Source organism: Chelonia mydas, chromosome 16 (genome assembly GCF_015237465.2).
Source record: "Chelonia mydas isolate rCheMyd1 chromosome 16, rCheMyd1.pri.v2, whole genome shotgun sequence".
Taxonomy (NCBI): Eukaryota; Metazoa; Chordata; order Testudines; family Cheloniidae; genus Chelonia; species Chelonia mydas.
In genome coordinates this window covers 1,213,305-2,241,360 of record NC_057857.1, presented here as the reverse complement: position 1 = coordinate 2,241,360, position 1,028,056 = coordinate 1,213,305, and the positions used below count along the sequence as shown (strand labels likewise).

At 48.2% G+C, this 1,028,056-nt stretch overlaps 8 protein-coding genes and 4 long non-coding RNA genes across 33 annotated transcripts; 5 read left to right on the top strand and 7 right to left on the bottom strand.

Annotated features, from left to right (window-relative positions):
• Nucleotides 1-4,504: 4,504 nt before the first annotated feature.
• LOC102945354 (alpha-1-microglobulin/bikunin precursor) lies at nt 4,505-21,968 on the bottom strand. The gene is made up of 10 exons (XM_037879899.2): nt 21,774-21,968; nt 19,648-19,790; nt 18,594-18,670; nt 17,727-17,844; nt 17,104-17,201; nt 12,645-12,682; nt 10,919-10,997; nt 10,131-10,298; nt 8,263-8,436; nt 4,505-4,692 (listed from the first exon to the last, which is right to left on the bottom strand). Exons 1-10 carry the CDS (start codon nt 21,891-21,893, stop codon nt 4,661-4,663), a joined length of 1,047 nt encoding a protein of 348 aa, XP_037735827.1. The 5' UTR covers nt 21,894-21,968; the 3' UTR covers nt 4,505-4,660.
• Nucleotides 21,969-98,246: 76,278 nt separating this feature from the next.
• On the bottom strand, nt 98,247-101,657 carry LOC119563851 (NOTCH regulated ankyrin repeat protein). The gene has a single exon (XM_037879883.2). The coding sequence runs from the start codon at nt 100,897-100,899 to the stop codon at nt 100,555-100,557; it is 345 nt and encodes a 114-aa protein (XP_037735811.1). The 5' UTR covers nt 100,900-101,657; the 3' UTR covers nt 98,247-100,554.
• A 60-nt stretch (nt 101,658-101,717) lies between these two features.
• Nucleotides 101,718-116,790, top strand: LOC114021265. Of its 2 annotated transcripts, XR_003565896.3 has the most exons (4): nt 101,718-102,189; nt 113,963-114,071; nt 114,858-114,989; nt 115,820-116,790. It is a non-coding gene; the product is annotated as an uncharacterized LOC114021265 (long non-coding RNA). The 2 variants fall into 2 exon arrangements; XR_006286223.1 differs by lacking the exon at nt 101,718-102,189 and having other exon boundaries at nt 111,139-114,071.
• A 27,649-nt stretch (nt 116,791-144,439) lies between these two features.
• Nucleotides 144,440-667,574, bottom strand: EXD3 (exonuclease 3'-5' domain containing 3). 9 transcript variants are annotated; one of them, XM_043530801.1, is made up of 23 exons: nt 667,444-667,574; nt 663,015-663,081; nt 586,633-586,711; nt 580,601-580,700; nt 536,336-536,400; nt 530,982-531,188; nt 527,815-527,982; nt 513,459-513,512; nt 512,506-512,645; nt 510,396-510,487; nt 493,015-493,088; nt 491,715-491,753; nt 460,891-461,057; nt 457,511-457,652; nt 456,392-456,593; nt 455,619-455,728; nt 453,929-454,130; nt 452,753-452,919; nt 451,115-451,285; nt 446,759-446,812; nt 443,350-443,481; nt 164,401-164,494; nt 144,440-145,024 (listed from the first exon to the last, which is right to left on the bottom strand). In XM_043530801.1, the coding sequence occupies exons 4-23, from the start codon at nt 580,635-580,637 to the stop codon at nt 144,690-144,692; spliced, it is 2,652 nt and encodes an 883-aa protein (XP_043386736.1). In that variant the 5' UTR covers nt 580,638-580,700; nt 586,633-586,711; nt 663,015-663,081; nt 667,444-667,574; the 3' UTR covers nt 144,440-144,689. The 9 variants fall into 9 exon arrangements, with proteins under 9 accessions (XP_043386736.1, XP_043386739.1, XP_043386735.1 ...); XM_043530804.1 differs by lacking the exon at nt 586,633-586,711 and adding an exon at nt 576,777-576,977; XM_043530800.1 differs by lacking the exon at nt 586,633-586,711.
• Nucleotides 338,993-363,025, top strand: LOC122463159. The gene is made up of 3 exons (XR_006286224.1): nt 338,993-339,004; nt 348,166-348,172; nt 362,879-363,025. It is a non-coding gene; the product is annotated as an uncharacterized LOC122463159 (long non-coding RNA).
• LOC122463160 lies at nt 622,733-647,506 on the bottom strand. The gene is made up of 3 exons (XR_006286225.1): nt 647,496-647,506; nt 647,443-647,446; nt 622,733-622,888 (listed from the first exon to the last, which is right to left on the bottom strand). It is a non-coding gene; the product is annotated as an uncharacterized LOC122463160 (long non-coding RNA).
• On the top strand, nt 667,539-708,868 carry NOXA1 (NADPH oxidase activator 1). Of its 2 annotated transcripts, none has more exons than XM_043530806.1 (15): nt 667,539-670,585; nt 676,886-676,968; nt 685,229-685,337; nt 692,269-692,403; nt 694,281-694,388; nt 695,148-695,207; nt 696,045-696,082; nt 701,268-701,409; nt 703,349-703,408; nt 704,479-704,563; nt 705,159-705,217; nt 706,653-706,816; nt 707,827-707,932; nt 708,026-708,149; nt 708,403-708,868. In XM_043530806.1, the coding sequence occupies exons 1-15, from the start codon at nt 670,412-670,414 to the stop codon at nt 708,498-708,500; spliced, it is 1,545 nt and encodes a 514-aa protein (XP_043386741.1). In that variant the 5' UTR covers nt 667,539-670,411; the 3' UTR covers nt 708,501-708,868. The 2 variants fall into 2 exon arrangements, with proteins under 2 accessions (XP_043386741.1, XP_027685679.1); XM_027829878.3 differs by having other exon boundaries at nt 705,159-705,274.
• Nucleotides 708,868-737,763, bottom strand: ENTPD8 (ectonucleoside triphosphate diphosphohydrolase 8). 5 transcript variants are annotated; one of them, XM_027829884.3, is made up of 10 exons: nt 737,618-737,746; nt 727,322-727,453; nt 726,662-726,779; nt 724,378-724,528; nt 723,576-723,735; nt 722,387-722,617; nt 715,914-716,180; nt 714,122-714,232; nt 713,455-713,595; nt 708,868-712,270 (listed from the first exon to the last, which is right to left on the bottom strand). In XM_027829884.3, the coding sequence occupies exons 2-10, from the start codon at nt 727,445-727,447 to the stop codon at nt 712,079-712,081; spliced, it is 1,497 nt and encodes a 498-aa protein (XP_027685685.2). In that variant the 5' UTR covers nt 727,448-727,453; nt 737,618-737,746; the 3' UTR covers nt 708,868-712,078. The 5 variants fall into 5 exon arrangements, with proteins under 5 accessions (XP_027685685.2, XP_043386742.1, XP_043386743.1 ...); XM_043530807.1 differs by having other exon boundaries at nt 727,322-727,456; nt 737,618-737,727; XM_043530808.1 differs by lacking the exon at nt 737,618-737,746 and adding an exon at nt 728,957-729,023.
• Nucleotides 737,764-759,184: 21,421 nt separating this feature from the next.
• LOC102946260 (ectonucleoside triphosphate diphosphohydrolase 8) lies at nt 759,185-777,103 on the top strand. Of its 4 annotated transcripts, none has more exons than XM_037879431.2 (10): nt 759,185-759,317; nt 762,543-762,680; nt 763,319-763,436; nt 765,692-765,842; nt 766,565-766,724; nt 767,603-767,698; nt 769,504-769,770; nt 771,680-771,790; nt 773,043-773,180; nt 776,666-777,103. In XM_037879431.2, the coding sequence occupies exons 2-10, from the start codon at nt 762,555-762,557 to the stop codon at nt 776,876-776,878; spliced, it is 1,380 nt and encodes a 459-aa protein (XP_037735359.1). In that variant the 5' UTR covers nt 759,185-759,317; nt 762,543-762,554; the 3' UTR covers nt 776,879-777,103. The 4 variants fall into 4 exon arrangements, with proteins under 4 accessions (XP_037735359.1, XP_037735358.1, XP_037735360.1 ...); XM_037879430.2 differs by lacking the exon at nt 767,603-767,698 and adding an exon at nt 767,336-767,566; XM_043530073.1 differs by lacking the exons at nt 759,185-759,317; nt 767,603-767,698 and adding exons at nt 759,494-759,619; nt 767,336-767,566.
• An 8,413-nt stretch (nt 777,104-785,516) lies between these two features.
• Nucleotides 785,517-875,000, bottom strand: LOC102946489 (ectonucleoside triphosphate diphosphohydrolase 8). Of its 4 annotated transcripts, XM_037879715.1 has the most exons (10): nt 874,859-874,987; nt 817,040-817,174; nt 814,189-814,306; nt 810,318-810,468; nt 799,397-799,556; nt 798,436-798,669; nt 797,195-797,467; nt 787,921-788,031; nt 786,764-786,901; nt 785,517-786,064 (listed from the first exon to the last, which is right to left on the bottom strand). In XM_037879715.1, exons 2-10 carry the CDS (start codon nt 817,160-817,162, stop codon nt 785,882-785,884), a joined length of 1,491 nt encoding a protein of 496 aa, XP_037735643.1. In that variant the 5' UTR covers nt 817,163-817,174; nt 874,859-874,987; the 3' UTR covers nt 785,517-785,881. The 4 variants fall into 4 exon arrangements, with proteins under 4 accessions (XP_037735643.1, XP_037735646.1, XP_037735645.1 ...); XM_037879718.1 differs by lacking the exon at nt 797,195-797,467; XM_037879717.1 differs by lacking the exon at nt 817,040-817,174 and having other exon boundaries at nt 874,859-874,981.
• LOC122463102 lies at nt 860,385-862,276 on the top strand. The gene is made up of 2 exons (XR_006286102.1): nt 860,385-860,615; nt 861,387-862,276. It is a non-coding gene; the product is annotated as an uncharacterized LOC122463102 (long non-coding RNA).
• Nucleotides 875,001-943,692: 68,692 nt separating the features above from the next.
• Nucleotides 943,693-1,025,541, bottom strand: NSMF (NMDA receptor synaptonuclear signaling and neuronal migration factor). Of its 2 annotated transcripts, XM_007067661.4 has the most exons (16): nt 1,024,919-1,025,434; nt 1,010,244-1,010,305; nt 993,501-993,971; nt 982,402-982,477; nt 973,963-973,968; nt 973,137-973,205; nt 966,845-966,897; nt 964,049-964,138; nt 961,833-961,954; nt 960,055-960,138; nt 958,521-958,554; nt 958,105-958,175; nt 955,969-956,048; nt 954,701-954,803; nt 952,874-952,949; nt 943,693-948,715 (listed from the first exon to the last, which is right to left on the bottom strand). In XM_007067661.4, the coding sequence occupies exons 1-16, from the start codon at nt 1,025,161-1,025,163 to the stop codon at nt 948,618-948,620; spliced, it is 1,740 nt and encodes a 579-aa protein (XP_007067723.2). In that variant the 5' UTR covers nt 1,025,164-1,025,434; the 3' UTR covers nt 943,693-948,617. The 2 variants fall into 2 exon arrangements, with proteins under 2 accessions (XP_007067723.2, XP_037735933.1); XM_037880005.2 differs by lacking the exons at nt 973,137-973,205; nt 973,963-973,968 and having other exon boundaries at nt 1,024,919-1,025,541.
• Between the last annotated feature and the right edge of the window lie 2,515 nt (nt 1,025,542-1,028,056).

Genomic DNA, 1,028,056 nt, shown 5'->3' with positions numbered 1-1,028,056 from the left:
GCGGGGGAAGAGGCAGAATAGGTGGTTTGGTGGTTGATGCCTAGGACTGGGGATTGGGACCATTTCTATTCCCACTTCTGCCACTGACTCATTCTGTGACCTTGGGAAAATAATTCCTTTGTGCCGTGCCTCAGTTTCCCCATTTGTGAGATGGGAAGAATACTTCCCATGCTCACAAGAGGGTGGCAGGCTAACGCCATCCTTTCTACAGCTCTTTGAGATCCTCCCAAGGAAAGAGCTTCAGAAATATTAGTATTGGGTTAAAACAACCTCAGCCCATATCATTCCAGTTTGCCAATGACAGAGGCAGCCCCAAACCAAACCTTTTATCCGCCCTCCTGTCCCTGCGGCAACAAACCCAGATGGTTCTTATACAAGGGAACCTGTCTCCAAAGCAGCTCTGGGTCGGCTTTGGAAGAACTAAAGCAGCTGTTGGAGCATCTGGCTCATGTTGCTCTGGGGCTGGGGGCACACAGCCCCTCATGGCTGCAGGCTTTTATCAGACACTCTAGCAGGAGTCTGCAGGATGACCCAGGCACCCAGAGCCGGGGGTGGGGCAGGGCTCGGCTGGAATGAAATTGCCCCAACAGGGAGAGGAGCCAGTTGCTAGCTGAAACCTCGGGGTTGCTGCAGATCATTCCCCAAGCTTTAATTTCCCACTGTGCCTTTCTTGGATGAAGCACTAGAACTTCCACTTTGACTGACAGGAAACAGCTGTGCCCAGTGTCCAACATACCACGGTGATACCTCCTCCCGTGGGTGCTCTCCTTGGCCTGGCAATGGCAGTGGTCCCACTGTGCAATGCACATCCATGTGCTGGCGAAAGGCACTGGCTCGACAGGCCTGGAGAGGGACCTGCACAGCCCGAGACAAGAGCCCTGTGAATGGTAACGACCTGCTGCTGGTGAGTCGAAGGACGGAAAGACGGAGGAGAGCGTGGCCAGCGTGAAACCAGCAAGGAGGCCTGCCGTGAAATCTCTGCTCTCTCTGCTGGGAGATGATTAGCACACGGACCAGCGGGCTGCTTGCTGAAAAGAACAGACCCCATTTAATGTGAGGAAGGAGCCCTGCACCCCAGCACACCTCCTGCTTTCTGGGCCTCTGGAGCTAGATTGCTACGCAGCGCTCTTAAACTGATTCAACTGTGTCCACACACTGCTGCCACTCAGTCCCCAACACCCTGCCCTTGGGTATGGACCCCCACTGCATACCTCAGCTACCTCCTTGCCCCAGACCTGCCCTCCCTTCCCCTACCCCCTACCCCCCGGGGGGGATGGGGGGCTTTTGCTCAGTAGATTCTCAGCTTTCCTTCATACAAATGAGATGATTCTTGTGATGATAACCTTGATAAGGTGAGCCATGTGCAAGGCCTGTCTGTGTGTGCACAGCACCTGTGCAATAGCTCTGTGGTGTCATCTGCCCTGTTCAGGGCCCTGGGGACTCTGGGATTCTGCAGCCATTGGGGTGGGGATTATTCCAAGATGCCACAAAAAAGTTAACCTTTTTGCTTCAGAATTTGCCACTCGATGACAGCCAGGTGCCTGGGTTTGATTTCCTGGCTCCCTACCCAGCCAGGACCTGCCTGCAGCTGCCTCTCCAGCTTTCACCACCAAGGAGTATTAAACAGGCTCACAATGTATACTCCCTGCCCAGTTCCAAGGAGCCAGGAAGCAGGGGCTGGAGGGCCAGAGCTAAAATTCACTGCCCAATACTTCGTTAATGCAGAGATCAACTTGAGTGGCAGCACCTTGCACCCCGCCAGAGCATTAGTGCACCTCAACTTGACCCTCTGAAAACCAGGAACTACCCGCCAGGCATCCCCAATCCCTGTCACACTGCCCTCCCCACTCCCCCATCTCCATCCCCAGCCTTACCCACCCCATGGCCATCACCATCCTCAAGCCCTTCTGATCCTATTGCCTCCTCCAACCCCAACCCTTGGCTCCATCCCCATCCCCAATCCACCCCGACTCCATGGGCTGGGAGTCAAGACTCCTAGATTCTATTCCCAGCTCTGGGAGGGGGTATGGCGGGACCTTGGGCTTGAACCCTGCCTGCTACTGGCTCATGTGTGATGCTGGGCCAGTCACTTTCCCTCCCTGTGCCTCGCTTTCCCAGCTGGGACGTGGGTAACAATGCCCACTCCTCCCTGGAAAGCATGGTGTGGATCTGGGTGAAAACCCATCTGTGAGTCCTGAGAACAACTGGTGTGAGCTAGCCCTGCAGGCCGCGCCTCAGTTGCAGTGCACAAGCCCAAGTCTTCACATGCCCCTGGGAAGGTTTGCTCCTAACCCAGGTGCGTGGATTGTCCTGGCTCCCCGGGTAGCAATGCTTTGAGAGCCTGGCCCTCACTGCTGGGTTTCATTGTCCTGGCCCACAAGGTGGAACCACCTCGAACCTCTGCAGGGTCTGAGAGTTGACAAGTCTGTTGCCCCCGACACCTCTGCAGCCCTGGGCCCTGCTGGCAAGAGCTGCATTCCCACACCTAGCGTAAGAATCCTGCTTCGTGGCCCTATCAGCTAGTCCTGGGGCAGCTAGCCTTTTGCCAGTGGGGGGCAGTGCCAGGACTCGGCACATTGGGCACATCACCAGGGGAAACTCAGGGGCCTACAGGATCAGGCGACAGCTGAGAGGTGGTTTGGAGAATCACAGAAATGGGCTGGAAGGGACCTTGAGAGTTCGTCAGGTCCATCCCCCGCAGGCTGCAGCAGGACCAAGTGAGCTTAGCCCAGCAGTTCTCAAACTGTGGGTTGGGACCCCATTGTAATGGGGTCATCAGGGCTGGCGTTCGACTTGCTGGGGCCCAGGGTTGAACCTTGAACCTGGAAACCAAAGCCTGAGACCCACCGCCCGGGGCCAAAGCCCAAGGGCTTCAGCCCTGGATGATGGGGCTCAGGCTTTTGGCTTTGGCCCCTCCCCTGGGGCAGTGGCGCTCAGGTGGGCCATCCTCTTGGGGTCGTGTAGTAATTTTTGTTGTCCAAAGCAGGTCGCAGTGGAATGAACTTTGAGAACCTCTGGCCTAGCCCATCCCTGACGGGTGTTTGTCAAACCAGTTCTTAGAAACTTCTCATGATGGCGATTCCACAAACGCCCTAGGTAATCGAATGCCAACAGCACAAAGCGCTGCACAGACACCGGCTTCTAATTTTCCCCAGGGGTGCTCAACCTTCACTCAGGCTCTGGCCCTGCCCCCACTCCACCCCTTCCTCCAGCCCCCACCCCACCCGGCCCCACCTCTTCCTGCTCCCACTCCACCCTCGGCCCCACTCCTGGCCCCACCCCCGCTCCACCCCTTCCCCCACACCCCACCCTCCCTCTTCCCCATCTCTTTCCATCCCCTCCCCCAAGTGTGCCCCGTCCCACTTCCTCCCAGCACCTCCTGCGTGCCGTGGAACAGCTGATCACAGCGAGCAGGAGGCGCTGGGCGGGGGTGAAGTAGATTGGTCAGGCCGCCAGTGGGTGGGAGTGCGGGGGAAGGGAGGGGAGTTTGGTGGCTGGTGGGTGCTGAGCACCTGCTAATTTTTCTCCATGGGTGCTCCAGGGCTGGAGTCGGAGCCTGTGCTTCGGGGCCTGAAGAGGCAATTAGGGACCTCAGCCCACAGTCTCGCCTTCAACAGCGGCTTTAAGAGATATTGATTCTTGTTCCAGCTTATTGCTCACCATGGGGTGGGAAATGTTCTGCATCCCTTACTTGGAGCCAACCCTGAGCCCCATGGGACTGGGCCTCAGCTGCATCGTGGCACTAACCATTGTGAACTAATGGCTTCGGGTGACTTGCCGTGTGTACCTGCCCCCCGAGCACCTGCACAGCAGCTTTCAATGCCTGGGCCCCCCACCATCCATGCTGCACCCAGGAGGGAGCCGGTGAACTGGAGGACCCAAGACTTTTAGCTTCCAAATTTCAGCTTCTCTTTCACATTTTCTGTGTTTCCCACCCCCCATTTCTCTTAGTTCATCAAGTATCTAATCAGAGTTCTCTTCAAAACAAGCGCTGGGGGTTCTTACGGGCCTATTCCCCATTGTTAAATTAGAACTGCCTGCCTGGAACATCCCAGTTTGGGACCATGGGAAGAAGCCTGAATCCAGAAGGGTGTAGGCCCTATTCAGAAACACAGATCCTGGTTTCATGCTCACGTCCCCAGGTCCATCAGAGAGCAGAGACTCAGGAAACAAAGGAGACACAGAAACAGAATCTTACTCCAAGTTCTCCAGGAGGCATCAAATGCTGCGCAAGGCTGGAAGCGAAACCAGGCCTGGTTAGATAAAGACCAGGAAGCGTGACTTCGCCGGCTGCAGAGGACACGGTGAAGGGAGCATGGCAGGAGAGGGTGGTGGGAAAGAGAGTCGGAAGTGATGGATGGATTGCATCAAAGAAGATGGGGAGCTGGTGGCTCTTACTGCTGCCTCGGACAGCTGATGGTGGCAGATGCTTACACATCTTGGTGATGGGATAAGGGGAAGACCAAGAAGAAAGCCCAAGGGATGTGTGCACGCACACGCTATGCTCATTTATCATTGTTTATTTGAAGAGATTTCCTGTTCATTGAACCTGATCTGCACACAATCAGCACAAACATTATTCCAAATGCTCTCCTAGCAGGGGCTCCCTGCTGCGGCTTTTTAGCGATTCCAGCTGTCACTCCCCGTCCCCGGGTCCCCTTCAGTTGGACAAACCCAGAAACTCCTCCTCTCCTATAAGAAAAGGGAGAAAACATGTCACCACAGGCTATGCACAGAGCTGCGCACGCACCCAGAGGCCGTGGCCGTGCGCATGGTGTGAGTGTTGGACAGGCAGCCGTGGAGATCGCAGCGACTGCAGTCCCGCCAACACCAGAACTGATCGATCAGTACAGACACAGAATTAGGAAACAATTTCTTTCAGCAGGGTCACAGGTCTGCACCCCCTGGGAGGGTGCTTCCCAGCATGGGTACACACAAGAGCTCTGCCTGAGCCAGTGTGCTAAACAGCAGCGTCACCAGAGGTCACGCAGACATTAGCTCAGGCCAGCCACCTGACTACAAACCCGCCGGACCCCCAGGGACAGACGCAGGTGGCTATCCCAAGCTGCCCCCCGGCCACCCTGCTATTTTTAGTGTGCTAGCTCAGGCAGACCTAGCACCTGTCTGCCAGCCCATGCCGGGAAGCCCGGTCCCAGCTGCAGTGCAGGATAATACTGCAGCCTACTGAGCTCAGCCCGACCATCAGCCCCAGTCTCTACCCTGCAGCAGCCACTGTCCCTTCCAAATGCTTCTCGGGGCCTTTTGAATGTCTTCATTGGTTTCCCATCTATGGGATTTCTAAGGGGTCTGTCACCAGAGGCTCGGGTACACGGGGCAGATTCGACATTCCCTACTTAGGCCAAAGACTCCGAGCTCATGGAGAGCGAGGCCTGCCTGACAGGGCCTCCAGCGCAGAAAGGCAATGGCAGCAGCCGGTTGACAGTCGCTATGTATGTGAAACTCCTGAGCAATAGCATAGCCGCTTGCCAGTGGCTGGAGCCCTCATCCAGCCCAAGGTACGCTCAGTGGGGAACAGGTGAGCTGCAAGACCCCCCCCCCCCCCCCATCACAGACATGGCTTCCTTAATCCTTGACCCACACAGCTGGCACATGATATAACCCCAGCATTAGTCCTTCTTCCCATCAGAGCTCAGCAGGGCCTGCCAACGTTCCCTTGAGATACTGGCACTGGGCTGGGTACCTGGCAGATCTGGGATGTACCTGTGACAGGAGGCAGAAGCCAAGTGGTTAATGGAAACCTATTTGCCAGTAGCAGCTCAGAGCTAAGTGCATCGTGTAGCAGAGCTGTTGATGCATTCAAGACCAACCCAGAGGGGAGTAGCACCTACTGGCTAGAGTAGGGAACTGGCCAAAAGGATACCTAAGTTCTGTTCCTGCTTCTGCCACTGACTCAAGTGACCACGAGAAAGTCACTTAGGAAAACACTTTCCAAGGTGGGTGCCTGCAGTGGGCACCTAGATCTGTGGTTCCCAAACTGGGGTTCGTGAAATGTTAAGGGGTTCTCAGGGAAAAAATTCCCTAATGGCAGACAGAGCTGTCCCTAGGGACCCCGGGCAGCATGGGGCGAGCAGCCCGGAGCCCCTGGACTTCCAAGAGCGAAGCAGATTAAAGCAAGCATATCTATCACACTGAGGAGATTTAAACTTCAAGACTCTTTGTAAGAAATAAAAAGGGAGGTGGATATTTTTTGCTGTTTTTAAAATTAAATAGGCAGCTAGTATTGTTTTTAAAATGATTATGAAGAACAAGTTTAAGCTTTGTTGGAACATGCGTCGTTTGCCTGGACTGCTCAAGACCTGAGCGCTTGTGTAGAAGGAACTCTTTGAGTTGGCTTCTTAAATCCCTTCATGCTGTTTCACAGCTGATACTCCTTGATGAAACCCAGGAGCCTTGTCTTATAACAGGCTTATTCAAAGTGATACAAGTTACGAAAGTGAGATCTGGGAAGAGTGTTGCTGTTTTCATAATGTAATAAAAATACTATAATGATAAATTAATAATAAATAGTGTGTAATAAGCATGTCATAAAAACAAATTTTATATTTCCAAGATCACTGCTTTTATAATTTATACTTAGGTAAAGGAGAGAATCCCTGGAAATATTCATTTTTAGAAGGGGGATCATGAGACTTGACATTTTAGTGAAAGGGGTTCACAGGTTGTTAAAGTTTGGGAACCACTGCCCTACAGCCATAAACCAGGCACACTGTGAATAGAACCATCCAAATTTTCCAGCGTGTGGCCTTTACTTGGAGCTGCAGGGACTCAGGGTCTCTGAAATCCAGGCTTTTATATATGGATTTAGATACTTAACTTTAGGCACCAAGTTTGATAATGTTGGCACTAGCCTGTCTCTGTGGTGTGCCTCAGTTTCCCTGCCTATTAAAAGGGAGCAACCTATTCTCCACAGATGTAAAGGACTGGTGAAAAGTGCTGCATGGCAGGAAGCAGGGCCTGCCACAGAGCCAGTCTCCGGGTAACCTAACGAGCGCAGCTGGCCTGTAGCCAAGGAGAAAAGCCAGCAGACCAGTCTTAAGCCCAGCAGCAGCAGTTTAGTGGCTGCTCAGAGCACTCGCTCCCGACTGTGATAGCTCTTGTTCACTGCCAGCCCTGCTCCTGCCTTGTCTCACTCCAAGTGACGTCGGCTCTGACCCTTGGCTCTGGTTCTGACTCTGGGCGCCAGCTCCTGTGCTAACCATGAGCATGGCTCCCGCTTCTATCACAGGGCGTGATCACTCACTTCCCAGTCACGGACGCAACATTAGTGCCAAGCCCTTGTTATGGTTTCAAATGGTTAACTCTGCTCACTCACCAGCGGGGGCAGGCAAAGCAAAAGACAATAGGAGACTGAGGGGAGAAAAGGGGGGCCCAGGTGTGGGGATTTTCACCCCAGCGGGAGACCTGTGTGCAGCCGTGGCACCTCTGAGCCGGGCAGGAAAGAGGACGTGAGAGGCATAGGCACCAACTCTGTGGGTGCTCCAGCCCCGGAGCACGAAAACAAATGAGTGGGTGCTCAGCACCCACTGGCAGTAGGGTTGCCACCTTTCTAGTTGCACAAATCCGAACACCCTTGTCCCGCCCCCTGCCTCGCCCTGCCCCGCCCCTTCTTCAAGGCCCCGCCCACTCCATCCCTCCTCCCTCGGTCTCTCGCTCTCCCTCACCCTCGCTCATTTTTCACTGGGCTGAGGCAGGGGCCTGGGTGCGGGAAGGGGTGAGAGCTTCGGCTGGGCCAAGGATGAGGGGTTTGGGGTGCAGGGGGGGCTCAGGGCTGGGGGTGCAGGCTCTGGGGTGGGGCCAGGGATGAGGGGTTTGGGGTGCAGGAGGGGGCTCCAGGCTGAGGCTGAGGGGTTCAGAGTGCAGGAGGAGGTGGGGAGGGGCTCCAGGCTCAAGTCTGGGTGCAGGAGGGGGCTCAGAGCTGGGGCAGGAGGTTGGGGTGCAGGAGGAGGTACAGGGTTCAGACTCCGGCCTCAGGCAGCTCCTGGAAGCAGCTGGTATGTCCCTGGGAGGCCTGGGATGGAGCTGGGGGTGGGGGGGCGCCCAGAGGAGGCCAGTGCCTGAAGCGAGAGAATCTGGGGGCAGGGCTGAGGGGGTAGAGAGACGGGGTGTCTGCTGCGGTGTCAGGTTACATCCTTAGTGGAAGAACCAACTTCCCCGAGCTGCAAATGCTGGTGGGCCGAGAGGGCCGGAGCCGATGGCTGCTGCAGGAGAGTTAGCTTTGTGATAGTACCGTGCGAGCCATACCGTCTGCTGGGACCCCGCAGTACTCCTTGCACTCCTTCTCCGTGTAGAACTTGTTCCCGTTGCCCTGGCAGCCTCCATAGTTGAAGGTAGTGCACTTGCCCTGGGTTGCATCAAAGGCCCAGAGCATCACTGGTTGCTGACAGGGCCCTGGAACTATGGGTAACCTGCAGGCCGCTGGGAGAAAGAGACAAGAGGGGAGAAAGTGGAGTACCATTCTTCCCAGGCCCAAGGCCTGGACCCCCGCAGTTATGGACTGGGAGCCAGTGGAGGGAAAAGGATGCATGCAGTGGGCAGGCAGCAGCATCTGCCACACTGGCATATCTGGTGGGTGGAGGAGAGGAGTAGGGCTGTCAGGGGCAGGCTTGTCTGTACCCGAGTGGTAGGGCTTTAACTGCACCGGCCTAGGTAAACCAGCACAATGCCCCCTCTCCCCCCCACACTGTGGAAGCAGTTATACATGTGCTTGTACTGGAATAGCTGGTCCTGTACAGGGAATTGGCCAGACCAGCAAAGCCCCCTTGGAGAGCTTATACTGGCAAAAGGATTCTTTTACCCATAGAAGTTGCATCCACACTCCTCTTTGCTAGAGCTCTGCTGGCAAAATGTGTAGTGTAGCCCTGGCCTGGGAATGGGAGTAACGGCAGTGTACAGCATCTGTACCCCACTCTTAACTGCCCCACACTACAGGTGGTCCCATTCTATTGATATCAGGCAAAAAGGCCACCCCTGACCAGCACAGTTATACCAGGACAAAACAGTGGGTGTAGCCCGGACCTGAGGCCTTTCTAGAGAGCCCATCACCGTAGTATCTAGGCATGTTCTCTCCATCCCCTCATTTCACTCCACAGAGATGGACTGGAACGGATTTCCCGGAGTTGCTCTGAGCCAAGTGCAGCAGTTCAGGGCAGAGAGGTTGGGAAGGTGAAAGACACCACAACAGTGCAGCAGTTGGGGCAGTGGCACAAGGGCAAACCCACAATTCCCTGACCGCAATCAGCCAGGCTCGCCACGGGGCTTGTTTGGTTAGGCTCATTGTGCCGCCCGCCCTGCGGCTGAGTATCTTATATTGATTGTTGGGGATAGCTGTGGGGTAATCCAGGGTAATCCAGGGGGGAGACCTGGGAAGTTAACTGGGTCAGGTCTTTTATGGCAAACAGACACAGTTGGGCAACATTTTTTTGGCAAACAGTAAATTTCACTGAAAAATGCTTTTTGGGGGGCACTGAAACTATTTGCAAATTTGGGTCGAATTCAGTGAATAGTTTCAGCCTCCAAAAAAAGAAAAGGAAAAAATTGTTAGAAAACAAGAAAACAACTTGTTTCAGCCATTTCAGTATGAAATGTTTCGAGTTTTATTTTAAAATTGTGTTTCCTTTAGAAATATAGCTAATATTAAACAAAAGGTGAAAACCACCCAAAAATGACCCAAAATGAAACACCAAAAATAATTTCATTTTGGGTCAAAGGAATCATTTTGTTGGATCCAAAACAGATGGGTTTTGCTTTGGCCCCTGAATCACAAAAATCAGATCTAGCCACCTTTCCATTTTCAAGTCACCTCCTGCAGTCGGGCCTTGGACACGGATGCTGTCTTGTCTCATTTTGGCCCCTGGCTGATTTCTCAGAGCTGTCCCCACTGCGCTGAGCTCCCTCCACACTGACAGCACATGAATGTGTCACTTCCCCCCGGCACGGAGCCTGGGTCACTTGAATAAGGGAAGAGCTCTGAAGCAGGAAGCCGTGACCACAAAGGAGGAGCAGAAGGCTGGGGGCCCACAGATCAGAGAGATGGCGAAATCTGCCCCTCCTGCACTGGCCAGGGACTGCACAGATGGTTGCTTGGACACTAAAGGGCTTCCCCCCCTTACCCTCGGTTCTGCAGGTCTGAAGACACTCCTTTTCCGAAGGGAAGTTGTTCCCATTCCCAAGACAGCCACCATAGTGGAAGATCTCACAGGCCATAGAAGAAGAGTTGTAGAAGAACCGAACTTTCATCCCCATGCAGGGGCCCACATCTTTATTCAGCCGGCAGAAATCTGAACACATCAAGAGGGTTGATCCTAGTGAGCTGCATTTTACGGCCACAGAACCACATGGTGTGTGATGGTGACATCCAGGGGCTATATGGCCGTGTCACCTTCCCTCTGCCCGCTGAGCTGTCTCCCCGGGGACATAGCCTAACCCCCAAACCTCTGAGGAGATTCAAACATCTCCCATTTCCATGTGCTGCTTTCCCCCACCTGTGGGATTTCCCATGGAGATCACCCAGCTCTGTGGGGCAGGGGGAGCAATGGTCAGACCTGGACTAGGGGCAGGTTTGTAGCATAGGAAGCTGTGTCCCACAGGAAAAGGCAGAGAGTCCCAGCTCTCTGATGGCCACACTGCAGTTGCCAGTAGCCCTGGAAGGTCCCGAGGCAGGAGACTTTAAAGTGATAGCACCTGGCTGCCTAGAAAAGCTATTGCAGGTAAAAATTGAGGTTTTCAACATGAATTTATTCTGTGTTTCTGCTCCTGCTGAGGTCTGTGCACAGCCATCCCTTTTCCAGGCAGAAGGAGAAGAAGAGTTCCAGTGGGAGTACTCCAGCCATCCCCAGAGCGTGGTGATAACTTCATCCCACCCCACCCCACCGTGCAGAGACCCCATCTTTGTACAGACCTTCCTTTTTGCTGCTGAGTGGTAGCAGGGGACCTGCAGCTGAGCCCTCTTGCTCGGGCAGGACAGCTCTCCGAGACCTCTGCACACAGAAGAAAGAGCAGCCCATTAGGTGAATAAGTTTCCAACGACAATGCAATGGAACAACCGTGAGCCATAAGTCCCAGCATCTCTCCAAGGATGGCAACGAACGCAGACATTCCCCAGGCCTATAAGATTAGGGACACACAACCCTGCTGGGAGCAGGAGCAGGTCCATGGGCGGAACCTATTCTCCCAAGTGAAGGATGGGACCAGGAAATCACTGGGATTTCTAACAGAGCTTCTGCAGCATTCTGTAGCTTCCGCTCCCTCTTCACCCCTGGGAACGGCTAGGCGGGGGGTGGGGGGGGTGTCAGTCCCAGTTTGGGTAGATGTATGGGGGGTCAGTTGGGGGGGTGTCGTCCCAGCTTGAGTAGATGTACCAGCAGGGGGAGGAGGGGACAGCTGGGAGTGTCCATCCCAGCTCTGGTAGAGGTACCAGCGCTCTCTCTGCTCATGGCGGGTGGGCTCCAGCCAGCTGTCCAAGTACGTACCTGGGGGACGCATGGGACTGCACTCACGTGGCTAGTCCATCCCTGTCACAGTGGCCATGCTGCTATTTCAGCTTGAGCAGAGCTAGCACAGCCACTGTGCTGCACAGAGGTACCCACGGAGCCAACCCGAACAGCGCCAGTCAGTAACGAAGCGAGCACCTGTCGTCTATCAGGCAAAGAAGTTTGTGCATCCCTAAGAACGGGCTACCAGGGCCGTAGAACAAAAAGCTGCAGCTTGCACTGGGTGCCCCGTTTGAGAGGACCCGCAAGCCAAGTGGCATGACCTGGAGTCACAGTGCCAGTCAGTGAAGTTTGGCTCTGCTCTTGGCCTCCGTGATATCTTGTAGCAGTGAGTTCCACAGACTAAGTGTGCGTTATGTGAAAAAGTACGTTAGGTCATCCTGCGATTTGGCAGGAGCTGGACTCCTGGGACAGGTAATGGGACATGAAGCCTTTCGCCTCTTTGTCACCTAAAAGTTATTGGCCATTTGATAGCCCCTGTATGCCATGCATTTAGTGGTCTCAGACCACTTCCTACTGAGCAAGTGTCTCACAAATAACCTCCACTACAGCTAAGACTAATTGAAGGGCTGTTGGTACCAACTGGCACCAATTTACCCAGCTGAGGGCTTGGCCCTAAGGTTTAAACAGGCCACAGATTCTGACGTGCCTTCTCTCTCTTCAAAGAGGGTCCCTCTGAGTCCAGGTGGGGCACATAGGTGGACGGCGGGGCCTCCCGGATCCAGAACTAGCTACTTGCACCAAACATGGAACATTAAAGTAAAATCAAATGTAACAAAGCGGAGTCTTCATGGGGTCTTGCCTCGGCTTAGAAGTTAATCCCTTGCGCCCATTTCGTTCCACTGTACCCTAGGCTCCTTACAAGGTCTACTGTCATCAGGGATACAAGCACATCAGGAGACGTCAGTGCTGGTGAAGGGCCATCTCCCAAGGTGGCTGAGAAAGCCAGGCTGGGCCCTTCTGAAGAGCTGCCAGCCTGAGCAGCATGCACCCCCTTAATCCAGTGGCCTGGTTACCACAATGAACGTGGAAATCCAGACTGCACTTTCTGGAGGGATGCCTAACGCTCCAGCGCAATTCTCTGAAGACCCAGGAAATTCAGCTTGTGAGGTTCCTTCCAGCCCTGCAACTCACCTTGGATTCAGGTTGGGTCTCGCTGGGAACACATTCACCTGCACCAAGGGACGGGACAGGAGAGCGTTAGTAGGATGGGAGATAGGAGTTGGAAACGGATGGAGAGGCAGCTGCTAACTGGCCTGCCCAACTCTGTGCAGTTTGCCTCTATCATCGCAGGACACGTGCACTCTGTCTGTGGACTTCTAGGAGGCCCCAAGCTCCCCCCAAGGTCTGCACACAGAGCGAAGCCTAGGAATCCCACCATTGTTCCATGCTATCTCCATGGCCCCTTGGTGGGGGTGGAGTTTGAACTACATGGAGCTGGCGAAGGCAAGAGCGGGCAGAGTGAGGGCAGGAGGAATGGGCAGGTGCAGCTGGTTGGGCCCTTGGATTCTCTCCCACCACCCAAGACCTATGTGGCAGATGTTAAGGCAGCCCTAGGCTTTAGTACCAGGCATTGCTAGGGAATAGGCTGGCAAGGCTCTCATGGACCGTGCTGCGTATCTGTGTCAATACAGCCCTGTCCCCATATAGCACATGAACAGAAAGGCTGAGACCTACCCTCCCTGCCCCCATCAGGAGAGTTTCCTGCAGAGAACGTCTGTGATTTCCTCACCCTCCCCTCTGGCCTTTTACTCACCCATCAATCCCCCAACGCTTACACTTCTGTTTGGATCGCATCACCCTGAAATTGCAAGCCCACCCGCACGGCCACAGCTGTACAGTGCCTGGCATGAGCAGGTGGGGGCAGTTCAGCGTCTAGAACCAGAGAAGTGTGGGGCTGGAAGGGACCTGGAGAGGCCATCTCATCCAGCCAGACAGGACCAAGTCCCCCTCGCCCATCCCTGACGGGGTCTGTCCAGCCGGTTCTTAATCCCCCCAAAGACAAGGATTCCGCAATCTCCCTCACGAACCTATTCTAGTGCTTCACTGTCCTAACATCCAGCCTAAATCTCATTTGCTGCAGATTACCCCCGTTCCTTCTTGTCCTGCCTTCGTGGACGCTGATCTTTATAACAGCCCTTAACATGGCTGAAGCCTGTTGTCAGATCCCGACTCAGGGTTTGTTTCTCAAGACTAGGCGGGCTCAGTTTTCTGAACGTTTCCTCACATCTTTCCTAACGTGCAGCGCCCAGAACTGCAGACAGCACTCCAGCCAAGGCCTCCCCAGTGCAGGGCAGGGCAGGGCAGTTACCTCCTGTGTCCTCAGGGAGCTCCCCATTGAGTGATTCAAATGCAGAGTGACTGTGTGCCTTAGTAGTTCAGCCCTTCCAGTGCCACAGCCCATGCTCCCCTTTGGGGCCTAGGATCACACTACAGATAGTCTGCCTCAGTTTCCCCTCTTGGAGTGTTCACATAAAACATCCCCCAGGCTTTCCCTTGGCCAGAAGGACTCCTCCTTGGGGACTGGGTTTATTCATATGAAATAAACTACAAATAAAACTCAAAATCCACATCAGAGTCCTCCCAATATACAGTTTCTCTTCCTCCTACCAGGCTCCTGGCCTAGGGCAACTGCCTGGTCTCAGGCACCTCTCTGCAGAAGCCTGTCATCACACTCTGCAACAGCTTCCCCCACGGCAGCCTCTTGCGGCTCTCCCCAGGCACTCACCCTCCCCGCATTGCACACTCAGCGGTGGCGCTGCAGCCCTATGGGGCAAGCCACCCTGGTACAGCCATGTGGACCGTTCAATCCCTGGTTCTTGTCCCTTTCCTTCTCCACCGTGGGGGCTCAGCAGAGCTGCGGCTGCAATGAGCTGAGCAGGGGGGGCTGTGGGTGGACTGTCATTCACCAGGGACCTCTCTGGCCAGCTAGCGCATGAGCTCATGGAGGGGATTCTGTCTAACTCATCAGTGGAAACGCATGCAACCTCGCCGGTAGGGAGCGCAAGTGGGTGTGGTGTGAGGAACTCCCCCTCCCTGCCGGGGAACTCCTGGCATTCAGGAGCCGGGCAGCGTGTGTGGGGCAATCACCCAGCGACGAGCGAGGGTGCTGCTGACACATCGGGGCTGGGAATGATGACAAGGATTCCCATTCTCCACACTAGTGGGAAATGATGCTGCTTGGGGGTGCACTATGCCTAAGCCTCCTGGAGGCCTGCAGCCATCTAACTAACCCGTGCCCATCACCACAGCATCTGGGCACCTTTGAGCCCATCATGTGGCTCTGTTCTGGATTGTAGCTGAAGGTGTGTGGGGCCTGGGAGCCTGATCCATTCAGAGACGGCCAAGTCGCCTTGTCTCCACACAGCTCCTCTCTGCTACTTCTTACTCACCACAGATCTCTTCCTTTCTCCCACTTTCCTGCCTCTTGTCCATCCCTTCAGGCCCCTGGCTGCTCTGCTCTTCCCACCTGCCCGTGGCTCTACACCCCATAGTCTTCATAGTAATATGATTATGATATGATTATGGCATAATTATGATGTATTTTGTGCAAGATAAGGCAGGTGAGATATCATTGGAAAGGTTATGATTTACTGAATGTGATTATCCTATTTGTGTGCATGTATCACGTTGGTATCTAAAGTTAGGAATATTGTCTACGCATCTATTACAAATGTGTTTACATCTGGGGAATGCCCACTAGACAGAATGCAATCAGTCTAGATGGCTCGCTGGGAAGGGCCGTTAGGGAAAACAAGAGGTCTGAGAACAGGGGTGGGCACACTTTTTGGCTCAAGGGCCACATCAGGGTTCTGAAACTGTATGGAGGGCCGGGTAGGGAAGGCTGTGCCCCCAAACAGCCTGGCCCCTGCCCCCTATCTGCCCCCTCCCACTTCCCACCCCCTGATTGCCCCCCTCAAAACCCCCTACCCGTCCAACCCCCCCCCGATCCTTGCCCCCTGACTGCCTCCTCCCAGGACCCCCTGCCCCTAACTGCCCCTTGGGATCCCACACATCCAACCCCCCCTGCTCCCTGTCCCCTGACTGCCCCGACCCCTATCCACACCCCCATCCCCTGACAGGCCCCCCGGGACTCCCACACCTATCCAACCACTCCCTGTCCCCTGACAGGCCCCCCGGGACTCCCACACCTATCCAACCACTCCCTGTCCCCTGACTGCCCCCTGGGACTCCCTGCCCCTTATCCAAACCCCCCTGATCCCTGCCTCCTTACCATGCCGCTCAGAGCAGCAGAACTCGAGCTGCACCCGGCCGGAGCCAGCCACGCCACCACGCGCCCATCAGGAGCTTGCAGCCCTGCCACCCAGAGTGCTGGTGGCACAGTGAGCTGAGGCTGCTGGGGAGGAAGGACAGCAGGGGAGGGGCTGGGGGCTAGTCTCCCCAGCCAGGAGCTCAAGGGCTGGGCAGGATGGTACCATGGGCCAGATGTGGCCCACGGGCTGTAGTTTGATCACCTCTGTCTTAGAAGATGCTAATCTCCCACCGGGGAGCCTTCCTGGGGACACTTCCTGAGGATGCTACAAACAGCCTCCGAGTAATGTCTGCTGTGTCCCTACAGGGGCATGTGACCAAGTCACCTGGTACTGGACTCCATCTTGAAATACGAGTGTTTTTCCACTGACTGGGTGTGGAAACTAAGAGACAAAGGGTTCCCGCCATAAACAAAAGCTATTTAAGGCAGGGGAGTGACACAATTGTGGTTCTTCACTGACTCCCTGCCCAAGAAGATTGCTGGAAACACTTGAGAAACAAAGACTGGACTAGAGAAGAAGGGCTGAACCCAGGCTAGAGGGATTTGTAGCCTGTGAAAGAAATACCTGGAGTTTTGAGCTGCAAACAAGTGTAGCTTGCCCTCAAGAATCTCTACCAACTGCCTAAAACAAAACTTAGGGTGAGAATTTGCTACTGACATCCAATCTCTTTGTATATTAGGCTTAGATTGTGTTTTAGTTTATTTGCTAGGTGATCTGTTTGCTATCCCTTATAATCACTTAAAATCTATCTTTTGTAGTTAATAAACTTGTTTTTGTTTTGTCTAAAACCAGTGTATGGGAATCATAACTGGGGGCAGTAAGCTGTTGCATATCTTCCTCCACATTGAGGGAGGGGGTGAATTTCCTAAGCTTGCACTGTACAGTTCCCTGTGCAGTGTAAGATGGTATAATTTTGGGTTTACACTCCAAAAGGGGGGCGCATACCTTAGGAAGTGTGAGGTGTCTTTGTGGAGCCTTCCCATGCAGAGAATCCCTAGATCTCAGCATGTGTGTGTAGTTGCAGCTGGGTGTGTCCCTACCAGTATGTGTGTTGGAGGGCGCTGGAGGGCCTGTCGCAGCAATACAGTGTAAAGTGAACCCAGGTTTGTGGGTCAGGCGGACTCAGTGGTACCCCAATTCCAGGTGGCACCCTGGGGGGAACCCGTCACACAGCCATGCTGCATTCTCCCTCCCTGCTATCGGGCTGAAGTGTGGTCTGGGAAGACCGGGCGAGTAACAGAACATAGAGACCATGGAGGTGCCTGAGGCTGAGGGAAGGAGGGGGGCCCTGCAGTGACATCTGATCATACATGGGTTACCTTTGTTAATCATGATGAAGATGGAGTCCTCAGGAATCCCCATCTCCTGAGCAAACTGCCTGAAATCCACAATAAGACCTTCTCGCAGCTCCGGGGTCCTGCCTGGAGAGAACCCAAACTTCAGCAGGTGTGTGAGTGGTGTATGGGTTGGGAGAGGGTTTGAAATCCCACCTCCTCTTCCCTCCCACAAAGCTCCTGTAGCTAAAGGCAGGCCCACTCTGTGCAAGCTTCCCCTTCCCAACTCAGTGTGTGGAGCACACCATCTAGAGTATCAGGTCAGACCTTTGCTCCATCAGCCTGTCCCCAGCAGTGGCCAAGTACTTGTAAGGACCAATATTTGTATTGCACCTCAATCCTGATGAGACACAACCCTTGACACCCTAGCCTGGGCCTCTCCTGAGCAGACCCTGCCAAAGCCAGAGCAAATGACCCCTAATTGGGGGGATAATTGTGTGGGGACTGTGACCAAAGTTGGGCTGGGCCAGACTCTCCAGTTCGGAACAGGTGGGGAGCCCCACACAGGTCAGATCACACCCGGGCAACAGCCTCACTGTCACCCCGTGATGGATGCTGGGGCCTGAGCGCTTGCCAGTGCCACAGCCAGATGCCATGGTCACAGACACCTGCCATAGAGTTTGGCTGTAATGGTCAGTCCGAAGCTACTTTTCTTCTGCATTAGAATGATGGCGTATTCCTCATAGTTGGTGTGCACCACGTAGGAGTCGATGGTCACGTCCCAGCCTGCAGAAAAGGAAATACACACACAGCTGCAAGAGGGCACTTCTCTAAAGGGACGTGAATAGGGGATAATCTGCCATTTGAAAGTGGGCTAGATGAAATGAGGCAGCTGGGCCAGGGTCCTAGCCTGTGCTATTTGCTGAACCTGGCTGCTTCTGCCTAAGCCGTGGTGGCTTTGAAGTAGCCACAGTTTGAGCTAACCTGGCCTCACTCAGGGAGAATGTACCATCCTTGCAGGGCCCCAAGGCTACCCCACAGTGTATGCGCTGCACCTGACCTGATTTCACTGGCCATGATTCACTGCTGCATTACTCTCATTTTATACCCAGGTAACTTCACTGCATCTAAGAGAGTTAAAAACAATGGGTGATAAACAACTTAAATTGATTCAAAAGAGAAACTGACAGGGCTCTTTTAATTACGATTGCTGTTCGGGGATCTTCAAAGTTAGAGGAGGAAGAGATCTGGAATAGGATTGGCCCCTGCACTACTTTCTTCGGACCTTTATCCCAAAGCCTGGATTTAAATGTCCTAAGCTACGGAGCTTCTACCACTCCATTGGGAGATTGTTTCACAGTCTCTACTAGATTTCCATGTTAGACTTTACTTCCCAGGTTGGTTGCATTTTCCTTCCCTTCATTCCATCCTAGCTGGGCTGTCGTCCCTTCTTTTTCTACATCAGGTTCTGCATCCAATGGTTCTAAGTACATGCAGCTCTAGGAGAAAAGCAGAGTTGTCCTTCCCACACTTACTGGGGTTATAGTAGGTGTATTTTCCAGGTATGTTGGTTTTTTGATACTCTCCGGAAACCTGTGTGCAGACACCTTGCCTGGGAAGGGGAGAGAAAACCTCTAATAACTGCAGCTATTCCCAGTCCCACTCCAATCACGGGCCACCAGAGTTCTTTAGTCACTGCCAAGTGACGCACTGTAGGCCCATAAGGCAGTGGATCCATTGGCCCTGCCCCCACCCCAGCACCCATCACAAGAGACCTTCAACTTCCCCCCCCCCCCACTTTCTGTCCCAATGAGTCTGGTGGACCTGGGCCTCCACAGATGAGAAATAAGGAGCAGGATTTGACCCTGCATGATTAGTATAGTGGGACAGTACCAAGCAGTTTTGCCTCCTTTTATTTTGTACTGTCATTTTAAGGCTTTTTAGGCTTTGGTGCTGGAAGCAGGGAGGAGCCTGTGTAAACGCCTTTTGATGCTACCAAGTCAAAAGGTCCCAGGCACCTCCAGTAACATGAGCATTAGTCAAAGCTGCACTTGCTCCTCAGCTGGAGTGGATAACAGCTCTGCAATCAACTTGTGTGTCTGTTCAGGGGCTCCCTGACAATCACGTGGGTGGTTTGAATGTTTGTACTTCCATTGAAATCCATTCCCTCCTTCCAGGGTGTAATTCCAACCAAGAGATGCCTGCGATTGAGAGTTAATTTCTCCTTTGGCTCCTTCCCGCTGTGCCCAGACTCTCCTCTCATTTCACCCCCAGAGCTCAAGGGGTTTCATGAATAGGCTGTTTAGCGATACCCCCATTTTGTAGCTGGTGAATCTCAGGCACAGGCGGGGGAGCCATGTGTCCATCATTGCAGCAGGCGGCATGTAAGCGGCCCCCTGCAATACTGAATCGCAATGGGCCCGATTTTCAGGACCATCCAGCTGAAGCCAGTAGGACCTGCAGGGGGCAGAAGCTCTGAAGCAGGCCACTGGAGGGAGCTGCAGCTCTGAGTCTCCGGGGTGCACAGGACGTCCGGGTTGTGCTCCTGTGTTTTGGGGAACTGGGGAACAGTAGTTCCTGGGAGCCTACCTGAGTCTGGTGCTGGCGGTGCTGATCCGATTACTGGTCAGCCCTGGCCCCAGCACCAGCGTGCCCATGTTGAATTTATCCTTGTATTGCTTCATCCAGGTGCACGTTGTGCCCGTGGCAATGTCGTACCATTTCCCGTATATCTAGGAGAAAGGAAAGCACAGCCTGTGACTGCCCCACCCTGCGCCCCAGACAGGCCCGCCAGGGACGTTCCGCCTCTGCTGAGGATTTGGGGGATTTTCAGGGTTTTCTGCAGAGTTTAAACTTTCCTTGCAAAATACTGATGAGCCTGATCTTGTGGGGCACCAAGGGTCAGCTTAGGTGCCCGAATAGCTCTGAGGGCCTGGGCCTGAGCCCCTACAAATCCCACGGACTTCAGTGGGGCTACAGGCTTTTCAGGAGCAGGTCCCAGCTCTTCTGGCTGCTTTAGGAGTGTGAACCAGGCCTGACCTGCCTGGTCTTCAGCCAGCCTGCACCAATGACAATGCTAAGAGGGGTGAGCTACCCCATACATCTCCAAGGTATATGAATTCCAAAATCTAATGATTGCAATTTAAATGTTATCATTAACTATTTCACTGTGGGTTGTCCAGAAACATCTGGCTAATGCACTTCTACTTGCCCTCCCAACTTAGTGTCAGACCCACTGCCTCCTGACTCTGCTGGTGGGGCAGCAGGGAAAGCTGCTGCTGAATCCTAGCTGTTCCTTCCCTGCTGGGCTCAAGCTCCAAACCCTTATTCTCACATAGCTGCGCATTACACCACTGGGCCAGCCCTATAGCCATGTCTCTGACCAACAGCTTGTGCCAAGGCTGAAGAAAGCAGAAGAGACAAAGTAGTTAATGCACAGTACAAAGCCTAGATCAGAGGTCCCCAGACTGTGGGGCATGCCCCTGGCGGGTGGGCAGAAAAAAGTTTGCGGGGGGGGAGGGGTGCTGCTGGGGCCCGGTGTGCTGCTGGGGCCCAGGCAAGGCCACATGGGAGGAGGGGAGGGAGCGCCACCCAGCTCTGCTCCTGGCCCCAGCCCTGGCTGCTTGCCCCACACCTGGGGCTCCACTCCCGGCCAGCCCTGGCTGCCAGCCCAGTCCTCAGGGCTCCGCTCCTTGCCCACCCCCGGCTGTGGCCCCAGCCTTGGCCTTCTTATCCCTATCCATGTCCGCCCCCCATCCCGGAGCTTCAGCCCCACTCCCGGCCCTGGCTCTGGCGGGAGGGGCATAGACAGGGGTAAGGTGGGGCGTGAGGTAAAAAGTTTGGGGACCCCGGCCTAGATAGATACCTAGGTTATGTCTACACTACAGCCTGTGTCGGCAAAACTTATGTTGCTCAAGGGTGTGAACATTCCACCCCCAATAACATAAGTTACGTGACACAAGCATTCCTGGGCACCGGGCTCTGTCGGCGGGAGGTTCTCCTGCCAACACAGCTTCTGCCGCTCGCAGTGGTGGTTCTGCTCTGCCAATGGAGAGCTCTCTTCCCCACACGCGCTGCGCTGACCCGGACAGCCTCACCACAGCTCAGCCTGGTAAGCAGTCTGACTCCTTCTCAGGGTGGCCTTTGAAAAAAGTGTTGTCTGTTAAACGCCACTTAAAAGGAATCGGACGGGGACCACTTGGCTCCAGAGTCTGGCACTGGTTCATGTGACAGCTCTGCCCACAAGATAGTTTCCCCTCAGATCCCCTTGACTGGTTGCTCCCACTGCAGTCTATGCGGATTCTTTTCCACAAAGCAAATTGTTCCCTGTCTGATACAAATCCTGCAGCCCCACAGCCATGTACATGGGCACCCTACATGGGAAAGGTGCATTGCCCATATCTGTTACATCACACACACTCACTCATTCACTTCCCCCTCTGCACACACTTAAGCCCTTCCTATCAGGGTGTCTGCAGTGAGATGCAGCACCTATCCCAATATGCATTCATCACAGGTGCACCCACACTAGCACCCTAGCTCTGTACCCCCCTAATTGATGTGGGTCAGAGTGAGACCTTTCCAGCTCTGGCCCAGCTCTTGTTGGAAGAGGACCTGAGACGATGACTGAAAACACTGGCATTTTTAGAGACAAAACACACTTCACTTTTCTAATCTGCTCCTGAGAATTAATGTAAGCGCTAGACAGTTGTTACCCGTTCAGGGTCGAAATTCTCCTGCACTTGGATATCCTGGGCTTGGCTCCCAGTCGGGCTCCCTCTGGCTGTGGGCAGATTGGAAAGAAAGAGAAGGAAGAAGACCCCCTGGAACTTCATGGCCCCGAGGTTGGTTGTGCCCCTCAGCTTCAGAATGGACGGACTCAGCCCTGGAAAGTGGATGCTGCAAAATGTGAACTCCAAACCCCTGGCCGCGGCAAGAGGTGAATGGCCGTGGGTGGGCAGAGCATGTCTGAGTACATCCCAGGCAGCCAATCAAACAGAGAGCGCAGCCCTGAGGGATCCAGATAGTGCAGGCTCAGTGAAATGGAGACTTCTGGATCAAGCTGGGGGCTTGCGGCCTCAGAACCGCTTGCACCTTTCAGGTGGCTGACCAGTTCACATTGTTTGATGGGCTATTTTGCTGCCAAACAGAAATGAGCTGGTTTCTCTGGTGAAGCAGCAACGGGGTTAACGCAACAACCCGCAGCATTTTAGATGTTGTTAGCAGCAGTCACTGTCAAATAGCTTTGTGTGAATGCAAGTGTCTTGAAAATGAGGGACTGATAGTCCTGGCTAGAACAAAGCTTGCTCCTCACAGCTCTGCCTGTGCCCTTTGTCCCAGCCCTGGGGTCGCTCTGTGTCCAGCTCTGCCACTGCCCCTCAGTCCTGACCCACAACCTGCCCCACTACCACCACCAAGGCTGATCCAGCCCCGGGATCTCCACATGCAGCTCTGCCAGTGCACCTCAGTCCAGCCCTGGACTTCTCTCCCAGACTGAGAAGCATGTTGAACTAAGTGGCATTTTGGTGATTTGAACCACTGTCCACTAACGACTCAGAGGAGAAACCTTGGTGCTATTTTTGTTTGTGCCCTGAGACAGAAGATACATGTACAACTGCTGAGCTAAAAGGCTAGTCAGAACAACACTGCGTTCTTCGAGCATCTTCCAGCTGAGTCCTAAAGGCCCCCTCTGGCAGGGATGATGGAAGTCTCCTCCTGCCGCTGAGATGGAGGTGCAGTGAGACATGCTTGCAGCAATGCTGTTGAGCCACTCAATACCTCAGTGCTGTCCTAAGGGTCCAGAAAAGTGAGGGGTCTCCAAGAATGAAGCCAGGAGATCACTTGTTTTGTTTGTGGCGCATGGCTCCCAAATAAAAGCCCATTGTTTAAGAAGGTCTGTGGCTCTGTATGTTATGACAGCAGGGAAGCAGCATTGTGTCCACTTTTTAGATGGGGAAACTGAGGCCCAGAGTAGTGAAGTGATTTGCCTAAGGTCACAGAGTGAGTCTGTGACAGAGGCAGGAACAGATCCCAGGTCTTTTAATCCTCCATCCTGATGTTTAACTATAAGACTTTCCTTCTCCAGGACTAACCCACAGGGACTAACCCACCATCTGGTGAACAAAGCCTTCTCTCCCTTGGTTACTTAGGAGCCATAGAGAATGGAAAGACAATGTTTTCCATGTGTAGCTCCCTGGTGATATCTATACTTAGATTGGATTTGATGGGTTATTGCAATCAACAAATGGCCGAACTTCTTGTTTCCTCCTCCACAGATAGGATCAGATTTTGCGACAAACATTGTGTTTGCATCAGTTCCCACTGCAATCTCTTCTGGAAGCCATCATGTAACCATCAGCCATAATTAACTAGCTGTCGGCATGGCCAAACCACAATAAATCTTAGCAACTGACAATGAACCTTTATCCTCTAGCCCCAGAGAGGCTCTTTCACTCTCTTACAGTAGCAATAGAAAGGGTTTAATACAGATCAGTCATGCAAGGCCAGGTTGTCTTCATGTTCCCCTTGCTGCTCCCCATCACTGTTTGTGTTCAAAGACTGATTAACTAAATCAAACAGTGAGAGGGAAACTGCAAACAGCGCCAAGGACAACCCCCCCCCCCAAAGTTTAAAATCAAGGTTTTTAACTAATATTTGCAAATAAAGGAGCAGAACCAGAGAAGCTGGCTGCAAACCCCATCCTGCCCTTTCCCCCACTCCTGCAGAATTTTCCAATCTCTTCTTCTGGATCCCAAGCCAATGGGCGTTTTGCCTGAGAGAGGCATGAGTAACCAGCTACCTTTAGTCCCTCCCCTTTGTAACTGAGAACGCCTTCAATTATTAAAGCTGAAAGAATGTTTAACTAAACACTGAATTCAGCCTTCAACTAAAAAACAACAAGGAGTCCAGTGGCACCATAAAGACCAACAGATTCATTTGGGCATAAGCTTTTGTGGGTAAAAAACCCACTTCTTCAGATCTATGCATCTGAAGTGGGTTTTTTACTCACAAAAGCTTATGCCCAAATGAATCTGTTGGTCTTTACTGTGCCACTGGACTCCTCGTTGTTTTTGTGGATACAGACTAACATGGCTACCCCTCTGATACGTGGTAGCCTTCACCTAGGATGCGATTTGCTAGTGCAAGATCTTCCACTCTCTTTCTCAAGTGTGGAGCTGTGTGGGAGAGGGAATGAGCTTCCCGCACCTGGGTGCATGTCACTGGCCAATAAAGCTGCACATATACATTTGTGTTGCCAAGAGTGGGCCAGAAGAACAGCATGTGTGAGAGTGACTGTAAGCAGATATGTTGCATTGACCCAATGCTGAGGTCTATGACCTCACCTGGTTGAAATAGGGGAATTTTTGTAAGGGAACAGTAAAAGGATCCCTGTATAAAATTGATTTCTAAAAATCGACTTCTATAAAATCAACCTAATTTCATAGTGTAGACATACCCTGAGACTCCAGCAAATGGTCTCAGGTGATCAGGAAGGATGTCCTCGTTGACAGCATGAAAAGCAGCACAGAGGTTAGGAAGGATGAAGAAAGAGAGACAATGAGAGTCAGATGAGAGGAGAGCACTTAACCCCCAATGGGTGGCAGGCTCTGCCCCATGCTGGGTTGTACTGGCTACTGTGCAATTTTAGATTCTAACTGAAAGCCATTTTGTTTTGTCATTTTTTGTTCTGAGTTGGAGAAAAGGCAGGAATGAGAAAGAGTTGTCTGAGTATCAGATGTGATTATACATCAAATTCTTAGGGTTTCAGATGTATCCAGGCCAATTCCAGAACAAAGAACAGAAATTGCATCCACAGAGTCCATAAAGTCGATGATTATTGTCAAGATTTGTATTATTCACTGGGCACCATCTGTGTGCTCAGCACTGTTCAGAATACGCCATAAATGTAGTCCCTGAGCCAATGCATATAAGCTGTGTAGCCCAGGATAAGATGGCTCAGATATTTAAGTATGAAGTGTAGAGTTGAGCACTTGCTAATAATCAGTGCTGAGGCACTGATGGGAATGGAAGTTTTATTTAAGGACTAGAAGATTTGACTTTCCAACTTTCTTTCAAGAGGAAGAGCTGCCCAGAGCTCCTGTGTCTATTTTCCTTTCCTGTCTTCAGTGGCCCTGATATAGCTCAGAAGTCTCAATTGTTTTCTCAACTTTAAAATGTGTTTGGTTTTAACTATTCTCCTGTGAGAATTGCAACTCAATCACTGCACTGTTGTGTTTAAGAGCCGTCTGGAAAGTCACGAGCCGTTTAAACTGAAGGGAAAGCCGCGTTGCCAACTCTCATGATTTTGTCATGAGTCACATGATAATTGTTTCCTTAAAGCCCCAGCTCCTGGAGTCAAGGGGAGATGTGATGATTTCAGCCCTCAGTCTTAAAGAAAAATGAAGTTTCTAGCCCTTGTGACTGTGGAGAAAGCTTCAAAATGTGACCCCAGTGCACCTAAAGATTCAAAAAGCAGAAGGCAAAGGAAAAGAACCCCACAGCTATGATTTGTACATAATCCCATGATTTTAAAGCCAATCCCATGATTTTTTGGTGAGCCTGACTCAGGATTTTGAACATGTGGGGTTGCACTACTATGAAAGCAACTTGAAACTGTCAGTTTCACTCCTGTTCAAGGTCAGTTTCTAATCTATTATTTGTAGGGATAGAGCTCCAGGCAGGTGCAGTATAAACTCATGGGGCCTTGCCCTTTTAGGATACTTCCAAAAGTTAAATGATCTATTCCAAAGCTTGGGGAATGGCAAAAGGGTGACAGAAAGTAACCTAGATTTTTCTACAAATGTTTCAATTGTTGCATTGAAGAGTTAGTAGCAAAGTAAGAATATACATTAAAATTTTAAATGTAACCAGTGTCCCTTAAGTGACTTGTCACAAGATGTCAGAACATGTTAGTATTAGAGCTGAGAGGGTCTAATATTTATTTATTTTTCTTTCTTTATACAGGAATTCTGCTGCAAAATCCTACCTCAGCGCCTCATCGTGGCACAGCAGTGACCCTGGCTGTTTGACAGCTATGGTAGTGGGGCATATACCCTGGTAGGCATAACCATGCTACAAAAGTGTCGGACTATCCAATCCAGGGAGGGGGATTGCTCTCTCAGAGGAAAGAGCGCTTTTCCTTCTCCTTAGAGGTTGAAGGCTAGCTAAGCTTGAGGAGGTAGGCATGTGTGCTCGCCTAGCCAGTGGGATGGCTTGAAGTTAACAGCTAAAACAACACGAGTAAATGGGTCTTAGGTCCCTGCACGTCACTGAACCGTTCTATGGTGGTGGAGCGGAAATTGAGCAACGAGAGGTTGCTAAAAATGCCAGGTGCCAGGCCAACATGGAAAAGGCCGATGCTCGCTGCGTGTACTTACAACTGTAGGTCGCTGGCGAGGGAGGAAACTTTAAACCATCTGATGGAGGAGAAGAAAAGGATAAGATGCGATATCCTCGGTGTCTGCGAAACCCAACGAAAGAAGGAGCTGGAAGTCAACTGGAAGGATGGAAGCGCTATGAGGCTCGGAAAGGGAGATGGTGCTAGAAATGTTGGAGGAGTCGGATTTATCGTCAGTAAGGATTGGTCTTCGAAAGTCATATCATGCCAGCTAATATCATCACGTACTGATGTGCTGCATCTTCAGATGGAGTCAAAAGCTACCCTCAAGGTCATCCAGGCCTACGCTCCCACAAGTGCAAGTGAGGACGAAGAAGTGGAAGAATTCTACCGAGAGCTCAAAAGAGCCCTTGCGCAAAAGTCCACTTACACTGTCACAATGGGAGATTTCAATGCCAAGGTCAGGAGAGGGAAAGCTGGCAAAAAGTTCATAGGGAGATAAGGCAGCAGCGAAAGGAATGAAAGAGGAGAAAGGCTGGTAGCAATGGCAGAAATGAAAGAACTGTACGTGGCAAACACCTGGTACAAAAAGAAGACCACAAGAAGGTGGACGTGGATCACGCCAAACGCAAAGAGCAAGAATCAAATCGACTATATTTTAGCCAATAAAAGGCGCATCGTTCAAGATGTCTCTGTGGTGCAGCCCTTCGACACCGGCAGTGACCATCACCTGCTGAGAGCGAAGTGATTTTCGACGAAGCAGTGGAAAAGAAGGCGCTACAGATGGCAAACAGGAAACAGCAGCCGAAGACATTCGATGAAGCAAAGCTGAAGAAAGCAATTTCTGGGTTTGACTGGAGCCAGACGGAAAAGTGTGATGAGGACTATAGTGTCTTTGCTGACAAGCTGAGACATTGCATAAAAGCAGCTGAAATTGAAAAGCTGAAGAAGGCGAAGGGAAGAATCTTGAATGAAACAAAAAGCTTGTTGGATAAGAGGAGGAACATGAAAAAGAGCTTGGATAACAACCTCGAGTACTCCATTCTGTGCAAGCTTATATGCGAAAACTGAAGGACTACTTTGAGAACTTCCAGAAAGAAAAGCTCCTCAAAACAGCTGAATCACACAAGAGCCTCAAGACATGCAAGCGGGAATTGATGCAGTATAGATTGAGCATAACAGCATTGAAGAACAAGGATGGAGAGACAGTAATTGACAGAGCAGGGATGGAGGAGGACTGCAAGGACCTCTATACAGAACTGTTCAAATCAAGAATCAACATCGCTCTCCCAACGCTCCAAGAGTCAGAAGAACGCATCCCCCCAGTAATCATCAGTGAAGTCCGAAGCGCACTACACCAGATGAAGAAGGGAAAAGCTCCAGGCAAAGATGGAATAATGTCAGAAATGATTTCTGCAGGAGGCGAAAAACTTTGGAAGGCCCTCGCTTTAAGAGTTAGTCGATATCTTGAAGAAGGAAAAATACCATCAAGCTGGAAGGAGTTGAATACCATCTTGCTGCACAAGAAGGGCGATCGAAAAAAAGTAGCTCCTGGAGTTTAAAGTTTCCTCCCCCACCAAAATCTGAAATGGTGCCCCTGCTGGCTGGAGCTGTGAAAATACCATCAAGCTGGAAGGAGTCGAATACCATCTTGCTGCACAAGAAGGGCGATAGAGAAAATCTTAAGAACTACCGCCCTATATGCCTGCTCTCTCACATCTACAAGCTCTTTACAAAGGTGATAAGGAACCGACTCTCGCAGAGTCTGGATGAACAACAGCCCAGAGAGCAGGCAGGGTTTAGAAGAAATTTCAGCACGATCGGCCATATATTTACCCTTAGCCAGCTCCTAGAAAGAGCACGGGAATACAAACTCCCGCTGTGCATTGCTTTCATCGACTATGAAAAGGCCTTCGACAGCATCGAGTTTAACGCACTATTAAAGGCGCTCGCAGAGCAGGGCATTAACACGCAGTACATCAGTTTGTTGAAGGAAGTGAATACTGGATGTACAACACACATTACTCTCCTCGAAACTCCCCTCCGCATCCCAGTCGAGAAAGGCTTAAAGCAAGGAGATACGATTTCACCGAAACTATTCAACACCTGCCTCAAAATGGTTATGAACAAGATCAATTGGAGGAGTGGTGTCAACATAAACGGAGAACGATTATCCCAGCTCAGATTCACGGATGACATCATATTAATTGCCGAAAGCACCAACCAACTGCAAAGCATGCTATGAAGTCTCGACAAGAAAAGCAGTCAGGTTGGCCTGAAAATGAACAGCTGCAAAACGAAATACATGCGATCAGACGTCTGTTTGCCTTTTTGACTGCCGCTGCACACTGCGTGGACGTCTTCAGAGAAAGAAAAGGAGTACTTGTGGCACCTTAGAGACTAACCAATTTATTTGAGCATAAGCTTTCGTGAGCTACAGCTCACTTCATCGGGTGCATACTCACTGGTATGCATCTGATGAAGTGAGCTGTAGCTCACGAAAGCTTATGCTCAAATAAATTGGTTAGTCTCTAAGGTGCCACAAGTACTCCTTTTCTTTTTGCGAATACAGACTAACACGGCTGTTACTCTGGAACCTGTCTTCAGAGAACTATCCACAATGACTCCAAGATCTTTCTCCTGATTAGTTGTAGCTAAATTAGTCCCCATCATATTGTATGTATAGTTTGGGTTATTTTTTCCAATGTGCATTACTTTACATTTATCCACATTAAATTTCATTTGCCATTTTGTTGCTCAATCACTTAGTTTTATGAGATCTTTTTGAAGTTCTTCACAGTCTGCTTTGGTCTTAACTATCTTGAGCAGTTTAGTATCATCTGCAAACTTTGCCACCTCACTGTTTACTCCTTTCCCCAGATCATATATGTCCTAGGACTGAACCTTGGGGAACACCACTAGTTACCCCTCTCCATTCTGAAAATTTACCATTTATTCCTACCCTTTGTTCCCTGACTTTTAACCAGTTCTCAATTCATGAAAGGATCTTCCCTCTATCCCATGACAACTTCATTTACGTAAGAGCTTTCTGGAAATCTAAGTACACTATGTCCACTGGATCTGCCTTGTCCACATGTTTGTTGACCCCCTCAAAGAACTCTAGTAGATTGGTAAGACATGATCTCCCTTTACAGAACCCATGTTGACTTTTGCGCAACAATTTATGTTCTTCTATGAACATCCGAGAGTGCTAAAGGAGTTGGAGGATGTGATTGCAGAGCCATTGGCCATTATCTTTGAAAACTCATGGCGATCGGGGGAGGTCCAGGACGACTGGAGAAAGGCTAATGTAGTGCCCATCTTTAAAAAGGGGGAAAAGAAGGATCCGGGGAACTACAGGCCAGTCAGCCTCACCTCAGTCCCTGGAAAAATCATGGAGCAGGTCCTCAAGCAATCAATTCTGAAGCACTTAGAGGAGAGGAAAGTGATCAGAAACAGGCAGCATGGATTCACCAAGGGCAAGTCATGCCTGACTAATCTAATTGCCTTCTATGACGAGATAACTGCCTTTGTGGATGAGGGGAAAGCAGTGGACGTGTTGTTCCTTGACTTTAGCAAAGCTTTTGACACGGTCTCCCACAGTATACTTGCCAGCAAGTTAAAGAAGTATGGGCTGGATGAATGGACTATAAGGTGGACAGAAGGCTGGCTAGATCGTTGGGCTCAATGAGTAGTGATCAATGGCTCCATGTCTAGTTGGCAGCCGGTATCAAGTGGAGTGCCCCAAGGGACGGTCCTGGGGCCGATTTTGTTCAATAGCTTCATTAATGATCTGGAGGATGGCATGGATTGCACCCTCAGGAAGTTCGCAGATGACACTAAACTGGGAGGAGAGGTAGATCCGCTGGAGGGTAGGGATGGGATACAGAGGGACCTAGACAAATGAGAGGATTGGGCCAAAAGAAATCTGATGAGGTTCAACAAGGACAAGGGCAGAGTCCTGCATGTAGGACGGAAGAATCCCATGCACCACTAGGGACAGACTAGGGACAGAGTGGCTAGGCAGCAGTTCTGCAGAAAGGACCTAGGGGTTACAGTGGATGAGAAGCTGGATATGAGTCAACAGTGTGCCCTTGTTGCCAAGAAGGCCAATGGCATTTTGGGATGTATAAGTAGGGGCATTGCCAGCAGATCTAGGGACGTGATCGTTCCCGTCTATTCGACATTGGTGAGGCCTCATCTGGAGTACTGTGTCCAGTTTTGGGCCCCACACTACAAGAAGGATGTGGAAAATTGGAAAACATCCAGCGGCAGGCAATAAAAATGATTAGGGGACTGGAACACACGACTTCTGAGGAGAGGCTGAAGGAACTGGGATTGTTTAGTCTGCGGAAGAGAAGAATTAGGGCCGATTTGATAGCTGCTTTCAGCTACCTGAAAGGGGGTTCCAAAGAGGATGGATCTAGACTATTCTCAGTGGTAGCAGATGGCAGAATGAGGAGTAATGGTCTCAAGTTTCAGTGGGGGAGGTTTAGGTTGGATATGAGGAAAAAATTTTTCACTAGGAGGGTGGTGAAGCCCTGGAATGCATTACCTAGGGAGGTGGTGGAATCTCTTTCCTTTGAGGTTTTTAAGGTCAGGCTTGACAAAGCCTTGGCTGGGATGATTTAGTTGGGGATTGGTCTTGCTTTGAGCAGGGGGTTGGACTAGATGACCTCCTGAGGTCCCTTCCAACCCTGATATTCTGTGATTCTATGTGTCTGACAATTTTATTCTTTCCTATTATTTCAACTAATTTGCCCGGTACTGATGTTAGACTTACTGGTCTGTAATTGCCAGGATCACCTCTAGAGCCCTTTTTAAATATTGGCGTTACATTAGCTATCTTCCAGTCATTGGGTACAGTAGCTAATTTAAAGGACAGGTTACAAACCGTAGTTAAGAGTTCCGCAATTTCACATTTGAGTTCTTTCAGAACTCTTGGATGAATGCCATCTGGTCCCCGTGACTTGTTACTGTTAAGTTTCTCAATTAATTCCAAAACCTCCTCTAGTGACACTTCAATCTGTGACAATTCCTCAGATTTGTCACCTACAAAAGATGGCTCAGCTTTGGGAATCTCCCTAAAATCCTCAGCAGTGAAGACTGAAGCAAGGAATTCATTTAGTTTCTCTGCGATGACTTTTTTGTCTTTAAGTGCTCCTTTTGTATCTCAATCATCCAGGGGCCCCACTGGTTGTTTAGCAGGCTTCCTGCTTCTGATGTACTTAAAAAATATTTTGTTATTACGTTTTGAGTTCCCCCAGAGTAAAATGTAGAGCTCAAAGGGACCTTGAGAAGTCACTGTAGGGGGCTGGACTGGATGTGGCAGGATCAAGTAAACCTAGACCATCCCTGATGGGTGTTTGTCCAACCTGCTTGTAGAAACCTCCAGTGATGGGGATTCCACAACCTTCCTGGGAAGCCCGTCCAAGAGCTCAACTGCCCTTATCATTAGAAGGCTTTCCCTACTATCTCACCAAAATCTTCCTCACTACAGATTAAGCCCATTACTTCTTGTCCTACCTTCAATGGACCTGGAGAACAATTGATCCCTGTGCTTTTTCTAACAGCCCTTCACTTATTTGAAGACTGTTATCAGGTCTCCCCTCAGCCTTCTTTTCTAAACATGCCCAGGGTTTTAACCTTTCCTCATAGGGCAGGTTTTCTAAACTTTTTATCAATTTTGTTGCCCTGCTGTGGACTCTCTCCAATTTGTCCACAGCATTCTTAAAGTGTGGTGCCCCAACTGGACACCATACCCCAGCTGAGGCCTCACCAGTGCTGAGTCGAGCGGGACAATGACCTCCCATGTCTTACATACGACACTCCTGTTAATACAAGCCAAAATGATATTAGCTTTTTTTTCGCAACTGCATCACATTGATTCACATTCAATTTGTGATCCACTGTAACCCCCAGATTGTTTATAGCAATACCACCACCTAGCTAGTTATTCCCCCATTTTGTAGTAGTGCACTGATTTTTTTTTCCTTCCTAAGTATTTGGCACTTCTTTTTATTGAGTTTCACCTTGTTGATTTCAGACCAATTCTCCAATTTGTCAAGGTGAATTTTGTATTCTAATTCTGTTCTCCAAAGTGCTTGCAGCCTCTCCCAGCTTGGTGTCATCTGCAAATTTATAAGCATGTTCTCCATTCCATTATCCAAGTTATTAATGTAAATATTGAATAATACCAGACCCAGGACTGGCTCCTGTGGGACCCCACTAGATATGCCCTCCAAATTTGATAGTGAACCATTAATAACTATTCTTTGACTATTGTCTTTCAACCATTTGCACTCCCCCCGACAGGTGATGCGGGGGGGCGGGCATGGAGGGTAAAGTGCTCCCCTCCAGATTGGCTTGCCGGGGGTGGGGAGGGAGAGGGGCTCTGTTCTGCTCTCCCTGCGCCTCCCCCGGGCACGTTCACCGCTCTCCCTGGCAGCTGGATGTGGAGCAGGATGGAGCCACTTCTGCCTGAGAGAGCCTGGCTGGGAGTTAGCAGCAGCCTGCTCCCTGCCTGAGCTGGGCTGCTGGGGACAGGACCGAGCCTGTCGTGGGGGGGAAACTCTCGTATCTGTCCACATATTCAAGTTAGGCTGACTGGTCTGTCATTCCCAGGGTCCTCTTTGTTCCCCTTTTTAAAGATAGACACTGTGTTTGCCTGATCCAGTCCTCCCTCTGGGACATCACCCATCCTCCAGGAATTCCCCAAGATAATTGTGAACGGTTCCAAGATTCAGCTTCAGCTAGTTCCTTAGGTATCTAGGATTAATTTCATCAGGCCCTGCTGAACTGAATACATCTAATGTATCTCAATATTCTTTAATCTGTTATTTCCCTATTTTGACTTGCGTTCCTTCCCCCTTGTCAATATGAGTTGTGTTGAGTGTCTGATCACCATTAACCTTTTTAGTGAAGACTGAAGCAAAATACGCATTAAATACCTCAACATTCTTGATGTCACAGTTCTTAGCTCTGCTTTGTCACTAAGTAGAGGACCTACACTTGCCTTCATCTTTTTCTTGCTCCTAATGTATTCAAAGAATCTCTTATTGCCTTTATATCCCTTGCTAGGTGTAACTCATTTTGTGTCTTTGCCTTTCTGGTTTTGTGCTGTTCTATTATCCTCCTTAGAAATGTATCCATTGTGACAGGGTCAGGCCAGATGGCTATAGGAGAGTAATAGAAGGCAGATATATTAGCCCCAGGTTAAGTAGGTCTCTTTTCCCGGGGTAAGGTAACAGGGAAGGTTCCAGAACAATCAGGAACCTTCTGGAGACAATTAAGACAGGCTGATGAGAACACCTGCAGCCAATCAAGAAGCTGCTAGAATCAATTAAGGCAGGCTAATCAGGGCACCTAGGTTTTAAAAAGGAGCGCCCATCAGTTTGTGGTGTGCGTGTGAGGAGCTGGGAGCAAGAGGCACTAGGAGCTGAGAGTGAGAACGCGGACTGTTGGAGGACTGAGGAGTACAAGCATTATCAGACATCAGGAGGAAGGTCCTATGGTGAGGATAAAGAAGGTGTTGGGAGGAGGCCATGGGGAAGTAGCCCAGGGAGTTGTAGCTGTCGCACAGCTGTTCCAGGAGGCACTCTAGACAGCTGCATGCCACAGGGCCCTGGGCTGGAACCCGGAGTAGAGGGTGGGCCTGGGTTCGCCCCACATCCTCCCAACTCCTGGTCAGACACAGGAGGAGTCGACCTGGACTGTGAATTCAGAAAAACGGCCAAGCTGAGGGCTGCCATGAAGCTCCAAGGCGAGGAAATCCCCCAGTAAGCGCAAGACCCACCAAGGTAGAGCAGGAACTTTGTCACACCATGTTTCCACTTTGTGTATCATTCCTCTTTGATGTTCAGGTCATTAAAGAGCTCCTGATGGAGCCATATTGGCCTCTTACTATATGTCCTGTCTTTCCTTCACATTGGATTAGTTTGCAGTTGTGCCTTTAATATTGTCTCCTTGAGCAACCCTCCTCTCCTGAACTCCTTTTTTCCTTAGATTTTCTTCCTATGAGACCTCACTGTGATATTACACCCCATATGCTTCATAGAAATATTGTTGTGATATGAATAGGCACTGTGTTTGATATGTAAAGATATGTTTTATGCAAGATGGGTCCTGTGGAGTATAATTGAAAAGGTTATGATCTATTGAATGTGTTTATCCAGTTTGTATGCATGTATCATTTCTGTATCTGAAATTAGGAATATTGACTATGTAACAATTACCTCTGTGTGTATATTTGGGGGAACGCCCACCAGACAGTAGGCAATCAGTCACAATGGGCCATTAGGAAGAACAATAAGATTTGGAAGATACTAATCTCCTGCCTTCCTGAGAAGCTCCTGGGGTTGCTTCTTTGACACTGCAGGGTCAGGTGATCATGTCATAGAATCATAGAATCATAGAATATCAGGGTTGGAAGGGACCTCAGGAGGTCATCTAGTCCAACCCCCTGCTCAAAGCAGGACCAATCCCCAACTAAATCATCCCAGCCAGAGCTCTGTCAAGGCTGACCTTAAAAACCTCTAAGGAAGGAGATTCTACCACCTCCCTAGGTAACGCATTCCAGTGTTTCACCACCCTCCTAGTGAAAAAGTTTTTCCTAATATCCAACCTAAACCTCCCCCACTACAACTTGAGACCATTACTCCTTGTCCTGTCATCTGCCACCACTGAGAACTGTCTAGAGCCATCCTCTTTGGAACCACCTCTCAGGTAGTTGAAAGCAGCTATCAAATCCCCCCTCATTCTTCTCTTCTGCAGACTAAACAATCCCAGTTCCCTCAGCCTCTCCTCATAAGTCATGTGTTCCAGTCCCCTAATCATTTTTGTTGCCCTTCGCTGGACTCTCTCCAATTTATCCACATCCTTCTTGTAGTGCGGGGCCCAAAACTGGACACAGTACTCCAGATGAGGCCTCACCAATGTCGAATAGAGGGGAACGATCACATCCCTCGATCTGCTGGCAATGCCCCTACTTATACATCCCAAAATGCCATTGGCCTTCTTGGCAACAAGGGCACACTGCTGACTCATATCCAGCTTCTCGTCCACTGTCACCCCTAGGTCCTTTTCCGCAGAACTGCTGCCTAGCTATTCGGTCCCTAGTCTGTAGCAGTGCATTGGGTTCTTCCGTCCTAAGTGCAGGACCCTGCACTTATCCTTGTTGAACCTCATCAGATTTCTTTTGGCCTAATCCTCCAATTTGTCTAGGTCCCTCTGTATCCTATCCCTGCCCTCCAGCGTATCTACCACTCCTCCTAGTTTAGTATCATCCGCAAATTTGCTGAGATTTGGTACTAATCCCCCATCTTGGGCTTTCAGTGTTTTTCCGTTAAGAGGAGGTGAGGGGGGAGTCAGACTGGGAAACAAAAGATTCCCGCCTTATGTAAATTCTACGTAAGGCTGGGCAGTAAGTCAAGTAACTAAGTAAGTCGGACTCTTCTCCATTGCCTCCCATCCAAGAAGGAAGATTACTAAAAACCCCTGAAGGGAAAGGCAGGGGCTGAGTCCAGGCTGAGACAGGGGTCCAGTCTGTAAAGAGAAATAACTGGAACTCTGAGCTACAGAAACTCTGCAACCTGCCTAAGTCAAAATTTAGTGTGAAAAATTACATTATGTAACCTGTTTCTTGACTGTATTAAGCTTAGTTTGCACATTTTCTTTTATTTGCTCAGTAATCTGCTTTGTTCTGTTTGCTATCCCTTATAACAGGGGTGGGCAAACGTTTTGGCCCGAGGGCCACATCTGGGACTAGGAATTGTATGGCGGGCCATGAATGCTCATGAAATTGGGGTTGGGGTGCGGGAGCGGGTGAGTGCTCTGGTTGGGGGTGCGGGCTCTGGGGTGGGGCCAGAAATAAGGAGTTCAGGGTGCGGGAGTGGGCTCCGGGCTTTGGGGTGGGGCTGAGGATGAGGGTTTTGGGGTGCAGGAGGGTGCTCCAGGCTTGGATCGAGGAGTTCAGAGAGCAGGAGGGGGATCAGGGCTGGGGTAGGGGGTTGGAGCATGGGGAGAGGCTCAGGGTATAGGCTTTGGCAGCACTTACCTCAAGAGGCTCCCAGAAGCAGCAGCATGTCCCTTCTCCTGCTCATACGCGGAGGCGCAGCCAGGAAGCTCTGCACACTGCCCCGTCCTCAGGCACCACCCCTGCAGCTCCCATTGGCTATGGTTCCTGGCCAATGAGAGCTGCAGGGGCAGCACTTGAGGCAGGGGCAGCATCCAGAGCAGAACCCCCTGGCTGACCCTACATGTAGGAGCTGGAGGGGGGACATGCCGCTGCTTCCAGGAGCCATGTGGAGCGGCCCCCGACCCTGCTCCCCAGCTGGAGCGCCGGAGCATGGCAAGCCCCAGACCCTGCTCCCCAGTGGGAGCTCGAGGTCCAGATTAAAACGGCTGGTGGGCAGTTTGCCCACCCCTGCCTTATAATCACTTAAAATTTATTTTTTGTACTTAATAAACTTATTTCTTGTTTATTTCAAAACCCAGTTTGTGCAATTCATATCTGGAGGGACGGGGAGGGCAAAAAGCTGTGCACATCTCTCGCCGCACTGAGGGAGAGGGCAAATTTTTATGAACTTGCACTGTACAGATCTTTCTATGCAGCGCAAGACAATATTATTTTGGGTTTATACCTCAAAGGACGTGTGCAAGTGTGTGCTGGCCATTCTCCTAGCTGACCTCAGTCTGTGTCTGCAGCTGCATGTGGCCTTATCTGTGTGCGTGCTGGAGAAGGCTGGAGAGCCTAGCACGGCAAGAACAGGGTCAGGAAACCCAGGCTGGTGGAAAGAGCGGGGCTCAGTGAGACCCCAGCACATTGGGTGGCACTCCAAGGAGTGGGGTCCAACCTGTCACAGTTACCTACCAGTTTGAGTTTGTTAAAGTCTTTTTTTTAAGTCCATTGTCCTTATTTTGCTGCTCACTCTTTCCTTTCCTTAGACTCATGAAATCTATCACCTATCCATGCCACAGAAGATCACAAAGGAGGCCTATGTTCAGCTGCAGGTCACAAGAGGACCTTAGTCTTCTGATCCTCGCTATCTCTCTCCCTTGCTTGTTGACAACCCTGGATAACGCACTCCTGTTTGCCTGGTAACAAGATGGCACGGTTCCAGTGTGTAAATTTGGTCACTAAAAATTATTCCTGCAAAAATGGAAATGTCTATCCCCACCAAACACTGATGCCTGGCTCAGTGATATGGCTGACCTCGCACCTAACAAACAACTGGCATTCTGCAGAAGGAGAATGCCCGAAAAATTCAAAGCAATGTGGGCTCCCTTTTTAGAGGCTTATGATTAATGTGGACCCTGAAGATAAAAATGTCTCTTCTCTCCCTTTATTGTAACCTTTTTTACTTATGTTGTGTATTGTGATGAATCAGGTATTTTGGTGTATCTGTTAGGTTTGGAAAAAATAATAAATTATAAATACCCAAAAAAAACCACTAGATGGTGCAATAGACTAAGGCATGAGCTACTCACTTCTACAGATCTCCAAGTCCAACAAACAGCTAGTGAAATCCAACAAAACCCGTTGCCAACTCTGTCCACATATTTATTCAAGTGACACCATCATAAGACCTAATCACAATAGCCACGCCATCAGGGGCTCGTTCACCTGCACATCTACCAATGTGATATATGCCATCATGTGCCAGCAATGCCCCTCTGCCATGTACATTGGCCAAACCGGACAGTCTCTACGTAAAAGAATAAATGGACACAAATCTGACATCAGGAATCATAACACAAACCGGGTAGAATTAGTGGGGAAAGCAAAAGTGGATGGGAATCTGGGAATCTGGGAGGCAGTGACCATGAGTTGGTTGAGTTCAGGATCCTGACGCAGGGAAGAAAGGTAAGCAGCAGGATACGGACCCTGGACTTCAGGAAAGCAGACTTCGACTCCCTCAGGGAACAGATGGCCAGGATCCCCTGGGGGACTAACATGAAGGGGAAGGGAGTCCAGGAGAGCTGGCTGTATTTCAAGGAATCCCTGTTGAGGTTACAGGGACAAACCATCCCAATGAGTCGAAAGAATAGTAAATATGGCAGGCGACCAGCTTGGCTTAATGGTGAAATCCTAGCGGATTTTAAACATAAAAAAGAAGCTTACAAGAAGTGGAAGGTTGGACATATGACCAGGGAAGAGTATAAAAATATTGCTCGGGCATGTAGGAAAGATATCAGGAGGGCCAAATCGCACCTGGAGCTGCAGCTAGCAAGAGATGTCAAGAGTAACAAGAAGGGTTTCTTCAGGTATGTTGGCAACAAGAAGAAAGCCAAGGAAAGTGTGGGCCCCTTACTGAATGAGGGAGGCAACCTAGTGACAGAGGATGTGGAAAAAGCTAATGTACTCAATGCTTTTTTTGCCTCTGTTTTCACTAACAAGGTCAGCTCCCAGACTGCTGCGCTGGGCATCACAAAATGGGGAAGAGATGGCCAGCCCTCTGTGGAGATAGAGGTGGTTAGGGACTATTTAGAAAAGCTGGACGTGCACAAGTCCATGGGGCCGGACGAGTTGCATCCGAGAGTGCTGAAGGAATTGGCGGCTGTGATTGCAGAGCCCTTGGCCATTATCTTTGAAAACTCGTGGCGAACGGGGGAAGTCCCGGATGGCTGGAAAAAGGCTAATGTAGTGCCAATCTTTAAAAAAGGGAAGAAGGAGGATCCTGGGAACTACAGGCCAGTCAGCCTCACCTCAGTCCCTGGAAAAATCATGGAGCAGGTCCTCAAAGAATCAATCCTGAAGCACTTACATGAGAGGAAAGTGATCAGGAACAGTCAGCATGGATTCACCAAGGGAAGGTCATGCCTGACTAATCTAATCGCCTTTTATGATGAGATTACTGGTTCTGTGGATGAAGGGAAAGCAGTGGATGTATTGTTTCTTGACTTTAGCAAAGCTTTTGACACGGTCTCCCACAGTATTCTTGCCAGCAAGTTAAGGAAGTATGGGCTGGATGAATGCACTATAAGGTGGGTAGAAAGCTGGCTAGATTGTCGGGCTCAACGGGTAGTGATCAATGGCTCCATGTCTAGTTGGCAGCCGGTGTCAAGTGGAGTGCCCCAGGGGTCGGTCCTGGGGCCAGTTTTGTTCAATATCTTCATAAATGATCTGGAGGATGGTGTGGATTGCACTCTCAGCAAATTTGCGGATGATACTAAACTGGGAGGAGTGGTAGATACGCTGGAGGGGAGGGATAGGATACAGAAGGACCTAGACAAATTGGAGGTTTGGGCCAAAAGAAATCTGATGAGGTTCAATAAGGATAAGTGCAGGGTCCTCCACTTAGGATGGAAGAATCCAATGCACCGCTACAGACTCGGGACCGAATGGCTAGACAGCAGTTCTGCGGAAAAGGACCTAGGGGTGACAGTGGACGAGAAGCTGGATATGAGTCAGCAGTGTGCCCTTGTTGCCAAGAAGGCCAATGGCATTTTGGGATGTATAAGTAGGGGCATAGCGAGCAGATCGAGGGACGTGATCGTTCCCCTCTATTCGACACTGGTGAGGCCTCATCTGGAGTACTGTGTCCAGTTTTGGGCCCCACACTACAAGAAGGATGTGGATAAATTGGAGAGAGTCCAGCGAAGGGCAACAAAAATGATTAGGGGTCTAGAGCACATGACTTATGAGGAGAGGCTGAGGGAGCTGGGTTTGTTTAGTCTGCAGAAGAGAAGAATGAGGGGGGATTTGATAGCTGCTTTCAACTACCTGAAAGGGGGTTCCAAAGAGGATGGCTCTAGACGGTTCTCAATGGTAGCAGATGACAGAACGAGGAGTAATGGTCTCAAGTTGCACTGGGGGAGGTTTGGATTGGATATTAGGAAAAACTTTTTCACTAAGAGGGTGGTGAAACACTGGAATGCGTTACCTAGGGAGGTGGTAGAATCTCCTTCCTTAGAGGTTTTTAAGGTCAGGCTTGACAAAGCCCTGGCTGGGATGATTTAACTGGGAATTGGTCCTGCTTCGAGCAGAGGGTTGGACTAGATGACCTTCTGGGGTCCCTTCCAACCCTGATATTCTATGATTCTATGAACATTCAAAACCCAGTAGGAGAACACTTCAGTCTCTCTGACCACTTAGTAAAAGATTTAAGGGTGGCAATTTTGCAACAGAAAAGCTTCAAAAACAGACTCCAACGAGAAACTGCTGAGCTTGAATTAATATGCAAACTAGATACCATTAACTTGGGTTTGAATGGAGGCTGGGAGTGGCTGGGTCATTACACATATTGAATCTATTCCCTTAAGTTAAGTATCCTCACATCTTCTTGTCAACTGTCTAAATGGGCCATCCTGATGATCACTACAAAAGTTTTTTTCTCCTGCTGATAATAGCTCATCTTAACTAATTAGCCTCTCACAGTTTGTATGGTAACTTCCAACTTATCTGTATGTGTGTATATATATATATAAGATGTGCCCATACAAATATACATACGTGCACAGTCCCATCTGAAGAGGCTGTGCTAAGGTCTTCACCTGGCTCTTTGAATTGCCTACTTAAAACATAAGATCTCATGTGCAGCATACCCTTTTACTGTCCGCCAAAGGCAAGGATGGAACCCATTGGTCTTCACTATATGTCACATTGTCATTCCCAACATCTTCTCCCACTTACATGAATGCACGTCCCGGACAATTCCCCCACACCCACACACCACGTATAGTGAGCCAGGTCCCCACCAAGCAGTTTATGTTCACCCAGTCTCCATCAATCAGGCTTCTGTGTCCAGCACACAGACTTTCATTTATAATGTGAATAGCAGCTAAAACCCACCCTAAATCCAACATTTACAAATTCAGTCCCTGGCTGCAGCAGACCCAGTCATGACCCACCCCTTTGCGAAACATGGTCTTAGAAAGTGTATCATAGAATCATAGGGTTAGAGGGGACCGAATGGTCATCTAGTCTAACCCCCTGCCAAGATGCAGGATTTGTTGGGTCTAAACACATGGCTCTAGCCTGCTTTTGAAAACCTCCAGTGAAGGAGCTTCCACAACCTCCCGAGGCGTCTGTGCCGTTGTCCTACTGTTCTGACAGGTAGGAAGGTTTTCCTGAGATTTCATCTAAATCTGCTGTGCTGTAGTTTGAACCCAGTGCCTCTTGTCCTGCCCTCTGTGGCAAGAGTGAACAACTTTTCTCCATCTTTTTTATGGCAGCCTTTCAAGTATTTGAAGACTGCTCTCATGTCTCCCCTTAATCTCCTCTTCTCCAAACTAAACATACCCAGCTCCTTCAGCCTTTGCTCGTGTGCCTTGCATTCCATCCCTCTGACTCTGGCTCCTTTCCAGTTTCTCTGCATCCTTTCTATCCATTGGTGATCAAAATTGGACACAGTGCTCCAGCTGAGGCCTAACCAGTGCCGAGTAGAGCAGTACTATTGTCTCTCATGCCTTGCATATTATGCCTCTGTTAATGCAACCTACAGTTGTCTTTGCTTTTTTTTGCAACAGCATCGCATTGCTGACACATGTTGAGGTGTGATCCACCACAGCTCCCAGATCCTTCTCAGCAGTGCTGCTGCCAAGCCAGTTCTTCCCCATTCTGTATTTGTGCATTTGGTTTTTCTTCCCTACGTGTAACGCCTTACATTTGTCTTTGTGGAATTTCATTTTGTTGTCTATAGCAGCGTTTCTCAAACTGGGGTCCGCGAGGGAACAAGGGTTCGAGGGCCCCGCTGATCAACTCCTCCCCGTCCCGCCCAGCACCTCCTGCACACCGGGAACAACTGTTCAGCAGTGTGCAGGAGGCACAGGGAGGGAGGGGGAGGAGCAGGGACATGGCGCACTCAGGGGAGGGGGCAGAAAGAGGCAGGGAAGAGGAGGGGCAGGGGTGGAGCAGAGGTGGGAAGAGGTGGGCTGGGATAGGCCTTGGGGGAAGAGGTGGAGTGGGAGTGGGGCCTGAGGCTGAGCAGGGTGCTTGGGGGTCCGTGAAAATTTTTAAATCAAAATGGGGGTCCTCGAGTTGCTAATGTTTGGGAACCGCTGGTCTATAGCCCACTTCTGCAATTTATCCAGATCCCACTGAATTTTAGCTCCAGCCTCCAAAGTGCTGGCACACCCCTCCACACACACCAGGTTTTGTGTTATCTGCCAATTTGATCAGTGTGCTCTCTAGACCTACATCCGGGCCATTAATAAAACTGTTAAACCACATCGAACCCAGAACAGATCCCTCTGGAACCCCACTAGAGACCTCCCTCCAATCCGACATCATTCCATTAATAGTTACTCTTTGTGGATGTTTACGCAATTATGTGTCCACGTAATGGTCGTTCCGCTGAGCCCGCATTTCTCCTGCTTACTTGTCGGAATGTCATGTGGGATGTGTCAAAAGCCATGCTGAAGTCCAGGTATATTATGTCCACTGCATTCCCCCTATCCACCAAATCAGTTACCCCGTCGAAGAAGGAAATCAAGCTGGTTTGGCCTGATTTGTTCTTGGTAAATCCAGGCTGGATGCTGGTGATCACCCTCCGTCCTGCAGGTGTTTGCAAACTGAATGATTTATACATTGCTCTAGTAGCTTCCCAGGTATCAAACTCAGGCTGATGGGTCTTCTAGTTCCCCAGCTCCTCCATTCCCCCCTTTTTAAAGATGGGCACCACGTTAGCCCTTCTCCAGCCTTCTGGGACCTCTCCTTCATCCATGAGTTTGTAAATATTATTGCCAAGCTTTCTTCAGCTAATTCCTTCAGTACCCCTTCAGGTTCTCATGGGGGACTTCAATCACCCTGATATCTGCTGGGAGAGCAATACAGCGGTGCACAGACAATCCAGGAAGTTTTTGGAGCTTGTTGGGGACAACTTCCTGGTACAAGTGCTGTAGGAACAAACTAGGGGTCGTGCTCCTCTTAACATGCTGCTTAAAAACAGAGAAGAATGGTAGGGGAAGTTGAAGTGGGAGGCAACCTGGGCAGCAGTAACCATGAGATGGACGAGTTCAGGATCCTGACAAAAGAAAGAAAGGAGAGCAGCAGAATACAGACCCTGGACTTCAGAAAAGCAGACTTAGATTCCCTCAGGGAACTGGTGAGCAGGATCCCCTGGGAGGCTAATATGAAGGGAAAAGGAGTCCAGAAGAGCTGGCTGTATTTTAAGGGCGCAGGAACAAACCATCCCGATGTGCAGAAAGAATAGCAAATATGGCTGGCAACCAGCTTGGCTTAACAGTGAAATCTTCGGTGAGCTTAAACACAAAAAGGAAGCTTACAAGAAGTGGAAATGGAGGAGTATAAAAATATTGCTCAAGCATGCAGGGGTGTAATCGGGAAGGCCAAAGCACAATTGGAGTTGCCGCTAGCAAGGGATGCGAAGGGTAACAAGAAGGGTTTCTACAGGTATGTTAGCAACAAGAAGGTGGCCAGGGAAAGCGTGGGACCCTTACTGAATGGGGGAGGCAAGCTAGTGACAGATGATGTGGAAAAAGCTGAAGTACTCAATACTTTTTTTTGCCTTGGTCTTCACAGACTCCTAGACTGCTGCACTGGGCAGCACAGCATGGGGAGGAGGTGACCAGCCCTCTGTGGAGAAAGAAGTGGTTCGGGACTATTTAGAAAAGCTGGACGAGCACAAGTCCATGGGGCCGGATGTTCTGCATATGAGAGTGCTAAAGGAGTTGGCGGATGTGATTGAAGAGCCATTGGCCATTATCTTTGAAAACTCATGGCGACCAGGGGAAGTCACGGACGACTGGAAAAAGGCTAATGTAGTGCCCATCTTTAAAGAAGGGAAGAAGGAGAATCTGGGGAACTACAGACAGGTCAGCCTCACCTCAGTCCCTGGAAAAATCAGGGAGCAGGTACTCAAGGAATCCATTTTGAAGCACTTGGAGGAGAGGAAGGTGATGAGGAACAGTCATGCCTCACCAACCTGATCGCCTTCTATGATGAGGTAACTGGCTCTGTGGATATGGGGAAAGTGGTCGATGTGATATACCTTGACTTTAGCAAAGCTTTTGATATGGTCTCCTACAGTATTCTTGCCAGCAAATTTAAAAAGTATGGATTGGATGAATGGACTATAAGGTGGATAGAAAACTGGCTATATTGTCGGGCTCAACAGGGAGTGATCAACGGCTCAGTATCTAGTTGGCAGCTGATATCAAGCAGAGTGCCCCAGGGGTTGGTCCTGGGGCCGGTTTTGTTCAACATCTTCATTAATGATCTGGAGGATTGGGATGATTTGCACCCTCAGCAAGTTTGCGGATAACACTAATCTGGAGGGAGAGGTAGATACGCTGGAGGGTAGGGATAGGGTCCAGAGTGACCTAGGCAAATTGGAGGATTGGGCCAAAACAAATCTGATGAGGTTCAACAAGGACAAGTGCAGAGTCCTGCACTTAGGACGGAAGAATCCAATGCACTGCTACAGACTAGGGACCGAATGGCTCGGCAGCAGTTCTGCAGAAAAGGACATGGGGATTACAATAGACAAGAAGCTGGATATGAGTCAGCAGTGTGCCCTTGTTGCCAAGAAGGCTAATGGCATATTAGGCTGCATTAGGAGGAGCACTGCCAGCAGATCAAGGGAAGTGATTATTCCCCTCTCTTCGGCACTGGTGAGGCCACATCTGGAGTACTGCATCCAGTTTTGGGCCCGTCACTATGGAAAGGATGTGGACAAATTGGAAAAAGTCCAGCGGACGGCAACGGAAATGATTAGGGGGCTGGGACACATGGCTTATGAGGAGAGGTTGACGGAACTGGGCTTATTTAGTCTGGAGAAGAGAAGAGTGAGGGGGGATTTCACAGCAGCCTTCAACTACCTGAAAGGGGGTTCCAAAGAGGATGGATCTAGGCTGTTCTTGGTGGTACCAGCTGACAGGACAAGGAGTAATGGTCTCAAATTGCAGTGGGGGAGGTTTAGGTTGGATATTAGGAAACACTATTTCACTAGGAGGGTGGTGAAGCACTGGAATGGGTTACCGAGGGAGGTGGTGGAATCTCCATCCTCAGAGGTTTTTAAGGTCAGGTTTGACAAAGCCCTGGCTGGGATGATTTAGTTGGGGTTGGTGTGACGTTCCCCTGGTGTTATCTGGACTGGTGATCTGCTAGGTCACTCCAATCCTTGACTCTGGGAGCCAGCCTGACCCTGCTCTGCTGTGAGAACCCCACTCCTGGGCTGTTCACGCACGGCCTCTGGCATGTCAGCTGCTCCTTGGATTGTAAAACCGAATGACACGAGCCAATATCTCCGGTCCCAGACACAACCCTGGGAACCTCCATCTTGCAGTGTCCAGTTATGCCCACTGGACTCCGCAACCTAAAATGAGTTTGTCAATTTAACAAAGAAATTGATACGTACCAGGTTTGTTATCCCAAAGCGAATCTCTGACATGCTTCAAACCAAACACACTGCTTCAGGTAGAATAAACAAACACATTTATTACTACAAAAGATAGATTTTCATAGAATCATAGAATATCAGAGATGGAAGGGACCTCAGGAAGTCATCTAGTCCAACCCCCTGCTCAAAGCAGGACAAATCCCCAACTAAATCATCCCAGCCAGGGCTTTGTCAAGCCTGACCTTAAAAATATCTAAGGAAGGAGATTCCACCACCTCCCTAGGTAACGCATTCCAGGGCTTCACCAACCTCCCAGTGAAAAAGTTTTTCCTAATATCCAACTTAAACCTCCCACACTGTAACTTGAGACCATTACACCTTGTTCTGTCATCTGCTACCACTGAGAACAGTCTAGATCCATCCTCTTTGGAACCCCCTTTCAGGTAGCTGAAAGCAGCTATCAAATCCCTCCTCATTCTTCTCTTCCGCAGACTAAACAATCCCAGTTCCCTCAGCCTCTCCTCAGAAGTCATGTGTTCCAGACCCCTAATCATTTTTATTGCCCTCCGCTGGATGTTTTCCAATTTTTCCACATCCTTCTTGTAGTGTGGGGCCCAAAACTGGACACAGTACTCCAGATGAGGCCTCACCAATGTCGAATAGACGGGAACGATCACGTCCCTCGATCTGCTGGCAATGCCCCTACTTATACCGCCCAAAATGCCATTGGCCTTCTTGGCAACAAGGGCACACTGTTGACTCATATCCAGCTTCTCGTCCACTGTAACCCCTAGGTCCTTTTCTGCAGAACTGTTGCCGAGCCATTCGGTCCCTAGTCTGTAGCGGTGCATTGGATTCTTCCTTCCTAAGTGCAGGACTCTGCACTTGTCCTTGTTGAACCTCATCAGATTTCTTTTGGCCCAATCCTCTAATTTGACTAGGGCCCTCTGTATCCTATCACTACGCTCCAGCGTATCTACCTCTCCTCCCAGTTTAGTGTCATCTGCACACTTGCTGAGGGTGCAATCCACACCATCCTCCAGATCATTAATGAAGATATTGAACAAAACCGGCCCCAGGACCGACCCCTGGGGCACTCCACTTGATACCGGCTGCCAACTAGACATGGAGCCATTGATCACTACCCCTTGAGCCTGACAATCTAGCCAGCTTTCTATCCACCTTATAGTCCATTCATCCAGCCCATACTTCTTTAACTTGCTGGCAAGAATACTGTTTTAAGTGATTATAAATCAAAGCACAGTCCCAAACTGACCAAAGGAAGGGGGGTGACTCACTCGAGAGTCCAACAGATCCTTTATTGCTGTCTAGGCCAGTGTCCTTTGTTCCTATTAGGCTGAGCTGGGTTTGTCTCAAACATGCCCTGATGAGGTGTGAACTGCCCCTCTGCTCTTGGGGAGTTTTTGCCTGGTCTTGCTTTAAGCCATGAGGACTCATTTTCAGCCTCATAACTATATACATGAAATTAAAACATATAACATTACTATAACAACAATTACTATACCATAACAACAATGCTCAGTACATCATGAGCCTTCTGAAGACACCCGACATGACAAACTTTACATTAGATACCACACAATCATATTATAAGGATGAACATGGGGGTGGAGGGTGTTCCCATGAGGTACAGAACATCACAGTTGGTCCTGCTTTGAGCAGGGAGTTGGACTAGATGACCTCCTGAGGTCTCTTCCAACACTGATCTTCTATGATTCTATGAATAGCATCTGGCCCCACTGATTTGAATTCATTCAAATTGGTCTTAAAGTCTTTGATGTGTTCTTTACCTATCCTGATCTGCATTCTTTCCCCTTTATTGTCTGTGGTAACTTCGCTAGTCGTCCGATCATACGTTATTTTTCGTGAGAAGACTGAAGCAAAGTAGGCATTGAACAGCTCTGTCTTCCTCTCGTCTTCTGTTACCAGCTCACCACCTCCATTGATCAGCAGACCCACACCATCCCTGAGTTTCCTTTTTTGTCTGACATATTTGAAGAACCCCTTCCTGTTATCTCTAACATTTCTTGACAGCTGTAACTCATTCTTTGCCTTCACTTTCCTGATTTTGTCCCTACATGTTCGTGCTATTCCCATGTATATTTCCTTGGTGACATGCCCCTCCTTCCTTTTCCTGGATGGATCCCTCTTGGTTTGCAGAGAGCTAAAAAGCTCCTTGTGCAGCCACATTGGCCTCCTGTGGCTCTTCTTATCTTTCCTCTGCTTGGGAATAGCTTGATGCTGAGCCCATAGCATTACATCTTTTAGGAACTGCCAGTCCCATTTGACTTCTTGTCTTCCTAATTGGTCTTTCCAGGGGACCTTGCCTGCTATTTCTCTGAAATCCTGTTGAAATCCTCCTTTCTGAAGTCCAGTGCCCTTGTTTTGCTGTTCTCATGTCCTCCTTTCCATAGGATCTTGAATTCTATCAGATCATAATCACTTCCTCCCATGAACCGCCAGCTGAGGGAGGCTAGCCCCCAGCCCTGCCCCTTCCGCCCAAGGTGATGCCTCTTCCATGCCCCCCTCCTGCTGGAGCCCAGCCCCCCCGCCCCCAACCCTGGAGCACTGGGAAGGTGAGCGGCACGGCCCGAGCTGGGGCCACCCCACAGGGTGGCTGGAGCTGTGCCAAGAGGGAAATGGTGGGGGGGGGGGCGGAGCATGGGCAGGGCCAGCCTGGCTCTTTGGGGAGGCACAGCTTCCCCCAGACTATGGTACCCACTACCCGTGCTTCCTCCCAAGTTTCCAACCACCTTCACATTCGCAACTAATTCATCCCTGTTGGTCAAAATCAAATCCAAAACTGATGTCCCCCACATTGTTTTTACACATGCTAAGAATTTGCAGGACATATTCTGTTTTGCTGTAATTGTCATCCAACAGACGGTGTTGGTCCTGCTTTGAGCAGGGGGTTGGACTAGATGACGTCCTGAGGTCCCTTCCAACCCTGAGATTCTATGATTCTATATTCTGGAGCGTGCACCAAGCAGCAGGATCTGGCTGCCCTGTTATGATGTCTGCCCAAGGGTGCAGTTAACTGTTAAATCCAAGCTCTGTGGGCCTTAGTGTGAGCAGCCCCATCCCAGGGCCCATCACGCTGCACCAGGATCTCCTGCTCACCAGAGGCGCTATTATTTGAATCCTGCCAGGGCTCCGCTGTGCTTGGCGCTGCCCTGCCCCCCCAGAGAGGAATGTGGCCAAAATCCACCTCCGGGGGTTAAGCACCAGAGACCACTCCCACCCTCCTCAGTGGAAAGAGCCTCACTGGAGTCAGTGGGAGTCAAAGCAGGTGCTAAACAGGTTGAGGGAGGAACAGGGAGAGAATGTCTCTGGGGTGCTCCATTCCTGATCACCAGGAGTCTTTGAGGGGTCCAGTTAGCCTCTGGAATGAGCGCCCCACAGCCCACTACAACCGGGAGGAGCCCCTGCCCATAGGCGCTGACTTCGTGAGTGCTCCAGGGCTGGAGCACCCACAGGGGAAAATTAGTGGGTGCTCTGCACCCACCGGCAGCCAAGCTCCCCTTACCCCTTGCCCCACCTCCTCCTCCTCCCCCCTGAGCACACCGCATCCCCGCTCCTCCATCTACCTCCCAGCCACCACCAAACAGCTGTTTGTCGGTGTAGCAAGCTCTGGGAAGGAGGGGCAGGAGTAGGAACATGGCACCACTCAGTGGAGGAGGCAGGGCTGGGCTGGGGATTTGGGGAAGGAGTTGGAATAGGGGCAGGGAGGGGGCAGAGTTGGGGCAGGGACTTTGGGGAAGGGGTTGGAAGGAGCGGGGCAGGGGTGGGAAAGGGCAGGGCAGGGGCAGGGCCTCGTGGAAGGGGTGGAGTGGGAGTGGAGCCGGGGGCTAAGGGGGGGTCAAGCATCCAGAGGAAAGCGGGGAAGTCGGCGCCTATGCCCCTGCCACGCGGCTCCTAGCCTAGGCACTTGGGCTGCCTGGAGCCAAACAGGAGAGCAGAAGAGACTCGGAGCGAGTGAGTGGCAGGGTGGCTGGTTTGGTACGTCTGTACTTGGAGCCGGCAGTGCAGTTTTCAGTATGGGTCGATGTACGTGCATCACCCCGAGTGTGAGCTCCCCTGCACGGTTAGTACGTCCTGCCACCGACGCTACACGCTGCTGTCAGTGCACGAGCTCATCTGCCCCAGCTGGGAATCCAGCTCCAAGTGTAGACGCCTTCTGTCTGGTTCGCAAAAAGAAAAGGAGGACTAGTGGCACCTTAGAGACTAACCAATTTATCTGAGCATAAGCTTTCCACTGAATGCATCCGATGAAGTGAGCTGTAGCTCACGAAAGCTTCTGCTCAAATAAATTGGTTAGTCTCTAAGGTGCCACAAGTCCTCCTGTTCTTCTTGCGGATACAGCCTAACCCGGCTGCTGCTCTGGAACCTGTCTGGTTCTGTTAGTGTGTGTGCAGCAGTCAGCTCTGTGGGTTTGTGTGGGGCAGTAGGTGGCCCAATGTCTCCTTGAGAGGACATTTGTGTGTGTGTGTGACAGGGCGAGAGCATCTCTTTGTCTGGGCGTGTCAGTGTGTGTGTGCCTGCATGTGTTAGTGGGCATGTGTGTCAGGCACCTCTCTGTGTCTGAGAGTGTGAGTGACTCTTGGTCTTTCTGGGTGAGCGCCCCCCTCTGGCTGGCTGGCTGGCTGGGTGCGTGTCCCCTTTGGCTGGCTGGCTGCAGGGCCGGGGCCCTGGCTCAAGGGAGGCCTGCAAAAATAAATCACAGGCAGCGATGTCTGGGGTGCTCAGGCTGCCTGCCCTGGCCCCACGCTGCTCCCAGAAGCAGCTGGTTGCTGGCACGTCTTTGCAACTCCTGTGGGGAGGAGGGCAGCTTCGCCCGCTGCCCCCGCCTCCAGCACCGTCCCCGCAGCTCCATTGGCCAGTTCCCAAACTCCCTCCCAGACCCCGCACCCCTCCTGCACCAAACTCCCTCCCAGACCCCGCACCCCTCCTCGACCCCAATCCCCTCCCCAGCCCCTTCCTGCACCAAACTCCCTCCCAGACCCCGCACCCCTCCTCCACCCCAATCCCCTGCCCCAGCCCCCTCCTGCACCAAACTCCCTCCCAGACCCCGCACCCCTCCTCCACCCCAATCCACTCCCCAGCCCCCTCCTGCACCAAACTCCCTCCCAGACCCCGCACCCTTCCTGCACCCCAATCCCCTCCCCAGCCCCCTCCTGCACCAAACTCCCTCCCAGACCCCGCACCCCTCCTCCACGCCAGTCCCCTCCCCAGCCCCCTCCTGCACCAAACTCCCTCCCAGGAAAAAGACTTGTATACAGGGGCCCCACAAAATCTAATAGCCCCGGGCCCACAGGTGAGTTAATCTGGCCCTGGCTAGCTGGGTGCATGTCCCCCTCTGGCTGGCTGGCTGGGTGTGAAGGAGGCCCAGCTCCCCCATTCACGCATTGGCTGTGAGCGCTGCCCCGGGCTGGGAAGAGCCCGAGGTCGGAACATGACTCTCCCTGCACCTTTGACAGCGTAGCCTGGCCCGGCAGATGGCTCCAAAGCAGCCCATGGGCTACAGTTTTAATCCTGACATGCAACTTCTTTTTGTTGCCTTTCCTTCTGTGTCGCCCTCGCCCCCCCCCCCGTTCTCCCCCTTTCCCCTCTCCCCCCCTTCCCCCCCCCCCCCCCCCACTCAAACCACACACACAAGTGAACTTCGCTGCATTTTCCAGCCATTAAAAGAATAACGCAACAGTTGTCTGCAGGCAGGGCATGGATCCTGGCGGCCTTGATTTTCTGTGTGGCTGGGCTGGGTGAATGGGGCTATTGAGACCCTGACGACTGGCACCTCCGAGAAGGGATTGTCTCCCCTTCCCCCTCCCCCTGCCTTTCCCCTCCTGCCCACCCTCCTTCTCGCTTTCAATTCCGTCCCGGGGAGAGGTGCTCATTGGCCAGGGGCCTGAAAAGGAACAGAGGAGACAAGGGCAGGATTAAAGGCACACTGGTTAGGAACAGGCAGTCTGAATGCAAGATGCACCGTCTGGGAAAGAATGGGGGCTCAGTGGGGCACCAGATCAGTGCACCTCCCCCCATTCAGCCCTGCCCGCATTCCTGCATCGCTAAGCAGGGCCTTTTCTCCCCACAGCCAGGCCTGCCAGCTCCAGGCTGCCTTGCAGTGCACCTGCCATTGCAGGTAGGCAGGGGGCAGGGGTCTTTCTGTGCTGACTGCACATAGTCCGTTGGTGTTTGGTTCAGCTGGAGGTGCCAGGCCCGGTGAAGGCTGGGGGTGTGTCAGAGGGATGGGGGAGAGGAGAAAAGGAGCAAAGACGTTTTGCTAGGGAATAGCCCCCCCGGCACTCACAGGGTGACCTCTCGGCGCAGCGCCGTGCCCCCTGCCTGCGGGCAGCCACTCTGCTTTGGATGGGGTGGGGAAGCCTTGTGTCCAGGCAGTGGGCAGAGCTAGTCAATACTTCCCCCCTGTTCAGTGGTTTCAGCCGTGACATGGGTACGGAGGGCAGAGGACACCAAGCTGGGAGGGGAGGCTACTGCTTGGGGCGACAGAGTTAGACTCTGGCAAATTACAGAAATGGGCTGAAATCAACAAGACGAAATTCAGCAAAGGCAAGTGCAGACTACTTCACTTAGGAAGGAAAAACCAGATGCACAGCTACAGAGTGGGGAGTAACTGACGAGGCAGCAGCATTGCTGAAATGGATCTGGGGGTCAGAGTGGGTCACAAATTGAATGTCACCAATGTGATGCAGTTGCAAGAAAGGCTGATGTTTTGGGCTGGATTAACAGGAGTGTTGTGTGTAAGCCACAGGAGGTAACTGTCCTGCTCTGCTCAGCACTGGTGAGCCCTCAGCTGGCGCATTGCGTTCAGTTCTGGGCGCTGCACTTCAGGAAAGAGGTGGGTAAATTGGAGAGTCCACAGGAGAGCAACAAAAGTGGTCAAAGGGTCAGAAAATCTGACCTGTGGGGAAAGGTTAAAAACCCTGGGCATGTTTAGTCTTGAGAACAGAAGACTGAGGGGGGACCTGATAACTGTCTTCAAATCTGTTAGGGGCTGTTATAAAAAGGAGGGGGATCATTGTTCTCTGTGACCACTGCCACAAGGGAGCAAGGGAGATTTAGGCCAAGTTTTAGGAAAACCTTTCAAACTCAGAGGCGCTAAGCTCTGGAACAGGCTTCCCAGGGCAGTTGTGAAATCCGTCCTTGAAGGTTTTTAAGAACAGGTGGGACAAACAGGTCTCTGTTTACTTGGTCCAGCCTCAGCACAGGGGGCTGGACTCGATGGCCTCTGGAGGTCCCTGTCAGCCCACGGCTATGACCTGAGGCCTGGCATGGCACCGTGTGCCAGGCTGATCAGTGCTGAGATGACCTCAGGGGTCCTGGGCAGATGCTAGAAATGGAATCCCCAGAGTCCCCATTTCACAGGTCACAGCACAGAGGGATGAAATGGCTCAGCTCACAGATGGGGGGCCTGGCTGCCAGCCGGATGCTTCATTTACTAGCCTCCATGTAGGAGTGATACATACTGGGGACCGAAAGGCAACCCATAGCCTTGCCGCTGCCCTTGGTCTCCTCTTGCTAGTCCAGCACCAGGCTTTGCAGTTGTGACTTAAATCAGGCCTTGACCACAGGCCCTGGCCCCCATGAAAACCTTGGGCACTACTGACTCCCATCCCCCACTCGTGAGGCTGAGGCTGCACATGGTGGAGCAGAGGGACTGGCCACGGGAGGTGGCAGGCAGGGAGTGGGGACAGCTCTAGGTCTTGGCCCCTTCCCTGATCCCACTGTGATTAACCTGGGTGGAGAGGAAGGGGTCACTGTGGCTCTCCTGTGGGAGCCCAGGGCAGTGGCGGGCAGTGCCCCTCACTGTCTGTCACTAACCCAAACCAGCACTTCCCAGAGGAGACCCCTGGCCTGTGGGATGGAGCTGCCTTTGCTGGAATCTGCTCTGTGACTCTTGCCAAAGGTGCTGAGGATCCTGTGTGTGGTCCCAGTGGGAGGCCTTGGGAATGGGAGCAGCGGTGTCCGCCCACAGGACACCGTGGCAGCTGTGCTGTGCCCTGAGACAGTGGGAGGCCGCAAGCTCTGGCAGGTGGGAGCCAGGAACGCAGTCTGGGTTCTTACAGGACCCCACCACCATGGGACCAGCTCAGCACCCAGTGTCCCACTGTGACACCGGTGCTGAGCTCTCAGAAACCTCCAGCTCATGTGCTCCCAAACAGCCAGATCTTTACCCTCCCAGCACCATGGTACCTACCTGGGGAAGGAAAGAGCCTTCACCTGACTCCCTCTGCAGGGCTGAGCCCTGTTCCCGCACTGCTGCCAGGGGAGCCAGGCTGGACCTTGGTCACCTCCCTGGAGCTTGAGTGGCTGGTCAGATGACACACACCTGGCCATGCCACCACAATGGCGCAGCCCCCAAAGCCCAGCAGGAAGTACCTGTACGTGTGCCCTGGGCGTGGCATGAAGCCTGCCTGCCCACACCCCCCGCCCCACGGAGAGGGCGAGAAGGGGCTGGGGCTGAGCACGAGCCCTCATCCCCCATGGGGAGCTCAGCTCCCATGCAGCAGTGCCTCTGGTGCAGGGTCGGGCTCTCCTGCGCCCCCCCAGGGCTGAGCACGAGCCCTCATCCCCCGTGGGGAGCTCAGCTCCCATGCAGCAGTGCCTCTGGTGCAGGGTCGGGCTCCCCTGTGCCCCCCCCAGGGCTGTGTGTGCAGGGGCCAGGCGCTGCCCAAGGCCACAGCCGCCGCTTGGAGGCTCTGGCAGGTGCATGGGCATCACCTGCGGGCTCGTTCTGAGGCTAAAGGAGCCATGTATGGGGCAGCGATGACAATGCTTTGCATGTCTGTGGTGCTCTCCGCTCCCAAACCACCTTCAGATCTCCCCAGGGGTGACAGACAGGCAAACAGTGGAGGCCAGGGCTGGGCCTGTCCAGCCGGGCTCGGCATGAGGCACCCAACTCCCACCAACTTGCCCCGACTCCTGTGAAAACCCCTGCCTGAGGGTTCAGCCCAAAGTGACGTGAAAAGCTGGGGAAAGGGCTCAGCTCGCCTCAGAGCGGGGCCAGAGCTGTTTGCCCAGGGCAGCCTCCCCCCCAGCCAGAGCAAGGCTGGCTGCGGCTAGCAGAGCTCGCGTGGCCAAACCAGCTCGCACGCGTCTGCACTGCGCTCGCAGCATATGGAGCAGCTTGAGCAGATGCTCCCAGACGTGGCAAGTGGGGGCATCCTGGCTGGACAGGCCCGCCCAGACCTGGGGAATTGACTTCCATGCCATGGCTTCACTGCTTTGGTAGCCGGGCTCGCTAGGTAGGTTTGCCAACTTTCTAATTGCACAAAACTGAAAACCCCCGCCCTACCTTCTGCCCGAGGCCCTGCCCCCCTACCCTGCCCCTTCTCTGAGGCCCCGTCCCTGCTCACTCCATCCTCCTCCCTCCTTCTCTTGCTCTCCCCAGCCCTCACTCACTTTCACCGGGGTGGGGCAGGGGGTTGGCATGCAGGAGGGGGTGAGGACTCCGGCTGGGGGTGTGGGCTCTGGGAAGTGGCTGGGGATGAGGGGTTTGGGGTGCAGGAGGGGGCTCAGTGCTGGGGCAGAGGGTTGCGGTGTGTGAGGGGGAGCAGGATGCAGGCTCCGGGGGGGAGTTTGGGTGTGGGAGGGGGTTGAGGGCTGGGGCAGGGAGTGCAGGGTGCGAGCTCTGCGAGGGAGTTAGGGTGCAGGAGCGGGCTCCAACCGGGGCAGGGGATTGGAGTGCAAGAGGGGGTTCGGGGTATGGGCTCCGGCCGGGCGGTGCTTACCTCAGGTGGCTCCCAGAAGCGGCAACATGTCCCTCTGACTCCTAGGCGCAGGGGCAGCCCTGGGGGCTCCGCGCGCTGCCTGCACCCACAGGTTCCCAGCCAATGGGAGCTGCGGAGCTGACACTGGGGGCAGGGGCAGCATGCGAAGCTGCCATGGCCGCCCCTGCACCTAAGAGCCGGACATGTCAGCAGATTCCCAGGAGCCGCACAAAGCCAGGGCAGGCAGACAGGGAGCCTCCCTTAGCCCCGCTGTGCCGCCAACCGGACTGTTAGTGGCCTGGTTAGTGGTGTCGACTGGAGCCACCAGGGTCCCTTTTTGCCCAGCGTTCCAGTCAAAATCCCGCCATCGCAATGCAGACACACCCTTCGTTAACTCCCAAAGCAAAACACCCCCAACGTCTGGGGAAAACAAGGTGAAGTCCGGAGCTCTTTGGGTTCTGCACAGCCCCCGTCCCCACAGAGAGGGCAGAGTCCAGGTTGCTGGGGGAAGATCAACTGGGCCCTGATTGACAGCAGCTGGTCAGGAAAAGCCCATTCATTGAAATTAAAACTTTTTGTGGGAAAGGCTTGGGTTCAACTCAACTTATATCAGGAAGGTCTCTCAGGGCCAGGGTCTCTGGTCATGACAGACAGGCAGGCAGAGAGACAGGCAGGCAGAGAGCACCACCTGCCCCAGACTTGCCAATAGGCCAATGGTTAGCGACAGCACCTGTCATGGAGGAGGCTCCATTTTAAGTCCCTAACCTGACTCAACAGGCTGGAAAAGCTGTTGTCTGGCCAGCTCTCGTTCTGAGGTTCCAGGGTGAAGTTCTCGGAATTCACACCCTGATTGCATGCGGTTTTACAAAGAGCCCGGGAGGCCCCAGAGCTGGAGTCTGTGCTTTGCGTCGGAGTCTGCACTATAGTTTCTTAGGGGTGAGATTGCAGCTTGGGCTGGCCTACAGGTGCTAGCTTTGATCTAGCTAGTGTGACTGAAGATGAAGCTACCCAGACTAGCAGTGTGAGTAGGGACGGCATGGTTTGTGCTGCTGTGACTTTCTAGCTTGATTAAAGCTATGGTATGTCTACCCGGGCTGCAATTACCCCTCCCACTACCAGGGAGACGTCTCTTGGGTGGGGCAGTGCTTGCTGGCTGCCCAGAAGAGCTGGCAGCTGAGCTGGTTGACAAATGAAGAATTAGTTTCACACAAAGTTTTTTAGTTGATATAGTTTTCTAAACAAGCCCATTTGCCCATTTTCAGCTTTTTAAAAAACTTTTATTTCAATTTCTCTCCCTCAGTGTTTTTATTGCAAATGTGTTCAGAGCTGGGCTTTTGGTAAATCAAAAATTCGATAACATTTTTGAAAACTGTAGTGAAAAGAAGGCCCGATTCTGTTATCAAACAATGGGGAAGGTGGGTGTCGATAGCGTTCCATGGAAAATTCCATTGGCCACTGTTGGCAGACAGGATACTGGGCAAGATGGACCTTTGGTCTGACCCAGTGTGGCCTTTTTTATGTTCTTTATGCAAAAAAAAAAAAAGGCAATTTTTCATCCCCAAAACTTTTTGACCAGCTTATATGGCAGGGAAAGAGAGGGTTAAAACACATGAGCATTCAAATATACCACAAGGACCAACAAAGGCTGGGAAGGTAACACTGCGAGCGCTGACTCAATAGAGACCTTCTGGGATTGAACACTAGCAATAAACTGGGGAAACCCACCACACACTGAGTAAGCTGCTGGAACCAATGTTGATTTCCCAGTTACTATGATTTACTATCCGTCTTGCAGCAGTGCCCATTCACGCAAGCCAGGATCAGGACCCTATTGCGCCAGGTGCTGCATGTACATGGTTAGAGAGGGCTCAGCCCCTGAGAAAGGGTGGGGGGCAGGGATGCAACTCACATGCAAGTGATCGGGGGAGGCTGGCAGCTGTCATGTGAGTTACATGATTTTTATTTTTCGGTGGGTTTCTCTAGATCTGTAAGTGCCCGGACGCACGTGCGCACAAGCACACGCACACACTCGTACATATACCTGCGATACATAAAAGTTGAAGCTGCCTTAGGAATTTAGATGCTCTTTTCCTATTAATCTCTCATGGGAGCTGGGTGTTGAACTCCTATCAGTAACTGCGAATGTCAGCTAGTTGTCCTCTGGGGCTGGCTCTCCTGGGAATCTCACTACCAGACGTAGCTGCATGCTCCTTTTTGTGCTGTGTGATTGCATGTCTCCCACAGCAGTGGAGATCGGAGCAGGCCCTAGTGGCATTGGGGCCCCACAGTGCAGTGCCACCAAGGAAGAATGGAGAAAGAATAGCAAGTCTTTCCTCAAAGTTTGGGCTCCTGGGCTAGATTAAATAGTATAAACTGAACTATTTCCTTTCCTAACCCTTGCTGGGCTTAACCGGCAGCACTGTTAGCAGTGCCGGTAGCAGGATTTGTTACAATGCTCCTTGGATTCACATTCCTCACAGGGGGAGGGATAGCTCAGTGCTTTGACCATTGGCCTGCTAAACCCAGCGTTGTGAGTTCAATCCTTGAGGGGGCCATTTAAGGATCTGGGGCAAAAATTGGGGATTAGCCCTACTTTGAGCAGGGGGTTGGACTAGATGACCTCCTGAGGTCCCTTCCAGCCCTGATATTCTGTGATTCCAGCACAGAAGTGTTTGTTTGCTTTTAAAGGGAGCCTCCTTGAACATACAAAGTTGAGCTGCCAGCTGGCCGAGGCTTTGTCCACGTGATGCTTTAGTCCACGCTAGAGGGGTATAAATTCTAGCACCCACTGGCATGCTGCACGCTGACTGGCCCTGGTGGCCCCTGCTGGCACGCACTAAAAGTTCCCTAGTCCACATAGTGTCGTCCTGTGCCAAACAGGCCTCCACTACTGAGCACTAGGGAGTTTTTAGTGTGCGCCACCAGGGCCCACCCGGGCCAGTTAGTGTGTAACACACTAGTGCACAGTAGGATTTACACCCTGCAGTGTGGACTAGCACAACATGTAGACAAGCCCCTGGTGTGTTTTTTGGTCACTCCTGGGTCACTAGGTTCAAGGTCTTCAGGGGCCATATCACCACAGCTGGAAGGCTCCATGACGAAGCCCATCATGGGTCAGTCCCAGCCCGCACTTTCCTTGCAGCTCCCCGTGGGTCCTGAGCCCCTCCATCGCCGCCAGCCCTCAGCAACTGCGAGCGCGCCAGCTGAAATTCTCAATGGCTGTGCGGCCCCTCTGGCGAGTCTCCCATGGATCTCCTTATAGCGAGCATGTGCCTCGGTAATGCCAGCTCCTGGAGTCACGGGAACGAGCGGAGTCTCAGCTCTCATCTGGTAAAGTGAGTTTCTTGCCCTTGTAACACAGGAAAGTTCGGGGCCCCCTGAGGCCCCGCGCGCGCTGGGGGCGGAAGCAGAGCGGGACCCTCAGGTTTATCATGATGTGAAATCTGATTTTCAAACCAAGCTCACGCCTTTTGCAGCATCACTCCTGGGTTTGAACGCTGGGTGTTGGCAATTGCGCAAGGACAGGGAGTGATTCTTAGTGCCTCCATCTTTGGGTTTTCCAAGAGAGGCCCTTTAAAGGAACATGATTTTCAGAGGGTGAGTATCTCTGCTTGGGGCCCCCAACACCATGAATCACTTTGGACCCAGTTTGGCTGCCCCAGGTAATAGAATGGACGGGTGGGAATAATGTGCACTACTGCCCTCTGCTGGGTGGAATCAGAACAGCTCAACTGTGGATGGTCATGTTGCCTTCTTGTGATTTAGATCTACAAACTCAATATATGGCCCAGTGGTGGTGCCAGGACTACAGTGTCCAAGCTGGGGGAGCTGAGGTCACATGTTCTTGTCTGTGCTCTTGCTGATGGCTAGGATGATTATGGACATGGCAAGTGCACAAGACACAATGTCCCTGCTGGGGCCCAGCACGCTCTATGCTGCCATGAAATGTGCACTGCATGAGATGGACATCCTGGAACCTAGCGGAAGCAGCTATCAACATTAATAAGGCTGGAGCAAGGAGATTCTGAGTTGGTACCATCGCAGTCCCACTGACAAAGGCTGAATCGGTTCATCCCCCAGCCTTCCTGAGCAGGGACCCAACCAACCAGCACTGCCCACTGTCAGGCCACTGCCAAAGGAGCGGTTATGTTTACTCCTCCCATCTCATGGCAGGTTTTCCACTGCTGGCTGCTTCCACCTGATGGCAGCTGGCACAGATCCAGGGCTGAATTTCACCCAAGATCCCCCCCTTTGGAGATGACTCTAAAACTAGAGACAAAGAACACGTCATGTGCATGCACACATCTCACGCACACCCCCATCTCATACACACCCCCTTATATACCCACACCTCATACAAACACACATCCATGTGTCCAGCTGACACACACACACCTGGTCTTATTCCACTCAGTGAGATCAGAAATTATTTGCATAAGAAAACCTGAATGATCAGGTTACTTGTGACAGGGAACATGCAGACTAAGGTGAGTGATTTAGTGACCGAGGCTCCAGTCCTTTAGCATCTGTGTAATTTTAAGCATGTTGTGAGTCTTTGCAGCTATGCACATGCCAAAAGTTATGCCTGTGCTTACAAACCTTGCTGAATTGGGGCCCAAGCAGAGCACTGGGAATCAGGATATCTGGCTTCTAATTGTTCAACTGCTGCGTGAACACATGCAAGTCACATGGGGCCAGATTTTCCGAAGAGCTCTGAGACAGATTCTCAGGTGCTTGGCACCCACAATCAGGCTGAGTGCTTTTGAACATCTAGCCCTTAAAGAGACACTGTCAGGGAGCTGGGCTTTGCAAATAGGCGCGGTTTTGTGCAGGGATAGGGATTTTAAAAACATACATGAATTTTCAAGTGTCTGTTTGTGCGCCAGTGGACAGAGTATTCCATATGGATTTGAACTTTCTCCTGCAGTCACTAGAGTATGAGAACTTGGAAGCAAAACTACTAGGAAGTGAGAAGAAATGTGGGTGTTGAGAAGAGCTGGATTTTCAGTCTGGTTTTGGCCCATCTGTTATTCAAGAAGTGAAGTCCATGTGCCTTTCTAAGAGTGTGCGTATGGGTATTGGTAAAAAAGCAATCCCTCCCCTAGGCTTTGTCTAAACAGAGAGGGATTTTGCTGATGTAGTTAAACCAGCAGTAACCTCCGCTGTGCCCAGTCATATACAACTCCAGTGTAGACAGTGAAGCATGTTAGTGTAGATGCTTCCTAAATCGACGCCAGGGCGAGACACACGCTAGGTCAGCAATTTGTCAGACAGGGTAGGTGAGGTTCTGTGACCGATGCTATGCAGGAGCTCAGGCTAGATGAACACAATGGTCCCTCCTAGACTTAACATCTCTCATTCCTCTCGGTTAGTTTGGGGCCTGTGTCCCTCAGTGGGGTGTTTGTTCCACATTTGGTAAGCAGAGAGTTCTGAATGACAGACAGACAGACACTTCAGCGGGTGCCTCACTAGCACAGAGCAGAGCCCCTTGCTGCAGTGACTCCTCCAGCGTACACGAGATGGGGAGCTCTTGTTAGCAGCTCCCCCATCGTTCTGCTCCAGCCAGTGCAAAGCCTGAGTGTTTACATCTGATTTCCTAACAAAACCAGCAGCTGCGCACGCCGCTCGGCGAAAACCTGAACACTGCAAAGAACAAAACCTCCACAGAGGAGTAAAGGCCTCGGCCACCAAAGAAAAATGAAATTAGCAGCACAGGTGAAAGAAAATAATCTGCCTGTGGGCTGCGCGGGGCCCTTTGTCCCCCTCCTGCTCGGACGAGGGCTGAGAAGTGTAGTATTTACAAATTCCGCGGCAGACACAACCCCAGAGCCGCGAAGCCCTGCATCTGGGAGCCCTTCCTTCTGCCTTATTTGGGGGAGATGTGCAGTGTGGTTTGGTTTGGTTTTTATGCAGTGCTATGAATACCCCGGGCCTTTCTGCTCACTGTTTAATGGATTTGAATGTGAAAAGGTGGGGAAATTGGGGAGAGGGCAAGGGGAAGAGGAGGGGGGCTGCCCTTTTTGTTCGGGAAGGCCGCTCCCGCGGTGGATTTATTTAGCTCTTGGAGGGCTCGGGGTCTTTCTCTCTCCCCCTCACGGAGGCTCTCTTCCTTTCTGCCTTGTGCTCATTACCATAGCAGCTGCTCCATGAGCAGGGCCAGTCAAGAGAAAAGGACAGAGGCGTCCTGGGAATGAATAGGGGGAAAATAGCTGAAAAGGATGGAGGCTTTGAATGAGGGGGAGGCTGAAAGATGTCGCTATAGCTTTGAATTTGTTCAGAGCGAAATAAGAGGGCGCTCTCAAAGGGACAGCCATGGAAGGGGAGCGGGTGGGAGGGACAGCCCCTCCCCCACCCCTCCCGAGGGTGGCTGCTGCAGGAGGACAGGAGAAAGCAGGAATAGCAGCGAGAGAGCAGTGAGGGACATCGGACCCCAGAGAACAGCGCTGGGGGAGGGGGCAGAATGGAGGGGATCCGACCCTGGAGAGAAGAGTGCAGGGATCACAACGGGCCTCCCTTCAGGCCGCCACCCCGGGCTCCATTCAGCAGGGGAAGGTGTTGAAATCCACCTGGAGAGAAGCGTGCGCATGGCATCCACTTCTGTCAGCAGCCCTTAAAATAGTGTCCTTTGGCCACCTCTGTCCTGCAGACCAGCCCCACCAGCCAGCCCCACAGGCTGAAAGGACTCCTGCCCCGGTTCCCCTCTGGAGTGGGGTGCTGTTACGCTAGCCAGCTTCCCAGCAGAGGGTGCTGCAGTGTGCTTATGTCCAGGGTCACGTCTAGGAACACGGTACCTGTGGAAGCAGGAATAAAGATGGAACGATGCACTTTCTTGGCTCTGCCTTCATGCTCACACACAGAACATGGGGTCAGAAGGGAATTGGCTCTCACAGGCATGTGAAATCAGAAACTAGGACTAGTGCAAAAAAAAAAAAAAACCAAAAACCCAGAGAGTAAACAGTTATCCTGGCAGCAAACCTGATCCCTCTCCCTGAGCAGATGGACAGGAAAGAGGATGAGTTCAGCAACTGGACAGTCTTTAGAGTACAATGGGAAAAATACAAAATTGCAGCAGGCCTGGATAAAAGGGAAGAGAAAATAAGAGCAGCCACACTCTAGCAGGAATGGGCAAAGGCTGTCACATGCTTCAGAAGCACCTGGAGATGTCAGAGGCAGACTGAGATGTCAAATCCTAGAAATGCTCCAAAAACATTTTCAACCCATAAAAGATGGCATATATACAAAAGGGACATTTTTAATAATTGTTATCACAAATCTGGAGAAACAACACAGCCATATACTGCCCAACTGTGTGAAATGGCTGACTGATGTGACTATCAAATCTTAAAAGATGAACTGATTTATGAGAGATTAGTAATAGGGATGAAAGATGCAGGCGCTCGAATCAGAATGCTTAGAAAACTTACTCAAACTTTGCCAAGAGCTATAGATGTGCATAGCTAGTGAACAAAGTCCCACCCCAAATCAGAGCAAAAGTGGAGCATAAGACAGAAATAATTCATCAAGTAGCACAAGGAAAGCATAAAAATACACCAAAAGTTGTGCAAAAGCAAATGCACCAATACAAAGCAAAGGAAATAAGCAAAATGCAAAGGAAGACCTGTGGGTGCCGTGGAGAAAAACATGATACTGGCAAATGCCCTGCCTATGGGGTCATATGTAATTATTGTGACAAGAGAAATCATTATGCTGAAGCTAAAGCTTGCCAGCAAGTAAAGCAAAGAAAAAAATGCACCCAACTGAGGACACAAGCAGTGACTAAAAGAACGAGATTTTGCATGTGCATGATGTAAATATGGTACAAAAAAGCAAACTGAAATGGCTTGTAAAGCTCAGACGAGCACCAAATGCAAAGCCAATGCAGCAGCCCACAACCAAACAGGAAATTGAATGCCATTTAGATAGCGGGGCATCCAGGAATGTGTGAGGCTGCAAAGACGTCTTCAGTAGGAGGAGAAAGCGAAATTGCACCCAAGCAAAGCCAGATTGAAATTAGATGCTGGAATGATTGGAATGCCATTAAATGACAGTGTAAATTACAAGCAGAAATTTCAGGTAACACACGCAACACAGAAGCTACTGTATTCAGCTAAAGCAATTTCTAAACCTTGGACAGACAATTCTTACAATAGAATCATAGAACCATAGGTTAGAAGGGGCCGCAAGGGTCAGCTAGTCCAACCCCCTGCCAAGATATAGGATTTGTTGTGCCTAAGCCATCCAAGGCAGATGGCTCCAGCCTCCTTTTGAAAACCTCCGGTGAAGGAGCTTCCACAAGCTCCCTAGGCGTCTGTGCCGTTGTCCTACTGTTCTGACAGTTAGAATATTTTTCCAGAGATTTCATCTAAATCTGCTGCGCTGTGTAGTTTGATCCCATTGTCTCTTGTCCTGCCCTCTGTGGCAAGAGAGAACAACTTTTCTCCATCATTTTTATGGCAGACTTTCAAGTATTTGAAGATGGCTATCGTGTCCCCCCTTAATCTCCTCTTCTCCAGACTAAACCTACCCAGCTCCTTCAGCCTTTGCTCGTATGGCTTGTGTTCCATCCCTCTGTCATCTTTGTGGCTCGCACCTGGATCCTCTCCAGTTTCCCTACATCCTTTCTATCCATTGGTGACCAAAACTGGGCACAGTGCTCCAGGTGAGGCCTAACCGTCGCCAAGTAGAGAGATACTATCACCTCCTGTGACTTACATGCCATGCCTCTGTTAACACAACATACAATTTCATGGTTTTTTGCAACGGCATCACATTGCTGATGCCTGTTGAGGTGTGATCCAGCACAGCTCCCAGATCCTGCTCAGCAGCGCTGCTGTCAAGCCAGTTCTCCGCCATTCTGCATTAAGAGGAAAAAATAATGGAAACAATAAAGCAAATGGGAAAAGAAGTCAAAGACCCAAGCAATGTAAACAGAGCACTGGGAAGAGATGACTACCAAATAATTACAACTGAAGAACTATTACCTGACTTGGCAAAAGCAAAAATCTTGTCAGTACTGAAGCCAAAGGCGGATATTGGCACGTGCTATTGGATACAAAAAGCAGCTGTTGCTCCATATTCTGGACATTAGCAGGTCGCCACAGAGGCTGAGAATCCCATTTGGGATCAAACCTGTGATGGAAGCCTATCAAAACCGCCCAGAAGATGTGCACACAGGACTTGCAGGGATCAGCCTCATAGCTTATGGCACTTTAGTGTACAGATGCGGAGGCATCATTGTGTAAGCAATGGCAGATAACGATCACGACTTCATCAGTCTGCTACAAACAGACGGAACATGTGAAACTGAATAAAAAGAAGATGAAATTGTGACTGGCCGCCGTCCTATACATGGGACTCATGCTGACCTTCATGTGCCACGACCTGACCCTGAAAAGATAAAAGCAATGCAGCAGATGCCCATACTTCGCAATATTAAATCAGGTCAGAGACTACTCGGATTTGTAAATGAAATTTCTTCCAAGCCTCTCGGCTGTGTGCGAATGCCTGAGGCAACTCCTGGACAAAGATGCAGCATGGACCTGGTTACTTCAAAGTACCGAGGAGCTGGGGGTGACTATCCCACTGAAATATTACGGTTTGAATGACGAGGCAACTGATACAATGTGATGCCAACGTGACGGGGCTTGGTACATCACTCCTACAAAAGGGACAGCTTGCAGCTTTCTCATCAAAGTCACTGTCACCAACAGAACAAGGATACACCCACATTGAAAAGGAATGTCTTGCAATAGTGTTTGCATGTGACAAGTTCGGCCAGGCCAGGATGGGAAACCGTTTGAGTAGATAGTGCTGATAGAGAGCACTTTTTAAAAGCTGCTGCTGCTAACTCCTAAGCATCTTCAGTGCATGATACCGAAACAGAAATGCTACATCTTATCTGTATGCTACAAGGAAGTGACTTCAATGTACACAGCTGACTTCTTATCCAGAGCAGACTTGTTGCATGAAAATACAATAACTGAACAAGAATATCAGATCCTCAACATGTTAGAAACACAGAAAACAGAAAGATACAGAAATCATCACACAAGCCAGATATGTGCTGATTGAATAAATCTGAAAACAAATGATCCGAGACAAAGCTTCACAGGTGCTAATATCTGCCATTCTGTCAGGGCAGCCTGGCATCCAAGGAGAAGCCCTGCCTGCCTCTCAGGGATATTGGAACTAACAAGGTGAACTCAGTTACTATGTAGCATCAGATATAAAGGCAGTCAAATCAAAATATCCAGATCATTGAGAACAGAACCTCACTCAAGAATACATCGGAGCCATTTTGCAATAGAAACATGTGTCCGGGTAGCCTGCGATACCAAACGTATATGGGCCAAACATAACCGTGAGTATCCGAGGACTGGTGAGCAGTTGTGATCCATGTGGGGAAATGCAGGCTGCAGCAAAAAGAAACAATGAAAATACACACCCTCCTCAACAGACCTTGGAAAGTAGGAATGGACCTTTTCACCACAAGCCACAAAGACTACCCCATTCTTGTAGATGACTATTCAGACTTCTGAGAAATAGATGAACTGCCAGACACTACGGCAGCAACCATCACAGACAAAGCAAGGAAGCATATCAGCAGGCATGGTATCCCGAGCTGTATAGGTTCAGAAAATGGACCCCAGTTGATTTGCAGTGAGTTTGTGCAATTTACCTGGGGATGGGAATTCAGTCATATCACATCATCAGCCTACCATAGCCAATCAAATGGCAATGCCAAATCAGCCGTTAGAATTGCTAAGATTCTCTTAAAGAAAGTTGAAAAAGCAAAGACAATGCCTGGCCATCCTTGAATGGAGAAACACTCCTCTAGAAGGCACGAATAGCAGCCCAGTAGAGCGCTGGATGTCAGGATGCACAGGTTGCCTCTGGGTTTGGGAAGGTTGTTCTTTCACACCTGAGTATTGTGCCAATAGCCCCAGCAGAACTGTGAGCAGCAGTGGTGGAAGGAGTACCAGACAAAAACAAGAGAGGAACACAAAGGCCAACACCTACCATGACTGATGAGCTGAAGACCTCCCAGAACTACAATGAGGAGACCCAGTCAGGATAAAATTACTTCCTCAGAACAAATCATGCACTTGGAAACAAGCTCCATGTGTTGGACAGATCAATCCTGGTTTATATAATGGCATATATTACACTGGAAACACAATTATATACACCCACTATGAACACAAGACAAAAATAATGATGTGGAGGATGGTGACATGCGTCCTCCGCTGAGACTAGATCAGCAGGACCCAGAAAGAACCCAGGCTGATGAGTGAGTGATAGGTCTTGGAACAGACTGTCAGAACTACCCCACCAGGAGAAAGAAGTGCAAGGTAATGTTGTCATAAGAAAGACTCGCACATGCTCCAACATAGAATCATAGTACTAGAAGGGACCTCATCTAGTGTAGTCCCCTACACTCAAGTTAGGACTAAGTATTATCTAGACCATCCCTAAGAGGTGTTTGTCTAACCTGCTCTTAAAAGTCTCCAGTGACGGAGATTCCACAACCTCCCAGTGCAATATATTCCAGGGCTTAACTACCTCGATAGGAAGTTTTTCCTAATGTCCAACTTAACTTCAAACTGTCTGCAAAGAACATGCAAGACTATATTATACAAAGATGTGAAATAACAACCCACCCAGTTCCAGAGGAAAATACCTTAGTTTCCAAGAAAGTTAAGATTTATTTAATTTTAAAAAAGAGTTAGTGTTAAGTTGTGTTAAATGTTATATGCATATACACACACACACTCTTAATGGGGATATAATAGAAAGTTAAGTATGGAAGCTGGTTCTGGTATTCATTTTTAATTTTGCTTTCTCCAATCAATGCGATAAAAGGGTTGTTATGACAGCTAATTAGCTTCCTGGCAGGAGGCGCTACAATGTGATGAAGTACAGGGGCAGGTCTCGGAACTCGGAGAACTCACTTTCGGGAAGTGCTTGATGAGGGAGGATAGTAAATATGGAGGAAGGAATGAAGCTGGAATATTGCAGGGTGTTGGCTTTCTCTCTCTTTGTGCTGGCATGCAGAACGGGCTGTATGTGACACAAAGGATAATGCCCAGTGACTACTGTCTCTCTTTATGAGACATTTGGAGGATATTTTCTTGGGAAGGGGAAGTTTGTCACGATTCCATAACCAATGAACTGCTGCTCCCGCCATTCCCTGCCCCGTACACCTGGGGCCTGGATCAAAGGAGAGGCATCATAGGCGTGCGCAGCACATTTAATTAGGGCGTGCACTCAGGGAGCCCCGCCCTAGCCCTGCCCCCACCCCGCCCCACCCCCATCCCCTCCATCCCACTTCCTGCCCCCTGACTGCCCCCCTCACAATCCCCAACCCACCCTGCTCCTTGTCCCCTGACTGCCCGCTCCTGGGACCCTGCCCCTAACTGCCCCCCAGGATCCCACTCCCTATCTAAGCCTCCCTGCTCCTTGTCCCCTGACTGCCCCCTCCTGAGACCCCTCCCACTGTAACTGCCTCCCTAGGACCCTACCCCCTACCTGTCCCCTGACTGCCCTGACCCTTATCCACACCCCCACCCCCAGACAGACCCCCGGGACTCCCACTCCTATCCAACCACTCCCCGCCCCCTGACAGGACACCCAAAACTCCCAACCCATGCAACTCCCCCTGCTCCCTGCCTGCCCCAACCCCTCTCCACACCCCTGCCCCGACAGGCACCCCAAGAACCCCCGACCCATCCAACCTCCCTGCTCCTTGTCCCCTGACTGCCCCCTCCAGAGACCCCCCCGTCCCCTAATCACCTCCCAGGACTCCACCCCCCCGTCCCAACTGCCCTGACCCCTAGCCACACCCCTGCCCCCTGAGACTCCCACGCCCTATCTAGCGCCCCTGTTCCCCGTCCCCTGACTGCCCCCAAGACCCTCTGGCCCGTATCCAACCCCCCCGGCCCAGCCGAGCCCCTTACCACACTGCCGCTCAGAACAGAATCCCCACCAAATCCCACCCTCTCAGGGTTCCCTCCCCACTCTGAACTCTGGGGTACAGACACGGGGACCCGCATGAAAGACCTCCTCAGCTTATTCTACCAGCTTAGGTTAAAAACTCCCCAGGCACAAATTCTCCCTTGTACCTTGGGTTTAAGTAACGCTGCCACCACCAAGTGATTTTAACAAAGAACCAGGGGAAAGGACCAGTTGGAGTTCCTCTTCCCCCAGCAATCCTCCCAAGCCCTTACACCCCCTTTCCTGGGGAGGCTTGAGAATAATATCCTAACCAATTGGTTACAAAATGATCAAAGACCCAAACCCATGGGTCTTGGAACAATGGAAAAATCAGTCAGGTTCTTAAATGAAGGATTTTATTTAAAGAAAAGGTAAAAGAATCCCCTCTGTAAAATCAGGATGGTAAATACTTTACAGGGTGATCAGATTCAAAACAGAGAGGATTCCCCTCTAGGCAAAACTTTAAAGTTACCAAAAAATGAGATAAACCTCCCTCTACCAAAGGGAAAATTCACAAGTTGAAAACAAAAGGTAATCTAAAGTGTCTTGCCTTATTTACTTACTCTTTTTGTAATATCAGAGGCTTGTACAGGATGGTTTATACGAGAAGGAGTTTTTTTCACCTGATGCTTCTCTGCTTTCCCCAGAGAACACACCACAAAGCCTTCCCCCGCCCAAGATTCGAAAGTATCTTCTTTTCCCATTGCTCCCTTTGGTCAGGTTATTTGAGCTTCTTAACTCCTTACAGGTAAGGAGGAATTCTAGGCTACCCTTAGCTGTATGGTTATGGCACACCCCCTGGACATCCCCTCGACCAATGACATGAATCAAGCCGGAGCGCAGCGGTGGAAGAGCGCTATGACTGACCTAAGTCAACAAAGGTCACGTGTAGCGCTGGAGAGGCGGCGATTGGCTGGGCGGGCCCAGGCAGGCGGGGGCCCAAGGGAGGGGTCACGGTAACAGCATGGGGTTCGCTGTGTGACACAATTACAATAACTGTGCAGCTGCTGGGGAAGTTTGTATAGGCAACAAATACACCCTGTGCGGGCAGGCAGGGGAACCCTGTCACCAGGAGTGGCAGATTTGGAGAAATTTTGGTGGTGCCCAGAACCCGCCCGCACCCAAACTCCGCCCCAAACAAACTCCGCCTCCCACCTGCCCAAGGCTCTGGGAGGGAGTTTGGGTGTGGGAGGTCTGGAGTGCAGGCCCTAGGCTGGGGCAAGGGATTGGAGTGCAGGGTGGAGACTCTGGGCGGGAGTTTGGGGATGGGAAGGGGTGTGGAGGGAGGGCGTGCAGGTTCTGGGAGGGACTTTGGGGATGGGAGGGGGTGCACAGGTGAGGGGTGTGGGGTGAGGGCTGTGGCTGCAGATGAGAGGTTTGGGTGTGGGAGGGGTTCAGGGTGACAGTAGGGGTGTAGGGGGTGAGGGCTCTGTCTAGGGCTGAGAATGAGGGGTTTGGGGTGTGGGAAGGGCTCAGGTCGAGAGTAGGAGTGTCGGGGGTGAGGGCTTTGTCTGGGGCGGGGGTTTGTGGTGTTGGAGGGGGCTCAGGGCTCGGGCAGAGGGTTGGGATGCAGGGGGATGAGGGCTCTGTCTGGGACTGGGGATAAGGTGTTGGGGGTGTGGGAGGGGCTCAGGGCTAGGGTAGAGGGTTGAGGGTGCAGTTGGGGGTGAAAGCTTTGGCTGGGGGGTGTGGGCTCTAGGGTGGGGTACAGCTGGGGATGAGCTTGGGGTTCAGGCAGGCTGCTCCGGGACAGGGGCCAGAGAGGAGGACTCCCCCCAGCCCTTTCCCTGCCGGCAGCAGCGAGCTCTGGGGGAGGAGCCCCCCTTTCCCACCCCCCGAGCAGCACACTCCCCCCCACCACTGTCAGTGCATGTGGTCCTAGGGCCCCTCTCAGGCCCAGGAATCTCCCTCGCCTCCCCCGTGGTGGGTGCCGGGGGGAGCTGCGTGCGCCTCCTCCCCTGCTGTTGCCCCTGCCTGTAGCCTCACTGGGGGCGAGGGATGGGGCTGCCCCTTGCCCAGCGTGGGGCAGGAGCGGTGACTGCAGGCGGGGGGGCCCCCTTTGCTGGTAGAGGGTCCCGCCGGAAAAGGGAAGGGTCTGAGGTGGAAGGGCAGGCTCAGCGTCAGTCTGCCCTGGCAGTCGAGAGGGGCGGTACTGTTGTAGTAGCCAGGAAAGGTACTAACAAACTTCAACAGGACTTGATTTTTTAAAGTGGAAACCTCTTTTCCAAGCTGCTGCTGCACCCTCAGTAGCTCTCCCTGAGCCTCTACAACTCCTCCCCCCTCCTTCCTGTTTCCTGTCCTTTCAGACTCCAACAGCCAGTGCTCCCAGTTCTAATAATTACAAGCAACATCTAAACACCACAGTCCCTCCTCTCTTAAGAAACTCTCCCAATTAGAATAAACATTGTTGTTCTAACCACAGGAACAAATAGGAAACAAGGCACTATATTGTTGACAGAAATATTACACTAAAAACACTATAGATACTGCATAACATAGTCTCTAGTCCAGACAGGTGGTCGTCTGGGTCTGACAGGCCGTCTCTCAAGCCCTGGTTCCAGTGCAATGTCTTGTTGCGTTGATACTACAGTGAAGTCATCCAATGCAGACTGGTGTTGGCATAATCTCCTCTTGCTGCATAGGCAGGTGCAAGATAAGAAGCATTCCATACCCGCCCATCAGAAAGTTGATAGATGTCAGGTCCCTTCTTCTCTATGATTTTAAGAGGAGCTGTGAATTTATGGTCCCCTTTGCATAAAATTCCAGGTTTTCATATTCTAACGAAGGAACCACACTCAAACTTTGGTTCTTTAGCACCCCGCCACTTGTCTGTGAAAGCCTTATACTTTGCTTGGTTCTGTTCAACTGTTTTTCTCACATCATCCTCGGCTGGGGCCTCAGGTCGTGCCTTTAACAATCCAGAAATGTTCAGTTTAGTATTCATCTGCTTCCCATGCAGTAACTCTGCAGGTGATCTTTGCGTTGTGGCATGTCGTGTAGCCCAGCATGCTTGCAAGAAATCAGTAGTGAAGATTATCCACAATCACCCTTCCAGTTTAGCCATTTGCAAACTCTCTTTCAAACTTCTGTTAAACCGTTCGATTTCCCCATTGGCTTGAGGATAGTATAGGGATGACCTTCTGTGTAAAATGTTCCTCTCTGCCAGAAAAATTTCAAACTCCAGGGAAGTAAATTGACTACCATTATCTGAAACCAGTTCTTTGGGGTTACCTTCCCTCCTAAAAACTGAAGAGAGGAACTTAATTACTGTAGCAGAGGAGATTTGCGATGTAAATGCTACCTCAGGCCATTTACTGAAATCGTCTATTAAGGTGATTGTGACAGGGTTAGGCTCACCACTGCAGCGCCTCCTGCTGTTCACTCTGGGAAATAGCTCAGTTCATGTGGAGCGCCCTCTGCCAGTGGTGTCCCGTCCGTCTCTTGCCCTAGATTGGCATCTCAACCCACATTGCTCCCAGCTTGCAGTGTCCTCTTCAGGACACTTCCCTCCGGCAGTGCCCACTGCTCCGGTCTCACCCCCTTCCGGGGGTTTGGTGTTATCAGCAGTCCTTCTCTTCGCCCCAGCCACAATGGCCAACCACACCACAAAGTCTAACCCCTTTTGGCAGGGGTCTGGTGCAGTCTGTGATGGCCACTCCTAACGGCCAGGTGGAAGGGGGGACCCAGGCCCGCCCTCTACTCTGGGTCCCGACCCAGGGATCCTTTGGCAGAGCCTTCCTGCCTGCCCTCCTTTTCTCCCTTTGTCCATCTCTCTCCCTGGGCCGTTTCCCCTTTGGCCCCTTTGCACTGGCTAGGCCCTTTTTCTCAGGGCCCGCAGCCTGGCAGGTACCAGGCGGGAGTTCCCTTCTGCTCCTCCAGCCTGTCCAGCACTGCGCTGTCCCTGGTGCTAGTCTCCTCATGCAGGAGACAGACCTTCACCCTCCTGGGCAGCCTTTATATAGGGCCTAGCCTAGCCCTGATTGGCTGGCTGTAATACTCTCCCTGATTGGCTCTCTAACAGGCCCTCCCTGATTGGCTGCTGCCTTGCGCAGTTGCTCTGGCCTGTAGTAGCCCAAACTGGCATGGGGGTGGGGCACCGCACCACCACAGTGATGGCATAACGACAGTCACTTGGAGCAGTATCAAAGGGTCCAACAAAGTCAATCGCCACTTTTTCCCATGCAGATTCAGGAAGAGGAACAGGCTGTAATGGAGGGGTACAGGTCACTGCTGTCTTATCATGCATTTGGCAAGTGACTCAGGATTTTATGAATGCTTCCGTTTGAGAGTCCATCCCTCACCATCAATACAGATCCCATAGTCGTTGTTTGGTTTTGACAATTCCTTGATGAGTATCATGTGCCAGGTGTATGAGTTTTGACTGTAATTCTTCTGGCACAAGTAGCCGGTGTGTACTTCGTAGCACACAGCCATTGAGCAAAGAAAGTTCATCCAGAACTCTAAAATAAGGCAGCAAAACTGGGTCATGGTTTTTAGAGTTACTGGGCCATCTCTTTGTCAGAAATTCCCATCGTTTTTGTTGAATTGGACACCTGAACAAGCAGCTTGAAATTGTTCTCTTGTAACTGCAGTGAGAGCGCTTGTAATAAGCACAACTACTACATTCTCATCCTCCGGTGGACCATCTGGTGAAGGCAAAGGCAGGCGAGAAAGGCAATCAGCGACCACATTTTGGTTTCCAGGCTTATATTCCAGTTCATAATTGAAAGACAGTAGTCTTGCAGACCATCTAGCAATATGATATCCTGCTCTTCCCAGTCCTTTCATGGTGAGCAACGTCATCAAAGGGCTGTGGTCTGTGCACAACTTGAACATGCGGCCCCACAGGTAAATTCTAAATTTTTCAGTCGCCCAGATGCAAGCAAGTGTTTCTTTTTCGACTGTAGAATATTTTCTCTCAGCATTACTTAGTGTCCTTGAAGAAATGCAACAGTCTCTGTGTTGTCCTCATGAAGTTGTGTGAGGACACCCCAAGTCCATAATCAGAAGCATCAGTAGTTACAATTGTGGGCAATGCAGGAGTGAATAGTGCAAGTACTGGACTACGTACAATCAAGTCTTTACCATTTCAAAACTAGCTTGTGCATCCATTGTCCACACTAAGGTTGAACTTCGCTGTAGTAATTCTTGTAATGGTTCAATGACAGAAGCATAATTGGGAATGAATTTTGAATACCAGGAGGTAAGACCCAAGAAGGAACGTAAGGTCTGCAAATCTATTGGAGGAGGAGCATTTGAAATTGCCAGGATATGAGCCGGATCAGGTTTTAGTCCAGCCTGTGAAATTCTATGCCCCAGAAAGGAGAGTTCAGTTTGTCTAAATTTGCATTTGGACTATTGAGCTTGAGGCCTGCTTTGCTGATGCAGTTTAGTACAGACTGCAGGTTATTGTCATGCTCCTCAGAAGTATTTCCGAACACGATAATATCATCCAAATAGCGCTGAACTCCATATTGATTCTTCAAAATAAATGACAACATTTTTTGGAAGGCACTTGGGGCTGATGCAAGATCATATGGAACATGTTTAAAACGGAATAGTCCCTCATGTAATAAATGCTGTGAGGTCTCTGCTATCTTCATGCAATATGACCTGGTGGTATGCGCTCTGCAAATCAAGAGTAGAAAACATCTTTGCTCCATGGAGTTCTGCAAATACTTCTTCTATGTGAGGAAGAGGATGGCTGTCAATCACAATAGCTTTATTTGGCTCCCTTAAGTCCACACAAAGGCAAATGCCTCCACCCTTCTTCTGCGTCACTACTATAGGTGAAATCCATTCCGAGGAGTCAATCTCTTCAATAATGTCCTCTTGGACAAGTTTTCTAAGTTCCTCTGAAACAGCTTCCCTGACTGAAAATGGTAAGCGCCGTAATTTCTGTCATATAGGCATCACATTATTCCGCATTTTAACTTTATGCAGAAACCCATAAGCACAGCCGAGTTTCTCCTCAACCTGGTGTTGGGTCCCAGCTGAAACTGGTGTGTGTACCGCAAGAGTGCTTTGCTGAGGAAGATCAATTTGTCCGTTAACTATCCTGAGATTTAAAGCAGCCACTAAATCTCTGCCAAGGATAGGAATGCCTTTGTGGACAATGTAGGACTCTGCAGTTACACAGCAATCACCAAAAGTGACTATTGCTGGCAGGCAGCCATGTACTGGAATATGGTTTTTCAAATAGCACACCAAGGGAAGTTTGGGTTCAGTAAGAGGCACATCTTTAAAGTAATGCAAATAGATGGAATCAGGTAGTATAGATACTGCTGAGCCAGTGTCCAACATTAACTGAATAGAGTGTGATTTGCCTGAGGGTATGGCGGAAACATTTACAGTGCACTTTATTTGTTCTGGAATATGTGCAGTAGTGATTTTGTCCACGCTCAGCACAGTAACATCTGGTATTGTAACTGCATGCACCTGTTGATTGAACTGGCTGCTGCAACATACTTTAGCAAAATGCCCAATCTTTTTGCAATCATTGCACTGAGCTACTTTTGCTGGACATCCTGTTTAGCTTAAAAGGTGTTGTGGGGATCCGCAGTGAAAGCATGCTTTTACTGTATTTTGAATTTGCTGATTTGGTGGTTTTTCATTAGTCTCTTGTAATTGTTTGTCTGTAGCGATAATGAACTTTTCTGCAAAGGAGTCACAGCCTGGACTGTGCCTCCTGTATCCATGCTCATTATTTTGGCTTCAGCTGTAGCTGACTCAATCTGGGTAGCAATGGTTATTGCTTTTTCTAGTGTAAATTGTGGTTCTCGAAGTAAATGTTCTCTTACATGAAGCATGGTTGTTTTCTCAATGAGCTGGTCTCTAATCATCTCATCTGCCGTATTCCCAAAGTCACAAGTTACAATCAGACTCCTCAGGGAAGCAATATACTGCATTATAGTCTCCCCTGGTTTCTGTTCATGCTGGCGAAATCTGTAGCAATTAGCTACTACATTCACTTTTGGTACAAAAATTTCTTTAATGCAATGAGTTCAGTCTCATATTTCTCGTCTGCAAGGGGGAAAGTGTAAAATATACGCTGCCCTTCTGCTCCAAGGCAGTGGATTAGCAGAGCACGCTTTCTTACTTCAGAAATCTCTATAGCACTGATTGCAAGCAGATAAGTCTCAAACATATGGATCCAGGCAGTAAAAGCAATTGGAGGCTCACCTGGGCTTTGTAGAAAGGGTGCAGGTGGGTTCAGAGGCAGAAGATCCATCCTCGTTGCCAAAATGTTGTATAACCAGGCAAGGTACTAACAAACTTCAACAGGACTTGATTTTTTAAAGTGGAAACCTCTTTTCCAAGCTGCTGCTGCACCCTCAGTAGCTCTCCCTCAGCATCTTCAACTCCTCCCCCATCCTTCCTGTTTCCTGTCCTTTCAGACTCCAAACAGCCAGTGCTCCCAATTCTAATAATTACAAGCAACATCTAAACACCACAGGTACTAGGACCCTGCGACAGCAGTTGCTGCAGGGAGGCAGCATTGAGCTGCAGGGAAGAGGCAGGGACGCTCTGCTCCAGGGCCCGGGGAGGTATGCGGGGGCAGCAAGAGGGGGCTGGGGGAGGCACGGGGGGCAGCAGGTGGGGCCGGGGGGACACCCAGCCCCAAATATTGGTGGATCTGGGCCCCTGGGCCGACTCCACTCACCCCACGCCGCTGGGGCCAGCAGCACAGCAGTGATGTAAACACGGCTCCACCGCCATCGCTGCCTGCAACTGCTGCAGCCTCCTCCTCTTCCTCCTCCCACCCCCCGTGAGCCTCCAGCGGGGGAGGGGGGAGGAGCAGCCAGAGCTCAGGGCATTAGGGTGTGCCTGGGCACACCTGGCACACCCCATGCACACGCCTATGAGCAGCATGCTTCCTGTGGTCTCACATAACACTGGTCTGCTGAGCCTTGTGGCAGCAGAATGCCTCCTGGGAGGGTTTACAGCCACTTAGTGCCAGCTTTTCAAAGAGTGCCCATCAGCACTGAGCTCACCAGAAAACTGAGCTGTGATTATGGGTGCTGAGCCCTTGGAAATCTGGCCCTGAGCTCTTGGAAAAACCTGGTTGTGATGGGTTACCCCCCTACTCCAGGGTGCCACCTGATATACTGGGGTACCACTGAGTCTGCCTGTTCCACCAGCCTGGGTTCCCTCACCCTGTCCTGCTGAGCCAGGCCCTCAAGCCTCCTCTAGCACACACACAGGTAGGGACACACCCAGCTGCAAAAAGACACAGACACTGAAATCAGTACTGCATGGGAAGACTCAGCTCAGGAATTGCCCAGCACTCAAGTGCACACCCCCTCTGCGGAGCAAACCCAAAATTGTATTGTTTTGCGCTGCACAAAAATCTGTACAGCATAAGCTCATGAAAATCACCCCCTCCTTCCAATGTGGAGGAAGATATGCACAGCTTTCCCTGCCCCTCCCCCCAGTTATGAATTGCACAAACTGGGTTTTGGAAAACAAAACATGTTTATTAACTACAAAGGATAGATTTTAAGTGATTATAAGGGTGAGCAAATAGATCAAGGCAGATTACTGATCTCTGAGTAGTTACTACAACTCCTGAGTGAGCTCGTGGAAGGAAGGTAATATGGATGGGGGGTGTTCAGCTGTTGTGACCTGCACTGGATGTGCCATGTTTGTCTTTCTTCCACAGGACAGAAGTGACTTTGTCTGTATAAAGTGCAAGCTGGTCTCCATATTGGAAGAGAAGGTTCAAGGTCTGGAGCAACAGGTATCAACCCTGCGTTGCATAAGAGAAACTGAAGATTTCCTGGACAGACGTCAGGATATGCTTCTACAGGCCCAATGTTCTGAAGATTCAGAGCAGGCTGCGCAGTGGGGACTGGAGGACGGTGAAGAAATTTGGCAGCATGTGACCTCCAGAAGAAGAAACGGGAGCGTCCATGTACCAGCAATGCAGATACAGGTAAGTAACCATTTTCATGTTCTCTCCACAGGTACTAATGTGGAGAGTGGACTAGATGATACATCTGAGGGAAGGGAACAGAAGGAGACTCCGCCGATTGGAAGGCGTGAGATGCACTGTCCTAGGGATGGGGGTTCCACTACCACCACTCCCAAGAGAAGGAGGCAGATGGTGGTGGTCGGGGACTCTCTCTCCGGGGGGACTGAGTCATCTATCTGCCGCCCCGACCGGGAAAACTGAGAAGTCTGCTGCTTGCCAGGAGCTAGGATTCACGATGTGACGGAGAGACTGCCAAGACTCATCAAGCCCTCGGATCGCTACCCCTTCCTGCTTCTCCACGTGGGCACCCATGATACTGCCAAGACTGACCTTGAGCGGATCACTGCAGACTACGTGGCTCTGGGAAGAAGGATAAAGGAGTTTGAGGAGCATGTGGTCTTCTCGTCCATCCTCCCCGTGGAAGGAAAAGGCCTGGGTAGAGACCATCGAATCGTGGAAGTCAACGAATGGCTATTTAGGTGGTGTCGGAGAGAAGGCTTTGGATTCTTTGACCATGGGATGGTGTTCCAAGAAGGAGGAGTGCTCGGCAGAGACGGGCTCCACCTAATGAAGAGAGGGAAAAGCATCTTCGCAAGCAGGCTGGCTAACCTAGTGAGGAGGGCTTTAAACTAGGTTCACCGGGGGAAGGAGACCAAAGCCCTCAGGTAAGTGGGGACGTGGGATACCGGGAGGAAGCACGAGAAGGAGCACGCGAAAGGGGAGGGCTCCTGCCTCATACTGAGAAAGAGGGACGATCAGCGAGTTATCTCAAGTGCCTATACACAAATGCAAGAAGCCTGGGAAACAAGCAGGGAGAACTGGAAGTCCTGGCACAGTCAAGGAATTATGATGTGATTGGAATAACAGAGACTTGGTGGGATAACTCACATGACTGGAATACTGTCATGGATGGATATAAACTGTTCAGGAAGGTCAGGCAGGGCAGAAAAGGTTCGGGAGTTGCACTGTATGTAAGGGAGCAGTATGACTGCTCAGAGCTCCGGTATGAAACTGCAGAAAAACCTGAATGTCTCTGGATTAAGTTTAGAAGCATGAGCCACAAGGGTGATATCGTGGTGGGAGTCTGTTATAGACCACCGGACCAGGGGGATGAGGTGGACGAGGCTTTCTTCCGGCAACTCACGGAAGTTACTAGATCGCAGGCCCTGGTTCTCATGGGAGACTTCGATCACCCTGATATCTGCTGGGAGAGCAATACAGCCATGCACAGACAATCCAGGAAGTTTTTGGAAAGGGTAGGGGACAATTTCCTGGTGCAAGTGCTGGAGGAACCAACTAGGGGCAGAGCTCTTCATGACCTGCTGCTCACAAACCGGGAAGAATTAGCAGGGGAAGCTAAAGTGGATGGGAACCTGGGAGGCAGTGACCATGAGATGGTCGAGTTCAGGATCCTGACACAAGGAAGAAAGGAGAGCAGCAGAATACGGACCCTGGACTTCAGAAAAGCAGACTTTGACTCCCTCAGGGAACTGATGGGCAGGATCCCCTGGGGGAATAACATGAGGGGGAAAGGAGTCCAGGAGAGCTGGCTGTATTTTAAAGAATCCTTATTGAGGTTACAGGGACAAGCCATCCCGATGTGTAGAAAGAATAGTAAATATGGCAGGCGACCAGCTTGGCTTAACAGTGAAATCCTTGCCGATCTTAAACACAAAAAAGAAGCTTACAAGAAGTGGAAGATTGGACAAATGACCAGGGAAGAGTATAAAAATATTGCTCGGGGATGCAGGAGTGAAATCAGGAAGGCCAAATCACACTTGGAGTTGCAGCTAGCAAGAGATGTTAAGAGTAACAAGAAGGGTTTCTTCAGGTATGTTAGCAACAAGAAGAAACTCAAGGAGAGTGTGGGCGCCCTACTGAATGAGGGAGGCAACCTAGTGACAGAGGATGTGGAAAAAACTAATGTACTCAATGCTTTTTTTGCCTCTGTCTTCACGAACAAGGTCAGCTCCCAGACTACTGCACTGGGCAGCACAGCATGGGGAGGAGGTGACCAGCCCTCTGTGGAGAAAGAAGTGGTTTGGGACTATTTAAAAAAGCTGGACGAGCACAAGTCCATGGGGCCAGATGCGCTGCATCTGACAGTGCTAAAGGAGTTGGCGGATGTGATTGCAGAGCCATTGGCCATTATCTTTGAAAACTCATGGCGATCGGGGGAAGTCCCGGACGAGTGGAAAAAGGCTAATGTAGTGCCCATCTTTAAAAAAGGGAAGAAGGAGGATCCTGGGAACTGCAGGCCAGTCAGCCTCACCTCAGTCCCTGGAAAAATCATGGAGCAGGTTCTCAAGCAATCAATTCTGAAGCACTTAGAGGAGAGGAAAGTGATCAGGAACAGTCAGCATGGATTCACCAAGGGCAAGGCATGCCTGACTAATCTAATTGCCTTCTATGACGAGATAACAGGCTCTGTGGATGAGGGGAAAGTGGAGGACGTGTTGTTCCTTGACTTTAGCAAAGCTTTTGACACTGTCTCCCACAGTATTCTTGCCAGCAAGTTAAAGAAGTATGGGCTGGATGAATGGACTATAAGGTGGATAGAAAGTTGGCTAGATTGTCGGGCTCAACGGGTAGTGATCAATGGGTCCATGTCTAGTTGGCAGCCGGTATCAAGTGGAGTGCCCCAAGGGTCGGTCCTGGGGCCGATTTTGTTCAATATCTTCATAAATGATCTGGAGGATGGTGTGGATTGCACCCTCAGCAAGTTTGCAGATGACACTAAACTGGGAGGAGTGGTAGATACGCTGGAGGGTAGGGATAGGATACAGAGGGCCCTAGACAAATTAGAGGATTGGGCCAAAAGAAATCTGATGAGTTTCAACAAGGACAAGTGCAGAGTCTTGCACTTAGGACGGAAGAACCCCATGCACCACTACAGACTAGGGACTGAATGGCTAGGCAGCAGTTCTGCAGAAAAGGACCTAGGGGTTACAGTGGACGAGAAACTGGATATGAGTCAACAGTGTGCCCTTGTTGCCAAGAAGGCCAATGGCATTTTGGGATGTATATGTAGGGGCATTGCCATCAGATCGAGGGACGTGATCGTTCCCCTCTATTCGACATTGGTGAGGCCTCGTTTGGAGTACTGTGTCCAGTTTTGGGCCCCACACTACAAGAAGGATGTGGAAAAATTGGAAAGAGTCCAGCGGAGGGCAACAAAAATGATTAGGGGACTGGAACACATGACTTCTGAGGAGAGGCTGAGGGAACTGGGATTGTTTAGTCTGCGGAAGAGAAGAATTAGGGCTGATTTGATAGCTGCTTTCGACTACCTGAAAGGGGGTTCCAAAGAGGATGGATCTAGACTGTTCTCAGTGGTAGAAGAGGACAGGACAAGGAGTAATGGTCTCAAGTTGCAGTGGGGGAGGTTTAGGTTGGATATTAGGAAAAACTTTTTCCCTAGGAGGGTGGTGAAACACTGGAATGCATTACCTAGGGAGGTGGTGGAATCTCCTTCCTTAGATATTTTTAAGGTCAGGCTTGACAAAGCCCTGGCTGGGATGATTTAGTTGGGGATTGGTCCTGCTTTGAGCAAGGGGTTGGACTAGATGACCTCCTGAGGTCCCTTCCAACCCTGATATTCTATGATTCTATGATCAGAGCAAATAAAACAAACATGCAAACTAAGCTCAATACACTAAAGAAACTGGTTACAAGTAGTAATTTCTTACCCTAAATGTTGTTTTAGGCATTTCTTTCACAGGCCAGACACCTTTTCCAGCCCAGACTCAGCTCTTCTCCCCTACCCCCCGCCCCAGTCCTTGTTTCTTAGATCTTCTCAGCAGTCATCCTGGGCGGGAATTCAGTGAAGCAGGAGCCCTGATTAACTCACTTCCCTGCCTTAAATAGGATTTACATATGGCGGGAATCCTTTGTTTCCCAGTTTGGGCTCCACCCCTTTTTGTGGAAAAATACTAGCAGGTCAAGATGGGGTTCAGTACCAGGTGACATGATCACATGACCCTGAAGTGTCAAAGCAGTATCCCAGGAAGCTTCTCAGGAAGGTGGGAGATTAGCATCTTCAAAGTCCTATTGTCCTTCCTAATGGCCCATCCAAGCTGATTGCCTACTTTGTGGTGGATGTTCCCCAGGTGCAAACACTTGATTGATACAGAGTCAATATTCCTAACTGCAGATACATGCATAGAAATAGTATAATCATAGTCAGTACATCATAACCTTTCCAATGATACATCACATGACCCATCTTGCATAAAACACATCTTAGTTATGCCATATTCACATCACAACAATATCTCTGTGAAGAATATGGGACATAGTGTCACACTGGCATCATCTCCTTTTGCACTGTTATTGTTTTGTCACCTTTTTCCTGGTTGCAGGTGTGAATATGGGGGCACCAGAAGAGGGAAATCATTCCATTTCTTCACAGTCAGCATGCATTTTCAAAAGAGCTTCATGAAATTCTTCCTCTACTCTAAAAAAGAAAAGGAGGACTTGTGGCACCTTAGCGACTAACCAATTTATTTGAGCATGAGCTTTTGTGAGCTACGGCTCACTTCATCGGATGCATTCCTCTAATCTATCTGTTTGTCTGCCTGTCCTTTGGGTATTTATATCATACCAAAGCGATGCTGGTTGAGCACACTTGTTTACTAAGGAGAATGCTGTCAAGTAGTATAGGCTCACAATGTCTTCTTCTTCGTTGCCTTTATTTTTTAATTTATTTTTTGTAACTAAATCAAAATAACAGAAGGCCAGAGCCTTGGGCTGTGTGAACAGAGCTAGGGTGAGTTACACCAGCTGAGAATCTAGCCTAGCGGTTGGAGAAACTAATCTGAATGTTTTCAGTAAATAAATAAAAGTTTTGAGTGAAGACAGGTCTAAACCTTCTTCCCCCGCAGTTCTGTTTAATCCTTTGCCTGCAACCTAAACACAACTGCATCCCAAGACATGGAAAATGCAATGGAGGAGATGCAGAACATGAAACTGACCTGACCAATCTAGTTCACTGTCCAGATTGAGTGAAATCCCCTAAAAGTAAATGGTGGAAAGTAGAGAAGACAAGTAAGATCTGTTTGGTCTTAAATCAACTCACATGTTAGCAACCGAAGGTAGGATTTTGTTTTAATCTTGGTATTGTCCCTTTAACATACCACAGAAAAATATACTGTCCCTTTTTTCTCCCTGTTTTTGGCACTGGCTTTTTAATGAGCTTTCCTGCGTGAGGGAAATGATTATTAACAGACTGGTAATTAACAGAGTTCCTAGAACGAAATGCTAGTCGCTTTAGAGCTCAGGTTAAATCAATGAATAAATAAACAAATCACCAAATTCTGGCTGGGAATAGCTGCACGGAGCCCAGCCAGATTTTGGGGCGGGCCAGACATGGAAGGGGGAGATGTGAGATTTCAGATTTGTATCAACGGTGATTCCCATTTTTAGATCAGCATAAATTAAGGCCTCAATCCTGCAACCAAACCCATGTGAAAAGTGTCTGGCTCCCATGTGGAGCCCCAATGGGACACTAGGCCCTGCTTAGTACTATTCCTTTGTCTCTGACTGTGTCACTTTTTAATAGTACTTGGTGTTGAGCTGTTCCTTGGCGGGGAAACACAGTGATGGTTTAGCAGAGCCCTGGGGCTCAGCAGTAGGAGAGTTTAGTGGGTGACGTTTCAGACTGGAGCAACTCAATGTTTATGGAGTGAAGATGAAATTAATGCCAAATCCTGCACCTGCTGATGTGGATATATTTCAGTGCAAAAATAATCTAATCTAATCTAATTTAACCTAATCTATCATATTTTTAAGGCACCTGTCACTGAGGTTTCTCATATTTGTGTATAAAGTACACTTGTGAATGACGCCTGTGTGTAAACTATGGTGCTGTAGAAATAATAATAAAGATGGTGATGATGTCTCTGCTTCGGCCCTGCATTGACTTGCACCTCTCTCTCTGTATCAGCCGTAGGGGATGTGTAGGCTAGAAACACTACAGCACCGTAGCGTAGACATCACTTTCCATCACTGTAGGAAATCCTCCTTTCTGAGAGGCAGTAGCTAGGTCAACAGAAGAATTCTCCCATTGACTTAGCACTCCCACACTGCGGCTTTCGTCAATCTACTTCCATTGCACAGGGAGTGGGGGTAAGACAATCTAACTTTATAGAAAAAAGAAAAGGAGTACTTGTGGCACCTTAGAGAAGCTGGTGCATGCATCCGATGAAGTGAGCTGTAGCTCACGAAAGCTTATGCTCAAATAAATTGGTTAGTCTCTAAGGTGCCACAAGTCCTCCTGTTCTTTTTGCGGATACAGACTAACACGGCTGCGACTCTGAGACCTGACTTTATAGAGCAGACCAGCCCTTATACGGCACAAGTCGTAGCGTCACACCCAACTCCTGGGCCCGTCTCAGCTCTGCCCCCTCTCTGGGAGGGGACAGCTCTCTGGCAGATTCCCCACTCCAGCACCCTGGGGGGCAGCATGGAGCCTGGCACACCTGAAAGACACGCTGGATGGAGGGGATGTGGTTCAACAGAGTGACCAGGTAGAGCGGCCACTCACCATGTGTCTCCCTCGGAGCCCACCGTGGAGGAGGAAGAGGGCAAGGACAGTGCTGATGGGTGTCTTCTAGCAAGTAGATGCACTGCCCCAGCAGGAGCTCCTGCAGATGTCATACCCCCTAGCGCACCCGAGGGTGCAGGCTCTATAACACCCCCAAAGAGGGTGCAGCATGTGAGCCCACCCATGGCCAACCAGCTCCTCTGGCCAGTGCAGCTGGGGAAGCCAGAAGGGCCCTGGCACTAAGTCCCTCCTGCCCTTTGTGGAGCTGATCACCACTAATCCCAGGCACCCTGAGTGTGAGGATACCCTTTGTGCCTGGCTCCCACCACTGTCTCCTGCCATGCACACCGCCCGCCCCTGAGTCCTGATCAGTCCCAAGCACGGGTGAAAAGCAGCCTCACCACTGATGCAGGACCAGGGCAAGGACCACAGGGTCATTCCAACAGAACTAGGACTGCCTGTGATGACTGTGGTTACGCAGGCCACGCCGATGCAGGACAGGGTTGTCTGAGGTCTCCTCAGGCTAAAGAGAAATGGAGGCTGAAAGGCCCAGCGCCTCTCCTACAGAAAATCACATGTAGTGAGAGCCCCACTGGACACAATGGCTGGGGAAAGGCCAGGTCTAAAGCAGAGCACACTCACTAGGGCAAGGTATGCACGTTCTGGAGCCTGCCCGTGAGAAAGGCATCGCCAGGCAGACAGAGCCCTCCCAGCCAAGCGCAGACTCGGCTGGGATCCATCGTGCAAGTGGGCGTAACACGTGGGCTTCCTCTGCTTGGGAAGGCTGCCAGTAGTACTGAGCAATGGGGGCAGGGAGCAATGGCTCTGCCCAAATCCCACATTCAGGAGGGGATGCGATCATGCATAAGCCGCTGCTCCACTGGGCCCAGACCTGTGTCCTTCAGGCCCTGCGTACTCTGGCAAGCTGGACCGAAATCCCCCCGCAGGTCACTGTGGGGTGGGGTGATCTGCAGTGGCCACGGAAAATTGTGCAGGCAGTTTGTGCCACTGTCTAAGTGGAGGTCTGGAGCAGATTAAACCTGAAGCTGAGCCCCGTGCTCAGGGCAGGCGCTGTGGGGCTGATATTCGTTCCACTGATTGGATGCCAGGCCCATTCGCAGTCATCAACGGGCAGCAGATTTCTGTATTGACAATACACCAACTGCCTCACTGAACTGGGGCACTTGGGAGCTGGGCTGGCGAGGGAGGTAGCTAGAGCCAGTGGGATGAGGACATTCACTGGGTGTTTCTGGTGCCATGCACAGTGCTGAAATAGTGAATGGTGTCACCGTTTGACTTACTCTGGGCCCCACTGACCACAGCTCCCAGGTTTCTTTTGTAAATGATTCTGGATCCCATTCTGCAGCAAGAGGATGAGCAGGGTCTGACTGCCTGCCAGTTCCCAGCTGCACAAGGGTGCCCTTGGGGCTCTGCTAATGTTGTTAGAGCTCAGCTCGGCTGTGGAGCTCAAGGCCACGTTTGGCCAGAACAAAGAGCGTGCAAATCCGGAGAGCAGGTCTCACCCCAGCCCGCTGCTGAGTCTAACTAGCCACAGAGGTGAACAGCCTGTGTTACAATATGTACATACAAACGGAAAGCCATTGCCGAGACACACTCTGGTTAGGCACCATTCAAACGAGATCCACTAATGCAAACCAGGGCCATACAGTGGACACGTGACAGTATATACAATAACAGTACAATAGACACGTGACGCACAGCCTGCGTGTACCCTCAACCCAGGGCTAACCACACGGAAGTGCCCCAGGGATGGCAAGCCGGCACAGTTGGCTCCTATACTTGCCTCCCTGCTGCCCCTGTGCAGAGGTCACCGGGGCCATGTCCGAGCGGAGTGGGGGGAGGGTTGAACATGCTGCGCTCCTCAGCTGGCCGATGCCTTTCCCCCGCCCCCCCCCCCCCAACTGTTCTAAAATGTGCAGAGAATCTGGAAGCTGTAACTGGCTCCCAAACATCCCCCATGCCCACCGTTGCACTATGGAAAACTTGCCTACATGTTGGTGCTTTGCCCGTGCAAGATGGTGCAGATAAGCCAGGACTTGTCTCCCAATAAGCATGAACTCTGCTTCGTACAGCTGAGACTTGCTGGATCAGCCCCTTGCATCAGAGGGAAAGGGCAGATGCCAAAGAACAAGCATGTACAGCGGGGAAAGGAAATGCAAATTCCACAGAGGGCCCACAAGCAAGGGCACTGCGAGGCAGACAGAACCCAGCAGCAGCAGGCACTCCAGCTCCACAAGGCCACAGACCCTGAAGGGATCTGCTAAGGGAGCTGCAGCAGCGTATGGTATGGGCATGGGCATGGGTCCCCTTGGGTCTCCGGAACTGTCCCTGGCTATGGAGCGATGATGTGTGCATGCGTGAGGCATGGGGTCAGACTGCAGGAAGAGGCCTAAGAACCAGCAGCAGCCGAGCAGGGTATTTTGAGCCAGGCACGGCCTCTGCACACGCCTGCCTGGAAAATGTGAGCTGGGCTGAGATGCCTGGTTCGTGACTCTGGGTCTTGCTTGGTTCTGAATAGTCCCTGCTTTGGAGCCTCCTGCACCCATTTCCCAGCATGCCCTTGTGCTCAGAGCCCCAGTGCTCCCTTTGAACCCTGTGATTTTAGACCAGGTCTCTGTGGGAAACATGCAGCTGACCCCCTGCTGGAATGAGACCCTGACAACCTGGCCAGGCAGGGAAACTTTTACCTGGAATGACAACTAATGACCAGAAGGGTTCCAAGCATCGCTTGTGTTCCCACCCTACTGATGGTGATGAGTCACGCTCAGGGGCAAGACTGGACTAGGTATCCCCTTCCGCTGCGTGTGGGCTCCGTGGATCATGGCGCAGAAGTGGGAAGGACTGCAGGGTATGACATGCCGGGGGAAGTGTAAGTGGAGCTGACCGGGCCAAGATCTCTAACATATTCCCTCCCCACTGGAGCAACCAGAGAAATAATTGTGCCTCTTAGGCTCCAAATTCATTCCCAGCTCTTACTCTGGGAGGTCCCCGCCTAATCTCACATCACCATTGCTTCTATTGCTCATACCGATCCTGGCAGCATGCTGGGCCCAGCCCAGTACAAGCCCAGAGCCCCAAGGAGCTTCGAGGCTAATCTGAGCTCTGCAGGGCGGGTGAGAGTACCAGCCTAGGCGAGGCAGCACGGGATGTCAGCGGGACACAGTCACGTATTAGGGCTGTGCCTGTTTTAAGGCACACTGAAGCTGATGGCAAATGAGCTCACTCTTTAGAGTCATAGACTTTAAGCCAGAAGGGACCATCTTGATCATCTAGTTCAGCATTTCTCAAATGCGCACCAGGGGCTTTTCTTGTGGCCACAGCTGCCTGGGCTGTGATGGGGGAGACAGGGGGTCTTCAGTAGTGGTTGGGCCCTGCCCCCCTCTGGAGAGACAAAAGCTGGAGGAGCAGGCAGCCAGTGAGTTCCTCACCTTCCCGGGGTTGTTGGGTCGGGGTTCAGCCCATGGGTGGTGGGTGGCCGGCTCCGGCCATGGGGCTTCAGGCTCCGTTCCCTGGCCTCGCGGTGGTGGGCTCTGGCCCCAGCCTCTCACGCCCCATCACCCTGGCCCTCGCTGCCTCTCCCAGTGCCTCTGGTGTTTAGATGTTGCTTGTAATGATTAGAACTGGGAGTACTGGCTGTTGGAGTCTGAAAGGACAGGAAACAGGAAGGAGGGGGGAGGAGTTGAGAGGCTGGGAGAAAGCTACAGAGGGTGCAGCAGCAGCTTGGTAAAGAGGTTTCCACTTTGAAAATAAAGTCCTGTTGAAGATTTTTAGTACCTTGCCTGGTTGATACAACACCACCTCCCCATCCAGGGCTTAATTTGTCCCCAGGCTTGCCGGGACTGAGTAAGTCTGCTGTGAAAAGTGATATTTGTATGTTTGTTAATATCACTTTTCACAACAGATGTACTCTCTAGCAAGTCTTAAAAAAAAAGCAACTAAAAAAGCAAAAGAAACAACAAGAAAAAAGACAAGAATGTGCAAAACACCTTATTTGTGTTTCTGTTCTGTTTAGGTCCAGTAAAGAATAGAGACAACTGTACATTATTTTTAATATTGAGTCTGCAAAAAAAATCCTACATAAATAAATTACAATGATTTGGGCATGTATTTGTGCATATTTATTTGTTTTTCCCAAAGTTAATTACGTATTTTAGGAAAAATTGTGAGAGCAACCCCCAGCAAGAGTTGGTAGCCGCACTCTTGAGGCGGCCAAAAATTTTGTTGTGAGAACCCCTGATCTAGTCTGACCTCCTGCTCAGTGCAGGCCACAGAACCTCACCCACCCACTCCTGTGATGGACCTAACCTCTGGCTGAGGTACTGAAGTCCTCAATCATGATTTAAAGACTTCAAGTGACAGAGAATTCACCATTTACACTAGTTTAAACCTGCCAGTGACCCATGCCCCATGCTGCAGAGGAAGGTTAACGCGTGCTCCGCCCCCCTCTCCCCCCCGGGTCTCTGCCAATCTGGTCTGGGGGGAAATTCTGAGCATTTGGGCAAGACACACCAGCCAGACACCTGGGAAATAATTCTCTGTAGTAACTCAGAGCCCTCCCCCTCTCGAGTCCCATCTCTGGGTGTTAGAGATATTTGCTAATAGTAGGTTTCAGAGTAGCAGCCGTGTTAGTCTGTATCCGCAGAAAGAACAGGAGTACTTGTGGCACCTTAGAGACTAACCAATTTATTTGGGCATAAGCTTTCGTGGCTACAGCCCACTTCATCGGATGCATAGAATGGAACATACAGTAAGAAGATATATATATACATACAGAGAAAGTGGAAGTTGCCATACAAACTGTAAGAGGCTAATTAATTAAGATGAGCTTTTATCAGCAGGAGAAAAAAACTTTTGTAGTGATAATCAAGATGGCCCACCTGCTGATAATAGCTCATCTTAATTAATTAGCCTCTTACAGTTTGTATGGCAACTTCCACTTTCTCTGTATGTATATATATATATATATATCTTCTTACTGTATGTTCCATTCTATGAATCCGATGAAGTGGGCTGTAGCCACGAAAGCTTATGCCCAAATAAATTTGTTAGTCTGTAAGGCGCCACAAGTCCTCCTGTTCTTTTTCTAATAGTAGTCGCAGATGGGCCATATGCCATTGAGGGCAACTCATCATATAACCTATCAAGCTCAGTCTTGAAGCCAGTTAGGTTTTTTGCCCCCACTGCTCCCCTTGGAAGGCTGTTCCAGAACTTCACTGATCTGATGGTTAGAACCCTTCATCTAATTTCAAGGCTAAGCTTGTTCATGGCCTTGTAGCAACACAGCCATTTTAGGAAGGGTTTGAATGAGGAGAAGGCAGTGGTGTGGTGGAAGCCTTTGGTCTCGCTTTCATAGTAGCTCAATGGCAAAACCTTCACATTTCCCCCCAGTAGCACATGGTGGGCATTTACCCAAGCACTGGGATTAAGTGCTAAAGGCATAGAGAAGCGGAGGCAAAAACGTAAGCCTGGAAACATAGCTGCCTTGAACTTCTATACTTAAACCCTCTTCCTCCCTGCAACCCCAAAGAGTAGTCAACTGTGTTTTTTAAAAAGGTAACTCCTGTTCTGATTTCCAGTCTGGTGCATTATCATAGTCATACAAACTCCCAACAAAGCATCTATTTAAAATGGGCTGAATTTTGATTACAGGCCTTCCCCTCTCTCTCACAGGCTTTCTTTCTCATTCAGTACTTACTGTGTTAAGCTCCCTGAAATTCAAATAAAATCCCCCGCCCCCCAATGTGTTGTTTGATTCAACCCTGATGTCTAAGCTTGACGAATGAAGGGGAATCTAACAGAAAGACAAAGCTGTGGGCTATGTTGACTTCCCATCACCCCCGAGGACTGGGGAGACTGATCCATCTGTTTTGGAGTCAGTAGTACAAACAAAAGCAAGAGACAATGGCAGGAAACACTTGAAAGTTCAGATTCTTTCTTTGGTTTCTCTTGGAACAGCAGAATCTACGTAATATGGCCAGCGGACAATAACATGCAGCCAGGGAGGCACAAAAATGCCAGAAGAATGTGCTTACGACACGAAACAAAGACATTTTGGAACAAAAATAGAAAAGGGGGGGAAAAAACCTTTGGAGTTCCTAGATTTCTTGGATTTGGTTTCTGTAGAGCAGAGGGCTGCAAATCAATGTAGCCGTGTGAAACTGCTGCTAATAATTCTGATAAAGGAAAATCTTTTATGGCACCTGATTGTGTTTTTCCTTAAAGCGGTGCAACATAGTCTAGAAAACAACTTTCCTATCCTGCAGTTGTGATTACATTGTATTCTCTTCCATCGCCGTCTCTACAGCAAGATGCAAAACATTCCCATGATACTGTGAGTTTCTCCTGAATTTCTTACCCATGCAGATGCAGGAGATGTGAGGTAGCTTATCATGTATTGAGCCTGGAGCCAGACTTGGGCCAGTTTCATATCTGTTGCCTGCAAAGGTTCTATGTCCATGGTCATATCCTGCTTGCCTTATTCACACAGGTCATGCCACTGTAGGATGAGTAGGGGCTGCAGGATCGGACACACTGAACAGCTGAGCTTTACCGCCTTGATTTGGCTGTATAGCTACAAAGCACTGGATGGCGAGTTTTACAGTGGTATAAGATATATGGTAATCTGATGAGGTTCAACAAGGACAAGGGCAGAGTCCTGCAGTTCGGATGGAAGAATCCCATGCACCGCTACAGGCTGGGGACCGACTGGCTAAGCTAAGCGGCAGTTCTGCAGAAAAAGACCTGGGGATTACAGTGGATGAGAAGCTGGATATGAGTCAACAGTGTGCCCTTGTTGCCAAGAAGGCTAATGGCATATCGGGGGAGGAAGATAGCTCAGTGGTTTGAGCATTGGCCTGCTAAACCCAGGGTTGTGAATTCAATCCTTGATGGAACCATTTAGGGATCTGGGGCAAAAATTGGGGATTGGTCCTGCTTTGAGCAAGGGGTTGAACTCGACGATCTCCTGAGGTCCTTTCCAACCCTGATATTCCATGATTCTGTGATTAGGAGGAGCATTGGCAGTAGATCAAGGGAAGTGATTATTCTCCTCTGTTTGGCACGGGTGAGGCCACATCTGGAGTATAGTGTCCAGTTTTGGGCCCCCCACTACAGAAAGGATGTAGACAAGCTGGAGAGACTCCAGTGGAGGACAACAAAAATTATTAGGCAGCTGGGCCACATGACTTACGAGGCGAGGCTGAGGGAACTGGGGTTATTTAGTCTACAAAAGAGAAGACTGAGGAGGGATTTGATAGCAGCCTTCAACTCCCTGAAGGGGGGTTCCAAGGAGGCTGGAGCTCGACTGTTCAAAGTAGTGGTAGATGACAGAACAAGGAGCAATGGTCTCAAGTTGCAGTGGGGAGGTCTAGGTTGGGTATTAGGAAAAATTATTTATCTTTCTGTTAGCCTCAGGAGAGTGATATCATTCACGGTCACCTGGTTGAAATAGGGGAATTTTTGTAAGGGAACAGTAAAAGGACCCTGTTCGTGCTGGGCTGTTTGCGCTTGGCTAAAAGGGATCATCCCATAGCCACGCTGCGGATGGAGGAGTGGAGGGATCATCCCAAATAGCCACACGGAGGGGTGTGGGAGAGGTGTGTGCTGCACATCCACCCCAAAACCGCAGCCCCTCCTTTTAAATGGTAAACCCAACCGGCATTGCTTGCTTTGGGAAAGGAGGACGCTGCAGTTTGAAAATATTCCCACATGTTATGAAGGTGTTAGAAGCCAAACCCGTGTACCCTTAGGCCTACCATGGCTGCCCAGAAACCGAATTCTGTTGTCCAGCCATGTGTGATGTGTCACCATACCGGCACACGCTCAACCTAAAAGGCAAAATGCAACCTTGTACCTAAAGCACATGTGCTGTCTGCTGTGAATTGCTTGATTCACTGTGAAAGAGTCTCCCTTTTGTTCTCAGAAATGCATCATCTTAAATTTTACTTTCCCTTTTTATCCCCCTGCAGGTGCAAATGTTTCTATGCTCCTCCTATCATCTCCGTCCCTAAGGTTATTGCAGATTAGAAGGCAAAAAAACCATATTCGCGATGACATGTTTTCAGAGCTCATGCAGTCCTCCCGCACTGATAGGGCACAGCTGAATGCATGCAGGCATTCAGTGGCAGAGTCCAGGAAAGCATTAAGTGAGCGCGATGAGAAGAGGCAGGATGCAATTCTGAGGCTAATGGAGGAGCAAACGGACATGCTCAGGGGTCTGGTGGAGCTGCAGGAAAGCCAACAAGAGCACAGATGGCCGCTGCATCCACTGTACAACCGCCTGCCCCCCTCCCCAAGTTCCATATTCTCCTCACCCAGACGCCCAAGAACGCAGGGGGAGTCTCCAGGCACGCAGCCACTCCACTCCAGAGGATGGCCCAACCAACAGAAGGCTGTCATTCAAACAGTTTTGATCTGTAGTGTGGCTACAATAAGCAATGTGCCCTTGTCCTTCCCTCCTCCCCCACCCCACCCTACCCCACCTGGGTTACATTATCAGTTATCTCCCTTTTTTTTAATTAATAAAGAAAGAATGCATGGTTTCAAAACAATAGTGACTTTATTTCCTTTCCCAGCTGTGATTGAAGTGGGGAGGGTGGTTGGCTTACAGGGAATTAAAATGAACAAAGGGGGCGGGTTTGCATCAAGGAGAAACACACACAATTGTCACACTGTAGCCTGGCCAGTCATGAAACTAGTTTTCAAAGCCTCTCTGATGCACAGCACACTTACCTGTGCTCTTCTAATTGCTCTGGTTTCTGGCTGTTCAAAATTGGCAGCCAGGCGATTTGCCTCAACCTCCCACCCCACCATAAACATCTCCCCCTTACTCTCACAGATATTATGGAGCACACAGCAAGCAGTATTAACAATGGGAATATTGGTTGCGCTGAGGTCTAACCAAGTCAGCAAACAGCACCAGCGAGCTTTTAAATGTCCAAAGGCACATTCTACCACCATTCTGCACTTGCTCAGCCTATAGTTGAACTGCTCCTTACTACTGTCCAGGCTGCCTGTGTATGGGAATAGGGGTAGGCTGGGTCTCCAACGGTAACTATTGGCATTTCAACATCCCCAACAGTAATTTTCTGGTCTGGGAAGTAAGTCCCTTCTTGCAGCTGCTCAAACAGCCCGGAGTTCCTAAAGATGCAAGCGTCATCCCACGTTGATGTCGGTGAAACATTCCTTGTGATCCACCAGTGCTTGCAACACCATTGAGAAGTACCCCTTGCAGTTTATGTACTGGTTGGCAAGGTGGTCCGGTGACAAGATAGGGATATGCGTTCCGCCTATCGCCCCACCACAGTTAGGGAAACCCATTGCAGCAAAGCCATCCACTATGACCTGCACATTTCCCAGAGTCTCTACCCTTGATAGCAGAACGTCAATGATTGCGTTGGCTACTTGAATCACAGCAGTCCCCACAGTAGATTTGCCCACTCCAAACTGATTCCCGACTGACCGGTAGCAGTCAGGTATTCCACAGGGCTATCGCCACTTGCTCCTCAACTGTCAGGGCAGCTCTCATCTTGGTATTCCTGCGCTTCAGGGTGGGGGAAAGCAACTCACAGAGTTCCAGGAAAATGGCCTTATGCAAGCGAAAGTTTCCCAGCCAATGGGAATCATCCCATACCTGCACGACTATGTGGTCCCACCAGTCTGTGCTTGTTTGCCGGGCCCTGAATCGGTGTTCCACTGTATCAACCAGCCCCACTGCCACAATGATGTCCCAATTGCCACATCCCGTGCTTTCAGGAACGTCTGTGTCCATGTCTTCCTCAGAATCGTCCTCGTGCTGCCGTCTCTTAGCCAGGTTCTGCACATACTGCAGTATAATGTGCGAGGGGTTTACAATGCTCACAACAGCAGCGGTGAGCTGAGCGGGCTCCATGCTTGCCGTGCTATGGCGTCTCCATGGGTAACCTAGGGAAAAAGGTGCAAAATGATTGTCTGAAGTTGCTTTCATGGAGGGAGGGAGGAGAGACTGACATGTACCCAAAACCACATGCGACAGTGTTTTTGCCCCATCAGGCACTGGGAGCTTAACTCAGAATTCCAATGGGCAGTGGAGACTGCAGGAACTGTGGGATAGCTTCCCACAGTGCACCGCGCCGTGAGTCGATGCTAGCCACGGTAGTGAGGACGCACTCCGCCGACTTAATACACTTAGTGGGGACATATACAATCGACTGTATAAAATCGATTTCTAAAAATCGACTTCTACAAAATTGACCTAATTTCATAGTGTAGACATACCCTTAGAGCCTTGACTACTATGTGGGCTGAGGGTGCTCAGTTTCTTGGCCTCAGCGTGCCTCCATTTCCCTCACTGTAATGGGGAAAATGCTCCTTGTGCCCCAAAGGGGGATTGCTGAGCAGCTCAGCTTGCGAAGCACGCGGTATTACTCCTGGGTGTCAGGTGTGGCACAGATTCTGCCCAGTGCACAGGCTCTGAGCCGAGCTCTCTGGCTCTCTCCCACAAACAGGAGCATGTAAGACCACAGGCAGAAGCCAGTTCTGCAAGCGCCGTGCACCTGGAGCTCTCTGTGAACTCAATGGGAGCGCTGTGCTGGAGCGGCTGACGGCCTGTTCCCATGGATGCATCTGCTCTAGTGACAGTGGCTCCCATGGGTTTGGATTCGTTAACGTTTCAAAATGAAGCTGGGACGCAGGTCAGAGTCATAGAGTTCAAGGCCAGAAGGGGTCACCAGCTGCCCCCAGATGTCACACGCCACCTCCCTCTCCTGCACACTAACCCAGAGCTTTGGATTCTTTACTATTTTGCCCCTAGAAGGCTGGAGCTGGAGAAGGCTCTGTCCTGGAACTCCTAAGCTAGGCCTCACAAGAGCCTCCCACATGCTCACCCTCCCACATGCTCACCCTCCCATTGCCACCCGTAAGCACTAACCCCACCAAATTGGCCTCCCACCCACGCCTGGCTGCTGCTCAGAGCCCTGGGCAATACAAATGCACTGAGACAAAATGTTATGACTGGTGGCTTGGGAAGGTTTTTTCCTGATAAAAATGGAGGGATTATTAATGTGCTGCTCTTCCACCCCAGCCATACACAAGCTGCAAGCGGCCTGTGTGTAAACAGCAGCCAGAAGCTGCAACTGCTAAGTCACAACTGCATGCCCACCTCACCGGCCGCTCCTGAGGCTGTTGCAGGCTGTTTGTGATGCTACTCTTCAGCATAGCTCAGTTTCCCAATAGCTCAGGAGCCAACACCGATGCAGGAGCCATTGCCAGAACAAGCTCCATTAGGGTAGGAAGCTCTGGAGGAAATGAATTACTTGTGGACACAGCTATTTTTCCTTCTCTAAGTGTTGTGAGGTTTGTAATTAGGCATTTTCAGTGCCAGCAAAATTATCATGAAAAATGCTCCAAAAGCAAAGGCCTGGTCCTGACTCAGCCAAACCTGCAATCAGCTTCCTTGCGAACACTGCCTCAGCCAAGCTCGAGTGGACAGCAAGTGCAGAGTGGGATCTTGCCTCCTCCATGTGCTGGGCCTTTGGGCAACTCTGAAGTCAAAAGAATGCTACTCTCTACACTCCTCCTGCCCAGGGAAGACCCTTCCAAGTGTGGGCCCAACCTCACACCGTCACAGCCTGTGGGAACCCACTGGGAGCGAAGCAGTGGAGTTAAGGGGCTGACCCCTTTTCAAGGGTTCAGAAGTGTTTGCTCCAGGCTGCAGCCTGGGCTGCAATTAGTTTTATGCAGCTTTCAAAATAAAAATCATTGCTTGCTGTAGTCAAGGGATTGGCAGCATTCTAGGGAGAGCTGGGCAGTTTCTGCCCTTTCCTGGCATTTAACTGAAATATGTTGCTAAATAAAATGTACAGGGTCTTACTTCATAAGGCATATCAGCCCATGCTGGTATCACACCAGTGCTGCACCCAGGCTGGTATCACACAGATGTGACCCAGACAATGCTGAATGTTTCCCAGAGCAGCTGGGCAGTCAGCTTGCTAGGGTTATATATGCTTGTGTATTCACATTTTGGCAAACCATGCTCAGGGCTCTGGTAATGCACATCAGGAAGTGCTCTCTCACCAGCCTACGTGCAGAGTCCAAAATTGTTAGCCTGGGGCTCGATCCGGCATCCATTGAAGCCAACAGCAAAACTCCCATGGATATCCATGGGCGCAGGATTGGGCATTTATAGAAAGATGGGGCAACCCCAAACCTGGAGCTAATCTCCACCAGCCCTTGGGAATGTTCAGACTAGGGTCCTATGCTTTGCATGATGTACGGCTCGATCCTGCTCCCATTGAAATCAACAACAAAACATCCACTGACTTCAAGGGGTGTAAGCTCGGGCCCACAGTTCCAGTAACAAGAGCCTTTATCTAGAAGTGTGCATGAGCAGATCTTGCCACACAGCAGCAGAGGCGCCTCCTGCAGAATGCTGAGCACCTACAAGGCCAGAGGGGCTGGGCAGGGCAGCTTACACCTCTCACACATTGCCACAGAGCTTGGGTTTTTCCATTTAACTTTATTTTCAGCACATTAAACTGAAACACTCCACTCAGGAAGTGACTTCAACTCCCAAACCCAGCAACTTAAAGTGTAACCTAAAGCACCCTCATCAGCCTGCGTGGCTCAGGGACAATGGGGTTTACGAAATAATGTGCTGGGTGTGTGATGGGGAATATCTACATGCCCATTAGCCTGATCCAGGAGGTGCTCCCATAGACTTCACAGAGGGAGCGAAGGATGCCCAACACCTCACAGGATCAGAACCTCGATGCTGGGATTGAACGATGACAATGCCTTGCAACCCTCTGAATGACACCTCTGGGGTTAGTTCGATGCAAGAAGGCTGCTATATTTATTTTTCTATACAAATGAATGGAGACAGCAGTTTAATAACTTAGACATGGGATTTCAAATCTAGGGGATATAACTGTATTGAAGCCATGGCTAGAGGAAGACAGTATTTGCTCATCATCCTGATCTAAACCAGCATATTCGAGGAATAATTAGCACAGAGGTAAATGCAATGTGATTACAAGAGAGAGAGAGAGAGAGACTAACTAGTTCACTGTCAGAAAATGAGAGTACAATCCTGTAGCATTTACAAGCCTGAGATTTATTCCACTCCCTGTTGCTTGGAAATGCTTCACAAATCTTTATTTACTCCAGAGTTCAACAGATGCGTTGGCTTTCCATGTTCCGCGTTTTCAAATACATTTAAGGACACTTGGATGAAAGGCAGTGTACAACACAAGCTTCTGATCAACGTTTTCAACACTGGACAGGAGCAATGCCTTTGCAATGTAGCTAACTGCTTTCTTGTCCCAGGCACATGGGGAGTTGTCACTACCGAGACTGTCACTTCACTGATGTACGTGTGGGAAAGAACAAACCAAAAAGCCACATTTTTTTTTATAAAAAGAAAATGAAAAATTTATTTATAAATTTCTCACTCTGGGGCTACAAGTCTATGTCAGACACTCCGGAATCTGCTGTACTGTACAGACTTTATCCAGTTAGAAATGATCATATAGTGACCCACATACAGCTTCAATATAAGCCTAAAAATTCTTAACATTAATTAACATAATTAAAAAAGGTATTCGCATCTAGAGAAAAATCTACAGAAAAACTCCTTTCTGGAGCAATCTGTGCATCAGCGTCAATGTCTGCTTCCTTCACCGACATTATCAATATAGTCTTCTGACAAAAACAACAACAATAAAAAAAGATGACTGCCAAAAGGTGACCAGTCATGCACAAAAGAGCCTCCCCCAACCTGTCTTTTTTCTTCTACTCCCCATTTTGGCATGAAGGGTCAGCAGCACTATGAGCCAAACAAGAGGGGGGAAAAACCTCATTTAAATTTGAATAAATCAGCATCCCTTTTATTTCTCAGGATAACAAAATATATATATATATCTCTGGGGTTTGCGGGGTTGCATAGAAAATTGAAACTATAGGGACTAGGAAGGGCAGCAGCTTTTCAGTAAAATAAATTTTAAAAAAAAGTGATGCAAAAATACATCAACGCACAATTCCAGAGCAAACCCCCTTCCCCAATGTACAATTTTCAAATTCGAATCATGCCTAAAGCTCCAAGAAGCCGAAGAGGAACAATACTTTTCTTAAACTCACTTAGCAATTCACACAAGAGATTCACAGTCTTAACAGGTATTTTATAAAAATATAAATATGGGTTACATTATGTTGTCTTTACAACACTGGACAGAACTCCCTTTAGCATTGGGTTTATAACCAAGATTTCTTTTAAAAAATCAATCTAGAACTTGGCTTTAAAATACACGATGGTTTTAATAGTATGCCATAAATGTTATGACACGTCATGGTGGCAAATCCGTTAGTTTAAAAAATGTGCAACCGTCTCGTAACTGTAATAAAACCTCATTAGAAAAGATATTGTCCCCCCCTAACAGAAGCACCAACCATCTTCAGTGCTCACAGAGAAAGTTTGCAAACTAAGAAGTTCCTTTTAAATTACAGCATTAACAATAGACACTTTCAAAAGGGCTTCTTTTTTTTAAATCTGGAACTTTTTAATCATATAAATTGTTTAAGAGAGAAAAAACTGCAGGTGAAACCATCATAGACAAAGCAGAATATTCAGTGCAATGAAAAAAACACCCATGGCAGACTCAAGTTTAGTTTTAAGACTAGAAAAAATGCATATTTTCCAAACCGTACTTTGAACCACTCACAAATAGCTTCAGACAAAACCAGGCACACAAACGTCACCCACAAATATATACATATATGATAAATAGTTATAACAACAACAACAACAAAACAGTAGATAACTATTTTTTTAATTGTAATGGTTTGGATAAGGGGAATACGAGAGGACAGCAAGGAGATGGCAGTGGTAAGGGGTTTAGTGCAGACAAACATAGAGGGATAAAAGGCCAACCGTGGAAAGGAGACTTCTGAAATTTTCTGCATTTTTTTAAATGGATGTTATTGTGCCATGGCAACAAAAAGCAGCATTGCAATTCCATGTGCAGTCACTTCCAAATGCAGGTTAAGAGGGGTTCCTCTTCCGCCCTTTCACTTATATAAAGTCAGATGGAATCATTCTGCATTGAGAAGTGTTCGCCAAGTTTCACCAAAGTTAGAAAAAGAAAAAAATCCCAAACTATTTCTCAGTAGTTTTCGGGTTGTTCTTGAAACTTTCCTCCTAGACTGCAGGGGGCGCTCACACTCTTTTTCTGTGCAAAAGCAATTCCTCCGCCTGGAGAGCGGAGCTCGTTTCACGTCCATTGTTTCAGCTCCCGGGTTCGCTCGTCCCACCCGCGTTCGCCTGCCCGGGACGGGTCGCGGGTCCCTCCCGCGACTGCCGCGGGCGGGGTCGGCTCCCGAGCAGGCCTGGGCTGGGTCACACGCTCCAGGGGAGATGCAGGAGGAGGCGGGGGACGTGTCTGCCGGGCCCCGGTGCGGAGCCCGCGGAGCGGAGCGGGCTGCCGGGGGACGCTCCCGCTCCTGGCCGCGGGGACGGGAGTTCGGCTCGGCCCCCCGCCCCGCGCATGAGGGGCCCGGCAGCCTGCGCTCGCGCCGAGCTCCAGAGCTTGCGTTAACACAGAATGAAAAGAACAGCGCCGACTGGTTTTCAGCAAATCACACTCTGAGCTGCTAAAAATGCTGAAATGGATTCACTTCGGAGCCAGAGCGCTTTCAGCCCAGGGACAGCTTCCAGGGACGGACACGCCACCAAATGCATCAGCTGGGGGGGTCCGGGGAGGGGGGAGGCGAGCGCACTTTAAAGCATCTGACCAGATCTCTGCCTGAAACCGTGAATACTGTGAGCGCAGCCGAGGTAGATGGCAAAAAAAAAAAAAAAAAAAAAAAAAACACCCCAAACCAACCAAGACAGAAAACAAATTACAGTAGGAGAAAAAACCCTTGAAAGACAAAACCCCTTTGAAAGCAGTTAAATGGTTTTTCAGTAAAATCTTTGTGGGCCCCCAGATTTCTTTGCAAAAAACATGGAGTCCAAGCAGCTTTGTCATTTAAACAAAAATAAACAATCCACCCAAGCCCCCCCTGTGTCCGGCGATGCGGCTGCTTTGCCCGCCCCGAGGCGGGTCAGTCACGGCTCCCGGGCCGCGGCCCCCCAGCCCACAGGCGGCCGGCTCACCTCCCCCGGGGGCCGCCCGCAGCTCGGGTCAGCGGGCGCGATTTAGGAAGGCACCTTTGTCCCGGGCTAGGCAGCCGGGGGGAGGAAGGGCCCAGCCCGCCCCTCGGAGAGGTCCCCCATCTCCTGGAGGGCCGGGTCCTGCCCTGCCTGCCTCACCTGGAGCAGCCCGCGGGGCGCAGCGCGCCGGCCCGGGCGGCCCCTTCGGCGGCCGGGGCTGGAGTCCGCAGGGCGCCCGGCGCGGGGCAGGAGGCAGCCCGGGCGGGAGCCGTGTGCGTGCGGGGCGGGGATGTCCCGGGGCTGCCCGCTCCCAGAGCGGCCCGAGCCGACACGGCCCCTGTCCCCGCCCCGGGGGGCTCCAGCCGGTCCTGCAGAGCGCGCCGCTCCCCGCCACGGGGAGCCACGGCCCGGCCCCGGCTCGCTGCGCCCCGGCCCGAGCCCGGCGGCCGCGGCGTCACCGGCTGCCCGCGGAGTACTTGGCCTTGGTGATCAGGTAAAGCACGATGTCCTGGTGGCCCCCGAAGGCGGCGATGTGCAGCGCGCTCCAGCCGTCGCGGTTGGCCAGGCGGATGTCGGCGCCGAACTTGACCAGCAGCTTGACGAGCTCCAGGTTGCCGTCGATGACGGACTGGTGCAGGGCCGTCTGCCCCTCGGGCCCGAACGAGTTCACGTTGAACTCGCAGTTCGTCATGTTCTGCAGCAGCGACTGCAGCTCCTTGGTGTTGCCCTTGCGCACCGCCTCCTGGAAGATGCGCTGGCTCTGCGGGGCCGAGCAGGTGGACAGCTCCGTCTGGCTCATGGCCGCGGCCGGGCAGCGGGATCCGGGCGCGGCGGGGCCGGGCGGGCGCAGGTCTCCGCGCCGCCTGGCCCAGCTCGGCAGGGGCGCTCGGCGAGCCCGAAGCTAGGGGCGGGGGCTCGCTGCCCCCTGCGGCTGAGCGCGCGGCCTCCGGACAAGCCCCCGGGCGCGGATGCTCATGGAAGCCCGCGAAGCTCCGAGCGCGGCGGCGGCGGCGGGGGGCCGGGGCGCGGGGCAGCCCGGGGGCTGGCGGATCGGATCGGGCCCGGCTAAGGGGCCCCCTGGGCTTCCCCGCCGTGCGGCTGCGCGGCCCCCCGCGCCCGGCCCAGCGACTTCCGTGCGGCTCCCGGGGTGCGCGAGGCGGGCGGCCGGCGAGCGCCCCGCTGCTGCCGCCGCCGCGGCTATCCGGCCCGGCGGCGCATCCAGGGGGAGCCCGGCGGCCGGAGCGGGAGCCTTGCTCGGTCCCTCGCAGCGGCGGAGCGTGGCGGGGGGTGGCGCTTGGAGTCTCTGTTGTGGAGCCCGCGGCCAGGGGGCAGCTGCTGGGCTTATCCCGGAGAGGGGCTCTCGTCGGGCAGCGGATCCCCCCCGTTTCCTGAGCGCTCCCCCAGGCGAGTCCCCCCGCAGCCACTTCCCTGGGCGTCTTTAGAGGGCAGGATACCCCGGGCAGCTCCTTTTAGGCAGCTTTTATTTGCATAACAATAGCAAGTCTGTGACGCTTCGCCGTATCCACGGGGGCGGGGAGGACGGACGGTGATTGGATTTCACCCAACGGGGAAGGCGGGGGGTAGGGGATGGGACATTGATACATTGCAGAGGGCGGAGCTCCCCCCCCCCCAGACCACGCTGGGGGGAGGGGCGGTGATCGATGGAATGTTGATACGTTTAATTTAAGAAAAAAACCCGCCCCCCGTGACTAGGACCCTGTGGGGAGCTGAGGGGGGGAGGGCAGGCGTGGGGGTGTCTGCATTGGGCAGTGCTCTTCTCCACGCATTGCAGTGACCAGTTCGGAGCAGCCGGAGATGCTGTATGGGGCAGAAATACAGCACTTGAAATTCCTAGTTTCTGTAGATTTTATTTTTGTGACAGGGGCATGTAAAGCGTGTTGAGCTCCAAAGGCCACCACGTGCAGAGGGCGACCCTATTTTCCCTTCCGATCTGCAGGTTGTGCTTTCCTTCTCGTGTCCCTCATGCAAAGGATCCGTGGCCTATGGATTTGAAAATACTCAATACAGCTTGATCCGAAATAAATGTGGAAAGAATTCAAACCACGTAGGATTATTGCGCTCTCTAAAGGTAGGGGTCGCTAGTGGACAAAAATGGAAACCAGAGGGCTCTGAATTTCTGTGCTTCGCAAGGAAACAGCCTGCAAAGGGTGAAAGGGATAAGCAGCGTGACCCGGGGTCAGTTATTTACAGTGTGAAGAGGCAAAAACTCGGACTAGGACCCTCCGGCCTTTCTCCCTTTGTAAAACATCCAGGGGACTTGTAATATTTCTCCCCACCCACGCCCCGCACCTTGTGCTGCATAACTATGGAGCAGATTTGTAAGTGACACACAACCCCAATGATAAACAGGTTGGCAGTTTTTAACTTTCCAAAATGGGTAAGGGGCATTTATTTAGAAAATAAGGCAATCTCTTCTTTTCACCCCTCTGTTGATCACTGCAGGAAATGGGTTCCTTTTAACCACAGACTTTTACTTGTATTTCGTCTTTGGGGAGTTGCCATTTGTTGCTCTTGCCTGTCATAATCTCCAGATCAGCTCATGTTATAATTAATCTTCTGAAAAGGGAGGCTGCCTTGACTACCAGTCGGATTCAGATGGCGGACTTTAGTACAACTAAGGAATTGCTGCCAATTTACTACTAATATATTATTTCCTAATCCTCCAAAACCAACAATCTGTGAAGGCTGAAGACTGGTCATTAAGGAGACTACAAGTAATGAAACTCTTAGCCCCAGAAAAGCCAGGATAGGCTGTTGCACAAGATCCAGTAGAATCCTGTGATGACTCTGGTTTCTTTGGAGCAGTCCCAAATCAGTGTGAGATCTCTGATCGTATTAATAAAAGCAAAAATGCTTTAAGAATATGGGTGCTGAAGAGATGCTAGGGGTGGAGAAACAGGAGATTTTGCAACTAGTTTGAGGACCTCACCAGGCTAGTAGAAATGTGAGAAAGCCATAGCCTCCTTCCTTGTGACAGTGCTAGCTAGCTACCAGGATGTTTAGTGCTTTAAAAAGCCTCCCTCCTTCTCTACAAATAAAAGGTATCACTTCTCCTTATATCATGTAATGGCAATTCTGAGATGTATCTATGTCTCAGACATGGCTCATTCAGGTTCTGCACTCGGTTAGGCGGCTGTGTGACTGAAGAAAGTGCCTGATCCTGGGAAGCGCCAAGCGCCCAAACTCCAGGGTCAAAATTTGGAAGCACACTGCGTTGAACTCCCTGTGTAACTGAGAGCAAAATCTAGCCCCATATTTTTAAATTAATGACTGCACCTTTTCTAATACATTTTTTCAGCAGCAAGTTCCAGCCGTCAGGTTTCCTCTTGGTTTTTTATAGTTTATGGCTTGTCCTGTGGTTGCTGGAAATTAAAAAGAAATAATTCTTGATAGTTTACAGAACAAGATACACATCCTTGCATTGTATGGCATGTTACAACTTGTGTCCCCTTTGAAACAGTCCTGCTGGCATTCAGATTTGTGAGGGGATTCTCTCAACTTCCAGTGTGGGGCTGCAGTCAGTGAAAGGGGAAGAAAATTTATGATTGCATAAATATCTGAGCAGACTGCAAGCATGACTCCTCCTACAGACCCCTCCTCCAAATAACAGCATCGGTAAAGCCAAGACCTGGAGAAAAGATATATACATACAGACTATTGGCCATGCATCCATCAGTGCTTTATAGCCAGGTGGATAACATGAACTAGCAGCCTGGGCTAATGCTAGTTAATATAATATTTAGCAAACAAAAACCTGAAGATCAGATAGCGTTTCTCAGCAACATTACACTACAGACATAGCTAACAGCAAATGCAATGAGGGAAGTACAGGCCAGGCCTGCTTTGGAGCTGTATTTGGAGCTCAAGTGAAACCAGTGGAGGGCATTTTAGATGGAGCTTTCAATGGCTGAAATGTTGCGAAAGAGGATTGTCATTAGGGCTGTCAATTAATCACGTGATTAACTCAAAAAAATTAATCAAAATTAAAAAAATTAATCGCAGTTTTAATCGCACTGTTAAACAATAGAATACCAATTGAAATTTATTAAATATTTTGGATGTTTTTCTACATTTTCATATACATTGTATTCCGTGTTGTAACTGAAATCAAAGTGTATATTTTTATTACAAATATTTGCACTGTAAAAATGATAAACAAAAGAAATAATATTTTTCAATTCACCTCATACTAGTACTGTAGTGCTATCTCTTTGTCCTGAAAGTGCAATTTACAAATGTAGATTTTTTTTTTTTGTTACATACCTGCACTCAAAAACAAAACAATGTAAAACTTCAGCGCCTACAAGTAATAGAATCATAGAATATCAGGGTTGGAAGGGACCTCAGGAGGTCATCTAGTCCAACCCCCTGCTCAAAGCAGGACCAGTCCCCAACTAAATCATCCCAACCCAAAAACTTGTGGCGAACGGGTGAAGTCCCAGATGACTGGAAAAAGGCTAATGTAGTGCCAATCTTTAAAAAAGGGAAGAAGGAGGATCCTGGGAACTACAAGCCAGTCAGCCTCACCTCAGTCCCTGGAAAAATCATGGAGCAGGTCCTCAAAGAATCAATCCTGAAGCACTTAGATGAGAGGAAAGTGATCAGGAACAGTCAGCATGGATTCACCAAGGGAAGGTCATGCCTGACTAATCTAATCGCCTTCTATGATGAGATTACTGGTTCTGTGGATGAAGGGAAAGCAGTGGATGTATTGTTTCTTGACTTTAGCAAAGCTTTTGACACGGTCTCCCACAGTATTCTTGTCAGCAAGTTAAAGAAGTATGGGCTGGATGAATGCACTATAAGGTGGGTAGAAAGTTGGCTAGATTGTCGGGCTCAACGGGTAGTGATCAATGGCTCCATGTCTAGTTGGCAGCCGGTGTCAAGTGGAGTGCCCCAGGGGTCGGTCCTGGGGCCGGTTTTGTTCAATATCTTCATAAATGATCTGGAGGATGGTGTGGATTGCACCCTCAGCAAATTTGCGGATGATACTAAACTAGGAGGAGTGGTAGATACGCTGGAGGGCAGGGATAGGATACAGAGGGACCTAGACAAATTGGAGGATTGGGCCAAAAGAAATCTGATGAGGTTCAATAAGGATAAGTGCAGGGTCCTGCACTTAGGACGGAAGAATCCAATGCACCGCTACAGACTAGGGACCAAATGGCTAGGCAGCAGTTCTGCGGAAAAGGACCTAGGGGTGACAGTGGACGAGAAGCTGGATATGAGTCAGCAGTGTGCCCTTGTTGCCAAGAAGGCCAATGGCATTTTGGGATGTATAAGTAGGGGCATAGCGAGCAGATCTAGGGACGTGATCGTCCCCCTCTATTCGACACTGGTGAGGCCTCATCTGGAGTACTGTGTCCAGTTTTGGGCACCACACTACAAGAAGGATGTGGATAAATTGGAGAGAGTCCAGCGAAGGGCAACAAAAATGATTAGGGGTCTGGAACACATGACTTATGAGGAGAGGCTGAGGGAACTGGGATTGTTTAGTCTGCAGAAGAGAAGAATGAGGGGGGATTTGATAGCTACTTTCAACTACCTGAGAGGTGGTTCCAGAGAGGATGGTTCTAGACTATTCTCAGTGGTAGAAGAGGACAGGACAAGGAGTAATGGTCTCAAGTTGCAGTGGGGGAGGTTTAGGTTGGATATTAGGAAAAACTTTTTCACCAAGAGGGTGGTGAAACACTGGAATGTGTTACCTAGGGAGGTGGTAGAATCTCCTTCCTTAGAAGTTTTTAAGGTCAGGCTTGACAAAGCCCTGGCTGGGATGATTTAATTGGGGATTGGTCCTGCTTTGCGCAGGGGGTTGGACTACGTGACCTCCTGAGGTCCCTTCCAACCCTGATATTCTATGATTCTATGATTCTAACCAGGGCTTTGTCAAGCCTGACCTTAAAAACCTCTAAGGAAGGAGATTCCACCACCTCCCTGGGTAATGCATTCCAGTGTTTCACCACCCTCCTAGGGAAAAAGTTTTTCCTAATATCCAACCTAAACCTCCCCCACTGAAACTTGAGACCATTACTCCTTGTTCTGTCCTCTGCTACCACTGAGAACAGTCTAGATCCATCCTCTTTGGAACCCCCTTTCAGGTAGTTGAAAGCAGCTATCAAATCCCGCCTCATTCTTCTCTTCTGCAGACTAAACAATCCAAGTTCCCTCAGCCTCCCCTCATAAGTGGTGTGTTCCAGCCCCCTAATCATTTTTGTTGCCCTCCGCTGGACTCTTTCCAATTTTTCCACATCCTTCTTGTAGTGTGGGGCCTCCTTCGATGGCCATGAATTTTCAGAGATAATGGCCAATGGCTCTGCAATCACATCCACCAACTCCTTTAGCACTCTCGGATGCAGCGCATCTGGCCCCATGGACTTGTGCTCGTCCAGCTTTTTTAAATAGTCCCAAACCACTTCTTTCTCCACAGAGGGCTGGTCACCTCCTCCCCATGCTGTGCTGCCCAGTGCAGTAGTCTGGGAGCTGACCTTATTCGTGAAGACAGAGGCAAAAAAAGCATTGAGTACATTAGCTTTTTCCACATCCTCTGTCACTAGGTTGCCTCCCTCATTCAGTAAGGCGCCCACACTTTCCTTGACTTTCTTCTTGTTGAAGAAACCCTTCTTGTTACTCTTAACATCTCTTGCTAGCTGCAACTCCAAGTGTGATTTGGCCTTCCTGATTTCACTCCTGCATGCCCAAGCAATATTTTTATACTCCTCCCTGGTCATTTGTCCAATCTTCCACTTCTTGTAAGCTTCTTTTTTGTGTTTAAGATTAGCAAGGATTTCACTGTTAAGCCAAGCTGGTCGCTTGCCATATTTACTATTCATTCTACACATCGGGATGGTTTGTCTCTTTAACCTCAATAAGGATTCTTTAAAATACAGCCAGCTCTCCTGGACTCCTTTCCCCCTCATGTTATTCCCCCAGGGGATCCTGCCCATCAGTTCCCTGAGAGAGTCAAAGTCTGCTTTTCTGAAGTCCAGGGTCCGTATTCTGCTGCTCTCCTTTCTTCCCTGTGTCAGGATCCTGAACTCGACCATTTCATGGTCACTGCCTCCCAGGTTCCCATCCACTTTAGCTTCCCCTACTAATTCTTCCCGGTTTGTGAGCAGCAGGTCATGAAGAGCTCTGCCCCTAGTTGGTTCCTCCAGCATTTGCACCAGGAAATTGTCCCCTACCCTTTCCAAAAACTTCCTGGATTGTCTGTGCACCGCTGTATTGCTCTCCCAGCAGATATCAGGGTGATTGAAGTCTCCCATGAGAACCAGGGCCTGCGATCTAGTAACTTCCGTTAGTTGCCGGAAGAAAGCCTGGTCCACTCAGTCCTACTTCTTGTTCAACCAATCACTAAGACTAACACGTTTGTTTACATTTACAGGAGATAATGCTGCCCTCTTCTTATTTCCAGTGTCACCAGAAAGTAAGAATGGGCATTTGCATGGCACTTCTGTAGCCAGCATTGCAAGGTATTTGCATGCCAGATATGCTATAGGCGCTGACTCCATGGGTCCTCCGGGGCTGGAGCACCCACGGGGACAAATTGGTGGGTGCTCTGCACCCACCAGCAGCTCCCCGCCCTGCCCCCCGACCCCAGCTCACCTCCACCTCTGCTTCGCCTCCTCCCCTGAGCGCGCTGCGGCTCCACTTCTCCCCCTAGCTCCCAGCGCTCGGGGAAGAGGCGGGGCCGGGACGGGGATTTGGGGAAGGGGGTCCAATAGGTGAAGGGAGGGGGCGGAGTTGGGGCGGGGACTTTGGGGAAAGGGTTGGAATGGGGGCAGGGCAGGGGTGGGGGCAGGGCCAGGGGCAGGGCCAGGGGCAGGGCGGGGGGGTTGAGCACCCACCAGTGCTGGGAAAAGTTGACGCCTATGAGAGATGCTAGACATGCTTGTGTCCCTTCATGCTTCGGCCGCCATTCCAGAGGACAGGCTTCCCTGCTGATGACGCTCGTTAAAAAAATAATGTGTTAATTAAATGTGTGACAATGAGTTAATTACATTAGTGACTGAACTCCTTGGAGGAGAATATCATGTCCCCTGCTCTGTTTTACTCGCATTCTGCCATATATTTCATGTTATAGCAGTCTTGGGTGATGACCCAGTCCATGTTGTTCATTTTAAGAACACTTTCACTGCAGATTTGACAAAACACAAAGAAGATACCCAATGTGAGATTTGTAAAGATAGCTACAGCACTTGACCCAAGGTTTAAGAATCTGAAATGCCTTCCAAAATCTGAAAGGGACGAGGTGTGGAGCATGCTTTCAGAAGTCTTAAAAGAGCAACACTCCAATGCGGAAACTACAGAACCTGAATCACCAAAAAAGAAAATCAACGTCTGCTGGTGGCATCTGACTCAGATAATGAAAATGAACAGGCGTCAGTCCGCACCGCTTTGGATTGTTATCGAGCAGAACCCGTCATTAGCAAGGACGCATGTCCCCTGGAATGGTGGTTGACGCAGGAAGGCACATATGAATCTTTAGCGCATCTGGCATGTAAATATCTTGCAACGCCGGCTACAACAGTGCCATGAGAACACTTGTTCTCACTTTCAGGTGCCCTTGTGAACAAGAAGTGGGCAGCATTATCTCCTGCAAATGTAAACAAACTTGTTTGTCTGAGCAATTGGCTGAACAAGAAGTACGACTGAGTGGACTTGTAGGCTCTAAAATTTTACACTGTTTTATTTTTGAATGCAGTTTTTTGTACATAATTCTACATTTGTAAGTTCAAATTTCATGATAAACAGATTGCAGAACAGTACTTGTATTAGGTGAATTGAAAAATACTATTTCTTTTGTTTTTTTACAGTGTAAATACTTGTAATAAAAATAAATATAAAGTGAGCACTGTACACTTTGTATTCTGTGTTGTAATTGAAATCAATCTATTTGAAAATGTAGAAAACATCCAAAATATTTAAATAAATGGTATTCTATTATTGTTTAACAATGCGATTAATCCCGATTAATTTTTTTCATCGCTTGACAGCCCTAATTTTCATTGATGTAATGCAATATTTATAGGATTTTGCTTCCCTGGAAAAGGGAAGTATAATTAGGCAGACCAAAAAAGAATAGACAAAATACACAAAAGCTAACAGCAGGGTTTTTTTTTTTAAGGTACATCAGAAGCAGGAAGTCTGGTACACAATCATACTGGATGATTCAGGTGTTAAAGGAGCACCCAAGAAACACTAGGCCATTCGTGGGGAAGCTAAATGAATTATTTGCATCTGTCTTTGCTGCAGAGGACATGAGAGAGATTCCCACACCTGAGCCATTCTTTTTTGGTGACAGATCTGAGGAACTGTCCCAGATAGAGGTGTCAAGAGAGGCGATTTTGGAAACAAATTGATAAATGAAACCGTAATGTCACCAGGACCAGCTGGTATTCACCCACGAGTTCTGAAAGAACTCAAATATGAAATTGCAGAATAGCTAACTGTGCTATGTAATCTATCATTTAAATAACCCTCTGCACCAGATGACTGGAGGGTAGCTAATGAAAGGCCCATTTTTTAAAAAGGCTCCAGAGGTGATCCCAGCAGTTAAAGGGCAGAAAGCCTGACTTCAGTACTGGGCAAATTGGTTGAAACCCTAGGAAAGAACAGAATTATGAGACACATAGATGAACAGAATTTGTTGGGGAAGAGTCAACACATCTTTTATAAAGGGAAATCATGCCTCACCAATATATTAGAATTCTTTGATGGGGGCAGCAAGCATGTGGACACGGGTGATTCAATCGACGTAGTGTACCTGAACTTTCAGAGAGTCTTTGACAAGGTCCCTCACCAAAGGCTCTTAAGCAAAGTAAGCAGTCATGGGATAAGAGGGAAGGTTCTTTCATGTATCATAACTGGTTAACAGACAGGAAACAAAGGGTAGCAATAAATGGTCAGTTTTCAGAATGAAGAGAGGTAAATAGTAGTGTCCCCAGGGGTTTGTACTGGGCCCAGTCCTATTCAACATATTCATAAATGACGTGGAAAAAGGGGTAAACAGTGAGGTGGCAAACTTTGCAGATCATACAAAGCTACTCAAGATAGCTAAATCCCAGGCAGAATGCGAAGAGTAAAGAAGGATCTCACAAAACCGGGTGACTGGGCAAACAAAATGGCAGATGAAATTTAATGTTGATAAATGCAAAGTAATGCACATTGGAAACACAATCCTAACTATACATATACAATGATGGGGTCTAAATTAGCTGTTACCACTTAAGAAAGATCATAGAGTCATTGTGGATAGTTCTCTGAAAACATCCACTCAATGTGCAGCAGCAGTCAAAAAAGCGAACAAAATGTTGGGAATCATTAAGAAAGGGATAGATAATAAGACAGAAAATATCATATTGCCTCTATAGAAATCCGTGGTACCCCCACATCTTGAATACTGCGTGCAGATGTGGTCACCCCATCTCAAAAAAGACATATTGGAGTTGGAAAAGATTCAGAAAAGGGCAACAAAAATGATTAGGGGTATGGAATGGCTGCCATATGAAGAGAGATTAATAAGACTTGGACTTTTGAGTTTGGAAAAGAGACGAATAAGGGAGGATATGAGTGAGGTCTATAAAATCATGACTGGTGTGGAGAAAGTAAATAAGGAAGTGTTATTTACTACGTCTCATAACACAAGAACTAGCGGGTCACCAAATGAAATTAATAGACAGCAGGTTTAAAACAAACAAAAGGAAGAATTTTTTCACACAACGCACAGTCAACCTGTGGAACTCCTTGCCAGAGGATGTTGTGAAGGCCAAGACTATAACAGGTCAAAAAAGAACTAGGTGAGTTCATGGAGGATAGGTCCATCAATGGCTATTAGCCAGGATGGGCAGGAATGGTGTCCCTAGCCTCTGTTTGTCAGAAGCTGGGAATGGGCAACAGGGGATGGATCACTTGGTGATGACCTGTTCTGTTCATTCCCTCTGAGGCATCTGGCATTGGCCACTGTCAGAAGACAGGATACTGGGTTAGCTGGATCTTTAGTCTGACCCAGTAGGGCTGTTCTTATGTTCTTCTTATGTACTAAAAATACCCATGACAAAATCTTAACCTTAATAATAAGACAGAAAATATCATAATGCCACTCTAAAAATCCATGGCACACCCACCCACAACTGTGTGCAGTTCCAGTCACCCCATCCCAAAAACATATATTAGAATTGGGGAAAAGTACAGAGAAGGGCAACAAAAATTACGAGGGATATAGAACAACTTCTGTACAAGGTGAGATTAAAAAGACTGGGAGTGTTCATCTAAGAAATGACTAACGGGATATGAGAGAGGTCTGTAAAAACATGACTAATGTGGAGAAAGTGAATAAGGAATAGGAAGTTACTCACCTTGTGCAGTAACGATGGTTCTTCGAGATTTGTGTCCTGTTGCTGCTGTAGTGTAGGTGTGTCTGTGTCCTTGCACTACTGATTGGACAACTTTGGTAGCAGTGTCCATTTGGCCCACAAATACGCCATCTCTCCTCATGCTGTCCCATGAGGTTAGCAAGCATGCGGGCGCTAACCATCCTTGGGTCCTTCTCTACCCAGAGTCATAGTGAGAACTCTGAAGTAGAGGAGAGGAGGGCAGGTCATGGAGCACCCACATGGTCAGGGACACACATCTTGAAGAACCATCGTTACTGCACAAGGTGAGAAACTTCCTCTTCTTTGAGTACTGTCCCTATGGGAGTCCACTGTAGGTGTCTCCAGAGCAGTGTCCCCCTTGGAAGGCTGGGACTTCAGAGTCGGGTCAGTCACAGATGACAGGACTGTGGAGCCAAAGATGGTATCGGAGGCAGAGTCCCAGCGATCACATAATGTTCTGCAGAGGTGTGGCTGACACCCACCTCGCCACTCTGCAGATCTCTGAGATGGGGACGTCCTTGAGGAAGGTGACAGGTGAGGAGATTGACCTCGTGGTCAGTGACCCCATAAGCATCACATTATGAATTTGGTAGCTGCCTGATGCAATTCAAGACCCACTTGGAGAGTCTTTGAGCTGATATCGCTGAGCCCTTAGATCTTTCCACCATAGAGAGAAATAGTCTACGGGACTTCCTGAAGGCCCTTGTCCTATGGAGGTAGAATACAAGGGCTCTCCTAATATGTAAGGTGTGCAGTATGGCCTCCCTATTGTCTCGGTGAGAATCATAGAATCATAGAATATCAGGGTTGGAAGGGACCTCAGGAGGTCATCTAGTCCAACCCCCTGCTCAAAGCAGGACTGATCCCCAATTAAATCATCCCAGCCAGGGCTTTGACAAGCCTGACCTTAAAAACTTCTAAGGAAGGACATTCCACCACCTCCCTAGGTAACGCATTCCAGTGTTTCACCACCCTCCTAGTGAAAAAGTTTTTCCTAATATCCAACCTAAACCTCCCCCACTGCAACTTGAGACCATTACTCCTTGTTCTGTCATCTGCTACCACTGAGAACAGTCTAGATCTATCCTCTTTGGAACCCCCTTTCAGGTAGTTGAAAGCAGCTATCAAATCCCCCCTCATTCTTCTTTTCTGCAGACTAAACATCCCCAGTTCCCTCAGCCTCTCCTCATAACTCATGTGTTCCAGGTGTGAGGCGTGGGGTAGAAGGCAAGAAGGTAAATAGACTGATTGATGTGAAACAAGGAGATCACTTTAGGGGTGAACCTGTGATGCAGCCTAAGTGTAACCCTGTCCAGGAAGAATACTGTATATGGGGGATGCGCCATCGGAGTTGCTATTCCCCTATTCTTCTCGCCGCAGTAATTGCAAACAGAAAGACCGTTTTCATCAATAGGTGTGCTAGCAAAGAGGTGGCCATAGGTTCGAAGGGGGGCCAAGTCAGCCCTTTCAACACTACGATTAGGTCCCACGAGGGGGAAGGAAGTTGAGGTTGAGGGAAGAGGTTTGTTATTCCCTCTTAGTGGTTGGGTGTGATAGTGCCGAGCACCTAAGTTCCCTCTAAGCTGCATGGTTGCGCAGCAGGCTGTAAAGGGCCACGGAGTCATGCAGTCACAGGGGCCTGGAGAGGTAGGGGTGGGCAGAGACTGGAGAGGGGAGCAAGCTGGGCCATGCAGGGCTGCGATGGGCCTCTCCCCCAGCCCCAGAGCTCCTGCCACTGGGGAGAGGGCTCAGGGGAGTCGTCTGGCCCCAGCCCCGGGGCAGCCTTCACCCCAGACTCCTTATCCCTGGCCCCACCTCAGAGTCCTCATGCCCAGCTAGAGCCCTCACCCCTGCACCCCAATCATCTGCCCCAGCCCTGAAGCCCCTTCCACACTCTGAATCCCTCGGCCCCCACCCCCACCACACATCACCTCCATATTGGTGCATATAACAAAATTCATTCTGCACATGGATGTAAAATATTAGAGGGAACATTGCTGAATACCCTTCTAAGGTTTGGTGAAATGCTGTCATAGCTGCTAGGTGGACCCTGAGCGAGGACAGGAATAACCCCAATTTTCTAAGGGTCAGAACATATTCCAGAATATGTGGAAGAGTTGCTGACACCAGCGAGATCTGTTGGGACCTGCACCAAATCTAGAACCTGGACCATTTCTGCAGGTAAGTGCTGTATGGTGGACTTTCTGCTGTGCAGTAGAACCTCTTGCACTTCCTCTGAGCATGAGCTGTCTAGGTGCTGGAACCACATAGCAGCCACGCTTTGAGGCGAAGGAGCCCCATGCTGTGATTTACGGTGCACCCTTTGTCCTGAGAGAGAAGGTCCAGAGTGGCCAGAAGGGAGATCAGTGGGCACATCACAAGCTGCATCTGGCAAGGGTACCAGGTCTGTCTCGGACACATAGGAGCAATCAGAATTATGTGAGCTCCGTCCCTCTTTATCTTCAACAGGACCTTCAGCAGAAGAGGAAACGGACGGAAGGCATAAAGACAGTCCTTGTCCCAGAGAGTGCTGTCCACTCCCCTCCCTGGAACAGTATGATAGATACTTCTTGTTCTGGTAAGTGGTGAACAGGTTTGTGGATGGTGTTCCCCACCATGTGAATAAGTTGTGAAGTACTGACGAGTGCATCTCCCACTGGTGGTCATGCAGGAATGTGTGACCAAGTTTGTTCACTATCTTGTTGTGCGTGCCCAGGAGGTAAGCCACGTACAAGGAGATGTTGTGAGAGATGCACAGTTCCACAGTTTCATTGCCTCCATGCAAAGAGAGGGCAATCTGGCTCCTCCGTGGTGATTGAAATAGTATATGCAGGCTATGTTGTCAGTTAGGATCTTTATTTACGACCCTGTTATCAGTGGAAGAAAATGGGCACAGGTGTTCCTGCCTGCTCTCAACGCGAGGCGATTGATATACAGGGATATCTCCATTTGCCTTGCGCTGGGAGGCATTCAAATGCGTGCCCCGTCCTAGGAGGGATGCATTGGTGGTAAGGAGCAACAAGGGTGGTGCCTGAAAAAAGGAGATCCCTTTGCCTACATTGGCTGTGTTCTTCCACCAGTCCAAGGAGTTCCTGATCCGGGTGGGCAGTGACAGGGGTTTGGCCAGACGGTCCCTGTTCAGTCTGTGAACGAAGCTGAACCACAGCTGTAGGCATTGCAGGTAAAGTCTGGCGTATGAAATCACCGCCGTGCCGGTTGCCATATGCCCCAGGAGCTAGAGGCATATGGCACTCAAGGGCTGCATTGAGCCATTTCTATAAGTGATACCAGGGATAGAAACCTGTCCTGAGTTAGGAAGGCTTTGGCCTGTCATACGTCTTAGGTCAGCCCCTATGAATTCCAGGTGTTGCACTGGTGTGAGGATTGACTTCTGGGAATTAGTCTGTAAGCCCAGCTCTGTGAACAAGCGTATCATGTCCTCGGTGGCTCGACAAGCCTCCAGAAGTGACTGGGCTCTGAGGAGATAATCGTCCAGGTAAGGGTAGATCATTATCCCATGGGATTTTAGAGGGGTGACTACCACTGAGAGAACTTTGGAAAATACTTTCGGGGATGATGAAAGTCCGAAGGGGAGGACACTGTATTGGGAATGGTCGTTTCCCAGAGTGAACCTGAGGAAACATCTGTGAGCCAGTAGTACTGAAATATGAAAGTAGGTGTCTTGTGGGTCAAGGGCCGAAAACCCGTCTCCCTGTTCCAGTGACAGAATGATTGTCAATAATCTGACCATCGTGAACTTCTGAGCTTTGATGAACTTGTTGAGAACTCTGAGGTCCAGGATGGGTCTCTAACATCCCTTCTTTTTGTGTATTAGGAAATAGCGAGAGTAGAACCCTTTGCCTTGTAGATGTTGAGGTATTGGTTCTATGGCTCCTAACTGCAGGAAGCGATCTGTCTCCTGCATAGTAGACTGTCGTGAGAAGGGTCCCTGAAGAGGGATGGGGAAGGGTGTTATGGAGGGGTAGGAAGGTGAAGTGGATAGAATATCCTGATCTGATGATGTCTAGGACCCATCTGTCCAAGGTTAGGCACTCCCAGGCACTGCAGAACACTGCCAAATAGTGGTTAAATGGGTGCATGGTCACAGATAGTAATAGGGAGTGGTTTCGCGGTGCCTCGACCTGCCTGTCAAAAGTGGTGTTTAGGGGCAGGTGGTTGGGTTGAGGTCTGGGAGCCCAAAGACATTCGCTTTGAGAACTTTCCCTTTTTCCCTGGGGCTCATGGTTCCATTGTGACAGGAATTGGGATGAATAAGGCCACTGTTGGTATTGAGGGCTAAAACATCTCTTTTGTCCTGGTGTGTAGATTCCCAGTGACCCGAAAGTGGCCCTGGGATCCTTCAAGGAGTAGAGAGAGGCATCGGTCTTCTCAGCGAAGAGCTTCACCCCTCCAAAGGGGGGGATCCTCCACCGTGGTCTGCACCTCCTTTGGGAATCCCGAGAGGTGAAGCCATGACGCCCGTCTCATCACCCCTGCAATGGAGTGTCGAGGGCCGATTGCAATGATGTGTTTGCAATCGGTTGCCCCCCCTGGATGGTGGCCTTGAAGGAATACCGGGAGCGCTCCGGCAGCTTATCAATAAAGTTGTGTAATTTATTGTAATTTGTGTCATACTTTGTCATGAGTGCCTGGTAGTTGGCATTGTGAAATTGCAAGGTGGCCAAGGAGTACGCCTTCCTACCAAAGAGAGCAAGTTGTTTCCAATCTCTGTCATAGGGTGTTGTCGTAGAATGGTGCTGTCGGCCATGAAGTTCCCAACATCCACCACAATGGAATTGAGTGGTGGGTGGGTGAATGGGAATTCTGATTCCTTTGTGAGGACGTAATATTTTTTGTCCACCTGCTTTGTCCCCGTTCCGGTGTCAACACAAGAACAAAGTCTTTTCTTTCTTCTTTTTGTTAGTTTTGGGTTTTTTTCCATTTTTTTTTAGGCACAGCCATATAAAAGCCAAAAGAAAGCTAAAGGTTTCTAAAAGCTAAAGATTAACAACTGAAAAGGAGAGTTAATGATCTGCTAATGGACAGCTAAAGGCTCCATTTCTAGTCGGGGCAGCTGAGAAGCCGCTGAGGATAGCGGAGCAGGAAGAGAGACAGCGAATTGACACCATTACGGAAGTTCTCTGATCAGCAGCGCAGGGACACAGATGTATCTACAATGGAGCACCCATAGGGACACTACTCAAAGAAGAAGTTATTTACCCCTTCTCATAACACTCGAACCAGGGGTTAGCTAATGAAATTAACAGGCAGCAGGTTTAAAACAAACTAAAGGAAGTATATCTTCACACAATCCACAGTCAACCTGTGGAACTTGTCAGGGGATGTTGTGAAGGCCAAAATATAATAGGGTTCAAAAAAGAATTAAATAAGTTAATGGAGGATAGGTCCAGCAATGGCTATTAGCCAAGATGGTCAAGGACCCAACCCCATGCTCTGGGTTTCCCTAGCCTCTGACTGCCAGAAGCTTGGACTGGACGAGTGGGGATGAATCACTCAATGATTGCCTGTTCTTTTCACTCCCTCTGAAGCATCTGGTATTGGCCACTATCGGAAGACAGGATACTGGGCTAGATGGACCATTGATCTGACCCAATCTGGCCACTTGTATGTCCTGAAGGTTCCAACAAAGGCATGTTTTCTCCTTGTTGCCTTTGTGGGCCTGTCCCTTCCTAATGTTATTAGCCGACAATCTAGAGGCTCCTACTTCTGCCTCCCTGTGGTTATGAGTATAATGCACTTAAGGCCAATGAGAGCTTTCCATGAAAACATCTGTCAGGGGAGCCAGGGAACTCTGGGAGCTTCACCTTGCCAAGTTTCTTTGGAATCATCCCATGGGGGAAGGGGGAGCTGCCCCCATGGAGCAGGCAGTGGTTGTCGATATGCAAAAGATTCATGGGGAAATCCCGTGGGTCCCAGGGCATCTAGAGGTCTAGTGCCTCCATGTGGCAGCCCAGCCTAGCCCCCACCAGTATCCCAGTTGTGCTTGGGCAAACCATCCCCTTCAGTAAGGCTTGCACAGCACAGAATGGGAGAGAGAGTCTGTGGAAACCCCCTTGGGTTTACAGGTAGATGATGCCACAGAGCTTGGTTTATTCTAGCCTCACACCCACACTGGAAGAAAAGAACAAGTAATATATTTAAATAAATACAAATAGATAGGTGCCTTGACATACCCAGAATGTTTTGCAGAACAGCAGCTGAGTTCTCCCTGAATGTACCTGAAATAATTGACAAGTGACTAAATAACTTGGGATCCAACTTTGATAATGTGTATTTTGGTGCACTGAAAGCTGCGTTAAAATTACAAGCTATCACTTTAAGTTATAAGGGTTTCCTGGTTCTGCTGGTAGGCTAGGGGAGTCTGCAGGGAAGAAGCAAGTGATTACAGCTGCAAAGAGTTGGTCTCTAGAGTGGGGTGAGTTGTGTTTCTCTGCTTTGGGGTGCAACCTGCTTTGTTTCTCTCTGTTTTTGTTTCTTGTGTGTTAGAATTCTGGATTCTAAGAAATAAAGTCGTGTTATGTTGTAACTTCCAGAAAGAGTATTTTATGTTTTCATCTACTTTTTCCATGTGTGTGCAATGAACGTAACACATATAAATTCATATTTCCCTGTCCCTGAGTTCCTTGGCAGCTCCGTCTAGATCTCTAACTGTAAAGGGCCCCTGGGGAGGGTAGTGGACCTTGAATCTGTCTGTGCTTGCAAGGGAACATAGTACATGGTACAGTGGTTGCTGACTTTCTGGCTCATTAGGGCTGACGGGAGGCAGATTCTAGTCCTGTGAGAGCATATAGCGGAGAGGGAAGTGCTCCCACGTGGGCAGGAACCTGGAAAACTGGGGTGTGCTTAGGACTTAGGTGTACTTGTCTACACTGAGCTTTTTGCTGCCCCCAGACCAGCTCTTTGGTTGGGAGCAATGGTTGGGGAGCTGGGTAGTGTAAAGAACAAGATTTTTTTTCACCACAGTGTTGATTTAATTTGCCATGAACATGGCTAGACACATGTGCATGGTCTATTCCAGAGCTCTTACCATTAATGGCAGTGCCATGGTGGTAGGTTCTAGGAACAATGCTTGGGGGCAGACACAGCCTTTTACTTACAGCGCCTGGTGAACTAGGGACCATTTCCTGGCTGCACAGATGAGTGATCATTAATCAAGAGAGAAACCTGTATGAACTGTGGAATATTTCTGGGTGAATGATGTCCTTTATTGTATATGTGCCCTCTGCTTGGGCTCCAGGGACAGCAAGACTACATAAGTGGGTGCTTTGGATTACTGTGCCCACTGTTTTGAACAAATGATAAAGGTTTACAGGCAAACAGCATGATCAGAAACCTAGGGTACTTGAGCCCAGTGGAATCTTGCCTACCCTTCAGGAATGTTAATTGCTGTTTAACTGTTCATGTACCAAAGTGTTCTGTGCCCATCTGAAAGCTGCGAGTGTGATTTATATTGTGTAGAGATGGTCTAAACTCACTTTAGAGGCTGCTTGTCTTCCCCAGTGAACATGGTGGCTGACCCAGACCACCATCCTGCCCAGAGAGGCCTCACTCAATACAATTCAGACACAATGTGCTTTATCTAGGATCAAATCTCTTTCAAAGCAAATGACTGAATTGCTGAAGACAAAAGTGCAGGAATTGCTGACTATAAATGTTTCTGGGAACAACATGCAAGAATGGAAACTGAATGTGGACGGAAAGCCTGGGGAAAATGTACCAAAATGTTACACCATATTGGGTAACAAAACTATGTTTGAATAACGGGTGTTTTGGCATTTCATTCTGGGGCTTTATCTCTGATTTACAAAGGCTATCCCTATTCTTACCAGCACATTCCCAAAACAAATGATCCCAAACTCCTCTAATTCCCAGCATCATTCACCTCTGACACCACCTTGTGTCTCTCCATATGGCCACTGGGAAAGCCAGTCTTGGTGGTGGATCTGGCAGTGTGATGTCTTCCATTTGGCCCAGGTCTGGAGCAAATGGTGAAGCCTGAGTGGGAAATGTAAAGCTGGCCACCACATTAGAAATGTTGGGTGTGACATTTTCATGGCAATTATGTCCACTGAAACAGACAGCATAAAAATACATCAATCCAAATAAAGGATCACATGGTCAAATCTTACTGGTAAAGACAGCTTAGTATCAGCATAGCGCTAAACTCCTCTATTCTGGCATCACCACGGAGATAGCACTGCTCATGCTAACAGCAGTGAGAATAGCCGAGCTGCCTCCAGGTTGCTTTCAGAGAATATTTTTCCTGCCTGGCATTGCTGGGCTGGGATTCTGTGATTAGGAGAGGTACAGTAAAAGCCAAGTCAAACCCCAAATGAAATCTCCTGAACTAAATATACTGGGACCTAAACAGCAGACTGATGCTTGGAGCTACTATATCACCACTCCGAAGACAACAACACACGTCAAACTGCCTTTCCCTTCCCCCAAGCCACCCGGAGTGCGCTCTTCCCTCGGTGGAGTCAGTTGGAGTTAACTTTCTGTGACCCAACTACCCAGAGTGGGCACACTTGCAGTATGGTTCTCTGTGCTCCAGATCCCGTGAGTTGGATTTCCACTAGGAAGGAAAGCCCTTTTCATGCCAGAGGACTACTCAGCCCATGATATGGCTTGCACTCAGCAAAGGAGTTCCATGGCGTGGGAAGATAGCTGTCGGTCGGGTGCAATCCAAGAAATTGGTTTCCAGGACCATTCTACATCAACTGAGACACAGACGGCACCTCTCCAAGCTGTTCAGTATCCTGAGTTTTACTGGCCATCATTGATTTCATATGGCCTATGATTTAGCCTTTCCCACTCCTGTCTCCTCTCGCCTTCCCAAACACAGCTTCTCCCACCCCTGCCCATGCCCTGCCTCATGAGTGCAGCCTCTCCCTCCCTGCTCCTCCCAACCCTCCCTCCCATGGCCATCTCCTCCGCTCCGCCTCCCAGGCACGGCCCCTTTCGTGTGCCTTAGGGTACGGCCTTTCCTCACACGGTCCCAAGCTGGTTTTCCCACCGGCTGTGTGGTGGCACAGGGCCAAGTACTGAGGGAGGCTGTCGGAGGCAGGATCTCTGTGCTTCGTTTGCTGCAGTGCAGAAGTTAGAAAGGGTGTCATGAACAAAGCAGGGGCTGTGGGGAGAGAGAGGATGGATCCATGGTTCAGGCAGTTAATAGCCACCCTGGAGAATTTGGGTCTATCTCTACCTCAGAATTCCTGTGTGATGTTGGGCAAGTCTCTTAAACCAAATTGGTCACAGGTGGTCACCCTGTGACCCAGCGTGAGACCCTGGGGTCTTATTGCAGAAATGCTGAGCACTGGGAGCTGGGCTTTGAACCTAGGATGTGCTGCAGAATGCTAAGGACTCAAAAAAACAGGTCCTAGATGTCTCAAATTGAGCACCCAAAACCAGAGGTTTCAGAGTAACAGCCGCGTTAGTCTGTATTCGCAAGAGCTTTCGTGAGCTACAGCTCACTTCATCGGATGCATATTGTGGAAGCTGCAGAAGAAGCTTCCACAGTATGCATCCGATGAAGTGAGCTGTAGCTCACGAAAGCTCATGCTCAGATAAATTGGTTAGTCTCTAAGGTGCCACAAGTCCTCCTTTTCTTCTTGCAAAACCAGAGGGTACTTTTTTACCTTAATCTCTCTGTTCTCTCAGCTCCCCAGTTGTGAAATGGGGATAATACCCACTCATTTCACAAGGGCATTGTGAAAATAAGTGCATTCATGTTTGTGCATTCATTCAATGCTATCATGGTGAGCACCAGAGAAAAGCCCATGAGGAAATAAATAATTCTGTCTGGAGAGGATGGTTTGAATAGTAAATGAGTGCATGGGGCCAACCATTGAAGACTGAGGATAAAACAAAATACCGAATAGTTGCTCATTAAGTGAGCACCATCCATCCTGTGCACTGAATGAGGCAGGGTCCTACGGGAAAGAATAGCATGTGATCATGTAATTAAAGACTGTCTCCTAATGCATACGCACAAGGGGGAGCAAATGAAGGCAGCAGAGGCAACCTTAATTCTGGCATTACCTCATTTTTGAGTGCTTGACTTTGTTATCTTAATAATGTTCTTTGAACACAGTTTTGTGTGTGTAATACAAATATAAATCTTAGGGGTTGTCTGCACACAGACTGGCACTGAATAACAAAATGGGGTGAATTTCAGATCTGTTATTTCAGTGCCCATCTGAGTGTGGACTCTCTCAGAGTTTTTTATTTCAATTTAACTGAAATTGGTTAAGACCCTCAAAGGTGTGACTGACTCACCATCATGTTGGCAAAGGTGTGAATACAACCGTCAGTGCCAGTGTGTGCCTTAGCGAATGCTCTTTTTCTATAGCACAGAATATGTGGGATGTGCAGCGTTGCTGGCCTGTGTCGTCACATGCTCCCGTGTTCCTTTGCATGCACACACAAGCCCGTTTTGCTTAACAAATGTAAAAAGTATTTTTAATTGTTCCCTTTCCACCATTTCCTCTGCACAGGAGCCTTTACTGCAGAGTTGTACAGTACAGGACTTAATGTCACAGGCAAAGAATTGACTACGTGCAAATCTGGAACTGAATTAACCCCATACCCCCGAGCATGCACAACAGGGGGTTGGAATGAGCTCACTTTGGCCCACTCAGGCTCCCTCCACCATTGGAAAGAGCCTTGATGGTTAGGGCTAGACTGGGACCTGGACTCCATGTCTCTGACCAGGAACAATGGGGACTAAGAACTCCTAACACACCCTGGTGTGGACACCTGGCCCTTTGGACTGGGTGCACCAAAGGAAGCGTGGGTGCGAGTGAACAGCATGGTGGGGAGTGGAGCAGCCTCTCGGCCAGCTGAGCTGGCCTGGGGTGGCTGCTGCCATTTGCTGATGGTCTAAGCCAGGCGCAAATGTTATCTCCCCTCCCTCTCCTCCTCCCCTGTCCCTGGAACAAGGGGGCTGCAGGGAGGGAACTGCGGCTTTGGGGGGAGGATGTCTCTGACTCACAATGTCTCCAGCCTATCCCTGGCTTAGAGCTGTGTTGAAAGGCTTCCTAACCAAGCTATGCAACAAACCAAACTGAAGTGTTTGGGCTAAGTCTTTATACCACAGGAGTCCATGCAATAAGGAAGGCCAAGCAGAAAGCCAGCCTGCAATGACAGCTAAGCGAGACAGGGTGTTTGGGATGAGCGGACTGGAGCACTGGCAGTGGCTCTTTGTGCGTTCCTGCTTCCCACAGATGGACGTCACGAGTTATCGCATTCAGCACAGATCCACGGCTAAAGGGAAACCCCTGGAAACAGAGAATTGCCCACAACGGTTTTACTCAGGAGAAACTTGTCTCCTTCCTTTCAGGAGGTAGCAAGCAAAAGCTGGAAAAAGGGGGAAGTGGGTTTTGTTGTGTGTATCTGACGTTTGACAGACGCAATGTGAGCAGACCAAGGCCGCTCTGTGATATCCGGTGTGGGAAAAGTGGCACTGATAATTCCACGAACCTAGCGTTAGTAAATCCCTGTCATCTTCCTGCTTCAGCTGCAGTGAGCTGGAGTTTAACCAGGCAAGCTGTGAATTCCTTGGCAAAAGGAGACCCTCGGCTCCTAAAGGGGCCAATTCTGCCACCTTTTCTCTGGCTGAGTAGCACCCGACTGCTCAAACAGTTCCCTGGAAGCCAAAGGGGCTGCTCGTGGAGTAAACTGTTACTCAAGTAAGGGTGTCTGAGTCTGGCCCAAAGGTGGCAGAATCGAGCCCAAAGTAAGCTCCTTCCTAGGGCCTGTGTCAATCAGCTCCTCACGTCACCTCATTTTGTTATTGTTCTGCCCTATCTAAATATTCCAGATCAGCCAATTTTGCTACAAGAAAGCTGGACACCTATCATGGGCCCAACCTGTGAGGTGCTGAACATGCTCAAATCTCCATTGCAAACAATGGGAGCTGGGGATGCTTAGCACCCTGCTGGATTGGGCCCTGACTGCAGGAGTATTGGCACTGCAAGCAAGCTGGTGAGCAAAATAACTCATCAGACAGGAAAAGCACAGAACAAATGTTAATTCCTGGCAGAGGGGCAGGAATCCAGGCTGGGGAAAGGCCAGAAAAAACTCCAATTTAACACACAACAGTATTTGAAGTTTCAATTTTTGAATGAAAGACAAACCATGTGATGTGTTTCTGTGTCTCTCCCAAACCCAGGTCGGCTTTCTGACACCAGTTAGAGTTTCCGAGTGTTGAGAGCTGGGATTGTAGCCAACCTGGTGGCAGTAACTTTCGAAAGCCCAACAGATATTCCACCTCCCCCAACTCTTGGGTTTTCCTTGCAAAACCAGTAGTTGCACCCAATGATTTATCTGTTCTGTTCTAGGAATAGGGGAGTGGGGGGATGTCACACAAAGGTCTGGATGCTGCAGACATGGGAGTGGGGGAGGGGGGTGAACAGTGCACTGTAATACGGTTAGCAAATGACCATGCAAAACAACAGAGAAAAACAGAGAGAGAGGAAGAAAATATTTTCCCTGCTTAGGAAAATTTAGCGCCAGAGATCAGGGGCTGATGTTCCCCTGGCTTCTTCTTAATCCCAGCCGCATTGACTGAGAACGTGTTGAATCCTTGGGCTTAAATGTGCTTTACAACACTCAGCGCTGTGGACTGGGCGAGCTGGATTTCTGTTTGCAAAGAGCAGCAGCCAGGCAGTGCCCTTTGGGGAAGGAGGCACAAGAGAGCCCAGCAACCCGCCCAGGCCTCCTTAAAGGGAGCCGAGGAACCCAGGGGGAGGGGCCAGAGGCAATCAGGATGGGGGCGTGGCCCCAGTTAATTCATTGAAATGTGTCAGAGGGAGCGTGGGAAAGAGCAGAGCTTTTCTTCCCAGCGCCAGAGGAGAAAGAGAGGGAGAGTGGATAGCGATCAAACAACAAACAGGCTCAGGGCGAGCGGAGAGGAAGCACTGGGCCTAGTGCAGGAACTGCGGCAGACAGGCACTGGGCAGGACGGGCCTTAGGCGTTCGCCTTCGCCGCCAGTCAGTCCTTACAGCAGCAGCATCAACGTCAATCCGAATTTATGACTGCAGATGTATTTCGGAGGGGGACGGGATATTGACTGATGCCCTGGCTCAGGGCAGGGGGCCACCTTGGATGCCCTGGGCTGAGCTCTTGGGCATTTTTCTTCGCTGCTGGGTTTTTTTCTTGTGATTTAAAAAAAATGCAAAAAATGTTTAATGATCATTGTTAGCTGCAGGAAACAGATCCAGATTCCCAGGTCACTCTCGCAGTTTGCATTCCCATAATATAAATAACGAGGGCTGGAGATGGAGTGCATGGGAAGAGACAAGTGCTGGCTATGGATGTAGAAATTTAGGGGTTTACCTTGCAAACTGCTGAGTACCCCTAATGCCCCCTGGTTTCAATGGAACCTGAAGGAGGTGAATACCGTCCCGGGTAGTGGCCTCCCATCCAATCCGTGCATCACGTTTACACAGCACCCAATGTGCCCTCACCAGTGTACAAACCAGTCATCTCATAGACTGCCAGAGGATGCACCGTGCGGTTCTGGGCATCGGAGCTGCTGCTGCACAAAATCCCATTCTAGCTGGAGCAGCCCTACCAAACACATGCCAAAGGAAGAGTTCAGAGAGTATAGACAATGAAGGGAAACCATTCACCACTCAAAAGTCCGAGCTAATCTTTACCTACAATGGCCCATTGGAACAAATAGGGCTACTCACGGAGTAAAGACTGTTCACACGAGGAAGAGTTTTCAGGATCAGTCTTATCTGAGTCATAGAATTTCAGGGTTGGAAGGGTCCTCAGGAGATCATCTAGTCCAATCCCCTGCTCAAAGCAGGACCAATCCCCAATTTCTGCCCTAGATCCCTAAATGGCCCCCTCAAAGGATTGAGCTCTCAACGCTAGGTTTAGCAGGCCAATGCTCAAGCCACTGAGCTATCCCTCCCTCTCTCCCATTAGAATATCAGGGTTGGAAGGGACCAGGGACCAGGGAGTGCCAGTTCTAAACCCTGCTTAGAACCAGGCCCCAGTTCAGCTCAGAACTTCTGCATGTGTGTAAGTCCCACTGATTTTTGGGCAGCTGAGATATTCAGCGCCTTACTAGCTCCAGCCTGAAGTTGGCAAGTGGTTGGAGAAATCAGGCAGCCAGAAGTGAGTGGAATTACAAAGCCAGGGCCCTTGAAGAAGTGCAGGAAAGGCCTAGCTGATACACAGCAAAGGCTGCCACTCCTGCTGCTAACCCCTTCACACACACAAAAGTGGGAGATGAAGGTGTGGGGCAGCTTTGGTCACATGTGCTCTCTGAATGACACTTCAGCCTTTGAAAGTTGCATGGGAAACTACAAATTGCATATTCCAGGTTACTCTGGAATCCATAGAGAGCCTGGTCAAACACAGGCCCTGATCCTGGAAAGACTCATGCACATTCTTACATTCACTCTTCCGCTGACATCAGTGGGATTAGTCACAGTGCATAAAGTTAGGCAGGGTCATAGGTGCTGATCCTGCAATGGGATCCAAGCCAGGGGGCACTTAGGCCTACCCGGGGATCCATGGACCCCAGGCAGGTGTCTGCACAGGCCCTGAGAGCAGCAGTGCAGATCCAATTGCCCTAGTGCGGCCTTAGATTAGACTAGCCTCCCAGAGTGTTTGCAAACAGCGTTTCACAGCCATGGAGAGGAACACCATGCTTTCAAGTTTAATACATCAGGTATTTCCATTTCCTCCCCATGGCAACAGTCACTAGGCCATATGACAAGCCGGCCCAGTCAAACAGCATCAGAGTGGATTTGGCTTAACCAAGAACAGACATTTGTCAAAAATGGTAAACAGGGACTATTGGCACCAGTATAAATGTAAGAGAAATGGTTTCTGGTTTATGTGGTTTTATTTGCTCTGGAGTTTATGCCATATTTTAACTTGAAAATAATTTTATGGCTCGTTTAATACTCAGTCCCTAATGCTAACAGTTGATAATGGCAACCTGCAATCTGACAGCAGGAAAAGGCTTCTAGGCCAGTGGTTCTCAAACTATTTACCATTGTGGGCTGCATATGCAGCTCTCTGTATTTTAGGCAGGCCACATCCACACAATATCTATACTACCTGCATGGCCCTGATGTCACATGGGCCGCAGCTATGTGCTGTCTGGGCCGCAAGTGGCCCACGGGCTGTGGGTTGAGAACCACTGTTCTAGGCCCTGGGCTTCATGGTTTTAATACATTTACATATGGAGAAATCTCCCCCCTCATTCCTTGGCTAGGATCTGAGTCCAGTGGATCCTCCAGCAGCTCTCTGATCATGGGATGCCATGTTCAGTGGATCCCCGCCCTGGCTGCCGCCTGATACATGGGATGCCATGTTCAGGGAGCTATTATATAGATATCAAATGGTAACAACTTTTTGTCACTACCACCGGGGCTGATTTCAGGGCATTCTGAGTGGTCTCTTGAGCCAGCCAAGCCCCAGACATTGTTCATTTTATACAGGGAATATTCAGCCAGAGTGGAACGTTTGATTCCTAACCAGGACTCTGTCCTGTGAAATCTCCATTCCAGGCTTTGCCATGAGCCCAGGGCATGTTGGGACAGGACTTGGGGAGTTTAGTCTGCACTGGTCTGCATGAAGTCCAGGCAAGGCTTGTGATGTATATATTTCATTGCCTAAGTCAGTGCCTTGATTTGAGGCTCTCTCCTGTCCTCTGGGGTGTAACTATAACCCTCCTTCAGAGACACCCCAAAGGGAAGCTCTGAAGCAGGGGCATGCTCATGGCTGAGTGAAGATGTTGAATAGACCAAAAGCTGTTTGCGCCTGTAGGTGGCCTATGAGAAGTGTTGCCTTGGGTTCAACCTAAGTCCCAGGGGGCAAGTATCCACTTTGCACACGAAAATACCCCCCACAACCAGCCACTAACTGCCCCCCCAGCTGGCAGCCAAACCAAGGAGAACGCCCCACCCAATGAGGTCAGCACGTCAGCACAATGCGGGGCAGCGTGCATTGCCACGATCTCTGCTGTAGCCCCACTGGGTACCTAGACGGAGTCTCTTCCCAGCGCTGCTGTTAGCCTTCATTTAAAAGGCTGCCAAGGCCATCTGAGGACTCGATCACTGCACCTAGTTCTTGAACTCACCCAGCCATGAGCCAAGTAAAGGAAGCAAAAATCTGTAGCTTTACGTGTTGCCTCTGCTCAGCGCTCTGAGCCCAGAGATAGCGCCGGAGGACAGGGCTTAGCCAAAGCCTTTGCTTCACAGAGGTGTCCCCCAGTATGGGTCTGACCTCCCCCAGCCCGGCTCCAATTCAAGCCACAAAGTCACGGCATGGACAGCTAAGCTGCTTGCTCACTGAGCCAGTCAAATATGCAGCATGGTTTCCGCTCCAGATTATACCAGGAAGGAAGTTGGCTCGGAAGGGGATGGGGCTGAGGTGGGGGGAGAGGGGAGGGAAGCACATTCCTGGCTAGTGAGGAATAGTGTTTAAAAATTCATTTGTAAACGGAAGCTAGCTGGAGCGCCAAACACCTTGTCCCTATCAAACTCATAAGGCTATGCAGGGAATACACAAGGGGGAAACCGGTACTCGGACAACATAAGAAGTAGTATGCAATTGGTCAGTGTTTGCAGTTCAGCTGGGCAAATTGTGTTAATCAAAGCGAGAAATCCAGCTCTGGGCTAGTCGCTCAGTGTCAACAGCGCAGTGTCACTGCTACCCAGCAGTGTTTAGCTCTGAAACAAATCCAGCCCACAAGCCCTGCTCAGGCCGCCGGGACGCACAGCTGTGTTCAAGACAACCCCCGTCCGAAGGTGGATTTCCGAGCACTTTGAAAACTCAGCGGCTCCACAGTGAGCTCGACTGAGCCTTAACTGCACTGGGGCTCCTGCCCCACTGGAATAAACCCCAGCCGGGCCAAACGGCACATGTGAGCAATCAAGCGATTTGCTCAGTGTAGGCCAAGGAGAGTGTGTGGTCAAGTGGTTCTAGCACAGGACTGGGATTCGGTGACACTGGTTCTCAGCCGGCTGTGTCTTAATCACTTCCCACTTCTGGGCTTCAGTTTCCCCATCAGTGAGAAATAGCTCCTTCCCTCTCTGCCAGGGTGTTACACGCTGCCGCCGAGCACACCGTTAGCCTGGGGAACTCACTGCCTCACTGAGGCCAAACCTTAGCAAGTTTCAAAAAGAGCTTGGCCATTGATACGGCTGGCAAGCCAGTCCGGCGTCAGAATGGTAGAACAAGAGCTTTTCAGAGGCCCATTCTGCTCCTCAGTCTGACCTCCTGCAGAGCGCAGGCAAGAGAGCCCGGCTCTTTTGAAGGGCTATCAAGCCTTCTGCTTCAGGGATTGAGCCACACTCACATAGAGGGGGTCCCTCAGAGGCAGATTATCTCATTGCTGCCTGCTGCAGGGTCCTTGCATCTTCCATCCAGCACTAAGCACAGGCAGAGCCATGCTGCTGGAGCAGCTAAACTGGGCTGGCCAGTCCTGGGTGCCTGGGCTGTAATCTGCTGGGCGGTATTTGTGCAAAAGGCTCTCCAGGAGGGGGTGTTACTGTTACTGCTGGTAGCCGCGGGGGAGACGAAGGCCAACCATGAGTGTTAACAGGAGCTTTCACAAAGGGGCTTTTCAAAGGAAAAAGGCCTCCATTCCCAGGCCAAGCACAGTGCCAGCTATCTCCCCACCAGAAAGGGAACAACGTCCCTGGGCAGCCAGTGTCTCTCAGGTGAGCTCCTTCCACCTCATAACTTCATTTATGAACCACATGTGCCTAACACACCCAGGCTGCCCTTGCCACATAGGCTCAAACAACAAAGAGAAAGGGCTCATTACCGTGCTAATCAATGTTAAACATTAGTACAGCAGCAACAATGGCTTCAAAAAAAGCCGCCAATTAGGAAAACAGTATTTTTGTCTGATTAAAAAGCTGGGTTGAATTCTCTTTGATGTTTACCCGCCATTCAAAACTGGCCAGTTTATGACTTCCTGAGTGCTGCTCAAGGCCGGTGCGGCAAGGAGCTGGGCTTTGAATCCACCTTTATTACTAGAGATAAGCTTGGCGCGCAGATTACATCTCCAACATCCTCGCCTGTGTGCAAGATGGAGCCGAGCCCCAAGCCACTGGGAGCTAGCACTTGGAGCCTTGCTTCAGATGGCTCAAACTTACCACCTGCAGATCACAGCCCAGGCTGCTTCCACTTCTGCCATCGGTATAACTGGTGAGGTGGAAAAACATATTGCCATGCTCTTTGTGGGCCAGTCCATACAGGGAGCCAATACACAGCTCTCCCGGGGGTTACACAAGGATGTGTTATCCAGCAGGGTTCTGGCTTCTAGCCCACTGGGAACTGTAAGGTCTAGTGGTTACAGACAGTGTAGCTCCATGTAACAATGATCCTGCAACCAGGCCATTTGCTTCTAAACAAACGAGCTGTTACTACTTAAACTGACAGCACTAGCAGAGCCTGAAACCTTTACAGGTGGTTGGGTGGGGGAGGGACACGGAGCCAACGTTTTGTGTGGGTTACACAAGCACATTCTGAATGACTGTAAGGTAAAGTGGCTGGAAGGCGGGGCTCTCATACTAGAGATCTGGGTTCTCATTTCAGTTCTGCCTGATGTGACCTTGTGCAAATGCTCAGTCACTTTAGCTGTGAAAAGGGTGATGGACAGTAACCCCCCCCTCCCCCGCAGGAAAACTTGGCACATGCCAAGCAGCAGGAAGAGTGCAGTGATATTAACACTAATCAGTGAAAGCGCTGGGACCTGACGAGCTGGGAGGCGTGTTGCATTCACTCAGCTCTCCCGTCCCCCAAACTGTGTGCCAGCCAGAATGTTTCACGGCATGACTAGGTCATAGAATATCATGGTTGGAAGGGACCTCAGGAGGTCATCTAGTCCAATCCCCTGCTCAAAGCAGGACCAATCCTCAATTTTTGGCCCACATTTCTAAATGGCTCCCTCGAGGATTGAACTCACAACCCTGGGTTTAGCAGGCCAATGCTCAAACCACTGAGCTATTCCTCCCTACAACCAGGGATGAACACACCTCGCTGGCCGGAGAGGCACCAGCATCAGCAATGCTGAGCTCGGATTTCTATGGCAAGCTTTTGTTTTAGCCTGTGTGGGGCGGGGAAGAGTGCAGCGGGCCTGACCCCCTCACCCAAGAAGATTATGCCCTGGCTTCTGAGGTAAGAATGGGGGAGGGGGCTGCTGCCTGTGCCCTCCCTGCCTCTCTGGGGGTGGTGAGAGGACCCCTGCTGTGGCTCCTGAGGGGAGGGGACTCTGGTGCCATGACTGGGGAGAAAAGGGGAACCCCTGGGCCGCTTCAAGAAGGGGATGGCATCATGGGGTGGGGATGGGCCCCTGTGTCATGGGGTGCCTAGAGTCCCAGATGGCCTTAATGTGGCCCCAGGCCTGACCAGCCCAAAAAGATCCCTGCAACAGCTGCATCTAAAAGTCTGTGAGAAAGATTCTGACCCAGTTATGTTGGTGTAAATCTGGAGCCACTGCAGTTAAGTTAAAAGGTTCCTCTGACTTCCCAGCAAGGTGTCTGAGACCAGGATCTGGCCCGGCCACTCCAGCTCTCTGTCCCGAGGAAGACGAAGAGAATTTTCTTCCAGAATTACCAAGCTGGCTTGCCAAGCAAGGTTTGCAGCACTTCCACCACAGCATTCCCGCGGGGAATTTGACTTCCCTCCCTTCTTGCCCTAACGCAGCCAAAGGTTTGGCTGCAGGAAACAGGGTCCCCATCTCTCACAGCTGTCCATGCCTGCACCGGTCCCTGAGCCAAAGGCTGGGGTCTGGCCTGGCAGCTCCTAACCACGGCTTTGTTTAGTTAAGGGGCTCGGCAGGGCTAAGGGCAGTAGCTAAGGGCTGGTCTGCAAATGGAGAGGCGCTGAAATAACGTCAAGTCCCAGCCAGTCAGTTCAGTGCGAGGATGGGGGTGGACACGCATATTTGGGGGTAAAAGTGGCCCGTTGCAATTTACGTCAGATTAACTCAGGGTAAATTCCAGGGTAAATGCGTCCACTTCTGAGCTGATCGGCGGGGCTGCCGGAGCACGCTGAGCACCACTGTGAGTCTCCCACCCTGGAGCACCCAGGGAGTCAGCGCCTATGGCTGAGAACATCTGTCCTCGCCCTCTGCTACTGAACAGCCGAGCACTGCGCTCCTGTCTGGTGTCGCTCGTCTCACATGAGGCTGGGTGATGTAGAGCTCAACAAAGCTAGGAGCATTGTTACCGGGACTACCGATACTTAGTAACATAGCACCGACCCAAACTCGCTCGGAGGGGGCTCCCAGCTAAGATCTGTGAGAACAGTGACCTGCCTTTGGACGCAGACCTCTTCAGCCACCCACCAGGTCGCCTGCCTTCCAGGGGTCCTTTATGGTCACTTAGGCCGTGGTGAAATCTGCTTGGCGCAATGAGTGACAGCTGCAATAGGCCTTAATCACTCACTCGTCACTGACCCTACCGTCAGCCTTTGACCTGCCAAGGCACCGGCGGTCATCCCTGAACCAGTTTCAAACAGGACAGGGCAATTGTGTGGCCAATCTCTTCAAATGGGGTTTCTCATCCCGTGCTGCCGTGCAGTCAGCTTCAGACTGTGTCGCTTAGCCTTGACGAGTGCTGGCCAGCTTACTTCTACAGCGGCTCTCCGCCTGGCTGATGATGGAGCTATCAAATGGCTGAGCACTTTGTGGGTATGCTGCTGAAGCCCATCTCACAATCGGCCCCATGACCTGACCTCAGAGAAGAAGGATGAGCGAAGAGCTGGGATGCAGCCTCCCCATCGCTCTGGGGGTTTCTGAAAAGGAGAATAACGACACGTCTGGCTCGTCTGCTCTGAAAGCACCATCGGTTTGACGTGGGAGGCACAGAAGTGACGTCAACCACAAGCCTCTTGCCCCGTATGCCGCTCCCCAAAGGGTAACAACAAGCTGAGGGAGTAAAATCACCCGCAGCTTTTTAGACCACAGGCTGCTCAAAGTGGCTCACACCCCCGCCCCCCTGAAGAGCTGTAGGCTGCCCCTGAGTAGCCAAAGCAACAATTCTGCTGCAGAGCACGTGGAGTGGGACAAGAACTGTGCCCTATAAAAACAGCTTCCCTGAGTCTTTGGGCCAGCTTGGCTCACCTCCCTCTGTGTAGCCCCACCCCTGCTGCAGGCCTGGCCATGAACCCATTGTGCCTGATGCCCTGTGCCCCACAGGCCAGGAAGAGGCATCTGCTTATCAAAGCTGGTAGCTACATTCAGGACCAGGCTTACAATGACGCTGGGCCCACACTGGCAAGGGCCCCATCATGGACCCATCTAACCCATCCTCACAGCAGGGTCTGGCCCCTCACCCAGGCAGTCCAGCGCCCAGGCCTTGCTGTGTGAGTGGCTCCCAGCCAGCAGGTCCCGCTGGCCTGCTGGGGGTTTGCCACCCAGCAGCGGGGCTCTGCCATGTGGGCTGGGCAGGGCTGCTGGTTGTGGGGCCCATGGGCATGGCCAGCCCAGGCAGGTTCGTGGGGGTTGAGTTCCAAGGGTCTGCCCTGCTCCCCAGCATGGCTCCAGCTCCAGCTCCAAGCGGTCTCTGCTGCCCGCCACTTGTGGGGCCCCGCCCGCCTCCCCGGGGCTGAGCCACCTGGGACTGATGCAGAGGCCTGGCATGTCTCAGCCAGTAGGAGGGGAGGAGCGCGAGGGGCTCGGGCAGGACCCACAAGGCAAGTGGGTCCTGAGGGAGCCCAGCCCGGCCAGGCCCCAGCCTGCTCTGGCCTGGCTGATCGCACTGTTCCCGAGGGGCTGATGTGATCCCCTCCCTGAAGGGACATCCCCATTGCCTCCAGCTGGCCCCTCGCTCCAGGGAACGACCCTCCCCCCTGCGCTATGCCCCATTGCCCCCATGGGAGCCCACAGATATGTTTGGCACCAGGCCCACAAAAGGTTAATGAGCCCTGGCTGTATTGTCCTGTGAGATGAGGCGCTGCAGGACTGGGACTGACTCTTGCTCAAGGTAACTAGATTTGCTGAGGGCTCGCCTCCATGGTCTTGTCCCTCAGGGCTGGGGACTGATTTGCTGCAATTACCTCACAGCGTACATAGCGAGGAGCCACCCCCACAGCAAGGACACGTGTTCAGCCCTTCCGTGTCCAGATGGGGGCATGAGCACAACTCCCCTCCTTCCTCCTCTTTGCAGGAACAAGGAATGAGCTGAGGGGATCCCATCAGCAACAGACCAAGTGTCTCTGCCTGAGAGTGGAGACAGCATTTTGGGAGCAGCAGTAAAGCCCAGGGAGACCAGTTTACTACCAGCTCTGCTTCAGGGGCACAGCAGAGAGGACCAATGCATCTGTCCAGCAGGCAGAGCAGGGCAGGGTCCTGTCTGATCAGCTGGCAATTGGAGGCATTCCAGTGTTTACTCCATCCGTTCATGCAATGGGACAAATTCAATCCCGCAATTTTCAACTATATTCAACAAACTGTAGAAGGCTCAGGCTGGCGTCCATGGAATCTACCAAGGGGGAAAGCGAAGCCCGTACCTTTCCCCCAGCACATGATTTACCACAACTGGTTGCTGCCATGCGTCGCTTACCACTGGCATGGATTATCCCAGGCATTTGGTGAGTTCGTCCAAGGAAACTCAGGCGAATGTCAGACAGTTCTGTGGCAGTCATTCTAAGCATGGTCACCCTTAGGCCTGGGAGACTCCAGTCCCCTATCCTGCCACAGACTTTGTGTGTGTGTCCTGGGCAAGTCATTTAGGTGCTCTGTGCCCCATGGGTAAGAATGGGATAATATGACTTAGTTAGCTCACAGGGTGTTGGGCAGATAAATACATTAAAGCTTGGGAAGTGCTGTGAGCGTGACTGATGAATACGCTCGGTAAGAGATAGGGATGATTATTATTTCTACAGCACCTTTCAGTCCACAGTGGTCCAAGCCTTTTACACACACAGCAAGCTGAAATGTGTGTTATTGGCAGGGATTATGGCACCCACCACTTGAAATGCAGCCATCTCTGGGGTGGAACACAGGAGCTGTTTATCAGCACAAGGCAACACGACACAATAGGTCAGTGCTGGAAGCTAAGACAAATCTTGTTATCACTTGATACTGCTGGGAGACAGGAATGGAATTACAGAGGTGGGAATTCAGCCATGACTCTGAGGCACACCTCTACCTTTATAAAAAATGCCAAGCGATTGTCATTCTCACACCTGGCCAGGACCTGGCTTTTACATCTTATCTCAAAGATAACCCAGATCACAATTACTTGCAGCCTTGGTGCAGCATGGGGCCAGAGGACAGCATGACCAGCACTCTGTGCAGCATGGTGGGGCTGTTTCTTGGAGATCCCATGCCCGATCTGACCAGTGTGGTCTGGGTTAGCCTGTGAGCCCTAGGACAAGAGTTGCACAGGGTGGTACACCTGGCATAGGGCCGTTCAGAGATCAGGTTGTCTTAGCCAGTGTTTCCCAAAGGGTTGAAAGCTGAGCCCTGCTTCAGAAAATCATGCTCCCCTTCAGTCCCGCCATGTGTGGTTAAAGGCCTGCACATTGCCCCGCCCTGTGGGAAACCCTGGGGTGTGTGTTTTATAGTCATGTAATCCACTCGTCTTAATACTAAGGCATTGCTAGTAACTGAACAACAGGAGTTAACATCTAGCCAGAGCTTCTTAACTGTGGTCACGGTCTGACTAAGGAAAACCCAACAGCCACTGTCAGCTCCCGCACCCTGGAGAGTCTCGTCATTCTCTTAAAGCCGCTGTAACACCATGTTAATTTATTTCCATTTAGCTGTATAGCTATAGATCAGAATTAGCTTAACAGCACTCTGTAAGTCTTCCCACAAGTTTTCTTTGACACAATGACCTTCTATATTTGCTTCTATATTTGCTGTTTTACTGAAGGTCTTATTATTTCGAGGAATGATGGCGTTTGCATTTTCTTGCAGCTTTTGGAGCACTACTGTATCATTTCTTCTTTCAGCTGAGTCTAGCCTTGCAGGTGACACTTGCCAATGGCTCTGATTTCGTCTAGACACTTGTCCATTAGTAGCCCTGACATCAGAAGCTAGCAGTGCTATCTTTCCCCATAATTTGCAAACTGGATACAATTAACTTAGGCTTGAATAGAGACTGGGAGTGGATGGGTCATTACACAAAGTAAAACTATTTCCCCATGTTTATTTCCCCATCCCCACCCCCCACTCTTCCTCAGACGTTCTTGTTAACTGCTGGAAATGGCCCACCTTGATTATCACTACAAAAGGTTCCCCCCCACCCCCCTTGCTGGTAATAGCTCACCTTAAGTGATCACTCTGGTTACACCCATTGTTTCATGTTCTCTGTGTATATAAATCTACCCACTGTATTTTCCACTGAATGCAACCGATGAAGTGAGCTGCAGCTCATGAAAGCTTATGCTCAAATAAATTGGTTAGTCTCTAAGGTGCCACAAGTACTCCTTTTCTTTTCCCCATAGTGGCTCTCTGAGCCCAAATTCTACCATTTCAGAATATATTCTATCATTCACTTTCAAATAAGGTGGTTCTTGTGATTCTCAATCCTAGTAATTCTTTTGAAAAACCTGACTGATATTTAATCCTTTCCCTATAGCCTTCTTAAAAAACCCTAGGTAATCTGTTTCTAAGCTTTCTGTTAAATAACAACTGTGCAGGTGATAAACCTGGTTGTAATGGCAATGGTCTACAATTTAATAATGCCAGAAATAAATCATATTTGTTTCTTCAGCTTTTGTTCGTAATCTTACAAGTTTAACACTATTTTCAACTAGCCCATTATCTTGTGGGTAACCTGGACTTGATGTACTATGTTTGAAATCCTATGACATGGCAAGACTTTTATAGACTCATACACATTAAGGCCAGATCATCTGTCTGACCTGCACATTGCAGGCCACAGCACCTCACCCACCCACTCCTGTAATAGACTCCTAACGTCTGGCTTTTAAATCCTTGAGTGTGAAACTGAAATCTTTCATTTCTTTTTGGTAAACAGTATTCCTCAAATTCTTTAAGACAAACTCATAGTCAACTTGTACTCTAAGCTTAAGCTCAAAATATTTTTTTATTAAAGCTAATGTTAAAAATGATATAATACACAGGTTAAGGAAAGAGTGTCTGTAAGTCTGGGTATAGTGCTTAGTCCTTTGGGCCCTCTACTGGTTTAAGCATTTCCAGTCCAACAGGTCATTTTCAGCTTCTCAAAACTCTCTCAAGGGTTTGAATTGGGCAGTATGTTCATTCTTAGCACTCTCACTCTTGTTCTCAGTACGCTCAACTTCAACACAACTGATCTAAGGGCTAGTCTACACTACCGCGCTCCATCGCCACGGCTGCACGGATGCAGCCCTAGTGCATCTGCTGAAGACACGCTATGCCGACAGGAGAGCGGTCTCCCATCAGCATAATTACTGCACCTCAACGAGAGCCTCTTCCGCCGACCTAGTGCAGTGTGGACACCGCTCTAAGTCAGTGCAACGTATGTCGCTCGGAGGGGAGCGGGGGCTTTTTCACCCCCCCCGAGCAACATAATGTACATTGAGTTAACGAGTAGTATAGACAAGCCCTCCGAGTGCTTGCTACCAGCATGCTGTTCATCAGAACCCTGCTCTCCGCACGCCTGCGCCCAGAGCGCTCATTCTCAGTGCACGCGCTCAGGACGCCCACTCGCCGCAGCCTAGTCCTCACGACGCGTGCGTGCAGCATGCTCGCTCCCTGTACGCTTGTGCTCAGCATGGTCACCCTTCGCGTGCCAGCTCCGCATGCTCATTCACAGCACGCTCATGCTCGCCAGGCTAATCCTCAGCACGCTCGCTCTCAGTACGGTCACTCTCAGCAGGCTCGCATTTAGTCAGGGAGCCACTGGTCTCTGGAAATGTCTCCAGTTGACCAAGCTGTTGTCAAGTACAGAAACTGAAAAAGAAAACAAATGCCGTTTTTCTGATAACATAAAAAATGACGTGAGCATTTTTAACCAGCTCTCATGCCCCAGTGAGGGCTGATGGGCCCTGTGAGCGAGACGAAGGCCCCGCCCAACATGCACTAGGGACTTACAGGTTTCTCTGGTGCATAACGTTAGGTGCGGCTGACATGCTGTGCTGGCTGCGGGGGCCATCGTCCCCAGGTCGCCCGCAGACCGGTTGGTGGGCTGAGTTCGCTGAGCCTTAACAAATGTACTTCATGCTGGCAACAGCCACCTTTGCTTTGTCACTTCCGAATGATTCACTTGACATCCTTGCAGTGCAGTCAGTGTGTCTGGAATACGCTAGACCGTGCTCTGCCCCTGCTCTAACAACACTGGCATTTGCAATAGGAACATAAAAGTTGTGGATTATTTTAGCTGCAGTGACAAGGAGCAGAATAGCCAGGGACAGAGCTATTGCTCTACCCCTCAGCTGGCCTAGGACCTCAGCATGTTACACTTGCCTAGAAGTTGAATTAACAAGAATCTCAGGGCTGGGGTGGTGGGTTTGAGCTAGCTGCCTTGTCCTGGCTCTGGTCTCCCACTGCTGTACTCAGCTACATGCAATCTGGTCCCACTTCAACCTGGGACGAGCCCCCTAAACTATCCTATCTTCCTGTATTTGAGCTAATCTCTGTTCCCAGCATGGCAGCCCCCAGGGTGCGAGCCTAGGTTTGAACTACACAGACACTCTGGAGGCCCAGGACTCAGTCCGAGCTGGGTCATAGAATCATAGAATATCAGGGTTGGAAGGGACCTCAGCAGATCATCTAGTCCAGCCCGCTGCTCAAAGCAGGACCAATCCCCAATTTTTGCCCCAGATCCCTAAATGGCCCCCTCAAGGACTGAACTCACAACCCTGGGTTTAGCAGGCCAATGCTCAAACCACTGAGCTATCCCTCCCCCGACCCCTTCATCCTTGAAAAGTACTGTAGAGCAGGGGTTCTCAACCTCCTTCTTTCTGAGGCCCCCTCAACATGCTATAAAATCTCCATGGCCCACCTGTGCCACAGCAACTGGTTTTCTGCAGATAAAAGCCAGGGGCAGAGTGAGGAGGGGAGCAAACAGGGCAGTTGCCCAGGCCCCATGCCACAGGGGGCCCCCACGAAGCTACATTGCTCAGGCTTCGGCTTCAACCCTGAGTGACGGGGTTCAGGGCCCTGGGCTTCAGCCCCATGCACTGGGGCTTTGGCTTTCCACCCTGGATACCAGTGAGTCTAACACTAGCCCTGCTTGGCGGACCCCCTGATGCCTGCTCGCAGCCTCCCCAGGGGGCCCCAGCCCCCTGCTGGAGAACCACTGCTGTAGAGGACCCAAGTACCATGTAGCTAGTTACATGGTGGTCTTTCAGATGAGCCTTTACAGCCCTGTTCGACATAGACCCTGAAGCCCCAGGGCATTTCTGAGAAAGCAGCGATGTGTCTTGGCCATGCTTTTCCCCATGGCTGTTGTGTGCATTGTCGGCGGGGCTGGCACCCCCTGCAAAGTGGGGGCTGCTAGTTTGGGACACTTCCCACTGGGGCTCACTATGGAACTGGCAGCTCTTATTCGCTCCTGGAGCTCAAAGTGAAACTGGCTGTTTCCTCCATCACCTGATGGGCAATCGAACCCCAAATGCAGTGTCATCACCCTTGCAATTGTCACTGCTGTGCTGGGGAGCTAAGAGACTGGGACAGCCTTGTCAGTATGAGGATGAGTGGGGAGGGAGGGACCGCAAGCTGCTGAGGCCCTGGACAAGCCAAGGAGTTTGCTGTTCCTAGGCAGCATGGCCATCACCAATCTCAGACCAGCGGAGCAAGGGCTCCTTGGAAAGGGCAGTTTTAGTATCACCAGTGGGGACTCGAACAGGGACGAATGACTAAATAAAGCTGCACAGGTCATTAGAGGGATCCAACTGACTGCCTCTGCCCCTGCCGGCTCAGCACTGTGGGTGAACACTGGCTGCCTGAAGGCTGTGGCCTGGAGGGCGGGAGCCGCAGCGTTAGCACGGTGAGAAGCGTTTGGAAGACATGTCTGGGAGTGCAGCGTGAGCTGCCTGTGCAGGAATTCCACTGGCCCGTAAATGACATGCTGAAGCCAAGAGACCCTCAGGCCCTGTTAGCAATAACAGCAGTTCCTGGCAGTTAATGAGGATTAAGTGAGGATTTCTGCAAATGCTCCTTCCATAAACGAGGGTGGAGCTTTTCCAGCCTGCCACGGCTGTGAGCAGCACAAAGCCAGCAGTGCCTTAATGCTGAGAATAACACCAGGCAGTTCACAGCTCCTCTGGCTGAGGGCCTGTGGCTGGTGGCAATGTCACGTTACCTCTGTGCCTTCCAGCAGGACCCCTGCTCCAGCTCCCCTAGCACTGGCCACATTGCCCAGTGGGAGTCCCGGAGGAGACCACTTGACCACAAGGAGACTTTCTGTGGCTGACGGGGGTGTGCCCAGGGCCCTCCTTTGCTCACAGAGCTCTGCCATTGGGCATCCCACAACTCCCTACATTTCTCCTTAGCGCCGGGGTGCTGAGCTCAGTGTCCCCCATCAGCCACCACTTGCTGCACATCCCCCTTCCCCAGCCCTTGACCTTTGTTTTCATTTCAGTTGGCTTTGGGGACCTCCTAGCGCACTGATGAATGGGCCATTGTTGCTCTCCTGGGCAGGGCCTGGCCTGGCATCCACTTAGGGCAGTAAGCCTGCACCCTTGCCTACACCCATGCATGCTTTGTCCATGGGCACCCGAGTAAGGCAATTCAGCCATCGGCTGGCTAGCTCCAAACCGAAGAGAGGCTGCTTTGGAGCGCCCTCAGGCAGTGGCTTGCAGGCATTTGTGGTTGGAGGGCTTTAAACTAGGTTAGACGGGGTCAGGTGACCTAAGCCCACAGGTAAGTCAAAAACATGGAATTATGGGAGAAGGGTCGGAATCTGGGGGGAGCATGGGCTGTTATAGCAGGGATAAAGGAGAGATAAGACAGAACTGGGGGGGAATTTAAATCAGCATCTTAGATGTCTGTATACTAATGTGAGAAGTATGGGGAATAAGCAGAAAGAATTCAAAATGCTAGTAAATAAACAGAACTATGAATATTGGTATAGAAGGGTACAGCTTGCTCAGGAAGGACAGGCAGGGGGAAAAGAGAGAAGGTGTTGCCTTCTATATTAAAAATGTACACACGTGGGCTGAGGTTGAGATGGAAATAAGAGACAGACTTGTTGAGAGTCTCTGGGGAAGGATGAAAGGGGTAAAAAACAAGGGTGAGGTCACGGTCAGGGGCTACTACAGACCCCCTAGCCCGGTAGAAGAGGTGGATGAGGCTTTTTTTAAACAACTAACAAAATCACCCAAAGCCCAGGACTTGGCAGTGAGGGGGGACTTCAGCTCCCCAGGCATCTGCTGGGAAAATAACTCAGCAGGGCACAGATTATCCAACAAGTTCTTGGAATGCATTGGAGAGAATTTTTTATTTCAGAAGGTGGAGAAACCTACTAGGGAGGAGGCTGTTCCAGATCCGATTTTGACAGTAACTGGTTGAGAATTGAAAGTGGAAGGCAACTTGGGTGAAAGTGATCATGAAATGATAAGAGTTCATGATTCTAAGGAATGGTGGGAAGGAGAACAGCACAATGAAGACAGTGGATTTCAAGGAGGCAGACTTTAGCAAACTCTGGGAGTTGGTAGGTAAAATCCCATGGGAAGCAAGTCTAAAGGGAAAAACAATTGAAGAGAGTTGTCAGTTTTTCAAAGAGACATTCTTAAGGGCACAAGAGCAAACTATCCCACTGCGTAGGAAAGATAGGAAGTCTGGCAAGAGACCACCCTGGCTTAACCAGAGGTCTTCAATGATCTAAAACTCAAAAAAGAGTCCTACAAAAAGTGGAAACTTGGTCAAATTACAAAAGATGAATATAAACAAATAACACAAGTATGTAGGGGCAAAATTAGAAAAGCCAAAAGCACAAAATGAGATCAAACTAGCTAGGGACATAAAAGGAAACAAGAAAACATTCTACAAATACATTAGAAGCAAGAGGAAGACCAAGGACAGTGTAGGCCCGTTACTCAATGAGGGGGGAAAGACAATAGCAGAAAATGTGGAAATGGCAGAGGTGCTTAATGACTTCTTTGTTTCAGTTTTCACCAAGAAGGTTGGTGGCAACAGGATGTCTAACATAGTGAATGCCAGTGAAAATGAGGTAGGATCAGAGACTAAAATAGGGAAAGAACAAGTCAAAAATTACTTAGACAAGTTAGATGTCTTCAGATCACCAGTCCTGATGAAATGCATCCTAGAATACTCAAGGAACTGACTGAGGAGATATCTGAGCCATTAGCGATTATCTTGGAAAAGTCATGGAAGACAGGAGCGATTCCAGAAGGCTGGAAGAGGGCAAATATAGTGCCCATCTATAAAAAGGGAAATAAGGACAACCCAGGGAATTACAGACCAGTCAGCTTAACTTCTGTACCTGGAAAAAGAAAAGGAGTACTTGTGGCACTTTAGAGACTAACCAATTTATTTGAGCATAAGCTTTTATGAGCTACAGCTCACTTCATCGGATGTGAAGTGAGCTGTACCTGGAAAGAGAATGGAGCAAATAATTAAGCAATCAATTTGCAAACACCTAGAAGATAATAAGGTGATAAATAACAGTCAGCATGGATTTGTCAAGAACAAATAATGTCAAACCAACCTGATAGCTTTCTTTGACAGGATAACAAGGCTTGTGGATGGGGGGAAGCGGTAGATATGGAAAATCTTGACTTTAGTAAGGCTTTTGATACTGTCTTGCATGACCTTCTCATAAACAAACTAGGGAAATACAACCTAGATGGAACTACTATAAGGTGGGTGCATAACTGGTTGGAAAATCGTTCCCAGAGAGTAGTTATCAATGGTTCACAGTCAAGCTGGAAGGGCATAACAAATGGGGTCCTGCAGGGATCGGTTCTGTGTCCGGTTCTGTTCAATATCGTCATCAATGATTTAGATAATGGCACAGAGTGTACACTTACAAAGTTTGAGAACGATATCAAGCTGGGAGGGGTTGTAAGTGCTTTGGAGGATAGGATTAAAATTCAAAATGATCTGGACAAACTGGAGAAATGGTCTGAAGTAAATAGGATGAAATTCAATAAGGATAAATGCAAAGTACTCCACTTAAGAAGGAACAATCAGTTGCACACATACAAAATGGGAAATGACTGCCTAGGAAGGAGTACTGAGGAAAGGGATCTGGGGGTCATAGTGGATCACAAGCTAAATATGGGTCAACGGTGTAACACTGTTGCAAAAAAAGCAAACATCGTTCTGGGATGTGTTAGCAGGAGTGTTGTAAGCAAGACACAAGAAGTAATTCTTCTGCTCTACTCAGCGCTGATTAGGCCTCAGCTGGAGTCTTGTGTCCAGTTCTGGGCACCACATTTCAGGAAAGATGTGGACAAATTGGAGAAAGTCCGGAGAAGAGCAACAAAAATGATTAAAGGTCTAGAAAACATGACCTATGAGGGAAGATTGAAAAAATTGGGTTTGTTCTGGGGAAGAGAAGACTGAGAGGGGACATGATAACAGTTTTCAACATAAAATGCTGTTACAAGGAGCAGGGAGAAAAATTGCTCTCTGAGGAGAGGACAAGAAGCAATGGGCTTAAATTGCAGCAAGGGCAGTTTACGTTGGACATTAGGAAAAACTTCCTGTCAGAGTGGTTAAGCACTGGAATAAAGAGGGTTTTGCATACAGCTTTAGTGCCCGTGGGCATTGCCAAGGCTTCTGCTGCCCACTGGGTGCCTAGCTGGCATGGGGCACGGTTTGTGCTGCTGGAATGTCAAGAGGGGCGAATGTCAGAGCCTACAATATGGTTTCTATCTAGCTTTGCTAGTGGCACAGCAACCGGGTGCTGAGCGCCAGGCCAGTGCCTCCTGGTGTCGGCTTTGGCACCAGCACTGGCCCTCTAGGAGCATTGGCGTGGTGCATGAGTCCCTCTTCCGCAGTCCCACAGTGTCCAACCCTGTTGGCAATGGAGGGGAGGGAGGGAGCAGGGGAAAGTTCACCAGAGACAGTCAGTGGCTTTTCAGCCTTGCACGACCACTGCGCTATGCCCTCTGAGGCATGAGGCCGATGGTAATGTAAGGGACTGTCTGTGATTCCATGGTGAGCCTGGTAGAGTGATCCAGGAGTTCACATTTGTTACTGGCTTGGGGAAATGTAATTACAGACCACACCGCCAGTTTGGGGCGACTGCCCTTGTTTTCTGACAGTCTGCCCTGAGGTAGGCACTCACAGTCGTGAGCCACTCCAGACAGCGTGACATGTAGCCTAGTTTGGGGATGGGGGTCTGCTGCTGACTGAGCCCCGCAGCCCCACTGTCTCTGCCTGGGGTTGGGAGGGGAAGATGGGGGAATGGAGACCAAGCTCCCCACCAATGAATAACCTCGCTGGGAGCCCGCAAAGTCCTAGCCCTGGCCCTGTCTCCCCAGACTGGGAGGTCCAGCATCCACTGCCTCCCTCTTAGCTGAGCAGCCAGCCCTTCGGACAAAGATGGCCACAACTTGTTGCATTTCAGATGAGCTAGGTGAAGCCCTGGGGTCCTGGCGATTTGCCAAAGGGTCCTTGGCTGGGCAGGGCCTGGGTATCACCCATGCCGCAGGGCAATGTTACGGGGAGACAAGAAATGATACAGTGCTTCATGGAAGCAAAGGGAGGCACTCAGCACCTTCTGGAGGAGCCTCCAGTGCCTCTCAGGATCAGGCCCAAGAGAGAGACAGCTGAAGCCTGGGGACTGAGGAGGTGGCCAGCTCAGTGCCTGCAGGCTGGGAGGTGTTGGGGAGCAGTGGAGTTCCTCACATCACACTCACGCCTCACTCTGGAGCTGGAGGGAGCTGCTCTGTGGCAGGAGGGCTGTGTGGATGGGGGTTCTCTGAGGGCGGCATGGAAATGGCTCCATGGGTGGCTAGTGAGCAACACCCCTTCCCCCAGTGACACCAGTGCAACAGAGGACAGGGATTGGTCCTGGAACATCTCAGATTTAATGATCTCCTTGGAGGCCATTTGATATCAGGCATGTAGGTACCATGGCCCATTACAGTATGGATCATGATAACCCTTTGCCCCAAACCTCAGATAATGGCTCCCCCAAGGAGCCAAACTCCCATCCCTTAACATCAAACCAAAGTCCACTTCCTGTTAAAGCCGCAGTGGCTCATCGGGGAATCAGGATCCAGCAGAGATTCCCAGTCCCTAGTCAGGAACCCTCCACCTCAGCTCAGCTCATAGAAGCTTTGGCTTCCCTCTGCGGTGCCCAAAGCTTCCTTAAACTGAGAGACCACTCGCCCAAAGTGTGAGCCCTCCCAGAATACTTTGCCACACTGGGTGCAACAGTAGAAGTAAGACAGGTCCGCTTTGCCCAGCACCCCAGGCGGGATGGCTGCTAGCTGCAGGGAGGCACCTGTGGCCAGTGTCATGGTCTCCACATTGAGGTCTGAATCCTGTAGCCACTGGCAGTTTGGATTGTAAACTGGCTGCGGGTAGTCAAATTCTGAGGTGTCAGATGTTGGGTTTGTCTTTTGTTTCTCTTCAGACTTTGCCAGCCACTCTGTGGAAACAGGAGAGAACAGACAGACACTGAATACTGAGTAATAGGTGTGATTAGCTGGGTTGGTGCTCAGCAACCTCCCCCCCATATGACCTTTCTTTACTCTATGCTCATCAGCCACCCAAGGAACTGGGATTGCAGGCAGAGGGCTGAGAAGACTGTAAGCCTTTCTGATTCTGGGCTGCTGCATGGGCCGATGCAATTCTGGAGTTTTCTTTAAGGGTCTCTCTCTCCTGCAGTCAGAGGTGTGACTACAACACGGGTGGATGTCCCCAAGCTGGCTTTGATCTAGCTAGCTCGGATAACAACAGAATGGACTAGCCGCTTGAATACATACCCAGAGTCCTGGCTGGCCTTGTCCACATTGCAAGGGAATGTGCAGGCAGGCATAACCATGCTAGCTTCACTCTAACTGGAATACAATACTGAAGACATGGTGACGCAGGCTTCAGAGCAGGGTAGAAACCCAAGTATGTACCCAGGGTTCTGGCAGGCTTGTGATCTGATTGGTAGCCCATGCTAAAGCCCTTGCCACCAATGCTAGCTAGATTAAAACTAACCTGGGTAAAATGACCTGTGCTACATCACACCTTCCCTTGCAGCGTAGACATACCTTATGTTTAGGGCCCTGTGTAAATCACAATTTCATGAAGGGCACAGAAATTGTGATAATGCCCCCAAACCGTGATATTTACAATATATTTTAAAAGGAAAATGTCTATAATAAAGTATTTAACACAAGAGATTACCTCAGCTTACAGTGCTGTGTGCACGCAGAAGAACAGAGTGCTGTGCACATGCAGGGGCAATCCATGAATGAGGAACGGTCAAGGTTCCTTCCCCACTCTGAACTCTAGGGTACAGATGTGGGGACCTGCATGAAAGACCCCCTAAGCTTATTCTTACCAGCTTAGGTTAAAAACTTCCTCAAGGTACAAACTTTGCCTTGTCCCTGAACCCTATGCTGCCACCACCAAGTGTGTTAAACAAAGAACAGGGAAAGAGCCCACTTGGAGACATCTTCCCCCCAAAATATCCCCCCCCAAACCCTACACCCCCTTTCCTGGGAAAGGCTTGATAAAAATCCTCACCAATTTGCATCGGTGAACCCAGACCCAAACCCTTGGATCTTAAGAACAATGAGAAAGCAATCAGGATCTTAAAAGAAGAATTTTAATTAAAGAAAAAGTAAAAGAATCACCTCTGTAAAATCAGGATGGTAAATACCTTACAGGGTAATCAGATTCAAAACATAGAGAATCCCTCTAGGCAAAATCTTACGTTACAAAAAGACACAAAAACAGGAATATACATTCCACCCAGCACAGCTTATTTACCAGCCAGTTAAACAAAAGGAAATCTAACGCATTTCTAACTAGGTTACTTACTAACTTAACAGAAGTTCTGAAGAGCATTCCTGACCTGGTCCCGGCAACAGCATCAGACAGACAGACCCTTTGTTCCCCTCCCCCCCAGCTCTGAAAGTATCTTGTCTCCTCATTGGTCATTTTGGTCAGGTGCCAGCGAGGTTATCATAGCTTCTTAACCCTTTACAGGTGAAAGGGTTTTGCCTCTGGCCAGGAGGGACTTTATAGTTCTGTATATGAAAAGGTGGTTACCCTTCCCTTTATATTTATGACAGGAACAAATGAAGTGACTAACGATGCTTAACTTTAATTCACAAATAAAACAGAAATAAGCAAACATTTAGGGGATTGCAGATGCTTGTGTTTGCTGCAGATTTTAATTGTAAAAAATCATTTACATTCAATTGTAATATTCATTCCATGCATATGCCTTGAAATTGATTAACTTTACTTGTAAACTTCATTCTGGAAACTCTGTGAAATTCAAGATTTTTGCCATTGACACTGCCATGAATTTTCTAAAAACATAAATCGTGACTCAGCCAGGGTGTCAGTTACAGCAGCCTCTCTGGTGGTGGTGCCTCAAAGCAGAACAGCTGTAGTCATGGGCACTGCTTCCCAGGCCCTGGGTCCACCCTCCGCATGCTCCTACCCTGGGGGAGTGTAGGGTGTGTGCCTATCGTGGCCCACAGCAGTGCCTACACCAAAGGAATTCTCCCTTGGCCCCAGTGACATACAGGGGCCAGAGTGAGGAGCTGGGGGGACCCTACCCCCAGAGTATCATCTGTGGCTGCTCTAGACTGTATGGTATTGGGGAACTCTGCTGATTGCTGTGGCCAAATGAGGACACACAGAGCCCCCAAGTTAAGCTTCAGCAATTGCTGCTCATCCAGGCGGCCTGCAGCCATGTCACTTTGGGTTGCCTGGATGTGCTTGGATAGGAAACCACCAAGGAAAATGCAGATCCTGGTGATCAGAGGCAAGGTCTCTACTGAACCAATGGCAAAATGTGTTGCTTGTGGGTCGAGTGCTCATGGTAGTGCTGTCTGTTATGTGTACTTTGAAACTGAGGTCCAAACAATTGAAGCTCATTAAATATCAGATTGCACATTCCACAAGAGGAGGGATATTAACCAATGTCTTGGATAAATGCCAGTTTGGGCAACACATTCTGTAATTCCCTCTAAAGTTTATGTCGATATGGTATTCTTTGCTTCCTGACATGAGACGTTGTGTAGTTGCTGTGTACTTTCAAACTGCTGTTGCACTACATCCCAGAGGTGGCTGCATTTCAGAGGACACCGACAGAGAGAGAAAGCAGAAAGCTTGCAAAGTGTTTTGTGATCTGGGAGGATGAAAGGAGCTGTGCAAATGTTAGATAGCATTATGAATAATTATCTGGATTAGCGATCAGCTTCGGAAAAGTAATTGACTCAATTAACAATCTACACTGGATTGTTCTAGATTCAGGTCCTAAAGGCATCAGGCACTAGATGGTCTAGGTGTTGTGTTTTGCAGAAACACAGAATTGGAGCATAGTTATGCAACCCCCTTGTTCCTCCCCTCTGTCCCCCCAAAACAAGGTGATGTTTGTTCTGAGGTGAAAGAAGCCAAAGAGACATGCTCCTCTGACTCCAGGTGATGTGATCCTGCACTGATAGCTCCCTGGGGAGTTCAGTCTGCGCACCTGCTCCTGGCAGGCAGCTTTGGCTGGGCACTTCCTAGAGCATACGTGCTTCCATCTAAAATCCCATTGTGGGCGCAGGGACCGATGCCATTGCCAACAAAGACACAACACCTATTAGTTTTTGGCACTGCAATGCAGGTTCTCATTGCTTGTGTCCCAGTGGCGAGGGCGCGGCTGGGTCTTGGGATCAAGGAGGCAAAAGTCCAAGATTGACTTGACTGTCATCCATCAGGAAGTCTGGCAGAAAGTGACACAGGGAGCAGACTGAGTATATTAGCAGGGGCTGATTCATCCTTGGCATGGAGAGCTCTCCTGCCTAGACAACAGTTATAAAACAAAAGGCAACTTACACCTATCTGGTATGACATCACTGGGGCTGTTCCTCTCCAGGGCACAAGAGAGCTCCGTCAGGAGTTGCCTCACTGTTCCAGGGAGTGCAATAGAGTAATACAGGAATCGTACTTAGCTCTTCAGCCCTAGATCTCAAAGCACTCTGCACAGACGCTCAGTGCCATTCTCCAGTGCCTGTGGCAAGTGATGAAGTGAGCTGCCTGAGGTCACAAAGCAGAGCTAGGACTGACTCCTGGGCCAGTGACTCCTCCACCGGCCCATAATGCCCCACGTGGGTGGAGACTGGAATTCAAACACAGGGTGGTGTTGCTGGAGAAAAATCCTAGGGTTGAAACCAAGAGGGTTCTAGAGACGTATGTAATATGTTCTGTAGAAATGGTTCTGAAGTCCTATGGGGATAAATTCTGTTCTGTCTCCTGGGAGCCACAGCCCAGGGGGGCAGGGGAGGGGGAGCTTTAAATCACGTTTACACTCTCCAGAGCCCGTGCTGCTGTGGGGACTGCATGAGCAGCCCCAGGGACGGCCAAGAATCCCCCTGGCCCCAGCACTCAGTGCGCTGATACTCTCCGTGCTGAGCCCACCGTGCCCTGAGGCAGACGCTGCAAGAGAGCGCTGTGGAGAAGCCCTTACAAGGGCCCTGCACAGCCGGAGGAATCTTTCTCCTGCCTCTTCCCGCTCCCTCTGTGGCCCAGGAATGCCCCAGAGCGGCACACAGGAGTGGAGCAGAATCAGCCCTGTGGACGGTCCAGACGCGGGTCCTTTCTTCGGGCTGGTTAACCCTCGCGTAGAATTCCACGGCAGGGAGAGTTCAGCTTCCTGCCCCACAGCGCTGTGTGACCATGCATGGAAAGAGTAAGGGCCAGCTCAACAGAGGTGTATTCCCAAGCCAGGAGCGCTGCTAAGCATGCCCTGAGCGCCTGGCTATGCAGGGCCTGTACCATGTGTACGCATTTACACCTCTGCCAAGAGGCTGTGAATTGCTATCAAACCAGAGGAAGGGTGGCCGTGTGGTCAAAGCACATGGTTGGCACTCAAGGGCCCAGGTGCCTGGTTCCAACTCCGATAGAGCTGATCTTGGAGAAGCCACTTCCTCCTTTGTGTCTCAGTTTCCTCATCTATAAAACTGGGGTAATAATCCCTCCCGCCCTATCCCACAGTGGCATTCAGAGACTTCACTAATTAATGTATAAAGTACATTCAGATCCTCTGATGGAAGGTGCTGGAGAAGGATCCAGAATTATTATTCTAAAATAACGGGTTTCTCAGCATGTGTCAATAATCCTGGCCCCAAGGGGTGGGAGAGTCATGACAGACACAGCTACCACGTTACCTGATACATTTAAAAATGTCTAAGCACCCTGTGACCAGATCCAAGCAGTGCTGATCAGTAAAACGGGAATGCCCTGTGAATGTATTATATGCCTTTTCTAACATTCCATGTGGGCTCTCTTTTCTAAACTATCCGACCGCCACAGAAAGGAAACAAAGAACTGGGTAAATGTGATGACAGACCCTGACCAAAATGTAAAGACATGAGGGCTGTCACTCAAACCAACACCACCCAGGAAGATTTCAGGACACAGTCTATGGCTGGCTTAAGACACTCCTTGTCCTAAGCTTGTTGTGTTCAAGTCCATCCATGGAGTCTTTAAATCAAGGCTGGATGTCTTTTGAAGGGAGCCACGTGCTGTTAAATTCAGTGCAGGAGTCACTGGGGCAGTTCTTTGCCCGGTGCTATGCAAGAGCTCAGCATAGATGGTCACAGTGGTCCCTTCTGGCTTCAAAAATCTGCAAATCTAGGTAGGGACTTTTCAGTTTATTTTGCCTGTTTGACAAGGGGCAGGCAAAGCCGAGGGAGGCACCGATTCCAGGCCAGAAGGGACCACTGTGATCATCTAGGTGGAGCTCCTGCACAGCACAGGCCAGAGACCTGCCCAACAGTCATTCCTACCGCAGAACTTTTAGAAAAACATCCAGCCTTTGACTTTAAAACTGCCAGTGAAGGAGAATCCACTAGGACCTTGGTAAGTGGTTCCAGTGGTTTATTATTCTGACTGTTAAACATTTACCCCGTATTTCCAGTCTGGAACACAGACTGACTGTGTGACCGAGGACAAGTGATTACTCTCCTGGGCCTCACTTCTGCAGAATGGAGAGAATAATCCTTCCTTTCTCCTGCCCACCTTTTTTCTGTCCTGCCTATTTAGATTGTAAGCTCCTAGGGACAGAGACTGGCTCTCACTATGTATCTGTGCAGCGCTCAGCATGACGGGGCCTTGTACCTTGGCTGGAATTTCTAAATGCTACTGTAATACCAATAATCAGGGGTCACCCAATGAAATTAATAGGCAGCAGGTTTAAAACAAACAAAAGGAAATATTTCTCACACAACGGACAGTCAGCCTGTGGAACTCATTGCCAGAGGATGTTGTGGAGGCCAAAACTATAACTGGGTTCAAAAAAGAACTAGGTAAATTGATGGAGAATAGGTCCATCAATGGCTATTAGCCAAGATGGTCAGGGATGTAATCCCATGCTCTGGGTTTCCTAAGCCTCTGCCAGATGCTGGGACTGGAAGACAGGGGATGGATCACTTGATAATTGTCCTGTTCTGCTCATTCCCCCTGAAGCATCTGGCTCTGGCCACTGTCAGAAGACAGGATAGGGGCTAGATGGACCATTGATCTGGCCCAGTATGGCTGTTCTTAAATTCTAATAATGATCAATAATAATGATGACCTCAAACACAGCAGTGTGGAGCCCCCAGAAGTATCGCACTGATTTTCAGGTCGGTGGCTGTATTCAAAAATAAAATGAAAAAAAAAAGACAAACTGAATTTTGGTCTTTGTCTCACTGAAATGAAAACCCACAAAAAAGTCATTTGGGTTGAACGAGGCAACATTTCAGAACATACTATTTGCCAAAAAAATCCACCAGCTCTAGTGCTGGGGATGTGGTAAAATCCCTGGTTTGCCCTATCACATCGCCCCCCTTCTGTCTTTGAAAATGCATGTTCAGCCCTGAAATGGTTAAATATAAACACCCCTTTCGGTTATTTTCTTCTCTGAAAGTACCAAGCTGTCATGGTTGGGCTTTACTGATAGTCAGTTGAGCTTTTGTGCTCTTCCAGGAAGGCCTGGCATTTCCCCTTCTCTTTGGAAATCTCCCTGTCTGTCAGCCATGGTGCAGCCCCGCGAGCTCTCAGCCACGGGGACTTCACACCTCTCCCACCGGTAGCATGTGGGATTTAAAAAAAAATTCCTCAAGGCAGCCTGTACAGCGTGAAGTACCAACTCCCCCCGGCCACCACTCCCCTTCCCCTGTGGGATGTGGCTGGTGAGACGGGAGGAGGCGGGAGGGTCATTGTTACAAAGAGAAGGAGAGAAAGGCTTGTGACACCCAGCATTTTGCCTTTCGATCGGCCCCAGCCCCCTCTTAATTGTGGTGCTTCAATGGGTTGAAAATGCAACATCACTTCAAAGTAACAATTTTTCAATGGGAGCTTGTAAAGCTCCCGCCCCACCCCCCTTGATGGAATTCGGTTCAAAGGCTTTTGAAGATGCCTGTGTCCCTGTGGCAGCCTGTCTGAAAAGGCCACTGGGAGCCAGTAAGCAGGGTGCCAACTCAGCAAACAATCTTAGAAAAAAGTCGCTGTGAAAAGGTCATCTCCGTGGTGGCTCTGGAGAGAAAGGGCTTCGTTTGGAAGGGGCTGGGGGAGGAGAGGGGAAGATTTCTTTAAGGAGGGATTTTTCTCCCCCTTCCTTTCCTAAAGCAGGGTAAATATGGCGCCTTATCTTGTGAGAGTGCTAAAATACACAAAAATGAGGAGTCCTTGTGGCACCTTAGAGACTAACAAATTTATTTGGGCATAAGCTTTCGTGGGCTAGAACATGGGCTCTGGGACGACAGAGTCCAACAGCCTTTGTGCAAAGGGATTTCTGACATTTTATTCTGTGTACGACCAGCAAGGGTTTGACGAGCAGAATATATCTCCCAGCTTTTAAACACCTAAGAAGTGTGCTAAAAGCAGGGGTGGAATTGGGAAGTGACAAGTAGAGCTATTCTTCCAAACTCCTCCCACAAACTAAGCTCCGCCCACTGGAGCTGCCAAAAGGAGCTGCCACAGACAGCATAGGTTGCACAGATCTTCACAATATGCACACCCTTTCCCCATGTTCTGTGTGCCAGAACTTCAGTGGCATTAGCAATGCTGACTTTCCCCTCAGGACACAGGTTACCTCATGAGACTCTCTTGGGCAATGGCAGACTCCTTCACGCACACCCATTGACGTGGGTCTCATTACCCCACTGCGCACAGCGCCAAACTTCTGCTCTCCTAGTGCTGGCTCAGCCTAGGAAACTGGATAAGGATCATAGAATCATAGATTATCAGGGTTGGAAGGGACCTCAGGAGATCATCTAGTCCAACCCCCTTGCTCAAAGCAGGACCAATCCCCAATTTTTGCCCCAGATCCCTAAATGGCCCCCTCAAGGATTGAACTCACAACCCTGGGTTTAGCAGGCCAGTGCTCAAACCACTGACCTATCCCTCCCCCCAAGCGATGGCCATGTCCTATGCAATGTCCTATGCTCATGAAAAAAGAGACACTGACAGGACCAGAAATCCTCATTTCCCTCCACTCTTTATCTAAGAGCCTTCTCCCAGTCATCTCTGCCAGGGCTGCGACTTGATGCTTGGGTTCCAGGATCCAAATGCAGCTGCAGCAGCTGCGCTGACACTGAATGCATCCGATGAAGTGAGCTGTAGCTCACGAAAGCTTATGCCCAAATAAATTGGTTAGTCTCTAAGGTGCCACAAGTCCTCCTTTTCTTTTAGCAGCAGTAGTAAATATTTATGAGGGTGGCACTGGAACGACGGGATGGTCTCCATGACGGCAGGTGTTGGTAGTGCCGTAGAATCCAGATTAGCCAAACTGCCGGAGTGGTTCGGATATTGGGAGGCAGGAAGAGAATCACAAAGAGACTGTGGGAGGGCTGGAAGGAGTGGCAGGCCAGCTTCCTGGGTCCCACTGTAACAATTTTCATGGCCTATTCCAGGGCCTCACTTTTACACTGGTAGCAGTGCTTCATCCCGCGCTATTTAGGGTGAAATGGGACTTCTTGCCTGTTGAGACAAACCCAGTGTTGCAGGGAGTCAACTAATCTCCATGAAGAGGAGTTGGGGCTCTGGAGAGGGGGACATGCCTACACCTTGTGAGGACAGCTGAATGCCCAGGCAGCTCTGAGGCCATGAGGGGTAAAAATAAAGGTGGTTACTGTATTCTTATTGATGAAGTTCATTCTTGGAGAAATGAAGCCCCCCCAGACAGGGGAAACAATGCTGGCAGCAATCCAGCTCTCGGAGTGTGAGGGAGTGCTTCTCTGACCTGCTGTCTTCCCGAATGAACGCTCCCCCACTGGTCAAACACATAAATAACGACCCCACTCACTGTCCAGCTACAGATCCCAAAACACTCTGCTTTACAAAGCATTAACTCCACTTTACAGACAGGGCAGACAGGCCCTGTGAGGTTAAGTAACTTGCAAGCGAGTGTTGGAGCTGGGACCAGATCCCAGCCCCCTGATTCCTATCCCATGCTCTTTGCCCTCTGTGTAAAGTGGTGGCTAATGAGAAGCCAGGCTGGAGGCTGGCCCAGCTTGAGGGGGATTTGTCTGAGAGACGAAGGAATAGAAGGGGGAGACCTGGTGATCAGAAGCACTGAATTCTCCCTGCAGAATATGATTGTGGTACATTCTACCCACCCTTGTTAAGGACGCCAGTGGAAGGCATGAGCTGACCAGTCCCCCCGGTGTCCTTTATTCATGACAGGGCAGTCTGCAGAACCAGGTCCTGGCGAGCCTGGGTCCCATTGTTAGCAGGATCCCCCGCACACCAGCACTGAGTTGGGCCCAGGGCTGGGGAATTCCTACCATAGCACCCATGGGAAGAGCAATGGACCAGGAGCAGGGGAAAGGTGGTTTTCAAGGATGGGATTTTTTAATGGAGCTTTGCTTCTCCATCACTTAGGCATTTTGAAACCCCTACTCTTAAATGTTTGCTTAGGCCAAACAATGGTAGACACCATCCTTTAAAAATACTCTCCATATGTCGTGTGAGTTCCAGGCTGGGGTAGGAGGCTCTCCCAAACTTGGACCCTGTCGAAGGGTATTAACCTAGTCTCACTTGGGGTGCTTATGCCACCCCAGCAAAGGGTCCATCTCCTATTCTCTTCTCATACTGGCCCACCTGTGGCAGACAGCCTGCATTCCTACCCGTGAGGCTGGAGAGCTTGGACCTGGGCACCAATGCTCTGGTGTCTGTACTGGCTGGGTAGCAGCAGTAGGTCCCTGTGGAAGTGTGATCCTCGAGGAATAATGGCCACCTGCCATATCCTGAGACACACAAAGTTCTGCCAGGCAGTTCTGACATGCTCACAGCCACACCCGGCTCTCAGGGCTGTCACGGTGAGCACTTCCCTCACACTGGCAACATACTCCCTTGTAATGTGGCCAGTAAGAGCTAGGTGTTCTGAAGAAAGCACTTGTCATACAGACTTTGCACTAGTCTGAGAACACACCCGGCAGCATTCTTGGAGGACAAAGGTCCATGAGAAACCTTCCCTTGGTGAGAGATGGCTCCTGATAAGGGAAGTTCTGAGCCTGAGAAACACACTCTATTGAAGGGAACTGAAGATGCCTGATTATCTTTTCCTTCCAGATAATTGTGATAAGCAAAGGACAAAGGACTCTGGATTGTGCAACCAGTGCAACACAGGAGGGACCAAGTTCTTAGGGCTTTCTCGGAGCCGGGTAGGATGGAGATTGGGTGCTAAGCCCTGTGCCCCTCTTTGCCCTGCTGATGCAAAGCAACAAGGCAAAAAATGACATGAAGCAGTCCAAGACTCTCCTTGCTCTCGATAGGGTTTCATGGAAGGGAAAGGGATCATGCTGGATTCTCTGCCTTCCCCCTAGCCTCCCCAGAAACCCTGCCTGGCACCCCCTGTCCCCGACAAGTGAGCAGAATGGTTTGTTTTGCTAGGTTTTACTATTGCATAAGCAAAGGACACAGTTGGCTCTTGCTTATTCTCTGCTCACCGTCAGTATAATACTGATGTGATGTCTGCACGGCTCTGGGAACCCACAGCTACTACCTGTCAGGGTATCTGCAGCATGGGAGAGGGAAGGGGGCTGACAGACATTTCTAATGAACATCCAGCCTCTGCGACATTCATGCCGGGCTCTAGGTCTATCCCCAGCTCTGCCCCTGACCTGCTTTTCGGGGCAGGGACTCTCTCGCTGTGTATGCAGAGCACCCGGCACAGTTCAATGCCGTTACTATTTGACATTTATATTGTGGTAGCGCCTAGAGGTCTCAAACAGGCTGGGGCATGTTGTGCTAGGTGCTGTACAAACCTGTAGGAAAAACGGGGCCCCAGTCCCACCTGGGGACGCTAGGTGAGCCTGCCATAAATATTGATAATTCAGACCAACATATTACGGTTACGGGGTTGCTCTTTCTAGTGCGCTCCACCTCGCACCGAAGGCTCATCTTCCTGGGGCCGTTCGGTCTAACGGTTGAGGATGGGAGTGAATATCAGGACGTCTGCCTTCTACCCCTGGCTCTGCCACTCGCTGCCAGACCTCATGGAAGCTCCATCACCTAGCCGGGCCTCAGTTTCCCCATGGGCAAAGCGGGGATAATAGTGCTCACACACCTTTGCCATTGATGAGTGAAAAGAGGAACGTGGCTCCTTCAGCTGGAGATCCCTGAGCACTGTCCCTTGGGGTCATTACCCTAAGCCCGCTGCGCGCGCTCATGGAAGTCTGGCCTGGGTTACTGCATGTCCACCCTTATGTGGCAATCGGATCGGCAAAACATTCAACATGGAGTGCCAGAGTGCTGGCTTCTACGCCTTGTAGTGGAGCGAGCCAAAGTAGCATGCAAAGGTCAGGCATGAGATTCTGTAGCATCTGATGAAGTGGGTTTTAGCTCACGAAAGCTTATGCCCAAATAAATTTGTTAGTCTCTAAGGTGCCACAAGGACTCCTCGTTGTTTCTGTAGCCCTCTCGTGAGTCCTCAAGCCTACCTTATTTTAAAGTGACAGCTCCATCTCAGCTTCAAGTTTAATTAACGGAGGGCTCTAAACAGACCGATGCCTCTGTAACTGCAGACTTGAGTCCATGACTAAGGAGGCTGTGGGGTTCACCAAGTTGTGAGGAAGTGCCGGTGGGTTTTGTGCATTACCCTGGCAGCCCCTAGTGTCAGAATCACTGGCCTGGCTCCAGAGAGCTTTGGTGGAGAAGGGGGAGGGGGTGTAGAAAGACCCCAACTCTTCCCTGGGAGACATGGGGCGTAAACCTCAGCACAGAACAATTTATAGCTGCAAAGCTTTCCCTGTTTGGCTGCTTCCTCCCCCCTTCCTGAGATCACAGGCCACACCGCAGAGTGAAGGGCTGAGAAAATTCTCACGCTGTAATCAGCAGTGCAGTGAAGAGTGACCTTAAGAAGCTGGGGGGAGGAAGGGAAAGAAATACTGAGTCACTTCTGCGGGCAAGTGAGTGGGAAACGTGCTGAACAAACAGGTGTCCAGGGTCACAGCCAGGGAAGCGCTCATGGGCTGGATGCACAGCAGCCTATCTGCAGCAACCCCATCTTAACAGTCATTTTTCCCATGCTGTTCGTGTGACACAAACAAGGATCCTCCATCCACCCTCTTGCCATTTGCACTGTCCCACACCAAGGGTGCCTCTGGAGCTCACCACACTGCACAGTGCTGCAGTCACAACCACCAGACCTTTTAATGAACAGCCCTGGGTCTCTCCAGGGATTTATTCCCAGCTCTGCTGCTACATGGAGCAAAAGCTGGGAGGACTGGAAGGATCAGTAGCATCAGCTTGAGCCTGGCTCAGTGCAGGAATCTCAATCTTGACCTGCAGCATCCTGCTAGTCAGTCCTGGGCCTGCACGTGTTGTGCCAGTGCACCTCAATCTCGAGATGAAATATCCCTGTTTGTCTAGCGTCAGGGAGCCACAGCCTCTGCCAACACCCGTCACTACTGCCACACAACACCCCCGGCTAGTCCAGCCTGAGCTGCCCTGCGTTCTGTCAATGCCTGCCAGTCCTGACCTACAACTCCCCACCTCTGCCTGCCCTGCCACCCCCGGCTAGTCCAGCCTGAGCTGCCCTGCGTTCTGTCAATGCCTGCCAGTCCTGACCTACAACTCCCCACCTCTGCCTGCCCTGCCTGCCCTGCCACCCCCGGCTAGTCCAGCCTGAGCTGCCCTGCGTTCTGTCAATGCCTGCCAGTCCTGACCTACAACTCCCCACCTCTGCCTGCCCTGCCACCCCCGGCTAGTCCAGCCTGAGCTGCCCTGCGTTCTGTCAATGCCTGCCAGTCCTGACCTACAACTCCCCACCTCTGCCTGCCCTGCCACCCCCGGCTAGTCCATGCCTGGACAAACTTTCAGCAAAGACTCCCACCCCTGCCAAAGGAACCATGGCACAATATACAGGCAAGGTGGAAAAACACCCACTGGAGATGAGGACGAGGTCACCAAGATTGTTTTGCTACTGACCTAGAGAGGATTGGAACCCGTCAGGAGTGAATGCCAAGATGATGAACCCGTTGTGAATCCTCGGGCCGAGAGCTTTAGCCACGATCTTCCACTTCCCACTGGGGTCACCATCACTGGTAGAGGAGAAGAGCCATGTTCTGCCACGTCCTCTTCCTCCCTCTGCAATCTCAGCCACCAGAATGAGGCCCCAGAATGCACTGACTTCTCTCTCTGGGGCACATCCATCAGAGAGTGACAGCACCTTATGCAGCAGCTGCAGGGTGGATGAGGTAGCTCTGAGGACAGCCATCCGCAGCAGGGCCAACCATGGTAGTAAAGTCAGATCTGTCCCATGGCAGCCCTCTTCACTGGGCAGCAGGTGCGGGTCGCACCCCTCTAGTGTGAGAGGCAGATATCCGACTGCTGCTGCAAAGGCTGTTCTATTACAGCGGGTGGAGCGTGGGGGGCCGCAGATGGGTCTTTCAGAAAGGTCTGATCTATTTCACTTCTATGGGCTTTCAGTGCAAGCTGTGAGGAAGAGGGGGGTGGAGATCCAGTCAAAATGCAACAGAGTAAGATATTGTTGTTACAAATGCTCTGCAGTTTGCTTATACTAGTGCGTCACATTGACTCAGCAATTCACAGATTCCCAGGCCAGAAGGGATCATCTAGTCTGATCCCCTGCATAGGACAGGCCAGAGAACATCCCCAAAACAATTCACTGTGAACTAGAGCAGCTCTTTTAGAAAAACAGCCAGTCTTGATACAAAACTTCCCAGCGATGGAGAATCCGCCATGACTCTGGGTAAGTTGTTCCAATGGTTAATTACAGCTTCAACATGCTTTACAAGTCCTGGCTGAATGCACCTCCAGCCCCCTGTGAGGCAGGCCAGTATTATTCCCATTTTTCAGATAAGGAAACTGAGGCACAGAGAAATCAAGTGATTTACCTAAGGGTAGCCAGCATCAGAGCTGGAATCTGAAGCTGGTTCCAGATTCCCAATCCCCTAGCTAAGCCACTTGATTACACATCTCATAGGAGCCACTGCAAATCCTGAATGTGGCAACCTCTTGTGATGAAGATTGTAATGCAAGTTGGAAACACTGCACACCAGCTATCAGCTGAGACAAAAATTCTGCACACAACAACATGCCCAAGTATTTGCTCTCTGTTCTCAGAGCTAGGATACCCCCTCTGCATGCTATGAAACAGCTGCGAGCTTGACATCCAACACATCAGCAACACATCCAGCCCAGAGTAGCCTGGCTCTGCCACTGTGCACAGCTTTGCAATCAGGAGCAGGGCATCCCAAGGTAACCGTCTGGTCCCTCCTCACATGTCCTAGGTTGATATATCTGATCCTCCATCATTCTCAAGCTTGGAATGGCAAAAGGAGTCATAGACAGCATAGGAAAATCACAGGTGCAGTAACGAAAACCGACTCATACATTTGAAAACCAGAAGGGATCTGTTGATCATCTAGTCCAGGGTTCATCAACCTTTGGCACGCGGCCCGTCAGGGAAATCCGCTGGCGGGCCAGGACGGTTTGTTTACCTGCAGCGTCCGCAGGTTCGGCTGATTGCAGCTCCCACTGGCCGGGGTTCGCCGTGCCAGGCCAATGGGGGCTGCGGGAAGCGGCAGCCAGCACATCCCTTGGCCCATGATGCTTCCCGCAGCCCCCATTAGCCTGGAACGGTGAACAGTGGAAGCTGCGATCAGCCGAACCTGCGGACGCTGCAGGTAAACAAACCAGCGCAGCCCGCCTGCCGATTTCCCTGACGGGCTGCGTGCCAAAGGCTGATGATCCCTGATCTAGTCTGACAAACTATATAACTTAGGGCCTAGAATTTCTCCCATCAAATTCTGTATCAAGGTCATAACCCCTGGTGGAGCTAGAGCATGTTTTTAAAGAAGAAGAATATCAAAGGCAATGAAAAGATGCTACTAGGAGGCAGAACAAGGCTGGCTGTTTATATGTTTGCTCCTGATTTGCTGGGAGGCCGTTACCAGAGCTTGCCAGATTGAAGACAGGCAGACATGAATGCGTCTGAGTGCATGGCATATATGGGACATAGCCAGGCATGTCTACAAAAGTCAGCAAAAATAGTGACAATTTTTCACAAAAAAATTCAAATTTTTAATCTAAAGTACCCAAGCATGACTTGTGTCTGGGTTCTCACATTGCCTGATTTCTCCTGTCACAGCCCTACTAAGATATCAGTCACCAGGGCTGGCCTGCATTACAGTGAGTCTAAGCAACTGATATTTTTGATCTCCCCTGGCCTGGTTCGAATGACCTATGTGACGGTCTCCCATTCCACACTGTGGCTGAAACAAGGCTGGCCAGCGGGTGGCGCTCCACTGTAGTGTCCCTGGAAACGTGGTGACCTAGGTGTGGGCATGTGTCGCCCGGGCCTAGTGGCCCCATTAGGGACCCCACATTACATCCCATGTAATTTTACGTGTCTTATCATTTCAGTCTTGTTTTTGCAAAATCAGTTTTGCAGCAGAATCCTCCCCAGCGATGTTCTTGGGGTTCGCAGCGCTGGGGTGAGGGTGCAGTGCTAAGCTAAGGGAAGGCACAGCTCAGTGAGCCTGAACCACCAACCCACAAACACAAAACTGACTTGCTCATTTTCCCCCCTTTGTCATGGATACGTAAACCACCCCTGGGAAAGCAGTGGGGACCACCATGCTGGGAATTCCAGCTGAGGCAGTTCTGTCTGGGCTTGTGAGCAATTTCTGGCAAATCTGGATAAACCCTAAACAGACTGGATTGGAAAATGTGCCCAAACCTTGGGAAACCTGTATAAAGCCCAAGGTAAAAATTCAAATGAGTTATTATACAAGGATTAAATGTCCATTAATAACATACAAGCCCAGCCATAAAAAGGAAGGGAAACAAGTCAAACAGAACGGCACGGAAAAATACCTTACTAGAGACGTTTCCAACATGGCAAGTGCCAAGGGGTTTTTGTCATTCACCGCCTGGACCCCCCGCAAAACTGATCGGCCTTAGCAAATGGCCCTTTGCAGCTTCAGGCCCATCTGCGTGCAGAGGGCCAAAACCGAGCTAGCTGCATCCTTTAGTTGCATTTCAGTCCCCCAGGCATGGTCTCCATCCATATGTGACTCACACAGACAGTTGCTTTGGCATCACATACTCCATTATCTCACTGTTCAGTCCCCTAGCAATCACAATTGTCCTCCCAAAGACCCTGAAAAGGCCACAGTTGAAAACATTTGAGGAGACAGTCCCCAGCCTTGCTTGGAGAGAGTGGAGGAGATGCATGGGTTATTGTGGAGAAACTGGAGATTATTCTCATTTCAAGTAACGGTGGGATGCAAAGGGCTGGATCCTTCCGGGCAGAGTGGCTGCTTTGTGTTGCACTGCCAGCATAATCTGGCTACAACCACAACCCATGGAGTATTGCCCCAGTGCAAAGGTGACCTTGCAGCGACAGAGCTAATGCCGCATGCCCTCTCTGGCCCTAAAATCTATGAATCAAGGTTCCCCTAAAATCTCTCAGCCAGAATTGCTGGCATGTGATTCAGATTGTTGGCTGAGCAAAGCGAGGGCCTATGCTCAATTCAGTGGTCTTTCTCTGCCTGCCTACCTGCCTGTCTGGATGTAATGCAATAACTTTTGGACACTGCATCTGATTTCAGGGATGTTCTAGGCATAGGTGCTGGAACTAGGGTGCTGCTTCACCCCCTGGCTTGAAGTGGTTTCCATTATATTCAGGGTTTACAGTAGGGGTCGGCAGACTTTCAGAAGTGGGGTGCCAAGTCTTCATTTATTCACTCTAATTTAAGGTTTCACATGCCAGTCGTACATTTTAACGTTTTTAGAAGGTCTCTTTCTATAAGTCTTTAATATATAACTAAACTATGTTGTATGTGGGCAGAACCTATTGATTGCAATAAAAAACAAAAAACCAGATCTCCCAGAAAGAAAAAAGTAAAATACGAATGGAAGGAAGGGGGGGGGGGGGCACAGTATGGGGGAGGGACAGACAGAGCCCCTGGTACCGGGAACACACACAGAGCCTCTGGCATGAGAAGGAATGAAGCACCCAGGCATGAGAGGAGAGCGAATGGGGGGTATAGAAAGTGGCAGGTGTGTGGGACAATGGTATGAGGGAGGGGATACACAAAGTGGTTGCAGGGAGTCCCTGAAAAAGCGGGAGGGGAGGGTAGGACATAGGGAGTTTGTGGTGGGGACACTAGGGGAATGCAGTAAGCCCCAGGTGTGTGCATTAAGCTCAGCTGGCAGAAGCAATGACGTGCGAGACCCTCTAGTCACATCACACTCCCTATGCACTACGCTCTGAGGAGAAAGGGGCACCTATCACAGCTGAATATAAATCAAAGCATTTCTCTTTTCCCACCCAGGACTCTGGAAACTGGCTGAACAGGCTGGGCCAGTCTTGGGCTACTGTGGAATGGGAACAGCTCTCAGCAGGGAAAGCTCTGACAGGACAATTCCCCCCAGCCAGGCAGAGTACTGGGAATGACAATCACACATCTACTGCATCTACCCCTCAGCCCAAAGGTCCTTGCACTTAATCAATAGTAAACCCTTTGCATTTATAGAGCTCCAAGTGTTTCACAAAGTAAAGGAATGATCATTGTCCGTACATTACAGAGACAGGGAAACTGAGGCAAGGCCAGGTTAAGTGACTTGCTTAAGGCTGCGCTGTAGGTCAGTGGCAGATCCAGCAATGAACTCAGATCTCCAGACTCCTCTTCTAGTGCACTGCTCACTGGACCTCATTGCCTCTCATCACAAACTGCTTCTATGTCACTCACTGAAATGCTGCCACAACGGGGGTGAAACACGGCAGCTGCAGCCAACACCACAGCAGAGCAGATTGAGACAGGAAATGAAGAATACCTCCCCACCGTGTCTCTAAGGCAGTTCGAGCTGGACTGTAATCGCTCCAGCTGCAATCCGACCCAGTTTAAGAGTAGCCGTGGAGGCAGCATCTGGGGCGTTAGAGACACTAGCAATGAGAAGCCACTTTGCAACCTGTGGTTGACACAGTTTGCAGAGAGTTAGATGGGAAAGTCCTTCGCCTGTAACTAATGCATCTACGGGAAATCATTGCACCCAGCGTTCAAAACAGCCCTCTCCACCCAACGGCCAGTGGACGAGTTCTTCTAAATCATAGTGCAAAGGAAAAGAATCTGTGTGGCTGGATTACTATAGCTGTGCTTAGAGGTCCTGAAGTTTTTCTGATCAGGGTCTTTGTTTGCAAGCTCAGAAGGGTCTTGTCTATGGTGCAAGTCCTTGGCAAACCTACACCGGGTCTGGAAATGCTCTTTCCAGGCTGAGCCTGATTCCCTGGCACTCCGCACCCTGTGCAGACAGGTACACCAGCACAAAGCGGGGGGTGAAAGACTCTGAGTCTGATCTGGTAACGTTTTACACGCTGCACCACAAGGTGCAGCCTGCAGAATCAGAGGCTTCCTGTCTAGAAAGGGCTAGAATATCATCTGTGTGGGGCTGGGTTTTTCCAAAGGGGGAGCTAGCCCCCCAACTCCCATTGGCTTTGAGTTGGGTCCCTAACTCCTTCCGTAAAAGTGGCAAAGAGTCCTGTGGCACCTTATAGGCTAACAGACATACTGGAGCATAAGTGGAGCATAAGTATTTTGCTCCAATATGTCTGTTAGTCTATAAGGTGCCACAGGACTCTTTGCCGCTTTTACAGATCCAGACTAACATGGCTCCCCCTCTGATACTTAACTCCTTTTGGAAAGCCCAGCTGTAGTTCTTGCTGCAACGTTTATATTTTATGGAACTGCAATCTCAGTAAAAAGACTCTGGAAATGAGTCCTTCAATTAAAAAGGCCACACAAATAACAAGGGGCTTTAGGAGCGGCTATGGCTACTATCTTTACAATACCCAGCTGCATGGAAATTGCTGGGGAGAAGAGATGATCGAGGAATTGCAATACAGTGCTGACTTCACCTATTGCAGCTCTGTACCTGAACATTGTCTACACACCAATACTATTGTGTGGGTCTAAATCCTTGTAACTTATTTTTGTACTGAAGTCAAATGACCAACAAATCACACGCACAAAAAAGCTGTTATAAAATGTCCACTTTAAACACAATCCTCATCCTGCAGTTACTAGGGCTGGGTTCTCAGCTGGTGGGTACCGACATCAGTGCCCTGAAGCTGACGGAGCGACACTGATTTACACCATCTGAGGAACTGGCCTACAGACCCTCAGGATGCTGAGATATTTAACAAATTTGGAGTTGGTCCCTGGGCTATTGCAAATCCTGCCAACAGAGTGCAAAGGTGCTCCAAGCGCAGGAGCACAGTCCCCTCACCGGCTCAGGCAGGAACGCAAACCCCTGGCCAGGCTGCATTAACCTGTTAGGTGCCCACTCTGTTACCTGCATTATCTTCTTCTGTTAAGAGTCCACCGAACTGCATCAATTGCCTCATTTGGTCTTTGGAGATCTTCAAGTACTTGTCGCAATTACACAACTGGCAAAAGGAAGAGAGAGGAAGATTAGAAAGAGGGTGGTAGCGGAGTCCTCTGCCGCTCTGCAGCACCTTCTGTCCAAGGATCTCGCAGCATTTTGCAAACCAATGAATTCAGCCCCACAATGGCCCTCTGCGGTTGGTCAGCATCATCAGCATGTTACAGCTGAGGAAACTGAGGCACGGGGTCAGAGAGTGAGGCTGTGACAGCACTAGGGTAGGACACAGATCTCCAGAGTCCCAGGCTTTGACCCTCCTTCCTGTAGTAGAGGGCAACAGGGAAACCCACAAGAGAGTTACAAGATCAGGGGGAAAAAAGCAACACCCCAACCCAACTCATCGCTGCTCACACTGGCTATGCAGCCGGGGTGGCACTCCCAGCCTGCTGCCGCATCACAGGGCTGCCACATGCTCCTCCAATGACACTGCATCCCCAGCCCAGTGTCAGGCACAGAGATGAGCTGTGCCCTGCGCCAGGCCTGCAGCAACATGCTGCCTTGTGCCCACTTTGGATTCTGTCATGGCCTCTGCAGCCAGCTGGCTAGGTGGAATGTGAACTCTTGACCCATCTGACAGTGCAGCCCCAGCTCAGGGATTTCAAGGGATCTGTTCAGGCTTCCCCAGATGCCAGCCAGCTCAAAGTGAAGAGTGGGGTATATGTGTGGGTCTGGAGGGAGGTAGCTGGGGGAGGCACTCTGCCCCAGCTAGTCACTTACAGCAAACCCAGTTTATAGCTTGAACTCTGGGTCAAAGTCTCAAGAGAAAAAATAGCTGCCCAGCTTTATTGTGTAAGGCTCCCATAAAGAATAGTGTACCGAGATGACCATTAAAAGCCCATGATAGGGCTTATTCATTAAGAGCTCATAATTTAACATGGCAAATCCAGCAGTGCTCTCTAGGAATCCCCATCCTGCCCCCCAGATAAATGAATGCCTTCAACCTTTCATGGCTAGCCAACTCCAACCCAGCTCAGCACTGGGAGGACGGACACCTGCTGCTTCGTACCCTGAAGTATAGCTCGCTCAGCTGGGACCTGGATGCTGCCATAAAGCACCAGAAGCTGAGACTGTCTGTAAATGTCAGCAAGACCCCATGAGCCAGAGTTACAGCTTTGAAACTCACTCTTTGGCTCTCCCTACAATATTTGCATAAATAGGCACAGACCTGAAAAGCTTGCTGAGATAATGAGCTTTCTTAATGGGGCACCGTTGCCTTACAAATCACTTCTCTGGGACAGATTTTACTTATCACAAGTAACACACATGGGCCCACAGTGTCCAATCTGAGGGGTCCCAATCTGAGACATCTTAAGGGGGCCTGGTTTTCAGAAAGCACTGAGCTCTGTGACAGGTTTCAGAGTAGCAGCCGTGTTAGTCTGTATTCGCAAAAAGAACAGGAGGACTTGCGGCACCTTAGAGACTAACAAATTTACTTGAGCAGAAGCTTTCGTGGGCTGCAGCTCACTTCATCAGATGCTATAGCTCACGAAAGCTTATGCTCAAATAAATGTACTAGTCTCTAAGGTGCACAAGTCCTCCTCTTCTTTTTGAGCTCTGTGAAAATCTGACCCCTTCACGGCGTGCTGGGATTGGGCCTCAGGAACTGAACACACCGGGTCACTCTGCACTTTGGAAATCTTAGGCCAAGATTCCTAGCACTGAGATTGGAGGAAAAAATATTTCTCTCTCTTTTCCAGTTGGTTGCGACTGCAGGTAAAAATCCTGGCACAAGTGAAGTCAGTGCTCAATCTCCCACTGACCTCAGTGGGGCCCGGATTTCACCCAGGCCTTTAGCGGTGCTCTGTTGCATCAGTTTCACTGTTCTCCCTTGTACTGGCAGTTAGTGTAGGTCTTCCACACAGCAAAAGGGGAGAGACAAATTATTTAAAACGCGGGACGATGTCATTAATGCCACAAAAATTCACAGGGGGACTCAGGTGTGATTCCCAAAGTCACCTGTAACTCACTAAAAATCCCAAAGGACTAGGCTCCAAGTTGACTAGTCCCTTGAAAGAGCTGCAGCCAAGGCAGGTGATTAGAATCATAGAATCTCAGGATTGGAAGGGACCTCAGGAGGTCATCTAGCCCACCCCCCTGCTCAAAGGTGCATACATTTTAAATGCAGTGAGTTTCCTGGTTGGGGTCTGATCCAAAGTTTACTGTATGAAGTGAGAGTTTCACTGACTTCAGTGGGCTTCGGATCAGGTCTTTAGCACTTCTGATATGTTTGTGGAGCACTAGCTGGACGCGACAGAGAGGTCACATCTGGCGGCTATGGCTCCCCTTCTCCTCAAGTGGGAGAATCAGAGAGGAAAGTGGGACAACTATTCGTTAGAAAAAAATATACAATCACAGCTCTGGCACCCACCTCCCAAACCACACGCAGGGATGGGGCAGAGCTGTCCCCAGTCTGGACAATAACTTGGCAGTCAGGCACTCCAAGAAATGAGGCAATAAACCCCAGCCTGCAAATGACTCAGACTGTAAAAGGCCTCTGCCTTCCGCTCTCTGAAGCTGCATTTCAAGCAAAGCCTGAGACAGTGGGTAAAACGGAAAGTCTCAGAGAGGCCATGCTATCGGGGACGAGAACTCTTCAGAGAACTCACTTTCTATGCACTGTGGCAAATGCTTTGAGTTCTCTGATCAGCCACTTCCTTCCAGCCCTGTACGGCTGTTTTGCAGAGTACAAGGTGCCCTAAATGCAGTAACATCCATTTTCCCCCTCCCCTCCTCAGTGCATGGGCCTTGCCACATGGCTGGATCAGATCAGACTGGTTTGGAATCCGGCAGTGACCAAAACCTTTGCAAAGGAAGGAGACTATCCCCAGGGTTGCTGGCCCATTGAACTGTGCTGTACAGGGAGGGCTGGAAGGAAGCCTCCCCTCAGACCCTGCTTATGCCCTTCAGTAGGAAAGCTGATTTGGTTATAATTTTAGGGCCAGATTCTGGGATTCTCCTTGGGTGGGGGAGAGAGGAAGCAGGGAGCTCCCTTGCACACCTGGCCCGTGGCAAAGCTCCCACTGACTTCAATAGGTCCCGGATTTCACCCCAAGTGAGTGCACTGGGGAAGTCAGATGCCCCAAAGGGGGTGTGGCTGAGTAAGGATGGCCCCAGGGCCTCAAGCCCTTTCTGCACCATCTAGTAGCTCAAAAAGTGTGTGGGAACCTCACCTCTGAGCCCTGGAGCCTGTTGGGGGCTCCCCGAACCTCTCCCTATGGTGGCGGTGACTCTAGAGACCATGATAATGGCCTTGGTTTGCAAAGCTACCCAGGGTATTATCCACTGAACCCAGAGCTGTGGGAAGGGAACAGTGTAGCCCCAGGCTGGGTTCGCTGACTCCTTGTGGATAGATCACAGAACAGCCTGACCAGCAAGCCTGGAGGCCTTGTGTGGAGTCCAATGCACACAACCTGCCAATGCCCTGCAACTTTCTCTCTTGTCAGCAGGCTCAGACAATGCCGTCAGCCAGTGGTCACAGGGCCTGACAGAGCAGCACATGGATGGCGCAGGCATAACCTGGGGAGCTGAGGTGATGCGGCAGGAAGAGGAGCTCACTTTGAGGAGCTTGCAGGGGTATTAACCTCTCCAGCCATCAGAGGTCTCTGCCCTCCAGCCAGCCAGGTAGTGGACAGCCGTGGACTCAGCACTGATCTGCGACTCTCAGATTACAACAGTGTTATGAAATGCTGGCTTCCCATTCTGCCTGGTCCCCTCTTCTCAGGCAGGGCCTGATCACCCTTCAATCCCTCCAAGCCAGCCTACAACAGATCACTCTGCCTGGCATGAAGGCAAAGGCCACAGAGGAATGACAGCTTACAGAGCCCACCGAATCCCGTCTCCTACGCAACAAGGGCACTGCTCTAGCTCCTCATTCAACACCTGGTCACAATCTAGGACCTGGTCCTGATCTTTAAAGCCTTCAACAGACTCAGGCCTAGCTACGACCGGAGATGTGAGGGGCCAGGGAAAAATGGAAACTGGTTGGGGGGGAGGAGGACATTTTTTCCCTGTTTTTTTCTGACACCTGGTATGAAAGAACTGGAAATTTTGGGACAAATGTAAAAGAAGCTGTTATATACAATATTTTCTCTCCGAATGAACAGTGAAAGAACTTTCAGAGTAATGTTTAAAGCAATGTTACTGCTGCCCTTCTAATGCTTTCTAATACTAGTAAGTATTGAAAATGAAGATACTTTAGAAATGTACAGTATTAGAAGTAAAGAAAGTTTAGTTTTGATAAGCAAGTAACTACTGCAGATATTTCAATTTTTACCAGAATTTTGGGGGAGGTTTGAAAACCCCCAGAAACACACATTTTTTCCCCATGCCTTCAAATTTTTCTGAAACTTTACATCCCTAGTGACAGCACCTCAGAGACTGCTCCTCCATCTGTGACCCAACTGCCCTCCAGGGGGCTCTGCAGATGCTAGGGTTTGTGGGGCAGGACGTTCTCAGGGAAAGGCCCTCACCTGTGGAGCTTCACACCAATGGAAATCAGATCGGACTCAAGGCAGACTCCACTTACACTCAGCGTAAGGCCTCCTTTTTCACACTGCCTGATCCCAACAGCCAGGGCTGGCTTGGCAATAAGGATGGAGAAAGAGACAGAAGAAGTGAAAGAAGGAAATCTAAGTAATGGCCCCTGATTCCAAGAGTGTAGGGGAGAAAAGAGACCTCTGTAGGGTAGTGTCACTAAGTATTCAGAGCCTATATACAGTACTTCATTAGCGAGAGAGTGAAAGAGAAACATGGTGATGACAGACAGGCGGACAGAGTCAGTGGCCTACTCCCCTCCTAAGTACGGTTCTAAATCAACAATACCAGGATCACTTTTTGATATCACATGATTTGCAAGTTGTCTGCACACAAGGGAAGAGGGACCCTGCAATCTGATTCCTCATTTCTTGTTATATGCTCTGTATTAAAACATGAGGCTTCCCAATTCTTCCAGTTCTCAGATGCTGCAGAGCAAGCAGCTTTCGATCCTTTCCCAAGCATTCATTTCCCTGAAAACCTGCACAGGCTTGTTGCTTTTGGGGTTGGTTTGTTGTTTTTTTTGACACTTTCATGGAATGAATCTGGTTCAGTGGGTGGTGCCCAAGTGACTCCCCCCAGCGGTAGGAACACAAATGGTCAGACGTGACACAGAGCTCCTGCCAGAGTCTGGGAAATACACAGCCCAGGGAGGGAGTGGTGCCGATGCAGCCAGATGGAAAAGGGCAAAAGAGCTTTGCAAAAAATTTAAGGAAACATTTTCAAATTCACCTACATGATGTAGGAGCCTAAGCCCCATTTTCAAATGTGACCTAAACCCCACAGATTTTCAATGGGACTTAGGCTCCAAATGCCCATGGCACTTTTGAAAATTGTGCTTCAGCTCCTAGGTCACTTAGACCCAAATCCTCAAAGGTATTTATGCTCCTAATGCCTATGGATTTCACGGGGCCAATCTGGGCCACAGGCACTTTGGAAATGTTACCCTTAATCAATATTTCTATGTCTTTTCTTCCTGAACATTTCAAGAAGTGTTGGCCAACTCAGGCATCAGCGAATGCATGGGGAGCGTGAGACCTGATCGTGCTCATGATTACCAACAGGAGCAAAATCTAGGTCCAGCTCTGGGCTACATGAGAAATCCCTGCAAGTCTCCCATTCCAAAGAACCGTGTCTGCTCACTGAAAACAAACATTCCTCCTTCACTCTCTTTTTTAAAAAGACTCAACCAAGGAAAAAGTGACACCAGATGCGCTCTTCTGAAACACCAGGAACTCAGGGGAAAACCTGGTTGGGAGAACCAGAATTCTCAGAGAAGTCAGGTCTGCACTGTGAAGAATCACGAGGGAGTCACTTCTGATTTCCCGAGGAACAAAACATAAGGCAGGGTTAAATTATAACTTCAGGAGGTTATCAGATCAGATCTTCTCAGGGTTTAACTGTCTTGAATAAACACAGACCTTAAATCTCATGATTGTCTCACTTTTCATTTGCGTGCCACTCCTGCATTTTAACTGCATCTCTTCTAGGTGTAACCATGCTAGGGCTTAGACAGAAACTCAGAAATGCTTCTGCACAACTTGCAGGTGAGGTTGAGATGGGACCAATTTACTGAAATGCCCTGAAAAATGTTTGAGAAAAACTGGTGCACTTTTTGACCACAGGGGAAGAGACTGTTTCTCTTTTCATTGAACATGAGCTCTGTCTGCACGGCAGCTGGGAATCGACATGGACTCCCGTCAGTATTTCCCATCTCTGAGGCCAGCTGAAATGCTGATGCCCAAGCTCTTGATAACAGAAGCTCTGGGTCGACTGAAGGGCAGTTAGGGATTACTGTCTGAAGCTCAGCTCCTGAGCTGTGCAGGATCATCTCCAGAGTCTCTAAGAGCAGAGACCTACTGCAGCTTCTTTCCTGAGACGTTCAGGAGCCCCTCAAACCAGTTCACTCTCCTCTGTCCTCCTCATTGCTCTGACACTCCTGGGTATGACCCTGGGTCTGTTTACACATAACAGAGACCTGTTCTCCCACTCACAGGTTGGAGGCGGGTCCTCTCCTAATTCCCGTTAATGTTACTAGGAGTTAGGCCCATCACTGGTTCCTCCCCGCGGTGGGCGAGCAGACCCCTTTGTGGGGAGGTTCTACAGCCTTCTCATGTATGCATCTGCCTTTGCACACTCCACTTGCACGGGAGACTGCTGGGGCAAGGCCTCTTTTGAGTGATGCTGCCCCCTACAAGCTAAGAAAGTTTCTCCTGGGCAAGATTTGCACGCGATGCTGAACAGAGCTACAAAGGCTGCTGCTCTGCAGGGCACCTGTGACCTACCCAATGTGTATGTCTCACAAGCCGCCTTGGGACATCTGGCATGGAAGGTGCCTTATAAATTTTATTGGATTGCAACACAGCAGACAAAGGTGAACTGGCCGCATTTATTGCATTCCCTTCCTTGTCACACATGCAGCTTGGAAAGCTTGTGCCAAAGTCTGCACAAGGCAGCCTCCCTCACTATACAGCTCCCAGTTCCATCCAGAAGGAAAGAGCACCTTGTTTGATTTGTTCAGAAGGGATTACAAGGTGACTGAGCCAGCTCTGTGCCTGGGAGAGCAAACAGTCAGGCTTTTGGGTGTGTTTTCCGTCAAGCAGTATCATTCTTCCAAAACATGGAGTGCCGAGTGTTGCAGGTTCACACAGCACTGTACAAACACAGATAAGGAAACGTTCCCTGCCCCGAAGAGCTGACAGTTTAAATAAGACAGGCAACCCTAAGCTATTCCAGACGGGAAGAACTTAGGGGAGGCTGGTGTAGGTCTAGAAAACAGGAGACAAGGTGCTCAGGAAGGAGGAGAGAAAAAGGCTATTGGCAGATGAATGAGAGAGTCTTGCGGGAGTAGGGGGCAGTGTGATGGTAGCCATGGACCTGAGGGTGGGAAGAAGAGACAAAGGAGATGGAAGGGGACAGGACTGGGAAGAGGCCAGATCTCCTGGCTTCCAGCCCAGTGCACTGTCTATTGGTTCATGCCAGCACTTGCTGGTCCCCATTGTTAAGAGTCAAAACATGAGGCCAAGGGCTGGATGGGCCATGGAGGCGTAACTTCCCTCTGGCCTCAAGAAGTGGTCAGACCTGAGACACATTGGTAGGAGGAGGAGCTGATGTTTCTGTTGTGGGGATATGCACAGACTGGCCATCTCTAGAACACAAAATCACATTAGCAATAATTCCAGCTGTTCAAAAGGAAATCTCTCCTTGCAGTTTGGCAGAGTGCTCCAGTGGACAAGGCACAGGACTAGGACTACTGGGTTCTCTCCCCAGCTTGGCCACAGATCAACTGGGTGACCTGGTGGCCTATGGGGGGAATAAGGTTTATCTCCTAGTCCTAGACCAGAGGTGGGCAAACTACGGCCCGCAGGACCGTCCTTGCCTGACGCTTGAGCTCCTGGCCGGGGAGGCTAGCCCCCAGCCCCTCCCCTGCTGTCCCCCCTCCCCTGCAGCGTCAGCTCGCTGTGTGGATAGTGTGGCTGGCTCCATCCAGGCAGCAGGGCTGTGAGCTCCTGATGCTCTGAGCGGCACGGAAACGGAGCAGGGGTGGCGGGGGGTGGGGGTGGGATAAGGGGTAGGGGGTCCCGCGGGGCAGTCAGGGGACAGGGATCGGTGGCGGTTGGATGGGGCAGAGGTTCTGGGGGGTGCGGTCAGGGGATGGGGAACAGGGGGGGTTGGATAGGGCGTGGGAGTCCCGTGGGGCCTGTCACAGGGCAGAGGTGTGGATGGGGCCAGGGAGCAGGAGGGTTGAATAGGGGGTGGGATCCCGGGGGGGGGGGAGGATTGGGGCAGGGGGGTCCTGGGAGCGGGCAGTCAGGGGACAAGGAGCAGGGGGGACTGGACGGGTCGCGGGTTCTGAGGGGGGCAGTCAGGGGGCGGGAAGTGGGAGAGGGAGAATAGGGGGTGGGGGCCAGGCTGTTTGGGGGCACAGCCTTCCCTAGTCGGCCCTCCATACAGTTTCGCACCCTGATGTGGCCCTCGGGCCAAAAAGTGTGCCCACCCCTGTCCTAGACGCTCTCTTGCTATAAGGCTACCCTCCCTCCTGCAACACCCCCGCCTCCTGGGCCATGAACGCCACAACCAACAAAGCCATCCCCAGGCCCCAGCTCCCAAAGGAGTGGGGCAGGCACAGCAGACAAATAACCACTTTGTGGCAGTGGCAATTAATCATCATAAAAATTTCAATGAAAATGGGTTTAATATCCCCCCTAAACATGGTGGAACCAATCGAACGGCGTGGGCAGCTTCCCGTCAGGAACGCTGCCCTGATCAAAGCGCACCAGCCACCTCCTGTAGAGGGGCGAGACGAGCCTGCCGGGGCGGGCAGGGGCAGACAGCCACACTGGCAATGCTCCCCCAGAGCTGCCTTCTCAGTCTGAGCTCCGCTGATGGGGAGTTTTACAGAAGTACTGGTGGGGAAGGAAGGAGCCTCTCAGTGGGAAAAGGACTGACTTGCATACGTCTGTTTTCCCTGGACCTGTTGTGCTAGGTTAGAAAAAAACAGGGCCCAGAAAAGGTGGTGCAGATATAATTAAAGCCAAAATTCATGGGAACATTCTTCAGCCCTTACTGACGATGACACAGCTAACACGAGCCTTGCAGTTCCGATGGGAAAATATTCAGAGGGGTTGAGACAGCTAAGGCGGAATACAACTGCCTGGCCACATGACTCCCCTCAGCCAACGGGACCAGGAAGGGGTTGCATTTGAACAGGGGCAGGCAAGCCGTTCGTCAGGTAGCAAAGGGAGAGACAATGTCTCCTTTGGAGCAGCAGCAAGAGGACATCAATCAGAGCTGCCTGAGCGTGACAGTGACGGGCTGGAGAGCCGCTTGGCTTCCCTGCGCACGACACCTGCTAGAGCTTGTAGCTGCGTCAGGAGGGTGCAGGGAGCCTCAGCACTGCCCCTGCAGCAGCCGCACGCAGCGATGAGCCGACCTGCTGACTCCAAACCCCTGGCACACGCCCAGTGAATGCGCAGGAGCAGAGCAGCCAGTGCCTCTCCTCTTCCTCCATGCACAACATCTCAGGTAAAGTTAATGCCACATAATCACAAGCCCCTGTGGAGCAAGGAGAGCATCATCTCTCCAGGCGCCCCAGCCCTCTCCTGGGTGGCGTCAGTGCTAGGGCTGGCTCAGTCTCTGGGGACTCTCTGCTCAGATGGCTGCCAGCTGCTGTTAACGGGATGTTATTCCGTGGGCCGAGAGCAGCTGGCAGGGGATACCCTTTGGCGATTGCCAGCCGGGGCTGGCTTCACGCTGCTGACCTGGAGGTGAAAAGCTCTGCCCCAAACCCTGCAGGTCTCCAGGAACACAGGGCACCGGGTCTGGGACACGTGAGCAGGGCAGAGAAGTGCTGAGAGAGAGAGGGCTGGCAGAGAAATGCAGGTTGCCGCAGAGCCTTTATTCCAGGTGAGCACACAGCAGAGGAGGAGCCCTCCCTTTCTCACGCTAGGGCAGCCCTTGCCAGCTCACGCTTAGTCACCGGCAAATCCCAGGCTAGCTTCGTTCTGCCCCCTGTGAAATGGATCTTGGCTGCGCCCCTGCTGAGGCAATCCCAGACCTCGGGAGCTGTGGCAGGTGTGTGTTCCCACGGCAGCCCTGCTTCCAGCTGCCAACTGCTAGGCACAAAGAGTGCACGGCGCTAGCCCCATCGGGCACAGGAATCAGGGAGGTGGTAGAATCTCCTTCCTTAGAGGTTTTTAAGGTCAGGCTTGACAAAGCCCTGGCTGGGATGATTTAACTGGGAATTGGTCCTGCTTCGAGCAGGGGGTTGGACTAGATGACCTTCTGGGGTCCCTTCCAACCCTGATATTCTATGATTCTATGATTCTATGATTCAGGCATCTCACATATGGCCCGTCTGTCTGACAAGGGGTAGGTCAGAAGCCAGGAAAGCCGAGTTTCCTGGCTTGGAGGGTGATTTGGGGGAAGGAATAATTTCCCAGCTCATTGGAAAGAGGAAAAATAGGGGTGACTGACAGCTAGAGCCAAAGGTGTTTAAAGACTCAGTGGTTAGAGGGGAGGGCTTGAGGGTTAGGACTCCTAGCTGCCACTGACTCACTGTCTGGCCATCAGCAAGCCTAATGGCCCTGCCATGCCTCAGTTTAAATGGGGATAAAATGCCCCATCTTTGTATGGTGCTCTGAGCTCGGTGGCTGGCGGGGGACGTGAGCGCTGAGTACAATAATAACCAGGTGAGTGCAAAGGCTTCAGTCAAATGACCCCCCCAGCATGGCCAAGGCTGGACTGAAGCATTCTGCACGGAGACTGCTGGGCAAGGCACGTGCGGAGCCTCTTCCGCAGCAGAGCTACCTGGGGTGGGGGTTGGGCTCTTCGCTACCGGGCGGCCCCTGAACTGCTACTTCCCTTGGAGCAAAGAGTCTCAGAAGCAGCTCAGACAAGGGCCCTGCTGGCACGACTGGCTCTGATTTCCAAGCTGTTTGACTGGGTGACGCAGATAAATGGCATACAGCTGCCCAGCAGCAACTTCTCCATGCACAGAGGTGCAGGACAAGTAACCCAAGGAGAGTCCCCTGTCATCTGTGACAGCCTCCTGCTAAGAGGGGAGAGAGTGAGATTGTAGGGAAATCACTTTAGACAAGAAGATGCATAAAGAAATGCATTATTGAGCCCTAGAGAACACAGGGGACAGTCCTGAAAGCCACGTCCTTCCTGAGCCCCAGGGAGTGGTGTGGCCGACCCATGAGCCAGCGGGCTTTCCTGAATGGCCCGCGGCCTGGGATGGTGATTCTTTGTCAGGGTTATGGCCTAGTGCAGGGGCAGGCAACCTAAGGCATGTGTTCCAAAGGTGGCACGCGAGCTGATTTTCAGCAGCACTCACGCTGCCCGGTCCTGGCCACCGCTCCGGGGGGCTCTGCATTTTACTTTAATTTTAAATGAAGCTTCTTAAACATTTAAAAAACCTTATTTACTTTACATACAACAATAGCTTAGTTATATATTAAATACTTATAGAAAGAGACCTTCTAAAAAAGTTAAAATGTACGACTGGCACGCAAAACCTTAAATTAGAGTGAATAAATGAAGACTCGGCACCCCACTTCTGAAAGGTTGTTGACCCCTGGCCTAGTGGATGGGGACGTGCTATGGCTATAAACCTATGCTTTGCCCCCTAAGTCTCCCTGCTGTTTCTATTAGCTACAGCCCTGTTCCCCATCCTGGTCCTGAACAGCTGTGCTATTTTCTAGGATTAGGGGTGTGGGAGTATTCTTGCAGCAGAACCCTCAGATTGGGGTGCATTTAATGGGAAGGAGAGATGGGAGGGGAGTGGAGTGGAGCAGGCTGGGGACACATGTCCCTAATGGGGCAATGGCTAGTTCTCTCCTGCCCCCTAAAGCCTTCCATACTCCCATCCTGACTTACAGCTTCCCCTCTGCCTCACCACAGCCTTTCAGCCTCCTCCTGTAGAAACTCTCCCTTTTTCAACAAAACCTGCTTCTCCTGACCGGCTTGCTCCATGATGTCACAACTCAGTGTTTAGACACTGAGGTGCTGGTGAATGTGATGTCACCAACGCTGGATTGTGACACCACGGAGTGAGTCATGCAGGAGGAGTGGCTGTTTCTACCCAGCTATCTTACAGACTCAGTGAGGATCTGGCCATGTCACAGGGTTAGTGTCTTTGCCTAGGCTGGCTGGGGCATGTCAGAGGTTCTTTAAGACCTCTGTCCAGTGCCACTGCTGTGAGCTCCCTGAAATCTGTAAGGACAGGGATCAAGTTGCAAACATGCCCACTGCAAACTAGATATCTTCAGAAATCTGAGCAGACTCAGACAGAGCTGAATCCTGGGACTGCCCTGTTTAGTGCATACTGAATATGACACAGTTCAAAGGAATTAATGAGCCAAACGGAGCCAGGGGAAACACCCCTGATGGTCAGATTTTCTCTGTGTATATTGGACAGGGAGGAGAATGCAGGTGAGAATGCCTCTGGAATGGCAGGACCAATTGGGGAGCTGGTTTGGTACTGGCTCTTCTGGATCCTGTTTGTGCAGAATGATACCTACCTTCTCTCTCCCACCTGGGTGGGGAATTGACACGCAGGTTATTTCAGATAGGGAAGGTGATGCAAACCACAGATGACATTCTTCCCTTCCCAGAGCTAAATGCTGAGCCAGTGACAGAAGAAACCTCAAAGGGCGCCAAGCTTTGGATGCTCTGAGCTGGAATCCTGACAGTTTCAGTGACCTCTCCAGCTCCTCTCAGACTCACAGGGGGAACAGCTCCTCTATTTGGGCTTCCATCCCAGCTCCAACCCAGGAAGCTGAGAAGCTTAATGAAAAACTTACAAGACACAACTTTAACAACCAAACTTTCTGGAATTCTACAAAGCTCCCAGGGGCTAGAGTGAGCTTGGCTGAAGTTCTGGGGGTTGGTTGGTTCATATTTAGGTGAAGGTTCTGGTGGTTCATATTTTAACTAAACCATTTTTGCTCAGCCCTTTATCTGCCCACCCTTGGTAGTCCTAGGAGACCCATCAACCTAGTATGAAATCATCAACCTAGTACTAAATCAGGGGATTGGTCCTGCTTTGAGCAAGGAGTCGAACTAAATGATCTCCTGAGGTCCCTTCCAACCCTGATAATCTATGATTCTATGATGATTTAGGCTTTGAACACAATAATTTAGGTAGCTGTAATAATGTCCAAAAGAAAATCCACCTCTCTTTGGCCCCTTTGACAGCAGAGGTTGTTTCATTATTTCTGTAGTTAAATGGAACAATGTGAACCTCGTGCTGCCTGTTTAAACCATTATATGGACTGCAAGTTGAATGTTAGAACTGGCTTGGCTGGATCTACACTGGTGAAGTGTCACCTCCTTGCGCCCCTGGGACTTTCTGGCTTGGGAAAACCCTCGGTAAGTCAAAAGAAATTGTAAATGTCAAATAAGTTTCCAAGTGCAACAAGTTAACTCCTAGCAGCGCCTGATGTCAGCGCAACACAACAGCTGTCTTTTACTCAGCATCTCTCTTTTCCTAATCAGGTCCCAATCTCTTCCATTCCTTTCCTTCCCCACCATCACTGCATGGTTGAGCCAGATGTCACCTGGTGGAGTGATACTGAGAAAGGGCCACTCCCTGATGAATGCAGATTGCGGGTCTCATTTCTGCTGTTACAGTCAATGAGCCTGTCGTTAAACACAGGGTCCTGGGCATCCAAAATCTTAATTCAGTTGTGCATCCAGATTAGAAAATTCACCAGAATGGAAATGAAATGAACCTGAAAAGCTTGGCTAAGTTTCCTCATCCTAATGGCTCATCAGATCAAACTGTCCTCCATCACCAGAGGCAATACAGGGAGAACAAGGGTTTCTCTTGAGAGTTTGGTACTTCTGCTCCTGCCCCAAAGCAGGAAGTCCAAAGACTTGAGGAAAAATTAAAAGTAAAAAAAAAGGGTAACGAGATTTTACAAATTTCAAATAAAGGTTTGTGTTTTGGTTTAGTCTCAGTTTGGGTTGAAGGTTTGTGCCTGGTTTTATTTGATCTGTATTGGTTTGCCCAGGCCCTGTGTGTGTGCAAGAATGTTTACCAGTGTCGGTGTATGAAAGTGTGTGTGTTTACCTTTGTATATATTTATATTTTCCATCACTCTTTTCCCAAGTTTCCAGCTCCTCCTTGTGACATACACAGTTCTGACCCCCAGACAATCCCATCTTGTTCTCATAAGCTCACTGGGCCTAATTCTGTGCTGCCATCATGCACCTTGTGGTGTCATTTACACCGTTGTAAATGACGTCTGCAAGTGCAGAGGAGGGAGAGTCAGCCTATGGACAGCCACTCCTTCCCTTGGAGAGAATGGCCATCACTCAGACATGGCTTCAGAGAACAACAAATTTCTGAGCATCCTGAGGTGTTTCTATTTTCCCTTTGCACTAGGCAACTTTTATCTTGAGCTACTGACATCCTGGTGGCCGGGAATTCTACAGCTGATGTCAACGTGTGGCACCCAGGGAAGATTTAATACCATCCCAGTGTAGGCGGTGGTGGGGCAGTGAAGAGATGCTCGTTTTCTCTTGTTGCTTTTAAAATGAACTTACATCTTGCCATTGTCTATCCCCTGAAGGATCCCAACGTGCTCTACACCTACAGTCTATGTCTGACTGATCAGCGATCACACGCAAGGCTCTGCTAGCCCACCCCAGACAAACAGCAAAGATTTGACAGCACACAACAGCTCAAGTGACCCATTGTGGACAAACACTGATGAGCACTGTATCCTGTTTGATTATATAACAGGGTGGCCTGTGAGAGCAAGGGCCATGATTCAGTGACCAAGGAGGTCCCTTAGTCCTAAATTAAATCTGCAGGGGGAATGTAGGGAGGCAGAATGTGACGTCCTAAGCTGGAATTTGGCCAGGACTAGCATCCCTATTTGTTCAAGGAACGATGGTATTGTTATGACCGTAAGAGGCAGGTCTCTGCCTGTCACTGGGGAAATGGGAGTCGTGTTGGGGCAGTGGTACACTATTTATTGATTCATCAGCATCACTTCCCTCATGGGCACCCAGGCATTCCTTAGAGGTCTCTCATGCAAGTACTGAGCTAGCCCAACCCGCTCAGCTGGTAAACTCTCTGGGATCACAGCCCATGACAATACAGCATTCCCACTGCTTTCTCTGCTCCCTCTTCACTATTAGTCATAGGTTTCTGGAAGGTTTCTCATGCATAAGAAAGTGTTTCAACTTATATCAGCCAAATACTCCTATTGTGAGTGACCCACTCCAGCTACTGTGAAATACAGAGTTGAAACATGATGTTTCTATTCCCCTTGGAGGTAAAAGGTGTGGGAAATCAAACATAAGGAATGTCTTTAATTAGTCTCATTTGCATAGCAGTTGGAGAGGCTCACCTGATTGTTAAGGGCCTCATTTGTTTGAGAGCATGAAACAAGAACCTCAGTGCATTCAAATGGAGCAGATTAGCGGAGGTTCTGTGATGACAAGATTGGGAGATACAGCTGGAGGTAGGTCATCCATGGGTCAGAGTCAAACTGGCCAGAATTGAAGGCCAGACTTGTTGGGTGACTTTAAAAGGTACTATCTCCAGCTGTGTTTTATTTTCAGCACTCTGAGGAATTGCTCCTTTGAAGACATCTCCTCCTGCTTATACAGTCATTTTCTTATGGCTGCCCATATCAAGAGGTTAATACCAACAGGCCTGATCCTGTGAGGTGCCGAGCATATTCTGGGACCTCCAACTCCCCGAGGTGCTCAGACACCCAGGGGATGGACATGTGTAAGAACCCAGGTGGAACAGAACAGAAATGACGTCAATGGGAGTTCAGAGTTTGGACATCCTGCTCCAAAAAGTGCTCAGCACATTGCAAGATCAGGGTCTATAGTGGTTGCTGCCCAAGTCAGCTGTGCTCTGAGAATCCAGTAGCCAAGGCAGCTGTTTCACTCATGGACAAAGCTTGTTGGTACCGACCAATAAGATATCAATTTCAGCATGCGTTGGTTATTGTCGGTCTGTCTGAGTGTGCTACAGGAGACACTCAGAGCAGCTACTTGGATCCCCCAGTCAGCTAGCACAGGCCATGCCATTGTCATTCGTGAGCTTTATTCTGGGAGCTTTAGAAATACATGAAGGAACTTTGCTTTCAATGACCATAGTGATGTTCCAGTGCTCAGAGGGCGTGGGAAATACAGTGGACCTGGAGAGTGGTACTGAGTTCTTTGAGGACTGCTAAGATTTTTGCACGCTCTGGATACATGACACCCACACTACTGTCCCTAGCTTGTCACACTCAGACACTTGCTGAGCGTGCACACAGCCTGGGATACACGCTGTCATGGGGCAGCCCTGCTTGGCACACCCTCCTGCTGTGGGCTGTCACATGACAGGCACACCTGCTTCACTTTTCCCTCTCCAGCTTTCTTGTCTCATTACTACCCCTCCTTAGAGCTGGTTTATTACAACAGCATAGTCCAAATAGTCCATACCGAAAGTCCCAACCCTGCAGTCCATTCCTCACTCCAGTGCAGGCAGTCACTAAAACTCTAGACATCTCGTCTCTTAATGGCACCAGCACCTTGGCCACAGCTGGACTTGCTGTCAGTCTTCCCCAGCCCTGATACCAGTACAGCCATCCCAGCCCTTTCAACTGAAGTGCAGTCTCGCTCTTCCCAGTGTGAGCCCCAAAGCCTCTCTGCTGGGAGCATCCTGGACCTCTCGCTGTCCCCCTGGGTCCAGCTCTCTGACTCCTGGAGATGGCAGTGGGCAAGCTCCTCGCTGCCTGCAGCCCTCTTTAGCTCTTGGCAACAGCTCTCCAGCTTACAGCCAGCAGGCAAGGAACTCTTGCTGCCTACCTTCCTCCAGGAACCACCTTCTGCTTCCTTCCAGGACTCCTCCAGTTCCCTGGTCTCTGGCAGCTTTCACCTGCCCTTCCTGGCTGAACGAGTCTGCTCTGATGCACTGGAACCTCCCCCTGGCCTCTAGTTCACCAAGTCTCTCCTCTACCAGGTCTTGTCTTCACCGATCCTTCATAGCCCCAAGGTGCTGCCACGCCCTCTTACCCGACTAGCTGGGAGAGGGCGTGGCAGCTCTGGTACAGGAGAGCTGGACCTACTGCACTTCATTTACTGGGACCAGCTACGCTGTGACACACACCCAATTCCTCAGTGTGCACCATGTACACACAACAGCATGCCCTCGCCACACATACCCATTCCCAGCATGCCCCTGCTGCATGCATCCCCCGTGTGCAGCACATCCATGGGTTCACAGTGCATGCCACCCACACCCAGACCCACAAGGGTGCACTGCTGACACTCATCCACAGCCTGTGAAGCATGACACACTTGTGGCATGCCCTGGACATCCTGATCCACAGCCTCCCCAGCACGTGCACCCCCCGCCACCAACGAGCTGCACTGCAATCCACGGATGATCCGCTGAGCTCAGAACAGCATGTATCACTGAACCTGGCACACGGGGCTTTGTCTCACATGCCTGGCACATCCCGCAATGAAGCATTTAACCCTCCAGAACCAGATCCATGGCAATGGCATGCAGAATATTTCCATTTCTTTGTATATACAGTATATGCCATCCTGCAAAGCTTGTACACAGCAGTGCAACTCACTGATCACTGGGCCCCCCTCATTCTACTGCCTTAATAGGACATTGCCTTGGGCATATAAAACTGAACTTCCTGGGCTTAGTCTCTCTGACATGAAGGGTTTCATGTCAATGAGACTGTCCCTATCTTGCACTAAAACCATATGCAGAATTTAATTAACACAGATCTCAAACTGCATGTCTTTATTTTTCTATTCTCCTTCTGCACATCAGTAAGCAGCCAAACCAATAAGCATCCACACTTGCGTTTGTCCTGACATCTTGCCAGCTAAAGTTTGGTCCAAATCAGAACATATGAAGAACAGCTGTGGTCTAAACCCTTTTAGAAAGCTGGGTCTGCAGAAGCCCTAACACAACCTTAACTGCAGAGCCCAGCAAACGCTGCAGCAGGAGCACTGTTTGCACAGCGCCTAGCACAGCAGGGTCCTCCCTAGCTGGAGCTTCTATGGGGCTATGGGAACACAAACAATAAAGGAAGAAAGAGTGCTGCCTAGCATCACCCAAGCTTTAGTTTAGAGAGTAGCATGCCCAGTTTTAGCTGTGGATGGTCCATCATTATGAGGAAACCAGGAGGGTGGGCGAGGGGCTGGTCTCAGCCCAACTGTAGGAACATCTTGCTCTGTACTTGGTTAGAGAAAACGAAACCAGCCCATTTCCTTTCTTATTCCTGCTGCACCTGGCTGCACCCTGTCCATGCACATAACATGCCTTGCACCAGCTCAGCACGTCGCATTCATGCCCAGCTGAGAGCATCTTCGTGATGCCATACACCTCCCAGAACAGGATGGACCTTTCCTGTGTGTGTGAATGTGCAATGTGACACCATCAAACGCTGGAAACGTGAAACACACAAGTCTGCTCCTGACCATTCATGTGACTGACAGCAGCAGGACCACCTTAAAAAAGCATGATGGTTTCCTTGCTGGTACAGCACGGCAGAAGAAGGGTTAACATTCCAGGGCTCGGTCTAATTACTCTTGATCATGCTGAGCTGTATCCAGCTAGCTCCACCTCTCCCGCTGAACACAGGAGTCTGTTCTTTTTGGACTGAAGATGGCCAGGCCTGGTGAATTTGGATTTGTTTCTCCTTTTTAATACGTTTGAGCTAAAATTGATCCAGGTGCTTTAGAGTTATTCACGTGTGACAAACATCAGGGTTCTTCCCCTCTGCTCCAACTGGAAACGCTGCGTCCAGAAACCTGAAACACAACCTACGCTCTCGTGAAAGCCATTGAGGTTGGCTTGCTCTGCAGAGCTCACTGAGACCAAAGGCCAAGAAGGGGGCAGCAAGGAGGCATCAAGGGGGCACCAAGGAGGCAGCAAGGGGCACGCTGGGGGCATCAAGGGGGCACGCTGGGGGCAGCAAGGGGGCATGCTTGAGGCAGCAAGGGGCACGCTGGGGGCACCAAGGGGGCGGCAAGGGGGCATGCGGGGGGCACGCTGGGGGCGGCAAGGGGGCACGTGGGGGGCAGCAAGGGGGCACGCTGGGGGCACCAAGGGGGCGGCAAGGGGGCACGCGGGGGGCACCAAGGGGGCATGCTGGGGGCACCAAGGCGGCAGCAAGGGGGCCCGCTGGGGGCCCGCTGAGGGCAGCAAGGGGGCATGCTTGAGGCAGCAAGGGGGCACGCTGGGGGCACCAAGACAGAAACTCTGAGCACAATAATTGTGCCTCCTGGGCAGCTGCAAAGCTGTGGGTGTTTTACGCCTGAGACAGACCCAGGTTTGTCACACCGGCGCAATAATTCATACAAACCCGACGGCGCATTTGTTTATGCAGCGGCACTACTGCAAGTGTCAGGTCGTGAAATCAAGCCCTGAGATGTCAGCTCATTCGAAAAATGAAGACTGAATGGTCACCCTTAACTCTGCCCTCCAAAGCACGCACGGACATCGAAGCACGCTGGCCTCCCCTTTCACACTGTATCTCATTCATCAAGTAACACAAAACACGATACGCACAAAGCTGGAACTTCCATGCAGCAGGCACATGTCTGACTACCACGTAACACAGACTCTGTGTCTGACGTACCAAAAGCCAGCCCCTCTGTCGGCAAAAGCCTTCAGAGCAGGAGCAGTGGAATTTCCCGAAAAGTGGGGTGGCCACGAGAGCCTGAATCATGGCCGCGTCCCAGCATTGCCCCTTCCCCCCAATGCCCTGTCATCACACTGCCCCTTCCCCCAAAGCCCCGCCCCCATGTCACCCCATCTTCCCAAGGCCACACCCCCACACCGCTTCTTCCCCCCAAGCACCTGCTTGCCCCACCTCCAGGGCTGTGGATGTGACTGAGGCAGGCCAGAAGGGCCCGGCTCCCTTTCAACCTGACTCGTTACGGCCGAGTCCCCACTGGTGCAGTGACCTGCCTGGAAGGGGCAGCAGTGTGTTGAGGGGCACAAGCAGGCGCTGGGGGGTGGGAGGGGAGGGATCATGTTTCAGTTGTTGTCTTAAGCTGGGAACACATGCTCCTGTACGGTGCACTATGGAGTCCTGAGGGGACGCTCTGCCCCGCACATTTGAGCTGGGTCCCAGCTGATCGCTGCCTGCTGCTGTGTGTTTGCTCCAAGCTCCCCTTTCCACCTCAGCCAGCAGGAGCTTGGTTCCTAGGCAGCGCTAACTCGGGCGTGTCCCCCTCCCACCATCATTTCTGGTGTGACATTAGTGGGCCATATAAGTAGGGGCATTGCCAGCAGATCGAGGGACGTGATTGTTCCCCTCTATTCGACACTGGTGAGGCCTCATCTGGAGTACTGTGTCCAGTTTTGGGCCCCACCCTACAAGAAGGATGTGGAAAAATTGAAAAGCGTCCAGCGAAGAGCAACAAAAATGACTGGGGGTCTGCAACACATGACTTATGAGGAGAGGCTGAGGGAACTGGGATTGTTTAGTCTGCGGAAGAGAAGAATGAGGGGGGAATTTGATAGCTGCTTTCAACTACCTGAGAGGTGGTTCCAAAGAGGATGGATCTAGACTGTTCTCAATGGTAGCAGATGACAGAACGAGGAGTAATGGTCTCAAGTTGCAGTGGGGGAGGTCTAAGTTGGATATTAGGAAAAAAATTTTCACTAGGAGGGTGGTGAAACACTGGAATGTGTTACCTGGGGAGGTGGTGGAATCTCCTTCCTTTGAGGTCCCTTCCAACCCTGATATTCTATGATTCTATGATCAGACTGGGCGCGTTTCACACCCACTTTACACTGGTGTGAATGACTGTGCAAGATGCAGGGCAATGGGGAATCAGGCAGCAAACAAAGAGCAAACTGAAGATCCTTCCAGACAAGGAAGAGGAGCGTACAACAATACACAAGTCAGGCCTTGGATTAGGCTGGGTACATCGGCGCTGGAGTCTAACAGCCAGAACCTGCTATCTCTGTCCTTCTGCACCCCCAGTCAGAAGTATCTATGACTCGGCTCTGGCATGCCCCCAACAATGCTCAGAGCCCTTCACTACAACACAGGGGTGGCCCAAAGCACGAGCCACTGTATTCCAACAGTGCAGTCTACAGCCACCCTCATCTTTGTTAGGAGGTGTGGCCATAGACAGGATCCAGAGAGAGCAAGACATGCTGGGACTTACAGGCTTCATAGGCTGTAGCCAAGATGAGGACAGCTGCTGGGCAAATTAAGTGCAGCCACTGGATCCTGGCAAGTGGTTAAGATGGCTCCTGGCTAGGCAAAGTTTAGGCAACCCCCTGAGTCCTGAACACAGTAACATAAAGCCTAAAGCAGTGGTTCTCAGACATTTGTATTGGTGACCACTTTCACACAGCAAGCCTCTGAGTGTGACCCCCGTTATGAATTAAAAACTCTTTTTAAAAAATATTTAACACTATTACAAATGCTGGAGTGAAGCGTGGTTTGGGGTGGAGGCTGACAGCTTGTGACCTCCCCATGTGATAACCCTGCGACCCCCAGTTTGAGAACCCCTGGCCTAAAGGCTCAAACTCCAGAAGCTTATTCAGATTGTCAGCTCTTCGAGGCAGGGACTGTCTTTTTGTTCTGCGTTTGTGTCAGACCTGTCCTGGAGCTCCTCTAAATACGGCTCCTACCACTAAAACGGAGAAGGCAAACAAGGAACCCAACATTTATTATTGTTATGACTCTCTCAATTTTAAAGCCAATTTCTTGATCTTTAAGGCTTCCAGTTTGGTGGCCCTGTAACCATTCATCTTCAGGTCTTGTGGGATGAATGGCATCAGGGCAGAGCATGGCACCTCACCCACGCCGAGTGCTATGATCTTTAGGTGTGTTTCAAATGCTGCTTTTTCTAGTGAGACTTAAACAGAAGCTGCAGTAGAAAATGGGAATAACAAAAAAAAAAAAAAAAAAGCGTGAGAAAGGAAACGTGAGCCAGCCCCGAAGCGATGTAACCAATCCAGCAGAAACAATAGCCCGGGAAGAAAAACCAGTTCCTACACACAAGGTGGAATAGGCAGGGAGAGGGAGGGGGAAGGGCATGGAAAGGCAAACCCAGTGCACTTTCAAGCACTGCAAAACAACAAGGCGATTATTAGCCTGAGAGCTGCTAAGGGCAACGCTCCCCCCTTCCCTGGGGGCCCATGTGAAATCAAGATGGATAGCATGGCAAATGTGCCTTCCCAGATGGCAGGGCTGCGGGGTGCCCCCGGCCACTTCCCAAACTGGCTAAGCAGCTGGGGTGCCAGGATTTCTGGTGTCTGAGGGCAGATCTCCACAGTGAAAAACACCCTGCGCAGTGAGGCTTAGAGCCTGGCTCACCTGCGGTAGACGTTTGGGCTCAGGAGCCTGGACTCCAAACCGCGCCCGAATGGCTACACTGCTGTTTTTAGCCCTCCAGCACGAACCCCGCAAGCTTAAGACAATTGACCGAGGCTCTCAGACTTGCTGCTGAGGGTTTTCTTTCGCTGTGTAGACGTACCCTAAGCCACTTGTCATAGGAGCCTGACCGGAAAAAGCTGCTACTCGCGGGCAAGACACTGACACCCCAAAAGGCCCTGCCTGCCCATCACTATGATGGGAGGCCTGGCTGCCCCTGCTGGGTAGGCAGAGTGACACAATAGCTGCCCTCTAGGTCCCACAGCGGGGCCAGATTGTCAAAAGAGCTCCCACTGAGGAACCTAAATAAGGGATCAGAGTTTCAAAGGGCTCCTGGGGAGAGTGTATATGCATGTACGCGTGTGTGCATGCATGTGCCTGGGTTAGCATATGTACATGCACATATGCACATATGTGCGCTTGTATATGCGTGTCTGTGCGTGCATGTGTACATGTGTGAGTATGTGTGAATGTGCATGCATGTTTAAGTGTGCTTGGGGTGCACATGTATAAGTGTGCATGGGTGTGCATGTGTATGTGTTCTGGTGGGTACTTGTGGATGCGCACGTGTGTGTGTGTGCACATGTTGGGCACTGAACCCTGGTGAAAAGGTAGCCCTGATTTAGGAGCCTAAATGGGAGCTGAACTCCCTTGGGGGCGCAGGGGAGGGATAGCTCAGTGGTTTGAGCATTGGCCTGCTAAACCCAGGGTTGTGAGTTCAATCCTTAAGAGGGCCATTTAGGGATCTGGGGCAAAAATTGGGGATTGGTCCTGCTTTGAGCAGGGGGTTGGACTAGATGATCTCCTGTGGTCCCTTCCAACCCTGATAGTCTATGATTCTAAGCATCTGGCCCCATCTTGGGATGGATTTCTAGCAAAGCAGATCGTCTGCTACTAACTCCTAATACACAGGATTTGGGTCCACCAGATACCTTGCTTTGGGAGATACAAGGATGGTCCTTAGGGGAGATGGAAAGGGACACGCTGAACATCACTGAATTCTGGGGGATGCGGTGTTGGACTGGACAGAGGGTAGGAACGTCTTCTCACCTGTATGTTTCAGAAATCATCATCAATAAATTACACAGGTAATCTGTCCATCTGTCTCTCCGTGGCACATAAGCCAATAGGGTCCTTTTGAGACACAAGCCAGCAGAGTATAACCTGTTTGCCAGGTCAGTTAATGGGGTTATCTACTTGGTCTGGTTTTTCTTCAAGGGTCAATAAGGATACAAACTATTGCTGCCTATTGACCTAGACTCAGGACAGACAGCCAATCAGCTCCATGGATTGGCTCCAAGTTGCTCATGTTCCCAGACACCTCCGTGAGGAGCGCCCATGGCATGTGGCGAGTGCAGCGTGAAGGCCTACCAAGCTAGGCTGTAACAAATGCCTCACGCTGGCGAACTAACTACTCCTGTCCAAGGGTCCTCGATATTTATCCAGTAGTGCTGCCCAGCCCGGGAGTGCACTGGCAACTTCCCGAGCCTGATGGCAGCAATGGAGCCAACTGCAGGGGCCTTCGTCTGACACAGTGGACAATGGGTCTCCAAGGAATCTGTCGCAGGACTAAAGCCCAGATTCTCTCTTTGTTGTGAGATCAACCACCAACCTGAGAAGATCGACAAGACTATTGGCCACCAGAACTGCGGGAGGGGAACGTCGATGGGGGGCTAATGGAATGTCTGGCTCTGCTGATGCCATATCTAGTCCTGGAGGACTGACTGTGTGTCCTGAAATGCCTCAACCTCCTCTTCAGGTCCAGGCTACCGGTTATTACACCAGGATTCCTACTGCTCCTTCCCAATAAACGGGAGCAGGGTGAAGTGCCTTCCTCCCCGGCACTGTCTCATCAGCACTCGCCAGGAACTCATATAGCAAGTGGATGCTGTTTGGCCATGTCTGTACTAGGGACATTTCCTCACTGATACCACCCCCAGATCAGCTCTGAGGTCCACAATACAAGGGGAATGCTGGCTGCCAGAGGTAACAGGTGTGCTCTACATGCCTGAGAGTCACATCGACGGATCCCCTAATTTCCAAAGTCCTGGCTGGTTAACTCGGCCTGGGATGCTCTCCACTAGGCAGGATGCACCACAGCTTGCTCCCTCAGGCTTACACAATCTTGAGGAGGAGCCAGAAGCAAGCATGTGCCCCTCCACACACAGTTTCTGCAGCAGATCAGCACTGGCCCTGGACCTCACACTGAGATTCCGAGTCAGTTGTTACCATCACTAGCCCTGCTTTTATACACAGGGAAAGTGCAGCATAGAGACAGGAGGGGAATCGAACAAGGTCACACAAAGAGTCACTGGGCGAGCTCAGAACAAAACCCCTGTGTGTCATTCACAGCCCCCTGGGCTAACCACTAGACACAAGGCCTCTGCCTTTCAGTTCGGAGTGAAGTCAAATGCCATTGGCTCACATACTCAATGGTAACTCAGCAACCAGAAGGGGTAGAGACTTTTGTTTTTAGAAGAGAAGCTTAGACTCTGTAAAAACATCACAATATGCAAAATCTGTAAGGACTTTTCTTACCCTGTTGATTTCAATTGCCCCGGCCATTAGTATACAGCCCGCATTAGAGCTGCCTCTGCTCCTACTATTCATGAATGTTTCTTCCTTGGTTCGAATGCAGAGCCCATGGCCATGGGATCTGAGCATCATTCCAGGATCCTCTCAGTTAGGTATGGACAATTCATGGGTAGTCAAATCAATGTGGGGACAACAAAATCACATCATGTTTCCATAGGCCGTGCTGAGTTTGTCCTCTGGGTCAGTGAGCCTATATAAACAGCATGGGAAGGTACAGTCCTAGCTCTTCCTTCTGGCTATTACAGGCCAAGCAAGAGTTCGTGTATGTCTCCGGTTTTTGCTGTGGCTCAGAAGAGGGTGAGGATGTAGCTCTGTTCCCAGCAGATGTTTCTGCCTTGACACGCGGTGAGCCCTCAGAACACTGCAGCTGGATTGCTGCTTCCCATCATGCTGAGTCAGTTTTCCAGGAGGCAGAGCTCTCTCGCTCCCAGAGACCACCAAAGGGGGCCTTGGATTCTCAAAATACCTGTCTGAACTCAACAGAAGATGGCTGTCCAGGGTGGTGGTGGTGGGGGTGGGTGGGTGTTTTTAAATAATTGGTATCAGCATCTTGATAGCCTGAAGTTCTCATGGTTACTCCTGTAACCTGTCAATCTTAGCACTCATTGATAACTCACAGTTGGCTTGGAATCTTGGCCACACAGTGATCGGCTGCTGTGTGACTGCAGCTTGTCCGAGACACATGCAGATATGTGACCTGAGTACCTGACATCCAAATTCAGCCCTTCAGTTAATAAGGGAATAAAGATCTGAGGGCAGGGATCCCACATTTGCAACACTGTGGGCTCCACAGGCAGCTTTCCAGTAGCCTGAGGGTGGCATGTATGTTGCACACTCAGGTACATGCGGTCTACCCCAGAGATAAACCCAAATGGCCATTCCATACGATGGGGGTAGCTGTGCCTGTACAGGGTGGAGTACATGATCCCTGTCACCCTGATCCGCATGGCACTTTGGACTCCTAGCTCCACAAGTACGACACCTTGGCTGTCTGAAGGCAGAGGCAGAGTGAAGGGGTCACAGATGCATTACGGGCTTGCAGGTTGCACTTTCGTCTGCCCAGCAAAAGGAGACTAAAAGGCCAACAAGAAAACTCTGGGAGGCTGGGAACAATTCACAGAGATCCTCACAGCAGAGTTTTCCTCTGTGTCAATGGAACTGGGGAGTCCATGCTTCTTGGTCAGTGGCTCCAGGTCAGCTCTGCTCAGCTCTTGGTTCTTCTATTTGCTGCTCCTCCAAACTGAGTCTGGGTGGGATCTTTCCGGATCACACATCCTCAACAATAAAGCATCTCCAATTGCAGCGTTGTCCTCAGTGAGCTGGAACTGAACCCACCTCCCTCTCCCAAAACCATGCTTTTGTCTGCGGCACTACTGCAGTGAGGAAAGCCAGCAGATACAGTTCTGATTCAGACAAGGAGCCAACTATGAGAAGATGCCATTATATGCAATCCCATTTCAGAGTAGAACAGCTGCTGTCTACTCTAATACTGAGTGCTTCCCATTTACTGATCCTTGTATCTCATTTTGGAATCTTCATTTTGAAAGCCTCATTTATTTACAGTGATCAAATGCTCCCAGTTTCCGTAAGACGGCTAAAGGTGTGCATTAAGACCCAGAGATTACAGCTCCAAGCATGCAATTCTCCTCCTTAATCAAAGTGACCAGAACGTTTAGATCAGAGGAGTAGACGTCATGATGGGATTTCTCTGTAATGTATGCTTTGAGTGACACACTTGCAAAAGGGCTGCTTTTATTGTATACCTGACCTCAGCCCCTTGTGTGCTATTGTGATCACCTCCACATTTGTTGCAAGCTAATCTTTTCTCTGCCATTTGTTTCCCCTTATGTTCTATCTTTGTGCCTTGGGATGCATTTTCAATTAGATGCACTTCAGTACTTTCACTGCTTGGTGATGCTTTCACTTAAGCAGATTTCCCAAGTTCTCCAAATACCCACTCTTCTTTCCAAAGCCAGGTCCTATTTCTCATAATAACCCTTGTTATCAGTTATGCCACAACAAAATTAGTTCTCCCATCAGACCGTCTGTGAACAGTTCAAACTCACACAGTTTCGCTTTATTCCATAGGTTGTAACATACTGGCCAATCTTCTCATCGAGAACCTGGTTTCTTGTGAAGAAAACGTGCCTTTTCCACGTGACGTCCTTGTATGGGTCACAGGACCTTCTCAGGTTTCTGAAGGCCTCTGCCTAGCAGTTTGCAGTCCTTCCTGCCCTTGTGGACATGCTATCGCTCTCCAGTGCCTCTGGACCTACCATACGCAGCATGGCGGAGAATTTCACCCTCCTAGAGTTGCCAGCTCACACTATTTTATCAGAAGCTGGGAGTGGGCGACGGGGGATGGATCACTTGATGATTACCTGTTCTGTTCCTTCCCTCTGGGGCACCTGGCATTGGCCACTGTTGGTAGACAGGACACTGGGCTAGATGGACCTTTGGTCTGACTCAGTATGGCCGTTCTTATGGTCTGATGAGTCTCCTGACATTTGGCATTTGCTCCTGGAGTTAAATGATTACCCAAGAATCTCAGTTTTCATTAGGAGAAAAAAAATTGTAGCTTCCTTGGTTGTGGAGTAAATCCAGGAGGCAAATGAGCAGAACCCTCAATGTATGATTTTTGAAAAATCTTGTGGTTTTTGTGAGCCTGATGTGATCTGTGAACTCGTGGAGTTGGCAATACTGGATTTCTCTTCGATGCCACTCTGGCTGGGCTGCAGCCACCTGCTCCCATTCTCTGCCAGGATCCCTTCCAGACAGGGATTCGGCTGGTTTCCTTTGCTTCACTTTTGTCCGAGATGTCATTTACATGTGACACCATGTAATACTGGTGCGACACACAGGAATGCCAGTACGGCAGACTGGTCTTGCTTCCTACTCACAAACCTCATGACCTGGGTCAGGCTAATACCCCTGTGCCCCATGGCAGGGTTACTATATGTTACCTGCAGTGGTTGCTGTTCCAGCCCTTGGTTTTACAATGTTTGAAAATCCCTGGCTTCCAACTCTCCCCTCGCTGTCCCCTTTCACAGGGCAGGAGCTCTTACAGATGCAGGGAGGCTCAGCTGATGAGCTCATGGCTGCAATCCATGACAATAACAGGAGACATGCCTGCAAAAACTGAAGGCTCAACACAAACATGTTGTTTCTCTGTCTTGCTGACCCAACCATACAGCTCTGATTGTGCAATCAACTAAGCCACAATCCATCCCGTGGCACTCAGCACAGACATGCTGTCACCATCTGCCTCTAGGCCTGCCGGGTTCCCTGGAATCTCTGACTTCTCTGGGGCCGATGCCACTCAGCTCACATGCCTGCTTTCCGTGCCAGGGCCAGGTTTTGTGAGCTGCGGCACAGAAGGTGCAGCCCGGGAGGAGCAGGGGAAAAGACGGCTTTAAACGTGCTTTGTGCCATCTGGATTCTGGGCTGGTGCAGGAGTGAAAGTGGCATAAATCAGAGCAACCTTTCCTGGTTGTCCATGGCCTGAATCACAGCCCATAATGCCTAGCGCTATGGCTGCTCTCCCTCCTGCCACTGGCAGAGCATGGGTGAGTGCAGCATAAAGAAGCTTGTGACAGCCCTATGCTGCCCCCATGCTGGCCCCCTACAGCTCACTGATCACCCCTATCTGTCACTGGAGCAATTTATAACCGGGGCAGTGCGGGGGGCAGAACCAGCCCTGGACATTTTAAGAGACTGTTTCATTGGATTAATACAACCATAGAACCAAGGTGTGTCATGAGGATACGTGTGAAACTGACCAAATCCCCAGTGTTTTTCTCCTGTTTCTATGGAATTCTTTAGATACTTTCCCCACAACAAATGGTTCAGTGCATTTTTTCCTTAAAGCACCCTAATAGCTAGCAACCCATGGCAACCCCACAATACTAAACAGCACCCTGCAGCCCAGTGCTCATGAGCAACCCCACAATACTAAACAAGTATATTTAACCCACCATCCATATGAAACATTACAAACCAATATGGAGAAAAAGGGTGCAAGCAAACACATTTCAGTTTCCAGCGTCCAGAGGCCGTGATTAACATATGACTGATCTCTGGCAATACCTTGACACATCAAACTTTGATGAGATGTCAGAGAAAGGCTCCCTCTGTCTCCAACAGCTGGGGTGAGGAGAAGGAATCTAAGCGGATCTCCTAGCACCCTACCAAGCTCCCAGAAAACGGATCTGCTCTCCGTCCAGGCGAGCTGTCACCAGCAATGGGGCTGGAGTGGGTGGGTAGGAATGCCGGACGTACGAGCAACTTAAGCGAGACATGGTGAATGTGTGGCAGGGAAAGGTCTTGTTCCACCATGTGGAAGATCTAGAAAGAGACAGGCATGGTGCCCCAGCACGCTATTATCTCAGGACGCTGCTGACTGAGAGGCCCAATCTCCGCTGCAAAAAGAGCTGGAAGAGCCTAAAACACTCACTGGAGGGAAAAGGTAAAAGCGAGAGCTACGTGGAAGCTGCTGGATCCTGCCATTTATTGTGCCCCAAATCCCGCTGCCTATGTAAAGAACATGCACCCAAGGAGCCCAGTCCCTGCCATTCTGTAGCAAAACAACAACACTGATCTCGGGCATGAATCCCTGCTGGGTTCTGCACCCAAGCCCCTTAAATTCCACTGTGAAACTGACCTGGGTCCTGCTAACATGGCATAGCGTGGCCATGCTGCAGGGACCCCCAGCACAGCTGTGATGGTTGGCCTCTCTGCACCTACACCCTGCCCGAACAACTGTGCTTGTGCCAGTGCATTCTGGGAAACAGTCTTAGCTGCTGGGGTGGGGGACAGAGGGTTGTGGGGTGTCTCCCCACTGCACAGGCCTGGGATTGGTAACCTATTTACGCAAGGCACAGGTGGAAGGACCTAGGGGGAGCCTGACACTTGGGATACAGTCATCTGTTGACCATGAATGTGACACTGCTCAGTAAAAACAGCGAGGGAACGCATCTTGAGAAGGATTTGCCCCACCCAGCCTGGCTCTGTGTGTTACTGCAGCAGCATACGTGAACTGAGGAAGCCCCTTATAACTCCTAGTGCAGGCACTACATAGGCTTCAGCGACTCTTGTAAACCATAGTTTAGGGGCATGCCGGAGGTGGGGCGAGGTAGGGGTGTAGCACGTAGATCCTGGGTGGGGCAGCCAAAGACGGGCTAGCTAAATTGTATCAGGAACTGTGCCAGCCCCTGGAACAGTCTAGAATGGAGAGGGCACAACACTGTTAAAAGCCACCCCTAGGCTGCATGCACAATCCTGCCCCCAGCATTCATCCAGAGCCCTCCAGGTGCTGCGGGGCAGGAGTCTGTTGGGCTGCTTGGAGTGTCCTGGTGTGACTGAGAGTTGAGTTTAGCCCATGGGCAGAGGCAGGTTGCAATTTATTGAGGCCCTAGGCACAAAGAACCTTTGGGCCCCCCACATTCTGGGGGCCCAGAGGCACCAGAACCGGGGCAGCCATGGCCCCCCACTTTTGAACATGGGCGTAGTAGCCTCAGGCAGGTGTGGAACAGCGGCAGAATGGGCATAGTTCGGGGGGGCAGGGGGGATGTTGCCTCCTCAGACTGCAAGGCTCAGGCCAGACAGGACAGGAGGAGTGGTGCCTCACGTGGTTACTATCTTGGCACAAAGCCCAGGTGGCAGCAGGGGCAGCCTGTCACCAGGAGCAGGAAGCAACGGGAGTTGGACCAGAAGAGCCCTCCCTGCCTGTGACCTTCCCGGGGCTCCCCACCGCCTCCCAACCAGGGCAGGGCCTCTTCTCCCCACAGAGCATGTCTGCAGGCCTTGAGGAGGGGCAGAGGGCCAGACTGGAGCCCCCGCCCTGCGTCCCACCAGCAGCAGTGTGCTCTGGGGGCTGGGAACCCAGGCTGGGGGCTGCTCTCAGGCACCACCCCACCCCCTGCCCAGGGCAGGCGGTGTGTGTCGGGATCCCCACAGCAGCCTGGCTCTTACCACTGCCTGGCTTTGGCTTCTGGCCTGGCCAGTGGGTAGGGCCCCGGGGGAAAGAGGAGAAGCAGGGAGCGGGGCCTCAGTTCTGGCACCAGTGGCCTCTCCACTTGTACCCAGGTTCCAGTGCTCCTGTGGGGGCCCCTAAACTGGCTGGGGATCCTGGGCATGGGGCCCATGGGCCCAGGCATTAATCCACCACTGCCCATGGGCTGTCTATTTCTGGGTTGGGTGAAAATCTGTCGAGCTCAGGGCCTCCCTGGTATCATGCTGCCCTGTGAAAAGGTCCCTATAAGTCATCACAGCCAGGCCCTTGTTGGACATGCTCAGCAGAGGGGCCAAGGGTCGAATAGGCCGTGGAGAGAAAACTCTCCTCTGACCACAGAGGGGGTAGGTCTGGGGTGGGGCTGAAGCTCACTCTTAGGGTACCTGGGGGAACCGTGCACAGCCACTAGCCACGCTGTCCGTGAGCTTGGGGTGCCAGGCTCCAGGGCTTGCATCTCAACACACAAGAATCCCTTGTAATTCAGCCCAGCCAACACTACTTTGGCATGAACTGTCATGTGCCCCAGCACTGGGCACTCTCCTTCGCCATGGTTACGCTCCTGGGCAGGGCATCCCTCATAGTAAAAGAAACCTGAATGAACCCTCTGCAGAAGCAACTCATATCAATTCCCCCACTTAACCCCACTTCCCGGCTGGCCTCTCCCAGCACAGGGGTGACCTCATGTGGACTGTCTGAATACACAGGGATTGCCCTGTCTGTCTCATGCCAGCACTGAATCTCTGGCTTTACTGCAGGGACCACTAGGCAAATGGCATTCTAAGGAGTTTGCAGCCCTCGTGCAGTCTCTGTTGGTTGCAGGTTCACACCCACAACCGGTCCACTCAGTCTGCGGTTTAGGAAGCTCCTGGATTCCTCACCAACACAAAGCTCACATCTAGCAGCATCCATAAGCAATGCTTTCGATCATCTCTGGGTGGTTAGGAGACTCTGTCCCCTCCTGGCCTCAGTTATACTCACTGTCATCACCTCTCACCTGGGCTATCACCATGCCACATACCTGGGCACTAAGCCATCAGTGTTTAGGACTCTCCAACTAGTTCAGCACATCTCAGCAACACAGCACGGCTTCCCACAGAACAGACAATCCAGCTGAAAGTCTCCATCCTTATCTACAAGGTGCTCCATGGAGTGAGTCCAGGATAGCAAAAAGATTACCTCCAGCTGCAGGATGAAGACTATGGCCAACAAATCCACTCTTCTGGCCCAATGGGATTCTCAACAGTAAGGATAAAGCTCATGGCTGCAGGAGACAGAAGCTTCTTGGGGGCGGGTCCGAGATCATGGAATGAACTCCCCCAGGAGCTAACGACCATCACAAATCAACCTAGCTTTTACTGCAAGTGCCGGGCGCACTTCCCATACTGGCCTTCTCTAACCTACTGTGTGTAGATAATATATATACATACAAATCCAACACAAGACACTCCACCGAGAACAGGACCATGGAATTACATTTCTCCTCTGCACTTAGGGCCTGATCCAAAGCCCTTTGAAGTTAATGGAGTCCTTGTACTGGGCTTGACTAGGCTTTAGATCAGGTTCTAAGAATTGACCAGTCGTGTCTCAGGGCTTTTCCTGCCCCTTTTTCGCTGCACAGCGACACAGCCCAAGGGGTTGCACGGCTTGTCCCCAGCGGGTCAGGAAGCTGCACTCCGCTGGAAGGGCACGCTTTGTGGGGTTATACCTGATCATTCATCACAAAACTCAGGAGGTCTCTGGGGTGGAGAGGGAAATGATGGGAACAGGAAACATAGGAAGGTAAAGAAAAGGGCCAATGAATTTCTAAGCGGCATCCCATTTAACTGCACTGCCTGGATCCGTAGCTTGAGCAGTTCACTTTGCCGCAGAATAAAGAAAGGAGGGACCCATGAATATCTGAAGTCCCGAAATCCTGTTGTAATGGGAGTAATAATTCAGTGTCTCTTAGTGTATCATTCAAACCCAGAATTAGCCCTTCAGTCGGGCTCCGAACAGGTGAATTCTCCCATGCCTGTGTGCTAAGGGCTGCCTTCCCCAATGACTTTTAGTGTAGGTCCAAGGCACTGGGACTCTCATCATCTAGAACTCTCATCATCAACCTATGAAGCCCACACTCACCATCAGATGGCAAAGATGCTTGGAGTGGAATCCCCATTACTCCCTGTAGGGCTGAAACCATTTCCTCTGCAATGGAAACATGATCCCAAGGTGCAATCCCATGGCCTGTTGATTTCATAGGGCATCCAGATCCCAAGGCAATGAACCACAAAGCTCGCTACTGATAACAAATCCATGCAGGGAGCAAGGAAAGGTGACCTTCAGTGCAGCTGTCTGCTGGAGGCTCTGCACTGCATGGGATGGGGAATTAGAGACAGAGGAGCCAAGGTAGACATAGGAAGGCAAATGGAAGCCACAGGGCTTTAAGGTGGAGACCAGATGTGAGCATCCACCTGGGCGAAGAAAAGGGCAGTGTCTGGTCACATCCCTGCATAGGCTGGGAGCTGGACTTGGAGCAGGAATATGGAAGGATTTAGGTTGGGAAAGGGCACGGAGCCCACGGTTCCCAGCAAACCTCTGCCACACAGACCTTCTGGGTTGGTTTTTGCTCAGGGACCAACTCATCACCCTCCTGCACTTCCAACCCCGCATCCCCAGCCCCATCCCAGAGCCCGCACCTCCAGATGGAGCCCTCACCCCTCCTGCCCCCCAACCTCCTGCCCCAGTCCAGAGCCCACTCCCACACCCTGAACTCCTCATTTCTGGCCCCACCCCAGAGCCCTCACCCCCTCCCGCACCCCAGCCCCCAATTTCATGAGCATTCATGGCCCGCCATACAATTTCCATACCCAGATGTGGCCCTCGGGCCAAAAAGTTTGCCCACCCCTGCTCTATCTCCTACCCACTCACCTGGCTGCACATTGCATCTCATGCCCACATTAAACACAAGCACGGTAGCCAGCCTGTGGGCAGGCTGGGGAGCGAGGAGGAAGGGAGGGTGCATTCACAGATTCATACATTCCAGGGCCACAGCGGACTATTGTCATCATGGTCTGACCTCCTGCAGAACACATGCCTGGGGACTCCCCACAATAATTCCTACAGCAGATCTTTCAGAAAAACATCCAGTCTTCATTTAACAAGTGTCAGTGACTTGGTAAATTGTTCCAGTGCTTCATTATTCTCCAGGTTAAAAATGTAAGCCTTATTTCCAATCTGAATTTGTCTAGCTTCAACTTCCAGCCACTGGAGCATGCTACATGCTCTGTGCTAGACTGAAGAGCCCAGTATTAAATATTTGTTCCCCATGTTGGTACTTATAGACTGTGATCAAGTCACCCCTTCCCCGTCAGCACCGTGCTGCTGCAGCTAGAGCGGGTGAGATGCAGCACTCCACTGGGCAATGTGCCAATGAACGGAGGGAGCAGGACTAGCTTGGGCTGAGCAGGCTGCCACATGAAGGCTGGGCTGAGAGACACCCCACTGGCCATCCCTCACTGGCAGCCACCTGCCTCATTCCCACTGGAAGTCAATGGGCATTGCGCACCTCACTCTCATCTGTGCCTTGGAAGGTCTTCCCCAAATGACCACCTGGACAGGAATGGTTTCATGATTTTTTCAGACGAGGCTTTCCCCTTGTGGATTGGGAAGCCAAACCCCACAACACTCTGCTACTTCCTGCCTGAGAACCAGAGCCCGAAACTAACGACAGACACAGTTAAACTCAACTGGTTGCAAACAGATCAGGGCAGCTTCTCTCCTCCGGCTGAATGAAACCCACAGAGCCCACAAGCAGCAGGACGCCACAGAAGCATGCTCAAATGGGAGCACGCTTCCAGTAGGGATAACCAAGGCTGTTGTTACTAACACAGGCAGGAAAATATTGGGACAGAATTTGCAAATGCGGGTGCCTCACCTCCACCCACATCTGGTTCCCACCTTCTGGGAGATGTGTTGCACAGCCCCATTGAAAAGCAATCCTGACAACATTTTCACTCTGGAGTTAGGCACTGCATCCAGATTGAGGCACCTGAATACAAGTGGCTGATTTTCAGAGGTGCTCAGCAGCTACAGCTGGCTACAATGGAAGTCAGGTTTTCCCAAGGAGCAGGGCAGCAACCAGATGGTAACTCTGAGGGTCTCAATCTGCTCAGGGGACTGTGCCAGCTCTTTGGTGCTTCCTCCCTGTTCTGTGCCAGCTCAGCTGTCCTGGCCAGCGGGTGCATAGGGCAGGCAGAGCCAACTCACTGCCCACTGTCACTCTGAAAGAGAGGTAACAGCACAGAGGCAGCTGTTCTCCCTCCACAAAGGCTCTGGTGAAGCACGTGGCTTGTACAGGGATGTAAGGGGCTCCTTTCAGCTTGCCCCCTGCTTGGGCCCAGCCAGACTGACTGCAGAGCCCAGCATGCACTGGGGATGCTCAGAATCAGGCAGGGGACTCAGCACCCCTAACTCACAGCACTTGCCTATTGGCAGAACTGGGCCCTCATTTAAGGGCCTGCAGACGTGTGGCTACCTCACTGTGCCCCCTAGTATCCTAAGGACAGCCCTCCACCTCATTTTCCCTTCTTATTTGGGACCCCCAAATAAATTCCTCTCAGGGTTTTCCAGTCCGGCCACAGCAGCCCTCCTTAAGGGCTGATTTGTTAATGTAACGCTCAAAACTAACTCCAAACATCTTCCTTTCAGCCTTCGCTTGGCACAGCCCAACACCCCTCTCTGAGTCCTTCCCCTCCCTATCTAGCTGGAGCCATTCCCTTGCTTAGGATCTTCCTTGCAGGTGCCTCTTTCATGTCCCCTGTCTCAGTACAGCCTCCTGAGCTTCCCCCTTCCTGCAGCCACCAACCAGCCACCTTTCTAGCAAAGGTGAGGCCCACTCTGTGAGCAGGGCTGGCTTGGCCCCAGGGTCTGAACCCAAGGCAAAGCCACCTTGCTACAGGACCGAAATGTGGATTTTGTTGCCTAACCTAAGGGACAAAAGTTGCACAATGTTGGACTTTCTGCTTTCTGTTGTCATTGCACAAAAAAGCTTTGGCCTCCCTGGGTGATGGGGCCCACACCTGACAGTGCTGCTGTTAGAAACAGGGCTGTTCTGAGTGCACGGCTGGATCCTTGTGCAGCATGGCTGGGGCTCAGCACACGACATGATTTGTCACCTGCCGCACAGGAACAGCACCAGAAGCTGGGTACGGCTTTGGCTTATATGATAAAGAACAAAGTTCTTTCAGTGACTTTCCTCCCAAGTTTGTGTCTGTTCCACTATTTCTCTTTTTGCAACAGGGCAAGCTGCTGTTCTTGTTTCCCATGTTAGAGGACTCGAGGGTTGTGAAGGGGATGGGTCAGGAAAAAACACAGGAAGCTTTCTGAATCCAGTGCACTGGATCCATTTTTTTTTGCCAGGTTCAGATAAGGATCCTCCTTCTGGGGAATGGGGTAACCTATGGGATTGGAATCAAGACTTTGGGGATGGGGAATGGGCAGTGGAAAAAGGCAGGAAAAATGGTAACCTTTGCACTGGGTGCACTGGTGTCCTGATTTTTATGGGGACTGTTCTATACTCTGCTCCACTTGCTGTCATTTCACCCAGCAAAACAGCAGAGGTCAGCTCGATAAAAGGAGTGTTTCTCTGCTATCTGGCAATCCAGCAGGCTCATTCCTGTACGTTTGCCTTGGACCATCCAAACACACTCATTCTCTTACTAACTCAGTGACTGCAAACAACAGAGTTCATGGAAGTGAATGACTCTCCCTCCTTATTTACCCTCTTCTCATGATGCTTCCCCACGGCCCCAACCTCCTCCCCACGCCCAGGAGCTGGGCCCATGGTGAGAATGCTATTTACTCACAAAACAGAAGCACACTTGCCAATTTGTCCTGACAAGAGGGCTGCCCATTTAAACAGCTGTCCGGAAAGCTAGTAAAACAGGCTGACTGTCTGTAAATGGACACAGCATCTGGCAGGGCTGGGACAATGCAGAGACAAACAGCTCAGCAATCAGGGCTTGTGCTCCGTTGGTGTCAGGAGGCAGAGACGATGCTCTCGGCTCATCCAGCTGCAGGAAAAGGGCTCTCTCTTCTATCCACATATGGGATCTTCCACAAGACAGGAGCCAAATCGGCACTGGATCAAAAAGCTGCACGGCTCTACAGGGCAGCCAGGTTGGTTGTGTTTTGCTGATGTCAGGCCCTGATGTGCTCCTGACACATTCCCACCTGCTTGGGAGGCAGTGGGGAAAGTGACGCTCCTTAGGACATTTAACGGGATGCACTGAGCAATGGTCTGCAAGGAACAATCAGGAGATGGATGACATGAGACCTAGGAGGGATTCCACTTCCAAGGCCTATGACAGGAGCAGCCTCAGCCTCAGATTCCAAGTCCCCCGGACCTGTGATGAACACAGGAATTAGAGTGGGTTGGAAGGTGGCTTTAAGTCGTCAGTGTGCTGCGGCTCTCTGGGTTTGCCTGCCAGCCAGCTTCACTCAGAACAGTGTTGGGAAGCACAGAACAGCCACATCACGATGTGCTCCAGTCACGTTACCCTCCCCTCCCATCTCCCACCCCAATCCAAGGCCCGGACCAAGGCAGGTACTGGCGGAGAGCTCCCTCGCCCAGCGGCTATTCCCGAGGGCCGTTTCCACCCCCTGTAGATCCCATACAAGGACAACAGCACAAGGATCAACTGAGCCCTTGGGTCTGTGGGCAGGAGGGGGTGAGAATGAGGCTGTGACCACGGAGGGCGATTATGCCTTGGGGGGGCCCTCGATCCTCCAGCCCTGCTCTGGGAAGGGGATCAGGATGTCAGTCTGTCAGCACTTTCTCCCTTCTAAATCTCTCAGGCGTTTATATAGTGCCCCTCACTGTGGCATCGGGGCTGTTCTCTGGGCAAGTGACCAGCTGAGGAGACTGTGAAGCCAGCTATGAAGTCCAGCCCAGTGGGGCAGCCCCTCCTGGGTCTGCCTGCTCTTGGCTCAGACGCAGCTCAGCTGAGCTCACGCACCTTGCCTTCCACGTCTTGCTGGACGAGTTTGAATGGATTTTTCTCCCTCGAGGTAACTGAGCTCACACAGCCTAGAGAAAACCCCAACCCAGCTACATGGAACTATCCTGACTGGTTGAGAAACTGACAAGAGCCAACCGGCCCTGTCTCTGAATGTAGTTCAGAGCCATCTGCTTCTGAGAGGCAAGCAGTCGGGGCGTGCACGCCATGTGACTTGCTCTGTCACTGCCAGATCCCCAGCCAACACAGACAATCCCCAGGAGGCGCAGGAGCTGTTTTACCAGAGGAAGCCTTGCTTTTCATGTCTCAGACAATGGTGGTGAGGATCGAATGGTTTCCCCTGGTTTGTCTCTGCCCATTCAGCATGGCATCTCCATCTCTCACTGCTCTTGGTGCCACCTCCCAGCTTACGTTGCCTTCTTCAGTGAGTCCTCCTTCACCTCATCTCTCTCCCAGAACTGTCCAATGAGCGTGGGCCCCCCCCAGAGGTGTGGGAAGTACTTGCCCAGCTATCAGGTCTCTTTCCCATCAGCCAGCTGGCAGCAGAGGGCCTAGTGTAGCTTCTCATTTCTACCAGAGTCCTTTCTGGTGCAGAAGTCCCTCCCAGAGCATCAGCACTCGGCATCACAGCTTCCGTTACTGCCCCATGCTCGGCTACCCGAGGCAGGCAGCACATGGTCCTGAACTGCCCTGCACCTGGAGTCAGATTCCCTTGGCCAAATTCACTGCAGTTGTTTGCTCTCAAGTCAGCTGAACCTGGACGTGCCCATTACTCCGAAGAGTCCGGTTTAGCTGTGCGTGTATTTCCCTTTGCATCTTGCATCACCCTGATGAATTTTCGTGCTTGTGACAGTAGCACGGTGTACATGCCCCTGGCAGGCACGCTGTGGGCAGTACCTCGGTTGTTATCAGCATCCTCTGCTGTTCCCACAATGGACATGCCCTGAGCGGAGGCGGTCACATTTCCAAAGGACATGTGGTGGCTTCGCAATGTGGACAAAACCCACCAAGGGTCTAGTCTGAGCCCAGCAAACCCCAGTTCTTCCAATTAGCTTAAACTTTACTTTTGTGTTGCACGCAATGAAAAGGGTTAACGAGCATGCATGGGATGCACTCACCCACACATATACACTGGGACGCACTCACACATGTACATGCATGGGATGCACTCACCCACACATATACACTGGGACGCACTCACACATGTACATGCATGGGATGCACTCACACACACACATATACACTGGGACGCACTCACACATGTGCATACATGGGATGCACTCACACACACACATATACACTGGGATGCACTCACACATGTGCATACATGGGATGCACTCACCCACACATATACACTGGGATGCACTCACACATGTACATGCATGGGATGTACTCACACACACATACACACTGGGATGCACTCACACATGTGCATACATGGGATGCACTCACACATGTACATGCATGGGATGCACTCACCCACACATATACACTGGGACGCACTCACACATGTACATACATGGGATGCACTCACACACACACATATACACTGGTGTGCACTCACACATGTACATGCATGGGATGCACTCACCCACACATATACACTGGGACGTACTCACACATGTACATACATGGGATGCACTCACACACACACATATACACTGGTGTGCACTCACACATGTACATGCATGGGATGCACTCACCCACACATATACACTGGGACGCACTCACACATGTACATACATGGGATGCACTCACACACACACATATACACTGGTGTGCACTCACACATGTACATACATGGGATGCACTCACCCACACACATACACACTGGGATGCACTCACACATGTACATGCATGGGATGCACTCACCCACACATATACACTGGGACGCACTCACACATGTACATACATGGGATGCACTCACACACACACATATACACTGGTGTGCACTCACACATGTGCATACATGGGATGCACTCACACACACACATATACACTGGGATGCACTCACACATGTACATACATGGGATGCACTCACCCACACACATATACACTGGGATGCACTCACACATGTACATACATGGGATGCACTCACCCACACACATATACACTGGTGTGCACTCACACATGTGCATACATGGGATGCACTCACACACACACATATACACTGGGATGCACTCACACATGTGCATACATGGGATGCACTCACACACACACATATACACTGGGATGCACTCACACATGTACATACATGGGATGCACTCACCCACACATATACACTGGGATGCACTCACACATGTACATCCATGGGATGTACTCATACACACATACACACTGGGATGCACTCACACATGTGCATACATGGGATGCACTCACACACACATATACACTGGTGTGCACTCACACATGTACATACATGGGATGCACTCACACACATACACACTGGGACACACTCACACATGTACATGCATGGGATGCACTCACACACACATATACACTGGTGTGCACTCACACATGTACATACATGGGATGCACTCACCCACACACATACACACTGGGATGCACTCACACATGTGCATATGTGGGATGCACTCACCCACACACATATACACTGGGGTGCACTCACCTAAGTACATACATGGGATGCACTCACCCACACACATATACACTGGGATGCACTCACACATGTACACGCATGGGATCCACTCACAGACATACACATGGGTTTGCACGCATATATACACACATGGATATGCACTCTCACACATACATGGGCATGCACTCACATACATAACAGGGTTATGCAACCACATACATATACACACACGGGTAAGCACTCACATTTGTGGGTATACACACAGGCTCACACGCAGATTCATACACATTCACATGTGCACACAAACACACTCACATATATAGGTGCAGAATGGGACTCTTCAGGTTGAAGTTAAAGTTAGGTACCTGCTAAAGCACTTTGCTGGATTGGGGCCATGGCGCTCAGCTCCTTGCAGGATCGAGCCCTTTCTCTGCCCCTGGATATTTTAACCATTCAGCATGACTCCTTTCGCTACACATTGCACTCGCAATAGGAGACTTACCCCACACAGGACAAGGGCTGTTAATCTCATTAGACTGGCTGCCCTTCTGTAAACACCTCCCCACATGCACACACACACCTACACACACTCATTAGTGAGCAGAGGAGTTTGCAATAACTGACCCGGAGTGGGGCAGATCAAAGCTCTTAGTTTGCTAACAACTATTAGCCAAACTGTCTGTGGGTTTTGGTGGCTTTGCTGAGAAGGAACCGTTCTCTGGCTCAGCCCCCACTCTGCTAAGATGTGTCACCATGAGACCGGCAACACTTCCTTCTTCATTCTCGGCCGAAGCACTGCTGTGTGGGGCGTATCTGGGGCCCCCTCCCCGCAAGGTAAAGGGAGAGAGTGAGAGGGCAGAGACTTGAGCTTTCTACAAAGCCGTCACTAGCAGGAATGTTGTGATCACTTTGGGAAGCCCTTGAGCTGCTTCTAAGCTAAAAATACTCTCCAAAGACATTTCAAAATCTGCCCTCCTTCCCCTGGGAGCAGGCTAACCCTTGCCGTGCCTTCAGAGATGTGCAACGGACTGCAGCAAAGACAAGATGTGCCTATCTGGAGCCCAGAATTCGGCATTCACTGTGCGCTGTCCTATTTGCTAACCCCCTTTTCTTGCTCTCTGTTTATCTGCACCTGCCTCCCACATACCTGAAGTGGCTTTCACATAAGACTAGCACACTGCAGCTGCTAACCCTCTCAATGACCCTGCAGAAATGATGGTGCCATTAGATCCTTGCTCATTAATCCCTGACCCAAGGAAAGCCAGTGGAGTAAGTGCAGACACCGTTAGAAAGCACGCAGCCACCTCTGTGGCGATGGGAGCCATGTGATATACTGTGATCACCTGCACTCTGCCCACCACGCCATCGCCACCAGCACTACGCCGCACGTCCCCACCTCCGAGCAGCCTCGCATGGCAGCCACTGGAGAAAAGAACTGACCTGCCGCAGGAGAGTCAGTGATGTGCTGCTGCCCCGTTCAGAGCTGTCTTGATGCTGGAGAGATGTGAATCAATGTCTCTGCCCACTTTACCTCTCCTCTGTCATTTGCGTTGCCCTGGTATGTGGCCAGTCTGCTCCCTCCCCGGCTGGTCCAGAGAGATGCACACACAGTGTTAGATCTCAGCAGCGTGGCTTGGCAGAGCCCTGATCGGAGGAGCATCCTAGATGCTAAGCAGGGCCAGGAGGGGTCCCCTCCCCAGTGCCCAGCTCCCTGCTCTGGCCAGGCAGCATGGGAGGCACTGGTGAGCAAAGTGGCTGAGGGAAAGCAGCAGGAGGCTGTGGTGAAGGTCTCCCTCACTGGCAAGGCCTCTCATTGCTTCCTTGTGCTCTCCCATCCCCGTTTTCTCTTGTCTCAGACTGTCAGTTCTTTGGGGGAAGGGCTCTCTTTGTTCTGTGTCTGTACATCACCTAGGGGTACTGGGTCTGGGCGGAGGCCCCAGGTGCTATGGCAATACAAATTCATACAGAATAACAGTAATAATGTAATCACAGGTTGAGATTGAGCAACTTCTTGAAAATGGACAGCAGCAGGAGTCTACAATCCCCAGCAAATTCCAGTTCCATCCCAGCTTTTCCAGCCTGGCTAGGTTCCTTTGTGTCAGGGAGTGTTCAGAATGGTTCACTGCCTGCTTGACTAATGAGAAGAGAGATTTCCCTGGGCCACTAAGAACAGGTCCCCTCCTGGGGCACTCCTGCCTCTGAGAGCCCCGTCCTATGCTGAGAGCAAGGCGCCTAGCACACAGTGAGTGCCAGCTTGGAGTCTAAAGCTCTAAAGTCAGCAACAGTGACTCTGAACTAGGCTGTAGCAGAAATCAGGGCAAACAGCTCTTCCCCCGGCAACGGGCTTGCCTAATAATTCTGTGAGTTACTGAGGAGCTGTCAAAGGTAACCCGCTGGACCACTATGCTATAAATTGATTTGTAAGCAGTACTGCGTAAATACCATTTCAAGCAAGGCAGACAAATCGCATCTTGAACTTTTAGCAAGAAAAATTTAAAGGGATCCAAGTTACAGTAACAGCTCTGCCACCCCTTGGAAAACTCTGCACGACCCCATTGGACAAGGCAATGCTTGCGGTGCAGAGCCAGTCTGGGATCGGCTAGCTAACCGTGCAGCTGTCAAATGAGGGGACTATTACACAGTCTTGCACTGCTGGCCACTGTGGCTTGACCAGTGTTTTAGCATGTGAACAGCAGGTTCCCAACAACCCAAACTGGGTAACATGATGTCCCACCATCAATTCCTCAAAGATTTCGAATGATCAGTTTCCTGCTAAAATGCATCTCCCCTTGTGCATTGTGCTGGTGGAGGAGCACAAAAACACTGGGGTCCGGGCTCCGGTTTCAGCAGGATTTTTGTTTCATAAATCACAGCAATCTTACACGTACGCAGAACCTTTTACGCTAAAGCAGAGCTCGCAGGTTGTACTCTCAGCTGGTGTAAAATGAGTGTAGCTGCACTGACCTCAATGGAGCCACCCCACTTTACACCAGCTAGCCCAGACCAATGCACTCAGACTCAGCTAAATATTTGTTGTTGCCCACACTGCTCGGTTACAGAGCTATAGAAAGCAGAGAAAGGACCCAGGCACCTCCTCCCCATCCCCTGCAGACACAGGACATTTATCATGTATCTAGACCCTGCTCGCCCTGACAGACTGTCATCCCTGCTCAGCACCGCAGAAGGACCAAAGCCTTCAAGCCCCCGGCCAGCAAGCCATGTCTCCCAGAACCCATAATGTGCTGATCAATTCACACTTGGGCAAGAATCCTCGGGTTACGTGTCTAATCCCATTCAGACCCGTGGAGACCTTTGACCAGGCACAATTGTAAGTGAAAAGGATCCTGCATGGAAGAAATCAAATTCCTTTCCCCGCTGCATTTCCTGGGCTTGCTCACAGCCCAGGAGTCACCAGCATTTCCCCAGGGAGATCAGCCTCCTGGTTCAGCCAACAGTGCCCTGGAGGAGCTGCCTCAGTGGGTCAGGCAGTGCCAGTACAAAGGGGAGAGGGCTTGGTATGAAAGAAGGGCGTTGTACTGGCACCCCTTCTGAGATGCATTAGCTCCTGGGGGCTCCACCTGAAGCTATGCTTGAGCCGCCTTTGAGGGTGTAAACGTGCATTGTATCCCTGGGAAAAACAACAGTCTTAGAAAGGCTTAACCAGGAAACCCTTTGGTACAGGAGACAGTGGAGGCAGATGATTGGTTCCTGGAAGAGGGGAAACCCATGGCAGCCCAGGTTGGCTGCAGGCCTCCTAATGGCCTCGCTTGGCTCTGCTTTGGCGCTTATCTTGCCAGGGCATTTTGAAACCTGCCTTGCCCTACGTCTGGCAATAGGGGAGGGTTTGCGAGTTTACGGGCAGTCCCTTTACTGGCATGGCAGAAGCAAAGCACAAAGCAATGTAGGTCCTCCAGAAACAGTAACTGTCGCCTTGCTCTTTAATTCAGAGACAGAGTGGTGGACTCGCAGTTGTTTTTAACTGCGCGGACAATCACTTTTAGTGGAGATCAAATTCCAGGCAAAGGAGCACTGCGTGCTCCAGGGATCAAGAGTGGAATATGGACTTACTCAAATCAAGCCCAGGTTGGCAGTGACCAAAAACTACGACTATCTGGCCAGCTGCTTGGTGGAAAGAGGGGGTGACTCTCCAGTGTCAGTGAGAGTTGGTGTCGGTAGCACAAAAACACCATCGCAGCTGGCACTAATTGGTGACAATCTCACCAGCGACACCAAGGACAGAACATGCCCTGGAGACCGAACTCTCCTACCTGCCCTAAGTGGGGGCGAAGTCACGCTGGTGGGGCACTGTTAGCACAGAGCAACTGGGTGGCATCTCTTTGAAAAGTCCGAGCGTCTTTAGTGGTGCTCACTGTGTTCTGAGTTTTAGAACCCAGCCAGAGCAGCAGTGCGTACACATGCTGCGTACAGCGAACAAATCGTTATTTGGATCCCCCCTTGCCCCTGGGGTTTCTCCGTGTTATTAGTGTTGGGCAAAATACACAACAACTGGCAAGCTTGTTCTGCTGATGTCTCTGCTGTGCCTCCTCTGGAAGTGACTGGAAGACTTAGGGTTCGACCCAGTGCCTATTAGGAGTGCCAACTTTCTACTTGCACAAAACTGAACACCCTTGCCCTGCCACCTGTCCCTCCCCTCCTCCGAGGCCCAGTCCCTTGCTCACTCCATCCCCCCCCCCCGTTGCTTGCTCTCCCTACCTTCACTCAGTCACTCATTTTCAACAGCCTGGCTGAGGGGGCTGGGGTGCGGGAGGGGGTGAGGGCTCCGGCTGGGGGTGCAGGCTCTGGGGTGGGGCCAGAAATGAGGAGTTCAGGGTGCGGGAGGGGATTCCGGGCTGAGGCAATGGGTTGGGATACGAGAAGGGGTGACAGCTCTGGCTGGGAGTGTGGGCTCTGGGGTGGGGCCAGGGATGAGGGCTTTGAGGTGCAGGAGGGGGCTCAGGGCTGGGGGATGGAGCCAAGGCGTTCGGAGTATGGGATGGGGCTCTGAGCTGAGGCAGGGGGTTGGGGCGTGGGGGGAAGTGATGGCTCCGGCTGGAGGTGTGGGCTCTGGAGTGGGGCTGGGGATGACGGGTTTAGGGTTCAGGAGGGAGCTCAGGGCTGGGGGGTGGAGCCGAGGGGTTCAGCGTATGGGATGGGGCTCCGGGCTGAGGCAGGGGGTTGGGGTGTGGGGGTGGTACAGGTTTTGGGCTGGGGGTGCAGGTTCTGGGGTGGGGCCAGAAATTAGGGGTTCAGAGAGTGGAAGGGGGCTTTGGGCTGCAGCAGGTGGTTGGGGTGTGGGGGGAAGTGACGGCTCTGGCTACGGGTGCAGGCTCTGGGGTGGGGCTGGGGATGAGGAGTAGGAGGTGCTCCGGGCTGGGACCGAGGGGTTCGGACGGCGGGAGGGGGATTGGGGATAGGATCTCTGTGGTTTGCCCGGGTGATTTAAAAGGGCCCGGGGTTCTCGGCCACGGCCATTGCTTCTGCACCAGCAGGAACGGCCGGGGGACCCTGTGCAAATGCCCCCTTTACCCCCCCGTTGGCAGGCCTGACTGGGTTAAATGGGCTGGAGGGGGGCTACTGGGAGCACAGCCTGCCCAGGAAGATCAGGGATGGAAGATCAAGGCTGACAGGGGGAGCAAACCGGCCCCACCTCTCCTGTCCCACAGAGGCAACACACGGCAGTCAAAGGGAACTTTACCTGCTTGCAGACTAAGCAGCGGGACTAAGCTTAGCTTTCCAGCCTGGGAGTGGAGTCTAAGTCACAATCAGGGCTGGTATTCACATCGAGGACACAGGGCCCAGGGCCAATTCAGAGCTATCAAACACCCGTGAAACACCAGGGTGCTCCAAAGACCCTCCGTGCTCATGTGGGCAAAGTCTTCTTCCAGGTAAAGCTGTCACAGCCCAAGTGTCGTGCAGCTGGCAGAAGCCGCACCGGCACTCCCCTGGCTCCCTGCTCCTCACCCCAGCCCACCCGAAGCTGGGCCAGGGCAGTGCATGCATACAGTGCCTGGCTGCGCTGTGCGTGCACACACTCCAGCCAGTGGCCATGCACAGTGTGTGCGGAGTCAGCATGGCCCTGCCGTGGGAAGGCCAGGGCTCTGCAGGAGGAAGCCAGGCACTGGCTGGTGTAGGTTTGTCGAGCTGCACAGAACCAAGCAGCTGTTTGGCTGCAGATCAACCCCCCCGAGCGAGGCAGAGGCTGGCTGCTGGGGCTGAACTCTGGCTGCCACTTCACAGAAGGGAATCTCTGCTCTGCATGAACGGCTAAGCCCCCTGAAAGAGCCAAAGTCCTGCCACTTAGTTTGGAGTAGCCCCTAATGCCAGCCCCAGTGCATGCTGACCGCCTGTGCTCCCATCATCTGGAGAGTCCAGCAATGCCACTGCCTAAGGGGAACGAGCTTGGTAGCCAAGCTATTCTGTGTCACCTGAACCATACCTGCTGGGAGCGGAGTTATGTTCACGTTCAAACAAGGCAGGCTTCTAGTCCAGTTTCCCTGACCAGCGTAGCCAGGGATTAGAATCACAGAATATCAGGGCTGGAAGGGACCTCAGGAGGTCATCTAGTCCAACCCCCTGCTCAAAGCAGGACCAACCCCAACTAAATCATGTTTGGGAACCATGTTACAAAGCTGCTATAGGCTACCCTGTGAAGTGTGCTCTGCACACCTTGATTTGGAGCAAAACCCTCTCCACAGTGACATCACACAGAGGTTTAAGACAGGAAGTGAAGAATAACGCGGTCAATGGGAACCACACAAGGAATTTCAGGCAGGAAGGACATGACTGCTAGGAATGGAGTTTGCCGGGCTCTAGGGTGAACACCCTTCTCTAGCCAAGGAGCTGTACAGTCCACAGGGGCGTAGGGACATTCACTTCCCCTCTCATCCAGCGGCAGCTCAGAGGGAAGAGGGCCCCTCACTGAGTCACCATCCCACAGCGTGGCTGGCAGGGCGGGATCAGCAGCAGCAGCATTCCTGGAGTGCTGTCCCCAGGCACCATGTTGGGGGATTGAGGGGGGTTCTGTCATCCCAGCCCCCTGTGTTGCTCTCATGGAGGGGATTTTGCAGACTGAAGTGCTCCCTGGGCCTGCCGCTCTCGCAGTGGGAGATAGCAGTGCTCCTATTCGACCCATGGGGCCCTCCCAGCAACACCACTCCACAGCAACGCCTGCTGGCAGGGCAAGGGACAGCCGCCCATCCCGGCTCCAGAGCAACGCTCCTTCCCGGGCACAGTGCCAGCAGCTAATGGGAAAGGTCAGGGGGCAAGGAGGGCAATGGGGATAGGCATATAAAGGACTCATTGTGCGGCCGGGCCCTCTCGGCTGTATTCATGCAGGGCTAGTGGTTAAAAAACAAAACGCAGGCCAGAAATATGACAAGACACCTCTTTCCCAGGCTGCTGTTAAATTCTAATTAAACATTTCAGCACGCTTGAGCCGACGTCTGCTTCTCAGGCCCAGATACTCAGCTGGAAAACATCCCGCGCAGCCTCCCCTCCAGTGGGAACGTGCTTGCACGAATACTGACCCCGAGAGATGCCTGGGGCTGATGTGGGGGGTGGGAGGATCGGCACTAGGGCAAGCAGCCTGTTCCCAGCCCTGACAGAGCTTGGCAACCCCAAACCATTTCTCCTGCATGTTTCCAGGGAGCGTGGACATGCCTGGTGCAGAGAAGGGAATGGGGGGATTTCGTTTCCAGGTGTCATCGGAGCAGCCCTCGGAGAGGGCAACACCTGCCACCAGCTGCGAGATGCTTGGCTGGGCAGAGCGAACAGGACCAGCTCCAGAAACGTTCAGGCATTGTCAGGCCAGGGGACTCGCCTGACAACACTTCTCCATGTGTGTCTGGCACAGGGCAGAGCGCCTCTCCCTCCTCCTAGCCCATCCTCACACCAATCACCCCACACTGAAGGAAAGGGGAGCGGGAGGAGTGGTTCTCCCTCCAACACCCTGTTATACACCCTACTCTGAGTCTACCCCAAGCAGGGAGCTGTCAGCCAGCTCCCAACACAGACCCATTCCCCAGCTCTTTCTCCAACACCCCCCAGCCCCCTGCAGCTCCCTGGGACACTGCCAGACAGGCAGAAATAGGAGTGCTGGGTCCATCCATCCACCCACAATGGCAGGGCACAGTCCTCTGAGACAGCAGATACGAGAGAGGGAACGGGCAGCTTCGCCCAACTGGAAGGGCCAGATAGTCAGGGGACTCTAACATAGCCTAATGGTCCCGTGCACACCTTTGGCCACCCCCTCCGCAGGGAAATGACCCGTCTCCTCCAAGCTCACACCTACACACACCTCCCCTCTGTGCTGGGCCCACTGAGCCCTGGTCTATACTGGGAAAAAGCACCAGGCAGAAAACATGGCAGTATGGCCAAGGGCAGGCGTGTGTGAGCTGGCCCTGATTAACCCACACGGGGCACTTTCTCCAGGCCTCGGTTCCCCATCGGGAGAGAGGACTAATGACACTTCCCCTCTACCCAGCCCAGGAGCAGCCTGAGGCGGGGTCTGTCTCTGGTGCCCATGGGACACACATCTTAAACTCCTCTGTCACCATCAGCAAGTCTTTAGCCAGACCCTGTGCACAGAGGAGTGAGCAGGGTGGCCGGGAATCTGTTATGCTTGGGGGTGGGGGGAGTAGGGGGATGCCAAGACAAGCTCTGCTCCTCGTTATCCAATCGACGCCTGTAACAATTTATACAACAGAGCTTTAGCAGCCGCACTAGGGTGGGCAGCTGGCTCCCTTTTATAAGTTATTTATATTACCCAATATATATTATTGTTCTAGGCGCTGTACATTGTTTATTAGGGTGTATTATGGTAGCATGCTGGAGCCCCAGTCCTGGCCCAGGCCCCACAGTGCTAGGCGCTGTACATTTCTTATTAGGTTTTGTAGCAGGCTGCACTCCGATCCTGCCTTCCAGCACAACAGAAACCACTCCGACTACAGTGGTTGTGTATCCACACCTTGTCAATTACTCGTGTTCCCTCCAACAGCACCTTCACAGTCCCAAGCAGCAGTGCTGGTTACAGCTTCCCCTGAGCTTTTGGCTCTTTCCCCAGGGCCTGAGAGGAACAGAGGTCTCCCTTCGCTGAGGTCTCTGTGAGACTGACTCAGCTAGCCCTAGGCCTGTCCCTCACTTCCTTTCTGTGCCCTTCTGAGCAGTCGTGAGCTGATGGGCTAATTGGCTCTGCAGCACACCCAGCCTGCCAGCCTGATTAGTTAATTACATCCCAGTCCCAATCTGCCCTCTCTGGAGAAACCGATTAGTGCCATCTCCAAGCCATGTCACAGGAGTGTTACGGTAGCACCTAGAAGCCCCGGTCATGGCCCAGGACCCCTTCGTGCTCGGTGCTGTACAAACACAGAACTGCTGCTACAAACTAGCGCAAAAACCATTTGTGTCATCACAAGGCCTGTACCTTGTCCTGATCCCTGCATCGCCAACCTCCAATATTCACAAATCATGAGTTGCCCCCAGCTCCAATCATCAGACTGACTTTAAACTCATGAGATGTTTTAAAAAAAATAATCAGTATTGCGTTTTCTTTGCTTTCTGGGGCTGGAGCCTTGAGGAGTCTTGTTGTCAAACTTTTCTCCACAACCAGGAGGGGCAGACACTTATTGTTTGTTTGTAAATGAAAGCTGAGATTCTTATATAATCACATGACTCCAGAAGCTGGGGTTTTAAGGGAAGCAGTAAATAGCATGAGATCTGTGATAAAATCGCAGTGTCTGTAACACAGTGACACTGGGGTATAGCTACAGGGCTCAGTCTTGTGTTTTGAAGGCTCATAGGCACCCTCTTGGTTTTCATTCACAAAGAATGTGGCACATTATTGGGCCCTGACTTCTAGCTGGTTCTGAACTATTAACAACAACAAATAATAAATTAACACAAGAGCCAGCAGGAGAATTTTCATTCAAAATAAAATGTTAATGGTGAGCAGGTTTCCAGGACCATTTTCACATGCGTCCTGAAATCTCTTCCCGCCATTTTCTGACAAGCAGAAGTAAAACAAAATGGGGATCGTGCCCCTTTTCTGCTTTTTCGTGGTCGACAGAGGTGGTTATGAAAGGTGGTGTGTTATTTTTTTCAAACAAAAATGCCCATGGCTCAGTGGAGTGGGGTGATGTGCAGAATTATGCAGCTTGGTCTAACTTCACATTGAACAGGGACAGAGTTAGGCCAACAATGAGTCATTCTGAAAAATCTCACCCTTAGGTCTCATCTAGACTTTAAGATCACGTTGACTGGAGAACTCGTGAAATGATGGCACAGCAAGAGGCGAAAGATGAGGTAATGCTGAGTTGGGGTTTGACTCACACTGTTCAAAATTCTTTGTTGTTAATGTCTGTAAAATTTCAACAACTACTTATCACTCTGGAGAAAGGAAGTCTTTGCTAAAGATTTAATGGGCTGATTGGCTCTTCCAATCAAGGTGTGATTGCTAACAATGAGCAGACTTCAGTAAGTGCTTCAGAAGAACCAGGCAAGAGCAGAGTTGACATTCCTGATATTTTAAAGATAAAAACAAGCAGAAAAACAAAACGAAACCGATGGAGAAAAGTTTGAGTGCTTTTTTATCCACCAGAAAGAACCAAAATAAGGGCAAAGCCCCAATGTTTTTAAATTGATTTGGAGGTCACCTTTAATACATGGAAATAGTACAATAACTGGTCGAGATAAAAAAAGAAGAGTCAAAACATCTGAGGAACCAACATCTATCTATCTGGCAACTCTCAGCTGGTTTTTTTTGGGTTCTTTTGTGCAGCTGTCTAGATTTATTAAATACAAGTGGAGGTTTGAATATTAGTTTCAATAATATATCACTGTACCTGTTCCCAGGCACTTAGAGACAATCAAAACACAACACCTCACATGGACTCCAGCAAAGTTCATGTGTCCATATTGTGTCTATATTAATTAGTTTGTTACTGGATTAAATTATAACACTGTGCAAACCACGTCTCTAAAAGGCTCTTTTAAAGAGTAACAGGCTGAATCCACAGCAAAAGTTGCCTCTCCACTTTGCAGGACAAAGTAGCTGCCCACAAACTGTTGTTTTGCTGAGCTATTTTTTGCCTGAGTTTCCAGTACCTGCTTATGCCATTTTTAAGAGACGTAACATTCCCCTGCCTGACTTAGGTAAGTAACCGAGCTGTAATGTTCTGGCACGATGTCATGTTGTTTGCCTGGGTGTATTCTGTAGGGAGCAGCTTTGCACCTCAGGCGTGATACAATCTGAGAGGCTGGGGCAGAGAGAACCAACTGTACTGAACTTTCCCACCTTCGGAAGAGAGCTGCCGCACTACCCCTCGCCAGCACAAGGTTCTCCAAGAGCTGCATGTGTCTGCGCACGGTGGCACTGTCTGCACCTAGAGCTGGGGGTGTGATTCCCACGCGCCCAGACGTGCTGGTGCTGGGGAGCAGAGCTGTGGTAGCTCAGGCCATGGCGACACAGGCTAGCCACTCCACGTGCGTGCCCACAGAGTCCGGGCGGCTGCCTGGGCTTTAGTGTGCTGGTGATGAGAGAACGAGTATGGCTGCGGAAGCATCATACCCCCAGCTCCAAGTGTAGATGTAGCTGAGTTAAGCAGAACTTTTAAGAGCTTGTCTTCACTGCAGTGCTAGCTCAAGGTAGAGCCTGAGTGTTGTCCCAGCCCAACTCCTGTCCACACCATAATCTCTAGCTCGAGTTACGTGGTGTTTTAAATTCAAGCTAGCTGCCTTGTTGAGGGCAGGGTTGAAGCTTGAGCACCACGGACACTAGAGCTACTAATGCAGTGGGGACTCAGTTAATCCAGCGCCCCGTGCAGCTCCAAGACTGCTTTGCAGGTGACGCTCTCAGTCGAGCTAGGCTAACTCGAGAGGAGTTAACTCGAGTGTGGATAACTTGAGCTAACACAGCCGTGAAGACAAGCCCTAAGACTATCTATGATATCGCCATCCAGTGGCTTCCAAATATATGACACAAGTGACCATTGCAATCTGTTGAAAAAGTATAAAAACTAAACCCACCAAAAAATGAGGAAAATCCTTGAAACCGTCCACCAAGCCTGGCAACGTGATCCAGTGCCCTTTACCTGCAGATCACTGGCTCAGCTCTGGACCAGCTTGCAACCTAAAGTCATTCGCACTAGACGGTTCTTTGCTAGCCAACATGAAATAAGCTGCAGTTTCAGCCCATGCCCTTATGAATGATATCCATGTAATAAAAACCACCACTACAGCTAACAGCCCCAACCCCCTGGAAAGAGTGTAAATCCATCATTCAAAACTTGCAAGGCCCTAGAACCCTGTCCTGCCCTGTCGGTCACAGATCAGACGGAGACAGTTTGTTCTGGGGATGCAGTGGTTCGAATTTAGACTCCTGGGTGGGTGGAATTCTGTGGAACTGGTCTCTCCTGCTCTGAGAACATTCCATCCTCCCTGCTTGCGTAATTGGAATTAAACACCCCTAGTAAATATAGTTCTTTTCTAATTCACCTTAGAACTTATTAACTATTGCTCACACAACAACCCCTCAGGCACAACAGGACTGGCCGGGGGCAACTGAACTTCCCTCTCCCCCAGAGAGGCTCCAGCCTGTTCAGAATTGAGCCATATGGGTTGAGGGCACTGGGGTAGCCTTGCACTGCTGCTATCCACGCTATACCTGTTTCCCGCACTCAAGACTGCAGTCTATGGTGCTAGTAATGCAGCATTTTTCTCCAGCACGGAATTCCCATAAGAAAAAGAGAAAAACCACCCTCAATCGGTGCCAATCTGTGTGAGCAGCAGCAAGGAATCATTGCTCTCAGCCTGTGGACTCCGTGGAGTCCACAGTCCCCCATCACTGCAGTGGCACAAGGGGTCACAGGACTCCCTACATTCTTAGTAAGCTGCTGCAGCAGAATGGCTGGCAATTCAATTGAAGAATGGAGAGCCACAGGCCAGATCTTTACTTGGAAGCTGCAAGTTCTGTATTTGCAGGTGTCATTTGCACTATCCTTCAGCCAGGCTATTAAGGTAGCCAAGCGAAAGTGTACCTCACTGGAAAGCAGTGGATGTTGGTTAATTTCAACCTCACCTGTAGAGATGTTGTTGCACACAAATCTTACTCACAATATCAGGGCTTTGGAACAGTCTCCCCAGGGAATAGAGGTGCCTGCTCCATGCACGGGCCATTGAGAACTAGGTTATGCAAATGACTAGATGATTTACTGTTGGCACAATCCTGGGGAATGGACCACATGGAACCTAACAGATCTTTCCCAATGCTGACTTCGTGTATTCTGTGTTAATTTGCATCCCCATAAGCCTGCAGGGGACAGTGAGACGCAGCTTCCACCCTGAATCCCATTCCCTAGGGGTGGGAAGTTTATAGCTGCACTGTTTTAACATGCACGAGACTGAACTGCAGAAGTATATCTCCCCTTAGCCTGGGCCTGAAAGCACAGGGCTGCTACTGTGGTTGTGTGGCAGGGGTCCAGGGATGGGAATCAAGAGAGCTAGTTCCCAGCTTTACCACACACTTGTTGAGTGGCCTTGGGTGATCTTTGTGCCTCAGTTTTCCCACCTGTACAAAAGGCTAGGGTCCTTTATCTGCTCCTCTGAAGCGCTTTGAGGTCCTCAGATGAAACGGCAATTTGTAAGTGCTAAGTAGCAGCGTCATTGCTGCGAATGGTCCCAGCTGTGCCTGGCTCCCACTCTCCCCTTCTCCCTCTGCCCTGGGTCAAGAATGGTCCTCGGGGCCATGGGGACACCAGTGTATAAAAGATCTGCTCCGATACAAACTGGATTAGTTCAGGGAAGCCCTGTGGACGGTGCTCTGCCGGAGGTCAGACTAGATGATCACAGTGGTCCCTTCTGGCCTTAGAATCTATGAATCTATGACTAGTGCACACAAATGCAAGGGACCCTGTTGGCTGCTTTGTTACCTTCCCAGCACCGGCCAGCTCACACCTTCCTTTGCACCCACTAGTCACGCCCAGCACAGAAGGAGGCTGCAGGAGCCCCCAAGTTGACTGACATGCTGAGGAGCAGAGAGGGAGGATCAGAATTCCCCGGCCAGGCTACAGCGTAACTGGGTCAAGAGAGGGCAATACCGCAGTGCACACACAGGGCCCTGGGCAGCTGCTGAATGCCAACCTCTGACTGGTGCTAGGTGCCCACCAGCGAGGTGGAGTGCAGATGGTGGGCGCATGCATCAGCATTCCCCACCCGGGGCACCTTGCTCCATGGTGGCCATAAGGCCAAACCCAGTGACCTCACTCATGTATTGGTCTCTGCACCCCTATCATCCTGTTGCTGTTTGTTTTTAAACACCCTGCTGCAGAACCTCAGATCAGGAGACACCAGGCTGATCGCTGACTTAGTTGACAAGTTCTCAGGCTTTTCCACAGCCTGCCAATGCCCTCCCTCACTCCCCTTGAGGAAGCGCGCTCCTGATGAGAGAGTATCGGGAGTAAGAAAAGAAAAGGAAACAGACAAAGACTCTGACATGTTCTGCCCTCCTGTCATCTTGACACGGAAGGAGGAATGCCGGCAGGGAGGGAAGGGTTCCCAGGGAGTAGGAACTTCTCCCTGGGCTGCTGTCACCTCGTAGTCCCTGGGTGTGAGAATCAGACTCTTTATCCCTTCATTAGGCACTAACATACTGTACTAACCTTTTCACATGAAAGCTACAGTCTGTTCTCCAACAAAAGCTCAGAGTTAGTTCCCAGGCATGGGGGAAAATCAACAATCCTGAGCAGGGGCTCTGGGGCAGGCAGCCTTTCCCTGTTAGCGCTCTGTCAAGATCAATGGCCAAGTGCTGATGGGCGCCCCAGTGCCAAGGGCTGTGTGTGATGCCTCCTTATAGGGGAGCAACACCCTCTGACACCAGCCTCAGCCAGAGAGGAGCCTGTGCTGATCTGTACTGACGTGGCTCAGGCTAGCTCAACCCACTGAGTGAGAGGATTGTGGTGATATGGCTGAAAGCTGAGGCAGGAATTAGGAGGGACAGGAGCAGGGTCTCTGGCGAAGCTGAGGCACATCTGTCTGGGAGAGTTGAACCCCATTGTGAACTGCTGGCCATGCAGACCACGGGCCTCTGTTGACTTCAGTAGCATCCCCTCTGATGCATGCTGGTTTAAGTGAGAACAGAGCCATATCCCAGAAGCTGGCAGGGCACATAACCAGCAGAGATTCCTCTCTCCTATTCCCTGCTGTCCAGTGGGATTCAAGGGAACGGGTTACAGGGTCCCACTTGTGGGTGGATGCTGTGGTAATTGGCTTCCTAGCTAATTAATCACACAGCCAAGGAATACTGGGAACAGGTAGTGACACACAGAGGCTGCATTGTGGGAGGGACAGAGATGCACTCTCCAGAGATGAGGCAGTGGCTGGGATACCCACTGCAAGTGAAAGAATCAGCAGAGCCGCAACCTGCGCTGAAGTGAACTGAGGCTTCAGGGGCTTGGCTTGTTTCTCTGAATTGTTTTTGCCCATGTCCTCACTTCAGCCCAGATGGAAGCTGGAAGGACCAAAGCACCACACTTCTTCTGGCAACTCTGGCCAGCAAGATTCCCAGGCCACCAGATGGACAAACATGGAAGCTTCTGCAGCTACTGTTCAGTGTGGCTGGGTAACTGTTACCACACCCATTTTACCCATGGAAAACCCAAAGACCCCATTTTCAGAAGAGCTCAGCTCCTGGTTAAGCCCATAAATGGCCAGGTCTTCAAGAGGGCTGAGCACATGGGTGCGCATTGGCTGCTGAGCTCTGTGAGGGAGGAACACGTCACATTGGCTAGGAGATCCCTCTATGGTGTACAGCAGGAAGGAAGGGGAACACTGCTAATTTGCTGTGGGAACATCTTTCCTCCTCAGGCTGTGTATTGAAGGTGATTGGCAAAGGGTGGAAAATTGAGTTTGTGCCTTTTTTTTTTTGCTTCTTGATATAAAAAAGTGGGCTCCAGAGGGTCCTGTGTTAACTGAAAACAGGAGTATTTTTATGCTTTTTAAAAACTTTAACATAATCAGAAATGTCAAGTCTTGTTATCCCTGTTTTTGCTGGAGAACTCTTTGGTTGACTCAGTAAGTGGAGCTGAGAGGTTTCTCAGCCCTGAATTGAAGGAGTTGGGGTGCTGAATGCTTAACAAAGAGAGCTTTTCCCCAGAGTGTTTGGAAACAACAAAGAGTTTTAAAGACTCTGAATAAAAATTGCCTCCCTTCTCACTTAGTCAGGTGTCACGGCCTCACTGCTTCTACTGTCGGAAACATACAAGTTCCCTGGGTGTCCCTAGTCTTCCAGAGTAGACAAAATCTGAATTTCTAATGTGACAAACAAACACCCACACCCCCCTCCCGGCCCTTCTTTCTTCATGACAGAGAAACAAAAAGGGCCAGGATCCCATGTTATTTCTTTTGCAGATCTCCTGTAACTCACTTCTCGAGTTATTCATCTCTGTAGCTGTACCTGTTGTGTTACCAATCATATGTGATGGCAGGCTTACTCTGAGAGCTGGTATCCCATCCTTTAGGATGATCTAGGAAATTAGTGCACACTGTATGGTTCGTTCAGCCCTTGACCGTACTGAGAAGGTAACGTTGGTGGGTTTTGTGCTGTGGACACACGTTCACTAGGTCCTGGCCTGAGACCACTGAGTCATTTCCTTAGGGCCTCTGGAGAGCCAGGGGATGGAAACTATAGGCATAGTTTGACTTCTATATTTGGGGCGGGAGACCGGGGGGTGGGGGTGGGGGGGTATGGGGCTTAATACTATCAATAATAGGTATAGGTCTAATTTCTGAATTTACTGATTGCTAGTGGTACTTAAATTACAGTGTACTTGGAATCACAAACACAGTTTACTTTCATTATTTAATTACCCTTTATTTTTTATTTTAACTTAATTATTTGCCATGTTTACCAGCTACCACTTAAAAATCAACATTAGCAGGAAAACAACAACAGATTTTTGGCTACACAGATCAGAGCACTTTCAGGTAACTATGAATCATGTCTCACTGGTTTTCATAAACACATACATAAATACATAAACATGTGATGCACACACCAGACAAACCCATCACTAAAGCCTGTCCCCTTTGCCATCTGCCTAAGCGCGTTCCACTCCCATGTAACCTTCCCTGCTCGCTCTGTCACTACCCTGGGCTTGACACAGTCAGTGCTGTACGCTGCACAGACCCTTGGGACACACCTCAGATCTTATGTTCACTTGCTCCAGTGTTACCAGGGCCGATTAGAATGTGGCCCCTGTGGACCTGGATGCACAGAGTGCCTGGAGTCACCACTCCCCCCACCAAATGTTCCTCCGCAGGGAGGAAGCAGGCCCAGATAGATGGGAGAAATCCAGGCGCATCCCTAGAGTTGCCAGGAGTCCGGGTTTCGACCAGAACTCCCGGTCGAAAAGGGACCCTGGCGGCTCCAGTCAGCATTGCTGACTGGGCCATTAAAAGTCCAGTTGGCGATGCAGGCAGGTTCCCTACCCGGCTCCATGTGACTACCAGGAAGCTGCCAGCATCGCCCTCTGGCTCCTAGGAGTAGGGGCAGCCACAGGGGCTCTGCACGCTGCCCCCGCCCCCAGCGCAAGCTCAGCAGCTCCCATTGGCCAGGAACTGCGGCCAATGGGAACTGAGGAGGCAATGCCTGCAGGCAGGGGCAGTGCGCAGAGCCACGTGGCTGTGCCTACGCCTGGGAGCCAGAGGGAGGTGTCGCTGCTTCCTGGGAGCTGCCTGAGGTAAGCGCCACCCGGAGCCCAAAACCCCTCCCGCGCCTCAACCCCCTACCCCAGCCCTGAGCCCCCTCCTGCACTCTGAATCTCTTGGTCCCAGCCTGGATCCCCCTCTTACGTCCCAAACCCCTCATCCCCAACCCCAGCCCAGAGCCCGCACCCCCAGCTGGAGCACTCATCCCCTCCTGCACCCCAACCCCCTGCCCCAGCCTTGAGCGCCCTCCTGCACCCTAAACGCCTCATTTCTGGCCCCATCCCAGAGCCCGCAACCCCACACCAGAGCCCGTACCCCCTCCCATACCCCAACCCCCTGCCCGAGCTTGGAGCCCCCACTCAAACGCCGAACCGCTCGGATCCACCCCCCAGCCTAGAGCCCCCTCTTGCACTCCAAACCCCTCATCTCTGGCCCCACCCCAGAGCCTGCACCCCCAGTTGAAGCCCTCACCTCCTCTTGCACCCCAACCCCCTGCCCCAGCCCAGTGAAAATGAGCGAGTGAGAAAGGGTGGGGGAAAGCGAGTGACAGAGGGAGGGGGATGGAGTGAGCAGGAGCCTAGGCCCCAGAGAAGGGGTGGGGCAGGGGCGGGCCTTGGGAAAGGAGCGGGGCAAGAGAGGTAGGTTTTCTGCAAATAGAAAGTTGGCAACCCCATCATGTGTCGCCTCTGTGACGTACCCAGTTTCCGGGGGCCATGCCCCTCACGCTTCCCCCGATCTCCACCCATGATGGTAACAGCTTCCAAGAGTCTCGCTGCTAGTGTCACACACCCACATAATGGTATAATTGGTGCCACGCGTCACTCTGTGAAGTAACGGCGTTAAAACTATAAAACGCAGTGGTGCTGCCTGCCTGGAGACATACCGTAGCCCGTCCGGGGGCACCCCCGGGAGTCTCCTGAGGTAGCTAAGCTGCTCTTACAGGAAGGCCACTTTTCTTCTAAGCTGCTATCGTCTGATTTGGGTCATCGGGTTTGATCCAAACATGTCAGAGGAATGGAATTCAGAGAGAAGCAAAGGTAAGATAAACGCACTCTACACAGGGGCCTTTCCTGGGCTTGGTTCATTGCGGTGAGTTGAGTTAAGCAGTCAGGTTCACTATGACTGTGAAATACTGGTCACACACACCCGCTGAGAAACACTGCACGAGTTTAACTTATTGTTCGGTACGGGTGCCTCAGGATCTGACAATGTGTGCAAACCCTACTGTGTGCGTGGAATAAATATTTTAGCTAATATGCACTTCTTATTCACTATTTGTATTTCAGTAGCATCTGAAGACCCCAAATCAGAGCAGGGCCCCATTGTGCTGGGTGCTGTACAGAGAGTGAGAAACAGTCCCTATCTTAAACAACTCGCCGTATAAATGGATAAGGCACAAGATGGGAGAGGAAACTGAGGCACAGAAACTTGCCCAAGGTCACATGGCAGGCCAGTGGCAGAGCCAGGGACAGAACTCAGGTCATCTCAGGTCAGTCAAGGAGTAGTTGCAGCCAGGTCTACATTAAAAGGTTAAGCCGACCCAGCGATGTCGCTCAAGGGCGTTAAAAATCTCAGCCCAGTGCCCTGCCCATTGTACGCATGTCCCCTCAGGAGCTCACAATGCTTTAACCAAAGGTGATGTGTTAAATCTCACTACAGTCCTGAGAAGTCAGCTTTCTCAGACCCATACTGCAGATGGCAAAACTTAGGCTCTCCAGGCGAAGCCATTTGCCCATGGTCCCACAGCCAACTGAGGAGTACCACTGGGAATAGAACCCAGGAGTCCTGACCCCTAACGTCCAGCTGGCTTGCCCTGTTCTGATGCTCACAGTGTATGCTGGCAGCTTGGCACAGGACAGCCAATCTGAGACCTGAAGTGTCCTTTTAATCTAGAGATTTAGGCCCAGATCCTCGAAGGTATTTAGGCTCCTAACTTCCATTGATATCTAGGTTCCTAAGTACCTCTAGGTTGCGTTTGTCCTGGACGAGGGTGGATTTCGGTTTCTGAAAGGCCTCCCTGATGTTTGTTTAAGGGAGGCTCCAATGCAGACACCATGCTCTCTCTCTGTTTTGAATCTGCCATGGCCTTTGGGTTTCGGTCCCTTTCCCAGGCTGCCACCTGCGATGCAGGTGGTCAAGGCAGGGCAATAAGCCCGCACCTCGCAGCCCATTGGTCCCTTGAACAGGAACGTTAGATGCCCCTGAGTTAGGAACCCTAGTGATGACCCTCTGGCTGAAATTAAGGTCTGGCAGGATGGTTTCTCTTCGGATCAGAAATCTGTGAGAGAGTCCGGGGGACATTCACGGGGCACTCTGCTTAGTTACAGGAATATACCCCATGTCCTGCTTCCCCGAACAGTAGGAGCATAGACACCAACCTCTGCAGAAAATCCTCAGCCAGACGCTCCAGCCCTGTGCCAGGGGTAGCTGCAGCCAGGTCCACACTAAAATGTTAAGCTGACCCAGCGACACTGCTCAGGGGTGTTAAAAATCCACCTGCCTGAGCAATGTTGGTAAGCCAACCGAACCCACAGTGTAGACAGCTACCACGTCTCAGGGAGAGGTATTAACTACAGCGACAGGAGAACCCTGCTCATCACAACAGTGATTGGCTACACTGAAGCATGCGCTGTCGCGGTTTAAGTGTAGACATAGCCTGTGACTCTGCTCCTTTTTTTCAGGGTCCCACTGCAACTGCCTCTGCCCACTCACACACAGCATGGACTCCACCCTGGCTGCATGGGCTGGTCACCTGGCTCCAGGCATGAGCCCCCCTTGCGTCCAACTGTTCTGCACTCCAAAACTCCCTGGCTCCTACTGATGGGCATGACGGAGAACGCTTCTCCCCGCACCCCCCCCCCCCCCCCCCCCCCCCCCCCCCCCCCAGGCCTGTGATTGTCTTGCACAGAAGACCCCTGCTGGGCGCCATTAGCACTTTTCAGCATAACAGTACCCATGTCCTCAGGCTAAACTATCCTCTGCTCAGTTCCACCCATTCCTCTTCTTACCGACCTGATTCCCAGCCCCGTTGGGGAGCCTTCTGTATATGAGTGGATGGAACAAAAAGTCTTTCTAGGAGGCTAGTCCACCAGGGAGCTCGATTTCCTGTTGCTCTTTATCTGGCCAGGCATCCTGGAATGTACATATGCATGATACCGACACAAATATTTGCCTTGTGCCACTGCCCCAATCCCAGGCATTTAAATGTGGTCTCTCACCAGCCACAGGGGGGCCTGGCCTGAAGGCTGGCTTCCGGCCACGGCTCTTGGGCTTGGACCTGGCTGTAGCTGTTGACAGCCTAGCTCCAGCGGGGCAGCTCGATAAGTGGCCTCCTGGGTCGCTGCTGCTAAGGCTGTAGTGCTTGAGAGTGATGCACTCAGGACGCAAGCTGCACATGTGTGCTGGGAGGATCAAGGAGCTAGCCCAGCTCCTGCACACTCAAGGAGAGACTCTGGCTCTTTGGTGCTTGCCTGTGAGCTGAATACGGCACCCATTGATGCTCAAGGTATTCCGGCCTTTGAGAATCTCCAAGCAGTTCAGCAGAATCCACCTGGGCAATGCACATGGACTCCATTGCTAACTCTACAAATCATATTGTGCTCAGTCCAGCTCCAGTGCCTTCTGCTCAGAGCCATGCAGAGCATAAGAACGGCCCTATTGGGTCAGACCAAAGGTCCATCCAGCCCAGCGTCCTGTCTTCCGACAGTGGCCAATGCCAGGTGCCCCAGAGGGAATGAACAGAACAGGGAGTCATCAAGTGACCCATCCCCTGTCGCCCACTCCCAGCTTCTGGCAAACAGAGGCTAGGGACACCATCCCTGCCCATCCAGCTAACAGCCGTTGATGGACCTATCCTCCATTAATTTATCTAGTTCTTTTTTGAGCCCTGTTATAGGATTCATCCTCCCCTGCAGTGTTTATCCAGTCAAGCCTGGCCATTATTATTTCCAGGGGACAGGTGTCTTTGCCCCCTCGAGTCACTGCAGTCTGATCGGAAGCTCCCAGCTAGCTTGGACTGGCTTTGTGGAACCAGGGACAGCAGCACCGTACGTGGCAGCAGCGGGCAGCGGGAGGGACAGTGAACACCTCTGGTTTCAAGCTCGGGGACTGAAACACACGAGGCCGCTTGAGCCCCCTGACTGCGCCTCCTCCAGGAACGAGCAGCAGCACTTGGCAGCGCTTGTCCATCTCGCTCCTTGCCTCAGCAGTGGGTCTGACGGAGGAAATTCAAAGCAAACCTCTCTGAGGGACCTGTCTCCTTAAGACGGGAGTTCACAGCCTCTGTGGGAGCATTGGGAATGGGGGCCTGAGCTGGTCAGAAGGAGGGGCCGGCTGAGGGGGGGAAAGAAGTCTGGGAGGACTGTTCCCAGTGAGCAAATGGCCACAAATCACCAAACCCACTATCCCTGAGGCTGAAGACTGACTGGGCCAGGGGGACCACGCTGCCCTTTTGGCCCTGGCAGACAGGCCTCAGGCGCACTGGCAGAGCAGTGCAGGGGAAGCTTAGCCTGCCAATGCCTGTTCTGTCTCTGTTTTGTGTATCCCTAAAAGGCTGCAGCCCCCCAAGGCTGCCACTCCAGCCCTTTCCCCAGCCCTCATGTTGCACACAAAGGCAACATAAAAAAGACATGAAAAGATCCACATCCAGGCCCCTGACTAGAGCCTAGTCTGGGAGACAGCGGCGTGGTTTGAGCTTCGTGACTGAGCTATTGTCCAGGCCTTTCTGTGCAAGGCATGTATGCAGCTCCCACACCAGCGCAGGGCTTCCAGCCTGCGGTCTGCGCTCACTTTACAAGACACGGAAAATGATTCCCATAAAAGTGAGAGTTACAGGGAGTTTTGAAGCAGAACGCCCTTGGCGGCCCGTCTGCCAGAGACACATCTGCTTGCTCCTGTTTAGTCTGACCCCTCTCAGGATCACTGCTACTCTGGCTTTGTCTTGGCCGAAGGATTGTTCATAATAAAAGGGCACCTCTGGCTCCATGCCGTCTGTGCCCTGCTAAAATTACAGAGTCCGAGTGGAACAACAAACAAGGCATCGAAACATCTAGGCTGGCATGCAGCTGGACTGCTGGAGAGCATCCAGGGCTAATTAGACGCTGATTAAAATACAGAGAGAAAGAGCAAAGGGGCCTGAGTTTGGATTCTGAAAACACTGCAGACACCATCACTATCTGTCACGTTTCCAGCAGCTTGGTTAGTAGTTTGTCAGCACAAGTGGGAAGGGGCTGCCTCCCAGCCACATTGCCAGGGCACTCGGATCACCTCCTGGAGGCTGAGATCCAGGATCAAGCTGGCTGAGTAGCTGAGCTTGCTCCAGTTCTGCTCATTCCCTGAGGACAATCCATCCTGGCCACTGATCACCTGGCACAGTCCCAGCAAAACCCGAGGCAGTAACGCCGGTCCGGTGCTACAGTAAATGGAGCCCATGACGCACCGTGTCCATAGTGTTGTGACCATCCCCTTCATTTGTGGGATCTAACTGTACAGCTGAAAACCCAGGGAAGGAACGACCTGGTCCAAGGGGCACAGAGAGCAACTTGGGGAGACAGGGAGTCAAGAGGAGGCAGCATGAGCCACACAGCTCTCAGGGGAGCAGAGGAGAGAGCTCATGCTGCAACCCTGTTGGCTGACCTCTACCAGCAGCAGGCATCCTTGGCTGGCAATCGGCTGTCATTTCCTTCTCCCTCAGCCATGGGCAAGCAGATGCTTCAAAGGAGACCACTGCCCAGAAGCAAGAGGCAAGGAAGGCCCAGATGCAGAAAGGGAAATGAGCACTCAGGCAGAAGTGCAAGCACATGGCGCCTTCACCAAGGGTCGGCAGTGATGCTTTGGAAAGCAGCACCAGAGCCGAGGTTGGTGCAATCGCATCCTGTCCTTTCGTCCTGCCTCAGCGGACGGTGTAAAGCCACCTTTCTAGGAGGGTCTAGTGCTGTGTGCAGTGGGGTGACAGGGTCGTGATCTCCCATTCATAGAGCTGTCACTGCTATGGCGAGAGCAGATCCAGAGTGGTGGGTTCCATAGATCTGCTGCTACGAGAGACGAGGCAGCGAGTTCAGAATCCGGCCCTTCCCGTAGACTGACACTTTTGTAGGTCAGCTGTGTCTTGGCCAGGCACCCCCCTCTCTGAGGGGGTTGGTATTCTGCAGGGCTGGGGACCTTGCGGCCTGCGAGGTGGATGTGCGTGGTGAGGTCTCCAGGGGTTTGGATAAGAGTCTGAACTTTGGGATGCTTATCTAAGGCAAACCCATGCTCCAGTCGTTTCAGGGTAAGGCCATTGTTCATTTCCATGTGGAACAAGATGCGTGGGTACTGCTTTGGAGCAGTAAGGAAAGGTTGAGCCACCAGGCAGTGGTGGGTGTTGATGGGGTCTTTCATTTCACATGCCCCCGTAATTCTCCTTTTAGACTGGTGCTTGACCCATGTACACAGCTCCTAACCCCATCTGTGCAGGGCTATTCACCCTCACCAGGAACCTCCTAGCTTAGAGACAGCATCTAGAGAATCAAGAAAGCTGCTCAGCTGGAGAGACCTCCTGGGATGAGCTGCACTCTGAATTCCGCAACACCATCCCAAATCCCAATAATAGGATCATAGAAGATCAGGGTTGGAAGAGACCTCAGGAGGTCAACCAATCCAACTCCCTGCTCAAAGCAGGACCAACACCAACTATATCATCCCAGTCAGGGTTTTGTCAAGCTGGGCCTTAAAAACCTCTAAGGATAGAGATTCCACCCCCTCCCTAGGTAACTCATTCCCGTGCTTCACCACCCTCCTAGTGAAATAGTGTTTCCTAATACCCAACCTAGACCTCCCGCACTGCAACTTGAGACCATTGCTCCTTATTCTGTCAGCTGCCACCACTGAGAACAGCCTAGCTCCATCCAATTTGGAACCCCCCTTCAGGTAGTTGAAGGCTGCTACCAATCCCTTCCTTACTCCCCGAACCCGTCCAACCTTTAGATTGGAGGCTCTGTGCTGCAAGCTGCATCACTGGCCCTGCCAGAAGAGGCCTCCCCATCCAGTCCGACCAGTGCCAAACCCTGTTCCAGACACAGGCACAAAACTCCATCTACAACTGCTGCCAACTGTGACTTTTCACTGCTGCTCAGCTGATAGTCCTCTGGGGCTTGACAAACCTCTTACAGAAAGAACAACACTAGGAATCTGGCAGTATAATAAACTTTGGCATTTAACTCCTCAAAGTCAGATTTGCAATTTCTTCTGCTGATGACCTGACATTTGTGTTAACATGTCCCCCAAGAGTGTTAACTGTTGACTTATATTTAGCTTGTGATCCACTATGACCCCCAGATCACCTTTCTGCAGTACTCCTTCCTAGCCAGTCATTTCCCATTTTGTATGTGTGCAACTGATTGTTCCTTCTTAAGTGGAGTACTTTGCATTTATCCTTATTGAATTTCATCCTTTTTACTTCAGACCATTTCTCCAGTTTGTACAGATAATTTTGAATTATAATCCCATCCTCCAAAGCATTTACAACCCCTCCCAGTTTGGTATCGTCCACAAAATGTATAAGTGCACTCTCTATGCCATTATCTAAATCACTGATGAAGATATTGAACAGAACCAGATCCAGAATTGATCCCAGCAGGGCCCCACTCGTTATGCCCTTCCAGCTTGACTGTGAACCACTGATAACTAGGGCTGTCAAGAAATTAAAACAATTTTAAACTGGTAACAATAATAATATACCATTTATTTAAATATTTTGGATGTTTTCTACATTTTCAAATAGATTGATTTCAATTACAACACAGAATACAAAGTGTACAGTGCTCACTTTATTTTTGATTACAAGTATTTGCACTGTATAAAAACAAAAGAAATTGTATTTTTCAATTCACCTAATACAAGTACTGTAGTGGAATCTCTTTATATGAAAGTTGAACTTACAAATGTAGAATTATGTACACAAAAGAACTGCATTAAAAAATAAAACAATGTAAAACTTTAGAATCTACAAGTCCACTCAGTCCTACTTCAGCCAATCGCTCAGACAAGCAAGTTTGGTTACAATTTGCAGGAGATAATGCTGCCCATGTCTTGTTTACAATGTCACCTGAAAGTGAGAGTAGGCGTTTGCATGGCACTGTTGTAGCCGGCATCCCAAGATATTTATGTGCCAGATGTGCAAAAGATTCATATGTTCCTTCATGCGTCAATCACCATTCCAGAGGACATGCGTTCATGCTGATGACGGGTTCTGCTCGGTAACAATCCAAAGCAGAGCGGACCGACGCATGTTCATTTTCATTATCTGAGTCAGATGCCGCCAGCAGAAGGCTGATTTTCATTTTTGGTGGTTTGGGTTCTGTAGTTTCCGCATCGGAGTGTTGCTCTTCTAAGACTTCTGAAAGCATGCTCCACACCTCGTCCCTCTCAGATTTTGGATGGCACTTCAGATTCTTAAACCTTGGGTCGAGAGCTGTAGTTATCTTTAGTAATCTCACATTGGTAGCTTCTTTGCATTTTGTCAAATCTGCAGTGAAATGTTCTTAAAATGAACATGTGCTGGGTCATCATCCGAGACTGCTAGAACATGAAATATATGGAGGAATGCAGGTAAAATAGAGCAAGGGACATGCAATTCTCCTCCAAGGAGTTCAGTCACACATTTAATTAATACATTATTTTTTTAACGAGTGTCATCAGCATGGAAGCATGTCCTCTGGAATGGCGGTTGAAGCATGAAGGGGCATACGAACGTTTAGCCTATCTGGCATGGAAATACCTTGCAATGCCAGCTACAAAAGTCCCATGCAAATACCTGTTCTTTCTGGTGACATTGTAAATAAGAAGTGGGAAGCATTAGCTCCCATAAAAGTAAACTTGTTTGTCTTAACGATTGGCTGAACAAGAAGTAGGACTGAGTGGACTTGCAGGCTCTGAAGTTTTACATTGTTTTGTTTTTGAGTGCAGTTCTGTAACAAAAAAACTACATTTGTAAGTTGCACTTTCACGACAAAGAGATTGCACTACAGTACTCGTATAAGGTGAATTGAAAAAAATACTATTTCTTTTGTTTATCTTTTTACAGTGCAAATATTTGTAATAAAAATAATATGCCCTTTGATTTCAATTACAACACAGAATACAATGTATATGAAAATGTAGAAAAACATCCAAAATATTTAATAAATTTCAATTGGTATTCTATTGTTTAACAATACAATTAAAACTGAGATTAATCACAATTCATTTTTGTAATCGCGATTAATCTTTTTGAGTTAATCGCGTGAATTAACTGTGATTAATCGACAGCCCTACTGATATCTACCCCCTCGGAATGGTTTTCCAACCAGTTATTCAGCCACTTTATAGTAGTTCCACCTACGCTGTATTTCCCTAGTTTGTTTACGAGAAGGTCATGCGAGACAGTATCAAAAGCCTTATTAAAGTCAAGATACTCCACATCTAACGCTTCCCCCCATCCACAAGGCTTGTTACCACAGGCGCCACCGGCTTCCTCCAGGCACCAGGGATGCTCAAACCCCCACTCTGCCCCAGGCCTTGCCCCCACCTGACCCGTTTCCCCAAGCCCCCACCCTCGCCCTGCCTCTTCCTGCCCAGTTCCACTCCCTCCCCTGAGCGCACCGCAACCCCGCTCCTCCCCGTCCCCCTCCCAGCACCTCCTGCACGCCTCAGAACAGCTGATTGCGGCGGGCGAGAGGTGCTGGGAGGGAGGGGGCGGAGCTGATTGGCAGGGCTGCTGGCAGACAGGAGGCGCTGAGGGTGAAGTGGGGAGCTGGCTGCCGGTGGATGCTAAGCCACTAATTTTTCCTGTGAGTGCTCCAGCCCTGGAGCATCCACGGAGTGGGCGCCTATGCTTGTTAGCCTGTCAAAGAAAGGTATCAGGTTGGTTTGACACAATTTGTTCTTGACAAATCCATGCTCACTGTTACTTATCATCCTATTATCTTCTAGATGTCTTGCTTAATTATCTTTCTGGGTACTGAATTTAAGATGACTGGTCTGTAATTCCCCAGATTGTGTTTATTCCCCATTTTGTATACTGGCACCATATATGCCCTTTTCCAGCCCTCTGGAATCTCTCCCATCTTCCACCACTTTTCTGAGATAATCACTAGAGCCCTACCAAATTCAGGGGCCATTTTGGTCAATTTCACGGTCATAGGATTTTAAAAATCGTAAATGTCATGATTTCAGCTCTTTAAATTTGAAATTTGACAGTGCTGTAATTATAGGGGTCCTGACCCAAAAAGGACTTGTGGGGCGGTCCCAAGATTATTGTAGGGGGGGTTGTGGTACTGCTACCCTTACTTCTGCACTGCTGCTGACGGCGGCGCTGCCTTCAGAGCTGGGCGGCTGGAGAGCGGCAGCTGCTGGCTGGGAGCCCAGCTCTGAAGGCAGAGCGGCCGCCAGCAGCAGCGCAGAAGTGAGAGTGGCCTGGTACGGTGTTGCCACCCTTGCTTCTGCGCCGCTGCTGGTGAGGTGCTGCCTTCGGAGCTGGGCTCCCGCCCAGCAGCCGCTGCTCCCTAGCTGGCCAGCTCTGAAGCAGCACAGAAGTAAGGGTGGCAATACCCTGTCCCCCCTAAAATAACCATGTGACCCCCCCACAACTTCCTTTTTGGGTCAGGACCCCCAATTTCAGAAATGCTGCTCTCCCCCATGAAATCTGTATAGTATAGGGTAAAAGCACACAAAAGACCAGATTTCATGGGGGGGAGACCGGATTTCATGGTCTGTGACGCATTTTTCATGGCCATGAATTTGGTAGGGCCCTAATAATCACTAATGGCTCAAATATCTTGAAAAACAGCTCCTTGAGTATTCTTGGATGTATTTCATCAGGCCCTGGTGACTTGAAGACATCTAACTTGTCTACATGATTTTTAATTTGTTCTTTCTCTATTTGAAACTCTGATCCTAAGTCATTTTCACTGGCATTCACTCTGTTAGATGTCCAATCACTACTAACCTTCTTGGTGAAAACTGAAAAAAAAAAGTCATTTAGCACGTCTGCCATTTCCACATTTTCTGTTATTGTTTCTCCCCCCTCACTGAGTAATGGGTCTACCCTATCCTTGGTCTTAGTCTTGCTTCTAATGTATTTGTAGAATAATTTCTTGTTACCCTTTAGGTCTCTAGCTGCTTTAATTTCGTTTTGTTCTTTGGCCTTTCTAATTTTCCCTCTACATGCTTGCATCGTTTATGCACATCCTTTGTAATTTGACCTAGTTTCCACTTTTTGTAGACTCTTGTTTGATCATTGAAGATCACTGAAGATCTCCCGGTTAAGCCAGGGTGGTCTCTTGCCAGACTTCCGGTCTTTCCTACGCAGTGGGATGGTTTGCTCTTGTGTCCTTAATAACGTCTCTCTGAAACCCTTCCAACTCTCTTGAACTATTTTTTTCCCTTAGACTTGCTTCCCATGGGATCTTACCTACCAACTCCTTGAGTCTGCTAAAGTCTGCCTCCTTGATATCCATTGTCTTTATTGTGCTGTTTTCCCTCCTACTCTTCCTTAAAATCATGAACTCTCTCATTTCATGATCACTTTCACCCAAGCTTCCTTCCACTTTCAATTTTTCAACCAGTTCCTCCCTATCTGTCAAACTCAAATCTAGAACAGTGTCTCTCCTAGTAGCTTTCTTCACCTTCTGAAATAAAAAATTGTCTCCAATGCATCCCAAGAACTTGCTGGATAATCTGTGCCCTGCTGAGTTATTTTCCCAACAGATGTCTGGGTAGCTGAAGTCCCCCATCACTGCCAAGTCCTGGGCTTTGAATGATTTTGTTAGTTGTTTATAAAAAGCCACACCCACCTCTTCTTCCTGGCTAGGTGGTCTGTAGTAGCCCCCGACCATGACATTATCCTTGATTTTTACCCCTTTCATCCTTACCCAGAGACTTTCAACAAGTCTGTCTCTTATTTCCATCTCAATGTCAGTCCAAGTATATACATTTTTGATATATAATGCAACACCTCCTCCCTTTTTACCCTGCCTGTCCTTCCTGAGCAAGCTATCGCCTTCTCTACCAGTATTCCAGTTGTGTAGTTACTTGATTTGTATCTGAAAACGTGGGGCTAGCTTGGTGCAGTGGATTCATGCACAATTTGCACAGCTCACCTATTACACAGGCCCACTGAATGCTTGACCTGACAGGTTAGTTTAGAAGATATCATCTCAAATATCCAATTGTCTCAATGAAGTTCAGCAGCCGAATTCGAATATACCCTTTTATCCAATGCACATTCCTCCAGCTGCTGTCTGACCCATGCTCAAGGCCCTTCCATCTAAAGGCTTTTACACGTGCTGCTCCTTAGGCTTCTGCATACATTGGGCCAAAACATGTGGTTTCATTCCTGGGCACTGAGCTCTCCCTGGCTTTGAATGATGACAGAGCCATGTGAAATTTGGTGGTTTCTGGTCACTGTGGTTCCTGGATCATGATCATAAGATCATAGTTTATCAGGGTTGGAAGGGACCTCAGGAGGTCATCTAGTCCAACCCCTTGCTCAAAGCAGGACCGATCCCCAACTAAATCATCCCAGCCAGGGCTTTGTCAAGCCTGACCTTAAAAACTTCTAAGGAAGGAGATTCCACCACCTCCCTAGGTAACGCATTCCAGTGCTTCACCACCCTCCTAGTGAAAAAGTTTTTCTTAATATCCAACCTAAACCTCCCCCACTGCAACTTGAGACCATTACTCATGAGCCACACAGGGTTCCAGTCTCTCCATTCCCCACTGACTGAGGTGTGAAACCAAAGCCCAATTCAGCCCAAACTGCCAAGTTTTGCCTGCTCTCACATCTGTGCAAAGCTGTGAGGTTCTCTTGCTTTCACCATGAAGCCATAACCTGGCCCAGACTGGCTTGAAGATGTCTGGCCTCTTGATGAGCTTGGGCTGGGTTCTGCATCTGGAATGAAACACAAGTTTTCCCTGTGTCTGTCTGTCATGAGGTTGAGATGCTGCCCTGTAGTCACTTATTTCCTCAATAAATAGTGAGAGCGTCAAAGGAAGCGTCTCTTCCCTCCCCCGCCCACTGTAGCAAGTGGCTTTTCACAAAGCTTTAAAAAGTTCCGCTGACTTTAAGGGTTCACACACTCCCCACTTCCTGGTTTTGGCTGTGAAAGGAAGCTGAAGTACGGAATGGCTCTAGGGAGAGTACTGATTCCTAGCCCTGAGGACACCAGGTGGTCCTTGAATATCATGGGAAAACCTCAGTCTCACATCCCCAGCCCAAGCAGATCTGCTAAATTCACATACACATCTGAAATTCTAGGGCTCACCCAAAGTGAACTAAACCCCCTTAATAATATGAGATGCAACCACTACATGTCACACTTGGGTGCATTTTTTTTGTCTGAGCTGTTTTTCCTTTTCTGCTCTGGTGCTTGTGAATCTGCTAAAGAAATCTGGTTTGTACAATATAGTCAAGCTGGAATTCCCACTCCACAACCAGATGATTGATTGGTTCTGCTCCAGCAGTGGTGCCATGGTGGTAATTCTAGTGTAGACAGGGCAGCCTCAGGTGTCTTAACTACAGCTGCTTAGCAAAATACAACAATATTTTTTGTGAGATAAACTTTTTGTAGATAAACCAAAACCTGAAAACTTTTGATTCTGAAATTCTCTCTCGAAACGACATTGAACATTCCTGCACGGAAATGTTTCATTGATGTTTCTGGAACCAAACCAAAGTATTTATTAGTTTTGACTTTGTTCACCGTTGAACTGTGTGTCACATGGTAATGGGCCCCTGTACGTGGAAATGGGGCCAGCCGCCAGCCACAGCTATGCCATAATTAATTAGATGCTTCCCAGTCTGATTGGGACTGATAAGGACAGACAACTGGGCCTTACAGAAGGCCTGAGAGCGCAGACTGGATGTGGGGCCAGGGCAGCAGACAAGCTCCTGTGGATGGCCCTGAGCCAGGCTCTGCAGGTGGCTGATGGGGAGCCACCATGAGGGTCCTGGACTCTACAGCAGAGCAGGGAAGGATGCAAGAAACAGAGCCTAGAAAGGGGCTGACAATGGCTCCAGGGAACCAGCCTGGGAGAGGGGAAAGACTCTCACAGGTACCCCAGAAGGGGCTGAGAACAGGGCCTAGAAAGCAAGCTGAAGTAAAGACCCGAAGGACTTTCTGTTTGTCTGGTATTCTTCATTTGGACTTTTGCTGCTCTGGAAGGGGTTATGTTTGTTTATCATTTGGCCAGAGGGCTAAGCTACATCTCCAGCACAGACTGGTGTGTGGAAAACCAAGGGGGGAGGGAAACTGAGGCAGGGAGTGGTAGCCATGCTACACTTAGCCAGCAGGGGACACTAAGGGGCAGACATGTCCTATGACACTGTGTCCTGCTGAGTCGCTGTGGTGCCTCATGGGAATTGTCATTTGGGTGCCTCATGCCCTCATTTTCTTCTATGGGCTGGGGACGCTAGCTGGACTACATATCCCAAGATGCACTACTCTCTCCCATCTTGCTGAACTGTTGTGGTGCTTCATGGGAGATGTAGTCTGGCTGGCCCATAGAGGAGGATGGGAGCATGAGGCACAGCAGAGGCATTGCCAAATCAAGCTTTTTGGTTTTCAGGTGTTTGTTTTCTCAACAAAAAAAAGAAATCAGTTTTTCCCCACAGAAAGCAGATATTTTTCATGAAAAAAATCCTTTAGCTGCAAAGGTGATTTGTCACTGAAAACAGACTTGACAGAATTAAACACTATTCACAGCAGGGCTACATGGCACAGAGCATAACACACCGCTGGCTGCTGCTCCCCTGCCTATGCTAGCGCTCCCACCCTCTGCTACTCTTGGTGGAGCTGAGTCAGTGAGAGCAACAGTAGGAAAACTCGCAAAAGCAGCCTACATACAACCAAGGTTAGGCTTTGCTAATCAGCTCCCCACTACAGCATCTGGGCACCAGTTCCAGTTGGCAAGCACCTTCCAACCAGCACTCATGACTTGCCCTGTTATGATGCCCCACAAGTATCTCAGCCAAGGCATAACCCCAGGTAGTGCCATTAACTTGACTGCAGCCATTCTCTATACAGGAGATTCTGGGGTGCTTCCAGCCTGGGAAGCATAGTAGAAATGAAGACAGTGGAACCTTCGTAACGAATAAAGTGATTCACTGAGAAAAAAGCATCGGCATTGTTAATTGAGCCTATAAAATGTCGATGTAGTGCTGAGTAAAAGCAAAAATTACAGCTGTAAAGCTCCCTTTGCAGCTTCCAAGATTCTCAAACAGGGACAGAAAATATCATAATGCCACTATATAAATCCATGATACACACCAACACCTTGAATACTGTGTGCAGTTCTGGGTACCCCATCTCAAAAAAGATATGCTAGAACTGGAAGAGTTACAGAGAAGAGCAACAAAAATGATTAAGGGTATGGAACAGCTTCCATATGAGGAGAGATTTTTAATCTGGGACTTTTCATCTTGGAAAAAAGACAACTAAAGGGGATACGAAAGAGGTCTATAAAATCGTGACTGGTGTGGAGAAAGTGAGTAAGGAAGTACACAAGAACTCGAGGTCACCCAATGAAATTAATAGGTAGCAGGTTTAAAACAAACAAAACAAAGTGCTTCTCCACACAGCGCACAGTCAACTTGTGGAACTTGTTGCCAGGGATGTTGTGAAGGCCAAATGTATAAGTGGGTTCAAAAAAGAACTAGGTAAGCTCATGGAGGATAGGTCCATCAATGGCCATTAGGCAAGATGGTCAGGGATGCAACCCCATGCCAGAGTGTCCAGCCTCTGAGTGCCAGAAGCTAGGAGTGGACAACAGGGGATGGATCACTCGACGATCGCTTGTTCTGTTCATTCCCTCTGAAGCACCTGGCATCGGCCACTGTCGGAAGACAGGACACTGGGCTAGATGGACCGTTGGTCTGACCCAGTATGGCCGTTCTTATGTTTGTTGAGCACTGGGCTGACGTCACCAGCTCATTTCACATCAGCCACCAGATGGTAACAGCTTACAGTAATTACTAAGATTGGAGTTGGGGCCTTAAAGGAGGAAGACTGAAAAGGTGTGTATCCCCTGGCTAATTCCACGAGCCATCCAGCCCTCCCATCTCCATTTCAGAGGGCATGAAATCAACCAACACTCACCCCATCTCCTTCCACCTCGGCCCACCTGGATTTTTCTTCCCTCCCAATGTGACCTCTCTTCCTTTACCGCACCTAGATTCCCTGCATAGATCCTCCTGATAAGGACCTCCAATCCTTTTTATGAAACTCTGGGCACTCTTGTTGTTGAGCCAGCTAGACATAGAGAAATCCAACCCCGCAGGCATATCTAGTGGTGTACAGTGCTTCTGGGACAACTTTTACCAGGGCAAACCCTCCCCCACGATGCACTAGTGGTAGAGGTAGAGGCAGAGGCATGGCATGGCAGGCACATACAGGGCAGGAGTTTGATTAAACAACACAGGGGAGTGGAGTTACCAGGGGAAAGCAGCTGGGAGAATGGTTTTTGTTGAAGGAATTTGAGTTTGGAATAGACAGGGAGGACTTGGGATCAGGAGGGCATTTTGAAAATTATGTAAGTTATCCTGCAACCAATGCACTGGGCCACATCACTTCTCTATACAGCCCTGCTGGAAACCAGCAAACCCCTTTGACCATACTGAGTCAAACCTCCTCCTGCCGAACTTTAACCAAGTAAGGCCCACACCACTCAAGAGAACTGCTGTATAAATTCCTTTCACCAATATTTTATCACAATATTTCACTATACTCTATTTGCAACATACAAACCTTTTTATGACTGTACTGAACTGGCCAGTGCATGTGTGTGCATGCACATGTGTGTAGCACTCCCCACTGCTGGATCAAGTCAGAATTCCTCAACTATGTTTCATAGTCCCTACACTGCTGATAGCTAGGGAACAGTCCCCTATTTCAAGTGATAGAGCCCGTGCTGTGGGGGCAGGAGAACCTGAGCTCTCTCCCTCCTGCCACCGTGATGTCCTGCATAGCCATGGCATGCAACAGAGTATGGGCTGCTACAAGAATTTCATGTATGTTTCTTTCCAAGAAAACCCGGTAAAGGTTATTTTGGTTTATAAAATGTGCAGAAAACCCTGCTCACTGGGATCCACATGGAGCACTGACAAAGAAACATGGGGCCAATCTGACCTTTTCATGCAGGAGCTCGGCTCTGCACCAACCTGCCTCCATGCTATATAGGATGAACAATTCCTTCAGCACATGCCCCCCTGGAGACTTAGAGCCTTCCAGCCAACATCCTGACTGCACTGCAGGGGCTGTAGGTCACAGAACCGCTGCTCTGAGCTTTGTGTCTGGCTGCCTGGGGCAGCTGAAGCTGAGCGTCAGCCTGCAGTTTTGCTCCGAGGAGGGCTGCAGTGCCGTCTGCGCCCTGCCGGGCTCCGAGTGAGCAGGGAGTGTGCTGTGCACAGTGAGGAAGCCGCTTCTGCTACCCTGGGAAAGTACAAAGTTCAGACGATACCTTCACGCTGTGCTGAGAGCCACAAGGCGTAGACAGCAGGGAAATGCTTGCTGAGCTTCCCCTGATCTCTCATCACCTCTGTGCTTCTCAGCCCTGCTGCCTGCCGACTCTTTCATCTGAAAGAGCAAGTGGCCCTTTCATCTTGATCAAACTGCAAGGAGGTGAGAATCCACACAGCAACTCCTCTCCGATTGCAGCAACATTTCACTCTTTGCAAACAGCCTTGGTGATTTCCATGGTACCTTGGCGGTTAATTGGATAAAAACCTCTGTGACCAAATGGCTTGTAGTCAAAACAACACCACTTCCCCCATTTGTTCTCATCAGTCTGGGTCACTTGGCAAAACTGCTCATCTGCAAGGAACAGTTCCAGATGGGTGAGGAAGGAACGTATCACTGGCCAAAGCTCGTGCCTGAAACCATGCTTGGGCACCGATATTCAACGTACTCAACATTTGCTTAGGGTGCTCCGCTCCCTGACAATCTGGCCCCTTTTACTTTGGTACCTACAGACAGGCTTAGATGCCTAGCTCTAGGTAAGAATGGTTTGAAATTTTTGGCCTTTCTTTCTTTTCATCACTGCTGTTGTGAAGCGTAAGGAGATGTCAGGTTTTGTTCTGGACTCACTTACACCACTGTAAACCATTAATAATTCCACTCATCTAACTGGAGTTACACTGATGTAAAACCCAACCTAAGTAAGAGCAGGACCAGCTATATCTGGACTGGTAGATTTCCCCAACACATTTGGAAGGCCACTTTCAATGAGAATTGTCAGGTGATCCATAGATTTGCCTGTTAGAAGGTACCATTATAATCATCTAGACTGACCTCCTGTGTAACACAGGCCAGAGAATTTCACCAGGGATTCCTTCAAGTAACCCAACAATTTATGTTGAATTAGAACACATTTTTTAGAGAAAAGAAAAGGAGTACTTGTGGCACCTTAGAGACTAACCAATTTATTTGAGCATAAGCTTTCATGAGCTACAGCTCACTTCATCGGATGCATAAACTGGTTAGTCTCTAAGGTGCCACAAGTACTCCTTTTCTTTTTGCGAATACAGACTAACACGGCTGTTACTCTGAAACCTGCCATTTTTTAGAGAGTCGTCCCTTCTGCATTAAAGTCTTCAAATACTAGCCATACAGAAATCACTAGCCACAGAAACTTGCCAGTTCTTTAACAGGAAGCCAGAATTCTCATTAGTCTCACATCTACCCACATAAATAAGAATAAAATTAATAACGATTCAGCAAAAAGCCTTAAACTATACAGCTTCCACCAGCAGAGCATTCCACATCCAAGTTTTGCCAGTGTTGATACTCCCTAGCTAGCAGCACAAGGGACTCTGAACTGGTGAGCAGCAGAGGATATTAATTCATAGCCAGCTGCTGGGAGCAAGGTGTGTGGTGACTTGAATTCAACCTTACCCTTGCTGCACCTTGAAGAGACACAGAATGATCTTGTGCTTAATGAAAAGTACTGGAAGTAAGAATGCCTGAATTCTGTTCTTTGCGTGACCAGAGACAGCATCAGCTTCCCTGTGCCTGAGTCTCCCTGGCTGTGTTATACTTCCCCACACAACGGCAATGTTGTGAGGCCAAATTAGTCAATACTCATGATATGCTTTGAGATCCTCCAAAAGGAATAGGTTAGAGGAGGAAAGGTACCTATCTGCTATTGGTATAACCCAGGCATGTCATTCATTCCCTAGCCTCCCCGAGATGAGTTGTCTCAGACTCCATGCTGTGCAGATGGTGTGGGGATGAAGGCTGAGAACTGCTTCTTCATCAGTCGTATGCAAAAACCCAAAGGCATCAGGGATGGCACACTTGCTTCCTTTAGGAAGGGGAGAATCCCCCAGCCAGTGTCACCATTTCTCATTACCTTTACAGGACTATACCAAATCCGGCACAGTACAGACAAGGGCCCTGCCCTAACAAGAGAGGCTGCACTGGGAGGCCCGGAGAAGGCACAGTTTGTGGGAGCATAACAGAGAGAAGAAAAGGAGAAAGGCAGATTGGAGAGGAACTCAAAGAGGAGGGTGCACATAGTTAGAAGCACTGCTGGACATTGGAGCAGGTGTGCACAGATGTGCAGAAGCAGTGATGATGGGGAGAGATACTGGTTTAGCACAAGGCAGGACTAAGGCTGAAAGAATCAATAATGCAAATATAGGCTGCACATGCCAGCCGCACAGTCACATTGCAGGAGGGAGGGCTCCCTGGCCACAGTCTCCAAGATCAGTCAGACTGGAGGCATTAAAACCACAAGAGGCCCTAAACTCAAACTCAAACCATGATCAAAATATATGTTGGGGTGACAAAGCAGGACCAGGCCAGGCTGGATCCTAACAGATACAAGAACAGAAGATACCACAGCTACTACCAGAGAGTGTGGGAAGAGAACGCATGGTCAACAAAATGCTAGAAGCTCTTAAAATAGGGATGAAAACCTTTATAATGCAATGTCAACCAAGAAGGAGATGAGGGATTTCCACCGAATACAAAATAAATGTCTGGCCGGATCCTCTAAAAAGCTGTAAAAACAACGAGCAGTCCTTGTAGCACTTCAGAGACTAACAAATGTATTTGGGCATAAGCTTTCATGGGCTAAAACGCACTTCATCAGATGCATGGAGTGAAAAATGCAGTAAGCAGGATATATATTACAGCACATGAAAAGATGGGAGTTGCCTTACCAAGTGGGGGGTCAGTGCTAATGAGACCAATTCAATCAAGGTAGAAGTGGCCTAAATGGACACAAATCAGACATCAAGAATTGTAATATTCAAAAACCAGTAGGCGAGCACTTCAATTTCCCTGAACACTCAATAACAGACTTAAAAGTGGCAATTCTTCAACAAAAAACTTTAAAAACAGACTTCAACAAGAAACTGCAAAACTGGAATTAATTTGCAAACTGGACACCATCAAATTAGGCCTGAATAAAAACTGGGAGTGGCTGGGTCACTACAAAAAAGTAATTTTCCCTCTGTTGTTACTCACACCTTCTTGTCAACTGTCCACCTTGATTGAATAGTCCACTTCCATCTTGATTGAATTGGCCTTGTTAGCACTGACCCCCCCACTTGGTAAGGCAACTCCTATCTTTTCATGTGCTGTAATATATATCCTGCTTACTGTATTTTTCACTCCAGGCATCTGATGAAGTGGGTTTTAGCCCACGAAAGCTTATGCCCAAATACATTTGTTAGTCTCTAAGGTGCCACAAGGACTCCTCGTTGTTTTTGCTGATACAGACTAACACGGCTACCACTCTGAAACCTAAAAAGCTGTGTGAGGCTGTGTGGGACTAGTGGTTCCACAACCCACTAACCTTGGGGAAAACGCAACGGGTGGGATTTTCAACAGCATCTAAGTGATTTAGGAGCCTCAATGAAAATCATTGGGATTTGCACTCCTGAATCACTTAGCCTCCACCCAATGGTTCCCAGCTTGGCTTTATAAAGTGTAAGTCAATCTTCCTCTGCAAGCTCTTCATAAAGCAGACAGACACCCTGTAGGGTCAATGTGAAGTACCAGTGTATACATGTGTGCATACACAGACACATATCATAGCCCAGATTCTCATCTCATTTACACCAGTGTCAAACCGGAGTAACTCAGCTGGCTTCAATAGAGTTAGTGCAGATACCAGTGGTGTCACTGAGTTCAGAATGTGACCTTGAGTAACAAACCATGCCACTCTCACCATGTGCAGCAGTATTTTATTAATAAAGTCTAATAACAAGCTCTTACTCTACCCACCCTGTAGACACTAAAGCTAAGCTAACAGCCAGGAGGCTGGAATGGCTCAGACCTGGCATCAACAGTCTGACCAAACAGGTTTTGTACCAAGCATAAGGCAAGTGTTTAATGTCGTCCATTGGAACAATTTGGTCCCGCCTCCTCCCATGTGAAATTAGCTCCGCATCGGTACTGTGACGGGGTGGATGGGATCGGAATCTAACTGCAACAGCTGAAGCTGCTGACCCAACGGTGAGCATGAGAATGGGCTGTAGGCACATTGGAAGAGGCATAAGGGCATAAGGGAAGGCAAGTATGTTAGACAAAAACAAAACAGTTTGTGACCAAACAGTTGCTGCCTTCGTTTATAGCAAACGGCCCAATCCAAGCTAGAGGTGACACTGCAAATTCAGGGGGCTTGGGAAGAAACTCACCTGTGAAAGAAACATGGAGATCACTTTGTACCTGGGCACGATCTGCTGAGTCAGGCCCTGTCTACACTAAATTGGCAGTGCTGCGATCGATGCAGTGGTGTCGATTTAGAGGGTCTAGTGAAGACATGCTAAGTCGATGGGAAAGCGCTCTCCCGTCGACGTCTGTACCCCGCCTCCCCGAGGGGCAGAAGCTATGTTGGTGGGAGAGCATCTCCCGTCGACATAGCGCACTACAGACACCGCTCGAAGACAACCTAAGTTACATGGACTTCAGTTACATAACTTACCTACCTGAATTAGCGTAACTGAGATTGACTTGCAGCATCAGTGTAGACCAGCCCTTAGTGCTGCTACTCGGGTGCAAATGCAGCCTTTAGCACTTTACACAGCCAGGCTGGGACGTAGCTACATCCCAGCCTGCAGCAGAATGTCTTGGGTCCCAGGACAAAGACACTCATGAAGCAATTGAGATGCGGCTGAGAAAACACGAGCGGGAGCACAAAAGAAGCCAGGATGAGGCTGGTTGGTCATGGTTAGCTGTAAACCTGTTTGTGATGGTGTCAAGAATCCTGGGGTGGAAGGAGGATGGTTGGGAAGGGGGAGTAAGAAAGGGGGAAAGGAGTGGAGGAGGGGGCTTAAAACACTTTCAGAAATACTTCCATGAATTCTATTTGCCTTTCTGATCGCTTTGAATTTAGTCATTTGAAAGTAAAACAACCCCTTGTCCCAGGCAGTAGATCATCTCCTTCTCTGTCTTAGATCATGAGTCCCGACCCTGGAAGGAGATGTATAAATGGAATTGATTTGCTGTCATTCATGAGGTTTGTTTACCTCGTATCTGTCCAGATTTTAGAACAAGAACAAGAGTAACACATAGGGACGGATCCTAAGCTGTGAGGGGATGGATAGAGCTCCACTGACTTTGATTTACATCAACTGTGGAGCTGGTCCACAGGCCAAGGCTTTCCAAAGTGACTAGTGATTTTGGATGCCCAGCTTGAGGCACCTTCAAGGGACCTACTTTTCAGAAAGTTTTGAACATCTCCCCTCTGAAAAATAGGCCCCTGTAGAAATGCCTCAAGTAGGGCATGCAAAATCACCAGTCTTTCTGGAAAACCTTGGCCAAAAGGTACAGAATGGGTCTTGACGGGGTTGGCATTTCCTGCTTCTGCCGCAAATAGCCAAATGCTTAGTGAAGAACAGATTGAAAGCAGCTAATGAACCAAGCTCTCTTCAAACAAATCAGTGATTGGCACCTTCCCCTTCTTCATTCATCCCTTGTGCCTGGTTCTCTATCTCACACAGAGTGCCCCTGCTCTCTGTCCTCCACCTTGCCTTCTACACTTCCAGGCAATCTTCTCTCCATTCTTTCTGGTTGTTTCCCTCATGCTAATTTCCCAGCAGTTTTCATCCTTCTGTAAGGGTCTCTCCTCCTCTTTGCTCCACCCCCACTTTCTTTCCTCATAACATCTCTTTGCTTTCCTAACTGGCCTTCCTCCTTCTAGCTCTTTTTACCTGGAACAATTTCTCTCTCTTCCCCCTTACTATTTTCTCGACCATTCTTTCTTCCCTTTATTTCTCCTTCTCCATTAGTTCTTTCCCTGTCACTGTCTTCTGTTTCATCCTCAACTTGACCTCCCTCTTCCCCTCCCCATGTTCTCTTCCTGCATCCACCGCTCACTCACTGCAGAAGACTCTAGTGTGAGCATTTTGCACTGTTGGTCCCATCGGTTCAGTTCTGTGGGGGAAGCACTGGTGGGAGTGCAGTTATCAATTGTTCTAATTGCCATTTCATCTGGCCCTGTGCTGAGCAGGTTCAATGGCATGTAACTTGAGATTCCAGCAGCTGGAATACACTAGCGTTCTCCCCGTTGGTGACAGCCATGCTGAGGAATTTTAAGAAGAAAGTCTAGTGGATGCAAAGCCTGGAAAATGTGACAAGTCACTGAAGCTCAAGTTCTGACTCAGTTTCCCCACTGCAACCCATCTAAAGGCTAGCTGTGTCCATTGAGTTGGCCCCATCAGCTTATTCAGAGATTCCTCCCCAAACACACTAGATGATGACTTGTGCTGCAGAAATGAATGAACTGCAGTTCAAGAAACTGAAAGCCACAGGGGCAGTTCTAGAGCTGTCCCACTTGATCAGTCAGAGGTTCCCTTGTCATTTCACTCCCTCCAGTTCCACAGGTACCAGAATAATTAGCCAGGAGGCAGAGGGAGAGACAGACACGTATTTGGTGGGAGTGGTTGGGGAAGAGGTTGCTACTGATATGCCCTGGGCTCCATGAACTTTCTGGAGGGATGGAATGAATTAAAGAAAACAAACAAAGCAGGGAGTTCCCCCTCCTGGAGAGGGTCACTTGGGACGCCTGCACTTTTTCAATCCATTTCCAGTTTGGCTCCTGCTTCCGCCTTTATCTGAAACCAGTTTCCGTTGTTTATCCCAAGCGCAGCAGATTATGAATGAGACACTATTAAAAGGTTCATTCTTCTGGCTGTCAGGAACAGCAGAACTGCCCCAGCTTTAGTGTGAAAAGTCTGCACATCTCTTGGATCGAGACAAGGGTGCGTGTTTGTGGATGGAGGGGTGTGCGTGTGCAAGTATAAGGAAGGGAATAAAGGTATGAAATGGACGGCACAGCTATCTGCCTCCACGGATGCTCCCTCAAGGGCCTGGGATTTTCGTCACTCCATGTCCTGACTAACACCGCAGTGAGCTCCGCAGCAGGAAAGGCTTAAAGGCTCAGGATGGGAGGGCTATGAGCAGAGGGGCTTGGAGATAGCCAGTGCTGAAATGGTTGAGGAGGATCAATGCTGTTTTCTCGCTTTGGAAAACCAGCTCTTACCTATTGAAATAAACAGTGCAGGAGGACAGTGGAGTGTTAGACCCGTTATTGAGCGAACAGGAAACAGCTGTATTCGATTAGGCCGGACTAATTTGGTGACTCCGATAGCCTGGGAAAAAAGCTCCCGCTCCAGCACTATTTCTTTTCTACAGAAAATCAAACAGAAAGTAAACACCCTGGTCACATGGGGAGGGAGAGTGCCAACATTTCCCTCACTCCCCTTCTAGGGTCTGCAGGGAGGGGTTTGAGTGACAGCTCCTCACAAAGCCCAATACCTTGTGGTTAATTTGTGGGTCAGATAAGCCAAGGGAGCCACTGGTTGTGGGGAGATGCCATGGCCTGTGGTGGTTCAGTGGCTGAGGTCATACAGGAGAGTGTGATGGGCTGAGTGGGGGTCCTTCCAGCAGGGCTGGTGTCCTCTCTCCCTGCTGATCACCTGGAGATGACACTGAGATGAAGCGATTTGAGGAAATGGCAGAAATCCTGGCCTCATCCGCTAGCGAGGGCACCTGCCCACCAACCCTGAGATGGTGCCCAGACAGCTCCACTAGAATTGTCACCCGAATAGCAGCCATGCCCAGCCAGGGACCTTTGCCTGCGTAGAGGCCTAAGTGCTCTTCCAGCTGCAGCCTTGTCTGAGGCCATTCATGCCCCCATCACGTCAAAGCTGTCCTCTTGCACGGTGCTATACCTAAGGCTGCGTGTGGAAGCCAGACCAAAGCATCAGCTGCTAGAATAAATAGAATCCCAGCTCCTGATCCTGGCCAGCTCCCGGAACAGAGTTAGACTAGTTGGTTTTGTGCCATCCCTCTGCCCCAGGCCCCAGCTCAGTCCTTTCGGCGAGTGGGGCAGGAAAGCTGAACGGTTTGGGCATGGCTACACTGGAAACTTCAAAGCATTGTTGTGGCAGCGCTCTGAAGGGCGAGTGTGGTTGCACGCGAGCGCTGGGAGAGAGCTCTCCCAGCGCTCCTGGTATCCACCTCCACAAGGGGATTAGCTGCGAGCGCTGGGAGTGCGGCTCCCAGTGCTCAGAGCCTGTTTACGCTAGCGCTTTAAAGCGCTGACTTGCTGCGCTCAGGGGGTGATTTTTCACCCCCCTGAGCCACCAAGTCAGAGCGCTATAAAATGTAAGTGTAGCCAAGCCCTCTGTGTGCCCCCTCCACTCCCATGGTCAGGAACCTCCTGCGCTTGCCAAGTGCTGACTCCTCACCGATCACACTCCTGCTCTCTCACCTCTCCTGAGTCGCTGGTGGTGCACACAGCAAGTGAGTCCAGACCCACTGGATTCAGAAGTCTGGCTTCTCCCCTTCCAAATTCTAACCCAGGGGGCACTTGATGGCCCCCAGAAGCCCTTACTCAGCACTTTTGAGCTGCCCTGAACATCAGGACAGGTGGTGACTCTCATTCCACCCACCAGAGAGCCAAAATCTCGCTTCTCGGAAGCCAGGCCCATTTCCTTCACAGCTCTTTGAAAGAACTGGCTGTTGCCCAGCCTTAATAGAGATAGGCTGCCTCTTCAGCTCCTAAACTCCCAAGTGGCCTCTAAGAATATTTATACTGCTGTCCACACAGATTTCTCAGAGATGGTAACTTGTCTCCTTAGCGAGCGATGCTGTGCTGGGCGTCTCAGTGACGACCATATTCCCTGCTGGCCCAGTCACACACCAAGCTGCCTTGTTTTGCCAGCATAATCCTGATTCTTAGAGGAGGCTTTTGTTTTTCATCCGTGAAATTTCTCACCTGGAGAAACACCACCCCAGGGTGGGCAGCAGCAAACATGTTCGTCGCTCTCCTGCTTTGTCTCACTGCTGGAAAGCTAACACCAAGTCCTGGGGTGACACATGCACATGGCTTATTCAGATGCTTACGTATCAGCCCGTCTGAGCTTTCATTATACTGCAGCTTCAGCTGACCAAGGCCCTGGAGTCATACATTACTGGGATCTGTAGTGAGAGCCACCAAGCTGATACGGAGAGTGAGATGCTCAGAAGCAAGCTTGCATCCTCACCTCTAGGCGAGTCTTTGCAAATATAACTCATCCGAATGACTCGGTTCCAACAACAGGAGTAAGAACAAAGGTGAGAAGTAGGAGTTATCTCCTAAAGAGTCACCTGTTGACTGAGACATAAAACCAAGGCCCTGACCACTTGTGGTCATTAAAGGATGCTTGGCATTTTTTGTCAGAGTAGTTAGTCTTGGAGCCATTCAAAGGGATAAAGTGTTCTTCACTGCCTGTCCTCCACTGTAGTGTAGTGTTGCTGCAAGCCGCTAACGTTGGTTGTGTTCGACCCTGAAGATGGATGCATTTTAATGCTGATGAAATAATCTCTTTGAGTGTGTAAGTGTGTGTGTCCAAGCACCCACACACAGACCAGAAAACTGGTTTGAATCCTTTTGGATGAAACACAGTAAACATACAATATCCCTAATAGAAATGTTTAAGCATCCCTCTGTTATTAGCAGCCTCTTGCCCTAGAACCTGTACAGAATTTAAGATTGCCTGTGGGGTTCTTGCTGTCAGCTTGGGGGATTAAACACTCCATGACTGGTGCAGGACTTAGTCAAGGAAATTTGCTCCCCTGGGTGCTTTGCTAGATTCTAGCAAGCATCACAACCTGATGCAAAGACAGCTGAATTTGATTTAGCTTCACTCTGGTTTGGGTTTTTTATTTGGTTAGTTAGTTAGCCAGACAAATGTGCACTGGGTTTTTAATGCTACCTGGTTTGGAGTGACGTGTACTTTCTATGGCAGTGTGGCCTCACTGCGAAGTTAAGAGTTAGGGAAGGTCTGATCTGCATCCGAACTTCCTGCCTGATTCCGATCCCTAGAAACCAGAACCTGGACTTTGATGAAACTCAGATCCAGACCTGAGCTGCGCAGCTTCCAGGGCATTTCTCTAATATTCCCCCACAAAGGCAGCAGGTTGAAAATAGAGCATTTCCCTTCCAAGTTCAGGTCTTGCTGTGAGACTTGATTGGTCAGATAAGAACCCTGCAGATGGAGTCAGTGCTGATCTCTCCTGCCCTGCCTGCTGTGGTTGCAGAGAGAGCAACCGTTTCCGAGATATTCCCTGTACCTGAACTGGAGACACTGCCAGAGCCAGTGACATCCAGAATCAGGATGGTCTGTCTGAGTGAGCCCTCTCTAGCGTTTCTGAGGACCGGCTGGTAAAGGTAAAGGAAACCAACACTTCTCAGGTCCATTTGTGTTACCCAGGGAGTGAACCTGCCCCATCCCCTCTGTCTGGGAAATGTTATTGCTACAGGGATATGCCAAATGGCCAGGATAAAAGACAAAGCCTCTGACCAAACCTTCCCTCAGGCCTTTCCTGGAGGGCTGATAAACTCTGAGTCACTTGTTTTCCATTTCACCTGCTTCAATCTGGGCTTCCTGTTTCCAGTGAGTCCCGCGGAGAGGCCACCAGGAAGGCTGTTCTGGTGAGACCTGTGCCTTGGTCACAAGCAGGAACATGTGGTTCCCATCCCAACGCTGCAGCTCTACAGATGTGGATTAACACCCCAAATTCAGGATCCTCATGCAAATGGAAAGGCACCTTTTAGCCTTTGGAGAGTCCCCCCTCACTGCTCTGGGATTGCTCCTACAACCTTTTCTCATCCTGAATACTATTGTACAGTGCATTCTAGGCTGGTTTCTCCCCAGTGTCTCACCAGGGTTACGGTTGTGTCTCACCAGGAAACTGGCTAAAGCCCAAGAGGCTATTCTGGGTACAGACTGTAAGTCAATACTTGAACCTCATGCGGAACTGATGAAGCACAAGGTCTGTCAGCACATTTGCCTTCAGCGTCAGCCAGACTCTAAACCGAATGGGAATCTCAGCCTGTATCTGTGAGGGTCCCAGTGACAGTGGCCTACGCAGGGCCCTGGCCTAGGCCAGAGCGTGTGCTGAGTTCTGGGATGCTGGTTCCCACGTACTGCTATGACATAGCCAGCAGAACGCAAGAGAGAGGGAGTGAAAGAGGGGCCCTTTCAAGTGTGACAATGGAGCTTTCCCCCATCATCACTAGGCAGCGAGATACATGCTGCGCTGACACGGAACTCTGCACAACAAAAGCCAGTGTCCAAACAAATCTTCTCAGGCACTGGAGTCCCCCGGGTGACCTGGGGTTAGCCTGGACTTTTGCTACTGCCTGGCCCTCTGGAGGAAGAATGTCCCTTTACACTGTGCGCCACGACCGGTTCCCACGGATTTCAACCTGCTCCTCTATTTATCAGCACCGATCCTCTAATCCCTTTTGTGAAGCTCTGATTCAAGCTCAGTACAATGTAGCAAAAAGGGAGGGGGGAAGAGAAACAGCCCCAAAGAAGGAATTAAAACCCTTTACCTTTCCATGGCAATTCCCAGCCGCACTCTTAGGCCTTTACCTTTGTTTGTAGAGCTAACCTGTGGAAATGAAGCCAGGAGGTATCTAATCGGCTGGTGACTGGACTCTAGGCTGTGTTTAACAAAAACTGCTAGCTGTTTTCTCCCAGGTTAATCCAGCTTTGAGTCTCTTTTGTGTTCTTTCAGAGCCCAGAACATTCTAACTCCCAATGACTTCCTTCAGCATCTCTAAGAAATCAGGCCACTTGTACACAGGGCCTTAAATGTGGATCCAGGTACCTACTTTAAGGCAACCACTGTTACAAATTTTTGCACTAAGGGACTTTCCAGTCAGTACCAGAGCTGGGAATAGACTCTCAGTCTCCTGTTCTACCCACTAGACCATAGTCCATCCTGGATAACACAATCTCTGCTGAGCAAATGTCTCACTTCAGGAGCAGTGACAACTACACCCCAGAATATGCTTTCTGCGTGCAGATTGACCAAAGCTGGATGCTTGATTTGATGCTGCCTACAGATACTTTTTAACTAACACCATTCCTTCCCCCACTTAAACCCCTCTACTGACTCCTGTGTGCATTAACAGAGGATCCTTGAGTCCTTCCCGAGATAACTTGGGAACAAAACAGTTTCCATGGGTTGTGCTACTTACAAATGAGTGGTTTTCAACCCATTGTCCTAAATCCAATGCTGTTTTCTTTGCAAACCGCAGGAAAAAAAAAAGTAAAAGAGGAAGAGACAACCCCAAATGCTAATCTTGTTAGGTCAAACTGTTCTCTAAACAGATGGAGATATAAGGCAATGGGATTTTTGTCTTTTCTGGGAAGGGGTTAGATTTGCAGGGCACTAGAGGTCATTCCGGGCAAACTGGCAGCTTTGGTCTTTGTGTCACAAAAGCGAGCAGAAAGTAGAGTTATAATAAATGCTTGGAGCTCAGCCCCTTATTTGGGGGTCTGAGAGACTGGTTAGGGATTTACTTGCTGCCATCATTGTCTCTCCAGGATAAAGCTACTGTGAACCTTGGCTCCAGGTCCCACCTCCAGCAAGGCCCGGTAAAAGTTGGGAGACTAATGTACAGAATAAAAGGCACCTCAGGATGAAGACTCGGTAAGAAAACCCAGAGGTTCATTTCAGCAAAGAGCTCTACAAATGCGCCTTGCTCAAGGAGTGCCGTTCCCCAGCTGGAGAGTCCTTTCCCCATCGCAGCGTAGGGCTGGCAATGGGGAACAGCCAGAGAGACACCAAATAATTCTTCCTCATTAGGGTTTGCCATGGCTCTCGTGTCTACAGGCCTATGCCAGGTCCCTGTGCCACTGTATGTAGGATATGGCCAGGCCCTGAGATGCCAAACATGCTGCTGATTTAATTAATAACCCTTAGTATGACACCACCCAAAGCTCAGCAGCACAGCACCAGTTCAAACACAGGGCCTGCAGCTCCCAGCACAAACACAAATGTCACCCCCACGCACACAACCATACGCATACCCTAATAAAATGGGGAAAATTCCACAGGCCGCATGCAGGCAAAATCTTCATCAAGGGCAAAGTACTTCACAACGAATGGGCCCAGCTCCTGACCTGGGTTCTGCCAACAGGACAGGGCTGGTAGAGAAGAGTCTGGTTGTAGCAGAGGGCTCAACAGAAAAAAGTACCAACAACTCCCATTCTGCCTTGTCCCCAGTCTCCCTGAGATGCATTGACTGAGTGCATCTCCCAGAATGTCTCCAAAGCCAGGGCTTCTGTGGAACTCCAGCCAGTTTTAAAGCCACTCCCCAGGGAGGAGCCTCAGGAGGAGGGTCCTGGGGTACCCCTGGGGTGCAGCTCCCATCAGGGAGGTACAATCTGTATATCCATGTGCTCAGAAACTGAGTTCATACAAGCACCTTAAGGCTGCAATTTTCAAAGGAGATTTGGACATGCAATTCCCATGAATTAATGTTAATAGGACTGGTGCACCTAAATCCTTAGGAGGCTTGGCAAATCTCAGCCTAGGGTTCAGAAACTCCCGAGAATCTGATGGGCAAAGCGAGCCCAGCTGGCTCTGCAGTGAGACAGGCTCTCACATTAGATTTGTAGCACATGCTGCTCCCACTGGGGTGGCAGAGGCATGAGAAAGGCCTCTGTGTCAGTGCGTTCATTTCTGGGCCTGGCCCAAGACAGAGGCGAAAGGGAGCTCAGCAAGGTTTAGTTTGAGGCGGGGGAGGGGGAGGTTTGTACTTTCCCCAGACTGGTTCATTGATCCCTTGCTACTTCCCAGACTCAGCCAGCTCGAGGCAAACAGCTGGCCTAGGACATTCGGAGCTCCAGAACTGCACAGAAACCAGCAATTGTCCTGCAGCCATCCCCTCTTCCAGGCCACTTGGCTGACCCTCATGCCCTGCCATTTGCTCACAAGGTGCTGACTCCAGCAGTCAGCAGCCTTCTCCAGGGGGCAGCTCCCCAAAGGAATCCCTGAGTTTGCTGTCCAGATGGAGACCAGTACTACCTAGCCGTAGGGTTGCCAACTTTCTAATCACACAAAAGTGAACACCCCTGCCCCGCCCCTTCTCCCCCCCCCCCGTGCTGCTCCCCTGCCCCGCACACCCCTAGGGGACTGTGAGGGGGGAGTGAGGAGCAATGTCAGGGCTCCCTGCATCCAGGTCACTTTCCCTGCCTGGGCTGCATATGGAGAGGGCAGGAGAGCAGCAGCTCCTCATGCCTCAGCCCAGCCCAGCTGGGGAAAGTGACCTGGATGCAGGAGCCCTGGTGTGTGTGTTGGGGGGACTGTGTGAGGGAGACTGTGTGTGTGTGTGAGAGAGTGTGTGGCTAAAACCAGCGAACAAAAGCCAGAGCTGGCCAAAACACCAGCCATGTGCTGCTCCCCCTAAAAGGGAACCGTCTCACTAGCTCATCCTTCACATTTCTCATACTTCTCTACCAGGGCTTGAATTAAATGTTTGTATGACATTGGGGTGAATTAAAAAGCCGTTTAAAATGTTTTAAAAATAAAAAATATGAAAAACTTTAATATATTTTATTTACAGTGTCATTATTCATACTAGTCTTGCTAGTCCTTCCCCCCAGGCAGAGAGACAGAGACTAGGATCAGGACAAGCTGTGCCCTCAAAGGACCAGGCCCACCCTCCAAACTGGACCCGACCCACATCCCTCCCCAGTCCAAACCCCCTGAACTGAACCAGACCCACATCCCTCCCTAGACCAGAGGCGCAGGTGAGGGGATGGGGGAGGGGGAACTGGGTCTCCCCCAGGAGTGCTGGTGAGGAGATGGGAAGAAGGCACTGGGTCTCCCCCAGGGGTGCTGGTGGGGAGATGGGGCAAAGGGACTCCAGTTGCTCCGTGGAGCCCATGCTGAGGGCGCTTACCTGGAGCAAGGAGCACCCCCTTGTCAGGGTGTCCGTCCACTGGGTGCCAGTGCCACCTCCTGTCCAGCATGGACCGGGACCCCCATGTTCCCTGGCCTCTGCATATGAATAATGGTGGGGCCAGGGGCGGGAGGCTGCATGCGCAGCACCCTTCCACCGCGGTGCCCCAGGCCTGGCAGGGGCCCTGAGAGCCCAGGGAGGAGGCGGGGGCCATGCCACGGTGGAGCCCAGAAACCCCTGGGCCTGCTGCCTAGCCTCCCCCCCGCCCCCTGCTCGCTCCACCAAGTGGTACGAGCCTCTGGGAGAGGAGGTGGGGCCGGAGTGGAGCTGCAGCGGCTGAGGGCTCCTCTCCGTGCCCGTCACTGGCCGGAGGCCTCAGCTGGCGGCCGGCTGGCTGAGAGGAACAAGTTGGATGGGGGAGGAGCAGGGAGAAGGCACCCCTGGGCCTGCCAGCCGAGAAGAGCGAGGCAGGGAGGGAGGGGCTGGGCTCGGGGGAGGGGAACCAGAGCCATTACCCTTCCACTTTCTCCCCTGGGTGGGTGCTTTGCCCTCAAAAGGCGTCAGCAGGGAGCAGTTTCTGTTCTCAGGAGAGCAGTTGGTCTGCACTGCTTTGGATCGTTATTGAGCAGAACTCATCATCAGCATAGAAGCATGCTCCCTGGAATGGTGATTGAAGCATGAAGGGACATATGAATTTTTAGTGCATCTGGCATGTAAATATCTTGCCACGCAAGCCACAACAGTGCCATGCAAATGCTTGTTCTCACTTTCAGGTGACACTGAACAAGAAGCGGGCAGTAAATGTAACCAACCTTGTTTGTCTGAGTGACTGGCTGAACAAGAAATAGGACTGAGTGGACTTGTAGGCTCTAAAGTTTTACATTGTTTTATTTTTGAATGCAGGTTTTTTTTGTACATAATTCTACATTTGTAAGTTCAACTTCCATGATAAAGAGATTGCCCTACAGTATTTGTTTAACTATTTCTTTTGTTTTTAATGCAGTGAAAATATTTGTAATAAAAAATAAATACAAAGTGAGCACTGTACACTTTGTATTCTATGTTGTAATTGAAATCAACATATTTCAAAATGTAGAAAACATCCAAAAATATTTAATTAAATGGTCATCTATTATTGTTTAACAGTACGATTAATCACATGATTAATCGTGATTCATTTTGTTAATTGCTTGACAGCCCTACTATAAATCCAATCCCAAGGAGAATACTGCTAAAGTCCGGGTGAGTTAGCAAATGCAGACCTTCCACTCTGCTCACTCCAGCCACAAGTATGCCCACAAGAACCCTGTGCTCCCCCAGAGTGACACCAGCATGGGAGTGTCCCTTTGCTGGGAATCCCAGCACAGCAGGGCCAGCCCCTCTAGGACCAGCCTGGGAAGTGTCCCTTGAAGGATGTAGCAACACCGAGTTACTAACGGACTCTCAGAGAAAGATACTGAAACCTGGGTGTCTGCACTTCGGTACCTAAATCTATATATGGATGCCTAAGTAACGAGCCTGATTTGAAATGGCCCTGGCTTCACATGGGAGCTATTAGTGCTCTGCGCTAAAACTCAGGCCACATATTTTGGTGTTTAACTTATAAAATCTTAGCATCCAGCCTCAGCCACAGATGTTTGGTTGTTGCCATCTGGGGATTTCAGTTCCAGCCACCTGTAGAATCAAATGCACTTGGCAAACAAGAGATAACTCTGCTCCTGACCTAGGGGAGAGCAAGGGTGTGCGTCTCCTATGCAGAAGGCACCATACCCTACCTGACTCCTGCACTTGATTATGACTCCAAGAGAAAAACCCACCTGTCTAGGCAAGAGGCCTCTAATTGGGTGTAGATGTCACATTCTGCACATCCCAACGCCCTCCCATGCCCCAAAGACTTTGGTTGTTTTACAAACAGAAGCAGAAGCATATAGTTTCCTCTCTGTACCGTCCCAATCCCCTTGAATGCTGATGTTTGGAGACATTCCTAAAGGGCTCGAGCTGCTGCTACGATTATTTCTCTCTTGCTTTTTCATCGGGAGGGACAGAAAAGAGAAGTGTCAGCTCTGTGCTGAGAGAAAGTGAGGCCCAGTTCCCAGACTCAGGGGAAGTTCTAGGCCAGGCGGACATGCCTGCCTGAGAGCAGACGTGGCCCCATGGGAGCCGAGTGTGAGAACCTGCTGATTGCTAAGCAGTGTGGGAAAGTGGGAGGATGGGCAGGCCAAGCAGACTGGCTTTAGTCACACTAAAGGCAGTGGGAAACAAACAGCCTGAGAGAGCAGGAAGGAGTGGCCAAGGCTGGGAATTTCTCTGTGCGCGCGCACAGAACTACATCAGAGCAAGTGAGTTACAGTATTTGGGAGAGGGGGGCACTCGGATCAAAGCAGAGCAATCAAGCGATTCATAAGGAAACAATTAATCTGCCACTCACTGGAAGGGATGCACTCACAGACACGCAGCCTGGGGAGCTCTCTGTGTTCAAAGCTCCAAGACAGCCTGAAATGCTGCCCGGTGAGTGCAATGCTGGCACTGCCAGGGCATCAGGAGACAGCATATAGAGAGAATTTTAATTTCTTACTCCCTAAAAACAAATGGGTGTTGCTAGAAAATGGCTTTTAGGCTTTAGAATGCCCCTGTTGTGTACAATATACCACAGCCCCCTGAGCAGCCTGGGACACAATGATCTCTGCATATATCTGCACCCTTCCCTCATTTCCCCCCCAAAATCAACTGCCATTAAGGAGTGCAGGTGAAAGTGGTCGGATTCTGACATTTCACATTGAAACAGGCTCCAAGGGGAATACCTCATTCTATGTTACTGTGGATTTAGTTTTGCTTTGCTAACACTGACAGGTGCATGTGACCTTGTCTACTTTCCAGTCTCCTGCTCTCACCTGGCTGCGCCCTGTCCTATTCAGGCCTCACTGCAGCCATTGCTGTGGGATCTAAGTGTCGGGGCTGGGTCTGCCCCAAGAAATAGGGTCTGATATGAAATAACCTGGTTGATCTTACACAAGTGATTCAGTTTTGCAACTGACATTAAAATATTAAAGCCAAACCCTGAGGTACTTACTGGGCCCTGTTCAGACAACCCCCCATTGGAGCTAGTGGGAGCAAGGGCTGAGTAAAACCTGAGGAAAGAGGTCCACATCTGGCCTGCGGTGATTAAACCCTTTGGTGACTAGGAGCAGCCTTTACTCCAACGTGGTACCATTCACTCCCTCGCTCTCCTGCACTAGAGACTATCACCTTCTCTCCCGCTGACATGCAGGGAGCCCATATCTTGCCCAACTGAGAGCCACACTAGAAACGTGCATGGAGCTTGAGGGCAGTATGGTCCCATGGACAAGCTGCATAAAACAGAGTAGACACAGTTGCCCTCATCTTTACTAGGGAAACACAGCCCATGGAAACTAGAGGCCTCAGCATGCAACGCTCCCTGCTGAGCCAATCACCCCTGCATGCTTGGCCCTGCAGCCTCCACAGACCCAACTCGATACTAGAGACAAGAGCAGAGCCCTCTGGGCCACAGCTTTGCCCACCGATCTCCCAGCATCTTTGTACTGGCACTGCCTTTAACCACAGTCCCTGTGTTCATGAATAGTGCTAAGTCAAGCTGACTCCATACTGTGCATCTTCAGCACAGTGTAGATGGAGGACAGGGAGGCCAGGCTTACATGGATGACACGACCCTTTGCAGAAGATTGCTCTGTTACTATCTTTCTCCCCTTTGCAATGAAGGCTCTAGCCAGCTTTGCTCTGATATGAACTAGACAGGGGATCAAATGATCCCATAAAAAATCTTGCTTGGGAAGTATTGCTAAGCCACTCATTCTTTTGTACTTTAGCTGACAAATATTGCAGATCTTTGGCTATAAAATGCTGCTTTTACCCTTCTAAACTTTGCCTGCAAAGGCTGTGTTACAATCCAGGGGATCCCTGGGAGTCCTGCAAACCTAGTGTGCTGGTGCTAAATGTTTTCAAGATTTTCAGATTCTATTTAGACTTTGATGCTGCTGTCAAGAGGCTTGGCAACTTGACTTCAATTGCTAAACCAGATGGCAGGCACTGGGAATGAGCTGGGCTTCTGAAAGTTAAGAAGATAGCAGAAATATAGAGAGTGGAATTGGCACCCGTAGCATGATGCCCCTGACAGCTGTCCATCTGTCATCTTGGCTGAGAAAGGACACTGTGGAGGGCAGACTGTGCTAATGCCAGCTGAAAAAGGTGGGGAGAAAGAGGGCACCCTCTGCAGCTTTCACTTTTCTGCCTGGATCTAGTCATGCAAGGTGCTGGGCTGGGTTTTCCTGCCCTAAACAGCAGCTCTGTGGCACTCCGGAGAACAAGGGCAAGTTACTCAGCAGGTGGGAAAGAGTGAAAACTGATGATGCTAAAAGGCAGGGCTGGCACTGACTCGGATCTGCACAGTGCCAACCCCTTGCTCCCAATGTCTCAATCTGCACACACAGCCATGTGTGACTGCACTTGCCCACACTGGTAATTTGGGATTGGGAGAAATATGGCTTTGTTTTTATCTCCCTCAGCTTGTTAGACACTCAAGCCTGTCCTGGGAATCATAGAATAGAATCACAGAATCATAGAATATCAGGGTTGGAAGGGACCTCAGGAGGTCATCTAGCGCTACCCCCTGCTCAAAGCAGGACCGATCCCCAATTAAATCATCCCAGCCAGGACTTTGTCAAGCCTGACCTTAAAAACTTCTAGGGAAGGAGATTCCACCACTTCCCTAGGTAACACATTCCAGTGTTTCACCACCCTCCGAGTGAAAAAGTTTTTCCTAATATCCAACCTAAATCTCACCCACTGCAACTTGAGACCATTACTCCTTGTTCTGTCATCTGCTACCACTGAGAACAGTCTAGATCCAACCTCTTTGGAACCCCCTTTCAGGTAGTTGAAAGCAGCTATCAAATCCCCCCTCATTCTTCTCTTCCGTAGACTAAACATCCCTAGTTCCCTCTGCCTCTCCTCAGAAGTCATGTGTTCCAGTCCCCTAATCATTTTTGTTGCCCTCCACTGGACTCTTTCCAATTTTTCCACATCCTTCTTGTAGTGTGGGGCCCAAAACTGGACACAGTACTCTGGATGAGGCCTCACCAGTGTCGAATAGAGGGGAATGATCACGTCCCTCGATCTGCTGGCAATGCCCCTACTTATACAGCCCAAAATGCCATTGGCCTTCTTGGCAACAAGGGCACACTGTTGACTCATATCCAGCTTCTCGTCCACTGCAACCCCTAGGTCCTTTTCTACAGAACTGCTGCCTAGCTATTCGGTCCCTAGTCTGTAACGGTGCATTGGATTCTTCCATCCTAAGTGCAGGACTCTGCACTTGTCCTTGTTGAACCTCATCAGATTTCTTTTGGCCCAATCCTCCAATTTGTCTAGGGCCCTCTGTATCCTATCCCTACTCTCCAGCATATCTACCTCTCCTCCTAGTTTAGTGTCATCTGCAAACTTGCTGAGGGTGCAATCCGCACCATCCTCCAGATCATTAATGAAGATATTGAACAAAACCGGCCCCAGGACCAACCCTTGGGGCACTCCGCTTGATACCAGCTGCCAACTAGACATGGAGCCATTGATCACTACCCATTGAGCCCGACAATCTAGCCAGCTTTCTATCCACCTTACAGTCCATTCATCCAGCCCATACTTCTTTAACTTGCTGGCAAGAATACTGTGGGAGACAGTGTCAAAAGCTTTGCTAAAGTCAAGGAACAACACGGCCACTGCTTTCCCTTCATCCACAGAGCCAGTTATCTCGTCATAGAAGGCAATTAGATTAGTCAGGCATGACTTGCCCTTGGTGAATCCATGCTGACTGTTCCTGATCACTTTCCTCTCCTCTAAGTGCTTCAGAATTGATTCCTTGAGGACCTGCTCCATGATTTTTCCAGGGACTGAGGTGAGGCTGACTGGCCTGTAGTTCCCAGGATCCTCCTTCTTCCCTTTTTTAAAGATGGGCATGACATTATACAATCAAAACAGCTATAGGCACAACCTGGGGCTCACATGTGTAGGGACTAAGAAGAGGCTGCAGTGTACGAAAATCACTAGCTAATGAGGAACACTAGGCCCCTTGTGGAATTTGTAAGGGCATAATTTCAGACTCTGGGGACCCCAGAGGAGTAACGATGAATTGCTGGCTTTACTTTAAATCCCTTCAGTTTTTCTCTAGCTCTGCTAACCCCATTATTATTTTTCTATTAGTTTCATCAAATCCAATTAAACCCCCTTTCTAGCCACACAAATCTCCCCTCCTTTCTCACCCCCCTTTCTTGTCTTGCCTCTGGCAGACTCTACGGAACGCCTGCCCTGGGCGCTAACTCTCCGTCCACACTGCAGCTGCACAGGAGTCAACGGAGTCAAGTCTGACCTGACCCAGTTCCAGAATAAAGATGGAGTGTAGATGGGACCCAACCCACGTGCCTATGACTGGGTTAAAGCCCTGGACTAGGCAGGGTTTTAACCTCAGTCTTGTCTCTGTTTATACAACAACTATTAACTGAGTTATAACCAGTTCAGGAGACAAATGTGGGGTAATCAAATCTCCCACTTCAGCGGCAGTCACAGGGCCAGATCCAGCGGCCTGGCTGACAAACCTCAGCTGGGTGTATTGGCTGAGCTCCGTTGACATTAACAGAGTGATAGTGATTTTCCCCAGTTGAGGATCAGGCTTAACACTAATTCAGTGGACAGACAGATGCGTTTGTAGGACACTCAGTACAGACAACACAAAGAGCTACTGGTACTGAGTTAGCAGTGGCAGGCAATTGCAACAGCCAGGAGGTTTACCTTCCTCATGTTGGTAACTGCTCCGGGGATAAAGGAAATCCATGTTATCAGCAAGAAGCTACAACCTCCCAGAGGCTCAATAGCACTTCTGATCTTAGTCAGAGATAACAGACCAGACAAGGCACTGTGCAGCACCCTGGGCTGCAATGCTGAGCTCCTGAAGTACTGTCATTTCCCTGTGGGTATTCCTCAGCTACCCTGACTGACTCATCCACCAGCATCAATTTCATCTCCGTGCTCAGGTACACGCACCAATGTATCTATGGAGAAAATTTGTGAATGCACAATTATGTCTGATCATTTAAATACTCAAACCATGGTTCCCACACAGCTGTAACTTCGTGTCCTGTGTATACTCTATACATCCTGCTAAATGGATACCTGAGAGCAAGGATGTGGTTAATACCCAGGACTGGGCGTCAGGAGACCTTTGGTTCTAAACATTTTCCTGTGTGACTTTGGGAAAGTCACCACTCCGTGCCTCAGTTTCCCTAACATGTGATGGGGATAACATGTACTGTGATAGATTAGTTGTACTACAGTAGTGCTTAGAATCACCACGAGAGCAGAACTGCACTGCGCTAGGTGCTGTACAAACACAGAGCCATAGTCCCTTCCCCAAAGAGCTTGCATTCTAAATAGACAAGACAGACAAAAGGTGGGAGGGGAAACAGAGGCACAGAAAGTGGAAGCCACTTGCCAGAGCTCACACAGGAAGTTAGTGGCAGAGCTGGGAACAAAACCCAGCTCTCCTGAATCTGAGCCCAGTGCCCTATCGACCAGACCATCCTGCCTCTCACTGAAGAAGAGAAACTTAAATAATGAATGGTTTCAGAGTAGCAGCCGTGTTAGTCTGTATCCGCAAAAAGAACAGGAGTCCTTGTGGCCCCTTAGAGACTAACACATTTATTTGAGCAGAAGCTTTCGTGCGCTACAGCTCACTGCATCGGATGTTTGTCAGGCACTTTGAGACTCTTGGATGGATGCTGCTGTAGAAGGGCAATGTGCTGCTACCTAGGCACGTTGCCCATGTTATAGTTATGGAAAGAGTCACAGCCTTGAATTTCCTGCTTTTTGTACCTGTGCATTCTCAGCTACGGTGTTATTTCTATTTATTGTTGGATTGATGTAGAAGGAACCTGTGACAAATCATGTCAGTCTCTGAGCACTACTGAACAAAGAAGGAACTATTAAGAATCAGTCAAAAGAACCAATTATCTTAAATAGACAGCCAGCTAGAAACAAGGAACGTCTCAGAGGATGACAATGAGCAGGGGACGCCTATGAACAGGATATGCTCCCAAATGATACACAAAGAAATGCGACCGGAAAGGGAGGGGCCCTAGAAACGCAGGTGGGACAGACAGGATTTGCTGAGCAGCCAAGGGTTTTAGGAGATCCCCTCTGCGAAGGTGTTCCCTGCCAAGGGACCTTCACTGAACATGCCCAGCCTGCCAGCTGGTGCTAACGGGCCATAGGAACTGAGCCAACCATAGGATCCAGAGACATCAGGTGAGAGGTGAGTGTTCACATACTCAGATGGAGATGTGGAATGGTACTCTATGCAGGTGACAAGATACAGGACAATAATGTGCTGTTGCCCCTGTGCTTGACATTGAATTCCTTGGTATTATTTTAAAGGTGCTGGTGTGTTTCTCTTAGCAAGGGGCTGAGGCTCGCCCATCCCTGTTCTTCCAGGCTGGTTTAAAGTCATCTAGAACCTGCAGGTCAATGAAATGCAGTAGGGCAATCCATGCCTGGAGTAAGCAGGTACAGCTACCACTGAAACCTAGTATAAGCCAGGGTTCAATTTGGCTCAATACCTGAATGAATCAGAAATGATGGCCCCTGAGACCTTCAAAAGAATGGACATCTTCCATTCTCCCATGCTCAGTTCTCAATTCGGCTAATCCATCCTAACAGCTACCCAGGGCTCCAAAATAATGCATCTCATTTTCTTTTCATATCTCCTCCTATTGGGAGACAGTGGCTCATCTCACTGGCATGCCAAAAACTCAGACACTGCACAGCTTTGATGGCAAAGGCTTACAGATGTGCCTGGAGCAGATAGTTGGGTGGTGGCTGAGCTCTATGACATTGGAAGAGCCTGGTGAGCTGCCAGGAATTATTTAAGCTCAGTACCAATGTGGACACAAGAACAAATGGATATAAACTGGTCATTGGGAAGTTTAGACTTGCAATTAGATGAAGGTTTCTAACCATCAGAGGAGTGAAGTTTTGGAATAGCCTTCCAAGGGAAGCAGTGGGGGCAAAAGACCTATCTGGCTTTAAGATTAAACTTGGTAAGTTTATGGAGGAGATGGTATGATGGGATAGCATGATTTTGGTAATTAATTGATCTTTAAATATTCATGGTAAATAGGCCCAATGGCCTGTGATGGAATGTTAGATGTGGTGGGATCTGAGTTATTACAGAAAATTCTTTCCTGGGTTTCTGGCTGGTGAATCTTGCCCATATGCTCAGGGTTCAGCTGATCGCCATATTTGGGGTGGGGAAGGAATTTTCCTCCAGGGCAGATTGGAAGAGGCCCTGGAGTTTTTTCGCCTTCCTCTGTAGCATGGGGCACAGGTCACTTGCTGGAGGATTCTCTGCTCCTTTAAGTCTTTAAACCATGATTTGAGGACTTCAATAGCTCAGACGTAGGTGAGAGGTTTTTCGCAGGAGTGGGTGGGTGAGATTCTGTGGCCTGCGTTGTGCAGGAGGTTGGACTAGATGATCATAATGGTCCCTTCTGACCTTAGTATTTATGAATCTATGAAACTTAACCAACATCAAATTGTTCTGACATCAACTTCATTCACAAATCCTGGACAGTTCTTGGGTTAAGCATTAGCTTCCCCCTGCCTGCTGTGAGCCCTTCTAGATGCTCACACCTGCGGCAAGAATGGTCCTTCCTCTTTCCATCATTCTAGTACTGCAGAATCACATGGACAAATCCCTGACCTTTCTGCCTTGGGGGTTACGTGTGAGATTCCATCAGGATTGGCTTAGCAGAATTGCATGAGTCAGGAGGCCTGCATAGCTAAAAGCATCTCCATGAATTTTGTTCCCATCTATGTGGTCTCCTCTGCCTTTCCGTCTGCACTGGGAGCTGGGTTCTGAAGCACTGCGTGATCACTAGGCCAGTGCAACAGTTCCAGTTGGCTTCATATTTTTCTCTCAGCACCAGCAGCAGTTGCAACCACATGAATGGTTTGGCGGTTGCAGACGTCTGGCTTTCTTACTACAGCATGAGCTTTTTCTCACCAGTCGCTCTCACACTACACTGTCTTGTGTCTCAAAGCGGCAGTCACAGCGTGGTCTAGGCTGGGAATCTGACAGTCTCTCCCGTGTCATTCAAAACAAACAGAGATATAAAAAAGCAGCTTCTCCGCAGTGTCCAGAGAGACATGTGAACAAAGCAAGGGAGAGATTAAGTGGGTGGAGTGCCAAGAAACTGGGATGGGGACCTACAGGACTATAATAATAAATAAGTAATGGTCATAGTGTGTGTATATATTTATCATCCTCTCTACACCCCACCAGAGGGGCCTGCGAGGCCAAACATCACAATGGAAACAAACACGAGAGTAGAGTCACAGCCTCTTAAAATACGACGTATCAACACAAACCAAGGGCCCCAATTCTAAAAAAATGCAATGAAAGGGACTGGAAGGCAAGGCAATAAATGTAGGTCAGTGGTGTGAGCTAAGACACCCTCCAGTGCCAGGCTCAAGGAGCAGACTGAGAATAAAGCTAGAGTCAGCACCATTAAAGATTTTCCTTAAAGTCGATCCAGCCACAGTAGAGGAGCCAGGGCAGGTGTAAGAGAATCAAAACACAGTAGCTCAAATCAGTGAGCCCCCATCCTCCTGCACTCTGAGCATGCTGCACCACTCAGAGGTCTAGTCTGCCCTTACCCTCAGTTCACACTATACACATGCATTTGTTTTCCAGCTGTACTGAAGCCTCACTATAAGCAAACACAATATTAAAATATGCCCTTGTTTTTGCGGACCAGTTTTGCCATAAGAAGTGCATGAACATGCAAGCAGGAGCCACACTGGTTAGAAAATTTCCGTTCCAGGCAACTGATCTGATGAGCTCACAGCCAGTGACTAGACACTGCACTATATATTTGCATTCATGTTGCGGACAGAAATAATTGACTTTTCCACATTTTTCAGAACACCTGAAACTATGTCAGTAGGTCAGGGGACAAAACTTAGCATTTATTCAGAGTGCATATGCCTATGTCCACCCATGATATCACTGACCTTCCACCACACTGTGGATTGCAGAGGCACCAAACCATAAGTCCGTTATGGAGGCAGCTCATGGAAAGCAGAAATCAAGTGAAAAGTATTGGTCAAGAATGCTTATTAGGCGTGTGATAAGCAGAAGAGATCATATAAGGGAAGCTGGAGTTCGATAGCTGCATTCATGTGTGTGTGTGTGCGCGTGTAGATATACACATAGGTATGTGTGTACACCCTCCACGTGGTTACATTTACACACATCCACATGACCATATACACATATATCCACCAGATGTGCATGCAAGAGCGGGCACCATACACACACACCCATTTCCTGGAGACCAGCATCTTTAAACTACCCATTCAGCATTACATAGTCTTTAAATGTGTTTTTCTAGCAGACAATTTCTCCACCACTGCCTTGAATGCATGAGGTACAATCAAACAGGAAGAGACATAAGAAGTCCCAGTCCATAGGGGCCAGTCCTACTACCCTGACATGACTGGGTATTTATCATTGATAATGACTGCAGCAGGATGAGGCCCATAAGGGAGCCGTTTTCTTCTCCTGCATGGGAGAACCCACTTGTACACCACTGCACTGCCTGAGCCACAGAATTCCTAGTCAGATTTCAAACTTCTTCTGCATTAAAAAGAAGATCAGCCGGAGGTTTGGATCAGTGGCCTTGGTCTGGCTCGTTACAGAGTTAGGGGCTGGACAAAGGTCAGGAGTGTTGGGATCCCAGGATTTGGGTTGGGCCCATTTCTGCTATAAACACGGTTCCAATACTTCTGATTTCTCTGCCCCACCGTGTGTAAAATGTTGGAGGTCATGAAAATGATATATTTGTGATCAGATCAGGCGTGGCTTCTTCCACAGGATAAATTTCCGTCACCTATGTTATCTTTAATAAACAGAATGCTGCTTTTTCCGCTGAGCTCTAAAACAGAGAAACTCGTGTCCTCTTTAATTTATTATTTTTCATTCTGTGAACATTTTCCCAGAGGGGAAAGCAGAAGTGACCTTCTGGAGAACCTCACTGGTGTGAAAGCATCATAAAAAGGAGAAATATCACCAGCTACCCTACAAAGCAAAAAAGGAGGATAACAATGACCTAAACCTCCCAGGGATGTTACATGCACTGAGACCAAAATTCCTATGCTTGGATAGCACCAGTTAAACACTTAAATATGGATCTAGGAGGCTAATACCGGGCACTCAAGTGTGAAGATGTTGGACTTCATCTGTGGGTTCTGTTTCAATCAATGAATTCCTGTTAAGATAGGAGCTTGGTGAAAGTCACCTGGCTCTACAGTCCTGTTAAATGTGTTCTGTACTTTGTGTAATAAAATGCTTTTGAAGGTTGACTAGCTGGCTCAGGAGACTGTTAGTGGGATATAGCATCTTTCGTTTCTACCTTGCCTTTGTGAGTCCAGCCCAGATTCGCAGGGGAGGTAAATCAGCTTTGTTGCCACCCACGGGCTGTCCAGTAACGCATATGAGGTGATTTTGGAGGGTCTCAGTCCACGTCACAGCAGGCAGCTTTCGCATCACAAAAAACCATCCTCACAACGTGCAGCATTGTTGGGTGTCTGCACAAAGGCCAGAGACTGATACTGGTTGCATGGATTCTCCTGTGTCTCAAATATGGGACCTTCAAGTCAGGGGTTACTCATATCAGTGGGGCACCATGATGTACCAATCATGCCATACCTGTTAAATGGTGGGCCTCCGTTCCCCAGAGCTGTCAGTCCAACACCCCGCACAGCAATGAGCTCGCTCACAGACAAATTAAAACAGAATCACCAGTGATATGGACTGAGAGTCACTCTCTGCTGACACTGATTATTATTCTTTCTCCTGTCTTGAAGAGGAAACTGTTGGAGCTTTGGTAAAAACAGGAGACAAAATACTCATCAGGCTGCATGCTGCTTGTGCATGTACCTCGGACTCTTGTGCTGAAAGGTTCTTGTGTAACCACCTGTAGAATGCTTTTCCTTGGTGAATAGCAACAGATAACCCCTACCTTCCTGTCTCCCTGGCAGCCATGCACTAGGGAGCTATACATCCTCATTCTCCAGCAGAAGAACACTTACCAAACTGCACTAGTTGACTACTCAAAGCAACACATCCTGCATTTAGGGCAAATCACGTGGAGGTTCCTTAGAAGTGGAGCTGATATGGCTGAATGGGGGTGAAAGCAAGAAGCCTTCATGTAGGGATCATGTAGGGTGTGCGTACCACCGAGATCAGCTGGCAGGTGTGAGCAGGACATGGTGGGCCAGGGGGTGGATGGGTCAACCATCCTCCTCAGACACTTGGTGTGGGACTGCATAGAGGGCTATGACCAGGGCAGAGGACTTGCTTTATAAAGCACACTATCAAACAAGTGAAGTCTCTTTAAAATCCCTCCATGGCCAGGAACAAACCTGGCACCCAATCCCATGCGCACCCCACTTCCTAGCAGCAACAGATGCTCCCGTGCACAGCCTTGTGAGATCGGGCCATGGAGCGTCAGATTTGGCCTGGAGATGGTGATGGAGTGGCTCTTTGAGTGAGGGTGACTGTTTCACTGACAGTGACAGCTTCATACCTGGGAGCACCATTTCAGAAACAGGACTGCTATTTTCTACATAAAGGGAGGCTGAACTTCCCAGCAAATCACCTCATGGGCAGCTGGAATCTGTTTCATAGGGAGCTCATTGGGAGGCTGGAATTGGAGAGCAATAATTGCTAAATATCTGTCTTGGGAGAATGAAATGTTGGCTGACTGGTCAAGCTTGGCTCATGTGATCTTATGGACCTGAGATGTTACCAGGACCCCAACTGTGAGCAATTCTATTCAGACTTTACAGTTATCCAGAGTATCCCAACCACATGGCAGCAGGTTACAGGAGGAGTAAAATTAGATGTTTCATCCATCCAGTTTGGGTACTTTGCCTTTTTATGTATATGATGCTGGAATATTACTGCTTTATTACCAGTCAATACAGAAACAAAGTATCAGTCACTAAACTTTAAATATGCATGGACTCTTGAAGCCTATGACCTTACTTAATCATATAGCCAATGAAATGAATATATAATGATCATGCTACTTTGAAATCAGTTGTCTCTGCCCTCTGATAAGGAAAGACTTGACAAATCCTCTGTAATCATCTATGCTTGACTGTCCTCGATTGTAGACAGATGCTGATCTCCATCATTTTCAACAGCACCAGCAGCATCTTGAGGTTTCTGCATTTGTACTAACACCGCTACTTGCTTCTGCTGTCATACAACTTTTCAGTTGATTATTCAACTGTTCAAAGAGCCCCTGAATCCTAGGTCAAGTTAGGTAACTGCCCTATGTGTTAGGTTAGATCTGGTCCCAAATACGCCGTTCTACTTGCCTGTGTAGCTAATACGGATGCCCAGCAAATAGCTTCATTATCCTGCTATGTTTTACAGGACAATTAAGGTCCTCACATGTCCCTGGAATAATACACAGCAGGTCTAATTAAAACTACATGCCCCAGTACTTCCTTTGACCACCTATGAGGGTCTGAGACCTTCAGGCTTCTCTACTCCTGCTTGCAGCAACAGGAAGTTCAGTGGCTACAATCCTTTGTAATGAAGTTCTTGTATCAGGTGATGCCACTGAAAGCCTCAGCAGTAAAGGCCTCTGTCCCCAACACAAATACAGCACAGACACTGGCCATACCAGCTTCTTCACCATGCTACTGCATCTCAGACCTGATCCAGAGAAACTACTGCAGAGCTGAGAGATCTACCCCCATGGCCCATTCAGCCCTTGGCCTCTCTGCTGGGAATGCCAACGAGGGGGCAGTGGTATAATGGCACTTGCTCTGATGTGGAGAGTTACCCACTGGGGACTGGAATGAGACCATCAAGGCACTTTACACAGGCCACCAAATGGCCATCACGTAGTAATAGCACACAGTCACTGTAAGCCCAGGCTGCAGTCATACCGGCTCTGTAGCCTACGAGCACTCCTATGAGTCAGCCAATCCCTCTTCAAGAGCATTTCAAAGATATCTGTACATTAAGAAAAATCCCTGTAGGGATAGTTGGCTTTTATTCCTTGATTGGACTCTGCTGACTCAAATTGGACCCAAAAAGATCATTGTTTGCCCCATCTCTAGAGCCACATTTCACTGGTGTTTGTAGGCAGGCTGCCGATGCTCCTCTCTTCTGTTCAGAAGCTGTTTGCCAACATTGTTCTCAAAAAGGCCACTTCTGCTTTCCCATCTGGGAAAATTCTCACAGAAAGAAAAATAATAAATGAGCAACAACAAGAGAGTCTCTTTCTCTCTTTTTTTTTTTTTTTGGAGTGGGGGTGGGGGGAGGAAAACAGAGAAAAGCAAAGTTTTGTTTATTGAAGCTATCAAAGGTGATTTAAAATACATCATGTGACAGACCCACAACGCCTTTCTAAAATAAACACTAATCACAGACTTGTGGGTTGATGGCATCAGCTGATGAGCTCTCATGGGAAAAAACAGAGCAAAAGAAGAAACCATGTTCTCCAACACAGAGAAACTGAGTGAGTGAGAGGGAGAGATGGAGAATTGTTACTGAACTACACACATTACACCCAGATAAGGCATCTGGTGCGGCAGCTATAGCCCATGTTGACGCCACCAGGCTGATTTCACCTCCTGCCAATATTATTAAGTGAAAGGGAAACAAAATCCACAGACTGTTTGCCTCCTAGCAGCTCACACAGACTGGCAGCAAAAAATAAAAAGGCAGTTCTGACTAACCAAACCAGATTCTTTTCTTAGATGCATCCTCCGTGGATCACACTAAGACACTCTGTCTCCTTCTATAGTCAAAAATGCAATCAACAATACAGATGACCTATTTTTGCTTCCATTATTCCACTGTCTACCACCCTGATCACTCTCCTTTTGCTCTGTGGTCAATGAGTACTCTGCACAGTTGTTGCCAATGCAGTTCTCAGAGACAGTCTATGGAGGACATCATGGAACCTTTGTGTTTGCACCATTATCCCACAGGTCAACAGAAAATCCATGGAAGATACTTTGTCACTTGGCATGGGAGCTAATGTCCATTCCAGAGCTCCTGCTCTGTAACAATTTCTGGCGGAGCGAAGGAGCCAGCTTGATACAGCATTTGAAATTATGTCTTGTCCAGCTGCTGGTATCCTAATGGTACTAGGCAGAGTCTGCTCCTTACATAAAAGACAGAACTGGCTAAAAATTTCTATGAGACACACCAAATGGAGCACTATATGGTAGCATGGAAGGATTGCTCAGGCTGTACATTAAATGCAATTCAAACACTCTCAGCCACTGATCATCGTTGATACAACACTAATAACAAGCCCACCACAGTCATCCCAGAAACTGAGCGTTAGAGATGTTGCAGGTAACTTCATGCAAATCTGGAATAGTTGCATGAAAACACGATCCTTGATGCTTATAATTCACTGGCGCCAACTGCTTAATCCCAGGGAGTAGTTATTATCCTGTCCATGATAGGGCATCACAGCTAGTTGCTGTGGGGATGATAATGACATCAGTGGATGACGGAAACATGGGGCAAGAGCCATAGAAAAACTAATTTTTAAAGATCCTGTTTTCATGCAAATATTCCGGTATTGTTTTAAAAAACACAAAGGCAAGCATGAGGCTCCATAAAATACTGGGGAAAATGCCGGAAAGACATTGTGCTGTATTCTCCCATTGAACAAATAGTACAAATGTAGACTCAGCCACAATCAGCCATAAAATCTGGATTATTGACCCGCTGTTCTAGCAACCCACTGTGAACTATTTCTGAACTTGTCACGGCTCAAATGTGGGTTACAACATGTGACAAAGACAAAAATGAAGGACACCAAAAATTATTCATGTAGAAAACTTATAATGATATTAATTACTTTTGTGTAAAGAACTTCTATTAGATTTATGATTCCTTATTTCTGACCCAAATCATTTTTGACAATTAAAGTTAGGGGGACATCAAATGTGTGTAGAAAATAGGAACATAGGACATACGCCTAGATAGGTCCTCTTGGGTCACTGAGTCCGGTGTCGCTGTTGCAGACGACCCTGTGATGTCATCCTGTTTGTAAATGTATCACGTGAGGAATATGTAAGAACTTTGGGATTAAAGTGAGTGTCATCACTCAAAAAAAGGTTCCCTTGAAAGTTATGACTGTGAAACGTAATTTGCACTGGTCAGCCTGTTCTGAGGGGAGACGGGTACACGTTTGGTGTTGATTTCCAAAGGGGATGCTTTTTTTTTTAAAAAATTATTAAAGTTTCCTGCAAAGTCTCAGAAGGACCTAAAAGAACTTAGGAATCTTTTTTTTTTCATGGTTTGAAAAAGTTTTGCATCTCCCTGCAAAGAAAAAGAATGAGAGCTGCCGAATTAAAGCCAGAGAAGATTTACAGTCTGTAAAATAAAAAGGTGAGGAGTTCCCATCTGCAGTGAGAAATCATCATCATCTCTCATGTAAGAGGAAGCTGGTTTGGTGGGAAAATGTTCAACTGTCAGAAGAGGAGAGAAATATTGGAACTAACCCTCTGAAACTGGAAGTCACTTTGGTGACAACTATAAACATTTCAACAAGGTCAAGTGAAAAAAGTCTGAGCCATGATTGCTGTATCTGCACAAATGAGACCCCAAACCATCGAGCCTCCTAGTTACATCGAACAGGAAGAGAACATCTCTGTTTTCTTGCTGCACATTTTGGAGCCAAGAGCTCAGTTTCTGGTTCAGGTACCTTTACAGCCTCCTCCTTCAAACACTACAGTGGAAACAGAACGGTCCTGAAGACCAATTCACAGGGCAATGGCAGTCCAAGCCATTCCATTCACAGAATCATAGAAATATAGGGCTGGAAAGGACCTCCAGGAATCATGAGCCCACTCCCTCCTCCCATACTGAGGCAGGATAAAGTATATCTATTCTAGCCCATTCCTGACAGATGTTTCTCTAACCTTTTCAGCCACAGAGGGACAGGTAACAATAAGGGAATACTTTGACTGCTTCGGCATCATTGCCAGGAGAAAGCTAACAGTTTGATACTGAATCTTTCCAATTACAGTATCTGAACAACTCACTGCCCAATATTTCTTCCAGGTCCACTGCCTTCCCAGTCAAAGCTGCTACTCTGGCTTTACCAAGGGCATCAGTTCAGCTGTTAGAACAACAGCAGTTTGAAGCAGTGCTTTATGTTGGTTACAAAGTGGATCTCGAATGGCGTGGGAGGGTTTTTAATAGAGGCTGTTTTACACTAGCAGTAATATCAGCCTACAGAAAGTATCATTTAGACACATGGTCTGATCCTCCTCTCAGGTTATGTCTACACAGGACCTGGGAATCTGTCTGCCAGCTTGGGTAGACAGATGCACGAGCTGTGCTCAAGCGAATGTGCTGAAAATAGCCGGGCAGCCAGAGGTAGCACAGGCAGCAGCTTGGGCTAGCTGTCTGAGTACATAGGGGGACCACAGGAGTCTGTACTCTGATGGCTACCCCAGCTACACTGCATTTAGGGCATGGGCTTGGACAGAGCTAGCCCAGCTGTCACCTTTGCGGAGAAGCATGCTCCCAGCTGCAATGCAGACAGACCCTCAGAAGCAAACAGAGCATTAGAATCATAGAATCATAGAATATCAGGGTTGGAAGGGACCCCAGAAGGTCATCTAGTCCAACCCCCTGCTCGAAGCAGGACCAAGTCCCAGTTAAATCATCCCAGCCAGGGCTTTGTCAAGCCTGACCTTAAAAACCTCTAAGGAAGGAGATTCTACCACCTCCCTAGGTAACGCATTCCAGTGTTTCACCACCCTCTTAGTGAAAAAGTTTTTCCTAATATCCAATCTAAACCTCCCCCATTGCAACTTGAGACCATTACTCCTCGTTCTGTCATCTGCTACCATTGAGAACCGTCTAGAGCCATCCTCTTTGGAACCCCCTTTCAGGTAGTTGAAAGCAGCTATCAAATCCCCCCTCATTCTTCTCTTCTGCAGACTAAACAATCCCAGCTCCCTCAGCCTCTCCTCATAAGTCATGTGCTCTAGACCCCTAATCATTTTTGTTTCCCTTCGCTGGACTCTCTCCAATTTATCCACATCCTTCTTGTAGTGTGGGGCCCAAAACTGGACACAGTACTCCAGATGAGGCCTCACCAGTGTCGAATAGAGGGGAACGATCACGTCCCTCGATCTGCTCGCTATGCCCCTACTTATACAGCCCAAAATGCCATTGGCCTTCTTGGCAACAAGGGCACACTGCTGACTCATATCCAGCTTCTCGTCCACTGTCACCCCTAGGTCCTTTTCCGCAGAACTGCTGCCTAGCCATTCGGTCCCTAGTCTGTAGCGGTGCATTGGATTCTTCCATCCTAAGTGCAGGACCCTGCACTTATCCTTATTGAACCTCATCAGATTCCAAAGCATTCCAAAGCATCTGACACCTCTCCTGCTAATAATCAAAAAGCCCTTTCCAACAATGTACACATAGATGCACACTGGGGAGAATCAGACCCTCCTAAGTGTATACCCAGCTGAGGTATAACGTGCTTTGGGAAGTCTCAGTTTACAGATGTTACAGAAATGCAAAATATTATTACTGAATTTCCTGGCTTTTGCCAGTTTTTGTCAAAATCCCCACACTATTGTTTTAATTTAACCACATACACACATAGAGCTCCAATAAACTCAGTAATGTCGAAGGAGTTTGATTTTTACCAACCGTTCTATCAAATCCATTGCATGTACTCTGAGAAGGCAAAAGATGAAGAAGAATGTGTGATTTGGGGAGGCAGAGAGACTTCACGTAGGTGTGGTTGAGAACAGCCCACACTGCAGCAGCGTTCTGATGGTTCCAGCTAAGATTTGACCAAACCAACAAAATATTCCCTTCCTCTTTGTAAAACACCTACCTTTCTTTGTTCTCTTTAACCATGCAACAGGGTAAACAGGGACTTTCTGGCTGTGGTGGAGTTGCAAAACAGGGAACATTTACATCGGAACAGTTCACTTGGCCTGTAATGAGCTCTGTTCTGTGCTATTTGAGATATCTGTACTGGGTATCTGTGATACCCCAACAGTCCTGCTGCTTTTCTGCTTGCTCCTGTAGTGAAGCCAAGATGCTGTGTTCATAGCATTAGTGTCTACTCTGACTTTGAGGGATATCTGAGGTGTCACAGACTGAGTAGTATGGGTGGGATTTTCAAAAGCATTCAGCACTGGCCGAGCTCAGCTCCCATTGGCTTGAACAGGAGCAATGCTAGACCAATGATGATCACTTCTGAAAATTCAATCCTGCAGCTTCAAATGCAGGACTGAGTTAGAGAGAGAGAAAGAAAAAAAGACTGATATCAGCACGGAGCTTCAAGAGGGAGTGAAACTGACTCAACAAAGAATTCCTCTGAATATGAAAGAAATATTACATATATGTACCATGTGGAATACAAAACATGAATGGACTGTATTGGGGCATCAGTCATGTCAATTAATTTTCCTGGGGATCTGCCATACAATTACCTCCAAATTCTTTCACAGCTAACAGTTCCAAAAAAGTGGTTTCTTGTTACACATCTCTTGTGCATTAAAATTTAAATTCTCAATCAGGTCCAGCAGTTAACCCTCTGAATAAACTACTGCACTCCGGAGTGGATGATTCTGAACTGGATTTGCGTTAAAGATGAGTTATTAATAAAATAACAGCAATACTCTAAACGTATGCAGCAACTTTCATCCAAAGATTCCAATGTGCTTTGCAAACACGGTCTCTTAATAACTTTGTGCAATAAACAATGTCATCCAGTTTTACAGAAATGAGTCATGGAAGGGTGAAAAGACATGTGAGGTCACACAGTGAATCAATGGCAGAGCTTGGGCTAGAATTTATTGATCCTGAATCCCAGTATTCTGCTCTAACCCTGAGACTCAATTCAGTGATAGACTCATGAACACTATAGCTGAAATATTATAATTGCCTTTTTGGAAAATAACAACCATTCCCCTTATATATGATCAATATATTGCAAAGCTGTGAAAAACATATGAGACACCTACAAAACATTGTACTCTAAAGGTATCTAGTGTGAAGTTGGATAATCAACCTAATTAACATCTAGGGGCTAGACTTTCAATCTCCCACATAATGCAAGTATTTTAAACCAGGAATTGTGTGCCCAGGTGTGGGCAGCTTCCAGTTCTGCCAGGCAACATTAGACAAAGAGGTCCACCCCTAAGGACAGCCAGATTTTATAACAAGTATATTAATGCCAGCAGAAAAACCCTGCTCCCTCCTTTAGCTGATGAAATGTATGCTGGGGAGTGGGGATGGGTTATAAGGAAGGGGAACCACAGAAAGATCAGTAGACAATACCTCAGAGACCAAGGGCATACTTGTAGCAGTTGTAAATTGGTAAAATTCTACTGATTTTGATGGACAGATGTCAGTTTCCACCAGCTGAAGATCTGGCCCTGAATGTTTTAGGGCATGGTAACGGGATACAGAGTCTTCCATCTCTCCGTCACTGGATCAAATATAACTGAGGGTGTTGGCAACCAAAAATTACCATTTGACAGCTATTCAGCAGTCAGAGTGAAATGAGTTTGGTTGTTTCCAGTCCGTTCGTAGTGGGCAACCATCTCTATTGCAAAGAACATTATGGCCCCCAGCGCTGGAAGTCCCAGTAGAGAGGTCAAGGGTTGGATGGCATTGGAAGCTCCAAGGGATTCAAAATCAGCTTTGGTTTAAGTTCAGCCTTCTATAAGGGTATCTACAAATATTGTGTGGCTTCTCTCTGCCACTGCATGTCGACTTTTTTCTGTGTTTATTGGGAAAGGCTGCCACATAATGCAAGTCATGTAGGATTTTCCTGTATATCTGCTAGTGCTGGCTGGAGTTAGAGCAATTCAGAGAGCCCTAGGATGGCCGGTGGGCTTACAGAGGGATACAATCATGGGAGAATGAGGTTTTTCAGACTTGTGGGCCTGTGACTACACACAACCTCATCTCCAATATGGAACATGCTGCAAACCCCTTTGGAACTGAAATGAAAAAGTTTGAGCAGCTGCAAAGCAAACACAAACGGAGACTAAACCCAAATTATGGTAGAAAAAAGGAATCTCTTCTCAGTGGGCTGTTGTATGGGATGTGGCTGCTCCATATTTTTAGTTCACATTCTGCCCATGTTTTTCTTATGTCTGCATCTTTGCCATAACATGCAAGAAGAGAAAATTTCAAATCAATGAAGAACAGAGATTTGCTAATATAAATGTAGCACCATATGGAGGAGATAATTCCAACAACCAGGGGCTAAGGATGCAGAGGGCTGGTCTTTGGAAATGGCCTACAATGCAGATAACATTACTAATAGCAAATTAGACAGCAAACAAAAAGGGAACACAGACATAAAGACACTGCAGTGTGAAGAACAGTGCTTTGAAGGCACAGCACTAAATCCCCTGTAATTCTCAGGTGCACTGGAATCCTGAAGTGAGGAGTAATTTGAGAATGGTGGGAAGGGAAGGAATTAAGTCTGAGATTTTCAAAGCTGCAAGAGAGATTCAGATGCCTACATTAAAATTAATTGGAACTGTGTGCCCAAATGCCCTTTGCAGCTTTGAAAATCTCAGCCTAAATGCACACCAGAATTTTGACAGACTATAATCATATGGCAGGCTCAGGATGAGAGGCTGGCACAAAGGTCCAGGCAGGAAATGGTTACAGCAGGAATCAATCTCATCAGCTGGCATGCCATTGCCTATGTATCTATGAAGATTAAACAAATGATCCCCAGAAGGTTTTGCTCATGTCCCCAGACAACTGAGGAAAAAATGTCAGAATCAAAATGTTGTATACACCGTTGTTGTAGCCTTGTTGATGTGACAATATTACAGAGATAAGGTGGGCGCGGTAATATCTGTTATTGGATCAACTCTGTTGGTGAGAGAGACAATCTTTCGAGCTTACACAGAGCTGACCTGAAGACGAGCTCTCTGTGGCTCAAAAGCTTGTCTCTCTCACCAACAGAGTTGATCCAATAACAGATATTACCTCACACCCCTTTTCTCTCTAGAACCAAAATGATCACCCAAGTAAGTGTCTAACCCAAAGGACAGGGAGTAGTTCATCTCAGTAAGAGTATCAAAACAATGACAGAATAAAGATACTTTCTTCCTCTCCCTCCAACTACTTCTCATTTATGCATTTGCCTCAAATTTCTAATATTCACTACCTTCATAGTCACTTTATATCGCCGGAACTTGGAAATGGAGTACTCTTCCCAGAGAGACTGAACGGACACAAAGAGCTCCCTCCATAAGGATTATGGGAAAGTTAACTTGACCCCTTTGTGACAAATACCAACAGTATTTACGGTAGTGCTTTGGACAACCTGTCGCTGTTGGCCATCCAGAGGTTATCTGTATCACTTGAATACAAACCCCATCAGAAAGGTCATAGTGCTCAGTGGAGCTGGGGGGAAAATGGGACACGTTTTACAAAACACTCATCCCCTTGTTTCCCCCTGGGCACATACCCATGACATTTTTCATGGCAATTTTTACTTTTACATTTTTCCATCAACTCCAGAGCTGACTGAAAAGCAGGATGAATTTTTCATGAAAACGTTGTGAAAAATTCATCATATTTTTTTTCATTAAATGACCAAAAATGATGAGAAAGTGAAATTCAGAATATTTTGATCAGCTCTGCTAATGGTGTTTGTCAATGAAACACAAGTGGAGAGTTTGTTATTTCATGAGACAACTGATCTCTTCTTTTTTTGGGTAAATTCCTAGTGAGATATGGCATTGTAGTTTTTAGCTAGTTGAGGCATATCTCAAGTAAGGGATATAGGGCTGATCTCAACTGCCTACATCAAGGTAAAAACTACCTGTGACTTGTCTCCACTATGATTTTACCTCAAGATAGCATGTCTTGATGTAACAACAACCCTTCTTGCAGTGAAGACATAGCTGTAGGTTAGTCCAATGGGTCTGCTATTTCCTGGTGGTCTCTCTTTCGTCTGAACACATCCTTGATCCTGCAATGAGCCTCCAGTAGACCCTGCGCCTAAGCCCACTAAAGTCAAGGGAGCTCCATCCACACAGACCTTATTGCAGACTCAGAGCTTGTCTGGCCCTTGCTAAGAAAAACTTTCCTGGGGCTAGCATTACTCCGTGCTGTGTACTTTGCAGGGCCACAACCTCCAGACACTTTATAGAGTGCGATTAAAAAAAAAACAGAAATAAAAAATTGCTACAATGGGATTGGCATGGAATGTGTGAGCAGCATTCCAGTGATCAATCATCCCAAGGAAACAGTGCACTACAGAAGTGAGAGCAGACTTGTCTGATGACACATAGCACACTGAAGGCTGTTCTGCAAACATCTCTGATTGCTTTTTAATGTACAACTTGATGATTGTTGTTCTATATTTACTGAGTGTATTTCTCCAATGCAAAGAGCACATGCTGTAAAACACCATATAGAATCACCGAATCATAGGAATGGAAGGGACCTTGCGAGGTCTTCTAGTCCAGTCCCCTCCACTCATGGCAGAACTAAGTGTTCTCTAGTCCATCTCTGACAGGTCATTGTCTAACCAGCTCTTAAAAACCTACAATTACATTCCACAACCTCCTGAGGCAATTTGTTCCAGTGCTTAATCACCCTGACAGTTAGGAAGTTTTTCCTAACGTCCAACCTAAACCTCCCTTGCTGCAATTTAATCCCACTGTTTCTTGTCCTAGCCTCAGAGGTTAAGAAGAACATTTTTTCTCCCTCCTCCTTTTATGTACTTGAAAACTGTTACCATGTCCCCTCTCAGTCTTCTCTTCTCCAGACTAAACAAACCTAATTTTTTCAATCTTCCCTCATAGGTCATGTTTTCTAGACCTTTAATCATTTTTGTTACTCTTCTCTGGACTTTCTCCAATTTCTCCACATCTTTCCTGAAATATGGCACCCAGAACTGGACACACTACTCCAGTTGAGGCTGTATCAGTGCAGAGTAGAGCAGAAGAATTACTTCTCATGTCTTGTTTGCAACACTCCTGCTAATGCATCCCAGAATGATGTTCACTTTTTTTGCAATAGTGTTACACTGTTGTCTCATATTTAGCTTGTGATCCACTATGACCCCCAGATCCCTTTCCTCAGTACTCCTTCCTAGCCAGTCATTTCCCATTTTGTATGTGTGCAACTGATTGTTCCTTCCTAAGTGGAGTACTTTGCATTTGTCCTTATTGAATTTCATCCTATTTACTTCAGACCATTTCTCCAGTTTGTCCAGATCATTTTGAATTTTAATCTCATCCTCCAAAGCACTTGCAACCCTTCCCACCTTGGTATCATCCACAAACTTTATAAGTGTATTCTCTATGCCATTATCTAATATTGATGAACATATTGAATAGATCTGGACCCAGAACTGATCTCCGAGGGACCCCACTCGTTATGCCCTTCCAGCTTGACTGTGAACCTGACGTGTGGCTGATAACTACTCTCTGGGAACAGTTTTCCAACCAGTTATGCACCCACCTTACAGTAACTCCATCTAGGCTGTATTTCTGTATACAGGAGGCAAAAGGTGTACGTATGTTAGTGACCTTCACTCGGGGAGTATGCAAATGACAGCACTGCAGAAGCATTGTGTGATGGCAGGAGTACTCCAGAAGGAGCCATATGCTGGTCGTCCCACATGAGAGTCATTAGAACTTTCCACCCCAGCACAGCATCCTGTGTTCTCTGGAGGCCTCATCTTTCACAGTGTCAGTATTGCAGAAGGGTCTAAGTTTTGAAAATGTTTTTGGCATTCATTTTTGTATCTCTCCTCCAGTAAAGTTCGCGTAAACCCATGAGTTCAACTATCCAGGCCTCACAAGCCCTATCTACACAAGGAGAAAAAATGCTTTAAAAATGAAATTAGCTCAATTGAGTTAGTTTAATAGGACTGGAAACTCCACTTAGCACCATGTAGATACAGTTTAACACCTAACAATTGTGAGAGTTGGTTGTGTTCCCTTAAGATTTCATAGCAACTGGAGACATTGGGCTGTCAGCTGTGACTCCCTGAGCATTGCTGTATAAAGGGACCACAAATCCTATTTCAGCATAAGGGCCCAGACAATGAGACTAGGCAATGTTACAATTAATGCACCAGCCATTCCACCAGAAGGCAAGGGAGACAATAACAAACAAAGGGCGAGACAGGCCATTTACAATGAAGAGAAGGCGCTCGGTGTTATTTGGATGCAATTATTTTTTACATTTCACTCATCACAAGAAAATCTTTCCCTGAGACAAACAGCGAGGCGCTCACCTCATTCAAAATCCAGGAGGCCCAAGAACAGATAGTATTTCATTGGTCAGTCTCAGTGCCGTTACCCGGACAGGCGAAAGGCAGCTAAGAGCTCTCTTGGTGAGAGTTCCCATTGCCCAGCCTTCCCGAACACTGGGTGAGATATGGGGACAGCACATCTACAAACAAATAGCTTGAGTTAATGGGACAGCAGTTAGTTCTGGCCCAAAGGGAGTTCACACCCTGTGTTGTTTTAGTAAATGACTGTAAATGGAACTTGTGGTGCAGGGAACAGGATGGAGAGAGACGGATGGGAACCAATTCATTCAAGGTAGTGGGGGAAGAGCATCACGTCGCGCTGGTGCTAACAGGAAACCAAGTGCTTCACATACATTAGCACCTCATCATATTAACACTTTTATTGCCACCACATCCTTTAGCAGCCACATCACACAGAGAGAGAGAGAGAGAGAGAGCGCGAGCGAGCGAGAGCAAAAGCAAAAGCAAGATAGAGAGCTCCTCGGCTTTGCTGCAATAGTTCAGCATGTCACCAGAGAAAGGGCCTTCTCCAACACTGCAACACCATCAGGGAGAGGCAGCCACCACTGGCACTGGGGGTGCTTCTAGATCTGTGCTGGGAAAGCAGGCTTCTGTGGTCCAAGTTTGCAGAGGTTTTTTTTATTTTAAATACCAAAGCTTTGGCATTATTGTCATTGGGACCAGTCTGCTGACAACAATGGGCAGCGCTTCTCTGGCGTGAGGCGTTTACAGAGCTTTATGACTTTAGTTAAGCCCCATCACACTCCTGTGGGGTAGGCCCATATTTTGCCCATGTTACAGATGGGAAAACTGAGGTACAGTGCAGGAATTGACTTGCTCAAGGTTTCACAGAAAACCATTGGCAGATAAAGAAATCCTAACTCCACATCACTTGCTCTCACCACTGGACCACACTCCTTCTCAGAGCTCAGAACAGAACCCAGCAATCCTGACTCCCAGTGTCCTGCATTGGTGCTCTAATAACAGGGAACAGAACTTTACAGTCTGGTCTCCTCCCACTCCTACAATTTCCTATAAGCCTCAATGCAAAATTATGTTTCATGTTCCTATTCGGGAGCTGGCTGGAATGCTTTGGGCACAAAAGTGGGGCTATTACAGTCCTCCAGAACATCAGAGGTGGTCTACATCCTTGCCCAGGGCTCTGGATATGCTGAGACGTAATATAAACAGTTTCTTGACATCTGCGTTTTTTTGGATGGAGGGACGACTCTTGAAAGGAGTCCATCGACAAGGGATTCCCAGTGCTAGGGGCGTGCAAGAGGCACAATGGCTGAAATGCTCTGACTGCGTCTCTGTACCAGGGAATGCTGGGAATCTCATATACAAAAAGCACTTTAGTTGTGTAAATGCTAACTTCTAACCACGGGACACATTCAGCTTGGTAAAAACAAGAACAGTCCATCTCCATCGCCCTTTGCACTGCCTGAAGACTGCCTCAGAACAGTGCTTCACATGTCTGTGACTACAGGTTGAGCAGGAGAGAGACGGGGTAAGTCACGGACAGTCTCAGCTTCAAATCTGAATTTCCTTGCTTTTGTCAGTTTTAGTCAGGTTGCTAATGAGGTTTTATAGTGGCAATACTCACAGTCCCTTAATGGCAGCAGCATGGTACGGTACAGCTATACCTGGAGAAGACAGCTCTAACACGATTGCATCTCCACACTTTCTGCCAGGGGCAAAATGCCCAGCTCACTGGAGCTGGTTTCCAAAAGACAAACCTTTTGCCTGATCTTAGAGCATCTCCAGCTCCAGAGACGGCCAAACAAATGTCTCGATGAAAGGAAATAGAAATGGTGTCCTAAAGATCTCTTGGAACTCAGGCAGTGAAACTGCCCGGAAATGGGAGTGCAGGCAGCTCAGAAAGTAAATAACTCATACAATAAAATAATCATTATTATAATTTACATGGGGGAGAGGAGATGGTGGGGCCGTGATGAGAGACAACACAGGTCTCTCCTTTGCAGAGCACCACAATAATCGAGGAACTAATACCACATTTTAAATACTGCTGACGGGTACCCTGAACACTGCAGATGGGCATCTCCTCAAAAAGCATTTTTCAACAAGGAATGGTACTCAAGAAACTGAGTGCTGCAGACGGAACCCTTTCTTTGGCTGTAGTGCCTCCCAGAACGTCTATTACATAACAAACCCGGGTGCCAAACCCACGATCTTTTCATTTAAGTGTCTGTTGCGTTTTAAATCTGAACCAGTAGATGAAGGGGGAAAGGTCCTAGGTACAAATAGCACCCAACTCCCACTGGAAATCAATGCATCTGACAGCCTTTGAAAATCTCCCCCGAAGCCAAATAATAAATAAACAAATAAATAATACCCCCTAGCTCTTCTCTAGCACTTTTCACCAGTAGATCTCAAGGTGCTTCACAAAGGAGATTATGAACATTATCCCCATTTACAGTTGGGGAAACTGAGGCACAGAGCAGCGAAGTGACTTGCCCGAGGTCACCCAGCAGGTCATGGGCAGATTCAGGAGCAGAACCCTTATCTTCTGACTCCTAGTGCAGTGCGCTATCCACTAGGCAACAAAGCCTAAAATTGTGGGCATTACACTGGATTGGAACAGCAAGTCAATTACCACAATGTCATTACTTGTTAAAGTTGGTCCAATCCTAGCTTATTCACTATGGAGATGCCAGTCACTGCTCCATAGGGAAGGCTGCATGTATCCTGGGGCACTAACTCACACATACGCATGTGCCTCCTTTCTCCACTGTGTCGCCAACTGTCATGATTGTATCAGGAGTCTCAACGGTAGGTTTCTGTTAGAACCCAGCTTCTGCAATCATGTTATTACCCAAGAATATCAGTGTCCACTTAAAAATAGCTTCTGGCTCTCACCGCTCGAGAGAAAAACTTGGAACATGAACCTTAAACATTCCAGCACCAGAAGGCAACGACGAAGAACAAAACATTTCATACTTTTTAAATCTTATGATTTTTGGGGTGCTTGATTCACAGTTTTTTAACACTTGGAGTCTGTCTGTAATATCTGTCTGTCCCACAACAAGCCTCCTGTCTCCCTTCCACTGGGCAAAGCACCCTGGGCATCTCCCTGCCTATCACATGAGAGGGAGAGAGACTTGCCTAATGCCACCCCCTGGGGAAAGAACATAAGAATGGCCATACTGGGTCAGACCAAAGGTCCATAAGCCCAGTATCCTGTCCTTTGATAGTGGCCAAAGGCAGGTGCCCCAAAAGAAATGAACAGACTGGTAATCATCAAGTGATCCATCCCATCACCCAATCCCAGCTTCTGGCAAACAGAGGCTAGGGACACCATTCCTGCCCATCCTGGCCAATAGCCATTGATGGACCTATCTTCCATGAATCTATTTAGCTCCCTTTTGAACCCCGTTATAGTATTGGCCTTCACAACACCCTCTGGCAAGGAGTTCCAGAGGCTGACACTGCATTGTGTAAAAAAATACTTTCTTGTGTTTATTTTAAACCTGCTACCTATTAATTTCATTTGGTGGCCCCTTGTTCTTGTATTATGAGGAGTAAATAACACTTCCTTATTTACTTTCTCTATACCACCCACAATTTTATAGACCTCTATCATATCTCCCCTTAGTTGCCTCTTTTCCAAGCTGAAAAGTCCCACCCTTATTTCTCTCTCCTCATACGGAAGCCATTCCATACCCCTAATCATTTTTGTTGCCCTTTTCTGAACATTTTCCAATTCCAATATATCTTTTTTGAGATGGGAGACCACATCTGCACGCAGTATTCAAGGTGTGGGCGTTCCATGGATTTATATAGAGGCAATATGATATTTTCTTGACATAATAATATGTCTTATTATCTCTCTCTTTCTTGATAATTCCCAACATTTTGTTTGCTTTTTTGACTGCCGCTGCACATTGAGTGGATGATTTCAGAGAACCATCCACAATGACTCCAAGATCTCTTTCTTGAGCGATAACAGCTAATTTAGAGCCCATCCTTGTATATGTATAGTTGGGATTATGTTTTCCAATGTGCATTACTTTGCATTTATTAACATTAAATTTCATCTGCCATTTTGTTGCCAAGTCACCCAGTTTTGTGAGATCCCTTTGTAGCTCTTTGCAGTCTGCCTGGGACTTAACTATCTTGAGTAGTTTTGTATCATTTTGAAGCACAAGCAGGAGAGCGCGAAAGAGGAGGACTCCTGCCTCATACTAAGAAAGCAGGACAAACAGCAAGTTATCTCAAGTGCCTATACACAAATGCAAGAAGCCTGGGAAACAAGCAGGGAGAACTGGAAGTCCTGGCACAGTCAAGGAATTATGATGTGATTGGAATAACAGAGACTTGGTGGGATAACTCACATGACTAGAGTACTGTCATGGATGGATATAAACTGTTCAGGAAGGACAGGCAGGGCACAAAAGGTGGGGGAGTTGCATTGTATGTAAGGGAGCAGTATGACTGCTCAGAGCTCTAGTATGAAATTGCAGAAAAACCTGAGAGTCTCTGGATTAAGTTTAGAAGTGTGAGCAACAAGGGTGATGTCGTGGTGGGAGTCTGCTATAGACCACCGGACCAGGGGGATGAGGTGGACAAGGCTTTCTTCCGGCAACTAACGGAAGTTACTAGATCGCAGGCCCTGGTTCTCATGGGAGACTTCAATCACCCTGATATCTGCTGGGAGAGCAATACAGCCATGCACAGACAATCCAGGAAGTTTTTGGAAAGGGTAGGGGACAATTTCCTGGTGCAAGTGCTGGAGGAATCAACTAGGGGCAGAGCTCTTCTTGACTTGCTGCTCACAAACCGGGAAGAATTAGTAGGGGAAGCAAAAGTGGATGGGAACCTGGGAGGCAGTGACCATGAGATGGTCGAATTCAGGATCCTGGGTCAGGGAAGAAAGGAGAGCAGCAGAATACGGACCCTGGACTTCAGAAAAGCAGACTTTGACAACCTCAGGGAACTGATGGGCAGGATTCCCTGGGAGAATAACATGAGGGGGAAAGGAGTCCAGGAGAGCTGGCTGTATTTTAAAGAATCCTTATTGAGGTTACAGGGACAAACCATCCCGATGTGTAGAAAGAATAGTAAATATGGCAGGCGACCAGCGTGGCTTAACAGTGAAATCCTTGCTGATCTTAAACACAAAAAAGAAGCTTACAAGAAGTGGAAGATTGGACAAATGACCAGGGAAGAGTATAAAAATATTACTTGGGCATGCAGGAGTGAAATCAGGAAGGCCAAATCACACCTGGAGTTGCAGCTAGCAAGAGATGTTAAGAGTAACAAGAAGGGTTTCTTCATGTATGTTAGCAACAAGAAGAAAGTCAAGGAAAGTGTGGGCCCCTTACTGAATGAGGGAGGCATCCTAGTGACAGAGAATGTGGAAAAAGCTAATGTACTCAATGCTTTTTTTGCCTCTGTCTTCACGAACAAGGTCAGCTCCCAGACTACTGCACTGGGCAGCACAGCATGGGGAGGAGGTGACCAGCCCGCTGTGGAGAAAGAAGTGGTTCGGGACTATTTAGAAAAGCTGGATGAGCACAAGTCCATGGGGCTGGATGCGCTGCATCTGAGAGTGCAAAAGGAGTTGGTGGATGTGATTGCAGAGCCATTGGCCATTATCTTTGAAAACTCATGGCGATCGGGGGAGGTCCCAGACGACTGGAAAAAGGCTAATGTAGTGCCCATCTTTAAAAAAGGGAAGAAGGAGAATCCTGGGAACTACAGGCCAGTCAGCCTCACCTCAGTCCCTGGAAAAATCATGGAGCAGGTCCTCAAGGAATCAACTCCGAAGCATTTAGAGGAGAGGAAAGTGATCAGGAACAGTCAGCATGGATTCACCAAGGGCAAGTCATGCCTGACTAATCTAATTGCCTTCTATGACGAGATAACTGGCTCTGTGGATGAAGGGAAAGCAGTGGACGTGTTGTTCCTTGACTTTAGCAAAGCTTTTGACACGGTCTCCCACGGTATTCTTGTCAGCAAGTTAAAGAAGTATGGGCTGGATGAATGCACTATAAGGTGGGTAGAAAGTTGGCTAGATTGTCGGGCTCAATGGCTCCATGTCTAGTTGGCAGCCAGTATCAAGTGGAGTGCCCCAAGGGTCGGTCCTGGGGCCGGTTTTGTTCAATATCTTCATAAATGATCTGGAGGATGGTGTGGACTGCACCCTCAGCAAGTTTGCAGATGACACTAAACTGGGAGGAGAGGTAGATACGCTGGAGGGTAGGGATAGGATACAGAGGGCCCTAGACAAATTAGAGGATTGGGCCAAAAGAAATCTGATGAGGTTCAACAAGGACAAGTGCAGAGTCCTGCACTTAGGACGGAAGAATCCCATGCACCGCTACAGACTAGGGACCAAGTGGCTTGGCAGCAGTTCTGCAGAAAAGGACCTAGGGGTTACAGTGGACGAGAAGCTGGATATGAGTCAACAGTGTGCCCTTGTTGCCAAGAAGGCCAATGGCATTTTGGGATGTATAAGTAGGGGCACTGCCAGCAGATCGAGGGACATGATCGTTCCCCTCTATTCGACATCGGTGAGGCCTCATCTGGAGTACTGTGTCCAGTTCTGGGCCCCACACTACAAGAAGGATGTGGAAAAATTGGAAAGCATCCAGCGGAGGGCAACCAAAATGATTAGGGGACTGGAACACATGACTTCTGAGGAGAGGCTGAGGGAACTGGGATTGTTTACTCCGTGGAAGAGAAGAATGAGGGGGGATTTGAAATCTGCTTTCAACTACCTGAAAGGGGGTTCCAAAGAGGATGGAACTAGACTGTTCTCAGTGGTAGCAGATGACAGAACAAGGAGTAATGGTCTCAAGTTGCAGTAGGGGAGGTTTAGGTTGGATATTAGGAAAAACTTTTTCACTAGGAGGGCAGTGAAGCACTGGAATGGGTTACCTAGGGAGATGGTGGAATCTCCTTCCTTAGAGGTTTTTAAGGTCAGGCTTGACAAAGCCCTGGCTGGGATGATTTAGTTGGGGATTGGTCCTGCTTTGAGCAGGGGGTTGGAGAAGATGACCTCCTGAGGTCCCTTCCAACCCTGATATTCTATGATTCTTTGATCATCTGCAAATTTTGCCACCTCACTGTTTACCCCTTTTTCCAGATCGTTTATGAATATGTTGTATAAGATTGGGCCCAGATCAGATCCCGGGGGGGATCTCTCTCCATTCTGAAAACTGACTATTTATTCCTACCCTTTGTTTTCTATCTTCTAACCAATTACCAATCCATGAGAGAAACTTCGCTCTTATCTCATGACTGCTTACTTTGCATAAGAGCCTTTGGTGAGGGACCTTGTCAAAGGCTTTCTGAAAATCTAAATACACTATATCCACTGGATCTCCTTTGTCCACATGCTTGTTGACCCCCCTCAAAGAATTCTAGTAGATTGGTGAGGCATGATTTCCCTTTACAAAAACCATGTCGACTATTTCCCAACAAATTATGTTCATCTGTGTGTCTGGCACCACAGAGATACGATGAAGCTCCTGCCACCAGCCAGATAGCTTCTCCAGGGCAGGCCAAGGTGCGTGCTCACCCCACGGCGTGAGAAAGGCTGTGTCTCACCTACACATTCACTGGGGCTCCCTCAGCAGGGGTTGCTTTGATCCTCAGGAGCTGGTGGGGTAATGCTTGGGACAGGGAACCTATGAGAGAGAGTTTGGGGAAGAGGGAGAGGCTCAGAACCTCACACTGCTTCCTTTCCCCCATGGAGATGCCCCAGCCTCAGGTGGAGGAACCTCCCTACCATTCTCATTGCCCCCCCACCCCGTTCTGGCCAATGCTCTGCACCTCTCAGCCCGCCCACCAATAACAGGTACCAGCCCAGGCCCCAGGACTCCGTGTCCTGCAGATCCCGCCCTCCCCAGTACCCAGTCCCAGCCCAGGCCCCAGGGCTCCATGTCCCACAGATCCCATCCTCCTGAGTACCTGGTACCAGCCCAGCACTCAGGGCTCCGTATCCCTCAGATCCCACCCTCCCCAGTACCCGGTCCCAGCCCAATGGGATGGAGGCACCAAGCAGCAGGGCAGTGAGGAACCTGTTTCTTTTATTGAATACAATGATCCAGGTGCAAATCAACATGTGTCACTCCACGTTCCTGTTTTACCCGCCTAGGCATGGGAAACAGGAGCCCTCGAATAAGTGGACAGGAGCAGGGCCAGCCTGAGGATAATAGCTGCCCCGGGTGGTGGAGCGGGGTTGAGGATAAATACACTAAACCTTGTGAGGGGCTCAGATACGATGGTGAGGGGGGCCATGATAGATAGGCAGGTAAATAGGTGTGTATGGGGATGAATGGATAACGTGCCCTTCCTCTGACCCAGCAGCGTACACCACCCAATGATGCTATGAGAGCAATCTTGTCTCTGCTCAGCTTCATGCAATGCTGGAGCAGGGCAGAAACCCATAGCAGATGCTCTATAAGAAGCCAATTACAGGGGCTCAGCCTGGGCCTGTTGATGCTAGCAAGGCTCCACACAGGCACAGAGGTCCTCCCACATGGATCAGTTGGCTGGAGTGAGGCCTACCTGGCTATATTTTAATCTGTGAGGCAGGGCAGTGCTATGACCTCCATTTTACTGATGGGGAACTGAGGCACAGAGAGACCAAATGACTTGCCCAAGGTCACACAGGAAGTCAGTGGCAGAGCAGGGATCTGAATCAGGGTCTTGAATCCTAGGCTAGCTCTCTAAGCATGGGGCAAACCTTCTTCTCTGCAGATATGATTGCCAGAAGCATTCTCAATGACTGTTTATGATTTGTACTGCAGTAGTGCCAAGAACCCTGGCTCCACTGTGCGAGGTGCTGTACACACAGAATGAAAAGATGTGCCCTGCCCCAAAGAGCTTACAGTCTCAGTCTGAGACCAGAGACAACATGTGGACACAACACACAGACGGGGAGCATAACAAATCCGTGAGCCTGTTATGGTTAGCGGGATACACAGAGATCGCATTGCACAAGCTGCCTAATCAGCAAGTGTGCCAGAGACATCATGGCACAGGCAGGCTATAAGAAGAGATTGTGATGACATGATACATAATAACAAAGGTGCTTATTGGAAAATTTGACAAATGGGCAACTGAAGCCAGCATTGCTGGCGGAGATGGACATAAAAATCCACCTAGCCCTGCCCAATGGGAGACTGGCTCTTTAAAATCGCCCAGCAATGCTACCAGGGCTGGGTTTCTGGCAGGTGCCAGTTCTGACTTTGCCACTGGCTCTTCTGAACGACAGCGAGATGTTTTGGAGCTGAGAGAGAGAGAAAAAGGCAGGGTTAGCTGCCAGGCAAAGAGAAGGATGCAGGTAAAAACAAAATAAAACATTCCCTCTGTGGGGCGTGACATGAAAAGAAGCCCTTGAATGAAATAGTCACCTTGAGTAACACCTCAGCCACCAAGATCCAAGAGTCTAAAAGCCTTTTTCACAACAGATTTAAACTCTTCGGAAAGTGCCTGGGCAAGTTTGCAAGGGGGCATATTCCCAGGCTCACAGACTCACCTTCTCTGCTCCCTGAATATTACTGACCCAACTGCCTTGAAATAGGGACTCTGGGAATTCTGGTATAACTAGCCTGAAATCCTGTCTGCAGCTTCTGTAGAGTGAACCACGGAAAGGGCCTGTTTTGACACAGATGGCACTTAAAATGCAGATCTAAATATGAGAGGCAGGGCAGGTTTATGTTTAAGGGGCTATGGGCTTGATCCCACTTCCACTCAAGTCAATGGAAAAACTCCCATTGATGTGAATGGTGCAGGATCAAGCCTTGAATGAGGACTCAGGAGAGCAGAGATCAACTTCCTGCTCTGCCACAGATGCCCTGTGTGACCTTGGCCAAGTCATTTAGGGGATATTGACATGGCAAAACCATGCTGGAAACAGTGAGTCTCAGAGCCCAAGTCTGCAGACTTGGCCTTGTGCTACTGCACTAACAATAGCCATGCAGACATTCGAGGGGTGAAACCAACCCACCTCCCACCAGCACTGGGCTTCAGAGCCTGAGCTCCAGCCCAAGCCCATGGCTATCTCTAGTGCTGTAGCGCAAGACCCAGGAGCCCGAGTCTGTAGACCTGCTGCTGTGGGGTTTTTTTGCTGTGTAGATGTATCCAAAGGGTCTGTCTTCATTGCAGAGTTAACTCAGGTTCTTACTCGGATGCTGCTCCTAACCTCCCTCCCATCCACACACAAACCCTTTCACCTGAGTTTGGTGGTGATCTAAACCCAGGGTAGCTGGTCTGGCCTTGGGATACACGTTAGCGCTTGGGTGTGGTTTTCACTCAGACTAGCACACAGTGAGGATGGAGGCTAACCCACTCCAGTGCAGAAGGTCCCCCCATTTGTCTACAAAGACAGCCAAGTTCTCCCACAATTAACTGGGAAAGAATCATAGAGCAACCCAGCTCACTGCACCACGAAGACCCATAGGATATCCCCCAGATGTCCTAAACAGGGAGCACAGCACCAATAAGGACAAAGTCATTCAGAGAGGGATTTGCAGTGTGGCTGCTCACACCTGGGCTAGGCCAATCCAATCACCTGAGTGAAGTTTGCATTGAAGGCATATCCTTAGAATCTCTGTGCCTCAGCTCCCCATCTTCATTTCTCCCACCCTTTGCCTATCTTGTCTACTCAGACTGTGAGCTCTGGGTGTAAGTACAGAGTCGCACAATGGAGCCTTCATCTTGGTCTGGACCTGAAGGTGCCCTGGTAATACAAATAATAGTAATGGGCAACAATATAGTGATGGGAATGTTTAGTTTTCCTTAGCTAGATTTCCTTAGCACAGGCTGCCTTACTTTGCCCTGGCAGAATTAGCCAATAAAATACTAATTTAGATATATGCCTTTTCCCTTAGCTGGACCTCAGCGTAAGTTGACAGAAAGAGTAGAACCAGGGGAAAGCTTGAAGCGCTAGGAGCTTTCTCCTGCGGAACAGATATGCATGTAAATCCCACTTCATGTCCCATGCGCTGAGAACCCTCATGCATGCAAATATCACTGGACCTATGCACAAAGTGCCATTGTGCTGGCGCAGTTCAGGAGGCCAGTTCTGGCTGCATGCAGAGTCAAACTGAACTCAAATATTTGTACAAGCTCAGTGCAATCCTTCTGCAGCATGTTGAGCCATCCTTAGGCGTGGACATGTCCTTCTAGGAAGCCTGGCTGGATAATAGTATCTCAGTGATCGCTGCTGAAGATGTGAGAGCAGAGTCCATTCTTTCCCTGTAATATGGAAGTTTTGAAAGGAATTGGCGTTATCTGTTTCCCCCTCCCCCACTCCCCATGGGTCTGCTGCTCTCTGATTATTGCCATGGGGACAGTGGGTCACCGTTGATGGATGAACTCCTCAAACCTTCGTTTGATTTGAGATACAAATCCTGAAAACATGGTGTTTGTAGACCCATAAAAACCTCCCTGGGGGAAAGATAAGAGCTGAAGGCAAATGACCTAAATGATGCTCAGAGGGATTTATGGGATCATCTTAAAAGGATTTATTGGGGATTCTTTTTTAATGAGGAAATAATTAGTAGTTTTATCTCTGCTTTTAGCAGCTTTCTCAGTTTTACTACCTTAAGCAAAAGGGTTGTGTGGGCTTCTTAATACAACAGTGACTTAGCTCTACCAGACAATCCCTTTCCTGCAAGGAAAAGTGTATTTTAAAAAGCCCTTTGCAGGGTAGAATACACAACAGAGCCCTTGAGCAGATGGCATTGGTTAGGGCTATAACACCGAGCTATTAACTAACTAGTGCAAGTGTGACCCTCATCTGCACTAAACTATTCTTCTACTACCTATGGAGGGTGAGGAGCCCCAATGGGCCAGTCTGTATTCCACCCTTTTCTCCTCCCAGGGTAAAATGTGACATCACCCACCAGACGATTTTGCACACAGCTGGTGCAGTTAAGTAGGGGGATCAGGGTTCAATGGAGACCCAAAAAGAAATCATCCTTGCTGGTTTGCCATAAGGAATGTTGCTCCTAGGAGATGACAGGTCTGTATGCTGTGCATGGCATGTGCCCATTCCTACTCACAGCACTGGTGTGCAATGGGGTATTTTCTGCAGGGCCTGTGTTGGGGTGCAGTCCCATCACTCTCTGTTTTAGCATGCAGCACATCACAGCCTGACACAGGGATCTGACCAGTTGTGGCAGCTCCAACACACCATGACACTCAGTGAACTGAATCATTTCCCAGTGTCAGTGACCTTCACACCGAGTGCTAGGGGACTGCTAATGGGCTGCTTCACCAAACCATCCCTTCCAAGAGCTACTATGGCTCTGTAAAAGGAAGTGGATGTTGTTTCCCTACCAGGCATTTGCTGAACCATTACTGATGCTAGTGAAATTGACAATTTGGGTTCTGGTTGGTCTAGGTCTTAATCCTGCCTCAGTGTAGTGGGTTGGACTAGATGATCTCTTCAGGTCCCTTCTAGATTTACATTTCTCTGATTCTATGATTTAAATGTATGGTTCCACCAGCAGTTATTCCAGGCCCATGTCATTAAAACACGGATGGCATCCTAGAATACTACTGGATACTGGAAAAATTCCCCATCCTTCTATGGGGCCAGATTGTGATCTGTCCTTCTGTAGGTGTGCAGAGAAGGAAGTAGAGGAGAGGAGGGAAATGCAAGAAATTTCTCTCCCCTTGCCACAGCCAATACAAGGCCAGGGCATAGTAGCAGTCTCTGTGAGCAAGGACTGTTTGGTCTTTGCTTGCTCTGAGGGGCAACTCACCCAGCAAAGTGCAGGGAGAGGCCCAGCATACCACAGAAGGTGCCAGGCGGGGCTATGAGAATTCTTTTCTTCTCACACCTGAACAACATCATTAGTTCAAAGGCTCTGCAGGCCAAACTCTGCCATCAGTGACACCTGTACAACCCCATGGATTTCGCTAATTAACTGGAATTTAGCAAACAATCCAGTTGATGCATGAGAAGGAACAGCTCCCTCTCCCAAAGCTGTGTTAGCTCTGCTGGGCTCCCAGGAGGGAAACGCAGTTCAAAACACTGTCACTAGAATCAGCAAAGCTGATTCTGGATATGTATATGCAGCCGCCTCCTGGAGAAGGGGTGATTTTTCAGAGAACGGCACTTTCAGTTCCCTGAGGTCTCTGGCCTCTCCCTTAGCAACGTCAGTTCTTGTGAAGGAAACTTCCCTCCCAACTTGTCTGTTTGGCAAAAGGTCTCTTTTCTTCACCAGTTTCCAGAGTCCCCATGCCAGACCCAGCAGGTCACCAGTCAGGCTGAGCTGGCCTCACTCACATCTGTCACAGTAACCTTTCCATACCCTGGAGCTCCAGAGCTTCCAGCCTTTAACTCTGCATTGATTTTTATGCTGAAAAAATAACTGTCTCTAGTGCATGTTAGTGCTGGAAAACAGTGCCTGACTGTCAGCTCTGGGTAGGGAGTTGACTTCATTCCTGTACAGATCAGATATACCCTGAGTGTTGGCACAGCAAGCTTCTCCCTTGCTGCCCCACTAATGACCTGGAACTCTGGAGCTTTCTGGCTTAGGCCCATAGTGCCAGGTGGGACTGAGCTGGGTTGAGACTTTGTTCTCATGCCCAAAGACGGATCAGACCCTTGGGAGCTCTCTTTTACTGCAATGAAAAAAAGAGAAATCCCCAGGATCCTGCTCCTTGAATAATTATGTAGTATTTGTTTTACAGATGCTCTTAGAGACACCCCCCTGGGATCAGAAGTGGGACCGCTAAACACTGAGGATAGAGTGGAGGTTAAGGATAATCTAGGCATGGCCCAATATCTAAACAAATACTTTGCCTCGGTCTTTAATGAGGCTAATGAGAAGTTTAGGGATAATGGTAGCATGACAAATGGGAAGGAGGAGATGGAGGTAGATATTACCACATCCGAGGTAGAAGCAAAACTCAAACAGCTTAATGGGACTAAATCGGGGGGCCCAGATAATCTTCATTCAAGAATATTAAAGGAACTGGCACATGAAATTGCTAGCCCATTAGCAAGAATTTTTAATGAATCTGTAAACTCGGGGTTGTACCGTATGACTGGAGAATTGCTAACACAGTTCCTATTTTTAAGAAAGGAAAAAAAAGTGATCCGGGTAACTACAGGCCTGTTAGTTGGCCATCTGTAGTATGTAAGGTCTTGGAAAAATTTTTGAAGGAGAAAGTAGTTAAGAACATTGAGGTCAATGGTAAATGGGACAAAATACAACATGGTTTTACAAAAGGTAGATCGTGCCAAACCAACCTGATCTCCTTCTTTGAGAAAGTAACAGATTTTGTACACAAAGGAAACGCAGTGGGTCTAATTTACCTCGATTTCAGTAAGGTGTTTGATACGTTGTCACATGGGGAATTATTAGTTAAATTGGAAAAGATGGGGATTAATATGAAAATTGAAAGGTGGACAAGGAACTCGTTAAAGAGGAGACTACAGCAGGTCATACTGAAAGGTTGGAGGGAGGTTACCAGTGGAGTTCCTCAGGGATTGGTTTTGGGACCAATCTTATTTAATCTGTTTTATTACTGACCTCAGCACAAAAAGTGGGAGTGTGCTAATAAAGTTTGCGGATGATACAAAGCTGGGAGGTATTGCCAATTTAGAGAAGGACCGGGATATCATACAGGAGGATCTGGATGACCTTGTAAACTGGAGTAATAGGATGAAATTTAATAGTGAGAAGTGTAAGGTCATGCATTTAGGGATTAATAACAAAAATTTTAGTTATAAGCTGGGGACGCATCAGTTAGAAGTAACGGAGGAGGAAGTCCCTTCTGACCTTAATGTCTATGAATCAGCACCTCATAGTGCTAGACACTGTGTATCTAGTCACTGCCCCAAGGAGCTTGCAAATTTAGCATATGTTGAGTGACAAACATTAAGAGCTCACCTCATTCTTACGTTGGAAAGTCTCTTGGGAAGGTGCCAACTTTTTGTTAAGTGTATGTACAGCACATAGCAGACTGAGGCCCTAAAACTGAACAATGACCAGGTTTTGGCTGATTGCTGCAAAATTCATAGCAGTTAGAGAGAGAAAAGACTCATGAGCCCATCATACCCATCCCCTGGCAGGAGAACACAGTCGATTCAACTGGACTACACTGGAGCTTTGATAAAAGGCCAAAGAGAAGAGAGAAGTCCCTAGGCCAGGGGTCGGCAGCCTTTCAGAAGTGGTGTGGCCCAGTCTTCATTTATTCACCTAATTTAAGATTTTGAGTGCCAGTCGTACATTTTAATGTTTTTAGAAGGTCTCTCTCTATAAGTCTATATTATATAATTAAACTATTGTTGTATGTAAAGTAAATAAGGTTTTTAAAATGTTTAAGAAGCTTCATTTAAAATTAAATTAAAATACAGATCTTATCAGTTTAGTGTGATCCTTGCCCTTGCTTTTCCTTGCTGCGTTTTCCAATGTCTGGCATGTATTTGGATACTTTAAGCTGCATGCAGGCTTCTGAGTGATCAGAACCGGCTCCGAGAGGGACAGAGGACAGATTTCATATGTGAAAATACCTGTTCACACAGGTATGTGGATCCAAATACTGAAAGCATTGCAAACGCAATTTTCTTCATCTTCAAACAGTTAAATTTCACTGGCAGGGATGTCCAGCAGGTCAGAATAGAGGCCCCAGGATCTCTGTCGGTAGCTTCAAGTGCACTCTGCAGATCTCCAAGCTTTGGTGCCCACAATTCTGAGCTTTTTAACTGAATGAGCTGCATTTCGAAATCTTCAACACCCAAATAGAGACAAATCCAAGCCCTGGTCTACACTACGAGTTTATGTTGAATTTAGCAGCGTTAGATCGATTTAACCCTGCACCTGTCCACATGACGAAGCCATTTCTTTCGACTTAAAGGGCTCTTAAAATTGAGCCCTGACTCATGACATCTGAAGGCATGGGTTTGGCAATGCTGGTTTTGCATTAGGATAATCTAGAGGTGTCATTACTGTTACTGTTGCATGAAAAGTCAGAGAGAGAAGAGAATTGAAAATAGATCAAACCAATTCAGTGAAACGACTTTACAGTGTCTTTTAGCCACCAGGATGCTGGCATTTTCCAGCATGTTAGCCAGCAAAAGGCTTTAAGAGGCTGCAGGCCAGATTCTGATCTCAATGATGTTAGTGTACATTTGAAGTAGCTGAACTGGAGTCCGTGCAGTTACTCTGGATTTTGACTTGTGTAGAAACTGGCTGTATGTGTGTATGTCTCCTCAGCATCCAGAGGATGGCGTAAAAAGCAAAACAAGGAGAGAGATGATTCTTAGAATTACCAGTGAGCAGATGAAATAGCAGCTGCTGAACAGCTTAGGGGACACGTAAGTGTTTTTGAGATGCAGCCTCATCCAAAATGGCTAGTTAGCGCCTTAGGTGAGAGCGCGAATGCACAGTGCTAGATCATTCGCCATCCCCCTTGCATTCTTCTCTTGGGAGTCCTATTGTTTCTGTGCATGGAGGGTAAACTTTCCAAGTCCTGCACGAGGAATTTTGTGAGCAAGCAGGGTGAGTGATTTCAGTGGGAGCTGTGCCCCTAACTCTCTGCAAGACACGTTGACATTTAAGCCTTCAGGTTTCACAGGGCCAGAGCCCTGTGCTGGTTTCTTAGCATCCCCTCTCAGACAAAATGGGGCTGCAGTGAAACCAGATGCAGAAGAGCTGACATTTTCTGGGACTCAGACTCTCCAGCTCCATGTTTTATATTCACTGTAGAGCAGATAAGAATACCAGGGTGTTGTGGGAAACAGGAAGACTTTATCTCTCATCCCATGCTGCTATCATAGCCTCTCTTTTTTTCCACTGGTCTGTTTGATATAAAAAGATACACATTAGGCTGAGGTGGCTTTGTGTTTGTGCATAGTGATTGAGCCTCTGATAGCTCCTTCTGCATGTGCCACAAACAACCATGAAGTGTCTGGATCTCGCTAGAGTAAACTTATAGGCAGCTTTACAAACATCTCTTAAAAGCCCAGAGATATTTGGATTCAGACTGTAAGGGGCTGTCAGTACATTTCAGCTCCCCCATCCTTTAGTGGATGCAGGAGGCAAGCCTAGGTGGGGTATAGCAATCAGTTTTTGACCAGTTAATAAACCATTTTAAATACCTGCTAATATAGCAACTGAATTATAGCCCATCAGGACTGTAAACATTGAAACCCTGCTTATATTCCCAAACAAAAATTGTTTACATACTTAAGATTGCTACAGTAAGTACTATCAGCATTTCATTACAGCTTAAAAAAGCCACCAAAACGTAACCATTAAGAAGAATGCAAATGCTAAATAAAGGTTACGTGTATAATGATTTGAATATCCTTACAAATTCATAAATTTGCCAACAAAAATCTAGACATGTGAACACTAATATTAGATGTCCAATAAGAACCTTAATTCTGACTCTCTTTGTCCTTTATGTACCACAGTTGCTGAGTCTTCCAATAGCTATGGCATAGAACAGAAAGTCAGTTGCATAAGGATGATTAATAATGTAAGTACAGAGCTGTATTATGGCCAAAGTTTTCAAATTTCAGCATCTAAAGTCAGGCAACTAAATCCATATTTAGTCACCCATAGCTTCCATTGAAATAAACTTTAACTGCAGGCACTAAGCACCTTAAAATGAGACCATTCTAATTAAGGTGGCTAGATATTAATTAATTATTATTATTATTACTGTGGTAGTACCTAGAAGCCCTGGTCATTGACAAAGACCCCAGTGTGCTAGGTGCTGTACAAACACAAAACAAAAAGATGGCCCCTGCCTCAGAGCGCTTACAACCTAAGTGTAAGTAACGGGTGCCTAACTCTTCTGAGAATCCCAGCGTTAGATCCCTAACTTTGCACAGCCCAGGTTACAAGTTTTGACTAAAGACTCCCTGAAGGAACATGTCTTAGTTATGTATTAGGATTAGATCGCTAACAGCATTCTTTGTGTTATGAGCACATGTAATTCAACGGTCAGAATGTCAATCTGCAGCTGGATGTATGTGCACTAGACCTGGGTATTGTTTACACCGTATGATGCCGGGCAGTTCTAATTACAGTCACAGTGCATGGGATTGTATTTTAAAGTCTTTTTCTTTTAGCTCGTGAGAGACTCAAGCCATATTTTGGTTCAGATCAGGACCCCATTGTATCCAACCCCCAAATTTGTGATTGTGTGTTCAGATAAACCTTCCATGTTTGTCCAGTCTCAGAGGTACTGGAGTGGGTTGGGTAAAACTAAACCTCATAAGTCAGGTTTACATTTACTAAACCAAAGTCAAGGGTGGTTCAGGGCGTTTCATCCAGGCCAACAAAATACAGGGAGAGAAGTTCAGATGGAAGGTTCTGGCTTGGGCCCAGCTGTGATTTCAGCATTTATCCAATGAGGGGGATTACTCTGTTCTGCTGGCTTGTTGGCTGAGCGCACATCCTTCGGAAATTAACACCACAGAACAAGAATTTCTCATGAAAATAACAAATCATACACAATACCACTGCTACAGAAATGAGTGCTCTGGTGTTAAGCAGTCCCAATCAATTCTGGACAACAATCAGGGATGGTTAATGCACACAGGGCTGGTTAACTGTATGGTTAATTCTAGCAAGGGCTGGTTAACCAGTTTGCATGAATATTTGTCTGTCCAAATATAGATGATGTAACGTATGATATGGTTCTCATGCATTTGCTGGGTTTCTGTTTATGCCTTCCATCTTATGGGGCTTAGAAATCCCTTTGTGAGTGCATGTATAACTCATGTTAACAATATCTACACACACATCCCACAGAAGAGCAGAGCCCTGAATTCCTTACAGCATCTTTAAAGTTCAGACAACACTTTATGGCGCCTGCCTCCCAAAAAGGTGCTACTTTGCGGGAAGGATGGAGACATCTGGACTTTGGGTCTGAACTTCAAAACCACCAAGAGGAACAGAGTCACTAAGGGGGAAAAAATATGATAAACATCCAGACCTGGAAGAGGAGAGGGGAGGGGAATCAAAGGGAGGGATTAGCCAGGGAGAAATTGAAGGTCATTTTCAGTGAGAAAGAAATGAGGTAACGCCAGCAGAGCCAGCTTTAAAAAAAATTTCTTGTGCGTCTCCCCCTCCCCCGAAGTCCGATGAGCACAGCACCTTCTTTTGTGTCTCCTGTGACCCAGTAATTATGAGTGTGGGAACGAGGTCTATCAGGGTACCCTGCATGGTTCTTTGGGCCTTGGTATCTGACAAAAGAGAGAAAAAGTCTGGGGGGAAAAAGCCAATGTGAAAACAGTTCAAGCTTGAGTTTTTCGAAAGGAGGAGCGGGGTTGGGGAGACAGAGGGGTTGCTGGAATATTGCTTTGCTTTTAGCTCCTTCCTCTCACTTGCTTTTCCTTTTGGGGCAGTGTAGCAGGGTGGCTACCCCACTCCTAAAATAGAAGGGGTTAAAAGCAGCCCTGGAGAGGGCAATGGCTGGGGCTGGCTGATTGGCCAGCTGGCCTGTATCAAAAGGCTGGGAGCCAGAGGCCCCAGGAGTCTCTCTCCAGGCTGGGAGAGAGCAGGGCCTGGCTGCCTGCCTGCCTGGGTACTGAGGGTGGTGCTGTGCTGGGGAAGGAGCAGGCTGAGTGGGGCGCTCCAGGCTGGCAACTCCCCAGGCTGTAGGGCCTGGTCCAGGGCCCATAGAGGTACTGGGTGGCAGAGGACGGCAACAGGCCCAAACCCACTTGCCTATGGTGAGTGGCCTTGTGTCTGCTCCAGGGAGCAGGGGCTTGGTGATGACTGGCAGTAGCTCAGACTGAGGCAAAGTGGGGATAGTGGGTTGGGGGTTCCCCAGGAAGGGGAGACCCAGAGGCAGGGTGTGGGGGTACTGCCAGGGGGCAGAACCCCAGAGAAAGGGGCACCGGAGTCTGTGAGGGACACGGGGGCTAGAGCTGTGTGGATCACCGGCCTGCAGAGGGCGCTCCAGGCTGGAAAAGAGCTAATTCCCAAAGACCAGCAGGAGGCGCCGCAGGGGTGAGTCTGCTCCTTTACAGGCAGAGATCAGAATTACAAATAGTAGAAATAGAGATCGGGTTTCCCTCCCCCTGACACATCCCAACAGAAGTCATTCCCAGAAGGTCTGACACTGCTCACCTCTCAGGGCACACCCATTAAACAGGGCCAGCACACCTCATACAAATTTCAAAGGCAGTTTTGCTCTACAACTCATTGTACACTTGAAACACAATTAAATGCATAGGTATGACATAAAATAGTAAACAAAAGGACACATTAAGTCAAAGAATCAAAGACGAATATAATCATATCCCAACACAGCTCAGTAATGCCAGGGAAGTCTGAGGAATACATAGAAATACAAAATGCTCCACATGGTAGCTGCTATGGTCACTGGGGTTGCCAACTTTCTAATCCCACAAAACTGAACACCCTGCCCCTGCCCTGCCCCTTTTCTGAGGCCCCACCCTCCGCTCACTCCATCCCCCCTCTCTCTGCCCTCACCCCTTCACTCATTTTCATCAGGCTGAGGCAGGGGGTTGGGGTGTGAGCTCCAGGGTGGGGCCAGAGATGAGGGGTTCAGGGTGTGGGAAGGGGCTCTGGGCTGGGACAGGGGGTTGGGGGCAGGCTCTGAGGTGGGACCAGGGATGAGGGGTTTGGGGTGCAGGAGGGGACCCCGGGCTGGGGGGGTGGAGATGAGGGGTTTGGAGTATGGGAGGCAGCTGGGGTGTGGGAGGGTGTACAAGCTTTGGACTGGGGGTGCAGGCTCCAGAGTGGGGCCAGAAATGAGGGGGTTCAGGGTATGGGAGGGGGCTCCAGGCTGGGCCAGGGGGTTGGGGCACTGGGGGTGCAGGCTCCAGGAGGAAGTCTGGGTGTGGGTATGGGCAGGGGTTGGGGTGTGGGAAGGGGTGCAGGCTCCAGGAGGGAGTTTGGGTGTGGGAGGGGGCTCAGGGCAGGGCTGGGGTGCAGGAGAGGTGAGGGGAGCAGGATCCGGGCTTACCTCAGGAGGCTCCATGGAAGCTGCGACATGTCCCTTGGCTCCTAGGCACGGCCAGGAGGCTCTGCATGCTGTCTCCGCCTGCAGGCACTGCCCCCGCAGCTCCCATCGGTCATGGTTCCTGGCCAATGGGAGCTGCGGAGCCGGCACTCAGGGCAGGGGCAGTGCATGGAGCCCCCCCTGGCTGTGCCTCCACCTAGGAACATGTTGTCGCTTTCAGGGAACCACATGGAGCCAGGTAGGGAGCCTGCCAGCCCCACCAACTGGACTTTTAACAGCCCAGGGTCCCTTTTTGACTGGGCGTTCCAATCAAAAACCGGACACTTGGCAACTCTAATTCTGAAGGTGCTTACGGGACTGGAACATCCAACTCCTATTCATTTAGTTTTCATAATTTCAGCTTCTCTCTGATAACTTCTAAAATTTATACATATAATACAAGGAACAAACTGGCATGATCCTTCCTGAAGCTGCCCACAATCTTAGGCCTTGATCCCACTCAGACTTGTGTCCTGCACAACTTTGTACATGGGAGCAGGCTCACTGAAGCCAAAGGCCCCACTCACGTGCACAAAGTTAACTGGGTGTCTTTGCAGGAGTGTTGCCCTGACGGTGAAGCAAAATTTTACCACTGAAGACCTCAGTACCACAATGCAAAATCTGAACTAAAACCTTTCCTATCACACTCAGTACAATTTGACTTTGACACTTAGGGTACGTCTACACTACCTGCCGGACTGGTGGGCAGCGATCGATCCAGCAGGGATTGATTTATCTCATCTAGTCTAGATGCAATAAATGGACCCCCGAGTGCTCTCCCATCGACTCCTGTACTCCAGCACTGCAAACGGCGCAGGCGGAATCGATGGGGGAGCAGCAGCTGTCAACTCACCGCGGTGAAGACACCACAGTAAGTCAATCTAAGTAGGTCGACTTCTGCTACGTTATTCATGTAGCTGAAGTTGCATAACTTAGATCAATCCCCCCTCTCCAGTGTAGACCAGGGTTAGTAAAGAAACCAACTGCTGAAATGTAGTGAACATCCCAGTTGAATACACCACATAACAAAACAACATTTTACATTTAGATACTGGTGCTAACACTTCCAAAGCATCTTCATGATATAAAAACAACGAGGAGTCCTTGTGGCACCTTAGAGACTAACGAATTTATTTGGGCATAAGCTTTCGTGGGCTAGAACCCACTTCATCAGATGTATGGAGTGGAAAATACAGGAGCAGGTATAAATACATGAAAAGATGGGAGTTGCCCTACCAAGTGTGAAGTCAGTCTAACGAGACAATTCAATTAACATGATGTAGAAGCCCGAGTCCCATTTCCAAAAATGACTTAAGCACTTAGGAACCTCATTTAAAGCCAATGGGACTTAGACTCCTCAGGCCCAGATTCTCAATGGGAATTAGGGGCCTAAATACCTTCGAGGATCTGGGTCCAAGGGGCCAGATTTTCAAAGGTATTTAGGAGTGTAAAAATGCAGACAGGTGTCTAGTGGGATTTTCAGAAAGCACCTCAGCAAGTTCAGCACCTAACTCCCATCCTATCTTCATCTTTAGGTGCCTAAATACCCTTTAAAATCTGGCTGTAAGTTATTTCTGCAAATGGGATTTAGGCTCTGTCTCTTTTATCCAAAAGGACCTAAGGGAGTCAGAACCAGCTGGAAGGTCAGGGTTAAGGCTGCCACTGAAATATGTTGTATGTGAGTTTTCACACATCTGCATTTTTAAAGAGAATGCAGGAGCTGCAAAGGCATGAGAAACTTTGGGGAGGATTTTCAAAGGGTTCAGCACTGGCCTAACTCTGATTGACTCCAATGGGGGTGGCCAGTGCCTGGCCCCTGAGAAGTTTCCCTTCCTCAACTGCCCTGCACTTCCCTAGCATAGACTGCAAATGCGGGTGAAGTTAATTTCACCTTAACAACAAATCTTGGTAATTTTCCCTATTTTTAAAGAGCTTCCTTGGTTCATACTGGACTCTGTACAGGAGATTGTGATGAAGATCCCCACACCAAATTTCATTGCACTAGAAATACAGAGAGATGCAAAGGCCTTTTGATCACTGACACTCTCTGAAGAAGGAGTGATCTGTCACGGTTTGCAGCTCTGTAGGCCTGTCCTGGATTTCCTGCCACCGACTGGAGGAAAATCTCCATCCTGACACCTAACCTTCAAAATCTGGAAGTAGAGAGATATGCATTTCATGATTTTTTAAAATAATCTGCTGCTAATGTAATCATTCTTCATAAAATTCCATAACACCCAGGCCTCATCAGAATTGGAGGGAAGGTTCCAAAAATCCGATTGCCATGGTTTTAGTAACTGGTTTCTTTATCAAGAAATGGAAGTTACACTTTTCAATGCTACTGAAAGCCCTTGGTCCTCTCTAGTTCATCATTACAGCATCACAAGCTGGCCAAAACCCACCACAGATCTTCCATTCTGAAAAACAGAAGACAAAGCCATTTGGAATGGAGCTGACAAACTTCTCCATAATCAATGGATTTATTCTTTTCCTTTTCACTGGATTTTGCCAATAGATGTTTGGGTATTCACTGAAAAACTGCATTCACTTAACTCTCCTTTGACTTGCCTAAACATTGCTTTATTATGTTTCCAAAGTAGCAGCCGATGCCAAAATTAGAATAAGTGCCCTAAATGGATAGTAAGTTGTTTAATTTAGCATTTCAGCAAATGGGAACCATTCTTTATTACAGCTCCTAGGATAGCAGGAGAGTCATGTAACAAACCTAGGTGGTTAAATTAAAAACATCATCATATTTTAAATTCATCAGACTCTGTTTAGATCCCCAGAAATACAATACCGCTCTTCAGTAAACAGGTGTGATCCAAAAGCAACTCTGAAGGGCCAGCTTTGGGGTGTATACACACCTCTTTAATGCTTTCCATGAACTTCAATTAACTTCAAGTGATCCATAAAATAGATTGCTGACGTTTGTAGAGTGCTCTGACAATGTAACGTGCTGTGTAAGTGATAGATATTATTTATTATTATTATTACTACCATGGGGGTATGGATCAGTGCTCATGTTGTACTCCCTGTCAGTACCCGGCCCGTGCCGGGGAAGCTAATGATCCAACCAGCGGACCAAATTTGGTGATGAATCCTGGCACATTGCGCATATGCTATTTTACAGCCAAGACATCAGCCAGCTAACCTTTCTTCTGTCCAGCAAAAACAGCAAATACAGACCTAGCAACACAATTAGATAATTTCATACATTAATATGGCAGTTAAGTATAATCAAAAGAAACTCAGTGGCTAGAGAGTTTGGAGGAAAGTGACTAAGTAATCTGCATAGAATCATAGAATATCAGGGTTGGAAGGGACCTCAGGAGGTCATCTAGTCCAAACCCCTGCTCAAAGCAGGACCTAATCCCCAACTAAATCATCCCAGCCAGGGTTTTGTTAAGCCTGACCTTAAAAACCTCTAAGGAAGGAGATTCCACCATCTCTCTAGGTAACCCATTCCAGTGCTTCACTGCCCTCCTAGTGAAAAAGTTTTTCCTAATATCCAACCTAATATCCAACTGCAACTTGAGACCATTACTCCTTGTTCTATCATCTGGTACCACTGAGAACAGTCTAGATCCATCCTCTTTGGAACCCCCTTTCAGGTAGTTGAAAGCAGCTATCAAATCCCCCCTTCATTCTTCTCTTCCGCAGACTAAACAATCCCAGTTCCCTCAGCCTAATCATTTTTGTTGCCCTCCGCTGGACGTTTTCCAATTTTTCCACATCCTTCTTGTAGTGTGGGGCCCAAAACTGGACACAGTACTCCAGATGAGGCCTCACCAATGTCGAATAGAGGGGAACGATCACATCCCTCTATCTGCTGGCAATGCCCCTACTTATACAGCCCAAAATGCCGTTAGCCTTCTTGGCAACAAGGGCACACTGTTGACTCATATCCAGCTTCTCGTCCACTGTAACCCCTAGGTCCTTTTCTGCAGAACTGCTGCCTAGCCATTTGGTCCCTAGTCTGTAGCGGTGCATGGGATTCTTCCGTCCTAAGTACAGGACTCTGCATTTGTCTTTGTGGAACCTCATCTGATTTCTTTTGGCCCAATTCTCTAATTTGTCTAGGGCCCTCTGTATCCTATCCCTACCCTCTAGCGTATCTACCTCTCCTCCCAGTTTAGTGTCATCTGCAAACTTGCTGAGGTGCAATCCACGTCATCCTCCAGATCATTAATGAAGATATTGAACAAAACCGGCCCCAGGACCGACCCTTGGGGCACTCCACTTGATACCGGCTGCCAACTAGACATGGAGCCATTGATCACTACCCGTTGAGCCCGACAATCTAGCCAGCTTTCTATCCACCTTATAGTCCATTCATCCAGCCCATACTTCTTTAACTTCCTGGCAAGAATACTGTGGGAGACCATGTCAAAAGCTTTGCTAAAGTCAAGGAATAACACAGCCACTGCAGTTCCATAGTCGTTACTTGTTTTAAAGTGAATGGCATTTGGACATTTGCAATATTTCTAATTTGTGTAGTTAGAACAGTTAGTGCATCACCTGCTTCTGCAATGTGGGCATAGCACAGGGCAGCACACAGCTCCAGTCTGATTTAACAGGAGCACGCATTCTGTGGGCCTTATTGCACATAAGTCATGACTTGGAATTTAATTCCTCTCTAAAGCCTACCCTTTCCTACCAGTGTCCCACCATGTGGGACCTACCTTTCAGGAGTAGTCAGGTTTGGCATTTATCTATTCTGAAACTTGAAATCTGGTCTTTTCCCCCCATTCACATAAACAGCATGGTGGAGAGTGCAGTTCACTGGCCTGCTTCTCCCATGAACATCTTTGGGCTTTCTTCTATGCCGGTCCTTGCACATGAAACACCTTCCCTGAACTAATCCACATGGGCACCCCCCTCTCTTTCCATTCTTGGTCACTTCATGTACCTTGATACAAACTATGTTGCAAGTATTTTGGGGACAGACTGTTTCTTCTTGTGTGTCTGCACAGCACCCAGCACAATCACTGGTAATTTTAAAATCATGATGGGATGTTTTTCTGAAAGATCTGCTCTGAATCAAACAGGAATTATTTCAGGAAAGTTCCCTGGCCTGTGCTATGCAGGAGGTCAAACCAGATGATCACAGTGGTCCCTTTTGAAATCTAGGAATCTATCCTGGAGCTTGGGTATTGTGGCTACACAGACAAAAGTAACAGTAATAAATGTCTTTCAGATTTCTGTCTGTAACAGAGTGGCACAGACATGGCCTTTCTCTATCTCAGTGGCCACGATTAGAAGAGCAGACTCTAAGGAAACACAGCCATGGTCCATCTTGCTTTTTCTGTAGTAAATCTATGTGCCTCTCAATGTTTTCCCATCATGACTTTCAATTCCCCTGAAGAGTTAACTTCAGGCTCATTTTGAAGCCCCAAACTATCTGTTTACTTCATCTCATATATGGTGACTAATTCCATCATTCTAAGAGTTGACCATGATGAGAACAAGTGGAACGATCAAGAAGCAAATTAAAAATAGCCAGCATGTGGCACTGTGTCAAGGGTTCATGTTTAGATTTTTTTTTTATTCCAAGTTTCTTTGATAAAATATTTTCCCATGCTGAAAAACACTTGGAATGTCCCCTTCAGAATGGCATTCCTGATGGATGAGCCAGGCGCTCAACAGATTGCATGCCAGCAGAATTGTATTCCCCATGCTCCAGAATTCTCACTCCCACATGCACACCTTAGAGCTGAGAAAGTTGTATATTAATATGTACTAGATAGGACGGATACGTCTTATGGTAAGAATGCCATTTTGGAAATAAATGGTAAAGGAAGGATGATGGTCTTGTAGTTAATGCATTGGACTGAGAACCACAAGATCTGAGTTCTATTCTTGCCTCCACCACTGACTTCTAGCTGGCTTAGGGGGAGATTTTCAAAGGTACAAATGCCTTTCACTTTCAATGGAAGTTGGGTGCTTAATTGTCCTTTTTCCTTTCAAAATATCCACCTCAGTTTCTCTGTGCCACAGTTTCCAATTTTCTGCTTGTATGTTGTATTCCTTTCTCCCATACTTTGGGTCTGTCTTGTCTGCTTTAGACTGCAAATTCTTTGGGGTAGGGCTATCTCTTCCTGTGTGGGTTTACAGCACCCAGCACAATGGGATCCCATCTTGGGTGGGGCCAAAGCTGGTCAAATTTTTTTTTCTGTGAAAAATGTTGAACAAAAATAGTTTCATTTGAAATTTTGTATTTTTCAAGTGGAAATTTTGAAACAAAACAAAAGTTGGGTTTTGATTCCTTTGAAATAATTTTTTTTAAAAACAGAAAACTGATTTTTTTTTATTCTGAATTTGTTTCCACCCCCTTTTGCCCTAGAATAAATGATCTCTAGGGTTCAGCTTTTTCAACCCACTTTTTCTTTTTTTCATCTTTCCTTTTCCCACTCAGTAACTTTTCAACACTTCTCCAACTTGGGAAAAGTTACAGAGTGGCAAAGTGATAGCATTTCACTTTGAGAAGTTATTGAGTGGGAAAAGGAAAAATTAAAACAAGAAAAAAGTGGGGAAAACGCTCCCAACCCTAAAGATTGGATGTCATTCATTCTACTGTGTTAGGTAACAAATAAGGAAAAAAGAGTGGAAAACACATTCAAAATTTCTAAATTTAGAAAAAAAATTGGTTTAAAAAAATATAAAACAAACATTTCATTTGAAATTAAATAAAACAAAAATTTTGTTTTGCTTTGTTTATCAATTTCCCATAGGGGAAAAAATGTCAGTTTCCTATAGAAAAAGTTTTTCATGAAACCCCATTTTTCAGCAGGAAAAAATTTTGGTCAAAACATTTTAACCACTTCTACCAGGGCCAGTAGTTACTGTAATATAAATAGGAAATAATAAGCCATAAAGCAATGCTCCTCTTCTGTACATGAGCGAATACACTTCCATTACAAGAATGCTTCTTTTTTTTCCCATTGGTGTAGATCCTTTTGACATAATTCAACCCCATTATTCACTAGGCTTTTTGTTTGTTTTCTAATATTTTCATACAAGGATTGCCATTGAAAAATCAGCTCTTGCCAACAGTTGCCACTTAGTAGATTATGAAAACCTGCAGATTCCCCCTACACTGAGACCACAAAATAGCTGTGGCCTCTCAGACATCACTGTGCAGCCATTGTTGGTGAACTGACTTTTAAATGGTGACCACTGTGATTTTAAGTGAATTTAGTGCTGGATTGATAGGTCTTATTGTCACAACATTCTCTCTCTCTCCCCATCTCCCTCTGCTATCACTGTCCTACCTGTGTCCCTGTGATGTGACATTCCATATTCCTTATGAAAATATGCTTATGATATAACTGAGATGTACTTTATGCAAGATGGCTCATGTGAGATATCATTGGAAATGGTATGATTTACTGAATGCAATTATCCAATCTGTATCCCTGTATCATTTCTATATCTGAAGTTAGGAATATGTATCTGTATTTCAACTGTGCTACTTTGGGTGATGCCCACTGCTAACACTTTAGGTACAACAATGGAAAAGCCAGACAGGGCTGATGGCTCATCAGCGAGGACAATAGACTGTGAAAAGCTCAGCCTTCCTGTGGATACTCCATACTGCCACGTGGATGCTGTGATACTACAGGGTCAGGTGGTCTTGTCACCTGACATTGAACATTACTTGGGACTTCTTGTAACCGTCCACTGAAGGGAGGGGGGTCAAGTCTGAGAAACAAAGGATTCCCGTCTTATGTAAACCCTATTTAAGGGTGGGGAGGAAGGCAAATGGGACTCCTCCTCTCCATGACCTGTCTGCCCAAGAAGAAAGACTGCAAAAGCCAACTGAAGGGAAGGTAAGGGCAGGGAGTCCAGACTGAGACAGGGGTCCAGTCTGAAAAGGAATAACTGGAGCTCTGAACCACAGAAACTTTGCAACCCACCTGCAACAATATCTAGGATGAGAAATACTATTTGTAACCAATTTCTTTAGTGAAACTAGCTTAGTTTGCATGTTTGATTTCATTTGCTTAGCATTCTGCTTTGTTCTGTTTGTTGTCCCTTTTACTACTTAAAATCTGCACCTTTTATAGTTAATAACATTTGTTTTGTTTATTATTAAACCCAGTTTCTGTAATTTCTAATGGGGGGGGGGGCAAGAAGTGTGCACACCTCTCTCCACATTGAGGGAGGGGGCAAATTTCATAAAACCTTTGAGTATGTAGCCCTTAAAAGGAGCAAGCACCAGAGTGTTGGAGCAAGTCCCTTAAGATGAGTCTTCCCAGAGCTGATCTACAGCTGGGTGTGGACCTGCCTGTGTGTGTGTGTTAGAGGAGGCTTTAATAGCCTGGCTCAGCAAGACAGGTGAAAGGGGGCCCGTGCTGGCAGAACATGTAGACTCAGTGGTATCTCAGCACATCAGGTGGCTTCCTCAGGGGCATGACCTGTCACATTCCCCTTCTCCTACCTGTCTCAGATCTCTGTCTCACTCATATTCTCCCTGCATAGTCTCCTGTCTTCCATGTGAACCATTGCCAATAAATTTCCCTACTTCTCTCTGCTGCTCTCCTGCCCCCTTATGCTCCCTCCTGCATCACCTTATATTCCTCTACACATATTCCCCCCCGCACCTACCATTTATTCACTTGCTCCTTACAGTGCCCTTCATAGAATCATAGAATATCAGGGTTGGAAGGGACCTCAGGAGGTCATCTAGTCCAACCCCCTGCTCAAAGCAGGACCAATCCTCAACTAAATCCTCCCACCCAGGGCTTTCTCAAGCCTGACCTTAAAAACTTCGAAGGAAGGAGATTCCACCTCCTCCCTAGGTAAAGCATTCCAGTGTTTCACCACCCTCCTAGTGAAAAAGTTTTTCTTAATATCCAACCTAACCCTCCCCCACTGCAACTTGAGACCATTACTCCTTGTTCTGTCATCAGCTCCCACTGAGAACAGTCTAGATCCATCCTCTTTGGAACCCCCTTTCAGGTAGTTGAAAGCAGCTATCAAATCGCCCCTCATTCTTCTCTTCCGCACACTAAACAACTCCAGTTCCCCCAGCCTCTCCTCAGAAGTCATGTGTTCCAGTCCCCTAATCATTTTTGTTGCCCTCCGCTGGACGTTTTCCAATTTTTCCACATCCTTCTTGTAGTGTGGGGCCCAAAACTGGACACAGTACTCCAGATGAGGCCTCACCAATGTCAAATAGAGGGGAATGATCACATCCCTCGATCTGCTGGCAATGCCCCTACGTATACAGCCCAAAATACTGTTAGCCTTCTTGGCAACAAGGGCACACTGTTTACTCATATCCAGCTTCTCGTCCACTGTAACCCCTAGGTCCTTTTCTGCAGAACAGCTGCCGAGCCACTTGGTCCCTAGTCTGTAGCGGTGCATTGGATTCTTCCATCCTAAGTGCAGGACTCTGCACTTGTCCTTGTTGAACCTCAACAGATTTCTTTTGGCCCAATCCTCCAATTTGTCTAGGGCCCTCTGTATCCTATCCCTACCCTCCAGCGTATCTACCTCTCCTCCTAGTTTAGTGTCATCTGCAAACTTGCTGAGGGTGCAATCCACACCATCCTCCAGATCATTAATGAAGATTTTGAACAAAACCGGCCCCAGGACCGACTCTTGGGGCACTCCACTTGATACCGGCTGCCAACTAGACATGGAGCCATTGATCGCTACCCGTTGAGCCCGACAATCTAGCCAACTTTCTATCCACCTTATAGTCCATTCATTCAGCCCATATTTCTCTAACTTCCTGGCAAGAATACTGTGGGAGACCATGTCAAAAGCTTTGCTAAAGTCAAGGAACAACACGGCCACTGCTTTCCCTTCATCCACAGAGACAGTTATCTCGTCATAGAAGGCAATTAGATTAGTCAGGCATGACTTGCCCTTGGTGAATCCATGCTGACTCTTCCTGATCACTTTCCTCTCCTCTAAGTGCTTCGGAATTGATTCCTTGAGGACCTGCTCCATGATTTTTCCAGGGACTGAGGTGAGGCTGACTGGCCTGTAGTTCCCAGGATCCTCCTTCTTCCCTTTTTTAAAGATGGGCACTACATTAGCCTTGCTCCTTACAGTGCCCTTCTCTGCCTCCTGACAGCATTGAGGCTGCCATCTTCCTTTGGCTTCACTCCCACTGGGACATTAAGAGATGGAGGCCATCTTTGCTAAGGGCAGCCTAAACGTCCTTCAGTCCAGGTTGTAGGCAAATGGCAGTCATGCAGACAGCCTCACTCGGCATTAGTTTCTGCAGACAAGATTTTATGCCTCCACTTCTGCTGCAGGCAAAACAGTATGCTGTCAAGAATGGCAAAATCATGCTTAACCATAAACATTTCTTTTAAAAAAAATCATTGTATTAGATCTATCCAAGATTCGCCTCTGCAAATTTTTGTGAGAGCATATTGTCTTAAAGGTACACACAGGAAATAAAACATGAGAAAGCCTGATGAATACCAGTCAGACACCAATACCAAACACTTCCAATTAAACATTTTTAACACCAAACCAAACAAAAATGACAAAGAAAACTCGGGGACTTGAAAACTAAAATTGTGTGAAAGTTCACGCTCAAAAATGTCATTTACATGATTTATATTCCATGTTAAGCTAACTTCGGAACACAACTTCCGTAATATGTAGCCATGACTAGCACCCCCAGATATACACACACAAGCAGGGATGTGTGCATGTATGTGCATAAGATTTTCCTTTTCTGTGGAACATGGTAAGCAACCAATTCCAGATGGCAGCTTCTGCTTCTAATAATAAGCCTCTGGTCCCGCTGCAGACTTCCCTCCTTCCCTCAACCACCCACCCACAGAAACAAATGTCCTCATTCAGTTGGCCTGTTACCATGACAGAGATAACTCTCAAACACAGAGCTGGCATTTATCTTGAACGGGAAAGGGTCAAATTCTACCCTTATTTCCATCTGTTCAAACACCACTGAACTGTGGCAGAATCTGGCCCTAAGTTAGAGCAGCCTGAGGGTCTCCGCCAGCCTTGGAGAAGGACTCTGTCAGGAGAAAAGCCATCCTCCCACTAGAGAGATTTATGCTTCTTTTGTCATGGGACATGTTACCATTAACCCCCACCCGCCAAAAAAAATCAAAAAGGGAGGTTAGCCTTTCTGGTGGGAACACTGGACAAGCTAAGTAAGTTTCCCTTAGGGAATGGCACTAAAATATCGGAAGAAAGGGGGCGGGGGGGGGGGGGGGGGAAGAGGGGAAAGAATAAAAATTAAAAAGGCTGCGTAATCCTCCTGGGAAAAGAGCACTGTCAACTGCATTCGTGAGCTAGTCCATCTGATTGTCACAATTCAGAATAGTTCAGATTAACATGCAGGGGGAAGAGCAAACTGCTTCCACACTATTTCTGTCACTGCCTTATTTCAAAAATTGGAGCCATACTATCCTATTCACATCAATGGAAGTTCAGAGCCTGGACTGAGGGCAGGGGATGGCCTTTGAAAGAAGAAAGGCTATGGTAATGGACAAAGGTTCAGAGTCCTCTCCAGTGTGTGAGCATGCACAGCTGTGCGTCTTAGAAAAACAGCTCCTGCTTTTGCGTACAGATTCTGGGCATTACACACAGGGCCCTACATGGAGTTTGTCTTCCATGTTTTAGAATACAGTGCTCCCAAAGACAAGTGTTTCAAAAAGCACTGAAGACATGGCAGACCTGGGAACAGAATCTTGGAATCTGGACCCCAAGCCTCGAGTTGTAATCACTGGACAACACTCCCTGCATTTATATTGCACTTTTTGTTGCATTACAAGTGCAAGGCCCCTAGGTGACATTCCAAGTCACAAGTATGTAGGGACAAAATGAGAAAGGCCAAGGCACAAAATGACATTAAACTAGCTAGAGATATAAAGGGTAACAAGAAAATATTCTACAAATACATTAGAAGCAAGAAGACAACCAAGGACAGGGTAGGCCCATTACTCAATGAGGGAGAACACATAACAACAGAATATGGAAATGGCAGAAGTGCTAAATGATTTTTTTGTTTCAGTTTTCATCAAAAATGTTAGTAGTGCTTGGATGTTTAACATAGTGAATGCCAGTGAAAATAAGGTAGGCTCTGAGGCTAAAATAGGGAAAGAACAAGTCAAAAATTACTTCGACAATTTCCATCCCACCATCAACCTCAGCCTGGTCCAGTCCACACAAGAGATCCACTTCCTGGACACTACAGTGCTAATAAACAATGGTCACATAAACACCACCCTATACCGGAAACCTACTGACCGCTATTCCTACCTACATGCCTCCAGCTTTCACCCTGACCACACCACACGATCCATCGTCTACAGCCAAGCTCTGCGATACAACCGCATTTGCTCCAATCCCTCAGACAGAGACAAACACCTACAAGATCTCTATCAAGCATTCTTACAACTACAATACCCACCTGCGGAAGTGAAGAAACAGATTGATAGAGCCAGAAGAGTTCCCAGAAGTCACCTACTACAGGACAGGCCTAACAAAGAAAATAACAGAACGCCACTAGCTGTCACCTTCAGCCCCCAACTAAAACCCCTCCAACGCATTATTAAGAATCTACAACCTATCCTGAAGGATGACCCAACACTCTCACAAATCTTGGGAGACAGGCCAGTCCTTGCCTACAGACAACCCCCCAACCTGAAGCGAATACTTACCAACAACCACATACCACACAACAGAACCACTAACCCAGGAACCTATCCTTGCAACAAAGCCCGTTGCCAACTGTGCCCACATATCTATTCAGGGGACACCATCACAGGGCCTAATAACATCAGCCACACTATCAGAGGCTCGTTCACCTGCACATCCACCAATGTGATATATGCCATCATGTGCCAGCAATGCCCCTCTGCCATGTACATTGGTCAAACTGGACAGTCTCTACGTAAAAGAATAAATGGACACAAATCAGATGTCAAGAATTATAACATTCATAAACCAGTCGGAGAACACTTCAATCTCTCTGGTCACGCAATCAGAGACATGAAGGTCGCTATCTTACAACAAAAAAACTTCAAATCCAGAGTCCAGCGAGAAACTGCTGAATTGGAATTCATTTGCAAATTGGATACTATTAATTTAGGCTTAAATAGAGACTGGGAGTGGCTAAGTCATTATGCAAGGTAGCCTATTTCCCCTTGTTTTTTCCTCCCCCGCCCCAGACGTTCTGGTTAAACTTGGATTTATGCTGGAAGTGGCCCACCTTGATTGTCATGCACAGTGTGGGGAGAGTGGTCAGTTTGGATGAGCTATTGCCAGCAGGAGAGTGAGTTTGTGTGTGTGTGGGGGGGGGGGTGAGAAAACCTGGATTTGTGCTGGAAATGGCCCACCTTGATTATCATGCACATTGTAGGGGGAGTGGTCACTTCGGATGAGCTATTACCAGCAGGAGAGTGAGTTTGTGTGAGTATGGGGGTGGGGGAGTGAGAAAACCTGGATTTGTGCTGGAAATGGCCCACTTTGATTTTCATGCAGGTTGTAAGGAGAGTGGTCACTTTGGATAGGCTATTACCAGCAGGAGAGTGAGTTTGTGTGTGTGGTTTTTGGAGGGGAGTGAGGGGGTGAGAGAACCTGGATTTCTGCAGGAAATGGCCCACCTTGATTATCATACGCATTGTGAAGACAGTGGTCACTTTGGATGGGCTATTACCAGCAAGAGAGTGAGTTTGTTTGTGGGAGGGCGGAGGGTGAGAAAACCTGGATTTGTGCTGGAAATGGCCCAACTTGATGATCACTTTAGATAAGCTATTACCAGCAGGAGAGTGGGGTGGGAGGAGGTATTGTTTCATGGTGTCTGTGTATATAATGTCTTCTGCGATTTCCACAGTATGCATCCGATGAAGTGAGCTGTAGCTCACGAAAGCTCATGCTCAAATAAATTGGTTAGTCTCTAAGGTGCCACAAGTCCTCCTTTTCTTTTTGCGAATACAGACTAACATGGCTGTTACTCTGAAATTCGACAAGTTAGATGTCTTCAAGTCACAAAGCCTGATGAAATACATTCTAGAATACTCAAGGAGCTGACTGAGGAGAGATACTGAGCCATTAGCAATTATCTTAGAAAAGTAATGGAAGACAGGAAAGATTCCAGAGGCCTGGAAAAGGGCAAATCTAGTGCCCATTTATAAAAAGGGGAATAAGGATAACGCAGGAATTACAGACCAGTCAGCTTAACTTCAGTACCTAGAAAGATAATAGAGCAAAAAATTAAGCAATCAATTTGCATGCACCTAGAAGATAATAAGGTGATAAGTTACAGTCAGCATGGATTTGTCAAGAACAAATAATGTCAAACCAACCTAAAATCATAGAATATCAGGGTTGGAAGAGACCTCAGGAGGTCATCTAGTCCAATCACCTGCTCAAAGCAGGACCAATCCCCAACTAAATCATCCCAGCCAGGGCTTTGTCAAGCCTGACCTTAAAAATATCTAAGGAAGGAGATTCCACCACCTCCCTAGGTAACCCATTCCAGTGTTTCACCACCCTCCTAGTGAAAAAGTTTTTCCTAATATTCAACTTAAACCTCCCCCACTGCAACTTGAGATAATTACTCCTTGTTCTGTCATCCGCTACCACTGAGAACAGTCTAGATCCATCCTCTTTGGAACCCCCTTTCAGGTAGCTGAAAGCAGCTATCAAATCCCCCCTCATTCTTCTCTTCTGCAGACTAAACAATCCCAGTTCCCTCAGCCTCTCCTCATAAGTCATGTGTTCCAGTCCCCTAATCATTTTTCTTGCCTTCCGCTGGACGTTTTCCAATTTTTCCACATCCTTGTAGTGTGGGGCCCAAAATTGGACACAGTACTCCAGATGAGGCCTCACCAATGTCGAACAGAGGGGAACAATCACGTCCCTCGATCTGCTGGCAATGACCCTACTTATACATCCCAAAATGCCACTGGCCTTCTTGGCAAGAAGGGCACACTGTTGACTCATATCCAGCTTCTCGTCCACTGTAACCCCTAGGTCCTTTTCTGCAGAAGGCCAATGGCATTTTGGGATGTATAAGTAGGGGCATAGCGAGCAGATCGAGGGACGTGATCGTTCCCCTCTATTCGACACTGGTGAGGCCTCATCTGGAGTACTGTGTCCAGTTTTGGGCCCCACACTACAAGAAGGATGTGGATAAATTGGAGAGAGTCCAGCGAAGGGCAACAAAAATGATTAGGGGTCTAGAGCACATGACTTATGAGGAGAGGCTGAGGGAGCTGGGATTGTTTAGTCTGCAGAAGAGAAGAATGAGGGGGGATTTGATAGCTGCTTTCAGCTACCTGAAAGGGGGTTCCAAAGAGGATGGCTCTAGACTGTTCTCAATGGTAGCAGATGACAGAACGAGGAGTAATGGTCTCAAGTTGCAATGGGGGAGGTTTAGATTGGATATTAGGAAAAACTTTTTCACTAAGAGGGTGGTGAAACACTGGAATGCGTTACCTAGGGAGGTGGTAGAATCTTCTTCCTTAGAGGTTTTTAAGGTCAGGCTTGACAAAGCCCTGGCTGGGATGATTTAACTGGGAATTGGTCCTGCTTTGAGCAGGGGGTTGGACTAGATGACCTCCTGAGGTCCCTTCCAACCCTGATATTCTATGATTCTATGTGAACTGCTGCCGAGCCATTTGGTCCCTAGTCTGTAGCGGTGCATTGGATTCTTCCGTCCTAAGTGCAGGACTCTGCACTTGTCCTTGTTGAACCTCATCAGATTTCTCACTGATTAGGCCTCAAACTGGAGTATTGTGTCCAGTTCTGGGCGCCACATTTCAGGAAAGATGTGGACATATAGGAGAAAGTCTCCATCATTGGAGATTTTTAAGAGCAGGTTAGACAAATACCTGTCAGGAATGGTCTAGACCAGTGGTTCCCAAACTTGTTCCGCCGGTTGTGCAGGGAAAGCCCCTGGCAGGCCGGCCCAGTTTGTTTACCTGCCGCGTCCGCAGGTTCAGCCGATCGCAGCTCCTAGTGGCCGTGGTTCGCTGCTCCAGGCCAATGGGAGCTGCTGGAAGTGGCGGACAGTATGTCCCTCGGCCCATGCCCCATCCAGCAGCTCCCATTGGCCTGGGGCAGTGAACCGCAGCCACTGGGAGCCGCAATCGGTCAAACCTGCGGACGCGGCAGGTAAACAAACCGGCCCGGCCCGCCAGGGGCTTTCCCTACAGAAGCGGCGGAACAAGTTTGGGAACCACTGGTCCAGATAATACTTAGTCCTGCCATGAGTGCAGGAGACTGGACGAGATGACCTCGCAAGGTTCCTACCAGTCCTATGATTCTATGATTGTGCTCTGCTGTATGTGATGTGTGTAAGCTTCTTGACTTGTGCTGCAAGCAGTTGATGAACTGAAACATGAGAACTGAATACACTAATTTTAGCCTTCATAGCTACTATTGTAATCACTGACCAGAAAATGATGCATCCGCTTTTAAAATATCTAAATGAGGAGAGGTTCCCCTCTTTGTTTCACAACTTCAAGGAGTGATTCTGGGATGCAGTCTGAGAGACTAGGCGTAGCTTGGATCATGCAGAGAAGAATGTCAGAGTCTTACTGAATTCATCATCTGGACCCATGGAAAAGAAGCCGTTGAGGAATTCCACCATGATTTCAACAGTTTCCATCCCACCATCAACTTCAGCCTGGACCAGTCCACATAAGAGATCCACTTCCTGGACACTACAGTGCTAATAAGCGAAGGCCACATAAACACCACCCTATACCAGAAACCTACTGACCGCTATACTTACCTACATGCCTCCAGCTTTCATCCAGACCACACCACACGACCCATTGTCTACAGCCAAGCTCTACGATACAACCACATTTGCTCCAACCCCTCAGACAGAGACAAACACCTACAAGATCTCTATTAAGAGTTTTTACAACTACAATACCCACCTGCTGAAGTGAAGAAACAGCCTGACAGAGCCAGAAGAGTACCCAGAAGTTACCTACTACAGGACAGGCCAAACAAAGAAAATAACAGAACGCCACTAGCCGTCACCTTCAGCTCCCAACTAAAACCTCTCCAACGCATCATCAAGGATCTACAACCTATCCTGAAGGATGACCCATCACTCTCACAGATCTTGGGAGACAGGCCAGTCCTTGCTTACAGACAGCCCCCCACTCTGAAGCAAATACTCACCAGCAACCACACACCACACAACAAAAACACTGACCCAGGAACCTATCCTTGAAAGAAACCCGTTGCCAACTGTCTCCACGTATCTATTCAGGGGACACCATCATAGGGCCTAATCACACCAGCCACACTATCAGAGGCTCGTTCACCTGCACATCTACCAATGTGATATATGCCATCATGTGCCAGCAATGCCCCTCTGCCAGGTACATTGGCCAAACCGGACAGTCTCTACGTAAAAGAATAAATGGACACAAATCAGACGTTAAGAATTATAACATTCAAAAACCAGTTGGAGAACACTTCAATCTCTCTGGTCACTCGATTACAGACCTAAAAGTGGCAATTCTTCAACAAAAAAACTTCACAAACAGACTCAAATGAGAGACTGCTGAATTGGAATTAATTTGCAAACTGGACACCATTAAATTAGGCTTGAATAAAGACTGGGAGTGGATGTGTCATTATACAAAGTAAAACTATTTCCCCATGTTTATTGCCCCCTCCCCCACACACACACACAATGTTCCTCACACGTTCTTGTCAACTGCTGGAAATGGCTCACCTTGATTATCACTACAAAATGTTTTTTTTTTCTCTCCTGCTGGTAATAGCTCACCTTACCTGATCACTCTCGTTACCGTGTGTATGGTAACACCCATTGTTTCATGTTCTCTGTGTATATAAAATCCCCCTACTGTATTTTCCACTGCATGCATCCGATGAAGTGAGCTGTAGCTCACAAAAGCTTATGCTCAAATAAATTTGTTCGTCTCTAAGGTGCCACAAGTCCTCCTTTTCTTTTTGTGAATTCCTGTAGACTCACAAACAAGGACAAAGCCTCCGTTTTCTCTAGGATGCTTTTCCTCCCTTCCCCGGTAGTGGGACTGTCACACACCTCAGCCTTTCCTCTCATCCTCCTGAATTCAATCTTCCTATAAAGAAATATTTCCATAGGTGTGGAGGGCAAGTCTAATGACACTGACAATCACAGAACCATAGAATCGTAGGACTGGAAGGAACCTTGAGAGGTCTTCTAGTCCAGTCCCCTGCACTCAAGGCAAGACTACGTTTTATCTAGACCAGTGGTTCTCAAAGCTGGTCTCCCGCTTGTTCAGGGAAAGCCGCTGGTGGGCCAGACCGGTTTGTTTACCTGCTGCATGTGCAGGTTCAGCTGATCGCAGCTCCCACTGGCCGCGGTTCACTGCTCCAGGCCAATGGGGGCGGCGGGAAGCAGTGCGGCCCAAGGGGCGTGCTGGCCGCCCTTCCCACAGCCCCCATTGGCCTGGAGCGGCGAACCGTAGCCAGTGGGAGCTGTGATCAACTGAACCTGCGGACGTGGCAGGTAAACAAACCGGTCCGGCCCACCGGGGCTTTCCCTGAACAAGCAGTGGACCGGCTTTGAGAACCACTGATCTAGACCATCCTTAACAGGTGTCTGTCTAACCTGCTCTTAAAAATCTCCAGTGATAGAGATTCCACAACCTCCCTTGACAATTTATTCCAGAACTTCACCACCCTGACAGTGATGAAGTTTTTCTTTATGTCCAACCCACACCGCACTTGCTGCAATTTAAGTTCATTGATTCTTCAACTAGCCTCAGAGGTTAAGGAGAACAATTTTTCTCCCTCCTCCTTGTAACAACCTTTTATGTACTGGAAAACTTATGTCTCCTCTCAGTCTTCTCTTCTCCAAACTAAACTAACCCATTTTTTCAATCTTCTCTCATAGGTCGTATTTTCTAGACCTTTAATCATTTTTGTTGCTTTTCTCTGGACTTTCTACAACTTATCCATATCTTTTCTGAAATGTAGCGCCCAGAACTGGACACAATACTCCAGTTGAGGTCTAATCAGCATGGAGTATGGCAGAAGAATTACTTCACAGATTCAAAGGCCAATGACAGAAATTGCACTGACGACCTTCTGTCTTTCTCCTTCATCCTCCCCCTGTCCACTACACCATGTCAGGGAAGCACAGCACATCCCAATGTCCATGTTCTGTTTTCAGCACTCGGCTCCACATTCATACACAGAGGAATGTTGTGACAAACAGGGCAACGACTGCAATCTCCTGGACAAATTGTATCGAATTAAGTTAAGCCTTACTGAATTAAGTGTAAGTATGTAGGAGTTCTCTGTATTACAAATGCAAATGTTTACGTATTCGTGTGGGGTTGCACGGAACTTCTTTAGGACGAAGCATGATTAATGCAATCTCTGGGAAGCATTATTAACTACAAAGAACTGCTTGGGACAACACGTATGAAGTGAGGAGACACTTGGCAGGCCTTTAGAAGCTAAGCCCTGGAGAGAGAAACCCATCGTCTACTGATTACCTGCTCCTGGAAACTCTGGTTCAAAGACCCCCAAAATGTATAAAGGACAGACTAAACTTTGTAATGAGAGTTCTTGTTCTGAGAAAAGGGTTTTATGAACTTGAAACCAGTAGAAAACCCGTGTGGGATTAGAAGGACTGCTCACCTGCCAGAGCCCATGCTGGAGTTGGGGTGATCGTTGGAAAACCGTGTGTAGAATGTGTAGGTTCTTTTATTGATTTTATGATGTTTTCTCTGCATTGTTTTTACCTTAAGAATAAAACATGCTTGCTTAGAAAGAGCTGTGTGGTAGATTAACCGTGGTAATTACACTGTTAACCATCTCCGAAGAGAAGTCAAAACAAGCCTGAATTAGGCTGCCTGTCTTTTGCTGGGGATATCACAGTGTAGGCAGGGAGCTGTGCAACCTGGAAATATCTTGGTCTGTACGGAGAAAGATGTATGTTTCAGCCCAAGAGAGGTGAGGCTGAGAAGCCAGAGTCTAGAGGGGGTGCCCTTGCAGGACAACAGAGGGGGAATGCAGGGTGCAGTTGCTCTGAACTGTGACAAACATATTGGAGTCAAGATAAGGCATGTGATTCTGAGAGAAGAATGATGCTGTGTTTCTATGTTTGTCAGTTAGGATGATCGCTTAATTCTCTTGTGCAATGAGATGAACCTAGGAGTTGGTTGAGCAGGGTCACTGCTGATGAGTGAATGGAGAACGGTATATTTAGTGTATCTCAGTTTATTTACACCTAATTAAGGAGTGAGCCTGCGGCCTCCTTTTTAAGAGTTGTTTGTTTGTTTGTAATAAAAATAATGTGGGTGTGGATTGAGGAGACGGGAGTCACGTTTTGCACAGAAAACTACAACCAGTGGAATGGATTGTCCTCTCATTCAGCACAGTGTACACCAGAAGGATCTCCACTGGGTCTGATTCTCCTCTCTGTGACACTGGTGTACATCAGGAGTGACTCTGCTGAAGTCACCAGTGGGGGGAAGAAGAGAATCAGGCCCACCAAGCCTAGTCTGGAGGAACAACATGATAGGGTTGGGCTGGTCTGTGAGTGATACTGTACACGCTGTACAAACAGACAGGGCAAGCTGCACTGGGGAGACCTTCTGGAATACCCTTTAATCTCTGCCTGGCACATTGCATCGACTGTAACTGCTATATGAGAGCCCTCTTCTCAAAAGCAAGGCTCTCTACAATGACAAAGAGTTAAGAAGCTCCCAGAGGCAGTTCTGTGAGAACATTTCTCAGAGGGCAGTGCACTTTTATTTGAAACAATTTTCCATTCCATTTATATCTATATAATAGGAGGTGGCTCTGGGGTCCCAGTTTTCCACAAGACCCAGACTTCATTTCTCTGGCTGTGGATGACCCCGGGTCAGCTGCCCTAAGAATAACAGAGGAAAGTTCAATGGGAGAAAAAGATCCGCTCTTTATGATGTAAACTCCCAAACACTGTTTCATGATGCTGATGGCATTAAATTAGCACTTGGAAATTACGCATTTCTTATTTAAATGGATCCTAATATAATGAATAATAAATGAATCACATAATATAAAATATAAATAAATATATGTCCCTAGAAACGTACTTCTGAGAGAATACTAGGGTTGGAAGGGATCTCAAATGGCGTTCTGCGGTTTTATTCCAGAAAGATAATTATTCATCAGTGACAAATTGTGTGATACCCAAAACTGCTTGGGAAATTATTTTTCTGTTTGAAATAGTTTGACAAAAATTATATTTTTTTTCATTTTTGTTTATATTCTTCCTCACAATGTTCTGAGGTATTGTCAAAAAACTAAAATAGTAAATACTTATTTTTTCAGTTTTAGGGGTTTTGTTGTTTCAATGGCAACCCAAATTTTTGGACAAAAACATTCTTTTTCCACAAAAATCTCCATGTCAAAAAGCTGTTTTACACAGAAAGAGGAAGTTCCTTACCTTGTGGTAAGTGGAAGTTCTTTGAGATCTGTGTTCCACTGTGGGTGCATGCAAGCACTCCATGCACATGGAGTCGGAGAATTTTTGCAAGGAGTGTCTGATGGTCCATGTGTGTACCCTTGCCCGCATCATGTTTACAACTGAGGGCAAACAAAGCAAAGTGGACCAACCCCAGCTCCTTTGCTACCCACAAATCCAGTAAAGGTCTGAAACAGGGAGAAGGAGGGTGGGTAATGAAATACAGATAGGGAGCCCACATCTCAAAGGACCTCCAGTGACAACAAGGCAAGTAACTTCCTCTTCTTCTTCTTTGAATGCCAGTCCCTGTGTGTATTCCATTGTGGGTGACTGACAAGCAGTTTTCCTGTAGGAGGATGCAGATGGCAGAGCCATTTGGAGGATTGCTGTACCAAACGACAGGTCAGTGGTGGAGTTCTGCACTGGAGCATAATGTCTTATGAACGTATGGGTGGAACTCCATGTAGCTGCCCTGCAAAGGTCAAGTAAAGGTACTTCCTGAAGCAATGCCACTGAGTTGCTTGGACTTCTGTAGAATAAGCCATCACTCCATGAGGTGGAGGAAGACACAACAACTGGTAACAGAGCAGATATGACAGGGTGCTGGGCAAAGGGTTGCTGATTCAGCCCCCTATCACACAAGCTCCCATTTAGGGAAATAAATAGCTGGCTGGAGATAACCTGGCCCTAATTGGGAAAGTAGAGACAGCTGCCACCTAATTACCCTGGAGCTGTATAAAAGACTCAGGGGAAGGAAGCCAAGGAGGAGCAGAAAGAAAGGGAAAAGGCAGGGAGTGGAAGCAGGGAGGTAGCTCTTCCCTCCTGCCTGCAGATGGTGAACGGCCAACTGCATATAGTGAAACGGTGGTGGGAACAAGTCTGTGAATAAACTGCACCAGTGGTTACTAACCCCAGGATCTCAGAGTGACTTTGTGAACCTAGCAGAGGCAGGAGCCATGGAAGCCCTGCCGTGCTCTGCTACACCAGGATACAGTCCGAGATCCATTTAGAGATCCCCTGGAAGGAAACAGCTTGACCTTGAACTCTTTCTGCTACAGCTTAGAAGTCTTTGTGCTTTTCTGAATTGTCTTGTCCTCTGTAGATAGGTGAGATCATGTTGCATGCTGATGGAATTAAGTCTCTTCTCCTTAGATGCATGTGGTTTTGTGAAAAAAACAACAACAAGTAAGTGGATAGGCTGAGTTATATGAAACTATGAAACTAGTTCGGGGGTGAATTTTGAATGTAGTGACATAGAGACTTCGTCCTTATGGAATATAGTGTATGGCAGATCTGCACCCAGCTCACCTTTTCTGCTGGTTCAGGTAATGGCCACAAGGAATACAACTTTCACTGATAAGTGAGGCATGGAACATGTAGCTAATAGTGTGAAGGGAAGGTTAGTGAATGCCAAAGTACAAGGTTTAAGTCCCAATGAGGGGCAGGTTTCCCTATTGGCAAGAAGGAAATTCTGCTTAGGCCCTTCAAGAATATGTTAGTCAATGGGTGAGTGACAATTGAATGACCGTCTGATGGTGGATGGCATGCACTGATGGTTGCGAGGCAGACATATAGAACTAAGGGAAAGCCCAGCCATTTTGTGAGAAAGAAGCGGTCCAAAACAAGCTGGCAGCCGGTATCAAGTGTAGCGCCCCAGGGGTCGGTCCTGGGGCTGGTTTTGTTCAACATCTTCATTAATGATCTGGATGATGGGAGGGATTGCAGCCTCAGCAAGTTCGCAGATGACACTAAGCTGGGGGAGAGGTAGATACGCTGGAGGGTAGGGATAGATTCCAGAGTGACCTAGACAAATTGGAGGATTCCCCTCTATTTGGCACTGGTGAGGCCACATCTGGAGTATTGTGTCCAGTTTTGGGCCCCCCACTACAGAAAAGATGTGGACAAATGGGAGAGAGTCAAGCGGAGGGCAACGAAAATGATCAGGAGGCTGGGGCACATGACTTGAGAGTAGAGGCTGAGGGAACTGGGCTTGTTTAGTCTGCAGAAGAGAAGAGTGAGGGGGGATTTGATAGCTGCTTTCAACTACCTGAAAGGGGGTTCCAAAGAGGATGGAGCTCGGCTGTTCTCAGTGGTGGCAGATGACAGAACAAGGAGCAATGGTCTCAAATTGCAGTGGGGGAGGTCTAGGTTGAATCTGAGGAAACACTATTTCACTAGGAGGGTGGTGAAGCACTGGAATGGGTTACCTAGGGAGGTGGTGGAATCTCTGTCCTTAGAGGTTTTTAAGGCCCGGCTTCACAAAGCCTTTGCTGGGATGATTTAGTTGGGGTTGGTCCTGGTTTGAGCAGGGGGTTGGACTAGATGACCTCCTGAGGTCCCTTCCAACCCTAATCTTCTATGATTCTATGTAGAGGAATATGAGTGGACTCAGGAGATACATGTTCCTGCTGCGCCCAGATAGAAAAATGCTTCCACTTGGCTGAATAGCATTTCCTACTGGAATCTTTTCTGCTATTATTAAGGATGATTTGTTGCAAGGATAGGTTCCTGGGTTAGTGGTTCTGTTGTGTGGTGTGTGGTTGCTTGTGAGTATTTGCTTCAGGTTGGGGGGCTGTCTGTAAGCAAGGACTGGCCTGTCTCCCAAGATCTGTGAGAGTGATGGGTCGTCCTTCAGGATAGGTTGTAGATCCTTGATGATGCGTTGGAGAGGTTTTAGTTGGGGGCTGAAGGTGATGGCCACCAGCCAACAGAACCACTAACCCAGGAACCTATCCTTGCAACAAAGCCCCTTGCCAACTGTGTCCACGTATCTATTCAGGGGACACCATCATAGGGCCTAATCACATCAGCCACACTATCTGAGGCTCGTTCACCTGCACATCTACCAATGTGATATATGCCATCATGTGCCAGCAATGCCCCTCTGCCATGTACATTGGTCAAACTGGACAGTCTCTACGTAAAAGAATAAATGGATACAAATCAGACGTCAAGAATTATAACATTCAAAAACCAGTCGGAGAACACTTCAATCTCTGGTCACTCGATTACAGACCTAAAAGTGGCAATACTTCAACAAAAAAACGTCAAAAACAGACTCCAGTGAGAGACTGCTGAATTGGAATTAATTTGCAAACTGGATACAATTAACTTAGGCTTGAATAGAGACTGGGAGTGGATGGGTCATTACACAAAGTAAAATTATTTCCCCATATTTATCCTCCCCACCCTCCACTGTTCCTCAGACGTTCTTGTCAACTGCTGGAAATGGCCCACCTTGATTATCATTACAAAAGGTCCCCCCCCCCGCTCTCCTGCTGGTAATAGCTCACCTTAAGTGATCACTCTGGTTACAGTGTGTATGGTAACACCCATTGTTTCATGTTCTCTATGTATATAAATCTCCCCACTGTATTTTCGACTGAATGCATCCGATGAAGTGAGCTGTAGCTCACAAAAGCTTATGCTCAAATAAATTGGTTAGTCTCTAAGGTGCCACAAGTACTCTTTTTCTTTTTCTGAATACAGACTAACACAGCTGCTACTCTGAAACCTGTGAATGAATTAACATCACTGTCTTGATTTCTCTTTAAGTTTGTAGTAAACTATCTGTAATGGCTGAAGATTGGTGATAACCTTATGCTAATCAATGGAACTAATTATTGGTGATGCTTAGGAAATAGGTCTACTTCAAAGCCATAATGCTTCACCTATTGTCACCCAAGGACTGCATACTGTCAAGAGGCTGCAAGAGATCTATCAATCCCAATCCAAATTACAGGAAAATCACTTAGGGTGGAGTTTTCAAATACAGGTTTCAGAGTAGCAGCCGTGTTAGTCTGTATTCGCAAAAAGGAAAGGAGGGCTTGTGGCACCTGTTAGTCTCTAAGGTGCCACAAGTCCTCCTTTTCTTTTTTCAAATACAGTCAGTGTTGGCCTAACTCATCTCCATTGAAGTCAATGGAAGGGTTACCACTCCTAGCTTCCATTTCACTAGTATCTGTCTGACAAGAGATGCTAAACAGCCCTTGCTCTCCACTCACTTCAGGCTTCTTTACAGGCTAAGCCTCCATCTAAAAATCTCACCTACACACCATATTCACTGTCATCCTCTTTGAGGGCTTGAAGGGCATGGGCTACATTTAACCAGAATGGCTTACATTAAAGTCTTGAGAAATAAAGCATCTAATGAACACAACTGCTAGTCTTGGCCACAGCGCTGTAAATATATCACTTTCAGCTGGCAGGTTTTTAGTCATGAATGAATGCATTTTGGAGTCCCACCTTTGAAAACACCAGATAAGATTCCAGTTGCACTGCAACGTGTATTGCTTTGGTACTTGCCATTCATGTCAATTAGCTGACATGTTCTTTTCCTTCCCATAACCCTCTACTGCTGTCTCCAGTTCGTCCCCATGAAGTTCTCAGAGAATGGAAACAGAACTGAGTTAATACATCCTTCCCAGTGAAGAGCCAAGAATGGAAAAAGACCGTCCCTGGAAAACTACTCATCCAGGCATGTTTTATCCTTGTGATAATTTTCCTGAACTAAAACCAATTTTCTCACTAAGAAACATAGGACCTGACATTAGACAACTTAGATTTGTCACATTCAATTTGTTATTTACTCTCTTTACTAACAATTGTGTCTCACTCTTCCCCGTGTCAGAGCCAGGATCCCTTCCATTCTGGACTCACTGGGCTAGGAAAGAGTCCCATCTGACCCTTCTCAGCTGAAAGGCATGGGTATTTATAGTGTGCATATACAGAGCACTTTACACTTTGTTCATTCTATTCCAGGTTTTCACTCATATGGGTAAATTTACTTTCATTCTATACAAACCTGGTGGAATCTCACATTTGTCATTCCATGTCATGGATACCAAAACTGCTGATTCTGACTGAGGTAGGTCCATTTGGCTTTTGTAAGCAGCAGTAAGAACGTTTGAATCTGCTTAGGAGAAATTGTGGAAGGTAGAGTAGGAGAAAGAAAAACAAACAGGGTGAGGGAAAAAAAGGAGCAAAAATGGGGGAAAGAGAGAAAAGTGAATGCAAAACATAGATTATATGCTGTAAGACACCCATGTGTCCCAACCGAAGGTTAGGTTTCCACTATCCTGATTACACAGCACAGGCTGTCCTCTTGCATGAATATTTTGTTTAACTGAATCACTCTTGAAATTAACCATGTAATTAAAACACTAATTTTATGTATTAAAAAAACAGAGACATTGGCAAAACTTGCAACTCCACAAGACTCCTCCATCTTCTGTTTGTGCAGATAATAAATTAAGTGTTGTCAATGCAAAAGCCACTTACTGGAAATACATTTCATAGAATCATAGAATATCAGGGTTGGAAGGGACCGCAGGAGGTCATCTAGTCCAACCTCCTGCTCAAAGCAGGACCAACCCCAACTAAATCATCCTGGTCAGGGCTTTGTCAAGCCTGACCTTAAAAACTTCTAAGGAAGGAGATTCCACCACCTCCCTAGGTAACCCATTCCAGTGCTTCACTACCCTCCTAGTGAAATAGTGTTTCCTCAGATTCAACCTAGACCTCCCCTGCTGCAACTTGAGACCATTACTCCTCGTTCTGTCATCTGCTACCACTGAGAACAGCCTAGCTCCATCCTCTTTGGAACCCCGCTTCCAGTAGTTGACGGCAGCTATCAAATCCCCCCTCACTCTTCTCTTCTGCAGACTAAATAAGCCCAGTTCCCTCAGCCTCTCCTCATAAGCCGCCTAAACATTTTCGTTGCCCTTTGTTGGACTCTCTCCAATTTGTCCACATCCTTTCTGTAGTGTGGGGGACCAAAACTGGACACAATACTCCATATGTGGCCTCACCAGTGCCTAATAGAGGGAATAATCACTTCCCTCGATCGGCTGGCAATGCTCACACTAATGCAGGCCAATATGCCATTAGCCTTCTTGGCAACAAGGGCACACTGTTGACTCATATCCAGCTTCTCGTCCACTGTAATCCCCAGGTCGTTTTCTGCAGAACTGCCGCTTAGTCAGCCAGTCCCCAGCCTGTAGAAGTGCATGGGATGACTCTGCCCTTGTCCTTGTTGAACCTCATCAGATTTCTTTTGGCCCAATCCTCCAATTTGTCTAGGTCACTCTCCCTACCCTCCCTATCCCTACCCTCCAGCATATCTACCTTTCCCCCCATCTTAGTGTCATCCGCAAACTTGCTGAGAGTGCAATCCATCCCATCTTCCAGATCATTAATGAAGATGTTGAACAAAACCGGCCCCAGGACCGACCCCTGGGGGCACTCCACTTGATACTGGCTGCCAACTAGACATCGAGCTGTTGATCACTACCCGCTGAGTCCAACGATCTAGCCAGCTTTCTATCCACCTTATAGTCCATTCATCCAATCCATACTACTTTAACTTGCTGGCAAGAACTCTGTTTGATACCATATCAAAAGCTTTGCTAAAGTCAAGGTATTCACGTCCACTGTTTCCCCCATGTCCACAGAGCCAGTTATCTCATCATAGAAGGCAATCAGGTGGGTTAGGTATGACTTGCCCTTGGTGAATCCATGCTGACTGTTCCTGATCATCTTCCTCTCCTCTAAGTACTTCAAAATGGATTCCTTGAGGACCTGCTCCATGATTTTTCCGGGGACTGAGGTGTGGCTGACCAGTTTGTAGTTCCCTGGATTCTCCTTCTTCCCTTTATACTCCTCCCTAGTGTCTGTTCAAGTTTCCACTTCTTGTAAACTTCCTTTTTGTGTTTAAGCTCACTGAAGATTTCTCTGTTGAGCCAAGCTGGTCGCCTGCCATATTTGCTATTCTTTCTGCACATCGGAATGGTTTGTTTTTGCGCCCCTTCTAAGGCTTCTTTAAAATACAGCCAGTTCTCCTGGACTCCTTACTCCCTCATATTAGCCTCCATGGGGATCCTGCCCATCAGTGAAGTCCAGGGTCCGTATTCTGCTGCTCTCCTTTCTTCCTTTTGTCAGGATCCTGAACTGGACCATCTCATGGTCACTGCTGTCCAGGTTGTCACCGGCTTCTACATCCCCTATCAATTCTTCTGTTTGTGAGCAGCAGGTCAAGAGGCGCACGGCCCCTAGTTGGTTCCTCCAGCGCTTGCACCAGCAAGTTTCCCCTAACACTCTCCAAAAACTTCCTGGATTGTCTGTGCAGTGCTGTATTACTCTCCCAGTAGATGTCAGAGTGACTGAAGTCCCCCATGAAAACCAGGGCCAGTGATCTGGAAACTTCTGTTAGTTGTCCAAAGAAAACCTCGTCTGCCTCATCCTCCTGGTCTGGTGGCCTATAGCAGACGCCCACCACGACATCATTCTTGTTGCTCTCGTGTCTAAACTTAACCCAAAGACTCTCAACAGGCTTTTCTCCAGTTTCATACTGGAGCTCTGAGCAATCATACTGCTCTCTTACATAGAGTACATACCCTCCACCTTTTCTCCCACACTTGTCCTTCCTGAACAGTTTATACCCATCCATGACAGTGCTCCAGTCATGTGAATTACCCCACCAAGTCTCTGTTATTCCCATCACAATAGTCTTATTGCAAAGCAAACATTGTATAGAACAGATTGTAACAATTCGGTTTTGTACTGGTAAGGTTAGTTATCACTTATAAAATTCCACGGGCTGATCCAGCTCCAATGACATCCATGGGAGTCTTTCTATTTCTATTGTTCTTCCATGGGCGCTGGGCCAGTCCTTTCTCAGCACCTGAAAATTCTCCTTGATCAACATGTTTCTTTTTCAGTGAGTAGAGGAAAGAATCCAAGCCCATATATGTCTGCAGATGCCCTTAACTTCTTTTTGGCTTTGTAATGAGTTATTTGTATTATGACAGTGCTCATATGTGCTAGGTACTATATGGACATATATAAAGACAATACATGCTCTGAAGAACCTAAAGTCTCTTCCCCTGCTCCAAAGAAATAATAGTCATTAAATCTTATATCTCATGTAGTTTTGGAGAAGCCTCTGATTTCTAGTGTGTTGTTCATTATTTTTCTTTGAAACTGTAGGAATGTATCTTTTCTGCAAGGTTGTCAATATGTACAACAAATACAGGTTGGAAGAGAGCAGGATTTATTCATTTAATGCTGAATTTCAAAAGTGAGGTTGCAGAAAACGTTATACAGCAATTTTTGCACCATTAGTTTGGAAACTGATGTAGATAAATGTGTGCACTTCCTTAGTATAGCCACAGTTATATGCGTATAAAGGTGCTTATATAGCTATAGCTTATTACTTTAATGTAAGCTATAGCAGGTTAGTACTAATAGCTATGGTGACTGGTGGGTCCAACAGCAGTTACACAATTGGTATTTGTAGCAATTCTGCGGAGCTCACAAAATGGATGATAAAAAGGTCAGGGTTCAGGGATATTGATGAAGTACTGTGGGAAATCTTGCAGAGCAACTGCCCTTGCTGTAGCTGTTCTGTAGAATGTGTTCAGTCTTCATGGTCCAGCAGCAAATTCACTTGGGGAACAGATAATTCTGGGCCTGTGTACATGGGGATATGCAGGAAAATTAATCGAAATTAACTAAAGGTGTGAATTTGAAGTGGATTATTTAAACTGTATTAAATCCCTGTGTGAACACCCTCATTCGGAATTAAAGTTAAATTCCAGCATGAATTAAATTAAACTGAATTAAGGCCCCTTTAATTCTGAATAATAGCATACAGCCAGGGATTTAATGAGGATTAATTTAAACACTTCAAATTCACAACTTAATTTGGATTAATTTTCCTGGATGTTGCCATGCAGACAAGCCCTGTTACACGATGCAAACGATGCGTGAAACTGCTGCCTTAGGTAGGGGGCAGAGCTGCACACAATTTCTGCGTTTCTTATTTTATGGCATCAAGTTGGCAGGAAAAGAAAAACATTCTGTAAAATGCTATGAATTTTGTGAAAATATTTGCAGGACCAAATTCTGCCAAGTCCATACAACATTCCACAGTGCATACACATAGGCTTGCTTGCTGGCACGCTCTTTGTAACGATATTTATTAAACATTTGTGGATTTCCTGATAAAAAACCATGCAAAAGAGCAATGCCAAAGAGTGACTCTTGGGTGAAATTGACAAGATGCCAGAAATTGCAAAAACAGAGAGACTGCACATCCATTCCTTTATTACCACAGTAATCCCTCCAAGTCAGGACTGAAATGCATTTGTGGGGGAAACTTACACTGACACTGCCAGCACCTATTCTAGAGATAAAGAGAGTCCTTTAGTCCTGCATTCAAGAACATTTCACCAGCACCAAATTAATATAAACACTTCCCATGTATGTAATTTTTTTCTTTAAAATGGGATTGCTATGGTCTCTAATTTTCTCTAGACTGTAATCATAACTGTGCAATGCTACACAGCTGTTGAAATAGTGTGTTATGCATGGAAATGGTCTGAACTTGTAGCTATAGTCCTGGTATATTTCCAGCACATACTGGAGTCATGCCATGATGCAACCAGAAAAGTTAAGAGCATAGCCGGCTTTTAGACAAGGACCCCTGGTTTCAGTATGTGCCTCAGAAAGAACTGACCCCACTTCTGCATAATGAGACATTACAAGTTTGTGTTACCCTCTGGTCCATACAACGCTATAACCCCTTCTTTACATCTGCATGGGGCAGTGACCATTGCACCATTCTGTGTGTACGAGGGCAGCAGTTTATAGCAGCATAATCCTAAATTTATTTCCAGACTCAGCTATCACACTTTAATGAAGGTTTTCTAATGAGCTGTTTAAATAGTAATTAGAGGCTAACACTGAAGAGGGAGATAAAGTCTGTGGGTATCTAACTCTTCAGGGAAGGACCTGATAAGAAAGAACTGAATGATTTTTCTTCTGGGATCAAATCCAAACAGCAATTATCCCCTTGATATCATGCTGCTTAAACAGGAACAGATTGAAAAAATACTTTACAGTGGCTGGTGATGAATGGGCTACTTTCCCTTCATTTTATTAGGAAGGGACTGGTTTTTCACCAGTACCTTAGAGACCAAATGTTTTTTCTGCATGCAATCAAACTCTGATTTTTATGTTTAGGCACAAGCAGCTGGACCTGGGTTACTAACTAACACTCTCAGATCAGAGGTTGCCAGGTCACTGACCCTTTGCTGTTTTAAGTAAGAAGCATTAAACTTTACTAAAAATGAGTCTCTCTCCCCTAATTACGTCGACATTGTTCCAAACACTGCGGCTATGAGCTGTGACATCCATGCAGGATGACATGACTCAGACCTAAGACTCTCTCTCTGTCATCTGAGGTTGTCTGTAAGTTAAATAAATTCTGCAGCCTCAGGTGATTCACTGTGCTGCAACACAAAACAACCCTGTATGGGATTTAAAAAAAAAAAGAGGAAATGATCGAACCGTCAATTTTCTACCATACAATGACAGCTCCGGGAGCTGCTGGGGGCTTGGCTCAAACTGTTATGAAATTAAGCAAATCACAAAAATATAACATTCAATATAACATTCAGGGCAGATTTTCTGAGAAGTGATTATTATTTATTACTTGTATCACCATAATGCCTTGGAGTCCCAGCCACGGGTCAGGAACCCACCTTGTGTTCAGCACCGTATAGACACAGAACAAGAAGTCAGTTGCTGCCGCAGAGAGCTTCCAGTCTAAGCACTGCCCAGAGCTGCAGAAAGTGCCCAGAGCCGCAGAAATGTGCTGGCAGGCTCTGTGTCTGCAGAAGCCCACATGGGCAGGCAGCAAACATGGAATCACAAGCATAAGGCTCTAACTCAAATGAGAAGGCAAAAGAAAATCTGGAATTAAGGCACTCTCTCCATCCACCAAGGATTTCACTCCGTGCCCATCACTATCGTATCTGAGCACCTGTGGTGTTCAAACGTTGCAGGGATTTCAGATGCTAGATACCACATGCGCTATGATGCCTTGACTCACAAAAGCAAAGTTAAAGACAGTGGACAGACATAATTCTCCATTATCTAGTATTTGGTGGTGATACGCATGAAACCAATACCCTCCGTATCCCTTCTGTTAACATACTAACCAGTCTATGGCTTGTACACATCCTTGAGGTTCTGCAATACAGCCGTGGAAAATGGGAGAGCCATTTTCATTGGCTGGAGGGGGATGCTCTTGATAGTTAGCACGATCCCCTTGATCCTGGTGATGAGGCCAATAACGTCAGCAGTACTATCTCCTTGTGGCCACGGGAGTGTGAGACTAGGGTTATATCTACACTGCAATTAAAAATTCACAGCTTGCCCATGCCAGCTGACTTGGGTCACAGAGCTCACATTGTGGGGCTGTTTAATTGCAGTTCTGGCTCAGGCTGCAACCTGAGCTCTGGGACCCTCCCACCTCGCAAGGTCTTAGAGCCTGGGCTCCAGCCCAAGCCTGAATGTCTACACAGCTACTAAACAGCTCCTTAACCTGAGCCCTGCGAGCCCGAGTCAGCTGGCATGGGGCAGCCGCAGGTTTTTAATCACATTGTAGACATGGTAGGGACAGGTGTGGCTGCATAACAGTGCACAGGCTACTGCTTTGCTTCTGCACTGGCCCCCAAACTCATTTTCAATCCTGAGTCTGTCTGGATTCAAAGCCAGGCCTCCAGCTGGAGCACTAAATATTTAAATAAGGCATCTTCTCACAGACTGACTCCTTCTCTGACTTAGTCCTATGGGGGATGGTGAAAACTGAATTCATATGCATGTTCAAGGAGATGGGGGAATGCTACAAACTCAGATTCACTGCATAATGGCACTGTCCTACCTACCTCCCACGGGGCTGTGAGGATTCCTCTGTTAATATCAACAAAGTGCAGTCAATGAGAGAGAGCTGGGAGGGGAGAGAGAAAGGTCTTATTCAAAGACAGATCTTGTGGTCCCAGAAAAGGGAATAAGACAGGATCTGCCAATGAGAATGGCTAGGTATATCAATGGACCCCTTTAAAAAATGTGCTCCCTGACCACAGTCCCCCAGCCCTCCAAACCTGCTCACTCACAGGTGTACGGATCACGTCAGTCAGGTTTCTGCTCTCTGGCTGCACTGATGCAACTTGCAGGGAGAGACAAGATTCTTGGAGTTAAATGGGACAGACTCAGGGATAACTGTAGCATTTAGACTCTTTTTTCTTGCAGTAAATATCCTAAGCATATTAGGGTTTCATTTGGCTACAGAATACAGGGAATATAATGCACAGCCACAAATTCTGAGCATGGAAGGACAGAAGGAAAAGCAGATCCTGAGAGTTCCCTAGAGCTGTGCAGCAGGAATCTGTTCTTGAATTAGCATGACTTGTCTGGGGGAAGGGCATGCAGAGTGCCAACCGCTCAAGCTAACACAAGGACCATCGCAGGTCAGAGGGTACCAGAGGGTTACACACTACAATTTCTTCTTTGCCTCGCAGATTCAAAGGCTCATCCTGAGTAGTGTGCAAAGAGTGGGTGCAAGGACTCTGGACCTGTTAACTCTGCAAAAGGTCTCTCCTGGGAACATCTTTTAGAATCCACTGCCTTAGAACATTTGTTCATTGTAGCAGTAACACACCACAGGAACGTATTAGTCAGCTATACCACCACCTGATCGTGCTTGGCCAAAGGATGCTAGATGGGGCCCCAGGACTCAGTACTTTGCTACCTTGGAATATCTGCAGTGAAGGGGAGAGAAGGAAAGAGTGTGCTTCAGAAAAAGACATAAAACACCCCAACCCTTGGAAACTGTCCAGCCTTCGCTGGGAAGTTGAGCCATGCCTTGGAGGGGATGGGAATCCCCTTGGAAGATATTCAAAGATTTCAAGTCTGCTACTTCCTTCCACTTACAATGACAGCTAAATCAGAGAGCCTGTCCCTCACTCCCTGCATGTGACAGAGATTCCGTGCCAGCGGCTGGGAACCAGGGCTATAGGAAGCAGTCAGAGCTGGGGGCTTGGAGGGGAAGAGGGTGGGGAGCAGAACAGCATCCTCAAACAGTTTGTGAAATAGAAACATGTTGGATGCATGGCAGATATTGGGAGTGCTTCCAAACTCCCACTGCAGCCAAGAACAGTCCAGTCCAATGTAACAATAGAGAGTTTTCATTTCCTGAGGGCTGTTCCGTCTTAGGAGGGGCACATTCCAGGTGCTACTGACATACTGGAGCAAAACCAGCCTTCGAAGCAGACTCACCTCCCAAGGTGCGTCTGCCTGTTAGCAAAACGTTTACTTTGTAAGTAACCTAAAGCTGTGCATTTCACCTTACAATTCAGCTAGGAGTACCCAATCTCAGTGGTCTTTGAGGTAGTTTGACCCTAAACAGGTAGGTCAGCTGAGCAAGACTGTTATTCTAAGCACTCAAAGGGAGAATTCACAAGCATTAGTGGGAATAACTAGAAAGTCTGACAATACTATTTTTATTGTGATGATTATGCAAAGCAATAGGGTTCACCCTCTGAGTAAACAGCTATGGTCTAATCGGTAAAGCACAGAATCAACAGTGAAGAGATACTGGTTGTAACCTTGGCACTGCTAAAGATCTGGTGTGTGACTAAGATCATTTAAGTGGTATATGCCTCAGTTTCCCCCATTCTAAAATGAGGATTACACAGAATCGTGTGCTTCACAGGGGTGTTCTGAGTGTTGACTTATTGATGTCAGGAAAGTGCTCTGAGATCCTCGGATGGAAAGTACCAGAGAAGGGCAAGGGATTACTATATGCTAAGGTTTGGCACCAATGATTAGCTAAGAAGAGAATTCAAATTCCTGTAGTTAACACTTGGCCCAGTAAACAATGTGCCAGATAAGGACATTTTGGAGTGGGGCTGACACTGCAGCTGTGTTCTCCAGATTTCCCCGAATCCCACGGCTCTGTAACCAGGGGAACGATACGCAAGGAAGAGGATGAGAGGGACGCAGACCAACAGCATATTTTCCTGGCCCAGCCAGAGGAGGTGTCAAGCTCCGCTCACCGCTCCTGTTGAGGGATGATTTCCAGCTAATTGGCTGGGTCAGCACAGATGAGTAGAGAAGGGTCTGAAATCCAATGCAATTAAAGATCTAAACAGCATAACCTGAAAGCTGCTTTGACACTGACATTCCTCCCTTAATAGCCCCATCACAGGAAGTCGAACACCCATAAACACACACACACACACACCTCTCCCACCACAATGGATCACATAGAAACCTGTTTGTTTAGTACTGGTCACTCCACTGTCTGCCCATTCCAATCAGCAGAGTAAGACCAGCGTGGTGTGTCCCTGAGTTGTTAGTAAGCAGTCAGACATGCAAATCTGTGCGAACGTGTGCGTGTTACAACGAGATGGAAACTGCCTGGCAGAGAACTGTGGAGCCTTTTATGAGTAGATTCAGAAGAAAAGCTCAATGCACCTCCATGAAAAACAAATGTCTCCAGATGTTCATTTAAATTTCATATGCCTGGCAAGATTCCAGCAAAACACACATGGCTTGGACTTGATGGGCCCAGAAGGTGGGATTCAGACACAGATCCAGGTAAGGCTGAACTTTGAGACGTCTCAGAGCTACAGATTCCGGTTGGAGCAGACTGCTGAAAAAAATGCAGGGATCAGCCATTCTCACAGGGAGAGAGCTGTGTCGCTGGAGCTCAGCAGTGTGTGCCTTCCCTGGCAGGAAGCTGTGTGTCTGAGAGGCGAGGAAACAAGAAGGCTTTGGAGACAGCAGTCCCATGCAGCTCCTCGCTGGCTTTCCCTGCGACTGATCCAAGAGTGCCATGTTTACTTACAGCCTTCCTCTCTGCTCAACTGCCAAGCAGCCTTAATGACCGGACAAGAACCACTGGGCCAGGAAATGCACTGTATCACATCAGATAAAAAGGACATTACACAGGGATACCTTGCTGGCATTAACCCTGATTTACCTGGGCTCCAAGTGCTCTGCCCAGGGGCCATGGTTACTCCAGGACAAAAGAACTTTCGCCCCCTCTTGCTGCAATGAAGGCATGCACCTGGGGGAAGCATTCCCAACAGCAGCTCTTAGTTACCAGAGTCAGAATGTTAACGCCACAGGGTGTTGCTAAAACTGACATTGTTATAGCAGATGTGATTGAGTCCAACCAATGATAAAGACTTAGCAGCATACAGGGCTAGGGATCTGGGTTTAAATCCTCCTGATGACATGTGTGCTTGCTAGATTTTGCATTACTGCCTTACTCCCTGCATCACTGGACCTACAAACCCATCACACTGTGTACTGCTATTGATAGCCACCGTTTGAAAGAGCAAGCCAGGCACTGAGAGTCTGGAGTAAAGTACGGAGATGGCCAGCAGAGTAAGATCTTCCAGTTCAAGCTGGATTGATATTAAAACATGATGACAAAGTAGTTTTTAAAAGCTGTGAAAGAGGTGAATGAGATTTAACCCTCTAGCTCACGGCCGGGGAGGAGGGGCATTGGACTGAGACTCTGAAGATTAGGGTTTAATCATTAGCTCTGTCACAGCCTTCCTGTGTGACCTTGGGCATGTCACTTACTCTCTCTGGGCTTTGGTTCCTATCTGTAAAATGGGGATAGTAATTGTCCCTTTCTCCCTTGTTTATTTAGATTGTAAACTCTTTGTAACAGGTCCTGTCTCTTATTGCGTGTCTTGCACATAGCCCAGGAGGTCCTCAACCTCAGCTGGGACTTCTAGGCACTACCACAATACAAATAATAGTAAAATATAGAATAATGTATTGGAGAAAGCATGTTTTGTCTCTCTTGCCTTTGATTTAGAGCTGCACATACAAAACATGTCAAACTGTCAGCAAGGCAGGGCTGCAAATCTTTAGAAACAGTGCACAGTGCGGAATGCACCAATCTTGAAGCATAAAGTCTTTTTCATGGTGACTTTACAGCTAGGATGAGACTCAGAAATGCCCAGGAAAGTATCAGTTTTCCCATAAACAGCCATTCTGACTTGCTGCTCCTCAGTATGGTATATACTGTACTCAATAAACATTATTACAAAGACACAACGTACAGTGCAATTACATCCATGAGCTGACCTGAGCTGGTAATTCCGCAGCCCTTCCGTGGTGACTCCATCAGTTTCTACCGCATTTAACATTTCATTTAAATTTCTCCCTCATATGGCTGTGAAGGAAACCATCTGTTTGTGACCTGATGCAGTGCTGTCTGCCTGAGTCTGCGGATAGACACAGTAAAACACTAAGCCTTATGAGAGGTGTGAACCGATACATCCACCTCAATTGGTTGTTAACTCTTAAGACCAATGATGGCAACTGATAATTATTTCATTGCCGATCATTTTAGCAGATCAGCCAGCTATTCCGGGATTGTGGGCAGACTAGGGGTTATTTCTATAACTCACGGTAGCTAAGGCAACAAAACTTTGCAGGAGCAGAGAGACAAAAACAGCACCAATAATTTTAACAAAAACATTAAAATAATTTCCTAAAATAGTGTTTTCTGCAAAATTTGAGGTGGCAGAAGTCTCTAGAAATCCCTTGCCCTATAAACCCCACTTACCTACTCCACTATCTCCTTCCAGTTACCTAACCTACCAACTCTCTCCTACTCTTTGCTGCTTAAACACCTGCCATCTTGTCTCCTTGCCCTCTTTCTGGTAATGGTGAAATGAGTCATCTAGGGACAACTAATGATTTATCATAAAACATGGTGTAACGAGTGTCGGAATGGATGGGGGAGAAATGGCTGTATTCTTCTGAAGCACCACCCCTAAACCCAAGCTCCACCCATAATGAAATATTATAACATGTTGTCATAGCAATTCAGGCAGCAAGACTTTACAGGAGGGAGAGGAAAACGGGAGCACCAACCAAATTCACATGGTTTCTGAAATCTCTAGAGGACCTTTTCTCTCAGATAAACTCTGTGGTGGGGCAGCTGCTCCCAAGCAATGAGGTAATGCCAAACGGGTGCCAATAAGCAATTCTTATTGCGCTGCCATACATTCTGATACACTCACATCCTCCCTGTGTGTAAAACAAGATAGGGGTATTTACAAAAATAATGGACATGTGGTCAAATGACCAAAAATAATGTGTGTTAGTGTGTTATAGCCCCGTGGCCGACGTGCTAGCCAGCAGCTCAGGTACAGAGGAGGGATAGCTCAGTGAGGGAGGAGGAACTAGCTCAGTGGTTTGAGCATTGGCCTGCTAAACCCAGGGTTGTAAGTTCAATCCTTGAGGAGGCCATTTAGGGATCTGGGGCAAAAATTGGGGATTGGTCCTGCTTTGAGCAGGGGGTTGGACTAGATGACCTCCTGAGGTCCCTTCCAACCCTGATAGTCTATGATTCTATACAGAGGGTAAGAGTTTGTCACATTCATTCTGATTTTGTTAGGGCTTTTCAAAGAGGTTCAAACTTTTCATTAAATTAAAATATCCAAAAGGCTAATACAGCAAATACTGACTGGGACTGAGAGTGAGAGTACAGCTCCTCTGATGGTGCTGAGTTGTCTGGAGCCAAAGGCTGAGGGCAATATTAAACCACCTCAGGGAGCTATTTTAATCCGGCTGCATAAACCTGGCTGCATTTGGATTTTACATCTAGGTCTCCTTTGCATTTACTTCCATTCTACAGTAGTGAACAATAGAAGCCTATTCATAGAACAAAAACTCTTGCCCATTAAAAACAAGACATGTAGAGATGCAAGAGAGCCCCTTTTAAAGTGAACATCTGACGAAAATGGGTAAAAGTATTGTTCATTTTGCTTCTTCATTAGATGTCTTTGAACTGAATTGCAAAACAGAACCCTTTCTGCAGCTCTACGGCCCTGGCGCTATTTTTTAAAATTTATAATGTTTTATTATTTTTTTCAAATACAAGAGATATACCAAAATACAAAATTCATCATAACACACAGAGTAAGTAAAGAGGGCTAGGATAAGGCAGGGGAAGGAAAGCGAAATATCTATCTTCAGTCTGCATTAATCAAAGACCTCTAAAAAGGCAGCCCAAATTACTTTGAATTTTTTGGGCATTTCCTTTCTGTGGAATGCCAATGGTTCGCAAGAAGGCCATATCATTAAGCCAGGCATGAGCATTTGGTGGCGATCTCTGGCACTGTTTAAAGAAGCATCTTCGCAAGGATATCCATCCAGCAGCCCCCTTCCACCTCACAAATCAAAATTAACAAGACCTGGCAGTAAAGCACAGCAGCAAAATATATCTCCATTAAACACAAACTTTTATCTTCACTTGTAAGGCCCATCACAGCCCAATCCCACCCAATTTACCACGCTTTATATTGGGATATTGATTCTCACCTCCGCTCTGCCAATGGTACGAGCTTTCAAAGCCCAGGTGTTACATTTTTGAACAATCACCTTTGGGGTTTCTCCCATGCTGCTCCATACATTTGCGAGGAGCTCCCTGTAACCATCTGCAAAACCAACTCATTGTCCTCCTTGAAATTCTCCTTTGCCGTGATGCCTGCAGAAAGCTCCTCAGTAGTTAGGCAGCTTGTGTGCCATGACGGCTACTTTTCATGCTGACCACGGTCATCTCACTGTTTCCTTGCTCTCCCCTCATCTGTTTGCTGCCCATGGTCTTACACTGCAAGCTCTTTGGGGCAGGAAGTGTCTCTATTATATGCCAGTACAGTGCCAATCACAATGGGGCCCTGCCTACTGTAATAATAATAAAATACTAATATTCTACCCTAGCAAAGAAAAAATCAAATCCACTCCAATTCTGTCAGGGCCCAAACCAACAGACAGTCTTTGCAGTGTGTCCTGAAGGTGGACATATTCATGGAATTCTGGACTTGAAGCAGTGATTTCCAGAGCAAGGGATCCTTGTAGTCCTACTTTCTCTTTTATACAGCTCCAGCTGTGGTGGTTTAGCACAGGGAGAGAGTCGTCTTTCAGGTAGGCAAACTCCAACCCATTAAAGGTTTCTTTATAACTCAAAAACAACACCTTCAACTCCATCCCGATACCAAAAGGCAGCCAATGCAGGTCCTGGTGCACAGGGGTCAGGTGCTCTGGGCACAATACACTGTGTAAGAAGCAGGCAGCTGTCTTCCACACCAGTTGCAGTCCAGTGAAATTAAGGTGTAGACCCACGCTGGTCACGCTGCATTAGTGGGATCCTGAGGGGCAAAGGGTATGGATAGGAGTAATGAGATCCAAAGCTGAGGGAAACAACCACAAGCTCCTAATCAAGATGGAGAAACACAGCCCTAGCTACTGTTTGATACCAATGTCTATAGACACTGCTAAGTGGTGAGTTCTGATGGCCAATGACAAGCACTCTCCACCAAAGGGGCAGATACAGCCTCTATCACCTCTTCCAGCCGCTTTCTTCAATTTACCATTATTGCCTCAGTCCTGTCTGGACTGAGCTTTAGCCAGCTTGCCTTCACCCAAGCCTCAGGCCTGGTCTACACTACCTAAGCTGCGTTAAGTCGATCTAATAATGTATGTGTCTAAACTACCAAGTTGCTTCTGCCAAACTAAGAGGCCTGTAAAGAACTGATTTTAACCTTGGAGGCCATCCCTTCACAGGTCCAATTGCCAGCAGAGCGTGATGCCGGGTAAGGCACCTCTGGTGAGTCCACATTTCCAGTCAAACTGTCGGGGTTACATGCTATTATTTTTTATGTTGAATCTGAAGAAAAAAGATGTCATGGGTATCGGTGACCACTCCAGCTACGCAGAGGGAGCTCTCCAAAAAAGACTGTTTATGTGCACGGGGATGGCCCTGGAATCCTTCATGGAGATCTCTAGGAAGCTTTCATGGAGGTACTCTGCAATCCTTTGCAGAAGGTTTCTGGGAAGGGCTGCCTTATTTCGTCCACCAAGGTAGGACACTTTCCCATGCCACTCCAGTATTAACTCTGCTGGCATCATTGCGGCACACAGCATTGCAGCATAAGGACCAGGTCTGTACCCAGACGCTTGCAGCATTTGCTCCCTTTCCACCTCCGTTACCCTCAGGAGAGTGATATCGTATGTGGTCACCTACAGGAAATGGGGGAAGTTTTAAATGCTAGCCCTTAAACCGCAAGCAATTTGACAAGTAATCCACCCCCTTTGGTGAATTCTGGGTCACACAACAACACTTTCTCAGGCGTGCCCTGGTTGTGGTTGGAAGGGATCACTGTGTATTGCAAGAAGCATTGAAAAAAAAAGGGGGGGGGCAGCTTCCTGTTTGTCTCCCTTCCCCGCAACCTGGTGCTGCTTTTGTAAAAAACTAACTATTTGGAGGCCTTTACACTGGTGCCTGTCCTCAAGCTCCATCCAGGTTGCTAGGGAAAAGGGGCCTTTTCTCAAGTTCCAACCTGTGATCCCAAGGATGTCTTCACAAAAGCAGGTTTCAGAGTAGCAGCGGCGTTAGTCTGTATTCGCAAAAAGAAAAGGAGTATTCATGTAGTGAGCTGTAGCTCACAAAAGCTTATGCTCAAATAAATTTGTTAGTCTCTAAGGTGCCACAAGTCCTCCTGTTCTTTTCACAAAAGCAGCAGCACAAGACCTCTCGCCCACACCTCGTGGTCTTACTCACCACGGCTGGAACAGCAAACCAACTCCTGCAATAGCCAGTGGTTGTGATTACGTTGTGGCTTGCAGGGAAATGCATTGAGGGGTGTTTCTTTTATAAAAAGAATTAACCTTGCACCAGAAACAATGCATGCACTGTCAATGCTACCCTTGTGCTTTGTATTCTTTACAGCTGAAACCTTGTCTGTTGGTGCATCCTCCACACTGGGACAGAGACTTTCCCAGATTAGAAGGCGGAAAAAGACGACTCGGGAGGACATGTTCAATGAATTAATGTACGCGTCCAAGAGTGACAAGATGGAGTTCAGCACATGGAGGATTATGCTATCCAAAAGCCTGGGCATGGACAGCGAGGACAGGGGAGCATGCAGGGAACAAGAGCGTGCCACGGAGGAAGAGATGCTGTGGATTATGAAGGAACAAACAGACATGTTGAGGCGTCTGACAGGTCCAAGAAAGGCAGCTGGATGCTAGAGTCCCTCTGCAGCCAATGCTGAACCTGCTGCCATCATCACCCAGTCCTACATCCTCCTCCTCGAAACGTCCTATGAGGCGGGGGTGGGGGTAGGTATCCCTTGCACTCAATACCAGGGGAGGATACAAGGACCAGAAGGTGCCCGTTCCCGCACCTTCAATTGCTACTATAGTGCATCTGTAAGCAAGCTTTCCTGGTTTCTCCCCCCAGAGTGTTATCAGCCCTTTCGCCCCAGGTTATCTTTCTTTTCTTTGTTGTCTCTGTGTGTTTGTGACCATAACAAAAATTAAAGGATTGAAGAGAAAAGGCTCTTTATTCATTCAGCACATGGTGGTTGGTGGGGGTGGAGTTTACAGGGGAGAAATGCACTGGAGGGGACAGTTTGGTAGGGAACAACACAGGTAAGTGTCACATTACTCTGGCTCATTGCTGAAACTGGCTTTCTGAGCCTCACGGGCAGGGCTGGCTCGACCTTTTCTGCCGTCCCAAACAGCAGGGAAAAAAAAAAAAAGTGCCCGCTGAAGAAGAATAAATAAAAAAATGCCGCCGCCGAAGGGCCGGCGCGGGAGGAGTGCCGCCCCAGGGAAGGCCGAAGGGCCGGCGCGGGAGGCGTGCCGCCCCAGGGAAGGCCGAAGGGCCGGCAAGGGAGGCGTGCCGCCCCAGGGAAGGCCGAAGGGCCGGCAAGGGAGGCGTGCCGCCCCAGGGAAGGCCGAAGGGCCGGCGCGGGAGGCGTGCCGCCCCAGGGAAGGCCGAAGGGCCGGCGCGGGAGGCGTGCCGCCCCAGGGAAGGCCGACGGGCCGGCGCGGGAGGCGTGCCGCCCCAGGGAAGGCCGAAGGGCCGGCGCGGGAGGCGTGCCGCCCCAGGGAAGGCCGAAGGGCCGGCGCGGGAGGCGTGCCGCCCCAGGGAAGGCCGAAGGGCCGGCGCGGGAGGCGTGCCGCCCCAGGGAAGGCCGAAGGGCCGGCGCGGGAGGCGTGCCGCCCCAGGGAAGGCCGAAGGGCCGGCGAGGGAGGCGTGCCGCCCCAGGGAAGGCCGAAGGGCCGGCGAGGGAGGCGTGCCGCCCCAGGGAAGGCCGAAGGGCCGGCGCGGGAGGCGTGCCGCCCCAGGGAAGGCCGAAGGGCCGGCGCGGGAGGCATGCCGCCCCAGGGAAGGCCGAAGGGCCGGCGCGGGAGGAGTGCCGCCCCAGGGAAGGCCGAAGGGCCGGCGCGGGAGGAGTGCAGGCCCAGGGAAGGCCGAAGGGCCGGCGCGGGAGGCGTGCCGCCCCAGGGAAGGCCGAAGGGCCGGCGAGGGAGGCGTGCCGCCCCAGGGAAGGCCGAAGGGCCGGCGCGGGAGGAGTGCCGCCCCAGGGAAGGCCGAAGGGCCGGCAAGGGAGGCGTGCCGCCCCAGGGAAGGCCGAAGGGCCGGCAAGGGAGGCGTGCCGCCCCAGGGAAGGCCGAAGGGCCGGCAAGGGAGGCGTGCCGCCCCAGGGAAGGCCGAAGGGCCGGCGCGGGAGGAGTGCCGCCCCAGGGAAGGCCGAAGGGCCGGCGCGGGAGGAGTGCCGGCCCAGGGAAGGCCGAAGGGCCGGCGCGGGAGGCGTGCCGCCCCAGGGAAGGCCGAAGGGCCGGCGAGGGAGGCGTGCCGCCCCAGGGAAGGCCGAAGGGCCGGCGCGGGAGGAGTGCCGCCCCAGGGAAGGCCGAAGGGCTGGCAAGGGAGGCGTGCCGCCCCAGGGAAGGCCGAAGGGCCGGCGCGGGAGGCGTGCCGCCCCAGGGAAGGCCGAAGGGCCGGCGCGGGAGGCGTGCCGCCCCAGGGAAGGCCGAAGGGCCGGCGCGGGAGGCGTGCCGCCCCAGGGAAGGCCGAAGGGCCGGCGCGGGAGGCGTGCCGCCCCAGGGAAGGCCGAAGGGCCGGCGCGGGAGGAGTGCCACCCAGGGAAGGCCGAAGGGCCGGCAAGGGAGGCGTGCCGCCCCAGGGAAGGCCGAAGGGCCGGCGAGGGAGGCGTGCCGCCCCAGGGAAGGCCGAAGGGCCGGCGCGGGAGGCGTGCCGCCCCAGGGAAGGCCGAAGGGCCGGCGCGGGAGGCGTGCCGCCCCAGGGAAGGCCGAAGGGCCGGCGCGGGAGGCGTGCCGCCCCAGGGAAGGCCGAAGGGCCGGCGCGGGAGGAGTGCCGCCCCAGGGAAGGCCGAAGGGCCGGCGCGGGAGGAGTGCCGCCCCAGGGAAGGCCGAAGGGCCGGCGCGGGAGGAGTGCCGCCCCAGGGAAGGCCGAAGGGCCGGCGCGGGAGGCGTGCCGCCCCAGGGAAGGCCGAAGGGCCGGCGCGGGAGGAGTGCCGCCCCAGGGAAGGCCGAAGGGCCGGCGCGGGAGGAGTGCCGCCCCAGGGAAGGCCGAAGGGCCGGCGCGGGAGGCGTGCCGCCCCAGGGAAGGCCGAAGGGCCGGCGCGGGAGGCGTGCCGCCCCAGGGAAGGCCGAAGGGCCGGCGCGGGAGGCGTGCCGCCCCAGGGAAGGCCGAAGGGCCGGCGCGGGAGGCGTGCCGCCCCAGGGAAGGCCGAAGGGCCGGCGCGGGAGGCGTGCCGCCCCAGGGAAGGCCGAAGGGCCGGCGCGGGAGGCGTGCCGCCCCAGGGAAGGCCGAAGGGCCGGCGCGGGAGGCGTGCCGCCCCAGGGAAGGCCGAAGGGCCGGCGCGGGAGGCGTGCCGCCCCAGGGAAGGCCGAAGGGCCGGCGAGGGAGGCGTGCCGCCCCAGGGAAGGCCGAAGGGCCGGCGAGGGAGGCGTGCCGCCCCAGGGAAGGCCGAAGGGCCGGCGAGGGAGGCGTGCCGCCCCAGGGAAGGCCGAAGGGCCGGCGAGGGAGGCGTGCCGCCCCAGGGAAGGCCGAAGGGCCGGCGAGGGAGGCGTGCCGCCCCAGGGAAGGCCGAAGGGCCGGCGAGGGAGGCGTGCCGCCCCAGGGAAGGCCGAAGGGCCGGCGAGGGAGGAGTGCCGCCCCAGGGAAGGCCGAAGGGCCGGCGAGGGAGGAGTGCCGCCCCAGGGAAGGCCGAAGGGCCGGCGAGGGAGGCGTGCCGCCCCAGGGAAGGCCGAAGGGCCGGCAAGGGAGGAGTGCCGCCCCAGGGAAGGCCGAAGGGCCTCCCCAGGTACCTGCTTCCTTAGCTAGTGCTTATAGCTGGCCCTGCTCGCGGATACGCAGAGCCCCTGGGACACAGCCTGGGTCAAGGTGTTTGAAGGAATTAGTCTCCTATGGCCCCAGAAGGTTAAAGGATGACAGATCAGTCTCATGCCAGAGGAAAAGATGAGCTAAATAAAAACAATTTCCTGTCCATTGCACCAGTGCCTGTTGCAGGAAACAATGGATGGTTCCCAAACGCAAACTGTCCCTGGTAACAAACCAAACATGCCAATGGGCTTTACACATCCACCCAGGGAAGGAGCTATTCCTGGTGGCTGCGGATTTCAGAGCACAGCTGTGGGTAACAGGAAATGCTCTCTACCACACTGGTCAGGAAAGTTTGTTCCCTTTTTTCCCTGTTGTGATTCAAAAATTGAAAAATTCTGACCAGTTTTCTGAGGGGCTTTTCCTGCCTCACAGACTTATAACAAATGTACCTGAAAGCAAAGCTAGAGAAAGGTTCAACTCTTCCTGAAGTGACACAAATCCAGCACTATTCAGAGCAGCTTCTCCGTGGAAAACAACTGATTTCTACTGAGAATTATAACAGGTGGGGAATCTAAGAATGGCCTTTTTTTCTCATCTCCGCAGATGCACAAAGCCCCATAATCTTGCTTCCCTGATGTTTAGGCTCTGTTAGCAAATATTTCTGACACACTCTAACCCTACTGCCAGCACGGTTCCTATTTGATTCCATTAATCTTTTCCCCCCTCCCCTCCTCATACACTTGCACAAAAGCCCCAGAAGCCCAAGAGGAAGCGATTGCACGTTTGACATATTTGTTATTGTGTCTAGCTCTCTCTCACGCTTTTTGAACCCAGGCCATACAGCAGAAGGACGTAACCTTGAGCTGGGCTAAACCCTGCCGTTCCCAGCAATGGAAATGGGAGAGGGTCTGGAGCTGGAAAAACAAGGAAGTGGCTTTCCCCTTTCCCTTTTGCAGCAATTCTCCCCTCCCTCCCATCATTCCTGTCACTGCACCAGGCAGGACATTAGACAATTAAAACCATGGCATATTAAAGCAGAGTGAACGTCCCACCTGGGAGTAGGCAAAGTCACAGCATGCTGCTCAGAAGCCAGAAGGAAACTTGCAGGCTTGCTACTAAGGTCGATACAAGACACTGACTCACTCACCCAGCATTAGCGAAACAGTCACCAATAGTCCTTTTCCTTTAGGAAATCCCATCAGAAATAGGCAGACATTTTGTTTTCTCTGTTATCATTATTTGTGCCAGTGGTTAATGGGAACTAAAACAGGTTGCTCTGTTGCCTTGTCTGTAATGGTGCTGTAAGCAGTGTGTCTATCCCACCGTGCAAGGAGCACACCACAATGAAGCCCTACAAATACACGTTGTGATTCCTCCTTCGCCATCGCAAATCCCATGACCACTGTGGGCCCTGACTAGCTCCCTGGTCTGGGCAGTCTCAGCAGATGGAGCAACGAAAAGGCAGGTCATGAACTCTCCTCTTACCCTCTTAACTGGGCCCTCTGGGTCAAGGCTAAGGCATGTTGCTGGGCTGGGCAGGGGTAGTAGCAATGCAGGCTTCCCACGTGGTTTAGATAAATAGAGGACTGTGACCCTCCGGGCTGTCAATCCCGCACCTCCCACCAGATACTATTTACTCTAACCATTTAAAAAGAATACAAATCTTCCCTTTCTCTTTAGCTTATGCTGGATGCTCTGACAAATACTGTTATAAGGGCACATTGTCTGAAGGAGCTTGTACTAAGGTCGATTGGATCCAGCTGCCCTGTGTGGAAACCCAGTTAGGGTTCTGAACTCGCCTTGGAGAAAGTGTTGTATATTGCTCTCTATCAGCTTCACCAGGACACATCAGGAGTGGTTCAATAAATACATTTAATAATCAAGGACATGTCCAGCTAAAAATTATGGCTTCCCTGATGCATTTCTCTTCCAACCATACAGATCTCTCTCCTTTCCTTCTTCTACTGAGCATGGTTAGTAAAGGCTACTTTTTCTTTATGTGTATGTTTGAGAGGCACAGAGTCCTTAAAAGAGAATATACTCAAGAAAAGCATCTTTCATGTTTCTCTGTTACTACTGATGATATCCTCCCAGACCAGCTACTTTAACTGCTGGATCGAGAGCTGAAATCATGACCTTGCCATATCCCATCACAAGTGAATACAGTATCACACACACACTCTAATGATTTCACTCCAGGATCAAGCAGGTAGAGAGGACTGGCTTAGAAGTAGCAGAAGTTATCAACTTTGATAACTAGTCAATAAGGCAATGGGAGGGGAGAGGGAGATGATAGAAAAAATGGGGAAAGAGTTGTGCTTTATAGTCTGACAGTTCCCCAGTATTTAAGGCCCTTTCTAACAGATCAGCTTCTTGAATCGGGGCTCTTCTAGGAGATGGGGGACATGGTGATTTGCAATGGGAATGAGAGAGAGAAAACAGTCACTTTGGGTGTCAAAGATCCTCCTGAAAGATGCCCTCAACTCCCTGGACATAAACAGAGGTTCAGAAGGAAATGGAACTGATCTTACTCTGCCCTGAATATCCAATGATGTAATTTTGTCAACATGCAAGAAATACCTCCTCATGGTTTTGCCCAGCCTTATAACAGTGGTGTGTGTGTACCAACTGGCAGACAACTACATGACTATGTCATGACTTAAAGATGTTTGTATCCTTGTGATTTCACACCCAGCGTTAAATAGAACAAAGCCACATTAGCCATGCCCAGACCTGTTGTTATGAGGGTTCCCAGGTACATGATACAAATTGAACCACCAGGGATTTTTTCAAAGAAGATGCAAGGGTGGCCAGCGGTGATGGGGTTATCACCACAAAAAATACCCAGGGCTTGAACCCTCTCTGGTGTAGACTGCCATGGCTCCACTGAGCTTAGGAGAGAGAACCTTTGTTGGTGTAAATTGGTATAGCTTCACTGACATTCAGTTGAGCTATGCTGATTCATGCTATTTGAGGATTTGGCTCTCAGATTATGGATTAACAGAAAACCCCACTGGCTTCCCATTTAGGGATGGAAAGTTGAGTATATGTTACTTTACAACACAGTCACTGTCTCAGTGACTTCACAGCAGTTACCAGGAACATCTGTCTCTGCACCACCCTCCCAGCGAGGCAAGGAGAGCACCGCACAGCAGAATTAAGATACCAGAAATGTCAATCAGGAAGTAAATATCAGGCCCAGGATGCTTGGGGATGAGACAGGAGTCGATTAGACTTATCACACAAACCCCTCCTCTCCAACAGTGTGCTCCCCGTCAACAAAGCCATCCACGGCTCTTTTCACAGCTAGGGTTGGGAAAGGAGAGAACACAGCAGATAATGTTTCTTTTCTCACTGCCAGCACCTGCTTAGCGATTGCTTTCTGTGATCTTCATGGTAACCCTGTACCAGGGTTTTACTGCCTTGAAAGAGATGAGAATGATCATGCAGACTAGAGGGGAGGACACCAGAGAAAGGGACCATCCCCCTTGCTCCCTCCCTCTCTTTGTAATGCCTCCATCCCCTGCGGACACATGGCCTTTCTGAATGCTTTGGGTATGCGCAGTGTACTCAATTCCCTGAGGGCAGCGTGCGTGCATGCTCTCCCATCATACTAGAGACCAAGAGCGGAATAATATGAACATATATATTTAGCAGCAGCAAAATTATTTCTCTTACAGAAAGAATATTTCCATGCTGGGCTTTTTCCCTTCCCTTATCACAGATTGTATATTTATAGCGTGAGAATCCTACCTCGCACAAACAAATGCTGCCAGGCCACTGCGCTCAGAAAGGGATCCAGTTCTGCACTCGTCTAAATGCCCCTTTTCGGACAACCCCAATCTCAGCTCCTCTCGTGGGAAACGCTAAAGAACCAGATCTCCCAAGAGATTTAAACCAGGGCCTCAAGCCTGGGAGTGCCTCTAGCATTGCCTTTAGGCAACTGAGCCAGATAAAAAGTCGCTGAGCGAGATCCTGAGCCTCACTCCAACGACACAAAGTAGCCCTAAAGCCAGCAAAGCTGCAGACCGCTGTATACGGCAGGCTCCAGTAGTGATTCCTACATCTCTTCCCCTCCCAGACCCTGATGCAAGGGGGACTTCACAGGGGAAAGGAGGATGGGCTGAGGCATCCCGGCCGTTGGGAACTGCTGGCTGTTAGAACAGCCTCTTGGGGGGCTACACAGAGGAAAAGAACCTCAGCTGGTGTCTATAGGTGTTATGTTATTGACTTCAATGGAGCTACTCTTGTTTACCCCCTCTGGGGATCTGGCCCAGAAAATGGAAAGAAGGTGCTAGCTAAGCTTAGTTTCAGTGTCCAAACTGAGCGCAGCACCATGACTAGCTGGTGCAGGGCCATGAGAGCGTGAAATTCCTTCCCGCTAACCAACAGCTTTTTAGTAGAACAGGAGACATGCTGTCCTACTCTACAATTTTTCTCTGGTTATTTGTCCCTATAACCAACAGGACACTGCTTGCTGTGATAGCTGGGGGTAAGAAAACTGCCATCTTGCTATAGACAACAGCCCCCTGAGGCTACTTCCAGCAGCTGCCAACAGAAGGGGCACATCCCAACTCCGTACATCAGTGAACTGCCCATTGTACCATGGTGAGAAACCGTTCTTAATCCCTAGAAGAGGAGGTTGATTTCATGGCAAAATTTCCCCCGGGTTTACAGTTTGTCATGGATGAACAGGGGGGAAAATGTTGTCAATTATGGTGAATGTGAGATTTCTGCTTTGAAAGGGAGTGAAACAATACAATTCCTCTGGGCTGACAGGGCCTGGGGCACCCCTCCCAAACTCACATTTAACGCATTTCAGACAAAAATGCATCCAATGTTCCATTTCCACACTGAACATGGGGATTTTATGGTCTGTGTGGCTTTCATGACATTAAGGTTGATACAGGCCCTTAATCATAGGTAACAGTTTGCTGGATGAAGCCATAGAGTGGGGGTTCGGGGTGTCAAGAGCCAGCTCTGCCTTTTCTCTTGCAAAGCTTGCTTTATTTTCTTCACACCGGTATGTGGGACACCACCCTTCAGGGTGAGAACAGAATGCCAAGTCTCTGGGCTTCTTGCAAACTGCTGCAGTGAGTCTTCTGATTTACATGAAAATAATCGCAATAGAATAGGAATGGAAAATGCATTTAAATTACTGAATACTAATAATATGCCATGGTCACAGGCAGAAACTTCCAACCAAAGATTTTAATGCTCTGGAGAAAAGTTAATTAAGTATCACAACAGTGAAAGATAAACAGCATGACATCCATTTTAGAGATGAAACTGAGGCACAGCACAGTGACTACCCCCATGGTCAACTAGTGAGTCAATGGTAAGTCTGGGTCCAGAACCCGTTAAGTCCCACCTCTAATCACTAGACCACACTGTCTTCCAGCAGCTATCGCTGGGTAACTTTCTGCATGCAATGGACAAAGCTAAGCCTTCCGAAGAGTGAGAAAACTTGAGTGAGGAAATACCTGGAAAGAGATTCTTGGAAAAATCAGAAAGGCGAGGAAGGTAATCACCAAGCTACCTGATTGACTTAGCTACGTCATACGTGGCTGTGAAAAATGTTGTCCCCTGAGCACCACAGTTAGGTCAACCTAGCCCCCATTGTAGATGTGGCTAGGTTGACAGAATTCTTCCGTCAAACTAGCTGCCATCTCAGCATTGGGAGCAGCAGATCCACTACACACTGAGGCTGGGTATTTCTAAATCTGCCTTTCCTCCACTCATCCTCTAAAGGGGGAGGGAAGGCTCCTATAGACATTGTCCTCCTCTGTCCACTTCCACACTGTACTATCATCATGCCGAATACGTTTCAGGCCCTTTGGAATGCTCAGTATGTGGGACAAGCCCATGGAAATCAGGATGGTCAGAGTGTCTTATCAGTCTCCGGAGAAAGGCCTGAGTGGCAGAGACCTACAAAGCACGACACAAAACGACCTGAAGGTTAAAATTATGGGTTGGGAGGTGGATTTTATAAACTGAGAAACAAAGGACTGTGTTAATCTGCAGACATCAGGCCAGATTCCAATCTCCGCTACGCTAGTGTAAAACTGGAGTAACTCCACAAAAGACTCCAATGTAAAGGAGAGGAGTGATGAAGTGGGTTCTAGCCCACAAAAGCTTATGTCCAAATAAATTTGTTAGTCTCTAAGGTGTCAAAAGGACTCCTTGTTGTTTTTGCTGATACAGATTAACACGGCTACCCCCCTGAAACCTGGCCCATCCTGTTTATTTCAGGCTTTTAGCTTGAAGAGCCCATGTCACCTGTGTAATGGCCAGACTAGGAAAAGGGAAGGAGTCAGCCTGGAAACATGACACAGTGCTGAGTGAACAGGATGCTATGTGTGCTACTGTTCAGAGTTCCTGAGGTTCATTCTGCACAGCTGCAGAGTGACAGCTGCAACAGAAACCATCTGCCTGCATGTTGCACTGGGCAACCGGGAGAGGAGAGCAGGATGGATTTCCACGAGGAACTGGCCCAAAGGGAGCCAAGGTTCCCTTTGCAACAGAGGAAACTAGGTTTGGTGGAGACTTTATGAGGGTAGCCATCACTTCAGAACAGACTAATAGAGACTGAGCCCAGTCGAGCCCCAATGTGTATGGGGAGGGTGTTCCATGTGCTACGAGGAAGGGTAAGAAAGGATCGAGACAGAGGAACCAGGACAGAAGCATCAGGAGAGAAGAAAAAATTCCAGTAAACACAGTCACCAGCAAATATCTGGCTAGAACTTGATGACTCCCTTTGCTGCCCATTCTGCATGGGGACCTGGGGACACTTCGTTAATTAGCACAGTTGTGAGCGGGCAGTTTAATTTATCAGGTGGAAATCCCAAAAGGAACAGCTGAGCTCACAGGAGCCAACAGGTCTGCATGGAATGGATATGGGGGTCACTTTCAACTGAATAAACTGCTCTGGAAAGAGAGGATCTTTCTTTGCTCATTATCTTGTTGTTTCATCTGCCCTGTAATGGCAGGTGCTTTGATTAATGTATTAAAAGGTCACATCCAGTGGTTTCACTCTGGCTTGGTAGTTTTCACACGAGTTAGCAGGTTGAGTTAAGGACTAGGCTCTGCCATCATTTTTAACTCCATCTGTGAGCTCATGTGAAAACTACAAATAGCCTCATCTTCCCTAGCATTGTGCTGTGAGTTAGTTAACCCAAGGGGGCTCAGTAGAGTTAAAAACACACCTTTTTCCTAGTGAAGACATAGCCACAGTGGCAGAAAGGGAAGTGTTGAATAAATATTTCTGTTCTCTATCTGGGGAAAAACAGATGATATGATCTCATCACATGGTGATAACACTGCATTCCACTAGTATCACTGGAGGATGTTAAATAGAAGCTACTAAAATTAGACATTTTTAAATCAGCAGGTCCAGGTAACTTGCCTCCAATGGTTTTAAAAAAGGTGGCTGAGGATGGGCTGGATGTTAATGTTGATTTTCAATAACTCTTGGAGCATCAAGGAAGTTACAGAAGACTAGAAGAAAGCTAATGTTTTACTAATTTTAAGGAGAAATGGGATGACCCAGGTAAGCTTGACATCGATCCTGGACAGGATAATAGAGCAGCTGCTAAGGGACTCAATTAATAAAGAATTAAATAATGGTAATGTAATTAATGCAAATGAACATGGGTTCATAGAAAAAAGATCCTGTCAAACTAAGTTGATATCTTTTTTGATGAGATTACAGGTATGGTTGATAAAGGTAAAAGGGTTGATGTAATATACTTAGACTTTTGTAAGGCATTTGACTTGGTACTGCGTGACATTTTGATTCAAAAACCAGAACGATATAAAATTAATATGGCACACATTAAATGGATTAAAAACTGGCTAACTGATACGACCGAAAATGTAATTGTAAACAGGGAATCATCAGCAAGAGGATGTCTTTCCAGTGGGGTCTTGCATGGATCATTTCTTGGCCATACTCTATTTAACATTTTTATTATTTACTAGGGCTGTCAAGTGATTAAAAAAATTAATCACACTGTTAATAATCGAATACCATTTATTTAAATATTTTTGATGTTTTCCACATTTTCAAATATATTGATTTCAATGATAACACAGAATACAAAGTGTACAGTGCTCAATTTATATTTATTTTTTATTACAAGTATTTCCACTGTAAAAAAACAAAAGAAATTGTATTTTTCAATTCACCTAATGTAAGTACTGTAGGGCAATCTCTTTATCATGAAAGTTGAACTTACAAATGTAGAATTATGCACAAAAAATAACTGCATTCAAAAATAAAACAATGTAACACTTTAGAGCCTACAAGTCCACTCAGTCCTATTTCTTGTTCAGCCAGTCACTCAGATAAATAAGTTTGTTTTCATTTTCAGGAGATAATGCTGCCCACTTCTTGTTCACAATGTCACCTGAAAGTGAGAACAAGTTGTTCTCATGGCACTGTTGTAGCCAGTGTCGCAAGATATTTATGTGCCAGATGAGCTAAAGATTCATGTGTCCCTTCATGCTTCAACCGCCATTCCAGAGGACATGCGTCCATGCTGTTGACGGGTTTTGCTCGATAACAATCCAAAGCAGTGCAGACAGGTTCTGTAGTTTCTGCATCAGAGTGTTGCTCTTCTAAGACTTCTGAAAGCATGCTCCATACCTTGTCCCTCTCAGATTTTGGAAGACACTTCAGATTCTTAAACCTTGGGTCGAGTGCTGTAGTTATCTTTAGAAATCTCACATTGGTACCTTCTTTGCATTTTGTCAAATCTGCAGTGAAAGTGTTCTTAAAATGAACCTGTGCTGGGTCATCATCCGAGACTGCTAGAACATGAAATATATGGCAGAATGCAGGTAAAATAGAGCAGGGGACATACAATTCTCCTCCAAGGAGTTCAGTCACACATTTAATTAACACATTTTTTTAACGAGTGTCATCAGCATGGAAGCATGTCCTCTGGAATGTGGCCGAAGCATGAAGGGGCATATGAATATTTGGCATATCTGGCAAATAAATACCTTGCAACGCCAGCTACAAAAGTCTCATACGAACGTCTGTTCTCACTTTCTGGTGACATTGTAAATAAGAAGTTGACAGCATTAGCTCCTGTAAATGTAAACAAACTTGTTTGTCTTTTGGCTCTAAAGTTTTACATTGTTTTGTTTTTGAGTGCAGTTATGTAACAAAAAAAAATCTACATTTGTAAGTTGCACTTTCATGACAAAGAGATTGCACTACAGTACTTGTATGAGGTGAATTGAAAAATACTGTTTCTTTTGTTTATCATTTTTATAGTGCAAATATTTGTAATAAAACTAATAATATAACTTGAGCAGTGTACACTTTGTATTCTTCATTGTAATTTAAATCAGTATATTTGAAAATGTAGAAAAAAATCTAATATATTTAATACAATTGGTATTCTATTGTTTAACAATGCAATTAAAACTGCGATTAATCGTGATTCAGTTTTTTGAGTTAATTGCGTGAGTTAACTGCGATTAATCGACAGCCCTAATTTTTATCAATTACCTGGAAGAAAACATAAAATTATCACTGATAGAGTTTGTCGATGCCCCAATAATTGAAGGAGTAATAAACAGTGAAGAGGACAGGTCACTGATTCCAAGAGATCTGGAATGCTTGTTAAACTGGGCGCAAGCGAACAATATGCAATTTAATACAGCTAAATGTAAATACAGAGATCTGGGAACAAAGAATGCAGGCCATATTTATAGGATGAAGGACTCTATCCCAGGAAGCAGTGACTCTGAAAAAAGATTTGGGGGTAGTTGTGGATAATCAGCTGAACATGGGTTCCCAGTGAGAATGGAATCCTGGGTTGCATAAACAGGGGAATCTCAAATAGTAGAGGTGTGATTTTAGCTTTGCATTTTGCATTAGTGCAACTGCTGCTAGAAAACTGTGTCCAGTTCTGGTTTCCACAACTGAAGAGGGATATTGATAAATCGGAGAGGATTCAGAGAAGAGCCGTGAGAATGATTAAAGGATTAGAAAGACAAGGTGGATGAGGTAATATCTTTCATTGGACCTACTTTTGTTGGTGAGACTACATAAAAGATTAGAAAACATGCCTAGTGATGAAAGACTCAAAGAGCTCAATCTATTTAGCTTAACTAAGAGAAGGTTAAGGGGTGACTTGACTACAGTCTATAAGTACCTACATGGGGAACGAATATTTAATATTGGGCTCTTTAGTCTACCAGAGAAATGTTTAACACAATCCAATGGCTGAAAGGTGAAGCTAAACAAATTCAAACTGGAAATAAGATGTAAATATTTAACAGTGAGGGTAATTAACAATGGGAACAATTTCCCAAGGGTCCTGGTGGAGTCTGCATCACCAACAATTTTTAAATCAAGATTGGATGTTTTTCTAAAAAAATCTGCTCTACAAATTATTTTGGGGCAGTTCTTTGGCCTGTGTTACACAGGACGTCAGATTAGACTATAAATAATGGTCTCTTTTGACCTTGGAATCTATGAAGTGAAGAGACCCAACACAACCCGCACAACAAACGATTAACCAGTGGAACTCATTGCCAGGGGATGTTGTGAAGGTCAAAACTCTAACTGGGTTCAAAAAAGAATTAGATAAGTTGAGGGAGGATAAGTCCATCAGTGACTATTAGCCAAGATGGTCAAGGATGCCACCCCATGCTCTGGGTGTCCCTCAACCTCTGAGTGCCAGAAGCTGGAACTGGATGCCAGGGGATGGATCACTCGATGATTGAATGTTCTGTTCATTCCCTCTGAAGCATCTGGCATTGGCCACTGTCGGAAGACAGAACATTGGGCTGGATGAACCATTGGTCTGACCCAGAATGGCCGCTCTTATGTTTGTGGAGTGAGGAGGGAACTGCATGGGCCCTATAGAGTGCAGTGAACAGGCTGGGCAAAGGGCAGGGAGAGATGTGCATGGCCGCTGCACAGTGCAGTGACAGGGCTGGATATGGAGAGAGAGTTTGCATGGCCTCCGTCCCACTCAGGAAGAAGAACCAACAAGAGGAAGAGAAGAGAACTAATTCAAACAAACGATAAACAGAGAAGCTATATAGTGAAGCCAGAAGTTGCTAATTAATATCATATTGCCTTGAGAGGATTCAAAGTGGAGAGTTCCCCTCAGAAACACAAGCAGACAAAGCTGGCTTGAAACTTCTGCGGCTGGGGCTCTGCATAGGCAGCCTGAGCTCGTGATCAGAAATGTTTGCAGCTGCTCTGGCTGAGTCCAGTGGTAGCTGCTGCTGGTACTGACTTTTCACTTAACTCCCTGAATGTGCTGGGGAGCTGGAATCGGAGCAAGCAACCCACGAAGGGGCTCCTCTCCCCTTCCCTCCCCTCCCCTTCCCTACAAGCCCTTACACCACTAGCTTCAGTTCACCTCGACTGGGCTGGTGACTTACATCTTCCTCCCCTCACAGGCGGAGATTATCCATGTGTACTTCTGTAGTACCTGGGAGCTCTAGTCATGGGCAGGACCCCACGGGGCTAGGGAGCCTCTCTCCATATCCCTGTCCTGCTTTTATCATTAGACCATGGATGTGGCTACTTATGGAGGGGCTGCTGCTCCCAGCATTTGGAACCACTCTGCCCAGAGCTCAGGGAGGCCTGGCACAAACAAACACCCCCTCCACTATGGGCAGTGGTTGAATATGCAGTTGGGGAGGCTAGCCCCTGGCCCCTCCCCCTCTGGCCGAGGCCCCACCCTTCCCCTTCCAGAGACCGGAGCAGACATCCCCCTGCAGCCGCCAGCGCTGGGTGGGCAGGCGGCGTGGCCGTAGTTCCCTCAGTTCCAGCATCCCCAGTGACAGACGGACGGGCAGCGCAGCCGTGGTCCCAGCCCCCACAACCCTGGGCCTTGTGCACACCGGCCCCAGCCTGCCTGCCGCCCCAGCCTCTCGGCCACCCTGGGAAGGGAAGTGGAAACAGGCAGATGGAGGCCTGGGGGCAGAACGTGGGCGGAGCCACGCCAGGCTGTTTGGGATGGCACAACCTTCCCCTGCCCATGCTATCCGCTGCCCATGCCCCCTGCATTATTGTATCAGCACATCCACCAGAAGGTCAGCAAATAAAACAAGCTGCAGTAGCTGCTGAGTGTCTCTCATATGCTGTGCGATAAGGAGATTTACTGGGGAGCGAGATGAAGAACAGCTCCAGAGTCAAAAGAAATAACTAAAGACAAGAATTAAACTCACTGTTCAAGCCCAAGGGCCAGTCAGGAACAATCTGGGCTCCTTAAGACCGGAAATGACACTCATTAGTGCATGTGTGCGTCTGTCAGAAAGGCTCAGTGACCAGTCAGGACATCAGCGTTACAAGTTGACTGTGTGTGGTGGGCACCAGCACTCTACTCCACACAGCCCATTACGAACAGTGCGGCCCCCTGGGCACCTTCACACTGCTGACATTATCTTTCACTAAAACAGGTTTCCTTCCCCCCAGTATGGAATCCCCCCATCCCCCACCCTGCCGAAGTGCAGAACTGTCAGTATTCGGCTCTAAATCACAGACAGGCTTACGGGTCTAACATCTGGGACAGACACAGCTGTTTTACCCCACTGCTGAGCTGGGATTCCTGGTTTTCTAAAGGGCTAAGGGCCAGAACCTGCTGCTGTCGAAGACAGTGGTGAAATCCTGACCCCACTGAAGTCAATGGGAGTTTTATTGTTCACTAATATGGGGCCAGGATTTCATCCTGGAAAGTTTCCCACTCACTGCAATGGAAGTAAGATGGTGCTCTAAAGTATCTGCAACCAGTAGTGAAATCTATAGACCTGTGACTTCCATAAAATTGCCTGTTTATACCTCATACTGACAACTGGATAATTTGTGGGGATTAGGGCGGTAAATACAATAAACCTAGAGAACGGCTGCAAGTTAAACTGCTGTTAAACATTATTCTTAGAATCAGTGTAATTAGTGTCCAGTTTTATTTTGTTCTAAAGTCAGCATTGAGATGGGATGTATTGGATGAGGTAACTGGAAAACACCTTGTTCATCTGGATGCCTTTGACCAGAATCCTCCATTCATTTATAATTCTAGCCAAGCAGTCTAAAACCACTGTCTGTTTTTCAGGTCTGTGCGTAATCATGGACTATTTCTCTATCAGAGGTGCAGGATTTACTTTTTATTGTCCTGATCCTTTGTATTACGTGGGACGCTGCCCAAGAAGATCTCAATGGAATTCTGCAGATCCCTCTGGTCAGTTTGTTTCATGAGAGCGTCCTCACTAATGAAGTAACTGTCTGGTTCTCTTGCTATTTTTGACTCTAGAAATGTAAGCGTAACGATCTTTACAGCATTCTCCCACACCTTTCATGCCCAATCAAAGGACGCTGTTCTGAGGACTAAATGAATTATCATAGTTTCAATTCCCTGGTATCCTTCTGGTTCCTTTTCAGGGGATGCAAGGCCGGTTCTCTTTGCTACCCTAAAGACTGTCTGGAAAAGCATGTGACTATTTGCTGCTTTCATAAAAATGTTTGGTTTTTTAAAAATCTGTTTGCTTTTCGCTGTCTTTTGTGAGCAAGTTATGCTGTTTGTATTACACCCAGGTGTTTGCATAATATTTACTTTGAATTACTTTGTTTCTCTAAATACAGAATCTAAGCCTTAGGTAAAGAGAGAAACATTTGTAGTTTTTGTACATGGCTTTCCTACTGCTGAAAACCAAGTCAAGATCCAAAGAGGATGGAGCTAGACTGTTCTCAATGGCACCAGATGACAGAACAAGGAGTAATGGTCTCAAGTTGCAATGGAGGAGATCTAGGTTGGATATTAGGAAAAACTATTTCACTAGGAGGGTGGTGAAACACTGGCATGCGTTATCTAGGGAGGTGGTGGAAACTCCTTCCAAATGCATAACTCTTTACAATGATAGGGAGAACCTGAATTCTAGTTAATTTTAAAAAATCAAGTACTTATCTGTCCTGAGTCCCTTTGCCTGCTGTTTTTGGTTTTACTTTTACATATTCCTGTTTAATTTTTAAAATGGTTTTCTCTAACCTGCTGCTGTGTGAAATACCCAAACAAACAACAGGGCAAACTGCCTAGCAAATTAATAAAGGGAAACAGTGAAAGTGATGGCATACAAAGTACTGTTAAAAGTCCAATTAAAAAATAAATAAAAGAGAAGCATTTTTCTCTAACTGTTTCATTTATAGACATCCTGGGGTTTACAAATCACAATAAGGAGTTAAAAAAATGTTCAGACAGAAGCATGAGTTTTAAGTTGGCAGAGTTCCTGTAATTCTAACATATGATTAAAATGCTAATTTAAAAGGCATACCAACATCTACTACTGGTTAAAGACTCAAGGAACCCATCATTTGCAAGCAGTATGGATCTCACTACAGGAAACTGCTGAGTAGAATTTTCCAAAGAAGTTGCAGACAGAAGCTCTGTGTGAAGGAAAATCATGGATTTCAAACAATTTGGAGGATTTTTCTGTGCTTTCACCAAGAAAATCAGAAGGCCAAGAAGCAACACTCCCTACAAGTGCTTACAATTTTCCTTGAAACTATTTTTCAATAGAAAACTGAGCTTTCAGCTAAACAACATTCTTTGCAGAGAGTGTCTGCTTTCTATGGAAAATTTAGATTTTATTTTGAAAAACGGAACACCTGAAAACCAAAATATTTCAGCCCACAACTGAAATATTAAAATTTGGAAAACTTGCTACAGTGCCTTATGGGAGTTGTAGTTCAGCTGCCTCATGTTCCCAATCTCCTCTGTGAGCGGGGCTCTCGAGCCAGACTACATGACGCACCATGGCCAGGAACCCCATGATGCACTACTTCTCCTCTCCAAGAGGAGAGACCATAGGGTATCACTGGAGATGTATTTCAGAGGGGTAGCCGTTTTAGTCTGTATCAGCAAAAACAACGAGGAGTCCTTGTGGCACCTTAGAGACTAACAAATTTATTTGGGCATAAGCTTTCGTGGGCTAAAACCCACTTCATCAGATGCATGGAGTATAAAATACAGTAGGCAGGTATAAACACAGCTGGAAGACAGGCCAGTGCTCGCTTACAGACCGCGCCCCAACCTAAAGCAAATACAAGCAACTACACACCACACAACAAAAACACTAACTCAGGAACCAATCCCTGCAACAAAGCCCAGAGCCAACTCTGTCCGCATATCTATTCAAGGGACCAGGGCCAGCCCACAACATTTTGGCACCTGAGGCGGGGAGCTCAAATAACACCCCCATGCCTCCTCGCTTGGGCCAAAACTTTGAAACGTCTCAATTCTGCCTTCTTCCTGTTCTACTCCTCTCATGGTGCTGCTCTGCTACCTACCCAATAAAGGAGAACTAACAACTTAAAATGCCTTGTTCAAAAATTTTAAGTAACACATAACTTTCAAACGCCTGAACAGCAAATGTAACTTTTCTTGTCTGCATAGTAAACACGGGCATTTTTATCTGTTTGAATAGTCAAAGTGGTGCTTTCTGTGCCTTCTTGGTTGCAAAGATTTGAACTCCTTCCTGCTGAAGGTCCACAGTCTGGGCCAGCTCATGCCTATTGAGATGGTTGCAAGGCCGACAAGCCTCTCCTGTGTCATTGTGGAGTGTAGATGTGTTTTTATTAACTTCAGCTTGGAGAAGCTGCGTTCTCCACTGGAAAATGTTACAGGAAGTGTCAGAAGTATGTGCAGAGCAATGAAAGCATTTGGAAAGAGGTGGTCATCTTATTTGTGCACATATATTCCAGAACAGCCTTTGGAGTTGATCCTGCTGAAATGTATCTTGAAAGGGCTTTCAGTTCATCACCTAAGTCACTCGCATCAATATCGCACATGTCATCATGTGTCAACACTGTCTCTAGTGCCCTGCATTGCTGGTGTAGGTCTTCTTCAGGTATAGTGAGGAGTTTTGGAATATCAGACAACATCCCAAATATACTGCTGTGTTCCTTGAGCTGCATGAAATGTTCTTCAACTGACTGTATTGCACAATCTAGCACCTGGTTAAAGAATTCAACTTTGAATTGTTGTTTGGGGTCTCTTATGGGATTATCCCGTGCCTCGTAATCAAAACGTCGTCTTCTTCGGTGACACCTGTATTCTTGAATGGGTGGGAAAATAGCTTCAGTGTGAAGTTCCTTTGCCAATTTCTGAGCACTCTTCAGAATGTTTCAAAATCCCTCATCTGACCAGTAAGACTATAGGTATGACTTTGCTTTGTCCAGTTGTTCCATTGCTCCAGAAATATCAAGGTCAACACCTTGGAGTCTCTTGCTTACAACATTTATTTCAAACAGTATGTCATGCCACAGCACTAAGCCACACAGAAATTTGAAGTTATATATGTTTCTGGTGGTTTCATTTCCCTCTGCCACTGTTCTCCCATGAACAGTTCCTGTCATAGCATTATCCTCCATAATGGGAACTACGGCATCATCTATCTTCCCAATTTGGGTTTGATAGGCTTTATCACCTCCACTCAACTTTCCCATCATGTGGCACTCAGTGGTTTCAGTGTCAGAGAGGACGTTTCCAGATGTTGCTTCAAAATTTGCCATCGATGAGTTGATACAGAGAAAAACACATAGATGCTTTGAATTACATTAAAAAATTCAGCAGCCTCACTAGAAGCTGATGCTGCATCACTGACCACCAAGTTCAATGAATGAGAACTGCATGGGACAAAAAAAGCTCGAGGGTTTAACTCTCGGATCTGTGTCTGCACTCCTCTGTTCTTTCCTCTCATGTTGGCACCATTATCGTAGCCCTGACCTCTCATGTCAGCTATCGCAATTCCCGTATCTTCCAGCTTTTTAAGAAGCACATTTGTCATACCAGCTCCTGTAGTATCATCAATGTCAATAAATTCTAGAAAATGCTCTCTGACAATCACCATTGCAGGAACATTTTCACTAGGCTCTGTTGTTGTTACAAAACGCACCATTAAAGTCATTTGTTCCGTATGGTTGATGTCAGGTGTGCAGTCCAGAATAACAGAGTAATATCTTGCTGACTTCAGATCTGCTACAATCTTCTGTTTGACTTTTGTTGCCAGTAACTGTATGATCTCATTTTGAATTGTTTTTCCAAGTAGTGTTGTGTGTACATTTCTTGGGTGGTGACTCTTCTTAGATGCTCCTGGAGCACAGCATCAAACTCAGCCATCAGCTCCACAATTTTAAGGAAGTTTCCATTGTTTGGCACATACAGCTGATCTGAAGTGCCACGCTGTCAAATATAAAGGGAAGGCTAACCACCTTTAAATCCCTCCTGGCCAGAGCAAAAAACCCTTTCACCTGCAAAGGGTTAAGAAGCTAAAGATAACCTCGCTGGCACCTGACCAAAATCATAGAATCATAGAATCATAGAATATCAGGGTTGGAAGGGACCTCAGGAGGTCATCTAGTCCAACCCCCTGCTCAAAGCAGGACCAAGTCCCAGTTAAATCATCCCAGCCAGGGCTGTGTCAAGCCTGACCTTAAAAACCTCTAAGGAAGGAGATTCTACCACCTCCCTAGGTAACGCATTCCAGTGTTTCACCACCCTCTTAGCGAAAAAGTTTTTCCTAATATCCAATCTAAACCTCCCCCATTGCAACTTGAGACCATTACTCCTCGTTCTGTCATCTGCTACCATTGAGAACAGTCTAGAGCCATCCTCTTTGGAACCCCCTTTCAGGTAGTTGAAAGCAGCTATCAAATCCCCCCTCATTCTTCTCTTCTGCAGACTAAACAATCCCAGCTCCCTCAGCCTCTCCTCATAAGTCATGTGCTCTAGACCCCTAATCATTTTTGTTGCCCTTCGCTGGACTCTCTCCAATTTATCCACATCCTTCTTGTAGTGTGGGACCCAAAACTGGACACAGTACTCCAGATGAGGCCTCACCAGTGTCGAATAGAGGGGAACGATCACGTCCCTCGATCTGCTCGCTATGCCCCTACTTATACATCCCAAAATGCCATTGGCCTTCTTGGCAACAAGGGCACACTGCTGACTCATATCCAGCTTCTCGTCCACTGTCACCCCTAGGTCCTTTTCCGCAGAACTGCTGCCTAGCCATTCGGTCCCTAGTCTGTAGCGGTGCATTGGATTCTTCCATCCTAAGTGCAGGACCCTGCACTTATCCTTATTGAACCTCATCAGATTTCTTTTGGCCCAATCCTCCAATTTGTCTAGGTCCTTCTGTATCCTATCCCTCCCCTCCAGCGTATCTACCACTCCTCCCAGTTTAGTATCATCCGCAAATTTGCTGAGAGTGCAATCCACACCATCCTCCAGATCATTTATGAAGATATTGAACAAAACCGGCCCCAGGACCGACCCTTGGGGCACTCCACTTGACACCGGCTGCCAACTAGACATGGAGCCATTGATCACTACCCATTGAGCCCGACAATCTAGCCAGCTTTCTACCCACCTTATAGTGCATTCATCCAGCCCATACTTCCTTAACTTGCTGACAAGAATACTGTGGGAGACCGTGTCAAAAGCTTTGCTAAAGTCAAGAAACAATACATCCACTGCTTTCCCTTCATCCACAGAACCAGTAATCTCATCATAAAAGGCGATTAGATTAGTCAGGCATGACCTTCCCTTGGTGAATCCATGCTGACTGTTCCTGATCACTTTCCTCTCATGTAAGTGCTTCAGGATTGATTCTTTGAGGACCTGCTCCATGATTTTTCCAGGGACTGAGGTGAGGCTGACTGGCCTGTAGTTCCCAGGATCCTCCTTCTTCCCTTTTTTAAAGATTGGCACTACATTAGCCTTTTTCCAGTCATCCGGGACTTCCCCCGTTCGCCACGAGTTTTCAAAGATAATGACCAATGAGGAGACAAGAAAGTTTCAAAGCTGGAGGTGGGGGGTGGGGGTAACAAAGGGCTCTCTCTGTCTGTGTGTTGTTTTTGCCCGGACCAGAGCAGGAATGCAGGTTAGAACTCCTGTAAAGGGCTAATAAGCAATCTAGTTAGATATGTGTTAGATTCTGTTTTGTTTAAATGGCTGATAAAATTAATTGTGCAGAATGGAATGTATATTCCTGTTTTTGCGTCTTTTTGTAACTTAAGGTTTTGCCTAGAGGGATTCTCTATGTTTTGAATCTGATTACCCTGTAAAGTATTTACCATCCTGATTTTACAGAGGTGATTCTTTTACTTTTTCTTCAATTAAAATTCTTCTTTTAAGAAGCTGATTGCTTTTTCATTGTTCTTAAGATCCAAGGGTTTGGGTCTGTGTTCACCTATGCAAATTGGTGAGGATTTTTGTTAGGATATAGATATTCAGGTCTGTCTGTAAAGGCCTATACTCTAAGAATTTAGGTGTATTCTTATCACTTGGCTAGTTATAGAGGTATAAAAGAAAGAATCAAAATCACTGTCTGCCAGTGTAAGGTCCTTCTCTTACTGTGACAGTCTGAGGCCCAGTTCTTAGGCTAAGGCCTTTGGCTAAGCAACAGGCAGCCATAAACTGGGAAGCGACCGATCACATCCTCACATTCCAAACTAGTCACATTGAAAGAAGGTGCTATTGGGCTGTTAGGAATACAATCCTGTCCTGATAGTGCCTATCACCTCCAGAGAAAGGGAAGTACCTAGAAAATGTAAAAGTAAACTTAGTTTGATAGCATCCTGTCTGGCAAGAACTCACTTATCAATAGCTGGGATGTGAAATCCTCACTTCTGTATTGTTTTGTCATTATAGTTCCCACTTTGCTATTGTTTGTCTGTATAATCTCTGTCTGGTTCTGTGATTGTTCCTGTCTGCTGTATAATTAATTTTGCTGGGTGTAAACTAATTAAGGTGGTGGGATATAACTGGTTACATAATCATGTTACAATATGTTAGGATTGGTTAGTTAAATTTCAGGAAAATGATTGGTTAAGGTATAGCTAAACAGAACTCTAGTTTTACTATATAGTCTGCAGTCAATCAGGAAGTGAGTGGGTGGGTGTGGGTGGGCATGCAGGTGGGGGAAATGAGAACAGGGAATGGGGGTGGGGAAATTGGAATCATGTTTTGCTAAAGGGGGAAATGGGAACAGGGAATGGGAGTGGGGAAATTGGACTAATGTTTGGCTAAGGGCAGGAATGGGAACAGGGACACAGGTGTAAGGCTCTGTGGTGTCAGAGCTGGGAAGGGGGACACTAAGGAAGAAAACTGGAATCATGCTTGCTGGAAGTTCACCCCAATAAACATCGAATTGTTTGCACCTTTGGACTTTGGATATTGTTGCTCTCTGTTCATGCGAGAAGGACCAGGGAAGGAAGTGGGTGAAGGAATAAGCCCCCTAACAATTTTTATCAAGCCTTCCCCAGGAAAAGGAGTGTAGGGTTTGGGAGGATTTTTTTGGAGGGGGCGGAAGACGTTTCCAAGCGGGCTCTTTCTCTGTTATATATTTGTTAGATGCTTGGTGGTGGCAGCAATAAAGTCCAAGGGCAAAACGTAAAATAGTTTGTACCTTGGGGAAGTTTTAACCTAAGTTTAGGGGGTTTTCATGCAGGTCCCCACATCTGTACCCTAGAGTTGAGAGTGGCGAAGGAACCTTGACACAGTGCTAGGTTTTGCGTAGCAAGCATTCTCACAATGGCAATGAGCCTTTTCAGAACATTTTGCCAGTAAGGAGACTCTGATGCAATCTTCTCTTGATGCTGATCATCTTTGGTGGCCTTTAACCTTAGTCTCATCTCATGCTCTCTGGTGATTTGCTGCCTTCTCATGGCATGCCAGATTTCTAGCCAGATTTTTCCAGTCCTTTGTTCCTGTAGAACCCAATGTGGCTGGAACATTAGATTGGAAGAGTTTGCAACAAAAACAGTATGCAGCATTCTGAGTTTTTGAGTACATAAGCCATGGCCTCTCCATGTCGTCACCATTGAGGATTTCACACCAGTAATGTGTTGGATGGAAACTTCTATTTTCATTGTCTTTGGGGAACATGAAGTTTTTCACTTGCTCTGGCCCATGCAGTAAAAGGAAGTCCCTCAGATTACTGCTCAAGTGGGTCCACAGTCCTGGATCACCTAGACTTAACGAACTAAACTCAACAGCAGCTGTTTCTTGCGCCTCCACCACACTCTTCTCTGATTTACACTTTTCTTCAGGAATGTGCATGGCTACATCCATTTGAGATGGAGATATGGATGCTGCAGTCGCTGCCAGGTCACCTGCACTCTGACTGGAAGATCAGTCATCTCCTCACCACTCACATCTTCATTGGGGCCGGAAGGTTCACTGTGAACATGTGTGTCTATGTATCTCAGGAGAGCTCCTTCCTGCTTAGATAGAAAAGTTTCCCTTGCTTTCTTTCTTTTTCTGAATACTGCCCCAGAGGGGGGTTTTCTTCTTTCACTCATGGCTGCTGTTCTGGGCCAGCTATAGTGGCTCTTAACACTCAGCTGAAGGGGACAAATAAGCAGGCTGGTAGCAGGGCCTGAGTGAGGGAAGATATCAGCATCTTAAGGGCCTAACTGGCTCCTACTACTTCAGGTGACTGCCTGTTCTCCTCAAGTGAGTTCAGGGAAGCACCAGGAAACAGAAAGCTCCCTGAGAAGCCGGTGTTAATCAGTCCAGGCTCCTGGGGGTGCTAGAGGGGTACATAAGAAGCTCCTCCTCCTCTCTCTCCCTACAGCTCCTGCTGCTTTCTGTTATTCCCTCTCACCTTTTCTCCTATCTGCCTGTTATATCTCTTGTGCCCTCCTTCCTCCAGCACAGCACTCCACCATCTCTGTGCATCTAGAGCAGAGAGAATACATATGCACCAGCAGCAGACACCATTTTCTACACTCTGGGTCCTAGTGGCACCCCTTCCCCCCCTCACAGTCTGGCACCTGAGGCAGCTGCCTCAGTTAGCCTCATGGTAAGGCCAGCCCTGCAAGGGACACCATCGTAGGACCTAACCACATCAGCCACACCATCAAGGGCTCATTCACCTGCACATCTACCAATGTGATATATGCCATCATGTGCCAGCAATGCCCCTCTGCCAAGTACATTGGCCAAACCGGACAGTCTCTACGCAAAAGAATAAATGGACACATATCAGACATCAAGAATTATAATGTTCAAAAACCAGTAGAAGAACACTTCAATCTCCCCGGACACTCAATAACAGACTTAACAGTGGCAATTCTTCAACAAAAAAATTTCAAAACCAGACTCCAAAGAGAAACTGCAGAACTGAAATTAATTTGCAAACTAGACAGCATCAAATCAGGCCTGAATAAAGACAGGGAGTGGATGGGTCACTACAAAAACTAATTTCCCCCTAGTGAAACTCATACCTTCTTGTCAACTGTTTGAAATGGGCCACCTTGATTACATTGGCCTCATTAGCACTACAAAAGTGATTTTTCCTCCCTTGGTATTCACCCCTTCTTGTCAACTGTTGAGAATAGCCCACTTACACCTTAACTGAATTGGCTTGTTAGCACTGACCCCCACTTGGTAAGGCAACTCCTATCTTTTAATGTGCCGTGTATTTATACCTGCCTACTGTATTTTCCACTCCACGCATCTGTTGAAGTGGGTTTTAGCCCACAAAACTTATGCCCAAATAAATGTGTTAGCCTCTTGGGTGCCATAAGGACTCCTCGTTGTTTTTACTGGAGATGTAGTACAACCAGAGAGCCCAACCTATAGAGGAGAATGGGAGCTTAAGGAGCCTGAACTGCAACTCCCATGAGGCGATATGGCAGCATTTCTAAATCAAAATATTTCTATTTTTGGATGAAATTTTTTGGTATTCAGATTTATGCCAAAACACCAACATTTTCCATTGGAACCTCCCTCTCCTCATTTTTGACCAGCTGTAAGCCTAGTTACTAATGCCAACATACATTTAAATAAACAAATAGAGGCACCCTTAGCACTGACAAACACTTTTATGCCACTCTCCTCAGGTGAGCATGAAGGGTCATGGAAACCAGGACTGTGGGCAACAGGCTGACAGAAGCTCCATAAATAGCCTAGTATATTGTTGAATTTATTGGTGGCTTCTTTCTCTTTTATAAGTAGGAAGGATGGTCTCATGAGTAGGCCATTGAATTGGGGACCTGGATTCAATTCCTGGCTCAGCCACAGACTTTCTGTGAGAGCAAATCAGATAAACTACTCCATGTCTCAGACTCTCATCTATAAAATGTGGATAATACTTCCCTATTTCACAGGCGTGTTAAGGAGAAAGTCCACTAATGATTGTGAGGTGCTCAGGCACTGTGTGGATGAGGGCCATATAGGTACCTAGATAAATATTGAATGTTTTTTAGTTTTGAGGAGTTTGTTTTTCCAACCCCGACAATGAAGTAGACTATCCACTGGTTAACAAGAAAGAGAACAACCTGTTCAAAGACTCAGCAGGCTGTGTGCTTGATGCATGATTTTACAGGGCCCGCTCAGGCTGGTTACAAGACACGAGGCTTTATAGTGCTTCAGAGTATAAAACAAATTCAAAGGAGTCTGCTTCTGAGGCTGCTCCAAGGCTTGGATTGTTGGGAAGGAGAGATCCGCGGGCATAGGGGAGTTGAGGGGGAAAAAGGGGCCTGACAAATATAGACTGTCCCCTGGCTATAATGGGTACATGTATTGTATGTCTGTGTCCAGAACAAACGTGCGTGGATTGTGACAGGATTTATCAACAGGAGTTGGGCTGGGACAAGTTACTCACAGATGGTGAAGCAGCATGAATTATGAAAGCAAATCATCACGAGCAAAAGCCTTTATACCCTGCCACATTACTGTGTACTTTGTATATATTGCATATTTACGGGGGGGGGGGAGGGAAAGGGGAATGTAGGAGTATTTAAAAGTGTCTATTCTGACTATTTATTGTATCCTTCCACCTGTTAAGCTAAGTGCCTTAGTTAGCTGTGCAGGGCTAAGAGGGAGAACTTGGTTCAAGCTAATAAATGTAATATAATTCCCACCCAGCACGACCTAAAACAGCTTTTCTAGACCTAAAGATGTCATCCATTTAAACTGCAGTATGCCAGGCCCTTTCCTGGCAAGAATTGAGAGCCAGGCTCTCTTTCCACAGGACAAAGCTCCCATTTACAGCCCTGCAGAATCCTGAGACATTGGACTTTAGAATCTTGACATTTTTATGTATATGGAAAGGCGGGTTATCAGGGCAGAGTGTTTTCACTTAGTTCTTATGAGGTGTGACAGGGTCAAGCCAGATGGCTACAGGAGAGTGTTAGAAGGCAGATTAGTCCCAGATTAAGCAGGTCCATTTTCCCTGCATAAGGTAACAGGGGCAGTTCCAGAACAAGAAGGAACTTGCTGGAACAAATTCAGGCAGGCAGGCTAATTAGGACACCTGGAGCCAATTAAGAAGCTGCTAGAATCAGTTAGGGCAGGCTGGCTAATCAGGGCACCTGAGTTTAAAAAGGACCTCACTTCAGTTTGTGGTGTGCGTGTGAGGAGCTGGGAGCAAGAGGCACTAGGAGCTGAGAGTGAGAAGGCGTACTACTGGAAGACTGAGAAGTACAAGCATTATCAGACACCAGGAGCAAGGTCCTATGGTGAGGATAAAGAAGGTGTTGGGAGGAGGCCATGGGGAAGTACCCCAGGGAGTTGTAGCTGTCGCACAGCTGTTCCAGGAGGCACTCTAGACAGCTGCGTTCCACAGGGCCCTGGGCTGGAACCCGGAGTAGAGGGCGGGCCCGGGTTCCCCCCAAACCTCCAAACTCCTGATCAGACACAGGAGGAAGGTCTCTGGGCTGTTCCCCGACCCACATGGTGGATCAGCAGAGACTGCAGGGATTGTTCTCCTTCCTTTTTCCCATGCTGGCCAGTGATGAGGTTACTTGAGTGAATGGCAGGTTTGAGGCACTAGCAAAAGTGGCCAAGCTGAGGGCTGCCATGAGACAAGCAAATCCGCCAATAGGCGCCGGACTCACCAAGGCACAGGAGGAACTTTGTCACGGAGGATAATTAAAATGAAAACAAACCAAAAAAAGTAGTCTTCCAAATTGATGAGAGTCCATTCCAATGTGTCGGAAGATCAATCAAGCCATTTGAACTGGGATACAAAATCAAGATGAGGATTTTAAACGTGTAACGATACTGCATGTCTCTACCTATGGGGAAGACAAGACCGCCTGCTTCTGAGTCTCTCACATCTGGACTCCAGGGTTCTCATTTCTGGAGCACACTGACCAGTTTCTCTTCCTTATGAAGATTCGGATTTCCCATCCATAGAAAACCCTCTTCCTGTCAGACTGGAATGCACGATGCTTCACTACCTCAAAATGACTACTTCCCCACTTTATACTAACCTTGCTTTAAAAACAGCCAGACTGCGCAATTAAGGCATAGCCCAGGGCTAAAGGGCCCCAGGATGTGCTGAGCACTGTACAACTTTTTGAAGGGTGCAGTGTACACTCTCTTCCATGTCTGGCCAGTTGTGCTGACCGGCATGAGGAAAGACATGGCTTTAGCCTTCCATTTTTGCAGAGGCAGCACCCAGGGATGCATTAGTCTGGGGGACTATCTCCACTTAGATATAAAACATTGATTAAAGCTAATGTTAATAAAATATATAATATACAGGTTAAGAAAAGAGTGTCTGTACATCTGGGTATAGTGCTTAGATTATCCACAAATCCAAAGTTTGTTTTCAAAGTCATAAGATACATATAGTGCATAATCAGCAATAACCCAAATTTAGGTGAATAAATTTAACAATACAGTTTAGATATTAGCACCCAAGTATTCAGGTACATCACTCACGAGACTGTCATAAGAAGCTGCCTATAACTTAGCAACATCTAGTTCCATCTCACATGCAGAGTCATGGAGGTGGGACTGAAGATGGGAAGGGGACTAAGCTGATAATCAATTCCCTTGTTCCAGGGGCCACGCTGATCACCACACAGGGTTGGGAAGGACTCCTACCTCCTCCCATAGCATTACACAAATGGCCTGGAGCAACACTGGGATTTTCACCTTTCTCTGAAGCATCAGCTATTGGTCACTGCTAGAAGTTGAATTCCAGACATAAAGAATGGATCAACTGTCTTAGAGGAAGTTCTATGTTCCTGAGCTTGAATGAATAGCTGAGTTGAAAACAATTGTTGGCTCGCCCATGATAGTGATCTGTACATTCAGTTTAAAGGCAGGTGGGATAGTCCAAGAGGAGGGGGAGGGTGAAAGTCTGATGATATTGCTGGGAAGACTTAAAAGCCATTGCCTCAAGGGTTACTGCCTCTTTGCAACCAACCTATGGTCTGAAACACTGATGATATAAGAAACAGGATAGAAGACTACTTGTGAACAGTGTATGGATATTTTCCCTTTGTGGCTGGCCTGCAACGAAGCAGCCCCTTCCCATCACAAGTGCACATATTTTGTGGATTCTCTTGCACTTTCATCTCTTTCTCTGTATCCTCTTTTCCCTGTATGGCTGAGATGTGTGATTTTGAATATGTGGGTGTTCAAAATATGAAAGGGTAATGAGCAATGGATAATTCTTTTTCCAGTGATCTCAGAACTATGGTTAAAAAAAGGAATACGGAAGAGCTTAGTGGTTTCAAATCTAGATATATCTACATTCCTTAGAAACACAGCTTCAAAATGCACACACAAGTGCACACTTAATTTACATGCACGGATAGCCAGTTTATGCAATAAATCATGGTATCTGCATTCAGAAGCCCCTTGATAATGTGCATCTCTGCCCATTTGTATGTGCAAATACCTAATTCATGTGTGCACTCGTCATGGTAACTGAATGCAAAAATCATGCACTCATTGCTTGTACATTTTTGTCCAGGCAAGTGCATCTATGACATGAGTATCACATTCAAAGGACATTCATGAATGAGTAAAGTCACTTGGCAGAGTTGTGTGTTTCTGGAGAGAAGGATAGTCATAAAGGATATGTCGACACAGCTGCTGGTGACAGACTTGCACCAGTGGGGCTCACGCTAGCATGCTACGTATAGCAGTGTGAACGTTTTGGCTTGGGCTGGAGCTTGGGCTCTCATGTTTAGGAAGGGGGGGGTGCTTCAGAGCCCAAATATCAGAGCAACTATTTTTAGCGTGCTAGTGAGAGCCTGTTGCCCCAGGCTATGAAACTCACTCTCAGCAGCTGGGCAGACATACCTGGCCTCAGCCTGTGCATTTTCAAAGCACCTCATTCACATATGTTTTCTGTAAGAAACAAATATTCTATATGGGTGACATTTTCAAAGCACTCTAGAAAAGTAAGATACCCAAATCCCAGCAGTCCTCAATGGGTGTCTAACCCCCTTAGTGTCCCCTGAATACCCTAGCCCTAAGGTTCTTTATCCAGCAAAAATCATCTTTCCCCTGTTCCACCTAAATATTGTTTTAAAAAGTACCCGTTTAAACTATTAAAATTATATCTGTTAACTGTTTAATAGTTAACACAGTGGGGGTCACACTCTGGGGTCGGGCTGCCGCCCAGCCCCACCAGGGGCGTGTGTGTCAGGGTCCGGGGCTGTTGCCCGGCCCCACACAGCAGGGCTTGGGGTCCGGGACTGCTACCTGGCCCTGCAGAACAGGGCTCGGGGGCCAGGACTCAGGGCTGCCACAGCGTGGGACTCGGGGTTTAGGGTCTGGGGCTGCCACATGGCCCCACACAGCGGGGGTCGGGGCTGCTGCCTATCTGTTTTAAATGTTACCTGCAATATATTAACGGTAAGCCTAATACTTATCAATTAACCATTTCATATTTTAGATCCCTAGTTCCACCCTAATCTTAGAGAGAGGGTGTGACCTGTAAAATACAGCATGAAGTAGGAGTTGAAGCAAATGCCCAGGGTAAAGGGTCTGTTACCAGCCTTGCCCCGAACAATGTCACCTGTGGCGAGGCTGTACACATTTTAAAGGAAAAGGAAAGAAGTGTTGTCTACTGGTTATAGCAAGGGACTAGAAGTTAGGTTTCTGGAAAGCTATTCCTGGCTCTGCCACTGACTCATTGTGTGGCCTTCAGCAAGTTACTTATGGTATCTGTTCTGTGCATCTGTTTACTAGTCTGTAAAATGGCTATAACACAGAGGTGGGCAAACTACGGCCCGCGGGCCACATCCGGCCCACAGGATCATCCTGCCTGGTCCCTGAGCTCCCGGCCGGGGAGGCTCACCCCAGGCTCCCCCCCATGCAGCCTCAGCATGCTGCATCGCTGGCAGGGCAGCAGCGTGGCTGCAAGCTCCTGCCGCTCAGAGCGGCGTGGTAAGGGGGCGGAGGGCAGGTTGGATAAGGGGCAGAGGGTCCCAGGAGCAGGGGGGTTAGATAGGGGGGTGGGGTCCCGGGGGGGCATTTAGGGGTGGGGGGTGGATAAGGGTCGGGGCCGTCAGGGGACGGGGGGGTTGGATAGAGGGTGGGGTTCTGGGGGTGGTTAGGGGCAGGGGTCCCAGGAGGGGGTGGTCAGGGGACAACGAGCAGGAAGGGTTGGATGGGTTGGGAGTTCTGAGGGGGGCAGTCAGGGGGCGGGAAGTGGGAGGGGGCGGATAGGGGACAGGGTCCAGGCTGTCTGGGGAGGCACAGCCTTCCTTACCCGGACCTCTATAAAGTTTCGCAAGCCCGATGTGGCCAGAGGGCCAAAAAGTTTGCCCACCCCGGTACAGCAGTATTCAGCGTTGCATGTGACAGAATGAGCACACACCTTTATTACTAGGCTGTAAAATGCTTTGCACTTATTTCATTAAAAGCACCATAGGAGCTCCAAGTTTTATTATTTGTAAATCTTTCTTGTTTCATGTGTGACTTGTCCAAGTTACTGGCAAGTGATTATTTTAGGAAAGGGGTTTATCATAGGACTGTAAGGGACCTCAAGAGGTTATCTTAGTCCACTCATGGCAGTATTACCTAGACCGTCCCTGACAGGCTCTTCTAATCTGGTCTTAAAAATCTCCAATGATGGAGATTCCACAACCTCCCTAGGCAATTTATTCCAGTGCTTAACCACCTTGACAGTTAGGAATTTTTTCCTAATGTCCAACTTAAACCTCCCTTGCTGCAATTTAAGCCCATTGCTTCTTGTCCTAGCCTCAGAGGTTAAGAAGAACAATTCTTCTCCCTCCTCCTTGTAACAACCTTTTATGTACTTGAAAACTGTTATCATGTCCCCTCTCAGTCTTCTCTTCTCCAGACTAAACAAACCTAATTTTTTCAATCTTCCCTCATAGGTCATGTTTTCTAGACCTTTAATCATTTTTGTTGCTCTTCTCTGGACCTTCTCCAATTTGTCCACATCCTTCCTGAAATGTGGCGCCCAGAACTGGACACAATACCCCAGCTGAGGCCATATCAGCACGGAATAGGGCCCAAGAATTACTTCTTGTGTCTTGCTTACAACACTCCTGGCTAATACATCCCAGAATGATGTTCGCTTTTTTTGCAACAGTGTTACACTGTTGACTCATATTTAGCTTGTGGTCCACTATGACCCCCAGATCCCTTTCTGCAGTACTCCTTCCTAGGCAGTCATTTCCTATTTTGTATGTGTGCAGCTGATTGTTCCTTCCTAAGTAGAGTACTTTGCATTTGTCTTTCTTATTGAATTTCATCCTATTTATTTCAGACCATTTCTCCATTTTGAATTATAATCCTATCCTCCAAAGCACTTGCAAACCCTCCCAGCTTGGTATCATCCACAAACTTTCTAATACAGACTAACACGGCTGCTACTCTGAAAACTTTCTAAGTGTACTCTCTGGGCCATTATCTAAATCATTGATGAAGATATTGAACAGAACTGGGACCCTGTGGGACCCCACTCATTACGCCCTTTCAGCATGACTGTGAACCACTGATGATTACTCTCTGGGAATGCTTTTTCAACCAGTTATGCACCCACCTTATAGTAGCTCCTCAGTATAATATGGTTATAGCATGCTCTGGAATTAACAACTGAAAAGTCGTTTCACTGCAGAGTAGGCTAGCTTGAAATTGGACCTTTAAGACCCAGCAGGCTGGATTCTCTTCTGTGCTATTTTTACACTAATGCAGCTGGGAGGGAAAATGGGATAACAAAAATAATCAAATGTGCACAATTCTTAGCCAAATTAGGAGCAGATACCAGGTTCCGTATTCCTGACAGCACTTGAGAGAAGTTTCTATCCCAGTTGGGTGCCAGCTGGACTGTCCACTGCAACCACTTCTGAAATTACCTCCAAATTATAGCCGAATAAAAGGGATTATCAATGAAAGCCATCAGTGCTCAGCACCTCTGCAGATCAGGCCCTAACCATCTCTAGTCTCTGATTCATTTTAAGTCCTGCTCACCTTCCTCCCAGTCCATGTGATTTCTCTAAGCGAATGTGTTTAAATGATGTGCTGAATTGGAACTAAAAGTGTAGTTTAGTAAATTTCAATAAACATACCTTCTAAAACAATGTGCTCAGTACAGACCCCATTCCACAAGCTAACAGAACAGCCCAGCCTCCCTTCACAACAGCTTTATGGCCTCCAGCATTGAAAATAATCCAGCATAAATCTAAAAATATCAGCTTTTCAGGATGGAGAGGTAAGACGCCAAAAGACTCCACGTACACAAACAACTGGAGATTGGACTCCAAGTCAAATTTGCATTTTTCCACCGTTACCTAGCACTAGACCCAGCAATCTAATCTGAGCCACCTCTGGAATTTTTCTAATGCTGTCTTTAAGGATGATCTTGGCATAAATCAGTGAAGTGCACATTTCCTTTCCTACTGAATGAAGTTATTACAATAATGTGGCTTGACAACACAGTGCATTTGAAGTGTATTACAAGAGCTAACCTGTAGACATGCCTGAGTTTAGCTGACACACTTCAACAGTGGAGATGATCCTTAGGCACAGTGAGATGTGTGCAAGCATAATGCATCCACTCAAAAACCAGCACGCAGGAAATTAGCCAATTAGCCAGCAACGACATGTAGCAGAATTTGTACAAAGGGACACTGTTATGGAAGACGAGGTGGTGGAAGGGACAGTCTTCATAATAGCCAAGGGCAAGAATCAGAGGGGAAATTAGGAGTTTGTTGAAGTATAATCAAACATTTATGATGACCCTTTGAAAAGTTATCCTTGAATCTTGTTTATAATTAGAGACTGAATGTCAGAATTAATTAGGAGAACTTATTAAAATATGAACAAACACTTTTTACGCATAAAAACCACACGGTTTATAAATCTCAACAACAAATTGTGTGTCAGAAGCTTAAATTAGTGGTACAATTTGAATCAATTTGCAGATCTCCCGGTCCCCCAAGTTCCCGGGGGGTGATAGAAGCGGGGAATATGGCAGCCCCAGGAAGTGAAGCTTTTATCACTCAGCAGGGACCCTTCAAGGCCATTAAGAGAGTTGTTAGTGTACTGTCAAGGGTGTCCTATCCAGTCCTCAGTGGACTGGTAATTAACCACTGGAACAATTTACCCAGGGTTGTGGCGGATTCTTCATCACTGGCATTTTTTAATAAGGACTGGATTGCTTTCTAAAAACTGGTGGCAATACAACCAGGAATTAATTCAGCGGCATCCTATGGCCTGTGTTAGGCAGCTGGACCGGTTAGGGAATCACAGTGGTCCCTTTTGACTTTATAATCTATGAATCAAAAGTGATGTGGAGGAACTTCAGGGCTCTCCATCATGCAGAGACATCCTGATGCTGGGGCAGACAGACATAGAAGCGTCTATTTCTCCTTTTAATAAACCAAATGTTATCATCAGAAAATATATGTTTTAAATCAAAATTCCATGCAGGAGACTCTTTAGGATAAGAATTGATAACTTCCAGCTCTGTATGTTTCGCAAAGTTACTTTCAAAACAGCCCATTATCAGTGAGAAGGCAGCTAATTTATTTGATCAGAATGATTTCCCTTCTATTTGAAAGTTAGAAGAGAACAGAGCTAGCTCTATTATTTTAATACTAGAAAGCACTACTTTATACTTTCTGAAAGACTGTGACTTTTATCTAGGTATCACTTGCAACATGTGCATCCACACATCACATATGTTACAGTTTCAGAAACATTGTAAAATGGCAAATTCAATCGTGTCCCAATATTCCTCTGTTACTATCAAGACTTCCCAGAATTCATAGAAAAAAGTCTTCTCTCTCCAGCCGTCTGCCCATTTCTCAGACTCTCTCTGCTCTGTGGTCCTCTGCCACAATAACTTTCAGCTCCGCATCCTGACCTAATCCACAGACAGCAGTAGCCATTGCTTGCCTATGGTTCGGCACTGACACCATTATTCTCATGTTCTGGTATTGAGTGACCAATCCCCATATCATCTCTTCCCCACCACCATCAAAGCTGGTTGTGAGTGGTGGGACTCCAGACTGCAGCCTCTCTCCCATCCCCTGGGAATACAGGCTCTCTGGCCTCTTCTGGCCTTCCAGAAAAAAATGCAGAAATAATGGTCTAACACCAAGGTCAGGGCTGACTCCAGCCTTTGTGGAAAAATTATATCATGTTTCCAACAACAACAAGTACATCCAAATGGATTCCTGTGGCAGCTCTGAGGATAGAGCTCTCTGTGGCATCAGGACAGGGCACTGGTCTCCCCACATCAATCAGATCAGAGAGGAGGGGAGTGCAAAGAAAAAGGGATGCCTACATCAATGAATAGGTAGGAGAAAGAGTACATCCTCTCCGGCCACTTTTGCCCCTAGACAAACTCCTCTCCCACCCTGTCTGCTATAGGAAAACTATTCACCAGGGACTCATTCAGAAGTGAGAGAAGGCCACATGACTGAACCCTCCCTGCTGAATGGGAGAGTTAGCACTTAATAAATATTTCCCATGCTGTTTGCACCTCTCCCTTCTGATCAGTGCTGCTCTCACTCATTATGCATCCCTCTCAAGAGTACACGGGAACACACATCTGATGAAGTGAGCTGTAGCTCACGAAAGCTTATGCTCAAATAAATTGGTTAGTCTCTAAGGTGCCACAAGTCCTCCTTTTCTTTTTGCGAATACAGACTAACACGGCTGCTACTCTGAAACCACACAAAACACAGACAACGATGGAAGAAAAGCCACCGTAATCACTCTGGTGAAGGTATATTTCATCTCTTTGGTTTTGTTTCAGTTCAGGTGTAAAGCCCTAGAAGCAAACTGGTGGCTTTTTCCAGCCATGTGCCCTGTGCTTCACCTCTCACAAGAAAGTCACTACATATAAATTACTGTCTAAAGATTACCTGGAGGATTTTTTCCCCCCAGTGTAAAAGGATGTTATTTTATGATTGCCTGTTAGCTGAATCCTCACCAAGTAAACAGTTAGAGAGGCTGCATCTTATGCGTGAATAATAATTGCTCGAATACTTACAGATGTTTTCTTTCAGCTGTACAGTACACACAGGATACAGCACTTCACTGACAAAAACTAGTGTTATGCCAGTGAAGGCATTTTCCATTCAAAGTCCCTAGTCCATTAAATAGTCACAGCCACACAATTCACTCTGTAGGCAAGTTGTTGTACACTGAAGGAACAGTGGCTGAATTTGAAGAGTAAACATTACAGTAATTCCAGTATCTAAACATTGACAAACATGCATCCAGATCAGAGTAGTTGATACAATCCTGTATAACTATTTTTGAGATAGCAGAGCATCAAAATCCTGTGTTTATCACTAGTTAATTAAGACATTTTCCAGGTGCATTCTTTGTGCTTGAGAAACTTAAAAACTGCTTTAAAAACAGCTAAGAGCAACTCCTTGTATCCCCCAAAACCTAAACCTTCAACCCTGGCATGGAGTTAGTCCTCAGCAAGGATTGGAGCCTTTGACATGTCCGATATGATTTACAAATAACAACATGATAAGTGTTTAAATTCTAACCCTTTATGAAGCTGTGAACTGCCTTACATATTGACTCAGCTGTGTTTATTTAATTCAATACTCAAGCATTTATTTAATGTAAAGTTAAAGGTTGTTTTTTATTACAAATATCAAAGGAAATTAAATCCAAGCAACTGAGTTAGTTTGACATCATAAATGAGATTTTAAATTAACAAATGCCAAGAAATTCAAGTTATGATTTTGACAGGAGCTGTAACAAAAGCACACTGCACATATTTATCACTCTATCAAGTAACACAAAGTCTAGCATAAGTGCGGGTGTCTAGTGAGAGCTGTTGTGGAAAATACTATTTTGAATTTCCTGATTTTTTGTGTGCGTTTTAAATCTTAGCCATAATGTTTGCATTAATATAGTTTTAGCATTTCATCTATTGTATTTCTATTTCAAACACATACGAAGGAAAGAGTAAAAAAACTGTGTCTGACAGCTTTTAAAATACAGACCACAGGCCACATCAGATAGATGGCAAATACCTTTCTTAGTCATAGTTTTCTTTGTTTGGCAGGGGTGAAAGTGGGCCGGCAGTGGCCGGTACCGCGTACCGGTAAGAACCCGCCCCGGCCCATACCCAGCCCACAGTAAAGCGTTGCCGCGGCAGCGCTTTCACCTCCCTGCCCCTTTCGCCTCCCCCGTCGGCGGCCCTGCCGGTAGGGTCCGTCCCGGCAGGGTCGCCGATGGGGGAGGGAAGAGGCAGCGACGTTAAAGCGCAGTCGTGGCAAAGGACCGCCCTTAAAGTGCTGCCGCGGCCCCTTCCCCCCCCCGTCGGCCCTGCTGGTAGGGTCCGTCCCGGCAGGGTCGCCGACGCGGGAGGCGAAAGGGGCAGGGACAGGAAAGCGAAGCCGCGGCACCGCTTTAAGGATGGTCCTTTGCCGCCGCCGCGCTTTAATGTTGCTGCGCCCCCCGTCGGCAGGGCTGCGGCAAAGGACCCTGCAGAGCTTTAACGTTCCTGCTCCTTTGGGCCCCCCCCGGCCGCCGACGGGTCGGGGGGGGGGCAAAGGGAGCAGCTGCCCTGGGGCCGGCGATTTAAAAGGGCCCGAGACTCCGGACACCGCTGCCCCTATGGCAGCAGTGGCATCCAGAGCTCCGGGCCCTTTAAATCAACACGGGAGCCCTGGGCGGTGCGGGCCAGCCGGACTGGAAGGGCTGGCTGGGGGATGCTGACCCCCAGCCCCGCCCCTTCCACCCAAGGCCCCGCCCCTTTCACCCGAGGCCCCGCCCCTTCCAGGGGCTGGAGCTGTCCTGCCCCGTACCGGTAAGTGGCCTCAGTTACTTTCACCCCTGTTGTTTGGGTCCCCAGACATTGGTTTGAGTTCACGAGAAGGAGGAATTTGCTCCTATGATAAACAACAACATGAAAGACTGCTAAAAACTTGTCATGGAACAAGAAGATGTGAAGGACCAAGATCTACCAATACTCAAACCCCCTATAACTGAGGGATATCAGTATTAAGGGAGGCAACAGCCTGACACCAGTGGACAAGTCCTGAGTGCTCCCAAGGTAAGTGAAAAGTCCCATGGTCTGTGCCGATATTCTATGGGGAAAATGCCTTCCCAACTCCTCACTGGCTGAGGATTCCAAATGTGTGCACATGAGCAAGAATCACCAGGTTTAAGTATCTGATCCCATTATACTCTGAGAGAGTCACAGAATTTAAGGCCAGAAGGGATCACCAAATCATTCAGTCTGGCCTCCTGAACATCACAGGCCACCAACACCACCCAACACCCACACACTAACCCCCACGGAACAAACCAGCCTGGCTTGTTTAAACCAAATTAAGTAACCAACCAAACTCTTAAATTCTTCACAGATTTAAAGGCAAGAAATGCTCTAATTTGCTACATAACATAGCCCAAAGAACCTCAGCCAATAATTTCTGCATCAAGCCGATGCCTAGAAATGAAACAGAAGTTATCTTTTAAAATGACAGCCAGTGTTGACTTAAAGACTGCAAAGGATAAAATGAATCCACCATGTCCCTAAGTGAGTTGTGCCAATGGGTAATCACCCTTCCTGTTAAAAACGTGTCCCTTGTTTCTAGTCTGAATTTGTCTCGCTTCTTAAAGAGCCACTGTCAATAGGCTGCTCTGCCCAATATGTCTCCAAAGGACATAAACCTGTCTGCCCGTCATGCAGAAGAACCACGCCCTAGCAGATCTCAAAAACGCAGGATGCAAACCTGCTAGTATCCCAGCATCTCTGTTGCTTGAATCACAAAGACAAACACAGGCCCTGCTGTGTGATGCACAGCCATTATGCCTGACTGGCTTGCTCTGGTTAGGAGACCTGACTCTACTTCTGATAAGGATGATTTCTCTATTCATGTTTGCAGGAAGAAAACAGACTGCGGAGCTGAGGGAGAGCAGCGGGCACACAAACCAGCCCACAGCTGGGAGGTGTAATTATAGGCCTGTAAGCCACCCACGTGTCTTCTTGAACACTCTCCTTGTGGTTTTACACCGGGAAAGGTCGGGCTGAGCAGGCACACCTGCTGCCTAGTTTTCACACGAGGCCTTCATCCAGGAGGAAGTACCTGAAGGACCTGTATTAATTAATTAACATCTTTAAGTCGTTGTTATACTCCCACAATGACTACACCACACAAATGGAAATCTATACAATCAGAGGAAAGGGAGAGGAGATTATACTGATGTTGTAGGCACAATCTCCTGTTACCATCCCTGAAACATCACTAGACATAACCTCTGTGGTATGTAACCTAAGCAAAGGGGATAAACCATCCTTCTGAGCTAAGAAATTCTCTGAGCTGGAGTATGGTCTCACTTTATGGAGTAACAGGCAAAACGCTCCACAGACATCAGCAGGTGTAAAGCACTGGCCCCCAAGAGACTCACTCACACTGAGTTATCAGCTTATTTAGTCAACATTACTGTATTTACACTGGCTTTCCATTAAAGTTTACACTGCACTGAAAATTGTTTTGACAACATGAAAGCTCCCTGACCAGAGTATCTCAGCGACCTTCTGTTCCCATTGACAACAACTGTAGTTTTCTCTGAAGTCTAGCAATGCTAGTCTTCTGGGGACTCCTAGAAACAAGCTCAGACCACTTGGATTTTGAGCTTTAGCTGTCGTACCCTTCAATCTGCCGTTCTCTTCCTTTGATCAAACTGAGTTAGTCCTCTCTCCTTTAAGGCTTAACACCATACATCTATCCTCCTCAATAACTTATCAAGATCAAGAAGGTATTTAAATTCATTGGGATGCTTTGGGGGAAAGTTATAGGAGAACAGAAAGTACTGCACCAGGAAAATCTTTATTGTGACAGAACGGTGCCTATAAAAGGTGTGTTCCCTGAGCCAAAGCACTTAAACGTTTGCTTAACTTTATCAGCAGTTCTCAAACTGTGGGTCAGGCCCCCAAAGTGGGTTGCTATCCCATTTTAACCAGGTCACCAGGACTGGCATTAGACGTTCTGGGCTCTAGGGCCAGGGCCAAGGCCCTGAGGGCTTCAGCCCTGGGTGGCGAGGCTCAGGTTACAGGCCTCCCACCTGGGGCTGAAGCCCTTGGGATTCAGCTTTGCGCCCCCTCCCCCACCGTGGCATTGGGGCTCAGGCTTCGGTCCCCCCTCCTGGGGTTGTGTAGTAATTTTCATTGTCAGAAGGGAGTCGTGGTGCAATGAAGTTTGAGAACCTTAAGTCAATGAGACTTAACAAGTGCTTAAATGCTTTGCTGAACTGCAGCCTAAATGACCATATTTGGATGCAATATTACTGTATGTCTAAGTGAAAAGGGACATTTACTAATGTGACAATAAAGATTTAAGATCCTAAATCAGTAACAGAATGTACCATACAAACACGCATAGACCTAAAAATGATTCTTGGCATTAGCTAAGCTATCCGGAAAACGGCAGCACAAGCCACGTCCTGGTAGGTAAAGGAAGGAGAAACTGAAATATCTTGTTTATTCTTTTTTTGGTAATTTTCAAAGCCTATTGTCACTGATGTGGGATCTTAAATAGTCAATTAAAATAATGCATTTATGGTGCACCAATTCAAAATGTGTGGAGAAATGCAATGAAAACAAGCACAGGAAGAAACCAGTGAAATGAGTGCGCAATGCAGTGAAAAGTAAATGTAATTAGAAAGCTGAGCTAGCAAGAAACAACTAACTAACAATAACTAAAACCACTTTATTTTTTAAAGTGCCTGGATGCTCCAAGCAGAGCAAATTCCACACTGTCTGAGCCACGCTGGCAAGAGTTCAGCCACCCATTGACCTCAGTTGCAAAGCTGGAACCACTAACAGTGGATGTTGATTGAACACAAAAAGCAAAAAATAAACCATCTCAGAGAAATTCTTTTGAACTGAATACGTGAATACAAAATAGGCCTCTTCACGTTTTATTCTGTGTGAAAGGGTCGATCTTCTATAAGATGCCTCCTGCATATATAATTAATAGTGCTTTTGTCTATGTCACATGCATCCAACAAAGTGGGTAGTCACCCTCGAAAGCTTTGCTCCAATACGTCTGTTAGTCTATAAGGTGCCACAGGACTCTTTGCCGCTTTTACAGATAAAGACTAACACGGCTACCCCTCTGATACTGTCTATATAAAGTAACTTAATGATAGATTGTAAAAGGAAGGAATGATGGTCAATCCTAGTGGATGATTCCTATAGAAACCATACCCTTGCTCCCCATAATGTAGGAAAGGGAATGTTTTGGAAGCTTTTAGCACAGCCTTGGAAATCAAGCCACAGAGTCTTGGAGAGCTGGGCTCATTCTGTATGTGAATAACTCACGTACTTCTCATAGCTTGTTGGCTCAGGTGACATCACATTAATCCCATTGCAGCAGGAAGCAGAACTGATACGTGGCTCACACAGCAATGAGAGTCCAGCAAAGGTAAAGGAATTGTGACCCAGCATCTATACTCTGCAAGAAGGAACAAATTACTTGAGACAAAACAGCACTCTCACTGACTAGCAGCTCCCAGCAACACAATGAAAATGTGTAACAACTGCGAATAGTTAGGCCACTGTTCTGCATGAATGATAACTTCTACTTGGACTCTTCAGTAGAGATGGTTACACTAGTAAATGGGGACTACTGTCTTTATGCAAAAAGGCACACCATAAATTTGACATAGTTACAGAGGTACAGAATACAAAGCTGTCAGACAGAAGGCAACAATCAAGTTAGCACAGTGATAACAGCAGAATTTAGTTTCCATATTATACTTCACAGCAGGATTTGCTGTGTACCTGGGTTCAGCCCTGTAACCCTGCTCAACCAGAAGCAACATCTCCTTTCTACGTAATGGCTTGGTGCTAATCACAGTCTCTGTTCAGAGGAGTTTACAATTTGAAGGCCCAATCCCAAAAAGTGTTGAGCACCCAACTCCCAGTGAAATCACTGGGAACTGATGGTGTTTAGCACCTTGCAGAGTGAGCTTATTAATCGGTACGTTAATGAAGGATTTGTCCCTTTCCCCTTTTTAAAAAAAATAAGAGAGATATCGCCTGAATCCACATATCAATATTAATCTCTCCCTGATAGTGAAAGTTTTCCCTGTGTGGCTGGATGCCATCTTCCCTGATGCTGCTTCATCACCAATGGCCAACTAGCAGGCCGATGGCTCAACTTACCAGTGGTGGCCATCAGCTAGAGTGCAAATGGCACTGGTTCTACAACTGGAGAGCCTGCTGCCACTGACAAAAACATCAGTGCCTAAGGATGTTTCTGTTGCTTTTGCCCATAAGGAGCTGCCAGCCCCCAACTGCCCCCAAGCTGTGTGTAAACACTGTTAATAATTAGTGAAGACCTTGAAGAAAGCGAGGTGACAAAATCTGCTTGGGGGTTTGAATCCGCTCCCATGGTTTGAATCCCGCTCAGAACTACCACTGAGCTCAGGGCCCTTGCTGAGGCACTGATGTGACAATGCTTGTCAACTCATTTTAGTAAAAACTGAACTTGGAGAAATTATTAACTTCAAAACCTGAAACCTGCCCCTCCCCCTGCACAACTCCCATCTTCAACTTGAAAGAGAGTTTTAGCCTGAAAAAAATAAACGCCAAGATGTTATTTCACGGGATTTTTCTAAACCCACATTTGACCCTCCACATTGTCCCGATCAGGAGTACCCCATCTCTGTTTATGTCCCCTTTGACAGTTTGCTTTAACCAAATAGCCCCCTCCTGCCCCTGCCACCCATTCACTTGGGCTGCTCCAGGGCTTCCTCCACAGTGGAGTTTTCAGAAACAGCTGAGTACAGATGCAGCCCTAGGAGCCAACAAGCAAAGTCTGCTCCAGGGCTGTAAAGCTGTAAGGCTTTTAAGCCCTTATGCAGAAGCCAATCAGCAGATGGTTGGGAGATGTCCAGGTAATCTCCAGGCCAGATTTTAACACTGAGAGGGAAGAAAATGAAGTAAGAAAGGATACAGCTCTGGGTAGGAGAATGGACATAAGGAGATAGGGCAGCGTGGATACCAGTCTAATAGATCACACTGGTGGTAGAATGTCTGTGCCTAATTGGGTGAAGAAAATGAGTGAGGCCAAACAGCAAAAATTAAGATGTTTGTACACCAATGCGAGGAGCCTAGGTGACGAAATGGAGGAACTAGAGCTACTGGTGCAGGAAGTTAAACCAGATATTATAGGGACAACAGAAACATGGTGGAATAGTAGTCATGACTGGACTACAGCTATTGAAGGGTATGTGCTGTTTAGGAAAGACAGAAATAAAGGCAAAGGTGGTGGAGTAGCATTGTATATCAATGATGAGGTAGAATGTAAAGAAATAAGAAGCGATGGAATGGATAAGACAGAGTCTGTCTGGGCAAAAACTGCATTTGGGAAGAAAGCTACTAGAGCCTCTCCTGGGACAGTGCTTGGGGTGTGCTATAGACCTCCAGGATCCAATCTGGATATGGATAGAGACCTCTTTAATGTCTTTAATGAAGTAAATACTAATGGGAATTGTGTGATCATGGGAGACTAACTTCCCAGATATAGACTGGAGGACTAGTGCTAGTATTAATAATAGGGTTCAGATTTTCCTAGATGCGATAGCTGATGGATTCCTTCACCAAGCAGTTGCTGAGCCAACAAGAGGGGATGCCATTTTAGATTTGGTTTTGGTGAGTAGTGAGGACCTCATAGAAGAAATGGTTGTAGGGGACAACCTTGGTTCAAGTGATCATGAACTAATTCAGTTCAAACTGAATGGAAGGATAAACAAAAATAAATCTGCAACTAGGGTTTTTGATTTCAAAAGGGCTGACTTTCAAAAATTAAGGAAATTGGTTAGGGAAGTGGATTGGACTGAAGCACTTGTGGATCTAAAGGCGGAGGAGGCCTGGAATTACTTCAAGTCAATGTTGCAGAAGCTATCGGAAGCCTGCATTCCAAGAAAGGGGAAAAAATTCATAGGCAGGAGTTGTAGACCAAGCTGGATGAGCAACCATCTCAGAGAGGTGATTAAGAAAAAGCAGAAAGCATACAGGGAGTGGAAGATGGGAGGGATCAGCAAGGAAAGCTACCTTATTGAGAACATGTAGGGATAAAGTGAGAAAGGCTAAAAGTCAAGTAGAGTTGAACCTTGCAAAGGGAATTAAAAACAATAGTAAAAGGTTCTATAGCCATATAAATAAGAAGAAAAAAAAGGAAAGAAGAGGAGGGACCGCTAAACACCGAGAATGGAGTGGAGGTTAAGGATAATCTAGTCATGGCCCAATATCTAAACAAATACTTTGCCTCGGTCTTTAATGAGGCTAATGAGAAGTTTAGGGATAATGGTAGCATGACAAATGGCAATGAGGATATGGAGGTAGATACTACCATATCTGAGGTAGAAGCAAAACTCAAACAGCTTAATGGAACTAAATCGGGGGACCCACATAATCTTCATCTGAGAATATTAAAGGAACTGGCACATGAAAATTGCAAGCCCGTTAGCAAGAATTTTTAATGAATCTGTAAACTCAGGGGTTGTACCGTATGACTGGAGAATTGCTAACACAGTTCCTATTTTTAAGAAAGGAAAAAAAAGTGATCCGGGTAACTACAGGCCTGTTAGCTTGACATCTGTAGTATGCAAGGTCTTGGAAAAAATTTTGAAGGGGAAAGTAGTTGAGGACATTGAGGTCAATGGTAATTGGGACAAAATACAACATGGCTTTACAAAAGGTAGATCGTGCCAAACCAACCTGATCTCCTTCTTTGAGAAAGTAACAGATTTTGTAGACAAAGGAAAGGAAGTGGGTCTAATTTACCTCGATTTCAGTAAGGCATCTGATACAGTGTCACATAGGAAATTATTAGTTAAATTGGAAAAGATGGGGATTACTATGAAAATTGAAAGGTGGATAAGGAACTGGTAAAGGAGAGACTACAGCGGGTCATACTGAAAGGTGAACTGTCAGACTGGAGGGAGGTTACCAGTGGAGTTCCTCAGGGATCGGTTTTGGGACCAATCTTATTTAATCTTTTTATTACTGACCTTGGCACAAAAAGTGGGAGTGTGCTAATAAAGTTTGCAGATGACACAAAGCTGGGAGGTATTGCCAATACAGAGAAGGACCGGGATATCATACAGGAAGATCTGGATGACCTTGTAAACTGGAGTAATAGTAATAGGATGAAATTTAATAGTGAGAAGTGTAAGGTCATGCATTTAGGGATTAATAACAAGAATTTCAGTTATAAGCTGGGGGACACATCAATTAGAAGTAACGGAGGAGGAGAAGAACCTTGGAGTATTGGTTGACCACAGGATGACTATGAGCCGCCAATGTGAAATGGCCGTGAAAAAAGCTAATGCGGTCTTGGGATGCATCAGGCGAGGTATTTCCAGTAAAGATAAGGAGGTGTTAGTACCGTTATACAAGGCACTGGTGACACCTCATCTGGAATATTGTGTGCAGTTCTGGTCTCCCATGTTTAAGAAGGATGAATTCAAACTGGAACAGGTACAGAGAAGGACTACTAGATGATCCGAGGAATGGAAAACCTGTCTTATGAAAGGAGACTCAGGGAGCTTGGCTTGTTTAGCCTAACCAAAAGAAGGCTGAGGGGAGATATGATTGCTCTCTATAAATATATCAGAGGGAAAAATACCAGGGAGGGAGAGGAATTATTTAAGCTCAGTACCAATATGGACACAAGAACAAATGGATATAAACTGGCCACCAGGAAGTTTAGACTTGAAATTAGATGAAGGTTTCTAACCATCAGAGGAGTGAAGTTCTGGAATAGCCTTCCAAGGGAAGCAATGGGGGCAAAAGACATATCTGGCTTCAAGATTAAGCTCGGTAAGTTTGTGGAGGAGATGGTATGATGGGATAACATGGTTAATTGATCTTTGACTATTCATGGTAATAGGCCCAATGACCTGTGATGGGAGGTTAGATGGGGTGGGATCTGAGTTACTACAAATAATTCTTTCCTGGGTATCCGACTGGTGAGTGTTGCCCACATGCTTAGGGTTCAGCTGATCACCATATTTGGGATTGGGAAGGAATTTTCCTCCAGGGCAGATTGGCAGAAGCCCTGGGGGTTTTTCACCTTCCCCTGCAGCGTGGGCACGGGTCACTTGCTGGAGGATTCTCTGCACCTTGAAGTCTTTAAATCATGATTTGAGGACTTCAATAGCTCAGACATAGGTGAGAGGTTTATTGCAGGAGTGGGTGGGTGAGATTCTGTGGCCTGCATTGTGCAGGAGGTCAGACTAGATGATCATAATGGTCCCTTCTGACCTTAAAGTCTATGAGAACTGGCAGGAGCAAGGAAGAAATTACCTTCTATTCCACATCATTTTCTCTTAGGGGGCTGTTGTGAACCTTCCTTTGGAGCACTTGCTACTGGTGGTGTTGGAGGCAGGCTGCTGGACGTCATGGCTCATTGGAGTGACGTGGTTTGGCAATTCTATGTTCCCAAACTCCTACTGGTGCAGGGGTGGGCAAACTTCTTGGCCCGAGGGCCACATTAGGGTATGGAAATTGTATGGCGGGCCATGAATGCTCACGAAATTGGGGGTTGGGGTGCAGGAGGGCATGAGGGCTCTGGCTGGGGGGTGCAGGTTCGGGGTGGGGCTGGGGATGAGGGGTTGGGGGTGCAGGAGGGTGCTCCAGGCTGGGACCGAGGGGTTCAGAGGGTGGGAGGGGGATCAGGGCTGGGGCAGGGGGCTGGGGCGCAGGAGGGGGTCAGGGGTGCAGGCTCTGGGCGGCGATTACCTCAAGCAGCTCCCAGAAGCAGCGGCATGTCCCGCCTCCAGCTCCTGTGCAGAGGTGTGGCCAGGCAGCTCTGTGCGCTGACCCATCTGCAAGCACCGCCCCTGCAGCTCCCATTGGACACAGGTCCCAACCAATGGGAGCTGTGGGGGCGGCGCTTGGGGCGGAGGCAGCGCGCGGAACCCCCTGGCTGACCCTACACGTAGGAGCGGGAGGGGGGACATGCTGCTGCTTCCAGGAGCCGCACAGAGCGGGGCAAGCCCCCGACCCTGCTCCCCGGCTGGAGCGCTGGAGTAGGGCAAGCTCCAGACCCCCATCCCCAGCTGGAGCTTGAGGGTCAGATTAAAACTTCTGGAGGGCCAGATGTGGTTCCCGGGCCGTAGTTTGCCCACCCCTGTACTAGTGCATACATGCAGAGCTGGCATTAGTGAATAGCACATAGAGGGATGAAAGTCCCTCACCATGCAGTCAGTACAGAGATAATAATAACAACCTACAAAACACTGGCATTTCTCGGAATGTGCATAATCATAAGCGATGATGAGGATCAAAAGCTGCTTGATGGGAAGTCTAGCAGGGCCAACCTTTGGACTCATACCACTGCTTCTCATCCACCCTGTATCTTTAACAAACAGGATCCAATTCATGATGTTTGTTTTCTCTCCCTTTAATAAATCCTCTCTGCTTCTCCCCTCCTCCCCCATATTATTATTTCTTGGGAGGTTTCGTTTGTTTGCCTCTAACTCTTTAGGAGCAGAAGCCCAAGAGTGGCAGTGGCAACTTCTCGAATCACCCCCGGTCAAATGGCAGAGATGGGTGAATGACATTCCAGAGCCGGCTGCAAGGAGATTGCTCCAATCCCCATGACACTTGTTAGTGAACTCTGACCTTGGTCCTGAGGGCAGAGGGGGACCTGTGTCTTGGAATGGTGACGGGATAAAAGCATTACTCAACCTTGACTGAGCTACAGCTGTTACTCACATTACCACTTAGCCCGGGGAACACCAGCCATGGGAAAGTGCTCCTTATTACTGATGCCAGTAAAATCCCAGCCTAGCCAACAGCCCCACCAAATTTAAAATAATCCTAACAGTAGGGGGGCCATGGCAGGATTTCATTCAGCGACTCTAACTTCTCTTCTTCCAAACCTCAGCTAAACCCAAGTGGTATTTCACAGTCCTCTGTGCTGTAGGGTTTTTCGTTTTAATTAAGGTAACTTGATAATACTGAGTGCAAGGGACTGGACTAGATCAGTGGCTTTCAAACTTTTTTTCTGAAGAAAATTTTTGATGCCTGTGACCCAACGGAGTTGGGGATGAGGGGTTTGGGGTGTGGGAGGGGCTCAGGGCTGGGGCAGAGGGTTGGGGGTGCAGGAGGGGCCAGGGCTCTGGGCTGGGGGTGCAGGCTCTGGGGTGGGGCCGGGGATGAGGGGTTTGGGATGCAGGAGGGGGCTCTGGGTTTGAGCAGGGCTCAGGGCAGGGGCAGCATGCGAAGCCCCATGCCCCCCCCGCCTAATAGCCAGACCTGCTGCTGGTCACTTCCGGGGCACAGCGCGGTGTTTGAAGAGGTAGGAACTAGCCTGCCTTAGCTGGGCAGCACCGCCGACGGGACTTTTAACTGCCCAGTCGGCGGTGCTGACCAGAGCCGCCGCGAACCAGTGCCTTCCATTCCGATATCCAGTACTGGGTTGTGACCCACAGTTTGAAAACCACTGGACTAAATGACCTCTCGAGGTCCCTTCCAGTCCTATGATTCTATGATTTGCTCCCTGAACTGGAAGATAGGATGCTGGTTACTTGGTAAGTTCGACACTGACACAAGGCCAGCAGTGGCAATCCTGTGGTTTGCTTTTCAAAGCAGTGCGGTGTGAGTGTGTCACAGCTGGGTCAGGGGCAGCTGGACCCAGTCATCAGAACTGGGGCCCACCGTCATGGGACGGGAATCAAGAGTTGGCTGGGTCAGGATACTGGGAGATCAGAAGCAGGAGACAAACTTGACAGCAGAACCACAAATCGGTAAGCAGAGTCAGGGGGTCAGAGGCAGGAGACAAACTGGAGATCAGAACCACAAGTCAGATGCCAGGAGTCAAGCTGGGTTGGGATGCCAGGAAGTCAAGCTGGGTTGGGATGCCAGGAAGTCAAGCCACGGGAGCGGGAAGCACACAGTTCAGAACAGAGTGAATCCCAGTTGTATGAGCAACTTGTTCCTGTGATGGGTTTATATATAAGCTGTGGACCAATCAGGACTCTCAGGATTCTGCCAATCAGGTTCCAGGACCAAAGTCCTCTGTTGGGATTCAGCTTCCACCCTAGGAACTGTTAGCACACCACTGCGTGTCAGATTGGGGCTTCCTAGCTCTTAAGAGTCCTAGGGACCTGGGTTCAAGACCCACAGTTCCTGATAGAGTGCACAGTGCTGTAGGCAGGGGGCATTCCCATCCTCTGCAACCTGCCCTCACTTTGCATTGTCAGTGGCATTTTGGGCTCCCACCTTTTATGGATGGTCAATGAGAAGGGCCATTAAGGGTGAACGCCCATGGGTATTTAAAAGTGGAAAGGATACTCTCAAATGGTTTATGCTGCTGCTTTCACAGGCCTCAAAGAAACAATCAACTAGCAGCTAAATTATCAGGCCACCTCCTACTGGAAAGAGAAGGTGAATAACAAGAGACTGTGACCACTGGGCCAGGCCCTGAAATGGGAAGAAACCTGCAGTAATAGACTGTGGACAAGAGCGATCCACTTAAACACCATGGGGTTAGGGACAGCTAATTTATTCACAGTCAGCTGTTCCAGGGCTGGTTGTCACCTTAGCCAATTGCTGAACATTTTTGGGGGCGGGGATGACTAGGAGACACTGGGAAGAACAGAAGGTGCATTCTGTCAGAAGAAGCTGGTATCTCAGACATCATTCAGCATGTTAAATACTGTATTAAACTGCTCTGGCAATGTGCATATTGACACGCAGAGCGGCTCTGTCAGCCCAACACTCATTCCACCAAAAGAAGTTGCCTATAGCTCTCATGCTCAGAAGCTATCTAGAGAAATTACACACACAAAACTACACTGAAAACATTACTACAATTGCAAAGTCAAACATGCAGGAGTTAGGAAATGCCAGAATGAAGGTTACCCGTACAACCATATTTCAACCCCCTTGTGCATATGCATTATGACAGTCTTTAATTACATAATGAATAATTTTCTTTGAATGTGTTTTTTTGTGTATAATTTCCTAAATTTTTTTTTTAAAGGGAAAAACCCCAGAAATTCCATCATGTGGCATCACTCTGACATCCACATGGGTCATCAGCAGGGCTGGACCCTGTAGATCCACTGCACAGACCGCTGCCATTGATTTAATGGAATAATTTAGAGCAGTAATAGGTTGTCATCCTCTATGTGGACCAGCAACACAAGCGGATGAGATACACACTTTGCCAGGAGGTTTCACAAGCATTTGCTGACAGCAGAGGAATTATGACACTCAAGAATCTTGGATTCCTGCTTCAGCTTGTTCCCCAGAAGCTTAACCCCTTCTGCCTTGTTGCCGCCAACCTATCCCTGTCCCACTCCTGTCTCTTCCCTACACATGGCCCCCAGTCCCATTCACCTTGCCTATCTTGTTCCTCTTTTCAGGCTTCTCACCCCATCCCACTCTCTTTGACCAACCAATAGCCTTAATCTCCCCCTCTGGATCCCTGTCAGAGTCCCAAAGTAGGGCAGATTTTCACAGAAACAGCAAAAGGCACAGCACCTATCAAATATCAAGTCCTGCTCCAAAGCCTGGGGGCACTAGAACTTCTCAAACAAAAGGTCACACTTTTTTTTTTTTAAATACTGGAAAACAACATATTATTCCCTAGCCTCTGTTCTTGGAAACAGTTGACCTGATTTGGTTGAAACGTTACTGAAAACTGAACTAAAGCACACCCTTGGAATAGAAAATTTCCGCCCAAATGACTGAAGTCTGGCAAAATTATAAGTAACCGAAAATATGATCTCCAACAGCAGAGGCAGATTAAGGTCTCCTAGGGCCTTGGGCCAGAACAAGTTGGGGGGGCCATCACCAGAACCGTGGCCCCTCCCCACCCTTCAGTCTACGGACCCGCTGCCATTCCTCCCCTTCCATCTTCGGTCCTGCTCCCATTCCGCCCCTTTGGCCTGCAGCCCTGCCCGTTTCACCCCTTCCACCTGCAGCCCCACCCCTGTTCCACCCACAACCCCACCTGTTCTGCCCCTTCCCCTGCGGCCCCACCCCTATTTCTACCCCTTTCCCCTGCAGCCCAGCCCCCGTTTCACTCATGGTCCTGCCCCATTCCGCCCCCCATACTGAGGCCTCACCTTCTGTTTGCTCCTTTCTGCCCCCCACCACTGCAGCGCCAAGACCGGAGAAGCTCTGTCCCCCTACCATGGCCTCGGGGCCACAGAGGGGAGTGAGAGCTCCTCCAGCCTTGAGGCCCCAGTAGGGAGCGAGAGGTCCTCCAGTCCTGGGGCTGCAGTGGGGCGTCCAGGCTCTGGGGCTTCCTCTGCCGCCCTGCGCTTCTGCCAGGGATCGGGGTCGGGGTGCTAGGGTTCCCTCTGCCCACCCCGTGGCTTTTGCCAGGGCTCCAGGCTTTCGCCGCCCTGTGGCAGATTTCTGCTGCAGCTCCCAAATTGGCCAGAGCCCACTGTCCACGAGGTTTGTAGTTGGGGCAGCCCTCTCCCACTGCTCAGGCCACCACTGTAGAGAAGACTATGTGGGTACTTTGCAAAAGTCCTGGACTGAGATAGATCTGAAGCTGGGAGCAAAAGCTGCTCTGCCCTGAACAGAATGAGCCTTCACGTGACCTTCACGCTGCAGGCCTGCCGGACTATGGCAGTGAGAGATGTAATCAGAGAGCCTCAACTCTTGTGACTATAATGCAAGTCTCACAATATTTGGCATTTTTCTTAAAGTTCCAGCTCCTAAAGTAATGTGCTTATATGATACTCTCAGCTTTCATTTAAAAAACAGCCAGTTTCTAGCCTTTGTGGTTCTGGATAATAGCTTGACAATATGATCCCTAAAGGCTCAAAAACATTATTTTTAAAATCTCCTGATTTTTTATGCCAATCTCCTGATTGTCTGGGCCTGACTCATTAATTCTGAATGCTTGGGGCTGACAGAACTAAGTCGTCCAGACAAGATTTCTTGGTGTTGGTGTTGGAGGAAACAAAAAGCCAGGAGGACTTTCTAAAATTTTTATCCACTCCACGTAAAAGCAGAAGGACACTGCAGCCAGAGTGGCTTTCCTTGGCTTATGCACAACCCAAATCAGACATAGACATACACTGATCATGGGAATTAAAGTCGGGATTTAAAGTATAATTCAAAGAATTCTCATCCTTAACTCTGTCCTCTGCACCCCTGGTCATTCTTTCCTCACCCACCCTCCTGTTAGGAGTAGAACATTCTGCTCTGGCTCCACCTCCTGAAATGGGTCACGCCTTCTGTTATCCTGACCCACACTTCTCATGCAGCATTAATCTTCCTCTCCCCGTTGCTGCCCCATTTCAACATTTTGCACTCCCATTTATTCTAATGTTATCGTGCACTAGCTAAATCACTCTGTGTTTGCTAATTATATTGGGAACATATTTAGCAAGGTTCTAACCTCTTGTGCCAATATTTAATGACTCAACCTTCAGAAGGGATATCGTTAGACAGCGTTTCCAGACTCTGAGGAAGCAAATGATAAATTCCCCCAAATCAAAGAGTAAGCAAAGCCGTGGTGAAAGCCTCGAACCAATAACTATGTGGTTCAGAAGCATGATATCTTATAACCGTCCTCCTCATCTCTGGTGTGCACAGAAAAGAAGTGCTTTCCTAGCTGATGATTACAGATGGACTTCAGCACAATAGAGCTGCATTATTCTCTTTTCCAGGGGTAAGATAAACTGCCAAGTGAATTGGAGATTAACTATCCAGATGAAAACAAATTCATTGCTATGCAACTGATAGGACTCAGGCATACCACAGCCTAGTTTAGGGCAGGGTGAAGTCAGGTTTGGATAGCTCTCTCAATGGCAAAATAATTTATAACCTGTATTCATGGCACTCTCTGTAAAAGGCCGCCTAACAATGGAGAAGCTTGGAGTCATTGTTCCTTTAGAAGGGCTCACCACTATAGCCCTCACGCCCCTGCCCCCATTTTCTCCCCCAACCCTCCTGGTGATGCACCAATAGGCCTCCCTGGTGCCCTTCCCACACCCCACTGTCTCTCTGATCACACAGGAAGAATGATGCGGGGGGGGGGGGGGGGGGGGAGAGGGGAGGGGTGACCACCACCGTCAAATTAGCTATTCATGTTCCAGGCCCCCTTGCAAATCCTTAACTTCTTGTCTCTTTTTACTCTTTTTCTCTAGAGAAAGAATAGATCAAAGGGCTCGGGGCTGATGCTTTCTGAACTAGACACTTCTTGCCATGGGAAACAAGCGACAGAGGAGGGCTACACAAAGATGCACTGGGGGTGGAAGGAGGCTTTCTTCTTGGGAAATCCTTTCTACAAGCCCTTCCCCACAACCTCTGAAAGCAAGCAGCAGCCACCGAAACACTTACATCACCAGGCCAGGCACTGAAAACAAAATGCCCAGTAGAATTTTTTTAAGGGGTCACTGATTAATAATAGGTTTCAGAGTAACAGCCGTGTTAGTCTGTATTCGCAAGAAGAAAAGGAGTACTTGTGGCACCTTAGAGACTAACCAATTTATTTGGACTCCAAAGGTGCAGCTGAAATGTTCAGGGAAATTCAGAGGGTGGGCTGTCTGGCCCAAGTGCAGGCTGGGGCTGTGTCAAACAGCAAGCAACACTCCATTGCTAGGTGTTACAGCAAGGACATTAGGCTGGATTCAGAGCCTCCGCGCTACACTTCCTGCTTCTTCTGAGTTTAGAACAGACCCTTGGGAAGAAATTTTCACAGGGAGGAGGAATGGGCACACCCACAAAAATGTAGACACACCCCTTCTTCCCCCAAACTTACAACACCAGCACTGATGCAAAGCAAAGAAAGCAAGGGTGAGCGTGCAGGCACCTCTGCATGCCATGCCCAGACCTGGGCACGCCGATGCAGGGCTTCATCACCACAACAGGCACCTGTACTTTGTCGCTGTACTGTAGTAGTACCATGGTGGGCCTTTATTTATTTTTAAGGCATGCTATAAGAGAGCCGATAGTACTTATGGGCCACACGTTCACCACCAGCACCAACAGCCAGGGTGGAGGGGAGCTGAAAGGGCCAATCTCATGGAGACAGGGGAAGAATGCAAGGAAGGCAAGGCGGCTATGCAGTATGCTTCCACCTTCACCTAGCCACAAGTGCTGTGATGAAGCCCTGTACCCTTGGCTGTGTCAGGGGAAAGCTGCTCTTTGCAGTATGTTTCCCTTGAACTCCATAAGAATTACGAGACATGATAAGGACCATTGACTATTCCCCTCTACAGCTTTTAAACACTCAATAAGGGGGCTGACAGCAACAAAAGGAAATGCCTCAGAGCAGGTGTTGGGGCTGGGAGACCCACAGCTGCAGGGTCCTGCCACAAAGAAGACCAAGGATCTATACGTTTCTCTCCCAGGGTGTCCTGGATTTTGAACCTTTTTGGCACCAGCTGTTTGCCGTCCTGCCCAGCTGCTTACCTCACTTCTGCAAAGGGGAGATGTGGCGAGGTGGCAGAAATCCAGGTATTGTGGATTTGCCCCAAATTAAGGATGTTACTCACCTTTTGTAACCTTTGTTCTTTGAGATGTGTTGCTCATGTCCATTCCATTCTAGGTGTGTGTGTGCCCACATGCACGCTTGTCGGAGATTTCTGCCTTAGGGGTATCCGTAGGGTCGGCCATGGCGCCCCCTTGAATACCACGCTCATGTGTTGGCATATTAGGCGCTGCCGACCCTACGCTCTCTTGGTTCCTTCTTGCCGGTAACTCTGACACAGGGGTAGGAGGGCAGGCAATGGAATGGACATGAGCAACACATTTCAAAGAACAAATGGTATTCTATTATTGTTTAACAGTGCGATCAAAACTGCGATTAATCGTGATTAATTTTTTAATCTCATGATTAATTGCAATTAATTTCTTTAATTGGTTGACAGCCCTAATAGAAAATGATGGGTTCTAAATTAGCCGTAACCGTTCAAGAAAGAGATCTTGGAATCATTGTGGCTAGTTCTCTGAAAACATCCGCTCAATGTGAAGTGGCAGACAAAAAAGCTAACAATGTTAGGAACCATTAGGAAAGAGATACATAATAAGACAGTACATATCATAATGCCACTATATAAATCCATGGTCACCCAATGAAATTAATAGGCAACAGGTTTAAAACAAAGAAAAAAAGTATTTCTTCACACAACGGACAGTCAGCCTGTGGAACTCGTTGCCAGGGGATGTTGTGAAGGCCAAAATTATAACTGGGTTAAAAAAAGAAGTAGATAAGTTCATGGAGGATAGGTCCATCAGTGACTATTAGCCAAGATGGTCATGGATGCATCCCATGTTCTGGGTGTCCCTAAGCCTCTGACGGCGAGAAGCTGGGACTGGATGACATGGGATGGATCACCCAATAATTGCCCTGTTCTGTTCATTCCCTCTGAAGCTCCTGGCACTGGCCATTGTTGGAAGACATTCTTATGTTCTTAGAAACTCCCTAATCGGTGTTCTGGTGGGGGTGCAGGTCCTTTCCCCATTCTGCAGAAGCAGGAATGTATCTCTGGGCCCACTGTTGTGTCTCATTCTGGGCTAGAGATGCTCCACTGAGCTTATTGTTGTAACAACCAGGCAAGGTACTAACAAACTTCAACAGGACTTTATTCTTAAAGTGGAAAAATCTTTACCAAGCTGCTGCTGCACCCTCGGTAGCTCTCACTCAGCCTCTTCAACTCCCCCGCCTCCTTCCTGTTTCCTGTCCTTTCAGTCTCCCAACAGCCATTGCTCCCAGTTCTAATAATTACAAGCAACATCTAAACACCACAATTATGTTAGTGTGCTCCTTGGGTTCAGTCATACACAAGGCATTAGGAGGGCTCAGGCTTGTTTTATGTATTTGATGTTCCAACATGTTGGGTCCAGCCCTGCACCTATTTTTGTCAATGGCAAAACTCCCATTGACCTCAATGGTATAGGACCAAATGCATTGGCTAAACACCTACCAGGAAAAGGCAGATGCCAGGATACTAGGATTCATGCGATACAACGTGCTCAGAACATGCTGAAGCTCACCCCCATTACAGTTAGAGGGGGCATCATTCCCAGTTCAGATGTAGAGATGAAACCTGTTTAGCTCCATGCTCTTACAGCCTCCTGTCCCAACTAACTTATGCAGTATCTTCTAATTCAGCAAACTGGTTTCAGAGTAGCAGCCGTGTTAGTCTGTATTCGCAAAAACAACAGGAGGACTTCTGGCACCTTAGAGACTAACCACTTTATTTGAGTATAAGCTTTCATGAGCTACAGCTCACTTCATCGGATGCATTCAGTGGAAAATACAGTGGGGAGATTTATATACACACAGAACATGAAAAAATGGGTGTGATCATGCACACTGTAAGGAGAGTGATCACTTAAGATGAGCTATTACCAGCAGGAGAGCGGGGGGAGGGAGGGGGAGAAAATCTTTTGTAGTGATAATCAAGGTGGGCCATTTCCAGCAGTTAACAAGAACGTCTGAGGAACAGTGGAGGGTGGGGGGGGGGGGAATAAACATGGGGAAATAGTTTTACTTTGTGTAATGACCCAACCACTCCCAGTCTCTATTCAAGCCTAAGTTAATTATATCCAGTTTGCAAATTAATTCCAATTCAGCAGTCTCTCATTGGAGTCTGTTTTTGAAGTCTTTTTGTTGTAGTACTGCGACTTTTAGGTCTGTAATCGAGTGACCAGAGAGACTGAAATGTTCTCCGACTGGTTTATGAATGTTATAATTCTTGATATCTGATTTGTGTCCATTTATTCTTTTATATAGAGACTGTCCAGTTTGACCAATGTACACGGCAGAGGGGCATTGCTGGCACATGATGGCATATATCACATTGGTAGATGTGCAGGTGAACGAGCCTCTGATAGTGTGGCTGATGTGATTAGGCCCTATGATGGTGTCCCCTGAATAGATATGTGGACACAGTTGGCAAGGGACTTTGTTGCAAGGATAGGTTCCTGGGTTAGTGGTTCTGTTGCATGGTGTGTGGTTGCTGGTGAGTATTTGCTTCAGGTTGTGGGGGCTGTCTGTAGGCAAGGACTGGCCTGTCTCCCAAGATTTGTGAGAGTGATGGGTCGTCCTTCAGGATAGGTTGTAGATCCTTGATGATGCGTTGGAGAGGTTTTAGTTGGGGGCTGAAGGTGATGGCTAGTGGCGTTCTGTTATTTTCTCTGTTGGGCCTGTCCTGTAGTAGGTGACTTCTGGGTACTCTTCTGGCTCTGTCAATTTGTTTCTTCACTTCCCCAGGTGGGTATTGTAGTTGTAAGAATGCTTGATAGAGATCTTCTGGTGTTTGTCTCTGTCTGAGGGGTTGGAGCAAGTGCGGTTGTATTGTAGAGCTTGGCTGTAGATGATGGATCGTGTGGTGTGGTCTGGGTGAAAGCTGGAGGCATGTAGGTAGGAATAGCGGTCAGTAGGTTTCCGGTATAGGGTGGTGTTTATGTGACCATCGCTTATTAGCACAGTAGTGTCCAGGAAGTGGATCTCTTGTGTGGACTGGTCCAGGCTGAGGTTGATGGTGGGATGGAAATTGTTGAAATCATGGTGGAATTCCTCAAGGGCTTCTTTTCCATGGGTCCAGATGATGAAGATGTCATGAGTCTATAGCCAAGCTCTACAATACAACCGCATTTGCTCCAACCCCTCAGACAGAGACAAACACCTACAAGATCTCTATCAAGCATTCTTACAACTACAATACCCACCTGGGGAAGTGAAGAAACAGATTGACAGAGCCAGAAGAATACCCAGAAGTCACCTACTACAGGACAGGCCCAACAGAGAAAATAACAGAACGCCATTAGCCATCACCTTCAGCCCCCAACTAAAACCTCTCCAGCGCATCATCAAGGATCTACAACCTATCCTGAAGGACGACCCATCACTCTCACAAATCTTGGGAGACAGGCCAGTCCTTGCCTACAGACAGCCCCCCAACCTGAAGCAAATACTCACCAGCAACCACACACCACGCAACAGAACCACTAACCCAGGAACCTATCCTTGCAACAAAGCCCGTTCCCAACTGTGTCCACATATCTATTCAGGGGACACCATCATAGGGCCTAATCACATCAGCCACACTATCAGAGGCTCGTTCACCTGCACATCCACCAATGTGATATATGCCATCATGTGCCAGCAATGCCCCTCTGCCATGTACATTGGTCAAACTGGACAGTCTCTACGTAAAAGAATAAATGGACACAAATCAGACGTCAAGAATTATAACATTCAAAAAGCAGTCAGAGAACACTTCAATCTCTCTGGTCACTCGATTTCAGACCTAAAGGTCGCAATATTACAACAAAAAGACTTCAAAAACAGACTCTAACGAGAGACTGCTGAATTGGAATTAATTTGCAAACTGGATACAATTAACTTAGGCTTGAATAGAGATTGGGAGTGGATGAGTCATTACACAAAGTAAAACTATTTCCCCATGTTTATTCCCCCCCACCCACCACTGTTCCTCAGATGTTCTTGTTAACTGCTGGAAATGGCCCACCTTGATTATCACTACAAAAGGTTTTCTCCCCCACCGTCCCCCCGCTCTCCTGCTGGTAATAGCTCATCTTAAGTGATCACTCTCCTTACAGTGTGCATGATCACACCCATTTTTTCATGTTCTGTGTGTATATAAATCTCCCCACTGTATTTTCCACTGAATGCATCCGATGAAGTGAGCTGTAGCTCACGAAAGCTTATACTCAAATAAATTGGTTAGTCTCTAAGGTGCCAGAAGTCCTCCTCTTCTTTTTGTGAGGCCAGACTAGAGACTATACTGTGTTAGACTGTACGTCCCTCGAGCTGGGAAAGTGGGAAAGTGTCACCCACGTCCATGGATCTATAGCCAGAGCAAGCTGTAGTTATTAACAAGAACTGAACTAACTGAAAGTGAACCTGTGGCCTTTTTTGATCTGCTGGTTTAGAAGCCGGGTTTAACTGCTGTAGATTTTAAGCATGTGTTTCCTCAGTAGATTCAACAAATGCTGAAGCTCCCCTGAGCCAAAGACAACAGCTGCCCCTACTCAACCTTCTAATACTTGAGCTACTTTCACCAACACCCCCCTCCCCCAACAAAGGAGCACAAGGGTTTTCCTATTATTGTAGCAGCTAAGTGTTTGTGCTGAAAGAAAAATTAAAACTGCCTTGGAAACAGATGCCAAATTAGCACAAGTCACTTACAAACAAAAATGCAGAAATTCTCCAGTAAAAAGATAAAATCCAGCTCAATGTGTTAGTAAATTAACCATCAGTCTGATATGATGGCAGGCGCAGTATCTGATGTCTGTCTCCCGTGGGTGTATAAATGTATGATTCTTATAAGTCATGCTTTCAGAGTATTTCCACTGGGCACAAAACAAGCAGAAAATGCCTCCATCCTAAACTAGTCAAAGACTGTAAGTTTAATTAAACCATAAAGACCTTCTCAGTTTTTCCTTAGATGGCAAAATCTCTCTCCCACTTCAAGTTTGACCTGTAACATAAACTCTTGTGCCACTCCTGGGTCCCTTTTGAGCAGTGACCAACAAATCTGCTAAACTGAGGAGTGATATTGTAAATAGACAACTGTCCAATGGGAATACGCCTGACACTCAGATGTCTGTCTACCAGCAACCTAGACAAGGATTTTCATGCAGGTCTCCTATAAAAAACTTTACAAGTGCTAAGTATTCTATGTTTAGCGTCTCTCCTCCCTACCGATAACTTAGTGTTTGTCCCCAATATGTCCATACATGTAGGGAAAGAACCTTAGTGGTCCATAAGTACTTTTGATGGATGATTGTGCATCAAAAGTACTTGATTAGCAATTTGCCTTTTGAGATAAAGAGGGTATTAAAACAAGTACATTAAGTACATTATGCCATGTAACATCTATCCAGCACTCAGATACTGTAGCAGTTAGTGCTATAGAAAACCCTAAGAGGAACAGATAGACAGAATCTCCTGGTCGCCTTACTTAACAACTAAGGTTGTTTTCCCAGCTTAGTAAAAACTCCCATACAACGCTGTTATAGGTCAGTGTGAGCTGGATCCTGGCAACTGGGTTGCCATTATGGTGATGATCTGCAGAACGAGAGGAGCTGGATGAATACTGTAAAGAGATGTCCTTTTTTTAAAACAAAAACCCATGAATTCACTTTCACAGAATCATAGAAGATTAGGGTTCAAAGACACACTAGCTGTGTCTGCACTCCTTTTATGTCTTTCCATCTCTAACAAACTAGTTTACTGGAAGGAATGTACCCACACAATGAATTTTAAGAAAATTCTGGAGAATATTCCCAGAAATTGAATTTTGAGATTGTAAATATGAAAATATGCATTGGAAACCAGGTTCTAACAGTTCTTCTCAACTAATCAGGGAACAGAAACATACCGATAAAACAATTCAGCAAGTCAAATTTCAAAATACTCCAATGAACTTTTGGGGCCAATATACAGACCATGCACTATTGATTAGACTGGAATTTTCAAAGGCCCCTAAAGGAGTTTTGTGCTCAAATCCCATTGAAATGCACTGTGAATTGGAATTCTAACTTTCACAGATGCCTTCAAAGATACCAGACTGAAAATCTTCAGCAAATAATTTCAAGTCGTATACAAATTACTGAATGAAGGAAAACTACAAACAGTTTGCAGGCAATTTCTGACAAGATTCAGAAGTGAAATTCATAAAGTATATTATTTGCTCATTATAATTTTCAGTGTAACATCCTGAAGAACATATAGCAAGTCCCCAAGAAGTCTTGGTGTCCCTATGAGTGTCAGGCAATATTCCTTACGGCACAAAAATAGCAACAGTTTACTTAGGACTAACCTTCTCTCCTTTCTGATCTTAAAACACGTACACTGCCTCCGTGCCACCCATCACAAAGAAAATCTGAAGAACATAACCACAACCCCTCAGGTCTGCAGGACTTGCCCAGTCACAATGAATATAGATTTTAACAGTGTACAAAGGAATTCCTCTCACTTTGACCATATGCAGGAACTAAAAGACAAAGTAATGAATACTCAGCAACATAGGAAGAGCCTCCACCAATGCCCAAGAGGACTGGTTCCCCACGGCCTGCTTGTGCGGATTATCCCAAAGTGATCACCTCTGAGGCCTGAGAACTTCTGCCACTGTTACTGTCATTGAGTGCTCTTGCAAGTGTGGATAAGGGATAAGGCTTGAAGTTCATTCACCAAAATTAGGAATTTCATTCAGGTCTCCCAAAAGATAGAGCTTCTAGTGCAGGTTCTCAGTAAACAGCTCTTTAAAACATTTAAACACTCAGGATGCTAGGGAGGGGTGGCAAAATGTGTGTCCAGGGCTTCTTGCCTCTTGCTCTCCACTTCGCTCATTCTCAGCCTGTCCATTTATATTCTTCCAGCAGTGTCTATCAGCTGTCGCATCTGAGACTGCCACAAGAAGATGGAAAGCCCCCAAAGTCCAAATTTCCACCCCGCTTTGCTATTTTGTGTTTGTAATTTCATTTATTTTCATAATTGACTATGAAACCATAAACATCACTGCAGAAGCTGAGCTGGAAGGGAGAAGTTATTATTACAAGCATACATTTTTCACTAATAGGAACTGGGAAAAATACTGGCAGGCACTTCTTGTACTAATGTGCTTTATTGTACAGGCCCGTATACTGAATAAATAGTTTTCCGAGGGTCTGCAGAAGGGTTCGGCTGAGTTCTAGTCCCTCTTTAGCCTCCAAATACCATTTAATGGTTCTCTTTGTGCATTTGCAACAACTGATATGGTTTTATTGGAAATGGAGACTGTTCAGTGGAGGATCAACAGCTAACAAAGGAAGACTCTTTCAAGCAGGGACCGGAACACTGAGCATTTGATTACTGGTCCACAATGACCAGATGGCTTTGCAATATGGGAGTGCAATGGCTCAGCACTGCCCAGAATGGAACCCAGGTCCATTTTGGGATAACAGCCTAAAGGGACGTATAAACAGATGCAAAGAATGGTTATTACAGGCCCCAGACTGGGTACCTCTTTTCTTCCTCTCTCAGCTAGTATGATATTCATCCAGTGGTAGCATGGTAAACTGAGGACTTATCTTCACTATGGGGGTAAGTCGACCTAAGTTACACTACTCCAGCTACGTGAATAACATAGCTAGAGTCGACTTAGCTTAGGTCGACTTACCCGGGTGTCTTCACTGTGCTGCGTTGATGGGAGGCACTCTTCAGTTGACTTCTCTTACTCTTCTCGGAGAGCTGGAGTACCAGGGTCGATGGGAGAGCGCTCTGCTGTCGATTTAGCGGGTCTTCACTAGACCTGCTAAATCGACCCCTGCTGCATCAACTGCAGCAGCATCGATCTCCCCGTAGTGGAGTCCAGCCCTTAGTCTTAGATATGGCCTCACTCCATGATTCCCCCTCCTCAGCTATAATTCTTTCAGCCCAAGGGCAACTTCAGAAATAGATTAATGATCTGGAGGATGGTGTGGATTGCACCCTCAGCAAGTTTGCAGATAGCACTAAACTGGGAGGAGAGGTAGATACGTTGGAGGGTAGGGATAGGATACAGAGGGCCCTAGACAAATTAGAGGATTGGGCCAAAAGAAATCTGAGGAGGTTCAACAAGGACAAGGGCAGAGTCCTGCACTTAGGACGGAAGAATCCCATACACCGCTACAGACTAGGGACCGAATGGCTCGGCAGCAGTTCTGCAGAAAAGGACCTAGGGGTGACAGTGAACGAGAAGCTGGATATGAGTCAACAGTGTGCCCTTGTTGCCAAGAAGGCCAATGGCATTTTGGGATGTATAAGTAGGGGCACTGCCAGCAGATCGAGGGACGTGATCATTCCCCTCTATTCGACATTGGTGAGGCCTCATCTGGAGTACTGTGCCCAGTTTTGGGCCCCACACTACAAGAAGGATGTGGAAAAATTGGAAAGCGTCCAGCGGAGGGCAACAAAAATGATTAGGGGACTGGAACACATGACTTATGAGGAGAGGCTGAGGGAACTGGGATAGTTTAGTCTGCAGAAGAGAAGAATGAGGGGGGTTTAGGTTGGATATTAGGAAAAACTTCTTCACTAGGAGGGTGGTGAAACGCTGGATTGTGTTACCTAGGGAGGTGGTGGAATCTCCTTCCTTTGAAGTTTTTAAGGTCAGGCTTGAGAAAGCCCTGGCTGGGATGATTTAGTTGGGGATTGGTCCTGCTTTGAGTAGGGGGTTGAACTAGATGACCTCCTGAGGTCCCTTCCAACCCTGATATTCTATGATTCTAACATGGAATGAAAACAGACCATCTCATTTTTTCCTATTACTCATTTTATTCTACTGAGCTACTGCACATAGAGTCGAATCTTTATTTTGGCTCATGTCCTCTTCCAATATCATTACCCCTCTCACAAAGGAAAAGCCCTCTGGAGATTTCCAGTGCAAACAGGCCCTTATTTTATCTACAACTATTTGAGTACATGACCTCAGATAACCCCTTGGCCAACTGTGTGCCAATTTCTAACTGCAGCCATGGGAACTTTAAATACAGGGAAGATTTTCCAGCCTCTCTCAAAGGAGAAGACACTGGATTTCTTGCTTGCTTTTGTTGCTGAATGAGTATAGGTAAATTAGGGCCTTTGGCCTAAGGGAGGAAATCCCCCAGAACAAACAGTCTCAAAAGGATGCCATCAGATTGTCCCTCTGCAGCAGGAGGCTGTTCATTTGACACAGCAGCTCAACCACGTGCGACCACTTCCAGGCACTATCTTCATTGCTTCAGAATGCAGTTGTTCAGCTTTAGGCTACTCCAAAGACAAAGTGTTGCACTTGGGCCAACAAACACATTTAAGGCTGTGTTTGGATTTTTCAAGGCTGGGGAGGGTTTTCATTTTCGTTAGTTGGCTATTTCTGTTTTTGGAGCCTGTGGCGGGGTGCCTTAAGCATGGGATAGGGATCTCAATTCCCTCCTGTATACACATCTCAGTAAGGCTATGTAGTAAGGCTGGGTTTCTGAAGAGCCCAAGGGACTTAGGTGCCCAGCTCCCATAAAAATTCAATGGGAATCATAGAATATCAGGGTTGGAAGGGACCTCAGGAGGTCATCTAGTCCAACCCCCTGCTCAAAACAGGACCAATCCCCAATTTTTGCCCCAGATCCCTAAATGGCCCCCTCAAAGATTGAACTCTCAATCCTTGGTTTAGCAGGCCAATGCTCAAACCACTGAGCTATCCCTCCTCCCTCTTGGGAACCTAACTCTCGTAGACTCCTTGGAAAATCCCAGCCCAACAAAATCAAATAACTAACATTGGAAACAACAAAATGACAGCCCTACAATAGTGATAATTATCTGTCACTGGCACAATCACAAATTGGGAACACATTTCCCTGCATTCATACTGTTATTGGAAGTAAATTAATGAGAAGAAGGAGAGTGTCTCTGAGGTGCACACACTGTGGTGGAAATGCAGGGGCAATCCTCACCCTGACAAAACAGCCCAGCAATTCTGCTCGCATAGCCCTTGTTTCAGTGATGGATTCTGCCACAGTACAATACACACAAGAGGCTCCCTTATTTTGACCCTTCCGTGGATAGGAACCAACCTCAACAAAAGATTTAGCTTGTGCTGGAGACCCACAGGGAAAGCTGATTTCCTTTTATTTACTGGTACTCCCAGGATCATGGAAAATGCAATAGGGACATTTCCCCAGTAAGAGCGGGGGTGATATCATACCAGCTTCCTCCCAGCTCTATGCTGGCACAGATGCTCCGCTCATTGTTAATAGTTGAAGGTACATCAGACTTCCTCCAACTTGCTGCAAGAAACACATTAGTTTCTAGTTTAAAAAAATACGTTGGTGGTGAGACCTCAGAGATTCAGTAGATGTGTCCTGGAAGCAGCTACACTCAAAGTATCATGTTGGCAGTTCTGTTCAGCTCCTGTGGCTGGGAGGCAGCAAGCCATCGTATAGTGACAGGTGGTGACCTTGTGGTCCAGACCACCTTTAATTAAAACAATGGCCAAAATGAACATTTTCCCCCTACTCAGAAAATGTGCTGCTGGCAGTGAACCTTACTCTTAATGGGGAAACTTTTACAAAAAATATCAATGTGTCGGATCTTTTTTTAAAGGCTGCTGTGCAATAAAAGGCAGCGTCAGTTCGCAAACACTGAACGGGCTTGGGGTGACTGTGCTAGGCAGTGAAATCGTTCCTCTACCTTACAGACGTACAGAAGCAGCACGTGCTTTCCACCTTAGAGGGAACACCTTCAGAGGTCAGACCTCCTACACCTTCTTCCATTTTTGACCTCTTTGCCAAAGTTGCCTGACAGGGATGCCAGCTCAGGTGGGGTATTTTGAAGAAGGCACTTGACCATTAGGAACTGAACTGAAACCACCAACTCATTGAAACCAGGCCACTGAAGAGCCATCAAATGATAATGGTTGTCCTTCACTAGTGACTAGCCAGATACAAACCAATGACCTGGAGGTGAAAGACTTCAAGACTGCCTGACTAGAAAGGGGTGCAACTGGGGCTGACAGAAAGTTCCTGCTGCTGGAATTATGCTGGAAAGGTATGCGCCTCTTCTATAAACACTACTGAAAGAAATAAGACTCAAGGCCAAGCAAAAAGCAACTGAAAATAAGCTGAAAAATAAAAACAAAAATAATCATGACTAATAATGTCCCTCCTGATCTGGATACAAGCGAAGGGTAACCACAATGAGGAGAGTCCCTTCACTTTGTAATCTGCTGGGCTCCTGCTATAACATTAACACTGTAAAGGCAGCAGATTTAAAACAAACAAAAGGAAGTATTTCTTCACACAACGCACAGTCAACCTATGGAACTCCTTGTCAGAGGATGTTGTGAAGGCCTAGACTATAACAGGGCTCAAAAAAGAACTAGATGAGTTCATGGAGCATAGGTCCATGAATGGCTATTAGCCAGGATGGCCAGGGATGGTGTCCCTAGCCTCTGTTTGCCAAAAGCTGGGAGTGGGCAACAGGGGATGGGTCACTTGATGATTACCTGTTCTGTTCATTCCCTCTGGGGCACCTGGCATAGGCCACTGTTGGAAGACAGGTTTCAGAGTAGCAGCCGTGTTAGTCTGTGTTCGCAAAAAGAAAAGGAGTACTTGTAGCACCTTAGAGACTAACAAATTTATTTGAGCATAATCTTTCATGCATCCGATGAAGTGAGCTGTAGCTCACAAAAGCTTATGCTCAAATACATTTGTTAGTCTCTAAGGTGCCACAAGTACTCCTTTTCTTGTTGGAAGACAGAATACTGGGCTAGATGGACCTGTGGTCTGACCCAGTCTGGCTGGTCTTATGTTCTCAAAGGAGAAAAAAAAATTCCAGAATTTTGAATCCTCAACTTCAAAAGCAAAAACTTGATTCAAGAAGCAGTGTCCGGTTTCTGGGCTGGTCAGGATTATGGAATCCCTACCCACTTTTTTGTTGAATTTAGCCATTTAACAATATGTGCTATCTGGATGTCTTTGCATCTCAAGCCTTTTGTTATTCTGATGTTTACAACCCCTTAAAAAAGGGGTTAAGCTATGTTCCTTCATTTGGAATTTACAAAAGGTCATTTCAAGGCTTCATTCATTTCCTCTGGTTCCAGTCTGTGTGCTCTTGGTGTTCTTCCTCTTCATTGATAACCTGATAGCTGCAGGGCATTTAAAGTACATCATCCACCACCAGTTTCCTCTCTCCTTCAACATACATCAAGTTTTGCATTTAGGTTCTGAGAGCTTTAACTACTTGGTACAACAACAGCACGGTTCAAGATACAATGCCATGGATAAAATTTAACTGACAATTTTTTTCTTTAATGTCTATATTTTTTACATATGAGGAATAAACAGATTTAAATTATTTGGATTCTGGGAGTGAAAGAATGAATCTTTAGCTAAGTGGCCCAGAGGAAAAAATGATTCCTAGGGGCCATGTGGACTTCCATTGTATTGATGAATAAACCCTGCAAGGTTTACTCTCAGAAGGGCTAGTAAAGAACCAACCCCTGCAGATCCCCTGGGGAATTCATATTCTAATCTAAGAGAAGAATCTTTCTCACCATGAATAATCTGGGAAATGTATTTAAAAATCATTGACCATGTTCTGCAGTGACGTAAAAGTTGTTGTAAATTACACAGTATTGTTGTAGCCAGGTTGGTCCCAGGATACAAGAGAGACGAGGTGGGTGAAGTCAATATCTTTCACTGAATCAACATATTACCACACCCACCATGTCTCTGTAAATTGCACATCAGTTACGAGATGACCAGCGAACAGCTGTGAAAGGGAGCTGAACTTCCACCACCGGCGTTCACGTGTGTGCCACCGCTGGAGCCTTTCCCGATGTGAAATTTACACCAATTAATAAATCTCTGGGGACAGATTTCACATCTTGGCTTAAGCTTGTGTAACACTCATTGATTTCAGATTTCAATACAATAGGAGTTGACCAATTTATGCCAGGGTTCAGTGTGTCCCTCTGAGTGTTGGGGAAGGGACAGATGGATGTTACAGTGTATGGACTGTTTGCAGGTAAACTGCTTCATCTTTAAGCCTCATTAGATGCAACTCCTCCCCCCAGCACTGTGTTAGGCCTCGTCTACGCTGCCACTTTACAGCACTGCAACTTTCTTGCTCAGGGGTGTGAAAAAACACACCCCTGAGCACTGCAAGTTTCAGCACTGTGAAGTGGCAGTGTAGTCAGTGCACCAGCGCTGGGAGCTACTCCCCTCGCGGGGGCGGTTTTCTTACAGCGCTGGGAGAGCTCTCTCCCAGCACTGGTGCCACGACTACACAGCCACGTCAAAGCGCTGCCGCTGCAGGGCTTTAACATTGCTAGAGAAGACATACCTTAGTTACGCTCATTTTGCACACCCTTGGACTGTCAAGCCAATGCTAATTGCACTAATTCCACTTACACCTGCCTTTTGACCAACATAGAATCATAGAATCACAGAATATCAGGGTTGGAAGGGACCTCAGGAGGTCATCTAGTCCAACCCCCTGCTCAAAGCAGGACCTAATCCCCAATTAAATCATCCCAGCCAGGGCTTTTGTCAAGCCTGACCTTAAAAACTTCTAAGGAAGGAGATTCCACCACCTCCCTAGGGAACCCATTCCAGTGTTTCACCACCCTCTTAGTGAAAAAGTTTTTCCTAATATCCAACCTAAACCTCCCCCCTGCAACTTGAGACCATTACTCCTCGTTCTGTCGTCTGCTACCACTGAGAACAGTCTAGATCCATCCTCTTTGGAACCCCCTTTCAGGGAGTTGAAAGCACCTATCAAATCCCCCCTCATTCTTCTCTTCCGCACACTAAACAGTCCCAGTTCCCTCAGCCTCTCCTCAGAAGTCATGTGTTCCAGTCCCCTAATCATTTTTCTTGCCCTCCACTGGACGCTTTCCAATTTTTCCACATCCTTCTTGCAGTGTGGGGCTCAAAACTGGACACAGTACTCCAGATGAGGCCTCACCAATGTCGAATAGAGGGGAACGATCACGTCCCTCAATCTGCTGGCAGTGTCCCTACTTATACAGCCCAAAATGCCATTGGCCTTCTTGGCAACAAGGGCACACTGTTGACTCATATCCAGCTTCTCATCCACTGTTACCCTTAGGTCCTTTTCTGCAGAACTGCTGCCGAGCCATTCGGTCCCTAGTCTGTAGCGGTGCATTGGGTTCTTCCGTCCTAAGTGCAGGACTCTGCCCTTGTCCTTGTTGAACCTCCTCAGATTTCTTTTGGCCCAATCCTCTAATTTGTCTAGGTCACTCTGTATCCTATCCCTACCCTCCGGCATATCTACCTCTCCTCCCAGTTTAGTGTCATCTGCAAACTTGCTGAGGGTGCAATCCACACCATCCTCCAGATCATTAAGGAAGATATTGAATAAAAATGGCCCCAGGCCCTTGGGGCACTCCACTTGATACCGGCTGCCAACTAGACATGGAGCCATTGATCACTACCCCTTGAGCCCGACAATCTAGCCAACTTTCTATCCACCTTATAGTCCATTCATCCAGCCCATACTTCTTTAACTTGCTAGCAAGAATACTGTGGGAGACCGTGTCAAAAGCTTTGCTAAAGTCAAGGAACAACAAGTCCACTGCTTTCCCCTCATCCACAGAACCAGTCATCTCATCATAGAAGGCAATTAGATTAGTCAGGCATGACTTGCCCTTGGTGAATCCATGCTGACTGTTCCTGATCACTTTCCTCTCCTCTAAGTGCTTCAGAATTGATTCCTTGAGGACCTGCTCCATGATTTTTCCAGGGACTGAGGTGAGGCTGACTGGCCTGTAGGTCCCAGGATCCTCCTCCTTCCCTTTTTTAAAGATGGGCACTACAGTAGCCTTTTTCCACTCGTCCGGGACTTCCCCCGATCGCCATGAGTTTTCAAAGATAATGGCCAATGGCTCTGCAATCACATCTGCCAACTCCTTCAGCACTCTCGGATGCAGCGCATCCGGCCCCATGGACTTGTGCTCGTCCAGCTTTTCTAAATAGTCCCGAACCACTTCTTTCTCCACAGAGGGCTGGTCACCTCCTCCCCATGCTGTGCTGCCCAATGCAGTAGTCTGGGGGCTGGCCTTGTTCGTGAAGACAGAGGCAAAAAAAGCATTGAGTACATTAGCTTTTCCCACATCCTCTGTCACTAGGTTGCCTCCCTCTTTCAGTAAGGGGCCCACACTTTCCCTGACCACCTTCTTGTTCCTAACATACCTGAAGAAACCCTTCTTGTTACTCTTAACGTCTCTTGCTAGCTGCAACTCCAGGTGTGATTTGGCCTTCCTGATTTCACTCCTGCATCCCCGAGCAATATTTTTATACTCTTCCCTGGTCATTTGTCCAATCTTCCACTTCTTGTAAGCTTCTTTTTTGTGTTTAAGATCAGCAAGAATTTCACTGTTAAGCCAAGCTGGTCGCTTGCCGTATTTACTATTCTTTCTACATATCGGGATGGCTTTTCCCTGTAACCTCAATAAGGATTCTTGAAAATACAGCCAACTCTCCTGGACTCCTTTCCCCCTCATGTTATTCTCCCAGGGGATCCTGCCCATCAGTTTCCTGAGGGAGTCAAAGTCTGCTTTTCTGAAGTCCAGGGTCCGTATTCTGCTGCTCTCCTTTCTTCCCTGTGTCAGGATCCTGAACTCGACCGTCTCATGGTCACTGCCTCCCAGGTTCCCATCCACTTTTGCTTCCTCTACTAATTCTTCCCGGTTTGTGAGCAGCAGGTCAAGAAGAGCTCTGCCCCTAGTTGGTTCCTCCAGCACTTGCACCAGGAAATTGTCCCCTATGCTTTCCAAAAACTTCCTGGATTGTCTGTGCTCCGCTGTATTGCTCTCCCAGCAGATATCAGGGTGATTGAAGTCTCCCATGAGAACCAGGGCCTGCGATCTAGTAACTTCCGTGAGTTGCCAGAAGAAAGCCTTGTCCACTCATCCCCCTGGTCTGGTGGTCTATAGCAGACTCCCACCACGACGTCACCCTTGTTGCTCACACTTCTAAACTTAATCCAGAGACTCTCAGGTTTTTCTGCAGTTTCACAGCGGAGCTCTGAAATATGATGAGTAAGTTACACCACTGTTAACATCATGTTGGCATTTGGCCCAGACTCCCATGGGAGCTACCTCCACATACCCCAGGACACTTGGGGCTGAATTTGGCCCACCTTGGTAAACTGGTGACATTCCTAAGCCCGTAGTTGTGGGGGTCATTCCTCTATTATTATTTGTGTTATGGTAGTGCCAGGGACTAAGGACATGGCCCTAGTGCAAGGCTTTGGACACAAGTAAGAAGCAGTCCCTGTGGCAAAAGGCTTCAATATAAATGGAAAGGAAAGCAGTGTTAAGGGCTGAGACTGCACACAAGCTGCCTGATCAATGTGATGACAGCCACCAGCATGCCAGTGTCATGATTAAAAATAAACCGTTGTGTGGGACTTGTTGGGATGGAAGGAGCTTGTCGCTGCGGAGGACACTTACATGTGGCAGGAGCCTTTCACTGCGCGAGGAGAGGCTCTAGCAGGAGGAAGCAGCGGGGGAAGGCCTGGGTATGTAGAGAGCCATGCAGGGTACATACCCTGGGGATTCAGGTGTGTCGGGCACTCTGCTCACCTGAGCCATGCCTCCCTGTCTGCACTGCTATTTATACCCGTGCTAGCTGGGCGTGCAGTGTCTGTACTCTACATGCCACCATACATGTAGACGTACCCTCAGATTCTCTGCCTCCTCCCTAAAAAATTCTTTCCCCCAAGCCCACATGGCCCAAGGGAGGAGTGTACTATACAGGTCTGGTACACAGGAAGCCATCAGGAAAGGGTAGTGGTAGTTGAGCCCCATCATTCTCTGTAGGGTCCTTGGAAACGACCTGCCACGTTTGCATACAGATTTGTCAGGCACAGAGAGAACTTTAACCATGAAATGTTTCTTTTAGAGTCAACATTAAGGTTTTTAAAAATATTACACATTCACTAACTTAATAAAGCACTTATCTGTGACTGTGATGCTTCTCACACACCATGCTCATCTTTAGGAAGGACATTAAAGCCTGCAGGAATTGGTCTGAGCCAGCCTGCTTTCACACAACTGACTATTTCAAATCTAGAAGATTTTCTGAACAATATCTGAGCAAAGAGAGAGACTAACATTCACTGTCACTAAGGGCCACCAAACTTCAGAAGAAAAGAAGAGACTCAAATGAAAGGAAAAAACCCACCTTCTTGTGAAAGCCACATCAGGAATAAGTTGAGCTGAGAGTAACCTTTTCAAAAGTGCTTAAGTGACTTGGGAGCCTAAGTCCCATTTTCCAAAGTGATTTAGTCACTGACTTTCAATGAGACTTGGGCTCCTAAGTGCTTACATCACTTTGAAAATGGGATCTGTGCTCCTAAGTCACTTAGGCCTGGTCTACACTACGAGTTTACATCGGATTTAGCAGCATTAAATCGAATTAACCCTGCACCCGTCCACACAACGAAGCCATTTTTTTTTGACATAAAGGGCTCTTAAAAGCAATTTTTGTACTCCTCCCCAATGAGGGGATTAGCGCTGAAATTGACACCACCGTTTCGAATCAGGGTTAGTGTGGACGCAATTCGAAGGTATTGGCCTGTGGGAGCTATCCCACAGTGCACCATTGTGACCGCTCTGGACAGCACTTTGAACTCGAATGCACTGGCCAGGTGTACAGGAAAAGCCCCGGGAACTTTTGAATCTCATTTCCTGTTTGGCCAGGCGAGCTTATCAGCACAGGTGACCATGCAGTCCCAGAATCGAAAAAGAGCTCCAGCATGGACCGACCGGGAGGTACTGGATCTGATCGCTGTGTGGGGAGAGGAATCCGTGCTATCAGAACTACGTTCCAAAAATCGAAATGCCAAAACATTTCAAAAAATCTCCGAGGCCATGAGGGACAGAGGCTACAGCAGGGACGCAACACAGTGCCGTGTGAAACTTAAGGAGCTCAGACAAGCGTACCAGAAAACCAAAGAATCAAATGGACGCTCCAGGACAGAGCCCCAGCCATGCCGCTTCTATGTTGAGCTGCATGCAATTCTAGGGGGGGCCGCCACCACTACCCCTCCCCTGTCCGATGATGGGGTACTCTGCCACGCCTGAGGACTTTGCGGACCGGGAAGATGAGGAGGAGGACGACGAGCTTGAGGAGAGCACACAGCACACCTTTCTTCCCGACAGCCAGGATCTTTTTATCACCCTGACTGAAATACCCTCCCAACTCAACCAAGCCGGAGAAGAGACCTCTGGTGAGTGTACCTTTTAAAATATGTTATAAAACATGTTATAAAAGCAAGCGTTTTTTAATGATTAAGTAGCCCTGAGGACTTGGGATGCATTCGTGGCCAGTACAGCTACTGGAAAAGTCTGTTAACGTGTCTGGGGATGGAGGGGAAATCCTCCAGGGACTTCTCCATGAAGCTCTCCTGGAGGTACTCTAAAAGCCTTTGCAGAAGGTTTCCGGGGAGAGCAGCCTTATTCCGTCCTCCACGGTAGGACACTTTACCACGCCATGCTAGTAGCAAGTAATCCGGTATCATTGCATGACAAAGCCTGGCAGCGTATGGTCCCAGTGTTTGCTGGCATTCAAGCAACATCCGTTCTTTATCTCTCTGTGTTATCCTCAGGAGAGTGATATTGTTCATGGTAACCTGGTTGAAATAGGGGAATTTAATTGACGGGACATTCAGAGGTGGCCATTCCTACTGGACTGTTTGCCTGTGGCTGAAAAGAATCCTCCCCGCAGTTAGCCATGCGGTTGGGGGGGGAGGGGGGGAATTGGCGCTGAGCTGTTTGCGTTTGGCTAGCAGGGATCTTCCCTGATACCAGCCACGCAGTGGGGTGAGGGGTAAAGCAATCATCCCAGAGAATTGGATGGGCGGGGGGGGAATTAGTTTGGTTTCTGCTGCTGCACATTAACAGGAAAACCGCAGCACCAAATGGCCAACTCAATGGGCTTTGCTTAGTATGAGAGAGGAGGGCGCTGCTGTTATGAAGGTTGCAGAAGCCAAAAGACTATGGCTTACCATGGCCGCCTGCAAGCCGAATTCTGTTGCCCAGCACTGCATGTGTGATCTCTAACACCAAAGCCACAGGCACTCAATATAAGATGCAAAATGCGACCTTGTACCAAAATCACACGTGCTACGTAATGTGAATAGTGTTGTTCACCGTGAAAGAGTATAGCCATTGTTCTGTCAAATGTATCTTTTTAAATACTTCATCCCTTTTTTCCTCCAGCAGCTGCAAATGTTTCAAGCCTCCCTCCTCTGTCCCAAAGGGTATCTCAGATAAGGTGGTGAAAAAAACGCACGTGTGATGAAACATTCTCGGAGCTCATGCAGTCCTCCGGCACTGACAGAGCTCAGCAGAATGTGTGGAGGGACACAATAGCAGAGTACAGGAAAGCGGCCGATGAACGCGAGGAGAGGTGGCGGCAGGAAGATCAGAGGAGGCATGAGGCAACGCTGGGGCTACTGCGGGGTCAAACGGACATGCTCCGGCGTCTGGTGGAGGTTCATGAACGGCAGCAGGATCACAGACTGCCGCTGCATCCCCTGTTTAATCATCCCAAACCTGCAACACTATGCGGTCCCACCACTCTGTGCTTGTTTCCCAGGCCCAGAATCAGTGTTCCACGGCATGAGCTTGCCCCAGTAACACCATGATCTCCAAATTGCTGGGGACCGCGGTTTTAGAGAAAACTGTGTTCATACCCTCATCACCGCGCTGCCATCGCCTCCTCGCCTGGTTTTTCAGGTGCTGATTCTGCATAAACTGCACGATAATGCGCGAGATGTTTACAATGGTCATAACTTCTGCGGTGAGCTGAACAGGCTCCATGCTTGCTGTGCTATGGCATTTGCTCGGGCAATCCAGGGAAAAGGGCGCGAAATGATTGTCTGCAGATGCTTTCACAGAGGGAGGGAGGGCTGACTGACGACATTTACCCATAACCACCCGCGATAAATTTTTGGCCCCATCAGGCATTGGGAGCTCAGCCCAGAATTTCAGTGGGCAGCGGGGACTGCGGGTTAGCTACCCACAGTGCACCGCTCGGAATGTCGACACTTGCCACGGTACCTTGGATGCACATCGCCGAATTAATGTGCTTAGTGTGGACGCATGCACTCGACTTTATACAATCTGTTCCCAAAAATCAACTTCTGTAAAATCAGAGTATTCGTAGTGTAGACATGGCCTTAGACATTTTTAAAAATGTTACTCTCAGTCTATAGATATCCCCATGCTATTGTTATACCATTCGAAAACATATAGCTCTCCTATAAGTCCAACAAGAATCCAATGTTTGAATTATTCAAGATCTTTTGGTTTTGGTGGTTTGTTTGTCTTAGAGTAATAGTGACAGATTTTCAAAGTAATTAAACTTCAAGTCTTCTAAGGATTTCTGCCCAAATCTGCTTATTTATTTATTATTATATACATTTATTTGATATCCCCTACTGACACAGCTCTCTCTCTTTTGCTAAGCAGCAGAATGAATTATTCTTTGCTTGTAACTGAAAAAATAACCAGCCTGATCCTGCTTCGGTAGGAGAATTTGTCTCTGCATATTCCTCCTGCCCTGGGGCTCTGAAAAAGGACATCCTGCAACTTCTAAAGCTTGGAGGTCTTCAAGAGTTTGGCAGAAATCTTCCAGGAGGCCCATCATTAGCTATTTAAAGCTATCTATGGTATGGGTCTGAATTGCAGAGTTTTACAAAGCTGTGCAGAGGTAGCTGTCAGGAGAAGCTCCTGTCACAGGCAGGGACGAGTCACATCAATAATAACAAAATACCAGGAATTTTCATTGGGGACTTTAAAGGGTCACTGAGGATGTGTTTTTATTAACAAATACGAAGGCAACTGAGAATTGTCTATGACACTAAACTGAATATGAATGACACTGTATAAAGGCACAGAACACAGAAGGCATAAACCTTTGCTACCTTTCAAATATATGTTTATTGTTTCCTGTTGTAATGCCATGATTCCATTTTTCACTTTTGGAAACTTTGACCATCGTAACAGAACGTGACCCTTCCCTTACACCTGTCATCAGGGGATCCTAAGGCACTTACTAAGAACAGCCATACTGGGTCAGACCAAAGGTCCATCTAGCCCAGTGTCCTCTCTTCGACACTGGCCAATGCCAGGTACCCCAGATGGAATGAAAAGAACAGGTAATCATCCAGTGATCCATCCCCTGTTGCCCATTCCCAGCTTTTGGAAAACAGAGGCTAGGGACATCATCCCTGGCCATCCAGGATAATAGCCATTGATGTATCTACCTTTCATGAACTCATCTAGTTCTTTTTTGAACCCTGTTATACACTGAACCCTTCACCTTCACAACATCCTCTGGCAAGGAGTTCCACAGGTTGACTGCGTTGTGTGAAAAAATACTTCCTTTTGTTTGTTTTTAAACCTGCTGACTATTCACTTCATTTGGTGACCTCTAGTTCTTGTGTTATGAGGAGGAGTAATAACCTTCCTTATTTTCTTTCTCTATACCAGTCATGATTTTATAGACCTCTATCATATCGACCCTTAGTTGTCTCTTTTCCAAGCTGAAAAGTCCCAGTCTTATTAATCTCTCCTCATACGGAAGCCGTTCCATACCCCTAATCATTTTGTTGCCCTTTTCTGAACCTTTTCCAATTCCAGTAGATCTTTTTTGAGACGGGGCGATCACATCTGCACACAGTATTCAAGATGTGGGTGTACCATGGATTTATATAGCGGCAATATGATATTTTCTATCTTATTATCAATCCCTTTCTTAACGATTCCCAACATTCTGTTTGCTTTTTTGACTGCTGCTGCACATTGAGTGGATGTTTTCAGAGAACTATCCACAATGACTCCAAGATCTCTTTCTTGAGTGGTAACAGCTAATTAAGACCCCATCATTTTATATGTATAATTGGGATTATGTTTTCCAATGTGCGTTACTTTGCATTTATCAACACTGAGTTTCATCTGCCATTTTGTTGCCCCTAGTTACCCAGTTTTGAGAGATCCTTTTGTAGCTCTTTGCAGTCTGCCTGGGATTTAACTATCTTGAGTAGAATCATAGAATCATAGAATCATAGAATATCAGGGTTGGAAGGGACCCCAGAAGGTCATCTAGTCCAACCCCCTGCTCAAAGCAGGACCAAGTCCCAGTTAAATCATCCCAGCCAGGGCTTTGTCAAGCCTGACCTTAAAAACCTCTAAGGAAGGAGATTCTACCACCTCCCTAGGTAACGCATTCCAGTGTTTCACCACCCTCTTAGTGAAAAAGTTTTTCCTAATATCCAATCTAAACCTCCCCCATTGCAACTTGAGACCATTACTCCTCGTTCTGTCATCTGCTACCATTGAGAACAGTCTAGAGCCATCCTCTTTGGAACCCCCTTTCAGGTAGTTGAAAGCAGCTATCAAATCCCCCCTCATTCTTCTCTTCTGCAGACTAAACAATCCCAGCTCCCTCAGCCTCTCCTCATAAGTCATGTGCTCTAGACCCCTAATCATTTTTGTTGCCCTTCGCTGGACTCTTTCCAATTTATCCACATCCTTCTTGTAGTGTGGGGCCCAAAACTGGACACAGTACTCCAGATGAGGCCTCACCAGTGTCGAATAAAGGGGAACGATCACGTCCCTCGATCTGCTCGCTATGCCCCTACTTATACATCCCAAAATGCCATTGGCCTTCTTGGCAACAAGGGCACACTGCTGACTCATATCCAGCTTCTCGTCCACTGTCACCCCTAGGTCCTTTTCCGCAGAACTGCTGCCTAGCCATTCGGTCCCTAGTCTGTAGCGGTGCATTGGATTCTTCCATCCTAAGTGCAGGACCCTGCACTTATCCTTATTGAACCTCATCAGATTTCTTTTGGCCCAATCCTCCAATTTGTCTAGGTCCTTCTGTATCCTATCCCTCCCCTCCAGCGTATCTACCACTCCTCCCAGTTTAGTATCATCCGCAAATTTGCTCAGAGTGCAATCCACACCATCCTCCAGATCATTTATGAAGATATTGAACAAAACGGGCCCCAGGACCGACCCCTGGGGCACTCCACTTGACACCGGCTGCCAACTAGACATGGAGCCATTGATCACTACCCGTTGTGCCCGACAATCTAGCCAGCTTTCTACCCACCTTATAGTGCATTCATCCAGCCCATACGTCCTTAACTTGCTGACAAGAATGCTGTGGGAGACCGTGTCAAAAGCTTTGCTAAAGTCAAGAAACAATACATCCACTGCTTTCCCTTCATCCACAGAACCAGTAATCTCATCATAGAAGGCGATTAGATTAGTCAGGCATGACCTTCCCTTGGTGAATCCATGCTGACTGTTCCTGATCACTTTCCTCTCCTCTAAGTGCTTCAGGATTGATTCTTTGAGGACCTGCTCCATGATTTTTCCAGGGACTGAGGTGAGGCTGACTGGCCTGTAGTTCCCAGGATCCTCCTTCTTCCCTTTTTTAAAGATGGGCACTACATTAGCCTTTTTCCAGTCATCCGGGACTTCCCCCGTTCGCCACGAGTTTTCAAAGATAATGGCCAAGGGCTCTGCAATCACAGCCGCCAATTCCTTCAGCACTCTCGGATGCAATTCGTCCGGCCCCATGGACTTGTGCACGTCCAGCTTTTCTAAATAGTCCCTAACCACCTCTATCTCTACAGAGGGCTGGCCATCTCTTCCCCATTTTGTGATGCCCAGCACAGCAGTCTGGGAGCTGACCTTGTTAGTGAAAACAGAGGCAAAAAAAGCATTGAGTACATTAGCTTTTTCCACATCCTCTGTCACTAGGTTGCCTCCCTCATTCAGTAAGGGGCCCACACTTTCCTTGGCTTTCTTCTTGTTGCCAACATACCTGAAGAAACCCTTCTTGTTACTCTTGACATCTCTTGCTAGCTGCAGCTCCAGGTGCGATTTGGCCCTCCTGATATCTTTCCTACATGCCCGAGCAATATTTTTATACTCTTCCCTGGTCATATGTCCAACCTTCCACTCCTTGTAAGCTTCTTTTTTATGTTTAAGATCCGCTAGGATTTCACCATTAAGCCAAGCTGGTCGCCTGCCATATTTACTATTCTTTCGACTCATCGGGATGGTTTGTCCCTGTAACCTCAACAGGGATTCCTTGAAATACAGCCAGCTCTCCTGGACTCCCTTCCCCTTCATGTTAGTCCCCCAGGGGATCCTGGCCATCTGTTCCCTGAGGGAGTCAAAGTCTGCTTTCCTGAAGTCCAGGGTCCGTATCCTGCTGCTTACCTTTCTTCCCTGCGTCAGGATCCTGAACTCAACCAACTCATGGTCACTGCCTCCCAGATTCCCATCCACTTTTGCTTCCCCCACTAATTCTACCCGGTTTGTGAGCAGCAGGTCAAGAAAAGCGCCTCCCCTAGTTGGCTCCCCTAGCACTTGCACCAGGAAATTGTCCCCTACGCTTTACGAGTAGTTTTGTATCATCTGCAAATTTTGCCACTTTCCTGTTTACCCCTTTTTCCAGATCATTTATGAATATGTTGAATAGGACTGGTCCCAGTACAGAACCCTGGGGGACACCACTATTTACCCCTCTCCATTCTGAAAACTGACCATTTATTCCTACTCTTTGTTTCCTATCTTTTAACCAGTTACCAATCCATGAGAGGACCTTCCCTCTTATTCCATGACAGCTTAAGGTTTAGCGTAACAGCCCCCTGTGGTGGTGGATCATTCTTGTTCCCCACTTGCCCTCTCCCCACGCCCCCCGAGGAAAGAGACATACAGGGAGAGTAAGCGATTTGCCCAAAGTCACCCAGTGTGTGAAAGACTGAGACACAGGTAGAACCCAGGAATCCAGACACCCAGTCCCCTGCTCTAAGCACTATACCAAACCAGAACAAATATTTTACTAACAACTCCAGAGCTAAAGGTGCAGAAAACTTTCCAGAGGATTGGGAAAGCTCAGTTCAGTTAAGTCCTGCTATTCTAGATTTCATCCAGATGATAACTTACACATATCCTTCCCCTTTGACCGTATCACTTGCACTCTGTCCATAATCCATCAACTATCGTTTCACCACTCTGAACATGGCAAACATCTGCCACTGAAGAAGAAGAAAATCCACACAATTTGTCCGTCCCCTCCCTGCCCCCTGAGGCACAGAATGGACACTAGAGACAGTTTTAAGGTCCAGTATTTTGAGAACAGCTAGTTCTAGAAATGGGTGCTTTATCCTTTTGGAGAATTGGAAACCCTCTTTCCTATGGTAGAAGGTGGGAGATCTTCTGCTAGCCCTGACAGATTGTGCAACCACAGGCATTAAGATGACACTGTGTATATGAAATCTCTTTTGATTAATGTTTTGAGTTTTGTAAATGTATTGGTTATAATTTCTCTCTCTCTGAAGCCTCTTTGAGTCATGCCACTAAAGCAACTTGAGTTTACGGGGGAAAGAAACAATAAATAGATTTAAAAGCATTGCTCAAGCAGGTTTTCTCTGAAGTGTGGGAGCTGACTGTGTTGCTGAGGATGCCTGAGGCAGAACAAAAATAACGAGGAGTCCTAGTGGCACCTTAGAGACCAACACATTTATTTGGGCATAAGCTTTCGTGGGACAAAACCCACTTCATCAGACGCATGGAGTGGGGGTTTTAGCCCACTAAAGCTTATGCCCAAATAAATTTGTTTGTCTTTAAGGTGCCACCTCATTGTTTTTGCGGATACAGACCAACACGGCTACCCCTCTGATAACTTAGTACCACAGAGAGAACATCAGCAGAATGGCATTCTCATTGTGAAGAGAATGAGGACTTGTGGCATCTTAGAGACTAACAAATTTATTTGGGCATAAGCTTTCATGGGCTAAACCCCACTTCATCAGATGCATTCAGTGGAAAATACAGTAGGAAGATATATACGTATTTTGTGGGTTTTAGCCCACGAAAGCTTATGACCAAATAAATTTGTTAGTTTCTAAGGTGCCACAAGGACTCCTCGTTGTTTTTGCTGATACAGACTAACATGGCTGCTACTCTGAAACCTGAGGCAGAACAGACTGCCACTTTCTCCCCTATTATCGTACTGGATCTACAAGGCTAACAGGAGAAAAGTCATGTTAGTGTCAGAGAAGTGAGTGGTGAGATTCAGAAACACTTGGGGGCTGATACAAAGAGTGACTTTTCCTCTCCTGACCCACCCCAGTAAAATCTTGAGGTTGTCAGTGATGTGGTGGCAATAGGGAAGGCAATAACAAAAGAAGAAAGCACATGACAGAAGCCTATGAAATCAAACCCGCTCATTCTGTCTGCATGGAATCTGCATCCCAAAGAGGAGCGTTTAACAATGACTACGGCTCTGTACTGCTCACCTAAGTGGGCAGCCAGGTGAGCCTGTGAGAGAAACCATCAGCCATCAGGTACTACTTGTGTGAAGAAGAACACTGGCCTAATCTATGCAAGGCCCCAGGAATAATGATCCGACAAGCATTAGCTTCTTCTTAACCGAAATGACTAGGAAAGTCCTTGGGCAAAATTCCAGGCCCAAATCTCACCACTTCCTTTGGTTTGGTAGTTTATTCTTTGTTAAGGCTATTCTGGGTCTGTTTGGATTGCAGAGCAGTATTCTGCTGACATGCCAAGCCTCAGAGCATTGATGTAAACTGACCACCTGCGTTTTGTTTTCCTTTGACTTGTATTTCAGGACCTAGCCTGCTCTGTCCCCATGAGCCAAATTTAAAGGTATCAGAAGGAGTTAGTGTACACAGTGGCTGCAGGCTTGCACTGCAGATTAGCTTTCACTTTCACACCTCACTGGCCGCAAATAAGAAATCTAATCTAAATGGTGGAACTTCGCATAACCGATTATTTTCACTAGTGTAACATGAGCTCTCCAGTAAAAGGCACTATATGCTGCTGATACAGGGCAAGCCCTGTTTGGGGAGGTATGACCTAACGCCAGAGCCTGCTGCAAAATGGGATCTGCCAGAGACATGGAAGGGTGATGCAGGGTAAAAGGTGGGTCTGCCATCGGTAGGGATCATTCCATCGCCACAGGGTCTTTTTCTCTGAATGGTGAAAAATTCATTGTGCTTCTTTACTTTTGGCTTATTACCCAACTTGTTTAAACAGTGAAAATCAGGAAGAGTGCGAGAAACCATGGCAATAGCCGCAACCTAAAGGAAATCACCGGTTAGCCTGGTGTGCAAAAAGCACAGCATCAGCATGTTTGGCCTCAGTGGTTCTCTATAGTCCTCTTCCATACAACCCTCATCCTCAGGGACTTCAGTTTCCATGTTAACATCCCGTCTGCCTGTTGTTCTCCCACCTGGATCAACTCTCCCTGTCAAGATGGCAACTCACTTGACTTTGTCTCCACTAAACATTGCCCCTTGATCTCTCCATTGCTGAGGTCCCTCTGTCCACCCACCAACTCATCTCCTTCACCTCGACCAGCCCCCCTGTGATCTCCAGCTCATTACGGTCCATGACTGCTCTGCCATCCTCAGTAGCCTTCCTCTACTCTCTCCCCCTCTGCTCAGATCCAGTTGTCAGGTCGCCACACTCTAATGAATTCCAAACTGAATTAAAATAGGCAACAAAGACTGGATTTAGATTGAAAATTTATTTAAATCCAGTTTTCTTAAAACCTCACTATGATCCCCAAGCACTGGCACCAATTTTCCAAACTGCCGGGGGATGCTCAACCCCCGGCTCTGCCCCAGACCCCGCCCCCACGGCCCCACCCCCGCCCCGCCTCTTTCAGCCCCCGCTCCATCCCTGACGGCACTGCGTACTCACTCCTACTCCCTCCCCCCAGAGCCTCCTGCCTGTACACCACGAGTTTTGGCCAAAACTCTTATGTGTGCGTTCTCATTCTATTTTTTTCCTCTCTTGGCCTCATCACTCATGTCATCATGGGAAATCAAAGGTTATTTATGTTCTTTCTCTTTAACAGAAGTTTATGTTTCTGCTGGGATTTTCTTCTCGACCCATATTCCTTCAGCCAAGTTAGAATCATAGAATCATAGAATATCAGGGTTGGAAGGGACCTCAGGAGGTCATCTAGTCCAATCCCCTGCTCAAAACAGGACTAACCCCAACTAAATCATCCCAGCCAGGGGCTTGGTCAAGCTGGGCCATAAAAACCTCTAAGATGGAGATTCCACCACCTCCCTAGGGAACCCATTCCAGTGCTTCACCACCCTCTTAGTGAAATAGTGTTTCCTAATATCCAATCTAGACAACCCCACCCCCCACCCACGCACACACACTGCAACTTGAGACTACTTCTTCTTGTTCTGTCATCTGCCACCACTGAGAACAGCCTTGGAGCCCCCCTTAAGGTAGTTGAAGGCTGCTATCAAATCTCCCCTCACCCTTTTCTTCTGTAGACTAAATAACCCCAGTTCCTCAGCCTCTCCTCGAAGGCATGTACCCCAGCCCTCTAATCATTTTCGTTGCCCTCCACTGGACTCTCTCCAATTTGTCCACATCCCTTCTGTAGTGGGTGGACCAAAACTGGATGCAATACTCCAGGTGTGGCCTCACCAGTGCGGAATAGAGGGGAATAATCACTTCCCTCAATCTGCTGGCAATGCTCCTACTAATACAGCTCACTATGCCATTGGCCTTCTTGGCAACAAGGGCACACTGCTGACTCACATCCAACTTTTCATCTACTGTAATGCCCAGGTCCTTTTCTGCAGAACTGCTGCTTAGCCAGTCGGTCCCCAGCCTGTAGAGGTGCATGGGATTCTTCCTTCCTAAGTGCAGGACTCTGCACTTGTCCTTATTGAACCTCATCAGATTTCTTTTGGCCCAATCCTCCAATTTGTCTAGGTCACTCTGGACCCTATCCCTACCCTATAGCATATCTACCTATCCCCCCAGCTTAGTGTCATCTGAAAACTTGCTGAAGGTGCAATTCATGCCATCATTCAGATCATTAATGAAGATGTTGAACAAAATCGGCCCCAGGACTGACCCCTGGGGCACTCCACTTCATACCAGCTGCCAACTAGACATTGAACTGTTGATCATTTCCCATTGAGCCTGACGATCTAGCCAGCTTCCTATACACCTTACAGTCCATTTATCCAATCCATACTTTTTTAACTTGCTGGCAAGAATACTGTGGGAGACCATAACAAAAGCTTTGCTAAAGTCAAGATATATCACATCCACCGCTTTCCCGATATCCACAGTGCCAGTTTTCTCAACATAGAAGGCAATCAGGTTGGTCAGGCATGACTTGCCCTTGGTGAATCCATGTTCCTGTTCACCTTCCTCTCCTCCAAGGGCTTCAAAATGGATTCCTTGAGCACCTGCTCCATGATTTTTCCAGGGACTGAAGTGAGGCTGACCGGTCTGTAGTTCACCAGGTTCTCTTTCTTCCTTTTTTAAAATATGGGCACTATATTTGCCTTTTTCCAATCGTCCGGGACCTCCCCCGATTGCCATGAATTTTCAAAGGTAATGGCCAATGGTTCTGCATCAACCAACATCAACCAACTCCCTCAGCACCCTTGGATGCATTAGATCTGGACCCATGGACTTGTGCACGTCCAGCTTTTCTAAATAGTCCTTAACCTGTTCTTTCACCACTGAGGGCTGCTCACCTCCTCCCCATACTGTGCTGCCCAGTGCAGCAGGCTGGGAGCTGACCTTGTCTGTGAAGACCGAGGCAAAAAAAAACATTGAGTATTTCAGCTTTTTCCACATCATCTGTCACTAAGTTGCCTCCCCCATTCAGTAAGGGTCCCACACTTTCCCTGACCACCTTCTTGTTGCTAACATACCTGTAGAAACCCTTCTTGTTACCCTTCACGTCCCTTGCTAGCTGCAACTCCAACTGTGCCTTGGCCTTCCTGATTACACCCCTGCATGCTCTAGCAATATTTTTGTACTCCTCCCTAGTCACCTGTCCAAATTTCCACTTCTTGTAAGCTTCCTTTTTGAGTTTAAGCTCACCGAAGATTTCACTGTTAAGCCAAGCTGGTCGCCTGCCATATTTGCTATTCTTTCTGCACATCAGAATGGTTTGTTCCTGTGTCCTCAATAAGGCTTCTTTAAAATAAAGCCAGCTCTCCTGGCCTCCTTGCCCCCTCATGTTATTCGCCCAGGGGATCCTGCCCAACAGTTCCGTAAGGGAGTCAAAGTCTGCTTTTCTGAAGTCCAGGGTCCGTATTTTGCTACTCTCCTTTCCTCCTTTTGTAAGGATCCTGAACTCGACCATCTCATGGTCACTGCTGCCTAAGTTGCCACCCACTTCTACTTCCCCTACCAATTCTTCCCTGGTTGGTTATAAAAATCCATGGAGGGCTGGGAAGTGTGGGGAGTGAAACAACACTTTTAGCCTGAGCTACTATTGCCAGCAACTGACTCCAAGACAACACTTCAGTTTAGCTAAATATAAACCTACTCTGCATTAAAGCATTGTTATCTAGTGTTGTCTTGTCAGGACTCCTGGAGTCTATCATTGACTCAGCTACTGACTTGCTGTACATCCTTGGGAAAGTCATTTAATGCCCTACAGACTACTCGTCTCATATCTTACCTCTTTCTGTTTCTTAAATAACCTGAGATCCTTGGATGAAAGGGGCTGTACAAGTCCAAGACATTATTTTACTGTCATCTGTCATATCACTTACAGCAGCTGCACCTTTTGGGGAGTAAAGTCTCCCTGAAAGGCCCAAGCCCTGTATATGTTGCTCACTAATTTTACCATCTATTAGCTTCTGACTGAGAGTGCCTTCATATCAACAGATGAAATGCACCTGCAACAAAAGACATATTATTTTGAATTATGGTACATAGCAACAAGGTTTTTTATGATTTTGGGTGTGATATACTTCATACAACCAACACTACGAATGGTAGAAATTGTCCACTTTCTGGACAGGTGTGATTTAGTGTTTAAGATCTTCAGATTAACATTGTTGTGCAAGTCCAAAGTAATAGTCTTACAAAACTGATGCTGTCAAAAAATTATAGATCTGACAAAGTCCATGACTGGAATCAGTAGATATGATATACTGTACTATATACACTGGCAGAACTGAGCACTGAATCATTAATATGACATGATGTGTGAACAATAAACATTATAAGGGCAACAATGGACACACAAAAAAGCTCCAAAGCTTACGGAATGGAGAGAGAAACAGGAATCAGAATTCTGACTTCTTGACATAGTCAACACACTGAACTCTGACCTTTAAGAGACACCAGGGACTAGAAACCAACAGAACTTAAATTGGCTACAAATATGTTTTCTCATGACATTGGAAAGAAAACATAGGGGACAGTTTCTCTCAGACACATGGGAATTATAGCTGTGTCACTGCCTTCTACAGAGAATTCTGCCTTTTCCTTACAGTCACTCTGTCATTGTCACCCTGTAACCTTTCCTTACTTTCTCCCAGTGTACCAGAATCATTGCTGGCCAATATACTTCACTGATCTGCCCAAAACCAAGAAAAGGGGGGAAAGCCTCATGCAGAGAGCTATAAAAGGAAATTTAATTTGTGTTACATTGTATCTCCTCTACTATGCTAGTCTAAATAAAAGTGCCATTTTCACTTTGGATCATTCTTCACTGGCTCTGTTTCCACTGGCTAAATTCAGCATATTTCCAACCGGTACTGCTCTCCAGGAAAAAAATGCACGTCCATACCTTGATTGGATTTAGTGCTGCAGGACTAGTCCAGCTCCAAGAAATAAGGATGAGAGTCCTCAAATGCAAATATTTGCTTTGTAAATTGAGGATAATTCAATTGTAATGGCGAATTCGGCCTTCTCAGTTCTGGCATTGTGAAATACAGCCCACTGCATAACTAATGCTATTTTTTCAAAGTTTAATATTCACCTACAGCTTTGCAAGAGAAACGAGAGAAGATATACAACTACACAAAACAGAACCTGGATAGACTCTTTCATACACACACACAAAAAGGATCTACAGTCAAAACTCTGAATGGGAAATTTCACTGCAAGTGAAGCTTTTGCAGACACTGAAAAAGAAAATCTACATCATATTGACTTCCTTGAAGAAACACAGCTGATCTGCTGCATTCCCATATTTGACTTCCACTGGTCTGTGAAAAATATAAACTTCACGCTAAAACCCTATGAAAACAGTCAACATGCTAGAGAGACAACAGTCTGCTCATAGCTGGTAAAAGGGGGAAAAAATCCCAGGCTGTCATTCTTTCCTTGCTGTGACCTTCATGCTCCACTGGATTTCTGAAGATACTGAAATCTTGGCAGGAAAGTGCACAGTCTGTGGGAACCAGGCACTATTCTCCAGGCTCGCTGCTAAGAATTAGGCCCAGTCAAGTCTTTTTTTTTTTTTGGCCCTGTGCTATACATGTAAGATAATGCAGTGAAATGCTAGTTTCATGCTGGAAATTATTCAGACCTTGTGCTCCAGGGCATAAGCTGATTGGCAGCAGAGGTCAGGAAGAGATTTTTTTCTACTTGTATATCACACTGCAGAACTGGTCAGGGCATTATGCTTTTTTCTTTGCCTTCTTTGGAAGCATCAGATGTTAATGCTACTTACAACTTAGGTGAGGTTTTGTAACGGAAACAAGGAACCCCAAGGCGCTTTCTTACACTAATCACAGGGCTACACACTCACTGGACTCTTTACTCATTACATGTAAAGCTCACTGGAATGTGTTCCCAGTGCCGCAGAAAGAAGCAGAGTTGTCTCTGACTTTTCCCTCAGCTTCAAGTGAGCACCATTTCTGGAAGAGCTGGCAAAAGTGATTCCTATCACAATGAATTAGTGATTCCTATCACATGCTACAGCATGTGAAAAAAGGGATCTATATTCATGACTGGGTAGTCTCTAATAGTTAGAACAGGAGACAGAAAGTCAGGACTTCTGGCTTCTATCCCCACAGCTAACTAAATTTTTGACCCTGGACAAGGCATGTATCTTCTGGATGGCTGAGTTAACCTATCTATAAAATAGGTATAAACAACACTTGCCTATTATGAGATGTTATAAGGCTTAATTAAGGATTGTAAACCACTTGAGAACAACAATACAGTACCTCAAATTAAGGTCCTAAAAGAAGTGCAATTTGCCCTTGATAAATTAGTACAAACCCTGCTGCTGATTAAACATTGTTGTGTAAAATTGCTCACACTGAAAAGGAGGCCCAGCTCTTACAGACGTCCATACGGAGTTCGAAGATGAAAACACTATGTAACTACTCGGTATAATCATTGATGAAGCCTGCTCGCTCAAACTCAAAACAATCCCATGGACAAGTATCTTTTGAGGCCAATTCACTCCTTCTGCTGCCCTAGAAAGAGAGAATAGTACCAGCTCTGCTTCCCAGCCAGAATCTAAGCGGTACAAGTTGCAGATTATATCTAAAGTGCAAGGCCCAGGATAAACAGTAAGAGGTTCTCACCCTTTGTGTTGAACAATTACACTTGAAGGCAAGAAATCAAAGTTCCACATTGGGCAAGCATCAGACTGATTTTTCATCTCAGGGTGAGAGGGTGGGAGGACTAAGCTGCTAACTCATAGAATCACAGAATATCAGGGTTGGAAGGGACCTCAGGAGGTCATCTAGTCCAACCCCCTGCTCAAAGCAGGACCAATCCTCAACTAAATCATCGCAGCCAGGGCTTTGTCAAGCCTGACCTTAAAAACCTCAAAGGAAGGAGATTCCACCACCTCCCTAGGTAACGCATTCCAGTGCTTCACCACCCTCCTAGGGAAAAAGGTTTTACTAATATCCAACCTAAACCTCCCCCACTGCAACTTGAGACCATTACTCCTCGTTCTGTCACCTGCTACCACTGAGAACAGTCTAGATCCATCCTCTTTGGAACCCCCTTTCAGGGAGTTGAAAGCAGCTATCAAATCCCCCCTCATTCTTCTCTTCCGCACACTAAACAGTCCCAGTTCCCTCAGCCTCTCCTCAGAAGTCATGTGTTCCAGTCCCCTAATCATTTTTCTTGCCTTCCGCTGGACGCTTTCCAATTTTTCCACATCCTTCTTGCAGTGTGGGGCTCAAAACTGGACACAGTACTCCAGATGAGGCCTCACCAATGTCGAATAGAGGGGAACGATCACGTCCCTCGATCTGCTGCCAATGCCCCTACTTATACAGCCCAAAATGCCATTGGCCTTCTTGGCAACAAGGGCACATTGTTGACTCATGTCCAGCTTCTCGTCCACTGTAACCCCTAGGTCCTTTTCTGCAGAACTGCTGCCGAGCCATTCGGTCCCTAGTCTGTAGCCGTGCATGGGATTCTTCCGTCCTAAGTGCAGGACTCTGCACTTGTCCTTGTTGAACCTCATCAGATTTCTTTTGGCCCAATCCTCTAACTTGTCTAGGTCACTCTGTATCCTATCCCTACCCTCCAGCGTATCTACCTCTCCTCCCAGTTTAGTGTCACCTGCAAACTTGCTGAGGGTGCAATCCACACCATCCTCCAGATCATTAATGAAGATATTGAATAAAAACGGCCCCAGGCCCTTGGGGCACTCCACTTGATACCGGCTGCCAACTAGACATGGAGCCATTGATCACTATCCATTGAGCCCAACGATTTAGCCAGCTTTCTGTCCACCTTATCGTCCAGCCCATATTTCTTTAACTTGCTGGCAAGAATACTGTGGGAGACCGTGTCAAAAGCTTTGCTAAAGTCAAGGAACAACACGTCCACTGCTTTCCCTTCATCCACAGAGCCAGTTATCTCGTCATAGAAGGCAATTAGATTAGTCAGGCATGACTTGCCCTTGGTGAATCCATGCTGACTCTTCCTGATCACTTTCCTCTCCTCTAAGGGCTTCAGAATTGATTCCTTGAGGACCTGCTCCATGATTTTTCCAGGGACTGAGGTGAGGCTGACTGCCCTGTAGTTCCCAGGATCCTCCTTCTTCCCTTTTTTAAAGATGGGCACTACATTAGCCTTTTTCCACTCGTCCGGGACCTCCCACGATCGCCATGAGAACTCCCATCTAGGCAAACCATGAGTGCTATTAATCACAGGTCTTCTTCACCTGCAGGCACTGACAAATTGCATCCGATGGATGAGCCTTTTATTAAACCACAGAGGGTTTCAAAGCGATATGACATTTCGCAAAGCTCTCAAGCTGGTAAAAAACAGTCCTTGTTATTTCTTTATGTACAGCACTAGTCGCTTTACATACACACAGCAAGACACATCCCTTCCCAGAGAGATTTCAGAGCACACGACACTGTACAGGCTCAATGGAGAAGCTGAAATGTTGTGACTTCTGTGAATTTCAGTTTTTTTACACTCTTTGCTGATCTTGTGGGTCATGCTTTAGATAAAAAGGTAACTGAGTGACAAATGTTATTTCAAAAAGATGGCACAGCCCCAGTGGGAGAATCCCTCTGTCTCTGGAGAAGAAGAAAGGCCTTATACAATTAGGCTCCTTTTAATCTTCTAGGTTTTGTGCACAGCATAACAGAAAGCACAACAGTCACATTAAAAACCCATGATTATTGCCCTTTTGTAAAATTTCTGTCAGGCCTTCCCAAGCTCAGAAAAGGGACCACAAAACAAAATTGCTCTAGTCCCGCTTCCAAAACACGATCAAATGGGGAGATAACTACTCAGCTTACAAGTTTGTGAGAAAGGAGATGGCTGGATGTTCTCATCCTCATCTGGACCAACAGCACAACCCACATAAAAGGATCAAAAAAGCCTGCTGATCAGATTGCCGTGACAGAAGCTAATGAGAGACATGCACATTTTCAAGCTAAACTACAGCTTGAGGGATCTATATTATTACTTATCGACTAATATTGCCAGGGTTCCCAGGCTGGCCTCAAAGCTTCCTGCAAAGTGCCCCAAGCATAGTGTTTTTCATCTTATCATAAGGCCTTTATATTTGTCCCAGACAAACGGATTGCTCCGTGCCATGTTCACTCTGCATAAATCAGAGCTTGCACATGATGAGCTTCACAGCCATGAGGTTTGTTACCTTAACCGCACAAAGATGGAAACATTTGCTGAAACTGCTGTACCATTTCAGCTTCTAACTTGGTGGTTTCCTCTCACCCCCAGTGGTTTCAAAAAGGCTGGAGCAAGTCGCTTTGAAACTGAAAGGAGGGGGCAAGAACATTAGATATCAGATCTCCAGACAATAAAATATAGCAGCTAACTCACATCCTGCAGGACTTAGGCCGAGGTCATAAGTTAAACAGGACACCAGTAAAGATAAAGTGATTTGCTTATTGGGGATCAGCGCATTCAATGAAGAGAAAGAAACAAGCTATTAGAACTTACAGATAGTTACACAATAAACAGGGGGAGGTTCAGATGAAGAAACTGCAGTGGGGGTCAGAGATGTGATTTTCTTTTCTGCACTTTTGATTTTGGAGGGGGGTATTATTTGGTTTGTGATACAGTAGTGCCTACAAGCCCCAACTGAGATCAGGTCCCTATTTGTTAGGTGCTGTACAAACATATTGCGGGAAACAGACCTGGCCCCGAACTCCTTCCAAGCAGAATAGATGCAACAGACAAAGGGTGGGAAAGGAAACAGAGGCCCAAACAGGGGAAGTGACTTGCCCAAAGTGACCCAGTAGCTCAGTGGTAGAACCAGGAACAGAATCCAGGTCTCCTGAGTCCCATGTAGTTATTTATCCACTGGACAATACTGCCCTCCAAGCAGGTAGCAGGAGAATTCTTTCCACGTTCAATGGAAGAGTGACATTTCACACCAGACATTCAAACACCAGCTTATGAGCACTTTGCCATTCCAGTTTGAAGCTTGAACTTTGTATCCAAGGAGAACAAACCCAGCACATCTGGAGATGGACAGGCCCTCCTGGCTGAGAATGTGTCTGTAGGCTTCAGGCCAGAAAGATTTTACAGCCAAGTTATAAACCCTTACAGACTGTGCTCTCATATAGCAAGAGCAACCTTTTATCTATCTGTCTGCTCTTTGAATCACAGTGACAAGCACTTGCAGTACAAAGGTTACCAGGGCTCTGAAGCTGATACCTTCCATTGCATATCTCCTCAGTCCACCATCACTGAAACTGCAAAGCTGCCTGTAAGATATCGCATAGAGCAGTATTACTCCCAGTGGAAAGTTTCCTGCTCCCCTCTCCTGAATTTAGCTCCACTATCACAATGGGTTTTCTATGGCAAAAATCTGTTTAGCCAGTAAAAGGAAATGATAGTCCTGTGTACCTCAGTCCTATTGCAAAAGATCATTAAATAAACAAACTTATCACTGTACAGTTAGAAATGTAAATGAAACTATCTGCAGCTGCTTCACTAGAGTTCATGTGAGATTTTATTGAGAGAGATTTCATAAAACCACAGGAGGCAGAGAAGAAAGATCTAGTAAGTCATCCGTCTCTGCCAGTACAGGTTTGTTCCCTACAGTATCTTTAGTGTTGTAATCAATCTACTTTTAAATGTCCAAACAGTGGAGTTCCTCTGCTTTCCTTCAGAGATCATTCCATGTCTAGCAGATAATAATCTAACCGATCAAGGTGTTCGGGATGCTGTACAACAAGAAGATGTTGGTGAAAGGCAGAAATGGGTATTGATATGGGGTCTCAAACTTTAAAATTAATTTAGAATGTCCTGGATTTCAGCTATATGTACCTGTGTGTACAGACAGACAGACAGACAGACACACACAATGGTCTGCTGAGGCATAATTTTATAACCTAAGCTTCATAAAGTCTTCCAACCAACCTGGTTTGGTAACTGACCTTAAAAAATCCCAGGGCAGTCCCTAAGAACTTCTCTAGGTCCTTCAAGATGAGCAAAGGCACCAGTATATGGATTGTATGATCTAAAATCCATCTTCTAAACTCTGCTCTGTGAGACAGGGAATCAGGCAGGATGACACATTGCTTCCTGACAGGTTTCAGAGTAGCAGCCGTGTTAGTCTGTATCCACAAAAAGAACAGGAGGACTTGTGGCACCTTAGAGACTAACAAATTTATTTGAGCATAAGCTTTCATGGGCTACAGCCCACTTCATCAGATGCACAGAATGGAACATATAGTAAAAAGATATATATACATACAGAGAACATGTCAGATCTGACATCAGGAATCATAACATTCAAAAACCAGTAGGAGAACACTTCAACCTCTCTGGCCACTCAGTAACAGATTTAAAGGTGGCAATTTTCCAACAGAAAAGCTTTGAAAACAGACTCCAACGAGAAATTGCTGAACTGGAATTATTTTGCAAACTAGATACCATTAACTTGGGCTTGAACAGAGACTGGGAGTGGCTGGGTCATTACACAAATTGAACCTATTTCCCTATGTTAAGTATCCTCACATCTTCTTGTCAACTGTCTGAAATGGGCCATCTTGATTATCACTACAAAAGTTTTTTTTCTCCTGCTGATAATAGCTCACCTTATTTACTTAGCCTCTAAGAACTGGTATGGCAACTTCCACCTTTTCATGTTCTCTGTATGTATATATATCTTCTTACTATATATTCCATTCTATGCATCTGATGAAGTGGGCTGTAGCCCACGAAAGCTTATGCTCAAATAAATGTGTTAGTCTCTAAAGTGCCACTGTTCACATTGCTTCCTGCAACACACAGAAAACGCTTATCTGTGATTGACTATCACAGCTGATAATGAACCTCCAGCTCTCTGGCAGTGGAATAGAACTTTCTTCAGCCAAGGGCCTGTAGTTCAGAGACCATTAAGCTCAGCTCCATGAAGACAAGGAAGGATGGTGATGCAGGTCAAACATCCACATTGCCCAGCTGACCCTGCTGAATAAATATTATACAGTGCTTGTGCTTTCCCATTTGTTCCCTTGAAATCTCTGCACTAGCTTTTGTCAGATTGCCAATGGGACTTCTGTGATATGAAGAGAGTTGAAAGCTCCTGATTGCCTTTGCAGAAGTGACAGCTCTCATGCCAAGGGAGCACCAGAGTGAGCTCATATTCAAAGGCCATGGTCCTTAAGCCAGTCAAGACAAAGGGCTTGTCTACACTACCTGCTGGATCGGCGGGCAGCGATCGATCCAGCGGGGGTCGATTTATCGCACTGGTAGTCTGATTTCCAGAGGTCCTGGGCACCCAATACTCCCACTGGAATGAGGCAATAGCTAGCGAGGAAGTGATTCCTGTAGCATAGAGTTGTAAGGGGTTTGGGTTCCCTGTGAGAGGAAAGGTACTGTACACAAAATAAGTTAGTAGTGCAACCTCGGAGACATCTGAATCTTCTTGGTTCTGGATGCAAGTCAGCACTGAAATGCCACATCCTTACAATGTGGTTACATTTAATATAAGATATAGACGAGATCAACAGGGTGGATTAGACAGCCCCAAAAGTGGGTTGAGAAGCAGCACGACTTTAGCCAATAGCTACTTGTAACATCCAACAAACAGAGAAGATTTTGAGCTAAAATTACACAACTACAGCAACTACTTGTAGACATATCAATGTAGAACAAGATACGGCAACAATATTTAGGCAGCCGCTTATATAACAATACTGCACCGCATACTTGAGTCCTTACCTGCATATCACTATGCTACAACCTTTAGTCCTATCTCTCTATTTTATACATATATTTACCTGTGTGCTTCGCTCTAAATATCTTTTCAAAAATACAAACCAATTTGACACAAAAACAGAGCCTGTCCCCTAGCATGTGTGAATAAATACAGCTCTTTTACCATCATAATACACAGGTACAGATTTTTTCTGGAAGGAGGAGGGTACGTAATGGATTTTGCTAGGCATTGCTTTATACAACATAAATAACGATGATTGAAGAGCAGCACAGATTACAGAACTGCGATGTTAAGTAGTTCTAACACCTGTATCATAAACTGGGGTATAGCTGTAGTCACGTGGGCCCAGGACATTAGAGAGACAAGGTGGGTGAGGTAAGATCTTTTATTGGACCAACTTCTGCAGTGAAACACAAGCTTTCGAGCCACACAGCGCTCTTCTTCAGCTCTGGGAAAGGTACTCCCAGCACCACAGCAAAATGTAAGGTGGAACAGATTATTTAGCATAAATAGCACATATTCTAAGGGACCATTCAGGGTAGGTCCTGCAAAGTTTATTAATGGGCCACTCCACCTTGAATGGTCCCTCAGAATATGAGCTAACTACTTACGCTAAACAATCAGTTCCACCTCACATTTGGCTGTGACGCTCAGAGTACCTTTCCCAGACAGACCCGAAGAAGAGCTCTGTGTAAGCTTGAAAGCTTGTCTCTCTCACCAACAGAAGTTGGTCTAATAAAAGATATTACCTCACCCACCTTATCTCTCATAAACTTGGGGGTCAGTTTTATACCACAATTTCCAACCCAGCATTGAACCGCACACTAACCCACAGAAACCTTCCTACCAATGCTACAAAAAGAAGGATTCTGTGTGGACTCCTCCTGAAGGTCGAAACAACAGACTGGACTTCTACATAGAGTGCTTCCGCCGTCATGCACGGGCTGAAATTGTGGAAAAGCAGCATCACTTGCCCCATAACCTCAGCCGTGAGGAACACAATGCCATCCACAGCCTCAGAAACAACTCTGACATTATAATCAAAAAGGCTGACAAAGGAGGTGCTGTAGTCATCATGAATAGGTCAGAATATGAACGAGAGGCTGCTAGGCAACTCTCTGACACCACATTCTACAGGCCATTACCCTCTGGTCCCACTGAGGGTTACCAAAAGAAACTACAGCATTTGCTCAAGAAACTCCCTGAGAAAGCACAAGAACAAATCCTCACAGACACACCCCTGGAACCCTGACCTGGGACATTCTATCTGCTACCCAAGATCCATAAACCTGGAAATCCTGGACGCCCCATCATCTCAGGCATTGGCACCCTGACAGCAGGATTGTCCGGCTATGTAGACTCCCTCCTCAGGCCCTTCACTACCAGCACTACCAGCTATCTTCGAGACACCACTGACTTCCTGAGGAAACTACAATCCATCGGTGATCTTCCTGATAACACCATCCTGGCCACTATGGATGTAGAAGCCCTCTACACCAACATTCCACACAAAGATGGTCTACAAGCCATCAAGAACAGTATCCCCAATAATGTCACGGCAAACCTGGTGGCTGAACTTTGTGACTTTGTCCTCACCCACAACTACTTCAGCTTTGGGGACAATTTATACCTTCAAGTCAGTGGCACTGCTATGGGTACCCACATGGCCCCACAGTATGCCAACATTTTTATGGCTCACTTAGAACAACGCTTCCTCAGCTCTCATCCCCTAGCCCCCCTACATTACTTGAGCTACATTGATGACATCTTCATCATCTGGACCCATGGGAAGGAGGCCCTTGAGGAATTCCACCAGGATTTCAACAATTTCCACCCAAGCATCAACCTCAGCCTGGATTAGTCCATGAAAGAGATTCACCTCCTGGACACTACAGTGCAAATAAGCGATGGTCACATAAACACCACCCTATAACAGAAACCTACTGACCACTATACTTACCTATATGCCTTCAGCTTTCATCCAGACCATATCACGACTCATTGTCTACAGCCAAGCTCTATGATACAACCGCATTTACTCCAACCCCTCAGACAGAGACAAACACCTACAAGATCTCTATCAAGCATTCTTACAACTACAATACCCACCTCCTGAAGTGAAGAAACAGACTGACAGAGCCAGAAAGGTACCCGGAAGTTACCTACTATAGGATAGGCCCAACAAAGAAAGTAACAGAACGCCACTAGTTGTCACCTACAGCCCCCAACTAAAACCTTTCCAACGCATCATCAAGGATCTACAACCTATCCTGAAGGATGATCCCTCACTCTCACAGACCTTGGGAGACAGGCCAGTCCTTGCTTACAGACAGCCCCCACAACCTGAAGCAAATACTCACCAGCAACCACACACCACACAACAGAACCACTAACCCAGGAACCTATCCTTGCAACAAAGCCCATTGCCAACTGTGTCCACATATCTATGCAAGGGACACCATCATAGGGCCTAACCACATCGGCCACACCATCAGGGGCTCGCTCACCTGCACATTTACCAATGTGATATATGCCATCATGTGCCAGCAATGCCCCTCTGCCATGTACACTGGCCAAACCAGACAGTCTCTACGCAAAAGAATAAATGGACACAAATCAGACATCAAGAATTGTAACATCCAAAAACCAGTAGGAGAACACTTCAATCTCCCTGGACACTCAACAACAGACTTAAAAGTGGCAATCCTTCAACAAAAAAACTTCAAAAACAGACTTCAACGAGAAACTGCAAACAGGAATTAATTTGCAAACTGGACACCATCAAGTTAGGCTCGAATAAAGACTGGGAGTGGATGGATCACTACAAAAAGTAATTTTCCCTATGCTGAGACTCACACCCCTTCTTGTTAACTGTTGGAAATGGGCAACATCCACCTTGATTGCTTTGGCCTAGTTAGCACTACAAAAGTAATCAACTGTTGAGAATAGGCCACTTCCACCTTAACTGAATTGGCCTCGTTAGCACTGACCCCCCAGTTGGTAAGGCAACTCCCATCTTTTCATGTGCTGTAGTATATATACTGCTTACTGTAACTTTTACTCCATGCATCCGATGCAGTGAGCTGCAGCTCACGAAAGCTCATGCTCAGATAAATTTGTTAGTCTCTAAGGTGCCACAAGTACTCCTTTTCTTTTTGCAGATACAGACTAACACGGCTGTTACTCTGAAAAAAGAACAAGTACATTATCGGATATCTGAATATATCCATTTGTCCTGATGCAGTATCTGACCCAGACTATGTTCACACCATCTGCTCAGCACTGTGATATTCCCATCTTACGGGTGCTCCTGAACTTCTGGACCACCCGCTTTCTGAGTGACTTACAGACACTGTTTCAACAACTTTTGAAATCAGATATAAGTGGAATTCTAGGAAAGCACACTCTGATATGCTTTCCCAATATTCATTGCCTTTGGTGCAAAATCTGCAAGCTCCACAGTGCTGGGAGACCCTGGTAGCTATTTACCAGAAGGAATGAAACAGAAGATACTGTTTCTTGGCCCACTGTAGACTTGGCTCATTTACCCATAAAGGAATGCTCCCTTTCTAGTTAGTTTTGTATATTTCTTCCCTTCCTCTCTTTAAAACCCTGATAAGATAAGAGATGTTACAAGTCACAAGATGTTACAAGTCACATTACAGTTTTCAAAGGAATCGATTTCAGCATGTTAATGTAATGACTGAAACAGTGAAACTGGAGGAGATCAGAGTATGGAGAAGATTGAGGCCTAACACAATCAATAACTATTTTTTAAAAAACCCAAACAATCCAAGAGTATCCAATGCCAAACACAATCTGGATCTATCAGCTGGCAACAAAGTAACCAACCTAACAGACCCTGAGACAAAAAAACCTAGCCTTCAAAACCTACAGACCCTTCCCCATCAGTGTAATCAATAGTTATCAAAATGACAGAGCCATATTAACTATGCCTTATAATTAAAACAGCACATGCTAGGTAGAGAAAGGAGGAACAAAGAAGACTATATCCATGAACATTAAGGTTAAAAGAAGATCTGAAACCAGATGCTAACACTCTTCATGTGCATCTGTGCTATTCTAACTTGTTCACCAACATTTCTAAAGGATATTAGCACATTCCAAAAGACACACTCCTTTGTGAAACCTTTCCCAAGTCCAGGTGGGAAACCTGGAACCTCAAAGCAAGACCAAAGGATGTGAAACCCGAGTACTACAATGGTGTCAGCTGTGCACAGCTCAAGCAGCGCTGCTGATTCAGAAAGGAAGAGTCCTACCTGACAACGGCTGAAGACATCTGCAAGGGATACTTGAACATTGAAGTGCTTTAGAACCTGGAGGGCTTGCTCCTTTGCTTTTTCCGAACAGTCCACAGAGAAACACCTTCCTTCTCCTACCTGGGACTGCAGCTTCAAAAGACAAAATCACACACCAAAGAGAAGCCAATCAATGCACTCACATTGCTGGGATCTGGGCTCATTCCCATATGGTAGCTTTGGTTTTAATAACAAAGTTTGATGCTATTGTGTTAACTCACTAAATTCAGATCTAGCAAACACAGAAGGTAATTTAACACTTAGCCACCTTTGTAAAGAGCTTTGAGCTTGCTGGAGCAATATAATGTTCAGAATATACCACATGACAGCCAGTTTGAATTCCCCTTTAAATTAGATACACAACCGTAGAGGTGCTCTCTAGGATGGAAATGGGGGATTTTATTTAACCATTGCTCTCATACTGAGGCCAGCTGGAAGATTGTACGCTGGTATGAGAAAAAACAAGCTAAGAAATGAGAAGCTAGCACTTGACAATAGCTTGGCACTGTGACATTGCACTCTCTATGATTTTATAACAATATGCTAATGAGTGTGAATATAATGTAACTGGAATATGCTTCATGCAAAAGGTCTCTTGTAAGGTATCATTACAAAGCTTATAATCTACTGAGTATGGTCATCCTATTTGTATAAATGTATCACTCTTGTATCTGAAACTAGAAATATGAAACATAACTCTGAGGTCCTATTGTAGTTATGCAAAGTGTGGGCCATTAATGGTGATTTAGAATCTTAATGGCTCCCATTAACCAGGACAATTACCTGTAGATGGCTCTGTTTTACTTGTAAGTCTTCCTGTGTACCTGTGGGCTGGCAAGTGGGTAATGAAGTCTTACACTGACATGTGATCATGTCACCTGAACAGGAATCCATCTTTAACCTGGTGCTTTTCCATTGAGAAGAGGGGTGGGAACCCAGAGGGACAAAGGATTCCCGCCTTACGTAAAAGATATGTAAGTGGGTGGAACAGAACAAGGGGGCGGCCATCATGAGAAATCCCCTAGCTACCACCTGAGCTGGAACAAGGGCTGTACCATGGGAAAGGATTGTGCCCAGACTAGGAAGGTGTCCAGTCTGTGAAAGAAACTTATTGAACATCTCTGAGGGTGAGATTTATCTGTAATCAGTTTTATTACTGTACTAGACTTAGACTTGCGTGTTTTATTTTATTTTGCTTGGTAATTCACTTTGTTCTGCCTGTTTACTACTTGGAACCACTTAAATCCTACTTTTCTGTATTTAATAAAATCGCTTTTTTACTTATTAATTAACCAGAGTATGTATTAGGGGCAAATAATGGGGGGCAAACAGCTGTGCATATCTCTCTATCAGTGTTATAGAGGGTGAACAATTTATGAGTTTACCCTATATAAGCTTTATACAGGGTAAAACAGATTTATTTGGGGTTTGGACCCCATTGGGAGTTGAGCATCTGAGTGTTAAGGATGAGAACACTTCTTAAGTTGCTTTCAGTTAAGTCTGCAGCTTTGGGGCACGTGGTTCAGGACCCCTGGGTCTGTGCTGGAGCAGACTGGCGTGTCTGACTCAGCGAGGACAGGGTGCTGGAGTCCCAAGCTGGCAAGGAAAGCAGGGGCAGAATTTGACTTGGCACATCAGGTGGCAGCCCCAAGGGGGGTTTCTGTGATCCAAACCCGTCACAGACACCCACTTCACCTTCCTAAGTTTAATCTGCACTGCACCTTTTTACCTCGAGTTAGCTGGTTGCCATTTAGCTTGGGTAGTAACTGTGGCCACTCCCCACTACGTGTGTTTCCACAGACAGGTTTAGCACAGATGTTTGTATCCTGGCACACATTTAGGGAACGTCCAGACTAGCCTTTGTAAATGTGTTAACTACTTTGAGGTAATTGGCAATCAATTAACTTTAGTAAACAAGCCTAGTGTTTACTAGTGTATAATCCTGCTGTCATTTTGTAACATACACAAGGGACGTACAAGTGCTATGTATCAAATGGCAGCAGTCAATTCCAAATACAATACTCTACATCCTAAAGTAGTTATTTTCCTAGTGCAGTTCCCTCCCTCTGCCTCCTACCAATGGGTCTGATTGTGAAGTATCTGTGGAGACAGGAGAATTGTTAAAAGTAGAGTCAATGGAAGCTCCACTTCTGTTATGACTGCAGCACTGAGCCCTAAATAACCAGACAAAGGCCACGTCTATACGATCACTTATGCCAGCAAAATTTATGTCGCTCAAGGGTGTTAAAAAAAACACTCCCCCTACGACATAAGTTTTGCCGGCATAAGTGGTAGTATGCATAGCGCTATGTCGGTGGGAGAGCTTCTCTCGCCATCACAGCCACCAGCACTCCTGGAGGTGGTTTTATTATGACAATGGGAGACCTCTCTCCCGTCAGCATAGAGCGGCTACATGAGTGATCTTACAACAGTGCAGCTGCATCAGTCCAGCTGTAAGCTCATTAGTGTAGATGTGGCCTCAGTATTTAAAGGGTTCTCTCATGCACCCAGCAACAAACTGTATTAACTAGTAAACCCGCAAGGTAGATTCTATGATTACTCCAGCTCCAGGTACAAACAGAAAGTGAAGACAGGTAGGACTTTTTGTATCTGCAGTCTGGAATCTGTCGTCCTCACAATCCCCAGCGGTTTTACTACTCTAAATGAATTTGTGGGTCACAAGACAGGGCACGTGACCTTCTACAATGGGTACTGTATCATTTCAACTACTGAATGCTATAGTTAAACATATCCCCCCCAACATTGCATTAATGGTATTTGGGAGGGTAATTGCATTCTGTTTCATTGAGGGATATGGGCATTTGCTATGGGGCTGAGTGCAGGGGCTGTTTTATTTTTTTTTCAGACACATAAAGCAACTCAAGCTTTCCAAACTGGGCTGTGTTTGGCATTTCCAGCCTATCTCCTCCAAGCCTAAAGAAAAGCTCCAAAGCATAGAGCAGCAGATAATGGTGTCAGTACTGATACAGCCAAGAACAGGAATCTCTTTTTACTCCTTGGTGAAATGGATGGGAAGGTGATTGCATTGAATCATGATGGATAAGCCGGACAGAGCCACTTTGTTCTGGGATGTGTTTGCTTTATTTTATATTTTGAGATGCAGTGTAATTTCTCTCACCTCTGTTGAATATAAGCGTAAAGAAACTTATTCCCATCCCTCTGAACATCCAGAGCTAGAACAAGCCTTACAAAATCCTTTATATGTCAATGGCGTTCAGTACAGAAACAGATGAAAAGTCAGTCCAGCTGTTGCTTTTCACTATTTGACTTTTCCTCTCCTCCACTTTATGCAACCCAGTCCATGAAATGACACTACACAAGAGAAATGCCAGAAACACTTAGCACTTACTGTCTGATATGGGAGTCCAGAAGTTAAAATGACCCTTCCTTCCTGCCTCGCAATCTGTGAACGATGGAAAAGCCATAATTAACACGGGTAAAAAATACCAATGAAAAATACCTCCCAATCAGATCATATTAAAAAACAAACACATTTGGTGACACAGATTCCATGCCATAAAGCCTCCAACATGAATGAAATGAGCCTCACACCCTTGTGAGATAGGGCAGAGCTATGGGGAACAAAGGCACAAAGACTTGTCCAAGCTCACACAGGAAGTCTGTGGCAGAGCTTATCTCATGACTTCCAGACCAATCCTTAACCACAAGACGATCATTCCAGGACAGAGTTTGTTCCGAATGCTTGAGGGGTTCCCAAGCCGTCATCTTGATGTTCGTGATTTGGTGAGATTCATTTGGAATGCTTTGGTAACGAAACAGGCGAGTGACTCTAGAACCGAGATGCTTCACAAAGATGAAAATGTGCCTGATCTCTGTGTGACAGAGCAGTATCCCCACCTGTAAATGTTCTACAGGCTGCTGGGGTAGATTTCCCCTCCCCTTAGGTACTGTATATGGATTTACGTTTCACTCCTAACAGAGGCTGCACTCTGAACTAGGAATGGGGTTACCTCTCATCTCTATGCCTTGCCCTGTGTTCTGTTAGAGTCCTTACTCTCTCTCTATGTATCCGACCTCAAGACATTGGGGCCTCTCCTCTGGTTAGGAGTCTGGGAAGCTCCCTCTAGCTCCTATCAACACTAGTCCTTATGCTGGCAAAAGGAAATGCCTAGAGATCAACGCAGTACAGTCTCTCTACTTTCACCCCAGAATGAGCTGGGCTGTCACTAAGTGTAAACAGGAAAGGCAAAGCTTTAGAAATTAAATTGTGTGTTTTTTAAAACCACTTCAACTCTCTCTCAACTACAAACCATTGCATGTTCTTCTTGGGCCCATCCAGTCTAGAGAAACACATTAGAAGAGAGAAATCCCTGAAGTCATAATCTCCCTTTGCAGTTGATTCATCCATGATTCAGCTAGGTACTATTTATCATTATTATATCTTGAGGAGCTTGCCCATCCCATGGAACATGATAAGGGTGGACTACACAGAGCTTTGTTCCGAACATGTCTTGCCAGAGGGCCCTTTTTATTCTTACCTTTGTACAGTTACTAGCTACCACCACTAGGCTGAGAGAGCACTCAAGGCCACCCCCTAACATGCTGGATGGTGCTCTGACGCAGACAACAAGCTTACTCTCTTAGTAAGGCACAGGTCTCCAGAGGAACTGGGGCCATGGGAGTGAAATCACCAGGTCAGCTCCAACTCACACTCTTTAGTGAGCATTACAAAACAGCACCAGGAAATCCAGAATGTGACTGGCTGATGGTGAATCACTGCTACAGCTTATGGCACATTAGTGCCTGCCCTGCTGGACCTTTATCACTCAATTAAATTACAGGGATTTGCCAACAAGGGAAAAGAGATCTCTTAAATTCCTTCAGACCTATGTGTACTTCAAAATAAGTCTGAGGATTTCACAGCGGGAACACTCCATTCAGACTTCCTGCTGCTGGGGTTAATTAGTTCAAGCTCGATAAAAGCCCCTTATCTAAATGGCACTGGAAAGGCAAGGCAAGTCACATAAATAAAAATAAGAAAAGCAATATTTTTTCCTGAAATGTTTGTCGGCTTTTGTAGCAATGCCTGGCTGAAGTGCACAAAGGCCAGAGGAGCCTACCTTAGACGGAAACCAATGGGAAACATAATTCAAGGAGAAGAGCATGTTCTCTCCTCTTCATAGAGAGAAATAAACAAATGGAACTCCAGTACTAACTGGCCAGGAGTCAAGTAAAAGGACAGACACCAAACTCCAGGCTCTAGCAGCAAGCTGGAGTGGGCCAGTGCACAGCACTCTGGACCAGGAGTCAGGGGATATGGCCTGTTCCCAGCTCTCCCAGGAAACAGAGGGGTGACTTTGACTAAGTCACTTCACCTCTCTGGGCCTCAGCTTCACACTCAGGAGAGCAGGGATGATGATACAGACCTGTCTTTGTAAGGCACTTTGAGCTCTCTGGAGGAAGAACTCTGTATAAGAGCTAGCTACTAGTATTTATTACTTGAAAAGGCACCACATGCCAAAAGGACTATCCTGTTCTGCTGTGGAGCTGCTTTCAATGGCACTAGCTATGGAATAAGTATAGCGTTCTTCAATATGAAAGCACAACCTAGGTGCGGTAGGTGTTGTGCAAGCTTCGTTGTACAGTGTTATCTGTGCATCTCAATCCACACCTGCACCCAGTTGCTATGCCAGGCCCTGCAAATGTATCTCATGCTAGCCAGCAACACTCATGAGCCTTAAACAACTATAAATATGCTTTAGTCCTGACCTGCTGTGCGTTTGCTATACCTCTGACCTGCTATATCCCTGCTATTTGAATCCTAGATTTCTCCTAAGCACACATTCCTGAAAATGAGCAACGGCTCCAAATCCCGACAGTAGTTTCATAACACTGGCTTATGAACCAGACCAAAACCACCCAACTCATCTGTACCAAGATCACACAGACATTGGGTTTGGTGTGAATTTAGGGAGCAGTATTTCCCAAACCACAGGAGGGATATTGCTGTACCACTACCATAAGCATTATTCCAAGAGGGTACAGTGCAAACCCAGAGATGCAGGCTTGCATCTTGCTTTTAAGCAACATCTCAGATAAAATCCAAAAGCTGAGACCATCCACTTAGTAATATTCACAGTTGCTTTAGCAACTGGTGCTGGAAAAACAATAGGAAGCAAATGCAAGGCTATTCAAGGGGCCTTGCTTGGCAAATGAGTTGCTAGAATGATCTTTGCAATGTGAGAGCAAGAAAGATGTACGTGTGTGTATGTACGTGTAATAATGACATAATTGAAATAACTGTAATGGAAAAACAAACCCTGACTTTGCGTGTGCATGCTGTGGGCCCAGGTGACACTGGTGGGTTATTGTGATAGCATCTTTCAAACACACCAAGCCCTGGTGATCACTCTTCAAATCTCTCTCCTGTTTCTGGGAGAGCTGCTTGCTGACTTTCTGTGTGCGCAATGTTCAGCATTCGATTTTTATTTAAATCATGATTCTCAGATATAAAGGGGGCAGAGATATCCATTTTTATCTCTGATTATCCAAGCACACATCAAAGCTTCTGCAATGCAGTAACTCTCCAAGGGCTTTTGATAGCGAAAGGATGTTTGCCCTGTCACCATAGAGAGTACAATCTGAAACATCCTGTCCAGAGTATGATAAGGCATCAGAAGGAGAAGAGACGGATTGGGGGGCGGGGGGGTAGATGAGGGATAGCTAGTGTGTTTTAATGACTCATGTAAGTCAGGAATGAGATATTAATTATTTCTTCAGAAGTTAAGGACCGCTCAGGATTCCAGCCAAGCAGACATCTGAAGAAGAAACTTCCTGTACACTAGGCCTGGTCATCACAGCATATCTGATAGCAACATATTGTGTGGGCTGGATATCTCCATTTCTGTCATAGCAGAAATATGTGTGAAATGAAAAAGTGTGTGTCTCTTTCCTCCTAGCCACAGGGGGTCAGACAGAGTGGCTATGGGAGTCCAGATTCAGTGCTAGCCACCTCAGCACATTTTACAGGTACTTCCTTCTTGAATGTTCAATTCTGATTCATTTCTAGACATCCTGGAGTTGTTTAGCCAGGCTGGGTGTATGCGTACCCCATATTAGCAAGCTAGGAAGTTTCCTGATATTTTATCCTGGAAATCTTCACTCACATGCAGCACAGTCCTGCTTTGATTATGTTCCCTCTCGGGTGTCTAAGAAACAAGCCAGACAAATTATTTCCCTTCCTGTGGTTCTATCCCATTATCGACCAAATGCCTTCTGGGCCTCAGTCTTTTGCCCTAGCCGTGATGGGCACTGCACCATTATAAATACTCGTAAACTACTGGTCACACCTCATGCACTTTTATTCTTTTAATTGCTTGGCAGCTCCCAGCACTGCTGTCCATGACGGAAGAGTGCAGCTATGAACAAGCCTCGAGATCACAGAGCTCTAAGGTGCCCCAAGTACTCCTTTTCTTCATGCAAACAGGGTTTGGTCCCACCCTCTCTCCCCAGGAAGTGGAAAGCATAGCCAAAATGATAACCATGGCCAGGTCTGCGAGGCCACTTGTGACAGTACTGAGACAGACAATGGGGTGTTAGCACAGGAACAGGATAAGTGTGTAGCAGGCAATGCTCCCAGGCTCGTTGGGCACAGAGGAATATTAATACCAGCTGAAATCACATTCGTTTAAACACTGTGCTTTCCCTACATGGTGACAACTAAAGCAACCCAACCAAGACTGACCTCAGCGGCTTTTCTGTGGTTGTCATCATTCTCTAGCATGCGGACGTCCACTCCGAGGCAGCGAAGGTGGCGCCCAAGTCCCTGCAGCATGTTATCACAGACCACGCTGAACTCCTTCGGGGAGACAGAAGGAGGGGGACGCAAGGCCGCCAGGCCAATCACTTTGGCTTGCTACAGAAAAAACAGACAGTCAGGGTTGACTGAAGTTTGTTTATTTTAGTTCAAATGTCTGCTGCCTGGAGAGTCCCCTGAGACACCATCCCATCTTTGGGAGGCTGTATTAATGTAGCAGGGAACCTAATCAGGGTACTTGGGGCTGCAACCCCAAACCAGCCTCCAACGCTCAGCTTTGCTTCTAGTATCTTCAAATTAATAGGCCAGGTTGCTTGAAAGACCTGTTTACAGTCTGTAGGTGGTGACAGAGCTTAGAACAGGGAGCGGCTGCAGGGGGCATTATTATACGCAGTATCGCGGCTGCAGGGGCCGTTATTATACGCAGTATCGCGGCTGCAGGGGCCGTTATTATACGCAGTATCGCGGCTGCAGAAGAAGTAGGGGTCACCAAATGAAATAGGCAGCAAGTTTAAAATGAACAAAAGGCAGTATTTCTTCAAACAGTGCACAGTCAACCTGTGGGACTCTTTGCCAGAGGATGCTGTGAAGGCCAAGACCATAATAGGGTTGAAAAAAGACCTAGATAAGTTCATGGGGAATAGGTCCATCCATGCCTATTAGCCAGGATGGGCACGGTTGCAAAACCATGCTCTGAAGTCTCCCAGGCCTCTGCTTGCCAGAAGCTAGGAATGGGCAACAGGGGATGGATCACTTGACGATTACCTGTTCTGTTTATTCCCTTTAAAGCGTCTGGCATTGGCCACCATCAGAAGACAGGATACTGGTCTGACCCAGTATGGCCATTCTTATTTTCTTATCTCAGATACCAGTGGGTGGTCGCTGTGAGTATATGCTCACTTTTCAACGGTGACACAGTATGAAGATATTTACACTGTTAAATCTATGTTGCTGCCTTTTCTCAAAGAGACTTGAAGCTCTCTGGGGCAGGGCTTCTCCCACTTCGTACTTGTGCAATGCCCAGCACAATAGAGCCTGGATCTCAGTGGGTCCCTGGACACTACTGTAATAAACATCAACAATAGTCACTTGACTAATTAATTGGATTGTACAGGTGACAATGATGGATCCTGAGTTCACAAGGAAGTCCAAGCCTGTAAAACTTATTGTAGCAACCTTTGCAGCAATAGCCCAGATATGTTTAATTTACAATATTCCCATTAGTTTAGGATAGTAAATTTTGCTGAAAAACCTTGTATACAAATAGAAAGATGCTAACATCAATGGCAACTTGCTATGTTGTTTGTATTTCTAAACGACATTTTCCAGGGGAGGAAATAAATGCACTGACCTATGCAGGGAACCTTGTGTTTAACCCCACTAGTGCCAGTACTCATTTCCCCAGTGAAATAGGAAAGTGAGAAGGATTTTTGCTACCCCAGGACTAGAGAAAGGCCTGCAGACAGGCTTGACAGGCATGGCTAATAGCCTGCTTGAGAGGTGAGGCCACTGTATACTTTGAAGAGATTGGGAGCAATGTATAGTTCTTTGAAGATGTTTACAAACCTGCTTGGAAGGTGATGGCATTTCTTGTTGATTCAGCTGCTTCTTTGCCCTGGGTTTTGTGGTAGGTTTACCCACCAGGCTCTCAGTGAGATCTGAACACAGGCCAAAGCCTAACGGATCTTCACACAGTTTCTTATACACCTCCAGCAAGCAGTACGCATCAGAAGCTACAAAACAGAATATGCCCATCAGTTTGGTTTTGACCAAAATAGAAAGAGAGGCTTTTGTGATGAAAATAAGAGGGACTTCACCTATACAAATGCAACTACATCCAATCGCTCTTGGTAGCTGCAGTTATCTAGCACTGTATCTTACAGTCTTGTATAGATTCAGTAAATATAATAATCAAACAGGCTTTGACCCAGAATCCCATTTCATCAGTCCAGAACTAGCACAAATGTGGTATCTTTCCCCTCGCAGAATTCAAAGAGACGGAGCCACAGTCAGCCTTGACACAAAGAAGCTGCAACTCCCACTGTTTGAGACGTTCAATTCTAACTTGAGGATTTAGCCACGCAGCCCCCATTCATTTCAATGGAAATTGTGTGACAAAATCTCCTAGTCAGCTATGCATATCTCAAACACTGACCTGAGTGGGAGTTGCCTCTGCTTACAGAAGGACTGAATTTAACACTGGGCTGGTACTGTTTTACCACTCCGTGGATTTCCGCTGTCTCACTGTGACTCATCTCTGGATTTATACCTACAGTTCACATTGACCTGCCTGGACCAAGGCCCCTATAGTATAGCTCCAAACGCCATCCATGCCCATTTTGAATTCAGTGCATCCTTGTGATATACAGGACATAATAATGGTTTCCCAGAAAAGCTGTGTGCAGTGAAATGAAGCAGAAGGAAGTGGACTTTTTTTCCTTTTCAACTATTCAGAGGAGTTTCCATTGAGATTATATTTCATCAGAGTAATTTGACTGGTAAAGAAATTCTTTTATCAGAGAAACAATGATTCATTGGACAGCTTACGCTCCAGCCATCAAAACTAGGTCCATAAAAGGACAAACAAAACATGTGCTGGCTTCTTTGAACAGGAACTAATCTGCAAAGCCATTTTCCTCTCTGCTAGTTAACATTTTTTCAGCATCTATACATCTAATGAAATGCGGGCCCATGACAGAGCTGTCCATAGCACCTTGCTCTACAGTTACATGCTAACCAGACCTGCATAGAGGATTTGTTCCTCCCGCAGCGGCCGTTTCTCCCAGTTGGAGAGCTGCTCAGTTTTATTAAGAGGTTTCCCCAGGACATGCTGCACCAGCAGACTGAGCCCTCTTTCTGGCTGCCTGAACCCTCTGTCTCCACAGCTCTTCTCCTGTGACAGTACATCAACTTGAAGGCTGCTCTTCCTCCAGCATTTCTGTAACTGAAGGGGGAGAGAAAGATGCAAAACAAACAGATTTCAAAACAGATCCTGAAAATATCACATGTTGCAGTGGGGTGGAAAGCACAATCAAGGCATGTGGTCAGGGAGTAATCCTAATGTAATCACCTTTCACTTCAGTAAAGGTACACACAGCCCTGCTATCTCAGACAAGGGCTGGCATGGCAAACTGGATACCTGAACAGATATTGGATATTTGCTTGACAAACACACTTGTTGGAAGTGAACTTGGTTTCAAAGCCTGGAAGGGAAACAACAGCCTAGTTTGACTGCATCATAACGGGAGCGCTTTTTTGAATTTTTTTATTTCATGCTTTTTATTAAAGCAAAGTTACAATAAAATGTTAACAAAATACATTGTACATTACCTATTACTTAGTCAGGACCAAGTTCATATTCAAAGAACCTGGCTAAAGATTCTGGCTTGCTGACTGTGGAGCCCTCCTCCTCTGAGTATGCTAAAAAGGGTGACCAAATTTCTCCTGGAGCATTTTCCTAAGATGTTAAGAAGTTGGGTCAGGGAGCGTCTCTTCTCACGCGTTTGCAGAGCACCCAGAGGAGAGAGTCCCTGAGCCAACTGAGACCACTGCGCACTAACACAATACAAATAATAAAGAAATAATAACCACAGAACCCCAGCATCTTCCTCCCCATTTTGTTTTTTTCTGAGCTAATGTGTTAAACAGAAAAGGTGCCTCAGGATTAGAGTAAACAATGACAATTCTGAAATGTCCCTCACTCAGTCTGGATAGAACTAAGGCTATGACTACCTGTGGACACTAGAGTTTCCCCAGCACTTCCTGAGTTATGACGACAACCCCAGGAGTTTGGCTAAATCCCAACCTACCTCCTTAAATTCCCCCTGCAGTTTCAAACAGATGCAATTTTTTATTTTCTTACTGAAATTACTGCATGCTGCTGCACAGCTACTGAGTTCTAACCTAGAGCCAGCTGCATTTCAGTAGCAGATGAGTGCACATCCTGTACTGCACTGACTCTACAGCTCCATGCTCTTAATAAGGAGCTGTCTATGAAATCCATAACAACTCTATGGACACTACCAAATGTTAGAATAATGAAACTTTTATAACTTTTATAATAAACTTTTATAAGTTTTATAAATTCTGCAAGAATTTGCTCATAGCAAGTATGAGTGTGATGGCTGTGTTCAAAAAGACCCCCTTGGTGAATGGACCTCTGGCTCCATTTTAGTTCCTTTCATAAAGGTAAAGTGGAGAGCTATTAAAATACCCAGCCATGTCTTTTTAGCTAATCAAAACTGAATGCTTGTGTCTCTCTCTAAAGAATTACATCACCCCAGGAACTAGAGATGGAAAAGACCTATTAGGTCATCTAGCCATCTCCCTGCCAATATAGGATGCAGAAAGACAACGCTGTGAAATAATGACAGTTATCTTCCAGTATAGTCAAGAGAAGGCATTTTTCAAATCTTCAGATTCCCATTCTTACTTGTTTATCTACTGCAAGCAGGTCCACTATGCCTTGCACCTGCTTATCCATTTCTTTAAAAGCAGAGCATGTAGCAGCTAGGCTGTGCAGGTCTCCGGACATCCCATAACCTGCAGAGACAAAGCCTCAAATCACACAGATAGAAAAATGAGTTCTGAGTACTGGTGCATGGCAGGCTAACCTGAAAGCTCTGGGTTCTGGTTCCAGGTGTGCTAACCCAGAAAGATATCAGTTCTGGTATTGGGTGGGTTAACCCAGAGAGCTATGGGTTCTAGTAGCAGATGAGCTAACCCAGAGAGCTATGGGGTTCTGGTTCCATGTGGGCTAACTTGGAAAGCTCTGGGTTCTGGTACTGGGTGCTCTCTTAATTAGCCTGATTTGATTTCTGGTACCGAGTGGGCTAACCCCAAGCATCGTGGGTCCTGGTACTGGGTGGACTAACCCAGGGAATTGTGGGTTCTGGTATGGAGCAGGCTAACCCAGACAGATATTTGTTCTGATACCAGATGGGTTAACCCACAGACTTGTAGTTTCTGGTGTGGGGCAGGCAGTGGTGGAAGCTGTTCATCTAATATAGAGGGCTCCCAAAGCGATAAGAGAAGAATGTTCTAAGACCCTGTTCTAACTGGACTACATTACACCCTACTGGGGAAGGCCCCATGTATAGAGGGCAGGGAAGATGAAGTTCCTGTTGTTCCTATGTATGTGAAGTAGTGAGAAAGGCTGACAGTTCCTGCAGTGGAAAGCAGAGCATAGGGGAAAGCTTAAGTTACCTAGTTTAATGATGGTTGGATCTGAGAAGAGGGTCTGGACAAAGTGAGAAAGCTCCTCCATCTCATCTGGCTTGAGGAGCTGCAACAAATCCAGGAGGAACACCTGCTCCTCGATAGCAATCTGCATCACCGAGACGCGTGGCTTTCCCACCACTCCAAATGACGGCCTCCACTCCATGTCGATGCCAACAACCTGGCCGGGCTGCAGCACATACAAAAGGCTTTCTTTACTCAGGGCTTGTCTACACGGGACATAGACTGGAACAGTAATTGTGGAACAGCTCCCTGGCTGGACACTCTACTCTGGACTAAGAGTGACTTTATTGCAGAATAATTACTCTGTTTTGGAAGTGCACTAATTATTGTGAATAAAGTGGATTTTATCCAGATTACAGTGTCCCATGAGAAGTTTTTCCTGGTAGCTCGGGGTGAGCAAACTTTTTGGCCCAAGGACCACATCTGGGTATGGAAATTGTATGGTGGGCCATGAATGCTCATGAAATTGGGGGTTGGGGTGCAGGAGGGGGTGAGCACTCTGGCTGGGGGTGCAGGCTGTGGGGTGGGACCAGAAATGAGGAGTTCAGTGTGCAGGAGGAGGCTCTGGACTAGGGGAGGGGGTTGGGGTGTGGGTGATGGGGGGGATGAAGGCTCTGGCGGTGGTGCGGGCTCTGGGGTGGGGCCAGAAATGAGGAGATCAGTGTGCAGGAGGGGGGTCCTGGCTGGGGCAGAGGGTTGGGGCATGGGAGGGGTTCAGGGGTGCAGGCTCTGGGTGGCACGCATGGAGTGGCCTCCAACCCTGCTCCCCGGCTGGAGCATGGGAGCAGGGCAAGCCCCAGACCCCGCTCCCCACTGGGAGCTCGAGGGCCGGATTAAACTGGTTGGAGGGCCGGATGTGGCCCGTGGGCTGTAGTTTGCCCACCCCTGTGATAGCTTATTCCACAATAGCTATTCCAGTCAATCTCCAAGCCCACAGGCCTCAGAGATTTCCCACAGAAAGTGCCAGGCATGCTCTTGCTACTCCTGACATAGGCTGACATGTATTTGATGATGAAGGTCACAAATATTCCACCCCATGTTACATAATTGACACTAAAAAACCAACAGCAGGGAGATGCTTACCTGCAGCACCTTCTCCCTCCACCTCAGTATCCCTTCCCATGTCTGCAGAAAGTGAATGTTCTCCCTGGGAATGGGGATCTGGTAATAACCCTCCTTCCTATCCTCTTCATAGTCATCCACTGTGCTCTCAGCATCTTCTACCCTGCACAAAACAAGAGCCAGCAACTTTTAACAGGGCCATCCTAAGATTTCAGGGCCCAAGAGACATCAGAAAGTCCTAGAACCCCTCTCCTCACATCCCTGTCACCTCCTCTCACTCCATCTCTCTTCTCTCTCCACTTTCTCTGACCCTTTCCTTACTCTACTCTTTCTTTCTGTTCCTTTCAGCCTTGACTCACCTTCTCTCCCTCATCCCCTGCCCCTAAAATCACCAAAAAACATCAGTGTATGTGAGACAGAGATGGAAGCTTGGAGCACAAGTCCATTCCATCAATAACACATACACATTGGAAGTAGCCTCCAGACTAGAAAAGCCTCCCAAACCCAGACTTCTCATCATGCATTACTCACACTCCATTCTCTTTCCCAGAACTGATGTGACCTTGAAGCCAGCAAGTGAGCTCCGACTTCGAAGATAGCACATTGAAAGGACTCGACTTCCAGCCCCTCACCATGAACCCAGGAACCCACTAGCTGGCATGGCCCCATGCACGTGGACAGGCTGGCTCTGACCTGCTTAGGGCCCAAACCAGAGCTTCGGTTTTCTCATTAGACAGGAACAGGCAGAGAATCACAGGCTGCCCCACCTACAGCAGGATTTCCACCACCTAGGGGCCATTGCCTCTGGCTCAAGAGGCCTCCTCTTCCATTGAGCTTAGAGTGGGATGGCTCATAAAGGGTTCACTGACCTCTCCTTCCTATGCCAGTTTCCCCCAGCCCTTTCCCTGTACAGCATCTGCACCTGTTATTCCCTCTGTTCTATGGAGCTGAACAGACAAAAACCCCTAGAAGGTTTTCACACTACTCCACCACCTCCCTGCACTTTGGGGTCTAGGTGCTAAGAACAGTGGTAAGCTGAACTCACACTCAGACTGAGATTCCCCACCTGTTTCACTCTCCTACACTAAGACTTCAGGCAGTGCCCCAGAGAGAGTCGTAATGCGAGTGCATTAACACCCTGGCACTGTTAGGGAGATGTCTGCAGAAATGGGGTTTGTGAGTTATTGTGGATTTCCTAGAACAGAATCTTACACAGCACGAGTTGGTTCCCCATACAGCAGAGGTTCTTGCAATAGCTTTGTAAATGCTATAATAGCTTTGTTCTTGTGAACCTTCCAGATGATGCAATCAAAGGAAAGTAAGAGTAAGAGAAAAACAGCTATTTTGTACGTATCATGAATTTCTGGCTAGTCTCTTTCCCACAGAGACTTTAAATGGTTTATTATTTGAGAAAATATTTACTAACCTTGTGTTTCAGGGACTGTGTGACTAATTTTGTAACATAGCAGCTTGGTGCTGTGCAAACATTCCCTCGCAGAGATGGTATGTGTGCACGGTGAAGTCAATATTTGTGTAAAATATTTAATGAAGGTGTGAAATCTCATCTCTCCCGGAATATTCTGATCTGCACAGCTCAAGAGGAGCATGTGGTGGGACCAGCAGCAGAGGTGATGTCATCATTCATACTCTGATACCATCTCTTTCCCTTGCAGCGTGAACGCCCTCTGTGGGAACCTGCTGCTAGATTGTTTCAAGTGCTAAGAAAAGAGAAGTGGCTACATTTGGATCCAGGGCTCCATGGACTGCAAAGTACTTCACCATGGTGGGTTAGGATTCTTATCCTAGGAAGACTGCGGTACAGAGGGCTTCACTTACCCATCCAAATACACTGTGAATGGCGGAGCTGGCATATGCCATTGAGGTTACTGACATGCTGAGTTCTGATGTTGGTTTCCTGCCACAGTGCATGCCCGGAGTTTGTGGCTCTCTCGCAGGCATGGGCCCCTCCTGCCCGCTGTTTGGGGGCTTACCTTGCATGCAAAGAAAGGTCATGCGCTGCCAGTAAGGTACTGCCCCCCGCCAGGGGCAGTCTCCTGCAGGCCCAGATTTCAGTGTCTCCTGAGCATAGCTGCTGTGCTTCCCTTTCCACTGGGCTCTGTGCCCTTTGCTGGCTGGTGATGAGGTGGGGGCAGGCTATCATCTGTCTCCCGTGGCAGAGGCTAGCGGCTGCAGGACTGATAACGCTATGTAGTCCATGAGTCCCCAAGTGCAAGGCTGCCATTGCACCCAGGCTACTCAGCGAGACAGCCCAGAGCTCTCCTGCTTTGTACTAAACATTCAGGGCCAGATCCTCTTCCTTGTGCAAAGTCCAAGTAAATGCACGGGCTGCTTGGGGGAAAGAATATCTCTTTCCTTGGCCGCAGTGGGCTGGTAGAGCCAGCAGCAGCTTCTTGAGAGACCAGAGGACTGCAACAGCCTTGACTGAGGCTCTGCACACCTGCAGGAATCTGGCTGCTGCGACAATCTGGCTGGTGGACAAGCATAGGAGCGTATGGATCCACGTGCCTCCTCCAGCTTGGCTCGTATCCAAAACACCTCCCCATGCTCTCATGGTTTAAGCCCCATGGAACACATTTTCACCGCAGATGGGAGTCGTGGACACCACTGCATGGATTCTCTGCCTACTGCCTCCCTGCACAGCATAACCACACCAATTCTGCTACCTTTTATATCCTACGTGCTAGAGGGAATGGGCAGGTTGTGCCCCTCAGGTGGCGACATCACCAGTATCATGCAACTTCTGGATTCTTTAAACTTAGTGCTCCCCCCCTAAGATCTGGCTCCTCGACGTTCTGCTCTTAACTGCCTCTGTCTGAAATACCTCATGTTCACCGCCTGAAATAAGGGGGGGGGGGGAATATACTCTGAGACATGAGTCAGGAAGGAAAAGCAAGATTCAAGAAAGAAGCAAAAAGAGGAGGAACACCAGACTAAGCAGCTCCTCAGCAGTTCGCTCTCAGCTATTTGCACATGGATTCTTCAGAGTGTGGTGAATTTAACTTTAAACTGTGGATTTAACTGAACAGCTACTGGAGCTCAGACAATCATTTGCAGTGTGAGCTGTAGCCACGAAAGCTGATGCTCAAATAAATTTGTTAGTCTCTAAGGTGCCACAAGTCCTCCTTTTCTTTTTATCCAAATGCAGCCTCTCTCTCTGCAGGCTGGGATTTCCCTCTATGAACTCAGCAGTCCAGTTTACTCAAAGGGGGGCGGGGGGTAAGATTCTGTGTTGTGTCTCTAAGAAATAAAGTACAGAACTCTCCTCCTGAGGGCACTTTAAGCCACTTTTGTCTCTCCCAAATCCAAGCTGCTCTGGGGGCCAGAGAGGTCACTGGCATAATTCATATATTTCTGAAGTCGGTATAATCCATGATATTTACCTCTCCTGGACCTTGAGTTTCTGAAGTTCATCGGCCACTCCATAAGGCAGGGTCTTCTCAGGTAAGCTATAGCGGAGAGCCCACCTGGCTGCTGTGTTCAGATCACAGTAGCTGACTAGCAGTTGGATCAGCTGCTCTTGTAGCCATCGATTCTCCCCAACTGTGTTCTGCAAGGAAGCAAGAGTAACAAAATCTGTTGGTGCAGGTTCCATCTTCAGCGCATGATTATAAATTTCCAAGGACAGGGTGCCCGAAGTGAGGAACTCTAGGGCCTGGACAAGAACTGGCAGCCTGAACTGACAGAGGAGGGAGCAAGAAATGAGCATGTGCATGTCCTTCCCACTTTAGAAGTAACATGGTTTGAGCCCAGACTGCTTTGGCTTACTGTACAGGCCTACTCTTCTCCCATGCAGATGGACTGCTCCTGGGGACCATGTGACTAGGGCACTCCAGATCATCTGAAGACCATGGGCAGAGCAAAGAGAGGACACGTGCCAGCAGTGTACTGAAGGACAATGCAACTCAGACTGTGTGATGACCAGCATGTCCAGTTCATCTCACATACTGACAAAATAAAACAGAGTCAGCTTAACAGCTGGCTAGACAGAGAGCAAAGGTCTCCAGAGTCTGTTAGCTGTTTGAAACAGGATTGGATTAAGGCAATCTGGGCTGAGGCATACCATGACACAGGGCCCACAGTGGCCTTACCATGACACTTCCCCACTGGCAAAAGCATTGGGCGGGGGGGGGGCTCTCCTCCCCTCCCAGAGAGGAATAGCAGGATGGGGCTCTTCCCCCCACCTTGAAGCAGACTGACAGAGCCAGAAGAGTACACAGAAGTCACCTACTACAGAACAGGCCCAACAAGGAAAGTAACAGAACACCACTGGCCATCACGTACAGCCCCCAGCTAAAACGTCTCCAGCACATCATCAACGATCTACAACATATCCTGGAAAATGATCCCTCACTCTCACAGACCTTGGGAGGCAGGTCAGTCCTCGCTTACAGACAGCCCCCCAACCTGAAGCAAATACTCACTACACACCACACCATGGAAACACTAACCTAGGAACCAATCCCTGTAACAAACCCCGTTGCCTACTCTATCCCCATATCTACTCTAGCAACACCATCAGAGGACCCAGCCACATCAGCCACACCATCAGGGGTTCATTCACCTGCACATCTACTAATGTGATATATGCCATTATGTGCCAGCAATGCCCCTGTGCCATGTACATTGGCCAAACCGGACAGTCTCTACTTAAAAGGATAAATGGACACAAATCAGACATCAGGAATGGTAACATACAAAAGCCAGTAGGAGAAAACTTCAATCTCCCTGGACATGCAATAACAGATTTAAAAGTAGCCATTCTTCAACAAAAAGCCTTCGAAAACAGACTTCAAAGAGAAACTGCAGATCTACAATTCATTTGCAAACTTAACACCATCAATTTGGGCTTGAATAGGGACTGGGAGTGGCTGGCTCACTACAAAAGCGATTTTCCCTCTCTTGGTATTGATACCTCCTCATGAATTACTGGGCGTGGACCACATCCACCCTGAATGAACTGGCCTTGTCAACACTGGTTCTCCATTTGTAAGGTAACTCCCTTCTCTTCATGTGCCAGTATACTTATGCCTGTATCTGTAATTTTCACTCCATGCATCTGAAGAAGTGGGTTTTTTACCCACGAAAGCTTATGCCTAAATAAAGCTGTTAGTCTTTAAGGTGCCACCGGATTCCTCATTGTTTTTGTGGATACAGACCAACACAGCTACCCCTCTGATACTTAGTACCACAAAGAGACCATCAGCAGAATGGCATTCTTATTGTGAAAAGAACAAGGAGTACTTGTGGCACCTTACAGACTAACAAATTTATTTGGGCATAAGCTTTCGTGGGGTAAAACTCACTTCATCAGATGCATGCAGTGGAAAATACAGTAGGAAGATATATATTTATTTTGTGGGTTTTAGCCCACGAAACCTTATGCCCAAACAAATTTGTTAGTCTCTAAGGTGCCACAAGTATTCCTCGTTCTTTTTGCTGATACAGACTAACACAGCTACCACTCTGAAACCTGATCCGTATTGTGGTGACACTACATGCCTCTCTTCGTAACTGCAGACATGGTGGTTCTACCAAAGAACAAAAATACTGTACAAATGGCCATATTCTGCAGACCTGGTCAAAGTTTGGCCAGTATGGCTCTGTCAGTTACGAGTGTGAAAAGTGCCAAAATAGCTAAGCCAGCAAAAGCCCTAGTGTTTTGCCAATATAGCTTATTTTGTTCGGGGAACTGGTATAAGTTATACTGGCAAAAGAATTGTTTTGCCAATATACGCTGTACCTCCACTATAAGGGTTTGTTGGAATAGCTATACTGGCAAACCCTTTCCAGCGTAGACAAGGCCACAGGAGCTAAATGTAATTTTTTAAGAAAGCGCCATGTTCCTTCTGCACATTCACCAAAGATCCCTGCCCAGTAGCACAGCTGCACCTAAACTGTATTTGCAGGGTTGGAATTCATTCCCAGGGATTCTCTGCACCTTGCTTTTTCACCCAGGACGTGTGCAAACAAAGCCTGAACCCGTGGAATGCTGCTGGGGCCATCGGGCCTCATTCTTGAGATTCTTTGAGCAAGGAAAAGGTGAGACCTTGTCTTCAAAACAGACAGTCCTGCTTCAGATCAGGAAATAAATCTGCTGATGGCCCAAAGTCAGAAAAGGAAAAAGAAAAACACAGAGATGCAAAGAAGATAGTGATTGGGAAAAAAGAAGAGGAGAAATCATGTTTGCAGGTGGCAAACATGAGTTAGGACAGATAGCTGCATGAAGCCAACTTCATTGCAAGTATCACTGGCTAAACTCGTGTTGCATTTCCGTGGCTCTGCCAAATGTTGAAGCATTTTTTTTCTCATGACAGCATCATTATTTTCAATCCTGTTGCTAAGGTGAAGGGGAGACATCCAGGAGGAGACAGAAGTGAGACAGGTGTAAGAGGAGATGGGAGGTGGGGAGATTAGCAGGCAAGGAAAGTCAGTGTCTATATCCTGGGGTAAAAGGAGGAGAGGTTATTAGAGGGGAAAGTGATGGAGGAGGAGGAGGTGGGAGATTACAGCAGGTTTTGCAGTCTTCTCTTTGAAATGACTGCATATTTCTGCACAGAAAGGAGGAGGGCAGGATCTTGGGGAGGGGAAAAGTAGGTAATGGGGATCATAGGAGCTGTACTCCTCATGGCTGGAGAAGCAGAGCTGCTTGGCAAGAGATAGGGGTGACCATGATCAAAACGGAGAAAATAATCCTCTAATGATCATGCACATGGGAAACAAATCTGAATAAAACTGGAAAGAGCAGCAATGAGCCTGACAGGACTAGCCTTCACATGGGCCAGTTCCAGAATCCACTGAAGTAATGGGAGTCTTTCCAAGGACCAGCATGGCTATTGGATCTGGCTCCTATTCACTACACGGAAGACCGATCCTGTCATAAAGCGATTATTTCTGTGGCCTCATATCCATGACTTTTTCTGATTTAGCTATTTGTAATAACTCATTTCCCCCTCCACACCTTCCCTACTAAGCATCCCAGTCTGGATGCTTTGTCCATCTCCCATCTCTGTGCCTTCTTCTATGGCACCTTATGCAATGTGGCCTTGCTTCAGGAAAGCACTGAAGTATGTTTTTCAGCTCTTTCCTGAATTAGGCCCTGAATCTCTTCCCTGTCCCAGTGTGCCAAGACCCTTCCTTATTCTCATTCAAAGTCCCTCCTGAACACTCACTTCTTTTGCAATGAATTAATAACAGTAAGACTACAAAGTCAGTCCTTCCTCTGGGTCCTGTCATCTCTCTGTCCGACTTCCACAAAGTAACTCTTTGGACCAGGGACTGCCTTTACTTTGCACACAGTCAGTACTTAATAGATAAATATTACTGTTGCAGTGATTTACATCTGGGAGGGATGATGGGTTTTTTTGAACTGTAACAGAATTAATCTTTTAGCCACAACAGTGGCTTTTGAGAAAAGTTAAATTTCCTCAGAGATATTACATTCTGAATCTGCGTGAAATGGAAAACAGCTTCGGTCAACATTAAAAAATGCATTTGCTGCAAAACTAACTATTCCATAGAGGGCAAAGGCTTGCAAACGAACGACTTAGCAGGAGGCTATAATGGGGGTGTTTTGTCCCCAGAATGGCATGTGAACTGATGGAGATGGGAACATACCTCCTGGATGACATTTGCCATTACACAAATATTTCTGTTTCTGTAAATGAAAACTTTTGAAGAGAAAATAGGTATTTTCCCATGGGTCCATTAGCAAACCAGACTACAGTGGATCTGTTCTGATTAACGTCAACAACGACCTGCTCCACTGTTCCTCCGAGCAAGAGAAAATTATACATCAGCAAGGCGTGTTTACATCCCTTTCAGATTCCTAGACATATCGTCCTACCCTTAATCCACAGCCACACACAAAAATTCCCTAAACCACCATTATGAATCACATACTTGCAAAATCTCACTGTCACAAATGAGGCCAGTAAGTGTTCCATAGTACAGCAGGAATTGATGACATCATTGTATGGCAAAGTCATTTCAGAAACAATTGCAAGAGTAATCTAGTTACAGTGGCACCACTGCCCCTCAGAATGATCCCGGGGGTAAACTGAAGAAGCATGCAGTATCATTCATTCAGGTTAGTCTCCCTAACTTTCACAATTCTGCCTTGGGGAGCGATGGGAAGGGAGCAGGAATACTGGCTGCAGCGTTCTCTCTCTGCAGGACATTTGCTGCTGAGGGCAGCCTTCACACAGGCCTTGGGGATGAGTGTTGGGACATACCTTGCTGCTGGAAATAGGAACAGCAGTCTGAACCTCCCAGCTCATAACCAGAATTCCACATATTCAAAGCACTTTGTAATAAAACTGAGGAATCCTCATAACCCCTCTGTGAGGCAGGTCCATCATCATTAGTATCATTATTTCACAAAGGGGGAAACGAAGGTGGATGGAAAAGTCATTTGCTCAAAGCCTCTCAAGGAGCCATCAGCAAAGCCACAATTAGAACTCAGGAGCATCTACTTCCCTAGTCTGTGCCTGTTAGACCTCACCTGGAGGACTGTGTCCAATTTTGGTCACCAATAGACAAAAAGGATATAGGAAAACTGGAGAGCATCCAGATGCAAGCAACAAAGATGATCAGAGGGATGGAATGCAAGCCACACGAGCAAAGGCTGAAGCACCTGGGTATGTTTAGTTTGGAGAAGAGGAGATTAAGGGGAGACATGAGAGCAGTCTTCAAATAATTGACAGGCTGCCAGAAAAAAGATGGAAAAAAGTTGTTTTCTCTTGCCACAGAGGGCAGGACAAGAGGCACTGGGTTCAAACTACAGCACAGCAGATTTAGATAAAATCTCAGCAAAAACTTCCTGTTAGAACAGTAGGACAATGGCACAGACGCCAAGGGAGGTTGTGGAAGCTCCTTCACTGGAAGCTCTTTCAAAAGGAGACTGGAGAGCCATCTGTCTTGGATGTTTTAGACACAACAAATCCTGCATCTTGGCAGGAGGTTAGACTAGATGACCCTTGTGGCCCCTTCTAAGCCTACGATTCCTCCAGACTACACCGCCTCCCTAGCTGTACTCTCCTCCAGACCAAGCCCCTCAAACAGCAGATCACACCCTTAGGGGACGTGTGATATGGTTCATTAGCCAGCCCTCCAGTGTCACCAGAATAGTCAGCAGAGAACTCGTCCGCCTGCTTGTGTGTTAGGGAATAAGGTTCCAGCATCACCTCCCTCCCCAGAGCCAGCACACTACCCAGGAGAGGGTAGGAGTTACCTCTACAAGAGTAAAAGTGCTTACAAAGACTAACAGACTGCTCCATTATTAAATGAACCAGATTTCAAAGGGATCATACAGCTTCCAGAGCCCACCTTCCACACTTTCTCAGATCAGTTACGAAATGATGAGGCCAAGAATCACTATACTTATCTCAGCCCTGGGTCCTGCATCTTCCACCAGCAGCCGGACTTCAACAATATCCACTGACAAATTCAGGAGCCCTTTCAAATAGGGATCTCAAATACCAAAGATAAAAGAATCTGCCCTGACATCCTTGTAATACATGGCAAAGAACCCTAGAATTCAGGAGACATTTAAGCTACAACATTCAACTGACAATATTTCAAATAAGCAACATGTTCTCACCCTTACCACTATTGCAACAGAAACATCTATAAATTCTCAGGTATAAGTAATTCAAAAACTATTCCATTTGTTAAGCCAAAGAAGTTAATTTTGTGCTTCTTGTATTGTTTCTAAGATCCACCACCTTTTGGCACAAGCCCCCGCCACCCCCTGCAGACCAAACTCCCTTCATTCTTAGCATTAGAAGTCAGCGTTTGGCACTGCAGGCACAGCATGCTGAAGAATCAGAGGGGGCAGTGCAGAGTGGGGAAGAAAATTGGCAGCATGTGATGTCCAGAAGAAGAAAGAGGAGAACTCATGTACCCACAATGCAGATAGAGGTAAGAAACCATTTTCAGGCTCTTTTCACAGGTACCATGGCGGAGAATGGTTTGGAAGAGTCATCTGAGGAAAGGGATCAGAAGGAGACCCCATCGACTGGAAGGCATGGGATGCATTGCCCTAGGGATGGGGTTTCCACGACCATCACTCCCAACGGGAGGAGGTGGGTGGTGGTGGTCGGGGACTTTCTCCTAAGGGGGACAGAGTCATCCATCTGCCATCCAGACCGGGAAACTCGAGACGTGCGCTGCTTGCCTGGAGCTAGAATTCAGGATGTGACAGAGTGTCTGCTGAGACTAATCAAGCCACTGGACCACTACCCCTTCCTACTTCTCCAATTGGGCACCAATGATACTGTCAAGAATGACTGTGAGCAGGTCACTGCAGACTATGTGGCTCTGGGAAGAAGGATAAAGGAGTTTGAGGTGCAAGTCATGTTCTCATCCATCCTCCCTGTTGAAGGAAAAGACGCAGGTAGGGACCATCGAATTGTGGAGGTAAATGCCTAGTTGCGCAGGTGGTGTCGGAGAGAGGGCTTTGCATTCTTCAACCATGGGATGTTGTTCCAGGAAGAAGGATTGCTCGGAGGAGATGGGATCCACCTAACTAAGAGAGGGAAGAGCATCTTAGCAGGCAGGCTTGCTAACCTAGTGAGGAGGGCTTTAAACTAGGTTTGCCGGGGGATGGAGACCTAAGCCCTGAGGTAAGTGGGGAAGTGGGATACCGTGAGGAAACACAAGGAGGAGGGTGCAACAGCGGAGGCCTCCTGATTCATACTGAGAAAGTAGGGCAATTGGCTAGTTATCTTAAGTGCCTGTACACGAACACAAGAAGCCTGGGAAACAACCAGAAAAAAATGGAAGTCCTGACAAAGTCAAGAAACTAAGATGTGATTGGAATAACAGAGACTTGGCGGGGTAACTCACATGACTGGAGCACTGTCATGGATGGGTATAAACGGTTCAGGAAGGAAAGGCGGGGGAGAAAAGGTGGAGGAGTTGCACTGAATGTAAGAGAGCGGTATGATTGCTCAGAGCTCCGGTATGAATCTGTAGACAAGCCTGTTGAGAGTCTTTGGGTTAAGTTTAGAAGCAAGACCAATAAGGGTGGTGTCGTGGTAGGTGTCTGCTATAGACCACGAGACCAGGATGATGAGGTAGACGAGGCTTTCTTTGGACAACTAACCTAAGTTTCCAGATCACAGGCCCCAGTTCTCATAGGGGACTTCAATCACCCTGGCATCTGCTAGGAGAGCAATACAACGGTGCACTGACAATCCAGGAAGTTTTCGGAGAGTGTTGGGGACAATTTCCTGGTGCGAGTGCTGGAGGAACCAACTAGGGGCCATGCTCCCCTTGACCTGCTTCTCACAAACAGGGAAGAATTGGTAGGGGAAGTAGAAGTGAGTGGCAACCTGGGCAGCAGTGACCTTGAGATGGTCGTGTTCAGTATTCTGACAAAAGGAAGAAAGGAGAGCAGCAGAATACTGACCCTGGACTTCAGAAAACTAGACTTTGATTCCCTCAGGCAACTGATGGACAGGATCCCCTGGGAGACTAATATGAGGAGGAAAGGAGTCCAGGAGACTCCAGGAGAAGGCTGTATTTTAAAGAAGCCTTACTGAGGGCGCAGGAACAAACCATCCTGATGTGCAGAAAGAATAGCAAATATGACAGGAGACCAGCTTGGCTTAACAGAGAAATCTTCCGTGAGCTTAAACTCAAAAAGGAAGCTAAAAGAAGTGGACACTTGGACAGATGACTCGGGAGGAGTATAAAAATATTGCTTGAGCATGCAGGGGTGTTATCAGGAAGGGCAAAGCACAATTGGAGTTGCAGCTAGCAAGGGATGCGAAGGGTAACAAGAAGGGTTTCTACAGGTATGTTAGCAACAAGAAGGTGGCCAGGGAAAGCGTGGGACCCTTACTGAATGGGGGAGGCAACCTAGTGACAGATGATGTGGAAAAAGCTGAAGTACTCCATGCTTTTGTTTTTGCCTCAGTCTTCACAGACAAGGTCAGCTCCCAGCCTGCTGCACTGGGCAGCACAGTATGGGGAGGAGGTGAGCAGCCCTCAGTGGTGACAGAACAGGCTAAGGACTCTTTAGAAAAGCTGGACGCGCACAAATTCTTGGGGCCGGATGCAATGCATCCAAGGGTGCTGAGGGAGCTGGCTGATGTGACTGCAGAGCCATTGGCCATTATCTTTCAAAACTCATGGCGATTGGGAGAGGTCCTGGAAGATTGGAAAAAGGCATAGTGTCCACCCTTAAAAAAGAGAAGAAGGAGAATCCAGGGAATTACAGACAGGTCAGCCTCACCTCAGTCCCTGGAAAAATCATGGAGCGGGTCCTCAAGGAAACCATTTTGAAGTACGTGGAGGAGAGGAAGGTGATCAGGAACATTCAACATGGATTCACCAAGGGAAGTCATGCCTGACCAACCTGATTGCCTTCTATGATGAAATAACTGATTCTGTGGATATGGGGAAAGCGGTGGACATGATATATCTTGACTTTAGAAAAGCTTTTGATACCGTCTCCCACAGTATTCTTGCCAGCAAGTTAAAGAAGTATGGATTGGATGAATGGACTATAAGGTGGATAAAAAGCTGGCTAGATTGTCGGGCTCAACGGGTAGTGATCAACAGCTCGATGTCTAGTTGGTAGCCGGTATCAAGCGGAGTGCCCCAGGGGCCAGTCCTGGGACCAGTTTTGTTCAACATCTTCATTAATGATCTGGATGATGGGATGGATTGAACCCTCAGCAAGTTCGCAGATGACATTAAGCTGGGGGCAGAGGTAGATACGCTGAAGGGTAGAGATAGGGTTCAGCGTGACCTAGACAAATTTGGGCCAAAAGAAATCCGATGAGGTTCAACAAGGTCAAGTGCAGAGTCCTGCACTTAAGACGGAAGAATCCCATGCACTGCTACAGGCTGGGGACCGACTGGCTAAGTGGCACTTCTGCAGAATAGGATTACAGTGGACAAGAATCTGGGTATGAGTCAACAGTGTGCCCTTGTTGCCAGGAAGGCTAACAGCATATTGGGCTGCATTAGTAGGAGCACTGCCAGCAGACCAAGGGAAGTGATTATTCCCCTCTATTCGGCACTGGTGAGGCCACATCTAGAGTATTGTGTCCAGTTTGGGGGCCTCCACTATGGAAAGGATGTGAACAAACTGGAAAGAGTCCAGCAGAGGGCAAAGGAAATGATTAGGGGGCTGGGGCACATGACTTATGAGGAGAGGTGGAGGGAACTGGGCTTATTTAGTCTGTAGAAAAGACGAGTGAGGGGGGATTTGATAGCAGCCTTCAACTACCTGAAGCAGGGTTCCAAAGAGGATGAAACTCAGCTGTTCTCAGGGGTGGCAGATGACAGAACAAGGAGCAATGGTCTCAAGTTGCAGTGCGGGAGGTCTAGGATGGATATTAGGAAAAACTATTTCACTAGGAGAGTGGTGAAGCACTGCAATGGGTTTCCAAGGGAGGTGGTGGAATCTCCATCCTTAGAGGTTTTTATGGCCCATCTTGACAAAGCCATGGCTGGGATGATTTAGTTGGGGTTGGTCCTGATTTGAGCAGGGGGTTGGACTAGATGACCTCCTGAGGTCTCTCCCAACCCTAATCTTCTATGATTCTATGATTTATTCAGTCTTCTTCACTGGCTGCCTCTTACTTCAACTGGCCTCTGAGAGTTCAAGCTCAATCCTTGCAAGATTCTGCTTTGGGTCATTTTTGGTAGTGTATAGTATATGCTATTTGCATAATTCTTTAGGGCCCTATTGTGTCTTCAATCCACATTCACCATGCCCATGGACATGAGCTGTGTGTATGGGGTGTGGTCCAGCCCCTACTGATGGAAGATTCACCGAGCAAGACCTATCTTTTTTGCCTGATGAAAGAATGTGGACAACAGAACAGGTGTTCTTAAATTCATACGTGTATTAGGCAGCATGTTTGTTTCCTATTATCACTCTGGTTCCTCTTTCTTGCTTCATGTTATTTGGAGACTTAGCTATAGACGTTTTCCTTTTCAATAATATGCTAATATGAGATCCTCACTGGATGACACCTTCTTTTCTGAAAATTCTTCAAAATGCTTAAATAAAATAATGAAGAGGAAAATACTTGCCCAATAGCACTGACTCCCTCACTGGCAGGCTATGAAAAATAGAACCCTATATTAATGACCAAGACTTGGGTTATTACTTCTAATTTTTATTTCACCAGTCAAGGAGCTCACATGGCAGCAAGCCAGAGCTACAAGAAGTATGTTTGTGGGATCTTTAGCAAATGGAAGGATCGGCAGTGGATTTTTTTTCTTTAATCTCTCTTGGTGCATTTAAACTCCTGGTGCTTTTTGTTCTGTTGAAGGAATGCTTGAGAGGGCAGACTGAATTAACTCTGAAATTCACACCCTGGCAAATTGGACTGATTTCCTAAATCCATAATTACAACATTCCTCAGAGACACACATTCTTTCAGAGCAAACAAGCAAAGATTAGTTTCCTGATTTTTGTTTTGTTTTGTTTTTTGCTTCTAAACAATCATCTGTTTATGTGGTTCTCTTCTGGGCACCAAACTGGTGAAGTAATCTTGCCTAAAAGTATAATAGAGCCAAGCTATCAACTGAAAATAGCCCAAACTCCTCTGTGAAATACATAAGATTTGTACAGTCCCTTCACAATCCAGTGTATTTTCTGCAGAAGCACTCAGATAGATAGTGATCCATTACAGGGCTATGAAATAATCCCGGATAATTATTGGATGACTGGACTGTTTTACTGCAGGGGAAGGGGTGTGTGTGTGTGTGTGTGTGCGTCTTCTGGGCACATATAATACAGTTATAAAGGCCTAGATTGTAGCATCAACACCCTTCCCAAACTGGGGGGTAGGTTAAGATATGCGCAGGATGCCCCCAGAGCTCTGGGGAAATCATAGGCTTCAGCAGCCCCTGCTATACCTTTTTACGGTACAGCGAGCACTTCCTCTTTCCTTGGCTTTAGCCAGTATGGAAGAGTGGGCAGCCCCATGGCCCCTCACCTCCGGTGTGCATCTCCCTGACTCCTTTGGGGAGTCTGGTACCACTGTGGCTCCTAGACTCCCATTGTCTTAGTGCAATGGGAGCACAAAGACTTGGGTTTTTCAGTCATCCTGTGGACTGCTGTGTTTTCATGGGTTAGGTGGAGTCCCGTTTAGATGTGTTGTACAGGTTACTATTTAGAATGCAGAGTCTTATACGCCAAAAATGGGGGATTATTAGGTTTTTTTGCCTAGTAATTTTCATAAGAACATAAGAACGGCCAGACTCGGTCAGACCAAAGGTCCATCCAGCCCAGTGTCCTGTCTAGCGACAGTGGCCAATGCCAAGTGCCCCAGAGGGAGTGAACCTAACAGGAAACGATCTAGTGATCTCTCTCCTGCCATCCATCTCCACCCTCTGGCAAACAGAGGCTAGGGACACCATTCCTTACCCATCCTGGCTAATAGGCATTCACAGACTTAACCTCCATGAATGTATCCAGTTCTCTTTTAAACCTGTTATAGTCCTAGCCTTCACAACCTCCTCAGGCAAGGAGTTCCACAGGTTGACTGTGTGCTGAGTGAAGAAGAACTTCCTTTTATTTGTTTTAAACCTGCTGCCCATTAATTTCATTTGGTGGCCCCTCGTTCTTAGATTATGGGAACAAGTAAATAACTTTTCCTTATTCACTTTCTCCACACCACTCATGATTTTATAGACCTCTATCATATCCCCCCTTAGTCTCCTCTTTTCCAAGATGAAAAGTTCTAGCCTCTTTAATCTCTCCTCATATGGGACCCAGTCCAAACCCCTAATCATTTCAGTTGCCCTTTTCTGAACCTTTTCTAATGTCAGTATATCTTTTTTGAGATGAGGGGACCACATCTGTATGCAGTATTCAAGATGTGGGCGTACCATGGATTTATATAAGAGCAATAAGATATTCTCCGTCTTATTCTCTATCCCTTTTCAAATGATTCCTAACATCCTGTTTGCTTTTTTGACTGCTGCTGCACACTGCGTGGATGTCTTCAGAGAACCATCCACGATGGCTCCCAGATCTTTCTCCTGATTAGTTGTAGCTAAATTAGCCCCCCATCATACTGTATGTATAACTGGGGTTATTTTTTCCAATGTGCATTACTTTACATTTATCCACATTACATTTCATTTGCCATTTTGTTGCCCAATCACTTAGTTTTGTGAGATCTTTTTGAAGTTCTTCACAGTCTGCTTTCGTCTTAACTATCTTGAGCAGTTTTGTACCATCTGCAAACTTTGCCACCTCACTGCTTACCCCTTTCTCCAGATCATTTATGAATAAGTTGAACAGGATTGATCCTAGGTCTGACCCTTGGGGAACACCACTAGTTACCCCTCTCCATTCTGAAAATTTACCATTTATTCCTACCCTTTGTTCCCTGTCTTTTAACCAGTTCTTAATCCATGAAAGGATCTTCCCTCTTATCCCATGACAACTTAATTTACGTAAGAGCCTTTGGTGAGGGACCTTGTCAAAGGCTTTCTGGAAATCTAAGTACACTATCTTTGTATCCTTGCAACAAAGCCCTTTGCCAACTGTGTCCACATATCTATTCAGGGGACACCATCATAGGGCCTAATCACATCAGCCACACTATCAGAGGCTCGTTCACCTGCATATCTACCAATGTGATATATGCCATCATGTGCCAGCAATGCCCCTCTGCCATGTACATTGGCCAAACCGGACAGTCTCTACATAAAAGAATAAATGGACACAAATCAGACGTCAAGAATTATAACATTCAAAAACCAGTTGGAGAACACTTCAATTTCTCTTGTCACTCAATTACAGACCTAAAAGTGGCAATACTTCAACAAAAAAACTTCAAAAACAGACTCCATCGAGAGACTGCTGAATTGGAATTAATTTGCAAACTGGATACAATTAACTTAGGCTTGAATAGAGACTGGGAGAGGATGGGTCATTACACAAAGTAAAACTATTTCTCCATGTTTATCCGCCTCCGTCCCCCCACCCTCCACTGTTCCTCAGACGTTCTTGTCAACTGCTGGAAATGGCCCACCTTGATTGTCACTACAAAAGGTCCCCCCCCCCCCAGCTCTCCTGCTGGTAATAGCTCACCTTAAGTGATCGCTCTCGTTACAGTGTGTATGGTCACACCCATTGTTTCATGTTCTCTATGTATATAAATCTCCCCACTGTATTTTCCACTGAGTGTATCCAATGAAGTGTAGCTGTATGCTCAAATAAATTTGTTAGTCTCTAAGGCGCCACAAGTACTCCTTTTCTTTTTAAGTACACTATGTCCACTGGATCCCCCTTGTCCACGTTTGTTGACCGCCTCAAAGAACTCTAATAGATTAGTAAGACATGATCTCCCTTTACAGAAACCATGTTGACTTTTGTGCAACATGTTCTTCTGTGTCTGACAATTTTAGTCTTTACTATTGTTTCAACTAATTTGCCCGGTACTGATGTTAGACTTACTGGTCTGTAACTGCCAGGATCACCTCTAGAGCCCTTCTTAAATATTGGCGTTACATTAGCTATCTTCCAGTCACTGGGTACAGTAGCTGATTTAAAGGACAGGTTACGAACCATAGTTAATAGTTCCACAATTTCACATTTGAGTTCTTTCAGATGAATGCCATCGGTCCCGGTGACTTGTTACTGTTAAGTTTCTCAATTAATTCCAAAACCACCTCTAGTGACACTTCAATCTGTGAGAATTCCTCAGATTTGTCACCTACAAAAGACAGCTCGGGTTTGGGAATCTCCCTAACATCCCCAGCCGTGAAGACTGAAGCAAAGAATTCATTTAGCTTCTCCGCGATGACTTTAGCATCTTTAAGTGCTCCTTTTGTATCTCGATCGTCCAGGGGCCCCACTGGTTGTTTAGCAGGCTTCCTGCTTCTGATGTACTTAAAAAATATTTTGTTATTACCTTTTGAGTTTTCGGCTAGCTGTTCTTCAAACTCCTTTTTGGCTTTTCTTATTACATTTTTACATTTAATTTGGCAGTGTTTATGCTCCTTTCTATTTACCTCACTAGGATTTGACTTCCACTTTTTAAAAGATGCCTTTTTATCTCTCACTGCTTCTTTTACATGGTTGTTAAGCCACGGTGGCTCTTTTTTAGTTCTTTTACTGTGTTTTTTAATTTGGGGTCATTATTTAATGTAATTTAATACATTTAAGTTGAGCCTTTATTATGGGGTCTTTGAAAAGTGTCCATGCAGCTTGCAGGGTTTTCACTCTAGTCACTGTACCGTTTAATTTCTGTTTAACTAATCTCCTCATTTTTGCATAGTTCCCCTTTCTGAAATTAAATGCCACAGTGTTGGGCAGTTGAGGTGTTCTTCCCGCCACAGGAATGTTAAATGTTATTATATTATGGTCACTATTTCCAAGCGGTCCTGTTATAGTCACCTCTTCGACCAGATCCTGAGCTCCAATCAGGACTAGATCAAGAGTTGCCTCTCCCCTTGTGGGTTCCTGTACCAGCTGCTCCAAGAAGCAGTCATTTAAAGTATCGAGAAATTTTGTCTCTGCATTTCGTCCTGAGGTGACATGTACCCAGTCAATATGGGGATAACTGAAATCCCACACTATTATTGAGTTCTTTATTTTGATAGCCTCTCTAATCTCTCTTAGCATTTCATCGTCACTATGACTGTCCTGGTCAGGTGGTCGATAATAGATCCCTACTGTTATATTCTTATTAGAGCCTGGAATTACTATCCATAGAGATTCTATGGAACATGTGGATTCATTTAAGAATTTTATTTCATTTGATTCTACATTTTCTTTCACATATAGTGCCACTCCCCCCATCCCACCCCCCACACAACCTGTTCTGTCCTTCCGATATATTTTGTAATCCAGAATGATTGTGTCCCATTGATTGTCCTCACTCCACCAGGTTTCTGTGATGCCTATCATATCAATATCCTCCTTTAACACAAGGCACTCTAGTTCACCCATCTGATTATTTAGACTTCTAGCATTTGTGTACAAGCACTTTAAAAACTTGTCACTGTTTATTTGTCTGCCCTTTTCTGATGTGTCAGATTCTTTATGTGAATGTTTCTCATCTGACCTGGCCCATACTTTATCCTCTTCCATCCTCTCCTCCTGACTAAAACCTCTATCTATCAATAGACAGGTTTCAGAATAGCAGCCGTGTTAGTCTGTATTCGCAAAAAGAACAGGAGTACTTGTGGCACCTTAGAGACTAACAAATTTATTTGAGCATAAGCTTTCGTGAGCTACAGCTCACTTCATCGGATGCTTATGCTCAAATATGCTTATGCTCAAATAAATTTGTTAGTCTCTAAGGTGCCACAAGTCCTCCTTTTCTTTCTATCAATAGACTCTCCTCTAAGAGAAGTCTCTGTCCGACCCACGTGCGCCTCTGCAGCAATTGGCTTCCCCCCCATCTCTTAGTTTAAAAACTGCTCTGCAACCTTTGTAATGTGAAGTGCCAGCAGCAGCCTGGATCCACTTTGGGTTAGGTGGAGCCCATCCTTCCTGTATAGGCTCCCCCATCCCAAAAGTTTCCCCAGTTCCTAATAAATCCCCTCCTCTCTACACCATCGTCTCATCCATGCATTGAGACTCTGAAGCTCTGCCTGCCTACCTGGCCCTGTGCGTGGAACTGGAAGCACTTCTAAGAATCATCTTTTTGATTATAACTGTAACTGACGTTCCTCTGGCCACTGCTGTTAGTAGGTGGTGACAAGCACTGCGGAAACAAATACATTCATGAGATCCTCCATTTGGCTTTAATGGCCCTTGGTCCTCAGTGTGCTTCCGCTTCTTTCATATCACCCTGAAAGTCTTGGGGTGCTTTGCACTTTGTATTGTAATATTCACAGCAATTGTGCTTCTTATATTTGGCTAGCTAACAAGTTCCTATGTGTCCCTGCTGTAGAGTTTAACAGTTTGCTGACGGTTGCATTTGTCAATCTAATACTGACCCTACTGAACCTGTAGCCATAAGCCAATTACCTTCTTCTTTATTCAATACAAAATCGTTTTCTGGTGAAGCTGTGCTTTCAAACGCATGCTTATTAGTGACCAAAACTTGTACACACTGTTTAGCAGCAATCTAGCACCACGGGGTTGGGGGTTTTAGGATTAGAAAGCTGGTGTTGCCTCATCAAAAAACATTTTGAAACAGTGTAAAGAGATTTTTCTTTGCAGTACTTTCTCCCCAGCTCTCCTCTCACTCCCACGTGCTCACGGATGCTTGAATTAAGGAGCTTTGGCCAATGTTTTCAAAGCTGAGGCGTAGGGAAGTAGGTGTCACTACCCCCCAGAATGCAGTTGGAGCCTGACTCACACTGAAACCCAGCTAAATAGAAGAGATTGATTTTCAAAGCTACAGTGCAGCTGCAGCTCCCAGCCTGGAGCTGCTCAGACCCTTTGAGAACCACCCTACTCCCAATCTCAACCCGTCTGGCGCTCGGTTTGGAAACTGTCAGTCACTTTCCCTTTAAAACGTTCCATGGTTCCTGCTCCATTACCCCAGCCTCACGTCAAGTCATTAGCTCGTTTGTGCCTCAGGACAACTGACTGCTCTGGAAATGGCTAGTCTGTCATCAAAAATACAAACCATTATAATTAGGACACTATAATCCCCCATCAAGCAGGTATGTTCTGGTATTTACACTTGGTGACACAAATCATGTTTTGCCAGGTCTTTTGGGGGGGGGGAGGGGGCAGAACATGCCATTTGTCCAACTTTCTCCATGTATTTCCCCCCAAACAGCTTCAGGTTTGTTGAATAAGAAGGTCCAATTTCCTTCAGACCAATAACACTAACATTATTAATATGGAAGCACATTTTACTGCTGTCAGTATAGAAAGCAGAATGTAATTAAAGATTAAGTGGTGCTTGATCCCCCAGTAAATGCAGATAGACCTGCTTTCTGGGTCAGACCCAGGTACTGTTCTCAGCAAATTGGGTCAGTTTTCAAAGTCTGTGATGTTATATCAGCTATAAATAAAGAAATTAAACTACTCACCAAATTTAACTGGAAAAATTAAAGAAAAACTATTTCTGAAATCTCTAGAATACCAATGTTTCAGCTACTTCCATTCCCCTAACTTCTGTGAGAGCCTTCATATTTCATAATGAACCTATCTACAAACTACACACTCTCTCCAAAGTTCTGTGATCCTAAGTAATGTGTACATGAGAGGCAACAAACAAAAGCAGAGAGCTCTTCATGATTGTTACTTCTTCCACACTTCCTCCACTACTGGGCTTCCGGTCAGTTCCTGATAGTGTCACAAGGCAGACATGAAAGGCGGGAAGCAGAATGATGAAAGGCGTAGTAGCAGCAGCGAGGGAAAATTTGAAACACAGCCCTGGGAGAGGGAAGACACTGCCAGCTCTCAACTGGTACAGAGCAATGACCTCATTCCTAGGTTCATGAGATTTTGGACTTTAAATCTGTCACGGATCCAGGACTGAATATTGCCCATTCTGCAACTCCCCAAGCCAGGGGAGAGTGAGAAAGAAAACCCGCTTTTTCATGTTTTGTAAACATGGCAGCTGTTTAAAAGCCGCTCCAAGTTTTGGAATGTTAGAAGCAGCTCTGGTGCAGACTGTTTAACAGGCAGAGTGTATGCAAGGAGTCAAAGGTGACTGACAGCTGTCACATACACATAGACACACTATAGTCACAGCTACATAGATTCCTAAGTGCAGATCTACAGCTGGTATAAACTGTCACCGTTCCTCTGGTGGAGCTATGACAATTTACACCAGTGGAGGATCTACTCCATTTATTTTAAGGTCACAAGAGACCATTCTGATGATCTAATCTACCTTTCAGGAAGACACCATCTTCAAGTGATGGAGAATCTACCATATCTCTAGGTAAATAGTTCACTCAAATATATAGTAAAAATAGATTCGCTAGACAGACAGGTACAGAAAGACATTGATATATCAGTTGGTAACTATTCCTTGAATGACACTGTACTTTGCTTAATGCCTTGTAGATCCTCAGTTCCTTGCAGTACATCAGAGGGAATTCAGATCAACTAAAGTGGCTGACAGAAGTCAGAAGCCCAAATGGAGCATGTTTATAACTAAGCCTGTGACCTCTTGTGCTCATTAAAGATCCGACAAGTAGTAGGAGTATTAGCCTGTTATCATGGCCAAACAACTTAAGTAATAACTTTCTGCCTATTTCAATTCCCCTCAGAGTTTCAACAGGATTCTTCTTCACTTCGTATCCTGAAACCACTGTGGGTTGTTGTCCTGGCGCAGACTGGCTGTTGCATTTTAACTCCAGGGATAGCTAAATTTCAATGGAGGATGAAGAGATCCCTGTAGATCCTTTGGGATTAAAACGGCTTAAAGGATCTTTAGCTAAAGGACTTTGGGAGCTTTGGAGCTGTAAATACAGGGTATTATTGATGTTTGAAAGACAAACAGATAAATAATTAGAGTCTAAGAAATGTTAGAGTCTAAGAAAATTTAAGCCTGTGGTCTCAAATTCTGACAATCATTGAAGTGTGTTTTAGATAAAGGAGGGTACGTGGTCCATGCCTATCTCTGCATGTTATCTCAGGACTTCTATTGGAATAGCATTTCATATGGTCTAGATCTTGGTGATCTGGGTAGTTTTTTTGGTTCTGTTCTGTTTTGTTTTACATTTTGTGGTTACCTTATACTGTAAAGTCACATTAGTAACAAGCCCAGAATTTTTGTGGGAATAGAGTTATATAACTGCAGCAAATCCTAGCATCTGACCCCAGGGCCCTCAGAGAACAAGGCTTATGAGCTCAGCATGTTCGATTTTCATGGTCAGACATTTTAAATAAATAAATAAATTCTCTCATTGTCACAGCTGGGAAAGGAGACCTGATTAGCTGCAGCTTCTTCCAGAGCTGAACCTAGCTAACAGCTGGCTCCAGAGTCCAGCGTGCATTACTATAACACTAGGGTAGTCTGCAAATCAGAGGTAGGAAGTACAGCAGTGCCTACCAACTTAAAAGTACACAATGCCGCCAAACATTAGCTAAACTAAAACAGGAAAGGATGATGAACTACAGCTTTACAATGGGTGCCTAATAAATCAGTGAAATAATTTAGAAATGCCAGCTCATGGTCTGAATATTAATTTTGCAGGTGTTTCAGTTTTGAGAAACGAGGGAATGTCCTTTCCCATGAAGACACCTCTTCAGCAATTAGTGCAGGACATCTTTCGGACAATGTAAAAAGGCCCTGATCACTTGAGGTCATAAAACATGCCAGGGCACTATCTGCAACCTTGACAGCCTGGCTATGTTCCACTGGACAATTACATTCTGCCAACATTAAATGTACTAACTAGTTTCAACTGCATCCAACGCTGTTGTTAGTTACAGGTAGTGTTGCTGTGTACTGTTATAAAGTTACACCATTCTACCCCACAGGTGAAGGGATTTCATCAATGGGCAAATGACATACTTTTACACATATCTAGATATACACACACACACACTCCTATAGTCTCTGGAACAATTCAATGCACATCGTAAACAGTCACACTGAACAGCTCTTCTACGGAGCTCACAACCCTGCCAAGCCCAAGCTACTCTTTGCTGGAATGCCCTATGTCCCCAGCCAAGCCTCCCTCTATACCCACTGGCTTACGTACTAGAACAGCAAAAAAAAACAAAAACCAAAACACAGGGTTTTGAGGTTTTGATGGGAGACAGCTTTTATTTTCTTCCCCCTTCATTTTCCACAGACTTAAAACAGCTCAACTTTCTTAGTCAAACTTCCACATAACAAAAATACTGAGTGGTGGGCAGAGCCAAGCCTCAAACATCTCCTGGACAAATTCACAGCTGGTATAAACGGGCACAGTTCTAGTTAATTCAATGGAGGGAAATGGTGTGAAAAGTTATAGGTCCCTGAACACAAGAGAAACACCTAGTCAAGCTTAATTAGTTATTGTTAGCACTCCAACTATAATGAATCTACATGAGACTGGGAGAGTGTGATATCAAGCATATTTCTGTAAGTCACCCATGACTTTTCACAATTCATGAGTGGCACAATGAAGTACTCATCCCTAATAAGTGAAAGTGTCCTTTATCACACAGCCTTCTATTATGCCTTCAGTTTATACAATATTTTAATAGGTTTTTAATGTGTTCACTTTTTAAAGTTAGTAAAATGGCTGAAAAATATAGTCCATGTTTTCAGACCTCAGCAAAGTAATTTTCCATAGCATGCTTCTGAGACACTCCTCTTGGGTGGGAAACATCAGGGTCCATGGCTCTAGCTCACCTATCATCCACCAAAATTAGAGGACAAATTAGAGGATTGGGCCAAAAGAAATCTGATTCCCTCTGTCATACACATTTGATCAAAGTGATTTTTTAAAAAACTGTTAAGCACGCTGTGTGTACCCTTCCTTAAGCCAAAGGGAAGAAAAACCAACCAGCCTTCAATCCGGCTCTATTTCCGAAGGGGACTGGGGACAATAACCCGGGCAACTGGACTTTGTTCTGTTTTTTTCCTGCCTATCCTCCATCAAAGCACACCTTACCATCTATTTGTAAAGATAGAAACAATTTTTCTCTCCTGTCCTTTTCTATGCTACTTGTGAAGCAGTAAGGCAAGCTGACGCACAGCAACGCAGCTGGCATTCCTCTTGACCAAAAGCAGCACTTCTTCCCCCTCCCTGCACTCTCCAGGCATCTACGCACGGGGAAGGTAAGGGAGGATGTATCTGTCCTTCCCAATTAACCACATGTTCCCTGCCTTCAGTAGAGGCTGCAAATGTCACATATTTGATTCAACCAGCGGGCAGATACACGAAGCTCTATCGTGCCTTTTTGGCTGAACATAAACCTAATTCAACTACTCAGCGTAGAAACATTATGTCATCTGGCCACACAAATGTGATATATTGCCGGCACCATGAGGACAGGGAGCTCCAAGGTTCTGACTCTCAGTTTAGATCATGGTTGTTGCTTCGATCTGCTCAAAAAATGGTTTTTAACCCCATGGAAACTTTCAGCTTCTCAGCGAAAAATCAAAATGCAAAAATTTTTTGTTGACAATTGAAAATTTTCACCTGAAAATTTTAATTCAGAAATATCGCTGTGGTGCCTCTTGGGAGTCATAGTCCAGATGCCTCATGCCCTAATGCTCCTGTAGGCTCTTTGTCTGGACTGTATCGCCTGCTATGCAAAGTCTCCCCCTCGCTGCGCTGCTCAGTGCGTCATGAGAGATGCCATCAGGTTGTGGAGCCTGACCCCTGCAGAGGAGGCACCTGAACTGCACCTCCCATGTAGCACCGCAGCAGCGCTCTCACATATACATTTTCAGTCTGTGCCTGTTGTTTTTCAACAAAAAGTCAAAATTTTCCATGAGTGGCAAATGGCCGATGCTACTGTCGTGGGTCCCGTACTTTTTCTTGGTGTGGTGGGTCAGGGCGCCGCCCCTTGCCCCTATTCTTGGGCATTGTGGGCTCCGCTAGTGCCCCGGTGGGAGAGAGGGAAGCAGGGAAGGGGCCCAGGTCCGCTCTCCTACGCCTGGTGCCAGCCCCTTCAGCTTTGCGGGCTGCTTATCCTCTCTCCACTTGGGTAGGGTTTCCCTCAGTCCTCTGTGCTGGAGGAGTCCCTCTGCCTTGCTTGGGCAGGGTTTCCCTTCCCGGACAGGGTTTCCCTTCCCCTGGTACTCTGGTTAACAGCAATACTCCCCCAAACTCTAGTCAGCTCTCCTTCCCACTCTGTCTGACTGAAGCAGGGTTTTTCTTATTAGGTCTTGGGCGGGGCCTTAATTGGCTCCAATTACCCCATAGTAACCTTTCCCTAGTCTACAGGGAATAAGGCCTTGATCATCCTAGGGTTTATGCACCTCCCATCTACCACTCTCCTGCTGCTCTCTGGCCCTGCTGTATCACACATGGAAAGCAGATACTTTGTGTGAAAAAATTCATTTAGTCAAAACCCCAATGTTTAGAAGGGGCCAGTGACAACTATTGAGTTTGTGCTGAAAAATCTCCCAAGAATAACAATACAGAAAACAGGATTTCTGAAACATGCATGGAGCACATTGCCGCTTTGACCTTTCCTTTTTTAGTGCAGGTTTCAGAGTGGTAGCCGTGTTAGTCTGTATTAGCAGAAAGAACAAGGAGGACTTGTGGCACCTTAGAGACTAACAAATTTATTTGAGCATAAACTTTCGTGAGCTAAAGCCCACTTCATCAGATGCATGCAATGGAAAATACAGTAGGAAGATAGATAGATATACAGAGAACTTGAAAAAAATAGGGGTTGCCATACCAACTCTTAACGAGACTAATTGATTAAGGTCGGCAATTATCAGCAGGAGAAAAAAAGCTTTTGTAGTGATAATCAGGATGGCCCATTTCAAACAGTTGACAAGAAGGTGTGAGTTACAGTAGGGGGAAAATTAGCATGGGGAAATAGTTTTTAGTTAGTGTAATGACTCATCCATTCCCAGTCTTTATTAAAGCCTAATTTAATGGTGTCCAGTTTGCAGATTAATTCCAGTTCTTCTGCTTCTTGCTGGAGTCTGTTTTTGAAGTTTTTTTGTTGAATAATTGCGACTTTTAGGTCTGTAATAGAGTGTCCAGGGAGGTTGAAGTGTTCTCCGACTGGTTTTTGAATGTTATAATTCTTGATGTCTGATTTGTGTCCATTTATTCTTTTGCATAGAGACTGTCCAGTTTTGCCAGTGCAGTCACCTTTTTGGCATTGTGAAGCAGAAGCATATCTACATGTGGGATTATTTAGGTTTCCCTTCAGAAGTACGGGTACACACTCTAATTTCTTTAATGTGATGCCAAAGACAGTAATCACTGATAACCATAAGAGTCAGGGCTGATAACAGGCACGGTTAAGCAGAACTGCTGTGATTATTATTTAGTTGTTAGAAAGATATAAATTGGCTGCAGAAACCAATGCACACTTTTCCTTCTAGATTCAGACAGTCCAGCGTTTGCATATCCTCTAGTTTAGAGACATACAAAGAAACTCCTGGCTACATTCATCATTTAGTGAGGCCTTATTTAACTCTTGATGTACAGAGACAGAATCTGCTATGGCATTGGTAGGTGTCTCAGCTCCTGGAGTAGGTACAATCCTTCAATGTGACTGTATATATAATGCACTCATTCTCCATGAACTGGCTGATACATTTTGTTATTTTATACCAATCTTTTTCTATATGTCAATGTTAGATAATGGAAACAAAGACATGAATAATATCGGGTTTATCAAGTATCACTGAAGATACCTCCATTTCAAATACAAATGTGAATTCAGAGGTTTTTGCCAAGATGACGATTACCAACCCATTGCTAATCTTTCATCAGGCTCTGATTTGGCAAGGTATTTGAGCATGTGTCTAACTTTCAGCATCTGAGTAGGTCCATTGAAGTAAAGGGGAACTGTTAGGGTTTCTTTTTTTACTTTGAACTCTGGGGTACAGATGTGGGGACACGCATGAAAGACCCCTATGTTTATTTTTACCAACTTAGGTTAAAAAAATTTTAAGGCACACATCTGTTTTTGTTTTTGGACAGTATTGCTACCACCACCAAGTGATTTAGACAACATTTAGGGAAAAGGGCCACTTGGAGTTCCTGGTTTTTTTAAATATTTTTCCAAGCCCCTTTACCCCCTTTTTTGGGGAGGCTTGAGAATAATATACTAACCAATTGCCTTTAATAAAAGTACAGACCAGACCCTTTATTTTTAGGACACTAAAATCAATTAAGTTTTTAAAAGAAAAACTTTTTTATTAAAAAAAATAAGTAAAAGAAGCACCTTTGTAAATTAGGATGGAAGGTAATTTTACAGGGTAATAAACAGATTTAACACACAGAGGATTTTTTTTAGGCTTAACTTTAAAGTTACAAAACAGGAATAAACCTTTTTTTTAGCATACGGAAAATTTACAAGCTAAAACAAAAGATACTTTAATGCATTTTCTTGCTATTACTTACAATTTTGTAATTTTAGATGTATTATTTTAGGATTTTTTTTAGGAGATGGTTTTTTTGCCATTTTTTTGTTTGTTTGTTTGTTTGAGAGGGCACACAACAACAAAAACACAAACAGATTTTTTCCCCCCAGATTTGAAAGTATTTTTTTTATTGTTTTTTTTTTGGTCAGGTGCCAACTAGGTTGATGGAACTGACTAACCCCTTATAGGTAAGTGATTTTGTACCTTTGGCCAGGAGGGATTTGATGTTATTGCATACATAAAAGTTGTTACCCTTCCCTTTATATTTATGACAGGAATACTCACACGTTTAAAATTAGGCGCATGCTTACATACCTTGCTGACTGAGGGCATTACAAGATAAGGTCACTGAGGCCATGTCTACACTATAGAGTTAAGCCAACCTAAGTTATATCGACTATCATAAACTGCTGTAATTACATCACTTGTGCATGTTCACACAGCGCTCCCTTTGTGTCGGCGGAGCATGTCCACAGTTGGTGCTCTAGCACCAACAGAATGAGCAGCGCACCGTTGGTAGCTATCCCACTATTCAAATCGCCACTTTCTTCCACGAGGAATTCTGAGAATGCATTGCCGTGCATCATGGGGGTGGGATCACCACCTCATGAGGCAGTTTTCTCCATCCCATAATTCAAAGGGCCTCCAACTACATTTCATAACATTTTTCAGCTACCCCTGTAAACTTTGTGCCTGCCATCTCTGCCTGAAAGCACAGATCCTGCACTGTTCACCAGTCTTGTGATAAGCATTATGAACACAACATAGCTGATCCTGCAGTATTTCATGAGCTGTGAATCTGAACAGGAATCTGTGGTTCCTACCCTGCTGTGTGCCATGGAAAGAAACAATTCAAGACTGATGTTGGCATTCACGGAGCAACTACACACATTGGACCGTCGCTATCGGGCTCTCAAAACAAGCACTGAGTGGTGGGATTGTGATGCAGGTCCGGGATGGCAAGCAATGGCTGCAGAACTTTCATATGCACAAAGCCACCTTCCTTGAACTGTGTGCGGAGCTCATGCCTGCACTGCAGCACATGGACACCAAAATGAGAGCTGCCCTAATGGGGGAAAGCGAGTGGCAATCACTGTGGAAGCTGGCAACTCCAGACTGCTACTGGTCAGTTGTGAATCAGATTGGAGTTGGGAAGTCCACTGTGGACAGTTGTGGTGATGCAAGTGTGCATGGCCATTAATCGCCTTCTGCTGCAAAGGACTGTGACTTTGGGCAATGTGCAGGAAATAGCAGATGAGTTTGCGGCAATGGGATTCCCTAACTGCGGCAAGGATATAGATGGAATGCATATCCCAATTTTGGCCCCAGGCCATGTTGTGACAGAGTACATCAACAGAAAGGGATCCTTCTCTCTGATATTGCAGGCGCTAGTGGATCACCGTGGTCATTTCACTGACATCAATGCGGGGTGGTCAGGGAAGGTGCTTGACGCATGCATCTTCAGGAACATCGGCCTATACAGAAAGCTGCATGCAGGGACTTTCTTTCCAGACCAGAAGATTCCACTAGGGGATGTGGAAATGCCCACAGTGATCCTGAGAGACCCAGCCTACCCCTTACTCCCATGGCTCATCAAGCCTCACACCCAGAAACTCTGACAGCAGCAAGGAGCACTTCAGCAACAGGCTCAGCAGGTGCAGAATGACTATAGAATGTGCGTTTGGCAGATTAAAGGGTTGCTGGTGCTGCCTTTTTGGAAGGTTAAACCTCAATGAGGAAAATATTCCCATGGTCATAGCAGCCAGCTGTGCTCTGCATAATATTTGTGAAGTCAAGGGGGAAAAGTTTCCCCAGGGGTGGAACACTGATGTGTTTCACCTGGCAGCTGATTTTAAGCACCCAGACACCAGGGCTAATAGGGAGGCTAAACGGAAAGCTATTCAAATCAGGGAGGTTTTGAAGCAGCATTTTGACAGTAATGTGTCTTGCTGTAATGCATGCAGCCAGGCACTGTTTACTTGCCACCCTGAATGACGTTTGTAATGATTCCTGCCTGAGCATTAATTGTAGTCTGAAAATGTGCTGATTGCCACTGTGTATGAATTTCTGCTGAAACCGCGTGTAGGTCAAAAATAAAGAATCATTGTCTTTGTAAGACTAAATTTTTATTAAACAGCAATACACAGATTAACATTTCTTACAAGGGACATGACAGTGAGCAGCACTCTCTGAAATGAGGATCTCACAGCTGTGTGTAAGTCCAGTTGTCGTTATGGCAAATGTCCCTGGGGTGGAGTGCCAGGGATACTGAGATGGGCCGGGAACATGTGAGGAATGTGTGTGGGGAGTTTGGGGAAGGTATGGAAAGCAATTCTGTAAGGGCTATAGGGGGAGTCGAGCATGCATGTGTTCTAACTGCAGCACAATCAGGGACCTGAGCATCTGTGATTGGTCCTCTATGAGTTGTATTGTCTGCTCCTGGCCCTCAATTATCTGCTCTTGCCCCTGTCTCTTCTCCTGGCTATCTATTTCTAGTTTTTCATTTATTGTCTATCTCCATGCTCTGTGCTTGCTATCAGCCTGATCAGACAATTGCAGCACTTCTCAAAACATGTCCTCCTTACTCCTCCTTGTTCGCCTCCTTATCTGACAGAGGCATTCCGCTGGTGTGTAGGAGCTGGCCCTCAACGGCACATCTGCAGAAGCAAAGGAAACAATACACAGAGTCAGTATTGCATGTGCACTCAGAGTCTTGAATCATAAAAGTTACACACACTTCTGTCTCATTTTCCCTTGGCAAGCATGAAGCACAGCTTGAGAACTAAACATGGTGAGTCCTCCCTGGCTGCGAGGGAGAGAAGGTGGGACAAAGGGTCTGGATGGTTTCAGAAGGGGATCCGTACAAGCGCCTAGGGACATTATTCTGAATAGTGACACCATTTTCCACAGGCAGGGGTGATCGAAGCTGAAATCACACTACTGAGGGTAATCAAAGATGCAAGGGTGCATCTCCTACATGTGTGCAGCTTCAGACCAGGTCCGCATGCTGCTTGCCTGTGTGCTGCTTTGGTTCCTGCAGAAGTAATTGCTGATTGGCGCAGCAAAGTTTCCTACAACGGGGGAAGAAACACAGCAGCTCTGCCAAGGAACCTTCGGCAGAGGATTGCAGAGTACCTGCAGGAAAGTTTCCAAGAGATCTCTGTGCAGAATTTCCAAGAGATCTTGGTGTGCATTAACAAACTTTTCCATAGGGCCTCCACTGGATAGCTGCACAGGGGAATGCAAAGCAGATGCAAACAATATCTAGTGTTGTTAATTTCAATCCCACATGCACCATGTAACAAAATAAAGGACTCCTCTACTTCATGTCATCGTGCAGTACCAAAGAAAAATGAGTACTTACCAGAGCTCCCTCTCCTGCTTCAGGCATGTCAGAGCCAGACTGCTGGAACTAGCTAGACCCGTCTGGAGTTAAAAAGAGGTCCTGGCTTGCCACATCACCAGACGAGCCTGTTGCTTTTTGCACATCCTTCTCTAACTCAACCTCCTCGTCCACGGGATTGACTCTGCTGGCCGCTGCCTCCAGTCCCCAGAAAGTATCCACAGGGCTCTTGGTGGTGGAGGTGGGGTCACTGCCAAGGATTGCATGCAGCTCCTTGTAGAAGCAGCATGTTTTCAGCACCAAGCCAGAGGGACAGTTGGTCTCCCTTGCCTTCTGATACACCTACCTCAACCCCTTGAACTTAGCATGGCACTGCTGCATGTCTCTTGCATGCCATGCCACGAGCAATCTGCTCACAGGTGTCAACTTCCTACAGCTGGATCAGAGATAGTCTCCTCTTCCCACAGACCCAACAGGTCCAGCAACACCAGTGTACTCCAGGCGGGATCACATTTGCTGCGGAAAGCTGGCATGGTCAGCTGGGAAGATGCATGTGAGCTGTCCACCCCGAGCAACCATGAAGAGGAATTTCAAAAATTCCTAGGGTTTTAAAGGAAGGGGGTGCATGCCTGTGTACCTAGCTGCAGGGCAGCAGAGTAGGAACTGCTGACAAGAGTGGTCATGATGGGCATTGTGGAACACCTCCAGGAGGCCACTTAAGATGACACAAGCAAGCACATTGTCTACAATGACACTGCATCACACTAATTTTGTTGCAAAAAGCTCTATGCTGCTCATCCAGGTGGTTTTATTATGTCAGCATAGCAGGAGAGTTAAATCAGCAGGGGGAGCATTGTTGTGTATAGACTTCCACAGTTTTGTCAACAAAACCTGACTTTTGTCGACAAAACTGTGTAGTGTAGACAAGGCCTGAGGTGGCAGAGGCAGGAAAACTCCAGCAGCTCCTTTCCATCTACCACATCTTTAGACCCCTCATAATCTGGTTACAGACCTAGAGATGCATAGGCACTGACTCCCTCTCTACACAGCGGATGTGCTCGACCCCTCCTCTGCCCCAGGCCCGCCCCTACTCCACCACTTCCACCAAGCCCCCACCCCGCCTTTTCCTGCCCCCCCTTCACCCCAAGTCCCACCCCACCCCTTCCCCCAGGCCCCACCCCCGCTCTGCCTCACCTCTTCTCACCCCTTCCCCCAAGTATGCCCCATCCCGGCTCCTCCCAGCACCTTCTGCAGAACAGCTGTGGCATGCAGAAGACACTGGGAGGGAGGGGGAGGAGTGGCCACCGGTTTGCAGGAGGCGCTGGGGGGAGGAGGGAGCTTGGCTGCTAGTGGGTGCTGAGCACCCGCTAATTATTTTCCATGTCAGCGCTCATGTAGAGATGGCACTAGTTATGCTAAAAGACCTTCTCAAGCCTATGGACAACAGTCTACACCGGTATTCTTAGACACACCGGCAATGTTTAACAGTTGACAAGGCGGGATGCTGACCTGTTTGCTTTGTCCTGTCTCTGATCCTGAAGAAGAAAGAAAGCCCTGTGTAAAAGGCAAAAGGCACTATATCCCCCCTCCTCCCTCCCTCTGGATCCTCCCCTCTCCTGCTTCTCTATAAGCGAAAAGAGCCAACCCCTGGAAGGAAGGAGTTAAACATGAGAAGGAAAATGGTGAACAAACATACAGCTATCCTACTGGTGCTAAAAGCCTGTTAAGTGGCTGGCAACCTGTTCCCTTCAACTGTCCAACCAAATCAGAGAAGTCTTTTAGCTGCCTGAGGTCTACACCCATAAGTACCAGGGGGTAGCTGTGTTAGTCTGTATCCACAAAAACAACAAGGAGTCCGGTGGCACCTTAAAGACTAACATTTATTTGGGCATGCACTTTTGTGGGTAAAAAACCCACTTCTTCAAATGCATCTGAAGTTTATGAAAGCTTATGCCCAAATAGACTTTAAGGTGCCACCGGACTCCTTGTTATTTTTACCCATAAGTATCTGCCTCTGGCACAACCCAGGACAATGCTGATAATTTAGGTGGGATTTTTAAGGGAAACCCTAGCTAGCACAGCCACAGCTTCTTAATGACAGCAGGACTCTTACAGCAAGAGAGAGAGAGATTATAGGATTTCTCTTGGAGAATAAGAGAGAGCAGTGAATGCAAAGTTGTACTTCCTTAGGGATGTTTTGTGGACATCAGAAATCACACGAGTAGTGGTTTTTCATCACAGAATTTCCTAGCATTTCATTATTACATATATATTTAATTACAATATTATGTCAAAATGTGTCTCTGAACTCTCCTGTTTACACTCCAAGAGAAGCCATATTCAATACTGTTAATTAGTTTTGTATCAGTGCGAACAAATCCATATAATGGTACATCAACACTAATGAATCATTACTATCTACTGTACTATGAGACCCAGAAACCATAAATACCTTACATTTATATAGTAAACCTGCTGAAAATTCTCAGGACAAAGAAGATGATTTTCTGACTATGTTTACTGGTGGCCCTTGACAGTTGTCTTACATAATTTAATAAATATTTGTAACTAAATAACCTCAGTATTTGCAGTGTTCAACGTGTTTCCTACAGTAAATACAGAGAATCACAAGAGAAGACCACAGTAATCTTACCTATTTACCCTACGTAAAAATGGCAAGTCTTTTAAAGCCAATGCTGTAATCATAGACACATACGTACCCCTCTACACACACAATTATGCCGTGTGTAGGTAAGTTCTGACCAAGCTAAAAAGCTGTAATAGTGTAACATATAGTAAATTCTTTTAACACCAGAGTGGGATATTTTTAAATGGTCTTAAAATGAGGTCCACACAAAGAAACCCTAAAAAAAGTGGTAAGGGAGCATTTCACACGCACCTGAACATGATCGGCCCAATTCTCCTGAGTCATGGTTTTCTGAAAAGACACAAAAAAATCTCTAAAATATGTTTTTAAAACATCTGGTATGCACTGAAAATCTCTGGGTTCTCATATATTATCATGAAGAGCACATTAGAAAAATATTGCTTAGATTAGGTTGGATATTAGGAAAATTAGGTTGGATATTAAGAAAAACTTTTTCACTAGAAGGGTGGTGAAACACTGGGAATGGGTTACCTAGGGAGGTGGTGGAATCTCCTTCCTTAGATATTTTTAAGGTCAGGCTTGACAAAGCCCTGGCTGGGATGATTTAGTTGGGGATTGGTCCTGCTTTGAGCAGGGGGTTGGACTAGATGACCTCCTGAGGTCCCTTCCAACCCTGATATTCTATGATTCGTTAATTCAGAGAATGTTGGAGTACAGCACAAGACTATTATCCAAACCTCAATCTGCGCTTACAATATGAAGGTCACACAGAATCCTATCCAGATCATAGTGCAGCTCCTCATATACATTATAAAATAGAGATAATCCAACCAGACCTACTTTGTAGTGGGTGTGAAACTACAGATAACTTCCAACTGCACAGCTAGGTAGGACTGCTGAAAACTGAGACATTGCTGAACTCAGTAAAGCAACAGTGTCTAATGTAACAGAATACTTAAATTTCATGATGCTCTTAGCACACCCAGTGCGATCTCCCAGAAAAACAGGAGAAGCCTCCAGGCCTATTCAGGCTGCTGTTGAGCAACTGAATACTGGAAAAAAAGTTCACATTGGTCACATGGAGAAGCGGCCCTCTAAAACATGAGTGTGCTTCTATTCAGGGAATTAATGAGCTTGGAATAGGACAAATGGAAGGTACCCTTCCCCTGAACACCAGCTTTGTCTTTGTTAATGTACTTAGGATGATTACACTGCCAAACACAGTGGATCAACTCTGTCCTCCTTGAGACCCAAAATGTTGATTGTGAGAGCACCTCTTGCAGTTTACTGAACACCCTCAACTGCCACTGAAGTCAGCGGGAGTGGACAGCATTCAATGACTTGCAGGAATGGTCCCTATCATAAACATAATAGTATAATAAAATATACTCGTAATTCTGAACTAGATGTATCACTCTATAATATCTCAGTCCAAGCACTCGTAACAGAGATTTCTGAGTCTCAATGCCTTTCTGTATCACTACAGCATGACTACACTTCGCTTCCATACCAACCTCATATTTCCAGCATCTCTATTATATCGTTCAAATCACAACAAAAATAAATCCATACACACATTGTACAAACATACCTCAACAAACCTCTTGTAGAAGAGATATTTCAGAGAGCCTAGGTGTCGCTGATTTATGACATTCGGACAGAGAACTGAAACGAAAGAAAGGCCTTTAAGTCAACACAACTTCTGAACTTCCTTGAAGCGTTCTTTTCTAGATAGTACTTTTTTCCTCCCCTGATATAAATATCACTTTAAATGATGCAAACACAGAAAGACGCTATCCAAACCTGAAACAAAGAGGGCCAGAAGCATCCTGGCCTTGCCTATATTAACACTGCTAACTGTGTTTAAAAACCAGATTAGTATTTGTAGTGTAAACAAGCCCATAAATATATTTTGCAATTTGGCATGTGCTACAATAGGCAGTTTTCTGTTGCTGCTGCTTCTCTCTCTCTTTTTCTTTCTTTTTTTTTTTTTTTGAGGGGGTGGTGAGAAAAATCATTTAAGCCTTAGCGATATATGCACTGGACATAACATATATCCTAAATATCCAGGACACGTTCCAATATAGAGGAAAATGTGCAAGAATTTAAACACTGTGGAGCAGATTCAAAGAACAAATTCAAAGAAAACAGAATTACCAACATCCCAAGCAGAAAGTCACAGATTTTCAAGAGACGGACTACACACATTTTTGATGCACCAAGATGTTCCAGGAGCAAAAACAAGCTAATGCAAGAGTAAAGACAAGGGGTACATTTTCAAAAGCGCCCAAATGACTTAGGAACCTAGATCCCATGGACTTTCAATGAGATTTAAGGTCATAAGTCACCTTGAAAATGTGACTTGGGCATTGCCTACCCTACACAGTTTTTGTCAACAAAAGGCAGTTTTTACTGAAAAAATAAAATCACCTCAACGAGAGGCATTGAACTTTTTGCAGCAAAGTTAAAGCGACAAAACATCAGCGTAAACGCTGCCATTCATTATATCACCAGAACTGGCCTCACCCAGTATCCCACAATGCCCACTGTGACCGCTCTGCTCACTGTTTTGAACTCGGCTGCACTCAGAGGTGAAAGTAAGCCGGCAAGAGCCGGTGCGCCGTACCGGGGTGGATCGGCTTCCCCAGGCGCAACTGAAAGGGCCTGCAGCTCCCAGCAGTGGCTGGAGTCCCCGGCCCTTTAAATTGCTGCCAGAGCCCTGCTGCCGGAGCCCTGGGGTAGCAGTGGCCGGGCTGGGGCGGCGATTTAAAGGGCCCAGGGCAGTAGTGGCAGCCAAGCCCTGGGCCCTTTAAATCGTCCCCAGGTCTCCGGCAGGCTCCGGGGACAATTTAAAGGGCCCAGGGCGGTAGTGGTGGCCGGAGCCCCTTCCCCAGAGGCCTACTGCCGGAGTCCTGGGGAAGTGGCGGCGGGGCTCTGGGGATGATTTAAAGGGCCCAGGGCTCCAGTCACCGCTACCACCCAGGGCCCTTTAAACCGCTGCCAGAGGCCCCGGCTGCTGCTGTTACCCCAGGGAGGGGGAAGGAGGCACTTGCCGGTACAGGTTGGGCCAGGGCTGGCTCTGACCTCCCCCAGCACCACCCCTTCCGGGGGCCAGAGCCGGCCCCAGCCCAGCCCCGTCCTGGTAAGTCCCTAGACTTACTTTCACCCCGTCATAGGATTTTCAAAATCATAAATTTCATGATATTAGTTACTGAAATGTCACGGTGTTGTAATTGTAGGGATCTTGGCCCAAAAAGGAGTTGGGGGGGGTGGGGGGTCGCAAGGTTATTGTGGGGGGGTTGCGGTTCTGCTACCCGTACTTCTGCGCTACTGCAGGCGGCAGCGCTGACTTCAGCGCTGGGCAGCTGGAGAGCGGCAGCTGCTGGCCGGGAGCCCAGCTCTGAAGGCAGAGCCACCGCCAGGAGCAGCGCAGAAGTGAGAGTGGCCTGGTAAGGTGTTGCCACCCTTGCTTCTGCGCCGCTGCTGGTGGTGAGGTGCTGCCTTCGGAGCTGGGTGCCTGGCCAGCAGCCACCGCTCTCCAGCTTCCCAGCTCTGAAGGCAGCACAGACGTAAGGGTGAAAATACTGTGACCCCCTAAAATAACCTTGTGACCAAGCTTGCAACTCCCTTTTGGGTCAAGACCCCCAATTTCAGAAACGCTGGTCTCCCCAATGAAATCTGTATAACATGGGGCAGGGGTCCTCAACCTTTTTCAACATGCTATAAAAACTCTGGGGCCCAGGGTGGTTGAACTCGGGGCTCTGGGCCGAGAGGATGACCCTTGGGCATAGGCAGTTTGACTTCTATTTGGGGGGGCGCAAGGACTGGGGAGGCTCAGGCCAGCTCCGCACAGCGGGATTCAGGGCGGGAGCACCACCTCCACCCCCGACTCACCGCAGCAGACCACCCACCTGTCTGGGTTGTGGGGGGGCCGCAACCAAAAAATATGACTCAGCTCAAAAACTTTGAAAACCGCTCAGGATGCAGGGAGGGGGTAGCTAGGGGCTGTGTGTGGGCAGGGGGAGAGATCAGGTTGTAGGGAGGGGATAGCTCAGGATGCAGGGAGGGGGACAGGGGGGCAGCTCAGGGTGCAGATGGGGGTAGCTAGGGGCTGTGTGCGGGCAGGGGGTAGCTCAGGGTGCGGACAGGGGGTAGCTAGGGACTATGTACAAGCAGGGGTAGCTAGGGGCTGCGTACGGGCAAGGGGGGTAGATTAGGTTGCAGGGAGAAGGATAGCTAGGGGCTGTGTGCCAGGAGGGCTCCCCCTGTGGTGGCTGCTCCCCAAGGGCTCTGCTGGCCCCAGAGCTGGGTCCCCTCATCCAGGCAGCTCTTACCGGCTGCGTGAGCAGTCAAAGAGGGCTGGAAGCTGAGGAGCAGCCGCAACCCCGGGCACCAGCAACAGACGGGGGAATGCCATGGCTGCCCACTCCATGGCACCACCAGCCAGAGGAGCAGCTACCCTGCACTGCCTGGCTCTGACTTCCCACCTACAACCCGGCCAGAAGGCAGGGCCTGAGGAGGCCTGGGGGAGAGGAGAACGTGCAGGGGGATGGAACAGCTCCCAGACTGCCCCACTCTCGGAAAGGCACTGCAGTCGGGGGGTCCAATACCCTTGTTCCCTGCTAGCTCTGCCCATGGGCTCACAGCTTCTGCCTGCGGGGAGCACCAGGGCTTAGAGCTTCAGTCCCACATGGATCCCAGCTTCAGTAGGGAGTGGGGGACGCTGGGGCTCCCGGCTTCAGCACCGCACCGCTCCTGGCTTTGGTGGGTGGGGGAGCAGCTTCAGCCTTGCACCACGCCCAGCTTCAGCCCTGCAAGAGGGTGCCGGGGCTCCTGACTTTAGCCCCATAGGAGGTGCCTAGGGCTCAGGGCACCGGGTTTCAGCCACGGGACCCCGCGGCCCCCCCGAAAAGGCTTGCAGACCCCTGGTTGAGAGCTGCTGGTATAGGGTAAAGCACACAAAGCACCAGATTTCATGAGGGGAGACCAGATTTCACGGTCCGTGATGCGTTCTTCATGGCTGTGAAATTGGTAGGGCCCTAGTCATGTGGGACTCTGTCACAAGTCTTCCTAAAATCAAGATATAGCACATCATCTGCTTCCCCGTTACTCACAGCGAGTAACCCTGACAAAGAAGGCAATTGGGTTGGTTTAGCGTGATTTCTTCTTGACAAAATTATGCTGGCTATTCCTTATAATCCTATTATCCTCCAGGTGCTTACAAATTGATTGATTGATTGATAGATAATTTGTTCTAGCAACTTTAGGCTGACTGGTCTATAATTCACTGGGTCCTGTTTGTTACCCCTTTTAAAGAGAGGTGCTGTGTTTTCCCTTCTCCAGTCCTCTGGGACATACACCTGCTGACCAGAAGTTCTCGAAAATAATTGCTAATGGTTCTGAGATTCAGATTCAGCTTAAGTACCCTAGGATGAATTTGATCAGACCTTGCCGACTTGAATATATCTAACGTATCTAAATATTCTTTAATTTGTTCTTTCCCTATTTTGGCTTGTGTTCCTTCCCCCTTGTTGTTAATATTAAGTGTGCTGAGTATCTGGTGAGCCACAATCTTTTTGGTGAAGACAGAAGCAAAACTGGCATTAAATACCTCAGCCTTCTTGATCTCACCAGTTACTAGCTCTCCTTCCCCACTCACTAGAGGACCTACACTTTATTTAATCTTTTTCTTGCTCCTCATGTATTTAAAGAACCTCTTCTTATTGCTTTTTATGTCTCCTGCTGTGCCTTAGCCTTTCTGATTTTGTCCCTGCCTGCTTGTGCTACTCTTTTGTACTCCTCCTTACCAACGTGTCTACCTTTCCACATTTTGTAGGATTCCTTTTTGATTTTCAGGACATTATAGAGCCCCTGATGGAGTCATATTAGCCTCTTACTATTCTTACTATCTTTCCTTTCCACAAGGATAGTTTGTAGCTGTGCTTTTGATACTATCTTCTTGAAAAACTGCCAGGTCTCCCAAACACCCTTTTCCCTCAGAATTTCTCACCATGGGACCTTACCTACAAGTTCTGGGAGTTTGTTGAAGTCTGCTTTTTTTGAAGGCCATTGTCCTTATTCTGCCGGTCTCACTCCTTCCTTTCTTGAGAACCATGACATCTTATAATTTCACGATCACTTTCACCCAAATTGCCTTTAGATTTGCAATCAATTCCTCCCTGGCACTCAGAATTGAGTCTGAAATGGCTGCCCCCGGCTATACAGCACTTTTCATCAGCAAATTTCCAAGCAGGTCAATATCATTATCCCTATTTTACAAATGAAGACACTGAGACACAGAGAGGTAAAGTGACCTGCCCATAGTTACACAGACCAATGACAGAGCAGGGAATTGAACTCAGATCTCCTGAGTCCCAGCCCACTTCCCTCTCCAAGATAGCATAAGACAATCTGTTGCAAGCACTTTGGAGAAGGGGCCGTTCTTTCATTACGTGTTTGTACGGTCCTGGGCCTGGTGCATGGCTGAGGTTTCTACGCACCAGCACAAAGCAAATCTTGCATCTTGGCAGGGGGCTAGACTAGATGACCCTTGGGGTCCCTTCTAACCCTGTCGCTCTACGATTCTAATAAATACTCCCTCCCTCAACATATATCACTGGATGTGTATTATTACAAAATCTTGCAGTAGCACCATAATGGGATCTAGTCTGGATTGCATTTCGCATTTGGGACAGACATGTGAAACCAGGAATTCCACCCTTCCACCCATCTTAATCATTTGGTAGGGAGGAAGCCTAATACTAACAGCCAGAAAGCAAAAACAAATGTGATGTCCTCTTTACATACAGGGTTTGAAATAGACATACACACACACTGCACTGGCGTTACATGGTCTGAGGGTGTCTTTTGGGATGATAGCTCTTCAGTTTTGTAGATCTGGTGATTGACTGTATAAAACTGATAATGCACCCCATTCCTTCTGATTCACTGTTAGGTCCCACTCAACCCTGTCTTTACATTACAGCAAAAGCCTGATTCTCATTTGCACTAACTCGCTTCACACTGCTCTTGCAATGTTAAAGGGCCTTCGTGTAAACGAGAACCAGCTCCCCAGAATTGAAATCTTTGGACATAAGGAAATAAGAGAACTAAAGCCTTTATCTTCTGTACTGAGGGATATTTCCTATGGTCTATTTGGAAGAGGGAAATGTTTTAGACCCATAGCACTTTCTCATGAGAAGAGTCCCTAAGGCAGATTAGGGTGAAGTGGCATAGAGTGCAGCTGGATAGGATATGCTTTTACTGTAATTTCCAGGACCCATTGATTTTACATAATTTCATGCCATGGCTCCAGGAAATAGGAAAAGCAGTCTCCATGGGGGAAAGGGAGCAAAAATCCACAGACTCTCGGAGGCTCTTGACCATCCCATTAAACTTGTAGTCCAGACACCAGCTGGGCCGCCCAAGAAGGCAGGGGCACAATGCTAGTGTGAGCACTTAGATGAGAGCCGAAAGAATGAGTGCCACACCGTGGGCTTCTGGCTCATCTGACGACGTGGCAAACTCTGCTTCAGAACAAGAAGGGAAGGGTGGGTTTGGCCATAACAGAGTGCAGAAACCAAGAGACCTTTGGATTGCTCCAGAGCCCTCACACAGAGTCTTCTCCCTAGATTAACTAGGGCCCTTTAGGGGTCATCTTCAGCAGTAGCTTGTACTTCAAAGGGAAAAGACACAGTTCTTTAGAAAAACAGGGAAAATGACAAGGGAAGGGCCCAGACCAGCAGCATGTTTGAAGCCCAACTCTCCTTCAGCAACCTGAAGAGAGTGAGTGGTGATTTGGCTTACACTATATTTCGTATCCTTGTGGGAAAAGGTGGGTGTACAAGCCAGTGATCACTTCCAAGTAAAAGTTCCTGACCTTGTGTGAGAGGCTCACATCTCCTAATACTGAATTCACACAGGCATAGACAAAGTTGCACTGGTATTTGACAATAGGGCTGAGACACGCAGGAGGAAAATCTTCCACAAGTGGTGGGAAACAATGGTTTACAACCCCAGATGATCTAATTTAATGGAACAGTGAATCCTTCTACCTGAACTAATGCACAGATTTCTGAGCAGCCCTCTTCTGCCCTCTACTGTTTAAATACTTGAGAAATAATAATTCTCAGTATATATCGTACACTGTTATCCCTAGGGCTTAAAGGTTTGTACAAAATGCAATTCAGGATTACATGTAAGGGAAAAGCTGGTGGCAAAAACCACAAAAAATAAGCCAGCAACAGCATTCGTGCCAGCAAGTTAAAGAAGTATGGATTGGATGAATGGACTGTAAGGTGGACAGAAAGCTGGCTAGATCGTCAGGCTCAATGGGAAGTGACCAACGGCTCAATGTCTAGTTGGCAACCGGTATCAAGTGCAGTGCCCCAAGGGTTGGTCCTGGGGCCGGTTTTGTTCAACATCTTCATTAATGATCTGGATGATAAGATCGATTGCACCCTCAGCAAGTTCACAGATGACACTAAGCTGGGGGGAGAGGTAGATATGCTGGAGGGTAGGGATAGGGTCCAGACTGACCTACACAAATTGGAGGATTGGGCCAAAAGAAATCTGATGAGGTTCAACAAGGACAAGTGCAGAGTCCTGCACTTAGGACAGAAGATGCACCATTACAGGCTGGGGACCGACTGCCTAAGCAGCAGTTCTGCAGAAAAGGACCTGGGGATTACAGTGGACAAGAAGCTGGATATGAGTCAGCAGTGTGCCCTTGTTGCCAAGAAGGCTAATGGCATTTTGGGCTGCATTAGTAGGAGCATTGCCAGCAGATGGAGGGAAGTGATTATTCCCCTCTATTCGGCACTGGTGAGGCCACATCTGGAGTATTGCATCCAGTTTTGGGCCCCCCATTATATAAAGGATGTGGACAAACTGGAGAGAGTCCAGCGGAGGGCAATGAAAATGATCAGTGGGCTGGGGCACATGACTTACAAGGAGAGGCTGAGGGAACTGGGATTGTTTAGTTTGCAGAAGAGAAGAGTGAGGGGGGATTTGATAGCACCCTTCAGCTATCTGAAGGGGGGTTCCAAGGAGGATGGAGCTCGGCTGTTCTAAGTGGTGGCAGATGACAGAACAAGGAGTAATGGTCTCAAGTTGCAGTGCGGGAGGTCTAGGTTGGATATTAGGAAACACTATTTCACTAGGAGGACGGTGAAGCACTGGAATGGGTTATCTGTGGAGGTAGTGGAATCTTCATCCTTAGAGGTTTTTACAGTCCGGCTTGACAAAACCCTGGCTGGAATGATTTAGTTGAGGGTGGTCCTGCTTTGAGCAGAGGGTTGGACTAGATGACCTCCTGAGGTCTCTTCCAATCCTAATCTTCTATGATTCCATTATTCTAAGCCCTTGTTATTTATGCTAAGAAACCATTTAACAGGATAAGGTAAAACTTCATGGTTAAGGTAGTAAGTAGATAAGCTTTTCAGTTAATTTATGCTGCAATGGGGCAATATCTATAAAGATCTGTCAGTTGACAGTGAAAGCAATTTTCATCTCCTCCCTCGCTAGTTAGGTGCATCAGGCATGCACATTCATTCTAACTATGATGATGATGATTATTACTTGCTTTACTGAGGGAATCCCTCACTCACAGTTACAACATCAGGTACAATGTGTGAGATTAGCTCTACTTTTGTGTGTGTTACTCTGCTTCCATATTGTATTCCTCCATATATACACTGTTTAGAGAGAGCATGGAATACCAGCTTAACTACTTCAATCCCATAACCAAACAGAAACTTTCAATAACAATATCTGTAAATCAGCTAGTTCAATCCCAGAGGGTCTCCAAAGTAAATATCCCATAATAATGAGCAGACTTGTTATAGCAGAACATACTGACCTATCTTTATATGCGACGACCAGCTCTATGAAAATGAATAGCTTTTCTTCTCTCAGGCAGATGCCCATAATCTTCCTCCTTCCCCAGTTCAGCTAATTAAACAGAATTTGCATCCACTTTACTGGGAAAGCTAAGGGACTCAGAACAAAATCCCAGTGATGAGTGCATCACAGTTGTGTGTCAAGAGGAGGGAGCGTGCACAGGGCAGAGGAGAGGACAACAAACTATAAGATACATGGAGCTATCATGTGGCTGTTTATTTTCGCTGGGACCCCATCTGCTGATATACTGAATCATCTCTGGTCTGTCTCATAACTCTTAGGATCGGTAACAACATAAGTTGTTTCGCACATTAAGGAGTGGCCAGCTCCTAAATCTTGCTTAGGGGGATCAGTGGGGTTTACTGCACTGGGAGAAGGGTGAGTTTTCAGCTAATGGGACTTGCCTAGAACTGAGTCGCAGATGGGCCTGCTTTCCCATGCCAAGAACCTCTACCCTCCTCCAGGCTTCCTTACCAAAAGCAACCTCCCCCTGCTGCCCAGTTTGCCTGGGATCTGTCTGAGAGGAGGTACGCTAAGTCTCGTGAATCTCGTGAAGAGGGTTACTGTCTGTTCGGTGGCTTGCATTGCTGCCTGCTTTTAGCAGGCAGTTGTCCAAGTATGGGAATATCATAATTGCATTTCTGCGCAGGTATGCTGCAACCACGGCCAATACCTTCGAAAACACTAGAGGGGCAGTAGAGTGGCCAAAGGGAAGGACCCTGTATTGGAAGTGGTCCTGTCCGATGGTAAAATGGAGAAATCTGAGATGAGAGGATGTATTGTTACAGGAAAATACGCATCCCGGAGGTCAAGGGATGAGAACCAATCACCTCTTTCTAGAGCTGGAATTATGGTACCTACTGTGACCATCTTGAATCGTTGTGTTTTGACAAACTTGTTGAGTCATTGTAGATTGAGTATTGGTCTCTAGCCACCGGATTTTTTCTTTGTGAGAAAATAGTGGGAATAAAATCCTCTCCCTCTGTGTTCTCTTTGAACGGGTTCTACTGCTCCTAACTTCATGAGGTGGCTTACCTCCTGGCACAGTAGAGACTCGTGAGAGGAATCCCTGAAGAGGGATGGGGAGGGAGGATGGATAGAGGCGTTGGGGGAAAAATGGGGGATGGAGTAACCAGTTTGTATGATTTCTAGCACCCATTTGTCAGATGTGATGGTCTTCCAGATTGGATAAAATGGAACTAGACAATATCTGAATGGTTGGGAGAGAGATGGTGTCACCAGCACAGATAGACCTGGAGTTCTCATGTCCTCAACCAAAGCTTCAAATTTGTTGTCTGGAGGTTGATAGTTGGGACTCAGCTACTGAAGAAGTGGACTGGCATCCCCTTGGGGGCCTGTGACTCAAATCACCATTGTTGTTGCGAATACATGGTCTGGCAGTAGTGTTGGGGTACATAATAATTTCGCTGTTTTTTCCTGGGTTTTGGTGTATAGATTCCCAAGGATTGGAGTGTCGCTTGTGAATCCTTGAGGGAGTGGAGAGAGTCATCTGTCTTCTCATCAAAGAGTTTGGGACCCTCGAATGGCAAATCCTAAACCATGGATTGCACCTCCTTAGCGAAGCCGGAGAGATGGAGCCATGAGGTCTCTCTCATCACAACAACTGTTGCCACTGAACTTCCAGCTGTGTCCGCAGAATCAAGTGCGGCTTGCAGGTCTCTTTTGGAGATGAGTTGTCCCTCTGATACAAGTGCTGTGAATTGTTCTCTCTTGTCCTCGGAAATAAAATCAGTCAATTCAGACATTTTTGTGTAGTTAATATAGTCATATTTTGCCAGAAATGCCTCGTAGTTGGCTATATGGAGGTGTAGTGTAGCCGAGGAATAAGCCTTGCGGCCGAAAAGATCAAGTCTTTTCCACTCTTTGTCATGAGGTGTGGTTTTGGGCTGTTATTGCTTATCACGTTCCTGGACTGCATCCACCACTACGGAATTGGGAGCTGGATGTGAAAAGAGGAACTCTGTGCCCTTGGCTGGTACATAATACTTTTTTGTCAGACCTCTTGCAGGTTTTGACAGGGTCCATCAGCACATCGTTCATAGAGATTTTGGATGAAGCAGATGTATGCAAAATGTCCACTAGTTTGTGTTGTGCCACTTGGACCTCCTCAAGGGAGATGTCCAGGGATTTAGCCACCCTTTTAAATAGATCCTAAAATAGTCTGAAATTGTCCCCTATATTATTGGGAGGAGGCATAATGGTGTCATCTGTGGATAGTGATGGCAAGTGCGTAGGTGGTGCTCCTTCCAGGATCGGGGGTTCTTCCTCATCTTCCTCCGGTTCCCCTGCCACCATCAAAGATCCAGGCACCGAAGCTGCAGATGACTGCTGTATGCCGGGTCTGGATGTGGCAGGCAGTCCCAGTTGTGTGGGGTATGCCGCCCACGGGTTCCAGTATGCCCATTGGGGTGGGGGAGACGTGGGGGCCTCCAGGGCTGGCCGTACCATTGAAAATACTTGGGATCAGTGTAATATGTCCCCTGAGGGGGTCCTGAGTTAGTCAGTTCATGGTAGAGAGGAGATTGTGGAGGGAGATCTTCTTGTCCTTCCTCACTCTCATCCTCCTCTTCACTCGAATAGGGAGGAGCAGAATGTATTGGAGATCACAGAATCATAGAATATCAGGGTTGGAAGGGACCTCAGGAGGTCATCTAGTCCAACCCCCTGCTCAAAGCAGGACCAACACCAACTAAATCATCCCAGCCAGGGCTTTCTCAAGCCTGACCTTAAAAACCTCAAAGGTAGGAGATTCCACCACCTCCTTAGGTAACCCATTCCAGTGCTTCACCACCCTCCTAGTGAAAAAGTTTTTCCTAATATCCAACCTAAATCTCCCCCACTGCAACTTGAGACCATTACTCCTTGTTCTGTCATCTGCTACCACTGAGAACAGTCTAGAGCCATCCTCTTCGGAACCCCCTTTCAGGTAGTTGAAAGCAGCTATCAAGTCCCCCCTCATTCTTCTCTTCCGTAGACTAAACATCCCCAGTTCCCTCAGCCTCTCCTCAGAAGTCATGTGTTCCAATCCCCTAATCATTTTTGTTGCCCTCCGCTGGACGCTTTCCAATTTTTCCACATCCTTCTTGTAGTTTGGGGCCCAGAACTGGACACAGTACTCCAGATGAGGCCTCACCAATGTCGAATAGAGGGGAACAATCACGTCCCTCGATCTGCTGGCAATGCCCTTACTTATACAGCCCAAAATGCCATTGGCCTTCTTGGCAACAAGGGCACGTTGTTGACTCATACCCAGCTTCTCGTCCACTGTAACCCCTAGGTCCTTTTCTGCAGAACTGCTGCCGAGCCATTCGGTCCCTAGTCTGTAGCGGTGCATGGAGTTCTTCCGTCCTAAGTGCAGGACTCTGCATTTGTCCTTGTTGAACCCATCAGATTTCTTTTGGCCCAATCCTCTAATTTGTCTAGGGCCCTCTGTATCCTATCCCTAGCCTCCAGCGAATCTACCTCTCCTTCTAGTTTAGTGTCATCTGCAAACTTGCTGAGGGTGCAATCCACACCATCCTCCAGAGCATTTATGAAGATATTGAACAAAACCGGCCCCAGGAGCGACCCTTGGGCCACTCCACTTGATACCGGCTGCCAACTAGACATGGAGCTATTGATCACTACCCCTTGAGCCCGACAATCTAGCCAGCTTTCTATCCACCTTATAGTCCATTCATCCAGCCCATACTTCTTTAACTTGCTGGCAAGAATACTGTGGGAGACAGTGTCAAAAGCTTTGCTAAAGTCAAGGAACAACACGGCCACTGCTTTCCCTTTATCCACAGAGCCAGTTATCTCGTCATAGAAGGCGATTAGATTAGTCAGGCATGACTTGCCCTTGGTGAATCCATGCTGACTCTTCCTGATCACTTTCCTCTCCTCTAAGTGCTTCAGAATGATTCCTTGAGGACCTGCTCCATGATTTTTCCAGGGACTGAGGTGAGGCTGACTGGCCTGTACTTCTCAGGATCCTCTTTCTTCCCTTTTTTAAAGATGGGCACTACATTAGCCTTTTTCCATTCGTCTGGGACTTCCCCTATCGCCATGAGTTTTCAAAGATAATGGCCAATGGCTCTGCAATCGCATCCGCCAACTCCTTTAGCACTCTCGGATGCAACGCATCCGGCCCCATGGACTTGTGCTCGTCCAGCTTTTCTAAATAGTCCCAACCACTTTTCTCCACAGAGGGCCGGTCACCTCCTCCCCATGCTGTGCTGCTCAGTGCAGAAGTCTGGGAGCTGACCTTGTTCGTGAAGACAGAGGCAAAAAAAGCATTGAGTACATTAGCTTTTTCCACATCCTCTGCCACTAGGTTGTGTCCATCTTTCGGTAAGGGGCCCACACTTTCCTTGACTTTCTTCTTGTTGCTAACATATCTGAAGAAACCCTTCTTGTTACTCTTAACATCTCTCGCTAGCTGCAACTCCAGGTGTGATTTGGCCTTCCTGATTTCACTCCTGCACCCCCGAGCAATATTTTTATACTCTTCCCTGGTCATTTGTCCAATCTTCCACTTCTTGTAAGCCTCTTTTTTGTGTTTAAGATCAGCAAGGATTTCACTGTTAAGCCAAGCTGGTCGCCTGCCATATTTACTATTCTTTCTACACATCAGGATGGCTTGTCCCTGTCACCTCAATAAGGATTCTTTAAAATACAGCCAGCTCTCCTGGTCTCCTTGCCCCCTCATGTTATTGTCCCAGGGGATCTTGCCCATCAGTTCCCTGAGGGAGTCAAAGTCTGCTTTTCTGAAGTCCAGGGTCCATATTCTGCTGCTCTACTTTCTTCCTCGTGTCAGGATCCTGAACTTGACCATCTCATGGTCACTGCCTCCCAGGTTCCCATCCACTTTTGCTTCCCCCACTAATTCTTCCCGGTTTGTGAGCAGCAGGTCAGGAAGAGCTCTGCCCCTAGTTGGTTCCTCCAGCACTTGCACCAGGAAATTGTCCCCTACATTCTCCAAAAACTTCCTGGATTGTCTGTGCACCGCTGTATTGCACTCCCAGCAGATATCAGGGTGATTGAAGTCTCCCATGAGAACCAGGGCCTGCGATCTAGTAACTTCTGCGAGTTGCCGGAAGAAAGCCTCGTCCACTTCATCCCCCTGGTCCGGTGGTCTATAGCAGACTCCCACCACGACATCACCCTTGTTGCTCACACTTCTAAACTTAATCCAGAGACACTCAGGTTTTTCTGCAGTTTCATACTTGAGCTCTGAGCAGTCATACTGCTCCCTTACATACAGTACAACTCCCCCACCTTTTCTGCCCTGCCTGTCCTTCCTGAATAGTTTATATCCATCCATGACAGTACTCCAGTCATGTGAGTTATCCCACCAAGTCTCTGTTATTCCAATCACATCATAATTCCTTGACTGCGCCAGGACTTCCAGTTCTCCCTGCTTGTTTCCCAGGTTTCGTGCATTTGTGTATAGGCACTTGAGATAACCCGCTGATCGCCCCTCTTTCTCAGAATGAGGCAGGAGCCTTCCCCTCTCACGCGCTCCTGCTTGTGCTTCCTCCCAGTATCCCACTTCCCCACTTACCTCAGGGCTTTGGTCTCCTTCCCCCGGTGAACCTAGTTTAAAGCCCTCCTCATTAGGTTAGCCAGCCTGCTTGCGAAGATGCTCTTCCCTCTCTTCGTTCGGTGGAGCCCGTCTCTGCCTAGCACTCCTCCTTCTTGGAACACCATCCCAGGGTCAAAGAATCCAAAGCCTTCTCTCCGACACCACCTGCGTAGCCATTCGTTGACTTCCATGATTCGACGGTCTCTACCCAGGCCTTTTCCTTCCACGGGGAGGATGGACGAGAAGACCACTTGCGCCTCAAACTCCTTTATCCTTCTTCCCAGATGCGAGGAGACTCGGTGCCGAGCATGACATGTTTGCGTTGGTGCTGATGATAGGGGAGTCAGGGACAACTAAGAGATTAAGAGACCCTTGTGGCTGAGAAACTGCTGCAATGTCTGTTTGATTGGCCCCGAGGCAGTATCATTGTCGGTGCTGGGAGCTGCTGTGTATAAGCTTGCACTGAAGGCTGCGCCGCTGTGCGTACCGAGCATGCCTTTGAAGGAGCCACCGTTTGCCCCAGTGCCACGCCGTTGCGTGCGGATCGCAGCGTTGGTATTGGCAGTGCCGAGGCATGAGGTTTAGATTTCCCCTTAGTGCCTCTGTCAGAGCCTGCTCATTTAGAGTCTCTGCCTCTAGCGGTACCAGTGGTGCTGGGTGGTCCTGCTGTGTCTATAACCGGTGCTGACAGTGCAGTCGATGCCGGTGCTGAGCGTCCACTCGTGGAACGTCATGTCTTGGCTGATTCCTGCATTGGGGACACAGGTGCCTGCCTTTTTGACGTTTTTTGGTAGGTTGCTCAGATGCATGGTTGAGGAGGGACCCCTGTCAGAAGCCGTGGTCAGAGAAGTTTCACGAGGAGGGCTCCGGGCTCAGATGCAGGTCTAAGAGACTTCTCCTTAAGGAGGAGCTTTAACTGCAAATCTCTAGCTCTTCTTGTCCTAGCAGTGAGCTTGAGGCAGTGCTGGCACTTCTGAGTTGTGTGCGTTTCGCAGAGGCAGCGAACACACTGATCGTGGCCATCTGAGACAGGTATAGCAAGCTTGCAGTTGAGACAGCGTTTAAAGCCCAGGAAACCAGGCATTCCTGTCAGTGGGGGCTTTCGCTCTCAGAGCGGCTGTGTATTCGAAGGTTCAACTGAAACTTCTCCCCAGCCAGTAGTTCAAAAGGAAAGGAAAAGGAAAAAGGGTTTTGTTTTGTTTTAAACTAGGTGACAGGAATAAAAGAAAAAGGGAAACAATGTAAATAGCTGTTAATGAGAAAACTAAGAAACTAACTGTTAAACTAACTAACTACTAAGTAGCAAGGCACTGCTGATTGTTCCGACTCTGTAGCGGAGGGCGTAGAGAAGGAACTAAGTGGGGGGGCTGGTCACACAGCATCAGTTAACTGCCTGAAGCAGCATGAGATGTGGACCATGCATGTGCGACCCAACCGGGCACTGTTACCAAAAGTCTCTGAGTACAAGCACAGGGGCGCACAAACACCTAAAATGGAGCACCCCGAGGGACAGCACTCAAAGAAGAACAATTGGAACCAAATCCTCAAAAACCGCAAACACCTGCCAATGCGTGTCCTGACTTGCAGCATGAGCATGACCTCCCTGGAACATTACCCTGCTCATATGCATGGAATTTCAGGGTGTACTGACATTTACAATAAAAAGAAAACTGATCAAAGGTTCCAAGTAATTCTTCAGTTATACTGCATGTTAATACCCATAGGTAAATTCAAGGGCTAAATTTTTTAACTGAGGCATTGTTTTTATTATCTTGCACTAACAATAATACAAACAACGTTACAGATCAAGCTGGTGGCCAAATCTCTTTCACACTGCAGGTACCTTGCTGGGGAAAAGATGAGGGAAACCTTTGGAAATATGAACATACATTGGGGTGGTGCACTTAAAGTCCCACCCGGGGTTCCAGAAATAGATCCACATGGGAAATTCCATTAGAACAGGCAGAATCCTTCAAATTGCTGGAGTCTTTGTCACTCATTGCCCTGGCAGATCCACCTACCCCTATCTGCTGTACCCCCCAATCTCTTTTTGCAGAACCACTGGTATATACCCTACAGTCATTAACACAGCAGGTGCAGTTAGACAGATCTGGCAGTGTATGAATAAAAATCCTGGAGAAGCTAAAAACTCACCAACAGGAGATGATGATAATAATGATGCTTTGTAGTTATACCATATAGTGTTTTATACCTTCAGTGTGATTTCTAACCCTGGATAATTCAATGGGCACTGTAAACTCCAAAAGCACATTTGTGTCTGAACTGTTTTTCTTACTGTTGTTACAAGTAACATCTAAGATTAAAGGAAACAAATCTCTGGTTTTTTTCAGCTTGCTCGCTCTGTGCTTTGACAGCACTTTATGCACGGACAATTTCACCATTTCTCCGGTACAGTCTGTTTCCTCTGTGTGTGGGTCTTTCACAGGTTTGGGAGAGCAATTCCTTCAACTACCTTTGTAAATTAACAGGGGAAGTATGACCTAGTGGATGTTCAGGCTTACAAGGCAGAAAATCCTCAGGTCTAACCCTGGGTGAACCATCAACCTGTTGTATGGTTTTAAACAAATCTCTTAATTCCTCAGTGCCTCAGTTTGCCCACCAATACAATGGGAATTAATTACAATTACATGCTCCAGGGGAGGGTTTGTGAGGATAATTCATTTATGTTTGAGCAGCATTTTGGAGATGTGAAGATGAATATGCAACACAGTATCACTACAAGATGGAATGGAATTCACAGCTTAGGTTAACAAATAACATTCAGTCCCAGAAAACAGGGAAATATGCAATATCCAGTTGTGCTGATGGAGTGAGGGACCTACACCGGATGCAAATTATAGGGGGCACCTGAGGATTTCTGCCAAGAGTCATTACCTTGTTAATGTCACAATGCAAGGAAACCTAATTACCTCTCCCAGTAATAATCAATGCAAAATGTTAAAGAGAATGGATTTTGAGTGACATTTAGGATTGAAGCAGATCCCTTACAAGGATGTAAACTGTATTACTTCTCCCGTAAGGTTGCAAGAGCCCTTTAAATTCCCTTCAACAGCAGCCATCCCTATTTCACAGGAAAGATATATGTGCCTCCTTCTTCTCATGGCTTATCTCTTTTAAGCTGATTGGCTTGTAACTCACAAAGTCAGAATCCCCAGATGAGTAATGTGTGGCCTCTTATGTGAGCCTGATGGAGCCAGTACTCAAAGCTGACCATCACATGTTTATGCAGAACCATTCTGAAGCCAAGATTTATGTCATATCATGGAAGAAATAGCCAATTAATCACTAGCATCTAGTTTTTCAACAACAACAAAGTGAAAATTTCCATAATTTATGTGCTTTGTTTTTAAACAACATCAATTAAGCTCCAAATGACAGCAGACATTGCTTGCTGGACATGTGGGAGGATGGATTAAATGATTCACTGGAAAGGTGATTAAATGATTTAGTGTAATATCACATACCTGGATCTAGATTATATTGTTCTAGGAGCCTGAAGACCAGTTTGCTTAACATTTTGTGGTTGAGTTTGTTAGGTCGTAAACCTTGATACTGCCTGTAAACAAAACAAACAAAGCAAGGAAGAAACATCAATGCAAGCAGATAAGATACTTCTCCCTTTTAATAGCAGGGATGTTGTCTGATGCTTGGTGGTGGTGACAACTTCTTTTCCCTCCTCATCTATTACAGCTGAGCCTAAACCATTCTTTCCTCCAACTGGGTCTAAATTAGCTGTTACCACTCAAGAAAGACATCGTGGATAGTTCCCTGAAAACATCCACTCAATGTGCAGCAGCAATCAAAAAAGCAAACAGAATGTTAGGAACCATTAGGAAAGGGATAGATAACAAGACAGAAAATATCATACTGCCATTATATAAATCCATGGTACGCCCACACCTTGAATACTGTGAGCAGTTCTGGTCACTCCATCTCAAAAAAGTTGCATTAGGAAGGGAAAAAATGCAGGGAAGGGCAACAAAAATTACTAGGGATATGGAACAACTTCTGTATGAGAGATTAAAAAGACTGGGACTCTTACATTTGGAAACGAAACAACTAAGTAGGGATATGATAGAGGTCTATAAGATCATGACTGGTATGGAGAAAGTGAATAAGGAAGTGTTATTTACTCCTTCACATAATACAAGAACCCAATGAAATTAATAGGCAGCAGGTTTAAAACAAACAAAAGGAAGTACTTCTTTACACAACTCACAGTCACCCTGTGGAACTCATTGCCAGGGGATGTTGTGAAGACAAAAACTATAATTAAGTTCTAACAAGAAATAGATAAGTTCATGGAGGAAAGGTCCATCAGTGGCTTTTAGCGAAGATGGTCATGGATTCAACCCCATGCTCTTGGCATCCTAAGCTTCTGACTGCCAGATGCTGGGAGTGGATAACAGGAGATGGATCACTCGATAATTGCCCTGTTCTGTTCATTCCCTCTAAAGCACCTGGTATCAGCCACCATCAGAAGACAGGATACTGGCCTAGATGGACCACTGGTCTGACCCAGTCTGGTCATTCTTATGTTCTGGAAAGTCCTAGCCAATAAAGCCTCCATATGGTCCAATTAAACCTTCAAAACACTGTTTCTGAGACAGCAGCAAGGTGGTGAGCTTACTTTAAGGTAAGTGCTGCTCTTTCCATCAGTTAGCTGATACTTGTGTCTTCGTCAGTCTCCGATTCTCCATTCAAGGGCTTTAAGAGTTCACATCAGGACCTGACTTCCAGCAACCTAGTACGTAATACCCACTCTGCTTTTATTGGCATTGTATCTGCTGCATGTATGCTGTTATTTTGATTGCACTGCTGGTGCTTACTTGGCATAAGCCACTTTAGTGGGAGGAGGTTTATAAATTAAAAAACAACCCTGATAATTTCACTGGAAAAGGAATGATGAGTATATACATTTCTTGTTTTTTGCCACTGTATCATGGGAATACTAGACACACATGCATGGAGTGAGTGCAAAGGCTTTTTACTTTGACTACGGCTATCTGCAGATGGCTCCCTCACAACTGCACCATTTCCTGGCTTAGCACTGCTATCTGAAGCTGACGGAAAGGGAATTTTCAGTTAAAAATTCAACTGAAATCAGGGTTACCAACTGACGATCCTCATTCTTATCCCCACATCTCTCTGCCAGATATGCACAATGGATATTGCGACTCTCAGCCTTCCACAGCAAAGCCCCAGAGTCAGACGGCTGTTGAGGTCTCCTGGATAAGATCTACCTCAATGTTTTCATTTTTAGCTTCCCCACGCAAAGTGCTCAGCCCCTGACACTTCTAATGATATCAATGGGAGTGATAGCTGCTCAGTGCCTCACAGAATAAGGCCTTCGGAAAGACCAAATTTCACAGTTACCAGAATTTTTCCCTTCTCTGATGGGAAGTGACTTACCCTGTGGCTTTTAACATGTTATTAGTGAATGTAGAAAGAGCACTGGAAAACATATTGTCCTTAGCTGATAGCTATTTAGCACCTGCTCATAATGTTATATAATATTGTATGCTGTTTGGATATAAGAAGGACAAAACGCTGGAAAATAGAATAATCTTCTACCTTGAGATATCTGTAGTATTAAAATTAGGTTCACACCACATATCCAGGGTCTGCAAGAGTTTGCACTGGAGATCAGGATATTCTGCCACATAAGCCTCCACTAGGTTAGTTTTCTCTTGAAGTAGCAATGGAGTGCACATCTAGGAAGAAAAATAGTTTTACACTTGTAAAGCACTACGGAGACATTGTGCTTTATACCTAGTGCAGACTGCTGCCCATCGCATTGGCTCAGCAGCACTGGCCACAGCACTGGAGAGGCAGAACCAAGTCTCCAGCCACTCCCAGCCTACAGGCACAGGAGCAGTCCCATTTTGCTGCTGCTCAGAATGTGGATAGTGAGCCTTATACCCCTGCATGCGTGCTCGGGATGGGCCACACTCTGTCTCAAAGTCTTCAATACCTAGGTCTGTAAGTGCTTGAGAAAAGTTTTCTGAATTGCTTCAATGTTAGAAAAATATTTCTACATTGAAATATGCTTCAAGGAAGTTTTCTACACAGAATTTTCAACACAAGTATTACCAATAACATTACAAACCTTTGGCATTAGAATTTATTTAACCAAGGCCACCTCTTACCACCACATAGGTAGAAAATACCTCTTATCTTCCTACATCCATTATTCTGAATGGGGGGAGCAGGGGAGGAGATGAGATTATTTTTGCATTTAATAAACCTTATTACAGAAACAATAATTTGCAAAACAGAATCAACACAGCTGGAGTATCATCCCAGTTAGAAAAATATTCTATTAAGATGGAATGTGGTATAAAAAAATCTTTCAGCCACTTCACAGACTGAAATGTCATTTTTAGCAGCTCCCTAGCGACTTCTTGCAAATTAGATATTAGTGTATAGTACTGGTATATAACTTCCACTTTTGTGAAAGACTGTGCGTCTTGTTTAGCAAAGGATACATATGATGATAGAGGAGACTACAGGGGAAACAGACTTACCTTCTCCACATCTAGTTCCAGCTGTAAGTTTAGCTTTATACTCAGAATGGCTGCCTAGAAAACACAAAAGGTAGAAAATATTTCTGGTTGTAGAGGAGAATGTGTGTTTGGGAGAGCTTATAAACAGATGTGTTTCTAAACTGAAGTATAGATGGTTTATACACATTTTCCACAGAATGATTCTTTTTGTTATATTCTGAATGTGCTAATTACATGCATTTGGCTGCACAGATTTCATTTAGAAATCCACAAAATCATCAGTGGCACTACATGTTTTAAACAGTATTAAACCTCAGAAGAAAAATTCTGAGATTAAGCACTCTATTAAAAAATTTAGAGCGAAAAACCAGAGTCTCTAGTCAAGTGTTTGGAAAGACTCAACTGACAGGTAATTTTCTCCAGAATATACATTTAAAAAAAGGAACAAAAAGGATATTTATGAGTTAACTTGAACACAAATCTTGCTGCTTTTAAATTTTTTATGTGGTTATATTTTGTGAAAACATCTCATTCATAAATTTGAATACAACTAAAATAAGATTTTTAGTTTCAATCACTTAAATGTAGCTCCACGTACACTAGATGCGATGAATCACAAATAAAAGGATGATAATGATTATATTGTGCCCTTTTATGCTGTGTTCTGAACATTGATGAACTAAGTCTTGTAATCCCCATGTGAAGTTCCTCAGAATCAGTATCCTAATTTTGCAGATGGGAAAGTGAGCCACAGAGTGGCAAAATGATTTGAGGAAGGTCACACAAGCAGTCAGTGGCATAACCAGGAATAGAACCAAGATCTTCTGCATTCAAATCCTATGTTTTAACCCCAAGAACTTGCTTCCATACTGGCTTCAGTTTCCCTCCTCTACTAGGTGCAACTCCCACCCTAGTACAATAAGGTGATACCAAACAAAGGATAACTGTTGCTCGTGAATTCAAAATCAATACACCCATACCATTCTGCCAGGGGGTTGCTAAAACATGTTCTTTGAGCCCTGATTCAGCAAGGCACATAAACAGTCCTTAAGCCCATCCCTATTCAGCAAATCACTTAACCATGCACTAAGTCTCAGGCCTTGTCTACACTACCAGGTTTTGTCGCCAAAACTGCCGTTTGTCAACCCAAACAGTGAGTGCATACACACTGCAAGGCAACTTTTGTTGGGGAAAATGCCTGGTTTGGGTGACAAAACTCATCCACCCTCACGAGAGATTTAACTCTTTTTCCTCTACATTTTTGTTGACAAAGTGCAAGTGTAGACACCACGCTTCATTTCATCACTTTAATTGGCCTAAAAGGACGTATCCCACAATGCCCATCCTGACCCATCCCATCTGGTCAGCAGTTTAAACTCCACTGCCCTGCAGACAGGTAAACAACCATCCGCCCCTCCCCCTTAAAAGCCCTGGGAATTTTTGAAATTCTATTTCCTGTTTGCTCGGCGTGGAGAGGTCTCATCATATTTTCCCAGGTGACCATGGTGGCTTATCGCAGCAAATGCTGTCCCGCTTGGACCACTGCAGATCTGTTGGATCTGCTCAGTATATGGGGAGAGGCAGCTGTGCAGTCCCAGCTGCGCTTGTGTCAGGGTTCCTTCCCCACTCTGAACTCTAGGGTACAGATGCGGGGACCCACATGAAAGCTCCCTAAGCTTATTTCTACCAACTTAGGTTAAAACCTGGTACGCTGCCACCACCAAGCGATTTAACAAAGAATCAGAGAAAAGCCCACTTGGAGACGTCTTCCCCCAAAATATCCCCCCAAGCCTTACACACCCCATTTCATGGGGAGGCCTGAGAATAATATCCTAACCAATTGGTTACAAAATGATTAAAGACCCAAATCCCTGGGTCTTGGAACAATGGAAAAATCAGTCAGGTTCTTAAAAGAAGGATTTTATTTAAAAAAAAAAAAAAAAAGAAAGGTAAAAGAATCACCTCTGTAAAATCAGGATGGAAAACACTTTACAGGGTAATCAGATTCAAAACACAAAGGATCCCCCTCTGAGCAAAACTTAAAATTACAGAAAACAGGAATAAACCTCCCTCTTAACACAGGGAAAATTAACATAAAACAAAAGATAAACTAATCCGCCTTGCCTGGCTTACCTATACTGGTTGCAATATTGGAGACTTGGATTAGGATGTTTTGGAGAAGATGGATTTCTGTCTGCCTCTCTCAGTCCCAAGAAAGAACAACCACGTAAACAAAGAGCACAAACAAAATCCTCCTCCCCCGCCAAGATTTGAAAGTATCTTTTGTCCCCATTGGTTCCTTTGGTCAGGTGCCAACCAGGTTATTTGAGCTTCTTAACCCCTTAAAGGTAAAGAGGAATTTTAGGCTACCCTTATGGTTATGACAGCTTGAGACGTAGGAATTGGGATACCTATGGGCAGATGTCCCAAGGCTTGTGCAAAAATGGCTAAGATCGGGACATGTTAGAGTGCAGAGCGAAGATAAAGGAGCTGAGGCAGGCGTACCATAAGGCGAGGGAGGCAAACCGTTGCTCAGGTGCTTCACCCTAAGACCTGCTGGTTCTATAAGGAGCTGGATGTTATCCTCAGTCGTGACCCCACATCCATCACCAAGAGCCCCGTGAATACTTTGGAGGGCACAGAGGCAGCAGAAAGAGGACCTAACCCGGAGGATGAAGTTATTAATGAAAAGGTGGAGTTAGATGAGAACGTGCAGCTCCCAGTGGAGTCACCCGGTGGGGCGGTCAGGCAGCCAGGAACCATTCTCCACTCCAGAGGTGTCTAGCCAGTCTCAGCAGTTGCTCTCTGGTGAGCAAGAAGCAGGAGATGAGATTTCTGGTAAGTGGCTGTGGTTTGTGTAGTATGGAGGTGGGTTCAGGGTACAGAAATGTGGGAGGCTTGCTGTGTTTCTGTGAGCTGGACATTTCCCTGTATAGCTAATCAGTATGGCGGAACAGAGTGTTGATGCACGCCAAGATCTCACAGGAATCCTCCAGAGAGATCTCCAGGAAGGTTTCCTGGAGGTACTCGGTAATCCTCTGATGAAGTTTCCATGGCAGAGTAGCTTTGTTCCTTCCCCCATTGTAGGAAACTTTTCCACACCACTGGTTAATCACCTGTGCAGGGACCAAAGCAGCACATAGGCGAGCAGCATAGGAAGCAGGGCAGAAGCCACAAGCATGGAGTAGATGTAGCCTCGTTTCCCTGCTTACCCTTAGCAGTGAGATATCTGCTAGAATGACCCCCGCCTGTGAAAAAGTGTGGAAGAATTTTAGAATTTGTTCCCTAGAATGCTGCATCACAACCCTTGCAAACAGTGTGTGCTCTTTTCCCCATGTGAAGTAGCCCCCTCCCCGCCCCTGCCAACACTCCCCATGCTTTGGCTGTTCGCGGAGATGTGTGCCTGGCTAGGGTCAGTGAGAAAGTGACGGCAACTTTGCAAAAGATGTATTTAACAGAAACGTTTCAATGCTGTGCGTGAATTTAACAATCCCACTTCTGTGCATTATCCCCTGTTCTTCACCAGACGTGGCCTTCAGGAACACCCCACGCACCCCAGCCAAGCGTCTCCACCAGATAAGAAAGCGCCCAAGACACAGCAAAGAAGACATGTTCCGGGAGGTCCTGAAGTGCAGCAATGCAGAAAAAAGAGAATGAAAGGAGTGCTGGGACGCCAAACGGCCGGACAGAAAAGAGAATCATGTGTTTAAGGATGCTACTGAGCAGATGATTAAAGTAATGGAGAAACAAACACAGATGCTGAAGTCCTTAATAATGCTGTAGACTGAGCAGATCAGTGCTTGACCTCATCTACAGCACATTCAGAACTCTTTTCCATGCCTCCCCCCAAACTCCGCCCGCACATTCCTTTCCACCTTCCAGGGCTTCTCAGTTTCCCCTTCACTCCACCCCCGCAGACAACTTTCACAATGATAGCTGGACCTACACGCAGCTGCGAGATTCTGCCCTTCCCTGGCTCTTCCTTTCCCGCCAAGCATCTGTGTGTTTGTGTGTGCTGTTTCTTGCGCAATAAAAGCAAACTTTTATAATGGCAAATCATCTTTATTTTTTTTCTACAAGAGGAGATTGCAGGCACTGCCAATACATACACAGGCATTGTAATCACTTTCTTACAGGAATTCAAGACCCCCAAATGTCACCATTGCCTCCTAGGGAAACTACATGGGATGTAACATTGAAGCAGCTCAGACAGAGATATATGTTATTGGTGGTCATTGTCAAAGTGCTGCCTCAAAGACTCCCCGATTCAAATAGCTCCCCTCTGGGCTCCTCTGACAGCCCTGGTATCTGGCTGTTCAAAATCAGCAGCCAAGCCGTCTGCCTCAGCACTTGACCCCTGAGCAAACCTTTCACCCTTAGCTTCACAGAGATTATGCAACATACAGCTATGACCATAGGAATATTATCCTCAGTGAGGTCCAACCTGCCATAAAGGCATCGCCAGGTGCCTTTAATCTGCCAAAGGCACATTCCACTGTCATCCAGCACCTACTAAGCCTGTTCTTGAACTGCTCCTTATTGCTGTCCAGGTGTCCTGTGTAAGATTTCATGAGCCACGGGATACGCAGGGTCCCCCAAGATTATTATGGGCGGTTCAACACTCCCCACTGTAATCTTCTGGTTAGGAAAGAAAGTCCCACTTGCAACTTTCTCTACAGGCTGGTATTCCTGAAGATGAGTGCATCATGCACCTTCCCAGACCACCCCATCTTGATGTCAGTGAAACGCCCACGGTGACCTACAAGCACCTGCAACACCACAGAGAAGTACCCCTTCCTATTGATGTATTCCATCACAACTGGTGCCAAAATTGGAAAATGTGTGCCATCTATTGCCCCTCCACAGTTTGGGAAACCCATTTCTGCAAAGCCATCCACTAATTCATGCATATTTCCTAGAGTCACGGTCCTTCGTAGCAGGTTTAAAAGAGAACTGGATACATTCATGGGAGGTTAAGTCCATTAATGGCTATTAGCCAGGATTGGTAAGGAATGGTGTCCCTGGCCTCTGTTTGTCAGAGGGTGGTGATGGATGGCAGGAGAGAGATCACTTGATCATTACCTGTTAGGTTCCCTCCCTCTGGGGCACATGACATTGGCCACTGTCGGCAGACAGGATACTGGGCTGGATGGACCGTTGGTCTGACCCAGTATGGCCATTCTTATGTTCTTATGTTCACCATTCAGTGCTTGTTTCCCGAGCCCAAAAGCAACGTTCTACCCTGCACACCTGCTCTGTGAATGCCAAAAGCAATTTAAGTTGCTCCTATCCATATCACGCAGAATATTGGGTGCCTGGAAGTCTTCTTCAGTTAGGAACTTCACGATTAACTGCACTGCCATCTGCACTGTCTTCAGGAGAGTTAATAGAGCATAGGAAAGCAGTGCGGGATCCATCCCTTCTCACAGAGATGACGGGGTGCATAGCAAAGAAGGGCCGTTGAAAAATGCCGCGAAAGAAAGCCCATACTCCATGGGACAGAAAACAATGCATCACGGGACATTTAGCACTGTCCGACAGAAGGACTGCGGGATAGGTACCCACAGTGCATTGCTCACACTGTCAATGATGATGCCCCCACTATGGATGTGATCTGCTGACAGAGGGAGCAAGTGTGAACACAAAATTACGATTTTTATTATGTCGACTTTTGGGTGTCGACGTCACTTTTGTCAACACAAATTGGTAGGGCAGACATGGCCTCAGTGAGTTAAATCTCAATCTTAAGCACATACTTAAGTGATTTGTTGAAATGCTTTTCTTGGTTTTATGACTACCAGTGTTAGAAACAAACAAACAGAAGGCCCTATTGAAGGGTATATTTACAGAGTCCGGATCTTTGAACAGAAAGGACAACATCAGATAGTATCAGCATGTTTACAATATGAATAATAAAAGAAGAGATAAGCCTAACTGAACTAAAGATGTGACTGACTTGGCTACTGTATCTATTTTAATATTTATTTTGTTATTGTGATGTTTGGTATTGTTCAACTCCACAAAAAAGTCTTCTATAAAATTACCCCATTTTTAATACTATTTTTACAGAGGATAAGATCTCCAAGGATGTATCAACTCATTCAGGGACTCATTTTGCTGTCCGATAAGTATTTCAGCATACAGATTATGTGCTTTAGCTGATACTTAAAGATACACCCCACCACGGTCACTGAGTATTTCTCCATCACACAGCTTTGTGCATACTCTACACTGGACCAGGAGTAACAAGAATAACTGGAAACTAGTAATCATGTTAATTTAGTTGTAGAAGCCTCAGATCAAAGTTGGATCTGCAAGGCAATAGGAATTCCAAATCCTAGCTGCCTTCACCACTCCTCCAACTGTTAAGCAAGACCAACAACTACCTTTTAAAAATGATCCCCTCAGCACATTATCCAGGAACCCTAAAATCCTTGTAATGTCTGCATGCACAATGCATTTATTAGGAAGGCCTCTACACGCACTCTGAAACCAACATAACCCACATGTGAAAATGCCTCTTACAATCCTGAATACTAGCATGTGCTGCTTTTTCTGCTTCTAATAATGCATTCCAGTTCCCAGTAAGAATAAAAATAACAGCAAAGAAATAACCCAGGCAAGCATTTGGGCTACATTAACTCCCCTGCCCCTCCCACATACTTCCAAAGTGGATCAAATTAGAAGCATAGGAAAGGTATATGTTTTTCTTCCATTTCCCTTCCCAAGCCTATGGAGGGCAGGTACGTGATGAGGGCTATGTACTGACAGGGGTGCCTGATACAGGAAAAAGGGTAAAACAGGAAGAAAAGGTGATGACCAATGGTCTGATCCAAAGCCACTGAAGACAATGAGTCCTTTTATTGTCTTCCAAGGGCTTTGGGTCAGGCTCTGTTCGAGCAGCAGTCAGAATAAACATCATATCTGGACAAAACACAAAAATGATCCAAGATGCTGTTCACATGGGGACCGATGCCCACAGCTTGCCCGCAGTTAAGACATTCTTCTTAAAATGGCTACCATCTCCTATGGTTCTCAGTGGGACTCGGATGACAGGCAAAGATGACTGTTTACCTGCTCCTCAGTGTTCTTCTCCACCTCATCCCACAGGGGGCTGTCATCTTCCCTAAGCGCAATTTGGGGGTGACCATTAGGAATGATGGGATGTGGGGGGGAGATTTTGAAAGAGGATGATTTTTTGTTTATCTGAAGAAGATTTTGTGTGTTAGCCTTTACTGATGGGAAAACTTCCAGCTAAAAAAAATAAAAACGAAAACATTTACCAATAAGTGCAAGTATTTCTCTTCAGATATTACTTGTTACACCAGATCTACTCAAATAGAGGGGGAAACTCAGATGTGTGTGTGCGTGTGAGCACACACACATGCACAGTGTAATGCAAAATACAGGGGGGATGGGAAAACAGGTGTGTGCACATGCAGGGGACTGTGGAGAACAGGATGGAGGAGAATCGGGTGTGTGTGCAGAGGCATCTGGAGGACAGGGAATTTGGATTGGAACCCTGTGCGTATGCGCATGCACATAAGTATGTTGGAAGACAGGAGGAAAGGGGAAACTGGACTGAACACTGGCTGTTTTGTGCAGCTTCGATGACATAGCACAGCTTTAAACCCAGTGTAACTAGTCAGTATGTCTGGCCAGGCTACTTTGTGATGCGCCTGAGTTACATTAAGCAACAAGAGTGTATCTGTGAATCTGGCCCTAAAAGGTTTAACGTTAATATTACCGTCTTCCAATTAGAAATATCACATAGAATATCAGAGTTGGAAGGGACCTCAGGAGGTCATCTAGTCCAACCCCCTGCTCAAAGCAGGACCAACACCAACTAAATCATCCCAGCAAGGGCTTTCTCAAGCCTGACCTTAAAAACCTCAAAGGTAGGAGATTCCACCACCTCCTTAGGTAACCCATTCCAGTGCTTCACCACCCTCCTAGTGAAAAAGTTTTTCCTAACATCCAACCTAAACCTCCCCCACTGCAACTTGAGACCATTACTCCTTGTTCTCTCATCTGCTACCACTGAGAACAGTCTAGATCCATCCTCTTTGGTACCCCCTTTCAGGTAGTTGAAAGCAGCTATCAAATCCCCCCTCATTCTTCTTTTCCGCAGACTAAACAATCCCAGTTCCCTCAGCCTCTCCTCAGAAGTCATGTGCTCCAGTCCCCTAATCATTTTTGTTGCCTTCCACTGGAGGCTTTCTAATTTTTTCATATCCTTCTTGTAGTGTGGGGCCCAAAACTGGACACAGTACTCCAGATGAGGCCTCACCAATGTTGAACAGAGGGAATGATCATGTCCCTCGATCTTCCGGCAATGCCCCTACTTATACATCCCAAAATGCCATTGGCTTTCTTGGCAACAAGGACACACTGTTGACTCATATCCAGATTCTCGTCCACTGTAACCCCTAGCTCCTTTTCTGCAGAACTGCTGCCGAGCCATTCGGTCCCTAGTCTGTGGTGGTGCATGGGATTGTTCCATCCTAAGTGCAGGACTCTGCACTTGTCCTTGTTGAACCTCATCAGATTTCTTTTGGCCCAATCCTCTAATTTGTCTAGGGCCCTCTGTATCCTATCCCTACCCTCCAGCATATCTACCTCGCCTCCCAGTTTAGTGTCATCTGCAAACTTGCTGAGGGTGCACGCCACACCATCCTCCAGATCATTAATGAAGATATTGAACAAAAACGGCCCCAGGACGGACCCTTGGGGCACTCCGCTTGATATCGGCTGCCAACTGGAAATGGAGCCATTGATCACTACCCCTTGAGCCCGACAATCTAGCCAGCTTTCTATCCATCTTATAGTGCATTCATCCAGCCCATACTTCTTTAACTTGCTGGCAAGAATACTGTGGGAGACCATGTCAAAAGCTTTGCTAAAGTCAAGGAATAACACGTCCTCTGCTTTCCCTCCTCCAGAGAGCCAGTTATCTCATCATAGAAGGCACTTAGATTAGTCAGGCATGACTTGCCCTTGGTGAATCCATGCTGACTCTTCCTGATCACTTTCCTCTCCTCTAAGTGCTTCAGAATTGATTCCTTGAGGACCTGCTCCATAATTTTTCTAGGGACTGAGGTGAGGCTGACTGGCCTGTAGTTCCCTGGATCCTCCTTCTTCCCTTTTTTAAAGATGGTGTGACAAAGCTCTGTCCTTGCCTCCGTGGGTCCCATGTTTCCTGGCGGATTTCGCTAGCCTCAGAGGCTCACTGTGATCCTCCACGTAACCCTTCTTTCTCTCGAGACAAGGGTCACAGTCTACTGAGCCATTTTCATCACAAGCCTGCGTGGGAGGTGAGGAGAAGTTATCCTTCCTTGCACAGTCTCTGTTGTCTCCCAGTCTCAGTGATTAATCAGGGGGTGGGGGAGCCCGGGTCCACCCTCTACTCTGGGCTCCAGCCCAGGGACCCTAATAGTATCAGCTATGGTAGCTGACCTTTTAGAAACATGACATGTACAATTCCCTGGGCTACTTCCCCCACAGCAGCCCTCACTTCCTCAAGCTCCACTTCACCCTTACCTCAGGGCCTCCTTCCTTGTGCCTGATATGGTGTGTACTACTCAGCCTCTCCAACAGCGCAACTTCCTCCCACAGCTCCTGATATGCACACCCACCTGATTGACTGGGAGGCTTTTAACTAGTTTCAGCCAGCCCCTGATTGGCTTCAGGTGTCCCAATCAACCTAGCCTTCTCCCTGCCTTCTGGAAAGTTCTTAATTGGCCCCAGGTGTCTTAATTGACCTGGAGCTGCTTCCATTTCACTTAACCTGGTACCAGGGATTTGTTTAGCATGGAGCTAATATATCTGTCTCCCACTCCTTTTCTATAGCCATCTGGCCTTGCCCCGTCACAATGGGCACTACATTAGCCTTTTTCCAGTCGTCCAAGACCTCCCCCGATCCCCATGCATTTTCAAAGATAATGGCCAATGGCTCTGCAATCACATCCGCCAACTCCTTTAGCACATGATAACATCCTCATTGAGTTTCTTTTTTATTGTTCACATCTTAATTTTTTAATTAAAAAAAGAAAATTTCCACACAAGAACTATATTAAAATGCAGTTAACATATCAGTGTTTTGGGGTAAAATACATTACAGGGATGTTTTAATTGTGCACAAAGCAACCCAGGAAAGTCGCAGTTAAGATTAAATTTAAAAGCAATCCAAACATATTAAGGTCTGGAAAGTCAGTTAGAGAACCCAAACAGCTTTAACTCTGCCCTATAGTGACACCATAGCAAAAGAACAATATAATGTATATTCTAACATCAATTGAATCTAATCAATTTAAGACTACAAACATGAATATGCTATAAACATAATCATATTAGGCATCACTAGAGGGCTGAGTTAAGGTAGTCTGCCTGTCTGAAATGTGAATTGCTAGACCCTTAACATGTTTGGATTTATTTTAAGTTTATCCCTAACTCTGAATTTCCTGGGTTTATCATTCTTGTTTTTTGGAATAATTAAACCATCCCAGTCATGTATTTTACTCTAAGTTACTGACATGTACTCTCAACCCTAACCCTGTGTTACTGCAGCTTTTGTTTGAGACCACTAAGATGGGTGTATTTAAAATAAATAAATGATATATTTTAATGCCTTTATCACCTAATTCCTAATTTTAGCAATTAGCCCTAGATACAATTAACAAATCTGTCTCTTTTATTGAAAACGAGCAAATATTAGCTCAATTCAACATATTTATGAAATCCATTTTTTGTACAAAATCAATAAATACAGAAGGAGAAGGTCATTTATTTGTTAAAAATGAAATGCAAAAATTATCTCCCCATCCTTGCTAAACCTTAACCCCAATGTTCTTGTATAGAAAACAAACAGAAAAAGAAAAAAGTTCCTAGATTTCTAATGCAGAGAGCTTTGAGTGGGAGTTCTCTCAAGCCCAGGAATATTTCTGGTTGTCAGAGGCTAAAAAGATTATTTATTGTTTCCTTCCTAAACCCAGCTCCACTACCACCTGTTCAGAATTTAATATAAAGCTGTTAAACAAAACCAGAACTTTGATGCTGATTGCGAAAACAAGTTTCACTGTATCTGACCCGAGAAGCACTTACCTCTGATCCACAAGCAAAGGAATTTGATTTTTTTTTAGCACAGCTATCTTTTTACCTTTATAAGCTGTTTAAAAAATGTAAATAAAATAACTCAGTGGACAATAGAGGGCATTCATCCCCCAGAAAGACAGCCGCCACCCTTAGACATGAAATATCGCAGCACATTAAGTCATGAGACCCCGCTAATCAAAGCTGACAGGGCACTGAATGTGATTTCTGCTGAGACTTAGCGATATCATGGGGCACTGAAGCATGCACAGCCTGCCAGACTGCCCCGTTCATGTGACAATGGCTTTTATTCGCTAAAGGGGCCTGCAAGTGACAAGAGTCTCCTTTGTCTTTAGATTCCTGCATTTGGAGTGCAGGAGAGGTTCATTCAACCAGCCCCAGACACTCTTTGAAAGGCTGAAGTGTAACATAAGATGACCATGAAACACTAGCTTGCCTTCTGCCTACCCCTCATTCTTCTAAAGCACAGCCTGGCCTATTCAGCGTCTCTTCACAGAATAGCATCGTACTATATTAGCCTCTGGTCTGCTGAATTCCATCATTGTTTAAAAATACCGGTGGCCATCTTGGTTTTCATAAAGCCATTCACCAACACCGAAATGGAGAGCTCAAGAAAGAGAGTTCTGAAAGACTACAATACTATCAGCGCCTTGGAGTCCTGCACAACACATGGTGTGCATGAATTTAGTCCAGGCTCAGCCTGAACACAAAACGGTCTAATACACAAACACTAGATAGCTCAATGTATGGTTTAGGACAACTACTGAAACTAACCTTGCAACTATGCTTGGCTCATGAAGCAGCTATATAAGAAAGAGGAACTATATCTAAAGGCACCCCAGCTGGAACTGTATAAATAGACATTTTAAATCCCTCTGCATAGATACTACCCCTGTTACCAAACAATAGCATACACTCTAATCGTCAGCTTTAAAACCCCTTTTTGTCAACACCATAGTACTGCATTCCATCAGCAGCTGCCATCAACTGCATTCACACCAGAATGGATACACATCCAGAAACTTGCCACACAGCCACTTCTGCCTTTTTCCTTAACTGCCACCTTACTTACAGTCAGAAAAATAAAGCTCCCTCTGTATGTTTTGGGAGCACTAGTGCCATCCAGTGGCCAGTGAGGCTCATCTCATCCTCGCCTACTCCAGGGGTCCCTCACAGAATGCATCTACTACCTGCCACTATTACAGCAGAACCTCAGAGTTATGAAAACCAGAGTTACGAACTGACCAATCACACCTTATTTGAAACCAAAAGTACGCAACCAGGCAGCAGCAGAGACCGGGAAAAAAAAAAGCAAATACAGTACAGTACTGTGCTAAACATAAACGACTAAAAAATTTAAGAGAAAGCAGCATTTTTCTTCCGCATAGTACAGTTTCAAAGCTGTATTAAGTCCATGTTCCATTGTAAACTTTTGAAAGAACCACCCTAACATTTTGTTCAGAGTTACGAACATTTCAGAGTTACGAACTCCATTCCTGAAGTGCTCGTAACTCTGAGTAGCAGGAATTATTCACTTCTGTGGCATCTGACAACAAAAGGGTGCTATCTCCAAATAATTCAAGATTTATCTTCCCATAACTATTTTTTATCCCCCCACTACTTCCATCCATAGCCACAGTGTTCTAATAGCACTGGAGGAGACAACCCAAAATTCACAAATCCCAAGAGAATGCTTTGCTCAGCTGCACAAATTACTGTTATTCTGACAGACAAACTGGTTCAGCCTTCGAGAAGTTCTAATATTGAAGGCCATGGGAGGGATCAGTTCTCCTTTAGAAGTAAATGAGATAACAAGCACACCAGTCTCTAGGAAGATCAGGGACTTCATCGTCTGCAGAGACACTGTTCTCTTATGCAATTTGTGAGGGGTGGGACATGAACATGTGAGGCAAGGATGCAGACCTCTGAAAAAACTGTGCATTGTTCACATAAGAATATTAAATGTGTCCAGTGGCCTAAAGGGAGTGTATTTCTCTGGAGTAAAGACTGAAATCTTGGTGCCCCATTCTATAGATAACCCTTAGGGCTTAAACAAGAAGTTGGAGAAAGCAGAGAATAATATCAAATATTTAGAAGGATTTCAACCTTCCGAAGACTTAAGGTGGGACAGAAGGGGGCGAAGAGGCTCACATCTGAATATCTGTTACTGCCCCATCTGAAAGCAGCCCTACAGAAGGCTACAGTAGAATCAGCACGGGGATAGCTCAGTGGTTTGAGCAGTGGCCTGCTAAACCCAGGGTTGTGAGTTCAATCCTTGAGAGGACCATTTGGGATCTGGGGCAAAAATTGGGGATTGGCCCTGCTTTGAGCAGGGGGTTGGACTAGATGACCTCCTGAGGTCCCTTCCAACCCTGGTATTCTATGATTCTATGAAAGCACAATGTAGACATCCTCACCATGGCTTGCAGCAGAGGCCCCATAGTCCTAATGCCAGGATTGTCTGTCACATTCTATTACTCTACTCTGTCTTGGAGCATACAGGACCAGCACTTGCATTTGTTCTTTTGGTGATACTATAATTGGGAGGAAGATATGGGTAAGGGAAATGAAATAGCTCTGATATCCCATGGACAACACTGAGAAAAAACACCTTATTTGGTTCTTTTTCTTAAGGAAAAAGGATTATGAGCCAACTCTTCCTGCCCAAGGAGTGCTCAAGTCAGGGAAAGGATCCTAGAGAAACAGCTTCACACATAATTTGGAGCTTTCCAGTTCAAAATGCTTGAAGGAATCTGCATTTTCCAAAAGATAGCAGTGAAAAACTCATCTGTGTCCCTGGAGCCTCAAATGTCCAGCAAAATCTTATTTACAATCACACTTGAAATTAGTCAAAACACCTTGATTCAGTAATCCCATGAAACAGAGAATCTCGCTGGCAAGATTTTCAGTCAGGTGATATATACCACAAAAGATGTTCCTCACAATATTCCATTACTGGTCAAAACCAGGACATGTGGAAGGGATATTTTTTTATTTTAAGTACCCAAAAAATTAACCAAATTCTTGCGAACCTCACAAACGGAGTTGGGTTTGACTTGAGTTGTGTGCTCACCCACTATGAGGCATGAGGTTGAAGGAAGAGTAAATAAGTACCACCACGTACAACGATCATACGAAATTACACCACGCACAGCCCTTGCTGCCGTTACAAAATAGAACTTACACAGAAACATAACGAAAAACAGGCCCAGACACAAACAGAATCAGAGCTCTCAGTGTGCAAATCAAGTTGAAAATCAGGACCCACCTCTTTGTACTTGCCCTTGTGGTAAACATGACCAACATGTCCAAGCAAACTGTTCTGGTCTGCTGTACGTAGCTGAAAAATGCCGATCAGCGGGTCAAGGAGATTAACTTGGCTCTGGGCTAGTATTCTGAATACTCGGGCCTGGAGTTTCTTCAGCCTCAAGCCAGACTAAGAAATCAGAATCAAACACAGGTTTCATAAAGACCAACAGAATTCAATGACAGTCCAAAATATAGCTTTTTAAAACATCAGACAAGGCAATGCATTGGAAAGGGGTTCTCCAGCTCCCCCTTGAACTTTGACACACAAATCAGGGCAACACGCTACACACATCATAGGCACCGACTCCATGGGTGCTCTGGCGCTGGAGCACCCACAGAGAAAAATTGGTGGACCCACCGGCAGCCAAGCTCCCCTCCCCCACCACCTCACCTCACCTCCGCCTCCTCCCCTGAGCGCACCGCGTCCCTGCTTCTCCCACTAGCTCTCAGCGCTTGCCACCACGAAACACCTGTTTCGTGGCGTAACAAGCTCCGGGAGGGATGTGGGAGGAGCGGGAACGTGGCTCACTCAGGGGAGGAGGTGGGGAAGAGGCGGGGCTGGGGCAGGGATTTGGGGAAGGAGTCCAATGGGGCAGGGAGGGGGCAGAGTTGGAGTGGGGACTTTGGGGAAGGGGTTGGAATGGGGGCCGGGCAGCGGCGGGAGGGAGCGGAACAGAGGCGAAGTCGTCGCCGGGCCGGGGGCAGAGGCAGGTTGAGCACCCACCGGCGCCAGCAGAAGTTGGTGCCTATGACACACATTACTTCACAGTAGCCAGTTAAAACAATATTAAATGTTGGTGGGGTAGAACTTGGAGAGGCCTGGTGCAAACATTAATCTGAGCATGGGGGAACACCCCTTTTTGCTAACAGAACTTCTTGCACTATTCACACCTCCAACTCAACACGAGAGTAAGAAACCAGGACAGAGGAGGTTCCTTTTGTGGTACGTGCCCACAGTAGAAACATGGATTCACCAAGGGAAGGTCATGCCTGACTAATCTAATCGCCTTTTATGATGAGATTACTGGTTCTGTGGATGAAGGGAAAGCAGTGGATGTATTGTTTCTTGACTTTAGCAAAGCTTTTGACACGGTCTCCCACAGTATTCTTGTCAGCAAGTTAAGGAAGTATGGGCTGGATGAATGCACTATAAGGTGGGTAGAAAGCTGGCTAGATTGTCGGGCTCAACGGGTAGTGATCAATGGCTCCATGTCTAGTTGGCAGCCGGTGTCAAGTGGAGTGCCCCAGGGGTCGGTCCTGGGGCCGGTTTTGTTCAATATCTTCATAAATGATCTGGAGGATGGTGTGGATTGCACTCTCAGCAAATTTGCGGATGATACTAAACTGGGAGGGAGTGGTAGATACGCTGGAGGGGAGGGATAGGATACAGAAGGACCTAGACAAATTGGAGGTTTGGGCCAAAAGAAATCTGATGAGGTTCAATAAGGATAAGTGCAGGGTCCTACACTTAGGATGGAAGAATCCAATGCACCGCTACAGACTAGGGACCGAATGGCTAGGCAGCAGTTCTGCGGAAAAGGACCTAGGGGTGACAGTGGACGAGAAGCTGGATATGAGTCAGCAGTGTGCCCTTGTTGCCAAGAAGGCCAATGGCATTTTGGGATGTATAAGTAGGGGCATAGCGAGCAGATCGAGGGACGTGATCGTTCCCCTCTATTCGACACTGGTGAGGCCTCATCTGGAGTACTGTGTCCAGTTTTGGGCCCCACACTACAAGAAGGATGTGGATAAATTGGAGAGAGTCCAGCGAAGGGCAACAAAAATGACTAGGAGTCTAGAGCACATGATTTATGAGGAGAGGCTGAGGGAGCTGGGATTGTTTAGTCTGCAGAAGAGAAGAATGAGGGGGGATTTGATAGCTGCTTTCAACTACCTGAAAGGGGGTTCCAAAGAGGATGGCTCTAGACTGTTCTCAATGGTAGCAGATGACAGAACGAGGAGTAATGGTCTCAAGTTGCAATGGGGGAGGTTTAGATTGGATATTAGGAAAAACTTTTTCACTAAGAGGGTGGTGAAACACTGGAATGCGTTACCTAGGGAGGTGGTAGAATCTCCTTCCTTACAGGTTTTTAAGGTCAGGCTTGACAAAGCCCTGGCTGGGATGATTTAACTGGGAATTGGTCCTGCTTCGAGCAGGGGGTTGGACTAGATGACCTTCTGGGGTCCCTTCCAACCCTGATATTCTATGATTCTATGATTCTATGATAAGTCTCGTGGCGCTTGCATCCACCAGCTCTCCACAGGCAACCCTTCCCTGCTATGCATGAGAACTCAATTTTATTCCCAGTCTTGTTCCCAGGCCCTGGAGCGGCCCTGAGGCAAAAGGATGGTGTCATGACACAATTACTAATACATACTTTCATACATAATCATTCTATTAAAACTCTGGAGTTCTTGACTCTCAACCCTGTGTTTGATTCAACTACAACAGACTGTAATGGCAGAAAATAGAGTTCTTGGGGCTCTGAATGGAGAAGCTGAACTCGCAAACTCAGGCAGTTTGAAAAAAAGAAAAGAAAAATGAAACAATACAAAGACAAAACCACCTAAAGTTCACAGGGAGCAATATAGAGAAAGGAAAAATCTCAAGGTATCAGAATGCAACAGGCCAAAGAAATGAATGAATTACCACTTTGATGACCCTACAACTTCAGCTTGATCACCCAAGCTACCAGGAAGATTCATATTGTTACCACTTTCAGCACTCTGAGCGACAGAAGCTGCTACCACATTGCCAGAGTTACATAATCATACAGTAATTGTCTTCTATGTGCAAAACTGGAAGAGCATACAGTGATTGGGCTTATGAGATGTTGGTTCCAATGGGAAAGCCTCCAGCCAGGGAAAAGACTGAAAGGTCCATATTCCAGCAAGGCAGCTTGATTTGGGGAGACAGAAATTCTAGGCAGTGGGAGGAAATGAGGAGATATTTTAGCACCATTGGTGTTGTTTCACTTTCAGGCCAGCGTCACTGGAACATGCTACCTCAGTATGAATTCCATCAGCACATCACATTATGCTTGTGGGTACACTAATGGAAACTGGACTATGGAATAAAGTGATTGGAGGAGGGGGAGGCAGTTTGGGAGCATGAATATCCCTCTCTCTTTTCTCCAGGCTCTGTCTCTTTCTCTCTCTAACCTGCTGAACAGCAGGATGTTCCTTTATCCAAAGTTGCAACTCATTGGTGATGTAATACCCCAGGGACTGCCCTTTCCCCTTCCAGTCACTGCTGCTCTCCAGCATGTCCAGGAGTCCTGCCAATGGGTCTTCCAGAGCTGCAAAACCCCGCCTGGTTTCTTCCTTGAGCTGCTGAGATACAAAAACACATTGTCATGTACAAATAGATTAGTGAATCCTCCCTTCCCCCAGCTTAACACAAAGATTTTTTATTATTATTTAATTAAATCTATTCAGAGAGGTAACTGTTGCTATTCAACCACCATCCATGCTTCTAGTGACTTTTCATGTCATTACAGATTCCTTCATGGCCCACTGCACCTCAAACCCAATGGGAAAAGCAGCAATTGTCCACACTAATTATCCCATAAAGACAGAGAAGTTGCTCTGCAGGACAGACAAAGGGGCTTAGGATTTGGAGGAGGCGGGTGTCATTGGAGAAGTGGCGACAGTAAAGGCAGGCAGGTTTACAAACCCTATTATCTACACTTCTAACATACCTACAGATAAGAACACAGATTAAAAAAAACAACTCTCCATTCCTGCACTGTAAACATTTACATTCATCACATAACCACTGCAATCACAATTATGCAACACCTTACATTAGAGTGGAAAACCCTGAGACTAAAATAGTTAAGGTTTTAAATACAGGATAAAACATTTACCATCAGACTTGCTGAAAACTCAAATAGCCTTATCTGAAATCCAATTTCCCCTTCTCCAAAGAAGGGTGAGGTATTTGGTTTAGGCTACCATTGCCATTTTAGAGTGGACATCTCATTAAAGTTATAAGATGAAAAGTTTGGAACATGGACAAAATTTATGTTATAAATCTAAGGAATTTCAGGGTGATCTGTTTAAAAAAGTTAAGGAACTGAATGCTCGCTTTGTGAATGTTAATAGGCAACTTACTACCCATCTGGTCTAAGTGATAAATTAACAGTACTAGGCAATATCTTTATAATGTTTACATTAGAGGATAGTTTCCAAGAAACTCAGGGGGTTGGCAGGGAGAAGAAGTGGCATCCTTCAGTAGCCCCACAAGTACCTTTCACCACATGGTGCATGTACTGGCATGGAGCAAGGGGAGAGCAGAGACAGAAGAGAAGAATTCAGTAACAGCAGCTGCTCTCTTTTTTCTGGCTAAGAAGCAAAATCTGAAGGGTGTTGATTTCTGCTTGCAGCAAGTTTTACTAATTTATTCTACATGATGATCCCAGTTGCAGTTTCCAATGGAAACAGTATAAAAAAGACGGAAAAATGACATGGAAAACAAAAGAACATCTAGAGAAAATATGCCAGTCAGTTTTTTTTTTCCTTTTTATTCATCTAAAATATGTATTGGAAGACAGTGTGATTTGCCAGTAATTTTCTGTATCCCCTTTCATGTTGGGAAAACCTTGAGACTATAACAAATATAAATCTGTTTCTCTTTCCTGGGTTATCAACTGCATCAAGAAGAATACTGATGACTAACAAAGATGTGTGTTTAGATAAAAGTCTGCTAAACTAAGTCTCCCTAAGTATATTTCCCTGTGGCAAGAGATTGTGATGTCAAACACAGGACTCTAACCTCACTGCAAAATTCAGCAGAAGGAGAAGCCAGGCTACAGTGGAACGTCAACCACAAATATCTGACACAACAGCCAAAGGAAAACAAAGCGACTAGCAAAATAAACTGCACTATGTATAAATGGTCTCTTTTTTCAAAGCCCCACTTCAGCACATTTGGGATTGAACGAGAGCTTTCTCCACCCAGCTCAGCATCTCCTTGGCTGGAGTCAGAATCCGAGCTTTGGCAAGATTCACCACAGAACACAATGGCCTTATAAGACAGCAAGTCCTCACTCTCACACACATATCTCAGAACAGTTGCAAAACTGGCAAGATCAGCAATGACAATATGTCTGGATTGATTTTTGATTAAGGATCACTCAGATATTCTAAGCAGTGGGAAAATCTCTCTTTCAAGTCTGCTAATGATCTAAGGGAGTGATAAATGGTATGACAAATTAGAAGATTGGGCCAAAAGAAATCTGATGAGGTTCAATAAGGACAAGTGCAGAGTGCAGAGCACTTAGGAAGGAAGAATCTCATGCACTGCTACAGACTAGGGACCGAGTGGCAAGGCAGCAGTTCTGCAGAAAAGGACATAGGGGTTACGGTGGACTAGAAGCTGGATATGAGTCAACAGTGTGCCCTTCTTGCCAAGAAAGCCAATGACATTTTGGGATGGTTAAGTAGGGGCATTGCCAGCAGATCAAGGGACGTGATCATTCCCCTCTATTCGGCATTGGTGAGGCCTCATCTGGAGTACTGTGTCCAGTTTTGGGCCCCAAACTACAAGAAGGATGTGGAAAAATTGGAAAACGTCCAGCGGAGGGCAACAAAAATTATTTGGGGGCTGGAGCACATGATTTATGAGGAGAGGCTGAGGGAACTGGGATTATTTAGTCTGCAGAAGAGAAGAATGAGGGGGAATTTGATAGCTGCTTTCAACTACCTGAAAGGTGGTTCCAAAGAGGATGGATCTAGACTGTTCTCAGTGGTAGCAGATGACAGAACAAGGAGTAATGGTCTCAAGTTGCAGTGGGGGAGGTTTAGGTTGGATATTAGGAAAAACTTTTTCACTAGGATGGTGGTGAAGCACTGGAATGCGTTACCTAGGGAGGTGGTGGAATCTCCTTCCTTAGAGATTTTTAAGATCAGGCTTGACAAAGCCCTGGCTGGGATGATTTAGTTGGGGATTGGTCCTGCTTTGAGCAGGGGGTTGGACTAGATGACCTCCTGAGGTCCCTTCTAACCCTGATATCTATGATTCTATAATTGTATGTAATGTGCAGAAAGTAGTACATGAATGAACATCTGAAATCAGAGATGAAAATACCTATTAGGTCACCATGCTCATCACTCTGCCAGTGCAGGATTCTTCCCTAAAGTACATTTGCAATTATATGGCAAGTCTAGCAATGATTCACATGACAAGGCTGCCTTGGGAGACTATTCCACAGCCTAATAAACCTCCTGGTTAAGAAACTTTTGCTGATGTCCAGTCTATTTTCTTTTGCCCATTAGTCTGAGTTACAAAAGCAAAGAACAAAAGAACAAAAGCAAAGAACCTTCTGCTAATCCCGATGGATTACTCAAAAATTAAGTTTATTTCTCTTCTACGTACAAATCATTGAAGTCTCTAAAACCCCAGAATTGGGGTCCTAGCCTAAGGTAGAGATCTATTTTTCAATCAGTGTTCAAGGGGTGGAGAGGTGGGGGAGGTTAATGGAAGTGATTAACTCTCTTTAGCATTGACAGGAATCACATACATAAGCCATCGCACCCTGTGCCCGGTTGAAGCAGTAGGTGCCTTGGTGAAATCAATGTATCTAATCTTTAACTTTACTCATTTACTGTTAATTCAAGGTTAGGGTCACTTTGCTTCAAATTATTTTGTCTGGAACAGTGATGATGTCAAATGGTAGATAGGGGTGGGGTGAGTGGTTAGAAATTCAGGGCCTTATTCTGTTCTCAAATGAATGCATGAAGTTCCCCTTGGCATCAACATGGGACACAACTGTATATCTGAAGATAGGAAATGCCCCAAAAAACTGATTAGTACCGTTGCGTGGCAGCAACCTGATGACAGCTGAAAGAAAAGTGTGTGTGTCTGTCTGTCTGTCATATGTCAGTGCAGACATCAAGAGTACAGTCCCCACATTAGAATCACTGAATCATTTTACCCCTCATCGTCATTGCCATGCTTCCCCGTCTCCTGCCTCATCTATACAAATGACTTTTCTACTGGTCTGGAGGCCCATCTTTCAGTTTCAAAGAGAAGTGGCTCATCTGCATTGGCAGATGTAGAGATATGGCAGCGTAGTGAGTGGGATCCATGTGGCTGTGCATGCTTGTCATGAGCCCACACGTGTATGATGAACATTTAGTCTGTAAGGGGGTCTGTCTTCCTTTGGCGTAATTCAGGAGCAGTTCACAGCAAATAACCTGAAATCACTTGCATTCCTGGGATGATGCAGTCTGAGAGACTTGCTGAATAAGTTACGTAGGCTGGGATGAGTCATGGAGACCCTTAAGTTACAAAAAAGATGTGGTACAGTCTGCCCAGGACACTTTAATGGGAGGCTTTTTCATAATATTTTGGTTTGCAATCCACCCAAATTCCAGTTTGCACAGTGTATAGATTTTGATGATTATTTTTCCCTGTTGTTGTTCTGGTGGAATGACCTGTCCTCAAACCCTAACAATTAATGTTTTCCTCTTTCTCTAGCATAACTTGATAGAAAGCCCCCGTCTTCAGAACTGCTGAGCTCTAGTCTGTGTCAGTAACTGATGATTCAAAAAGATACCTCTCGATTGTTGTATTTCCAGCTGTTCAATTACTAAGGCTGGGGGACCGCAAGCCAGAAGAGCTGGAAGGTCTAAATGCACCAATCAAGTGTGATGACCGAGCAATTCCGACCCCTAGGATGTAGCACGTAGGCGAGGGCCCTTTGGGCACACTAGCACAGTCGATTGGATATATTCCACACAACGATATCATATTGTGCAAGTTCCCAGGTATTTCAGGAAAACATTTCTGCTATTAACCTGGCTGCAGAGCAGAGACTGCTAAGCACGGGAAGCTAAACACCAACCAGGTATGTCTAATTTTTTTGTTAATTTCCTGAGTTCCCAAATTTAGATGAAGTATGTATCATTCCTGTGGAGAAATCTATACATGGTACCTAGAAAACACAGGGCTGTTTAAAAATATATCAATAATTTCACAGAGACACTGTCCAACCAAATCGCAGCACACTGCTCCAAAAATCAAAAATGAAAAGACATCATGAACTATGAAGGCTTAAATATTTATCCACTTAGCAAAGCGCCCCCACCCCCTATGAGTGGATGTGCAGGAGATTTCAACACTCTCCTTGCCAGGCATAAGGATGACAGGGTACTTCACATCTTCAGATTTCTTACTCTCTACATTAATTGGACAAAAAAATGTTTAAAATAAAAGATAACTTTGATTTTTTTTTTAAACAACTCAGCCTGTCTACTGCAGCCCTTGTATGTGTGTCCCACGACTGCTGCACATTGGACAAGGCTGCCTTTTATTTTCCCTTCACACTGCAGATCCGTAGGTCCTTCCCCTATGTATTGGAATTGAAAGCCATCATGAAGAATTGTGGGTCTGACCCAAGGGCTTTGAGGCTGGACATGTTCTGCATACCGTTATTAGCTCCAGTGTGAAGGGGAGGTTCACTATACAGCCTTACCTTGTTCATCTCTTTCTTTGTCCAGAGGGACTGAAGAGTTTTCAGCAATAGGAGTGAGTCCTGGCCTGGAGAGGAGGGAGGAAGGGGCAGAAGGGAGAGAGAGAGGGATATGGGAGAAAAACAAAACAAAACAGATTTAGTGCTTCTGTACAGGCAGTCCAGATACACTGGGGCACTGTTCTGCTGAAGAGAAATAGGCCCCTCCATGCCACTGTTTGAAACCACCAACCTTCCAACTGTCATTCAGGATTAAAGTGCTAAAATCCCTCACTCTGGAAGCCTAACAAAACCACAACAGACATCATCCATGCATAGCTTTAACTAAACACCCACACACATGTAAACGCTTATTCAGTGCAAAGCTCTCTGAGTGTATTTACAACGAAATCATGTCACCATTCTTCAGCAAATATGACTGCACTGATCTCTCCCATTTTTGAAATAAAAAACTGTACAGTACCAAGAAAAGGAGGACTTGTGGCACCTTAGAGACTAACCAATTTATTTGAGCATAAGCTCAGTACTAGAAGAGTTAGTTTCCTGCTTGGTTTAGAAAGGATTATCAATGCTTTCTGAAACTTTCACTGGAATAGATGGAATAGACCTGGGCTTGGACCTCATCCCAGCACTCAGATGAGAGACAGGAGTGGGTGAATTTGTTTGGAGGCCGCCTTAGTAATTGTAGGAGACACTCTGTCAGTTGGCAGTAATTGCCAGGCTGCTGTGCTTCAGCTATACTTGTTTGTGTTATTAGATTAGGCCCAGGGTTTATGGTGATCCTGGCAAGGCATAATTTATTGGAGGATGACAGAGGATGATATACTCAAAACCCACAAATGTGATGCCGACTAAAATTACGGGAACGTCATCTGGGCTTTTCCACTGCTTTTACAAACCAAACCAATAATCACAGCAACTTTTTAAGCTTTCTTGACAAAAAGTGTCATCAGAAAGTTTTAAAAGTAGATTTTGTAACTACTTGAAAATTTAAATTAAAATCCCTTATTATGCATCAAACCAGTCAAAATGGGGTTCCTGGAGCCATCAACATTTAGGCATATTTAATTTAAAAGGCAATACAATTCTCAATATTGGTCTCTGCATGTTTCATAAGAATATTCTTACTCAATTTTGCACCAATGAGAACATGTTACTGGGGAATTTTTTGCTAAACTGTGAAGTCCAGAATGTAGTCATTAAAAATAGGCTCAGGCCTCTTGGTTAATTAACAGGTTTCAGAGTAGCAGCCGTGTTAGTCTGTATCCGCAAAAAGAACAGGAGTACTTGTGGCACCTTAAAGACTAACAAATTTATTGGAGCATACGCTTTCATGGGCTACAGCCCACTTCATCAGATGCATAGAATGGAACATACATTACTGTAATATATATATATACACACACACACAGAGATAAGTTGGAAGTTACCATACAAACTGTGAGAGGCTAAATAGTTAAGATGAGCTATTATCAGCAGGAGAAAAAAACTTTTGTAGTGATCATCAAGATGGCCCATTTAGACAGTTGACAAGAAGATGTGAGGATACTTAACTTAAGGGAATAGATTCAATATGTGTAATGACCCAGCCACTCCCAGTCTCTATTCAAATCCAAGTTAATGGTATCTAGTTTGCATATTAATTCAAGCACAGCAGTTTCTCGCTGGAGTCTGTTTTTGAAGCTTTTCTGTTGCAAAATTGCCACCCTTAAATCTTTTACTGAGTGGCCAGAGAGGTTGAAGTGTTCTCCTACCGGTTTTTGAATGTTATGATTCCTGCTGTCAGATTTGGTTTGAACAGAGACTGGGAGTGGCTGGGTCATTACACATATTGAATCTATTCCCTTAAGTTAAGTATCCTCACACCTTCTTGTCAACTGTCTAAATGGCCCATCTTGATGATCACTACAAAAGTTTTTTTTCTCCTGCTGATAATAGCTCATCTTAACTAATTACAGGTTTCAGAGTAGCAGCCGTGTTAGTCTGTATCCACAAAAGAAAAGGAGGACTTGTGGCACCTTAGAGACTAACAAATTTATTTGAGCATAAGCTTTCGTGAGCTACAGCTCACTTCATCGGATGCTTATGCTCAAATAAATGTGTTAGTCTCTAAGGTGCCACAAGTCCTCCTTTTCTTAACTAATTAGCCTCTCACAGTTTGTATGGTAACTTCCAACTTATCTGTATGTGTATATATATATATTACTATATGTTCCATTCTATGCATCCGATGAAATGGGCTGTAGCTCACGAAAGCTTATGCTCTAATAAATCTGTTAGTCTCTAAGGTGCCACAAGTACCCCTGTTCTCTTTTTGGTTAATTAAATAAACTTGAAAAAGAGACACAATTAAACTACCCTCTGTATGCTATATATAAAACCTAAATAACTGACTTCGAAATGTGGGAAAACTTGTATCTTAGTATCCCACTTCGGCTAACAGAAAAGCAACCTCAAGTGCAAAACTTTTGCCTCAACTCGGCTACATTATAAAGTGTGATAATTATAGAATATTGTAAGAAGCCAGTTGATTGCACGTTGAACCGAAAGCATTGTATCACTTGTTCAGGTATTTCTACCATGCGGTTCCCTCTAGGAAATACCACAATCAGCTTGACTTGATGTTTACAATTCATTGCATAATATTTTACATCATCATTGGAAAAGTCAAGCTCCACAACCATTGTTGAGCCACTGACTTTTGCAAGAATAAAAATGCATCTTTTACACACACACACACACACATAACCCTCTCCTACTGATTTCAAAGGGGAGGTGTGCCCACGTGAAAAGTCAATATATAGCCCAACATGTTCAACAGAATTCATTGCAAATCTGAACCATTATTAATGTGTGGAACGCTTTGGGATGATACAGAGAAACTAAGAGTTATGACTTTGCATAAGGCCAACAGTTAAACCTGTTACAAGCTTTCTAGACCTCTGTCATCAAAACAAGTTCCTTCTTTGGTGATCCCCCCCCACCCCCCCAAATCTTTCCACAGTTGAAGGAAAATCCCACCCAAATCTCATGACTGCTTGAATACAAGGATAGAACAGTAGCAATGCAAATAGTCGTTCCAGTCGACTTCCAGTGACACAGCACTGTCACCAGCTCTTCTGAAAAACATATGCTCATCTCCTCAGATGTAGGATAAATGCTACAACGCAATCACAAGTGCAAACCAACTTCAAAAACAATTAAAGAATTTTCAATGGGATGTATACAACAGACAAGTAAGCTATCACTCCCACATTTGCTCTCTCCCTGTCTATCCTGCTCCTGCATTTCCACAGCCCTGGTAGAACCCACACATTCAGCAGACTGTAAGATCTTCCCAGCAGTTACTCCTCCTTTGAAAAAATTAGATAAGTTCATGGAGGATAATGGCTATTAGCCACGATGATCAGGGATATAACCCTATGCTCCAACTGCCAGAAGCTGTGACTGGACGACCAGGGATGGATCACTCAAAATTGTCCTCGTCTCTGCATTCCCTCTCAAGCACCTGGCATTGGCCATTATTGGGAGACAGGATACTGGGCTAGATGGACCATTGTTCTGACCCAATATGGCCGTTCTTATGTTCTCCTGGCTGTCCGGGGCTGCTGTCAAGACACAGTTCCAGGCAGCCAGGCTACTTCTCCTTGTCTTTCCTGTCTTCCCACACTGCTGGCAGAGAAAAAGAGAGGTGGCAGTGGAGGCTAACACCAGCTGCCGCAGTCTCTCTTGCCGCGGGAAGGTCTGGTGGGAGAACAGTGGAAAACAATGGGAGAGAGGACATAAGCAAGGCAAATTGGATAGGAAAGAAAGTGGGGAGTGGGATCGGACAAAGTGATACACTTACAGGGTGTGTGTATGTGGGAGAGCACAATAGTGAGAATGAAACAAAACTACAATTTCTCCCTTGGAAAGCAACCACACTCCAGCTCACTGCAGGCCCCTTGTCTACATCCAAGATTCCACTGAACAAGGAATCATATATAGAAATAGTAAGTACGCTACACAAATCCTAATTCTCAGCAGCAGTCCCCTCCTCTCCCTTCTACAACCTCATGCAGACTTGGGGATGTCTATGAGAACATTCAATCAAGGTTCGGTGAATATAACATCTACAACCCAGTGGCAGACAAAAAGACGGATTTGTGGGGTGGGAGGGCACAAATGAAGCTCAGAGGCAACACCCTTTGCTGCCCAGCTCCACTGCAATGTTCACAAGGAAAGGGGAGAGGGTGCTGGAGTTTGTATTGAACTCTGCTTGGACACCCTTATCTGTCCTACCAGACTTTGTGTAAGTGGGGGAATGGTCCCGCTACTGTGGGGAACTTTCCTGGCTTATACACTACCCCGGTGGAATGGGCTAGCAAAAGGATCTGAATCCTCGCTCCCGCTCCCTTTACCCAGAGGCCTGTCTGACCTCGAGGGCTCCCTCCCACTCTCCTGTGTGGCAGAGTCCTTGTAACCCCAACAAGGCTGGGCCCAGGATTCCTGGGGGGCTCGACCCCCCACCTTGTTGTGGTCATGCAGGACAGGGGCTAGGGTGTCCCCACTCCGGGGTGCTCTCTGTGCTCTGGATGCTTCCCTGACCCACTGATCGTTCCATACAGTTCAAAGCAAATACAATTTATTAAACAGCAATCAGTTTAAAAATAAGGAAAAATGGGAAAGGTAAAAGGAAAACCCATCACCCCACTCTGTGGCCTGGGGACGTCACAACCAGCATCTCTGGAACATCACGGCAGTTCACAATCTGTCTCTCCCCCGGCCCAGGCCCCTGCCCAAGCCCTGGCTGTGCTGCAGGTCAGACACTTGCTCTGGCGGTGGCCAAATGCCCTCAGGCTCTAGGTGGCAGGACCCTTCTTCCCAGCGTCAGCCCCCCATCAGGGTTACAATCCCCCTCCAAGTCTGGCCTGCAAGGCCTGTTGGCTGGGAGCATCTCCCTATGCTGGGCCCGCTGCCCAGGGTCCCCCCTCACTCTCCCCAGCTGCTCACCATATCCAGCTCTGGACAGCTCCAGCTCCACCTCCACTGTGCCTCAGCACTGCTGCTGCTCTGCCTCTAGCCTCCTGGGCTATTACTCTGGCCCCTCTGGCTCTGGTTGCTACAGCTCTCCTCCCAGCAAAGGTCTGCTCTCTGGGCTGTTTCTGTGGCTCTGCTCCCAGCACTGACATGCTCCCTGGGCTGGTTCTCTGGCTGGCACAGCTCTGCTCCTGGAGGATAGGACCCCCCTTGCCTCCGGACTCCCTCGTTAGCCTGCCCACCCTGTCAATCAGGCTGACATGGAGCATTGCCTCTCCCCATTATTCCTGGGTACTGTCAGTATCAGGGTCCTGATTTCCCATTGACACTTCCCCTTTCTTTTGGTACTGGGAGCTAGACAACCAAAAAAAACCTGTGAGTTTTAGTAAAGGGCCAACGTCCTCTTACATTTGGCTAGGAAACATGATATAAATTTGAAGTTCTTACCTTCTCTGGCTACTGGAAGGGAGGAGGCACTGTCTGTCTCCTCTTCCCCAACCAGAACCTCTGGGGGCAAGATGGAGGTCTCTCCCCCATCCCTCTGGCTGCTGTGAGGGGTGGAAAGATGTCTTCAATATTTTCCCTCTCCCGCCATGGTTTGGCCCTTCTCCGCTGAGATTATCTCTAGTGCCTATCCCTGCAGCAGCCCTTAGATTTCACAAGCAGCAGCATGAAATCAACCCTATTCTTGACAGAGCAGTGTCAATAGTGCTGCTACCACAGGGTTGCCAATAACTGCCCATGCAGGGTCTTGTCAGTTTCATTCTGCTGTGTGCTGTGAGCACCACAAGGGGAGCAGCAGCACAGGAGCTGGCTGTCTGCAGGTTCAGGAAGAAGAACCTGCGTCGCCTCAGGTTTCTTTCCAACCAGACTAGCTATTTTTCAAATAAAAGTTATATTCAAGAGAAACTGATGGCTTGCTATGGAAAGCTCCCCACTAACTACTGGCAAGTGGATTTTTCAAGTCCTGAATTAGATAAACTAACGACACAGGGATGGACCCACAACAAATAGGTGTGAGAAGATGGTGTGGGAGAGCTGCACTCTTAGCCTCCAAAACATGCATGCCAAAGAGAAGAGTGGGGAGCAAAGTCCAGCGTAGCCAGTGAGACCATGAGTTTGTGGTGAAAAGTCTCAGAGTGCCCTGGATTGGCGATCTACTCTACTTCCCAAGGCAAAGCAGAGACATCAATATCACATAAACAATCACTACAATGGGCACTGATCTTCATCCTCATTAGCAGGCTCCACAGAAGTGCCAAGCTCGGAGGGTGGTCCAGAAGCTCTGAGCCCTAGAAGAGGTCCCGCAGAAATACCCTGGTGGAGCCCTGGGAAAGAAGCATATTCTGCACCTGCTCATTGCAGGCGCAAAAAACCTGACTTCCGCTCTGGCCCCTTCCCCAAACACTAAATTCATGTTTTAATAATTTTTTTTACAGTAATTCAATAGCATTCAACATTTTTAATTAAGAAAATAAACCCTCTTCCTTTGTCCAGTAATAAAAGGGGGTCACTGTAAATCCAGTCTTTCCCAGTTCTCAATGTCTGCGGTTGCATTTAAAAACCATGAAAACCACAGGGTTTATATTTTTAAGTTGGAAAAGTGCCTCTCAGGAAAGCCAGAAACTTCTTTCTATTCATTCTCTTTTTTCTTTTTGCATAGATCATTCAGAACACATTGTGATCATGACAAAACTGGCACACACAGGCTGCTGAAGTAAAATGATGGTTTGGTCGTGTGCCATCTCAAAATTTTACTGAAATGTACTGGCAACAGAAATCCGTTTTCTAACCAAAGCCACTCGTGTATCTTGCAGGGGAAAATGAGACTTCAACCCCCAAAGAAGAAATTCACCAGTGAAAAATCTCTCCGTGTTTTTTCTTTGTGTCAAGAGCCAATAAATGCCATACAGCCTGAGACCTGGAAGAATTATGGTCAACTAATTAAAAGAAACTGAAAGTAAGAGAAAGAAGATAATGTGATTGAAATTTAGGATTGCATCAACCAGTCAATTACAGCTGCCCTTTATAGCTGGTAAAGGTCAAGTTCTATTTGCCAATGCTCAGGCCTTCTCTAAGGCACTGTTAACTCATATCTCTAGCCTGAAAAATGGGCGGGCTTTCATTTTTTAAAAATTAAGTCTTTATTACCATGTCTAACAAGAGGCAGATAATAAATATAATGATTTTCAAACCAAATCCACCCATCAATTAGGTCATAAACAACTTTAACTTTCCCCTTATGGTTTTTGCCTAAAATAATACTAAAACCCAGGAAACAAGCCTATCCTCAACGAACATCTTCAGTGCATCAGAATGATCATTTGGGACAATTCTGCAAAAGAAAAGAGGGTTGCAAATATTTAAATATCATACTGTGAAGCTGTACATACATGTATGCAGCATATCTGGAGCTAAGAACTCAACAAATAAGTAGCTTACAAGTTGGAGGTGCAGGGTTGCGGGCAATCACACTCATATCACAGACACAAATGTACAAAACCAAAGCCATGGTCTCAACTGCCTTGATTCCACATGCAAAGTAATAAACAGTTTAGATTTACTGAAGTCTTTATCAAAACCTGATTTGTCAACAGTCCCTCAACAAAACATTTGTATCCTGACACACAAGGTACGCTGGATACATAAAGTGGAAGGTTAGTGGGTTCAGGGACCAACTTGAAATTGTTTGGGTGACATTAAAGATAAATTCCTATCTTTTCTGATTATCAGATATTGTTTTTTAAGGTAACTAACTTTGAATTTTCAGACTAACATTGGGGATTAAAAAAAAAAAAGATACAAAGTTCCTCCATAAGCAACAGATAGATATTTACAACCTTAAAGTTTTCAGCCTTGAATATTCTTCATGTACACATCTTACATAAAGAAACTTCAACTTCACCACATACTGGTTGGAATAATTAGCCTCTCCATCCTTACTACACTGTGTAAAGGGATTCTTTGAGCTTGTGAACATGTTTTTACAGGGAACTGCTCTTGCCATAGTGAATTCCATACTTTCTTTGTAATTATACACTCATTCATATAAACACACGTAACAAACACCTGAAGCAAGACATTTTTAAAATATTTGGGCAATTTTATAAGAACTAGCATTATACTTCACAATATACATTTTGAAGCCCTGCATCATAACTGCATTTAAGAGCTCACTAAGAGAAAGCAGACATTAAGAGGAGAGGAAAAACAAGCAGTAGATGAATTTTGGATAATTTGAGAGACTGGAGAAAAGATGAATGTACAAATACCCAGATAGAAGTATACAGAAGGGAGTGCAACTCTCCTGGTGCTTTATAGGAGGCTTATTAAACAACTCATTACTACTGGGTTTTACTGTAGGAAAAAGAAAAAGCACAGCCAACATGCTGACTAGCTAGTGGAATGGAAATACATACCAATTAGAGATTATGGTTACCTAGCCAAAGGATCGTTTAGCTCATTCATTGATTTTTAAAGTTAGAGTCCTATTACTACAGTATTGTTGGATCCTGCCAGACCGTCCTTGCTTTGTGCTGAACACTCACTGCCTCCCAAAAGACTCATTTAACCCTCTGTCAGCTTCAGTATGAGCATGAGGAGTCCCCGAGTAATGTAGGAGCTAAATGGGGAAATCCCTCAGAAAACAGTTAGAAGCTCAAAGGAAAGAGACCACCCACTGTCCAACAGCCCTGAAACATGTTCCTGAGAACTGGGGATTCAGTGCTGCTTTTGGCTTTTTCCAATTCCTTTTGCAAAATTTATCATGCTTCAGCAGTAGAGGCATCCAATTAAAAATCAGACTTATGGCCAACTAACATAACCCTCTTCTGGTTTAAAGCTTCTCTGGCTGCAGAAGAAAGGAATGGGGCCAAGCAATCAGTAAATCAGAATAAGCAATAGAAGTAGGCGGAATTCAGTCTCTGAATGGCAATGGTTTAGCCCATCAGAATTTAGGACAATCTACAGCATTGAGAAGCGGGTTTTTCATTACTATCATTCCGTCTCCTTCAGACCAATCAACTATGCATTCTCCTCCTAAGAACATGTGTTTTAAATGACATCTAATGGTATAGCCATAATTTCCACATACTTTCCAAACAGTGCCAGGATCACATTTCCTACTTTATTCACAGTGCAATGCAACCCCTGCTTATTTTGTATTTATGCTGATATAACAGTATAGCTAAAATCGCCACTATTGATTTTCTACAACTGTACAGTCATTTTTTCTTTTAATATTTCCATTCTATTCACTATCTTGAATAGACAACTCACAAAGCACTTCACTGACTATACCATGGCATCATGTGGTGTAGTTGTGTACAAGAGTTGGTGTGGTAAGCTACTGTAAAAATATAAACAAAATAAAAATACAGGTTTCCAACATTGAACATTTTTGAATATGAACATTTTTTATAGTGATCAAAAAATAAACACATCAGGAGGTAATGGAAGAGACAGCGCTCCAAAGCAATGATAAACTCTATCATAAAGATGAGTAATACAGCAAGGAAAGTTACTAATATGAAATTGTCATTGTCGCAGGGTAGGTCCACCTGTACAGGGGATGTCAGTTTGTGAGGGAATTAAAGTAAAGCTTGGGAGACCTAAATATCCTAGTCTCCCAAGTCGCCACAGCAGCCCTGGCTCCTCGGGTAGCGTGGCCTAATGCTCGGAGACTGTGCAGCAGCCCTTTGGTTTTGGGCAGCGTGGCCCGAGTCACTAGGACCACCCTTCTAGGTAATGCAATGCGGCCTGGTGGCTGGAGTCAATGGGACTAGCCTTTCATGGCAAGGCAGTGTTGTCTAGTGGCTTAAGTCAATGGGACTACCCTTTCGTGGCAAGGCAGTGTTGTCTAGTGGCTTAAGTCAATGGGACTACCCTTTTGTGGCAGGCCAATGCTGCCTAGTGGCTGGAGTCAATAGGACCACCCTTTTGTGGCAGGGCAGTGTGGCCTAGTGGCCTGAGTCAATGGGACTGCCCTTTTGTGGCAGGGCAGTGTGGCCTAGTGGCCTGAGTCAACAGGACTGCCCTTTTGTGGCAGGGCAGTGTGGTCTAGTGGCTAGAGTCAACAGGACTGCCCTTTTGTGGCAGGGCAGTGTGGTCTAGTGGCTAGAGTCAATAAAATCGCCCTCCATGGCATGGCAGTGTGGCCTAAGCGGCCAGAGTGGGGTGGGCTGCCACCCAGGGGTGGGCAGCAAGCTAGGTAGGGGGACTTAGGCCCTCATTACTCCACCAGATCCCAGCCCAGGCCCTGTCTGCTGCGGGATTATCTGCCACCGAGTCAGCGGGTCTCATTCTGAAACACACTGAGTCAAAGCCCTGTACCTCAACCAGATCAATGCTTAATCCCCTGGGGCTACTTCCTACCAGTTCTTCCACGGCTGGTAGTCTCAGGGGTTCCACGCTCTCTCCTCTGACTGTGGCATCAGGTGGCTGGTGGTCAGTTGGAGCCGCATCCCGGCTGGCTTCTGCACCCGTGAGTGCCAGCAGTCCCTCCGCAGAAGTCTGCAATGCAACTCTGTTCCCTTCAGCAGTCAGCCCAAACTGAGCTGAGCTACTCCCTGGTTACAGCTGGAGCATGCCCAGCAGGGACAAGGGGCATGGCCTTCTTAGCCCTCAGAATATGATTAACCCCTGCTGAACCAGTGCAGGGTAGGTACACCCCGTCACAGTCATGCTCAGAGATTCCAAGGCTAGATGGGACCGCTGTGATCATCTAGTTTGATCTGTATAACACACACCATAGAACTTCCTCAAAAGAATTCCGTTTTGAAATAGGTCAGTGTTTCTCAAAGAACTGTCTGTGGACCAGCACTGGTCCCCGAGATCTCCCTGACACAGTTTAGGAAGGCAGCAAGCTGGTCCCTGGCATCAAAAAGGTTGATAAACACTGAACTAGAGCATAAGGAGCGTATTGCCTCTGCAGAGCCACACCCTTGGAGTACACAAGGAGACTCAAGTTCTCCAACTGTTCTTATTTGAAAGTTCACTCTGCAAGGAGGGACTCCATTAGCCTTCTGGTCCCTTCTCGAGGCCCAAGACAGTGTGATTCTTCCTGGAACCATACTGTTTCCTCTTTATTTCCACAAACAGCACCACCAGTTCTCATAGCAGTTTGGTTACGATGGTCCTGCTTTGAGCAGGGGATTGGACCAGATGACCTCGTGTGGTCTCTTCCAATCCTGATACTCTATGATTCTATCCTCTCCCAGCCCCTTCTCTGATGTTTGGGAAGTTTCAAAAACTGCCTCTCCCTCAGTGACCCCAACTCCTCCCACACCTCCTCCCCACAGCTAAAAATACATCAATAGGTTCATGGCCTTGGGGGTGTGTCATAAACATACAGCTACGGGTGGCATAAAATCCCTCCTTAACCTGCAAGGGGTTAAGGAGCTCAAATAACCTTGTTGGAACCTGACCAAAAGGACCAATAAGGGAAGAAGATACTTTCAAATCTGTGGGGAAAGGTTTTGTTTGTTTCTCTTTGTTGTTCTCTCATGGACAGAGAAGGACCAGGGCAGGAAGAACCATCTCCTAAAACCCTACCTGAAATAAGCATCTAAGATTACAAAAATTGTAAGTAATAGCAAGGAAATGCGTTAGATTATCTTTTGTTTTAGCCTATGAATTTTCCCTGTGCTAAGAGGGAGGTTTATTCCTGTTTTTGTAACTTTGAAGTTGAGCCTAGAGACGAATCCTCTGTGTTTTAAATCTTTTATTACCCTGTAAAATTACCTTCCATTCTGATTTTACAGCAGTGCTGCTTTTAAATTTTTTCTTTATAATAAAGTTCTTCTTTTAGGAACCTGATTGATTTTAGTGTCCTAAAGAAAGGGTCTGGTCTGTCCTTTTATTAAAGGCAACTGGTTGATATATTATTCTCAAGCCTCCCCAGGAAAAGGGGGTGAAGTGGCTTGGGGGGATATTTTTGGGAAATAGGAACTCCAAGTGGTGCTTTTCCTCAATCTTTGTCTAAATCACTTGGTGGTGGCAACAATACCATCCAAGGACAAGGAAAGAATTTGTGCCTTGGGAAGTTTTTAACCTAAGCTGGTACAAATAAGCTTAGGGGTGCTTTCATGCGGGTCCCCACAGCTGTACCCCAGAGTTCAGAGAGGAGAGGAAATCCTGACAGGGTGTTATATGGATAGAATCATAGAATATCAGGGTTGGAAGGGACCTCAGGAGGTCATCTAGTCCAACCCCCTGCTCAAATCAGGACCAATCCCCAACTAAATCATCCCAGCCAGGGCTTTCTCAAGCCTGACCTTAAAAATATCTAAGGAAGGAGGTTCCACCACCTCCCTAGGTAACGCATTCCAGTGTTTCACCACCCTCTTAGTGAAAAAGTTTTTCCTAATATCCAACCTAAACCTCCCCCACTGCAACTTGAGACTATTACTCCTTGTTCTCTCATCTGCTACCACTGAGAACACTCTAGAGCCATCCTCTTTGGAACCCCCTTTCAGGGAGTTGAAAGCACCTATCAAATCCCCCCTCATTCTTCTCTTCCGTAGACTAAACAATCCCAGTTCCCTCAGCCTCTCCTCAGAAGTCATGTGTTCCAGTCCCCTAATCATTTTGGTTGCCTCCGCTGGACGTTTTCCAATTTTTCCACATCCTTCTTGTACTGTGGGGCGCAAAACTGGACACAGTACTCCAGATGAGGCCTCACCAATGTCAAATAGAGGGGAACGATCACGTCCCTCGATCTGCTGGCAATGCCCTTACTTATACAGCCCAAAATGCCATTGGCCTTCTTGGCAACAAGGGCACACTGTTGACTCATATCCAGATTCTCGTTCACTGTCACCCCTAGGTCCTTTTCTGCAGAACTGCTGCCGAGCCATTCGGTCCCTAGTCTGTAGCGGTGCATGGGGGTCTTCCGTCCTAAGTGCAGGACTCTGCACTTGTCCTTGTTGAACCTCATCAGATTTCTTTTGGCCCAATCCTCTAATTTGTCTAGGACCCTCTGTATCCTATCCCTACCCTCCAGCGTATCTACCTCTCCTCCTAGTTAATACTTGCTGAGGGTGCAAACTTGCTGAGGGTGCAATCCACACCATCCTCCAGATCATTAACGAAGATATTGAACAAAACCGGCCCCAGGACCAACCCTTCGCGCACTCCACTTGATACTGGCTGCCAACTAGACATGGAGCCATTGATCACTACCCCTTGAGCCCGACAATCTAGCCAACTTTCTATCCACCTTATAGTCCATTCATCCAGCCCATACTTCTTTAACTTGCTAGCAAGAATACTGTGGGAGACCGTGTCAAAAGCTTTGCTAAAGTCAAGGAACAACAAGTCCACTGCTTTCCCCTCATCCACAGAACCAGTCATCTCATCATAGAAGGCAATTAGATTAGTCAGGCATGACTTGCCCTTGGTGAATCCATGCTGACTCTTCCTGATCACTTTCCTCTCCTCTAAGTGCTTCAGAATTGATTCCTTGAGGACCTGCTCCATGATTTTTCCAGGGACTGAGGTGAGGCTGACTGGCCTGTAGTTCCCAGGATCCTCCTCCTTCCCTTTTTTAAAGATGGGCACTACATTAGCCTTTTTCCAGTCGTCCGGGACTTCCCCCGATCGCCATGAGTTTTCAAAGATAATGGCCAATGGCTCTGCAATCACATCCGCCAACTCCTTTAGCACTCTCAGATGCAGCGCATCCAGCCCCATGGACTTGTGCTCGTCCAGCTTTTCTAAATAGTCCCGAACCACTTCTTTCTCCACAGAGGGCTGGTCACCTCCTCCCCATGCTGTGCTGCCCAGTGCAGTAGTCTGCGAGCTGACCTTCTTCATGAAGACAGAGGCAAAAAAAGCATTGAGTACATTAGCTTTTTCCACATCCTCTGTCACTTAGTTGCCTCCATCATTCAGTAAGGGGCCAACACTTTCCTTGACTTCCTTCTTGTTGCTAACATACCTGAAGAAACCCTTCTTGTTACTCTTAACATCTCTTGCTAGCTGCAACTCCAGGTGTGATTTGGCCTTCCTGATTTCACTCCTGCATCCCCGAGCAATATTTTTACACTCTTCCCTGGTCATTTGTCCAATCTTCCACTTCTTGTCAGCTTCTTTTTTGTGTTCACAATCAGCAAGGATTTCACTGTTAAGCCAAGCTGGTCGCCTGCCATATTTACTGTTCTTTCTACACATCGGGATGGTTTATCCCTGTAATCTCAATAAAGATTCTTTAAAATACAGCCAGCTCTCCTGGATTCCTTGCCCCCTCATGTTATTCTCCCAGGGGATCCTGCCCATCAGTTCCCTGAGGGAGTCAAAGTCTGCTTTTCTGAAGTCCAGGGTCCGTATTCTGCTGCTCTACACTCTTCCCTGTGTCAGGATCCTGAACTCAACCATCTCATGGTCACTGCCTCCCAGGTTCCCATCCACTTTAGCTTCCCCTATTAATTCTTCCCGGTTTGTGAGCAGCAAGTCAAGAAGAGCGCTGCCCCTAGTTGGATCCTCCAGCACTTGCACCAGGAAATTGTCCCCTACCCTTTCCAAAAACGTCTTGGATTGTCTGTGCACTGCTGTATTGCTCTCCCAGCAGATATCAGGGTGATTGAAGTCTCCCATGTGAACCAGGGCCTGCGATCTAGTAACTTCCGTGAGTTGCCGGAAGAAAGCCTCGTCCACCTCATCCCCCTGGTCCGGTGGTCTATAGCAGACTCCCACCACGACCTCACCCTTGTTGCTCACACTTCTAAACTTAATCCAGAGACACTCAGGTTTTTCTGCAGTTTCATACTTGAGCTCTGAGCAGTCATACTGCTCCCTTACATACAGTACAACTCCCCCACCTTTTCTGCCCTGCCTGTCCTTCCTGAATAGTTTATATCCATCCATGACAGTACTCCAGTCATGTGAGTTATCCCACCAAGTCTCTGTTATTCCAATCACATCATAATTCCTTGACTGCGCCAGGACTTCCAGTTCTCCCTGCTTGTTTCCCAGGTTTCGTGCATTTGTGTATAGGCACTTGAGATAACCCGCTGATCGCCCCTCTTTCTCAGAATGAGGCAGGAGCCTTCCCCTCTCACGCGCTCCTGCTTGTGCTTCCTCCCAGTATCCCACTTCCCCACTTACCTCAGGGCTTTGGTCTCCTTCCCCCGGTGAACCTAGTTTAAAGCCCTCCTCACTAGGTTAGCCAGCCTGCTCGCGAAGATGCTCTTCCCTCTCTTCGTTAGGTGGAGCCCGTCTCTGCCTAGCACTCCTCCTTCTTGGAACACCATCCCATGGTCAAAGAATCCAAAGCCACCTCTCCGACACCACCTGCATAGCCATTCGTTGACTTCTACGATTCGACGGTCTCTACCCAGGCCTTTTCCTTCCACGGGGAGGATGGACGAGAAGACCACTTGTGCCTCAAACTCCTTTATCCTTCTTCCCAAAGCCACGTAGTCCGCAGTGATCCGCTCGAGTATCATTGGTGCCCACGCGGAGAAGCAGGAAGGGGTAGCGATCCGAGGGCTTGATGAGTCTCGGCAGTCTCTCCGTCACATCGTGAATCCTAGCTCCTGGCAAGCAGCAGACTTCTCGGTTTTCCCGGTCGGGGCGGCAGATAGATGACTCAGTCCCCCCGGAGAGAGAATCCCGACCACCACCACCCGCCTCTTTCTCTTGGGAGCGGTGGTCGTGGAACCCCCAACTCTAGGACAGTGCATCTCATGCCTTCCAATCGGCGGAGTCTCCTTCTGTTCCCTTCCCTCAGATGTATCATCTAGTCCACTCTCCGCATTAGTACCTGTGGAGAGAACATGAAAACGGTTACCTACCTGTATCTGCGTTGCTGGTACATGGACGCTCCCCTTTCTTCTTCTGGAGGTCACATGCTGCTAAATTTCTTCACCGTCCTCCGGTCCCCGCTGCGCAGCCTGCTCTGAATCTTCAGAACATTATGCCCATAGAAGCATATCCTGACGTCTGTCCAGGAAATCTTCAGTTTCTCTTATGCAACGCAGGGTCGATACCTGTTGCTCCAGACCTTGAACCTTCTCTTCCAATATGGAGACCAGCTTGCACAATGGGATAGAAAAGGAGGTTGTCTACGCACTCAGGAACGGAAGAGGAGATGGTCTCTGGGACGGTCTTTCTACTAAGATGTAGCCCACACTCCAAAAAGTTGGAGACCTCCAGCTGTCTATAATGTAATAACCACCTAATGTATGTATAACAGATTGCCAGTGTGAATTTCAGATAATTTTAAAGAAATATTTTCCAAATTCCCCAAAGTCAGTAGAGGCTAGTTACTAGGAGCCTGGTAAGTTTGAATTGTACAGAATAGCTGTTCCTCACCCCTGGAATGTTTATAATGAACTGCAGAACACACACACACACACACACACACAAAGGATGAAATCATACAAAATGAGTGATTACTTACTTTCAGAAGCAACAAACCTTTTTAACAAAAATATTAGAATTTACAATCTTTTGTTACCAAGAGCAGTTCTTATTTCTTAAGCTTCTCTCCCTGAAACCCAATAAGACAAGTATGCCTTTCTAAAATATATAACTATGCTGACATTAACTGGATCAGAGCAATAAGAAAAGAAAATGAAGTAACAACATGGTTAGCAAACGGAGGGATCCTTCTTTATTAGGTATTTCTGGCTCCACTCCATCCTTAGGCTCAGTCTCCAGCTACAATTTTCTAAATGACAAGTGTTGTGACGTCTACCACAGTTCGAAAGTTGTTTCTGAAGTTGGAGACGGAGCTTGAAGATGAAGTGAAGCCAGAAGTACCTAATAAAGGAAGACCCCCTCCGTTTGCTAACTGTGTTGTTACTTCCATGCTCGGGATTAAGCAGATCTAGTGTTTCTTACTGAATTTCTCTGGAGAAAAATTTGAGACATTCAGAGAAACTCCTCAGAAACGAATGGTGGCCATGAGCCAAAAAACAACCCTTCACGTGATCAGTACATTCTGCAATGCCTCTAAGAGTCTGTCATGTTGACAAGATGATGGTAAAGACCTAGGAGAAGTCGGAATTTGGAGACAGAGACTGGGAGACAAAAGGGTGAGGGTGGAAAGGGAATGGAGCAAAGGGGAGAGAAAAAAGGGGTAAAGGCTGGGGTGGACGACAAAAGGGTAAAACAAAGACAGCATGAGGAAGGCAAACAGAACTGCAGTAAAAGACGGAAGGGCTAAAAGGGAAGAAAATATTGGAGAGTGAGTCAAAGGAGAAGCTTTTTATAAAGACTAAGCTGTTAAAAACACACATTTGAAGGCAAAACTAATCTTTTCTGGAAAAAAAATTTTTACCCTAAAAACACCTTTAATCTTTTCATTATAAACTCATCTTTTTTTACATAAGGCAACAACCTTACCAAAAAAAATGTCCCACTAAGAAGTCTTTTTTAAAGGCACTACACTTTCCAAAACCCACTTCATAAACCCCCACCAAGAACATAGCAATACAATTTTTACTTATTTTAACTCTCAGTTTAGTGACTTTTTCCAATTATATTTTTTAAGCGATAGAAAAAAAAAGGGGGGGGGGGACTTTTCTCTTGCTGCAGATGCCCCTTGAATGATAATGTTGACGGAGGGAGGAGTGGGATGGGGGATTACATTTCTGAAATAACAGATGGGGCTATTTGTTTAAGAGATGGGCTATCCAAATATCCAGACGCACATCTAACCTCAGCAGTGCTGTGTCTTGCCGAGCCTTGTTGCCTCTCTGATAATCTAAGAATATAGGCAAGTCAGCCTAATCACAATATTAGTAAATATTTCTTTATTTCATTAATCATGGTTTCACAGGACCCACAACTACAACAGAAAAACACAACCCAATTATAGAAAGCCAACAGTGTCTTCCTATAAGCCCTAGAAACCTGGTAAAGATCAGAAAAAATTATGAATTCTAAAATTAATATATAAACAGTTTCCTTTCTTATCCTAAACATATTATTCTTTCATACTCAATGGTGCTGAGAATACCACAATAAAGGGACAGCAGGAGAAGCAGCAGACTGGAACTAAGTTTACAGGCTTTCAGTTAAGTATCCTAAACACTTTGCAGTTCAGAGGGAAGGATCAAATGTAAAATAATTTCTGAAAGCAAAAATAGTTTACCAATGTCCTCTCTTCCAAGCATCTCTGGAAATGCACAAATCCTAACACTAATAGCCTTTGACTGGTTTTCCGTAAATACCGATTCTTCTATGTAAAACAAACTGTCCATAGTGAGGACTTCTATTCAGTGACTTGATGCTATTTGGTTCTGGTTTGAAGGGTATATCTAAACTTAAAACACTGACACTTTAGTCTCCGCTCAGGTTCGGATGATATTGGCAGAGCTATGTGAAGGGAGAGAAGGAATCCACACTGCACCTATTTGGTCCTACTTGCCCTCTCTAGCCAGCATAACAAGAATCTCACGCTGGGGTTTGCTTTTTTTAGAACTAATTATTTTACAGTTCCTAGTAAACTGGCCAGATCTAGAAGCTTTACAGTTTAAAAAAATGGAAAGTCTCCAGCATTCTGATTCTGACATGAAGTATTTCTAGATTTTCTAGTATTTGTTCTTCCTGGAAAAAGATCATTATAACAGATAGTGTCTTTTTCTTAACACATAGACTAGAAGGCCAAAGACCAAAGACTAGAAGGCCAAAGCTGTCACCTGTGAGAATAATTTCCCATTAACATTAGGTATTAGAGAGAGCATCAGTCACTTTGGAGTTAAGGTTGTAACTAGCTTTCCTAATAAAAACCATGGTTTGTTCCATCCCCTCTACTATGCCTGACATGGAGAGCATGCATGGCAGTCGGTGACTGGAGCTGAGTTAATGATTTCGGGGGTACTTTAATTTTGCATTGCTATTGCTTTTGTTCTGTGTTAAACATTAATCTAACTTTGAAGGTCCCAGCTTTCCAATATTTGTGGGGCTTTGCCTCTCTCAGAGTCTGATTCAATGCCCACTGAAGCCTGATTTCACAAGGCCCTTCAACTGCAATGTACTCAGTGTTTCATTCCACTATGTAACAGATATATATTTACAATCTTAACTCCAGTACATCAGAGATCTTTTGGCTTGGGAATTTGCTATGGGAAAAGTCTTGGAAAACTGAAATGGATGATTCCTCATTCTTTATCTTTACGGGCTTTTTAAAATACAAACAGAAACAGACATTTAGGGGAGTATTATGGGGGCTGTGGAAATATGGCTCCAATTTTTAACTAGTATCTAATGAAGCTTTTACAACGGAAGATACTTCAATTTATTCTTCTCCTGCTTTGTGGTGAGATGCTGAACAGAATGTCCTAAGTGCGATGCTGCTACATTTTCAAGAAAGCTGTCATATTCTCTCCAAATACATTATATTTTGTTTATTTATTCAGCAACTTGCATCTAAATCAGTGGGCGAAGATAAAAGGAGTGCACAGAAACTCACCAGCAATGTTTCATCTCTCATTCTCAGGTATCAAAGTGTGGATCCCTTAGCCATGCCTGCCTGTGCCCCATAGACTGCTCTGCCTGCTTTCCCAAAGGTCTGCTGGGATGCTGCCATTTTCCTCTTTGAACCCTCAGAACTCCAGATTGTCATAAGCTATCACCTTTCCACCTTGTGGGTAAAGCACTCTCCCTCATCAAGACAAATGCCAATCCACACAGCAGTGAGTAATCTTCTACCCTTCCCAATCCAAAGAGCTATAGCAACGTGGCAGGTTTTCTACAGTGACCTGTTGCCTTACCCAAGCAAGCACATATTCTTTCAAGGGAAGAATTTAATTGGAAGAAACATTGTCAGCCCCCAACAAGCTGCAAACAGAGTCTTATTTACATAATGGGAAAGGTCCAAAAACCTTAGACAAAAATAATTTAAAAAATCACAAAAGTTGGAGATAGAAAGGACCTACTAGACTGCCCAGTCCATCTGCCAAATAATTTGTAGATTCTGGGCCCGGTTCCCCTCTCTGCTTTGCTAATGAAATTACCTCGATTTACACCAGTGTAAGTGAGAATCAGGTCTTCCAAATGCAGACTGACACTACAAATCACTGTATTTTAAAAGAAAATATTTCAAAATTATTTCCTCCTTTATTTACTCGCACCCCAAAGTTGCTATTTTCCCCAGCAACCGTGAATGACAACCCTTCATACAGGATATTATGGGCAATACTGCTGCTTCAGCCGTTCCTAGGTGGGATTTTCAAAAGTGCAGTGGGAGTTGAAGATCTACCGTTAGGAATGTCACACACTGCTTGTAGGAGGCTCAGAGAACCCCGGTGACTGATCTTTGCAGCTCCAAAGCTTTCCAGGTCACCTTTAAGTAATCCAGTCAAGAACCAAATTTATTTTCACCAATTGGCTCGAACAACCCCTTCTCTAATATGAGTTGTGTGCACTACAAATAAACTCAGGCTAAAATTTGCCAATTAGATAATGCTTTAGTTGACTACATAATTTGCCTCTGAATTTTCAGGATTCCTGGTAATGGGTACAGGAAAACCAAAGACAGAGAGATCACGTAAAAATGGCAATGTCCATTTATTTATGCAAGGCAAAACTGACATGTTTACTCCTTTATCTGAGGTAAAATTGGAAAGCTCTGGTGCCCACCACACTTGACGCTTGTAAAGTTACAGCACACATACTGGAAGCTGAAGTACAAAAGAAAAGATACCTGTCAACATACCACTGACACATTTCCAAGAGGACTATTGGTTGCTATAGTAAATGGGGAGGGTTATGAGACTGCCTGGTTACAAGTATGACTGACGCACATCTCAAACAATTGTTCTTTTCCTGTTCGTATGACAAAAACAGGATGTTGAGAGGTGTTTATCTGAATGAATAAGATAAGCAAGCACTCTGACATTCATGGGGCAACACTCCCTCCCCCAACCCTAAACTATCAAGTGTTATTATATAACGTATGGAACTATTGTTTCCCCACTATCAAGAAACTGCTCAGAAAATTTTATATGATCCATGAGCACCATGGCTGATACTACAAAATAAAAGCATTTTGGTTTAGACCATAATATGCAGATATTCCACAATTTTTTTCCAGGAAAAAGCAGTCCTCTTTATTAGAGGTTTTTCAAAGAAAATAAATTTGCTTTCAAAGTGAAGTCTGTATGTACTTCACTTCTAGAGGAGATTACAGTCCTGGCCTCTGTGGTAACACTAGGTGGAGCCTCTCACAATACCCCGCAGAACAGACTGCTTTACAAAGGCATTTGTGACACTGAATTAAGCTACTGTAACAAAGTGAAAACACCAGATTAGTTTGTGATACCCTGACTCATACTTAGTCATACCTTGCTTCTCTAACATTAATTTTAATGGGACTACTGGAGGGATAAAGTATTACCCAGTGTGACTAAAGTGTCACAGAACTGCTAGATGTTGTGCTCATTGCCCAAAGTACTCCCAATACGGCTCATGCTAGTAAGCCCCATTGTACATGCAGCAGTGTTTGCAGGAACTGGTCCAAAAGGGAGGGAGGCAGAGGAACTTTCATTTAATCTGAGCAACCACCACAGGAACTCTGGGACTTAGAACGACTTCGGTACTTGGAGGAGCCCTTACTATCTCAGCATAATTTCAACGATGAATTACGCAGCTTAGCATTAATTTATAAACACTATACATATGCACTGAAGCTGCTATATCTTTAAAACATATTGTTCATTGTCCTAGATCTTCTGCTTCTGAAAGGCAGATCGGCTTTCCTGATACGTGCATCTTTCGAAAGGCAAGTAACACTGCACACAGGTCAAGGCTTATTGAGCTACTGCAAAAATATAATCAAAAGACATTCTGAGCAAGCCAAGAACACTAGGTATCTACATCTCTTAGAGCTCACGCTTAGTCTCAGAGTGCTGGTGCATGTTATAACTGCTTACTTCCACTTGCAGTGAACATGCTTCGCCATCTTTCTCTAACCTCCCCAGCAGTTCAGCAGAAAAGGACCTAGGGGTTACAGTGGAGGAGAAGCTGGATATGAGTCAACAGTGTGCCCTTGTTGCCAAGAAGGCCAATGGCATTTTGGGATGTATAAGTAGGAGCATTGCCAGCAGATCGAGGGACATGATCGTTCCCCTCTATTCAACATTGGTGAGGCCTCATCTGGAGTACTGTGTCCAGTTTTGGGCCCCACACTACAAGAAGGATGTGAAAAAACTGGAAAGCGTCCAGCGGAGGGCAACCAAAATGATTAGGGGACTGGAACACATGACTTCTGAGGAGAGGCTGAGGAAACTGGGATTGTTTAGTCTACGGAAGAGAAGAATGAGGGGGGATTTGATAGCTGCTTTCAACTACCTAAAGGGGGTTCCAAAGAGGATGGATCTAGACTGTTCTCAGTGGTAGCAGATGACAGAACAAGGAGTAATGGCCTCAAGTTGCAGTGGGGGAGGTTTAGGTTGGACATTAGGAAAAACTTTTTCACTAGGAGGGTGGTGAAACACTGGAATGCGTTACCTAAGGAGGTGGTGGAATCTCCTTCCTTAGAGGTTTTTAAGGCCCAGCTTGACAAAGCCCTGGCTGGGAGATTTAGTTGGGGATTGGTCCTGTTTTGAACAGGGAGTTGGACTAGATGACCTCCTGAGGTCCCTTCCAACCCTGATATTCTATGATTCTATGAACACTTCTCCTTACCTCTTCCCTTACTTACATTGTTGTTGGGGACAGGTGCTCACCTGCTGAAATTCAGAGCTGTCAGTGCCAAGAAAATAAACTGACAGCAGATGTACAGGACTGCTGGGCCACCTCTTAGCAACCTAATTCTCGTCTCCTGGTCATGTGATATATGGGCAACACTATTGGCTAGAAACTGCAAGGTACAAAACTGGCTTTGTAGCATATTAAGAACATAAGAACGGCCATACTGGGTCAGACTAAAGGTCCATCTAGCCCAGTGTCCTGTCTTCCAACAGTGGCCAATGATAGGTGCCCGAGAGGGAATGAACAGAACAGTTATCAACAAGGGATCCATTTCCTGTCACCCATTCCCAGCTTCTGGCAAATAGAGGCTAGTGACACCATCCCTGCCCATCCTGGCTAATAGCCATTGATGAACCTATCCTCCATGAATTTATCTAGTTCTTTTTTGAACCCCGTTATAGTCTTGGCCTTCACTGTATCCTCTGGCAAGGAGTTTTGCGTTGTGTGAAAAAATACTTCCTTCTGCTTTAAATCTGCTGTCTATTAGTTTCATTTGTTGACCCCTAGTTCTTGTATTATGAGAAGGAGTAAATACAACTTCCTTATTTACTTTCCCCACACCAGTCATGAGTTTATAGACCTCATAGACATAAAGGTCAGAAGGGACCATTATGATCATCTAGTCTGACCTCCTGCACAATGCAGGCCACAGAATCTCACCCACCCATTCCTGCGAAAAACCTCTCACCTATGTCTGAGATATTGAAGTCCTCAAATCATGGTTTAAAGACTTCAAGGTGCAGAGAATCCTCCAGCAAGTGACCCGTGCCCCATGCTGCAGAGGAAGGCAAAAAACCTCCAGAGCCTCTTCCAATCTGCCCTGGAGGAAAATTCCTTCCCGACCCCAAATATGGCGATCAGCTGAATCCCGAGCATGTGGGCAAGATTCACCAGCCAGATACCCAGGAAAGAATTCTCTGTAGTAACTCAGATCCCACCCCATCTAACCTCCCATTTATGGCCATTGGGCCTATTTACCATGAATAGTTAAAGACCAATTAATTGCCAAAATAATGTTATCCCATCATACCCCCCTCAATCATATCCCCCCTCAGTCGTCTCTTTTCCAAGCTGAAAAGTCCCAGTCTTATTAATCTCTCCTCATATGGCAGCCGTTCCATACCCCTAATCCTTTTTGTTGCCCTTTTATGAACTTTTTCCAGTTCCAATAGATTTTTTTGACATGGGGCGACCACATCTGCATGCAGTATTTAAGATGTGGGCATACCATGGATTTATATAGAGCAGTGGACACCAACTTGTCAATTGTAATTGACTGGTCGATCCTGGAGCCTCTGCCAGTCAATCATGCTCTCCGGCCACTAAAAGTCCAGCAGCCCAGGGGGGCTCAGGAAGGCTGCCTGCCAGCCCTGACCCCACACCGCTCCTAGAAGCACTGGCTGCTGGCACATCTCTGCGGTCCCTCAGGGGGGAGATAAGGTGGCTCTGCGCACTGCCCCAACTCTGCGGAGCTGCGGGGATGGCGCTTGCAGGCGTGGGTAGTGGGTAGTGCATGGAAACCCGCTGCCCCCCTCCCCCTCAGGGGCCTCAGAGACTTGCCGCAGCACCTCCCAGCCAGAGCCTGCACCTCGTCCCCCTCCTACACCCCAACCACCAGCCCGAGCCCGTAGCCCCCTCCTGCACCCAAACTCCCTCCCAGAGCCCACATCCCTCACCCCCTCTTGCACCCCAAGCCCCCGCCCCATCCCGGAGCCCCCTCCTGCATCAGACTCCCTCCCAGACCCTGCACCCTTCACCTTCTCCTGCACCCCAACACTCTAGCCCAGCCTGGAGCCCCCTCCTGCACCCAAACTCCCTCCCAGAGCTTGCACCCCTCAGTCCTGTACCCCTACCCCCTGCCCCAGACTCAGCCAATGCACACCCCACAGTTGAGAATGTTACACTGATTTGTGACAATCCTTGAAGGATTTTGGATCTCTAAACCACAAATGACACTGATAAAAAGTAAAACTCATGAAATGTCCAGTGGATTCTATGAGACGAGGTGCAATGTGACCTTATGACCCCTGTATCAAACTCCTTCCCAGAGGCTGCACCCCGTCCCGCATCCTCCCCTTCGTCCCAGCCCGGTGAAAGTGAGTGAGGGTGGGGCAGAGCAAGCAATGGAGGGAGGGGGGAATGGAGTGACTGGGGCAGGGTAGATCCTGGGTTGATCTTAAATTCAAAAAGTGATCTTGTGCCTAAAAAGGTTTGAGACCATTATATTATGATCACCAAGTGGTCCAGCTATATTCAACTCTTGGACCAGATCCCGTGCTCCACTTAGGACTAAATCAAGCATTGCCTCTCCTCCTGTGTGTTCAAGCTGCTCCAAGAAGCCGTCATTTAAGGTGTCAAGAAACTTCATCTCTGCATCCCATCCTAAGGTGACATGTACCCAGTCAATATGGTGATAGTTGAAATCCCCCATTATTATTATTATTGAGTTTTTTATTTTAATAGCCTCTCTAATCTCCCTGAACATTTCACAGTCACTGTCACCATCCTGGTCAGGTGGTTGGTAATATATCCCTACTGCTATATTCTTATTATTCAAGCATGGAATTACTATCTATAGAGATTCTATGGTACAGTTTGGTTCATTTAAAATTTTTACTTCATTAGATTCTATGCTTTCTTTCACATATAGTGCCACTCCCCCACCAGCATGACCTGTTCTGTCCTTTCCATATATTTTGTACCCTGGTATTACTGTGTCCCACTGACTATCCTCATTCCACCAAGTCTCTGTGATGCCTGTTGTGACAGTGCCCCCCATAAGGCTTTAGGGAAATATACTTATGAATATATATATGAGACATAACTGGAATGTGTTTTATACTACATATGCCATGTAACATATCTATGTAAAGATTATGATCTACTGAATCTATTAATCCTATTTGTACGCATTTATCATTTTTGTATTCCAAGTTGTGAATATTGGCTGTGTACTGGCTTAATTTTTAAGTAACCTTTGTAAAGCATTTGGTCGGTTTCTTGAGAGAGGAATGTGCAAATGTGCAAATTAGGTGCCCAGTCAAGAAGCACTTAGCGAACAATGGATCTTGGAATGCTTCAATCCACATAAGAAGTCTACCTGAGGACGTTCAAGGAAGCATGTGAACCATGGCTGCTCCCTGTAAGTTCTGAGTCCTGCATGGACATGTGACTTGCCTGGGTGACTCCAAAACTCCATCTTGGAGCTGGACTTTGTATAGGAGAGAGGAGGGGGTGTCCACCCACAAGAGAAAGTCTATTTAAGCCCGTGGGAGACCCCTCCATTTTGTCTTCAGCTTGCTCAAGAGAGAGCTTCTCCACCCCCAAGAATACCTGAAAGAAACTGGAACAAAGGATAGTAACTACAGGGGGTGTGAGTGCTTGCTGGACCCAGACTAGAAGGCGGCTAGTCTGTAAAAGAGGCTCTTTTGGGAACAGAAGGCATGGTAATTCTGTGAGCATTCAGTAGAGAAGGGACTGGACACTGCAGGGCATGTTCCAAGCACTCGGGGGTTGCTGTGTGCCTACCACTGCCTGTACAGGGAGAGCAAGGCATGCAGAGGCCAGGAAGGCAGTGCTTGTGCTTCCAGAGGCTGGTGGTTTCAAGGAGCTGATCTACAGCAGGCACAGACAAGACTGCTTCATGCTAAGGGCAGGTAGTGGTAAGGTGCCTGACATCCCTGGATAGCCCTGAGGAGCATCACACCATGTTTTCATTGTATACCGCTAGGCACAGAGTCTTCATCTAAACATGCAATATGATTTATAAAGCACCAATTGCCAAATAACTTGTTCGCTGTTGCATGGACTTGACAAGTGATGTACATAATTAAAACATGATAACAGAACATAAAAACACCCTCTTAAAATTCAAAATGCAAGTATAAATGTGGGGCCAGCAATAGTTATATTTAAGACAGCTGGACAGTGGAAAGAGGAGGGAGATGGACTAAGATGGACAAGAGGGAGCAAGTTGCATATGCTAGGGATCAACAGAGCAAAGGCCTTAGCCCAATTGCCTGCTGTCCTAAAACACAATGGTGGGATCCCCAAAAGGCAGGTGGTATGTGAGGACAGCTTGGAATCATAACACTTGACTGTGACAATCCGTTGCCCTTCTGTAGCACCTTCAATCCAAGGATCTCAAATCAGCCATGAGAATTCATTACTTATAGCTGGGGCAAAACCAGGCAGCTGCTTAGGCCCGAAACCTGCAATAGACTCCACATGGATGTAAGGAACTGCCACAAGGAAACACATTATAGGATGAGGGTCACGGTGAGTAGTGTTGCTGCAGTGAGTACGATATTAGTTCCATGAAGTCTGTACTGGCTTCTTCTGTGGTACAACTCAAGGTTCTAACAAGTTCTATAAAGCACTACACAAAGCTACCTGAGAAACCCACCTCTCTCTATATATGATGCTGCAGGCTAAGATCACCTTCAGCACTCTTACATACAGTCTCTCTAAACTGCGGGAAGGAGGGTGTGACATCCTACATCTTGAGGGAGTGTCCTGTAACCCCCATATTCCTCATTTACATATAACTTGCATATAAAGCATGCCATGTGAAGTATCAGGGGAAAGGTTATGAACAGTTCGTTCGTTCTATCTATCACTTTAGTGTATATGAAGCTCCTCAGAGACAACAGCAAGGAAAGTAACCAACGCCCGGGCAGGGTGTCAAACAACCATCAACAGCCATTCTCCAGCAAGGGAGCTACAATGCAATGACTCACCTGCATAAGGCCGTGCCAGGGAAATTGCTCAACCTTGCCTGGAGACTCAGCAATACCCCCCCAGACATGCCTGGACTTGTGTTCTCCAAGCACATGGACTAAGGGTATAAAACAGAACACAGGGGGGCCATGCTTGGCCTTTCTCCTGCCCGCACCTATGCTACAAGCAACAAAGACACTCAGAAGAAGACTGAAGACTTCAACAGAAGAGATTAGCCCAAGTTTAAGGGACAACCCTGTATATTAAGGACTGCAATATCCAGTGGGGTGAGAAAAACTGCTTAATCTAGATGTTGCCCAGTATAATTGGATTGAGAGTTTAGACTACATGCTTATATTTTATTTATTTTGGCAACTAACTCTGACTTTTTCCTATCACTTATAATCACTTAATATCTGTCCTTTGTAGTCAATACATTTGTTTAACTGTTTATCTTAATTAGTGAGTTTGCCTGAAGTGGGGTAAATCTGCACAGGTTTGCAAAGGCTGGTGTATATCCACTTTCCACTGATGAGGCAGTTAACCAATTAATAAATTTGCAGTGCTCGTCTTGAACAGTGCAAGACGGTATATTCCTGAGGTACAAGGTTGAGAACTGGGGGGATTTGGCTGGTGCCTTTCTCTGTGTGATTCATGAGTGGCTCTGGGAGCATTCATGCAATCTAGCTGGATGTGGGGCTCCACATAGAATATCAGAATCATAGAATATCAGGGTTGGAAGGGACCCCAGAAGGTCATCTAGTCCAACCCCCACATGCGTTGGTCCCGAGTGATAACAGTGCCTGGAGCGGTTTGCTGCTTATCATTAACAAGACATTCTGAGAAACAGCGCAGGCTGGACACAGTTAAGGGGGCATAGTGGTCCCACAGTCCCAGACTGTACCCCACAGATCCCGTCACAGAGGGTTTGGAGGGCTCTGTTTTTGGAACCTGATTTTTCAACCAATCTGAAGGCATAATGTTGAGTCAGAATCTGTTGACCTTCTTGGCACAATGCTTTTACAGTGATAGTCATTAACATCTTAATACTTTCTCTCTGCAGGTCTTTATTGTTACCATGTCATGTGCCAGCAATGCCCCTCTGCCATGTACATTGGTCAAACTGGACAGTCTCTACGTAAAAGAATAAATGGACACAAATCAGATGTCAAGAATTATAACATTCATAAACCAGTCGGAGAACACTTCAATCTCTCTGGTCACGCGATCTCAGACCTAAAGGTCACAATATTAAAACAAAAAAACTTCAAATCCAGACTCCAGCGAGAAACTGTTGAATTGGAATTCATTTGCAAATTGGATACAATTAACTTAGGCTTGAATAGAGACTGGGAGTGGCTAAGTCATTATGCAAGGTAACCTATTTTCCCTTTGTTTTTTCCTACCACCCCCCCCCCCCAGACGTTCGTGTTAAACCCTGGATTTGTGCTGGAAATGGCCCACCTTGATTATCATACACATTGTAAGGAGAGTGGTCACTTTAGATAAGCTATTACCAGCAGGAGAGTGGGTTTGTATGTGGGTGGGTGGGGGGGTGAAAAAACCTGGATTTGTGCTGGAAATGGCCCACCTTGATTATCATACACATTGTAAGGAGAGTGGTCACTTTAGATAAGCTATTACCAGCAGGAGAGTGGGTTTGTATGTGGGGGGGGGGGGGGGGCGGGGGGGTGAGAAAACCTGGATTTGTGCTGGAAATGGCCCAACTTGATTATCATACACATTGTAAGGAGAGTGATCACTTTACATAAGCTATTACCAGCAGGAGAGTGGGGGTAGGAGGAGGTATTTTTTCATGCTTTGTGTGTATATAAAAAGATCTTCTACACTTTCCACAGTATGCATCCGATGAAGTGAGCTGTAGCTCACGAAAGCTTATGCTCAAATAAATTGGTCAGTCTCTAAGGTGCCACAAGTACTCCTTTTCTTTTTAGAGAGAGAGAAAGAGACAGACAGATATAGAGACACAGAAAGACAGAGGGACAAGGATGAAAGAGAGGAGAATGAAGGAGAGACTCAGCCAAGCCAAACAAAATTTTGCTTGAATGATTACATCTGTTGGAGAGTCCCCAGCTTGCTCACTTCCTTGCTGAGGAATTGTTTTAATTCTGTCTAGGAGGTTTCAAAAATTCCCAAGGAAAGCTTCACTGTACTCACTAAAACTCGGAACTGGCTGAACTTCTGTTGGGCTGAGTTTCTAGGGTCCTGCTACATTCATTGCAGCAAAACCTGAAAACTACCTTGTGCGAAATTTTTCTGAGGTAAAACAATGTAGAATGAAGACACATAATAATACTTATTTTAGTTTAGTTATCCCAGGAAAAATAAATAGTTCTAACAGTTTTTATCATAATGTCTGGTTAGCTGACTGCAAGGAATGTCAAGAACAGAATGGAAATGGATAACAACAAGTAGCTCTTACACTACTCATAAATTTAAAAAAATGAGATGCACGAGTCTATAATGAGGTGAATGCATTACAAGCCAGATTCTCAGCTCGTGTAAATTGGCATAGCACCATTTAAATCAAGGGACTTACCTCACCCATGACTCCAAGTCATCACCACATCCCTAGTCACATGGTTTCTCACTTGCTCTTAGAACAGGGGTGGGCAAACTATGGCACAGGGGCCGCATCCGGCCATCCAGCAGTTTTAATCCGGCCCTTGAGCTCCCACTGGAGAGCGGGGTTCAGAGCTTGCCCTGCTCTGGCACTCCAGCCGGGGAGCGAGGTTGGGGGCTTGCCCCGCTCCACATGGCTTCTGGAAACAGCGACATGTCCCCCCTCCAGCTCCTATGCATAGGGGCAACCAGGGGGCTCTGCACGCTGCCCCCGCCCCAAGCACCACCCCCGCAGCTCCCATTGGTCGGGAACCATGGCCAATGGGAGCTGCAGAGACAGCGCCTGCAGACGGGGCAGCGTACAGAGCTGCCTGGCCAAGCCTCTGCATAGGAGACAGAGGGGGGACATGCCGCTGCTTCTGGCAGCTGCTTGAGTTAAGCACCTACCGGAGCCTGCACCCCTGACCCACTCCTGCACCCCAACCCCCTGTCCCAGCCCTGATCCCCCTCCTGCCCTTTGAACCTCTCTGTCCCAGCCCGGAGCACCCTTCTGCACCCCCCACCCCAGAGCCCACACCCCCAGCCAGAGCCCTCACCCCTTCCTGCACCCCAAACCCCAATTTCATGAGCATTCATGGCCCACCATACAATTTCCATACACAGATGCGGCCCTCGCGCTGAAAAGTTTTCCCACCCCTGTCCTAGAATGTAGCTCTGGAACCTCTAGTGGTGGTACGAATTGTCAGTAGGGTAAATAGAACCTCTCTCACACACACACACACACACTTACTTTAAAGGAAAATTGTTCTTATGATAAATACAGAAACATGAAAACATGTATTTAAGTAAACATATGCAAACAGCATGTCTTGAGATAGCCAAGAGGGATCTGATTCCTTGCTGGAAAGGATGCATTTTTCTCCCGGAGGGGAGGAATATATGAGACTAATGGGATTTATTTCAGGTAATAAATCAAATTGGGGAACAAACGGGTTGGGGGCAAGTCTTTAGTGGCTTTCAAAATTCTGCAATCTGACTAGCTGTGCATTGGCCCTTTCAGTCTGTATTCTCTGGGAGAAACTTAAAGTCTGAGCTGTAGCAAACCAAGTCACAGAACTGACTCCCCCTTCCACATCTCCTCTGAATTTGTCCTCTGAATTTGTAACATTGCTTCATTCATTATAAAAAAAGGAAGTGTCATAGGGTTGAGTGACCCACAGAGCGTCTCAATTCTTACCTACAAAAGGAGATACAAGTAGTTACACAGTGAGCTTCAGTACTAAGTACAAAGACTTCTTCAAAGTGTACTACTTACACAGTCCGCAGAAACATCTGCTTTGCCTCGTTAGCAACTCTATGGATTTCTATTTCCAAATTTGAGGGTTGGGGGGAGGAAATGAGCTGTTGTAAAGATGCTACTGATGGAACTAGGAGCACAGAAAAGCCACAAAAAAGACTGGGACAAAAACTGACATTAAGAAACAAAGATACAAATCTGTGGTTTTGAAGCTGGCCATCTCCCCACCACAACCACATGCACTATTGGCATGCCACAGGTGTATACCACAGGAGAAAGTGGAAATGTGATTGCTAGGGGCGGGCTGGCAGTCCTGAATCCATAAAACATTCATCCAGAGGTGCATTTATGCCTCTGTTACATTTTCCAAAGTGTGTGTGAACTAACATCTTTGGAGATATTTAATCTCTTTGCTGCTGGCAGGAATTTTTTCCTTGTGCCAGCACTAACCACCATCTCAAAAAACAACCCACACCTAATTTGTCCTCACTTCAACACTTCCCATTGTGTCAGGCCTTCTATGTATCTATATTTTCGGTTGTAAGCCTGTTAGGGCAGGGACTATCTTTATATTTCTGTATTCTACAATCCAGAGCACAGGGTCTCTCAACTGTGCCAACAAGAGTTTTCTACGGAACAAACTCAAGTGACTGGCCCGTCTCAATACACCAGGGACATTCCAGCCACAAAGTGGGCTTACTTCCCCAGATAGGCCCATTACACAGTACTGGTCAGCATGTGGTTGTGGGAGTCACAAGAGGGCTACACAAAAATGCAGAAGCATTCTCATCAGGAGTAAAGTCACAAGCATTGTAGTAGGGATGCAAACTGATTGGGACCCTTTTTTAAAGGTCATCCAGATTTTTATTTTTAGCCATTTGCACAACATTTGAAAACTCTGAGCAGTTGTAAAATATTAACCCTATCTTTGAGATAGGAGGCCCCTTCTGCGTACAATGTTGCCCCACCCCTTGAAGAGATGTTTCTATTTTCTCACAGCGGGAATCATCATATTAAACACTAAGCAGCTGTATCTAGTGACCTTTCCACAATGAGGATGAAGGGATTTTTTCTGGAAATAAGGCTCACTGTCCAATGGTGGAAGCAGCTGAGATCAATGGAAAAGATGGCTGTAGGGCAGCCATAAGAGTCAGTGAAAGAAGGCCACCCAGCCAGTGCCTATGAAGGGCACCTAGCTGGCCCAATGAGAGACACCCGACTAATCAGGGAGACAAAAGGCCATCCACCCCTATCAGAGAGCAGACTGAAGAGGAGTGACTTGCAGGACAGGTGGAAGATTCACTTGGGAATATTAACTGAAAAAAACTCATCACCATCGAAGAGTCACTTACTGGTTTTTGCCTTGGGGAATAACATTCATCTCCAGTAAGCGCAGCCCAATACGGGAAAGACTCTCTGAGCAACAAAGCGGGAGAGCCCTTTAGGAGTAATAACAAGCAGCACATTTTTATGAAAAAGCAACAGGACCAGCATAAAATAAATCAGGGGTTTTGATTTAACAGGGCAAATACACTGAGCCCTCCCACCTGCTGCAAATCTCTGTGAGGAGCAAGATCTGGCTTCATATTTACCTAAATTGTCTGCCGTTCCCAGTTTCACTCTGAACTGGCCTAATGCCCTGAGGTTAGACTGTAGAACTCAGTCAGCTTTTGCACTCATATGACTTAAGAAATGGAATGTGGCCTTTTTTCCCACAAGCCCAGAGAACATCATAAAAGCTGAACTTTAGCCCCTTTTTGAGCAGGCAGTACAATAGCAAGGAGGATGCTGTCAATCCCTAGAGGCTCTACCACTGAAAAACATCACCAGTCTGAAGTAAAAGGTCAGTGGTTACTTAGGATCGCATCTCTTGTTTTCTTCAGTTTTTCCTCCTCTGTCAAAGGCAAACAGTTAAACATTCCCCCCTCCCTCCTTCTCAGAAATGCAGGAAGGAAGTGCTTGCAAAATAGTTTAATTTAAAAAATCCACAATCACACACAAAGAGCAACCACTGGCTTAGAACCTGGACAGAACTAGTTCTGTTTCTACGACCTCATAGTTCTTTAGAAAAGTAAAAATGAAACTTGATTATAGCAGTGTCATTCCCCTTGCTCCAAGTACAGGTGGAGGCTGTGTTTCTACTCTATTACACTTTTATTTAGGTGTAGATACCTCACATGTAAACATTTGAAACTGGTTGCTACAGTCACTTTCTTGTACTCCTACAGAGCACAAATAGCTGGGTGTTCTTTTTAAACTGAAGAAGTCACAGCCTATCTTGTGGAGAAGGTCTATGGAGTAGGGGGGAGATGAAAAACAGCAAACATGTTATGCTGATAATAGCCACTGAAGAGGACTAACAACCTCAGGTGTGGTACAAAGATACATTTCTGGTTCAAATCTGGCCCTTCTCAGTAGTGACCAAATTCTGTACCAACTGTTCTAACTGCTGTTTAGTTACTTGTGTCCAGTTTATTGCTGCAAGTGTCTATGACACACACAGCATCACTCCAATTTGCAGTCCATTTTCCCAGTCTAGTGGGGACCTGGCTGGATGTTGCTCAAGGCCATTTTGGTATAGCTGGGATTAGCCAGGTATTCTGAAATCCACTAATCTTATGCAGAAGAATATAAATGGGAAGAGACAGCTGTGGTCTTTCATCTTAGCTACCTCTGCCATGCACCAGGTAGCCAGCTGATGGTCCAACTGGTGTACAGACCCTGAAGCAATGAAAGGATATTCATGGAAGAATTCTCAGATATTGGTAGTTTATGCTCTGTGTCTTTGGGCATATCCTAAACATAAGCAGTCCATCCTTTAGGCTGGACTGACTAATTTGGTGAGTTTCAGAGCATTGCCTGTTCCACACCAGCATTAGCACAACAGCTAGTCAATTTCTTCAAGGCCTCAGAGAGGAATGAATTCCATGGATTTCTGTGTTTCTTATTGGTGCTGAGGCATCCTGTCTTCCCCTTCTAATCAGGATTATGACCCATAACTGGTGTTAGAAGAAGCTCTCAATTCCCCGACTGCTTCATACACTTTGTGACCATGAGAACTGGTGACTGTCATTCCCTTGAGATAGTGCATCTCTCTTGCCTGCAGTTTGTTCAGAATGCAGCAGCACTTTGACTCAGTGGTTTGAGTCAAACTATGATCATGTTACTCCTGCCCTGCGTTCCTCACATCGCTCGGCTAGAATGTGGTGGACTGATTTCAAGTTGGCAATGAGACACTGTCAACAAATCACATTTCTGCTGATTTCTTTTTACCCACTATTATCCTAAGTAATGCTTCGATAACTATAACTGAAAAAAAATGAAGATAAACCCTTTTTTCACTTTATTTAGGAACAAAGGAATTGCTAGACTGGCTCAGACCTGAGGTCCATCTAGCCCTGTATCCTGTCTTCAAGACTGGCCAGAACCAGATGCTGCTGAGGAAGGTTCAAGAATCTCTACAGTAGGCAGATTTCTGCAATTATAGCATTTTGTGTATTGCCCACTTTCATGGCTATATAGTCAGTTTAATAAAGGAGGGAGATGAAAACATTTACAAAACAGGGAAACAGGATTGTAAACCAACATGCATTGACCAGGGGCTGAGGCTGGGTAGGACCCGAAAATACTTTTTACTAATATTTGAAACTGAAATAATTTTAAACTGACACATTGTTTCTTACATCCCTGAGGGCTGTACAATCCTCTAATCACCTCCTCAACCCTCATCCTGTTGGCTATCCATGCTCCATGAGTCTCTGTATATTACTGCTATGTTCCAGGCCAGCACTTTGGATGTTGGTGCTGAAGGCTATGGGGTGTGGAAACTGCTCCTCTACGCAGACAGTTGTCTCAGTTCATTTTCCCCCACTAAAGAAACACCTCAAGATTCCTTTTGCGTTTCAGAGCTGTCCCTGTTATTAAATTACAACTATCCAATGCCATATTTCACTTTCTTGCTTACCCCAATCCATTTTAGCCTCTTCTTTAGTCATTGTACTCTTTTAATCAGCATTATCTGTATGTGTTTTAAGAGGATTTCTAAAAATATATTGTTATTATTTGTACTGCAGCAGCACCTAGAGACCATAATCAGGATAGGTAAGGGCCAGGGCTGGATTTAGGGGTGCCGTCATGATGTCAACTATGCGATTTTCTAGCCCAATTGGGCTATTTTTAGCTGTCAGTTGCTGGGGGATTTTGGCAGCTGTAAATCACGGTATTTGGGGCTATTTTGCTGCCCTGCTGCTGCTGGCCACACTGCTCGGATGTTCTTGGGAGGGAAGGAGCCTCCTGATCTGCCCCACCCCCTGCCAAGATGCCCCACACGCTGCTTGTTGTACGTCGTGGCTCCTCTCCTTACGTGACATTTGCAGCATGCGCAGAATTCTTGTCCAAGGAAAGCAGAATTTTTTTTCTGCAGAAAATATGTTGCAGTTCTGCCTTTTGCCCACCAGATGCCACTGTGGCACCAGAACAGCCTGAGCTGGCTGATGCTGACTGGTCTGGCAGGCAGTGGCAAACAGCTACCAGGTGGGTAGCTGATGCACTTTTTTCTCAAGTGAAAAGTCACATCAGCCTTCTGGGACCCAGTTTAGGAGGCAGAGAGGACCACACAGGGCTGCTGGGGGGGTGGGGTGGGGGGGTCACAGGATCATATGGGGACTCCGGAGGGGGGCTCCAGGCAGGGCCACATGGGAAGGGAGGGCACTGACGATGCTGTGCCTAGTCGCGCGTAAGGTGTAAATCCAGCCCTGATAAGGGCCCCAGTGTGCTAGGCACTGTACAGACACAATGTAAGTAGCAGACAGTCCCTGAACCAAGGGCTTACACTTGAAAACAAAACACCACAAGGAGATGAAACAAACAAATGGAGGAGAGTGGATGAGGCTAATAGTGGCAGGAACAGATTGTTCGATAGACTAGCTGGGTACACAGTCTTTTCCTCACTGCAGAGTTAGCTCAGGTTCTGGTATGGATGTTGCCCCAACCCCCTCTCATCCACATAAAAAATCCTCTAATCCAGGTTTCAGGATGCTTTAAGCCTGGGCTAGCAGGATATAGGCTTGAGCTCAGGTTTTGCTTCAGCCTGAGCTGAAAACCCACCTGCTCTGCAGTGAAAACTCAGGCTAATCAAGACCAGGGGTTGTTAGTCCTCCAGTGCTATCCCCCAATTCCATCTGAGCTGTACTTTCTTGTCTAATTCCTGCCTTATTCCACACTGTATTTTGGCCCCATGTTTGCCTGCTCAATTTCTGCTACACTTCCACAGAATCAGAGATGCCATCCCAGATGCCTTTGCCCATGGTGCCAGCTGGCCAGAAGCTGACACCAGCCTTCTGGTAAAGCTGTGGTGTGATAGTAAGACCCATAAGAGCACTTCTGCACAGGAGCTCAGGAAGGACAGACATGTTCTCCCAAAATACACTGTGAATGAATTTATAGTAGCCCAGTTTAATGCACCGCTAAGAACCCTGGGATATCCTGCCCAGCACACAGCTAGTACAGCACCATCCCAGCACACAGCTAGTACCGCACTACTGTAGATGCAGCCACACAGTTCCGGCATGGGTAGGACTTTCCCGTGGAGATGCTCCACCTGTGCTGGACTAGTCTTGGTTAGACTAGCCTTGGCTAACTTCTTAAAGTTGTAAGCCTTTTAATTGTTTTATTATTGGGGTACAACCACCCTGATCTCCTCAGCTGAGGCAGGGGGCTTTATACATAAAATAGTAACATAATGGGCTGTAATACTTTGGTCTAATTTTGGTCGATGGGTTTAGTGTGCAAGTGCTGGGTGGTGTTAGTGACCTGTGAAATACAGGAGGTCAGACTAGGTGATTTGATGGTCCCGTCTGGCCCTAAACTCTATGACTCTACCTAGGCCAGTGGGTAGAAAGGGCAGGATTCTCCTATACTAACCAGGGTTCAATAATACATAACAAGGCTTTAGAATATACCCTTTCACAAACTGCCTTCTACGAGTCTAACCTGGAAACTGTTTCATCAACACAATGAATTCATTCTCTGAGTACAGAGTTTACAGCATGTATTCACGTTTTAGCCTTGTTTAGACAAATTTGGCCGCCAGACAATTTTACTACTGCCAGTAATATATTGGGAACACTGTAAACAGAACTGCACTGAACCTTTTTAATAATGATGGCTCTTTCAGAAAGAACAAATGAAGACTGACAATCAACTAAAATTCAGTGGTATCATGGAAAGGCTGATAGTACACAGAAGACACCCTAGTTCAGGGGTTCTCACAAGAAAATTTTTGGTGGCCGCTCTGACAATTTTTCGTAAAATACTCAATTAACTTTAGGAAAAACAAATAAATATGCATATATACTTGTCCAAATCATTGTAATTTATTTATGTAGGGTTTTTTTGCAGACTCAATAATAAAAATAATGTACAGTTTTCTCTGTTCTTTACTGGACCTAAACAGAATAGAACCAAATAATGTGTTTTGCAGGTTCTTGTCCCTTTTTGTTGTTGTTTCTTTTACTTTTTTTTTGGTTGCTTACTTTTTTAAGACTTGCTAGCTAGTAAGTCTGTTTGTGTGAAAAGTGATATTTGTATTTTGTTAATATCACTTTTCACAGCAGCAGACTTGCTAGCTAGCAAGGAGGCAGTGAAAAGTGATATTAACAAACTTACAAATATCATTTTTCACAACAGACTTATTCAGCCCTGGCAATTCTGAGGGACAAATTAAGCCCTGGGTGGGGAGGTGGGTAGGGAGGCAGCTCGGGGCCAGGGGTGATGCAGGGAGTGAATCCAGGGACCAGAGCCCTGCGGCATGGGTTACTTGCTGGAGGATTCTCTGCACCTTGAAGTCTTTAAACCATGATTTGAGGACTTCAATAGCTCAGACATAGGTGAGAGGTTTATTGCTGGAGTGGGTGGGTTAGATTCTGTGGCCTGCATTGTGCAGAAGGTCAGACTAGATGATCATAATGGTCCCTTCTGACCTTAATATCTATGAGTCTATTAACTGCACAGCCGGTGAGTCCGCGGCCGGAGAACGCAGTGGGGGCCATGGGGGATGTGGAGGGGTGGTAAGCTTGGGTCTGGTAGTCACTGGCACATGGCTGGGGGTTGGGGTTGGATTGCATGGCCCCATGGGTGGAGTCCGATACCCTGTGGCTGGGGGTCAGAGCATAGGGCCAGAGCCTGGGGCCAGAGGAGGCAGCAGATGTGTGTGTGGGGGGGTGAGCCTGGGGCAAGGGCCGGAATTAGGGCTCAAAGCCCGTAGCCAGGGGATGGAGCCTGACACCACACGGCTGGGGCCTGCCACCCGCCACCCCAGATCTGAAGCCTGAGCCCCACCACCTGCCTGCTCCTCCAGCATTTGTGGCTCCAGAGTGGGACAGGGCCCAACCCCTATTGGCAGCCCTGGGAGGGGCCACTGCTTTGCTCCTCCCACATCACCATCAAGGAGGCTGTGGCCACAGGAAAAGCCCCCAGTGGCCGCATTTGAGAAATGCTGCCCTAGCTGATTTAGTTAGCCCCTTGCACTTGAATTCTTTTCTCCTACTCTAAGAACAGATGCTGAAGTTTTAATATATTCAAAAGTAGTTTTACCCCTAAATTTATACTTACCCAAATGCTCCTGATTTTCCTGAGCAGCCCCCAGCCTAGGCTTGATTAAGCAGATCTCTTGATTTAGAGACCTATATTACCCCAAAAGGGATTTATATTATAAAGAAATGTAAAATTGACTGTTGATTTGAGGCCTGGCCTAACAAAAGATGCCTAGCACTGTAGTATAGCATAGTACTGAGAATGTAGCTAAATACTGCAATGCGATTTCAGACACAAAATTAGAAATATGGAGCTTTTATGAAACAGAGTTTCATAAATGACTCTCCTAACCCTTTCTGAAAGAGAGCCACTGCCCCCATACCAGGGATGAGGTCTTCAGGTTCTCCGCCATATTTACTCCTTCTTTTAAGATGCTGCACTTCAGCCTTATATACCATGACTCTCATCACTGCCCTGCTCTGGAACCCATCAATATTACTGCTTGAATATCTGGCTGGGACATATGCTCTAGTAATATGATACTGACCAGTCACCTCCTACGCCTGGGTACTTCTGGGGAATTCTGTGCCACTGTGCAATGCAGAAATTAATATTGTGCGTGCAGAATTTCCTTTCCCCCACAAAATTGACTGCAGTGCTGCTAGCCACCACTAGGGGCTGCTGGACCCAGCAGAGCCCAGCTCGCACATAGAACACACTGCTGTGGGGAGGGAGAGGGAGCTTGAGGGTTCCCGGCAGCTGCTGTTCCCAGCATGACCTGAGGGAAGGAGAGGGCAGCGCGCAGGAAACTCCATGCAAACCTGGGACCGAGCATCAGGCTGTTTCTTCCTCTGGATTCCTGGGCTCTTGGAGATGGAGGGGGGTGTCTGGGCTGGGGGGCCACAACTGGGCTCTGGAGGGGAGGGGTGCGGGTATCTGGGCAAGGGGGGCCCCATATCTGGGCTCTGCGGGGAAGGGAGTACGGGTATCTGGGCAGGGGCGCCCTGTGGCTGGGAGGGGGTTCAGGTATATTGGCTGGGGTCCCCCACAGCTGGGCTGTGCAGGGGAAGGGGCTGTGGGTGTCTGGCCCCCCAGCTGGGCTTGGGGGAGGCAAGGGGGCAGAGACACAGGAACTGTGTTGTCATGGGGTTTCTTTAACTCTTTACTCCTGGGGGAATTTTTGTGTGTGTGTCTGTATTGTTACAGACATATTTGACAAGTATTTTGAAATAAATTACCAAAATAATTGAAACTGGCGTGATTATGTACTGTTGTTTTGACAAATAACATTTGCAGAATTTTTTTATTTTTTGGCACAGAATTTTTAAGTTTTTGGAGCAGAATGCCTCCTGGAGCCAAAGGCACCACTTCCATTGTGCTTCTGACCAGAAACCAAGCTCAGTTATTTTCTTGGCCTAAGACTGTATAAATTCTATTGACTTTTGCCAATGTAGCAACTAGTTTATTAAACAAATCTTATTCTTTTTTTTTTTTTAAGTGTCCTTTAAAGGAGAAAAGTTTAGTGACCAAGACATCTGGTTACAAAAGGAAGGGAAGAAAGTACCGAATAATCTCCGGTCACATGTAACTCACAGATTAATCTGGCTTGTATGTGAATTCCAGTGGTTTGGGATCATACAGCCTCCAAACTGTTTATGTGAGACATGTGTTTTTCCTGTTGTACTGCAGTAATTGTTTTGCTGATCCGGGTGATGGATGGTGGAGAAGGTTGTGTCTGGAAATGTGCTCAGAAGTCGACAGGAAGCTGAGAGGGCCCTTGCCAGGACTTCCTTCCTGTAGACAAAGGGAGGAGGGAATGGGGGAAAAACTTGGCTGTCTCTGACTCTGAGAAAAGTCTTACCATTCCAGCTGGATTACATTAAAATATTTTAAATTTTTCAAAAGATTAAAGTATCCTTCTTCTCTAACTCCTACCTAAGTGGTAGGCTCAGTGGGGCTTAGACAATGAATTGTATTGAGGTTCTAAAAGTTGCAATGCAGCTGTAGAAGCAGAATCAGGTGTTGGAAACTGAACAAATGGAGATCAGATTTCAGAGATTTCCAAACAGAATGTCAGCCTTATTTGCAACACAGCTGGCAAACCACAGGAACATAGGGATTTCCACAATGGATCAGACCCAACATCCATCTAGTCCAGAATCCTGTATCTGACAGTGGCCAGCACCAGACGGAGATGTAAGAACACCCCAGTAGGTACATGTGGGATATCATGCCCCCCATGAAGTTCTCATCCTGGTCTCTATTAGTCAGAGATTGGCTTAAGCCCTGAAGCACAGGGTTTAATATCCCTCCCCAAATTCTGCTGTCACTAATTATAACAACTTCAGATATTACTGAGCTCCATATAAATATCCAAGGCCTTTTTAAACCTTGTTAAGCTTTTGCCCTCAATGAGCAATCAAGGAGCATTCTGGCCAACTCCTCCACCTCTCTCAATGGAGACAAAAAAAGATTTGCTTAAGGAGCCTTCCCTTGCACAGAGTCATCCTAGCACATATTTGTCACAGACACTAAACTGTGATCCCTCGCACACTTAATTCATCTGCCCCCTATAAACTCCTACCATGGAGCCATCTTCCATCCACATCAACAAAAACACACAGAGGACACTCAAGAGTGGGAACTCTCACTCCCCTATATCAGTGGTTCTCAACCAGGGTTTTTTCTGTGGTGTGGTGTGTAGATGCTGGTGAGTATTTGCTTCAGGTTGGGGGACTGTCTAGAAGCGAGGACTGGCCTGCCTCCCAACGCCTGTGAGAGTGGGGGATCGTTTTCCAGGATAGGTTGTAGATCATTGATGATGCGCTGGAGAGGTTTTAGCTGGGGGCTGTACGTGATGGCCAGTGGTGTTCTTTTATTTTCCTTGTTGGGCCTGTTCTGTAGTAGGTGACTTCTGGGTACCCATCTCGCTTTGTCAATCTGTTTCCTCACTTCCCCAGGTGGGTACTGTAGTTTTAAGAATGCTTGATAGAGATCTTGTAGGTGTTTGTCTCTGTCTGAGGGATTGGAGCAAATGTGATTGTATCTTAGGGCTTGGCTGTAGACAGTGGATCATGTGATGTGTCCTGGATGGAAGCTGGAGGCATGTAGGTAAGTATAGAGGTCAGTAGGTTTCCAGTATAGGGTGGTGTTTATGTGACCATCATTTATTTGCACTGTAGTGTCCAGGAAGTGGATCTCTTGCGTGGACTGGTCCAGGCTGAGGTTGATGGTAGGGTGGAAATTGTTGAAATCCAGGTGGAATTCTCCAAGGGCCTCCTTCCTGTGGGTCCATATGATGAAGATGTCATCAATGTAGCATAAGTAGAAGAGGGGCGCTAGGGGACGAGAGCTGAGGAAGCATTGTTCTAAGTCAGCCATAAAAATGTTGGCATATTGTGGGGCCACGCGGGTACCCATAGCAGTGCCGCTGACCTGAAGGTATAAGTTTTCCCCAAATCTGAAATGGTTGTGGGTGAGGACAAAGTCACAAAGTTCAGCCACCAGGTGTGCCGTGGCCTCATCAGGGATACTGTTCCTGATCGCTTGTAGTCCATCCTCTTGCGAAACCAATCCCAGGAACCAGTCCCTGTAACAAACCCCGTTGCCTTCTCTGTCCCCATATCTACTCTAGCGACATCAGAGGACCCAACTACACCAGCCACACCATCAGAGGCTCATTCACCTGCACATCTACTAACGTGATATACGCCATCACATGCCAGCAATGCCCCTCTGTCATGTACATTGGCCAAACCGGACACTCTACGTAAAAGGATAAATGGACACATATCAGACATCAGGAATGGTAACACACAAAAGCCAGTAGAACACTTCAATCTCCTTGGACACTCAGATTTTAAAGTAGCCATTCTTCAACAAAAAGCCTTCAAAAACATTCTTCAAAAAGAAACTGCAGAGCTGCAATTCATTTGCAAACTTAACACCATCAATTTGGGCTTGAATAGGGACTGGGAGTGGCTGGCTCACTACAAAAGCAATTTTCCCTCTCTTGGTATTGACACCTCCTCATCAATTATTGGGAGTGGACCACATCCACCCTGACTGAATTGGCCTTGTCAACACTGGTTCTCCACTTGTAAGGTAACTCCCTTCTCTTCATGTGCCAGTATATATTTATGCCTGTATCTGTAATTTTCACTCCATGCATCTGAAGAAGTGGGGTTTTTACCCACGAAAGCTTATGCCCAAATAAATCTGTTAGTCTTTAAGATGCCACCAGACTCCTTGGTGTTTTTGTGGATACAGACTAACATGGCTACCCCTCTGATATGAGGATTTTCACTGTCACTATTGAAATGATAAAATTTCCTCATGTAGATAAAGTCAGGGACAGACAAACCCACCTAAACAAAAAAACCCAAATCAAAAACAAACAAACAAAAAACGCAGAAAGAAACAGACTCACTATTCCTCTCAAGGAAAAACCAAAACAACAAGTAGGCTGAGCTATCACAACAGCCTCTACTTTGAAAAAGGAATCTGACCCTCCCCCCGCAAAAAAGCCTCATCCACAAACAAAGAACTGGAAACAATGGAAACCATGAAAATAGCCCTCACATCAGGATAAGAACAGCTCTTTACACATCAAAATAAGCGCACAACTGAATAGGAGTCTGACACTTTATAGACACCGCTTCTAGGTTCATAGATTCCAATGCGAGAAAGGCCAACTGTGTTCATCTAGCCTGACTTCCTGCGTAACATAGGCCACATAACTTCCCTGAACTACTGTCTGTTTGAATTAGAGCAGATCTTTCAGAAGAACATCTAATCTTGATTTAAAAATTTCCAGCAAATCCACTACAACCCTTGGTAAACTGTTCCAGTGGTTAATTACTCATACTTAACATAGTTCTGAGGTCCCTCTTTCCTGCACAGGATTGGGACATGATGCCACTGTTTTTTATTACACATACACATGCATGTGTGCACACACACATCTATGCCTTTGCTGCACGTTACTTTGTAATCTAAATAGGAACTCTTTTATTAGATGGATAATTACTGCTGACACATGACTGAATAAAAGAAAAACTAGATGATGGATAAAACTGAATGATCACTTGTGTAAGGCATCGTAATTAAAACTGTACATTCTTGTGCACAGATGGGGGTTGTTGAAACACTACAATTGTCAAACATTTTTTTAGAATCAGAGTCTAATTCCCAATGTTCTGACAGCTGACTATTCTCAGAGAGTCTTGAAGGTCCAGTCGCCTTCATGGCACATTGTAAGATGCATTTGACTGGTTAGCACTTGATTCACTGTTTTTGTTTTATTCCTGTTTGGGGTTTAATTTTCTGACACTACAGAAATTAGTAAAACATGCACAAAGCAAATCTTACTGACCAATACAGATAGATCAGAGTGCCTGCACAGGCAGAAAACTCACCATCAGTGTGATCGCTTGGGCTGCTCTCTTGATTCATCCTTTCTAGATGGACACCAAATTAAAATGTTGAGCTAAAATGGTGCAGTCAGCGCTCCCAATTCTGAAAGGAAAAGTGCAGAGTTACTGCCCTGTGGAACCTTCACAAGTTTGGAAAAGGAAATTGTAAGTTTTCACTCCATAAATAAAGGGGTGTTTGACCTCGGCAAAGTAGGGGAGAAAGTGCTCTGGGATCTATTTTCTCATAGAAACTCCAGCACACAGTTTGAAGGATGAGGGCTCCTAAGGGCAGGGCTGGCCAACCTGAGCCTAAGAAGGAGCCAGAATTTACCAGTGTACATTGCCAAAGAGCCACAGTAATACGTCAGCAGCCCCTCATCAGCTCCCCCTCATCCCGCTCCGAGCGCCTCCCACCCACCAGCAGCCCTGCCAATCAGCGCCTCCCAATCAGCTGTTTTGTGGAGCGCAGGAGGCTGGGGTGGGGGGAGGAACGAGGGCATGGCAGGCTCAGGGGAGGGGACAGGACCTGTGGCAGAGCCAGGGGTTGAGCAGTGAGCACCCCCTGACACCTTGGAAAGTTAGCGCCCATATCTCCAGCCCTGGAGTCGGTGCCTGTACAAGGAGCTGCATTTTAACTTCTGAAGAGTCGCATGTGGCTCTGGAGCCCCAGGTTGGCCACCCCTGCCTAAAGGTATATCTACACTGCAGCTGGAAGATGTAATTCCCTGTGAGGGTAGACACAGGCATGCTAGTTCTGCTCAAACTAGCACCTAAAAATCCTACCTGACATGAAGTTGGGCAGCTAGCTAGTGCCTGCTTGGTCATGCTGCTGTTTTTAGGCACTACCTCAAGCAGAGCTAGTGCACACAGATCTAGCCAAGCTGGGAATCATATCTTCCAGCAGCTGTGTAGACACATGCTGCATGAGGAATTATTAATCTAAACCCATGGTGGAAGACAGCACAACATCAGATGAGCACATCATCTCAATTATTCCCACATATTCAACAATGCAGCTTGATTTCTACATCAATGTAACATTAAATTTTAGGTTCATATTTCAGACTCCAGTGTAAATCAAAGCCTCATCTTGAATGTTATCTGTTTATTTGTCCCCATTAACAAAAACAAAACCTACATAACTTTACAATTTTGCAAACTGTTGATACAACAATCATATTTGCATCATTGTTACACTGCCCCACCTCCTTGTTTGCTCATCCATCCATTCATTACATCTTGGCTGTGGCTGGTCTCCTGAGTCCCAGTCCACTGCCTTAACTACATCCTTCCTGCTGACTCATATTAGAAGATTGTTTGTCAGGAATGAAATTCCCCTCAAGAATACCCGGATTTAGTGTTCTTGTGAACAGCAATGCACAGAAGCCTACAACTATACTAGGAAAGAGAAGGGATTTAAGTTATTGGATAACCTGTTAAAGGCTTACTTCAGGTATGTGTACTTTTTGAGTGTTATAAATACGATCCATGTGAAGTGAATGGTAGTCTCATGAGCACTTCAGAGGACAACATGCAACCCTAGAAGATGACTTCCCCAGGGTTCTAGTGAGATATAAACATCACTCTGAGGGTGTCACTCACAGTTTACAGTGTCACCAGAAACTGACAATAAAATTATAGGTTTCAGAGTAGCAGCCGTGTTAGTCTGTATCCGCAAAAAGAAAAGGAGGACTTGTGGCACCTTAGAGACTAACACATTTATTTGAGCACAAGCTTTCATGAGCTACAGCTCACTTCATCGGATGCATTCAGTGGAAAATACAGTGGGGAGATTTATATACACAGCGAACATGAAACAATGAGTGTTCCATACACACTGTAACGAGAGTGATCAGGTAAGGTGAGCTACTACCAGCAGGAGAGTGGAGGGGAAAAAACCTTTTGTAGTGATAATCAAGGTGGGCCATTTCCAGCAGTTGTCAAGAACATCTGAGTAACAGCCGGGGGGGGGGGGGGGGGGTAAACATAGGGAACAGTAGGAGGGGAAATAAACATGGGGAAATAGTTTTACTTTGTGTAATGACCCATCCACTCCCAGTCTCTATTCAAGCCTAAGTTCATTGTATCCAGTTTGCAAATTAATTCCAATTCAGCAGTCTCTTGTTGGAGTCTGTTTTTGAAGTCTTTTTCTCGGAGAATTGCGACTTTTAGGTCTGTAATCGAGTGACCAAAGAGACTGAAGTGTTCTCCGACTGGTTTTTGAATGTTATAATTCTTGACGTCTGATTTGTGTCCATTTATTCTTTTACGTAGAGACTGTCCAGTTTGGCCAATGTACATGGCAGAGGGGCATTGCTGGCACATGATGGCATATATCACATTAGTAGATGTGCAGGTGAACGAGCCTCTGATAGTGTGGCTGATGCGATTAGGCCCTATGATGGTGTCCCCTGAATAGATATGTGGACACAGTTGGCAATGGGCTTTGTTGCAAGGATAGGTTCCTGGGTTAGTGGTTCTGTTGTGTGGTGTGTAGTTGCTGGTGAGTATTTGCTTCAGGTTGGGGGACTGTCTGGAAGCAAGGACTGGCCTGTCTCCCAAGATCTGTGAGAGTGATGGGTCATCCTTCAGGATAGGTTACAGGTCCTTGATGATGTGTTGGAGAGGTTTTAGTTGGGGGCTGAAGGTGATGGCAAGTGGCGTTCTGTTATTATCTTTGTTGGGCCTGTCCTGTAGTAGGTGACTTCTGGGTACTCTTCTGGCTCTGTCAATCTGTTTCTTCACTTCAGCAGGTGGGTATTGTAGTTGTAAGAACGCTTGATAGAGATCTTGTAGGTGTTTGTCTCTGTCTGAGGGGTTGGAGCAAATGCGGTCGTATCGTAGAGCTTGGCTGTAGACAATGGATTGCGTGGTGTGGTCAGGGTGAAAGCTGGAGGCATGTAGGTAGGAATAGCCGTCAGTAGGTTTCCAGTATAGGGTGGTGTTTATGTGACCATCGCTTATTAGCACCGTAGTGTTCAGGAAGTGGATCTCTTGTGTGGACTGGTCCAGGCTGAGGTTGATGGTGGGATGGAAATTGTTGAAATCATGGTGGAATTCCTCAAGGGCTTCTTTTCCATGGGTCCAGATGATGAAGATGTCATCAATGTAGCGCAAGTAAAGTAGGGGCATTAGGGGATGAGAGCTGAGGAAGCGTTGTTCTAAGTCAGCCATAAAAATGTTGGCATACTGTGGAGCCATGCGGGTACCCATGGCAGTGCCACTGATTTGAAGGTATACATTGTCCCCAAATGTGAAGTAGTTATGGGTGAGGACAAAGTCACAAAGTTCAGCCAGCAGGTTTGCCGTGACATTATGGGGGATACTGTTCCTCACGGCTTGTAGTCCATCTTTGTGTGGAATGTTGGTGTAGAGGGCTTCTACATCCATAGTGGCCAGGATGGTGTTTTCAGGAAGATCACCAATGGATTGTAGTTTCCTCAGGAAGTCAGTGGTGCCTCGAAGATAGCTGGGAGTGCTGGTAGCGTAGGGCCTGAGAAGGGAGTCCGCATAGCCGGACAATCCTGCTGTCAGGGTGCCAATGCTTGAGATGATGGGGCGTCCACGATTTCCAGGTTTATGGATCTTGGGTAGCAGATAGAATACCCCTGATCGGGGTTCCAGGGGTGTGTCTGTGCGGATTTGTTCTTGTGCTTTTTCAAGGAGTTTCTTGAGCAAATGCTGTAGTTTCTTTTGGTAACCCTCAGTGGGATCAGAGGGTAATAGCTTGTAAAAAGTGATGTTGGAGAGCTGCCTAGCAGCCTCTTGTTCATATTCCGACCTATTCATGATGACGACAGCACCTCCTTTGTCAGCCTTTTTGATTATGATGTCAGAGTTGTTTCTGAGGCTGTCGATGACATTGTGTACTGCACAGCTGAGGTTATGGGGCAAGTGATGCTGCTTTTCCACAATTTCAGCCCGTGCACGTCGGCAGAAGCACTCTATGTAGAAGTCCAGTCTGTTGTTTCGACCTTCAGAAGGAGTCCATCCAGAATCCTTCTTTCTGTAGTCTTGGTAGGAAGGTCTCTGTGGGTTAGTATGTTGTTCAGAGGCTCTAAAGGTCTAGAAAACGTGACCTACAAGTAAAGACTGAAAAATTGGGGTTGTTTAGTCTGGAGAAGAGAAGATAGTGGAGATGAGTGGGGGAGGACGACCATGATAATATTCTTCAAGAACATAAAAGGGTGCTATAAAAAGGAGAGTGATAAATAGTTCTCGTTAGCCACTGAGTACAGAACAATAAGTAATGGGCTTAAATTGCAGCAAGTGAGATATAGGTTAGACATCAGAAAAAAATTTCCTGTCAGGGTAAGCACTGGAACAAACAACCTAGAGAGGTTCTGGAATCTCCATCATTGGTGGTTTTTAAGATAAGGTTAAACACCTCTCAGGGACAGATAATACTTAGTCCTGCCTCAGTGTAGCAGACTGCACTAGATCTATCAAGATTCCTTCCAGTCTTATGTTTCTATTATTTTAATGGGTCTGCATAAATATATCACACTAAGATGTGACTTTTTCCTCCCTACTGTGATTCTGTGACCCCCAAATATGTTGGCAGCAAAAGAATGCAAGGATAGGAGGAAGATCAGCAAGTTAAAGAAGTATGGGCTGGATGAATGCACTATAAGATGGGTAGAAAGTTGGCTAGATTGTCGGGCTCAACGGGTAGTGATCAATGGCTCCATGTCTAGTTGGCAGCCGGTGTCAAGTGGAGTGCCCCAGGGGTCGGTCCTGGGGCCGGTTTTGTTCAATATCTTCATAAATGATCTGGAGGATGGCGTGGAGTGCACCTTCAGCAAGTTTGTAGATGACACTAAACTGGGAGGAGAGGTAGGTATGCCGGAGGGTAGGGATAGGATACAGAGGGCCCTAGACAAATTAGAGGATTGGGCCAAAAGAAATCTGATGAGGTTCAACAAGGACAAGGGCAGAGTCCTGCACTTAGGACGGAAGAATCCAATGCACAGCTACAGACTAGGGACCGAATGGCTAGGCAGCAGTTCTGCGGAAAAGGACCTAGGGGTTACAGTGGACGAGAAGCTGGATATGAGTCAGCAGTGTGCCCTTGTTGCCAAGAAGGCCAATGGCATTTTGGGATGTATAAGTAGGGGCATAGCGAGCAGATCGAGGGACGTGATCGTTCCCCTCTATTCGACATTGGTGAGGCCTCATCTGGAGTACTGTGTCCAGTTTTGGGCCCCACACTACAAGAAGGACGTGGATAAATTGGAGAGAGTCCAGCGAAGGGCAACAAAAATGATTAGGGGTCTGGAACACATGACTTATGAGGAGAGGCTGAGGGAACTGGGATTGTTTAGTCTGCGGAAGAGAAGAATGAGGGGGGATTTGATAGCTGCTTTCAACTACCTGAGAGGTGGTTCCAGAGAGGATGGTTCTAGACTATTCTCAGTGGTAGAAGAGGACAGGACAAGGAGTAAAGGTCTCAAGTTGCAGTGGGGGAGGTTTAGGTTGGATATTAGGAAAAACTTTCTCACTAAGAGGGTGGTGAAACACTGGAATGCGTTACCTAGGAAGGTGGTAGAATCTCCTTCCTTGGAAGTTTTTAAAGTCAGGCTTGACAAAGCCTTGGCTGGGATGATTTGATTGGGGATTGGTCCTGCTTTGAGCAGAGGGTTGGACTAGATGACCTCTTGAGGTCCCTTCCAACCCTGATATTCTATGATTCTATGATTATTAAACCTATAAAATGGAGTATTCCCTTAATCCTCTCTAGAAAATAGTAACATAAGTACATTATTGACCAGTCCAAGCAAACACACCCACTGAAACGGCACAGGACCCTCCCAGGAATATGGTCATATTTAGTAGGCAGCGGCAAAGGAGAAGAGCTTCCCCACTTGTAAAATAACATCTTTTCAGGTTGCTCACTCATGAGTTCCAGACCACAGTCACTGGCACAAACATTCAGCATTTGGGCAGATTTTCAGAACTCTGACAAGATTTCTTTCAAATTCCCTCTTGAATTTAGATGAGTAATTCCAGAAGACCAACTCTGTAACAGTTCTTACCTATTGGCAATATTCTTTTAGTGAGCAGCCATTTTAGGAAAGACCACAGCATACAACATCAGCAGTCACGTTCAGAGATCTATAGAATAGTTTTTAAAATGACACTTTCAGCTCTTGCTTCCCACAAATACCTCTTCTATTTCTTAGTCAGAACCCGAAGAATACCCCACTGTGATGACTCGTGAGAGGGGCACAAAGCATCAAGTGACCCTCCAGCAGGGTCAGGTGCCCCCAGCAGCTGGCCCAGGTGGGGAGAGGAAGGAGTGGTGTCAGAGCCAGAAGGGAAGAGGCAAGGCCAGAGCCTCTCCTCTTCCAGCAACTCTGCCTGGTACACTGCCTGGTGCAGCGCAGTGGCTGACCGGGAGAGTGTGCCTGGCTGCGGAAGCAGCAGGCTGTCTCCCACCCAGGCTCAAATTCTGGGGACAGGAGCTGACTCTGAGCATGCCGAGGACGGCAGGGGGGCTCCGACTCACTCAGCTGCTGTCCTGGAAGCCAAACCCAGGCGGGAACCAGACTGCTGCCACCGCAGCAGGCATTCTCCCAGGCAGCCGCTGTGCTGCACTGGACAGCATCTGGGAGTAGCTCCGCGGCCTGGCTGCCAGGAAGAGCAGTCGGACATGCCAGGGGGAGGCAGCAGAACAGGAGGACAGAATCCCCCCTCCCCTCCCCTCCCGATCCCAGGTAATGTGGGATGGGGAGGGGAAGAGCATGGGGGCCCCAGGCTGGGGGTGGGGTGGAGTCATGTGGGGAGGTCACATGTCCTCCCCTGTGTGTCCCTTCCATGAGTCACCTACCAGGGAAACTCATACTGATGCTGCTGCATAGCCCCGTAGCCTGCTACCGAGAAATAAATGTCTCTCATTTTCACTCAGGTGTTGATCACTCTCCTGCTGCTGCATTGCCAGTGTGTGAAGAAACAGACTGGGAATTAAGTTAGGCATCTATATAGCCATGCAGAGCACTAATCAAATCCCATTGTTTTGTGGGTCAGGTATTATCTTAATAACTGGTGGATGTGATGACTTGTGGAAAGTACCTTTTTCTTGGATACCTTCAGAAAAAACAGGCAAGTCATATCTCCATTTTGGCTACTGCCTCAAAACTATGTAAATTAGGATGGAATTTGTCATTCTACATATTCTGCTTGGACTATTTTTATTGTATAGAGCCCTGAGAATCTAGCCTAGTAAAACAATAATCTAAGAAATTATTTAACATACAAACTCTTCACATTTGGGCTGCACACAATGAGACTAGGTGTCCAGACGTAATGTGATGTTTGAAATGTTTAGCCATGGCGCAAAGAAGCTATACTATTAATGGCATTTCCCGCCCCCCTTCCCTTTTTCCAACTGTGACAGCATGGGGAATCCTGCTTTTTGTACAATACCTGTTTTTAGTTTCCCTCTGCAGACGTTTGCAGTTTTTCAAGTCATTGGCATTAAACAGACAGGTCCCATAATTCATTAATGTTTCTTGGCAGAAAAAAGAACCTCCAGACGCTGCTTCTATTTTTGTTGAATGGTAAAAAAATCACAATTTCCCTTCTGTTTGTGGTTTCTTTCAAGCCTAAGGTTTTTTTAAAAAAAAAAAAAAACTTCTCTCTTTTACATCGTATTAGAGTAATTTTGGAGCGGATGTTAAATTTTGTTCAATTATTCTCCATGCAGAGAGGTATTTTCTCATCTCTCCTACTCGTCTCCTCTTTTTACTTTCAGGCTTGAGTCTGATTGTGCACCATGAGTTAGTCTCATCAAGGACTGAGCCTCGTATGTCTGGAGGAGGAAAATGTCTCTGACTTGGATCTTACATAGAGCTCAGCTCCACCAGACTTCACTAGCTTTGCAGTGGTTAATAATGACACATTAGCAACAGGCCATTGTCATGTGTACAGAGTGTCTTCAAAAATAAATTATATGTGAAACTGACAGGTTTCAGAGTAGCAGCCGTGTTAGTCTGCATTCGCAAAAAGAAAAGGAGGACTTGTGGCACCTTAGAGACTACCCAATTTATTTGAGCATAAGCTTTCGCGAGCTACAGCTCACTTCATCGGATGCATTCAGTGGAAAATGAATGCATCCGATGAAGTGAGCTGTAGCTCACGAAAGCTTATGCTCAAATAAATTGGTTAGTCTCCAAGGTGCCACAAGTCCTCCTTTTCTTTTTGCTATATGGGAAAGTTAGAGGAAGAGAGTTCCACAACCAGCTTCTTCACTGCAGAGTTTAACCAATGATTTCCCCCTCCAACAAGTATCTCACTGGCAGCTCCCAAGAAACTGTCACCGTGCCGTTCTGTTGGTGCTGTGAGAGCTATAGTTCATGGCTGTGACACCACTCCAATGACAGGTTTTGTTCTGGGCTTTTTAAAAACCAAAATGCCATAATGAGTTTCACAGCAATTTAACCAATCAGTTTGCAGAATGAAAATGATTTGAAGTCAGCTGAATGAATGCCTAGTTCACCTCCTGACAGCCCCAGGGCAGGGAAGGGGGAGGAAGGGAGTGCTCTGGCTGTGAGCCTCACGTGGGGCTGACAGTTCAGGCTGTCAGCACAGGGGAACAGGGCTCCAGTGATGTATGTAACGCTGTCTATACTAACACTGTGCCACCCTAACTACATTGACTTAAGTGCTACACTTCTCTCGGAGGCAGAGTTATTAAGTTGCTGTAGTGGCTGACTTACATCTGTGGGAGCCTAATTGTAGCACAGACACTTATAGAGTTAGGGTGACTTAAGCCGCCTTATGTCAACTTAACTCTGTAGTATAGACCAGGCCTTAGCAGCACCTGAGATCATGACTAAAGCTACATTTTAGTCACGGACATTTTTAGTAAAAGTCATGGACAGGTCATGGGCAGTAAACAAAAATTCATGGCCCGTGACCTGTCCATGATTTTTACTATATACTCCTATCTAAAACTTGGGGGCCGCAGGTGCTCCGGGGGGTGGGGGGGGCAGGAGGGAGTGGTAGGATTCCAGGGGCGCAGTGGGTGCGGAGGGGGAGGGGGGCCAGGACCCCTGCTAGTCCTGCGGAGGAGGTAGCTGGTGGCCCGTGATCCCCGCTGGTGCTGGGGGTGGGGTGTACAGGCAGTGGCACGCAGCCCGGGACCCCGATGGGTGGGCAGGGCAGCAGGACCCCTGCTGGTGCTGGGGGGAGGGGAGGGTTGGTGGGGCTGGTAGGCTCCCTACCTGGCTCCAACCGGCATGTCCCTGCAGCTCCGTGTGCTGCTCCCACCACAAGCGCTGGCACCGCAGCTCCCATTGGCCAAGAACCGCAGCCAATGGAAGCTGCGGAGACGGCACCTGTAGGTGTGGACAGCATGCGAAGCCCCATGGCCCCTCCGCCTACGAGCACCCACCCACACCCTGAACTTGGGCCCCTGAGTCAGCACCAGCCGCTGCAGAAGTCACGGAGGTCACAGAAAGTCATGGAATTCGTGACTTCTGTGACCTCCATGACAGACTAGCAGCCTTAGTCATGACTAATACTTAGTCCTGCCTTGAGTGCAGGGGATTGGACTAGAAGACTTCTCAATGTCCCTTCCAGTCCTATGATTCTATGATTCTAACAAAATACAGGGAACTGAAGGCCCTGTTTTCTTTTCAATGCTATCAGTGCAAGTGGGGTCACAAGCAAGAGTAAGCAAGATACAGGAGGCAGGCAGAGAAAAACAAGTATTGCTTTTTCTTTGACATTTTTAAATACAGTGTTGCCAGTTCTTGCAATTTTATCACAAGTCTCACAATATTTGGTGGGGTTTTTTAAGCCACAGCTGCTAAAATGAAGAGACCGCATGAGACCTCAGATTTTGACAACCTCAGGGAACTGATGGGCAGGATCCCCTGGGAGAATAACACGAGGGGGAAAGGAGTCCAGGAGAGCTCGCTGTATTTTAAAGAATCCTTATTGAGGTTACAGGGACAAACCATCCCGATCTGTAGAAAGAATAGTAAATATGGCAGGTGACCAGCTTGGCTTAACAGTGAAATCCTTGCTGATCTTAAACACAAAAAAGAAGCTTACAAGAAGTGGAAGATTGGACAAATGACCAGGGAAGAGTATAAAAATATTGCTCGGGGATGCAGGAGTGAAATCAGGAAGGCCAATTCACACCTGGAGGTGCAGCGAGCAAGAAATGTTAAGAGTAACAAGAAGGGTTTCTTCACATATGTTAGCAACAAGAAGAAATTCAAGGAAAATGTGGGCCCCTTACCGAATGATGGAGGCAACCTAGTGACAGAGGATGTGGAAAAAGCTAATGTACTCAATGCTTTTTTTGCCTCTGTCTTCGTGAACAAGGTCAACTCCCAGACTACTGCACTGGGCAGCACAGCATGGGGAGGAGGTGACCAGCCCTCTGTGGAGAAAGAAGTGGTTCAGGACTATTTAGAAAAGCTGGACGAGCACAAGTCCATGGGACCGGATGCGCTGCATCCGAGAGTGCTAAAGGAGTTAGTGGATGTGATTACAGAGCCACTGGCCACTATCTTTGAAAACTCATGGCGATCGGGGGAGGTCCCAGATGACTGGAAAAAGGCTAATGTAGTGCCCATCTTTAAAAAAGGGAAGGAGGAGGATCCTGGGAACTACAGGCCAGGCAGGTGAGGCTGAGTCCCTGGAAAAATCATGGAGCAGGTCCTCAAGGAATCAATTCTGAAGCACTTAGAGGAGAGGAAAGTGATCAGGAACCGTCAGCATGGATTCACCAAGGGCAAGGCATGCCTGACTAATCTAATTGCCTTCTATGATGAGATAACTGGCTCTGTGGATGAGGGGAAAGCGGTGGACGTATTGTTCCTTGACTTTAGCAAAGTTTTTGACATGGTCTCCCACAGTATTCTTGCCAGTAAGTTAAAGAAGTATGGACTGGATGAATGGACTATAACGTGGATAGAAAGCTGGCTAGATTGTCGGGCTCAACGGGTAGTGATCAATGGCTTCATGTCTAGTTGGCAGCTGGTATCAAGTGGAGTGGCCCAAGGGTCGGTCCTGGGGCTGGTTTTGTTCAATATCTTCATAAATGATCTGGAGGATGGTGTGGATTGCACCCTCAGCAAGTTTGCAGATGACACTAAACTGGGAGGAGAGGTAGATACGCTGGAGGGTAGGGATAGGATACAGAGGGCCCTAGACAAATTAGAGGATTGGGCCAAAAGAAATCTGATGAGGTTCAACAAGGACAAGGGCAGAGTCCTGCACTTAGGACGGAAGAATCCCATGCACCGCTACAGACTAGGGACCGAATGGCTAGGCAGCAGTTCTGCAGAAAAGGACCTAGGGGTTACAGTGGACGAGAAACTGGACATGAGTCAACAGTGTGCCCTTGTTGCCAAGAAGGCCAATGGCATTTTGGGATGTATAAGTAGGGGCACTGCCAGCAGATCGAGGGGCACTGCCAGCAGTGATCGTTCCCCTCTATTTGACATTGGTGAGGCCTCATCTGGAGTACTGTGTCCAGTTCTGGGCCCCACACTACAAGAAGGATGTGGAAAAATTGGAAAGAGTCCAGCAGAGGGCAACAAAAATGATTAGGGGACTGGAACACATGACTTCTGAGGAGAGGATGAGGGAACTGGGATTGTTTAGTCTGCGGAAGAGAAGAATGAGGGGGGATTGGATAGCTGCTTTCAACTACCTAAAAGGGGGTTCCAAAGAGGATGAATCTAGACTGTTCTCAGTGGTAGCAGATGACAGAATGAGGAGGTCTCAAGTTGCAGTGGGGGAGGTTTACGTTGGATATTAGGAAAAACCTTTTCACTAGGAGGGTGGTGAAACACTGGAATGCGTTACCTAGGGAGGTGGTGGATTCTCCTTCCTTAGATATTTTTAAGGTCAGGCTTGACAAAGCCGTGGCTGGGATGATTTAGTTGGGGATTGGTCCTGCTTTGAGAAGGGGGGTGGACTAGATGACCTCCTGAGGTCCTTTCCAACCCTGATATTCTATGATTCTATGTCTCGGTCTCTCTCCTTTTTTTTTTTTTTTTTTTTTTAAACAAAAGTAAGTTTCCAGTCCCCATGATTGTGAAGAAATGCTTGAAAAGGTTAATTGAATGAAACCTAAAAGCACAGAAACCAGAAAAAAAAGTAGCCAACCTTTAATATTTTTTTAAAATGTCATGATTTTTAAGTCAATCTCTTGATTTTCTGGGGTCTGAATCATCATCTTTGAATGCTTCAGCTTGGTAATATTGTCATCTACACAAACTCAAGTACCAATGTTTGAATTAAATATTTAATTGTCAATAATCATTTCACTTTTCCTTTAACTGCTGCATCACCACTTAACATGGAAGGATATGGAGCCAGAGAGGCACCCAGCACAACCCAACACATCCCAGAAAGCACTGGACCATGAGTATGGAGTGTGGAGATGGGCAACAGTCCTGGAGGTCCATTTTAGTTAAAGCAATACACATACACATCTTTCAGGGTCCTGGCAAAGGCATTATGGATCTGATCCAAAGCCCACTGAAGTCAATGGGAGTCTTTCCATTGATGTCAACAGTTTTGGGATTTATGCCCTATGTCATAGTTCTTCATTGTTGTAGTTATCCAAATGTCATCACATTTCTTTGGTAAGTCAGTATAGTTACCTGTATATTAAGCCTATCTCCAGACATTTTCTTAGGTCAGTTTTATTCATCAGAAATACATGGGAGTTTGTCAATAATACCTTTCATTGTAAAAAGGGTATGAAAGGCAAAAGTCAAGTTCAAACTGTTCTCACTTAGCCAACTCCCTCAATACATAAATCTTGAAACTACACAGAAACCCTATATTTAATTTCTTGAAAGCAAGGGAGAAGGGCAACTATCAACATCAGGAAAAAAAAGAAGTCTGAAAGCAACACAGTCTGAATTCTGTGCAGAAGCAGCCCCAGGCAGTTTCACTTCTTTATCAATGGTCTGGAATGTTACTTGTCTGCACATAAAACTTCATAGCCCCATAGTGGATTGGCTGAGATGCTCACCTCTGACCCATCTGGACCCAGCTTGCGGAGCATTCCAGAACACAACAGCAAAGCAGAATCCGAAATATTTGATCTATTAGTGAGAGCATGTAATGCCAGAACTCTCCAATTAAATGGATAAGGACTTCTTCATTATCAATTAAACATATCATTTAGTTTATTACAAATCAATCTAATAAACATATCCATCACTCTCTGTCTCTGTTTTATACATACAGCTTTTGTTTAGGTAATTATGTATTGGATTGTTTTGAAATGTAAATTTCCAGTTAATTACAACAGGATTCAGTGGAACTCTGTGCGTCTTGCCTGCACTGAACAGACCAAGCGTGGCTGAAGTCAGTGGAGTTATACCATCTCGAGGTGCTCTCCAAGGAACATACAATAAGAATACACAAATTATTGTGAAATCAAGCTAATAAATAAAATCTGAGACCTTAGTGCAAGCTCTTTGGGACAATGTCTTCATGCCTGTGTGGATAATGCCACATTGTGGGTATCAACAGAATACCAATAATAAACAAACAATAATAAATCTTCAGAAATGACTTTTTCAGTTACATATGTCAATGCCTAACAGTCTAGCAGAGGTTCACGTCTGACCATTCATACATTCAGAATCTGTAATTAACTTTGCAGATCACAAGACAGCAGCCACATGCTGTATGACCCACTCCAGAGCAACTGAGTTACTCAGCTTTAGAGAGGCAGTGAGGTTAAAGGTACCCACTCTTTTCCCTCCCGCTTAGGATAAACAGATCACGGGTACTATCAAATTGAAGCAAATTTAATGGCATATGACTGAACTGATTTTTCCAGAAATTAAATAAGGAAGGTTTATTCAGAGGGTTGATAAAGATGATACAACAGAGGTTTTTGAGACGAGACAAACCTTGCTCTCAAAAGATAAATCTTTTCACACCTGGGAAAATGCTCTAAAATGATGATTTCTGGAAGAGTCATCATTGCTGGAAGGATACAAACTTTCAGCAATCTTTTCCTCATAAAAGCTATGGTCTGAGGTAAATTCTGACTCTGAATGCATGTGTAAGTCAGTGCATCTTCTACCTGAAATCTTTTGACAAAATTAGTTTTGGACCCTTTCCCCTTGTTAGTCTTGAGCAGCCAAATATTGAGGGAGCTATTGAGGGAGAGGCAGACATCATCTCTGCCTTTCAAGTCTTTTCACAAACCAACCTTTAGATCTCCCTGTCAGACAGTTTTCTTGCTCATGTCCTGGAACCCATTTTTAAGAGCTGATTAAGAAGGGGCTCATTTGCACCCAGGGAAAGGGAAGTTGCTATTGGCTGAGTAACAGCTGCCTCTTCTACATAATCAGATGTAGGTTTAATTTGAGCTATTTTGGAAGGATCTTCACCTACCATCACCTCAAAATGTAAGTAGTCCCTGTACAGAAAATGCCTCTCCTATCTTGGGAGCCCAGTCCGCAAAGAGAGGCTTCTGCTTCAGCAGGGCAGGGGGATACATACCCCCAGCTGAAATAATGAGTTTTTCCATCCACAAAGGCAAAGGTGATTCAGCTGCAGGTCACAGCCTTCTAGGTTTCCCTTTCTTTAGAGAACTTGTAAAGCACTTTGCCAGCAGCACAAGCAGATACACCCTGAAAACTCCAATGACCATGCTCCGTTTGCTCATCTTTCTGTTTTTTTCAAATTAATCAGACTTGGTCCCTTGGCATGTTTGCTCAGGAAAAGAAGGTAAAACTGAGGGAAGGGGACCAGATGAGAGACAGGGAAGGGTTTCCAAGTCAAAGGATGGTTTCTCAGTGTCCAGCGTGGCCATTTCTTACCGTGTGTTAACACAGAGAAAGGATGCTAGCTCTGAACCACAATCTCCAGAGCTGAATTACAGGTCTCTCTTTGTTCGGGAAAGAGGCAGAGGGGCAGTGTCTGTATGCTGGTCTCCAGCACCCTCTGCTGGCTAAATATCACAGACATTGCTCAGAGTAGAAAATCCATTTGACAAACAACTACTACAGTGAGTACAGGAAGTTTTAGGATGGAAAGGCCCATCTCCCTCTAGCCCTCCCGCACCTTTCTTTCTTTTCCGAGCAAATTCACTGCTCGAAGTTGTTCTCTTCAAATATCTGCCCAACCGTTCCTATAAACTGACACTAATCACAGATAGTCCTCCTTGCCCTCGATGTTTCAGTCCATAGATTAAAAACCCCATATTACAAAACCCATTGGACTTTTCAATTGTTCTCCAGGTCCACTGAAGAAGGACAAGTAGTAATGGGCTTAACCTGCAGCCAGGGAGATTTAGATTAGATATTAGGAAAAACTTTTTAACTATAAAGATAGTGAAGTTCTGGAATAAGCTTTCAAAGGAGGCTGTGGAATCCCTATCATTGAAGGTTTTTAAACACAGGTGGAACAAACACCTGTCAGATATGGCCTAAGTTTACTTGGTCCTGCCTCAGTGCAGGGGGCTGTACCTGATAAGCTCTCAATGTCCCTTCTAGTCCTAAATTTCATTCTTCCAGTGCTCATATTTTCCTTAGTGTTACTCTTCTCCCTTTTTTACCCACTGCCTATGGGAAAGAAAGAACGAACGAAAGAACGAACAAAAGACATCTATTCCCTTCCTTTCTTTCAGAAATGTGTGTACATCAGGGAGGTGATCTCTTCCTTTAGTATTAAGTTTTGAGGATGGACAGCATGGATACACAGCATGGACACCAAACAACAACATGATTCAATACAAACATCCAGCAATGACCTCTGTGAAGGAGAAAAATCAAGAACTCTGCAGTGAGCAGATACCAAAAGTGAATGTTTCTGCTGGAATTCTCAGTAGTATAGTACATTCTAAATATTTTATATCACACATTAAGGTGTCCATTAAACAAGGGATACAGAGAATATACTTTGTGCACAACATTGTGCAATAGAAATCTCAATGTCTGGAATTTTATGATTTTGGAGTGCTCGATTTTTCCACCTTTACACTGTTACTGGTTTTTTGAAGTTACTGTGACATTATACCCCATATTCTTTATGGAAATATGCTTATGATATGGATATGGCATAATAGATATATTTTATCCAAGATGGATCTTGTAAGGAATCATCGGAAAGGTTATAATTTACTGAATGTGATTATCCAATTTGTATGTATGTATCATTTCTGTATCTAAAGTTAAGAATATTGACTCTGTAACAATTAGAACTGTGTGTGTTTTTGGGAGACACCCACCAGACAACAGGCCATCAGCCTTGATGGGCCATTAGGAAGAAACAATGAGACTCTGAAGATACTAATCTCTCTTCTTCCTGAGAGGCATCCTGGGACGTAGCTGTGACGCTACTAAGTCATGTGGTCCTGTCACCTGGAACTGAACACCATCTTGGACTTCTAGTCATTTTCCATTAAGAGAAGGGGGAGGTCAACACTGGGAAACAAAAGATTCCGGCCTTCTTTAAAACTTATTTAAGGCTGGGGAGTAAGGCAAACACGACTCTCCATTCACTGCCGTCCTACCCAAGAAGAAAGACTTCTAAAAGTACCTGAAGAGACAAAGGAACTAATCTGAGGGAAAGACAAGGGCTGAGTCCAGACTGAGACAGAGAAGTCTAGTCTGTAAAGAGAAATAACTGGAACTCTAAGCCACAGAAACTCTGCATCCTGCCTAAGTCAACATTTAGGGTGAGAAATTACATTTTGTAACCTGCTTCCTTAGTGAATCAAGCTTAGTTTGCAAGTTTTACTTAATTTGCTTAGTAATTTGCTTTGTTCTGTTTGCTATCCCTTAAATTTACCTTTTATAGTTAATAAACGTATTTTTTGTTTATAACATAACCCAGCCTGTGCAATTCATAATGAGGAGTGAGGGGGGGCAAGAAGTTGTGCATATCTTCCTCCACATTGAGGGAGGGGGCAAATTTATGAGCTTACGTTGTATAGATTCCTCTACAGTGCAAGGCAATATTATTTTGGCTGTACCTTCCAAAGGGGAGTTGCACTTGAGTGCTGGGCAATTTCCTAGCTGAGCCTTCCCATAGAGAACCGATTGCAGACTCTGTGTGATTCTACCACTGGTGCTCCCGACCTGTGGATGTGCTGCCAGAGACTGGAGAGTCTGATTCAGCAAAACAGGGAGAGGGAGCCCAGACTAGTGGAGCAGGCGGGCTCAGTGAAATCCCAGTACATCAGGTGGCATCCCAGAAGGGGGGGTCCATCCTGTCACAGTTACGTTCCCTGATTTTTATTTTATTGCTTTAGGGAGAAAAAGGAAGAAGAAAAACAAAACCCACAGTTTGCAAGTTAACATGCTAGGGCAGATAGAGGTAATGAATGTAAAGAATCCCATGCACCACTACAGGCTGGGGAACGACTGGCTAAGCAGCAGTTCTGCAGAAAAAACCTGAGGATTTTGACGCCTTCTTTTCATTTGACATTGGATAATAAAGCACAAACATAATATTGGTCTCTGACCTGAGCTGTGGGGTGAATACATGCTTTGAGAGCTTTGCAGATATCCAAAGCATGCCACGATTTCTCTTTGGAATGTGATGGATCTGAGCAGAAGGATGGAAGAACAATTTCCTGTGCTTATGGAGTCTGGAGTTAAGTTCTAGTATGAAGACAGGGTTGGTTCTGAATACCACCTTAGCCTTATGTTACGTGCAGTATGGAGGATCCAGAAAAAAAGCTCCCAACTCAGAGACCCTATGAACAGACAAGATTGCTATCAAAAAGGCCATTTTAATGGTTAGAAAGTAGAGAGTCTCCTTTATGAGTTGTTCAGATGAGAAGAAAGTAAGATTCCATAAAAGAATCTGATGCACGTTCATAGAATATCAGGGTTGGAAAGGACCTCAAGAGCTCATCTAGTCCAACCCTCTGCTCAAAGCAAGACCAATCCCCAACTAAATCATCCCAGCCAGGGCTTTGTCAAGCCTGACCTTAAAAACCTCCAAGGAAGGAGATTCCATCACCTCCCTAGGTAACCCATTCCAGTGCTTCACCACCCTCCTAGTGAAAAAGTTTTTCTTAACATCCAACCTAAAGGTCCCCCACTGCAACTTGAGACCATTACTCCTTGTTCTCTCATCTGGTATCACTGAGAACAGTCTAGATCCATCCTCTTTGGGACCCCCTTTCAGGTAGTTGAAAACAGCTATCAAATCCCCCTTCATTCTTCTCTTCTGCAGAGTAAACAATCCCAGTTCCCTCAGCCTCTCCTCGTAAGTCATGTGCTCCAGTCCCCTAATCATTTTTCTTGCCCTCCGCTGGACTCTTTCCAATTTTTCCACATCCTTCTTGTAGTGTGGGGCCCAAAACTGGACACAGTACTCCAGATGAAGCCTCAACAATGTTGAATAGAGGGCAATGATCAAGTCCCTCGATCTGCTGGCAATGCTCCTACTTATACAGCCCAAAATGCCGTTAGCTTTCTTGGCAACAAGGGCACACTGTTGACTCATATCCAGCTTCTCGTCCACTGTAATCCCTAGGTCCTTTTCTGCAGAACTGCCGCCTAGCCATTCGGTCCCTTGTCTGCAGCGGTGCATGGGATTCTTCCGTCCTAAGTGCAGGACTCTGCCCTTGTCCTTGTTGAACCTCATCAGATTTCTTTTGGCCCAATCCTCTAATTTGTCTAGGGCCCTCTGTATCCTATCCCTACCCTCCGGCATACCTACCTCTCCTCCCAGTTTAGTGTCATCTACAAACTTGCTGAAGGTGCACTCCACGCCATCCTCCAGATCATTTATGAAGATATTGAACAAAACCAGCCCCAGGACCGACCCTTGGGCCACTCCACTTGATACCGGCTGCCAACTAGACATGGAGCCATTGATCACTACCAGTTGAGCCCGACAATCTAGCCAGCTTTCTATCCATCTTATAGTCCATTCATCCAGTCCATACTTCTTTAACTTACTGGCAAGAATACTGTGGGAGACCATGTCAAAAGCTTTGCTAAAGTCAAGGAACAACACGTCCACTCTTTCCCTTCATCCACAGAGCCAGTTATCTCGTCATAGAAGGCAATTAGATTAGTCAGGCATGCCTTGCCCTTGGTGAATCCATGCTGACTGTTCCTGATCAGTTTCTTCTCCTCTAAGTGCTTCAGAATTGATTCCTGGAGGACCTGCTCCATAATTTTTCCAGGGACTGAGGTGAGGCTGACTGGCCTGTAGTTCCCAAGATTCTCCTTCTTCCCTTTTTTAAAGATGGGCACTACATTAGCTTTTTTCCAGTCTCCCAGGACTTCTCCCGATTGCCATGAATTTTCAAAGATAATGGCCAATGGCTCTGCAATCACACCTTCCAACTCCTTTAGCACCGTCGGACGCAGCGCATCCGGACCCATGGACTTGTGCTCGTCCAGCTTTTCTAAATAGTCCTGAACAACTTCTTTCTCCACCGAGAGCTGATCACCTCTTCCCCATGCTGTGCTGCCCAGTGCAGCAGTCTGGGAGCTGACCTTGTTCATGAAGACAGAGGCAAAAAAAGCACTAAGTACATTAGCTTTTTCCACATCCTCTGTCATTAGGTTGGCCTCCCTCAATCAGTAAGGGGCCCACACTTTCCTTGACTTTCTTCTTGTTGCTAACATACCTGAAGAAACCCTTCTTGTTACTCTTAACATCCCTTGCTAGCTGCAAGTCCAAGTGTGATTTGGCCTTCCTGATTTCACTCCTGCATGCCTGAGGAATATTCTTATACTCCTCCCTGATCATTTGCCCACTCTTCCTTTGCAAGGATTTCACTGTTAAGCCAAGCTGGTCGCCTGCCATATTTACTATTCTTTCTACACATTGGGATGGTTTGTTCCTGCAACCTCAATAAGGATTCTTTAAAATACAGTTCACAGGATGCAGAAGAAATGCTGCTCTCCTAAGAAAAATGCTGGACATCTGGGTAAGATGAAATTCACTACTTGTCTGATGCACTAAGGATGCTAGAAAAAGCAGCAACTGGATCTCTGTCAGGTCCAGACTGAATCCATCTGGAAGAAATTTGATTACTGATGCAAATGTGGGGGTGAAACCTTTGTCCTGGTGCCAATGGTTAAAACTCAACCTATGCTGAGTTAGTGGATTCATTTCTAGAGCTAAAATTGTGCATAATATCTCTCTGAATAACCTCACTGGCTTAAGAAGCTCTGTTCAACAACCACGCACCTCGGCTCACACCATCTAGATTCTGTTTCATGATTGGCCCTTTTAATGTAATATCTCTTTCAGATGGAAAGTAGGTCAGAGAACTAACGCCTCCTTGGACAGAATGGGGATATCAGAATTATCAGTGCTGCTTGTCTCCTGATCTTCTGTAGCATTCTGGTGAGGAAAGGAGAAGGAATCCTTTCTGGCCACCTTTGCAACACAGCATCCATTGCCTTGTCTCTGTGATCCCACCAGGAAAAGAAGAACACTGAAACTTTTTAATTCAGGTGGGACATAAACAGATCTATTGCTGGGAGACTGAATTATTTTAGCAGGAGATGAAACACCTCTAGGTGTAGTTCTCAATTCTGGATGATGTAACTTTCACCGGCTGAGCTAGTTGGCTGTATAATTCAATTGTCCCTTGGATGTGAAGGCTGCAAACTGTCTGCAGATACTCCTTTGCCAAAGTCATCAGGAGATGAGCTTCTCTTTGAAGGACTGTATACCTTATTTCCCTTTGTCTGCTTATGCATGACATGACTGAGATGTTGTGTGTCATGATCAGGATGAGGCAAGTCCAGATATGGGTGTAGAGCCTTGAGATCATGCTGGGCTGTCCTCAGCTCTCACCAGTTTTTGCTTTGCTTGCTCTCATTTGGACCAGATCCCTTGGACAGTCCTTAACTCTGTGTGAATGACCGGAGAGTTCTCCTGGGTTGAGATACCTTCGTTGAGGGATGGATAAGGGACTGCTGAGGGAGGGATAAGAAGCGGCTCTATAGTGGCCTAATGTGAGCACTGGCCCACTAAGAAAGCCCATACGGGAGACCATTGATCCAGAAGAGACAGTAGCATATGAATGGGTATTCCCCTTGAGAGGCTGACTATTTTGTTAAGATTTCTCAGCTTCTCTTGTCTTCCCTGAAATAAGGAACTTTGGAGAGGACAGTGACTGTTTCCACTAAGAGACTGGGAATGCACTGAGACTGTTAACTGACTCTTTCACAGAACTGTGGCTCTGCAGCATGCTAATCCATTCATGGTACAGTCTATGACTGCCTCTGAATGAGGCTTAGATAAGGAGGTGACCCAAGAAGAGATAGACATAGACCCCTTCTGAGAACTGATTTTAACACTACCAACACTTTCATAAACACTTTTAGCACAAGCTCTTGTACTGTCAGAGCACAACTTAGGAAGCGTCTGTGAGACTTCAAATTGGGATACAGAGATAGGCATCTTTCAAATCTATTGAACTCAGGCAGTCCCACTTGTTGATGGCAGCATAAAGTTCTCCATCTTGAATTTTGATTTCTTCATTAGCCTGTAGAGATACTCGATGGCAAAAACTGCTCTGTAAACTTATTTATTTATTTGTTTTTAATTAGGAGCAATATGGGGTAAGGTCTTGTTTCTGCTGAAAAGGAGGCAGTTTCAATTGCTTCAATTCAAAAGAGATCTAAGATGACTGTCTGCATACCCTAACTCCTCCTCTTCCTCAGCCAGAAGCCTTTAGGCTTGTGATTTATTTATGTACAGGCTGAAAGAGACCATTCTTGCAATGCTGTCCATGTACGTTAGCACTGCTTGTGAAAGTAGGTGGGGCACTTAGGATGTCTGATGACACGGTTGTTGTTTTTTATTTATTCTTGTTGGCCTGATGCCCCCAGTAGCTTTCATGCCCAAAAGAGGGGGCTGAGATTATGCCTGCCTAGTCCTGGATGCTTGTGAATGGGCCTGGATAGTAAAGATGCCACTCTTTCAGGTAAACATTTTTCACACTTAGAAACAACTAGCCCCTGATTACCAGGGGAAAAGCACATTTATCTTTGGTAGTGATACCAGGATAAATTTTGACTGGTGGACACTGAGGAACCTTATCGAATGGAGGCCATGGGAAGTTAGGGGTAAAAAGAAAGTTATTGTGGGCCAAGAGGATCCTCACTGTCTGCTGGTTCTTCCACATTTGGGTAGTTGTCCCTTTGATCACTCCATAGTCATCTGCTGGGGGAAGGAAGTAGAGGTGGTAGCAAGGCATGACAACCTGCAACAGAAGCTGGAAGCAATAACCAGAACAGTAGGGCCTGGTACCCCACAGCAGTTGATGGGAATGACAGCCCAAAAGCTAAGATACAGAAACCCACAGCAGCAGCTGAAGATGACAGCCCAATACTTTCTCAGTCTTTTAGATGTGGCAGGAAAATCCGAATTAGACACTATTAGACACTCAGGGCTGTATGAAGAGGGATCACAAGAATCATAGAATCTCAGGGGGAAGGGACCTCAGGAGGACATCTAGTCCACCCCCCGTAGGACTAATCCCCAACTAAATCATCGCAGCCAGGGCTTTGCCAAGCCTGACCCTGAAAACCTCTCAGGAAGGAGATTTCACCACCTCCGTAGGTAACGCATTCTAGTGCTTCACTACGCTCCTAGTGAAAAAGTTTTTCCTAATATCCAACTGTGACAGGGCAAGGCCAGATGGCTATAGTAAAGTAGTGGGAGACAGATATATTAGCCATAGGCTAAACAAATCCCTGTTACCAGGATACGCAAATGGCAGCTGCTCAGGTCAATTAAGACACCTGTGATGCCAATTAAGATCTTTCCAGAAAGCAGGGAAGACAGCTAGGTTGATTGGGACACCTGAAGCCAATCAGGGGCTGTCTGAAACTAGTTAAAAGCCTCCCAGTTAAGTCAGGTGGGGGCGTGTGTCAGGAGCTGGTGGAGGAAGCTGCACTGTGGGAGAAAACTGAGCAGTATAAACCCTATCAGGCACAAGGAAGGAGGCCCTGAGGTAAGGGTGAAGTAGATATTGAGGAAGTGGGGGCTGCTGTGGGCAAGTGGCCCAGGTAATGGCACGCGTCTTGTTTCCAAAAAGGTCAGCTAACATAACTGATACTATTAGGGTCCCTGGGCTGGAGCCCGGAGTAGAGGGCGAGCCCGGGCTCCCCCCCCCATTTTTCCCCCTGAATTAATCACGGAGACTGGGAGACAACAGACTGTGCAAGGGAGAGTAGCTTCTCCTCACCTCCCTTGCTGGCTTATGATGAAAATGGCGCAGTAGGCTGTGACTCTTGCCTCTAGAGAGAAAAGGGCTACGTGGAGGGTCACAGCGAGCCTCTGAGACTAGCGAAATCCGCCAGAAAGTGCAGGACCCATGAAGACAAGGACAGAGCTTTGTCACACAACCTAAACCTCCCCCACTGCAACTTGAGACCATTACTCCTCGTTCTGTCATCTGTTACCACTGAGAACAGTCTAGATCTATCCTCTTTGGAACCCCCTTTCAGGTAGTTGAAAGCAGCTATCAAATCCCCCCTCATTCTTCTCTTCCGCAGACTAAACAATCCCAGTTCCTTCAGCCTCTCATCCTAAATTGTGTGCTCCAGCCCCCTAATCATTTTTGTTGCCCTACGCTGGACTCTTTCCAATTTTTCCACATCCTTCTTGTAGTGTGGGGCCCAAAATTGGACACAGTACTCCCGATGAAGCCTCAACGATGCTGAATAGAGGGCAATGATCATGTTCCTCAGTCTGCTGGCAATGCCCCTACTTATACAGCCCAAAATGTCGTCAGCCTTCTTGGCAACAAGAGCACACTGTTGACTCATATCCAGCTTCTCGTCCACTGTAACCCCTAGGTCCTTTTCTGCAGCACTGATGCTGAGCCATTCAGTCCCTAGTGACTGGAACAGTGCATGGGATTCTTCCGTCCTAAGTGCAGGACTCTGCACTTGTCCTTCTTGAACCTCATCAGATTTCTTTTGGCCCAATCCTCTAATTTGTCTAGGGCCCTCTGTATCCTATCCCTACCCTCCAGCGTATCTATCACTCCTCCCAGTTTTGTGCAGTGAGGGTGCCATCCACACCATCCTCCAGATCATTAATCAAGATATTGAAGAAAACCGGCCCCAGGACCAATACTTGGGGGCACTCCGCTTGATGATGTATAACTATAGCTTGTCAGAGGCATCTGCAGACCTCATCATTACAGTTCAGAATACTCAATACCCTTTTACCTGAAAGTCTATTCTCTGCATGGTTTGATTTTATGTTTTTGGCTTTTTTGTGGGGGGGGGGGGGGGGTTAATATTTGAGTCTTTAGCTCTGATTCGGAGCATTGGCCTTCTCCTATAAGCAGAAAGAATTTCTTTTGTGGGATTGTGTGTATGGATACCTAGAGGAGACCGCACTTGTCTATGGCCTGGTCTTTCCTGCATTGATTTGCCATGCCGCACTGCGTGAAGATGAGCCGGGGAGCCCAGGCGCTGGTGGTTTATCCCCTCTGCTGCACTCTGTGAAGGTTGCTGAGGATACCTGTTCTGCTGCATTCTGCCTATTTATGTACTTTGAGGGAACAGATTCCACTTTGTGTCTGTCAGAGTATCTCCTAGGAGAAATCCCTTGAATCAGACTCTTCAGAAGAAGGGGATTGGGGGCTTTTTTCCTTTACGTTGGGGCGATTCAAGTGGTCTGAACACCTGTGAGACCTCTTTCTTATGCATCCCTTTGATCCTCTACCTCAGAAGCAGAGAGAGAAATTTCAGACTGATAGCCCCTAGAATGGGGTGAAGGGATCTTGGAGTTACTCTTTTGAATAGGTTTCTTGCCCTGAGAAAGGAGATTCAGACTGGAGGTTTGGGCTGGACTGCTCCAGAAGAGGGCTTCCTTGGGTCCCATGCTTTAAGGGAGATTCCTAGATGCTGACCTCACCCAGGGACCTCGGGCTGCAACCCTGGAAGGTCACAGGGAGTCCCTGGCCATTTGCTGCACTAGTGGACAGCGCTGGGCTGACATTGCTGGCAGTGAGTAGCTTTGATCCACTGCAAGGCTGAGTGGAGGGGCATGCTGTAGAATGAAGGGAAGGGCTGGGCCTGAGGACTCTTAGCAGGCTCTCCTCTCCCTGTCTCTGGATCCTTGTCAGTAGCTCCCTTCCTCCACAGTACTACAGGGAAGGCCAGGCTACAGTGGCTGCATGGAAAGCATCCCTGGCCCTTTGCTATTGTGCCTCAACCTACATGGGGAGAAGGGGGAGAGAGGGAGTGTCTTTTTGCTGGTCTCGGGGCTGCAGCTGTAGCTTGTACCAGGTCCAAGCTGAGCTGCTGCCACTGCTTCCCGGGTGCTCATCTGCTCAGGGAGGGAGGCTGCTGAAAACCCTGCCCAAGCCTGAGCACTTGAGAGAGGCCTGGGTCTCCACAGAAGAGGAACAGATTTCCATGCAGGCACTTGTCAGCGGGGTTGAGTGTCTGGCTTTCCCTCACTTTGCTTTCTCTGCCACGGTGCTCTCTGCATGAGTGAGCAGGGCATAGCAATCCCAGTGAGGAGAAAAGGAATCCTCTCTGCTGATAAAGGCAGACCCTGAGAGAATGGAGATTTTAAGCCTGCCCCCCTTTTTTTCTTATTCAAATTTGCTCTGCGGCAGGGAGGAGCTGGTCTGCTTGCCTGCAGCTGGGAGAGGCAGACAAAATTTACGCTGAAGTTTCTCAGATGTGGAGCCAGCCACACCTCTCCTGCCTCCGATCTGCCTCCAAGGATGCACAGAGCAAAGGACCCAATGTCAGGGATCTATGGATCTCATTATAAATAAGAAAGTGACAGATTTCAGATGTGCCTAAGATTCTCTTTAGGCACCTGTGATGAGGTTTTCCTTACACTCCTCATCAGCTTCTTTCCTTTGTCAAAATGGTCAGCACACCATGATTTATTCAGAAAGCAATGTTTCTGTCCAGAAGGCTGCTTTACCTGTCAGACATTCCTCTTTTACCCTGGCTTCTTGTTTGTACCTTCCTGCATAGCCATCACATATGAATGGAGTGTAAAGCACCCTGCTTTTTCTCAGATACTACCTGGCTATTCCACTGCACAGAGCCATTTAAATTGAACAAGGGTATTATCAGGTGAGGCTTGCCAGCATGGGCACATTCTCAATGATGGGACTCAGGATTATAATGCATTAATCCAATATGGGTGTAGGGTAATTAAGAACATATGATTGTTACAGTCAAATAGTGTGGACCATTTGCATGCTAATATTGAGAATGCTTTTCCAACAGTACTAGTGAAAGAGGGATTTTATCATTAGTCTCACAATACTTGTTTTTTTCCTTAAAGGCACGGGATTTTTTTCCTGATGTCACGTGATTATGCAAGAATCTCAGCATTCTTTCTTTTAAAAAAAGAAGACGTTTCTACCCTTTATGGTTTACAGAATAAAATCTTGAAAACATGAACTCTAAATTCTCGGAAACTAGAAGGCAAATAAAGAACCCAAACGTTTATTCTTTAAAAAAATCTCCTGATTTCTAAGCCAACCTCATGATTTGTTAGGGTCCAGCTCATTATTTTTGAATGCTTCAGATTGACATCTTTCCATCTGCTGATTGGGCAGAAAGGAACCACCTGATTCCAGTGTTACCAACTCACAGAAGTAAAGGAACTCTTCTCCCCTCCCCCCTTTTTCCAGTTTCGGTTGTGGTTACGAGGGTGAGAAAGAACCCAGGGCTTTAGTCATAAAGGTAACGTGTAATAAAAAATAACACTGCAAAACGACATGAGTACTTATTCCATACAACACAGTCATCTTGGGCGTTCAGAAGGTCGTTTTAATTTTAGATTCTTCTAATGTCCTGGATTATTATGCATCCTTAGATAACATAAGAGTGCCTACCTGTAAAATGGGATGGTTGGTAGAGTTTAATTAATTGCAGTTGTGGTTATTACATCTTCAGAGAGAATTACATTTTTTATGTCTACTGTTTAACCACCTTCTGAAAGGCCTTCAAGTTATAAGTTTAACCATAAAATGATTTTAAAAGTTAATATAACCATATTATACTCCTTTGGGGATGGGCAGGAGTTATTTCCATCAGATGATCTGGCATCTGGACGGTAGGCAACTAATTCAAAGTTGAGCTGGGGGCAACTGCTGCAAAGATTATATTCTTCATAAATCTTCTGCTACTTTCAACACTAATGCATACACCTCTCCCTGGGACATTTCTGTGGTGCCTAACAGCCTTGTAGGAGAGGAAGAAGGAGGAAAGCTGCAACTTCCAAACAATTTAGTAATCTCCTCTAATGCTCTAGCCATCCCCAAAGTACGGTTGCAGCAAGGCTCTTTCTTAAAGCAGTTAGTGGTCAACTTTGCACAAACAACACTCAAGAGATACCTGATCTTCATTGGTATGTAAGCATGAAGCAGCAAACTGTGCTGGTTAAATCAGTGGATCTGAATCTCTCTTAAAGCTCTCATTAAAATAATTAAAGTCTAGCAATTTCTTGAAAGTAGAAATATAGAGAGAAAGATTGGGGCAAATCTGTGTTGAGTCATCTCAGATTCTCACAAACACACAACACTCGGGTAAAAGTTGACCACGGATAAAATAATAATTTAAGAGCTGCTGATCATTTATTGGGTGGACTTTTACAAAAAATCTCTCTCTATATATACATACTGTTATAATAACTTAGCAAGTGAGTATGGTTGCAGTTGATGCTTGCACTCTCGTGGAATGGGCCCATACCCCATAGGTAGGGACCATCCCAATTGTTGATAGTACAGTGTAATGCACTCTGAGACCCACTTCAATTCTCTGGGTGGAGATGGCCTGCCCTTTAAGTCTCTCCGCTGTGGCCACAAATAGTCTAGGAAACTTCTGGAAGGGCTTCATCCTGTGTAGGTAGAAGGCTAGGGCCCTACAGACATCAAGGGAATGAAGCTGCTGCTTCTCCTTTGAGGCGTGTAGTTTGGGAAAGAAGGTTGGCAAATGTATGCAGGGGCAGGGAGTTGTATTGGCCCATGGTGGCCAGGCTCCAGCAAATTCAGGGCATGGGGTGCCTGGCTCCCGCAATGTTCAGGGCTGGGTCTCTCCCCCTCCCCCGAGTGTCCCTGCCAGCCCTAGCAGCAGGCGGCTGCTGCCTGCAGCTCCGAGCTACGCTCCCTTTCCGGCCTCAAGGGAGCAGCGGTGGGGGCAGGCTGAGGCGGCTGCTGCGCCTGCGGAGGGACGGGGGAGGAGGCGCCTGGCAGTCCACCCCCACTCCGGTCAGGCGACTCCAAGTTGACTCTGAGGGAGAGGGTGGGCTCATCCTGGCTGGACCTCCTGAGCAGCATGGGGGGGCTTGGGTGAGTGTCGTGCCGAGGAGGGGCCTCCCTCTCCCCCGGAGCTCACTGCTGCCAGCGGGGAGACGGCTGGGGGAAGTCCTCCTCTCTGGCCCCCCGTTGCAGTCCCAGGGCAACCTGCCTGCTGCACCCCAAACTCCTCATCCCCGGCCCAGCCCCATGCCCTGTATCATGTCCCGTACCCCAACCCTCTGTCCCAGCCCAGAGCCCACACCCAGCACCGAAACTCCCTCCCAGAGTGGGCACCCAGCATCCCAAACCCCTCCCACACCCAGCACACCAAACCCCCTCCTCCACCCCCAACCCCCTGTCCCAGCGAAGAGCCTGCACCCAAACGCCATTCCAGAGCCTGCACCTCTCCCGCACCCAAACTTCCTCCCAGACTCTACACCCCAAACCCCCTCCCAGAGCTTTAGGCAGATGTGTGGAGCGGGGCGGGACATGGACCCATTCTGGGCACCACCAAAAGTCATACAAACCTGCCACTCCTGAACGTCTGGGCTGATTGACGTGGGAGCGGGAAACCACTTTTGATAGAAGTTTGGGATGCAAGTGCAGTGAAACTTGATCCTTACGAAACGTGGTGAAAGAAGGGGGTGCCATCATGGCTCCCAGTTCACCAACCCGCCTTTCAGAGGTGACAGCCATTAGAAAGGCAACCTTCATGGAAAGAAGAGAAAGGGAGCAGGAGGCCATGGATTCAAAGGGAGAATTCATTAATGACATAAGGACTAAGCTGAGGTCCCACTGAGCAGTGATAGGTGGGATGGGTGGGTATTTACATATAAGATCATTCCAGAACCAGGCAGTCAAAGGGAGGTTAAAACTGAATGACCCTCCACTGGATGGCGGAAAGCATTAATAGCTGCTGCATTCACCCTGATGAAGCTGAGAACAAGTCCCAATGTCTTCAGATAGAGGAAACTGTCCAACAGCATCTGGATACCAACAGTCTTGGGGGCAAGACCTTTCTGTTGGGCCCAAGAGGCAAAGCACACCCATGTATCTTGGTAGGATCATCTCATGGAGTCCTTCCTGCTATTGGAGAGGACCTCTCGTACTGCTGACAAACATTCTCTAACTAATGGAGGTGTCCATCCAAAAACCAGGTTGTCAGATGAAGCGTCTGTGGATCAGGGTATCTGAGTCTGCGATTGTGTTGTGTGAGCAGTTCTGGGAACGTCGGGAGTAGGAGTGAAGGATGTTTCGACATGCAGAGGAAACCGGAACTGGTGAGGCCAGAATGGAACAATCAGGATCACTGTTGCCCTCTCCCATCAGAGTTAGTGAAAGACGCGTGGCATGAATGGTAGAGGAGGAAAGGCACAGTTGACCTGGTCCAACCAGTCAAAGACTAGGGCGTCACCCCGCAAATGGGCACCAAGTCCTCCCTTTGAGCTGTACTGAATGCACTTAGAAAAGGAGTACTTGTGGCACCTTAGAGACTAACCAATTTATCTGAGCATAAGCTTTCGTGAGCTACAGCTCACTTCATCGGATGCATCAAATGCACTTGGTGTTAGTGTGAGATGTAAAGAGGTCCCTGATTGGAATTCACCATGAACCAAAAACATCTGCAATTACCATGTGGTCGGTTGCAAAGTTCCTGCTAAGAACATTGGCCATCATGTCCTGGGTCCCTGACAGGTAGGCCACCAACAAGAGGATACAGTGTGCAATGCACCATTTCCAGAGACACACAGTTTTTGCACACAGTGCTGGGGACCTTGTGGCTCCTTTCTTGTTTACGTAGTAAACCGCAGTGGTATTCTCCAACATGACAAGCAAGCTCGCTGATCAGTTCCTGAAATTGACGATAGACGACACAGCTGCATTCAGGGATGACAAGGGGAACCTCTCCAGATTCGCTGGTACTTCTGGAGCCAGGCTGACCGGATGATGCATCCAGCCCCGCTTCCGAATGTCTACTTGACAAAGGACAGGGTGATGAAACAAGGGATTCCTCCTGGGTTGAGCAAGATGGTTCTGAAGGTGAATTTTGGGGCCACGAGCTCCAATATGGCCAACCTGGTTAATCCTCCTGTTGCTGCAGCTATACCAATGGCTCCTGGAGTGAGTGGATAACATGATTTTGGTAATTAATTGATCTTTAAATATTCACGGTAAATAGGCCCAATGGCCTGTGATAGGATGTTAGATGGGGTGGGATCTGAGTTACTACAGAAAATTATTTCCTGGGTATCTGGCTGGTGAATCTTGTCCATATGCTCAGGGTTTAGCCGATACCCATATTTGGGGTCGGGAAGGAATTTTCCTCCAGGGCAGATTGGAAGAGGCCCTGGAGGTTTTTCGCCTTCCTCTGTAGCATGGGGCACGGGTCACTTGCTGGAGGTTCCTTTGCTCCTTGAAGTCTTTAAACCATGATTTGAGGACTTCAATAGCTCAGACATAGGTGAGAGGTTTTTCGCAGGAGTGGGTGGGTGAGATTCTGTGGCCTGCGTTGTGCAGGAGGTCGGACTAGATGATCATAATGGTCTCTTCTGACCTAAATATCTATGAATCTATAAGACAAAGGAGGGCACTGCCACAGTGCCATCGGAACGCTCTGGTAAGCATGCCTTTAGAATGGAAGTGGCAGATCATACTCAGAGGAACCAGAGTCCTGTACAAACGGGGGTGCCAACAGGACCAATGGAACAGGGTGTGCTGTAGGAACATGACCAGAGGGAAGCAGATTCAACACAGGAGAGGGAGCACTCTTAGCAGGTGAATGGACTGGAACACATGGAGACCTCATCCAATCCAGGGCAAACTGTTCATGAAACCTAGGAGTACGTCCAATTATCCCTGGGGTTAACAGCACCCAGTCCATGGATGGACCCAGGGCTGGTAAGGGGGTCTGCCTCAGTGCTAAGAATTCATGCTGTGTCTGCGGTGCCAATGCAGAAGGGGTGCATTGTTTGGGGACCGATATATCCAGTGAATGATAAAACTTCTTCTCGCTCTTGTGGGCCTTGGGATGTGCTCCTCCTCTGTGACCGGAACTTATGGATGGTACAGCCTCTTCCTTGGATCTGAAGGAAGACTTACTGCCATGCTTATGCGCATGCTTCCATGTTTCACAGCTAGGTCCGGGCAAGGGGTCCATAGCACTGGCACCAGTGGATCCATACTGGGACCCCGCAGTAGGAGGTGCACTCCTGGACTGCTCAGGCCAATGTACAGGGGTGGGTTCTCTGGCCATGATCTGACTATGGCCTCATGGCTACATCCATGAGGTGAAGCTTAAGGCATAGGGCCTGGTCTTCCCGGGTACAGGCAAGAAAGGAGAGGCAGATATTGCACCTGGACATGATGTGGGTGAGAGGTGGAGAATTCCCCCAACCTCCCAAATAGCTGTACAGTTAGTGGGGTGCTCATGGGAGCTTAGAGCCAATTTTCAGGCAATGACATTGTAATTTTGTTTTCCAGATGGCAGTTCTTGCCTAGTATTCAGGCTCTATTAATATTATTCATATAAACTACTCCACAGAGTTGGAACAGAGCTACTGAAGTGTCCACTGGAGAGGAGAAGAAAGAAAAAACACTACTGTAGAGAACCATGCTACTGTACACAATATTAAAAAGGAGATGCCTTCAGAGCCCAGTGTATTAAGTCATCTCTTTATTAAGTCCCTGACTAATTAAACAATCCTCTTGTCAAAGGGGATAATCATTGTTTGTGTGACTAAGGCTCTGTAAATATAATGGGATAATCTGCCTCTCTCTCTTTTCTCCAGTTCCTCTAAACAGCTGGGTGATGCGCTCCCTGCCCTACAGGAAACCTCCACTCATCTGTCATTCTTCTCTGTCCAGCAGATCACTGCTACTCCAAGCAGCATCAGAAGCCAAGCTGAAGACAATAACACCTCAGATACACAAGCAATCAATCTGTTACCAAGCCACTAAAGAGTTCCGCAGTCTTTGAGTTGCTGAGAGAACAATTAGCAGGAAAGAAGATGTGGTTCCTGTAAAGGGAACACAATGAAGGCTGCGTTGATCTACAGATTGCAAGGGAGAGTGCTGAAATACAAGCATTTCCATTAAATGCTTTTGACTTCATCATCAAGGAGTAGGAAAGAAGTTTAAAATGATAAAAGCAAAAGCCTTTATATAAGATGGCACCAGACTCACTGTTCCACCTGCATGACCGTCTGTTACAACTTTACAGATCACTAGCCAACAATTAAAGACTTAAAGAGCCAAATTTTCAAAGATGATCTCCAATTCTGGGAGCCCAGTTTCAGTCATCACAAACTTAATTTTCAGAGGTGTTCATTTTCCACAATTCCAATTGGCTTTACCAGGAACTGTGGGTATCCAGCACCGCTGAAAAACAGGCCCCATTTTACATTACTCAAAATTACAGATCATTTTTGGAAACGTGAGCCTTTTTAAAAGTTAAAGTACTTTCTTGCAACCTGAAAGTTTAAAGATTTGCCAACATGCACTTCATACCACATTGCTTACATATGGCAGAGTAATTCCCTCTTCAGCAAATCCTGTGAAAATTCTGCCTTTGGTTACGCCTGCTGAGAGAATCCATGGACTTCCAGCTGTCACAGTTCAATTTTTTCAGATATAGAAATAATAATGTCAACAGCCATTAGTTGTCCTAGTTAAAGGCATTCATGGAAGTTTCTGTTTGTCTATTGCACTATACCAAGATAATAACCTAAAGAGCAAGACAGGTTAAGAGTTTCGTGTAAGAAATTTAAGTATACAAGTATTTGGAATTTGAAAATCCAGACTTGGTATTCCAAAAACAAAATGACATCACTTTTAAAATATGCAGCCTTTGCACAATTCCTACCTCCAGAGTCTTGGGGAATGAGAGTCTGGGATTCAAAACAGGGATGGAGAGCCCTCTTTTGAATCCCAGACTCTCATTCCCAAGGCTCCGGAGATAGGAATTGTGCAAAGGCTGCATATTTCTTTCTTAAAGCTAACTTCTGATCACGCCTAGCTGGCTGCAGCAGAACTCACAAGAGTGTAGTATCGATGACAACATATGTCTCTGTTAGCAATCAGAACAGTTTCATATGAAACCAGAAAATACATCAAATCCCATGTCTTCAGGTTTTATTACAGCAAAAGAGCCAAAACTTCTTTGTGAGAAGTAAACGGAGAGCAGGGGGGAGATCAATTAGTATGTGAAGAGATGATCAAAACACCCTGGAGTGAGCAAAACAAAAATGATCCATGAGGCTCTCAAGCTGGGCAACATACGACAAGTAAGTCACTGATGAGGTCTGATCTAGCATTTATGTGGGATACAAGGGAAATTAGATGATAAAGACCAAAGGAGGCACACTAGACACATAAAAGCCCTCATTAGCATTCTAGGAAATATCAAAAACAGACTTAGAAGCTAAGACCTCATCTACACTTACAATTTAGATTAATACAACTACATTGCTCAGGTGTGTGTGCCATAGCTATGCCAACCTAAACCCTGGTGTAGATGCAACTCGGTCAATGGAAGAATGCTTTCCTCAATCTAGCTACTGCCACCTGGGGAGGTGGATTACTTACAACAACTGAAAAACTCCTTCTGTCACTGCAGGAAATGTCTACACCAGGGGTCTGCTGGCGGGCCGGGCCGGTTTGTTTATCTGAAGCGTCTGCAGGCACGGAGCCCTGCAGCTCCCACTGGCCAACGGGAGAGCTGCAGGAAGCGGCGCGGGCTGAGGGACATGCTAGCCACTGCTTCCCACAGCTCCCATTGGCCGGGAACAGCTACGGGGCTCCGTGCCTGCGGACGCTCCAGATAAACAAACCGGCCCGGCCTGCCAGCACCTTTACTCTGACGGGCTGAGTGCCAAAGGTTGCCAATCCCTGATCTACACGATAGTGCTACAGTGCGGTAGCTGTGCCACTGTAGCACACATAGTGTAGTCATGGCCTAAGAAGCTGGAAGAGAAAGGTTCAGTGCAAGTGGGCAGCTAATTCTTTCTGCATCTGAGCAGCTCTATACTCATGACAGACAAGTTTCAAAGAAAAGGAGGACTTGTGGCACCTTAGAGACGAACCAATTTATTTGAGCATAAGCTTTCGTGAGCTACAGCTCACTTCATCGGATGCATTCAGTGGAAAATACAGTGAGGAGATTTATATACACACAGAACATGAAAAAATGGGTGTTTATCATGCACACTGTAAGGAGAGTGATCACTTAAGATGAGCTATTACCAGCAGGAGAGTGGGGGGGAGGGGAGAAAACCTTTTGTAGTTTTCTAGTTCACCACAAAAGGTTTTCTTCCACCCCCCCCCCCCCCCCCCCCCACTCTCCTGCTGGTAATAGCTCATCTTAAGTGATCACTCTCCTTACAGTGTGCATGATAAACACCCATTTTTTCATGTTCTGTGTGTATATAAATCTCCTCACTGTATTTTCCACTGAATGCATCCGATGAAGTGAGCTGTAGCTCACGAAAGCTTATGCTCAAATAAATTGTTTCGTCTCTAAGGTGCAACAAGTCCTCCTTTTCTTTTTGCGAATACAGACTAACATGGCTGCTACTCTGAAAAAAGTTTCAAAGAGCCACCCCTGTACTCTGCCAAGCAAACTATGCACCTGTTTTATCTCCAGAGGCTGAGGGCTTGGCTACACTTGCGAGTTACCGCGTAATAAAGGAGCCCCAGGAGCACTAGTTCACTACGCGTCCACACTGGCAAGGCACGTAGAGCGCTCTGACTCCGCGGCTACAGTGCTGCTGGTACTCCACCTCGGCGAGTGGAATAATGTTTGCTGCACCTTGGCTACAACGCCCAGGAGTCAGTGTGAACGAGGTGTTGCATTACTGCGCTCTGATTGGCCTCTGGAAACGTCCCATAATCCCCTTAAGTCAAGTGGCCACTCTTGTCATTGTTTTTGAATCACTGTAGGAATGCGGATGTGCCCTTTCAAAGCTCCGTTTCTGACAGCCAGCATGCTTTTCTGCTCCGAGACCAAGCAACCATTACTGTGGAATGCTGTGTGTAAGAAAGAGAGGTGGGGGAGGGAAGGGTGGGTCTGCTGCTGTCTGAACTTACAAGACAGCATGCTGACATGCTCACAGCCCCCCCAAAACCCACTCTCTCTCCCCCCACATACACACAACACACTCCCTGTCACACTCCACTCCACCCCACCCCACCCCCATTTGAAAAGCATGTTGCAGTCACTTGTATGCTGGGATAGCTGCCCATAATGCACCGTTCCCAATGCCGCTGCAAGTGCCACAAATGTGGCCACGCCAGTGCACTTGAAGCTGTCAGTGTGGACAGATTGCAGCACTTTCCCTACTGCGCTCTATGAAGGCTGGTTTAACTCAAAGAGCTCTACATCTGCAAGTGTAGCCCTGCCCTGAGTCTGTGATTAGAGCACTAATCTGAAGGGTAAGGCAATAGAGGGAGAAAACCTTATCCTGCAACAGATCCACTGATGCCAATATATCACCAGAAGGACGAGTAAGAGCTATCCAAGCCACCTGACAGTTAGGATGCTGTCACACAGAGCCCCATTTGTGGTTCACTACTCTTTATCAGCAACTCTTTGTCTGACCAGGCTGGTCGTCAGGCAAAGAAAATGAAGGTATCTTTACTTAAAAAGTAAACAAAGCCATCAACCTAGTGAGTGGGGGAGTAAGCCTCTGACACACTGGCAATGAATATCATTGTAAAATGTATGTATTAACACTCTATGAGGAATTATGAATGCTCACTGATATTATGCTTAAAGTCTGTGACCAAACACACACAGAAGCAGGTTTTCCCCCAGACTTGAGGAAAGGGAACTATCTACCTGTCTCCAATGTAAAATAAGCATTTTGGAATCAAAACTATGGAAGTCCAATTTACATATGAATCAGCAGGGGGTGGAAATTCCACAGGAAGAAAAACAGCATGAGGTCATCCTGCATCTTGAAACAGGGTCAACGAACTCAGAGACATACGAAGAAACAAAGAGCCATGTTGGATCTTTCACATAGGGAGACAATGGAAACCAGCACCCTGTACTTTTGTGGAAGGTACTGTCTCAGAGAAAGTCAGCAATGGCTGAAGAAGAAAGATTGGTAAGCAGAGACCCTAGTTTTCCGTGATAAAAAAACCCACAACATTTTTTGATTAAAAAAAACCATAAAAATCTGTGTTTTCCCCCAATTAAAATGGAATGCTGAATTTTAGTTTCCCTGGCCACAATATAGATAGGTATCTGTTGAACATAATGTTTTACTGATATATTTACAATTTTTAAGCTGACAGCCAGAGCGCCCATCCATTCTCCTGATTATCTGAATTTCTGATTATCTGATCTGACCCCATTCCCAACGATATTGGATAATTGGGGATCCACTGTATATGTCTTTATTTTTTCACAAAACGTAAAAACTAAAGATTCTTTGTAAAAATGAAAATTCTGCATTTTTCCACGGCAAACGGATTTCTAGGATCCCTGTTGGTAAGAAATCTACCTTGAACAAAGACTGTAGCTTGTTAAGATAGGTCTTAGCCATTAGAAAGCCTATATTTATTTTTATTTGGCTGTAATCATTTTTATCTTTATCCCTTGTACTTGAACTCACTTAAAACCTCTCTTTTTATGTTGTTAAACTTATTTTACTTTTAATCTAAAGCAACCCAGTGCTATGTTTCAACTGAAGTGATTGTTAGCTCCAATTAAAGTAATAAGTGATGCTTTTGTCTCTTTAAAGGAGCAATGAACCTTCTTCAGGGCGGACGGACTGGGGAAAACTAGTATGGGAGTGTGTTTGAGTCAGCTTGCAAGTAGTAACAAGGTTGGTGGAGGTTAGGGTGGGGCTCTTGTGTTATAGGCACACTGCAGGGGTCAAGGTGTGGAATCGGGGCTCCACAGCATACAGACACTCAGGGTATGTCTGCACTGCAATTAGACACTCATGGCTAGCCCATGCCAGCTGACTCTGGCTCGTGGGGCTCAAGCTGTGGGGCTGTTTCATTGCTATGTAGACTGACTGCAGCCCAGGCTTTAGGACCCTGCAAGGTGAGAGGGTCCCAGAGCTCAGGCTACAGCCCGAGCCCGGAAGTCTACACTGTAATGAAACAGCCGCACATCCTGAGCCCCGCGCCCCCGAGTCAGTGCTGTGGATTTTTCTTTGCAATGTATACATACCCGTAGGGAACTGCATGCTTGTCCGCTGGCTGTTAATGTCCGGGCTATAAGACACTGCAGCAGAGCATTTAAGCACCCAGAGTTAAAGGGCAGGCAGTAACACAACCTCTCACTGGTGTAAAGTTGAACCCCAAAATGTCACAGATGCATTAAATCCACTTCTAGTACGGATCCTAAGAGCGTCACTGCCTCTCCACACTGGCAGTCTCCATGATTTAACACAAGAGAACCCTATGAGCCAGAAATTCAGATGGGGATGCTTCTCTTCTACATAAGAACATAAGAATGGCCACACTGGGTCAGACCAATAGTACATCTAGCCCAGTATCCTGTCTTCTGACACTGGCCAGTGCCAGTTGCTTCAGAGGGAATAAACAGCACAGGACAATTTTGAGTGATCCATCCCATCATCCAGTCCCAACTTCTGGCAGTCAGATGCTTAGGGACACCTCAAGCATGAGGTTGCATCCCTGACCATCTTGGCTAATAGCTCTTGATGGACCTATCCTCCATGAACTTACCTAATTCTTTTTTGAGCTCAGTTATATTTCTGGCCTTCACAGCATCCTTGGCAATGAGTTCCATAGGCGTACTGCATGTTGTGTGAAGAAGTACTTCCTTTTGTTTCTTTTAAACCTGCTGCCTGTTAATTTCATTGGATGACCCCTGGCTCTTCTGCTATGTGAAGGCGTAAATAACACTACCCCAGTCACTTTCTCCACATCATTCATGATTTTATTATCATATCCCCCTCTTAGTCATCTCTTGTCTAAGATGAACAGCCAGAGTCTTTTTAATCTCTGCTCATATGAAAGCTGTTCCATACCTCAAATCATTTTTGTTGCCCTTCTCTGTACCTTTTCCACTTCTAATCTATCTTTTTTGAAATGAGTTGACCAGAACTGCACGCAGCATTCAAGGTGTGGGTATACCAGGGATTTATACTGTCGCATTATGCTGGGATACAGCACAGATGTGCCTTTTACTGAAGGCAAGGTGAAGTCCAGGAGGAAATACGTACAGTGGAAAAGTCTGTGTTTTACTTTCCATCTGGTCCAGGGCTGCTGCAGGAAAAATTGCAGAAGTATTGTAAATGTTTTTATTTTAGTATATCATCAAGAGAGAAATTATAGTGCTATGCTTCAATTAGTAAATGCTCCTCATCTCAATCCAAGTTAAACTCAACAAGTATAAGGGAGACATCCCAAAAGAAATCTACCAAAGAAAAGCCAACATGATGTGATCCTAAGGTACTATAATTACAAAAATGTCCATATTTTTAACAAAGCAGCCTATATGAAATTAGCCTTAAGGCTTTTCTTCCTGCTTTCTCCCTTTTCTGTTTTTCTCTCCCCTCCTTTATACCCCCGCCCCAGCCTCATCGTTGCAGCCAAGTTTTAAACAATACACATGGAAAAGCAGCTTTCAATCTGTTCCTGGAATGGCTAACTTAATGAGGCCACATGGCACCCCAGGGTACTCTGGAGGGAAGGGTTCGAAATACTTATTAGTGCAGGCTGTACTGCTTTAAATAAATGTAAAAATATTTCAAACTGACTAGTGTGTCAGCTTCTTCCCCCCTGCTGCCCAAAGAAAAGAGCATCCATATTATTTAAAGAATGAAGCAGTTATGGAAAAATAGAGAGATCCATTTTCCTCTCCAAATTTAAAGATTTATGGAACAATACAAATCTCTCGCAAAAAGCAGAAGACTTTTGCAAGTATCAAAATGCTCAAAAAACTGTTGCCTAAACAAATACCGGTTTTTCCTGAGGTATATTTTCCAGATGGTAAGAAATCAAAGTTCATTTCAAATTACAACAGATTATAAACAAACAGACTTGGATTCATCCCAAACTGCATATATTAAATGTGTTTGGCCCCACTGAGTTCAAATTCTATGTGGCAGACTGAAGGAGATGCCAATCTTGGGAAAACTCTACACGCGAACAGAAACGTCAGGTTATGGCTTCCTTCTTGAGCAAAGCAGAAAGACATGCTCTCCCATTTGAGGGTGTAACAGACCCCAGTGTTTTGCACCCTTTTTCTCAGAAAAAGAAGTTACATCTATTTATAATTTACATTGTCCTCTATATTACCATAAATACTGAAGGCTACTGGTGCTGCTGATATCAGTAATACGAAAATTGCTTTTCCAAAAAAATTTGGTTTGATTGCTGAAAGGAGAAATTTTCCTTACCTGTAATAGCTGTAAGTATAATATCATATATGTAATATGAGTTAAGTATTATTACATATTTTAAAACTATGTTAAAATGCTATTAAAGTTGCAATTCAAGGATGCAAAAGTTGAGAAATATGCCTGTGCGACCTTAACTTTCATCCCTTGGGCATATGATATAGTCTTTAATTATATGATCACATATAGTTTTTTTGTACAGAGTCTTGCCTCATTCAGTGCACAAGCAGTAGCAGAACAAAATGCAATACGATTCTTCTACACATGGTTCTCTTGCAACAGCAGAACCTACTGTATAGGCAACAAATGAAACAGAAATCTGGGTGGACTTTCAAAGGCAGGGGTTGGCAACCTTTGGCATCCAGCCCGTCAGGGTAAAGCCGCTGGCGGGTCGGGCCAGTTTGTTTATCTGCAGCGTCTGCAGGCACGGAGCCTCACAGCTCCCAATGGCCGTGGTTCGCCGTTCCCAGCCAATGCTTCCCGCAGCTGCCAATGACCAAGAATGGCAAACCGTGGACAGTGGGAGCTGTGGGGCTCTGTGCCTGCGGACGCTCCAGATAAACAAACCAGACCGGCCCGCCAGAGGCTTTACCCTAACGGGTCGGGTGCCAAAGGTTGCCGACCCCTGTTCTAAGTCTTAAGTCTCTTTCCAGTAAATGCTCTGAAACCTTTTCACGTTAACCCTGTGAATAAGGTCCTCCCCTGGAGACGCATATAGGCTTGGGGACAATGTTGCCTCATTACCACCTGAAGAGTGTAGCACCAACTTATCTTTGCAAAAACTTGCAGAAGGTGCAATGTCACTAAGCTCACTCACTCTACAAGCTGCTCATCACAAAAATGGCCTGTCATGTAAAAAGCTAGAGTCTGTTTTATAGTAGGGGTTTCGTTAAGCACACACAACAACAGCCAAAGTGATACGTTAGAAACATTTAACTACCATCTATTGCACAGAAATATCATTTTGACTATGGATAAAAATTTTTGATTAGATCTGAATTTTTTAAAAATTAGGAAATATATTTTGTTACCCATCTGTGCATAACATGCTACAGAGCTTGTTTATGACCATTTTCACACATCTACAATTTTCCAGGATTATCGTTACTGTAGAAGAACAGTAATATTTGACAATCTCCATCCTCAGCTATATTTCACATATCGTATTAGCAAACAAGATTTTTTTTAAAATGCACTTTCATACTCAATATACTTTGGATAGTGCTCTTATATAATTACTGTTTGACACCATCCAGAAACACTCAGAAGACTTCTCATTTGAACCTTGAGTCACCAATACAAAAGGTTCACTGAAAAATGAAACACTAAACCAGAACTTTTAAATAGGCACTTAAATTAGGAAATCAGTTCTATAAACGTAAAGCATCTGAAAAGTCAATTTATTATTGATAAATACAGGCCTGCCAATTACAAAATTCACAGTCTCCAAATTGGAGGCATCTGTATTCCAAAGTTACATCAAAACCCTGACTGCATCACTCTGGAATTTAACTCCTTAAGATGCAAACAGAAATACCCTTAGCTGCAATTTATAAAGAATAACAAAGTGTTTAAAAATCTTATTTCTGAACAAAAATTCTGTACAGTAACTCCCCATTTAACGTTGTAGTTATGTTCCTGAAAAATGCAACTTTAAGTGAAACAATGTTAAACGAATCAAATTTTCTCATAAGATTTAATGTAAATGCAGGAGGTTAGGTTCCAAGGAAATTTTTGGGGAGCAGACAAAAGGCATTATATACTGTACAGTACTGTACTGTGTTTGGGAAGTGCCCCTGGCTTACCCCACATAGGCACAGCCCGCTGCAGGCAAGGACGCTAGGAAGCACCTTCGCAGCAGCTGTGACAGCTTACCCAGAGAAGAACAGGAGCTGACTTTGCCGGGGGATGCTTCAGGCCTGTCTCTTCCCGTCCCCGCTCCACTCCAGACCCACCTCTTCCCACCCCCGCTCCACTCCAGACCCACCTCTTCCCACCCCCACTCCACTCCAGCCCACCTCTTCCCACCCCCACTCCACTCCAGCCCACCTCTTCCCACCCCCACTCCACCTCCTCTCCGGAGCACACCGCATCCCCGCTCCTTCCTCCCACCCCGAAAGTCCTAAGCGCTGCCAAACAGCTGTTTGGCGGCACTTAGGACTTTCTGGGAGGGAGGGGGAGGAGTGCAGATGCGGCGCTTCCCTGCTCTTCCCCCTCCCTCCCAGTGCTTCCCTGCCGCCAAACAGCTGTTTGGCAGCTCTTAGGATTTTCTGGGAGAGAGGGGAAGGAGTGGAGCCGCAGTGCTTCCCTGCTCCTCCCCCTCCCTCCCAGAAAGTGCTAAGCACAGCCAAACAGCTGTTTGGTGGTGGGGGAAACACTGGGAGGAAGGGGGAGGAGGCAGAGAAAAGGAACTTGTGCAATGCTCCCTTGTAAAGTCGCTGCTCTTCCACAAAATCTTACAAGCAGTGGACAGAGCAGGAAGCCAAACGACATTATAAGGAAGCACTGCACAACTTTAAACGAGCATGTTCCCTAACTGAGCAGCGACGTAACTTTGAAACAACTGTGATAAAGTTCCTCCTCTACCTTGGTGGGTTCTGCGCTTATTGGCTGATTTTGATTGCCTCAGAGATTCACAGTAGCCCTCAGTTTGGCCACTTTCGTGGCTCAAATCTGCCGTTCACTCAGATACTCTTTTTTTCCCATGCTGGCCAGTGATGAGGTTAAGAACAATCCCCGCAGTTTCTGCTGATCTACCATGTGGGTCGGGGAACAGCTCAGAGACCTTCCCTTCTGGTGGAACCTCCTGTGTTGGGTCTGGAGTTGGGATGTTTGGAGGGAACCCGGGCCCGCCCTCTACCCCGGGTTCCAGCCCAGGGCCCTGTGGACTGCAGCTGTCCTGTGGTGAGAATAAAGAAGGTGTTCAGAGGAGGCCATGGGGAAGTAGCCCAGGGAGTTGTAGCTGTTGCGCAGCTGTCTAGAATGCCTCCTGGAACAGCTGCGCAACAGCTACAACTCCCTGGGCTACTTCCCCATGGCCTCCTCCCAACACCTTCTTTGTCCTCACCACAGGACCTTCCTCCTGATGTCTGTTAACACTTGTACTCCTCAGTCCTCCAGCAGCATGTCCTCTCACTCCCAGCTCCTTACATGCACACCTCACTAACTGGAGTGACAGCCTTTTTAAACCAAGTGTCCTGATTAGCCTTAATTAATTCTAGCAGCTTCCCAATTGGCTACAGGTGTCCTAATTAGCCTACCTGCCTTAATTAGTTCTAGAAAGTTTCTGAGTGTTCTAGAATAGTCCCTGTTATCTTACCTGCTTAACCTGGAACTAATGTATCTACCTTTGACCACTCTCTTGTAGCCATCTGCCCTGACCCTGTCACACAATGTTAAGCGGGAGGACGTTAAGTGAGGAGTTACTGTAAGAGTCTTATAAAGATGTCAAGTATTTAGCTCCCAAGAGATTTAGCAATTGAACAGCAGCTTCTCAATAGTTCAAGTATCAGAGGGGTAGCCGTGTTAGTCTGGATCTGTAGAAGTGGCTAAGAGTCCTGTGGCACCTTTATGCTCTAATACGTCTGTTAGTCTATAAGGTGCCACAGGACTCTTTGCCGCTTCAATAGTTCAAGTTTGGTTGCTCCCATTTTTTTTATCTGACATTGTAAAAAGGAACTGTAGCTGGTCGGTATCCCTGACGCATTTCACCCAGTTGAACAGCAGCACCTACTGGTAATAATTACAACTTGGCTTATACTCTGCAACCAACCACATCTCCAAATCATTTTCCTCCCCAGAATAAATCTTTTATTCAGTGGACAATGCTGCAGCACTCTACTGAAGATGAATATCCACTAATGTAAGTGGCGGTATGGTTCACTAGAGAAGTCACTCTATGCCTAGTCTGGTAAATGTTCTCTTGTACACTGCTACACTCTTTAAACATAAAAGCAGGCATCCACCCAAACAGCACATTGAGAAAATATCGTGGAAAGGTAAAAATAACAATTAATAGTTAAAAGTAATCAGGCTGATTATTAAGACAAAACAAAACATTCTCATTAGCTCCTTCTGAAATATCTAAACTACTGTGAGCAGTTTTTCTACAGAGAAAGTTTTTCACAATGAATAAAGAATTTGCAGTTAAAACTGACAACAGGCTTGTCTATTATCCAACAAAGAAAATTTTCTCTCCTCTCAGTAATAATTATTTCCATGTGATGGGATCCAATATGAAACAAAAGGTTTTTTGGATGAAGAAAGTAGAGGTAGATGGCTTGCTGAGCAGGTAAGGAGCTTCAAGTACTCAAGGAAGATTTATGAATGTTCTCATGGCACTGCTAAAGAATAAATATCCTCAAAATCCACCATACGCATAAATAAAAAGAGTTACATAGCCAAAGGGAACAGAATAATTCTAATAAACTAACCACCATAAAGGAGAGTGGTCACTTTGGATAAGCTATTACCAGCAGGAGAGTGAGTTTGTGTGTGTGTTTTTTTTGGGGGGGGGGGTTTTGGGGGGGGGGTGAGAAAACCTGGATTTGTGCTGGAAATGGCCCAACTTTATTATCATACACATTGTAAAGAGAGTGGTCACTTTGGATGGGCTATTACCAGCAGGAGAGTGAGTTTGTGGGGGGGGGGGGGGCGGAGGGTGAGAAAACCTGGATTTGTGCTGGAAATGGCCCAACTTGATTATCATACACATTGTAAGGAGAGTGATCACTTTAGATAAGCTATTACCAGCAGGAGAGTGGGGTGGGAGGACGTATTATTTCATGGTCTCTGTGTATATAATGTCTTCTGCAGTTTCCACAGTATGCATCCGATGAAGTGAGCTGTAGCTCACGAAAGCTTATGCTCAAATAAATTGGTTAGTCTCTAAGGTGCCACAAGTACTCCTTTTCTTTTCACCATAAAGACATGCCTTATTGGAGATTATTTTTTTAAGTGTTCATTTGCCCCCTTTCATACCTCACCATTCTTAGCTGCTGGAGTAACAAACACAATATAGCACTTAAAAGCAATCATAAATCTGAACTAAAACGATGCAGAAAAAGATCCAGAATGAATGCCATCTCCTGTGCTCTAAAAAGATGCAAAATTGTTTCAAAGGTTTGTAAGCACTGATGCCTTACAGTGCAACAATATTTTAAAATCCTATGCAAAGAAGACTTGGCCTACACTAAAGACTTAAAAAAAAAAACGAGGAGTACTTGTGGCACCTTAGAGACTAATATTCATAGTAAATAGGCCCAATGGCCTGTGATGGGATGTTAGATGGAGTGGGATCTGAGTTACTATAGAGAATTCCTTCCTGGGTATCTGGCTGGTGAATCTTGTCCATATGCTCAGGGTTTAGCTGATACCCATATTTGGGGTCGGGAAGGAATTTTCCTCCAGGGCAGATTGGAAGAGGCCCTGGAGGTTTTTTGCCTTCCTCTGTAGCATGGAGCACGAGTCATTTGCTGGAGGATTCTCTGCTCCTTGAAGTCTTTAAACCGCGATTTGAGGACTTCAATAGCTCAGACATAGGTGAGAGGTTTTTCGTAGGAGTGGGTGGGTGAGATTCTGTGGCCTGCGTTGTGCAGGAGGTCGTACTAAATGATCATAATGGTCCCTTCTGACCTTAATATCTATGAATCTATGAATTTTTTAGTCTCTAAAGTGCCACAAGTACTCCTCAGTTTTTTTGCTGATACAGACTAACACGGCTACCACTTTGACTACAGACTTATGTCAGTGTAACTATGTCGCTCAGGGGTGTGGAAAATCCACACCTCTGAGCAACAGTATATACTGACCAAACTCCTGATGTAGACAGCACTGTGTCAACAGGAGAAGCCCTCCCGTCGACGTAGCTACCACCTCTTGGGGAAGTGGAGTACCTACGGCAACAGGCAAAGCCCTCCCATCAGCATGTGCAGCATTTTCATGAAGCGCGACATCAGTGCAGCTACATCAGTGCAGCTGCACTGTTGCAGCACTGTATATGTAGACAAGCCCTAATTATAAAAATTCTGAATAAGCATCACTTTACAAAAATAAAGCGTAACAGATAATACATGCTATACTCATCACATAATTTTAATAGTCATGTCCCCATGCGAAAAGAAGAGTACACAGCTCTGTTGAAAAAAGTTGTATGTTTGGAGTGGCCAGAGACGGCACTTGGCAATAGAATATGACAGAGGTTGGGGGCGGGGGGTGGATTCTTACACCAATAAAAAAAATCCCATTGACTTCACTGGGCTTGAATTGGGCCCAAGGAAAGCTTAAACTAATGGTGTTCCTCCAAACCACATTTATCTCCACCTCAGCCAAACTGGGGAATAGGTAGAGGAATTTATTGTCTTAGTAGGGCTACAGCATTAATAATATTTAGCCTTATTTCTCACACCAGTGGATGTTACACCATCAGTACCTCCCCACTAGCTCTACTAAACTTTTACTACTTCCTACACCCATGAAATGGGAGTAGGGTGAGACTGACTGCCTTCGTGAAAACATGAAGTAGGATAATTCGTCTGGAAAACACCGAATACATTCAGCTGGAGTTTTTGGTGGGGAAGGGAAAGTTTTCATAGATGTAAGTGCCAGCAAATGAGAAGGGGGAGAACATTCCGCATTTCACAAATGTGCTTCCTGAAGTACTGCTAAATAAAATCCCTCTCACCAGGTCTACCCAACACAAGGGGGAGATTTGTTTAACAGGCTGGCACTGCGATCTCATTGCCACAACTATACATCATCTAGGGGTGCCACCTCCAAGGCACAGAAAAACCAGCTGATCTGTGGATGGGGCCAGGACCCAGGGCTGGGGGCAACCCCGGGGAGGAGTTCAACTCTCAGAAATTTATGCAAAACTTGGAGGGACTCTGCGGCAAGACTAGGGTGCCACTTCCCTATTTGCTGGTGTCTGCTCTTGGCACACTGCATGCACACAGTGCGGGACTCAGATGCTGGCCAGGTAGTGGCAGAGCACCCTCACCTGTGACATGCGCAGCTGGTCGTCAGAATCATTGCATGAGTGGCCTGCCTCCGACGGAAGCACGAGGCGAGTCAGGAAGCATATGCAGACCAACAGATACTACTTTCAAACTCTCCAGCTCTGGGCGCATGTTAAGCATGCTTAACCCTCAGCAGGGACCGTTACTGGAAGAAGACCCAACCAAGCCAGTCCAAAACTGGCCAGGTAGCAACGCTAACATCATCCTTGTCACAGGTGAGTAGAAATGTGAAGGGGCATTTGGGTAAAAGACAACTCTGCCACAGTAAAGTCCCACAGTTATTATAGGTTTCAGAGTAGCAGCCGTAGATTCCGATGAAGTGAGCTGTAGCTCACGAAAGCTTATGCTCAAATAAATTGGTTAGTCTCTAAGGTGCCACAAGTCCTCCTTTTCTTTTTACAGTTATTATAGGTAGGGATGGTAACACTGCCTATTATTAAGGTTGCACAACACTTCCCATTACAGGACTCTGTTTTCAGTTGCTATAACTGTCTGGGCTGAATTATCCATGACAAGTATCATAGAATTCTGATACTGGAGGTGGAGTTGTGATATCTGACTTAGATGCCTCTGAGATGCAGTACTTCAGCCACCTGGACATCAAGGATTTTGAAGCCTTCTTTTCATTTGACATTGGATAATAAAGCACAAACAAAATATTGGTCTCTGACCTGAGCTGTGGGGTGAATATATGCTTTGAGAGCTTTGCAGATATCCAAAGCATGCCATAATTTCTCTTTAGAATGTGATGGATCTGAGCAGAAGGATGGAAGAACAATTTCCTGGTGCTTATGGAGTCTGGAGTTAAGTTCTAGTATGAAGACAGGGTTGATTCTGAATACCACCTTAGCCTTATGTTACGTGCAGTATGGAGGATCCAGAAAAAAAACTCCCAACTCAGAGACCCTATGAACAGACAAGATTGCTATCAAAAAGGCCACTTTAATGGTTAGAAAGTAAAGAGTCTCCTTTATGAGTTGTTCAGATGAGAAGCAAGTAAGATTCCATAAAAGAATCTGATGCACGTTCATAGACTATCAGGGTTGGAAAGGACCTCAAGAGGTCATCTAGTCCAACCCCCTGCTCAAAACAGGACCAATCCCCAACTAAATCATCCCACCCAGGGCTTTCTCAAGCCTGACCTTAAAAACCTCCAAGGAAGGAGATTCCACTACCTCCCTAGGTAACCCATTCCAGTGCTTCACCATCCTCCTAGTGAAAAAGTTTTTCTTAACATCCAACCTAAAGGTCCCCCACTGCAACTTGAGACCATTACTCCTTGTTCTCTCATCTGGTATCACTGAGAACAGTCTAGATCCATCCTCTTTGGAACCCTCTTTCAGGTAGTTGAAAGCAGCTATCAAATCCCCCCTCATTCTTCTCTTCCGCAGACTAAACAATCCCAGTTCCCTCAGCCTCTCCTCATAAATCATGTGCTCCAGCCCCCTAATCATTTTTCTTGCCCTACACTGGACGCTTTCCCGTTTTTTCACATCCTTCTTGTAATGTGGGGCCCAAAACTGGACACAGTACTCCAGATGAGGCCTCACCAATGTCGAATAGAGGCGAATGATCACGTCCCTCAATCTGCTGGCGATGCTCCTACTTATACAGCCCAAAATGCCATTGTCCTTCTTGGCAACAAGGGCACACTGTTGACTCATATCCAGCTTCTTGCCCACTGTAACCCCTAGGTCCTTTTCTGCAGAACTGATGCCTAGCTATTCGGTCCCTAGTCTGTAGCGGTGCATGGAATTCTTCCATCCCAAGTGCAGGACTCTGCCCTTGTCCTTGTTGAACCTCATCAGATTTCTTTTGGCCCAATCCTCTAATTTGTCTAGGGCCCTCTGTATCCTAACCCTACCCTCCAGCATATCTACCACTCCTCCCAGTTTAGTGTCATCTGCAAACTTGCTGAGGGTGCAATCCACGCCATCCTCCAGATCATTAAAGAAGATATTGAACAAAACCGGCCCCAGAACCGACCCTCATGCTGAACTTTTCTGGAAAAAAATCAGCCACAACAGATCCGCTGTTTCCGAGAACAAGGTGTGGTTGGATATTGATAGATGTTTGGCTGTGTGCGTGTGTGTGTTCGTTCCCTCTGGGTGCTGCCTTGTGCAGACAGCTAGGACAGCAGACCTCGAGCGAACCACCCAATGACTACAAGATCCATTAAGTAACGAAGGCACCAAACCAGGTTTATTGTCGACGAAGCACAATACTAGTATCGCGAAGATTCTATCGGACCACGAATAGATATATGCCCATAACAATGGATCAGCTCACTGAACAGCGGAACTTCCCATTCCTCCCTAGGCCAGACAAAGATACTCCCTCTGCGATGCATCTTTATACCCCAATACAAACAAGTTAGTACTGCCGCTCTGACATAGTTAGTTACTGCCCCCTGATGTGGTTAGTTACCACCCATCACCTTGTACATGGTGGTTCAATCAAAACATCTCTATTATGTACTGTCATCCTGACCTTATTTTTTAGGAGAGGTGAGTCTCAGCTTTGCCCAGTTGAGGGAGAAGCTGTGTGAAACCCGCAAAGCCATAGAGACTGCTTTAAATAAGGAAAAGGCCAAGCGTAAGGGGATCATTGTTAAAGAAATCCGGGGATGGCAAATTGAAGATACGGTAATGTTGCAAAAGCGGGGGAAGGCGGCCCACACTCTGGATACCAAGTGGGTGGGCCCATACTCCATTGTGAGCTTCATCTTTAATCTACTTATGCATCTTACTGTTTCCTCATTAAATATCTGTAAATGTTTTAATCAGCCAGAAGGGTCGATTGGGCCTTGGCATCTCATGGATACTAAATACTCTCCCAGAGTAGGAGGGGTGTCAAAGAACTAGAAAAGGTGGTGGGGCAATGCTGACTCTAGGAAGAGTGACAGGAGTGACTACTAAAAATAGCTGCCATCACATGGTGGTTTCCATTTTAAGGATTCGCAAATCCAAGTTCTGATTTGCAGGAATACAAATGAGAAATTGCCACAGTGATGTACAAATGAGTTCCAGAGCAAATATTATTCACAGCTACATTAAAAAAAATTGAAAAATATAAGATCTTCTACCCTTCTTAAAACCAAGATTTTAAAAGTAGCCAATTATTTGATTTACAAGATCTTGCCAGCAACTTTTATCTAAAAGGGAATTTCTAGGAATTCCCAACAAAGAAGTTGTTCGAACAACTAATTTGTGCAATTAGTGCACAAATGTTTATTTCTCACGCACAGCATTATGCAGAGGGTGGAGTCTACAGTGTATCTGTATGCTTCTGGAATTCATAAGATACAAATTGAAGAAACACACCAGGAGCTAAAATGAGTTTCCGAGAATAAAAACAGCTGTTAAAGAAACAAAAGCCAAAAATTCTTCCTGGCTGCTTGCTTGCCTTCCCCCTCCCCCCCACCCCCCTTCAACTTAACTTAAAACAAAATGAAAAAAAAATCTGTTGGAACCCAACTCGTCTCTAACTAAAAATGTGGTGTCTAGCCTAAAAACAGAGGCTGCTGGACATTATGCCAATATGAACAGGATTCCCATGGACCAGTTGTTTCTCAAGCCCTTAATGTGGTTCAACTCAGACAAGTGGTTTTAGGATTCCCAGCTAAAAATCTGCAATCTACATCTGCAATTCATTGGAGTTTCTTAATTTTTTTTATTTGTTCAACCAACGCCATGCAATCCGGTAACAACCAATTACTGATCCTGCAGGAGTCCCCACTTCCACTTCCTAAGAAGAGCTCCCTTGGCACTGGTAGTGCATGTGCATTTGATCAGTACTGGTTTGCCAGAATCAACAAACTTTATCCGATAAAAGTAATGAAAATGCTTGGCAACCCAGGATACATAATTATGAGACACAGTCTAGGAATGGCAGGGACAGAACTTCTAGCTTCGTGTGTAGTATGAATCATTTCTCCCATTTCCTACAAGACTCTAGTCACATTACATTTAGGGGGAGCTCTTATGTTAAGAAGCTTATACAATTCTCTGTTTCAAAGCGAGGTGGCTTAGAGCCAGTGGTTTTAATTTTATTTAAAAGAAAATGTAAAATTTCCATCTAACTGCTGGGAAGAAACTGTTGTGTTGGAAACAGCTGTGGGGTAAAACTTTCATTGAAATGTGCCAGAAATCAGGCACTCAAATGTCAGCGTTACTGGCTGCTGTACATCTAATCAGCTGGATGCAGTGCTAAGAACTAATGCCAGTCATAGAATCATAGAATCATAGAATATCAGGGTTGGAAGGGACCCCAGAAAGTCATCTAGTCCAACCCCCTGCTCGAAGCAGGACCAATTCCCAGTTAAATCATCCCAGCCAGGGCTTTGTCAAGCCTGACCTTAAAAACCTCTAAGGAAGGAGATTCTACCACCTCCCTAGGTAACGCATTCCAGTGTTTCACCACCCTCTTGGTGAAAAAGTTTTTCCTAATATCCAATCTAAACCTCCACCATTGCAACTTGAGACCATTACTCCTCGTTCTGTCATCTGCTACCATTGAGAACAGTCTAGAGCCATCCTCTTTGGAACCCCCTTTCAGGTAGTTGAAAGCAGCTATCAAATCCCCCCTCATTCTTCTCTTCTGCAGACTAAACAATCCCAGCTCCCTCAGCCTCTCCTCATAAGTCATGTGCTCTAGACCCCTAATCATTTTTGTTGCCCTTCGCTGGACTCTCTCCAATTTATCCACATCCTTCTTGTAGTGTGGGGCCCAAAACTGGACACAGTACTCCAGATGAGGCCTCACCAGTGTCGAATAGAGGGGAACGATCACGTCCCTCGATCTGCTCGCTATGCCCCTACTTATACATCCCAAAATGCCATTGGCCTTCTTGGCAACAAGGGCACACTGTTGACTCATATCCAGCTTCTCGTCCACTGTCACCCCCAGGTCCTTTTCCGCAGAACTGCTGCCTAGCCATTCGGTCCCTAGTCTGTAGCGGTGCATTGGATTCTTCCATCCTAAGTGCAGGACCCTGCACTTATCCTTATTGAACCTCATCAGATTTCTTTTGGCCCAATCCTCCAATTTGTCTAGGTCCTTCTGTATCCTATCCCTCCCCTCCAGTGTATCTACCACTCCTCCCAGTTTAGTATCATCCGCAAATTTGCTGAGAGTGCAATGCACACCATCCTCCAGATCATTTATGAAGATATTGAACAAAACCGGCCCCAGGACCGACCCCTGGGGCACTCCACTTGACACCGGCTGCCAACTAGACATGGAGTCTTGCTAGTAAATCTCAACAATTGTTTTGTGGGAGCTGGATAGGGTTTACTATTATTTAGTTCTTATAAAATACATTACATGATCAAAGTGCTGTAGCAAACAGAACGTTCACATCACTCCTATGAGGCAGATAAATAATTATTAATGTCCCTGCCCCATTAACCATTTCAATCTTCCATTGTAATGGGAACCAAATATATAACATTGTGAGAGTTAAAGGTATGCATTGCAAATTGTATATCTAAAATCAAAAGTCCCACAAACTCATTTAAAAGAGATACCTGCACTGATTGAAGAATTAACCTTATTTTTTTAGGCATTTTATAGTGCTTATCCCCTTATCATCCAAGTGAGTCAGAAGGAAACTCTGTCATGTGGTATATAATGTATCTTTACTGCCCTGTCCATCCTGTGTAGAAGGTAAAGTCGTTGCGGACCATATTTTATCTAGTGCCACTGCTACGGTTAAATAAATTGTCATAAAACTCATAACTAAATTACATTTGGAGATGGTGTAAAGGGTCCCAATAGTCAGAAAGAACAAGCTATAGCAGACATTCCCTCCCCTTTGCCCCAATTTAGATCAAGTTGTACATTTCTGAGGAATTTTTTTTAATTCCTTACATTGATCGTGCTGCCATCACTACTGACTTCCCTAGCGAGCTTCACTGTCCCAGCACACAATATAATCCCAACATGAATTCCAGCAATGGGACACAGTAAGCTCTACAGGGCAGGGATTGTTTTTTCTTATACATCCGTATCGCACTTAACCTATTTAGGGCTCTACCATAATATACTGTATGACACTGGCGTATCTAGATACCTCTCATGTCCTTGACCCTTGACAATCTGGCTACAGACCTAATTTTGGCATAGAGGCTGCACTGTTTGTGCTGTCAAATGATCTCCTACTGAAGATGGATAAAGTTTCAGTGTCCTTGCTAGCATCATTACATTTCTCAGCTGCCTTTGATACCACCAGTCATTCATTAAGTGTTGCTGACTCATCTATGGACTGTGGATCATACTGCCCCCCAGTGTCTTGGTTCTTTCCTCTTAGAAAGATCACAATGGGTAGCTGTGAGCAAATGCTGTTCTTCCCTGAAGGGTCTTCAGTCCAATATACTATTCTGTCACTCCTTCTGTTCCACATGTACATGGGGCTGCTAGGCGGGTTAGTAAGGAGACATGGGATGTAGTGATTTCTGTGGGCTGATGACACCCAACTGTATGTGTCTAATTATCAAACTTGGACAACAATGCAGTTCAGTACTTCCGCCAGTTAAGACTGAGGCATGATTGAGAGCAAGCTGGCTGAAACTCAGCTCAGCAAGACTGAGGTGAGGACGACAGGCTGGAGGAAACAGTCAGAGGAGATGGAGTACTTGTGGCACCTTAGAGACTAACAAATTTATTTCAGCATAAGCTTTCATGAGCCACAGCTCACTTCATTGGATGCATTCAGTGGAAAATACAGTGAGGAGATTTATATACACACAGAACATGAAAAAATGGGTGTTATCATACACACTGTTAGGAGAGTGATCACTTAAGATGAGCTATTACCAGCAGGAGAGCGGGGGGGGGGGGGGGGGGGGGGTGACCTTTAGTGATAATCAAGGTGGCCCATTTCCAGCAGTTGACAAGAACATCTGAGGAACGGGGGGGGGGGGGGGGGGGGTATAAACATGGGGATAAAATAGTTTTACTTTGTGTAATGATCCATCCACTCCCAGTCGCTATTCAAGCCTAAGTTAATTGTATCCAGTTTTCAAATTAATTCCAATTCAGCAGTCTCTCGTTGGAGTCTGTTTTTGACTTTTTTTTATTGAAAAATTGCCACTTTTAGGTCTGTAATCGAGTGACCAGAGAGATTGAGGTGTTCTCCGACCGGTTTTTGAATGTTATAATTCTTGACGTCTGATTTGTGTCCATTTATTCTTTTACGTAAAGACTGTCCAGTTTGACCAATGTACATGGCAGAGGGGCATTGCTGGCACATGATGGTATATATCACATTGGTAGATGTGCAGGTGAATGAGCCTCTGATAGTGTGGCTCATGTGATTAGGCCCTATAATGGTGTCCCCGAATAGAAAAAGTACTCCTTTTCTTTTTGCGAATACAGACTAACACGGCTGCTACTCTGAAACCTGTCAGAGGAGATGGTGGCAGTAACATCAGCCCCTTTAACTGAGCCACTGTTTCTCCATTGGTCATGAAAATTCTCTATTTAGGGATGATTTTATATGGAACTGGTCAGGAATTTTCTGTCTGAACGATTTTCTAATAGAAAATGCAGTTTCTAAAAAATTGATGCCCCCATCCTCCCTAGCTAGACTATACCTATCATGATACACCCAGAATCACATGATTCCCCTGATGCACCATGCAGCTCAGTCAGCAGGGTCCGCTTTGCAGAATGGGAAATGTATTCTTCCAGAGAAGCCAGCCCACAGGAGAGAAAGGGGGGAAACAATAGGCTTTACAATGGGGGCTCAAACCAGAACTCCTATAAGGAAGAGAAATGCAGCTTAATGATGATTTGCCCTGAAACAAAGAATTTTTGGCCAATTCAACAAAACAAAACATTTTGATTTTAAGAATATTGAAATGTTTCATTTCAATTGAAAATGCTGAAATCTACTGACATTTCTGAATCAAAAACTTTTCAAATTTCTGTTCTGTGAAAAATCTCAGAATTTTATCTTTTCATCCTATTTCAGGACAAACACAAATGTTGAAAAAAGAAAAGGAGTACTTGTGGCACCTTAGAGACTAACCAATTTATCTGAGCATAAGCTTTCGTGAGCTACAGCTCACTTCATCGGATGCATACTGTGGAAAGTACAGAAGATCTTTTTATACACACAAAGCATGAAAAAATGGGTGTTTACCACTACAAAAGGTTTTCTCTCCCCCCACCCCACTCTCCTGCTGGTAATAGCTTATCTAAAGTGATCACTCACCTTACAATGTGTAATGTTGAAATGTTGAAATGTCAGTAATTCCTCCAAGATGGAAATTCAAAATTTCACTCAGATCTAATTTTAAATAAAGACATAAGAATGGCCCAGCGAGCCCAGTATCCTGTTTTCCAACAATGGCCAGTGCCATATGCTACAGAGGGAATCAATAGCACAGGGAAATTTTGAGTGATCCATTCCCTGTTGTCCAGTCCCAGATCTGACAGTCAGAAGTTTAGGGGCACCCAGAGCATGGCATTGCATCTCTGACCATCGTTGCTAATGCCATTGTGACGGGGCAAGGCCAGATAGCTATAGTAAAGTAGTGTGAGACAGATATATTAGCCTGAGGCTAAACAAATCCCTGTTACCAGGATAAGCAAATGGCAGTTGCTCCAGGTCAATTAAGACACCTGGGGCCAATTAAGATCCTTCCAGAAAGCAGGGAAGACAGCTAGGTTGTTTGGGACACCTAAAGCCAATCAGGGGCTGTCTGAAACTAGTTAAAAGCCTCCCAGTTAAGTCAGGTGGGGGGGTGTGTCAGGAGCTGGTGGAGGAAGCTGCGCTGTGGGAGAAAACTGAGCAGTACAAACCTTATCAGGCACAAGGAAGGAGGCGCTGAGGTAAGGGTGACGTAGATATTGAGGAAGTGGGGGCTGCTGTGAGGAAGTGGTCCAGGAATCGTACTCGTCCTGTTTCCAGAAAGTCAGCTACCAAGAGCTGCTACTATCGGGGTCCCTGAGCTGGAGCCCAGAGTAGAGGGTGGGCTTGGGCTCCCCCCTCCCCGACTAATTCCTGAGACTGGGAGACAACAGAGACTGTGCGAGGGAGGATAGTTTCTCCTCACCTCCCTTGCTGGCTTATGATGAAAATGGTTCTGTAGACTGTGACCCTTGCCTCTAGAGAGAGAAGGGCTACGTGGAGGGTCACAGTGAGCTTCTGAGGCTAGCGTAATCCACCAGGAAGTGCAGAACCCACTGAGACAAGGTCGGAGCTTTGTCATACCATAGATGCACCTATCATCCTTGAACTTATCTAATTCTGTTTTTCTGAACCAAGTTATAAAACCCGACTGCTGTTAGATGATCATATTAAAGCAGTAACCATAACCGCTTTTTCCAGCTGTATCTGACTAGAAGGATGTGACCTTCTCTTTTGTACGTCTCCCTTGTATGTCTTCCCCATATCATAGTCACTTCAAGGTTATTTGATACACTATTATTTGACACGGTACTGCAATACACTCTATATGGGGCTATACCTTAAAATTATTGGGAGACTGAAGCTGGTGTGGACTGCAGCATCTTGCTTATTGTGCAGGATATAGCACAGGGAGTACACGGTACCGGTGCTGAGATGAGCACTGGCTGCTATTGGTCTCCAGGCAGAGTTTAAGGTGCTGGTTATGACTTATAGAACTCTATATTGCCTGGAGATCACCTACTTGAGGGATCATTTCTCTCCCTAACATACTGCATCAAGGAGTGTAAGTAATGAAAACAGCAATGGGATGTGGAGCAGAATTTGTAGGTGAAGACAAGAAGTCTGAATTTGATACAGACGGGAAGAGGATGGGTGACTTGAAGAAACAAACTGGGGAGAGATTACTCTTTTCCAAGCACAAATATCTGAAATAGCAGCAAAGAAAATACTGAAAATGACTGGTTGAGCAAATTGCTATGGGTATAAATAGCTTTTTCCAATTTACTCAAGTGTGGAAAATATCCAGCAAACTGTAATGTTGAGTCCAATTAATCAAAGTACAGCAGGAGTGCCAACAGGTGTTTATTTTGGTGGGTTCCTGTATGCTGTAACACATCGGAATACAATTTCAGCCTCTGATCTGATTGTAGGTATGTTGTATACCTAGCACTCTGAAATCAGAACAGCTGAGCGAGAAGCAGCTGTGTGAAAAGCACATGAGGCCAAGAGCTTCCATTTCACTGGTAGCCTTTTGGGAGCTGCCACAACACCCAAGTAAACAAGATGGCAACAAACAGACACATTGTTTATCCTAGAGATTAGCCCAACATAAACCCGCACCCTTGTCCTATTTAAAATGCCCTTGCCCCCTCATCTCAAAACAATGGTTTGTCCCAACATGGGAGTCTATATCACATTGAATTAGTGGCCTCTCGATGCAATTCAGTACACCACAGAAAGAGCAGGAAGGAGATTAACTTTACCCTGGAGAAGTTATTCACATTTAATAATTTCAAACAAGGTCTAAAATTTCATTTTGCTGTTCCAGGCTGGCGCCAAAGCTCCAGGCTAGATAAAGGGTATGTCTCCAGTGAAATTAATTAAAAACCTTGCGCTCTGGCTCTAGGACTCTACGAGGTGGGAGGGTCCCAGAGCTTAGGCTGCAGCCCGAGCCTGGAAGTCTACACTGCAATTAAACAGCTCCACAGCCCGAGCCAGCTGGCAAAGGCCAGACACAGGTGTCTACTTGCAGCGTAGACATACCTATAGATACCAGTATCCAATATAATGAGCCCCTCTCTCTCGGACTAAAGGATCAGATAAATAAATCCATAAATCTGAGGCTACGTCTACACTACCGTGGTAAGTCGGTCTAAGTTATGCAACTCCAGCTACATGAGTAACGTAGCTGGAGTCGACATAGCTTAGGTCAATTTACTGCGGTGTCTACCCTGCGCTGGGTTGACAGGAGATGCTCTCCTGTTGACTTACCTTACTCTTCTCGTTCAGGGTGGAGTACCGGGGTCGACCAGAGAGCGATCTGCTGTGGATTTGGTGGGTCTTCACTCGACCAGCTAAATCTACCCCCAGTGCGTCGATCACCAAAGTGTCGATCCAGCGGTAGGATAGACATAGCCTGAGAGTCACTCCTTTATGCAGTTTGGGCTTCTGAACTTGTCCTCATGCAACAGGTGATCAGCCAAGGAAGGTCCCCTCCTCAGGGCAAAGCTTCAAAAGGCTGAGGTCTTGCGTAACCTGAGGGGGCACATTTGCCTACAGCTCCCCCTAGAGATTTCCTGGAACATCTGCTTAACTATGAAAGTTCATTCTTGTCTGGCCCATTGTTTCAAATAGTCCTTTGAAGCTCATAGAATATCAGGGTTGGAAGGGACCTCAGGAGGTCATCTAGTCCAACCCCCTGCTCAAAGCAGGACCAACCCCAACTAAATCATCCCAGCCAGGGCCTTGTCAAACCTGACCTTAAAAACTTCTAAGGAAGGAGAATCCACCACCTCCCTAGGTAACCCATTCCAGTGCTTCACCATCCTCCTAGGGAAAAAGTTTTTCCTAATATCCAACCTAAATCTCTCCCACTGCAACTTGAGACCATTACTCCTTGTTCTGTCATCTGCTACCGCTGAGAACAGTCTAGAGCCATCCTCTTTGGAACCCCCTTTCAGGTAGCTGAAAGCAGCTATCAAATCCCCCCTCATTCTTCTCTTCCATAGACTAAACATCCCCAGTTCCCTCAGCCTCTCCTCATAACTCATGTGTGCCAGTCCCCTAATCATTTTTGTTGCCTTCCACTGGACTCTTTCCAATTTTTCCACATCCTTCTTGTAGTGTGAGGCCCAAAACTGGACACAGTACTCCAGATGAGGCCTCACCAGTGTCGAATAGAGGGGAACGATCACGTCCCTCGATCTGCTGGCAATGCCCCAACTTATACATCCCAAAATGCATTGGCCTTCTTGGCAACAAGGGCACACTATTGACTCATATCCAGCTTCTCGTCCACTGTAACCCCTCGGTCCTTTTCTGCAGAACTACTGCCTAGCCATTAGGTCCCTAGTCTGTAGCGGTGCATTGGATTCTTCCGTCCTAAGTGCAGGACTCTGCTCAGGGTTTACATTAGTCATGTCTCCCCTCCACAGACATTACATACACTCAATAATACATAAACATTTGCATTTTTAATACAACGAACTCCTAAGATATTTAAACTTAATTCAACTAGGTCTGCCCAGGATATTGCAGTAAATGGTCATATCTGTCATACATCCCATATATTTAAATGTCTGGAAGCTGGTGAGCTAGTGTTGTCTACGGATGGCACTGGATTCTCTAATTTGGTCCCCTTTGGGGTAGACCAGAGCCATGGTCTGTGGCACTTTAGGGCACTTTGACAGGTTCATTTTTACGAAAGTAGATGTTTGTTTGGTTTTTTTCCCTAGAACTCTCCTTTACTTTCCTCTGGCTTCTAAAATAGAAAAGAAACTGTAATGCTTTTTTAAAATCACAAAGATCCCTCCTGGCCTTGGAATCTATACATCTATGAACATTTTGTACATGTGCCTTGAGACATATAAGTGAGCACATTTAAAACACAATTTAGTGACAAATAAATAGATGTTGCTGCTAGCTTTGCCAAAATGTATGCACAGTTCTGAACTGGCAAATTAAACTGGCTTTCTGATCGAATGAAATTTGAACCTGGGTAGCTCTCTAAACTATTGGTGTGCATTCTCAATCACACAGATGTTTGGTTCAGAAGAAGGTTATCTTTATTTCCAGTGAAGGTTTCCCTGGCTCAGAGGTTGGCTGAGAAGCAGAAATGCAGAAAGGAAAGCCAGGTATGGTACAAGTTGCAGCCACTAAAGAACTCTCTCCCCATACCCCACAATGTTAATTTTAGCACTAGTTATTTAACAGATGGAGAAGATTCAGTTGTTGATAGGATACTAGCGATCATCAACCATTTTATCTTAGCAGCTATCCCTAACAGCATTTCTCTCTAGGACATCTGCTCCAGTCAAGGAAGAGAATGGTGAAAGCCTTTTGGATAGCATTAATAAAAAGAGGGCACAGCTGTTGAGCCTCTGTATATCTTTTTATTCTTCCTTTTACATCATTACCAAAAAGTTTGGAAAAGAGCCTTCAGCCTCTGTGGTTGAGGAACATGCTCGTGCAGATTCCGCTAAAATGAATGCTTATGTTTCTAAAGGAGGTAATAAACGTCAAATGAATAGGGGAGCTGTGGGTATGCCACCAACGTGGATTGTCATTTAAATACTTTCTAATTAAGAGAACAATGGAAGCATGTGTCTGGGAAGGACTTAACCTCCCTCAGCTGTTTGGCCAAGGGCGCTCCAGAGAATTCTATAGAGAAGTGGGCAATGAGATAAACAGATTTCCAGGGGAAGCTGCATTAACATGTGCCTGTGGCACCCAGCAATACAGATAGGGAAGGAATAAACATTTCTGAAGCCCTGTGAATAAAGAATCATAGAAAGACCTTATTCCAAAATTTCCGCCATCTCAGGAACTCAAGAATATTTTTAATCTTCTGTAACCAAGGGTTAGAAAGTAGGATTTTGTTCTCCACTTCATTGTGTAGGAAAGCTACACTATATAAAACTACTCCTGAGGGAATTCTGTGCCAAAAAATTAAAAATTCTGCACACAACATTTTAAATTCTGCAAAATTCTGCATATTTTATTTGTCAAAAATATCATCACATCAGTTTCAATTATTTTTGTACTTTATTTCAAAATACCTGTCAGCAAGTATATCTGAAACAATACAGATATCCAAAAAGATTCTCTGCAGCACCAATTCTGCAGGGAAAAATGAAATTCCACACAGAACATTAATTCTATGCAAATTCTGCACTACAGAGTGGTGCACAATTCCCTCAGAAGTACAAAACAGACATGCTAACTTTTAAGTATTGGCTAAGTAGCTATCATACACTTTCACTTAACTTTAAAAGGGCACTATCAAACATTTAATAAAATTTTTACTGCTCCAATGTTTCTTTAAGGTTACAATATAGCAAAACATTTGCTTAATTTTCAACTTATTAAGTCAAACTTTATGTCAATGCTTGAGGTTAAGCATATGCTGAAGTGCTTTGTTACATCAAGGCCCAAATAGAGATAATAGTCTGCATTAGAAAACTATTTTCACTGGGTCAAAAGAACATATCTGAGTCAACTTATCTTTTGAGTGTTGACCTGGCCTAAATGTTTCTCTCTCTTGCTTTAATGTGGTAATGATTTTTTTTTTAAATCCCTTTTCATTCCCACCCCAGATGTATACTGTATAACCTCTGACTAAGGAAAGAGGTAGGACTGTTGTGCTTATAAAGAGTCTGGATGTTTCTTTAACATGAAGCAATATAGCTAGATATATCTGCTGGAAGCCAGCCTCCCCTACCACAGTAGGGAAGATTTAAGAAGAATTGCATTAATTTTGTTACTATGCAGAGGGATGAAATAAAGATGCATTAGACCTCCCTTCCAACCAGTGGTGCAAGTAGAAATCATTTCTTGCTGGTACTGCACTCATGGGAGGGACACAAGGGGGGGCACATGACCTCCCACGTGACCCTCCATGTGACTCCTCCCCACCCAGCCCGTGGCCCCCACACGCTCCCCGTCCCTTCCAATACCCCCCTTACCTGTCTCCCCTGGTGCCACCTGTACTTCCAGGTGTCACTGAGGATCCAGCAGCACCCCAAATTGAAAACTTCTTAAATGAAAGAAGGATAGGAACGACAATCATCCCACTTTCCCTTAACACACTAACAGTGCCTCCCATATGTCCAAACCAAGCTTCTGCCAGCTTGCCTTTATCGAAGGGTATGTCTTCACTACTAACGTTAAAGCACTGCAGCGGCAGCGCTTTAACATGGCTGTGTAGTCGTGGCACCAGTGCTGGGAGAGAGCTCTCCCAGCGCTGTAAAAAAACCGCCCCCACGAGGGGAGTAGCTCCCAGCGCTGGTGCACTGTTTACACTGCCACTTTTCTGCGCTGAAACTTGCATTGCTCGGGGGGGGGTGTATTATTTCACACCCCTGAGCAAGAAAGTTTCAGTGCTGTAAAGTGGCAGTGTAGACAGGGCCTAAGTGTTGCTCTCCACCAGGCACTAGGAAAGCAAAGATGCTGCGCCATCTGGGTCTGATGTAAAAGAGGCATAGAACTGTGTGTGCTATGTGCAGCGTGATAGAATGACAGCCCACAGTGTTTTATTATTTTCCTCTGCCTGACATACAGGAGAGGCAATCAAAATCAGCCTGGCAGAACGTGCATGAGAATTGTCTCTGGACAGATAAGCAATTGATCAAAATCATTCTCTGATCTCTTGGGGCCAAATCCTGTTCCCATTGAAATCAAAAGAAGTTTTTCTATTGAGTTCAATGGGAGCAGGCTTTGACATTTGGAGAGGAAAGAACAAAACCACTCAAGCAAGGGCTATGTTGCTTATACCACAGGTATCAAAGGCTGCTGACTCATGTGACTTTATCCATTGCAAGGGAGAAATCAGCTATCAATGAAGCTAGAATAGTCTTTGTACCATATACAACTCATAAATCCATCTGCAAAGGATCAAGGAAATGTGAAGTCTCCAGATTACAGTCCTCAGTCCCTTGGTTAGAATGCTCCATCAGTATATGTTCATAGACACGGTCTCCCACAGTATTCTTGCCAGTAACTTAAAGAAGCATGGGCTCGATGAATGGACTGTAAGGTGGATAGAAAGCTGGCTAGATTGTCGGGCTCAATGGGTAGTGATCAATGGCTCCATGTCTAGTTGGCAGTCGGTATCAAGTGGAGTGCCCCAAGGGTCAGTCCTCGGGCCGGTTTTGTTCAATATCTTCATTAATGATCTGGAGGATGGTGCGGATTGCATCCTCAGCAAGTTTGCAGATGACACTAAACTGGGAGGAGAGGTAGATACGCTGGAGGGTAGGGATAGGATACAGAGGGCCCTAGACAAATTGGAGGATTGGGCCAAAAGAAATCTGATGCGGCTCAACAAGGACAAGTGCAGAGTCCTGCACTTAGGACGGAAGAATCCCATGCACTGCTACAGACTAGGGACCGAATGGCTCGGGAGCAGTTCTGCAGAAAAGGACCTAGGGGTTACAGTGGACGAGAAGCTGGATATGAGTCAACAGTGTGCCCTTGTTGCCAAGAAGGCCAATGCATTTTGGGATGTATAAGTAGGGGCATTGCCAGCAGATCGAGGGACGTGATTGTTCCCCTCTATTCGACATTGGTGAGGCCTCATCTGGAGTACTGTGTCCAGTTTTGGGCCTCACACTACAAGAAGGATGTGGAAAAATTGGAAACAGTCCAGTGGAGGGCAATAAAAATGATTAGGGGACTGGAACACATGACTTATGAGGAGAAGCTGAGGGAACTGGGATTGTTTAGTCTGCAGAAGAGAAGAATGAGGTGGGATTGGATAGCTGCTTTCAACTACCTGAAAGGGGGTTCCAAAGAGGATGGCTCTAGACTGTTCTCAGGGGTAGCAGATGACAGAACAAGGAGTAATGCTCTCAAGATGCAATGGGGGAGGTTTAGGTTGGATATTAGGAAAAACTTTTTCAATAGGAGGGTGGTGAAACACTGGAATGGGTTACCTAAGGAGGTGGTGGAATCTCCTTCCTCAGAAGTTTTTAAGGTCAGGCTTGACAAGGCCCTGGCTGGGATGATTTAGTTGGGGTTGGTCCTGCTTTGAGCAGGGGGTTGGACTAGATGACCTCCTGAGGTCCCTTCCAACCCTGATATTCTATGGTATTCTATATTCTAAGTTTGGGAATGACTGGCTTAAAGTAATGATTAGATACTGAGCATGGAGAAATGGTTGTAGGGAAACACAGCAGCCATTACACAGCAATTAGCTCACACTTTGGAAACAATTTTATTGAGAGAGAACGTTGGCCAGTACACTGAAGCTAAACCTTTTTTTCCCTTATGTGCTGCATATCTTTGACTTCAAACTCGTAAGTGAACAAAGGGGATCTCTATTCATGTCTCAGCCAAAGGATGGCAACTCTTGCAAAGTATCACCCAATTTATTCCTCCCTACTGGAAGTGCAAGTCCTTAAATAAAACAGAACTTGACTCTGTTTCTTCTTAGTTCTGGCATAACAGTGATGCCGTCTGAGCCAGAGTTCTTAGTCTGTTACTGTCTAATGAACAGCTGTTAAGTGATATTTCCTTTCTGGGTGTTCTTCCAAACCGCCCAATTCCTCTTCCTCTAAAGAAACCAAATGTATGTAATTCTATCTACCTGAGACCTTATACTGCTCCCATCAGTACAATATCTGAGCACCTAATTGTCGTTGATTTACTTTATCTCTTGGGAGGAAATGTTGTAAAAAAATTAACAGGGAATTAAGTTAGCATTTTTATTACAGCAAGACCAGGCTGCCATAGTGAAGGGTTTGCAGATACTGCCATTACAGCTCGCTATTCTTAACAGGTTTGCAAATCAACTAAAAAAATGTCCTACTGGCTGGAACTCAGCCCAAAGTCTCTGCCAAAAGCAAAGTTCTATATGCACTGCTTTTCTCTATAGCAAGGTTTCATTTCTCAGGGTGGGTTGCTTAGAATGTGTTGTGATACTCAGAGTAAACGGGTATTACTTTAGATTAAAACATTTTTATTACTCATCATCTTATAGCAAGAACATGAGAATAGATTCATCTAATAGAATACATATTTATATCTGAAATAGTAAGACTTCAATTTAACCTCTTTCATTCGCCCCTCCACCCAAAGAAAAATGACTTAAGACCCAATCATGCAAAAACTTACACATACACGCTGTGAGTAGCCCCCTTTATACATATGCTCAAATTTTGCAGAATCAGGGCCTAATCTAATAGGTCTTCCTCTATGTCTCCAAATCTGTTATTCAATTTACCTAAGTGACATAATACTCATAGTTAATGGCAGTCAATGTTAGCAATAAGGCTAAGACAGCTCATGCCTTTGGTCTCAATATAAATGCACACATGGTACACAGATGATGATCCTGGCATATGTTATAAAAGTAGGTTTAAGATTAGAGGTTGCTCTATAACATCATATCAAGGATAGCTATTTCTAACCTGGCATTCTAATCTCGAACAAAAGATTGGTTCAAAACTATCATGTCATATAAACTGAAGGTTACAACCTCTGCAGTTGATAAACAAAGAGAAGAGATATAATTCACAGAAACAAACACCAAGCCCCCCAAATGAAGTGGCAGAAGTGTACATTGCAAATCAAATCTAAATTGTGCTTCTTCAGTCCCTTGCCGCAAACAAAATTATCTGGTACTATTATTTGTGACAACTCTCTGAAGCCAACCTAGACATACTGACATTCTGAAAGAGCATAGGGTGACCACGTTGTGACGGGCTGGACCCCCCGTTTTGGGATGCCACCTGATGTACTGGGGTTTCACTGAACCTGTCCTGCTCCACCAGCCTGGATTCTCTCTTCCTGTTTTGCTGAATTAGGCTCTCCAGCCTCTTGCAGCACACACACACAGGTAGGGCCACATCCAGCTGCAGACACAGAATGAAGTCAGCTCTGTGTGGGAGGATTCACCCAGCACTAACATGCACACCCCTTTTGGGGAATAAACCCAAAATAATATTGTCTTGCACTGTATAGAAAAATCTGCACAGCACAAGCTCAAAAATTCACCCTCTCCCTCAATGTGAAGAGAGATATGCACAACTTCTTGCCCCCCCATTAGAAATTGCACAAACTGCGTTTAATAATAAACAAAACAAATTTATTAACTATAAAAGGCAGATGTGAAGTGATTATAAAGGATAGCAAAGAGAACAAAGCAGATTACTGAGCAAATAAAACAAAACACGCAAACTAAGCTTGATTCTCTAAAGAAACAGGTTATAAAATGTAATTTCTTACCCTAAATTTTATTTTTGGCAGGTTGCAAAGTTTCTGTAGCTCAGAGTTCCAGTTATTTCTTCTTACAGACTGGACCCGTCTCAGTCTGGACTCACCCTTGCCTTTCCCTTCAGGTTAGTTCCTTTGTCCATTCAGGTTCTTTCAGCACTCCTCCTTCTTGGGTAGGCAATAGAGGAGAATCCCGATCAACCCCCTCCCAAGCCCTTAAAAAGGGTTTACCTAAGGAGGGAATCCTTTGTTTGATCCCCATCCCCCTACAGTAGAAAAGTACCAGCAGTGTCCAAGGGGGTATTTTTCATCAGGTGACATTATCACCTGACCATGTAGTGTCAATGCAGCATCCCAGGAAGCACCTCGGGAAGGTGAGAGATTAGTATCTTCAGAGATCTCTTGTCCTTTTTAAATGAGTCATTCAGGCTGATCGCCTACTGTCGGGTGGGCGTTGCCCCCAAGTACACACACAGTTGTAATTGTTACATAGTCAATATTCCCAATTTTAGATACACAAATGATACATGTATACAAATTGGATAATACCATTCAGTAAATCATAACCCTTCCAATTATATCTTACATGAGCCATCTTGCATAAAGTCAGGTTTCAGAGCAGCAGCCGTGTTAGTCTGTATTCGCAAAAAGAAAAGGAGTACTAGTGGCACCTTAGAGACTTACCTATTTATTTGAGCATAAGCTTTCGTGAGCTACAGCTCACTTCATCGGATGCATTCAGTGGAAAATACAGCGAGGAGATTTATATACACACAGAACATGAAAAAATGGGTGTTATCATACACACTGTAAGGAGAGCGATCACTTAAGATGAGAAGGATTCTACGTGGACTCCTCCTGAAGGTCAAAACAACAGACTGGACTTCTATATAGAGTGCTTCCACCGATGTGCACGGGCTGAAATTGTGGAAAAGCAGCATCACTTGCCCCATAACCTCAGCCGTTCAGAACACAATGCCATCCACAGCCTCAGAAACAACTCTGACATCATAATCAAAAAGGCTGACAAAGGAGGTGCTGTCATCATGAATAGGTCGGAATATGAACAAGAGGCTGCTAGGCAGCTCTCCAACACCACTTTCTACAAGCCATTACCCTCTGATCCCACTGAGGGTTACCAAAAGAAACTACACCATTTGCTCAAGAAACTCCCTGAAAAAGCACAAGAACAAATCTGCACAGACACATCCCTGGAACCCCGACCTGGGACATTCTATCTGCTACCCAAGATCCATAAACCTGGAAATCCTGGACGCCCCATCATCTCAGGCATTGGCACCCTGACAGCAGGATTGCCTGGCTATGTAGACTCCCTCCTCAGGCCCTACGCTACCAGCACTCCCAGCTACCTTCGAGACACCACTGACTTCCTGAGGAAACTACAATCCATCGGTGATCTTCCTGAAAATACCATCCTGGCCACTATGGATGTAGAAGCCCTCTACACCAACATTCCACACAAAGATGGACTACAAGGCATGAGGAACAGTATCCCTCATAATGTCACGGCAAACCTGCTGGCTGAACTTTGTGACTTTGTCCTCACCCAGAACTATTTCAGCTTTGGGGACAATTTATACCTTCAAGTCAGTGGCACTGCCATGGGTACCCGCACTGCCCCACAGTATGCCAACATTTTTATGGCTGACTTAGAACAACGCTTCCTCAGCTCTCGTCCCCTAGCCCCCCTACATTACTTGAGCTACACTGATGACATCTTCATCATCTAGACCCATGGAAAAGAAGCCCTTGAGGAATTCCACCATGATTTCAACAATTTCCATCCCTACATCATCCTCAGCCTGGACCAGTCCACACAAGAGATCCACTTCCTGGACACTACGGTGCTAATAAGCGATGGTCACAAACACCACCCTATACCGGAAACCTACTGACCGCTATTCCTACCTACATGCCTCCAGCTTTCATCCAGACCACATCACACGATCCATCATCCACAACCAAGCTCTACGATACAACCGCATTTGCTCCAACCCCTCAGACAGAGACAAACACCTACAAGATCTCTATCAAGCATTCTTACAACTACAATACCCACCTGCTGAAGTGAAGAAACAGATTGACAGAGCCAGAAGAGTACCCAGAAGTCACCTACTACAGGACAGCCCAACAAAGATAATAACAGAACGCCACTAGCCATCACCTTCAGCCACCAACTAAAACCTTTCCAACGCATCATCAAGGATCTGCAACCTATTCTGAAGGACGACCCATCACTATCACAAACCTTGGGAGACAGGCCAGTCCTTGCTTACAGACAGCCCCCCAACCTGAAGCAAATACTCACCAGCAACCACACACCACACAACAGAATCACTAACCCAGGAACCTATCCTTGCCACAAAGCCCATTGCCAACTGTGTCCACATATCTATTCAGTGGACACCATCATAGGGCCTAATCACATCAGCCACACTATCAGAGGCTCGTTCACCTGCACATCTACCAATGTGATATATGCCATCATGTGCCAGCAATGCCCCTCTGCCATGTCCATTGGCCAAACTGAACAGTCTCTACGTAAAAGAATAAATAGACACAAATCAGATGTCAAGAATTATAACATTCAAAAACCAGTCAGAGAACACTTCAATCTCTCTGGTCACTCGATTACAGACCTAAAAGTTGCAATATTACAACAAAAAGACTTCAAAAACAGACTCCAACGAGAGACTGCTGAATTGGAATTAATTTGTGAACTGGATACAATTAACTTAGGCTTGAATAGAGACTGGGAGTGGATGGGTCATTACACAAAGTAAAACTATTTCCCCATGTTTATTCCCCCCCTCACTGCTCCTCTGACGTTCCTGTTAACTGCTGGAAATGGCCCACCTTGATTATCACTACAAAAGGTTTTCTCTCCCCCTCCCCCCCCGCCGGCTGGTAATAGCTCATCTTAAGTGATCACTCTCCTTACAATGTGTATGATAACACCCATTTTTTCATGTTCTGTGTGTATATAAATCTCCTCACTGTATTTTCCACTGAATGCATCCAATGAAGTGAGCTGTAGCTCACAAAAGCTTATGCTCAAATAAATTGGTTAGTCTCTAAGGTGCCACTAGTACTCCTTTTCTTCTTGCATAAAGTATATCTTAGTTATGCCATATTCATATCATGACCATATTTCTATGAAGAATATGGGGTGTAACGTCACACACACATTTCAGAAAAACAGAATTATCTCCATTTTCAGGGTGTCTCCTGTGCCCCAACAGTTTTACAAAACAGTCTCTCGTTGTGGTTTTTGTAACCTTGCACAGGTTTCTGTAATCACCTGAAGGCGCTGCTGGCCAGCTTAACCAGAAATTGATGATAAACTTTCAGAGCACCCACTGATTTCCCCCATCATCTGCACTTAAGAACCATCAGCCTTGTCTACACTAGCATTTTTTCCTGAACTCTTTCCCCATTGTGACAGGTTAAAGAGTGGTAGCCATGGTAGTCTGTATCAGCAAAAACAACGAGTAGTCCTTGTGGCACCTTAGAGACTAACAAATTTATTTGGGCATAAGCTTTCGTGGGCTAAAACCCACTTCAGATGCACGGAGTGAAAAATACAGTAAGCAGTATATATAGTTACAGCACATGAAAAGATGGGAGTTGCCTTACCAAGTGGGGGGTCAGTGCTAACAAGACTAATTGCGTCAAGGTGTAACTGGTCCATCCCCAACAGTTGAAAAGAAGGTGTATCGATACTCACACCTTCTTGTCAACTGTTGGGAATGGGTGACATCCACTTTGATTGAATTGGCCTCGTTTGCACTACAAAAAGTAATTTTCCCTGTGTTGATATTTACCCCTTCTTGTCAACTGTTTAGAACAGACCACTTCCACCTTGACTGAATTGCCCTCGTTAGCACTGACCCCCCACTTGGTAAGGCAACTCCCATCTTTTCATGTGCTGTAATATATATATACACCGCTTACTGTATTTTTCACTCCATGCATCTGATGAAGTGGGTTTTATGCCCAAATAAATCTGTTAGTCTCTAAGGTGCCACAAGGATTCCTCGTTGTTTTTTCTTTCCCCATTGTTTCTACTCTGTTCAGCTCCACAGGTGGCCACCACTTAAACAAGGCAATTGCAGGTGCCACAGTGTTAACTACTCTATAAATCTATTCAAATGAGATTATGCCTAACATCGCAGCAGGGTCTTCAAGCCCTATCTACACTAATGAATGGTTCACTCCACTGGTGGAAGATATGGTTGGAATAGTGTAGGATACAGTCATATATTCTGAGTGAAAGGAGAGTGGTGACTTTGCTGTTGAAAAGGAGGTGTCAACACCCCTCTCTGTCACCCACACTCCATTCACTCCAGTTGATGTCCACCAAAGCCATACCATACATTCACTTCCTCCCTCCCCACCCTGTGAAAAGTTTCTTTTTTATGAAAATGTGGTCATCCTATCATGACTTAAAACAAACCTCAAAATATGTTTAGCAATAATTCTTTAGGATCTGCAAAACAGATTTCCACGGTCTAAGGGTCAACCTAATTTATCATCTTAAGCTATGACATGGATAAGTAATTACCCATTATTTCCTAAGTCTACTGCATCTTGAAGGCTGCAAATGTAGTTTAATAAGATACTCTACTTTCACAGTAACTAAGTTAATACAGCACAGCTTCCCAAATCCAGTATCTCCAGTTTAAAAATGCATACTTAAAACCATGGTATGAAAGAGTCCCAGCTGTATAGGACCATTTATAGGATGCAAAGTTTACACAGAAGGGATATATCACACACCCCATTATGTCTCTATCAGCATACCAGCCTTTTCAAATCTGCCCTAAATAAAAACAACATTGACAACACATTGTGTCTGAGGCCAGCTGGGCTGCATACTCTTAGCATAGATTTGGCAAAGCTTAGATTGTTCTTTGCACTTCTAACAAAAACTCACATACAAATGGAAAATTTGCTAACGTTCTTAAATCTTCTTTAATGTTCAAATGTTATTAGGAACTTGTTCAACTAGGTATCCTGGAGGGATCAACTCATTGGCCACCAAATCCATGGAGACAAAGTTCTAGATTACTTAGAACCTAGTGCAATATGACACAGCTTTCTTAGGAGCCAAAAGAGAGACAAAGACATTTTTTAGCCTGTGTACATTACTGTGCTAGCCCTTTACTGACGCATCAAAACATGATCTTAAAGAACTTTAAAACTCTTGTTACAAACTGTGTTAGGTGGACAAAGATATGATTGTCAACATATGGAAATGTTTAGGAAATGTCTCCATTTTCTGTCCAAGTATTCTACAGTCAAATACAATAGAGTAGGCTAAATGTATAGCAATTCAGTGTTCTACACAAAGACTGTCAGCAAAAGTTGCTTATTTAGCTTATAAACAAAGTCCATTTGTCCTTTTCATGAGGGAGGGAGCTTTTGAAAGATGCTGGCTGCATTATGGCAGGTAAGAAATAGCAAAGTACATGTAAACTAAAAAATGAAACACAAACTCCATCCAGCATATATGATGGAAAAATTCAGGTAAAGCAAAATTTTGCACAAAGGAAAAACCTTGGCTATACATTAAAATCATAAAATAAACTACCAGCTATATCTGAAAAGATCCGGGACGTATTCCTTAGATAACTTCTCACTTCATAAACTTTTTCATCAGGTTTTCTAGTTTCTTTTCACTACCCCATGGGTCATAAATGTAGTATCCCAGAACAAATAGGATTTACAGCAAAGATACCTTAGCACTTCTGTCATGGCTAATTCCCCACTCTAGCACTTCAAGTGCAGAAGGTGGGGGCCCGTAAGGATTCTAAAAATTAATACTGGCCACTCCAGGCTTGTATTAAACTCCCAAGGTTACAGCTTTTCTCTGACCTTGGATTGGTAGATGCTGCCACCACCCAAGCACAGGACCCCCTTGAGAGCCCAGGAAGGCACGGGAATTCCTTCCCGTGGGGTATCCTCAAGCCCTTTCACACACACACACACACACACACACACCCTCCCCCCCGGGGAAGAGCTGAAAGAAAGAAAAAAAATGGAAATCAGCTGTTGCCACCAGCTAATTAAACAACATGTGCACAAACCTCTTAAGACACAAAAATCCAATTGTGTTCTTAAAAAAGGTAAATTTTATTTTTTTAAAAAAAAAAGGAGAAAATACATCTGGGAACTCAGGCTATTGCTAGATTTTAAAAGAGCACCTCAAGGATTAAGCACCAAGAATAGCTTTCTTGAGGTCCAGCTTCAAGGTTACAAGCAAAACAAAAGCACTTGGGGTTAGCACAGAGGAATCCACAAGCCATAAAGAAATAAAAGGGATAAACCTAATCACATCTTCCTAGACATTTCCTGGTCTACTTACATATCTGAGTTTTCAAATGAGTAGTTTCTAGGTATGATACTGATGATTTTTTCATACCTGGCCCAAGCTTCTTACAGCATAGCTCTGCCCTGTCTGCCTCTCCCCGGAAGAACAACAGACAAAGGGGGAGTTGTTTTTCAATTTTAAAAAGCTCTAGCCTTCCCATTGGGTCTTTTGTCCAGGTGCCCACTCACTTCCTTTTACCTATGCATAGCAGTGGGACTTTTTAACCCTTTACAAGTAGAGCAATTAGAGAACAGCTACTAAGGGTGTCTTCACTACCTGCCGGGTCGGTGGGCACCGATCGATCCAGCGGGGATCGATTTAGTCTAGACGCAATAAATTGACCCCCGAGCGCTCTCCCGTCAACTCCTGTGCTCCAGTGCCATGAGAGGCGCAGGCAGAGTCGACGGGGCAGCGGCAGCAGTCGACTCACCATGGTGAAGACACCACGGTAAGTCAATCTAAGTACGTCGACTTCAGCTACGTTATTCACCTAGCTGAAGTTGCATAATTTAGATCGATCATCCCTCCCCCTCCCCCCCCCCTCCATGTAGACCAGGGCTAAGAGGGATTTTATAGCTACTGGCTGGCTGTCCATAAAAGGGAGGTACCCCCCCCCTTCATTTATCACAACTTCTACTAGCAAATCACTGCACAAGAGAAAGAAACTCTTCACCCTTTTGTCCGGGGTTGCGAAAAATCAACCCAATGGTTTTTCTTTTTTCTTCCCCCATTTTTGAACTTCTGTATAACTCTGAAATTGTAACAAGAAGTTAACATATATTTGAAAGAATTGTAATACCAAAAACTTTAGGGTCTAATTTCAAGATGTGAAAACTATATTCTAAAAAGTTACAAGGGATAAGATCATCAATATTTTTGTCTCTCTTAAGAATCAACTACAAAATTACTATAGAGAACGGTTTAGAAGCCTAGAGGGAAAGACACGAATACCACAGGAAACAAGGGCAGGGGTAATGGGAGGAATCAACTGTCAATGGATGTTGAAAAGGGAAGTGGGGTGGAGTCATGAACTCTCAGTGAGTTTAGTTTGCTAGAATCCAGAAACTTCTGGAAACTATGCTAGACATAGTTTAATAAGGCTGTCTAGAAACTGGCTAGGTTTGTTTTTTTTTCCTATCTTCAGTCTTCACAGTATTGAATTCACTAAGTGATTGTTACTCATTCTGTAGAAAACCTGAAAGTCATCGATCACTATTGCAAATGGGTGATTACTCTTTAGTTATTACCAACCACCAAGGAATGGATTTATCTGATTCAACATGCTTCAAGTTGAAGGAAGTAGAAGAGAACAAAAGATTAAATGGACAGAAGTATGAAAACAGATAAATCTTCCACAGTAAAATGTAAACATTGCCAAGAATGATTAAGCAATAAGACAGAAACAATGTGTGCTTAACTCAAGAAATGCAGAAAATTGGTTTCTTTGGATCCTTCAAGAACAAATGTGCAAGTGAACGAAACTTTGTCTTTGGAACTTGAAGAGCAGAACACTTATGAGAATGATGCCCTTTCTGATGCCACTATTGTCATTTAAACATAGCGGTGATGACAATTTAACCTTCTTCCAAGCCTTCCAGAAGCTCTTCAACCTGTCTCTGGTCATCTCTTACACCCCAAAATAGCAAAGATCAGTTAGCAAACATGCCATAACAACAATTGCAAGACAAAGATGAAATTGACAAGAAATCTGCAACCTTGTGTTATGCCAACATTGCCTTGAATGTAGCACAAAATTAGATGTAAAGAATGTAAAGAAATGACTGAAGCACTAGGTCCTGGATATAGTCTTCCAGACAGGACAAACTCACAGGTCAACTATGAGATCCTACAAAGGAAGAAAAAAGAAAATGTAAATCAAGAATTAAAAGAATCAACATTAAAACAGGAGTGTCGGCAGAATATGACAAATGATCCCATAATGGATACAAGCATCAATAAAAGGTATCTATTTAATGTTATTGTTTCTCCATCTGAAAAGAAAGCACAGAATATTCTGCTCCAGTTTCTGAAGATGCTATCTAACAATACAGAGTAAAGGAGACATTTGCTAGGTCACTGGAAATAAAATGAAAAAGATTAACTTTTCAGGTGCAATCAACCTATACTTTAAACCTTCCTGAGAAAGAAGTACCATCTAAAGTCATAAAGTGTACTGGCCAAGTTCAAAACTACTTCAATAACTACCTTTAAGACTAATGGCTGACTGATATAAAACGTAGAATGAATGCCCCAGCTTGGAGAGAGTCCAGCGAAGGGCAACAAAAATGATTAGGGGTCTGGAACACGTGACTTATGAGGAGAGGCTGAGGGAACTGGGATTGTTTAGTCTGCAGAAGAGAAGAATGAGGGAGGACTTGATAGCTGCTTTCAGCTACCTGAGAGGTGGTTCCAGAGAGGATGGTTCTAGACTATTCTCAGTGGTAGAAGAGGACAGGACAAGGAGTAATGGTCTCAAGTTGCAGTGGGGGAGGTTTAGGTTGGATATTAGGAAAAACTTTTTCCCTAGGAGGGTGGTGAAACACTGGAATGCGTTACCTAGGGAGGTGGTAGAATCTCCGTCCTTAGAAGTTTTTAAGGTCAGGCTTGATAAAGCCCTGGCTGGGATGATTTAATTGGGGACTGGTCCTGCTTTGAGCAGGGGGTTGGACTAGATGACCTCCTGAGGTCCCTTCCAACCCTGATATTCTATGATTCTATGATTCTAAAGTCAAGGAGTTGGTCTGTGCAAGAAGCATTTGCAGCGTTGGCTCATGCAGAGAACTTGACAGTGTTCAGCGATGTCTCGGAAATGAAAGAACTGGCTTCCTTTTGCACAGACTTCACCTGTTTGTGTATTTTTAACAGTCCTCTGAACATTATTGGACCATGTAAGTTCTGTGACTAACGTCTGCATGCTTGCTGCCAAGAACATAAGAATGGCCATACTGGGTCAGACCAAAGGTCCATCCAGCCCAATATCCTGTCTACCAACAGTGGCCAATGCCAGATGCCCCAGAGGAAGTTAACCTAACAGGTAATGATCAAGTGATCTCTCTCCTACCTTCCATCTCCACCCTCTGGCAAACAGAGGCTAGGGACACCATTCCTTACCCATCCTGGCTAATAGCCATTAATGGACTTAACCTCCATGAATTTATCCAGTTCTCTTTTAAACCCTGTTATAGTCCTAGCCTTCACAACCTCCTCAGGCAAGGAGTTCCACAGGTTGACTGTGTGCTGAGTGAAGAAGAACTTCCTTTTATTTGTTTTAAACCTGCTGCCCATTAATTTCATTTGGTGGCCCCTCGTTCTTAGATTATGGGAACAAGTAAATAACTTTTCCTTATTCACTTTCTCCACACCACTCATGATTTTATACACCTCTATCATATCCCCCCTTAGTCTCCTCTTTTCCAAGCTGAAAAGTCCTAGCCTCTTTCATCTCTCCTCATATGGGACCCGTTCCAAACCCCTAATCATTTTAGTTGCCCTTTTTTGAACCTTTTCTAATGCCAGTATATCTTTTTTGAAATGAGGGGACCCACATCTGTACACAGTATTCAAGATGTGGGCGTACCATGGATTTATATAAGGGCAATAAGATATTCTCCATCTTATTCTCTATCCCTTTTTTAATGATTCCTAACATCCCGTTTGCTTTTTTGACTGCCGCTGCTCACTGCATGGACGACTTCAGAGAACTATCCACGATGATCTTTCTCCTGATTTGTTGTAGCTAAATTAGCCCCCATCATATTGTATGTATAATTGGGGTTATTTTTTCCAGTGTGCATTACTTTACATTTATCCACATTACATTTCATTTGTCATTTTGTTGCCCAATCACTTAGTTTTGTGAGATCTTTTTGAAGTTCTTCACAGTCTGCTTTCATCTTAACTATCTTGAGCAGTTTAGTATCATCTGCAAACTTTGCCATCTCACTGTTTACCCCTTTCTCCAGATCAGTATTCTTCCTCAAGAGCCTTCCACCCCACAGTTTGTCTGATCTTTGGGAAGATGTCCCCTTCCAGGATAACAGTGCATTTTGCCAGGCCTGCAATTCATGCATTTGCTTTTAGGTAGATGGACAACAGCTTCTTTCTTTTCCTGCCATGGACTGTCTAATCCCCAAGGAGGCTGTTTTCTTGGCCTCTTTAAAATAACCCTTCCATATGGAACTGGACCGTAGTGCAGACTCTTTAAACACCAGAGGGACTCCTTGTGGGTTGGGACTCATAGTCATTCTGGCCTCTCTACACATCACCACACACAACTATCTCAACACTTTAGGCAGCATCCACTGCACTGACATCAGAGGAAGAACCAAAGGAGGTGCTGAGGGCTGACAACAGTACAGCACAAACTAGAACCTCTGAGACAGAAACCGCATCTGTTCCTTCTTTGGCTGCATCCGCCCCATCAAGCTGGCAGCTTGGGGAGGAGAGGGGGAAGAAAGAGGAGAAGCAGGGCTTCTGAACTCCTTCTCCATGCTACTCCGATATAGGGAATGGTCAGGTGACCTCTTGCACTGCTGGAGAGAAAGGCCAGTTCTAGGTTTCAAATTGTCAGGCACAGCTAATTTACAGTACTGTTTTACCCTACTGGACCAGCTCTAATTTTCAGTTTTGCACCTATATACAGATGTCTTAAGAAGCTGCACCTTTGCTAATTAAATATATATTTACTCAAGAAAGAACATCAGTAATATCCGATTGATAAATTCTCCTCTTCTGGGAAAGCAGGAGGGCTGCAAAAAGGACTGTTCCACTCTCTGCGGGCAAGTAGGAAGGAAGGAAATGTGAATTATAAGCTTCTACAGGTCCATTTTTAATAGGAAGGAAATTAGATTTAAGTAGAAAAGGCTATGCTTAATATCACTGCACAAGCTGGGAAAAGCTAGAAAATTCTAGGCTAAGGATAACAGTGTGTCCTCACATTGTTGGATCTTCCATCACAATGGTGAAGGGAGTAGAAGCTGGAAAGCCCTTCTTTGACTTTGCATCACAACCTTCACATTATTTAAACAGTCACAATTGGGTATTCACCTCCAAATAGCTCACCTTTGGCTTCTGTAATGGGACTAGGGATCTAAATATCGGTTTAAATTAACCAGTTAAATGATTAAAATTATATTGTTTAACCAGTTAACCATTAACTGAGGTAGCTCCATCGGGCCTGGCACAGCGTGCGCTGTCGCTGGGGTTTCTCCAGCCAGCCAGCACAGCATGGCCAGAGCTCGAGCCCCCTCCAGCCCGGCTGGGGCTTGGGTTCCGCCAGCATTGGGGTCCCACTGACCAGCCCAACGCAGCCGGGGCTGAGGCCCCTCTGGACAGCCTGCCCATGCGGCCAGGGCTGCTCTGGCCAGCCGCCTGCCAGTCCGGTGTGGCCAGGATCCCTCCTGCCGGCCCTGCGTGGCTGGGGTCCCTCCTGCTGGCCCGGGGTGGCCGGGGCTGCGGTCTCTGCTGCCGGCAGGGGATCGCCATGGTTAACAGTTAAGGCCAGTTAACCAGTAAGCCTAATGCTTACCGGTTAACCTTTTACATCCCTCAATGGACTATTAAAAAAATCACATTTTTGCTTTTAAAAAACGGTGGTAACTCATAACTGAGCAGAGACAAAGACTCTGTTGATACAACAACATGTGGCTTAAATCTGAAAGGAGAAAGAAAGCTGTTCTGTTAAATTGACAGCTCTGCACACAGGGCTTATATCTTAACTGGTATAATAAATCATGGAGAAAGAGTTCTGTTTGGCTGAAATAAGCATTTATTTGGACAGGGAACAAGTGGGTTTTAAAATCACTCTGGACACTGTACACAAAATTATTTCTTCATTTTACTTTCTTTGAGTATTTCCCAAAAGTTTTGCATTTGCTCTGTTTAGAGCTATTTACTCTGGTATTTAATCTATTCCATGTCAGCCTGCCAAAACCATTCAGCTCTTATCTAAACAGCTCCTCTCTACTCATTGTGGGGGTTAGATCTCGCTCCAAAGGAGCATTGCTGGTGACAAGAAAGCAGCTCACTCCATTTGCATTATCACATTGAACCCTGCCATTTTCCTGCACTAATCCAGATGAAGGATTGACATAAAGTCCATGTTTTCTTCTAACCGACAGCCAATCCCTCTCTTCCTCTCCTGACTTTCTCCCTTTTTACTAGCACAGGCCCTATCTTATTCCAAATAGCTTTTAACACTTTTTCTTTTCAGACATACATTCTTATTTATGTATAAAACTTTGTGCAGTGGCTGCCACTGCCTGTCCACATCAGCACAGTATCTTAACATGCAGGGTATACTGAAACCAACAAAAAACACATGAGAGTTAAAGTCCTTAGGCACTGATTCTCCCAGTAACTTTAAAGAGGTGCTCAAGAAGTTACCAGCTTTACTCCGTCCTTGGAACTCCACCAGAAACACCCCCATTGGTCTCTAGATCCTAACCAGTTGCACCATTGCTGGTGTACACTAAAAAACGAGAAGAACTTGGCAGAATATTCTAAGCACAATACTGAAATGTAACTGTAGATCAGACTAAGGACTGCAGCAGTGTGTTTAAATAAAAATCAGATGGTACCTGGAACTGGTTACATCCCTCAAGCAAAGAGGATGCTGGCGCGTATTAATGACATTTAACACCCATAGGTCATTGTTAAGTGATTGGCTGACACATGCAAACATGTCATTATACTACTCAGATGAGTCTTCAAAGATGCAAACCAAAATATAAACTGTGCCATAAAACTAAACTAGCCTTTCCAGTTAGTTTGTGGAACTGAACTGTGAGAAAAAAGTTGTAGGAGACAGTACTTGACAGCAGAGAAAAGTATTTCATACAAGCATCTGGGGCTTCCCTTCAGCAGCTTATATGAAGAACCATACTCCAAATTTTGTTCCACAATGCCCACCTTGTGTGTGTGGTAAAGTAGTGAGAGGATGAGAAAGTGTGACATGGCATAGTATGTAAGTAAGGGGAGAATTTTTGGGATACAAGTTTTTGTCATTCAAATTCTGTTATCACTGATGGGAATCATGAGGGTAAAGCCCTTCAGAAAGAGTTAAAACCACCCCCTTCGCATCCCCTAAGTGAGAATTGCTATAAAAATGTCACCTCAGAATCCTATCTGGAAAATGTGTGCTTATTCCATTTCACCTTTGCTCTTCTGGCACAAAAAAAAATTTTTAGAAGATGAAGATACAGTGATGATTGTGATAATACCATCTAACATTTACATGCTGACACTACCTTTCATTCTGGAATATCCCAAAGAATTTCAGAACAATATATACATTATTCATTTTGCCTCTCACTGAAAAGTAGCCACCTCTGAAACAAAGCTAAGAAGCTGTTTATGAGTTCAGAAGCCCAAGCCTTTAACACAATTGCAGAAATCAAATGCTTTTAAAGCCCTGGCCATGATCTTCTATTGCCCTGAGTAGGAGAATTCCACTTTGCAGAGCTGGCCATTTGAGTCCCTGCTGAACAGGGATACAGTTCCATCAGTTCTTGGCTCATGCCAATCAACTACCTGGAGGTCTGTGCAAGGGGCTCAAGACCCCATCCTTCCCACAGTTCAGTAGTCACTCACACCAGGGCTCAGCTCAGCTCCTGCTTTCCTCCCACTGCCACCATATGATCAGTGGAAGTAGGGAGGACATGTTGGCAGTAAGTTCTCTGTCTCCCCTCCCCTCCCCTCCAACTTGCTGCACGCTCTGCCTACAATGATTATGGAGCAGTACTAGAGGGAGAGAATGGGTCCACTAGAGGCCTCCCATTCTTACCAGAGAAAACCTGGGGAAAGCAGGAGAGGGGAGGGGATAGAGTGGGCAGTACTTCATCTTTAAAAATTATTCTGCAACCCAAAAATAAAATTACAGCCCTATAGCATTTTAGGAGTTCACAGCATATGACAGAAGTCTTTAAGGCATACAGCAAAGAATGATCTTCTGGCTAAAGCAAAGGATCTGGAGCCAGGAGATATGAATTCCATGGTAAGTTCAGAGACAGGTGTCCTCAGTGATCATGGACAAGTCACATAACCTCTCAGGTCGGCATTATCACCATCTGTGTAATCCAGATAACGACTACTTCTTAAGAGGCTCTGAAGGCACTATAAAGTAGTGTGGCCCAGTGGACAGGGAAGAATTGGGTTCTGTTTCCAGCTTTATCACTGACCTATTGTATGAATTAGGCCAATTCACTATCTCTTTCTGTACTTCAATTTCCCCATCTGTAAAAGGAAATAAAAATACTGGCCCATCTTTGTAAAGTGCTTTGAGGTCTGTAGATGAAAACGGCTATACAACAACTAATGAATATTACTGAAACTGGAGAGGGAATTTACAGTTACAGTAAAGCAATGCACCGAAATTGACATTTATGCTATACAGCCGTGGGTCTGGTATATGAAGTAAGTGCCATTTATTTAATTAAGACTACTCAATCTGGGTATGATCCAATGTGAATTATTCAGAAACTGCATCAAATTAAACTGGGTGGCTCTGAATTTTTTTTTTAAATCAACATCAGTAAGTCATAGAGTATATTCACAGCCAAGCCATGACTCCTACATGGGAATAAAGCTCATCTTATGAGGGATAGCTCAGTGGTTTGAGCACTGGCCTCAATGCTCAAACGCAGGGTTGCGAGTTCAATCCTTGAGGGGGCCATTTAGGGATCTGGGGCAAAAATTGGGGATTGGTCCTGCTTTGAGAAGGGGGTTGGACTAGATGACCTCCTGAGGTCCCTTCCAACCCTGATATTCTATGACTCTATGATTCTAATAGCTAGGAAATTCAAAGCTAAAGCAGATTACTTGCCTTTAATTTAAAGTATTATCAGAACAAAAAACAAAATCACACCCCTCACTGGTAAGAGTTAACCACCTGTCTTACTTTTGATTTTCCTGGCTTTTGCCACTTTTCTCAACACTTTAATAATACTTAACACTTAATATAAACACTTTTCAATTTCAAAGCACTTTATGCCCATTCATTCATTCATTCTCACAAACTCTTTGTAAGGTAGGAGTTATTACCCTGCATATTATAGATGGGAATCTGAAGAAGAGATATTAAATGATTTGCCCATGATCATAGAGGGAGTCAGTGCTGGGATTAGAACCCCAGAGTTAATGGGGGTGGTTTTTGGTGCTCTATATTTAAAGAGGATTTTTTTTTTTTTAAAGAAATGGTGATGGGAGCATTAAAAAATACTAAAGGAACTATAACAGCTCTCAAGGGAACACATGTAGGGGGTCATGCCAATCCATAGTGTAACTACACTGATGAAAGCATATTATTTAGGTAATTAAATCCATAGTTAAGAAAATGTGATAGTTAGCTGATAGACCGCTAGTACCTCCCACACACAGTATGAGTGATATATCCCAGATCCTAAACTTTGTACTCTGCAGAACACCAAATTAAGAATTATGTTTACATCAATATCTATCTCTCTAACAGAAATGTAATCTTGTTAATGGTGATCTGTGTGGCAGTCCAAATATTTTTAATATGAAAGACTGCCCCCTAGTGAAATTGAAGGTTAAGTTTTAGAATAGGTACAGGGGTGACTGTGCTCAGAATGGAATCAGATTTTTATGGCATTTTTAATGACTCTGCCACACTTCATTCCCACTTGAACAACAGGGAAAAATAAATCAAATAGAGCTAATTTGTTATTACTTCTTTGCAAATGTCTTTGGGTTACTTTTTAATCCACAGGCCCTGCTACTTTCTGGTTCAGTTGTCTAAACTTCAGATTAAAAATACCTAGAACAACACACTTGAAACCAAAGCGCCAATAGCTCAGTGTCTCCCTTCCAAGCCACATAAACTGAGTTCTACACAATCTACTATGTCTACGAGGAACTGGAGTGAGGTGGTCATTTTGAAGAGACCTTATAAACTGAGATCCTATTTGCTTAGCATGGACATGTGAGATCCTCTAGGCTTCTCTAGTTGGGCTTCTACTATGTTCAAAGGAGTCTGAATGTACTAAATATGGAAATTCACTCTAACATTCTGGATCATGAAATGAAATGGCATGACTTGGAACACAAATGAATCCAACCTTTGCAATGCCAATGGGAATCACATATAAAGTCCACAGATCAAAAGGTAAAGGAACCTCCCAAATCTGCTCCCAAATATGACTGCCATATCATAAAACATCATAAAACACTTGTTTGAAAGGATATCACCAGTAAGAATGGCCATATAAACAATAATGGTGGTGAGCAAGTTCTTGCTACAAGCTTTCAGAGCTGTGACTTTGCCTTTGTTCAGGTTTGCTTTAATGCATCTACATGAACAAAATATGCTAGCAGAACCCTGCAAACATGCACCATATGCTTTTTGATCTGGTGCAGTCCGTCCCATCATGAACAAACTCTACACCGGACAAGTCACGATAAAATTGGTCTTCAGAGCACAGTTTAAGTTTATTTTTAAAATTTCACTGTCAAACTATGAAAACAGAGCCATCCATCTTACAGAACTACCCATCAATATTAGCTTAAATAAATTTAGGTCTAGTGGACCAGCAAACTTACCGAAGAAGGAGGACAGTGCATGTGTTGCCTGTTCAGTGATGACAGAATAATTCCTCCACTGTATACACTAAAAGGAATTAAACAAACCTGTTAGAATTTACTCATTTCTCTACATACTTAGTCCCTAATTCAGGACAGCTCTTAAACACATGTACAAGTCCCACTGAGGTCAATGGAATTTAAGTACACGCTTAATGTTAAGCAGGTACTTGAGTGCTAACCTGAATAGGGATGAATGTAAGCACATGCTTAATTGCTTTCCTGAAAGGGGGCCTTAAACACTTGCTAACATCTCTACTACTTACTAAATGCAAAATCTCCACTAATGTAATATTAGGGTTGCACAGTTAAAATCACTAAAGAGTGAAAAATGCAAAAGTTAAGCATTTTAAAAGCAATGTTAACTCTGCCACATTTCCACATCCCACATGGACCACAGCTTAGCAGAGAGACCATCTCCTTCCCGTTCACACTCATATAATGTCCCTCTGGCAACTGCAGCAATTGCTAACCAGAAAAAATATTTTTCAATTATGTGGCCAATTTTTATCAAACTTCTCCCAGGTCTCTTTCCCTTTGATATAACTAAATATAACATGATATAACATGCTTTGCATAGAGTTTGTAACTCTGATAATTTCTGAGTTGAAAGTAAAAAAGTTGCAATTCTGTCCCGCAATTCAAAATGCCAAAATCTATTTCCTTTGTTTCCAAAAATGTGAAGTTTCAATCCCAAACGGATACAATCCTACTTTTGTTTGTATAGTACCTAGCACGAGGCCCCATTATTGTTTGACCCTTAGGCACTACCATAATAAATATGATTATTATTAATATTTTCCCAAAAGTTAAGCCATTTTATATCTGACAAAAACCAAAGTGAGTAACTCGTATCCAGCAAACATTTACATATGCATTTTGCAAGCAGTGCAAAATTCCTACTGTGCTCAATCCCACATGAATTGATTTTGTTATTTTCCACCCAATTCTTTTTCTGACTTAAAAACTCCTTCCTTGAGGAAGACTACTTTTAAAAGATCAGCAGTGGAAAGACAGTTTCCTGAATGTTCTTAAAGTGGGAATTTTTCTTTCAGAGACACATAACCCAAACATGACTGAAAGAATTTACATGAAACTTATTTTAAGTAAAAAGAAAAGGAGTACTTGTGGCACCTTAGAGACTAACAAATTTATTTGAGCATAAGCTTTCATGAGCTATAGCTCACATGCATCCGATGAAGTGGGCTGTAGCTCACAAAAGCTTATGCTCAAATAAATGTGTTAGTCTCTAAGGTGCCACAAGTACTCCTTTTCTTTTTGCGAATACAGACTAACATGGCTGCTACTCTGAAACTTCTTATTTTAAGTAATCACTGTCGAACATATACCAAGCATGGAAACTTTCAGTCCAGAATGAGAATTCTGGGGAAAGATATGAGCAAAAGAAAACATGGGATGATAATGAAAACCTTTTGCAACCTTAACTGTTGCTACCAGAGAAACCACAGCCTCACACTATATCCTGGTGAGTTTCTGGAGACCGTTATTTACCAGCTGCTCTTCTCATCTGACAAGCTGATGAAAGAGCAAGACATGCACCACAGAAATTCACGGTAGCGAGATTCAATAGAGCATGCATATAGAGCATGCATTACTGTACATCCCATCTATAAAACATATCTGCACAGCTTGGCTAATGTGCCAGGATTTGTGTGAACATATCACAATGCACATGTCAACAATGTCCACGAATAAACTGCTTTGTAAGATTGTAGTAAAGAACATGTCAATGAGAGCACAGAGTATTTTAACAAGAAAGGAACTGCTCTACAATGTCAGTACCCTCACATTTACATTATTTGGTCACAGCTGCATAATGAAGAGCAGGGGCTGATTAAAAGCCACAGAGCACACGTACACATTGTGAAATACCAGTTTATCCCTTTTCTATTCTATGAAATATCTAACAAACACCTTGATCATCAGAATTCCAGTGTGATGTACACTGAGTTCAGTGAGCATGTTTCTGTTCTCACATGGGGCTACTTTCTTCCAAGAGCTGTGCTCATTTCAGCTTTGCATTTCACCTTTAACACAGTTCATCTTAAGGATTAACAAACACTGTTAAGTGTCTTTGGAAAAGAAACTTTTTGTGGCATGGAGGTACACAAAATCTTCAAAGCAAAACTTTATGGGGTTGGTTTTCCTCCTCTGAACTCACAAATGAGTTCTGTGAATAATATTAGTCTGATGCAGTTTCAAACGAGCTGCTCAAACCCTTCCCCTGACTAAATATGTCTTAGAATAAAAACACTGATTTTTTTTAACAAAAACCCTTTGTTAAATTACTGCAAGTGCAAAACTCCACAAAAAGTTATTATAAAACTATCTGTGCACCAGGTGAGCTAAATATGGCTCCTTCTTCTGCACACAATTACAGTAGATTCTATCTCCCCATCCATAAAAGACTGTCTGTGGAACTTATACCCAGGCATACATTGGATTTTTGGGATGTATTTCACTATACATTGGAGTATCTTCTTGTTGCCTGTGTGAAAAAGCACTGGGAATCAGAAATCCTAGGTTACCTGTTGTATGACCATGAGCAAGTCACTTCCCTCAGAGTAAAAAAGTGGATAACATAATCTATCTAGAGTACCTGGCAGAACTGTGCAGCACTTTGAGATGTGAGGTACGATATAAAAGGACAAAGTATTATTACTAATAAATTAATAAAAAACATAACTCTGGCCCAACAGCATTAAAAAAAATCAACATTTTAATATTTAGAGACTTCCATATACTTCAGAGATTTCTCTGTCTCTGAGACAATGGTTATTCCCAGTCTTGGAGATGATAGCACAGAAAAGATAGTGAGAAACACTGCATTGATCACGTGCATAGACTGTTGTTCAGCCGTGACAAGATTCTGTCATGGCCATGGTTTATATATTGATCAGATGGGGCAGATGTGTTTGTTTTTGAGGAATTTCAACATAGTTCATAAAAAGCTCTATAATGGGACAGCTTCTTTGCATCTCCTGCTCAGTTTCAGCATTTGGACACTACTTTAAATCTTGCAATGTCTACACTACAGACCTTACAGGTAAGGTCTTCCACGTAGCCGCTCTCCTGCCAGCATAATTAAACGATGCCAATGAGCGGCGTTAGCTATGTTGGTAGGAGAGTATCTCCCGCCGACATAGCACTGTCTACACTAACACTTTTGTCGAGGGTGTGTTTTTTCACACCCTTGACTCATTTGCCGACAAAAGTGCTAGTGTAGACAAAGCCTATTTCTTCCTATTTAAAGCCCTGCAGTTTGTGATTAACATAATAATATTCCCCTCATAATATCACCTGTTTGCACTCTTACTTATTCTGCCTCAACTAATTGGAACACCGTCACCTGAGGCAATTTCTTTTTTAAATCCCCAACTGAAAATCTTCCTCTTCTCTTTTCCCTAAAGCATTCTGTGATGCTGTGTAAGAAGGATGCTACATAAATATTGAACTGTATATGATCTTACATCCAGCAACTCTCACAGCTCCTTAGTGCCATACTGGCATCTAATGGCAGTGCCGAAAATTGCAAATTCACATCACTTAAAGGTACCAGGAAAGGAGGGATTTATGGTAGTGATATATTTCCATCATTTTATTTCAATAACAGCTTACAGATGAAGGGTCATAATAAACCCAACCAGAGATTACAGTACAAAATATTCACCATTAGTGGCCTTCGGTGGTAAGAACTGGAAACTTCATGAATTTAGCTAGTAGTGTGTTAGCAAAGAGCACTGCATGGCAAGTTTCATTAAGGCATCATTTGCCAACTAATACGTCTCAGTTCTCCGTTTTACAAAACCAAAAAATCCCCACAACCCTAAAAATTAACAGGTTTGTTCCTATTAAGTCTCCCGAAGCTGTTTTTTGTCTCCAAAAATACCAGAGGCCTTTGGCCACAGCTGCATGTTCAATAACTAAACCGTGGGTGGATGTTTGCGTCTCCCCTTTTGGAGTCTCAAGTTTTCATTCACCAAGGGAGGCCCTGGTGAAAGGCGCGCGACGCGCTTAACGCTGCGCAGCCGGCAACGGGCCCCAGCGCCAGCGCAGCGCTGGGGTGGGGGCCGGGGCCGGCCCGAGCCCCGAGCCCCGCCCGCGGCCACCCGCCTCTCCCGCGCGGAGCGTCGGGCCGCGAGGGCAGCGCCCGCCCGGAGGGGCCCTGCAGCCGGCTCCAAGCAGCGCAGCCCGCGGGGCGGCCTCCGGACTCGGGGGCCGCGGGGACCTGCCGTCCCGGGGGCCGCGCCCGGCCTGGCTGGGCCCCGGGGCCCCGGCACCGCACAGAGTCGGGCCGCGCCCTGCTCTGCCCCCGGGTCCAGCCCGGTCCCGCTGCCGGCCCGTGGGGGGAGCCTGCGGAGCCACTCACCTGACAACGCGCCGGAAGCCGGTAGCCGCGGCCGGGCCCTGGCGTGCGGCGCCCAAATCCTTCCCCGCCGCCCGGCGGGCGGTTCCCGGGACACGCGCCGCAGCGCCGCCTGCCGGCCGGAGCCGGCCCTCCGAGACGGGCGCGGGCACTGCCTGGCTGAAGAGCGCCCCAGGCGGCGTCTGCGCGGCCGCGCCCTCGTGCCCGCGCGTGCCCGGCCCGACGGGGGCCAGCCCGGGGTTGCCCGGGGGATGGGGCATCCTCAGCGGCCTGCTCCCAGCTCAGCTCCCACCTCGTCTGGCGCGGGGCCCTCAGCCCGTCGCGGCCCACACGCAGCCCGGTGCCGTGCGAAGGGTAACGGAGGGCGCCCGGTGTCCCTCCAGCCTTGGCTTTGGGTGCCCTCGCGTGTCCCCTCTCCCGGGCTCTTCTCGGTGCGGGCCGGTCCTTTCAGTCGCCTCGTGCGGAGCCTGTCCCGTCGCCACCGCCCGCCCCAGTCTTACTGGGAACCCCCAGCCGTGAGTCGCGGAGCCGGGGCGCCTGACCCGGGTTGGGAGGACCCTGCTGCTGGGCAGCGTGTGTTCCCATGGGGCCAGAATCCGGGCGCTGGAGCCTGCGGCGGACGGAGGGTCCCAGCGCCCAGGCTCCAGCCCATCGGGAGCTCTGTATCGCTGTTTGCCCCTCTTTCTGCTCCGTCTTTTTTCAGTTGGGGTATTCTGAATGAAAATATAACATCGGTTTACATAATGGTTTTAGTCCTCTTTTCTCTCCTGTTATTTTGATTGCCTAACATTTTCCTTGCTTTTTGACTTCTGCTACGTATTGAACAGAAGTTTTCAGAACTATCCACGGTGACGTCAAGGTCTTTTCCCTGAGTGCTTACATTTCCTTTAGATCCCAAAAACGTGTATACATAGGTTAAATTATTCCTTACTGTGGGCAACCTTTCATTTGCCAGTGTATCTTCTCTGCCATCATACTGCCCAGTCAGCTAGTTTTGTTCCTCACAGTCTTGCCTCGCCTTGACTAAAATTAAATAATCTTGTGTCATTAACAGATATTGTCACCTCCCTGTCACCCCTTATTCCAGACTGCTTACATGTTAAACCACTCCAGTTCTAATACAGATCTTAGGGCAACTCACTGTTAACCTTTTGCCATTAGTTCAAACTTCTTGTTTTCTGTTTCCTCGCTGTCAATATCTAATGAGATAAAACTTCACCTCTCATCCCATGGCTACTTAGTTTTCTTAAGAGCCTCTTGTAAGAGACTTTGCATAATTAGCACAGGAAAAATATCAAATTCTGTTATGAGATGTAAATACAGAAGTATGGCTTCCCAAAGTCGCTAATCAACAGAACTGTTTTCATGCCAAAGAGAAAGGGGAGCAGCAGCAGTTCTTAGGTGATGCTCTGGCACACCGATGATTCATGGAATTCCTAGTCTGCAGAATGTTTGTAAAATGAACAATAAGTGATTGGGGTGTATTTGATGTGATATGGCGCCACAGAAAGATCTGTCTCATATCTTATAAAGTGCCCCACAAAATGACTCAGTGGGAGATCTGCTGTTCGACAGAATCTGTTGCTACTGGCACAGGAAAGAAACCTTCCAAGCAGCATGTAAGGAGAGCTGTTCTTCCTCTCCCTGAAAAGAAAATGGAGATGGTTCTTAACTGTAGATGGGCTCTTGATACTGCTATTCAACCCTAATATCCCCAGAAAGAGGGACTAGGACTAGACTGTCATTCCAAATGCTAAGCAGAGGAACCCACTGGTTCACTAGGGCACAACACCATTCAATACAAAAAAGCTGCACAAACAGGGAGACCTATTTGTACCCTTCTTTTGTCCCTAATCAAATTGGCTTTTTGTTACTCAGAACACACACCCACTATTTGCAGCCACATACTCCAGGTGGATTCAGCAGGCTTACAATTTGTGAGGGTCTCTCCAAGTAAGAAAAGGGCTCCAAACTGGCAAAGGAACCATGACTTGTCCAAATTCCAGAGAGGAAGATTGGGCAGTGAGTTACCTCTCCTACTGCTGAATTGGTTTAGTAATTGTTTAGCTGCCTCTCTTTCTTGTGCTGCTGAAGGAGGTTGCTGGATTATGATAGAACATATCTTTTTTATACTGCACAGGAATAACAGATTCCTTTATTATGTGGGCAGCGTGAGATTTCAGAGTCCTTAACTCTTCATATCCTTGATTTTAAGTAGTTGGCACTTAAATTAGGTGATAGGTAACTATACTGTTGTCATTTAGCAACCTTAACTGGCTTTGGAAAGCATTTTTATTGGGTTTCAGCCAGAACCCTAAAGTTTAAATTGTGAACATAAATCCTACATTTACATGTGAAATGTGGAGTTTGAACATATTTTGTGCATGAAGTTTAGGATCCTATGTTGAATCATTTGGCCGTAACATTTTTGCATTGTATTAATATGATTATTTTATTTTTGACTGTGTCCAAAAGCTTCCCAGGCCCTTCACAGAACACAGAGAAAGGCAGAGCACCTGGCCAAAAGTGCTTCCTATCTAATTTTATGCATTCCACCTTTTCTTTGTGAAATACAGTGAAATGCTTAGAGTACAGTGCAATAGGTGAACAAATCTGTGTTTTATATGCTTTATACGGATTTGAGGCCAGACCTGTATTCAGTTATACACAAGTGTGTGCAACTGAGATGTCAATCTCACCGTCTATGTTCAGGCAGATATTTAGGATGACTCCTCCTACTTTTGCTCATTTCCTTGAAATCTTTGTGTTTCTGAACCCATTGAGTAATAAAGGGAGTATTTAGCGAAGTATGACTTAGAGCCTGCTGAACTTCCTTGTTAGTCCTGAATTCCAGGCAGGCGCACCTGTCTGTCAGCAAAGACCTGGGTGAGGCTTTAGGCAGCTGCCAAGATAGCCAGACCCTGAAGGACTTTAGAGAGGAATCTGTTTTATTTGGGTATACGGAGAGAAAATGGCATATCGAGACTTAGTAAGAGGCTGGCATGAAGGAATTCTGGCTATGGATAAGGGGGACTGGGACTCTGCCTTGAAAATCTTCTCCAATATCGAAGAGCCATCCTCCAGGATCTATTTCAACATAGGCTGTGTGCATCTCTTAACAGGGAACCCTGAGGGAGCCTTGCAGGTGAGCAAAAGAAAAAAAAGTAAAGCAAGTCAAAAATGTAGGAAGGGAATCTTGTGTTTTGTGTTTACTTTTATCTGGAAAAGAGAAAAGATGGTTAACTCTGAATGGAATGTGGAAATCTGCAATTATATTATTTCCTAGGAGATTTTCTAGTTATTATTAGTTGTATTACCACAGCGCAGATAGAATGAGGAAAAGAAAATTATACTTTGCTACTGAACAAACCTTACAGTACATATTTCAGAGTAATTTATGGTTGCCTGATATCAGACAAATCTAATTCTGTTCCTGTTCATGACTCTGAGAACAAGCCAGTTTCTCTCACATTCTGTTTCTCCCCCTTCCTCAATCAGTGAAGACTGTGTCTTAGATTTATATGTGATGGCACATCTAAGTAAACTCCTGGTGGTTTTTCCAATGTGGCTGTGAATTGATAGTGGCTCATTAATGGTAAACATATGTAATTGTCACAGTGGATTACAACTGAGAGGCCAATCTAGTGGTATATTCTATAATTAGATATCACCAAGCCAGTAACAAATCGGCACTCCTGAATTACTATATTAGTCTCACCATGCGAAGTAATTCACACTGGAAAACATAATCCCAACTATACATATAAAATGATGGGGTCTAAATTAGCTGTTACAACTCAAGAAACAGATCTTGGAGTCATTGTGGATAGTTCTCTGAAAACATCCACTCAACGTACAGCGGCAGTCAAAAAAGTGAACAGAATGTTGATAATCATTAGGAAAGGGATAGATAATAAGACAGAATATATCATATTGCCTCTATATTAATCCATGGTACGCCCACATCTTGAATATTGTGTGCAGATGTGGTCGCCCCATCTCAAAAAAGATCTATTGGAATTGGAAAAGGTTCAGAAAAGGGCAACAAAAATTATTAGGGGTATGGAACAGCTTCCATATCAGGAGAGATGAATAAGACTGGTATTTTCAGCTTGGAAAATAGACAACTAAGGGGGGATATGATAGAGGTCTATAAAATCAGATGTGGAGAAAGTAAATAAGGAAGTGTTATTTACTCCTTCTCATAACACAAGAAATACGGGTCACCAAATGAAATTAATAGGCAACAGGTTTAAAACAGACAAAAGGAAGTATTTTTCACACAATACACAGTCAACCTGTGGAACTCTTTGCCGGAGGATGTTGTGAAGGCCAAGACTATAACAGGGTTCAAAAAAGAACTAGATAAATTCATGGAGGATAGGTCCATCAATGGCTATTAGCCAGTATGGGCAGGGATGGTGTCCCTTGCAGAGGCTAGAACAGAGGTGGGCAAACTACAGCCCACAGGCTACATCCGGCCCGTGAGACCATCCTTGCCTGGCCCTTGAGCTCCTGGCCAGGGAGGCTAGCCCCCGGCCCCTCCCCTGCTGTACCCCTGCCCCCGCAGCCTTAGCTTGCCCTGCGGACAGCACAGCTGGCTCCATCCAGGCAGCAGGGCCGTGAGCTCCTGCTGCTCTGAGCGGCATGGTAAGGGGATGGCGGCAGCGGTGGGGGGTGGGAGTTGGATAAGGGGTAGGATGTCCTGAGGGGCAGTCAGGGGACAAGGATTGGGGGCGGTTGGATGGGGCAGAGGTTCTGGGTGGGGCGGCGGACAGGGGACGGAGAACAGGAGGGGTTGGATAAGGCGTGGCAGTCCAGGGAGGGCCTGTCAGGGGGCAGAGGTGTGGCTAGCGGACATGGGGGCAGTTAGGGAACAGGGAGCAGGGGGGTTGGATAGGGGGTGGGATCCTGGGGGTGAAGGATTGGGGTGGGGGGTCCTGGGAGCGGGCAGTCAGGGGACAAGGAGCAGGGGGGGTTGGATGGGTCAGGTGTTCTGAGGGGGGCAGTCAGGGATGAGAAGTGGGAGGTGGTGAATAGGGGGTGGGGGCCAGGCTGTTTGTGGGCACAGCCTTCCCTACCTGGCTTTCCATACACTTTTGCACCCCGATGTGGCCCTCGGGCCAAAAAGTGTGCCCACCCCTGGGCTAGAAGCTGGGAATGGGTGACAGGGGATGGATCACTTGATGATTCCCTGTTCTGTTCATTCCCTCTGGGGCACCTGGCATTGGCCACTGTCAGAAGACAGGACACTGAGCTAGATGGACCTTTGGTGTGACCCAGTATGGCCATTTCTTATGTTCACGGAGCTCCAGACAAACTTACCACCCAGACAAACTGGACTTAATGATGAAAGGTTATTACCAGAGCTGTCCTTACCCATACGCAAACTACACAGCTGCATAGGGCATCAGGAAATTTGGGGAACCAAATTGCCCCAAATTTCCTGGTGCCCTACACAGCTGTGTGCTGCTCCAGCAGTCAGCCTGATCCCCTGGTCAGCTGATCCCGCCAGGAAAGCTGCCCCTGTTCCCACCCCACGCCCCCTCCACCCCTTCCCCCATAGCCCCCGCCCCTACTCCGCCCACGCCCTGCCTCTTCCCACCCCTGCTCTGCCCCCGCCACACCCCCACTCCACCCCTTCCCCTGAGCTACATCCTGGGGGACTGCAGCAAGGGTCTGGCGCTCCGCGCCACTGGTGAGTGCTGGGGGGCGGTTCCCTCCTGCCCCCAAGTACCAAGGCTGGGAGCCAGGGGAGCAGAGCAGAGCAGGCTGGGGCCAGATCACTCCACTTCCCGCTGCCCTGTGAGTGCAGGGTCGGGCCTGCCCTGCAATCACTGGGCGGCAGGAAGTGGAGCAACCCGGCCCCAACCCGCTCTGCTCCACCCTCTCATGCTGGGGGGCAGTTTCCCCCCAGACCCCAAGCCCGTGCCTGCTCCCCACAGACTCTGAGTGCAGCCCCCCTGCTCCACGCACGCCTGGAGCTTGGCTGTAGACAATGGATCGTGTGGTGTGGTCTGGATGAAAGCTGGAGGCATGTAGGTAAGTATAGCGGTCAGTAGGTTTCCAGTATAGGGTGGTGTTTATGTGACCATTGCTTATTTGCACTGTAGTGTCCAGGAAGTGGATCTCTCGTGTGGACTGGTCCAGGCTGAGGTTGATGGTGGGGTGCAAATTGTTGAAATCCTGGGGGAATTCCTCGAGGGCATCTTTCCCATGGGTCCAGATGATGATGATGTCATCAATGTAGCGCAAGTAGAGAAGGGGCGTTGTGGGACAAGAGCTGAGGAAGCGTTGTTCTAAGTCAGCCATAAAAATGTTGGCATACTGTGGGGCCATGCGGGTACCCATTAACTAACAGTAATGTTAGTTGGTCGTTTACGCTCTCCAATGGAATAATTTCACAAATATTGCATTTTTACAAGAATTCTCTCTACATCTCCTCACCACAGTCGAGTTTATTTTGTTCTAAATGTCTAACAGTGTAAGCATATGCAGTGCTGGAATGGGTAGTGATGGGTTTAGAAGGAGCCCTGCAGCAGCATAGGTCTCCAGAAGAATTCTGCCGGACTCAGTAAAACTTCTCCAGCTGAAGTGGAGCTTTTGACACGGTCTCCCACAGTATTCTTGTCAGCAAGTTAAGGAAGTATGGGCTGGATGAATGCACTATAAGGTGGGTAGAAAGCTGGCTAGATTGTCGGGCTCAACGGGTAGTGATCAATGGCTCCATGTCTAGTTGGCAGCCGGTGTCAAGTGGAGTGCCCCAGGGGTCGGTCCTGGGGCCGGTTTTGTTCAATATCTTCATAAATGATCTGGAGGATGGTGTGGATTGCACTCTCAGCAAATTTGCGGATGATACTAAACTGGGAGGAGTGGTAGATACGCTGGAGGGGAGGGATAGGATACAGAAGGACCTAGACAACTTGGAGGTTTGGGCCAAAAGAAATCTGATGAGGTTCAATAAGGATAAGTGCAGGGTCCTACACTTAGGATGGAAGAATCCAATGCACCGCTACAGACTAGGGACCGAATGGCTAGGTAGCAGTTCTGCGGAAAAGGACCTAGGGGTGACAGTGGACGAGAAGCTGGATATGAGTCAGCAGTGTGCCCTTGTTGCGAAGAAGGCCAATGGCATTTTGGGATGTATAAGTAGGGGCATAGCGAGCAGATCGAGGGACGTGATCGTTCCCCTCTATTCGACACTGGTGAGGCCTCATCTGGAGTACTGTGTCCAGTTTTGGGCCCCACACTACAAGAAGGATGTGGATAAATTGGAGAGAGTCCAGCGAAGGGCAACAAAAATGATTAGGGGTCTAGAGCACATGACTTATGAGGAGAGGCTGAGGGAACTGGGATTGTTTAGTCTGCAGAAGAGAAGAATGAGGGGGGATTTGATAGCTGCTTTCAACTACCTGAAAGGGGGTTCCAAAGAGGATGGCTCTAGACTGTTCTCAATGGTAGCAGATGACAGAACGAGGAGTAATGGTCTCAAGTTGCAATGGGGGAGGTTTAGATTGGATATTAGGAAAAACTAATAGGGTTCACTAAGAGGGTGGTGAAACACTGGAATGCGTTACCTAGGGAGGTGGTAGAATCTCCTTCCTTAGAGGTTTTTAAGGTCAGGCTTGACAAAGCCCTGGCTGGGATGATTTAACTGGGAATTGGTCCTGCTTCGAGCAGGGGGTTGGACTAGATGACCTTCTGGGGTCCCTTCCAACCCTGATATTCTATGATTCTAAGTGGGTCTCTGTCACTGTTTGGAGGTGGATAGTGTTCTTTCCTTGTGCCAGCTTAGTTTACCTGGTCAGTGCAAGGGAAAAAGAAAAAAGCATGGAGAGTCTAGACTAGCACAGTGTGTTTGCATTTCTCTGTGTGATTGTCATGTACCCCTGCAACGGGATGCACAGACCCTGTCCCTGGGCGAGCGGAGAAGGAAGGGCCACATCTGTTTGTATTGATTGCAAGAGAACACACAATGGGGTAGAGTGTTGTATCAACCAGGCAAGGTACTAACAAGCTTCAACAGGACTTTATTTTCAAAGTGGAAACCTCTTTACCAAGCTGCTGCTGCACCCTCGGTAGCTTTCTCCCAGCCTCTCAACTCCTCCCCCCTCCTTCCTGTTTCCTGTCCTTTCAGACTCCCAACAGCCAGTGCTCCCAAGTCTAAGAATTACAAGCAACATTTAAACACCGCAGTAGAGACAACTGGAAGGAAGGGGTGGGCTCACTCCCGCTCTATATAAAAGGGCAGTTGCTGAAAAAGGCAGAGCGGAAGGAGGTATGTAGGGGTAGAACAGTGCCTGTGGTGCTCTTTGAGGCTGAAGATGTATTTCACTCTAATGAAGGGAGAAGCTTGGCTGGAAGGGCTGGGTGAGCCCTGGGAATGGTGGAGGGACAGAGCCATGAAGTCCTGCAGACCAGAGAAGGAACTGATGGGCTTTGTGTGGGTCAAGTGAATGTTTGATATTTTCTTCCTGTAGGTTAATACAGCAGTGTGGAAAAACTGAGGCACAGCAGCATACCCCATGGAGAGCCATAGTGACCCTCTTACAGCCCCACATGGGTGTGCAAATTCAGGGGAGGGAGAGGGCCAAGGAGCCTTCCTGTCCTTATATCCCTGTGTAGGGTGAGGGCACAGTCTGGCCTGGGTCTGTGCTTTTCACCAGCCTTGACACGGCTCCCTTTTCAAATGCAGGCAGTTCCAGTATATAGAAAATCCAGGATTTCAGGCCTTGTCCGTTCCCATCTGCGTTTCGCCTATTTATAATCGTGGTAGAGGAGATGCACCCCTTACTCTCCAAAAGCACGTACTAACTAAAATAACCTTCCTGGATGGCGTTCTGCTTTGACACCCACTGCCATGAACTAAGTTTACCACAGCTATACAATGGTTCCCTTTATCCATCTGGGAAGTAGGCCCATCTGTGGGTTTAAGATAAGCAGGAATACTGACTTTTATGTGCGTGGTGGGGAATCTTTCCATTTTCTCCTTCGCATCCCCCACTCTCCACCCCATCACCACCTGCTTTCAATGATCCCCTCTCAAACCAAGTGGTACCCAAAATGATTCTTCCCACAGCTCATCTGTGTCTGCTCGAAGTGGCCAAGAACAGGCTATACAAGGTGCTTCCAGGTGTGAACAGCCAATTATGATTCAGGCAAATAGGCCTTCAGATTACAGGAGCCTGGGGCTGCTTTCCACAATCCTGATTCCGGACAGGGTTATTTTAGGAACATTCCATCACTTTCTCCTGGGACTGTTCTAATCTGCAACAAATCATTTTGATGGTTCACATGCATTCTCCCCCACACAGGAACTGCTCCTGGGTTTCAGCCACCATGCCCTTCCATAGCTCTAACAAATGCCTTGCAATCACATCTGTCAGGCATTAGCTCTGTTATGTGGTTTAGCTAACTTGTGTCATGTCTGTATTTTTCTTCTTAGGCCTTTGATAAAACAGTTACCAAGGACAACCATCTAGCTGTTGGCTTCTTTCAAAGAGGGTTTGTCCATCTGCAGTTAGCAATGTAAGTGTAATGCTTGTCCATTTCACTCTTTGCCTCTCTTTCTTAAATGATATTTCACCCTTCTGAAGTGCATTTTGTCCAATGTTCTCAATGCACTTTGCAAATATCAGTTAAGCCTCAGAAGATCTTTGTCAGTTCGGTCAGTATAATCTCCATGTTACAGTTGGGGAGGCTGAGGTTTAGAGAAGGGAAGTGACTTCCCCAAGGCCTCACAGTGAATCAGTGGCATAGCAAGTTACAGAACGCAGACTCTGATTACCATACTGCATTATATGTGTACTCAGACACCCCAAAAGCAAAAGTTAATAAACTTAAAGACAGTGTAACTCGTAGCCATAGCACAGACACCCTCTCTAAAACTCTTGTATCTGAGTCCATCCCAAATGTTCCAAAAGACCAGAAACATATCAGACAATTGATCTATCAAGTCTGGTATGCCACCTCCCCAGGAAAGACCGTTTACTAGGGCTGTCGATTAATTGCAGTTCACTCACACGATTAACTGAAAAAAATTAATTGCAATTTAAAACATTAATTGGAATTTTAATCGCACTGTTAAACAATAGAATACCAATTGAAATGTATTAAATATTTTGGATGTTTTTCTACATTTTCATATATATTGTATTCTGTGTTGCAATTGAAATCAAAGGGTATATTATTTTTATTACAAATATTTGCACTGTAGAATGATAAACGAAAGAAATAGTATTTTTCAATTCACCTCATACAAGTACTGTAATGCAATCTCTTTATCATGAAAGTGTAACTTACAAATATAGATTTTTTTTGTTACATAACTGCACTCAAAAACAAAACAATGCAAAACTTTAGAGCCTACAAGTCCACTCAGTCCTACTTCTCGTTCAGCCAATAGCTAAGACAAACAAGTTTATTCACATTTACGGGAGATAATGCTGCCCACTTCTTATTTACAATGTCACCACAAAGTGAGAACAGGCGTTCTCATGGGACTTTTGTAGTCGGCATTGCAAGGTATTTAAGTGCCAGATATGCTAACCATTTGTATACCCCTTCATGCTTCGGCCACCATTCCAGAGGACAGGCTTTCATGCTAATGATGCTCGTTAAAAAAAAATGCGTTAATTAAATTTGTGACTGAACTCCTTGGGGGAGAACTGTATGTCCCCGGCTCTATTTTACCTGCATTCTGCCATATATTTCATGTTATAGCAGTCTCAGATGATGACCCAGCATATGTTGTTCATTTTAAGAAAACTTTCACTGCAGATTTGACAAAATGCAGAGAAGGTACCAATGTGAAATTTGTAAAGATAGCTACAGCACTTGACCCAAGGTTTAAGAATCTGAAGTGCCTTCCAAAATCTGAGAGGGACGAGGTGTGGAGCATGCTTTCAGAAGTCTTAAAAGAGCAACACTCCATTGTGGAAACTACAGAACCTGAACAATCAAAAAAGAAAATCAACCTTCTGCTGGTGGCATCTGACTCAGATAAGAAAATGAACATGCGTTGGTTTTCGTGGCTTTGGATCATTATCGAGCAGAACCCATCATCAGCATGGGCGCATGTCCCCTGGAATGGTGGTTGAAGCATGAAGGGACATATGAATCTTCACTTCTCAGAGTTCAAGCAGCAGAGAGTTACTGTTCCTTCTTGTCAGGGATTTTTATTCTCTTCCCCCAGAGTTCAAGCTGATGGGATGAGTTCACCTGCAGGTCTGCTCTCCCTGAGTATGAGGGGAAGCAATCAACAAAGTCTTTAATCTTTAATGTTTCTGTGAGGCTGGCAGATCAGGTCATGCTACAATGTATTCAGGTCAATTCACTTTTGTATTATAGATCAGTGGTGCAAGTAGAAATCATTTATTGCCAGTATTGCACTCATGGGAGGGACAGAAGAGAGGGCACGTGACTTCCCCACGTGACCCTCCATGTGACTCCTCCCTGCCCCCAGCCCGGGGCCCCCATGCTCTCCCCGTCCCCGCCGACACCCCCCTTACTTGTCTAAAGTTTTATAACTGCAGATGCAGTGGTAAAATGATGCTTTGGGCCCCTGGTGCCACCTGTACTTGCAGGTGTCACTGAGGATGCAGCAGCACCCCAAATTGAAAACTTCTTAAGTGAAAGAAGGATAGGAAGGACAATCACCCCACTTTCCCTTAACACACTATCAGTGCCTCCCTTATGTCCAAACTAAGCTCCTGTCAGCTTGCCTTTATCTAAGTATTGCTCTCTGCCAGGCACTAGGAAAGGAAAGATGCTGCGCCATCTGGGTTTGATGGAAAAGAGGCATAGAACTGTGTGTGCCATGTGCAGCGTGATAGAATGACAGCCCACAGTGTTTTATTATTTTCCTCTGCCTGACATACAGGAGAGGCAACCAAAATCAGCCGGGCAGAACGTGCATGAGAATTGTCTCTGGACAGATAAGCAATTGATCAAAATCCCATTCTCTGATCTCTTGGGGCCAAATCCTGTTCCCATTGAAATCAAAAGGAGGTTTACTATTTGGGACATTTGGAGAGGAAAGAACAAAACCACTCAAACAAGGGCTATGTTGCTTATACTACAGGTATCAAAAGCTGCTGACTCATGTGAGAAAGTCAGCAGAAATCTTATCTTTGTCCATTGCAAGGGAGAAATCAGCAATCAATGAGTCTAGAACAGTCTCTCTATGACATCTAACTCATAAGTCCATCTGCAAAGGATCAAGGAAATATGAAGGCTCCAGATTACCTTAAAGTCCTCAGTCCGTTGCTCCCCTCAGTATATGTTCATAGTTCAGAGGCTGGAGCAGAAAAGAGGCAAAATGGACCTTTTAGCTTCTGCCAAGTGCCAAGTAAAGGGAAATCTGTTCTCACTGTGAAAGATGGTGTTTGGAGTCACATGGGCAAGTTACATGTCCATCACCCCCACCCATATACTAGTTAGAATGTTCACAGGAAAAGTCCATTAAGTGTAGACAGGTGTTTTCCAGGGTCCATTGTGAGCTAAGTGTTCCTTAATGGGCCATTCAGCTTGACTTGTCCCTTCATGTGCTGGCTAAATACCTTGTGGGCGTTACCACAGGAGCAAACATGTAGGAAACATAGCTAATATTCATAACTTCAGAAACCAAGATGAATATACATGCATAGAAATAGCATAATCATAAGTACCAGCTATTTCATGTACATGACTATTCCTAAAAGTTATTCTGAAAAATCACACCACGTACCTGAGACCCTATGTGCCAGCACCATGCCCCACTGGAGTTTTGTTATCCGTTATGTAACAACAGAGATGGAGCCAGTGACATGACTCCATTTAACCTAAAATGGCAAGATTAATTTTTAGCTGTTCAGGTGTGACTGAGCCTTTAGTCAGTGAGGGCATACTGGCTGGCACGCATTCAGGTTCATAGAATTATAGAATCATAGAATATTAGGGTTGGAAGAGACCTCAGGAGGTCATCTAAACCAATCCCCTGCTCAAAGCAGGACTGACACGAACTAGGGGGGAGGGATAGCTCAGTGTTTGAGCATTGGCCTGCTAAATGCAGGGTTGTGAGTTCAATCCTTGAAGGGGCCATTTAGGGATCTGGGCCAAAAATTGAGGATTTGTCCTGCTTTGAGCAGAGGGTTGGACTAGATGACCTCCTGAGGTCCCTATGATTCTAAATCATCTCAGCCAGGGCTTTGTCAAGCCAGGCCTTAAAAATCTCTAAGGATAGAGATTCCACCACCTCCCTAGGTAACCCATTCCAGTGCTTCACCACCCTCCGAGTTAAAACCTTTTTTTTAATATCCAACCTAGACCTCCCCCACTGCAACTTGAGACCATTGCTCCTTGTTCTGTCATCTGCTACCACTGAGAACAGCCGAGCTCCATTCTCTTTGGAACCCCCCTTCAGGTAGTTGAAGGCTGCTATCAAATGGGCTTCAGTGTTCCTTTGCAGATAACTTTGTAATGTTCATAAACCTGGTATATGCTGAGGTGGTTTAAAGCATAACATAGGTTTTTAGGTTTGCAAATCTGTTAACCTCTGCCTCTTTGAGATTTTATTATTAATTATTATTATTATTTTGCTGGTCATAATGTGGGAGGATATCCTCTCCGCCCTCTGCTCATGAGGTTATGTATGTGTCTTGTAGCACTCTTCTGAACACCAGTTGGAAGGAATTTTTTTTTTCAGTAAGTGTGGACTGATTCTTTTCTCTTAGAAGGCATGTAATTTTTTCAGGTTCATACTGATAAACACAGAAAACAATTGGGGCTGTTAAACTTTATTCAAATTCCATAGAAAATTAAGTTCAGCTATATTTTCCAGTACAGTGATGAAATGGGTGTTTGTATATACAAATATCAACAAGCTTAACTACTCACTTCCCCCAAAATACTTAGTATTTCAGTCTGTTTATATGGAATATGGGAGTTGGGTGAGGAGCCATTTCAGCATATGTGTGACTTATTAGAAGACAAATTTTAAGTAGAACTGTATCCTAAACTGCATTATGATATTGTACCCAAACATTGCATTTCAATGGGAGATTCAACTTCTTTTATAGGAGCAGAACAGACTCCTGAAACTCTTACCACAAAAGTGGTCCATAGACACGCAAATAGTCCCATTGTTTTCAATAAAAAGAAAAGGAGTACTTGTGGCACCTTAGAGACCAACCAATTTATTTATTTAATTGGTTAGTCTCTAAGGTGCCACAAGTACTCCTTTTCTTTTTGCGAATACAGACTAACACGGCTGCTACTCTGAAACCTGTCATTGTTTTCAATGGGATTGATCGAATGATTAAGGGTTTACAGGATTAGGTTCCAAGTTTGTAAATTGTTCTAGATGAAACTGACAATGCCTGAGCTGTCAGATCAGAAGGAGCTTTATTCAAATATAGGTGGGAAGATGTGTGATAAGTCTTAGCTCCGTCGTTAAGATGAGGAACATATTTTCAGCAAAGTTCTTGGCAGATTCCTGAGGCAGGAATGTCAGTGTCATTTTGGCATTTTGGGATGTATATGTAGGGGCGTTGCCAGCAGATCGAGGGACATGATCGTTCCCCTCTATTCGACATTGGTGAGGCCTCATCTGGAGTACTGTGTCCAGTTTTGGCCCCCACACTACAAGAAGGATGTGGAAAAATTGGAAAAAGTCCAGCGGAGGGCAACAAAAATGATTAGGGGACTGGAACACATGACTTCTGAGGAGAGGATGAGGGAACTGGGATTGTTTAGTCTGCGGAAGAGAAGAATGAGGTGGGATTTGATAGCTGCTTTCAACAACCTGAAAGGGGGTTCCAAAGATGATGGATCTAGACTGTTCTCAGTGGTAGCTGATGACAGAACAAGGAGTAATGGTCTCAAGTTGCAGTGGGGGAGGTTTCGGTTGTATATTAGGAAAAACTTTTTCACTAGGAGGGTGGTGAAACACTGGAATGCGTTACCTAGGGAGGTGATGGAATCTCCTTCCTTAAAAGTTTTTAAGGTCAGGCTTGACAAAGCCCTGGGTGGGATGATTTAGTTGGGGATTGGTCCTGCTTTGAGCAGGGGGTTGGACTAGATGACCTTCTGAGGTCCCTTCCAACCCTGATATTCTATGATTCTATGATTATAATCTTCACTTATAGTTCTCTCACCCACAAAACTGGAAAATGAGGCATTTGTTTTCTTTGTGTTGCTGCTCCAGTTCCAGTTAGCAAAATGCATGTTAGACTAGTTTGGCTGCAAAGAAGAATTCTATGTACACTCTGGACAACACCTGATTCCCATCAGGCTGCAGAACTGGGCTGACATCAGAATCCAAACATCCTCTGGTCAGTGCAAGCAGAAGCATTCCTCTAATGATTTGGACTTGATGTGATGCAGTATGAATGTCATGGATAATTCAGACCAATGGGGAGAAACAGAATAAAAAACACTCTTTAAACACCTTCCGTCGTCCCCCCCCCCACTCCTCTTGAGGACTCCTGACCAATTTAACAGCACAATACATATGCTAACAAACTTAAACAAAGCCTTTGTTTAAGTTTGTTAGCATATGCATTGTGCTGTTAAAGCCGTATAAAGAATGAATGCCCTCCCTAGCCCTGTTCTGCTCCTTTAAGGAGCAGAGCAGAGCCCCTGAAAGACTTTTGGGAAACTGGCAGTTTATTACATCACTGACACCACTTGGAGTTAAAACTGTGACTCACCTGTGCATATATTTTACCTGCTTTAACCTCAATAACTCTCATTTCCTTTTCTTAGCTAATAAACCTATAGTTAGTTTACTATAGAATTGGGTGCCAAACTTGTCTTTGGTGTAAGATCTGGAGTACCAGCTGATCTGGGGCGACTGGTCTCTTGGGACTGGGAGAAACCTGATGTGGTGTGGTTTGGAGTTTAAAGAACCTTTTATCACAAAGTTCAGCTTGCCTGGGTGGCAATATAGACTGGAGAGTCTGAGAGGACTGTCTCTGATTCCATGGTGAGCCTGGTAAAGTGATCCAGGAGTTCACATTTGTTATTGGCTTGGGGAAATGTAATTATAGACCACACCACCAGTTTGGGGTGTCTGCCCTTGTTTTCTAACAGTTTGCCCTAAGGTAGGCACTTACAGTCGTGAGCCACTCCAGACAGCATTACAGTTTCACAATGGCTCCTTTGTGGGTCTTCTTGGTGGGCGGGACCTAACACCTTCTGTAGGAAGCCAGTATTTCTACATTAATTAATGCTCCTTTCCATTTGATGACTTACACAATTACAGAGGATTACAATGCAAATACCTCATACAATCTTATATACTCTTACGGGGTACAGATGTTATAAGTAAGATTAATACATGCAGCATCCTACAAGCCTTCATAAAGTCTAAACAATAAACATGTTCTTATAAATCTAAGTCATATTTTAACAATACTAACACACAGGTGAGTTAGACTGTTTTCCAGCTGTGCATCTGTCAGTGTTCAGTGAGGCCTGGGCCTTGGCATGAGCTGGCACCTGGGCTCCTAGCAACACAGACCTCACTCCACTTCCCTCCATCCCTATTATGATTTTAGTTGTCCCCATAAGGTGACCTTTGTGTCTCTGTGGCTGCTCCTCTCTGTTGAGGGAGGGTGGCCATTGCCATTCCTGTTGGTCAAAATGGCTGAGCCAAATTCTGCTCTGAACAACACTGGGGTAAATTCAGAGTAGAACTGATTGGAGGAACGTCAGTGGAATCATATTCTGTTAGAATGTACTGTTCCGTTGAGAAGTTCATTTAGGAAGAAGAAAGGGAGAGAAAGTTTAGACAATGTGAAAACAAAATGTTTCAATTCTTCATTTTGAAAAGACTATTCATTCTGATTTTTTAAAATTCTGTATAGAAATGAAATGTTTTCAGCAATTTGAAATGAAAAAAAATTCCTTTGCAGAGAACTTCACATTTTTCAAATTTGGAATGAAGCCAAATTTAGAACTCTGGAATTCGTTCTCCAAGCAGATCTTCCATCCTCCGCACAGCTCTAATTCAGAGCAATTCTATTTGTAATCAGTGGAGTTCCTCTACATTTATACATACGTTGTTCAAAAAAGATTGATTCTCAGGATTTGTCTACACAGCAGAGACAAACCCACAGCTGGCCTATGCCAGCTGACTCAGGCTCACGGGGCTTGGGCTGTGGGGCTGTTCCATTGCTGAATAGACTTCCGGGCTTGGCCTGCAGCCTGAGCTCTGGTACCCTCCCACCTCACAGGGCCCTAGAGCCCAGGCTCCAGCCCTAATCCATAAATCTACACTACGATTAAACAGCCTCCTGCCTGAGCCCTGAGAGTCTGAGTCAGCTGGCACAGGCCAGCCGCAGGGTTTTCTCAGTCCCTTCCCCTTTAGTTGGGAATTGTTGTCCAGTATCAGCACTACCCTTCAGCACTTTCTTTTTCTCTGAAATTTCTGCAAGGACACTAGTTAGGATAAAATTGAAAGGGATCCCAATTCCCATAATTGGAGCATAATGTGAATAGTTTCTAGAGTTAGCAAGGAACTGTTAGTCTTTCCACTTTCTCCCATCTCCTCAGTATCATGACTGCATTTTGGATGTCAAAAGTTAACAGACTCAGACAGTGGGATGAGAGCAGATCATCATGGAGGAAAGGGAAACAATAGTCTACATTTAGGGATTCCATATGTTTCTCCAGTGAAGCTTCCTCTAACCCAGGCTGCTGAGAAGAGAAGAATCCTCTTTGCTAGTCTGGTTTCTGAGCTTGATACTTTTTTCTGCAAATTTGGGGATTCAGTTCTCATCTTCATCTCTATCCTTGTGCATTGCAGGTATGAAGAAGCTCTGTATGACTGCAGCATGGCCCTCACTCACCTAAGAAATAACCCTTTCATTGACTACAAACAACTGGGACTAAGGCACATGCTCTGTGCCTGGGAGGTGAGTGTGTGGGTGGGTAGGAGATATGTCTTTACTTATCGGCAATGGAAAGCCAACCGGATGCTTTCCAAGCTGTGTGCATCATAATTTCTGTGTTTGACAATAAAACCCTAAGGTCCAGATCTACATGAGGATATCAGTGTACTACCAGTCCAACTTGCACAATATTAGCACTGCGCTGGAGCTTACCTGCTAGCCTGGGAAAACTGGGGGAAAGTGGTCTAATTCCAAAATTCAAACAGTATTTTTATATTGAGAGAGTGAGTAGCTGAAAAGAAGTGTGTACAGAACATGTGAGTGGAGATGCGACCACCCAACTTTCTCTCTCTAGTTCTGCTGAGGTTGTTGAGGTGCAGTTAATCCAGTTAAGGAGTAGAGAGTGGTTCCTGAGAGGCATGCGTTTTTCCTTAAATTTCATCCCAGTAGAATCCATATCAGTGTTGCAATGAGCTAAAGATGCCATCTTTGACCAGACTGCAGTCTCTGTAGAGATCCCTTGAGGCCAATGCCTGTGTTGTGCATAAATTTTGAGAATGGAAGAATAAGCAAAAACCACATATCCATATTCCTGTACACAGAAATGTCACATTATCGGCTGCTTATCACGGGTCCACCTGTTATGGATTCACAGGGCTGGTCTGTGCCCCAACCTGTAACCCATCCCTTGGGAGTGACCCTTTTAGTGGGCCAGGCCTCAAGGAACCACACAGTTCCACAGGGCAGGCCGTAGTCTGTCAGACTCCAAGACTGGGCCTTTGGGCACCAGTGGTCCCTGTCTCTTTCCGTGCCTATCTGCAGCAAATCCAGCCAAGCCAGATGCCTATGGGAGGCTGGTAGGGTTGCCAACCTGCCAGGAAGAGGTGAAAGTAAACCGGTCCAGTACAGTATGGCATACCATCAAGAGCCGGTACACAGCCAACCATACCGGCAGGGGGCAGCTTCCCCAGGCAGACAGTTTTAAAGGGCCCTGGGCTCCCAGCAGAGCCCTGTGGCTCCCGGCTGCTGCCGCAGCTACCGCTACCATGGGGCTCTGGCGGTGATTTAAACAGCCCAGGGCTCCCGGCCACTGCTACTGAAGCCAGAGCCCCGGGCCCTTTAAATTGCCACCAGAGCCCTGGGGCTCCTGGCTGCCGCTGCAGCTACCACTACCATGGGGCTCCGGTGGTGATTTAAAGGGCCCGAGGCTCCCAGCCGCAGCTACCGAAGCTCTGGCCCTTTAAATCGCAGCCGGAGCCCTGGGGTAGCGGCAGCGATTTAAAGGGCCTGGGGATTTAAAGGCCCCGCCCTTTCCACCTGAGGCCCCGCCCCCCCCGCCTGCTCAGGATCCCTTAAGTTACTTTCACCCCTGCCTCCAGGGTTGTCCTGCAGTCTCCAGGAATGAAAGATTAATCTTTAATTAAAGATTATGTCGCGTGATGAGACCTCCAGGAATACATCCAGCCAAACTTGACACCCCTAAAGGCTGGTGCTGTACCCAGGCAGGGCACAAGGCTCACAGCGAGTATTGCAGCCGTGCAGGCAGCCTTCTCAAAACAAGGTGACAATTGATTAATCGCCTGGCCACAGAGTCTGGGAGTTCTCAGGTTGGCACCGGAAAGTAATAGTCCGTCCTGGCCACGCCAATGCAGTGAAAGTGGTTTTCAACTCCAGTACTGGCTCTGACTCTTTGCCTCCATTCCAGATGAGAGCTGCTGAGTCCTTCCACAGGGCAGCCCTTATTCCAGCCACCCGACACCTTTTTGCCTTTGTTCTCCAGCTGAGTTCACGTGTTCTGCCTGGGAGGGAGGTGGGCAGGAGTTCCTGCTGTTAGGTGTCAACTGTTCAGTCATCGGGATGGGGCAAGAGGTGGGGATGGGGGTCTCATTATCTCTTCACATCCTCTATTGACCTGGGTTGGTTTAAACCTGTTCTTTAATGACGCAGGACAGCAAAGTGAAACACATACCTCATATCTCCTGAGGTGTTCCAGAAGTGGTGTTAACCCTTTTGCACCCACAGGGTAGCAATGCAAAGTATAGTAGGAAACTGAGGCACACATAAATTCCTAAAAATAGGTCAGAAAATTCCCACTTCTTCACACATCCCATGGGCCTAACTGGAAGACATGGCCCTAAGAATGCAAACTGTGAACAAATCCCAAGATGTACTTAACAAGGCCTGGTCTGCAATTGGTAATGTTATTTGGCACATTCTTTTAAACTCCCAGTGTTCTGTCCAATAATTATAAATGTAAACACAACAGAAATTACTGCTGCACAATATAAAAGAAAGACAATTTACACAACACTGGAAATAATCTTAATGTCTGTGTATGTTCTTTACTCAGTGTATATAACTTGTATATTGGGGATTCTATCCTATGTGGCAGATGTGATGGGTTGTTGTGACTTCCCTAGCTCATGCACAGTGAATTCCTGTCAGGGTTCCCTCCCCACTCTGAACTCTGGGGTACAAATGTGGGGACCTGCATGAAAGACCCCCAAACGTATTTCTACCAGCTTAGAATCACAGAATCATAGAATATCAGGGTTGGAAGGGACCTCAGGAGGTCATCTAGTCCAACACCCTGCTCAAAGCAGGACCGATCCCCAATTAAATCATCCCAGCCAGGGCTTTTTCAAGCCTGACCTTAAAAACTTTTAAGGAAGGAGATTCCACCACCTCCCTAGGTAACACATTTCAGTGTTTCACCACCCTCCTAGTGAAAAAGTTTTTCCTAATATCCAACCTAAATCTCCCCCACTGCAACATGAGACCATTACCCTTGTTCTGTCATCTGCTACCACTGAGAACAGTCTAGATCCATCCTCTTTGGAACCCCCTTTCAGGTAGGTGACAGCAGCTATCAAATCCCCCCTCATTCTTCTCTTCCATAGACTAAACATCCCCAGTTCCCTCAGCCTCTCCTCAGAAGTCATGTGTTCCAGTCCCCTAATCATTTTTGTTGCCCTCTGCTGGACTCTTTCCAATTTTTCCACATCCTTCTTGTAGTGTGGGGCGCAAAACTGGACACAGTACTCCAGATGAGGCCTCACCAATGTCGAATAGAGGGGAACGATCATGTCCCTCAATCTACTAGCAATGCCCCTACTTATACATCCCAAAATGCCATTGTCCTTCTTGGCAACAAGGGCACACTGTTGACTCATATCCAGCTTCTTGTCCACTGTAACCCTTAGGTCCTTTTCTGCAGAACTGCTGCCGAGCCATTCGGTCCCTAGTCTGTAGCGGTGCATTGGATTCTTCCGTCCTAAGTGCAGGACTCTGCACTTGTCCTTGTTGAAGCTCATCAGATTTCTTTTGGCCCAATCCTCCAATTTGTCTAGGTCCCTCTGTATCCTATCCCTACCCTCTAGCGTATCTGCCTCTCCTCCCAGTTTAGTGTCATCTGCAAACTTGCTGAGGGTGTAATCCACACCATCCTCCAGATCATTTATGAAGATATTGAACAAAACCGGCCCCAGGACCGACCCTTGGGGCACTCCACTTGATACCGCCTGCCAACTAGACATGGAGCCATTGATCACTACCCGTTGAGCCCGACAATCTAGCCAGCTTTCTATCCACCTTGTAGTCCATTCATCCATTTTAACCAGCTTAGGTTAAAACTTCCCCAAGGCACAAATCCTGTCCTCCTCCTTGGATGGTATTGCTACCACCACCAAGTGATTTAGACAAACATCCAGGGAAAAGGGCCGCTTGGAGTCCCTGTTTCCCCAAAATATTCCCCCAAGCCCCTTCATCCCCTTTCCTGGGGAGGCTTGAGCATAATGTACTAACCAAATGCCTTTAATAAAAGTACAGACCAGACCCTTTATCTTTAGGACACTAAAATCAATCAGGTTCTTAAAAGAAGAACTTTATTATAAAGAAAAAGGTAAAAGAAGCACCTCTGTAAAATCAGGATGGAAGGTAATTTTACAGGGTAATAAACAGATTTAAAACACAGAAGTGTCCCCTCTAGGCTCAACTTCGAAGTTCCAAAAACAGGAATAAACCTCCCTCTTAGCACAGGGAAAATTCACAGACTAAAACAAAAGCTAATCTAACGCCTTTCCTTGCTTTGCTTACAATTTTTGTAATCTGAGATGCTTATTTCAGGTAGGGTTTTAGGAGATGTTTTTTTCCTGCCTGGTCCCTCTCTCTGTCCCAAGAGAGCACAACAAAGAGAGCACAAACAAAACCTCTCCCCCTCCCACCCCCATTTGAAAGTATCTTCTTTTCTTATTGGTCTTTTTGGTCAGGTTCCAACCAGGTTATTTGATCTTCTTAACCCTTTACAGGTAAAGGAGGGATTTTATGCTACCCTTAGTATGTTTATGACAACACTTCTCTGAGGAATTAAGGGACAGAGGTCACAGACTAGTGCAGTCTGTGTGACAAAGGGGTTTTGAGAAATAAAAACATTTTAAACAGAGATGCAGCTGTTGTACATTTTAGCTAGTCTCCTTTACATTACTTTGTTTCCTGTGTCCTGAATCTTTTTGGATGCACTGAAAATCAGGTAGAAAAAAGTTTAATACTTAGACTCCCCTAAATGTGAAAAGAGTCATTGTGTGTGTCCGGTCAGGCATGTCCCAGAACCTGTCAGGCAACTTTATTCATGCATGTGCTCCTTAAAATGCTGTGTAATAAAGCTTCTATACAGCAGCAGTGTGACTCTATGGATCTCTTCCTGCATTTCCTTCCACTTTGTTGTCATGCCTTTGAAAGCAATGGGTGTGCCTTTTGAAAGCGCAGGGCCCCAGGCACATCTGAAGGCTGGCTGAGGGAATGGGATTGGTGCACACACTGGCAAGCACAAACATATATTCATGAAGCATTCTTTAGAAGATATCAAGATATGTATTCTCACCATGTTGACCATCGAATGTCCTCTGAAAAGGTTTCACATTTTGCAAAAAATGAAAACAAAATACCACTGGAGGACTTCACCATCAGCACAAGTTAATGTCCCCTCCAATGGCGATGGTGATAAATCATCATTTGTGATTAATACTCTAATGATCTGCTTTCATCTTAGTATCTCAAAGATCTTTACAGAAGTAAGGGCTAAACCCTGGTCCTACACAAGCTAATGAGAGTTTTACCACTGAAATCCATTGGACCATAGTTTAGCCTTAATTAATCTCCACAACACCTCTGTGAGGTGGGTAAGTATTATTATCCATGTGTCAATAACAATGAGGAATAGGACTCAGTAGTTCTGGATCCTAGTCCTATGATCTTACCAGCAGACCATGGCCCATCTCAGGTTATGTGCTTATTTTCCCCACATCAGTTCACTCCTCCAGCATCTGCCACTCAGACATCTCCCAGACTCCATTCCCCTTGGTGCCACTGTCCAACAAGCCACTCCTCTGTCCTCAACCTAAATGCTAGCTGAGGAGGATCTTCTGGTCAACTTTTCCACCATCTCTTTTTCTTCTTTCTTTATCTATTAGAAGAACAGTAGCATTACAGCCCCTGGCCTCTGATCAGGAGGATGGGCAATAACTATTGAGGCAGGAGCCACTGCTGGTCCTTGGGTTTGCCAGCAATGCACACTCCTAGGGAAAGCAGGTATTGCTCTTCATTCTTGTCGCCTCCTTAATGCCGCTTATCTCCACTAGCCCAAAGGTTACTTCCAAATCACAGACACAGACCTACCTTTTTATGTCCTGGGCCCAGCTTTTCAATGTGGGCACCTTAGAGTTACATGCAGGTCTCCCATTTGGATGCTTACATTGCCTCTTGGGCTTGTAAATGCCGATTTAATGAGCCTAGAGGTTGATTTGATTCCTAAATGTGGGAATTGGATACCTTGTTAGGAAGCCCACGTGTGAGACCTGGGCCAGATGTGTTCCATTATAGTGCTGCTAGCTGTGTAAGTCCTACATGCTCTCCTGCTCATTGTACATGTGTGTGCAGGCCTAACCTGCCGCATTAATAGCACACAGGGTCTGGGGAGAGCTCAGCGGAGCTTTCCTGAAAAGCATGGGGTTCTGCGGTCGGGGAAAGCTGCAGGAATGCTACAGGCACCCCCTATAACATCTGGCTATTGACATCTGGACCGAGCTTAGCACCTCTGGGCCAGCCTCTTTGTGGTGTTTAGATGTTGCTTGTAATGATTAGAACTGGGAGCACTGGCTGTTGGAGTCTGAAAGGACAGGAAACAGGAAGGAGGGGGGAGGAGTTGTAGAGGCTCAGGGAGAGCTACCGAGGGTGCAGCAGCAGCTTGGAAAAGACGTTTCCACTTTAAAAAATAAAGCCCTGTTGAAGTCCTTGCCTGGTTACTACAACACTCTTCCAGCCAGCGTTCACGACTTGGTGGATCCTCATACTAAGTTGCCTGGTTATTGTCTGAACTCTGTAGAAGAGCACATATCTGTCCATGTGACTCCCCACTGCTTTTCCTCCCAGGGTGTGGCTAGTGAATGTGCTGTCATTGAGTATGGTGTATGCCACAGAACAAGGGTATCACAGCAGCAGGATACATGCTTGCAGAAAGCCATAAAATATGCACAGGGAAATGTTAGAGCCACTGGTGCCTTGAGAGGGACTAAACTACAGTGCCTCAAATGTTGTCAGAGATGATCCTCCTTTGAGAACTCTTCCTCTTTTGTGCCCCATGTACCTCTTAGCTTCCAGCACCCTGGTGGCTAGTGCTGATCTGACCCAAAGGCTCTGAGCCTAGCAGCACAGCTTTATGAAGGGCAGAGTTTATTTTCTCTGAGCTCTGTATGTGAAGCTTTGTAAGACAGCTCTCGCAGCAGAATCCCCGTGATCAATAGCAGAGGAAAGGCTGATCTGGTTGCTGTGTCTGTGATGCTGTGGGCACGCCTTTCTGTTTCACGTGTGTTTCTGCATTTGGTTAGCTTCAGTGAACTTCCAGTTGTTTTGATTCCTCGAGTTGCTGGTGAGAGTCTCATCCCCTTACTACTGGTTTTAGGTGCTGTACAATACTGCAGCAGTGCAGTGCCGGCTTGGGCTGTGGCAGGAAGCTAGAAGAACCCTGGAGGAGGCTGTCAGACAGAGGCCTGAAGGAAGACCCACAAGCCTGGATGCTGCCCTTGAGCGGGTGCAGGTGAGACTGACTGTAAATAAGGCTAAGATTTAGTCATGGAGGTTGCGTAGGTCACAGACTCCATGACTTCCAGCAACCTCTGTGACTTCAGCCTCCGGTGTGGTCGGGAGCTGCAGGGTCCCCCGCTGCCCGCAGGGGCAGGGAGCTATGGGGTACCCCCACAACCTCTGGCAGCCCCCAGAGTTCCAAGCTGGCACTGGTGGAGGGGGAACCCCCAATCTTCCAGCCGCTGCAGGCCCCTGGAGCTGCAGGCGGCAGAGGAACCCTGCAGCCCCCAGCTGCTGCAGGTGGCGGGGGGAACCCCTGAGCTCCCAGCCGCCATGGGCTGTGGGGGAACCCCCAGAGCTCCCAGCTGCTGTGGGTGGTGGGGCTTGCAGAGCTGCTGGAGGCAGGGGTACCCCACAGCCCCGAGCTGCTGCAGGCGGTTCCTAGCCCCTGCGCAGCTGCCCCGCTTCAGGAAATGTGGGGACCCACGGATCCCCATTTTGTCAGGGATATTTTTAGTAAAAGCCAGGGAGGTCAGGGCTTCCATGAACTTTTCTTTTTTGCTCATGACCTGTCCATGACTTTTATTAAAAATATCTGTGACAAAATCTTTGCTTTAACTATAAAGGGTTAAACCCTGGGGATTTCATAGGGCCCAAGTTAAAAAGTCTCCACCTGGGCTATGAGCACTCCAAAGATTGGGGTGTTCCAGCTGTTGTATCTGCCCCCTGCCTGCAACCTGCCAACAGTGGCTTTTCCTTCCAAGCATAGAAGTTGTGATAGCCTGTCAGAGCAATTGTCCATCTAATTTAGCATCCTGTCTCAATCACTACCAGATGCTTCAGAGGTAACAAGTAACACCATAGTGGACAGTTATGGAATAATCTGGTCATAGGGGAAGTTTCTTCTTAGCTGCTGCCAGTTAGGGATCTGCTTGTGTTCTAAAGCACGGTGGTGATCTCCCCTATAAAATGCTGTAAAAAACCCTGTCGAATGTAACTCTGGATCTTCTTATTGTCCATAAAAATGGCTAATCCTTGGCCTCAGTGATATCTTGTGACAATGAGCCTCAGAGGTTAATTACTGGTTAATTCACCAGTTAAGCGCTGTATTTCCTTTTATTTGTTTTAAGTGTGTTGCTTTTTGATTTCATATCTTGTTCCTGTATTATCAAAGAGGGTAAACAGGAGCTCCTGATTTATCTTTTCTAGACTGGTCATTATTTTGTATACCTGTCATGTCTCATCTTATGCATCTGCTCTCCAGAGGAAACAGTCCCAATCTTTTCATTTGCTCCTTGTACAAATCTCTTGCCATCCTGCTAATGACTTTTAAGACTCATCCCTGAACCCCTTTCATATCTGTCATGACTTGTATGAGGTAGGGTGACTAGAAGTAAACATAATATTCCAGAGAAAGCTTCACCATTGATTCCCAAAATGGCATTATGCTATTTTCAGTATTATTTTCATCCCATTCTTTGTACTTCATAAAAATTGATTTGCTTGTAGGGGATCTGAATGCTAGACTCTAGTTACAATTTACAGAGAACATTAAAATCGAGGAAGATGAACAGGAGAAGCAGATTAGAGATTTATTTAGCAAATCTTATTTCATGCTCTCCCTTCACTTATTTCATGCTTCCCCTTCCTGGTAGCTCCAGAAATCATCTTATGCACAGAAGTGTGAACTATCTTGGCCTCTACACGTTGGTCAAGTCCAGGTCACACTTTTTAAATTACATAATTTCTGCCACACTGAATTCCCTGGATTGACCAGACCCCATGGGGGAAGCAGTATTTACTTTTATTTTTTAAATGTTAAGCTGTGGTTAATGATATCTGGTGTCCTTGGTTTGATCTCTTCCCCACCCCCCACACCTCCCACTGTAGAATCATCTCCTCCTGGAGCCCATACATGTTCCCCGGGGGGAATTTTTCAGACCACGAAAGGAGGAAGTTGAGCAGCTGGATTCAAAAGATTTCCTGGGTAAACCCAAGGTAAGGCCCCCTAGGCTGCAGAAAAGTCAGTCCTACTGTAAGAATGTTAGCATGGTGCCCTGATGACTGAGGTCAGCAATGAGCAAACTACGATCCAGGGCTCTGGTTGCTCCTGAGAACATTACTGCCAGGGTCCTCTACCTGCCACAGCACCGACAGCCTCCTGAGAGCAACGTTGCTTGGGCCCTCTGCCAGCCGCAGTGCCTGAGAAGTATCAGCTGAGATTCTTTAGACTCTAAGTGCAATGGCTCTGTCCTTAGGAACCAGTCTTTCAAGACATGTGGGCTCACCTAACCAGTCCCACAGGGTTTGACCCTCTGAGCTGTAGCAGATTCCCACTTGTTGTGGGATGACTTTTTTGTTGTTTGGTTAATGCCTTTTAGAGAATATTAACAGGTCATTAGAAGATTCTCTTCTCATTTCTGTTATCTCTTCACCCTTTGTGTAAGTGTCACAGGCCAGGAGCCTCTTGAGGGCAGGGAAAATGAATGGTTGTGCTCTCAGATTCACTCACAGACATGTAGAAAACCAGTGTGACAAGAGCTAGAAAACCAAGCCCCTGGAGTAGATGGAGTTACTGCCTGGACTCAGCTCTGCACTCTCCATTGTGTGCTGTGACTTTTTAAGCCCTGCCACTTGGTGCTAGGGACTCACTCATGGGGAAACCAGGGTCAGTGGCTGGTTCCCAGAGGCAGTTTTAACAGGGCAGGGCTGTTCCTTCATGTGATCCAGAGGCTGATCTGATCTGTCCTCTGGCAGGTTATCTCCTCCGTCATTCCCAATGATGAGTACATCGGATTTGAGCCTCTCAGGCCACAGGTGAGTGGGACAGTGCAATGACTTATGGTAACTTGATTTATGCATGGCAAGGTCATGTAATGGCATCGCTGTCATGTAATGGCATCGCTGTCATTTACATGGCAAGGTCATGTAATGGCATCGCTGTCACTTAGGGTCCCCAGCCAAAGGCATCCATCAGGATGAGAACCTATCATGGACTACATAATATTTTAGTGTGCAGAGGTTTCCCTGGGGCTCTGAGTCCTGCATGTCTCCCCCTGCCTAGCAATTCCTACCGTCCAATTGCCATATCACTGCAGATATCCTTCCACCCCTCAGACCCCATCAGTCTTGCTTCATCATTGGCCAGAGGGGCTCAGATGAGGCACATAAGTCTCTGCCCCCGAATGGAGCATTCTTTTCTCTGCACTAAATTAAAGCCGCTGCAGCAGAGTCTATGTAATGTTTAACTCACTTGCCCAGCCCTGTGAGCCTGGTTCCTCCGGGGGAGAGGGGTGCACTGTCATGTGAATGTTAGGAGCGGGGGAATGCGCGAGTAGGTTGGTCTCCACTGGGTGGGGTGGGCAGAGAAGAGAGGGCTGCCAGCACTGCTCAGCAGTGTGGAGTGGCCTTGATGGCTGTCCCTAAAGTGGTGATTGGTTGCATGACAAGTGTGAACAGGAGAATAGTAGGGAAAATGTCAGAGACTGAAACTCCCGCTCAGACTCTGCATTTCTGCCTGATACAAGCTATTACAAATCATTGTGGGGAAGTTCTCTGGCCTGTGTTATAGAGGAGGTCAGCCTAGGTGATTACAATGGTCCCTTCTGGCTTGGAATCTGGCTCTATGAAATAGACGCTGTTGTTTCTCCACAGAGACAGGGCTTTTACGAACCCAGTGTCAATGCTGTGCGGTAAGTGACCAGCCCCAACTGGCTTTGCTCTTCTGTCACTATTTCTATTCATGGCACCTTGTCTTGGCCGCAGAGGTTTTGGTTTGAAGACTCTGTAGCATCCCAGTCCCAGAGATCTATCACTGTGGAGAAAATGCTGTGTGTGAGAAAGGTTTGTGTGACTGTGATAGCCATTGTAGTTAACAACAACACCTGGCACTTATAAAATATTACAGTTGGAAGAGACCACTGGAGGTCATCTAGTCCAACCCCCTGCTCAAAGCAGGACCAACACCAACTAAATCATCCCAGCCAAGCCTTTGTCAAACTGGGCTTTAAAAATCTCTAAGGATGGAGATGACACCACCTCCCCAGGGAACCCATTCCAGTGCTTCACCACCCTCCTAGTAAAACAGTGTTTCCGAATATCCAACCTAGACCTCCCTCACTGCAACTTGACACCATTGCTCCTTGTTCAGTCATCTGCCACCACTGAGAACAGCCTAGCTCCATCCTCTTTGGAACCCCCCTTCAGGTAATTGAAGGCTGCTATCAAATCCCCCCCCACTCTTCTCTTCTGCAGACTACACAAGCCCAGTTCCCTCAGCCTCTCCTCATAAGTCATGTGCCCTAGCCCCCTAATAATTTATAATAAGTCCGCTGGACTCTCTCCAATTTGTCCACACTCCTTCTGTAGTGGGGAGACCAAAACCGGATGCAATACTCCAGGTGTGGCCTTACCAGTGCCAAATAGAGGGGAATAATCACTTCCCTCCATCTGCTGGCAATGTTCCTACTAATACAGCCCAAAATGCTGTTGGCCTTCTTGGCAACAAGGGCACACTGTTGATTCATATCCCGCTTCTTGTCCACTGTAATACCCTCATCCAGATCATTGATAAAGATGTTGAACAAAACCGGCCCCAGGACCAACCCCTGGGGCACTCTGCTTGATACCAGCTGCCAACTAGACATCGAGCTGTTGATCACTAGCCATTGAGCCCGACAATCTAGCCAGTTTGCTATCCACCGTATAGTCCATTCATCCAATCCATGCTTTTTTTTTAAACTTACTGTCAAGAATACTATGGGAGACCATATCAAAAGTTTTGCTAAAGTCAAGATATATCACATCCACCGCTTTCCCCATATCCACAGAGCCAGTTATCTCATCATAGAAGGCAATCAGGTTGGTCAGGCATGACTTGCCCTTGGTGAATCCATGCTGATTGTTCCTAATCACCTTCCTCTCCGCCAAGGGCTTCAAAATGGGCTTCCTTGAGGACCTGCTTCATGATTTTGCCAGGGACTGAAGTGAGGCTGTAGTTCCCTGTGTTCTCTTTTTTCCAATTTTTAAAATATGGGCACTATATTTGCCTTTTTCCAATTGTCTGGGACCTCCCCGATCACCACAAATTTTCAAAGATAATGGCAAATGGCTCTGCAATCACATCAGCCAACTCCCTCAGCACCCTTGGATGCATTAGATCTGGACCCATGGACTTGTGCACATCCAGCTTTTCTAAATACTCCTTAACCTGTTCTTTCACCACTGAGGGTTGTTCACCTCCTCCCCATGCTGTGCTGCCCAGTGCAGCAGTCTGGGAGCTGACCTTGTCTGTGAAGACAGAGGCAAAAAAAAGGTTGAGTACTTCAGCTTTTTCCAAATCATCATCTTCCACATCACTGTGTTGCCTCCCCCATTCAGTAAGGGTCCCACACTTTCCCTGACCTTCTTCTTGTTACTAACATACCTGAAGAAACCCTTCTTGTTACCCTTCACGTCCCTTGCTAGCTGCAACTCCAACTGTGCCTTGGCCTTCCTGATTACACCACTGCATGCTCTAGCAATATTTTTATACTCCTTCCAAGTTATCTGTCCAAATTTCCACTGGTTGTAAGCTTCCTTTCTGAGTTTAAGTTCACCGAAGATTTCGCTGTTAAGCCAAGCTGGTCGCCTGCCTTATTTGCTATTCTTTCTGCACTTCGGGATGGTTTGTTCCTGTGCCCTCAATAAGGCTTCTTTAAAATACAGCCAGCTCTCCTGGACTCCTTTCCCCCTCATATTATCCTCTCAGGAGATCCTGCCCAAGGGAGTCTAAGTCTGCTTTTCTGAGGTCCGGGGTCTGTATTTTGCTAGTCTCCTTTCTTCAGGATCCTGAACTCAACTATCTCATGGTCACTGCTGCCTAGGTTGCCACCCACTTCTACGTCCCCTACTTCTATAACACCTTGCAAGGGTCTCAAAGCCCTTTGCAGACATAGATTAAGCCTCACAGCCACCCTGTGAGGAAGCTAAATACCATGTCACAGGTTGGGAAACAGAGACAGAGCAAGGTTAAGTGACCTGTTCAAGACCACATAGTAAGGCAGTGGCAGCACCACTGTTAGAACCCACAACTGCTGACTCTCAGTCTTCTGGCTCTAGCCCCCAGATGCTCCTGTCAGCACTGCTGTAACTGGGGCCAAATTCTCCATTGACTTCCCTGGGTTTGTGCTTCCAGTACTCCAGGGCTGAATCTGGCCCATTGTTTTCATCTGGAAAAGCTAGAAGGTGGTTCCTGAATAGGGTTGCCAACTGTCTAATTGCACAAACCCAAACACCCTTGCGCTGCCCCCTTCCCTGCCCCTTCTCAGAGGCCACACCCTGCCCCACCCCTTCTCAGAGGCCCCTCCCTCCGTCGCTCGCTCTCCCCCACCCTCACTCACTTTCACAGTGAGTCTGTGGCAAGAGGTCTGGGGCAAGGGGTTGGGGTGTGGGAGGAGGTGAGGGCTCCAGCTGGGGGTGCAGGTTCTGGAGCAGGGTTGGAGATGTGGGGTTTGGGGTGCAGGAGTGGGTGCAGGCTCTGGGAGGGAGTTTGAGTGCAGGAGGAGGCTCGGGGCTGGGGCAAGGGGTTGGGGTGTGGGCTCCAGCTGGGAGGCGCTTACCTCGGGTGGCTCCCGGAAGCCTACCTACCCTGGCTCTGTGCGGTTGCAGGCACTGCCCCTGCAGCTCCCATTGGCCACAGTTTCTGGTCAAAGGGACCTGCAGAGCTGGCGCTCAGGGCAGGGGCAGCGCACAGAGATCCACTGGCCGTCCCTGCGCCTAGGAGCCAGATTGCTTCTGGGAGCCACGTGGAGCCAGGGTAGGTAGGCAGGCTGCCTTAGCCGTGCTGTGCCGCCGACTGGACTTTTAGCAGCCTATTAAAATCTCCCAGATTGATTTCAATAGCCTCCAGGAGATTGTGGCTAATTCCAGAAGACTCCCTGCCAATCTGGGAGGGTTGGCAACCCTATTCTTGGAGCCACTTGAAACTCGACATTTTCATTCAGCAGGAAATGCTGACATTTTGAAATTGTTTTCATTCCAAATCTAAACAAAAATGAAAAATTTAAATTTCCTGTGAAACGAAGTTTTCCAAAACGGTTTGTTTCAGGTCAGTCAGAATGTTCCATTTAAATGAAATTGAAATGTTTCATTCTGATTCCAGCCTTTTATTTTACACTATAACTTATAATAGACTATAAACACAAATACATTTCTAAATGAAAAGGCATTTCAAAACAAAAAAAAAATCAAAATATTCTTTTTTGATCGGGTTGACTTTATTGAAACACTTGTAAGGAAACATTTTGTGAACCAGAATGTGTCAAAAATCAACACATTCCCGTGGAAAGTTTTTATTATGTTGAAATGGTATTTTCTGATGGAACAATGCTCTGTCAGGAAAGTTGCACCCAACTCTAGAGTTCACACACTAGAACAGAGGTGGGCAAACTACAGCCCAGGGGTCGCATCCGGCCCTCCAGACCTTTTAATCCGGCCCTCAAGCTTCCGCCGAGGAGCAGGGGCCAGGACTTGTCCCGCTCCGCGCAGCTCCCACAAGCAGCAGCATGTACCCTCTCCAGTTCCTACACTTAGGGGCAGCCAGGGGGCTCCACACGCTACTTCCACCCCAAGTGATGCCTCCGCAGCTCCCATTGGCCAGGAACTGTGGCCAATGGGAGCTGCAGGGTTGGCGCTTGCAGACAGGGAAGCATGCAGAGCCACCTGGCCGCGCCTCCGCATAGGAGCCAGAGAGGGGACATGCCGCTGCTTCTGGGAGCTGCTTGAGGTAAGCACCACCAGGAGCCTGCACCCCTGACCCCCTCCTGTGCCCCAACCTCCTGCCCCATCCCTGATTCCCCTTCCACTCTTTGAACCCCTTCATCCCAGTCCAGAGCAACCTCCTGCACCCCCAAACCCTCATCCTCAGCCCCACCCTAGAGCCCACACCCCAGCCGGAGTTTCCCTGTGGGAATTCTCAGAAATGGCTGGAAGGCAAAAGAGGGAACCTCTGTCTGCAACAGTCTGTCCCATCATCTGCTGATGGCATGTTCTTCTCCAAAAGTTCATGGGTTATCATCTCTGACAGACCATAAATATGATAATTGCACCATGGAGACACAGCCCAAGGCTACTGCTGCCTATGAGGGGAGATGTTCCCAAGGGAAGCATTCTTGAGCTTACTCAGCTCACAACTGAGAGTATGTGGCGAGGAAGGATCACCCTGTGGGAGGAAGGATGGGCTCGTGGTTAGAGCTCTGAAGTGAGACACTGGATCTGGGTTTCCAGCTCTACCACAACCCTCTTGTCATTGGACCTTGGACAGATTTAGGTGTCTAACTGTGTGTGGAGCCTCAATGAAAGTCCAGTCTGAACTGTAGGTGCTGAGCTCTTCTGAAAATTTGTCCCTTGATCACTCTTTGCCTTAGTTCCTCATCTGTAAAATGGGGGTAATGATGCTCTCCTACTGCACAGCGGTGTGGGAAGGAGACAGTCCTTGATGTTTGTGAGATGCTATGGGGATGGAGGCATGTAAGTACTAAGAACAGAGTAGAAGGGTGTGGCTTTCCTCAGACGCCAGTAAAAAGACAGGTCCTCCAGCAGAATGCAGTGGGGACTCCACCCCAGAGAAGAGTGGCATTGTTCCAGGGTGCACTGGCACTTGAGGGGCAGTGAATCTCCTACAACTCTTTATATTTCAAAGTGCATTGACAGAAGAGCCAGTGGAAAGGTCACAGGATGGCAATGCCCATTCCTAGCCTGAATGTCTCCAAGCAGGATAACCAGAGGGGCAAAGAGAAGGGCATCCCATTAAACCCAGTGGTGTCCACACCCCACAGTGGGAGAGTGACAGCCCCAAAGAGTTCTGAGTAAAGCTGTTCCTTTTTTTCCCCTCTCCAGAGACCACGACTCAGGTTACTATCGAGTCGTGACTCATTATTACCCGGAGGACTCCGAAGAGATGGCAGTGAAGGGCAGCACTATCATCTTTGTACTAAATAAAGGGGCAGATGGCTGGGCTACAGCCATATGTGACGGACAGGTATGTGGAACTGGCAGGCTGGCACTCCTGCCTCTAGCACAGCGTCAGTAGACACTACAGCACTCCCTGCCAGCTGGGGCTTGCTGAGGCTTTAATAGGATGCTCCTTTGGTAGCTCTCAGGAGCAGGAGCAGCCAAGAGGGTGGGATATGACGGTAACTTTTCTGAAGCTGCCAGTTCACTTTCATAGATTGGACACTGTGACGGGGTGACGACTCACTGCTGCGGCGCCTCCTGCTGGTTGTCCAGGGAATTAGCTCTTTTCAGCCAGGAGCGCCCTCTGCCGGTCGGTGTCTCGTCTGCTGCTGGCCCTGTGCCCCTCCCAGACCCCAGGGCCCTTCTAGATTAGGGTTCTGCCCCCTGGCAATAACCCCTCAGTCTGGGTCTCCCCTCCCCAGGGGACCCCCAACCCCCTATCCCTCCCTTACCTCAGTGGCTACTGTCAGTCATCATCTAGCCCCCACTCCCTGGGGCAGACTGCAGTCTGTACCACTCATCATTGACAAGGCAGGGGGGTCAGACCAGCTGCCTCTGTCTAGGTCTGGGCTGGGCTGCTCCTCTGCAGCCTTAGTACCCTTTTGTGGGCCTTTACCTCGGGCTGCAGCCTGGGACTCTGCTAGGCTGGAGCTCCCCAGCTCCCTCTGCCCTAGGTACCCTCCTCAGCTTCCTAGTCAGCCAGGTCCTCCTCCCTCCACATAGCTAGACAGAGTGTCTCTCTCAGCCCCCGGCTAACAGCCCTCTTATAGGGCCAGCTGTGGCCTGATTGGGGCGTGGCCCCACCTGTGGCTACTTCCCCCAGTCAGCCTAGCTTTCTTCCGGCTACAGCCCTCTCTTCGGGCTGTTTTAAGCCCTTTGAGGCATGGCGGGGTGACCACCCCACCACAGACACTAACAGCAGCAGCTGTTAAGGGCTGTTCAGATCCCACTGACTTTTCCCCGTCATCTCTCTAATTCCATTGGCCAGTAAACTGGAGACCTCGGCTTTTTCTGATCCTTATCCCTTCCGACACACATGGATCCTGCATAGGGATTATGCAACTAGAAACATTCGGCGAGAACCACTAGCAGGTGCACAATTCACGCTAATTGTAAAGCCTCACCTCCTGCAGAATAAAGTGCACAAAATGTGTCTAGGGTTCATTCAGTGGCCTCCTCGCAACTGCCGTGTGGAAAGCAGGGTCCTCAGAAGGGAGAGCAATGTGCTGCTGTGTCCGCAAGTGGGCATCACCACCCACGTGCAATCCTCAGTAGGCCAATTTAACATTAGAGGCCAGGAGCCCCGTCATGGGCCAGGATCACTCTGTGCTGTGACCTGTACTAACTCAGAATAAAGGGCAGTGCCTGCTCCTAAGAGCTTACAATCAAAGTATAAGGCAGAGAAAACAGGTGAGCCCAACAGGCAGATGGGCAAGCACAAAGAAACAGTGAGGTAAGACTGGTCAGTCTGACAGGCAGTAGTCTCAGCAGCCTAACCATTGTCAAGTTCTCTGGTAGGTATCACAGCACAGGGGAGTTATAAAGAGGAAACCAAAGAAAGATGGAGGCAGCTCCTCCTGCGTGTGAGGGGCAACATGGGAGGAAGCACAAAGGTGCCTCTTTAAAAGTTAACAAGTGGGTGAGGAAGGCTGGCAGCTCAGAGGCTGGATTCAACATCTTGAGCGATGATGGGTAGGTGGGGACAGGCTGTGAAGGGCCTTGAAAGCAATGGCGCATAGTTTGTGTTTGTGATGATGGAGAAGGGTGGGCCAGCAGACAGAGTGACCTGGTCAGAGCGGCGTGCCAGGAAATGACGATGCCACAAGGGTGTGAATGACTGAGGGGCAAGGTGGGGTTGTCAAGGCCAGAGAAGACAATCTCCTGCACCGGGCAGAAGAGTGCCTGTTTCCGCTCAATGCAGCCTGGTTTCACCTTATTTTCTGTTCTGCTCTGTATTTCCCCAGAAACTGCGTATACCGACCTCTCACCTGGAGCCTGTTCATGCCCCCAAGGCTGATAAATGGGTAAGGGGACAATCTTGTGACTATGGGGTGTGGAAGGGAGAGAAAACACAGCCAGGCCACTTGTGCTGTGTGTCTGAACCACAGAGCAAGGCAGTGGGCTCTCTCTTCAGAAATACCCCATGTTGTAAGTTCAGGGCTTTCAGGCAGCGAGGGACAATGCGAAATCCAAGCAGCAGGCAAAAGGTGAATTTTTTCCACAGCTCTGATCTGTTTCCTGCAGAGTCGAAGCTTCCATTCTGGAAAAAATCCATTTCTTTTACCCCCTCCTCCTCACAGCTAGGACCCTCCATATTATAACCAATGCAGCCTTGCTTTAATGGCTTGACCCGTCTGAAAGCTGTCTCCACTTGAATCCTCCAGCAGACAAGGTGTGACTCACACCCATGCGCCCACTGCAGCAAGCAGGGAATTTCAGAGCCCACTTTCGTTCTGACATACTAGTGGCCTCTAGCGAATGAACTTCCGCTGGCCCTACTGTGGTTGAGAAACTGGCTCTTCAGGCCTGGCTCTGTTATCATTTATCCCATGGAGTTGGTAGTGTTCCCTGCTGTAAAACCATTTCAGTGCAGACACCCAGTCTGTTCAGTGCAGAACCTTGGAGCTGAGTGAGGGGCAGGTAAGCCCTTGGGTCAGAGGGATCAGCCATGGAAATCCCAGTGAAGATGGATTCCATTTTTGCTCAGATGGGGAGGTGGCCGTCCCCAGACTAAATGTGGGGTCTGGATCCCAGAGAGGTGAACAGAACTAACAGTGCAGCAAAATAAAACAAACCTGTATGGGTACCAAGTGGGTAACCACCCTCTGGGGAAGCCTGGAGGAGCCTGAGTGCTCCACGTCATACCTGAGTTAATGAATCAGCCATCCCTGAGGCTCTGCCCATCTTTAAAGTCATAGCCTGCAATCTACTCAGTGACGCAAACCAGCTGCCACCTGCCCCTTCTGGCCAGTGAGGAACGAGGGAGCTGATTTCCCAAAACTTCAGTTCCTTAGAACTGTTTTGCTTCACAGTGGCCTCAGCTACACTCTCCTCACGTGTCTGATCAGTTCGTTTTCATTTTATTCTCTTGCAGAAAGTCAGTAATGGGATCCCGCTTCCCCCTGTTAAAGTACCCCCCAACCGGCCCCACTTGCAGGAAATGGACCAGCAGCAGCCAGGTAAATCCTGCTTTCTGGGACTGAAGGGGCATGTGGGGGTAAGGGTCCCAATGGGAGTTGTGTGGGATCACCCACAAGTGCCCCAAAACACCTCTGCTCTAGGGAACCTACACTACCAGCAGGGCTAGCTCCGCACTTGCAGCATGTGGTTCTGGGATGGACTGACCGTGTAACCCAAGAGCACCTTGGTAGCAGGGTAGATCGTGTGTGTCAGGGATGACTGCACACACTTTGCTTTGCTGTGGCCCACTCAGTCTGCTCTGAACAGAGACTGGGGGCCACAACTGTGTCCAAATAGAAATGAACTGGTTGGCAGGCACCTGGTGATTCAGAGCTGGTGCACAATAAATGCAGCTGCTGCCATTTGTCACTTGCCCCCCTTGCTATGGTGACGAGTGCAGGCAGGGTTCTATATACCCGTCCTGAGAGGGGAGGATGGACAGCTCCGGCAGTAGAATCGGTGGCTTCTGATGCTGCCTGGAATCCCTCCAGATGTAGCTCAGTGGGACCCCCCCCAAAGCTGACCAACACTATCTCCTCCAAAGAGGCCCTGCCCATTGTCATGATGGCTGTTTGGCAATGTTTTGCTCTGCAGGACCTGCTGAGGGAGAAGACACTGCTGCAAATGATGCTGATCCGCAAGCAGACTCGCAGGTGCAATGTTCCCCAATGTCACAAACCATTAAGGCTATAAAATCACTGGTGCCAAAGGTAAGGGTGGATTCAGCCCACTTCCACCAAAACTCCAGAGCCACCACAAAACTTTGGGGCTCACTGGAAAGCCTTTTCTTCCAGACCAGTTCCCCCTCCCCCATCCCAGAGAGATCCTAACTCCCAGATGGACTTTTGTCTGTTACTCTTGAGTCCTTGATCTTCCTCTTCTTCTGTCTCTCCGGGCCCAGGCTGTTGCTCTGTGCTGTTAACAACCACTGTGTTCTATCACAGAGAGCGCTGCATTTCTGGGGTTAGAGAAATCACCTCTGTATCGTTTTCCTACCGCACATTGGACTTGTGCCTACAGAGCCTTTCTTTGTCAGAGGCAGCTGCTGCTGAGGTCACCAGCAGCCCCACTTTATTTGGCACGGCCACTAGACCGCCTGTGATTTTGGAGTCAGTGCTGTGTCAAGCTGCATGGATTGGCAGCTGAAATTTCCGCAGGAAATTATGGGACCTGGCAGCATCATCTCGGGGACATGTTTGCATGATAATACAGGGAGTACCTGTCTCCTCTCTGGAGCTGAATACTCCTGTGCTGAATACTCCTGTGCTGAGTAGATGTGTCTGAGTTATAGGATTCAGATCCAGACTCTTCCAAGAGGAAAAATGGAAGTGTTTGGATCCAGGGTTTGGAGAAATGCGCCCCACATGTGAAATTCACATCTGGATCCTGGTTCAGATTCTATGCCACGTGGAGTTTGGTGGCACTGAGGTTGGCATTTGGGTTAAGGCCCCCCCCCTTGACTCTGGTTATGGAAGGATGGGCTAGTGGTCGGGCACTGGCCAAGATGTGGGAGACCTGTGTTCGGTTCCTTGTTCCACTAGGGACTTCCTGGGTAAGTCACCTCATGTCTCTGTGCCTCAGCACCCCAGCTGTAAAGGGGAGATAATAATATTTCCGTACCTCACAAGGACATTGTGAGGATAAATACAATAACTGATTGTAAAGTGCTTTGAGCTCTGCTGTTCCTCAACTGCTGGAAATGGCCCACCTTGAATATCACTACAAAAGGTCCCCCCCCCCGCTCTCCTGCTGGTAACAGCTCAACTTAAGTGATCACTCTGGTTACAGTGTGTATGGTAACACCCATTGTTTCATGGTCTCTATGTATATAAAACTCCCCACTGTATTTTCCACTGAATGCATCCGATGAAGTGAGCTGTAGCTCACGAAAGCTTATGCTCAAATAAATTTGTCAGTCTCTAAGGTGCCACAAGTACTCCTTTTCTTTTTGCAAATAGAGACTAACACGGCTGCTACTCTGAAACCTGCATAAGAATAGGCATTATTGTTATTCTGATATTTGCTGGTGAAATCGCTCTAACCAACCCACCGAGAGCAGATTCTCCTTTGCTTCCTGGTTGTTTGCAGGTCCCACTGGCTCAGGACAAAGCATCCTCCAGCGAGAACAGATCCATCCTGCTGAAAGTCCACTGTGACTATACAGTTAAAGTGAACAAGGCCCTGACCTTGTCAGACCTCAGGTCTCTGCTGCGGGAGACATTCAGCCAGCAGGCAGAGCTTGGGAAGCTGAGGTAGGCTTGGTCACAGACTGGAAATAGGGTTACACTCTGGATACACTCAGCTGGTGCCAAAGGCTGAGTTGGAAGTTTCTCCTTCCCAGTGAGCTGCAGTTTTCCTCTTGCCATTGCAGACAAATCATTGCAGTTCCCTGAAGAGGTGTTTGCCCAAGGAGCTAGGCATAAGCCGTGTCTGCCGTCCGTGTTGTTCTCCACAGGGCATTTTGTCTTTCAGTAGGGCTCAGGCAGCCATAGGCACAGTTCACAAGATGAGTACATACAAAGCAGCACAGTGTCCCCTCTCCCAACTGAATAGTCACACAAAGCCCTGCCCCCTGGATAGTCCACCTCATTGCTTTAGAGCACAACACTGACTCCTTGGGGACAGGGAATGTGTGAGCAGGGAGGTTTCACAGGACCAAAGGAGTATGGAACTGCACCAGCAGTAGTGAAAGAGGGGGAAGTTTAAAGAGAAATGCTATTGTAGACACCTCTGACCTGGAATAATTTTCTCCCAGCCAGGGCAACATTTAAGGCACACCAGGTTCAGCTCAGTTGCACTTTGTGTGCCCAATTTAGAGGTCTTGTGTAAGTCTAAAGCAGACTGAAGTTTTGTCTCCTGGAGCTGGAGGCGTAATTTCATATGCGCTAGCTCTGGTTGAGCTAGTGCGCTAAGAATAGCAGCGTAGCCATGGTGGCCTAAGCAGCAGAATGGGATAGCCAGCGTCAACCCTCTGCATCCAATCCTGTCTGAAAGCCTAGGTACGTATTTAGAGCCGCCAGCCCTTCCCCCCGCCTGTGGCATGACCGCTACACTTCTCCTTTTAGCACGCGAGCTCGCACACAGCTAGCGCAGGTCTGTCTGCCTGAACGGGGAATTACACCTCCAGCTCCACGCAGACATACCCCGGAGGTCCTGGACTGACATGCTTAGGAAACCAGAGGGAGATGCAAGCTGCACAAGCTTAGATTCACCTCTAAATTTGGCCCTAGTGCATTTTCTCTGTCCTCCTCTCTTACTTCAGCTGCAGGCTTTCAGACAGCAAAGAGTTCATTGTGATTTCGGGAGAAGAGGAACTGGGGAAGATGTGGCAGCAGGTGACAGATGGGAGGCTGACACTCTGGTGCCAGGTACGTGCCCCTTTGGGATGCTGTTCTTCCTCACTAGATTCTGATATAATTTCTGCTCTGCCGTGCGGTTTACACCATGGCCTTGTCCCATAGGGCACAGATGCCTGTTCAGACAGACCTGTTCTCTACAGGATGGTAGCACATCATGGTTACACAGCGCAAAGGCCTGAGGATCTGGAATTCAATGAAGGAGACACACTGGACATTCTCTCTGAAGGTAGCTTTCTAGTTCTACCTGAAGTTCTTCACTGGGCAGCTTCAGGAGTCTGTTTGCAGGGAGGGGATGGGGACAAGTTGGGGAACAAAAGGCTTCCTGATAGTTAAGCCACTAGGCCTTATGGGGGACTGACATGTGCATGGGCCTGTACAGGCCCTTTGCACAGGGATGAATGTCACCCTTAGCAAGGCTCCCTGGTTAGGCAATTCAAGGGATTGCTCGGTCCTTACCCTGTTCCTTTGTGTTTTCCCAGTGAATGAGGAATGGCTTGAAGGCCATTGCAATGGCAACTTTGGCATTTTCCCCAAGTGCTTTGCTGCTCAGGCCAGCATTGGGGCTGCCCTCCCTTAGAGAAGAGATGCTTCTTCCTGCCAGACTCCACAAGAAGCCAGCTGGGCTCTGGACCCCACCTCACCTTACTCATGTCTCCCACAGAACAGGAGAAGCTTGCGATAATTCATTCAGGTCTGACCATCGCCAGCCCTGCTAGGTATTTAATGAAGCTGCCCACACAGGACGCTTCCCAGTGTGGGACCCCATTATCCAGAAACCCAGCAGGATTAGTTTCTGTAGCAGAAATAGCATTTTCTATGGCATGTGTCTGGCCTCAGTATAATAATAGAAGTGAGATGACAGGTCTGACTGGGGAGTGGGGGAGGTGGGATCTGGGTGCAAGGCATGGGGTGGTGTCTCATGAAGGACACTCTGAGAGGTGCTGACACAGCAAATGGAGATTTCCCATCTCAGACCCAGCCACCAGCTCTTTCTGTAGCAAGAACTTGGGGTTCAAAGGTGCAGATTAAGTGGCAAGAAGAACCAGCTCCTCCAAAAGAGGACGCTGTGCTCTGATAGCAGCAGGAGGCCTGGCTCAGGCCTTAATCCCCACTTCCCACCAGGTGGAATAAAAGTGAGGGAAGCTGGACCTTGCCGTCACTGGATATGCCCATGCTGCCGTTAGAAACCCACGGCTGGCCCATGCCAGCTGACTTGGGCTAAGGGACTGTTTGAGTGCGGTGTAGGCATTTGGGCTGGGGCAATTAAATAGCTCCTTAGCCTGAGCCCCATGGGCCTGAGTCAGCTGGCACAGGCCTGCGGCAGGGGACTAATGGCAGTGCTGACAGACCCATTGAGGCCAGACTGTGGGAGGCAACGTGCCACCCAAAGAGCCAGAGCACAGGGAGGCAGGCCTGATTCTCTGGGCCCCACGCAGTGTAGAAACAGCGCTGTTCTGGTTTGAGAGCATTTCACACCCACTTTGGACTGCTGTAAATGAGTGCACATGAATCAGGCATAGGGTGTGTGGCCCCTCCAAGACCCACTGATCTGCCAGAGGCAAAGGGCCCTGTGCCCAGACATCTTGGGTTGTGGGGATTGTCCCTGGTCAGCTGAACACTGGTCTTGTCCCAGTCGGTTCCGTGAAGTTGGGCCACAGCAGGGAGCCAGACCTTGAGGGACTGAGAACTGGGTTGGAGGGAAGGAATGCAGGGCCTGGGGATAAAGAACAGGGTGGGGGAGGTGGCCAGGTGACAGGAGCTGAGGCATTGGGGGGAGGGCAGCCAGAGAAACAGGCCTAGCAAAGCCCAGAGGGATCAGGGAGTGGAGAGCCAAAAGGAGGAAGTGGTAAGTGGAGCTGAAAGGAGCCATGGGGGAACTAAGAACACAGAGAGAGCGGGGCTCATGGGAGTAGATAAAAATAACCTGTGGGGGAGAGTTGTGACCTAGGGTCTCTACTTTGCAAAAAGGGTCCCAGGAACTGCAGGGTGGTTCCTGGGCACCAGCCCCTGGGGCTCTCTCGGCCCATCAGCCATGCAGTGCGTGAGCCTTTGGGAGCTCACTCAGCCCCACTGGCCTGAGGGAGCTCCCTTGGCCTTCCTTCCTGCCTGGCCTCTCGCTTGGCCCAAGCCTCTGGGGAGTTGCTCAGCCCATCAATCCTTAATAGTCCTCCCCTGGCTCAGGGCCCTGTGAGATCACACACCGTCTCTGCTGTGCTAGGCTTTCCAGCTGGCACAGGTTTCTGGAGGGTTGTGCAGCCCCTGTATACCAGGCGTCTTCGTCAGCACGGGTCTCTGTGCAGTGGCACCGTCCCCGACCCTGCAGCTCACGGACACCGGCCTCTCAGCACTGCAGGGTGCTTACCTGGAACAGGCGGAGCAGGACACTCCTGCCCTCCACCCTGCAGGGCCTCTTCTTGGTCCAGGCCACTGTATGCTGCCTCAAACCCTTGCCCACCCCAGGGCCACTGGCAGGCACGGCCTCTCTAAGGTCACTCACAGCCTGTACCTGGCATACCCTTTCTAGGGTCACTCAGCCCCTTGCACTGCCTGGCCCATGCCCTGCTGCCATAGCCATGGCTAGCCCAGGCATGTGAGCTGCAGCCTGGAAGAGAAAGCTGCCAGCAGGAGGACTCCTTGTCTGGATCTTGTTCCTCCCCTTAGACCAAAAGAGCCTGAATTCATTAACTTTTAGGGGGTGCTGTAAAAACCACGCCTCACAAGAGCTGAGGGGGTGGCTGGCTGGTTGGGGTGGGGCGACTCTGTTGCTGGGATTCCTGGCTGGTCCCTTGGAGTTGGTTTAGTGGGGTAGGAGCCTGTGATGCTGTTGGAAGGAGTGTTTTTGTGAAGAGGTGTCTGTGTGCCTAGAGTGGAGGTTTTGGGGTGGGGTTTTACTTAAATCAAATCTATAATCCGTGCAGGGCCAGTGGAAGCAGCCTTCACAGTGTTCAGCTCAAAATCCCCAAATCCCCAGCCCCGCCTCCTCCCCCAGGCGTGCCGCATTTCCCCCCTCATTGTTTCCTGCGGCTCCCCCCCACAACCCCCCCCGCCCTCGCTCACCTCTGCTCCGCCTGCTCCCCTGAACATGCCGCTGCTCCGGTTCTCCCCCCTCCCTCCCAGGCGAGGGGGAGCAGGCGGAGCGGAGGTGAGCGGGGGGGGAGTGCAGGAAGTAACCAGGGGGAGTAGAGGAACCGCTCCCCGCCCCAGCTAACCTCCGCTCCACCACCGCCACCTCCCCCAGGCACGCTGCCGCTCGGCTTCTCCCCCCCTCCCAGGCAAGAAACAGCTGTTTGGCGCGGCCAGCCTGGGAGGGACGGGGGAGAAGCGGAGCGGCGGCAGTGTGCTCAGGGGAGCAGGCGGAGCGGAGGTGAGCTGGGGCCGCGGGGGCACATTTCTAGGGCCAGCATGGCCAGCGCCGGAATGCCATCCCTAGAAATGGGCCGCCCCGAGCACCAGCTTGTTTTGCTGGTGCTTAGAGCTGGCCCTGGAGAAGGCTGCCGTCGTCTCGCCAGAGTGCGGCCACACACCTGCGGGCGTCATTCCAGGCACAAAAGGACTAACAGGCTACATGACTTAAAGGTACAGGGCCCCATCCTGATCTGCACATGCCTTCCTCGCGCTCGGGATCTGTGCCTACATGCCTCCTTCTTCTGCATTAGCATCATCCAGCCTGACCTCCTGTTTAACGCAGGCCGTCCAGCCCCTCTCCTGGACTCCAGCGTTCTACCCATGGCTTCTAAGTGAGCTAGATTAGAGCATGTCTAGAAAGACAGCCAATCTCGACTGAAAGATGTCACGCGATGGGAAACTCCCCCATATATTTAGGCCGTGATTAATTATTCTCCTATTTTAAAAAAATGCCTTATTTCTAGTCCGAATTGGTCTAGTTCAGTTTCCAGGCACTGGCTCTCAGTCATCCTTTGTCTGCTCGGTTAAAGAGACTTCTGTGAACAGAGCTCTTCCCCTGGGAGATACTTCTAAACACTGATCAGCTCCCCCCTCAGCCTTCTTTGGAGGGCGGCATTCACGGAGAGGAACCAGGCAGACATCCTGAAGAGACGGCGAGTGCCTTGAAGGCCTCCCCACACTCGCCATCACTTGTGCCACTTCCCCTTTCCTGGGCTGCTGGGAGGGGCTCTCCGTCCGTGACTCGAGCTGCTAAGTGGGATTCCAGAGGCACTGGATGAGAATGGCCAGCAGTGCCGCTGCAGCGGTCAGGACGATGAAGAAGATGGTGGCGGCCCAGAGCCCGCGCTGCTGCCCTTTCACTTGCTCGGGGGCCTCCGCCGGGATCATGTTGGTGAGGTTCAGCACGTAGCCCAGGGCCCAGCCAATGTCCGTGTCCGCAGCCTGCCCGGGGAAAGAGCAAGCGAGCACTTTACTGTGCTGGCAACATACTTGGAGCCCAGAGCCCCTGCTGCTTCCAGAGCTTGTGGGGGAGAAATTCTTGTGCCTGTCTCTGCCGGTTCTGGTCCCTGAGACTAATACAGTCCGGCCTGGTTAGCTGGAGCTTGGCTTCTCTGAAGCCACATGCATCAAAGAGGTATCCCTATGCAGGAGTGCCATTACCGTGGCTGTGCCCGAGGTCACTGTGCTGTGCAAACGCAGCCAGCAGGAGCCAGTACACCAGGAGCCTGGCATCCTCTTCTGACCCCCCAGCCCCTACGGGGGCAGTAGAAGTGGTGCTCCTCTCAGAGGACTGATTCAGCCCTACACAGATATTCATTGCTAGTGTCCCCCAGTGCAGCTCTCCCAGCGTCCCTCCTGCTGCCCCATTCTTGGATTCTGTACCCCGAACTGGCTATTGAAGGCCAGCCCTCATTATCATTGGGGGCCCAGGGCCTTTGGGGTCACAAGCAGTGACTCTCCTTTGGGACTGGAACCATTGCAATGATTCAGAAGCAGACCTTGCCCCTGCAGTGACCCCTCTGATGGATGATTTAGTTTTATTTTCCCCGTACAAATCTGCCATCATTCTGCACACTTCCATCCCCCCCACAATGTTCCTGTGACCTCTGACTATCTCAGCCAGCTGTGGCAGAAGCCTGCTGTTACACCTATCTGATTCCACTGAAATCAATGAGGTTCATTTGGATTTATGCCAGTGTAAAGGAAAACAGAATTTGGCCCTGTGGTCTCTAGGGAACGTGTGGTGAAGCCATGTGGCCACTAGTGCAGAACTTTCCATGACAGCACACCATAGCCTGCTGCTACCACCAAAGATCTGCAGCCAGGAGGAAGGATGTAGCCGGAATCAAGCCACTTCCGGGCCCAATCCTGCTAAGTGCGGCCGCTTTTGGTGTGATGCTGAGTGCCCTTGATTCCCAGGCGAACCAGCTGGAGTTGAGGGCACTCTGAACTCAGCAGGCCAGATTCTTAGTTACCAGGTGCAGGTGAATAGCCATTTGCATTAGTGGGCATAATTCTCACACTGTGTAGTGATAACTGGGGCCAAGGTTGGAGACAGCGACCCTGGGAGGAATGGCAGTTGCTGCCAGGTGGCTGCACAAGCCGGACCGACAATGGTTCTTTACCTGTTGGCGGAAATGGATGCTGCTCCACATTTGCTCGTCAAATTTGTAACCCTCGTGTAGCAGTGTCAGGATATAAAAGGCTGAGGGGCAGTAATTGTGTAGGCGGCTGTGACTCTCCTCCTGTGGGAAGCTGGCCTGGAGCTGAGAGAGCCATTGGGACAGACAACCGCAGATAGCAGTTAGCAAGGGCCCTGCAAAAAGCCCACCTTCCCCAGTAGTGGAACAAAAGGGAACAAGCAGGATATAGTTCTATGAAACAGCCGAAGTGTCTGTCTCCATTGCTTAGCCAGCAGTCCATATGGCCCCCAGTTACTGGTGCAGAAACCACAGCTGGGGCAGGAAGCCCAGACCCAAGAGTCTTTTTAGTAGTGTGCTGGGACTTGGCCAGTACTTTGACACTGAAGCTGAGATCCAAAGGGCCTGGCACTTTTTGCAGTTCAGATCTGAGAGCCCTGCATGGCTCCTTCCCATCCCACTTCCTAACCGCTCACTCCCTGTACACTGCTAGGACAAACCTTTCTGCCAGGATGTGCGGAGTGTGACTCCCACCTGCTAATGGGCCTTCAGAGCTCCTCTGCTTTGACGGTTTGTCATGCAACTTGGGGGCTTCACAGGATAATAGACAAACATGGGCTGAGCTCTTGGCTGCTACCAACAAGAATCTCACCTCCTTCCAGCCTTTAGTGCAGAAGCCCCAGATGGTGGCATTGATGACACTCAGGGGCTGCCCGTTAGTCAGGTTCAGAAAGTAGAAGGTGTAGTAAAATCCAGAAAAGGCCTGTGCAAGAAGAGGAGACATTAAACCTGTGTCCTTCTAGAAGATGCTGCAGAGGAGCATAACAACAATAATTAACTTTCCCTTCTGGAGAACTCTTCATCCAAGGGGAACCCCAAAGTGCTTCACAGCAGTAATGAATTTCTCCTCACTCCCCGTCAAAGGCAGGCCAGCATTATTAGCACCATTTCACAAATGAAATTGAAGCACAGAGAGGTGAAGTGACTTGGCCTAGGTGACAATGATAGTCAACAGCGGAACCAAGAGTAGATCTCAGGACTGGGCACTAGAGACCTGAACCAATGCCTGCAGTAGTCAATGGAAAGTCTCCCAGCAATGTCACTGTGGTCTCGATTGGCATCAGTATGCAATCTATAGTACCACATGTTAAGATTCATACAAATTCTACGTTTGTAGGTGCAAAGCAAAGTTAATGCTTTTGCAGTCTGGGCATGGTTAAGGTGAAGGGCTACATCACAGCTGAATTATTTTTGCATTTGTGAATGTAGTCTGAGATTGACAGCACAAGAGACTGAAATTCTTTTGTAGCCATAGATTGGGTACAGCATGGGCAGTCAACATGCAAACTTTTCTCCTGCTACCCATGCCAGTGTGCCCAAGCTGCATCTTGAGCTAAACTATACCATCAAATTGCCTGTTTTCTGTGTTTTTTTTTAATACATTTAAATTCTCACAATTTGATTTACAGCCAGAGCTGGCCTAAAAACACGGGCTGATGTGTGGATTTCAGGGAAGATTGCAAGATTTTGTTTCAGTTAAGTTAATGGATTTTGTTTCAATTAAGTTAATAGATTTTAATATCTATTCCCTAACCGGGACTAAGCACAAAGTGGTAATAATCCTCTTTGCTTAGCATGGAATTTCCTTTGCTTTTGCTTCTGCTGTTGTTTACTTGGAAAAAGAAAACTAAGAGAATTGTATCTGATCACACACGGAAACGAAAGATGCTCCCATACCATACTCAAGAGTGCTATTAAGATGCATTGACAAGAATGAACTCAATAACAATTATATGTGTATTCAAATCCATGTGCAGAGCACCTCTGATGCTCTTATGATCACACATGGAGATACGATTCAACATGGTTAGCTTCAAACATGCATGTGCAGACACGCCTTGGCTCTAGCACAAAACTGGGGGAGCTGCACGTGTTGTATACTAAGGGCTGCTTTGAAAGTACCCCTCATTCCTCAGCTGTGGTTGGCAGTGCATAGCCCCTGTAAGTCATGCTAATGGCACAACTCCCTTGGGCCCCTCAGTGGCATGAGTGTTTCCCAGGGCAGACAAATCACAGAAGTGACCCCCGGGAGGATTCAGCTGGAAGGTAGAAGGCAGCGTTATTACATTAAGAGCCATGAATGGCACATAGAGCTGAGATGGGGTGAGTTTGTTTCACTCTGCTCGTGACCCATCCTCCCCTTTGGGGAAGAACAGCCCCTGCACATAGGTGCATCAGATTTTCAGACATCTCCTCCCTAGCTTCGTGGTTCCTAATGGGGATCTCAGCATTTGTCCCAGGTCAAGTTTAGCTGCGGGTTACACACACACAGTGATACAGCCTCCCTCCAGTTTAGTTGATGCCTTATCTATCTCCTCAGTCCTTTAGAGCGTTACTCCCACCAGTGTGGTAGCCAGCTACAATAGAAGGGAAGGTTTCCTTACGAAGAACTGCCCATGCCCCGGCGGCTGATAGACCCCGTTGAACCCGCACGTCCTGTTGGCCCCACACGCTGTGAAGTTGAAGAGTTTCTGGATGGCACTCCTGCACTCCGCTGGGGCCCCTGTCCCCCGCACCATGAGGATCTGGCTGGGGTCATGTGCAACTGGTGCCGGGACGCAGGGACTGTCATACAGGGCAGCGGCAGTGACATTCTCCTCGTATCCCTTGGGGTAGCACGGGTGGGAGATCTGCTGAGAGGTGAGGTTCTCCTAGAGAGAGGGGAACCCATTAGCAGCGCTCAGGCTTGGGATAGCAGCCAAACCCCTCCCCTCCCCACCTCTCCCCCATCTCCTCCAGTTTGGAGCTTCTGGGAGAGTGGCAGCTAAACCCTTATAGGAAAGTCCTATAGGATTTAGAAGAAAACGAGAACTGTCCTATGGCTTTTCTTATCCATCCCATTGTATTTGAGACTGCAAACCCTATCCTGGTATAGAATGCTATAGGGTGGGTCACAAAGCCCATGCAAACCCCACTCTGGGGCTGTCTGGGTATCTGACCATCTCCCCCGCTAGTCTCAGGCCAGGCCCTGCCTGGCCTCAGAGATGGCACACAGATGATGGTGGGGAAGTCATTGCCCCTTCGACACATCACCCTTCTCTGCTTTTGTCACGTGCTCCTCCTGGAGCTCTGCAGCCCCAACCCACCCAGACCAAACTGAGGTTTGGCCTCCATCTCCACTTCCCAACCCTCCTCCTGGTTTGTCCATCCCCAGCACATCCAAGGTCATGCCTCTTTGGGAGCCAGCTTCACTGCTGTCTGTGAGACGTCAGGACCCAGATCCCAGGATCTTGACTCTGCACGTCTTCGGACAGAACACAAGGGGGGGCTCAGGGCTATCCTTCAGTACAAACAGGGGTATGAGTGAACTCAAGCCAGCTACCCGTGGCTGTCACCTGTGCACTGACCCGTGCTGAGTTACCCCCTTGCACACCAGCTCCCTTATGCAGGTTAAGAAGAGCAGACCGAAGCACCAGCCTTATCCTGAGGCCCTGCCTGGCAGACCTCCCCCTTAGGCCTCACTCATCCCAGCACCAGGGCTGGGCTTTCCTGCTTGCCACTTCTTGTGTGGATGTCTCTGCACAGCCCTCCTCACGTGCCCTGCGCAGGACGCAGCCCTGGGTGTCAGGGCCTGGGGGGAGCACGGGATAGTCTCTCTGACACCAGAGCACTGCCTGGGTTGGGGTGTGTCAAAGGAAGAAGTAATGTAACATCTATGGCTTCTCGCTGCTGCCTCCTGAAACGTGTGGGTGGGGCCAGGCTGTCAGGGGAAGGACTTCAGGAGTAGAAAGGTGACACATGGTGGGCTGCCATCCTCCAGAGTACGGGTGGAAAATCCAACACCACATTGCTGCAACCTATGCAGCTCCCCCATTGCTGGCTGCACGGTGCAGCTCCTGTGGCATGCGAGGGGTTAATACAAATCCCAAGGCAGAGAGAGAACTGTTGTGTAGCTGACTGGGCTATAGGATCTGCCCCTATTGATCTCCCTTTCCCACCAAGCCACTGGGTGCTGCTGTTGATTGTTCGCACAGTGTAAAGTCTAAGGACTAGCCAGCAAGAGGGGGTGGGGGAAGACGGAGTCATAAATCACATAACTATGAGTCACACCCTCGTCTGGGATTTCTGGGAGTTTCCAGGGCATAGGAGAAAGAAGGGAAACCATCTCTCGCTTCGACAGGGAAACCCTGCCTCACTGGGGCTTCTCTCTAGTACTTGCTCAGTTTCACAGATAAAGTCTTTGTTTTGCCTGCTCTGTGCTCTAAAGAAAAGCAGTTGGCAAAGAGTCCCTGTCCACCCAACTTGACAATCTTCTGATGCTCTCAGAGATTTTCACGCTCTTCTCTGGCAAGTCAAAGCCATTTGTAGTTTGGTTACCCATTTGTTGATGTGCACAGGGTCTGCATGAGCTCTAGCGTGACATCCAGGGAGAGCTGGCAAAGACGACTTCATGAACCAACCTTGTGTGCACAGACACACCCACTCTACCGAGGCACACAGCAGGCTGGCGCTGCTTTGCCCCAGTGATCGCTTTGGGCTGGTGTTGGATCACCAGGCACTTTGCTGTTGGAGGCAGGGGTAATAAAGGGTTGTTCATAGGCTCAGCCTAGCCAAACTGCCTGCATGGCCCCACCCACACTCCACCCCCAGGGCCCTCCTGTTTCCCGCCGTGCTCTGCGGCAGGTCTTGGCTGGGGCCCGGGCCAGTGGCACTGGAACCAGGGGGGTCAGGGGGCCATAGCCCTCCCACTACCGCCTGGCCCGTCTACTTTTCGCTGGGGCGGACCTCGCCCCCTTCCCTTCCTTTCCCCCCCGTGGCCCCACCCCCCAGCCAGGCCAGCGTGGAGCCCGGTCAGGGAGCCTGGGCAGCTGTGGGGAGCCGTGGCAGACCCTCCACCTGCCTGCGGTGCAGGGGGGACAACCCCCAGCCCATGTCCCCGGCTGCCTGGGGAAGGTCCACGATTCCACGCTGGCTCCCCACAGCTACCCACGTGACTCTCCCCGACCTGGCTCTGGGGTGGGAGAGCTGGGGGCTCGGAGCTGCAGCCCAGCCATGGTAAGAGCCGCGCGGGCAGGTGTGAGGAGCTGCGGAGTCGTGGACTCTTCTCCTTCCCCGGGTGGGCGGGGACATGGGCTGGGGACTGCTCCAGCCCCCCACACCACAGGCAGGGAGAGGGTCTGCTGTGGCCCCCTCGCCTTCCTCCGTCCAGAGCTGGGTCGGCCAGAGCTGTGCAGGCAGCTCTGGAGAGCCTGGGTCCCTCCACCTGCCCTGGGTGTGGAGCCTGGGACTAAGGTAGGAGGCTGCCTGCCTCCACCTCGGGCATGGGCCTTTGAGCCTGCCCCCCCCCCACACACTTTTGGGAGGGCTCCGGTGTCCTTGCCTTGGGCTGGGGCTAGTGCGGGCTGGCCTGCAGCCAGGGACTCCAGGTGGCTAGAGCCAGTGCTTGCACTGCCCGCCCACCCAGGGATGAGGGTCGTGCTGCCTGACCTCCTGACACTCCGGGAGGGGTGGGGGTGCTGCCCACCTGCTGCGCTGGGGCTGCGATCAGCTGCCTGACCACCTGCCTGCTGCTCTGGGGCTTGGGCTGGGGGCTGTGCTGCCTGCCTGCCTGTCCGCCAGGTGCTCCGGGCTCTGGGCTCCAGCAGGGGAAGCGGGGCGGGATGGGTAGGGCCCCAGGCAGAGGGAACAGGCTGGCCAGGGACTAGCCTCCCCAAGCCCACGGTTCACCTGCCACCCATGGGGTTGTTATCCTGGGGTGCCAAAACCCAGGGGAGTTGAGTGAGGGTGGGGACAAGTATCTGGTGGTGTGGGTGCTTCCTAAGGGTCTCAGACACCATTTGGTGACAGGTTTCAGAGTGGTAACCATGTTAGTCTGTATCCCCTAATGCCCCTACTTTACTTACACTACATTGATGACATCTTCAAGTAGAGTAGGAGCGTTAGGGGATGAGAGCTGAGCATCTTCATCATCTGGACCCATGGGAAAGAGGCCCTCGAGGAATTCCCCCAGGATTTCAACAATTTCCATCCCACCATAAACCTCAGCCTGGACCAGTCTACACAAGAGATCCACTTCCTGGACACTACAGTGCAAATAAGCGATGGCCACATAACCACCACCTATACCGGAAACCTACTGACCGCTATACTTACCTACATGCCTCCAGCTTTCATCCAGACCACATCACACGATCCATCATCTACAGCCAAGGTCTAAGGTACAACCGCATTTGCTCCAATCCCTCAGACAGAGACAAACACCTACAAGATCCCTATCAAGCATTCTTCAAACTACAATACCCACCTGCTGAAGTGAGGAAACAGATTGACAGAGACAGAAGGGTACCCAGAAGTCACCTACTCCAGGACAGGCCCAACAAAGAAAGTAACAGAACACCACTAGCCATCACCTTCAGCCCCCAACTAAAACCTCTCCAGCGCATCATCAAGGATCTACAACCTATCCTGAAGGATGATCCCTCACTCTCATAGATCTTGGGAGACAGGCCAGTCCTCACTTACAAACAGCCCCCCAACCTGAAGCAAATACTCACCAGCAACCACACACCACACAACAGATGAAGTGAGCTGTAGCTCACAAAAGCTCATGCTCAAATAAATTGGTTAGTCTCTAAGGTGCCACAAGTACTCCTTTTCTTTTTGTGAATACAGACTAACACGGCTGTTACTCTGAAACAACAGAACCACTAACCCAGGAACCTATCCTTGCAACAAAGCCCATTGCCAACTGTGTCCACATATCTATACAAGGGACACCATCATAGGGCCTAATCACATCAGCCACACCATCAGAGGCTCGTTCACCTGCACATCTACCAATGTGACATACGCCGTCATGTGCCAGCAATGCCCCTCTGCCATGTACATTGGTCAAACTGGACAGTCTCTATGTAAAAGAATAAATGGACACAAATCAGATGTCAAGAATTATAACATTCATAAACCAGTTGGAGAACACTTCAATCTGTCTTGTGACTCGATTACAGACCTAAAAGTGGCAATACTTCAACAAAAAAACGTCAAAAACAGACTCCAACGAGAGACTGCTGAATTGGAATTAATTTGCAAACTGGATACAATTAACTGAGGCTTGAATAGAGACTGGGAGTGGATGGGTCATTACACAAAGTAAAAACTATTTCTCCATGCTAATTTTCCCCCCTACTGTTACTCACACCTTCTTGTCAACTGTTTGAAATGGGTCATCCTGATTATCGCTACAAAAGGTTTTTTTCTCCTGCTGATAATAGCCCACGTTAATTGATTGGTCTCGTTACAGTTGGTATGGCAACACCCATTTTTTCATGTTCTCTGTGTATATATATCTTCCTAATGTATTTTCCACTGCATGCACCTGATGAAGTGGGTTTTAGGCCACGAAAGCTTATGCCCAATAAATTTGTTAGTCTCTAAGGTGCCACAAGTACTCCCTGGGTTTTTTTGTGTTTTTTTTGCAGACACCATTTGGTTTTTCCTCTCTCTGGTGTGTAATAACAGACCTTATTAAGACACAACTGAGAGTCTTGCTGCAGACCAGAAGAGCTGAAGTCACTGATAACCAGGTCTAAGTATTACACCTGCTTTGGGACAATGTCTCTGATGCAAGTGACTGCCCAGTCTGTGCTAGTAGTGAGGCTCCCCCACTAACAGCTGAAAACACTGAGAGCTGTATTAAGTGGTGGTCCTCAAGGCATCCCAGAGGGTGGAGATTTGGGTGGTGGTGGGTGGCCAGCAGAGTGGCTGATGCCGGAGTGAGCTCCTGGACAGTGGAGAGAGCAAGGGGCCTTCCCCTTCCTCCCCACCAGTGTGGGAGGTGAACTCACACAGATGCACCTCTGAACTCTGGGTCTTCACTGACCAGGGGCAACAGCTGTGAGTGGGGTGTGGTGGAGGGAGAAGGGAACTCCCTGACTGGATGACAAACTTAAGAACAGGTAAATACGAAAATGTGACTCACAAACATTGTATCTGGCATAAATTCCAGACAAATAATCATTGAGGCTAAAATTTGAGAAGCTGCTGGACATTTTCATGAATACATTTTCATGGATAAGCTGGTGGGAAACAGAATAAAGTGAGCCACAAATAACAGCAGGGCAAGGCCACTACAAGTTAGTCACCTGTTGTCAGATTCATCCAGATTCAGTACATGCCAGCCTGCAACTTTTTAAACACTGAGTGGAGGGTCCGGCACTCTTCTGCTCTTCCCCCTGCCCTGGCCTGTTGTGCTGCCATCAGGCGTTTATCTTTCCACTGGAAGCAGTGCAGCGAGTGTGTGCTGCGGGGACACAGCTGCTCTAGTTAGCCCCATGGCATGTGTGTTTCACTCTGCTGTATCCAGACAGTTGAGCAGCGGAGCAGGGGCATTTCACAGGGGCACCTGGAGGTTTGGCAGCTGTCAAGTGTGCACCTCCCTTGGAGACTTCTGGCACTTCAGCTATTCTCTGCTACCAATCATGGTACAGCTGACTTACTGCCCAGAAGCAGGAAGCATGTGTCACATGGGTCTGACTGGAGGAGGACTCCTCTGGGGTAGAGAAGAGACTGGGGATCAATTTTTGTCCTATGAAAAATTTCAGTGAAAATGAATATTTTTCAGATTTGAATTTAAAAAAAAAACGAACTCCCCAAACTGATGGGGTTTTTTTCAGTTTGTAGCAGCTAAAACCTGAGGGGGGGAATCAGTTTTTTGGGTTTTTTAAAGGAAAGCCTCCAATTTTCTGACAAAAAACAATTTTTTTCACTTTTGTTCCATTTTATCAAAAAGACATTTCCCATCCAAATTTCTTTTTGATTGAAAATTGTTGACCAGGTCTATGAGGGGTTGACTATAAGATAGTGACCTACAGAAAGTGAAGGGGAAAATGCTAATGCCTCATACTGTAATTATTTATACCTTCCTTAGGGCTGCCAACAGCATCTTCAAGGCCTGGTCTCGCCCGTAGCAGAGGTAGCTGTGGGTATAAACGGAGTAGTTGGTCCCATACAGCCGGAAGAAGACTTTGGTGCTGTTGTCCTCAATGGTACCACTGGGCTGGAAGGTTATTTGGGTTGAAGCTCCTCCAAGATCCAGAGCTCCCAGAACCTCAGCTGACTGAGGCCGTATCCACTTCCCTGCAAAGGAGAACTGCCCCCATGACACACTAAGGATTAATTCAGGCTGAAGAAAATCCAAGTTCTCATCACTTACTAAAGATGTTGCGATGGCCTCCTGATCGCCGTGTCCCTGTTTAGCCAGACCTTTAGCGGCAGGGCATTGATCTCAATGCCCAGCCAAGGGCACAGGGCTAGATCCTCAGCTGCAGGCCAGCTCCTCTTGCTGAACATCAGCCCAGATCCACTGACTGCAAAAGAGCTAAAATGATTTATGCCAGCTGAAATTCTGGCCATATGAAAGAACGTTGCGTGGTTTCTTTGTGGGTGATAGCAGCAGCAAAGGCAACCTACAGGAGTAGGAATATTATGTTCCAAAATCTGTAAGGTTCCAAAACTGACTGAGAGGAAAAGCACCTCTGGGTTTTAAGTTGAAATTGCATGAGTTTGTTACAAACGTCAACACAGATGTAAAGAGCAAACCTTCACTACTGCACTGGGCCGAGGGGGAGGCAATGCTAACAGGGTTCTGGGCTTCACTCAGGGGGCATTACCTTCCTCCAGTTATCTGGATAAGGCCTTCTGTTGCATGCAGATGCCATGGCTTGGCACAGGACAGGGCCCCCCTGAGTCCAAGCACCCCATGGATGCAATGCTGACAGCAGCTATAGCTATTTGAAGGTTTTCCTGTTATGGAAAGACACCAGAGCTCTCCCACCAAATGAAACATGAGCTTCCTTTGTGAGAGGTTTGCTCCCATGCCAGGGGTGTCAGGAAGCCAGCTTCCAGAGACCTGGATTCCCATGTAGTGTGAAAATTCCCAGCTGGAGCCAAGCTGGGACAAGCCAGAGAAGGGAGCACGTCTGGGATATGAACTGGGCTGAGATGACCTGCCATGTTGGCTCCTCGTCCGACCCGTTTTCCCTAGAGAAGGAGCAGCCCAGCCAGCCAAGGTCACTCCCCAGCCCTTCCCCCTCTGCCCAGGCACTGACCTTGACGAGTGTCTCCAGCAGGTAGTTGATTGTGATCCAGCCAAAAGATCCTTCCTCATTCCCAGTGAGGATCCGAGCGCCACGGAAATCTACAGGGTACTGCTGGATGGTCTTGGAGACCTCTGCAAAGACCAGGTCGGCTTTTGTGCTGTTCTGCTCCCTGCAAATGAGGAGGGGAGAGATTCCACTGGTCCCCTGATGGGCACAGCACAGCACGCATGGGGGCTGCAGTGGAGGAAGGATTGCCCCTAGCATGCGGCACTCCACTGTGGTTTCAAGGATACTGATGTTAATGTCTATAGCAAAACAGCTGGGATGCTTAGGAGAAGGGTGAGAACCCTCCTCCATCCGATTACATGTCTCTTCTCAGGAGGACAAGGGGAACACAGGGAAGGGCTGAAAGATCAACCAATCATGTGTCACTGAGAATGGAGGGATCAGGGATGCCCTAACCATCTCCACTGAGCAGCGCTGGTTTGTACATGGATAAAGAGGTGAACGGTTAATCTATCAGCCAGCAGTAATGGCCCCCTCCTGCCTCACTGCCACTGCCGTACCCTCCCCTTCTAGTTGTTGATCCCCCACTCTCCTCTCCTACAGCGGCTGGTTGCCCCATTGGCGGGGCCTCTGCCAGACCCACGCTGCACGGGCAGGAGGCGTTCCCAGTGCCCCTCCCCCATTCCCCGCTCCATGGCACTGGTTGGTGTGTATTTATTGTGGTCACTCGAGCACAGGCCCGTGTGGGGTGGGGAACCGGCCTTTCCCTGAGCGGAGCTGCCCTCCTCACAGTCACTCCCGGTACCTCAGCAGCCGCATGCCTGCCGTAGCGCCGAGGTAGGTGGGCGTTTCTCTCTGTTGCTCCACAGGGATGATCGTCATGGCCTTGTCCAGACAGGCCCTCAGGCTGGCTCCGGCATTAGCAGGGTTTTCAGCATAACTGGAGATCCCGGGTCCTGGAACGAAGCATCCCAGTGAGAGCCTGAGCTCAGCCGGGCCCCTGAGACAGGGACTGTCAACGCTGCCAGGTCCTGGCCTCAGAGGCAGATTAGGGGTTTGTGAGGCCCTGGGCCAGAGAAAGTGGGGGCCCCTCCCCACCCCTTCTGCCTGCAGTCCACCCCCCGGCTCCTCCCAGCACTCCTGCCGGGGAGCTGGGTCGGGGTGCGGGGGCTTCCCCTACTCCCAGGCAAAGTGCCAGGAGCGCAGGCACAGCAGGGCAAGCCCCCATGCCCTGACACCGCTCCCCGGCAGGAGCGCCAGGTGGATGGGTTGGGGCATGGAGGCACCCATTTTTCTGGGGGACCCCAATTGGCCAGGGTCCCTGGACACGGGCCCTGTTGGCCCAATGGCTACCTGGTGCCCCGGGGCTGGAGAGCTCACAGCGAGGGTCAGACCTTGAAAATATTGGATTGTTCAGCACAATGGAGCTTCCAAATGGAGCTGAACAGCCAGCAACAGCCTTGTCCCATCCAGTCATGGAGCTGAATCCAGCTCTGAGGTAACCAAGGCAGACGCATTATCTATGGGTGACACCAGGACTGAACGTGCCCCATTCTCCCCGAAGCTAAAGTGAGCCCAACAAGCTCTCCCATTGGCTGGTGAAGCTCTTGGCCGGTACCACTCTTCCCCAGGGATGGTCTTGCTGAGGCAGTTTTCAGAGCTGATCGGGCCGCAGGTCACACCATCTGAAAAGATCTCAGGTAGCCAGAAAGAGCACAAGGCAGAACTCCCCACCTTGGAGGAGAGGGTGAAGCTAGGAGTGATTATCATGCTCATTAAATCTGCACATGATCTGTGCAATTGGCTGCATTGCCATCTGGCTCTGGTAAATGAATCCACTTGTTGGGGTGTCCTTGTTTACATAAGGAGGAGAAAGGCAGGTGTTAGCTTTGCAGGGAAGAATGTACAGAGTAAATATGTGCAGGGGCACGAATAGTTGTGTTCATGATGTATGTGGCATGGCTGTTTGTTTGCCTCAATTAAAATCTCATTCTGTTTTGAGATTGTATTTCTGGGATTTCATCTCAATGAGAGTAGCTCAGCCCCTCCCACTGGCCGAGACTGGAGCTGGAATGGGTATGTCAATATTTATCTTCCCCAGATTCCAATGGACCAACAGTTCCACTAATTCAAGCTCACTCACACCCACAGGACCTTTGGTTTGAGCTCACTTAACTGATAACTTGGCTCCCTGTGGCCTTGGAGCCTTGTCTTTCATCCAGAGCTCTAAAGCAGAGGAATCTATGGGATCCCAGCAGTGCTTGCTGGGGCTTCATTCTAGGCTCACACATGCACTAGGCATGGTCCATGCTGATTTCAGCTAGTCAGTTACCCCAGGAGTGCTGGGCTAACACTCCCTGCGCTGCTCTGCCCACCCCAAGGGTTCTGTTTTAATGCTGTTAAACTGTTAAAGACAAGCTTAGTGCTAAGCTTCCCACTTGTCACTGTGCTGCCCCCCCCCAGCCCTGTGCTGCAATACACCTCTCTGTCCCAGTCTTGCCCCACCCAGCTCTGCTTATCCATCTCAGTCCTAACTAGCAGCAACTTCTGGGTCCTCACTCAGCTCTGCTAGTGCACCTCAGTTCTGACCCTCAGCTGCCCTGCTGGTCCACTTGGGTCCCCCCACCCCTGCTGTGCAAATGCCCCTCAACCTCGATCTGCAGCCCCCCCCCCCCCCCCCGCTAGCCCAGCCCTGGGCGTCTCGTGCCCAGACTGACCATTGTGTCAAAGCTGAACAGTAATTTTTGGGATATGGACAAACATTGAGGGGGCTGGGACTGAGAACCAGCAAACTCATTTCACTGGTAATCCAGCCCCATGTAAAGCCAGGCTACCCCAGTTAAGCAACTGTCATGCTGCCCTGCTTAATGTTGGGTCTGTGTGTGTGCAAATAACCTGTGGGTAAAGTCTTCCCTTTGCTCTAGGTTGTTCCCCCAATAAAGATGGCTTCTCCAGTGTCACAGACTGAGCTCAGCAACCAACCACAGCCTTTCTTCCAAGCCAGCTCTCCCATTCTGCAGTACGCCCAGCACAGAGCCTAAGGGGAGGGCTCAGGGAGGAGAAACAGAGAAACATCTGACCACGCTGACCTTGCACGGTGCAGGCTTCGGCCTGGCTGACGATGCCGGTGCCATTCTCCTTATCCGCTGGCCATTGGTAGATGTAGAGAGCCGTGTGCGAGGAGCCGGCGTCAAACACCATCCCGTACTGAAGGAGGAGCCGGAAGGGGACACGGGGTCAGAGAGCACTTGCTGCTACAGACAGGTTTTGGGGATTTTCCAACTGTCCCCAGGGAGGCAGCCTGGAGGGGATAGCTGGGACCCAGCTTCACCTTGCCAGGTAATACAGGGAGCTGGTGGGACTGGCAGGCAGTGGAAGTTCAGAGGCCAGGGGCAGAGACTAGCCAGTGGCAGCTGTGTAAAGACCCCCCAAGGAACAGCATCAGGGATAAAAGCCAGGATGTCTGGCTGGCTCTGAAACCACAAGCCCCTGCTGCGTGAGCTAGCAGGGAAACCTCTGATGGTGCTTGGCGATGGGAAGATTTTGTCTCCTGTGAACCAGGCACTAGGGGCAGTGCTGTGCCTCCTTCTTTCCCAGAGTACTAGCCATGCCAGGCTATAGGGCTGTGTACAGGCATCTCCCTCACCTCACTGACAAACCCCAAACATGCCCAAACCTCCTGTAAAGGCCTGAGCTTAACTCTTGATGGGGTATTGGCTGGATACCTGAGCTACAGCCACAGGTCCTACCTTGGTGCCTGGAGGCAGGTAAACACCCTTCACACCCACAGCCGCCAGGATGAGAGCAATGATGCCAGAAACAACAATGACTGCCAGGAGACACCCAACAGCAACTGCCTTGGGACTGCTTCCCATGGTGACCTGCTAGAACAAGGACCCCGGGTGAGATCAGTCACATCTTTAACCCCAGCACCAGCCCTGGCAGGTACCACAAGCCAGAGAACTTCCCAATCGCCTTCCTATTTGTCTGATCACAGCTTTGTTGTTAATGTCTCAGGCCCATCTGGGCAGAGGGACCAGCTCCATATGATGGGTCTTGTGAGGCTAACAGCCCCAGGTGGGCTTGAACGAGCTACCCTCAGCTCTCCAAAGCACTGGCTCTCCCTAGGATTCTCCAGGGGCCCCTTCGATCACAGTCTGCTGGCAGACACCCTCTTCCTCCCACTTCTCAGTCCGCAAGACGAGGAGCTTCACAGCCTGGCATTTCTTAGGCCAATGTTTTCCACCCCCACTCCTGCTGCCCCATCACTTCCCCTCCCCCCACAATCTGAACATTGCCTCTCACTTCCACTCTCTAAGTCAAGCAGGAACCCCAGACCACTGGGGCACTGGGTCTGAGCAACTCTCTGAGCCCTTTGGGATTCCCCATCCTTGTGCACCTGGCAGAATCAATTAATCAGAGCAGTGAGCAATGGAGGAGTCACGTTAGACCATCATGGCCAGGCCTTCCACTTGGGGCCCATGTGGCACCTTCCCTAGAATGCTTTGCTCGCTCTAGATTGAAATGTTCCAAATGCAGGGCTGGTCTGGGAAGGGTCCGGTTCCTGCCTTACTGGAGTGGGAGAGGGATGTGAGCTAACCCACAGTTGGTCCCCTATCCAGAGTGGGAAGGTGGCCCTATCTGTGTCCCTGAGTTACCCTCATGTACATACAGAGTGAAATCAAGAAGGGGATGCATGGCTGTAACTAGAAAGGATCAAAGAGGAAGACAATTAGGCCCATTCCCCCTTACACCGCCCAAGATAATCATCCTCCCTCCTTGAGGGTTACATGGCTCAGACAATTGCAGGTTGTCAGGACCTCATCCCCGATGCATCTCATTATTCACTCAAGCTATAAGTGCTGTAACAAGGCCAGAGCTGTGCTGCACAGCAGACCCTGGGAACCCCCAGAAGCATCACTAGACTCTGGTAAGGCTGCATAGCCATTATCTGTCATGTACTCCGTTCATGTGTGGTCCAGTTCCCCGATGAATTCAGAGTAGTTAACCAAACACATGTTACTGTACATAGTTATTGCAAAAGAACTTGGACCGGTCCCAGAAACACATCCTGGCCACCTGTCCCAAAGAGCCATCCAGCACCAAAGGATAGTCTGAAAGTCACTAGGCTCAGTATACCCATGTCAATGCACTGTAGACATGCTCACATTAATTGTGCACTAGAACATGTGTGACAACCTCAGGACCCAATCCAGCAGAGTGCTGAGAGCCCCCAGGAAATCTTACAGACCTGCACCTCCCACTGATTGCAAGAGGTGTTCAGCTCCTTCTAGGATCAGGACCTAAAATTCAGTGAGAAATCACAGCAGTAGACCCAGTGTGAGAAAATGACAGAGTCTGATTTTACCTGTGCAATGGCCTACCTGCCTAATACATGCAACAGCTGAGTAAAGACACTACGCTGTGCAACCTCCCCTCCCTCTCTGTCATCCAATCTGCTGCGTAGGTTCTGCTTGGTCAGGAGTTGGGCTGGAATAAACAGAAACAGAAAAGCCAGCAAGCAGGATCCGTGGTTCTAAGGCATGTTGTCTAAGGCCACAGAACCCCTGTGTTCAGTTCCCAGCTGAACCACTGATTCCCTACATAACCTTGGCCAAGCTGCTTAATCTACTCTGTGCCTCTGTTTCCCCATCTGTACAATGGGGTTAATGCTCCCGATTGATGATGGCAAGGTGCTCTGATACTATGGTGATCGGAGGTCAGCCTTTTAAATCTAATACTGCCCAGCACCAGACACAACCATTGGAAATAGGTTCCATTAGTAGGAGTTCACAGTTGTTCCCCCTTGTTTTGTGGTTTCTGCACTTGCTGTTTACTGAACATACACAGCATTTCACTGCACAACAGGGCGTGAAGCACAGCGCATTTTGCTGTATTGTTTTGTTGGGGGCAGATGGCCTTAGAATATGCGAAATACAGTCAGTACAAGCATTCTACAGTCAGGTTTTACTGTGTACTTCTTGGAAGAGAGGATGTCATTGGCCAAACCTTTCCCATTGCATAGAGCTATAGAGTTCGGACGCTAAGGCCAGAAAGGACCATTGTGTTCAGAGCCTGAGCTCCTGCATAGCAGAGGGAGTGATCTGGCACACATGGAGCAAATAATCAAGCAATCAATTTGCAAACATCTAGAGGATAATAAAGTGAAAAGTAACAGTGAGCATGGATTTGTCAAGAACAATTTGACAGTGTAACAAGCCTTGTGGATGGGGGGAAGTGGTAGATGTGGTGTATCTTGACTTTAGTAAACCTTTTGTTATTGTCTCACATGACATTCTGATAAACAAACTAGGGAAATACAATCAAGATGGAGCTACTGTAAGGTGGGTGCAAAACTGGTTGGAAAATCGTTCCCAGAGAGTAGTTATCAGTGGTTCACATTCACAGTCATGCTGGAAGGGCATAACGAGTGGGGCACTACAGGGATCAGTTCTGGGTCCAGTTCTATCCAATATCTTCATCAATGATTTAGATAATGGCATAGAGAGTACACTTAGAAAGTTTGCAATGATACCAAGATGAGAGGGGTTGAAAGTGCCTTGGAGGATAGGGTTAAAATTCAAAATGATCTGGACAAACTGGAGAAATGGTCTGAAGTAAATAGGATGAAATTCAATAAGGACAAATGCAAAGTACTCCACTTAGGAAGGAACAATCAGTCGCACACACAAAATAGGAAATGACTACCTGGGAAGAAAGAAAAGGAGGACTTGTGGCACCTTAGAGACTAACCAATTTATTTGAGCATAAGCTTTCGTGAGCTACAGCTCACTTCATCGGATGCATAAAGTACAGTCTTTCCACTGAATGCATCCAATGAAGTGAGCTGTAGCTCACGAAAGCTTATGCTGAAATAAATTGGTTAGTCTCTAAGGTGCCACATGTACTCCTTTTCTTTTTGCGAATACAGACTAACACGGCTGCCACTCTGAAACCTACCTAGGAAGGAGTACTGCAGAAAGGGATCTTGGGGTCATAGTGGACCACAAGCTAAATATGAGTCAACAGTGTAACACTGTTGCAAAAAAACCAAACATCATTCGGGGATGTTGTGAGGATGTGACACAGCAGGGAGGGGGGAGTGTTGACCTGGGAATGTGCCCTGGGGGTGGGAGACCTGAGAGCCTGTAACCTGAGCCAGGAGGGGGAGGAGGAGGTAACACCTCTGCCCAGGAATGTGAACAGAGGCTGTAGAAGGGAGCCTGCTGGGGGGGTTTAGTTTCAGTTTGGTGCTGGGTGGAGGAACGCAGGGAACCCCAGGGCTGGGGTCTAAGCTCCCTGCTCCCCCGGAAGGACTTGACTGAGGAGTCCTGGTTGTACCCACAACCTCTGTTTTGGACTGTGTTCCTGTTGTCCAATAAATCTTCTGTTTTACTGGCTGGCTGAGAGTCTCAGTGAATCCCAGGAAGAGGGGTGCAGGGCCCAGACTGCCCCACACTCCGTGACAACTGGCGGTAGCGGTGGGATGTACTGCATCCCGTGAACGGCGCTTCCTGCAGTAAGTGACTGGGGAGCAGTAAAACGAAGGGGGATTGACGGGGACCAGGCGTGCTGAAGATTCAGAGAGAGACGGTTTCAGGGGGCGGTTAACCCCTGGGAGTGTGTGACCAGAGAGAAGGACTGTTGCAGTAACAGGGTCCCCCTGGGGATTGCAGCGAGTGGTCCCAGGGGCGGAGGAGTCTGCAGCTCGACCCTAGCAAAGAGGTGGTGTCCTCAAGAAGGACTGGCACACTAGGGGTTTTTCCTGGAAACCGTGGACAGCTGCCCGGCCTGCGAGTGGCCAGCAGGGAGATGTACACTAAACGCCTTAAGAGTGACCTGGTGGAGCTGTGCAGGCAGAGGGGGCTGCGCATTGGGAGGTCCACCAAGGAACAGCTGATTGCCCAGTTGGAGGAGAGGGATCGCTTGGATGACCCGATCCCTATCCCTGAGGGAAGCCGCCCGGTGGACACAGTGTGGGCCCTGGGGCCTGAGCGGGCTGGGAGGGGTCAGACTGCTGCCGAGGACATCCCGAGACCCTTCCTACCTAGGCCTGGGGGAGGGGTTGGGGGAAGCCCAGCGAATACCGAGGGCACCCTGACCCCAGCAGCCAGCAGGGGATCCTCCCGGCGGAGCTCCCCATCCCTGGAGCGGATGCGGCTGGAATGGGAGAGGGAGATGAAAATGAGGGAGCTGGAGGATCATGAAAAACAACGTAACATGAGCAGGAGGAGAAGGAGAAACAACGTCAACATGAGCAGGAGGAGAAGGAGAGGGAACGTCAGGAGAAGGAGAGGCAACGTAGGCATGAGCAGGAGGAGAAGGAGAAACAAAGACAGCATGAACTGGAGCTGGCCAGGCTGAGGAGCAGTGGGGCCCCGGCTGCGGTGAGTGCCGGGGGACCCAAGACTGCAAGGAGCTTTGATAAGTGCTTCCTGGCCCAGCGGAAGGAGGGGGAGGACATAGATAGCTTCCTGACAGCCTTTGAGAATGCCTGCGCTCTGCACAGGGTTGACCCTGCAGACAGGCTCCAGTTTCTCACCCCCTTACTGGACCCCAAAGCCATGGAGGTGTACAGCCGAATGACAGGGCCGGAGGCAGGGGACTACGAACTGTTCAAATAGGCCCTGCTCCATGAGTTTGGGCTGGCCCCCGAGATGTATTGGAGAAGGTTCCGGAGTCAGCGTAAAACACCTGAGGTCACCTACCTACAACTGGTCAACCGGATGCAGGGATATGCCCAGAAGTGGACAGCTGGGGCCCAAGCTAAAGAGGACCTGCTTGACCTAATCGTACTGGAGCAACTGTATGAACAGTGCCCTTCCGACCTGAGGCTGTGGCTGGTGGACAAAAAGCTAGAGAACCCCCAGCACGCAGGGCAGCTGGCTGACGAGTTTGTGAACAGTCGGTCAGGGGGTAGCCGGGAGGAGTCCCAAAAGAACAGGCCCCCCCCGATGCAGAGAGAGAGACTCACCAGGGGACCTCCCAGCGGGGAAATAGGGAGAACCCCCTCCAAAGGGGAACGCCTGGCGTCGGGCCCCTCCGACCCGCTTGAGGGGACCAACGTGACCTGAGCTGCTATCACTGTGGCCAGAGAGGCCACGTACGGACCCAGTGCCCCAGACTCAGGGACAGACTGAGCAGACCCAACCTACCCAGGGTTAACTGGGTAGAGACCCAGCTGGACGAGGGGCAGACGACCCAGGCAGGGGGGGCTGCCAGTTTATCACCTGCTCAGGAGGGAAGAGTACCAGCTCCGCCAGAAGGCTGGATGCTCGGGACTCAGGGTGCTCGGTTTACAGGGTGGGCGCGGGGCTGTCCTGCCGGAGAGAGTGCCTTATTCCCCTGGAGGTGGATGGAGGAAGGTCAATGGATACTGGGATACGGGCGCAGAGGTGACGCTGGCCCGGCCTGAGGTGGTGGCCCCAGATCGGGTGGTGCCCAACACCTACCTGACCCTGACGGGGGTGGGCGGGACCCCATTTAAGGTGCCCGTGGCAAGGGTGCACCTGAAATGGGGGGCCAAGGAGGGCCCCAAGGATGTGGGGGTACACCACCATTTGCCCACTGAGGTTTTGATGGGGGGAGACCTAGAGGACTGGCCAAGCAAGCCCCAGACCGCCCTGGTTGTGACCCGTAGCCAGAGCCGGCGAGGGGCACTGCGCCCTGACCTTGGGGAGGGTACCACACCGGAGGTGCTGGACCCTACCCTGGTGGGGAGGGAGCGCCGAGGGGCACGGCTCAGAGAGGCTGCGGCCTCAGACCTGGCCACTGAGGGGGAACCGGGCCCCATCCCTTCCCCAGCCGCTGAGTTCCAGGCCGAGTTGAGGAAAGATCCCTCCTTGCGGAAGCTCAGGGACCTGGCTGACCTCAGTGTGGGACGGACCATGAGGAGAGGCTGCCAGGAGAAGTTCCTGAGGGAGAAGGGGTTCCTGTACCGAGAATGGGCTCCCCCAGGGGAAGTGGAGTCCTGTGGGATCAGGAGGCAGCTGGTGGTCCCCCAGAAGTATCGCCGCAAGCTCCTGTACCTGGCCCATGACATCCCCCTCGCAGGGCACCAGGGAATCCGGCGCACCCGGCAGAGGTTGCTACAGAACTTTTACTGGCCCGGGGTCTTTACCACGGTCCGGCAGTACTGCCGATCCTGTGACCCCTGTCAGAGGGTGGGGAAGGCCCGGGACAAGGGGAAAGCGGCTTTGAGACCTTTGCCCATCATAGAGGAGCCTTTCCAGAAGGTGGCCATGGACATAGTGGGACCTCTCAGCAAGACGACCCGGTCGGGGAAGAAATACATTCTGGTGGTGGTAGATTTCGCCACCCGCTACCCCGAGGCAGTGCCCTTAGCTTCCATTGAAGCAGACACCGTGGCAGATGCACTCTTGACCATTTTCAGCCGAGTGGAGTTCCCCAAGGAAGTCTTGACAGACCAAGGGTCCAACTTCATGTCGGTCCTGCTCTGGTGCTTGTGGGAGAAATGTGGGGTCCGGCACAATTGGGCCTCAGCTTATCACCCCCAGTCCAATGGGCTGGTGGAGAGATTCAATGGGACGCTAAAGATGATGCTGAAAACCTTTATACACCAGCATCCGCAGGATTGGGACAAGTACTTACCTCTCCTGCTGTTCGCGTACAGGGAGGTGCCCCAGGAGTCTACCGGATTTTCGCCTTTCGAACTGTTATATGGAAGGAGGGTAAGGAGCCCCCTGGACCTGATGAGAGACAAGTGGGAGGGGAAGGCCACTCCCAATGGAGAGTCAGTGGTGGAGTATGTCCTGATCTTCCGAGAGAGACTTGCTGAACTCATGGGCCTGGCCAGGGAGAATCTGGCCAGAGCCCAGGAGAAGCAGAAGGTCTGGTATGACCGCACGGCGCGGGCCCGGGCCTACGCCACCGGGGATCAGGTGATGGTTCTCATCCCCATGAGAAAGAACAAACTACAGGCCGCCTGGGAGGTCCCTTTCAAGGTTGTCAAGCAGCTCAATGAGGTAAACTATGTGGTGGAGCTATCTAACCGGGCGCACCACCGCTGGGTGTACCATGTGAATATGATGAAGCCATATTATGCTAGGGGGAATGTGATGTTGGCCATGTGTGGATATTGGGAGGAGCAGGGAGATGACCCTTTAGTAGATCTATTCCCTGGGACCAGAGCTGGTTCCCCCCTGGAAACAATTCCCCTCTCGGATCAACTAACCCCTTCCCAGCAAGCTGAGGTGAGGGGGGTGCTGCATCCGTACCGACAGCTATTTTCCAACCAGCCTGGACGCACTAATCTGACTGTCCACCGGGTGCAGACGGGGTCGCACCCGCCGATAAGATGCTCCCCGTTCCAAGTCACAGGGAAAACTGCTCAGGACCTGGAAAGAGAGGTCCGGGGCATGCTGGCTTTGGGGGTGATCCAGCCATCGGCCAGCCCTTGGGCCTCGCCGGTGGTGCTGGTCCCCAAAAAGGATGGGTCGGTCCAGTTCTGTGTGGACTATCGGAAGCTCAGTGCCATCACTGTATCTCATGCCTACCCCATGCCCAGGCCGGACGAGCTCCTAGACAAGCTGGGAGGAGCTCGGTACCTTACCACCATGGACCTTACAAAGGGCTACTGGCAAGTGCCGCTGGATGCAGATGACCGGCTGAAATCGGCCTTTATCACCCCTCTGGGGCTCTATGAGTTCCTGACCCTGCCTTTCGGCCTCAAGGGAGCGCCGGCCACCTTCCAGCACCTAGTGGACCAGTTACTGAGGGGGATGGAGAGTTTTGCCGTGGCTTATATTGATGACATCTGCATCTTTAGCCAGACCTGGGAGGACCATGTGTCCCAGGTTAGACAAGTGCTGGACTGACTCCAGGGGGCTGGGCTGACTGTAAAAGTGGAGAAGTGCAAGGTGGGGATGGCTGAAGTATCTTACCTGGGCTATCGGGTGGGGAGCGGCCGCCTAAAGCCAGAACCAGCCAAGGTGGAGGTGATCAGAGACTGGCCCGCTCCCCACACCAAAAAGCAGGTCCAAGCCTTTACTGGGATGGCAGGATACTACCGAAGATTTGTGCCCCAGTTTAGAGCCATAGCCACCCCCATCACTGAGCTATGCAAGAAGGGGAAGCCAGACAAGGTGGTCTGGACCGAGCAGTGCCAGGAGGCTTTCCGGGCGCTGAAGGAGGCTCTGGTCAGTGGCCCAGTTCTGGCAAACCCAGACTTTGACAAGCCCTTTGTGGGGTTCACCGACGCCTCCGACACGGGACTGGGGGCGGTGTTAATGCAGGAGGATGAAAAGGGAGAGAGACACCCCATCGTGTACCTGAGCAAGAAGTTGCTACCCCGAGAGCAACACTACGCGGCCATCGAGAAGGAGTGCCTGGCCATGGTGTGGGCCCTCAAGAAACTAGAGCCCTATCTCTTCCGGCGACACTTCACCATGTACACCAACCACGCTCCCCTGACCTGGCTGCACCAGATGAAAGGAGCCAACGCCAAGCTCCTGAGATGGAGCTGGCTCCTGCAGGATTACAACATGGACGTGGTCCACGTGAAGGGAAGTGCCAACCTGATAGCGGATGCGCTGTCCCGGAGAGGGGGCCCCGAACTTCCCCAGGTCACTGGTCACAGTGACCCCGCTCAGTTCAGTCTCGAAGGGGGGAGAGAAGTGAGGATGTGACACAGCAGGGAGAGGGGAAAGTTGACCTGGGAATGTGCCCTGGGGGTGGGAGACCTGAGAGCCTGTAACCTGAGCCAGGAGGGGGAAGGGGGGGTAACACCTCTGCCCAGGAATGTGAACAGAGGCTGTAGAAGGGAGCCTGCTGGGGGGGGTTAGTTTCAGTTTGGTGCTGGGTGGAGGAACGCAGGGAACCCCAGGGCTGGGGTCTAAGCTCCCTGCTCCCCCAGAAGGACTTGACTGAGGAGTCCTGGTTGTACCCACAACCTCTGTTTTGGACTGTGTTCCTGTTGTTCAATAAACCTTCTGTTTTACTGGCTGGCTGAGAGTCTCAGTGAATCCCAGGAAGAGGGGTGCAGGGCCTGGACTCCCCCACACTCCGTGACAGATGTATTAGCAGGAGTGCCATCAACAAGAAGTAATTCTTCTGCTCTACTCCACGCTGAGTAGGCCTCAGCTGGAATATTTTGTCCAGTTCTGGATGCCACAATTCAGGAAAGATGTGGACAAATTGGAGAAAGTCCGGAGAAGAGGAACAAAAATGATTAAAGGTCTAGAAAACACGACCTATGAGGGGAGTTTGAAAAAATTGGGTTTGTTTAGTCTGGAGAAGAGAAGACTGAGAAGGGACATGATAACCTTTTTCAAGTACTTAAAAGGTTGTTACAAGGAGGAAGGAGAAAAATTGTTCTCGTTAACCTCTGAGGCTAGGACAAGAAGCAATTGGCTTAAACTGCAAAAAAGGGAGGTGTAGGTTGGACACTGGGAAAAACTTCCTACCTGTCAGGGTGGTGAAGCACTGGAATAAATTGCCTACGGAGGTTGTGGAATCTCCACCCTTGGAGATTTTTAAGAGCAGATTAAACAAACACCTGTCAGGGATGGTCTAGGTAATACTTAGTCCTGCTATGAGTGCAGGGGATGGGACTATATGACCTCTCGAGGTCCTCTCCAGTCCTACAAGTCTATGATTCTGTGATTTCTACTGGGGTCTTTTACTCAGCTGACTTGTCAGCCAAGCTCTTTCCTAGACTCTTTCCATCTCTCGCAGCCTCCCTGTAGCCAAAGGCCACACTCTGCTCTCCGCCACAACCAGTGAAGGGCCTAGGGCTGCACTGGTTTGCACAGGGATGGCTGACCACACTTAACATTGCTAGCCCACCGACGATGCACAACAGGGAACAGAACACGCACTCTCCCTTAGCCGGGCTGGAGCTGTGGTGCTAACTGGAGAGCAAAGTCCCCAAGCTCAGACTCTGATATGTACAGGAAGCAGGTTGGCTGGGTGAGAAGGGGAGGGTTGTACAGAGTCATTGTTCAGCCCAGAACTGCACTTTACAGGAACTTCCCAAGCTGCCAGACTCTGTAAGGAAACGCCCTCCTGCAGCCCTCGCACCTCACCTGTGCTGCCGACAAGGAGACCTTTGGGGTCACACTGTGGTGCTTCTCTCCTGAGCTTGCATTAGTCCACACTCGTGGGGCAGCGCAGTGCCGTGTGCCTGGACAGAGGCTGCCAGCACCTAGCACAGCCTGAGGGAAAGTCCCCTCCCTATGGCCCACAACCAATCACCTGCCCCCTGGCAGCCTCTCCCTGTCAGGCCAAGGTGACGCAGCAGGTGCGGGTATGGCTGGACTATTTACCCACAGAAACAGGGCTTTGGTTTTAACTGTTTCACTGCTGGAGGAGGGGCCAGGCAGCATGGCTAGGGGAATCTCGCTTTGTCCTTTGGATGCTGCCATGCCTGATACAACCCGGAGCCTCACCTGCAGCAGGTGGGGACGTTCTTGCAGAAACCGCTCTCTGGTCCCCGTGCTTTCTGACAGCAGTGAAGGGGTTAACGTGGCTATTCCCTGAATCAATTGTAAATGTGCTAGCCAGAGCAGGAGGTTACCCTGAACCCACTGAGAGGAATCCCAAGGCCTGGGAGGCAGGGAGCCCCTGTGGAAAAAATGTTCGCTCAGGACTCCAGGGCGTCTTCAGTCCAAATTAAGTTGCAGGCCCAGTGCTTTAAAAGAGACCTCCTGCCTCAGGCCCTCAATCTGTGGGGCACGTCAGCTCCACCCTCCAGCCGATCTGCTGTTGCTGGACAGTGCAAATATCGAGACAAAGAGTGGGAGACCTGAGTCCCAAGGAGCTATTCCAGTCCTGTCTCCCCCAACCTCTGCCAGTGTCTCTCTGTCCTGACCTGCAGCCCTCCTACTGTTGCTATACTCCCCCCCGCCCCACCCTGCCAGTGCCCTTCAACCCCAGCCTGCAGCCCCCTGCTAGTCCACTGCTATGCCTTTTGACCATCTGTGTTCAGGGTCGCTCTCTGCGCATACCCTGCACAGACCTCCACCAGGGCTTTGCTAGAGGATTGAGGCAGCGCGGCCCAGGGGGCAGAGCATTTGACTGAGACTCAGGAGACCTGACTTCACTGTATGGACATGCTGTGACCACGTTTTCTCTGTCTTCCCTCTCACCTCCTGCCTATTGACACCAAGTTCTTCGGGACAGGGACTGTCTGTGTCCATGCAGAGCCTGCACAATGGGGCCATCATCTTCCTTGGGGCCTCTTGGGGCCCCTGTCATTATTACTTCTAATCCCCAAGTGCTCATGAGCCTACAGAGTCATTTCCCCTCCACCAGGGCACTAAGCCCAAGGTTGGCTGCTAGCCATTGAGGAGGCAGCTTCATTCAAGCAGCACATGCTTCTGAGAGTGTGTGTGTGTGTGTGTATGTGTGTTTGCGCATGCGTGCACACATGCACACTATAGCCAAGCAACACCTTGCCAAAAATCAGCCAATATAACCCCTCCACTGCTGGATTCTCCTTCATGCCCCATTGCCTGCAAGGGGCCACGCTGGTGCGTTTGTAGGGACGTTCTGTCACATGAACCCAGCACGTTTGGGGGCTGTGAGGATGACCATGGTGCAGCGAAGATCCGGTTACTGCCATGGGACTCTTCTTCAAACTTCAGGGCTGGGCAAGAGGTGGAACTGGCACCTCCTGCCATTCTCTTGCCGCTCAGCTGTTGCCCTCCTGTCTCCTGGCAGGGTGGAGTAGTTCCCCCACTCACCATAAGACACTCAGCCTGAGATGTATTCAGTGCTGTCGCTGCTCACCCACAGGTGTAATGAGCTGTAATGTGACCCCCCCCCCACCCCCCATGGGCTGCCCTTTCTCAGGGCCCTGTTTGTGACGCAGCAGGGAGGGAGGAGTGTTGACCTGGGAATGTGGCAGGGAAGTTTCACTGGGGATGGGAAACCTGAGAGCCTGTAACCTGAGCCAGGAGGGGGAGGTAACACCTCTGCCCCGGGGAACTGAACAAAGACTGCAGGAGAGAGCCTGCTGGGGGGGGGGGGGGTTGGTTTCAGTTTGGTGCTGGGTGGTGGAACGCAGGGAACCCCAGGGCTGGGGTCTGAGCTCCCTGCCCCCCAGAAGGACTTGACTGAGGGGTCCTGGTTGTACCCACAAGCTCTGTTTTAGACTGTTCCTATTGTCCAATAAACCTTCCATTTTACTGGTTGGCTGAGAGTCACAGTGAATCCCAGGAAGAGGGGTGCAGGGCCCAGACTCCCCCACGCTCCGTGACACTGTTACATTCAGATTGTTAGAATAATAGAAACATAGAATATCAGGGTTGGAAGGGACCTCAGGTGGTCATCTAGTCCAACCCCCTGCTCAAAGCAGGACCAATCCCCGACTAAATCATCCCAGCCAGGGCTTTGTCAAGCCTGACCTTAAAAACTTCTAAGGAAGGAGATTCCACCTCCCTAGGTAACCCATTCCAGTGCTTCACCACCCTCCTAGTGAAAAAGTTTTTCCTAATATCCAACCTAAACCTCCCCCACTGCAACTTGAGACCATTACTCCTTGTTCTGTCATCTGCCACCACGGAGAACAATCTAGATCCATCCTCTTTGGAACCCCCTTTCAGGTAGTTGAAAGCAGCTATCAAATCCCCCCTCATTCTTCTCTTCTGCAGACTAAACAATCCCAGTTCCTTCAGGCTCTCCTCAGAAGTCATGTGCTCCAGTCCCCTAATCTTTTTTGTTGCCCTCCGCTGGACTCTTTCCAATTTTTCCACATCCTTCTTGTCCTGTGGGCCCAAAACTGGACACAGTACTCCAAATGAGGTCTCACCAATGTCGAATAGAGGGGAACGATCACATCCCTCGATCCCTACTTATACAGCCTAAAATACAGTTAGCCTTCTTGGCAACAAGGGCTCACTGTTGACTCATATCATAGGCTGGGGAAGGCTGTGCCTCCCCAAACAGCCTACTGTGGCCCCACCCATGCTCCGCCCCCAAGACCCTCTCCTGAAGTTCCCTGCACTCTGCCCTAGCCCAGGCTGGCTGGGGCTGGCCAGCCTGCTTCCTGCAGGATCTCAGGGCAGCTGGCGCTGGGGCTGTGCTGCCTGCCCGGTGCTTGGACCATGCCACCAAGCTGCCCAGCGCACCAAATCCAGCACCAGGGGCCAGAAACACACAACCATGGCCACCATCCAGTCCAGGACTAGGAGCCACTGAAGTTACCAGGCACCAACCAGGAGAGATGCAGCCAGCAGCATAGCCAGTCCTATGCTACTAAGGCAATGGCTAGACTAGAAAGCTCACAAAGGAGCAGTTGCACTGATGAGGCTGTGCCGCTGTGTCTGTGTAGCTGCTCTAAGCTGACGGGAGAGATGCTGTCCCATCCGCTTCATTACCCCAGCCCCCGTGAGCAGCTGTAGTTTTGTCAGTGGGAGAAGCTCTCACACTGACAGCCCTGTCCACATTGGAGCTTAGGTTGGTGTAACTTATGTCATTCAGGGAGGGCGGTGGGGGAGGCTTAGGGCTTGGCTACACTTGCAAGTTACAGCACATTAAAGGAGCCCCGGGAGCACTAGCTCACTACCCGTCCACACTGGCAAGGCACGTGGAGCGCTTTGACTCCACGGCTGGTCTGCTTCTGGTACTCCACCTCGGTGAGTGGAATAACATTTGATGCGCCCCTGCTGGAGCGCCGCGGTGCCAGTGTGGACACCCTGGTCTGTTAGTGAGCTCTGATCAGCCTCCAGAAGTGTCCCACAATGCCTGTTCTAGCCACTCTGGTCATCACTTTGAACTCTACTGCCCTGCCCTCAGGTGACCAACTGTCAGACCCGCCCTTTAAATTCTCTGGGAATTTTGAAAATCCCCTTCCTGTTTGCTCAGCCAGGCGTGGAGTGCACTCAGCAAATCTTTCCAGGTGACCATGCCTCCACATGCCAGGCAAGCCCCAGTGTGGAGCAATGGCGAGGTGCTGGCCCTCATCAGTGTTTGGGGGGAGGAAGCTGTCCAGTCCCAGCTGTGCTCCAGCTGTAGGAATTACGATACCTTCGGGCAGATATCAAGGGACATGGTAGAAAGGGGCCATGACCGGGAGGCACTGCAGTGCAGGATTAAAGTGAAGGAGTTACAGAACGCCTACTGCAAAGTCTGTGAGGCAAACAGCCGCTCCGGTGCTGCCCCTGCAACCTGCCGTTTCTACAAAGAGCTGGGTGCGTTACTTGGGGGCGACCCCATCTCCAATCCGGGGACCACCACGAACACTTCAGAGCCCAGTGCAACAAGGCAGGAGGAGGAGGAGCAGCAAAGTGGGAGCGAGGGTGTGGAGGTGGAGGAAGACACCCCGAGTCCCTAGATGCATGCAGCCAGGAGCTGTTCTCAAGCCAGGAGGAAGGTAACCAGTTGCAGCGGCCAGTGCTTGGGGAAGGACAAACATCAGAGGAGTTTCCCGGTAAGCGGCTTTTATTTTGGTAAGGAAGTTATTTGGTGCGGGCTCTTGGGGCAAGGAGGGTTAGGGCTGCATGCATGCCTAGATGCGGAATAGGGCACTGATGTGCTCTCTCACATCGCGGTAATCGGCCTCAGTGATCTCTTCAAAGGTCTCATCCAGAACTTGGGCAATGTGCTTGCGCAGGTTTCTTGAGAGAGTCACTGTGGTCCTTGGCCCAGTAAGGCTAACTTGGCCGTGCCACTGTGCTGTGAGGGGCACGGGAACCATTGCTGCACACAGGCAAGCTGCATATGGGCCAGGGCGGAAGCCGCATTGCAGTAGAAGACCCTCCCTTGCTTCCCAGGTCACCCTCAGCAGTGAGATATCTTGCAGGACGAACTCCTGTGGAAAATGTGGGGACAGTGTTCAGTATAGGGGCCCCCTGCCGCTGTTGGCTCTCCCCAAGGCACAGAAACCCAGAGGACAGTACAGCCGTGAAACAATCAGTCACGCTTGACCTGTGCTTACTCACCATTTTGGGGCTCCCGTGGGTTATGTGCACTCACTTTGGGATGGGCAAATTATGCTATTGTGTAGACTGTGCTTGCCCTTATGTACAGGGGAATCATTGCTCTGTCTGGTGTGAACAATGCTGCCTCTGTTAAGTGTTGCATTTTTCCTTTACAGATGCAACCTCGAGATCTCAGCCGTCCATGTTATCACCGGCCGAAAGACTCCAAAGAATCAGAAAGAGGCCACATAGAAGCAAGGAAGATGTTGCATGAAGTAATGCAGCATTCAAGTAATGAAAATCAAAAAGCGCAGGAGTGGCGGGACAGTGAAAGGAGGATCCGCCAGCAGAATGAGGCACGCCGGCACAGAAGTGCGGTGCTCCGGCAGCAAAGCCTGGATCGGCTGATAAGCATAATGGAGCGCCAAGTGGACTCTATCCATGTGCTCGTAGCCATGCAGGCGGAGCACTACCCTTCCTGCACCCCAAGAAGCTCTTGTCCCAAAACTCTTTCCCTTGTGCCCCCTTGTCACCTCCAACCCACTTTCCCCAGCATCCGGGTTCTTACTGCTACCAGCTGCCTCCAACACCTGTAGCTTTACCACCGAGCCCTGAAAACTACGACCCTGACCCGCTGCACTCAGCCCCCGTCACCATGCAGTACAGCCACCCTGCAGTGCAGCACTCATTGCACAGCACTCCAGACAGGAAGGCTGAGTATGATAACAGCACATATGCAAATCTATTATTGTACTGTTCCCCACCCCATCCCCTTGCCCTTTCTGTTTCCCAAGCAGTTGTGTTTCTTTTCAATAAATGAATTTTCTTTTCAATAAATGGATTTTTTGGCTTTGAAAACATTCTTTATTACTGCATAAAGTAAAAGATACCTTAGCCCAGGAAAGAAACAGGCACTGCAAGTCAGCGAAGCAAACACAGATTCCTACTAACATTGGAACCACTGCACTTCACTCCCGTGCAGGGCACCAGACATTACTGGTGGCCTTCAGCCTCAAATTGCTCCCTCCAGGCATCCCTAATCCTTGCAGCCCCGCGCTGGGCCCCTCTAACAGCCCTGCTCTCTGGCTGTGCAAATTCAGCCTCCAGGTGTTGAACCTCCGAGTTCCATGCCTGAGTGAATTGTTCACCCTTCGCTTCACAAATGTTATGGAGGGTACAGCACGTGGATATAAGCACGGGGATGCTGTCATCGGCCATATCCAGCTTCCCATACAGAGAGCGCCAGCGGCCCTTTAAACTGCCAAAAGCATACTCCACAGTCATTCTGCACCGGCTAAGCCTGTTGTTGAACCGCTTCTTGCTGCTGTCAAGGCTCCCTGTGTAGGGTTTCATGAGCCATGGCATTAAAGGGTAAGCGGGGTCTCCAAGGATCACAATGGGCATTTTGACTTCCCCTATGGTGATCTTCTGATCTGGGAAAAAAAGTCCCGGCTTGCAGCTTCCTGAACAGGCCAGTGTTCCGAAAGATGTGTGTGTCATGCATCTTTCCCAGCCAGCCTGTGTTAATGTCAATGAAACACCCACTGTCATCCACAAGTGCCTGGAAAACCATAGAGAAATACCCCTTCTGATTAACGTACTCAGAGGCTAGATGGGCTGGTGCCAGAATTGGAATAAGTGTGCCATCTATCGCCCCTCCGCAGTTACGGAACCCCATTTTTGCAAAGCCATCCACAATGTCATGCACATTACCCAGAGTCATGGTTCTTCTGAGCAGGATGCAATTAATGGCCCTGCAGACGTGCATCAACACGATTACAACAGTCGACTGTCCCACTCCAAACTGGTTAGCGACTGATTGGTAGCTGTCTGGAGTTGCCAGCTTCCAGATTGCAATAGCCACCCGCTTCTCCACCATTAGGGCAGCTCTCAATCTTGTGTCCTTGTGCCACAGAGTGGGGTCGAGCTCCTCACACAGTCCCATGAAAGTGGCTTCTCTCATCAGAAAGTTCTGTAGCCACTGCTCGTCATCCCAGACTTGCATGACGATGTGATCCCACCACTCAGGGCTTGTTTACCAAGCAAAAGCAGCTTTCCACGGTGGTGAGCATGTCCATGAATGCCACAAGCAAACTTGTGTCATATGCATTACTCGAGTCAATATCATCATCGGAGCCCTCACTGTCACTTTGGATCATAAGGAGTAACTCGACTGCCAAACGTGACATACTGGCGAGACTCATCAGCATACTCCTCAGCAGTTCGGGCTCCATTCCGCAGACTGAAAGGGAAGACAGAGCGCGCAGCACAAAAAACGTTGAAAGATGGTGCCAAATGTGGACGGAAGCACAGGGATTGCTGGGATGTGAACTGATGCATCACAGGGCGTTGGGACAGGACCCAGAATGCCCCGCCCCCTTCCCACAAGCCACAGCGCCAGAATGGGAAGAGGTGCTCTGTGGGATAGCTGCCCATAATGCACTGCTCCCAATGCCGCTGCAAGTACTGCAAATGTGGCCATGCCAGTGCGCTAGTTCCTGTCAGTGTGGACAGACTGCAGCGCTTTCCCTGCTGTGCTCTCCAACGGCGGGTTTAACTCAAAGCGCTCTGCACCTGCAAGTGTAGCCATACCCTAATTCACACCTCTGAGTGACGTAAATTGTACTGACATAAGCTGTAGTGTAGACAGAGCCTAAAGCACATTCCATGCTGGAGCCTTATCAGGATGAAATCCTGGCTGTTAGGAAGGACTAGGGCTGGTTGGAAAATAAATATTTTCCGTGATAAATTCAGAAAAAATTTCTCCCTCCTCCACTTTTTTTTGTTTGTTTCTTTTGGGGTTTTTTTGGTGAAAGCAAAATTAAAATGTGGTTTTTTGGATCCACTCCATCACTCCCCAGGATTTTTATAGCTCTTACTCCTGGGGGAATTCTGCACCAAAAAATCCAAACTTTTGCAAATTTCTGCATATTTTATTTGTCAAAATAATCATACCAGTTTCACTTATTTTGGTGATTTATTTAAACTACCATACAGAAAAAATATCACAATAACTATTCAGCATTTCCTAAACACATGAAAGTTAAGTTACAAATACTTTGTAACCAAGACCCTGCATTTCAGTTATAATCCTGGATTTTCATTTAAATTACATTACTTTTATTTTGGGGTTTGGTGTTCTGTAAAGTAGACTGTCACTTTAAATTTCTCAGACTTTCACACATGGAAGTCATACAGTTTTGCTAATCGTTGTCCTACATTTTGTTTAAATGGATAAGTAAAATAGATCCTGATCTGTAATCTAACCCCGTTGTGCCTCTCTGGCACAGGAAAAAAAGCAAGAAAGCACATAGGGCACGTCTACACTGGCAGAGTGAGAGCACCGGCAGCTACAGCGCCGCTCAGAGAGCGCTGAAGGGAAACTGCTGTGGTGTGTTCACCCTGTCAGCTGCCTGCACAACAGCGTGTTCACACTTGCAGCACTTGCAGTGGTATTCAGAGCGGTGCACTCTGGGCAGCTGTCCCACAGAGCACCTCCTCCTCTTCTGCCGCTAAGACTTGTGGGAAGGCGGAGGGGGTCACGGGGCATCCTGGGTCCTGTCCCAATGCCCCATGATGCATTGCTTCGCACCCCAGAAATCCCTGGGCTTCCATCCGCATTTGGCGCCATCTTTCAATGGTTTGTGCACTGCGCGCCCTGCCTCCTCGGGATGCAGGAATGGATCCCGAGCTGCTGACCAGGATGCTGCTCGCTCCGACCAGCACGTCATGAGTGGCTGTGGAGTTATTCCTTAAACTACAAAAGGCTTGTCTACACTTCCAAGTTTTGTCATCAAAAGCTGGCGATAGCGTATAGCGTACACACTGCAAGGTCACTTTTTTGGGGAAAAAAACCCTAGTTTTGGCAGCAAAAAACTTCCACCCCAGTGAGAGACTTTTGTCTTTTCCCCTCCCTTTATTGTCGACAAACAGCCAGTGTAAACACCACAGTTTGACCCCCGATTTTATTGGCCTCCAGAAAGTATCCCACAATTCCCCTGCTGCCGCTCTGGTCAGCAGTTTGAACTCTGCTGCCCTGCAGCCAACCCGCCCCTTCCCCTTGCAAGTCCTAGGACTTTTAAATCTCATTTCCTGTTTGTTGGCTTCCCAGAGGAGCTTCCCAGGTGAGCATGGCTGGCTATTACCCCAAACTCGCTCCCATTTGGACCTCCGCTGAGTTGTTGGATCTGATCACTGTATGGGGAGAGGAGTCTGTTCAGTTGCAGCTGCGAGTGACGCGTAGGAATCAGGACACATATGGGCATATGTCTCGAGGCTTGTGTGAAAAGGGCTGTGATCAGGACACACAGCAATGCAGAGCGAAGATAAAGGAGCTGAGGCAGGCCTACCATAAGGCAAGGGAGGCGAACCATCACTCCAGTGGTGCACCTAAGACTTGCCGCTTCTGTAAGGAGCTGCGTGCTATCATAGAATCACAGAATCATAGACTATCAGGGTTGGAAGGGACCTCAGGAGGTCATCTAGTCCAACCCCCTGCTCAAAGCAGGACCAATCCCCAACTAAATCATCCCAGCCAGGGCTTTGTCAAGCCTGACCTTAAAAATATGTAAGGAAGGAGATTCCACCACCTCCCTAGGTAAAGCATTCCAGTGTTTCACCACCCTCCTAGGGAAAAAGTTTTTCCTAATATCCAACCTAAACCTCCCCCACTGCAACTTGAGACCATTACTCCTTGTTCTGTCATCTGCTACCACTGAGAACAGTCTAGATCCATCCTCTTTGGAACCCCCTTTCAGGTAGTTGAAAGCAGCTATCAAATCCCCCCTCATTCTTCTCTTCCGCAGACTAAACAATCCCAGTTCCCTCAGCCTCTCCTCAGAAGTCATGTGTTCCAGTCCCCTAATCATTTTTGTTGCCCTCCGCTGGACTCTTTCCAATTCTTCCACATCCTTCTTGTAGTGGGGGCCCAAAACTGAACACAGTACTCGAGATGAGGCCTCACCAATGTCGAATAGAGGGGAACGATCACGTCCCTCGATCTGCTGGCAATGCCCCTACATATACATCCCAAAATGCCATTGGCCTTCTTGGCAACAACGGCACACTGTTGACTCATATCCAGCTTCTCGTCCACTGTAACCCCTAGGTCCTGCGTGTCCTGCTCACAGCCCTTTTCACACAAGCCTCGAGAAATTTGCCCATATGTGTCCTGATTCCTACGGGTCACTCGCAGCTGCAACTGAACAGACTCCTCTCCCCATATAGGGGGGAGGGATAGCTCAGTGGTTTGCGCTTTGGCCTGCTAAACCCAGGGTTGTGAGTTCAATCCTTGAGGGGGCCATTTAGGGATCTGGGGCAAAAATTGGGGATTGGTCCTGCTTTGAGCAGGGGGTTGGACTAGATGACCTCCTGAGGTCCCTTCCAACCCTGATATTCTATGATTCCTTTTCTACAGAACTGCTGCCGAGCCATTCGGTCCCTAGTCTGTAGCGGTGCATGGGGTTCTTCTGTCCTAAGTGCAGGACTCTGCACTTGTCCTTGTTGAACCTCATCAGATTTCTTTTGGCCCAATCCTCTAATTTGTCTAGGGCCCTCTGTATCCTATCCCTACCCTCCAGCGTTTCTACCTCTCCTCCCAGTTTAGTATCATCTGCAAACTTGCTGAGGGTGCAATCCACACCATCCTCCAGATCATTTATGAAGATATTGAACAAAACCGGCCCGAGGACCGACCCTTGTGGCACTCCACTTGATACCGGCTGCCAACTAGAAATGGAGCCATTGATCACTACCCGTTGAGCCCGACAATCTAGCCAGCTTTCTATCCACCTTATAGTCCATTCATCCAGCCCATACTTCTTTAACTTGCTGGCAAGAATACTGTGGGAGACCATGTCAAAAGCTTTGCTAAAGTCAAGGAACAACACGGCCACTGCTTTCCCTTCATCCACAGAGCCAGTTATCTCATCATAGAAGGCAATTAGATTAGTCAGGCATGACTTGCCCTTGGTGAATCCATGCTGACTCTTCCTGATCACTTTCCTCTCCTCTAAGTGCTTCAGAATTGATTCCTTGAGGACCTGCTCCATGATTTTTCCAGGGACTGAGGTGAGGCTGACTGGCCTGTAGTTCCCAGGATCCTCCTTCTTCCCTTTTTTAAAGATGGGCACCTCAGTAGCCTTTTTCCAGTCGTCCGGGACTTCCCCCGATCGCCATGAGTTTTCAAAGATAATGGCCAATGGTTCTGCAATCACATCTGCCAACTCCTTTAGCACTGTCGGATGCAGCGCATCCGGCCCCATCGACTTGTGCTCGTCCAGCTTTTCTAAATAGTCCCGAACCACTTCTTTCTCCACAGAGGGCTGGTCACCTCCTCCCCATGCTGTGCTGCCCAGTGCAGCAGTCTGGTAGCTGACCTTGTTCATGAAGACAGAGGCAAAAAAAGCATTGAGTACATTAGCTTTTTCCACATCCTCTGTCACTAGGTTGCCTCCCTCATTCAGTAAGGGGCCCACACTTTCCTTGACTTTCTTCTTGTTGCTAACATACCTGAAGAAACCCTTCTTGTTACTCTTAACATCTCTTGCAAGCTGCAACTCCAGGTGTGATTTGGCCTTCCTGATTTCACTCCTGCATCCCCGAGCAATATTTTTATACTCTTCCCTGGTCATTTGTCCAATCTTCCACTTCTTGTCAGCTTCTTTTTTGTGTTCACAATCAGCAAGGATTTCACTGTTAAGCCAAGCTGGTCGCCTGCCATATTTACTATTCTTTCTACACATCAGGATGGTTTGTCCCTGTAACCTCAATAAGGATTCTTTAAAATACAACCAGCTCTCCTGGACTCCTTTCCCCCTCATGTTATTATCCCAGGGGATCCTGCCCATCAGTTCCCTGAGGGAGTCAAAGTCTGCTTTCCTGAAGTCCAGGGTCCGTATTCTGCTGCTCTCCTTTCTTCCCTGTGTCAGGATCCTGAACTCGACTATCTCATGGTCACTGCCTCCCAGGTTCCCATCCACTTTAGCTTCCCCTACTAATTCTTCCCGGTTTGTGAGCAGCAGGTCATGAAGAGCTCTGCCCCTAGTTGGTTCCTCCAGCACTTGCACCAGGAAATTGTCCCCTACCCTTTCCAAAAACTTCCTGGATTGTCTGTGCACTGCTGTATTGCTCCCCCAGCAAATATCAGGGTAATTGAAGTCTCCCATGAGAACCAGGGCCTGCGATCTAGTAACTTCCGTGAGTTGCCGGAAGAAAGCCTCATCCACCTCATCCCCCTGGTCCGATGGTCTATAGCAGACTCCCACCACGACATCACCCTTGTTGCTCACACTTCTAAACTTAATCCAGAGACTCTCAGGTTTTTCTGCAGTTTCATACTTGAGCTCTGAGCAGTCATACTGCTCCCTTACATACAGTGCAACTCCCCCACCTTTTCTGCCCTGCCTGTCCTTCCTGAACAGTTTATATCCATCCATGACAGTACTCCAGTCATGTGAGTTATCCCACCAAGTCTCTGTTATTCCAATCACATCATAATTCCTTGACTGTGCCAGGACTTCCAGTTCTCCCTGCTTGTTTCCCAGGCTTCTTGCATTTGTGTATAGGCACTTGAGATAACTTGGTGATTGTCCCTCTTTCTCAGTATGAGGCAGGAGCCCTTGCCTCTCGCACTCTCCTGCTCATGCTTCCTCCCGGTATCCCACTTCCCCACTTACCTCAGGGCTTTGGTCTCCTTCCCCCGGTGAACCTAGTTTAAAGCCCTCCTCACTAGGTTAGCCAGCCTGCTTGCGAAGATGCTCTTCCCTCTCTTCGTTAGGTGGAGCCCGTCTCTGCCGAGCACTCCTCCTTCTTGGAACACCATCCTATGGTCGAAGAATCCAAAGCCTTCTCTCCGACACCACCTGCGTAGCCATTTGTTGACTTCCATGATTCGACGGTCTCTACCCAGGCCTTTTCCTTCCACGGGGAGGGTGGACAAGAAGACCACTTGCGCCTCAAACTCCTTTATCCTCCTTCCCAGAGCCATGTAGTCTGCAGTGATCCGCTCAAGGTCATTCTTGGCAGTATCATTGGTGCCCATGTGGAGAAGCAGGAAGGGGTAGCTATCCTCGGTGGTGACCCCACCTCCATCGCCAATAGCCCCATGGATACTTCACAGGCTGCTGAAAGAGGGGGGAACCTGGAGGCTGAAATTGTGGATGAAGAAGTCGAGCTAGAAGAGGCTGTGGTCCTCCCAGCGGGGTCGTCCAATAGGGCATGGAGCCAGGAACTTTTCTCAACTCCAGAAGTGCTTAATGGGGAGCAGGAAGCAGAAGAGACTCCAGGTAAGTTGCTGAGGCTTGTGTAGGGACTTGAAAAGTGGGAGGCAGGTAGTGTGTAGCTAATCTGCATGGCCAAGCAGGGTGTCGATGGACATCGAGACCTGCAGGGAATCCTCCAGAGGCTCTGGAAAGTTTCCAAGAGGTTAATCCTCTGCCATAGATTCCAAGGGATTGCAGCCTTGTTAGGTCCCCCATTGTTGGAAATTGTACCATGCCATTTAGCAATCACTGGAGCTGGGACCCAAGTGTCACATAGCTGAGCTGCATATAGACTGGGGTGAAAGCCGGAAGCATTCAGAAACTGAGCTCTGGTTTCCCTAGTCATCTTCATGAGCGAGATGTTGGCCACCTGTGAAAAATTGTGGGATAATTTTATGAGTTCCCTGCAAAGTTCCCCTGCAACCCAAGACCTTTTTGTCCATACGCACAACTGCCTTCCCCCACTCCTGAAACTCACCATGATTGGGGTGCTCACGGAGCTGTGTGCCTGCCTAGAGTCTCAGAGAGACAGTGATTTCTACGAGCATAATGCTCTTTTTACTAAAATGTTTCAATTGTTTGCTGGAATGTAACAATCCCTCTTCTGTCAGCACTGACCCCGCGGACTGGCTACGACAGATAAGAAGAAACCGGAGGTGCAGCAAAGAGGAGATGTTCTGTGAGGTGCTGCAGCGCGATGAGAGACAGACCAGGGCATGGAAAGTGCTGCAAAGCCGAAAGGCAGGACAGAAAAGAGAGTGTGGCTTTCGCTAGGCAAGTGGATGATACAAGTGCTGGAGGATCAGACCGGGATGCTCAAGTCCCTGATCCAGCTGCAGACTGAGCAGATCCGTGGTCGACCTCCACTGCAGCACGTGCAGATGCACAAGTCTTTGCCAACCCCCCCGCCCCACGCCCACACATTCCTTTTCACTCCACAGCCCTCCTGGGTTTCCCCATCGCTCCACCCCCTCTCCCGGCTTGGACAATGATGGCTGGAGCTACACCCAGTTGTGAGGTTTTACCCTTTTTCACAATAAATAACGGCTAAGGTATTTAATGGTACAGCGTTTTTAGTCTGTGTTCTACAAAAGCGTATAGCAATGAATCCACTCCCAGCTACAGGCTCCGAAAGCATTGTGTTGCATGGATCTTGGGCCCCAAAATTGTACATAGATGCAACAGGGAAGCAACTCCAAAGCAGACATGTGTTACTGCCCCGCATTGTCAAAGTGGTTCCTCAGAGTCTCTCTGATGTTAATAGCAGCCCCCTGGGCTCCTCTGACAGCCCTAGCATCTGGCTGTTCAAACTGTGCAGCCAAGCGCTCTGCCTCAGTGCTCCACACCTGAGCAAACCTTTCACCCTTAGATTCACACAGATTATGCGAAGTGCAGCCTGCGGCTATGACCACGGGAATATTATCCTCGGTAAGGTCTAGCCTGCCATTGAGACACCTCCAGCGAGCTTTCAAACAGCCAAAGGCACAGTCGACTACCATGAGGCACCTGCTCAGCCTGTTGTTAAAAAGCTCCTTGCTGCTGGCCAGGTGCCCTGTGTACGGTTTCATGAGCCAGGGCTGTAAGGGGTAAGCTGGGTCTCCCAGGGCATTTCCACATCCCACACTGTGATCTTGTGGTCTGGAAAGAAAGTGCCCGCCTGCAGCTCTCTGTACAGGCCACTGTTCCTGAAGATGTGTGCGTCATGCACCTTTCCAGACCAGCCTGCACTGATGTCTGTGAAATGCCCCTGGTGATCCACAAGTGCCTGCAACACCATGGAGAAGTATCCCTTCCTGTTGATGTATTCAGAGGCAAGGTGGTCCAGCGCTAAAATTGGAACTTGTGCACCATCAATTGCCCTGCCACAGTTAGGGAAACCCATCTCTGTAAAGCCAGCCACTATTTCATGCACATTTCCCAGAGTCACGGTCCTATGCAGCAGGATGCGATTTATTGCCCTGCACACTTGGAGTAATACAGCCCCAACAGTGAACTTCCCCACTCTAAATTGATTTGTGACTGACTGGTAGCAGTCTGGATTCGCCAGCTTTCACACAGCGATTGCAACACGCTTCTCTGCCGGAAGGGCAGCTCTCAATCTGATGTCCTTGCACCGCATGTCGGGGCTAGCTCAGCACAGAGCTCCAGGAAGGCTGCTTTAACCATCCTAAAATTCTGTACCCACTCGTTGTCATCCCACACCTGCATGACAATGCGATCCCACCAACCAGTGCTTGTTTCCCTAGCCCAAAAGTGACGCGCTACCGTATGCAGCTGCTCTGTGAATGCACAAAGCACTGATAAATTGCTGCTGTCCATATCACACTCGGGTGCCTATAATTCACCTTCTGCTAACTTTGCAAGTAACTCTGCGAGTATCTGTGCTGCCAGGTGCGATGTCCTCACCACAGCTAACAGCGCATAGGAGAGAAGTGCGGGATCCAGCCTCTCTCACTGCAGATGCTGGCGTGCACTACAAAAGAATGACAGTTGGAAAAACGGCGCAAAAGGAAGCCAGAGACCTTTGGAGGGGTGGGACACAAAACAGTGCATGATGGTACATTTTGCACATCCCAGGATGTGCCGCTCTCCGTTTCTGCATTCCCACAACACCTAGCGACGGATGGTGTCGCCAGGCACTGTGGAATACATACCCTCAGTTTATTGCTCTTGCAGTAGACAAAGGTGCCCTGAACGTGGACACGATCCTTTGACAGAGGGAGCAAATGTAGACACGCTTTGGCAACTTTGTTTTTGTTGATTTTTCCCTGTCGACATTAATTTAATCGACAAAGCTTGCCAGTGTAGACAAGTCTAAAGACAAGAGGAGTGTGACATTGATCTCATCAAGCATACTAGCTACAACACGAGATTACTTGTGGCATTCACGGAGGTGCTGACCACCGTGAAACGCCGCTTTTGGGCTCGGGAAACAAGCTCTGAGTGGTGGGATCACATCGTGATGCACGTCTGGGATGACGAGCAGTGGCTGCAGAACTTTCGGATGAGGAAAGCCACATTCATGGGACTGTGTGATGAGCTCGCCCCAGCCCTGCGGTGCAAGGACAGGAGAATGAGAGCTGCCCTGCCGTTGGAGAAGCACACGGCCATTGCACTGTGGAAGCTGGCTACTCCAGACTGCTACCGATCTGTCGCTAACCAGTTCAGAGTGGGAAAGTCGACCGTTGGACTTGTGTTGATGGAAGTGTGCAGGGCCATTAATCACATCCTGCTCCAAAAGACCATGATTCTGGGCAACCTGGGTGACATTGTTGATGGCTTTGAACAAATGGATTTCCCTAACTGCGGAGGGGCGATAGATGGCGTGCATATTCCAATTCTGGTACCAGACCACCTAACCACCGAGTACATTAATCGCAAGGGGTATTTCTCAATGGTTCTCCAGGCACTTGTGGATCACCGGGGGTGTTTCACGGACATTAACGCAGGCTGGTCTGGAAAGGTGCAGGACGCACGCATCTTTTGGAATACTGGCATGTTCATGAAGCCACAAGCAGGGACTTTCTTCCCGGACCAGAAGATCACTGTAGGGGAAGTTGCAATGCCCATTGTGATCCTGGGAGACCCTGCCTGCACCTTAATGCTGTGGCTTATGAAGCCATACACGGGGCAACTTGACAGCAACAGGGAGCGGTTCAACAACAGGCTGAACAAGTGCAGAATGACTGTGGAGTGTGCTTTTGGCCATTTAAAAGCCCGCTGGTGATGCCTCTATGGGAAGCTGTACCTGGCAGAAGACAATATTCCTATGCTTATAGCCGCGTGCTGTACGCGCCATAATATTTGTGAAGGGAAGGGTGAAAGCTTCACTTAGGGCTGGACCGCAGAGACTCAGCACCTGGAGGCTGAGTTTGAACCGCCGGAGACCAGGGCTATTAGAGGGACACAGTGCAGGGCCATAAGGATCAGGATTGCCTTGAGGCAGCAATTTGAAGCTGAAAGCCACTAATATTTGTTGCTATGCTCGGGAGTGCAGTGCTTGTAATGCTGGCAGGTGATTGGTGCAGATGATGCAATGTGTGGGTTTAACATAATTGTCTGTTGCTTTGAAGGCTCTGTTTGCTTTCAATTAATAGAATAAAGATCGTTTTCAAACCAACACAATTCTTTTATTAAAAGACAAGAACCGGAGGAGAGAGTCAAACCAAAAAACCATCAGCAGTGAGGGGATGGGAGAAGGGAAGGTCCCAAGAGGAGGAGGAAGGGTCCCGGGATGGCTAAAGATTTTGTATGTCCAGGGATCATATCCAACCTTCTCCTTTGGAGTACAACGCAGCAGGTACTGTACTTCAGCAGGGCCAAACTGCAGAGGATGGGTGTTCAGTGCAGCGGGAGTCTGCAGGGCTGGACTGTGATGGGGCGGGAGTGGAATGCAGCGGGTACAGACTGGAGCCAGGAGGTTGATAAGGACGTGCTGGCGGTGTCTCGGGGGAGCATGGAAAAGAATTTTGCGACAGCGGCTGCAGGGGAGGGCGGATGTGGAGCTGCTCAGTTTGAAGAGCTAGTATTGCCTGAAGCGTCTCTGCTTGGCGCTCCATAACCTTTAAGAGCTGCTCTGTGGCTTAATTCTGTCATGCTGCGTTCTCCTTTCGGTCCCTCTTCTCGCTGTCCCGCCACTCCTTCATTTCCTGCTTCTCGGCAGCAGAGTGCATCATAACATCACGCAGAAAGTCCTCCTTAGTTCTTCTTGGCTGCTTTCTAAATCTGCACAGCCGTTCCGCTGCCGATAACAAAGAGGGAGGCTGGGCTCCCAAGGTCATCTCTGAAGTTTAAACACAACATTTTACAGAAGTAGTATTGTTTGCAACACAGACAACACTGATTCAGTGCTTTAAAACACAGCCGGTACTCACACACCTGTCACTAACTGGCTGACCCCAGGCAAGCACACAATAAGCCACAAGACCCGCAAAATGGTGAGTAGTCACAGGGGAGGGTAAATCCCTCTTCCCGGACCCTGCTGTACACTGGGCACGTGGCTCCTGGGGAAAGCCAGCGGGGGGGGGGCGATAATCATTCCTGTCCTCATTTTCCACAGGATGTGATCATTATGGAAGATATCTCACTCCTGGGGGTCAGCAGGGACTCAAGGGAGGGTCTTCTCCAAGCCTGCGGCTTCTGCCCTGGCCCCATGTGGGAAAATTACCGTTAATGGGGCAAGAAACAAAGCAGCTCTGCTGAAGAACCTGCGGCAGCAGATTGCCCAGTATCTCCACAAGAGTTTCCTGGAGATCTCCGAGGGAGATTCCCATAAAGTGAGGCATGCGGTGGGAGACAAGCCTGCTTTCTGCAACCCTTCTGCCCTCCTGCCCCCAACAACTCCCTTCAGCAATTCCCAAAATCAGATCCACTTATCAGGTCCCTCCTCTCCTTTTTGCACTTTGCCAGGCTCCGACAGCTGTGACTGGCTAACCTCCTTCGGGGTAGAAAAACGTTCCTGGCTGCATGCATCTCTGACCTCCAAGTAGTCCTCTGCCTCTGGGTCCCCCCCCGACTCCACCTCCTCATCCAAGATTTCCTCCTCCTGGCTTGGTCCACTGTCAACTGGCACATGAACCACTGAAGTATCCACAGTGGCCTTTGCAGTGAAGTTGGGGTCGCCGCCAGGTATCACATCCAGCTCTTTGTAGAGCCGGCAGCTCCGCATGGGCACAGCACGGAAGTGGCAGTTTACCTCCCGCACCTTGTGGTAGGCGTTCCGCAGCTCCTTCACTTTGACCCTGCACTGCAGTGTGTCCTGGTCATGGCCCCTTTCTGACATGCATTGTGAAATCTGTCTGTAAGTATCCTAATTCCTACAGCTGGAGCGCAGCTGGGACTGGACAGCCTCCTCTCCCCAAATGCTGATGAGGTCCAGCAGCTCGGCACTGCTCCAAGCGGGGGATCGCCTGGTGCGTGGAGCAGGCCAGGCCACCTGGAAAGATGTGCTGAGACCACTGCACGCATCACCGAGCAGACAGGAAGGGGACTTTCAAAATTCCCAAGGAATGTCCGGGGTGGGCCTGATGGTTGGTCACCTGAGGGCAGGGCGGTGGAGTTCAAACCGATGACCAGAGAGGCGAGAACAGGCATTGTGGGGCACCTCCCGGAGGCCAATCGCAGCGCTGTCATCGACCAGGGTGTCTACACTGGCCCCATGGCACCGTACCCCGGCGCAGGAAGCTGGACGCCGCTCGTCGGGGTGGGTTTTTTACAGCACGACAATTGCGCAGTTTCTGTGCACTCAGTGGCTTGGCTGCGTGCTCCCCTTGGGAGTTACAGCGCAGAACGCTGCTTTACTGCCCAGAAACTTGCCAGTGTAGACAGGGCCATAGACCTTCCTAGCTGAGGATTCTGTTACTGTCATTTACAATAATGCTCCTTTACACCATTCTGGCAAGGTAAAGGAGCCTTAATGGACTAAGAATGGGAACAATTAACTAACAATGGGAACCTTAGCAGCCTGCCTGTTTAGTTGTTACATTTCTGCTTTGCCTCAGGGACAGAGCCTGCTTCACACTGCCCTAGGCCTCCAAGCCTGGGATGCAGCAACAGCGAGGAGAGAGACAGGTGCGTCTTTCTCACTCCTTTGCACACAGGCAGGTGCCCAGCCCCACCCCCTTATCAGCTCTCCATAGACCCACTCACACACGCCTAGACTCCCTCCCCCCGCCCGCTCCAAGGTGATCTGCAGTCTCTGCTGCCAGCTGCTCCCAGCAGATGCGCCCGGGCTGCCGCGGAAGAGGTGTGTGTTCCCCACAGATTTCTTTGCTCCCCTATTTTTCTGCAGGGAAGCCAATAAATCTGCAGAAGATCTGAATTCTGCGCTCCCCAGAGGGCACAGAATTCCCCCAGGAGTAACCTCCCCTCTCCTTTTTTCCCTGGGGTGAAGAGGGGTGAGGAGAAGGGAAATCCAGGAAACTGAAATTGTTAAAATTCAATTTTTAAAAAAAATTGTTTAATTTTGATGAAAACTAGAACATTTTAGAAAAACAGAAAAATTTCCAATAAAAATGTTGCTCGAATTGGAAAAGCCACGCTTGGCATTAAGGCCTTTGCCTGTAGGTAAGAAACGGTCCCTGCCCTGGGTAGACAAGACAGACCCGCAATGGGAAGGCAAACGTAGGTCTGGAGAAGGGAAGGGATGTTCCCAGTATCGCACGCCTCTGGCCGCTGCCTCTCGCCCTGCTGCTGTTTTAGCTGGATTTGACAAAAGTCTCGTCTGACTCTGCCTTTGGCAGGTTCCTGTTCCCCCCTCAGGAAGGGCTGTGGCTCAGGTCAGGCCTAGTCTTTTGCTGGCATAGCTGTGCTGGCCAGGGCTGTGAGGATGAGGATGATTTTGCCAATGCCCTAGTGCAGCCACAGCTCGGCCCCCCAAAAGCCCTTTTGCTGGTGCAGCCGAGCCCCGGCGCCCAATGAAATCAGCTGCGCCGGAACAAGACCGTCACGCCCCGTCAGCGGCACCTGCGGGAGCAGGGGTGACAGCTATGCCGCGAGCGAGCCTGGCCCAGCTTTCCAGTGTGGACACGGCCGGGGCGTCGGCAGCAGGAATTTCTCCGCCTCTGTCCCGGGGACAATTTGTCCCCATTTAGCCCAGACTTCGCGCCTCTCTTTGGCAGTGAGAGGGTCTCTACAGCGGGGCAATGGTAAAGAAAGAGTGGGAAGGGGATGGGAAGGGGAAACAGCAGAGAACTTAAAAAGAACAGGAGGACTTGTGGCACCTTAGAGACTAACCACTTTATTTGAGCATAAGCTTTTGGGATTTTTAAGGGGTTTACCCTTCCCTTTATATTTATGACACGCCCCCAAATCTCAGCTAGGGTGAAATGCTGGCTGGGATTTCTTCCTGCAGCTCTAGGAGAAAACAGAGTTAATAAGACACATGCACCTCTAAATATCCTACCAAGTACATAAAGACTAACAATATTTTCCACATCTCAAGGACGATTTGGACCAGTTGATTCTGGGAAACTTTCACGGGAGAGTGCATCAGCCACTTTGTTAGAAGCTCCTGAGATGTGTTGGATGTTGAAATCAAAATCTTGGAGAGCTAAACTCCACCGACTAAGTTTTTCATTATTTCCCCTGGCGGTATGAAGCCACTGTAGTGCAGCATGGTCGGTTTGCAGGTGGAAACGCCGTCCCCAGACATGAGCTGTAGCTCACCAAAGCTTATGCTCAAATAAATGGTTTAGTCCCTAAGGTGCCACAAGTCCTCCTGTTCTTTTTGGGGATACAGGCTAACACGGCCGCTGCTCCTCTGAAAGCAGAGAACTTGGCAGCGCCGAGAAACCCCTGGCGCTGAGTCTCAGAGCCCGCGGCGAGAGCCCGGGCCGGGGCGGGAGGCTGGAAGCCCGGCGGGGCGGGTCTTGGCGGCGGCTTTTGCTTTCGCTTTGCTTCTGCGGAGCCAGAAGCCGCCGAGCGGGCCGCGGGGCAGCGCTGGCTCCGGGGCATGAGAGCGAAGCGGGTCGGCGCGGCGGGCCGCCTGCGCGGGAGGGCGGCCGGGCGGTAGCTCCGCGGCGGGCGGCCGCTGTCCGGGAATCCGGCGCGGCGCGGAACCAGCGACCCCGGCTGCTCGGCGTCGTCTCTGGTGCCGGGTCGGGGTGAGTCGTTCCTGCGCCCCGGGCCCCCGAGCTCCCCAGCGGGATGGCAGCGGGGCTGGAGGAGCCCGGGGAAGTTCACTGAAAAGCAGCGAGAGTTGGGCACGTGGCTCCCTCCGGCTGCTCTGAAAACCTCACGGATCCGCCCCGGGGCCATCTCGCCTGGTGTCCTGGCTACACAGTCACCGGCCCCGCGGCTCCCGAGGGGGGCAGGAACCCTGCCGGGGGATAATCGCCCCCCACGCTCAGAGCTGGAGGCAGACCCTGTAATATCCCTGCCAGAACGCTGTCAGCCATCCCTCTTGGCACGTGAAGATTTTGTTATCCATGTTAATGCCCAATCCGCTGTTGAATCTTGCCTTGTTGTTGTTGTGTGTATTGTGATAGGACCTAGGAGGACCCCCAGGGTGCCAGGTACTGTACAAGGAGGCAGCCTCCGCCCCAGGGAGCTTACAGTCTGAGGGAACGGGCCTTGTTGACGTCTTGTGGCAGGGAGTTCCACAGTATAGCTGCACACTCTGTGAAATAGTGTTTACTTCTACCTGTTTTGAATTTGCCACCTTTTAACCTAGCCTATATTAAATTTAAAATTCAAGCCTGGATCTCTGTTAGATCATCTCATCTATCTCCCTGGGGCCAGTTCAGGGCTGTTCCTATAATTCACCATTTTAGAGGTTTTGGGGGTCTGACGGGGACCTGTATCTGCCCCATCCTCTTCCCTGCAGAAACCACATGGACTCCACCAGGTGTGTGCTCAGTGAAACTTTATTTCGATTCCCCTTCACCAATATCACCACAGTCTGCCAGGCTCCTGCCTGTTTACACTCAGCAGAGCTTTAGGCCCTCTCAGCAGGATGTGACGGGAACAGAGATCTCCCTACCGAGGCCTCTGCATCGGGAGGCTTAGCCCTGTTCCTCCTTCTCTCCCCTGCACGTCCTTCCTTCCTGGGCCTCTTCTATCAGCCGAGGGCTGATGGGGCCAGTTGCGTTCTTACCCTCCCAGCCCAGCAGCCTGGCTGGATCATTACCCCAGTCAGTTTCTCCTGGGGCACTAATTCGCCTCTCAGTGACCAGAGAGCAGGTTCCCCTCTGCACTCCCTGCACTGTCACGGGGGGCGTCATTAGCACGCTGAGGCATTACCTTTCCTGGGCTTTGCTCGGGTTACAGAGAGAAGAAAAACGATGTAATGTGGACTGGGGGAAGCGACTGCCTGTTTCCTGCAGCATATCCGTACGGTGCCGTATTCTCACCACCTCGGCAGGCATGTTCCTGCCACTCATCTAATGTCCAGCCTCTGTCTCCTCTCGTGCCAGTGAGAGTCCAGAGCGCACGGCGGAGGAGGGCGGTTGTCGTACTTTGGTTGCAGCACAGTAAATACAGCCCATGGGGCACCCCAAGGCCTGTCGATGCCCAGCTCACGCCGGGGTTAGCCAGCTCTAGGCATCCCGAGAAGAACCTGCCCTTCGCCTGCTCTCGCCTGGCTCCCTTATAGCTGGTTTCTCAGCTCCCCGTTAGGTTCCTGCACAGCATCTCGTTTCCTCCTGGGGAGGCGAGCAGGGTGGGGGAGGGAGAGGAGCATGTGGAGAGTCGCTGCCCATGCCTGCCCTGCCTCTGGCTGCCCGCTTGGGGCGGGGGGTCAGTTTTGGGAGGTGGATTTGGACATGCCAAACATGCTTCACACCCGGACCAGGCTCAGACAAACGTCACTGAGAGCTGCCATTCCCAGTAAGGCCTGGCCTTGCGGTGGGGGACCAGGGAGGTTGCCCTGGGGTGCCAACATCTGGAGCTGCCATATCATTTGGCCAGGTTGGTTTTGTTTCCTGCCCCCGTGGTGCAGAGCTTCCTGCAGCCAGGGGAAGTTTCTGGGGCTTGATCTGACCCAGCCCCGTCTGCTCCGTGCAGGGAAGTGGGAGGGGGAACTCTGTCTCCATCCTCTCCTCCTCCCCCCAACCCCCCGGTCCCTGGGTAGCTGGGGCATCCCCAGACCCTCCTCCTGCCAGTGATTTACGTCTCCCCCTGGCTGCCTGAACAGCTGCATGTGAGCTGCAGAGCTGCCTGGAGGGGTGACTGAGCACTGGTGCAGCTTCTCTTTGCTTTCCCACAGAAACCATTTTCTGCAACAAAGCAAAGGGATTCTGCTGGGGGTGGGGGGATTTTTCTGCTGCACTACAGTAGCGCAGAATTTCCCCAGGAGTAACCTGTACGCTGACTTATTCACAGCGAATAATTGGCTTGAAACAGTGCCATATGGCATAGCTGAGCTTGCTGGTCTCACCCACCCAAACAACACCTGGCATCCCTTAATGTGAAACCCCTTTGACGTGAGCACAGAACTAAGCGCCAGGAACTCCCAGGTTCACCTATTCCCTCTGAGGCCTGGAATGTTTAGCCTCTGAATCCATTTGTAAAATGAGGGTCCTTCTCTCCGCACTGCTTGTATGTGTCTTAAGTTATGAATGATGTAAAATGCTTTCTTTGCATGCATGTCATTACACTCCCAAGCCTCTTTATTTTTCTGTATTAAATATATTTTACACAAAAATCAAACCCTTCCCCATCCCATAGCCCTAGATCCGATGTGTGTGCCCTGTCTCCCATCGACCCAAACAGCTCTGCTAGTCTAGAAAGGGGAGGCGAATGTGTGGAGGGGCAAGGAATGGAAAATGAATCTAGAAATGGTGCAGAATCTTGCACTTTGACTTTGGGTTACGGTCTGGATGAGACTGTCTGCTAACTAGGAGAGCAGAACCAGCCATGGGGTCAGAGATGATGGAGTTGGACAATGGGGGTGGCATTGTGATTGGCTGTTCTGCTCAAGTTGTTATGCCAAGGGCCTACGGCAACTTGAACTGTGCTCTGCGTGGCATGGAGCAGAAGTAGCCATCACCAGCAGTTCAGCCTCGCTGGGCTGGGCCAGGCCTGCATATTATATTATTATTTGGTCTTATGGGAGCTTTTTCCTCTCTGAGCATCCTCTGCTCCTCCCTGCACCCAACCCACCCCCAGGGTCATCTCGTTTGCTGTACCATCTGGATGTACAATTGCTCAGATAATGTATGCTTGTGAGGCTGGAAACAGACTCACTGCAGCAGTGACAGGCTCAATGGAACACGTTAGCCACCCACCACCCTTGTACTGAACTCTCTCTAAGAGTAAACCCAGGAACTGGCTGGAAAGCAGGAAGATGGGGTGTGTTTGTCTTGACACAGCTTCTGCTTTGCTCACAGATTGGCGCAGCAATGTTAAAGCACCTGTTAGGGCGGGATATCAGGTGTCTTCTTGGAGTGGCTGCAGCTTCAGGAATAGCTACCCTCATCCTCATCCTTGTTCAAGTGAAGGATGTTTATCTGCCTGCAAGAACCAAGGTAGGTGCAGTTGCTAGAGTACCTTGCCTTCAATGACTCATCCAAAGACTAGCTAGCTGTGTGGGTTTGGTAGCCCGTTAGAAATAATGTCACACCTTTTCCATGCCCCCAGACCTGCTGTGTGTCATTCTGTCTGTTAGTGGTTCTGCTGTGTAACTAAACTAGTTTCTCTTGACCTTTATTTCTACTTTCTCTTTTCAGATCTTATGAGCATCTTGTGTGTTTCCTCTCCTCTGTCCTTCTTCCCAGAGTTTCATGTTCCTTCCCTGTTGTTTCTTTCATTCTTGCTTTTCTAAGACTGTTGCAAAACGACCACTTCCTGATTTCTCAGCCTCCAATAGCCGTGAACAGGCCCCAGGCTTGAGCTATTCCATGTGTGTCTCCAACTCCTGAGAGCTCTGGGAATGCCACTACAGGGGCGTGAGGCTTGCTGTTTCACACCTCACTTCCCTTTCCACCTCTACTTTATCTAACTGCAAAACCCAAGGGATAGAAACAAAGGCCCGGTTAAAGCTGGGCTGGAAGGTCAAGCCTGAAAGTGCAATTCTTTATACGCAAGAGCTGAGAACACATACAGCAGCCCTTGTGCAGGAGTGAGCGCTCTGTGATGTCATCTTCCCTCCCGGTTCCCCCTTCAGTACGGGATGGTGTTTGACGCCGGCTCCTCGCACACAGCTCTCTACATCTACCAGTGGCCAGCGGATAAGGAGAACGGCACTGGCATTGTCAGCCAGGCTGAAGCCTGCACCGTGCAAGGTCAGTCAGATGTTTCTCTCTCTCACCCTTATGCCCTCCCCTTGGCTGTGTCCGTGTGCCGAGAAATGTGTGTGAAATGCTTCTGTCAGGGGTAAAGGTTGCTGTGCTATTTACTACCATGCTCTTGGATTAGCCCTCACGCCTAACACCCCTCCTTCTGCCTGGATCTCTATGTTTCAGGGAGAGCAACTGGGCCCCATTCATCCCTGGTGGGATTCCACAGAAGTCAGTGGAGTTGCACCAGGTGTGAGTTTGGCCACTGACATTATAGGTGTGGGACAAGCGCATTTATTATAGGTGGACTTTGCTTCTTTAGCTACCTGCAATATAGTGCAATGGACCCTGGGGAGTAAAGGTGGAGGCTGAACTGTTCACAACACCTCTGTGCCATGGAAAGACCTGCAAATCCAAAATGGGAGAAGTGAGTGTGACCCTCCCCTGTCCCTAGACTGCTATCTGGAAAGCAGGGGTGACACCCAGCTGTACTGTAAAATGCAGTGAGCCTGGGGGAATGAGACATCCCCAGGCATGGACACCCCGATCTTTGCCTACATTCAAGCTCTGTGTCGTGGTGACGGGCAGACACCAGACGCATGGGTGTCCTATGGCCCAGCTGACAGGCAGGAGCAGCCTCTCCCACTGTGCTCTACTGCAGGAGTGTCATTTGCTATGGGGGAGGGCAGTTCCCCCCCGACCTTGGTTGGCCCTCCACAGGCTTTTCCTAGGTCTATATGCTCCACTTCCTGCACACCCTGAGGCTGCAGGATATACAGATAATGTTCTCTGGGCTGACAAGATTGAATTTTTCTGAAATGCACCCCTGCTCCGGTACCTCCCCCAAGTCCTGCTCACAGCCAGGACACACAGAGGCATGGAAGACCATGACAAATACCTGGGGCAGGAGGAATCTTTATAGCCTCTGTGGGTCAGCGTGAGATTTGGGTTGGTTTTCTGTTACCCAGCCTGGTCTGCTCCTTCCTGGGACCATGAACTCCCCCGAGTCGGGACAGAGGGTTGGGAACATGCTGCTCTGGGACCTTGGTGTGGGCCAGGATCTGGCTTTGGGGTGTGACTGGGGTTTGTGCCTGTGAAACACCGTCCATGCTCCTTAAGGCTGGCTCTGCAGCCTCGTCCTTGGGAGCGATTTCCCCAGCAGCTGCTGTGTGAGCGAGACAGCACGAGCAAGGGGGAGAAAGCTGGGAAAGAGGATGGACAACAGCAGGCCCGAGGTGACCAGAGGCCCTGGGCAAGGCTCCAGCCGTATCACTTCTAGCAGGCTTGGGCATACTTGGGAGCTTCCTTCTCCACTATCCTTTCACCCTGCCCCTCCAAGCCAGATCCCAAACAGCAGAAGCCAGCTGCACAGCCCAGCCTTGAGGGCTGTGGGTCTGTCAGTGCAGAGAGGATGCAGCTTGCAGGTGGGGGCAGGGGACAGGGGGACGCAAGTGCTCAAAGGAGGCAGAAAGGGATAGCCCATTCATGTATGGATAACAATGAAGCCTCCAAACTGCATGGCCCGTGGCAGGTGTCTTCGCCTTGGGCAAGGCCTGCAGCTGGGAGGAGGGAATTCCAAGGGAAGGCCAGAACTGCGCTACAGGGAATCACTGGTGTGGGGTACTGGCGCCTGGTGCTTGGCATTGGGACTGTATCTGCAGCCTGGGAATGTCTCTGGGTACGCTTTTCACCCTGGAGATGACTTCCAAATGTCAGACGTAGTCCCAAGAGAAGTGTGAACTTCTGGGAGACTTGCGTCTTTCTCTGTGCTGCAGTGAAGGGATTTGTTAACCGCCCGCCACTAGAACTAAACCTGGCCACGCATGATCTGGGTTCTGACATTGCCCAACAGCTGAGCGCAAAGGCAGGTGTCATGCGCAGATGGTGCATGGAACATCCCCTCCCAGCTGCAGATCACCAGCGCCATGGTTCTGGCTCAGAATGACCATGCTGAACCATAGGGCATCCCTGCAGCTGGGCCTAGTGCGTTCTAGTGAGTTAATATTTAAGTAACCTGACATGGTCCATTTAAGACTGATCAGCTCTCAGGGAGCCAGCAGCAGGTCTATGGCTCTGGTGGTTGCCCTGCATTAGGGCCCAGCAATAGCAGTTGTTTACCAGCTCCTCTTCCCTGCATGCTGACGCCAGCAAACAACTGACCCTCACTCTGGGTTCTCCAGCCCCAGGTGCCATCAGCGTTGCCAGTCCCTGTCTCAGGGGCCCGGCTGAGCTCAGGTTCTCACTGGGATGCTTCGTTCCAGGACCTGGGATCTCCAGTTATGCTGACAACCCCACTCGGGCTGGAGCCAGCCTGAGGGCCTGTCTGGACAAGGCCATGACGATCATCCCTGTGAAGCAACAGAGAGAAACGCCCACCTACCTCGGTGCTACTGCAGGCATGCGGCTGCTGAGGTACCGGGATTGACTGTGAGGAGGGCAGGTCCGCACAGGGAAAAGCCGGTTCTCCACCACACAGAGGCCTGTTCTCTTGTGACCGCAGCACTGGCCTCTTGCGGGGCTGAAATGATGAGGCAGCCATGGCTTGGTGGTGAAGCCTCTGGTTCACCATACGCTCAAATCCTGCAGGGCTGACCTGGCCCTTCCCCCTCCCAGGTTAACCATTTCAGTCACCTGCCATTCGCTGGGGGGGAGTCTTTGGGGACAGACTTCAAATCCATGCTCTGCACACGTGGTAACATTTTCCATGTGCCTCTGTCACACTCGTGCAGCTTGTCCACCTACTGCCTTCCCTCCACTCCAGAGTAGGCTGCATGTCAGTGGTGAGCGTGTGCATTGCTAAACTCCCAGGGGGGATCCTGCAGGACAAGTCAGTCTAGGTAAGGCTCTTAACATCAGGGTGCCGTGGCAGTGTGAGGAGATGCAGTTGAAATTTTCCGTGTAAGTACCAGAAACTTGTAATTAAGCATTAACTTCATTCCTGTTCTGTTACTGACTGACTTGATGGAGTGTCAGGAGCAGAGGGGCCTTTTCTCACCCACTTAGGCACCTCCAGGGAAGGTGCTCGTGTTTAGGTTTATTACCCCTCTGGGAAGGGATTAGATTAGGCAGTCCCTGTGCATGCTGCATCGTATCCATCAGGGGCCCAGTGGAATCTCTCCCCTCCCCATTTGCAGGGAGCAGAACAGCACAAAAGCCGACCTGGTCTTTGCAGAGGTCTCCAAGACCATCCAGCAGTACCCTGTAGATTTCCGTGGCGCTCGGATCCTCACTGGGAATGAGGAAGGATCTTTTGGCTGGATCACAATCAACTACCTGCTGGAGACACTCGTCAAGGTCAGTGCCTGGGCAGAGGGGGAAGGGCTGGGGAGTGACTTTGGCTGGCTGGGCTGCTCCTTCTCTAGGGAAAATGGGTCAGACGAGGAGCCAGCATGGCAGGTCGTCTCAGCCCAGCTCATATCCCAGACGTGCTCCCTTCTCTGGCTTGTCCCAGCTTGGCTCCAGTTGGGAATTTCCACACCACATGGGAATCCAGGGCTCTGGAAGCTGGATTTTGAGTCCCTGACACCCCTGACATAGGACCAAACCGCTCACGAGAGGAGCTGGTGTTTCTTTACTTAGGAAGGTGCTGGTGTCTCCCTGTTTCAGCTTCAGGCAGCAGCACATCCATGGCGGGAGGGATTCGGGGAGACCCTGACCCGTGCCAGGCCTCAGCTTTTGGATGAGACCGATATCTAGATAAGCGGAGGAAAAGACACCCGTTGAGTGGCAGCTGGTCTCCTAGGCCCCACATCTCAGTGCAGGAGTTATGGACACTGATTAACAGACATGCTTCCTCGCTCAGCCTGCTTTCCTATGGAGATGAGCACTCTATCCCCTGGCCCTCCAGTGACGCTGTTCTTAACTCCAGGCACCAGTGGTGAACTGATTCCTTGTGGTGGGGGCAGTTCTCCTTCACAGGGACGTGGATACACCCTGAGGCAGCTGCGGTTGTGGGAGCACTGGACCTTGGAGGAGCCTCGACTCAGATAACCTTTCACCCTGGTCATGCCATTGAGGACAACAGCACCGAAGTCCTCTTCTGGCTGTATGGGAGCAACTACTCGCTTTATACTCACAGCTACCTCTGCTATGGAGAAAACCAAGCCTTGAAGAAGTTGATTGCGTCCCTCAGAGCGGTATTCTCCTTAACCTGCTCATTCCCTCTTCACCAGGCCTGGGGCTCGCTGAGTTTGGTAGCACGAGTGCAGAGGGATGTGCACTTGGCCCTGTGGAGCTACTGCACCTTTGGCTGGACAGTGCAGCAAAAGGCAAAGCTAGTAATAACTTGGCACTTCATATAACGAGACCCACACCCGTCAACTACTTACCCCTTGGCTCCCCGTGCGGGAGGTGTTAACCCTGTGCTGCGGGAGGTGTTAACCCTGTGCTGCGGGAGGGAAACAGGCAGAGAGAGGGCAACGCCCTAAAATATTACCGCTGATGTGGGGTACCCACCGGCGGTGCCTCTGGCCTGGTTTTCAGAGCCAAGTGGCACCTGCAGCTCCCATTGACTAGAACTGGGGTTGCCAAGCACCTCTGAAAAGCTGGCTTGAGGTGTCTCCGGTTGGGCACCAAGCATAGTGGCTGTGTGCGAGTAGCTGCCGTAAGAGGCTCGTCCTACACTCCAGGAGGAGTCTGCGGCCTGGGTGGGATCAGAGCTTGAGTTCTCTTGGCACTTAACTCCCCCGGCTGTAGGCAGGGGTGTGTGTGCAACACAGAGCTTTACCCAGCTCCGGGAATACCAGCAGCATAGCAGGCTCTGCATGGCCCTGTGCCGGGGCGAGTCGCAGGAGACTAGATGCCCTTTGAGTCTATCAGCGGGTTCTGGAACAGGGCACTGGCGTGGGGCACATGCATGCGACCCAGGGCCCTCTGTCAAGGCATTGGCTCTGCGCCTGAGACAGCTGACCTCCGCTCACATGACAGCTTGGAGGCAACGTTTTCTAGAAGAGGGAGCCTGCTCAGCTGGGACAGACAGCGGTGTCAAGGAGGGACCGAGCAGGGGCTCTTGGCACTAGGCAGGCAAAAGGTCTGGCAGGAGATTCCTGCAGGGACAGGGTTAGCAGCCTAAACAGGGAGAGGCTGCCAACGAGCTCTCGCTTTCGGGAAGGGGTGGCAGAATCTGTGTGAGACGTGGCCCGCTGAGCTGACACTGAAATTCTGCTGCTGGTGGGGGAGCCAGCCCACAAGCTTCCCCTGGCTTGCTGGCTCCAGTTTCTGTTACAAGTTGGGTGAAACAATGGGAAATGCTGGGCAAAATGTCTGAGTGTGCAGTGTTTTTGTAAAGACGAATCAGTGCCTGCCCTTGGCTTTTGGCTCTTATCCACCTGTGTTCTCCCCTTTAAAACAAGCTGATCTAGCACAAGGTGACCTGACAGGAAAGAGAAACCCAGCGTGAGATTGTCCATTCATCTGCCACATGCAAACCACAGGAGGATCCATGGCAAAACTAGCACCCTCACTGCCTTAGGATCTCTGTTGAGGAGGCTCTGGATGGTCCTGAATCCAAGTGGTTGCCCATAGAGTATAATATGAATCCTGTCTTGATCTTTTGTTGCCTGGGAATGACTGTCTCCCGAAGGAGTGAGGCTGGTGGGGTGCAGGACTGTGAACCAGTGGGTGCATAATGGGAGGAATGCAGAGCACTGGTGCTGAGGGGCTGGTCCCAATCCAACCCTTGTTCTGCTGAGTGTACACAGGGGCTGTCAGCCTGCAGGAGCAGAGCAGGTGGGGCTAGTCAGACCCTTCTTGATTTTTTTCCCCTCCCGATCCAGCAGTTTAATTCCTGCAGCCGGGTAGCTGCTCTTGAGGGAAAGGAGATCACAGCTCTGAATGGGCCCAGAGTGGAAGGGAATGTTCCCCCCTGAGAGATTAGCAGGCTCCTTTGCAGGATTCAGGAGAAAATCCAGCGTGCATAGGGACGGGCAGCATCTTGGGGCTGCCCTCTGCTTTCTTCACTGTGCGACATTCCAGACTGCTAGGGCTGGCGTGTGTGTGTGTGTGAAGTGGTGGGGACGGGGGTTTGGCTGCTATCCTAAGCCTGAGCGCTGCTAATGGGTTCCCTTCTCTCTAGGAGAACCTCACCTCTCAGCAGATCTCCCACCCGTGCTACCCCAAGGGATACGAGGAGAACGTCACTGCCGCTGCCCTGTATGACAGTCCCTGCGTCCCGGCACCAGTTGCACATGACCCCAGCCAGATCCTCATGGTGCGGGGGACAGGGGCCCCAGCGGAGTGCAGGAGTGCCATCCAGAAACTCTTCAACTTCACAGCGTGTGGGGCCAACAGGACGTGCGGGTTCAACGGAGTCTACCAGCCGCCGGGGCATGGGCAGTTCTTTGTAAGGGAGCCTTTCCTTCTCTTCTCGCTGGCTACCGCACTGGTGGGAGCTGGGTTCTGAGGGGGTGCTGTGGGGGGAAATTCCCATTGGTACTAATGCGAGCGAATGTCTGAAAGCCAGGCCCAGCCCGGTGCACAGAACAAGCTGCTGTTATGTCTCTCTTGACATTTCCTTCCAGAGTGTGGCATCTTGATGATAGCTGTGCTGGGGGCATATGGGGCAGGGCGTGGGGAGAGTTATCATTCTGAACTCTGTCTGTACACATGGGACAGTGAAGTGGATGTGTTGTCGACATGGGCAAGTGCAAAGGTTCAACTTAATGTAAACCGGCGTGGCTAAAGCAGTGCCCAGACCTGTGCGGGTTCTTAGAGCACGTCCCATTGCAACGCGCTCGTTTTACCCGCGTTAGAGCAGCTACGAAGAGCAGTGTGATGTGGTGTCACGAGGGCACCAGGGACCCGAGGTTTGCCCGGCTAGCTTGCGCTGGACCCCGCTGCGGTGTCGACACCGCTCGTGTCAGCCATGCCAGGGTGGGCGAAGCTAGTGCAGGTAAGTCTGCCTGAGCCACAGTCACTCCTCGGACTGCAGGGCAGACGCCCCGGGGTTCAGACCCGGTTATTTTTCGGTTTAGCCTACGCTGATTAGGAATTCATAGAATCATAGAATCATAGAATATCAGGGTTGGAAGGGACCCCAGAAGGTCATCTAGTCCAACCCCCTGCTCAAAGCAGGACCAAGTCCCAGTTAAATCATCCCAGCCAGGTGAAAGCGAAATTGGTGAAAGCGAAACCAAAACACACGTCTCTCAGACTGCAATCAGAGCGTCCGCGGGCCTTGCTCCATTTGAATCCGCAGTGTTCCCACCCAGACAAGGCCTTCGGAAAGGAAGTGGCTCCCAGCTCTGCAGTGTGGGCACCATGCAGACGTGCGGGGGGTATGTGAATAGGCAGGTCACGTGGACCAGTTCTGAGCTACAGCACCCTGCTCCTAACCCAGTTCCCCTTTTTTTCTGGAGACAGACTCCCAGATGCTGGTGGTGCTCCTGTGGCTTCCACCAAAGGGATGGGGGACAGTACCCCTCTTTCACCGCAGCGTGAATGCTGTGGTCAGCAGGGAAAGATGGGCTCCACGCCAGTCCCAAACCTCAGCAGCCTGCATGTCGTAGCTAGGGAGAAGCTAGTGCATGTTCCCGAATGTCTGTGCCCAGGAACTCGGGCGGCTTGATGCCTCAGTCCGTGCTGTCTCTCAGGGACAGTCATGCTTTCCTGAACTCCCCTTTCTCCCAGGCCAGTGCAGAGACTATGGAGGTGTTGGACTGACATATGCCCATTTCTCCTCTTGCCCATCCATGCACCCATCAGACTATATTCCAGTGCTGCCTCTGTCTGGTGCAAGCTGCATCTCATGAATGTAACCCTTGTTATTTAGATCTTATCTACAGCTCTGTGTGCTGGGAGAACTAGAGGGGTTCCCTGGGCTCAGTTCTTTGAACTCAAGAGACACTAGGAAGCTTGGGCTCTCCTCTCTGCCCCATAGAATCATAGATAGGCCTTGGTGATAATACTGCCCTACGAGCATGTGCCCTGGGAAGTCATGCTTCCAGCCATGGGCAGTGGCTCAGTGCTTGTGTTCAGATCCATAGCTAGTTCTATCCCAGCTGTGGATGGAGAGCCTCCAAGCCCATTGCTCGGCATCAGGCACCGTTCACTGGCACTAATTTCATGTCCAAAGGAGGGTGAGAGAATCCCCCCCCACACCCTGCCTCCTTTCTGGGGCTGTCTCCTTTGAGATGGAAGCTGGTTTATGGAGACCGCAGTGAAGAGTCGGAGTGGCTGAGGCTCTTGGCCTGTGGAGAGCATGTCGCTGAGGGCTGCCTGCTCGGCTAACCTGCTTTGTTTGTTGTTTTAAGGCCTTTTCTGGATTTTATTCCGTCTTCCACTTTCTGAACCTGACCAGCGGGCAGCCCCTGAGTGACGTTAATGCCACCATCGAGCAATTCTGTGCTAAGGACTGGAAGGAGGTGAGACCCCCAGTTAGCAGCCACCAGTGCTGTCATGTAATGCCTGAATCTAGATGCACAGGGAAACTAGAGAACACAAGGGTACCATTAGCAGGCTGGGATTCTCCTTCCCTTGGGATCTTCTGTGGGGCGGGGGAACCTTGGCTTGGGCAGAAAGATGGGGGACAAATCGGTAGCTTCTGGATTCTAAATTATGCTGGGACTTCTCCCCCCTGGGTTTTCTGAAGGTCAACTGGCTCGTTGCACATCAGTGGTCTGCAGAGCATTTCCCGAAGGTGTGTGTAACTGCCCCTGCTGTGGACCTGAGTTATTTATCTGTCTCCAAGCGGTGACGCATCTTGCTAGGTTCCCAGAGGTTTAAACCTCTGCTCCTCTCAGTGCCTTGTGCAGTATCTGGCTGAGGGGTAAATTCAGCCATGATCAGATTTGCTGATGGGTGGGCAGCAAACTGAGAGGAAAGATGGAGCAATGGGAGCTGCAGAGAGCCTGGGAGAGGAAATTGCAAAGCCCTGTCTATAGCAGGGAGAGGAAACAAACAGCCCAAGGCCACAGAGCTGGAGCCAGCCGTGGCTGTGCTGGCTTAGTAAAAGGAGTCACTTTCCATCTTGGCTCCATCCTGTGAGCCTAGTTACTTGTGTGAGGGACCCAGGGCCATGCCATAGGAAGCTGTGGCAGTGGGAATGGGAGGGGAGGCCCCTCTGTGTTCTGAAGGGATCAGAGCTCCTGCAGCAGAGGCATTCTTTTGGTGACTGGAAGCAGCGAGGATAAGCATGCTGTAGGAGGGACCTCCCCTGGAGAAACCCTCTGGCCTGCTGCTCCTTCTCATGCAAAACCTGGGTGACAGATTCTTCACCCTGCCCTCTCAGGATGGAGACTTTGCTGGGCCCAAAGTCCAGAGGGTCCCAGTTATCCCAGTGGCAGAGCAGAGCGTCCTTCCAGTGAGTGAGTGCAGGGTAAAGCAGTGAGGGGAGTGGGGGCTGCATGCCTAGGGTTCAGGGATGGGGCATAGAGCCCTTGCTGCCCTCTTGAGGTCCCCAGCATGGATCTGGTCCAGACTGGTAGCAACTGGAGTCTAAAGCACAGTGGGTGCCTCTGCCACGTGCCTGGCTTGGAGCTGAAATAGCAGGTCTGTGGGGGGAGGTGGGGCGAGGGGGCCTCTCTGACCTGTGACTCGCGAGAGTAAAGCTACCAATGGGCTAACTGGGAATAGCAGATTTGCACTGACCTCCTCCCCCGCCCCTCGTGTCCCTAGTTGAAAATGGTGAGTCCTGGCATGAACAAGACCCGCCTGCAGGATTACTGCGCTGCCAGCACCTACATTCTCACCCTCCTGCTGCAAGGCTACAAGTTTGACAACCAGACATGGAGCAAAATCCAGTTCCACCGGCAGGTAGGACGTCTACCTGGCAGGGTCCGCTGCCCCCCTGAGTGGGTCTGCCTTACCACTGTGGGCTCCCGAGGGAAATCTGCTCCATGAGTGCTCAGATGAGGGGAGATGGAGATAAAGGGTCTGTGCAGTCTTTACCCCGCTGCCCCCAGCCCTGCGTGTTCGTTGCAATAGCTCTCCCCTTCTTCCCTCCCATGGGGGTAATACAGCCTGCTGGGGTTCTTGGCATTGGAATCTCAGCATTGGAATCACTGCTGCCATCCAGTGGCTGCCCAGCTACATTACACAATCCAAAGTATACAATTGTGCCAGTCTGGAAAAAAGTTGCATTTTGTCTGTGTCTCTCTCCCAATAGCCAAACAAATTAGGAACCAAAAGGTCACTTGAGTCACCCTGCCCGCCCCAATTCTCCTGCAGCCAGTGCAGGTCTGTTTCCTTCACTGGGAGCCTATTTGTGCAGTCTGGTGCAGCAGTCCCTAAAGGCCAGTCTCTCCATTACGCTGGCTCTCACATAAATCCAGCCTGTGGCAGGTGAGCCTGAAACACAAGATACACGAGGCAGTCAGGTTGCAGGATTCCAACCCCTGCCGTCTGGATTATAAACCCTGCAGAGGTAGGTGCTCTGTGTGACGGGTTGGATCACAGAAACCCCCTGGGAGCTGCCACCTGATGTGCCAAGACTACTTCTTCCCCTGCTTTCCCGGCCAGCTAAGGACTCCAACACCGTGTCTTGCTAAGCCAGACATGCCAGTGTGCTCCAACACAGACCCAGGGTCTGAACCATGTGCCCCAAAGCTGCAGACTTAACTGAAAGCAAGTTAAGAAGTGTTCCTGCCTTTAACACTCAGATGCCCAACTCCCAGTGGGGTCCAAACCCTAAATAAATCTGTTTTATCCTGTATAAAGCTTACACAGAGTAAACTCATAAATTGTTCACCCTCTGTAACGCTGATAGAGAGATATGCACGGCTGTTTGCCACCCCCCCCCAGCGTACTCTGCGTTAATTAATAAGTAAAAAATGATTTTATTAAATACAGAAAGTAGGATTTAGTGGTTCCAAGACAGAACAAAGTGAATTACCGAGCAAAATAAAATAAAGTACGCAAGTCTATGTCTAATAAAACTGAATACAGATAAAATCCTCACCCGTTCCAGTAAGCTTCCTTTTACAGACTAGTTTCCTTCTAGTCTGGATCCAGCAATCACTGACACCCCCTGTAGTTACTGTCCTTTGTTCCAGTCGGAGTAGCTGGTTCCCATGGAGCTGGAAGGTGGATTAAGCTAGACAAGCTCAGTCTAACCCAGGCCCCTGTATCCTCTGTAGCTCTGTGGGCCTAAATACTGCAGCAGAGTCCCTGCATTCTGGGCAGATCAGAGACTAGGATGTGATTTGTGTGTGCTGGAGGACAGGACAGATTATCCCATCACTGCAGACTGCCAGGTTCTTGTCCCTTCCCCTGACATATCTGATGCTGGCCACTGCCAAAGACAGGATACTGGACCATATGGATGCTGGCTCTGAGCCAGTCTGGCAATTCCTGTGTTCTGTTCTAAAGGCAGATTAATGGAGACTATATGAATGAAATCTGAAGATCAATAAACCAGTCCTGTCACCCCGGGTTTGCTGAGATTCCATTCAGTTTCTCTGGTGCTGTCTCTAGCCCCCCAGTTTTGCACTCACATAGCAGCACTGCGTTTGAAGCTGGCAGGCGGGGTGGGAGGTTTTGGCACATGGCACACTGGAAAGGCATGACAGGGTTTGGTGCTGTGGGAGAAACTCATTAGCTGGATGCTTCTTGAAATATTCCATGATGAAACTGCTGATGTTTAACTTGCCGCTGTTAAGTTTCAGAATTAACAATTCCTTGAGATGAATGAGACAGGTTATGGCTCTCTGCTTTCATCTTGGGCTGTCTGCAGGCTCACAGCCAACACCAGTTACACGCTTCTCACTTTCCTCCCAACTGCGGGGGCTAAATGCCCTTCAGTTGTTAAAGTTGCAAATTTAAATTCTAGAGCACAATTTCACAGCAATGGAGGATGGGGGCAGGTTCTGCGGCTGGGCGTGGGTTCCGGTGCTGTGTGAGGACTCTGGGATGGGTTCCAGGGCCAGTTGAGGGCTCCAGAGCAGGTTCCAGGGCTGGGCAAGGGCTCTGGGACTGGGTGAAGGTTCCAGAGCTGTGTGTGGGCTCTGGAGTGGGTTGTGGGGCTGGACGAGGGCTCTGGGTGGGTTCTGTGGCTGGGTGAGGGCTCCAGGGCCTGTTCCAGAGCTGGATGAGGGCTCTGGGGTGGGTTCCAGGGCCAGACAAGGGTTCTGGGTGGGTTCTGGGGCTGGGTGAAGGTTCCAGGGCTGGGTGTGGGCTCTGGAGCAGGTTCTGGGGCCGACAAGGGCTCTGAGCGGGTTCTGGGGCTGGGTGAGAGCTCTGGGGCATGTTCCAGAGCTGGGTGAGGGCTCTGGGGTGGGTTCTGTGGCTGGGTGAGAGCTCCAGGGCCAGGTGAGGGTTCCAAGGCTGGGTGTGGGCTCTGGAGCGGGTTCTGGGGCTGGACGAGGGCTCTGGGGTGGGTTTCAGGGCCGGACGAGGGCTCTGGGCTGATTCTGGGGCTGGGTGAGGGTTCCAGGGCTGGGTGTGGGCTCTGGAGCAGGTTCTGGGGCTGGATGAGGGCTCCGGGGCTGGGGGTGGGTTCTGGGGTGGGTTCTGCGGCCGGGCAAGGGCTCTGGGGCTGGGTGTGGGCTCTGGGGCTGGGTGAGGGTTCCAGGGCTGCGTTCTGGGGCTGGGTGAGGGTTCCAGGGCTGGGTGAGGGCTCTGGGGTGGGTTCTGGGGCTGGGCAAAGGCTCCGGGGCCGGGTGAGGGTTCCAGGGCTGGGTGTGGGCTCTGGAGCAGGTTCTGGGACTGGACAAGGGCTCTGAGCGGGTTCTGGGGCTGGGTGAGAGCTCTGGGGCAGGTTCCAGAGCCGGGTGAGGGCTCTGGGGTGGGTTCTGGGGCTGGGCGAGAGCTCCAGGGGCAGGTGAGGGTTCCAAGGCTGGGTGTGGGCTCTGGAGCGGGTTCTGGGGCTGGACGAGGGCTCTGGGGTGGGTTTCAGGGCTGGACGAGGGCTCTGGGTGGATTCTGGGGCTGGGTGAGGGTTCCAGGGCTGGGTGTGGCCTCTGGAGCAGGTTCTGGGGCTGGACAAAGGCTCCGGGGCTGGGTGTGGGTTCTGGGGTGGGTTAGGTCTGGGGTGGGTTCTGGGGCTGGGCAAGGGCTCCAGGGCGGGGTGAGGGTTCCAGGGCTGGGTGTGGGCTCTGGGGTGGGTTCTGGAGCCAGGCGAGGGTTCCGGGGTGGGTTCTGGGGCTGTTGAACAGCAGAATGACTACCTAAGAACAAGCTCACTCTGTATTGCTGTAGATCACTGAAGAAGGCTCCAATTCACCTCCTTCCCCGCCCAGCACTGAGTGCCCAGGAGCCAGCCCTTCGTCAGTCCATAAAACTTCTCTGCTCTCTCCTCTCAGGTGGCTGCTGTGGATGTGGGCTGGAGCCTGGGCTACATGTTGAACCTCACCAACACGATCCCTTTGGAGGCTCCCGACCAAGTGAAGGGGCAGCGGCCTGACCTGTGGGCAGCGGCCGTGCTCACCACCTGCCTCACGCTGGCCGTGATCCTCTGGACAGGCCTGGCTCTGTGCTATCAGAGGCGCTTTGCCACCTATGAGACTATGCTGTAGCTGGCCGGGGCTGCCCTCAGGAGCCACACCTGGCTTTCCCCTGGACATCATGTCCCGTGTTTAGAGACATTTGTGGCCTTGCAACCTGGTGCCCCCACTAGCTGCTGGAGGCAGGGTCTGGGAGAGAAGCCCCTCCCCAGGGAGGGTGGGAATGTTTGGTTTGAAGGACAAGTGCTGCTTGTTGGCAAACTGGTAACACTTTTCAGTAAAATCTCAGCCCTGTGAGCTGTGCTGGCTTCCTGCTCTTCCTGCCGTGTCTCTCCCCCCCCCACCCCTTTCCGGTCAGCAAGGCCCCCTGTGCAAACAAAGTCCATCCTGAGGAGGGTGCTGCTGCGCCCTGCAGAGCCCAGTTTGGGGGGGATGGCCGAAACGGTTTGTGGGGGAGGAGCTTAGTCTGTAGTGAGTGTCCAGGGGGTGGCAATGGAGGGGGTGGAGAGGCTGTTTTACAGGGCTTGGGGAGGGGCGGTTGTGGAGCTGAGCTGGAGGTGACGGGGTGGCTTGGGAAATATGACAGAGAGGGGGAGCGGTGTGGGCAGGGGCCTTGGCCTACTGGATTTGGGGTGCAGGGGGAAGCTGGAAGGGTGTTGGTGAGGCAGGAAGCATTGGCTAGAGTGCCAGGAGACTCCAGGGCCAGCTGGAGCAAGGCGGAGGGAATGGGAGTGACTGAGTCTCCTCCTGGTCCAGTGAGCACCAGACGACATATTCAGCAGCGCCTGGATGCAGGGGCAGCTGCAGCAGCTCTGCAGAAGCAGATTCTTGCCCTTTGGCTGTCACTAACAAGGAGGGGCTGGGTGTGGCCAGAAGGGGTGTCGGTTACAGACTGGGTGTTCGGGCCAGGCTCCAGATACCGCCCTGGGTCAGGGTTACAAAAGATTAATATGGCAGGGGTCAGCCTCTCCTTACCCTGGCTTATACATGTGTAAGGGAGAGAGAAGAGAGGCAGGCACAGGTGCCACATGGGAAAGCCACCCTGGCATATGAGGCTGCTGTGGACGTTGCACAAAGAACTCCATTTCCCATCAAACCCAGTAAGACTGGGTGCCTCTTCCCAAGCAGATCATTGTGCCACCTTGTCACTGGCTCTCAGCCTACCTGTGACAGGCCCTGCTAAAGTGAGTGTCCAGCCCAGCTCCCTCTTGGGATAAGTGAGTGCCCAAGCAGCAGGACACTAGTTAATTACCAGCTGGTTCTTATAAAGGGTTATGGGGGCTCAGGCAGGCGAAAACGCCAAGAAGAGGCCCCTGGAGAAAGAACTCCTCAGGGCAGCGGGCTAGGAATCTACCCCTGGAGGTCTGTCCTAGGGAACAGAGGCTCTGGGGAGACAAACTGTCCCCAGAATGCAGAAAGAGAAAACTCCTAAGGAGAGGGCTTCTGGGAAGAGTGGGGGCTGGTGAGGAAGCACAGCAGAAAAGGAAACTATGACTAGGGTTGCCAATTTTGGTTGGACGTGATCCTGGAGATTTCATCACGTGACGTAATCTTTAATTACCAATGAATCGTGAATTCCTGGAGACTCAACAATCCTGGAGGGTTGGCAACCCGAACCAAGGAAGAGTGTTCCTGGTGTGAAAGGCTCTGAAAGTGAAGAGGTATGAATGCCAAGTCTCACTGAAGCCTTGTTGCCATGAAAGGACTTCACCAGGTAGCGGTAGGTTCCCCAACTGAGAGGATTTATATGCTGCTCTGAGGAAGGGGCATTGTGGTTTGACCTCTGTGGGGCCTTTGACCCAAGAGGATCAAGACCCTTCCCCAGCTGACAAATGGCCCTGACTCCAGAGGAGGTCTCTGAATCAAGAGGGCCTCACTAGTCAGGGACCTGGACATAAGTGGAATTGTTGGACTAAAGTTAACGCAGACCCTTCCTGCTCCAGTTAGGATACTGGGTGGAGGCCTATTTGGGTAATGGTTTGCCTTTGGGTTAGATAAACTAGATCCCTGAAGGGACACTGCTCACTATACCTCAGTCTCTTTAGACTTATTGAAAGTCCATTAGGGCAAACTGAGGCAGAGATGTAATTATGGCTCTGCACAGGGTGGGGGGCTCCAGGCTTGAGGGCCCCCAGTACATACTTCCAAATAGCTCACTAAACATGCTTGTAAATAAAATGAAAATCCTGTGCTCGCCAGTTCTTTCCGGGTCCCCCCACAAGTTTACAAGCACAAACTCTGAGGTGCTGGAAGTTCCAGCACGGTGGCTGCAGCATGTGGCTACTGCCCCATTGAGGACTGAGGCAGCCAGAGATGCAGCGGTCCAAAGCCCTGGCAATTCCAGGCGTTTGCATGTGGAGTTGAACCTCTGAACAATGCAGTGGAGGTGGATGTAGCTTGCAAACAACTGTGCCAACTGGAGTAGTTGTTCTGTGTCGGTGACTGCCTTGTAGTTAAATGTAAAGCCCAATTCGGTGATTATTTGGGGGAGCTGGAGCAGTCTGGGTTCAGGGGTCAGTGTAAGCATAGTGCAGGTGGGTAATAGACTCAGCCATCCTCTGGGATGAGGCTCGCTAAGGTCTGTGTATCCTGGCTGATGAATGCACAATGCGTTATGGTTTCAGGCTGCTACCTGGGCATTCATTAAACCCTGTGGGCTACAGGATGCAGGAACCTGAGGCTTTGCTTATTTCTGCAGCAGCATCTCTTCTCCTGCTGCCTGGGGCTATGAAAGAGGCAGCGACACATGCTCATGTCATGCTGGACTTCACCTTGGAGAGGAGGTTTTATTCCACTCTGATGATAAAATCAGACTCACAACCAGGGCCTGGATCCCCTTTCATATGGTCTGCATCAGCTCTTCTGTGGGATGGGGGTTGGGGGCTGATGCTGGGATTGTTCCGCAGCCTGTCTGCTCTCCCTTGCACCCCAGCTTTTAGAATGACGATAGAAAGAGCTCTCTCCCCCTTGAAAGTCCCATAGAGAGGTCAGAAGAACAGTAGGTGGCCAAAGTTGGGGGCATAGTTCAGCTCACATCTAACCCATCACCCACGCTGACAACCCTACTGTACCTTGTGATCAGGTTCTCACTTTGTTCCCAAGTCTTCTTAGAGCCCCTGAGAGCTCTGCAACAATATTAAGACCCACGGCTGGGTTTTCTGCTTCCTGTAGCAACATTCTGTAGAGTTTGCAGGGTCTTTCCCAACACAGTCTCTCTGACGTTTTGGGGTTCAACCCAGACCAGTGACGGGTTGTGTCACTGCCCGCCTGGCTTAACTCTGGGTGCCTTAAATGCTCTGTTTATGCGGCTCACAGCCTGGACACCAACAGCTGGCAGACAAGCGTGCAAGGCACAACCCGGACACCAACAGCCAGCAGGCAAACGTGCAGGGCACGGCACGGACACCAGCAGACAAGCGTGCAGGGCACGGCCTGGACACCAACAGCCAGCAGACAAGCGTGCAGGGCACTGCCTGGCTTCTACCCCCAGTTAGTGTTTCAAAGTGACCCCAGCACTCTGAGTCCTACATTTCCCAGAACTGTCTCCCTGCTGTGCCCAGCCCTCTCCTAGAACACTCACAGAAATGATTACACTTGCTGCTCCTGTAAAGAGAGGAACAGCAGCTTGGTCTCTTGATGGGTGTTACAGTCCCTCCAGTTCAATCAAAGCACTGGGCTGGTTTGGATAAAAAGTAAAACAGTTTATTCAGTTACAAAACCAGGTTTGAAGTGAGTTCAAGTACAAAGGATAAAGATAAAAGCTAAAATTTGGCTTAACAAGCCATGGTCTTTGTTCAAGTTAATTTCCTCACCAAGCTTCCTTTTCCAGTGATGGCTGACTGGTTCTGAGCCAGTATCCCCCAGAGTCCCAGCCGCTGGTTTGCCTTGTTGCCTCAGGTGAAGGATCATGGAAAGTTCTCTGCCCCTCTCTTATAGGCCAGTAAACCTTTGAAAAGTCTCTCTCACAGGTCACTGACCCTGCTGCCAGAGACAGGAAGGCTCCCTGGGGGTGCAGGCTCCATCTCCTGCTGAGATTGTTACGTGCTCTTGTTTTCCCCACTTGCTCTCCTGATGGCTTTGTTTGCCTGCCAGGCAGACGTGCTTCTCTTTGTCTTTGGTCACACCTTGCTCCAGCTGTATGGAGACCCAGTCATGCAGGCGGACCCACATTCCCTTTTCGGGGGTGGGGGGCGGGGACCGGTTTATTAACTCTCCTTGACATGCCTGGTTTAAATACATTTGAGTCATGAGTCCAGCACCACCGTATAAGCTTTTGCAGGTTCATCGTACAACCATCAGAATATTACTGATAAGGCTATAGTGAGTTATTAGTTGTCCAAGGGCATATTTCATTCCACCTTTTGGGTAAATATCATGACACTAGCGTGTTAGGTGTAGTGAGTAGGTCAGGCCTGTTGAGCAGCTGACACAGAGAAGTGAACCACCAATGGGCCCCTGGGTGACAGCCTCCCATCAGGAATTCAGTGTTCTTTGTCTGGGGCCACACGCCTCCTCTTACTTTGAATGTGGAGGCCTGGTATAGCTGGCTTTTCTCAAGGGCTAGTACTGAGTCCACTGGGTCTTAGCAGCTCCTCATGTTTGGTTCCCAGTAATCGAACAAAGACTGAACTTGCTGTGCTATGCTACACGGAGGGCACACACAGTGTAGTGACTCATGGGTGTGCAGCAATTTCAAAGGAATCTTGCAAGCAAACAATTATCCACACAACCAACAATATATATGTTCTTGAATGTGGAGTGTAGTCAACCTTCCCTGCCAAGAAGGAGCTGGCCCTGACCTCCTCAATGTATCAGTGGCAGGGAAACTTTCCTGGGCATTGAAATGATTTTGGAATCAATCTCTTGGGCCATGTTACACAGAATATCATTTAACCTCCAGCCACCCACCCATCCAAACCAACTTCACAGACATATTCTTCACACTTGACCATCCTTAGGATCAGCACCTGCCATGGGTGAAAGAATTCCCTGAAGTTCAGACAGAGCAATGACATATGACTGGCAGCCCTGGACTGCCAAAGGGGCTAAGTGGAAATGCCTGCAATGCCATTTAAAAGAGTGAGTCAGCAAAGCCAACTCCATGCCCGAGTTCTCATCGGGGTCACCAACAGTGCAGCAGATGATTCCACAGCTGCCTCAGCATCTTCACCCAGGCAGGCCCAGAGAGGACGGGGCCGGCTGGATCCCCCTGCTGTGGACTCCTGGGTTTGGAGAGCTGTAGGGGATTTTGCTAGTAGCAGGTCTAAGATGGCCACAGTTTGGAGGCCACTACTCTCTGGGCAGCAGTAAGAAGCCTTCCCAGGTGGCCATTCAGCGCATGACGGCACAGTGACCCCGCCCTGTGGGGATCCTTGTATTGAGATCTGTGCACAGCAGTTACTTTTCTTCAGCCCATCCTTGTTCTCAGCTAGGCTGTTGGTCCAAGAGCCGTGTGGACACAGACACACCCACAACCCTGTCAGTCAGTCTGGGATGGGATGGTGATTCCACTGACGGCTTCCTTTTGACCCATTTAACAATGATGACCCATTGCAGATGTGCAGGGCACTCTGGAGCCATGCAGCATATGCACTCTGGCAAGATGAGCTTCCACTGCTGATTACCTTGGGAAGGTTTGTAGTCTTTCTCCTCTCTGTGAAAGCAGCTGTTCATGGCACCCAGCTATCTGCCTGCAGTCCAGGCTTCAGACTGAGCCGAAGCCCAGAAGGTGCCATGTCAGAGCTTTTAGATACATTGATTGTTTCTAATGCCTCAGAATGACAGGCATTTACTTTCACAGACCATATCACAGTTTCTCTTCTCTGCTTCTTGTAACAATTACTTTGCTAATGAAATAAAGTAGGAATAAATTCAAAGTTTCTGTGCCTTCTCCAGAGAAAGTAAAACCCAGGGCCTAGCACTCACAACAGAAATATTGATTAGGAAACAAATCACAGAACTGGACAGAAAATGAAGGCAGGTGATGGAAGACAGTGATGGAGACGATGTTACAGGCAGAGAAGAAATAGGATGAAATGTACTCCAGTGCATGGGCCAGGGAAAGACTTGTATACCACTGGAGCCCTGGCCGGATTTCTTTGGTGCAGAGACCTTGTGTGGGGTTGAATTTCTCCCATTGGAACTATCAAAGAGGACAACCTTCAAACATCCAACCAAGAGCAAAAATCCCAGGGCTCTCATTACTGACTTATTTAAAGATTTTTGGGGGACAGTCCTCCCACCCCCCTGGGGTATCGAGCAGAGCCTGGGAGGGAAGCTACTGGGGATGAACTGGATTTGACTGGTACACAAGGGTGGAACCGGGTACTCCTTGATCCTAGGCCAAGAGCCCACTGAAGGGGTTTTCCCCATTATCCTTCACATCCTGAGGAGCTCTCATCTCCTCACCCTCAAAGGGGCTCCTGGGAAAACCCCCTGGGGACAGAGGTGGGAACAGGCTCCCTTTGGGAAGACTCCAACTGTTATTCTGATATAGCTGCTAATTCTCACTAACACGTGAACACCCAATTTGCCTTTTCATTAATGTGCCAGTGGAAAAGTCTCATTAAAGTTACATCAAATGGAGGATCGGGCAGATGTCAGCTCTAAATTTACCAGAGACCAGAGCTAGGGCTTGGATCTCATTTAACCGCTGCAGACTCAGGTGATGCCTTCTTAGCTGCTAGGACCTGTCGGTCCTGGCAAAGCCTGACATGGCAATGTACTGCCCTTAGCATGAATTACTGGACCATTTACCAGTGCACCCACAGTGCGAGGGAGGGCTAGCAGCATGAGTCCCTCAGCAGCCCCGAATCCCTATGGGTGGGAGCAGAGGGAGAGACATGGTTTTGCAGGCGTGCCCCTCCCAAGAATGTTTGTTAAAAAACAGTTGCTAGAGCCAGTCAGGACCATGTATTTATGTGCCCTGCGGTGGGAGAGCGTGGGACTCATGTTAGAGCTCAGGGAACAACTGATTCTTCTCAGATCGCTGGAAGTTCCAAACGATTGAAAAAACCCGCAGAAACATGGTTCTGCTCAAGCTGAACCCAAACATTCCAGTGAATCAAAAATGTCCATTGTTTGGATTGACCCCAAATGCTTTGTTTTCAGGCATTGTTAAATGGCCCGCAGAAGAGGACTCCTTCTTACAACTTTTAGCCCAGGAGTTAGGATGTGGGAGAACGTGTCTGACTCCCCCACTCCACCTGAGGTGGGCTAAAGATTTGAACTCAGGTCTCCCCACCGTTACAGAAAAGGGTCCTTGCCACCGACGTGGGGGTCTCTCGGTAGCAGATGCTGAACCTTTTCCACTGTGTATAATATTTATTGGACCAGGGACTTGGGTCTCATCTGTTGCTAGGTGAGTGCCCTAACCACTGGACTATGGTGTCAGTCTGTGCTGGTCTCTCTCTCTCACCCACTGACTATTGAAGCATGGGCGGCCAGTGACCCGGCTGATGGGGGAGGCTAGCCCCTGGCCCCTCCCCTTGTGCCCAAGGCCCCTTGCCTCCCCGTCTCCACCCCCCCCGCCCTTTTCCCCTGCAAGATCCCAGAGCACCCCCGCCACGGCCCCCAGCCCCAGTGCCAGGTGGCCAGCCCCAGAGTGCAGGGCAGCACGGCCCTAGCACCAGCCACCCTGAGTCCTTGTGGGAGGCAGGCCAGCCAGCCTGGGCCAGCCAGGGCAGAGCGCTGGGAACCACAGGAGGAGGCCTGGCTTGGGGGTGGAGCATGAGCTGGACAACGCTAGGCTGTTTGGGGAGGCACAGCCTCCCCCTGCGTACGATACCTGCCGCCGATGTTATTCAAGTATGTTGTAGAAAGTGACAGTGTTTCATAAGAACATAAGAATGTCCACACTGGGTCAGATGAAGGGTCCATCTAGCCCTGTGCCCTGTCTGCTGACAGTGGCCAGTGCCAGGTGCTTCAGAGGGAATGAACAGAATAAGCAGTTTCAAGTCCCACACCAAAATATCCTGTAGCTTGGTGGTAAGCACACTCCTCTGTGAGCAGGAGACCCAAGTGCATTCCCCACTCTGCAGCAGACGGAATTGAACTTGCATCTCCCACATTGCAGGGGAGTGCGCTGACCTCGCAGTGCAAAGGTGGTTGGAAGCCAGCTCCTCCCCCAGCTGTCTGGCGAATGGCTCTTAAGCCTCTGGTGACTCCAGCCCAATTTTGTTTTTTTGTTTTTGGCCAAAATTATTCAGCAAATTTGTGTCAAATTCATAAATAGTTTTGGGTTGATTTTTCAGCTAATAAACCATATTCATCTGAAAAATAGTGCCCCGCTCTACTCTTGCTCCCTCCACTGATTGGTTCATGTAAGAGGCTTGTGAACCTGGGTTGCAGCTACGGGCACGAGGGCCAGATTTTTACAGGTATTTAGGCACCTGAAGATGCAGTTAGGCACCTAATGGGATTTTCAAAAGTACCTAAGCTCCTAACTCCTACTGAAACCAAGGGGAGTTCATAAGAACACAAAAACATAAGAACGGCCATGCTGGGTCAGACCAAAGGCCCATCTAGCCCAATATCCTGTCTACCGACAGTGGCCAATGCCAGGTGCCCCAGAGAGAATGAACAGAACAGGTAATGATCAAGTGATACATCCCCTGTCACCAATTCTCAGCTTCTGGCAAACAGGCTAGGGACACCTTCCCTGCTCATCCTGGCTAATAGCCATTGATGGACCTATCCTCCATGAATTTATCTAGTTCTTTTTTTAACCCAGTTATAGTCTTGGCCTTCACAACATCCTCTGGCAAGGAGTTCCACAGGTTGACTGTGAGTTGTGTGAAAAAGTTTAAGTTAGGCACTTAAATGCTTTTGAAAAAATCCCACTCGGTGCCTATCAGCATCTTTAGGTGGCTAAATACCTTGAAAACTCCAGCCTCAAGGGGTAGTGGCTCCCTCTCCTCGTGCAATATAGGGCCTAGTTTAAATCTTGCTGTGGGGTCAGTTATGTTCTGGGGGTGCCCACCCCTCAAGTCTCCATTTAACAGGGTGTCTAAGGCCTCTCATTAGTGGCGGGTGCAAGGTGCTGAAGCCCTGGCCATTGCTCCTGCTGAATGGCTCCTACCCCAGGAAGCGTATGAGCAAGCCAACAAGGCAGAAAGCCAGCGTCAGGACGATGAAGAAGATGGTGGCGGCCCAGAGCCCGCGCTGCTGCCCTTTCACTTGCTCGGGGGCCTCCGCCGGGATCATGTTGGTGAGGTTCAGCACGTAGCCCAGGGCCCAGCCAATGTCCGTGTCCGCAGCCTGCCCGGGGAAAGAGGATTAAGGGGATGGCCAGGATGGTATTAAGGGGATGGCCAGTCCCCAAGAGGTGCGAGCTACTAGTAGCCTCAGCTCCCACAGGGAGACGGGGACACCCAGATCCCTGACTTGCAGTGCGCGTGGTATGCCGCCTGAGAGCCACTGGCATGGGCACAAGGAACAGAGGCTGTCCTCGCTCTGCACCACAGCACAGCACAGACTCTGGCAGCAAAACACCTTCCCAGCCCTTGGCTTCCAAACCCTGCCATAGGGCACAGGGCACAGGGGCGTCTAGACCCTCTTTCTCCTCATTTCGGGTCCTCATCATCAAACTACCTCATGATTTCTGCCACCACTGCGCACAGTCCATCAGCCCTTGCTGAGCTGCAGCAGGGACCCGGATTCGCAGGACTGAGGACTGGTGGAGTTCTCGGGGTGGGAACCAAGGATTGCAAGAGCAGGAGTGGGGGCAGGTCAGGACTGAGGTGCACGGGCAGAGCTGTGGGCTGGAAGAGCAGGGGCACAGTCACTGCAGTGAACCGTTAAGTCTGGAGAGGAACAGGCATGGACTAGCAGGAGTGGCAGCCATGCCCTTCGGCCCCTGAAGCGAGAGCACCTGCACCATCAGCTGAGCCGTGCTGACTCTAAGCGGGTGGACGTGCAATGCTTCCTCCCAGCCTCTGCACTTGGACTCTTGCTCACCTTCATCTGGAACCTGATGCTGCTCCAGCTGGTTTGGTTGAATTTGTAGGCGTCGAGCAGGAGCGCCAGGATGTAGTTGGCGTTGGCGCAGTACTCTCGCAGCCTTTGCTCTTTCTCTTTGGGGTAGCTGGATTTCAACTGGGGGTGAACAATCAGCACAGGGGAGAGAAGGGCTGTTAACGGCAGCAGCCTGACAGGAGCTCTGAGCCTACAGCAGGGGCAGACTTTGTCCTGGCAGCTCCCTGACCGTCTGGGGTGTGGAGGGAGGGATTGGTGGCCTGCGTCTCTCTCGGGTTCAGAGACAGATGCTTGCTCATCGACCAGGCAGGTATTTCCTAACTCATCAAATGAGCTGTGATCAGGCAACTGGGCTGGCTGCCCCACCCCCATGTTAATCATGTACAACATGGCCATGACCTCATTCTCTGTCCCCAGCGGGACCCATGTCCAGCCTGTCTCTGCACTGCCCTGCTCTCCCCAGCCAGGGGGCTGTGCACCCACCCCAACAGGGCCCCCCCTTCCGTAGGCTGGATCCGTCCTGAGAGCGTCCCTGTGCGCCAGGCCAGATAGGAGGGTTTGTACAGCACAGCAGCTGGGTACGTGCAACCTCAGCAGTGAAAATTCCTCTGGTGCTGACTGGCCATTCCCACTCCTCAGCCCTGCGTGGGAGTGACGTTGATCATCCTGGGGAAGCTGCAGGATGTTTTCTGGGTGAGGGAGATGGTGCTTTGGGCAGTTTTGTCCCCTCCCCTTGATTTACATTGATCACTCGGGACCATTTCATTCCTGACGGTGGCCAGCTGAGAGCCCATCAGCATGGCTTCTGGCTGCCACAAAGGGTGCCATGGAGTGACAGGATGCGCTGCCTCCCACCAGAGTGGGACCATGCTGCATCCACAGGGCTTCAGGCTCCTGCCAGCCTGGGGAAAGCAGCTGAGCCTAGGAACTGAGCCTGCACCCCCATGGGCAGCTCAGAGCAGAGATCGCTGGCCCTCTGACTGCTCCCAGGGCACTGAGCTTGGTGATACCACCTACCCCTTCAATAACCCTGGCCTGCCTTGTGTGAGAGTTCCCTTCCCCCTCCCCTCTTGGGACCCTTTGCTTTGCAGTCCCCACAGATGGCCCCTGTAGCTTCCATGCCCCCTCACAGCACATACGTCTGTCCAGTTTCTCGCACAGAACTTCTGGACAGTGTCCTCGACAATGGCCAGGGGCTGCCCTCTGGTCAGGTTGAGGAAGCTGAAGGTGTAGTAAAAGGCAGAGAAGGCCTGAAAAGCAAGAAACCAAGAGGTCAATAGGAGGCCTGAGCACGGGTTCCATTGTTGGCTTGACTTTGTGGAGTATGATCCTGCGCATAAAGCACCGGCCTGCAAGCTGTGCTCCAGCACTTCTCCCTTTTTCGAGCTCAGAGAAATCCCGTCTAGGATTGCCACCTTTCTCATGGCTGGTAACCAGATCCCTGAGGCCCCGCCCCTTTCTCTGTCTCTTCTCCAGAGGCCCCGCCCCCATCACATGCTCCTCTCCGTCCCAGCCCCGGAGGTGCCACCTCTGAGGTACATCTCCCACACATCCTAGGGGTAATAAGCACAATTTGCACATCCACAGAGGGATTTTCATTTACAAACACTCACTTGAACTTCTTCATTTACACACACACACACACACATACACACTGGTAGATTTGCTTCATCAGCAAACCTGTTCTGGGGCGCAGGGGAAGGGAGCTCCCCCTTTTGCACGTACAGCTGGGGTGAAAGGGAAGACTCCTCGCTATATTTATTTGGATGCTCAGATTGGGGTACAGAGTCCCCTTGTTTGCACTGGTACCTAAGAGAGAAGAAGGTCCCACCCCTTGCACACATGGGCGGGAGGGATAGCTCAGTGGTTTGAGCATTGGCCTGCTAAACCCAGGGTTGTGAGTTCAATCCTTGAGGGGGGCCATTTAGGGATCTGGGCCAAAAATTGGGGATTGGTCCTGCTTTGAGCAGGGGGTTGGACTAGATGACCTCCTGAGGTCCCTTCCAGCCCTGATATTCTGTGACTCTATGAGTGTGGAAGAAAGAGGTGCTCCTCCATTTGCAGCACACCCGCCTGAGAGAGAAGAAGAGAGCACTTCCCTCCATTTGTTGCACACCCGCCCAAAGGTCCATCTAGCCCAGTGTCCTGTCTTTGGACAGCGGCCATTGCCAGGTGCCCCCGAGGGAATAAACAGAACAGGTAATCATCAAGTGATCCATCCCTTGTTGCTCATTCTCAGCTTCTGGCAAATAGAGGCTAGGAACACCATTCCTGCCCATCCTGGCTAATAGCCATTGATGGATCTATCCTCCATGAATGTATCTAGTTCTTTTTTGAACCCTGTTATGGTCTTGGCCTTCACAACATCCTCTGGCAAGGAGTTCCACAGGTTGACTCTGCGTTGTGTGAAGAAATACTTCCTTTTACTTGTTTTAAACCTGCTGCCTATTATTTCATTGGGTGACCCCCTAGTTATTCTGTTATGAGAAGTAGTAAACAAAGCCCTGGCTGGGATGATTTAGTTGGTGTTGGTCATGCTTTGAGCAGGGGATTGGACTAGATGACCCTCTGAGGTCTCTTCCAACCCTAATATTCTATGATTCTATGAACACTTCCTTATCTACTTTCTCTACACCAGTCACGATTTTATAGACCTCAATCATATCTCCGCTGAGCCGTCCCTTTTCCAAGCTGAAAAGTCCCAGTCTTATTAATCTCTCCTCATACGGAAGCCGTTCCATACCCCTAATAATTTTTGTTGCACTTTTCTGAACCTTTTCCAATTCCAATATATCTTTTTTGAGATGAGGAGACCACATCTGCACACAGTATTCAAGATGTGGGGCATACCATGGATTTATATAGAGGCAACATGATATTTTCTATCCTATTCTCTACCCCCTTCTGAATTATTCCCAGCATTCTGTTTGCTTTTTTGACTGCCACTGCACATTGAGTGGATGTTTGAAGAGAACTATCCACAATGACACCAAGATCTCTTTCTTGAGTGATAACAGCTAATTTAGACCCCATCATTTTATATGTATAGTTGGGATTATGCTTTCCAATGTGCATTACTTTGCATTTATCAACATTTAAAGTTCATCTGCCATTTTGTTTTCCAGGCAGCCAGTTTTGAGGGATTCTTTTGTAGCTCTTCGCAGTCTGCCTGGGTCATAACTATCGTTAGTAATTTTGTATCATCTGCAAATTTTGTGACCTCGCTGTTTACCCCTTTTTCCAGATCATTTATGAATATGTTGAATAGGACTGGTCCCAGAACAGACCCCTGGGGGACACCACTATTTACCTCTTTCCATTCTGAAAACTGACCATTTATACCTACCCTGGCCTATATTTTAACCAGTTACCAATCCATGAGAGCACCTTCCCTCTTATCCTGTCGCAGCTTACTTTGCATAAGAGCCTTTGGTGAGGGACCTTGTCAAAGGCTTTCTGAAAATCTAAGTACACTATATCCACTGGATCCCCTTGGTCCACATGCTTGTTGACCTCCTCAAAGAATTCTAGTAGATTGGTGAGGCATGATTGCCCTTTACTAAAACCATGTTGACTCTTCCTCAACAAATTGTGTTCATCTATATCTCTGACAATATTGTTCTTTATTATAGTTATTAAAAAATATTGCTCGGGCACACAGGAGTGAAATCAGGAAGGCCAAATCACACCTGGAGTTGCAGCTAGCAAGAGATGTTAAGAGTAACAAGAAGGGTTTCTTCAGGTATGTTAGCAACAAGAAGAAAGTCAAGGAAAGTGTGGGCCCCTTACTGAATGAGGGAGGCAACCTAGTGACAGAGGATGTGGAAAAAGCTAATGTATTCAATGCTTTTTTTGCCTCTGTCTTCATGAACAAGGTCAGCTCCCAGACTACTGCACTGGGCAGCACAGCATGGGGAGGAGGTGACCAGCCCTCTGTGGAGAAAGAAGTGGTTCGGGACTATTTAGAAAAGCTGGACGTGCACAAGTCCATGGGGTTGGATGCGTTGCATCCAAGAGTGCTAAAGGAGTTGGCGGATGTGATTGCAGAGCTATTGGCCATTATCTTTGAAAACTCATGGCGATCAGGGGAAGTCCCGGATGACCGGAAAAAGGCTAATGTAGTGCCCATCTTTAAAAAAGGGAAGAAGGAGGATCCTGGGAACTACAGGCCAGTCAGCCTCACCTCAGTTTCTGGAAAAATCATGGAGCAGGTCCTCAAGGAATCAATTCTGAAGCACTTAGAGGAGAGGAAAGTGATCAGGAACAGTCAGCATGGATTCACCAAGGGCAAGTCATGCCTGACTAATCTAATTGCCTTCTATGATGAGATAACTGGTTCTGTGGATGAAGGGAAAGCAGTGGACGTGTTGTTCCTTGACTTTAGCAAAGCTTTTGACACGGTCTCCCACAGTATTCTTGCCAGCAAGTTAAAGAAGTGTGGGCTGGATGAATGGACTAAAAGGTGGATAGAAAGCTGGCTAGATTGTCGGGCTCAGTGGGTAGTGATCAATGGCTCCATGTCTAGTTGGCAGCCGGTATCAAGTGGAGTGCCCCAAGGGTCGGTCCTGGGGCCGGTTTTGTTCAATATCTTCATAAATGCTCTGGAGGATGGTGTGGATTGCACCCTCAGCAAGTTTGCAGATGACACTAAACTGGGAGGAGAGGTACATACGCTGGAGGGTAGGGAAAGGATACAGAGAGCCCTAGACAAATTAGAGGATTGGGCCAAAAGAAATCTGATGAGCTTCAACAAGGACAAGTGCAGAGTCCTGCACTTAGGATGGAAGAATCCAATGCACCGCTACAGACTAGGGACCGAATGGCTCGGCAGCAGTTCTGCAGAAAAGGACCTAGGGGTGACAGTGGACGAGAAGCTGGATTTGAGTCAACAGTGCGCCCTTGTTGCCAAGAAGGCCAATGGCATTTTGGGGTGTATAAGTAGGGGCATAGCGAGCAGATCGAGGGACGTGATCGTTCCCCTCTATTCGACATTGGTGAGGCCTCATCTGGAATACTGTGTCCAGTTTTGGGCCCCACACTACAAGAAGGATGTGGAAAAATTGGAAAACGTCCAGCGGAGGGCAACAAAAAAGATTAGGGGACTGGAACACATGTCTTATGAGGAGAGGCTGAGGGAACTGTGGATGTTTAGTCTATGGAAGAGAAGAATGAGGGGGAATTTGATAGCTGCTTTCAACTACCTGAAAGGGGGTTCCAAAGAGGATGGCTGTAGACTGTTCTCAGTGGTAGCAGATGACAGAACAAGGAGTAATGGTCTCAAGTTGCAGTGGGAGAGATTTAGGTTGGATATTAGGAAAAACTTTTTCCCTAGGAGGGTGGTGAAACACTGGAATGCCTTACCTAGGGAGGTGGTGGAATGTCCTTCCTTAGAAGTTTTTAAGGTCAGGCTTGACAAAGCCCTGGCTGGGATGATTTAATTGGGGATCGGTCCTGCTTTGAGCAGGGGATTGGACTAGATGACCTCCTGAGGTCCCTTCCAACCCTGGTATTCTGTGATTCTATGATTCTATGATTTCAACCAGTTTGCCTGGTACTGAAGTCAGGTTTACAGGCCTGTAATTGCCGGGATCACCCCTTTTTAAAAATTGGCATTACATTAGCTATACTTCAGTCATCTGGTACAGAAGCTGATTTAAATGATAGGTTACAGACTACAGTTAGTAGTTCTGCGATTTCACATTTGAGTTCCTTCAGAACTCTTTAATCTGGTCCTGGTGATTTATTGCTGTTTAATTTATCAATTTGTTCTAAAACCTCCTCTAATGATACCTCAGTTTGGGACAGTTTCTCAGATCAGTTTCAGAGTTCCTCAGATCTGTCACCTAGAAAGAATGGCTCAGGCTTGGGAATCTCCCTCACATCCTCAGCTGTGAAGACCAATGCAAAGAATTCCTTTTCTCTGCAATGGCCTTATCATCCTTGAGTGCTCCTTTAGCGCCTTGATCGTCCAGTGGCTCCACTAGTTGTTTAGCAGCTTCCTGCTTCTGATGTACTTTAAAAAAAAATTGCTATGACTTTTTGAGTGTTTGGCTAACTGTTCCTCAGATTCTTTTTTGGCCTGACTAATTGTATTTTCACATTTCATTTGCCAGTGTTTATGCTCCTTTCTAATTTCCTCACTAGGATTTAATTTCCACTTTTTAAAGGATGCCTTTTTGCCTCTCACTGCTTCTTTTCCTTTATTGTTTAGTGACGGTGGCTCTTTTCTATGTTTTTTAATTTGGGGTATACATTTAAGTTGAGCCTCTATTATGGTGTCTTTAGAAAGTTTCCACGCAGCTCACAGAGATTTCACTTTTGGCGCTGGACCCTTTAATTTCTGTTTAACTAACCTCCTAAATTTTGTGTAGTTCTCCTTTCTGAAATTAAATGCTACCGTGGTAGGCTGCTATGGTGTTTTTTCTGCCACAGGGATGTTAAATTTAATTATATTATGGTCACTATTACCAAGCGGTCCAGCTCTATTCACCTCTTGGACCTGATCCCGTGCTCCACTTAGGACTAAATCAAGCATTGCCTCTCCTCCTGTGTGTTCCAGGACCAGCTGCTCCAAGAAGCCGTCATTTAAGGTGTCAAGAAACTTTATCTCTGCATCCTGTCCTGAGGTGACATGTACCCAGTCAATATGGGGACAATTGAAATCCCCCATTATTATTATTGAGTTTTTTATTTTAATAGCCTCTCTAATCTCCCTGAACATTTCACAGTCAGTATCACCATCCTGGTCAGGTGGTCGGTAATATATCCCTACTACTATATTCTTATTATTAGAGCATGGCATTTCTATCCATAGAGATCCTATGGCACAGTTTGATTCATTTACAATTTTTACTTCATTTGATGCTATGCTTTCTTTCACATATAATGCTACTCCCCCACCAGCACGACCTGTTCTGTCCTTTCGATATATTTTGTACCCTGGTATTACTGTATCCCACTGATTATCCTCATTCCACCAAGTCTCTGTGTTGTCTATTATATCAATATCCTCATTTAATACGAGGTTCACCCATTTTATTATTTAGATTTCTAGCATTGGTATATAAGCACTTTAAAAACTTGTCTCCTTTTAGCTGTCTGCCATTATACGATGTAATTGAATGGGACTTTTTTTTGTTTAATTGTATCTGATCAGACCCTGCCTGTATTTTATCTTTTTTCATCCTCTCGTCCTCACAAGGACATAGAGATACTCTATTAATAGATCCTCCCCTAAGGGATGTCTGAACCACGTGCTCTTCCGCACCTGTTGGCTTTCCCCCAGCCCTTAGTTTAAAAACTGCTCTACGACCTTTTTAATGTTAAGTGCCAGCAATCTGATTCCATTTTGGTTTAGGTGGAGCCCATTCTTCCTGTATACGCTCCCCCTTTCCCAAAAGTTTCCCCAGTTCCTAATTCATCTAAACCCCTCTTCCCTACACCATCATCTCATCCATGCATTGAGACCCTGCAGTTCTGTCTAACTGGCCCTGTGCGTGGAATAGGGAGCATCTCAGAGAATATTACTATGGAGGTCCTGGACTTCAATCTCTTACCTAGCAGCCTAATTTGGCCTCCAGGACCTCTCTCCTATCCTTCCCTATGTCTTTGGTACCTACATGTACCACGACCACCGGCTCCTCCCCAGCACTGCACATACATCTGTCTAGATGTCTCGAGACATCTATTATTATTGCCGAAACCCAGACGGTTTGGGTGAAACCGAACTGTTGGCAACCCTAATCCCATCCCCTCTTTGTGTCTGTGTCCCAAGGGGTAATTTGGGGATAATTGAGCACATGTTCTTATGTAAACTGCTTTCGCATTACTGAGCTGTAAGTGCTAAGCATTACGGTTGTCATGGGGAGAAGGAGATGCTTTCCAAGTTTAAAGGGATGAAGGGGTAGGCTTGGTTGAAACTCTTCTGTCAATAGTATTTTGGGACAGAAAATTGGGTTTTAGACTTAACACAGTTTTTCATGAAGAGTGTCTGGTTTCCAGGGAAAATTTTGACTTTTTGTGGAAAAAACAAATGTCACCCATGTGGCTAATAGGGAGATATCTCTAAGAGACCTGTTCAGGGGGGCTGGGTAGCAGTGAGTTGTGTCTGGGTCATTGTTGCTAGGCGGATGTAGCACTCCCCACCCAGAAGCCTCTGGAATTGGGTGTGGCTGGTTTGGGTCTGCTCTGTTCCCTGTTGCTGGGGTCAGGCTCCATGAGGGCAAGTGGTCAGGGCAGGGCTTTGCACAAGGCCATGTGCTCTGTGCAGGCTGCAGAAGCTGAGCCCAGGAGCAGGAAGCAGCTGTTTGCCCTAACTCGATGATGTTGTTAACCCTCCAGCAGGGAAGCATGGGCAGTGTTAATTATAGAAAGGGGAAATTGGGAGGGAAAGTTAATTTCTCTTATTTTAATTGTATACTTGGAATGTTGCTTGAATTTAGCCAACCTGTTTTATTTAAATTGTCTCAACTAGTGCAATTCACCTACTTTTGTGTAAATGTGATAATGGGGAAGGAGTCATTTCTATTTTGCTAGTCTCAGTTTTGTATGTTCTTGTAACAGGGTATTTTTCAAAATCAATATACTTTACTGAGTTAATCAGTTAGTTGACTGGTTAACAGTGATGTCAGCAGAGGAGGAGGAAGAGTCTGCATGGATTCCAGCTGAAGATTCCTACAGGCAAGTGGAGGGAAGATGTTGCTTTTGACTCAGCAGACTGTAACTTTGGTAATCAGAAACTCAGGTGAACTCAACCTAAGCTTTTGGGAACTCTGAGGGCTTGTCTTCACTATGTGGGTAAGTCGACCTAAGTTATGCTACTCCAACTACGTGAATACCTACGGAGGTGGTGGAATCTCCATCCTTAGAGATTTTTAAGGCCTGGCTTGACAAAGCCCTGGCTGGGATGATTTAGTTGGGGATTGGTCCTGCTTTGAGCAGGGGGTTGGACTAGATGACCTCCTGAGGTCCCTTCCAACCCTGATATTCTATGATCATATTCTATGATTCTATGAATAACGTAGCTGGACTCGATGTAGATTAGGTTGACTTACCCCAGTGTCTTCACTGCACTGCATCAACCGGAAACGCTCTCTGGTCGACTTCCCTTACTCTTCTCGGAGAGCTGGAGTACCGGGGTCAACCAGAGAATGTTCTGCCATCAATTTAGTGGGTCTTCACTAGACCCGCTAAATTGACAGTGTCCCCAGTCGTGGAGACCAGCCCTGAGTTTCTTCTCACAGTGTTTCTGTGTGGACTGATCTGTTTAGATTTGTTTTCTTTATGTATAACTGTGAAGATAATGTATGTGGATTATAAAATAGCCATGTTATATTTTAAAATCTAAGTTATTATTTATTATGTTTCTTTATAAGATTTTATAAAGTAGGCACTTAATTAAGTTAATTCATTTTGGGACTTGAATGTGGGGAGATTGACCCTGTGCAATCTCCTGGCTGAAAATCCTTAGAGGCTGAATTCTGGGTCTCCAGCGGCTTTTCTTCGTGAGTTGTGGGTTGTTTTGGGCACTGGAGAAAGGCTATGAAGTGAACTCTAGCACACACAAAGGTTACACAAACACCCACAATCTGGCAATTTTGATTCAGAAATTTTCAGTGCCTCATGGGAATTGTAGTTCCGGTACCTCATCCCCTTTCTCCTCCAAGGGCTGTGCAACCCAGCCGGCCTACACCTCCATGGGACTCCCATGATGCACCAGCAAGAATGGGGAGACGATGGGATGGGAAATGAGAGTCCAGACAGAGAGTCCAGCCCCCACAGGAGAATGGGGCATGAGGCACCCGAACTATAATTTGCATGTCACAGCAGCAGCTCCAGAGGATGTCGTTTAATGTTGACCAAGCCAAATGAAATATTTAAATTTGCTTCCACAAACTGAAATAAGACGTCATCGTGATCAACAAATCTCAAAACAAACAAACAAACAAAAACCCATCCCCAAAAAACCAACCCTGGGGTTTTCAACACAAAGTTGAAATTTTCCCTGGAAAGTTCCTCTCCCTTCCATTTACCTACCACTGCAAGTGAAGGGTCACCCTGGGCCAGGTCACCACTCCATTCTCAAAAGCGCTATGATTTCTGTTTTGCAATACACGTTCCCTCTCTGTGCTGGCACATAAGAAGCTGCATTCCCTTTGCTCAGGGCAGCAGCCAGCTTGAAATGCCCCTGGGAGTGGTGAGATGCACCTCTAACCCTGGTCAGCCATGCACAGTTGTCTGAAAGGGCTGGTTTGGGTTTGCTGCATCAGAGTTTGGGGCTCCAGCTCAGTCCTGGGCAATTAGGGGCTGTGAGGGAGGCACGCTCAGCCTCTCTGAAGGGGCACAAAAGGGCACTCAAAGAGAACAAGGGTTTAGAGATTGTTCAGAAGAGGGGTCAGAGAGGATTTGCCTTACAAAGAACTCCCCGTTGACTGGGGGCTGGTAGATCCCATCGAATGTGCAGGACTGACTCTGGCCACATGCCGTGAAGTTGAAGATCTGTTTGATGGCCATACGGCACTCAGTGGCATTCCCTGTGCCCACCAGCGTGGCGTTCCAGGAGGCTTGGGACAGGGTCAGCAGATGAGAGGCCGTGCAGGGGATGCTGTGAATGGAAGCTGCTTTGGTGGTTTCCTGGTATCCTTCAGGGTAGCAGGGGTGATTAACAGAGCCCTGGACCGTCATGTTCTGGGAACAGTGAAATCACATGGTCATTTGTAGAGTGAAGACTCATTCCAATCCCCTGCCCTCATTAAACCTGATGGGGCATCCCAGCCTAGGGATAGGAACATACTGGGAGTCAGACAGGACTGGCAGGCAGCTCAGTGAGAGGTTTTCCTTTCAAGGCCACTGGCCCAGCTGCTGGGGCTTCTTACTATGGAGTTGTATCATCATCAGATGTATTGTTGGCTTTGTCAGACCCAGACCTATCTGTGCGTCTGCAGCCCCCTGCTTTCCCTCTCATGCAAGCCTCTTGCGGCTCTGGATGCACACTGAGCTGCATGGGAGAAGAGTGCAGGGGCTTTTGGAGGCTACAGGTGTTGCCAAGCCTCGGGGACCCAGCAGCCTCCCCAGCTCATCTGGCAAAGTGCAATTCAGGTCCTTCGGCATCACGCACAAACCCTCATGGCCATGTGGCCTCTAAGGTGAGTGTGATCCCCACTGCATCCCTTTCAAGCAGGAGGCTGAATGGTAGACAATGCTAGAGTCCCTGAACCCTGGCAGTGTCTTCCGCCTTGACAAGCCCCCCACCCTGGCTCTAGCTCAGGGTCCCCACAGCCCGTAGGTATCTCTGCAAACACTGGAGATGGCATCTCCTCCTCCTCCCTTGTACATCTCAGAAGGGCAGCATCAGTCAACCCCTTCCTGCTCTCCCCACTGTTCCTGCCTTACAAGGCCTCCATCAGCTAAGCCCCTGCTTCTCTCCTCGCCTCCCAGAGATACCTTGAAAAATTTCCCGGCTTCAAACTCCTGCTCCCCTCCACAGGCCTGCTTTACACCAGATGCTGCTCCTCACCCCGCACCCCCATGGAGCCTGCTGCAGGTGCTAAACCCCCTCTGATGCCTCTACATGCCCTCCCATTTGCATTTAATAGAAACAAAATCCCATTGATAGAATGAGGGTAGAGTCAAACTGCCACCAAATGTTCTCTCACTTCTGTTATTTTCAGGATCAGCTGCTTCAGCGCCTGATTCTGTCCATAGCAGAGATAGCTGTGTGTGTAGATAGTGTAGTTAAACCCATAGAGCATGAACTTAGAGGCTTTTGTCTGGTCGGTAATTGGACCAATGGGGATAAAGCTGATTTGGGTTGATGCTCCTCCAAGGTCCAGTGCACCCAGGATCTTGGCTGATTGAGGATGGATCCAGTCACGTTGTTTGGGAGAATACTGCCAAGACAAAACAGGGATCACATGGAGAGACAGCTCCAGTCTTGAGTTATTCCTATGGGATGCGGGCTGTATAAGAACCAGTATAAAATCAAATTGAATTGAATCAAATAGAATAAAACAGAAGGGGTTAACTGCACTGCAAAAGTCACCTGTCTACAGAATCTGAAAATATAGCCTCTGAAAACACTTGGAACTGAAATTTGATCTGGTTTCACCCAGGAGTGACCCTTGATTTCCTTTTTGTGTTTACCAGGGAAACTTATTTATAATTTTTGTTTCTCTTTCATCTGTAGGCTTAAAAATGGCAGGTTTGTTTGTGTCTGCGTCATCTGATACTGTCTCTGGGATAATTGTTGTACTGAGGTGTCAATAGCTTATTGGTCATGGGGTTTTTAAATGATACATCCTCTGAGAATGATATTACATCATACTGGAATACAGGGAGCTGGCTGGCTTGGGGATTGATACTCTAATGGAATAAGGAACCTTTCACCCCTATGTTACTAGCAGTAACGAGTCTGAAAGTTGTTACCATCTGACGGCTGCTTGGTGCCGTAGCCTCCATGCAAAGTTAGATAGTTTCTATCCAGTCCTTCCTGGTCATTATCCTTGTGGGCTGCTGTCAATCCAGTACCTTTCATCAGCCTGAATTAACTTACGCATTTAAGAATCTAAAATAATAACAATAGCAGAGATGGGTGTTTCCATTTCCCACTAGCCACACCTTAGTGAAGGAGTCCAGCAGATAGTTGATGGTGATCCAGCCATAGGCGCCTTCCTCTTCCCCTGTAATGATCCGAGCCCCATGGAAATTCATAGGATACTGTTGTATGGTCTTAGCAACTTCATTCAGGACCTGGTCTGCAGCTGATTTGTTTTGCATGCTAAAGGGTGTGCAAAGGCAAAGAGTCACAGCAGTGAGACAATGCCAGGACATCCTGCTTCACAGACGCTGGATTTCTGCCGCAAACATTCCACACCGCAGGAGACTGGTAGGTTTTCATGCCTTTCTGTTAACTGAACCCAAACTGCATTTTTGTCTTGATTTAGAATCATGTAGATCAGAGGTGGGTAAACTACAGCCCACAGGCCACATCTGGCCCTCGGGACCGTCCTGCCCGGCCCTTGAGCTCCCGGTAGGGCAGGCTCGCCCCCGGCCCCTCCCCTGCTGTCCCCCCTCCCCCGCAGCCTCAGTTTGCTGCGCCGCCAGGGCTCTGGCCCTCCACTCCTGCTGGGGAATGCGGCGGCATGGCTGCGAGCTCCTGCTGCTCTGAGAGGCATGATAAGGGGGCGGGGAGCGGGGGGGGGGTGGATAAGGGGCAGGAGTTTCCGGGTGGCAGTCAGGGGACAGGGAGCAGGGGGCGGTTGGATGCGGTGGGGTGGTCAGGGAGTGGGGGGGGTTGGATAGGGGGTGGGATCCTGGGGGGCGGTTAGAGGCAGGGGTCCCTGGAGGGGGCGGTCAGGGGACAAGGAGCAGGGGGTATTGAATGGGTTGGAGGTTCTGAGGGGGGCAGTCAGGGGGCGGATAGGGGGCAGGGGCCAGGCTGTTTGGGGAGGCACAGCCTTCCCTACCCGGCCCTCCATACAGTTTTGCACCCCTGATGTGGCCCTCGAGCCAAAAAGTTTGCCCACCCCTGACGTAGATAAAAGCAAGGTAAAAATAACACTGCTCTCCTTCTTTCATGGAACTTCACCCCAGGTTCTGTATAATTGTTTCATAGCATCTGTCTTTATTTGCTTTAAGTATTTCATAGATTCATAGATGTTAAGACCAGGAGGAATCATTATGCTCTCGTGTGACCTCCTGCAGAGCACAGGGCCTGGAATTCCTGCATCAGGCCCAGGAACTTGCAGCGGAACTGGAGTGTCTCTTTCGGAAGACAGGCACCTTGGTTTAAAGACTCCAAGTGATGGGAAATTCATGAATGCCGAGGCCAGAAGGGACCATTGTGCTCATCTAGTTGGACCTCCTGTGCTGGATCATACTAAAGAAGTTCTGTATTAAAATTACAAATGAGTTTGATTCCCCATAGTTTAAATTCCAGGGTATTACTAATTAAGAGGTCTCTTGGTTTTTGGTACTGTTTCTCTCCCTCTCTGTGTGAAACTTGCAAGCTGCTAATTGTGTTAGTACATTCGAAGACAGAGTCTGTTCTCAAAGCAATTCTTTGTAACAACAACTGCTCACACAGAGAGAGACTCAAAGCAATACTCTGTAACAACAGAAACAGCACCCAGAGACTCCCCGCCCTTTTGTTGTATTCATCTCGCTTTGTTAACAATTGTGATTAAAATAAAGATAGAGGATGTATGTGGCTGGATGCTTGGTGTGGAGAACAACTGAATGATCAGGGAGGTGCCAGCCTAAGAATCCAGTGTCCATCGGCTGAAGAAGGCGTCAAGTGGAAATAACCAGAGGACCCCCGGAGGGCAGACTGGAATCCACCCAACAGCCTCAAGGATGGGAGAACTAAAGAACAAGATAACATCTGGCAGCACGGAGCCATCAGGAATGTGCCATCTGCTGATTGATTCAGCAAAAGCATGATGAAGCAATTCCCATAGACTGTCATAGGAAGAAATTCCTATAAAAATGGACTCTAAAAAGTGAGAACTTTGGCGTCTGATTCTGCAAACCAACTTCCAGGAGCATCAGATGAGCATCTGACGAGGCCCTGCTCCCTCCTCGTGTCCAGGCCACCTGGCCCGTGGCTTGGCATAAGCAACTCTAAAGCTGGTAACTATTATAACAACCTTGTAGAACCTCTGTGTGTGTGTGTGTGTGTGTGTGTGTGTGTGTATGAATGAATGTGTGAATAAATATGAAATGAAATGGAATGGAATGTTATCGCTATAACTAACTGCTTACTATGATTCTTTCTGTATTCACAATAAATGTGGTATTTTGCCTTTTCCCCTTTAATAAGTTCCTGTTGGTTTTTATTTTATTGGTATAACATTTTGGTGGAGAATTGCAAAAGGGGGAATACAGGTAAAAAGCCTCAGTTATTGTAAATATTGGTGTGCACACCGCCAGCTCTATTGAGCTAGGCATTTCTATTAGGTTAACCAGACCTGCTGGCCTCTGGGAAGGTAGCAGGGGAAAAACGCATAGATTAAGCTACAATTACTAAACCTAAGTCCTATTGCTCACTGAGGTATCGGGGCAGCAAGCAGGCCTAAGGGCCAGGCTAAGCTACTCGGTGGAACAAGGAGTAGCAGGTTCAGAGAATCGAGGCTGTGTCACTTGCTGACCTGTGCCAGGTGTGACGAGGAAATTTGATAAGCTACAATTTCAGAATCTAGGCTGTGTCACTTGCTAAGTAATAGCAGGAGTGACAAAGAGATTGAAATATCCATGTTAAGATGTTTAAAAGAAAACAGGGTAAGCCAGTACCAGAGGGAGGAATGGAGTCAGAAGGAACTCCAACCTCACCTTTTGTAAAAGAAATTACACCTTTTAAACAAATCCTTCAAAAATTTGGGCACAGTCCTTGGACTAAACAAGCCCTAGCCGATGTCTGCACTATTTCAGACCTAGAGGATAGATTGGCTCAGTATATCCTCATATACAAACCTTCTGGTGCTGCCAAAAGAGATGCAGCAGCAATTTGGTTGTTGTGGGAGGCATGTAAGGATTCATAGAATCATAGAATCATAGAATATCAGGGTTGGAAGGGACCCCAGAAGGTCATCTAGTCCAACCCCCTGCTCGAAGCAGGACCAATTCCCAGTTAAATCATCCCAGCCAGGGCTTTGTCAAGCCTGACCTTAAAAACCTCTAAGGAAGGACATTCCACCACCTCCCTAGGTAACGCATTCCAGTGTTTCACCACCCTCCTAGTAAAAAAGTTTTTCCTAATATCCAATCTAAACCTCCCCCATTGCAACTTGAGACCATTACTCCTCGTTCTGTCATCTGCTACCATTGAGAACAGTCTAGAGCCATCCTCTTTGGAACCCCCTTTCAGGTAGTTGAAAGCAGCTATCAAATCCCCCCTCATTCTTCTCTTCTGCAGACTAAACAATCCCAGCTCCCTCAGCCTCTCCTCATAAGTCATGTGCTCTAGACCCCTAATCATTTTTGTTGCCCTTCGCTGGACTCTCTCCAATTTATCCACATCCTTCTTGTAGTGTGGGGCCCAAAACTGGACACAGTACTCCAGATGAGGCCTCACCAGTGTCGAATAGAGGGGAACGATCACGTCCCTCGATCTGCTCGCTATGCCCCTACTTATACATCCCAAAATGCCACTGGCCTTCTTGGCAACAAGGGCACACTGCTGACTCATATCCAGCTTCTCGTCCACTGTCACCCCTAGGTCCTTTTCCGCAGAACTGCTGCCTAGCCATTCGGTCCCTAGTCTGTAGCGGTGCATTGGATTCTTCCATCCTAAGTGCAGGACCCTGCACTTATCCTTGTTGAACCTCATCAGATTTCTTTTGGCCCAAACCTCCAATTTGTCTAGGTCCTTCTGTATCCTATCCCTCCCCTCCAGCGTATCTACCACTCCTCCCAGTTTAGTATCATCCGCAAATTTGCTGAGAGTGCAATCCACACCATCCTCCAGATCATTTATGAAGATATTGAACAAAACTGGCCCCAGGACCGACCCCTGGGGCACTCCACTTGACACCGGCTGCCAACTAGACATGGAGCCATTGATCACTACCCGTTGAGCCCGACAATCTAGCCAGCTTTCTACCCACCTTATAGTGCATTCATCCAGCCCATACTTCCTTAACTTGCTGACAAGAATACTGTGGGAGACCGTGTCAAAAGCTTTGCTAAAGTCAAGAAACAATACATCCACTGCTTTCCCTTCATCCACAGAACCAGTAATCTCATCATAAAAGGCGATTAGATTAGTCAGGCATGACCTTCCCTTGGTGAATCCATGCTGACTGTTCCTGATCACTTTCCTCTCATGTAAGTGCTTCAGGATTGATTCTTTGAGGACCTGCTCCATGATTTTTCCAGGGACTGAGGTGAGGCTGACTGGCCTGTAGTTCCCAGGATCCTCCTTCTTCCCTTTTTTAAAGATTGGCACTACATTAGCCTTTTTCCAGCCATCCGGGACTTCCCCCATTCGCCACGAGTTTTCAAAGATAATGGCCAAGGGCTCTGCAATCACAGCCGCCAATTCCTTCAGCACTCTCGGATGCAACTCGTCCGGCCCCATGGACTTGTGCACGTCCAGCTTTTCTAAATAGTCCCTAACCACCTCTATCTCCACAGAGGGCTGGCCATCTCTTCCCCATTTTGTGATGCCCAGCGCAGCAGTCTGGGAGCTGACCTTGTTAGTGAAAACAGAGGCAAAAAAAGCATTGAGTACATTAGCTTTTTCCACATCCTCTGTCACTAGGTTGCCTCCCTCATTCAGTAAGGGGCCCACACTTTCCTTGGCTTTCTTCTTGTTGCCAACATACCTGAAGAAACCCTTCTTGTTACTCTTGACATCTCTTGCTAGCTGCAGCTCCAGGTGCGATTTGGCCCTCCTGATATCTTTCCTACATGCCCGAGCAATATTTTTATACTCTTCCCTGGTCATATGTCCAACCTTCCACTTCTTGTAAGCTTCTTTTTTATGTTTAAGATCCGCTAGGATTTCATCGTTAAGCCAAGCTGGTCGCCTGCCATATTTACTCTTCTTTCGACTCATCGGGATGGTTTGTCCCTGTAACCTCAACAGGGATTCCTTGAAATACAGCCAGCTCTCCTGGACTCCCTTCCCCTTCATGTTAGTCCCCCAGGGGATCCTGGCCATCTGTTCCCTGAGGGAGTCGAAGTCTGCTTTCCTGAAGTCCAGGGTCCGTATCCTGCTGCTTACCTTTCTTCCCTGCGTCAGGATCCTGAACTCAACCAACTCATGGTCACTGCCCCCCAGATTCCCATCCACTTTTGCTTCCCCCACTAATTCTACCCGGTTTGCGAGCAGCAGGTCAAGAAAAGCGCCCCCCCTAGTTGGCTCCCCTAGCACTTGCGCCAGGAAATTGTCCCCTACGCTTTCCAAAAACTTCCTGGATTGTCTATGCACCGCTGTATTGCTCTCCCAGCAGATATCAGGAAAATTAAAGTCACCCATGAGAATCAGGGCATGCGATCTAGTAGCTTCCGTGAGTTGCCGGAAGAAAGCCTCATCCACCTCATCCCCCTGGTCCGGTGGTCTATAGCAGACTCCCACCACTACATCACTCTTGTGATTCTTCCCTCCGCTTGTCTTCATGTAAAGAGGAAAAGGCACAAACGGAAAAGGGAGCAGACAATTGGAAGGTGCCGGCTACAAATACCCAGAGTCAGCTGAAAATAGTGAAAGAGGCTCTCCAGGAATGCAAAAAGAGAGAAAGATTCCTGGCAGACCAAGCTGAAGCCTCTGAGAAAATTGACAGGTTTCAGAGTAACAGCTGTGTTAGTCTGTATTCGCAAAAAGAAAAGGACGACTTGTGGCACCTTAGAGACTAACTAATTTATTTGAGCATAAGCTTTCGTGAGCTTCAGCTCACTTCATCGGATGCATACTTTCCACAGTATGCATCCGATGAAGTGGGCTGTAGCTCACGAAAGCTTATGCTCAAATAAATTGGTTAGTCTCTAAGGTGCCACAAGTACTCCTTTTCTTTTTGAGAAAATTGAAAGGGAGAATCATGTGCTCTAAGGTATGGTAAAGAAATTAACCTTGAAGCAGGGCTGAGTACCTGCAAATCATAGTAGTTGTGAATCACTAATTAAGAGTCTGAGACAAAAATTGGGCTTTGCCTCTAAACAGGTAGCAGCCATTACAGCGAGTGAAGGGGGAGAAGGTCCTATGTACGGCACCCCCAGGCAGAATTACAAAGAGAAAAAGAGTGAAAAAGTTAATTCTGCAGAGGCTGGAGGGAATTAAGCAGCTAAACTTTGTGAAAATGTTAAAAAGGAAAAGTGTTAGAGAAAGAGCATTCTTGGTTTCTTTGCAGCCATTCTGAAGGAAAAATGGGCCCTTTTCCAAAGGAATGTCTGTAAATTAGCCAGGCAAAAATAAACTATCTGATTAAAATCATTTGACTGGACAATTTAGTCAAATTTGCTAAAAGAACATAAGGGGGTTCTATTGGAACTTAACTGCCTCAAATGTATAAAGGGAATAAACGATGTAAAAACAGAGCAGTGTGGAAGGGATGTTAAGGAAAAGAAAATGTGTCATGTATCTGTGTGTGTGTGTGTGTAAATATGTAAAGTTTGGCTGGTAACTATGACAACAACCTTGCAGAACATGTGTGTGTGTGTGTGTGTGTGTGTGTGTGTGTATGAATGAATGTGTGAATAAATATGAAATGGTTTTGTTTTGTTTTAAATAATACCACTAAAAATCCATTTGACTCTTTAATTCAAAGTTGCAAAACTGACAGACCTTTTTTGCTAGACACTGGTGATTAGTGTTGTTTAGCTTTGGGATTTGGCATTTTACCCTTAAAAGGTAACTCAATGCTTTACAAAATTTAAAGTGTTTTTAAGTTGTGGCTGCAGCAGGGCAGTCAAAATCAGGAGAATAAAAAAAAAATTCTGGATTCTTTTTGTTTGTTTGTTTGGTTTTTGTTTGTTTGTTTGTTTTTGTAACAAAGTAGCAGATGAGAGCTGTAGTAAAAAAATAATAATAAAAGAGACAGTGCCCCTCTGAAACAACAGCAGGGGAGAGGTGCACAAAACAAAAAGAAGCAATGTTAGAAACACTGAGTCTTAAAATGGCTCTGAGTAATCAGACTGTCATTTTGATAAAGGTACATGAAAACTCTGTAAGCAAAAAAAGAAATAGTGACACCTTATGTAAAAATGGATCTGGATAATGTTATAGAAGTTAAACTATGGAAGGAATGTGCATTTGCCCCAGAACATGTGCAGTGTATATTGTAGAAGGGGCAAAAGAAATGCAAACATGCCATGCTACTTAATTAAAATGCGATTAGGGCTCCAAAGGGAGCCACAATAGGTTGGGATTTCTTTTTCAGATTGCTGTGTGTTTTGGAAGCAGAAGTTAAAAGTGATCAAAACTTTGGTGAAAGTTGATTGTGTCCCTTTTAAGAGAGAGTCTCTGAGCTGCTGAGGGCTTTAAATCCAAAAGCAGGAAGCAGCTGTGAAAATGCAAATGACTTAAATGATAAAGGAAGGAAAGAACTAGTAGCACAAAGGAGCTGCAGATAAAGGACACACCTGCTCAGCAAACAGACTGTCTAATAAAGGGCATGGGATCACAAGAGAATTTTAATACATGTAATGATAATAAGTACCCCTGTAACAACGTATAGTGTGAATGATTTTTGGAAAAACCCTTTAAGGTCATATGGTAATGATGCGTCTCAGCTATTACCTGTAAATAAACTTAAAGCTTAACATAGCAGGAAAAACATTATAAACTTGGTCTGCTGTATAAGAAGGGAAACTGAGGTACCCCACCTCAGGGATTTAATGACTAAACAGTGGGATAATTTCCCCATAACCCTTAAAAGATAAAAGCCATTGAAACCTGGCCTGCCTATAGAAAAAAACAGGAAAATATGGGGGTAATTCCTCTGTTTTGCCTGCAATCAGCAAGGGTATTTGTAAAAGAAATATTTTAAGCAATAATCTGCCACCCCAAAAAGGGGTAGAAACGTGTTCTTTTGTCTTTCAGAAAATCTGGAAAAGCTGATGCCAGCTGAAGAGCAACCCAATACCAAGAATCTACTGTCACAATAGAAATTGTGTTTTGTGTTCTATGTTTTGTCTTGTCTTGTTGCTAGCACTGTTGTGTGTTTAAAAAATAAATAAATAAATAAAATACTGCAGACCTGCAGGTAATTAAAAATAAATTAAGCTCTCTGTCCCATCTACAGGACAGCCTGATACAAAAACAAGTACGTGCCAATGTAGACTTGGTCCAAATTGGTCTGGGTAACCTAAAAGGCTGATGGAATCTTTGGCAATGGCTTAATACTACCACATGGCTTATGCATAAGAAAAAATTCAGAAATAGGAAACTACACAGCCATAGCTATGGGATGCACTGAAATGCGGATACTTGCCCTAGTTACTTTGGAACACGAAATGTTCTGGGTCATATTGGGAAATATTAAGTGTCTGATGCATTTGTTAAAACAAAGAAAGAGATCATTGTTTGACACTTATCAATATGAATAGATGCAATACGTTTCCAGTATTGTAAAACCAGACTTGTTAATGGGAGAAATTGTCAAAATTGCACACCAATAGTCCCTGGAGGCAAAGGTATTGAAGGTTAGCCCACTCCCTATATTACACATGGGATCCTTCTGGCTACCTGGACCTCAAGCCAGTGGGCTGGGGAGGGAGGGAAGCTATTGGACACTAGAGGTTGTACCGAATGGACTCCTCAAAAGTGGGTGTGCCTCACCTTGCCTGATGCCCCAGAACCTTATAGTAAAGATAAATTACTAGGATCATGTATGTGGGATGAATTGGAATCACAAACTCAAATAGCCTCACAGTACCTTCTCTTGAATAGGCTATATAGAAAATGACACTGACGATTATAAATCTTAGTGTCAAAAGGGGGATTATGTTGGATCATATTAAAGAAGTTCTGTATTAAAATCACAAATGAGTTTGATTCCCCATAGTTTAAATTCCAGGGTATTACTAATTAAGAGGTCTCTTGGTTTTTGGTACTGTTTCTCTCCCTCTCTGTGTGAAACTTGCAAGCTGCTAATTGTGTTAGTACATTCGAAGACAGAGTCTGTTCTCAAAGCAATTCTTTGTAACAACTGCTCACACAGAGAGAGACTCAAAGCAATACTCTGTAACAACAGAAACAGCACCCAGAGACTCCCCGCCCTTTTGTTGTATTCATCTCGCTTTGTTAACAATTGTGATTAAAATAGAGATAGAGGATGTATGTGAATGGATGCTTGGTGTGGATAACAACTGAATGATCAGGGAGGTGCCAGCCTAAGAATCCAGTGTCCATCGGCTGAAGAAGGCGACAAGTGGAAATAACCAGAGGACCCCCGGAGGGCAGACTGGAATCCACCCAACAACCACAAGATTGGGAGAACCAAAGAACAAGATAACATCTGGCAGCACGGAGCCGTCAGGAATGTGCCATCTGCTGATTGATTCAGCAAAAGCATGATGAAGCAATTCCCATAGACTGTCATAGGAAGAAATTCCTATAAAAATGGACTTTAGAAAGTGAGAACTTTGGGGTCTGATTCTGCAAACCAACTTCCAGGAGCATCAGATGAGCATCTGACGAGGCCCTGCTCCCTCCTCGTGTCCAGGCCACCTGGCCCGTGGCTTGGCATGAGCAACTCTAAGGCTGGTAACTATGATAACAACCTTGCAGAACCTTTGTGTGTGTGTGTGTGTGTGTATGAATGAATGTGTGAATAAATATGAAATGGAATGGAATGTTATCGCTATAACTAACTGCTTACTATGATTCTTTCTGTATTCACAATAAATGTGGTATTTTGCCTTTTCCCCTTTAATAAGTTCCTGTTGGTTTTTATTTTATTGGTATAACACCTGCACATCACAGGCCACAGAACCTCACCAACCCACTCTTGTGATAGATCCCTAACCCCTGGCTGAGTTACGGAAGTCCTCAAATCATGATTTAAAACTTCAACCTATAGTTATAGTCTAACCTGCTACAACACAGGACATAGAACTTTCCTGAAAAGCTTCCTAGGTCATATCTTTTAGAGACACATGCAGTCTGGATTTAAAAACGTGTAAGTTCTCAGCTTCGCTAAATTGTCCATGAAGTGTCAGAGCTAAACCAAGGTGCCTCACAGCAGCAGACACTTGTTCCCCATTTTGAACCTAGATTTTGTGACAAAGTAATGGACAAAGAAAGTACCATAGAGAACCACAGGACTATTGCTAGGGTGCTGTCCATCTGAGGGGGAACTCATTAAAGGCTATAATTACACTGTCTATTCCCAGACAAAATCTTTAAATACAGTAAACGCATTGTAACTTTGTGGTTATAAAAGACTATGGGAGTGGTTAGGGAGCTAGCCTTTGACTTAGGAGACCTCAGTTCATTTTTCTGTTCCAGCACAGCAGCAGTCCTGTGTGACTATGGGCACGTCTCTTAGTTGCTCTGAGCTCAGTTCCCATCTGTACAGTGCGGGTAATAGCATGTCCCTGCCTCGTGAGGATAAATACATTACAGATTGTGCAGTGCTCACACAGTATAGTATGGGGGGCCATGTATGTCATTCCAAACTGAGGATGATGCTTTGAAAGTAACAATTCAAAGTTAAGGTTCCACAAAATCCTCGAGCCCACCTGCCCCTCACTGCCACCACTACCTGGGGTCTGTCCAGTGAGGGAGACTCCATGTTGATGGCTGGTATCCCAACTGCTTTCCACTTAAAAATCATTAACAGTGAATGTCTCCCTCCCGCTGCCACGTCCAGGGCCAGAGGCACAAGGGCTCAGCATCCCCAGTCAGGGCCAAGTTTTCTGGAGAGCACCCAGCATGCACCCAGTGTGCTGAGCTCTGCTGAGGATCTGGTCTCTTTTTTAGGTGCCAGAATGGGAGCTAAGGGTGCTTGTGAGCGCTGAGCTCATTCTAGCCATACTGGGCAGGGGTGTCGTGTCACCACAGAGCCTTTTGTTTACCCAGGAGATGCTGTGTTATTACCTCAGCAGCCTCATGCCTGCTGTAGCTCCAAGGTAAACTGGTACCTCCCTCTGTCTCTCATCAGGAATGACCTTCAGGGCATCCTCCAGACAGCTCCGGAGGGACTCACCAGCTTTGGGAGGGTCATTGGCGTAGCTCGATATGCCAGATCCTGGAACACAGTTATGTTGATAAGAGTGACTGGGGATCAATGAGAGGACGTAAGGGCTGAGGCCTGGTACCTCATGGGAGTGTGATGGGTAACCTGCTGTGAATCCCTCAGTAACCACGTCACTTAACTCTCTGCTTCGCCTCCTGAAGCATGATCATTAGGTGGAAGGAGCCAGGTGGCGTGCAGGGTGTGCTGTAGTGGGCAGTCTCTCACTCCAGGCCAGAAGACAGGGACCCCCTGGCACTAGGCAGCACAGGCTGGGTTATTCTGGAAGCCAGGCAGCCAAGCAGAATCACAGGGTCTGCTTGTGTCCAGCAGCTTCAATAATGAATCCTCTTTATTTGCGTTACAGACTAGCCCTGGCTTCCCTCTACCGGGAGGTAAGATCACAGGGGGCCATATTGTGCCCTTATGGCATAGTTCTGTGCTGCAGGGGCCACCTGTAACCTCTGAGTGCTTCTCACCATGCCAGCACAGTTCCCAAACCTGTGGTCAAAACTCCTACATAGGAAGCTTGCTGCAGAGATACAGGCCACAGAGTCCCCGCTCAGCAGAGGCATCTGAGTTCATTTGCCCCCATTGCAGCCATTTGTTCACGGAGACCAAAAGAGGAAACAGGCCCAGAAAAAAAAAGCAGAGATACTGGAGTGTTTCAAGCTCCCCAAAATAATGCGGGATAAGTTTAGCAACAGGTGAGCAAGCAAAGACTCCAGGGCCCAGCCCTGCCTGCTAACGGGAAGCCTGGGATTTCTTCTTGACTCAAACTCCCTTCCTAGCACCACTCAAAAACTGACATCAGGGAGATCTCATTTAACCTGGGAAATTATTGCACAGCGAGAGTCCCTCCTGCAGGGAAGTGGGAAAAGCCCTACAGCAGCTGATGAGCCTTGCTCTACCAGTTACATTCTGGTACAAGATCTCATGCCATGTCGCCCAGGGGATTGGTGGAGCGGTGCACTGAAAGCTGTTTTGTAATTGTACGTGATCACTTGGAGTCCTCCGGGGTTTTTCTGGTGGTGCTTGCAGGTCAGGAAGCTCTGTAAGGAAGTGTGCAATCTGACTCTTCAGCAGTCTGTCTGCAAACACCCAGCCTACAGCGAGGTGGAGTGAGACGTGTTTGCCTTAGGGAACAGGCTGCTTTACTCTCTCTTGTTCTGGGGTTCTTGTGTGTTATTGTTCTGAATTCTAAGAAATAAAGTAGTATTACTTTTTGGGCTGTCAAGCGATTAAAAAATTAATCGTGATTAATTACACGATTAATCGCACTGTTAAACAATAATAGAATACCATTTATTTAAATATTTTTGGATGTTTTCTACATTTTCAAATCCATTGGTTTCAATTACAACGCAGAATAAAAAGTGTACAGTGCTCACTTTATATTTATTTTTTATTACAAATATTTGCACTATAGAAAACCCCAAAAGAAATAGTATTTTTCAATTCACCTAATACAAGTTCTGTGGTGCAATCTCTTTATCATGAAAGTTGAACTTACAAATGTAGAATTATGTACAAAAAAACTGCATTCAAAAATAAAACAATGTAGAATTTTAGAGCCTGCAAGTCCACTCAGTCCTACTTCTTATTCACCCAATTGCTAAGACAAACAAGTTTGTCTACATTTGCAGGTGTTCTCATGGCAGTGTTGTAGCTGGTGTCACAAGATATTTATGTGTTAGATGTGTTAAAGATTCATATGTCCCTTTGTGCTTCAACCACCATTCCAGTGGATATGCATCCATGCTGATGACAGGTTCTGCTCGATAACAATCCAAAGCAGTGCAGACCAATGCATGTTCATTTTCATCGTCTGAGTCAGATCCCATCAGCAGAAGGTTGATTTTCTCTTTTGGTGGTTTGGGTTCTGTAGTTTCCGCATAGGAGTGTTGTTCTTTTAAGACTTCTGAAAGCATGCTCCACACCTCATCTCTCTTAGATTTTGGAAGGCACTTCAGATTCTTAAACCTTGGTTTGGTTAGAAATCTCACATTGGTACCTTCTTTGCATTTTGTGAAATCTACAGTGAAAGTGTTCTTAAAATGAATATGTGCTGGGTCATCATCCGAGAATGCTATAACATGAAATATATGGCAGAATGAGAGTAAAACAGAGCAGGGGACATATAATTTTCCTCCAAGGAGTTCAGTCACAAATTTAATTAATGCATTATTTTTTTAATGAGCGTCATCAGCATGGAAGCATGTCCTCTGGAATAGTGGCCGAAGCATGAAGGGCCATATGATTGTTTAGCATCTCTGGCATGTAAATAACTTGCAATGCCAGCTACAAAAGTGCAAATGCCTGTTCTCACTTTCTGGTGACATTGTAAATAAGAAGAGGGCAGCGTTATCTCCTGTAAATGTAAACAGCTTTATTTGTCTTAGTGATTGGCTGAACAAGAAGTAGGACTAAGTGGACTTGTAGGCTCTGAAGTTTTATATTGTTTTGTTTTTGAGTGCAGTTACGTAACAAAAAATCTACATTTATAAATTGCACTTTCATGACAAAGAGATTGCATTACAGTACTTGTATAAGGTGAATTGAAAAATACTATTTCTTTTGTTTATCATTTTACAGTGCAAATATTTGTAATAAAAAATAATATACACTTTGATTTCAATTACAACACAGAATACAATGTATATGAAAATGTAGAAAAACATCCAAAATATCTAATAAATTTCAATTGGCATTCTATTGTTTAACAATGCAATTAAAACTGAGATTAATTGCGATTAATTTTTTAAATCATGGTTAATTTTTTTGAGTTAATCTCTTGAGTTAACTGTAACTAATCGACAGCCCTAGTTACATTGTAACCTTCCAGCCAGAACATTTTAACTGCTCTGTGTGTGTGCGCCATGAACATAACAGCTGGCAGGGCTCCTTCACCACAGTTGTTGCAGTGAGCGCTGGCAGGTTCGGCGGGAGACTCTGGAGAGCCATATCTTCATTCCCAGTGAGGAGCAAGACTGGAAGCCAGGGATTCCTCCCTATCTCCTCCGTCATGGGTAGTGGCAATGTTCCTATCCCCTGCTCAGGCAGAGCAGAGAAGGAAAGGGAGGTGATCACCCTCTTGGACTGCAGAGCTCAGTGATAATTCCTGCATTCCAAGGGGGTTGTCACAGTGTTCCTTGCCTGTGGTGATGTGTCCCATCACTATAAGAGGAGTGAAAACCTGTGCAGATGCCATGAAACCACCCTGGGCTTCCACTCACAATAAATGAAGGGTCACTAGAGGTGGGTTCTGTTGTCCGTCCCATTATAAGTGAATCCAGACAAGGGGTGAGGGATAAGCGCTGTGGACTCATCTCTCCATGCAGTGTCACTTCTGTGGCTGAGTTGCCTGTGTATATAGACAACTGTGGCTAGCTGTGGTGCACCCCAAAGTGCTGAGATTTTGGATGCTGCACTGAAAAGTCCCCCAAAGCCCAAGGTCGGGTTGGTTTGCTGTGGCCAGAGGCTGTGCATGGTGCCAGAGAGCAACTGGAAACAGGAATCTTGATTTCAGGCAACCTAGCTGCAGCAACTCTTGCTGTAACCACTGTGCTTCCCCAGTGTCAGTAGGGCACGATCGTCTTCTGTGGAAGAGACTTGTTCACCAAACTCTTACAATTCATCCAATATTTCCACCACCCAGGTGTCCTGCTGCATAAGAAATCTCAGGGGAGCCCTGAGCCCATGGTGTTTCCCTCACAGCGGGGCAGGAATACTGACCTTGGACATTACAGGATAACATCTGGCTGACCACTCCAGTGTCATTCGTTTTGTCAGATGTCCACTGGTAGACGAACAGAGAGGTGTGGGATGAGCCTGCGTCGAACACCATCCCGTACTGGAAGGCACAACCAAGACCTCATGGTTCAGGTAAACTAGAGCAGAAACTGCACCCTTCCATCCTCCCTGCACTAATGTTTGCTCAGAGGCTGAATAGGTCAGTGAGAGTTAGAGGCATGTGCTTCTTCTCCTTAGCCGAACGAGCCCTCTGATGTCATAGAATATCAGGGTTGGAAGGGACCTTAGGAGGTCATCTAGTCCCACCCCCTGCTGAAAGCAGGACCAACCCCCACTAAATCCCTGCCAGGGCTTTGTCAAGCTGGGCCTTAAAAACCTTAAAACCTATGCTTTAGTTGAAGGTAAAGTAGAAACAGGCAGGTCCCTAGAGCATGCTGCCTCAGCTAATGTACACTGGCTAACGCCAATGAAGTCAACCAGTTTCCAGCCCTGCCCCTGCAGTCCACAAACTGATGCTAATTTACACCATCGGAGCAACTGCATTTTCTTTGTTGCGGTTTTATTGATCGTTTATTTTCTTTGTTGGTTTAATGTTTGTCAGTGTGGTTCAAAGATGCCATATTGACAGCCCTAGGCCTGAAGAGCTCACCCCCGCAGAACGCAGGCTACGACGGTGTAATCTCTCCCTCCCCCGCCCCCGCCTCCATGCGCTCAGCTCTGTACATGTCTGGGGTTGAGGGAAGGTCAGTCACTGCAGTGCTCATTGAGAACACCCATATGTTCACTGAGACCAGAATCCAGAATTTCTTCTCAGCAATCCATCTTTCACTCCGTGACTGCACCAACCATTCCATCATGCAGCATTTTCAACATCACAAACTCAGATCCCTGCAATTTTATGTCTGTGGCATCTACAGAGGCTCTGATGTGTTACAGGACTTTGCTATAGGACAGAGGTTTCTCAGAAATTTTCAAAGCATGGGTCATAACTTACTAGAGATTCCCAGACAAAAACTATGCTAAGACAGAGTTAAGGTTGAGAGTTCATATGAGTAATTTAGGGTAAAATACATCACAAGGATTGTGTAAGTATTCCCAAATCCAAGAATTATGAACCTGGGAAGTTCAGAGTTAAGGTTACACTTAAAAGAAATCAAAATATGTTAAGCTATGAAACTGCACATTTAGGGTACCCACACAACCTTAACTCTGCCTTTATGTGACACCATGCCAGATCCATAGCAGTATGAGGCAAGCATTTTAGTATATGTGGTACCACAAGAGATTAACTGATTTGGAATTATGAATTCTCTTCTTCTTTCCCCCGCCCTCCTCGTGGTGAGCCACAACTGGCCCCTCTGGACTCCTATCTCAGGGACACCTCCTCCAATTCACAATCACACGGGCCACCTGATCTCCCATTTGTTATCTCAGGGACCACTTCCCCTCCCACTCATGGTTATATAACGTCTCTATGGCAATGATGACAACTGTTTACATGAAAAAGTAACATTCGGAAAGTCTTTAGGCTGGGATTTCCAAAGAGATGTAAGGGACTTAGGTGGCGAAATCTTGAAAGTCAACGGGGGCTGGGCACCTGAGCTCTCAGAAAGTCCCAGTTTAGATGTACGTTAAGCTGTATGTTTATGGGATGTAGCGGCCAGAAATAAGGAGACTTAGGCTGTGTCTACACTACCACTTTCAGCACTAAACCTTTAGTCGTTCAGCGGTGTGAAAGAACACCCCCCGAGCGACAAAAGTTTTAGCACTGAAAAGCACCAGTGTAGCCACGCTCCTGGCGACAAAGCTACCACCCCTCGTTTGGGGTGGTTATTTTTTATCACTGGGAGAGCTCTCCCGCAGCGATAAAGGGTGACTACACTGCCCGTGTCACAGCTCTGCTGTGGCCACGCTGTAAGGTGGGCAATGTAGTCATACCCTTGGAACCACGTGAGCAGCCACCTGTCGCCACGCCGCCAGCCAGTCTCTGCAGACCACAGCTGGAGCATTGCTGTTGTAGGATCAAGTAGAAGGAGGGAGAAACTTGGGAGTGAAAGAAAATGATCTCACAGAATGTCTACTTCTGGTGTTGCCCCAAAGCGGTAGCAGAGTAGATATAGCCACCTTCTACTTTAGCTTTCCTATCCAGGCAGTCCTGCTGGGCTGAGGGTGAACAGACATCCTGATATTACTGGGACCATTCTGATACACTGGGGCTTTGTCTTATATATGCAACTATATCCCCCCTCCCCCCCCCTCCCTGCAAAAAGTCCCTCTTTTTCACACTTGCTATCTGGTCTCCCTAGCTGGGCTTGCGTGGATTTAAACAGAGGGTTGAGCACCTAATGTTCCATCTCCATGTTAATTTCTGCACCTCCACCAAGTGTGTCACAGTGTGAGAGTCCTTTTGAAAACGTGCTGGGATTGAGCGTTGGGGATGGCACTGGGATGGGTCCTTAATTTGTAAAGGCACAAAATTATGTTCTCTTCTGCCCAGCTGGGCCAAACAGCGGTCTTTGATTGGAAGTTTGTACAGTGCCTAGCACAATGAAGCCCTGATGCTGACTGGGGCCTTTCGTTCCAATACCAATAACAATAACTCTGCAATTTCTTGTGTGATCTGTTGTATTTTTCAAACACATGTGAGTTCTGCCTATATTTCAGTTTTTCTTCAGTATGCAGGGAGGTTGGGACGTCTATACCTGCAAAGCTATGGCATGCACTCTTGCTTGTTGCTAAAAATATTAACTTATAAAATTTTTGGTAAACACTGAAACTTGCAAGCACCCATACAATGTTACTGGCCTCTGTATTCTGTAGCTCAGGGACTCACCTTGTTGTTAGGTGGTAAGGAAACATTCTGGATCCTCACCAGGCTGAGAACCAAGACGATGGATGAAGACACAGCCAGCGCCACCAGAATGGCAGGGATGTAGCGTCTCAAATCGATGCTCATTTTAAAAGTCACCTGCACACACACACACATGCAGAAAAGTAGAAGGGCAGTTCAAAGGGTTGGTTGGATGTGGCCACTGGGGATCATCGCTGTTTAACAGAAAGCGCGGGTTCCCTATCTGCAAAATGGGGATCATGATTCTGAGCTGCTTTGTAAAGTGCTTTGAGATCAATTGATGCTGTAGAACAGCTAGGGATTATCATTATCCTGCACGGGCAATGTTCCCCTCTGGCCATTCATGGGTCAGCCTCTGTTTTTACATTTGAGGCTTATTTTTGCAACTGAATATTTTGGAGACATGCGGATGAGCAGTCCATTCTGATCCCTGGCCCTGAGCCCCGGGCCCTGCCCTGCCATTGCTAAGTTGGACTTTACCCTCAGATCAATGCTAAACGACCACTGTAACCGGCACTAGCTGACTGCTTCAGCAGAGGCTGAACTTCCCCTTCCATTGGGACCGCGGACTCCTTAGCCCGGGGAACTGGCCATTAGGGGTGGGCTGGCATGGGTGCGTTTGTGCTGCCCCTGCCAAGGTGGTGCCTTGCGTGAGCATTAATGGAAGGGGCAGCGGCCAAAGCGGCTTGGCCCAGGCAGCCCCCTGAACTAAAAGCTGCAAATGATCCCTCATAGAGGTTAACAGCTGGGAGCCGAAATACAGCTGTCACCGGGCTTGGTACCATGGAAAGAGCTGGCAAAGGTTTGCAGCTTCCAGCTACCTTGTCTCAAATACAGCGCGGCCTGAAGAAAAATGCCTCTAGGGCAACCCTCATACACAGTGAAGAGAAGGGTTGAACTCACACCTTCCCCTGCCCCCACAACCAAGCCGCTCAGCTGAAAGCTGAAGGGCAGGGATATTGTCTTGTGAGGGGCTCAGAGCATTTGTGGAGTGAGGCAGGGGCAGAAGGTTTGAAATATTGTCCAAGGAACTCCAGGTATGAAACAGATTGTGCTGACTAAATCCATCAGATCCCACATGACAGATAATGATAACGACTGTAGTAAGATGAGGCCCTGAAACATAAACCGTTGGTATCAGAGGCCTGGTATGAGGCCTGAGGCCTGAAACAAAGGAATGGTCAAGACTTTGTTAACATAAAGCAAAGTTAAGCTGTGACCCAGAGGCAGGCCCTGCTCACAAAAGTTAGCAAGAAGAAGGCTGCTAATTGGACGTATACACATATCTAAAGGGTATCAATCACTAATAGAATAAACATGGACCAGGATGGCACCAGAACCGTCCGGGACAAACACATTCCACAGAAATAATGAGGAACAGGCTGAACCATCCTAAAAGACAGGGTCAAAAAGACAATATGATGGATAGACTTGTTTGTTCGAACCAACATGTACCAGGAGAGAGGCAGCACCTCAACACGCAGAGGGGCTGTACCTCGATGCGTCGGGAGTGATGCGTAACTTGTTTGTACTTGTGTATAAGAATGCATCCCTGAATGGATGTCTTTGTCTGGCCTAGGGGGCAGTGGAGAGTCCCGCCACTGACTCAGCTGGTCATTGTCAGGGGGCACATATTCGTAGTATGTCCTATAGAGTCTGCGGGGAACTATTACTATGCTTCTTTTGACAATAAACCTGGCCGGGTGCCTTCGTACCTTATCAGACTCTGTGGTCATTGGGTGTTCTCTTGGGGTCTGCTGTGTCAGAGATCTACAGAGCCGGGGCAGCACACAGGGGAAACACATGCACACAGCCGACTGTTATCAACATTGAACAGAGCAGAGCACCACACTGGTGACGTCTGACAACAATGACAGTAGCTGGGTTTATTTTGAAGGGAAAGCCAAAGGGGAGGCCATCGGGACAAGAGAAAATTGTATGGAAATATATTGAAATTTTGCTAATATTCACCCACAGAGGCTCTATGGGAACAAGGTGGTGATCCCAGTGGGAACTGTTATGGGAGGTCTCACGATGGCAGATATTTCATTTAGTTATTTATTACCCCGGTCGGTAGACATCTGTCACCATGGTAGCAAGGGATGCTTTCCATGGTGTGGAGTGTATCATTTCAGGCAGGCAGAGAATCAGTCTTCGCTCCCCTAGAGTCTCACAGACAGAGGACGGGGAGAGACTTGGACACCTGGCAGAGCCACCAGGATTCCACGTCTCACACTCAGCATGGGACATGGGTACATAGACATCTGGCAGCTCTTTCTAAATTGGCCAAGTCAGTGCTGAATGTGACCAGAGGCAAATGTCCACTTGGACACACCCTTCCCTGGGCAAACTATCTTGTGCAGCCACAGAGCTATGTGCTGCTTGCAGAGTGCTGCAGGTGAATCATTACCACCACTGTCTTATTATGCATCTGACGAAGTGGGTACTCACCCACGAAAGCTTATGCTCCAATACAGCTGTTAGTCTATAAGGTGCCACAGGACTCTTTGCTGTGTCTTATTATTGTCTCCCAATCACTATCCCTTTCCTTGACTTTGGAGGGGGGAGAGTTTGCCAGCCTCTGGGATGTGGAAATCCCATGCCTGGCTGTGTTGAGATCTGGTCTCAGGGGTCACTTGGAGGGATGCAGCGTCATGCTTCAGGTTTTCCACTCCAGAGGGTTTAGAGGTGTGGAATCGTTCTGGACTTAAGGTAAATCCTTGCCGTGGGGAGCGAGTGGGTGAGAACTTCGCCCATGGTCTCCCTTTGAAGGTGGGTTGTGATTATGCTATAGCACCTGGCCTTGGCCAAGAGAGCCTGGATCATGATCCTGGGTGGAGAAAAGCTTCCTGCAAGGACAGCACTCTTGTGTGCTAAGCACAATGACTCCTGCAGAATGACTTCATGGGGGTAAATAGCCTTTCCCCCATTTCCTCCAATAAACTCCCTCTGGGTCCTTGTAAAATGAGCTGTACATTCCAGAGGTTAAATTCTAACATCTCATTTGCATCCCAGGTGATAAGGACAGGTAATGATTACCTTTAATTTCCTAGTACAGAGAGCCAGCAATGTGTTCCTATATCAAGCCTCTTATTGAGGTTACAGGTACAAACCATCCCGATGTATAGAAAGAATAGTAAATATGGCAGGCAACCAGCTTGGCTTAACAGTGAAATCCTTGCTGATCTTAAACACAAAAAAGAAGCTTACAAGAAGTGGAAGATTGGACAAATGACCAGGGAGGAGTATAAAAATATTCCTCGGGCATGCAGGAGTGAAATCAGGAAGCCCAAATCACACCTGGAGTTGCAGCTAGCAAGAGATGTTAAGAGTAACAAGAAGGGTTTCTTCAGGTATGTTAGCAACAAGAAGAAAGTCAAGGAAAGTGTGGGCCCCTTACTGAATGAGGGAGGCAACCTAGTGACAGAGGATGTGGAAAAAGCTAATGTACTCAATGTTTTTTTTGCCTCTGTCTTCATGAACAAGGTCAGCTCCCAGACTACTGCACTGGGCAGCACAGCATGGGGAGGAGGTGACCAGCACTCTGTGGAGAAAGAAGTGGTTCGGGGCTATTTAGAAAAGCTGGACGAGCACAAGTCCATGGGGCCGAATGCGCTGCATCTGAGAGTGCTAAAGGAGTTGGCAGATGTGATTGCAGAGCCATTGGCCATTATCTTTGAAAACTCATGGCGATGGGGGGAAGTCCCGGATGACTGGAAAAAGGCTAATGTAGTGCCCATCTTTAAAAAAGGGAAGGAGGAGAATCATGGGAACTAGAGCCAGTCAGCCTCACCTCAGTTCCTGGAAAAATCATGGAGCAGGGCCTCAAGGAATCAATTCTGAAGCACTTAGAGGAGAGGAAAGTGATCAGGAACAGTCAGCATGGATTCACCAAGGGCAAGTCATGCCTGACTAATCTAATTGCCTTCTATGATGAGATAACTGGCTCTGTGGATGAAGGGAAAGCGGTGGCCGTGTTGTTCCTTGACTTTAGCAAAGCTTTTGACACGGTCTCCCACAGTATTCTTGCCAGCAAGTTAAAGAAGTATGGGCTGGATGAATGAACTATAAGGTGGATAGAAAGCTGGCTAGATTGTCGGGCTCTATGGTAGTGATCAATGGCTTCATGTCTAGTTGGCAGCTGGTATCAAGTGGAGTGCCCCAAGGGTTGGTCCTGGGGCCGGTTTTGTTCAATATCTTCATAAATGATCTGGAGGATGGCATGGATTGCACCCTCAGCAAATTTGCAGATGACAGTAAACTGGGAGGAGAGGTAGAAACGCTGGAGGGTAGGGACAGGATACAGAGGGACTGTCATAAATATAAAGGGAAGGGTAAACCCCTTTAAAATCCCTCCTGGCCAGAGGAAAAATCCTTTCACCTGTAAAGGGTTAAGAAGCTAGAATAACCTCGCTGGCACCTGACCAAAATGACCAATCAGGAGACAAGATACTTTCAAAAGCTGGGAAGAGGGAGAAAAACAGAGGGTCTGTGTCTGTCTGTGTGATGCTTTTGCCGGGGACAGAACAGGAATGGAGTCTTAGAACTTAGTAAGTAATCTAGCTAGATATGCGTTAGATTATGATTTCTTTAAATGGCTGAGAAATTAAGCTGTGCTGAATAGAATGGATATTTCTGTCTGTGTGTCTTTTTGTAATTTAAGGTTTTGCCTAGAGGGATTCTCTATGTTTTGAATCTAATTATCCTGTAAGGTATTTACCATCCTGATTTTACAGAGGTGATTCTTTTTTACTTTTTACTTCTATTAAAATCCTTCTTTTCAGAAACTGAATGCTTTTTCATTGTTCTTAAGATCCAAGGGTTTGGGTCTGTGATCACCTATGCAAATTGGTAAGGATTTTTATCAAACCTTCCCCAGGAAGTGGGGTGCAAGGGTTGGGAGGATTTTGGGGGGAAAGACGTTTCCAAACAATGCTTTCCTAATAAATAAACCCAGATAAACATTTGGTGGTGGCAGTGGAAGTCCAAGGGAAAAGGGTAAAATAGTTTGTACCTTGGGGAAGTTTTAACCTAAGCTGGTAAAAGTAAGCTTAGAAGGTTTTCATGCAGGTCCCCACATCTGTACCCTAGAATTCAGAGTGGGGAAGGAACCTTGACAGGGATCTAGACAAATTAGAGGATTGGGCCAAAAGAAATCTGATGAGGTTCAACAACGACAAGTGCAGAGTCCTGCACTTAGGACAGAAGAATCCCATGCACTGCTACAGACTAGGGACCGAATGGCTTGGCAGCAGTTCTGCAGAAAAGGACCGAGGGGTTACAGTGGACGAGAAGCTGGATATGAGTCAACAGTATGCCCTTGTTGCCAAGAAGGCCAATGGCATTTTGAGATGTATAAGTAGGGGCATTGCCAGCAGATCGAGGGATGTGATCGTTCCCCTCTATTCGACATTGGTGAGGCCTCATCTGGAGTACTGTGTCCAGTTTTGGGCCCCATACTACAAGAAGGATGTAGAAAAATTGGAAAACATCCAGCGGAGGGCAACAAAAATGATTAGGGGACTGGAACACATGACTTCTGAGGAGAGGCTGAGGGAACTGGGATTGTTTAGTCTGCGGAAGAGAAGAATGAGGGGGGATTTGATAGCTGCTTTCAACTACCTGAAAGGGGGTTCCAAAGAGGATGGCTCTAGACTGTTCTCAGTGGTAGCTGATGACAGAACAAGGAGTAATGGTCTCAAGTTGCAGTGGGGGAGATTTAGGTTGGATATTAGGAAAAACTTTTTCCCTAGGAGGGTGGTGAAACACTGGAATGCGTTACCTAGGGAGGTGGTGGAATGTCCTTCCTTAGAAGTTTTTAAGGTCAGGTTTGACAAAGCCCTGGGTGGGATGATTTAGTTGGGGATTGGCCCTGCTTTGAGCAGGGGGTTGGACTAGATGACCTTCTGAGGTCCCTTCCAACCCTGATATTCTATGATTGTATGATTGACCCTTCTGCTTATGTCATGTGTGGCACAGAAGGGGTTACCCAGAATCTTTCTGCACTGGGGGGCTTGAGAGACCATCTCTGCATCACTGTTCCCAAACATTCCAGGCTCAGCCCTTGCTGTGCTTGCCACCTCCCCTCTACACGTGTTGGCTTTATCCCACCATGGTGCTTGGGCTAACCCTAACCCCATCTCAAGACCAAGACCGTGGCCTTGTCTCCATGTTAGTGCACAGGCTGGGGGAGACAGTAGCAGCAGTCCCAGTGTGTAATATGCAGTTGGAGGCCTTGGAGCAGCTGGCCCCTGCATTGCCCTTCATCTGGTTTAGCTGGCCAGTTCACGTACAGTGCGTGCTGGACAACCATGGTGTGATGATGTGAAGCAGCAGGGAGGGGGGAGTGTTGACCTGGGAATGTGCCCTGGGGACGGGAGACCTGAGAGCCTGTCACCTGAGCCAGGAGGGGGAGGGGGAGGTAACACCTCTGCCCAGGAATGTGGACGGAGGCTGCAGCAGGGAACCTGCTCGGTGGGTTTAGTTTCAGGTTGGGGCTGGGTGGAGGAACACAGGGAACCCCAGGGCTGGGGTCTAAGCTCCCTGCTCCCCCAGAAGGACTTGACTGAGGGGTCCTGGGTGTACCCACAAGCTCTGTTTTGGACTGTGTTCCTGTTGTCCAATAAACCTTCTGTTTTACTGGCTGGCTGAGAGTCTCAGTGAATCCCAGGAAGAGGGGTGCAGGGCCTGGACTCCCCCACACTCCGTGACAACTGGTGGCAGCGGTGGGATCTACTGCACCCCGTGAACGGCGCTTCCTGCAGTAAGTGACTGGGGAACAGTAAAACGAAGGGGGATTGACGGGGACCAGGTGTGCTGAAGATTCAGAGAGAGACGGTTTCAGGGGGCGGTTAACCCCTGGGAGTGTGTGACCAGACAGAAGGACTTTTGCAGTAACAGGGTCCCCCGGGGGATTGCAGCGAGCGGTCCCAGGGGCGGAGGAGTCTGCAGCTCGACCCTGGCAAAGAGGTGGTGACCTCAAGAAGGACTGGCACACTAGGGGCTTTTCCTGGAAACCGTGGAAAGCTGCCCGGCCTGCGAGTGGCCAGCAGGGAGATGTACGCTAAACGCCTTAAGAGCGACCTGGTGGAGCTGTGCAGGCAGAGGGGGCTGCGCATCGGGAGGTCCACCAAGGAACAGCTGATTGCCCAGCTGGAGGAGAGGGATCGCTTGGATGACCCGATCCCTGTCCCTGAGGGAAGCCGCCCGGCGGACGCAGCGTGGGCCCTGGGGCCTGACCAGGCTGGGAGGGGTCAGACTGCTGCCCAGGACATCCCGAGACCCTTCCTACCTATGCCTGGGGGAGGGGTTGGGGGAAGCCCAGCGAATACCGAGGGCACCCTGACCCCAGCAGCCAGCAGGGGATCCTCCCGGCGGAGCTCCCCATCCCTGGAGCGGATGCGGCTGGAATGGGAGAGGGAGAGGAAAATGAGGGAGCTGGAGGATCATGAAAAACAACGTCAACATGAGGAGAAACAACGTCAACATGAGCAGGAGGAGAAGGAGAAACAACGTCAACATGAGCAGGAGGAGAAGGAGAGGGAGCGTCAGGAGAAGGAGAGGGAGCGTCAGGAGAAGGAGAGGGAACGCCAACATGAGCAGCAGGAGAAGGAGAAACAAAGACAGCATGAACTGGAGCTGGCCAGGCTGAGGAGCAGTGGGGCCCCGGCTGCGGTGAGTGCGGGGGGACCCAAGACTGCAAGGGGCTTTGATAAGTGCTTCCTGGCCCAGCGGAAGGAGGGGGAGGACATCGATAGCTTCCTGACGGCCTTTGAGAATGCCTGCGAGCTGCACAGGGTTGACCCTGCAGACAGGCTCCAGTTCCTCACCCCCTTACTGGACCCCAAAGCCGTGGAGGTCTACAGCCGGATGACAGGGGCAGAGGCAGGGGACTACGAACTGTTCAAACAGGCCCTGCTCCGTGAGTTTGGGCTGACCCCCGAGATGTACCGGAGAAGGTTCCGGAGTCAGCGTAAAACGCCTGAGGTCACCTACCTACAACTGGTCAACCGGATGCAGGGATATGCCCGCAAGTGGACAGCGGGGGCCCAAACTAAAGAGGACCTGCTTGACCTGTTCGTACTGGAGCAACTGTATGAACAGTGCCCTTCCGACCTGAGGCTGTGGCTGGTGGACAAAAAGCTCGCGAACCCCCAGCACGCAGGGCAGCTGGCCGACGAGTTTGTGAACAGTCGGTCAGGGGGTAGCCGGGAGGAGTCCCAAAAGAACAGGCCCCCCCCGATGCAGAGAGAGAGTCACCATGGGGCCTCCCAGCGGGGAAATAGGGAGAACCCCCTCCAAAGGGGAACGCCTGGTGTTGGGCCCCTCCGACCCGCTCGAGGGGACCAACGTGACCTGAGCTGCTATCACTGTGGCCAGAGAGGCCACGTACGGACCCAGTGCCCCGGGCTCAGGGATAAACTGAGCAGACCCAACCTACCCAGGGTTAACTGGGTAGGGACTCAGCTGGACGAGGGGCAGGCGACCCAGGAAAGGGGGGCTACCAGTTTGCCACCTGCTCAGGAGGGAAGAGTACCCCCAGCCAGCCCCGCCAGAGGGCTGGAGGCTCTGGACTCAGGGTGCTCAGTTTACAGGGTGGGCGCGGGGCTGTCCCTCCGGAGAGAGTGCCTTGTTCCCCTGGAGGTGGATGGGAGGAAGGTCAATGGATACTGGGATACGGGCGCGGAGGTGACGCTGGCCCGGCCCGAGGTGGTGGCCCCAGATCGGGTGGTGCCCAACACCTACCTGACCCTGACGGGGGTGGGCGGGACCCCATTTAAGGTGCCCGTGGCAAGGGTACACCTGAAATGGGGGGCCAAGGAGGGCCCCAAGGATGTGGGGGTACACCACCATTTGCCCACTGAAGTTTTGATGGGGGGAGACCTAGAGGACTGGCCAAGCGACCCCCAGACCGCCCTGGTTGTGACCCGTAGCCAGAGCCGGCGAGGGGCACTGCGACCTGACCCTGGGGAGGGTACCACACTGGAGGCGCGAGACCCTACTCGGGTGGGGAGGGAGCGCCGAGGGGCACGGCTCAGAGAGGCTGAGGCCTCAGACCTGGCCACGGAGGGGGAACCGGGCCCCATCCCTTCCCCAGCCGCTGAGTTCCAGGCCGAGTTGAGGAAAGACCCCTCCTTGCAGAAGCTCAGGGACCTGGCCGACCTCAGTGTGGGACGGACCATGAGGAGAGGCTGCCAGGAGAGGTTCCTGTGGGAGAAGGGGTTCCTGTACCGAGAATGGGCTCCCCCAGGGGAAGGGGAGTCCTGTGGGATCAGGAAGCAGCTGGTGGTCCCCCAGAAGTACCGCCGCAAGCTCCTGTCCCTGGCCCATGACATCCCCCTCGCAGGGCACCAGGGAATCCGGCGCACCCGGCAGAGGTTGCTACAGAACTTTTACTGGCCCGGGGTCTTTACCACCGTCCGGCAGTATTGCCGATCCTGTGACCCCTGTCAGAGGGTGGGGAAGGCCCGGGACAAGGGGAAAGCGGCCTTGAGACCTTTGCCCATCATAGAGGAGCCTTTCCAGAAGGTGGCCATGGACATCGTGGGGCCTCTCAGCAAGACGACCCGGTCGGGGAAGAAATACATTCTGGTGGTGGTAGATTTCGCCACCCGCTACCCCGAGGCAGTGCCCTTAGCTTCCATTGAAGCAGACACCGTGGCAGATGCGCTCCTGACCATTTTCAGCCGAGTGGGGTTCCCCAGGGAAGTCTTGACAGACCAAGGCTCCAACTTCATGTCGGCCCTGCTCCGGTGCTTGTGGGAGAAATGTGGGGTCCGGCACGACTGGGCCTCAGCGTATCACCCCCAGTCCAATGGGCTGGTGGAGAGGTTTAACGGGACGCTAAAGATGATGCTGAAAACCTTTATGAACCAGCACCCGCAGGATTGGGACAAGTACTTACCTCACCTGCTGTTCGCGTACAGGGAGGTGCCCCAGGAGTCTACCGGATTTTCGCCTTTCGAACTGTTATATGGAAGGAGGGTGAGGGGCCCCCTGGACCTGATGAGAGACGAGTGGGAGGGGAAGGCCACTCCCGATGGAGAGTCAGTGGTGGAGTATGTCCTGACCTTCCGAGAGAGACTGGCTGAACTCATGGGCCTGGCCAGGGAGAATCTGGCCAGAGCCCAGAGGAAGCAGAAGGTCTGGTATGACCGCACGGCGCGGGCCCGTGCCTACGCCACCGGGGATCAGGTGATGGTTCTCATCCCTGTGAGAAAGAACAAACTACAGGCCGCCTGGGAGGGCCCGTTCAAGGTCGTCAAGCAGCTCAATGAGGTAAACTATGTGGTGGAGCTGTCGAACCGGGCGCACCACCGCCGGGTGTACCATGTGAATATGATGAAGCCATATTATGCCAGGGGGAATGTGGTGTTAGCTGTGTGTGGTCAGTGGGAGGAGCAGGGAGATGACCCTTTAGTAGATCTGTTCCCTGGGACCAGAGCTGGTTCCCCCCTGGAAACAATTCCCCTCTCGGATCAGCTCACCCCTGCCCAGCAAGCTGAGGTCAGGGGGGTGCTGCATCCGTACCGACAGCTGTTTTCCAACCAGCCTGGACGCACTAATCTGACTGTCCACCGGGTGCAGACAGGGTCGCACCCGCCGATAAGATGCTCCCCCTTCCGAGTCACAGGGAAAACTGCTCAGGACCTGGAAAGAGAGGTCCGGGACATGCTGGCTTTGGGGGTGATCCAGCCATCGGCCAGCCCTTGGGCCTCGCCGGTGGTGCTGGTCCCCAAAAAGGATGGGTCAGTCCGGTTCTGTGTGGACTATCGGAAGCTCAATGCCATCACTGTATCGGATGCCTACCCCATGCCCAGGCCGGACGAGCTCCTAGACAAGCTGGGAGGAGCTCGGTACCTTACCACCATGGACCTTACAAAGGGCTACTGGCAAGTGCCGCTGGATGCAGATGCCCGGCTGAAATCGGCCTTTATCACCCCTCTGGGGCTCTATGAGTTCCTGACCCTGCCTTTCGGCCTCAAGGGAGCGCCGGCCACCTTCCAGCGCCTGGTGGACCAGCTCCTGAGGGGGATGGAGAGTTTTGCCGTGGCGTATATTGACGACATCTGTGTCTTTAGCCAGACCTGGGAGGACCACGTGTCCCAGGTTAGACAAGTGCTGGACCGACTCCAGGGGGCTGGGCTGACTGTCAAAGCGGAGAAGTGCAAGGTGGGGATGGCTGAAGTATCTTACCTGGGCCATCGGGTGGGGAGAGGCCGCCTAAAGCCGGAACCGGCCAAGGTGGAGGTGATCAGAGACTGGCCCGCTCCCCACACCAAAAAGCAGGTCCAAGCCTTTATTGGGATGGCAGGATACTACCGAAGATTTGTGCCCCACTTTAGCGCCATAGCCACCCCCATCACTGAGCTATGCAAGAAGGGGAAGCCAGACAAGGTGGTCTGGACCGAGCAGTGCCAGGAGGCTTTCCGGGCGCTGAAGGAGGCTCTGGTCAGTGGCCCAGTTCTGGCAAACCCAGACTTTGACAAGCCCTTTGTGGTGTTCACCGACGCCTCCGACACGGGACTGGGGGCGGTGTTAATGCAGGAGGATGAAAAGGGGGAGAGACACCCCATCGTGTATCTGAGCAAGAAGTTGCTACCCCGGGAGCAACACTACGCGGCCATCGAGAAGGAGTGCCTGGCCATGGTGTGGGCCCTCAAGAAACTAGAGCCCTATCTCTTCGGGCGACACTTCACCGTGTACACCGACCACTCTCCCCTGACCTGGCTGCACCAGATGAAAGGAGCCAACGCCAAACTCCTGAGGTGGAGCCTGCTCCTGCAGGATTACGACATGGACGTGGTCCATGTGAAGGGAAGTGCCAACCTGATAGCGGATGCGCTGTCCCGGAGAGGGGGCCCCGAACTTCCCCAGGTCACTGGTCACAGTGACCCCGCTCAGTTCAGTCTCGAAGGGGGGAGAGATGTGATGATGTGAAGCAGCAGGGAGGGGGGAGTGTTGACCTGGGAATGTGCCCTGGGGACGGGAGACCTGAGAGCCTGTCACCTGAGCCAGGAGGGGGAGGGGGAGGTAACACCTCTGCCCAGGAATGTGGACGGAGGCTGCAGCAGGGAACCTGCTGGGTGGGTTTAGTTTCAGGTTGGGGCTGGGTGGAGGAACACAGGGAACCCCAGGGCTGGGGTCTAAGCTCCCTGCTCCCCCAGAAGGACTTGACTGAGGGGTCCTGGGTGTACCCACAAGCTCTGTTTTGGACTGTGTTCCTGTTGTCCAATAAACCTTCTGTTTTACTGGCTGGCTGAGAGTCTCAGTGAATCCCAGGAAGAGGGGTGCAGGGCCTGGACTCCCCCACACTCCGTGACAACTAACCATGGTCAGTACAAGGAAGAGCCTCGCTAGGAGACCGAGATGATGCTTTCAGAAGCCCCATAGCACCTCCCCTTAGAGGAACCAGATTACATGACTCGTCCCAAAGGTAGCACCCCAGCAGCACAGCATCCCCTCCCAGTGTGGGGGCATTGGGAAGAGTGCCACTGACTGAATCAGCCATGCACACCTTTTCCTAAAGGGGGCCCATGGAATTCTCCCACTCAAGTATTAAGACCTAACCCGGTTTGGCTGATGAGATCTGATAAGGTCACAGTCCGAGGTGGTATCTCCTTAAATGTGGGGCAAGAGGATCTTACTTTTCTAGCACTGAGGTGAAACACAGTAACAGGATGTATATCCAAGGCACCAAAGCAATGCAAAGCAGACTGAATGCGGGTGATGTGTAGCTCTGCACCCAGAGGTATCTCTGTTCCTTTGTCCCGCTTCTGTTCCGTGGCAGAAGTGCTGACTTTTTTCTGATTAGAGATGTTTCGTCTTTCAACTTCTTCCTGACTTGAACAAACCTTTGCAAAGTTCAGGCTGAGATTTTCAAAGCTATTGAAGGGCTCTGGATGCCCAGTTCTCAATAACACTAGTGGGAACGGAACTGGGCATTCAAATCCCCTGGATGGCTTTGAAACCCACCTGTATTCTCCTGGGGCTGGGACAGTCCCCAGTGGAGTTCTGGGCAATGGGCAAGCCAGTCTATAACATGCATTACTGGGACCTGGCCACACTGAGTGGGGCTCTGGAGAGGAAGGCTATTGGAAACAAAGTCCTTGAGCAGATGCACCCCAGAGATATGGAGCTCAGTCAGCAGTGTTCAGCTTCCCAGCAGTGTCCTCAGCCCTGGCCTAAAGGGTGAGGTGAAGTGACTTGCTGAGTGGAGCCCACCCCTTGGCGTTCCACCCCCCTTTTCTTAAACCAAGGTATGTTTCTGCATGTGAAAAAGACTCCCATATACGAAAGCAGCAGAATCAGTTTTACCAGGCTCCTCTGGCTGCACTATCCCCGAGGAAACTCCTACCGATGGGTGACAAGTGCTCACCGGGGCGCAGGTGAAGCCATGGGACGGAGAGGTGTGTGTGAGAGGAACTTGCAGTCTGCTGTTCATCAGGCTCTTGGATCTCCCGTGCAGCAACTTGACGCTGGCAGCAGCTAATAGCTGATGGTTCAGAGGGCAGTAAAGAGTCCTCACAATGTACCAGCCAGTTGTGCAGGGGAGATGAATTCCTTCCAGACACCTACTGTGATTGGTTCGCTCCCTGGTGAAGTACATCACATTCTGCACCTCTACAGTACAGCCAGGGCCGGCCAGGTCCTTTTTAACATCCTGTTAGATAACCTGACACTGGGCCCATGTGGCAGGGAGTTTCCTTGGCTGACCTCATCATGCACATGGAAGGGCAGTATACTCATTAGCTTCTTACAGTGACCCTTCTTCCCTACTATTTCAACTCTGAACCCTGCAGTTTATTCATTTCAAGGTGCACTGCGGTGTCTGATATACTAAAAATATACTTTATCTATCTATCTATCTATCACATATATGCACATTACAAACTGGATACCTGAATGCAATGGAGAACATTTAATACATAGTACTGTTGCATAAATGAGTTTCTGGAGATGCAGCTTACATTAGTTCCCCAAACTAAATGATATCAACAAGAGGACTTCTTGCTGGTATAGCTGCATCAGCAGAAGGGTGTTTGATGGCACAGCTATATCAGATGGGGTGCGTGTGATATTTTTACACTTCCTGCTGACATAGCTATGCCAGTACAATTTCTAAGTATAGACCATCCTCAAGTAAATTTCTTGATAATTTTGCTAGGATTTGCTAGTTTCCCCAGGCAAAAACTTTGTTACTAAGGGTTGTAAATGTTTATGTATTGAGAAAATGATCTTATGAGGAAGTTGTAGATATAAGAAAAACAAGTGGTTTGAAAGCCAGGAAATTCTACATGAAAATGAAAAGAATAGTGAAATAGTGAAATCCAGACTCCAGCGAGAAACTGCTGAATTGGAATTCATTTGCAAATTGGATACTATTAATTTGGGCTTGAATAGAGACTGGGAGTGGCTAAGTCATTATGCAAGGTAGCCTATCTCCCCTTGTTTTTTTCCTACAAACCCCCCCCAAGACGTTCTGGTTAAACTTGGATTTATGCTGGAAATGGCCCACCTTGATTGCTGTGCACATTGTAAGGAGAGTGGTCAGTGTGGATGAGCTATTGCCAGCAGGAGAGTGAGTTTGTGTGTGTGGTTTTTGGAGGGGGGTGTGGGGGGGGTGAGAAAACCTGGATTAGTGCTGGAAATGACCCACCTTGATTATCATGCGCATTATAAAGAGAGGTTTCAAAGAGGGATGGGCTATTACCAGCAGGAGAGTGAGTTTGTGTGTGTGTGTGGGGGGGAAGGGTGAGAAAACCTGGATTTGTGCTGGAAATGGCCCTACTTGATGATCACTTTAGATAAGCTGTTACCAGCAGGAGAGTGGGGTGGGAGGAAGTTTTGTTTCATGGTCTCTGTGTGTATATAATGTCTTCTGCAGTTTCCACGATATGCTATGCATCCGATGAAGTGAGCTGTAGCTCACGAAAGCTCATGCTCAGATAAACTGGTTAGTCTCTAAGGTGCCACAAGTACTCCTTTTCTTTTTATGAATACAGACTAACACGGCTGTTACTCTGAAACCTGAAATAGTTGAATTATGCAGTGTGGAGGTAGCCGTGGGCCCAGGATATTGGAGAAACAAGGTGGATGAGGAACTATCTTTTATTGCACTAACTTCTGTTGGTCTTTTTCCCAGAGTGAAGACGAGCTCTGTGCAAGCTCGAAAGCTTGTCTCTCACCAACAGATGTTGGTTCAATAAAAGATATTACCTCACCCACCTTCTTCCCTATAATATTTGACAGTCTATTATGGACCCAACCTTAGCTCCCCAAGGCTCCTCACCAGCCCTGCATCTAATTCAGGGGGGACCCCATCACCCATAAATTGTAGCTCTGCTCATTTGCCAAGATACAGCACCCAACTCACTCTTCTACAGGAACCACCCTCCCACGCTATATTTGCTACATGTCTGACCATAGACCACTCTCCAATTCAGCCTCCCTTGATAGTCAAGCTGCACCATAATTTCATCTCCTCCCCTATGATCACTTGTCTCATTTCTATTCCACCTTCACACTCTAATAAAGAGAATACAATGTTTTCACTTCTTATCATCTGCATGTATAGAATCATAGAATCGTAGGACTGGAAGAGACCTCAAGAGGTCATCTAACTCAATCTCCTGCCCTAAGAATTATCTAGACCATCCCAGACAGGTGATTGTCCAACCTGCTCTTAAAAATCTCCAATGATGGAGATTCCACAACCTCCCTGGGCAATTTATTCCAGTGCTTAACCACCCTGACAGTTAGGAAGTTTTTCCTGATGTCCAATCTAAACCTCCCTTGCTGCAGTTTAAGCCCATTGCTTCTTGTCCTAGCCTCAGAGGTTAATTAGAACACTTTTTCTCACTCCTCCTTGTAACAACCTTTTAAGTACTTGAAAAAGGTTATCATGTCCCCTCTCAGTCTTCTCTTCCCCAGACTAAACAAACCCAATTTTTTCAATCTTCCCTCATAGGTCATGTTTTCTAGATCTTTAATAATTTTTTTTGTTCTTCTCTGGACTTTATTCAATTTGTCCACATCTTTCCTGCAATGTGGCATCCAGAAATGGACACAATACTCCAGATGAGGCCTAATCAGCACGGAGTAGAGGGGAAGAATTACTTCTCGTGTCTTGCTTACAATACTCCTGCAGATACATCCCAGAATGATGTTTGCTTTTTTTGCAACAGTGTTACACTGTTGACTCATATTTAGCTTGTGATCCACTATGACCCCCAGATCCCTAGTCAACATACAGTTCCCTACACCACCTAACACCCAATTGTAAACTTGTAGTGACATTCTTCCTCTGGCCTTCTCTGGCGATGAAAGAATATCACTGTCTCAAAAGGTGGGCTCAGTCACGGCACTGACTTTCTCTGCATTGACATCAATGAGGGGAATGCTCCAGTAATTATTCTACCCAAGTTTGCCACATGGGTTAGTGTTACCATGCTTGCAAACAGTGCCACAGGATGTCTAAAAGACCATCTCATGCTCCACGATGAAGACTATGGTCAACAGCTCTATTCCTCTGACACAAGGGAAGTCTCTACAATAAGAGTAAACCTTGTTCATGTGGAAGACAGACCTTTCTTGGGAGGCAGTCTGGGACTGGAACTAAGGACCAGGACTGGAACTAAGAATTAAGTTTAGGCTTGAACTTAGAGGAGTGAAGTTCTGGAACAGACTTCCAAGGGGAGCAGTGGGGGCAAAAACCTAACTTTTCTCAAGACTGAGCTTGATAAGTTTATGGAGGGGATGGTATGATGAAGTTGCTTACAATGGCATATGGTCCATCAGTGACTGCTATTATGAAATATCTCCAATGGCTGATAATAGGACACTAGATGGGGAGGGGTCTGAATTGCTACAGAGAATTCTTGCCCAGTATCTGGCTGGTGGATCTCACTCACATATGGTTTAACTGATATCCAGATTTGGGGTTGGGAAGGAATTTCCCCCCAGGTCATATTGGCGGAGACCCTGGTTTGGTTTTGTTTTTTGTGCCTTCCTCTGCAGCATGGGGCCTGGGTCACTTGCTGATTTGAACTAGAATAAATGGTGGATTCTCTGTAACTTGAAGTCTTTACATCAAGATTTGAGTATTTCAGTAACTCAGCCAGAGGTTATGGGTCTGTTACAGGAGCGGGTGGGTGAGGTTCTGTGGCCTGCAATGTGCAGGAGGTCAGACTAGATGATCATGATGGTCCCTTATGGCCTTGGAGTTTATTAGAGACCACCCCAAACCTCCCCTCCTTCCACTCCAAGTGCAATACACATTTCTTTTACCTGCCTTCTCTAACAAACACAGAGCAACTTGTATATTAAAAAAAACAAACCAAAAAACCCCATCCCAACCCTACCAAAACATTCCACTGAATACACTTCTCCTTCTTTGGGGAGTATGAGGAGAAGAGAATGAGACAGATGTTAGGTTGCTTAACGTATTGCGGGGGGGGGCACTCAGATGGTACGCTGTGGAGTAGTATGAGAGCGTATGTGGCATAGAATAGAATCTTTAACATCAGCATATGATTTAGGATCAGGCTATATGTCTCAGCTGCAAGTCAGCACCTGCAGCACACTGCACCCCTAACGGCTTAGTGCACTGGCTCAGCCCTGACCCATAGGTAAGAGTGCCAGCTACTGTGTTGCCCACCCTCCATCACGCTGCTCCCTTCCAGTTTTCCTTGAGGGGAGATTAATAAGACTGGGACTTTTCAGCTTGGAAAAGAGATGAGTAAGGGGGGATATGGTAGAGGTCTATAAAATCATGACTGGTGTGGAGAAAGTAAATAAGGAAGTGTTATTTACCCCTTCACATAACACAGGAACTAAGGGTCACCAAATGAAATGAATAGGCAGCAGGTTTAAAACAAACAAAAGGAAATATTTCTTCACACAACACACAGTCCACCTGTGGAACTCTTTGCCAGAGGACGTTGTGAAGACCAAGACTATAACAGGGTTCAAAAAAAGAATTAAAAAAATTAATGGAGGTTAGGTCCATCAATGGCTATTAGCCAGGATGGGCAGAGATGGTGTCCCTAGCCTCTGTTTGCCAGAAGCTGGGAATGGGTGAGAGGGGATGGATCACTTGGTGATTACCTGTTCTGTTCATTCCCTCTGGGGCACCTGGCATTGGCCACTGTTGGAAGACAGGATACTGGGCTAGATGGACCTTTGGTCTGATCCAGTATGGCCGTTCTTATGTTCTCTCCTATCCAAGGACTGACAAGACCCTGCCTGGTTTGGCTTATGAGATTGGATCAAATCATAGTCTGTGGCAGCATCTGCTCACCAAAGAAACAGAGGGAAAGAAACACTGAAGGGTCCTGCTCTCCTGTTTCTGATATTACTAACATTACAAATGAAAAACAATGCACATGCACCCATGTGCACTCACACACACACACATCTATACATATATGATGGGGAGCTGGTAGGTATCCCTAGACTTCGGTTGCCTAACACTTTTCATAAGAAAGGATACTTGCAGCCTTTTCTTTGAGAAGCTTTCACACCTCCATTGTTAAGAGGAAAACTCCCTGGGCTAGAGAAGTGCTTTATTCTTTGGCCCATGAGATTCCGTTTTGCTTTTGCTGAGCTATAATCTGTTAAAAATCATCATTTCCCTTCTCTCACTTTTGTTGCTCAGCAAAATGTTGGAGGTCTGCCAGCAGAATATGTGTGTGTGTGTGTGTGAAATATATATATGTGTGTGTGTGTGTGTATGTGTATATATATTTGTAACCTAAGTTTATATATTTTTAGATACATATCTGTAGTGATTATCATGTTGATGCAAATGCAACCTTAACTAATTTTTCTAATATCCAGTAAGAATCTGCCAACTATGATACCAACAGATGCTTTCGGTTTTTCTAAACCAAAGCTCAAAGCACTGGCATTATTTGGGGTAATTAAACTCAGTGATGTGCATCATCTTAGTGTTACTTTAGCTGTATGCAAGCTGTAATGACGTTGATTACGAAAGTCTCACCTCAGCTTTCCTAAGGGAAAACATGCCAACCTCAAGCTGCAAAGAGAATGATGCACTGAGCAGAGCTTGGGCTGAAGGCTGCAGCGGTTTTAGGAACAGCATGCAGGGCCCCCCATTTCTCCACCATTGAGACTAGTGAGGTCATTCCAACCCTGAAGCTCTAAAGTGCTTTCAGCACCCCATGGCAGTCTGTATTCTCTGGGTAACACGGATCTGTTCAATTTCTGGGATCAGACTTCTGGCCAAAGGTTGACAAGTGCAGTACTATCATGGCTACTCTTCAGTACAACTCTAGCAACTTTATCTGCCAGGCTTGAATCTTTGTATTTACACTTTCACCAAAGTATAAAAGTTCCAGGCATTCCCTATTACTCATGCCTGCTCGCCTGCAGAGTCCAAGCTAGTGGGGGGGGGGGGGGGGGGGGGGAAGCAGAGATTTCAAGAGAGCTGTGTGGAGCAAGAGGGTCTGATTCTCCTCTCTGAACATGACTTTTGCACTAGTTTGATTTCCGTTACTTCAGTTAGTCCTAATTTATCCAGGATAGCCAAGAGGAGAATCAGGCCCTTAGTGTAATGCCTACAAAGGCTCTCTGACAATTGTGGCTGGGCCAGTGACAAGCAAAGACTTTTCTTCTTCACCTTCTTTTCCCCCTTGTATGCTCCATGTGACACGTATAGATATCAAATACACCTGGAATCTGTTGTTAATAACTATAGGTCTTTCTGGCTCTTAAATCAGAAAAGCTATCACTCTGTTCCCCTACTAAAGACACAAGCAAGATCACATGATGTACCTTTGTTTACCTCATCTCTATGCCCCCAGGAATAGGAATTGGGGTGCTCAAAGGAAATCTTCAAACTATTGGTAGTCCCTTGGTCAAGAGTCTCTCATAATCTAAATATGAAGGGAACAGTCTCTTCCTCTGACTAGCTAAAAAGAACTCTCCAGATGTTGGCAAACAAGGGTAACATCCTGCTGGCCTTTGCAGAGTGAACCATTGTATCCTGCAAGTTAATCAAGTTTTAGAGAGGGGTAGAGAAACTGTAATGTAAGTAGAGTCAGGATGAGCTCTAACCTGACATCTGGTGGTGAGCTGTGGCGGGTTGTGGAAAAGAACTTCAGGGGCTGATCTCATTTGCATAGGCACATCCACCCCGCCTACACGGTTACTTTGGCTGCTGTGGGATCTCCAGTTTCTCTGTTATTGGGGCAGGAAGAATAAAGTTTTATTATCCTGATTATGTGAATCAAGGACAGTGGAACTGTACTTGGCTTTTTGTTATGATGGAGGGACTCACCATCAACTAAATAGCACTCTCTAGGCAAGGGACATGAATTCCAATTCTCAGTGACTAGAGAGAGATTGAGGGTAGGTGTTTGTGCTATGGGCTGCCTTTTGAGGGCTATAAATGCTCTGTCTCCATTCTGTAACAGCAGAGCTAATTTTGATTCTACAAGGAGTCTGGTTACAGATTGCAGAACTGACTTCACTTTGGGCCAATGGTGTATCAGCACTGGGGCTACCTTACTATGAGCTGAAATTACTGAATACAGTGTTATGTAGTAGGGGGCCTGAAGATATATTGGTGAGCAGCTCACAGGATGGCTACTGGGGAGGAGCAGCTGGTGGAGCGGCTCACAGGATGGCTACCAGAGAGGAGCAAGTGGCGGAGAGGAGCGGCTGGCAGTGAAGGCTCCAGCAGAAACCCACAGAGAGGCGGGGCAGTCAGCTATCGGAGCACTTAAGGTGCCCCTTTACTCCCCCACATTTCGACACAGGCTGGGGGGGGGGTGTTAAAACTCTGCAGATGAACTTTTGAACTCTGGACTCACCAAGGACAGAGACAGAGACTTTTGGGTTGCTGGACTTTGGGGTTGTTGGACTTTGGGTGACTTTGGGGTTGCTGGACTCAAGAACCAAAGGGAAAGGACATGGCCCAATTTGCTTGGGGTGGGTTTTTGCTCCTGGTTTGTGTTATGAATCCTGTTGGTGGTGTTTCCCCAACATAATGCCACATTGTTTCTCTCTGTTATTAAAAGGCTTTTGCTACACTCAGACTCTGTGCTTGTGAGAGGAGAAGTATTGCCTCTTGGAGGCGCCTGGAGGGGTGGTGGTGGTGGTATATATTTGTCCCAGGTCACTGGGTGGGGGCACAAGCTGGTTTTGCATTGTGTTATTGGAATGAAACCCCTAAATACTGAACCTGGCCCTTGTTGCTGCCAACTCTGATGAGCAGAAGGGTTATGGGGCTTTTTCCATTGACTGTGAACCACTCTCCGCTGGTGCACTATGTTGGGGTTCAGGCTCTGGCTGAGCCTTTTGTGTAGGGTTATCTGCTGCTGGTGGTGCAGATTCCATGGGGTCTTCTGGTGTTGGGGTTGCAAGTACTGAATTCAGTGCTGGCAATGGTTCTGGTGCTGGTTGTTCCGCCAGTTCCGGTTCTGAGACTGGCTCTGTCTGGGTCTCTGTGACTGGATCCACTGCTGCTGTTGCAGATGTTGGAATGGGGTCCAGTTCCATCACCTCTGACCGGGTCCTGGTAGAAGTTTCCGGAACAGAGCTAGGTGTGACAGCTTGCTTAGCCTGGCTGCAGATGACCATTCTCACCCTCTTGGCTAGCTTCACATGACTGGCCAAGTCTTCCCCCAACAGCATGGGGATGGGATAATCATCATGGACTGCAAAAGTCCATATTCCTGACAAGCCCTTGTACTGGACAGGCAACTTGGCTGTAGGCAAGTCAAAAGAGTTTGACTTGAAGGGTTGAATCATCACTTGGACCTCTGGGTCAATTAAGTTGGGGTCCACTAAGGAAGCATGGATAGCTGACACTTGTGCTCCGATGTCCCTCCATGCGGTGACCTTCTTCCTGCCCACACTCACAGTTTCCCTCTGCTCTGAGGGTATCTGGGAGGTATCTGGGCCTGAGGACCTCTGATTCTGGTGCAATGAACTGTAATCTGTTGGGGTTCTTGGGGCAGTTGGCCTTTACATGCCCTGGCTCATTACATTTAAAACATGGTCCAGCTGATGGGTCACTGGGGCGAGGTGGATTGCTGGTGAATGGTGTGGAGGGATGATAAGGTGTCTGGAGTGTTCCTTGGGGTGTTGTTGGGGCCTTGGGCTGCCCCCGGTAGTAGGGTGTGGTCTGAGGTTGTCCCTTCTGGTATCCACTCCAACTGCGACCAGGGTTGTTTCTCTTTCCTCCCTCCACCTGTTTTGTTCTGGTTTGCCCCGCTTCTCTGGTGGTCTGGGACTGCTCGTATTGATCAGCATAAGAAGCAAGACTTTCTGCTGAGTCCATTTTCTTATCCCATAAACACTGTTTTATTTCCTCCTTGGCCATATTCAGGAATTGCTCCTGAGTCATCAAATCACATATTCCTTCAAAGCTAGTTACACCCCTTCCTTTGATCCATTTATCTTTGACCCAGATCCTTCATCTGGTTTATATAAGCCACATTACTTAGTTCAGGTCCTCCCTTAAGGGCTCTAAATTTTACTCTGTAAGTTTCAGGTGTAACTTGAAATTGTTTTAAAACCAAATCCTTGAATTTATTATAGTTAGAAGCCTCATCTATAGGCATCTTATTGAATATGTGCAGAGCCCTTCCAGTCAATTTTGCGACCAATGTGGTCATATTGTGAGCTTCAGGAATTTTATGGAGTGTGCACAGTTTCTCAAAGGTGAGAAAATATTTAGCAATATCACTGGATGCATCATACTGTGGACATAGTTGCTCCCATTTGTGGATTGTTGGGTAAGGATTGTTAGGGTTATCCGGTATATTGTGCTGAGCCTTTGCTTTCTCCATCTCCAGTGCATGCTTCATCTCTTTTACCTTCTCCTCCAGTTCTTTTTCCCTTGCCTCCATAGCTCTCCTGCGAGCAGCATCTTGGGCTTTTTCTGCCTCTTTCGCTGACTCCAGTCTGGTTAACTCCAGCTTGTGTTGTGCCTTGGTTTCTGTCATCCTAGCCTCTCTGTTTTTAACTAACTTTACACCCGAGAGTTAGAAAGAAAACCACATAACAAAACCAAAAAATCTGGCTTGTAAAATTTTGCTGTGCTGTAACGTGATACCTATGTTCTCTGATAGTTTTTTTTTTTTTAAAAGGATTTTTCTGTAGGCTGAGAATAGCTAACACCTTTGTCTCCAGGCAAATAGACAGAAAACCCTCTAGCTGCTCTTAGCTTTAAAAAAAACCTCTTTAGGTCTGCGAAAAACTTGTGAATTTCCCTGCAGGAGGTTAACCACCCTGCCTTTAGGTAGAGAAAACTCCAGCTCAAAAAAGAAGAATCCCTTTGTTATGCCTGCTGCTCTGTCCCCCAGGCAGAGACACAGAATCTACAGCTGCAATCCTCTTACAAAACCTTTTACAATCCTGCTGTGCTTCTGATTCAAAATGATCTCAAAAAAAAAAATCTCAAAATGATCCCACCGCTGCTACCATGTCAAGGTTCCTTCCCCACTCTGAACTCTAGGGTACAGATGTGGGGACTTGCATGAAAGACCCCCTAAGCTTATTCTTACCAGCTTAGGTTAAAAACTTCCCCAAGGTACAAACTTTGCCTTGTCCTTGAACCCTATGCTGCCACCACCAAGCATGTTAAACAAAGAACAGGGAAAGAGCCCACTTGGAGACATCTTCCCCCAAAATATCCCCCCAAGCCCTACACCCCCTTTCCTGGGGAAGACTTGATAAAAATCCTCACCAATTTGTACAGGTGAACACAGACCCAAACCCTTGGATCTTAAGAACAATGAAAAATCAATCAGGTTCTTAAAAGAAGAATTTTAATTAAAGAAAAGGTAAAAGAATCACCTCTGTAAAATCAGGATGGTAAATACCTTTACAGGGTAATCAGATTCAAAACATAGAGAATCCCTCTAGGCAAAATGTTAAGTTACAAAAAGACACAAAAACAGGAATATACATTCCACTCAGCACAGCTTATTTTACCAACCATTAAACAAAAGGAAATCTAACGCATCTCTAGCTAGATTACTTACTAACTAACAGAAGTTCTGAGACTGCATTCCTGATCTGTTCCTGGCAAAAGCATCACATAGACAGACAGACCCTTTGTTCCCCCCACTCCAAATTTGAAAGTATCTTGTCTCCTCATTGGTCATTTTGGTCAGGTGCCAGCGAGGTTATCTTAGCTTCTTAACCCTTTACAGGTGAAAGGGTTTTGCCTCTGGCCAGGAGGGATTTTATCGCACTGTATACAGACAGGTGGTTACCCTTCCCTTTATTTTTATGATAAATATATATCACCAATATATTTTTCACCCCATATTAATAACAGTCCAACTGACTCTGGCCATTTGGCCACGCTTCCCGGCAACCAAGGGGAGTCCTATTGACTCTGGCCATTTGGCCATGCTTCCCAGAAGCCAAGGGGAGTCCTATTGGCACAGGTCATTGGACCATGCAACTCTGAGGCTGAGGGTTGCCATGTAGACTTAACCACGGAGCTACCATGCCCTTCCCCCCACCCCCCAGCGGGGTGACTTGGTGTACTTGCCCCGCGACACATGGTGGAGAATGCAGGCAACGGTTGGGACCTGCTAACAGGACCCAAGCAAGGGGAGACCGCCTGAAGTAAGCAGTGCAAAGACAGATGGAGACAGACAAACATCCTCAAGCAATTCACCCAGATCCTCCACGGCGGGCGGAAGTAGTGGGTACAGCGGCATCAGCCTGCAACCCTCACCAAAGCCATTAAATTGATGGAGGACTACCTGGCGGCAGAAGCTCCGGAGCCGAGATCCCCCGAGCCGGAAAGGGGAAGGGTAGTCCAGCCGGAGAGAGTTCCTGTTGCAACTAACTGGGGAGAGCATGGCGCTTACCCTGAATCTTGGCTACCAGCTCAAGCCTTGAGGAGAGGCGGCCAGCTGGCTGAGGACCAACCTGGATGGAAGAAAACCTGTTGGGGTTGTGTTATTTCCTTTTCTGATGATTTTCCGTATTTTTCTCAGAACATAAGATTGTTTTTGCACAGAGTTCTAATAGTCCTTGACCGTAAGTCCTTGCTTTGGTTGCTAACTTGCAACGCACGCATTCATGTCAAGCACGTGTCATTCATACCAGGCCTCAATGACCTATCACATATTACATGGATATATGAATCACAACGTATATATATTTCAGACTAGCAGCTGTGTTAGTCTGTATTCGCAAAAAGAAAAGGAGTACTTGTGGCACCTGTAAGCAAGGACTGGCCTGTCTCCCAAGATCTGTGAGAGTGATGGGTCGTCCTTCAGGGCGTTCTTGTCAACTGCTAGAAATGGCCCACCTTGATTATCACTACAAAAGGTCATCTGTCCCTCCCCCCCGCTGCTCTCCTGCTGGTAATAGCTCACCTTAAGTGATCACTCTGGTTACAGTGTGTATGGTAACACCCATTGTTTCATGCTCTCTATGTATATAAATCTCCCCACTGTATTTTCTACTGAATGCATCTGATGAAGTGAGCTGTAGCTCACGAAAGCTTATGCTCAAATAAATTGGTTAGTCTCTAAGGTGCCACAAATCCTCCTTTTCTTTTTAGTGTGTGTGTGTGTGTATAATCTATATCTCCCAACAGGATCACTAGAAAGGAGCAGTGCAGGAATCTGCTACATCCTGGTGATCGTTGACTATGCCATCCGATACTCCGAAGCTGTCTCTTTGCTGCCTGCCACTGCATCTAAGATTGCCACCAAGCTGATGAAAGTCTTTGCCAGGGTGGGGATACCGCAAGAGATCCTAACTGATCAAGATACCAATGTGACATCCCATCTGATGGATGAACTCTGCCGCTGACTCAACATCCAGGCTTTCAAGACGTCAGTGTACCACACTTAAACTGACGGGCTGGTAGAGCGTTTCAACCAGACATTGAAAATGATGTTGCTGAAGTTTGTGGAAGAAAAGCCCTGGCACTGGGACATGTTACTCTTGGCCCTGCTGTTTGCTTGTGGGAGGTCCGCAAGGATAGACAAGCTTCTCCAAGTTTGAGCTCCTCTACGGGAGGCAACTCTGTGGCAATCTCAACCTTGTTTGTGAGAACTGGGAGGAGCAAGAAATCCAGGTTACAGGGGTGGTCTGCTATGTGTTGCAACTGCATGAACAACTCCATACTCTGGGGACTTTCGACCAGCGGAATCTGTTACAGGCACAACACATATAAGAACAGCATTATAGCAAGGGGGCCAGACTCTGCTGTTTAAGCTGGGAGATTGCTATCCTCCACGGAGTCCAAACTGATGGCCAAGTGGCAGGGACCCTATGAGGTCACCAGACGGGTGGGGCCAGTGGATTAGGAGATCCGGCTACCGGGATGATGGAGAGAGACACACACATACCACATTCACCTTCTGAAGGTGTGCAAGGCCAGGGAGGGCCTGCTCATCACCCCTTTTCCCTTTGGAGCCCGAACTGGGGCCGCAAGTCGACGGATCCCCTAGAGTCAGGGCCAGCTATTATGGGCACCAAACTAAGCCCCAAGAAGCAAGGACAGCTACAGCAGGTCTTGCAGGCCTTCCCAGAAGTCTTATCTGCCCTCCCTGGGTGGACGGAAGTCATGCATCACCATATAGCCACCCTACCAGGCCAAAAGGTCCGTGATACCCAGAGGCCCCTTCTGAAGAAGATGTGGGAGACCATCCAGAGGGAATTAGATACCATGCTGGAGCGGGGGTAGTAGAAGAATAAAGGAGTGAATGGTGGAGCCCGATTGTCCTGGTCCCAAAGCCAGACAGGACCACTTGCTTTTCTTTTGACTTTCGGAAAGTCAAGGCTATTTCATGCTTCGATGCATACCCCATGCCCCAGGTGGAAGAACTCTTGGAGAGCCTACAAGGGTCAATGTTCCTGTCCATGCTCGATCTGACAAAGGAGTATTGGCAGGAGCAGATTTACCATGAAACAAATTGTGCGGTGGCATGGGGTCCCCAATGACAGGGGGCCCCTCAAAATTCAGGAAAAATATCTGACAACCTACCCCTGAGTCCCAACCAGCAGTGCAGCAGGGCTCAGGCAGGCAGAATGCCTGCATGTCATGGCCAGTGGTCCCACGCTGCTCACGGAAGTGGCTAACTGCTGGCACATCTCTGTGTGCCCCTGGCTGGGGGGAAGGCAGGTTTGCATGCTGCCCCAACTCTGGGCAGAGCACGGGGACCCGCTTCCTCCCTCCCTTGCAAGGGGCACACAGAGAAATGCCAACAGCAGGGCTAAGGTGGCACCCTGCCCAGCTGGCCTCCCTTCCTCCGTGCTGCTTTACTCCCGGAAACTGTTCCCCAGGGAGACTCGATATTTGACCATCAAGAAAGAGGCGCTAGGCATGAAGTGGGCAGTGGAGGCCCTGCGTTATTTTTTACTGGGAAACTCCTTCCAGCTAATTACAGACCACACACCCCTCCGCTGGCTCAATAACATGAAAGACACCAATGCCCAGATCATGCGTTGGTACCTCTCCCTACAGCCATATGATTTCTGTGTCTTTCATCAACCGGGTACAGATTTCTTTTCGAGGTGGGATAGGGAGGAGGACAAGGAAGGACACCAGATAGGTGCCATATTGAGGAGGAGGGTGTGAGATGGGGTATACTTGACCCACACTGGAGTGGAAGGGGTTAAGGCAGAGCTCTTAGCAGCGGAAGCCATGCCCCCTCGACCCTGCTGGGCATGCTCCAACTGCTACAGCAGTATTAAAGGGAGCAGCCTAGCTTAGACTGGGCTGACCACCAAGGAGGATGGATGCACCTAGTTGGCTCCAGTTGAGGAGCAGCCAATATCCAGGAATGTGGGAGAAGAAGACCCCGAGGCCCAGGCAGGCACCTAGGTACCTGTGGCTGCCCCAGGGAGATTGTGGTCGCCACCCAAAGAGCCCTCAGACTCCAAAGACACTCTGACTTCAACTGCAGGAGTCACAGTAGGAATTAGCCCAGGGAGGGACTAGCCAGTGTCCCTGCAGCAATCAGGATGTTTAGAGCGGATTCCCCGCCGACTTAGTGGCAAACCCATTCTCCACTACCAGGGCCCTGAGTTGGGACCCGGGGGAGCAGGGAGGGCCCAGGTCCCCCTACCCAGCTGACCCCACTTCAAGGGGGTGGCCCATCACACCCCCTCCTGCTGACTTTGGCTGTAGGGCCGCACTTCCCTGCAGCCAAGGGGAGTCCTACTGACTTTGGCCATTAGGCTGAACTTCCCCGCAGACAAGGGGAGTCCTATAGGTGCCGGCCACTGGGCAACGCAGCGCTGAGGCTGAGGGCAGCCATATAGACTTAACCGCGGGGCTACCATACCCTTACCCCATCCCCAGGATGATGGGGTGTACTTGCCACGTGACAAGGAGCTATAAAGGATTTGGTTGTGTTTTTCCTCTAAATTTTCTCAAGGAGTAAGGATGTGTCTGTCTAGAAATTATATGAATTGTATGGCACCAGAAGGAAAAAGAATATTGAAAGATAGCAGCACTTCATAGATATATACATTTGAAATAGTAAAATAAATTGCTTAAAAAAGGGGGATTCCAATGCATAGTCTGTTAATAGAGAAATAAAATCCTTGAAATGAATAATACATAAAAAGCTTCCAATAAGAAAAAGATCAGCTATTGACCCTGCCTCCAACTACTGAATATCGAAACTGAGAGAACAGAAATCTGAGAATTCATTTGGCAAGTGTCCAATAGAAATCAGAGAGTTGCCCTGTTCAACATTCCCTGAAACCCAGGTATAAAACTGAGGTCATTGTGGGGGAGCTCAGAGTTTGCTGAACCCATCAAAAAAGCTATTGAACCAATAAAGTGTTACCAGACACTTGGACAGCCTCTCCCCTCCCCCAAGGTCACAGAATTAAGAAGAGGAGTTAGCTGACCCCACAAAAGAAGTCGCAGAATCCAGAACCGCCACAAGACAGTTGGACCAACCACATGGACAGATTCCCCACATCCCAGGACTAGCAAGCCTGAGAAGAAGTGGTGAGATTTCATTTCAGAGACTGTTTTTGTCTTTCTGTTCTTTAAAATAAGTAACTGAAAATCCCCTTGTTGAGTCTGTATTCTTTCTAGGGAGGTCCCAATGAACTATATTTTGGAATTTTACTGAGCAATGCTATTTGCACATTTCTTCTTTATAAGTCCAAGTAGATTGGCCTAAGAGAGCCTCAAACCATAACTTTAAACAATTGATTTTGATGTTTTAAACTAGATCCTCTCAAGCCAAGCACCAGAAATAGTAGGGGCCACATGGGTCAGAGTGCCCTAAGACAAACACATCCTTACTCCCTGAGAAAATTACTTGAAGTGTAATAAATGTATCAGAAATTCTGAAGAACTGATAATTGAAGATTACAAGTAACTATAATAAGAAATCTTGGTGATTTATAGTCTTCCTTCATATAATTGCTGGTCCCCAACACCTATGTTAATTGCTTGCAAGACTGAATGTGTATTTTGTGTTCAATACATATCTAGGTTTGCTGCATCTAAACATGATCTATAAAACTGTTGATTATAGACCTAAGTGGTTCTTAGTGAATTAATAAATCTGAGTGGTTAAAAATCTCAAAGTATCCATGCATGTAGGGGTAAAACTCAAGAACCCTACATTCAGAACTCCCTTAATTGCAACTGAGCAGTGAAAAAAAGGGGGTGGGGCATAGTGAATGGTCTTGACTTGGGAGACATGATTTTAAATGCTAAGCCCTTCATCATGGTAATGTAGAATGTAACTACTGACACCTTGCTGTGTCCTTAGTTCAGTACCTAGGCAGAAATAAGTTGGCAGTCGGCAACAGTGTCTCATTGTTTCAGGATCACAGATCCCTGTTCTCCCTGATCCACTTAATTATCCCTCTTTATGTCACGCAAAATGTCTTTCCTGTGTGGTGCCAAATCAGGTCTTTCTGCATGACTGGTGTTTAGATGCTGCTTGTAATTATTAGAACTGGGAGCACTGGCTGTTGGGAGTCTGAAAGGACAGGAAACAGGAAGGAGAGGGGGAAGTTGAGGAGGCAGAGTGAGAGCTACCGAGGGTGCAGCAGCAGCTTGGTAAAGAGGTTTCCACTTTAAAAATAAAGTGCTGCTGAAGTTTGTTAGTATCTTGCCTGATTGCTACAATATTTTGGTGATGAGGATGGATCTTCTGCCTCTGAGCCCACCTGCACCCTTTCTGCAAAGCCCAGGTGAGCCTCCAATTGCTTTTACTGCCTGCATTCATATGTTTGAGACTTATCTTCTTGCAATCACTGCTACAGAGATTTCTGAAGTAAGAAAGCGTGCTCAGCTAATCCACTGCCTTGGAGCAGAAGGGCAGCATATATCATAGACTTTTCCCCTTGCAGATGAAAAATATGAGACTGCACTCATTGCATTTGTCAAGGTTCCTTCCCCACTCTGAACTCTGGGGTACAGATGTGGGGACCAGCATGAAAGACCCCCTAAGCTTATTTCTGACAGCTTAGGTTAAAAACTTCCCCAAGGCTCAAAATTTTTGCCCTTGGACTAAGGTACGCTACCACCACCAAGTGCTTTAACAAAGAACCAGGGAAAAGGACCACATGGAGTTCCTCTTCCCCCAGCTATCCCCCCAAGCCCTTACACCCCCTTTCCTCAGGAGGCTTGAGAATAAACAAGTTGAGCACAGACCAGCTTGTGTTTCTTAGGACCCTAAGAACCCAATCTGATTCTTAAAAAACAGAACTTTATTAGAAAAACAAAACAAAGATAAAAGAAACACTCTGTAAGATTAGAATGGAGATAATCTCACAGGAAGTCAGATTCAAAACATAGAGAATCCCTCTAGGCAAAACCTTAAGTTACAAAAAGACACAAAAACAGCAATACACATTCTCTCCAGCACAGCGAATTTACAAGCCAAAACAAAGAAAACCTAATGCATTTTCCAGCTAGATTACTTATTAATTTTACAGGAGTTGGAGGGCTTGCATCCTTGATCTGTTCCCGGCAAAGGTATCACACAGACAGACAAAAGCCTTCCCCCCTCCCCCCTCCAGATTTGAAAGTATCTTTTCCCCTCATTGGTCATTTTGGGTCAGGTGCCAGTGAGGTTACCTTAGCTTCTTAACCCTTTACAGGTGAAAGGATTTTGCCTCTGGCCAGGAGGGATTTTATAGCACTGAATACAGAAAGGTGGTTACCCTTCCCTTTATATTTATGACAGCATTAAAGAACTTTTTTGTGCCAAAAATGAATGTAGTAGCTAAGTGCTACAGTTTTTGCCAGTGTGAGCAGAAAACAGGGGAGACTATAATGCAGTATATTACTTCCCTGAGGAATCTGATTGTAACTTGTGACTTTCGGAATATGGCAGATGAGATGATTAGAGACCAGCTCATTGAGAAAACAACCATGCTTCGTGTAAGAGAACGCTTACTTCTAGAACCACAACTTACACTAGAAAAAGCAATAACCATTGCTACCCAGATTGAGTCAGCTACAGCTGAAGCCAAAATAATGAGCATGGATACAGGAGGCACAGTCCAGGCTGTGACTTCTTTGCAGAAAAGTTCCCTATTGCTGCAGATAAATGATTACAAGAGGAAAACTAATGGAAAACCACCGAATCAGCAAATTCAAAATACAGTAAAAGCATGCTTTCACTGTGGATCCCCACAACACCTTGCAAGCTACACAGGACGTATGGCAAAAATAGCTCAGTGCAATCATTGCAAAAAGATTGGGCATTTTGCTAAAGTATGTTGCAGCAGCCAGTTCAATCAACAGGCGCATGCAGTTACAATACCAGATGTTACTGTGCTGAGCATGGACAAAATCACTACTGCACATATTCCAGAACAAATAAAGTGCACTGTAAATGTTTCCGCCATACCCTCAGGCAAATCACACTCTATTCAACTAATATTGGACACTGGCTCAGCAGTATCTATACTACCTGATTCCATCTATTTGCATTACTTTAAAGATGTGCCTCTTACTGAACCCAGACTTCAGTTGGTGTGCTATTTGAAAAACCATATTCCAGTACATGGCTGCCTGCCAGCAATAGTCACTTTTGGTGATTGCTGTGTAACTGCAGAGTTCTACATTGTCCACAAAGGCACTCCTATTCTTGGCAGAGATTTATTGGCTGCTTTAAATCTCAGGGTAGTTAATGGACAAATTGATCTTCCTCAGCAAAGCACTCTTGCGGTACACACACCAGTTTCAGCTGGGACCCAATACCAGGTTGAGGAGAAACTCAGCTGTGCTTATGGGTTTCTGCATAAAGTTAAAATGCAGAATCATGTGATGCCTGTATAACAGAAGTTACGGCGCTTACCATTTTCAGTCAGGGAAGCCGTTTCAGAGGAACTTAGAAAACTTGTTCAAAAGGACATTATTGAAGAGATTGACTCCTCGGAATGGGTTTCACCTATAGTAGTGACGCAGAAGAAGGGTGGAGGCATTCACCTTTGTGTGGACTTAAGGGAGCCAAATAAAGCTATTGTGATTGACAGCCATCCTCTTCCTCACATAGAAGAAGTATTTGCAGAACTTCGTGGAGCAAAGATGTTTTCTACTCTTGATTTGCAGGCTGCATACTACCAGGTTATGTTGCATGAAGATAGCAGAGACCTCACAGCATTTATTACACATGAGGGACTATTTCATTTTAAATGTGTTCCATATGGTCTCACATCTGCCCCAAGTGCCTTCCAAAAAATGATGTCATTGATTCTGAAGAATCAACATGGAGTTCACTGCTATCTGGATGATATTATCATGTTTGGAAATACTTCTGAGGAGCATGACAATAACCTGCAGTCTGTACTAAACTGCATCAGCAAAGCAGGCCTCAAGCTCAATAGGTCCAAATGCAAATTTAGACAAACTGAACTCTCCTTTCTGGGGCATACAATTTCACAGGCTGGACTAAAACCTGATCCAGATCATATCCTGGCAATTTCAAATGCTCCTCCTCCAACAGATTTGCAAACCTTACGTTCCTTCTTGAGTCTTACCTCCCAGTATGCAAAATTAATTCCCAGTTATGCTTCTGTCATTGAACCATTACAAGAATTACTATGGAAAAGTTCAACCTTAGTGTGGACAACGGATGCACAAGCTAGTTTTGAAACGGTGAAAGACTTGATTGTACATAGTCCAGTACTTGCACTATTCACTCCTGCATTAAACACTCCTACACTAAACTGGGAGGAGAGGTAGATATGCTGGAGGGTAGGGATAGGATACAGAGGGACCTAGACAAATTAGAGGATTGGGCCAAAAGAAATCTGATGGGGTTCAACAAGGACAAGTGCAGAGTCCTGCACTTAGGAAGGAAGAATCCCATGCACCGCTACAGAGTAGGGACCGAATGGCTCGGCAGCAGTTCTGCAGAAAAGGACGAAGTGAACAAGAAGCTGGATATGAGTCTACAATGTGCCCTTGTTGGAACTGTGTGAAAGCTAAAGAGAAGATAAATGAATGAGGGCATCCATTAGTCTGATATAGCTCAAGTCCAAAATATCTATAAATCAGAGCAGGTCTGCAAGAGATCTGGGATCACAGGTATATCTGGTAGCACTAATACCCTGAGGAATTTGAGATCCCAGAGAAATGTTTGGTTAAAATATCTTTTCAGTTATAAAGAAATCTGTTAAATTATAAGTTTAATTTTTATTTGCTGCTGCAATGGACATGGGACGGCTCTGTACTAATTTATGAATGATACACTCTGCAACCTGGTTATTGGGATGTTCATTGTTTGACTATATTGGGTTAAATCAATAGAACTGTTAGGAAACAAGCAGGAAGGTGAAAAATGGCACAAGGTAAGACACCCCTCAGCAGCCACGTGAGGGTGGTTACAGGGTAATGGCAGAACCATTGACTCTGAGGGGTCTGGCTCAACCTTCTACTGAGCCCACAACCAAGCAGGGCCAACAGTTGGGAACAGAGAAGAACAGAGAGCTCTGGATGGACAAATAGTGGCTCTCTACAGGGGAATGTAGTTGTTGTGGAGGTGTTGGCATGGACAGCCCCCAGGATCCACTGGGGTGTCTGAAGAAGCCTGGTGGTCTGCCTGGCCCACCATCACAGGATGGTTTTAGGTATGATAGACAAATACACAGACTGTTTTAAAGTCTCTCTCTCTCTCTCTCTCTAAATGCTTTATTCCTACTGTTAAATAAACTATCCTTGGGTGTAAGGAATGCCTGTTCACTGCATTCACAGAAGCATTACCCATTGCTCACAGACTCTTGAAGGGAAGAACCACAGGCACTTAACCCAGCTGGACCTGCTGGGTAAGCCCAGTGGATATGCAGGGTGTGTAACCCAGGGGCTGGTCTGAGAGTGAGAGAATCAAGTGATTCCAGAGTAGGGTAGGTAAAGGCCTGATGCCTGACACCTGAGTGGGCCACTCAGAGAGACCAAAGAAGGGACAGAGATGCTGCTAGCCCTGCAGCCATGACAATTACTTGTGTTGTGACTAGAAATGGCTGAGTGGAACAGGGCACTAGACTGGAATGCAGGACATCTTGTTAGTTCTGACTCCCCTAATTATGGGTAACTTTCATAAAATCATAGAATATCAGGGTTGGAAGGGACCTCAGGAGGTCATCTAGTCCAACCCTCTGCTCAAAGCAGGACCAATCCCCAATCAAATCATCCCAGCCAAGGCTTTGTCAAGCCTGACCTTAAAAACTTCCAAGGAAGGAGATTCTACCACCTCCCTAGGTAACGCATTCCAGTGTTTCACCACCCTCCTAGGGAAAAAGTTTTTCCTAATATCCAACCTAAACCTCCCCCACTGCAACTTGAGACCATTACTCCTTGTCCTGTCCTCTTCTACCACTGAGAATAGTCTAGAACCATCCTCTCTGGAACCACCTCTCAGGTAGTTGAAAGCAGCTATCAAATCCCCCCTCATTCTTCTCTTCCGCAGACTAAACAATCCCAGTTCCCTCAGCCTCTCCTCAGAAGTCATGTGTTCCAGACCCCTAATCATTTTTGTTGCCCTTCGCTGGACTCTCTCCAATTTATCCACGTCCTTCTTGTAGTGTGGGGCCCAAAACTGGACACAATACTCCAGATGAGGCCTCACCAATGTCGAATAGAGGGGAACGATCACATCCCTCGATCTGCTCGCTATGCCCCTACTTATACATCCCAAAATGCCATTGGCCTTCTTGGCAACAAGGGCACACTGCTGACTCATATCCAGCTTCTCGTCCACTGTAACCCCTAGGTCCTTTTCTGCAGAACTGCTGCCGAGCCATTCGGTCCCTACTCTGTAGCTGTGCATTGGGTTCTTCTGTCCTAAGTGCAGGACCCTGCACTTATCCTTATTGAACCGCATCAGGTTTCTTTTGGCCCAATCCTCCAATTTGTCTAGGTCCCTCTGTATCCTATCCCTGCCCTCCAGCGTATCTACCATTCCTCCCAGTTTAGTATCATCCGCAAATTTGCTGAGAGTGCAATCCACACCATCCTCCAGATCATTTATGAAGATATTGAACAAAACCGGCCCCAGGACCAACCCCTGGGGCACTCCACTTGACACCGGCTGCCAACTAGACATGGAGCCATTGATCACTACCTGTTGAGCCCGACAATCTAGCCAACTTTCTACCCACCTTATAGTGCATTCATCCAGCCCATACTTCTTTAACTTGCTGACAAGAATACTGTGGGAGACCGTGTCAAAAGCTTTGCTAAAGTCAAGAAACAATACATCCACTGCTTTCCCGTCATCCACAGAATCAGTAATCTCATCATAGAAGGCTATTAGATTAGTCAGGCATGACCTACCCTTGGTGAATCCATGCTGACTGCTCCTGATCACTTTCCTCTCGTGTAAGTGCTTCAGGATTGATTCCTTGAGGACCTGCTCCATGATTTTTCCGGGTACTGAGGTGAGGCTGACTGGCCTGTAGTTCCCAGGATCCTCCTTCTTCCCTTTTTTAAAGATTGGCACTACATTAGCCTTTTTCCAGTCATCTGGGACTTCCCCCGTTCGCCACGAGTTTTCAAAGATAATGGCCAATGGCTCTGCAATCACATCCGCCAATTCCTTTAGCACTCTCGGATGCAACTCGTCCGGCCCCATAGACTTGTGCACGTCCAGCTTTTCTAAATAGTCCCTAACCACCTCTTTCTCCACAGAGGGCTGGCCATCTACTCCCCATGTTGCGATGCCCAGCGCAGCAGTCTGGGAGCTGTCCTTGTTAGTGAAGACAGAGGCAAAAAAAGCATTGAGCACATTAGCTTTTTCCACATCCTCTGTCACTAGGTTGCCTCCCTCATTCAGTAAGGGGCCCACACTTTCCTTGGCTTTCTTCTTGTTGCCAACATACCTGAAGAAACCCTTCTTGTTACTCTTGACATCTCTTGCTGACAATAGAAAAGGGAGCAGCTTTCGCCATTTCATTTCTCTCTCTCTTCTTTTATGAGAAGAATAATTTTAAAAATTTTTCCAAAGATCTTATCGAAGTATCACTGATGTCCAGTCTGTAACTGAGAGACATGATCCCTCCTAAATCATTGAGTGAGTGGTTATGCAGCAAGCCAGCTGCTAGGACCAACAAATAATTATTTCATTCAACTACTTGCTCCCTCTAGTAAAAGTCTCTAGCACATGTTGAGGGTGGTGTAAAGTGCAGTAAAATGCTTGTAAGAGTTCTGTATGCAGAGTGTTTATACATTGGGCCAGACTGGGAACTCTTTCTGCCATCAGTGAGCAGTTACTCACAGTTGTCATCTCATTGACTTTAATGGGGCTGTCTGGCCCAAAGAGCTTTACAAATGTGTATATGTGTATGAATCATTTCACCCACCTCTGAAATGCAGCTGCTTCTGGAAAGGAAAATGAGAACCAGTGAATGGACAGGGATTTACGGTCTCTGATATTTTGTAACTTAGGTGTTATGAATAGTTTCAGATGTGGAGGGAAACCAGTAGATTCTGGCTTTCTGTCTTGTTCTACCTAAAATAAAATGCTTAATTTGCCTTTTAGCTCACTTTTCAATCACAGATGCTGCTTGGCATCTTTTAGCAGAAAGTGAGAAGCAGTTTTCACTTTAGTAGAAACAGGCTGTTTCTTAAAAACAGCTGTGAAATTTTAAAAAAATAACAAGGAGTGTCTGAAACTTGGGTGGGAGCAAATGAAATCTCATGTCTGCAAAAAGGTTTTGTAGATGTGGTTGAAAGTTTCTTGAAACATAGGGAAAAATTGTGAAAATTTCTTCTCTAAAATCTAAAATCTCAACAATAAATTTTGTTGAAAAATCAGAACTTGGTAAATGTTGACCATCTCTGCTTTCTGGCTGAGATTTTCAAAGCCAACCACGTGGCTTGCTTTTAAAAGGAACTTGGTGTCCAAATACCTGAGATTTTGCAAAGTGAAAGCACAGAGTTTTGCCCAATGTCAACACCTCAAACAGTGTGGGTGAGTTAAGTGTGTGTGTCACATGAGTAGACTAAACATGTGTCATAAATATAAAGGGAAGGGTAAACACCTTTAAAATCCCTCCTGGCCAGAGGAAAAAACCCTTTCACCTGTAAAGGGTTAAGAAGCTAGGATAACCTCGCTGGCAACTGACCAAAATGACCAATGAGGAGACAAGATACTTTCAAAAGCTGGGGGGAGGGAGAAACAAAGCCTCTCTCTCTGTCTGTATGATGCTTTTGCCGGGGACAGAACAGGAATGGAGTCTTAGAACTTAGTAAGTAATCTAGCTAGATATGCGTTAGATTCTGATTCCTTTAAAAGGCTGAGAAAATAAGCTGTGCTGAATGGAATGTAGATTTGTTTTTGTGTCTTTTTGTAACTTAAGGTTTTGCCTAGAGGGATTCTCTATGTTTTGAATCTGATTACCCTGTAAGGTATTTCCCATCCTGATTTTACAGAGGTGATTCTTTTTACTTTTTCTTCTATTAAAATTCTTCTTTTAAGAATCTGAATGCTTTTTATCATTGTTCTTAAGATCCAAGGGTTTGGGTCTGTGTTCACCTATGCAAATTGGTGAGGATTGTTATCAAACCTTCCCCAGGAAGGGGGGTGTAAGATTTGGGAGGATTTTGGGGGAAAGATGTTTCCAAATGGGCTCTTTCCAAATTATATCCCTGTTAGACGTTTGGTGGTGGCAGTGAAAGTCCAAGGGAAAAAGGTAAAATAGTTTGTACCTTGGGGAAGTTTTAACCTAAGCTGGTAAAAGTAAGCTTAGGAGGTTTTCATGCAGGTCCCCACATCTGTACCCTAGTGTTCAGAGTGGGGAAGAGAGAGGATGTTAACAAGATAAATTACAAGATGTAAAGGAGGCTGGAGAGCAGAATGACGGGGAAGCTGACAGAGACATTTCCCAGGGGTGGTTAGTGTCATGAATTCTAAACTATTTCCTCTGTGGTGACATCACAGGCTGCTTGACTCCACACCCAGCTGTATACCTTACCAGGCACTGGAATAGGTTACTTTTTTATAAACAGGATTATGATGTTGCTCTTGGCAGGCTCGCAGGTTTTGTAGCATGACTCAGCCAGGAATGAGATTTAAATATACTGTAGATTGCAACAAGATAAACAAAGATTATTGGCTAATCATGCTGTTCCTCGTTCAGGTGAGGAAGTGTTATTAATACTTTCTAAACATTTTCACAGCGGGATCTGACCAGGCAAAGGCAGCCAGTCAGGTATGCCAGGGTAAGGGAGTCAATTCTAACCCAAGGTAACCAATCTCTATTTCCACCACTTCCCCATGTCAGGATTCTGTTTGGTGCACACAGTAATACTCTGAAAAAAGAACAGGAGTACTTGTGGCACCTTAGAGACTAACAAATTTATTAGAGCATAAGCTTTCGTGAGCTACAACTCACTTCATCGGATGCATGGAATGGAACATATAATAAGATTATATATATACACACACACAGATAAGTTGGAAGTTACCATACAAACTGTGAGAGGCTAATTAGTTAAGATGAGCTATTATCAGCAGGAGGAAAAAAACTTGTGTAGTGATAATCAAGATGGCCCATTTAGACAGTTGACAAGAAGATGTGAGGATACTTAACTTAAGGAAATAGATTCAATATGTGTAATGACCCAGCCACTCCCAGTCTGTATCCAAACCCAAGTTAATGGTATCTAGTTTGCATATTAATTCAAGCTCCGCAGTTTCTCGTTGGAGTCTGTTTTTGAAGCTTTTCTGTTGCAAAATTAAAGGAGTACTTGTGGCACCTTAGAGACTAATACATTTATTTGAGCATAAGCTTTCGTGAGCTACAGCTCACTTCATCGGATGCAAAATTGCCACCCTTAAATCTTTTACTGAGTGGCCACAGATGTTGAAGTGTTCTCCTACTGGTTTTTGAATGTTATACTTACCTACTTGCCTCCAGCTTCCATCCAGGATACACCACGCGATCCATTGTCTACAGCCAAGCTCTAAGATACAACTGCATTTGCTCCAATCCCTCAGACAGAGACAAACACCTACAGGATCTCTATCAAGCATTCTTAAAACTACAATACCCACCTGCTGAAGGGAAAAAACAGATTGACAGAGCCAGAAGAGTACCCTGAAGTCACCTACTACAGGACAGGCCCACAAAGAAAATAACAGAACGCCACTAGCCGTCACCTTCAGCCCCCAACTAAAACCTCTCCAACGCAACATCAAAGATTTACAACCTATCCTGAAAAATGATCCCTCACTCTCACAGATCTTGGGAGACAGACCAGACCTCGCTTACAGACAGCCCTCCAACCTGAAGTAAGTACTCACCAGCAACCACACACCACACAACAAAAACACTAACCCAGGAAGCTATCCTTGCAACAAAGCCTGATGCCAACTCTGTCCACATATTTATTCAAGTGACACCATCATAGGACCTAATCACATTAGCCACGCCATCAGGGGCTTGTTCACCTGCACATCTACCAATGTGATATATGCCATCATGTGCCAGCAATGACTGGAAAAAGGCTAATGTAGTGCCCATCTTTAAAAAAGGGAAGAAGGAGGATCCTGGGAACTACAGGCCAGTCAGCCTCACCTCAGTCCCTGGAAAAATCATGGAGCAGGTCCTCAAGGAATCAATTCTGAAGCACTTAGAGGAGAGGAAAGTGATCAGGAACAGTCAGCATGGATTCACCAAAGGCAAGTCATGCCTGACTAATCTAATTGCCTTCTATGATGAGATAACTGGCTCTGTGGATGAGGGGAAAGCGGTGGACGTGTTGTTTCCTGACTTTAGCAAAGCTTTTGACACGGTCTCCCACAGTATTCTTGCCAGCAAGTTAAAGAAGTATGGGCTGGATGAATGGACTATAAGGTGGATAGAAAGTTGGCTAGATTGTCGGGCTCAACGGGTAGTGATCAATGGCTCCATGTCTAGTTGGCAGCCGGTATCAAGCGGAGGGCCCCAAGGGTCGGTCCTGGGGCCGGTTTTGTTCAATATCTTCATTAATGATCTGGAGGATGGTGTGGATTGCACCCTCAGCAAGTTTGCAGATGACACTAAACTGGGAGGAGAGGTAGATACACTGGAGGGTAGGGATAGGATACAGAGGGCCCTAGACAAATTAGAGGATTGGGCCAAAAGAAATCTGATAAGGTTCAACAAGGACAAGTGCAGAGTCCTGCACTTAGGACGGAAGACCCCCATGCACCGCTACAGAGTAGGGACCGAATGGCTAGGCAGGAGTTCTGCAGAAAAGGACGAAGTGAACAAGAAGCTGGATATGAGTCTACAGTGTGCCCTTGTTGCCAAGAAGGCCAATGGCATTTTGGGATGTATAAGTAGGGGCACTGCCAGCAGATCGAGGGTAGTGATCATTCCCCTCTATTCGACATTGGTGAGGCCTCATCTGGAGTACTGTGTCCAGTTTTGGGCCCCACACTACAGGAAGGATGTAGAAAAATTGGAAAACGTCCAGCGGAGGGCAACAAAAATGATTAGGGGACTGGAGCACATGACTTCTGAGGAGAGGCTGAGGGAACTGGGATTGTTTAGTCTGCGGAAGAGAAGAATGAGGGGGGATTTGATAGCTGCTTTCAATTACCTGAAAGGGGGTTCCAAAGAGGGTGGCTCTAGACTGTTCTCAGTGGTAGTTGATGACAGAACAAGGAGTAATGGTCTCAAGTTGCAGTGGGGGAGGTTTAGGTTGGATATTAGGAAAAACTTTTTCACTAGGAGGGTGGTGAAGCACTGGAATGCGTTACCTAGGGAGGTGGTGGAATCTCCTTCCTTAGATATTTTTAAGGTCAGGCTTGACAAAGCCCTGGGTGGGATGTTTTAGTTGGGGATTGGTCCTGCTTTGAGCAGGGGGTTGGACTAGATGACCTCCTGAGGTCCCTTCCAACCCTGATATTCTATGATTCTATGATTCTAATGCCTCTCTGCCATGTATATTGGCCAAACCAGTCAAAAGAATAAATGGACACAAATCTGACATCAGGAATCATAACATTCAAAAACTGGTAGGAGAACACTTCAACCTTTGTGGCCACTCAGTCAAAGATTTAAGGGTGGCAATTTTGCATCCGATGAAGTGGGCTGTAGCCCACGAAAGCTTATGCTCTAATAAATTTGTTAGTCTCTAAGGTGCCACAAGTACTCCTTTTCTTTTTGTGGATACAGACTAACACGGCTGCTACTCTGAAACCAGTAATACTCTGAGGTTCTCTCCTTTGGCCTGAATGCTTTGATCAGTTCTAGTAATCCACTGGCCCACGATTTCAGGATGTAGTTCAGCTGGGACATCAGGAAGTGCCCACTTCTATATTTTAATCAAATTCAGGAAAACACTTCATCCCAGTTAGTGTGTGTGTGTGTGGGGGGGGGGGGGGGGGGGGGGGGGTGTGCTGAAAGTTCCAAGGATAAAAAGGATTGGGGGAGGAGAAGAGAAAATAATGAAGTGTGAGCAACAGAACGGGGGGAACGGCCTGGGAAGTATAGGGTGATGGGGATGGATAACTATGGGGACTGTTAAGGCAACACAGAGCTGTTCATCTTGCAGGCACTGCTTCGAAGCTGGCCCCATTTAGTAGTGCACGAAAGTTATAGCCTTGCAATGGGCTGTATGAAACAAACTGGTGATGTCACTCCAATTCCACAGGCTCCTCTGTAAGTTCAGAATCACACATGCATAACAGCCCCCAAAGTGGGGCTGACTGCTTTCAAAATGGCACATTAGGACAGCTATGCAGAATGTCCAAGGCACATGTGCTGGAATACACTGAGAAAACAAAAGGCTCTGGCTTCCCAGATACGGAGAGGTTTCAGCCCTAGGGGTCATTTATTCAAGTCGTCTGAAATCCTGGTCCCACTGAAGTCAGCTGAGCTCCGTTTTGTAAATGTACATTACTTTGTATACCTGCTGGAATAAGCCACATATCGGAACCTATGCAGGTAGAAGCCTAGGCAGCTGTCTGGCTACTGTGTGATTCTAAACCTCTTTCAGGTACTTCAGAGAGATGAAGCTAGCAGCACCCGTCTGAATTTGGGACACTCTCCAGAAGTAAGTGGCTAGGACCCTAAGACGGATTTGGTTATTTCATCTGTGCATTCCTTTTACGCTGATAATATTTCAAGATTGGATTTTTTTAAAAGGCATGTTCTAGTTCAAAAGGAATTATTTGGGGGCACGTCTCTGGCCTGTGTTATTCATGAGGCCAGGCTAGATGATCACAGTGGTCCCTTCTGGCCTTGGAATCTATCAATCTATTTGTCATTGCATGGAGTTACATTGGGTAACAAATGACAAGTTACCAATGTAATGTAAATCAGAAATATTCTTGGTTTTGTTTGACTAACATAATGCCCAATACGAGAGAGAGAGAGAGAGAACACCATGCAGTGGAAATTGCTTTTTAAAATGTGGGACACATGGCAGGCAATAGCCCAAATATCAGCTTGGGATTTTACAGAGAGAAATGCAGCACGTTGGCTGGTCTGGGGCAGCGGGCAGCAGTGTATGGAGCAGCATCCAGGCAGCAGCAGCGCAGAGGAAGTGACCAGAGCCAGGGAGTGGACAGTCTGGTGAGAGGTGCCGGCTGGGACTGCAGGGAGAGCAGGGCTGGGAGCAAGAGCAAGAGGGCTTGGGGACCAGATTGTCTGGGGAGGAGGAGTAGAGGGCTTCAGGACTGAGAAGTGGGGAGCAGGGGTCTGGATGGCACCCCCACTCTACATGGCACTCCACAGCCTGGTAGGACAGCTCTTAGCAAGCAACAGTAACTTATATATATGGGGGGGGAGGGGTGCACGTGTGACAAGGGGGCTTGCCCCATAGGGGCTGGAGGCCTGGGGCTAGACAAACCTGATTCCTAAAGAGGCACACCTGGGTTCAATCAAGTCATTCCCTACAAAAGGCAGCAGGGGCTGGAATGAAGGGGGAAGGGCAGTGAGTTGTGGGAAGTTCCCTGCGGAGAAGACCCTGATACCAGGGGGTTTGGAAGTCAGAGCTAGAGACTCAAGGCAGGAAAGCCAGGGAGTCAGCTGAATTGGAGACTACTGGGAGTGAGCAGGCTCCAGCAGAAAGAGCTGGGCTGTGGGCTTTCCCTCCGGAGACTACAGGCAGGAAAGGCTTGGGAGGGTAAGACGGGGGACTGTGTTGTAGGAATTTGAATTTTCTTTTGGAGCTTTATTTATTTATGTGACTAAACATGGACCCCTGAGAAGGGGTGGTAAAGGGACAAGGCAAGTCTGTGTGGTGTCTGGTTAAGAAGCCCCTGAAGAGGGGGAACCAGAGGCTGGGTGCTGCAGGGCGACCTCTGGCTGTAGGGGGGTCCTCAGGTCATGGGCAACTTTATTACAATATGGAATGGTGGGTCCTTCAAACAGACAATACAGTTGGTGGGAGGCTGGAGTAAAAAGTTTGGGAACCACTGGAATAAACCAGTCCAGCTCAGGCTAAATGTTCCCATAACACAGTGAGAAATCCCTTCCCTGCCTGGAAATCAAGGCCAGGATTTAAGATACCTGGTATGATAACACTAATCATCTCCAGGTGAGTTTATTTAATCTGAGAGTGAGTGACCCACAGGCTCTGTCTGTGTCTAGCAGCCTCAATGACAAATCCACTTCATCTTCATTATAACTAGCTCCTGTCTCCTCTTCCCAATGAGGGGCATAGCAGTGACCGTATGGATGGATAAACTAACGGAAGATATTGTAGAGCTGGAGCCTAACATGGTGTGACTGCAGCAGCCACAAACAAGATAAGAGAAATGGAGGCTATTAGTATGTAATGAATTTCCTGACCCTGTCTACTGCAGATAGGTAGGATCTTTGGTGGTGTTGCTTGCCAAAGATTTGTATCTGTCTCATAGGAATTCCTAATATCAGTCACACACTCTGCTTGCAGGTTCAAGTTGTGCTCAGCAAAGAAATGGCTAGGAAGCCTGTCCTGGATATGGTCTGCAAAAGGAGGCAGATTGTAGACAACAGCAACCCATATGTGGCCCTAGGCATGGGCTGAACTCTGATGATACTAATCAGTGGTGCAGAGACAGAATCCCAGTCAATAGCCCATTGTACACCCACGGACATGCCTGGACACAGCATGCCGCGCATGGCGTACTTTGTGCTCTCCTCACAGCCCACAGCGGTACCCGGTGAAAGCACTGGTGGCTCTAGGGTGGGTTCCGCTGCACCAGCAGAATACGCAGCACCATTTAGATTTGGCCTGGCCGTGAGTGGGATGCAGTGTGGTGCATGGGGCCGCAGCACCACTCAGGTTTGACCCAGCCATCCCTCATGACGGAGGGGCTGCTGAGCCAAAGTTGAGTGCATGATGTGGCGACCTAGTGCATCGGGTTGTAGTGCCAGTCATGTTTGTGCATGTCGCCTGCCCTGGCCATGCCAGATCCCACTGTTGCTGCTGCTGACATCATCGTGCTGGGTCTGAGGGGACCCATCAGGCCAGGAGCCTGGAGATTGGAGTGGGATTGGGGATAACACTCCCACTGGAAGTTGGCCAGAGCTCAGGGAGAGGTGGAACAGGAAGCAGCCCCCTAGTCACACATAGGGCACAGACCCCGCATACCCATGGTGAGGTCAGCGACCCCACAGGCCTGGGCACACTCTGACCCAACATCCACCTACTGAGCCCCCTGCTCCTTGGTATATTGTGCACCCATTGATGTGGGAGCTTGCTTCCGCCTCTGGGTTAAAGAATTCTTTCCATGCATGCCATTTCTGCTTTTTGGTTTTTTTCCTCTGTCACGTGTAAAGAGAATAATGATCTGAAATGAACAAAACAGCCAACCTTCATTTGCAACAAGGGGGATGGGGCAGCTGCCAGAGTTACTAATCCTCTGCAAACAGTTACTCAGCAGGCCAAGAGTCAGAAGCTCTCGCCGCGAAACAGATGTGCAGGGCGAACCTGCTTCCCACCCACCATTCACGTAGAACCTGGGCACCAGGAGCCAAGATGCCCAGTGCAGGAAATGTGCATTTGCCACACAGAAGTTATGTTATGTGCAATAACAAGCACCACCCCTATGTAATGAGCAGGTCTGCTCATATACAGGTATAGTCACAGTATGGAATCAAAGCAGAGACTTTCAGCTCTTAAACCAAAACCCCTCCTACTTGAGCTAACCAAAGAGGCCTCACTGCTTTAGGACCACCCACTAGAAGGACGCATGATTGCATGTGCTGAGCTAGGACTCTAGACATGCCTCTCTCTCATTCTGGGGCAAATTGAATACTGTCCTCCTAGATCCTGCTAATATCAGCCTCACTGTTCGTTACTGTCAGTGTCAAACCAGAGAAGGGCAACAAAAATGATGAGGGATATGGAACAGCTTCCATAGGAGACTGGGACTGTTCACCTTGGAAAAGAGATGACTAAGAGGGGATATGATGGAGGTCTATAAAATCATGACTGGTGTGGAGGAAATGAGTAATGAAGGGTTATTTACTCCTTCACATAACACAAGAACTAGGGCTCACCCAATGAAATTAACAAGCAGCAGGTTTAAAACAAACAAAAGCAAGTACTTCTTCACACAACGCACAATCAACCTGTGGAACTCATTGCCAGAAGATGCTGTAAAAGGCCAAGACTATAACAGGGTTCAAAAAAGAATGAGATAAATTCATGGAAAATTGGTCCATCAATGGCTATTAGCTAAGATGGTCAGGGATGCATCCCCATGCTCTGGGTGTCCCTAAGCCTCTGATGGCCAGAAGCTGGGACTGGATGACATGGGATGGATCACCCAATAATTGCCCTGTTCTGTTCATTCCCTCTGAAGCACTTGGCATTGGCCACTGTCGGAAGACAGGATACTGAGCTAGATGGACCATTAGTCTGGCCCAGCATGGCCGTTCTTAGGTTCTTAACCACAACAATGCTGAACAAGGAAACAGATTATACATACATTAGGGCTGGAATTTCCAGAAGGCCTTTGCACCCTGCAACCACACCTGTCCAAAGAGCTCTGCATGTTCTGTGCATGTTTAGCGCTGAGTTCACTTGAAAATCTGGCCCAAGTTGTAGGTGCTGACTGAGTACTTGGAAATCTGGACCCACAGAAAAAAACTCTTTTCATTTCAAGCTCCCTTTGTGGTTCCTCCATAACCCCAGCACTGCCTCCAGGGGGGACAGTATAATGGGGTGCCATGGTGGCCTGCCAGTCCCTTAGTGGATATGGTGTGTTTCAATAACCCTGGTTTCTAAGGCACAGGCTAACAGCCAGGAGCTCCTGAAATAGAGCCAGACTCTTATTCCTGGGGAAATTTTGCACCACTGTGTGTGCACAGAATTTATGTCCACCACAGATTTCTTTGCTTCCCTTCAGAAAAATGACTTTCTGACAGGGAAGCAAAGGGAAGCTGCAAGAGCGGTCACGCACCCCTCCCTCACAGTGCAGGAACTTCGTTTCAGGCACCAGGAGCAATTGGCAGAGAGGTAAATCACTGCAGGGCTGGGGACACCCCAGCCAGTGACTCCTATGCTGTGCCGGGATCAGTAGCTAGTCCCAGCTGAGCTGGAGATGGGAGAGAAAGGGGCTTCCTCTTCCCCTGCAAAGAGTGGCTGGGACTATGTTAGACCCACCCCCAAAAACCTCCCTCGGCTGCAGGAAGCTCAGCATCCTCCCCACTTCCTTCCCCTATCACTCCTCAGCTGCAGGGGGAGGGGTCACTGTATGGGGAGCTGCTCCCCCATCCATCCAACCCCTATGCATCTGGACCTCCCATACCCGCTCCCTGCCAAACCTCACCCTGTACACCCAGACCCCGCAGCCCTCCATACCTGAACCCCACCCCACTGAACCTCAACCCCTGCATCTGGAGCCCCCCTGCAACCAGACCCCTGGCCTCCAGAACCCCACCTCTGCACCCAGAACACCCCCACTGAACTCCTTGCACTTAAACCCCCACCCTGATGAGCCCCACCCCCCTGCACCCTCCTGAGCCTCCACATACAGACCCCACCCCACTGACCCCCAATTAGCTGCACCCAGACCCCCACCCCCCAAGACCCACTCCCCCAGCACCCAGACTCCCCTGCTAAGATCCCACACCCAAACACCCTCTCCCCGCTGAGCCCCAGCCACCTTCACCTGGAAGCCCTTGTAGAGTCCCATTGCCCCTGGACCTGGAACACCCTTAATGAGCCTCTGTGCATCCAGATCCCCCCACACCCAGACCCCCCAGACTGAGCTGCCAGCACCCAGATTGTCCCACACAGAAACCTCTCACCCCACATCTGGATCTGCCCTCCCCCACCCCCCGCGCTCCTTCACACTTGGATCCTGCCTGGTTGAGCTTGCCTTCCCCATACCTGGTGCACCTGGCACAGAGGGGCAGGGCCCCAGGGTATTTCTGGGGTAGGCCCAGCCCTTGTGCTGTATCAGGGTTGGGTGCAGCATCACCACTGAGCCCGGGTTGTGGTGGTGGAGGGCTGCAGGGTGATCTCCCACCTTCGTGCAGCCAGTGGCCTGTGCTCCCACTGCCATGCTGGAGCCTCCACATTTATTTATTGACAAATAAAGCTTGCAGAATTTAAAAATATTGTGTGCAGAATTTTTAATTTTTCAGTGTACAATTTTTAATTTTTTGGCGCAGAATGCCCTCAGGAGTAGTCAGACTCTGCTATGGATTTCCTGTATGGCTTTGGACAAATCAGTGTTCTCTGCCTTAGTTTGTTCATCTGGCAGATGGAGCTTAGCTGAATCATAGAATCATAGAATATCAGGGTTGGAAGGGACCTCAGGAGGTCATCTAGTCCAACCCCTTGCTCAAAGCAGGACCAATCCCCGACTAAATCATCCCACCCAGGGCTTTGTCAAGCCTGACCTTAAAAACTTCGAAGGAAGGAGATTCCACCACCTCCCTAGGTAAAGCATTCCAGTGTTTCACCACCCTCCTAGGGAAAAAGCTTTTCCTAATATCCAACCTAAATCTCCCACACTGCAACTTGAGACCATTACTCCTCGTTCTGTCATCTGCTACCACTGAGAACAGTCTAGATCCATCCTCTTTGGAACTCCCTTTCAGGTTGTTGAAAGCAGCTATCAAATTCCCCCTCATTCTTCTCTTCTGCAGACTAAACAATCCCAGCTCCCTCAGCCTCTCCTCATAAGTCATGTGTTCCAGTCCCCTAATCACTTTTGTTGCCCTCTGCTGGACGTTTTCCAATTTTTCTACATCCTTCTTGTAGAGTGGGGCCCAAAACTGGACACAGTACTCCAGATGAGGCCTCACCAATGTCAAATAGAGGGGAATGATCACGTCCCTCGATCTGCTGGCAATGCCCCTACTTATACATCTCAAAATGCCATTGGCCTTCTTGGCCACAACGGCACACTGTTGTTGCAGGCTGTGTGTCAGCATGAATCCGGTAATGGTTCTGAGTACATAGCACATGATATGTAACATAATATGTCTGCCACATAGACAACTTCTCTCCCCAAGCCTTGCTATCATAATCAGTCTGTATATCATGGGAGCATCTTGAGGCCCCAACTGAGATCAGGTCTCTGTTGCGCTAGGTGCTGTACAAACACATGGTAAGAGGCAGTTCTTGTCCTGCAGAGCTTGCAGTCTAAACAGACAAAAGGAAGCAATGGTTCAGTAACTCACCCAAATTCACAGGGGAGTGACAGAACCTAGATCTCCTGCCTTCTTGCATAGGGAATCATCTGCCAGCTTCCTAACCGTTGCAGTGGCTACCACAGTGGGTATCAAGAGAGATTCCCTGTTGGTGTAACCATGGGGCTATTTGCAGGGCACTCTCTGTGGGGGCACCTGCGGCATTAGAATTAGCTTCCCCCTATCAGGAATAGCCTGAATCTGATGACCTGCCAGGCATGCTACAGACCTTCTCTTTTTTGCTGGGCATTTGAAAATGAGGGAGCATTATGAGGGCTGTGAATTATGGAGGGGAGGGTAATTTGAGCAGTTAGGCTGCCTGTTTAGCTGGTTGCATAAATCCACATAAACAAATAGTAAAACAAAGCAGGTGTCCTCCTCAGAGGTGGTCAGGTGCCCCCCACTGGATCCTGGCTCTGCAGCGCCCCCAATCCCACCCACCTCCCCAGCCAGAGGAAGCGGGGGAGAGTCAGCCCTCCCTTGGGAAACTGGTTTGTCAGCCATCAGGCAGACACAAGGTCCTTAGAGTTGATGATGTAGCTATAACATAAAGGTCAGGCAGTCTAATGCTTCCTGCTGAATCAGAATGGGATTCCTATGAACAGGTGTGTGTGATGTGGCAATCCAGCTGTGTCACAGCTGATTAGAGAGCACTGCCTCCAGGAGCCTTAGTGCTTGTACACACTAGCGCTTACATCAGTAAAACGGGGTGTGGAAAAGCCACCGCCCCCAAGCGTCGTACGTTACACAGACCTCAGGGCCGGTGCGGACAGTGCTCTGTCAGTGTGAGAAGCTACTGCTGGGCGCGGAGGTGGAGTAATTATGCCAAGGAGAGAGCTCTCTCCTGCTGGCATAGAGCCTCTGCACTAGCCGTGCTACAGGGGTGCAGCTACATCAGAACAGCCGCTGCAGCAATTCTGGTGTAGACCAGCCCTCATTAATTTTCCTTTCTAAAGCTGATGCTCTTTCTGATCTCTGGTGGCCCTTTGCTGATGGCTTTTAACTCTCCGTGGAGACAGGCCCTGACCTAAGGCCTGTCCCAGCAGCGCCCTCAAGTGCTTCCTCTGCTTGTCATGCTGGGTGACATTTCTGCTTTGGCCATGCACAGCTGATCTCTGGCGAGCATCTCGCTGTCTAGCTGACCTGCAAGCAAGAGCCACTGTGCTCTGCTCTACACTACACTGCAGCCTGGCCCAGGCTGATAATGAGCCCAGCGTCAAGGAGGCGGAATGGTGGTTGACAGTCAGCGATGTACCGTCTCTCCTCAGTGCCCCACATACAGCTCAGGCCCACCTGCAATTTTACCCAAAGCCTTAAAGAGGGCTAAGGCACTCGACTACATGCCTGAAAGCCGTAGGGCTGAGTCGTGTTTGACCCCACACTGAAAGGACCACATCTGCTTTGGGTAAGGGCAGGCAAAGGCTGGCCACCCCGCTCCCTTGTGTGCAGTTGGCTGTGGAATTGAGGTGCCTTAGTGGCCTGAGCCTGTGAGCCCAGAGCTTGGGGGAACTTGGGCTTGACTGACTTTAAGGGGGGAGTGAAGGCGAGCCATGCTGTGATCTTTGGGAAGAAGGGCGTACTGTGGTTCTGAGTGGGTTTCCTGGGTGTTGGAATGGGATCCAGATTTATATAACAATAGGCCTGACCCCAAGCCCTGGAACTTCCACAATCCAGTTCCTGATCGGAATGTAACAGCTGCCTTCTCTCATTCGAATAGGTTGAGCATCAGTCCATCTAGACACATGTCCCTGAATCCAGAGACTGAGGAGCCTGGAAAGCTGGTACGGTTGGTCTGCACACTAGAAATCAGAGAGTGGCAAGCCTGAGTCACCCTGTTCCCTGCAGGACTGATGGTGGTGCTGCTTTGTCTGACCGAGCCTGACATGAGCGGTACTGGCCGGGGCTGTGCTACGCAGTGGAACCTGTTTCCATCTCCGTGTGCAGGGGATATTTGCAGTGTATTCAGTATGTACATTTACAGGAGGGTACATTCCCTAATGCAGGCCTGTGGGGCAGTGCAGCTGGTTTTCTCACAGCCCTGCATTCACCTTGTGAGTTCTGGTTCCCCCCACAAGTCAGACTAACCCTTGGTCCGCCTGATGTCAGAGACGTATCCAATTATGCTGATTTTCCCCAGCCAGAGAGGTTTTCCAGAGACACTGAGCCTGATTCTTGATGATGAGTCATTATTTTCAGTAGCTCCCTATAAGTGTAAAAAAGCTACCTTCCTGAATTAGTTGTGTCTTACACCCCTTTGCACAAGTGGAGATGAGAACAGAGGATGCAAAGCAGTTGGAATAGGGTCACAATGTTCCATTTGCATGGGACGTACCTTTTAAGAAGGCTTACACTCCCACAACACCCTGGACTTTATAGTGCAGTCCTGCATGGGTGATGCATTTCTTCCTGTGCATTAAACGCAGCCCAGCTCCCAAAATGTGCACCTGGGTTTTGATGCCCTGCAAATATCAGGGATCTTTTACTAATACCCACAGGCTGTGGGTTCATGGATGGAAAAGGAGGGCTCAGAATAACCAGCTTCTAATAATATAACAGCTCCTGCCCCTCCCCCTGGCACTGCACCCCAGAGTGAGCACTGGGCATGAGTGCAGCCCTTGCTTGTTGTGCTTGTGCCTTGTGGGCAGGAGAGGAAGCATTAGCAGCTGAGCTCCAGTGTCAGGAAGACTCTGTCTCTGTGCTCTGGATGGAGAGGAGAGGCCAGGGCCATTCACTTGTGCTGAAGCCCAGCACAGGGCCCTGTTCTGGCCTAAATCTGCCTAGAAGACTTTCCTCACAGCGCTGGACTTTTCCAGGCAAAGGGGGCATGGTTCCCTTGTCTAAATGCCTAGGGGCTGCTGGGGCTAGTAACCCACCTGTGTGACAAATCCCTTAGGCGACTCTGCTTGTTCTGAGCAGCCAGATCCCTTTAGGCCTCTAATCCCCGCAGCCTATCAGGCCAAACGTCAGACCCAGCCCCAGGTTAAGAAGCGTAAAGCGTTTGGAGCTGACATTTTATCCCATGCCATTAGCACCCGCTGCAAACTCCAGCAAGTGTCTTGGAAATGTCAGCTCAGGGGAAGCCAACAAAGAGCCAGAATGCCTTCTGTCTAGAGGCTCCAGGAAGCAGAAAGGATGGAGAGGTGAGGCACAGCCTGACTTAGATAACTACATACACTCCCTGGGACCACCTGAGTCAGCAGCTAAGGAGCCTCTTCTGGCCTGGTGACAATAGCCCTGGTGACAATAGCCTTGTGGCTGTTGATTTCAGGGCAGCCACATCCACCAGTGGGCATCTCCCAGGGGAATCCCAGCTTCAAGAGCAAGAGGATTTAGTGTTGAGAGTGTCAGAGGAGCTCTAGTGCGGGCCACAGGCTCAGCTCAGAGGGGCAGGCTGCTGGAAGCCAGCAGACCTACATGCAGAGATGCTATACAGGGAGTCACAGGGACATTATTACCATTGCTTGCATTGGTTCATTGCTGCGTTGACACAGTTCCTTGTGTTTGGCCCAATAAAGAATCTGTGGCTGAGACTGCCACGGTCTGCATTTGGCTCTTGTCACAAACTCCCGGCTGAGGTAGCAGACCCCTGCTACCTGTAGTGGTGGTTGGTTTGGGAGGGGCTCCCAGCTCCAATGGCTTACTTCACTGGTGCCAGAGAGAAAAAAAGCAGCCCACTCTCCCTTACTCTCAGAAGAGCACATTCTTGCTTGGGGTGCTTGACCCAGCCCATTGGGTATGAGGGGCCAGGGTCCCTGTCACAGGCACTACAGAACCCTGTGTGAGTACCAGGGACAGTCACAGTCAATGGGGAACAGGGGCTGCTACCTCCAGGCACACCAGGGATGGGGTATAAGTCCTCTCAAAGGGGTGGGGAGGAGTCAAAGCCCCGATACATAGTGTTTCCTGTGCATCAGCCTGTGGAGTGTGCTGGGTGTCACAGGAGTAGGATGCACCAGGATGTGCATTACCTGCCATCCTCCTGTGCAGCAAGCAGTTTGCTGAGGCACAAACCTTCCCATGTTTCTCTGGGGGCAGCTGGACTCTGCATGGCCCCTTACTCAGGGTTGTGTCTAAACAACATGATCAAGTCCCTAGGTGTTTTATATTTACTTGGCAGCACTGGCCCTTAAGTACATGCATTGCAGCTCCCATGTACTGCCCCTGGAGCCAGCCAGGCACCCTTAATGGTTAACATCTCAGGATTCAGAGACAGAGGAAATGTGGCAAGTCCCCTGCTCCTCACCTGGCCATTAAGTAACTTCTGGCCTCAGAAGGCTCCACCTTGGAATAGGAGCCCTTTATTGACTTGCTGTCTGGAGTCTGCAAATGAAGGAAACAAGCCAACATACTTCTTCCTGTTTATAGCTTATGGTGAGTACCCCTCGACCCTCCAGATCCACCCTGAAAGTTACCTCGGGACCATCCTGGTCAAGGGAACTTTGAAACCAGAACAAGAAGAGACCACAGAGAGGACAGATTTCTTTACACAGCATTCTGCTCCGGGAAGGAGAGAGAAATGTTTCTAGTGCCACAGCATCTTCCAAGATGCTGAAAAGGCTCCCTGTGAGCATGCATGGGCTGACACTCTGGGTGGAGTGAAAGGAAACAAGCCCTGAACTATTTCATTGTGTTACGCTACACAGACTGCAACTCCGTTGTGGGAGAATCTCCGTGGGGAGTGCAGTTGTCTGGAGATAAACATGGTTCTTCTACACGTGGAATGGTTCCACTATATTCATGCCACTGAGCCATAGGACAAGCCAGGTGTGAACTCAGCAGGATGCTGGGTCTGAGCTGTGGTCCTGGGGCACCCCGTCCTATAGCAAGTCACTTCTCTGTTGTGCTGTGTCATAAATATAAAGGGAAGAGTAAACACCTTTAAAATCCCTCCTGGCCAGAGGAAAAACCCTTTCACCTGTAAAGGGGTAAGAAGCTAGGATAACCTCGCTGGCACCTGACCACAATGACCAATGAGGAGACAAGATACTTTCAAAGCCGGAGGGGGGGAGAAACAAAGGGTCTGGGTCTGTCTGTGTGATGCTTTTGCCAGGGACAGAACAGGAATGGAGTCTTAGAACTTTTAGTAAGTAATCTAGCTAGATATGCATTAGATTCTGTTTGTTCAAATGGCTGAGAAAATAAGCTGTGCTGAATGGAATGGATATTCCTGTCTTTGTGTAACTTAAGATTTTGCCTAGAGGGATTCTCTATGTTTTGAATCTAATTACCCTGTAAGATATTTCCCATCCTGATTTTACAGAGGTGATTCTTTTTACTTTTTCTTCTATTAAAATTCTTCTTTTAAGAAACTCAATGTTTTTTCATTGTTCTTAAGATCCAAGGGTTTGGGTCTGTGGTTATGTCATAAATATAAAGGGAAGGGTAAACCCCTTTAAAATCCCTCCTGGACAGAGGAAAAATCCTCTTACCTGTAAAGTATTAAGAAGCTAAATGTAACCTCACTGGCACCTGACCAAAATGACAAATGAGGAGACAAGATACTTTCAAAAGCTGGGAGGAGGGAGAGAACAAAGGGTCTGGGTCTGTCTGTATGCTGCTTTGGCCAGGGATTGAACAGGAATGGAGTCTTAGAACTTTTAGTAAGCAATCTAGCTAGGTATGTGTTAGATTATGATTTCTTTAAATGACTGAGAAAGGAACTGTGCTGAATAGAATGACTATTTCTGTCTGTGTGTCTTTTTTGTATCTTAAGGTTTTGCCTCGAGGGATTCTCTATGTTTTGAATCTAATTACCCTGTAAGGTATCTACCATCCTGATTTTACAGAGGTGATTTCTTTACTTCTATTAAAAGTCTTCTTGTGAGAAAACTGAATGCTTTTTCATTGTTCTCAGATCCAAGGATTTGGGTCTGTGGTCACCTATGCAAATTGGTGAGGATTTTTACCAAACCTTCCTCAGGAAGTGGGGTGCAAGGGTTGGGAGGATTTGGGGGGGAAAGACGTGTCCAAACTATGTTTCCCAGTAAACCCAGTTAGAGTTTGATGGTGGCAGTGGAGATCCAGGGACAAAGGATAAAATTAATTTGTACCTTGGGGAAGTTTTAACCTAAGCTGGTGAAAGTAAGCTTAGGAGGTTTTCATGCAGGTCCCCACATCTGTACCCTAGAGTTCAGAGTGGGGGAGGAACCTTGACAGGTTACCTATGCAAATTGGTGAGGATTTTTATCAAACCTTCCCCAGGAAGGGGGGTGCAATGTTTTGGTGAGGATTTTTGGGGGAAAGACATTTCCAAACGGGCTCTTTCCTAATAAAATAAAACCGGTTAGACGTTTGGTAGTGGTAGCGAAATTCCAAGGGCAAAAGGTAAAATAGTTTGTACCTTGGGGAAGTTTTAACCTAAGCTGGTAAAAGTAAGCTTAGGAGGTTTTCATGCAGGTCCCCACATCTGTACCCTAGCATTCAGAGTGGGGAAGGAACCCTGACAATGTCAAGGAAAAGGAGTACTTTTGGCACCTTAGAGACTAACCAATTTATTTGAGCATAAGCTTTCGTGAGCTACAGCTCACTTCATCGGATGCATTCAGTGGAAAATACAGTGAGGAGATTTATATACACACAGAACATGAAAAGATGGGTGTTACCATACACACTGTAAGGAGAGTGATCACTTAAGATGAGCTATTAGCAGCAGGAGAGCGGGGGTTGGGGGGAACATTTTGTAGTGATAATCAAGGTGGGCTATTTCCAGCAGTTAACAAGAACGTGTGAGGAACAGTGGGGGAATAAACATGGGGAAATAGTTTTACTTTGTGTAATGACCCATCCACTCCCAGTCTCTATTCAAGCCTCAGTTAATTGTATCCAGTTTGCAAATTAATTCCAATTCAGCAGTCTCTCGTTGGAGTCTGTTTTTGACGTTTTTTTGTTGAAGTATTGCCACTTTTAGGTCTGTAATCGAGTCACAAGAGAGATTGAGGTGTTCTCCAACTGGTTTATGAATGTTATAATTCTTGACATCTGATTTGTGTCCATTTATTCTTTTACATAGAGACTGTCCAGTTTGACCAATGTACATGGCAGAGGGGCATTGCTGGCACATGACGGCATATATCACATTGGTAGATGTGCAGGTGAACGAGCCTCTGATATGTGTGGCTGATGTGATTAGGCCCTATGATGGTGTCCCCTGAATAGATATGTGGACACAGTTGGCAACGGGCTTTGTTGCAAGGATAGGTTCCTGGGTTAGTGGTTCTGTTGTGTGGTGTGTGGTTACTGGTGAGTATTTGCTTCAGTTTGGGGGGCTGTCTGTAAATGAGGACTGGCCTGTCTCCCAAGATCTATGAGAGTGAGGGATCGTCCTTCAGGATAGGTTGTAGATCCTTGATGATGCGCTGGAGAGGTTTTAGTTAGGGGTTGAAGGTGATGGCTAGTGGCATTCTGTTATTTTCTCGTTTGGGCCTGTCCTGTAGTAGGTGACTTCTGGGTACTCTTCTGGCTCTGTCAATTTGTTTCTTCACTTCGGCAGGTGGGTATTGTAGTTGTAAGAATGCTTGATAGAGATCTTGTAGGTGTTTGTCTCTGTCTGAGGGGTTGGAGCAAATGCGGCTGTATCATAGAGCTTGGCTGTAGACGATGGATCGTGTGGCCGACCTTGATTATCACTACAAAAGGTTTTCTCCCCTCCCTCCCCCCGCTCTCCTGCTGGTAATAGCTTATTTTAAGTGATCACTCTCCTTACATTGTGTATGGTAACACCCATCTTTTCATGTTCTGTGTGTATATAAATCTCCTCACTGTATTTTCCACTGAATGCATCCGATGAAGTGAGCTGTAGCTCACGAAAGCTTATGCTCAAATAAATTGGTTAGTCTCTAAGGTGCCAAAAGTACTCCTTTTCCTTGACATTGTCAGGGTTCCTTCCCCACTCTGAATGCTAGGGTACAGATGTGGGGACCTGCATGAAAACCTCCTAAGCTTACTTTTACCAGCTTAGGTTAAAACTTCCCCAAGGTACAAACTATTTTACCTTTTGCCCTTGGAATTTCGCTACCACTACCAAACGTCTAACCGGTTTTATTTTATTAGGAAAGAGCCTGTTTGGAAACATCTTTCCCCCCAAAAATCCTCACCAAAACCTTGCATCCCCCTTCCTGGGGAAGGTTTGATAAAAATCCTCACCAATTTGTATAGGTGACCACAGACCCAAACCCTTGGATCTTAAGAACAATGAAAAAACATTGCGTTTCTTAAAAGAAGAATTTTAATAGAAGAAAAAGTAAAAAGAATCACCTCTGTAAAATCAGGATGGGAAATACCTTACAGGGTAATTAGATTCAAAACATAGAGAATCCCTCTAGGCAAAATCTTAAGTTACACAAAGACAGGAATATCCATTCCATTCAGCACAGCTTATTTTCTCAGCCATTTGAACAAACAGAATCTAATGCATATCTAGCTAGATTACTTACTAAAAGTTCTAAGACTCCATTCCTGTTCTGTCCCTGGCAAAAGCATCACACAGACAGACCCAGACCCTTTGTTTCTCCCCCCCTCCAGCTTTGAAAGTATCTTGTCTCCTCATTGGTCATTGTGGTCAGGTGCCAGCGAGGTTATCCTAGCTTCTTACCCCTTTACAGGTGAAAGGGTTTTTCCTCTGGCCAGGAGGGATTTTAAAGGTGTTTACTCTTCCCTTTATATTTATGACATGCTGCAATATAACAAATCACTGCACATAGCATTCAGCAAGACAGAAGAAGGTTCTCAGCTTACCTTTGCCTTCCCAGTGCAGTGCTAGGAAGCACAGTCCCCACTGCGAGAGCTGACAATGCACAGCTGGAGAATCTGTTGGCAGGTAAACAGAGCGAAGTTTTAATCCAACTGTGCAGCTGTACAACATGGATGGTGCATATAGAGTTACTCAGCCAATCAGCCCACACTCCCCACCCCCATGGCAGTATCTTTACTTGCTATACAGCGCCTTCCTGACACACCCCTTTGGCATATCTTGCCCTGTCTGTTTATTAACAGGAAGGTCTCTTTCTGCTCCTGTGATGACGCTTCTCTGGAGCATGTCAGCTTACAATAGTCTCATTTGTAGAAGAAAACCACACTATTTCCTTGAGAGGTTTATAATGAGACATTCGTTTTCTTTGACTCTTGCTGTGTGTAAATGAGGTGGGTGAATGGAATGTATGCAACAGCAAGGGGCTAATCACATCATGGGAACCCAGCCACAGTGCAGCCAAGGGCTGGGCAAGCTTTCCCTCATGGACCTGCCAATGTGCCTCTTTGCTGGTAAAGTGTTCACAGTCCCTCCCACTCCCCAGAGCTCTGCCAGCTCACGTCTGTCCTGACCTGCAGCGCCCCCTCCTGCCATGCTGTTCCCATTCATGGTCCCGTTCAGCAGACACTAATACTGCCAAATAGCAAATGTAACACCCCCGCTTACAGGGTAGACTTGTGGCTGCCCCCAGCCCACTTTCCACTGTGAGCTCAGCATGTGCTGAAGTGCCCAGGGGCTAGGTACAAAAATGGGGACTTCAATTCAGGGTTGCAGTTGCGAACTCCTAGGCACCTTGCTGCCTCGGGGACTCCACTGCCTGGAGTTAGACACCCAGCCTCCTGACACAGTGCATAAGCAGGGTCACTGGAACAATGTGTGCAGTGCGGGTGCTGAGAGCCACTGAACCAAACTGTAAACCCGGTATGGGATGGAAACCACTTCAAGTCAGGGGGTGCTGCCACACCCCAGCTCCCCTAGTTCCAGCAGCTATGCACAGGGGAGGGTTAGGCACCACAAAAGCCAGCACACTGAACAGGGAGCTGCCTAAACTAGCCCATAGGAAACACCAAGGAGAAGGGAGAGTTGTGACCTAACCCCCCAGAGCCTCTCCTGGAGTTAAGCGCTTAAGCCAGGTCAGCCCTTTCTTGCAAGCAGCAGTGGTAGATTTATAGCCCAGTGGTTACACTGCTCATCTCCAGGAACTGGGCTCAAGCCCCCAGTGCTGATTCAGAGCTGGAAATCGAATGCAGGTCTCCCCCCTCCCAGCTGAATACTCTAAGCCAAAAGCTAGAGTGTGTGCGGGGGGACTGCCTCGTCTTCAGCCGTTTTGTGCGGGGCCCAATCCAGAAGGCAGTCTCTGAGGACGCTGACTGGATTGGGCCCCATAGGCAAGATGGGCAGGGGAACACCTGTCTTGAGGATCCTGCCATAGCTTAGGCACTGAGCAACTGGGTGGGTCAGAACTGAGGTTTTGCGCATGCCCACTGGCAGAAAGTTAGGTGCCTAAATCCCTTTGTAGACCTAGCACTTAGCCTCTCTGGATCCTTTTTTGTCAAATGTGGGTGGTAATTCTTTCTTCCTCCCTTTGGCTGGCTGGGGTATTTAGATGGTGAGCTCTTTGGGGAAGGGACTGTCTCTTACTCTGTGTGTGTCTAGGACAGCAGGGCTCTGATCTTGGCTGGAGCTTCATACAAACAACAATAATGCATTCACTCTTCTCTTCATTGCAGTGGGACAGTACGTTCTCTAACACATTCACTTAGGCTGGTTGCCTGCCACATCCTGAGTTCATTGCTACCCCCTGAAATGCTGAGGGATAATCCCAGCAAGCTGGAACAGCAGCACTCACAATGGAGTCCAGAAAGCGGGGATGAGTGAATTTTAAATTTCCAATGTATACTAGCAACAACTGCAGCACTGGACACTTTCTGGGAATGAATGAGCCACAGATGCCAAACTCACAAGGTTTATTGCCCTCCCATCCCAATAATAATGTTGCTCCTTGATAGCTATTTGCTTCACTGGAGGGTGTCACCCACAAGACTCCACATAGTTGCCAGGATGGACGTTAGTCACATAGGACCTCATTCTTTCAAAAATGTAAGTCTAGAGCAACCCCAGGGAAGTCAGGAGAGTTACACCAATGTAGAACAGGTGGGAGGTCAGGATCAGAACAACAGACTCTAACCAGTGTGAATCCTACAATGAACATTACCTGTGCCGGAACAGTAGTAAGAAGACGCAGTATTGTCTGTTGGACTAAGCACAGGCTTGGAAACTAGGGACTCCTCAGCTCCTCAGTTCAAATCTTTGTGCTTACATGCACTGACTGCCGTTGTAGTTTAGGGCAAGTAACTCACCCTATCTGCCTTAGTTTCCCCATCTAGGAGTTGACTATGACAATATTTATTTACAGGGTGTTATGAGGATTAGTTAGTTACCTTTGCTCTTGACACTTGGGCCAAGAAACATTTTGAGGCTTGCCTGGGAGCCAGACTCCTGTGGTGCTTCGGACTTAAAATGAAGCTAACTTTAGAGGGTAGAATTTTACCAAGCCGTTGCCCTTATCATAGTCTGAAAACTGTTGTAGGAGGTATTATACCAAAATATGGAACAAATTTCTATAGAACAGGATACTTAAGAAATAGCCTAAGAGAGGAGGACGTGTGTACCAAAAAGAGGAAATAGATAAAGCCCAGCATGATGTACAACAAGGGTGTAACTGCCCCATAATCATAGGGGAAGTAAGACCATCTACAGACTGGACACAGACTGCAGCAGAAGGTCTTTTACAGCTGTTGGTAACTTATGCCTCTCTGCAGATGGTCTGTCTTTACTAACCATTCATCAATAAATCCAGTCAAAGCTGACTTATTCGAGGTTTGTTATTATTTGCACTAATCCAGACTCGAGAGAACCCTTCTCACTAGATATATAACCAGAGTTAAAATCAGTATCAGTTTATTGGTTATCAGTGAATTGGTTATTTATTATTGACAATTCATTAGTGATCAATATTGTGAAGTGCTATGTAAGCACTAAGGATCTAATTCATCCCTGGGGGTAACTCCAGTGATGCAATTACACCTGGGTGAATTTGGTTCTGAATATTATTGAGATCTCCTGACACTGACAACACTCCCATGAGAAATAGGCGCAGAGAGAATAACTCTATCCTTAAGAGAGCAGCTCCTTTCAGAGATGCTGGATACGGACTACCGGCCGGACCCGATACTGGGGAATTGTTGCGAATTGGTTTTTGAAAGGCTTTTTTAGCCTACAGATTGCTAAGGAAGCCCTGGAACTGAGACTGTTCCTGGCTGGCACTGACCTTCCTGCTCAGCACCTATGTCCAGTCGGGCTGATCTCAAATACAGTCCTCGGTGCGGTCACTAGCTCAGCCAGTTTAGCGTGCTGGGCTGATGGCGAAGCTCAGGCCCGTGAAAGGTTATTGACTCAACATCTCTAACGTGCTGGGACTATGCCAAAGCACAGGCCCCTGTGGGTATGTTTGCACTGTAGTTCAAAACCCACAGCTGGCGTGGGCTGAGGGGCTGTTTAATTGAGCTGTACGTGTTCTGGCTCAAGCTGCAGCCCAGGCTCCAGGATCCAGTGAGGTGAGAGGGTCAGAGAGCTTGGCCTGCAGTCGGAGCCCCAGTGTCTATACAGCAATTAAATAGCCCCTTAGCCTAAGCCCCATGAGCCCGAGTCAGCTGGCCTGGGCCAGCCATGCATTTTGAATGGCAGTGTAGACGTACCTTGCCTGGTCACTGGCTCAGCACCTCGAGTGTGCTGGACTTATGGGAAGGCCCAGAATTTGGCAAGGCCTCTGGATCAGCCCCTCTATGGGACTGGGATGGTGCCAAGGCACAGGACGGTGGGAGATTGCTGGCTCAGCTCCTCAGTCTTGCTTGGCAAATGTCACAGAATGTGCGTTTCTGAGCTCACTTGCCCAGGACTCAGCTTGTGGTGTGGTGGGATGGCCACTGTGCCAGCAGGGGTCCAGCACCTCTAGCTGCTGGGTGATGGGCAGGCATGGGCCCTTGTGAGGTTTATGGGTTCAGGGACAGAGAGCCCTCCTGTGGCTCTGGGTTTAGGCAAATTCTGATCTTTTACACATTAGTTAATTTTATGCTGTACCTTGAAACTATAAAGCACTGTGTAAGCAGCAGCTATTGCTCCTTGTCGTTCATACTGAATGGTGATTAAACAATACTGCACGAGGAAACCCTCACGCTAGTCACAAAACCAGAGCAAGTGGCAGCAGAGCCCTTCTGCGTTTGGCCGGGGAGTCCCTAAAATCAAACTGGTGGATGGGGAGGTCTCGACAGCTTTAACACCCATCTCAGTTCTATCACGTATGCCTGTCATCTACTGCAGTGGGCTTCTGTGGCTGGTTGTCAGTGTCACCCATTCAGGGGGCACGCTGTCCCCCTTGGAGGGAGCTTGCTGCAGCCTAGGCTAACCTTGCTAGGTCTCCCAGCTCAGGCAGTAAAGACTTGTGCCGTTAGATCCATTGGTCTCCAGTTTAGTCCCTGGTGCTAACGAGCCACCCAGGAGGTGCAGCATTATGTCAGCACCAGCAGAGCACTTGCTGGGGCAGGATGTAGCAAGGGGTCTCTGGGTTAAAGGACCCATAGACTCTGAGGCCAGAAAGGTGCGTGTGTCAACACATTGTGCCTTAGCAGAGTTCTCAGTGCTCTGTTAAGGTTGGTCCTTTGGAGAAGGGAGCACATACAGCTAAACCTGTTATTAGGCAACAGTCTTTAGACACTGCTCCCTGGAGTCTCCATATGCAGTTGGTTTGGGGATCATCTTCGTAAAGCAACTGATTTGATGGGGATTTGCATGCGCCCAGAAGTCAGGCTTCTTGTCAAACACCAGAGCATAGGCAGTGCTACCTACTAGTCAGAATGGGAGTCTGGCCTAGTGGTTGGAGCAGATTCAGAGGGCAGAGCCAGAGTGGTGGTCAGGAGATAAGTCAAGTCACAGTCAGGAGTTCTGAGGAAGGCAGAGACTAGGGCAGGAGCAGGAGTGGGAGCAGGCACAGGTTGTAGAAAGGCTGGTACAGGAAGCAAGTCTGGCATAGCCGCGGGCATGGAATGCACTGAGCAGCCACTGGGCTGCTGTTGCTACAAGGCTTTAAGGGCGAGCTGTTGGCCATTCTGTCCAATCAGGTAGCATGGTCACTTAGTGACCATTTATTGGGCCCAGCCAAGCTCATTAGGTTGCTCGGTGACCTTTCCCAGAGCCAGCTGAGTTCCTCATAGACTTCTTGACTTTAAGGCCAGACAGGAGCATCTTGATCATCTAGTCTGACCTCTCACACATTACAGGCCACAGAACCTCACCCACCCACTCCTGTAACAGACCCCTAACCTCTGGCTGAGATACTGAAGTCCTCAAATCATGCTTTAAAGACTGCAAGTTACGGAGAATCCACCAGTTACACTGGTTTAAACCTGCAAGTAACCTGTGCCCCATGCTGCAGAGGAAGGAGAAACCCCCCCAGGGTCTCTTCCAATCTGACCCAGGGAAAATTCCTTCCTGACCCCAAATATGGTGATAAGTTAAACTCTGAGCATGTGAGCGAGACCCACCAGCTGGGAAAGAATTCTCTGTAGTAACTCAGAGTCCTCCCCATCTAGTGTCTCGTCTCCAGCCATTGGAGATATTGCTGCTAGCAGTCCCAGGTCAGATACATGCCATTGTAGACAGTCCCATCACACCATCCCCTCCATAAACATATCAAGCTCAGTCTTGAAGTCAGCTGTTTTGCCCCCACTGCTCCCCTTGGGAGGCTGTTCCAGAACTTCACTCCTCTGATGGTTAGAAACATTAGCCTAATTTCAAGCTTAAACTTGTTGATGCCCAGTTTATATGCATTTGTTTTTGTGTCCACATTGGTACTCAACTTAAATAACTCCTCTCCCTCCCTCGTATTATCCCTCTGAGGTATTTATAGTGAGCAAACATATCTCCCTTCAGCCTCTTTTGGTTGAGTCTCCTCTCATAAGGTAGGTTTTCCATTCCTATATCATCCTAGTAGCCCTTCTCTGCAGCTGTTCCAGTCTGAATTCATCTTTCTTAAACATGGGAGACCAGGATTGTACATGGTATGACAGACGAGGTCTCACCACTGCCCTGAATAATGGGACTAACACTTCCCTATCTACTGAAAATGCCTCGTCTGATGCAGCCTTTTTCATGGCCACATCACATTGGTGGCTCATAGTCATAGCTCATCCTGTGATCAGCCAATACACCCAGATCTTTCTCCTCCTCTGTCCCTTCCAACTGATAAGTCCCCAGTTTACAGCAAAAATTCTTGTTAGTTCCTAAGTGCATGACCTTGCACTTTGCACTATTAAATTTCATCCCGTTTCTATTTCTCCAGTTTTCAAGGTCATCCAGATCATCTTGTACGATTGGCCGGTCCTCCTCCATATTGGCAATACCTCCCAACTTTGTGTCCTCCGCAAATGTTATTAGCACACTCCCACTTTTTGTGCCAAGGCCTTTAATAAAAATGTTAAATAAGATTGGTCTCAAGACCAATCCTTGAGAAATTCCATTAGTAACCTCCTTCCAGCCTGACAGTTTGCCTTTCAGTATAACCCATTGTAGCCACCCTTTTAACCTGTTCCTTATCCACCTTCCAATTCTCATATTAATCCCCATCTTCTCCACTTTAACTAATAATTTCTCATGAGGAACTGTATCAAATGCCTTACTGAAATCCAAGTAGATTAGATATACTGAATTTCCTTCACCTAAAAAAATCAGTTATCTTCTCAAAGAAGAAGATCAGGTTGGCCTGGCATGATCTACATTTTGCAAAGCCATATTGTATTTTATCCCAATTACCATTTACCTCTATTCCCTTAACTACTTTCTCTTTCAAAAATTGTTGCATACAATTGAGGTCAAACTAACAGGCCATAGTTTCCTGGATCATTTTTTTCCTTTTCTTAAAAATAGATACTATATTAGCAATTCTCTAGTCATAGGGTACGACCCCCAAGTTTACAGATTCATTAAAAACCCTTGCTATTTGACTCTTAATTTCATGGCACCAGTTCTTTTAATATTCTTGGATGGAAATTATCCAGGCCATCTGATTTAGTCCCATTCAGATTTTTGAGTTTGACTTCCACCTCAGTTGTAGTAATTTCTACTTCAATATCCTAGTTCCCATTAGGCACACTGCCACTGCCCCAAGCTCTTAATTAGCCTTATTAAAAACTGAGGCAAAGTATTTGTTTAGGTGTTGGGCCATGCCTAGATTATCTTTAATCTCCACCCCATTCGCAGTGCTTAGCGGTCCCACTTCTTCTTTCCTTTTTATATATGTGGCTCTAGACCCTTTTACTATTGGTTTTAATTTCCTTTGCAAGGTCCAACTCTGCTTGGCTTTTGGCAGGTCTCACTTTATCCCTACAGTTTCTGACTTTCCGTGCTGATCCTTCCCATCTTCCATTCCTTTCAGGCTTTCTGCTTTCTCTTAATCACCTGTTTGAGATGCTTCCTCATCCAGCTTGGTCTGCAGCCCTTCCCTATGAATTCCTTGCTTGGGATGCAAGCTTCAGATACTTTAAGTTAAAAGTAACAGAAACTAACTCCTCTTGGGTGTGTCTTGTTATACTGTTATAGTTTATTAAAATGTGTGTATGTTAAACTCAATATGTAATTTGTAAGGTGTCAAGGTTCCTCCCCCACTCTGAACTCTAGGGTACAGATGTGGGGACCTGCATGAAAACCTCCTAAGCTTACTTTTACCAGCTTAGGTTAAAACTTCCCCAAGCTACAAATTAATTTTATCCTTTGTCCTTGGAATGTCCACTGCCACCACCAAACTCTAACTGGGTTTACTGGGAAACACAGTTTGGAAACATCTTTCCCCCCAAAATCCTCCCAACCCTTGCACCCCACTTTCTGGGAAAGGTTTGGTAAAAATCCTCACCAATTTGCATAGGTGACCGCAGACCCAAACCCTTGGATCTGAGAACAATGAGAAAGCATTCAGTTTTCTTACAAGAAGACTTTTAATAAAAATAGAAGTAGATAGAAGTAAAGGAATCACCCCTGTAAAATCAGGATGGTAGATACCTTACAGGGTAATTAGGTTCAAAACATAGAGAATCCCTCCAGGCAAAACCTTAAGTTACAAAAAAGACACACAGACAGAAATAGTCATTCTATTCAGCACAATTCTTTTCTCAGCCATTTAAAGAAATCATAATCTAACGCATACCTAGCTAGATTACTTACTAAAAGTTCTAAGACTCCATTCCTGTTCTATCCCCGGCAAAAGCAGCATAGAGACAGACCCACAGACCCTTTGTTTCTCTCCCTCCTCCCAGCTTTTGAAAGTATCTTGTCTCCTCATTGGTCATTTTGGTCAGGTGCCAGCGAGGTTACCTTTAGTTTCTTAACCCTTTACAGGTGAGAGGATTTTTCCTCTGGCCAGGAGGGATTTTAAAGGGGTTTACCCTTCCCTTTATATTTATGACATAAGGCTATAACAGCAATTCAAAATGGAGTCTGAATCACCATTTTGTGAACTCCATCTTGTCACCCCCTTTGTGCCCTGCCATCCTGGCCTAGTTATAACTTGATCAAACTGGTTTTTCCTGCCACTGAGCGATCTCAAGAACAATTTTACCTCGGACTGTGTTCCTCCTCTGCGGGTTTCAATTACCCAGTGAGTGCAGGTCCTGGACTTCACTGCCGCCACAGACGTGCTGATAGTGAGATAATTAGGGTTCTCTTAGTTGGGGTTTTATATGGTTGATTGCCAGGGTGATTTTGTATTTTGGGCCTGAGCTTCATGCTCTTGTTGTAAGCTGCTGTTTCACTGTTTTGTGTTAATTTCTATAGCTACTGTTTATTTCATGCTTATCCCCTTCCCTTTATTGTACTTATTCTTTCAATACACTTACCTGTTGTCATAAATATAAAGGGAAGGGTAAACCCCTTTAAAATCCCTCCTGGCCAGAGGAAATCTCCTCTCACCTGTAAAGGGTTAAGAAGCTAAAGGTAACCTCGCTGGCACCTGACCAAAATGACCAATGAGGAGACAAGATACTTTCAAAAGCTGGGAGGAGGGAGAGAAACAAAGGGTATGTGTGTCTGTCTATATTTTGTCTTTGCTGGGGATAGACCAGGAATGAAGCCTTAGAACTTTTAGTAAGTAATCTAGCTAGGTACGTGTTAGATTATGATTTCTTTAAATGGCTGAGAAAAGAATTGTGCTGAATAGAATAACTATTTCTGTCTGTGTATCTTTTTTGTAACTTAAGGTTTTGCCTAGAGGGGTTCTCTATGTTTTGAATCTAATTACCCTGTAAGGTATCTACCATCCTGATTTTACAGGGGGGATTTCTTATTTCTAATTACTTCTATTTCTATTAAAAGTCTTCTTGTAAGAAAACTGAATGCTTTTTCATTGTTCTCAGATCCAAGGGTTTGGGTCTGTGGTCACCTATGCAAATTGGTGAGGCTTTTTATCCAACATTTCCCTGGAAAGGGGGGGGTGCAAGTGTTGGGAGGATTGTTCATTGTTTTTAAGATCCAAGGGTCTGGGTCTGTAGTCACCTAGGCAAATTGGTGAGGCTTTTTTACCAAACCTTGTCCAGGAAGTGGGGTGCAAGGTTTTGGGAAGTATTTTGGGGGGAAAGACGTGTCCAAACAGCTCTTCCCCAGTAACCAGTATTTGTTTGGTGGTGGTAGCGGCCAATCCAAGGACAAAGGGTGGAATATTTTGTACCTTGGGGAAGTTTTGACCTAAGCTGGTAAAGATAAGCTTAGGAGGTTTTTCATGCAGGTCCCCACATCTGTACCCTAGAGTTCAGAGTGGGGGAGGAACCTTGACACCTGTTGTTTTAACTTTACCTATAGTCAGTCTTTATTTCTCACACTACATATAGGGAAGAGGGAGAGAGATCTATCTGTGTACCAGTCCACCGGTGATAGACATGGCAGAGGGCAAGTCTGCTGTTCTGAGTAAAAGGGGCTTGTTTTATTTCTTGATACCTACACCACTATACATATAGAGTTACCTTGGCTCCCCTTTGAGGTAACACTCCAAGCCTCCTTCACATTCAAATCCTTGAGTTCTTCAGTCCAGTCCACTTCCCTAACTAATTCCCTTAATTTTTTAAAGTTTGCCCTTTTGCAGATCTATTTTTGTTTATCCTTTCATTTAGTTTAAACTGGATTAGCTCATGATCACTCGATCCAAGATTGTCCCCTACAACCAGTTCTTCTGTGAGGTCTTCACTACTCACCAATACCAAATCTAAAACAGCATCCCTTCTTGTTGGTTCAGCGATTATTTCATGAAGAAATCTGTCAGCTGTCACATCCAGGAATATCTGGGCCCTACTATTGTTAGTAGCACTTGTTCTCCAATCTATATCTGGGAAGTTAAAGTCTCCCATAACCAAACAATTGCCCGTAGTATTTATTTCATTAAAAATATTTTAAAAGTCTCTATACATTTAGAAATTGTATCTCAGGGGTCTGTAGCATAGGCCAAGAATTATCCCAGGGGAACCTCTAGTAGCTTTCTTCCTCAAAGTGATTTTGGCCCAAACAGACTCTGTCTTATCCATTCCATCACTTCTAATATCTCTACCATTTACACCTCGTCATTAAGATACAATGTTACTCTACCACCTTTCCCTTTATTTCTGTCTTTCATGAAGAGCACACACCCTTCAATACCTGTACTCCAGTCATGAGTACTATTCTACCATGTTTCTGTTATCCCTATAATCATAGAATCATAGGAATGGAGGGGACCTTGAGAGGTCATCTAGTTCAGTCCCCTGCACTAAGTATTATCTAGACCATCCCTGACAGGTGTTTGTCTAACCTGCTCTTAAAAATCTCCAGTGACGGAGATTCCACAACCTCCCTTGGCAGTTTATTCCAGTGCTTAACCACCCTGACATTTAGGAAGCTTTTCCCAGTGTCCAACCTAAACCTCCCTTACTGCAATTTAAGCCCATTGCTTCTTGTCCTATCCTCACAGGTTAACGAGAATAATTTTTCTCCCGCCTCCTTGTAACAACCTTTTATATACTTGAAAATTGTTATCGTGTTCCCTGTCAGTTTTCTATTCTCCAGACTAAACCAAAAAAAATTTTTTTTCAATCTTTCCTCATAGGTCGTGTTTTTTAGACCTTTAATCATTTTTGTTCCTCTTCTCTGGACTTTCTCCAATTTGTCCACATCTTTCCTGAAATGTGGTGCCCAGAACTGGACACAATACTCCAGTTGAGGCCTAATAAGCATCAAATAGAGCAGAATTACTTCTTGTGTCTAGCTTACAACACTCCTGCTAATACATCCCAGAATGATGTTTGGTTTTTGCAACATGTTAACTGTTGACTCATATTTAGCTTTTGATCCACTATAATCCCCAGATCCCTTTCCGCAGGAATCCTTCCTAGGCAGTCATTTTTCAGTTTGTAAGTGTGCAACTGACTGTTCCTTCCTAAGAGGAGTACTTTGCATTTGTCCTTATGGAATTTCATCCTATTTACTTCAAACCATTTCTCCAGTTTGTTCAGATCATTTTGAATCTTAATCCTATCCTCCAAAGCACTTGCAACCCCTCCCAGCTTGGTATCGTCCACAAACTTTATAAGTGTACTCTCTATGCCATTATCTAAATCACTGATGAAGATATTGAACAGAACTGGACCCAGAACTGATCCCTGTGGGATCTCACTCATTATGCCCTTCCAGCTTGACTGTGAACCACTGGTAACTACCCTCTGGAAACAGTTTTCCAACCAGTTATGCATCCACCTTATAGTAGCTCCATCTAGGTTGTATTTCCCTAGTTTGTTTATGAGAAGGTCTTAATATCTGGTTTCACTTCCTGCACCAGCAATTCTAGTTCCTCCACTTTTTTACCCATGCTCCTTGCATTGGTGTACAAACATCTCAGTTGTTTCTGCTTGGTTTCCACCCAGTTGGCTACAGTCATTCTACTGCCAGTATTTCCTACCTGACAGTGCCGATACCAATGAAGCTAAGAATCTTTCCTCTTAACGTCCTTTCTCCTACCCACTGTTGTTCCTTTCTCCATTGATGTATCCTCTCTTACTTGGTTTTCCTTCTCCTCAATGTTAGAATCAGCCATGGAGATTACATGAGCATCTCCCAACCATCTCCTGCAAATTCCTAGCTTAAAGCTCTTTAAATCAGTTATACTAACCTCCATCCCAGAAGTCTATTTCCCTCTCTACTCAGGTGAAGTCCAAGCCATAAGAACAGTCCTCTGTCCATGAATGCCTCCCAGTGATCAAACATCCCAAAGCCCTCCTTATCACACCACTGCCTGAGCCATCTGTTGATCATTGTAAGCTTGTCTTGCCTTTGTTCTCCTCCTCTAGCCACAGGTAGAATCCCACTGAAGATCACCTGACTTTAAGCATCTTCCCCAGCCTGGCATAGTCTCCCTTGATACGTCCCAGCAAGAATCTAGCAGTATCATTTGTTCCTACATGAAGGACAATCAGTGGATTCTTTCTTGCTCCCATGAGAATACTCTTAGGCCTCAGCCATATCTTAGCTCCCGGCAGAACCACAGAAGCCTGTGGAACCCCATAAGATTGAGTCCCTAAGGATGAACTATTAGAACTCATTTACAAAACTTTTCTTAAACATTACATGAATATATTGTCTCATACAATAGAATTATATAGTATATGGAGGCAGTGACCATGAGATGCTCGAGTTCAGGATCCTGACACAAGAAAGAAAGGAGAGCAGCAGAATACAGACCCTGGACTTCAGAAGAGCAGACTTTGAGCAGGTGGATGAAGGAATCTGGGTGAGGAGAGAGTGGGTGAGGACAGAGTACCAGTCAAGTGGGGTGAGCCTGAGCCAGCTCAACCCTGTGCAAAATGGGCTTTCACACTGAACGTTAATAAAGAACTGACTGTGACACTGCCAGGAGCAGCAAATTGGTGGACTTCCCTGTAACTAAGTCTTGCTTCTATGTGTTCTTGACCTACCATGAGATCATGAAGCATCTGAACAGCTCAGGGTCCTGCTTCTACTTACAGTGCAGCAGCATGGGCTTTTTTATCAGCTACTGTGCAGTGTCTAATAATGACTGGGGTTGTGTGAGCAACAAGCGTACACACCGAGTACCTTCTCAGATTCACTGACCCAGTCACCCCGGCTAGGCTGTTAGGATCGAAGTCTTCACTGTGCAGAAGGTTAGCACGAAGTGTATGTGCCACTTAAGTCACACTTAAGCAGTATTTTGAAGGTGTACGTAGAACTTAAGTGGTGCCTTGGCCTTGTTGCACTGCCTACTGCACAGGGAGGAATTTCACCCTGTGGCCACTTTTTTGGCTCAGTAGATTGTTGAAGTATTGTAATGGCTTAAAGGGGAAGAGGGGCAAGGGGGAGTCACTGAGGGAAGCTCCAGACCCTAAGCACAGACAGGACAGGATCTCCCTAAGTATGGGATTTGGTGACTTTGCCTCATCCTGTTGACTTGCACAGATGTGTATTGGTAACTAGGCATACCCCTTTGTGCCTTTGTGCTGAAATTACAAATATACCACATTCAAAAGCACTGACCTCGTGCCTACTGTGCACTTGTGGAGGTTTGCGTTGATTGAACACAAGACTGGTTTGGCTGCTCTGTAGAGACTCTCTCTTTGTTGCAGGCTTGAGCAAGATCATGTTGAGATTTTTACAGGCTCCTGGAGCTTCCTGGGGAGCTGACTTTTGTTTGCACATAGGAGTGCATATAGGAGTAATCTTTGTGGTCAGGGAGAATGTGAAAGACATTTCTTCTGTGTAAGTCTCACAAAAGGCAAGTTAATCCTTTTCCTTAAAGGGATGTTTTGAAAGATGGTATTTCAGACACTGGCCCATTTTGGATCATGGGGGCTCATCTGCATGTTGAACTTCCCTCCCATCCTACATTTTGCAGAGTCATCCTGATATTTGCCCAGGGTGTCTTGTGTCTTGCAAGCACAGTTTGCAGAAATATTGAACTGCCCTGGAAGCAACTGCTGCCTTGTGCAATGCCACAAGCTTCCAGTGCACATGAAGAATGTGCCTGGTAATAGCTCCCTTCAAAGAATATAGCATGTGCTCTTTTCCATAGCCAAGGAACACTGCCATGGCCCTGCTTGATGCTTCGGAGGACAGCGAAAAGCAGATAGTTTATTTGGCCAGTGGTGCAATGACAAGCAATCTGATATGAGTAAGAATTTGTTCCTAGCGGAGCTCATGCCATGGTTGATATTTATCTTTCTTTGAGCATTCAAACTGGGGTTGTAACAGCCCCCTGGCCAAACCACAGCTATTTGTTTTGGCTTTCCTCCGTTATGGGAAATGGGGACTGGAGGATATGTCCATAAGGCCCTGCCTGATGCAGACTTCAACTGGGGAGACAAGGTGAACTAGAAAAGTGGCACAAACACCAGAGTGGCTGGCATTGCCTGGGCACTAGCTCTGAATAGAGTTTGGAACACAGTTGCCAACTTTCACGTGGTAAATAAGCACCCCAACTTTCACAATAAGCCAAAAATCAAGCTAATCCCATTTCAAAACAAGGCCAAAACACGCCAATCTCTAAGAACCCCAACACTCTGTGTGTCTAGATCCCCCAGCGTGCAGTCTGGGACTGTGGTGGGCCTGCTGGACATCCCTGAATCTTGCCCCTGCTTGCTCCCCTTGTCCCCGCTTTCCCCTGCTTGCTGGGAGCCGACAACAAGCAACAAGCTACAAGCCAAAAACTACCCAACAAGCAACTCACAAGCCAATTAAGCCAAAAACAAGCCCAATTTCTGTGTTTTTTTCCACGGGTTTGGCATGTCTGGTTTGGAACTGTCTGACCACTGAGCTAGCTCACTCTTGTTCGGTTACAATTGGTACTGCAGTTCTTCCCTGGGTGCTGGCAGTTGGCCTGAGAGACTGGCTCTTTCGTTTGAGCACTACGGTCAAAGGGCTGGGCTGGAGCAGAGCCCAGAGCTCTTTGCCCCTTGATTACCAGCGTCAATGCTGGGCAGGTGGGCCGTCTTTGAAAGTTGGTAGCCATGTGATGGTGGTTCAGTGGCCTGTGTTTGTGGTAAGAGTGCAGGGTCTCAATTTTGCTCCTAGAAGACAGCACATCTGCTTCTGACCTCACCTTTTCATGCCTGTGTAACTCCATTGACTTCACTGGAGTTACTAGTGCAGGTGAGAAGAAAATTCAGGCCCACCATATCATCATCATTGAAAACCCCAAACGGACATAGCTCCTTGGAGATCCAGCAGCACAGGATTGATCTCTAGCTAGGTTCTTAAGGTGGTCTGGCTGGATATTCAGTCTGGACTAGATTCACAAAAGGATTTAGGTGCCCAACTGCCAAATCCCAGAGTTAGGCACCACTGGTATTTGCAAAACCCCCGTTTAGCAGCTGCTGAACCCTGTAGGTGCCTAAACTCATCAGCACCTAGGTTTTTGCAGTAAAACTTCCCTAAGTGCCTGTGTTTCTGCCTCTGGGCATGTGCCCTGCAGTCTCTCTCTGGGTGTGTAAGGCCCAGTGTGAGGTTCACAAACCAGGGGAAGATAGGCATTCCTCCACCTAACTTGCCTGTGGAGCCCATTCTGAGCACCACCTAATTCCACACAAAATGGGGAAGGAGGGGATAGGGTAATAACCTGGAGTGTGGTATATCCTATTTCGAGTTACCCTCTGTCTCCTGAGGAGGCTAGACCTGAACAGGGATCTGCCACCTCTCAGGAGTGTGTTCTAACCATGGAGCGATCAGATCGTCTGACACAGGGGTACCTCAATCTATGCTGTTGAAGCTGTTCCACTGTGGATTAAATAATTAGAATCATGGGGTGGGAGTAGAGAGAGAGTGTGTGTGTCTGAGGCTGACTCTGTAGCCTGTTGCACTTACCCAGGATGTGCGGGATCCAGTCCCCTACATCAATGACTCTTTAATTATTTATACTCCTCAGTGGAACAGTTTCCACAGGAGAGCCTGAGAGCACCCCCCCCCCCATCAGAATATTCTATAGCTCAGTGGTTAGGGCGCTCACCTGAGAGTTGCAAATACCTGTTCAAATTCTTTCTTTTCAGGTAGAGAGGGGACTTTAACTGTTGGTCTCCCATATCCCAGGTGAGTACCCAAACCACTGGGGTAAAAATGATGAGGGAATGCCAGTGTTGTGAGAGAACTAGATTTGACATAATCCACAGCCTTAACCCTCCACCCCCAAGCTGGAAGTGAGAACACCACAGAGTCTGGAGAAAAATCTGGCTTTACTTAGGCAGACAAAAAGCCGCAAGCTGCAGTTTTACTGACTGGGATACATTCAGTGAAGGACAGATGCATGAGAAAGGGGGGAAGAGTGGAAAATTGACCTTGGTTCTGGTGTCTGTGTTTGTAAGTCTGTTTTTTTTTTGCTGAAGTTGCTTTGCTGAGAAGGAGAATAATGAATTATTACTGGCTGTTGCTAGATAAATTGGTAGCCTATTAGGGGCTATTGTGAGTTATGTGCTTTGTTCGGAGAATAGCTATAGTTTGGTTAGAAAGCATGCTTTGAAACCGTTTGAGGGAGCTTTTGTTCGAGCACCAACTGACCTCTTCTCCCCAGCAGCTGGACAGAAGGAGGGCTCCGGAGGCCTGGTTTTTGATCACTCAAAATCATAGAATCATAGAATATAGAATATCAGGGTTGGAAGGAACCTCAGGAGGTCATCTAGTCCAACTCCCTGCTCAAAGCAGGATCAATCCCCAAATAAATCATTCCAGCCATGGTTTTGTCAAGCCTGACCTTAAAAACTTCAAAGGAAGGAGATTCCACCACCTCCCTAGGTAACGCATTCCAGTGCTTCAGCACCCTCCTAGTGAAAACACTTTTCCTAATATCCAACCTAAACCTCCTGCACTGCAACTTGAGACCATTACTCCTCGTTGTGTCATCTGCTACCACTGAGAACAGTCTAGATCCATCCTCTTTGGAACCCCCTTTCAGGTAGTTGAAAGCAGCTATCAAATCCCCCCTCATTCTTCTCTTCCGCAGACTAAACAATCCCAGTTCCCTCAGCCTCTCCTCATAACTCATGTGTTCCAGTCCCCTAATCATTTTTGTTGCCCTCCGCTGGACGCTTTCCAATTTTTCCACATCCTTCTTGTAGGGTGGTGCCCAACACTGAACACAGTACTCCAGATGAGGCCTCACCAATGTCAAATAGAGGGGAACGATCACGTCCCTCGATCTGCTGGCAATGCCCCTACGTATACATCCCAAAATGCCATTGGCCTTCTTGGCAACAACAGCACACTGTTGACTCATATCCAGCTTCTCGTCCACTGTAACCCCTAGGTCCTTTTCTGCAGAACTGCTGCCTAGCCATTCAGTCCCTAGTCTGTTTTTTAGGTGCCTAAGTAAGTACCTGTGTGAATCTATCCCTTTATGTCTGTCATTGGCAATCTTATCATGCCACTGAAGCTTTTGGCAATGACGTGATCACCAGCTGTGTAGTGACATTACAACACACATTATAATTCATTTGTCTTCCATCCTAAGAAGAAGAGCTCTGTGTAGCTTGAAAGCTTGTTTCTTTCACCTACAGAAGCTGGTCCAATAAAAGATATTACCTCACCCGCCTTGTCATCCTAATAATATGTTCATCTCAAGAAAGCTGCTGAACGAGTGCTGAAGGAGGCAGTTGCTGGGTTCAGCTTCAAATATCCTCATTGCTGATCTTGTCCCGCCACTTAATATGGAGTAGCTGGCAAAGACAACAAGAATCAAAAATTTCAATCCACCACTCTTCAGCCATCATCAGCGCCCAAGTTTTACTGCCATACAGTGAAGTTGATATAACTGTGATTCTGTAGATTTGCAGCTTTCTAGAAAGCTTGATGTCACAACATCCCCACAAAACCCCATTTCATACCTTTGCTGAGAAAATTGAATGGTCTGTGGAGAAAGAATTACCCTTTCCTGCCTAGAGATGATCCCTTCAAGTCTATGTGAGGCCTGCTGGTGGAATGGTGTGCAGAAGTTGGCTCTACTTTCTTCTGTTGCTGTGAAAGCAGTTAACATAAAGTTCATTAAAACAACAAGGGGTCCAGTGGCACCTTAAAGACTAACAGATTTATTTGGGCATAAGCTTTCATGGGTAAAAAACCACTTCTTCAGATGCAACTTCAGATGCATCGACCTCAGCCTGGAGCAGTCCACATGGGAGATCCCCTTCCTGGACACTACAGTGCTGGTAGGCGATGGTCACATGGACGCTGCCCTGTGACGGAAGCCTGCTGACCGCTGTGCCTGCCTGCATTCCTCCAGCTTTCATCCAGACCACACCGCACGGTCCATTGTCTACAGCCAAGCTCGACGATGCAGCCGCATTTGCTCCAGCACCTCGGGCGGAGCCAAACACCTACAAGATCTCTATCGGGCATTCTTACAGCTACAGTGCCAACCTGCTGAAGTGGGGAAATGGATTGATGGAGCCAGAAGAGTACCCAGAGGTTACCTACTGCAGGACAGGCTCAACAGAGAAAATAACAGAACGCCACTAGCCATCACCTTCAGCCCCCAACTAAAACCTCTCCAACGCATCATCAAGGATCTACAACCTATCCTGAAGGACGACCCATCACTCTCGCAGATCTTGGGAGACAGGCCAGTCCTTGCTTACAGACAGCCCCACAGACAGCCCTGAAGCAAATACTCACAAGCAACCACACAACAGAACCACTAACCCAGGAACCTATCCTTGCAACAAAGCCCATTGCCAACTCTGTCCACATATCTATTCAGGGGACACCATCATAGGGCCTAATCACATCAGCCACACTATCAGAGGCTCGTTCACCTGCACATCTACCAATGTGATATATGCCATCATGTGCCAGCAATGCCCCTCTGCCATGTACATTGGTCAAACTGGACAGTCTCTATGTAAAAGAATAAATGGACACAAATCAAACGTCAAGAATTATAACATTGAAAAATCAGTCGGAGAACACTTCAATCTCTTTGGTCACTCGATTACAGACCTAAAAGTGGCAATTCTTCAACAAAAAAACTTCAAAAACAGACTCCAGCGAGAGACTGCTGAATTGGAATTAATTTGCAAACTGGATACAATTAACTTAGGCTTGAATAAAGACTGGGAGTGGATGGGTCATTACACCAAGTAAAACTATTTCCCCATGTTTATTCCCGCCTTCCCACCCCGACCCCTCCCCGCTGTTCCTCAGACGTTCTTGTCAACTGCTGGAAATGGCCCACCTTGATTATCACTCTCCTGCTGGTAATAGTTCACCTTACCTGATCACTCTCGTTACAGTGTGTATGGAAACATGCATTGTTTCATGTTCTCTATGTATATAAATCTTCCCACTGTATTTTCCACTGAATGCATCCGATGAAGTGAGCTGTAGCTCACGAAAGCTTAGGCTCTAATAAATTTGTTAGTCTCTAAGGTGCCACAAGTCCTCCTTTTCTTTTTGCGGATACAGACTAACAGGGCTGCTACTCTGAAACCTGTCATAAAGTTCACTGTTGCAGGAGTTGCAATATGTAATAGAAATGTTGAAAGCCTTGCTAGAAATGGCTATTTCCTCTCATCTGTGGTCAGACTCTCTCTCGCTTTCCTTCTCTCCCCCTCTTTGTGTGTGTATGTGTGTCTACCAGTTTCTTTCAGAGGTTCTGCAGCCTATAATCCCAGCTGTTAATTGAGTTCAATGGTGGCGATGTGAGGGAGGGAACAGCGACAGGTATCGGCATCTCTGGCACTCTGGAAAAAGGGGATTTGCATGAATCTGAATGGAAGGGTTCCACGGTGCCCGAGATAAACAGTTTGGTTTCTTTTACTCTGTCATTGTTGCTTCACTTCCTGTTCCCTTGGCACCTCATGGCAGCTGCTGAGACAGAGGCCTTTACTCTTTTACCTGCCATGTGTGGTAGGATCGGAATGACATGGCTCTGTGCTGCTCTGCACTCAGCGAGACAGCCCAGAGCTCTCCTGCTTTGTACTAAACATTCAGGGCCAGATCCTCTTCCTTGTGCAAAGTCCAAGTAAATGCACGGGCTGCTTGGGGGAAAGAATACCTCTTTCCTTGGCCGCAGTGGGCTGGTAGAGCCAGCAGCAGCTTCTTGAGAGACCAGAGGACTGCAACAGCCTTGACTGAGGCTCTGCACACCTGCAGGAATCTGGCTGCTGCGACAATCTGGCTGGTGGACAAGCATAGGAGCGTATGGATCCACGTGCCTCCTCCAGCTTGGCTCGTATCCAAAACACCTCCCCATGCTCTCATGGTTTAAGCCCCATGGAACACATTTTCACCGCAGATGGGAGTCGTGGACACCACTGCATGGATTCTCTGCCTACTGCCTCCCTGCACAGCATAACCACACCAATTCTGCTACCTTTTATACCCTACGTGCTAGAGGGAATGGGCAGGTTGTGCCCCTCAGGTGGCGACATCACCAGTATCATGCAACTTCTGGATTCTTTAAACTTAGTGCTCCCCCCCTAAGATCTGGCTCCTCGACGTTCTGCTGTTAACTGCCTCTGTCTGCAATACCTCACGTTCACCGCCTGAAATAAGGGAGGGGGGGGGAATATACTCTGAGACATGAGTCAGGAAGGAAAAGCAAGATTCAAGAAAGAAGCAAAAAGAGGAGGAACACCAGACTAAGCAGCTCCTCAGCAGTTCGCTCTCAGCTATTTGCACATGGATTCTTCAGAGTGTGGTGGATTTAACTTTAAACTGTGGATTTAACTGAACAGCTACTGGAGCTCAGACAATCATTTGCGGTGCGTCATTTATCCAAATGCAGCCTCTCTCTCTGCGGGTTAGGGTTTCCCTCTATGAACTCAGCAGTCCAGTTTACTCAAAGGAGAGGTGAGTGTGTCACTCTGTACCTCAGGGCAGCATCCTGGAACACCTGTATCCACTATTGTCACATAATTATGGTATGTTTTGTACAAAATACGCCTTGGGAGGTATAATTTTAAAAGGCTCAATCTGTTGACATTAACATCCTGCTGGATTGTATGTGCTAGCATTGTGCGTGAGGTTATGAAGTTTTGCTATGTGCATGTCACTGAGGGCTTGAAACTAACCCGGATTCTCTCAGTAATAGAGAGTGAATAGGGAAGAGCTCAGCGCTGAATCCCCGTCCCACGGTGGGGCACAGGAAATGTGGCGTACAGAAGACCCACTCCCCAGTGCTGATTGAGGCCCACCCCATGAATGGTGTGAGGCCAGTAGAGGCCCCCAGAGTGCTGGGAATGAGTCTCCTTGGAATCCAGTTGCTTGGGAATGCAGCCCAAAGCAGGTGGTAAACTCCTTCTAAGGCTAAATACTGGCATGAGACCAATAGTCAACAAGTACTGTACAGGAAAGTTGAAAAGAACTTTGAAGAGAGAGTTCAAGAAACTGGTAAAAGGTAAATGGGTGGGTTCCACTCAGTCTGCCTGCAGGATTCAGCCCAGTGGGTTTGGTTGATTAGCCTAAGATAACAGATCCTCTTTGCACCCCTTCTGGGGGTTTTGGTGGGAACTGCTGCCTGGACAGCCCCGGTAGGTTGCATTTCCACCAAGGTGGTGCACCACAACCAGGCCTGGGCTGGCTGGGAAGGCCTGGCAGCAGGTGGCTCACTGCTTCAAAGCAGTGGATGTTACAGTCCCCAGGCCGCAGCTCTCACCACATCCTGGGGCGGAGGGAGATTACCACAGCCTCACTGTCCCCTGTGGCTCCCTTTGTGGGGGTGGTATGGGGACCTGAAGGGGGATGGGTTCCCCTGCGACTGTCAACTGGGGTAGATTGTCATCAGTGTTCCCTGGCCATGTCTCTTCTCTGGACTGGGAGGGCCATGCCAGGTGCCCAGGGCCTGCACCAATATCGGCCACCCACCCAACCTGTCTTGAAACACGGACCCAGGAGTCTAACATGTGCATTTGTCAGAGGTGTGAATGAAAGCCCCATGGTGCAAAGAGAGGGCTGGCACTCACCTGCTGAGATGAGAGATCCTGAGGCCACTGATTCGTAGAGGGTGCACCACCTCCCTGACTTGTCCGCCCTGTCGTGGAGGTGGAGAACAAGCGTACATGCTAGGACCCTATGATGGGGCGCTGTACTCACTGCAGATGGTGCTTCCTCCTGGTCACTCTGGGGAATAGCTCACCAGGTCGATGCCCCTTCCAGCGGTTACGTTCTGCCTGTGGCCCCTCTCTCACTCCAGGAACTGCAGCATCCTCTTCATGACTCAGCCCTCCGGCCAGGTCATGTGTGGTGTCTCCTTCAGGGATGTGCATCGAAGTCCCTGCTCACCAGCAGTCTCAGGCATCCCTCACATTCACTGCCCTGGGCAACACCCCCTCAGTGACTGGCAGGGAAACCCAGGCCCTGCTCTCTACTCTGCGTTCCGGCTCAGGGACTCTCCGAACAGCAGCCATGGTGTGTTTCTCCCCTGCACCCTGCCACCTTTCCCTGAGCCTCTTCCTCACCTCCTGGCTCTCCCCACTCCTGTGGATTTGCCAGCCTCCGAACTCCTTCCACCCAGGGAGTAACCATGGGCTAGTTGTCTCTATAGCCCCCTGTCCTCAACACACCTCCTTTCTTCCAGTGTGTTACTGCAGACTACCTCCCTGCAGCCCCCTCCGCTTCCAATTTCCTGACTTTGTATAAACCCTGGCTGTTCCCCAGTTTGGGCTTTCCTCCCAGGCTTAATTCTCCCATATTGCAGCCTAATTAGCTGTTTGGGACAACTTGGCCCAATTCAGCTCTTGCAGGGCCAGTGTGGGGAGTACACCCCATCACAGACCCAAAAAGATGGTGAACTATGCCTGAGCAGCATGAAGCCAGAGGAAGCTCTCGTGGAGGTCTGTAGTAGTCCTGACGTACAAATCAGTCATCCAACCTGGGCATAGGGGGCGAAAGACTAATTGAACCATCTAGTAGCTGGTTCCCTCTGAAGTTTCCCTCAGGATAGCTGGCACTCATCCATATCTGCAGTTTTATCTGGTAAAGTGAATGAATAGAGGTCTGGGGGCAGAAACAATCTCAACCTATGCTCAAACTTTAAATGGGTAAGAAGCCTGGCTCACTGGCATGAAGCTGGATGTGAAATGGGAGTGCCTCGTGGGCCACTTCTGGTAAGCAGAACTGGCACTGTGGGGTGAACCGAATGCCGGGTTAAGGTGTTGGTTGATACAGAGAGCAGGATGGTGGGCATGGAAGTTCGACCCTGCTAAAGAATGTATAACAACTCCCCTAGCCCCAAAATCAACTAGCCCTGAAAACAGAAGGCACTGGAGCATTGGGCCTATACCCAGCCGTTGCTGGCAATGAGAGCTGTGGGGACTATGCTGCGACAAGTTGGCGAGCTGCTTCAGCGGGCCTTGAAGCTTAGGCCATGGGCCTGGGTGGAACTGCTGCAGGTGCAGATCTTGGTGGTAGTAGCAAATATTCAAAGGAGAACTTTGAAGGGTTCCATGTAAACAGCAGTTGAACGTGGTCAGTCAGTCCTAAGAGATAGGTGAATGCCATTCTGAAGAGATGGGCGATGGCCTCTGTTGCCCTCAGCCAATAGAAAGGGAATCAGGTTCAGATCCCTGAATGCAGAGGAGCAGAGATGGTTGCCATGAGACATCCAGTGTGGTAACTCAACCAATCCCGGTGAGGCTTGTGGGAGACATAGGGAGAGTTCTCTTTTCTTTGTGATGGCAGGGCGCCTTGGAATGGGTTCACCCTGAGAGAGGGGCCGGAGCCTTGGAATGCATCATGTTTCTGGTGGCATCACATGAGCTCTCATTGGGGGAGATGGTGTAAATCTCGTGCCGGGCCGTACCCATACTCACAGCAGGTCTCCAAAGTGAACAGCCTCTAGCATATTAGAACAACATAAGTGAGGGAAGTTGGCAAACTGGATTTGTAACTTTGGGATAAGGCTCGACTCTTAGGGTTGGGTCAGCCAGGCTGGGGCACAAAGCAGGGCTAGGTGTGAGCCACGGCTAGATGAGGCACCGCCCTCTCCTGGGTGGGGGGAGGGGAAGCTGGCAACTCTGGATGTAAGCCGAGCCCTTCCTGTGGATTGCCCCAGCTGCAGTGGGCATCACACACATCTCTCCTTCCATGGGGAGAGGAGTGGAGGTGGCACTCTGCCTCAGGCAGCACCTAGCATTGACTTAGAACTGGTGTGGACTGGGGAATCCTACCGTTCAATTAAAACAAAGTGCTATGAAGGCCCGCTGTGGGTGTTGATGCTAGGTGATTTCTGTCCTGTGCGCTGCATGTCAGAGTGAAGAATCAGCGAATCACAGTAAACAGCAGGAGTAACAGCAGGACCCTCCTAAGGGTTCTCCTTATGCTGAGTTAGATGCTTGAGGTTGTAAGAAGTGACTTCCAGGAGGGATGGGGGCTGTCTCCTCTTGTGGCTGGGATATTGGTGGTCCAGCTGGTTAAGTTGGCTGCACCTCCCTTCTTGAGGTCTGCAGATTCCTTCAGTTGAGTCCTGAGCCTCTTAGGGTAAGAAGAAAATGTTCTCCACTGATTCTCTTAATGGGATCTAGTTACCAGGGCAGCACTATAGAGACCTCAGCCTCCCTGGGTTGCCCACCGGTAACACTTTCTTTTGTGGAGGAGAACAAGCTGCCCTCTCCTGCAGAGTTGTGATAAGCATTAAACCCTATAGTTGAGACCACACAAACCTGTGTGATAAGGCCATGAAAAGCTGCCCTATGACCACTGGGTTAAGAACACCAGGGGTTCTTGTCTACATTGTCTCTTTGTCCACTCTGGCATAGTCTGAAGCCTTGGGATTCACTGCCTGAAGCACTAAGAACTGCCACTTAAAGTTGCTGGGATGGTGGACCCCACAAGAGCAGAGCCCACTCTTCTGTACACTCCCCAAGACTGTCCAAAGTGAAGTCTGAGGTGATGATGAGGTGCTTGAACCGCTGTGTTCAGGGCTGTGGAGACTTGATGACATGACAGGGTGAGTGAAGTCTCTTCGGCTGGCCCAATAGTGGCTCTCTGTGAACTGTTACTGAGGAGGACTCTGAAGATACGATATCCTTGAGTGTGATGCCAGAACTGGAGGTTGGTTTATGAAGTCACTAGCTGAATCTGGAATAGAGAACTGGGCTGGGAGTCACCAGACCAGTGAATGCTTTGTGCTGTTGGCTTAGGAAGGTTCTGAAAATACTGATTCCATGAGGTTATTTGCCTCATATGATGTCCTACTTCTTTTCTCCAGGCTCCCATTTTCTACAGAATCTCGTGATGATCACAACAGATCATGAGTGCTCACATGGCTGTACAATATGGGAGATGGGCCACCTGGGGAGATGGGACCCAAAATAACCCCCCAAAATAGCCAAATGCCTCATCATCTAATTAGTGATGCACAAGAATGGATGACTGAGAGTCCTGCTGTCCCTACCTCCTCTCTAGTGAAACCAAAGCCTAGGGAATGACAGTGGCAAAATCAGTGGGAAAAGAAGGCCATGTTGAGCTTGACTGTAGTTTGGCACTGTGAAGAGACATGAAAGGTGTAGAAAAAATGGGGAACCTCCAAGCTGCTGGTGAAGTATCAGCACTCTTACGGATTTTTCATTTGCCTGGAGCACTGCCAGAAGGAAGCTGACTTTTACCCGGAGTGCAACTCATGTTTGTGGGGAAGCTGGTGCTAAAGATTACCTAGTTCTTGATCAAGGTTTCACGCGTAGCAAAGCAGCTACCTTGCTACCACCTACTGAAAGTCAGCCCTTGACCCAAGACTCTGTCTCTTTCCCCAACAGCTCTGCACCAGGGCGAACCTTCAGTGGGATATCAAAGGTGCCCTCAGCGCAGGGTGGAGGTTGGTTCCCTCCTGGGGCAGAAGGGCAGGGTGACCCTCTCCAGCCACCTCCTTTGCTCCTATCTGCGCCTGGAGGCCCACAGGGACTTGGGCCCAGGCAGGATGGCCCTCGCTGGCTCTCTCAGGAACCAGGCCCATTACACCCAATTGGTTGACCTGGTGGCCGCAATTCTTTCCAGCCAGGCTGTCTCTCAAAGTGAACCCCAGTGGGGATCCTCCTCCCTGCCACGAGAAGCCACAGAGGAAGGCTTAATAGTTGAGCCGCAGGAGAACATGGGCGGCTCAATAGTCGGCCCCTAATGGGTAACTTGTGGCCCTTGAGTGACACTGCACTAGGGTTGCCAGGTGTTTGCTTTTCCACCTGAAAAAAGAAAAGGAGGACTTGTGGCACCTTAGAGACTAAATTGGTTAGTCTCTGAGGTGCCACAAGTCCTCCTTTTCTTTTTGCGGATACAGACTAACACGGCTGCTACTCTGAAACTTTTCCACCTGAAAGGTTTCAGAGTAGCAGCCGTGTTAGTCTGTATCCGCAAAAAGAAAAGGAGGACTTGTGGCACCTTAGAGACGAACCAATTTATTTGAGCATAAGCTTTCGTAAGGAACAGCTAACTTCCTGGGGTGCTGTAGCTCACGAAAGCTTATGCTCAGATAAATTGGTTAATTTCTAAAATCTCTAAGGTGCCACAAGTCCTCCATCTCTTTTTTCTACCTGAATGTCTGGTAGAAACCTGCAGTAACCAGCCGCTGCCACAGGGGGGCGGGAAGAGCAACAGCTGCTGCTGGAGCCTGGAGGAGGAGCTCGGCTGAGCAGCTTCTGCTCTTCCCGCCCCTCCCAGCCTGATGGAAAGAACTCCCACCAGCACCACGGGGGGCTGTCTGCCCCCCCACAGTGCCCCGATTCCCCCGGCCCCTCGCTCCAGGGACCGGCCCCTGCTGTGCCCCAGTTCCCCGCCCCCCCGGCCCCTCGCTCCAGGGACCGGCCCCTGTTGTGCCCCGATTCCCCCCCCCCCCGCCCCCGGCTGGAGGAACCGACCCCTGCTGTGCCCCGATTCCCCCCCCCGCCCGGCCCCTCGCTCCAGGAACCGGCCCGTGCTGTGCCCCGATTCCCCACCCCCCGGCCTCTAGCTCCAGGGACCGACCCCTGCTGTGCCGCGATTCCCCACCCCCGGCCCCGCCCCCCAGGGACCGGCCCCTGCTGTGCCCGATTCCCCCCCCGCCGGGCCCCTCGCTCCAGGGACCGACCCCTGCTCTGCCCCGATTCCCCCCCCCGGGCCCCTCGCTCCAGGGACCGACCCCTGCTGTGCCCCGATTCCCGCCCCCGGCCCCCGGCTCCAGGGACCGGCCCCTGTTGTGCCGTGATTCCCCACCCCGGCCCCTCCCTCCAGGCACCGGCCCCTGCTGTGCCCCGATTCCCCCCCCCCGGGCCCCTCGCTCCAGGGACCGACCCCTGCTGTGCCCCGATTCCCCACCCCGGCCCCCGGCTCCAGGGACCGACCCCTGCTGTGCCCCGATTCCCCACCCCGGCCCCCGGCTCCAGGGACCGGCCCCTGTTGTGCCGCGATTCCCCACCCCGGCCCCTCCCTCCCGGGACCGGCCGCTGCTCTGCCCCGATTCCCCCCCCCCGGGCCCCTCGCTCCAGGGACCGACCCCTGCTGTGCCCCGATTCCCCACCCCGGCCCCCGGCTCCAGGGACCGACCCCTGCTGTGCCCCGATTCCCCCCCCCCCCGGCCCCCGGCTCCAGGGACTGACCCCTGCTGTGCCCCGATTCCACCCCCCCGGGCCCCTCACTCCAGGGACCGACCCCTGCTGTGCCCCGATTCCCCCCCCCCGGGCCCCTCGCTCCAGGGACCGACCCCTGCTGTGCCCCGATTCCCCGCCCCCCCCCCGGCCCCTCGCTCCAGGGACCGGCCCTTGCTGTGCCCCGATTCCCCCCCCCGCCCCTCGCTCCAGGGACCAGCCCCTGCTGTGCCCCTATTTCCCCCCCCCGCGCGGCCCCCGGCTCCAGGGACCGATCCCTGCTGTGCCCCGATTCCCCGCCCTGGCCCCTCGCTCCAGGGACCGGCCCCTGCTGTGCCCCGATTCCCCCCCCCGGGCCCCTCGCTCCAGGGACCGACCCCTGCTGTGCCCCGATTCCCCACCCCGGCCCCCGGCTCCAGGGACCGACCCCTGCTGTGCCCCGATTTCCCCCCCCCCCGGCCCCCGGCTCCAGGGACCGACCCCTGCTGTGCCCCGATTCCCCCCCCCCGGGTCCCTCGCTCCAGGAACCGACCCCTGCTGTGCCCCGATTCCCCCCCCCCGGCCCCTCGCTCCAGGGACCGACCCCTGCTGTGCCCCGATTCCCCCCCCCCCCCCCGGCCCCTCGCTCCAGGGATCGACCCCTGCTGTGGCCCGATTCCCCCCGCCCCGGCCCCTCGCTCCAGGGACCGACCCCTGCTCTGCCCCGATTCCGCCCCCCCGGGCTCCTCGCTCCAGGGACCGGCCCCTGCTGTGCCCCGATTCCCCCCGCCCCCGGCCCTTCGCTCCAGGCAACGACCCCTGCTGTGCCCCGATTCCCCCCCCCCGGCCCCTCGCTCCAGGGACCGACCCCTGCTGTGCCCCCATTCCCCCCCCCCGGCCCCTCGCTCCAGGGACCGACCCCTGCTCTGCCCCGATTCCGCCCCCCCCGCCCCCCCCGGCCCCTGGCTCCAGGGACCGACCCCTGCTCTACCCCGATTCCCCCCCGCCCGGCCCCCGGCTCCAGGGACCGATCCCTGCTGTGCCCCGATTCTCCACCCCGGCCCCCGGCTCCAGGGACCGACCCCTGCTCTGCCCCGATTCCCCCCCCCCGGCCCGTCGCTCCAGGGACCGACCCCTGCTGTGCCCCGATTCCCCCCCCCCCGGCCCCTCGCTCCAGGGACCGACCCCTGCTGTGCCCCGATTACCCCCCCCCCGCCCCTCGCTCCAGGGACCGACCCCTGCTGTGCTCCGATTCCACGCCCCCCCCCCCCCGTCCCCTCGCTCCAGGGACCGACCCCTGCTGTGCCCAGATTCCCCCCGACCCCGGCCCCTGGCTCCAGGGACCGACCCCTGCTGTGCCCCGATTCCCCCCCCCCCCCGGCCCCTCGCTCCAGGGACCGACACCTGCTGTGCCCCGGTTCCTCCCCCGCGGCCCCTCGCTCCAGGGACCGACCCCTGCTCTGCCACGATTCCCCCCCCCCGGCCCCTCGCTCCAGGGACCGACCCCTGCTGTGCCCCGATTCCCCGCCCTGGCCCCTCGCTCCAGGGACCGACCCCTGCTCTGCTCCGATTCCGCCCCCCCGGGCTCCTCGCTCCAGGGACCGACCCCTGCTGTGCCCCGATTCCCCCCGCCCCCGGCCCTTCGCTCCAGGCACCGACCCCTGCTGTGCCCCGATTCCCCCCCCCCGGCCCCTCGCTCCAGGGACCGACCCCTGCTGTGCCCCCATTCCCCCCCCCCCGCCCCTCGCTCCAGGGACCGACCCCTGCTCTGCCCCGATTCCGCCCCCCCCGTCCCCCCCGGCACCTGGCTCCAGGGACCGACCCCTGCTCTACCCCGATTCCCCCCCGCCCGGCCCCCGGCTCCAGGGACCGATCCCTGCTGTGCCCCGATTCTCCACCCCGGCCCCCGGCTCCAGGGACCGACCCCTGCTCTGCCCCGATTCCCCGCCCTGGCCCCTCGCTCCAGGGTCTGGCCCCTGCTGTGCCCCGATTCCCCACCCCGGCCCCCGGCTCCAGGGACCGGCCCCTGCTGTGCCCCGATTCCCCCCCCCTGGCCCCCGGCTCCAGGGACCGATCCCTGCTGTGCCCCGATTCCCCACCCCGGCCCCCCGCTCCAGCGACCGGCCCCTGCTGTGCCCCGATTCCCCACCCCGGCCTCTCGATCCAGGGACCGACCCCTGCTGTTCCCCGATTCCCCCCCCCCCGGCCCCTCGCTCCAGGGACCGACCCCTGCTGTGCCCCGATTCCCCTCCCCCCGGCCCCTCGCTCCAGGGACCGACTCCTGCTCTACCCCGATTCCCCCCCCCCGGGGCCCCTCGCTCCAGGGATCGACCCCTGCTGTGCCCCGATTCCCCACCCCGGCCCCTCCCTCCAGGGACCGGCCCCTGCTGTGCCCCGAAATCCGCCCCCCCGTCCCCTCGCTCCAGGGACCGACCCCTGCTGTGCTCCGATTCCCCCCCCCCCGGCCCCTCGCTACACGGACCAACCCCTGCTCTGCCCCGATTCCCGCCCCCCCGGCCCCTCGCTCCAGGGACCGACCCCTGCTGTGCCCCGATTCCCCCCCCCGGCCCCCGGCTCCAGGGTCTGGCCCCTGCTGTGCCCCGATTGCCCACCCCGGCCCCCGGCTCCAGGGACCGACCCCTGCTGTGCCCCAGTTCCTCCCCCCCGGCCCCTCGCTCCAGGGACCGACCCCTGCTCTGCCCCGATTCCCCCCCCCCCCCGGCCCCTCGCTCCAGGGACCGACTCCTGCTGTGCCCCTATTCCCCGCCCCGCCCCTGGCCCCTCGCTCCAGGGACCGACCCCTGCTCTGCTCCGATTCCCCGGGCCCCTCGCTCAAGGGACCGGCCCCTGCTGTGCTCCGATTCCACCCCCCGCCGTCCCCTCGCTCCAGGCACCGACCCCTGCTGTGCCCCGATTCCCCCCGACCCCGGCCCTTCGCTCCAGGCACCCACCCCTGCTGTGCCCCGATTCCCCCCCCCCCGGCCCCTCGCTCCAGGGACCGACCCCTGCTGTGCCCCGATTCTCCACCCCGGCCCCCGGCTCCAGGGACCGACCCCTGCTGTGCCCCGATTCCCCGCCCTGGCCCCTCGCTCCAGGGTCTGGCCCCTGCTCTGCCCCGATTCTCCACCCCGGCCCCCGGCTCCAGGGACCGGCCCCTGCTTTGCCCCGATTCCCCCCCCTGGCCCCCGGCTCCAGGGACCGATCCCTGCTGTACCCCGATTCCCCCACCTCCCCCCCCCCGTCCCTCGCTCCAGGGACCGACCCCTGCTGGGCTCCGATTCCACCCCCCGCCGTCCCCTCGCTCCAGGGACCGACCCCTGCTGTGCCCCGATTCCCCCCCCCCCGGCCCGTCGCTCCAGGGACCGACCCCTGCTGTGCCCCGATTCCCCCCCCCGGGCCCCTCGCTCCAGGGACCGACCCCTGCTGTGCCCCGATTCCCCCCCCCGGCCCCCGGCTCCAGGGACCGGCCCCTGTTGTGCCGCGATTCCCCACCCCGGCCCCTCCCTCCAGGCACCGGCCCCTGCTGTGCCCCGATTCCCCACCCCGGCCCCCGGCTCCAGGGACCGACCCCTGCTGTACCCCGATTTCCCCCCCCCCCGCCCTTCGCTCCAGGGACCGACCCCTGCTGTGCCCCGATTCCCCCCGCCCTGCCCCCGGCTCCAGGGATCGACCCCTGCTGTGCCCCGATTCCCCACCCCGGCCCCTCCCTCCAGGGACCGGCCCCTGCTGTGCCCCGATTCCCCACCCCGGCCCCTCGCTCCAGGGACCAGCCCCTGCTGTGCCCCGATTCCCCACCCCGGCCTCTCGCTCCAGGGACCGGCCCCTGTTGTGCCCCGATTGCCCCCCCCCCGGCCCCCGGCTCCAGGGACCGGCCCCTGTTGTGCCGCGATTCCCCACCCCGGCCCCTCCCCCCAGGGACCGGCCCCTGCTGTGCCCCGATTCCCCCCCCTCCGGGCCCCTCGCTCCAGGGACCGACCCCTGCTCTGCCCCGATTCCCCCCCCCCGGGCCCCTCGCTCCAGGGACCGACCCCTGCTGTGCCCCGATTCCCGCCCCCGGCCCCCGGCTCCAGGGACCGGCCCCTGTTGTGCCGTGATTCCCCACCCCGGCCCCTCCCTCCAGGCACCGGCCCCTGCTGTGCCCCGATTCCCCCCGCCCCCGGCCCTTCGCTCCAGGCACCGACCCCTGCTGTGCCCCGATTCCCCCCCCCGGCCCCTCGCTCCAGGGACCGACCCCTGCTGTGCCCCCATTCCCCCCCCCCGGCCCCTCGCTCCAGGGACCGACCCCTGCTCTGCCCCGATTCCGCCCCCCCCCGCCCCCCCCCGGCCCCTGGCTCCAGGGACCGACCCCTGCTCTACCCCGATTCCCCCCCCGCCCGGCCCCCGGCTCCAGGGACCGATCCCTGCTGTGCCCCGATTCTCCACCCCGGCCCCCGGCTCCAGGGACCGACCCCTGCTCTGCCCCGATTCCCCCCCCTGGCCCCTCGCTCCAGGGTCTGGCTCCTGCTGTGCCCCGATTCCCCACCCCGGCCCCCGGCTCCAGGGACCGGCCCCTGCTGTGCCCCGATTCCCCCCCCTGGCCCCCGGCTCCAGGGACCGATCCCTGCTGTGCCCCGATTCCCCACCCCGGCCCCCCGCTCCAGCGACCGGCCCCTGCTGTGCCCCGATTCCCCACCCCGGCCTCTCGCTCCAGGGACCGACCCCTGCTATGCCCCGATTCCCCCCCCCCCGGGCCCCTCGCTCCAGGGACCGACTCCTGCTCTGCCCCGATTCCCCCCCCCCGGGGCCCCTCGCTCCAGGGATCGACCCCTGCTGTGCCCCGATTCCCCACCCCGGCCCCCGGCTCCAGGGACCGGCCCCTGCTGTGCCCCGAAATCCGCCCCCCCCGTCCCCTCGCTCCAGGGACCGACCCCTGCTGTGCCCCGATTCCCCGCCCTGGCCCCTCGCTCCAGGGTCTGGCCCCTGCTCTGCCCCGATTGCCCCCCCCCCGGCCCCCGGCTCCAGGGACCGATCCCTGCTGTGCCCCGATTCTCCACCCCGGCCCCCGGCTCCAGGGACCGACCCCTGCTGTGCCCCGATTCCCCGCCCTGGCCCCTCGCTCCAGGGTCTGGCCCCTGCTGTGCCCCGATTCCCCACCCCGGCCCCCGGCTCCAGGGACCGGCCCCTGCTTTGCCCCGATTCCCCCCCCTGGCCCCCGGCTCCAGGGACCGATCCCTGCTGTGCCCCGATTCCCCCACCTCCCCCCCCCCGTCCCTCGCTCCAGGGACCGACCCCTGCTGTGCTCCGATTCCACCCCCCGCCGTCCCCTGGCTCCAGGGACCGACCCCTGCTGTGCCCCGATTCCCCCCCCCCGGCCCGTCGCTCCAGGGACCGACCCCTGCTGTGCCCCGATTCCCCCCCCCCCGGCCCCTCGCTCCAGGGACCGACCCCTGCTCTGCCCCGATTCCCCCCCCCGGGCCCCTCGCTCCAGGGACCGACCCCTGCTGTGCCCCGATTCCCCCCCCCGGCCCCCGGCTCCAGGGACCGGCCCCTGTTGTGCCGCGATTCCCCACCCCGGCCCCTCCCTCCAGGCACCGGCCCCTGCTGTGCCCCGATTCCCCCCCCCCGGACCCCTCGCTCCAGGGACCGACCCCTGCTGTGCCCCGATTCCCCACCCCGGCCCCCGGCTCCAGGGACCGACCCCTGCTGTACCCCGATTTCCCCCCCCCCGCCCTTCGCTCCAGGGACTGACCCCTGCTGTGCCCCGATTCCCCCCGCCCGGCCCCCGGCTCCAGGGACCGGCCCCTGTTGTGCCGCGATTCCCCCCCCCGGGCCCCTCGCTCGAGGGACCGACCCCTGCTCTGCCCCCATTCCCCCCCCCGGCCCCCGGGACCGACCCCTGCTGTGCCCCGATTCCCCGCCCTGGCCCCTCGCTCCAGGGACCGGCCCCTGCTGTGCCCCGATTCCCCACCCCGGCCCCCGGCTCCAGGGACCGACCCCTGCTGTGCCCCGGTTCCTCCCCCCCGGCCCCTCGCTCCAGGGACCGACCCCTGCTCTGCCCCGATTCCACCCCCCCCGGCCCCTCGCTCCAGGGACCGACCCCTGCTGTACCCGATTCCCCGCCCCCCCCCGGCCCCTCGCTCCAGGGACCGACCCCTGCTGTGCCCCGATTCCCCACCCCGGCCTCTCGCTCCAGGGACCGGCCCCTGTTGTGCCCCGATTCCCCCCCGCGGCCCCCGGCTCCAGGGACCGGCCCCTGTTGTGCCGCGATTCCCCACCCCGGCCCCTCCCCCCAGGGACCGGCCCCTGCTGTGCCCCGATTCCCCCCCCTCCGGGCCCCTCGCTCCAGGGACCGACCCCTGCTCTGCCCCGATTCCCCACCCCGGCCCCCGGCTCCAGGGACCGACCCCTGCTGTGCCCCGATTCCCCCCCCCGGGCCCCTCGCTCGAGGGACCGACCCCTGCTCTGCCCCCATTCCCCCCCCCGGCCCCCGGGACCGACCCCTGCTGTGCCCCGATTCCCCGCCCTGGCCCCTCGCTCCAGGGTCTGGCCCCTGCTGTGCCCCGATTCCCCACCCCGGCCCCCGGCTCCAGGGACCGACCCCTGCTGTGCCCCGGTTCCTTCCCCCCCGGCCCCTCGCTCCAGGGACCGACCCCTGCTCTGCCCCGATTCCCCCCGCCCCCGGCCATTCGCTCCAGGCACCGACCCCTGCTGTGCCCCGATTCCCCACCCCGGCCCCTCGCTCCAGGGACCGACCCCTGCTGTGCCCCGGTTCCCCCCGCCCCCGGCCCCTCGCTCCAGGGACCGACCCCTGCTCTGCCCCGATTCCCCCCCCCGGCCCGTCGCTCCAGGGACCGACCCCTGCTGTGCCCCGATTCCCCCCCCCCCGGCCCGTCGCTCCTGGCACCGACCCCTGCTGTGCCCCGATTCCCCCCCCCCCGGCCCGTCGCTCCAGGGACCGACCCCTGCTGTGCCCCGATTCCCCCCCCCCCCCGGCCCCTCGCTCCAGGGACCGACCCCTGCTCTGCCCCGATTCCCCCCCCCGGGCCCCTCGCTCCAGGGACCGACCCCTGCTGTGCCCCGATTCCCCCCCCCGGCCCCCGGCTCCAGGGACCGGCCCCTGTTGTGCCGTGATTCCCCACCCCGGCCCCTCCCTCCAGGCACCGGCCCCTGCTGTGCCCCGATTCCCCCCCCCCCGGGCCCCTCGCTCCAGGGACCGACCCCTGCTGTGCCCCGATTCCCCACCCCGGCCCCCGGCTCCAGGGACCGACCCCTGCTGTGCCCCGATTTCCCACCCCGGCCCCCGGCTCCAGGGACCGACCCCTGCTGTGCCCCGATTCCCCCCGCCCGGCCCCCGGCTCCAGGGACCGACCCCTGCTGTGCCCCGATTCCCCACCCCGGCCCCCGGCTCCAGGGACCGGCCCCTGTTGTGCCGCGATTCCCCACCCCGGCCCCTCCCTCCAGGGACCGGCCCCTGCTGTGCCCCGATTCCCCCCCCCCCGGGCCCCTCGCTCCAGGGACCGACCCCTGCTGTGCCCCGATTCCCCACCCCGGCCCCCGGCTCCAGGGACCGAACCCTGCTGTGCCCCGATTCCCCCCCCCGGCCCCCGGCTCCAGGGACTGACCCCTGCTGTGCCCCGATTCCACCCCCCCGGGCCCCTCACTCCAGGGACCGACCCCTGCTGTGCCCCGATTCCCCCCCCCCGGGCCCCTCGCTCCAGGGACCGACCCCTGCTGTGCCCCGATTCCCCGCCCTCCCCCCGGCCCCTCGCTCCAGGGACCGGCCCTTGCTGTGCCCCGATTCCCCCCCCCCGCCCCTCGCTCCAGGGACCAGCCCCTGCTGTGCCCCTATTTCCCCCCCCCGCCGCGGCCCCCGGCTCCAGGGACCGATCCCTGCTGTGCCTGGATTCCCCGCCCTGGCCCCTCGCTCCAGGGTCTGGCCCCTGCTGTGCCCCGATTCCCCGCCCCGGCCCCCCGCTCCAGCGACCGGCCCCTGCTGTGCCCCGATTCCCCCCGCCCCGGCCTCTCGCTCCAGGGACCGACCCCTGCTGTGCCCCGATTCCCCGCCCTGGCCCCTCGCTCCAGGGACCGGCCCCTGCTTTGCCCCGATTCCCCCCCCTGGCCCCCGGCTCCAGGGACCGATCCCTGCTGTGCCCCGATTCCCCACCCCGGCCCCCCGCTCCAGCGACCGGCCCCTGATGTGCCCCGATTCCCCACCCCGGCCCCAGGGACCGACGCCTGCTGTGCCCCGATTCCCCACCCCGGCCTCTCGCTCCAGGGACCGACCCCTGCTGTGCCCCGATTCCCCCCGCCCCCGGCCCTTCGCTCCAGGCACCGACCCCTGCTGTGCCCCGATTCCCCCCCCCGGCCCCTCGCTCCAGGGACCGACCCCTGCTGTGCCCCGATTCCCCCCCGCCCCGGCCCCTCGCTCCAGGGACCGACCCCTGCTCTGCCCCGATTCCCGCCCCCCCCCGGCCCTTGGCTCCAGGGACCGACCCCTGCTCTGCCCCGATTCCCCCCCCCGGGCCCCTCGCTCCAGGGACCGACCCCTGCTGTGCCCCGATTCCCCCCCCCCCCGGCCCTCGGCTCCAGGGTCTGGCCCCTGCTGTGCCCCGATTCCCCACCCCGGCCCCCGGCTCCAGGGACCGACCCCTGCTGTGCCCCGATTCCCCACCCCGGCCCCCGGCTCCAGGGACCGACCCGTGCTGTGCCCCGATTTCCCCCCACCCCGCCCTTCGCTCCAGGGACCGACCCCTGCTGTGCCCCGATTCCCCACCCCGGCCCCCGGCTCCAGGGACCGGCCCCTGTTGTGCCGCGATTCCCCACCCCGGCCCCTCCCTCCAGGGACCGGCCCCTGCTGTGCCCCGATTCCCCCCCCCCGGGCCCCTCGCTCCAGGGACCGACCCCTGCTGTGCCCCGATTCCCCACCCCGGCCCCCGGCTCCAGGGACCGACCCCTGCTGTGCCCCGATTCCCCCCCCCCGGCCCCCGGCTCCAGGGACCGACCCCTGCTGTGCCCCGATTCCCCCCCCCCCGGGTCCCTCGCTCCAGGGACCGACCCCTGCTGTGCCCCGATTCCCCCCCCCCCCGGCCCCTCGCTCCAGGGACCGACCCCTGCTGTGCCCCGATTCCCCCCCCCCCCCCGGCCCCTCGCTCCAGGGATCGACCCCTGCTGTGGCCCGATTCCCCCCGCCCCGGCCCCTCGCTCCAGGGACCGACCCCTGCTCTGCCCCGATTCCCCCCCCCCTCGGGCCCCTTGCTCCAGGGATCGACCCCTGCTGTGCCCCGATTCCCCACCCCGGCCCCTCCCTCCAGGGACCGGCCCCTGCTGTGCCCCGATTCCCCACCCCGGCCCCTCGCTCCAGGGACCGGCCCCTGTTGTGCCCCGATTCCCCACCCCGGCCCCTCCCTCCAGGGACCGGCCCCTGCTGTGCCCCGATTCCCCCCCCCCGGGCCCCTCGCTCCAGGGACCGGCCCCTGCTGTGCCCCGATTCCCCACCCCGGCCCCCGGCTCCAGGGACCGACCCCTGCTGTTCCCCGATTGGGCAGGCGGACAGGCTCCATGTCAGCTCCTCCCAGCCCAGCTCTGCAGGGGGCAGGTGAGTCCCGGGGGATGGGGGAGCGAGCAAGGGAGGGAGGAGACAGGTGGGTGGGGCCTCGGGGGAAAAGGCAGGGCAGGGGTGTTCGGTTTTCAGTGTTTAGAAAATTGGCAACCCTGCACTGCACCTGTGTCCAAAGCAGTTGTCCTTTTGCTGGTAGAGCCCTCATGGAGTCATGAGTGGATTTGCTGTTAACACTGCGGACTTAAGTTGCAACAGGTATGTATTTCTGTGGTTTAAATTTCCCTGCTGGTGACATGCTGTTCTCGTTATTTGCTTTCTGACTGGAGGTAGAGAAGGAGAGTTTTGATAGATGAACACAAGCTGTAGGTGGGTGCTGTTTTGCCTTTTGGCTGCTGTGCTCTTGCCCTGCCCTCCCCTCCTCCCCCACCACCAGCCAAAGTGAAGCTTTTTCCATCTTCCCCTGCTCTTGCAGCGAAGGCAAGATTAGAAGAAGAGAGCAATTCCAAGAATCAACCACTTTGCATAGACCCCCAGCAAGATTTTAACTCATAACTAGTGGTGAGCTGGAGCCGGTTCGTGCGAACCGGTTGTTAAATTTTGAAGCCAGTTTAGAACCGGTTGTTAAAGGGGTGGGTAAAGTCCAGCCCGCGGGCCACATCCGGCCCCCGGGACCATCCTGTCCGGCCCGCCTGAGCTCTCGGCTGGGGAGGCTCCCCTGAGAATCCCTTTTTTAGTTTTTACTCACCCGGCAGTGCTCCGGGTCTTCGGCGGCACTTCGGCGGCACGTCCTTCAGTGCTGCCAAAGACCCGGAGCGACTGAAGGAACCGGTTCTTCAGCTTTTGGCAGCTCATCACTGCTCATAACCCCTGAGCTACAGAGTCAGGCCTCAAAGTTCTTTCGCACAAGCATATGCCATGACCCTAGGCATGTAATGGTATTCACTGAGCGTAGGGCACTGTGTAATCCCCTACAGTGGGAGCTCCCAGGCATGCCCAAGAGTTTTCTGTTGATGCGGAGAAGTTCCCCTTTCACATTCAGCAGAAAGGCTAAGTGGTTAAGTTATTGGAGTTAAGCTTTAATGGGCATGAAGCTGCATGGGTTTCTATTCTCCTTCTGTTATCGTGCCTGTGTCCTCTGCATACTTAAAGGGCATGCGCTTCATTTCTGGGAGTGCAGTTAGTTGTTGATTGTATCAGGTGGGTTGTGTTCCACCCTTTCTTCTGATATTGCCTTTAATTGTGGAGCAGAGGGTCTTTCTAAACATCTTGGAAATGACAATTCTTGACTCTTCTTCCTCCCAGGGATGTGGAAGTGGACCCAATAGAAGCAGCATGTGCAGGGGAGAAAGAAGAGGGATTTTCATAACTGGGCACATCTGCGGATTCCATTCTCCATGTGAGCATGGCCATCCTTAGCTTTTGTCCCTGCTCCTAGACCTCTGGAAAACCATTCTTCCTGAAAGCTACCTAGTTTTGAGAGCTGTGTATCGATCAACATCAGTTGTCTTTCCACATGTGGATAGGGGCTCCGAGCTCCTGAAGGAGCCCGGTGAGACCAGTATGTTTCTTTATGTCTTGGTGAGGGATGGAATCTACTGTTTGAAGTCGCAGGGGGCTGGAGCAATAGTGAGGCTTAATATATAAGTCAGGTTCCAAGCAAACCCTTGACTGGGTGGACTGGAGTGTCAGACCAGGGAGTTTAGAGTCAGCAGTTTGGTTCCTTCTTGGAAGTTCTGATTCTTCTTCGAGTGATTGTTCATGTCCATTCCAAGCAGGTGTGTGTGCGCCGCGTGCATGCCAGCCAGAAGATTTTTCCACTAGCAGCGTCCGTAGGGCCCGCCTGGGCGCCCCGTGGAGTGGCACCTTCATGGCGCCGAATATCAGGCCCCGCCAACCCTCACCGGCTCAGTTCCTTCTTACTGCCCATGACGGCAAGCTGGAACTTTGCTCACTCTTACAGCAAGTGACTTAGCAGTGTCTTTGTTCTTAGTGTAAATAGTTATTCTCTATAGTTATACTTTTCATATAGATAGTAGTGTTTTGTTAGATAGTTCATTTCCCCTTTGGGGGTATGCCCGGGTCTCTGGGGTTTAAACTCTGTGAGTCCTGTGGAAAGTTTATGCCCAAGAGTGATCCTCACTTGTCTTGCCTGCGGTGTCTTGGTGAGACTCACCGAAAGGACAAGTGCCGCATTTGCAAGGGTTTCTGCCCAAGAACCCTTAAGGACAGAGAGCAGAGACTAAAACTCCTGCTCATGGAGACCGCAATCTGACCCGGGACCCAACAACCCGGCACCGAGCACGTCCTCTTCGGTGTGCAGCGCTCTGGCGCTAACGGCGCATGAAACGGGCCCGGCTAAGGACTGTAGAGCCCACCGGCATCGCTACTACTCAGGCCATAGGCGTCAGCCTCAGTTCGGCACTGTTCTCCATCTCCGGTGCCGGTAAAGAAGAAGAGGCCGGTGAGGGACCGATCACCCCCTTGGGAGCCGAAGGGGCCGGTGCCGTCCGCGAGTGGCTCGGGACAGACCGCCTCCGCCTCACTTCCACCCAGGGTTTCATTGACTCCTGCCCCGGCCAGGGTCCAGTCGAGTCTGAACCCTCCTTGGTCCCTGAACCATCTGGTGGACATACAACCACCATCGACGCGGAGGCATTCGAGGCAGCAATGGACCCCAAAGGAGGGACAAATCTCCGGCAACCGCACGCCCCCTGTTCCACTCCAGGGGTAAGCCAACCATGATGGCCCATCGGTCTCCATCTCCGGCACCACCTGCACAGATGCTGGAAGCACACAGCTCCCTGGAATCGAGTCTTTGTTCGTTGGCGACCCAGGGGACTGCTCCTCCGTGGTCTTCTTATTCGGAGACCTCGGAGGCGGAGGTACACTCAGCTCGATCTAGCAGATTGCGGAGCAGAAGGTCCAGGTCCCGGCGCAGTCACCAACCATACCCGGCACTGTGGCAGCAACAGTGGCAACCACCTGCTCAATGGCCCTTCTGGACACCCTGGGCGTACCATCAGAGCCAGGGTCAAGTCCATGGTCCGCGCTCCAGAACGGTGTCAGTGTCCTCGGCGTCGTTCGTGCCACAGTCAGCACCGGCACCGCCGATGATGGCGCTGCCCTCAGGTGGAGTGGCCCCACCGACACACATGGTTTTGGCACCGATACCTCAGCCAGCTCCGGCACCGGCTCTCCAGGTGAAGGCACCGGAGGAAGCCTCAGCTATGTCCCTACCAACCCTGATGGTCTCGGTCACACCGGATTTATCTGTTCTGACACCGGCTGCAGTGCAGAGTACTTCATCGGTACCGGCTCCACAGCCCGAGTACCGCGTGCCGAGGGACCCCGGGGTGGGACGAAGGCAGTGAACTGGGCCCACCTCCAGTTCTCTCTTCCTTGTCCTCACCCAATGAAGCGGTCACGGGGACTTCGACAGCCCCAGCTTTGGAGGACAACCGGGTTCTTCAACAGCTTTTGAGGCGGGCTGCCCACAGCCTGGGGATTCAGGCAGAGGAGGTGGAAGAGGGTTTAGACCCTGTCATAGACATCCTGGCTCCCTCCGGCCCATCCAGGGTTGCATTGCCATTTATCAAGTCGATAACTGAAATATCTAAGAACTCATGGCAAACTCCTGCTTCTCTGGCACCTACAGCTAAGAAATCCAAGCACCGCTACTTTGTTCTCTCTAGAGGGTATGAATATCTTTACACCCACCCTCCTCCAGACTCTTCGGTGGTCGACGCGGCCAATCAGAGAGAACATCAAGGGTTTCAAGGATCCACCCCTAAGAACAGGGATGCCAAGAAACTGGACCTGTTTGGCCGGAAGGTCTACTCAACATCAGGCCTGCAACTTTGTATAGCCAAACAGCAGGCCATAGTAAGCCGCTACGGGCATAACACCTTCTTGTCTATGGCTAAGTTTACAGAACTTTTGCCCCAGGAAGCTCGGGGGGAGTTCTCTGCACTCGTGGAGGAGGAGAAACTGGTCTCCCAAGCGTCTTTGCAAGCGGCCTTGGACATGGCGGATGCAGCCTCCCGCACTTTGGCCACAGGGGTGGTTATGAGGAGAGACTCCTGGCTACAGGACTCTGGTCTTCCCCATGAGGTCCAGCAGACCATTCAAGACCTTCCCTTCGAGGGTGTAGCTCTCTTCTCCGAGAAGACGGATAAGAGACTTCACAGCTTGAAGGACTCAAGGGCTACCCTTCGTTCGCTGGGGCTTCACATGCCTGCTACCCAGCGCAGACATTTTTGGCCTCAACCTGCCCTTCATCCTTACCAACCCCAAAACCGCCAGGACGCTCCACATAGGCGGAACAGGAGCACTTGGAGGAGGCAATGCCCTCCCTCTGGACAAAGCTCAGGCCAGCCCAGGGCCCCACAGGGCTCTAGACCACCCTTTTGAGGGTACGGTCGAGGACGGCTTGCCAGTACGACCTTTGGATCCTTCCCATATTACTTTCTTGTCCCGTCTATCCCCTTTCTACCATGCCTGGTCTCAAATTACTTTAGACCGATGGGTGCTCCCAACAGTAGAGAGGGGATATTCCATCCAATTCTGTACCCTCCTGCCCCCCCAACCCTCTTTCCCGTCCCTCTTCAGGGACCCCTCTCCAGGGACCCCTCTCACGAGCAACTTCTGTGTCAAGAGGTGCAGTCCCTCCTCTCGGTAGGGGCAATGGAGGAGGTTCCTCAGGAGCTAAGGGGCAAGAGTTTTTACTCCCAGTATTTCCTCATACCGAACGCCAAGGGGGGCCTCAGACCCATACTGGACCTGCGACAGCTCAACAAGCACGTAAAGAAACTCAAGTTTTGCATGGTCTCACTAACCTCCATTATCTCTCACTGGATCCAGGAGACTGGTACGCCACCCTCGACTTGAAGGACATGTATTTTCATATCGCAATAGTCCCATATCACAGATGCTACCTCAGGTTCGTGGGGAACAGAGACCACTACCAGTTTGCTGTCCTCCTGTTCGGGCTGTCTACTGCCCCGCGAGTATTCACAAAATGCATGGCAGTCGTCACGGCGTTCCTGCGCAAGCACCAGATACAGGTTTTCCATACCTCAATGACTGGCTGATCAGAGGTCGCTCAAGGGCCCAGGTGGAGGCTCAGGTTGAGTTTATAAGGAGGACCTTCCTCGACTTAGGTCTCCTCCTGAACAAGGAGAAATCTACTCTGTCCCCGGTGCAGAGGATAGAGTTCATAGGCGCGGTCCTGGACTCTACTCAAGCCAGGGCATACCTCCCGGAGGCCAGGTTTCACTCACTTCAGGACATCATACAGAGCCTCAGACAGTTCCCCACGACGTTGGCAAGAAACTATCTAAAGCTGCTGGGACACATGGCCTCCTGCACATACGTGGTGCAGCATGCCAGGCTCAGGCTGCGCCCACTCCAGTCTTGGCTGACGTCGGTGTACCGACCAGCCCGAGATGCGTTGGACGGGGTCATAACCCTGCCCCGCCTGGTACTGGACTCCCTCCTATGGTGGCTTGACCCTCGAATGGTTTGCGCAGGGGTGCCTTTTGCCAGCCCTCAGCCCTCACTCACCTTGGTGTCAGATGCTTCCGATCTGGGTTGGGAGGCTCACCTAGGGGACCTCAAGACCCAAGGCCTCTGTTCTCCGGTGGACCTCGCTCTTCACACCAATGTCAAAGAGCTGAGGGCAGTGCGTCTGGCCTGCTACACTTTCAAAACGCACATAATGGGCAGACGTGTTTCAATCCTCACGGACAACACCTCAGCGATGTTTTATATCAACAAACGGGGGGTGCACGTTCCTCTCCCCTGTGCCGGGAAGCCCTTGCGCTGTGGGATTTCTGCATAGAGTACTCGATCCACCTGCAGGCCTCATACCTCCCAGGGGTGTGAAACACACTGGCGGACAGCCTCAGCCAGACCTTCCATGGCCACGAGTGGTCCCTTTGGCCAGACGTGGTGAGCTCAATCTTCCAGTTCTGGGGCTTTCCCCAGATAGACTGTTCGCTACTCCGGGCAACAAGAAATGTCAGACATTCTGTTCTCTCGGGAACCACGGTGCGGGATCCATCGGGGACGCCTTCCTCCTCTCGTGGGAGGGCTGCCAGCTGTATGCTTTCCCACTGTGACGAAGTGGGACTGTTCTTAATGTTTCCTCCGAATATTGTGGGGGTGCCTCAGTTTCCCCTATGCAGTTCTTAAGTGTCTAGGGGGTGGGAGAAGGGTGTATGATCATTGCAGAGCCCTAGAGGGCAGGTGTGTGCAGGAGTCTGGACACAGAGAATGGCCGACACCCTGTTTCCTGGCAACAGATGGCCTGGGCCCTTCCCCCCTGCAAGGTGAGAGCTAAAGGGTTGGAGAACAAAGGAATCAGGTGACCTCCTGGCCCGGGAAAGGAACAAAGCCCAGAGGAGGAGGGGCTGGAGGGACGTTCAGTTTGGGGCTGGCTGGGACATGGAGTGAAGGGCAGACGTGGTTGTCTGGCTCACTGCCCCCCCCCCCCCCCCAAAATGGACCCAGCTGAGGGGTCCTGTTCTCTGCACCTGCAAGCTCTGTTTTAGACCATGTTCCTGTCATCTAATAAACCTCTGTTTTACTGGCTGGCTGAGAGTCAAGTCTGACTGCGAAGTTGGGGTACAGGACCCTCTGGCTTCCCCAGGAGCCCTGCCCGGGCGGACTCGCTGGGGGAAGCGCACGGAGGGGCAGAGGATGCTGAATGCTCCGAGGTCAGACCCAGGAAGGTGGAAGCTGTGTGAGCTGTGTGTCCTGAAGACAGGCTGCTCACAGAAAGGCGACTGCCCCAGAGTCCTGACTGGCTTCATGGGGAGCAGTTCCAGAGTATCGCCCAGGGACTCCGTGACAACTGGTGGCAGCGGTGGGATGTACTGCACCCCGTGGATGGTGCTTCCTGCAGTAAGTGACTGGGGAGCAGTAAAACGAAGGGGGATTGATGGGGACCAGGCGTGCTGAAGATTCAGAGAGAGACGGTTTCAGGGGGCGGTTAACTCCTGGAAGTGTGTGACCAGAGAGAAGGACTTTTGCAGTAACAGGGTCCCCCGGGCGAGCGGTCCCAGGGGCGGAGGAGTCTGCAGCTCGACCCTGGCAAAGAGGTGGTGACCTCGAGAAGGGCTGGCACACTAGGGGTTCTCCCTGGAAACCATGGGGAGCTGAGAGCACACAGGCCTGTGAGTCCACAACAACTTGGGAAGAGCGGAGTGACGGCCTGTCACCATCTCCTTAAGAAGGACATTGTAACCCTGTGCAGAAAGAGAGGGTTGAGCATTGGAAAGTTCACCAAAGCACAGTTCATCATGCAGCTGGAGGAGGATGACCGCTCTAAGGGACAGATTCCTGACCCCAAATGGGGCTATAGCAGGATCTGGGAGCAGCTGGAGTGGTAGCCAGGCATCGCCAAGACTCCTGTCCCCGACCAGACGAGGGTCTTCACGATCGGGTTCCCCATCCGGGGATCGGAGACGGACGGGATTGGAGCTGAGTCCGAGAGAGCAAGAGGACTGTGAGAGACAGCGAGAGCCCGAGAAAGAGCTGCAGAAGCAGCAGCAGCATGAACTGGCGGTGGGGGAGCGGAGAGGCCTAGGGGACCTCCCAGGGGTGAGTGGGGATAGACCCCGGGGGGCCAGTTCCGCAGGGAACCTCGAGACTAAATTGCTGCCCCTGGTTAAGGAGTGGGGGGATGTGGATGCCCACCTCACTGCCTTTGAGCAGGCTGGAGATCTGAACCAGGGGGACCCTGCGGAAAAGCCCCGGTGTCTAGCTCCCTCGCTGGGTCCCAAGGCCGTAGACTCCGTCAGCCAGATGGGTGGGGAGGTGGACGGGCTCCCACTCCTGGTCCCAACCTATATGTCTGTGTGGAGTTTCCTGGGGTCGGGCCCCTCGGACCCCCAGGGGGAGCGGAAGGTGATGGTCAATGGGGAGACATTCCTGGGGTGGTGAGATCCTGGGACAGAGAGAACTGTTGTCAGGCCCTGGGTGGTGCAGCCTCAGAGGCTGAGGGGCTGGGTGAGCTGGGTGAGGGTCCCAGGGACGAAGCCCCTCGCCCTGCCTACGGCCCAGATCCCTGTGCAGACCCAGGAGGGGTCAGGCTGGCTGGTTGTTGGGGTTCTCCGGGATATCGGCTGCGAGACCCTGTTGTGGGGTGACTGTGTCTCTTTGGGACAGGATCCAGACCCTGCTCCTGTAACTGCCAAGGGTTTGAATTTGAATCCAGGGAACCAATCGGTGGAGAGGGAAATGGTCAGTGAAAATGCAGATGACCTGGCTGGCAGCAGGGAGGAGCGGCTAGGCTCAGGCTACCTGCCTGCCTGTAACCAGACCCCTGGGGCTGGGTGGGACAGAGAGATGCTCCCTGCCCCCTTGCACACTGGAGAAGGGGCTCATGCTGGCTCTGATGCAGTGAGGAAAGCAGGGAGCTCGCTGCCTACCCCCACTGGGACAGCAAGGGCAGCGCTGAGCAAGGGGGGAGCTGAGACCCCAGCTGAGTGGGAGGAGACACAGGCAGGGCAGGGGATCTGTGGGGAGTGGCAAGGTGTTGGTAAGGAAAGTCTGGATGAGCCTAGGCAGCCTTGTGAGCCGATGGCTGTGTCTAGTCAGCAGGGTGGGAAGGCGAGGAGAGTGGAAGATGAGTGTCCCTGGACCTTACCTGTTAGCTGGGTGGAGAATTGGGACAGGGAAGGAAATGTGCCTGTGTCTGTCAGGGGTATTGACTTGCCTATGGAGGGAGCTACCCTGATCTGCAAGCAGTTGTCTGTGACCAGCCTTGTGTGCTGGGACAAGGGGAAAGAGATCCCAAGCTGTGTGTCTAGGAAAGGAGAAAGTGTGCCCGGCTCTTCTTTGTCTGTGGAGCAGACAGAAGGGGCCTTTCAGCCTGTGATGGTTGAGGATAGTGCAGTTGTCTCAGAGTTGGTTCTGGATTCAGCTAAAGCCCAGGAAGGGAATGGTCCTAAGTTGTGTCTGCTCAGGAGAATGGCCCTGTAACTAGGTCGCATCCAGTTAGTGTCTATGTAAAATCCCAGAGCCCAGACAATTCTGGTGCTTGTATTTTGCCTGTTGCTAGTGTGTTGTTGGAAAGGGTGGAGCAACTCTGTCTAATCAGGGTGAGATCCCAGCCAGGGCACAAGGAGAGCATGAAGGTGATGTGATTGTGTTACCTACTGAGGGTGTGGAAACCTGTAGCAAGAAGGAAAAGATTCCTGAACTTGTGTGTGGCAAAGGGAAGGAGAATGCTTCTAACCTTTTATCTAGGAAGTCTGTAAGTTTGCCTGAAAAGGGATTGTGTAGGAATCCGCCGGATGGGCCAGAGGTAATTCTGGATGTAAGGGAGACCCAGAAAGAGTCTGTTGTTGCTCAGGAAAGTGTTCCTCTAGAGCAAGCCCTAGGTAAAGAGGGTAAGAGCAGAATTTCTGGGAGGGGTGAATTGTTGCATAGAAAAGCCCTAGGGAAAGGAATCCTCATGGAGTCTTTGCAAGCAGTTTACTGCCACTGAAGGGTGTGAAAGTGGTTTAATCAAGAAAGTTTCAGTTCCTAACAGCCAGAAATTTTCTGTTGTGAATGGATCCACTGACTTTCCTGTTGAAGGATTCAGTGTGGATAGCTTTGAGAAGGTCTCAGATGGAGTGAAAGCTGTTAAGAAAGTTAAACAGTCCTATAACCAAGTGGCTGTGTTTGGCCAGCTTGTCGGGGAGAAGACCCAATCCCAGTTTGACCCCCTGGGGTTTTGGGGTGGCCAAAGGGCACGGGCCACATAAACCTTCCCACATGCGGCCTGCGAGTGCTATCGACCACCCCCGACCTAAGGGAGGGCGTGAAACTGGAAGGGCCTGGTGTAACTCCTACCAAGGAATGGGAGAGATGCTGGGGCATCCATGGGAACGTTGGTGGCTTCGAACTTCCCCAGGTCACCGGGTAAAGTGACCCCGCTCAGTTCGATCTCGAAGGGGGGAGAGATGTGACGAAGTGGGACTGTTCTTAATGTTTCCTCCGAATATTGTGGGGGTGCCTCAGTTTCCCCTATGCAGTTCTTAAGTATCTAGGGGGTGGGGTAAGGGTGTATGATCATTGCAGAGCCCTAGAGGGCAGGTGTGTGCAGGAGTCTGGACACAGAGAATGGCCGACACCCTGTTTCCTGGCAACAGATGGCCTGGGCCCTTCCCCCCTGCAAGGTGAGAGCTAAAGGGTTGGAGAACAAAGGAATCAGGTGACCTCCTGGCCCGGGAAAGGAACAAAGCCCAGAGGAGGAGGGGCTGGAGGGACGTTCAGTTTGGGGCTGGCTGGGACATGGAGTGAAGGGCAGATGTGGTTGTCTGGCTCACTGCCCCCCCCCCCCCCCCCAAAATGGACCCAGCTGAGGGGTCCTGTTCTCTGCACCTGCAAGCTCTGTTTTAGACCATGTTCCTGTCATCTAATAAACCTCTGTTTTACTGGCTGGCTGAGAGTCAAGTCTGACTGCGAAGTTGGGGTGCAGGACCCTCTGGCTTCCCCAGGAGCCCTGCCCGGGCGGACTCGCTGGGGGAAGCGCACGGAGGGGCAGAGGATGCTGAATGCTCCGAGGTCAGACCCAGGAAGGTGGAAGCTGTGTGAGCTGTGTGTCCTGAAGACAGGCTGCTCACAGAAAGGCGACTGCCCCAGAGTCTTGACTGGCTTCATGGGGAGCAGTTCCAGAGTATCGCCCAGGGACTCCGTGACACCCACCCATCCCCCTAGTCCACAGGGTGCTCCTCAAGATCTGCAGGGACAGGGCTCGAGTCATACTAATAGCGTTGGCGTGGCCGCAGCAGCACTGGTTCACCTCTCTCCTGGAAATGTCCATAGTGGCCCCACTCACCTTACCGCTGGTCCCCAACCTGATCATGCAGGACCAGGCCCGACTCCGGCACCCGAATCTGGAATCGCTCCACCTTACAGCCTGGATGCTCCATGGCTAAGTGCCACAGAGATGTCTTGTTCGGACCAGGTCAGACAAGTCCTCCTGGGTAGTAGAAAGCCCTCCACCAGGGCTACTTACCTGGCTAAGTGGAAAAGGTTCTCCATCTGGGCGAAGCAACGTAGTCAGTCACCGCTCCTCACCTCCATATTGTTTATACTGGACTACCTCCTTCACCTAAAGCATCAAGACTTGTCCCAGTCATCAATAAAGGTCCACATGGTCTCTGAGTTCAATACCCTCACTCATGGCAGGACTAAGTAATAACTAGATCATTCATAGAATCATAGAATAATAGAATATCAGGGTTGGAAGGGACCTCAGGAGGTCATCTAGTCCAACCCCCTGCTTAAAGCAGGATCAATCCCCAATTAAATCATCCCAGTCAGGGCTTTGTCAAGCCTGACCTTAAAAACTTCTAAGGAAGGAGATTCTACCACCTCCCTAGGTAACGCATTCCAGTGTTTCACCACCATCCTAGTGAGAAAGTTTTTCCTAATATCCAACCTAAACCTCCCCCACTGCAACTTGAGACCATTACTCCTTGTCCTGTCCTCTTCTACCACTGAGAATAGTCTAGAACCATCCTCTTTGGAACCACCTCTCAGGTAGTTGAAAGCAGCTATCAAATCCCCCCTCATTCTTCTCTTCTGCAGACTGAACAATCCCAGTTCCCTCAGCCTCTCCTCAGAAGTCATGTGTTCCAGACCCCTAATCATTTTTGTTGCCCTTCGCTGGACTCTCTCCAATTTATCCACATCCTTCTTGTAGTGTGGGGCCCAAAACTGGACACAGTACTCCAGATGAGGCCTCACCAATGTCGAATAGAGGGGAATGATCACGTCCCTCGATCTGCTGGCTATGCCCCTACTTATACATCCCAAAATGCCATTGGCCTTCTTGGCAACAAGGGCACACTGTTGACTCATATCCAGCTTCTCGTCCACTGTCACCCCTAGGTCCTTTTCTGCAGAACTGCTGCCTAGCCATTCAGTCCCTAGTCTGTAGCGGTGCATTGGGTTCTTCCGTCCTAAGTGCAGGACCCTGCACTTATCCTTGTTGAACCTCATCAGATTTCTTTTGGCCCAATCCTCTAATTTGTCTAGGTCCCTCTGTATCCTATCCCTGCCCTCCAGCATATCTACCACTCCTCCTAGTTTAGTATCATCCGCAAATTTGCTGAGAGTGCAATCCACACCATCCTCCAGATCATTAATGAAGATATTGAACAAAACCGGCCCCAGGACCGACCCTTGGGGCACTCCACTTGATACCGGCTGCCAACTAGACATAGAGCCATTGATCGCTACCCGTTGAGCCCGACAATCTAGCCAACTTTCTATCCACCTTACAGTCCATTCATCCAGCCCATACTTCTTTAACTTGCTGACAAGAATACCGTGGGAGAGCATGTCAAAAGCTTTGCTAAAGTCAAGAAACAATACATCCACTGCTTTCCCTTCATCCACAGAACCAGTAATCTCATCATAGAAGGCGATTAGATTAGTCAGGTATGACCTTCCCTTGGTGAATCCATGCTGACTGTTCCTGATCACTTTCCTCTCGTGTAAGTGCTTCAGAATTGATTCCTTGAGGACCTGCTCCATGATTTTTCCTGGGACTGAGGTGAGACTGACTGGCCTGTAGTTCCCAGGATCCTCCTTCTTCCCTTTTTTAAAGATTGGCACTACATTAGCCTTTTTCCAGTCATCAGGGACTTTCCCCGTTCGCCACGAGTTTTCAAAGATAATGGCCAATGGCTCTGCAATCACATCCGCCAATTCCTTTAGCACTCTCGGATGCAACGCATCCGACCCCATGGACTTGTGCAAGTCCAGCTTTTCTAAATAGTCCCTAACCACCTCTTTCTCCACAGAGGGCTGGCCACCTACTCCCCATGCTGTGATGCCCAGCGCAGCAGTCTGGGAGCTGACCTTGTTCGTGAAGACAGAGGCAAAAAAAGCATTGAGTACATTAGCTTTTTCCACATCCTCTGTCACTAGGTTGCCTCCCTCATTCAGTAAGGGGCCCACACTTTCCTTGTCTTTCTTCTTGTTGTCAACATACCTGAAGAAACCCTTCTTGTTACTCTTAACATCTCTTGGTAGCTGCAGCTCCAGGTGTGATTTGGCCCTCCTGATTTCATTCCTACATGCCCGAGCAATATTTTTATACTCTTCCCTGGTCATTTGTCCAATCTTCCACTTCTTGTAAGCTTCTTTTTTGTGTTTAAGATCAGCAAGGATTTCACTGTTAAGCCAAGCTGGTCGCCTGCCATACTTACTATTCTTTCTACACATCGGGATGGTTTGTCCCTGTAACCTCAATAGGGATTCCTTGAAATACAGCCAGCTCTCCTGGACTCCTTTCCCCTTCATGTTATTCCCCCAGGGGATCCTACCCATCAGTTCCCTGAGGGAGTCGAAGTCTGCTTTCCTGAAGTCCAGGGTCCATATTCTGCTGCTTACATATTCCGTATTCTGCTCCTGACAGGTGTTTGTCTAACCTGCTCTTAAAAACCTCCAACCACAACCTCTCTAGGCAATTTATTCCAGTGCTTAACCACCCCGACAGGAAGTTTTTCCTAATCTCCAACTTAAATGGTCCTTGCTGCAATTCAAGCCCATTGCTTCTTATTCTAGCCTCAGAGTTTGAGAACAATTTTCTCACCTTCTGCCTTGTAACTTTTTACGTACTAGAAAACTGTTATCATGTCCCCTCTCAATCTTCTCTTCTCCAGATTAAACAAACTCATATTTTTCAATCTTTCCTCATAGGTCATGTATTCTAGACCTGTAATAATTTTTTTGCTCTTCTCTGGACTTTCTCTAGTTCTCTGGACATCTTTCCTGAAATATGGTTCTGAGAACTGTATGGAGGAGAGTGGAAAATTACTTCTTGTTTCTTGCTTACAACACTCCTGCTAATACATCCCAGAATAATGATTGCCTTTTTTGCAACAGTGGTACACTGTTGACTCACATTTAGCTTGTGATCCACTATGACCCCCAGATCCCTTTCAGCAGTAGCCCTTCCTAAGCAGTCATTTCCCATTTTGTATGTGTGGAGCTGATTGTTCCTTCCTAAGTAGAGTACTATGCATTTGCCCTTATTGAATTTCATCCAGTTGACTTCAGATCATTTCTCCAGTTTGTCTAGATCATTTTGAATTTTAGTCCTATCCTCCAAAGCAGTTACAACCCCTCCCAGCTTGGTATCATCCGCAAACTTTATAAGTGTATGCTCTGTGCCATTATCTAAATCATTTATGAAGATATCGAACAGAATCGGACCCAGGACCAATCTCTGCGGAACTCCACTTGTTATGTCCTTCCAGCTTGACTGTGAACCACTGATAACTACTCTCTGGGAATAGTTTTCCAACCAGTTTTGCACCCACTTTATAGTAGCTCCATCTAGGTTGTATTTCCCTAGTTTGTTTATGAGAAGGTCATGCGAGACAGTATCAAAAGCCTTATTAAAGTCACATCTACTGCTTCCCCCCATCCACAAGGCTTGTTGCCCTGTCAAATAAAGCTATTAGGTTAGTTTGACATGATTTGTTCTTGAAAAATCCATGCTGACTGTTACTTAGCATCTTATTATGTTTTAGGTGTTTGCAAATTGATTGCTTGATTATTTGCTCCATTATATTTCCGGTCACTGAAGTTAAGTTAACCAGTCTGTAATTCCCCAGGTTGTCCTTATTTCCTTTTTTCTAGATGGGCACTATATTTGCCTTTTTCCAGTCTCTCCTATCTTCCATGACTTTTCGAAGATAATTGCTAATAGAGATATCTCCTCGGTCAGCTCCTTGAGTATTCTCAGGTGTATTTCATCAGGCCTTGCTGACTTGAAGACATCTAACTTATCTAAGTAATTTTTAACTTGTTCTTTCCCTATTTTATCCTAGGATCCTACCTCATTTTCACTGGCATTCACTATGTTAGACGTCCCATCGCTATTCACCTTTTTGGTGAAATTGAAACAAAAAAGGCATTTAGCACTTCTCCCATATCCACATTTTCTGTTATTGTCTTCATTGAGTAATGGGCGTACCCTGTTCTTGGTCTTCCTTTTGCTTCTAATGTATTTGTAATATGTGTTTTGTTACCCTTTATGTTTATTCTTATTTTGTGCCTTAGCCTTTCTAATTTTATCCCTATATGCTTATGTTGCTTTTTTATATTCATCCTTTGTAATTTGACCTACTTTCCAATTTTTGCAGGACTCTTTTTTGAGTTTCAGCTCATTGAAGATCTCCTGGTTAAGCCATTATCTTTACTCTGTTGTTTTACCTCCTACCCTTCCTTAAAATCATGAAATCTATCATTTCATGATCACTTTCATTCAAGCTGCCTTCCACCTTCAAATTCTCAACCCTATTTGTTAAAATAAAATCCAAATCAATGGCTCCATGTCTAGTTGGCAGCTGTATCAAGCGGAGTGCCCCAAGGGTCGGTCCTTGGGCCAGTTTTGTTCAATATCTTCATTAATGATCTGGAGGATGGTGTGGATTGCACCCTCAGCAAGTTTGCAGATGACACTAAACTGGGAGGAGAGGTAGATATGCTGGAGGGTAGGGATAGGATACAGAGGGACCTAGACAAATTAGAGGATTGGGCCAAAAGAAATCTGATGAGGTTCAACAAGGACAAGGGCAGAGTCCTGCACTTAGGACGGAAGAATCCCATGGACTGCTACAGACTAGGGACAGAGTGGCTAGGCAGCAGTTCTGCAGAAAAGGACCTAGGGGTTACAGTGGACGAGAAGCTGGATATGCGTCAACAGTGTGCCCTTGTTGCCAAGAAGGCCAATGGCATTTTGGAATGTATAAGTAGGGGCATTGCCAGCAGATCGAGGGATGTGATCGTTCCCCTCTATTTGATATTGGTGAGGCCTCATCTGGAGTACTGTGTCCAGTTTTGGGCCCCACCCTACAAGAAGGATGTGGAAAAATTGGAAAACGTCCAGCGGAGGGCAACAAAAATGATTAGGGGACTGGAACACATGACTTATAAGGAGAGGCTGGGGGAACTGGGATTGTTTAGTCTGCGGAAGAGAAGAATGAGGGGGGAATTTGATAGCTGCTTTCAACTACTTGAAGGGGGTTCCAAAGAGGATGGCTCTAGACTGTTCTCAGTGGTAGCTGATGACAGAACAAGGAGTAATGGTCTCAAGTGCAGTGGGGGAGGTTTAGGTTGGATATTAGGAAAAACTTTCTCACTAGGATGGTGGTGAAACACTGGAATGCATTACCTAGGGAGGTGGTGGAATCTCCTTCCTTAGAAGTTTTTAAGGTCAGGCTTGAGAAAGCCCTGGGTGGGATGATTTAGTTGGGGATTGGTCCAGCTTTGAGCAGGGGGTTGGACTAGATGACCTCCTGAGGTCCCTTCCAACCCTGATATTCTATGATTCTATGATTCTGGAGCCGTTGGCAAGAAGGGCACACTGTTGACTCATATCCAGCTTCTCGTCCATTGTAACCCCTAGGTCCTTTTCTGCTGAACTGCTGCCTAGCCGCTCGGTCCCTAGTCTGTAGCAGTGCATGGGATTTTTCCATACTAAATGCAGGACTCTACACTTGTCCGTGTTGAACTTCATCGATTTCTTTTGGCCCAATCCTCTAATTTGTCTAGGTGCCTCTGTATCCTATCCCTACCTGCCAGCGTATCTACCTCTCCTCCCAGTTTAGTGTCATCTGCAAACTTGCTGAGGGTGCAATCCACGCCATCCTCCAGATCATTAATGAAGATATTGAACAAAACTGGCCCCAGGACCAACCGTTGGGGCACTCCGCTTGATACTGGCTGCAAACTAGACTTGGAGCCATTGATCACTATCCATTGAGCCTGACGATCTAGCCAGCTTTCTATCCACCTTATAGTCCATTCATCCAGCCCAGACTTCTTTAACTTGCTGGCAAGAATACTGTGGGAGACCGGTGAAAAGCTTTGCTTAAGTCAAGGAATAACACGACCACTGCTTTCCCCTCATCCACAGAGCCAGTTATCTCGTCATAGAAGGCAATTAGGTTAGTCAGGCATGACTTGTCCTTGGTGAATCCATATTCCAGTCATGTGAGTTATCCCACCAAGTCTCTGTTATTCCAATCACATCATAATTCCCTGACTTTGCCAGGACCTCCAGTTCTCCCTGCTTGTTTCCCAGGCTTTGTGCATTTGTATATAGGCACTTGAGATAACCCGCTGATCGCCCCTCTTTCTCAGTATGAGGCAAGAGCCCTCCCCTCTCACACGCTCCTGCTCATGCTTCCTCCCGGTATCCCGCTTCCCCACCTACCTCAGGGCTTTGGTCTCCTTGCCCCAGTGAATCTAGTTTAAAGCCCTCCTCACTAGGTTAGCCAGCCTGCTCGCGAAGATGCTCTTCCCTCTCTTCATTAGGTGGAGCTCGTCTCTGCCTAGCACTCCTTCTTGGAACACCATCCCATGGTCGAAGAATCCAAAGCCTTCTCTCCGACACCACCTGCGTAGCCATTCATTGACTTCCACGATTTGACGATCCCTACCCTGGCCTTTTCCTTCCACGGGGAGGATGGACAAGAACACCACTTGCGCCTCATACTCCTTTATCCTCCTTCCCAGAGCCACGTAGTCTGCAGTGATCTGCTCAAGGTCATTCTTGGCAGTATCATTGGTGCCCAAGTGGAAAAGCAGGAAGGGGTAGCGGCCCGAGGGCTTGATGAGTCTTGGCAGACTCTCCGTCACATCGCGAATTCTAGCCCCTGTCAAGCAGCAGACTTCTCTGTTTTCCCGGTCAGGGCGGCACATAGATGATTCGGTCCCCCTGAGGAGAGAGTCCCCGACCACCACCACCTGCCTCCTTCTCTTGGGAGTGGTGGTCGTGGAACCCCCAACCTTAGGGCAGTGCATCTCATGCCTTTCAACTGGCGGAGTCTCCTTCTGCTCCCTTCCCCCAGACGTAACATCTGGGCCACTCCCTGCAATGGTACCTGTGGAGAGAACATGAAAACGGTTACTTACCTGTATCTGCATTGCTGGTACGTGGACATGTTGCCAAATTTCTTCACTGTCCTCCTGTCCCCGCTGCGCAGCCTGCTCTGAATCTTCAGAACCTTGTGCCCGTAGAAGCATATCCTGACGTCTGTCCAGGAAATCTTCAGTTTCTCTTATGCAACGCAGGATCGATACCTGTTGCTCCAGACCTTGAACCTTCTCTTCCAATATGGCGACCAGCTTGCACTTTGTACAGACAAAGTCGCTTCTGTCCTGTGGAAGAAAGACAAACATGGCACATGGCACATCCAGTGCAGGTCACAACAGCTGAACACTCCCCATCTATATTACCTTCCTACTATGAGCTTCCTCAGGAGATGCAGTAATTACTCAGAGAGGCCGTTAGGGTGTAAGCCTCAGTGGGCTCACCCCAGGCAAACTCCTGCTGTTTGCTGCTCTGCTGTCCCCCGCTGCTCAAGAGGATGGATCTAGACTGTTCTCAGTGGGAGCTGATGACAGAACAAGGAGTAATGGTCTCAAGTTGCAGTAGGGGAGCTTTAGGTTGGATGTTCGGAAAAACTTTTTCACTAGGAGGGTGGTGAAGCACTGGAATGCGTTACCTAGGGAGGTGGTGGCATCTCCTTCCTTTGAGGTTTTTAAGGTCAGGCTTGAGAAAGCCCTGGCTGGGATGATTTACTTGGGGATTGGTCCTGCTTTGAGCAGGGATTGGACTAGATGACCTCCTGAGGTCCCTTCCAACCCTAATATTCTATTATTCTAATAACCTTTTCCCATGGCCCATTGTTTTAATCGATGTGCCGTTACCTTAAATAGTTAATCACAATATGCTGGCTAGACTGGATGTAAACTACTTTGTGTCTGTTACCCAGGAGCAAACACAAAGCCCTGGCTGGGATGATTTAGCTGGGGATTGGTCCTGCTCTGAGCAGGGGTTGGGACTAGCTGACCTCCTGAGGTCTCTTCCATCCCTGGTATTCTATGATTCTGTGACAAAGGCCCAGTTACAGATTCAGCCAAGAGGAGAGAGAAAAGGGTGTGTCAACTACGCAACTCATTTTATTGGGGGCTGAACCCCAGCAAAAGTTACAGCCAGTTGCTGATTCTCCCACAGAGGCTTTTCCAGCAGCTGAGACCAGCTAGCACAGGAGAGGGCTCCACCCATGTCCAATATTAGATGGGTGACAGTAGGGTTGTGACAGGGCAGTCTGCCTCTTACAGGCAGTACTGCCTGCTGGTCAGTCCTCCCCAGCACGTGGCATGGCCCTTTAACCATTTGGGGGCTGATACACAAAGCGTGAGGAGCTATGGGGAGAGAGGAAAGAGGTCCCTGAAAGAAGTTACTGCATCTTTAAGAGCGCAAGACCTGGAGCCCTGCAGATAGGATGGGGAGGGCTCCTGTCTCACTCAGCCAATAAGGAATGAGCTGGGAGAAGGGGCCAGCATAAATGCTACCTCCTTTTTTCATAGCAGAGCAGATGCCTACATGCATGAAAGGAGTAAGAAGGCTCCTGCAGGGCCCTGAGTTAGCAGGGTGTAGCCAGGGAACCCTCTGAGGGCCAAGTGGAGCCAGCTGAGGGAGATAAATTACAACCCAGCTCAAGGAGGTGTTCTGGGGTTGTGACGATGTGACGCAGCAGGGAGGGGGGAGTGTTGACCTGGGAATGTGCCCTGGGGACGGGAGACCTGAGAGCCTGTCACCTGAGCCAGGAGGGGGAGGGGGAGGTAACACCTCTGCCCAGGAATGTGGACGGAGGCTGCAGCAGGGAACCTGCTGGGTGGGTTTAGTTTCAGGTTGGGGCTGGGTGGAGGAACACAGGGAACCCCAGGGCTGGGGTCTAAGCTCCCTGCTCCCCCAGAAGGACTTGCCTGAGGGGTCCTGGGTGTACCCACAAGCTCTGTTTTGGACTGTGTTCCTGTTGTCCAATAAACCTTCTGTTTTACTGGCTGGCTGAGAGTCTCAGTGAATCCCAGGAAGAGGGGTGCAGGGCCTGGACTCCCCCACACTCCGTGACAACTGGTGGTAGCAGTGGGATCTACTGCACCCCGTGAACGGCGCTTCCTGCAGTAAGTGACTGGGGAACAGTAAAACGAAGGGGGATTGACGGGGACCAGGTGTGCTGAAGATTCAGAGAGAGACGGTTTCAGGGGGCGGTTAACCCCTGGGAGTGTGTGACCAGAGAGAAGGACTTTTGCAGTAACAGGGTCCCCCGGGGGATTGCAGCGAGCGGTCCCAGGGGCGGAGGAGTCTGCAGCTCGACCCTGGCAAAGAGGTGGTGACCTCAAGAAGGACTGGCACACTAGGGGCTTTTCCTGGAAACCGTGGACAGCTGCCCGGCCTGCGAGTGGCCAGCAGGGAGATGTACGCTAAACGCCTTAAGAGCGACCTGGTGGAGCTGTGCAGGCAGAGGGGGCTGCGCATCGGGAGGTCCACCAAGGAACAGCTGATTGCCCAGCTGGAGGAGAGGGATCGCTTGGATGACCCGATCCCTGTCCCGGAGGGAAGCCGCCCGGTGGACACAGTGTGGGCCCTGGGGCCTGAGCGGGCTGGGAGGGGTCAGACTGCTGCCTAGGACACCCCGAGACCCTTCCTACCTATGCCTGGGGGAGGGGTTGTGGGAAGCCCAGCGAATACCGAGGGCACCCTGACCCCAGCAGCCAGCAGGGGATCCTCCCAGCGGAGCTCCCCATCCCTGGAGCGGATGCGGCTGGAATGGGAGAGGGAGAGGAAAATGAGGGAGCTGGAGGATCATGAAAAACAACGTCAACATGAGGAGAAACAACGTCAACATGAGCAGGAGGAGAAGGAGAAACAACGTCGACATGAGCAGGAGGAGAAGGAGAGGGAGCGTCAGGAGAAGGAGAGGGAACGTCAACATGAGCAGCAGGAGAAGGAGAAACAAAGACAGCATGAACTGGAGCTGGCCAGGCTGAGGAGCAGTGGGGCCCCGGCTGCGGTGAGTGAGGGGGGACCCAAGACTGCAAGGAGCTTTGATAAGTGCTTCCTGGCCCAGCGGAAGGAGGGGGAGGACATAGACAGCTTCCTGACGGCCTTTGAGAATGCCTGCGAGCTGCACAGGGTTGACCCTGCAGACAGGCTCCAGTTCCTCACCCCCTTACTGGACCCCAAAGCCGTGGAGGTCTACAGCCGGATGACAGGGGCAGAGGCAGGGGACTATGAACTGTTCAAACAGGCCCTGCTCCGTGAGTTTGGGCTGACCCCCGAGATGTACCGGAGAAGGTTCCGGGGTCAGCGTAAAACGCCTGAGGTCACCTACCTACAACTGGTCAACAGGATGCAGGGATATGCCCGCAAGTGGACAGCGGGGGCCCAAACTAAAGAGGACCTGCTTGACCTGTTCGTACTGGAGCACCTGTATGAACAGTGCCCTTCCGACCTGAGGCTGTGGCTGGTGGACAAAAAGCTCGCGAACCCCCAGCACGCAGGGCAGCTGGCCGACGAGTTTGTGAACAGTCGGTCAGGGGGTAGCCGGGAGGAGTCCCAAAAGAACAGGCCCCCCCCCGATGCAGAGAGAGAGTCACCATGGGGCCTCCCAGCGGGGAAATAGGGAGAACCCCCTCCAAAGGGGAACGCCTGGTGTCGGGCCCCTCCGACCCGCTCGAGGGGACCAACGTGACCTGAGCTGCTATCACTGTGGCCAGAGAGGCCACGTACGGGCCCAGTGCCCCAGGCTCAGGGACAAACTGAGCAGACCCAACCTACCCAGGGTTAACTGGGTAGGGACTCAGCTGGACGAGGGGCAGGCGACCCAGGAAAGGGGGGCTACCAGTTTGCCACCTGCTCAGGAGGGAAGAGTACCCCCAGCCAGCCCCGCCAGAGGGCCGGATGCTCCGGACTCAGGGTGCTCGGTTTACAGGGTGGGTGCGGGGCTGTCCCTCCGGAGAGAGTGCCTTGTTCCCCTGGAGGTGGATGGGAGGAAGGTCAATGGATACTGGGATACGGGCGCGGAGGTGACGCTGGCCCGGCCCGAGGTGGTGGCCCCAGATCGGGTGGTGCCCAACACCTACCTGACCCTGACGGGGGTGGGCGGGACCCCATTTAAGGTGCCCGTGGCAAGGGTACACCTGAAATGGGGGGCCAAGGAGGGCCCCAAGGATGTGGGGGTACACCACCATTTGCCCACTGAAGTTTTGATGGGGGGAGATCTAGAGGACTGGCCAAGCAACCCCCAGACCGCCCTGGTTGTGACCCGTAGCCAGAGCCGGCGAGGGGCACTGCAACCTGACCCTGGGGAGGGTACCACACTGGAGGCGCGAGACCCTACTCGGGTGGGGAGGGAGCGCCGAGGGGCACCGCTCAGAGAGGCTGAGGCCTCAGACCTGGCCACGAAGGGGGAACCGGGCCCCATCCCTTCCCCAGCCGCTGAGTTCCAGGCCGAGTTGAGGAAAGATCCCTCCTTGCAGAAGCTCAGGGACCTGGCCGACCTCAGTGAGGGACGGACCATGAGGAGAGGCTGCCAGGAGAGGTTCCTGTGGGAGAAGGGGTTCCTGTACCGAGAATGGGCTCCCCCAGGGGAAGGGGAGTCCTGTGGGATCAGGAGGCAGCTGGTGGTCCCCCAGAAGTACCGCCGCAAGCTCCTGTCCCTGGCCCATGACATCCCCCTCGCAGGGCACCAGGGAATCCGGCGCACCCGGCAGAGGTTGCTACAGAACTTTTACTGGCCCGGGGTCTTTACCACGGTCCGGCAGTATTGCCGATCCTGTGACCCCTGTCAGAGGGTGGGGAAGGCCCGGGACAAGGGGAAAGCGGCATTGAGACCTTTGCCCATCATAGAGGAGCCTTTCCAGAAGGTGGCCATGGACATCGTGGGGCCTCTCAGCAAGACGACCCGGTCGGGGAAGAAATACATTCTGGTGGTGGTAGATTTCGCCACCCGCTACCCCGAGGCAGTGCCCTTAGCTTCCATTGAAGCAGACACCGTGGCAGATGCGCTCCTGACCATTTTCAGCCGAGTGGGGTTCCCCAGGGAAGTCTTGACAGACCAAGGCTCCAACTTCATGTCGGCCCTGCTCCGGTGCTTGTGGGAGAAATGTGGGGTCCGGCACGACTGGGCCTCAGCGTATCACCCCCAGTCCAATGGGCTGGTGGAGAGGTTTAACGGGACGCTAAAGATGATGCTGAAAACCTTTATGAACCAGCACCCGCAGGATTGGGACAAGTACTTACCTCACCTGCTGTTCGCGTACAGGGAGGTGCCCCAGGAGTCTACCGGATTTTCGCCTTTTGAACTGTTATATGGAAGGAGGGTGAGGGGCCCCCTGGACCTGATGAGAGACGAGTGGGAGGGGAAGGCCACTCCCGATGGAGAGTCAGTGGTGGAGTATGTCCTGACCTTCCGAGAGAGACTGGCTGAACTCATGGGCCTGGCCAGGGAGAATCTGGCCAGAGCCCAGAGGAAGCAGAAGGTCTGGTATGACCGCACGGCGCGGGCCCGTGCCTACGCCACCGGGGATCAGGTGATGGTTCTCATCCCCGTGAGAAAGAACAAACTACAGGCCACCTGGGAGGGCCCGTTCAAGGTCGTCAAGCAGCTCAATGAGGTAAACTATGTGGTGGAGCTGTCGAACCGGGCCCACCACCGCCGGGTGTACCATGTGAATATGATGAAGCCATATTATGCCAGGGGGAATGTGGTGTTAGCTGTGTGTGGTCAGTGGGAGGAGCAGGGAGATGACCCTTTAGTAGATCTGTTCCCTGGGACCAGAGCTGGTTCCCCCCTGGAAACAATTCCCCTCTCGGATCAGCTCACCCCTGCCCAGCAAGCTGAGGTCAGGGGGGTGCTGCATCCGTACCGACAGCTGTTTTCCAACCAGCCTGGACGCACTAATCTGACTGTCCACCGGGTGCAGACAGGGTCGCACCCGCCGATAAGATGGTCCCCCTTCCGAGTCACAGGGAAAACTGCTCAGGACCTGGAAAGAGAGGTCCGGGACATGCTGGCTTTGGGGGTGATCCAGCCATCGGCCAGCCCTTGGGCCTCGCCGGTGGTGCTGGTCCCCAAAAAGGATGGGTCAGTCCGGTTCTGTGTGGACTATCGGAAGCTCAATGCCATCACTGTATCGGATGCCTACCCCATGCCCAGGCCGGACGAGCTCCTAGACAAGCTGGGAGGAGCTCGGTACCTTACCACCATGGACCTTACAAAGGGCTACTGGCAAGTGCCGCTGGATGCAGATGCCCGGCTGAAATTGGCCTTTATCACCCCTCTGGGGCTCTATGAGTTTCTGACCCTGCCTTTCGGCCTCAAGGGAGCGCCGGCCACCTTCCAGCGCCTGGTGGACCAGCTCCTGAGGGGGATGGAGAGTTTTGCCGTGGCGTATATTGACGACATCTGTGTCTTTAGCCAGACCTGGGAGGACCACGTGTCCCAGGTTAGACAAGTGCTGGACCGACTCCAGGGGGCTGGGCTGACTGTCAAAGCGGAGAAGTGCAAGGTGGGGATGGCTGAAGTATCTTACCTGGGCCATCGGGTGGGGAGCGGCCGCCTAAAGCCGGAACCGGCCAAGGTGGAGGTGATCAGAGACTGGCCCGCTCCCCACACCAAAAAGCAGGTCCAAGCCTTTATTGGGATGGCAGGATACTACCGAAGATTTGTGCCCCACTTTAGCGCCATAGCCACCCCCATCACTGAGCTATGCAAGAAGGGGAAGCCAGACAAGGTGGTCTGGACCGAGCAGTGCCAGGAGGCTTTCCGGGCGCTGAAGGAGGCTCTGGTCAGTGGCCCAGTTCTGGCAAACCCAGACTTTGACAAGCCCTTTATGGTGTTCACCGACGCCTCCGACACGGGACTGGGGGCGGTGTTAATGCAGGAGGATGAAAAGGGGGAGAGACACCCCATCGTGTACCTGAGCAAGAAGTTGCTACCCCGGGAGCAACACTACGCGGCCATCGAGAAGGAGTGCCTGGCCATGGTGTGGGCCCTCAAGAAACTAGAGCCCTATCTCTTCGGGCGACACTTCACCGTGTACACCGACCACTCTCCCCTGACCTGGCTGCACCAGATGAAAGGAGCCAACGCCAAGCTCCTGAGGTGGAGCCTGCTCCTGCAGGATTACGACATGGACGTGGTCCATGTGAAGGGAAATGCCAACCTGATAGCGGATGCGCTGTCCCGGAGAGGGGGCCCCGAACTTCCCCAGGTCACTGGTCACAGTGACCCCGCTCAGTTCAGTCTCGAAGGGGGGAGAGATGTGACGATGTGACGCAGCAGGGAGGGGGGAGTGTTGACCTGGGAATGTGCCCTGGGGACGGGAGACCTGAGAGCCTGTCACCTGAGCCAGGAGGGGGAGGGGGAGGTAACACCTCTGCCCAGGAATGTGGACGGAGGCTGCAGCAGGGAACCTGCTGGGTGGGTTTAGTTTCAGGTTGGGGCTGGGTGGAGGAACACAGGGAACCCCAGGGCTGGGGTCTAAGCTCCCTGCTCCCCCAGAAGGACTTGCCTGAGGGGTCCTGGGTGTACCCACAAGCTCTGTTTTGGACTGTGTTCCTGTTGTCCAATAAACCTTCTGTTTTACTGGCTGGCTGAGAGTCTCAGTGAATCCCAGGAAGAGGGGTGCAGGGCCTGGACTCCCCCACACTCCGTGACAGGGGTCTTCTGGTAAGAAGAGGGATAATAATTGCTTGAGTTACCCAGCTGTAGCAGGAAGGCTGGGGACTCCTGCCCTAAGGAGAGACAAAAAGACAAAGAGAACCCTGAAGGGACTGGGAACAATGCTGAGAGGGCAGGCTGCAGCAGCAAGTTTTGTTTATTTGGCGCCTTTTGTCTGAGGCTGTGTGACCAACAGGCCCTAATACTCTTCATATGATTGAGGCAAGAGTGGCTGAAGTTAGTGGCTTCCTGAGAACGGAAACAGAGGCAGGGAGTATTTGCAATGCCTCCCTAAGTACAAGGTGCTACAGGACAGATATGCCCCACATCAGAGGTATTTCTCTATGGACAGAACACAAAGGGGCTGAGGGCAGCAGAGAATGGGCCCAACCCCTTAGAGCTGGGAGTGGTCTTAACCTGCCTTGCAGAGTCCCTGTTTTCCTTTCTCTGTTGTGGCAGTCGTGTTTGTGCAGAGTGGAAGTGCTGCTGATCAATATATTTCACTATAGGCCGGTGTTGCTGCTGAAGGCGAGGCACCTCACACCATCTAACAAGGGCAAAAATTAAACTCTGCAACAGAATTTCAGATATTCCAGTTTCCTGTGCCTTCACCAACTAAACTTCCCACAATCACCTTGGAGCTAACACACCAGACATTAAAACTTCAGCTGTCCCCTCCCAAATTTTGCAGTGACCCATCACCTTTCGCAATAACCCAGGAAGACAGACGAGCTCACCAGTATGCCCAGAAAGCCGACAACTCGGCTGTGGTGCAGCAGCTGTGTGCTGTATTATTCTAGAACAGTGGTTTTCAACCTGTGGACCCCTGGGGGTTCGCAGACTATGTCTAAGATTTCCAAAGGGGTCTGCACCTCCATGTGAAATATTTATAGGGGTCTGCAAATGAAAAAAGGTTGAAAACCTCTGCTCTAGCATGCTGCCTCGGGCATGGTAAATAACCATCAGGGAGGCCAGTTAAAATTACTATAAAGCAAAAGAACCTTGAAAATGGAGAGAAAGGAGCTTGTGTTTGGAGTAGAGCCTGGAGCATGGAACCTGGTGCAGGAGCTGAGGCCCCAAAGTCAGGCCATGGCTTAAAGCAGATTCACGGCCCAGTACATGAACTTGGGAAAGCTGTTATTAGTGTCCTAGGCACTAGATATTTACGGAAGCATATTCCAGCTAGCGATACATCCCATTGTAGCACAGGATGGGATGGTTTGACCAAACAGTTAATAGGGATGGTTTGTCCAAGATACCAGGAACAAGGGGCGGTAACAGACAGATGTCAGGAAATGTGTCTGGTGGTGTCTATGTGTATGCTAGCGGTTTTCGCCTTAATTCGTTGTGTGGCCTAGGGGGTGGTAGAAACTCCCGCTGCCAGCTGAGCCATTCCTTGCTACTAGGCTAAGGTGACAATATTTCCCAAAGGGAAAACGAGACACAGCACAGGGCTCACCCGAGCCCTGCCTGCCCCGCTGTGCGAGACTGGGGTCGCCAGTGTCCCCTGCACACATTCCTCCGCACCCCGCTTTTTTGACACCAGTGGTCATTTATCCCATTTACTCTTGCTAACTGACAAATGCCCATTTTTGCCATAAAAGTTGGAACAGCTGGGACAAGGCTTAAAAAAGGGACTGTCCCGGCCACAGCAGGATGTATGGTCACCCTAATCCGGGCACTCATGTGTCAGTGTACCTGTAACAACAGAGCCAGGGCGCTGAGACTGTGCCTAGGGGCAGTGAACCTGGCCAAGTGCCTTTGTTGCTGAGCTGTGGCTGGGGTCTTTCTTCCTGAGTAACGCTGAAGAGCGGCAGGTCAGCAGGCTCTCTGCTCATCACGCTGAAGCTGCAAGGACAGAAGCACTGAGCAGCCTAAGCAGCGCTACGGGGGCAATAATTTTCCAGCCTCCAGCACTTCCCCACACTAGGCAGCGCTGTCCACGTCTGCTGGGCCAACTAGCTGTGCAGAGCGGGACAGCACACGGCATGGACACACGCGCAAGCCAGCCGGCAACACTGTTTGCCTAGTGGTTAATGCTGCCCACTGACCCAAGGGAGCTGTGGGCGTGATTCTTAGTCCTGGCCCCTCTTTCCCTGAGTTGCAGGAGTGGGAACTGGTTTCATTCCTAGCTCTTGTTGCTGGCTCTGAGGCTATCGGGGACTGGGGATGGTGGTCACACAGCACCACCAAGTGGGTGGAGTGTGAATTGTTGGTTTAGGAAAGACAAGTCTACACTAGAGACATAGTGGTGGAGAGGAGGGGAATTAAAACAAAAGGGCTCTGGGGGTTTCTATAAAGGGACCCCCTTGTATTGTCACTGCAATCACCTTGGACCTAGGGACAAAGACAGTGAAAAGTCTCCTTTGGCTGAAAGGTCAAAAGGTGGCAGGAGGATGCAGCTAGGTACTGTGGTTCTGAAGAGAATCACCCACCTGTGCATGGAGCTGCTGTGCAGCTGAGAAGTGCATCCGTCTCTCCAGGAGAACCACAAGGGCTGTCACCGCTTAGCCCTTCACATGGCCATGTGGTTGGTAAAAGGACCAATGCTTTTCTATAGATCGTTTAATGCTGTCACACAACAGCTCGGCCCCTGGGGCCCAGCACTCGGGCTTGTCTTCCCCTCTGTACGAGCCCTGCTTTTCTGCTGCAGCACTTCTTTGCCTGCTGCAATTTTAGAAACGTTAAAAGTCTTTAAACCCTCGCTGGGCACCAAAGAGCAGATTTGTCACGTAGTGTTACATGGTTATCGTGTTAGTAACCAGGCAGAGAGAGACTGTATGAAAAGAAAAAAGCTTTTCTCTTGCTTTCGCCAAAATGTCTGTTTTTATTAAATCAATCTTAAAACCTATAAACTTTCATGTATTTGAAACATGGTTCTCATACACAAAGCAGCAAACAGTCCCAAAGAAACCTGTGAACAGTGGATACGGTAGATCTAGCCCACCTGGAAGGAGGTCGGTGTAACCAATCACAAACGGCATTTAAGGTTGTGGGGGGTGCTCAGAAAGATTCTTCTTTCAGCCTTTTGGCAGATCTGCCCTGCTGGCTCAGAGCCCAGGATCTGTCCTTTGAAACGCAGCTTGAATCCCCCACAGAGGCAAGACCCACACTTCAAAACTCTCCACTAATTTTGGGTGCTTCAGATCTTCGGTAGCCAACTTGTGCACCTGAGCTGTCTGACATTGGCACTCGAGAGCAGCAGTGGTCATTTTTGGAAATTTGGGGGTGAAGAGTTTGGAGCTCTCCGCATGGGATTGATCCAACTGTAATTTTCAGTTGAAATGGGATGGGAAAAGGAAAGATTGTTCCTCCCCCAAATCTATTGCCTGCCTGCTGAAATGAAATCCTCAGCTACTGCTATCTGCTTTGTTCAGTGCAGTGGTGAGGAGGCCACACAATGACTTAAACATGTGGGAAGTTGGATACATACGCTCCTCCTCTGGAAAGGTTTGAGTTTTGCAAGAAGCTGCATGCCCTCAACTCCCATGGAAATCAGTGGGAGTTAAGGACACTCAGCACAATACAGAATTGGGTCCTACACATTTGATCTTTTACATGGCATTGTCAAGTAAATGGTTAGATTTTGTTGCTTTCATTAATGCTGACAATTGTATTTACTTTTTCTCCTTCCTGCTGGGAGAAAGGTAATTTGCCCACCTCCTCCATATTCCTAACAGATATACACAAATATAAAAGGACATAAGCTATGATTACTCTCTCTATGCTTTGTAGACCTGTGATTCTGTAGGTGTTTTCCCAATCATTGCTTGGAGCTTTTTTCTTTAAGGAAAATCAATGCCAGGAACCCAGGCTGTGCTAGGAACTCTGATAACAAACTAGTGTGTGGTTTTGAGGGAAATAATTGGTTACAAGAAACAATGGCAGGATTCCATGTGTGTGTACACATGCATTAACTTATTTATACAGATGCATGTGTGTAGTTCTCCCCACTCACCAACAGTCCCCCTCTCCTACGCTAACCTGGGTCATTTTTATGACATCTCAAAGTTGAGGATTAATCTCCGGGGTGGTGTCCCTTGAAACCCTCACGTAAGAGTGAGCAGGATGTTTGAAGAGGGATGCGACCTCTGTGTCAGAGTTTGAGTCAAAACTCCAGCTCCCCCATCTTCTATTCAATTGTGTGTAAATCCCAACACCAGCCATGGTTTAAGGGTTTAAAGCCAATTTCCAAAGGCCTGTCAATGCAATAACATTGAACTTTTCTCCCCATAGGGAGAGAGCTGGGTACATCAGTAGAACTCCACAAACTGATTTGCACAGCCATAGGCGAAAGGTTACATTCAAAAGCTGAAAAAACATGTATATCATGTGGGGAATGGGAAAAGTGGCGGAGAGACGGGCACATTATTGCTATATAAACTCCAGAAGGGGAGTCTCATGAAGGGCTCACAATTGTACACAGTAACAAAACTCTCCAGCAGCTGCTTGAGGTTCTATGCAAAAGTTTTCATGTTACTGAAACCCAGACACAGCTCCCGTTGAAGTTGATGGAGAGACTTCCAATTAGTTCAGTGACAGCTGGATTGGGCCCCAGCTGCACGGGGAGCAGCCAAATATCGGGATCAGTTAAAGACACCACCATTTTGCAACATAGAACATAAGGAAGAAATGTGAGTGCTAACAGAATGGTAACCAAATGCCCTCAACTCACCAAAGGTAAGAGACCCATACACTAATCTTTTTCCTTTCATTGGCCAATTTTAAATATATTTTAAAAGCAATGGAATAGCAATCATTATCTTTGAACTCTGACCTTTACTAAATATTTAAGGAAAATGCAATGTAATTTTCCTTCACATGGGTTCTTAGAACGTAATATCCATTATTTTCACCTCTAAATTCACTATTTCACAAATTCTCTCCCATGTATCATATGTCTGAATCAAAACTTCCAGTTGTGTCTCTCCAGCACAGGTAAGAGATTGCACTCTAGCTTTTATACCCAGGGCCCTGACTCCGATCTCACACAACTTATCATCACTGGTTTCACAGCAGGTTTACAGTGGTGTAACTGAGTTCAAAATCAGGCCCATCATCTCTAAGTCTCACATGTATGCATTAAACTCCCAGGAGCTAGACAAAGCTATCAGCAGTCAGACTGACCCATAGCTGTGGGTGCACTGGTTTCTGATTGCCGTTGGCTTGCACTTCCTCATCCAACAGAACAGCTGGAGGAAAATTCGTACTAGACAATGGAGTCTCATTCAGCCCCCCGAATCTAAGGCTGTAGGCCCCTGGCTGCCTGTCTCCCAGTGGGTGAACTCCCTGGTTTACTGCTTTGGGGCTGCAACAAACCTCGGCTTCAGCGGATGTTTGCTGCATCAGTCCAGGCCTCCTGTAACAAGTCCAGCCAGCAGGGTTTGAATGAGGGACTTTCTGATTCTGATCATGAATGCTCATAGAGTTGAACAGTTATTTTAAGAGGCAAGGCAGGGACAAGATGAATAGACCATTTCTGGGATCACATGTGCATGTGCTACTCTAGTTTAGTGCCAAACTTTGTTTTCAGTGATCTTTGCCTCCTGTAATTTTTGTTTAACTGATGGGAAACAAATTCAAAATAGACACCAGCCAACACTAGGCCAGAAGGTGCTCCCATTTACACCTGTGCAACTCACCTGAACTCAAATGGGGATGAGGGGGAAGGGAGTCATTTAGATAGGATTTCACCCAGCATCCTCAAAACAAACAGATTTGTGATCCGGGAAGGGAAGGGACTTCCTCTAAAATCTCTGATGCATGGTTCTGACAACTCCTGCCAATGCCATTCCTGTTATAGTGACCTAGAAGGGTTCATTATTGTGCAACAAGCCACCTTGTACTGGACGCCCAAACAGTGAATCCCAAAGAAGTGTTCAGGCCAAGACGGGCCTTGCTATGGTGGTGCGTGGTTAGTTAGGCTGAGTTAAGAAGAGGAGTTTGTGGATGTGTCTTCGTGTTTGCCTTTTCTGGAGACACATTGCCATTCGGTGACTGGACAGTTACGCTGGAGAGGCCAAGGAGGCACTAAGAGAACCCTTGCATTCTGCTGCATGGAGCAGAGCAGATGGGAACAAATGGGAACATGCGTCTCTCACACACAATTGGAAAGAGGCGGCCTGTCTACAAAAACACACATATAGTGTACACACCATCTCTCCCAAGGAGCATCACAGGAGGCAGAACTGGGTTCAGACAAGCCCCAAACAAGCAAGAGGGGAGACCCAGGCTGAGCTGAGCCAGAAGAATTCACTCGTTCCTGGAGTCTCGCCCAGGGAAGCAGCAGCCCTTGGAGGCAAAGCTGGGCTGAGTGCAGACTGCAGGGGATGTGGCTCAAACTACTCCTGAGGTCCCTGGGTAGGGGTGGGGGAGAGGAGAGTTCGGTGGGCTCTCCTGTTCATGCGCAGGGGAACCCTCATGTGGCAGCAGGGCGGGTAGTTGGTCGGTTTCCCACACACAAGCGTCACTGTAAGTGGAGTTGCACTGTAATGAGAGAGGGCCTGCCTGCCAACCCCCCTCCCCGCCCCATGAGTGGGGGCTGGTAGCTGCAGTGGAAGTGGGGTGGCTTTCTATGGAAACCCATATCTTGGGCTTTGTCTACACTACAGACTGTACCGCTGCAGCGGTGCCCCGTAAGGCTTCCCATGGAGCCGCTCTCCCGCCAGGATCATTACACCGCCCCAACGAGCAGCAGTAGCTACGCCAGCGGGAGAGCGTCTCCTGCCAACAGAGCACTGTCCACACTGGCACTTCTGTTGGTGAAACTGATACCGGACGGGGAGGGAAGGGGGGTTCACACCTCTGACTGACAAAAGTTTGACTGACAAAAGCGTTAGTGTCGACAAAGCCCTAGTTTTCTCTTGGAAGCAGCTTCTACAAGACTCCTCCCTACTTCTCCATCCAGGGCCCAACAAACTTTTCTCCTGCTCAGCCAGAGCAGAGGAGGAGGGGGAGATGACAATCCCATTAGAAAGCTGTACTGAACATTTACATGGGAACTGATAACTGCTGGATGCACACACACTCACTAGAGTGGAGTGATGTTTCTCAATAAACTGTGTCTACCACACGCCGGTGTGCGATCTTTGTTAAAATGTCCAACCACTGCACTAGCCCAGGTGCACTTCCACAGAACAAGGACCAGAATAACCTGGATGCTGGCATTTTACCACTGTTTCATCCAGCCCCTGATCACAGCAGGTCTAGACAAAACAGGTGTTAAAATCCCTGTGATTGGGTCTCTACTAGCACACTCCCTTCGGTGGGAAATCTTCACGAAAAGCTTGCTGCACACAGAGCTCTTAAGGGCCGACAGCCAAATGAAAAGTAGCTAAGCAATTAGGGACTTTCCCCTGAGTCCACTATAAACAGAGTTGCACTACAACTATATTTATTAGAAGTGGGCTCCACGAAAAGTTTCAAATAGCAATTATAAATAAGAGTACTGTTAGAAAGGGGACCGATTTGGGGAACAGAGTGCATGGCTTAATACAGATTTATAGCTAAAAAAAATGTAAACTGAAAAGAACCATTTTATAGGTGCAATGACACACTTTAGGATGTGCACATAAGTCAGTAAACATACCTCTGGTATCTCATCGTGCTGCAATGGGTACACAACAGAGCATGCCAATACATGGCCTATGCACTACCCAAAGCCCATTCCATAGAGCTTAGGTGGGCTTGAAGTGGTGCACAGAACTGAAGCTGGCCCCCTGCATAGGGTGGATTTCGCCTTGTGTGCATACGATATACTGACTGGTGAATGCAGGCCCCATTGTGTGCAACTGCTGACATGTTGATTCCAATGGAAGATGTCACATTATCTATGTTTTCCTCTAAGGCCTAAATAGCGACAAAGTTTTTCTGCATCCTATTTCCTGCTGACTCCTTCCTGTTCCACCAGTCATTCTAAAGGATCAGCCAGTCTGAAGTCTGAAGGCTAGGACTTTAACAGGGTTTAAAAGAGAACTGGATAAATTCATGGAGGTTAAGTCCATTAATGGCTATTAGCCAGGATTGGTAAGGAATGGTGTCCCTAGTCTCTGTTTGCCAGAGGGTGGAGATAGATGGCAGGAGAGAGATCACTAGATCATTATCTGTTCGGTTCACTCCCTCAGGGGCACCTGGCATTGGCCACTGTCGGCAGACAGGACACTGGGCTGGATGGACCTTTGGTCTGACCCAGTATGGCCTTTCTTATGTTCTTAGCCAGCTAGGAGTGGATGAAAACACAATTTCTTCCTTTCAAAATTAACTTCCAAAGTGATATTAGCACAAAAGACTTTAAATGGTTGATAGGCAGGAGGTATAAAATCCCCATAGTGTCCTCCCAATTATAGCTTTTAGAACATTTTTTCATCCCTTTAGTCAAATGATCACTGCAAATACAAGAATCTGCTCATGTCATAATGCCATAAAACTACATGGGATAGATCTTTGGAAACGAGAGAAATGCATTCATTATTTTCAATATACTATACTATACTATACAGTCAATTGAACCAGTAAATCAGTCTGAAACATTCATTCAAACTTACATCTCCATATAGGATAGGTTATGCAACTGTACAATCTACCTTTCTACTGCAACTCTAGTTCTAGAAGTGCTCAATCATAATAGATATACAATAGTTATACAGATAAATGATCAAAGTGTATATATTAAAGGCCCTTTCAGAGTCACATAGTATTTTCAATAGTTTCCACAATGCTACATTTATGCTACCACATTCACTGAAGTGGGGCTTTACTTGAGACGAGAGAGCATTTTATCATTCTTCACTTAACATTGTAAGCAACAACCCAAATCACGCAAGCAAACTGGAAAGTGACAGAGTCAAATATGGATGTGTTTTTGCGTCAACATCTTAATGTTGTCACTGTCATTTCATTTCTAGGCTGTCACAGAATATCCAACTCCCACCTCCTCCTGAGGAGCAGAGAGATATTAACATGCCAAATGTTAGTTCAGTGACATATAGCTTTAAACAAATCTGCTATGACATTTTCTTCCAAAACCACTTATGGTGATGCCAAGAACCCTTTCAGTCTGCAAATCTGAGCATAAATCAACTAGAAGAAGAATTGCGCCCCCAATGACCAGCATCCATCAGAGCATCCTGGTGGCCGCCTGGAGAGGCAGAGCAATGTGCTCACCTTTCTCGACAGCTGGCTGCACTGGGGCCATGTCATTCGCAAGCAGATATTGATGAACTATTTGGTTCGTCATGGTGATTTCTAATGATCGGAAACTGTCTCCCTCTCCCCCACTACTTACTGTACGTGGATTATTTCATAAAGATTTGACATAAAGGTCATTAATGTACATGGGTCAGCAGTTTTAGCCAGTGGCCTGCTCCCCGGTATTAAAACAACACATGGGGCAAGAAAGAGAAAGGGGATTTTCCACAGATCAGAATTAATGTTCTTTTTTTTTTACGACTCAAAAGGTTTATACATTTTTTTTTCTGCACTGCACAGCCAGGTACTTTTACAAAAGAACATATCAGGAGCCCAAGCTAACCCTCTATGGTTATTCTCCTGTATATTTTACCTCTCTGAAAGAGAAAGGATATAATTGCCCCAAATGGCCAGGGTGACCTGTGCAGACTACAGTAATATTTAGCCCCTAGACATTCAGGAGACTAGAAGACTAAAAAAAAAAGTCAATAAATTCCACAGTATATCCTTAAAGATATTCAGCACAAATCCAGATTTGAAAACCATAGTTACTCACAGATGAGAGCTATATAAGCTGTGTGTCTCAGACAAAAATGATTTGGAGGGGAAAGCTGAGAACTACAAATGGCTCAATAGATTGCTGGAGAAAACTGTGGTTTGCAAGTCAACAACTGGCAGCTAGGTGAATGTGGGAAAGATTCAAAATGCTACTCACCAGTGCTACATACTTCAAGAAACATTTCATTCTATTAATTCAAACACCTAAACCCCCTCGGAGGATTTCTCATTCTCAAATAATCTTCTATTCCATCCTGCAGTCTGCAAGAAGAGCTCATCTTTCTAAAATGTAACAATATACTGAGTGAACAATTACCATAGCTATTAATTTCTACTTCATTGTTATATCTTAATGAAACTGATGAAGATTCCACTCAGTCATGTACTGTATTTCTAACCTAAACTTACAGCAAAACTAAAACCATACAGTTTTGCAAGTAGCAGAGAAAAAGTAACAAAGTTGTGTCTAATTGGAGGGGCAACATACATTCATAAGAGCACATACAATTAGTGTAACACAACTACTCTGAAATTAAAAATAAAACTAAAACCAAACAGGATTGATCAATGCAGCAGACATGCAGGGTCTGCTAAGTAACATTAAAATCATATTGCTGGTGATTAAATATGTCTACAGAAGATATATTACGATTTCGAATATATTTTCAAGCAGACTAAAAAATACCTCATCTATTGATTATTGATGTGTTATTTGTAACTAATTAAATATTGGGAGGGTTTTCCCCTCTGTGTATAAAAATTGCACTTATTTTCTATTAAACCAAAATACGTTAAACTTTAATTCTGTACTTCAATGTGTATTGACATTAGGTTGCTGAACCTTGCCTGTCAAAGCTTGCAGGATTAAGTATGGCGTTCCTTGCCTTCCAACATCCCTAGCACAGCAAAGAGAGCCGCTGGGGTGCACCCGTCAGTACAATGCCCTTCCTGCTCTGGGCTTCAAGTCACTGCTTTACTATAGTGCAAGGATTATTTATTTAAATTTTTTATAAGAAAACCTGAGCTTTAAATGTCTTTAAAAGGACCGGGAATTGATTCTGGCCCATCATGACCTGAAACAGCTCAGTCCTGCAAGGAAATTTCCCATTTGACACAGCTCCCTCTGAGAGACAAAGGCTCTGCGGGCAGTGTCTGTGGAGTCACATCATTCCCCTTCAAGTCTCTGTCTTTACCCAAAAGCCTTTTGTCCTGACAGCCCTTTCTTCCATCTCTTCGGCACTGCTGCCTCCTGCAGGGCTCCCCGTGCCAATGAAAAAAGTCTCTGCCACAAGCATGACTTGTGAGACACTGGTGATCGCCCTCCTCGTGCGATGGCTTCTCCAGCTCATAAAATGTCATCGTAATCCAACAGTTTGGAATGCTGGCGAGTCTTCCAGAGGCGGTAAAGGCGGAAGTCAAAGTAAGTTTCAATCATTTGCTTCCCTAGGATGAGAACCAAAACAAAGCACAGAGGTTACCCCAGTGATACACTGGGTGAAGCAGAGACCAAGCAGCCTGCAGCAGCCAAAAAAGATCAATTCTCACTGTTTCATGGATGTGCACAGAAGAGTCTGTCTGAGAGTCTCATGTAGGGACACCGCTGACAGCTATCACTCACTCATGGCATGATTTGCCCAATCTGAAACTGCCCATAAAAGGTGTTGCCTTGACAACCCCAAAAATGGGTGATCATATTATTCATACTCAACATTGGAGAGCCCAGACAACAGCAAGGTGGACTCCCCTCCTAACAGCCTGCCAGTGTGTACCCACCCGCACCCAGAAGGTGAGACACAGCTCTGTTTCCATGTCCCATTCTGTTCTTGGCCTCTCTGTACAGACTGCCAGCAAAGGTGACCATCAGTGTCTGCTGAGAGTCACAGTACAACTCACTCCAGCTCTGTAACTCCAGCTCTAGGAGACACTAGCTAGAATGACAGCAGGGAACTCAACACTGACCTACTGGAAAGTTATGAACCAAAAGAAGGTACAGTCAAACCTGTCAGGCAGTAACAGAGGCCCCTCTCCTTCATGCTTATGAGATCTCCAATCTCCATGGCTGCAGCAAGTTTGGTAAGGCAAAAATTCACTTTAGCTACCCAGATCTGCCTTTTGCCATAGTGAAAAGTTCAGCCGAACACTTTGGGGGGAAATGTGGACTTGGGTGGTTTCACTACTGGTGTGAATCCTTTTTGCACCTGGTTGACTGAAGTATTTCCCTAGGACAGTCACTTTACAGAAACCATGCAAGGGAGGTGGCCAGTTTAGCTTCACAAAACCCAAATCCCCACAAAGCATAAGAAAAACAAACAATCCTAGATTCTAAAAAGCAAAACAGAGGGAGGGACTTTTCTCTTTTACAGCTGATTAAGATCAGTATGACATGTCTGCATGACAGGTAGCCAGGGATTAAAGTGGTTACATTGTGTGTCCTAGATTTATCGAGACGAAAAAATTGCAATGCATTCTCGAGCCCCGCTCTCCTGCAGAGCCAAGAACTGCTCTGCTGGGCACTATGTACAACAACATGTATTGTGTGCAGAAGACACAATCTTTTCTACTGAATTGATATAATTAACTCTTTGCACAAGGCCATGTGCCACTGCATGGTTTTGTTGTGGATCTTAGGCATGCACTTTGAAAATGCAGGGCCCCTCCTACGAGGTGCACAGTGCCTCTGGCAAAATGCTGAGGACCCTCAAGTCAGTGGGAGCTGAGGATGATCTTGTTAATGTCAAACAGAGTTAGGGTGCTCAGCTTCTTGCAGATTGTAAGCTATTTGAGGCAGGAACTGGACTGTCTTTTTGTTCTGTATTTGTACAGTGCCTAGATTCCTACGGGCTGCAGTAATACAAATAAATAGATCTAAAACACGTGGACACAGTACTACATGGTAAACTATTAGTTACATTAGGGAAGATGGGGATCATTACAAAAATTGTAAGGTGGATAAGGAACTGGCTAAAGGAGAGAAGGCAACAGGGTACGCTGAAAGATGAAGTATCCGACTGGAGGGTGGTTAATGCTAGAGTTCCTCAAGGATCAGTCTTTGGACCAATCTTATTCAATATTTTTATTAATGACCATGGCACAAAGAGTAGGAGTGTGCTAATAAAATTTGCTGAAGATTGGGAGGCGTTGTCAATACAGAGGAGGATTTTTATACAGGAAGATCTGGATGACCTTGAAGACTGGAGTGGCATTAATGGGATGAAATTCAATAGTACACATTGCAAGGTCATGCACTTAGGGTCTAATAAGAATTTCTGCTACAAGAGGAGGAGAGAGAGCTGGGTGTTGGGTCAATCGCAAGACTACTATGAGCCACCAATGTCATGCAGCTGGACAAAAGGCAAATGCAATCTTTGGATGTATCAGGTGAGGCATACCCAGTAGAGATAGAAAAGTATTAATGCCAGTGTACAAGGCACTGGTAAGACTTTGTTTGGAATACTCTGTACAATTCTGGTCACCCAAGTTCAAGAAAGATGAATGTGAACTGGAACAGGTGCAGAGAAGAACTACTATGATCAGGGGAATGGAGGGCCTATTTTATGAGAGGAGACTGGAAGAGCTTGGCTTGTTCAGTCTAGCAAAAGGAAGGCCAAGGGGCATATGATTGCTCTCTCTAAATACATTAGGGGGGTAAATACTAGGGAGGATGAAGAGCTATTTAAACTAAAGGACAGTATTGGCATTAGAACAAATGGATATAAACTGGCCATGAACAAATTCAGTCTGCAAATTAGAAGATGGTTTCTAACCATCAGAGGGAGGTGGTTCTGGAACTGATGCCCAATAGTAGTTGTGGGGGCAAAGAACTTAATTAGTTTTAAGAAAGAGATGGACAAAATTTATGAGTGAAATTGTATGATGTGGTTGCTTGCGATGGGGGGGGTAGGGCTCAGCAGCCCTGGGACTCACTTCTGGTTTTCAGCCAGCCACCGGCAGGGGTCAGGAAGGGATTTTTTCCACCCTCAGTGCATTCGGATTTATTTTAAACCTTCTTCCGCGAAGTATCTGGGATGGCGACATCTGGAGATAGGACACTGGACAGGGAGCGCCAGGGCTCTGAGATGACATCAAACATTCTCTCTTTCAGGTGCTTGGGTGGTTCTTGCTTACATACTCAGGGTCTAACTGATTGCCATATGTGGGGTTGGGAAGGAATTTTCCCCCAGGTCAGATTGTCAGTGACCTTGGGGTTTTCTTTGCCTTCCTCTGCAGCATGTTGGTGCGGGTCACTTGCCATGATTATCTGGGTAGATCTCACTTAATCAGTTCCCTGCCATTGCCATGATTATCTGGGTAGATCTCACTTAATCAGTTCCCTGCTATTGCAGGGACCTCAAGCACTGGTGCACCTCAGTCCCTGCTATTCTCTGCCTGTGGCACAGAAGTCTAGTCTCCTGAGGGCTGTAATATTTGGTCTCACTTTGGTCGATGGGTTGAGTGTGCGGGTGCTGGGAGGTGTCAATGGCCTGGGATATCCAGGAGGTCAGATTAGAAGATTTGATGGTCCCTTCTGGTCTTAATCACTATGATTCTGGCAATGGCAAACCACAGTGGATAACTTCAGCAAGGCCAACAATGCATCCCTTGTATCTGTGACTGTTTAAACTGTGAAAATCTACCAAACAGAGCAGGTGGCTAGAAGCCACAAACCAGATATCAACCATACAAGGAAAGAAAATGTGTCTACAGCCTCTAAAGTCTCTCAGACTACGGATAAGAAGAGACTATAAAAAGATGGTTTCCACTCAGCTCTCCTGTTAGCATGGGCAGTCTGTTCAGAACTAGTGTTGTTGTTTAGCATCCTCTGGAGGAGAAATACTCACATGCATCATTAAGGAAAAGATTCTACTCCCAGATGTGCATGTGCTTCTCTCCTATTGACCTCAGCGTGCTCTGGTAACTTACCGAATCTCCTAACCTACCTCTACCCAGAAGGGTCAGTATTAGTTCCACGTAGAACTGGGCAACATTTTTTGAAAGAAAAGTTTATTTGACAAAAAAATGCAGTTTCTGTTGACTTGAAACTATTTGCAAATTTGACACAAAGCTTCAGTCAGTCACAAAATAGCCAGAGGAAGAGGTGCTACTTTCCCACCCCTTAAGCCCAGTGGCTAGGGCACTCACCTCCTGTAGGAGCTCAAGGTTCAAGTCCCTGCTTTGGCACAGACCTGAAATGGACTTCTTTTGAGTCACCAAAAATTTGGAAATTTACAGATTCGATTCAACACGAACTGAATTTTTTTTCAATTGTTTGGAACTGCCATCAAACCAAAACATCAATTATTAGCTCGGCCCTTTTTGTTGATCTGCATTAGCTCTGGAGAGCACTGTCCAGCTACAAACACAACGAAGGGTGCAACTGAAAGGCAAAAAGGGGAGGAAATGTGAAAGGGGAAAAGCCAGACCAGGAGGAATCCACCATACAATCAATGATAAGGTCATTACAAACAGGAGAAGGTTTCAGTGACTTGGCTTTTTGGGGCAGGGCTTCCGGAAGCTGAAGAGTGCTCCTTTGTGAAAGGGGCCCATGGAGGAGGCAGTGATGTTGGAGGAGTGCACACTCACGTTTACAGCAGAAGAAATTACCTTGAGCTGAAAGTTCCAGTGGCGACTCAAAGACAACCCTATAAGGAGTCATTAGGTTTTTCAGATTCTGAAATAGCTGAAATGAGATGAGATTTAAAAGTTAGTAGCTGAATCAAAAGAGGAACTCCAGGTGCTTCAAATTAAACAACGGATGGGCAGGCACAGGGCATTGGAAAAGGAGAGAACTCAGCACTCTTCAGAATAGTCAGACTCAAACCTTTGGGTCAGCCCCTGTCAGGAGAACAGCTGGCTCCCAGCCTGGTCGCTAGGCAACCCAGCAAGCTCAGCCAGTCTTTGCCAAATGGCCATGCTTCCTGATCCGGCGGGCAGCCAGCAGCCAGCTACCTGAGCCTTGCAGTGGCCGCAGCACAGTGGCTGCTTAAAGCATGCCATGCTGCAGCTGTGCTGGCTTCCACTTCCTTCTCTAGCCCTCGCTCCAGTCCCTGCTTCCAACCTGACTCCTCCCCACTCCAGTCTGTGCCTTGCCTCCTTGCCCTAACCTTTGGCTTGGCTTCTTGACCCTGACTCCAGTGTTACCCTCTGACTGGTAGGGGACTCCTGGATCTGTGCTCACTAATATGCTGAACTGCCACCACAACCACTAGGCAGGGTCCTGCTCCACCCATGCCCCAGCGGCTCACAGCTCCTGTGCTGGACAATAGGAGCCCACGCACACAACCACTGGAAGAATCCTGCCTATAAGGGGCAGCTGAATACGGCTGTGATTTTCAAAGACACCTAAGGGAGTTAGATGCCCAGCTCACGTTGACCCTAGCTCCCTCTGAAGATCCCAGGTTAACTCCATCAGCCCTTTTGGTTATTGGTAGGGACAGAAGGTGGGAAAACTCACTAGACAGTAGCACTGCTGAGAAGGATGTGTGGGTTATAGTGGATCACAAATGGAGTCTGAGCCACCAGTGTGATGCAGTTGTGAAAAAGGCTAATATCACGCTGGGTGCATTAGCAGGCGTGTTGTATGTAAGCCATGGGAGGCGACTGTCCCACTCAGCATGGGTGAGGTCTCCGCTGGAGAGCTGTGTCCAGTTCGGGGCACCTACCCTATGGGCATGTTTAGTCTTGAGAAAAGAAGACTGAGCGGGGACCTGACAACCGTCTTCACACATGTGAAGGGTTGTTACAAAGAGGAAAATGATGAATTATTTTCCACATCCACTAAAGGTAGGATAAGAAGTAATGGGCCTAATCTGCAGCAAGGGAGATTTCAGCAAGGTTAGTTATTAGGGAAACATTCTATCTAGAAGGATGGTTAAGCACTGGAATAGGCTTCCCAGGGAGGTTGTGGAATCCCTGTCACTAGAGGTTTTTAAGAACACATTGGACAGACACCTGTCAGGGATGGGCTAGGTTTATTTGGTCCTGCCTCAGCACAGGGGCTGGAAGTGATGAGGTCTCGAGATCCCTTCCAGCCCAACATTTCTATGATTCTCTGATCTTTGTCTAAGGCTTCAGGGAAGGGGCTTGTGTTCCCATTCTTCACTTTTCCTGAAAGGCTCTCACAGGCCAAACTGAACAGTCCCTTCCTGCCTATTTCCACCTCTAGTACTCCTTCCTGCCTATCTACTATATGGCCCACAGGGTGGCTCATCCTTTCAAAGGCACACACCAGCTGAGCTGCTCTCTCCCGGAGGTGGGATGTACAGCACATGTCTGCAAAGAAGGCAAATCCTTAGAGAAGAAGGGCTGGGGAAAGGACAACATGCCCCTCGATATTAGAGAGGAAAGCCCTTTAATCAAATCTCCCAACTCTGTGACACATCAGCTGCCCTGCCCACAGAGAGCTTCTGGCCATGGCCCAGGGCCGCTTACCTTCTCCCCATTGGGGTTTCCCAGAACATAGCAGCCCATGATGTGAATGACATTTGGCTCAGGGTTGATTTTGCTCATCAATCGGCTCAGCCGCTTCCAGAAGCTGGAAGTAATAGGAGAAAACAAAATTACCATTTAAAATCCACCCCCTCTGCAGTCAGGCACCCTGGCAGTGGACACATGCTGTCCAGGGAGACCAAAGTGGGACCACCCTGGGGAGGTCACAAGCCTCTCTCCCTGAGCTCATTTACAAGATTTCCCATGGAAATCCCCCCTGCCTCACCTGTTCCATGCCTGTAAGGTGGGTTGAACCTGCCTGCAGCAGCATAGGGCACCTGCACTCACATGTGGTGGGTTGCTGATGCTCTACTGGGATGGCACAGTGGTGAGCTCCCAAAGCAGAGCTTGATCAGTTGATTGTTGTGAATAATACTTGCTGCAAATATTGGAATTTCCCCCCATAGAATAATTCTTTGAACTCTCACCCTCATCTCTGCCTCTGCCAAGCAGGGCAGCACAGCTGGACTCCTCTCCCCTCAATGCTGGTCCCAAACCTTTTACATTTTACATCTTCATAGTTCCCAGGGTTTTTAGATTTGCTTTTCTTTTATCTTTTCCCTTCCGATTTCCTCTTTTCTCCCCTTCTCCCATTCCTGACAATTGTGCTGCATGATATTACCAGCGTTAACATGTTTAAAAAGACAATGTAGCATTGGTTCATGCTGAGGGCAATAAAGCAGCAGAAAGCAGTTGTAGTGAGTAAAGGCCCAGACAGACAATGCCAGTAGACAAAGTGAGAGACTCGAGGAGCTCAAGCTAGCCTGCTTAACAAAGAGAAGATTAAGGGCTGACGTGGTCACAGCCTAGCTAGCTACGTGGGGAAGTAATATTTGATAATGGACTCTTCAGTCTAGCAGACGAAGGTGTAACAAGATCCAATGGGTGGAAGCGGAAGCCAGACAAATCCAGACTGGAGCTGAGGTGTACATTACAGTAGTGAGGAGAATTAGCCATTGAAACAATGTCCCAAGGGTCATGGTTGATCTCCACCACTGGCAATATTTAATTCAAGCTGGGATGTTTTTCTAAAAGCTCTGCTCTAGTTCAAACAGGAATTAATGCAGGGCAGTTTTCTGGCCCATATTACACAGGAGGTCAGACTAGATTATCACAATGAATCTATTAATAAAACTTTAGCCTACCCACCTCCATCTACATTAAATAGACCAGAGAAAGGGCACCCAGGGTTGGGAAATAAAGCGACTCACAGGATCATATCTTCCTCCTTCTCCACTTTGGCAAAGGTGGCAACTTTATTCTTCAACAAATATAAGTGGCCAGGACCTCCCTGCATGAAGAAGAGAGAGAGACAGTAGCACACCATGGAGAAGAGAGAGAGATGGTAGCTGCCCTGGCCTCAGAGAAATGGACTGGCTTTTTCCATCTCTAGTGACTAAGCTTCTGCGGGACTGTTTGAGAAGCACTGGAGGGGGCAGAGCAGACACTCTCCAGTCTGTGAGTGACATTAAAGTCATAAAGCAGGTTTACTTTGCTCCAGGCAGATGGATAAACAGCCCTGGCCTCCACTTCTCACCTTAGGTGGGATCTTGGCCTCAGAGATGTTGGTTAACCGATTGGCAAATATAGTGGTCAGGGCCAGCTGTGTGGCTCACAGATGTGCAGCATTCTCACCATATGGTGATGAGGAATTCAAAGGACACCTGTATCCATGTCATAAATAAGTTTTCACTCTGTCGTTACTCAGGAAAAACTCCTATTGACTTCAATGGACATTTTCGTGAGTAACAGCTGAGTGAAAACTCAGCCAAGGCTTCAGGATTTGGCACAGTCTGCCCATCCCCCACCAGGAGCAGCATTGGAGGCAGTCTGCCTCAGCAAGGGACCCCCAGATCTCTCCCTGTAGATGGCCAGTCAGCTGGGAATGGAGCCCTTGCTCAGCCTACATTACACCCCTCCCCTCTGGAGCACCAGACATCCCTAGGGGAGCCATTAGAGAGCCATCCTTGTGCTCCCGACAGTGCTGGGGCTACAGCTGTGCCCAGCTCTTCCACGGCCACATGCAATGGGGAAGACTCCTTATGGCCACTGCTTCCCCACTGTGCACCTGCAGCACAGCTGCACAGAATCCTGCCCTGAATTTGGCGTGAACTTGGTCCCGTTTTCAGCTGCTGTCTCATGTGAGAACCACCACTGGGTTTCGGGAGCACGGCTGTTACATTAGGAGTTGCTGAATCATTTTCAGCTTTTAGGTTGTCCACAAACTTTTAGCTTAGAATATTCCCTCTTTGCTATGCATGTGGAGTGATACAATTAACTTAGGCTTGAATAAAGACTGGGAGTGGATGGGTCATTACACAAAGTAAAACTATTTCCCCATGTTTATTTTTCCCCCTACTGTTCCACACACATTCTTGTCAACTGCTGGAAACGGCCCACCTTGATTATCACTACAAAAGATTTTTTTTCTCTCCTGCTGGTAATAGCTCACCTTACCTGATCACTCTCCTTACGGTGTGTATGGTAACACCCATTGTTTCATGTTCTCTGTGTATATAAAATCCCCCTACTGTATTTTCCACTGAATGCATCCGATGAAGTGAGCTGTAGCTCACGAAAGCTTATGCTCAAATACATTTGTTAGTCTCTAAGGTGCCACAAGTCCTCCTTTTCTTTTTGACTGGTATTGCTACTTTAAGGTTCTCTGATGGTGTGGGGTTGGGAAATAATGGGCAAACAGAGTCAAGGAGGCATGGAAAACCATCATTACTCTAATTGTAGAAGACACGATGATTGGACATTTATATGGATAGTGAGAAAACCCACAGTTATGTCAGCAAGAATTAAAAACAAAAATCTCAAAAGTTTGGTTGGATTGCCACATTCCTGCTCCAGGGCATGAAGAGACTCAGCAGAAACCTCTCTTTGGGCAAATTACTCCCTAACTGCTCATGGCAAGTTCTGGTCCTGGCCATTGGCAAGGACTGGAACCCTGGCCTCATCCAGTATAGAAGTTCCTATGTTCCTGTATTAATGCTGCAGGATGCTTTATGAAAGTAATCAATAACTATCAAGCTCCAAATCCCTGCCCCTTTGTCTGTGAGCTTCCTTCTGAAGTCAGATTGCATGGATTTGCTAGAAAGCTGTTGAAAAGCTGCCAAACCCTGCATTTGCTGCACTAAGCCAAATTTCCTTTGCTGCCATCACAGTAAGGTGAGGATGCTCAAAGGTCGACAAATGAGAAATGGGAATTGAATAGATGCGATTGCTTTAATAAAAGCCTGCTGCAGGCTGGCTTTGGAATATTGTTTTCTGGAGTTAATTTGTCCCTGGAGAAAATACTGGCTTTTAACAAAGTGCCAAGGGCCTCAATGCCTTTCGCATACCTGACAGAAAATCAACATTTTCCAAATCTTGCAGCCTTTCCGATAAATGTTCAGCTTCTTCTCTATTTCCTCTGCAAAAAACAGTGAAGGGAAGATGAGTGAGCCACATAGAAGGTGAAACGCTGGCTCTTCTACGGAGATTTTCACTAGCTCTCATTTGTGTTTATTCTGTAAGGCATCATGGGCCTGACTTTCAGAGGCGCTGAGTACCCACAAGTCCCACTGATTTCAAAACAGGCCCCGGACTTTAGAACTTTGGGAGTCAGGAATCCATGGCTTCTTCCAAAGAACAGAACAGAACACTGGATTACAATGAAATCCCCCATGCACTCAGCCACTGGAGAGCTACCAGTTACTGCTCACGTGAAACTCGGAGGGGGGGAAGGGGGGGGACAAAGAAAATAACACTCACGTACCTAGAATATCTTCAAAGGTGGCATGTTCGTGATCCTGGAACCGAACAGAAAGGGTGTTTCAAATCTAGGGGCTGCTAGATCAGGGGTGGGCACACTTTTTGGCCTGAGGGCCACATCAGGGTGCGAAACTGTATGGAGGGCCAGGTAGGGAAGGCTGTGCCCCCCAAACAGTCCTGCCCCCTATTTTCCCCCTCCCATTTCCCACCCCCGTCTGCCCCCCTCAGAACCCCCAACCCATCCAACCCCCTGCTCCTTGTCGCCTAACTGCCCGCTCCCAGGACCCCCCGATCCAATCCGCCCCCCGGACCCCACCTGCTATCTAACCCCCCTGTCCCCTGACTGCCCCCCCCCGACTCCTAACCACACCTCCGCCCCCTGAAAGGCCCTCCCGGGACTCCCACACCCTATCCAACCCCTCCTGTTCCCGGTCCCCAGACTGCGCCCCCCCAGAACCTCCACCCCATCCAACTGCCCCAAATCCCTGTCACCTGACTGCCCCCCAGGACCCTCTACCCCTTATCCAACCCCTCCCCCCCCCCGCCCCCGCCACCACCCCCGCTCCCTTACCATACTGCTCAGAGCAGCAGGAGCTCACAGCCGGAACCAGCCGTGCTGTCCGCAGGGTGAGCTTAGGCTGCAGGGGAGGGGGGACCGCAGGGGAGGGGCCAGGGGTTAGCCTCCCCAGCCAGGAGCTCAAGGGCCAGGCAAGGATGGTCTTGTGGGTTGGATGTGGCCTGTAGGCTGTAGTTTGCCCACCTCTGTGCTAGATACTCATCGTTTAAAGAGATCTCCTCATGCGACAGAACAATGCTACACTAGGTAAGCACATACTTTGGGATTCAATTAAACCAACTGGTGGTCTCAGTCAACATCACATGCAACTTTGCCCTTATGTTAAGACCCATGTGTGACAATAAACACAAAATTTGTAAGTTACAGGAAGTAGATGGACTTCAAAAAGTAAATACTGCACATTGTTTGTGTGTTGAATAGGGAAATGTGTTGGGTGAGCCCAGGACAGAGGTCCACTGCAGAGATACGTGGACTCCTGAATTGTCTAGGAATGGGTCAAATGCAGCAAAGAACTTTGTAGCCTTCCAACACACAGAGCTCTGCTAATGTGCCTCAGTCCCAACCTGCAACCCTGACTCTATTCAACTCCTGGTGCCATACAGCACGGACGATGTTCCTCAGTCCCAGCTCGCCGCCTCCTTGTTATTCTCATCCCAGGTCCCTAGACACATGCTTCTGATGATGCTCTTCATCCTGTCCTGCAGTCACCCCACTATTCCAGTCCTGGGCTCCCTACAGAGCTCTGCCAATGAACCTGGATCCTGACCTAATATGTCTGCTGCCAAAATTCTGGGCCTCTCTTGATCAGGTATTTGCCAGCTTTACCCAGTTGTGTGATGGTTCTTCTGAGGCATTCTGATGCCACCTAGGGACTAGGATACAATCACTAAACACATTTCCAATTGTGAGCCAACCCAGCATTCCAGTACCCAATGAACCTGCAAAGAGCTAGGCTACTCACGTAGAGAATGGGGATGATGGAGGGGTCATCCCTGCGGATAATCGTCGGGATGTACTCAGCTTTGGGGACCTTGGAAGAAATAAGCTAGGAAGGGAAATGAGAAATAGAAATGGGTCATGAGCAGAGACACAAAGGGACTGTGGGCAAGCACTGTACTCCGGGAGCGATGCTGTCTGCATCCTTTCTCCATAAGAAGTCTCCATAATCCCCCTGGATGCAAATATTTCTTCTTTCAGGTCAGAAATAAGCTGCTAAAAGAGGCTATTTCCATTCTCTCTCTGAACTTCAGAAAGCAAATAGCAGGGACCCTTGGCCCAGCTAGAAAACAGTGGTATGGCCAAAGGCAGCCAAACACATTATGCAATACAGCTGTGATTACAGCAAGGGCCTTGGCTTAAAGGCACCCTCCTGACATGGTATCAAGTAGACCCTCAAGCCAAAATTTATAACTGGTATCCAGGGAAAGCTGGGATTCCTCCCCCTGCTGGTAACTAAAGTGAAATCCCTGCTCAGTCGGAATATCCTGGCCATTCCTCTGCTAGGCCTCCTGTAGCTCCTGGGCTCTTTGCCTGATCACTTCATCAGCCATACTAAGAAGCCCTCTCCACTCCTGGCCTGTCCTTTTGCATCCCGGCTGTAGCAAGGGAACAGCTCAGCAAGCCAGCCATCATCAGCACTGAGGGAGGCTAGTCAGCTTCACCAGTGAAATGTTAACTAAGGGAGTGCCTGGAGCATCAGCCCAGGGACAAAGCTCAGTGGGCGCATTTGCAGAAGTCAACAGCAGAGTGGAAGAACATGGCAAAAGTACCATGTGCAAGGGGCCTCTTTTGGCCTCAATTGGGCATGAATTCTAAGGACAAGATGCCAGTTTCTGCTTGTTGCTACCAGTGCATCTGTAATTAGATACATTCTTCCAGCCGCATTCACGGTAGATTTCACACCCTGTCATGGCTCTGCTGACACAACTCAAGTCCCTCCTTACCTAGACCCAGACAGTAAGTTAAAGCATCAGGCCCCATATTTCCACTTCCTGTTAAACCGATGGGGAGATGTCTTTCCCTGACACCCCCACCCCTTGGACTAGGAAAATAATCTGCTTTGGTGGGCGGATGCCAGGGAAAGAATAAAATGGAGGAGTCCAAGGAAAAGACAACCTCACTTAGTACCACTGTCCTCTGTATCGGCAACCCAATGGCACGCCAGAGCAGTGGCCCATTCATGCCAGAGCAGTGGCCCATTCAGATGAAGCATCAGCAGTGCCCTAATGGTTCTGCTGCCCAACTAGCCACTTGAGTAGGGGTCAAACCCAGAGTTCTGAACTCCATTTTTGCTCAGTCAGCCGTTGTTTGCCTGAGTGGGGGCTAAGGAAGGATGTCAGGATTTGACCCTCCGTAAGGACATCACTAAACCAGACCAGCGAGAACGGGAGTAAAGAGGAGGGAAGGCTGAAGGGCCAAGCCTATAAGAGCAGGTTAAAGTGCACAAAGGACATTGTGGAGCTGCAGTGTACAAGTCAAATGAGGAGGCGAGAGTGTTTCTAACTGCCAGCCCTGCACACTTCCCCTAGGATGTGAGAACCAAGCTGGGTCATTTCCTTTCCATGCCTCATCACAAATGGCACCCTCTCTTACCTCCGAGTAGCCCCAAGAGAGATCTGAAGAGCTGTGAGGCAGAACTGGAGGTTCTGCCTTTCTTCCATGAATACCCTAATCAGCAGCTGTGAAAAGATGAACGAGGTTCCTGGGCAAGGGAAGGTGAGGGGTGGGAACAGCCCTCACCATTATTTTTGGTGGAATAAAGTCATCTCCATCACACGCCATAGCTTCAAGTTCCTTCTCTGTTTCCCAGTTCAAGTCAAAGTCATCATCCAGAGCACAGCAGTAGTCCTGAAGATCATGGCCTGCCAGACAACAGTGGGACAGAAGCATTATACCAGGCACCAGGCCACAGAGCTTCTTGCATTCTCCACTCCTATCCTCCTGGCAGGGTGACTAACTTGTTCAATGTATCACACACCACCAGACTTACAACCTTCATTCCCAAAGTGACAGGTCACCACAGGGACCATTCCAAAGGGTTCAGTGCTTCACCCCCGACCTCGGGCCATTTAACCTGACCGATAATGACAGGCTCTCCCTGTGCCGCAACTGAGGGCTGCCTGCAGCATGCGCAGGCAGAGCCACGCTGGCCTGAATCTAGCTAGCAGGACTAAACATAGCAGGGAAGCCATGACAGCATGGGCTGCAGCGCAGCCTGGCCCAGCTCGTCTGGGACCCTGGGGAAGGACTCGGGGAACGAGCCCATGCTAGCGTCCGTGCTGCTACAACTTCACTGCTCTAGGTGCCCGAGCTAGCTCGATGGAAGCGAGTGTGGGACTGTCTGCACATGCTGCAAGCCCACTCCTGACCGCGGTGCTGCCATACCCTGAGAAGGAGCAATAATGCCCAGAGCTCCCTTATTTCAGCGGCAGCTTGAGGGCCGTGCTCCCTGGGCGCTGCATTCAGTCACTCTGGAGTTACTCAGTCAGTGCTAGATTCAGCTCCCACATGCTACCCAGACGGAGCTGGAATCCTGCGGTTCACAAAACCACGGAGTTTGAACTGGCGTGTCGCAGGCAGGCTGTGGCAACGTGGCACCCCAGGATTCAGAGTTTCTTGGCAGGTCAAAGAAACTCATTGGACTTTTAGGACCCACCAGACTGTAATGGTGCAGCCCTCTAAAGTCACCCAGCAGCTGTGCCCCGAAACCCCAGCGCTGCTACTAGAATCATCCTTCCATGGAGTGAGGGCTTGACTGGGGCTTGGCAGCACAGCAGTGCCGGCCTCGATCTGCTCCCATAAATCACTGCCTCGTGCTGTCTGATGCTCCTTGGGGAAAACATACTTCAAAATCAAAATCAAATAATCGCACACGAAAGGCTAAGAATGGTTCCTGAAGCCACCAACTCAGGCAAGAGAGCCAAGCTGCCAGTGCTGGCCTGTGGGAGCCAGAGAGTCAGTGACAGGTGCAGAGGAGAACATACCCCTTCTGAAATGCCCCCTTTCCATTAGTCTCAGAGATGGCTGGGGAAGGGGTAGAATTCAGATTGCCTGGGAACAATCAAGTCATGTTTTGAACTTGGTCCTTCTAGCACTTTCCCCACCCACCCTCTCCCATGATGCCCTCTGGGTTTGGAGAGTTGGTTTCTTGCTTATTAGTTTAACGATTACACAATATGATCCACCCCTAGATCAGGAAGGCCCAGGCCTACCCGACCATGAGAATAACTCCCCCACCCTGGAATATGTCAGTAATCTATAGGAATCCAAGGGTTTGCAGTGGTTTCACCACATTCTGGACTATTTCTAACATGCTGAGACAAAACAACAGCCCCATTATAAAGGCAGGGAGAGGACACTGGGGATCCCTGGGGACATCTGCACCCAAGCATCTGATCCCCTATGCAGAGCGTTTACACAGTGTGGGCAGGGTTACCTATGTGAATCCTCTGCAGGGCCATGGGAGCCCAGGTCCCTCCAGGAGACCATCTCTGCTGTAAAACTTTAAATCCAGACTCTGCCAGCTGCGGAGCTGTTAACCAAAGACACATCTCAAGGGTCACCTCTCCTGTGCTCCGAGTTCCTGCCAGCCTAGGATAGGTAGGCACTAGGTGCGGGGCCCGCATGTGCCCCAGCCTGCCTCACTGCGATCGACTGACCCCTGGAGTGCTGACTTGTGTGAACATGGCAGTGCAGTGCCGTGGTTGGCCCTCATGGAACACGGGAAGTGCTGACAAGTCTATGGGCCACACTTTGCTGGGCATTCATTCTGCAACTAAAGAGCACCAGAGGTAAGGCTACATGTGCATATGCGGAGTGTTAACTACTTCGCTCTAATGAAAGGAAGCAACCACAGGGGGCAAGAATGATGGACAGTTCACTCCTATGAGATTCCAGTCCATGCCTTGGTTGGCAGCTTTGGCCATGGGAAGAAGCTCAAAGGTCTCAGAACTCACTTTCTCGAGAGTCATGGAAGGAATCAGCTTTGATGGGAGTTGGGTCACTCCAAGACCTGCTGAAGCTTCTCTCTCGCCGCTCACCAAATGCTAGGATAAAACGAAACCAGGACATTAACAGACTCCAAAGCCACCGCTGCTCTGCCAGCAAAACAAAACACCCAGCAGGGTTCCATCAAAGCTAAAGATCACAAACACCCTTGCATATTTGTTCTTCCATGTGACAAACAAGTGCCCAGCTTATGGATGATGGCATGCAGAGGTGTTAATTTCTGCACACAAGTGAGTGCTGGTGAGTGAGACACAGAAGAGGAATTTGGTAATCTGCCCCTAAATGTTATTGCCCAAACTTGAATTTATTAATTATAGTTCCAACATCTCCAGGCACATGCACTATGAGAGTATGAGAAGATCCTTGTTATGTGTTGGGGTGTTTCCCAAGATGTGGGGGGCACACCTTTGGGAGAGATGTAAAGGACTAGCTGGGAGGTAGAGGGACACATATAAGCTTCGCAATTGTTCTGCAGCCTCAGCTTTCATTTTTAAAACATATCTCTTGAAAACATGACCTGAGTGTTATCCCCAATGTTGTTTGCCTGAATCTGCAGAGAGCCTGAAACAACAGCTCTGAGATGAGGTGTTCCCAATCCATTTCAAAGGGCGCTAACACTGTTCATTATTACACTACTTGTCAAAGGAAGCGTCTAGACTGCTATTGGGGCGTGACTGCAGTTTGACATGACACACTCAGACTACTTTAATCTGGCTAGTTCAGGGGCCGAAGCTGGACCCTGGGTAATCTCCCGGAGGGCTCAGGCAGTCTCATACAGCCCATGCCAACGTGCATATTGCTGTAGCTTCACTCTTCCGGTAACCGAGCAGGTTAAAGCTAGCTCAAGTATGTCAGCTCACGCGGCAATTACTCACCAGGACGGCATTTAGACATGCCCTCAGTGTGGACAAAAGGAGGGGAAGGGTCATATTGGGAAGACAGCCCCCCCCCAACCGGAGAAGCCCCCAGGAGAAAACTGGAGCAGGCCATGCAGGGGTGGCGCACACATGCTGGGCTGAGAGGTGAGCTGCCCTTGCTGATAGGGCTTGTGGGCCGGGAGTAAACGGTTCACAGGCAAGAGAAAAATGTGGCAGTGTGACTGCAAAGGGCACCACTTCCCCAAGCATCGTCCAACGCTCCCCTCTGCTGCTGACTAGCTCACCAGCCCCTAAGACCAGCCACCTTTCGTGGGGGTCCCCTCTTTTGCCTCCACCTCCTCCCTTCCACACATGGCCCATTTGGTCATGCTCCTCACATCTCTTTTCCTTCTGCATCCCTACCCATCTCACACCTCCCCATGAGGGGTTCTCCCTCTGGGTCCTGTTCTTGGAGGCAGCGAAAGAAGCAGGTGATTCCCGGAACCTGGGCTCAGCAGTGGCAACAGCTGGGAGGGTTGGTAGGAAAGCAGCCTTCTCTGCAGGGCAAGTGCTACTGGGCTCAGTGGTAGGGGAGAGGGAGAGAGAAGGTACCATAGGGCTCAGCACCGGCAGAAGGGATGGGGGAAGAAAGCTGGAAAGCAACTCCCTCTGAGTCTAGGGTGCGGGGGTTCATGGGCCCCCACCACCATGGTGCGTACAAATGGCCACTACTAGGAAAGAGGAGGGTGAAAGAAGGGGCCAGGGGTCTGTGCCCAACATCTGAGCTGCAACTGAGATTGCCTTGATAAGTGCAGAGGGAACTGCTGGCCGCAGGACAGGGTTCCGGCCCATACGTTTGCCACCCCATCTGATGGCTGTCTTGTCACCAAGCCCTTCCCGTCACCCTTCAGGCCCCCTGGATGTAACTCTCTTTATTTAAGCACAAACTGTCACACTCCCCAGCTGCCAGAGCCCACTAGTCACACTACAGCGGCAGAGCTGGGTTTTCCTCTTAGCTTAAATTCGGGCAGGCAGGAGGTGAGGGCATCAGGTGGGGAGCGGGGAGCGGGATGGGAGGAGAGAGGTGGAAAAGGGACAGCTCAGCCCTGTGAAAACACAAAGCCTCCTGGGTTTGTAGCTGTGCCCCATGAAGCAGTGAGAAGCCTGGCAGCCCTCATTACCCGCAGCATGTCTCTCAGAGTGACTTAATTAGGGAGTCTAACCCTGCAGTGCAGTGCAGTGCAGCCCTCTTATGTACAGATCTCTAGCATTAGCGCGTACAGGAGCCATACGCACCTGTGTCCCACACAGAGCTGGGGACCCCTTCCTGACTGCCCCTGCACGGCCCTAGCAACCACATGGACTCTGCACGCTGGGGCTCCTACCCAGGCAGGGGAAGGGGCCTATGTCACCTCACGCTGCCTGCTCTGCTATGCAAACACAGTTAAAGGCCAGTGTCATACATGGGGGGAGGGATAGCTCAGTGGTTTGAGCATTGGCCTGCTAAACCCAGGGTTGTGAGTACAATCTTTGAGGGGGCCATTTAGGGATCTGGGGCAAAACTTGGGGATTGGTCCCGCTTTGAGCAGGGGGTTGGACTAGATGACCTCCTGAGGTCCTCCTGATATTCTATGATACATTGGTGTGTATGGAGGCTTGGGAGACCAGCTGGCCTTCTCTTCTCTACACACAGCAGTGTGAGGGAGGAAAACCCCTTCTCAGCGCCTGTGCCAGGTGCTTTCCAGTTCTCTGCTAACAACAGACAACAAAACAATGACCAATTACAGAGGAATCTGGTTTCTCAGCACCTTTCTCCAGCCCCATGTCCCATCAGCATTAATCCTCTGCCTCCCACCTCCCGGCCACGCCTTGCAGCTTCTCACTCACTTTGTGCTTTCACCCGGCGGCTCCCCACCATGCGCAAATGCTTCCGAAAATTCCTGAAAGAAAAGCAACATAAACCCAGTGATGAGCGCTGGCCCGAGCAGTAGCAGCGGGGGGGGGGGGGGGGGGGGGGGGAGGGGTTCCCCGTTTCCAGGCATTTAAGTGCAGTCACACACCGCAGAACTCCCGGAGCAACTCCAGCTGCATTGGTTTAGTGGCCAGGGTGGGGCTCGTCTGCTAGCTGAGGGAAGCGGCTGTGTTCCCTTTCAATCCCTGCGCCACAGAGCTGCTGTGCATCAGCCATCCTCACACAGCTTCCTCTGGGCTGTTGCCTCCACTCTCCCTGAGTCACGTTTCCCCACCTATCTCCCCACAGCCCCAGAGCATGCTTCCCACCTTAGCTGGTAAAGGGCTCGAGGAGCTGCCAACTCTTCCCATCCACTTGGAAGCCAAAGGCAGGTATTCCACTCCTCCCCGCCCCAGACACTGCAGCGGGAGTGCAGAGGTCCTCTTCACCCCCCATGCTCGCGCCACACCCACAGCTCTGTCCAGGCCCAAAGCACATTTGGGGGTGCTTCCAGTGGTAACATTCACTGACATTAGGGACTTGAACACTAGGCAGGTAGGTTTCTGCGCTGACCCCAGGGGCCTCTTCCGTCTTTAAATTCCCCTCCAGAGTCAGGGCAGGTGGTGACAACCCCTCACGGGTCTGGATTGCCCCCCAGAATGTGACAGTCATGAAGCAGGAAGGTTCCCTATGGGCAGGTGTTTCGCCTCTACTTGCTAATCGTGCCTCTCTCAGCATGTACCTTCCTGCTTGGGATTCACAGGCCAGGGGATGGGTGGGGATACAGAGGAAGCAGAGACCCCAGAGGTAAAGGATGCCGCAGGATGGCACCTTGATACATGGCAACTTCCCCAAGGAAATCACCCCAGACTCAGTTCTACATGAATCAGACTTGAGTGTCAGCAGCTGCCCTGAGAGGATAGCTCCACAGCCCACGGCCGGGAGCCTCCCAGCGCTGCACGATAGAGGGGCTCACGCTAGCGCTCTTAATAGCTGTGTAGACAGCACTTTAAGCTACAGCTCGAGTGGGGGCTGAGTTTGGGAGCCCAGCCCCCTCCCCATGCTTCAGAGTTCAAGCCTCAGCCTGAGTCGCAACTTCAAGGCGCGGTCTACACAGCCATTGTCAGGGCACTAGACCACTTCTATTGGCCCAGGTTGGGAGCTTGCTGCCGCGGGCTGTGTAAATACGCCCTGAGAGAGACCAAGGCTGAGGCCCAAACGCAGACGGAGCCCCGAGGGTACGCTGTGCCATCTCTAGGTTCCCCAGGACTGACACGGACTCACTGAGGCTCTCACCTGCTCACCACAGAGAGCATGGAGCAGTACGTCAGAGCTGGCTCCAAGGGGACTCAGCGGGTGTAATTCACACATGTGGGAGGGGGCAAAGAAAAGTCTCCATTCTACTTCAACTTGCTTCTCTGTCTGGCTCCTTGGTGTGTAAATTACTCTCATCTAGCACCTGGCAGGACTGATCAGCTTTACCGGGAGGTCACAATATTCACTATCCTGGGTCAGGCCACTGGTCCCTTTTAGATGGGTATCCAGTCCCCGGCTCTGACCTAGACTTGTGGCTTCCTAAACACATACTGCCCCTGGCTATTGTGCAGTGCTCTATATGGAGTGGGGGCAGGATTCCTTCCTGATCCCTGTGGCAACTGGCCAGTGCCCGGCCAGAGGTGTCAGATCTGATTACACGTGAGATGTCAGTGTAACATGTCATTCTCGAAAGGAAATGGGCACATTTCTGGAAGGGAGACCAGTAAAATGCAGCTTTCAAACCTACGTTGTACCAGGTTAATGCCCAAATGTTTGCCCTTCCCTGCCAGAGCTAACATGCACTCGAACCACTCAGTGCTAATCTCAACCACCCAGTCTGCTGTAACCAGCTGTGGCATTAGCAAAAACATTCCGTCAAATGCTCAGCTCCCCTTGCAGGGTGGGCCCAGCCCCTGGGAACAGGGCTTTGCAATACGATAGCATTCTCTCACTGTGCTGAAAACTACAAGGATAGCATGGTCTGTCCCTAAGTGAGAGCTCTGGGCTGCGCTCCAGAGACGTCCCCTGAGCAGTGCTGAGAGCAGCACTAACAGGCTCTTGTGGGAGCTGTATCCCACTCTCCAGAGCTGGAGGGAAGGTCACCATGACACAAAGCCCGTGGGAGATCAGGAGAGTAAACGTGGTAGTAAAAGGACCCCTTCTCCTGCCCCTCTAGAAAGAAATGCTCTGGAAAGGAGTGACATGATCCCACCTAGCTGCCTTCAAGGAAGCAGGCCGGGCCCCTCCATCCTTACTGACTTGTGCAAATGTGTCACTCTGTCTCGTGTCTGACCTCTGTCCTTATCCATAAGGAGCAGCTGAAGAGTCAAGGAGCAGCAGCATTTACCCTTGGAGGAGCGGAAGTCACCGGAGATATGATGACCCCTACCCAGAACTCATGGTGTGGGCGCTTAGGGAGAATTATCAATACCTGCACTCACCAACACAACACAATCTGATCTTTTAACTTGTCAAAAATCTCTTCATCCATCCAAATGCAATAAGCAGCAGTTAAGTTAAAAATGGAAAGAGATGCTATTTGTTATTTCTCTTCCTAAATATAGCTGCCACTGCCAGCACCAACTTGCCACCACAGTCTCTACAGCCACGACTCCATACCCTGGGAGGCATTCCGTCCAACAGATTCTTGAGACAGATGCAGCCCATCCCAGGGTACAATTTCCCACACTACACAGCAGGCAGATCTGTCTGTATTGAGGAATTTTCATAGAATCATAGAAGATCAGGGTTGGAAGAGACCTCCAGAGGTCATCTATTTCAACCCCCTGCTCCAACCAGGACCAACACCAACTAAATCATCCCAGCCAGGGCTTTGTCAAGCCTGACCTTAAAAACCTCTAAGGATGGAGATTCCACCCCCCCCTCGGGAACCCATTCCAGTGCTTCACCACGCTCCTAGTGAAATAGTTTTTCCTAATATCCAACCTAGACCTCCCGCACTGCAACTTGAGACCATTGATCCTTGTTCTGTCATCTGCCACCACTGAGAACAGCCGAGCTCCATCCTCTTTGGAACTCCCCTTCAGGTAGTTGAAGGCTGCTATCAAATCCCCCCTCATTCTTCTCTTCTGCAGACTAAACAAGCCCAGTTCCCTCAGCCTCTCCTCATAAGTCATGTGCCCCAGCCCACTGATCATTTTTGCTGCCCTCCGCTGGACTCTCTCCAATTTGTCCACATCCTTTCTGTAGTGGGGGGCCCAAAACTGGACACAATACTCCAGATGTGGCCTCACCAGTGCCAAATAGAGGGGAATAATCACTTCCCTCAATCTGCTGGCAATGCTCTTACTAATGCAGCCCAATATGCTGTTAGCCTTCTTGGCAACAAGGGCACACTGCTGACTCATATCCAGTGTCTCGTCCACTGTAACCCCTAGGTCCTTTTCTGCAGAACTGCTGCCGAGCCATTCGGTCCCCAGCCTGTAGCGGTGCATGGGATTCTTCCATCCTAAATGCAGAACTCTGCACTTATCCTTGTTGAACCTCCTCAGATTTCTTTTGGCCCAATCCTCTAATTTGTCTAGGTCAGTCTGGACCTTATCCCTACCCTCCAGTGTATCTACCTCTCCCCACAGCTTAGTGTCATCCGCGAACTTGCTGAGAGTGCAATCCATCCCATCATCCAGATCATTAATGAAGCCCCCAGGACCGACCCCTGGGAAACTCCGTTTGATATCGGCTGCCATAGACATGGAGCCATTGATCACTACCCGCTGAGCCTGACGATCTAGCCAGTTTTCTATCCACCTTATAGTCCATTCATCCAATCCATACTTCTTTAACTTGCTGGCAAGAATACTGTGGAAGATTGTATCAAAAGCTTTGCTGAAGTCAAGGCATATCACGTCCACCACTTTCCCCATATCCGCAGTGCCAGTTATCTCATCTTAGAAGGCAATCAGGTTGGTCAGGCATGGCTTGTCCTTGGTGAATCCATGTCGACTGTTCCCAATCACCTTCCTCTCCTCCAAGTACTTCAAAATGGATTCCTTGAGGACCTGCTCCATGATTTTTCCAGGGACTGAGGTGAGGCTGACCAGTCTGTAGTTCCCTGGATTCTCCTTCTTCTCTTTTTTAAAGATGGGCACCATATTTGCCTTTTTCCAATCGTCCAGGACCTCCCCCAATCACCATGAGTTTTCAAAGATAATGGCCAATGGCCCTGCAATCACATCAGCCAAGTCCCTCAGCACCCTTGGATGCAGCGCATCCGGCCCTATGGACTTGCGCATGTCCAGCTTTTCTAAATAGTCCTTAACCTGTTCTTTCACCACTAAGGGCTGCTCACCTCCTCCCCATACTATGCTGCCCAGTGCAGCAGGCTGGGAGCTGACCTTGTCTGTGAAGATCAAGGCAGAAAGAACATTGAGTACTTCCGCTTTTTCCACATCACCTCTCACTAGGTTGCCTCCCTCATTCAGTAAGGGTCCACATTTTCCTTGACTTTCTTGTGTTGCTAACATACCTGTAGAAACCCTTCTGGTTACCCTTCACATCCCTTGCTAGCTGTAACTCCCGTTGTGCTTTGGCCTTCCTGATTACACCCCTGCATGCTCAAGCAATATCTTTATACTCTTCCCTAGTCATCTGTCCAAATTTCCACTTCTTGTAAGCTTCCTTTTTGAGTTTAAGCTCACCGAAGATTTCTCTGTTAAGCCGAGCTGGTCGCCTGCCATATTTGTGATTCTTTCTGCACATTGGGATGGTTTGTTCCTGTGCCCTCAATAAGGTTTTTTTACAGCCAGCTCTTCTGGACTAAGCCCAACAATCCTGATATTTACCTGTGCAACCACCACGGACCCCTCCAATCCCCTGCAGTTGCTGCCTGAGGCAGTTTCTAGCCCCAGGGCTCCACTGCACATGCCCCGGTTAACAGGGACGTACAATGCCAAGGTGCAAGTCCAGCAGCCGCAGCAGTGTTTTTGCCCATGCACCAGACGCATTTTCATGGTTAGTGCAATGCTGGAGCTCCCATCCCACTGCTCACATCCTTACACCTCCTCCTGACAGTGGAAAGGACTCTGGAGTGAGCCTCTGAGATGGAGGAGGGTCTGGGATTGAATAGAGAGCCCCACTTTATGGCACTGATCCCTTAGTTCCGGGCAGGCAGCACAGTTAGCTGGGGTACTAAGAGCCAGAGAGAACCATAGGGGCCTGGCTCTGTCCTGCAGCCTCAGTAATGAATCTACTTTATTCATTGCAACCAAATCCTCTCTCTTCTCCACCACAAGAGAGAATGCAAACCAACTTGGACCCCACAACCTGCCCTGATCCCTAGGGTCTGTGGGAGGTAAGGAGATGCATTGCATACTCCCACAAAGACCGCATCACTCTACCCTCCATTTACTCTCTCCTCTAACTACTCAGGGTAGGGCCCAGTAACCGAATTACCTGACCTCTGTGTACATCCATGGCTGATGCACAGCTCAAATACTGCCAGGCTGGGTGAACAGTGATGACTCTCTCTTTTCTAACACAGAAATATCGCCATCTAGAGAACTCCCAGCCATCTCCTTTTTAAAGAAACACTGTCTAGTCATTTATAGGGTCTGTAATTGTCTCTCATTTCTCTCCATTGCTGATAAAAAAGAAAATTTTAGACACTAGAAAATGCCTTCTCTTCCCTGCCAATTTCGTCCTTTTGTGTTGCAGAAACATTGATTTTTTTCTCCCTCTGTTTTGAATAGAACTGCAGTGAATATGGCTGTCTTTCACAGCTGTCATTAATTCAGAGTCTTATCCTGCCCATCCAGTTGCCAAAAATACACACGTGCTGGTGCATTTGTGACATTAGAAAGTTCAAAAACTGTAAATGGAAATGACTCGCTAGGCATTTAACTGGCCATCATCACACAGTTTCTGTAGCAATATAATTCATTGCATCTGTAAGTTATGCACCTACATTGTTACATATCTGAGCCTTAAGATCCTGTCTGTTTTGATTTGGAGCTTAAAGTACTTGACAGTGTCCCTTTAAGAAGACTGGAGACTGGCTAACTTGCTTACCACAGACTCATTGCCCTGCAGACTTTCAGCATGGCCACCTCTAGCATCCTCACTAAAACAGCAACACAGACAAGGGACAACCACGTTCAACATCATCAAGCGTCACTGATGACACCCGACGGGCCCATGCAACGCCAGGCAAGGTTACAGGAAAACAGGCCCTACCTCTGAATAACAGCTGCCGAATCATTTTCTCGTTTCCGTCTCTTCCTCTCTGCGTAGCCCCTGAATGCCCTGGGAAACCATTTTAAGCCATTAACCAACTACACAGCTTTGAACTGAAGATGACATGAAACAGACAGACAGAGAGAGCAAGCTCTCACCAGACAACAGCGAGTGAGAGGCATGACCCTCCCAACACAACAGGCTGGCTCTGTGGAAGAGACCCAGGCCACATGGAACCATACAGAAGTCAGAGACTGGCTGAGAGGAGACCATCAAACCATTGTGTACTGGTTATTTACAGTTATTACAGGAGGCTGGGAAGGTGGCTGCTCCCAAAGCTAGCACAAGGATACCCAGAGTATGGCCTGCAAAATGGCAGACACTAGCCCTCACTCCTAACATGGAGATTTGGACCTTAGAGACTACAGATCCAGCATGCAACACCCAGGGGTGCTGGAACAATTTGTAGGGGGCGGGAGGTGCTGAGAGCCACTGAACTAAACTGTAAACCCTCTGTATGATGGAATCCACTTCAAGCCAAAGGGTGAGGCAGCTCCCCTGAGCACCCCTAGATCTAGCACCTATGGCAAACCTGTTCTTGCCTGAATCAAGTTAGGACAGAGCATGCTGGGACCTGTAGTCTCCATGTTAGAGATGAGGGTGACTGAAATCTGTTCTATTTAGGCATCCAGGTGCAGCCATCAATCATCTGGCAAGCTGACCATGCAGCCTTCAAGCAGGGGAAGCCCTAGAGAAAAATGAGATGGTGGGGGGTTCTGTCCAAGAGGTCAACAAACAAGGAAACAGAAACAAAGGCTGTACTTACGAGATGCTAGAGATCCCAGGAGAACCAGAGAAAGGAAAAGAGAAGAGACGTGCATTAGTGCTCAGCCACTGCCGGGCATTCTGCATATTGAATGCTCATTAGAGAGGGGCAAATGTTTCTGAGGGATGGGAGGAAATGGCCTCTTCAAAAGATCTCCAAGTCAGAGCCTGATTGTGAAATCTGGACTCTTGGAGACAGCATGTGACCTAGTCACCCCTGAACTAGCAGGGAAGAGTAAAATCGGGCCCAGCCAAGACCACCACATTCCCGTGGAGCCAGAACCATGCAGGGGAAACCCCCCATGCTCTGGGAGCAACAAGACCCAGGTGGTGCCTTCCGCGCCTTCGCTATGTGGGCTGCAGAGAGGAGCCAGCCAGAGCCCCCAGCTGGTCGGTCGCCGGCAGAAGCAGCCGAAGCAGGGACCTTTGGACATTCTGAGAACTTCTGTGGGTTTGCCCAGACTGTCCCTGCCCTGTGCTGATTGGATGTTTGCTCCAACTGCCTTCCCTCACAGTCTCTTCACTCCACACCTGCCCCTCTTACCCTCTTCTCCACTCAAGGACCCTCTCGGCCTCTTCTCTTCCCTTTTCTTTCCAGTAACTGATCCCCTCATATGTCAACCCACCAAAAAATAAACCATGGCACTGCCATGCCTTTTGCCATCATGTGATGGGTCAATCTGCCAGTGTGCTCTGTCCCTTCCCTGCCCAGTGTCTGCCTGGTGTGTTTAGAAGTGTCAGCTCTGTCTGCTACTCTCGATACAGCACCTAGCATAATGGGGCCCCTTTCTTGGTTGGTCCTTAGGAAGTACTACAATAAACACATTAAATCATAGAATATCAGGGTTGGAAGGGACCTCAGGAGGTCATCTAGTCCAACCCCCTGCTCAAAGCAGGACCAATCCCCAATTTTTGCCCCAGATCCCTATATGGCCCCCTCAAGGATTGAGCTCACAACCCTGGGTTTAGCAAGCCAATGTTCAAACCACTGAGCTATCCCTCCCTGCAATAAATAATAATAAAAATTAAAGCCCATAGGATGTGCTTACACCAGTGTGACACCTGAATGTGATCCACTGGGCTCAAGTGGCCGCTTCCCCACAAAGGGACGAAGGCATGTCCTGGCTTGCAGCGTATATATTCTCCAGAGGAAGGCCAACATGGCTGTACTATAAATCTCACAGGCTACAGGAGCAGACAATGTGCATATTATCTAACACCACCGTCCTTGGAAATGGAGCCTGGGGACTCAGAGACATCTCTGGGATCTCCTTGGATTTAAGGAACAGAGTTGAATACCGAGACATTTTAATCAAGATAGCGCCACGTTTCCTTGGGTCCTTTCCAGAAAGGGTCCTTAAAGTAGCTTTCCTCACAGAAAGATGATTGATTCAGACTCTCACAGCTCCATTTCCAGGGCTCTGTTTTCAGAAAAGCTCGGAGGGGTCCCTTCTGACTCTCAGCAGTCTAACCATTCCCATGTCACGTAGCGAAGATGACTGGAGACAGTGAAGGATGCTCCCAGAGGCAGAGGAAATGCCTGCTTGCTTTGTGGGCATTTTGGTTTATTAGAGTAAGTCTGTGAAAAACAGCTTATTGCAAATATTTATCAATTGCTATTTGCAAACAGTGAAGTGAGAATCCATGAAATTAGCCTCTAAGACAGCACATTGGGGCTCCTTAAACCTGCCTATCTCTACCTATCTATATCTATCTATCTATCTAAGCTATTTCTAACATGCCCAGCCTGCCTGTGGCAGCAGCATTAGATGGCAGGTGGTGCTGAGGGGTTCCACGTGCCCTGCCTTCTCAGCCTTAAGAAGGGTCATGAAGGACGAGAAGGGCAAAGAAGCTACATGAGGACAGGAGCATAGCAAAGGTGGCAGACACAGAATGAAGAAGCTCATACTCATCCCCTGGGGTGAGTTTAGCATGCCAAAAAATGCAATCTGAACCCACCCATGGCTCTTAACTAGAACCTGCCAACCAGCTCTGATCAGGAAGTGTTTCCCCTGTGTAGGCTCATATGCCAGGCAAGCGATGCAGGGCCCAGTTCAGGTGGTGGGTGAAAACTGTTCTCTGGTCCGGACCTCTTCCATACCTCAGCAACTCGTTCCTCCTGTACTGACCCTACTCCTCACCACTTCCTTGGGCATCTACCTGCCATCAGAGAGCTGGCCCCTGACATTTCTGATGTGGCTTCAGGAACATCCCAGGAAAAACTTTTGGCTTCTTTTCAGAGCTGGAATTAACCCCTCAGTACCGAGGTGGAGAAAGGATCAGGGTGCAAGGACGGGGCACGGGCAGGCATGCTTAATGATTAGAGTTGGGAGTCAGGGATCAGAGCCAGAGCCATAATCGGGGTCAAGCCAAGGGTTGGAGCCAGGGTTGGGAGCTAGGGGTGTGGCATAGGAGCAGGGACCTGGAGCGAGGCATGAAAGCAGGAACCAGGGGCAAATGCAGATGTGGGATAAGGACGGCAGGAATCAGGAACAGCCAGGAAGGCAGGCTCAGGAGTTAGGCCAATAGGTAGAGTTGTAGTGACTGGCAGCCAGCCAGGAATTCACCTAGTTGCTCAGACAACTTCCTGTGCCTCCTCCTGGTTAGCGTAGAGCATCCAGGCCAATTGGTGGGGCTGGACATCTCCTCCCAAACAGGAGCTTTGTAGGTGGAGCCCTTGGTGAGCTAGAGCTCCAGCTCCGCTAGTCCCCTTTCCAGTGAGATGCTGAGTTGCAGCAGTACTCTGAGCGCAGCCTGCATTCAAAACCCATGATCCCTCACATCGCCCCTCGCCCACCCCGGGTAGCAGTGAGACAGGTTTCCAGGGGCAATTTTTGTGGAAGGTATTTACCAGGTCAGGGGCATGGATGTTCTCCACCAGTTCCCAGGAGCTTTCTTCAGGATTGCAGCCTTTCCAGTCCACAAGATACCAGAGTCTCCCCGCATCTGATTCTGGCCTCAAGCATCTCGTGGACAATATACTCATAGTGGCATTGAACACGTATTGGGGGGGGGGGGCGTAGAGTGAGGATCGATGAGGGAATGGGTCCTGAATGTAGGGTTTCAGAAGAGATACAGGAAACTAGGTGTATTCAGAGGGAACGTGTTAAATTGAGTGATGTGACTGGATTAATTTGCAGGTGAGCTCAGTAAAAGCCAAGGAAGTGGAAGTCCAATTTTCTAGATAGCCTTCCGTGTGCAGGTTTTTCATTAAGAGCCACATCCTCTGGCCTACTGAAAACACAGGCCCTCCTGTCATCAACAGTCCCATATTATTTGTAGCTCTTGGCATCTTCCAGGTGAACATTTAGGTAATCTTGGGTTTGACATTTCTGTTGTACCCAATCCAGGGTTGCTGGGTTTGAGAAGTTGTGGTAGCTCCAGGTAAAACTGAGGGTGGAACCCATAGTTTGAAAATAAAGGGCTTTGTTCTCTAGAGGGGTGTTCTGCATTATTGTACGTGAACTCTGAACATAACAGCATTTCAGCAAGGACCAGACATTCCGGTGGAAGTTTATGTAGCATTGAAGATACTGCTTCAGGATCTGGTTGGTTCTGTTTGACAGTTGTCTGGGGGTGATGGGCAGAGGAGAGACAGGAGCAGATGCCCAAAATCTGGAGAGCTTCTTGCCAGAAGCAGGAAATAAACTGAGTACCATGGTTAGAGATGATGTGCTCCGGGAGGCCATGGAGGCAGACAACTTGATCCACCCAGAGCTGGGAGGCTTCCTGGGAAAGGGTAGACCAATGCAGGGGACAAAATGAGCCATCTTTGTGAAGTAGTCCATGACTGTCGGAACAGTCATGAACCCACTGGACTCTGGTAGTTCTACTACAAAATCTGGGGCAATGACTTCTAGGGGCCAGGTGGAGTCTCGAGGGGTTGAAAGAGTCTGAGGGGATTATTGTGTGGTATCTTGGAGTGGGTGCGAGTTGTCACATGCTTGTAGGGTTGTAGTCCTCAGAGGTCCAGGGGGAATGTATATATGACCTTTCACATAAGTTACCCCACCTTGGACATTGTGGGGTTCCCTAATTACGGCTGACCCTGATTGTGTGAGGGTTAAACAGGTCTTGGCAGGGAGCCAGGCACAGAAAGTTATGAGATTTGAGGATTCAGGAAGTTTTAGGGTTTGAGCCCTTTGGATCAGTATAACATTTTCCCTTCTGGGACAGGGCATTGACCTTGCTATTTTTGGGTCCTGGACAATAGGAGATTACAGAAGCACAAAAAGAATAAGGCCCACTGACGTTGTTGGTAGAGGGCCTTAGCCCTATGCAAATAGTCCAGGTTCTTATGATCAGTGTACACCTGGACAGGGTACCGGTCCCCTTCTAGATAAGTGGTGCCACTCTTCAAAGGCAGACTGAACTACCAAGATTTCTTTCTCCAAAATTTCATAATTTTGCTCCATGTGTGACTTTCCTGGACTAAAAGTTGAGGACCATGTCTTTGGGATAGCACTGCTCCTATGGCCAGGTTGGAAGCATCATTTCTATTATGATGGCTTGCGTGGTATCAGGGTTGACCAATAAATAAGTGGTGGTAAATGCGAGTTTTAATTGCTCAAAGGCCTGCTGGGCCTCGGGAGATCAGAGGAACCTGGTGTTTTTGCAGAGCAGAGTCATGAAAGGGGCAATCCATTTGAAAACCTTGGGATGAACTGCCAATAGATGTTTACAGCCCCAGAAAACACCGTAGGTCTCAAATGTACCATGTGCTGCCCATGCGAAGACTGCCTTTACCTTGAACGGGTGCATTTCAGTATCAGTGGGGGACTGGATGAACCCCTGGAATTCTTTGGGGGGACTGATCAAAGGTGCAATTTTCTAGTTTAGCACAGAGGCCATGTTAGTGCAGCCTCTTCAGGATGGAACGGATGTACATGATGTGTTGTTCAGCATTGTCTGAAAAAATGTGTGTGTCGTCCAGGTGAGCTACCACGTATTGGCCCAGAATGTCCTGGAGTACGTCATTAATTAAATGTTGGAACATCGCAGGCATCCTTGTCAAACCACAGGGCACCACGAGATAGTCAAAGTGACTATAACAGATTTGAAAGGCAGTCTTCCATTCATTCCCAGCTCTAACATATCCCAGATTATATTCTCCCCAGAGGCCTAGCTTTGTGTACACCCAAGCAGTGCTCATGTAGTCCATTAGCTTGGGGATCAGTGGTAATGGGAATTGGTTTCTAATAATAAACGGATTCAGCCTCCAATAATCCATGCCTAGTCAGAAGCGACCACCTTTTAAATGCGTGAGGTGGATTTATGAATAAACCCATGGCTAGGTTCTCCTAAAAGGTAGCAGTGTAGAGCAGATGGTTAGGGTTCAGACTTGGCATGTGTATGCCTGAACAGAACTCTTACCCTGGGCAATCACAGTCCCTGTGCTGGAGAAAGGCGTCTGCGTCTTTTTTAATCACTGTATTTGGGTTGGAGTTAAGGACTGGGATCTGCAGGGAAAGTTCTGTTTGCTGCCCATTTCCTGCGGTCAAGCAGTGCTGCTGGTAGAATTCTGAGAGAAAGCTGACTTTTAGTTCATGCCAGTGGATAAGGGGGTTGTGGAGGGCCAGCCATGAGATGCCCAGGATCAGAGAGAAGTGCTGGGAATGGATGGCACTGAACGGTAAGATCTCTCAATGCCCGTGGATAGGAACTTCGAGAGGGACAGTTTCGGTGGCCACTGGTGTGGAGGATAAGATGGACCTGTCAGTTATTGCTACTAGGTCTGGACCACAGGGCAATCTGTAGTGACCTGGCGGCTTCTGCATTGATAAAGTTGTCTGCTGCACCCAAGTCAAAGAGGGCCCACAGCAGAGGAAGTGGTTGAGGGTGTCGCGGGATTTGTAACTCACGTGGTACTTGTGGGTACAGTGCCAGGCGCCAGGAGCCAGCACACATTCATGTCAGGACCCCAGTTGAGGGATCAGGGGACCATTCTGCCAGGTGCCCAAGCTAGCCATCTTCACTTAGCCTGGGCTGGCTTGTTTCACAGATTGCTTCAGGCTCGGTTCCTCATGGGGCAACTGGAGATAGCATGGCCCAGCTTGACACAGTGCTTATCACTTGCAATGCCTCTCTTCAGGGGTGAGTTGCCAGTGCACCAGGTCTACTTGGTCTAGATAATACTTAGTCCTGCCATGAGTGCAAGGGACTGGACTAGATGATCTCTGGAGGTCACTTCCAGTCCTATGATTCTGTAATTCTACTTGCATGGACTCAACTGGCAGAGCAGAATCCAAAGGGGAGGGGAGGTGTGGTTGGAGCTGTCAAAAATGGTTGATATTGCCTACTGGAGGGCATCCCAGTTTGACAGAGGACTGCTGGCTACCAACAGGGTGGAGGCCCAATCCAACGCCTCCCCAGTCAGCAGGCTGACCACCTGGCCCACCTTGGCCTTGTCAGAAGAGTATGTCTGCGGATGAAGCAAGAACAAGAGCTTATGAAGTTCAGGAAGCCTCGAGATTTGGAGCAGTTCCCATCAAAGCACTCAGGCAGTGGAACAGCAGGTCCCAGCCTGGGTGACAGCATAGCCAGGTGGACCCCAAAGCACAGCGTTCTCTGCTTGGAGTTGATGGGCTTGCTCCCACAAGGCCTGATTCTCAGCAGCCAGCTGCAAGTTCTATGCCTGCAATGCTCAGCTGCCTGTCTGGAGGCAGATCGCCTGCTTGTGCAGCACGGATGGCTCCGGGGGTCTGAGAAACTTCCGTAGGTCTATCCTCAGCTGGGCCCACTAGGGGGAGTGGATAGTGGCCCGAGCAAGCTGTCAGGACTGGGATAATGGGCGGCCAGACGTAATGGATAGAGGTGGGAGCCAGGAACCGAACCGGGTGTCAGAGACAGAGTCAGAAGACAAGCCAAGGGTTGAAGTTGGAGTAAGAGTCAGGGGATGAGCTTGAGCTGGAGTCAAGCCAAGTGTCAGAGCTGGAGTTGGTAGCTGGGCCTAGGGCACAGGAGCAGGGACCTGGAGCAAGACAGGAAAGCAGAAACTGCGAGCAGATGGGGATCTGGGATGAGGAGGGCAGGAACTGGTGGGAAAGCAGGGCTCAGAAGACAGGCTAGTAAGCTGGGTCCATGCTGGTAGCTAGCCTTGGATTCACCTAGTTACTCAGGCAACTTCCTGTGCCTCCTTCTGGCTTCAGTAGTGTGTCCAGGCCATTTGGTGAGGCTGGACATCTCCCCTAATCAGGAGCTTTGTAGCTGGAGCCCTTGGTGAGCTAGAGCTCCACTAGACCCCTTCTCCATGGGCTCTGGTGAGCTGCCAGGTGGCAACCGTGGTCTGAGCACTGCCTATGGACCGGGTTTGAGACATGCAATCCCTCACATAGAGAGGGGGAGAAATGGAGAGAAGAGGGAGCAATGGAGAGGGAAGAGAAGGAGACAGTGAAGATGTGGAAGGCGCGGGAGGAGAGGGGGAAGAGCATTAGAGCGGGGAAAAGGCTCCCTCAGTTTCCCTCTCCATCACATGTCACTGTCACTGGAATACACTTGTTATTTCAGCCTAATGGGAAACACTTCAGGGATTCATTAAGGAAAGAAAAATGTTCCTGTCAATGGCCTTGATGGGAGCCAATTCCAGCTCTACTCGGCCTCCCAATGGCAATTGCCTCCCAACACACAATAGTCTGGGGGCGCCTGAGCCCAAGCGCAGGCTGGAAGGGAACAAAGCTGCTCCTAGTTCAGATCAGATCTCTCCACTCTGGTTAGTTTAAGTCTTTGTCTCTCTTGCTCATTCGCAGGCCTCGTGCCAGTGCTGTGGAGCCCAGGGCCTCCCCCAGCAGTGACAAGAGCAAAAGCCACCTAGTCCCATGGCCTCAGCTGAGGTAGCAGCAGCAAAAGAAGCAACTGAGAAGTGCCTGGGCTGATACTCCTGCAGGAATAACATCACCGACAGCTCTCTCCACAGGCCACAAGCCAGGGTGTGTTGCCCACACATCAAGCAGAGGAAGCACATCATAAATTAGAGAGCTAATCAAGAAAGAAGTTAACAAAGGGGGGAATGAATGAGTCAGAGGGCCCGTCTACACTACCACTTAAGTCGACCTAACTTACATCGCTCAGGAGTGGGAAAAAGACACCCTCCCCCAAACCTAGCTTCTGCCTCTTGCCAAGGTGGAGTAATTATGCCGACGGGTGCTATAGTAGACCTAGTATAGTAGATCTAACGTAGACCTAACCTGAGTAAACAAGGGAGAGCGAATGAATGACTGAAGTAGTGAACGAGCCTGAATAAGCAAGTAAGGGAAGACGGGAGAAAGAAAAGGACTGCGTTATGGTCTAGCTCCACACTCACCGCCCTGCCCACCCAAACACACCATTGTGCCAGCCACAGAACTTGGCTGTCTGAAGCTTTGACACCCTCCGACGCTGTCGTGCACGGGCCCACACTAACTATGAGAAAAAAGATTGGTGCAGCAACAGCCATTCCACTTACGCTTGCACAGTTGTAGTAGCAGTTTGAAAACTGAAGAGGTTCTCCTTGGGGAACCAGGTCCGTATGGGAACATCACCTGGAAGAGACAGAGCTAACACTGAGTGTCCACCAGACATAAATAGGTTTCACACAGATGTAGTTAGTGATGGGGACATCTTCCAAAACAGTCTCCCACTGCACCTCTTCTCAACAACCAAACACGCTTGAAGGCTGGCAATTTCTTTCCATTCATAGGAAAGAATCCTGAACACAATTTGCTACTTCTTCCATGCCAACAGAAATTATCTTTTACCTTCTGTAGTAATGTGAAAGACCAGCTGAGCTTGAAATACACATGAGCCTCACCAGTACTGTGCCCTGTGCTAAATGGGACATTAGAGATGTTTGTGCATGTGTCGGTTTGTGCACATGTAACTGCCATGTACTTTATGGACTGGACTGTACCTTCTCCAATGTGTTTGCCTAATGTGCTACTCTGAAGGGAAGCTATCCTAGGGAGAGAGATGCCTCTTGAGATAGGAAAACTGGGAAGCAATGTCACCAGTTCTAGGCCATGTATATCTGGATTGTCCCCCCTTTAGAATTCAAATGGAACATTCGATAGGAAGACTGGAGGCACCCGAGACACCCAGAACTCATTTGGCCCCCTCTGTGTATAAACTATCCTGCACCAACCAATGGCTGCTTTTTTCCCAGCTCCTTTGCAACAGGACATCAATCTCCACATCATTGCTAATGACAAAGAGCTTGAACAAAATCATTACTGAGCATTGAGTCTGCTTGTCCCAGACACACAAACAGAAACCAATGCAAAATGGAGCACAGATCTTAAACAGTTTATATCTGTTTGTGATCCTTAAACCCACAGCCATCAGGTGGGGCTCTGAATTCCTGCCTATCCCACGATTAGATGAAGAGCTCCTACTGAGTAGATGCCTCAGGGACTGATAGTGTGATGGATTGTCATTATGCTATGGAAGCTTTCAGCTCAAGGTCACTGGTTCAGATTCAAACCAGGAAAATTATGGGCAACAGTCAATACCATCTGATAACAGGTCCTGGAATAGCCTGGATGAAGGGAGCTGCTAGTCTCGATCTACTTCTCGGTAAACAGGTGTCCACATCACAAAAGACATTAATTGCCCCCACCGGTCCCCAGCCTCAGCAGAGAGAGTGAACAGGAGGATTGAGCTATGCTTTCACTCCTAAAAGTAGTGCCAGTATGCCAGGGGTGAGGAGCAGTGGCATCCAGGAAGCGTCTGCTATCCTTGCTTGGTAATTAGAGAGTGGATTTCAGACTCCAGGGCTCATCTGGCAGGGTAAACTTTTGTTTATAAGCATGAAGTTCTCCTTTTCTTAAAGCAGGTCATAATCCACCCAATCTGAGAGTTGCAGTGTAAACTGAGAGTTGTAAATATCAATCTAACCAAAAAACAACAGCAGTGCAGTGCTTTTCCTGGAGTTTAATGACCAGTTGCTATAAGCAGATGACCTAAATTGCAGCTGATGGATCCACTTAGTTGTTAACCCCCACAAAATGACTAGAGTCAGTGCAGTTGTTGCTACTGTATGGTGAAAATTGGAGGATGGTGATAGGCATAGGGAATTATTTAGGGGTGATGTTGTCTGAATTGGCAGTGATGTCCTCTGCATTAGCCAGCCAGGTTGCCTGAAATGTCTCAACATTTCTTTCAGTGGCAGTATCACATCAGCAGCTGCACAAGAGACAAGAGCCCCTAACCCCCGAGAATGGAGTTCAGATACCAAGGGGATGAGACTGGTTTAGACTGAACTGCTAGGCAGACGATGATATTGCAGCATTAATTCACACCAGGAATCCCTACACTGCAGGGCAAGAGCAGAACTAAAATTCAAGCCTTTGGGGAAATGAGGGAATAGATTTCTTGCTTCCACTCGTTGCACAGTTCCAATAACTTTTGCTCTTGCCTTGTGTGAATGATTTGCTATGCAACATTTCATGAAACCTGTTGCACTTCCACTCTGTAGCCATGGGTTTGCCTTAAGCTGTAACACGACAGTACCAGTGTGAAATTCTAGCTTGCGAGGGCTACATCTACACTACAGCACTTACAGCAGCTCAGCTGCACCGACGCAGCTTGCTGTGGAGATGCTCTACGCCAGGGGTGCGCACACTTTTTGGCCCGAGGGCCACATCGGTGTTGCAAAACGGTATGGAGGGCTGGGTAGGGAAGACTGTGCCTCCCCAAACAGCCTGGCCCCCGCTCCCTGACTGCCCCCCTCAGAACTCCCGACCCATCCAACCCCCCCTGCTTCTTGTCCCCTGACAACCCCCTCCTGGGACCCCCGCCCCAACCGCCCCCCAGGACCCCAGCCCCTATCCAACCCCCTCTGCTCCCTGTCCCCTGACTGCCCCGACCCCTATCCACACCCCCGCCCGCAGACAGGCCCCCCCGGGACGCCCACGCCTACCCAACCCCCCCTGTTCCCCGTCCCCTGACACCCCCCCCGGCCAGAACCTCCGCCCCATCCAACCTCCCCCTGCTCCCTGTCCCCTGACAGCCCCTCGCTCCCCTGGGACTCCAACACGTATACAACCACCCCCTGATCCCTGTTCCCTGACTGCCCCCTGGGACCCCCAGCCCCTTATCCAACTCCCCACCGTCCCCCGCTCCCTTACCATGCTGCTCAGAGCAGCAGGAGCTCGCAGCCACACCACCCGCACTGCCCAGCAGAAGTGGCGGGCCACAGTGCTGACTGCGCGGTGCGCTGAGGCTGCGGGAGAGGGGGGACAGCGGGGGATGGGACGGGGGCTAGCCTCCTCGGCCAGGAGCTCAGGGGCTGGGCAGGATGGGCTCACGGGCTGGATGTGGCCCGCAGGCCATAGTTTGCTCACCTCTGCTCTAAGCTGATGGGAGTGAGCTCTCCCATCGGTTTAATAACTTCTGCTTCCACCAGAGGCTCTCCCACTGACATAGTGCTATCTATGCCAGGCTTAGGTGGGTGTAATTTACATTGCTCAAGCATATGGATTATTCACACCCCTGAGTGACATAAGTTATACTGAAGTAACCTTTAGCCTAGACAAGATCTGAAAAAACTTTCAGGATGTGGTGCCAATATGTATAATGGGGTTTGATCATTGAAGGTTTTGGCAAGATCATGATAAACTGTCAATTAAGAATCAACCATCAAAAACTAGGGGTGTCAAATTTCCAGAAATTTTGAAGGCAGAGGGGAAAAGCAGGTTTTTTCAGGGGAGTTCTGGAAAATAATAGAAATGTTGGGAAAAAACAAAATATGTGCAGTAGTTACTTGCTTATCAAAGCTAAACTTTATTTACTTCTTTAAGAATGAGAAATGTATTATCTATAATTTAGTTAGTACATCAAAAGTTCTGTTTGGTGTACTTATGTAAGCAGAGGCTGAATGAGCTCTCCCCTGACATCTAGTGGTGAGCTGTGGAAAAGGACTTCATGAGCTGATCTTGTTTGCACAGCCCACCCACCCTGCCTAGGTGCTCAGCATGATGGGATTGCTTGCCCAAATGGTCACTTTTGGCTGGTGTTGGATCCCCAGTCTCCTTCTTATTGGGGCAGGAGTAACAAAGTGTTGTTATCCTTGTGTGAATCAGGGGCAGCAGAACTGTACTTGGCATAGTGTGATTTAGGGTCTCACCCTCAACTAAATGGCACTTGCTAGGCAGGAGACATGGGGTCCAAAGCCTAGTGAGTGGGGATAGGTACTTGTGCTTGGTGGTATGGGTTCTAGACATCACTTGACCTTGCCTTTCTGCACTGTGTAATAACAGAGCTAATTTAGACTCAATTGAGAGTCTTGTCATACGTAGAGCTGAAATCACTGATAGCTAGGTCTGAGCATTAGACCTGCTTTGGGACAGTGTCTCTGATGCAAGAGATTGCCCAGTGTGCACCAGCAGTGAGGCTCCCCACTAACAGCTGGCATCACTGAGAGCTGTGTTAAGTTGTGGGACCTGAAGACAGCCAGATGGCTTGGCAAGCGGCTGGCAGGGTGGCCAGCAGAGAGGTGTGGTGATTGGCCGGCAAGGCAACCAGTGGAGAGGCTAGCAGGGAGGCGTGGAGCACCGATCAGCAGGGTGGCTGGCAAAGAGGAGTGGCAAGTGCCCAGGCAGCGGAGCGAGTGAAGTGCCTTCTTATCCCCCCTCTACCCAAGGCAGGAGGTGAACTCTGCAGATGCACCTCTGGACTCTGGGTCTGCACTGACTTAGGACAACAACTGTGAATGGGGTGCAGAGAAGGGACAGTCATGTTATAGGTATCTTTGGTTGCTGAACTTAAGAACCTGACGGAAAAGGACACTGCCCAACTTATTGGGGATCTGTCTTTTGCTTATGATGTATGTTTATGAACCCTGTTTGTGGCGTTTTCCTAAATTAATGCTGGGTTAGTTCCCTCCTTTTATTAAAAGTTTCTTTTCCACACACAGACTCTGTGCTTGTGAGAGGGTGCTCTTAGAGGCACCCAGAGGGTGATATGTAATTGTCCCAGGTTACTGGGTGGGGGCTCGAGTGGGTTTTGTGTTATACTGTTGAAGAGAAACCCCTAGATATTGAACTCAACCCTTGTTGCTGCCAATTCCAACAGGCAGAAGGGTTACACTTATTTATTTAATAAGTAAAATTATTTAGTTTTTATCTGAATAATAATGACAAACATATCTAGTATTAGGGATAGGGTTGCAGCTGCACACTAAGGTGAACAGAAAAAATATATAAAAAGTTGAAAATAGAAAGCCTCAATATTGTTGTAAACAAAAAGGAAGGTCATGTCCTTTGGGCTCAGAAAAATGGATGTAAACAGCGCTCACCTGACATTATCATGCAGACACAGAAGAAATTCATGTTTGTAGAGAAAAGCCCAGAAAACTAACGTTCATAATTTAGTTAAAATACAATATTAAGGACCAACAGTAAATTTGTATATATATCCAAACTTTATATTAGTAACACCAGATTCTTTAATAGTGCATTATCATATATGCCATAAGTGTTAAAATTATAGATATAACTAGCCATCCGATGAACCAGTATAATATAATTTAAACAGTTGCTAATGTATTCTGGGAAATGCTAGCATAGCTCAGATTTTTCCTTCTTTCCTTTCTCTTTCAGTGGTCATTCTGAGAGAAACCTGGGAGGCAGTGACCATGAGATGGTCGAGTTCAGGATCCTGACACAAGGAAGAAAGGAGAGCAGCAGAATACGGACCCTGGACTTCAGAAAAGCAGACTTTGACAACCTCAGGGAACTGAATGAAGGAGGCAATCTAGTGACAGAGGATGTGGAAAAAGCTAATGTACCCAATGCTTTTTTTGCCTCTGTCTTCACGAACAAGGTCAGCTCCCAGACTACTGCACTGGGCAGCACAGCATGGGGAGGAGGTGACCAGCCCTCTGTGGAGAAAGAAGTGGTTCGGGACTATTTAGAAAAGCTGGACGAGCACAAGTCCATGGGGCTGGATACGCTGCATCCGAGAGCGCTAAAGGAGTTGGCGGATGTGATTGCAGAGCCATTCGCCATTATCTTTGGAAACTCATGGCGACTGGAGGAGGTCCCGGATGACTGGAAAAAAGCTCCTGTAGTGCCCATCTTTAAAAAAGGGAAGGAGGAGGATCCGGGGAACTACAGGCCTGTCAGCCTCACCTCAGTCCCTAGAAAAATCATGGAGCAGGTCCTCAAGGAATCAATTCTGAAGCACTTAGACGAGAGGAAAGTGATCACGAACAGTCAGCATGGATTCACCAAGGGCAAGTCATGCCTGACTAATCTAATTGCTTTCTATGACGAGATAATTGGCTCTGTGGATGAGGGGAAAGCAGTGGACGTGTTGTTCCTTGACTTTAGCAAAGCTTTTGACACGGTCTCCCACAGTATTCTTGTCAGCAAGTTAAAGAAGTATGGGCTGGATGAATGGACTATAAGGTGGATAGAAAGCTGGCTTGATTGTCGGGCTCAACGGGTAGTGATCAATGGCTCCATGTCTGGTTGGCAGCCGGTATCAAGTGGAGTGCCCCAAGGGTTGGTTCTGGGGCCGGTTTTGTTCAATATCTTCATTAATGATCTGGAGGATGGTGTGGATTGCACCTTCAGCAAGTTTGCAGATGACACTAAACTGGGAGGAGAGGTAGATACGCTGGAGGGTAGGGATAGGATACAGAGGGACCTAGACAAATGAGAGGATTGGGCCAAAAGAAATCTGATGAGGTTCAACAAGGACAAGTGCAGAGTCCTGCACTTAGGACAGAAGACTCCCATGCACCGCTACAAACTAGGAACCGAATGGCTCGGCAGCAGTTCTGCAGAAAAGGACCTAGGGGTTACAGTGGATGAGAAGCTGGATATGAGTCAATAGTGTGCCCTTGTTGCCAAGAAGGCCAATGGCATTTAGGGATGTATAAGTAGGGGCATTGCCAGCAGATCAAGGGACATGATCGTTCCCCTCTATTCGACATTGGTGAGGCCTCATCTGGAGTACCGTGTCCAGTTTTGGGCCCCACCCTACAAGAAGGATGTGGAAAAATTGGAAAAAGTCCAGTGGAGGGCAACAAAAAAGATTAGGGGACTGGAACACATGACTTATGAGGAGAGGCTGAGGGAACTGGGATTGTTTAGTCTGCGGAAGAGAAGAATGAGGGGGGATTTGATAGCTGCTTTCAACTACCTGAAAGAGGGTTCCAAAGAGGATGGCTCTAGACTGTTCTCAGTGGTAGCAGATGACAGAACGAGGAGTAATGGTCTCAAGTTGCAGTGGGGGAGGTTTCGGTTGGATATTAGGAAAAACTTTTTCACTACGAGGGTGGTGAAGCACTGGAATGGGTTACCTAGGGAGGTGGTGGAATCTCCTTCTTTCGAAGTTTTTAAGGTCAGGCTTGACAAAGCCCTGGCTGGGATGATTTAGTTGGGGATTGGTCCTGCTTTGAGCAGGGGGTTGGACTAGATGACCTCCTGAGGTCCCTTCCAACCCTGATAGAATCATAGACTATGAAAATATTCCAGGTAACAGTTTCTTTTCAATTTTTCCCATACAAAGCTTTTTTTTTTTTTTTTTTGGGGGGGGGGTGAACCCCTAATTTTTCCCCAAAATTTTGTAGTTTTTCCAGACCCTCATCTCTCTATCAAAAACCTCTTACAAGGTGCATATGGAGCATGCTATTAATCCTATCACTCTCACACAGGTCAGCTGTTGGCTGTTTACAGCAGGGCAGCATTTGATGTGAACTTTCAGGCTGTGAGACAAGTCACAGGACCCCTCTCTGCAAAGAACAGGAGTAGGTCTCTGAATTGCAGAATGAGAGACAGATGAGCGAGTGACTGAGGTTTCTGCCTGCCATTGAGAAAGCAGCATGAGCAGTGACAGAAGCCAACTGGCCTTCCATAAGCTCACATATAAGTGAGGAAAACTGATGCGTTAATGTCAAGAAATGTGAAGTTGCTGTTTTTGCTGAGGTTTAAGAGCAAGGTTCTGTAAATCTCTTGCAGACGTGTGTAATTATTACTCTTGTAAGCAGTGCTACTCACCTGAGAAAGCACTATTAATGTAAGGGTTTGCAAGATCAGGCCCAATGCCATGCACTTGGTTCTAGTTCTTCTGCGTAAACAGTCTTATTACTATTCTCATTCTCAGAAGTAAAGTTTCAGGAAGGCAGAGGCTATTTGTCTGTTTAGCAGAGGCCATTTCCCCTCACAAGGTTGCATAGCTGAAAAAATCTCTCTTAAAGTCTAAGGAGGGAAAGTTTGAGAAGATCAAAATGAGGAATGGAATCTTTCAAGTACAGCATTTGTTTGGCTTTGGGGATTTTGTTTTGTTTGTTTTTTTCCAGTAAGTGACATTGATAACTGCATTTTATAACCTACCATTCTCGGGGCTTTGTCCCATTGATTCATATTGATTAATCTGTAAGAGCTCCATTCCAGCAAAGTGCATTCTTTAATATTCAAAAAAATGGTTAAAGACATAAATATATCAAGTTTAAAATGTTACCCCTTTACCTTCCCAACTCAAACCAGCTCTGGTGGCTCACACTGGACCCAAATTATTAGCAGCGTATGCCCATTACTACCTACACAAAACCAAATCCCAAAGAGAATTTGGGCTCTCTCTCTGATAAGACTAGCCACAGAAACTACATTCTTATTGTGCTCTCACACAACCCTTCTCTCTTTGTCATTACACACAAAACAATCCTGTACCCGGGCAGAGTCACGTGTGACAAAAATGAAGGAAAACTCTTCTCATTTTTTGTATTGAAGAAACCGAAATAATAAATTAAGGCCAACGTTTTCAAATGTGGGGTTTAAGGTTAAGCATAGATACCCTATGATAGATACCAAATAAAGGTGCCCTGGTTTTCACTGGCCATGGATAGTATTGGGAGCTGTGGTGTTCAGCACCTTGAAAAATCCGGGGATTTTTCTTTACAGTAGTCTACGTATGAATTTTGGTGCCTAACTTCAGGTAGCCAGGTTGGAAAATGTGGCCCCCACCTAACCCTCATGGCATTTTGCACGCACACCACTAAGGGCAGGATCCGGGGAAAAGCCCCTTTGTTTGAGCTCCCTTATATTTTCTTCTCCTTGCAAACGAGGCCCGAGCCCTCCTGTAGTTAACTTGGCACCTGTCTCTTAAAGGCTGTTTGTAAAAACAGTCAAGAAAACAACGTCAGCACCTTTGCCACAGTCAGACATCTTCCTTCTTACTGACATAAACTAGAGAAAGAGATCGACATACAAACATTGCATTAAATGTAACACACTGCGTACGAATTGAGGTGTAAAATGTGATTAGTTGAAACAATAGTAAAGAATAAAATTGTCAAACACATAGAAGAACATAAATTGTTGCGCAAAAGTCAGCATGGTTTCTGTAAAGGGAGATCGTGTCTTACTAATCTATGAGAGGTTTCAGAGTAGCAGCCGTGTTAGTCTGTATCCACAAAAAGAAAAGGAGGACTTGTGGCACCTTAGAGACTAACACATTTATTTGAGCATAAGCTTTCGTGAGCTACAGCTCACTCAGAGTTCTTTGTGGGGGTCAACAACCATGTGGACAAGGGGGAGCCAGTGGACATAGTGTACTTAGATTTCCAGAAAGCCTTTGACAAGGTCCCTCACCAAAGGCTCCCGCACCAAAGGCTCTTACGTGAATTAAGATGTCATGCAATAAGAGGGAAGATCCTTTCATGGCTTGAGAACTGGTTAAAAGACAGGGAACAAAGGGTAGGAATACATGGTAAATTTTCAGAATGGAGAGGGGTAACTAGTGGTGTTCCCCAAGGGTCAGACCTAGGACCAATCCTTATTCAACTTATTCATAAATGATCTGGAGAAAGGGGTAAACAGTGGGGTGGCATAGTTTGCAGATGATACTAAACTGCTCAAGATAGTTAAGACCAAAGCAGACTTTGAAGAACTTCGAAAAGATTTCACAACACTAAGTGACTGGGCAACAAAATGGCAAATGAAATTTAACGTGGGTAAATGTAAAGTAATGCCCATTGGGAAAAAATAACCCAACTATACATACAATATGATGGGGGGCTAATTTAGCTACAACTAATCAGGAGAAAGATCTTGGAGTCATCGTGGATAATTCTCTGAAGACATCCATGCAGTGTGCACCAGCAGTCAAAAAAGCAAACGGGATGTTAGGAATCATTAAAAAAGGGATAGAGAATAAGACGGAGAATATCTTATTGCCCTTATATAAATCCATGGTACACCCACATCTTGAATACTGTGTACAGATGTGGTCCCCTCATCTCAAAAAAGATATACTGGCATTAGAAAAGGTTCAGAAAAGGGCATCTAAAATGATTAGGGTTTTGGAACGGGTCCCATATGAGGAGAGATTAAAGAGGCTAGGACTTTTCATCTTGGAAAAGAGGAGACTAAGGGGGGATATGATAGAGGTATATAAAATCATGAGTGGTGTGGAGAAAGTGAATAAGGAAAAGTTGTTTACTTGTTCCCATAATCTAAGAACGAGGGGCCACCCAATGAAATTAATGGGCAGCAGGTTTAAAACAAATAAAAGGAAGTTCTTCTTCACTCAGCGCACAGTGAACCTGCGGAACTCCTTGCCTGAGGAGGTTGTGAAGGCTAGGAATATAACAGGGTTTAAAAGAGAACTGGATACATTCATGGAGGTTAAGTCCATTAATGGCTATTAGCCAGGATGGGTAAGGAATGGTGTCCCTAGCCTCTGTTTGTCAGAGGGTGGAGATGGATGGCAGGAGAGAGATCACTTGATCATTACCTGTTAGGTTCACTCCCTCTGGGGCACCTGGCATTGGCCACTCTCGGCAGACAGGACACTGGGCTGGATGGACCTTTGGTCTGACCCAGTGTGGCCATTCTTATGTTCTTAGGAAAGCTTTAGATATTAAAGAAATCAAAGGATTTCTTAGCCCCAGATGATGACATGATAGATCATTTTGCCTGAAGATGCTCACGGTGTGAGCAGCAAATAGAGCACTGAGGAGGGAAGAAGTACAATTGCATATCACTCTGTTGTGTCCATAGAAAGGCACTATATGGTGTCATTCTGCAAGGAGGACTGAACTGTGTCACTCCACCCACAATAGTGTTTCCAGGGAAGCAGCATATTACAGAGTGTCTGCCCAAGGTAGCGTCCATCAAAGACGCTTTACAGCATCACCATGCAGAGTTTATGAGGTGGTGCAATAGGCTTCCTTATCGACCCTCTGCGGCATCAACTAGTGCTGCTGCTGCCAGGCTGGGGGCTGAGCCAACAGCAGGAGACCCGCTGGTCACATCAGGAGCGTTTGAGGCTGGGCGCTATCCACTCCCAGGAGCTTGCTCCTGCTGCCAAACAGAAGATCCCAACTGTGCATCCTCCTGACTTATTCTATGCTCACTGTTTTGCCACCTCCCTCTGCCCAGTGCCGGCACCACATACTAGCAAAGCACTCAAGGGGAAGCCCAAGGGATACTGGTTCAAGTTCTCTAGGCCAATCACTGTTCCTGGAGATTCATTTCTGAAGCCAGGAGAGAGGTGCAGCAGTCCATGTCAATAGGAACCATTGTACCCTTCGTGCACACAGCATCCACACTCACTTACCAGACACTCGATCAATACTATACATCCTCTCCAGCTTTTTCCGACGCCATCCTGTCTCGCTGGGCTGGTGCTGCTCCAGGTCAAAGGAGTGCTGGGAGTGGGCTGCCAACCGAGCACAGGCTGGGCAGTCCTTGGAGCCCTGCCGACTGCCTGCCCAGCCTTTGCAATGCCTGCTAATGTTGTGAGAGCTGCCAGCGCTCTGCAGGGGCTGGCCATGATGGCAGTCCTCTCGACCGGTGCCTTTCATCACCATCAGTTCCATGCTCTCGTTCTCAGGGTCCGACAGCATCGGCCTCTCACCAGAGATAGTATACACCCGTGCCTTCGGCCCCTCACTCGGAATCTTCTCGGCCTGCTCCTCAGAGAAGCTCCTCTCAAACTTGCCATCTGAGATGACAGACAGCCTGCGCTTGTTCTGAGCTGCCTGCTGCATCTCAGGGGAGTCTTCATAGGAGTCCGCTAACAGGTGATCTGAAACAGAGGGTACACTTGGTATTTATCGCTTAGACCCTGGGCTTGCCCCAGGCACTGACATAGTAGGTGCTTTGGAGCTGTAGCCTGTGTTATCTGTGTAGAAGGGGGAGAAAGAGAGGAGGGCAGATACACCTGTGAAACTAGGCAGTAGAATGTGTACCCATTGCCCTCGTAAATCTCGACAACTGGTGCTGAAACAAGAGGCATTTCTTGCAGTTGTGCCTATTTTATTTCCTTGCAAATGTCCCAAACACAAGAAAGGGCTGGAAGCTGACAGCAGGGGAACCAACATCTTCATGATTCTGGTCTTGAGCTTGCAAATGCTTACTCCCTGGAACAGTCCTTACTCAACTGAGCAGGCCTATTAACTTCAACAGGGCTGCCCATCTAAATAGGGGCTACTTAGGTGAGGGAGGTTCGTAGATAGGGCCCCTGGCTTGAGGAACAAACACCAAAGGCATGCATGCACCCAAGAGCATGCCCAAACCTTTCAGCCTATTCCCACAGAGCAGACCCCAGCAACGACCATGGGAGAGGGAGGAGAGTTGGAAGGGCATTCTGAATAATGGCATACAGACATGTACACACCATCCAACTTGGCTCTGGTACTGCCACAATGCACATGGCTTCAGACTGTTCCCAGAAAGCAGGGATTGCCTAGGTCAGGTGTATAGACATGGGCATCCATATTTGCAGAGTGTATGTCCTCTGGACTCTGGGAACAAGCTATTGGTCTGGGCATTCTTCTTGCACTGAATTGTTTTCTGCATCTGTTATTTAAAAACAAACGGAAGGAGAGGGGGAAGCATCAAAGATTTCTGGCCGATTTTCTGCATGCACAGCAAATCCAAAGAGGAGTCAATCCCCAGCTGCGATGGGAAGACCTTTTCTAGGTGACACCACCAGCAAGCAGTCATCATTGTTTGTAAACAGGAGCTGCACTGAAAGGAAGAAGCAATGACTCCTTGCATGGCATAAATGCAGCCAGAGCTGAGAGAGAGAGAAGCTCAGCATGTGGAGGGGAATTACAGATGTAATCTCCTTTCAGAGTACATGCAGTAAGTGAAATGCCAGGAAATCTCTGCATTATTCTTTGCACAGACCCAACAGCTGTCTCCACCCATCTGCCAGCCCCTTTCTTTTTTTTCCCCACAAGAGCTGTTTAATCATTTTGTGGGGGGTTGGGCAAAGGAGGTGCATTCCCTGCCAATTACTTTTTAATGAGTCCCCTAGCTGCTTCCCAACTGAAGGAAGGAGAAGCGCAAGGAGATATTAACATCTAACATGGACAATAAAAAACAAACCCAAACCTTTGCTTCATTAGACTTTTAATGAAAATGTTTCCTCTAGTGGCTGAGCTGTGATTAGAAAGAATCTCTAAAAGAGTTCAGGGCCCGGCCAGCCCCGTAACTACCCTCCAGAGAGTGCAGGAGCTGGCCTAGACGAATGGAGTAGCCTTAGGACAAAGATTTGCTGTGGTGCATCTGCAAATAAGTCTGCTCCATTGAATCATCCACCCCATCTCCTCATCCCTACACTTAGCCCCACTTTCCTTCCCTCCGTTGGGTCCCTCCATCTGCCTGGGGGATGTGGAGCAGCAAGACACCAGCGAAAGGAGCTCTTCAACTGCAGCCTTCCATTTCTTCTCCAGCTATCAAACAATAATAGAATACCATTTATTTTAAATATTTTTGGATGTTTACTACATTTTAAAATATATTAATTTCAATTACAACACAGAAAACAGTGTAAAGTGCTCACTTTATATTTATTTTTGATTATACATATTTGCCCTGTAAAAAAATAACTTTTTTCAATTCACCTCATACAAGTACTGTAGGGCAATCTCTTTCTCATGAATGTTGAACTTATAAATGTAGAATTATGTACAAAAAAACTGCATTCAAAAATAAAACAATGTAAACCTTTAGAGCCTACAAATCCACTCAGTCCTACTTCTTGGTCAGCCAGTCACCCAGAAAAACAAGGTTGGTTACAATTTGCAGGAGACAATACTGCCTGCTTCTGAAAGCAAGAACAAGTGTTTGCATGGCGCTGTTGTAGCCGGCGTTGCAAGACATTTACATGTCAGATACGCTAAAGATTCATATGTCCCTTCATGCTTCAACCATCATTCCAGAGGACATGCGTCCATGCTGATGATGGGTTCTGCTTGATAACGATCCAAAGCAGTGCAGACTGACACATGTTCATTTTCATCAACCAAGTCAGATGCCACCAGTAGAAGGCTGATTTTCTTTTTTGGTGGTTTGGGTTCTGTAGTTTCCACATCAGAGTGTTGCTCTTCTAAGACTTCTGAAAGCATGCCCCACACCTCGTCCCTTTCAGATTTTGGATGGCACTTCAGATTCTTAAACCTTGGGTCAAGTGCTGTAGCTATTTTTAGAAATCTCACATCGGTACCTTCTTTGCGTTTTCTCACATCTGCTGTGAAAGTGTTCTTAAAATGAACATATACTGGGTCATCATCCGAGACTGCTATATCATGCAGAATGCGGGTAAAACAGAGCAGGAGACAATTCTCCCCTCAAGGTGTACAGTCACAAATTTAATTGATGCATTATTATTTTTAACAAGCATCATCAGCATGGCTGCATGTTCTCTGGAATGGTGGCCAAAGCACAAAGGGGCATATGAATGTTTAGCATACCTGGCACGTAAATACCTTGCAACGCCAGCTACAAAAGTGCCATGCGAACGCCTAGTCTCACTTTCAAGTGACGTAAATAAGAAGAAAAGGAGTACTTGTGGCACCTTAGAGACTAACAAATTTATTAGAGCATAAGCTTTCGTGAGCTACAGCTCACTTCATCAGATGCATACAGTGGAAAATATAGTGGGGAGATTTTATATACACAGAGAACATGAAACAATGGGTGTTACCATACACACTGTAACCAGAGTGATCAGGTAAGGTGAGCTATTACCCAGCAGGAGAGCGGGGCGGGGGGGGGGGGGGGGGGGAGACGACCTTTTGTAGTGATAATCAAGATGGGTCATTTCCAACAGTTGACAAGAACAGTAGGAGGGGAAATAAACATGGGGAAATAGTTTTACTTTGTGTAATGACCCATCCACTCCCAGTCTCTATTCAAGCCTCAGTTAATTGTATCCAGTTTGCAAATTAATTAAGCAGTCTCTCCTTGGAGTCTGTTTTTGAAGTTTGTGTTTTTTTGTTGAAGAATTGCCACTTTTAGGTCTGTAATCGAGTGACCAAAGAGACCGAATTGTTCTCCGATTGGTTTTTGAATGTTATAATTCTTGACGTCTGATTTGTGTCCATTTATTCTTTTACGTAGAGACTGTCCAGTTTGGTCAATGTACACGGCAGAGGGGCATTGCTGGCACATGATGGCATATATCACATTGGTAGATGTGCAGGTGAATGAGCCTCTGATGGTGTGGCTGATGTGATTAGGCCCTATGATGGTGTCCCCTGAATAGATATGTGGACACAGTTGGCAACAGACTTTGTTGCAAGGATAGGTTCCTGGGTTAGTGTTTTTGTTGTGTGGTGTGTGGTTGCTGGTGAGTATTTGCTTCAGGTTGGGGGGCTGTCTGTAAGCAAGGACTGGCCTGTCTCCCAAGATCTGTGAGAGTGATGGGTCGTCCTTCAGGATAGGTTGTAGATCCTTGATGATGCGTTGGAGAGGTTTTAGTTGGGGGCTGAAGGTGATGGCTAGTGGCGTTCTGTTATTTTCTTTGTTGGGCCTGTCCTGGAGTAGGTGACTTCTGGGTACTCTTCTGGCTCTGTCAATCTGTTTCTTCACTTCAGCAGGTGGGTACTGTAGTTCTAAGAGCGCTTGATAGAGATCTTGTAGGTGTTTGTCTCTGTCTGAGGGGTTGGAGCAAATGCGGTTGTATCGTAGAGCTTAGCTGTAGACAATGGATCGTATGGTGTGTTCTGGATGAAAGCTGGGAGGCATGTAGGTAAGCATAGCGGTCAGTAGGTTTCCGCTCTATGGTGGTGTTCATGTGACCATTGCTTATTAGCACCATAGTGTCCAGGAAGAGGATCTCTTGTGTGGACTGGTCCAGGCTGAAGTTGATGGTGGGATGGAAATCGTTGAAATCATGGTGGAATTCCTCAAGGGCTTCTTTTCCATGGGTCCAGATGATGAAGATGTCATCAATGTAGCGCAAGTAGAGTAGGGGCATTAGGGGAAGAGAGCTGAGGAAGCGTTGTTCTAAGTCAGCCATAAAAATGTTGGCATACTGTGGGGCCATGCCCATAGCAGTGCCGCTGATTTGAAGGTATACATTGTCCCCAAATGTGAAAATAGTTATGGGTGAGGACAAAGTCACAAAGTTCAGCCACCAGGTTTGCTGTGACATTATCGGGGATACTGTTCCTGACGGCTTGTAGTCCATCTTTGTGTGAAATGTTGGTGTAGAGGACTTCTACATGCACAGTGGCTAGGATGGTGTTTTCAGGAAGATCACTGATGGATTGTAGTTTCCTCAGGAAGTCAGTGGTGTCTTGAAGATAGCTGGGAGTGCTGGTAGCGTAGGGCCTGAGGAGGGAGTCTACATAGCCGGACAATCCTGCTGTCAGGGTGCCAATGCCTGAGGTGATGGGGCATCCAGGATTTCCAGGTTTATGGATCTTGGGTATCAGATAGAATACCCCTGGTTGGGTAAATCTCCCCACTATATTTTCTACTGTATGCATCCAGTGAAGTGAGCTGTAGCTCACGAAAGCTTATGCTCCAATAAATTTGTTAGTCTCTTTTCTTTTTACGGATACAGACTAACATGGCTGCTACACTGAAACCTGTAAATAAGAAGCAGGCAGCATTATCTCCCTTCAATGTAAACAAACTTGTTTGTCTTAGCGATTGGCAGAATAAGAAGTAGGACTGAGTGGACTTGTAGGCTCTAAAGTTTTACGTTGAGGGCAGTTATGGAACCAAAAAAAAAATCTGTATTTGTAATTTAAATTTTCACGATAAAGAGATTGCAGTTCAGTACTTGTACGAGGCAAATTAAAAAATACTATTTCTTTGTTTATCATTTTTACAGTGCAAATATTTGTGATCAAAAATAATAATATAAAGTGAGCACTGTGCACTTTGTATTCTGTGTTATAATTTAAATCAATATTGAAAATGTAGAAAACATCCAAAAATATTTAATAAATTTCAATTGGTATTCTATTGTTATAAGTGCAATTAATCATGATTAATTTTTTTGAGTTAACTGCAATTAATTGACAGCCCTAATCACATCCTTATGATATTAAATTAGTTATTTATTTACACTTCATTGATTGACAGACACACAGGGTGGGCCTGTCAGACAAGCCTGCATATTGGTGTTAATAGTGTGAATTTCTAAGCTGTCTCAAATTCTGCTTTCAGAACTTCAGTTATTGACACTGCAGTCTGTTGGGTTACTCCAGATTTACACCAGTGTAAATGACAGCAGTACTGGCCTGACATATGATTCAACCTGTAAATTGAAATAATTGTGGCGTTAAAATTCCTGTGAAAACAGTCCTAGTTCTAACTTCTTAAAAAGTGTGATGGAATTTGTTAAAGTTGTAACTGGAGGGGTGAATGGATGGATTTTCCTACATCTGCTCCTTTTCCCTGATTAAAAAGTGGTTTGACTTCTAAAGAGCAAGGAGTTTTCACACAGAAATATTGTACATCTCTATAGGCCACCCCCATGGGCTGCCTCTCTCAAGCAAATGGGTGGCTAATTATTTCTCTTCCTAGCCAAATGCTTAGCATCTTTCATAATATATGTAGGAAAAACAATTTCATTTGCCAAGGGAATAGGAACATTCAATTAATTCTTTTTCAATTGAAAGTTTAAATCCACAAAGGAAAGTTAATAAAAATGTAAAAACTGGGGGTTTTTCATGCATCCATCAGTTACATGAAATCACTGCCCTGCTCAGAAATGAATCCACGCTCATCACAGGTATGCTGAGTCTGTGTGCTGGATCATTCCTCCCACTATGCCTCAGCAGTCCTGTGGCTGTGTGTGCCCACTGGGTGTTTGAAGAGTCCATCTTGCAACTGCAATCCCCTTACGTCTTCTCCTCTGCTCCTGTGACAAATGAGGTTCAGTTGCCAGGCAGATGAGCACTGTGGTGGCTTTGGCTTGGTTATGATAGAGTGCGGGGTTTATGGTTTGTTCTCCCAAGGGGAGCAGTCAGAGCTGATACAGGAGGCAAAGCTACTTCCCTCCAAAGCTGAATATAATATTAGCTGTGGTGATGTTCACGGCAGGGACAGAGAAGCAATAACTAGGAGCTTTTTTGGAACTGCCTTCTAAGAATTATCTGAAGCAGACCTCTGTTAACACCCTTTTCATGGTCACTGCTGCTCAGTTTCATTTCATCTCCACATTGTTCTTGCCACCTCTCCCACAACCAGCTGCTCCGCCAACAGCTATGCCAGCCCCAGGGCAGTGACTCAGGAAACCTGATATTGTGCCCTCCTCTCTCTCTAGGCAAATGGGAATGGTGCAAACTGACTTATTAATCACTCCTGTTCTCCCTGCTTTTTTCCCCACACACAATAAACGCATTCCCGATAGAATCTCATCTACTTAATTACATTGGAGCAGGCAGATTAGGGCTCCTAGAGTGGATTCCTTTTCAGCCCGATTACTGCTCCTTTTGGATCCAGTTTGGCTGTCTGGTAACACTGACTTGTATGCAATGGCACGACACATGGAGTTTGAATCTCAGGGCCAGACCCCAGCTGCTTTTCATCAGCATCACTTCACGGCACTTAGCAGAGCGATACCAATTTACACCAACTGAGGACCTAGCCTTCCACCTCCACGTCTAGTCTGTGCTTGGCCGCTCCTGCAGAGGTTGCTGATGCCAGGTAGTGTCAGTTGTGGTGGTCTTTTTAATGGGGACACTTGTCTACTGGGAACAGGAGACCATGAAGCTTCAGAACAGCTACCCACAGGAGCTGGATCTGAACAGGCCATCAAGAGGCTGAATGTTCTGTGATGTTGCACCCCATAAGGCTTTATGGAAATATGCTTATGAATGTATATATGACATAACTGCAATATGTTTTATGCTACATATGCCATGTAACATATCTCTGTAAAGGTTATGATCTACTGAATCTACTAATCCTATTTGTATGCATGTATCAATTTTGTATTCCAAGTTATGAATATTGGCTGTGTACTGGCTTGATTTTTAAGTAGCCTGTGTAAAGCATTTGGTCAGCTTCTTGAGAAAGAAATGTGCAAATTAGGTGCCCAATCAAGAAACACTTAAAGGACAATGAATCTTGTAAGGCTCCAATCCACACAAGAAGTCTACCTGAGGACGTTCAAGGTAGCATGTAAGTAATGGCTGCTGCCTGTACAAACTGAGTCATGCAGGAACATGTGACTTGCCCATGTGACTCCAAAACTCCATCTTGTAGCTGGATTCTACATAGAGGGAGGGAGGGGTGTCCACCCACAAGAGAAAGTCTATTTAAACTCCTGGGAGACCCCTCCATTTTGTCTTCAGCTGGTTAAGGAGATAGCCTCTCCACGCCCAAGGATACCCGAGACAAACTGGAACAAAGGACAGTAACTGCAGGGGGTGTGAGTGATTGCTGGACCCAGACTAGAAGGAGACTAGTCTGTAAAAGGAAGCTTTCTGGGTGAGGTTTTAATCTGTATTCAGTTTTCTTAGACATAGACTTGCGTGTTCTATTTTATTTTGCTTGGTAATTCACTTTGTTCTGTCTGTTATTACTTGGAACCACTTAAATCCTACTTTCTGTATTTAATAAAATCACTTTTTACTTATTAATTAACCCAGAGTATGTATTAATACCTGGGGGGAGCAAACAGCTGTGCATATCTCTCTATCAGTGTTATAGAGGGCGAACAATTTATTAGTTTACCCTGTATAAACTTTATACAGGGTAAAACAGATTTATTTGGGGTTTGGACCCCATTGGGAGTTGGGTATCTGAGTGTTAAGGATGGGAACACTTCTTAAGTTGTTTTCAGTTAAGTCTGCAGCTTTGGGGCATGTGGTTCAGACCCTGGGTCTGTGTTGGAGCAGACTGGCATGTCTGGCTCAGTGAGACAGGGTGCTGGAGTCCCAAGGTGGCAGGGAAAGCAGGGGCAGAAGTAGTCTTGGCATATCAGTTGGCAGCCCCAAGGGCTGTGATCCAACCCATCACATGTTCAATATCTCATTATCAGCCCTGTGATCCATCCAATCTCCCAGCCCACTAGCGTTGGTTTATTCACTCCAACACCTTCCTCAGAAGCTTGGACATGACACTTCTTTCCATACTGGTTTTGCTCATTCCTATCTGGCAAAGAGCGGCCTTTCTTTTTCCAATTTGCATGGAGCACAGGCCCACACAGCTCTCACATCATGAGCATCACTGATTAGACATTGCCAATGACACCAGCATAATTATCTGAATAATATTTGTTAACCCATTTGTAATCCCTTGACTGGATACAGAAACAGAACAAAAATACTTCTGTCACTGTCAGCGCAGTTTGGATTTTCACCCGCTAAAAAACAGATACTTAGACTCCAGAGGACTCTCTCGGCATAAAATAATTTTAACCCACTGTAGGTCAAACAGAGTGCATTGTCTGACCCAGTGACATGTTCCTTTAAATTGACCCTTTAAATGCCCTTTTATTTGACAGTGTCTCTGTAAAAGCAGAAACAGCATTTCCTTGCTCTTGCCTTCTTACACTGAGCACACTGTTGTACCGACTCAGGACCAGATTCTCAGCTGGCTGTCACCAATTTACATCAGCTGGGGAACTGGCCCCATATATCAGGCCAAACTCTGTTCTGTATCAGCCCTCTGACTTCAGTGAAGCTGTCAGAGCAGATTTTGGCCCACTGAGTGAGGACAGCAGGAGATAAAAGGGAGCAAATCTGTTAGCAACCAAACTGAGGATGAAAGTGTCCTGGATCCAGAATCCCAAACCCAGCACTGGAGACAAAGAAGAGATGGACATCTAGATAAATCCCACTGTTTTAGGGAACAAAGAGGAAATAACTATCACCTCCGATTTCGGAAAATGTGTGTTTCCTTTTTTTGCAGTTACGCTTCTCTAGCTATTATAGTTCTCCAGCTATATTATAGCTTTGCCATTAAATGAAGGGACAGCTATTGCCTCTGGGCCCTTAACTTTGTGAGATGAGAAGGAACAGCAGGGTTTGAGAATTTAGATCTGCAGCTTCTTTCAAACATGCACCCATGCTGTTCATGTTAGGGCAAATGAATGTTCATGAGCTATGGAGATACATGCTGCATCTGAAAGAATCCGGCAGAGTGATAGGGACCAGTCAGAACCAGGCAGAATGTGAACTGAGCAAGTTTCCACTCAGAGAACTCTGGGAACACTCTTCAGTCTTGTTTGACACACAATACCCCCTGCAATTCCAATCTTGAACCATCACACATCTCTGCTGAACTGCAACACCTGTGGTCATCCTCTTCTGGGCTCAGTGGTTTGAGCACTGGCCTGCTAAACCCAGGGTTGTGAGTTCAATTCTTGAGGTGTCCATTTAGGGATCTGGGGCAAAAATTGGGGATTGGTCCTGCTTTGAGCAGGGGGCTGGACTAGATGACTCCTGAGGTCTCTTCCAACTCTGATATTCTATGGTTCATAAATTTCTCAAGCTCTACCTTAAGGCTAGCTAGGTTGTTCCCCTACCACCCGTTGCCGGTTAGGAGGCTGTTCCAGACCTTCCTCCTCTGATGGTCAGAATCCTTCTCTTTCCCACCTAAAGTTATTCATGGCCAGTTTGTACCCTTGTGTTCTTGTGCGAACATCTCAACCTGGAGCCTCCAACACTGCTGCTGTGTGAGTGCCGAAGGGAGTTCTGGGAAGTCTAGAGGCACTCACCCCCCACAGAGTGGTAAGACTTGGAATGATTATTTCTTTACTACTTTCACGTGTGCTGCCTTTAAACATCTGCCTCTGTGAGTGACCGTTGGTTAACATATTCTTTCCCCTCCTCTCCCTTGCAGATCATTACTCCAGAGGACAGCAATCTATTCTGCACTAACTCCACTCCAGGGCTTCACATGAAAAGCCTCCAGCTGGTAGCAACAACCTCATGAGGGTCAGCGGGTTTTGAGGTTCAAAATGCTAGTGCAGCCCACAAAATGTTGCTCATCTTGGGAGCCTTCCTGTACCAGGTACCTCCTGACTGATCAGGATAATCCAGGGATGAGGTGGAGACAGGAAGAGGAGGACAGGTTGACAAAAGAAAGACACACACACACACACACACCACGCATTATATTCTCAGCCATGAGGTTATGCATGAAGTTTACATTAGGTCAGCCAGCATGGGCCCAACCCTCCCTCATAGCATCCAAGGACCACCAGAAAGATATCTCAGTGGCCCACAGGGTTGCAGAACCTTCATCCTCTACCAATAACACATCATCTAATAGGACAGCTGGCCTATTCCAAAATGGCAGCAATGGTAGAAAAATGGCTCATGTTCCCATGCCTGCAATAACCAAATGCAGCATGGCCAGTTATTCCCATGAGCAACGTGACAGCTAAGACAAGCTGTCCAACAGCAGAGAAGACCCGCCTGCTCCCTTCTAAAGCCACCTGGAAAAACACCTTCACAACAAGACACAAAGCAGGTAACATATACCTGGACTGCCAGTCACCCAAGAGCTCACTCTCATGAAGCTACCAAATCCCATGTTTAGTTAGCAGGGACCCATCTCCCAAAACAAAAAATGTTAAGTGGTAATAAACACTCTCCACTCCTCCAACAAAAATCGTTCTTGCTGAAGTTACGCACTGCGGTACTCTGCAGAATCCTGTCTGCCGATACGTACGACGGGAATTTAATTCCACAGGGAAGGAGGAGTCTACCTACCATTCACAGCTTCAGTGCCTGAGGGCTGGGCATCTGTCAACTGCAGAAGCATTGCAAACAGCACCCCATCCAAAGCCTTCCAAATGAATCACAGCTTGCCACACCATCCAGACAGTGGCAGCTGGCCCATCCTGCTGATATACAATTGGTTTGCAATGATTTATCGCACCCCCAGCTCCCTGCCCTATCACACACACACACGCACGTGAACACACTCACACTCTCCAGAGACACGCACGTGAACACACACACACACACACACACACACACACACACACACACACACACTCCAAAGGCAGAAGCTACCTCTGAAAGACAATAGATTATCAGGTCACCGGTGCAACACGAAGCAACAGTTTGGAACCGCCAAAGCCACAGGTTCAGCCGCTTTCCCGCCCCAGCCTCCGTCAACACAAAACCAAAAGGAAGTGTCAGTCAGACCATGGGGTGGGGCAGTGCTGGAATGAATTCAGAGGGTGTCAGTGCTGCTGGCATCTCAGTGGAGGAGCTCGTGTCTGGATGGGGAGTCTCTGGGGCTCCAGCCTTCTGCCTCAGAGTTGAAGGCTTAGCTGCACCTGGCAAAGGAAGAGGTGTCCTGGCTGGAAGACTCCCATTTGCTTGCCCTTCAGCATGAAGTCTGCACCATTGCCAGCGCTTCCTCCCTCAGAGCAAGAGGAAACCCTGTCCACAGTGCTTCTAGGGGAGATGAGGTTCCTGCTATCCACGTGTCTACCTAGTAAGGCTTTTATCACTGCTGTATCTGAGTGCCTCTGGCTCCCCCTGACTCTAGTGGGAAAGGGCAGGACTAATCTGATCCTAGGGACATTTTCTTGCCCCTATCATCTCCCTCTGCCCTCCTGGGACTCCAGCCAGGGTAGAGGGGAGTGAATTTAGGAGAGAGAAAGCAGGACCGATTGGAGCGGATGTAAAGGTGGAACATAGGAGGAAGGTGACAGAAGAGCAATTTAGACTGAAGAAAGGGGGGCAGTTAAAACCCAAGAGTCCGGCAGGCAGAACAATAAAAACAGGGTGAGTTACAAGAGGGAAGAGGAAGAAAAGGAAATTCAGGTGACACAATAAGTGAAAAATATAAATCTATAGAAAATCTAGACCCAAAATATTGCAGTGAAATACACATTCATGTTTCCTTTAGCTGTCAGGAGCCAATGCTGTCTCTAACAGGGTTCCTGACATACATATGAAACATGAACGCGTATTTCAGATACTGCAAATACTTCAAGTCCTGCAAATAAACTCCAGTTTAGCCTTCATCTGATCCATTCTGTGATGTCATAGAATCATAGAATATCAGGGTTGGAAGGGACCTCAGGAGGTCATCTAGTCCAACCCCCTGCTCAAAGCACGACCAATCCCCAACTAAATCATCCCAGCCAGGACTTTGTCAAGCCTGACCTTAAAAACTTCTAAGGAAGGAGATTCCACCACCTCCCTAGGTAACGCATTCCAGTGTTTCACCACCCTCCTAGTAAAAAAGTTTTTCCTAATATCCAACCTAAACCTCCCCCACTGCAACTTGAGACCATTACTCCTTGTCCTGTCATCTGCTACCACTGAGAACAGCCTAGATGTCACAACCATCCCCACAAAGTGACTGCTGTGTCATAGGCTCGGCACTAGACAATAGGAGCAGGCTAGTGAGAAAGGAGGCAGTTTCTGATCAAACACAACAATCTCAGTAATCACAAACAAATCAACACACAATCCTAGTAATCAGCACTCATGAGAAAGGGAGCAGAGACCAACCACACAGCTATTTCAGGAGAATGGATGAAAGATGGCAAAATGTGTTAGAGTTTGGCAAGCGCTCTTCAAAGAGCATGGACTGTTGGAGTGCATTCCTTAAGGGTGAGACGTGGGCTGTATTTGGAAGAATGTATAGGCAGGAGGGCATTGAAAACTGTCTCTCCTGCAGAAAGAAGCTGCCAAATTCCCACCAGAGGAAACAAGTGAGGAGTATGGTTTGCAGATGGCAATAAATAAATAAATAAATAAATCTATCCACCTCCAAAGCCAAGACATACTTAGGCACTCCCAACCAGGAGAATGAGTCAGGGTGCTCAGGAGAGCTCTGCTGTGCAGGGAGGCCCCTCAACACAGCTGAAAAAAAATCTGTAATTGACTTGGTTGGGATTTCAATGGGTGATGAGAAGGATTCTCCTATTCTGTTAAGCAAGGGTTGAAAGAGCTGCCTCAGCTCTATCTATCCAGCAGCATGTGCATGGCTGCGTGAGTCCCCTTTTTGAAGGGATACCCGGGTGGATTCATACAATGGGGCGAGAGTAGGAGTTCTGTGAAACAGTTTCTCTAAGTTGAGGATTTATCATACATGTGGCCTCTCTTATAATTCCAAATCAGTCATGTCCCAATGAGTGAAGGAGTGTAAACAACAGCAATGCTGATTACTGTCACTTCAAGGAAATAGAATATAAATTCACCCCACCATGGCTTCTCTCATCATAACAGCAGCGTTGGAAGTTAAGTGGCGACGCTGCACGCACAGCTAGTCTACATAGCCAGGTGTTTCTACCACTGCCATACTGGTCCTCGCTACCCCCTTTCCCACACTTATTTTGTCAGTAGACTCTAAGTTAGGGACTGTCTTTCACTAAGCATTTGTGAAGTGCCTAGCACACTGCGCCTCGATTCTGATTGAGGTTTCGGGGCACTATCCCAGTATAAATAGTCAACAATAAAAAGAGCTGCCTATGGTCCCTTTTTAGAACCCTAGTTTTCACACTACAAAGCCTGCAGGTCTCACCAAGTGAAGACTCTCGGTGTGCCAATACATATACGACACAGCCACACACCTAGTGCACACACACGCGCTGTGCATTCACATACACATGAGGCTCAATCCTGCAAGATGATGAGCACTCTGGACTCAATCCAGCAAAGCAATAAAGTAGGGGCTGGGGCACATGACGTATGAGGAGAGGCTGAGGGAACTGGGATTGTTTAGTCTGCAGAGGAGAAGAGTGAGGAGTGATTTGATAGCAACCTTCAACTACCTGAAAGGGGGTTCCAAAGAGGATGGAGTTCGGCTGTTCTCAGTGGTGGCAGATGACAGAACGAGGAGTAATGGTCTCAAGTTGCAGTGCGGGAGGTCTAGGTTGGATATTAGGAAAAACTATTTCACTAGGAGGGTGGTGAAACACTGGAATGGGTTACCTAGGGAGGTGGTGGAATCTCCTTCCTTAGAGGTTTTCAAGGTCAGGCTTGACAAAGCCCTGGCTGGGATGATTTAGTTGGTGTTGGTTCTGCTCTGAGCAGGCGGTTGGACCAGATGACCTCCTGAGGTCTTTTCCAACCCTAATCTTCTGTGACTCCATGTGCTTCACTTTTAGCATTTAATTTATTCCATTGAAGTCAATGGGACTACTCATTATCTTAAAGTTAAGCACACAGTTTGGCTTTAATCCAGCAAAGCCCTCAGAGTGCTCAAGGATCAAACCCATAGAATGGAGAACATTTGCGGAAAGGCTGATATCTGACCTCTCTGCTTGTGGGGACAACGGAAACTTGTGCCCACATTTTGCACCCACAAAAGCCCTATTGAATTTAACAGAATAACCTTCCTACTGTAATGATTTTTGCTCCATCATATCCTACAGAATATGCTAAAATTATATAGAATTTCATAAGATGATTAATAAATCTATGGAAAAGATTGTATTCTCTATTACAGCGGTGGCCAACCTGTGGCTTCGGAGCCACATGCGGCTCTTCAGAAGTTAATATGCGGCTCCTTGTCTAGGCACCGACTCCGGGGCTGGATCTACAGGTGCCAACTTTCCATTTGCTCACTGCTCAACCCCTGGCTCTGCCACAGGCCCTGCCCCCACTCCACCCCTTCCTGCCCCCTGCCCTGAGCCTTTTGTACTCTCGCTCCCCCCCCCACCCCCGAGCCTCCTGCATGCCACGAAACAGCTGATCGGGAGGGGCAGGTGCTGATCGGCGGGGCTGCCAGTGGGTGGGAGGTGCTGGGAGTGTGGGTGGGGGAGCTGATGGGGGGCTGCTGACGTATTACTGTGGCTCTTTGGCAATGTGCATTGGTAAATTCTGGCTCCTTCTCAGGCTCAAGCTGGCCACCCTTCTCTATTATATTCTACGGGCTTTTAGACCAATTTCTATTGAACCCTATTGATTTAGATCCTATTCAATTCTCTAAGGTTTTTCCATAAGGGCCGCAGGCACAAGTACATTTATTTCACCCTTTCACTGTCCGATCTGTGCCCACAGACATATAGTTAGGGTCACAAGCACTCGGATTTGTCCCCTCAAGGCTAATATGGATCCAAGAACATGCACCACTGTAAGTGCACATATACATGTTACAGGTTCTGAGAATAACGAGCCTCCGTTGGTTCCGTTTTCCCCCACGTGCAGCATACTAACACCATCACTGCTTGCTGTTCCTGCTAGGTCAGGGTCAGGGCAACTGTGCTGAAGGCACTCGGCTGTTCTCCGTAGCATGCAGCACCAAAGCAGACATTGATCACAACGGTCCCTTCTGGCCTTGGTACCTATGAATCATCGGCACCCCAGAGGCATTATTTTGTCTGAGACTATCATACCTAACAAATGCAAAGGGACATCACACTTCTTACCAGCACTTCAGCAGGCCGGCCAATTCCGTAGGTTGTCAGCATTGGCTAAGCAGGGAGTTACCTGGCTGTCTGGCAAAAGCGGATGTATTATTTCATACATTGGGGACAAAAGATAGTTCCCCACATGTGCAAAACGTCAGCTGTGTTGCTGAGGTCCCAAATTGCAAATGCTAGGGCTTTACGTCCTAGGGCTTTACGTCCTACGTCCGTAGGCCTTTACGTCCATAGGCCTTTACGTCCCATTAAAAACTTCCTCCCCCGCAGAGGAGCCTGATGTCTTCATCGGGGCTTTTAGTGGCTGCACTGCGAGTGAAATGTTTTGTATGTACAGCTCTGGAGCCTCTTGTCTTTCTCTACAGAACAGGGACACCCTAGGGAACAGCCGGGCAAGCTTCTCCCATCAAAATGCCTCAACACTGATCTGTAAGACTGTAGCAAAGGGGCATGGCCTCCCTCAGAGACCGCCCGCGAAGGAGAGCCACACCCATCTACACGCTTACAAGGGACCACCTCTAGGGGTGTCTACACTACACAGGTGTGTTTTTATTTTAACACATTAGCTAACATGCTAAAATCCTAGTGGAGAGTAGGTAACTGTAATTTTAACACGTTGGTGAAGGTAAACCCTAGGACTGAGCTTATCTCAACCAACTAATGTGGGTTAACACTACAACTTGCCCTATTCTTACCAAGTCCACTGTGACACATGAGCACCATCCACACATCAGGATAAAGGACACACAAGATTTCTCTTACCTGAGCCGTTTCTGCCCTCAGGGTGGTTTTGTGAAAGATACTCTCCAAAAGCCCTTGCTGCCCTGAAAATCCAAATGCCAGGGAACACACAGCGGCAGATACAAAAAGAGAGGAGTAAAGGTTAGTGTTGGAACAGCTATTTGCAATCACAAAGAGCATTTTAATGAGTGCTATTTCCCAAAAGTCCCCTTGTTCCTCCCTCTACTTCCAGCTGATGCCAACACAAGTACACTATGATGGCTAAAAGAAAAGGAGGACTAGTGGCACCTTAGAGACTAACCAATTTATTTGAGCATAAGCTTTCGTGAGCGACAGCTCACTTCATTGGATGCATACACTTTTTGTGAATACAGTCTAACACGGCTGTTACTCTGAAACCTGTCATTATGATGGCTAAGGGTGCCTCAGCTTGTATCGGACTGGAACATCTCTAGGAGCGAGATGGAAGTGCAGCTCCATGGTTTGTTCAGCCTTTGGCCTCTCTGGTGAGACTGCAAACAAGGGAACCAACTGTTGTACAATATGGCCTTGTTTTTTATGACTTGGAAACTTGACCACTTGGAACTGGGCTGCACTGCCTCATTTCCGAGAGCTGCCAAATGGCCCTGACATGGTAACAGCTACCAGCTTGGGTCAAATTCAGAGTGGCAGCCTAGTGAAGAGAGCCTCTACATTCCAGTCACAACCAACCTTCTGATCCTTTTTCTTTATGTTCCAGCATGTTAGCAGCCCCAGCTCCTACAATATGAATAGCCATCCATTCACCTTACCCCAAGCTATGGGGCACCCATTACACTCCCCCTGGTGCTACTGAACAAGATTGTTTAAGAGGTCATTAAGACCAGTAAAAATAAACAAACACGCTCATGACAATAATTACATTTACAACAAGTAGGTAGCACAGTAGGAAGGTGAGCTGCAATGGAGACAGCTCTCTCTCTCTCTGCTGGAGTACTTTTGCTATTTTTCTCCTTCAAAGGTGCTTGACCTCAGAGTAAGACTCTCTGGCTCTCAAGGTGAAGCTGCAGTTGCTGCCATGAGAGGCTGCTTGTGAAAGCAACAGCACTTGTACTCAAATTTACACTTACTCTCAGCTGCTGACTTCCCTTCTATTCTGCCATTTGATGGACAGGACAGTGCAGCAGCCCTTCACCCATGCAGTCAGGAGTTTTCCTCGCTGCACATATACACTATCTCCCCAGAGCGTATTCACGAGTGTGCCTGGCATAGGTAAGAATGAAAGGCCCATTTGTGAGCCGCAAACAATATTACACTGGAAATGGAGACTATCAGAGCAATAAAGAAGGGAAGCGATCTGATTTCCCCAGGACTAATAACTTTACCATTGCAGGATGCAAAATATATTGAGCTGGAGAGCTGATTCCACCTGTGAAAGCGGCAGGGCTTTGGTTAGTTCTCTGCTTAGCTACACATAGCAAACGTAGCGTGCTAAGGCTTTGATATTGTCATCCATCCCACATGTCCAGTCCAAAGACAGAATGTTCCTTTGAGACAGGCTTGTTTTGGGGGCAGCATGCTCTCTCCCCTGTGCCTTTGTTACAGTGTGGTGTGGGGAGGGGCAGAGCTAGAGTCCCACCCCATTGTCAGGGTAGCCCCCCAAGGGGCACCAGCAGGAAGCCACCCTTGCACTTGGGACATTCCTAGATTTCAAGGCTGAAGGGACGATTGTGATCATCTGGGCTGACCTTCAGTATGGCACAGGCCAGAGACCTGCCCCAGAATTTTTCCTAGAGTAGATCTTTTAGAAAGACATCCAGTCTTGATTTAAAAATGGTCAGTGATGGAAAATCCACCACGACCCTTGGTATGAATGAGGTAGAGGTTTTTAAGGTCAGGCTTGACAAAGCCCTGGCTGGGATGATTTAGTTGGGGATTGGTCCTGCTTTGGACTAGATGATCTCCTGAGGTCCCTTCCAACCCTGATATTCTGTGATTCTATGTGGTTCCAGCAGTTAATTACTCTGATGTTAAAAAATTATGCCTTATTTCCTGTCTGAATTTGTCTAGCTTGAAAATTTAGGAGGATATAGGGGATGCTACTGTGACTCACCCGTGCCTCAGGACAGGGGTGAAAGTATCATAAAAGGCTTACTGGTACGGGGGCCCTGCTCCAGGCCCCCAGAAGGGACGGGGCCGCAGGCAGGAGTGGTGGGGCTGGGGGGCCAGCCTCCCCCAGCCAGCCCTTCCATGCTGCCCAGCCCGCACCACCCGGGGCTCTGGTAGTGATTTAAAAGGGCCTGGGGCTCCGTCCGCTGCTGCAGTAACGGTGGCCAGGAGCCCCAGGCCCTTTTAAATCACTGGGCCCTGACGCAGCTGCCCCTTTTGCCCCCGCCCCTCCGTTGGTGGCCCTGGGGGGCGGGGAGAAAGGGGCAGAGATGTTAAAACCTACCAGCAGGATCACCAACCGGGGTCGGGGGGGGGAAGGAGGGGAAGGGGCAGGGACATTAAAGCTTGAACATCGGCTATGTACAGGCCCGTACCGGCAGTCACTTCCTACCAGTACGCCTTACCGGCCCGCTTTCACCTCTGCTTCAAGGACATAAGAACAGCCCCACTGGGTCAGGCCAAAGGTCCATCTAGCCCAGTGTCCTGTCTTCTGACAGTGGCCAATGCCAGGTGCCCCCAAGGGAATGAACAGAACAGGTCATCACCAAGTGACCCATCCCCTGTCGCCCATTCCCAGCTTCTGGCGAAACTGAGGCTTCTGGCAAACCATTCCTGCCCATCCTGGCTAACAGCCATTGATGGACCTATCCGCCATGAATGTATCTAGTTCTTTTTTTAACACAACCAGGGTGAAGGCTCCTTGTGCCCTCCCACCCCCTTGTGCACCCATCCAGATGTCAGCCACAATACGGCCCTTGCATTATACAAGTCCAAATTTAGGGGCCTGATCCCAGGAATCCTTACTCGTACAAGCAGTCCTTGTTCACATGGTGTCAATGGGTAACTCACATAAGCAAGGGCTACTTGTGCGAGTAAGGATTTGCAGGGTCAGGCCCCTAGGGTGCCATTCCTTTGTATACACATAATGAGCCTTCCACATGCATGAAATGAAGAGACTGCAGGGTTGGTTGGTTTGGTGTGTGTCAGAAATTCTTCCTCTGCCTCATTCCACGTAAATTATCTATGTGGAGAAATAAGAGCTTGTCAGCTCTCACATCAGTTGTTGTTATGCTACGTGTGCATGGGGTTTTATATAAATAAAGGATTTGGAATTATTTAGATTAACTTTAGTTTCCGATTTGTTCCAAAGATGTAAGTGCACCTCAATCCAATCAGTGTCCCAGAAATCTCTGCTGATGCCCAGTATGGATTGTCCATCTGCCCTAAAATCTGAGCTGGTCCCATTCTTTATTTTTTGAAGAATTTGCATACTATATGCTGAATGCCACTTACCTCTTCACTTGTCAATTACAGTCTAGACAAATTCATCTCCATCATTTCTTAAGGCCCAAATTGTGAGCAGCCCCTGCACAGCTGCTGAGAGATGAATAAGAACCTCCCCGCCCCTGCTGTTGCATGGGGCCAATCTGAGGAACCGTCCCTGTGCTGTGCTCCAAAGACCTCACCTCAAACATCTCACTATCTTCCCCAGCAGGAACAGAAGAGGCAACAGGATAGACCCCATGGTATCTCACATGAGAGAGCGATCAGGGCACATGCGTGATTACTCAAAACCCCCCTCTGAATGAATTACTCAAAACCTCACTCAAGAATGTTGCTGTCCACTCTGGGCTGGGTCTGCAGACATGTCAACAAAATGTCACCGTCCATGGTATCAAGCACTTTGGACTGACCTAAAAGATCAGCATGGACACTTGACCATTGTCCATCACCAGATTATCGACCAGTGAGACTAGCACAGTATCAGTACAATATTCAGCCATTTATATGCATACGTTGCAGGCAATTCCATTTCAAATTCCTGTCTAATTTGCTGTCCACACTAACACATTGGTCTCCTTCTGCATTCCTGCTTTCTGGTATCAAATCCCTTCTCATTGTCTCAGAGAGTTTCAGATATTTTCCCCAGGTGTATTAGCTTGCACTTTGCCAAGCTCCATCTCGTGTAGCTTATGTGTAATTTATCTATGCCATACCCTTTGTGTTATTTCTCTGCCCTCACCAGTTTTCACAGCTATTGCAGTTTAGCACCATCTGCAAATGCCACTTATGCACTGGGTACTCCCTCCTTCAGACTGTTAATGGGGAAGTTAAATTAAACCAGACCTACTACCAGTCTCTGCCGCAGGCAGCCCACTCCTCAATACACTGCAGTTTATCATAACCCTTTCTTTATTTAGAGTCTGTGACCAATGCGCAATTATACATGGTAGTTTTCCTACCTAAGCCAATTTAAAATCACAACAGTTTCATAAGACACTACTGAATGCTTTACTAAAATCAAGCACATGGCAGCTACAGGGTTCTCATGCTCTAATTTTGTAATTCAAACAAAAAAAACAATAAAGTTTTATTAGCAACATTTATTATTAATAGATCTTGTTTGCCCCACTTCCCCCACCCCTCAATTCTGGCACTATGAACACAGCCAATGTGGTTCCAAACCCACCAAAATTGTCCATGACCTGGACAGAAAACCCTTTGCAGTGGTGGACACCTTGGAGCACAGAGAGCAAGGGATATGCATTTAACTGTCAAGTATGAAAAAAGGAAACTTGCCTCAGGTAAATAATGTGACTGCAAAAAGCCTAAACATGTTGCCCCAACTCAGAGGTGTCAGAAGGCGTAGCCAGGGTACTATCAATGTCCAAGAGCAACAGACTCCTTCAGATTTTCCTCCACCTAGCCTAGATTGACAAGGGCAGAACTCATACAAAGTCTGTCACTGCTGGTTAAAACAGATTCCTTATTGCTGCTATTTGCTATTATAGGTACCAGCACTGGGCTCGGCTCTTTAAAAGAGACATTGAAATGTTCAAAACAATATAGGAGATTTAGACAGGTTCAGCAGTTGGCAAGAAGCTGGCATGCTGTACAATACGGTGAATCTGGAAGGACTTTTTACTATAGGATATTGTATCTCATGTAACCTCATAAAAGGGGTCTTGAGCATGGGAGAGGGTATCCAGTGTGCATGCCAGCAGCTGTGTAGAGGCAGCAAAGGGATGTTCATATGTATTGTGCCATAAGCTCATCGAATTGACACAGTTTTAGTGGGGAAATTTGTAAGAAAACATCATGAGATCCATGAACCCGCAGAAACTGGTATATTGTGAAGACTTCACTTGCAGCACGTATGGCAAGGGAAGGACACGAGAGCTGGGCGTGGGAGCCACCCTATGCGTCCACACGAAGAATAATCATCTGAGGCCACCTGCCATGCAACATAAATCCTTCCATTCTGTTCATATGTACTGAAGCGCCATATGCTATGGTACTGTATGCACCAAGACATGGCATGGGAAGACTTTATTCCCACTCACTGCTCTAACAAGGAATAGAGCAATATACTAATGATTCTATGTTACACTTATACAGGATATTTCATACATTATAAGTATGAGCAATGCACCGGATCATTACACCGTACACTACAACTGCGTCGGAAGAGGAGGTAATGTTGACCAAGAATGCCAGGGCAACCACCTGTTCTTATGAAGGTACTGGTGATGTCCATGAAGAGCAGATAGGGCCTTGGTTTTTAAACACTTGTTTAAAAGATCCAACATGCAGTAAATTGCATGGAAGTTAATGAATCCATCTGGGAAAGCTGAAGCACCGAGTCAGACCTGCTGGGATTTGAATTTACGGTTCAAGGGATTGCAGGGGTTTCAGACCTGTTGCTGAGACCACATTATCATGCTTGTCACACAACAGTAAACAAATTCTGATATTCTATGACTCTACGATACATAAAATCACAGGAGACTGGAGGCCCACATGGAGAGTCTCCTCCTCTCTGTGTGCAGGATAGTACAATCCACTACTGGGGCCCATCTCCTGCCCTGCAGAGGCCTCGCCCTAGATAAAGAGGGTATGGGCAGGGGCCAATGATGGAGCTGGCAAACCAAGCATCATCCTCCCCTAAAAGCCCTGTGGAAAAGGTGGCAGCGTGAAATGAAACTGGGAGCTGAATTTTCACTTCCTTGCCCCCTCCATGCTGCAGAAATCCAGGGTGCAGCACTTGCTGTGGAAACCCCTGTCACACTGTCAGAGAACCACAGAACCAGGGCAGAGGAATGGAGGCCCCTCGCTATTGGTGATTGGTTCCAAAGGATTTGGGGGCAGAACCACTGCCACACAGAACACGCCTCCCCCCCATGGAACAGTTCAGGGTGGATTCTGCAGGGGGACTGTCAGGAGGTTTTCTGCCCTCCCTCCCCACACATATGCCTGCAGATTGGCATCTCTGCAGTAGGGGCGGTCCACGGGCCATAGCTACGAACGGCCAGTGCTGTGACCTGACTGGCTGAACACCCAGCACAGGCCCAGTCAACTATGCTTCCTGATCCCAGCATGTGAACTGGAACTGATCAAGGGGCATCAAAGAGTTCCTACATAAGAATCACCACAGCATCTTGTCATACCTGTACAGCAGGTGCCAAAATGAGCAAGAGTCTCTTGGCCCGATCCTGGATTCCACAGTATTTGTATTATTTGGAAAAAAGAAAAGGAGTACTTGTGGCACCTTAGAGACTCACAAATTTATTTGAGCATAATGCATCTGATGAAGTGAGCTGTAGCTCACGAAAGCTTATGCTCAAATAAATTGGTTAGTCTCCAAGGTGCCACAAGTTCTCCTTTTCTTTTTGCGGACACAGACTAACAGGGCTGCTACTCTGAAACCTGTATTATTTGGGTATCTCCTCCAGACATGAAGTCACATACAGTGGCACCCCAAAATGATTCCCATACACCCAGCATTAGCCATCTGTCAAAAATCCATGCCATCATCTGAACCATTTGTGGGGAGGGATAGCTCAGTGATTTGAGCATTGGCCTGCTAAACCCAGGGTTGTGAGCTCAATCCTTAAGGGGGCCATTTAGGAATCTGGGGCAAAAATTGGGGATTGGTCCTGCTTTGAGCAGGGGGTTGGACTAGATGACTTCCTGAGGTCCCTTCCAACCCTGATATTCTATGACCAAAGTTGTATTTTCCACAGTAAGACATCTACACTCCAGCTTCTTTCCTCTTGCTAAACTCACAGGGCTGTTATATGCTGAAGAGAATTTCATTTTCTTTATAGAATATGTATATTTAAAAAGTATTCACTGTGCATTTTAGCCTCATACTGTGGGCAGACATTCCAGAAGTCTGCCAAGGCCCTGCTGCATTGAAAGCTTTGATGGACAGATTTCTTTATAAACTAAAATAATTAGGGCTGTTGATTAATCGCAGTTAAGTCATGCGATTAACTCAAAAAAAATCAATCACAATTAATCGCACTGTTAAACAATAGACTACCAATTGAAATTTATTAAATATTTTGGATGTTTTTCTAAATTTTTAAATATATTGATTTCTATTACAACACAGAATACAAAGTGTACATTGCTCACTTTATATTATTTTTATTACAAATATTTTCATTGTAAAATGATAAACAAAAGAAATAGTATTTTTAGTTCACCTCTACAAGTACTGTAGTGCAATCTCTTTATTTGGAGAGTGTAGCTTCCAAATGTAGATTTTTTTGCCCAGTAACTGCACTCAAAAACAAAACAATGTAAAACTTTAGCGCCTACAAGTCCACTCAGTCCTACTTCTTGGTCAGCCAATCGCAAAGACAAACACGTTTGTTTACATTTATAGGAGGTACTGCTGCCTGCTTCTTATTTACAGTGTCACCTGAAAGTGAGAACAGGTGTTTGCATGGCACTGTTGTAGCCAGTGTCACAAGATATTTATAGGCCAGATGCGCTAAAGATTCATGTGCCCCTTCAAGCTTCGACCGCCATTCCATGGGACATGCGTCCATGCTGATGATGCATTATTTTTTTTAAATGAATGTTCATTAAAATTGTGACTGAACTCCTTGGGGGAGAACTGTACGTCTCCTGTTCTGCTTTACCTGCATTCTGCCATATAGTTCATGTTCTAGCAGTCTTGGGTGATGACCCAGCACATATTGTTTGTTTTAAGAACATTTTCACAGCAGATTTGACAAAACGTAAAGAAGGTACCAACGTGAGATTTCTAAAGATAACTACAGCACTTGACCCAAGGTTTAAGAATCTGAAGTGCCTTCCAAAAATCTGAGAGGGGCGAGGTGTGGAGCATGCTTTCAGAAATGTTAAAAGAGCAACACTCTGATGCAGAAACTACAGAACCTGAACCACCAAAAAAGAAAATCAACCTTCTACTGGTGGCATCTGACTCAGATGATGAAAATGAACATGCGTCGGTCCGCTCTGCTTTGGATTGTTATTGAGCAGAACCCATCATCAGCATTGGACGCATGTCCTCTGGAATGGCGGTTGAAGCATGAAGGGACCCATGAATCTTCAGCACATCTGGCACGTAAATATCTTGTGACGCTGGCTACAACAGTGCCATGCAAACACCTATTCTCACTTTCAGGTGACATTGTAAACAAGAATCAGGCAGCATTGTCTCCTGCAAATTGTAACCAAACTTCTTTGTCTGAGCAATTGGCTGAACAAGAAGTAGGACTGAGTGGACTTGCAGGCGCTAAAGTTTTACATTGTTTTGTTTTTGAATGCAGTTATTTTTTGTATATAATTCTACATTTATAAGTGCAACTTTCATTATAAAAGGATTGCCCTACAGCACTTGTATGAAGTGAATTGAAAAATACTATTTTTTGTTTTTTACAGTGGATATTTGTAATAAAAAATGAAGTGAGCACTGTACACTTTTTATTCTGTGTTATAATTGAAATCAATATATTTGAAAATGTAGAAAACATCCAAAAATATTTAAATAAATGGTATTCTATTATTAACAGTGTGATTAATAGTGATTAATTTTTTTAATTGCTTGACAGCCCTAAAATAATCTGAACTATATTGCCTTTTGCACTGTCCATTTCTAACCACATCACTTCCTCTCTTCTTACCCCACTATCACCGGGATTTAAAGCTGTGCCTTAGAGCTTCAGAGTGACAAGATGCCTTAAGTCGATTTGTCAGCACAGTCTTGACTGGGCTCTACAGAGAAGTCTGCTGTAATTTTTTCTAGCAAAAAGAGCCCCCCGGGCTCCTATGAAAAGTTCACTTCCTCCAATCTGCTTGTGAACGGCTACGACTGGGGAAGCAGCCAGTGCTACTAATGGACCTATTCCCTTTATGATTGTCCACATAATATCAGCCCAGCAGCCACCAAGAAACAAAAGGCAAATATCTTGAGAGGGCTGCAGCTTGCTGCACAGCAGGGATGGAGCCAGCTCTCTGCCATCGTCATGGCCAATGTTCCACAATCAGTGTAAGATGTGAAGCTCATCTATATTTTTTTTTAAATCCCAAGTCCCATCAAGCAACAGAGAAGTTTTTCAGGATCTCCCAGGAGCCATAAGAAAGGCCACACTGGGTCAGACCGAAGTGTCCTGTCTTCTGACAGTGGCCAGGGCCAGGTGCTTCAGAGGGGATGAACAGAACAGGGAATCATCAAGAGATCTATCCCCTGTCGCTCATTCCCAGCTTCTGGCAAACAGAGGCTCTCCCTGCCCATCCTGGTTCATAACCATTGATGGACCTATCCTCCATGAACTTATCTAGGTCTTTTTTGAACCCTGTTATAGTCTTGGCCTTCACAACATCCTCTGGCAAGGAGTTCCACAGGTTGACTGCACTGTGTGAAGAAATACTTCCTTTTGTTTGTTTTAAATGTACTGCCTATTAATTTCATTTGGCAACTCCTAGTTCTTGTGTTATGAGGAGGAGTAAATAACACTTCCTTATTTACTTTCTCCAGTCCAGTCATGATTTTATAGACCTCTATCATATCCCCCGCAGTCGTCTTTTCCAAGCTGAAAATTCCCAGTTTTATTAATCTTTCCTCATAAGTCTATCATATTAAAAGGTAACAGGGATGGGCAATATACACCCAAATTCTATAGCATGGACCAAGTACCAGGGCCGGCTTCAGTGTTTTTGTGGCTCCAGGCGGCAAAAAAAAAAAAAAAAAAACCTTGCCGCCGAACACAGAGGCAGAGTGATGGTGCAGCCGCCGAATTGCCGCTGGTGACCGAAGAACAGTAGCGTCCCCGCCGCTGAATTGCCGCCGAGCACAAAATATGCTGTGATGGAGTGGCCACCGAAGGCAGATTGCTGCCCCAGAGCCCGACGTCCTGCCGCTCCTTTACATTTGCCGCCCCAGGCACCTGCTTGGTTCGCTGGTGCCTGGAGCTGGCCCTGCCAAGTACCATGAAAAGAAAACCTTTCAAAGGGTAAATGTAATGGCCTGAGACATTCCAATAAATGGAGATATTTGGTAGGTTTGGCTTTTCACAGGATGGCATTTTTATTACAGGGGGAATTGAAGATCACCTCACTGGGAAAGCTACCACCAGCCGTGTGGTCAGATGTGCAGATAAGAACATAAGAATGGCCATACGGGGTCAGACCAAAGGTCCATCCAGCCCAGTGTCCTGTCTACCGACAGTGGCCAATGCCAGGTGCCCCAGAGGGAGTTAACAGGTAATGATCAAGTAATCTCTCTCCTGCCATCCATCTCCACCCTCTGACAAACAGAGGCTAAGGACACCATTCCTTGCCCATCCTGGCTAATAGCCATTAATGGACTTAACCTCCATGAATGTATCCAGTTCTCTTTTAAACCCTGTTATAGCCCTAGCCTTCACAACCTCCTCAGGCAAGGAGTTCCATAGGTTGACTGTGCGCTGTGTGAAGAAGAACTTCCTTTTATTTGTTTTAAACCTGCTGCCCATTAATTTCATTGGGTGGCCCCTCGTTCTTAGATTATGGGAACAAGTAAATAACTTTTCCTTATTCACTTTTTCCACACCACTCATGATTTGCACCACTACAGACTAGGGACCGAATGGCTCGGCAGCAGTTTTGCAGAAAAGGACCTAGGGGTTACAGTGGACGAGAAGTTGGATATGAGTCAACAGTGTGCCCTTGTTGCCAAGAAGGCCAATGGCATTTTGGGATGTATAAGTAGGGGCATTGCCAGCAGATCGAGGGACGTGATCGTTTCCCTCTATTCGACATTGGAGTACTGTGTCCAGTTTTGGGCCCCACACTACAAGAAGGATGTGGAAAAACTGGAAAGAGTCCAGCAGAGGGCAACAAAAATGATTAGGGGACTGGAACACATGACTTCTGAGGAGAGGCTGAGGGAACTGGGGATGTTTAGTCTTCAGAAGAGAAGAATGAGGGGGGATTTGATAGCTGCTTTCAACTACCTGGAAGGGGTTTCCAAAGAGGATGGATCTAGACTGTTCTCTGTGGTAGCAGATGACAGAACAAGGAGTAATGGTCTCAAGTTGCAGTGGGGGAGGTTTCGGTTGGATATTAGGAAAAACTTTTTCACTAGGAGGGTGGTGAAACACTGGAATGTGTTACCTAGGGAGGTGGTGGAATCTCCTTCCCTAGAAGTTTTTAAGGTCAGACTTCACAAAGCCCTGGCTGGGATGATTTAGTCGGGGATCGGTCCTGCTTTGAGCAGGGTGTTGGACTAGATGACCTCCTGAGGTCCCTTCCAACCCTGATATTCTATGATTCTATGATTTTATAGACTCCTATCATATCCCCCCTTAGTCTCCTCTTTTCCAAGATGAAAAGTCCTAGCCTCTTTAATCTCTCCTCATATGGGACCCGTTCCAAACCCCTAATCATTTTAGATGCCCTTTTCTGAACCTTTTCTAATGCCAGTATATCCTTTTTGAGATGAGGGGACCACATCTGTACGCAGTATTCAAGATGTGGGCATACCATGGATTTATATAAGGGCAATAAGATATTCTCCATCTTATTCTCTGTCCCTTTTTTAATGATTCCTAACATCCCGTTTGCTTTTTTGACTGCCGCTGTACACTGCATGGACGTCTTCAGAGAACTATCCATGATGATTCCAAGATCTTTCTCCTGATTAGTTGTAGCTAAATTAGCCCCCCATCATATTGTATGTATAGTTGGGGTTATTTTTTCCCAATGTGCATTACTTTACATTTATCCACATTAAATTTCATTTGCCATTTTGTTGCCCATTCACTTAGTTTTGTGAGATCTTTTCAAAGTTCTTCACAGTCTGCTTTGGTCTTAACTATCTTGAGCAGTTTAGTATCATCTGCAAACTTTGCCACTGTTTACCCCTTTCTCCAGATCATTTATGAATAAGTTGAATAGGATTAGTCCTAGGGCTGACCCTTGGGGAACACCACTAGTTACCCCTCTCCATTCTGAAAATTTACCATGTATTCCTACCCTTTGTTCCCTGTCTTTTAACCAGTTCTCAAGCCATGAAAGGATCTTCCCTCTTATCCCATGACAACTTAATTTACGTAAGAGCCTTTGGTGAGGGACCTTGTCAAAGGCTTTCTGGAAATCTAAGTACACTATATCCACTGGATCCCCCTTGTCCACATGGTTGTTTACCCCGCTCCAAAAAAAGATCTCTAATAGGTTAGTAAGACATGATCTCCCTTTTCAGAAACCATGCTGACTTTTGCGCAATAATTTATGTTCTTCTATGTGTCTGACAATTTTATTCTTTACTATTGTTTCAACTAATTTGATGTTAGACTTACCCGTCTGTAATTGCCAGGATCACCTCTAGAGCCCTCCTTAAATATTGGCATTACAGTAGCTATCTTCCAGTCATTGGGTACAGTAGCTGATTTAAAGGACAGGTTACAAACTATAGTTAATAGTTCCGCAATTTCACTTTTGAGTTCTTTCAGAACTCTTGGGTGAATGACATCCGGTCCCGGTGACTTGTTACTGTTAAGTTTCTCAGTTCCCAAACCTCCTCTCGTGACACTTCTATCTGTGACGATTCCTCAGATTTGTCACCTACAAAAGATGGCTCAGGTTTGGGAATCTCCCTAACATCCCCAGCCGTGAAGACTGAAGCAAAGAATTTATTTAGTTTCTCCGCGATGACTTTATCGTCTTTAAGTGCTCCTTTTGTATCTCGATCGTCTATGCTTGCATGATGCAAACCAAACCAGACAAACGCAAAGTATTTGCCATTTACAAGGATTGAAAGGATCCACTCTGATGACTAGCTCATTAAAACATTAAACCCCTGCCTCGGTGGGGTGGGCATTTGGCACAGGGCATATTGAGCAATACCAATTGATGATGCCAGCAGAGCTGGGGAATATGCCCTGGGTAGAACCTTCACAGATGAATTAACTCTTTGAAGGTTGTTCATTTGAAAACAGTTATATGACACTTGAGAGAACTGCATGGTACAATCTTATGTGCTGGCATGTCAGACATTTAGGAGTGAACTTTCTGTTTTGCACAGTATAAGCAAATATTTATCATATATTAGACATTTTTCAAATATTTGCCATATGGCTATAGGTACTGTGTGTGTCAGCATTTCTAGAATGCAGAGGTACAATGTAGTTTCTACTGAAAAATGTTCCTACTCTAAGTAGCCATTAGTTACATTCCCTACAGAAAGGAAAGGAGGACTTGTGGCACCTTAGAGACTAACACATTTATTTGAGCATAAGCATCCGATGAAGTGAGCTGTAGCTCACAAAAGCTTATGCTCAAATAAATTGGTTAGTCTCTAAGGTGCCACAAGTCCTCCTTTTCTTTTTGTGGATACAGACTAACACGGCTGCTACTCTGAAACCATTCCCTACAGAAGGATTGTTGAGAGAGACACATTATTTCTATTAGCTTAATGTACCCTTACTAAAAGCAGTGTGAACTGCACTGTTCATTAGTCCTTGAGGTACTCACTCACACATACATTAACCAAAGGGACAGTACAAGATTTTGCCATACAGGGCGTTTCTGAGGAACACAAAAAGTTATGTCATTATATATGTAAAGTTCATATACCAAATGTGATTTCCTGATTGCAAATCAATGCCATTAATTACTTGAGGTTTGTTTGTGTGTCCCCATGAGTGATTTTTTTTGACAGGCCTCCCGCTAGGCAGATAGTTCCTTACACCTCATGTCATTTGCTATTTAAACCCACTGGAAAGCCAGAATAAAACTAAAAATAAATAAGCAGTATTCTCCACTGGAGCTTGCAGGTCAGCCGAAGATAAAGGGAGCAAAGAAACCAGCATCACATTCTCTCCCAGCCCACACAAACAAGACTGATTGTCTTGTCAGTTTAGTTTGCTTTGCAGAGATAATACTGTGTGTGTCTGGAAAAACAATGAGGCGTCTAAAATATTTGCACGTTCAAGCACTACTCGCCTAGTGAATTTCACCAGGAGGAAAGAGAGGAGGCAAATGCAAACACCTGCAATACTGAGTCTCATTATGCCCCCCCCCCCAACACACACACACCCTGCCCTCTGCAAATGCCCCAATTTCTTCTATGCTGATATTGTAATGCAGTTAGCCCAACGTTTAGACTGCACACCCCATGCATCACATTGCATTTGCGTTAGCATTTCGTTTAGCAAGGCATTGTTTTCTTCCCAGCACGGCCAGAATCTTCTCGGGGACTTATTTTTATCTCCCCCCCGCCATAACTTGTCTAGACGGAGGTTATCACTCACCTGACTTTAGCTGCTACAGAAGACATAGCATCATTCCTCAGAGTCTTCCTTTTGGATACAGCTGTGCCCATATTCGCTGGGAGAAAAGCTCTGGAGGCAACATTCATTGCACAAAACCTCCGCCCATAACGCTGAGGGGAAACAGCGGTAACAAAGAGACGGCACGAAGTCCCGCAGCGTGCCCCGATCCGCTGCTTTATTCCTCCCGCCGCGGAGCCATGTGCACTAGGACCCCAGGCTGGCATTCAAGGGGCCAAGCCCTGCCCTGGCGCAGGATCTGCACTGCCTCCTGCCACTCATCTCCTGGCAGCCTGGAGGAGCCGCACACTAGACCCGGCTCTCGCTAGTCAGACGCTTCCGCAAACCCGCGGCCTGGCTCCCCGCCGGCTGCCTGCGCAGGGACGGCTGCCGGGAGCTGGGTAATGGGAGGTTCAAGGGCGCTCCCTCTATATGCCGTGTAGGCTCCCCCCCTGCACGCCCCCCGCGCTGACATCACGGCCGGCACGGGAAGGAGGGGAGACGGGGGCTCGTCTCCAGGGGAAGGGGCGCCCCGCGGCGCGAGAGGGAAGCTGGAAAAGCGGCGCGGGCAGTGCACCTGCCGCGACCCCGGCCGCCGCGCGTGTCACTTGGCGGCGCGTGCTCCGGGCGCCTGGGGCCGCGCGCCTGCCCAGGAGCCCTCGCTCCTCGGCCGGGACTCCGCGGGCTGCCGTGGACGGGGCGCTGGGCCTCGAAGCTGGGACGTGGCAATGGGTGGCTGGAGCAGGGGTTTCAATCAGCCCATTAGAAAGCCGGGGCCAGGTGTGAAATCTGCCCCCAGCTCTCGCCCTGTGTTTCTCTCTGTGTGCAGGGCCTTTGAAAGGGGTGAGAGCCCTGCCTGCTTCCCCCCAGGAGCAGGCTTGGGGTGTTCCACTCATCCCTTATCTTTAAACAGCCCCCTTTTTAAAGTCCTGCTGAAGTCATCCCCAAGTCAACGTGGCCTGCGGAGCGGGGCAGGCGGTCTGGCTGCTGCCTGGGGCCAGGGCTCCATCGCCAGCCTTTTCCCAACCTGCAGGTCCCAGTCGGAGTGGGCCATCCAGCTCCACACTCAGTCCTGAGAGCCAGCCCTCGGCCTTGAGGAGAAGGGGGTGAGGGAGCTACAGACGGAGCACAAGGTGTTTTCACAAACAAGCCCACTGAAACACCGTTAATAGTCTAACCTATCCTGCTGCCCCTTCCTGCAGTTGCACCTATTCAGTCCCACTGGGGAATTCACCTTCGCCCGGTGACTGTCACAGTCGCAAGCTGCACCTGCCCCATGCCAGCCTCCAACCACCTTACTCCTGATGCTCTCTAAGGGTATGTCTGCTCTGCAAGGGATGATGTGATCTAACAGTAGTACTGGAGATGTGGTGGCTTAGCAACCACAGTACACAGGCAGGGCCTCCAGCAGGTCGTACTCTCATTGCTAGCCTGAAGTCCATGTTGCCAAGTCTATCTACACTACTTTTGTGTGTAGATGTGTGTGCCTGCACTAGTCGCACCACCACTTCCAGTGAAGTGAAGTGCAGTTGCAAACAAAGGCGTGTTCTTACCTGGGGTTAGCTTTCGGCTGTGACCTGAGCTGCTAATTCAGATTTAAAAATGGAGTTTTGTGTCTTCATTACTATTTTAACTCAAGTTAGCTTCTTTTTTTTCTTTTTCTTTTTTGCAGTGTAGACATACCACAAGGGCCTGGCCTTGCAAAGCATTCGGTGCTCTCAACTCCCATTAAGTCCAATGACAGCTAAGGGCTCCCAGCAGCTCAAGGGGAAGTGTGTGAGGCTTTCCTGGACAAGGGGCTGAGCTAATGGTGGCTTCCTCACAGCCACCCTTCGGCTGTTCCATGCCCCCTCCCACCTCAGCTATTCCCCCAGCACTCCCTTATACCGCGACACACACAGGGTCCTGTGTGTGTGAGACAGTGTAGGGATACCGATGCCAGGGAGCACTTCTGGCCCCACAGTAGCATAAAGGGATCTCAGCTGGGCACAGAATCTTCCCGAGTTGAACTCTTTGTTGTATTAGGGGCAGAGAGAGACACACTCAGACCCTAAGAAGGGAACCACCACTTCACAAGAATGGCTCCCAGATCCTCCAACCTCCTGAGTCACCTTCCCTGCCTCTTTTCATGCAGGGCCCTAACTGCCAACCAGTTACCTCTGTAAACACATTAGCCTATCACTGCTCAAAACCAGGAGCTGCCATAAGGTCTCGGAGTGCTGGTGGAGAGTTTTCAGTATGAAGTTATTGTAAAAGTGGCATGTAGACCCAAATTATTATATTTAGGAAGGGTCTGTCTGGCCCCCAAGTTCTGCACCATATCCCAATATCTATGTGTCTAATAATCACTGCTTTGGCTGTGTCTTTGGTCTGGTTGTGTGTTCCTCAGTCAGTCCTCACTCCCAAATTCTGCCAATTATCCTTGCGCAGCAAGCCTCGTTTAAATAGCAGAGATGGGCCCAAACCAAATCCCTGGGTGCAAATGTCACAGCTTAGCCTCATCCACACGAAACAGAAATAAATCGATGTGTCCATTAACTGTATAAGAATGAAAAGGTGAAATCCATGCAGAGAAATTCTAATTGCCATCCAGACTTCTAACCCAGGACCTCCTGCTCTCTGTGCCCCCCAGGCCACACCCTTCACGCACCTACAAGATAAGCTCCTTGGGGTATGCACATTTTTCTGTAATTTGCATTATTATGACACAATCACAAAGAAAAGAACACATGCTCACTGTTAAAAACATCACCTGTTTATCTGGCCACAAAAAGGCAAATCATTTTCCATTCCTGCCTGAAATTCTTCATACAAATTAACGGCAGTTTCTCCATGCAACTAATCTGATTCTCCATTCACTCCCACTGGTTTTACACTTGTGAAACTCTGCTGGTGTTAATGGAGTTTCTCTCTCTTTAATCCACTGTAAGTGTGAGGAACATCAGGCTCAATGGTGGGAAACCACTTCAGCATTTTTCTCCTGCAAAATGGCCGTGTTTGTTGCAAAAACTGCAAAATTTCTCTACAAAATCAATAATTATTGCCATAAAAATATTTATTTCACTTGAAGGAAATGGCAACCCTTTACCCTCGGCTGTAATTCATGAATTTTCAGAAAAA

Coding starts and splice junctions, on each gene's coding strand:
- LOC102945354 (XM_037879899.2), bottom strand. CDS start 21,893: ATGAAGTTCCAGGGGGTCTTCTTCCTTCTCTTTCTTTCCAATCTGCCC. Junction 17,845..18,593: donor ATACACCTACTATAACCCCA/GTAAGTGTGGGA, acceptor CCTTTTCTGCAG/GCTGGGACGTGACCATCGAC. Junction 17,202..17,726: donor ACAGCCAAACTCTATGGCAG/GTGTCTGTGACC, acceptor CTCTCCAGGCAG/GACCCCGGAGCTGCGAGAAG.
- LOC119563851 (XM_037879883.2), bottom strand. CDS start 100,899: ATGAGCCAGACGGAGCTGTCCACCTGCTCGGCCCCGCAGAGCCAGCGC.
- EXD3 (XM_043530801.1), bottom strand. CDS start 580,637: ATGAATCAAGAGAGCAGCCCAAGCGATCACACTGATG. Junction 455,729..456,391: donor TCCAACCATCATTAAACTAG/GTAACTTAAGCT, acceptor TTGTCTCTGCAG/GTTATGGGATGTCCGGAGAC. Junction 452,920..453,928: donor GGAACAAATCCTCTATGCAG/GTCTGGTTAGCA, acceptor TCTGTTTTGTAG/CTTCTGATGCGTACTGCTTG.
- NOXA1 (XM_027829878.3), top strand. CDS start 670,412: ATGGCATATCGAGACTTAGTAAGAGGCTGGCATGAAGGAATTCTGGCT. Junction 670,586..676,885: donor ACCCTGAGGGAGCCTTGCAG/GTGAGCAAAAGA, acceptor TTTTCTTCTTAG/GCCTTTGATAAAACAGTTAC. Junction 708,150..708,402: donor ACTGGACATTCTCTCTGAAG/GTAGCTTTCTAG, acceptor GTGTTTTCCCAG/TGAATGAGGAATGGCTTGAA.
- ENTPD8 (XM_027829884.3), bottom strand. CDS start 727,447: ATGGGAAGCAGTCCCAAGGCAGTTGCTGTTGGGTGTCTCCTGGCAGTC. Junction 724,529..726,661: donor CGAAGCCTGCACCGTGCAAG/GTCAGCGTGGTC, acceptor GCTTCGTTCCAG/GACCCGGGATCTCCAGTTAT. Junction 722,618..723,575: donor TGCTGGAGACACTCGTCAAG/GTCAGTGCCTGG, acceptor TCATGGGGGCAG/TTCTCCTTTGCAGGGAAGTG.
- LOC102946260 (XM_037879430.2), top strand. CDS start 762,555: ATGTTAAAGCACCTGTTAGGGCGGGATATCAGGTGTCTTCTTGGAGTG. Junction 762,681..763,318: donor ATCTGCCTGCAAGAACCAAG/GTAGGTGCAGTT, acceptor TTCCCCCTTCAG/TACGGGATGGTGTTTGACGC. Junction 767,567..769,503: donor TGATTGCGTCCCTCAGAGCG/GTATTCTCCTTA, acceptor CCTTCTCTCTAG/GAGAACCTCACCTCTCAGCA.
- LOC102946489 (XM_037879715.1), bottom strand. CDS start 817,162: ATGAGCATCGATTTGAGACGCTACATCCCTGCCATTCTGGTGGCGCTG. Junction 810,469..814,188: donor GTTATCCTGTAATGTCCAAG/GTCAGTATTCCT, acceptor ACTGTGTTCCAG/GATCTGGCATATCGAGCTAC. Junction 786,065..786,763: donor GCATCAGGTTCCAGATGAAG/GTGAGCAAGAGT, acceptor TTCCCCGGGCAG/GCTGCGGACACGGACATTGG.
- NSMF (XM_007067661.4), bottom strand. CDS start 1,025,163: ATGCCAGCCTGGGGTCCTAGTGCACATGGCTCCGCGGCGGGAGGAATA. Junction 958,176..958,520: donor CACCTTTGAAGATATTCTAG/GTACGTGAGTGT, acceptor TGTTTTTTGCAG/AGGAAATAGAGAAGAAGCTG. Junction 956,049..958,104: donor AAATGTTGATTTTCTGTCAG/GTATGCGAAAGG, acceptor TTCTTCATGCAG/GGAGGTCCTGGCCACTTATA.